At 36.5% G+C, this 1125109-nt stretch overlaps 5 protein-coding genes, 1 non-coding gene and 1 pseudogene across 25 annotated transcripts; 5 read left to right on the top strand and 2 right to left on the bottom strand.

The window, feature by feature from the left end:
• Positions 1–3522: 3522 nt before the first annotated feature.
• Positions 3523–20569, bottom strand: ACTR6 (actin related protein 6). Of its 2 annotated transcripts, none has more exons than XM_010989996.3 (11): positions 20424–20569; positions 18718–18835; positions 17697–17765; positions 16710–16833; positions 15125–15260; positions 14976–15032; positions 12253–12351; positions 12079–12157; positions 7467–7638; positions 5885–6023; positions 3523–4212 (listed from the first exon to the last, which is right to left on the bottom strand). In XM_010989996.3, the coding sequence occupies exons 1-11, from the start codon at positions 20489–20491 to the stop codon at positions 4083–4085; spliced, it is 1191 nt and encodes a 396-aa protein (XP_010988298.1). In that variant the 5' UTR covers positions 20492–20569; the 3' UTR covers positions 3523–4082. The 2 variants fall into 2 exon arrangements, with proteins under 2 accessions (XP_010988298.1, XP_010988299.1); XM_010989997.3 differs by having other exon boundaries at positions 18718–18811; positions 20424–20566.
• Positions 20570–25208: 4639 nt separating this feature from the next.
• Positions 25209–118641, top strand: BLTP3B (bridge-like lipid transfer protein family member 3B). 3 transcript variants are annotated; one of them, XM_031462967.2, is made up of 22 exons: positions 25209–25487; positions 33558–33704; positions 64546–64708; positions 65933–65971; positions 67082–67173; positions 70634–70823; positions 71368–71508; positions 72809–72979; positions 77378–77558; positions 80750–80833; positions 82276–82458; positions 82892–83010; positions 85611–85752; positions 89410–89603; positions 90972–92473; positions 92784–92959; positions 96662–96804; positions 97529–97679; positions 101003–101256; positions 101555–101663; positions 112959–113152; positions 114848–118641. In XM_031462967.2, the coding sequence occupies exons 3-22, from the start codon at positions 64646–64648 to the stop codon at positions 114965–114967; spliced, it is 4248 nt and encodes a 1415-aa protein (XP_031318827.1). In that variant the 5' UTR covers positions 25209–25487; positions 33558–33704; positions 64546–64645; the 3' UTR covers positions 114968–118641. The 3 variants fall into 3 exon arrangements, with proteins under 3 accessions (XP_031318827.1, XP_010988297.1, XP_064347694.1); XM_010989995.3 differs by lacking the exon at positions 33558–33704; XM_064491624.1 differs by lacking the exons at positions 33558–33704; positions 89410–89603; positions 92784–92959; ... (4 more) ...; positions 112959–113152; positions 114848–118641 and having other exon boundaries at positions 90972–91121.
• On the top strand, positions 87089–87191 carry LOC116156628 (U6 spliceosomal RNA). Its single transcript, XR_004140473.1, has one exon. It is a non-coding gene; the product is annotated as a U6 spliceosomal RNA (small nuclear RNA).
• Positions 118642–153928: 35287 nt separating the features above from the next.
• Positions 153929–1011894, top strand: ANKS1B (ankyrin repeat and sterile alpha motif domain containing 1B). Of its 9 annotated transcripts, none has more exons than XM_031462969.2 (27): positions 153929–154129; positions 267099–267179; positions 274501–274657; positions 278930–279226; positions 292431–292506; positions 294017–294118; positions 297200–297313; positions 298269–298435; positions 363494–363637; positions 430814–430979; positions 465008–465144; positions 491366–491546; positions 593313–593902; positions 595617–595689; positions 658383–658489; positions 717328–717426; positions 742109–742261; positions 928501–928608; positions 930626–930805; positions 949217–949288; positions 955563–955691; positions 957536–957607; positions 975857–975868; positions 976757–976843; positions 983875–984012; positions 1008544–1008711; positions 1011787–1011894. In XM_031462969.2, the coding sequence occupies exons 1-27, from the start codon at positions 153996–153998 to the stop codon at positions 1011892–1011894; spliced, it is 3852 nt and encodes a 1283-aa protein (XP_031318829.2). In that variant the 5' UTR covers positions 153929–153995. The 9 variants fall into 9 exon arrangements, with proteins under 9 accessions (XP_031318829.2, XP_031318828.2, XP_010988293.3 ...); XM_031462968.2 differs by having other exon boundaries at positions 949214–949288; positions 1011784–1011894; XM_010989991.3 differs by lacking the exon at positions 949217–949288.
• LOC135322495 (interferon regulatory factor 7-like) lies at positions 176602–231905 on the top strand (annotated as a pseudogene).
• APAF1 (apoptotic peptidase activating factor 1) lies at positions 1001387–1105887 on the bottom strand. 8 transcript variants are annotated; one of them, XR_010383180.1, is made up of 30 exons: positions 1105444–1105887; positions 1102971–1103149; positions 1102650–1102839; positions 1101798–1101995; positions 1093136–1093319; positions 1090060–1090172; positions 1089832–1089963; positions 1088247–1088485; positions 1087673–1087840; positions 1086817–1086948; positions 1084395–1084508; positions 1083758–1083942; positions 1080196–1080322; positions 1079153–1079278; positions 1076832–1076963; positions 1073343–1073468; positions 1058916–1059077; positions 1055528–1055656; positions 1052291–1052416; positions 1050539–1050658; positions 1048401–1048517; positions 1046411–1046536; positions 1040268–1040387; positions 1039847–1039972; positions 1038044–1038169; positions 1036062–1036208; positions 1014430–1014572; positions 1011902–1012040; positions 1004284–1004435; positions 1001387–1004186 (listed from the first exon to the last, which is right to left on the bottom strand). XR_010383180.1 is itself a non-coding variant. In XM_064491617.1 (29 exons), coding segments are annotated over exons 2-29 (3810 nt in total). In that variant the 5' UTR covers positions 1103109–1103149; positions 1105444–1105887; the 3' UTR covers positions 1011902–1012039. The 8 variants fall into 8 exon arrangements, 5 of the variants coding, with proteins under 5 accessions (XP_064347687.1, XP_031318835.2, XP_064347689.1 ...); XR_010383179.1 differs by having other exon boundaries at positions 1001387–1004435; XM_064491617.1 differs by lacking the exons at positions 1001387–1004186; positions 1004284–1004435 and adding an exon at positions 1012698–1012760.
• A 98-nt stretch (positions 1105888–1105985) lies between these two features.
• IKBIP (IKBKB interacting protein) lies at positions 1105986–1122296 on the top strand. Of its 2 annotated transcripts, none has more exons than XM_010989987.3 (3): positions 1105986–1106491; positions 1111818–1111935; positions 1115463–1118343. In XM_010989987.3, the coding sequence occupies exons 1-3, from the start codon at positions 1106316–1106318 to the stop codon at positions 1116297–1116299; spliced, it is 1131 nt and encodes a 376-aa protein (XP_010988289.1). In that variant the 5' UTR covers positions 1105986–1106315; the 3' UTR covers positions 1116300–1118343. The 2 variants fall into 2 exon arrangements, with proteins under 2 accessions (XP_010988289.1, XP_010988290.1); XM_010989988.3 differs by lacking the exon at positions 1115463–1118343 and adding an exon at positions 1121340–1122296 and having other exon boundaries at positions 1106032–1106491.
• Positions 1122297–1125109: the final 2813 nt, after the last annotated feature.

Below are 1125109 nucleotides of genomic sequence, written 5' to 3'. Positions count from 1 at the left end.
TTGTATAGACCACTTCCGCTTGACATGGCACGCCACTGGGCAAGACTAACCTGCACTGGGAAGGGAAATGATCCCAGAGAGCAGAACTGAGAGCAGCATTTCTAGTTGTTCAATTTGCATAAAGATATGATTGGAGATGACAGCTAATGGTTTGACTAGAGGATCAGAGACTTGAAAACCACAGGATAAGAAACCTGGGAACTAGAAGCTTTAGGAAAGAAGTATGTGGATGGACATCTCAGAATAGGCCCCAAGTGGGAGGATATTTGTGTGCCAGGTGGAGGCTTTTCAAAAGGCCTCTTCTGTAGGAAGGTTCTTGTATCACTAGCCAACATAGCTTATACACTGGATGTTGTTTAGCCTCCTTCGCTGCCATCCCAGTGCTTGCTCACTTACACTACATTCCAGGAAAATTCCCCTAGCTTAGTTTTTCAGTCTTTAGTAGTGTCTTTTCTGCAGTTCAACTCATCAAGTAAGCATAAGAAATCCTATTTTTAATTTCTAATATCTGTCTTTGTTATAGCAACCTGTTCTTGTTGCAATAGATGCAACTGCCTCACCAACCTCTTAAGAGAATATTACTTACAAGGTTTCTTTTATTTTCTTCCTTAAGGGTTCGTTCTTGATTGTTGTTTGGTGCCTCTTTTAGAGTGTTAAGTATCCTTCAGATGTTTAATGCTTGGTTATCTGTTCATTTTTTTCCCACTTATGAATTCCTGTTGACCTGTCTGTGAATCTAAGTTCAATTATAGTGACTTTCCTGGCAGGAGAAAGGTGTGCTAAGTTCCCTGGAGCCCTGCCCTGTCAGAATTCTAGTAAGTCCAAACTCTTGTCTTTAGCCAGAGATCAGAGCTACAATCAAGTGTTTCCTTAAAAAAATTATTTTTTTTTACTGATGCTCTTAGCAGATATGACATTATTTCAGGTTCTATTCTGTTTCTCTCCAACCCTTACACTTCAACTCTCTTACCGCTGAACATCAATTTTAAGAAAGGGAGTAGGGCTCAGCTGTTTCCAGTTCATTCTTTTAATGGCTTATCCATGATTTCCTACTCTATTTGTCCTGAATTAAAATGCCTCTGGAATCGTTCTTACGTCTTTACTAGTTTTCTCCTGCCCTGATCTGGGCATAGGTTTTCTTGTTTCTCTAACAATCTAATCCCATTTGTTTTCCATCTTTTAGAAATTCCTCCACATTTATCAGTGGCATCTTTCTTTGTTTCCCAGAGTCCACTTAAGGATTTACTCTTCTATCAAAATGTAATATGAAAATATGAACAATTTCATGAACACAATAGAGATCCTAATATAATGAATACCCATGTGCCCACCAACCCAGCTTGAGAAATAATGTATCACAAATGGCATTGAATTAAGTGTTCCCTGTGCATTCCTCCATGTTTAAAGGGATTTGGGACAGGTAGAGAAGTAGGTGAACATGGTTAGTTTACTATGTCCACTGACCACTGAATTAAAAAATGCAAAATGCAGATAGAAAAGTGTTTGAGAGGGTATCCTATCTTAATTAGTCCTTGATGTAGATCCTAATCCTCTATTGTCTTAAGGTGTATATTATGCATGGCCAATGCTGGAACATTGTTTCCATGCATGCAGTTTGCAATAAAAAAAAATCGTAAACTCTAATGTGCGTAAGTTCTCTACTTCTATGAATCTCAAATTAAGATCTTTAATATCTTTCCAAAATAATAGATACCTTTGTTATTATTTAGAGCTAATGTTAAATGTCCTCTTTGAAGTCAACTTACTGTATATTAAAATATTATCTCTAGCAACAAAGTTTCAAAATTAGGCAGGTGTTAAAACTGATGGGAGCTTCAATGCTAAAGGATTAGGATCTGTGTTCATTAATTTCACAAATGGATTTTTAGTGTCTCAAAAGTGAACACTATGAGACCTAACTGAATAAAGAAATTAGTTTACTGTAGTAAGTATGCAAAGACACATTATTTTCAGCAAAACATAACAGGAGACTTCCAGTTAGGGCATATTTTGGGAATGCAGCTTTGAGGAATGCCCCAGTTCTACATATGAAAAACACCGTGGTTGGCAATGATAATATTCTGCCTGTCCAGAATGAGGTCCTGGTAAGTCAAGGAAAGCCCTTTAAATGGGGACTTGCCTTTATACCTCTAACTGCATCACCTTGAAATTCTAGCACAGTTACACTGTTACACTGTATGGTTGCAAAAACTTCTTTTATGCCACCAGCATCTTTTTGCTACACTCTCCACGGAATATATGCTACTACTTGGGTATCACACAAATACAATCAATTTGCAACTCTGTAATAACCAGGAGTGCAACTAGCTCATCAAGTCTAGGACTGACAGGCCCTAACCCAATACAGATCTTCATAAACTGAAAATATCATTAAGTCAAAAATGCATTTACTTCACCTCACCTACCCCATCATAGCTTAGCCTTGCCTACCTTAAACATGCTCAGAACACTTACTTTAGCCTATAGATGGCCAAAATTGTCTGACATAAAGCCTATTTTATAATAAGGTCTTGAATATCTCATGTAATTTATTGAATATTGTGCTGAAAGTGAAAAAAAATGGAATGGTTGCATGGGTACTGGATGGCTGTAAGCGTACTGGCTGTTGACCCTCATGATCGCATGCCTGACTGCCGCTGCCTAGCATCACAAAAGAGTAACATATCACATACTGCTAGCCCGGGAAAAGATCAAAATTCAAAGTTGGAAGAATGGTTTCTACTGAATGCATTCTGCTTTTGCACCATTGTAGGTTGAAGAATCATTAAGTCTTCACTAAGAAATCATTGTAAGTCAGAGACTGTCCTTATAATCCAAACATAATTGTAGTAGACAGCTCTTTCACCCTGCCCAGCATCTGTCACTTCACCTTATCTTTCCCCTGGGAAACCACCTTCTTTGACTCTAGGCTATCTTAATAAGGCTGTCAAAGCCCCTGACGCCATGGGGTAGGCACATGATCCTAGCTAGGGTAGAGACTGGTGGAAATTTGATTCATGAGCACAATGACACACTGAAAATACTGAAGCAGAGATATTTTGATGGCTGAAAATACAGAAGCAGAGATATTTTGATGGCAGGGCCTTACAAGGATTGTCCCTCAGTTACTGTTACCTAGATCCCTAAGGTTATCCTGGTTTTTATTCTTCCTAAGGCTATTGGTCCAGCTTTTTCTTAGATTTTTATGAGCTGTCCTCTGTCTTGCTCATAAAATTTGTTTTGCTCAGTATAGCCCAAATGAGTTTCTACTGTTTGCAATCAGAGAAGCAATCCATTTATTACCTGACCCATTCATTAATGTTTCTGTTAGCTGTTTCCTTAAATTGGAAAGCTGTAGCCTTAATACCTTAATACGCTTACTTTGATTGTGTAAGAGTTTTAAAAACTAAACACTAACATTTGTATCAAGAGTTTTAATAATCCCAAGTTAACTTCAAATTTGTTTATCCTAAAAATGGTACAGTATTTTTATAAGTGAAATAATATTTTTCTCCAACACAGTAGTGACCAAAAATACTTTAATAAATTGGCTTTGGTCTCCATTCTTTCAAACTTACACTAAGTAAAAAATAAACATTAAAAAAAAACATTAAACACGGACAGATTAGTTTCTCCAACTTCAGTATATATAAATAAAAATGACAATTTAAAAATAAAATACTTAGTTCTAAAAGAAAGAAAGAAAACACTTTGGCCAATTCCTAGTCTCAAAACTACCTTCTAAGGAAAGCTAACCAGTGAGACAGCTAAATTTGTGCTTTCAACTCTGAAGAATTAAAACACATTCACTCTTTCATCTTCTAATGAAAGATAACCTACTCTCAGAAAAAGCATAAGCATTGTTATAGTAAGTCTAGCTCCTAAGTGAAAATTTGGGCTGAGTTACAGTCTACTTAACAACTTAGCTAAGAAACCTCTGAAAATTAGCCATGGATCAAAGAATTTACATAAGTGCAAGACTTTTATCTTAGGACGAAAGGTAACCCAGGTCCTTAACTTCCTTTAAAAAGAACACTGAAATTAAACCTTTGTTACAATCTCAAAACTTTCAGAAGTGTTTCTTAAATATCAAATTTCTCTTCACAGACACTATGTCCATTTTCTTCATAATCTTCTCTTGTTACCACCATATCTTCAAAATCATCATTCTCTGATATCAATTTTCCACCTTCCCAGGCATAAGTAATAGGGCTAAAAATAAAGGTCAAATAAATGAACCCAGATGATTTTACAGAACTGAAATGACAGAAACATTAATTAGTAACAAAAATGTGGCAGTCTCTACCCAATTTGATTTAACAGCAAATCATTTAATGTGTGAAAATAAGCATAAACTTAATAGGAGTAAAGCAAACTCAGAAAGAAACCGTGGTCACCACTACAAGTAAGTTTTAATTTTTTTCCCCTGTGCCCTGTATTTATGGGCCTTATACTTCTAACAAAAAACAAGAATACAAGCAAAAGATCAAAAATGCATAAAAGGAAAAACACTGTCATAACTGAGTCTAACTTCTGTATGTGGCAAAGATAAGTCATCTCATTAATTCACACAGAAACACATGAAATAGCTATTACAACTCCCATTTTATAAATCTGGAAAATGAGGTTCAGAGAAGTTAAGAGTTCAACGAGGATTTAATCTGAAACTGTTTTCACACAGTTTGTGCTTTTGCTGCTATATTCTGTTGCCTCTAATAAATGAGACATTTAGAAAACACAATGCCTGATAAATAGTTATAGGGTAGGATACAAGCAGTAAGTAAAATCAGAGCTCACCTATCTATTAAAACAGTAGATAGACAATAAAGATTTGATGAATAAAGAAATAAAAACTATTTCTGCAGATCCCTTGGCCTGTAACGTGTGCACGACTTGCACTTAAAATTTAGGATAAAAATCCAACTGCTTCATATTCTAAGGAGTATTTGACCATTAAGGCTGATAAAAAAATCATTCCAATATCTAAGTTTATTCTTTTATCTGACAGCTGTAACATTAAGTGATCAGATGAAGGCTTTCTTATTAATTGCTATTAACTTTGAAAAAATTCTACTTAAGCTTTAAAACAAAACTCTGGAAGTCATGTACGTGGGCTCATGTTTACAACTCTGCCACTTAAAACAGTGGAGGGGAGAGGGGCATTATTTAGATATGTATTTGGTAAGAACACCTGCCTCCAGGTAAAGAGAAATGGATTTTAGCCTGGTAACTACTATTAACTTATCATAAGGCCTTTGCCAACTCATGAGCCTTTGTTTATTTACAAAGTATGCGGAACAGGATGCTCTGTAAGCCTTTCTCACAGCTCTAAAATTCTATCTTAATTTTTTTTACCACCAATGTAGAAATGATATGGACTTTTTCTCACAAAACAGGGTAGAGGGTATATATAAAACAGTCTGAATTAGGGGGTAAAAGGCGAGTTAAATGTAAAAGTTTATTTTAAATTACTTTAAAACATCCCAAAACAACTTATGAATTGACATAACTTATCTCAATGGTTAAATTTTTTAACTTCTATTCTTGATAGGAACTCTCAAGAAATGACACATCTCAGATGAATCGAATACATTAATAACCTAACTGCTTTGCCTGTAAAAATCTCAGGAATGAAGACTGGTTTACTATAGGGAAATGATCTTATATTAACTGGGTACCCATTGTGTACCAACCATTATGGCTGGTAATTTGCATAACTGAAATGTTACGTTTATCATTTCATTTTTTAAGAAAAGCAAAATGAGAATCCCAAACGTGAAATAAACTTGCCGACGTGGTAGAACTAGCTTTAAACTCGAGTCTCCCTATAGACCATTTTATCTACAAACCAACTTCCATATTTTGTTTCTAAGCCAACACTTACTTTTCAGGCAGCACAACAGAAACATCATAATCTGTTGGAGTGAGACATCGAACTTCTGAGTAAACCCGATCCCTAAATCCCGGGAAAAGGGAATTTCCTCCTGTCAAAACAATGTTCTTAAAAAAATGTGGCTGCATTTCTTTAAAAAAAAAAAAAAAAAAAAAAAGGAGAAAGGAGAAAAGCATTAGAAAATCTATTTACTTATCTTTCTGGAAAAATAGGGATGAGGGCAAAGGTAAAGCAATTAGGGATTAAAATTACTAAGAAACCGTAATTTTTTATAACCATATAAATTATATAATTTCTAAGATTTTGTAATGAGGTTATAATTTCTACAAATAAACATATTAAACAGAAGTATGATCTTACAGATCTTTAAAAGGAAGGCTAAGGTGAAGGGGCTGAACTACTAGTGATTTACTATATATATATACATGTAAGCAATGCATAAATGAGTAAAATTCTAGAGGCAGGCATTTGAAAATTAAAACTGATCTTTCCTAAAATGGAGGAAGTCTCTATGTAGCCTGAGACTGTTAGCTAGTGTAAAGATGAAAAGGTTTTTCATGACATTTTAACTTGGGATTCCAAGTTTCCATGTTATCTCAGTGAGACACATATATTGATTATGCAATAATTAAAACTGATAGTGGAAGATACTCAATCTATGATAATATTTAAAGAATCTTATGTTCTACACTCAGTAAGGTACATGATAACAAACATATAACATGATATGATAAGCCAGTATTAAAAGGCTACTAAGCACCACTAGGAAATTTATCAGGAATTAATAGGTACTGGCCATCCTTCACCTGATGCTTCTGTTCACAAAACAAGAGTACCTTTATATTAACATCTGAGTCTCATTATATGACATTAAAACAGTGCAGTACAAAATGTTTTATATGTCTTGACTGCAACTTTATATAAAATATGACATCAATATGAAATACTGACATGAAAATATCTGTGAAATAACTATATTAAGGTGATGGCATTATTTAGTTTCTTTTTCATTCTTTTTTTTTAATGGGAGGAAAGGACATTGTATGTGCTAGATTTTCTCCAATGCCTAGACTGTTTCCTAAGAACTCGGAAGACACTTTCAAGATATAAAAGTACTCCTAAACTCTAAAACACTATTTAAAGAACAAACCAGTCTAAAAAACCCCAAACAAAAAACCAAAATAAATAAAATAAAGAATAAACCAGTCTCATCAACAGATAAAAACCATTAAATAGTTAAATTATAAATGTCTATTCTGTCCAAATTTCGCTTAAAACTCTTCTAAAATGGATATAGAAGTTTAATACTCATAGAAAGATGAATTTCTTCAACTTTAAATAGACTATAATTACTTTTCCTATATCAAATCTGTAATCTAGGACCAATAAAGTAAGAATTAATCAAGTACATTATTGTACCTGGAAATCTGCAAATAAAACAGACTCGCCATTTACTGAATTTATTTAGAAGAAACAGGTAACTTCTCTAGGGCTCATAGAGCCTATGTTTTGTTTTTTTTAGAGCCTATGATTTTTTAAAATATCATTATTCCCCAATACTTTATGTATGTACCTTCAGGTAAGTTCTGAATTGAATAGACAATAGCTTCTGGAATTCCCATTTCTTGAATGCCTATATCAGAAGGATTAAAGAGTATTTCTGGAACAGCAAATCTCTCATTGGTCAGACGAAGAATTTGTTCCCCAGATTTATATTTTCCACTTAACACCATCTCTTCCCTTGGCTTAAAGAAAAAAAAAAAATAAAATGTTTAAGCTACATTATCTAGCTCACATGACTAATAACATTTAATAATGTGTGATACTAATAGATTAACAATGTTCTTGGAAGTTTCAGGATTCTGAAAAGTTAAAAAATGTAGCCTTCTCTTCTGTTGCCTAAACCACCCAAGTAAACAATTATTGACACTAATATAGCTATTCCCCTAAAGATGATCTGGATTTATTCCACACATTTTAAAACAGAAAGAAAAGAACAGAGGAGAGGGAACTTCATAATCTACCTATAATAGCCTGATTTCAGTTTCTAAAGAACAAAGAACATACTTTAAATGAAAAACACTGTATCTTATGTCTCTACCACTATCTACTTTCACTCTAACCCTGTCTTAGGTGTTTACTGGACACTGGTTTTATTCTATTAGGATTTCCCCCTTCCTTTATACAAAAAGCCTATAAATTTATTATTTATTCAATTTCTACTCAAAATCAGTTTCCAAATGCTTTAAGCAAATACATGGACTGTATCACTGAAGTTCTTTTATTTATTTTCTAACCCACCCACTCTGTGAGCTGTGCTCCTGAAGGGGCTGGAAAAAATAATCTCCTCCTGTAACATTCTACATCATTAAAATAATGGTCCCTCTCAATTTTACTAAGAATCATCGGCTCTTCTGGATTCAGTTACAGACGTTCACTTCAACTGACTCCTGTAACAGTTTGTCCCAATCCTTTACTTAACTATAAAAATACTTCAAATACCTGAAAACAAATATTAATAACTTAAAATATATAAAGAATATTCTAGATTCCTTAATGTAATCAGTCATATACTCTGTTCAGATTTCAGCTTCCTTAGGCTTTTTCTGACTCCCAAATAAAAAGTCCCTCCAGTATTCTCTACTAGAACCTATATTATCCTTCATATTCTGCATTGTTCGCCATCACACCCGCACTACTCAGCACAGCATAGGACCCAGTACACAATAATTATTCAATAAATTATTGAATAATGGCATGCAAACCAACAATGTGGTGTTTGTATTAGGCATTTTACATAAATTAACCCACTGAACTCTCATACAACCTTGTAAGGTAGGCATATTTCCCTTTTATTAATGATGCAGTTGGTGTCAGTAAGGTTATGTGACTTGCTCAGGATCATCATCTAATAACCTAAGGACACACAATTTATTCATTCCACTATATTGCCTCTCTTAACCTGGATAGGAATGATTCTAATTTCTATCACTTGGAAATTCTATGCTTGAGACATTATTTTTTAGTAAAAACATCCTAAAAGTTACACAGTATTCACAACATTCTAGGAAAAATGAGGAAAACCGCAAATCCCAATTAAAATTATTACACTAGCAAAGAGAATATTATTATTCCTTCACAGATAAAGTATTCTTCCTTCTCAGGTAGAATGGAAAATATATCCTATAAAGCTACAAATTCATTTAAAAGTGGCATTGGCTTGAGTGTAAAGGGTATAACTCATTTTGTCAACATTCAAAATAACCTGAGACAGAGGTAGACTTGGAGAATTTCAGCTGACAAAACATGAGAGGTTATCTAGTACACAGCCCTGATTTAATAAAAGAAGATCATGTGACTGATCCAAGATCAAATATCCAACTAGGAGAAAGAGCCAGAACTAGCTATACTTGCTGAATATTAGCTCTAAAGCCATTAATTGTTAATATGTAATCTGGAACTACAAGAAGTTTCTGTTTTTAAGATTACAATTCCAAAAAGATTTTTTAGACATAGACAAATCAATTTATAAGGGCTGCTGGGAGGTGCTATTTTAGTCAATGCAGGCCATGATTACTGCACAATCCTCATAAATTTCACTTTGGCACCATGAAAGAAATCATCAGTTTAAATTACAATGGCTCTGCTGAAAGTGGACATTATTATTTATGAGGAAAATTTTATCAATTTAGATCAGCCAAGCATTCATTATTATTTCAGTAGACCTCTTTCTGATAAGAAATAAAACTTGGATTTCTAATCAGTTGTAATCAGTAATAATATTATAGACCTTATTATTATTGTTACTACCATCAATACTAGAAAATCAAGATTGTAAGTTTTTCCTGAGTATTTAAAAATATTCCTGAATAACGTATCAAGGTCCAAGTTTTAACATATCCTAACTATAAAGGCACCCATGTAATTCTTTTCATTTTATAGTATTGTTTTTCTAATTTCATAAATATTTATCAGCTCTCATCAAAGATTTTGATTATCACACAACAGTGAAAACAAGTTAATCAAGTACTAAATTTAAAATAATACATTTCAGGACTAATCCTAACATATACAAAATATAACTATTTCTAAATCTTAAAAATCATTAAGAGATACACAATTTAACATGCATTGTGAATAAGGTATAAATTCTAACATTGACAAAGTAAAGATTAAGGCATTATGGCTGAAATAAACATCAACTGGGGGAATGAATAACCACACCTCTATTAGCTCACTATGTAAGGTGCAGGATTGAGAAAATGAGGCTTATGATATGGCAAGGAGGAAACTAATAAACTGATAGGCTGTCATTTGCAGGGCAGGAGAGAACTACATTGTAAAAAAGATAAAGATTTCCAAACCTAGTTGATAGTTAAATCAACTGGAATAGAGTTTTTCTTTTCTTAAGATTAAGTTTTCAAACTTAGGCACTCAGCATTTCCAGGGACAGGAACTGAGAATATGGATACCAGTTGTTCTTCAAGTGGCCCAGGTGATTTTTAGTCAGGTTTGGAAAAGCTGGGAATTACTGAGACTTTACACAGGGTCCATCCCTGTAGAATTACGGATTACTTTAGCACCACCATTAACTCTATGAGTGCCGTAAACTCTCCATAAAGTTTTTTATCTCTGGAGTGTTTTAATCAGCTCTAATATGAGGATGATCAAATGTGCCTAATGAGAAAGAGGCTTGGTATCTGTATGTTTGGAGCAGTTTTCCCTGTTTTGTAAAGAAAAAAATACACCTTCCATATCCTAAGTGGGACATGGGCTTCCAGTTTCTCTCCCTGGTTCATGTCCAGACAACCTGATCCCATAATCTGTCCCAATTTCCTGACTTCTGAAAGTCAGGCTCAGTCCTCCACAAGGATTTGTTTTTAAGGATATGACACGATGATTTCATTTTTACAAGGCCCTGGGTAGCCTACTCTGAATTCTGATTTGTTTTTCACCTCAATAATCTAGCCCCCCGAAATTTCTTTTTTACTTTCAGGCATATAAAGAAGTATAAATAATTATATAAACCCCATGTATCCATCAACCACTTTAATGCAACTTTTCAAATAAGTTAACATTCCCCCTTTAAATTTGGTATTATCATTCACATACATTTTTATACTTTTACTTCATACTTACAAATCCCTAAACATAAATAATTACTCTGCATACCTTGGAATGGTACATATACTTCTAAAACTTGCTTTTAGATATCATTGTGTTTTAAATGTTTTAGAAACACATTTCTGAGATTTATCCGATGATCCTGTTGCTCTACTTCACTTTCACTGCTTATTTTATAATATGAATATATTAAAATTTATCTATTCTTCTTCCATTAATGGATATCTAAGCTCTTCCCAACTTTTCACTTTTTAAGTATACAGCAACAAATATTATTATAAATGTCTCCTAGTGCAAATATTTCCTTGTGCTTAAATTTCTGACCAAAGATTTTTAACGTCCTAACAGTCCTCATCAAGCCAGTAACTAGAAGGGCAAACTTCACATTTACCCAAACATAGAACTGACAGTTTACCTGAGCTGATCAAAGATAGGGAGAAATTACTTTGTTTTGACAACCAAGATAAACAGCCTCTCAACACTTTGAAAGTGTACTGGATTTTGCCCTTTTCAACTACAATCTGATATCAGACCAAACATGAGTATAATTCAGCCCTGCGTCACTTGTGTCAATAATATTCACACAGGCAAATAACCAACTTATAACTGGACTTAAACTAATTCTTAAGGAAACAGAAAAGGGTTAACCATAATATAGGTAATGATACTGTTAATCTCCAGGTTTGTCCCATGTCCCATTCAGCTGATATTTTTTTCTAAATAACTTTAGTAGAGATATTTACTAATCATTTATACACTGGTGCCTGAAGAAATGGCCACCAGGCAGGAAGGCAGTCATCAACATCTCTCTAAGACTCTGCCAATCCCAGCTAGATACTTTTCAAATCTGACTGAGGTGGTTGCTTGAAGAAATATCATTCAGCATTTATAAAATTACCTTACAAGGGGGAGGGTATAGCTCAGTGGTAGAGTGCATGCCTAGCACGCATGAGGTCCTGGGTTCAAGCCCCAGGGCCTCCATTAAATAAATAGATGAATAAACCTAATTACCTACCCTGCTTCAAAAAAAAAAAAGATAAATTAAAAAAAAATAATATTACCTTACAAAAACCCTTTTTAATTGTACTAAAGTCAGGCAAAACATAGTCTATCATTACTGTATTTTCCTCTCCTTTCAACCTGAAAAACAAAATAGAGACTTATGAAATATTTTAACTATGTGTAACACTACCCAAGAATCAACTTTCCAGTTTTTAGATTATCATTATACATACCTGGCAATATCCATGTCTCTGTAAAAATCCTGAGACACATAGCATACATCTTCCTTCACTTGATTAATAACATGTGTTTCATCCATAACATGTAACTGCCTAAACAGAAATAAAAATGGTAAGATGTCAAATGGAAAAAAATTAAATATAACTTATAATTATCATTTAAAATATTTTTTCTGGAATTAAAATTTCAGGTAACTGATCTTTTAAAAATACTAAATTCTTGAATATGTAAAATATTTTTAACCTTATGGAATACTCATTCCATTATTTTATTTAATCTCCAGAACACCATCCCTCTGAGAGAAAACATTATTACAATTTGCAGAAGGAAACTGAAAACAAAGGTCTTAGGTGGCAAGGAATATCAAATTAAAGCACAAACTTTTTCTTCCAATCATTCTGAACAGAATCTTGCCAAAATGCCTTAACTCTAAGCACTATCTTTTCTGATTATAGAAGTATTGTTAGTCAGCAGCACACACTACTTGGCACAAAATAGATGTATAATAAGTATGTGATGTGATGATGAGTGAATCGAAGAAAACAGGCTTAATGTAAAAAAAGTTTTTTTTTAAAGGAAGGGTTTTTTTTCAATAGTTTTTAAAATTAAATTAAAAAAAATTTTAATAGAGGTACTGGGGTTAGAACCCAGGACCTGTGCATGCTAACTAAGCATGCCTTCTATCACTGAGCTATACCCACCCCTCCAATAAAGCTGTTCTTAAAAACAAAAACATGAGGTTATTTCAATTTTTCCCTCTGCACATGGATTACATACTATATGTTCACTTTTTTTTGTTTTAGACTAAATATTATCTCATGAATGTTTTCTTATACAGTAGCATATTCTTTAAAAATATGACTTAATGCCTTATCATGTTCAACCACAGAGATCTATTAAAATGTTATTTATCTATGTTCCTAATGTTGAAAGTTTAGATCAGGAAGGAAAGATACTCATATGTTTATAAACAGGGGCTCCAGAGTCAGAGACTTAGGTTTAATCACAACTTAGTAGCCAAGTTATTTTATCTGCTTGGGACTCAATCTCTTCAACTCTGAAAAGGTAATAAGGTCACCAACTTAACACAGCTGTTAAAAGTAAATCTAATCATACATGTAAAGTATTTAGCATAGTCCTTGTACTCAATAAATAAAAAACATTTTTATTACTTGTATCTTTTTGCTTTTGTTATAACAAATATCTTCATATATACCATATTTCACCTTCACTAAGATACCAATGAGAAGAAAAAGTGCTAATTAAACTATAACAATTCTAAGGTACTAACAATTGGATGATTCATCCCAGTTTCAGAGGTTAAAATGTTAAAAAAGTAAAGATCAGAATCAATGAAAAAGAGGCATTTTAACCTATATCTGATTATCTCATTATTTATTCATACTGTAGGACACAGGATATGAAATACTTTTACTCTCTTGGTATACTGCAAAATTGTTTACCAGAAAAGTTATTTTAAATTATACTTTGACCAGCAGCAAATAAGTATCCATACCACAAATCTACAATATCTTTTGAAACAATTCTATTAATTTGGATTGTAAAAATGGTATTTTAATTTGCATTTTCTCTACTATAAGGTTCTACACAGAAAGTACACAAATGCATGTAAAAAATGGTGAAAACTGAATATAATCTGTAGTCTGGTTAACAGTAGTGTGCCAATGTCAATTTTATAATTTTTATATTGTACTAGTTAAATAAAATGTCACTTAAGGGTACACAGGGCTCTATGTACTCTATTCTTGCAACTTCCTGTGTCTATAATTATTTCAAAATAAAAAGCTTTTTTTCAATGTCCTAGAGCTGGGTAGGATGAAGACTGGACAGTGATGGCTAAGGGGAGTAGGCTTCTTTTGGGGTAACAAAATTGTGTGATGGGTATATACACTAAAAACCATTAAACTATATGCTTTAAATGGGTGAATTGTATGGTATGAGAATTATATCTCAATAAAGCTGTTAAAATAGTAATGGTACATCTGAGAGAAGAAAGAAAAAAGGTAGAAGTGAGATCCACTTATTTTCATAAATAACATGGTGGGGCTAAGAGACACTGTCAGTGTCATACTAGCCAAAGTTAATGTAATGAAAACTGAGATTTAAAAATTCTACTTATGTTTTTTAAATATAATAAGTTTAAAATAATAACATTAATAAAATTCAGGAGGCAAGAGAAGAGTTGGGAGATCGCTAAGTACACTAATTCTTCATCTTTTAATAGTGGACAGTAAACAAATATTGGCTAATCCAGAAACAGAAATATCAATATATTAAGGCTTATAGAGATTTTAAAAAATGCAGTTCAAATAGTTTACTTTGTATGGAGTAAAACTGACAAAGAGAAATGGAAAGGGGAGGCAGAGATTTATTTTCCTTTTATACCCTTATTTCCTTATATATATTTTCAAATTAATTTTACAATGTACATGTACGTTTATACTTTAAAAATATTATTAATATATCAACCCCCTAGAATTTGAAAATGTCTTTTTGGTGGATACTATCACTTCACATGCTAGAAAGCTTTTCAACTTGAACATCATTTGAATTTATATATGTGATACAGTTTTTTAAGCAATAATACAGAATTGCCTCCTGAACTTAGAATTAAAGATAAGGAATCATTTTAAATTACTTTAAAAAGTTCATCCCCAGCATCCCATCCTCCCAAAGAATCAAAGCGAAGTATTACCTGTAAGATATGATTTCCTTTAGATGATTGGTTAGAAGTTTTCCTCCCACATTTATCCTAAAAAGGAAGAATTCAAATTTGATTTAGTTTATTACACATTTCATTCAGTTTTATTTTAAGAAATAACATGAAAATTGAATGCAACTCACCGAATAATTGCTTCTTTTTTCTTTTTACTTCTACAATAAGGAACTATATGTGTAAAGGAATATCCACTATCTACAATGATACAGCATAATTCAGAAGGATTATCTCGGAAATACCTATGTGCACTGAGAGCCCCAGCTATTAAAAAAAGAAAAAATAAACACATTGAATAAAAGTATAATTAAAGCAATAAATAAAGGTAGCAAACTAAGGCAAGCACAAAGACAAAAATTTTATTTATAAAAAATGTTAATTTAAAATAATATTCTTAATTCTGTCAAGTTTTTTACAGTTTAAATTTTGAAACATCACATTTTTGTGGTAAAGATGATAAAAAAGAATCGAGATCAACTTTTAAAGATAAACATCCACTTCATAGGTTATAATAATTATTTTAGTGTCTGAGGTTTTTTTGGGGGGGGTAATTAGGCTTATTTATTTATATTTTTAGAGGAGGTACTAGGGATTGAACCCAGGACCTCGTGCATGCTAAGCATGCACTCTACTTTGAGCTATACCTTCCCCCTTGTAATAATTATTTTAATAGCAGATAATTTTACTGAGCATTTATTACACGCTGGACACTATTCCAAACTCCATAAGTATGTATGTTTTAATCCTCGCAACAACCCCATTTTACAGAGGAAGAAACGGATGCACAGAGAAGTTAAATAATGTGCCCAAAGTCCCATGATTAGAAAGTAAGAGTCAGGATTCAAACCTAGGCAGTGTGGCTCTAGAGCAAGGTTTCTCAATTTGGAAACTAGTGCCACTTTAGGCCCGATAACTCCTCGTTGTTGAGGGCTTTACTGTGGGTTGTAAGATATTTAGCCGTCTCTGTGTCCTCTACCTACTAGAGGCCAGAAGCACCCTCCCGGTTGTGATGAAGAAAAATGTTTCCAGACATGGCCAAATGTCCTGAGGAGCAAAATTGCCCTGACTAGAAATACTGTTCTCAAGATTATACTCCTATTATAGATAGTATACTGAAGCTTACATAGACTTAAATTCAGCAAGCTAAATATTTGAATACTTTCATTGTGCAGTCACATAGTGTAATTCTAGCCTTTAATAAACTTACTTCTAGATAATATTTAGATTGCTTTTCCTCATATTGGTAGACTGAGTTAATAACATTATTTCAAACAATAATAACAACAGCAAACACATCAGTGACAGGAAAAACAATTATCTTTCAGAGATTGGAAATATGTGGCTAGTAACTTCATTAGGGAGAAATATCATGTTAGTAAAAAGTTAAGGGGGTAGGGTATAGCTCAGTGGTAGAGTGCATGCCTAGCATGCATAAGGTCCTAGGTTCAATTCCCAGTACTGCCATTAAAAATAAATAAATATATAGACCTGATAACCTTCCCCCACCAAAAAATAAAACCAAACAAGTAAAAAGTTAAAATGAGAGGAGTCTGACTAGATAATCCCTAAGGGTCCATCTAGTTTTTAAATTCCATGTTTTATTTCCTTCAAATCTAAAAGAATGTCACGTAATATTCTTAGATTTTAAGTGTTTCTTTATTCAGTTCATATCCATATTCACATAACTTAATTTTAATCAAAACTGTAACTCACCATTTACTCTCAATACTGCTTGGAACTGGTATTCTTCAAATAAGATTTCATTCATTGATTCTTGAATTGAAGTGAAGTTAAAATATGGTTCTGTGATAATAATATTAGTATCTAAAAAATCAACCTATGAGAGGAAAAATATCCCAAAAGTTTTATAACTTTGTAGTTATAATTATAAACACCTGTTTTACATATATACACAAACTTATTTAATCCTTACAATAATCCTAAGAGACAGATATTATTATTATCCCCTTTTAATAGGTAAGCAAACAGAGGCATAGAAGAGTTGAATGAGTTACCAAGGTTTGTATAACTAGTTAGTGACATACCTAGGATCTGAACTGGAAAAGTCTGGTTATAGATTTCATGCTTTTAACTATTATTTAATTTTAACTCTCTTAATAGTAGCATGGATAAAATGATACTGTCAAATTGTTTATAAAGACAATCATGCAAAAGTAATGAATGATGTAACTACAAGTATTGGGACTGTTGTTATTTTGTGTTTAAAAGTTGAAAGGCAAGAAGCTTTAGAATATTAAATGTTTACATAATTCTCTCCCACACACTCTTAAGAAGCATTAAAATTTGAACATTCCGTATACCTAAAGTCATGCTAAAGATATTAAAAGCACAAAAATTTCACATTGTAATATTCACACATTCAGATATATGATCAAAAATATTTTATTGTGAAAATAAAAATGAGATAGTGAACTGGCCTAATAATAGCAGAAATCTGAAATAAAATTTTAATCTTAAGTTTCAAAGACTATTTCCTCTCAACCTCAAATTCTACTTCAAAATGGAAATTCTATTCACTTGCACTTATTTAGAGAATCAAAGCTAAGCACAGTAGATTAAGTGACTTAAATATATATAAGAAACATTAAAAAATTTTATAAATCTTAAAATTTAAATTCTAATATTTCATTTGAATAAGACACGGAAATAGAAATTTGAATACATACTCCAATTTGTTACCTGATACATTTCTTTTCCAAAAAGGTAATCCCAAACTTGCCTTTGAACATCCCAATTCACCAAGTAGCCCTAAAAAATTTGTTTTATAAATTAATTATCAAAAATATTTGAACAATCTTTAAAAATCAGACTAATATATTCTAAATCACTGCTTTCTATCTATTTATGGTTACCTTCATGAGGCTAGTGCTGTTTGAATTTCAAGCCCTCTATACTGTTATGTTTTTCTCCTTTTTTTGAGAGGGGGGAGGTATGATTTTCTCCTTTTAAAAATTCTAAATATTACAAATTTACAATAACCAAAATGTCAAGGGTTCAAAAGACACATCAATAAGAGGAGATGCCTCTCTATACTTTTCTTTTTTTTTAAACATTTTTTATTGAGTTATAGTCATTTTACAATGTTGTGTAAAATTCCAATGTAAAGCACAATTTTTCAGTTATACATGAACATACATATATTCATTGTCACATTCACATTTTTTTTTCCGCTGTGAGCTATGCTGTGCTATACCGTATAATCTTGTTTATCTATTCTACATATGCCTGTCAGTATCTACAAATTTTGACTCCCAGTCTGTCCCTTCCCACCCACCTCCCCCTTGGCAACCACAAGTTTGTATTCTATGTCTGTGAGTCTGTTTCTGTTTTGTATTTATGGGGGTTTTTTTTAGCTTATTTTCTTTAATATGTTCATTTCATTTCACTTTACCATAAACAAGTAAAATTCAGTAATCACAATCATTAACTAAATCATAGACATTTATTTTTACTCTTATTTTTAGTTTTTTATTGAAGTATGGTTGACTTTATTTCACTGAAATATAGTTGATCATGGTCATTTATGTTTAAGAAGACAATTTACAACAATTTTTGGTTGTAAAAAGATCCTACTGAAAATTTAAATAACTTCTCAGATATTTAAAAATATTTTCATACATAAAAAATCTTGTGTATATACACTTCAAATCATCTTTAAACTTAGGCCTTTGATGCTAGAAATGACATACAGTTGGATTACCTTCTGAAAAGGAAGGATGTAAAAGAGTCCAGAAGGGTCCTTTATTTCATCGATCTGGTTAGCAGTAAAAGTTTTAAGACGTGCTGTTTTTGACCTGAACTGACAGTTAGGAATAACTCTTTAAACAAACAAACAAAAATATATAATTACTTCTTAAATACCTAGTTCCTAAAAATACATTTACTTCACCACCACCCTTGATGTCAAAAAACATCCAAAACCAGTGTTTCTCATTTTGTCTTCAAATAATATTTTAAGTCTTTTTTAAAAAATGTTTTAGTATATAACAGGTTCTATACTGGACCCATTATCTTTCTCAAATAATCCTCAAGATATCCTCACAGGTGGGTATTGGTTCTGCCACTGCACACATACAAAGAGGGGTTTAGGTAAAGTTCCTGGTCCTTCTGGCTTTAATGGGAAATTTCCTAAGACCATCCTGGTAAAAAACCAAAAATTTTCAAGTTTAAAATTCTAGCCATAAAATTAAGTGTCCATGGAGTCAAAGATTTTCAATCAGCAAGGTGCTATAGCGTAGAGAAGTAGGAAGTAGTTTTAAATATGGTTGCTGCTCCCATAAAGCTTAAAATCTGGTCAAGAAGACAAATTAGAGCCATTATCAACTACACGTGTACCCGTATGGGGGGGTGGGTGTGTGGGGTGTGTGTACGTACATACGTACGTGTACGTACATATATACAGAGAGAGAAAATAAAGGGGAGCTGAATTTGTCACCCCAAAATATGCCACTTTGGCATGAGGATTATTTTGAGCTAAAGGCAATCAAAACCCTTGCGTTAATTGGGATAATCTGTAAAAATGTTTTGTACCTGATAATTTCACTTACTATACGGTCATTTTCTCTATACGTTTAAATAGTCTCTGAGGACAAGAGTCTTAAAAACTGCATTGTAGTCAATCTTACGGTTGTATTATAATTCGAGTCAATTTACTATTCTTGAGTATTTAGCTTGCTCCCCAGCCATTTTTGTTACCATACAGGAAGCCCAGATACAATATCCAGTATTCGGTACCTAATCTTATCAAGCACTTCTAAATTATTCCTTAGGTAACGGATAACAAAATTGTTGTCAAAGAATAAGAACATACACATTGCCAAAATGTTTTCCAGAAGACTAACAATTTATATTCCTATGCAATTTGTCCTTTTAAGAAAAAGGAGGGAAGCGAAAAAAAAACCCTTGTGAATATATTAAAAGAAAAGTGTGCCTCTAAATATGCTTAGTCTTTATTCAGATATGTAAATTTTATGAAAGCCACTGCAGTATTTGTTTAGTTGACTCAAATCAACTAGGTCAGCTAATGAGCACTTCTAAGGGCTTAAGTACAAAGCCTTCAAAGTCTCCAGCCACTGAGACAGTGGTTTTTTCACTTTTAGGAATCATAAAACTTTTTGAGGATCTGATTTAAGTTTTAATCGCGGTCCCAAGTAAATGCATATACACATAAAATGTTGCCCACAATTGCTGAAGGTTCAGGAACTTTGTGTACGGACCCCTCTGTCAGGAATCGCCTCCTTAGAAGCCTGTTTTCCTGAGCTATTTCCTGTTACGAAACGAAAAAAATCGTCCCACTTCCGGGGCCATAGAACCCCAAATTAATACCAAAGTCCCACTTCAAATCATCCCAACTACCCAGCTCCAACCAGAGCATCCCTCTGGCTGAGTTAGGAGGCGAACACTTACGATACATTTTCATGGCTGTAGCCGATTTTGGCGTTATAAGCTCCGTTATCCAGCACTAGGGTCGTCATTTTTTCATGAACAATGCGGTCGTTGCTGTCTCTTCCCGACCCTTCTGCTCACGCTTTTTCCGGCACTCTATGGTTTGCATGGACGGAACGTAAGGGCGCTTCCGGTCTCCCTTAGCAACTGAGGCCGCCGGCAGCCAGAGATTGCGCTGTCGCACCGCTTCCCAGCAAGAGTCGTACTGCGTTTTTAACCCTAACCTGTTTGCGTCGTGGCGAGAACCAATAAGACGCGAGGTGCTAAGTGCTATTTTGCCCAACGTGTATTTGTTCTTTACTTTGCAGGTTGGGTCGCTCCTGCGAGTTTCTTCTAACCCTTTAACGAATCAGCCCTTTGAGGGGGCGGAGGGTGGGGATGAAGGGGTTGTGGGTGTGTGTGTGTTCGAATAGTATTGTTAAGGCAGTGACATTTTTTTCAAGAATAAATTGCAAAACCATACGCAGTATGGAATTGGATATGAGGTCTCTTCAGCCTTATTCCCCACCATTGCCCACCCTACTGTTGGATCCAACCACTCTGAGTTACAAATACGCTGTTTAGTAAACCGCCTTGCCTTTTTATTCACGCTCACACTCAACCATGTCTGTTTGTTCTTCAGGACGGAGCTGTGTCTTTCTTATCTAAAAAAGCTTCTCTACATCTGACATACTCCCTCTCTGTTTCCCTTCCTAAAATTAGGTGCTCCTCCTATGTGTTCCCGTAGTGCCTTAGGTTAACTCCTATCATAATGTATAAGAGAATAAATTTATATTGGAAACCGGACTTTGCCACAAAATGTCTGTGTAACTTTGGGCGATGAAGATGATAATGGTTAATACTTACACAGCGCTTAATGCGTGCGATTACACTGTTCTAAGAGCTTTATGTATGTTAACTAATTTAATCTTTACAATTTATTAAGTGGATACTATAACTGAAATCAAAGATAGTTAAGAGTGCAGTCTCTGCATTCAAATTCCTGGTTCAAATCCTCACTCTGCCACTATATGTCTTGACATGTTAGTTAACCTCTCTATACCTTAGTTTCCTCGTGTGTAAAATGGAATAATATAATCCCCCCCCCGGATTATTTTATGAAGAGTAAATGATTAAAAGTATCTAGTAGTAACTAACATCATCATCATCATCATCGTTTTTATCATATGATCGTTCTGTTACCTTTGCCGTAGATGGCAAACTCCTTGATGTCAGGTATGCTATTGTCTATATTTCCTTTCTATCAAAAAGTCATTGAAAATCCAAACCTAGTTATGTCCAGTTTCAGTCATTCTATTTTCTCTAACTTAATATTAAATTGATAGGATCCCTTACTAAAAACAGGTAAAGAGTATTTTATCACTCGTATATCATTGAACAACCATCATTTTCATTCATCTCGTCTTTTAAAATACACTCTTTCAATCCTATCTCTCTCAGATATAAGGCCTCATTTAAGCTTCCCTTTTTGCTTTCCTTAATATTTATGTGTTCCTGGATCAAGATCATTTTTGTTCTTGGCTCCAGCTATCATTAAATACTAATAAATCCTAAAGCAGATTTTCTACCCCCAGCTGTACACTGAATGTTTCTTTCCAGACATCCTGAGATAAACTTAAAGGTAATAAATCCAAAACTGAATCTTATCTCCAAAACTGTTTTTCTTCCTATATTACTTGTCTCAGTTAGTGGTGTACCCAATATCCACCCAGTGCCCTAAACTAGAACACTCAGTTACCTTCAATCCAATCCTTGACTTAATCTCTGGAATTTGTCCTTAACCTTTTATCTCTACTAATATTGCCTTATCTCACCAGAAATAGTAATGTCACTGCCTTCTCAAGACTCCTGTCTCCATTTTCTTCTCATTAGATTTGTTTTCTGTAATGCTAGCCCATTTATCAGCAAATATTTTTCTAAATCAGAAATCTGACCATCTTCATTCACCACAGAAGTCTTCCATGGCTTGACATTGCCTATGAAATAATGTCCTTATGTTTGCAATCTCATCCCCCTTCAACTTGTCCTACAGTGTGCTGGTAAATGTTAAATAACAGGTATCGAGGAAAAAAAGTCCTGATTTGTAGTGTTTACCACTTTCTGTAGTAAAAATACTGTCACACTTTTCCTTAAGTCACCAAACAATGGAACACAGAAATGGGAAGATATGGGCACAATTAGTTTTCCTGAGCCAATATGAGCCAGCTCCAGCACGGACTGTACAGGAAAAGCTCTAACTCTATTCACCTTCACATCATACACTCTCTCCTCCCCAGTTTTAGCACCAATAATCTCAAGTATGTAAGCATTACTTTTTATATACATGAATATTTTGGCAATGTGTAATATTAAAAGAGTTAAAAATATTACTCTAATATATAATGAACTTCTGACAGATTTAAGTCACATTAATGAGTGAACTAGCATTATACTCTCTCTTGTTGGTTCTTGCATTAATAAGTTAACAAATTTTTGATGCACATTCATTATATATTTGTATGACAGTTATGTTTTTAATTTTTTTTAAATTATACTTTGAAATTTAAATAGCAATGAACAAAAATGTAAATTAATTTAAAACAGAATTAACGGTCGCCTTATGACATGTGTTCTCTCAATCAAGGAAGAGTAAAATTGAAATTATTGCCATGTATTTTCCTAATAAAAAGATACTACAACTACAGTTATTAATCTGACCTGTACTTTATTACTTTATAAAGTTATTACTTTAAAAAGTAATGGAGGCTATGAAAAGCCACTTGCCTGGGGCGGAGGTTTGGGAAGAAACTACTATCACCACCCACTCAGAGGATGGTGGATCATTTCCTTCAGCCAGAATGCTTGCTGCTGAAATTTCTTTATTGCTTTATTTCCTTAGTACTATGAGAGAGAACCACTGTCTCATAGCACTTTGCTTCTGTTTTCAATTATGCTAATGATAATAATAGCATTATTAGAGTTTCCCATATGCTAGGCACTTTGTTGAACATTACCTATGCATAATCTCATTTAATCTTCACAAAATTCTGAGTTAGGTACTATTATCCCCAATAGATGAGGTAACTGAGACAGAGAAAGATTAAATAACTAGCCCAAGTTTACACAGCTACAAAGTGGCTGAGCCAGCTCCATGTCTTAGCATTAGGAATTTATCTTCCATGTTAGGTTAACTTTTTGATAGCAGGAACAGTTTTTGTTTGTTTTTTGTTATTTGTTTAGGCTACCCTAGTTACTTGAATTGTGCATCCTTTATAGTACATGATAAATGTTAAGTGAGGAAATCATCACCTCCATGTATATCTCTTTTCCTTTGCTTGAAAACAGCCAGGTTATTGGACTATGTGTAAAATAGCCCCTCTCCACACACCCCCACACTTATACATCTTTTTGATACATTATTAAGAGCTAGTGTAATTTTTTCCCCCTGTTTTAGACATCACTAAGTGATCATTTTTGTTGTGGGACAGCAAGCAGGCCGTTGGAGGCATGATGATGCTCAGGTTGGTAAAAAGAATTTACCAGAGATAAAGTCTTGGAATAGAAAGGAGTTTATTAGGGGTATGCCGTCATAGACAACAATGGGCCACACGGAGGAGAGGTGCCTGTGTGAACACCAAGGCGAAAAAGGGAAAGTTTAAAAGATACGCTGCTATAGGCAATACTGGGGCACACAGACAAGGCGTGCCTGCGTGAGCACCAAGAGCTGGTTGTTGGGATCTTTCATATGATAGGGTCATAAGGTGCCTTTCAGCTTGTGCACAAGGCTCTGATTGGTTGCAGGTGAGGTAAGTTCAGGGTCTGTGAAGGGCAGTGGGGTTTATGACTGATAAGGTGGGCTGAAACAAGCCAGTCTGGGCTATTGTGAGATTAGGCATTACCTGGGGAAACACGCCCAAGGAAAGAATGTACTTCATCTTTTGAGGGATCACAGGCAGACATCTGAGAGCCCAGAAATGGGGGTTGTTGGATTTTGAAAGACATCAGTTGGCCCATCTCTGTAAAACGTTGGTTTGGGGCTGGATGCGGTGAATGTGTACAGCTGTAATAGTTCTCCCTGCTATTTCAACAATTTCCTTCCTTTATACAGAAATTTTTAAGTGAAATTTTACATCCTTATTCCTTTAGATACCACAACCTAGTGAGGTGGGTAAGGCTGATATTATTAACCTATTGTATAGATGATTAAACCAAGGCTAAAAGTAAGTAAATTATTTTCTTCAGGTTAACACAGGTAGAAAAATACTAGAGCCAGGACTTGAGGACTTGAATCTAGGCCATCTAGTTTCCAGGTCCTGGACTCTATTAAGACACATTGTCAACTTTTACTTCCCATGGGATCTCCAGGGGAAACATGAAATCACACCATTTAGCGGGGGGGAAAGCAAAATATCTAGGCTAAGAACAAACAGGCAAGAATATGAGGAAAGCTGAATAGGTAGGGAGAGCAAAGCAAGCAGGGCAGTTTGTAGAGCAAATTCTGAGGAAATGAAAAAGAAGCAGGAAGTGGACGATGCATTCAGTGATGGAGACGGGAACAAGACTGGAGGGTGGGTGTGAGGTCTAAAACCTAGCAAGGTTCTGGGATTGGGAGTCTAAACACCCGAAAGCTTGAGGGCAGTGGACTCTCGAGGCGAATGCGCGGGAGGCGGAGCAGCAACCCTCCGCTCCAGCCCCGAGCCTGCGTTGCCCCGCCCCGCCCGCCCCGCCCCGCCCCGAGCCCGCGCCGCCCCGGCCCTCCCCCAGGTCTCCTAGGTGATGTTGCAGCCAAGATGGCGCCGGCGAAGGCCCTGGCTGCCTGAGCGCGATGCTCCCGGTCCTTGGCAGCAGCGGTGGCCTCGGCCGGGGTCTCGGGTCTGTCCCGAGCGTGAGCGCTCAGGCGCCTCTCCTCCGGCCGGGTTAACCCGGACACAGAGGAGACGGCCGCGAAAAGAGGAAGCTGTGAGGAACGGAGAGGGAGCGCGCCGCCTCCCGCCTCGGCACCATGGCTGGGCTCATCAAGAAACAGATTTTGAAGCACCTCTCCAGGTCAGTCAGAGCCTTAGGCGTGGGGACCAGTCCGCCTCCGCCGTAGCCGGGACCCGAGGCAGCCTGTGGCTTTGGGGGCGGGGGATACTGGCAGCCCAACGGGAGGCGACCTTTGGGCTCCCCGCTCCAGTCGGGGCAGAGGTCGCTGCCCCGATTCTCCCGTCCCGGACCGGTTCGCCCCTGGACGGGTTCTCCTCTGTCTGGCTCGCGGAGGGGCGTGTTGGGCGCCTGGGGGAGCGGTGGACTGGGATCGTCCCCGACGCGGCGTCTGGGGGCACGGGGAGGACTCCTTGAGAGGTTCTGCGCGGAGGCTGGAGGTGGTCTGTCGTTACCAGGTGCCTGGTGTGTGGCAAGAGGAACCTAAACTCGGTGCTCGCCTCGGTTCGAAGCTGAGTGGTTCCGTTAACCGAGGGCGTCTGGCGCAGTGTGGGCTGTTAGGACTGAGACTTGTCTTAGTGAAATGTTAACCTTGTTATTGTTCTGAATTCACCCTACCTCGCGGTTCCCAGTATGATGCATTAAGGGTGTGCCTGTTTGCACTGTTAGGATTTGTTTTAGGTAATCAGAGTTACCAGCTTTGTCAAGTTCTTTCTGGAGTCGTTTTAGCCTCACATCATTCTTACAGAACAGTTTTTTTGCTTTTTAAAAAAATGAGACCCATAAATTCAGGGAGTCAACATCTGTGGTAATAAACCCTAAGATTTGTCATTCTTTCCGTTTCATAACGCAGGCAGTTTTAGTCAGAAACATGACTCAGTAAAGCTGGCAGTTTGTTACTGCCCCTGGCTTCTCCATGTTTGCCTCAAGACAGGCTAAATGTAGGATCTTATTTCTAAGTTGTTAACAGTGCCAAATTCAAAGTGCTTGGTTATAACCCTTTTCTCTGTAATTATTTTTCCCCTTTAATGGAAGTACTGGGAATTGAACCTAGGACCTCGTATGCTAAGCGTGCGCTCTACTGCTGAGCTGTACCCTCCCACCCCCTTTTCTGTTATTTTTAAGTTAATGATTACTTTTAACTGATTTTAGGAAAACATTAGGGTGTGACGATATACTTTCGTAGTAAAGACTTCTTGATTCTCCAAGTTGTTGTATACCACGGGTTATGTATTAGGGAACAAAATCAGTATTTTCTGTGATTCAGCAAATATTTTCCTCACTTATTACATTGAGTACGATATAGGTTTGTTTTTTTAAAAGCAACAAATTTTAGCAGCGTTTATGAATATACATTTCTAAATATTGTCACTAATTGAAAAGTTTAAAATTGTAATTATGGTCCGATAATTATTTTATTTTGGAAGATTTTATCTTTATTGCTGTTTTTTATAATTTAAGTAAGGTCTGACGTATCAGATGTCCTCCAGCCTTTCTCATACTCAGTTCCACAAGAAAATTCAGACCTGTAGAAAATGATTTGGATTTCTATTTTCTCACTCTCCCAAGCATGATAGTACATAGCTACTCTAGATACATGTACATAGTACATTCTAGATGCACGGGAGAAAAGTTTATTTAGTCAATGAGTGCCTTAGGGCATTAGAGTTTAGTTCTCTTGTTGAACTCCCTTAACGTGAGAAAGACTCTTAAAAATTAGTAGTAGAGGTAATGGCTCTACGTCACAAAACAGACACACTCAGAATTGAGTCTTTAGGATTACTTTTTAATCTATATGATTGCTAATAGCTGTGTTGTTAATAGTAATGATTTTTTTTTTGAGATGAGTTTATCAGACACTTGAGTTTTCAGTTATTTCATATATCAAAATTACCTTAAGTCAGGTGATTGAATAGTATCAAATTCGTATTCTTGGTTAATATATATGTTAGTGCTGTTGCTGTCATGTCATCTCCTAAGAAAAATACAGTTATTTATAAATCTAAAGTATGACAATAAATGTAACAAGGTGGGTGTTGTGATAAATTATAGTTATTCAAGTGGGAATAAACTTTTGAAATTACCTGAGTCAAGCTTAATTTTACGGATTATCTGGTAATGAAGAGGCCACCACATGGATCTAATCATCTGGGTACAATTTAATACAGTTAAAAAGGAAAGACTTAGAACATACTATCTTCCAATAATAAACATTTCATATGGCCAGTGAATGGAACCCATGGCACCTTCTTAACAGAGGACTTAACCTGACCCTACTTTTCTCTGTGGCATTCATCCATACTTACCTATTTGCTATTTGTCTGTCTTCTCCATTGAATGCAAACTCCATGAGGACAGGGTTTTTGTTTTTACAAATTTTTATGTTATTTTTCTTTTATTTATTTTGTTTTTTAGCAGGTTTTTTTTTTGAGTCCAGAATAATATAGGCACTCAACAACTATTTTTTTGAATGAATTCATGAATGACAATGAGCTCACTCTCCCTCATATTACTGTTTTTTAAAACTGAGAAGAGACTATAAGCCATCAATATCATCGCAGATATTTGGTCTGACCAGTTTAACTGTGGTTTGGGGAAGTCATGGATAGTTGAATCATTGAATTAATGTGGTGCCTTTGGTGTCCTGGAAAGGAAAATGGACCCTTTGTATAAGGGGTCTTCCAGTAAGGAAGACTGTCTAGGAACTAACAGGAGAAAGAGTGATTACACTGAGCCTTGAGATTGAAGTATAGTGAAAACTGTCAGATTAAAAGCAGTGTTGCTCAGATATAGGGGCTTCAGAAAGTGGTATATTTCACTAGTATATTTCAGGGATGGGTCGGGTGGGCGGCTGTTGGTAACTAGAGGGGTAGAGGACAGGAATGGTGCTAAACATCCTACAGTGCACAGCACAGTCCCCCATAACAAAATTATTTGGCCCATATGTCAATAGTTTTGAGGTTGAGAAACTGGTTTAAAGTATACATATGTCAGATGACTGAACTAGGGCACTGTGCCAGTTAATATTATATTGTCTGCAAACAACAGAAACCTGGTTTGTTTAACTTAGGTGAAAAAGGAAGTGTAACAGAAAGTTATTGGGGTGGGTCACAGAATCTGGAACTAGCCAACTCCTAGAGCCTCATTGGAAGAGTTGTTGAACATCAGCACTATTGACATTTGGACAAGATAATTCTTTGTTATGAGGGGCTGCTCTGTGCATTCTAGGATGCTTAGCAGCATCCATCTCTGGTTTCCATCTGCTAGATGCCACTAGCCATTTGTACAGTCTTGACAGTGAAAAAATGTCTCCAGACATTGTCAAATTTCTCCAGGGAGACAAAATCACTTCTGGTTGAGAACCACTGCTTTAGGGTGCTCTCCCATCATTCACAACTCCCAATCTGATCTTTTCTATTAAGTTTCAGATTCCTGGGACAGAGAAACTGTTTGACTCAGTTCTGTTTATCTGTGGATCAATTAGCAATGGCAAAGGGTTATGCAGCAAAGATACGGTCATGGGGAGAACTATTTCAAGTCAGGCTTGCTGCTCCACTTGATGTCTTTAATAAACATTGAACTAAATTAGATTTCACAGGGCCTCATTTGCTGTGTTAAGAAAATTGAAACTGAACTTCATCCCAGGAGGTGACTGCTAATAAAGGATTCCTGACAAAAGAGGGATGTGATCATTAAAGACACATGGTTATCAGTTTGGTTTGGGGTCCAGGGTTCAGGAGCAGTTGTCTGGAGTGGGAGTAGAGCATCTACAGAAGGGCTTTGATTAACTTCGGTGGAAAATTAATGTAGAAGGATATCAGTATCCCACAAAATTAATGGAAAGGTTAGAGAAACAGTCTTGGGAAGGGACTGGATCCAGACCAGCTATAAGGATCTAGGTAGGAGAAACTACTTGACCTTCTACTAGATGCTTTCCCTAAACAGAGGGGAAGGAACAAGTACTAGTGGAGGGTGGTCTGAGAAGCATGCTAAATATTTATAATATTTGTTAAGGAGATTAGGAGGGGTTGAGCACTTGTAGGATCTTGTGACTGAATGACAAAGTGATGGGAGGTTAGAGTGCCTCACAGTGTGTTGATGGGATGGCTTAGGCTGTGTAAGGGGGGTGGGGCAGCAGCTGATAGCCTGAGGAGAAAAGGAAAGAACCCTCAGAGGATTGGAAATTTTACCTATGTAGATGAGCAGTTGAGAAAAACAAATGAGAGAACTGGAAAGATTGGTTGTTTTGTCTGAAAGTGTCATATAAAAGTTTAAGATTTTAGATGTGGGGTGGAGGGTGGGAAGGGACAGAACTGGGATTTCAAAATGTAGAATAGGTAAACAAGATTATACTGTATAGCACAGGGAAATACATACAAGATCTTATGGTAGCTCACAGAGAAAAAATGTGACAATGAATATATATATGTTTATTTATAACTGAAAAATTGTGCTGTACGCTGGAATTTGACACAACATTGTAAAATGACCATAACTCAGTAAAATATGTTGGAAAAAAAAAAGATTTTAAATGTGGAGTAGGCCTAGCTTAGGGCAAGGTGTCAGAAGAAGCCATGGAAATGAATTGCTGAAGAGAAGTGAAGGTGCATGTAATTGGAGATGGATACTACTGAGTATATAATTGTTCCTGTACTGGACGTTCTTAAAAAGAAATACAACATAGATTATTTAGACTGTCAGAAATTATTTTCTAAAATGATTATTTCGTATAATTATTGATAGGCTGATTATTTACATAATTTACTTTTATGTTAAAGTTCAGTAAATAATTTTTGAGAATTTATGTGTACCAGGTTCTTGAACCCTGGGCATTAGAGATACAAAGATGGGCAACACATTATCTCAGCTCTTGGAAAACTAAAGTGATTCCTATTCTGTCATAAGAAACATGATTAGGATCACTATATGTAACATTTCTAGAACTATACTGCCGTGTGAAATTTGTGAGATTTGGTTTACTCGGATGAGGCAATTGGGGATTTTTTTGAAGTAATTTTGGATTACTTAAATTGGCTTATTCTTTTAAAAATAATATCCAATAATATTGATTTTTGACACTAGATAGCTAGTTTATTTAACAAATATTTACTGAGTGCTGCTCTGTAACAGGTACTGGTCCATAGTGCTGCGGCAAAAATCCCTGTCATCAGTGGAGTTTACATTTTAATCAGAGTTGAGAGTAAATAAATAAATAAGTGAAGTATGTTATATTAGTTTGTGATAAGTGCTATTGAAAAAAAAAAAGAAACATGGGGGAAGGGGATAGGAAATTCAAGGAGGTGGTGATGAAGTTTGCAGTTTTAAATCTGGTGATTGAGAAGGTCATACTTGAGAAGAGACCTGAAAGTGGGATGGGAGCAAATGCAAAAATCCAGAAGTGGAAGCTACTTGTCATTTTTTTTTTTTGGGGGGGGAAGTGTATTGAAGCCATCAAAATAGGTGAAGTGGGATACAGAGTGAGGTGTGTAGAGGAAGATGAGATCAAAGAGAAAACAAGGGCCAGATCTTGTGGGACCTCTTGTGACTTTGGCTTTTACCCTGAGTGAGATTGGAAACCACTGGAAGGCTTTGAGCCATTGATCATTCCGCAGCCATGTGGGGAAATAAATAATAGAGGGGCAGGGGCAGGGGCAGAAGCAGGAGCCCATTGGAAAATGTTAACTATTCAGATGAGAAAAATACTAACTTAGAGCTAGATGGATGCAGTGGAGTTGTTGAGATATATAGTAGTTCTAGATGTACTAAGTTGGAGAAGACTACAGGAGAAACAGGCTTACAGGAGAAGATCGGGAGTTTGGCTCTGGATACAGTAATTTGGATGCCTATTAAATATCTAAATAGAGATCCCTTTTATTTGTGAACTAATTTAGACTTCACATCTTATAGTCTGGCAACAACCATGTCTGTTTTTTTATCCTTTGGTTTATGCAATAGATAATTATAGAAGAGTGAATTGTGAGTTGAGTTTTAGGGGGCAGATTTTTTTTTCTATAAAGTACACTATGTAGAATCATCTGAAATTGAGCGTGGTGTTCATATCTTTCACACTGATTTCCAACTACAACCAGATATTGATTGTTGCAAATGTTACTTTCAGAAGATTGATTTGAAACATCAGCTAAAAATGAGATTGGATGCTTGGTCCATCGGATGTTGTATTATTATTATCTAGAATGAGAAAGTATTTAATCCTGTCTCCTAGAAGGAAATTATTAAAACATTGAACTTTTTGATTTTTCCAAGGCTTAACAGGTTGTGATGAGTGGTTAAGTGAGTGATCCAGCACCCTTTTAATTTGATTATTCCATATTGCCGGCTCAGGCTGTTGTTCCCACCTAACAGTTTGCTTTTCTTTTATTTAGTTCTCAGCATTTCCGTTATTACTCTTTTATGGTATTATCATCCTGATGTAGTATCCCTTAGGAGATTCTTTTATTACTTGGAAATCCTTTGACTTTGCAGTCCTTTGAAACTTGGGAAACATAGTCTTTTGACTCAGCAATTCTTTAAAGTTGGGGAAAGACAATTTCTCCATTCATTTCTTTTTACTTGCAAAATATTTTTTTTTGCGATATACTTTTTGCAATATTACACTTTGCCTTAATATATTTGCCTCTAAACATTTCCTTAGTAATTTGATCTCTTATCAGTTATATGTTTTAAATTCTGTATATTGCTTAGGATGAGTAATTTAATATTTCTATTAAATATTGGTATTTACAAGATGTTATTAGCTCAGATTGAATGTAAGTTATAAGTGAAAGACTGTATGACTATTTCTATGAGTGATATATGAGCAGTTATCAAGACCAAGTTATTAAAACAAAATTAAGATAAACAACAAAGTCCTACTGTATAGCACAGAGAACTATATTCAATACCTTATAATAGCCTATAATGAAAAAGAATATGAAAAGGAATATATATGCATAACTGAATCACTATGCTGTACACTAGAAATTAACACAGCATTGTAAACCAACTATACTTCAGTAAAAAAATAAAACAAAACAAAATTAAGAGCTGAGCAAATATAATTCAGGACATAGTAATTTATTGCTTGACTTTTTTCCAAGCATTAGCCTTATTATTGTTCTGTCTGATGGTTCATTGACTTGTCTTGAGACCTTTCCCAGCCAAAGTGAATATTGTGTATAAATTTTGAAACTCTATATTAGCCTATCCTTTAAGACTTAATTTTAACTATATATACAGTATACTCTTTCTACCCCAAAATACTTTAATAGAGGGCTTTCATTTGCCACTGCTGTCATAGCATTGTGTTGTTTTTCTCTACCATTGTCTATTTATTAAAATAAAAGCTTCATGGTTGTTAGTTCCGTAGACTGTCATCTCTTAAAGGGCAGAATAACCATAATAGGCTTTGAGGGCAGTGACTGTGCTTCTCTTGTTCACCACTGTATCGTTAGCATCTGCCACAGTACTGTGGTACATAGTAGTTGTTCAGAAACATTTTTAGCTGCCTGGAGAAATAAATTTATACTACTTTGGTCTTCATAGAATACATAGGGCATAAATACATGTATTCATAAACCTGAATACATTTTTGGCAGGTTTAAGAAGTTGACTATATCCAAAAAATTTAAATTAAAGCTTTTTTCCTGATAGATGCTATAGTTCTTCAGATTACGTTTGAGTATATAAATATAGCTTATTGCTGGATCTCTTTGGTTTGTGGGTCATTTTTCATAGGTAAATTTACTCTTTAGTGTTCTCTATGAAATGATATGAGGATTATAGTTTTAACTGGGCCTTTGGCAGTTAAAAATTTGATAATCTGTATTTGTAAGTTGCTTGTCTTTTAGAGTGCTTGTCCTATTTGGTTTCATTTAATGTTGAATTGTACAACTCAGTCTTTGTACAATATAGCTATCTCACTTTTGTTAAATAACATTTTTACTATAGAATTTTTAAAATATTGATTTAATAGAGTAGTAGTGACACCAGTGGTAGAGAGAATGAAGAAAATCTTAAATGATTAATTTAACTTAGAATTTAAGCAACATTTACCTTTAGTTAATCCAATGTGAAATACAACTGTATTTTCTTTAAAGTGCATCACAGCTAAATATTTTTATCATATCATTCCTTTCCTCTTCCTTCCCTTAAACTTGCTCCCTTCTGTGTCCCCTGTGTACCCATTCCCTGCAGCGATCCCTGCTGGCTGTGGTGGAGATTGGTGTGCTGTGAATTTCATAATCACCCAAATGAGTACCAGAGGAGTCTAAGAAACCCTGGCAACTGACTACTTGCTTTCACCAGGAATAGGGAGCTTTTGTCTGAATTTCCTGCCCTCAGGTAATTCTTCTATTCCCCATTTTTTTTTCTTTCTGTAAATGGAAACACTTACTATGCCCCACATAAGGATATTTCAAGAATATTTTCTAATTCTTGTTTTAGTGAGACACCTTTTTTTTTTTTAACTATGTAGCTACAGGCTCATGCAATTCTTCTCTCAGAATGTCTTCTAATATATAAAGCTTGACAATACACTTAAAGTTATAACCAGTTCTTTCTGATGTTGCATAAGAGAGTTTTATAACTTATAGCCAGCTATTTGGAAATAGTAATTAGCATTTGATCTATTCTAATGAGTAAGGTATGATTGTTTAATGTAATTAATGAGGTATAAAGGCTCTTTTGATAAAGAGGATGTTTTGATCAATTTTCTCAATGAAGGACTTAGAGTTCATTTTGTGTACTTACTGTTAATTATAACCTTTATCAAAGATCTCTTCGATATCATTTGCTATCTAGGAATAATTCTCATTAACAGCAGTGAAAAGGTTTCATTTTTGAAGAATGTAAGGGCTCTCATCCCATTCTTTTCTTCTTCTCTCCCCTGCCCCACTTTAGAAATCCTTATCAGGAAAAGCAATTATGCTATGTAAAACCAGATTCATGAAAATAGTACTAAATTTCTTTCAGCTTAGGACTCAGTGAAAAACCTGAAAACTTTTATCTTTAAACACTTTTGGGAAATTTATCTGCTTAAATACTTTGAACCTCTTCTAAAAGTCTACTGAGAAGCTAGTAATTACAAACTATGACCAGAATTGAGCAACTTATTACATACTTACTCAAGAAGTAGTGGGACAGTTGATAAACTTGTTGGCTGTATGTTAGCTAGCAATTGTATAGGTATGATGACCTAAATAGTGTTGTCTATTCTTGTTTGCCTTGATTCCATGCCATCATTTGGGTATCTGAATCTCAACCAGATTTGCCAAGGAAAGATGTCTAACTTTAACCTTAAACAGACCATTTGACATCCTCTCCAAGATACTGGTAGTTAAGGACTTTTATTCTTTATGATGGCATTCATGGGTGGTTCTGATTCTGTATATACCTCTAGCAAATCACCTGGGACCTTTGCTCTCCTGAAGTATAGTCATAGCTGTAATTCTTTGTTTTGTCTGGATTACACCTCCTTAGCATATCTTTTTTTGACCAGCTTTGTGCTTAGCTTATTGAAGATGAGGCATTTTGATTTTGTTCTAAGTTTAAATTACATCTGTCTGCATCCATTTAAGTCACCTACCAAGCTTAATTCTTTTTTCTTTTTAGCTTTCTCATTTTAATTAGTCATGATCCCTTTTCATTTAAATAACTCTTGAATTTATCTTCTTTATCCTGAACCTAGCACATAGCAGACTACTTGGCACAAAGTAGATATCAATAAGATTTGAATATCTCTGCTGTCACTGCCCACATTTAACTCATCATTTCTTGCATCAGTTGCTGCAGCTAAGTGTTCTCATTTCTTTCTGGTCTTGTATTTCTTTATTCCATCCTTGGTACTGTTACCAGAGAGATCTTTCCAAAATACTAATCTTATCATATAATTTCTTGGTAAAAAATTTTTAATGTCTCATGTTCAAGCTTTAAACAAATTTTTTTTTGTTTATAGCAGCAGAATTTTTAATCCAAAGATATGTTAAAATAGAACTTTACTGCATAAAATAGAAGTAGAGCTCTAGTTGAATCAGTGATTAGGGGTGGAGGTCAGCTGTTATATTCTTTCTGTTTTTATTTCTTCTCCCACCTGGGTCGAATCATGAGCAATCTCCTTAGGGACACTATGGGAAAAATACTGATGGGTAGGATGTAACCCACATTCCTCGGCATGAGATACAAGCGTTCTTTATGATCTCACTTTAGTTAATCTTTCAAAGCATATTATTTTTTTCAAACTACCTGAAGTCTTATACGTCATCCATGCTGGCTGTATGTGGTCCTATAACTGTGAACATGCTGCTGCTTGTCTGAAATGTCTTCCTCTGCCCTATTCACCTGGCAAAACTTAACTCTGAAAAACATAGCTCAGATGCTGCCTCTTCCATGAAGCCTTTCCAAAGCAGTATGCTTTTTCACAGAGTTGATCACCTCCTCAAAGCCTTGTGTCTCCATCTTATCTTACTCTCATTTTTACTGTAATATCTGTCACACAGTGCCTGGCAGATAGTAAGACTATAATATACTGCAATAATATATTTTTGTGATTACCTCTAATAATAAACCATGGAGTCTTTGAAAGCAGCAATTTGTCTAAGTTATGCAAGAACATAATCAGAGCTCAGTTTTTGTTATGAAGGATGTATGTCTAATTATGTCAGATTTTCCAATGTTTCAACAAAGTTCAGAAGCCCAGAGTTTAATGTAAGGTCTACCTATTTTAAATGTTAGCTGCGTATTCAAGTTTTTAAAAACACTGTCCAGGCCAGATAAAACATATCTGTGGGCAAAACATAGATCACAGACTGCCAATTTGCAACCTTTCCATTGTTTATGTGGAAAAACTGGTTGGACAAGATTGGTTGATTTTCTTTACATGCATATTATAAAAATAACCAAGCCAAATAAACTCTGTAAATTGAGAATGCTCCAAAGGAGGGGGGATTTATTATGACCATACCTTGATCCTAAACCCTTTAACCGTAGATTTCATTTAAAAAAAATTTATGCCTTAAATATTTAATAAGCCTCATAAATTGACATTGAAAGCTCCTTGAAAGTGAGAATTACCATATACTCCTATAATGCCTAGTAAGTGTTCAGTAAATATTGTTGAATTGAAAATTGATCAGTATGACAATGGAATTGTAATTGATCCTAAAATACTTTTTAAATTAGAGTTGTACAAATTTGATTATAGTCTTGGCTCTGCCTTGGTATGGCTTTGAACAGTTGACTTAATCTTTCTGGGCTTCACATTCTCTGCTATAAAATGAGGACTTTGGATTAGACGAACTTTTCAGGTGCTAAAATTCTGAAATTATTTGATGTTCTTTGCCTGTATGAACACTGCCTATGGCTCCACTCAGTTTTTTTTTTAAACTTTTCTTAAAATTGCTTCTAATGCCTTTAGATGCCAAATACAATGGTGTAGTTCAGATAAAAGCCATGGTTCAGATACCTTGAAAATTCTTATTCCCTTGTATTTTATTGAGTTAACTATTCATTCTTTTTTATCAAGAGATACACACATGCGTGTGTTTGTGTGTATCAAGGTATGCTCATAGTAAATTACCTCTTTTTGAGCATTCTCAATTTACAGAATTTGTTTGGCTGATTATTTTTGTAATATACAGATGAAGAAATTGAACAAATCATGTATAGCCAGTTATATATACATGTATATGTGTATCTGATTTAAACACTTATTGAAATATAATTGATTTATATGCAGTAAACTGCACATATTAACATATACAAATTGATGAAGTTTTGACATATGCTCTCAAATTTTTCTCATGTTCCTTTGTAATCCTCTCTCCTCCCTTCCTGCCTTATCTATTATTATTATTATGTGATCTACTTTATTTCACTTTGAAATTTTCATATGAACTGGGCATATACTTTTTTCTTGCCTTTTTCCCACAGCATAATTATTTAGCAATTAATCTATTTTGTTTTATACGTTCACTTTTATTGCTGGGTATATTCCATTGTGAATATGCCACAACTTGTTCATCCACTCACCTGTTGGTGGTCATTTGGGTTGTTTCCAGTTTGGGGCTATTACAAATAAAGCTGCTATGAACATTCATGTAAAAGTCTTTGTGAGGACATATGCTTTTCTTTTCTCTTGAGTAAATATAGAGGAATAGAATGGTTGGGTTATACATAAAACTTTGATTGGGCACATATATAATTTTTTAAGAAATTATGTTTTTTATATTCTCACCAGGAAGTACATGAGAGTTCCACTTGTTCTTTATCTTCACCAACATGCAGTATAAGTCAGTCTTTTTAATTTTACTCATTTTAGTGGGTAAGTAGTGGTATCTTATTGTGGTTTTTAATTTGCAGTTTCCTACTGACTGGAGATGTTGCACATCTTTCAGTGTGCTTTTCTGTCATCTGTATTCCTTCTTTGATTTGAGGGTCTGTTTAAATTTTTTGCCTATTGATGGGTTGTCTTATTTTTGAGTATTAAAAGTTTGTTATAGGTCACTCTCTCTCTGGCCTTCTGAGACAGCCCGCACTCTGTCTATGGAGTGTGCATCTCTTTGAATAAATCTCCTTCTACTCAAAAAAAAAAAAAAAAAGTTGTTATATATTGTTGATACAGATCCAGTTTTCAAACAGACCTTTTGTAAATATTTTCTGCCAGTCTGTGGCTTGTCCTTTAGAAACAGTGTCTTTTGATGGGCAGAGTTTTAAATTTTGATAATGTGTGATTAAATGCTTTTTTTCCCTTTATGATTTGTGAGTTTTTTGTTGTGTTACAGAAATCTTTGCAAAGATGGAAGTCAGCAAAATTTTCTCCTGTATTTTCTTACTGAAGTTTTAAAAGTTTCTGTTCTTAGATTTTGGTGTATGATCCATTTATTTATTTTTTATTTTTATTTTTTATATTTATGTATTTATTTTACAATATCATATTTTTTAGTTGAAGTCTAGTTGATGTACAGTATTATGTTACAGGTATACAATATAGTGATTCACAAATTTTTAAAGGTTATATTCCATTTATAGTTATAAAATATTGGCTCTATTCCCCATGTTGTACAGTACATCCTTGTAGCTTATTTTGTTTGTACCTCTTAATACTCCACCTCTATCTTACCCCTTCCCCTTTCCTCTCCCCACTAGTAACCACTAGTTTCTTGTCTACATCTGTGAGTCTGTTTTTTTCTGTTATATTCACTAGTTTGTTGTATTTTTTTAAGGCTCCACATGTAAGTGATATCTTACAGTATTTATCTTTCTCTGTCTGACTTATTTCCCTTTAGCATAATGCCCTCCAAGTCCATTCATGCTGTGCACCAGAAACTAATACAACATTTAAAATCCACTATACTTCAGTTAAAAAGCAAGCAAACAACCAACCCACCCATTTAAAATATTGGCAGAAGAACTGAACATTTTTCCAAAAGAGGAAATGCAGATGGCCAACAGGAACATGAAAAGTTGCTAAACATCACTAATACCACAGAAATACACAAATGAGACATCAAAATCAAAATCACAATGAGACATCATCTCATACCTGTCAGAATGGCAATCATCAAAAAGAACACAAATAACAAATGCTGGCAAGGATGTGGAGAAAAGGGGACTCTTGTACACTGTTGGTGGGAATGCAAATAGGTGCAGACACTATGGAAAACGATATGAAGATTCCTCAAAATCCAAAAACAGAACCACGACATGGCCCAGCAATTCCACTCCTGGGCAAATATCCTAGAAAAACAGTTAATTCAGTAAGATTAATACACCCTGCTATTAACACCAACACTATTTACAATTGCCAAGACATGGAAGCATCTCCCAAGTGCACATTAACACATCAATGGATAAAGAAGATGTAACATCTATATGCAATGAAATACAACTCACCCATAAAAAAGGATATTTTGCCATTTGTGGTCCTTCATTCACTTTTTTTTTGAAATTTCAAAACCCAGAATTTTATAACTGGCATAAACACTTCCATTGGATCAAAAATGACAAAATACTTAGAAGTAAACTTAACTAAGGAATTTTCTATACTCTGAAAACTGTAAAACACTGATGAAGGAAACTGAAGATGATACAAAGAAATGGAAAGATATCTTGTGCTCTTGTGTTGGAAGAACTAATATTATCAAAATGGCTGTAGCACCCAAAACAATCTACAGATCCAATGCAACCCCTGTCAAAATATGACATTTTTCACAGAACTAGAACGAACAATTCCAAAATTTATACGGAAACATAGAAGACCCCGAACTGCCAAAGCAACTTTTTGTAGGTCTTTATTTTCTCTTTCTTCTTTTTGTTCTCTTTTTTATGGTTTGATGACTAGAGATGTTCCTTTAACCTTTGTTGTAAAGCTGGTTTGGTGGTGCTGAATTCTTTAGCTTTTGTTTATCTGTGAAGCTTTTGATTTCTCCATCAAATCTGAATGAGAGCCTTGCTGGGTAGAGTATTCGTGGTTGCAAGTGTTTCCTTTTCATCACTTTTTTCATGCCAATGAAATTTTTCACGCCACTCCCTTCTGGCCTGTAGAGTTTCTGCTGAAAAATCAGCTGATAACTGTATGGGAGTTCCTTTGTATGCTATTTGTTGCTTTTCTCTTGCTAATTTTAATATCTTCTCCTTATCCTTAATTTTTGTCAATTTGATGACTATGTGCCTTGGTGTGTTCCTCTTTGGGTTGATCGTGTGTGGAACTCTCTATGCTTCCTGGACTTGGGTGACTGCCAGGTTGGGGAAGTTTTTGGTTATTCTCTCTTCAAAAATTTTGTCAGGCCCGTTCTCTCTCTCCTCTTTCTGGAACCCTTGTAATGCGAATATTAGTGTCCTTCATATTGCCCCAGAGTTCTTTTAAACTATCCTAATTTCTTTTCCTTCTTTTTTCTTTTTCTGTTCTGCAGTAGTGATTTCCACTAATCTGCCTTCTAGCTCATTGATCCGTTCTTCTGCCTCATTTAGTCTATTCTTGTTCCTTCTAGTCTGTTACTCATTTCAGTGATTTTATTCTTCAACTCTGGGTATTCTTTATATTTTCCAACTCTTTGCTAAAAACTTTGCTCTGTGTGTCTATACTCCTCTTGAGTTCACTGAACATCTTCACCATCACTACTATAAACTTTCTCAGATAAATTGCCTATCTCTTCAAAACTTATTTCTTCTTCTGGGATTTTATATTGTGCCTTGGCCTGGGAGATATTCCTCTGCTGCCTCATATTGTCTATCTGTCTGTTTGTATTTTTAGGTAGGTTAGTTACTTTCTCAACCTTGGAAAAGTGGCCCTCTGTGTGGGAGATGTCCTATGTGTCCCAGCAATAAACTCCTCTCGTCTCAAGAGCAAGGGTCCAGCTGGTCCCAGTGTAGAATCTGGCCTGTTTGTGGATTCCTTCCATAGGCTTTGGGATTATTGTTTTCTTTTTCTTTTCTTTTCTTTTCTTTTTTTTTTTTTAACATTTTTTTATTGATTTATAATCATTTTACAACGTTGTGTCAAATTCCAGTGTAGAGCACAATTTTTCAGTTATACATGAACATATATATATTCATTGTCACTTTTTTTTCTCTATGAGCTACCATAAGATATTGTATACACTTCCCTGTGCTATACAGTATAATCTTGTTTCTCTATTCTACAATTTTGAAATCCCAGTCTATCTCTTCCCACCCCCTGCCCCCTTGGCAACCACAAGTTTGTATTCTATGTCTGTGAGTCTATTTCTGTTTTGTATTTATGCTTTGTTTGTTTGTTTGTTTGTTTTTCAGATTCTGCATCTCATATGGTATTTTTCTTTCTCTTTCTGGCTTACTTCACTTAGAATGACATTCTCCAGGAGCATCTATGTTGCTGCAAATGGCGTTATGTTGTCGGTTTTTATGGCTGAGTAGTATTCCATTGTATAAATATACCACTTCTTCTTTATCCAGTCATCTGCTGATGGACATTTAGGCTGTTTCCATGTCTTGGCTATTGTAAATAGTGCTGCTATGAACATTGGGGTGCAGGTATCATCCTGAAGTAGATTTCCTTCTGGATACAAGCCCAGGAGTGGGATTCCTGGGTCATATGGTAAGTCTATTCCTAGTCTTTTGAGGAATCTCCACACTGTTTTCCACAGTGGCTGCACCAAACTGCATTCCCACCAGCAGTGTAGGAGGGTTCCCCTTTCTCCACAGCCTCTCCAGCATTTGTCATTTGTGGATTTTTGAATGACGGCCATTCTGACTGGTGTGAGGTGATACCTCATTGTAGTTTTGACTTGCATTTCTCTGATAGTGAGTGATATTGAGCATTTTTTCATGTGCCTATTGATCATTTGTATGTCTTCCTTGGAGAATTGCTTGTTTAGGTCTTCTGCCCATTTTTGGATTGGGTTTATTTTTTTCTTATTGAGTCGTATGAGCTGCTTATATATTCTGGAGATCAAGCCTTTGTCGGTTTCATTTGCAAAAATTTTTTCCCATTCTGTATGTTGTCTTTTTGTTTTGCTTATGGTTTCCTTTGCTGTGCAGAAGCTTGTAAGTTTCATTAGGTCCCATTTGTTTATTCTTGCTTTTATTACTTCTAGGAGAAAATTTTTGAGATGTATGTCAGATAATGTTTTGCCTATATTTTCCTGTAGGAGGTTTATTTTATCTTGTCTTATGTTTAAGTCTTTGATCCATTTTGAGTTGATTTTTGTATATGGTGTAAGGGGGTGTTCTAGCTTCATTGTTTTACATGCTGCTGTCCAGTTTTTCCAACACCATTTGCTGAAGAGACTGTCTTTATTCCATTGTATATTCTTGCCTCCTTTGTTGAAGATGAGTTGACCAAAAGTTTGTGAGTTCATTTCTGGGCTCTCTATTCTGTTCCATTGGTCTATATGTCTGTTTTGGTACCAATACCATGCTGTCTTGATGACTGTAGCTCTATAGTATTGTCTGAAGTCTGGGAGAGTTATTCCTCCAGCCTCTTTCTTTCTCTTCAGTAATGCTTTGGCAATTCTAGATCTTCTGTGGTTCCATATAAATTTTATTATGATTTGTTCTAGTTCTGTGAAATATGTCCTGGGTAGTTTGATAGGGATTGCATTAAATCTGTAGATTGCCTTGGGCAGTGTGACCATTTTAACAATATTAATTCTTCCAATCCAAGAGCATGAGATATCTTTCCATTTTTTAAAGTCTTCTTTAATTTCCTTCATCAATGGTTTATAGTTTTCTGTGTATAATTCTTTCACCTCCTTGGTTAAATTTATTCCTAGGTATTTTATTATTTTGGGTGCTATTTTAAAGGGGATTGTTTCTTTTTTCTTTTTCTGTTGATTCATCATTAGTGTAAAGAAATGCAACTGATTTTTGAACGTTAATCTTGTAACCTGCTACCTTGCTGAATTCTTCAATGAGCTCTAGTAGTTTTTGTGTGGACCTTTTGGGTTTTCTATATATAGTAACATGTCGTCAACATATAGTGACACTTTTACCTCTTCTTTTCCAATTTGGATCCCTTTTATTTCTCTCTCATGTCTGATTGCTGTGGCTAGGACTTCCAAGGCTGTGTTGAATAGGAGTGGTGATAGTGGGCATCCTTGTCTTGTCCCAGATTTTAGTGGGAAGCTTTTGAGTTTTTCACCGTTGAGTACTATGCTGGCTGTAGGTTTGTCATATATAGCTTTTATTATGTTGAGATATGTTCCCTCTATACCCACTTTGGTGAGAGTTTTTATCATAAATGGGTGTTGAATTTTATCAAATGCTTTTTCTGCATCGATTGAGATGATCATGTGGTTTTTGTCCTTTCTCTTGTTGATGTGATGTATTACATTGATTGATTTGCATATGTTGAACCATCCTTGTGTCCCTGGGATGAACCCCACTTGGTGATTATGTATAATTTTTTTATGTGTTGTTGGATTCTGTTTGCTAATATTTTTGGTGAGGATTTTGGCATCTGTGTTCATCAGTGATATTGGCCTATAATTCTCTTTTTTGGTAGTGTCTTTGCCTGGTTTTGGTATCAGGGTGATGGTGGCTTCATAGAATGAGTTTGGGAGTATTCCCTCCTTTTCAATCTTCTGGAAGAGTTTGAGAAGGACTGGTATGAGTTCTTTTTTGTATGTTTGGTAGAATTCCCCAGTGAAGCCGTCCGGTCCTAGACTTTTATTTGTAGGGAGGTTTTTTATTGCTAATTCAATTTCATTTCTAGTGATCAGTTTGTTCAAGTGGTCAGTTTCTTCTTGATTCAGTCTTGGTGGACAGTATATTTCCAGAAACTTGTCCATCTCCTCTAGGTTATCCAGTTTGGTTCCATATAGTTTTTCATAATATTCTTGTGTGATATTCTGTATTTCTATTTTATTTGTTGTAATTTCTCCATTATCCTTTCTTATTTTGCTTATTTGTGCTCTCTCTTTTTTCTCCTTTGTGAGTTTGGCCAGAGGTTTATCGATTTTATTTACTCTTTCAAAAAACCAGCTTTTGGTTTGATTGATTTTTCTATGGTCTTATTAATCTGTATTTTATTTATTTCCTCCCTAATCTTTATAATTTCCTTCTGCTGCCTTTTGGGGTTTTTTGTTCTTCTTTTTCTAGTTCATTCAGGTGGTGGGTTAAATTGTTTATTTGAGATTGTTCTTCTTTTTTGAGGAAGGCCTGTATTGCTATAAACTTCCCTCTTAGCACTGCCTTTGCTGTGTCCCATAAATTTTGTGTGGTTGTGCTTTCATTTTCATTTGTCTCAAGGTATTCTTTAATTTCAGCTTTGATTTCCTCATTGACCCATTGGTTTTTTTTAATAACATATTGTTTAATCTCCATGCTTTCCTTTTGTTCTCCTTTGTTTCTCTGTTGTTGATTTCTAGTTTCATGGCATTGTGGTCAGTAAAGATGCTTGAGATAATTTCTATCTTCTTAAAATTGCTGAGGTTTCTTTTGTCCCCAAGTACATGATCAATCCTGGAAAATGTTCCATGTGCACTTGAAAAGAAAGTACATCCTATTTTTGGGGGGTGTAATGCTCTGAAAATACCCACCATATCTAATTTTTCTATTGTATTATTTAACTTCTCTGTTGCCTTATTTATTTTCTGTCTGGAAGATCTGTCTAGTGATGTTAATGCAGTGTTAAAATCTCCAACTATGATTGTATTCCCATCAATATCCCCGTTTATCTCTGTTAGTAATTCTTGTATACTTAGGTGCTCCTATATTGGGTGCATATATATTAATGAGTGTAATATCCTCATCTTGTATCACTCCTTTAATCATTATAAAATGTCCTTCTTTATCTTTCTTTATGGCCTTTGTTTTAAAGTCTATTTTGTCTGAAATCAGTACTGCAACACCTGCTTTTTTGGCTTTTCCATTTGCATGGAATATCCTTTTCCATCCTTTCACTCTCAATCTATATGTGTCCTTCTCCATAAAGTGGGTCTCTTGTATGCAGCATATTGAAGGTTCTTGCTTTATTATCCAGTCTGCCACTCTATGTCTTTTGACTGGAGCATTTAGTCCATTAACATTTACAGTAATTAATGATAGATGTGTGTTTATTGCCATTTTGAACTTATCTTTGCAGTTGATTTGGTATTTCCTCTTTGTTCCTTTCTTCTTCCTTTTGTGGTTTGGTAATTTTCCTTTGTATTATCATGGATTTTATTTAGTTTTTGTGACTCTCTTGTAAGTTTTTGGCTTGTGGTTACCCTTTTTTGTAAGTCTATTAGCCCATTACTATAACTGTTTTTATTAAACTGATAGTAACATGATCTCAAACCCATCCTACCGAGAACAAAAAATTTTAAAAAGAAAGAAAAAAAATATTCTATATTTTCCTGCCTCTCTCTCCCACTCTCAATGATTTGTATGTCTTCTTTTATAATTTCGTGTTTATTTTATTTGTAATTCATGAGTTATCACCTTTCCAGTTGTGTGTTTCTCATTTCTGTAGCATCCTGTTGCTTTTCTATTTAGAGTAGACCTTTCAGTATTTCTTTTAGCATGGGTTTAGTGTTGCTAAACTCTTATAGCTTTTTCTTGTCTGTGAAATTCTTTATCTCTCCTTCTATCCTAAAGGATAGCCTTGCTGGATAAAGTATCCTAGGCTGCATCTTTTTTTCATTCAGGACTTTGAATATACCTTGCCACTCCCTTCTGGCCTGTAGTGTTTGTGTAGAGAAGTCAGCTGAGAGCCTTATGGGGGTTCCCTTGTAACTCACTCTTTGCTTTTCTCTTGCTGCCTGTAGGATCATTTCTTTATCCTTGACTCTGGCCATCTTGATTATGACATGTCTTGGTGTGGGTCTATTTGGGTTCTTCCTGTTTCGGACCCTCTGGGCTTCCTGTACTTGGATATCTGATTCCTTCTTTAAGTTTGGGAAGTTTTCAGTCATGATTTCTTCAAAAACCTTTTCAATCCCCTTTGATGTTTCTTCCCCTTCTGGGACCTCTATTATGCAAAGATCGGCATGCTTTATATTATCCCATAGGTCCCTTACGCTACTTTCATTTGTTTTTATTTGTTTATCTTGTGGCTGTTCTGATTGGGTGCTTTCTATTGTCCTGTCTTCTAGGTCACTAATTTGTTCCTATGCATTATCTAGTCTGCTTTGCACAGCCTTTAGATCATTCCTCATCTCAGCCAATGAGTTTACCAGTTCTACTTGGCTCTTCTTTATAGCTTCAATTTCATTTTTGACATATTTTATATCTCTAAACGCTATCTCTTTTAGTTCCTTCAGTACTTTGATCACTCCTTTTTTGAAATCTTGATCTAGTAGGCTATCGGTGTCTGTTTCATTGATCATTCTTTCAGGGGATTTCTCTTGTTCTTTTAATTGGGAATGGTTTCTCTGCTTCTTCATCTTGCTCCTACCTCTCTGGCACTGTGGTTTATGGAGTATCAGTTATCTATTGTGGTCCTTAAGGAGTTTATCTATCTAATGCCTATGTAGGAATAAAACTTAGAAAAGAAAAAAGAGAGAGAGAGAGAGAGAGACAGAAAGAATTTTAAAAGAAAGGAGAAAAAAAGGTTTGAAAACAGTGTATAATGAATAATAGAAGAGCAAATTGAAGCAGAATTTTTAAAAATATTAATAATAAAAATATTTTTAAAAATTTAAAAGGGATGAAAACTGGGGGTATATATTAATTGTTTAAGAAGTAAAAATTAAAAGGGTAATAGAAAATAGAACAGGTAAAAACAGAATTAAAAAAAAGGGGGGGTGGGTTGGTGTTCTCCTGGAGACTGTGTGCTTTTAATGTGAAGTCTTTCTGTCTACGTACTGTTTTGGAAGCACAGCTTGCTGTTTCCAGAGGCCCGCCGTTGGCGCCCTCATCTGTGCTGCTCCCAGTGCCTGTTGGCAAGCAGATTGCGCCTCCTCCCAACACTGGGTCAAGTGCAGCTCTCCTTTGCTGTGGGTGGGCGGGTCGCTGCCCCTCCCGATGCCGCAGTCAGATGTTGCAGACTGGCCAGGTAGGAGGGGGGGTCGCGTCCCCTCCCAGCACCACAGTCAGGGGCTGCATTCCTGCTCGAAATGCGGGGGGCCACCCGCCCTCCCCCGGCGCCGGTCGCTCCGCTGCTCTTTGCCGCTGTGCGCTCAGCCTCGGGTTGGCGCTCCGCAGGCGGCTTGGGGAAGACCAAGGAACTGCCTTGTCCCTGCTCCAGGCCAAAACCCAGCTCCTTGTTTGTCTTGGCCGAGCAAGTTCTCTGAGGGACCAGGATGGAAGGATCCTATCTGCCTTGGGCTGTAGACAAGTCTCAGTCTGGCCCTTGAGGCTGCTAAGTCCTTAGGTGAGGATGCAGGTTTCGCCCCCGCCCCCTCATGGGTGCTCAGCGCCTAAGGATATGGCGGCTGTGCCTGAGCCCTGCCTCTCTTCAACTGAAAACTTTCCCCCGGTTTTCAGAGATGGGGGTATGCACCCTTCCTCCCAGGGCACATCAGCCGTGTTGTTTTATGGAGGGCCCAGGTTGTTCTGCCCTGTGCACCCACAGCCATGGCGCGCAGCCCCCTGCAGTCCCCCAGGGCTGCCTCAGTGCAGCCGACCCGGTCCTCCACCCATCCTGGCCCTGCCCCCAGTTGCCGGGCAGTGTCTCGGGCTGGGTGTCATGGGGACCCTCTGTGCCCGTTTAACTCAGTTCTGTTGGTCAAGGGTTGTTCTGTACAGATTCGAGCCTCGGAGGCTCCCCCTCCGTCCCGCTGGCCTCTCGGTTGGAGAGGGGAGACGCAGCGAGCGACAGTCCTCCTTTGCCGCTCCCTCCCTGCGGAACCCGTCCCACTCTGTTTTGCCTTTTCTTCTTTCTTTTTTCCTTTTCTCCTACCAGATTTTTGGCGTCTCTATCTTTTGAAGAGGACTATGTTCTGTAGGAGTTCCGCAGGTGCTCTGGTTGGCTGAGTGGGTCTGTGGATGTGAGTCTTGGTGCATTTGTGGGAGAGGGTGAGCTACCAGCGTCCTTCTGCTCTGCCATCTTGGCCTCCCCCCCACCCACCGCCACCGCCACCGCCACCGCCACCGCCACCCCTACCCCGGGATTATTGTTTTCTTGTTTCTAGTACCTGCCCCTGGTGGATGAGGCTGGACTAGAGACTTATGCAGATTTCTTGGCAGGAGTAGCAGTGCCTGCCCACTGCTGGGTGAAGCTTGGTCCTGGCCCTCTGGTGGGTAGGGCCATATCTAGGGCCTTGTGTCTAGAGGCATTTGTGGCTCAGGAAGTCTGCTGATGGGTCAGGCTTTGTTCCCACCTAGTATGTTGTTTGGCCTGGGACTTCCCAGCCCTTAAGCCTATAGGCTGTTGGGCAGGGCTAGGTCTTGGGTGCTAATGATCCAGTCAAGATGTCAGCCTCCAGGAAAGCTCATGTAGATGAACACTCCCAGAATGTCTCCTACCAGCTTTTATGTCCCCTGGGTGAGCTGCAGCCTTCCGCTGCCTCCCCAGGAGACCCTCAAACCAGCAGGCAGGTCTGGCCAGGTTCCTATGAAATCATTGCCTCTGCCCTGGGACCTGGTGTACATGCAAGATTCTGTGTATGCTTCCCAAGAGAATGAAGTCTCTGTTTCTCTAAGTCCTGTGGAGCTCCTGGAGTTAACCCCACCTGGCCTTCAAACCCAGATGTCCTGAGGTTTCCTCTTCTTTCCAATGCTGGAACCCTGGGCTAGGGGCCTGACATGGGGCTCAGAACTCTCCTGTGGGAGGGCCTCTGTGACTTAATTATTCTTCAGCTTGTCACCCCAGAGGGTTTGGGGCCTGATTATATTGTGAGCATACCCTTCCTAATGTCCCTCTGTGGTTCCTTCTTTATATTTCCAGTTGAAGATTTTTTTTTTTTGCTAGGTTCCAGTATTTTATTTTTTCCAATGATTGTTTAGCAGTCAGTATTGAACCCAGGACCTCATGCATGCTAATAAGCATGTGCTCTACCACTTGACCTATACCCTCCCCGGATTTAGAGTTAATTTTTTATTTATGGTGTGAGATAAGTGTCCAGGGTTCTTTTTTTTTGGGGGGGGTAGGGGGATTGTTTTTGGGTTTTTTGGTTCTTTTTTTTTTTTTTTTCATATGGCTATACAGTTGTTCCAATACAATTTATTGAAAATATCTTTTTCTCATTGAATTGATTTCGCATCTCTGTTGAAAACCAGCTGACTATAAATTTGGGTCTATTTCAAGACTCTATTTTGTTCTGTGATCATTTGTCTGTCTTTACACCAGTATCAGACTGTCTTGATTACGGTAGCTTTTATTTTTATTTTTTTATTGAGGTATAGTCAGTTTACAATGTTGTGCCACTTTCTGGTGTACAACACAATTCTTCAGTTATACATGAATATACATATATTCACTTATTGTAGCTTTTAAATAAGTCTTGAAGTTGGTGGTACAAGGCCTCTAATTCTGTTTTTCTTTTTCGAAGTTATTTTGACATTCCAAGTCTTTTTGTATTTTCATGTGACTTTTCCAATCAGTCATTTCTGCTGGAAAGCTTACTGGATATTTGTTTGGGAACTATAAATCTGTTTGGAGAGAATTGACATCTTAACAATGCTAAGTCTTCTGATCTTTCTACAGGTTTTATTTCTCCATTTATTTATATCTGTTTAATTTCTCTCAGCAGTATTTTGTAATTTTCAGTATATAGGTCTTACATACCCTAAAAATTTGATACTTGTTTTACTAATGTAAATGGTACTTTAAAATGTTCAGTTTCTGATTGTTGGTAGCATTATGGAAATACAATTGATATTTTTATTGCAGTAACTTTTTATTGAGATTAATCTTTTACATTTAGTTCAATGATTTTTAAATAAGCTTTTTTAAATTTTACAATACTTTGAGATTTGCAGAAAAGTTGTAAAGTAGTCCAGAGAGCCTCACACAATACACAAAAATGAACTCAAAATGGCTTAAAAACTTAAATATGAGACAGAACACTATAAACCTAGAAGAAAACAGGGGCATAACATTTTCTGACATAAATCTTAATGATGTTCTCCTATAGCAATGGAAATAAAAGCAAAAATAAACAAATGGGGCCTAATTAAACTTATAAACTTTTGCACAGCAAAGGAAACCATAAGCAAAACAAAATGACAACGTACAGAATGGAAGAAAGCATTTGCAAAAGATGAGACTGACAAGGGCTTAATTTCTAGAGTATATAAACAGCTCACACAACTTAATAATAATAAAAACACCAAAAATGGCAGAAGACCTAAACAAGCAGTTCGCCAATGAAGACATACAAATGTCCAATGACACATGAAAAAATGCTCAATATCCCTCATTATCAGAGGAGTGCAAATCAGAACTGCAAAGAGGTATCACCTCACATCAGTCAGAATGGCCATCATTAAAAAGTCCACAAACAAAAAATGCTGGAGAGGGTGTAGAGAAAAGGGAACCCTCCTACACTGTTGATGAGAATGCAGTTTGGTGCAGCCATTAGGGGAAACAGTTTGGAGATTCCTCAAAAAACTAAAAATAGACTTACTGTATGATCCAGCAATCCCACTCCTGGGCATATATCTGGAGGGTACTCAAGTTTGGAAAGATACATGTACCCCAATGTTCATAACAGCACTGTATACAATAACCAAGACATGGAAACAACCTAAATGTCCATTGACAGATGACTGGATAAAGAAGTTGTGGTATATTTATGCAATAGAATACTACTCTGCCATAAAAAATAAAAATAATGCCATTTGCAGCAACATGAATGGATCTTGAGATCGTCATTCTAAGTGAAGTAAGCTAGAAAGAGAGAAAAATACCATATGATAATGTTCAAGTGGAATCTAAAAAAAAAGAAAAAAGAAGATGCTAATGAACTTATCTACAAAACAGAAACAGACTCACAGACAGAAAACAAACTTGTGGTTACCAGGGGGAAAAGGGGTGGAAAGGAATAAATCAGGAGTTTGAGATTTGCGAATACTAACTACTATACATAAAATAGATAAAAAACAAACTTGTTTTGTATAGCACAGGGAACTATATTCAATATCTTGTAGTAATCTATAATGAAAAAATATGAAAACAAGTATGTGTATGTATTTGTATAACTAAAACATTATGCTGTACATCATAAGTTGACACATTGTAACTGACTATACTTCAATTAAAAAAAAAAGATAGTACAGAGAGTTTTCATACACCCATATCCCATCTCCCCTATTATAACATCTTACATTAGTATGGTACATTTATCACAACTAATGGACTAATATTTATAAATTACTATTAACTATAGCCCATATTTTATTCACATTTCCTTCATTTTTAACCTAATGTCCTTTTTTCTGTTCCAGAAACCCATTCTTAATACATTATATTTAATCATTATGTTTTTGTAGACTCCTCCAGGCTGTGAGTTTCTCAGTCTTTCCTTGTATTTGATGATGAGCTTGATTTGATGATGAGCTTGACAGTTTTTTTTTTTTACATTTTTTATTGATTTATAATCATTTTACAATGTTGTGTCAAATTCCAGTGTTCAGCACAATTTTTCAGTTATTCATGGACATATACACACTCATTGTCACATTTTTTTCTCTGTGAGTTATCATAACATTTTGTGTATATTTCCCTGTGCTATACAGTGTAGTCTATTCTACAATTTTGAAATCCCAGTCTGTCCCTTCCCACCCTCTGCCCCCCTGGTAACCACAAGTCTGTATTCTCTGTGAGTCTATTTCTGTCCTTTATTTACACTTTGTTTTTGTTTGTTTGTTTGTTTTTGTTTTTGTTTTTTAGATTCCACATATGAGCGATCTCATATGGTATTTTTCTTTCTCTTTCTGGCTTACTTCACTTAGAATGACATTCTCCAGGAGCATCCATGTTGCTGCAAATGGCATTATGTTGTCGGTTTTTATGGCTGAGTAGTATTCCATTGTATAAATATACCACCTCTTCTTTATCCAGTCACCTGTTGATGGACATTTAGGCTGTTTCCATGTTTTGGCTATTGTAAATAGTGCTGCTATGAACATTGGGGTGCAGGTGTCATCCTGAAGTAGATTTCCTTCTGGATACAAGCCCAGGAGTGGGATTCCTGGGTTATACGGTAAGTCCATTCCTAGTCTTTTGAGGAATCTCCACACTGTTTTCCATAGTGGCTGCACCAAACTGCATTCCCACCAGCAGTGTAGGAGGGTTCCCCTTTCTCCACAGCCTCTCCAGCATTTGTCATTTGTGGATTTTTGAATGACGGCCATTCTGACTGGTGTGAGGTGATACCTCATTGTAGTTTTGATTTGCATTTCTCTGATAATGAGTGATATTGAGCATTTTTTCATGTGCTTTTTGATCATTTGTATGTCTTCCTTGGAGAATTGCTTGTTTAGGTCTTCTGCCCATTTTTGGATTGGGTTGTTTATTTTTTTCTTATTGAGTCGTATGAGCTGCTTATATATTCTGGAGATCAAGCCTTTGTCGGTTTCACTTGCAAAAATTTTCTCCCATTCTGTAGGTTGTCTTTTTGTTTTGCTTATGGTTTCCTTTGCTGTGCAGAAGCTTGTAAGTTTCATTAGGTCCCATTTGTTTATTCTTGCTTTTATTTCTTCTAGGAGAAAATTTTTCAAATGTATGTCAGATAACGTTTTGCCTATGTTTTCCTCTAGGAGGTTTATTGTATCTTGTCTTATGTTTAAGTCTTTAATCCATTTTGAGTTGATTTTTGTATATGGTGTAAGGGAGTGTTCTAGCTTCATTGTTTTACATGCTGCTGTCCAGTTTTCCCAACACCATTTGCTGAAGAGACTGTCTTTATTCCAATGTATATTCTTGCCTCCTTTGTCAAAGATGAGTTGACCAAAAGTTTGTGGGTTCATTTCTGGGCTCTCTATTCTGTTCCATTGGTCTATATGTCTGTTTTGGTACCAATACCATGCTGTCTTGATGACTGTAGCTCTATAGTATTGTCTGAAGTCTGGGAGAGTTATTCCTCCAGCCTCTTTCTTTCTCTTCAGTAATGCTTTGGCAATTCTAGGTCTTTGATGGTTCCATATGAATTTTATTATGATTTTTTCTAGTTCTGTGAAATATGTCCTGGGTAATTGGATAGGGATTGCATTAAATCTGTAGATTGCCTTGGGCAGTGTGACCATTTTAACAATATTGATTCTTCCAATCCAAGAGCATGGAACATCTTTCCATTTTTTAAAGTCTTCTTTAATTTCCTTCATCAATGGTTTATAGTTTTCTGTGTATAATTCTTTCACCTCCTTGGTTAGATTTATTCCCAGATATTTTATAACTTTGGGTGCTATTTTAAAGGGGATTGTTTCTTTACTTTCTTCTTCTGTTGATTTATCGTTAGTGTAAAGAAATGCAACTGATTTTTGAACGTTAATTTTGTAACCTGCTACCTTGCTGAATTCTTCAATCAGCTCTAGTAGCTTTTGTGTGGACCTTTTAGGGTTTTCTATATATAGTAGCATGTCATCAGCATATAATGACACTTTTACCTCTTTTTTTCCAATTTGGATCCCTTTTATTTCTTTCTCTTGCGTGACTGCTGTGGCTAGGACTTCCAGGACTATGTTGAATAGGAGTGGTGATAGTGGGCATCCTTGTCTTGTCCCAGATTTTAGTGGGAAGCTTTTGAGTTTTTCACTGTTGAGTACTATGCTGGCTGTAGGTTTGTTTGACAGTTTTTTAAAACAATTTTTTCTTGAAGGGCAGGGAGGTAATTAGATTTATTTATTTATTTACTTTTAAATGGAGTAACTGGGGGTTGAACTCAGGACCTCATTCATGCTAAGCATGCACACTGCCACTGAGCTACACCCTCCCCCCAATCCGACCTTGTCAGTTTTGAGTAGTGTTGGTCAGATATTTTGTTCAGTGTCTCTCTTTGTCTGAGATTTTCCCCACTATTGGATTGGGGTTTGAGTTTTTGGCAAAAAGACCACAAAGGTAAAGTGCCATTTTTATTATGTCATATTAAGGGTTCTTACTGTCAGCATGTCTTATCTTTTTTGTTTTGTTTTGTTTTGTTTTTTTCTTCCAGTTTTGAGATATAATTTACATACAGCATTGTATAAGTTTAAGATGTACAACATACTGATTTGACTTATATACATCATGAAATTATTACCACAAGTGTAGTGGACATCCATCATCTCATATACATACAAAATTAAAGAATAGGAAAAAATGTTTTTCCTTTTGATGAGAACACTTAGGATTTACTCTCTTGGGGGAAGGATATAGCTCAAGTGGTAGAGCACGTGCTCAGCACCCAAGAGGTCCCATGTTCAATCCCCAGTACCTCCTCCAAGCAGAAATCAGTGAAGAAACCTTATTACCCCCCCTCAGAAAACAAACAATACAAGGATTTACTCTCTTAAAAACTTTAATGTATAAGATACAGCAGTGTTAATTATATTTTTCATGTACATTGCATCCTTAGTACTTATTTGTCTTATAATGGAAGTTTTGTACCTTTTGACTGCCTTCATTCAATTCCTCCTCTCCCTACATCCTCCATCCTTTGGAAACCACAAATCTGATCATCTATTCTGTGAGTTTGTTTTTGAAGTATAACTGACCTATAACACTGTGTTAATTCCTGTTATACAACATAATGATTTGATATTTCTACACATTTCAAAATGATCACCATGGTAAGTCTAGTTAACCATCTGTCACCATGCAGTATTACATCATTACTGACTGTATTCACCACACTGTACATTTCATACACATAACTCACTTACTTTGTAACTTTTTGTAACTGAATCTATACCGGTTAATCTCACTCACCTATTTTTCTTCTTCTCCTACTCCTCTTCCCTCTGACAACCACCTGTTTATTCTCTGTATCTATGACTCTTTCTCTTTAGTTATGTTAGTTTAGTTTGTTCATTTGTTTTATTTTTTAGACTCCACATATAAGTGAAATCATACAGTATTTATCTTCCTCTGACTTACTTCACTTAGCATAATACTCTCCATCCATGTTGTTGCAAATAGCAATATTTTAGTCTTGTTTATGGCTGAGTAATATTCCACTGTGTTTGTGCATATATCTGTATACATATGCATACATACATATATACACATACACACACATCTTCTTTAACCATTCATTTTTTTGATAAGGTACTTTGTAGGTTGCTTCCATATCTTGACTATTGTAAATAATGCTTCAGTAAACATAAGGATGCATACATCTCTTCAATTAGTGTCTTAATTTTCTTTGGATAAATACTTAGGACTGGAATTGCCAGATCATGTGGTAGTTCTGTTTTTAATTTTTTGAGGAACCTCCATAGTATTTTCCAAGGTGGCTGCACCCGTTACAGTCCCACCAACAGTGCATGAGGATTCCCTTTTCTACACATCCTCACTGTTACTTATTATTTGTGGTTTTTCTGATAAAAGCCATTCTGACAGGTGTGAGGTGATACTTCATTCTGGTTTTGATTTGCATTTCCATGATGATTAGTTATATTGAGCATCTTGTCATGTCCCTGTTGGCCATCTGTGTCCCTTCTTTGGGAAAATGTCTATTCAAATCCTTTGCCTTTTTTGAAAAAGGATTGGGTTTTTTTTTGATGTTGAGTTATATGAGTTCTTTGTCTTCTCTTATTCATTAGGCTGCTTTTTCATTTTGTTGATAGTTTCCTTCACTGTGAAAAAGCTTTTTAGTTTGATGTAGTTCCATTGTTTATTTTTGCTTTAGTTTCCCTTGCCTGAGGAGACATACCACCCAAAAATATTACTAAGACTGGTGTCAAAGAGTATACTGCCTGGTTTTAGGCTATAAGTTTTATGATTTTTTGTCTTACATTTTTAAGTCTTTATTAATCCATTTTAAATTTATCTTTATGCATGGTGTGAGAAGTTAGTCCAGTTTGATTCTTTTGCATGTGGCTGTCCAGCTTTCCTGACACCATTTCTTGAAGAGGCTGACTTTTACCCATTGTTTATTCTTGCCTCCTTTGTTGTAGATTAATTGCCTGTATAAGCGTGGGTACGTTCTTGGAGTCTCTGTTCTGTTCCAAAGTGTCTTTTTTGGTGCCAATATCATACTGTTTGCATTACTATTATCTTTGTAGTGTAGTTTGAAATCAAGAAGCCTGATGCCTCCGGCTTTGTTCTTCTTAAAATTGTTTTGGCTATTCAGGGCCTTTTGTGTTTCCCTACAAATTTTATCATTATTTGCTCTCATTTTGTGAAAAATGCCGTTGGTATTTTGATAGGGATTGTATCGAATCTGTAGATTGCTTTGGGTAGTATGATCATTTTAACAATAGTAATTCTTCCAGTCCATGAATACAGTATATCTTTCCATCTCTTTGTGTTCTCTTCAGTTTATTTCATTGGTGTCTTATAGTTTTCCCAGAACAGGTCTTTTATCTCCTTAGTTAGATTTATTCCTAGGTATTGTATTCTTTTTGATGTGATTATAAATTGGATGGTTTTCTTAGTTTCTGTTTCTGGTAGTTTGTTGTTAGTGCATAGCAATTCAACAGATTTCTGTATATTACTTTGTATCCTGCCACGTTACTGAATTTATCGATGAATTCTATATTTTTTCCTTGTTGTCTTTAGGATTTTCTATGTATAGTATCATGTCATCTGCAAACAGTGACAGTTTTGTGCCTTCCTTACAATTTGGATTCCTTTTATTTCTTTTTCTTTTCTGATTGCTGTGGCTAGGATTTCCAATACTCTGTTGAGTGAAAGTTGTAAGAGTGGGCATCCTTGTCTCGTGCCTTATCTTAAAGGAAATGCTTTCAGCTTTTTACTGTTGAGTATGATGTTAGCTGTGGGTTTGTCATATATGGCCTTTATTATGTTGAGGTATGTTCCCTCTACACTCACTTTGTTTAAAATTTTTACCATGTTGAATTTTGTCAAAAGCTTTTCCTGCACCTTTTGAGATCATCATATGGTTTTATTCTTTGGTTTGTTAATATGGTGTATCACATTGATTGCTTTGTGGATTTTGAACCATCCTTGCATCCTTGGTTAAAATCCCACTCAGTGTCTGTGATCCTTTTAATGTTGAATTTGGTTTGCTAATATTTTGTTGAGGATTTTGTATCTATGTTCATCAGTGATATTTGCCTGTGAATTTCTTTTTTTGTGACTGTCTTTGTCTGGTTTTGGTATCAGGGTGATTTTGGCCTTGTAGAATGTGTTTGGAAGCATTCCTTTCTGTGCAGTTTTTTTTGGAATAATTTCACTGGGATAGGTTTTAACTCTTCTATGTTTGGTAGACTTCACTTTTGAAGCCTGGCTCTGGACTTTCGTTTGTTGGGGGTTTTTTTTTGTTACTGATTCAGTTGCATTACTGTCTAGTGGTCTGTTCATATTTTCTGTTTCTTCCTGATCCAGTTTTGGGAGATTGTACATTTCTAGGAATTTGTCCATTTCTTCTAGGTTGTTGGTTTTATTGGCATATAATTGTTTGTAGTAATCCCTTATGAGTCTTTGTATTTCCGTGGGGGTCAGTTGTCACTTCTTTTTCATTTCTGATATTATTGATTTGCTCCCCCCTTTTTTATGAATCTAGCTAAAGGTTTATCAGTTTTGTTTAAATTTTCATATAATCAATGCCTAGTTTCATTTAAGTCTTTATTTCATTTATTTCTGCTCTGATCTTTATGATTTCTTTCCTTCTACTAACTTGGGTTTTTTGTTCTTTTTCTAGTTCCTTTAGATGTATAGTTAGGTTGTTTATTTGAGATTTTGCTTGATTCCTGAGGTAAGCCTGTATCACTATAAACTTCCCTCTTATTATTGCTTTTGCTGTATCCCATGAACTTTTTATCATCGTGTTTCCATTTTGTTTGGAGGGTTCTTTTTGGCTGCGGATGAACCCTATGGTCTTTGAAAAGATGTAATTAGGTGCAGATTAATAACTGAATGTTCTTAGTCAAAGGACTTGTCAGACTGTCAGATTTTGGGAAGTCTCCCCAGAGATACACTGTCTTGTATGACTTTAACATGTGATCTTAAGATACTATTGTTTCCAATAAAATCAAGCAGAAGCTGTTGTTAGATTTGCTTACATAAAGATTTTGGTTCTTATAATGTCTCTTCATATGCAGTGAGAACTTAATCCTTGTAGGGCATACAGTCTTGATACTACTAGCTAGTGATTTCAATTTTTAGTTCATTTCAAGGTTTTAAGTTGGGCCCAGTTTGGGAGAATGGAACAGTGTTGGGGGAAGAAAATTTACGGTACCTTTAAGTTCTGAAATACTGGATTTGTGTTTCTTTCTCAGTTGTGCTCCTTTATTATTTGTCAGCTTGATCCTAAGGTAGTATGTTTTAGTTTCAAATTTCTGAAGGAGAAAATTTGATTAAATAGTCTAAATGCCTTGTTATCTAGCTTCTTGGTCAAATCAGCTGTAAGCAAGGGAGTATATTAACATGTCTTAGGTATGCAATTTTCCCCAATGTTTATATCTTTTCTCTCAGAAGAGGAAATCTGATAACCAGGCAGCCATCCTAAGAGGTGTTCATTATTAACAAGTTAATTAAATCAGATACCAATGATATTAATAATCAAATGACAGTATTGAAATAATTTATTTTCTGGGTGGTTAAAATTAACGCTATTACTTTAAGGCAGTGTTCTTAGCCTTTTTTGCTGTCCAAAAACCCCCTTTGAAAATTTAATGAAGTATCTTGGACCCCTGAAGCCTATCCATTAACTTCAGGTTAGTGTGCCTACTTTAAACTTTTTAATTAAACAATTTAACATGCATTGTTAAATTTCCTGTAAAATCTGGTTTTTCATGCTATAGCATGAAATATTAGAATAAGAATGATTATTTCTAATTATAACTGTTATTTGAGAAAAATGTTGTCTAGTAGCAGAGCCAGTTTTTAAGTTTAGAATAGTTGGAAACCTGTTTGTATGTATTTAGTTTCAAAATATTTACATTGTTAAAAATATAAAGTTAAGCAATTAAATATACACATTCTTGTTAGAATTTATTCCATATAACACTAATGTTAAAATACAAGACACATGTTTATTTTAAAATAAGTCTTTACATGCCATAATATACATAGTAATGGAAAACTTGTGTGTTCTGAATTGTAAAAATTAAAAAAAAAATCAGTAAGAATTGTACCAATTTTTTCTTTATTATGTGGTATGACTTTTTCTGAGCAGTTGTTGTACCTTTGACATATTCAGGTCAATCAGCTTTCTCTCTTTTTATCCTTATTTTGAGTCTTTAACATGTTTACTTTGGTTTTATACAGATTTCATGCTTCTAGTCTCTCACCCCACCCCCACCTCCACCAAATAACTAATTACTCAGAAGTTGAATTCATTGACTTAGATTTCTACCATAGTTTTGGAAGTTCAGCTTTAAAATATTTATATAACTTTTAGAGCTTTAAATGATTCTTTAGTGTACTGTGAAGAATGTTTATTTCAGATAACAATTTATTATGTTTAGAATCAGGCCCGGTATCATAACCTTTCTCAGTTACAGTATTTAGTAGAATAATACAATTATCTGGAGACTTAACATGGCAGTTTAGTCCAAAGAGTCTGCAGCAACACTTAAAGCATAGGTAGACACATAGCTCTTTTATGTCTTAATGTTGTTTTGTGGTTCTTCCCTTTGTTCGCCTCGTATACACTTCCCTTTGTTCGCCTCGTGTGCTTTTTCTCTATCAATTAACTTATAACAAATGTGGCTGAAGAACCATTCTCCTGTCTCTGTTTTTGGAGGGAACATAACTATATTATTAAATGATTGGTAAACATTTGTGTAGAGCTGAAATATATGTAAATTAAAGTCTTACATATGACTAATAAAAGATAAATAATTTGATATGTCCACTACCTACCCAGTATAAGAAACCAACTTTCTGATAGTTGTAGAGGTGACAGTTATCAATATATTTTCAGCTTTCTATTTAAAATAATAGATGAGCAACATTAATATAAGATGTTCTAAAGTTTAGCTCTAAAGCGCTGCCATTTTAAAGTCCTTTTTGGATAAGGCTGAACTTTTGATATTGCTCCAGTTAAAACTATAATCAATGCCTTCATAATTTAATCTCAATAAAAGGAGGACAGGAAAAAGAATTCTTAATTGGATATCTTTTGATTGATTCAACAAATCAATATTTTTAAAGTTTTAAAAATTGAAGTATAGTCAGTTTACAATGTTATGTCAGTTTCTGGTATACAGTGTAATAGTTCAGTCATACATACACATACATAGATTTGTTTTCATATTCTTTTTCATTATCGCTTACAACAAGATGCTGAATATAGTTCCCTGAGTTATACAGTATAAACTTGTTGTTTATCTAAAAAATTAATTTTTTTATTGAAGCATAGTTTATTTAGTGTTTTGTTAGTTTCAGGTGTACTATATATCTGTTTTATACCAGATACTTTACATATTATCTTTAATCCTCATAAAATCTTTTGAGGTTGGTATTATTTTCCGCATTTTACAGATGAACAAATTGAAGTAGAGAGCTATCACAGTAAGTGGCTTAAAGTAGAATTCAGACCTTTTTGTCTGACTTTGAGGTCCATGCTCATTGAAGATATTGTCCCTTTGGTGTGAACTAAATTGAAGATAGAACTTCTTGTGAATAACATGTTTTAATTTTTCCATCTTCCACTTTTACCAGGCCTGTCTTTTTAAGGTTCTGTAGAACTTTTGTCTTTATAAAGTTATATATATGCTCCTTATAGAATACTTAAACGTCCAGAAAAGTATAAAGACGAAGAAATAAATCTAAAATCTCACCAACCATAGGTACTATTGATATTTGAGATTTTTGTAATGCATTTTTTTAGATAATTTTATTTTTTATTTTTTTTATTTATTTTTTTTAGATAATTTTAGATAATTTTGTAATGCGTTTTTTTTAGATAATTTTAGATAATCACAGTGTGTAATTTTGAACGTTTAATTTTTACCAGGCATTATAGTATCATTTCTTTATATAATTGGCAACACATATTACTTGATATGTAAGTAACATAAAGTATCATAATTAAAAGGATTATTCTCCTTTGGAAGTTTAGGTACTTTGATTTTTTTCCTTTTGTAAATATCATTGAGATGAACATTCTTGTACATAGCCAGTCAAGATGTGGCCTGATTTCTCCACTAATCACCCACCTCCCTGCCCAACACTGAGGATGTATAGTCAAATGTTATGTTCATGAGTTACTCAGATTAGTTTTTGTCCATCTGTCCCTCAATCTGTCTTACCTTTCTTTCTGTCTTCCCGTTGAGTATGGTTACAATATTTTTGAATACACTTAAGTTCATTTGTTTCAGGTTGCTTTCAGTTTTAGGTGTTTCCCCTCATCTCATTGTTTCTTATTTTATTTTTTATGTATGTAGAGTATTAACATGCTTTCCAAAATCAAAACTATTAAAAGCCACCGCTCTTCCTGTGTACTCTATTTGCTGTCTTCTAATTGGGCATTTTGCTTCATCAGTTGTTTGTCCATCAGTAGTTTTTTTCTGTATCATTGCCGTCAACATGCAAGCCTGCTGAATTTTTTCTCACCTAAAAACCAACCTGATTTCTCTCTTAGGCCACTGGCCCTTTCTTCCTTAATCCTTAGTCACCTTTACTGATTTTTTTTTATATTTCCTTGGCCTCTTAGTGGTCCCTCAACACAGTCCTTGAGCCATTTTATTTTCTGTCTCCATCTCGCAATCATAAATACCATCTACAACATTGGTGATTACCAAATTTGTATTTGCAACTACTGAATGAGATTTGAATATCCAACTACCTAATTGGTATCTCCTCTTGGATATCTAATAGGCATCTCTTAATTAAACTATTCAAAGTCTAAATTCTGACCCTTAATCCCAAATTTCTTTCTTTCTGTGTCTCTTTGCCCCCATGAATGGTGGTTCTATCCTTCTATTTACTCAGACCAAAAACCTTGGAGCCGTCCTTGTCCTCAGTCTGTATTATCAAATCCTGTTGGCTTTACCTTCAGAATATGTCTAGAATTGTTCCCTTCTCACCACTTCCTAATCTTCCATCTTGATCCAAGGCAACATCTTTTCTTACCTGTATTATTGTAATAACCTCCTGACTGGCTCCTTTCTTCTGTCCATGTCCCCTTTTCATATATTCTCAATAGAATGATCCTTGAAAAATCCCTGTTCTAGTCCCCTAGTCACAATCATCCCCAGTCACTCTCACTGTTACTCAGAGAAAAGCCAGAGTCCTTAGAGTGGCTTAAATGGTCCCACATGATCTGGTCTCTGTTATTTCTCTAACTTTGTCTCCTTTCATTCCTGTCCTTGTTCATTTCCTCCAGCTCCATTGGCCTTCTTGCTATTCCTCAGACCTGCCAAGAATGTTCCTACCTCATGTTTTTGCGCTTAGCTTTCCCCCTGCCTAGAGCATTCTTTCTCCAGATATTTGCATAGCTAGCTCCTTCACTTTCTTCAGACCTTGCCCAAATGACATCTTTTTAATGAGGCTTTTCCTGTCCACTCTTAAAAATTAAAAGGTCCCCTGCTTGCATCTCCTGACTTACATTTTGCTTTGTTTTTTCTCCATAGTTATCAGAATCTGACTTACTATATATTTAACTTATTTTTTAATTCTGTGTACCTATCCCCCCCAATTAAGGTCCATGAAGGAAGAGGTTTTTTTTATCTATTTTGTTCATTGTCAAATCCTCAGTGCCTGTTAAATTATAGGTATTGGTTAAAATGTATTGAATGAATGGATAAAATGCTCAGGGCCTTATGTAATCAGTCCTTCTTTGTCCTTTCAGAGTTATCTACTACTCTCCTGGCTCTCATGCTACGTTCCAGATGCTGATCTTTTTTCAGTTCTATTTTATACTGTGCTCTCTCTTGCCTCAGAAGCTTTATGTTTTATTCTTTCTACTTGGAATACTCTTTCTTTCCTGCTCCCTTCTTCTACTGCTGTTCCTTTAGATATCAGCTCAGAAGTCTGTTTCAAAGAAGCTCTGGATTAAGAACCCCTACTGTATTCTCTCCTTGTCATGCTGTTTGAACTTTGTCTCACCCACTAACTGAACACTGCACAAAGGCAGGAGCCTTGACTATACTAGTCAGTGTATGTGTCTGAATAGTGAATCCTCAATAAGTACTTATTGAATGCCAACTTCTAGCTTTAATATTCTCCCCTGAGGCAGTGGCAGATTATTTCTATATGATTAGAAATAGCCTATCAGGAAGATTCATATCATTAAATCAAACATTGGTGGTAAGTATGAAACAACCCAGCATCATTGATCAAATATGGGTTAAATGTGAACTTTGTATTGACAAAGTCAGTGTGTTGACATTTTGTGAGAAGCCATGAATTCAGATAAAATCTGGTTCAACAAATTCTGGTTTAGAGTCAGTGGAGAAGCATGTGTATATTGATTCTTATTGATATGTAGGGCATGTAAATAACCCAGTGTATTTTGGTAACTTAATATTTAATGTCAGAAGACTGGCTGATGACTCTTTTGTTAGCCAATAGTTAACTTTGTCAATAGTTTCACTTGTGAAAAAGTATTTGCTGGGTAAAGTTAGCAATTTTTAATTTTTTAAGATTGTTTTAAGAATTAAAGGAATATATATGAAAGTACTTTAAAATGCATGTGTAATTTATCATTATTATTGTCATTATTCCTGTTATCATCATTATTTGTTGTGACACTGGGCAAATAAGTTAGTTTCTCATTGTATTTACTCATTTAAAAGTAGGGATAAAAATAGTGGTGACCCTAATGGGTTATCATGAAAATTTGTAAAGCATGCATGCAAAGAGAAGAGCCTGGTACACAGTAAACCTTTGGTAAATGTTCACTACTATTTTAACTTATTATTTCCAATCTTTTAAATTTAAGAACTTTCCTTTTTAAGTCATTTTAGTGAATCTGAGGACTTTAATTAGAATTCAGGGTCCAGTCCCCTGTTTGACTTTTGGCACTTTCATTAAGCACTTTATACTTCAATTTTCTTAACTCCTGTATAAAATAAAATTATATTTGTACAGCTAATTCAGGGTTGTGAATAATTGGTATTTTTAAGAGTTTCATGTAGAAAACTTCAAAATTGGCTACTAAATAGAACCGTATAATTTCCTTCCTCGGAGATCTTTTAGAACAAGATTTATGTACTACAATTTATTCCTGGAATGATCTGGGTCAGTTTCTAAAGCTGAGAATCGCTGGATGATCCTAAATGGAGTACTGATGTCCTTTAATCATCAATCTTGACATGATGAATGACTGGTGGCACCTTTTGCTGCTACCACTTCTGAAGGGTCCCCTCATTCTTTTACCTTCCTTGTAGATTGATTAATAAAATAAGAATATCGACTTCTGTGATATAGTCTGTGGTAAAGTGAACAAAATGTGGTAGGGGATGGCTCAAAGCATTGCATAGTACTTGAAAAATAGTAGATACTATTACAGTATTTATAAATTTGAAAGGCGCTAACAGCTAAAGCTTGGGTGTATATGGTAATATGGTATTTAAAAGCATGCCAAAAATACTGTAGACTTTCTGTAACAGAGCAAAGCAATAATAACAAAACCACATTGGAAAAACATGGATTAAAGTAGAGCTTATCATGTGGTTTTGTGTTTCTTAGTGATGCTTTTATACTTTTAGTGCTCTGTATATTTGTAAGAATAACTCAGGGGTACAGTAACTAACACTAAAATAAATGTCAATGTTTATTCTCTTTCAGATTTACCAAGAATTTGTCTCCTGACAAGATAAATCTAAGTACCCTTAAAGGAGAAGGTGAACTAAAGAATTTAGAGTTGGATGAAGAGGTGCTCCAGAATATGTTGGATTTGCCAACATGGCTTGCTATCAACAAGGTTTTTTGTAATAAAGCATCTATTAGGGTGAGACTTTGATATGGAAGACATTTCTGCTTTGTTTTATTTATTCAAACCTATCTTTTAAAATAAATATTTAATCTTAGATAATTCTGAAGAGAAGCATTATTAACATAATTTATAATAAAAATACCTTTGTCTAAATATTTGCATAAATGTATGCATTATAGAAGTCATATTCTAATATGTTAATTTATAAGACTTTAAGTTTTATTTAAAATTTAATGTTAACATTTAAATAAAATTATTGATAGTTTATTAATAAAATAATTGGTTATATTTGGCATATATTTAAAGATTTTTTAAGGGTTTGTTGTCAAACGGGACAATTTAAATTTCAAATGAAGAGATACGACTGATAAGTTATCTTATTCTGACCATTATACTTTATTTGAAATTTTGTTCTTTTCCTCATTTGTTTCTTATTTTGAGGATTTAAAATTTTTCTTTTATTATTATTTCTACTTATTAAAACTTAGGCTTTCTTATCTTTAACTCCAATCATATGTCATATCACTTCTTTCTCTTAAAGATTAGGCTTAGTTTGAGAGTACTCAGTAGAAATACTGCATGCTAATTTGTTTCATAAAATTAAAATTGAGCTCTAAAGAAAAGATTGTGGAAAGGTTCCCATATCTTTTGATGGTCACCTTAAATTTTATTCTATCCTTCATAAACCCGAATATCTACAGAAGCATGACATTTTTAGTGCAGGGTATGTTTGAACATTACTTACTGATATTGCTTGGCATTTAACATTAATGGTCTCACTTTTGTATTTGTTTTAAATATCTGTGAAGAGATTGGTTGAAATTCTAGAATTTAAAAAACTGTTCAGTGAACAAAACATTGATTATGCTTTGCTGGGAATTCTTAAATTATAAAAGTAAAGTGTGTTTTAAGAACTGGGGAAAAAAGATATTAAGAGAACCTGAAATTTTTATTTAAAAAGATGACCAAGAGATGCCCGGCTAGCTCAGTTGGTAGAGCATGAGACTCTTAAAAAGATGACCAAGAAAGTAAAGGTAGTAGTATTTTCTTGTGTAAAATAATTACATCTGATTTCAAGAGTATGAATAAATTGCTTAGTTTATTATTTTGCAATTTAAGAAAAAAGTCATCTGATATAATTTGGTATGTCTATCACTGTATTAAGAGAGCATCTGTGTTGATTACTGTTTTACATTTTTTTTGATTCATTTTAAAGAAAAAACATTTTTTCTTTTGTAGATTCCATGGACAAAACTGAAAACACATCCCATCTGTTTGGTAAGTTCTGCATTGCATCAGAAGTAAAGATTTATATATGTATATAATCTAACTACTTTGTTAATATTAATCTTTTGTTTCATATAAACATAATCTTCGGACTTCCCACTAGTTAGTTTCCACTTTCATTTTATTTTGATGGTACTTAGGTCTCTCAGTCCTTAAATGAAAAGTTTGAATTTTAAAATGGAAGGGTCTCTAAAGTTTTTCAGGTCTAGAATATTATGTTCTAAGTTGGTATATTTTGTTGCATTAATTTAACTCCTAATTGACATACTGTAAGATTCTTCTTTTAATAAAATTGATCCAGACTTTTTGTTTTCTGGTTTTATGGATCTAATAAATTAAATAATATGTTCTTTAATACAGTTTTGTTTTTAAGGAAAATTAAAGAAAGATTCATTCATTCCACAAATATTTATTGAACACCTCTCCTCTGCCCTGAGGGAATTTGTATTTTTATAAGAAGACTGACAATGAACAAGTACGCAAACACAAGAAGACAGTTTCCGATAATAAGTGCTGTATTAAAATGGAGAATGAAGAATAACTGGAGTTATGTTAGAGATGACTACTAAGGACATTTGATTTTTCTTCAAGAAAAAACTTAGCCTAAGAAAGTTTTTCATTATGAGAATATTTATTTTTTCACATTTCTTTTGTATTTCATATTTTTCATAGTTACGTGCTTTATATCTCAGGTTTTAGATTAGGATAATCTTTTAGAGGTGGTTGGTTTAGTCCTGTTTATTAATAAATAATCTAATTTATCAATTAATGTACATTCTGGGATTAGCGATTATACTTTTATCAAACCTGATGATCTTATCAGTATATATCTCTTATAGTTTTTCTCTCCCATATTCCTGTAATGAGCATCGTTTTTCCACCAGCTAATAAGTGCCTTGAGAAAGGACTAAGCACTTTCTTTTTGTTTTTGTTTTTGTTTTTTCTATTTCTCCTTTTAGACCTTTATGGATACATTTAAAATGACTCAATTTACTTACTGTTAACTTTGCTACTAAAGAAATGAAAGAGAAAGTAGTTTTAAATATCTTGATAATATACATAAAATTTCTATTTATTATATTTTTCATGTATTTTTATTAGTCCCTGGATAAAGTAATAATGGAAATGAGTACATGTGAAGAACCACGAAACCCTAATGGCCCATCACCAATTGCAACTGCTTCAGGACAAAGGTAAGCTATTTCTATTAATCTGTACAACTGGCCAAGGGAATTTGTTTCTTTTGTAAGCTCTGTTATCAAGTAGTAATGGGACATAAAATAAAATCCCTTCACTTGAGTCTCTGTTTCAGTTCTTCTCCCATCAAACATTTTGCAGTTTTAGTAAATACATTGCAAAGCCGCAGAATTGATATTTAGCCTTTTTATTCATCTTGCTTCCCTTGTGTTAAATAATGATGATTAATCGAAGACAGAGCAGTAGCAGAAACTGGAAGCAGAAGAGCTTCGGCATTCTATAAATCAGTCTCTTACTTGGTCTCTGAATACTTTCTCTTCATAACATTTATCCTGTGCATCAATGAAAGTATTATGACCCTTAAGAGTTAAGTTTGTGCCTTAAAAAATTATAGATCTTTGGATTACACATGCTGAATTTTGATAGATAAAAATCAGATGCTAGTAAAGTAGAAGCACGGGGGCCATTTCACAAAGCCGCTTTGGAAGTTAGAATAGTTATTAAAAAATAGATCTTTTAAAAATTGCCTATTTATTTTTGCATTCAGTAAATTTGGGCCTTGTGTTACATATCATTTCCTCAAAGCAGGTTTTCTGCCCTACTTTTGGATTGTACAGCTATTCACGTAAAAAGTTCACCTAGACTTTAATGTGATTAATTCCTCCTCAGATTGTACAACATGGCAGCCCTGAACATTTATAGTATTCTAGGTGCTGTATAAAACCCGTGATAAATTCTTCTTGAGGACGAACATACACATACAGAAACGCACATACACACTCTGTTTCCCTCTCTCACCCTTTCTCTTTCTCCCCCTCTTTTGTTTGTTTCTCTGTTAAGAGGAGAGCTTTTTCACCAGAGTTGAACCACCTTTACCTTAGTACATTCTGTGAGAATACCTTCAGCCTGATCAGTGACTTTTCACATGGGAATCTAATGGTGATCCATCTACTGCTCAGAGTTGACTGAAGGCCAGATTTATCAGCTATACAGTTTATCCAGCAATTTGAGATTTTGAAGTTCAAATTATGATTTCAGGCTAGAGTAGATTGGAGCAATTGGTCTTTAAATTGTCTAGAGTCTGAAACTTGGAGGAAAAACAGAAATGTTTTTAAGGGCAAAAGGTCAGGAAAATTGGTATAAATGAATGACATTTTAATTATGTGTGACAGAAATGAGGTATTTTGTCATTGTGTGCTAAGTGTAGTTGATAGTGTTCTTCCTAAGTCGTGTTTTTATAGTATCAACAACAAGCTTTATAATTTTGGCTTTGTAATCATATGATGATAATCCTTATATTTTGATGTATGGCAATATGGTTAATCTTTTTCTGTATTTTCCTGACTTGCCTGATTGTTGCATTCATTTTAAGATGCTTATCAAATCTATAGAGTTTTTTAGGCTCCTTTTGAAATTATAATTCTAGAGGTCTACAATGGTTATCAAAAATATGAATATATATTTTTAACAATTCTTTACACTTATGCAATTTAGGGAAACACTGATCTATTTGATTTTGTTTCTAGCCAAGGATTAAAATAGAAGCAGATTAACAATTAACAACCTGGCCCTTTCTTCTGTGTAGGACCTGTAGGCTAACATTGCTCCCACAGATTGATGGTCTTGTAAACTTTGTAAGTTCAGAAATTTGATTTTATCTCTTCACTTGGAGGAGATAAATACCTATGTGAAGACTGACCAAACTCAGAAGAGACTTATTTGTAAACTGAAATTTCAACTTTTTAATTTATAATGGATGACATATAATGGATGACAGAAATATATAGACTTTAGTTATTGATTCAAGCTTCACCCTTCTGATTGTAAATCCTCCAGTACAATTGTAACACTCTTTAATGTGCATAGATTAGAGTAGATGGGGTTGGATATTCCAAAGTATGTTCCCACATTATTATATAAATATTCTTCCAACTCTAGGAATTTTTCTGTTTAATTGACCCAACATTTGTCCCTAGAATCAAAGCAACTCCTCCCTAGGATGCTAATGAGTTCTTCCTCTTCGGTTCTCAATTTTCTAAACACAATGTAGACAACCACCTTTTTTTAATAGCAAAATTACGTCAGGCAAGCCAAAGATTATATAAATTACTATACCTGTATCATTGCATTTAAGGACCACAGCAACCTTTTGAAATAGGTATTGTTTTCATTTTACACATGAGGAAACTAAGCCTTAAACTTCCAATAGTATTAATAATAACATACTGTTATTTATAATATAATAAATAGTAGTTACTTTTTTTCAGTATCATGAGTCAAAAGTTGGGCTGTTTGAGTCATATGCATTATTTCGTGCAGTCCACATGTAACCTAGATAGTATTACCTGATTTAAAAGATAAGTCATCTAAATCTTAGAAAAGATAAATTATATTATTTATTCAATAAGATAGTGAATCAGGAAGTATAGCAGCAGGTATAGAGGAGAGATGTGCATGATCAATAAAGATGATGGGCTTACTTTTATACATGTTGGCTTTGAAATATGTGAGTCAGCCAGGTGGAGCTCTCTGGTGGACACTTGGATTTTACTGTCTGAAGTTCTAGCAAGAAATCTGGTTAAAGACAGATTTAGGAATAATGGTCACATTGATGATAATTGAAGTAAGGTACCAATTTAGCACAATTTTACTGCCCCCTGCCAAAATATATAGATAAGATAGTCTGTATTCCAGTCATACTGCACTACTTATTATTCTTGAAACATGTCCTCTACTTTCTTACTTCTCTGTATCTTTGCTCATGCTTTTCCCAATTTTAAGGTTTCCTTTACTTCTCATTTTTCCGTGTAGAAACTTCATCTTTCTTTCCTGGATATATTTCTCCCTAGTTATAAGCAATTTCTTCCTCTACCAAGTACACAGATGATTCCTTTTTTAGAGTACTTAATTACAGACTGCCTCATGTTTAAGTTACTAGGATATGTTTTTTTCCCTCCCTAAGTAACTTGCAAGCCCTGTAATGCCACAACTCTACTTGGATTTTCCTTATGTCCTAGCATCGTTCACATTCTAGATGCTCAATAGATATTTGTTGAATTGCATTAGGGAATGTGAACTTTTTCTGATCTCATTCCTAAATTGTGAGATTATATTCCAGTTGGACTCGTCAGCCTTCTTTGTGTCAAGAATTTAGCCCTAATTTAGCACTAGTGCTTTTTGAGAGTAGGCAGCTTTGGATGGTGATTATAATTATGTAATTGAGAGTAACTTCCAATTTCGAAAACCTTTTATCATTTTGAGAAGAGCATTTTTATAACTTACATCTAACCTGAGTAGATTATTGTTTTAAGAAAAACTTTTTAAACAAAAATGAATAATATTATGGCAGTTTGTGTACTTTGTATGAGAATTTTAGCAGAAAACTTTTTCATTCTTAATTTTTTTTTTTTTTTTTGGCTTTAGTGCATTATATTTTGTTTTGCTTTGTGTTCCCAGTGAATATGGCTTTGCTGAAAAAGTAGTTGAGGGAATTACTGTTTCTGTAAATTCCATTGTCATCCGCATTGGAGCAAAAGCCTTCAATGCATCCTTTGAACTTTCCCAGCTACGGATCTATAGCGTAAATGCAAACTGGGAACATGGAGATTTAAGATTTACTCGTATTCAAGACCCACAGAGAGGAGAGGTAAATTTTTTTTCTTTCTTTGTTTAGAAAAATGTTTTAGCTGCTGATTAACATAAAAGGATATTTAAAGTTACTTTTTATGGTTACTTATATTCACATAATACTAGATTTACATTTGCCCTTTATACTTTCTCTGTATTACTTTTAATCATTTAATTATAAAATATGCATATTTTAATGTTTTTACTGTAATAAATCTTTCAACTTACAGAGTTAATGAGTCCTATTTTAACTTCTCAGCTACTCAGAATTAAATTTCAAATTTACAAAACTAAAATATGTTTTTTAAAATTCTTCTTGGTTACATGATTCAGATGTTCTTTATACTTTGTATTAAAATTAAATTACTTAGAATAAAAGTGTTAACAGCTTTACAGATGATGAATGTAATCATGAAGATGTGTTACTGAATTTGGAAGTGTATAATTCAAAAAAAAGCATAGTGGATATATCTAGAATTTATTTAACTTTATTTTTACAAATCTACATTTTTCTCATTCTATTTTGCATGAGTAAGTGAAGCTAATCTCTGTGTTCTCTTTAGGTTTTGACATTTAAGGAAATAAATTGGCAGATGATTCGAATAGAGGCAGATGCTACCCAAAGCTCACATCTTGAAATTATGTGTGCTCCTGTTCGATTAATAACCAACCAGTCAAAAATCAGAGTTACACTTAAAAGAAGAGTAAGTCAACAGGGTTGCCTTTTTGATTCAGGTGATAACTATTGGAATTAATGGGAAATTTTAAATTTATTTTTTAGATGAAATATTGCCACATTAAAACAGCGCAAAGTAAAAGGAAATATGGTGGCCCAAGCGCTATTTGAAGAAATCTAGTGTAATGATAATACTTTTCAGGTTTCTCAATTTAATGTTTAGATTTTTATTTTTGATAAATTTGAATAGATTTCTCAGTTGCCAAATATTTTTGAACATTAACTGTTTTGTAATTTTATTTCTTCTATTGAATGTTGCTCAGGAGTGGGTAAACGGTAAAGCCTTTATTATTAGTAACCAAAACTACTAGCTTCAGAAGACTGTTCAGATATGACTGGTAATATAGATAAAACTAGGGGAGATAGTTACTTAAGGATGTCAGAATTTGAGAGTCCACTGTGAATTGTGATGAAATTTAATGAGGGAAAGTAATGACTTTTTAAAAACATGGCTGAATTAAAATCTCAACAGTGTGTTTTGTAGTGATAGACACAAGTCACTATACTAAATTGAATTGAAAAGAATTTTTCAGAGTATGATAATACAAATATTCTGAAATGTGAAATATGGTTAAAATAGCATTTTAGTTTTTAATTAATTTTAATGCCCCCCCCCCTTTCTACTGGGATTATAGTTGACCCTTGGACAGCATGAATTTGAACTGCATGGGTCTACTTACATGCAAATATTTTTCAGTAGTAAATACTATAGTACTACATGGTCCAAGGTTGGTTGAATCCACAGATGCAGTGGAACTTCTGATATGGAGGACCAACCATAAGTTATATGCATTAATCCCTGCATTGTTCAAGGGTCAACTGTGGTTGAGTTAACGTAGGTAATTATATGATTTATTAACTATAAATGAAAAATTAAATTATGTAAGTATGTGTTACCTGTATGACTTGTACCTAAGGTACAGGCATCTGTCAGTCTTTTTTTTTTTTTTACCACTGTATCTCCAATACTAAGAGATATTCCTTCCATATTATGGGAACTCAGTACATATTTGGTGAATGAAGGAAGAATCCATATTTAAGCCACTGAAATTTTAAACTTTTTTTTAGCCTAGGATGAGGAAATATATTTCATGTCTGTTGCAAATCAGTTCCAGTAATACAGAAAAATAACAGAAGTTGACATAACATTGTAAACTGACTATACTTCAATTAAAAAGAAAGCTAAAATAAATAAACTTTTAAAAAATACAAGTGTATTGTAAGTTTTATATCTTGGCTTAATTTTATGAATCATTTTGTCCTGACAGTTAAAGGACTGCAACGTCATTGCAACAAAGTTAGTTCTCATATTGGATGACTTACTATGGGTTTTAACGGATTCCCAGTTAAAGGCTATGGTACAATACGCAAAATCTCTTAGTGAAGCAATAGAAAAATCAACAGAACAAAGGAAGAGTATGGCTCCTGAACCTACACAGGTATGCTATTAAGTTACTAGCAAAAACACTTCATTTTTCATGTAAATGCTTTAAAATCAGAATGATTAATTGTTTTCTTTATGTGATATAGATTGTAGTACTTTTGAGTCCGAGAATCTTCTTATACTCTTGTATGTAAAATTATATGGTATCTATATGAAAACGTATGTGAAATATATTTGTATCTATATAGTACTTATTTTGTTTGGAGTTCTGTCCTTGGCACTAGATTAATGATAACATAAAAGTATTTTGATGTTATAAATACTTCTTTCAGAAAGTTAAAGAAGTACAATTTTAAAATTACTAAAGTAAATGGGAAAGGAAAAAAACGTGGGTAATTATAGTCAAGTGAGGGAATGTGAGGGTTAGTATTAAAATAAAAAACTGAAGCCCTAGGGTATTGCTGAAGTTGAATACAAAACTGTTAGGATTGTCTGATGGCTGGGACAGAAATGGGGAAAGCTATTTAATGATCTTTCTTAAAATCAGAAGCATTACTAGGTTTTTCTGAAAAGAAAAATATTTTCTAATATTTCCTAGTACTAAATTCTGAGAATTTAATATAAAGATTTTTGCAGAAGATTTTGTAGATTTGGGATTTTGAAAATTCCAGTGTATAGTGTCTTTTGGTAATTTTATAAGAAATACGATTGACCTTTTTATATCCACCTAATAAAAACTTAAAGGATATTGTGAAATCGTATTTCTATGAATTATTTCATTGAAAACAGAGTAATATATCTTAGATATATAGCTTGTTGGTGGTCTGCCTGGTACATGGGAATTTAGGCTTTCTTGTGACTATGTCAGTTGGCTGGCTGGCTGGCTGGCTGGCTGGCTGGCTTGCTTGCTTGCTTGCTTGCTTGCTTTGCCATAAGGTGCAGGGCTAGACACTGCAGATATAAAAATAAATATTGTCTGACCCTGCCCTCTAGGATCTCAATATTATGGGGAATCAAATATAAAACAAATTGCAGTTCAACATAAATGTTAGAGTGAAGAATTAAAGATGGCGTGAGGGGGTTGTATAGAAGCACAGAGAAGTCTTAATCAAGTGCTTGCAGAGTTTGGAAAGGTTTTACAAAGAGGATAATGAAGTTAAGTCTTAAAACTAAGAAGTTCACAGGTGAGGGAAAGGGTATTTCAGATGTGGAAATAGAATCTGCAAAAGTGATGGTGTTAAAGAGCATGATGTTTTCTGATAAAGATAAGGTTTTTTTCTTTTCTTTTCTCTCTCTTTTTTTTAAACTAGAGCACTGTTTTCTCGAGAATAGGTACTCATGCCTTGTAAATATGTGACAGTTTTCCAAGTTTTAAGGAAACTGAGTTTCACATTTTCCATTTTGATGGATACTCTTTTAAACTTGGTCTATCTGAGAATATTCTTGTGTTAAGATGTCAGACTGGTTCTCCTTTTCCATAATTACTTTTATCCTACTTTACAAATGAAAGGCATTCTTCTTACTCATCTTCACTCTTACTATGATGTATTTATCCTGGAGGGTGGCCAGGTGGTGGTGGGGGGCCCAAAACCTCTGGGAAATGAGACAGGCAATATGATATATTGCTATCCATGTTGGAAGTGAATGACTAATGACAAACTAACCAATTAAGTAGTTTCCATTTTGTTGCCTTTAACACATTTGAAGAAGGATTTAATAAATGTCAGCTGCAAGACTATTAAAAATAAAAAATTTTTTATAATAGATAAGTTTGTGAATCCTGGCATCTAACTGGAAGGAGTTCAAAGAATCATGTCACTTTGCTAAAATGAAATTCATTTCAATCCAGTTTACCTTTTATGTGAACAAAGTTTCCCAAAGCTTTTAGCAGTAAAAACAAACTGAATTGATTGTGAACCCTCTATCATTCTACCAATAATTAATATTTATCCAGTGAAATGTCTTCATAATTCTCTGAGAGAACCTAATTTTAAAAGTTTGATGAACAGAATACTGGACTGTAGCATAGAATAGAATTTTCCTGGGCAGGTAGCCTGTGTTTAGGCAGAAGTATGTGGTGACTAGACATGATGGGCATTATGTGTTAACTTTTTCCTATAGGCAGGAGGAGGTCAAATGGAAGTTTTTAAGTAGGAAAGGAAAGCCAGGCATCACATGGTGGTATTATAGAGGACGGACTGAAGAATAGGAAGGTTGCCAGTCTAGCGGAGGGGTGGACCTCTCTGGTAATGGTTTGAAAGAAGGAAAAATAAGCCAAATTGGGGAGAGATATCTAAGTCTTTTATCAGTTGAGGATAAAGGAGAGAAAAGTTGAGAACTTTTCAAATAATTGTTAATTCCGTTAGCCAATAAAGTAAATGCAGAAGGATTTTAAAGGATGATTAAAGGAGGTAAGGCTAAGAAAAGGTAATGATGAGTTCCATTTTGGAGTGGAAAAGAATTGAAGTAGTACAGGAGGTAATATTTTACAATATTACCACCATAGACGTAAACACTAGTCTGTTAAGGCTTGCAATGAGGATTTATGTAGCTTAGGATGTCATTAACAGAGATGGTAATTGAAATTAAAGACCAATACACAAAGTGTTAATGTTATTGTAGCTCTTATTTATATAATATGTGGATATCTTTATACAAAATAGAATATAGATCAGAAACTAGATAAAGATACAGATTAGGAAATTAGAAACAAGGACAGAATTCTATAATCCTACCACCAAAGCAAAACCAGCATTAGCACTTTGAGGTATTTCCTTACAGATTTTTTTACCTAAGCATCTGCATTTTTTCCTAGGTTTAGTAAGGATATAGTAAGTGCCTGTATATAGTTTTCTTCCGTGTCATTAGTATTTGTAATTAGTATTTTTTTGTCATTCCATAATATTTCATAGTAGTTATACTTAACTGTTCACATTACCATAGAGTTTCTTTCTTGGGTTGTAGTTGTCTTATCACTACATTAGGTATCATACAGAATGTCCTGATTATTTTGGGGTATAAAGAAGAGTGCATTAGAGAGACAAGTAGTTGATAGTGTTCTTTGCTCAGCTTTACAACTTAGCAGCTTTACAAACTTGAATATTAAGTTGTTAAGATTATTCATGAGGCAAAAGAGCTTATAGTATCCCACTTTTCCCCCTACAAATAGCATCCAAAAACCTGAATCTCCCTCAGTATGAAGAAAAGTGTTTGTAGGAAGGTTAATTCTTATGTTTTTATTTGTATCAGTACTTATCTTGATGAAAGAGAGAAAACATGCTTAAAGAAATGCAGAGTGTTTTCCTTCAAAAGAGTACCATCACAGACATAAGTAATAGTTTGTTAAGGCATTTGAAGTAGATGGGGGGAAAAACCCTAAGAAAGAAAAAGTGATTTTTCTGATAGAAATCCGTTTAATTATTACTTAGTAAAAAAAGCTTTACTTGAGCCTCTAGAATTTAAGGCTTCACAACCATATTTCATCTTTGCATTTCTTTAAATTCTATGGGCCCCATTAATTTTCACTGAGAGATTCTCATTTACTGAGTACTCTTTGAAATTCTTTTACATATGATCTTAGTTCTTAATAGATACTTGTAAATTGTATACAAGCTGTATATATGTGTGTGTATATATATATGTCTTTTAATTTTTCGTAAGTAATTATACTTTTATTAGTGAATTGTTCTTAATTAGAAAGTTTTAAAAATACTTTTAATGAAAAATCTAGTCTTCATTCTGTTAATTGTTACCAAAGTTTCATGTATAGTTCTATGGTTAACATATACAGATCATCTCACGGTATACTTACGTATGCAAAATTATTTTAGGCTACTGGAAGTTCACAAATGTCTTTATACTTCAGCAGTATTCTGTGTTTTTTTCTCTTTAGGGAGAAAAGAATATGAACTCATAATCTATAATAAATCTCTTCTGCTGTCTGGCTTCAAATATCCAAGTTCAGAGGACATACCACACCTCTTATGAAAAGCTCAAGAGCACTTGTACTAAATAATATCACAAGTGCTTTTACAAAGCAGGGATTTATTTCTACAGGATGTATTAATAGTCTATATAGCTGATGTATATGGGGCTCACATTTGTTTTCTTTTTTAATATATAGAACTAATAATATTTAAATAAGCTGCCTTTAAGAGTTATTAAACATATTTTCTAAAACAAGAAGGGCTATAAATATGAAAATATAGCTATGCAAATACTTTCTAAAACATATTGAGTTTTTATTCATGTTCTTTGTAGTTCTCCAGTTTTTAGATTTTAGTTTTATTCCTATATAATTCAGAAAATGTTTTAGGGAAACTGAGTTACTGATACAAAAGAAAATGTTTTAGCTTATTTTTCATGACTCTTTTACTAAAAATATTTAGATTTTCTTGAGTGGGGAATGTCAGATATTTAACTTGCAGTGATAAGGCGGTTTTGAATCTTTTAGAGCTCTACTGTAGCCCCATCTACCCAGCAAGTGAAGACACCACAGACTTCAAATGCTCCTGATCTAAACGATGCAATTGTGAAACTATTCAATGACTTTGATGTTAAAGAAACCTCCCATCATTTAGTGATTTCTCATCTAGATCTACACATATGTGATGATATTCATGCTAAAGAAAAAGGTAATAAAAGCTGCTATTTCAAACTATTTTTAGTTTTTCTAGAATTTACTACACATCTAAATTGTTTATCATATGTAATATGTAGTCTGTACTGTAACAGGTCATAGTTTTATCATTCACTGAGGTGCATTGATGAAAGGTATAATTTTAAGCATTATATATTGGTATAAAATTTTATTTTGCTTTAATAGTTAGTACCTCAATGTAATTTATAGTTAGCTAACAATGCCAATGCCAACAGTAATGTTAGGTTGGTTTTTTTTTTTTTAAAGACTGACATCCTTAGAGGATGATGAAGAATTAGACTTGCCTTTGAATTAACTTTTTCATAATTTTGAAATGGTTAATAAATTTTAGTCTATACTCAATTCATAAATACTTGCATATGTGTTTTCAGCATGGTGGTTTATCTATGTTTTTCTAACCCCATATGCATGTAAACACAACTATGTGACCATTCAGCATTCCTTGTGTCTCCTCTAAATCCTCCCTAAATTTGGTCAGGAAGCTAAATTCTAGTTAGGAAGTTTTTTCTGTCCTTTCAGCTTTTGCTTCTCTTTTTCCTTATTTAGTAGACACAGGTAATGGGATAAGCAGGGAGCTGCTCTTGGTCACTTTGAAAATCTGTAGTTCCATGGTCTAGGTGCTGGGCATTTATGTTTCTTATCCAGAGAGTGTCCCTGGCCCCGTAAGTGTTGGAAGGGTTCAGCAGGTAGTCTAACCTCTAAGACCGTGATTCTCAAACTTTGATAAGCATGAGAATCAAGCTGAGTATCTTTTTAAAATGGAGATATCCTCCCTGTGGTCCTTGGACCTGAATCCAGAATCTGTATCTGTGAAAACTGTTGCTATGGATTTTTAAAACTGTTAGAGTGAATATTGAGACCAACCCCTGAAACTTAGCAATAGAAGTTATCTTGTCTTCATCAGATAAGGCAGCCAGGTATCAACTACCAGCTAAAGGGTGGAGCAGAAAAAGTGAGGAAGTTTGGAGTTTGAAGAGTGATCTGTTGTCTTTTGTTTGTCTAGGTTTATGTCATTTGGCTTACAGTTGGCATCTTCTGCTTTAGTGAATTGAAAGGAAAATCCAAAAAAGTTAAAACAAACCAAAAAAATGAGGAGTCAGGTTTAGGTAATAAGCAAAAGCACAGAGGAAAGTGTTTTCTAAGCTCTTTTGCCTTCCTCATTCATTATATTGCTTCATAGAATAAGCTAAATGATGTTATTTAAGGAGAAAACCCCTCCACCAAAATATCTTCCTCATAGTACAGATCTGTAATCAACTCTCTGCTATTCTGAAATCCAGAAGGGTCTGAAATGCTTTTTGGTAAGTTTGTGAAGAATTCATTTGCTGGCAAAACTTGACCTAAATGAGCACGTAGCTATTTATCATCTTTATTTTACCCACTAAGTGTAAATATTTGAGTCCTCCCACAGAATTACTATCTTTTATTACTTAGTGCTGTGTCAGAATCTGTCGGCATAGTTGTATAATACGATATATGATATGATATGATATGATATGATATGATATATATATATATATATATGCCATATTAATAAAATCTAAAAAAAAAATTCTGAATTCTAAAACATTTGGCTCCAAGGGTTTTAAATAAGGGATTATAGATCTGTACTAGAAATTCTATCAGTTGAGATACCTTGAAGTTAACAAATTAATATAGAGAGTGTGTAAATAGCTGTATATTAATTTGTATTTGATTTGTACATGTTGTTTTAAAATTTGATTTTTATGTTGGATTTACACTGACTTTTGATCTACTTCTGATTTTTTTTTCACTTCTTAATTTTTTCTTACAGTTGTGTTAAGATATGATTGACATACAGCAGTACATAAGGTTAAGGCATACAGCATAATAATTTGATTTATATACATCATGAAATGATTAGTTTAGTGAACATTCATCATCTCATATAGATGCAAAATTAAATAAATTAAAAAAATTTTTCCTTATGAGAAGGCTTAGGATTTACTCTCTTAACCACTTTCATATGTAACATACAGCAGTGTTTATTATATTTGTCATGTTGCACATTGTATTCCTAGTACTTACTTATCTTATAACTGGAACTTTATACCTTTTGACTGTTTTCATCTAATTCACCCTCTGCCTCTGGTAACCACAAATCTTATCTCTTTTTCTATGAGTTTGTTTTTGAAGTTATCATTGACCCACAGCACTGTGTTAGTTCCTGTCACACAACATAGTGATTCAATATTTCTATACATTTCAAAATGATCACCATGATAAGTCTAGATCTGTCACCATGTAAAGATACCACATAATTATTGCCTGTATTTCCCACACTGCACATTTCATACCTATGATTGATTTATTTTGCAACTGGAAAAAAATTTTTTTATTTTAAGGAGAAATAAGAGCATTTTATCTTAGTATTCAGAATCACACGCAAGTTACCTTTCTGGTTCAATTTACTATATAGAAATCATTTGGGTTTTATATTTTCAGTTTAATTCTGAGTCTTGTACCTCACTTATATTTTACCTCCCTCCCAACCTTACCCCCCACATCAGCAACCACCTGTTGACAAATACTGTTATGATTTCATTTATATGTGGAATCTGAAAAACAAAACAAATGAACAATCATAAAAAAAAAACTGAAACATAGTTTTAGGTACTTCTGATCTTAATATAGCTATGCGACTTTAGACAACTTACCTAACCTAATAGATTCAGTTTCTTCTTCGGTAAGAGGCAAGATAATACAATGTAGTGGTTAAGATTTCCTGGGATCAAACCAGGAAATTATTGGCTGTATGACCTTGGCCTATTTACTTAATTTTCTTATCTAGGAAATAGGGACTATATTAATGGTTAATGATAATATTAATCTATCTCATAGGGTTGCTATGAAGAGCAAATGAGTAAGTATAACTAAAACATTTAAAACAATGTTTATCAGATGGTTAGGGCTGTAAATATAAAAGGTCTGCTATTTTTGTGTCCTCACCTTTTAGCCTAGTACCTTGCATATGATAGGAATTCAATAAATACTAGAGTGAATTGCATTTCCTAAAATTCTTATTGTATTAACCTTGACAATAATCGTTGCTTGGACTGCAGGTATGGTGAATGAAGTGTTTCTGATATTTGCTTAGTATTTCTTTCTCTTTCTCTCTCAATTTTCATCCTTTTATTTCCCCAGAGTCAAACAGACGTATTACTGGAGGGGCTATGCAACTGTCTTTTACACAGCTAACTATAGATTATTATCCTTATCACAAAGCAGGTTTGTATAACAATTTCTTTAAAAGATGTAAAGCTTGCTTTTAAATTATATAGCCAATTTATTTCATTTTGTTTATATTTTATTAGTTTTAATTTAATTTTTTAAGGAGAAAATAGATAAAGACATTTGTTGTCTTTCCTCCCGCTGGTATCTTAGCAAGAAGATATAATTGTCATAGGAAATATTCATGCATTTTATTTTACGCTTTATGTAGATTATTAAAAAGTATAATTTTTAGAAATTGAGAATATCTTAAATAAGTGATTTAAAAAATAGAATATAGAAGATATATGTTTGTACTACTTAATTGTGACAAAATCAAGTTATTAATAATTTTGAATTTTTAAATGATATATATTAGAAAACAAAAACAGCATATAGAGCAAAAGGAGAATAGTGATTTTAGCTAAGTTGTGGGATTCTTGGAAACTTTCAAAGAAACTTTTCTGTATTTTCAAAATTTCATCAATAAATTAGATTTAATAGGTTCTTTAATAATCAAAAATTGATAGGCACTTTCCCCACAAAGCATAAAAACAAAAAGTATGTATGTTATGGCCAAATTAAGTAATATTATACTTATACTCATATCTGCATTTTGGTAGTATATGGCTTTTTATCTTTTAATTCACACATAAAAAAAAACAAGTGACAGATTTTCTAGAACATTAAAAAATGTTAAAAATTTCCTGTTCACAGATTTCTGTCTCCCAATGTTTGTCATTAGTATATCAGTACCTGACAGAATTTAAAAGTTGTACTATTTGTTTAGAGTTTTGTTTGAAGGGCTTTGTCTCAGATATTCTATCTTCCTGATTTATAAATTACTTATACTGAAAATATTTTTTATTATAGAAATCATTCCTATTTGAGAGGTAAAACTTTTAGTCATAAAGTAGACTTTATTTTCTTAACCCTTTTATGTAAATATTATGTAATTACATATGCAATTATGTAATTGCTACAGAGAAACCTAATAATCCTGATTAAAAATTTTTCCTCCTTTATATGTTAAAAAATATACATATAGAAATAGATAGCTATAGTTACTCACTTTACAACAAATCTTTGATGAAGAGACTTTTTCCCATGATGGTATTTTTTGGGGATTCTGTCCAAAGGAGATATGCCAGGTGGTTGAGCATTCAAAGGCTGACCAGCAGTATGTCTTCTAAATGAAACTTTGAGTGATGTTCTGCCAAGTATGTTTTCTAGATAGAAACTCTCTTAGATTATTTGCTTTTGACACTCTTCCCCTCCATTCTAAATGTTTTACTTATATTTTCTAGGGGGATTAGTGTCTGTAGTAGGTGAAAGCTGCAAATTTATTGGAAGATAAAAGAATTTCTTGAGAAAATGAATAGATCTCATTAGAAGCATTGCTGTAATGGAATAAACGAAGTGTGCATTTTTTAGTGAAATACGTATTATTCATTTTACAGGAGATAGTTGTAATCATTGGATGTATTTTAGTGATGCAACCAAAACAAAAAATGGATGGGCCAACGAGTTATTACATGAATTTGAATGCAACGTTGAAATGCTTAAACAGGCTGTAAAGGATCATAATGTAGGTTCACCTCCTAAATCCCCAACACATGGCTCTCCCCAGCACACACAAACAGGTATTTTACCTATAACAACATTATGTTGTTCCCCTAATATTAATTGTGTGTGTGTGTGTGTGTGTGTATGTGTGAATGTGTGTGTGTTCATAATATGATGTTTTCTGTAAATAAGCATTATGTTTAATGTCTAAAAAGCCTGTACCTCATTAATATCTTAGGCTTATGGATCCAAGTACTTTTTAACAAGGATTCCAGTCAAAAGTTATTGTATGAGAGTATCTCAAATGTGATATGATTCCTGTTTAAAGAATAATCAGAGTAATCATCATAATAATTTACATTCTTATATCAGTTTCTGTATGATGTATTTCCACATATATTATCTTGTTTCAGAAACTAGGATTCATCTATATTTCTAGTAGCTGTCTTAGTAATAAGTGATTGTTAAAAATAATTTTGCAATAAATTGAAAAGTTTTTGTTTCACACAGAGAAAGACTCAACTCTGAAAGGGACTTCCAAAACACCTTCAGTATTATCTCAACAATCCAAAGCTAAATTAATGTCCAGTTCTGTCGTGGTTAGACTTGCAGATTTCATTATATACCAGGTATGTTTTATTTTTTAAATTAAATCTTCTGATAAGCACCCTTCGTATCTCTTGCAAGCAACTCTTGTAAAACAGTGCTACCATTTTATTTAAAATTACCTTGACCAGTTTTATGAAAAGGCTAAATTAGTACGTAGAAAATACCAGTTCTTTAATTTTTGTTTTCATGGTTACCCAGAATTAGGCAAACTATGAGGTTGAGGACACAGTCTGCCATACTGCAAAGTCTACACAAGACTTCAGACACCAGCTGTAGGTTCAGGGGTTTCCCTAAACTACCCACAGATTGAAAAATTCACTAGAAAAACTGACAGAACTCAGTGAAATCATTTATATTCAGAGTCACATTTGTTACAAGGGAAAGATACAAATTAGGACCAGCCATAGAAAGAGAGCATAGGGTAGAATTCAAGAGGGCCCTGAATTTGGAACTTCCTTGTCCCCAGGACATATTAGCCTCCCAGGATGAATGTAACAATTTACATGAAATATTGCCCATGTAGTTGAAGTCAGTCTCTGTGGATGGACTTGGTACCAGATGACCTAAAGCTTTCACCCTCTAAACCCTACTAAGACTATCTAGTGTGGTCAGTCCCACTCTGAGTCATGTTGTGAACATAAACTATCAGTTGTGGTCTCAGGGATCTACTAGGAATAGGAAATACCAAGAGTTTAGAATTATCTCCCAGGAGCAGGGACAAAGGTATCTCTCTTTGGAGGCCAGATTCCTTATTACACTATGGTTTTAGTGGAAGAAATTAAAAACGATTTTTGCTTTATTGAACTACTAAGTATTGGCTATACTGTGAACTTAATTTTATAGCTAAGAACTCTGTCCCATTTATACTAACAATCTTATTCAGACTATAATCATACAGTATGATCTAACATCACAGTCCTTGAGACCAGCACAATAGAAATATGATCTCTTTTTTAAATAAAGGATTTCAAATATGTATCATCATTTGTGAATTCTTCTGGTATATTTTGATAAGTCTGTGGCTTTGAGACTTAGTTTTATCTGAAAAGTTTTCATTTTACTCGGTGGTTTTCAACTGGGGCTGTTTTTGCTTCCCAAGGGACATTTGGCAATGTCTCAGGACAGTTTTGTTTGTCACAGCTGGAGGGGGTTGCTGCTGACTATCTAGTGAGTAGATACCAGTGATGTGGTTAAACATTCTACAGTGCACTGCATAGCCCTCACAACAAAGAATTACCTGGCCCCAAAAGTCAATAGTTCTAGTTTTGAGAAACCCTGATTTAAGAGTTCTTTTTCTTTTTGTGTAATTGTTTCTTTCTTAATATTCTATATATAATGCATCATATATTAGTCATATGGAAATGGGAAAGGAGAATTACCCATAATCCCATATACTTGAGGGTGAAATACAGTAAAGAAATCCCACATACAAACACACCAAAACAAAACAAACAAAGTAACTGGAAGAAAATAAGATAGAATGTTCATCCTAATTTGAGTAACTTTTTAACTGTTAAAGGAAAAAAGAAGTAAGCTGTTGTCTACTAAAATAACTTGAGACTCTTGAATTGAAAAGAATTTGTTTCCATATATGCAGAGAAAAGCTTCCTCTAATTGATAATATAAGGAATTGACTTAATTTTATGAAGACTGTGCAAAAAGTCAGAAAGTTTGATCAGCAATTTATGCAAGAGGAAACATTGAAAAAACTTTCCACTTCATATGAGAACTATACATGTTTGTTGGATGAGTTTTTTTTAAAAAAAAAAAAACCTTGAAATGCATTTTTGAGTCTACTGAGCAAGTATAAATAAGTAAAATTGATAAAATGATATTGGTTGAACTTTGGGAAATTAGTATACACATTTTTGATGTAATTATAAATTAGCTGTTTTGAGGGGAGAGTGAAAATGTTAACAAGAAACTTAAAACTAATAGTCTTTTTGGAAAAATAATATAAATAATCAAACTATTTGACAGGAGCATTTATAGTTTTACTATTTTTTAATTAGTTTTTATTGGTATAATTTATTTATAGGTCAAATATATATAATATATAAAATTTATCATTTTAACTTTTTTGGTGCACAATTCATTGACATTAAGTATATTCACACTGTTGTGCAACCATCATCACTATCCATCTCCATAATATTTTTTATTATTCCAAACTGAAACTGTATATACTTATATTATTTTTCATAATAATAAATTATGGAAAAGAATTATTATAAAGTACATACTTGGGAAGCAGGCTAGTCTTGAGGACTTGGATCTCTGTCCTGACTCTGCCATTTACTTATTTTTGTATTGTCTCACAAAATATTGTATCTGTTATTGTAATACTCAAAGTAGTAAGTTTGCAAGGAAAGTTGTACACAGTTGATTTTGTAATTGGTAGGATCCAAATAGGTTATCGTTTTCTGAATAAGTTAATTGGTATTATCTAAAAATAATTTAATGTGAAATTAAATATATAATAAAAATTGCATTGGAAATTAACCATTAATAAATTATTGGAAGTAGATTTAAGAGTTTGAAGTGATGTCCAAGTAGCATAAATTCTTTGGAAAGCAATTTATTCAGTGTTAACTTCAATAAACTTAATTGTTTTTTTCAGGTCTCTACAGCAGAACAGTGTCGTTCTTCCCCTAAAAGTATGATTTCTTGCAATAAAAAGTCACTGTATCTTCCACAAGAAATGTCAGCTGTCTATATAGAATTCACAGAATATTACTATCCAGATGGAAAGGATTTTCCAAGTAAGAGAGTTTTCTATTTTGTTATTATTTGTCCATTACTTGGGTTGTTATTTTTTCTTGCTAAGTTTTTGAGTTTTATAAATGTGAAAAAAGAAACAAAAGTTCGTTGTTCTTTACCCTTATAGTATAGCTCTAGTATAATATTTTTATGTATTCCTATTATTTTTTCGTATGTTCTTTACTCATACTAATTTGTAGCATCCATAATGTTAGGAACCATGTAGTTTTCATGCTTCATTTTATCCTTAAAGTTTGTTTCATTTTTGTACTTAGTAACTGTGGTTAAATGAAAGAATGAATGAATGTTAGGTTATTTGTAAAATAAGGTCATTTTTTTCTTTAGTACTCCATTTATATTTCAGCTATATAATACTCTATATTTCACTGAAAATTGAATTGTGAAGTTATCCTGTTAGCTGTAGAGAATTTGAAGGATGGGTTTTGATATGCAAATAAATACCTTAGACAACTTTTGGCACTTGTCTTTAGTTATAGAAACAATGACTTATATGAATTTTTATTTGTAAGCTACTTTGTGATTATGTATTTGTGTTCTTTGCTATTGTCTCAGTTCATCTAGCTCTTTGAACTAAAATTTGCCTTTGTTTATGTGGTACCTTTTTCATTATTTTGGTTGAAAAATTGTAGTTGAGAAAAAGTGTTTGAATGAAATAGATTATGTTATTGGAGGAAAAAATAATTACATCTTCTCTTTAAAAGTCAACTCCAAATTCTTTGGCCTACTTGCCCCTTTTGTTTAATATTCACTTAATATAGGTTTTTAGTTTCGAAGGGAATTTCTGATTCTCATGCTTTGGTTGTTAAATAAAAAAGAAGGTATCCTGGAAATTGCTTTGGAGAAAAGATGTCAAACTGTTCATCATTTTAATCCTCATATGTACCAAACTTTGAGGATTTCATCCTCACCATTTTCATGTTTTTCAATAGTCTTTTGTGTATTTCACATTTGTTTTCTTAGATGAAACAATGAAAAAATTAAGATGGGTTAATTAAGGCATTTGCTCAGCACTTTACAAAGAACAAAATGGCACAGCTGAAACTCAAGCATGGGTCTTCTAAATTGAAATTCTTCTCCGACCCTCCCTTACTATATTTCACTGCCTCCATAGGATATTTATCTGTAATAAAAACCTTTTATCTGTAATTGGGTAATCCCATTGTTTCCAACACACCCTGCCTCTCAAATTGTTTTCCTTAATATCTCATTCATTGAACTAGTAATTTTTCCTGGGAGTGAAAAGTATAGTTTCCAGGATTTCTGACTTCTAATCTAGATTTATTTCTATCAGTTTTGTTAACTTGTGCCAGAGGAATTGTTTGTTTCAGCAGTATATATACTAAAACTTGAAACGATACAGAGACGAGTGTGACCCCTGCGTAAGGATGATACACAAATCCATGAAGTGTTCCAATCTGCAATCTATACATTTTTCTTCTGATAAAATGTAAAATTCTTTCCCAGCAATTCAAACCCTAGCCTTCTAGATACCTAGGAGTGAAATTGGTAGGTTATGTTTAATTGTTTCTAATTTAATTTTTTATTATGGAAAATTTGAAACATACACAATAGTAAAGAGCATAGTATATTGAATTCTAAGTTATAGGGATCCATTTTCAGTTCTTATGTTTCACCTCTCTGTTAAGTGATCCAATCTGTAAAAATATATAACTTTTTACAAATAATTTAAACATAACATATGTTCATTATGTTAAAAAAGAAAGGAAATACTAAAAATTAAAAAATTGCCAACGGGCCTATAATTTTGAGACAACTTTTACTAACATAAGTGTATCCGTTTGCTAAGGCTGCTATAACAAAGTACCAAAAACTGGCTGATTCTAACAACAGAAATTTATTTCCTCACGGTTCTGGAAGCTGGAAGTTCTAGATGAAAGTATCGACAGGGTTGTTAGCTCAGAGACATTCCTCCTTGGCTTGTAGATGGCCGTCTTCTCACGTGGTTTTCCCTCTGTGTTTGTGTCTGTTTTCTAATCTCCTCTTCTTATGACGCCTGTCATACTGAACTGGGGCCCACCCATATGAACTCAGTTTTACCATAATTGCCTCTTTAAAAGCCCTATATCTAAATACAGTTAATTCTGAGGTATTGGGAGTTAGAACTTCAGCATATCAATTTTGAGGGGATGCAGTTCAGACCATAACAATAAGTATAATGTTGGTCCTGTTTTTAATGTATGTGTTTCTTTAATATATTTGATTTACATCCTGGCCTTTTTCCCTTAATGATTCTAGTTTTCTGCAAGTTCATTTTAAATATCTTTAATAGCTACTTACTAGTCTATTTCATAAGTAGACCCCATTAGTCTTTCTACCGCTTGGTGTACAGGCTTTCTTGCTCTTTCCCAGGTTTGCAGTCAGGGTTGTTCTATCCTTCTGAACTATGTTTGCTCTCTGGTTTTCTCTGTGGCTGCCATCATCACTCAGTCTATACTTGAAGTTCCCTCTCCTGATTCTTCTCTTGATGTGATCTCCTCAGCAACCCTACTTCCTTACTATTCTCAAAGGCAAACACATCAACGTCCCATTAAGATGTCTCTGTTGTATTTTAATAATAATTTTTCTGCTTTCATGTCTGTCTTGTATAATAATCTATGGACTTTCAAAGGAAAGGACTGTGCCCCTTTTTAAAATTCTTTGTGCTTCATTCAATACACAGAATGTAGCTGGCTTCATTGAATCTTTGCTGAAAGAAAGTCAATGAATGAAAACAAAACAAAATCTTAACTAAGAACATTGTTACAATGCTGTCTTCCTACTGGTATCCCATACCTTGGGTTTATTTTCCTTAAATTAATGTAGTCTAAAAGTTCTAGCTATTCATACTGTTTGCTTTGGTAGAAGTAAGTAGGTGTGAATTTTTGGAATAAAAAGATCTTTATCAAGATGCTCTGAAAACATTAATGGCTTTTATGAAACAATAGATACGGATTTCAGGAAGTGATGTATACTCTAATTATAAATATTAGCTTAATATAAATTATCATTAAAACATTTATTCAACCTCTAAGCATTCTAATATTTTCGAGGAGCTATGAAAAAGAATGTATTCATTTGATTATTCAAGAGATACTTGAGTTCTTACTTTGCACCCAACACTTCTAGGTTTAGGATTAAGTGGAAGATAAAACTGTGAATGGTCTTTCTGTTCTCAAGGAGAACTGCCTAGCTTACCACTTTCATAAGAAATTAGTCATTAGACTTGGTTCTGTCTTTTTAGAGAATTCAGATTAAGATTCGGGTACTAAGTCCTTACAGAAATATGTGATTAAGGACCATGGCTTTAATGTGATACTTCAAGAAGTCAACATTTTTTGAAGTTTGCTTCTTGGTGACTCTAACATTAGGAAAAGAAATCAAAACAGTACCTCTTATTTATACAATTAGTTTTAGATTGAACTGTATATTTTTCAGTTAGTGAAGCATAGAAAAATGTTTTTTGTCTGTCTAATAATGTGTTTGCTATCATCCACATGTGTCACTTTAATTTTGTAAATAACATCTCAAAGCCTTTTTATTTTAATTAAAATAGAATAAAACTTGTTAATGTATTTTCTGTTCTCAGGGAAGATTTAGCGCTGTTTATTAAGAATCTTTTTAAATTTTTTTCTCCACAGTTCCATCTCCCAACCTTTATAGCCAGCTGAATGCACTACAATTTACTGTGGATGAAAGAAGTATTCTATGGTTAAATCAGTTTCTGTTGGATTTAAAACAGAGTCTTAATCAATTTATGGCTGTATACAAGTTGAATGACAATTCAAAATCTGATGAGCATGTTGATATTCGAGTTGATGGCTTAATGCTAAAGGTACCATATAAACAAGTGGCTGTCAGAGCAAAATCATTTTTGCAGAATAAAAGTTATCAGCATTGTAATTTCCAGGATTTAAAATGGGTGCTCAGATATAAACTTTTATATATAAAATTGCAACTTCACTGCAATTTTAATTTTGATTTTGAAATTTCAGTTTTGCTTTCAGTTATAGAATCTTTAAGAGACTATTTCCCTCCCTCCTCTTCTTTCTTTACTTTTCTTCTATTTTTTTCCCCCACTACTCATCTATTTGGAGGTAAGCAGTAGGAGTAAATTTAAATATCATTTTCCCCTACCTCTTACCAGAACTGATTAAAAAAAAGTTATTTTTTAAGAATGGTAAATGCTTTTAAGTTACATCTGGGTTTTATTTGTTTACACTTATTCCATTATTAATACCCAAAGGTAATAGAAAGTTGCCTTTTTATTACAATCAGGTAGTTGATTATTTGAATCCCATGGGTATTTAAACTTTAAAGGAAGGAATTTAATGGGAAAAAAATCTACTATAGTGTAGTAAACAGAATAAAATTTAGGCATGGATGAATATTTCAGTTTTAAGATCTGTTACTGGTAGACTAAATTTATGTACCCTTAACTTCTCTATAAAATGAGGTTAACAGTACTAAACAGTTGCATTGCAGAAATGTTTTAAAGATCTTTTCAGAGATCTTAACATATTCAATATAAAGAGACATTTTGTGACATTTCTGATTGTAATTTAAAATATGATTATATGATAATCTTTACATTTTCTGCTTATGCACAGTTTGAGTTTTAACATGAGTCACTTTGAACTCTTTGTTATGAATGTTTTGAAGACTGGGCTTAATAATCTGTAGAAAATGACTTTAGTAGATAATTTGACCTGTACTCTTAAGTTTACTTTCTTAATAGTTTTCTCCCAGAAAAGTGATTCTATTGGCAATTATCCAGTCATTCCATTTATTTATCTAATCATCCTCCAAATTTCTTGGATTTAAAATATCATAACAAAATTCCCTTTTCCAAACTTAGCACTTTCTTATATATACTCAGGGCATAGCAAGCATTTAATAATATTGATTTAACTCAGTTTTGTTGTTTTATTTTGTGATATGTTGTATGCAAATATATATGTTATGTACATTATTCATTTTTTTTTCAGTTCTTTCTTAGTGGTTAATCATTTAAGTCTTTTTCACCTGGTATAATAAAAAGATCTGGGGGAAGGGAGTTAGTATTTTATGTCTGGATAGGAAAGTAGTGTTTTGGGGAGAAATGTCAAAAGGATTTCCTGAGCTAAGTAATAGTCTTGATTATTTTATCTTCAAGAGGTATGGATTTATAAATCAGACTAGATTAATGTTTTTGCTTTTCTAGTTTGTCATTCCTTCTGAAATGAAATCTGAATGTCATCGAGATCAACCACATGCAGTTTCTATTCAGAGTTCCGAAATGATTGCTACAAATACACGGCACTGTCCAAACTGTCGACATTCTGATCTAGAAGCTTTGTTTCAAGACTTTAAAGACTGTGATTTTTTCAGTAAAACATACACTAGCTTCCCCAAATCTGGTGACAATTTTAATCTTCTGCATCCAATCTTCCAGAGACATGCTTATGAACAAGATACCAAAATGCATGAAGTTTATAAAGGAAATATTATTCCCAAGTTGAATAAACACACTCTTAAAACTTCTGCTGCCACAGACGTTTGGGCTGTGTATTTTTCTCAATTTTGGATAGATTATGAAGGGATGAAAAGTGGAAAAGGACGGCCAATAAGTTTTGTAGATTCTTTCCCTCTTTCCATCTGGATTTGTCTACCAACAAGGTATGCAGTGTCACAAAAAGAGCTGCAGACTTGTAATCAGCTATCTCTAAATACGTCACAAAGTGAATCCAGTGATCTGACTGGCCGGTGGAAGCGGAAAAAGCTCTTAAAGGAGTATTATAGTGCAGAGTCTGATCCCTCGACAAATGATAGTCAGAAACCTCCTTCGGATACATTTTTAAGATTTTCCTCTTCGTCATCAGATGCAGATATTCATGTCTTGGTTCGTGTTCATAAACATGTCAGTATTCAGATCAATCACTACCAGTATTTGCTCCTGCTTTTCCTCCACGAGTCACTTATTTTACTTTCAGAGAATCTGAGGAAAGATGTAGAAGCTGTGACTGGCAGTCCTGCTAGTCAGACATCCATTTGCATTGGAATTTTACTTAAAAGTGCGGAAGTGGCTCTTTTGCTACATCCAGTGGATCAAGCAAATACCCTTAAGTCTCCTGTTTCTGAAAGTGTGAGTCCAGTGGTTCCTGATTATTTGCCTACAGAAAATGGAGAATTCTTGTCTTCAAAGAGAAAACAAGTTAGTAGTGGTATAAATCAAATTAGAAGTGTAGCTGTCAATCATATGTCAGACAACAGATCTATGAGTGTTGACCTTAGCCATGTCCCTTTGAAGGATTCTTTGCTTTTTAAATCAGCTAGTGATACAAATCTGCAAAAGGGTATTTCTTTTCTGGATTATTTATCAGATAAAAATTTAGGGAAAATAAGTGAAGATGAAAGTAGTGGAATTGTTTGCAAAAGTGACTCAGGAGAAATTGGATCAGAAACAAGTGACAGAAAGAATTCATCTTGTACAGATTCAAACAGTGTCTTAAACTACAGAGAAGATTCAAGTATGCTGTCATTTGATAATAGTGGTCATCAAAACATACTTTCAAATAATATAAATAGTAAAGGAAATGAAACCATAGGGTTGATCTTTAAAGGTGAAGGCTTGCTTCCAGAAACAGCTTCACTCTCTGAGAACCTGGAAATCAGTAAAGAAGAAGCACCCACAGTAAGGACACTTAAATCACAGTCATCTTTAAGGTAACATACTGTTGGAATTTGATGTGGGGGGAGGATTGCTTTGGTATCTGTGTATGTGTGTGCACGCTTGTACATGTGCTTATGAGTGTATTTTGGTTTTGGACAGAAAACCTCATGACAAAATGTGGCATTGTTAGAGTTAACACATGGAAGAGTAGGCTTTTCAAAATATGAAAAGACTTTGAGCTTATACTTATAAGCGTAATTTAAAAACTTCTGGATACATATTTTTGTTTTATTTGAAGTATTTTTTTTTAAGAATTCTTTTCCTTATATGTGATGGTTTTCTAATAATTTTGTTCATTAACAGTGGAAAGCCTAAGGAATATTGCCCACCCACCCTGGTTCCACTCTCTGTTTCTTATAAGAACATGAAAAGAAGCCCCTCTCAGACCTCATTGGATACCATTTCACTTGACAGCATGATATTGGAAGAACAGTTGTTAGAGAGTGATGGAAGTGATACTCATATATTTCTGGAAAAAGGTAAGGCAGTACAGTTTAAGAATTCATATTATATATACATAAATCTTAGAAGTGGTGTTTAAGTATTATTAGTTATATTCAATAATTAATCACAGCCCCATAAAGACTTATTTATACACACATACATACACACTATAAAGAACATTGTACCTAACTTTCTAATGATTGTTCCATTGCTTCTTTTGACCAGATACTCCTTTTTTATGGATGACACCCAGCAATTATTTATATACAGTTGTTTATATCATAAAGCAGATACCATTAATATTACTAGCCTCTATCACAAAGACTCCTGTATCTGGAATTTTGATTAGGTAGGCTTAATTTGCATGATGAGTTCTCAGTTCTATGGTCCTACAATTGGAATTTTTCCGGACTGGATCTACTGATTCCTGTAACAAAGATTCTCTCTCATACATGATAGTATATGATGGAATTACATGATTCTCCGATTTTATTCAGAAAAAATTAATCTCCCAGTAAAGACCGCTGGGGATGACTTAGTGTTACATATATCCCCATCACTAAGGCATTAGGGACTTTGTGAACAGGAATAAAACCAGGGATACAACTAGAGAGTAATTGCCACAAACCCTGAAGCATGAGACTAGAGGCAAATACGAATTACTTTGTATATGGAGGGTAACAATCCTGTTGATGCAGTTGAAAACAGCTCAGGTAAGGAAAGGCTCATAGCTTCAGAAACTAAAAACTTAAAGAAATGAGTATATAGTCAGGAAGAGATGCAGATTTGGAACCCAGCTAGTCTGACTCAGGAGCCTAAGCTTTTAACCAACCAGAATGCTATGCTAACCCCTCAGCCTTGGGAGAAGATTACTATATGTAAACGAAAAGTCCTAATCCAACCCTGTTATAGGCAATTCATAGCAGTCTCCTTTCCAGCATACTCTGTCAGTTAAATGTAGAAGAGGTACTGATAAGGGTCATAAAAATCTATTCTAGATTCACAGACAGTTCTATTGCCTAATTCCCTTTCCCCCTTTATGGTTTCAAATTCTGCTTTAATAGAGGGTTTCTATTCTGTGATCAAATTATGCTTCAAAAACAGTGTTTCTATGGAAAATATCTACTTTTTCTCAAAAATTATCAGTGATTTTCTTTTTATTACTTCTGAAAATTAAGTAACAAAAGTGACTACCACTCAATGTGGAAACTTGGAAAATACAAACAACTATAATTTGGGAAATAAAATAATAAAAAAAATCCCACAATCTAGTGATACCAACTTTTATTTATTTTATAAATTTATATATATACATTTATATTTGGTATCACACCACATATGGTTTTTTAACCTGCATTTTATGACCTGTTTATATTAAATTCTCATAAGAATGCACCCTGGTCTTTTAATCATTTCCCTGATATTGGATGTTTAGATTGTTTATAGTTTTTCACAGTTATACAATGCTATAATTAATATTGTTCATAAATTTTTGTCTGCATTTTTTATTACCATCTTAGAATAGATTCCAGCAGTGGACTGTTCTTAGGAACTTGAAAAAGACAAGGGCATTAATATTAAGTTGATATGTGACTCTATTAGTTCTCCTGAACTGTAATAATTTTCTTTATGTCAGAAGAATAGATTTTTATTAGGAAAAGATTCATTTTGTGGTGTGGGTTTTGTTTTAATTTTACTAGCAATATATGAATATTTTCTCATTGTCAAAAAAATATATTATGGAAATATCTAGAGTAAAAATTTAAGATATCACTTTAATACCACCCTTACTCTGCCCTTGATATCATTCCCAATTGCAGACATAACTACCATCAACTTTAGGTATATGTAATTCCAGACCTTTTTCTTTGTGTGTGTGTGTGTGTGTGTGTATATATGTATATATGTATGTTTATACAATGCACACTAAGACATATATGTATACAGACATACACATGTATGTGTATGTGTATGTACACGTATTTTTAAATACACATACATATTTATGAACAAAAGAACATAACTGGACTACTACCCCACCACAGGCTTCTATTCTTGTCAATTCCCTGTTCATGCTTCATTTTATAGGCTGAATACTCTTTTAAAAAGGTAATACTATCATGTCAATTTCCAGTTTTAGTCCTAATAACTTCTGTTGTAAGGCTGTTAAGTTTGATAAACAACATTACTGACCATGCTCTGTGTAATATGGCTTGAGGTTAACTTCTGCTGTTCCCCACATGCTTACTACACTTCAGGTGTACTATAGTATATTTCAGTCTTTCTCAATCTCTTCACTATTACTAACTTTCTCAGTCATTGTGCCTATGCCTAGAATGATGTTTTTTTCTGTTTACTTTAGCTTAAATGTTATTTTATCAGGGAAACTTTCTTAACCCCTGGCAATGTTAGGAACTCACTGTGAAATGGGAGTTTATTATTATCTCTTACCACAGTTGTATTTCTGTGTATTTTCCCTGGCTCTGAAAATTGTTTTATTTATTTATTCAGTAATTTATTGAACACCTATTATTTTATCAGTTGCTGGGTTAGAAGCTGATTATATAGCAGTAAATATAATGATTTAAAAATGATCAAATGATTAAAAAATTAAAAACAAGGTTATGGATACTGAGAACAGATTGGTGTTTACAGAGTAGGTGGGAGGATGAGGCAGACTGGGAGAAGGGAATCAATTGTATGGTTATAGAAGATAAACTAGACTTGGTGGTGATCACTTCTTAGTGAATAAAGATGTCAAATTATAATGTACATCTGAGAAAAAAATTTCTAACAAGCTACTTGGAGGCTGCATTGAGCAGAGTATTGTTTCAGTGAATGGAAGTGATACTCATTCTGTAATGCATGTAGTGAAGTGTTATGAGGACTTGTAATAATGTTTCTAACAACAGCAAAGAGAAGCTTGGTAAAATACTACCATTTAAGCAAAGACTGACTTTATTTCTTATATCATTTGGTGATTTAATCCTTGAAGTCATTTCCAGAATTATTAGCTTTTTGGTTTTTTGTTATAATTATTAGCTTTTTGTTTTTGTGTTGTGTTGTTTTATTTTGTGATTGTATAACATCAGAATCCTTGCAAGATGGAAGTGGAAAAAATGGTGGCTTTGTTTTGTGTCTAGGGCTCTTCTAATTTTTCTAGATTCATTTGTACTTCAATGTTTCTTTTTTCTGGTTTTTTTTTTAAGTATTGATCTGTTATGGACACAGAAATTTTAATTGTATTTTACCACAGAGAGTTTGAGAAATATTGAAATATAGCACATTAAGAAATTAAGGTAAGTTGATAAAGATGGAGAACAGTCACAATGACAGTAGTCGCATTAACCTCACGTAGATGAACTGTAGGATACTGAAAAGAGAAATGAAGTGGTCAGTCTGGTACTGTTGAATGTAGAATGGAATAGAGGAGGCAAAGCTGGCTGACCAGGAACCTGCTAGTAATGCCGGCGCCATACCTGCAATGGGGAGAGCACAGGCTGTGGTCAGCTGTCTAAGTGTAGGGTTTAGTATGTCTAACATTTCATTGTGTGAAGTTTTTTCATATTATTTGCTAACTAACCACAATTTAAGTTTTCTTTGCTTAATATCTTTTAGACAAGGCTATGCTTAAGAAAGAGTTGAAGGAATAGTCTATTTTGGTTAGATAAATGTAGCATTGTTGGATCACATGTAAACTGATTTTAATTTTTTAGCTAATGTTTGTATTATTTCAGGTATTAAAAAGAACTCAACTACAAATTACCAGAGCCCAGAAGAGAGCGCAAATGCCAGTGCAAACCTACAGAATTATGGTAAAACCTCTCCAGATGCCATCAGTACAAATTCAGAGGGTGCTCAAGAAAGTCATGATGACCTGGTAATCATTTCAGAGACACTCTATGAAGAGAAATGCTACCAACTTTATTTCATATTCAATATGTATACATTTTAAGACATTAATATATAAAATGAATTGACTTAGATTATGGATGATTCACTTCACTCTTTCTATCATTGAAAATTCTTCCTTCCCTCTTACTGGATTGTTTTTCTCTAAATTTCACCTTTCTAAATTTTTTTTTTCCTGTATTGATAAGGGAATGTTCTGCCTTTTTTCCATCCTTTATTTTTGACCTTTATTTTAGTTGAATTTAAGTACACTTTGAAAATGTTTGATGGTAAGGAAGGTAGTCAGTCCTTATGAGGGGCTGTCTACAAAAGAAGTATGTTACTGGTTTATTTTAAGCTCTCTTAACCCAGTGAAATACTTTTATGGATGACTTAGAAAATATGTTCAGCTTTTATTGAAAATAATTTCACATAGAAATGTCATATAATTAATCTTTGTGACCTAAAAACATTCTCTTGACCAAATAGGAAGAAAGCTATTTAGAAGCTTTCTTTCTATAGGTTTTCTTCCTATAAGCTTTCTTCTTATAAGTTGTCACTATAATGTAATAACCATTTTTTATTAATTACAACATTTTTCGTTTATTAGGCCACAGTTGTATTTTTAGAGGTTATAGTAGTTTCCTGTGTTGTTCCTAAATTTTGCTTTGAATGATTTGGTATACTAATATTATTTATGCAATCATTATTAGATGTCAGTTGTGGTGTTTAGAATTACTGGTGTTAATGGGGAGATTGACATCCGAGGGGAAGATATGGAAATCTGTCTTCAAGTGGACCAAGTGACACCAGATCAATTAGGCAATATCAGTCTTCGGCATTACCTTTGTAATCGTCCAGTAGGTAAGACTTTAATATGATTTAAACTTGTTTTGCGTTGTATATGAATGACTCATCAGCAGTTCTTTGATATGAATGAATTCAAGGAAAATGACATTTATTTATAATAATGCAAGAGGTTTATTCTCTTAGATTACCTAATATCTGTACTTTAAGATTTTAGAAATATAAGCTGTTGAAGGTGTATTCTTTAATTTCTTTTTGTTTCTGCTTTTAATAAGTTCCATCTTTTAACTTTTTCAGTCTTCCCATTCTTTGTGATAATAGGTCTGAGGAAACTAAGATCTTTTCTAAATGAAAAGAGTGAGAAAGGAACCCCAAAACGTCAAATTTAGTTCCATACTAGAATAAGTGTCAATTTCTGTATTCCATTATCTTGCTTATAAGCAAACATTTCCTGAGTCTGGCATGATACTTGGTATTTGGAAAAATCGTATATCCTATTCCTGTGTTCCTCATTCTAAGATCAACACATTTGCTTAGACATAGAAAGATATATGCAAGAAAACACACAGTGTATTAAGAGAAATACCACATTAAGCCATCCCTTTCTCAAACTTTATATGGGATTATCACTCATGGTTTTCAGTCATTTAAAGAAATGCTAAATTGTGCTGAACACTGGAATTTGACACATTGTAAAATGATTATAAATCAATAAAAAATGTTAAAAAAAGTGCTATACCAAGAATTTTAAATGATAATGTTCAGTTTTTTAAGTCTTTTGAAAAGTCACTGAGCTGTAACATTTTTCTTTGCTATATACACAGAATGCTAGATCTGATATGTAACATGTTGAAATACATACAGTCCTGCATGATATCAAATAAGTATGCTATCACCTCACATATGAGAATTGCAGGTAAATGTGCCATTTGACTATAAACCAGCATCATAGGAAAAAATTGGCTTACGGCTTTTTTCTTTGTGTAGGCCTTATAGTTTACAATATATTTGCTAAAAAAATTTCAAGAATTTTATATTAACAAGTGTAAATCCTAATAACATACAAAATGGAGGAAGCTAAGTATATAGTTAGAAAGCTTTCATAATAGACCAAAATAAGCAACATAAAAAGATTGAATGTAAAATTTCAAAAGCTAGACCATGTTCTATACCCATCCCAAACTCTTGGAATATTGTACACTCTTGGATTATTTCCAGCTGCACTGCACTTGTTTGCTTTTTTTTTTTAAGTTCTCTTTATAGCCCCTTTCTTAACTATGTCCTATTACTTTGTTTCATGTTGTTCCTAACTGAGGACATAAATAACTGTGGAAATAATTTTGAAATGACTTGTATGGATGGGTTATATAGTCAGTGCTATCTAATACCTTATTTTTTTTCCCAACTGTCTCAGTTGGTTGTTTAAAAATAAACAGATAGCAAGAAGAAAGAAAAGAAAGGAAAAGGGAATAAAGGGAAAGGAGAAAACAAAATTATTTAACTTGAATATTTAAAATATTAATAAGGCATACAAAGATTGTATTTGATCTATAGTTTATATACACTGCTGTCACTCTGATATGAACAATTAAAATTGCAAAGTTGTTTTTGCTTTTGTTTGTTTTTATTTTTCTATAATGTGTGAATATTGGACCTTACTAAAAGTTTCGTGGCATAAAGGTAGTAGGAAGGAGTGATTTTTGACTAATGCAGATTTTGTTTTGTTTTATCTCTCCTCTGTACTGTTCTTGTTTGAAATTACTTATGGGTCTTAGTTCCTTGGAGTGAGTAAAAGTGTGTTTGTGTGTGTGTGTGTGTGTAGATAGAGATGTAGATATATAGATAGATAAAAAGCCAAATAAAATTAAATTTACCAAGTTGTTTGTTTCAAATTGGTCTTACTGTGAATGAGGACAAGTTAATTAAGTCTTATTTTTATTGATACAGGAAAGACACTAACCATTATTAATTTGTGGACATTTATTTTACCTTCTATTTAAAAAAATAAAAATACCTGAGTTCTTAATTGTTTAAAGAATTCCTTGGGAATCTGTTTGTACTCTTCTGTATCTATTTTGAATGTTAATAAGTAGTGATAGCATTAATTAAATATCATTTTGTACCCTATTATAATAAAAGTTTTAAAATCAGCTCTACACTTTAAGTTGTACATGGAAGTCTATCTTTAGTGCCTAAATATATGTATCTTTAATTTATTCTACTCCTCTCCCCTTCATAAATATGTATACATTTGACTTCGGTAAAACTAAAATATTTACCCCCATACTGTGAGAAAATAAACACCTTTTCATCATGAATTTAGTTAGTGAGCTCTTCTTCTAAGGTCCCATGGGGCAGATAACTTTAAACCTCAATAACCCAAACAGCTTTACCTTTCTAGAATAGTTAGTTGTTTTTAACTCATGAGTTGTGAAACTGATCGTATTTTTCTCTTTGCTGCTAGGAAGCTATTTCTACCTTTGGTACAGAAATTTAAATAATGTATTTTGAGTTAATGATCTTACTGCCTATCTTTACCTTTTTATTCCCTACTTATTTTTTTTTTATCTGATTATGCGATGTGTATGTTGCCTCCTATTCTTTTTGGAGCTAGGTAGTGTAAAATAAAATAGTTACCATGAGGGCCAATTCACTTAAGTGGTTCCACTAGGAACATTTATTTTTAAAGATATTCTATGGCTGCTTTATTGAAATTTAAAAAAAGTTTTTTGAACTTGAGTATACCTAGCTCTGTAAGCCACCTCAAATTCTTTTTTGGAACAAGGCCAAGACATAAATAAATGTGAATATATATGTATATACATAAATGTTTCCTTTGCTATAATTTTAGTTTTAAGATTATCTTGTAATAGAAACATTTTAATGAGATCTTCTCTATTTATTGTTTGTTCCAGTTACTTACAGACCCAGTTTTAATGAAGAATGTACAGGCTTTTAGTCACTTCTTGAAGTGGCTTGAGTCATTTTAAGTGCCATGAGTTTTTTCATCAAGTTGTCTGTTATTAATGTGTACATAGGTACACACTCAGAGACACTCAAAATATCTGAGGTATACATTCTATCAGACTTATATTATGGCATGTTTTTCATGTTATCATGATTTTTAAATATATGAAAAATCAGGCAAGACAGCATTATTGCAGAAGATTGTGTGTAAAAATGGAAATTGAGAAATTAGGGTTGTATATGGTATGTTGTATATGTACTATAAATATAATTTAAGAGTAACTATTAAAACTTTAATCTGTTTTATTGCTTTAACATTGTACAAAGTGACAGCAACCTCCTAATGACAAATAATTGAGAATGGCATTTTTGAGTAGTGCTACAAAGTTGTAATTTTTGTTCTTTTTTCGTAGGGTCAGACCCTAAAGCAGTAATTCATTCTAAATCCTCTCCTGAGATTACTCTGAGATTTGAAAGTGGGCCCGGTGCTGTAATACACTCTTTGCTTGCAGAAAAAAATGGATTTTTGCAATGCCGTATAGAAAACTTTAGCACTGAGTTTCTTACATCTTCTCTTATGAATATTCAGCATTTTTTGGAAGATGAAACTGTTGCAACAGTAATGCCAATGAAGATACAAGTTTCTAACACAAAAATAAATTTAAAGGTATGTTAAATAGTTTTGTATTTTCATGTTATAAATGTTCATTTTGCCTACCTGGACTCTGATTCATATTAAGAACATGAATTCATTGGTCTTTGTTGTGAATGATGTAGTGATTCTTAGAAATTAGGAAATATGAAAAATATAATGGACAGTTTTCTTCCTATATCAACTAAAGCATGAAAAGATGTATTTCGAACTCATTAAAAGTATTATTGGCTGAAGTGATGTTTCAGGAAAATGATTAATTTTATCTTTTACTTTAATAACAACATGCCAATGCTAATTCTTTTTCCTGTAGGATGATAGTCCTCGTAGTAGTACAATATCCCTTGAACAAGCTCCTGTAACCGTTCATATTGATCATCTTGTGGTAGAGAGAAATGATGATGGCTCTTTTCATATCAGAGGTATGTATGAAAACAGTTTAAGTGAACATCTACCAAAATTTGAAATTATTTACATGCTGATTATTTCTATTCATCATACTTGTTGTTTTTTTTGTATATATGTACATATGTAGTAGTAGATGATTGATGGACGCTCAGTATATAGTGGTAAAATATCATTCATGTATGAACCTCAGACAACTCATCTACAGTTGATTTAGTTCCTATTCTACAAATGTGTTTTGATTGAAAATGAGAAGGACTTTCATGGTCTTAATGTCTCTTGATCTTACTTGGGTGTCTTACTTAGTCCCTTCCATAGCTTTATTTCCACTGTTTTTTCATATATACTCAACCAACCTTGTATATTCCCTGTAATGGACTTTGATCTCCATGTTCTTTATATATATTATATATATATACATACACACTTTATATACACACACACACATACACACATATATTCATATATTCTTTATATTATATATTATATATGTTCTTTATATATTATATATTTTTAATTGGAGTATAGTAAGTTTACAGTATTGTGTCAATTCAGTTTCTGGTGTACAGCATAATGCTTTTGTCATACATGAACATACATAAATATGTATTTGTTTTCATATTCTTTTTCAACATACTTATTACAAGATATTGATTATAGTTCCCTGTGCTATACAGTATAAACTTGTTTATCTATTTTATATGTATTAGTTAGTATCTGCAAACCTTGAACTCCCAATTTATCCCTTCACACCACCTTCCCTCCTTGGTAACCATAAGTTTGTTTTCTCTGTCTGTGAGTCTGTTTCTGTTTTATAAGTAAGTTTGTTTGTCTTTTTTTTAGATTTCACATATAAGTGATATCATACGGTATTTTTCTTTCTGTTTCTGGCTTACTTAACTTACAAATAACAATCTCCAGGTCCATCCATGTTGCTGCAAATATCTCCATGTTCCTATTTACCTTTTTATTTTTCATTAGAATTGTTCATTTCCTTCCAAGGTTATCTCAACCTTCTTTCCAGTGAACTCTTCCCTATAATTTAATGTGACTTATAATTCTTGTGTACTTATTCTCCATACATTAGTTACTTATAGTATATTGCTATGTGTTTGGTTGTGCTTTTAGTGTTTGTATCACCATTCTAACAAGATTTTTAATGTCTCTAATGTAAGGAGTATGTATTATAAGGTAGTGTGGAGTAGTGAAAAGAGCTTGAGTTGGTAGACTTAGGTGTTATAGTCCTCACTTTGCTAGTAGCTACTTGAGGGTGAAATGTGGGGGACTGATATATGCATCAACTTCATCTCCTATCAAAACCTCATGGAATGACATAAAATATGTTAAAAGAAGAATAAGATCATAACAGTACTACAAAGGAAAAATAAGTACCATCATCAGTAGGTCAGAAATTCTTAAAAGAACACAACCAGAGAGCAAACCAAAGAGACAAACCAGAACCTGTAGCCTTAAACTCAGGGAACAGTGGACTGTTGCTGAGTGAGGTAGGAGCAGTTTGTCTTCCTCTTTGGAATTGGGGACTAACTGAGCAAACATAGAAGTCAAGCCAACAAAAGTCAAAATGTCAGTTTCATAACTGATAAAAGCTTAAATGAAGATAGCCTAGGTGTGAAAATATAGGTTTGCTGTATGACTTTTACTCCCAAATGCTTTAGATCCCCAAACTGCAGGTCTGTCTTGTAGAGAAAGCAGAAAAGAATGTACCCTTTTTGTAGGCAAGACTTATACCATAGTGAGATGAAGCTGAATCTCACATACACATATAGTTTCTTTTTCTAAACTCATCAGTCAGATAAGTCATAGCTTCTTTCCTGTGAGAAAGTGAGACCAGGGGCCAAGAGCACCCAGGAGAACTACTCCTCAAAAACAGAATTCTTCCCAACAGGATGCTGAGATTAGAGTGGATCCCTGAGGCAGTAGGGTAAATAATCTAGGCACTTCTTTTTGAGACCCTCCCCTGTGCTCCTACAAGCACAACCTCTTCTCCTCCCACAGTCATTAGACATCAACTATGGTAAATAGAAACAACGTCTATAGTCAAGAAAATGGGATAAACACACATCCAAGAATTCTCAATCATTTGATAAAAGCACTACCAGGCAGCATTCTTGATTGTAAACAAGAAACACTCTCTAGTTAATTGAGTAGAAAAGGAGCTTTTAAAAAAGATTATTGGAATGGCATAGAATTGAGAATCTAGAAATATACTCTTGTATCTATAGTTAACTGTTTTCTTTTACCATGGTGCCAAGACAGTTCAATGTGGAAAAGAGTAGTAGCCTTTTTCATAAATCGTGCCAAAACTGCTGGATATCCGCATGAATGAAGCTGGACCTCTTCCTTATATCATCCACAAAAATTTACTCTGAATGTATCAGAGATCTAAATGTAAGAGGAAAAACTATAAAACTCCGAAAAGAAAATACAGAAGTGAATCTTCATGACCTTGAGTTAGGCATAGCCTTCTCAGATACCACAGCAAAAGCAAAAATGACAAAAGAAAAGGATAAGTTTATTTTTGAACTTCAACAAAACTTACAACTTTTGTGCATCAAAAGATACTATCAAAAAGTAGAAAGTAATAAGGTACTGGAATCCAGACTATATAAAGAACTCTTACAAGTCAGTGCTGGAAAAGATGAATAATCCAGTTGTAAAATGGGCAAGGGATTTGAACAGGTATTTCTCCAAAGAAGACATACAAATGGCCAATAAGCACATGAAAAGATGCTTGGCATCAGTAGCTACTAGAGAAATGTAAATCGAAACCACAATGAAATACCACTTCACACTCACTAGGATGACTAATCAAAAAGACAAGATAATAACAAGTGGAGTGGTGGGGGGATGTAGAGAATTGGAATCTTCCTACATAGCTGGAATTGTAAAATGGTGTAGGTGCTTTGAAAATAGTTGGGCAGTAACTCTGACAATTAAAGAGTTATTTATGACCCGGCAGTTCTACTCAATACAAATAAACATAGGTCCATGCAAAATCATATACAAATGTTGACAGCAACAATATTCGTAATAGCCAAAAAGTGGAAACAACATGAATGTCATCATGCTATGAATGAACAAAGGAAATGTGGTATATCCCATACAAGGGGATATTACTTAGCAATACAAAGAATGAAATATGGATACATGTTACAATGTGGACACTTCAAAAACATGCTACATGAAAGAAGCCAGTCATGAAAGACCACATGTTATATGATTCTATTATGTGAAATGTCCGGAATAATCCACAGAGACAGAAAGTAAATTAGTGGTTGCCTAGGGTTGGGGGTGAGGTTGGGGTGGGTTTTGAAAGGAATGGGAAAGACTGCTGATAGGAACAGTGGGTTTTGAGGGTGTTGAAAATGTTCTAAAAGTGATTGTGATAATGGTTGTACCATCCGTGAGCATACTGAAAACCTTTGGATTTTACACTTTAAATGGATGAATAGAGCTTGTGAATTATTTTCCAATAAAGCTGTTAAAAAAAATAAGATTGTAGTTTTTCAAAACAAATAAATACGAAACAAATATGTTGTACATCTGAAATTGATAGAGTATTGTTAAGTCAATTATATTTCCACTAAAAATTAATAAAAAACAAAAGTATAATTTTAGAATCATGGGAGATCTGGGGAACCATTCTCAAGGCTTGCCTTCCAGGTTCCACACCTCCAAACCACAGTACAGTGTAATCTGGTGTGATGGGTAAGACTGCTGCCTACCACTGGACAGTTGATTAAATTTTACTGTCATTATTGATCCATAAATTGAACTTTACTGCAACTGCTGCAGCCAACACTATTTCAGCCTTAATTATGTACTGCTGCTGCCTTCAGAAAGAGAAAAGGTTCACTTCTCTTTCTTTCCTTCTTTTGTCAGTAGTATCTGAAGGAAATCTAGGATATGTGTAGTTTGGCAATATCTAGGTCACATACGTGGAAAGGAATCTGGAAAAATTAGTATTGTTTTCCAATATTTCTTGAAGGAAGCAAATTTTACTCTCCACAAAGCTCATAAAAAGTATTGACAGTCTCCAGGTATAGAAAGGGATTCTGATAATGCATAGCCAAAATAAATAACAAAATGTCAATTTCAAAAAAAAATGAATACAGTGAGAGAGAAGAAATAAATGAATAATACAGTTAATACTAAAGAAAAGCTGAGACTTTTAAAGAAATATATTTAATATCCTCAGACAAATGATAGGATTTTGAACTCAAAACAATAACAAGCTTTTATGGGAAATAATCAGTTAGAAATCCTTGAAAATTAAAAGCCCAATCTTTGAAGTAAAAAAATAATGGCTCACCTAAAATCTGCCAGCTTTACCTTCAAGAGATATTCAGTTAGATCTGAACCATGCAGTATGTAGCCTTCTCAGATTGGCTTCTTTAACTTAATAACTTGCATTTGAAGTTTCTCCATGCCTTTTCAAGACTTAATAGCTGATTTCTTTTTATAGCTGAATAATATTACATTGTCTGAATGTACCACAGTTTATTTCACCTACTAGGACGTCTTGGTTGCTTCCATATTTTGGCAGTTTTGAATAAAACTGCTATAAACATTCATATGCAGGTTTTTGTGTGAACATAAAAGTTTTCAGCTCCTTTGGATAAATACCAAGGAGTGTGATTGCTGGTACTACTGATTAAAAGTATGTTTAGTTTTGTACGAAGTGGCTGATCATTTTGCATTCTCACCAGCAATGCATGAGAATTCTTGTTGCTCTACATACACACATTTGTTCTTGTCAGTGTTCTGGATTTTGGCCATTCCAAATAGGTGTGTAGTGGTATGCTGTTTTAGTTTGCATTTCCCTGAAGACGTGATATACAGCATCTTTTCATATGCGGATTTGCTATCTGTATATCTTCTTTATGTGAGGTACCTGTTAAAGTCTTTGGACCCGGAGAAAGAGATGTCATGTTGATAAAAGACCCCCCAAAATGTAGCTCAGTCATCAACCTTTATTTATTTAACAACATAACTGAAAAATATAAAATCTGTTTGAAATATAGAGAAATGAAATCATGTCATACTGATACTGCAATTGTATGGAGAAACTTTAACATGCCTCTCAGAGTACATAAAAATATTTTTAAATAAGTACATAAAAATTTGTGGAAAATGTGAACAACATGTTTAGCAACTTTCATTTTCTATGTATATATACATACATATACATACGTATTTTTTGAATTCAACAAACAGGAAATTTCAAATACCCAGGAAAATTTTATTTATTCAATTTCAAAGAAAATATCACCAGATTCCAAAACACAGAGTTATTGCCGGTCATTTCTTTAATTTCAGGCAATGACGTTTGTCATTAAGACAAAAGTGTAGCAGAAAATAAAATATTTATACTTGACACATTTTAAAACAATCCTTGAAATCATTCTTAGGGATTTATTGGCAACTGACTGAGGTTAATTACTGTTTGCTAAAGAAAGCAAAAACAAATACGGTTTTAAATGAGAGGTTTATAATATCTGAAGAAAAATATCCACATGCATACACATACTGGAGAAATACAGAATTGAACATCAATTTGATGAGTAAAAACTAATTTAAAATCAAGGTGCTTTGAAATTTATTTCCCCATATTTTCCCCTATGTTTCTCATCTATATTTTACAGTTAGTCAAGTACATATTTTACCAATTGTGAGCTGTATTTAAATCATAGCTAAAGGCAAAAGTAAATCACTGGTCAGGCAAGGGCATATATTTGCATGCAGATCATTTCAATATGAAAATTCCAATTGGATGTTGTATGGGTTAGAAAAAATCACCAGTCTACCCTAATAAAGTCAAGATAATATCTTTTTTTTTTCAACATGTGTTACATATTATATTTATTCACCTTATTTCTTACATTTTTGAAAACTAGAAGCTGCTCTTATTAAATGTTCTACATTTTAGGAATATATTTTTTCTTACTTCATGCTTTTATAGTGATGCTTCTTTGGATCTTTGTAGCAAAGCAGTTTAGGTAGTAATGAAACATTAGAGGAAAAAGCATATGCTAGAGTTTTTTAAATGGGCATCAAAACTCAGAATATTATTTGAATTTAATTAGAAGCTATCATATGTGTTAATTGTAGACGTACCTTTCAAAAGCTCACTGGGATGATGGAAAAGTTCATTGTGTTATTTAGGATATGGGCATTGTACAGAATCTGAGATAATTTATGTTGAAAGTATTTTTCCGTTGACTCTGGAAAGAACAACATATTTTAAGCATAAGCAAATATGCTTTGTTTTACATAGAGTGTCTCAAGCTTTATTTCATGAAGCAGATTGTGTTTTTTTTCTTACCATGTGGAAATTAATTGCATTAGGGTATTCAGTGTATGATGTATATAATGTAACAGTCTAATGTACACACATAGAGCTTGTTTGATAATGTATCATAAATATGACTGACTAATATATCAGCCATGATAAACAAGTATTTAATTAAGTTTTATTTGCTTCTTAGAATTGGAAGCTCTTGGGTGAATGATTTGAATGGTCCAACTTTCTCAAATAGCTCTTTAAGAAATTTTAACGTGTGCTGGTTTTTCTCCCTTGAAACAAATTTATTTAGCAAACAGGGGCATTCAAAATAATCTCACTAGCAGTTATTTCAGAAATTAGTTTTAGATGTTTGTTGCTGTGATAATGGCAGCTTACTTAATATTTTTCATTACTCCTTTCTGTTCTCTTAGTATATTCTGGGGTGTACTTGCAGCTGCTCTGGATGTGATTAAATAAAGTCCATTATGAAGGAATAGGCCCCTTTATACTTTTTTTTTGGCTGCTTATCATGGTACTTCACATTTCTTGGGAAAGTCTTAAAAACAATAACTGGTTTTTCAGTAAAAACTTTAAAGATAAACTTCAAATAATTTTTCAGAAAATTACAAAGTTACACTACAGTTTCTTCTTTCTCCAGTGAAATATGGCTAATTAGATAATAACACTACTAATAAGAGAAAAAGACAGAAAATGTTTGTTGTGTGTGTGTATATATATATGGAGAGGGGGTGTATGCTATGCTATCTATCGTTAATTACTTCTAATAGTAGTGTACTGGCTCTCAACATTTTTCCACCCAACACACCTGGGATCTGACGTACTCCAATCTGGAACAGTGGCCATTATGGCATTGATTCTCAACCAAAAGGGTTGTGAGGTACTGCCTCCCAACAGATTATATCAGATTGTTGTGGGCAGGGGAGGCACTGCATATGTAAAGATCTGTGATGAGAAACTCTTTGCCATATACATCTTGGAATCATTGCCATAATGCTTCCAATCTGGGAATGAGGGAAGATTTTCTTTCTTTTTCTTTTTTTCTTTTAAATTACTAAACCTACAGAGAAGCATAAAACCTTAAACTCAGAAGAGTACCTGTATGACACTCAGGGAAGACAAATGAGTAGACATCTTCTATTTGAATCAACAGAGAACTATTAAAATCTAGATTTAAAGTAAAATATTTATTGAACACCTACTATGGTACTAATAACAATTAATATTTGAATAATGGTTTCCAGTTTGTAAAATTCTTTTATGTTAAATATTAACTCACTTAATTCTTAACCATAACTTTGAGATAATTAAGGTAAATATTCTTATCACCTCCATTTTGCAAATGAAGAAATTGAAGTTTAGACAAGTTGAATGTCTTGTTCAAAATGAAAGATCTAGAAAGTAAGTAGCAGAGCCCGTGCTAGGGGAATAGTATATGTTGCTGTAGGATGCTGCACATTTCACCCATGAGGGACATGGATTTGTTCATCAAAATTTGTTATAATAACTAGAAGGAAACTCTTAAAGTAAATAAAAGAGAATAAGTCTTCCTATAGTAATAGACTCCAATCATCCCTGTCATTCACAGGTTATCTCCTTTCCCATTTATTTCCAGTCCCTCCCATCTTTTTACTTTCTTCTTCCTGCCTCTTCTGCCCCATTTCCTCCCTTATCTCTTTTTTTCCCTTTGTGCCTCCTCCTACCTACTTACCTCCCTCTTTTTTTTTTTTTTTAATTGAAGTATAGTTGAGTCACAATGTTACATTGATTTCAGGTATACAGCATAGTGATTTAGTATTTTTACAGATTATACTCCATTAAAAGTTATTACAAGATAATGGCCATAATTGCATGTGCTGTATAACATATTCTTGTTAGTTATCTATTTTATACATAGTAGTTTGTATCTCTTAATTCCATACCTCTAATTTGTCACTCTCTGCTTCCCTCTCCCTTTTGGTAACCACTAGTTTATTTTCTATACCTGTGACTCTGTTCTGTTTATAACAGCACTATTTACAATAGCCAAGTTATGGAAGTAATCTAGATGCCTATCAACAAACGAATGGATAAAGAAGACATACACATACATACAATGGAATATTACTCAGCTGTAAAAAAAGAATGGAATCCTGCCATTTGCAGCAACATGAAAGGACCTAGAGAATATTATGCTAAGTGAAATAAGTCAAACAGGGAAGGAGAAATACTATATGATTTCAGTTGTATGTGGAATTTAAAAAAATACTACAAATGAGTATATATGCAAAGCAGAAACAGACTCACAATCACATCTCCCTTTGTCTTCAGTTGCAAAACCAAAAACCACTCCTCTTCCTGTTTTCCCATCCTCCCTTCTCTTTCCTCCACTCTCCAACTCTCTCTCTTCCCTCCTTCTCTATCTCGTTCCTTCTTTTTCTCTCCCCGTATTTCTTCCTCCTTCTTTCTCTCTCCTCCCCTGTTCATTCCTAATTTCACCTCGCAGTGATTGCAATAAAATAGGTTTCAGAATTGTTTGGTCAGTGTTTTTTTCATGATTCTTAGGATCCCTTGAGCAGTGAGATACAGGCTAAATAGCATTAAACAGAATGGGCCTCAGGTCCTACAGCCTATATAACTCAGCTTTTTTTTTTTTTTTTAGTTCATATTTATATGTCAGGAAGAGTTTTTTTATATTTAAAGGAAGAGTTTTGCTCCTTTAAAAGTTTAATAACCAGAAGTATGTTATAAATTACCAATCAAGTAGTATTTTAGGAGTGTTTAGTTTTTTGAGGTTTGAAAGAGTAGAGAATTTGACTTTACCATGACATAGTACTTTAGGATTTCTCTTTGTCACTACCAGGCTGAATGGTGTGCTGGTCTGAAGCAATACAACAGTTTTGGTAGTTTTTTTCTAGTTAATACTACTAAAAACATAATTGGTTCAGGGCAATACTGTAAAAAGTAGTTTCTAAATTAAGACCGTTATAATAAAATGAAATCAAGAACAGACCAAAACTCAACTTGATGGCACTTACCCATATAGATAGAACTGTTCCACTTTTGTATATACAATGAGGGCAGAATTGATTGAAGCATTATGGAGGGCAATTCGGTGATATGAACAAAAGCTTTCACAAATGTTTTTATTATTTATTTGGCTAACCCCTGTGGGCATCTTTTTAAGGGGGAAAATTATGTTGAGCAGATTTTCCTCTTTTGTCTGCTCAGTATAATTTAATTTGGTGAACTGCTGTTCTATCATGACAGTTCCATGTGATTTTAGTGGACCTGGCAATCATATAACCCTATCACAAAAGTGGGAATGAGCCCAGCTGGGCCAATTAAAAGATTTCAGTCCTTGGGACACTGTGAGTGATAGATGAGTTGACTGTATCTCAAGCATCCTTTTTTGTGAATTGAGAAGGACACTGAGAGAAAAGGAGTCACAGGCTGTAAAACTTTCTTGTTTGGGGTCGCCAGAGGCGACCCTCATATGATTGAACCCAACACAAAGAAGAAACATGGACTTGAGAAGTAGAGATAGTTAGGTTCCTAAAATGACACTCCTGAGGATATCATGTGAATTCCAGTATCTGGCCATGCCTGAAGGACTTGGACTCCTCTGTTACAGAAACAAATACATTTCCTTTTTTAAAAACAAGTTTGACTTGGGCTTCTGTTCATGTGGTCTGCCTATATGCAATTCAAAAAGTAAAAAAAATGTTGATATGTAAAAATATTCCCTGCCTTGTTTTTTGTAAGTACTTCTTAACTAAAAACATTTTCGAGATATAATTCACATACCATACCATTCACCCAATTAAAGTATACAATTCATTGGCATTTGGTGTGCTCAGAAATGGAGCAGCCAGCATGACAATCAGTTTTAGGACATTTTCATAATCCTCAAAAATACCCATTCCTACTACCAGACTCTCCCCATTACTCCCAGCTTTAGGCAGCCACTAGTTTACTTTCTGTTTCTGTAAATTTGCCTACCCTGGACATTTCATAAAAATGGAATCATACAATGTATAGTCTTGTATTGCTTCTTTCACTTAACATAATATTTTTAAATTTATTCATGTCATTGCATGTATCAGTACTTCATACCTCTGTATGGCCAAATGATGTTTTATTCTATGGACATACTACATGTTGTTTATCCATTCATTGCTTGATGGTTTTGAGTTGTTTCCACTTTATGGCTGTTACGAATTTTACTGCTGTAAACATTCATGTATAAGTTTTTATTTCTCTTGGGTGTATATCTAAGAATGGAATTATTGGGAAATGTGGCAACTCTTTAACCACTGAGGAACTGCCAGACTGTTTTCAAAAGTGGCTGCACCATCCTACATATTCACCACTACAGTATGAGGGTTCTGACTTCTCCACATCTTTGCCAACAGTTGTAATCTGATTTTTTGATGATAGTTACTCTAGTGGGTATGAAGTTGTTTATCATGGTTTTGATCTACACCCCTACTGGCATCAAGCATCTTTTCATATCTTTATTGGCCATTTGTGTATCTTTGGAGAAATATCCATTTACATCTTTGATTATTTTTTAAATGGGTTATTTGTCTTTTTATTTGAATTTTAAGAGTTCTTTATATATTGCATAAATAAGTCTCTTATCAAAGATATGATTTGAAAATTTTTACTCTCATCCTATTGGCTTTTTAAATTAGGTATATAGTAATGTCCCCTCTTTCATTTCTGATCCTAGTAATTTTTGTCCCTTTTTATTTTTTGGTTTGCATAACTAAGGTTTTATCATTTTGTTTATCTTTTCAACAGACGAGCTTTTGGTTCTTATTTTGTTCATCTTTTCAGTGAATGAGCTTTTTTGTTTTATTGGCTTTCTCTGTTATTTTTCTATTTCATAATAATATCTTCATACTAAGAGATATATTCATTTTTAAATTCATTTTTCACAATAGAACTGAAAATTTATCAAGTATTTTGAACTGTTATCTGAGGATTGTATTTGTTTGATTAGATTCTCAGTTGCTTCACACTGGAAATGATTTGAGAGAAAATGTCAAAAGTGATTCAGTGCTGCTCACCAGTGGAAGGTGTGACCTGAGGAAACAATACAGTGTCACTCAAGCCACTCAGACGAGTCCGGAGGTTCCTTGGCCTTTCCAGTCATTTAACTTTCCTGAGTGCTCCATTGACTTCACTAGGGAACAGGTAATGGGAAAACTAATTCATTCTCTTTCCGTTTCAGCAATTAAAATAAATATTAGATATTAAATAGTTAAGACATTATTTACTTATTTAAGTTATGTTTATTGAGCACATTTTGTGCGTGGCACGGTGGTAGATGCTATGGATATAGTGTTGAGCAAGGTGTAGGGACTTCCCCAGCCTTCACAGAGGTTCTAGTCTAATGGGAAGATAAAGGAGTAAATACAAGATTTTCTGGAATCTAGGAAGGCTTCCTGGAGGATGTATTCACTTTGAGGTCTTATTTTTAAGTTGCAAAAGTATTGTAATATTTCAGAACTTTGGAAAAAATATTTTAAAACAACTCTAATAGAGTCTAACCTCTTGCAGTACTCAGTATTTAAAATTTTTCCTCTCAGGCTCTTTACATAATTTTTATAAACAATTATTATTCTAGTATATATACTGTGTTTTTTTACTTGTTTGACAGATTTTTCTATATTTCCATATATGCTTTGTATTTATTTTATTGTTGTTTTGAAGTATAATTGATGGTTCATATTTATTGTTAATGGCAGACTAATGTGGATGTGGATGTACTCTCATTTTCTGAAGGTTCCTCTTAACATTTGTTAATATTTGAGTTGCTTCTTATTTTTTACTGTTATAAGTAAAATGTCTGGCAAAATTTTACTTTTCTATGATAGAACCACAGAATGAATTCATTTTTTCACAGGATTTGTTGGATGTCAACTTTGAGGTAGGGATATAGAATTGGAACAGTATACCACCCTATCTACTGAGGAATTCAAAGTTTGGTGGAAAAGATAAGAGTGTGTAATCGGTAGTCACAGTGTACTGTGTCAAGTTCTGTATGTAGTAGAGTTTGGGGAATTATATAGTTAAATACCCATCGTAGTCTGTAAGGCAGTCACTCTTAAGTGGGACTAAAAGAAATCTGAGGACTCTTTGAAATTAAATGCATGTATTTTAATGTATCTGTGTAAATGCATTTTTCTTTGGAGAAAGTCCTTAGTTTTATCACATCTTCTTAGTTAGCGGTTGGGGGATGGTTCTAAGACGATAAAATGCTTGAACTAAGTCTTCAAATGAGGGAAGACCTGTTGACATCTAGATGAAAATGTCTAATGAGATATTCAGAATGTGGGTTTGGAGCTCAAGAGAGGCTTGTGCTGGATCAGGCTATCTATGATTGTTGGAGCCACAGGAACATATGAGATCATCTAAGAGTGACTCAAGTAATAAGAGAAAACCAAATATGGACTCTACTAGAATATAAAAAATGTAAGGGGAAAGATGGAAAAGTCCATAGGTGGAGAAGGATAAACACGAACGATCTGTGGTATAAAAAGCAAAAGAGGAGAGAAACTTAGGAAGTAGAGAGGAAGTCAGCAGTGTGTAAAGCCACAGAGAGGTCCAGGGAAGTTGAAATTAAACAAAATCATGATTAGATTTGGAAATTAGGAGTTAATCAGTGTTTTGAGTTGCTGGGTCAAAACTTATGAACATTTTAAAGTGCTTGATTTGTGTTTCCACATAGCTTCTCAAAGCAATTTTCAGCTTAAGTGCACCATCATCAGCATTGGGTAATTTTATTGTCTCACATGCCACACCTTTATATGTATATATCTATATAAGTAGTCTATGTTTTCGGAAAATGGTTAAATTTTCTTATTTTCTCCAAATATATCATTTCAGCTCATGGAAGAGAATGAATCTCTTAAACAGGAATTGGCTAAAGCTAAAATGGCTCTTGCAGAGGCTCATTCAGAAAACGATGCTCTTCTTCATCGTATAAAGAAGATGACAATTGAATAGCAGAAGTGGCAATCAAAAGCTCAAATTATAGCTCTGGAGTACAGAGGTTATATTTATAATGTGATGTTACCAATTAGTGGAAGACTTTCCTTTTCATCAAAAGACAATAAAATGAAATAGAATGTGATGAGGTGGTGACTATTCCAAAGCCAGTTTAAAAAATCCTAGGTACGGGCCTTACAATCTTTTGGGTTGTTTTGTGTTTTGGGGTTTAACCCTGTTTTAAACTGGTGTGACACAGGAAAATCAACACATACTGTAAAATAATTACATGCCTAATGAATATGAGGTGTCATTTCCTAATTTTGATATTACATTATAAGCATTTTTTTAAAAAGAAAAATGAAAACCTGTTGTGTTCCCACAGATTGCTGAATTTATTTATCACTATTTGTTAATAATTTACTATTATTTACAAAAATTCAAAGGCTTTCAGGGCTAATGTAAAATAGAGGGTTACATTTTAAATGTTATTAAAATTATGTATTTAAATCTGTAACTATTTAATTACTGTAAAAAAGTCAAATCAGATTAATAAATTACATAATTACTGGGTTTGAAAATTATGGAAAATCATCACCCTACTGAACTTATGAAGTAACTTGGAAATGTGGAAGGAAATCATTTTAAATGATGGGTAAGCTGTATAAGTTGAAGCTATAATATACAACAAAAAAGATGGTACAAATTTTAAAATAAAAAGCACAAGCTGTGAAAAAGCAAAGCATTAGAGTTATATGGTCAACTGATTTAAAAGCATTTCTTGTACGTTCCTTTAAACGTTTATTCTTAGAAGTAGGAGAGTAATTTAACTATCCTGCTAAATTTGGCAGCATTTGTAACTCTAAGAATTTTAATTAATACTATTTGTATTATTTCTTTACCTTCATCTTTCCTCTAAGGAGGGGAATGTTTTCAGAGAATTTTCTTTTCACATACATAGAACAATTTCATACCATTCGTGTAATATCATATTAGGTGGATATTTGTACATATCAAATTTATAATACTAGTTTTGATTAAAGTTCTATGTGACATATATTATTGTCTATAAGAAGAGTAACTGGTAAATATTGAACTCTATTTTCTAGGGATTGTTAAGGTTGAAACCAGCATGAGAGAGAATCTCAATCACATATTATGAAATAAAAGTTCATGAGTGTTTAAGAAACAGAAGCTTTTAACAGTTTAAAATATATTTCTGATTGAATTAAACTAAGTGGCGTGTATTTTAAATTCATGATAGAACATGAAATAGCTGGACTACGCTTTCTTTAAGATACTTGAAAATTTTCAGATTTTCAGCCACATTAAGACACTTATTGGTGCTTTGTTTGGCATGACTTATATACCCATCCCTCTGTCTAAGTACTTGGAGGGGAATACATATTTCATTTTACATTAAGTGTTGGAGTGATTTTAGATTTTATTGAAAGCAGTGCTGGCCTTTCTTTTTTCTATAATGTCCATTTTTGTGGATATTATTTTAAAATGCCCTGTTTTAGGAGCTAAGGATACAGCAAAGAACAAGTTAAATTGTTAGTATTTTACCTCAAAGTATTTTAAAAGTCATGTTCAGCCATTTTAATCTAAGGTTATTATATAGTCTTAGATTAAAAGCATCGGTCTAATTAAGGACTTCCATTCTTAGTAGAGTACTTTTGATCTGTAGGTATATATTCAACAAAAGCAGTCTCTGTTACAGAAAAGCAGGATTGATGCGACCTTCAGTTCTTCAGAGTTCACAGTGTTTCTCAGGCTTGACCTATGTGCTCTATATAAATTTTAAATTATAGTTTAATTAAAATAAATCATAAATTTTATGATATAATTATTTAATGTTATAGAAGCTGAATGTTTTTCTTATTCTTTTCAATTTATTTGGCCTTCTCAAGAAAATCATATAAATAGTAGAGATAATAATTAATATGGGTCTGAGCATTCTATATGCTTTGTTGGATTTTTAAAAATGTATAGTGATTACTATTTTTATAGAGATTTAAAATTCATTAAACACTTGCAAAAACATGATCTCATGTAATTCCCACAGCAAACCTGGGAGGTAGGTATTATTCATATTTTAAAAGTTGAATAAAACCCCTAAAGCTCAGAAAGAACAAGTGACTTGACTGAAATCATAATTAATAACCTGCTCTTTTGACTTCAATCCCAGTTATATGCTTTTATTTTACCTTACTCATTATTTCACAGATTTTGCCAGAGGTAAGGAAAGAAATCACTTCTGTTTTTCTTTTAAAGATAAGTAGAATACTTTTAAGGTATGTGTGTGTGTGTGTGTGTGTGTGTGTATTATTCAAATTACTTAAAAGATAAGGGAGAATTTTTGTTTGATGTAAAAAAAACATTTTCTTGGTATCTTGTATATATTTTTCTTTTCTCATTTTATGCTAAAATTCAAAAGATCACCATGTGAAATTAGTTGTGATGAAGCATTATTTTTGTTTAAGCCATGGAAGAATGACTGTGTATGATTGCAGGCAAATATATATGGAAAAATTAACCAGAAACTCCTTCCTGGGTTTTTATTGTAGTTACTGTTAACTCAATACTTGTCAATACAGGAGTTAAGACTTCCTCTTTAACAGGTTTTTATTAGCGTATCCAATCTAATCAAAGTACCACCATTACTCTGGTTCCCAAGCTAGTGACCTAGAACTCATCTTAGTCACCTTCATCTCCCTAACTGTCACCCCACCCCATCAGTTCATTACCAGGTCCTGTCATCTTACCTTGTAAATTTGTCTACTTCTCTTCACTCACTACCTTCCTCATCTAAGCTGTCATCAGCACTTTTTGCCTGCATTTCTGCAGTTGCTTCCTAACTGGTGTTCCTAAGCTACTCTGGCCCTCCTAATTCATTCTTTATGCTGCAGGCAGAATTCTCTTTTGTGAAATGCGGTTTTAACCAAGGCAATCCATCTACCCCCAGACTCATCTCTAGCTTTAAACATTTTAATGGTTTTTCATTGCTCTTATGATGAAAACAAAAATATTTTATGTGACCTATGAGATCACATATTAGGGCCACTATTTATAGGATAATTCTGAACATTAAAAGACTTAATGTCTCAAAACATTAAAACAGTGGCTGGACATCACCTTAAAAAGCACTCAATTCTCAATAAAAAAAAAGTTAAAAAAAAAAGCACTCAATAGAAGTTGGTTATTATTATTACTAGTTAGTCTCATTGTGCACCGTGTTTCACTTTCTGTTCTACCCTCATTGCCCTTTAAGTACTGGAGTAAGTGAGAAAAAAAGTGCTGCTTCCACCATAGGAATCTTTGTTCATGCTGTTTCTTTGGCTTGAAATACCTTTCCTGTTCATCGCCTAGTTAATTCCTCTTTGCCTTTCAGATCTCAGTTCATTTATCACTTCCTCAGGGAAGCATTCTCTGATTTCTGTCACAGACTGAGACCTGCTGTTAAACATTATCACATAAACACATACCCCTACTTAGCATTGAACATCTTTGTAATTTCATATATATTTGTTTGATTAATGAAGACCCTCTAGATTGTAAACTCCATGAGGAAAGGAATTGTGTTTTTGTTGTCATCATTCAACTTTGTATTCCTTATGTCTCATACAGTGTCTGGCACATAGTAGGTGCTCAGTAAATCTGCTGACAGAATAAAATGAATGGATGAGGTATCAAGGATATTTTTCAGGTATTGAGTTCTTCCTCTCAGCTGGATTGGGGAGATGAAACATAGGCATAAAAGTAGGCAGTGGTAGTTATTAAAAAGGACAGACCCCTTGAGTCCATAGAGAAAGAAAAAAGTAGGGAATGGAGAAATTTGCCATACAATGTATTGTTTTGAATTTTGAATATCTGAAATTCTAGTTGACTTATCACAAATATTCACAAACAGACAATTAGCACATCACTTCACACAACTGCTACAGTTCCAGAAAGTCAGCTGGCTTTCATTGTAACTCATGGTGTTGTGGCTGTTGAGAGCTGCCAGTCTTGTCAGCTAAAAAGAATGGAGATAAGGCCAAAAGAGTAATGACTGAAATAATTTTCAATTTTAAGAAATTGGTACACAAGATCAGTTGTGCCTAATTTCTTGAAGTGTAAACAGTCTCATTTTAGCTTGCACATAGAAATGCTAAGGAGAGTAAAATCTGAGCTATGTTTTAATTTCCTTTTAGAATAAAATACCAAAAGTTGGAATTATACAGGATATAGAGAAACACTAAGGCAGTACTGTTTTTAAAATACTAATTTCTTCATTAAGTTATCAGACTTGATATTTTAAAATATTTTTGCTGCTTTTTTGAGAAGTACTAAAATTAAGGTAACATGAAGCAAGTATGTAAGCATGATGGTTTTTATAAATCATTATTATCTAATAGATCATCATAAAGTGGAGGGAAATTCACGTTATTGTTACAATATGGAAATTTAACATGTGCTGCCAACACTACTGTGTAGTTTTGATAGTTTTGAGAATTTGAAACTCTTTTTATGAGAAAAATTTTAAGGGGTATGAAATCAACTGAATGTCTGTTTTTCTGTTTGTATAATATGATGATTTTTTGGTCTTAGAAGAAAATGTATCACTAAATCACCAAGAAGAGTAATCTGGGTTTTAAAAGATTCTGAAAACATTTAGACAAAAAGGCAATGCTAAATAACTTACACTACATTAACTTTTATTCTCACTTTGCTTGTGTCATCAATCAAAAGTCAATTTATTCTTTCCAAGAAGTTATACTAAACCGATTGAATGGTAAGTAAATTTCTCATTCTTGACTTTAATTCTTCACTGTTTGTGTGAAGACATATTTGATCATTTAGGTGAAGATACTTCGGTGTTTTGGAGGTTAGTAGAGTATAGTGAGGTAACTAACCATCTTGCAACCATTTAGCAGAATTGTTGAGAAATCAAATACTGAATCACAACTGTAATTAAGACTAAATGAGAATTAAAAAAATAAAAAGACACATGAATGAAGAGTTAAATAAATAGAGATCAGAATTATCCCTGAATGATATAGGTCAAATAAATTTATAAGGGTGTGGTCAAAGTCCATCTTTCACAATATTTAAAACCAATTAAAATAGATGTATAGTATAATCAGAGCTGGATCTTTAAAAGGTAACCATAGTGAACAAATCCAGGGCAAGGTAATAATGTTGAACAAAACTGCAATAATTAAGCACGTGGGAGAAATCGATGACAAGGAATTCACTTGGTGTATCATGAATTAAAATCTAAAGCACAAAATTGAAATGGACAGAATTTCAATTTAATGTATAAAAATTGGTACATGCAGAAATTCATTATTCAATAAATAATATGGCTACAAAAGAATATTGGACTCTTATTAAGGTTCTAATTTCGACTTGAAAACTGACACTTGCTGTTATTGGAGATATTTTATTGGCATAGCAATAATTTTGTAGCATCCTAGCATTTTGTCTGAAAAAATATACTTGCTTTATAATTCTTATTAGCATACTTAGCATAGATATGATCAGTTGGTGCTTCCTTCACTCTGGTTTATTCTCACTTTCTCCATTCCTTGCAGTTGAACAAGAGATTTTCCGTACAGAACTTTAGAGCTATGAAGGCAAAAGAGCTCTGAAGAGAGATACAGAATGAGCAAGCTAAGCAACTTTTTCATATCCTTTTTCTATAAATTTCTAGAACTTTAGGCATTCCCATATTATCAGTATAAAAAACATGTCAAGGCCAAGTGTATCTTTATTAAAAGTGGTAGGTTTTTTGCTGCATTAGCACAGATATTTGAGACTACCTGAACATGTATGTATGCCTTTCCTATAATTTAGTAGGGGTCCATTTAATACTTTGCAATTTTTACATCTTTAGTAAGTCCCCTCCTGCTTTTTTTTTACCTTCAGAATTCAGTTTCTTGTTGATATATTTTGCTGAGTAGGCTTCAGCTTTTATTTTATTTTGATCCACTTTTTGTGCAGTTCCATTAATATGCCCGGAGGCCATTATAATGTGACCCATTTTAGAAACTGAAGCACAAATAATATAAAAATACACACTGGTGATGTTATATTTTTCCTTTCTACTCATGCCATCATAATTGCAGTGCATATCACTAAGTCAAAGAATAAAATCATGGCATCTTAAGGGTTAAAACTTGTTCTGTAGCTAAACCTCCCACCCAGAACAATCCAGAATGCTTAACAACAACTTACAGCTAAAATTCTTTACTATGAGAAAACATACTACTTCATAAACCTTTCTGTTTTAAGTAGTTCTAATTGACCTTTTTTTTCCCCCTTTCTTGTTAGAGAATTGAAATATATCTCTAGGACAGATTGGTCCTACATTTTTCATTCATATTAGCAGAAGAACTATTGTATCTCCTACCAGATCTTCTCTTTTCTAGGCTTAACACCCCTGGTCCTTTGTTCCTCAAAAGACAATTTCCAGAGACTTCATCATTATTTGTCATTTGTATGGACCCCAGTTTGCCACGTCCATCTTAAAATGTGGTCACTTATGTGAGTTAGGAAGCTTTCTGTCTATAGGTAAAAGAAAACCCACCCAGGAGTAGTGATAATCTGAAAGTTTTAAATGGAAATAGTTTATTATTTCTCATAAAACAATACATCTGGTGGTTCCAGATACTCATCGATATTATCAAGAACTATATTGTTTCTGTCTTTCATCTCTGTCATCCTCAATGCAGGGGATTTTATCCTCATACTTGTGCTCTCATGGTTGCAAGGTACCACAGCAGCTCCAAGCAAGACCTTTACACAGCCACATCCAGAGGCAGGAAAAAAAGTATGTTTTTCCTTATACATTTCCTTTTTAGTGAAACTCTCTTCCAGAAATTCCTCAGCAGATGTGCCCTTGTGTCTCATACTGAAACACATCACATTCCTGCCTAAACCACCATAGTTAAAATTAATCACTCTCGCAGAGTTGAAACTAGGACTGCCTACCAAAAGGGAGGGAAGGGGATAGATTTAAGTAGGGAGTCAACAGTTCACTAATCACCAAAACCAAATACTTAACACCATGTGGTCTGACTGATGAGGAATATAATGGGATTTATTAATCCAAAACATGTTTAAAAATTATTACGTGGCAAGCAGTGGATCTGGTGTTAGAATTACAGCTACATGTCCTTGCATATATGGATTAAATCTCTCACACAGGGAGACAGAAAAGTAAACTTCAATTTTAATATGATGAGTTAAATGCCATGATAAGATGAGTACATGTAACCCAGTATTGGCTTCCCAGATAAGATGACGTCTAAGCTGAAGTCTGAAAGATGTGTCAATTAACCACGGTGAGGAGGTTTTAGGCAGAGAACAGGTTGGCAACAAGACTGTATACTGGAGCATAGTTAATCCCAGGAGAACTGCAACTAATGGTCCAGATATTGCTTCTTTTAAAGTAATCTAAGAGTATATTTACTTGGTTTTTAAGTACTTTCTTCTTCCGTGTATGATTTGTGCTGATTTGTACCCATCAGGACTTTTTCATTCATGTGTATACTGCTGAGTCAGATCTCCTGTATATTTGTAATTAATTTTTTAAACCTCAATGTATGCTTTTCCATTTACCTAATTTCATTTAAGCTCTATTAGTCCAGGAGTCAGCAAACTTTTTCTGCAAAGGGCTAGATAGTATTTTGTGGACCATGTGGTCCTTGTTGCAGCTACTTAACTCTGCCATGGTAGAGTGAAAGCAGCCACAGACAATGTGTAAAGGAATGACCACGTTCCAGTAAAGCTCTACAAAAATAGGGAGTTGGCCATTGTCTGCCGGCCTCAATCTAAACCTAGACTGCCTGTAGTATTCCAGTCCCAAGGTAACTTCCACGTAGCACCAGAAGACTAAGATTCCTTGTCTCTTCCCAGTTAGTCTTCTCTTTAGAGATGCTGACGAGAAAAAAGTGAGACAATGTCGATCTGTAATTAAAGGATTTTATTAACCATAATGACTTGATCAGAGTCAGCAAAGTTATCCTCCCAAATAACTAAGCCCACAGGTTGGTTCAACATTCATGTATAACAGCCCATTCCTTCATTACCTATCTGAATTCCACACAGATTCCCAAACAGTGCCTTCTTGAATGGTCATACAGTTTGATCCTTTCATTATCATATCATTCATAATTTTAGAGAGGTTTGGTGCCCTTGACAACCTGGTTTTGTCCCTTTCCAGCGCTTTCTTGGTGATAACCTATTAATATTTTTTAATTGAAGTATAGTTGGTTTACAATATTATATTTCAGGTGTACAGCATAGTGATTCAGTATTTTTACAGATGATAATTCCACTTTAAGTGATTATAAAATAATGGCTGTGCTGTGCAATATATCCTATCTTGCCCCTCCCTACTCCCATCTTCCCACTGGTAACCACTAGTTTGTTCTGTCTATCTGTGAGTCTGTTTCTGTTTTTTTTATATACATTCATTTGTTTTATTTTTTACATTTCACATTTTAGTGATGACACAGTATTTGTCTCTCTGACTTATTTCATAATACTTTTCTTATTAAGTAGAATACTCTCTAGGTTCATCCATGAATACTATTTCTTTCTTCTAGAGTATGCACATTGTGTCTGATCAAAAATATATGAAAATTGGATATGTGGTCCTTTCCTCTTATAGTGCACTAATGGCATTTATTATTAAACTGACCTCTTATGTTTCACCTCTATTAGTTTCCTACTGCTGCCATAACAAACTACCACAAAGTTATTATTTCACAGTTTAGTAGGTCAGAAGTCTGGGTACATACAGTGTGACTCAGCTGGGTCCACTGCTGAGAGTCAAAAAAGTCTGAAATCAAGGTGCCAGCAGGGTTGCATTCCTTTTTGGAGGCTCAGGGGTAATTCTGCTTCAAAGCTCATCCAGTTTGTTGGCCAAATTCAGTTCCTTGCAGTTTTAGGACTGAGGTCCCATTTCTTTGTTGGCTGTCATTCTCAGCTGGGAATTGTTCTCAGCTTCTAGAGTCCACCTGCATTCTTTAGCTCAGGATCCTGTTCCTCCCCATCAAAGTTAGCATCAGTAGGTTGAGTCCTTCTCACACTTCAAATCTCTCTGACCTCCCCATTCTGTCTCATCTCTTCTGCTTCTACCTGGAGAAAGTTCACTGCTTTTAAGGGTTCCTATGATTAGATTGGACCAGCCTGGATAAACCAGGGTATCTCTCTATTTGAAAGTCTAAACTTAATTACATCTACAAAGTTCCTTTTGCCAGGTAAAACAATTTGAAGTTCTGGAGAGGGAGGTGAACCTTTTGGGGGGGTCATTATTTCCACCTATCACAACTTCATTGTATTCTTGCTTCTATTTCATATTTTTTAACATAATTGCTTGGACTGTTCATTTAGTTCTAAAACACCTTCATAATATGAGCATGCTAAATATTTTTCATTAATACATCTCAGTATTTTATTTCCTAATTACATAAATGTAAATGCCAAGTAATTTGTGTAATCAAGGAATACACTTTTTCTTCAGCATATTATGAACCATTTCCTCATGTCACTGAGTTTTTTATAAAAATAATTTTAATCATTGTATAATCCTTGGTTGAGTGGACATACTACAATTTATTTAACATTGCTCACTTATAAATCATCTGGGGTTTCCCCAGTGTTCCACTAGCATAAGTAACTATAGTGAACATTTTTGTGCCATAAGATTGTCTAGATGTTGGATTATTTTCTTAGGATAGATTCCCAGAAATAACTGCATCAAAGGCCATGAATTTCCCATGATAGAAACTACTTTCCAAAAGATTTGAACAAAGTTTGTATCCTCAGAAGTACTCTCACCAGCAGTGAATGTCATCATTCAAAACAAAGCACACACAGTTGAAATGAAAGGACATTAGACAATAACTCAAAGTAATATGAAGAAGTTAAAGTCTCAGTAAAAGTAAGTACACAGGCAATTATAAAAGCTAGTATTATTGTAACAGTGGTATGTAACTCCACTTTACTTTAAAAAATTTATATATATATATATATATATATATATATATATATACACACACACACACACACACATATACAGATCCTTTTCCATTATAGTTTATTACAAGAAATTGAATATAGTTCCCAGTGCTATACAGTAGGTCTTTGTTTATCTGTTGTATATATAGTGTAGCTCCACTTTTTTAAAACAAGATTTAAGAGACTAATACATTTTAAAACTAATTATTAGTCCAAAACTAGTATTATTGTAACTTTGGTTTATAATGCCTTATTTTGTTTTCTATATAATTTTAAGAGACTTAAAATTACTAGTTTGAGCATAAGCCATGGACCTTCCATATTCGATTTGGGACAAAGTGAGGACAAGGCCTTAGCACTTTGCTGTAATTCCTGCTGCTTCCCTTTGGGCGGTGCTGCCGTGGTCTGAGATGCTGACTTGAATCCCCTATGGGAGGCTTAGAGGGAAACGGAGTCTGACTCCATGTCGAGTCAGTCATGGAGCCCAGGAGAGCTGCCCCTACGCATGGCCTTGGTAAGTGGATGAGTGGGCTGCACCCCTAGGGGGACCACCAACTAGGAATCTGAGTAGGGCTGACTTCGTTTGAGACATGTAGGTAGGGTGGGCCTAGGGAAGGGCCATAACCCACCATGAAATCGGGCTGCTATGCACAGAAGCCAGAGGAGCAGAGGTGAGGGTGACAAAATGTCTTGGGAGGGAGCCACTGAGTCTTGTTTAGTCAGGTATCATGTCTGTGTGGTTAGAGCAGGGGCCAAGACTGAGACAGCCATGTAGCTCTGGACAAGGTACATTTTCAGAGCTCTCAATTTCTTGTCTGAAAAATGAGGTCATTGTACCCCTCCTTCCACCACCACCATGGCTAGGACAGCCCAGTTCACAAAGTGGGAATGGCAAGCCCAAGGTGAGTGCCCCAGAACTTGGGGTCTTGCCACTACTGTGACAACTGAAATAAAGTCACACAACATGAAAAAAAATTATTTATATTTTTGGACAATGTAGAAAGATGTAATTCTGTGTGACATCACAGGTGTAGGAATGGAGCTGTTAAAGGAACAGAAGTGGTGAGAAGTTTTTGGAGCCTGGATATATTCTGAAGTTGCAGCTGTTGGGGATTTGCCTTTGGACAGGATGTGATGTGTGAAAGCTAAGAATCTATGGTTGATTCATGGTTTCTGACCTGAGAAATTTACTGAAATTACTAATGGAGGTTTCAGCCTCTCTGCACCTTAACCATTCTGTGATGTGTACCCACATTCAGCAAAACAAAATCCCTGCAGATAATTCTCTTCCTTAGACAAAGTTAGGAACCATCTATTGTTGCTTGAGCACATCTCTTTACTCTGTGTGTGTGTGTGTGTGTGTGTGTGTGTGTATTGTCAGGGAGGTATGATGGATTTTAGCTCCTTCCCTAAGTAGCTTGGAAGAATAGCAGAGGGGATGAATATATATAAAAAGCTGAAGAAGTTTATAAACAGCTCTTTTGCCAATCCAGTGTTCAGAGGTCAGGGAGGTGAGGAAAAACCAGGACAGGAGACCAAGAAGAAGTGACAGGAGGAAAATCAGGACAGTGGTGCCCTGAGAGACAAATGAAGAAATTGTTTAAGAAGGAGGGAATTGTTGGCTTTGTTAAATGCTGCTCAAAGGTCCAAAGTGAGAAGTGAAAACTGACAATTAGATTTAATATTAAGGACGTGGCTGGTGACCTTGAAAACAATTTCAATGGAGTAGAGAGGGAAAGACCAGTTTGCAGTGAGGCACAAGAGAGAATAAAAGGTGAAAATTTGATACCAAAAGTGAAAAGACTCAATAAAGAAAATATACATTCTCATTTCCCTGTGCCCTGCCCTGCCCTTTAAAAAAGAATCTCTCCTATTAATTCGTATACTAAAAACAAAGCAAAATGAAATCTTCACATCCTAATGTATAAGATGCCCTTGCAGGAATTTACTAGATGTTTATTAAGGCCATACCATACATGAAAGGGAGAAGGGAAGCATGAAGCCTGTTTCACATATTGTTATAAATCTATAATGTTAGAATAAAAGGGAAAGCTGATTCCTACCAATTTAAAAGGGTGAAAAAGTGGATACAATGAGCATAGATAGCTCTTTCAAGGAGTTTTACATCAAAGTGTAAGCTAACCATATACTTTACAATCCAAACTGGAACACATTTGAAAAGGGTACCATTAATAATTAAGCCAAAATTTAATTGTAAGTATAAACTGGAATGTACATGACAAACAAATATTATTTTATGGAAGAAAGGGGAGGGAGGGCCATGGCTGAAAAGGAAGCGGAAGAAAAATTGTTGGTTTGTTAGTTTTTTAAAGAGGGGGGAAGTAATAGCTGATAGAAATGATCTGTTAGGGAGGAGAAGTTTTATGATAGAGCAGGGAAAGGACATTTTTGGAGCAGTTTCTTTGAGTAGACAGGGGATAGTACATTGTGTACATGTGGAAGAAGTGATTTTAGCCAAGAGCACAGACAGAAGGCAGAGAACATGGAAACAAATGAGTGTAGATGAGATGATGTCATGGGAGCTTGTGGAACTTTTCTTATGAAGGTATTTTCTCACTGAAATAGGACATTTACTAGGAGTGAGGATTAGGAAGGGGTTGTTGGAGGTTTTAAGAGAGAGAGAGATGAAATAGTTTTATAGGAGAAAGGAAGAATGAGTGGAGAAGAGAAATACAATTAGACACTATTTAGGTCCAATTGCAGTTAGTAATGTGTTTTAAGTAAGACCAGTCAATATGGTTGTGTGTTTTTCTCAAGTCAGGTTTTACTGTGTAGGTGTAGTCATAGAGAAAGCTGAAAATTGGACTTAATCAGGGTTTATTGTTTAGCCAAGTGCAATAAAGTAAGAGAAATGCAAGGGAAATGAGAGTGTATCCAAAGGAATGATTTTATCATTTGACCATTTAATAATTTTACCATGATTTTATCATCTGACCACATATAGTGTGTTAGTTTCATAGGGCTGCTATAACAAAGTGCCACAAACTGAGTACTTTAAAATAACAGAAATGTATTGTCTCACAGTTCGGGAGGTTAGAACTCTACAATCAAGGTGTTGGCAGGGCCATACTCCCTCTGAAGCTTCTAGGGGAGGAGCCTTCCTTGCCTCTTCCAGTTTCTGGTAGCTCCAGGCATTCCTTGGCTTGTGGTAGCATAATTCAGATCTCTACCTCTGTCTAAACATGATTGTCTTCCTTTGTGTGTGTGTTCAAATTTTCCTCTTTTTCTAAGGACACCAGTCAAATTAGGGCCCACCCTATTGACCTCATCTTAACTTGATTATATCTGCAAAGCCCCTATATTCAAATAAGGTCACATGCACAGGTCCTGGGAATTACTAGGTGCAGGTACTAGGACTTTGACAACTTCAGTGAGGATACAATTCAACCCATAACACCTGAGTAGAGAAGTAAGGACATGAGGGAGTAAGAGTGAAATGGTGGTAGGATCAATGGATTGCAGATCCCAATGGTGCTGAAGAGTGTTTGGAGTTGGTATTCTCGAAATAAGGTAGAAATAAGGTAGAGATTGGAGGATGGGATGTTTGAAATTAGATTATGTAGAGGTTAATTAATGGTAATGAAAGATCTAGAATGACTTCAGGAGTGAGTAGCTAACAAAGAGTGAAGAGCAATATCACTGGAGGAGGGGAAACCAAAGAACTGAGTGGCCAGTGTGTCAAATGGATCATCAATGAGGATCTTAAAATCCCCAAGAATAGTGACAGGAGGGGAAATTAGAGAGAATGAAGTGCCCCAGGAGCCAAAATGTTCAAGGACTAAGGAGGAGTAGATGGTGGGGTTGGAAGATAACTTCAACAAGAATGGGTAATGGGTGCTGTAGTCTGACAGTACAGGATTCAAAGATGGATGTTTTTTGAGAGAAGAGGGAGGGAAAATGTTCGGGAAGCACTAATAAAGTACAAAACACCTACCCCACCTCCAGGCTCTGTGATATGAAGGCTGTGGGAGGAAAAACTGCCACTTCTTGAAGTAGGGCCCTTAGTGAAGAGACAGGTTTCAGTAAAATGAAGTCTGTAAAAGGAATATTTAAAGAAGACATTAAGGGAAGATTTTGCTGATAACTGAGTTCTAGAAGGACTCACAGTGGAAAGGTTTTGGATGCTGGAGAGGGATGGAAGATGGGATCAAGAAAGGTGATGTACAGATCAGTATAGAGATTAATGGCTGGAGAGTGAGGGATGTGTTAGGAGACCATGGCTTGTGATTTGGAAGCTCCCATTTGATTTTTGCTGGTGGATAATACATGGAGGCTTGCAGAGCATGGTCTCACTCTAGCTCATGGACTCTCTTCACTGCTTTATCAACATTCACAAAGATCTTGTATATTCATTATATGTCTACATGTTTTCTTTCTTCTACACTGGAAAGTGTAGTCTTTGAAGGCAGGTTTATCGGCCGTCATCTTCATTCTTACAGCACTGGTGCCTAGAACCGAGCTTGGCACACAGCCCTCAGTAACTGTATTTACTGATGAATACCTACATTGATTTCATTCTCTCAATCTACTAATAGGTTTAAAGCCTTCTGAAGATACTCCTTCAGTTAAACTGCATCTCCCTCATGTCTTCAATCTGTAACTATCAGGTCATTTATCAGCATTCCATCATATACTAGTATCTCCCATCCTTCAAACAAAACAAAACAAAAACAAAAACTTCCCTTGAGCCTTTGTCTCTCTCTAGTCTATCTCCACGATACTGCCCCAATCTTCTCCATGGCCAGACTTCTCAGGAGAGCTACCTAAAACAAGCTGTCTCAACTTCCTCACATTCTCTTTATTCTCAATTCCACTGCAACTTGAATTTCTACCCCTACAACACTACTCAAATGAAACTGCTTTTGTTACTATATCCAAGGAAAATGTTCATGTCCTCACCTTATTAACCTTTTTGCAGTTTTTGACATAACTAAATACTCCTTTCTTACTCTTGGCTTCCATGATTCCAGCATTCTTGGTTTTCCTCTTAATTCATTTCTTGTTTCTTTTCCTTCTTCTTTATTTTCTTCTTCTTTATCTAACCCTTATATGCTGGAATTTCAATTTTCTTTTCTTAGGTAATCTCATTCATTTACTGTAGTTTATATGCCAAGACTTCCAAAAATTTATCTCCACTTAGACCACTATTCTGAAATCCTTAACATTTTCACTTGGATGTTTCATAGGCATTTCATACTTAAAGTGTTCAAAATAGAGCTCTTGGTCCCCCTTTTCCCTTCACTTCTTCCCATGTTAACATGAAACATGATAATCTTTTGGTATTTTTCATTTTAGTAAATGACACTACCATCCACCCAAAGTTTGGATCTTTGTTTCTACAATTTCCCTCAACTTATCCTCATATACATATAATACATCAGCTTGTCCTATTGCGTCTCTCTACGTGTATTTCCAATTTATCAATTGCTCACCATTTTTTTGGACATTTTGTTTATTTTATTTTATTTTTAAACATTTTTTATTGAGTTATAGTCATTTTACAATGTTGTGTCAAATTCCAGTGTAGAGCCCAATTTTTCAGTTATACATGAACATACATATATTCATTGTCACATTTTTTTTTTGCTGTGAGCTACCACAAGAACTTGTATATATTTCCCTGTGCTATACAGTATAATCTTGTTTATCTTGCTCACCATTTTTAAACTCCTTCCCAATCCATGCTACTTAATTTCTTACCTTCAATAGCCTATCAGTTTCCATCATTGCCCTGCCTCCCATCTGCCTTTTTAAAGAGCAACCAGAACGATCTTCTTAAAATAAGATGCAAATATGTCACTCCTCTATTTAAAATACTTCATCGATTCTCAGTATACTTGAAATAAAACTCCAAATCCCTAACGTAGCCCACAAGGCTCAGCACGATCTGACTCCTGCCTAATCTAACTTGTGTTCATCTTCACTCCAGCCTTAAGGAAATGCTCTCATGTTGTTTTTTCTGTCTGTAATGCTCTTCTCTTGACTATTCACTGTCTAAACACTGTTTTCAGGTCCCAGTTTAAATGTTATTTAAGTGTTTAGTTTTAATATAATTTGCAGAGATACTTATTAAAAACAAGTAATTAGACTTAACTTTGTTTTACTTGATTCATTGATTACTACAAGTTTTTTCATAACATGATTTTCCCTTTTTGAGTTGTTTTGATACTCTTCTCAGTAATCTGTAATATTTTTGAGAAAAATTTTCAGGACAGTATCTTCTAAGTATTTTTATTTCTGGTGATATACCCTCATAAAAAAATGATAGTTTAGTGTTTTTAAAAGGTTACAGTATTTTCTTCCTCTCATATAAGAGGCACTGTTGGTTGCCTACAAACAGTCTTTTCCCCTGCTACTTTATTAAGAGAATTCTGGCTTTGTTTATGTAATCCATCATTCACCACCCAGCCACGCACTATACTAAGCCAACTGCATTGCCCTTGTAAGTGATTGGCTTAGGAGTGGACATGTGACACAACTCTAGCCAGTGAGATTCTTCTTCTGCTTGATATTGTCAGATCTATGTGTAATGCCTGGAACTGTAGGACCATCTTATGAAAAAGAGGATGAGTAACTCAGGATAAGACTTATCCCCTGAGCTTGTCAAAGCAGAATGATAGAAAGAACCTAGGTCCTTAAGCTACTAAATTAACCAATCTCAGCCGATTTTAGAAATTCTTATATGAGATAATAAATCTGTTTTACTGTTTGTATTAGTTGCATTCGCCTTTCTATTTCTTGGAACTAAAAAATTCCTTATACATAACTTTATATGTTGTTTTTTATTGCTTCTTCAGGGAAATATGAGGGCAGCATGATTGTTGTTCTTTGAAATATGACTTGTTTTTGTTGACTGATTGCTAGCAATATTTTTTTATTTAAAATTTAAAAATGTCTCTATAATGTATAGACATTTATCTCTATTTTTCTTGGCACTTAGCCTTTTAACTTGACAGATTCAATTCTAACACTAAAAGTTTTCTTCAGTTATATCAATAATTCTTGCTGCTTTTCCTGATCCTTCTGCTGATTTTGCTTTAAATTTATGATTTTGCTTTAAATTTACCAAACACTACTAAACCATCAGGGCTGCGTAGTTCACAGTTCTACCCATACTCTTCAATTCAGCTCTTTATTTCATGCTTTCCTCCTCTTTCTACAAACCTCCAACATTCCTTCTTCTCTCCTCCTAATGAAGCCCATGATTTTGCTTATTTCACTGTGAAGATGGAAGTAATCAAAAGAGAATTTCTGCATCTTCCTACCCTGTGTCAGACATGAAGATGTGCCCACTTAGATCCCCCTTCAGGAAAGGACTGGTTGCCAGTTGCTTGGTTGCTAGCTGCCAGCTGTTAATGCCTTCAGTGTCCACTTCAGCTTTCAGGCTAAGGCCATGGGCTTCTCCAGTGGCACCTAGGCAATGAGAGAGCAAGATGGTGTGCAAGAATCTATCCATTTCCATCCAAGGTGTGACTCCTCTAATGGGCAATCTTAACTCAAGCTGGGCTGGCAGAGATTGCCAGAACAGTATCACAGAAGTCTACATAGTAGTTTGATGGCTACCCCCTGACCCATGTCTTTTCCTTTCATAAGAGTCACTTTCCAATAATCATTTTAGGCTCCTCACCCTGTCTTAGTATCTGCTTCCTGAAACAACTCCTACATTGAAAGGTTGAACAATGTTCATACACTGTTTTGCATGACTGAAATGGACAGACAGCCAACTCAGATGAAATCCTCAATTTGTGCACCAAATAACTATTGTTTTGAAACCATTAAAGGCTTTTTCTCCTGAAATGTTTTCCCCTATCTCCTACATCATCAATTTTTCTTTTTCTGTAGGATTATTTTTGCCAGCTTACAAACACATTGTAAAGTCTCTCAACCTAAAAAACAAAAAATCTTCCCTTGACCATACATTGCCCTTCAGCTTCTGCTGATGCTTTCTGTTTCTCTGTATAGAAAAACTCTTAAAATTATTGTTGGTTTCTTTTTTTGTTCCTTCTCATTTTTTCCTTTTTGTTTGTTTAAATTTTTATTGAAGCATAGTTGATTGATAATGTTAGTTTCATGTGTACAGCAAAGTGATTCAGTTATACATATGCACACACATATATATTTTCTTTTCAGATTTTTTTCCATTATGTTCTTACAAGAGATTGAATATAGTTTCCTGTGCTATACAGTAGGCCCTTGTTGTTTATCTTATAGTAACATGTGTCTGTTAATCTGCAACCCCTAATTTATCCCTCCCTGCCCTTTCCCCTTTGGTAACCATAGTTTGTTTCCTATGTCCATGAGTCTGTTTTTAGTTTGTAAATAGAATCTATCTTTTTTTTTTTTTAGATTCCACATATAAGTGATATCATATGATATTTGTCTTTCTCTGTCTGACTTACTTCACTCAATATGATAATCTCTAGGTCCATCCATGTCACTGTAAATGGCATTACTTCATTCTTTTTTAAGGCTGAGTAATATTTTATTGTGTGTGTATGTGTGTATCTCACATCTTTATCCATTCATCTGTTGATGGACATTTAGGTTGTTTCCATGTCTTGGCTATTATAGATAGTGCCGCTATGAATGTTGGGGTGCATGTGTCTTTTCAAATTAAGGTTCCCTCTGGATATATGCCCAGGACTAGGATTGCTGGATCATATGGTAAGTCTATTTTTAGTTTTTTGAGGACTCTCCACACTGTTTTCCATAATGGCTGCACCAAATTACATTCTCACCAACAGTGCAGGTGGGTTCCCTTTTCTCCACAGCCTCTCCAGCATTTATCATTTTTGAACTTTTTAATGTTAGCATTCTGACTGGTATGAGATGATACCTCATAGTGGTTTTGATTTGCATTTCTTTGATATTAGCAATACTGAGCATCTTTTCATGTGCTTGTTTGCCATCTGGATGTCGTCTTTGGAGAAATGTCTGTTTGGGTCTTCTGCTCATTTTTTGATTGGGTTGTTTATTTTTGACATTAAACTATACAAGCTGTTTGTATATTTTGGAAATTAGCCCCTTGTTGATGTCATTTGCAAATATTTTCTCCCATTCTGTAGGTTATCTTTTCATCCTGTTTATGGTTTCCTTTGCTGTGCAAAGCCTTTAAGTTTAATTAGGTCCCATTTGTTTATTTTTAGCTTTATTTCCATTACTCTAGGAGCTGGTTCAAAAAAAAATATTGCTGAAATTTATGTCAAACAGTGTTCTGCCTATGTTTTCCTCTAGGAGTTTTATATTATACCATCTTACATGTAGGTCTTTAATCCATTCTGAGTTTATTTTTGTATATGGAGTTAGAGAATGTGTTAATTTCATTCTTTTACATGTAGCTATCCAATTTTCCCAGCGCTACTTATTGAAGAAACTGTCTTTTCTCCATTGTATATTCTTGCCTCCTTTGTTGTATATTAATTGACCATAAATGTGTGGGTTTATTTCTGGACTTTCTGTTCTGTTCCATTGATCTATGTGTCTGTTTTTGTGCCAGTACCATACTGTTTTGATTACTGTAGCTTAGTTGTATAGTCTGAAGTCAGGAAGCATGATTCCTCCAGTTCCATTCTTCTTTCTTTAGGTTGTTTTGGCTATTGGGGGTCTTTTGCGTTTCCACACAAATTTAAAAATTTTTTGTTCCAGTTCTGTGAAAAATGTCATTGGCAATTTGATAGGGATTGCATTGAATCTGTATATTTCCTTGGGTAGGATGGCCATTTTAACAATTTTGAGTCTTCCATTCCAAGAACACGGTATATCTTCTCATTTTATTTTGAACCAACTCTGATTAGGCTCTGTTCCTACTTTTACACTGAAACTGTTTTTGTCCTATCTCTACTTTGCTTCACAGCTCGGTCCTCATATCTTATCTGATCTTTCAGGAGCATTTGACACAGTTAATCATCTTCTTTGAAACAGTTGCTTCATTTAGCTTTCAGGGCCCAGACCTCCTGTGTTTTTTCCCTCCACCTCACTGGCTGCCCCTCTCCCCCTTAACCTTAATGAATCCTTCTTATTTTCCTAAGTGTCACAAGACTCCGTTGTTGATCTTCTCTGTCCATACTCACTTCCCAGGTGATCTTTTCCAGTATCATGGATTTAAGTACCACAAATGCATTGACTATTCCCAAATTCATATTTCTAGCCCTAACTCTTCCCTGGACTCCAGGCTCATGTATTCAACTTCTACCTGGGTATTTCTCAGCCTATACTTGGTGTCACTAGGCTTACTATGCACAGAGGAGGAGGCATCAATTTTGATAATTTGAGAGGAGTATATTTCATCAAGATTTTCTATTTTTTAAGTATAGAATTACAATATTTAAAAATAATTTTGTTTAGATTCCATTGTTTTTTACTTCATTTATTTTCTTTATTTCCATTATAGGATTTCTCAGAGAAAGGCCTGAGGTTGCTTTATTTTAAAAAAGATATTTACTAGTCACAGTAATTCAGTATCTGTGTTAGCCATTTTCAGGTGTGTAATTTAAGGGATTTAGTTTGGTGAACTATTTATCTTCTAGTGATCTTGAAAACACTTTGTAAAATATATGCTTTATCTGTTCTATAATTTTAGTGGCTTTCAATATCATGCTTATAAGCCTTTAGTTTCTGGAATCTTTTTTATGTTTTGAAAATGGGAACATCTGTGGATTTTCAGTCTTCTGGCAGGTCTTGTGTTCTCCACTTCTCAAAATTACTGACAATGATTCTGTCACCTAGTATTATGTTTCATACCCATGGATGTAATTCATCTGTGGCCAAAGACTTTAACCAGTTTAAAGGAACTATGTGTATTCTTACTATGCTTCAGTTGTTTCATAATCATATGTATTTAACCCTCTTATATTTGGAAATTATTCTTCTTAATGAATATAAGCAACACAATAGTTAATAATAGTTTACTACCTCAAACAATAGGCTTTCCCTTTAAAATTTTTCCACATCCAGTAAAAAAAATCCAAAATGATCTAAGTAACACTTTTGTTTTAAACTGTGTAGTAAAGAATACATTTTTAAGAAAGATTAATCATCCTTGTTTGCTTATTATTGTATTTAAATTTAGATAAATTGTATATTTCAGTGGAAGGTATTGAATATGATTATTTTTCCCTAAATATCCTGTTTGCAGGATTAAAAATGAAAGACTTCATAAGGATAGACATAAATCAACAGAACAAAATTGGGAATCTAGAAATGGACCCACATTTATGCCATTAACTGATTTTCAGTAAAGGTATCAAAGAAAGTCAATTGGAGAAGATTAGTCTTTTCAAGAAATGTTTTTGGAATAACTGTGTATCCACATGGAAGAGAAATTAACTTTGTTCTTTCTTCACATCATACATCAAAAGTAATTAAAAATGGATCATAGACCTAAATGTAAGGGCAAAAACACATATATTCTGTAGAACAAAGCATAGAAGAAAAATCTTTGTGACCTTGGAATAATACACAAAAAGCATAAACCAAAAATTTTAAAAATGATAAATACACTTCAAAAATTAAAATCTTTTGCATGTTGAAATCATTAAGAAAATGAAAATCCAAGCCACAGCTTGGGAAAAAATTATTTATAAAACATGTATCTGCAAAAAGGACTTATGTCCAGATCTAACTAAGAACTTTTACAACTCAATAATGATATAAATAGTTCAATTTTAAGGGAAGAGATCTGTACAGGTGCTTAACAAAAAGATGCTCAACTTGACTGGTCATTAAGGAAATGCATATTAAAACCACAGTGAGATACTACTACACATATATTAGAATATCTTGAAAAGACTGAAATGCCAAATGTTTGTGGAGATGTGGTACAATTGGAACTCTCCTATATTGCTGGTGGAAGAGCAGAGTGATGCAACTACTGGAAAACAGTTTGTTACTGTCTTAAAAATTGAAACGTACACCTACTACATGACCCAACAATTTTACTGCTTAGATGTTTACCTAAGAGAAATGAAAATATATGTCCACACAAAGGTTTGTACACAAATGTTCATAGCAGCATTTTTCATAATAACCAAACAATAGAAACAACTCAAATATCTATCAGCTGGTCAATATATAAACAAAATATGGCATATGCATTCCACAGAATACAATTTAGCAAATAAAGCAGAATAAACTACTGCTACACCGAACAATGTAAAAACATCTTAAAAGCATAATTATAAGCAAAATAAAAAGGTACAAAAGACATGAAATATGAACATGAAATTCTGTGAAAAGCAAAAATATAATAGCAGAATGCAGATCAATGCTTGCCTTGTGGCTGGGGGTGAGGGACAGCTTGACCACAAAGAGGCATAAGGGAACTTGGAGGTGGTGATTAAAGTGTTCTAAAACTTAATTCTAGTGGTGGTTGTACAGCTCTATACATTTATTAAAACTCATACAACTTTACACTTAAAATGAGTGAATTTTATGTTATGTAAGTATGCTTCAGTAATAATTTTAAAGGTGTATACATTAAACCTTAAGGAGATTTCTCTTAAAAAAGAGGATTGCTATTTAGCAAATAAGTTGTTGCTGATAAGCATAAATTTAAAATGCCTAACAATCCATTTTCTACAAAACATAATTATCTTTGTGTAGTACAGTTATAATATTTAAAAATATTTATCATATTGTAAATAATTTGATACCTATCATGATTTGAGTAACAGAGTATGAATTGTGGGATTATAAATTAATATAACATTAAAGTTTCCAGTAAAATTTATTTAAAGTTTAGTTGTCTCTTAATCTCCCATGTCTATAACAAATTCAGAAATGAGTAATAAAAATACATTTGTACAGCTGATTTTGAGATCACAATGTCTATACAGTAAAATTATAGACATTTTTATTGGAAATGTTGGTCAAGTCACTGTGAACAATATAGTACATTATTTGTCAAAATTAATAGAATAGTTTACACATAGAATAAAAATGTGTAAATAAATAAATATGTATTTAGTTATTTATCATTTTTCATCATCTTTGCCACACTATCATCATCTACTATTCAAAGAAGAATACATTTTTTAACATCTTATTCTGGACCAAATCTTCTAATCGTATGCCTTTAGGAGCAGTCCAAAAGAATGGCATTTCTGTTTACAAAAAATGAACATATTGCCAACTGTCAAAATGCATGTCACAAGTCATTTTCTGGAATGATAGTTTATCAATTGTATTAACAGTCATTTAAGAAGAAATGTAACAATCTTTTAAAATTTAAAAATTTCCAGGGCTGTATATAAAAAAATTTCTCCTTTTTAGCTAAATATAACATAGATGAATTTGAAGTTAAATCTTACCTTCAAAATGCCATTTATTCTATGAGTGTTGTAATAGTCATTTGCCTCTTAGATCAAAATATAAAGCAAGTTTAAAGAATGAGGAAGAGTATGGGAAAATAAGAAGATGAAATTCAACAGCTCTTTAGTCCTATAAGATGGCACCTTTGCCAGACCTTTACTCCAAAACATTAGTAGACATTCATTGGACAATTTATTTGCAGGTATATAGGCAAGAATTATTCTGCATTGCTGTCAGTCATCTACAGCTTATAGAGTTGTGAAATAGCTCATAGGCAATGAAAGGCACAGAACCTCCATGTATTCAAAGTGATAACCCAGAAAAGTTTGCTCTCAACAATATATAATTTTCCATTAAAGCACATTCCCCCCACATACAATCCTAAGAAGGGGCTATTTACCCAGATGAGGAAAGCATTTGTGCAGATAAATTCATTTTAAGGAAGTTCTTGAAGGAAACACTGAAGTTATTTATTGGTTCATAGAATTGTCTTCCTGGGAAAGAATTTCCTGGTGTAAATTTAAAAGTCATGTTTAAACAACAAGTTTCTTCTGTATAGCACAGGGAACTATATTCAATATCTTATAGTAACCTATAATGAAAAAGAATGTGAAAACGAATATATGTATGTATAAGTATGACTGAAGCATGCTTTACACCAGAAAATGACACATTTGTAAGCTGACTAAACTACAATAAAAAAGAAAAAAAAAGTCATGTTGACACAGGTGAGCTCAGTCCTCAGTACTAATAGCTAAGCTATATGGATGTGGGTAGTCTCAATTCTCATACATTTGCTTTTCTGAAATTTTTCTATCTAACCCAGGAATATTTTCTATCCCAGGGTGGCAGGTGAGGTAAGTAACCCTGTTATCCTCAGTTCCCCACCTCTGCATTTGAAATGTCTCATATTTCTCCTAAGAGCTTAGGATATTAGAAGCCAAAAGCTGAGAAGAAAACTTAAGGTTACCTACCAGGTACCTCCTTTAAGCAATGGGATACTCAGTTTTTTTTTGTTTGTTGTTGTTGTTGTTGTTGTTTTCTGGTGGAGGGATAAGGTTGCTAAAGGGAGGACAAAAGGGAAAAGAGAAGGGGAGTAGGAGGATTTTTTTAAAAAGTTTTATCTAGCCACATTCTTACAAACACAAGTGATGTGTATCTAAAGAAGAAAGTTATACAACAGAATGAGTTTTAAATGTTTTTATGTGTGTTTGGTGGGGGGGGGGTGTTTTTAATGTGCTGATCTCTTTCATAGAGTTTTAAGAGAAGTGGTTCATCAAGTCCCTACCTACCCTGATAGATTGAATGTCTCAGCATTTTCTTTCCCCATCCTTTCTTCATTCCCTGGACTCATTGGACTTTTCTCTCTGCTGCCTCTATAATTATAGATACTAGAATATAATTTCATTTTTTTTCTTTTTTCTAGACTCTAGATGTTTACAGTATCTTATCAAGTTGGGCTGCAACAGTCTGCTTGGCATATAGGTTTCTTCACCTAAAACAACACATTCCAAACAGGAAACATATAAGTGAAATACTTGTTTCGGGTTGCAGGTTCTGTAAATGAGTTAATTCTTTGTCCTCCTTCATTCAGAATCTTAGATCAGACTTATTTGAGTCAAGTGATACCTGTATTTTTCTACTAGTATATGCGATGCTGTTTATTAAACGGTCACTTCATGGCTGCTAAAAATCATAAAATTGGGCTGATAGTTTTTAAGAAAAGTTGTTGGAAGAAAACTTTCTAAGAAAGGTGATTGAGAGTATTGGGGAGGTCTTCATCTTTTCTCTTTCCTGCCTATACCAGGTCCCTGCAAAAGTACTGAAAGTTTCATCTATGATTATGTATGAGTTACAGCAATAAGGCATTTATTTGATGTACTATTTATTGATTTTAATGTATTTACTAATACTACCACAGTATTTTTTCTAATTTTGTAGATTTTATACATGTATGGGAAACACATACATACATGTTTATACAGCTTTTGGATTTTGGAGTCAAGCCGTCAAAACTTAAAAGTTTGACTCTAGTTTAGAAATAAAGCCTTGAATACAATTAATTCCAGTTACTAGGATGTTTAAGATACTCAGAATTCCCCCAAAGAGAAAATTTTTATAATCCTCATGAACAATGTAATCACATGGATATTGAAGGAAAGTCAGTTCTCCTTGATTACTGCTGAATCTCAAAGGCAGCAAAGGCATTAAGTCAAGCATTTTGAATTACTTTAATACAGGACTGCAGTTGTGCATCTCTACAGGAAGCACAGATTTCTTAATTAAAATTTACCTTCAACATCAAATGTTTCTGGATAACATTACATTAGATAAGAACACTATAAAATTATGGTAAATAATAACATAGACTGGATATTTTAAAAATTACCTGTTTAGATTTAATTGCCATTTATCATCTACTAAGAGTCAAATGCCTTCACTTTTTCAGTGTCATTTAATCTGATCTTCAAAACATCCATCAACCCTGCTATGGACTGTATTGTGTTTCCTCCAAATTCATATGTTGCTGTCCTAACCCCCAGTACCTCAGAATGTGATTGCATTTGTAGATAGGGTCTTTAAAGAAGTAGTTAAGTTAAAGTGAGGTTATTAGAATGGGCCCTAATCCAAGATGACTGGTGTACTTAGGAGAAGGGATTAGGACATAGGCACGTAGAGGGAAGACTATGTGAAGCACAAGGAGAAGACGGCCACTTATAAGCCAAGAAAAGAGCCTTCAAAAGAAAGCAACCCTGCCAACACCTTTATCTCAGATCCTAGCTGCAGAATTGTGAGGAAATAAATTTCTGCTGGATACTTTATTATGGCAGCTGTAGCAAACTGATATACTTGTAAAGGTATGTATTACATTTCTCTATGGATACTGATGGCTCTAGAAGTTTTCTAGGATAAGAAGAGGTCACATTAGGATTTGAAACCCAGGTTTTCTGACCACAATTCTAGTGGGTTTTTTTTTTTTATTATTATTATAAACTAATTTTTGTGGTATAATAGAAAGTGTGCTTTACATACATTTATCAGATAATATTAGCTACTGAGTCCAGGGAAATCTCACAATTACTCCCTTTCTGTTCTTGGCTGCAAATCCAGCCCAGCTTGGTCCCCCAGTTGGCAGGCATGGGCCTCAGCTGGATAATAGGAAGAAGCTGGTTGGTGAATATGGAAGGTGGGAGGACTGAATTGTGGCAAATAAATAGAGAATTAATTGCACATGTTTCTTTGTTTGTGTAAGAGAATTAAAAAGCATATGTGTACTCAACAATTATAGTTAGAATTAACTATTCATTTTTTCCATATTCAGCTTAGGTTTGTGTTCAAGTTGTTTCATGCAACTAATTCCCATTCCTATTCCTTGACCCATAAAGTATACATAGACATTAAAAATAGTACAAACCATGGTTTATTTATTTTGGGTTTTTTCATATGAAGAAAGAGAGAAGCTTCTTTGAAGTGGGCAAATATCAATTAAAAAAGGAACCAGAGACCATATACAAGTGAAAAAGCAACTTATTTTTAGAAAAAGCATTTGTATAATACTTTATAATTTTGAAATTAAGGCCATTCAGTAACAATAATAAATTCTATGAACAATACAAACATGATTGGGAGATGTGAGTGATTAAAACAGAAGCAAAGATAAAGAAAAAGATGGCAGAAGGTTACATGGGGATTTAGTTCTGAGGGTATATTTCCCAGCTGCCTTCTAAAGAGCAAAGTGTACTGCCTCCCAAACTGCTTTCTGCATGAAACATTCTTCTTCCACCTCCTCCTCCTCTTTGCCGCTCTCTCTCAAGTCTCAGTTTAAATATCTCCTTTGGAGACAAGTCTTCTGCTCACCTCCCAGACTTAGTAAGCTGTCCCTCTTATTTACACCTATAGTCCTTATGGCATCTTCTTTATAACATTTATCCTTGTTCCATGTCTCTTTTCCTAAAAAGAATGTGAGCTCCATGACAGCTGTGGCCACACTTGCCTTGTTCACTGCTGAATCTCCAGCAGGTACTCAATAAGTGTTGAATGAATGAAAAGATGAGAAATCCATACTTTCTTTGTATCCTTTAAGACCAAAGAAGTTTGTTTCTTAAAGTATTTTTTGAAGGAGAAACTGAGCTCCAAGATATTCCCTATGCCTGCTTTTATGTGATAATAAATAATTATGAAAAGAAATTTTGGCATTTTTATCATTTCCAGTTGAAGGCAGGGACTATGTTTTTACTCATTATTCTATTACCTAGAGCACTACCTGACATTTAGCAAATTCAGTTAATACAGATGCACATGTATCTCTTCCAACAAAAACATACTGAATAAAATATACAACTAAATATTAATATAAATCAAGGCAGCAATATATATCTTTAAAGAGTTGTGATCAGGATGCAAAAAGTTCACAAATATGTCACACCTTAAATTTGGCTTGGTTTCCTGGGAGCTAAAGTGGAAAATGAGAAAGTCAATTTCTTAGTTATTATTGTCAGAAAAATGGATTCCTTGGAGGTAGCAAACTTGCCTAATGCAGTTTAATTTCAGTGGCGTTCAATATAGAATTTGTTAAATCAAGTAGGGGACAAAAATTTCAAGAAAATTTCTACATCCCATGTAATAACAGATGTCATATGGCTGCTGATAAAAGCCAAGGACATGACATTACAGTTCAATTCAATGAAAGCTATTCTGCAAGGGTAGAATTGGTCATATGTATAGCCTACTGGTTGCTCAAGGTTAGAATACCTAATCCAGTGTTCCTAAAGTTTCCTCCTGGCAAATGCTATGTGTGTGTGTGTGTGTGGGGGGGAGCCTACATTTTTTTAGATGCATATACCTCAAGAACTTGTGAGGACTTAATGAGATAACCCATGTGAAATACCTGGCACATACAAAGCTTTCAAGAAGTTATTTCCCATGGCATTATCACCTAATGAGGGTTTCTCTTACCAAGAGCCTTAACATCATTGTACCTTAGTCCTTCTACTACATCTACTCAACAAAAACTTCATCCAGGAACAATTCCACAATCTACTTTTTCTGCTTCTATATCTGGGTCCTGGAAAAAGAATGGCTGATATCACAAGTTCACATCTTCCAAAAACTATCTGGAATCATACATCCTTTAATCATTTACTTGTTCATGATTTACCTTTGCAATGAAGATCAACAGCTTCATTACCTTCCCCAAACTTGCCATCTAAACCTCACCTTCCTGGGTCATATTCTATTTTTAGTTTTTTGAGAAATCTCCATACTGTTTTCCACGGTGGCTGCACCAATTTACATTCCCATCCCAAAGGTGTACAAGAGTTCCCTTTTCTCCACATCCTCGCCAACATTTGTGTTCTTTTTGATGATAGCCATTCTGACAGGTGTGAGGTGACATCTCACTGTGGCTTTGATTTGCATTTCCTTGATGATTAGCGATACAGAGTATTTTTCATGTGCCTGTTGGCCATTTGTATTTCCTCTTTGAAAACATGCCTATTCAGTTCTTCTGCCCATTTTTTAACTGTTTTTTTTTTTAATGTTGATTTGTATGAGCTGTTCGTATATGTTGGATAATAACCCCTTATTGGTCATATCGTTTGCAAATATCTTCTCCCAGTTAGGAGGTTGTTTTTTCATTTTGTTGATGGTTTCCTTTGCTGTGCAAAAGCTGTTAAATTTAATTACATCCCATTTGTTTATTTTTGCTTTTATTCCCTTTAGGAGACAGATCCCAAGTAATATTGTCAGGGTGTTCTGCCTATGTTTTCCTATAGGAGTTTTTATATTATCTGGTCTTACATTTAGATCTTTAATCCATTTTTATTTTATTTTTGTATATGGTGCTAGAGAATGTTCTAATTTCATTCTTTTACATGTGGCTGTCCAGCTTTCCCAGCACCATTTATTGAAGAGACTGTCTTTTCTCCACTGTATATTCTTGCCTCCTTTATTGTAGATTAATTGACCATAAGTATGTGGGTTTATTGCTGGGCTCTCTGTTTTGTTCCATTGATCTATGTGTCTCATTTTGTGCCAGTAGCACCTGTTTTGATTACTGTAGCTTTGTAGTATAGTCTGAAGTCAGGGAGCATGATTCCTCCAGCTCTGTTCTTCTTTCTCAAGATTGTTTTGGCTATTTGGGGTCTTTTGTGTTTCCATATAAATTTTAAAATTATTTGTTCCAGTTCTGTGAAAAATGCCATTGGTATTTTGATAGGGATTGTTTGAATCTGTAGATTACCTTGGGTAGTATTGTCATTTAAAAATATTGATTCTTCCAACTTAAGAACATGGTATATACTGTTCCATCTATTTGTGTAGTCTTCAATTTCTTTCATCAGTGTCTTACGGATTTTGGAATAAGGGTCTTTTGCATCCTTTGGTAGGTTTATTCCTAGGCATTTACTCCTGGGTATATATCCAAAAAACCCAAAAACACAAATTTGAAAAAATACATGCACCATGCACCCCAATGTTCATAGCAGCATTATTTACAACTGCCAAGCTATGGAAGCAACCTAAGTGTCCACCAATAGGTTAATGGATAAAGAAGATAAAAATGGATGTGTGTGTGTATGTGTATACACACAATGGAATACTACTTACCCATAAAAAAGAATGAAACATTGCCATTTGCAGCAACATGGAGGGCACTATGCTAAACGAAATAAGTCAGAGAGAGGAAGACAAATACTGAATGATATCACTCATATGTGGAATCTAAAAAATGCAACAAACTAGTGAATATAACAAAAAGAAACAGACTCAGATATAGAGAACAAAGTAGTGGTTACCAGTGGGGAAAGAGGGAGAAGGGGAAAATCATGGGTGGAGGAGCGGGAGGCACAAACTATTAGGTATAAGATAGGCTCAAGAATGAATTGTACAGGGGGAGGGTATAGCTCAAGTGGTAGAGCACATGCTGAACATGCACGAGGTCCTGGGTTCAATCCCCAGTACCTCCATTAAAAAAAATTGAACAGATAAACCTAATTACCTCCCCTCACTGAAAAAAAAAAGTAAATGAATGGATTGTACAACATGGGGAATATAGCCAATATTTTGTAATAACTGTAAATGGAAGGTAACCTTTAAAAATTGTATTAAAAATACAGAATTGAGAGGAAAAAAATTTTTTAATTAAAAGAACCCCCCCCCATCTCACCTTCTTCACTTTCAACAGACACTTTTACCTATATATGCCATGGAGAAATTTAAACCATGTTAAATGGGACTAGATACCAAGAGTGACCATCTGTGTTAATTAGTCTTTGCCACATAACAAAATACCCCAAAACTTAGTGGCTTAAAATAAGAATCATTCATTAATACATGAATTACATTTCATGTATTAATTAACTATGTTAATTAATTAATTATGTATTAATTTACATTAATACATAATACATTTGTGGGTTATCAATTTGAGCTGAGTTCATCTGGGAAGTTCTACTGATCTTACCTGTGTTTATTCATGCAGCTATAGTCAATTGATGCTTCAGCTGGGCCTGAATGGTCTGGGATAGATTCATATATCTGTTGGTTGACAGGCTGTTGACTGGGATGCCTTATTTTTTTCCACGTGGTCTCTTCAACAAGCTAACTCAAGTATCAGGGTTTTCAGTAGATGGAGACATTGAGCTCCTAGATTCAAACTGTGGGGAAATGGAAGAAGCAGCAAAGTCTTACAGAAGGTGTTGGCATACAGGGATGGGAAGCAGTGAGACGCACTGGTTACAGGTTCTGAGGGAAATGTTCAGGACTCTGCAAGGCACCTCTCTCAGGAAAGGCAGACTGTTCTTCTCAGGTAGGCGGAAATGCACTGCTGGCAAAGCAAGATCAGCAGAATTTAGGGGTTCACAATCTTCATCCTGATTGGAATCTTCCAATTTTCAGGGTCCCACTGGTTCCCAAACAATGCCTTAACGTTAATAAAAGGGCTCTACAAAGATAGGAATACAATCTGTATTCAGCCACTCACAGGATTCAACTTTTGGTTATTTTGTAGATTGACCAATGGTCTGTCCCGTTTGCCCAAGACTGAGGGATTTCCTAGGATATGAGACTTTCAGTACTAAAATGGAAAGTCCAGGCAAACTCAATGATTTTGTCATCTAGTTTTTAGAAACATTTTCCCTGTAACTACCAGAAATAACTGTTTCTTATTAGGGCAGAAGCAGAAATTTTCTGGTCCCTTATCTGGACCTCAAGACAGGAATTTAAAATTTTAAGCTCATTTTCTTTCCTCAAGTTCTCCAGCATAGTTAGAGGCAAACATACAACCTCTTTATACTCTTAGTTTCACTAAATGTTCTATGATTATCAATTTCTTGATCATCAAAGCCTAGCTTTCTAAATTCCCTTAATTACCAGTATCTACAAGAGATAATTTAATCTTTGCCATGGACTACCAATGTCCCCTTTACCACTGGCAGTAGGTCATTAATGCCTTCATATCTAATCAGATCAGACAATCAGTTCCAAATAAACCAATTCAGGGAGCCCATTCTTAAGGCTCTAGTCCCCTAGATATGTACAATATTAATTTCTGTATCAATTAGGGTTTCGTCAGAGAGTTATTAGTTATATGGAATATCACTAATGTAACATAAGATAACAGGATTTTTAAAATAGAAATTTACCTTATATAATCTTGGGAACTGGTAATGAAGTTTACATAAAGCTGTGCTTGAAGTTTTTGTAAGTCAGTAGGGCCAGCAGTTGGGAAAACTAAATGGGAATTGAGGGAGAGTAAGGATGCACTGGAACCCACAAGGACAAGTGGAACCTATAAAGACAAATAGGAACTTGTATTTGTTTCTTGTTGTCTTCAATGTCAGTGACGTGGGTGCCCTACAGAAGGATCTAGCAGCCTTCACCATGGAACTACACATGCACCTGGCTGAACACTGACGGAATTTGAAGTAAGAGATATTGAAGGAGCTGAAGGAGGTAAAGGCTTGACTGCTGCCCTGCACAAATGAAATGAGACAGCAGATCAATGACAGTGGGTGTGAGCTTCAAAGGTGCATTGCAACTTACACTGCAGTTCAGAGTATAATGGCATTACTCTACGTATGCCTTCCAAATATCATGCAGATTTCTTTTGTGGCCAACCCTAAAGTGGTACTATAAAGAGAAGTTTGGGAAGCTTAGTTCCAGTTTGGTAATGTGACAGTACAAAAACACCACACCTATAAGTGTACTTCAATTTATTAAAATGTTTTAAAATGCCTGATATAAAAATTTATTTTCTAATATACAGTGCTCTGTGATTGACTTTGTTTATTATTTCTATAAATATTTTGTCGTAGACCATTTAAGATAATTTTATGAAGCGCTTGGTTTAAGAATTATATTTTTCCTACAAAAAGGAGTATAAAACTTGTCTATGCTGAAACACACTTGCCATATGCAAACCCTTTCACCCAAATGGGCCAATTCCTTTGAATAGTTTTGCATTGTTCTTCAATTTCTGTTCTGCATCTGTTTTATTCCCAGCTAAATGGAAGGCATTATTTTTTATATATTAAGTCAATAAAATGATTTGAAGTGATGATAGCAATACCATCTTAATCATATTATATATAGTGTTCTTTCTGTTTTAAAAAAAATCCCAAAACAGTCTTCTTCTCCCTTGGTGTTAGAATTAGTTATTCAGAATTAATTGGTAAGAAATTTAATGTTTAACTTTTAAAATCTAATAAATTATTAGCATGTTACCAAATTATATTTAGTATCTCTTAATGAAGGTCAATATACGTTATTTAATTTGTCAACACAATTCCCTGACATTATTTAATTTCTTAACTTAATTACTTTATTTCTATGCTTTTCTATATCTCTGATTCTCTCTTTAGTGTAAGCAGCAGAATGACAACTTGAAGTAACCAGAATTTGATATTTTCAACAAGATCTGGTAAAAATAGATCATACATCTCTCAACTACAATCCCTTCCCTCCTTCCTCTCAACACACACACCACACACACACACACACTCTGAAGAAGAGTTGACAGAAATGGTACAGTAAACATTCAGTTATAAACCCTTAGCAATTAATGAACATTTAGTCTACCACTTCTATACTGCCCTCTCTCTTGTCATTTATCTTCTGGCTTCAATTATAATAGAGCTTACCTTTATATCAAATTTTGGAAAAGTGAGAGCAAATTTTACTCTGACTTTAAAAAATCATCTGAGGAAATAATGATTCCTTGTATTGTGTAAAATGCATACAAATAACACATTATCTAATGTAAACATTTCATTTTAACAGTAATCCTCCACATGTTTCATTATGCCAGCAACTGATGACTAATAAAAAATGGGATTCTGGAATGGTTTTCTACTTGGATCATTTGGACAAAATATCTAGAAAGGCTTTCTAATGTTTTATATAAATACAATAAAGATATGGCTCTAATATAATAAGATTAAAAATGCAATTTGGTTGGTAATCCTTGATTGTTGCTTCTTCTAACTTCCTAACAAAATGCTTATATGGACACTGTATCATTAATCTCCAGCTACTATCCATTTCCCTGTCACACTGTATTTTTAACAAATCTCTGAAGTTTCAAGGAGATGCCTGTAAGTTTCTTGTTGCAGATGTAATGAAATAATGAAAATATTATTCATCAAAATCTAGGGAGGATTGAAGAGATGATTAAAAGGCTTAGCAGGTGGTTGGTCAAATTCTGTGAGAAATAATGTGCCACTCTTCAGATTTTTAGAAAATGATTGGATTTTTCATGGAACTTAGTAATGGGTGGAGTTTCCCACCAGACTAGAGCAAGAAGCAGAATCCAAATGATCCATAAATTTTAGGAGTGGAGATAGAAGACCAGGAGTCCATGGGGTGGGTATAGGAAACAAGGAATTCTCAAAAGTTGTGGGTAGGACATTGGTTGTGAAATTATTGATGGTGGTAGGAAGAGTTAAGACTAGTTTAACCTAATTTTCAGGGACAGTTATGCTAGTTTTTGTTTCAACTTTCAACCCATTCTCAAGTACTCTTTTTGTGTGTGTGTGTGTGTGTATATATTTTTTTTTTTTAAATTGAAGTATAGTCAGTTTACAATGTGTCAGTTTCTGGTGTACAGCATAATGCTTCAGTCATATGTGACCATGGGTATGTTCTTTTCATATTCTTTTTCATCATGTTACTACAAGATATTGAACATAGTTCCCTGTGCTATACAGTATGAGCTTGTTGTTTATCTATTATCTATATATTAATTAGAATCTGCAAATCAAGTACTCTTTTGTGGTGTTCTGCACGCCTCATTACTGCTTTGCCACCTGGTTCAGTTAGGCTCTACCAACAGAGAGCACCTGAAAGACAGCACTTCCAGCCACACTTGAACCTGGCAGTGGCAGTTTGTTACAGAGCAGCAGTAGAATCCAGTTCTCAGTTTTTCTAATATGCAGACCCAGCCTTACTGTTCTCTCGCAGACACACCAGCACCAACCAGCTGGTGTCCCCTCCTAAGAGGTCTGGGTTGCAGCCCTGTGTGGCCCCTTGTCTGAGGTAAGAGATACCAGCATCAGCCCTTTCTTCATAGGTTGAGTTTCAGCTCAGTGGGGCCCCTCTAAGCAATTTGCTGTGATCATGGCAAAGAAGGACACACCCATAGAATATAAAATGCTTACTATAATGACCATGATAGAGATCCTAGAAAGGGTCTTTCTCTTGAGATATGAGAGAATTACAGAGGACTGGCTGATGGGAAGGGATCCTTTCTGTCCAGGCTGGGCATATTTGGCTGCCTGAGGGGATAATGTGATTCCAGGCTCCTGTCCTACTACCTGCTTCTAAACAATCAAGCCAAGCAAAGAAGTAGTTCCATTCAGATGTCTAATATCTTTATATTCTGTAACCTGGAGCTGCCAACCTTTGTCCCACAATCTATCATAGTCCCAGTTATGCAGAGTAATTGTAGAGATCAAGATGGAGAAAGTAGATATATTCCAAACCCACTCCCTAAATCACAGAGTTATTCTATCTTAGCTCCAGTTGATAACTTGATGCTATAAGACATCACCTTTTCTTCTTCCTCACTGCAAAGGGACCTTGGTATACAGTTCTAAAATTGATCTTGAATCATGTTCCTTCATTTTATATTTCCAAAGGCTTTTTGTGTGTGTGCAAACACTTCTATACTTGCTTTGTCTTTTGCTTTATCTCCCTTGTCTAGTCTCAACCCCTAGTTCCTTCTTTTGTTAATCAAGAGGAGTAATTGCAATTTATTCATTTTGGAGTGATAATTCTCAAGTTGACAAAAAGTATGCAGAATTACATCTGTGTATATCAGAATTCAGAATAAGAGATTCAGAGATTTTGCAGTAATTGTAATATCTACTATATATTATGCTGTTATGTATCAGGAACAATACTAGATTCTCTACTTTATCTCATTTAATCCTGATTGGGGTGTGTGTGTGTGTGCATAAAACATGTATACAATAATATATAACAATATATAATATATATGCAATGATATATGTACATATAGTATATATAACGTATATATATGCAATATGTTATATGTATAAATAAATAAAATGAGAAAAAGTAAAGAATCCAGTATTGTTCCTGGTACATAATATGCATATACTATTATTAATACTCCATTAAGAACAGCAAACATAGATTTTGATGAAAAACAGGTTTAATTAGAAAAACCTGAGAATAAATATATTTTTATTTTTGTTATTGAAAACAGAATAGAAACTGATCCAAATCTACCCCCATATTTGACTTCTAGCTTCATTTATGCATAGAACTTAATGTACTAAGACCATATTTTATCACAGGCACACAGTATAAGGCCAGTGGAGACCATCAGATATAACTTCATTTTACGTATGTGCCAACTGAGATCTAGCCTGTCTAATTTGTTCCCTAGATTTTCTGGCTCTTTGCACTATACACAGATGCAAAGTATCTTGATGAAATCTGGATGTTTTAAAAAAAATCTGAATTTTTTTTTTCACCTCTTCAGATTTTTGGAAGAATGTTTTCACTTTTAATTTGTATGTTAGTCCCATGCAGTCAAGCCTTTGTCTTCTTCAGCAAGAAACTATGATGTAACTACAAAGAGTTTGGAATTGAAAACTGGCTTTGAGTATCATATGCCACTAGAGTGCCTGAAACTGTGGAACTGATTCTTGGAGTAAATCATTACCTATGGTTTTCTCATTGCAGGTTGACACTCCCCATTACTAACTCAGCCATAATTAAATGTTGCTTGTCAAAACTGTGGGTGATTTTTAGCTCTGACCAACTAAATACTTAAAGTGTATTATGGGAAAGTTGTGTTTTGCTTAGGTGGCAACATAAGGAAAGTGGAAGAAGGATTTCTGTGTGCCATTTTCAAAATGAATTAAATGGCTCCTTACCTCTTGTTTCTTTAATTGGTCTGCTAATGTCGTTATGTCAGGGATCATATTATTATCACATATAATATCATCTTATTATTAAAACAGATTCAAAACAAAAAACCACTAGCTCAAAATCCTTCAGGAAACCTCCCATGAGTAACCATAATTAACCTAATACTTTGAACTATTCAAATAAAATCTCAGAATACTGTATTTCATAAAAATTAAAAAGACATATTTTTGATATTACTTATCTTTTGTATGTCTTTTAAGATTTCCCTAGTTATTTACTTTAAATTTCTGCCTATAGCAGGCAGTCTTCTTGGGTTTGAGTCTTGGCTCACTCTCTAGTTCCATGATTTTGGGCTAATCAGTTTACTCATCTGGGAAATAAGGATAAAAATAGTACCAATCTCATGAGATTGTTATGCAGGTTGAGATAACATATGGAAAGTACTTAGCACAGGACCTGGTACATAGTAACTGCTCATCAAATATCTGTGATAATTATTAGCTGTACATTTTTTTCAATGGGTGCAGTAAGGTATTTCGGGAGGAGCATGGGCTATGCAGTGAGTCAGTTCTGTGGTCCAGTTCTGTCAACTACTTACTGTGTGTGGCATCTTGAGGAATTTAACCCTCTGACCCACTATTTCCTCCTTACGAAAATGGATATATGTAGTATTATGCAGTTCACTGAATTGTTGTGAAGAAAGTACCTATTACGTCCCCTTCTTCCCAACTGATTATCAACAAGTTAACATTTATGAAGTCTATTCCAAGGGCAAGGGTAAGCACAGGGTGTCACAGGAAGTTTCAAAAGAAAATAAATGCGTGTTCTCCACCACAGGCAAGGAGAGCATCGAACAAAATCAAGCCAACCATGCACAATGAACTGGTGATGACATATGCAAATTAAAGTGGCTCTCTAATCCATGCTCATTTATATTTTTCCCATTGTGAATGTGGAGGAATTTTCATTGAGAGCCTTTTTCCTGGTATTTTCACAAGTCAGCAGATCCTCAACGCCGGACTGAAATATGGGGCTGATTTAAGACCCTAGAAAAAGACCTAGTGGCACAGAAACTAGGATAAAACAAACCTCGTCTTTCTAAGCAAGGGCAGGTCTCAGATGTCTCTGGGAGGTAAGCAGAAGGGCGAAAGGCCGGCCCAGTTGCCTGGACACGGATAGAAGCGGTGGCAGAAGGGCCTCTTCCCAGCATCACCAGCCTCCTCATCCCCGTCATGGAGGATTTTCCTCAAGCATCGTGACTGACCCGAGGCGTGGCGCCCGCCCCGGCCCGACTGAGGAGTCGCAGCGGCGGGGAGAACTCCAGTCCTCACACGGTTAAACCTCTCGCAAGGAGACTGGGGGAGGGAGGGTCCCCGCAGGGTCCCCGCCCCGCCCACGAAAACGAGAAGAGTCTTGTCCCGGCGCCCCACCCCCACCTCCCCACTCCCTTCCGCCCCCCGCCCAACTCTGGACAGACCCACGGGCCACACCTGCGGGCACTCACACGCCCCCCGCGTGCCGACCGCCCCGTGCGCCTGGCCTCCGAGTCGCCGCTGGCGGACCCAGGCCCTCGCCTGCCCTGCCCCAGCCCCGCGCCAGCGCCAGCGCCAGCGCCAGCGCCACAGCCACAGCCGCCGCCGCCGCCGCCGTCCTCGCACGCGCCCGCCGCGGGTCGTCCGCACCGCTCCGACAAGGGCCGCCGGAGTCGCAGCCGCCGCGCTCCTGTCAGCCGTGGGCCACGGACGCCGCCGCCTAAACCCCCGAGCCAGCCGGGCGCGGAAGCTGAGGAGAACCCCGGCTGAGGTGCGCGGGCGCGGCAGCTGAGGAGAACCCCGGCAGCTGAGGAGAACCCCGGCTGAGGCGCGCGGGCCGCCGCAGCCGCCGCGGTCGTTCGTGGCACTCGGGCTCTGACGAGGACGGTCTCCGCCGTCGCCTCCTCCTACCTTCAAGTCCTCACCGTCCTTCTCTCTCTCCTCAGAAGCAACCCGCGTCCCCACCTCCTCACGCCTAACCCGCGGGAACGAGGCCTCGGCAATTCAGGGGAGTGGCTGTGGGGGCGCGTCGCGGCTCCCAGCTCCGCCAGCCCCTCTTCCAAGACATGGTCTGACCCTCGTTGTAAAAGCTGCGCCCCGAAGAGGAGCAGAGTAGTTCTCCCGGCTGGGGGCTGCAGGGATCTCTTGGTGCTGAAGCTCTTGCATTATTTTAGGGTGGGGCGGGGAGGGCCCTGGATTTGGGGGAAGTAGGGGTGGGCGCGGAGGAGGACCCGAAGGGGCAAAGGACTCTGTGAGGGAGTCGGTGAGAGACCATGGGGAAGGACCAGGAGCTGTTGGAAGCTGCTCGAACTGGAAATGTGGCTTTGGTGGAGAAACTCCTGTCTGGCAGGAAAGGAGGGATCCTGGGCGGTGGATCCGGACCCTTGCCCCTGTCCAATCTGCTAAGGTAAGGACCGGAACCAGCTCCGGGTTTACACACCTCGTTGTGCATTGTGATGGGTACGTCCTCCTCATGGTTATTGCACCTGGTGGCTGCCAGCGATTCATTCTTAAATTAGGTAGGGAAACAGAATGTGTGTATGGTGAGGAGGCATGGACCTCCCAGTCAGATTAATGCGTTAGCTGCTTTGAGTATTTTTAAAATAGGCTTCCATCAATGCGTCAGTATCTACTTTTCTTTGAGCTGTGGTGCAGAACTTGTGCAGGTACTAGTGTTGCTGGAGGAATATTGGCGTTCCACACGCTTTCCGTCAATGTTACATATTTTCAGCTTGGAACCCAGCCTTTTTTGGGCTACTTAAATGGAATTTGCAGAGAAGATTTTGCGTGCGTGCAATTATTCTGCAGAAGCTGCAGCCTTTGGTTGCTGCTTCCCTTCTCTTGAAGAAGGCATTTGCTGTGCTGTGGGTTATGATCCCACAAAATGAAGAAAGTGAACCTGCTGGTGAGATGTCATCAGTACAGGGTGTGTGTAAAACTTGATGAGGCAGGTTAGGCAGCCCCAGCAGTACTTTAAGTTACCTGGGCATAACAGAGGGAAACTTGGTTATTATATCTCAGGATGAAGGATGCCTAGTGGAGACTGGGATAGTGTATGTGGAATATACTAGAGGCCTTTTCATGTGAAGGTGTTCCAGGTGAGACTAATATTGCTTGGAGAATTTAAGATGACATTTAAAAAAAAGTCAAGGTCTTTATTCAGCAGGCAACACCTCAGGAATAGCAGGGTTGGTTTGCATATTTTTAAAACAATTAACTTGAAAATTGAATTGATGGGCAAATGAAATCAATTTGTGAGGGAGAAAACCTGAAGAACATTCACTAATAAAATTCAAAGAAGCTCTTATAGTGTCTGAAATCATGGCTATTCAATTTACCCTGGATATTTTTGGAAGCATCGGTCATCATTCATACCTTCATCTTAAAACATCTTAGACAACCCAACTGTACTTGTAAAAATTTTTTTAAGGTCAAGTGTTTTTCTTGGTTTTTAAAAACTGTTCAATGCTACTCTTGACAAGTGCTTAACACAAACTTTTGAGTGATGAGATTGTGTTCTTTACACAATTCTCATGTGTTGTGGTGGTCAGATAATGCAATTATTTGAAGTCCTGGCTAGTGTAAATGAAAATATTTGTATTACAGTGAAATGAATATACTTGGAAAATAGTTGATGGGATTTAAAAAAGCTCCGTATGTGATCATCTAAACTTGTGGACAGTGACATTTCATTAGAATGACAGTTCACTAGTTCACTTCAGAACAGTGAATTTTTATGGGACATTTTTCTGTAAGTCTTTGAAGTGATGACTTGTGTGTACTCCCTTGTTAAATAATTTTTACTTTCAATCACAAATAGACAATGTATACATATTTAAGATTATAGCTGTAATAATTGCCCTTTGTCACAGGTACTTTATACAAAAGCAGTTTATTTAGGTGCAATGTTAAATTGCAGGTAAAATAAATGTTTACTAGCGGATCATATCAGTTATAAATATAATTATGGCTAAAAACCTATATCCTGAAGGAGATTTCTAAAAATAATCAGTTCCTTTGGAAAAACGCTAAAGAATTCTTTGAGAATAGTGAGAGCTTCAGTTAATTTCATTGAGATAAATGGTGTTTGAAAAAGCCTATTTTTGTGATAGAACTTAAAGGCATACATCTTTTGAATACCTTCTCAGTTGTGCCATTTTAAAAAAAGAATAGATGTCAAATTTTAGGAATAGAATAGCAGCTATTTAATGTTGGTAAACATTAAATAAAACTTTAGAATTGTGACCCACAACATACTTCATGAGTGAGAGATTTTCTCTTTTGCTGGTTTTGTCAAAAGTAGCAATAGTAGCTCTACAGGGAGAATGCATGTAGAAAACAAAACAAAACAAACCTAGAGAAGTGTGTCATTAGAGTAGTTTGAATCAATTGTAAAAAATTCAAAGTCAAAACCAATAACTTTTAAACTTGCATTTATCTGTCTCATACTGAATAAACAATTAAAACAGTATCTCTGAGGAAAATGAGAATTGAAATTGTATTCTTTGGGTGATCCTTTGCATAAAATGAAGTCACATTTTAATTAGTTGTCACTTTATTTCACAAATGATTGTCATCAAAGTTTTTTCTTACAGGATAGTAAAAAATGCCCCTTTTCCTTAAAACATAATGACACTTTGAAATTTTAAAATATTTTGGAATGAATTATGGATAGGTTTGGTACTCCCTTGCCCTACTTTATTACTTGTGTTGTGTAATAATAGGGTCATATCTTGTGCTAAATGTGTATATCATCTCATTCAATTCTTATATCAGCTTTAGGAGTTTGGTTCTCATTTTCTCAGATGAAGGACTAAGAGTAGGAAGATTAAGAACTTGCCCAAAGTCACATAATTAGTAATGGTAAAGATTTGAAGTTCTGTCATTCAGCTTTGCTTTACTGGGTCTTAAGTCTTATTTATTGAATCTGTTTTATTCGCAAAAGCTTAAGGCACATGGCCAATTTAGATAGTCTAATCTGAACACTTTTTTGTTATGAATAACAATTTAATTTAAAAATTCTTAAATTTTGTTCTTTTTTCTTTCTAATTAAAAAAAATCTCGTGACTGCCCTTTGAGGGATTACTAGATAAGAACTTTTTTAAAGATGCTTTTGATTACATATTACCTACTGAGTGAGTAATAGCTGTGTGATGGGGAATCAGGTGTGTTTGGGTGCACTGCAATTTTTAGCAAAAGTAAGAATGACCTTGAATAATTATGAGTATCTCTCTAACCTTCACTAAAGTGGTAATAGTAATAGTATCTATCATTTAGGGTTGTTGTAAGAATTAAATGAGGTAAACAGAAATGAATGCAGAGCATTTAGCACATTGGTGTTCATCATTGTGCTTTTATTTCTCACACAACCCTAAAAGACTTGACTGTGTTTCTTGAGGCCTTAATTACTAAGCCTTACTTGGCTTCATATTGTACTCGGAGTAAATTTCTATAGTAAGTTTTCCAATAGAATCACAGAATCTTCAGATAGAAAGGTACCTTTTAATCCACCTTCTTACCTAGAATAGTTACCTTTAACATCCTTTACCAGTTAGTTATCCCAGTCCTGTTAAACCCTCCAGTGACTAGTTCCATCCATTCCATTTTTTGACAGCTCTCATTATTTAAAAAAATTCATCTTCTATTGAGCTGAAATCTGCCTCCCTGCAATTTCCAGCAGTTGGTACTAGTTTGGCTTTTTGGGTCAATATAAGATAGTCTAGTTCATCAACCAAGGCAGTTCTTCAGGTGCATGCATTTAGCTATGTTGTTTTCTTATAAATCTTTTTTTTCCCTCAAAATTTCATCAACCTGTTGTCATGTAGCAAAAAAAGGTGTTAAGAACTTACATTTTCATACTTTTCACTACCCTCTTTGTCCTGTTTGCATATTCTCAAATTTTGCAATGACCCTCTTCAAAAGTGGTGACCAGAAACAAGATGCACTAGATGTCGTTTGACCAGTGTAGAATATACTGGGACTTGATATACTATTGAATTTTAAAAAGTTACAAAAACAGCATTTGTAGTGTGATCCTTTTCTTAAGAAAGACTAAGTGTGTGTGATCATTTACAACATACATTAAGAAGTCTGCAATGATAAACACCAGAATGTAAATAGTGTTCATTGTTGAGTGGTGGAATTGTGGATGATCTCTGTTTGTTTGCTTGTTTTTGTTTATCTACATTTTCCAATATTCTACAATGAACATGTATTGTGTAATGAAAATAAAATAGCAGATATTTGAAACATGACATAATGAAATTATTATCTCTTTATTATTGATCTAAAATCTACCTTAGGACAGGTCAAGATTTTTTGAGCTAAACAGTGCATTTGGTTCACATTGAGCACATAGTCAGTTAAAACTTCCAGATATTTTTTTTTTCCCAATGACCTGTCAAGCCATGGTTCCTCTATCTGGTATTTGTAAAAGTGTTGGTTAAACTTAAATTATTCCTATTATAATAATCTTACTTGTTTTAACTTATATTTATAATATATCTAGATCTTTTTCACTCCTGAGTCTGTCTTCTGGAATATTAAATTCTCTGCATCATCTGTAGATTTAATAAGCATGTTTGCTGTAACTGGAATTCAACACACCATATATATTGTAAAGAACCTCCGTTCAGCTTAGTATAAATTTAGAAGTGGCAATCTTTATGTATGGTCTTTCTTCCAACATTGAAGCCACTTAATAGAGCTATCAGCCAGTTATTTCTCTCCAGTATACCTGTTTGAACATTTTGAGGTATTTTATCCATTGTCTTTCTAAATTCAGGCTATCTTCTGTTTATAGCATTCCTTTGATCTGCCCCTTTAGTACTGTAAATTCTACCAAAATTAGGCTACTTTGTTATAACTTGTTTCTTGTAGTGGACCTTGACACAAATTCCTTCTGTTCCCTTGTATCTAATTCTTTTGGGTCTGGAGATATATATATATATATATATTTTGGTCATTTGATTCCCTTTATTAGAAACAGTAATGACATTTGAATGTTAACAGTTTAGGTAGAGAATGGAAGAGATACCTGAGTATGGGTTTCTGAAATCTTACTTGTGGATACTTACATTCATTTAAAGCAGCTCAGTGTATCTTATGATCTCTGTCAGTTTGGAGCTTCAGTAATCTAACGTTATTTGTTTATCCTTTCTGATTTGAAAATGATTCTCACTAGGGAAGATAGTAACAAAACAGAAATTGGGAAGAATCAGATTCTTGGTGTTGTTAGATGTCATAGGAAATTCTCTTGTGGTTTAAAACCATCTACAGTTTTACTTTTAGTCTGTCAGAGCTTAAGGTTACATTAGCTGTCACAGCAGTGAACTTTTATACCTCCCTTCTTTTTTTCAAACTTAACTGAAAAGGGCATTAGCTTTTTTCCAGGACAAGTATATACTTCTCTTCTGTGTTTATATTCAGTTATACTCCTCATCACCCTCTTTCATCCTTAAAAAATCTAAACTCATCAGAGCTCATCAGAGTACTCAAATTGAGTTGCCTTCCTCCTTTTCTTCCTTCATATTATATGTGAAAATTTCCTTTATTTAACATATCTTTCATGAGACAGCTGCAAAGCCTTTAAAATCTATTCCTTTGGCACAATTGCCTTTTAATCTAAACAAAAATATTTCCCGTTTAAACTACATTAAATTATTTCTTTTTTAGTGAGTTTAGGTTAAGAATTATTTGTATTTTAATGTAGTAAAAAGTTTGTTAATGCCTCAGATTTACTTGATTTTCTTAATGAGTCAAGGACTATGTGAAGTGTATTTAGTAAATTCTTGTTGAACATAAAGAATCCAGTTCTCAAGATCCCCATGTGAAAAAAATCAGTAAGAACTGAGGGAAAAATAATCTTCTGGTCACCAAAGACATATAAACCAGCGAGCTTATACATTTTTCAGATATAAGATTCAATGCATGAAGTTTTTGGTGATGGGTACAAGGAGATAAGAGGCAACCTGAAGTATTGTAATTTTCACAACTATTTGAGCAATTGTGGTTATTGGAACTCTGATATAAGATACTCACTGCCAGGGAAACTGCATTGGTTAAATGGAATAAATCACAAATAGAGCAGTTAAACTGCACGAAAATGTTCTATCTATAAAAATAGTCAAGTTGCAAGTGGGTTATCTATTTTAGATAGTAATGATGTTTGAAGCAGTGATTGCACCATTATGTTCAGGGAGCTGTGTCTGCCAGAGTGAACAGTGCCAGCTGCATGATGGGGAGTGAGGAGAGAGGAGAGGGAATTTTGGTATTGACCTCTTTCTCAACTAAAGGGTTTTCAGCTCCCTCTTCAAAACTGTGAGGCTGATGTGTAGCAGGGAATTAGGACAACCAGCTGGTGACTACTCAGCTTGTACATTTTTACATCGCCCAATTCCTTGTGCATCTCAGTGGCTTCTTACACTTGCAGAAGAGTGAAGTAGGTCTTCACTGACATTAATGCAGAAGCTTACGGTACTCAGTAGTGCACCTACTGGCCTTAGCAATTTAACCTCTTAGGTGACAGTACACACAATTTGATTAGTTCAGTGATATACTGAAATAATTTATTTAATTATACATTTGAGGTAATTTTGGAAAATTCTGTCAAAGAGCCTATTATAGAACCTTCTTTCTGAGTATTTAACTAGAAATGGAAGCTGACTGTAATTCAAGGGTTAGAAAAGATTAATTTCAACCTACATAACCTGAAGCTATTTAACATTTGATGCATTTTAATGTGTCTTTGGTTTCCATTTTGAACATTTTGCAGCATAGTTACAATTAATTAAAATATGGTAAGTTCTGGTTATTCATTATATATTGATATAAGAGATTATTTTGTATTTGGAAAAGCAGGAATTTGCACAGAAGACTCATCTGTCTTCCAGTTCTTTCTCTTGTATGTGATGACATGGTTGTGTAAACCATATGGCAGGCAGAGGCACAATGCCAGTTGACAACCCGATGCATTCTTTTTTTTTTTTTTTTTTTTTTTTTGGAGAGGGGAAGTAATTAGGTTTGTTTATTTATCTGGTTATAGTGGAGGTACTGGGGATTGAACCCAGGACCACATACATGCTAAGCATGCGCTCTACCACTTGAGCTATACTCTCCCCACCCATGCATTCTTAACACAGATCTAAGAACTCTTCTTAGAGTCTAGTTTTTTTCTTTGAGTCAATAGGACAGCAAGTGAATTCTGCATTTGTGTTAAACCTGAATGAGGCTTGAAATTGTGTTATTTTTGAAGGTGGATCAGAATATATGGTCAAAGGATAAATTTTGTTTTCCTCTTTCTTCTGTAGTCTCCAAAGAGTGTTTATCTCTGGGAATGTTTTTTATAGATAGTGCTTTATTATTTAACAGCTTTTCTTCATGAATCTGTCTATAAAATGAATTTTGATTTAGTTTTGCTATAGAGTTATTTGGATTCTATTATGTTGCGAGAGCAGCTTTGTTTAAAGTGTTTAATTACTTCTAGTTAAGTGAGCTGAAACAATTGGCCTAAACTTGTCAGCACTGTTTGATCAGATTGGATCAAATCTTGACTGATGGTTGTGGGCATAAACAGCCAACCTCATTTCTTGCTGCCTGCTTGATATTTCTGTTCCCCACACCACATTTCCTTTAACCCTTCCTGCCCAAATTTGTTTTTCCAGAAAGAAAGCCTCTTCTTCATTTTAATTAGTACAAGTTCACCCTGGCTCTAGTTTTTGTGCCTACTGTCCCTCTCCAAGGGTAGCAGATTTTTTGTGAGGAGTGGAGTTGGGATGGACTGTGTAAAGTGAGAAGCAGATTAAGAAGAACAAAAATTGGACCTTCAAAATCGAGGAGTTTACAAAGTTTGCTTTCATCATCTCTAGTTTCCTGCCTACCTCTAATTTCTCCTCTAACCTCATGGATTCAGTGCCCTTGGGTCTTTTTTAATCGTACTCACCTCTCCCCCTACCACAAACTACTTGTGGGTGCTGACAATTCATACTTAAGTGTGATTGATTTGTAAAGGTTTTTAGGAAGAGGAAGCTCTTTCAGTATTTTCATTTAAAGAGGAAACAAAACTTTAGGCCAAAATACTGGAGCTGTAGAACTCTAGTGGCAGAGTTGATGGAGTGGATTTTTCAGATTTGCAAGAGTGGGTTGGATAAAGGTGACCGTTTATCCTTTCTTCTTATAAGGCTGATGCTGTAGAAGGGTAAAGGGATTTGATTAGCGACAAGAGAAATAGGATAGAATAGGCTGGTGCTGGAAAGGCCTTTTCTTTTTGCTACTTATTTAGTCTCTAGAACTTTTTATTGGGTATCTGTCATATACCCATCCTAGATATCAGCATACGGTATATCATTTGTCTGTTTCCTGAAGTTATTCCTCAGGTATATATTTATTATGATGAAGATATAGAACAGAATTGTATAAGAGCTTTAATAACTAATGTGGTTTAAGATTCAAATTCTTTTACATGCATTTTCTTGTTATTAAAAAAATTATGTTGCAAGTTGACTCAGTATCTAGGTTATTTCATAAATCTATGTTTCATTACAGGGGAGGAATTTGAAGTTCTGACCCCTGGATTCCAATTAGTGTTCTTCCACATTAAACTTTTTTTTTCCCCCCAAACTACTAGTCACTTTGAATCTTTGTTTGGTACTTCTAGTTATTAATATGCATTTGAAATATTTTATGTATCATATAAATATGCTAAATATAGTATCCTGTGTTTTGAATACACTAAAAAACTACTGTAATTACTTACAAAATTAACCCTGTTTTGTATAGATATTTAACTGCTAGTATGGAGGCATGGGAGTGAGTGGGAGTGTGCTTAGGGGAAGCAGTAGGAATTATGCAGAGATGTTCCTTGGCATGGTAAACCCTAGTGGTGAGGTAGCCTAGAACATAGTTGCTTCCTGTTGGCTTGCTTTCACTAGTGACCAGAGTGGTCTGTTACTCTGAAGTTTCATAGAAACTTTGGAGACATAATGTGAATGTGAAGAATTACAAACAAGTAGTTGTAGAATAATAGGACAATATTTAACAAAGAATTAAAATGCAGTGTGATATGTGCTGTAATGGAAGTACCAGACAATGCTACAGGAATGGCAGAAGCAAGGAGATACCTTTAATTCTATCTGGAGGAGTCGTCAGGGAAAACTTCAGAGAGGAGGTGATTCTTGTTGGATGAGTAGGAGTTTGTCAGGCTGACAGTTTAGGGAAGAGCATTTCAGACAGAAGGAGCAGTAGATTTAATAACAGTGTGTGAAAATGTAGAATATATATAATTTGGGGTATTAGAAGTAGTTTGATACAGAGCATGGATAAGAGGTAAGTCTGGAGATCAAAGGACTTGTGTGCTGCCCTTAGGAGTTTGAATTTTAATCTGAAGGCCATGGAGATCCATTGACTTTTCTTTTTTTCCAAATTTTGATATGTTACTTATTCACTTAGGATAATAGCATGACTGTGTTTCGAAAAGTTGGGTAAAAGAAATAAAAATCATTCCAATCTTACTGCTAACACAATTTTTTCCTATGTATGTTTAATGTAGTTGTTATTAGATGAAGCATACAATTTGAATCCTGAATTTTTCACTTAATGGTATGTCAAACTTTTTCAATTTTATTACAAAATCTTTATAATCGTATTTTAAATCACATGGTAGTCTTCCATTTAATGCAGAATTTTCATATATCTTCTCCATCAGAATCTCTTCTGGTTATTTGTTAAACATATGCATTCCTTGTTCCCATTAGACCTACTAGGTTAGAAATTTTGAGTATAATGTCTTGGAATATGCATTTTATAAACTTTCCTAGGTGATTGTTATGTACTCTATATTGTGTGAGAACCTCTGATCTGGTGATATATATACATTACGTAAACATTCCCTTAATACTAGATAAATTGATGATTTTTAAACTTATTTATTATTATTATAAGTAATGTTATGATGAACATTGTTATACAAACCACTTTTTTCATAAAATTATATTCTTAATATACATTTCTAGAAGTGGAATTGCTATGCTAAAAGCATATTGCTATTGCTATTATTGATTCCATATTTATATATGGGGTAAAAGAGGAAAAATACTGAATAACTTGCCCAAAGTTACAAAGCTAGTAAGTGATAGATCCAGCGTTGAAATTCAGGTCTTTCTGACCCCAGATATCTTTCTATTGTGCCATATTGCTTCCTTGTTCCATAGGGACCAGTGTATATCCTGGGTTAAAATATGAAAATACCAATATGTTTCCAGTATGTAAATAGATACATTTTCTACAAAATTACGTAATACTGTATTTCAGTTCGTACATAGTTCAGTTATTTTTGCTTGTATTCATCACAGAATTCCACATTATAGGCAGTATTTTGTTTACATTTGTTTCTTGATGGCACATAAACAGTAAACTGAATTCAATGCTAAGTTAGTTAAAGATTTTTAAAAATATTTATCTGTCAGTCATTTTCACCTTAAAATAGGGTGGAATTGTTTTATCCCAAATTTCTTGGGCAGCTGATGTTTTATAACTTCTGTTGTCTTCGAAGGTGGTTTAATAACTTTCCCATCCCATGTTTTTGGATAGGTGCGATTTATAGTTCCTCATTTTTTCTCTCTCACAAGAAGGAAGAAAATAGAGTGTTTACCATAGTCCTCATTTAATAAGCTTTATAATTTGTCTCTTTTAAGCTGATAAATCTGAGCTCATAGTTTTTAACTGAGCTCATTGTTAACTCAGAGACTTCATCAAATCTTGTGTTAGGCTGTGTAAAAAACCCGAGGCACCAGGCAGTTTGTTTTTAGAACCTCCTCCTCCCCTCTTTCTGTGCATCTCTGTCCCTTTTCAAAGCCTTTCTTCCTTTCTTGGCTCTGAGGCATTCTTTGACTTCTTTTACCTGGAACTTAGAACTCTCATTTAGTTTTATCCTATACCAACAAAAAGTTTTCTATACTGCATTTTATTCTTTCATGCCTTAGATCTCCATTTTCAAAAATAGCAAATAGCATAGTAGAAAGAAGCAGCAGGATGTAATGGAAAAAGTCTGAATCTTGAGTTTGAATGAAAACTCTGTCATTGAATGGATTTTTGGCCCTGGGGAAGTTATTTAACTTCTTTGGGCTTCAGTCTCCTTATTTATAAAGTGGGGATAATAATATTTATCTTGTAGAGTTGTAATAATTAAAGATAATTTAGATAAAGAAGTATCTAGCACAGTACTTGTCATGTAGGAGGACTCAAATACATGTTTTTCTTATTACTAAGACATTAGTGGCCGTGCAAGGAATAACTGTATAGATTTTATGAGTATATTTATTTGAATGGAAACTTTGGGATATTTGCATTTTTTATAGGTAACTTCTTTAGGGGCATTGTCTTAACCTAAATCTTTAATGGTACAAGCACCAAGACAGGCTATTGGGAAAATGTATTTGTCCAGTGTTCCTCTGATTCCAGAGATAGGGATTACTTTTTCCTGCCTACTTTTAGGAGTGGTACTGGTCACCAAAGATTTAGCATTTGTTCTTACCTTCTGCATTCTTCAGAAAGATAATTTGAACAGAGAGAGATTGTATGCTGTTGGAGTTGTATATGCTGTGCTATAATCCATGAGGTGAATTGGTTTCTAATAAGCCTGTCATTAATATTTTCCTTATCTTTCTTTTAAATCAGTATTGACAGATATTTTGAGGATGTGTACTATGATTTCAGCATGGTGATGATTTTGGAGGATAGAACATAGACTACTCTTTAGGCCCTTATAAAAGTTACACACACAGATAAAGCTAACTATACAGTAGTATCTAATTTTACTAGGGTATGAAAGCTAATAAATTCAGCTTTTTCTTCAGATTAGTCCAGTGTCAACATTTGGCTCCCATCTTCCATTACATAACAGTGTATGATCTGAATCTGACCATGAATCAGGCTTAAGTAATTCTTTAAGGGCTGAAGATAGAACTACATACTCTCAAATACTTTCTTTTAAAATTTTTTAAAAAATAATCGCATACTTGTGGAAGCGCTGGAAGTACAATTCAAAGAACTGTATCTTTTTCTGAACCATTTGAGAGTAAGTTGTGAACCTAATGCCCTATCACCCCAGAATACTTTTGTATTTAGTTGTTTCCTAAAAACAAGGATATTTCCGTATATAACCATAGCACATCCACTAAAATCAGAAAATGACCACCAGACCCCATTCAAGTTTTGGCAGTTGTCCCAATGATATGCATCATTGGGATCCAGTTCAAAATCACCCATTACGTTACTCAGTACACCCTTAATTTTCTTTGTATGGGACAGTTTCTTAGTCTTTTCTTGACTTTTATGACCTTGACACTTTTCAAAGACTATAGGCTAGTTATTTTGTAAAATATCCCCCAATTTGGGCTTTCCTGATGTTTTCTCATGCATCTCTGGTTAAATCACAGAGGGGTGCTGTCTTCTTTTCATTGCATCCTATCAAGTGGCATGTGATTTTGATTTGTGCTATTGCTGATAATGTTCTCTTTAATCACTTGCTAAAAGCCCAGTGGTGTCTGTCAGGTTTCTATTTATACAATTACTCTTTTTCCCTTTGAAATAACTGTTTTGTGGGGAGGTACATTTAACCTATTTGAATATCCCATTCCTCATCAAACTTCCTTTTATTCATTTATTTATAAGGCATAAGGCATACTTCAGAGGTACTGAGGGTTCAGTTCCAGATCACGACAGTAAAGCGAGTCACATGAATATGTTGGTTTCCCAGTGCGTACCAAAGTTATGTTTACCCTATACTATAGTCTATTAAGTATGCAATAGCATTGTGAATATGTACATACCTTAATTAAAAATATTTTATTGCTAAAAATGCTAAACGTCATCTGAGACTTCAGCAAGTTGTAATCTTTTTGCTGGTGGAAGATCCTGCTTCAGTGTTGATGGCTGCTGACTGATCAGGGTGGTGTTTGCTGAAGGTTGGGGTGGCTATGGCAATTTCTTAAAATAAGACAACAATGAAGTTTGACACATCAATTGACTCTTCCTTTCACAAATGATTTCTCTGTAGATTTCTGTGCTTTCTATGTATTTTATAGCATTTTACCCACAATAGAACTTCTTTCAAAACTGGAGTCAGTCCTCTCAAAACCTGCTGCTGCTTTATCAACTAAGTTTATGTAATATTTTAAATTCTTTGTTGTACTTCCAACAGTTTTCATAGCATCTTCACCAGGAGTAGATTCTGTTTCAAGAAACCACTTTCTTTGCTCATTATAAGAAGCAATTTCTCAGTCTGTTCCAGGTCTAACATGAGATTGCAGCAATTCAGTCACATCTTTAGGCTCCACTTCTAATTCTTGCTATTTTCACATCTGTAGTTACTTCCTCCACTGAAGTCTTGAACCCCTCAGTAAGCCATAAGGGTTGGAATCAGCTTCTTCCAAATTATGGTTCATGTTGATATTTTGACCTCTTCCGATGAATCATGAATGTTTTTACTGGCATCCAGAAGGTTGAATCCTTTCTAGAAGGTTTTCAATTGACTTTGCCCAGATCTATAAGAGAAATTACTCTCTGTGGCAGCTATATCCTTACAGAATGTATTTCTTAAATAATAAGATTTGAAAGTTGAAATTACTCCTTGATCTGTGGGCTGCAGAATGGATGTTGTGTTAGCAGGCATGAAAACAAAATTAATCTCATTTTACACCTCCATCAGAGCTCTTGGATAGCAGTTGCATTGTCATTGAGCAGTAATATTTGGAAAGGAATCTTTTTTTCTGAGCAGTGGGTCTAAAGAGTGGGCTTAAAATATTCAGTAAACCATGTTGTAAAGAGGTGTGCTGTAATCCAGACTTTCTTGTTCCATTTATAGAGCATAGACAGAGCAGATTTGGCATAATTCTTAAGGGTCCTAGTATTTTTGGAATGGTAAATGAGCACTGACTTCAATTTAAAGTTACCAGCTGCATTAGCCCCTAACAGGAGAGTCAGCCTGTCCTTTGAAGCTTTGAAGCCAGACATTGAATTTATCCTTTCTAGCTATGAAAATCCTTTATTGTCTTCCAATAAAGGCTGCTTTGTCTACAATGAAAATCTTGTTTAGTGTAGCCACCTTCATTAGTTATTTTAGTTAGATCTTCTGGATACCTTGCTGCGGCTTCTACATCAGCACTTGCTGCTTCACCTTGCTTTTATGTTATGGAGATAGTTTATTTCCTTAAACCTCATAAACCAGCCTCTGCTGGCTTCACACTGTTCTTCTGCAGCTTTCTCAGCTCTCTCTCAGCTTTCATAGAATTGAAAAGAGTTAGGGTCTTGCTCTGGATTAAGCTTTGACTTAAGAGAATGTTGTGGCTCATTTGATCTTCTGTCCAGATCACTAAAACTTTCCTTTTATCAGCGATAAGGCTGTTTTGCTTTCTTATCATTTATGATTACTGGAGTGGAACTTTAAATTTTCTTCAAGAACTTTTTATTTTCATTTACAACTTGGTTGCTGCTTGATGCAAGAGGCCTAGCTTTTGACTTATCCCAGCTTTTGACATGTGTCCTCACTAAGCTTAATCATTTCCTAGCTTTTGATTTCAAGTGAGAGATGTGTGACTCATCCTTTCTCTTGAATACTTAGAGGCCATTGTAAGGTTATCAACTGGCCTAATTTCAGTATTGTTGTGTCTCAGAGAATATGGAGGCCCAAGGAGAAGGAGAGAGATACGAGAATGGCCAGTTTTATGAAGCAGTGAGACCATCCACATTTCTCTATTAAGTCTACTGTCTTATATGGGTGTGGTTCATGGCACCCCAAAACAATTACGATAGTAACATCAAAGATCACTGATTACAAATCACCATAACAAATATAATAATAATGAAAAAGTTTGAAATATTGAGAGAATTACCAAAATGTGACACAGAGACACAAAGTGAGCAAATGCTGTTGGAAGAAATGGCACTGATAGACTTGTTTGACACAGGATTGCCACAGACTTTCAATTTGTAAATAATGTAGTATCTGTGAAGTGCAATAAAATGAAGTACAAAAAAATGAGATATGCCTGTATATAAGTATAGGCTCATGGTTTATTATTTTATTGCATGGGTTATAATGCATTACTGACACTGTTAATTTTGATACTTTAATTGTCCCAGATTTATCCAGTACAAGTCCTTTAAGGCTGATTTCTTTGCATCATTTCTTTGCTTTTGGCATCATAAAATATTCCAGGACTCATCTTTCTTTGCATCACTCCTGGCCCAGCCATATCTCCAAGAAACCATAGTTCTTTTTATTGGAAAATGATCATTAGAAGCTAAGATTTGGGTGCCAAGTGTGCTCCTTGCTTTTGGAGTGTCACCTCTCTAAGATTTTCTCTGCTAGGGAGTAAAAAATTTATATATGTTTACATACAGAAATACACATATTTACATCTATATCTATATATGTATTGCAATCCGTGAGTTTACAGTGATATGTCTAATTCTAGTCCAACTTCACAGGCAGGATTCATTTTAGTTTTTCCCTTCCTATATTTATAACTTCCCTTTTCAGTAGTGAAAATCTTGGCTTCTCCTTAGTACATATACTTACTTGATAAATCCCTCTGTATGTAACCAGTTCCCCTCTCTATTGTCATACCTTCCCTGTGTCATTGCCCTCCTTATTCTACTCACGCTCTGCCACCCTTGCTAGGCTGTCTCCTACATAGGCACCCTCTTGTCCTTTTCAGGCTCTGATTCCTTATGCCAGTTGGCATCTACAGAGAGATATCTTTTTTATTTTGCTTGAGGTCTAATCCCCCTGCACTTGGTGTGACCCTTATGTGGGCATGGCCTCTTCACCATTTGGACTCTGACACCCCATGTTAGGATGTTCCCCTCTGCCACTACCATGCAGACACCCTTCTTGCCCTTTTGGGCTGTGATCCTCTCATATCATCCACCCTGCTATGGGGATGCCCTCCCCAGGTTGCCTAAGCTGTGACACCCCACAGTCAGCTGTCCCCAATATGGGCATCCTTCTCCCCTGGCTTGGGCTTTGTCACTTCACTGTAGGCAACTGCAGCTTCCCTCTTTCCTCTGGTGTGGATGCCTGCTTTTCTCTGCCCTGCTTAATGGCTTTAGGGACTGAATTATTCAGGAGGAGAAAGGAAATGAGTAGAAAGAAAAAGAGAAGAGTGAAAGAGGAAGTGGAAGAGGAGAGTAAATAATGCTCTTATTATCGATGATGATATTACTCCTACTACTCCTACTACTCCTACTACTCCCACCACCACCACCACCACCACTACTACCACTACTTCTACTACTACTAATCTCTCCAAGTCAGCAATGCCTGTACCCTTGTACTGGAAGAAAATCAGGCTTTGGGTATTTAAGAATTCTAAGTAACATGGAGATTATGACCAAAGCTTGAGTACTGTGTGGCAGTTCTCCTGAACACTGTCTCTCTTTGCATTTTGGAGGACAGATGATGAGAATTTGATAGGTTGGTCAGCACTTTGCATTTTTATGAGTTTTTCTTTTATGTATGTTGCTGTGGATTTGTAGTAGGCCTCCAGATTGACTGAGAGACAGAAAATCTTTATATATTTTTTGCTCTGTTTAGCTAAAGTCTTTATCATAATTGTCAGTGAAATGCATTCTCAAGAATTTCAGTAAGATGATGATATTGCAGAAAAAAGAGTTATAAAAGCACTGTCATTTGCTGAGGGAGTTGAGTTTGCAGAATTTGATAGAGATAAGGATTTCAGCAAGTAGGTTTTTCTTGTTATATGATATTCCCATTATGATTTTTAAGATGTTACAAATACATTATATTAGGAAATAGACCAAGTATATTTTAAAATAGGATAAATCTGCACTGGCCTTACAAAAATGATTTTTGCTCCAAATGAACCAAGATAGGAGGTAATTCATACTGGGTATCTCCCAGACTTTAAATTATTGCCAGGAATCCATAATTCCTTGAAACAAATCTGAGACAATGTCCAGGAAGCTCTTTAATAAGCATTTGATATAGCTGAGAAATACCCTCCTTATTTGCAAAAGGTGGGAAGAAAATAATTGGGAACATTTCAGAAATAACTCATTGCAGTTCTATTCTGTATTTTGAAAGACCATTCAGATTTTCATGCCAAGTCCAAGAAAAAATAAGCAGCAGGCAGTATTATCAATTGCTGCTCTCCTTTTCTAGGTCTGGGAAAACAAGTTCAATGGAAAGATGATTAGAATTTTGTTTTTACTACCTCATAAGGGAAGCAAAGAGGCCTGGATTTAAACAACATACTTACTGTGGAGGATAATATACGGGGATCTGAAGAGATCATGATTCCTACTCTTTTCTTACCTTCTTATCTTTTCTTATCATCAGCAGCACCTCTAATAATATATGACCTTTTCATAGTATCCCTTTTTGTATCTTGGCTTTCTATTTTTATGGATTTCTTGAGCTTTTATAGAAATCGTTCTTGAACTTTGCAGTTTGTGACATTTGGTAGCAGAACGTGGGAGTATACAGAGTATTCTACCCATTCCTGCCTATTCAGAATCCTTCCAAAACTCTTGAATCTGGGATTGACATATATTTTCTCAGCAGTGTATTCCATACATTGTTTCTGTGATGGAAAGCAGTTGAGGAAAAGAGTACAAGATCCATGTCTAATGTAACCTTCCTCAGAAGTCTTGCTTGCTTGCTCTTTACAGGGAAATAGGAGTTTAAAGGACTATACAAATCTTGTAGAATCAAGGAAAAGTTGAACTGCCAGGAGTTGGAAAGACCAGGAATCAAGGCAGCAAGGATCAGGCAGACAGGATTGTGTAGCATATATTAGGGGCTGCTGGATCTCTTTGGGATCCTCGTGGTTGGGGGGCGGAAAGTGACAAAATCTCAGAAAAAGGGCATGCGGAAAAAAATGTATTACCTTGACTATTTTGTGAACTTCTTGAGAGAATACACCCAGACCAGAAGTCTTTCTTCACCTTATTTTTCCTATTTCCTGAATATTCTTCCCTCACTCCTTTAAAGAGCCAGAATACTGTGTGATACAATTCGGCACCTTGTCCAGGATGACCGTGGTGTTAGTAGCAGTGTTATAACTGCCAGAGAGTTTCTAATAGCAAAGTTACTCAAAATAATTGCCTACCCTTCTCTTTTTCCCTGATTGTTGGCTGTGAACATTATCCCAACTCTTACTTTTACTACTACTACTTTAATATGTATTTATTTTAGATCGGTGAGAAGTCCATTTAGAAAACTCTTGGTGACTCTTAGTTGTCCATGGGCCCTGATCTGAATTGAGAATGTTAATCTAGAGTTGTAAATTTATATGGATTTGGACAAAGTCCAAGGTTTTACTGTTTCCTCTCAGTTGTTAGCGTTTCTAGGTTCCTTTTCTTTTTTCTCTCTGATTTCTTTCCTTAGTAATTAAGCTGTTTTTTCTTAGCAACTCAGCTGTATTAGGTTTTGCTGATAAACCCTGTAGCCAAGAAACTGGAAAATGCTCTATGATAGGAACAGAAAATTTAGGAAACATAAAGAAAGAAGGTGAAGAGAAAGAGACATGGTTTGACCATGGTTTTCTCAAGGTAATTCATGTGGTTAATTCAATTAAATACTTATGACACCAGATAACTGTCTTAGAAGTGTATAAAGGGACTTTAACCCTGCATAAATAGTCATAGTTTAGAAGAAAAGGGTAAAGCTTATCCAAGGGATTCAAGGGGCTTTACCTTTGGCTTTTAGAGCTTGTTACATGGATTGATTTAGGCTTTTAATCTATATCTTAGAAACATTTCCAAATATCCATAAACGGGAATCTTAAAAGAATTCTCTACATTCCACATTTTATACACCACACATTTTGATAATATTTTAACAGTCTTCTGTTCTTTTTGCAAATAAAGTGCTCATTTTGGCTGTTTTCCAGATACGACAGTTGGTGGACATGCTTCAGTTGATAAAAGGAAATTTTCTCTGCTTATCCACTCTCTCCCGTCTGCCCAAGATAGTGTGTCTGTCAATTGTGACCTGGTTTTGAAATAATTTATTAAATAGAGACGCATGATGTTACTTAAAATTTTGATATGACATTGAATTTTTAGTCCCTTATAATAAGCTCTTGACTAGATTCTCTGGGTAAGGGTTATTGCTCCTGGGATTTTAGAAATTTCCTAACTCCTTCAGTGAATTTGGACTCCGTTCAGTGTCAAGTATGAGAAATGTTTACTCAGGAAATTAAACACACTTGTTTATTCAGAAGATGAAGCATGCTGTATTTTTTTTTTTTTTTTTGCCATTAGAAAATTATTTTGGAGATATATTAATTTTATAGGTAAGGAGGATGTCCTTATTATTTAGTAGACTTCTTTAAAAAAGCAATAAATAAATGAATATAAAATGCTTATCTTTGATAAGAGTTTATTGTTTTCATTAAATATGTTGACATCTCTTCATTGTTTTTGTGTTAAAATTTAATATATGTGAAATAGACAGTAATTTAAGGTTTTTAATTTGTAATCTTTTTTTTGAAGTTGAGAGCGAAGTCTAAACAAATTACATTTATTTTAAAAAGTTTGTTCCTTAAAAATTATTCCCAGGTATCTATCTTAAATCAGTATCTCTGTTTTAGCTTTTTCTCTTGAACTTCAAACATATTATTCCCAATGGCCTTTTGAACATCTCCTCAACAGAGGTATGAAACTTGAAATTTTCACTATCTTTACCCACAGTTCTGCTCTGCCATTTGTATGGCTCCTTTGTGTTAGTGGAACCACAGTGCACCATTCATCTAAGCTAAAAACCCTAGAGCCGTCCTTGATCCTTTCTCTTCTTACTTGCATAAGAGGAATTGTTTTAAAACATGTTATTCTCTGACTTAGAAACCAGTCACTCTCCAGTGCTTAAAGAATGAAGTCCGAACTTTGAAATATCATTTGAGGCCTTTTGTGATTTGGCTCCTTCAAACTTGCCTTATTTTCCAACAGTCTTCTGCAATAGCATCCTCCAACCATACCTGATTCCTGTATTTGACATTGTTAGCAGGAATCATGGGCTTTCCATTGTTGTTCCCCCAGGGTTACCATCCTTCCCTTGTATACTGAGCAAAAGCCCTGTTCATCCTCCTAGACTCAATTCCAGCATAACCATGTCTTCTGGGAAGCTTTGCCTGATCTCTGTCTTCTGTGCATCCCTGTACCTTGTATACATCTATATTTTTGGCACTTAGAACACTGCATTGTAATTGTTGGTTTGCATGTTTGCCTTCCCACTAGACCCTGAGCTCCTTCAGGCCTGAAACCTTGGCTTAGTTATCTTTTAAAGTGCTGTGTAGATGTTATTACCTTATTCCTGGGACATATAAGGCCTTCAGACAATTATTTGTTGAATAACTAAATGAGTAAATAATTATGAAACAGGGCATACTAATGACACATAGTTTGGACTATATCTTTTTGGATTGTATCTTTGAGAGAAATTGTTGACTGAGAACATAGGTTTGGTTAGCACTCTCAGTGCTGAGAAAAATTAAACATTTTTTTAGAGTACCTATTATGTCCTAGGCACTGTGCTCATTGCCATACATGTGTTAGTTTACAGGACAATGAGACTCAGAGAAATTTAGTAACTGGATTAAGTAACTTGACTAAGTATGAAATAGTTGGATTTGGAATCCAGAATTGCCTGACTTAAAAGCTAATATTCTTTCCCCAGTGCTGAAAAATTATCAGTGATGGTGGAGGGGGCACTTTATTTTTATATCTTTAGAGGGAGAAAGAATATAATTTAGTTATGATCTCTTTTCTTGGGAACCCTGCTTGTTGCTCTAAAATTGAGAGACTGTACCAACCAAACCTGACATTAAAACTGTTTAACAACTGTTAAGGCACAAACACTGACCAATCAGATGTACACTGACTGTAAATATCTGGAGAGGCTATGTGGTGCACTCTAGCCCAGTATCAGTCTGGTCTGTGCACAAAATAGTTGGTTAGATCTGTTTAGAAGCTTCATATCTGTAAAGCTGAGAAGATAAGATTTTTCAGCATGGAATTGTGTTGCAGAATTCTTCTACCACCAGATTAATTTATTATATATGCTAAACTAATTAGCATTTATAGTAAGAATGACATTTAAGGAAAATGAAAGGAGATGTAGTAGAATAATGAAACTCTCATTTACGTGGTGTACCACCTTTCCTAAGACCCCCCAAAAAGCTTTACTAGTTTGGTACTTGGTTTCTCATTTATCCATCTGCTTGTTCATTTACTCATTCATTCATTCTGTTTACTTTCATTTTGAGATTGTTATTTTTGTCAATTCTGAGGACGTTCTATTTTTTTAAAGCTATAAAATAAGGATAATTGGATTGTAATCAGTCTATGAATTATTTATTTACATATCTGACTTATATATTAAGTTGTAAACCTATTATATTAGGTTGTGTCAACTCCAGTCTCTTTTCTCCAAACATTATTTCTCCGGTACAATCTAAAATAGTTCACATTTCCATGCCATTTGCAAATACAAAGCCTTCTTCTTCTTGGTATTTATTTCATCTATGCCAACATGATTAGGTTACCTTTGGACCTGATTTCTTTTGGAATTCATATGAAAAGATGTAACATTTAGAGTCACTCATAATCACTGTTCCTCTTCACCCTTTCTTTAGTCAATAGTGGCCATTTGATTCAAACACCTGTTAATCATTTGTTCTCAACCAGCGGCGATTTTACCTGCCAAGGGACACTCAGCAATGTCTGAAGAGATTTTTTGGCATCTAGTGGGCATAAGCCAAGGTGGCAGCAATCCTACAGTGCTAAGGGCAGCCATGCCTTACCCCCAACAAAGAATTATCTGGCCCAAAATGTCAATAATGCCAAGGTTGAAAAATCCGGATGAAAAGCACTTTACTCACGTTCTAAGACCTATAGTAAAAAGCTCAATAATCAAGTAAAACCTGCCTTAGGCTCAAGCTCATTCTCTCTTCTGCTGTCTGACCTACTGTGTTCCCAGGCCTTTTGTCTGCCTTGACCATTGAGACTTTGCCTTTTTCCCAACAATGCTATAATATACTGGTCCTCAAGTCCTTAGCTCCCTCCCTCCTAAGACACTGCTGTCCCCATTCGGTTCCCAAACTCCCTGGCTTGTTTCTCACTATGGAAAATGGGAAGACTCTAATCTTTTGTTTTCTGGACTTGGCTCTCTACACAGTCTGGTCTCCAACCCAGCCCGACCAATCTTAATCTCCTATTTCTCCCTATACCCGGGGTGACAGTATGGTTTGACACTGCATATCAGAGCAGCCTTTAAAAGATCTTCTCCTATCTAACTCTGGAGTCCTGGCATTTAATCTCTTCTTTCTGTAGTCACTTTGGGAGCTGTTGCCTACTTCTAGAACAGCCATTTAAGAGCCATTACATAGTCACTGGGAAAAAAAACAAAAACCAAGAAACATGAACCAGTAGCCTATAACTTGAGTTGCAGAGAACATACATTTAGATTGACTAAATTATGAACTCTTTCAGTTGCCGAAATATTTACTGAAGTACTGTGTTAGGCACCAGAGGGCAGGAGGATAAAAAAGAAAATTAGAGGATCAATTCAGCATGCTCAAGATCTGACTAATAGGGGTTCCACATGTGAATCCATGTATCCAAGCTCTTTATTGGTATTCTATGACACTTACTTTGGACTTGACTTTGGGACTTAATTTGGCCAATGAGCAGTAGAAAATTTGACACAAATGTAAAGTACTTTTTTGCTGCCTGTCTGAAACCTTTGTGATTATCATGAGGATATGCTTGAGCTATTCTGCTAAAGGATAAGATTCATGGAACAGGGTTTTGTCTTACTAATTTCATCTTAATTCAGTTAATGGCCAGCCTACCACAAATATGTGGGTGACGCCCAGCCAAGACCAGAAAGAACTGGGAGAAGATGACGGAGTAGAAGGACGCTCGCAGGTCACCCTCTCCCACAAATACACCAAGACCCACATCTACAGACCCACTCAGCCAACCAGAGCACCTGCGGAACTCCGACAGAACATCGCCCTCTTCAAAAGATAAAGACGCCAAAAATCTGGTAGGAGAAAAGGAAAAAAGAAAGAACAAAAGGCAAAGCAGCGCAGGACGGGTCCCGCGGGGAGGGAGCGGCAAAGGAGGACTGGCGCTCGCTCGCTGGGTCTCCCCTCTCCAACTGAGAGGCCAGCGGGACGGAGGGGGAGCCTCCGAGGCTCGGATCTGTACAGAGCAGCCCTTGACTAACAGAACTAAGTTAAACGGGCACAGAGCTTCCCCCCGACACCCAGCCTGAGACGCGGGCCGGCAGCGGCGGGCAGGGCCAGGATGCACAAGCCCGGCGGAGGACGGAAGTGGCTGCACGGAGGCAGCCCCGGGGAAACGCAAGGGGCTGCGCGCTGTGGCTGTGGGTGCACAGGGCAGAACAACCTGGGCCCTCCATAAAACAGCAAGGTTGAGGTGCTCTCGGGGGAAGGGTGCACACCCCCATCTCTGAAAACCCGCCGAAAGTTTTCGGGGGAAGAGAGGCGGGGCTCAGGCACAGCCGCCATATCCTCCGCGCTGAGCACTCAGGCGGGGGCGGGGGCGAAACCTGCATCCGCACTGGAGGGCTTAGCAGCCTCAAAGGCCAGACTGAGCCTGGCCTGCAGCCCGGGGCAGATAGGATCCTTCCATCCTGGTCGCTCAGAGAACTTGCTCCACAAAGACAAACAAGGAGCTGGGTTTTGGCTCGGAGCAGGGACAGGGCTGTCCCTCGGTCTTCCCCGAGCCCACCCTAGGAGCGCCGGCCAGGGCGGAGCGCCGGCCAGGGCGGAGCGCCGGCCGGCGGAGCGCGCAGCCGCACAGAGCAGCGGAGCTACCGGCGGCGGCGCAGGTAGAGCGAGAGCGGCCCCCCGTCTTTCGGGCAGGAACACAGCCCCTGACCGAGGTGCTGGGAGGGGGCACGACCCGCCCTCCTACCCGGCCAGTCTGCAACATCTGACTGCGGCATCCGGAGGGGCAGCGACCCGCCCGCCCACAGCAGAGAGCTGCACCTGACCCAGTGTTAGGAGGAGGCGCGATCCGCTTGCGGACAGGTGCTGGGAGCAGCACAGAAGACGGCGCCAACGGAGGGCCTCTGAAAACAGCAAGCTGAGCTTCCAAAACAGGACGAAGACAGAAAGACTTCACATTAAAAGCACACAGACTCCAGGAGAACACCGACAACCCCCCCCCCCTTTTTTTTAATCTGTTTTTACCTGTTCTATTTTCTATTACTCTCTTAATCTTTACTTCTTAATTCATTTCTATTTCTCTTGGGTTTTGATGTCCTGCTATTGATTAGACACAGGTTTCAAATACATCTATTCATCTCCCCCCCCCCTTTTTTTGTAAAGGTTTCAAAAGGACGTCTCAACCCGATTAATACTCTGCTTCAACTCACTCTTCTATTATTCATTACACACTGTTTTCAAACCCTCTTTCTCCCTTCTTTTAAAATTCTTTATTTTTTTTTCTTTTTTTCCTAAGTTCTATTCCTAAATAGGCATCAGATAGATAAAATCCTTAAGGACCAAAATAAACAACTGATACTCCATAAACCACAGTGCCAAAGAGGTATGAGCAAGATGAAGAAGCAGAAAAACCTTTCCCAATTAAAAGAACAAGAGAAATCCCCTGAAAGAAAGATCAACGAAATAGACATCGATAGCCTACTAGATCAAGATTTCAAAAAAGGAGTGATCGAATTGCTGAAGGAATTAAAAGAGATAGTGTTTAGAGATATAAAATATGTCAAAAGTGAAATTGAAGCTATAAAGAAGAGCCAAGTAGAATGGGTAAACTCATTGACAGAGATGAGGAATGATCTAATAGCTGTGCAAAGCCGACTAGATAATGCAGAGGAACGAATTAGTGATCTAGAAGACAGGGCAATAGAAAGCACCCATTCAGAAGAACTACAAGAGAAGCAAATAAAAAATAATGAAAATAGCATAAGGGACCTATGGGATAATATAAAGCGTCCCAATCTTCGCATAATAGGGGTCCCAGAAGGAGAAGAAAGATCAAAGGGGATTGAAAAGGTTTTTGAAGAAATCTTGACTGAAAACTTCCCAAACTTAAAGAAGGAATCAGATATCCAAGTACAGGAAGCTCAGAGGGTCCCAAACAGGAAGAACCCAAATAGACCCACACCAAGACATATCATAATCAAGATGGCCAGAGTCAAGGATAAAGAAATGATTCTAAAGGCAGCAAGAGAAAAGCAAAGAGTAAGTTACAAGGGAACCCCCATAAGGCTCTCAGCTGATTTCTCTACACAAACACTACAGGCCAGAAGGGAGTGGCAAGATATATTCAAAGCCCTGAATGAAAAAAAGATGCAGCCTAGGATCCTTTATCCAGCAAGGCTATCCTTGAGGATAGAAGGAGAAATAAAGAGTTTCACAGACAAAAAAAAAAGCTGCAGGAGTTTAGCAACACTAAACCCATGCTAAAAGAAATATTGGAAGGGCTATTCTAAATAGAAAAGCAGCAGGATGCTACAGAAATGAGAAACACACAACTGGAAAGGTGATAACTCATGAATTACAAATAAAGTAAACATGAAATTATAAAAGAAGACATACAAATCACTGAGAGTGGGAGAGGGAGGCAGGGAAATATAGAAAATTTTTTTCTTTCTTTTTTAAATTTTTTTAACAGTAGGATGGGTTTGAGATCATGTTACTATCAGTTTAATAAAAACAGTTATAGTAATGGGTTGATAGATTTACAAAAAAGGGTAACCACAAGCCAAAAATTTACAAAGGAGTCACAAAAATTAAATAAAATCCATGATAATACAAAGGAAAATTACCAAACCACAAAAGGAAGAAGAAAGGAACAAAGAGGATATACCAATTCAACTGCAAAGTTAAGTTCAAAATGGCAATAAGCACACATCTATCATTAATTACTGTAAATGTTAATGGACTAAATGCTCCAGTCAAAAGACACAGAGTGGCAGACTGGATAATAAAGCAAGAACCTTCAATATGCTGCATACAAGAGACCCACTTTAGGGAGAAGGACACATATAGATTGAGAGTGAAAGGATGGAAAAGGATATTCCATGCAAATGGAAAAGCTAAAAAAGCAGGTGTTGCAGTACTGATTTCAGACAAAATAGACTTTAAAACAAAGGCCATAAAGAAAGATAAAGAAGGACACTTTATAATGATTAAAGGAGTGATACAAGATGAGGATATTACACTCATTAATATATATGCACCCAATATAGGAGCACCTAAGTACATAGAAGAATTACTAACAGAGATAAAGGGGGATATTGATGGGAATACAATCATAGTTGGTGATTTTAACACTGCATTAACATCACTAGACAGATCTTCCAGGCAGAAAATAAACAAGGCAACAGAGAAATTAAATACTACAATAGAAAAACTAGACTTGGTGGGTATTTTCAGAGCATTACACCCCCCAAAAATAGGATATACATTCTTTTCAAGTGCACATGGAACATTTTCCAGGATCGATCATGTACTTGGGCACAAAAGAAACCTCAAGAATTTTAAGAAGATAGAAATTACCTCAAGCATCTTTACTGACCACAATGCCATGAAACTGGAAATCAACAACAGAGAAACAAAGGAGAACAAAAGGAAAACATGGAGATTAAACAATATGTTATTGAAAAAACAATGGATCAATGAGGAAATCAAAGCTGAAATTAAAAAATACCTTGAGACAAATGATAAGGAAAGCACAACCACTCAAAACCTATGGGACACAGCAAAGGCAGTGCTAAGAGGGAAGTTTATAGCGATACAGGCCTTCCTCAAAAAAGAAGAACAATCTCAAATAAGCAATTTAACCCACCACCTGAATGAATTAGAAAAAGAAGAACAAAAAGCCCCAAAAAGCAGCAGAAGGAAGGAAATAATAAAGATCAGAGAGGAATTAAATATGATAGAGATTAACAAGACCATAGAAAAAATCAACCAAACCAAAAGCTGTTTTTTTGAAAAAGTAAATAAAATCGACAAACCTCTGGCCAAACTCACAAAGAAGAAAAAAGAGAGAGCACAAATTAGCAAAATAAGAAAGGAAAATGGAGAAATTACAACAAACAAAATAGAAATACAGAATATCGTACGAGAATATTATGAAAAACTATATGGAACCAAACTGGATAACCTAGAGGAGATGGACAAGTTTCTGGAAACATACTGTCCACCAAAACTGAATCAAGAAGAATCTGAACACTTGAACAATCCGATCACTAGAAAGGAAATAGAAATAGCAATTAAAAACCTCCCTACAAATAAAAGTCCAGGACTGGCCGGCTTCACCGGGGAATTCTATCAAACATACAAAGAAGAACTCATACCAGTCCTTCTCAAACTCTTCCAGACGATTGAAAAGGAGGGAATACTCCCAAACTCATTCTATGAAACCACCATCACCCTGATACCAAAACCAGGTAAAGACACTACAAAAAAAGAGAATTATAGGCCAATATCACTGATGAACATAGACGCCAAAATCCTCACCAAAATTTTAGCAAATAGAATCCAACAACACATAAAAAAGATTATACGTCATGACCAAGTGGGGTTCATCCCAGGGACACAAGGCTGGTTCAACATACGCAAATCAATCAGTGTAATACATCACATCAACAAGAGAAAGGACAAAAACCACATGATCATCTCAATCGATGCAGAAAAAGCATTTGATAAAATTCAACACCCATTTATGATAAAAACTCTCGCCAAAGTGGGTATAGAGGGAACATATCTCAACATAATAAAAGCTATATATGACAAACCTACAGCCAGCATAGTACTCAACGGTGAAAAACTCAAAAGCTTCCCACTAAAATCTGGGACAAGACAAGGATGCCCACTATCACCACTCCTATTCAACATAGTCCTGGAAGTCCTAGCCACAACAGTCAGGCAAGAGAAAGAAATAAAAGGGATCCAAATTGGAAAAGAAGAGGTAAAAGTGTCATTATATGCTGATGACATGTTACTATATATAGAAAACCCTAAAAGGTCCACACAAAAGCTACTAGAGCTGATTGAAGAATTCAGCAAGGTAGCAGGTTACAAAATTAACGTTCAAAAATCAGTTGCATTTCTTTACACTAACGATAAATCAACAGAAGAAGAAAGTAAAGAAACAATCCCCTTTAAAATAGCACCCAAAGTTATAAAATATCTGGGAATAAATCTAACCAAGGAGGTGAAAGAATTATACACAGAAAACTATAAACCATTGATGAAGGAAATTAAAGAAGACTTTAAAAAATGGAAAGATGTTCCATGCTCTTGGATTGGAAGAATCAATATTGTTAAAATGGTCACACTGCCCAAGGCAATCTACAGATTTAATGCAATCCCTATCCAATTACCCAGGACATATTTCACAGAACTAGAAAAAATCATAATAAAATTCATATGGAACCATCAAAGACCTAGAATTGCCAAAGCATTACTGAAGAGAAAGAAAGAGGCTGGAGGAATAACTCTCCCAGACTTCAGACAATACTATAGAGCTACAGTCATCAAGACAGCATGGTATTGGTACCAAAACAGACATATAGACCAATGGAACAGAATAGAGAGCCCAGAAATGAACCCACAAACTTTTGGTCAACTCATCTTTGACAAAGGAGGCAAGAATATACATTGGAATAAAGACAGTCTCTTCAGCAAATGGTGTTGGGAAAACTGGACAGCAGCATGTAAAACAATGAAGCTAGAACACTCCCTTACACCATATACAAAAATCAACTCAAAATGGATTAAAGACTTAAACATAAGACAAGATACAATAAACCTCCTAGAGGAAAACATAGGCAAAACGTTATCTGACATACATTTGAAAAATTTTCTCCTAGAAGAAATAAAAGCAAGAATAAACAAATGGGACCTAATGAAACTTACAAGCTTCTGCACAGCAAAGGAAACCATAAGCAAAACAAAAAGACAACATACAGAATGGGAGAAAATTTTTGCAAGTGAAACCGACAAAGGCTTGATCTCCAGAATATATAAGCAGCTCATACGACTCAATAAGAAAAAAATAAACAACCCAATCCAAAAATGGTCAGAAGACCTAAACAAGCAATTCTCCAAGGAAGACATACAAATGATCAAAAAGCACATGAAAAAATGCTCAATATCACTAATTATCAGAGAAATGCAAATGAAAACTACAATGAGGTATCACCTCACCCCAGTCAGAATGGCCGTCATTCAAAAATCCACAAATGACAAATGCTGGAGAGGCTGTGGAGAAAGGGGAACCCTCCTACACTGCTGGTGGGAATGCAGTTTGGTGCAGCCACTGTGGAAAACAGTGTGGAGATTCCTCAAAAGACTAGGAATAGACTTACCATATGACCCAGGAATCCCACTCCTGGGCTTGTATCCAGAAGGAAATCTACTTCAGGATGACACCTGCACCCCAGTGTTTATAGCAGCACTATTTACAACAGCCAAAACATGGAAACAGCCTAAATGTCCATCAACAGGTGACTGGATAAAGAAGAGGTGGTATATTTATACAATGGAATACTACTCAGCCATAAAAACCGACAACATAATGCCATTTGCAGCAACATGGATGCTCCTGGAGAATGTCATTCTAAGTGAAGTAAGCCAGAAAGAGAAAGAAAAATACCATATGAGATCGCTCATATGTGGAATCTAAAAAACAAAAACAAAAACAAACAAACAAACAAAAACAAAGCGTAAATAAAGGACAGAAATAGACTCACAGATAGAGAATACAGACTTGTGGTTACCAGGGGGGCAGAGCATGGGAAGGGTAGACTGGGATTTCAAAATTGTAGAATAGACTACACTGTATAGCACAGGGAAATATACACAAAATGTTATGATAAGTCACAGAGAAAAAAATGTGACAATGAGTGTGTATATGTCCATGAATAACTGAAAAATTGTGCTGAACACTGGAATTTGACACAACATTGTAAAATGATTATAAATCAATAAAAAATGTTAAAAAAAAAAAAAAAAGACCAGAAGGAACTGCCTAACAAACTCAGCCAGAATCTGTTGACCAATCTTGCCTCGCTGACTGGTAGAATCCAGAGCAATAATAAATGGTTATTGTTTTAAGCCACTGAATTTTAGGATGGTTTATTAGGTATCTTTATTGTGGCTGTAGACAACTGATACAAATTGAGAACAAGAAAAAGTTCTGAAGGAAATTATCAAAGAAATATTATGAGCAAATTTCCTAGTACTGGAGGATAAAAATCTCTAGTCTGAAAAAGCTTCCCAAGTATGCAGCATAGTGAATGAGAAAAGACTATGACGCCACATCATGTTGAAATTTAAACATCATAGATTTAAATAAGATCCTAAAAGCTTTGTGCAGGCTCTAGACAACAAAAGAAGAAAAAACCCATAAAAACAAATCACACAGGAATGAACGGAAATCAGAATGAAATCAAACTTTTAGTAGTAATATTGGATTGTAGAAGACAGTGGTGCAAAGCTTTCAAAATTGAGGCGAAATCATTTTCAGCTTGATTTCTTTTTTTCTAATTTATTACATCAATATACATTGAAAACTCCTTCAGACAAGTTTATAATTTTTTCTTTGAATTGTCAAACATTTTCAGCTTGATTTCTTTATTCAGTCAAACTATTAATTAGATATGAAGACATAGAAGGATTAAAGCATTTATATCTTATATGTCCTTTCATAGAAGGCTTCTGGAGGATGAACTCGCAAAAAACAAAGGAGAAAATCAATAAAGAGAAAGATAGAGGATGCAGAAAACAGAGGATTCAGTATAAGAAGTCAGAGAAAAGAGGTTCCATGAAAATAGCTGTTCATTAGGCTTAGAGAGCAACTAGTCTAGATGGAGGAAAAGGATGGAGGACTAGGAAGGGTTTTGAGAGGAACAAATAGAAGCAATGAAGTAGTTGGTATATTTGAATATTTGAAAAAATCGACAGTTGACAAATGTGTTGTTGGACTTGGAAGAATAGTGATAGTTAAAGGAAAACTAAGCAAATGAAACAAATGATAATTATTACCTTAAGAAAGAAAGTTTTTCTAAGTATGGAAACAATATTCATTACATTATCTGGCTCAGTAATGAAGAATATGTAGTCATAGTCATGTTTTAAAGACTGACTACTGATTTAAATATATATTTATATTGGGAGAGAGAAGTGTGTGTGTGTTGTGGGGGAAGTGGAGAGGAAGGCTGATGGTGTAAGAGAGCCAAATTCTCAATTACTCTAATAGAAATTAAAATGATAATCTTGGAAGTTGATCAATCAAGAAATAGCCACATATGCTTCATATTTAGACCAGAACAAACTACTAAAAGAGTTGGAACAGGGATTTATGAGGTATGGGACTAAAGCAAATTTTGGCAGATTTTTTTCTGTTAAGGGCTAGAGAGTAAGTATTTTGGGCTTTATTGGCCAGTTTTTGCTGTTGTTAAGAAGAAAGCAGTCATTGACAGTTCATGAATGACTGGGCATGACTATGTTTCAGTAGAACTTCATTTACAAAAACAGAGGATGGGATGGATTTTGCCTGGGGGCTGTAATTTGCCAACGTCTCGACTTCTAGAGGGAGGAGGTGGGACAGGGATAATTTCCCTTTCCTAATTCAAACTCATTTATTGAAATTCCCTGCCTTTTCCCCCTTAAATGAGAGTAAAATAAAGAGTAATTTCCCATATTGCCCCTCACGTCAGTCCCCGTTCTCCTTTTTAACTGCTGAGATCCTAGTTTAGACTCTTGCCTGGACTAATGAACTGGTCTCTTAACCCCAATATTTGGGCTCTAAAATATGTGTCTAATTTAATGTTTATTTGTAAAGAGTTTGTGCTGTACATTATCTGAACTAAGTAAGTAACTAAGTCAGTATGTTCTCCAAATATTGACCCTGTGCTGTTTTCCCCAGAATTGTTCTCCCTCTTTAACATCTCAGCTTTTCAAAATTGTATATATATTTCCAAGTTCTACCTGAAATAACTGCTTCCCTAAGAAACTGTTCCTACTTTTCTCTCCACCAGTTTCCAAACCCCATCCAACTATCCAACCAGAGATGACTTTTCTGTCCTTTGGGAGAGATTGAGTTTTTGGGTCAGTTAGTCCTGAATTTGAATCTATACCCTGCTATATACTTGCTATGTGACCTTGAAAAAATGTTTTTATCCCTGTCTGAGCCTTTATTTTTCTTATCTATAAACATTTCATATGGTTCTTTTCAGGGTTAAAAGTGGCTTAATATTGTTTTCTTCCCTTCTCTTCACTTTTAACACGTAATATCACTCAACCTCACTTTATAGTCATTTGTATATTTCTGTTATCCCCCCTCCTTTAGCAATGTGAACTCAGATTGTATCTTCCTCAACTTAAACATCCTGAAGTATTGCTCAGTAAGCATTGATTGAATTGAATTGAATTAAAGAAGTATCTCAGTGTTGATCTTTAGCTGAAGAATTCTGATTTTATAATAAAATTAGAGAAATTTTGTATTCTATAGTTTGCCTGCTCCCTAATCCTTGTTACATGGTCTATTTTTATTAGTTCACGTCTGTTTTCTCCCACATTGCAAAGGAGGTGCAGTGTTGGAGAGGAGAATACAGTGACTTGATTTTTCCTTTGATGGGGACTAAGCCATATGTTTGTATTGAGTCAGCTACTCCAGACTGAATTCTCAATCAGATGGTCAGCAATGTTTAATTGAATTCCCAATATGTGTAAGGCTACATTGGATGCTGTCACTCTAGGGAAGTGTGACCATCTGGAAGAACTTTTTCAGAGAACCAGAATATGAGAATATGTCTCTTTTTATCTAAATTAAAATGGTACTAATTTTGGCAAAGTAAATAGCTGGCATAAATGCTACCTTTTGCCTCCTCCCTCTCCCTTTTTATCATTCTTTCAATCTACAAGAAAAAGGCATCCTTCTTTTTTAATGTGGCTTGGATGGTGTACTTTTCCCTTTTCTTTCCTTCCTAATTATTGGTAATTTGTGTAATACAAGAATCTGATGTTTAAAATCTTTTAGCTTTTGTATCCTTTTCTAACTGTCTGTGTGAGGCAAAATCCTAAAATGTGCCACTAAGATAATCCCTAGGACTGTGAATATGATGGCTGTTACTCCCTTGATTACATTAGGTTCTATAGCAAAAGAGATTTTGAGATAAAATTAAGGTTACTAGTCAGTTGACCTTAAGATAGGGAGATTATCTAGATAGGCCTAATATAGTCACATGAACCCTTTAGAAAGTAGTTTTCCCAAGTTGGTAGAAGGAGGGGTAGCTAAAGATTCAAAACACAAGAAGGATCCATTTTATTGTTGCTAGCTTGAAGATGGAAGGGAATACATGCAAAGAATGGAGAGCAGCTTCCAGCCAATAGTTAGCAAGGAAATGGGGCCTTAGTCTTGTAGTTGCATGGAACTGAATTCTGCAAACAACCTGAATTAGCAAGGAAGTAGGTCCTTCCCCAGAGCCTGTAGTTAAGAGCCCAGTCAAGTTGATACCTTGATTTTATCCTTGTGAAATACTAAATAGAGAACCCAGCTAAGCCCACGTGGACTTCTGACCTACAAAATGGAAATAATAAGTTTGTGATAATTTATTATGTAGCAATAGAAAACTAATACAACACAGATCTCCCATATTAAGAAATAAGTTCCATTTCCTGCCCCACTAGTTGTTGTCCTATTTCTTACTTCTAAACTAAACTTTTAAACTAGATTATATAAACTCACTGTCTCAATTTATACACAACTCACTGTTTTCTGAATGCTTCTACTTCTGTCTCTCATGCCCCAAAACAACTTTCTGATGAACTAGCAAACTCTTCCTTACTACACCTAAGGAACTCTTCTATACTCTCACTTTCTTTGGTGTTTTGTATTGTACATACTTGATTTTCTCTCTTGAAATTCTTTCTTTTTTTGTGTAATACTATATGATTCAGTTTTTCCCCCCTTCTTTCTTTGTTCTGGCTCTCTGTTTTCTTCACAAATCTAGCTACCAGTATTGGAATTGAACTCAGGAGCTATTGCAGGGAACCAGAAGAGGTAAAGAAAGAAACAGGGATATGAAGGAAACAGCTGGGGCAATCCAACTTAATTTTCCTAGACATCTTTCTTAGTATAAGGCTCTTCCTAAAGAGCCAGATGTGCTCCTTGGCCATTTACCTGTAGAAATCATATAGGTATTGCTTCCTAACAAACTGTCCCAAACTCAGTGGCTTAAAAACATTCACTATCATTCATACAAGTGCTGATTTAGGCTGGGCTCAGCAGGGTGGTTTAGGCTTGGTGGTTACGTGGCTCTGCTTCTCATGGTGGGTTGTTGCAATATGGGTTGGCTCTGCTGATAGTACTTCATGTATTTCTATCCCCTACCTCTTCTAAATACCCATAGTATCCAACAGAAATATTTATAGGTGTCATTCTCAAAGTATTTGAGTATACAGTATTTTTTAGATTCATTAATCTAAAACAATCCATGGTAAAGTCCTTCTTAATCCCAAAACAACCCAGTGGTAAAGTCCTCAGATGAAGCAGTTCAGAGAGGTCCTGCAGCTTGTGAGAAATCCCATCATGTCTGGAAGCCATGTGTCTTGCTTTGAGTCCAACTCCCATTCCTCTAAATCACAGGTGACATTTACTTTGCTTCTACATGTTATTTTTTTATGAATAAAATAAACTGTGGTCTCTATCCCATTAGGAACAACATCAAGACCTGGTTATATCACTGCACTCCTTAAAAACTTCAGTGACTCCTAATTGCCAACCAAATAAAGTAAAAGTTTCCTAGTTTGATTTTCAAATTCTTTCGTGATTTGACTCTAAATAATCTTTCCTCAGCTAACAGATTAAGCTGTATCTTCCTTTCTTCTTTATTTTGTAGGTAAGTTGTTACTTTCTTGCCTCTGTTTGTTACTCATTTATTTAACAAATATTCACTAAATATCTTCTATGTGCCAGATACTCTGCTAGGTACTAGAAATACAATGGAAAAAGTGATAGTCTCAGCCCTTTAAAACTTGAAGTCTAGTTGGGAGGAGAGATGTTAAATAAATAATTACACATATGTTATGATCTCATTGCAGTTATGAAGGCTTATGCTGTTGCCTCTTTTTTTTTTTTTCTTTACTGAAACCTACCATGATGCTACATGCTCTAATACTGTCTGTCTTTAAAAGCTCAGTTCAAATCATTCAAATCCTTGATAATGCGTTTCTTTATCTCAAGTGGAAGTCATTCTTCAAACTCTGGTTCCACTTTATCTGTATCTTCTGATGACTCACATCACTTTTTGCTTTGTATTATTATGTTTGAATATGCTTTCTCTTACATGATTTTTAAATTGGTAGTTTGAAATTTGAAGCACCTTCAAGTCAATCTTAAATATTTCAGTGTATTTCTCATAGCAAATTGGATGCATTAAGAAAGTTGTATTGTGGATTAGTCTTCTCAAGATTTTATTCTAAGTATCACTTTTTTTAAAGGAATTATTAAACTTGAGACATATCTAGTAGTTAGTATTAGAACACTTAGTTTCCAATTAAGTTTGCCAGTAATCATATGCTTTAGGGCAATCACTGAATTGTAAAATAATAATTTTTCTAAGTTTCTTTTATTTACTACATTGCCTCATTTAATCACCATAACAGGTCCATCAAGTAGATTTGGGAATCTCTATTAATGCAGTTGCAGTTTGGAGAAGACAAGAATACAATTTAAGTATATGATATAAAGAGAAAATACAAGTAATCTTAATTGAGACACGGTTCTTGGGTTTATCAGTTTCGCCAAATTTCTCTGCTAGTTTTTTCCTTGTACATTTTAATAACTCAAATATAATTTTAATTTTTATATGGTATCCTGATTTCATATAATAAAATCATTATATATTTCATTAATTTATTTAGGAGATTAAAAACAATTATAGCATCAATTCAGTATGCTTTAAATCATTATGCTTGTAGTGGTTATGCAGTCCTGACTACTTACACTGTCTCTTCTCTCCTCTCTTGATTTTTCTGATAAAACCTGTCAGACAGTGGGAAGCTTTGTTATGCCTAAGTCAAAGGACGTTAGTTTTCTTCATGGCACTTATTCCTGCAAGGCTGGAACTTACAACAGTGATCTAATTAGCAATATGTGATTTCCACTCATCTAATCTGACTATGTAGATGGGCCAAATACAGTTCACAGATCTTCTGACTTTGACGTAACTCCAGGGTATTTACTTTAAGTGTTGAGTCTCAAACAGATAATTATGAGATAATTATATTTTAATGTATGTGTTAATAAAATTCAAACCTATGAGATTGTTTCATGTAAATTTGGTTGAGCAACATAAATGACAGAAGTATTATTCTTAAAAGCCATTTACTTTCAGCCTAATGTAAGTGGTTTAGATAATTTGTGTGCCAACTTAGGTTGGCACTAAGGCAGTCATTAGTTTATTGCTAATCCCTGCACACCTGCATTTCAGCTGTCGTGGTTTGTAATATCACCAAAGGTCAAAAGAGGGTCTAACGGGAGTTTTTTTCTTGCTTTTTTTATGTAGGCTGTGATACATTTACTCTCTGTATTATTTCTGTGCCATTAGAATGGTCAACTGTTTTGCAGAATATTTAAGCAATTTTTACAAGGTATAGCATATAGTGAAGTACACAGATCCTGTGTACAATTCATTGAACCCAAGTCAAGATAGAGAACATTTCCAATACCCATAAACTGCCTTATGCCCTTTCCCAGTTAATGGGCAACGCTTGAGAGGTAACTACTGTTAAGACTTCTATCTTCATATTAGTTTTGACTTTGTTTTTGAAATTTTAATTAGTCTTTTTTGTTTAGCTTATTTTACTCATTTTTGAGATCTCTGCCTGGTGTTGCAAATAGTAGTAGTTCTTTTTTTTTAGTTAAAATATAGTCAGTGTACAATGTTGTGTCAATTTCTGGGGTACAGCACAGTGAGTAGTAGTTACTTTTAACTGTTGTGTAATTTTATTGTATAAATATACCACAGTTCATCCATTTCACTGTTGGTGAAGAACTGAGTTGTTTATGGATTTGGGCCATTATGAATAGTGCTTCTATGAAAATCCTATGTGTTTTGGTGTGTGTACACACACATATATATGCATTTCTGTTGGTTATAAACGTAGAAGTAGAATTTCTGGTCTACAGAGTAGGCATACTTTTAGTTTTACTAAATATTGCCAATTAGCTTTTCATAAAGTTTGTACAAATCTACATTCTCCAAAGCAATGTACAAAGTGTCAGTACTCCACAGCCTTGATGACACTTGATATTGTCAACTTTTTGAATTTTAGTTATACTGGTGGGTGTGTTATGGTATCTCATTGTATTTTAATTTGTATTACCCGGATAAGTGATGATGTTGAGCACCTTTACATTTACATTACACCTATACTTATTGGTCATTTGGATATCCTCTTTTATGAAATGCCTATCATGTTTGTTTCAGTTATTTGTTGCTGCTTAAACCAACAACAGTTTATTTTTTCACAGTTATATGGGTTGGCTGGGAATTTCCTCTCCTGATTTTGTCTGGATCATTCATGCAGCTACATACATCTGGGTGGCCTCTTGGGCTAGAAGGCCCAAGATGGCCTCACTCACTTGTCTATCAGTTGGTGTCGTCTATGGCTAGGACACCTTGGTTTTCTTTCCTATGACCTTTCATTCTCCAGTAAACTCATACAGCTTCTTTACATAGCAGTCTCAGGCTAGTGTTCCAAGAGGGAAAAGTGGAAGCTGCAAGATCTTTTAAGAATAAGCCTTGGAAGTTACATAACATACTTCCCTCACATTATTTTGATCAATGTAAATTTTGAGCAGCCCAGATTCGAGGTATGGAGGAGTAGACTCCACTTCTTGATTGAAGGAGCAGCTGTCACATTGCAAAGGGTTGTACTTAGCAGAATAGGAGGAATTTGTAGCTATATGTTACAAATTCCCACAGAGTCTTTTGCCTATTTTTTTTATTGGGTTGTTTTATTGATTTATAGGAAGGAACTTTTAATATATGTGTTGTGAATGTTTTCTGTCTATCTATAGTTGGTTTTCTGCTTTTTAATGGTGTGTTTTGATATATAGAAGTTTTAATTTTAATGAACTCTAATTCGCCAGGCTTTTCTTTCATAGTAATACTTTTGTATCTGATTTTGCTAGAGCTTTAGTAATTCATTTTAAATAATAGTGCTTGTAGGGCAAGGAAAAGAGTATCATTATCTATGATAAAGCCATTTACTCTCTTACTTCCATTCATTTATTCATTTAGCAAACTGTTGTTGGGTATTAATCAGGAAGTCAAGTATGTTGAAATATGTATTTAAAAAAGAGTTAAATTAAGACTTTGTTAGTTTCATGATCTTTGATGAAAATTAGTATGTCTGGAACAGTTTTTTTGAGTTGATTACCACATTCTGGGAGGTAGACCTAGTTTAAATAGTAGATCTCAAAACAGAATTTAATCTGAGATATTTTCAAACTGCTTTGAGCAAGTATAGAATAGACTTATAAACAAATTCTTGTGCCTGTGGGAGCTGAGCATTAGTTATTCTTTAAATTTTACATATCCTTTAAATTTTAAAGTTTAATTCTTTAAAAATAAACTTTCCTGTCTTGATTCTGTGCCAGTTCTTACTGATTCTCCTTTCAGAGAGGTCTTCCCATCCCCATTCTCTTACAGTATATTGTTTATATCTACATTACTATCTTATTCTAGTCTGTCTTGCTTTTGTTATTAGAGTTATTTCTGTTTTTTCTAGCCTATAATATTGTTATTCACAATTAACAAAACTATATGAATGATTATCAGATGCACTGAGTATTGGCCTCATGTTGGTCAATAAAGTGATTCCTACCTGGAGGATATGAAGTCTACTGAGAGATAATGTAAGTAAATATGTAGCATAGCAAGTGCTGTGATAGAAAAAGTAGAGAATACTATAGGAATGCTTAGAAAGGGTCCCTACCCCATTCTTGGATGTTAAGAGGAAGACTTTTTTGAAGAAGTGACATCCAAGCTAAGACCACTAGCTAAGCATCAAGGTAAGTGGACTAGATCATGTGGGACCATATAAATTATATCAAAGGAATTTGACTTTATTCTAAGAATAATGGGAAGCCACTGAAGGAGAGTGACATTATCATGATTGTTTTCCTTACTACTGTTGCATAACAAATTATGTACAATTTATAAGATCAAAGCAGCTATTATATATTGCTCATGTTTTCGTGGGCCAGTAATTTTTTGTTCGGCAGTGATCTGTCCACTGGGAAGTCCTCTTTTGGGGTCTCTCATTCGGTTGCAGTGGATGTCATCTGGGGCTAAAGCTGTATGAAGGTTCAGGTGGGCTTGGTATCTGATCTGGCTCACTCAAATGGCTGGTGTTGATGCTGGCTATTGGTGGGCACTCAGCTTTGATACTGGCCAGAGCAACTACATGTGGCCTCTCCAGCATGGTGTTTTTAGGGTAGTCAGACTTTTATACATGGAGACAGGCTTTGCTCAGAGCAAGTGTCTCAAGAGAATCAAACAGAAACTCCATGGCCTTCCCTGACTAAGCCTTGAAAGTTATAATAGTGTCACTTGTGCTGCATTTTATTGTTACAAGCTAGTCACTAAAACTGGCCTGAATTGAAAGGGAGGGGATATGGACTTTATCTCTTGATGAGAGAATTGTCAAAATTTTGCAGACATGTTTTAAAGCTATTACAGTCTTTCCTCTGGTCACAAATTATTTATAATTCTCTCAAATGCGAAATTCATTCTCTCCCAAGTACTCCTCCACTCCAAAGGCTTATCTATTCTGGCAGGATCTTAGGATCTGATCATCTAAATCAACTCCATGTGCACATGAGGTTCCTAATGTTCAGTTCCTCAGGTATGATTCCTGTGAACCAAAAAGGTAAGTTCTCTCTCTCCACATAGCCACTATACAGTAGTGATGCAGGAATAGGATAAATCATGATAGACATTCCTATTGTAAAAGGGGAGAAATGAATGCTACTTAGCAATTTTGAAATCCAGCTGTCCATGTGTTGCCATTTTCTTGATTAGGACTCAGTACTGCTTATTAGAATTGTTCTTGGTTGTTCTTGGTTCTGCTCTTTGGGTTCTTGATTCTTCCTTCTGAATCATTCATTTTTTTTTTTTCCTTAAGAAATGACCTCTTTTTACAGTTGGATAGATTTCTAAGCCTACCTCTTACCCATAGAAAGTTGGGTGTCCAAAATCCTCTTTTCATTTTGTACTTTTTCCCATCCATTTCAGTTTAAGCTGGGAATACATTTGTTAATACAGTTCCCTTAGAAGTTTTGTGGTCTTTCTGTGGATGTTGTTTACTCCGTTAGACAAAAGTCACTACCATAAACCTCATCAAGCCTGGTTCATCTTTATCTTGGGGTTATCTGTGAGGCTGCTGAAGGACGTGACTAATACCACAGTTTTAGATTTTTGTTAGAGCACTTCTTGTAGTAAAATCCTGTTTTGGTTACTACTATTGCCTTCCAAATTACTCAAAACTTAATTGTTTAAAATAACATTTTGCTCTGCTCACAATTTTGTGGATCATATGGTTGCAGTCAGATATTGGCTGTGGACATCTGCAGTCTCAAGTGGGTTGGTTGACCAAGGTGGTTTACTTACATGCTGGCAGCAGGTTTTGTCAGGTGGGTGCTAGACTGAGCTGTTGATTGAAATGCTTACATATAGTCTCTTCAACGTGGCAGTGTCAAAGTACTTGGATTTCTTATGTGGCCTCAGAGTGAGTGTTTCAAGAGACCTAAGTAAAGTTGTCTGGCCTTTTCTGACCTAGCCTCAGAAATCACACAGTGTCACCTCTGTTGTATTCGCATAGTTACAAGCAACTTACCAAGGCTGACCTAATTCAGGGGGAGGGCACATAGATCCTACCTCTCAATAGAAGGAGTGTCAAAGAATTTACAGATTGTTTTATTTTTTTATAAGATATTAAATATAGTTCCCTGTGCTATACAGTGTGACCTTGTTGTGTATCTATTTTATATTTTTATGCAGACTGTTTTAAACCCTCCACAGTTACTATAATCATAGCATATATTTATTGAATGTTTTTACTGTATCAGGTATTTTGATAAGTGCTTTACATGAATTACCTTATTTACTCCTTACCACAACTTTATGAATCTTTTTACTATTTTTTAACCATTCTGTAGATAAAGAAATGAAACTTGGAGAGGTTAAATAACTTGCCCACAGTCACACAGCCAGTAAATGATAAGAGTCTAGACTCATACTCAGTTCTCTCTGACCCAAGAGTCCATAGACTTAACCATCACTAAGCTAGCAATTTATTATAATTGGAATAGGACTGTGTTTTAGATAGATCATTCCTGGAAGCAGGGAGACTAGTTAGGAAGCTGTTACTACCATTAGCTGCTTGTTTTATCTGTATTCATACAAGGTAAGCAACAGAAAGAGTGGAAAAGTAGGAGAGGAAAGGATATGTATTATTAAATATTGCAGGAAAAATATAGCATTTTTAGTTCAGAAAGAATTTGTGTGGGTCTAATGATTTTCAATAACTATTTGTTGTTGGTTTAAATTATTGACCATCTTAATTTTTCTTCATTTGTTGTCTACCATAGTATCTCTGTTCATTCAGGGAGTCACATGAATCCTTAGGTTGAAGCTAGTACCTGCTCTTGGTAATTTAAAGACAGAATAAAAATTATTAGGCTTTCTTCCTTCTCTACCAAAGGCACATTTTCCAGCTGCTTATTAGACTTGAGAAAGATTTGAGGTGTGGGGGTCATCTGAGACTTTTCTGTCAGCAGTTGGCAAATTATGGGCTGTGGTTTAAATCCAGCCTATAGCTTGCTTTTTATAAATAACATTTTACTGGAACACAGCCATACCCATTCATTTATGTATTGTCTATGGCTGCTTTCACGCCATGATGTTGGATAGCTCTTGAAGAGGCTATGTGGCCTGCCAAACCTAAAATATTTACTATCTGGCACTTCACAGGAAAAATTTACATGAATTACCTTATTTACTCCTTACCACAACTTTATGAATTTTTTAAAACTATTTTTTAACCATTCTGTATATAAAGAGCCTATCATATGTAATTTGGAGCCTATTTAGGTCATTCTGTTGAATATGAGATGCTTAATACAGGTCATAGTGCAGTCTTGGGGCAGACTGGCCAGCCATATTATTGTATGTCTTAGTAGCAGAGATACATTATTAAGTCAATTATTGGTACATATTATAGGTGTAAAAAAGCAGAGATCCAGAGGCCTTTTGAAGGAATTACAGCAAATAGGATAGAATAACCATTTTAGGGTGAGACCTCTCTACTTGTTTTGTACTGTGGGCTGAATGTTCATGAGTTTGGTCCATGAGGTGTTTACTCATAACTGGAAGTAGAATGTGAGAGACTAGTGTGTGACTCTTGTCCCTGACTGAGGCAAGAATAGAGATCTGTAGGTTATCCTTAATTTACTCTGCTTTTTTCCCCCCGGAAGCCTTAAAATGTTTTTGTTTTATTTTCCACCTCTGTATGCTGGTTTTAAACATTGTCACATTAGTGCCTCTTTGTATCCAGGAGTTATGTTGGTTTACATTATTGTACATTTCGTTTATTCTCATGCCCTATTTAGAACATTGTTGTTTCAGCCATAGGTCTGACCCAGATGTTCACACACAGCATCCAGAGAGAGATACCTCCAGGCACCGTGGGAGCATAGCCGAGTTATGCTTTGCATACTCATCTCTGGGCATGTTCTCAAGCTTTATTTAGAGTAAATGTATATTCTTTCCAATGATTTTGCTTTTATTTCCTCAATTTTGAAAATGTGATTATGCATTTACTAATGTTACAGGAATGATTTTCTCAGACAGCCATGAATATTTTATCTGCCTAAATTGTCAATGAAAGTACTTCTTAACTGTTAATGATTTGCAAAAAGCCTTTTTTTTATTGTGTGTAATTAAAGGAAATGAAAATAACCCTCTTAAATATGCAGTAAAAGTTAATTTAATTAGCTGCCCATTTGGAAACACGTTTATTGATCCACTTCTCCTATACATAGAAAAATTAAATGAAATAACGTAGTGAATCTTCTTTTACAAAGGAGAAGACTGTATTACTCTAAGCATATATTTTGTCACACATTCTGTGTTTTACAAGTAACTAAATGAATTTACTCTTTAAAAAGTGAGCATTAAGTAAGAACAGTGACAGTTGAGTGCTTTTTCTTTCTCACTGTTGAATAATAAAAAAAAATAAATCTTGTTAATTGTTTTTAGTTACATTTATGATCCTGATAAAATTGTACTAATACATCACTTCTATTTCTTGTGGAAATATTTCCACTACAATGAGCCTGTGATGATGGGACTTCTGAAAGAATGATGCTAAGAACCTTCAGATGGTATGTAGGCTAGCCCTAGTTTACGTATAATGAATGTGTGTCCCCAAATGGGCTTATTGTCATTTTAAAAAAGATGGCTAAAAAAAAAGAGGTATATATGTGAGGTGACGGATGTGTTAATTAACTTGATTGTGGGAATCCTTTTACAGTGTCTATGTGTATGAAATCACCATGCTGTACAGTTTAAATTTTACAATTTTATTTATCAATTGTACCTTAATAAAGCTAAAATAAGGTGGCTTTTAATATGAAAGAAGATAGCTATATTTTAGTAGGAGATATTTATTTTTACTTTCTTTGACTAAGTGGGAGTGACAGTTTTCTGCTACACCTTAAACTTGTCCTCTACCAACCTCTGTGGTGCCCCTAGACCCTTCAGATTTTCCATTCACACCTAATAAGCCTGGTGGCTCATTCTGATCATTTAGTCAGGAAGGGAAGCTGCTTGTTCTCTGAGGATGTACAAGGTAAGACTATACAGCTAATCTTTAGTTTTTGATCTGTTGAATCAGGTAGCCAGCCATTCTGGCAATATTGGCAACAAATTAGAGCTTGAGTCGTACGAAAGAGTGTGACTAATTCTGTTGTGTCGGCTGGGAGTTTCATGTTGCCGGTGGTGATCTGATGTTTAGAATATTTGCATTTACCTTTTATGATATATGGACTATTTGAATAAGGTAAGATGGAAGGTGTATTGCTATCTATTGCTCTGTAAAAATATCACCATAACCTTAGTGGTTTAAAACAACATGCATTTGTGGTCACACAATTTCTGTGGACCAGGAGTCTGGGTATAGCTTGCCTGAGTCCTCTGCTAAAGGTCTCACAAAGCTTCTATTGAGTTGTTTGCCAGGACTTAGCTCTCAACTGAAGCTTGACTCTGAAAGGCACTGTTTCCAAGCTTACTCAGGTTGTTGGTTCCTTGTGGTTATAGGACTCAGGGTTTCAGTTTCATGCTGGCTCTCAGCTGGGGGCTAGCTTCAGGTCCTAGAAGCTTCCTGCAATTCCTGGTCACATGGCATTCTCCACCATGGCCATTTAGTTACTCAAAGCCAGCAAAGGAGAGAATCTCCCTTAAAATGGGTACTACAATCTTATGTAACATACTCATATAATCATTATACAGGTGATCACTGACATCCTGTCACCTTTGCCAAATTCTTTGGGTTAGAAACAAGTCCCTGCCCAAAATCAAGGGCAGGAGTTTTAAGAGGGGGATCATGGATCACCTTAAGATTGTCTGTTACAGAAGGGAAAAGAAAATTGGGTTGACCTTGCTCTCAGGATTTTCTTTTCACTTATTAAATAACTTGAAGGCAGGATTCATGTTTGAGTCATCCTGAATAGATTAGAACCACATGAACAAATATTTCTGAATTGGAAATTATTGTTATTAGGTTCACTCTTTCTGTCTTCTTCTGTGGTAATCCCTCTGCTACTCTCTTGGCAGAGTGGTTATAGTGTGAGGGGTCTTACGGGAGATGGGCTTGCAATAGTATGAGGGGTTTTCATTCAGTTTATTTAAGAATTTGTGAAAATGTAGTTCTTTGAACCAAATATTTATTACCTGTTCCCATGATGCTATTGGGCAAATGATGCTCATAACATTTCTTGATGTTCTGAAAAATTAAAACACTAGAAACTCTAATTTATCTAATCAGTGAACATGATTCTGGAGCCTTATATTTTGTTAACGTTTTTACTAACTTGTTTACCTCTTAGCACCTAGCTATTTCAACTGACTTATTAGAAGTATTGGCTGCTTCCAAGCTTCCTTGTCCTCTCTTATCCATTCTTGGAGTATCTGATCCTCTTTCGTAATTGGTGAGATTAGCATGAGTGCAGAAGAAAAGTTACCTGGAACTATGATCCTGATGGGATGAAAACCCCTCATGACTAAGTTCTTATCAAGTTTGTTTTTAAAGTGCGTATGTGTGTTTTCTTCTTCTTCCTCTTTCATGCTATCTTTAGTCACAGTTGTGCTGGCTAGCACATTATTTAGGAAAATATAGAGATTAGAGAAATTAGCTATAAAAACCATTGTTAGCAGCTTTATAAAATAGTAGATGGTTAGAGACTGAATTTGATTGAATTTGCGTGCTGAAGACTATAAGTTTATCTCTGAATTTTAGTTATGCAAGCCATCATCTTTCCTATTTTGTAAGATTAGGCTAGCACGGGATAACATTGATCTTGTTGAAGAGGAAATTGGGAGTAGTTTATTTTTCATATGACCTGTGTGTTAACAACTGCTTCATAATTAAATGCTTTCTCTGTAACAGGGATCCTATGATGTGTAAAAAAATAATAAATTTCAGCCTGCATCCAACTGAGTTTAAGGAAATACTAAATTTAAAACTTTAGATACTGAGAAGATACTTATTGATGACCTCATTTTGTAAATATGTATGATTTTCTTGAAAGATTCAGTGATTACAGTATTTTAATTATAGTATTATATCATTTTAATGTAGTATTTTTAATGGGACTGCATAGTGTTCATCAGAGAACGTGGAACTCATTATAGTTTGTAATTTTGCTTTCTAATTTAATAAGTCCTTTGTATACATAAACAAAGAGACATTATTCCTGGGTAACCTTTACATTTTAATGTAATGTTTAGGGCAAATATTGAACAATATCAATTTATGGAAATTTACCAATTTATCAAGTGATTATATAAACCACTTAAACTTTGTTAGTTCAGTTACATAAATTTCCATAATGATTTGCACACAGTAGGGCTTTACTGTATCTTCTTTGATTGCAGCTGACTGAAACCAGATTCAAACCAGCTTAGGCCAAAAGGGAATTTATTTACTGATGTGACTGAGAGAGAGAGAGGCAGGGTGAGGCTAAGCTTCAGGAATGAATGGGACAAGGCAGTTGGGTATTCTTAGCAGGGCTCTTTTTTCAGCTCTTGTCTCTGCTTCATTGTGTTTGCTTCATTCTCTTAGGCCTGATTACTGCAAATGGCTGCTGGCAGAAAGGGACTTCAATCAGCGCTCAGTTTTTAAATAAAAAAAAAAATCTCATATACATATATAGCCTGTTATTGGCCCAGATTGGATCAGATGTCCCTCCCTCCCCACTAACCAAACTGTGGCCTAGACAGTAGGAAGGATTTTCAAGAAGATGCCAGTTCATATTCTAACTACATAATTACAGAGATCAGGCAGGAATATTTTCTAGTAGATGATGGGATAGGGGAATGGGAGAGATGAAAGGGGACAATAACACAATATTTCTCGAAATAAGGAAGAAAGGAAAATGTCTGGAGCATGTATAGCTGTTTAGGAAAGATGCTTTATCAGGAATAAATAGGAGATCGCCAGGGTTCTCCAGAGAAACAGAATCAAAAGCATGATATGTATATCATATCATATATATATGTATATTTATTTAATATAAGAAATTGGCTCACATGATTATGGAGGCTGACAGGTCTCAAAATCTGCAATGATGGGTCAACAAGCTAGAGACCCAGGAGAACTGACAGTGTCATTCCAGTATGAAGTCCAGAAGGCTAGACCCAGGAAGAGCTAGTGTTTCCACTTGAGTCAAAAGTAGGAGAAAACCTGGTCCATGTGCTTAAAAAGAAAAAGTAGGAGAAAATTGATATTCCTGTTTGAAGTCAGTCAAGCTGGAGTAATTCTCTCTTACTTAGGGGAGGGTCAGCCTTTTTGTTTTATTCAGACCCTTAACTGATTGTATGAGGCCCACCCACATTAAAGAGAGTAGGCTACTTTACTCAGTCTACTGATTTATGTGTTAATCTCATTCAAAAGCATCCTCACAGAAATACCCAGAAAAATGTTTGATGGAATCTCTGGGCATGCTAAGGCCCGGTGAAGTTGACACATAAAATGAACCATCACAAGGTGGTGCCTGATAGAATATGGGGCGAGGTGTATTTTGTACTTCACTGTTCTAATACAGAGCAAGTTAAAATTACACTGATAAGCATTAGGTATATAAATTGGCAAGCCTGATTTTTCTGAATATTCTTCATTCTTATTGAGCCATAACCCTCTATCTTTCTGTAAAATGGGAAGATATCTGGATTGTGAAATAGGGTATTTAAACAACCAACCTTATGATCAATAAAACTGGCCTAAAAAGTACTTATAAGTCATCCATGTAGATATGAGGTTATAAATCTTCAAAAATACAACTCTCGAGTTAAAGATGTAGTTGAAAATTTATTTAAATGTTAGATATAACTAGAGAATATTTTAGTATCTGAAAAATTAAAGCCACCTTTACCACTGGAAGAAAAGAGTACCTGTTAGATGAGAATTTTTTACATTAACTTTGTATCAGGTTTTCAGAAATAAATCTTTTCTGTTTTATTTTATTTGATAAATAAAATCAGTTTGTTTAAAATCATTTACTGTTTTTTTAATGGGCCGATCAGCCTTGCTGCTTTAGGACACTCTTTTGACAGAGCTTAACATTCTGCCATCAAGCACAGGAGAAATGTTTATAAAGTTTAGCTCCAATATCACAAAGCAGAACAACAAAGGGTGGATTTGGAGCCAAGACACAATAAATTGATAGCTAGCACACCCCAGAAACAATATTTATTTCAAATTTTTGGCTTAGGATTCCTTGACTGTGTGGATAGTATAAATTTAAAGCTGAAAGATTTGAGGGTTGGTCATAGTTAAGAATTCTCAGGGAGATTTTTTCATTCTTCCCAGAGCCCAGGCTGAAGCAAGTTTCTTTTCATCTTCTTATATGCTAGTGATACCCAGGCAGGTAGCGCTTTGAATCTACCAACTTTCCACAGAGATTTGGATCTCATCTGGCCAAAGGCTGTAAAGACCCAAGCTCGCTAGTTACCTAATTGGAAAACCTCCCTAAGGTAACTATTTCCAAGCATATTGCTCTGGTTAGCAGTTTCATTTTGTTTTTGGCCCTTAGGGATTTCATTTACATTCTTTTGAGCTCCTACATCTAGTTTTCTATCCACACAGGGATTTATTTATTTTCTTTTCCTTCTGATCCGGTGTAAGCCTTCCTCCAGTCACCCTCCCACCCTTTGTCGTCACCTTCAATGGCATTTATTCTAGGTTCTGAGGATACAATGAAACAGACAAATCATGTGTTATCATGGAATTCATCTTTTTAAAGGAGAAAGAAAATATATATACTATATCAGGTGATGATAAATGCTATGAAGAACAGTGAGCTGGGATAAAGAATAAAGTAATGGAGGTGCTCTTTCACATGGATTAGGTTAGACCTTGCTGATAGAATATTGGTAGTGTAATGTCAAAGTCTGTCAATGTTAATTATACATTTGTATAATGAACAGTTCATCTTGGTGTCCTAAGCTATGTTAACTCAAAGACTGAACTAAGAAATTAGATATTCCTGCAATAGCTCAAATATTAATGTTAAGTTTTAAAAAGATAATGGGGAAATATTCTGAGAGCAATTCTTGAGTACTGTCAGTCTTTAATAGTTCCTATTAGAAATGCTGCCAGTGTTGAATAATAAATGAATCTATAAGATGATACACCAAGCAGTCCTTCTGACATGCATTATAAACTCATCTTTTCCCAGAGTCTGTTGCTTCTCCTGTACACACTATCTCTGTTAATGGTGCATCACCATTCATCTTGTTGCTTATGCCATTTGTTTGCTTTTCCTTCATTTAACATTCATTTAAGTACCTGCTTGTGTTAGGTACTGAGAATCAGGGCAGGAACTAGGGTGAGGTAACTGAGGTACTTGCTTTGTATATAAAATTGAAGAGGGTGCCAAAAAACCTCAGTAATTGTAATAAATAATATTTTAATGTAATACTTTAAAAATCAATATATGTAAAAAAAATTCCATGATGAATGAAATACCAAACTTAAATAAAGAAGGGATTCAGTCTTGCCCTGCTGTGAATACAAAAATGAGTGCCACACTTTTCCTCACCTTAGTTCTGGCCCTGCTGACCATGTAAGGGAGATAAACTGTAATGTGGCCGTTAATGAGTTTACCAGTAGGGGAGAGATACATGTGAAAAAGTAAATACAAAAATGAGGGATGCTGAGGGTGGGGGAGTATATATTTGTGGGTTGGGAGGGCTGTGTGAACTCTCTGTATTTTCTGCTCAATTCTGCTGTGAACCTGAAACTGCTCTAAAAAGATAAAGTCTATTAATAAAAAAGAAAAGTCCACTAAGGTAGAAATAATATAGGGGTTCAAAGCAGGTATTTCTGCACGAGGGGATATAGGAATTAGTAAAGAACCTGAGTCATCCTAGACATTTCTTTCTCTCGTAGTTTTATCAAGTTTTGGCCTCCTTTTAAAACCTCTCTTGAATATAGCCTTTTCTTTTCTCTAAACCCATCATTAATGCTATTTCCTTAGCTTTTCTCTCTCCTGGATTGCTCCTAACTGGCCTACTTCCAGAAAGGCTTTGTTAAAACACAGATCTTATCACAGTCCTCTCCTATTTAAAATCCTTTAATAATTATCAGTCACCTTCATTATAAAAGCCTGGCATCCAAAGCATTTAGTGGTCCCAGCTCTGCCTTTATCTTGGCATTCTCCTTGGATTTAGACTTATCAAACTCTGTATGGTTCTCCAAATGGCTTTGCATATGCCATTTCCTCTTCTTTGAGAGCTTGTGCTTCTCTTCTTCTCCCAGCTAAATTCATACAGACATTGCCATCCCAGGGGCTATGGTTTACATGTATGTATCTTTGGTACCTAACACATACAGGGAGTTAATATTTTTAAAATATCTAGATCAGCCTTGGTGAGAAAGAGTCCATACTTTTGTGCCCATGCACAGCTTCCATCCCTGCCACTATGTTCACTGTGTAAGCATTGAAGTGTCCCAGGATAGAAGCTGCCTGACATTCACTGGATGAGACATCTTTTCCACCTGGGTGTTCAGTTCTTCTTCTATTATAGATGCTCATTTGGGTATTTACACTTTGTGTCTATTCCTATAGAGTCATCTGCATGCCCCTTCTATAGACCTCTTTGTATTTGGTCACCCATCATTGTTACTTCCAGACTTCTGATCAGTTAGCAGAGCCATTAGCCACTGCCCAAGAGTTCATATATATCCTTACCTTAAACCACTTCTCTCTCATGCAAAGATGATGAAGCTCTGCCTGATGGTGGAATTTTCTCTCACCACTGTCCTTTAGAATAGTGCTGCTCAAACTGACCATGTGAAGGACTTTTGTTTTCAGTCATCATCATTGATCCTTGTGTAAAATATAAAACCACACACTTCTTTACTGCAATATTGTCACATTGTTATAATGTTTTCCAATGTGTACTCTCCCTATTTATACTTGTGTATATATCTTGCTGTGGAATGATAAAAAACAGTTTGTGAGCTAGCTTTAGTCTGTGACCACATTTTAAGTAACACTGCGGTAGTACTGCATGGGGCTATAGTATGATAGCAGTTTTTATCTTGTACCAGCATATCGAGCTGATCCATTCATGAGCTATTTTGCAGGAGGCACTCTTTGAGAGCTGCACAAATCTTTGTTATTTCACTCAGATACATTGTTCCTTCTGATTTATTATCTTGAAGAGGGCAAGTGGAAGTGATATCAGGGGCCTCCTTTGTCCCTTTCTATTGTAATGGCTCTTATTTCACAGGTAGAGAACCAGTGTTTGGTTCTAGCCACTGCTAAATATGTACATCCCATTTGTACTCAGGGACCAGGTACATAACCAGATATTGGGTCTGCCATTGGGCCAACTGTGAGATGGACTTGGGCTAGGACTCCATTTATTGTCTGGCTTCTGTATGTTCCCACTCTAACTGGATGGCCATAAAGGTATCCTGAGTACTCTGGTTTCAATGTTAGCTTAGGTCCTATATCCAACAGTACCTGGAAGGATTGGGTATTACTCTCTCACCAATGCTGAGCTACTCTGGACTAATCATGTCCCTTCAAAATTCATATGTTGAAGTACTAAACACTAGTACTTCAGAATATGACCTTATTAAAAATAAGGTAGATTTCCGGGCAAGAAATCCTTCCATTTCTTTGTGTCATTTCAGTTTTCAGAGTGTAGGTAGCCTCCTTGGTTAGGTTTATCTCTAGGTATTTTGTTGTTTTTGAGTAATGGAAATGTTTATGCTGGTTATAAAATTCTGGTTTTTGAAGTGAAAAAAAAAAAGTGAATGAAGGGCTGCAAATGGCAAAATACCCTTCTTTTTTATGGGTGAGTTGTATTCCGTTACGTATATATATGCTGCATGCATCTTCATTATCTATTCAACTATTGATGTGCACTTAGGATGCCTCCATACTTTGGCAATTATAAATAATGTTGCTGTTAATACTAGAGTGTATGTATCTTTTTTAACTAATTCTTATTTTGTGGTTGGCTTTATTCCTTTGATAACTATGTAAGTTTAAAAAACTAAAGCTCTAAACTTTCTTGGAAACAATGAACAGTACATATATGTAAATTAAAAAGTATATGTGCAGTAAAAAAAAAAAAAGAAATGAGCTATAAAGTCATGCAAGACATGGAAGAAACTTAAAAGACATTACTAAATGAAAGAAGCCAGTCTGATAAGGCTATAAACTGTACAGTTCCAACCAATTGACATTCTAGAAAAGGCTCAGCTTACAGAAACAATAAAGAGATAGTGATTTCCAGGGGTTTGGGGAGAGGGAGGGAGGGAAGGATGAACAGATGGAGCACAAGGGATTTTTAGGGCAATGAAATTATTCTGTATGATACTATAGTGGTAGCTACATGTCATTAGGCATTTGTTAAGCCCATAGAATGTACAACATCAAGAGTAAACCCTAATAAGAGTTAACTATGGACTTTGGCTGATAATAATGTGTCCATGTTGGTTCATCTATTGTACCAAATATGCCACACCGATGAGGGATGTTGAGGGTAGGGGAGTATATATGTGTGGAGGGGAGGGTTATGTGCGAACTCTCTTGTTATTTTCTGCTCAATCCTGCTGTGAACCTGAAACTGCTCTAAAAAAAAATAAAGTCTCTTAATTAAAAAAAAGAAAAAGAAAATAAGGTCATGGAAGACATAATTAGTTAAGGTGAGGCCATACTGGAGTAGGTTCAGCCCCTAATCCAACATGATTGGTTCTTACAAAAAGGAGAAATTTGGACATGAAAAACACAGGAAAATGCTGTGTGAAGATGAAGACATCAGATATCACAGTGATACTTCTGCAAACCAATGAATGCCAAAGATTGCCAGAAAACTGCCAGAAGATAGGAGAGAGACATGCAGCAGATCCTCACAGGCCTCAGAAGGAACAAGCCCTGCTGATACCTACAGCTTGGACTCTAGCCTCAGAACTGTGAGACGATACATTTCTGTTATTTAAGCCACTCAGTTTATGATGCTTTGTTACAACAGCCCTAGCAAATGAATGTACTAGCCATCTCTTTTGCCTCTACAAAGAAAAATGGCTAATGATTTATTACGTAGTCACAGATCTTTGTAGGTCAAGGTTCTCTGGTTCTTGCTCTGACCTTACTTTCTTTAACGCAAATACATTCACCTTGCTTTTAATGGATTAGTGCTACCTCTGGTGCCTGCTGTTTTGGAATTCTGTCACTCTTATTGATATCCCATCAGTGTTTTAGAATCTTCCTAAGGTTTTCTTGTTAAAAGTTATATTGAGTCATAGGAGAGGTCCTCCATATTAAAATACGTTCCTCTCTAATATTCTTCCTCCCCACCTCAGCTTAACACCCATTTCCATCTGCATGAACCAAATCTTGATGACACATGTCAGAGAGGCTTAGCATCTTTTTTGGTGAATAAGCTATTTCTTCCCATAGCAAAGACTGTACTTCACAACGAAGCAATTATGAGTAGGATCTGACCCTATATATTGGTCTAGAGGCCAATTAGTTACTAGTTATTGGTCTGGAGGGGAGGCAGGGCAGATCAGGAGGAGATCTCCCTCAAGTATGGCCTCTGCAAGTCTCCAAGCAATTAGAGGCTGCTTTCCTTCATGAAAGGGAAGGGAGTAGATCATTTCAGCCCAGAGGTTTCAGCAGAATATGAGCATTCAGTGTTCTCACTGAACCTGATATCACCATCCCATGTCTCACTGTCCTACTCTCTCCCTGTCAGATCCCTGACTATAACATGGGAGACCCACTGGAGCTCTACATTTAGGCTTCTTTGTAACTCAGTTACTCAGTCAAATCTTAGACCTAATTTTCAGTGCAGTCTGCTCTCTAGGTATAGGAGATAAGTTTTAATTTAAATGCTGAGTTTTACAGCATGCCCTGAATTGATAGATATTTTAATTAAGCCTGCCAGTCTGTTTCTTCAAAGCTGCAGAGCAGTTAACAAATACTAACTCCAAAATCTTTATAGTCTTGATTACTCCCATATCCTTCCAGTATTAGAGCTATTGTATAAGCTTGTACATTCTCCTTCTTCCTGTACCACATTCCAGTCCACCTCAGGTAAGAATTTTTTAGTCATTGTACTGCTGTAACATGTTAGGTTGTTACTACCATTCGTACATCATTAGAAATTGGATCCTTGTTGCCCTCTGACCAACAAGTGATACAATTTGAGAATCCCACTCTGAGGGTCTGTTTTCCAGCAACATTTCTATTAGCAGCAATCTTAATTAGGCTTTTCTCTTGAAGCAGACTCAGATAAGGATTTAGGTGCAGGAAGTGTATTTGCAAGGTAATCAAAGGAAGCCTAGGGAAGAAGTAGGTAAAAAGCTGTGGGTTCTTTAGGTGGGAAACTGTCAGCATCAGTATGACTGTCCACAGCAGTGGTAAGAAAACTCACAGATGAGTCAAGGGCATATAGTGTGAGCATTAACAGGGTCTACTGCATGACTTAATAGAGTTATTGTGAAGAGTACAGATGTAAAGCAAGAACGCAGAAAACAGCACACAGAAATAAGGACTTAATAAATTTAGCTATTATTTTTATTGGTGGTTAATCATAATACAAATAGTTTTTATTTGTTTTGTTTGGTTTTGCAGTTTGAAAGGATTAATTCCAGGATACCTTTTAATTAGTGAACTCCTGATGCACTTGGAATATGACTTGATTTGTGAAAATTTTCAAGCTTTTCCAACTTTCCAAAATATATTTACTTTGTTAAGTGAGGTACACCCACAAGCTCTGACCTATGATTGAACTACTATAACAACGAGATGATGACTGGCCTTTATTTAGTCTTAATGACCTACGTACAGCATTTAGGTCCTGCCATAAAGTTGTTTTGTAGTTAACCTCTTTGCCCCAGCTTTTGTAATCTGTTTTACTTTGTTAACATGATGAAAGAAAATGAAAATTACTATTTTCCTCTATTTCAAAACAAACTAAATTATTTATGGGTCTTTTAGGCCTCAGAAAAATCCTTACTTAAGGTTCAAATGGCAATTAAAATTCTTTCTCAGAAGAAATGTCTGTTGCACTAGTGAATCAATGATATAAATTTAGAACACAAAATTTGATGTTTCCTATTTTTAAATTATTCTGTTCCTACTTATGTTTGATTTCATTAACTTTATTGAGGAAATGAAATTAATTTTTATTTTTTAAAATTAATTTTTCAAATGAACATTTCAAGGCAAAGCATGTAAGGCAAAATTTCCATTAATAATTTTACAGTTGAAACTTTGGAAGGAGAGGCAAATTAGAGGAGGAATACAAAAGAGTGAGAGTGATGGAGCAAAATACTTAATAGAGTTGTGCAAAAAAATAAGGGTCATGGAATAAAAAATGTTTATATTAATATTTCAGTTGAATAATGTATGTAATTAGAGAATGATAATAGTGGGCAAATTGCTGGAACAATTAATAAAGTAGTCATTTCATGTCACCAAGAGGACAATGAATTGAACTGTGGAAGAGAGCAAAGGTTAATTACAAACAAATCATGCCAGATAATTTAACTTCTTTTAGATATTCAGGCAAGTTCAATAAGTAAACAAAATCTAATGTGTTTAGGGTATATAGAATGTTTAATAATCTTCTTTTTTATGGATACATTAGATATGGTGCCATATGACATTTTATGAGTGAAGTAGAGAATGGTTATTTATAGAAATAACAGATCACATGTGGAAATAATGAATTAAAATAGAAATAATACTGATAGAAAATTTGAATAGACACATAGCTTTAATTAACATTCAAAATTGGTGAATTAAAATACTCTTTTTTTTTTGTTCTGCAGTAGTGATTTCCATTAATCTGTCTTGTAGCTCACTGATCGTTCTTCTGCCTCATTCAGTCTATTCTTGGTTCCTTCTAGTGTGTTATTCATTTCAGTAATTTTATTCTTCAGCTCTGTTTGGGGGTATATTTACAACTGTTTGCTAAAAATTTTGCTCTGTGCATCTGTACTCCTCCTGAGTTCTCTGAACATCTTTGCCATCATTACTCTAAACTCTTTCTTGGATAGATTGTGTATCTTCTCATTACTTATTTCTTCTTCTGGGATTTTATCTTATGCCTTTGCCTGAAAGATATTCTTTTACCACCCCATATTGTCTGTCTTTGTATTTTTAGGTAGGTTAGTTACATTTTTCAACCTTGGGGAAGTGGTCCTCTGTGGGAGACATCCTATGTGTCCCAGCAGTAAACTCCTCTCTTGTCACCCAAGGGTCAGGGTCCAGATGGTCCCAGTGTAGAATCTGGCCTGTGTTTGTGGATTCTTTCCACAGGCTTTGGGATTGTTGTTTTCTTATTTCTGTTATCTATCCCCTGGTGGATGAGGCTGGACTAGAGTCTTATGCAGGCTTCCTGGCAGGAGGAGTCGGTGCCTGCCCCCTGCTGGGTGAAGCTTGGTCCTGGCCCTCTGGTAGTGTCTAGGGGCATGTCTAGAGGCATTTGTGGCTCAGAAATTCGGCTGATGCATGGGGCTGTGTTCCCACCCAGTATGTTTTTTGGCCTGAGGCTTCCCAGCCCTTAAGCCTATAGGCTGTTGGGTGGGGCTAGGCCTAATGATCCAGTCATGTCAGCTTCCAGGAAAGCTCATGTAGATAAACACTCCTGAGTGTCTGCCACCAGCTTTTAGGTCCCTTGGGGGAGCTGCAACCTCCCCCTCGCCCCTTGCCCCCAGGAGACCTTCCAAAACCAGCTGGCAGGTCTGGTCCAGGTTCCTATGAAATCATTGCCTTTGCCCTAGGACCTGGTGCACATGCGAGATTCTGTGTATGCTTCCCAAGAAAATGAAGTCTCTGTTTCTCCCAGTCCTTTGGGCCTCCTGGAGTTAAGCCCCACTGGCCTTCAAAACCAGATGCCCTGGGGTCTCCTCCTCCCAATGCTGGAACCCTGGGCTGGGGAGCCTGACTTGGGGTTCAGAACTCTCACTCCTGTGGAAGGGCCTCTGTGACTTAATTATTCTTCAGTGTGTGGGTTGCCCATCCCAGTGGGTATGGAGCCCATTTATATCGTGAGCACACCTCTTCTACCGTCCCGCTGTGGTTCCCTCTTTATGTTTCCAGTTGAAGAAGATCTTTTTTGCTAGGTTCCAGTCTTTTTTTCAATGGCTGTCTAGCAGTCAGTTGCGGTTTTGTTTTAGTCGCCAGGAGGGGTGAGCTTGTGGTCCTACTACTGCACAACTTGACTGGGAATCCAAAATATTACTATTATCATTTATATATTTAAATTCATTTCCCTGGTTTAAGTCATTACATTAAGAAATTATTGTTAATATTTTTAGGTATGATAATGGTATTATAGTTATGCTTTTAAAAAGGGAGTCCTTGTCTTTTAGACATATGTACTGACATATTTACAGAAATGTTACGACACCAAGGATTTCCTTCAAAATGGGAGAGGGTGTATAGATGAGACAAAATTGACTGTGAGTTGGTGATTTTTGAAGATGGTGATGGGTGCATGGGGGTTTGTTATTACTATTCTGTCTACTTTTGAATATGTTTAACATTTTCATAATAAAAAGTTAATAAATCCTCTGGCATATACGTATATTGCTAATGGGTATAATTGAATGTCATAAATAGATATTAATTATGCTTTCTTTTTCCAGTTATAGTTAATACTTTCACAACCTAGTAACAATTATAGTCACAAAGACATAGGGCAGAAAATAAACCTTTTTTTTTTTTTTTGGGCGAGGTTGTGGGCAGAGCACTCAGAATTTTAAGTAAGTGTTTGTTAACTAAATGTATTTTTAAGCCTATAAGATCTCGAAAAAGATGAGAGGATTAGAATTTGGCTGGCCTTGTTAGTTTATGTCATGACTCAACACTGGAGTTTGATTCTTAGCTTTTGGTTCTAGGATTTTTCCCACTCCATCAGATGCTTGTCTACAAAAGTAGTAATGTAAATAAGTAATGTAAGATTCTTTTAGTTAACTCATGTGGAGACTCAGTTGTCTGTAGAGACCGATGGTGGGGTGGAGTGGGATGGGATGGGTAGCTGAAGTGGCAGCAGAGCACAGTGATCAAAGTTCAGATCTTAGCTCTGCCACCAACTAGCTGTGAAACCTAGTAAGCTTTATTATTTCACCACTCTCAGTCTCAGTGAATTGGGGAAAATAGTAGTTCCTGTTGTGAGAATTAAAAGAAATAATGTATGGTAAAATGGATAGTAATATAATCTACTTTCTAGAGACTGTAAGATTTGCATGAGATTTTTAGGAAATAGTTGTATTTTTAGGAAATAGCTGGCACACAGTATTTACTCAGTGAATTCTTGATATTATTTTCATTGTTGTCTTATTATTATTACCATCTTCATACTATCAAGGCAGTGAGGAAGTTTTAATTTTAAAACTTCAGTGGATAAACTGAAGGATGATAATTGAGAACTCACTGTAAATCAGTATGTATGTAAGTATGTGCGTATATATTACGTGTGTGTGTGTGTAGGCTGCCACATTAGATACCTTTTTTTAAAAACAGCTTTTTTGAGATCTAATTGTCATGCCTAAAAGTTCACCCATTTAAAGTATACAATTCACTTTAAAAAAATACATTTGTAGTTATGAAACCACCATAACAATCTAATTTTAGAATATTTTTATCATCCTGGAAAGAAATCCCTGTCTATGTTAGCAGTCAACTTTCCATTCCTCTCATCACCCAGCCTTAGGCAACCACTAATCTACTTTCTGTCCCTAAGGATTTGCCTATTCTGGACATTTCACATAAATGGAATTATACAATACGTTGTCTTTTATGTCTATCCTCATTCACTTAGCATATTTTTTCAGAGCTCATCCATGTTGTTACATGTAGCAGTGCTTCGTTTCCTTTTATTGCCAAATAATACCCCATTGTATGAATCTTTTCATACGTTACAGAATACTAAACATTTTCCTATATCTCTGTGTTTGGGATGGAAGATGACTAAATCAGCTCTATTCTAAGCAGATGGGTGAATTCTACACTTTTCTCAAGGAGTGTAATTGTAGCTTGAATCACCAACCAGGAAAAACAGTTGCTGTATACATGTACCTAACATTACCCAGTTGTGATTTAAGATGAGAATTATAGAGAAAGGAGAGAAGAAGGAAAGATAGGGAAAAAAAGGGGGAATTAAGACATGAGAAGAAAGAAAAAGTAGAGGTGAAGGGAATATTTCAGCAGGACTGGATGATTGTGCTCTAGGAAATTTCTGCAGTGAGAAAGAGGTTGACATTGGCTCCTTAACAACTTGAAGAATTGGAAAATCTATTGAATCATAACTTAATTAATTCAATAATGTTTGCTGCATTTTTTAGTATTAGCATAAATTTTGTCCTTCACCTAGTAGTTACAGGATAAATAAAATTCTCAGAAATTTAATAATTCTATATTGAATTGCAAGTTTCACTTCTATTCCTCCACAAAATTTCTTTTTTAAATGAAAGTGATGTTATTCAGATTTCAACTTTCCATGTTATAATTCAACTGTCTTTGCTACATTCCTACCTGAGATATTAGGTGATCAGTACCAGCAGGTCACTGTTAGTCAGAACTTTAAAGGAACCATAACTTTTTAAACACACCACTATTTTCCCTCTTAAGTCCTTTCAGGCCTAAATTCTGTGATTTGCTACCATGTTGTTACTTGTTACTCTTTTGGGTGAGCTGTAAGGCTAATACCATATTAACTAAATAAGATTTTTAAAGTTTTTTTTAAAAAAAGAATTTATATTGATACCCTTAAAGAATTAATATTGCCAGGTAGCACAAAAAGCTGAAAGTTATCTTCTACCTACCCCTTTGTTATGAGTAAATTCTGATTTTAAAAGAAGAGAATTAAAACAGAGAATGGCAAAGAACCACTTTAAATGCTATCACTTTCTGTTCACCTTGTCTTGGGCAGAGAAAAGTGTCCTTCCCTGCTGGTAGTTACGACAATGTACCAAATGTTACTTACAAAGAAACAGTTACATTTCTCTATGAAGCAGCTGAAACAGGAAATGACAAAACTTCGAGAACACAAACGGTACAGTATTACTTAATTGTTGAAAATTCCACCATAGGGCTAGCCATCACTGGTTTTACCACACCTTTAGATCTCCCTCAATTCACGCTTTTCACATTAGCAGCTACTGAGAACAAGCATGACGTATTTAGAGAACAGTAAGAACATCTGATTGCTGTAGCACAGGCAGCACTGGTCTGGGAGGTGGGAACAGGGGCTTTGGGGAGGGAAATAGCAGCCTGGAGAGGTGAGAGCAGCAGCAAACCTGGGGAAAATGTTATGCCTAGGAGAAATTAAACACAGAACTGATGGTGTTTAAAAAACCATCAGTGACTTCTGACGGGTTCAAGGGCTCATTATTTAGTTTAACATAGAAGGCTCACCATAATTCCCACTCCTGTATTCCTTTTGTTATAGCCATCATCACATTTTTTTCTGTTCTCTAAACATGCCTTGCATTTTCTTGATTTTATGCTTGTTCTTATGCTATATCCTTACCTGGATACTTGACTGTACCCTTCAGTTTATATCTGTAAGCTCTGCCCTTGGGCAGTATTAACTTTCTTCTCTGTGGTCTGTAGCACCTTATGGACAACTTGTTATAGTATGGCATATTCCCTTACGGTTATTGTTTACACATCTTTCTCCCCCTAGACTTTACTTTCCTGAAGGGCAGGGACTATGTTTTATTCATGGTTATATTTTACACTCCTGGCACTGTTTGTGGCCTCCAATACATATTGGATGGAAGACAGAGATAGAATAGTGAAGTGCATGAAGAAGGAAATAGAAAAGTGAAAAGTATTATTTTAAAACAATTCTACCATATTGTTTTATTTTGAAACCAGTACTGTTTAACAATGTAAAGAAATGTAATTCTACAGATATTATTAATCAACTGTAAGACTAGAGAATTGTGAAAATATATGCCAGACTGCCCCAGAGTCAGCCTGAGGTAGAGGAAAAGAAAACGAGATGAATCTAGCCCAGTTCACTGGCAAAAAAAAAAAAAAAAAATCCATCCAGCAGATAATGAATTATATTAGGTATGAAGCAAATTGTTATCATTTGTGATTCTAGCCAGTCCTCCCCTGAACAATATCTTGAGCACAGATTTCTGCTCAATGTATATTACTTCTCTGGAAAGCCATGTTTGGACAAAGTCTCAAAGAGGGTAATGTGGTATTAGAGTGAATTTTTAGTAACAGAAAGGTTTTATGATGAAGAAGACATAGTGATACACATAACTCGATTATTCACTTGAGCTCCTTTCGCCTTCTCTACCAATCCTAGTTCTGCATCATTCCTAACTGCCTGGATTGAGAACCCAGGCAGATTGACATTGCTGTTCAGATTGAGAACCAGACTTGGTTCATCCCAGTCTGCAAACAACTTTTTGGAGCTGTTCCAGATTTCAGTCAGTGGTCCTCAAACTTGGATGTATTCTATGATCCTAAAATGCTTGATAAAAAATATGGATGCCTGGACCACTCCTAAGAATTTCTGAACATGGCCAGAACACCTAAAAATTTTAACATGCTCCATAGTTTGAAAACCTGGTATGACTCTTTCATGTTTAATGTATCCCTGAGATCAAATAACTCTGTATCACTTCTTTAAGATTCAGCTATGCCTGAATTCTTCTAACATCCTTCAGAAGGTGAATACCTAGATGATACTTGTTATGGGCTGAACTGTGTCCCCTCCCAGATTTGTATGTTGAAGTCCTAACCCCTAGTTACTCAGAATGTGACTGTATTTGGAGATAGGGTCTTTAAAGAGATAATTACATTAAAATTAAGTCATTAGGTTGGGCCCTAATCCAATATAACTGGACTAGTATCCTTATAAAAATAGATTAAGACATTATGTGCACAGAAGCAAGACCATGTGAAGAACCAGGAAGAAGACAGCCATCTGCAAGCCAAGGAGTGAGACCTCAGAAAAAAACTTGCTGTATTATTGCTATTTAAATGACAGTGGGCAAAAATTAAGTAGACCTGATATGGTTGATGGAAATACATAAGTAAACTTTATATAATATAAATATATAAATATATTTTAAAAATGATCTCAGACTTCTGGCCTCCAGAATTATGGAGAAATAGATTTCTATTGTTTAAACCACCCAGTCAATGACACTTTGTTATGGTAGCCCTAGTAAACTAGTACAGTACTAATGCTTGTTGTGTATCTTCCATGTATAAGGCACTGTACAAGCATTTTATTGAATCCCCTAGAGTGTTGCTAGCTCTTGTGTGTGTGGAGGGAAAGAAGGAAGGGAGAGGTAGGTAAGGAACGAAGAGCCATTCATGAATGCTAAGGTATGTCCTCTTTCCTGTTGCCCACAGACTTTAGAGTTCCTTTCTTATAACTCTCATTCAGCAGGAATCAGTTGGTGTTCTTAATGCTTACTTCTTAATTGGCCAAACTTCTACTTGCTTCTAGATGTAGACGCATCTACATCTAGAAGATGGGCCATGGATATTAGTGAAGTCAAACAAATTAAAACTGACTGTTGATTGACATTCAGTTACCACTTGGTATTAATGTAGTTACAGGGCATTTTCTTTTCATGTGACTGTAATCAGAGCAGTTCTAACAATTTTTTTTTTCCAGTTTAAACTAGTTAATTGGAATTAGCGAGAACAGAAAGACAGGGAAATAGGCCATTATCTAAACCTTAGTACTTTTTGATTGTCTCCCACTACCTCTATGAACTATTTTGGATGCTGTATTGGAAATAATATTGTCAGTCATATTAGAAGTCCACTTTAAGGTTTTATTCTAACTCAACAAATATTTGAATATATTTGAATATTCAACAGAGAAAATAAATACATCAACAAAGTAATAGATAAATAAGAGGCAAATGACTATTTTGATTTGATACAACTTAGTAGTTCTGAATCTGAATAATTATTAGAATTACTAGGAAAGCATTTTTCAAGCTAGAGTTCCAGATTATACCTCAGATCAACTGATTCAGTGTTTTCATGCATAAGGCCTTTGATTCTGTGTTACAAAAGCTCCCTTATGGTCTCTCATGCTCACCAAGTGTGGAATACAGAGGTCTGATGAATCTTAACCATAGTGTGTGTAAAGTGGAAGTTGACAGTCAAGTAGAAGGAAGTAGAAGGATAGGTGATGGTCCATGTGCTAAAGTTTGCTGAATCAATTTTCAGAGTACGTGTACTATATATGTATGATTTTTAAAAAATTAGTGTGTCAAGATGTAATTGGAGTAAATGAAATAACGTTTTTAATTGAACTAAGTACTTTTAATGATAAATGACCAAAATCCAACTCAAATGAGCATAATATGCATTAGCTCATGGCATGGAAAGGGCTGAGGTAGTACCTTTAACTATCCAGTGCTATCCAACACAGTAGACACTAGCCATACATGGCTATTGGTCACTTGAACTATAGCTAGATTTGCTCTAAGTGTAAAATACACACTGGACTTCGAGGGCTTAGTGTACAGAAAGAATATATTCTATCTTATTAACAATTTTTTATACTGAATGCATGTTGATGATAATATTTTGGATCTATTGGGTTAAATTAATTTTACCTTTTTACTTTTTAATATGGCTATATCTGACTCACATTATGTTTCTGTTGGGCAGCACTGCTCTGGAATCATTGGAAATTGGGGCTCTATGCCTCTAGGACTCTGTCTTTCAACTGGGCTTCTCTCTGGGTGTTGGCCTCATTCCCTCCAATTGCTGAGGACTTTTCTTCCAGATGTGGGAACCATGCTATTAGCAGCCCTGGGCCTTTACAGGATCTCTACTAAAGAGGAAGGGGAACTTTCCTTCCAGATCCTATTTTGAAAATCCTAGGGAAGAATTTCAATTGGTACAGCTGGAGTCCTGAACCAATCACTGTGGCTAAGATACTGATTGGTTGCATCTGGGCCAGGTGTCCAACCCTGCAGCTGGGTCAGGGGCTATTATAAAACTGTTAGCCATTAGCAGATCTAAATGGGTAACTTAAGGGAGGAATTTCCCTCTATTTCCCCAAACAATAATAATAGGTAACATTTATTGAGTGCTACTATGTAGTAGGCATTGTGTTAAGCATTTTTACATAGATTGCCTCATTTAATATGTGTAACAGCTATTTTGAGGTAGTCTGGTAGGCATCTCAGATGTAATAAATCTTGAACCCCAATCTTCTCCTGATTTTTCCAGTCTTAATAAATAGATGAACAGCTACACAATTACTCAAGCCAAATAACCCAGGAACCATCCCTGATTTGTTCTCTCCTTGCCCTTTCCTTCCATTCATTTATCTATCTTAAATGGTTAACTCTTCCTTTTTCCATATTTATTCTTACACAGCAGCCAGAATTATATTTAAAAAACGTAAAGCTTAAATAAATCACTTCAGTGAATGAAATGTAAACTCCTTCCCATAACTGGTGAGGCTCATCATGGTCTGGCTTCTGTTTAGTTTTACAACTTAATCTTGGGCTATACCCCTCCTCATTCACCATGATTCAGTTACATCAGTCTCCTTTAATGCCAAGCTCTTTTATATCTCTGGCCTTCCCTCTTCCTGAAGTGATTTTCTAGTTCTCTGGGTGGCTGGCTCGTTCTTATCCTTTATATCTCAGTTTAAATATCAGCTCCCCAAGAGAGGCTTTATCTTGAACATCATATAGAAGGAGGATCTACAGTTACTCTTTTATTATCTCATCACACTATTTCTTTTATAGCACTTATCATAATCTATACTTCTCTTGTTTTTTTTAATCATCTGACTTCTTTACTGTATTGTATAAACTTCATTATTATATCAACCTTTTCTATCTTATTCACTGTTCTAATCTCAGGACCTGTATAATGTCTGATAACATAGTAAGTGTTCAATAAATTGTTGTTGAATATGTGAGTGAATATTTTACAAATGAGAAAACTGAGGCTTAGAGAAGGTAAATAACAAGAAATTTAGTATGAAGGGATAGAAACAGGTTTTAAACATGAACAGCTTGATTTCAGAGCCCCCACCATTAATTGCCAAGCCAAAAGAAGGGAATGTTGTAGTGGGCAGACACAACAATAAATGTCTTTCTAATGGGACAGTGTGGTAGAAAGCACTGGTCTTAGTATCAGAAGTTTTGTCTTCATTTCTGGTTCTGTTGACAGGAGTGAGAAGACCCCATCCAGTCCACATGACTGGAGGTGGAGGAGGGATGTTATTCTAACAACTGGGAGCTGTACTAGAATTGGAATAATCCCAGGGAGGAGTGAGAGTAAATACCAGTTGTCCACCACAGGTTTCTAATATGTTCCCACAGTGCACTGAGAAGCTACATACACCTTTTCCACAGAAGCCATCTCTTTTGTCACTATTTTTTGCAAATAACTTAAAGTTTTGAAATTGTAATATTTTCTAAGGGGTATTAAATTTGGAATGAAATTGTGGGGACAGCTGGCATCAAGATAATTGCTAAATGTGAAGTCTGACAGCACAGACTGACAGTTGTGAGAATATGATAATATTTTCTACTTTAATAGATGCAAAATCATGGATGGACTGGATGTTGAGATTTTTTTCTCCCTTCTCAGTATAAATGATTCTCTCCATTTATTCTAAAAGTATATATAATAATTGTTCTCTAGCTATATTGTAAACTAGGGTTCAGGTTATAGCATTTGGTTTTCCTGGTACAAGTTATTTCTAAGAACATCTATTTTTTAACTCATGATTTTTTTCTAGAAAAAAATCAGTGATTTTGTCCATCAGCTGCTTATCAACTTGTCAGCTCAAAGATAATTTACTTTTCCAGAGGATAATTATACTTTAGAGGGGAAAGTTTCATTCTTCAGAAGTGAACAGTGTAGTTAGAGGAAAAGGGTTATAAGTAATAGTGAAATATGGGCCTGAAATTTAGAGATTCAACATTTCTTTCTGATTAGGTCTGATTTACTCATGCATTGGATACATTCTTTGTCAAACATTAACTGAACATTTCTATTTTATGAGAAATGAGGATCGAATAGAGTAGAAAGTATACAGGACCCAGCAATCAGAAGACCAAGGTTCTAATCCTGGCTATGCCTCTTGATAACTGATTTTGACAGAGACAAGTATCCTTTATGGAGTCATGGTTCTTCCTTGACTTTAAAATGGGGATAGTATAATCTTTCCTCTTGTCTTTCAGGATTATGATAAGAGTTGAAAGAGTACAGCTCTCCAAATAAATGTGAAATATTTTTATTATTATTATGTTCATGGATCTGCTTCATATAGGAGATTTTTTAAAAAAATCACTATTTGTTTTACTATTCTTTGGTTTACCAATCCATTTCCTGGAATCTTTTTTTTTTTTTTAAATAAGACTTTGGTTTTTTTAGGACAGTTTTTGATTTACAACAAAATTGAGAGAGAGGTATAGATATTTCCCATTTATCCCCTGCCTCTACATGTGCATAGCCTCCCTCGTTATTGACATCATTCACCAGAGTGGAAGAGTTTTTTAACCAAGAATGAACTTACATTGACACATCATAATCCCCCAAGTCCACAGTTTATCTAAGCGTTCTTGGTATAGTACATTTTAAGGATTTGGACAAATGTATGACATATATCCAAATGTATGCCATAATAATGACATATATGTATATATGTGTCATTATTATAACACAGAACATTTTCACTGCCCTAAAAATCCTCTGTCCTTTGCCTGTTCATCACTTCTGTTCTCCCCTCCACTCAGCCCCCAGCAACCACTGATCTTATTATTCCCACAGTTTTGCCTTTCCCAGAAAATCATATAATTAGAATCATAGAATATGTAGCCTTTTTAGATTGGTTTCTTTCACTTGGTAATATGCATTTAAGGTTTCTCCATGTCTTCATGGCTTGATAGCTCATTTCTTTATAGTGTTGAATAACATTCCACTGTCTGAATGTACTAGTTATCCATTCACCTACTGAAGGACATCTTGGTTACTTCTAATTTTTAGCAGTTATAAACAAAGCTGCTATAAACATCTGTGTACAAGTTTTTTGCGTGGACATAAGCTTTTGGTTTCTTTGGGTAAAAACCAAGAAGTATGGTTGCCGGATTTTATGTTAAGAGTATATTTAGTTTTGTAAGAAACTGCCAAGCTATCTTCCAAAGTAGCTGTGCCATTTTACATTCCCACCAGCAATGCATGAGAATTCCTGTTACTCCACATACTTGTCAGCATTTGGTATTGTCAGTATTCTGGATTTTAGCCATTCTAGTAGATGTGTAGTGGGATCTCATTGTTTTAATTTGCATTTTCCTGATAACATGTGATGTGGAGCATCTTTTCATGTGCTTATTTGCAATCTATATGAATTCTTTGGTGAAGTGTCTGTTGAAATCTTTGTCCTACTTTTTAATTGGGTTATTTGTCTTCTTACTAATTTTTAGTTTTAAGAATTCTTTGTGTATTTTGGTTAACAGTCCTTTATCAGATGTGTCTTTTGCAGATATTTTCTCCTAGTCTGGACTTGTCTTCTCATTCTCTTGACATTGGCTTTCACAGAGCAGAAGTTTTTCATTTTAATGAAGTCCATCTTAACAGTTATTTCTTTCCTAGATCATGTCATTGGTAGTGTATTTAAAAAGGCATTACCATACCAAAGATAAGTTAGGTTTTCTCCTGTGTTATCATCTAGGATTTCTATAGTTTCACATTTTACATTTTAGGTCTCTGCTCCATTTTGAATTAATTTATTTGAAGGTTGTAAGGTTTGTGTCTAGATTTATTGCATGTGTATGTCTGGTTGTTCTAACATCTGTTGAAGAGACTATTTTTGTTTCGTTGTATTGCCTTTGCCCTTTTGTCAGTTGACTGTATTTATGAGTGTCTGTTTCTGGTATTTTTATTCTTGTTCCATTGATCTATTTGTCTATTCTTTTGCCAACACCATACCACCTTGATTAGTGTAGGTCTTGATGTAAGGTAGCATCATTCCTCCAACTTTGTTCTTGTCCTTCAAAATCATTTTGGCTATTTTGGATCTTTTGTCTCTCCATTAAACTTTAGAATTAGTTTGTTGATATCTATAAAACAGCTTGCTGGGATTTTGATTGGGATTATGTTCAATCTATAGATCAAGTTGGGAAGGACTAACATCCTGGTGATATTGAGTCTTTCTATCCATGAACTTAGTCTTCTATTATTTAGTTATTCTTTTATTTTGTTCATCAGAGTTTTGTAGTTTTCTTTATAGATTTTGTACATATTTTGTTCAGTTTACACCTAAGGTTCCATTTCGGGGGGTGTTAATGTAAATGGTATTATATTTCTAACATCAAGTTCCATGTTTTCATTGCTCATGTATAGGAAAGAAATTTACTTTTGTATATTAACCTTGTGTATTCTGCAACTTTACTATAATTGTTTATTAGTTTCCAGAAGTTTTTTGGTTTATTCTTTTGGATTTTCTACATAGATGATTATGTTATCTGCAAAGACAGTTTTGTTTCTTTCTTCCCAATCTATATACCTTTAATTTCCTTTTCTTGCCTTATGGTGGCAGCAAGGACTTTTATCACAATGTCAAAAAGGAGTGGTGAGAGGAGACACCCTCACCTTGGAACCTGATCTTAGTAGGAAAGCTTTAAGTCCATTAAGTATGATGTTAACTGTAGGTTTTTTGTAGATATTCTTTATAAAGTTGAGAAAATTCCCCTCTATTCCTAGTTTACTGAGCATTTTTATCATGAATGGGTGTTAGATTTTGTCAAATGCTTTTTCTGCATCATCTTTATGAACATGTGATTTATCTTTTTGAGTATGTTGATATAATAGGTTACATTAATTGTAGGTTATCTGAATGAGCCTAAATCTATTAAATAAATTGAATCAATAACTAATAACTTTCTAAAACAGAAAGCACCAGGTCCGGATGGGTTCACTGGTGAGTTCTGCCAAACTTTTAAGGGAGAAATTGTACCAGTTTTCTACAGTCTATTTCAGAATAGTAGCAGAAGGAATACTTCCCAATTCATTCTATGAGGCCAGTATTAACCTAATACCAAAACCAGACAAAGGCATTACAAAGAGTATCTCTCATGAGCATAGATACAAAATTCTAAATATTAGCAAATCAAATCCAAAAAAGTATAAAAAGAATTACATACCATGACCAAATGGGACTTATTCCAAGTATGAAAGGCTGGTTAAACATTGGGACAGGACGGCTAGAGTGGGCTGGAGTTGGGTATTTCCCTTTTCCAGTATCATGTCACATATTGATTATTTATTTTCTGTGTGAGAACAATTAAGATTTAGTGTCTTAGGAACTTTGAAATTTATAATACAGTATTGTTGACCATAATAACTATGTTTTGCACTAGATCTCCCGAGCTTATTTATCTACTACTCATAAGTTTGTACCCTTAAATAACTTCTTTCCAGTTCCCCTACTCCCACCCCTGGTAACCACCATTCCACTTTCTGTTTTCACAAGTTCAGTTTTTTTTGGATTCCACATATAAGTGAAATACAATGTATATCTTTCTCTGAGTTAACTTGCTTAGTATAATGCCTTCAAGGTCCATCCATGTTGTTGTAAATAGCAAGGTTTCCTTCTTTCTCATGGCTGAATAATATTCCATTTTGTATATATACCACATCTTCTTTATCCATTCATCTGTTCAAAGATACTTAGGTTGTTTCCTTATCTTGGCTGTTGTGAATAATGCTGCAGTGAACATGGGTGTGCAGAAATCCCTTTGATTTCAATTAATTTGTATATTTACCCAGGAGTGGGACTGCTGGATCATGTAGTATTTCAATTTTTAATTTTTTGAGGAAATGCATACTGTTTTCCATAATGACTATACTAATTTACATTCCCACCAACAGTGTATAAGGGTTCCCTTTTCTCCACATCCTTGCTAATGTTTGTTATTTCTTGTCTTTTTGATGAAGTCCACCCTTGGAGTTTTTAACTCTAAGATTTATCTACCAAGCCTCCAGCAATTCCTCAGTTTATAGTTCTGGTTTTTCTACCTTGGCACTGGTTCCCATGGCAATTTCTGCTGGTGAATCTCTGCTCTGTTAAGCTGTGACGCCCTGTATTCTCCTCTCTCTCCAATGTTGGGGGCAGTGGTTTGTCCTGTGTCTTCCTCTCCCTTATGGATCTGAGAAGAGCTGTTGATTTTTAAGTCTGTTCAACTTTTTACTTGTTGTTAGGATGAAGCGGTTATTTACAAGCTCCTTACATGTGGAACTAGAAACCAGAAGTCTCCTGGGAATCATTTTAAGGCTTTGTTAAGATTTAAAGTGCTTTAAAATTCCCTGAAGATAGATTATAAATAGCAAGGGAATTATTATTGCTTACTTCTTGTCAATTGTTATTTATTTCCTAAAGTGGAAGTTTTAAGAGATGCTAGTTTGGCTTTTTAAATATTCTCTATAAATAATCCTGACTTTAAGACAGTGTAAAGTTCTTTGAGAATATAACAAAGTGAAATAACCTTTTTCCTCTAGAATTGAAATATGCATATAATTTACAGAAATATTAACAATTGATATGATGTTTATAAAATGAATATTATACTTAATAATATGATATATACTTCACAGTTAGAGATAGATCTGTAGTCTGTAACATTAGACTTTTAGGGGTACCAGGTAATTTAATATATCAAAATAAATGTAATATTTATTTAGATTTCTGGTTGAACACATACCTCAATAAATGTAGGAGATGGCTGTGAAGGAAAGAACATTAGACTAGGATAGGATTCAGAAGAATGGAATTCTAACAGTAAGAAGTATAGTTTAGTGATTAACTGGATAGTTTTTTGAGGCAGTCTGGTTTTTGAATCCTACTTCTGCCAACTTTTGCTAATCTTGACCTTTTTTTGACCTTGGGCAAGATTTTTCATTTTTTAAACCTTAGTTTATTCAACTTAAAAAAAGGTGAAAGAGGTGAAAGGCCTATGTGCAGAGAACTAGAAAACATTGATTAAGGAAATTAAAGATGATTTAAAGAAATGAAAAGATATCCTATACTCTTGGATTGGAAGAATTAATATTGTTAAAATGGCCATACTACCCAAAGCAATTTACAGATTTAATCTGATTTCTATCATATTACCCAGGACATTTTCCACAGAACTAGAACAAATAATCCTAAAATTTATATGGAATCACAAAAGACACAGAATTGCTAAAGCAGTATTGGAGAAAAAGAACAGAGCTGGAGGAATAACCTTCCCAGGCTTCAGACAATACTACAGAGCTACAGTAATCAAAACAGCATGGTATTGGCACAAAAACAGACATATGGATCAATAGAACAGAATAGAGAGCCCAGAAATGAACCCACATACCTATGGTCAATTAATCTTCAACAAAGGAAGCAAGAACATATGATGGAGAAAAGACAGTCTCTTCAGCTGGACAGCCACATGCAAATCAATGTAGTTAGAACACACCCTCACACCATACACAAAAATAAACTCAAAATGGCTTTAAGTCAAAAATAAAGTAAGACACTGTAGAACTCCTAGAAGAGAACATAGGCAAAACATTCTCTGACTTAAATGTGAGCAGTGTTCTAGGGCAGTCTACCCAGGGAATAGAAATAAAAGCAAAAATAAACAAATGAGACCTAATTAAATGTATAAGCTTTTGCACAGAACAAAACAAAAAGACAACCTATGGTATGGGAGAAAATATCTGCAAATGATGTGACTGACAGGGCTTAATTTCCAAAATATACAAACAGCTCATACAGCTCAATAACAGGAAAACAAACAACCTAATCCAAAAATGGTCAGAAGACCTAGACAAGTATTTCTCCAATGAAGACATACAAATGGCCAATAGGCACATGAAAAAATGCTCAATATTGCTGATTATCAGAGAAACACAAGTCAAAACTACAATAAGTTATCACCTCACATCAGTCAGAATGGCCATCATTAAAGTGTCCACAAACAATAAATGCTGGAGAGGATGTGGAGAAAAGGGAACCATTCTACCTTGTTGTGGGAATGTAGTTTGGTGCAGCCATTATGGATAACAGTATCGAGATTCCTTAAAAAACTGAAAATAGACTTACCCTGTGATCCAGCAGTCCCATTCCTGGGCTTTATTCAGAGGAAACCCTAATTTGAAAAGATATGTGCACCCCAATGTTCATAGCAGTACTATTTACAATAGCCAAGACATGGAAGCAACCTAAATGTCCATTGACAGATGACTGGCTAAAGCAATTGTGGTATATATATGTATATATTATATATATATATATTACTCAGCCCTAAAAAAAAATAAAATAATGCCATTTGCAGCAACATGGATGGACCTGGAAATCATCATTCTAAGTGATGTAAAGTCAGAAAGAGAAAGAAAAATATCATATGTTATAACTCATATGTGGACTCTAAAACAAAAAGAGACACAAATGAACTTATTTACAAAACAGAGACAGACTCACAAACATAGTTACCAGTGGGGGAAATGGGTGGGAAGGGATAAATTGGGAGTTCAAGATTTGCAGATACTAACCTATGTATAAAATGGATAAACAGTAATTTTATACTGTATAGCACAGGAAACTATATTCAATATCTTGTAGTAACCTATAATGAAAAAGAATATGAAAAGGAATATATGTATGTATATGTATGACTGAAACATTATACTGTACACCAGAAATGGACACTATATTGTAAACTGACTATACTTCAATTTTAAATGAAGAGGAATATACATATGTATATGTATGACTAAAACATTATACTGTACACCAGAAATTGACACAACATTGTAAACTGACTATACTTCAATAAAAAAGAAAATAAAAACAAAACAAAAAACCCCCAAAATACCTTCACTGTGCTCTTTTGTAGTCAACCCCTCTCCCCCACCCTAACCCCTTGCAGACATTGATCTTTTTTCTGTCCCTGTATTTTTGTTTTTTCCAGAGTGTCATATAAATGGAATCATATAGTATGTAGTGTTTTGTTTGGCATCTCTGACTTCACATAAAGCATTTGTGATTCATCCTTGTTGTAATCAATGGTTCATTCATTTTTATTGGTGAAAAATATTCCTTTGTATAAATATCACAATTTGTTTATCCATTCTCCAGTTAAAGGACATTTGCTTTTTTTCTTCTGTTTTTAGTGTTTATGAACAAAGCTACTATAAATATTCATATATAAGCTTGTGTGAAAATAAATATTTCTCTTGGGAAATACCTGAGAGTTATCAGTCTTCTCCTTTATGGTTAGTGCTATTTGTGTCCAATTTAAGACATTTTGCCTACATCAAAGTGATGAATTATTACTCTATGTTAAATTTTGGAAGTTTTATTATTCTTGTACAGTTAGATGTGTTATTTATTAGGAATTGATTGTTAGAAATGAGTTATGTGTCAATTTTCATTTCTCCATATTGGTATTCAACTGAACTAGCACCAGTTATAGAAAAGACTATTCTTTTTCTACTGTTCTGCAAAGCAACGTTTAAAATATATATAGGGGGTCTATTTTATACTCTCTTCTATTGGTCCATGTATTTATCCTTGTGCCAATTCAACACTGTCTTAATCACTGCAGTTATCTTGATGTCTGATGGCATGCCTCTTCCCATCTCTTCAAGATTGATTTTTTCCTATATTATGTCTATATTCAGGTTGTCAATTTCCAGAAAAAATCTGCTGGGTTCTTTTTTTTTTTTTTTTTTTGGAACCACATTGAATCTATGGAGAAATATTAGCAAACTGACATATTTTCAATATTTAGTTCATGAATATGGTATACCTCTCTAACTATGTAAAGATAAATTTCTTTTTAAATTTTTTCCAGCTTTATGAGGTATGATTGACAAAAAAAGTATATATTTAGGTTGTAAAGCATGATTTTTTTAAAGGTGTAGATGTGATGATTTAATATACATGTATATCTAAAATAATATTCTATAGTGTTCTCTGTTCAGATCTCAGATCTTTCATTAGTTTTATTCTTAAGTATTTTATATTTTTGATGTTATTATAAATAGTGTCATTTAAAATATTTTTTGGTTTTTTGCTGCTGGTGTCTAGAAATGATTGATTTTTCTAATCCCGAACTCAAACTCAGTGATCTTGCTATATTTCCTTATTAATTCTAATAAATTATCTGTATATTCCTTTGATTTTTCTACATGATGATAGCAATTTTATTTCTTCCTTTTCATTGCTTATATTTTTTATTTCTCTTTTTTGCCTATTGCACTGGCAAGGACTTCCTGTAAATTGTTGAGGACAAATGGTGTTAGTGACATTTTTAATTTAGTTTCCAGTCTCAAGAAAAAAGCTTCCATCACTTCACATACAATTAGGTGTAATGACTACTGTAGTTTTAATTTTTATTTATTATTGAAATATAATGTATGCATAGGAAAGTATGCATATAGTATTTTTACAGCTCAATGAATTCTTATAAACTGAACCCATTTGTGTTATCAGTAGTCAGATCAAGAAATCAGCCGTCCTGAAGCTCTTCCCTTACTCATTTCCGTTGACTGCTCCCAGAGATAACCACTCTCCTAACTTCTAAGTGCTTTAATTTTTTTTTTTTTAAATATAGAAACTCTTTTATCAGTCTAAGCCGGGTCCATTTTATTGCTAGTTTGCTAAAGAGTCTTTTTTTTTTTTTAAATCATGAATTGGTGTTGAATTTTAAAGTGCTTTTCCTGCACCTATTAAGATGATAATATAATTTTCTTCCTTATACTGTTCTGTAGTAAATTACATTGCATTACTAGAATAGACCCAACTTGATCATCCCTTTTATATTATAGGATTTGATTTCCTGATATTTTGTTCAGGAGTTTTGCACCCATGTTCATGCCTGGGATTCACCTTTGATTTTGCCTTTTTGCAGTATCTTTGTGAGGTTTTGGTATTATGTTATCCTGGCCTCAAAAAACACATTTGGAAGTATTTCCTGTTTTTCTGTTCTGTTATTTCTGGTGTTATTTCTCTTAAGAATTTGGAAGAATAGAAAGATCAGTACAAAAAAAATTGTCTATGAGATGGATTAGAATGGGGAGGAAATGGAGGTAGGGAGTTCCACTGGTTTGTGTTATAATTTTGATATAAGTTGATGGTGGCTTTGATGGCTAGGTTGGTGGCACAGAAAGGGAGAAGACAAATAATAACAATATTAACAGCATCTTGATTCATATAGCATTTTATAGCTTAAAAATTGCTTTCCTTTGATCTTTACAGTGGCCTTGGTGAGTAAAAGATTTGATAAAGGATGGGTTGAAGATAACTGTAAGATTTGACCTTTAAGTTACTGAGACACTACTGTGCCACTGACTTAAGGATGTCAAGTTATTTCTTTTTTTCTTCTTGTTTAGGAAGGATTACCAAACATATGTGTTCTCTTCTTCCTTGAACCACCTTTCAATGAAAAAAGAAGTATAAAAATAAAAGTAAATAAATGGTGATGCTAGAAATCAAGGAGAATGACCTAAGGAGACCATTATTCCCTTATCTGTAAAATGATAGGCTTAGATTAAGTGATCACTATGTTTTTCAGATTTCTAAACTTCTATTTATTATATGAGCTAAATCACAAATTTAGGTCTTCTTAGGCAGTTTATTTCATAGATGAGACCTGGGAGGAAAAGTATTAGTATCCTACCTTTAACAATTAACTTTTTGACAAATTACTGTTAACATAATACTACATTTTTGGGAAAAAGTATTGGAATAAGGGGTAGTGGTATTGAAAATGCTAAGAAAGTAGTCAACATTTAAGCCAGAATATGAGCCACTTAAATTACTTGACTGCTTGAGACAACAAATGCACAAACAAATCAATGCCACTAACATTAATATAAGAAAGTTGAGTGATGGGGAAATATGGCAGGGACCACTGGGAACAAAGGGAGTTCTCATAAAATGAGCAAAAAAAACCCCCAAAAAACAAAAAACAAAAACTCCTCTAAGTCCTGTATATTTGATAAAAGAATTATGGTATTTCTGTAATAGAGCCATGAAAATTATTCTAGTACAGCGTAATTTCATTTAAAGTATTTGTATTTTTCAATTAGGAAGACCAGGCACAAAGTTAGGCAAAATGACTTCAACTACATCTTAGGAGTTCCTAGGTTGCCAGCAATAGACACCAACTCTAGCTAAGGAAGCAGAAAAGGAGTTCATTGGGATGTTTTTGGGTGGTTCCCAGAAGGGGCTAGAGACCAGGCTTGGGGCAGCATTAGGTCTCTTAACAGCAGGATCTTGTCAATAGTCTTGTTAGATCTCCAGTTCTGGAATTTTATCTTTTTTTTTTTTTAACTGAGTGAAAGATTCTTTAGATTATACAGTGCTTTAAAATTTTCAAAAGTTTCACACACGTGATTTCATGTGGTCCCAAAATAACCCCCTCTTTTTCCCCTACCCTACATTGCCCCTCCTCTTTTCCTCTCCCCAGGGGTAACCACTAGTTTACTCTTTACATCTGTTAGTCTGCTTCTTTTTTGTTTTATTCTCTAGTTTGCTTTTTAGATTCCACATATAAGTGATACCATACAGTTACTTGTCTTTCTCTGTCTGACTTACTTCACTTAGCATAATGAGATTCTCTCATTGGCATATCTTGGGTTATTGCTCATCTCTGTTGAGGAGAAAGCTAACATGTTATTGTCTCAGCAAGAATGTATACAACAGGGAAGAGGGAGTTATCTGAAATCAAATGAGGTACTGTTACCAAAAGAAGGAAGAAGTAGATTCTAGGCAGCAAGACTCCCACTACAGAGGTCTAAGTAAAAGAATTTCTCATTTATATTTAAATGAAGGTTACATGTAAACAAATTTCCCAAAACTATAAATAGCTTTCACTTGGTTCTAAGCATTCACAGGGGCCAGGATTTCCCAACTACTCTTTTCCACTCTCTTCAGGATGTCTTAGCCTTGATTACTTCTGGAGTTAAGATGGAAACTGTCAGACTTCTTCAAATACCATAGAAATAACCCAGTTTTTTGAGATCATTTTCCATATACAGACTTGAATTAAGGGCTATTATGAGCCCATGAAGCCAATCTATACAGAATGTTAAAGTATTACTGGAATACATTAGAAACATGGCACTAGTTAGCTCAGTTTTCCATAATGTGGCAAAATCTAAATTTTCCCTTTCTCACTAAAGTAGATAGTATCTTGGAATAGAAAAAAATACTACAATTGGGCAGTACCCTTCCATCATGAAGTAAGTTTTGAAACTAATCAAAGACTATAGATTTGAAGGGAAAACCAAATTGTTTGTCTAAGATACCCATATATCTGGCTCTGTCAGTTTCTCAAGCTGTCTAACAGCTCATTAATACTGATACTCGTTGCCTGAAATTGTCTGGGAGCAGCTGCTCACAGCTCAGTCTGCATGCACAGTCCAGCCTGGGAGCTCTGGCCTTGACCATCGTGTACAAGGGCCAAATGGTGCTGCAGGAGGTGGTGGGACACCCGAGCTGCATGCTCTTGTATGGCTCTCCTAGCCTAGCCACTGAGGCTACAGAGCCCCAGCATGTAGCCTTCTCCAGCCCTGTTGAGGTGCTGGACTAGAAGCAATTCCACTACATGGAGAAGGTGCTGCAGTACATGACCCCTGGTCCTACAGCTGGAACTCCAGGGGCCTAGGCTGTGGGCCCAGAACCAGGAACAAGTGCAAGTCTACTGGGAGGTGAGTGGGCCCCTGGGCTCTGCCAGCCCCTCCACCCTGGCCTACTTGCTGTCCTGGAACTGCGATACCCCCATCTTTGACTTTGGCACCTTTTTCCAAGAGCTAGGGGAATTCTGGGCCCACCGGCGCCAGGGCTCCCCACACTGCAACATCTACCTGGGCTTTGGGCAAGAACTGTCAATGGGGAGGCCAAAGGAGAAGAACCTGATCCTGGTGCAGCTGGAGCCATGGCTATGCCAGGCCTTCCTGGAGGGTGTGCAACATGAAGATGTGTCCTCCCTGGACAGCGGCAGCCTTGGTCTCTGCCTGTCTGGGTCCAACAGCCTCTCTGCCGACCTAGAGCACTTCCTGGAGCACTTTCTGATGGAGATGGAGCAGCCTGCCTAGGTCAGACCCTGGACCCCTCTCAATCCATTAAAAACCCAAGAACCAAAAAAAAAAAAAAGAAAGAAAGAAAATGAAAAAGAAAAAGAAAAAGAGTCTTCAGTGCATTCTGCTTTGGGAAGCTAGTGATGGTATCTAAAGATGGAGACTTTCGTATATGCCAGACACAGTATTAGGATTTTAAAATATATAATTTAAATCTCCTGGCAACTCTCCAGGGTAGATGATGTTATTCTCATTTCATAGATCAGGAACCTGTCTCATAGGTTAAGAACTTGCCCAAAGTCACATGGCTAGTAATTGCAAAATCTAAGTTCAAACCCCTGTCCTGTGTAACTCCAAAGCTCATGCTTTTTCTTTCTCTAAGAGAAGCTTAGAATCTACATAAAATCTGTTATTCATCTTTGTATCCTACTATCTGATTCAGTATCTATCACAGTGTAAGCTAGGAAGAAGTGGAGGAAGCATTATGAACAAGACACAAAGTATGAAAGCTTAGGTATATTCCACTTAATAGTATGTGGTCCAGTGGTTTGAACATAGAGTATGTGAAGGAGATTGTATAATGTCATTTTGAAAATTAGATTGAGGTGGAATCATGAAACCTTTTGATGATTAGGTCAAAGGATTTTAAATATTTTTAATACTCGATAAGAAGCCCTTGAAGATTTTTGAGCATTGGTGTGGCAGGATCACAGCTGTGCTGTAGGCGTATTAATTTGGTAATAGTGGATTGAATGCATTGGGGATTAAGAGATTAAAGGTAATAAGGAGACCAGGTAGCTGTTTGTAACAAATTAAAAGATAGGTCTTGAGAATCCAAACTTTGGATTGGTTAGAATTGGAAAAGGGAATAATCTTTTTTTTAAATGAAGTATAATTGATTTACAGTGTTGTGTTAGTTTCTGATGTACAGCATAGTGATTCAGTCATATGTGTGTATATACACACACACACACATGCATACATATTCTTTTTAATTTTAGGTTATTACAAGATATTGAAATAGTTCCCTGTGCTATATAGTAGGACCTTATTGCTTATCTATTTTATATATGGTAGTTTGTATCTGCTAATCCTAGACTCCTAATTTTTCCCTCACCCTTTCCCCTTTGGTAACCATAAATTTATTTTCTATGTCTGTGAGTCTGTTTCTGTTTTGTAAATAAGTTCATTTGTCTCATTTTTTTAGATTCCACATATAAATAGTGTCATGTGATATTTGTCTTTCTCTGTCTGACTTACTTCACTTAGGATGATAATCTCTAGATTCATCCATATTGTTGCAAATGGCATTAATTCATTCCTTTTTTATGGCTACGTAGTATTCCATTGTATGTATGTATGAGTGTATATGTATGCACACAAACCACAACTTTTTTATCCAGTCATCTGTCAATAGATATTTAGGTTTTTTCCATGTCTTGGCTATTGTAAATAGTGCCGCTGTGAACATTAGGGTGCATGTATCTTTTTGAATTAGAGCTTTCTTCTGATATATGCCCAGGAGTGGGATTGCTGGATCATATGGTCTATTTTTAGTTTTTAAAAGAATCTCCACACTGTACTAAATTACATTCCCACTGGCATCGGGGAGGGTTCTAAAAGAGGAGATACTTTTGACAAATATTTTTTATTAGACTTCATTTAAGTTAGCAATACCTTAATATGATGGCAGGGAGAGAAGGAAATTTAGTGATCACTTTGAAATTGAAAGCTTAAAGGATTGGGAGAATGACAACATACTAGCTACAGGGGAAAAAGTCAGTGGGTAGAACTTTCCCTAGGTTAGGGGAAAAAGAGTTTGGTTTTCTCCTAGAGGTGGCAAGGAGATCATTGACAGGGCCTGAAAATGCATGATTGGACTTCAGAGAAAGGTCAGGGACTGATGTAGAAATTTGAGAGGCACATACATAGAAAACTAGCAAAAAGAAAAAAAAACTACTATCTGGAGGTCAGCCTATATATGAATGAATGGTACAGCCCACATGGAATATAGTGTAAAGTTTTAGTTCCTAACAAGGATTGCCTCTCCATTCCTCATGATAGCTGGGTCCAGGGATGGAGAATTCTGTCCATACTGTTCATTGCACCTGGTTGAGGAATACTGGGTGAGTTCTCTGGAGACATATTCAAGGGAGGTGAATCCTGTTTTTCTTTTTCCTTCTCAGCTTCTCCACCTTTACATTGTCTTTCTTCACCCCTTTTACTCTACTAGATTCTGTATTTTCACACTTACTGTTTCAGTACAAATTTTTGGTGGTATAGTGTAAGAGAAAAATAGAATGGATTGCAGCGTTTGGATATTGAGTGGGAAGATAAAAGCAGTGCATGAGAATAATTTGTTATGCTGTATTAAAATCCTAGCATTTCCCTACACTTGAATTTTACTTTATATTTTTGATAACTGGGTAGCATTCGTAGTATTTAGCTGCATTTAGGAAAACACATGAACAAGCTGAAGTATTCAGTGTCATAGAAAACATGAGACAATTTTTAGGACATGTTTGCCTTGGCAGAATAATAGCACCTTTGTTCAGATAACTATTAGAGAGACAAAAATAAAAATATTTAATAGTATAGGAGCTCAGTTCTTTAGCTGTCTTAAGTCTACCTTTGTGCTTTTTTTCAGTTGTTGATATTATGTAAATAACACCGATGTCCTGCTTTAAATGTTGCCTTAGAAAAAAGTTCCATGCTGATTCTGACTATTGAAGAGCCTGTCTTGTTTTTCCTCTCTGAAACTTGCTCTGTGATTTCTTTTTCTTTTTTAATAATCCTTTTACAAATGCTATTTTGAAATGCTTTGTTTCCTTTTTTACACATAGGAGCATGCTCATTGGAAGCATATTGTGTGTGAAGATTGTCACTTGTTCAATTTTGTGCACTGATGGTGAGCAGAAAATCTTTTTAGCCTCCTTCTTTGTAAAAATGATTTAAACAAAACCACTTCAGAATTCAGTGTTAACAGTAAAATTACTTCTCAAGCTATGATAATGAAGAATAACAGAAAACCCACTATGTTAAAAAATGAATAATGCATCTATTTTAATTTTTGGCTCCACTCCCCCATCAGCTTCTATTTTGGCTACTGAAAGGGATGCAGTAAAATTCCCCAAAAGTATTAATTTTTTTTCTGGAGCGGCTCCAGTAGAATGTCAAAGGAATTTCAAAAAGAACATTCTCTTATGTATAATGGCTTTGGAATATGTAATAGAATATATCAGTATGCTTTTAAAAGAAGTATGAGTAGATCATGAAGAACATAAAAGGAGTTATGAACTACTACATTGTTGTTCAGGATTAAACCAAAATTGTTTGCATGTTTAATTTCCTTCATCAATGGTTTATAGTTTTCTGTGTATAATTCTTTCACCTCCTTGGTTAGATTTTTTCCCGAATGTTTTATTACTTTGGGTGCTATTTTAAAGGGGATTGTTTCTTTACTTTCTTTTTCTGTTGATTCATCATTAGTGTAAAGAAATGCAACTGAGTTTTGAACGTTAATTTTGTAACCTGCTACCTTGCTGAATTCTTCAATCAGCTCTAGTAGTTTTTGTGTGGACCTTTTGGGTTTTCTATATATAGTAACATGTCATCGGCATATAGTGACACTTTTACCTCTTTTTTTCCAATTTGGATCCCTTTTATTTCTTTCTCTTGCCTGATTGCTGTGGCTAGGACTTCCAGGACTATGTTGAATAGGAGTGGTGATAGTGGGCATCCTTGTCTTGTCCCAGATTTTAGTGGGAAGCTTTTGAGTTTTTCACTGTTGAGTACTATGCTGGCTGTAGGTTTGTCATATATAGCTTTTATTATGTTGAGATATGTTCCCTCTATAACCACTTTGGTGAGAGTTTTTATCATCAACGGGTGTTGAATTTTATCAAATGCTTTTTCTGCATCGATTGAGATGATCATGTGGTTTTTGTCCTTTCTCTTGTTGATGTGATGTATTACACTGATTGATCTGCGTATGTTGAACCAGCCTTGTGTCCCTGGGATGAACCCCACTTGGTCATGATGTATAATCTTTTTTATGTGTTGTTGGATTCTATTTGCTAATATTTTGGTGAGGATTTTGGCATCTATGTTCATCAGTGATATTGGCCTATAATTCTCTTTTTTGGTAGTGTCTTTACCTGGTTTTGGTATCAGGGTGATGGTGGCTTCATAGAATGAGTTTGGGAGTATTCCCTCCTTTTCAGTCGTCTGGAAGAGTTTGAGAAGAACTGGTATGAGTTCTTCTTTGTATGTTTGGTAGAATTCCCCGGTGAAGCTGTAAAAAAAAAAAAATTTGTTTGCATGTGAACAGATTTAATTGTTTACAAAATCTGCATAACGCTATCAACAGAATGGGATGATGGAGGGAGACATAAAAGCTTTTAGCCTGACTGTGATTCATAGATGTTTCTCTAATAAATAGCTTTTCCAAAATATAATCTGAAAGAAAAATAGCAATGAAAACAATTAGTTACTTATAGACAACTAAAACAATTCTATCGATTCTATATTTTAATTGTAAATTAATTGGAATTATGAGGGTAACACAACTCTTGAGAAAATGAATAAGGTGTCTTTATATTCTTTAGGAGGGTCAGTGACAGGGTAACTAGATACCTTTTTTTTTAAGGAATTTCCCTTTTTAACAATTTGATTTACTATAGAAAGGCTTTTCTTCTTCTTTTAGGTGATTATTTGAAAAGAATAGGAAAGATACAGCTGTCTTTTTTTTTTTTTTGGAGGTACTTCAGCTACAGAGTTGTGTTTATTATATTTAAATTATTATATTTAATATATTTATTATCCTCAGTTCTTGGTACAATCAACATCATTGTTCTCTCTCTCTTTTAAAATTGTATTATATTACTGTTTATAACTGAATAATCCACTTCCATCTCCAATTCCTCTTACAAATTTTCACATTGCAATGGTCAGATATGTAAGGGTCTTTATCAATATATAGAACTGTATTGTTTACAGAATGTGCCTAACTGTTGAGGTAGTCTCATTGCTTTAATCTGTAGTCTCACACACTTTGAAACCATTTTCCAAGTGTCCTCCAGAGGGATCTTTGTAAAATATAAATTTGATCACGTCAATTGACTACTTAAGATTCTTGACAGACTTTCCCATTCATTAGGAGACTCTTTTTGTTAAATCCCTGTTTGCTCCTCCCAACGATCTCTTATCAAACTCTCCACCTTCCTCACTAAACTTACTAAATTTTTGTTGAATATCCCATAATGTTTCATGATGCTAGCCTTTGCACAAAGCCTTCCCTGTGTTTCGATTACTTGTCACCAACCTTACACCTCCCTGTACTCTGCCTAGAAAATAATTCTTTTGTCTTCAGAATACAATTCAAGTGCTCGCCTTTTTTATGAAGCTTCCTCCAGACTTCCACAGGCTGATTTGGTTTATATTGTTTTCCTTTGTGTCTTCACTGTATCTGAAATAGAATTTTATTGTAACATCTGTAACACTTTTTTTGGTTTCCAAGTTTGTGTCCCTTTTCTAAGCTCTGAACTCTAAAAGTGAGGGGAAACTCTTAGTCAACTATTTAACCCAAGTAGTGTTTCGAAATTCCCTCCAAATATTAATCTTAGGTATTTAGGAATGGGAAGTCATAATTCCTAGGAATTCTTAGGAATTCGTGAAATCATAAATTGTCCTTAAAAATTTCCAGTAGTCTTTGTATGCTATATTTATTATTATGAATATCTCAAAATTTTGTTTGATATATGAAAAGTGTAGTTTAGTAATATTTATAAAGAACTGTAGCCTACAGTGAACATTCAAACAGAAGAAAACACCACTGAATAGCTACTGGGTTTTTCAAATCACATAACATTACCTTCTAGGAATGCTGACAGTGTTGCCAAAGAATAGGTTCTTGCCTTGCGCAGGAAAGAATTCAAAGTGAAAAGTGAAAGTAAGTTTATTCAGGGAGATACACACTCCATAGATACAGTGTGGTTAATCTCACTCCGAAGGGAGAGCAGCTTAGGAGATGAACTCTTCATAAGCAGAATGTGGGCCATCTCAAAAGGCATGAGGGAGAGAGACTGAGAGGTGTGTGATGGTGGGGTTTAGTTTAAAGTAAAAGTAGACACATACACCATACATATCATAAAAGTAGATACATACACCATACACAGAGTGCAGGCTGTCTCAGAAGACAAGAGAGAGAGCAACCCTGAGGTACAGGGTTGTTAGTTTTTATGGGCTCAGTAATTTTATATGCTAAGGAGTAGGAGGATTATTCCAACTATTTTGGGGAAGGGGTGGGATTTCTAGGAATTGGGCCCACCCACTTTTGGACCTTTTATGATCAGCCTAGGAACTGTCATGGCACCTGTGGGTGTGCCATGAGGCTCAAGGTCCACTGGAAATTGAATCTTCTGCCATCTTGGTTATAACCAGTCTGCCCTGTCCTTAATTGCTCTGTCATTCCTTCAGTGATTGTGCCCTGCCCCATTAAGGCCCTCTTGTCTCAAGAGTACCACAAAAAACTCACATGTCAAATTGCCAAAATAAGGACTTATTTAGCTTCCAAATCCTGTTATTTCTTGAAACACCATTCATAGGATTTGTATAAAGTACATTACTCATATAAATGTATTCATATTTATTTTATTTGCAAGAGTGATTCACTGTTAGCAAGTGACAGGGCCAGAACCATACACTTAAACATTTTTTATTGAAGTTTAATTGATTTACACTAGTATGTTAGTTTCAAGTGTACAACATATTGATTAAATCTTTTTGTAGATTATACTCCATTTAAAGTTATTATGAAACAGTCACTATATTTCCGTGTGCTGTACAATATATCCTTGTTGCTCATTTATTTGATACATAATAGTTTGTATCTCTTAATCCCTTATCTGTGTCTTTCCCCTTTCCACTTCTCTCACTGGTAGCCACTAGTTTGTTCTCTATATCTGTGAGTCTGTTTCTGTTTTGTTATATACATTCATTTTATGTTTTTAGATTCCACATGTAAGTGATAACATAACATATTTGTCTTTCTCTGCCTGACTTATTTCACTATACATAATACCATCTAGGTCCATCCACAGTATTGCAAATGGCAAAATTTCATTTTTTATGGTTGAGTAGTATTCCACTGTGTGTATATGTGTGTGTGTGTGTATGTATATGTATATCTTCTTTATCCATTCATCTGGTGATGGACACTTGGGTTGCTTCTGTATTTTGGCTATTGTAAATAATACTGCTGTGAACATTGGAGCGCATGTATCTTTCCGAATTAGTGTTTTCATTTTCTTTGTGTGTATACTCAGCAGTGCAATTGCTGGTCATATGATAGTTCTATTTTTAGTTTTTTGAGGAACCTCCATACTGTTTTCCATAGTGGCTGCATCAGTTTACAGTCCACTAACAGTGTTCTAGGATTCCCTTGTTTCCACATTCTTGCCAACATTTTTTATTTATAGACATTTTGATGATAGCCATTTTGATAAGTATGAGTTAATACCTCATTGTGGTTTTGATTTACATTTCTTTCATTATTTGTAATCTTGAGAATTTTTTCCTGTGTCTGTTAACTTTCTGTATATCTTCTTTGGAAAAATATCTATTCAGGTCTTCTGCCCATTTTTTAAAGTGGGTTTTTCGATATTGAGTTATATATGAGCTGTTTGTAAATTTTGGATACAATCCTTTAACAGTCATATCATTTGCAAATATTTTCTCCCATTCCGTAAACTGTCTTTTTATTTTGTTGATGGTTTCCTTTGCTGTGAAAAACTTTCAAGTTTAATTAAGTCCCATTTGTTTATTTTTGCTCTTATTTCTTTTGCCTTAGTGGACAGATCCAAAAAATATTGCTAAGACTTATGTCAAAGAGTGTTCTGCCTTTCTCTTCTAGGAGTTTTATGGCTTCAAGTCTTACATTTAGGTCTTTAATTGATTTGGGGTTAATTTTTGTATACGGTGTGAGGGAATGTTCTAATTTCATTTTTTTTCACATATACCTGTTGTTTTTCCAGCTTCACTAATTGAAGAGACTGCCTTTTCTCCATTGTTATATTCTTGTCTCCTTTGTTGTAGATTAATTGACCATAAGTGTGTAGGTTTATTTCTGGACTCTGTTTTATTCCATTGATCTGTGTGTCTGTTTTTGTGGCAGTAACATGCTGTTTGATTACTATAGCTTAATAATATAGTCTGAAGTCAGGGAGTATGACACCTCCAGCTTTGTTCTTTTTTCTCAAGATTGCTGTGGCAATTTGGGAATTGAATTGTAGCATTTAAATTAAATTAAATTAAATTAATTTTGTAGTTTCATATAAATTTTTGGATTATTTGTTCTAGTTCTGTGAAAAAATATTATGGGTATTTTGATAGGGATTATATTAAATCTGTAGATTGCTTTGGGTAGTATTATTTTAATAATATTGATTCTTCCAATTCAAGAGCATGAGATATCTTTCCATTTATTTGAATAATCTTCTGTTTCTTTCATCAGTGTTTTATAGTTTTCAGAGTATGTTCTTTCACCTCCTTGGTTAAATTTATTCAAAGTATTTTATTCTTTTTGATGCGATTTTAAATGGGATTGTTCTCTTGCCTTCTCTTTCTAATAGTTTATTAGTATATAGAAAAGCAGCATGTTTCTGTATATTAACCTTGTATCCTGAAGATTTACTGATTCATTTGTTAGTTCTAATAGCTTTTTGGTGGAGAGTAGGGATTTCTATATGTAGCATCATGTCATCTGCAAAGAGTGACAGCTTTACTTCTTGTCTTCTAATTTGGGTGACTTATTTATTTTTCTTATCTGTTTACTGTAGCTAAGACTTTCAATACTATGTTAAATAATAGTGAGAATGGGCATCCTTTCCTTGCTCCTGAATTTAGAGGAAATGTTTTCTGCTTTTTACTAATGAGTAGGATGTTAGCTATGGGTTTGTCATAAATGGCCTTTATTGTGTTGAGATGTGTTTCCTCTATACCAACTTTGATGAGAGTTTTTATCATGAATAGACGTTAAATTTTGTCAAATGCTTTTTCTGCATCTATTGAGATGACCACGTGATCTTTATCCTTCCTTTTGTTACCATGGCGTACCACGTTGATTGACTGAATATTGGACCATCCTTGCATCCCTGGAATAAGTCCCACTTGATCATGGTGTATGATCTTTGTTATATATCATTGAATTCAGTTTGCTAATATTTGGTTGAGGATTTTTGCATCTATATTCTTCAGAGATATTGGTCTGTAATTTTCTTTTTTTGCTGTGTCTTTGTTTGGTTTTGGTGTCAAGGGTAATGGTAGCCTCATAGAATGAATTTGAGAGTGTTTCATCCTCTTCAGTTTTTTTTTTTAATAGTTTGATAAAGATAGCCCTGGTGGGTCTAACGGGGGTGCTGTGGGAAGCCTGCACTATGCTTGTGAGTAGTGTGCACATGCTTGCTTACTTCTGAAAGGACAGAGAGGGTGGGCTGAAACTGCATGGGTGGCTATTGGTTTCCCCCAAGCACGCCAGCTTGTGCCACAGTCTGAGCCAAGTGACCACGCTGGCCCCACTTACTTCACAACACAGCTCCATGCTGTGGCAAACAGCTGCTGTGGCCGAGGGGAGAGCTCAGCTGTGAGGGACAAAGGATGCTCAGCCTTGAAGCAGCATCTAAGCAGGGCAAAGGCAGCCATTTCTGGTGCTTACACAGGTAGAGCATAAGAAGCAGTCTGGCTCTCTCATTGTGGCTACACTGCCATAGCCTGTGCTCAGATCCATGCTGAACTCCTGCACCACCCACTCTTTCTTCAGCACTGCTTTTCTCTGGAGCAAGGGTGCTGGTGTTGGATGTGGGGAGGGCACATACTTAATGGGAATGGACCCAGCTCAGACCCCACCTTCAGGCCTTCTGCTCCAGTAATAGGGGACCCACTCCTGCCACCAATAGGGCTGTTGATGGCCACTGAGCAGAGGAGATTCCCCATGACATACCTGGCTCTGGCCCTAGCCTCTCCATCAACAGACTCTTCTTCTCCAAGGTAATAGCTGCCAGCACATCCTGGGAAAGATGTGACTTGTGTTCATGTCAGATCTAGCTCTCCCACCAAAGCTGCTGGACGTATGCAGACTACATAGGAATGCTTCCACACAAGGACACACCTTCAGAACTGGCATAGGTAACAGTGTCATCTAATTTCATAGAGACAGAGAAAGCAAAGTAAAAAGACAGAGGAATATATTTCTATGAAAGAGCAAGAGATAACCTCTGGAAAAACAACTAATGAAGCAGAAATAAACAATTTACCAGATAAAGAATTTAGAGCACTAGTAATAAGAATGCTAACTGATTTAGGGACAATAATAGATGAACACTTTGAGAATTTTAACAAGGAATTAGAAAATATTAAAAAAACAGTCAGAACTGAAGAATATAATAACTAAAATGAAAAACACACTAGAAGGAATAAATAACAGACTGAGTGACACAGAAGTACATGTAAGTGATCTGGAAGACAGAATAATGGAACTCACCCAATCAGAACAGCAAAAAGAAAAAACAAAGTTTAAAAAAATGAGAAAACTTTAAGAGGTCTCTGAGATAACATTAAATGTACCAAAATTTGCATTATAGGCATCCCAGAGAAGAAAGAGAGAGAAGGGGGTCAAAAATATATTTGATAAAATTATGGCTAAAAACTTCCCAAATCTGAAGAAGGAAGCTGATATCCATGTACAGGAAGCACAGAAGGTTCTAAACAAGATGAACCCAAACAGACCCACACCAAGACATATTATGATAAAAATGGCAAAAGTTAAAAATAAGTAGGGAATTCTAAATATAGCAGGATAAAAACAAAGACTTATATACAGGGAACCCTCATAAGGCTATCAGCTGGTTTTTCTACAGGAACTTTGCAGGCCGGAAAGAAGTGGCATGATGTGTTCAAAGTGCTGAAAAGGAAAAACCTGTATCCTACTCTACTCAGCAAGATTATCATTTAGAATTGAAGAAGAGATAAAGAACTTCTCAGACAAGCAAAAACTAAAAGAGTTCATTGATATTAAACCTACGTAAAAGAAATAGTAAAGAGTCTTCTCTAAGTGGGAAAGGTTATAACAAGAAGTAAGAATCTGTAGAAAAGAAGTAAGTCCACTAGTAAAGGCAAATCTATAGTAAAGGCTGAGGATTAACCACTTGAGTAAGCTGGCATGAGGATTAAAAGACAAAAAAATCTCCTATAACTACAATAATCAGTAAAGGGATAGATATGGAGATGTAAACTCTGACATAGAAAACATAAAATGTGAGGGTGGGGGTAAAAATTGTAGCTCTTTTAGAATGTGTTTGAACTTAAATGAGTGCTTGTTTAAAACAATTAGAATTCTTGGTCAACAAATATGAACCCCCTGGTAAAACCACAAATTAAAAACCTACAATATAGATACACAAAAAATAGAAAGAAATGTGCACAAGCATATGAGTAAAGAAAAATGATCAAACCACAAAGGAAGAAACTAAAAGAAGAAAAGAACAGTGAACCCCCCCAAACCGAAAACAAGTAACAAAATGGAAATAAGTACATACACTTTCTTAAAATCTTATTTTTTATTGAAGTATGGTTGATTTACAACATTAGTTTCAAGTGTATAGCAAAGCGATTCAGTTATACATATACATACACTAATCACAGTTCTAGGCAGTAAGTACATACACTTTTAACTTGACAACAGCTACAGACAAAACTGACCAATTGAATTGTGATTGTGTCTTTCCTGTATTTACTTGCCCTCATTCCTAGATGTGTTGACCATAGCCTTCCACTCCATATGTCCGAAGCACTTCCTGCCTTGCTTCTAATTTGATGTCAGTATGTTCCTTTGATACAGTACTATCTTGAAGTTGTTAAGCTTTTATTCTCACAGAGGAATTAAAATACTTTTCCTGGTATTGTTTTTCTCTATTTCTTGGCTAATTTTTCTTGGGATTTGGAATTTGGAAAACATACATTTTCTGAGAAATACTGGAAACAAATTGTTGTATGGAAATAATCCCCAGTGTCTAGCATGTCAGATATCAGTAAAATATTTTGAAACATCTCTTAAGTGAATGTTCCTTTGTAGGCCCAAAGTCTAACACAGTATCCAGCACATAGACTACTTAAATTATTTTTATTATTGAATCCATAGTTCTTTTGAATCAGAGTGTCATGATAAATCATTAGAGTTTAGATTTGGTAATTGACACCAGAAGTGCCAGATTAGTTTACATCATTTTGGTAGCTTGGAAGCAGGTACCCTTTATTTAGCTAAAATCTATGAGAAAACCTATCGGATGATAAACTCATCAAAGACTTTCTGCTTCATGCATTTGTAAAATTCTGTATCTTTTATAGTGTTTGTACTTATGGCAATTGATTAATTACTTGTATGATTATTTGCTTAATGTTTGTATTGTTGACTAGAATTAGCTCCGTGTGGGCAGGGATTCTTTCTGTCATATTCACAGGTGTGATCCCAGAAGGTGCTAGTTACATGCATATAATAGGCAGCTTAATAAGTATTTTTTGTGTGCATAAGTGAATAAAGGAGATAGCAATCTAAATGAAGCAGAGTACCCCAGAATGTGAGCCTGTTTTACCTGAGGTCTCTGAGATGTTCTGAAAAACAGTCTGAAAGCCACTACTTACTCCTTGACAAAGACTGCATAATTAATTATGTTACATGGTCTTGCAAAAGGTTTTCTTTTTTCTTTTTCTTTTTTTTTTTAACATTTTTTATTGATTTATAATCATTTTACAATGTTGTGTCAAATTCCAGTGTTCAGCACAATTTTTCAGTTATTCATGGACATATACACACTCATTGTCACATTTTTTTCTCTGTGAGTTATCATAACATTTTGTGTATATTTCCCTGTGCTATACAGTGTAGTCTATTCTACAATTTTGAAATCCCAGTCTATCCCTTCCCACCCTCCACCCCCCTGGTAACCACAAGTCTGTATTCTCTGTCTGTGAGTCTATTTCTGTCCTTTATTTACGCTTTGTTCTTGTTTTTGTTTTTTAGATTCCACATATGAGCGATCTCATATGGTATTTTTTTTTCTCTTTCTGGCTTACTTCACTTAGAATGACATTCTCCAGGAGCATCCATGTTGCTGCAAATGGCATTATGTTGTCGGTTTTTATGGCTGAGTAGTATTCCATTGTATAAGATGTGTGTTTATTGCCATTTTGAACTTATCTTTGCAGTTGAATTGGTATATCCTCTTTGTTCCTTTCTTCTTCCTTTTGTGGTTTGGTAATTTTCCTTTGTATTATCATGGATTTTATTTAATTTTTGTGACTCCTTTGTAAATTTTTGGCTTGTGGTTACCCTTTTTTGTAAATCTATCAACCCATTACTATAACTGTTTTTATTAAACTGATAGTAACATGATCTCAAACCCATCCTACTGTTAAAAAAATTTAAAAAAGAAAGAAAAAAATTTTCTATATTTCCCTGCCTCCCTCTCCCACTCTCAGTGATTTGTATGTCTTCTTTTATAATTTCATGTTTACTTTATTTGTAATTCATGAGTTATCACCTTTCCAGTTGTGTGTTTCTCATTTCTGTAGCATCCTGCTGCTTTTCTATTTAGAATAGCCCTTTCAATATTTCTTTTAGCATGGGGTTAGTGTTGCTAAACTCCTGCAGCTTTTTTTTGTCTGTGAAACTCTTTATTTCTCCTTCTATCCTCAAGGATAGCCTTGCTGGATAAAGGATCCTAGGCTGCATCTTTTTTTCATTCAGGGCTTTGAATATATCTTGCCACTCCCTTCTGGCCTGTAGTGTTTGTGTAGAGAAATCAGCTGAGAGCCTTATGGGGGTTCCCTTGTAACTTACTCTTTGCTTTTCTCTTGCTGCCTTTAGAATCATTTCTTTATCCTTGACTCTGGCCATCTTGATTATGATATGTCTTGGTGTGGGTCTATTTGGGTTCTTCCTGTTTGGGACCCTCTGAGCTTCCTGTACTTGGATATCTGATTCCTTCTTTAAGTTTGGGAAGTTTTCAGTCATGATTTCTTCAAAAACCTTTTCAATCCCCTTTGATCTTTCTTCTCCTTCTGGGACCCCTATTATGCGAAGATTGGGACGCTTTATATTATCCCATAGGTCCCTTATGCTATTTTCATTATTTTTTATTTGCTTCTCTTGTAGTTCTTCTGAATGGGTGCTTTCTATTGCCCTGTCTTCTAGATCACTAATTCGTTCCTCTGCATTATCTAGTCGGCTTTGCACAGCTATTAGATCATTCCTCATCTCTGTCAATGAGTTTACCCATTCTACTTGGCTCTTCTTTATAGCTTCAATTTCACTTTTGACATATTTTATATCTCTAAACACTATCTCTTTTAATTCCTTCAGCAATTCGATCACTCCTTTTTTGAAATCTTGATCTAGTAGGCTATCGATGTCTATTTCGTTGATCTTTCTTTCAGGGGATTTCTCTTGTTCTTTTAATTGGGAAAGGTTTTTCTGCTTCTTCATCTTGCTCATACCTCTTTGGCACTGTGGTTTATGGAGTATCAGTTGTTTATTTTGGTCCTTAAGGATTTTATCTATCTGATGCCTATTTAGGAATAGAACTTAGGAAAAAAAGAAAAAAAAATAAAGAATTTTAAAAGAAGGGAGAAAGAGGGTTTGAAAACAGTGTGTAATGAATAATAGAAGAGTGAGTTGAAGCAGAGTATTAATCGGGTTGAGACGTCCTTTTGAAACCTTTACAAAAAAAGGGGGGGGGGGATGAATAGATGTATTTGAAACCTGTGTCTAATCAATAGCAGGACATCAAAACCCAAGAGAAATAGAAATGAATTAAGAAGTAAAGATTAAGAGAGTAATAGAAAATAGAACAGGTAAAAACAGATTAAAAAAAAGGGGGGGGGGTTGTCGGTGTTCTCCTGGAGTCTGTGTGCTTTTAATGTGAAGTCTTTCTGTCTTCGTCCTGTTTTGGAAGCTCAGCTTGCTGTTTTCAGAGGCCCTCCGTTGGCGCCGTCTTCTGTGCTGCTCCCAGCACCTGTCCGCAAGCGGATCGCGCCTCCTCCTAACACTGGGTCAGGTGCAGCTCTCTGCTGTGGGCGGGCGGGTCGCTGCCCCTCCGGATGCCGCAGTCAGATGTTGCAGACTGGCCGGGTAGGAGGGCGGGTCGTGCCCCCTCCCAGCACCTCGGTCAGGGGCTGTGTTCCTGCCCGAAAGACGGGGGGCCGCTCTCGCTCTACCTGCGCCGCCGCCGGTAGCTCCGCTGCTCTGTGCGGCTGCGCGCTCCGCCGGCCGGCGCTCCGCCCTGGCCGGCGCTCCTAGGGTGGGCTCGGGGAAGACCGAGGGACAGCCCTGTCCCTGCTCCGAGCCAAAACCCAGCTCCTTGTTTGTCTTTGTGGAGCAAGTTCTCTGAGCGACCAGGATGGAAGGATCCTATCTGCCCCGGGCTGCAGGCCAGGCTCAGTCTGGCCTTTGAGGCTGCTAAGCCCTCCAGTGCGGATGCAGGTTTCGCCCCCGCCCCCGCCTGAGTGCTCAGCGCGGAGGATATGGCGGCTGTGCCTGAGCCCCGCCTCTCTTCCCCCGAAAACTTTCGGCGGGTTTTCAGAGATGGGGGTGTGCACCCTTCCCCCGAGAGCACCTCAACCTTGCTGTTTTATGGAGGGCCCAGGTTGTTCTGCCCTGTGCACCCACAGCCACAGCGCGCAGCCCCTTGCGTTTCCCCGGGGCTGCCTCCGTGCAGCCACTTCCGTCCTCCGCCGGGCTTGTGCATCCTGGCCCTGCCCGCCGCTGCCGGCCCGCGTCTCAGGCTGGGTGTCGGGGGGAAGCTCTGTGCCCGTTTAACTTAGTTCTGTTAGTCAAGGGCTGCTCTGTACAGATCCGAGCCTCGGAGGCTCCCCCTCCGTCCCGCTGGCCTCTCAGTTGGAGAGGGGAGACCCAGCGAGCGAGCGCCAGTCCTCCTTTGCCGCTCCCTCCCCGCGGGACCCGTCCTGCGCTGCTTTGCCTTTTGTTCTTTCTTTTTTCCTTTTCTCCTACCAGATTTTTGGCGTCTTTATCTTTTGAAGAGGGCGATGTTCTGTCGGAGTTCCGCAGGTGCTCTGGTTGGCTGAGTGGGTCTGTAGATGTGGGTCTTGGTGTATTTGTGGGAGAGGGTGACCTGCGAGCGTCCTTCTACTCCGCCATCTTCTCCGTCCTCTCCCGCAAAAGGTTTTCTTGTCGTTGCACTGGTAGTGAAATTTTTATTACCCAAGTGGTATGCCCATTAGCTTGTCTGAGCTAGCAACATCATCTTTCATATTAATAGATAGTAGATTATTATTATTGCTCCTACTATTTACTTCCTTGTGACTTCTTTAGGAAGAGCATTTCACCCCTTTCAACTTACTAAATATTTTTGCTAGAATAACTTGAAGGATATCATAATATAATGGTCTAAATTGTAAAGATTTTAAAAAAATTCTTATTTAGAGTTTTAATATCCCCTCCTTAACTAATATGACTAGATTTGTGAAATGGATTTGTAGATATATTAATACTTTGGATATTTTACCTATGTCCTAGTTTCATCATAGTGATCTAGTAGGGGTGAGGGCCGGAGTTGAACTGGAGGGGGTGGAGTATAGGACAGAAGAGGGCATCAAATCTTCTGAAAAAATATTTTAGATTATTATTCCCTGAATATATTATGGCTAGGACTTTTCTCAAATTATTTTCAATATTTCTGCCACATTAGACAAAGCTAACTTTGTATTTTTCTGTATTTTAATGACTTCCAGGGTTTCAGATGGTCAGGGTGAAAAAACTGCAGTTCATTTCCACACAGGAGTAGTTTCTGGAGCTGGAAAATGTGGAGGTGGAGAATGACTACTCAGTTGGAGTATTTGGTCATTGTCATGTCATGGAGTAAAAATACAGATACCTCCTATTGGTGCAGATTTTTCTGGAAGGTCAAACAAAAGGGAACAAGAAAGGAGGAGCATATTATTGAATTTCTCTCATACTCTTTCATTTTCAAATATACTAATTCTTGGATTTTTATCAAGTGTTTTTGATTTCTTTTAGTTGTGGGGAACTTGGACTAGTGTTTATATCTGTGGTTGATTTAGAGTATATTTAACTAGCTGAGAAGAATTTTCCCACATGTCTTTGTCAAAAACAAATAAAGCTATTAATTGTAAGCTTGGCATTAACATAGTCTTTACTGAAAAAGAGAAATCAAGCAAATTTAATCTATTCATACAAAATTATCTCTGTCCCTTGAGTCACTTAACATATTTGGGTATTTCTTCTTGGGACTGTAAAATGCTTCTAGCTAGTTTGGATAAAAAAAGGAAGACAAAATTAGGTATCTTATATTTCTTAAAACCTAGAGTTATTGATATTTTTTATGTATTGAAAATTTGAGTTAGATGACAGAGAATTTGGTTTTCTTTAAAGTTATACATGTAAAATAAAGGCTACAACAAGAGGATAGAACTTTCGAGTTACTAGATTTAAGGTAAGTGATAGAGACAAGAGTTTATACAAATAACTCAGAGACAGTGAATGGACATTTTTGAAAAATAAATCAATGTTTTAAAATACAATTAAAATAATTATTTCAGGAGGCAAGGAAAAATACAGAGAGAAATGAGAGAAAACAGATGTGTATTATATATCTAGGGATCTAACATTCTAGTCATAGATATTCTAGAAAGAGAAAAGAAGTAGAGGAAACTAATAAAAAACTAAATAAAATAACATTTCCCTGAGATGAAGACAAATTTGAATCTTTCATTGAGTGTTCAGAGAAAGTGCTGTTGACCTGAAACAAATAGACTGCCAGTTATGTCTCCAGAAAAATGGGTTTGGAATCAACAAAGAATTGTAATTTGAGATCTGCAACCATGGTGCAAGTCCCATACAGCAAGGAGAGGAAAACTCTTTTAAAAAGGGGAAAAGGACGCTGGGAGGGCTATAGTAAACAAAGTGTCCATTGGAGAAATAAGAGCTGGAAATAGAGTGACTCTTATTGGCTGCATTGTGCAGTCTCTCATTGGCTGATCTCTTTCCAATAAAGAAGAGGGAGTTTTTCCATTTCCTGATGGGTTCTGCTATCATCATAGAGCCTGAGAGCTCCCCCTTCTGGTCTGAATTTTAATTGAGTTTTCTTTTTATTAATTTTTACAGTGCTAACCAAAACTATTGAGGGAAAGAACTCTGTCTATCTCTATCTATCTACCTGTCTATCTATCTATATCTATCTATCTATCTATCTATCTCTATCGATCGATCAATCGACCTATCTATCTAACTCCCAGTGGAATTTCTGAATTCTGTGGACAAAGACACCATTTACAAGATTTTATATTGAAAAAGCAGGTACAGTCCAAAAAGAAGAGAGAATCAAATTGACATTGGTCTTCTTGACTGTAACAGTATATGCTAAGAGATAGTGGAGTAGTGTACTCAGAATTCCACAGGGAAAAAAATTTCTGATTGTATCATATGACTTCAGTTTATAGATGTGTAGCTATTTTTTATGGTAATGTGATATTGTGCCTTAGAATAAGAAGTATATATAGAAGGAAAGAAATAGTAAAGATCAGGGAGGAATTAAATAAAATAGAGATTTAAAAAACAGTAGAAAAATCAATCAAGCCAACAGATGTTTTTTGAAAGGGTAAACAAAATTGACAAACCTGGCCAGGCTCACCAAGAAGTAAAGAGAGAGGACACAAATAACAAAATAAGAAATGAAAGTGGAGAAATTATAACAAACACCACAGAAATACAAAAGAAGGTAAATAAATAAGAGAATGCTATGAACAATTATATGGCAACAAATTGGAAACCCAGAAGAAATGGACAAGTTTCTAGAAACATATAGTCCACCAAAACTGAATCAAGAAGAAATAGATCATTTGAACAGACCAATCACTAGAAGTGAAATAGAATCAGCAATAAGAAACCTTCCTGCAGACAAAAGTCCAGGACCATATGACTTCACTGGGGAATTCTACCAAACATACAAAGAAGAACTTATACCAATCCTTCTCAAACTCTTCCAAAAGACTGAAGAGGAGGGAACACTCCCAAACTCATACTATGAAGCCACCATCAGCCTGATACCAAAACCAGACAAAGGCACTACCAAAAAAGGAAATTACAGATCAATATCTTTGATGAATATAAATATAAAAATTCTCAACAAAATATCAGCAGACCAAGTCCAGCAACACATAAAAAGATCATAAAGTATGATCAAGTTAGATTCATCCCAGGGACACAAGGATGGTTCAATATATGCAAATCAATCAGTGTGATACACTACATCAACAAAAGAAAGGTCAAGAATCACATGGTTATTTCAATAGATGCAGAAAAAGCATTTGATAAAATTCAACATCCATGTATGATAAAAACTCTCACCAGAGTGGGTATAGAGGGGACATATATCAACATAATAAAAACTATTTATGACAAACCTACAGCTAATCTAACATAGTACTCAACAGTGAAAAATTAAAAGCCTTCCCACTAAACTCTGGAACAAAACAAGGATGCCCACTCTCACCAGTTCTGTTCAACATAATATTAGAAGTCCTAGCCATAGCAATCAGACAAGAAAAAGAAATAAATGGGATCAAAATTGGAAGAGAAGATGTAAAATTGTCACTATGTACAGGTAGTATAATACTGTATGTAGAAAACCCTAAAGACTCCATACAAAAACTAGTAGAACTGATAAACGAATTCAACAATGTAACATGATAAAAAAAATTACCATATAGAAATCTGTTGCATTTCTTTACACTAATAATGAAATATTAGAAAAGGAAAGTAAAAAATCAATCCCTTTTAAAATTGCATAAAAAAATACTTAGAAATCTAACCACGGAGGTGAAAAATTTATATGTGGAGAACTATAAAACATTAACTAAGGAAATTAAAGATGATTTAAAGAAATTGAAAGATATCCTATGCTCTTGGATTGGGAGAATTAATATTGTTAAAATGGCCATACTACCCAAAGCAATCTACAGATTTAATGTGACTTCTATCACATTACCCAGGACATTTTCCACAGAACTAGAACAAATAATCCTAAAATTTATATGGAATCACAAAAGACACAGAATTGCTAAAGCAATACTGAAGAAAAAAAATTAGCTAGAGGAATAACCCTCCCAGGCTTCAGACAATACTACAGAGCTTCAGTAATCAAAACAGCGTGGTATTTGGCACAAAAACAGACATATGGATCAATAGAACAGAATAGAGGGCCCAGAAGTGAACCCACATACCTATGGTCAATTAATCTTCAACAAAGGAAGTAAGAACATATGATGGAGAAAAGACAGTCTCTTCAGCTGGACAGCCACATGCAAATCAATGTAGTTAGAACACACCCTCACACCATACACAAAAATAAACTCAAAATGGCTTTAAGTCATAAAAATAAGGTAAGATACTGTAGAACTCCTAGAAGAGAACATAGGCAAAACATTCTCTGACGTAAATGTTAGCAGTGTTCTCCTAGGCAGTCTACCCAGGGAATAGAAATAAAAGCAAAAATAAACAAATGAGACCTAATTAAATGTATAAGCTTTTGCACAGAACAAAACAAAAAGACAACCTATGGTATGGGAGAAAATATCTGCAAATGATGTGACTGACAGGGCTTAATTTCCAAAATATACAAACAGCTCATACAGCTCAATAACAGGAAAACAAACAACCTAATCCAAAAATGGTCAGAAGACCTAAACAAGTATTTCTCCAATGAAGACATAATAATGTCCAATAGGCACATGAAAAAATGCTCAATATTGCTGATTATCAGAGAAACGCAAGTCAAAACTACAATAAGTTATCACCTCACATCAGTCAGAATGGCCATCATTAAAGTGTCCACAAACAATAAATGCTGGAGAGGATGTGGAGGAAAGAGAACCCTCCTACACTGTTGGTGGGAATGTAGTTTGGTACAGCCATTATGGAGAACAGTATGGAGATGCCTGAAAAAACTAAAAATAGAGTTACCATATGATCCAGCAACCCCACTCCTGAGCATATATCCAGAAGGAACCTTAATTCAAAAAGATACATGCACCCCAATGTTCACAGGAGCACTATATACAATAGCCAAGACATGGAAACAACCTAAATTGTCCATCGACAGATGACTAGATAAAGAAGCTGTGGGATACACACACACACACACACACACACACACACACACACACACACACAATGGAATACTACTCAGCCCTAAAAAAGAATAAAATAATGCCATTTGCAGCAACATGGATGGATCTGGAGATCATCATACTAAGTGAAGTAAGCCAGAAAGAGAATGAAAAATACCTTATGATATCACTCATAGTTGGACTCCAAAAAAAAGACACAAATGAACTTATTTACAAAATAGAAACAGACTCTCAGACATAGAGAACAAACTTATGGTTACCAGGGCTGAGAGGGTGTAGGGAGGGATACATTGGGAGTTTGGGATCTGCAGATACTAACTACTGTGTATGAAATAGATAAACAACAGAATCCTACTGTGTAACACAATGCACTATATTCAATACCTTGTAATGAACTATAATTAAAAAGAATATCATAAGAAATACATATATGTATAAATAAATCACTATGCTGTACCCCAGAAATTAACATAACATTTGTAAATCGACTATACTTCAATTAAAAAAAAAGGAAATATGCATGTTTGGTCTTTGTCATTTTTCTGTCACAGAGCTCCTAAAATCCTAGGAATTTCTCAAGAGATAAGAACAATAAAGGTGTTTTTGGTTATTTTAATGATGTGACTTTTGTACTGTACCTAAGTATAGGTCCTGGTTGCCAGGAGAACTAGCCAAATGATTGGAGGGTTGGAACTTTCAGGAGAGGAGAGGAGCTGGAGGAATCAGTCACCAAAGGCCAATAATTTAATCAATTGTGCTTGTGTAATGAAGCCTTCATAAAAAACCTAAAGGACTTGGTTTGGAGAGCTCCCAAGTTGTTGAATACATGGAGATTGGAGAGAGTGGTGCACCTGGAGAGGGCATGAAAGTTCTGTACCTTTTCCCCACACCTTACCCTATACATCTCATATCTGGCTTTTTCCTGAGCTATATCATTTTATAATAAACCATTGTTCTAGTAAGTAAAATGAGTTCTGAGCTATTCTAGCAGATTAATCGAAGCAAAGGAGAGGGTTGTAAGAACCTCTGATTTATAACCAGTTAGTCAGAAGTATGGGTAATAATCTGGAGTTGCAGTTGGCCTCCTGAGTTGGAGGAGGTTGTTGGAATCTCCAATTTGTAGCTGATTGGTCAAGAGCACAGGTAACAAAATGGGCTTGGGATTAATGTCTGCCGTGAAGGGCAGTCTTGTGGGACTTCCCCTTTACCTGTGAAATATGATGCTATCTCTGGGTAGATACTGTCAGAATTGAGTTGAATTGAGCTTAATTATCAGATACTCTGCTGTCAAGAAATGTTTGATGTTGTGTGGGAAGCCCTCCTCCCCCCTGCCCCACACACAATGGAATTGGGTCCAGGTACCCAAAAGAGGTATCAAGACAGATATTTCAGGCAAAATTCCTAAAGGAAGTTCTCTGGCCAGATGAAGTTGAATTAGAATCAATATTCCAAGTAAAGGAAAGATAAATTAATATAACTGAAATGATTGAAAATTCTTATGACATATAAGCCTTACAAAACAATTGTATTTTTCCAATTTCTGTTACCATTGTGTTCTATAGAAATTATCTTTCCTGCTGAATGAATGGCATACTCTTTAATGACATCTAAATCTAATTCTATAAATTTTAACTTTCTGTTACTAAAATAGTTACATTCCAGCTATTAAGACTTACTTTTGCTCATTTCATTTAAGTAAACACAAAGAAAAATACATACATAATTTTAAAATACAATGAATTTTCAATCATTACATCTCTGTGGCCAGAATGCAAATTAAGAAATAAAATATTACTAACATTATCCAGAAGCTCCACTTGTGCTGTGTTCTAGTTTCTATCCCCTATAAGGGTAATTATTGTCTTGACTTCTAACACAATAGAGTAGCTTCCCTCATTTTGAACTCAGATGTAATACACCATATGATTCTTTTATATATGACTTCTTTTGCTTAGCTTTGTTTGTAAAACTCAGTCATTTTTGAAAAATAAAAATAGTTTGTTCCTTTTTATTGCTGGATAGTATTCTACTTTGTGAATATACTGCATTTTATCCTTTCTACAATTGATGGATAGTTTTTGGTTTTTACGAATAGTGCAGTTCATGCTTGTACATATCTTTTGGTAAACATAGGTAAGAATTCTTGAACTGCTAGTCATAGGGTATGCATATGTCAATTTTTAATAAATACTATTAAATAACTTTTTAGTGTTTGTACCAATTTACATTTCCACCAGCAGTGTATGAGAATTCCAGTGGCTTCACATCCTTGTTAACACTTAGTATTGTCTTTTTTTAAATTTTAGTTATTGTGGTGGATATGTAGTGATATCTCATCATGGTGTTAATTTGCATTTTCCTTGATACATTAATGATATTGAACAATTCTGTGTATGTATTTGCTATTTGAGTATTTTCTGAAATACTTGTTCAATATTTGCCCATTTTGTATTGGGTTGTATGCTGTTAAAATTTTTAAAAATTGATATTTAGGAGTTCTTTATGTGTTTTGATTACAAGTCCCTTGTTAAAAAGACACACACATACACACACACACATACACACAATTATCTTATCTAATTCTATGGTTTGTCTTTTTACTCTCTTAATGGTGTCTGTTGATGTAAAACAGTTCTTTTAATGTAGTCCAATTAGTCAGATATTTTTCTTCATGGTGCTTTTTGTATGTTAAGAAACTTTATTCTACTTGAAGATCATGGATATATTCTATTATGTTTTCTTTTAGAAATTTCATTGGTTTACTTTTCATATTTATTTAGATCTGTAATTCATCTAGAATTTATTTTTATGTATGGCTCAAGGTAGAGCTTAAGATTCAGTTTATTTATATAGACATCAAATTGACCCAGCATCATTTAACAAAAAGACTATGCTTTCCCCATTGCACTTTTGTATCTCCTTTGTTGTAAATAAAGGGGTCGTATAGATTGGACTCTATTTCTGGGCTCTGTTCTGTTTCATTGATCTAATTATGTGCCCATGTCGATACCTCACTGTCTGAACTATGTTCTTTTACAGTAAGTCTTGATATATAGTAGTTTAGGTCTTCAATTTTGTTGGTCCTGTCCCTTTGAAAACTTCATTCTCATGTTTCATTCAAAGCTTTCTCCCTTTATGTAAGTAGCTTAGTGTGGAGGGGAATATATAGACAGGTAACTCAGACCTATTTCCCCTTACCTTCCTGTTCCCTCTGTCCCTGAACCCTCCCTTTGCTTTGCTGGAGGAGGGCAAACGCCCTAAAGATGTCTTCTTATACAGCGTGACAGCCTGTGGCAAGGTTTCTTACCCTTTTGCCCTTGTCATTACTCTTCAACTGGTTTGTCAATAGCTTCCTACAGATAGACGTTGTTATACCCAGCAGGTAGTCCCAGGCTGTATTCCTCTAATGTCTGTTTACCTCCTGCTGCATTGATTGATTTTTTGCCTGTGGCTCCCATTCTCATCTACTATTTGCTACCCCAATTTAGGCTCCCCTGGATCTGGACAGAATCCATATTCCATATATTTAGAAAATAAGCTGTCTGACATTTTGCCATTTCATCACCTCCCACCTTGCCTCAACTCCTGAAGCTCTGGGCTAGGTCAACAAAGAGAATGTTAAACCATGGATAGAACTTGTCAGTTATTCCTTCATACACACGCTTCCCAACTTTTTTTTTCTTTTTTTAATCTCCTCTTTTCCTGTGCTTTGGGGAGGGAAGTCAATTCAGTGTTTTTCCCCTACACCTAAAGGAGGTAAGGAAAGCAGATTGCCTCTCTGCACAAAAGCTACATTCCTCTGGATGTGACTACATCATGCTCCTGTTGACTTAAAAGAAAAATGCACAACACAAGAATTGTGAGTGTAAGTTTTATTCAGGGTCTTTACTGAGGACTAATAGCCCAAGAGACAGGCTCTCTGTAGCTATGAGAAAACTGCTCTTAAGAGATAGAGGAGAAGCCAGTATATATATATGATTTGGCTAGGGACTACATGAAGTCAAGCATACACCTTGGTAAAAGATTACTGCTAGTGACAAAGAATAGATATCTCAAATTAATGATTTTAGTGCATTTCTATGTATGGAAGACACAGGAGTCTGAGTTTATTGAACTTCTTCCTGATATACACATTTAACTAAGGGGACCGTTTTTCCAAAGCACAGAGGGTCTCATCCTGTTTTTCATCCTGAATTCTTCTTAGGGTACACTGTTGGTCAGCAATTACACTGCCTAATAATTTAATCCTTATAGAACTGGTTGATGAACAACATTTTTTGTTTTACACTCCCAATTCTTCTTTCTTAACTCTGAACTTTAAAAACATCTTGCAGCTCTGAGGTGGGAGAATCTCATGCCAATACCTGTGCCTTTCACCAACAAGGCTATCCTTGTAATCCTTGTGACTTTTGTTTACCTCAAGGCAGCAAAAGATATCAACCATATCACATATAAACTTGTTAAATATACAAGAAACCATGGGAAGCGTGAAACTACTAAAACCTAAATCACTGTTGATAATATGGTTGTAAAATAGCACAATTATTAGGAAATGTTTCTGAAATAAAAGTCATAAAGAGGAAATAATAGTAATACTGCATTGAAATTCCACATTATTTGACCAAGACTTTGGGGTGAAAGTGAGAAAAGAATGATGTAAATTGTACTTTGTTAAGGATGGGCATAGTTACAATTTAATTCTTGATGCCAATAAGAAATACCTGTTTAATGTAGTTACACAAAAATAAGGGAATGATATAGTAGAAATAAAGTGTTAAGGAAAAATAACTAGTGAAGAATAAAGATATAAAGAAAACTTGATCATGAAAACAGAAAAAAGAGAAGAGGCAAAAAGAACAGGATAATAAAGACATTACATAACATATAGCCACAGGAATAATGCCAAATGTGAACAAATTAAAAGACAAAGTTTCTGAGATTATAAAATGAAAAAAGCCAACTGCATCTATGATGTTTTCAAGAGATACAGCCGAGATAAAATGACAAATAGAAGGAAAATAAATGTGTAGTCAAAACTATACTGGTTAAATGTAAACAAAGAGGAAGATGAACTAGCAATATTAATGACAGACAAAATATAATTCAAGATGGTGACCATTATATGAAATTAAATTGATTTTTTGTAATAACAAAATATATAATGTATAAATATGATGTATCATTCTTTTGGTTAACCAAGAAACATAACAAAACATGTAAAGCAAATTTATAAATATAAAGTTTGATAATAGTTCAATCACAGTGACATACTGTGCATGGTAACATTTCTCAGAGTTTGATGAAATAGACAAACTAGGGTTATAGATGGTATGAATTATGCAATTAATAAACTTGAAAAATGTACATCTTACTTTTAGAAACAGTATTTTTCACTGCTCATGTAACATAAGAAAACTGCATACTAGTTTTCAAAGAAAAGCTAAAGAAATTATTTGAAGTTGAGTAATTATTTTGTGATTATAATGTGACAAAACTAGAAATGTATCATTAAAAGAAAACAAATCTAAGTACTTAAAAATTTTAAAATGTGTACTAATTTTCAAGGTAAAAGGGAAATCAAAACTGAATTACAGGAGGAGGGTATGGCTCAGTGGTAAAGTGCGTGCCTATCATGTGTGAGGTCCTGAGATTCCCTGGACCTCCATTAAATAAATAAATAAACCTAATTACCTCCCCTCACAAAAAACAAAACAAAATGAAATGGTATTACAAACTGTATATGTAACAATTGAAATGAAAATATGACTTGTCAAAACCTAAGTGATGTGGACAAAACTATACTCAGTAGAAATATCATAGCCTGTAATGCTTTTACTTTTAAATAAGAATAAATTTAAATGAAGTAAGATTTCAACTCAAAAAGCTAGAAAAAAAAGACATAATAAATACTTAGATATCGAATTCTTACAGTTAACAGAAAGTATTAAATTAGAAAGTAAACAAATACATGAATAAATAAACACATCCTGTAGATGTTTGATTAAAATAAAGCTAATTGAATCTTTGAATATGACAATAAAATAGACCCACCTAGGCAAAGCAAGGAAAGGAAAATAATACAGACCATTAGGAATGAAAATGGTGATAGAACTGCAGATACAGATGATAACAATAAATTAAAAAAATGTGTAATTTATGTTCAATAAAATTAGAAAACCTAAATGGAAATAGTTGTCTTCCTAGAAAGATGTAAATGACAGAATTGGTGCAAGACAAAGTTGACTGTATTGATAGGTCAGTAACAACAGAAGACACTGGTAATTTTAAGGATTTAGTCCACTGAAGTGCTAGTCCTTGATGATTTTACATGTTTATTCTTTCAAATATTCAGGTAACAGACACTTTCTCTGTTAGTAGATTTATTCTGGAAATTAAAAAACAAAAAAAAGGGTAGAAAACTCTTCCATTTACATAACCATGATAGCAAAACTGAAATAAAAGAGACCAGAAGACTGGAGACCAATTTTGCATATAAATATGGGTACAAAATCCTAAATTACAAATAGCAATCTAGGATTATGTTAAAATATGTATACCATAGGTAGACATGTTTACTTTCAGGAGTATGAAGATGTTTCTCATCAAGAATTAAATATATTAGTGTATTAAAAGAGAAAACTCATTATCATCCTGAAAAATCTAAATAAATTTAATGAGCCATAAGAGCATTCCTTCTTTACTCTTCCTACAGAAATAATGATGATTACTTTGTTTCAGGCAATGTGCTAGCACTTTACATGGGCTAGCTAATGTAATCTTTACAACATCCCTATGAAGTAGCTGTTATTGTTACGTACATTTTATAGATGAAGAAACTGAGGCACAGAGTGGTTACATAATCTTTCCTGCAGTTAGAAATAGAAGCAGAATTTGAACTTAAGCAGTTTGAATTCTGAGTGTGCTTTTATTCACTATGTTATTCTGCCTCTTTTTGTTCATTACCGAAGGAATAAAAGCTTCCTGAATATGGTGAAAAGGTGTCCATGAGAATCCAACAGCAAACATTATACTAAATGGTGAGACCCAACAACCATGCCATTAATTCATCGACAAGAGTCATACTCTCGTTATTTTAGTAGTTTTAGCCATTGGGGTTGTAAGGGAAAAAAAATCCAGGAAAAGTCAACTGATTAGCAGTTTAACACCATCTATAACCTTAAATCCCCCTTGCCATGCAACATAACATATTCTCAGATTCTAGCAATTAGAACATGGACATCTTTGGGATACCATAATTCTGACTACCACAGCACCCTTGGAAATACTGTTACCTAAGCAGAGAGTATGAGAATAATAACAGTTGCCACCCAAATCAGTGTTTTGCTTGGCAACTAGAGATTTGTAGAGGGTATAATGATGATCAATTTTTGGATTAGCTGTGTTTAAATCTTATTTGCTATACATATGAATATAGGCCCAAGAAAATCAGACTTTTAGTTTATTTAGGAGTAACCTTTAATATGTGAATGCTTAGCAAATAAAATAGTCTCACTAATCAATCTCCAGGTTACTTGAAATTTCCGTGGAAAACCTATTTTGCTTATATTTGTTCTAAAACATACTAATCCAATTTGTTACATTAGTACAAGTAGTATAACAAAAGAAATTAAATCTTTGATAATTGGGGATCTCATATTGTCTCGGAGCATTCATTCTAGGCAAAAATTGTCACGTATAAAATTTAAAAAATATACACAGGTACATATAGGAGATGGAATTTAGTGTAAATTAGACCAAGTATCTATAAACTGCCTTTTTGGGAATAAATATGTAATAAGCATTTAAAACTTTTTCAAGACATCTCTTAAAGATACTCAGAAATTCTTGCATTTTATAAAACAGCCTTAAGTTAATCAATGTTTTAATATAGGCCCTCTTTTTAAATTTGAGGATTATCTTTGAGAAACAAGAGGAGTGCAGTGCAAAAAGTTGAAATGAAGTAGAGCATTAGTTCAAAGCTTGAGCTTTTGAACATCAAATTTTTTTTTAAAATTAAGTTTTCAGTTGGAAGATATGGGTCTGGCTTATTTATAATTTTTCAAATGTGTGTGGATGTTCTATGGATATGTGTATATGTGCCTAAAGCATTGAATATATTTATATGCATTCTGAATTTCTATTCTAAACCTCCTTGTTTAAAAAAAGATATATCCACATCCATTCTGTTTAGGAAAGGAGATATACATTGGAGATTTTTTCCCCTATGCTCCTATTGTGATTAATTCATTTTTTTTTCTGATAATGGGAAATGGAGGTGGTATAGGTAAATGAAATCTATAGACCTTGAATCTTATTTTAATTATAACTATCAGTATCTTCCCCTACTAAATACTTATAAGGTCTAATAACATGCAGGAAATTTAAAAATAATTTGAGCTAATTTATAGTATTTCCTCATTTATTTTCCATTCTTTGCTGGAGGTATTCCTGAGCAACCTAGTGTTCTAGTCAGTTTTAACCGAAACTTGACTTTCCCCCAAAGACACCACTGCCCTTGCAGTTCTCTCTAATAGAGATATCTCATCATCCATGCATTTCACACATGGTACAAACCTCAGTTATTCTTTCACTCATATCCTATCCATATGGATACCATCTCCCGTGGGTTTTATAAAATAAACATATCTGCTTGAATTTCCTTCCTCTTCTTTACCTCTGTATCTCCACTAGTTCAGATTTCTTTGTTTCCTCCCTAGATTGTTGAAACAGACTACAAACCTGACTCCCTGCAATCAGTTTGTTCACTCTGTTCACCGTCCAGCTGTCATTAGAGCTCTCATTTTAAAACACTGACCAGATCCAGAAACGTGCTTAGTATCTTTCTGATAACCTCCTAGGTCCAAATTGCTTACAGAATAAAGACTAAGCTTCTTAGCATGTTATAAGGTTCTTCATAATCTAGAGCAAACCTATCTTTTCTCCTCTCATGTTTGATTGTTTTTTTGAAAATTTTTTCTTGAAAAATACATGACAATTTTGACTATTCAAATAATTCAGAAGTAACTATTTTGCATACATTTTTTATATTAATGCAAATATTTCTCATCATTACAATGAGAATTATAATAGTATCTGTCTCATAGTTGATGTATGGATATAAATGAGTTAATGTAAAGCATTTAGGATATTGACATACACAATATTATGCAGCTTGTTTATTTCCTTTAATATGTTTTCAAGGCCAGTACATATAGATCAAACTTACTTGTTTTAATAGTTGCAATATTCTGTAGTGTAATTAAATCCTAATAAAGTTTTCCCTTTTGATGGGCATTCATGAGCTTTCTCTTTTTTACTATTAAAATTATACAATAAATATTTTCATGCCAGTAGTCTTCATTTCATAGGCATCTAGAGGGATTTGCCGGAAAAAAGCTGTGAAATGTAATCTATGTACCGCCGACTATGAACAATAGTAAAAAAAATCTCATTCTAGTGCCACAATAGAGAAATTGGTGAATATAAGAGAACCCCTAGGAACAGACCAGCAGTGCATACAGGCATACCTTCTAGATATTGTGGATTCGGTTTCAGACCACTGCAATGAAGCAAATATCACAATAAAGTGAGTTGTATGAATTTTTTTGTTTCCCAGTGCATGTAGAAGTTATATTTACACTATACTGTAGTCTGTTAAGTGTGCAGTACCATTGTGTTCAAAAAGCAATGTACATACCTTGGTTAAAAAATACTTTATTGCTAAAAAATGATAATCATCATCTGAGCCTTTAACAAGTTGTAACCTTTTTGCTGGTGGAAGGTCTTGTCTTAATGTTGATGGCTGCCAACTCTTCAAGGTGTTGGTTGCTTAAGGTTGAGGTGGCTGTGGCAATTTCTTAAAATAGCACAACACTGAAGTTTTCCCCATTCATTAGCTCTTTCTTCCATGAACAATTTCTTCATAGCATGCAGTGTTGTTTCATATCATTTTACCCACAGTAGAACTTTCAAAATTGGAGTTAGTCCTCTCAAACCCTGACACTGCTTTATCAACTAAGTTTATGTAATATTCTAAATTCTTTGTTGTCATTTTAACAGTCTTCGCAACACCTTCTCTAGGAATAATTCCACCTCAAGAAACCATTTTCTTTGCTCATCCCATAAGAAGTAACTCTTCACCCACTCAAGTTTTATCATGAAATTGTAGCAATTCAGTCACAGCTTCAGGCTCTGCTTCTGGTTCTAGTTCTCTTGCTATTTTCACCACATCTTCCTGCACTCAAGTTTTGAGCCCCTCAAAGTCATCCATGAGGGTTGGAATCGGCTTCTTCCAAACTCCTGTTAATGCTGATATTTTGACCTCTCCCCATGAATCATGAATGTTCTTAATGGCATCCAGAAGGGTGAATCCTTTCCAGAAGGCTTTCAATTGACTTTGCTCAGATCCATTAGAGGTATCATAGTCTTATGAAATGTATTTCTTAAATAATAAGACTTAAAAGTTGAAATTACTTCTTGATCTGTGGGCTGCAGAATGGATGTTGTGTTAGCAGGCATGAAAACAACAATCTCATTGTATACCTCCATCAGAGCTCTTGGGTGACCAGGTACATTGTGACTGAACAGTAACAATTGGATAGGAATCTTTTTTTCTGAGTAGTAGGTCTCAACAGAGGGTTTAAAATATTCAGTAAATCATGTTGTACACAGTTGTGCTGTCATCCAAGCTTTCTTGTTCTATTTACGAGCACAGACAGAGTAGATTTAGCATAATTCTTAAGGGCTCTAGGATTTTGGGAATAGTAAATGAGCACTGACTTCAATTGAAAGTTATCTAATATTTACGGATATTAAACATACCTTTCTGTGAATGATTTTTAATTTAATTTCATTGGCGTCAGAGAACATATTTTCTGTCATTTGAATCTTTTATATTTACTGAGATTTGTTTTATGATCCACAGTATGATATATTTTGATAAATGTCCTTTGTTCACTTGAAAATGTAGTCTGCTGCTATTGGGTAAGTGTTCTGTAAATGTCAGTTAGGTCAGGTTGATTGGTAGTGTTAGTCAAGACTTACTTTTACTGAATTTCTGTTTACTTGTCCTATTAATTGTTGAGAGAGGGGTGTTGAAATCTCCAAGTATAAGTGGGTAGGTCTATTTCTCTTTGCAGTGGTATCAGTTTTTGCTTCATGTATTTTGAAGTTCTGTTATTAGATGCAAAAAACCACTTAGGATTATTATGTTCTTCTGATAAATTAGCTTCTTTATCATTATGAAGTGACTTAATCCCTTGTAATATTCTTTGCTCTGAAATCTGGTTTGTCCAATGTTAGTATAGTTATTCAGCTTTCTTTTGTTAAGTGTTAATATGATTTTTATGCCCTTTACTTTTAACATACTTGTATCTATATTTAAAATGAATTTCTTGTAGTGGACTTATAGTTGGGTCTTACTTTCTTTAATCCATTCTGATGATTTTACTGTTAACTGAGGTGGTTAGAAAATTGATAGATAATGTAATTATTGATATGTTATGTTTAAATCTGCTTGTAACAGTTTGCTTTGTATTTGTCTCAACTATGCTTTCTCTTTTCTGCTTTTTTCTTTAGACTCTTTCGGATTATTTTTCATTATTTTATAGATTATTTAAAATAAGTACAGTGCGTTTGTTTTAACACTTGTTTTACCTATGGCTTATTTATTCATTAAAAATAATCCTTTATTTAATTTTTAAATTTATGTAATTTAGCATGCATTTATTAAGTAGCTGTTGTGTTGAGTGTTTAGAGAAAGAATTATTGCAGTAGGTGAATCTTCATCTGGGTTTTGGAGGAAAGGTAAGGTATGAATTGGTGAGAGAATCTATTATAGGTTAGTAGAAGGGCATGATTAAAAGCACAGAGGTGGGAAGTTAATAGGGAAAGACCAGATGAACTTAGCAGGAGGAACAAAAGTACAACAATTTTAAGAATATAATAGGGGATTGAAAATGCTTCAATGATTGATTTAAAAAAAAAAAAGAATGTTAAAAGCTTAACAATCTTAATGAAATTGTAAAACATATGCACATTTTATAACTTTCCTGGTTTAACTATTACTTTTTTTTAATACTTAGGAGGTAAGCTCCCATTAAATGAAAGAAACCACTGGATTGAAATAAAGTTAAAACATTGCAATTGACTAATTATGTTTGGATATTAGTTGCTTCAAGACCTTCTTTATTTCCAAATAAATTGTTTAATTCTCATCTAACTTGACCTCTCTTCTTTTTGGAACAATTTCCTGTTTTAAAATGTAAAATGACTCTCTTGGTTTTATTTATTCCAGAACAACTCTCAGTGTCCTTCATACAACTTTTTCCCTCTGCTGGACCCTTACGTACTGTTAATTAAACATGGTTCTGTTGTCTATCCCACATTTCTCTCATTTTTCTTTTTCTCATTGTATACTTTCATATAAGTTCTCTGACAGTTTCAGTGAGGTCTGGGAGGTTTTCAGGCTTTGAGTTGCCTTGTACTTCGAACTATCTACCCAACTCAGGTTTCAATTTTTTTAACCAGGGATTGATACTTTTAAACTAATATCAACCATTGAGAGAAGGTTTCACATATACACATTTTCCCTATATACACATTTTCCACTGAGGTATTTAAGTCTAATGCCCTCCCTCATACAGAGTCTGATTTCAGGCACTCCCATGGTTTTACCTTCTATTTAATAATAATTAGTTCTAACAAACATAATAGATGCCAGTAGTATGTTCTACTACCGCCCTAAGTGCTTTATGGGTATTGATTCATTGACCCTGACAACACCATAAAGTAGTACTATTATTATCATCTCTATTTTGTAGATGAGGAATTGAAATTCAGTTAGGTTAAATACCTCATCAAGGGCTACCCCTAGCAGTAATGGAGCCAGAGTTTTGAACTCAGGTAGTCTAACTTCTAACTAGATATTTTTGTAGTCTTCTGGGGATTCTTACTTTTATGTAAGTATATCAGTTACTTAAAATTGGGTCTCCAGACCTGAAGTCATAGTTTGCTCTTCGTCTTCAATGTCTTCCCCCAAGCAGATTTGCTTCTTTTTTCACATCTTTGTTAATGTTGTCATTTTCCTTCCAGTCGTCTAGGCCTGAAGTTTGAGTCAGTCTGTGCTACTACTTTTTTGTTCCTTCAGTTGATGCCTGATTCTTATTGATTTGTCCCTTTAATAACTATCAAATAAATGCATTCTACTCATTTTCATCATCTCACCTTAAAGTTGGTTGTGATCTCTTGTTTGGAATAGCTATTCTTTTCTCAGAGATGCCTGTATGCTCTCTGATACCCAATTATCTTACTACTCTGGAATTGTTAGTTATTTGTCTGTTTTCCCCATTAGAGTCTTTTCTTGTAAAGAAGAACCTTGAATTATGATTTTGTATTCTCAATGCCTTGCTTAATATGTGACATACAATTAGTATATAGTAAATATTTTGTGAATACCTAAATTAGTTTGTCATTAGATGTTAGTTTTAATGGCTCTGATAACATCAGATAAAGTCATTTTTTTGGTGTACTTTTGGAAAATTGTTTTCCAGTGCCTTATTTTTTCAAAAGCTATACATAGTTTTTGTGTAATTGTAGTGATCAAGGATAGAGTGTACTCACTCTTTCATATAGTTATGTGTTATCTTCAGAACATATATAGTAAAATAATAACTTCAGAACTGTTAGAATCTTATTATGGTTTGTGACAATCCAACTAATTATATTTTCATGAATGAAATACTTATTATATTCTCTTGGTAGCAATGGAACAGCAAAAAGTGTTTCTATTCTTCCCATATGCAAAAATATCTTATAACTTATAACTATAATCACTGTCATCTCAGAATGTGTTAAAAGGGAGGAGGCAGGTGTCATAAATCTTTATTCTTTGGTAAAGAATATAGTAGCTGAATGTTAGTTGCGTCCAATATTTAAGTAATGATAGAAAGTGATAGGGAATTTTGGGGTACAAATTTAATGCATGGCAGTGGGCCTACATTTGCTAATAATTTCTGAAGGTAGTTATATTCCCTAATAATTTTCCTGCATCAAATAAATGAAGTTACTGTTCTGAGGGGAATGCATAAAAGGTGGCAATTTCCTACATGACTAAAATTTTCGTGTGCATCATGCTTCTGACTGTGGGACTCTCAGGCTTTTTGTTTTTCAAAGCACGATTCTGCTTAACCGTTAACTCTGCGCTTATGCTTTATTTGCAGCATCTGGCGAGGCCCCAATGTGAACTGCACAGACAGTTCGGGTTACACTGCTTTACACCATGCGGCCTTAAATGGACATAAGTAAGTGCCATTTATTTGGACTGGGATCTTTGTGTATTTAGTTACCTGTGATGAAGTTAATTGTGTCTGATGATACCTGTCTCATGTTGCCATGAGTCCCCTGGGCTTAGGTGAATTTGGAGAGGCACGAGGTGTCAACAGTGACAAGTTGAAAGTGGTAGAAATGTTGCTGAGGATGATTATGTGCAGAGTGTAAATCATGTCAAATATCACACAGGGAAAATGGAAGAACAGACAGGACCATGAGGGAGTGGGATAAACTACTTAATGAAACTTCCCTGATTTTTGGGTGTCTTCACCAAGTATGGGATTATTCACTGGGAATGAAATCTTAATAAAGTCTTGCTGTTACAAGCTGTGGGCGTTTACATGAACCACTTCAAAATTCTTCAGATTAAGCCAAAATGCTTTCTGTTTGTCATTGACGGATGGCCTTTCTGGTTTTGAATTTCTTTAATCTATGGAATTATATTTCAAATAATGTGATCCTGTACAGTCTGGAGAGTGAAAGAATGTACAGCCTTAACCACCACTTTATTAACAGTGTTTTAGCCAGGTAACCTAATGGTTTAGTGACAGAGTCAAAATGTGAGGAGTCCTCTGAATGATTCAAATGTTCCGCTCTCTGTCATCAAAGGAAAAGTGACCCCTTTCAGATGTCTCCCCCTCCTATCTTTTTTTCCTTTGCTTTAAATGATTCAAGTTAGTCTTTTCAGATCTGGATCTTGTAATTTCGCTTCAGTTTTTTAGATGTGGTAGTTACTGCCTTAAAAATGCTAGTTCCCTTTCACTTTCCCACCTCACATTTCTTTTATTCTGTGAATTGAGACACAAGGGACTTAGTTATACTCAATCAAATCTTATGGGCTTAAAGCTCTTATGCAAGAAACATCATTTTTGTCATTATTTATCATTATTACATTTTTATCTTAAAACTTACTGCATAAATCTAATATTATCATTCTGTTTGAAGAATCATCTGGATTATGTAAAATATCATAATGTTTTATCACTTAGATTATTAGTATCAGTATTTCCAAATTACACTTCTTTTCATCCAGCCATTGTTCTATATTGTATCAACTTATATACCATCTAATTTAGAACTTTTTATTTTGCTGACTCTTTTTCAGCTATATTGCTGTCCTCTGTATAGTGGAAAATGTGCCCAGATCCCTACCATCTGAATCTTTTAAAGGAATTGCTATTTATTCTTTTTTGTACCTGGGTCATCAGGAGCGAAGTCAATTAAATTAGCCCAGGGTATACAATACTGATATCTTCTCTGCCATCCTAGTTGTGGATTCAGGGTGGTACCATATTTCTTAGTTCCAGTTGGAAAGACAGACTATCAAATCTAATGGATAGAAGATCTTGAACCTGACAATTTGAGCTATACTACTTTTCTTGTCTATCTCAGCTTGACATCATAAAGACTTCTGCAAATAATATTGTCCCCCAACAAACATATCCCTCCTTGATTTTCAGTGAAGTTCTAACCACTGAGGTTTATTTCCCTGAGGCCTATTACATAATTTTTAGTTTTTATTGGCAGTGTGCAAAGTGAGGGAAATTTAGGTGAATTGAATAGCAGTCATTACAATTATCACAAAGAGATGGGGGATTTGACTATATACCTTTTAAGATCTCTTTAATTGCAGATGTTCTCTGAGAATTGTATGTCTCTGCTTTGCTTTTATCTAAAGGACTCATTTGTCTTTTCTTTTTAACACTTTCTAGAAAGATTTTACTTAGTGTCATTCTGTAGGCATTGGAAAAAAAAGGAAAATTCTAATCCCATCCCTCCCTCTCTGCTGGTTACGTGACCTTGAGCCATTTAATTCAGCTCTTTGGGTCTCAGTTCAATGTACTGAAAACACTGGCTGAATTTTTTTCATTATTCCTTCCAATTATAACATTTTATGATAATACTATCGTTATTATTTGTGGCTCAGTTATGTACTATGATGCTATAATTCTAAAATTTGGATTTTCATCTAGAGTATAAGATGTCTTGATTTTAAATTATTTAAATTATCAAAGACCTTTAAAATTAGAGATTACTACTCTACTTTCCTCACTGTTCTCATTTAACAGTTGGAGAAAAAAGACCGCTCTGGATAAGTGACTTAGTGGCTACTTAGATATTAAGCTGGGGCTATATCTACAGTCTAAGTATTCTAGTTCCACATGTATACTTTTTACCAGTACTTTACATTATCTCCCCTTGTGGCTGTATGCGCATAAGTTTTCTGAATTCTTATTGGTTTTTCTCTGTCATGTTATGTATTTCTAGGCTGCCTCCCATTGTCATCAAGTAGTATGTTTTCATGTAATGTTAATTTAAATATTGGCTTAAGAAGAGATATTTGAAGGAGATAAAAGTGTCACAGAATATGCCTCAGAGCCAGAAGATAATGGTTTTACCTTTCTTTGTCTTTGCTATTCTCACTTAGCATAGGTAATGGTCAGTTGATTGTGTTTATTCTTCCCAAGCAAGCCTTAGCAGGCAGCATAGAAACACATCTTTTCTGTGTTTGTTACTGCTGCTCTTATATCCATCAGCTCTAGATTGTTTCCATAAACATTATGATTTCTAGGCTGAAGTTCATGAAATTATAGAACTGGAATTAATGTTACAGGGTCCTGTAGTTTATTCTTTTATTTTAGCACATGCTTTTTGCCTCCCCCAGTATATAACCTATGGCCTTTACACTGCAAATTAAGGCTGTATCCTCTTTATTTTGTACATTTTATCAGGAGCTCTTGTTTATCACTGCTTGTTAATCCGCGAATGGAGCAGCATTTTGTTGAAGTACATTATTTGATAATTAACAGTTCATCTCTGCTTAGCCAAATCAGGGCACAATAGAAAATGTACTCTATTGGTGACTTCCTGAGTCATTTGCAATTACAAATTAGAAAATTATTACTTTCAAACAATAGAGAAAAACATGGTCAGTAGAACGAAATTCACTAGTAATGATTATAAATAAATTATTTCAATAGATAGGCTAGAGATCTATCCATTTCTCTTTCTCTTTTATCCTCTTTTAAAATATAAAGGATTCATTGTCTCTCTCACATATTTCTAATGCAGATTAGATTCCTTTAATTCTCTTCTGAATAGCAATCAGCGGGTCTTTTCTCCCTCTTTCCCGCCTACCCTCCCTCCAATTCTCCTTCCTTCCCTCCCTCTCTCCTATTCCTCCCTCTTTCCCTCACTCCTTTCCTCACTCCCTCCTTTCTTTCCTTCCATTTTTCTGCCTTTCCTTCCATCCCTCTTTTCTTTTCTTTTTCTTCTTCTGTCCTTTCCTCCTGTCTTTTAAAATAATAATCTTATCATTCCCTGTAAGGTTTTACTAAACCTGTGTATTCATATTTCATTTCAGTTTTCCTTCTCTTAGCATATTTCTTTTTCTTTTCTTTCTTTTTTTTTTTTTTTGGTTAAGTTTCATCTCATTAAACTATATTGAGTACATGGTGATTCTTGGATACTGTTTTGAAAAATGTCAGTACTAAATTATTATTGTATCCTTCAAATATGTATGTACTTTGATATGTGTGGGGTTAAAATTTTTTTATTCTTGCTTCTCATTCTTTAGACATTTAATGCTTGAATCCTAGACTCTGTTATCTATAATCCAAATTGTTTCTCAAAGTGGATCTAGAATCCAGATAGTAAGCTATCTGATTTGCTCAGAGTAGGTTTTCTAATGAAAGAAAGGTATTTCCTCTAAAGACTTGTATAATCTAGTCCATGAAGTTGCTCTTTGAATAACCTATAAATATCTTTTAGTTGATTGCTTCATTCTTGGATAGGGATATTAACTAGTTAAAATTTGCCTTTATTCACTATATTATTCACTATAGAAATCTATGAGAGTGAATTCAGTACATAAAGGAGCTTCAGCTAGAAAATGGAATGTATTGTCCTAAAGTCAAACATATTTGCAACTTCGTTCCCATTAAGAAGAGATAAAATCTTCAAGAAAGTCTGAAATTAAAATGGCCATAATGAATTTGAGAATTTTATTACTTTTTTAATACTAAATCCATATGAAGATGATTTGCATTTATTTCAAAATTCTTTGGATTACTATTAAGCACAGGAGAATAGAACAAAATGAGTATCTTTGGTTAATTATAGGGAAACTTGATGTTGAGGTAAACAAATTTGTTATATTGAACCTTCCCAATTAATTTAATTTTGATCAGATCATACACAGAACTTCTTAAAAGACATTTCATATTAATGAGAAGTATTATTTATGTCTATCAGAAAATGAAACAAATTAAACATAATAGCAAAAATCAATACTTTTAGAATTCCTATTTTTACCTGAACTTACATATGTTAGCCTCAAGCTACAAAATGTTGCAATGATTTAAATTGGATTATTATTAAATTTAATTTTTTTGTTTTTTTCTTTTTCAGTTTTATTAGGTAGAATTATTACAGTTCGACTGCACATACACATTATATTGCATGTAAATACATATATATTGATATTTTGTTGTGCTCCTGGGAAACTGAATTATTTTTCCTGTGATCTCATCAACCACATTTACTTTAGTGTTTTAGCATTTCTTATTTATCAAATTCTGTTAAGAAAGAATACCACTTTAGGTTTCAGATATGAGAATTACTTCCCTGCTTGCTATTCTATAGCCAGTGTTCATCAATATAACTTAATATTTCAAGCCAGGTAACCAAGCACAGTCAACATGTTCATTTCTTGATACCTCTGGAAGATAAAAGATGGAACTTAAGTAAAAAAGAAAAATGGATGTTAAATAAGTTTATTATGTTTGCAATATATACATATATCAGATCATCATGTTGTATACTTCAAACTAAAATCATGTTATATGTCAATTATATTTAAAAAAAATTGATTTGGTGGAATTCTTGTGTTAACTAGCCTTCTTGTTTAGATACCTGGGAATAATTTGTTCTTAATGATCCTGGATGAAAAAGGCCTGTGTAATATATATTACTTGTGATATACATGGATGCATCATAAGAAAGATTAATGACAATTTGTTGATTAATATTTTACTTAAGATTCAGTAAGACCAACAGGCACTAAAAGATACAACTTTGTATTTCACAAGTATGTTTTCACATTAGAAATCTGAGCTCAGCCAGTTCATTAGCCAGTATCTCTGAATAAGAGGAAAGACTCAACTTAAATAAAATTTAAAAAACAAATTTCAATTTAAAAATAAACAAATTTAATAAGATACTTATTTAATAAAATGAATAAGTTTTTAAAAAACTTAAGTAAAAACAATAGTATTTAGTTAAGATCTTAGTATTCACCAAAAATAATTTTATAAACATACAGATTATTCTTTTCTGATTTAGATACTAGATGGTAGTAATACTTCACAATACAAATGATCAAGAAGTTAACTCATTTTTTTCACCACATCATAAATTTTCCTGATAAAGAAAAATTCAATGCATATCACTTACATTGTTAGAAAGTGTCAAAAAAAAATTGAGCCAAAGCACATATTAAACTGTGAATGGTCTGAGTGAGAGTGGAAGAAAATAGTACTGATGATCCCATCACACTTTCTTCTTTCCTCTTAGAAAGGAAATGCTTTTAGAAGTTTCAGAATGTTTTTTTATTTGCTTAGGCATTGAGAAATGAAATTAAAGCCTTTCATGTAACTATCTTCCTCTGATATATGAATTTGGTTTGGAGAAGGCTTTTTTTTTTAAATAGGATAAATTCTACGTGTTACATCCAGGTGTAACTGTACTCCCTTTGGTATTATTTTACCTTTTATTTAAGTGCTGATAAATTTCAGTTAAAAAAAGATCACTAGGATTGTTCAAAATTGCAACAGAAAGCTTTGAGAATAGTTTTTGATTGTATACAGTTTTATAGTCATATTTATTTCTCATTTGATTCACATTTTGAGACCCGCAGCATTATGTAATCTCTAAATTCTATTTTAACAATATCTGAAGGAGAGACAGAGGTTATTTGAATTGTCCGAGGCAATCAAGTTAGTAAGTATTATTAGAGAGTTGGGACTTTACACCAGAACTTCTGATTCTTAGCTGCTTTTGTTGAATTCATAAATATTGAATCATTTTCACCTCTTTGTAAGTTATTTCTCTCAGAGTAGAAGACCCTATATAACAACTCTTACCTGGCAGAGAGGTGAGAAGAAGCATAGGAACTGGACAAATTTCAGGTTTCCTTCTGCTTTTCAGACTTTTTTTTTCAAGGTGATTTGACAAGCATTTTTACTTAAAGGATTTTATTTTTACTTGGGGCGAGAGCTAATATTTGTATAGTGTTTTACTGTTTAATGAGTGGCTTCTATTTTATGTTCTCATTTAATGTTCATATCAGTCTTGAGCAATAGGCACTATTATTATTATTATAGTATTTTCTACAGGAAAGAAAAAGAAATATGAGACTACATAATACTCTAGGATCGTATCATTAGGAGGTTTGCATAGCTGGGACTTAAATCCAAGTCTTCTAATTTCAGATCTTATAAAATAATACTGTTTTAGAAAAGAATGTTAAAAAGAGATTCATTTTTATTTTCTCTGAAATCTTATTGTTAGAAATTGTGTCAGTGGTAGAACTTGTCTCATAAATGAATTTTCCTCTTGAAATAATTTCTTAGGCTTGGAGGAGGAAGGCAAAGGAGTGCACAAGTATAAACAACACACATTCAAAGTATTTGGTGTGCCATGGCTGAAAAGTTATTAAATTTTGTGGGGGGGGGACTTGGACTTAAATTACAGGGTCCCTTTCCTACTGTGCTGTCTGCTTTCTCTTTTATATGAATCTTCAATCTCTTAATCTATTTCTCTATAGGAATGATGTATAAACTCCCTAAATATCTCTTAGTGGTATGATAACTTTTTTTTTGTAAACAGGGAGTTTGCTTGTACCTCAACTCTTCCTTTAGACTAAATCTCAGACATGAGTTATCTGGAAAGATCTCCCTCCCTTTTTAAAAAGATGGGAGGAATTATCCTTTTAATTATTTTATTTAACTTATTCAGTTAATCAAATTAGATAAATGTTTGCCCAAATGAATTTTATTAAGTAGTGTTATGGGTTAGTCAGTGCCCTGTGTATGTGGTGTGGTTGTTTCCAGGTGAGTTAAACAGCCAAATGTTGAATAGGCAAACTCTTAAACTGATTTTATGTCTCAGTACTATGAATTACTCTAAATTGGCAGCTGGTATCTAGTACACTTTTATACTTATCTGTTTAATAAAATCTGTATAGTTCAGCATATTTTCTTTTTTGTTATATTCTTTTTTTTTTCTTTGTAGGGACATAGTTCTCAAACTGCTTCAATATGAGGCATCAACAAATGTAGCAGACAATAAAGGTTATTTTCCTATTCACCTGGCTGCCTGGAAGGGAGATGTGGAAATTGTGAAGATTCTTATTCATCATGGACCATCACATTCCAGAGTCAATGAACAGGTATATTTGTCAAATATTTGCTTATGCTATGATTTTTCTAGAGTTTTGCGAAGGCAAAGTCACATTGAAAAATTGATGATTTCTATGTTTACCCTGTCCAAGACCTTTCCACTGCTGAATTTCCTAAAGGAGAAATTTGAAAAATTCTTTGGCATTTGTATATGGTACATTGACACTAAGTTGGGCATTTGTAAAGATATTTGTTAACAAAAAAATCCCATGGGGAGGTAGTTGTAACATTTCTGCCTGCCTTACATAAGCATCTATTTTATAATTATTGACTGTTTAAAGATAGAACAGAATTCATATTTGTAATGTTAATTAGTTTTTCTTAATACAATTTAAAATGCTAAGACAATGATGAGAGCTGTCATTTGCATAATTCCTTCCATTTACATAGCACTTTCACATTAAGTACAATTTTGTGAACTAAAATACAGAATACAGTGTATATATTTGCTAGTCACATATTAAATTAAAAATTTGCTGTGTGTATATATATGCACATTTGCCTAGAGTAAGTTGAGTAAAACACAGAAGCAGGATAATACTGATAAAGTCAAAATATTTACAAGTACATAGTATCTATCTTACATATAATGGATGTATTTAAGAAGTAATGCCATTCTCAGTATTCTGAATAAATAAGACCACAGATTCTAGCAAGTAAAATACAGTCTCCTAGTACACTATGATAACAAACATCTTGAGCTCTGCATGCCCCCTACTGTTCCCATTTTGTAAAACTATATTTGAAAACCAGCATGCAGTCAACAACTGAATTACAAACATGGCATTAAGCTCCAGGTTGGCTGTTGTCCAATATCAATGCAAGTAGGTTACTCTGGGGCAAGCATATCTAATAAAGTACAATTAGCATATTGTTCAAATGGATACAGACTTTGCAGACCTTTGAATGAAATTCAGATTAAAGAATAAAAAGTAACACTTGCTAGCTGTAAACCCCCTTGGGAAGAAAAATATTTTTTTTCCTCACGTCAAAACACAGTTGTATAAAAAACTAAACAGGGAAAATGTTTTATTAATTGGGAAAATATCTTATTAATATTTATCACAATAAAATTTCTATATTTACAGATTATAAAATGTGGAGTGTTTTTTGTGAGAGTACAGTTATGAATTAATCTTTAAAAAATGACAGATATGGCTATCTTTATCAACGGATCATACTAAAAGGATATTTATGAGAATACTGTCTGTTCCTCAGAAAACCAAGTTAAAAGATTGTGGGATGAGCCATCTGGTGGTTATTCTTAAAACTGTCTGAATGCCCCAAAACACGCCTGAAATAATAAGATGGAAAAACAATCCAAGGTTAAATAAGGGAATGCTAATTTCTACAAACAAAATATTTTTAAAATGAGTGAAAATAAAAAAAACATTTTGAATTCACTTATATTTTTATAAGTTGAAGATTTAAATGGCATGTAACTGTAATGGTTGGTGTGTTTTAAAGACAAATACTTGTTTTCTGTGGTATTGAATGGATCAATTAAAATATTAAAAAAAATTTTTTTTGAGCAGATTGGACTTCAAAATTCTTTTTTCACTTCTGTTGCTTTATTTTGTGTTTTTTATTGGAAACAAGTTGAAATCTATTGAGATTTTTAACACCGTGCTTTCAGTATTTTTTGTTTACTATTATGTATATACTCCTTTAGTGCTGATGTAGTTCTCTTATTCAGTGTCGTTTTTCCTAAAAGTTTCTGATGTGGGAATTTTATTTTCATAGGTAAAATTTGACCTTAGCTTTGTTTCTTTTTTTCCCCCCTGAATGGGACAGAAATATGCTAATTGATTATAAACCTTTATGTATAAGCAATAGAGGGAAGGAATAAAAATGGTAATTAACATTTATTGAGATTTATAACAAGACACTGCACTAAGCACCTTTACCTGTAATATGTTATTTAATTAATTCCCACAATTCTCTGAAGTGATTTTATCACTCCCATTTTATAGATTAGGAAATCACGCTCAATAAAGCTAAAGAACTCATCAAAGTCCATGTTACTGAGTGACTAAAACTGAGACTTGGACTCCAGTCTCTATAATTCCAGAGCCCTCCATAATAGCACATTGCTATTGTCATCATAAATCCTCTCAGCTATGGAGTGTTTACTATATGCCAGGCATTGTGCAGACTACTTCATCTACATTATCTTTCTAAGCTCTACCACAGCCTGATGAGATAGGTATTAATTACTGTTCCTACTTTATGTACAGGAAACCACCTTAGAGAGATTAAGTAACTTGCCCACAATATCACAACTACTAAGGAATGCAACCAGTATTTGAACTCAGGTGTTTCTGATCCAAAGCCCAAGCTTTTAACCAGTAATACAGCATGTTATGATGTTAAAATACATATAATTATCAGGGTTTTATTCTGATTTCTGAACGTTATCTTTGGTTTCTAATATAGCTTTCTTTAAAAATAATTCTGTCTTAACATTTTAATATTTAAAGTTTGTAAGGCATTTTCCTGTATGTTATCTCTTGATTTATAAACTATGCTGTGAGGTTTATAAGGAAGGTAATATTTAATTTTACAGTAAGATAGGTTCAGAGAAATAGAGTGATTTACTCTTGCTAATAAGTGCATGTTAGTGCTTCAACCTAGATCACCATTTTATAGTGCTCTAGAATTAGTGGTCAATTTAGGGTGACATAATTTTGAAAACAAAGTGGACTCTGTCTTGATTATAGTTTTTATAGTTGCCACATCCTTCCTATCTTTTGTCAACTGATTTATTATTTCCTTTTTTCTGATATGTATGTTTTCAATTTATATTTCTCTGTATATTCATTCCTCCCACCCCTTCCACCTTCTCTTCCTCTTTTTCTTTTTGCTTTAACATTAGGGCAAAAACCAGAGAAGCCTAATCTCATAAGTGTATTCTTGTGCCATTCACCAAAACTGAAACCCGACTAGTGTTAGATAGTTTCCATTACTTTTACTTTGAAGTAAGACTTTTGGTAAATAGCTTTTGTTAACCAGTTTCATACTGCCACCCATTGTCTGAAAGTGTCCTAATTTTTCAGAGAATGCCCATCTGTTAAAAAAGAAAGAATTCAAAACCGTTTAAGAATGCTTAGTGTAGACATACTAGCCGTTACTAGATAGTGCTTTATCACAGCCTATTTATTTCAAATTGAATTTCCTTAGACCACTAGCGAGTATGGACACGAGTATATAACTACATGTCTTTTATAAGGTACAACAGTTGTGGTCTTCATTGATGTGACAATTCAAGTATGTGTTGGATATTATGGATGAACTCTATGAATATTTTCTTCTGAGTAGGTCTTGAGTGTTTCACATAATTTTTTTCTTGAGATGTGAACAGTGATAATTGGAGTTAATAGAAAAGTTTCATCTTTGCACTTATAATTTCCTCGGCTAAAGCCTTTGCAAAGGTAGAGAGGTCTTTGAGGAATTATTTCATAATTTGCTTTTAGTTTTCTTAAAGAGGTTGCCTTGCAACTGGGTTCAGTTTTCTCCATTTTAACATTTTTTATTCTGCTAAAGTTCTAGGAAAATCTCATTGATTTTCAAATGAAACACTTAGAAGCTACACATGTACTACTGTGATACTCCTGATAAACTTGTCTGAATATAGGTGTAGGTCTGCCTCTCAATCCATAATTATATTTGAAAAAGATATGGTTTAATCTTAGGGCCAGTGTATCTTCATTCTCTTTGCAAAAGAAGCAATGATTTGTACTTAAATGGAAAATAAAGTGAAAGTTAATTTGAGAAGCCTTTCTGTAAATCTTTCATTATCAAAGAATTTACTGTCTCAACTGTCTTCTGGAAAGCCAGTCTGTTAAAAGTATGTTGTAATTTTATAAATCTCTCTCATTAACAAATATCACAGAGACATGATGCACAGTGGAGATAACATTGACCATCTGGGCCCAGCAGGGCCACTGACTAACATGGTTAAATCATTTATCACTCTTGGAAATTGGAATATATAATGTATGGAAAATTTTGATTTTTCCATTTGAAGTGATAAAGATAAAATGGGATTTTTGGGTGGTAATGATATGATATAATGAATTGATACGTACTTTTCATATACATATAGATACTTTTATCAAATATAAAATTCTGTAAGATACTTAGTAAAACAGATAAATCTTAAACTTAGATTCTCAAAGCATCTCTGATTTTAAATTACCATGTTTGGATTTTGATAAAGAATTGAATTTCTGAAAACTTGCAATTTGTTCTTGTCTCTATAGAACAATGAAAATGAAACTGCCCTACACTGTGCAGCTCAGTATGGGCACTCAGAAGTTGTTGCTGTTCTCCTAGAAGAGCTCACTGACCCTACCATCAGGAACAGCAAGCTGGAAACTCCTTTGGACCTGGCAGCTCTCTATGGACGGCTTAGAGTGGTCAAAATGATCATCAGTGCGCATCCTAACTTAATGAGCTGCAACACTCGAAAGCATACACCACTACACCTCGCTGCACGCAACGGTCATAAAGCAGTTGTTCAAGTGCTGCTGGAAGCAGGGATGGATGTGAGCTGTCAAGTGAGTCTTCTTTGAGCTATGCTTCAAAAGCAGTAATGCTCTTGCTTTGCTTTAAGATGCAGATGCTAAAACTTACATGAGGAAATCTTACCATTTTTTAATAAAATTATCCACAACTATTTTTGTAGCTGTTAAACTCAAGGTGTTATGGAAATGACAGGCCAGCCAAGAAACAAGCACCACTTGGAGGGTTGGAGTACTCAGATTTATTATGCCGTCGGGCTCAGAGGGGCTTCTGCTCTGAAGCTCTGAGCACCTCCAAGATGTGTGCATGAGGTTTTACAGGGTTAAGTACAAGCTTGGGGGTATTCGGCCAATAGACACAGAACAGCTTTAGCAGCAGCATTATCACGAAAGTGGAGGGAGGCAGCAAACCAACATGTCAAGGCCAGATATGTTTCTCTGAAAATCCAACTGGCTAGCAAAACAACATGAGCAGGGAATCAGCAAACCGACACTTAACTTAGATTTATGGGTTAGCCCAGCAGAACTCAGATCAGTAGTCCGACACTTGTTACACTTAGATTTGCGAGTAGGCCCAGCCAGGCTTTTCCTTCACAAAGGTACTGTGCCACACACTATTGGGAAACATGAAGAGACATAAGGCATAAGCTCTAAACTTATTCTAATTTGAGGGATGTACACATGAAAAGTTATTACTAGATGACAGCTGTGTGTGGTATTGTTAGTAATTATTTCCTTTCTCCCAGTATCTAGCATACAGCCTGACATACATTAAGAATTCAAAGTTGAATGAAAGGAAGAAAGAAAGAAAAGAGACAAAATTCACTTAAACACTTTTGAGTATGTACTTTGTGTTTATATGTTGACACATTTAGAATCCAATTCTCATGGCTGTCCTGTGGGGTTGAGAGCTATTAAGCTCCAGTTCACAAATAAGGAATCAGTTTCAAAGACTTAGGAAACTTGCCTAAGGACACAAAGCTGATAAACCCAGAATGTAAATTTAGACTTACTGATTAAACTCCAGGCCTCTTTCCACAATAATACACTGTCTATGCATGACTAATGAAGGAAAGATCATTATGCCTAAGGGCAATAAGAAAAAATTTACTGGAGAGGTGTAATTTGAGTTGAGCTTTGAAGGACAGAGAACATTTGGATGGATTTTGTCTTTCTACAAGGAAAAGCAGCCAGCTTTTATTATCTGTCTCAAGTTAGCCCTAGCTCCATGGTTAGCTTTATTTTTTTTTTTTTTTAACCATTTTTTCCTTTTTTGACTGTTTATTGGCTCCCAAGTCACTGGCAAGAATACTCACCTTCCAGAGACCCTTTTGGTCCGGGGTTAATTGTAAATCAGTTAAGTGACTCTGCCTTTGGGATTGAATGGTTGTTGCCTGGGGTAATGGGTGAGACTGCTATGTGTCTTTCATGATCCGGCAGGCCATCTTGGGCTTGTTCACATGGCAGTAGTATGGTTTTGTGTGTGTGTGTGTGTGTGTGTGTGTGGTAGAGAGAGACAGAGAGAGAGAGAGAGAGATTGCTTTTTTAAAAATCTTAGACCTTCCAATTCTAGGTTTCAGGCTGACACCCTGAATCAGAATTTTCCTTAGACCTTTGCCTGTGTTATTTAGTTGTTTAGATATTTTTAATATATTTTCTTAATTTCATATTTATTCTACTTTGGCAGCCTTGAAAATAAGCACAAGAATTTTTTTCTAGCCCTCATATTTAAAAAAAAACACTTTGTTCTCAAAGGGGTATTGAAATTAGATAGATACATGTTTACTATTTACTGTAGTGACTAACAAATTTCTTTTCTTAAAGTATTGTCGACTAAAATAAACGTGCAGCCTAAAAGTTGAGAGTTCTGTTTTATTTGGCGAGAGGACTCGAGCCTGGATGACAGCCTCTCATATCGCCCTGAGGGACTGCTCCAAAGAGGTAGGGGAGGTGGAGCTAGGATACATAGGAGCTTTACAACAAAGACCAGGTAGTTGGAACAATAAAAGGTTACTTGTTATCTAAAGAAAACCAGGCATCTCAAGTTAAAGAATTTAGTGCTTTTCTGTGTATGGGAGGAAGCAAACATTTGGGCTCATTGAATTCATTCCTTTGACAAGCACCTAGCTATCTAGGGCCAGTATCTTGTCCTTTATTATTCTGAGTCCCCTCAGGGTGCACCATTGTGAGTGGCTGCAGAGGTTGGGTTGCAGGCTTGTCTTCACTGTGGGGGGTGGCAGCAGCAGTTGATGACTTGATGGCTTCAGCATTCTTTGTTTACTGATTAGGGTTTGCAGTATTTTTCGTTCACAGTATGTTTAATGATAAGCTAGACATTTATTGTCTAAATGTTGAATTTCTCTAATCTAGGTTTATTGCTTTCATAATATTTCTGAAATTTTTCTAAACTTTATTGCACAGACTGCATTATAACCAAGGGCTTTCACTGGGACTGAGATCAGAACTCACTTCATGATCATGGCCAAGATCTTTTCATGTTTTGTACTAGATGACATGACTAGAAAAGAAAGAGTTGGGATTCAACTTTATAAATGTATATGGTATATCTTTTTTAATGCAAAACACTATATTTTGTGCTTTTGGAGAATTAAAGATAAAAAAAGATCTCTGCCCAAAATTTAGTGGAGGACACAAAAACTTGAAAGAATAACTTCTATACATGACATATTAAAAAAAATGCTAGGACAAAGTGCTATTAAGATGCAAGTGAGGAAAATACAGGCTTTGTTGGGGGACACCACAGGCTGGTGTCACAGGTGGTAAAAGAATTTACCAAAGACGAAGAATGAAAATAGAAAAGGAGTTTTTTAGGTTACACTGCCATAGACAACTGTGGGCCACACAGACGAAAGGGGTCTGTGTGAGCACGAGGGTTGGTTATTGAGGTCTTTTACGGGTAAAGGGTTGATGAATACAATGGGTTGGGGGCTGTGTTGTGCACAGTTCTCTGATTGGTTGTAGGTGAGGTAACAAATTTAGGGTCCATGAATGGGGTTGTGGGGTTAATGACTCTGATAAGGTGGAGGCGTGGGCTGAAACAAACCAGCCTGAGGTATCGTGAGATTAGGCATTACCTGGGGCTATTAGCTTGTTAGGGCAAACACACCCAATAAAGAGTGTACTTTATCTTTTGAGAGATCTCAGGCAGACTTGTGAGAACCTAGGAATAGGGGTCCTTGGACTTTGAAGGAAGTCAGTTGACCCTACAAGCTTTAAGAGGGAGAACTTGGGAGGACGTTGATAGATAACGTTTGTAGATGACTTTGAAAGTCTAAAAGGACTTTGAATTTTTGGTGTAATTTAGCTTGCAGATGTGGATTATTTGACTAAACGAGTGTTTCAAAATATGGAATTTTGAATACTTTTAAATGGGGTATATACCTTCTAAGGTCCCAGTCTCTCTCTACCCTCATATCATTGCCAGACTCATTCCTTTAGTTTTCTCCTTGGCAACTCAAAGCATTTGGGTGTGTTACTCATATGTCAGATGAAAGGGACACAGTTTAGTTTAGTCTACTATGAACACTTAATCAGAGGCATCAGGGCAGGTACCTGAGCAGGATTGGCTACGTTTTGGTTGCTCTACCTCTTTCATTAATGTTCATTCCGTGATTTCATCTTGAAGGTTTACTGAAAGTACAGCTGACAACGTATTTCCAAAAAATATCTTAGTGACTTGAATCTTCCATTAGATATAGTTAGCCTTAGTTGAGTTTTTGATTTTATTATTACTGCTTTCTTCATAGAAAACACTTTTGGGCGGTCTCATTGCCCGTTTTTGGTGAATATTCAACTTTATTATGTTATTCAAGTTAATTGTCACCTAGTTTTCCCATCAGATTCACCACAAAATTTTTTAATAATTAAATTTGAAGTAGATATTTGTTGATATTCTCATTGGCTGAGAGTGAACAATACCAGACAGTAACCTTAAACTGTTTCAGTGGCTTTAAGATTCATTAATTTGCTCTAATTAATCAGTTGAGAGTTAACAGTATTAAAGATAATCCCATTTGGCAAATTACAGTAATACACATTTCGACTTCATTACATTCAAGTTATTATGAATAATTCTTTAAAATTTACAGATGGCTTTGAAGGATTTTGTCTTTTCCTTTAATTGCAAATATTTTAAAAGGCAGCACTTTTGTTAGTATTTTTTGTAGAAGTTTTATTTTCTGCTTCATTTCTCTCTGAGACATTTTGAGTTATAACACACATTTGAACTAGTGAACAAAATAATTTAATTCCTGTTTGGGTGAATTTCAAAGTAGATTTACTTATAAATCCTTTAGTATTAAAAAATTTCTTCATAAAGAAAATCAGTCATATTAAGATATTAAGAAAGTAGGGTTTAATTGGCAAGATTCTCTTGAAATTAGCAATTATTTTTATGGATTTCAAACCTGATTTTGGGTAACTAGGTAGTGTTAGTGTCATATGCTAGTGCTTTAACTGTGTGCATTTCTTATGTTTCTCTTGTTAAAACTTGAAGTTACATAATTAGCATAATAGTAAGCCAATTGGATTTTGTATAAATGTTAAAGGAAATGAAAGTAAAATTATAGAAAATTAATATTGAAGAGTATAAGTTACCATGCTAGGAGCTGTTAAGGTGCAAATCTGAGTAAGGTACAGTTTTTGTTCTCAAAGTACGTATAGTGGCAGGAGACATATGTGCTTAAATGGATAGATTACATTTTATTTTCATTCCTTCCCTATAAACTTTTACATTGAAACTTTATAACTCTGTTACTCCCTGGTAGCTTTTGCCACAGTACTGCTGTACAACAGACACAGAAATCTCAGATATTAGTAGGCAGTAGCATTTTTTTCTCATTCATAAGTTTACAGGCCAGCTGGGGAAGCTTTATTTCATGGTGTAAGTTAGTCTGTGCAGCTCTGCACAGTGTGTTTATTATCTTCCTCCTGGAACTAGCCAGGGCTTGGCCTAAGCCCAAGCAAGCAAGCACATTTTGGGCCTCTGCTTGCATCATATCAGCTCTTATCCATTGGCTAAAGCAAGCCCCAAATCAATGGATAGGGTTATGGGCTCCACCCAAATAAGTGCAGAGAGCTGCAGTGTCATATGGCAGAGGGCATACAAAAGGAGTGGCCAGTAGTGTAATCTGTCATGTCCCTATTCAGTGATAAACTGCTCTCATCTTCCTGATCTCTAAGCATCAGAGTGTCCCAGGGCTTAATACTCAGACCTCTTTTCTTCCCTGTCTGTACTTACTTCCTAGTTGACTTCATCCAGTCTCTTGGCTTCAAATGACATCTTTATCTAACAATAAAAAGTTTATTCATTCATTCTGGACCTCACCCTGTACTCTAAATTAGGTGTATAATTGTCTGCTGAACTTATCTATTGGATACTAATGGGCATACAAACTCAACATTTCCAAAACCAAGTATTTAGCCTCCATAACCCTTTTTCCCCAGATTTGCCCATCTTCCAGTCTTTCCCATTTCAGCAAATGGCAGCATTGTTTGGCTGTTTGGCTCCAAAACTTTAGAGTTTCTTTCACATTTTACATTTGGTTCCTCATAAAATCCTATTGACTTTGTGCTCAAACTGTATCTAGAATTTCAGTACTTTTTATTCCCTTCACTACTACCACCAGAGCCTAAGTCTTGATTATCTTTTGCCTCCTAACTGGTTTCCCTGCTTCTTCCTTTGCCTTTGTATTAGTCTGTTTGGGCTACCATGACAAAATACCATAGACTGGGTGGCTTAAACAACACAAATATTTTTTTATCACAGTTTTGGAGACTAGGAAGTCCAAGATCAAGGTTCTGGCTGATTTGATTCATGGTGAGAGCTTATAGATGGCTGCCTTCTCACTGGGTACTCACATGGCCTTTCTTCTGCACACAAATGGAGAGACAAAGAGAGCTCTCTGATGTTTCCTCCTCCTCTTATACGGACACCAGTCTCATCGACTTAAGACCTCATTTAACCTTAATTACTTCTTTAAAGACCCTATCATCAACTGTAGTCATATTGAGGTTTAGGGCCTCAATTTTGAATTTGGGGGGGACATAAACATTTGGTCCATGTTATAGATGCCTTCAGTCTATTTTCAACAAAGCAGCCAGAGTGATCCCATTATATGAAATCAAGTTATATTACTTTTTTATTTTTCTCAAAAACCTTCAGTGGTATTCCATCTCACTCAGATAAAAAGCCCAAACTCCTTACAGTGACTGACAGGGTCTAATCTGACCTGGTCTGACTCTCTCTCTGAAGCTACCTCCTGCTGCTCTTTGCCATTTTTCACTTAGCTTAAGCCACAGTGGCCTCCTTGCTTTTGCTAGAACACATTGTGTGTGCTCCTGCCTCAAGGCCTTTGCCTTACCAACCTACATGACTTCCTCCTCTATTTTCTTCAGGTATCTGCTCAAATGTCACCTTAATAGGAGGCCATCCCTGACCTATCTCACTCACCACCCCAGTAACTCCTTTTCCTTCCCCTTTGCTGAATCACAGCTTCCCTATCAGAACACCATATCCCTTCCAGCCTTCTCAGGATGGGCTACCTGGCACATGCTACACCAACAAAAATTTTGTTCCCTACCCTCATGGAATTGAAAGCCTGGTCAGGAAGACAGAAAATAAACACTTAAACTAACAAAAATTACAAATTGTAGTAAGTGCTATCAAGGAAACAAACTGGTTCTTGTGATTGAGAATGAAGGATGGGGGAAGCCTCTCTTAGGAGATGGCATTTAAAAGGTGCTAGTTCAGAGAAGTGAGAGATTAAGCCATGGAAACAGATGGGTTTACGAGAAGGAAACTCTAGGGAGAAACTGAATAAAGAATATTCAGGGAGTTTCTGAAAAAGAAGTCTGTAAAAAATCAGTTATAAGAGGAATGCCAAGACAGTACAATTACATATAATCAATTCATCCATTCACCATGTATTTATGGAGTGCCTGCTCTGTACCAGGCATTGTCTACTGTGTGCCAGGATATGGCAGTAGTAAAATAGACAAAGATTTTGCCTGCAAAAGGGAAGAGGCTGTTTCATAAAGCGTGGAGTAAGGAAAAGTGAGATATGGGATAAGAACTTGAAGTCATAGCAGGTTCACAGAAAATTTCTTTGGTGGTTTGTTTTGGTAGATAGTGAAAAAGTGTGTATTTCTATGGAGAGTGGAAGGACCAATGAAGAGACTGAAATTGAAAGCGTAAGAGAAGTGGTGAGATACTTCATGAGCAAAACTCAGGAAGCAGAAAGTGATAGAATAAAGAGCACAACTGGAAGATTAGCTTTAAGGAGGGGAATGGGTATTTCTTCTGAAACAGAGTGAAGGAAGACAGGAAAGGTAAAGAGAGTGGCTAGAAGTCCCTAGTTAAATAGGAGGAGAGGTCTTTCAAATAGGAAAAATGGTATTTCTGAATTTTTTGAAGGCATATATTCCTCTTATGCCATTTATCCCCAGTCTAAACCTTCACATAATGTTTTTCTAGGTTCTTGTTTTGGGACAGCCTTCTCTGGACACATTCCAATCTGTCAATATTCCTGTGAAAGTTTAGTATCCACACTTGAACACAGTACTCTAGATACAGTCTGAGCTAAAGTAGGATACAAAAGAACTGTTGCCTCTCAAGTTTTTTAGACATCATTTATTGGTTTACAAAGGCTAGAATGTTCTTATCTTTTCAGTTCTTACCTTTTATCCAAGAGATGCCTGCATGGTTAATTGGTACCAGCCAGGGCATCAGGGGTTGTTACCTCTGAGTTAAATGCCATTATCATTGGCTTTTCTTTTTCCTCCATCAAGGTTATTTTTACTCACTGATCGTTACTTCTTGCAGTGGTAGTGGGTCTTGTTTCCCTTGTGTACTCTGCTACTTGTGCTATTTTCTTCTGACTATCACCAAAGTCCTGTTTTATATCTTGTCATCATTGTTCTATTTATTTTCTCCTTTAATAAAGAATTGGTGTTCCTTTATCTGGTTATTCTCTTTTGCAAGCTTCAGAAGGGCTATGGTCAGAGTGTTAAATTTGGAAGGGGGAACCAGCAGGCAAGCTCTGACATCTTCACATCCCCTTTCTCTCTGCTATTTTAACACTCTGGTGGAATACATATCCCCAGAGTCATTTTAAAACATCTAGAAATTCTGGCTATCATGGAAATACATACAGCCAAAAACAAAAAGAAAGCTAAAACCCAGGGATTAAAACAGGAAAGTCCTCTTCTCTCCTTTCCCCCTTCCCTACCGCTTGTTTTGTTTTTCTCAGCTTTGGTGCTGCTGAGTCTTAACTTTAATAGACATTGCCAGTCAATGAGAGAGTTTTTTTTTGCTTTCATCAGCAATTCATCATTAAGATATATATCATTTCAGTTATTCTCACTCAGCCATTTTCATCACTAATTGTGTTTGGAGTTTTTTTTTTTTTTCTTTCCTGAAAGGTGCTGAGATGTTGTGAGTGCTTCATATCTATTTACTGGATAAATTTTGAAGGGTTATTATATTATCAGCTGCATAATTGTCTATTTGGAAATTATGTTTATTTTAAATGATTAATTTTTTTTTAAATGGAGAAATTTGATCTGTTGAAAAAGCTGGCCCCAAATTTAGTTTCACTCATTTTAGTGTTATTTATCTGTATACATTCTCCTTGCTTGTAGAATGTTTTGGACTAAGTATTATTTTATGTAAACACAGCTTTTCAAAGTTTGGCCAGTTATGGATTGTGGATTTGGGGTGGAGTTCTGGGATGAATAGAATGATACTAATTTGAATGAGAGTAGTAGACACTGACTCAAGGTAGGGAGTGATAAATTGTAGAATATTATGAAATTAACCTATTTATTTGAAAAGGAAAAGTCCATAGATTTGATACATTTAAATTTTATACTATTTGTGATAATACTGTCATAGCAATAAATAGTTGCTAGTTCCACTGTTTACCTTAAGTTTATGAGAACAATCTATTCCATTTTGACGATTCTGATGTTCTCTTACCAAAGAAGTTAATTACATCAATCTTGGATTTAGAAAAATTGACTGATTTTTCCAGGCCAAAAATATGTTTATCATCTAACCTTTTCTAATTTGATTCAAGGAGTCAGTGTCTCCTTAGCCATTGTATGGAAACACTAGTTCTATTTAACATAGTATTTTTATCTTGAAATAATGGAGACATATGTATGTAATTTGAAAATATTTACACATATATAATATATATGTTAAATGAATGTTATGCAATATTATATGTTACATAAATATTACATATATGTAATTAAAATATAGTTTTAAAAATAGGTTTTCTAATACCTTTTTTAGTAACAATAATAAAGATAATTTTTGCATTACTTTATAGGTTAATGAAACACTTCAAAAATCTTATTTGTTGTATATATATCTTATTTAACCATCCCAATAACCATATTCAGTTTTTAAAATTTTCCTCATTTCCAGAGTATGAATGAAATATTAAGTGCTTTTCTTAAAATTATTTAGCTACCCAAAGCCAGTCTGCCACTGAAACCCTCCAGGTCCTCTCCATCAACTTCCTCCAGAAGGAGAATTGTTTATTTATGGTGGAGGTTTTATGTTTTGACTGCCTGCAGTAATCCATTTCAGTGTGTACAGTGCTCATTCTTCTGTGTCAGAGTATCTGGGAATCCAAATTAGATTTATGTTAATTATTCTCTTTAGTCACCTCACCAATAGTTCTTGCTTCTGAGATCCTTCTTTCTGAATTGAATCCTACTGAAGTTCTTTCAGTAAGGATCTACAATAACTACTCATTTTTTAGTCTGTCTGAAAATGTCTTTGTTTTGCCCTCAATCTAAGAAGATAGTTTGGCTGGATATAGCATGCTATGTTGGCATTTATTTTCTTTTGACACATGAAGATGTTATACTTTTTTTCTGGTTTTATTGTTTATGCTGAGAAGTCAGCTGTGACCTAATTATTAATTATTTTTAGATTTTTTTTCTCAGGATATTTTAAAGATACTCTCTTTATTTTAGGTGTTCTATGGTTTCACTGTGATATGTGCAGGAAGTTTTTGTTTTGTTTTGTTTTGTTTTTTTCATTTATCTTGCTTGGTATTTCTAGAATTGAGATTTAGTATCTCACTAATTCTGAAAAGTTCTTAGTGATTGACTATTACTTACCTCTCTCATCTCCTTCTAGAGCTCTTATTAGATATGTCTCAAATCTTCTTACTTATTCTATCCTGTCTTTCACATTTTCAATATCTTGTTTCTTTGAATTGTATTATGTACTTTAAAAAAATCTACCATCCTGTTCAATACTTTTTTTCCAGCTGTATCTTACCTGTTATTAAACCTATCTATTTAAAATATGTTTTCCAGAAGTGCTGTCTAATTCATTTTCACATCTGGTCAGTTTTGATAGGACTCTTGCTCTTTAGTTATATTTGATATCTTCTTTTAGATCTTTCATCTTATTGATCATATATATATATTTTATATTCTATAGCTGATCATTCTAGTATGTGAAGTTTTTATAGATCTTATTACTTTTTTGTTTCTACTATTTCTTACTCATAGTGACTAATTTTCTTTCTTGTTCAGTTTTTTCTAATTTTGAATTTGTGTTTCTTAGAGCTTTAACTGTTAGAATTCTTGGAACCCTGAGTTTAAAGTGTATTTTTTTAGAGAGGATTTATATAGAGGACTTATATATGCTTCTGCTAAGCATTTATATTTGTCTCTGGTACAACAAACCTAGAATCACTTTATTCTACATTTTTTAGCTTTGTGGGGCACAGAGATTGTGTTAATTTTTGCCCCAAACCCATGTGAGGGCAGAATTGTGGCTAGGAATTCTAAGGGAGGCAGGATTTATTTCTGTCATTCTAATCTACCAAGAGCTAAGACCTAGACAGACATCCTTACTTTCTCTCTCTATGCAGCAAATTTTTACATCATGTTTTTAATTTTTTTTTTAATGAAGACTGTTGTTCTTTAGGGAGTTTAGATTTTTGCAGAAGTCCTCAATATATTCTCTTAGTTTGCTTGACCTTCAGACCTTGCCTCCTGCCCTGTTCCCACTCCCACCTTCAGTGGCTGGTTAAAGCCCAGGTACTAATCTATCAGGAATTGGCAGATTCCCTGAAACAAGTTCTTGTTTCAGTGTTCAACCCCTGGATTTATACTTTCTGTCCCTCTTTCCCTTCCCCAGGCTCTGAGGAATTCTGTTACTTTTCCTTTTCATCCCTACATTTAAAATATCATTTAGTTTTTCAGAATTTTAAGATGTTTTTGTAGGAAGGGTTTTTGTAACAAAAGTCCAAACATTTATGAAAATTTTAAGGAAGTCAAATTAGTAACAAGAAAGTTGGTTGAAAAACGCAGAATGAGAGTGAGAAGAATTGGATTATTTCAAGGAATATTTTTCAGGGAGTGAAAATAATAAAGTACATCTGCCCCACACTGAAATATTATTTTAAGGAACTGAATAAGTTTCTACAACTTCATTTTCCTTCTACACAGTGCTATATATATATATATAAATTATTTTCATTTCCATTTTTAATAATATCTATACATATTATACCAGGCAAATTATAAATCCAAGTGCATTTCAGTTATGCCTTTTTGAAGATAAATTCAGGTCACATTGATAGATCGTCAGTGTTTCTTAAGTCTCCTCAACTGTTTATTTATAGACCACTTTAAACTGGGTTAATTATACAATAGGATTTTATTAATAAAAAAGTTTTTACATTATATATTATATAGTGATATTTCTTTTCTGTATTGAGATTAAAATCCCACATTAGAGATCACAGTACAAGGGGATGAAGGTGCCATAATGACACTGTTCATGTTAGCACATACACACACATGCACATGTACACACTGAGGACCTGATAGATGTTTTGAAATTTTTGAGAGAAAAAGAAGTAAAATTTTAAAAACCCTATCATTTGTATAGCTTGAAAAGTTTCTGCTTTGAAATCTTCCTTGATCTTCCTCAAGGCAGAAACCAATCTCTCTCTGCACTAGTCACAGATTCTTCCCTTCCATGCTATGTTCCTTCTTCCCTCTACCTTTTGCCATCAAAATAATTCTTAAATGTCTAAATTTTCAAGGCTCATTTTGCCAGGCATTGGGGCTACCATGACAAAAAAGTAGATGTGGTCAACATTTTCACTAAACTTAAAATTTATTAAGGGTGATAGACAACCACATGATTTTATTATGTGGTACTATAAGTGCTATGATGAGGGAAGCTATAGATTGATGTGGAACACACAGAAAAAGCACTAGACTTCAGGGGCCAGTGATATCGTTCTGAATGAAATTATATTTAAGTTAAGATTTGACATATAGTATAGGTCAGTAGTTCTCAATTGTATTACCTATAACCTCAGTACTACCTGGAAACTTGTTAGAAATAGAAATTCTTGGGCTACTGAATCAGAACCACTCAGGGTGGGGCCTAGAAATCTGGTCAGCAAGCTCTCTGGGTGACTCTGATTCATGCTGAAGATTGAGAGCTAATGGTATAAGTGATCGTGAGATAAAGAGGGCTGGCTAGGAGTTCTATCCTGCCAGGCAGAGGGACCAGCTTTTGAGATCCTTAGGGAATAAAACAGAGAATGATACTAATATTAAAAAGTTCAGTATGCCCGGAGCATAAGGCAGAAAGTCTGGGGAGAGTTGGGATGGGCAACAGAGGATATGGGAAGGAAAGCAAGGAAAAGATTGTCCAGGTTTTGTAAGCTACACTGAATTGTTTAGATTTCATTTACTGTAAACATTCATTTTACATCTGTCTCCTTAAATAGAATGTAAATGTACAAGGGCCAGGATCCTATTACCATACTTCAGGACACCCCTCGGCTATTCCTGGTGTATAGTTGGTATTTAAGAAATGCATACTGAGTTGAATGAACTCACTGGATACTCTCACAAGCCTCATGAGCTAGGCATTACTACTCTTACTTTATACTTGAGCATAACCAAGGCTAAGAGAAGGTGAGTGGCTTACCAACATAACAAGGTCAAATGGCTAAATAGAAGAAGCAGAGTTGTTTCACAAACTTAAGCTTTTGGATTTTATGTCTAGAATCTCTATTTTGTTTTATACTACCTTTCTGTCAGAGAGTGCTAAGATTACAGAGAATACATATGAATACATAAAAAGACAGAATTTTTTTTAACCTGTAAGCATTCCTAATGCAATTGTGCTTCTTTTTCTTTCTTTCTTTCTTTTTTTTTCCAGACAGAAAAGGGGAGCGCACTTCATGAAGCAGCTTTGTTTGGAAAGGTGGATGTTGTTCGAGTTCTGTTGGAAACAGGTAACTAACATGTATTTCCATGGAGCTTATCTTTCCAGTTACCATTTATGTTTCAGGTAGACAAAGGAAAATGAGACAATTCCCCACCTCCCCCAGTCATCCTTACTTCTTGCCTTCTAAAGAAGGCAAATTGCAGGTATGTATTCATACTATGTAGAGTTAAGCCTCAGTGTTTAGGGGAAAAAAAACTGACATAAATGTGCACCTTCCTTTACACAATAGATACTTTAATAAAAAGCTCTTGGAAATTGCAATTTTATATATTTAAATTTTATGAAAATATATTAGAGAAACTACCAAAAGAAAAAGGAATCTCTGTCTTATATAAGAGGGAGGAATTGATTCCTGTGAAATTATGACAATTGCTTGGTTTATTAAAGAATGTACTACTTTCCCTAGGTTTTTATACTGTGAACTATAGTAAAAAAAAATTAGGGTTTCCTGTTCTTAAGGTAAATTCTACTTCTAGTTACTTCATCAATTGAATAGCTATTGTTTGTTAGCTGCAGTGATTTAAAGGGAACCTTTTAGAGGAAAAGCTTTGAAGGAACAATAAAATAGGCTTATTTGTCTTCATATATGTATTATGATTGAAATGAAAGAAAATTGGAATGGAGGTCAGATTTTTTCTTAAGATCAAAAGGCACGGATACAAATTGATGCTTAAATAATTAATGTGAGTCTTTTGTGTTATAGGCTATATTTAATGTTTATTTTCGTCAGTAAAAATATTAAATGAAAAATATTGGCAGACTATTGCATTGTGATTATGCTATACAAAGTTAAAATTTCATGTATATTTAACTTTGTTATGTAACACAGTGATATAATAATTAAGGCAACCAATTAAATATGTGCTGGTAACACATTTCCGTATAAATTTAAGCAAATACTTAATTTTGCTGTAATAAACTAACTTTTGAGGCCAGATCCTGAAAACTGGCATTGTTTGTAGTTAGATATTTAGGAAGTTTATAAACTTTTTATTATTTGTAACATTAAAATAAACTCCTTAGTACAATAAATATTTTCAGAATTAAATAATTCCAAAGGTATTTCAGTTACATACTTAAAGAAGTTCACTCACCAGATGTTTGATGAGTATTGCTGACATTGAGTATAACCTTGCATAAATAAGTATGAAATATGTGACTTTGTATTTGGACAAGCAGTACTTGGACAATAGTTCAAAATAATCCTTTTTCAACTTTTGTGAATACTCAAATATTCTAAGACTGTTCTTAGAAAAAGCAATCTTAATGATTGGGTCAGTGCCCTTTAAGTGTTAATTCATCATCAAGAATGTTCCTAATCATTTGTGGCAGTAGACTCCTACTTTCTTTCTTACTAAGATCGTGTGTACGTGTGTGTGTGTAGGGCTTAATTCAAAAAAGAATCACCTTCAGTGCTTGGTCTGTATACTTTTGAATTTAGAGCAGTTGTGTATTGCCACTGTCTTCTGATGACACTCCACTTGTGCACATCTAGTGGGTTTTTCCTTTTCTTTCAGGAATTGATGCCAACATAAAGGATAGCTTAGGTAGAACTGTCTTAGACATTCTGAAAGAACATCCATCTCAGAAATCTCTCCAGATTGCAACTCTCTTACAAGGTAAACAATATGGAATGATGGATGAGTTTCTCTTACAGTTAGATTAAGTTAAAACTACCTAGTTTTCTCTTGGGTTTTGAGTTAATGTTTACTTTTGAATGAATTTATGATTTGCATTTTTTTCTGGTAGAGTTTTAAATTCAGTAGTAATTAATACCTTTTAAAGTTTTATTTCTGTTTTTCAGCTATGTAGTATTTTTTTAAAAGCTGAAGTATTTTTTCTCTCACTTGACATTAAAACGTCTTTTTAAACCCATGTGATAAATGTGTAGTTAAGAACTTGAAGGAAATAGGGCTGCAAAGTGATGATGATGAAGTATTATCTGACATTTGAATAATGCTTTAAGAGTTTTCAGGGATTTTCTATTATTTTGTCTGATTTCTATAACTGTGTGGTAGGTAAGTCAGATACCATTATTCTCCCTTTTTACCTGTGAGGGAAACTGAAGCCCCAAGAACCTAAGTGACTTGCTCAAACTCATATACCCTATTCTGAGTGTTAGAGCTGGTGCATAAATGCTGGGTTGACAACAATAAAATTGTACTTAGCTGAAAGAATACAGATTATTTCCTCCCAAATCCAGTAGTACAAGATAATTCAGTCTTGCCAGCCTTTGGTTTATTGATAAAGGTCATTTAAGTCCATTTGTAGTTAGTTGCAGTTATTAGGTTTATTGAAGTTTGGACAGCCATCTAGGTATTACTTTTTCATTTCAGAATTACATACTTCCCTATTTGATCTAAAACTTAAAAAAAAATTTAGACTTACATGCTTTATCTTTCTGCTTGATGATTAGGCCTGTTATGTAGCATATTGCCTTAAACCCCAGGTGCTTGTTTTTTCCTGTGTAGTTAGCCCTTACACTGTTCAGTGGGGATTATCTCCTGCAGTTGTTACGGATTGGCCATGACTGTAACAGAGGGATCAATTTCATTGGATATCAGTTGAGAAGCTGAAGAATAGCTTTGTCCTGCAGGGAGATAGATGAATTAAAACCAAGTTGGGCAGGAGACATTTAGATACAAGAGTCAACAGAGGCCTAAGAGGGGAAAAGAATAGATGCTCTACAGGAGGTCATTATGTTCTTTTCTCCATTTCCAAAGCCTCTCAGGGAGGTTCAAGCCCCTACAATTTTCTTGTCAATAAAGAAGTTAATTGCAAGTGCATATAGAGATAAATCAGAGAAGAATACAAGTATGGCTGTTCATATTAATTCAAATTAAAATCAAATTGAATGAAAGTTGAAAAATAAAAAAGTGGTAGACAATATTTTAAAAAATCTTTTTCCTCTAGGTACTTTGTATTTCATATTGCATTTTGCCTTTAACAGAGCTTTAAAAAAAACTGAGACTTGTGCATAACATGTCTTTTGGGAGAAGCAAAATAAATATCATCTATTTAAAAGGGGGCATGACATAATTACAAACATTTTAAACATACTGTATTGGCCCAACGTAAATGGAAATGTTATCACGTAGGAGTAACTCTCTGTGTTCTCTTAAATGGTCAAGGTTCCTTAGATATGCTGATTTATGATGGAGTATTTGAGACTTCTTTGAATTTTTAAAATTATTGTCAAATCATCTACGTTCTTTGCCTTCCTGGTTTTCAAGTCATAGGTACATTTAAAATCTTATGAAAAGTTTATTATTGCAATACAGTCAATTTGTTGTAGATAAAATTACTATTTGTATCATGGAGGAGGATTCAATTTACATAATTACTGCATGGGTCAAAATTTTAATGATAGAGCGCCATAAGTTGCTTTCTTTTCCTAGTAGAATTTGTCTAGTAGAATTGCCCTTAGGTAGAAACTATGTGGATGGTATGAGGACACAAGTAGCATGACAGCACAGTTTCCTAACTTGTTTTCAAGGAAAAAGTTCTTTCTGAATAATGACATGCAAGTAAAAGATACCTATAGGCAGAAATCTTGATTTAAGACAGAGGCTACAAACTAGCCACTGTGGGCTGAATAACAGATATGTTTTGTTTAGATCACATATTTTTGGTTCACACTGTGTTTTTGAAAAAACTGAATTAGCTTTTGGCTTTTAAAAATCTAGGATTTCAGCTAGCACTCCAGAGTTTTGGTTTCTCAAAAAATGCAAGCTTTCGTTTTACTTCATTACCAAACTTTAGATGGGGCACCAGCTCTCTGATTAACCAGGCTCTGCAGGTTTTCTGTTCTTTCTGTAACACTGAGGCTGAATGTTCGTTGACATTTATCCCTGCATTCACATGCTGTTTACTTTATGATTAAGAGAAAAGTGAGATGCTTCCTATATCTATCTGACTTTGCCACTTATTAGCTGTGTGAACATGGCCACGTTAATAATCCTTATGCTTTAGTTGTCATCTTTAAAACTGAGACAGTAATAGTGCCTGTGTCATAGTTTTGTGAAGATTAAATTAGTTAATTTTTATTAAATACTGAGAATACTGCTGGGTGCATAGTAAGCAATATATAAGTTTTAGTTGCTATTAACTATTATTATTATGTCCTCATCAAAATTGGAAAAATGAAAGATAGGCTGAGTGTGGGACATTGCTTCAAGAATAATGGAAAAGAACATTTCTTTGTTGAAATCAAGTTCAATCTGCAATTATGCTTACAAGATTGCAACACCATTATAAAATAAACTTATCCCACTTCATTCATTTATGTTACCTTACTAGTTGCTGTCTTCATCTGAATTTGACGTCCCTGTTTAGGGATCAGTTGTATTCAAAGCATCATTCAGAGAGTTTTAAACCTTCAGGTAGAATATATTTAAGGAAACCAAGGATGTTGTTGTATCTTCAACAGGTAACTTTATTTTTAAGGAAAGAATGTGACAAAAGTTTAGTTTTCAGAAAAAGCGTTCATGAGTCTCTTCTAAAATATCTTTTTTGTTTTAATTAAAAAGCTTTAAATCAATAGCTCATCATGAAGTTCTTTCAGTTTGTTTGATTTTTTGAAGTTCTTTGAAAAATTTAGGATATGAAGAAATAAATGAAAAAGTGACCATCAAAAATAAAAACAAAGTTTTTAAAATAAATTAATTCAAGTATGTAATTTCAAAAACTTATACACACAGAATATTTAGAAGGTGTGGGAAGATCAACAATCCTTGAAGAGCAAGTACAGGAAGATACCACACAGGAAACACATATTTCATCTCCTGTTGAGTCTCCTTCCCAAAAGACCAAAAGTGAGTAGCTAATTATAAAGCCCTTGAAATGATACTAGACTTTTATGTACAAATTTGTCCTATATGTACAAAAAAGCTCATACTTTGAAATTTCAAGTCTAATAAGTTATATCTTATATTTTATATTTTATCTATTTATTCTGTTAACACTTACTGAGTTCTTGCTATTTGTCAGGCACTACCCTTGGTCCTGCAATACAGTGGTGGGTAAAGGAGATAGCCGTGCCTGTCATGGTGAAGTTTACGTGGAGTGGATATTTCACAGTTGACTTTTTTTCTAAAATATGTTTTAATATAGAATAAAAAACACTTAGATCTGGATTGTAACTGCTGGAACTTTTTTTAGAATAAATCATAGGTATAAAGTTCCTTTTTGAGAATGATTAGAAAAAAATGAATATTTGAATGCAATGTATAAAATATTCATGTTGACAGATTATGCATATTATGTATCTGTTCCTTCTGTTATCCCTTTATAGCATAATTTATTAATTATATAATTATTTGTTTAATTAGGTTCTACTGTTTCTTTTTATTGAACCTAGGAAGTGGGCTCCCAGCATCCTTTCAAATTTGTTAATGAATTGTGAATGAATTCTGTTAGTGAAGTATAATGCTCCTAAAAGACTATTGAAAATTAAAGGCTATAATAAATGAATCTTTAGGAATTGTAATTCCCAATGCTTTTATGTACAACATACATGTAAACCTTCAATACTCATTTCCATTTTGAGAAAGAATAAAAACAGGCAAAATAGGAATTTCTCTTTGTCTTTTAACATTATGGTACTAATTATGATTTAATACCTTACTTTCAGCACAATAAATTTTCTGACAACTTAATCCTATTTGCCATATTTTGAGTTTTAGTACTATACTAGGTATATTTTATTATTTAACATGAAGTTTAACCATGTTCTTTCTTAAAATTTCTGAAAAAATTTACTCTGTACAGGTGAAACCGTGACTGGAGAATTATCAAAACTCTTGGATGAAATAAAGCTCTGTCAAGAAAAGGATTATTCTTTTGAAGATTTGTGCCACACAATATCAGATCACTACTTAGATAATTTGAGCAAGATTTCAGAGGAAGAACTTGGGAAAAATGGAAGCCAGAGTGTAGTAAGTAAGGGGGGAAAGAAGACAGTGTGTCTGTCTTTGCCAGTTCATTGTGTACCTGAGAGGCATGGGATTTGTGCGTTATTCTACCTTCAGATTCAGCCAGTGTCAGTCAAATGGCAAGCTCTCTGTTGCCCTTTCCCTGGTATTCATTGGTGTTTCATTCTCACTGCATGTGTAGGGAAAAAAATGCTTTGATAAGTCACTTATAGTTCGTGACGATCTCACTAGTGTTAGACCCTCGTAACACATGAATTCATAGTTTCTTTGATTATGTTCTTTGAGTTTTACTGGGAGTAATGATATTGGTTTCCAGAGAAATTAGAAAACCTTCCTTTTATCTCTTTTCCCTATTTCCTCTGTAATCTGAGTCTAACCCCATCTTGAAGAAGAAAGACAAAGCTGAGCCATGACTGTATACTTCCTCAGTCACTCCGTAAGTCGTAGTAAGAGAGAGACATTGTAGAAAGTTTGACCTGCATATTTTTATAATCTCATGCAAATCCCAGTGGATTTGCGTGCAACCTACAAGCTCAGAATCTAAATCATGAATTAGAGATTCTTGCTCATTTGGGTTTTTATACTAACACTGTAGCAAGAAAAACTGTAGAGAATCAATCAGTTTAAAATCGAGATTTGTATTCCTGTCTTCTGTCTTATAGAGAAAGAATTTATAGGATGCACCAGTATTTAAGGAAATACATTATTATGATATGAAACCTTTTCTCACTTTTAGAATTTATTTTATTATAGAAAACATTATGATTTTTTCAAAAGCCAATAATAGAATGGATTGTGTTAAGTATGTCATTTTATTTATGAAAGCTAAAAAAGTAACTGCTAAGTATATCAACTGTTATGAGAACATTTACTTCATTTAGTTATTTAATGTGAGCTGTGACACTGTTTCCCAGGATAGTACTTGCTAGTCTAGTTCCATGGCTAGTCTTACCCTCTAGGCCTGTTTTTTTGTTTTGTTTTGTTTTGTTTTTTCTTTTTTTACTGCACTGTTTTTTGTAAAACATCACATTTTTGACTATAATAAAATCTCTTTATGAATAATTATGATTAATTATATATATACTGAAAAAGTACTTACAGGTTTTACCAAATGAAATTTTTATATTGATGAAATATTTACTGTAGTAACTTTAATGTCAGGACAAAACTCCCTGTTAAAAAAATTAAAAACAGGTATATGCTAACTCCAGATTACAAACTAGTTATATTTCAACACTTCCTTGAAAGTTGGTTAGAATTTAAAATATATTTATCCTATATAAACAATACATGGTATTTAGGTTCATTTCTAAAGATTTCTCTGAAGTGGTTGCTTCTAGCCCTCTACTTCTTAACTCACAGATTTTCTGAAAGCCTTAAGTTTCTAAACTAGTGATTTCTAAAATTTTTTTTTGTGGTATGTACTAGTACTAAACAAATTTTGAGCAAACATCTCAAATGTAGTTATGTATTATATATATATATAATATATATATATAAATAATAACTATATATATATAAAACTATTCTAAGAATATATGCTATGAATTATGAGACATATACTCTAAAAGAATTCAAGTAAGGAGGATAAAAAATAGGTATAAAGTAGAAAGTCTAAGTTTTTTCTTTTACTCAGTCAGTATCTTCTACACCCTGTACACTCTGCTTGAGGACCATAATTCAAGTTTATAGCTTTTGGGTAGTGATGACAGGGACTTTTGGCATTGATAGGGTGACATAATTTGGGAAAACAATGGCCAAACATTTTTTGTAAGTCAAAGACTATATTGTGATAGAAGCAAGGGAGAAATTAATGCTCAAAAGTTGACCTTAAGTTCAAAATTCAAGCTCATATTTTCATACAAACAATCATTCTTTGTTTCTGTGACAAACCTTTACATTGTGTTCTTTGAAAATATTATCATATAAAATATTAAAGGTTACATGAGGCAGAAAAGCAGAGGATACATGTGAGTAAGAGCAAGCAGTTCTATTTATCTGGAAGAATGAAGTTTATAGAGGAGGAAGATAAGAGATAAGATTAGAAGATAGGTTGAGGTCAGGCCATGGATGATTTTGAATGTCAGGCTGACAATTTTGGTATTTATTTTTTAGGAAATGAGAAAAATCTAAAGGATTTTGGACAGATAAAAGACATTATTGGACATAGCCTTTCAGAAGATTAATCTGATAGAAACTTGTTATTGAATATTTTAAAAGTAATGCAATTTCTTTGACCCTTCTCTGTAGCCCATGTTTTATTTGAGTTCATTCTTGTTTTGTTAAATATCTCTATCTATTCATCCAAAATGTTTTTCTAGAGTTTTTAAAAATGAATTATCCTCTCAAAGTATGCAAAAATTTTGATCAAATTCTTATAGGGCACGAAATGTAGATGGTCATTACCATGTTGTAAGCTATAGGATTTATAATACCAATAATGAGATGCAGTTCCTGACTTCAAGGAGTTCAAAATTTCTAAGCCAGGAAATCTTCAATCACAGTGTGCAGACAAGTCTAACATAGGAACAACAAATACATATTATAAAAGCTGACATTTATTAGGTGCTTGCTATTTGCTGTTCTAATGCTTTATATAATTTAAGCCACCTAATCCACACAGGAATACTAACAATGGAGTCCTAGATTTGGGAAATGGTTCAGCTGGTGAATGGCAGATTCAGGATTCAAATTCAGAGCCAATGTCATTAATTTCCAACTACTTTTCTCATAATAAACTACCCTGTGACCAAAGGAATTTTTTTTTTAAAGGACAGATAAGTGATTTATAGGTATTCCTTGAAATCTTCATGTAGTAGAGAGAGATTAAGCTGCAACCTGGAGAAAGGGGAGATGTTCTTTGCACTAGTATTGGAATGAATGAATGAATGGTAGAGGATTCCAGCCTTCATAAACAATGTGCAAAAGTTTAGAGATGAGACATAGCATTTATTATGAGGAGAATGGTTTACCATGAGAGTTGGTTTTGAAAAGTAGTGGGATATTAAGTTGGATATGTAATGATAATATTTAACACTGATGGAGCACTTTTATTTATATTAACTGATTTAATCCTCACAAAACCCTATGAGGTAGGTCGTATTATTCCTCCCATTTTACAGATAAGAAAACGGAGGCACAGAGAACTTTTATGACTTTCCCAAGTTTACATGGTAAGTACCAGTGCCAGGATCTGAGCACAGGCAGTCTGGGGTTAGAGCTATATCCCTTCCTACTCAACTATTTTGTTAGAGAACAGGGACAGATAGTTAGATTTGGGAAGCTAGCCAGAAGTTTAATATTGATGCTGAAGAGGCTAAATTCTTTTGAGTATGGGAGTTTTTTTCATGAAGGTGACTATTTTAGAAGTTAAATGTGGTAACTGTATGTCGGGAGGAGGGGCGGGGGAGACTCAAACAATGACTCTCAGCAATGATTATACATTAAACTTATCTGGAAAGACTTCAAAAAATAATGACACCCTCAGGTACCATGGCAGACCAACTAAATCAGACTTGTTTTGGGTGACTCTGAGCATTGTTCTTTTAAAAAGCTTATTGTAACATGCACATTATTGGTCTGGAGGACCAAAAATGTGCTAGGATGTTACTGAGGTAATTCAGGCCTGAGATTATGAGTCTGAACTGAAGTCTTGATAACAGCGTAAAAATACAGTGTTTTAGATCTAAATAAATCTCATAAGTCTTCTAGTACCCAGCCTAACTCCCCCACTCTGCAGTGTAAGAGCTCTCTTGAATTAAGGAAGTTTTCAGTTTATCATTAAGGAAAATTCCAACTATAGTCCTAAATTACAGTTATTTCTGTATTATAGTGGAATGTTAAATGTGGAAAACATTTTTGTTTGTTTATTATTTATGTTACTAACTGTAGGACGGGCATTTGGATTCAGTTAAAATTTAATTTTAGATGATGGAAAACATCCAACTTGTTCATTGTAATATGACAAATAATTCCAAAAGTAATTTAGAAGAAATCAAAATGTAAGGAAAATATGTTTTATAGCATTCATGTTATTAATAAATATATTTTACATATTAATGATTTGGCTTGAATTTGGGGAATTACTTTAATTATTCTTAGTCAGTTTAGCTTTTTTCTTCCAATAGAGGGCACTCTAATTCAGTAATTTAAAATATGAGATCAGCCATCTTATGTAAGAACTTTTGTTTTTGAATTGGAGGTTTTAGTTTTATTAAAATATTTGCCTTAAGGTGGTAGTTTAAACAATTTTACTAAAATAAGTTAATTAAAATTAAATTCTTGTTATGATTGAATGTATTTGATAAAGTTTTACATTTAATGTGAAGGCGAGCTCAAGTTAAAATTACATTTTCTCTTTCTTAAATTTTAATTCAAAAGTCAAGTCTGTTTTAAATGCTTTTATTATATGCATATAGACTCATTTTCTAAGTTGAATTAAGGTATTACATAATCTAGAATGTAAATTTTGAAGAAATAGAAATATCTTTACATTCTTTACCAACCCCTCAAATTTAGGTTTTTGTAGGATATAAAATAATCTGAAAAAAATTTTTCTATTCTCTTCATTTGTTTTTCCAAGTCTTATATTCAGCTTTTCCTTCATGTGTGTAAACAATGTATACAACTCTTAATTAAATGTGAACACACTATGCCTTAGAGAAATTTGATGATAATGTGAAGATCATCAGAACAGATTTCAGAATTTAGGTTTCAGGAAAGCATTTTTTAAAGATATAAAATACAAAAGGCATTATTGCCTCATTAGCCTATGTCCCTAATAAATAAATAAGAGAAACAACAGGGATGAAATGCATTATATATTTTTTTCTCCTGAGGGAAAACCTAGATACAAACAGCATCTAAGGATTATTGTTTGAAAGGGATTGTTTTGGCAGGTTTTGTGCAATTCTACCCATCTAGTACATCTCTCTTTTTTTATTTATGTGTGGAGACTTGCAGGTTGAATTTTTATAATTTTTTTTTTATTGAAGTGTAGTCGATTTACAGTGTTGTATTGGTTTCTGGTGTACATCATAGTGATTCAGTTATACATACACATATATATTCCTTTTCATATTCTTTTTCATTATAGGCCATTACAATGTATTGAATATAGTTCCATGTGCTATAAGTAGAACCTTGTTGTTTATCTATTTTATATATAGTATTAAGTATTTGCAAATCCCAAACTCCCCATGTATCCCTCCCCTCCCTCTTTCCCCTCTGATAACCATAAGTTTGTTTTCTATGTCTGTGAGTCTTTCTGTTTTGTAAATAAGTTCATTTGTGTCTTTTTTTAGGTTCTACATATAAGTGATATTGTATGGTATTAGTACATCTCTTTTATGTTATTTTACTTTCTGTCCAGTGTAAAATCCTTAACTACATGTAAGCCTTATGAAGTATGAGCTATTTTATTCAGTATTTCAAGATTTCAAGGTTTACTTCTCAGTTTTTAATACCAAGCTTCTATAAATTGCATGAAAGCACTCTTGGGACAGGGGTGGAGTTTTCTATAGGAAATTTTAGTGCCAAAATTTTTTAAGTCCTAACGGTCAGTAGAATCCAAGTAGGTTGCCTAAAATCCAAATGACATTTCTGATACAAAGTTTATGTTCAAACATATTCTAACACAATTCTAGCTAGAGCTTAATGTCAGGAGTGTATCAATTTCAGAATTGTGAGAGACTTAGTGGCTATCTCATCCAGTTTCCGTCAGACTCAGAGTACTTTGGGAAATGAATTTTCTGAAACATAAATACAGAGTTCTTCTTACAGGATTGTAATTGATTCTGATTCTTTAGCATATATGAATTTTTTAAATGGTGGCGCTAAATCTTAAGTAGTGGTAACTATTATTTTTTATTGGGAATATAGTATTCAAAGGGATATTTCTAACTTTAATAATTCATATCTTATGTAGTTAAACAAATATTTTGGAAGTGATGACTCAAGTCTGCTGTGTATTAAGTCCAGGTTTAGATTGTCCTAACAGATATCCCAGGATTTAGGGGATGCATAAACTCTGTTGATCTATATTATTTTGAAACTGATATCATTAACCATATATATACTATATGTATATGCAAGGAAAAATTCAGAATCAGAATGGTAAGATTTTTATTTATTCTCACCCTAGGAAGAAACTTTGTACCTATAGTGAATCTAAGAAGATTCTAGAGATAAATGGCTACCTAAATAAAAGAATCATTCTTCTGAATTTCAGACAGAATTGCTTTTACCTTTCATGTTGCATCTCTTTGCTCTGTTTTGTCTTGTAGGTTTATACATTTTTTATACTACTTTTATAGACTCCTTGATTGTAGTATCTGTATTTCATTGACCTCTTTAATCACATCCTGCCTAGCACAATGCCTTGCATTTAGTGGTCTCTCAATGAAAGTTCATTGAGTGAATAAATGCATAAAAAGGCAGATACTGCATGTGAGGCCACAAGTTCTTATAAATAAACCATCATCATTGAGAAACATGTTTAATTATTTGGAGGTGGGTTACAGAGTCCAATGACAGGTTTTTTCCATCAAGCATGGAGTCTCAACCATCCTTCTGAGAGAGTCAACTTAGTCTAGCAGTTAAGAGGAGCTTGAGAGTAATTCAGGCTTGGGTTTGCATCCTTATTCTGCCATTTATTAATAGGGTGACTTTTGGAAGATACTTGATCTTGTCAAGCATTAGTTTAGTCATTAGTTAAAAAAAATTTAATATGGCTTTCTGTTGGTCACAGAAAAAGCTATTCTCTTTTGTGTTGCTGAAAACATGCCATCTTGATTTTTATGTTTCATAGACTATCCAGCTTCGTCTAGACTTCCCAGTAATAATTCAGTGTCAACATGGATAGGATTTTGCTATTGAAATGCTAAATAAATGTTCCGTTCTTGGACTGGTCATTGTTAATATTTCACTTAGAAAAAAACAATTACCTATTATAATCAGGTCTGCACGTGTTAGAGAGGAATAGCAAATGGCAAGTAATTGAACTTACATGAAAAATTACCTCAATAAACTGAAATTCTTGGCTCAAAATAAAAACAATTCAATAGGAGTTAATATAAAATCCCAAATTAGATTCCTAAAAATTCAGTGATATAAGATGGGAGAGGTTTCATTTGGGGGAGTAGTTCATGCAAAAAGTTCTGGGGTGTTTCAATAACCACAACTGCAGTGCGAATCAACAGTGAAATGTGGCTGCTGAAAATCAATAATTGTGAAGCTGTGATCTCTGATCCATTTATTAAGTACCAAGTTTTAACTAAGTTCTAACTAAATTTTAACTAAGTTCTGGGTAATTTTGGGGAGGGCTAATTAGGTTGGTTTATTTATTTTAATGGATGTACTGGGGATTGAACCCAGGACCTTGTGCATGCTAAGCACGTGCTCTACCACTGAGCTGTATACCCTCCCCAGGTTTTGTTTTCCTCAGTGTGGAAATCAAGAGTAAAATAACTTGGCCAGGGTTATAGAACTACCAAAAGATAAAGCTGCTATTTGAACTTAGGTCCGATATTTTACAAGGTCATGATTCTAACCGTTAGGTCAGTCTGTCTGTCATTAGTGTATTACACATTGACCTACCCTTACCTTTTCATCATTCCTAGCATTTTGTAGGTTCACACTCTTACTACTTTTCACTTGAATTATTACAAGAGCCTCTTACCTCGTCTGTCTGCTTCTAGTCTTCTCTCTTCGTTTGCTCCAATTTATTCTTCATATTGTTGCCAAATCAACATGCCTTAAGTGCAGTTCTGATTATTTCACTCTCCTCAAAGCTAGAACTGGTCCTCACTACACAAATTGAATACAGAATTTTAACCCTGGCCTTCAAGGCCCTCCATGTTCTAGCTTCATCATATATTTCCAGCTTCCTTCCGTTAATGTCCTAAATTAAATGTTCTGGTAAGATGAATTGAGTCTGTCTTTCCTTGTTTCTGCTTGTGTTCACAGTATTTTATCCATATATAATTCTTTTCCCTATTGTCTTTACTTATTGAAAACCATCCTTCTCAAAACCTTTTTTGATCCTCCTATTTAGAGACAGCTATTTGGATCAGATATCATTATATTTTATTTACAAATCTATTTTGTAAATTTCATAGTATGCTGTGTAGTATTTGTGCATGAATCTTATTTTTTGGCTTTGCTTGTAAGCCCTTTGATGACAGGGGAAATACTGATCTTTTTGTGTGAGTGTTTAGATCTGTAGCATAGTTCTTACTCACATGCTTAATAAAATTTGTTGGATTGATATGATAGGCAATGGACTCCAAAAAGTCTGCTTAATAGCCAAATTTAGGTGTGGACAATGGGAAGTGCTCTAAGATGGAGTCTTTTTTAATCTCAGAAGAACTTCCTCTGTTGGTTGATGGTTCAAATAATGAATGCCTCACCACTTGTTTTGAAGATGAAATGAAATATCCAGTTAAACTATATTATAAACTTCCTCAGAGCATAGAATTGCTAACATCTTAGGTCAAGTCATATCTTTCTTACGTAGTAATGTATGTCTTTCACTAATAACAAGGAGATCTTACATTGTAAATACTATGTTTGATTCCTGATAACATATAAAAAGAAATCTACTATAAGACTATGGGAACATGTATCTCATTTATATTTTTTCAAATTCTTCAATTCTGTGGTAAACCTTCTTTTGAGTTCATTGCTTTTATTCTTTCTGTGTAAGTTGAGAGGGCCTATTTTTGAAGCAGTTTTTTCACTTATCATAAAGGAAACAGGGTTAAGCCAACATCCTGGGGTTTTTCTCCTAATCGTTAATGATTCTTGCTGATTGTGGTGTGCTCAACTGATGCATAGTATTATTGTGTGCACATTTTAAAATGTGTTTGACACTAAAATATCTCTTAGTATTATTAGCATTCTGTTAAGGTATCCAAAGACAGTAAACTCCCTTCCTAGTTAAACTTTTATATATTTGAATTTTATGAAGTTTGTGAAGTGATCGCTTTATCTACTCTGCAGGTATAACATCAGCTAGTCTTTGCTCTGATACTTTCATTCTCTCTGATCTCTCTCTGTAAAATCTAACTTGAATCTAATCTTCTTAACAGAAGAACTGAGCTATTATGATTTCCCTGAGAATCTATACTTTACATTTAGGAGTTAGTTGTAATGTTTTGTTGAAAATTTGATAACAATTCAGCTTTCTTCTAACCTTGTTTTCCAGATAATGATAAAGTTAATTTTTGACAACTCTCAGTTGCATGTCACATTTACCGTATTCATTTGCCATAATGCACCTAATTTGAAATTCCATTTCATTATGGACATTTGAGAATTATTGATTCTGTTTTGGAGTAAAGGCCTTGGATGGTCTGCCATTATAAAAGAATCCCATTTTGCTTCCTAATGCGAAAGGAAATCAGTCTAGAGCTTGAGCTTAAAGAGACATGTCAGTGGCAATAATCACTTATCTCTGTGTTCAGGGAAATGTTTTTCACCTTGTAGAGCAAATTAATTCTAATAGAGTACTGGACTAGTAACCAAGAAAAAATTACTGAAATTGCTCACACTTCCAACACATTTTATCATAACACCATTTGGAATATGACTACTGAATATTGGAATCAATTCAGCTTCTAACAGCTGAAGAATTAGATTTCTCTATGATACAATCAAAGTCAATAACAGTAGATGGAAAAGATACTTTGTGACCTGCTTCAATCTCATGCTTAGAATTTTTAAATTGGCTGGTATTATTTTCACTTGCTTTTGCTAGAATTTTTATTTCTTCCATCTATGCTTTTAAAGCTCACATGTTTTGGTTGCTTACAGCTTTATAGCAGTTCCATTTAGTTGATAGTGGCCAGCCTATGCTATCAAACAGTTAATAGTGAGAAATAAAGTCTTAATTTGGAGAAAGAATGAGGTAGTCAAGAAGATGAATTTGATGGGGAATGAAAGGTTCTAAAATGAACAAAAATAATTAACCAGTGAGAAGTGTATATTACATTAGTAAAATGGAAATTGTTTGTCCCCCAAATAAATGAGATAAACATTGGCATGTTATATCTTTTCCTGTAATCATCCATTCTGTGTTGCTGAAATAAGTTTGTTTTAGCTTTGAAGAAGATTTTCTTTTTGCTCTATGATCCTGCATTTACTTAGCCTAGTGCCATTTCCCTAAACATTTAAAGTATCTATATTGTCATAGTTATTATCATCAGCTTCACTAACTTAGTGAGTCCCCACATTAAAGAATTTTACTAATTTCTTAAATTACATGTATTTGTAACTTAGAGTAACATTACAGTGTACAGGAGTCTTGAACTCAGACTTGTTTGTAAAAAGTCTTTTTCACCTCAACCTACTGAATCAGATTGTCTGGAGGTAGATTATTTAAAATAAGCTCCTTAGGTGATTCTTATGCTCCATAGTTTGTGGATACTATGCTGAAATAGTTTTTAAATGTTGGTTTCTTAGGTAGTCAACTACTCAGACCCATTTTCTTCTTACCCACATGGATCTCAGATGAAAAATGATCTGAACTTAATTTGCCTTTGCCTTCTTTCTTTTTGCTCCTATGAATGCAAATTTAATTGGTTATCAAGGCAAAATGATTAACCTTTTAAGGATTGCTTTTTCTATTTTTGTGAAAAATGCCATTGGAATTTTGATAGGGATTGCATTGAGTCTATAAATGGCTTTGGATAGTATGGAACTTTTGACAATATTAATTCTCCTGACCCATGAACGCAGAATATCTTTCCATTTGATTTGTGTCTTCTTCAACATTTTCCATCTAAGGCTTGTAGTTTTCAGTTTATAGATGTTTCACCTCCTTGGTTACTAAGAACTGAATTGTTTTTGATACTATTGTGAACAGGATAGTTTTCTTTATTTCTTTCTCAGATGTTTTGTGTTAGTGTATAGAAAGGCAACTGATTTCTCTATGTTGGTTTTGTATCCTGCAACCTGTAGCAACCTGGTGATCTCTCTTCTTATTGTTAGTATTTTCCTTACCTGGCTCCCCTTTTTTCTCACAGGTTTTCTGCTCCTTAGTGAGCATTCTCTTCCATAGAGAGGAAACTGGTCTTTTAGCTCAGATAGCAACTCAGTGTTATATATATTCAAATCTACAACTCTATCTTCAACTTCTCATTGCTCTCCAGTTCTGTGATATAACTGCCAGCAAGACTTCTTTCTACAGACATCCCACTGTCATTTCAAACTCAACCTGTCAAAATGTAAACTAATCATCTTCTTCCTCGAATCTCTACCTATTTCCATTTCTCATCTTTCTTTCAGTAGTAGAACAGTTGTTTCATTCTTCCCGGACAAAAGCTTTGATATTATGTTTGGTTCTTCCAATTTCTTTCATTCTCCTGGACTATTAGAGAGTTTCCCTTTGTTTAGTCACATCATCTTTGTTTGACCCCACTTAACTTTCCAGGAACAGCCTCATTTCTTTATTCACTTGAAGTTTTACAATAAAACTCTGGAAGAATTGTCTCTTGTTGCTCTTCCCAATATCTCTCCTCTATTTTCTCTTAAAACCAGTCCTATCAGGCTTTCCCCCTTCACCAGGTGCCAGAACTGCATTGTTGAGGTGTCCAGTGACTTCCACATTGCTAATTCCAATAGACATTTCTTAATCCTTGTCTTATGTGATCTTTGAGGATCATTTGACAATGTCGATTCTGCTTTCCTCTTTCACATGCACACTTTCTTCACTTGACTTCCTAGATGCACATTCTCCTGGTTTTCTTCCTATTTAACTGACTACTCCTTTTCCGTCTTTACTAATTCTTCCTCATTTCCCTAACTAAGTGTTCAGAGCTCAGTCCCTGGAGATGTTTCTTTTTTGTCTGTACTGAATTTCTTGGCCAGGCATGCTGATCAGTCTGACAGCTTTAAAAACCTAGTACAATAAAATCCTATATTTATATCTACAGCTTGAATGTGCTTTTGGACTCCAAATTCTTTCATTTAATTGTCTATTTGACATCTTCACTCATGTCTAATATCGTTTTCAAATTTAGCAGGAATAAAACTGAAGTTCTGCATTTCTACCTCAAACCTGCTGTGCCCTCAGTTTTCCCATTTTAATAAATAGTAACTCTGTTCTCTCTCCCCCCACCAATATACCCTATTCTTTTGTCATTTACCTACACTTTTTGCAGGTATTTCTTCCACAGTGTTTTTACTCATTCTCTTTCATTCTTCTGTTGTTCCTGTTGGTTTAGATCCTTTTCATCTTCAAGGTGTAGTTCAAGTTTTTCTTTCTCTTCATAGTAACCTCCTTACTCCAGTTCAGACCAGTTTTTTTTCTTTGAACCGATGGAGAATCTCAGAAGAGAATTAGGAACTATTAAAAAATGAAATGGAAATTCTAGAATTGAAAGGTGTATCATATACTAAAGAAAAAGCAGACGTTCAAATGAATTTATAATCTTTATACTATTCAATAACACAATTTAACAACAAATTAGTCTTAATTTTAAAGAATATTACATATGAAACAGGAAGTTGCATGAAACTGTTCTGCCACAATGTCTGACTGGGGCTTAAAATGAAGGGCAAAGACATATTTTAATTATTATAAAATCTTTATTATAGTTCATGACAACGAAGTATAAATGGTAAGCATTCACATAGTGTTTGACCTTGCAAATGGTGAGTGCTCAATAAATATTTCTTATAGGATAAAAATGATTTTTACTCATATTATTAATAACATTAATAAGGTTCCAATATAAAAAATTCTAAGTTATATATAAAGGTATATTGTGAAAGGATATTACAGTAAGAAAATATTATTTACTAATAAATTAGTGTAATATAATATGAAATATAAATATATATTACAGTATTTTATGTTCTCAAGAAGCTTGACTGTACATCCAAAAAAACTAAAATGATAGCATTTTGGAACTCTCTGTACCTTCTGCTTGGTTTTACTGTGAACCTAAAACTGCTCTAAAAAATGAAGTGTACTTTTAAAAAATGATAGCCTTTTGTTTTAAAGCTGATCCATTTTTCTGTATTGCTTCCATTCATTCAGTTAGTAAATATTTATTTTACCTCTACTATGAACCAGCTACTGTTTTAGGGCAGATAAAAAGTGAACAATGAATTTTTCTTATTCTCAGAAGCTTAGAATTTGGCAGAGAAAGCAGACATATTAACCAAATAACAGAAATACAGGGTGATAAAATATTTTACCAAACAATCCAGTAAATGATAGTATGAAGTGTTGTGGAAAGTGGGGAAGAGGAACTATTCATATTTATAGCCACAGAATCTAATATGTTGCCTGATACATTGTAGTTATTCAATAAAAAAGTGTGTTGAAAAAATAGCTGTGAAAATCAAAAGATAATTCTGTCCTGTTTGAATACACTGTGGGAGAGATGATATGAAAATGTGGGATGACAGTTACCATTTGATTAAGGAAATGAAGGCATGTCATGAACTTACTCCTATATAGTCCTGTGTTCTCATGTCTCATTACTTTCTCCACTAACCAGTATCTCAATGGATTTTACATACTCTCTTTCACCTGTCTTAACATGCCTGAAGTTCTTACACTCTCCCCTACCCTATACCAATTTTACCATTTTTAATTCTTCTCATCCATCAAAACTTGAGTCTGTAGTGACCTCCTTCCAATCTTAGCCCATCCTTGAACCATCTCCTCTCTCTGGATTAGGTGCTCCTCCAGGGCTTCCTATAGTCCAGAGTCCCAGTACTCTTTAATAGTACTTATTGTGATCATAATTGTAGTAAGTAATAATAATTTTTTTAGTTTCTTGTTCTTGAAAATACAAGACTATGAATTTCTTGAGGGCATATTCTCAGGTTATAATACAATTCCTGCCACATAAAAGGAGACAATATATATTTATTGAACCAGTGAATAAAAGAATGAATGACTAGGTAATGGATGGATGGGTGGATGAGTGGGTGGATGGAATAAGTGTTAGAGAAATGATCACAAATGCTTGATTGGAAATTGAGAAAAAATTGTATTTCAAAATCTCGTCTATGGGTGGTTTCTTTTGTTTTTGTCTGTTCTGAATGACTGTACATTCATTCTTACCAAATGAGGGCTATGCTGGTGGGACCATCTTTACTTCTTTTAAATTTATTTTAAAGTTTTTTTCTAAAATTATTTTCTTAAAACATTTTGCTACTTTTGAGTTACTTTATAGGAATATGATAAAACTGATAAGACTGCTTATTTTTATTTTTTGTTTTTAATAGGAGAAGTAACATTATCCTGATTTTTTTTTTAAAAAAAGACAAATCTTTTGGCTAATTATATCTAGCTAAAGATTTAATTGATCACTAAAGCCATTAATAAGGTTAATGTTGTTACTTCAATTTTAAAAGAAAGTTTAGACTTTGCTGGGATTAAACAAAATAAACATTGAAAAAGAATTTTATTTAAAATGTAGAGTATTTATGAACATTAAAATATTTCTCAATTTGAAGTTAATATATTTATATTGAGCTTTTGGGTTATTATAATTTTTAAATTAGTAGAGTAACAAAATAAATCATGATTTTTAGTGGTCATATTAATAATATACTAAGCTATATTATAAGTTAAGGTAATGCTAGCTGTTAAAAAATTAAGACAAATCATGTGATAACTTAAATACAATGGACATTTATTTCTCACTCATTTAAAGTTAATAATAATAGTTCCTGATCAGCAGGTGGCCCTCCTTTAAGTGGGAATTCAGGAACTGAGACCCCTTTCATCTAGTTACTCTGCTGTCTTGAGCACAGGCTTCCAAGGCCATCTACCTTATCTGTAAAAGATGGCAAAGGGTAAACTTGATGGACGATATAGGTAGGAGATTGTAGGGGTGGGCCTGGAAACAGCAAGCGTCACTTCTACTCATATTCCGTTGACCAGTATTCGTTCATATAGTCACATTGCCATTCCAATCTGCAAGGGAAGCTAATAAATACAGCTGAGCTACATATTCAAAAAGCAGAGAAGACAGCCACCTAACCAGAATTGGCTGCATAATGTTTTTTATAATTTAAATACTTTTTCTTCATATACATACTGATTTTTATAGTTCTCATTCATAGAAGCTTTTCCTATACTTATAGGTAGTCCCATATTTAAGCATGTATTTATTAATTAAAATCTTCCCAAATTATGGAGTATCTTTTATATAACAAAAATTAGGCCTTTGTAAAATATAATTTCAAGTTTTTTAAAGGATAATGGACATAAAACTATGTTAGTTGCAGGTGCACAACATGGTGATTCAATATTTCTATATATTACCAAATGATCACCACAAGTCTAGTTGCCATCTGTCACTATACAAAGTTATTGCAAAACTATTGGCTGTATTCCCTGTGCTGTACATTTCATCTTTGTGACTCATTTATTTTATAACTGGAAGTTTGTACCTCTTAATCTCCCTCATCTATTTCACTCATCCCCTAGCCCCCTCCTCTCTGGCAACCACCTGTTCTCTGTATCTGTGAGTCTGTTTCTGTTTTGTTATGTTTATTTGTTTTGTTTTTTAGATTCCACATATAAGTGAAATCATGTAGTATCTGTCTGTTTCACTTCACTTAGCATAATACCCTCTAGGTCCATCCATGTTGTTGCCAATGGCAAGATTTCATTCTTTTTTATGACTGAGTAATGTTTCTGTGTGTGTGTGTGTGTGTGTGTGTGTGTGTGTGTGTGTGTATCACATATTCTTTATTCATTCATCTGTGGATGGACACTTAGGTTGCTTCCATATATTGACTATTGTAAATGGTGCTGCAACAGACATAGGTGTTCATATATCTTTTTGAATTTCTGTTTTTGTTTTCTTTGGAAAAATACCAGGGGTAGAATTGCTGGATCATATGCTAGTTCAACTCTTAATTTTTTTGATGAACCTCCATACTGTTATCCATAGTGTCTGTACCAGTTTGCATTTCCACCAACAGTACATGACAATTCCCTTTTCTCCATATTCTTGTCAACACTTCCTATTTCCTGTCTTTTAGATGATAGCCATTTTGACAGATATGAAGTGATATCTCATTAGTTTTGATTTGCATTTCCCCAATAATTAGTGATGTTCAACATCTTTTCATGTCCTTATTGGCTATCTGTATGTCTTCTTTGGAAAAATGTTTTTTCAGGTCCTCTGCCCATTTTTTAAATAGAGTTTCTTTGATATTGAGTTATATGAGTTCTTTATATGTTTTGGCTATTAACTCTTTATCAGAAATATAATTTGCAAAAATCTTCTCCCATTCAGTAAGGAGGTAGTCTTTTTATTTTGTTGATAGCTTCTTTGCTGTGCAAAAACTTTTTAATTTGATGTAGTTGATTTAAGCAAAAAAAGAATATACTAGTTCATATAAATGAAAAATCCAGGTTTTTATGTTTTGCTGGATGAAAGTACTCCAGTAATGTAATCTGGTATATATTTCCTCTCTACCCCTCAGCTTGGTTTTTCTCCATTCCATATGTACTGTACACATTCTCAAGCAAGTTTTCCCCAGAGGGTGGCAAAGAATGTAAGTAGCCAAATATTTAAAAATTTTTTTAGCTCAACAACCCCAGTCAAAAAAATGTCTTCTTTCCCCACATTCCAGCAAAATTTCTAACTTTGGACACATTTTGATGCCTAGCCCAATCCCAGTGCCCAAAGAGATGAATATACTGATTAGTCTGGCCTGAGTTATGTGCCCAGATCAGAGTTTAGGTGGTGGAGTCATCCCTACATGAACAGCAGTATTCATTTACATTTCAGTGAGCAATTCTTTTTGAGCTGTACCAGCATCCTTGAAAATGTGCTTGTGTTCTGCATGGTCAATACAAACCAGCTTTGAGTTCAAACCTGTTGCTGGTGGAGAGAGCCTGGAAAGGTATAACTCCTATATCAAATTATTGAGGATGGCTGCAACCTTCTTTTTCCTAGGCTTTTATGTTTGTTTTAGAAAATATTAAATTAACTAACTAGGAATCATTAGATTATTATGTCAGTCCCACCTGAATTTTGACTATGTATTGTTAGAGAATCTGAGGATGAAGATCAGAGATTTTTAAAAACATTTGATTGTAATATGTATAGTACTCTTGCAATCATGTTATGTATTATACAACTTGAAGATTCAAGAAATAGATGTACCTTCAGTCATCAGTCTGTGATCTCAGACAGCAGGCTGGATTGCTTCTTTGTATAAGGCTAAGTGTGGATGGGACAACACTGCTTCCTCTAGCTCTGATCTGATGTGACTCTCCATAGTAGAGTCATCCACAACTGTGCATGCCTTAGTGAGAATTTTGGAACCTAGAAGTTTACACCTTTGTCTGTCCTGGATAATGTTGCTGATTCTCTCACATTTTTGCTGCATTGATATTCTTCTGTAATATTTATATTTAATTTACTCAAGCAGTTCCTATATCTGGAGTTTGTCTGAACCTAATTCTTGACATTTTTACTATGGTGTTTGTATAGAGCCAAAGGAGTAAATAGGTAGGAAAAAATTCAGGATAGTATATTATGGCAAGACACAAATGAGAACATGTGAGTGAAAATGCTGAGGCACCAAAATCAATAAAAATTGATAAATGGCCTTTGGAGTTATTAGGAAGTCATTGGTGGCATTGGGAAAAGAAATTTAGTTTGGATTTGTTGATGGTCAGGTTGCTAATATAATTGATATTTTATTTCATAGTAAATATATGGATAGGAATTAAAGACAATTGTTTGTTATACTGAATTATTCATTTAATAATATCAGTATCATTATTTGATGTTGGCTCAAGAAAGCATCTACTGGATATGGAAATGACTTTTTGTTCAGAAACCTTGGGATAATAGAATTCATCTATTCCTTCACCGATAACATGATTTCATAGAATAAGCTTAGAGTTTCACAGCCCTGGTTTAAATCCTAGTGTTGTCACTCACCAGCTATGTAAATTTGCTCACAAATTACTTATATTTATGAGTCATTTTTGTCATTACTGGTAGAACAGAAATAATCACGCATATCTAAGAATATACTTTTCCAACCTTGCGTGGCTTGTGAGCTCCTATTATGGTTCTCTGTGGTTTCTTGAACACCTCTAACTATTGTCATTTTTTAATCAAATGTATTTCAAAAATAAGAAATGATGTATTTCAGATCAGTAGTTAAATATTATATCATAAAGTTAAGTACAGTTATTAATATTAAAAATAAATCTGTTTTTAATATGACAAATGATACAATGCATTTACTTTAAATTAGATTTTTAAAGACTAAAATGAAAGATTATTTTATGTTTTTATATTAAAATGTCAATTATAATTTTATTATGTTTATAGCATCAAAATAATTTCACAATATGGTGCTTACACCTTGTGCATATGAAATGAACAGTTTAAAAATTATTAGAGTATTTTTTCCCAAGTGATGATAGAAAATTAAGGCTGCTGTTTGTACTTATCTGCAAATTACAAGCATGGAGAGACTTTCTTCTCATTAAATGAAAAGCCACATGGATAGGATCTCCATTAATTTTACTTTTTTAATATTGTCTTTTGAAATGTCTTAGTTTTTTTTATATACTGTCAATGACTTTCAAGCAGAATAATGGAAACTAAAAGCTGGCAGAAGTGAGCTTAAGACAAATTTTTACATTTATTGTTTTTATGCTCCTCATTAGTTTGCTGTAGTTCAACATCAGTATTTCTTAAGCTTTTGTTTTTAATCATTGGTTCTTCAAGTTATGAGTTTTTTCTTGGGGTCGTAGTTGTAAGTGAAACTGTTAATGATAGTCTTCTGGCTGTACTTTAAGTTAGAAGCTTCTGCTATTGAGTCCAGGGAATCTGTAACTTTTGCAAAATATTTATTTAGCTGTTCTCTAAACTTATATGTTATATCTTGGTGATCTGTCTTCTTAAGGCTTGGACTATCACTTATATATCAAAGATCACATGTACATATCAGTTCTACTTCATCTGCCACAGCCGTCTCTTGATTCCTTGTTTATACTTCCAAGTTTACCCTGGACATGCCTACCTGGATAATTTTTCAGGAATCCAAACTTTAATATTTCTAAAACCTAACTCAACCTGTCCTGCTTTTCCTCACTTAATTCTTATTCAGGTATGGTTATCACCATGTACACAACTGTGCAATCTAGAAATCTTATAGTAATTCTGTATTTTCTCTTTTCCTACATGTAATCATTTTGCTAAGTTCTACTGATTGTAAAAGCTATTCTACTTCACTTATTTGGTTTTCTTTGGCAAAAGCCTGCTTTTCATTCTTTCTCTGTGATTTCTCTGTGATAATCATATCTTTTTTTACAAACTGGTCTTTCTTTGTTCTCATTCATTATTGCTTGTCTTTGTCTCACTAAAACAGTTTTCTCTTTAATCTGGCTTAGGGCACATATACGTATTCAAATGTTTTCTCTTATTTCTTAAATTAACTTGATTTTATGGGGTGATATTTTTTTTACCCTCATATTGGTCCTCTTCTTGTGAATTACAGTATGCTTTCATATTAGCCAGTGATCTTCCTGTCTGACATGACTTTTGTCTGGCATGCTATGTGTAAGCCAGAAACAGTGCTGCTGCTGGACCTGATTACTGTAATATTTCACAGAGGAGCTACATGATATTATTTATTATAAGAGAACCCAATATTTATGTGTTCTTTATGGAACTTATATTTAAATGGGAGAAGAGAGAAAATAAACAAAATAAAAATGTGATTATAGTATAGAAGATAAGTGCTGTGGAGAAAAATAGAGTAGGGGTTGAGGCAGAATGAAGGGTTTAAACTTAAACTGGATGCTCACAGAAGGTCTCACTAAGAAGATAATATTTGAGTGAAGACTTGAAGGCAGTAAGCAGTCAGCCAACAAATACCTGAGGGATGAGTATTCTAGGCAGAGGAGAAAGCAACAGCAAAAATCTTGAGGTAAAACAGTGCCTGGCTTGAGTGAAGGAGAGAGTACTGCCCAGAGTACTAAAGTATATAAGATATTAAGATGGAAGTTTCTTTTAAAGATTCAAAATATGTGCCATAGTCCAAAGCAAGATTGAAGGCCACAGTGATTTTAAATTTATAAAGTAGTTATTGTGGAATGAGTTAGACAGCATTTATACCCTAAAACACATAGAAGATACAAAATTACAGGGCACTGGGAGAGAAATTTTGGAGAGACATACTGGAGAATATGAATACCCTCCCTCAGTTGGGTGAGAGAGTAGTTCCTAACTTTTGCCTGAAGTCTAGGGAAAGGTAGCCTCCTTAGACCATCCAGAGAACTTAGTATCTGCCCTTATAGTTTAGAGGCCATAGAGAGTTGGTATCTGTTTGATGTCCACCTGGGCTCTCAGTCACAATGTTATATGAAATCACATACTCTGCTTTCACCTTCAGCCTCACATCTCTAAATTTGAGCTTATTTGTGGGATTCTGTTGGTTCTCTTTACTTGTCTTCCAAATAAGTTACTTCTTAGCAACTAATGAGTCTTGGTTTGGGCCAGTCCTTCCTTCCATTAAGTCCTGTTGGCACTAAAGCTTGCAAAAGTTCTTCAATTTTGTGATGTGATATGTCATTCTTTGTGGTTTCCAGTACTTGTTTTTATAGTTTCACTCATCATTTTAATTGAAATCTTAGGAAGTGGAGAAGGGAATTGTCCATATTTGCTCAAATAGCCATCTTATCCAGAGGTCAGATACATTTAGGAAAAAAATTCTCAAGGAAATGGAAGTTGGAGGGGGCAGAACTCTGGACAACAGTGAGATCGCTATTGGAATACTGCAGTAAAGAGGCAGTTGTGATTCAAGAGACTTTTCAGACATAGAATATGGTTTAGTGACCAAACAGATATGGAAAATTTAGATGGAGGAGTTAAATATGATTTGGAAGTTTTCTATATATTACTGGTAGTAGTAATGCCTTGAGTGGAGGCAGGAATCGTAGAAGTAGGAATGATTTGGTTTTGGAAATAATAAAATAATTGTTGAGCATGTTGATTTAGAGGTGATAAGTAATAGTAAATATTGTGGGGAAATGGGGTTCACTGATTTGGGCTTAAATCCCAGCCTCAGTATCTTCTAACTATTTGACATTGGGCAAATTATATAAATTCCATGTCTCTGCTCATCCTAAAAAGGAATAATTGTACCTACTATATTATAGGATTGTTATGATGATTAAATGAAAACACGTGTATTAATGGATATGTGTTCTAGTACACATATAGTATGATTGCTATTATATAGCAGACTTTCAATAAATGAGTTAAAATTATTGAGAGTACTAGAATGTCTGTGGGACTGTCACTTAGGATAGAACTTCAGGGTTGTAGATTCTAGAAGTCATTGATCAATAGCTGATAATTGGAGGCAATGAGGTAGATCAGAAGGGCAGGATTGTGCAGGATAGTTGAGTTGGTAGAAATAAGGGAGAAGAAAAAACAAAGACCTGAGAAGCTGAGGAAAAAATTTGGGAAATAAATGAAAGGGATTATATGGGTAGGGGGAAAAATAGGAAAGAGTGATATTGAAGGAATTAAGGAGAAGAGAATTTCAAGAAATGTATATTAAGGACATACTATGTGTTGGACATAATGCACTAGGCATGCATAATAACTAAGATATGGTTCCCAAGGAGTCTAATCTATTGAAAGTCTAGTAGGAGGAGACAGACATGTAAAGCAAATGCTACCATAAAAATATGTTCAGACATAATGGGGGACATTGGAGAGAATGAACAAAAAAAAAAAAATGCTTCATAGGGAGCTGTTGCTTAGTTTGAGCATTGAAAGAGTTATGTTTTCATCAGATAAACAGGGTTGAAGAGGAGTATGGATAGCATTTCACATACAGAGGGCAGTGCAACCAAAGTCACTAAGGTATTAAACAACGTAACTTGTACTGGAAAATTGTAAGAAGTTTTGTTCAATGGAATGTAGGATGCAAAGGATATGGTATAGGTAGGTGATCAGGAAATAATACTGTAGAGGTAGCCATAAAATGCCTTGTTTTCCCTAATAATGTGTTTTGTCCTTATCTTTTAGGCAGTGGATACTCATTGAATGCCCACTGAAGGTTTTTAAGCTTAAAGGGAAGGATGTGGAATGGAGAGAAGAGGGGGTATACTTGATTAACTTTGCATTTCTGAAAGAATATTTTTAAGAGTTTGGAAGGTGAATTTAATGTGTGTGACTTGATCCCAGAAAGCAAGTCAGAAGACTTTTTGAATAATCCAACTGAGAAATTAAGAGAGCTGAACTAAGATAGTAATAATAGGGGTTGGAATATTGGAGGTGTTAAGAATCTATGATGTGGTGAGGGAGAAGGAAAAGACCGGGTTGACCTTCAAATTCTATGTTGGGTGACTGAATAGATAGTAGTACCAATAACCATAATAGGAAACACAGAATGAAGAACAGTTCGGTGTGGGGGCAGATCTGGAGGGATGGAGTTGATGTATGGAGTTGACAGTGTCATTTAAAACTATAGAAGACCTTGATTAGGATGATAACTAAGAGAAAACTATTTTCTTGGGTAATTTGGAAGCTATCAGTGTCTTTTGAGAGAATAATTTTGGTAAAGTTCATAGAAGGGGAAGCCAAATTATAGTTCATTAAGGAACAAATTGGAGGTGAAAAAGTGAAGATAGCTGATATAGACTGCTTTATCAAGAAGTTTACTGGTGAAAGGAAAGAGAGATAGGAGTTTGTGGTTTGTAAGGAGAATCAGGTTGGTAGGAAAATGGTTTAAGATGTGGGAGAAATGAGTACGTAGGTTCCCCATAGAAAGAACAAACAAAGATGTTAAGTGGATACAACAGGTAGGAGGTAGAAGAAAGAGAATCAAGAGGATAGGAGTGGGATTAGTTACCTGAGATATGAGAGTAAGGGGTAGTGAGAGGTAAAGATGGGTTTAAGACTGAGAGGAGGAAAGTTGATACATTTAATTCCTCATAAAATATTCTTTCTCTATGAAATTGGAGGCAAGTCCTCTGAGAATAGGGGGTGATACTGGAGTTTGGGCTTATGTTATGATTAAAGTTAGGACTGGTTATTGTGGGGAATGAAAAAGAGGATGGATATGGATAAGCACAGTGTTGCAAAGCCATATGGAGTGTCCTATCGGCATTGTGAATAGTATTACTGTTATGGAATCAAGGCAGTCCAGTTTTCCCAGCCATTGACAACCCAGAATCTGGGGTAGATTGACTAGATGGTCATTTAGATACAGGTTTGAAGATTGGTAGGTTAGGTGGAGGAGATGGAGAGAGTATATGGGAATTGGATGAGTGCCACTAACCATTATTTAGGCTGTTATTAACCATTAACTAGAAGGATAGAATTTTTAAACCCAATTGGGTCTTGGTAATCAGTATATTCACTGCAGTCTAATAATAAACTATTTTCTGACATATGGAAAAATATCATCTTGATCAGAATTTTCTTTTAAAATTACTGATAACAGTCACTCTGCCATTACATTTTTGGAGTTTTCCATCTAACTAGTGGAGCACAGTGAAAAAGAGAGTGCTAGAGTTATAACATCCTGGGTTTAAATCCTGCTTGGTTATTTACTAGCTTTGAGACTTTGGATAGTGCAATTATCCTCTTTGTGCTTCAGTTTCATCATGTGTTAAAAAAAAAAAGAAAATTAAAATATTCTCTCTTACAGAGTCATTGTGATGATTAAATAGGTAGTTACATGTGAAGTTTTTAGCTCAGTGCTTAGAACACTGTGAATTCTCCACAAACGTTAGCTCTTGTGTTAGTCGGCTATTGACTAACGCAATAATGTGTGACAAACCTCCACCAAACTCATTGTCATACAAGGCAGGCATTTAATTTTCTCTCTCATAAGTGGCTCTGCTTTAGGATGTGGTTCATTTCCTGGCTTTTAGGTCAGTTGTTTCAAAGTTCAGATTTGTTCCTCATGCCTCATTCTGAGGTCCAGTTTAAAGGGGCATTGGCTACCTTGGTTGTACTCATATATTGATGTCTGAATTCAAAAGCAAGCCAAATTATGCAAGCACATTAAAACTCTGCAAACATCCTACATGCTTATATTGTATTGGCCAAAGCAAATCACATGGCCAAGCATAATGGCAGTGAGGATGGGCAGTATACTCTATCCTAGTGAGAAGAGTAAGTTAATTTATGCTGAATAAAACCCCAGTTTTGTTAGCCATGATATCTCAACATTTCTTTTTTAATTAGCAAGGAAAAATAACACCGACTGAAATAGTATGATTAGTTTTAAACCAAATTTTCACAAATCTGGTTTAAAAGGAATGTTGGTTTTATAACTGAAAATGACGACAGAAGAAAATTTTCAGTTGATATCTGCTAACATAATTTCAGAATTTCTTGATATCTAGTATGTTAGCTCATTCAATATATGAGGACTAAGTGTCTTAATCTTTCTTAAGCTTTCCCACTACTCTTTAATTTTCCTTCTATTGCTCTTTTTAAAAAATTTTATTGAGATATAAATTATGTATTATATATACCACTCACCTTTTAGAGGTACAGTTAGATGAGCTTGACAAATAATTTTACAAGAACTACAGTAATGATATAGAATATTTATATAATCTCCTAAGAGATCCCTCATTTCTTTCTGCAGTCAATTCTCACCCAACAGTCACACTTCTAGGAGGCTACCAATCTGCTTCCTATCATTAAATTTGTCTTTTCTAGAATTTCATATAAATAGAATTGTACAGTCTTTTGTGCCTGACTTCTTTCAATTGCATATTCATTCCTTTTTATTGCTGAGTAGTATTCCTTTGTATAGATACACCACAATATGTTTATCCATTCACCTGTTGATGATGATTTAGGTTGTTTCCAGGTTTTGGCTATAATGAATAAAGCTATGAACATTTGCATGTAAGTCTTTGTGTTTTTATTTCTCTTGTAGGAGTGGTAAACATTTAAGAGTGGGATTTTTGTATCTTGTGTTACATGTATGTTTAACTTTTAAAGAAATTACCAAACTACTTTCCAAAATGGCTGTACCATACTACCTTCTTACCAGTAATATATATTTCAGTTGCCCCACACCCAGTCATTTAAATATTAGCCGTTCTAATAAGTGTATAGTAGTATATCATTGTGGTTTGATTTTGCATTTCTCTGAAGACTAATAATATTGAGCATCATTTCATTTGCTCATTTGCTTATCTTCCTTGGTAAAGTATCTATTCAAATTTTGACTTATTTAAAAATTATGTTCTTAATATCAAGTTGAAATAGTCTCCTATATTTTTTAGAAACAAGTTCCTTATCAGATTTATGGTTTGCAAAGTTATCCTCACAGTTTGTGGCTTGCCTTTTTATTTTTCTAACAATGTCTTTTGAAGGATAAGCTTTAATAAGTTTTGATGAAGTCCAATTTAAGATTTTTTTTGTGTGTACAATATATGCTGCTTGTGTCCTAGTTAAGAAATCTTTGCCTACTCCAAAGTCACAGTCACAAACAGTTTCTCCTATGTTTTATTCTAGAAGTTTTATAGTTTTACATTTTGGGATATGATTCATTTCAAATTATTTTGTACATGGTTTGAGAAAGGGTTGAGTTTAATTTTTTTATATATCCATTATCAAGCACCATTTTTTGACAAAGACTCTGGTTACCCCATTGAATTACTTTGCCACTCTTGTTAATCAGTTGACCAGCAGAACTTCCAGCATGACTACATAAGAAGCTCAGCAGATCCACTCCTCAGCAAAACTGGTGAAAATCATAAAAAATAAACATTTAATGTCTCTGGAAGTGGTCCTAGGAATAAAAAGTAAATGGAGAATAATTTATTCAAGAAAATCTTTATTTTGGTAAGAACAGCAAGTATGTGAACTAAGACTCATTCCCTCCCTCCCCATTCCAACTCAGCAAGATAGAAACTCCACTCCAGGCTTATGTAACCAAAAACACAGGACTCCTTCTCTTCCCAGTTCCCAGTCAGAGGACTGTTCTCTGGCAGGGACAGGATGTTAGAATTTTTCATCCTTCCCCAGCTACCTGCTGTTGAAGCTAGATTTTGAGAAACTGTGACCAAGAAGTGGGGCTCCCTTTTTCTGCCCAGCCTTCACTTATGGGATGAAGTCTCTATCTTGGGTGTGGCATTGCTGAGAATACTGGGGCCCTGATTGCCCTTGCCATGGCCTGTAAGGTGATAGCTGCACTCTGAGTGAGGCAGCTTGAGAAGATTGGTAGCTACTGTCCATCCTCTCTTCTCCCTCCCTCCTACTGAGTACTCAGCTCTTAAAGTGGAGGTGTCACTCAGAGAGAAGTGTGCTGCTATTTCCACCCTAGCTCCAAAGCGTAGGTTCAGAGATTTTGCCTGGGAGAAAAAGCAGAGAACTAGGGAAAGAGATAGCTTGAAGCAGCCTGTGAGGACTCATAACAAATCTCAAACACTGACCGTGGCATTTACTCCTTTAAAGGAACCTGAACTTGATTGGTAGAGCAATTGTAGAGCAATTTAGGCACCAGGAAAGGCATTGTTGAAAATAATGAGTGTGGTCAGAGAAGGAGATAGAAAGTTGCACCACCTTTAAGAGCAACATCAAAAGTGTAACACTGCAGGGGAAAACAGATTTCACTAAAATAACCCACCCAGTCACTAAACAAGAAAATAGTTACAAGCCCCATGATGGAGAGTGGGGAAGTATTTAGAGTTTCTACAATATATTACCCCAAATGTCCAAATTCCAACAAAAAATTGCAACACATACAAAGAAGAAGGAAAGCATGGCCCATACACTATAAATAAAAAACTGCCTATAAGGCAGATTAGATGTCTTTTAAACAGAAAGACTTCAAAATAGCCATTTTAATTATGTTCAAATAACTAAAGGAAACTATCATTAAAGCAGTAAAAGAAAGTATGATGACAATTTCACATCAAATAGAGAATATCAATAAAGAGATAGAAATTATAAACAACCAAATGGAAATTCTGGAGTTGAAAAGTACAAAAACTGAAATGAAAAATTTACTAGAAAAATTCACTAGAGGTGCTAGATAGTAGATATGAACTATCAGAAGAAAGAACTGGTGAACTTGAAGATAGATTGACAGATTATGCAATGTAAAGAGCAGAGAGAAAACAGGAATGAAGAAAAGTGAATGGATCCTCAGCAAAATGTGGGACATCATAAATTACACCAACAGCTTCTTTAATGGGAATATCAGAAGGAAAGGAGAAAATAGAGCCAAAAAATATTCAAAGACTTGATTGAAAATTCCCAAATGCATTGAAAAAAAATACATTCAGAAAACTCAACCAACTCCAAGATAAACATAAAGAAATCCACAAAGAGGCACATCAGAGTGAAAAATGCTGAGAGCCAGAGGCAAGGAGAAAATCTTGAAAGCAACATGAGAAAAATGATTTGTCATTTATAAGGGAACCCCAATGAGATTAACAGCTGATTCTCATCAAAGATATTGGAGGCCAGAAGTCAATGGGATAACCGTATTGAAAGTGTACCAGGGGAAAAAAAACCACAAAAAACCCTCAAAACAAAAACAAAGCCTCAATCAATAATCCTACACCCAGAAAAGCTATCTTTAAAAAATAAAGGCAAAATAAAAATAATCCATGATAAACAAAAAGTGAAAGAATTCATCACCAGCAGACCTGGCTTACATGTCTAAAAGAAATTCTTAAGGCTGGAAGGAAGTGATCCCCTGATTGTAAATTAAATACATACACACACAAAAGCAAAGAGAGCCAATAAGGATACTTCTATAATTTTAAAAGAGAGTGCATATGTTTTTCTCATTTCTTCTTATGAAATGATTTAAAAAGGAATTCTATAAAACAATATGTACTTAATGTATTATTGCACATATGACATAGAAATGTAGTTTATTTGCCAATAATGCCAAAAGTGGTGGGTGATAGCAAAGCTGTATTGGCCTATAGTAATTACTCCATATATTAATTGAAATTCACCAGAACAAATGAAGAGAACCAGAAATAAGAAGGTTAATATAACAAAATAATAGATACATACTTGTTCTTCTTTCTTCTCTTAGTTTCTTTAAAAAACACAAAATTATGTAAAGTAGTAATGATCACAATTTGTTGATGGATTTGTAATATTTATAGATTATATATATATATATATATATATATATATATACACACACACGTATATATATCACAACAGTACCACAAAGATGAGGGAAAAGAATAGGAGTAACACTTTTATAGGACAGTAACATTTTTATATCTCACTGGAATTAAGTTAGTATACATTTGAAGCTGATTTTGATAAGTTGATATATATGATAAGCCCTAGCAACCACTAAGGAAATACTTTTAAAATGTAGTTATGAAATTATTTCATTAATGGTAGTTTAACAAGAATAAAATGCTTAGGATTAAATTTTGAGAAGATTTTTAGTCTACAAATTCAATGACTTTTATAGGCACAGGATTATACATTTTATGTATTTTCTACTTGAATGAGCTTTGGAAGATGCTGTTTTTCAAGGAGTTTTTACTTTTCATCAGATTTGTTGGATTTATTGGTATAAAGTTGCTTCTATTTTGTAGAGATCCTATTCATAGCTGTAAGATGTATATTGATGACCTCTCCTTTAGTCTTGATATTGCTAATTGGTGTCTTCTCTCTTTTCTTTATCAGCCTGACTTGACATTATCAAGTTTTTTTGTCTTTTGCAAGAAATGGATTTTTGTTTCATTGAGTTTCTCTGTGCTTTTTCTGTTCTCCATTTCATTGTTTCATGTTCTTTATTTTTTTTAATTGCTTTAGTTTTTATTTGCTCTTTTTCTAGTTTCTTCATTTGAAGCTTAGAATATTGACCTAGGATACATGTTCTAATATAAGCATGTAATGATACAGATTTCTCTGTAAGCACTGCCTTAGCTGTAACTCACAGATTTTCATACATTGTGTTTTTATTTTTGTTCAGTACATAATCATTTCTAATTTCATTTGCAATTTCTTCTCTAACCCATGGGTCATTTAAAACCATGTTGTTTAATTTCCCTGTGTTTTGTGATCTCTCAGATATTTTTATTTTGATTTGTTGTGGTCAGAGAGCATACTCTGTAGGATACCAATCCTTTTGAGTTTGAGATCTGTTTTTATTAAATTTACTATATGTCTATATTGATGAATACTGTGGGTGCACTTGACAGAATGTACATTCTTCATTTGTTAGATAGAGATTTGTATAATGCTATAACATACCTGTAATTGGTGTTGTAGTGGGATGGGGAGTAAGAAATAATGTCCCCAATTTTCTGAAATTTGATGAAAATTATAACCCCATAAATTCAAGACAGTCAATAAACCCCAAGAAGAAGCAGCATAAGGAAAAACACTCCAAGGTACATCATATTCAGTTTACTGAAAGATAGTGCTATAGTAGAAATTTAACATGCAAAAAGAGAAAAAAATTGATTACTTACAGAAAAATGAAGATAAAAATGTCAGTGGACTTCTCATCACAATGTAAGCCAGAAGACAATGGACAGTATTTAAAGTGCTAAAAAATATAGTTATTGATCTAGAATTTTATATTCAGAAAATAATTTTCAACTATAAAGACAAAATAAAACTTTTTTATAATAAAAAAAAGTATGAGGGATTTCTTCATATCCCACCCCCACCCCAAAGATATCCACATACTAACGACCAGTGAATATGTTACCTTGTACAGCAAAATGGACTTCACAAATGTAATTAAGTTAAGGTTCTTGAGATGGGGAGATTATCCTGGATTATCTGGGTGGACCCAATGTAATCACAAGGGTCCTTATGAAGAGGCAAGATGGGTAGTGTCAGAAAAGACAAAGTGATGGCAGAAGCAGAGGGCAAGAAAGAGATGAAATAGCAGAAGCAGAGATCTGAGTGATGAAACCAAGAACCATGAAGTTTAACCATTTGGAAGCTGGAAAAAGCAAGGGTTAGATTTTCTCCTATAGCATCCAGAGGGAATAAATATCTTCTGACACCTTGATTTTAGCCTCGCAAGTCTTATTAATGTCATTATTATTTCAAAATTCATTTTGGATATCTAACCCCAGAACAATAAGATAATTTTACATTGTTTTAAGCCAATTTTGTGGTAATTTATTATAGCAGAAGTAGGAAACTGATACAGATTTTGGTGTCTGGAAGTGAAGTACTTCTCTAGTAAATACCTAAATGTGGGATTGGTTTTGGAGTTGGGAAGTGAGTAGAGGCTGGAAGAATTTTGGAGAGCATGATAGAAAAGTGTAGCTTTCCTTGAACAGACTGTTAGTGGAAATAAGGATATTGAAGACTCTGCCAGTGAGGGCTTAGAAGGAAGTGAGGAGCCTGGTAGAGAAAACGTATTGTCTTAGATGTTACTTAAATGATTATAAACAAACTATTGGTAGAAATATAAGTGTTAAAGGAATTGCTTATGAAGGCTCAGAAGGAAGTGGAGGGCTCCTTGTTATTTGGTGGCAGAAAGCTTAGTGGGATTTTATCGTATGATTAATGTAGAAAACAGAACTTGTAAGCCATGAATTTGGATATTTAGAATAGATTTCCAAGCGAGTGGCCTGGTTTCTTTTTTTTGCTTATAGTAAAATGTGAGAGAAAAGAAATAGATTGAGGGAAGAACTGTTGAGCCAAAAGGAACCAGCAGATGCTAACTGCTATATATAAAATAGATAAACAACAAAGTCCTACTGTATAGCACAGACTGTAAAGCAGTATTTTACTAGTGCCTTGGAAGGCCTTTAGATAAGGGTCAGAGTTTTAAACACAGAGGGCTGTTTGAGGAGATTAAGCATGTGGCTAATGGATCCCTTGACATTTTTCAGAAGAAACACAGGAATAAAGAAGGGATTATCCAGTACATAATTGTGTAAGGGCCTCTTATTTAATGGAGTGAGTCCTGTGATATATCCTGGAGAACCACAAAGTTCTTGAGAATGTTATATCAGCAGAAACACTGCCAATGTGAACTGAAATGGACAGAAAGAACAGGGAAAATGCTGTTGGACTTCCAAAATTCTACAGGCAGTAAACAGGCTAGTAGAACTACTCAGTTGCAAACACATGATACCCTTCATGAAAAAAGAAGGATGACCTCTGAGTCATAGAAAAAAGTCATGGGCCCAAAAGGTGGAGTCACCAGCACAAAGGATTATTCTTAGACCTTGAAACCTAATGGAGTTCGCCTGGTTGGATTTCAGAATAACTTAGGACTAGTGACCCCCTTTATTTGTTCTATTTTTCTCCCTTTCTGAATGGAAATGTATATATTGGTTATCCTATGCCTGTGCTACTATTATACTTTGGAAGAAGATAACTTGTTTTCTACTTTCACAGATCCACAGAGGAGAGGTATTTTACCCCAGATGGCTTATATCCAGAGACACACACATAGATGATTTCAGTGATGAGGTTGGGAACTTTTGAGCTGATGAAACTTAGATAAGATTTTGAACTTGAGTTGATACTATAATGGGCTGAGACAAGTGGAGTCTTATTCCTGTCACCTTCTCTGACTCTGACTCCTTTACCTTCCTGCCTCTCTCTTATAAAGACCTTTGTGATTGCATTTCATTGAGCCTACCTAAATAATTTAGAATAACCCCCCAATCTCAAGATCCTTAAATTAATCATATCTGAAGAGGCCATTGCCATCTAAGATAAAATATCCGCAAGTTCTGGTGAGTAGGATGTGGATGTTTTCAGAGGGCTTTTATTCGGCCTATCATAAACATCTGGAAACAACCCAAATGTCCATCAACAGATGAATGGGTAAAAAATTGTGATAGTCTTCTCAGCAATTAAAAGGAATGAGCTATTGATACATATAACAACATGGATGAACCTCAAAATAGTTTTTTATTTTCAAAATAAGTCAGGAAATGTAGAATACATGCTATATAATGCAATTTATATAAAAAATCCGGAAAATGAAAACTGACCTATAGTGGCAGCAAATCAGTAATTCTCTGTGGACTGGGAAGTGGGAGAGGAGTTGGGAGAGAGAGAGGGAGAGATTACAAAAGGGTAAGAAACTTTGGGGATGATGTATTTATGTTGACCATAGTGATGGTTTATATGTCTATGTTACATATTATCAGAACTTATCAAATTGACACTTTGCACATGTGCAGTTTTAGGCTTCAGTAAAACTATTAATAATAGAGAAATAAACACAATCTGTAAATACATTGACAAGCTTTAGTGTAGAGCATTTGGCATTCTCTTATGTCTACTTAGATAATATACATAAACATACTTGTTATGGCTAAATTTCACATTCCTTACAAAGATCATATGGCAGATGCCACTTAATCATCCAGTTCTGTAACTCAGTCTTTTAAACAAGAGCTTTAAAAAAAAAGTCTTTAGTAAATAGAGATACAAGTAAATTACCCTTTTAATCTGTATCCCTGATGCCTTGTAGTTATATTGAGGAAATCAATAAATACTTTTCAAAATAGCAAAATAGCAAAATTAGCACAGTACATTCCAGTTTATAAGGTTATTTCATTATAAGGATGTTATCTCTTTTGTTATTTGACCGTCTTTGACTTTGTTATAGACACAAACCCAACCAGACCTGAGAAAGTAGAGTGAGGAAGTTGAATATAGATTCTGTTGGACTAGCCACTGGTTGTGAGACTTGAAAGAGAGGGTCTTTAATTGTTGATTCCCATATTTTTCAGCCAGGGTGGTTTGGGCAGTGATGATTTCGTTCTGAGAGAAATAGTTGGGAGATTATTAAAATAGTAATTAACATAAAGCAAACTGAGTTATAATTGAAGTAGGTAGGAGAAAGATGGGGATTAATCAGTTAAGTTCAAATATATGGGCTTTTATTGATCATGGTGCACCCCTGAGTGATACAGATATGAATGACATTTATCTTAGGTTGCTTTTTAGTCTGTATGGAGCTACAGGTACACATTACAAATAAACTGAAATAAAATAGGAGCTTTGGGAAGCAATTCTTACTTGCATTGTATTTTTAGCTCTTATTAGATGTTAACTGAAAGGACCAGAGATCTATTTTTCTTTATGGATGTGCAGAGTATGAAAGGACCCACTTTATGAGGGTGATGACTTTTGCTATCGAGACATAATAAAGAAAGAAAAATTGGCTCTTAGTTTTTCTTTTCATGACATGCCTTACCTAACCCATTCCCTAACAAAATACACATACACACATATACAGTAGACTTGAGCTCTCAGTCAAGGCTTGGTCTGGATTTGTCACCTAGTCTGTCTCTTTTGTCTGGCAAAGTTTAGTCAAGCAGAATAAAAATTCAAACAGTCAGGCTTTTTTTGCACCAAGGAGTGATCTATATCTTGATGGTTTTATCATCAGTTTTCTCCCAATTAATAAGTTGCAAATATCCCATCATTGACAAAGAATGCTGGTCTGAAGTCAAAAGCAGTCTGATAAAATGACAATCTCTGTGGTACAAGATCAACATCATGAGTAAAATGCTTTCCCACTGTGGTAATGACTCAAATTCCTGTTGGATCTAGTTGATAGTAACCATCTCTACAGTAGCCTGAGCTGGAATATTAGACCTCAGTTGAATCAGCTTTAGAAAGTAGATAGCGTAATAGGGAAAAATGCATGAGTCCCACTACAGAAAATCTCAGTTCAGTTAAAGGCTACATCTGAGTTGGAGTGAGAAAGTGACCTTGGTTATAGAGCCCATTTTGTGAGGAGAGATGATACCATGAATTTTCTGTACCTAGGTAAGAGGGAGGGTCAGAACTGTGAGACAGGAATGGAAAAGTGGGAAATACTGTTAATTACTTAGAGTTGTATGTTGTGATGGCATCAGTACATGGGGTCCAATACGTGGTCATGTAACCATTATGAATTACTGCTATTGTCAGCTCGTGGAGTATGGGATAATATTTCTTAAATTCCTCTTATCTCATCCTGTTTTTGGAGGGGTGGGGTGGGGAGAGAAGCCCTTCTGAGAGAACCATTGTTATCTGATTGACACTTGACCTCTTTGGTATCTGCTACTATATGGTGAAAAGCCCATTATGGATTTTTAGATTTCAACAAATGTAGGTTTGAATTGCAGCTATACCACTTGCTGACTGGCAGACTTGGGTAAGTTACCTAATTTTGTCCAGGTATTATTTTCCTCTTCTTTTAATACCTACATCACCTGTTGTTGTGAACCTTAATTGAATTAGCATTAAAATTTGTAAAGCCTGTAACTTTGTGCCTGAGACATAGTAGCCATTTAATGAAAGATAGTTATTTCTTCTCTCCACATCCCACACACCTTTAAACATAGTTACACCCTCAGGTGTCAGAGCAGCTGCTTCAAAATTTGCTCAAAGTATTTTGGATTAAAATTGCCTGACACTTACTGATGTACTTTCCAGCACTGGCAGTTGTTATAGCATGAATCATTCCATGCATAGAGCTTATAGATGTCATTGGAATCCTTCAAGTATTCATCTCTAATCTGCTTTTATCCAATCTCCTGACCCTCACCTCTCTCTCTCTCTCTCTCTCTCTCTCTCTCTCTCACTCTCACTCTCTCACTCTCTCACTCTCTCACTTTCTCTCTCTCTCACACACACACACAAACACACAGACACATGCTGCAGTACTCATGAGATCTCCAGGATAGTATTGGCCTATTAAATTTGTTCCTGTTTAGTTTTAGTTTTTTTCCACATTGTGCTTACCAGGAGGAATGAATCAGAAAATTCCCAGAACAATTATTAAAGAGTTTAGAAGCCAAAATAATATTGATCCAGTTTAAATTTATTGTATTTTGGATGGTTTTGTGAGTAATGACCTACTTCCCCACAGATAAACAGCTTCATATTCAGACATTTATGAGACAGGACCTGTGGTAGATTATATGATGGCTTCTAAAGGTATCCAGGCCCTAATTCCTGGAAACTGTGAATGTTACCTTAAATGGCAAAAGTGGTTTGCAGATGTGATTTAAATTAAGAGAATTAAGATGGAGAGGTTATGCCAGATTGTCTGAATGGGCCCTAATGTAGTGACACCATCCTTATATGAAGGCGGCAGATGGAGAGTAGTCTACAGAAGGAAGAAGGCAATATGATGATGGAAGAAGATGCTACACTGCTGGCTCTGAAGATGAAGGAAGGAACCATGAGCCACAGACCAGCAAGGGATTCTTAAAGCTTCTTGAAGCTGTAAGAGGCAAAGAACAGATTCTCCCTCATAGCTTCCAGAGGTAGCTGCCAACACCTGACTTTAGCCCCAGTGAAACTGACTTTGGATTTCTGATCTCCAGAACTGTAAGGGAATAAATTATGCATTGCTTTAAGCCACCAAGTGTGTGGTAATTTTTGACAGCAGCAAAGTAAAGTAATACAGGATCTAAATGGTGCCTGTTGATAGTAAGCCTGTATTAGCCCTCAATACAATGCTAAATAAGAATTCTGTGTTTAGTTATTTGCTCTTTGTGCTTTATTCATGACATAAGGTCATCAAAGAGAGACTTCTACACGGTACTGTCATTTCCAACCCCCTGTCACCATCTTTATTGCAAAACCATCTAGATAGGAGAACTCCTGCTGTCGAACTTCAGATTTTTCTTATGAGTCCCACTCAGTTGAATCTGGCTTGCAAGCATTATTTCCTGATGGAGCCAGTTTATCCAATTGTGACAGCTGCAAGACACTGGGTGCTGACAGCTTCAGACCCCCACATTAACCTTCGCATTGCTTGCGGAAATTTTGATAAGTGACAGTCTGTCTCAGTGATTGCCTATTCAGCTCATTGTTCTTCAGGTGAATGGTTCACAGCTGTATCTGGATTCTCTTTTGAAAGTTTTCCCACACATTCACACAATTTCTGAGTCGGTGTGATAAAGACATCTAAACAACAAATAACTATAGTTTTTCTTTAACAATATAGTTATGATAACTCTAAAACAAGAAAGTCTCTGAGAGCTGGGAGGTGGAGAGTCAAATGGCTACTGCTGCCTACCAAGTTGTCACACCATTTTTTCTTCATCTATAATTCTAGCTCCCTGCTGTCCTTCCTTTCTGTGCAACAATGTATGCTCTGTAAGCGTCATCATTTTGCCACCCACACATCACCTTTTATTCTAGACTGAAAGCAAAGGAAATTTCCTTTTCATTTACCCAGAAACCAGACTTTATTAAATATTTTATGTGTTAGAATTAGACTATATGCTTTTTGGAGGGTCAAAAGCTTGGTTATTTTTTTACAGTTACATTTTTTTTTAAATGGAAGATTTCTATTAGTGTATTACCTCTTACGGCTTTTCCCTCAAAAAAACTGAAGTGAATGTTACTTTATCTTTGGGGTGACATTTGATTGACACTGCTAAAATAGTAATTTTTTAAGTTCTTTAGTATTGGGAAGATAATTTTGTGACTTCCTGATAATTGGATGATGTAGCTCAGAATGAAGTTAACTGAGGTTGCAGTGCTTGTCCTTGGGTGTAGCAGTATCAACTTATGAGGCTGAATGATGCACACAGGCCAGAGGCTGGGCCTTCACAATCAGGTTTTACACCTCTGTGACAAGCAGAAGTCAGCAATCTTTGCTTTATGACACTTGAGAATTGATTAGGTGCTAGCCATGGTCTCTTCTGGTTATGCTGGTATCAATCTATTGTTGACAATATTACCACAAATTTAGTGGATTAAAGCAGAATATTTATTATCTTACAGTTTTTGTGTCTTAGGAATCTAGGCCTGGCTTGGGTCCTCTGCTTTAGGGTCTCTCACAAGGCTATAATCACAGTGTTAGCCAGGGCTGGGGTCTCACCTGTGGCCCGATTCAGGAAGGATCCACTTCCAGAGTGCACATACTTATGGGCAGGATTCAGCTCCTTGTGGTTTGTCAGTTGAGAGTCTGAGTTCCTTGCTGGCTGCCCTCAGTTTCTTGACTAAAGGGCTCAGTTTGGAGGCTTCACTCAGTTTCTTGCCACACGGACCCACTCAAACGACAATTTACTTTGTCAAAGCTGGAAAGGGAGAGCGTCAACAGAGAGAATCTGCTAGCAAAGTAGAAGTTAGAATCTTACGTAACATAACCATGGAGGTGACATCCCACCACCTTTGCCAGATTCTGTTGGTCAGAAGCAAATCACAGGTTATGCTTATTCTTGAGGGGATGGGATTACACAAGAGTATGAATACCATGAGGCAGGGGTAATTGGGGGTCATATTAGAATCTGTCTGCCACAAGTCCCCAGCACAGAAGAAAGTTATAAGGGATTACCAAATATTCTGTTTTGTAGCTTACCCAAGAGTTTTCATGAGTGAGAATTGATGCTATATTTAGGCAAATTATATAACAACATAGGAAAAGGAATAATAATGTTAACCATACGTGATATGTGGTAGGGAGGACTCAGTAGTGTTTGATGAATAAAACTTATGCTATATTTGCAAATCCATTTATACATAAAGAGCTTTCACTGACGTTATTTCACTTCTTCCTCACAGCAGCTCTGTGAGGGAGGTAAGGCAGGCGTTCATATGTTAGAGAAGTAGAAGCTTTAGTAACAAAACTAAAGCTGGGATCCAAATTTAGTGCCCTTTCTATCAAAATATCCCCCCTGGGTTATTTGGAAACGTGAAGAGGGTGCCATGACGTTCCAGTGGACCCCAGCCAGGCTGGATTTCTCAAGCCCTTTCTGCCATAGCAGTTATAGAATACTTTAGTCATTTAGTTTTAATTAAAATGATAAGTTTTAAAGGACATGATTAAAAGTGTTAAATATTTCTATAAAATTTACATTAAAAACAGAAGTCTCCCAGCCATCTTCTCTCCCCCACAACTTTCATCTCTCTTATTTGATTGTCTCAGTATTTATCCTTTTGTTCTAACCTGTTTGTTTTGCTGCTTAGTTTTCAGTTTTAGGTATTATCTATTGACTTAACACTGTGGAATACGTGGATTCATCTCCCTCCCCACACACCACACAAGCACGTGTATGTGTATACATATGTGTATCTTTGCTACCTCTCCAATATATTAATTGCATAATTTGAGTTAGTTGAGTCTTCTCCATTTACTTTATTATGCTTGTTGACAAACATTATAATGTTTACTGATACATATATTAAACTCTGATTCCTTTTCTTTTCCAATTTTTTGTTTTCCTTGGAGTAAATAATTGTCTTTTTTTCATTGTGGTTAGTATTCTGTGTATATATAGTTAATACAATTCCAAGTCCCTATATTCTCAAGTTATTCAGATCCAACAGGTATTTTATACATCTTATATCTCTGAAGAATGTCACCCAAGCCTTTCTCTTTATTCAAATCTGGACCAGTCACCTTCTACCTCTGCACAGATATCAACCTCAGAGCTCTCTTCACTATTGTCTGGGGATTCCTATCACCGCTCTCCTATGTTGGATTCCTGCTTTCTATTATCTCATGCCTTTTCTTCTTTCGATGGAGCACATCTCCCAGTAATTTCCTGAAAATGTCTTTAATCTGTCATCACCCTGATTGATAGTTAGACTGAGTATACAATTCTAGAGTTGTAACTAAATTTCCTTGAGAAATTTAAAGCAATTACCACATTGTCTTCTATATACATACCATTGTGAGCCTTGCTATAGGTTGATCCAAGTGAGCTGTTTTGTTGGAGAAACTTTGATGGTAGTATCTTTAGATCTTTCCTCTTGAGCTGGGGCATATATCCTAGAAAATCACTCTTTCACACTCCTAATGAGAAGTTCCCAGGGCCAATTTTGGCTCAGGGATGTCAGCACTCAGTATACCTGTGTTTTCTCACCCACCCTATTTTCAGTTTGTTGCCCTACCCTAAACTGTGACTGGTTTAGACAGTTATTTCTGTCTTCCTGGAGAATAAACTTTCAGTCCTTTGCAGGATGGAGGAAGGGGGAGTCATCAGGCTATAAAGAGTGGGGAAGACACATGGGAATCTGACTGCTGTTTAAATATCCTTTCAAATGGTTTTTCAGTTTTTGCCTCTTTCTTCGCCTCTGCTTCTAGACATACCTGGTATGAAATTCATGAGACTTTTGTGGCATCATAATGTTGATTTTTAGGTTTCCTATGGCCTGCTTTGAATTGTTTTCTCAACTCTGCTTAATCATTTGTCATGTTTTACAGCTTCCAGAATTTTGTTACTCTAGTTTCCTCTCTTGTTCTTATTCTTTGTGTGTTTTTGCTTTTATAAATACATTTCTGTCATTTGAGTGGCATTTTGGGTGGAAGAAGAGTAGGGGTAGGGTGTGTGTGTGTGTGTGTGTGTGTGTGTGTGTGTGTGTTCAATCTGCCAGTTTCCCTAGCAAGTCCTGGAAACGTCCTCTAATTTGAAGGAATATCAGAGGTGTATTACGCTTCTAGTGATTTAACTGGAGAACCACCAGACAGATTCTTATCTCCCAGTTTCTTGGCCTGGCTTAGGAATGCCAGTACTAAGCTGGAGAAGCTCATTTCCTAATGATAGGAGGCAGTACGGGAGTCTAATTTTGCTTTATTTAGAAAGGGACAGAGTTTCCATTAGAAAGTATATATATTTTAATGTATTTATTTATATTTATATATATATTTGTACCTGTTATATCCCTAGTAACAAGGGAATGAGTCTAGAAATGTTGAATTGCCTTGTCTTGGGTAAGTTAGTTCTCTCTGGGGAAACTCATCTCATTCTGTTTTTAATCTAAGCCAAATACTATGCTTGCTCCACATGAGCAGCGCAGTCATCCCTCCTCATTGCCTTCTCAGAAACCATGTAAGGGAAAAATGCCTCCATCTGCCTGCGGAGAGAGGAAGCCAAATTATCCCTCCCACATTAGCCCATAGAGGACTTTCCTTGCTGTTTTATGCATCCCAGCCTCCAACCCACCTGTCAGAGAACTGGGCTGATTATGTTCATACTTTCTGTTCTTATTTATGCATCTATTTTCATATTATTTAACATCTATTTAGGAACAAGTTATAAACTTTGGGCCTATAGCAAAGTCAAGCTTGAAAGGAACTTCTAAAGGCCCAAATTGTGTTACTGATTATGGTGATCACATTTTTTTGAACCACTATCCATTGTAATGTAAATGTTAATATAAATATGCCAAATATAATGGCTGTTGTTCAGAGACTGATCACAGAAATAATAGTACATAAAACCTTATGCCCCAAACCAGATTTAAGATATTTCTGTTTTAGATTTCGTATTGAATTTATCAGACTTTTATGGTGTACTTAACACTGTGCCAGGCTTGGTTAGTTACTGAGAATGCAAAGATGTGTCTTCACGGACTGTGAGAATAGTGAGAAGACACATTTGTAAAGGAATCGTTATAAGACAGGATTATGAGACAAATACAGAAATATATCCTGGAGATTGAGTACCAAACAGGGAATCTCCCAGGAGAGGAGAGCAGGGTTCAGAATGCCTTCACAAAGATGACTGAGCTGAGTTTAAATGAAAAGGGGGATTATGACATGTGAACAAGGAGGGAGAGGTGGCAGAACACATGTAAAGACATGAGGCATGAAACAGGATAATATGTTTGGGGAATACGGAAGGATAACCTTCCCTTAAGAGATACCCTTAACACATGATGGACACTAGTCAAAAAACAGGAACATTTTAAGAAGAGCAATGGCAGCCAGTTAGTTAATTCAGTATTTTTTTTTAAAGATTCCAAGTACTCTGAGCACATTAGACTTGATGTTATATTTACTATTACAAATAATCAACTGTAATCTTTTAGGCCAAAATGTCTGTTAGTTTTTGTTGTGTCGCATACTGCCACAAACTTCATAGTCTAAAACAGCAACCGTTTTTAAGCTTACCATCTGTAGTTTGTCCCTTTAGGCTGGGATCAGCTGGGTAGTTCTTGTTGTGTAGGCTGGCTTGCCTGATCTTGGCTGACTTCATTTAGGTGACTGTAGGCGTCTGGTGCATCAGCCAGGGCTGCCAAATTAATGATGGCCTCAGCTAAGTAGGGATGCCTAGAGTTACTCTCACATGGTCTTGTGCCTTCCAGCCGGCTAGCCAGGGGTGGCTCATATTGCAGTCTCAGGTCTTGAGAGTGAGGATGAGTTAAAGCCTTCAAGAGGCCTGAGACTAACTCAAGATTGCTTTCAGCACAGTTTTTGGCCAAACATATCCTAAGGCTAACCCATACTCAAGGGGTAGAGAAATAGACTCCACCTGTTGATGACAGTAGCTCCAAAGGACAGTGGCCACTTTGGTAATCTACCACAGCCCATCAGTAAATTTATTAAATTAGTGGACATTAGTGGACATGACCTTGTCTGTAGAATCATAGGAACTTCTCACTACCCTACCTCCCACTCCCTTAGAAATGTCAAGCCCTGTACCTGACTTAGGATGACCAACCAACCTGGTTTGCCCTGGACTGTTCAGGTTTTACTACTGAAAGTTCTGTATTCCAGGAAACACCTTAGCTCTCAGTAAATAAGGACTGTTGGTTACCTTATACCTCATCAACAATGGTATATTTCAGATTAGCCTAATTCAAGTTAGGCCAATCAGAATTATTTTCAGAACTTTTAAAACTGGAATTGAGAGAAAGTGAGAGAGTCTGCATTTCCTTCTGATGCCTGAAGAAACTGAGATGTAAAACTTAAAAGTTGTTGATTATGTTTCTTACCTTGAGGAGAAAGACAACAAACAATAAGAGAATGAATCTAAACTACAAAAAAGAAGCAGCAGCATACCTGTTGTCAATTCATGTTTACCGAGGCTCATCTGCATCCTACCATTTAGTCCTTCTCTGGATTCTGAGAGATAATAAGTTCTGATTTATGATTAAGCTAGTTTGAGTTAGATTTCTGTCACTTGCAATCCCAAAGTATCTGTTGGTGTCTGGAAGTAGGGGATATAACTGACAGGTCCTAAAATATGGAATAGGCAAAGTAGGTCAGGAGCTGGGAAAGGATGACTGTGTCCCAGGTTGAGAAACTAATAGTTCTTGAAATGTGGTAACAGAATTCAGCTGTAACATGTTGTTTCTTGGGACTGAGATCACAAGCTCACCAAAACTGAACTTAGTAGGAAATACTCAGAATAGCAGAGTTTTTAAGTTTCTTGTATTCCTCATAGATATTGCAAGTAAGAGGAAAATACCAGTTCAGGAGACAGAGAATAGAAGACTGCTATTCTGTAGTCTGCTTCAGTCATTAAGCAAAGCTCTTAACTGCTTCAAGTGAATGATCTGAGACTGTAAAGGGCAAGTTTCACTGAACTGCAGAAGATATATTCTCTAGCATACTCTGAAGTTAGTTTCTGATTAGGAACTGTGGATCCTGGCAATTAGAATGGTAATATCTTGGAAATACCAGGACTATCAGGGTTTTGGGGTCCTCTAACTTCATTTTAAGTAGTTTGTTGAAGACATCCTGCCTGATGAAAGGGTCTCTCTTGTGAAATGTCTCTCCTGGAGGAGAGACAACACATTAGAAAAATTACAGCATTAAAAGAAATCAAGCATGTAACAATATTTTAACATTTAAAAATATCTTCTGTACAAACTTTGGTAAACTTAAAATACATTAAAAAATTAAGCACGAATTATTTAGTCAGAAGGTTTAACCCTCTAAGGTCAAAATAATTCTGCTATATTGATTTATTTACTAAAGATTGGGGGAAAAAACTTCTTTGAGTTTTACTTCAAGGCACCTGAATTTATAATCTATATTTAAAAGGTACTTTCAGGGTTAGAATAATCATATGCAGGAAAATGCAAACAGCTTATGTTAAATATGCTTGAAGGAGAAGATTTCACCGAATTAAATCTTCAGGTTACATTTATCACTGCCTGCACCTGTTTGTTGAAATTAAAATGGAATAATTTTATCAAAATTTTCATTTTACTCTTCTGTGTTTCAGTTACTTGCATTGATGAATATACATTTTTCTCCCCCGAAGCATAAAATCTTGAGCAAGTCTTACCAATTATTTAAATTTTGCATCTTTAAGCAAGTAGAAGGATTTGACCAGAAGTTATAGGATATTTTAAACTGCAATACAAGAAGGACCCATCCTTCAGTGTTTATCAAGGGTGTTATTTCCATTCTGTCAGTCAGCATTTGTTGTGCAACCACTGTGCATAGTTCTGAAATATCATTATTGTCAGGTATTGCTTAAAGTCTTCTTGATTGCTGGGCTAAGGACTAAGGGGATGCAAAGGCATATTTTTCACTGTCTAGGATTTCATAGTTTAAGAAAGCCATCACTGAAGAGACAGAGATGAACATAACTGGATGAATACAAGAATTAAAAAAGTAATTAAAATATTTATCAAAAGAATCAATTGTTTAAAAGGTAGATTCATGGGTGCTGCACTTTTAGAAAGGAAAAAAAAAACGTGGGAAAGATCGTTACCTCTTTTCTATTAGTGAGAGAAGATTTTATGGAAGGGGCAGTGTGTGTATGTGTCTGTGTCAGTGTGTGTGCATGCATGTGTGTGTCCATGGTGAAGGGGGGGCGTTGATGTATTTCCAAATATAGGATGAAACTTGAGAGAATCACCAGTACGTTGCCTCTACTGTTGAATGAGTTTGAATGAATGAACAAATGAGTGAATGAGTAAACTTTGAAGGATCAGTAAGTGTGTTGCAGACAGTTAAAAGAACAAACAAAAGTAGTAGAGAAAAAAACAAGCTATATAACATAGCCTAGTGTGGTCTAATAAAATGCCTCTGGGCAGAGTATGTATATCTGTGGATTTAATGAATAGTGGGATCCTTCATAAGGCCTTAAAGCAAGAAATAGATGATCATTTATTATACAGGCATACCTTGTATTATTGCATTTCACTTTATTGTGCTTCGTAGATACTCTTTTTGTGTGTGTGTGCAAATTGAAGGTATGTGAGTCAGTCTGGCACCATTTTTCTAGTAGCATTTGCTCACTTTGTGTCTCTGCGTCACATTTTGGTAATTTTTGCAATATTTCAAACCCTCCACCAACAAGAAGACTACAACTCATTGAAGTCTTAGATGATAGCACTTTTTAGCAATAAAGTATTTTTAAATTAAGGTATGTACATTTTTTTAGACAAAGGCTTTTGCACATTTAAAAGTCTAGCGTAAACATAATTTTATATGCACTGGGGAACTAAAAAAAGTTTGTATGACTTGCTGTAATGCAATATTTGCTTTATTGCTGTGGTCTGGAATTGAACTCACAATATCTCTAATGTATGCCTGTATTCCAGAAGTAGTCAGATTTAGCTGAGACATGAAGAATGAATAAGCAACAAACAGGTGAAAAAGGGGAAGAAATTTCCAAGTAGGGAACAGCATGTCTCACCTATAGGTGAGAGAATGTTAGGTTCATGAAACTGAGGCTTAAATTATATAATGAAGGAATTTAGGATAGGGGTCGAGGAAGCAGCGAGAAACTGGAAAGAGAAATAGTGGCTATGGAAGGACTTGGGAAATGGTGATAAAGAATTGAGGCTTAGTTTGAAGGCATTGTGAAGGCACTTTCAGTTATAAAACATGATCATATTTGAATTTTAGAAAAAGAACTCTGGCTGCTATATAGAAACTGGATTGGAGTTGAGGAGACTAAAGACTGAAGACTAGGAAAGTAATTGGGAAGACATTGCAATTATCCAGATACAAGATGCTAATAGTATGGACTAGGGAATTGCAGTGCTGAGGAAAAGAAGTGAACATCAAGTAATATGTTGGAGGTTAGACATACTTTTGACAAGATTTCTTCATGGGTTAATATGCTTTCAGAGAATCACCTCAGAGGGCCAGTCTCATGATGATGATATTGAGGCTGATCACTTGCTTAACTAACTCAGTATCTGCCACATTTCTTCACTGCAAACTACATATTATTAATTATTATTCATAAGTAATCTGTGGTGTGATTCTTTGAGAAACCATGTGAATATCCTACCCCTCAATAGGGTATCCACAATGGTTTTAGCATTCATTGATGATTGTTACCATCAATTGTTTTATTGATAATTGATGATAATTATACCAATCATATAATGGTAAAATTTTATAAATGTCAGTATAAACTTGCCATTTTATATTTCTATTTCTATTTATTTTTCTTTGGCTGTCTCTTCTCCTTTATTTGGACCCATGGATTCTCTTCTATATCAGTGTATTATAATCAATTCCTATCATTATCCATTTTGATATTCAAATTGTTCCTGATTTTTTCCTTTGACACGCCTCCATCAGTTTTGAGCTCCTTCTTTCCAGAACAATAAAATGTTTCAGAGTCTCCTTGAACTTTTGCTGTCTCAGCCCTGAAATCACCCATTTTTCTGGGGATGTCATTATCCTTTTTGCAGAAAGTAATGTTTGGAAATACTTAGAAACCAAAACTGGGGCCCTAAGTATGCTTATTATTTGCCATAGGGTATTATTGCTTTTAGGCCTTTTCAGTGATGGAGCTAGGAAGCATATTTTTAAAGCATAGTGATGAAATTTTTTCAAAATTTGATGAGAACTATAAACTCACAAATCTAAGAAGCTCGATAAATCATCAGCAGAGGAAACGTAAAGAAAACCACACCAACTCATATTAAAATAAAATTACTGAAAGCCAGTGATGAAAAGAAAAATCTGAAAACAACCAAAGAAGAAAAGTCACATTACTCAGAGGGGCACAAAATAAGAACAAAAGTAGAATTCTTGTCACAAATTACGTGAGCCAGAAATGATGAAATGATACTTTAAAGCATTTAAAGGAAAAGCTCTCAACCTAGAATTCTGTTTTCAGTGAAAATATCATTCAGAAATAAAAGTGAAATAAAAGCTTTCAGACAAACAAATGCAGAGGGAATTCACTGTCAGTACACCTCTACCATTAGAAAGAATAAAGAAGTTCTTTTAGGTAGAAGGCAAAATGGTATCAGATGGAAATTTTGAACCACCAAAAAAAGGAAAGCTCCAAATGATCAATATGTGGATAAATGTAAAATACAATTGTCTCATTGCTTTTTTAATCTCCTTAAACTATAACTGACTGTTTAAAGCAAAGATAGTAACAGTTTATTATGTGGTTTATAACATGTAGAATTAAAATATATGCTAATCTGGTTCTTTTTTCTTTGTATATAATCTGCTTTGTTTTTTCTTTAGAAAGTGGTAAAACTTTGATCTTAGAGTAAAAATTTCATCAGATTATCTTTAAATATGTGTAATATTTTTATTAATCCTTCTTGGGAACTAGTAAGTTCTTTTTATCTGAACATAACTTCAGGTCAGGGAAATTTTCCTTTATTATTTCTCTGACTATTATATCATCATTAGTTTTTATCTCATTATTTACAAATTTATAATTGCTAAATTTGTACTTGATGCTTATTAGGGTTTCTGTTTCTTTTAAAAACTGTTTTAAGTGGCCTCTTCCAGTGGAGTCAGACAGGAGGCACTTCCTTTTCCTAGCAATGAGTTGTGACAACACTGAAATGTTGCCAACCAGGGAAACTCATTAAAGATTCATATCCCAGATTTTTGTTGGGGGCTAGTCATGTAGACACCCTCTGCCTGGCATGTACCAAAATTGCAGACTCCCAGAAGGAAATCAGATGGTCAGCATAAATCATTGTTATCACAAAGAGTTTAGGCACAGTGAGTCACTCCTGTCAGAGTGGTGGGACTTCCTTAGAAATCCAAGTAAGTTCCCAGGCACCAGCCAAAGGCTGTACTTGTAAGTACCTTAAATAATATATCTCTTGGTGTGAAAGTTCCAGTTCTTTAGTCTGCTTTTCTGGAGACTAAACTTTCCAGGATTCCACACTATTCATTGCTTTCTGCTTTCAGCCCTAGTGCATATTGGAGCTATGCTTACTAAGTGGTATTGTTTCAGTTTGAGTCACGTTAGGTGACAGATGCCACGTAATAATTAAAACAGGCGAAGCTTAACATAAAATATTATTCAGTTATGATAAGCGAGTAATTATAAGGATATAAAACAAAACACAAGGGTATTCTATGACTAAGGAAGAGTACCCAAGGGAGGACAGGCTTGGAAGAGTGATCCTCTCTGCAAGGTTTTGATTCAGACCTCATTGGAGGTGTAGTTGCAACCCACTGGATGGTTCTTCTCTGCTTGGCCAACATCACAGGGAGCTCTGAAGCTGAGGTGGCCCTTCACAGTTATCTGAGGTGTGGAGCAAGTGGGGACTTCATAGACTGATTATTATATGCAGGCTTCCCTAGGAAGAAGCTGTTACCCCCAGGAAAGGATACTGTTTTAGATACTGTTGTTTAATTTGACTTTAAGTTAACCAGATCAAAGTTAGGCCTTGTGGAGAGGGATTAACCCAAAATGTTTGCTTCTGAAGCTTTTATCCAGACCCTTTCATTGACAGGATGGCACTCTGTGGTTCTATAAGTGACAGAGTTAATGGTATGAGGTAAAATCTCTTAGGAATAGTTCTGCTTGGTAAGAGTTGTGTATACTTGAAAGGGATTTTCAGATGACGAAAATCAATAGCTGAGGAGCAGAATTTTTTTTTTTTTCTAGATGCAATTAGTTCACCATTAGGATGATCAAGGTAGAATTTGGGGGAATGAATCAACAGTTGCATCTGGTGAATCAGAAATAAATGAGGCCCTGGATTGTCCTGGGTTTCTCCTACTTCAGTATCTTTGGACAGATGACCTATCTAATAAGGGTTTAATACTATGGCTAGACAGGATGTGGCTCAGGCATTTCAATTCAGGTATTTGATCTTGGATCTGGAAGATTTTACTAAATTCTGACAGATGGCAAGAAAGTTGCTCAGGCTGAAGGTTATTGCCATGTTTTTGAACTTGTCTTGGCATCTAGGAGGTTCTTTTTTTCATTAAAAATGTTTTATCTCAAGAAAGAGAGAGATTTAAAAAAAAACACTCAGCATTATTAAGCTGGTTTTTAATTAAAGGTAGGGGGGTTTTTGTTTGTTTTTGAGAAAGCATGATCAGTTTTTATTAACTTTGCTAGATTAAATTAGTGAAATACATCAGTAAAAAGCATTTATTGGTGCTTTTGAGTGTGTAAAAGAAGCATATTAAATTCAGCATTCAAATACCACTCTGCTACATACTACTCTAGATAGTAGGAATATAAACCCAAGTTAGATACAGATCTTCCCTTTTACCAGCTGTTACCTCCGGGAAAGGATACTATTTTAGATACTATTGTTTACTTTACTTTGACTTTAAGTCAACCGGATCAAAATTGGGCCTTGAGGAGAGGGATTAACCCAAAATGTTTGCTTCTGAAGCTTTTACTAGATCCTTTCCTTCTCTCTAGTATGCACACAATTAAGCTCACTGTGACAGGCAAGATTGATGAAGATGCTTTTGGGCTTAGAAAATTACCTAAGTCTAAACTTTTCATGAGCTTATAAACCAAGACCACAGACCTGGAAAGTTTCTATCAGGACACACAGCCTTTAAAAACCCAATAAATAATTTAAGTCGTCTGCCTTGGAAAACATATTTAACACACAGACACACACACAGAAACATACAGATACACACCAGTATCAAGAATACCTTTTGTGGAGATGTAATTTCTTACACTTATATGTTGTATGTATTCTAAAAGAGACTTCAAATCTTTTTTTCTTTTTTCCTTTTTTTAGGTTTTTTTCTTTGGGGGTGGGAAGGTAATTAGGTTTATTTATTTATTAACCTTTAGAGGAGATACTGGAAACCTTTTTTTCTTAACGAGCCAGAGTAGTTTTAAATATTTAAAAAAAAAATTTTTTTTTTTACTATTAATTTTTATCTCCTGAGTTTTGGTTTGACCAAATTGTGATCTGGATCCTGGTTTTGTTTACATCTATCACCTTCACATATGCTTCACCTTCACTCCGTGTATTAGTGTGATTTGTCTTTGCATATAAAGTGGTAGAAATAGAAATCATATCTATCCTTGAGGATGCCTTGATATTTATTTTGTTAATGTTTGTAAAACTCATTAAGGTTCTGTAAATTGTGTACTCCGATTGGTAAGGGATTATTTAGACTTATGGTTGTTGCAACTCTGCTGTTTAAAGAGAAAAAGTTGACTTGTTCTTTTGTAACTTAAATTTCAATTGTCCTTTATGCAAATTGACACATTAGTTCTGAAGTTGTATAAGTGAAAGTAATGTAAGTGGAAGTGTTTTATTAAAATCTGAAATGCCATAGAGGAGTAACGTATCAATTCATAGCAGTTAGTAGTGCACACATCTCATTAGGAGTACTATGGTTTTATTTCATTGTGTTAAGAAATATTTAGTAACTTAATGAAGACACTTGTGAATAACAGACATTTTAGAAACTTCATAATTCGGTACATTTAAAAGATTGTATATCGGTTATTCTTTTGACCATGTATAGTCTTCCTTTGTTATAGTCTCCATGCATTTTTTTTAACTTACTAGATTTTTTTCACACCTGGACTTTGTCTCTTGTTAAGAGAATGTTTTGATCCTGCAATCAAATTTGCAAACACTAAGATGTCTAACATCTATTGTAGTTTTAAAACACAATTTAATATTTAAGTCTTACTTTCTGTGGCTATATGTTTTTCATGGGCCCATACTGATTATATTAGTCTTGTATTTACATTCTCCCTTAATATGATAAATTTAAGATTATATTCTCCTGCAGATTTGTGGTAAAATATACTTCCTCATATTTAAAGTAATTGAGAACCATCCATTGTTTATTGTGCAGTTTCCTCCAACCAATTTATGAATTATGAAAGTCACCCAAAAGTATCAAATCATTAGTCTAAACCATCTGTGCCATTTCTCTTAGCAGTGCTATGTCCTTAACCTACCCTTGATTGTATTAACAGACTGCAAAATCCCCAATTTCTATTCCTATTTTATTCTACTTTGATTTAGTATCATGACCTAGAGTTAATCAGTTTTCTGCTTATCTAACAAACTTAATGTCTAATTTGTATTCATTTAATTTTCAACATGAAATACTTCACTTGTAAGTTTTCTTATTTAATGATGGTTTGGTTAATATACATTTCAATCACCTTTTTTGCTTTTCTAAAGTTTTATTTCCATATAACTGAACAACTGCTTCCTCTGAAGATGGAAATATATGTATGTTCAAGCATTATGCTGTACACCAGAAACTGACACAACATTGTAAACTGAAACACTTCAATAAATACATATATAAAGAATTATAATTTTTATTTAATCTTCTTTCCTTTTCTCTTTTTTTAAATTGAAATGTAATCAGTTTACAATGTTCTCTCAATTTCTAGTGTACATCATAATGTTTCATTCATACATATACATACAGATATTTTTTTTCATATTCTTTTTCACTATAGGTTATTACAAGATATTGAATATAGTTCCCTGTGCTATACAGAAGAAACTTGTTGTATATCTATTTTATATATGGTAGTTAGTATCTGCGAATCTCGTACTCCCAATTTATTCCTTCCCACTCCTTTTCCCCCTAGTAACTGTACGTTTGTTTCCTATGTCTTTGAATCTGTTTCTGTTTTATAAATAAGTTCATTTGTGTCTTTTTTTTTTATTCTATATATGAGTGATATCATATGGTATTTTTCTTTCTCTTTCTGGTTTACCTCACTTAGAATGATGATCTTCAGATCCATCCATGTTGGTGCAAATGGCATTATTTTATTCTTTTTTATGGCTGAGTAGTATTTCGTTATATAAATATACCACAGCTTCTTTATCCATTAAGGAAATTAAAGATGACTTAAAAGAAATGGAAAGATATCCTATGCTCTTAGATTGAAAGAATGAATATTGTTAAAATGGCCATACTACCCAGAGCAATCTACAGATTTAATGTGACCCCTATCAAATTACCCAGGACATGTTCATAATCCTAAGACTTATATGGAATCACGAAAGATCCAGAATTGCCAAAGCAATACTGGAGAGAAAGAATGAAGCTGGAGGAATAACACTCCCAGACTTCAGACAATACTACAGAGCTGCCATAATGAAAATAGCATGGTGTTGTCACAAAAACAGACATATGGATCAATGGAACAGAATAGAGAGCTCAGAAATAAACCCAAAGACCTATGGTTCATTAATCTTAGGCAAAGGAGGCAAGAATATACAATGGAGAAAAGACAGTCTCTTCAGCAAGTGGTGTTGGGAAAACTGGACTGCCACATGTAAATCAGTGTTGTTAGAACACTCACTCACACCATACACAAAAATAAAATGGCCTGTAAGACTTAAACATAAGACAAGACACTATAAACCTCCTAGAAGAAAACATGGGCAAAACATTTTCTGACATAAATCTTAGCAATGTTCTCCTACAACAGTCTACCCAGGCAATGGAAATAAAAGCAAAAATAAACAAATGGGATCTAATTAAACTTATAAGCTTTTGCACAGCAAAGGGAACCATAAGCAAAACAAAAAGACAACCTACAGAATGGGAGAAAATATTTGCAAACGATGCTACTGACAAGGTCTTAATTTCCAGAATATACAAACAACTCATACACTGAATAACAGAAAAACAACCCAATCCAAACATGAGCAGAGGACCTAAACAAGCAGTTCCCAATGAAGGCATACAAATGGCCAATAGGCACATGAAAAAATGCTCAATATTGTTAATTATCAGAGAAATACAAATCAAAAGTACAATGAGGTATCACCTCACACCAGTTAGAATGGCCATCATTCAAAAGTCCACAAATGGTAAATGCTGGAGAAGGTGTGGAGAAAAAGGAACCTTTCTACACTGTTGGTAGAAATGTAGTTTAGTGCAGGTATTATGGCAAATAGTATGGAGATTTCTTTAAAATCTAAAAGTAGACTTACCATATGATCCAGCAAGCCAACTCCTGGAGGCATATTTGGAGGGAACTCTAATTCAAAAAGACACTTGCACCCCAATGTTTATAGCAGCACTATCTACAATAGTCAAGACAAGGAAACAACCTAAATGTCTATCTTATCTTTTGATTGTGAAGTTATATTGATGGTGTTTTTTCACATGTTTTCCTGATCAAACATACCTTTAATTTCCAGTTTTTTAGTCCAGTACACACCTGCACACATACATGAGCACATACATAGTTACATACTCACTAGCACTAAGAGCATTTCTATTTTATTGTTGTTAGAAGAGGAAGTAGATAAAGGGGAAGACCCAGAGTTGTCAAGTCAAAAGTATATGCATATCATGTGCCTAGAACAGTGCTAGTTATTTTACAGGTTACACAAACAATAGAATATCTAGTCACTACAGTGATAAAGGTAAGATACACTTCATGTGACATCCAGCATATAGTTCAAAATAATAGATTGAGTTGTCAAGACCATTTGTACTATGAGAATTCAGAGAAGACAAATAGTCTCTGAATCCCCTTCTTGTTCATGATCACATAGAATTAGTAGTAGAAAACTGTACCTTGGCAAGTGTTGAACTTGTTTTAAATTATCTGTTTTCCACAGTAGAGCACCAATTTATTTCTTCTGTCATCTCACTATGCTTTTCCTCATACCCGAGTTGCTATACTTGGTTTAAGTGCACTCATGCTGCCAGTCCGTTGGCCTCATTCTCATTTCTCAGTTCCCCATTCATCAGAATCTTTATCTCATGAGGTGTTCTTGCTGAAATACAGGCACTTCTCTGAATTCTCTCCTCCTCACTCCCCAGTTGGAAATGATTGTTCCTCCTTTGTGTTCTCCTGAGATCTTGTTTCTGTATCTCTGTAATGCTCATGATTTTTGCCTAGTTGTATTGTTTGATTGCTAATCTACATATGTCTTTAGACCTTAAATTAAGTTCCGAGTTCTTGACGTATTTCTCTCTTCCCTTATCCTCCAGTTTAGTCTTTTAAACAGTAGTTGTTGGTTAATAGATACATTAAAATTTTAATGAATTTTTCTGAAATAGTAGGTATACATAATAAAATATTAATTAATTTAAGAAGTAATTAATAAAATTACTTTTATAGTTTATACAATTATTTTTATATAATTAAATTTTTATATTAATTAAAATCTTCACCATAAAAAACTTCAGGCCCAGATGTTTCACTGGTGAGAACACTTTTAGAAAATAAAGGATGAGAGTTGTTCCCAAGTTATTATATGAGGTCAACATTACTGTGATACTAAAAATATTTCACAAAAATAAAACTATACATCAATGTCACTCATGACCATGGTGTCAAAAATCCTTGACCAGACAGTAACAACCTAAGCACAGTAATATATTAAAAATATTATACATCATGACCAAATGGGGTATATGCCAGAAAGGCAAAGTTATTTTAACACTGTAAAATCAATTTGCTTCATCATATTAATAGAGTAAAGGAGAAAAAATACATGATCACATAAATAATTGTAGTGAAAGCATCTGTTCATGATACAAACTCTCAGTAACCTGAGAATAGAAGAAATTTTCTCAACCTTATAAAGGATCTCTACAAAAATTCTATAGCTAATATTATACTTCATAATGCTGAAGGACTGAATGCTTTTGACTTAAGATTGGAAACGAGACAAAGATGTTTGCTCTTGCCATTTCTATTCAGTGTTGTATTGAACATACTGGACAGTACAGTAAGGCAAGGGCAAGAAATAAAAGCATACAGATTTTAAAGGAAGAAGTAAAGCTCTGTTTATTCACAGATGACATGATTTTTGACAGAGAATATTCTACAAAATTCACAAAAAACAGAACTGAATGTGTATTTAGCTGGGTGCAAGGTCAGTAAGCAATATCAGTTGTATTTTTTTTACATGAAGAACAATTGAAATTGAAATTTAATAACACCATTAAAAATATTTTTTAAAAACTTGAAATACATGTTTATCCCTACAAACTTAATAAGATTTGTGAAAGGCTAGTGTACTGAAGACTGTAAAAACATTGTTGATGAAAATTTTTAAAAACCTAATATAGGGAGATATATACCACGTTCATAAGTTAGAAGACTAAATATTGTTAAGATATCTGTTCTCCACAAATTTTACTATGAATTCAATGCAATTCAAAACAAAATCCAAGAAGATTGTTTTTTTCAAATATTGATAAGTGCATTCTAAAATTTGTATGCAAAGTCAGAGGGTTGAGAATAGCCAAAACAGTTTTGAAAAAGAGCAAATATGGAGGACTTTCTGATTCCAGACTTACTATAAAGCTACAATAGTCAAGTCAACATGGCATTAGCATAAGGAAAGAATCACAGATCAATAGAACAGAACAGAGAGAGCTCAGAAATAGATCATCACGTATATGGTCAATTGATTGTTTAAAAAGTTGCAGGGCACTTCAATGGGGAGACGATGAACTTTTCAACTAGTGGGACTGAAACGATTTCTATCCATATGAAAAATTTAATGAACCTAAATCTTACACCATATGTGAAAATTAATTCATTGTCACTCAAAGACCAAAATGTAAAAATAGTAATATTCAACAGAAAATATAGGAGACTACCTTTGTGACTTTGGGGTATGCAAATATTTTTTAGATATTATATAACAGCACAAAGGAATTATGCCCAGGATATAGAGTATTTTTAAAGAAAAACTCTTACAACTCTGGACATCCAAATGCAGAAAAATGAATCTGGATACAGACCTTACACTCTTCACAAAAATTAACTCAAAATGGATCATAGTTCTAAATGTAAAAGGCAAAACTATACACCTCTTCGATGATAACATAGGAAAAACATCTACTTGACCTTGGCTTTTTAGATTCAATACTAAGAGCAAGAACCATGTGAGAAATAATTGATAAGTGGACTTCATTAAAATGAAAACTCCTCTGTGAAAGACATGGTCAAGAGAATGAAAAGATAAGCAGATAATACATTGGGAGAAAATATTTGTAAAACTTATATCTGATAAAGAACTGTTATCCATAATATAAAAAGAACTCTTAAAACTTAACAGTTTGAAAACAAACAACCTGACTGAAAAATGGGCCAAGACTGTAATAGACACCTCACCTAAGAAGATATACAGATGGCAAATAAGCATATGCAAAGATGCTCCACATCATATGTCAGCTGGGAAATGCACATTAGAACTACAGTGAGTTACCATTACACAACTGTTAGAATGGTCAAAATCCAGAATTTGACAACATCAAAATGCTAGCACAAGATGTGGAGCTCAAATGTGAAGCAAGATGAACTCATTTATTGCTAGTGGGAATGCAAAAATGGTACTGCCACTTTGGAAGACAGTTTGGCAGTTTCTTACAAAACTAAACATACATTTACCATATGATCCAGAGAAATCTTGCTTCTTGGTATTTTCCCAAAGTAATTGAAAAACTATGTCCACTCAAAAACCTACACAAGGATGTTTATATTAACTTTATTCATAATTACAAAACTTGGAAGAAATCAAGATGTCTTTCAGTAGGTAAATGGATAAACTGTGGTACATCCAGACAATAGAATATTATTCAGAACTAAAAAGAAATAAACTATCAAGCCATGAAGAGATGTGGAGGAACCTTAAATGCATGTTACTACAGAAAAGAAGCCAGTCTGAAAAACTACATTCTGTGATTCCAACTTTATGACATTCTGGAAAGGGCAAATTAGGGAGACAGTAAAAAAGAACAGTGATTGGGTTAGGAGGGTGAATAGGAGAAACACAGAGTATCTTTAGGGCTGTGAAAATAATTCTGTATATTACCATAATGATGGATATATGTCATTATAAATTTGTCTAGACCCTTAGAATGTACCAGTCTAGTGGGCGATGTTGATAATGGGGGAAGCTTTGCATGTATAGGGGCATAAAGCTTATGAGAAATCTTTGTACCTTCCTTTCAGTCTTCCTGTGAACCTTAAACTGCTTTAAAAAGAAAAGTCTTCATAAAAAGACCTCTTACAATTCAACAAGAAATCAAATTAACCCAATTAAAAACAGAGAAAGGACTTGAAAGGTTGTTTCACACAAGAAAGACGTGTATGGCCTCCTAGCACAGAAGATACTTAACACACTGGCAATCACAAAAATGGAAATTAAAAGCACTGTGTGGTAACAATAAACTTCCATTAGCATGGCTAAATTAAGTGTTGCCAAGAATGTGGAGATAGTAGAACTCTCATACACAGCTAATGGGAATGTAAAATGTTACAAACACTTTGGAAAACATTTTGATAATTTCTTTAAAAGTTGAAAATACACTTAACCCTGTAACCACGCATTTTAGGTGTTTACCCAAGAGACACAAAAGCTTATGTCCACACACAGAATTCTACATGAATGTTCATAGCAACTTTATTGATAATGACCTCAAACTGGAAGCAACCTAAATGTCTATCAACAGAAAAATTTATAAACAGATTTTGGTGTATACATACAGTGGAATACTACTTTGCATTAAAATGTAATAAACTACTAATACATGAAAAATAGAGAGGTATCTCAAACACATTTTGCTGAGCGAAAAAAGCTAGACCTAAATCATGTACTTCATGATTCCATTTTTGTGAAGTTCTAGAAAAGACATGTCTAATACAGTGGCAGAAAAAAAGATTTCTGGGGCCAGGAGTAGATGAGTACTGACAAGGAATGAGCACAAGGCAACCACTGTGGTGATGGAAATATTCTGTATTTTAATTGTGGTGGTGATTAAACAGATGTATGCTTTTATCAAAAGTTGTTAAACTGAACATTTAAAATAGGTGCATATTATGTATGTAAATAATACCTTAATATATTTTATTTTTTTAAAAGGAAACTATTTGAAAAATACTCCTTGATTATATGAAGTCGTCTATTATGAAGGATAATTTATTTTCCTAAAGTTGCACATTTTGCCTTTTATAATAAATTTTGCTGAAAAAAATAAGATTGGGTAAACTTTCTAAAGTAACCTTAACTTTTTATTTATTTATTTATTTTTTAACTTTTTAGAAATTAGTGTCTACCTCTTGCGCATAGACCTGACACCAGCTTAGACTTCTTTCCAATTTTGCAATAATAAACCGTATTATTAAGCCAGAGTCAGATAAATAAACAAAAGTTTTAAGAGATAATAAGAACATACGAATTGATTGTATTTAAAGTAGAATAGCAAACCAAATGCGTTCTTCTTTGCAGTTTCCCAGACGGCTATGCAAAGGATGTCAGCTACGTAAAGAGGTAGCAGGTGAGGACATAATGTGTTGGAACTGAGTGTTTTAGAGGAATTACAATGAATGTCTTATGTATCACTAAAAAGAGAACAGCTTTCCTTAATCTATTCTTCAATATTCCTTGCAATTAAAATTTTTGCTTCATTAGTAATTCTATCCTTCAATAAATGTGAAATACTTTTGATACTGGCAAATCCCCAAATTTAAAGAATCACCGTACACAGTAACATCATTTTGGTGTGTGGATGCTAGGAAGTAAACTCAGTATACTTACTGGGATTAAAGACTTGTTTTCTTCTTGCTTCCTTTTCCTTGTGGATATAGATGCATTTTAGGATTCGTAGGTAACTACAAATAAATCTGAGAGAAGTTTCATTTTTCAAAAGACTTAAATGTTGCAACTTTTGTGAATTTCACTAACTTGGAGCAAATGACTGTGGTGAAAAATAGTATACAGTAGCACTGCAGTTATCTTCAGAAAATTTTAAGCAAATATTTAGTGTTTAAAAAGCTGATGAAAATATTATATTTGACACTAAGCTTTCTGACCATCCCAAATGTATGAAACTGTAGTGTGTAATCTTTCTCAGGACTGAATTTGAGATAAACAAGCCTGGTGCTTTTTGAGTAATCTGATCACTGACATTTATCACTTTGATCATTAGCACTGTTATAGTTTTGATATAAATGAACCAGCTTAACATTTTACAATCTCCCTCTCTCAGTGCCCCAATAAGCCTTTAGATCCCCAATTTTATAAGCATTGTAAGAAAATATCATTGATATAGCTTTTTTTGTTGTTGTCTTTCAAATGGACAAAAAAATAATAATCCCTGAATAATTTCATCTCTGTAATGAGATTGGCTATGCAAGTTTGGAGATAAGGTGTATACTAGAGTTACATTATTTTACGTAATAAAAGGTAGAGGAATTTGAAGAGCAGATGAAAAAAAAAGTCTGTGGGAGGAAATAGACACCACGGAAGATGAAAGCATCTTTCCACCCAACTGTCATCACAAGGAGACACATATTTGTTGGGAAAGAGGAGGGATTAAGTTGTGCAATTTAAAGCCCATTCTCCTTTTTTCACTATGGAGTTTTTTATAAAATCCAAATTGCTCACTAATGGTTGGTATAAATGCATTCCTTAATGAACTCAAGTAGATTCTGAGTTCTATATTAGTTTGGATATGGGATGAACACTGTTAGGGCAAGTGAATACAATGGAGTCAGAAGATAAAGGGCACTAAGTTCAAGGTTACAATAAATTGGTGCCTCCTAGAATTGACGAGAATGTTCATGTTATTAAAATTTTTTGAAGGCAAGTTGATATTCATTCATTCACTCAACACATATGCAATGGAAAGTTCTTTAGTGTGCTAAGCTTGTGGTACACTATCACTGGGCTTGTGGTAGCTAAACCAACAGACGTCTCTGCAGTGGTACAGTTTGTTATCTAGTAGGGAAAGGAGTTACTGAACCAAAGTCATATAAGTAGCTGTAAAAATTTTATTTGTGATAATTACTATAAAAATAGCAGGGTGCTGTGAAAGCATTTTGACTGGGGCATCAAGAAGGTCTATCAAATAAAGTGAATTAAGTTCACACCTAAAGCACAAATAAGATTAATCCTGATGAAGACAAGAGAAGACAATTCTCCAGGAATTTATTAGGATTTGGTACAATACCAAGTAACAGAAAATCCAAAATAACAATGGCTTAAAAAGGAGAAGTTTATTTCTTCCCATTTGCAAAACTTAGAGCTGGGCAGTCCAAGGCTGAGGAACCCAGGATTCTTCTATTTTGTTGTTCTGTTGTATATGTCCTCTAATTCCAGGTCTCCCTGTTGGTCCAGGATGACTGCTCCAGCTTCAGCCATTTCATTAACATCCCAATCACCAGAAAGAGGAACGGGAGGAAGAAGGACATGCCCCTTCACTTTTAGAAACGTTCTAACTTAATCACGTGGCCCAATGTAGCTGTGACAGTTTGGGAAATGTGATCAAAGCAGACGTGTGCCGAACTACAAGTTAGGGTTCTACTACCACAGAAAAAGAGGGCCAGGTGTTCTGTAACATTGGGAGACAACTAACAGTCTGCAAGAGAAAGCCATATGTGCTTAGATAAAGCTCTTGATAAGGGGAAGTTTGGTATATTCAAGGGAAAGAACACAATGTACTTAAATGTTACGAGCAAAGGGGAGGAAGAATGGTCATGATAGGACAAAACTAGAAAGGCAAATAAGGACAAACACACAGCCTTTTGAATCATATTAAGAATTTTGAATTTTATCCAAAAAACAATGAAAAACTATTAAAAGTTTTTAAGGAAGAGGGTAACAATTTCACCTCATATAAGAATATTTTTCCTCTTGTCGCAGCATGAAGAGTGTTTTTGAGATGACATTGACAATATACACAGAGTTTAAATTGGAAACACTCTTTGGCATACAATTGCATTTTTACCAATTTATTCTGACAAAATCATTGGACAAGAATACAAATCTGGAAGAATATGCCCTGAATGTTTGCATTGGGAATAAAGTTAGGAAAGCTTAACTTTCTCCTTTATAACTTTTTGTTTTGAATCATTTGTTTTGCAATAAGCGTGTATTATTTTAAGTTTTGTTAAAAGTTAATGGATCAACTTCATTTTTGAAAAACAAAGACAAGAAGACTTGTGGCTATTACTACAAGGCAGTCTAGATTACTGATGCCTCTTCCAGAAGATCTTCCTTTGTTTTGCTCTCCATTTCTGAGAGTTGCCTCCTCCTAGAGTCTGCCTTTTTGCCTGGTCCCTTTGCATTGTCAATTCTATTAGACTGTTTTCCTACTTTTCAGTTTGTTTTTTGTATTTCTAATAGGATGAGGGACAAGCTTTGTCCCTTTCCATCATCCCATTTCCCCATGAACACAGTGCCCTCCTATATCCTGGCTGAGTCGAGCATTCTAGGTTTCTGCTTTTCCTCCACGGACTTTTGGACAGGACATAAACACTCTCAGACTTTTCCCTTCCCCTACTACCACCATGTTTCTAAAGATGTGCATTGACCAATGGGGATTAAAGGGGCTCTGTGGGATCATAGCTGGTCCTTGATCCTTTTCCTAAACTATATACGCTTTAACTGCTTAGATTACAGAATTTTAGAGTTAAAAAAAAAAAAGACTTTAAGGGCCATTAATTATAAACTATCACATAACACAGAAATTCTTTTGTGGATATTCTGAATATCTTGAACATCTATTGTCCCTTCAAAAAGCTCTAGTAATTAGAAGCTTCCTTCTTATTAGTAGTGTGGTAGAAAGATTATAGAACCTGAGTCATAGGACTTGGATTATAATCTCCCTCATATGTAGAATGATCTTTCAAATTGAGTAACATCACATGCATTCATTTTTTCACTTGTAAAATAGAGATAACTCGTATCCTACTTTATTGGGCTCTTCCATATCTGAAAACATTTTCTAAACTATAAAGCACTATTATATATAGTTATTATATAATAATGCTTATATAGTTATTATATAAACATAATATGTATGTTAATGTATATATAGTTATTATATAAATATAATTATGTTTAATATAAAATATATAAAACATATTATATATAATATAATTATACTGTCATATATAGTATATTATTATAATATATTAAAATATTTACATAAAACATTTTCATATAACATAATTTTAATATATTTAATATCATATATGTTTTATAAATATATATATATCTCACCTCACAAGGAAATTCTAATTCTTTGATGTTAAACTGATGTAATTATTTTAGAAGTATTTTTCTTTTAGTGAGTTCAAATTTGTCTCCCCATGGTATTTATGTATTATGACTTTTATTATCTGAAACAATGTAGAACTTGCCCAGTATTGCTCCTGTATAATTACTGTGTATTAACCAAGAAAGCGAATAGTCTCAAACCGTGTAAATTAGGTCTATACTCTATGGAAGAATTTCCTGACATCTGAAACTTTAGGAACATAGTTGAATCTCCAGTAAAAAGTTTGGAAAACATTTGAAATAAACTCTGAACTTAAGCATTTGTTCGTGTAGCTTCTTGCTATATGTAATTGAAGATTATATTTAGTTTGATAAAATCTTTCTCAGGCATCTTTAACTGTAAATCAGTGAAGTAGAAAACTACGGTTGTACACAGTTAACTTCTGTACAGTCTTTAGGGGGCAGTACTAAATCACTGATAAATTTTATTTCTGCTAATGGTATTGGCAATGGTTAATATAAAATAAAACAAAAATAACAATAAAGATATTTGTGATGCAATTATATACACCCTTTGATATCAGTAAAATTTCTAGGTAGTCAATTGTAAATGGTAGTTTGAAATTTATTCATTTAATGATTTATTTAATAAATAATTATTAAATTGCATTTTGCACAACACATTGTAAGAGATAAAATGTGAGTAAGAATGTTTACTTTCAGATAACTCACAGTTAACTAGGATGAGTATGTGTGTTCTCTGTGTGTTAGCAACTCTCTCAGGATAAATATTATAATAAAGATAGCAACATTTATTGATTATTTTTTACCAGTGACTGTCAGGCAACTAATTTTCTCATCATACAGCCCTATCAAGTAGGAATTATTATTATGCCTACTTTGCAGATAAGGAAACTGAGGATTAGTAAGATTATGTGATTTGCTCAAAGTCACACAGCTTACAAGTGGCAGAGCCAGGACTTAAATGTGTATGTATTTGACTTCAAAGCTTTTGCTCTTTGCCACTATGCCATGTATCATTACAAAGTGTATGTGAAACTAAACACCAAGGACCTACTGTATAGCACAGGTCAATATATTCAATATCTTACAATATTGAACTATATTCAGTATCAACTATATTCAATATCTTGTAATAAACTATAATGGAAAAGAATCTGAAAAAGAATATATATATATCTGAATCACTTTTGCTATACACCTGAAACTAACACAACATTGTAAATTAACTATAATTTTAAAAATTTTAAAAAGTATATGTGAAATAATGTAATACACAAATTCACAGAAAGACATTCAGAAGAAAGGAACATCATTTCTTTTTGTGGGAAATCTGGAAAAAATATATAAGAGGTGAAAGCTGAACTTTATTTTGAGGACTCAATGGGGTTATAAGAGAATAATACCTAAAAATAGTAGTTAATATTTATTGAAACCTTACTATGTGTCAGGCACTTTATATTTATTACCTCATTTAGTTATCAGGAAGAAATTCTGAGGGAATTACTACTGTATTATCTTCCCATTGCATAGTTGATGTAAGTGAGGCTGACAGTGGTCCTCTCTGATGAGAATCATACTAATAAGTTGGCTAATAAGTAAAAGAGTTAGAACTTGAGTCCAGGACTAATTTTAGAGCCTAAATTTATAACCACTACTTAGCTATGTAAGATGGAGGTAGGTGGGGCATGAACAAAAGTATGGAGCATGATTAGGAAAGGGTGAACAATTCTACTTGGTTATAGTCCGGAATGAGTAAGATAGAATAAGAAGAAGCGTTGAGAAATAGTTTGACCATAAAGCCTTGAAGTCATATTAAGAGATTTGTATATTATTTGCTGTACAATGGGCAGTAACAGAGTTTTTCTTTGGGGAGCAGAATGAGACAGAGTGAGAAAAGAACTGATTAACCTATAAAATGTTGATAATTCTTCACCAAGTATATAATGATTTATGGTACGATACATGTCAACCTTGATGGTCACACCAGTAACTGATCATGAGTTGGGGAAGGAGGTGCCCTTTTGATCATTCTATTCATTTCTGGAGACAGCACTAATCAAATACATAGTTGCTCTAGAGTCAGGCACTCTGGGTTAGAATCTTTTTTCTGCCACTTACCAGTTCTGCGACCTTGGGTTTTATTTGACTTCTCTGTGCCTTAGTTTAGTATTTGCCTCAAGGTACTGTGTGAATTAAAATAATGAATAATAGAGTGCTCAATAGATTGTAGCTATTGTTATTATTGTATCTTAGAGACAGTAACTGATTGAAGGATAATTAAAGTTCATAATTTCTCTGTTATTGAAAGCTGATAAAGGGAAATTTTAGATGTGAATGCAAAAAGTAGTCATAAAGTCATTCTATTTTTAAAAGCAACAGCTTTTGCAGGGAGATGGGTGCTCTTTACAATTGGGTATGTAAACTATCTTTACTAACTTGAGTAATCAGAATCTATCAGTGCTGTGCTGAACACAACACTGGATATTTTTAGACAAACTTATTGTTTTTCCTATTTTTTTTTTTAAATTCAGCCTGCTAAGTATTCAGGAAGCTCTTCGAATACGAGATTTTTCTTCAGTTCTGGCAAAACTTCTTGCATTATTACTTTGACAATTTCTTTTCACCTCTACATGGAAATCTTAGTTTGATTCTCTAGTTTTCTTAACTTGTAACTTCTTTTGATCTTTTTTTCGGTCTTCTGGGAAATTTGCTCAGACTCATTTTTCAACACTTCTGTTGGATTTTACATACTTATCTGTTTGGTAGCATTCTGTTCTTATTTTAAGGATGCAAATAGTTTCTATCTCTCTGAGGATACCACTTATAACTTTTTTCTGTATATTTGTTTTTGTCTGTTAAAGGTCCTTCAAATATGTGGTAATTGTTGTATTCTTGGTTGTATTTAACTAAAAAATTAGGAATTGTTTATGTGGGTAGAATTTGTTGAGAGCTGCGCTTTATAGTAGGCATTAAGGCATAGACCCCCCCCCACCTTTTTCCTGAATACTTATAGATCATTTTTCTTGAGATCTCAGTTTCTGCGGAGAAGAATAGATTCTCATCTCCTACCTAAGGGATATGAAATTAGCTGCTCTGTTCTCTAAGACAAATGTGAGAAGGCACTGGGATAGGTTGAGAATCTTCATTTACTACATAGACATTCACTGAATTCCATTGTTTTTAGAGAGGCACCCCTCGGCTCATTGTGCATGAGTTCTTAGAATTCACAATCCCTTTCCTTCAACCTCACCAGAAATTAAACCTCCAATTTCTTGTCAGGTGGTACAGGTTTAGTTTCTTGGCTGGGTGAGATGAAGATGGGTCTGGGGTCTAACCCTTTCTAATATAAAATTTCCATCCTCTTTCAGCCCCACCTGCACCTACACCTTCACAGAGAGTCAATCTCTCTGCTTCTAAAGCCCTTTTGAAGATGTGAATCATGAATAGACCTGCTTCCTATTCTTCCTTCATGCAGGCACTTTGCTTTCAGTTTCCTCAAGTTTGCTAAGTCAGTTTGATAAATCATCTGTTTGTCATTATTTAAAAGTTTCTTTGATATTGCTCATCTGCTAACATCCCTCCAGTTGTTCTTGTCCTTATGGTTTAGACCATTTTTTACAAACCTTTTGCTGTCATTTAAGTGAGATTTGGGAAGTAGCAAAATTAAATATGTATGTTGAGCATGGAAGTCCTATTATTAATTTTGAAAGTATTAACCCTATTATATGTATGACATTTTATGAGGTTTATTGTTTCAAAAAGAGACTACGTTTTTAGTGACATTGTAAAAGAATGAGCTTTTTAGCAATCTTATGGCAATAAAGTCTTTTCATGCTATTCCTCTCATTGCATTTAGAAATCATAAATTTTTTCTCATTTGTTACTATTCATATATTTTCTTGGGTCACTTTCATATCCTAGTCTTTATTATGAACTTACCAGTCTTTTTCACCTAGTCTTTTCACTTTCAATTTTCTTTTACTTACAACTTAGAATTGAACTATACATGTTTTCTGGCTGTTTTACATGGCACAGCCACATAACTATGGCTAGAATTAAGCTAACTCCTGCTTGCTGACATACACCATGAGAAATTTATGTAATTTATTTGATGTTAAGATACCTAAATAACATTGATATCATATATACATTGATATAATATATTGGTATAATATAAATTTATTTTCAGAGAACTTCATCTACAATAAACTTGTCATCAGGAGAAGTGGAAGAAGAAGATGATGATGAAAACACTTGTGGGCCCTCAGGACTCTGGGAAGCATTAACTCCTTGTAATGGATGTAGGAACCTTGGCTTCCCCATTCTTGCACAGGTAATGGTTTGCTTTCTTAAGGTACAATAAAACATAAAAATAGTTGCCTAAGTTTTAAGTAAATCTTTTTTTTCCTTCTGAAAATCCAAATAGTGTATTGTTCACTTTGTAATTGTTTTTCAGTTAAAGGTTAGTAAAATGTTTATATAACTTGCTGTACATCTATACATATGCAAGCATATCCTTTACATAATTTTATGTGGTTGTTTTATTTTGGTCATGATGCTAGTTCAAGAAAAATTGAGTTGTTTATGAGGTTTGAATATCTTATTTAGAAATACTTCATTTTAAAGAATGCTATTTTGAAATTAAATAGCAATTTATATAAAATAATAGTAAAAATTATTTAAAAGGAAGCATATGAGGGCTCTTTAAAAGTATAGTCAGTGATTTTTTTTTTCTTGACACAACGGAACATTGTAGAATAATGTGTGCCACTGAAGATTATGCAGTACTATCCAAAACTAAGACCAGAACACTAAAATATCAATTACAATTTTGAATACATTTACTATTCATTAAGTCAATTTCAATTCTATTGTATCACCTTCAAATTTTTGTTGTGTACTATGGATCACAAGCCCTTAAAAGAGTTTCAGAAATAAGTAAAATAAATCAGTGTTAGGAAATTTGCAACTGTAATGAAAATATGTCTACATGAAGACTAAAAAGCTCTTAATACAAAAAACAGTGTAATGACAAAGGTATGTATGTGTAACTACATACAGTATGAGTGAAAAAATAATCTAGGACAGAAAATAATTCATTATATCGCAAAAATATTATTTTCTGTTTTTTAACAAATATGAAGCAATTCTGCCCAATAAACCATTACATTTTTTTATGTCTTTGTCACAATTTGATTACAACCACTCAAATTCCAATATTAATACCAATAACAATTCTTACTGGCCTGTCCAAAGTCTTTATATTAAAATTTCCACTTCATGTCTGTATTATTTATAATTAGCAAAAAGAATAAGCCTAACATACATTTAGTAATCAAACTAACTTTTCAAACATATCCAGGTGGTTCTGGTGTTTGCTGAAAGGAATAGGTAGCACTGGATACAGTATAATTTAATTTAGGTGCTTAAAAAATAAAAGTTAGGATACACCAATTTTTTGAAAAACAATTTTATGTCATGAACATATATTACAAGATATTTATCTCAGGCTTCCATTAGACCACTGAGTTAATTACCTTGTCTCCAGAGAAACTAGAAAATATATTTCTCGTAGGGCCTAAAGACTTTTAAAAGTGATTAGACCAACAAGAGTATTTTGCCTGATAACCATCATGTGTAGCATTCTGGAAAACATGTCTATTTTCATGAGTCTGATGAATCTTACCTGAAATTCCTCTAGGTATTTAGAAAACTATCTTTTTTTTAATTGAGTTATAGTCACTTTACAATGTGTCAAGCACATTGTAGAGTGTCAAGCACAAGTGTAGAGCACAATTTTTCAGTTATACATGAACATACATATATTCATTGTCACATTTTTTTTTCACTGTGAGCTACCACAAGATCTTGTATATATTTCCCTGTGCTATACAATATAATCCTGTTTATCTGTTCTACATTTTGAAATCCCAGTCTGTCCCTTCCCACCCTTCTGCCCCATTGGCAACCACAAGTTTGTATTCTATGTCTATGAGTCTGTTTCTGTTTTGTATTTATGTTCTTTTTTTTCTTTTTTTTTTTTAGAGTCCACATATGAGCAATCTCATATGGTACTTTTCTTTCTCTTTCTGGCTTACTTCACTTAGAATGACATTCTCCAGGAACATCCATGTTACTGCAAATGGCGTTATGTTGTCGGTTTTTATGGCTGAATAGTATTCCATTGTATAAATATACCACCTCTTCTTTATCCAGTCATCTGTTGATGGACATATAGGCTGTTTCCATGTCTTGGCTATTGGAAATAGTGCTGCTATGAACATTGGGGTGCAGGTGTCTTTTTGAAGTAGGGTTCCTTCTGGATATATGCCCAAGAGTGGGATTCCTGGGTTATATGGTAAGTGTATTCCTAGCCTTTTGAGGAATCTCCATACTGTTATCCACAGTGGCTGCACCAACCTGCATTCCCACCAGCAGTGTAGGAGGGTTCCCTTTTCTCCATAGTCTCTCCAGCATTTGTCATTTGTGGACTTTTGAATGATGGCCATTCTGATTGGTGTGAGGTGATACCTCATTGTAGTTTTGATTTGCATTTCTCTGATAATTAGTGATATTGAGCATTTTTTCATGTGCCTATTGATCGTTTGTATGTCTTCCTTGGGGAATTGCTTGTTTAGTTCTTCTGCCCATTTTTGGATTGGGTTGTTTGTTTTTTTCTTATTAAGTTGTATGAGCTGCTTATATATTCTGGAGATCAAGCCTTTGTCAGTTTCACTTGCAAAAATTTTCTCCCATTCCGTAGGTTTTCTTCTTGTTTTATTTCTGGTTTCCTTTGCTGTGCAGAAGCTTGTAAGTTTCACTAGGTCCCATTTGTTTATTCTTGCTTTTATTTCTTCTAGGAGAAAATTTTTGAAATGTATGTCAGATAATGTTTTGCCTATGTTTTCCTCTAGGAGGTTTATTGTATCTTGTCTTATGTTTAAGTCTTTAATCCATTTTGAGTTGATTTTTGTATATGGTGTAAGGGAGTGTTCTAGCTTCATTGTTTTACATGCTGCTGTCCAGTTTTCCCAACACCATTTGCTGAAGAGACTGTCTTTATTCCAATGTATATTCTTGCCTCCTTTGTCGAAGATGAGTTGACCAAAAGTTTGTGGGTTCATTTCTGGGCTCTCTATTCTGTTCCATTGGTCTATATGTCTGTTTTGGTACCAATACCATGCTGTCTTGATGACTGTAGCTCTATAGTATTGTCTGAAGTCTGGGAGAGTTATTCCTCCAGCCTCTTCCTTTTCGTTCAGTAATGCTTTGGCAATTCTGGGTCTTTGATGGTTCCATATGAATTTTATTATGATTTGTTCTAGTTCTGTGAAATATGTCCTAGGTAATTTGATAGGGACTGCATTAAATCTGTAGATTGCCTTAGGCAGTATGACCATTTTAACAATATTGATAATTCTGGTCCAGGAGCATGGTATATCTTTCCATTTTCTTAAGTCTTCTTTAATTTCCTTAATCAGTGTTTTATAGTTTTCCATGTATAAATCTTTCACCTCCTTGGTTAAATTTATTCCTAGGTATTTTATTACTTTGGTTGCTATTTTAAAGGGGATTGTTTCTTTACTTTCTTTTTCTGTTAATTCATCGTTAGTGTAAAGAAATGCAACTGATTTTTGAATGTTAATCTTGTAACCTGCTACCTTGCTGAATTCTTCGATTATTTCTAGTAGTTTTTGTTTGGACCTTTTAGAGTTTTCTATATATAGTATCATGTCATCTGCATATAGTGACACTTTTACCTTTTCTTTTCCGATTTGGATCCCTTTTATTTCTCTCTCTTGCCTGATTGCTGTGGCTAGGACTTCCAAGGCTATGTTGAATAGGAGTGGTGATAATGGCAGCCTTATCTTGTCCCAGATTTTATTGGGAAGCTTTTGAGTTTTTCACCATTGAGAACTATGCTGGCTGTAGGTTTGTCATATATAACTTTTGTTATGTTGAGGTATTGTTCCCTCTATACCCACTTTGGTGAGAGTTTGTATCATAAATGGGTGTTGAATTTTATCAAATGATTTTTCTGCATCTATTGAGATGATCATGTGGTTTTTGTCTTTCTCTTGTTGATGTGATGTATTACATTGATTGATTTGCATATGTTGAACCACTCTTGTGTCCCTGGGATGAAACCCACTTGATCATGATGTATAATCTTTTATATGTACTGTTGGATTCTATTTGCTAATATTTTGTAAGGATTTTTGCATCTATTTTCATCAGTGATATTGATCTGTAATTCTCTTTTTTGGTGGTGTCTTTGACTGGCTTTCGTATCAGGGTGATGGTGGCTTCACAGAATGAGTTTGGGAGTATGCCCTCTTTTTCAATCTTCTGGAAGAGTCTGAGAAGGACTGGTATGAGTTCTTCTTTGTATATTTGATAGAATTCCCCGGTGAAGCCGTCCAGTCCTGGACTTTTATTTGTAGGGAGGTTTTTTATTGCTAATTCAATTTCATTTCTAGAGATCAGTTTGTTCAAATGGTCAGTCGTGATTCAGTCTTGGTGGACTGTATGTTAGAAAATTATCTTAATAGCATTTGCTTCAGTACTTAAGAAGCTCAAATGGCTAAATAAAAAATCTACCTGGACCTAAAAGTAAGAAATTCTTTTTATGTAAATACAGAAGCTCCTAGAAGAGATTTCTGTAACAGTTAGTCATTAGATACTCTTAAAATAAATTGATGCTCCTCTTCTCTACATAAGAGTTTGTGTTGTTGGGTAAATTATTCAACCTCCCTGGGCCTTATATTTCTCATCCTTGAAATTTAGATCATCCTCTAAGTATCTCTCAACTGCAGAATAGTTATAGTTTTGTGATAGGGATTTAATTTTTTCCCCCTGTAATGAAACTACTACATACTTTGGAAATATTCCAAACAATAATAATGAGTTAAGGAATTATTCAGATATTAACAGCTTTGGGAATTTGTGATACAATACATAATCTTTTTCTGTTGCTGAATTTCTTCTTGCCAAAACTTTTGAAAGAGCCATCATTTGAAATGTGGAAATGACAAAAGTGTTAGTTCAGTAAGATGGGCAGTCAGCAGGGGCAGTGCTTACAACTATGTAATTGAAAATATGGGTTAAACATTTTAAATAGAATTCAGTTAATAATGAACATGGCTGTGGTAGGCAGATTAATTCCCCCCAAAGATGCCCACATTCTAATCTTTATAGTTTGTAGATATGTGATCTTATATAGCAAAGGGACTTTGCAGATGTGATTAAGGATCCTGAGATGGGGAGATATCCTGGATTATCCAGGTGGACCCAATGTAAGCACAGTGATCCTTATAAGAAGAAGGCAAGGACGTCAAAGCCAGAGAAGGATATGTGATGATGGAAGTAGAGGTTGAAGTGATGTGGCCATGAATCAAAGAATATAGTTGGCTGAAAAGTAGGAAATGGATTCTCCCCTAAAGCCTCCTGCAGGAACCAGCCTCACCAACACCTTGATTTTAGCCCAGTGAAAATCATTTTGGACTTTTGACATTTAGAACTGTCAGAGAGGTGTTGTTTTAAGCTACTGAATTTGTGATAATTTGTTACAGCAGCCCTGGGAAGCCTACAAAGATTTGGGTATCTGGAAGAGGGGTTGCTGCTTTAACAAATACATTAAAATGTGGAAGTAGCTTTGGAATTGGATAGCAGTGGATAGAAGCTGGAAGAATTTTGAGTAGCTTGACAGAAAAAGCCTAGATTGGCTTGAACAGAAATATAAATGTTAAGGATTCTAACAGTATGGCTCAGAAGGAAGTGATATGGTAGAGAAAAATCTATTTTATCTTAGAGAATACCTAAATTGTCATAAACAGGATGTCTGCAGAAACATGGGTGTTAAAGTAACTGCTGGTGAGATTTCAAGAGAAAGTGAGGAGAATGTAGAGGAAATTTATATTAACTTAGAGAATACCTAAATCATCACAGATGATTTAGAATGCTAAAGGTGCTTCTGATAAGAACTGAGAAGTAAGGAAGATCATGTTTTTGAAAACAAGAGGAAAAGAGATACTTGTTATATAGTAGCAAAAAGCGTGGAAGAATTGTGTTCTACAGTTACATGGAAATCAGAACTAGTAAGTGATGAACTTGGATATGTAGTTTAGGAGACTTCCAAGCAAAGTTTTGAAGGTGTGGCTTGATTCTTCTTGTAGCCTATAGCAAAAGGTGAGAGGAAAGAGCATAACTAAATGAAGACTTTTAAGCAAAAAGGAACCAGACCTTGACGACTGAGGATGTTGTCAGCCTATCTAGATTAAAAAAAGATGCTAAAATTTGTAGATGCACTATTAAGGAAGTATGTTCTGGAGAGAAAGCCAAAAGTGTGGCTGGATCAGGTTTTTTTCTAGTACCTCAGTAGGATAAAAAAAAATCAGACTATTAATCATTCAGAGGGCTCTTTGAAGTTATTAGATGTGTAACTCACAGATTTCATTCATTTTAGCACAATCCAGAGATGGGATTATCCAAGGAAGATCTGTTTAATTTATTTAATAGAATGAATTCCTGTGACATGCATGAGATACCAAAAGGTTTTTGAGTTTGTTGTATCAGCAGAGACATTGCCATCTTGAACTGAAAGGAGCAGGGAGAAGAAAAAGTAAAGGAAAGCTGTTGGATTCCTAAAGGAATGGATTCTTACAGGCAAGAAACAGGCTGATACTACTAACTGCTCAGTTGCAAATATACATTAACTTTTATGAAATAGAAAGTAATACTAAGAGAATGGGTTGACGTCCCAGAGGATGGAACTGAGAACCACAAAGGGTTATTCCTAGGCCTTGAAATCTAATGGGATTTGCCCTGTTGGTTTTCTAATTTGTTTGTGACTGTTGACTCACTTTTTTTTCCTTTTATTTCTTCCTCTTTGAATGGAATACCTATCATTGTTATCCTATGCCTGTCCTACCATTGTGTTTTGGGAGCAAATAACTTGTTTTCTAGTTTCAGACATTCACGGTTGAAAAGGAATTCTGCCTTAGGATGGATTGTATCAAGAGATTCACCCATATGTGATTTAGATGGTGAGATATGGGACCTTTGAGCTTATGAAATTTAGATGAGAATTTGAGTTTTGGTTGATGTTGTAATGGGTTAGGACTTGAGGGGGATGTTGAGATGGGGCAAATGGATTTACATGTGGATGTATGTGAATCTTTGAGGGCAAAGGATGAACAATGATAAACAAAATAATGCCTTTTTCTTTCCATAAATGTCTATGTTCTAATCTCTAGGACCTGTAAATATATTATCTTATATGGCAAAAGGAACTTAAAGATGTGATTAAGTTAAGGATTTTGAGATGGGGAGATTTTCCTAGGTTGCCTAGATGGACCCAATGTGATCATAAGATCCTTTTAATAAAGAAAGGTGATATGATGAGGAAAACAAAGAGAAATTTAAAAGTATTATATTGCTAGCTTGAAGATGAAGGAAGGAACTATGAGTCAAGGAATATAGTTGACCTCTTGAAAGTGGAAAAGTCAGGAAGTAGATTGTCTCCTAGGACTTCCAGAAGTAACCAGTCCTGCTTACACCTTGATGTTAGCCCTGTAAGACTTCTTTCAGACTTCTGATTTCAATAACTGTTAGAGAATAAATTAATGTTGTTTTAAGCTACTGATTTTGTGGTGATTTGTTGCAGAGACTAAAGTAAATTTATATATAAAATTGGCTATAGAAATTAGGTCAGTAGATATTTCATTTACAGAGAAATGCATTTTAACATTACTATTAAATGTTCTTTTGATCTAGGTTTTTAACATTCTATGCAGTTATTTTTGTACTTTTAAAATAATTGAACTAAAACTGTACCATTGGAAATGCTCAATTTTGCATTTTTAGGAAACTATTATGATGGTGATAATAGTAATATTAAGAATAATTATATATAGCATTTGTTGAGTGCCTAGCACCTGCCAGGTAGGTGGTATTTTCACTTGACCTGGAAAAACTGAGTTTCAAGAGATTAACTTGTTAACAGGTTTGCATATCTATTATTTTTTATCCAAAACCCACTTGAATACTTTTCTATGAAATTAACAACAAAATTTTAAAGAGGACCCAGTTTCTCACAGTAATATAAGCCTTCATACTTACTGTTCAGTATTTTTCACTGTAGCATTTCTCTGTTAATGAAGGTATCAGTAATTATTGATGTCACTCTAGTCTAATGTGTACTCAATTGATTTATTATTTTACATTGCATTTTCAGGGTGGTTGAGCTGCTAAATATATTTATTATTTATCCTACAGATTAAACAAATTGCTGGTTGATAAAAATCTCAGTTCACTTAGAATCCCTCCACATTTCCCTGTTCTCTTATGCATTCATCCATCCATTTGATCCAAAAATGTTTATTGACCCATTTGTTATATGCAGGGTATAGAGCAGCAAATAATATAAACATGCGTTTTACCCTCATGTTGTTTTTAATTTTGTGCCAGGTACTGTGAATTATATAAAATAAGAATTATATATGTTTTCTTCCCTGATGAGCCTTTCAATTTAGTTCAAGTAATTGTCCTGACTGCTATTTATTGGCTGTATAATCTTGGACAAGTAACTTACCCTCTGCTTCCTACTCTTTAAAGTAAATAGGCTAATTCCTGTTTATAGGATTGTTACGAAGATCTTACAAGATAAATGCAAGTTTCTGTGTAAATTTCTTGTTACATAAATGCAAATTCATCTTTTTCTGTTCAGTTTTTGGCCTCTGCAAACAGCACTGGTGACTCTGGTATGATTTTCTGGTTATAGAACAGTGTGTATAGTACAAACCAACCTCATGTAATTGCTTAAAATATATGTAATACTTATGGTTATATCTAAGGCTTAATATTCTAGAGGGACTTTAATGTTCTACTTTATGTACTTACACATTGTTTGAATTATTTACAACAAGTAGATCTGATTTTCTGACAAAGATTTTATATTTTGTTAAAAAAACAAATGCCATGATCTGTAAAAAGTCATGATGACTCACTATGTCATAAATTTCCATAGAATAGTTTGAAAATTATTGCTTGCAACTATTCATCCATTCATTCACTCATTGATCTCATTCATCCATCCATCTATCCATTCATTCATTCACTATTCACTCACCATTCACTATTCACTATTCATTTTTTTCCTTTTAAAAACTAAAAAAAAAAATTTCTCATTTTAGTTTGTGTCTTTCTAGGCATTTTTTGTTGAATTATCTTTAATCATTTAAATTGCTCTTTTAAGAAGATTAGGTGGAGACCACTGGAAGGTACTGTGGAATGAATTGTGTGATTGTTGTTCTATGATCTTTGTTTTTATAAAAGGATATCAATTATTATTTTTTCATTGTTGTTTTTAAGTCTCATTTCCCTGATTATTGAGAAAGAATTTTTTTCCAGATATTTATCGGGCATTTATATTTCTTCTTGTGTGAATTGTGCACTCACTTCTTTTACCATTTATTTTTAAAATAATTGATTTATAAGTGTATTTTAATAGTCAGTTCTTATTTTTTATGGATTATGTATTTGCAAGATTTGCCTGTTTGCTGAAATTTATCTGTAACCCCAAAATCAACGGCTGTGGTGCTTTCATGGTTGTTCATGGACATGCACAGAGTAGTGAAAAATTTGGGTCACCTGATATACACATTCCTAGTAGAGGCTGAATAAGGTGAAGCTCTACCTGTTTCAGCTCTCATGCTGTAAATAATTACCCTTTTCATAGTTTACTTAATGCCACTTTTTAAAAAATCGTGCTTCTGTTTGGGATTTCATTTTTTAAAGTGATCCCCAGTGTACTGTAGAAGTTCTGTGTGTATCTAGAAGCTCAAGAAGATTGTGATGTTCCTTATGGAGAAGTTTTGTTCCGATATGAACAAAAATAAGTTTTGTTCAGATAATGAGTTTTAGTGCTTTTGGCTGTGAGTTTGATGTAATTAATAAAAGTATATTTTAAATAAGTTATATTTAATCAAAAACATATAAAACAAGATTATATATTGATCAGTTGATGGAAATGTCATGACCAAAGACTTGTAGGAACCTAACCCTGTCTGTATTTCCCCTAGAAACAATGATTCAGTATTTGCTAGTTCAGTGTTCATGGTGATTTTATAAAACAAAACTACCATGAAAGTGAGACTTGACTGTATGTTCTGCATACCAAAATTTTTGTTAAGAATATTTCAAAACTTTCCCCTCATTCTGTTTCTTGCCCTTTAGTTTATGTTTTCTTTTTTGATGTGCAAAAGTTTTCATTTTTATGAAGCCAAATCTGTCTATATATTTATTTAAAGCTTCTGTTTTTTATATCTTGCTTAGGCTGACCTTGACCAACCACCAAATTATAAAAATATTCTACCATGTTTTCTTCATATATTTGTATGTATATATACACACACATATATATATGTTTCATATATGTGTGTATGTGTATATATATATGTATAATTAATTTAGGGGTGAAGAGAAACCCAAGATAAATTACGGAATTAAAATACATATATATGTATAAATAAAGTAAGTAAGTATATATAAATAAGTGTATAATAAATAAATAGCATATAATATACAGGCATACCTCAGAGACATTGTGGGTTTGGTTCCAGAACATCCTAACAAAGCAAATATTACAATACAGTGAGTCACATGAGTTTTTTGGTTTCCCAGTTCATATAAAAGTTGTGTTCACATTATCTGTAGTCTATTAAGTGAGCAATAGCATTATGTCTAAAAAGACAATGTATATACCTTAATTACAAAGTACTTTATTGCTGGCATGTGTTCAAGATAGCAGAGTAGGAAGACCTTGTAAATTTAACTATTTACTGAGCCAGTATCTATGAGAATCACCTGAGGACTAGCAGAAAGGATCTTGTACAACTAAAGAGATAAAGAAAGAATCACAATAAGATGGGTAGGTGGAGTGGAGACATGGTATAGTCAAGATCCACACATCAGGGTAGGCAACCCTCAAATGGGAGGATAATCACAATTGCAGGAGTTTTTACCAAAAAGCAAAGGGTCCAAGCCCCATATCAGACTCCCCAGCCCAAGGGCACTGCACTGGGCTGATGAGCCCCCAGAAAGTCTGGCTTTAAAGGCCAGTGAAGCTTGCATATAGGAAAGCCTGAGGGCTGTGAGAAACTGAGACTCCACTCTTAATGGGCATGTGCAAAATCTCACATACTCCAAGTCCCATCTCAGAGGCAGTAATTTGAAAGGAGCCTGGTTCAAACCTACTTGCTGATCTTAGCCTCCCAGAGAGGCATGAGGCAACCGGCATTCACCTGGGGACATAGATGATGGCAGCAAACCACTTCTGGGAGCTCATTGTACCATCGGCACCATTTTGGAGTCTTCCCTTCAGCTTATTAGTGCTGGGGATTTGCCTGCCCACCAACAGGTCAGGACTAGTCCTTGAACCCCCAGGATTGAGCAGCCAGCCACCCTAGGACCTGGCCTTTTCCACCAGAAGGACAGCACCTGCCTTGGGAACCCTGTATGCTGAGCAGCCAGCTGCATGAGGACCTGGCTCTGCCTACCAGCAGGCTGACAGCTACCACATAAGGCAGAGCCAAGCAGCCAACTGGGCTGGGGCCAGCTCTGCCTACCAGCATGCCCACAGTAGTTAGCCTCACCATAACGGAAGGGTCCATGCTGCCCATATAGGGTACACCCCTAGAACACATAGCTCTGGTGACCAGAGGGGAGTATGCTGTTGAGCTCCATAGAATGTCTCCTACATAAGGTTACTTCACTAAGATTAAGAAATGTAACTGACCTACCTAATACATAGAAATAAACACAGAGAACTAGGCAAAATGAGGATACAGAGGAATATGTTCCAAATGAAGGAACAGAACAAAACCCCAGAAGAAGAACTAAGCAAAGTGGAGGTAAACTATCTACCTAACAAAGAGTTCAGGATAATGATCATAAAGGTAATGGACTTGGGAGAAGAATGGATGAACACAGTGAGAAGTTTAGTACAAGAGTTAGAAAATACAAAGAAGAACCAAACAGAGCTGAAGAATATAATATTTGAAATGAATAATACACTAGAAGGAATCAACAGTAGATTAGATGATGCAGTGAATTTGAAAACAGAGTAGTAGAAATCACTCAGAAAAAAGAAAAAAGAAAAAAAAATGGGACTACATCAAGCTAAACAGCTTTTGCATAGTGAGATCAACTATCAACAAAAGGAAAAAGTAACCAACTGAATGGGAGAAGATATTTGCAAATGATATATCCTATGAGATTAATATCCAAAAGATACAAATAACTGGTACAACTCAATATCAAAACAAACAAATAACCTGATTAAAAATGGACAAAAGACCTGAATAAACATTTTTTCCAAAGGAGACATACAGATGGCCAACAAGCACATGAAAAGATGCTCAACATAACTACATCACTAATGGTCAGGAATATGCAAATCAAAAACCACAATGAGATATCACTTCACACCTGTCAGAATGGCTATCATTGAAAAGACAACAAACAACCTGTGTTGGCCAGGATGTGGAGACAAAGAAACCCTCGTGCACTATTGATGGGAATGTAAATTGTTGCAGCCTATATGGAAAACAGTATGGCGGTACCACCAAAAATTAAAAATAAAACTAGCATACAATTCAGCAAATCTACTTCTGGATATTTATCTGAAGAAAATGAAAACAGTAGTTTGAAAAGACATACGCACCCCCATGTTCATTGCAGCATTATTTACAATAGCCAAGATACGGAAGCAACCTAAGTGATTATAAATGGATAAGAAAGTGTAGATTGTAATCTTTTTGCTAGTGGAGGATTTTACCTTGATGTTGATGGCTGCTGACTGATCAGGGTGGTATTTGCTGCCGGTTGGGGTGGCTGATGCAATTTCTTAAGACAATAATGACATTTGCCGCGTCAATTGATTCTTCCTTTCATGAATGATTTCTTGGTAGCATGCAGTGCTGTTTGATAGCATTTTACCCATATTAAAACTTTCAAAATTGGAGTCAACCCTCTTAAACCCTGCTGCTGCTTTACCAACTAAGTTTATGTAATATTTGAAATCCCTTGTTGTCATTTCACTAGTCTTTACATCGTCTTACGAGGAGTAGATTCCATCTTAAGAAGCCACTTTCTTTGATCATTCATAAGAACTCCTTATCCATTAGTTTTGTTATGAGATTGCAGCAATTCTGTCATATCTTTAGGCTCCACTCTTAATTCTAGTTCTGATGCAGTTTCCACCACATCTGCAGTTACTTCCTCCACTAAAGTCTCGATCCCCTCAAAGTCATCCATGAGTATTGAAATCAACTTCTTACGAACTCTTGTTAAAGTCGATATTTTGACCTCTTCCCATGAATCACAAATGTTCTTAATGGCATCTAGAATGATGACTCATTTCCCTCACTTTTTTACAAATGCATCAGGGGAATCACTATCTGAAAGCTTAGCCTTATGAAATGTATTTCTTACATCATAATACTTGAAAGTTGAAATGGCTCTTTGATCCATGGCCTGCAGAATGAATGTTGTGTTAGCAGGCATGAGTTGTACACCTCCTTCAAAGCTCATGGATGATCAGGTGCTTTGTCAATGAGCAGTAATATTTTGAAAATAATTTTTTTTCTGAATAGCATCAACAGTGGACTTAAAATATTCAGTAAACCATGTTGTAAGCAGATGCGCTGTCATCCAGGCTTTGTTTTTCCATTTTTAGAGGACAGGCAGAGTAGATTTAGCATGATTGTTAAGGGCTGCAGGATTTTGGAAATGGTAAATGAGCTTTGGCTTCAATTTAAAGTCACCAGTTGCATAAGCTCCTAACAAGAGAGTCAGCCTGTCCTTTGATGCTTTGATGCTAGGCATTGACTTCACCTGTCTACTTATGGAAGTCCTAGGTGGCATCTTCTTCCAACATAATGCTGTTTCTCTGCATGAAAAATCTTGTTGTTTAGTGTAGGCACTTCATTACTTATCTTAACTAGGTCTTCTGAATAATTTGCTGCAGCTTCTACATCAACACTTGCTGCTTCGCTTTGCATTTTAATGTTTTGGAGAGAGCTTCTTCTCTTTATTTCCCTTAAACCTCATGAACCAATCTCTGCTAGTCTCAAACTTTTCAACTTTTCTTCTTCAGTTTCCTCACCTCTTGTGGCCATCATAGAATTGAAGAGAGTTAGGTCCTTGCTCTGAATTAGGCTTTGGTTTAAGGGAATGATGTGGCTGGTTTGATCTTCTATCCAGACCACTAAAACTTTCTCTATATCAATAGTAAGGCTGTTTCACTTCTTATCATTTGTGTGTTCACTGGAGTAGCACTTTAAATTATCTTCAAGAGCTTTTCCTTTGCATTTACAACTTGGCTAATTGCTTGGTGCAAAAGCCCTAGTTTTCTGCCTGTCTCAGCTTTTAATATGTCTTCCTCACTAAGCTTAATCATTTGTAGGTTTTGATTTAAAGTGAAATACAAGCGACTCTTTCTTTCACTTGGACACTTATAGGCCACTGTATTAACTGGCATAATTTCAATATTGTTTTGTCTCAGGGAACAGGGAGGCCTACAGAGAGGCAGAGAAAGGCTGGTTGGTGGAGCAGTCAGAATACACACATTTATTGATTAATTTTTCCTTCTTACATGGGCGCAGTTCATGAAGTTCCCCAAAACAATTACAATAGTAGCATCAAAGATCACTGATCACCACAACAAGCATAATAATAATGAAAAAGTTTGAAATATTGTGAATTACCAAAGTGTGACACAGAGACACAAAGTGAGCAAATGCTGTTGTAAAAAAATGGCACTGATAGATTTGCTTGATGCGGAGTTTCCGCAAACTTTCGATTTGTACAAAATCTGTGAAGCACTTTTATGTGAAGCATGGTAAAACAAGGTATGCCTGTAAATGTACAATAAATAAATGTGTATAAATAAATATATGTATGTATATATGTGATGTGTATGTGTGTATATTTTTAATTCTATAATTTATCCTGGGTTCCTCCCCACCCCAAATTAATGGTCAGTTGTTCCAGCACCACTCATTGAATAGTCCAGCCTTTCTATATTGATTTTAAATGTTACATTTGCATACATTTCCCTATTGAACTTCAAAAATATTGTGGCAAAATACACATAACAATATAATATATTAACCATTTAAATATATAGTAGTGTTATGTATATTCACCTTATTGTACAAGCAATATCCAGAACTTTTTAATCTTGGAAAACTGAAACTTTGTACCCATTAAATAACAACTCCCCATTTCTTCCTGCCCCCAGCTTTGGCAACAACCACCATTCTACTTTGTATCTCTATGATTTTTGACTACTCTAAGTACCACATTCAAATGGAATCATACAGTCTTTATGTCTTTGTGTCTGGCCATTTCATTTAGCATAATGTCCGCAAGGTTTATCCATGTGATAGCATGTGTTAGACTTTTCTTCCTTTTTTTAAAGCTGAGTAATATTCCATTGTATCTATATACCACATTTCGTTATACATTTATCCACTGATGGATTCTTGGATGGTTTCCACCTTTTAGCTTATGTGAATAATGCTTCTGTGAATATGGATGTGCAAATACTTCTTTGAGAGGTATTCTCTTTTAATATATACACTATTTTTAATATATACACTATGGTATTCTTCCAATTCTTTTTAATATATACACTATGGTGGAATTGCTGGATCATATGATAATTCTATTTTTAATTTTTTGAGGAACGACCCTACTGTTTCCCATAGTCCTCCCTCGTTCATTTTCACCAGCAATGCATAAAGGTCCTAGTTTCTTCACATCTTCATCAACACTTGTTATTTTCTGAGTTGTTTTAATATTAGCTATTTTAATGGGCTTCAGGTGACATTTCATTGTAATGTTGATTTGCATTTCTCTAATGATTAAGTCATGTTGACCATATTTTTATATGCTTGTTGGTCATTTGTGTATCTTCCTTGGATAAATGTCTATTCAAGTCCCTTGTTCATTTTAAAAATGAATTATTTTATTATTCTTGAGTTGTAAGAATTCTTTATACATTCTAAAAATTAATCCTTTATCAGATATATTATTTTCAGATATTTCATCCCATTCCATAGTTTGCCTTTTCACTCTGTTGATTGTGTCCTTTGATGCACAGAAGTGTTAAATTTTGATTTAGTCCCATTAATCTATTTTTATTGTTGTTGTTGGTGTCATATCCAAGAAATCATTTTCAAATCAAATGTCATGAAGGTTTCCCCCTATATTTTCTTATAATAGTAATAGGTAGTTTTTTCTAAGATTAATAGTTAGTTTTAGATCCACCAATAATCTTTTGATTGGAACAATGTCAATTTTAGAGATTAATTAGGAGAAAGTTGGCATTTTTACAATACTGACTCATCCCAGTCAGGATCATGATATAAATATATATGTTTTTCAAGTCTCTTTTTATGTTGTTAAGTAGTTGTTTAGTTTTTTAATACACAATTATATACACTTGTTTTTTCCTGTTTATTTTACAATATTTGTTTCTTTTGTGAATAGATATTTTCCCTATTGTGTTTTCTAACTGCTTATTGCTGGTAGATAGGACAACTTAACTTTCACATGCTTACCCTATACCTTGTTATCTTATGAATTACACTATGGTTTATAGAAATGTTTAAGTTGATTTTCTAGTTAGGCAATTGTATCATCTACAAATAATAGCAATATGTCTCTGACTTGTCAATGTTTATAATCCTTTGATTTTTTTTCTTTTATTAAATTGGTTGAATCCACTATTACATTTTTGGGTGGTGGTGGTGTAGATTTAGTAATCTTGAAACTGGAGACCTCCATATGTGTTTACATAGTATCTCTAATATTACTCTTAAGTTCTCATCTATCTGTGTTCTTTTACCTGGGTTTTTGGTTTTGGAAAATAGGTTTCAGAATCCCAATTTTTATTCTGTGTGCACTACGTTTAGTTTCTATGATAAAAAAAAAAGCCCCTTAACATTATTACTAAAATATTACTTAACAAATGATGTTAATTTTCTGGTTATATGACTATTTCTACATTAAAGTAATGTTTCACAGTTATATATACATTTTTGATACCTATCACAGTACCTGCTTCCTAGCAAGCATTCAATAAATATTGAATGTGTCACACCGCAGTGTGAATCTCAAACTTACCACATTTCTAAATACGTATATCTCTATTCTTGGTTCATTCATTTTAAATGATGTATCTTATTTCTCTGAGAGTAAAGATTGAGATCCCTTGCATTATCTTTATTTCCCTCCTCTCTTCCTCCAAATGTTGGTTCTTTTTTATAATAAAATTTATGATAATCTTTTGACTGGTTAGCTTGGTGGCTTTAAATAATATTGTACTAAAATAACATTATATAATAATTTTATATTTCTCTGCTATGTTTCATCAATTTTAGGCAGTACCTCTTGACTTTCTATTTTGGAAAATGAGGCTATTACTTCCTGTGGTCTTTCTTTCATTTTTCCTCTCCCTCTTCACCTGCTCTCTTCTTTTAGCTACACATCTACTTATATATTGTCAGGCTTGGGCACATTTAGATTCCATCCTGTGACATTGGCCAAGTTTTGTCCATGGGCTGACACTGCAAAAATTTAACCAGTGAGTCTCAGGTACATATTTATATTTACAGATGGAATGCTAATACTAATTATAATTTTTTTATCAAGGCTCTTGGCCAATGGAAAGAAAATGCATTTAAAAATAAAATCAGATGGCTTCTCTTTTATTTCACTCCATCAATTGCCTAGTATCTTACCGTCATGTACTTTTCTTTCTATTTAGGTTGTGATATTGGTTAGCTTCACCTCACAGACTCTGTAAGCTGTCCTTTTGGTCATTTTTGCTTTGTACTTTTCTCTGAAGCCTCATGGTTTGAATTTCCCATGCCTTGAAGGCTGAGTCATATAGCTTGTGTTTTAGAGAGGCTCTAGAATCCAAAAGCTTCTTAGATCCTAGTTTTTTATTTCATCAGCTCTGCAAGATGAGATCTCTATGTCATCACCTGTATGCAATGTGAGCTGAGTCCAGAATGGGTGATGACCTGGTGGTTGCCCTTAATGGGAGGGCATAAATTGGGACCAGAAAATGTTGATATTCAAATTTTAAGACTTAATAATATCATTTTATGCAATTTGTGAAATCTTTGAAAATTATTCATTTGCTACTCAGATCCTGAGTTACTCCTCCCTTTTTCCTCTGGATTATACATTAATTGTATTTTATTATCATACCATTATGTGACTATACCATATTTATATGGAGTGATATGTTTCCATAATGATGTTGAAGCATTGCGATGTGGGAACACACCACCATAATCTAACCTAGTTAAATAACTGGGAAATTGTGGGTTAGCATAAGAGAGACTGTAACCCTGGTTGTAAATACTATCATCTCTCTTCCTAGTTCTGTTTTATCGTTAAAGAATGTTAGCAATAATGGAGATATACACTTAAAAGTATGTGAGTTGGTTAATATCCTTGTGATTGTGTTGTTTCTTTCATTCTAATCAACCTGATTATTTAACATTTAAAATGTATCATGGTGCACGTAAGTTGTCCCTTTTGATATCAAGATTATATCCTTATTCAGCTTGGGGAAATACTTTTTCTATTTTTCTCTTTGATTTATTTCTTCCTCCATTTTTATACTTCTCTTTTTCCAGAGTATTTATTTGTTGGATATTGGAGTTCCTACATTCATCTTCTTTGTCTTTCATTTTTTCCATCTCTTTGGTTTTTCATTCTCTGTTTTCAAATTCTTTATTAATTTTTATATTTTATCAGTTTTACTTCCTAAGAATTTTTTTCTTACTCTCTGATTGTTTCTTTCTCAAAACATCCTGTTCTGCACTTTCTGACTATGTGAATAGCTACTTGTAAAAAATATTGTAAGAGTTTTATTTCAAATCTTATAATATGAGTCATCATTCAGAAAGAATGCTTTATGCCTAGCAGAGAAGGCAAAGCCATATATGAAACTGGTAGGATTTTAGTCAGTTAGCTTGTAAAAAGAGTAAGTATTTGGCTATGGTAGAGATGACAAGTGCATGACCACAGAATATCTTTTGACAGAGTAGAACACATTTCAAATTATGAGATTTTAGTGATATGCAAGATGTGCTGATTTTATCAGGATCTTAATTCATTAACATGGTGTTTGATAATCTCTACAGTCTGGTTCCTGTTACTCTTCTCTCTGTCATAATTAAAACTAGTATAATTGCCGGGAACTGGAATACACATCAGCTTTCCAGATTCTGTGAGTTTCCATAAGTCTTTTCCAGTATATGAAATGCTCTTCCATTTTTCAGCATCTATTAACTTACCCATCCATGAGGGTATACAACAAATATTTCTTCTCATGCATTTCAAACCAAAGAGACATATGGAGTCTATATACAGATTTGGAAAGGGAATAAATGAGAAAGTATTTTCTCTTGAAAACCTTCCCTGAGGAAAAAAATGGAAGAATAATAATTCCCTGGTTGGGATGTGTTTTGAGAAGGCTTGCTTGATAACATTCTGTAGCATCTCTCACAAGTGGCCTTCTAGATTACGAAACTGAGGTGCAGAGAAGCCAATTAACTTGTTTATGATGATACAGTTATGAAGTAGTAGAAGTGAATATTCCACCGCAGGTCTATTTGGACCTAAAGTCCAGAGGCCATCCTTTTTTTTTTTTTTTTTTTAACACTTTATCATTTAATCATGCCTTCTAAGAGTATTATTCACATTTATGTCTTCAGATGTTTTTTCAACAAAAGTGTGGAAATGGGTTGGCCAGGCCCTTCCTCCCTTGGAAAAGGGGATGCCTGCTTATATCAGAGATGTTTGCTACATGTTAATTGATCATCATTTCTATTAGAAAAAGAATTAATGAAGACTTCCAATTATTTGAGTGCCTCCAGCATATTCTGAGTTTGCTCTTAGCTGAGATTAGGAATGGATCCTGTATTTACACTTAGAATTATATTTCATATTTCTCTGTTTTTCTCTTTTCTATTTTAATTGCATGGGTTATTCTTTCATTACTTGCCCTGCCTGATATTTTATTTTTCAGCTGTTGAATATCTGCAACTTAAATTTTTAAATGTGGTTCCTTTTTGCTTTTTGCTCCCTTTTGAAAGTATAAACCATTATACCTTTTAAGAAGTCGTCCAGTCTTTGCTTCAGTATCTCAGGGATGAAACCATGTTCTATAAAGTCCCAGTTCTAACAGATACAAGCTGTGGGACCTCAGGAATAAATTACTTTGAGTCTTAATTTCATCATTTGTAAAATGAGGGTAATAATAGCACCTATATCCTAGTCACGTAGTGAGGAATAAATGACATATACTGCTTAGATTAAGTGCTTTTAATAATGTATAGCACTCAGTAAATGCTCAATAAATGTTAACTGGTAGTAGAAATAGTAAGAGTAGAGCACTTCCTAATCATACTACATCCTGAGTCACTGCTGTATTTTTTCCCATAGCTAAAGTTGTTCAAATCCTTCCTTATATGTGATAATTAATTATAATGAATAATACAATGCAATGTGAATTAATTTTTAACTTGATTTAATGATGCTACAGTCTTTCAGCCAGCAACCCACACTAGCTATCTCCTAGCTACCTACCCTTGTAAGTCCTTAATAAATATTTGCTGAATGGAATTGTCTATGCAAACTCTCTCTTATAAAGCTCAGATAGTAAATATTTTAGGTTTTGATGCAATATGATCTCTGTTGCAATTACTCAATTTTGCCATTATAATATGAATGCAGCCATAATCGATATGAAAACAAATGGGAATGGCTGTGTTTTAACAGAACTTTATTTATGAAAATGAGCAGTAGGCTGGAATTTTGCTGAAGTTTACTGACCTCTGGTCTATGGAATAAAGAAATTAGAACCCTAATACTGACAGTGAAATCCATTCTTTGGGTCTAATTGGAAATATTTTCAGGTGAGAAAATGTTTTATCCTGTACAGAAAAGTGGAAGCTTAGAGAAAAGGCAAAAAATGCTTTCTCCATAGGTAACAAGACTCCAAAGTGCCAGTTTCTAAACTTCTAAGCTCAAAGCACAATTTCACAGAGATCATTTTAGACATTCAACTTAAACACGTTTCTCAGCAACTGAAACCACATGAGAATTGGTATAGTACCACTCTGGATTTTTAGAAACTAAATTCTAAATGAGATGTGTATCCTCTGTGGTATATGAGACAGGTACTTCTTCCAAGTGTTAGTGAGTAACTAGTTGGTGCAAAACTATTAATTCTATAGGATTTAAGGCCCAACTCAAATGCTTTTTCCTTCCTAAAGTCTTATTCAGTCCTCACCTGACAGAAAGTCTCCTTTCTCTTACTATTCAGATAACTTATTTTTGACATCTATGGATTTCTCCCTTTTATTATATTTATATAGTTATCTAATATCTATTCTTTTAGGTTATAAGCTGTCTGAGGACAGTGTCTGTGTTTGACAAATGTTTATCTTCCAGCACACTCGGCTTTATTCCTTGCATACGTGGCACTCAGGCTATGCTTGTTCAATTCTGAATTTTCCTTTGTGTCCTTATAGGGAGATAAGCTAAAATGGTGTAAAAGCATTCTTTGGCAACCTGAGTTCGAATTCTCTCTTGATCTTGATCACTTGTTAACCATCTATCCAGCGTCTCTGAATCAGTCTTGGTTTCCTTATCTGTAAAATGAGGATAATTCCAATACTACATTGTTTTGTGAGGATTAAATGAATTGACAAATGTCAAGTGTCTGCAGAAAACATAGCATGTAAAACATTAGCCTTTATTGTATTTAAAGGATATATTCAATTTCTTTTTGTTTTACCCACTATTCTATGCAAATGTTCTAAAAATGACTAATTAATAACCTGTTAATAAGTAAATGTCAACAATGCAAAAAAGGCAAATGACATCGCCATTTATTGTGAACTGTTCTCATATTGTTTTCTGCTTCTATCAACAAATATTTTATCTGTTGTACTTCTTACAGTTACCATAGTAGCAAAAATAAAGCTATATTTAATTTGAATGAACTCCTAGAAAGAGTTCTATTTCTTGCTTTAATTCTGTGGCAAAGCTGAGATTTGGTTCTACTTATTAGAATCCTACAATCTGAAAACAGGTAAAAATAACAGGAGTTGTAAGGGAATTTGTTAGAGAAAAGAGAAAGTGGTTTCCATTATCTTTTTATATCCTATTACTGATCAGTGCATATTTTATACTGGAAGAAATAACCATAAAGGGATGAAAGATATCACCAGCCTTGTTATTTTCTGTATTTCTGGCATGTTTATATGTCTAGGTGTGATAATGCACTGCGACTCTTCTGTCAGATTCTGCAATCCAGCGCTACTCAAGCTGGGTCAATGATCTTCCCTTCTCCATGTGCCTCTTCCCCTGTTATTCTGCTCCTTACCAAACCCAGCTTTCTAGGATGGTTTTGTATTCAGCCTAATCCCTGTCAGTCAGCCCCTGCAGCTTCTTGCTTGTAGCTTAACCTATTAGAAAAATGAGTAAAAAATTGCTTCTTGTTGGGTACAAAGATGAGGAATTGGGGTTGGTCATGAAGGGGATATATAAAGGTTTAGGGAGAGAACAAGTGAGATGGGAGAGGAAAGAAAGTGTAGGTAATAATGAAGGGAAATGGTAGGGTAGATGGAGAAGGGAAAAAGAAATGAAAAGGAAGAATGTAGGTTGCAATTGTAATATTTGGCTGCAAGTGGTATATTGATTTTTCAAACATATAGGGATGATGGGAATACAAGGTGGAAGCTTGAACAATTTGTCACTGTCACCCAAATGTGGAGAAGAAATTACAGAATGTTATACACCTTTGATGAGCCATTTTTCATTACAACAAGTTGACAACTGGCTACCTAAAATACATTGAAAAAGTATTATTTCAGGGGCTGATTATTTTATGATAATTAAGTTTATAGTTTACTCTTGAATTGCTTTGTGCTTTAGCAATCTGTATTAAGCTTAGGAACATATATGTATTCAGTTCTTAGTGCAGTCTGATTTTCTCAGGTCAGAATATTTCAAAGACAACTATTTGCACAGCTTCTCAAATACAGTTAATAAGGCTGATTCATTTTTAATACCTCAGTTTCTTCATCTATATACAATGAGAATTTTACATATTCAGGCAGTTCTTATATGTTTAAATTAGCCTCAAAAAGGGCTTGGCATATCAGAAGTGTTTCTGTTGAAGATCATTTTGTTTTGTACCTCGAGAACACAGACAAGATAATCAAATGGCTTGCCAGTTTTGCCTATCTTTTGATTTCAGAATTTTGTTTCATATTACTGTTTCAACATGAGTGTTATAATTTCTTAATGCTAACTTGTTTCATAGTTCTTTTTTCCATACATACAGTCACTTTGAAATGTATTCTTATATATTTTGTCTTTACTGGATTTAAAAAAAATGATTTTGTTTTTACTAGTTTTAAATCCTCTGTGATATCTTAATATTGGGGCACATGAAGAGATAAATTCTGGGGACTTTGATCATTGCCTAGCATTTGGAAGAACCTGAATGCTGTGGAGTATAAGAAATAAGTGACATGATTCCTTTTTCATGTTGTTCTGTTTAATGACATGTTGATATAGAAGAAAATGTACCATAATACAGTCAATATAAAAGTTTAATAGACTTAAGGAAGAATCCTTTAATTGAGGATTATAAATGCCCTAATTTCAGTCATTCCTTTGGGGGCTATCTGGTGAGAAGCTGCCTGGCATATTTCAGACGAGAAGCATGGAACCAATTATTCACCCTCTGCAAGACTTCCTGGGCTAATCTCACCATGCTTAAGCCACCACTACATGCCTGTTCTCTCAGGTCATCTATCACCACCCAAACCCTCATCTTACTGAACTCATTGAACTCAATTCCCATTCTTTCCCTTACTTCTTACTGCCTGTAATCAACAAAGCCCTTACATTCTCATCTTCTCCTGTGAATCTTTATTCACTTCTTAGCTTTATTTAGAAGCATTTGTATTTATTTGCATATGTATTAATTTATATCAGTTGCATTGTTACCATGAAATTCCTAAGACTGCAAACTATCTGTGTATGTTTGTAAAGAGACTTCTAAGCCAGCTACTATTCTTATCACTCCTTTCTTTTACATATTTTATTGACCTTTGTAAATCTGGGAAGACTTTTGACTTTATTCTAATTCAAATGAGAAATCATCAAAGGATTTTAAGCAAGAGTTTACTTGGTGTAATTTACATAAAATTACCCAGTATACTCTTACCTGATTATATTAAGTATGTATCTGTGTTCATACGTACTTGTAATGACAAACTGCTGAAGCAGAACACTAAATTGTCAGGAAGATTTGGTTGGCTGTAGGGCTAGATTCAAAGAGATCTCAGAACTTTGGGAGAAACTTATGTTTTGTTCCCTGGCTTGTAAGTTAGTATTCTACAAACTATATGCTCACTTTTTATTATTGAAAGTATTATATGTTCTTTCAGAAAAGTGAGGAAATGAAGAAAAAATTATTGACAGTTCTGCTGTCCAAAAGAAACAATTTTGATGAATTATTTTCTGTTCAAGTGTGTGAATGTGTACACACACACATATACACATACACACATGTATATACACATACACACATATATATAGTAGTCATCATGTTGTATATAGACTTTGGAATTCTGCTTTTTTATTTAACAGACATTTCCTATAGTTTTTATAAACATTTTTTTCAGTGAGACAGTATATCACTAAGATATGGAAACATTGCTGAGGAAGTACTTTTCTGGATGGAATGCAAGAATGGGTAAGAGCTCTCCCCATTCACTGAAGATCCTTTAGATTCTTTGAGATTAATTTCATAGTAGACTGGGAAGAAGAAGCCTTAAAGCAGAGCAACATTTTTTTTCTGAGGAGGAATTAATTGAGAAAATCAAAAGGAGTGTTTTCAGTCTCTTTGAATTATGAAAAGCATGGGAATATTACTACTGATTTGAGATGAGGAAATAAATCATGAGACATGGATGAAACACAGCTGAAAACTATAAACATGATTATGGCAGTTACAGGACATGTTTCCTTGTAAACATACTCAGTAGAGATCTAATAGGAGAGGTCCCACAAATATGCTATATATATAAGAACATTCAATTTTCAAAACTTTTTGGAGCACCTGTGTTACTTGTGAGTATAAAGAATATGGAACTCCTCTACTGAGAATGGCTTCCTTACTCAGAAATAGAGAATTAATTTGATTAGCCTCATGCAGAGGAAATGACTGACTCTTCTCAGGAAAGGTAGGTGGTAATGCTACAGAGTGGTTTCTCAATTTGAAGGATGTCATGCTATATCATTGACACTCAGTTAATCACAGGACATGGGCTTCAGGCTATCACTTGACAGAGCTTGCTAATCCATTCCTTGAAGGGCCTCTCTGCTTTCCCTTCCATTGCAGTCTCCTTTATTGGGTGAGCTGCATCGTGAAGTGTATCTTTTTCTTATCGGCTCTACTGCCTATGCTGCTTGATCAAGACAGGCCAGAGAAGTGGAAAGTAGATAGCTTGTACACACTTAAATACTTATGCAATGCAAGGAATAATGCCTTGACTCTTCTGATGGAACAGACTATATTCTAAGTTTATTGGAAATTTATTGATAAATTCAGAGGTGTACCTACAATCCATAATGGCTTGAAATAAATGAAAGGAAAATAAGTTTACAGCTGATTTTTATCCTAAAAATAGTTTTATCAGCATATTGAAATGGGGTAACGTAAGCAAAGAGCTTAGCATAGTGCCTGACGTATAGTAATTGCTCAAACGATACAGAATCTGGGGCTGGAATTCCAGGATTCAGGTTCCATCCATGTTTGTTTCTTACTGGCTGTGTGGCTTTGGGCAAGTTACTTAAACTCTCTGCACCTCAGTTTCAGTAACTATAAAGTGAGAATAATAATAATACTCCTTGTAGTTTTGTTCTGACAATTAAATGAGTGACTATAGAGAAAGTGTTCAGAACTGTATCTGGCACACAATGAGATTTAGATGTGTTAGCTTTTATTTTGTGGTAATAGTTGTTACCGACATTGTATCAGAAAACAAAATAAAATGAAACCTGTGTCAAATAAGAATATATCAAAAATCTTTTACTTTTTTTAGATAAAGATTATTCCAATTTAGAATAAGAATTTTTCTCTATCAACTCTGTATCTCTGTTTTTTGAACCCATACATTCTATGACTTTACATTATTTTAGGTTTAAGAAAAGGAGCTGTTGGACTTCAGATCTTATTACCCCAGATCCACTGGCATTTTTTTCACACTGACAAATTTGTTCTAATTATCTTGTTTAAATGAATATCATGAATACTAAATATATAGTACATTCTTCATGCTAAAATATATAGTATATTCTTCGTGCTACTGAAATGCAATTGATTTAGACCTTCAGAACATTTAAATGAGAACTCATGTGTGAAAAATTGTTACTGATAATAGGAAGAACAGTTAAGCTATGAAATGAATTTCTTGTAGAATTTCACAGATTGATACTTTACTAATCTTGCTTTAAATAATAAATTCCAGGAACATACATTAAGAATGATATGTGAGATGCATGATTTCTTCAATCATAGAAACCTTACTTCTGAATTGATTTTCTCATGTATTACCTCATTAAGGATTCTGCTTCTAATGCCTCCATTAAAGCGCTATCATTATTTCTTAAAACCTCAAACTGGGAATTAAAAATAATTTCATAGGAGCTTTGTTATAGCATAATCTGAGATTTTTGTCTGTAATGGGTATGTCTCAGATCTAGTCTCAGGGGCTGCTGGCCCTGTCTCACCTATCCCAAAGACCTGAGGTTATTGGCTTTCAAATTCTACCTTTTTAATTAAAAATATTTAAAAATTGAAGTATAATTGACCACTGTGTTAGTTCCAGCTGCACAACGTAGTGATTTGATATTTCTATACATTACAAAATATTACCACAAATAAGTCTCTTTACCATCTGTCAGCATGCAAAGTTATTACAATATTATTGACTAATTCTGCACGCTGCACATTTCATCCCTGTGACTCAGTAATTTTTGTGACTGGAAGTTTGTACTCTTAATCTGCCTTATCTATTTCACTAAGCCCTCCACCCTCCACCCCTCTGGCAATCACCTGTTTGTTCTCTTTATCTATGAGTCTACAACATTTTAAATTTTATAAACAAAGAGACACTGAAATTTAGGCAGGGTGATAGGTAAGCTCTGAGTATGCTCAAAATACATATTAGTGGGTGCTTTTTAAGAAAGAGTATTTTAGCCTTGATGGAGAAACTTTGAATTGTAAAGTGATGGTTATGTTAAATGCATTATATATAATGCACGGAGAAAAGGTAGGATTTGGAGATCTGGGTTTGGGTCAGTTCTGCCAGCTGTCTAGAGTGTCTCACCTGGATAGCGTTTAATGGCTATGACTTTCATTTTTAAAAATCTGTAAAATAAAGTCATTATACTAGATCAGGATTTCCTGAATGGTGTTGTGATTACTAGCTCTGATTTCTAGTCTGTTATTAGGCATTACGTTTGCTAATATACTTTTAGTTAAGTTGTCAAATATAAAGCATAATTATTAATATTCTTGACTTACTTGAAAAGAGTTCTATAATAATTTCTGTTTTCTGTTTCTGTTATTGTCACAAGCCTCTACTCACCTGGCATCTCTGACATAAAAAGGCTGAATCTTGTAAATCAACTTTTCAAATTAGGATGCATTATTTGTTTGTGTGCAAAGCAAGTTGTGTTATTCTAAAAGGTAAAGACCCCGGTTCTTGTCATACGTGAAAGATAAGTTTGCAGTCAGGAGACTGTGCATTGTGTAGTGAAAGATTTTAAAAGCTTTATTTAAAAGGAAAGGAAAAGTACATCCCCAAGAATGGGAGGTGAGCTAATCCAAGGGAGGAAAAGCAGTGGCTTTTGTCTCCCCTTTCTCTTATACCCTCACTTAGAGGTTTTGATTGATTGACTGCTCTTGTCCCTGGAATGCTTAGTCATGTTTGGCCCCTTTACACATGTCCTTACCCATGGTATACACAGAAAAAACCCATGGAGGGTGGCCTAAACTGCAATGTTAATTATAATACAATGAGCATTGGTCATGTCCAGTTAAGTCCTTTTTGCTACCACCTGGTGGTGGCTGTCAGGTTCTAACTGGTTTCTTGCTGACACTCATTTAGAAGAAGTAAAGTCCCTTTATGCTGGAGGTGGGCACAATGCCATCTTCCAGACCATCCTCCCTCTCCTCCACCTATCTGCCCAGTGCCCCTCCTTATCTAACGACCTAACAGTTGTATTTGTAAAATACCACGAAAGTCAATTTCTTAGTTACTTTTTCTGCTTTTACTAAGTGCATTAATAGAAAGAGATACTGTGAAAATTAAGCTAAAGTTACAATTTTATTATAGAAAATCTTTTTTCTTCAGGCAGTGTTAAAATTTGAGAGATGGAGTAGAGTTATTAAAGGAAATATAGCAAGGGAACCTCATTTATGAAAATAAAACTATATTGATAAGAAATAGGTAGAAATTTTAATTGGAAAGGTTTACACAAAATTTAAAATTTGGTAAAAATTAAAGATCACCTTCATAGGCTAGAAGAAAAAATTGAAATGTATTTTGGAACCTGCTTTTAGATGATCTTCATCATCCCCATCTGTTGAGACCTATTGGACACTGATATCACAATAAGATATTTTTTGTTAACTCCATCCAAAGGGGCTTTTAATCTGGCTAGGGATGTAGAACAGATACATGGAAATACAGGACAGTATTTGCTGAGTTCCAAGTTTTACAATTATGGCAGAAATAGTGAAGAGGCATTATGATTGATAGCTTGCATGGTCCTAGCAAATTTACATGAATTAAGTAGAACCCAAGCTGATGACTGAACTTTGAAAGCAGAGAGAAGGGAATATGCTGCAGGATAAAAGCTATGTGAGAACTAGTCAGGAATTCTTAGGTCTTATAGGAAGCAATTCACAACTTATTTACATTGAGACAAAGGATTTTGTACTTGAAAAAAGGAAGTGATATAAATAGGGCTGGAGATGTAGAATTTGGAGGGCCTTAGAATTCCTTCAATTTTCTCAAGCTTTAGTTTAGGTTAAATTAAGAAAACCTGCTTAGAAGCAATTTTTGACCCAGTTAAGTTTTGAAACCCCTCACCGAGCTAACTGTGTGTCCCAGCATGAGTGAATGATGTCTCCTGAGGCTAATGGCTGCGGCATTGTTTCTCAGAGCAGGCGTCTGGCCCAGAACAACACATCTATGAATAGTGATTTGATGACCGAAGAAGCGCCTGCTTGTTAAATCCTCAGAATCTGCAGCTTTCCTGTAGCTTTTTTGTTCTCTGTCTCTGCCTGGTGCTCCCTCTTTAACATTTATTGAGTGTACCCTCTGCTCTCATAAAGATGATAATCTCTTTCTTCCCTTTCCAGCACTACAAAACACTACAGTTATGTGATTTGGTTTTTGTAGGAGAAATGATGTAGGGCTTAGGCAGTAATGGGATGGAAAGTTTTAAGAACCACTGGGCTAGAGTAAGTTTTCATCATCAGTTCTCTAGAGGATTTATATAAGTAATAATTTTTCTTTTCCAAAGCTTTTTAGGATTGGCAGGGCTATTCAGCATTGATGAGGTTCCTAGCACTAGGACCCTAATTATTTATTACGAGACATAAATAGAACACTAAATAATCTGTTTTCTCCAAAGCAGACTTTAATACTTTTCCAGAACGGTGCAGGCACTGTCTAAAGGAAGTTATCTAATTAGATACAATCTAGGTGGCTAAAACTCAACAAAGACCAAGTTGAAGCGTTCATGATAGCGTAAAAATTATGGAGGAATTGCTTTGAAACACATTGATACCAGCAAAAAAGTAGTTTCTACTAACATAGAGTTGTGGACCATTTGTTAGTTTCAACCATACTTATGCCCAATGATTTCTATATCTAAATTTCCAAATTTCTAAATTTAGTTGTACACATCTAAATTTCTAAATCTTTCTCTTGTGCTCCAGACTTACATATCCAGTTATCTACCAGCATCTTAATTTGGATGTTACACAGACACTTCTAAATCAGCGGATTGAAAGCCAAACTCATCCTGCACCTCTGTACTTCCTCCAGCATTCCTTGTCCTCACTTGTCCGCACTCTCTACCCACTTTCCCAAACTGGAAATTTAGGATTTATCCTAAGTTCTCCCCTGTCTTTTTCTTTACATTCTGTCAATAATAGCCATATTCGTATTTTATCCATCCCTTCCTTTCTCTCTGAATAATTAATTGTTAAGGGTCTTAAAAATCTCCTGTCTTCTACTAATTTCTTTTCAATATTAACTCTGTAAGGATCTTTCTCTAACAGGCAAATATCACAGTGTCATGCTGCAAATCAAAACACTTCAGTTGTACCCATCACCTGTAAGATAAAAATTAAACTCTATAGCCAGTCCGTTATCATCTGGTCCCTGCTTAACCCACCTAGCATCTTTTCCTACTTCTGCTATCTTACTTCTCCCACCTGCCGTGCCTCTCACACCCTGCATGCCTCCCATGCCCCCTCCACTTCCACTAGCCTGAGTGACTCTGTCTCTGTTCTGGTAGGCAGAAAAGCAACCTGGAAAGACATTAGGTTCCAATTCTTGGAATGTAAATGTTACCTTATTTGGAAAGACGGGTTTTGTAGATGTAATTAAATTAAGGATCTTGAGATAGGAAGGTTATCCTGGATTATCTGGGTAGGCTGTAAATTTTACAGACACAGAGAAATTTCAAGATACTGGCCTTGAATATTGGAGTTATATGGCTACAAGCCAAGGAATGCTTGCAGTTACCAGAACCTGGAAGAGGCAAGGGATGAATTCTCCCAGAGCATGACCCTGCCCACATCTTGATTTTTGCCCAGTGATACTGATGTTAGATTACTGGGCCTCCAAAACTGTAAGAAAATACATTTCTATTCTTTTAAGCCACAAAGTGTGTGGTGGTTTGTTACAACAGTCATAGGAAATTAGTACAACTGTTATGGGGTCCAAGCTCATACTGCTTACCTCATGGCAAACAAATAAATCAAGAAACAAGTTGTTGGAACAAGGAATAATGACTTTATTTGGAAAGACAGCAGACCAAGAAGATGGTGAACTGGTATCTCAAAGAACCATTTTACCCAAGCTAGTAAGAAAAAAAGCATGAATTCTAAAAGAGGAGAAGGTGTGGCTGGTTGTTGCAAACTTCTTGGTGCTGAAATCCTTTGTTCTTGTAGCTGTCTACATAGGTCTAGGTCACAATGTTCCTATATACCTCCCACAAGACAGATGTTATTCTCTGTTCGGCAACTTTTTATCTCTATATGAATGGAAAACTGTTATACCTTTAAAAGTCAGAGCCTTGAGAATGGGCTATCCTGTTGATTTCAGGCTAAAGGCAATATTCTTTTACAGAAGTGCAGAACCAGTATGACTAAGCACAGGCAGCAGAGCACAAGGGTTAGACTTAAAGGAATAGATTCAATTTGTAGTCAGGTTAATTCTCTGTTATTTCCCTGAACATTTACTACTCTAATACGTTATTGATCCTCAACATGAAATGCCTCTTCTCTATGTCTCGGAAAAATTTCCATTTGTTTTTAGATTATACTCTGTGAAATCTTTTCCAACTCTCTCTGGCAAGTCTGTACTTGGTCCTATTGTTCCTGATGTTTGTTTTGTTGCTTTTTAATATCCCTACATTTATTACAGTGGTATAAAAGGCATTATAGCTACCTCAATAATTAGGGATAAAGGCGCTTAATTCAGTTAGAGATGAGTAACCTTGTACAAATTGTGGCTCTAAGCTTGTTTCTTTTTTTATAAAATGGGAATAGTAATAGTATCAACTTTGTAGGTTTGTTATGAGGATTGAATGAGATGATCTATATAAATATATCTGTCAAATAGTATCGTCGCCAAAAAATCAGCCTTTGTGCCCCAAAAGGCAAATTCAAACTTGGAGGCAGAGTTTTGGGAGCAAAAAAGGGAGCCACTTTATTGATTTGCCCGGCAAAGGAGAGTCACAGCAGACTAATGCCTTGGAAACTGTGAACCCATCTTGGGGTTGGGGCTTGGTGATTATATAGGCAAATGGGACAGAGCATATCAGTGATAATGAACAATAGAGTCTTTTACAAAAGTTTATCTTGTGTCATGGGAACTTCTGGTGGTCCATTAAGTAGGTTGTTGCCTGCGGCCTTGGCATTATCAAGTTCTGATCCCTCGTTTCTTTGTTTTTTTTTTTGTTTTGTTTTGTTTTTGTTTTTGTTTGTTTTTGTTTTTTGTTTTTTTTTGAGGATCTGGCCGTTCCTTCAATGTTACCATTCCATGACCTTCTTTCTGGAAAATAGCTTCTGGGTTTGAATACAAGTTATTTAGGGTAGGGCATAAAATATAGGGTTGGGGTTGCTGAGCACATAATCATTCAAGCAAATTAAACAACAGCAGTAACAAGAAGTAAAACAGATTAGTCAGTTAGAACTCTGAGAAAACAAATTAATCAATCACAGTAAACTCTGAAAGCTGTCTTGGCATCAGTGAAGCCATTTTGTGACTCCTTCAGTATGTGCTCAATAAATGTTAGCTGCACTTAGAGAACTATATCTTATTGTATTTTTTAAAAATTTTATATACATATATTTGTATTGAAGTATAGTCAGTTTACAATGTTGTCAATTTCTGTTGTACAGCATAATGCATCAGTCATGCATGGAGAACTGTATCTTAATTATTTTCATGACTGTCTCTTAACTGGAGTATGAGCACTTTGAAAGAGGGAGAATTATTTTTATATCAAGTGCCTAATAGTTTGATTAGTACTTACTGAATAAATAAATAAAGTGTGTCTTTCTATAGGTCTTGCTCTTAAATCATTATTCTCTTAACTTGGAGCTCTCAAAATGCCTAATCAGGTTTTCCTTCATCTTCCAAAAATGTGATAGTATATATTTTTTTATCTATAGAATTTGATGGCATATTAGTTCTCATCTCCATGATGGAGTTATTATGGATGCAAGACTCAGATGGTAATTCCCTTCCTCTTGGTAGGGTCTTTAAGAATATTTCCCAACTTTGTAAATAATTAAAGAGATCCACATTTCCTTGCCCCTATTTTACTTTATGTTAAGTTCAGAGGTAGGCTGTCTGAGGGGCTTAAAAAAAAAAGTAATTTAACATTTAGTTAAAGAAAACTTATTCATGTGTGTAGCTCATTTGTATGGCTTTGTAGTCATAGAGGCCAGGAAGTGTAGAACTATGCAGTTTTATTTAAAAGAAGTGTTCAGGATTGCTGGTTGCTGGAGATTCTATCATCTGCCTCAGCTTCCGTTTTATAGGACTTATTTGACATTTTTAAAAGTCTATCAAAAATGATTGATACCATTCACTGGAAAAATCTATTATTGTTGAAATCATCTTTGTAGAAATTCTCTTAAAATAATAATGGTCATTTTTCCCTGAGGAAACTTAAATGCAGAGTTACTTTGTACTCCATACTATTGCAAATGCCTTTCAAAGAAAATGAAGTAGTTGAGAGAATGTCTTACATGATTGCTTTAAAGATCAGAAGTATATAAAAGAAATACTTGACAGGCTGATGACTTGAATATAATCTTGGGCTTTGTTTACTTGAGTCTCTGCAAAACTATCTGTTCCTAAAGGAGTATGTTCAGATTTCCTAAAACTGTTTAGTTAAAGATATGATGTAATGGTGTGTGTTCATGTAATATACTATGGTGTAATTATCTTTTTATCTCCCTCTTTCTCCCTAAAATTAAATGCTTTGCAATAACTGTGTGTTATTCACATAACCTACCACCCAGCTACCACCTAACATATACTAACTACCTAGCAAACTGCCTGGAACATCGTTAGTCATTAGGGGAATGCAATAAAAAGGATGTGGAGGAACAAGCCCTCATGCATTGTTAAAATTACATACTTACTTTGATGAAGCAGTTTGGTAGTTTCTTAAAAAGTTAAGCATAAATTTACCATATGACCCAGTAATTCTACTCCTGGGAATCTATCCCACAGGAATGATTCTATTCTTTGCTCATCAGTGCCCTCTCTTGGTCTCCTTCTTTCATCCCAACAACATAGATGCTTCCTTACTTTTTTTTTGCCCTGTCCTAGGATCAAAGTAATCTAGCTAAAACAAAGATCTACATGTGTAAAGTCCAAAAGCACGAGGAGTTAGAGGTGTTTTTATATACAGTAATAACTGATTTGGTAATAAATATCTATGAGGAAACTGATAAGTTTGAGAAAAAAATTTAATGTACCTTTTTGTTCTAGACATAGGTTTTGGTCTCAGAATTATGGAATCACAGAATTTTACAGACAAAACATACTTTAGAAATTAAAATTACATGAAATAAGTATCATAGCTGCTGTACTGGGTTGAATAGTTCCCCAAAACCTTGTGTCCACTGAACCTCCAGAATGTGACTTGCTGGAAATGGGGCCTTTGCAGAGGTAATTAGTGAATATGAAGTCATACTGGCGTAGGATGGGTCTTAAATCCAAAATGACTTGTGTCTTTATAACAAGAGGAGAAGACACCGAGAGATACACACACGAAAAAGGGCCATGTGATGATGGAGGTAGAGATTGGGGTAATGCAGGTGTAAGCCAAGGAACACCAGGGATTGCTGGTATCATGAGAAGTTAGGAAGAAGCAAGGAAGAATCTTTCCCTAAAACTTTTAGAGGAAACATGGTTCTGCTGACCCCTTGACTTTAGACTTCGTCTAATCTCCAGAACTGTGAGAGAATAAATTTCTGTTGTTTTTTCAATTTTCTGTTGTTTCTACTAACTTGTGGTACTTTGTTATGGTAGTGCTACACATCTACATATATTGAAAATAACAACATACATGTTTATATTAAGGAGTTTATTAAATGATTTGTTTTGGCAGGGAAATCTCTGGCTTTAAAATTATTTCATAGCTAAACTTGGAGCTCAGCAACACATATTAAAGAGATGCCATGCATCTGTTTAAGCTGATGTCAATCATTTGACAAAGAATCAAACTGTTGTTGATTGTTGACACGTACAAAATTTAAGTAATTTAGAAAGTTGTTGAGAAAGTTCTCTACAATTAATTTTGTGGTAGAATTGAAGAATTCTGACTTTCAACACTAAAAAAGATGTATGCCATGTATTATGCACAAAGCATGTGTGCTGTGTCTTAAATTGTTTTAATTTTAAGGTGTTAAAATTTATCATATAGGGACATTTTTTAATCTAGGTAGATTTGCTCGAAACCTTTTCCTTTAATATGAGTTAATCTGTGGGATCATATAGTTAAAGGAATGATCTTGAAGGCTTAGCTAGACTGTGCCAGTGTTAACTTATTAAATTGAACATTCTTGGTTTTATATTTTCTAAAATCACTTGATACATCATGCTCTTGATAGGCTTTCTCATTTTCAGAAAAATGCGTTTTGCGTATTTCAGCATTTAAAATGAGATATTCATTTCATTAATTTTTACTTTTTGATAGGAAAAGAATTAATAAAATACACCAGTAATTATATTATTTATCACACAATTTTCTAATGCTACTGGAGCAGATGCTTATTAGAGTTTGTCAAAATAGTCATACCTATTGCAATAGGGAACACACTTGGTAAGATCCTTCTAACTCTATGTCCTTTGTTGTGCTGGCATCACAGGCTTTGGGACTTCTTAATCTAAAATATTTCCAACAAAGCCAAATATTGCCAAGAATCAATTTTCAGTTTATGAAGTCCTTCGATTTGTATCTCATGGAGTTGTTGTTTCATTTAATTCTCATATCACCATATGAGTTATGTATTAATGTCTCTATTTCACATATGGGTAAATCTGAGGCTAATTGTTGTTATGTGACTTGTCCAAGTGGTGGAGCTATTATATGAGGTCAAGTGAGCACCAAAATCTATGCTTGTTCAGGAATAGCATATTGCTTTACCGTATTTGGATTGAGTTTGAAGCCTTGTTTAAAATTGCTGGACTTTATGTAAAAGATTAGAATTTGAATTCTAACTCTTCTATTTATTAACCATGTAGCTTTAAGCCAGTTCTTTTAACTTCAACCTTATCTGTGTTAATCAAAGTCAACTTCATCATTTATTATGTACCACTTGTTCCAAGCACTTTACAGTTACCAACTTATTTAACCTTTCTAACAACCCTAGGAGGCAGATAAATGCCCCCCATTTTACACATGAGGAAAATTGAGATTCAGGGAGTTAAATAACTTGCCCAAAGTCACAAACTACTCAGTGACAGAGCATGCACTTTAGCATCACCACCTGTGCGCTGTGCCGCCTCTCTGTGGAGATAGGTGAATAACACTCCTCACGCAGGCTGGTTGTTAGCATAAATGATGATGTTTATAGGCACTTTGTAAACCGGAAATACTAAAGAAAGATTAGTCATTGTGAATAAGAATGCTTTTCTTTAACTGTGGGGAAATGTCAGGGTAGGCAGTTTCTTTATAATAAATTTCTATGGAATTTAAATGCTATTGTCACATCCTAATCCTAACTGATAAATTTCTTGAAATCATCTTTGAAACAAGATGTGCATTTTGCCACATTGAACAAATGAAACTAAGTGTGAATGTTGTCTTCTACTAGTTTAGCAATTCATGTTTTATAATTACTTCTTGATCATTTGAATTGCTTTAACTAAGGATCATATGTTGAAGTCAGTGTTTTCTTTCATTAATATGCTAGTATCTGCATCAGAAGAATCCTTAAGTATTTTAAATTATTTGCTATAGTGTGGTATTCATTACAGAGAACATCTGTTTCTTACTGATGCCTAATCATTTCATTAATGAAGATGATTTTGGGTATTCTTCATAAATTATCTTATTGGGCTTTTGAATTTCAAACATTTTTCAATAAGACACTAAAATTCTGAATTGCAAAATTCTGGCTGCAGTTATCTATATTTGGTCTCTGACAACCAAAGTTAATAGTTTTTTGATTACTATAATGCCCCTTCACTTAAGGAGAACGTACATAGTCTACTTCCTTTTTATCCTTCATCATCATCATCTTTTTCTCTTCTCTTTTTCCCATCTCCCTCCTCCTCTATGTCTTCTGTGGTTTAACTTTTTGATACCCTATATTACAAAATCTCCTCTCTAATTTCTGGCCAAGGATAAAAAGAAAAATAAATTTCTTTTTACTTTTTTTTCATTTCCAATCTCTCTTCAGACATTAGGTCAGATACCTTCTTTGAGTTGTAGGGTAAATAGCAGAATGAAATTCCCTCACCACCCAGGAATGAGTTAATAATCTCCTTCCATTAGGTGCTTTGTCATAACAGGAACATTCACTTCCAACTATAATACTTTAGAAATCATATTCACATAATTCTAGTTGTCATAATACAGAGCATTTCCTTGCTTTAAAGCATTCACCAAGATGGTTCTAATCATATAGTTTTGTTAAAATGAACAGAGCTGAAACCTCTTTAATGGGAAACATCATGCTCATAGTAATAAAGCCACCATGATATTAGTACGAACAGAGGGAGAGTCTTAAAGCATAATATAGTGCTCTACTTATTCATAGAGGTTCTTTGGAAATGTAAACCCATTTTCAGTCCATTTGAGTGTTAGTTTAAATAATTGTACACATTATTTTCTCTATTTATAAATGTCATCATAGATGCGAGAGTTTATATTCCATTTGTGTGGGGGAGCAAGACCGATTGGCTTTGACTAGGACTGCACTGTGCCTCCTTCTCCCTGACAGCCACCATCACATTTGTGCCACCCTTCAACTCTGGGCCTTGAATGGTAAAGCTGAGAATTATTCCCCATCCTTGGGAATGGAAAGAACAATGTTAAAAGGGACCAAAGTAGCTATTCTAAATGTTTGGGGGATAAGGCACCTCTACTCCCTTAAGAATTTTCCATACTGTGGGAAAAATAATTACTCCTAGAAGCTATTTGTTTTTGGACTGATGAATAATTTTGAGCATGGTGTTGCTGTATGAAAGGAAGGTTCACCAAAACAGATTTTATTTATAAGAATGGATTATTTTAACCAACACAAAGTGTATGAAAATAACACTTGTTATGTGTCTGAAAACTGTAGTCATGGTTACTTTGACCATAAGAATATTTTTTTCCTTCCTCTTTATCCTGAAAAGAAATCAAAACATCTGTTCCTGAGATTTTAGGACAATAAATAGCATTAATTTTTGTTCCAATTCAAGTATAAAGTATTTATATCAAATGAGATAATTTCTTCAGCAAAGATGTATCTAAAAGGAATTGTAATAATTCTGTTTGATTTCTCTGGGATTAGTTCTGCAAAGTCATTGGAACAATAACTAGCCTTCAGATAATAAGATCAGAATTATAGATTTCGTGGGTCAATTATTGTTTATATCCATGTATAAATTATTTAACCAGCTTTTAAATACGTATTGGATACACAGCACAGTACCAGTGCTACAGAAGATAAAAAATAAAAGAAAAATTATAATTGACCTAAAAGGCCTTAAATTCTAAGGGGAAATACAAGATATTTCTAGAGTGGAGCACTGAATTTGCAATAATTTGTTCCGTATTGTATGTTATGCGCAAAGACAATTCAAAGTAAGAAAATAAACATGTACAGTCAGGGTGCTCTCCAAGAAGTCAGAGATTTTAAATCTTTTTTTGTTCAGACTATTGTTTCCCTGATTACCATGAAAATACATGTTCATTGAAGAAAATTTGAAAAAGAAATTGCCTATAAACACTTACCTTGAAATAAACATTGTTTGCTTCAGCAAATTCAGCTAACACTCTTTCCTTAACCTGTAGCTATTTTCTACCTGGAACAGTCTTCCCAGCCCTCTTCATCTGGCTCATTCTTACTCATCCTTTAGGGCCTTATTTTAAATGCTACTTGCCCTCAAGACAGTTTTCAAACCTCCTAAATTATTTTAGGTCCTTTGCTAATATGCTCCTGTTTAATCTCTGGGATTCCTCTACATTCATGAAATATTTATGCACCTGGACTCTGCTGGATGCTGGGAATATAGTGACAACCATGATAAACAGGATCTCTACCATTATGGAGTTGGCAGTTATAATAGAGACAGATAAACAAAAAAAAAGAATGTATACATACAATTTTGTAGTAATAACATGTAAATGTATTCCTCATTAGACCACCAAATACGTAGGATAAGGACCATGGCTGTTTTGTTTAGAGAAGTTAGATAGTAAATAAATGTGTATGTGTGTTTTAAATGAATGGACTCTGAAGGAATGAACAAGTAAGGTAACATTTTTGTGCATTTTTTTTCAGTTAATTCACATACATAAACATACAATTTTCATATATACTCAAAATTAGAATCTTCTTCTCAATACATACTATACACTTTTCCCACTTAACATTATGTCTTGAACATATTCCTGTGTGATTAAATGTTTTAATTATAAGCATGTACTAGAAAGATTTTTAACTATCCCCCTACTGAAATTCTTATTTTCACTCTTTTCCTGACTCAGAACTATACATTCATTTAGATTGTTGTTAGTAGTTTACTGTTATGAATTAGATTCTGATAAACATCTTTATTCGTAAATCTTGTATCTTTGATTATATTTACTCAGAAAAATTGAATCATTGGACAGAGGTTATTATTTTTTAAGACTTTTATATAGATTCCCAAACTGTATTCCAGAAAGGCAAGTTATATTTCTTAAGGGACAATTTAGGTAATTTCATAGATTTTGAAACTAGCCATGGATATGACCTGATCAAAAGAAGGCCGGCAGGTGCAAGTCACTGAGCGAGAAGTATCAACAATTAAGGATTCAAGACCTGCATGTGTTACATTGTGGAGTGATGAGGAATATTGTTGGAAATCTTGGGACAGGTGAATGTTAGATGACAGAATTTCAAATTTTTTAAATAGGTATTTGGAAGCCATTGTAGGATTTTGAGAAGGAGAGGGATAAAAACTGTCTCTAGAAGTAAACATATCCTGATGCAAATTAGTAACTTGGTGATTTTAAGCACTTGAGTTTACTCACTTAAATTTCAGCTGTGTTTTGCTCACTTTCGAAGGGCTTAGGGAATCCAGATACCTTTCTGGTATGGTATTTCCCATACCACTACAACTGTGGGAGATTTGTGGGAGGCAATTCCAAGTCTTCTCTACTCAGATCCCTCTCTGAACCATTTTTAACCCACTGCCTGGGTGCATCATTTTGGACATAGCATTCCTTTCTTCCTTCCATAACATATTTATTAACATATATGCATGCATGATTCTGTGAAAAGCAGACTTGAATCCTGGTCATTCTGATTCTCAAGAGCAGTGTGTTTTAAGGACACACTGCAGTTCTGTCTCTTGAACTCCACCTTGATGATGTTGTGGTACCGGCTTCTGGGGGCATGTGATCTGGCCTTTCCCTTTCAAAGGAGGACAGACTGGGGTCGCATTTGATGGCATCTGCATGTAACTCCCTTGGATGCAAGATGCAGCTCCTGCAGAGCTTCCTGCTGGGCCTCAAGCATGGACCTGAGAGCACCACTCTTCATCTCATACTCTCACTGCTTATACAGGGACCACTTCTTCAGAAGCTGAACTCTCATCTCACCTCCTCAAAGGGGAGTTCCACCTGAGGCTGCTATCTCACTTTATCCAAGAACTCACAGGGATAATAACATCTGCAAAGGGAATTAGCTCCTGGCTAGGCTTTCCTCTTTCTCAGGTAATCTTTCCCTACTTGTTCTTTTTTAAGATTTACCTTCTTCTTCTTTCACAGAGGTTCTGCTCTCATGGGAACAAGTTCCCAGAAGGTCAACAATGAAGCTTTCTGGTGGGTGTCTCTAATCTAAGTCTGCCAAATTCCCGGAGTGACCATGGCCTGTAGGCTGCTTCTGGGCACACACCCCTCTGCAGTCAGGGCCCAGGTGCCCCGTGCAGAGGTCCCCTCATAGCTTTTCTTTAAGGAGAGTTTGAAATGTTTCTAGTTCGTGCCAGGGAAAATGAGGAATAAGTCTCACTGACTAGATATTCCCCTAATCCTATCTGAGAGACTGTGATAACATAGGTAGGGAAATGGAAATATTCATTGTTTTAATATTTACAAAATATTGTCTCCGTTACGTTATTATTAGATGTGGCTTTTAAGACATTTATCATGGCATCAAACTCAGGGTGAGCTAAGTGTGAAGAGAGCCTGGAAGCAGGTCATGTGTTCCATGCTTACTTCCAGGTCACCATTTAATTAGAGTATAATATGCTTCCCTGCAGGAAAGGTCTAGAAAATCCAATACAACTTTTAATTTCTCTGGAAAAAATCCTCAAAATACAATTTTTACTGAGAGTTGGCCTGATGTTTAATTTTTATGTGTAGTGATTAAATTTTTCTCTAAACACATATTTCTAGTAGCCCTCTGTTAATTATCATAAACTTTCTCCCAGAGTTAAAAAATCCTTTTAGAAAGAATGGATGAAATGAATATTTTTCCTCTATAGAACATAGAGGAATCTTTGGTATAAATCACATGAATTTATATTGGATAACCAGGCAGTTTATTAATCCTAAGAGTGTTTAGCTCAAAGCATTTTGTGTGCACTGTAATTTGTCTTGCAGACTCAGTAGTAGCATTTTACTATTCTTTTTTCTGTTTCCAGGGCTGACACTTCAGATATTTGTTCTTTTGTATTAACTTTGCATTGTTTCATTGTATTTGAGATTAATAGTTCGAGATTTTCTCCACAATAAAGGCAAGGCAATACATTATAACATCTGGACCCGTGAGCCTTGTACACTTAGGCTGAAGATCTGTTTAGTTCTAATCACTCCCTGACCTCCTTTGGTGCCTATATCACTTTAACCTTTTGGTTCTTTCCTTTACTGCTTGACTGGATGACTTCCCTTTAACCTTTCAGACTCTAAATGTTGATATTCACCACAAGTCTATCCCATAGATTCAACTATTTTCTACCTAGATATTTTTCCTGAGCTACAGATCCTATTTAAAACTACTCATGATCAGCATCTTGTTTGGATGCAGCAAAAGTGCCTCATTTTGCAACATATCCAAACATGAAACTTCTTCTGTTTCCCCCTAAATTGCCTTGAAGCATCACCATCCACCATTATGAAGCTAGAACACTTAGCATTTTCTGTGATGTGCTATTTCAATTGCTATTGCTACTAATCTAATTTAGGACTCATTTTCTCTTTACTGAGGTCACAAATAAGTTTAGGAAAGACATTATTAAATGCACAAGCCTGATTCACTAAAATAATACAATAAAGACTGAATACTATATAAAAGGTTAGAGGTGACATGTTATACATCTTAATAAACAATAATGAGCATTGTAAAATGATTCCATTTGTGTTCACTTGATCATTAGAAACTTCTTAGACTATTTCCCTCAGTTTCAGTGTCATAGTTGTACATTTATTTGCTTTTTTGGAGGTAATATTCAAACTAAGAAGTCTTTTTCAGTATATGATCCTGTGTCAAATTCTGATGTTACGACATTTGGTTATTGACTTCCACCACCTCAGTGTCAGTGTCATCCTAGTGAAATGATCATAAAGTATCTGGGAGACATTCTTTATATATGTGCCAGCAACCTCTCTTCTCATAAAACAAAGATAGTTAGATATGACGCAAAAGCTTCTTTACCTGCTCAGCCATTTGTTTTATTCCCTTTTTGTATTTCTATACCTTGCTCTCACTTTTTCTAATTATTCTCATTGGTAACAACTTAGACTAAATTCAAAATCCTTTTAGTTGCAAAAGTGATATATAGTAATTCATTTTAATATAGAGAATTTTCACATAAAAAGAAGAATTTGAATTTGGGAATGCATTACTGTATTTCACAGGACTTTGTGTTGTTAACTCAATTTTGATATGCTAATGATCATGACATAAAATTAAGGTGCTGGAGCCCTTTTCTGGATAAATTGTTAAATACCTAATTCATCCTTCTTTTCTTTCTATGTTTCCTTCTTTTTATGCCTGCCTTTTTACAATGTTATTTCTGGCAGGTGTGTATTTTCCAAAATGAACACTATTGTGAAAAAGAAAAAAGAGGCTCTAGATTCTTTATGAGCAAAAAGATACACGTCATTTTAGCTTTTTCAGGGAAGGGGATCTCAGCTGGTCAATCCAAACATTGACAGGTAGATTCTGAATAGGTATATATATATATATATATATATATATATATATGCAGTTGTGTACCAGTGTTGCCCTGAAGAAATGATATTAGTAATGTACACCTGGGTCTATGTCTGTGCTTTGTTTCCTCAATTAAAGTAAAAATCCTTGGGATCCCACAATATTTTTGTTTTCTATTCTACCACATGGAATATAGTGTTGTAGAATATAGGAGTTTCACTAATATTTGTTGATCTAACCTGCCTGGGAATTTCATAAAATGCTGTATATCCTGAAGAAATAATTTAGCATTAATTAGGGAAAAAAAGGTTGTGAATTTATTTGTTGCTTACCTGTGATTTATGTAATTTTACAATTTACTTCACAGTCATTTACTCTAAAAAGTCATTCATCAATGGAGTAATTCTGATGGGGAAAAATAGTACTGATCATAAAATAGTGTTAACCATTTACTGGAAATGTAAAGAAGCTAGATTTAATGTTTCAAATCAGTACCATTCATTAACTTACGGCCACTGAATTATGCACAGCGCCAAGCCCACTGAGAATCTTAAATGTTTATAATTTATTGTAGTAATTTCTTTTCCCCATTCTATCCTCAAGATCTACTTTGAGGAAAAGAAATGGCAGTTTATACACTTCCATTTATATTTGTCATGTTTCTTTAGGTTTTTCATTACTTAGCTCAGATACCAAGAATAATCAGTTATATTGTTTCTTTTTAAAATGAAAAAAACTTCTCACATTTTGATTGCAGTGATTAATTTTGGTGTTCCCAGAGTAATGCTGTGTATACGTAACAAAAAACTACTGATATAATCTGGGGGTATACCTACATATGCTGTGTCTCTTCATCTTTAAGTCTTAGAGCACTTGATTCCTGACAAAGCACTATTTTTGGTAGTGGTACAATAAGCATTTCTCATTTCTGGAACTAGATGTTTCCTGCAAAGCTTTATGTAAATAAGGTATATGTTAAATATAATAAAGTAGGCTAAATATTTCAGGAAAATACAAAGTGAATATTTTATGAAATATAACCATTGCCACTTTTTGAAAATGAATATTAAACATTAATTTTTAATTAATGACACTTTATTACTTGGTCTTGTATTGATATATGATTTATTTACGGTGAAATTCATCAATTGCAGTTATGCAATTTGATGAATTTTGACGAGTGTATACTATATTGAAACTACCACCACAATCAAGATACGGATTTCTAGTATCTGAAAATGTTTCCTTATGTACATTGCAACCAGTCACCTCCATACTCAGGCCTCAAACATTCTTTGATCTGTTTGCTTACACTGTAGTTTTGCATTTTCTTGCAGGTGTCTAGAGTGGTCTTTTTTTTGTCCTTAAAAGAAGAAAGGATCAAATAATTAAAATGTCTTGTGCAATTAACAGTATTTTAGGAGTACATCAATAGTTCTCAGAATTATAGCAGCCTTCTCTCTCACTTCCAGTAAGTTCACCCGATGACAAATGGAGCCACATAACCAAAGAGAGTCTGTAATTTAGCTAAGGCTCAAAGGGGAACTACAAGAATAAATAACTAGAAAGTGTTTTGCAGAGGAAGGGTTAAAATAGCAGTTTTTTTTTAACCCTGAGGAAGGACTTTTGAAAGAGGATTTTTGAAAACTACAAAGGGCTATGCAGTAGAAGGATTACCAGCATGGGCCTATGCTGCATCAAGATCAGATGTGGAGCTTTCCAGAAGTACAGATGCTCAGGTTCTACCTCACCCCAGAGCTGCTGAATTAAAATTGCAGCGGAGGTAGGGCATGGGTGAGGTCAGACCTCTATGCTTTTTTTTTTAATTGAAGTGTAGTTGATTAACAATATTGTGTTAGTATCAGGTGTACAGAAAAGTGATTCAGATTCTTTTCCATTATAGGTTATTACAAGATATTGAATATAGTTCCCTGTGCTATATAGTAAATTCTTACTGTTTATCTATTTTCTGTATAGTAGTTTGTATCTATTAATCCCATAATCCTAATTTATCCCTCCTTACCCTTTCTCTTTGGTAACCATAAGTTTGTTTTCTATGTCTGTGAGTCTGTTTAGGTTTGTATATAGATTCATTTGTATTATTTTTTAGATTCCACATATAAGTAATATCATATAATATTTTTCTTTCTCTGGTTTACTTTACTAAATATAATATTCTCTAGGTCCTTCCATGTTGTTGCAAATGGCAATATTTCATTCTTTTTTATGGCTGAGTAATAGTTGATTATATCTATGTCTATATCTGTATCTATATCTATATCAATATCTATATCTATATCATCTATCTATCTATATATCTCACATCTTCTTAAGTCAATTGTCTGTTGTAGGACACATGGGTTGTTTCCATGTCTTGGCTATTGTAAATAGTGCTGCTATGAACATTGGTGTGCATGTATCTTTTTGAATTCGAGTTTTCATCTTTTCCAGATATATGCCCAGGAATGGGATTGCTGGATCATATGGTGGCTCTATATTTAGTTTTTTTAAGGAACTTCTGTACTATTTTCCATAGTGGCTGCACTAATTTCTATCAACAGTGTAGGAGGTTTCCCTTTTCTTCACATCCTCTCCAGAATTTATAATTTGTTAGACTTTTTGATGATATCCATTCTGACTACGTGTGAGGTAACACCTCATTGTGGTTTTTATTTGCATTTCTCTAATAATTAGCAATGTTGAGCATCTTTTCATGTTCCTGTTGACCACCTGTATGTCTTCTTTGGAAAAATTTCTATTTAGGTCAGACCTCTGTGCTTTTTAAAAGCTTCAGTGATGTTCCAGACACCCAGCTAGGGTTGGGAATAATTGCTCTTGTCTCTTAATTTCCCATCACGACTGACTAAATATGTGGATAACTCCTCATATTCCAGGATCTTTTGTCATGAAATGCTTAGTGCAGCTCATAGGCAGTGGTAATGAAGCTTTCCTAAAAGGAAGTTCATATTGTGTTTCGTTAATGGTGCTAGATCTTTTACACAGAATATTTTATTTCATTGTCAAAACAACCCTTCTGACAAAGATAGTATCATTCCCTATTTAATAAATAAAGAAAAATAAGCTAACAGGGCTTTAGTGACTTGTTACTCAAAATGAAGTACAGTAACCAGGATTTGGATCCAGGACCATTGGACTTTAAAATCTGCTCCAGAAAATGGATCTGAAAATCTAAGACAAATTGGAATTAAAAAAAAACCTACCAGATTGATTGTTAATGATATCAGAACTGAGGAGGGAGAACTGAAATAATTGATGACTGACACAATTTACTGATTTCAGTATTTGTCCATGTCAACAAACACTACACTCATTCACATATGACCCACACTTATTCAGATATAACCATGCAGTAGGTGGCACAATCCAAACATAAAGTAGTTTTGGGAAAGAATTTGCTTTTTTTCCCCCTTTTCTCATAACACTGAATATCATAGTCATTCTTTTTCTTTTTTTCCTTAAACATAGTAGCAGCATCTTCAAATCCAACTATCAAATCTTGATCCCCAGTGGAATTCAGATTTTGCTTTTCTTTTTATGTCATCTGATCTTGGTCTTGCTAATACTACAGGCTCCTCATGTGTTTACTGGACTGATAATTTAATTTTAGTATGAGTGTTCCATATTGGTCTTCCTTTTTTTTTCTACCAGAAGGTTGGTATATGCCTTTAGAATCATGCCTAGACATTTTTTTTTTTTGACCTGAATGCTATCCAGTTGAGTTACCGTTAGCCATTTTTTGATTACTCACACACACACGCATCTACATATATGCACAGAAAAATAATTATATAATAGTTTTGGTTAATTAACTTTATCTTTTGCAATTATCTTGGGCCTAAGCATTATAACTGCTCTTGGATATACAGTTTAGTGATGAATTTATCCTATCAGTGCCATGTTTTTTCTTAAAAGGTATGTTGGCATTATTGCTTCTTAAATTCTTATCTATCAGAAAATTATTGAAGACTGTGCTGTTTAGGTAGGGGAATTTGGCCATGTTTGGTTCTGTGTTACCAGTGATAGTATTTAAATTCGTGACTATTGAAGTGTAGGTTGATATCCTACTCCTGTGTTCTTTTAGTTTTTGATAGTTTTACTCTTTTAATATTAAATATTTAGCTTTCAGGCACATAGATTTTGAAGGATCTATCTATGGTTTCCCAGCTCTAAAAAGCTATTTCATACAGGTTCATAATTGAATTTTTAAGTACCATCTTTTTTTTCTTAAAACCAAAGCTGAGGTTAGTAATCATTTATATAGCTCAAGTGTCCATGAGTAGCTTTGAAAATAAATGTCTCTCTGTCCATAAATCCTAGATAAAAGACTTGTAAGTTGTTGGAAAAAATGTTTGTTATAGACTCTTAAACAGAAGTACCTAATGTTTTTTATTTTTCTACCAAATTCTACCTCCAGAAAGAAAAATGTGCATTTTGTGATAATGTGACTCTGGTGAGTCTGTCCCATATATGAATGAGATTTAGATCACTGATCCAGAGACAATCAGAACAATATGGGATTCTAAGTACTATGAAATAAAAGTAAATTCTTTCACAAAACTATCTGAGAGTTCTTTAATAACTTATGGGGAGATACTATTTTCTGGTTTGAATAAAATTATAATTCTTAGGGTCTAAACTTCACTCTAATAGGCTTTCTTTCATGGGTGGCAGGGAGAAAAGCACATTTTGCTCATATGAAATTTATGTAATATATTATATTCCTTTAATAACCCAATTACGCCAATCTACTACTGTCTGTGTCTGTGAGTTCAGTTTTTTGAGATTCCATGTATAAATGGAGATCAAATAGTACTTGTCTTTCTGTATGTAACTTATTTCACTTAGAATAATGCCCTCAAAGTACATTCAGGCTGTTGCAAATGGCAGAATTTCTTTCTTTTTTATGGCTGAATAATATTCATATATATATATATTTAAATTAATTAACAAATGGGCCATTAGACCAAGGTGACTCTAATGCTGTGGCAGCTTAACTAAGCAAACCAAATCTAAGCTTTTAAATGCCTCAAAGTTAGAATTGAAACCTAAGAACAATCAAACACAACCAACCAACTAGGCTTTGAGACATAGCCAATGAGTAATTTCCTTACTTGTTTCTGCCTTTTCTTTAGAAAAGTCTCTCCTCAAGTTCTTATCAGTAGGGTGGAGCCCTCCTAACCACTTCCAGTTTGGTGTTGCCCAGTTAGAATTGATTTTTTGCTCAAATAAACTCTTAAATTTTTAATATGCTTCCATTTATCTTTTAACCGTGTGTGTGTGTGTGAGTGTGTGTGTGTATGACAATTTATTTATCCATGCATCCCTTCACAAATACTTAGGTTGTTCATATGTCTTGGCTAGTATAAATAATGCTACAATGATCATTGGAGTGTAGGTATCTTTTCAAGATAGTGATTTTGTTAACTTTGGATAAATACCCAGAAATGGGATTGTGGGATCATATGGTAGTTTTATTTTTAATTTTTTGAGGAACCTGCATACATTTTTCCAGTGACTATGCCAGTTTACATTCCTGTCAACAGTACACAGGGTTCCCTTTTCTCCATGTCCTCACCAGTGCTTGTTGTCCTCGTCTTTTTGGAAATAGCCATTCTAACAGGTATGAGATGATATCTTATTGTGGTTTGCACATGCATTTCCCTGATGATTAGTGATGCTGAGTACTTTTTCATGTATCTTGTTAGTCATTTTGTATATATTCTTTGGAAAAATGTTTATTTGGATCCTTTACCCATTTTTAAAATCAGGTTGTTGTTTTTTTTTCCTACTGAGTTATATGAGTTTCTTATATATTTTGAATATTAACCTCTTAACAGGTTTGCAAATATTTTCTTGTATTTTATAGGTTGCCTTCTAATTTTGTTGATTGCTCCTTTTATATATTTTAAAAGAGTTTGTGAAGGATCAATTTTAGGTCTCCTATAACATTTGGTTGAATTCACCCTTAAAGTCAACTGGATCTGGCCTTATATTTATGGGAAGTTTGAAAACTACTAATTCTATCTCTTTACATGTTATAGATTTACTCAGAATTTCTATTTCTTCTTTAGTCACATTTGGTATTTAGTATCTTTCTAGGAATTCATGCACATCATCTAGCTTATCTACTTTGTTGGCATAGAATTATTCATAGTATTCTCTTATAATACTTTTTATTTCGGTAAGGTTGATAGTGATAGTCCCTCTTGTACTACTTATTTTAGTAATTTGAGTCTTCTCTTTTTGTCTTGGTCAGTCAATTTTTGTCAATTTTGTTGATATTTTCAAAGATCCAATGTTTGGTTTTATTGATTTTTCTCTGTTGTTTTTATATTCTCTATTTTCATTTCATCTAGTCTTTATTATCTCATTACTTCTGACTACTTTGGATTTTCTTTTTTCCCCTTGTTCCTGAATTTTGAAGACTGTCATTGATTTGAGATCTTTCTTTTTTTATTATAGGTTTATAGGTATGCATTTCCCTCTAAGCACTTTTTTAATCTGCATCCCATAAGTTTTGGAATGTTGTATTGTTCTTTTCAGCCCTCTGAAAGTATTTTCTAATTCCTTTGTGATTTATTCTTTGACTCATTGGTTATTTAGGAAAATGCTATTTAATTTCCTTATGTTTGTGAACTTCCTATTTCCTCCTTTTATTGATTTCTAATTTCATTATTTTGTGGTCTTGGAATATACTTTGTATAATTTTAGTTCTTTCAAATGTATTGGTACTTCTTTTGTGGTCCAACATATAGTCTATTCTGGATAATGTTTCATGTGGACTTGAGAAGTATGTGCATTTGGTAGAATGCTCTATAGATGTCTATTAGATCTAGTTGGCTTATGGTGCTGTTCAAGTCTTTAATTTGTTTCTTGATATTATGTCTAATTATTCTATCTGTTATTGAAAGTAGGGTATTGAATTCTCCAACTATTATTGTTGAATTGTCTGTTTCTCCCTTCAATTCTGTCAGTTTTTACTTCATTTGTTTGGGACTGTGTTTATATATGTTGTATCCTCCTGATGGAGTGACCATTTAATTTATATAAATTTATTAAATGTTCCATTTTTAATCTCTGTCAACAATTTCTGTTTCTTGTTTCTTAAAGTTTCAATATTAGTATAGCCACTCTAGCTGTCTTTGGGTTACTGTTTGCATGGTGCGTCTTTTTCCGTCTTTTTACTTTAAACATATTAGGGACCTTGAATTTAAAGTATGTCTCTTGTAGATGCTATGTAGTTACATTATTAAAAAAAAAAACCTATCCTGCCAATCTCCGCCCTTTGTTTGGAGCGTTGAATGCACTTACACTTAATGCAATTAGATAAAGTAGGATTTATGCCTGCCATTTTATTATTTGTTTCCTATGTATTATATGTATATCTGTTTCTTTTTTCCTCATTTACTGCCTTCCTTTGTGTTAAATAGATATTTTCTAGTTTACCATTTTAATTCCTGTGGTGTTTCTTGTATTATTTTTTTGTTGTTATTTTCTTAGTGAGTGTACTATGATTACAATTAATATTTTAACTTAAAATAATTTATTTTGAATGAATACCAGTATAATCTCAACAGTATTTAAAAATTTTGCTCCAATATAGGTTCATTTCCTACCCCTATTTGAGTTATTTTCATACTACTCTAGATTTCATTTACATCTTCATACATTATAAACACATCAACCCAAATTTACAATTACTGTTTTTTGTAGCTATTTTTAATCAGATATGAAGTGAAAGGAATTACTGTTCATTTATACTGTTCTTCATATTTACCTATGTAGCTGCTTTTACCCATGCTCTTTACTTCTTCATGAGGATTTGAGTTACTCTCTAGTGTCCTATTTCAGGCTATAATTCTTCCTTCAGTATTTTAGTATTTCTTTTAGGGCATGTCTACTAGCAACAGATTTTCTTAATTGTTGTTTATCTGGGAATGTCTTAATTTGTCTTGAATTTCTAAAGGATAGTTTTCCTGAATATAGAATTCTGGGTTGACATTTTTTTTCTTTCAGCATTTCAAGTGTTTTAACGCACTGCCTTCTAAACTTCATGATTCCTGGAAAGTTAGCTATTAATTTTATTGCGGATTCTTTCTACAAGATGATCATTTTTTTCTTGTTACTGTCATGATTCTCTCTGTCTTTGTTATTGAATAGTTTTATTATATGTCTACATGTGGATCTCTTTAATTCTTTAGATGTGGTTCCTTTGGTTATTTGAGTATATTTATAACATATGACAAAGTCTTCATCTAGTAAGTTCAGTATCTGTTAACTGGTTTTTCTTCTTAAATATGGGCCCAATCTTTCTATTTCTTTATATGTCTTATAATTTTTGTTGGAAATTAGACATTTAAAATAATATAAAATGGCAACTCTGGAAATCAGATTTATCCCTTCCCAAAGTTTTTTGTAGTTACTCTCTGTTTAATGACTCTCTTAGATTAATTCTGTCAAGTCTAAGTTGTTTTTCATTTGTGGCCACTTAAGTGTCTGCTTGGTTAGCTTAGTGGTTACCTTATGATTTGACAGATATTTCCTTAAATACCTTGAACCAATAAGCCTCCCTATGCCAAGGACTCTGTGTGTTGAGGCATGTCTTCCAGTTCTGGCAGTTTATATATTGGCCTTAGCATTTACTTGCTCCTTGTACAGAGCTTCAAGTTCAACCAGAAGTGAGAGATTAGAGTCTTCTTAGATTTTTTCTTGGCATGCACACAGTCTTGCACACATGCATAGACTTTTTGATCCATAGAAATATGCTGGAGCTTTTCAGAGACCCCTATAGACATCTCATTCCCTAGATTTTCCTTTTAAGTTTTTTGGAGAGTCTTTTATTAGCCACTACTGATTTCACTGGCTCCAGCAACTGTGATGTTAAACAGCTACAATTTTAAACAATTGCTGCTAGTTCATTTTAACAAACACATAGAGGATAGGGCCTCAGATAGATCTCACTGAGTGAGATCTGCAGCAGGTCAGATAAAAACAAGCCCTGTAAATAGGCCTTTTCCAGAGGACTGCTCAACATGTTAAATCTGGAGAATTATTTGTGGATGTGAGGATGTTTGCAGCACTCCAAACCCATTAATCCCACCACTACCACCCCCATCTCACACACACGCACATGCACACTCACACGCACACGCGCGCACGCACACACACACACACAGCCTAGTGGCTTCTAGGCTGCTGATTTAAAGATTTACTATTGTGAGTCTGCTAGTTTTTTCCCTGTGGAACTTGGGAGAGGGAAATGGGAATGGGGCAAGTTAAAATGCCACAATTCTCACCGTTTGTACAAAGGTTCTGCTGATTTTCTGGAATAGATTCTATGTAGATTGTTGTAAGCTTTTGGCTAATTTCCAGTTCTGAAAGAATTGATTTTTGGCATTTTTTATGAATGTTCTTGTTGTTTTATGGAGGAGTGGATTTTTGGAGATCCTTACTTCTTCCAGAAGTGCTTCTTCCCTGGCTTTTAAAAGAGATGAAGAGTAAATCATGTTTAAATTTAGTGTTAAGCTGAACCAATAAGCAGATGAACTCAGATGAGGCAGAGTACTGGCATGGAGTTAACTGGAAAGTGGTATAGAGTAGAAGAGATTGGTGAGTTAAAGGCTAAGCTAGAATGTTTTGTTTTGAATAAAAGGTATTTGGAAGGTACATGAGTTCGTAGACCATGAATAATGTGAGGATAATGATGCTTAAAGATTATCTTAATGATTTGGTTTTGCATAGGGCAAAATGAAGCTGGAGGTGAGTTTAGAGGCAGTGCCAATAATCTACATGTGTGATGCTGAGGCCTATCTTAACATGGCAGTTATGGACTCAGAAACGCAAGGGTGAATTGGTCATGGAATTTGGTGATGGACTGGATCTGCGGAGTAAGGGAATAGAGGAGTTTCAAAAGATATAAATGTTGCTGCTCTGCTCTGCAGAGATGATGGTAGAGTAATAATAATTAGGACAATAGAAAGGCAGATATGTGGCAATTTTTTATTGTGACATCTTAAAATTTCCTTTATTTAACTAACAGTCTCTCCTTAAGCTCTTTGCAGACATGTGATCATAAAGATTAAATGAATAAGTGATATATTTTAAAGCCAGGGTTTTATACTATCAAAGGCTAAATATTATCAAAGGCTTCCTAAATCACATTAATTTAGAAAAAGGAGAAGAAAAGGAAAGGTGTTTATTTTTAAGTCTAAAGATATTCCAGAATGTTTTATTATGTTAACTTACTTTTCTAACCAGTGATTCTCTGGTAAAGCAGATGTAAGAATTCTACAGTTTTGTGTTATTGGGGTTTAATTACTGTGTGTAGAAATGATAGGTTCACAGCTTTGAATATGTATTAATAGAATGTGTTTTAATAGTGTATCTTTTGTAAGTGAAAGAATCCTGTGTTCAAGCACTCCTTGTTTCTTACAACACAATGCTTTTTTGTCAGCATGTTGATTCATCGTTAGTTTTCAAATGATTTTTCTCCTTTATTTTTCCAAAGTCTTTGAGGAGAGAAAGCAATAAATGAAAAAGGAGATGATTATCAATGAGACGATTGTTTTAATTCCTATAATTGAGAAATGTCAATTCCTGTGTGGTATCAAAATTAGATTTCTGGACTCTCCTCTAACTTATGACCATTTCTCATTCAGTTGTTCACTTCTGTATGTACTTCTAACAAGGCTAAAACTGGAGATAGCAGTACAAATTTCCATGTTGCCTTTGCACCATAGTCTTCTTTAATATTTTAAATAATTAGATTATTCATCAATGTTTGTGTTCTTCCAGATTCTTCAAAACATTGAATTATAGATTTGTATTATTTACCTTACTTGGAAGCTAAAATAACAAAAATCAATTATGGTATTATCTTACTTGTCTCCATGAGCAGAGAAGTTAGTGATTGCACAGGGGTTTTCTTATAATTAATGTTTCTGTTAAAATAGCACAAGGATGGGAGGAAGGCTTTGGGAGGCCATTTAGCTTGTATTCCTTATTCTCAAGATTTATTTTTTCTTAATGTTTGTCATTTATATTATTTATTCATTCATCTTCTTGTTAATTGGTTAATCCAATCATTTAATATAAGTTTTAAAAATTTGAGAATCTACTCTGTGCCAGAATTGGGCTGTATTGAGTTCTAACAAAGCACTATTTAGAGCACTTGCTCTGTGGGAAGACAGAATTTAGAAGTAGCTAGCAGTAAAAATATCAAGTATGAATATAGTATCTTAAAATCTAGTATGTCATGAGATACTGAATTGTCTGTACAGAATATTACTGTTGTTTTTAGATTCAGAGAAGAAAAATGCCATGTAGGCAGTAGTAATCATGAAATGCTTCAGGAACTAAGTAAAATTGATGATCGATTGTGAAGAAAAGGAGAATTTCTGCAGGCCTAGAGGAGCCCCTGATCCTCAGAAGAGGTGATGACAGCATAAGCAAGACAGAGACGGGTGTGTGACATTCAGAATGAGGATTACTGAGTACATCATCCTAACAGACATTTCGTTTGGAAGATATCCTTGAGGAGGCATTGGAAACCTTGAAAAGTAGAACAATTATTTTAAAATTTATATTTTCATTCAACAAATATTCATTTGATGATTACTATTGTCCTTTAATAATAATACCTACTTTTTAGCAATGATATGAAGCTGTAGATCTCAAACTGGACCGCTCAATAGAGGTACTGTAAAGGGCTTGCAATTTTATACAGGCACCAAGTTCGACTATAGATTACATAAATAATAGGTCTTACATATCCATTTTTATTGTTTTCAAGTGTGGATAAGTTTTGCTCTGATTAATAAAATAGAAACTTTTTGTTTTTTGCTCATGTATTAACTCCCTCAAAGGAGTTAAATGATTTATAAATTTGGGAGCAGAAACTGATCATGTGTCACTAATTCTCTTTGTGATCTTCTCACCGGCACAGAGTATGTGCAGTCAAGCTTAGCAGTGAAGAACCTGCTCAGACTTGGGAAACCTGAGGCTAGTCTGTCTAATTCTGGGTATAGTAGTGCCTAAGCCACATACGTTAGTGTCTGCTCTGTCACTAACCCAAGCTGACATTTTAATCCATTTGCCAGAAACTTCTGTTTTATTCATGGGATGGCTAATTGCCAAACAAACCTGACTTATTATGCAGACCAAAGCTCGTCTGTTTACATATTGTGTGTGTCTCTTTATTGCTACAACAGCAGCCTTGAGTAGTTGCAAAAAAGATCATATGGCCTGAAAAGCCTAATGTATTTACTCTCTGACACTTTGCAGAAAAGATTTCTCAACCCCTGGACTCCTACCTATAATTTGTGCAGGGAATGAGTAAGTCATTTATTGTACTCCTTAAATTTATAAATTAATTCCAACATTATCATATAGGGATTTGTAAAAAAATTTTTACATTGAAAAACATGTGTTATTATTCAAAATGCTAGAAACTCTTTGTGTAAAAATGGAATAGACTCAGAGATGGGCGATTGGAGACTATTAAAGTAACGTAGGTATGAACCGATGAAGTTTGAACTAATTTGGTGATTATAGAAATAGAAAAGTAATACTGGGTTTAGGAGTTATTATAAAGTGCAAATTTTACAGAACTTGCTGAGTGTTTCTTTATAGTAACAGTAAGCATGATGGAACTGGAGAAAGTAAAATGCTTCCAAGAGTTTGTGCCCAGGTGACTGGGTGAATGTCCTGGGAGCAATATGTAGTGTATTTTACTCTGTCTGCCTTGTCTTTTGCCCTTTAAGTCACACATTCACTAACATCAGGAATAAAGACCCCAAGCCGAGTTTCAGCAGTCACCCAGGGCTCCTCGCTATTACCAGACCTACCAACACTAAACAAATGTCTGTTTAACTTCAACAGCAATCCAGCAGTTTCCTCTTATAAACTTGGTGATGTCCTTTGTCTTCTCAATACTTAAGTTAAATCTCAGTTATTTTTCTAACAGCTTTAACAGGTTTATCTCCTGGCTCCCTATACCTAGTTGTGAATCCTATTTCTTTATTTATGTTTGAATATTCAATTTTTCAGTTTATTTATTAGTTCAGTGTTTGTTTATTTTTCTAATAATTTGTTTTCTGCCTCTTTCCAAAAAAGAATATGAGGCTTGGACTCCTCATATTGCAAAGAAATCCTTTCATATAAATAATCTTGGTTTCTTTCTTTGTGTTTTTTTTTTTTTTTTGCTTTTCTTCTCTTTTTTTGGCTATAATTAATACTTCCTAGACTATGCATTCCTTAGTCTCTTAGCCTCATAATGTTTCATAAGATGTAGTTTTTCTCTTTGTCACCTTGTTATTGGTGAACTATGTTCTATTTCTTTTCACTCCTTATGTAGATTATCTAGATCTTTTTATGAAGATTTGTACTGAGCTGATCCCTACTTAGTTTGCTTGGCATTTGACATATTTTTAGTTGCATTTGTGTAATTTATTAAGAAGATTATTCTTGGGATTCCAACCATGTTCAATTTCACCTGGGATATGCAAATTTCTACACAATACTACCAGAAATAAATATCAAAGTTCTTATATATTTGAAATGGTATCATCATCTTCCTTAGGTGGTATTTAGACTTATGGACTTTTTTTTTCTCTGAAAATAACAAGTATATATAGTTTTTAAAAAGATCAAGCAAAACAAAAGAGAATATGGTCACATTCTCCAATGTTAACCACCAAGAGTTTCTAATCATTCCTTCTAGAAATATTCCATGCGTATAAAATATGTGTGCATACTTTCTTTTTATACAGACATGAATGTACATTATATATTATTTTTCCCTTTTTATTTGTTTTAGCTCAATGTATCAGTACCTACACATTCATTTCATTTTTTGAATGACTAAATAGTAATGATGGCTACATTTTTTCAGCATTTAGGCACTTTGGCATGACACTAAGTACTTTACAAAATTCATTTCATTTCAAAAGTATTTCATTAATTTTATTATTTATTCACAACCAACAACAACCCTTTGAGGTAGATCCTGTTAATACTCTAAAACTGCAGATGAGGACACTGAGAATTTGCTAAGGCAACTTTGCTAAAAATGGCAGAGCTAGGATGATGACTCCATACTCTTTCATTACTGTTCCAGTGTTTTTCAAGTCTATTTTATCAACCATTTGCATTAATATTACCTGGGAAACTTGTAAAACATAAATCTCCAGGCTCACTGTCAGAGATTCTGATTTAGTAAAAATTTGGGGGAAAATAAGTCTGAGTTATTAAAAATGATCCAAAGTAGACTTTATGTAGTCTAAAAGTCTGTGGACCTCTGCATTATATATACTACAGTGTCTCCTTATATGAATATTTATTAAACAGTATTTTAATAATGAACCAAAAAATTATTTCCAGTCCTCTTAATCTATAAACAATGCTTTAGTACACATCTTTACATATACATTTTTATTTGTATTTGTGAGTTTAATTGTAGAAAAGATTTCTAGAAGTAGATTCCTGAGTAAAAGAGTATGTGCACTTAAGATTTTTGAAACACTTTTGGGAATTTTATTAAAACAGAGATAATCCTCTTTACCTTGCTAGTCACTAGTAATTATTATTTTCCAAGAGTAAAGATTTTAGAACACTAAAAGAGATTAGTCAATAGTTTTCTGAAATCAGTTCTTTTTTTAAAAAAATCCTGTATTAGTTTACTGGGGCTGCTGTAACAAAGTACCACAGACTGCATGGCTTAAACAACAGCAATTTGTTTTCTCACAGTTCTGGAGGGTAGAAATCGAAAATCAAGGTGTCAGTAGGGCTGGCTGCTTCTAAGAATAATCGGTTCTATGCCTTTCCCCTAGCTTCTGGTGGTTTTGTTGGCAACCTTTGGCATTCCCTGGCTTGTGACAGCATAACTGAAGTTTTCACATAGTGTTCTCCCTGAGTATGTGTCTGTCTCCAAATTTCCTTTCTATGGGGCTTACCCTAAATGACTTCTTCTTGATTTTACCAATTACATCTGCAATGCCCATATTTCCACATAAAATCACATTCTAGGGGTCAGGACTTCGATATAAATTTTGGGGAGACACAAATCAACTATAACATACCTAAAGTAACATTCTTGGTACCAACACTGGTTTCTCAGCACTTTGCTGCTGAGATTTACACTGTGGTTTCAAATATATAATTGGCACCTAAACTTTGAAGTGGCTGATCAAGAGAGACTTAATTAAGAATCAAGCTTTGTGGACATTGATTGGTAACACTTACCAGAAGGGACAATATCTTGATAACACTTACAACTCAGATGATTGTTATTGGTAAAATGTGATTATAAATGTTCTCATCCATGATATGAGTCATGCTTTTGTTACATACTCCCCACCTTCATTTCATTATTTAACAGAAGCATTAAATGTGGCATGTATAAAATAATTGTTTAGACAGCAAGATTGATAATTATGCAATACATATAAATGATGCCTTTGCAGTACCATGCTCTATGAATAATAATGGCAGTTTATCAATCTCATCTGTTCCCAAGTGAAAGAAAAATTTTAACATGGCAGAAGTCCAAGAGTTGATGCTTTCTAAAGGTCTACTCTAACAATGGACAAATTAGCCTGAAAGAGATTTACATCAATTCACACTTCAACTAGTGGTATACAGAATACCCGTCTTTCCAAATCCTTCCTAACACTATGTATATTCTACAGCAATTTGATCAGGAATGGTATAGCATGTATTACTTTAATTACATATATGTAATTATAAATGAGATCAAGTATTTTTTCATATTAGAAATTTCTAGCTATTTATCATGAACTACTCCTATTCTTTGCTCACTTTTTCCCTTCAGTTGATGATCTCTGTTATTGCAATTTGTAACTCTCTTTATGTAATAAAGATGTTAGCCCTTTGTCTCATGTGTCAAAGAATTTCCCCAAATCTGTCATGTTTCTTTATTTTTTGATGTTTTAGTGGCTTTACAGAAGTTTCATGTTTGTATGTACACAAATTCATCAATCTCTTTATCTACAGCTCTGGTTATGTGTCTGGTTATAGCTCTTGGTCAAAGTTCATTCGTATTTCAAGATTATTTTAAAATTATTTTAAATATTTATCTGAAATTTATTTTGGTTTAAGGAATGAAGTAGTAATACAGTTTTATTATGTCTTTCCAAGTGACTAGTCAGTTCTCTCATTGGCAATTATTATATAATCAACTGTTTTTCTGCTGATTTGAAATATCACCTTCATTATATAATAAATTTCCACAAGCATTGGAGCTTTTTCAAAAATTCTCTCTTCTAATTTATTGTCTTCCAATTATTATACCAGAGCCATTTATGATTTATTTAAACATCTGATAGATGCTGATCTCTACCCGCTCCATTACTTTTCTCTTTTCAAATTGATACCTAGCTATTGTCAGACATTTATTTTTTCAAGTGCACTTTAGGATTACTTGTCAAGATCCAAGATGGAGTGGGAGGGAAACTACTGCAATACGACTGCATTAAATTTAAAACTAAGTGAAAGTGAAAGAATCACTATCTTTAAAATATTGAGTCATATCAAAATATAACAAGGTGTAGTTTTCCTTTGGAGTCCAATTTTAATGTTCTTCTCTCAGCTCTTAATAATTTGTGTTGCCTTCTTCTCGTGTTATTATATTAGTTTCCTATTGCTGCATTAACCAATTACCACAAACTCGGTGGCTTAAAAAGACCATAACTTTATTAATTATTGATTCTGGAAGTCCAAAATGTGTCCCACTGGGCTAAATTCAAGGTGCTGGTAGGGCTGCATTCTTTTCTGGAGACTCTAAGGAAGAATCTATTTTCTTGCCTTTTCTAGCTTCTATGATCTGCATTCATTCTTTGACTCATGCCTATATTATACCTTTGAAGCCAACAATGGCCTGTCAAGTCTCTCACATTACATCAGTCCAATACTGAATCTCCTTCTCTCTTTCACTTTTAATGACCGTTGTGATTACAGTGGACCATCTGGATAATCCAGGATGATCTCCCCATCTCAAGATCCTTAATCCCATCTAAAAGCCCCTTTTACCATGTGGTATAATATATTCACAGGTTTTGGAGATTAGGACATGAATATCTTTAAGAGAATATTATTCCGCCTACCACTGTCATCAATGGTCCTTTCCCTGTCTTATTGTCGCTCATTCTTCCCTTCATTCAAAGTCTCTCATTTCCTTATTTTTCTTATTATTCCATATTCATGTTGCAGTCTTCCTATTTGGATGTCACTGTAAGTCTTTAGGACATACTTTTCTTGATATTGCAGAACACGTCAGAACAGTAAGACAACTTACAAAAGCTTTCATGTACTTTGAGTCATTTGGAATTGTGAGTCATCTCTATCTTCGAAAGAGCCATAAACACATACTCCCTTGCATTTGTTTTACTTTCCCCATTATCAGAAAGAGTTGAGGAAGCAGTGGAAGTATGCAGGTAGCTTGTATCGTAGTACTAACACAATACTATTCCTGTTGTTTATTATTCCTGTTCCTGTTATTTACCTGACATCTTCAAACTCATCTAAATCAAGCCACCGTATTCTGTTCTCAGGAGATGCCTTGTAGGCTTGAAGATTTCCAGTGGCAGAGAACCTGCTGCTTGCTAAACAGCCTATTTCTTACTGGGAAGCTCTAATAGTTAGAAAGCTTGTCTTGGGCTGAAATCTGTCTCCTTGTTACAATCTCCCTGTCTGCTCTATTTCTAACAATTCTAGTCACTCTTCTGTTTTTCAAATATTTGTGATACGTGTTTTCCTGCAACTTTTCTTCTTCAGTCCCTCCCCACATGACATGAGTTTGATACGCAGTGCTTTCCTTACCCATGTCCAGAGAAAACAGTCCATTTGGTCTTTACACCTCCTCAAATGTAGACCCCAGTACCAAGGTGAGTGTACCAAGTGTGGTCTTGCTGCAGTGCTGGTTGAGCTGCTTCAATTTCCCCTGTGTGGTTAAGAATAGAGCTGTGTTAAGAGGCAAGTCACAGATGTCAAAGTAAACTAGAAAACCTCTAAGTCACCTTACTTCTGATTTTAAAAACCACATCATTGGTGCTTTTGAGAAATGACAATGCCCAGGTCCCTGATTGTTGCTAAAGTTTTTCATGAATCAGAAGGCCAAGTATCCTTCAGCCTTTCTGATGAATAAAATCTTGCACCAACTTACAAAGGATGGTCAACATCATAAAGTTAGCCTATCTCTTATGAAACTCTTAAACCAGATCATTCCCAATTTTAATTAGCACAGAGGGAGGGAGGGCTGTCACATTCTCTGATCTAAATATCATTCTTGTATTAAATCAGCCAGTGCCACATTATGTCTTTCTTTAACTGGTGTATTACACTCTGACTCATACTGTCAGCTGTAACTTCTGATTCTTTTTTCTTGGTATTGCTAATCTACATACTCCCAGGCTGAATCTTTATCACTAATTTCTGTACTGAACCATAGGACCTCATATTTAGTCGCTAATAAACTTTGACTTGTTAGACTGAGCCCCCCACCAATGATTTTAAACTTTTATAGGAACACAGTGCAAACAGCAAGTGAAAGCATATTATGTATACTTTTATTGTTTATTTTTTTCTTGGGGAGGGTACACAATATTAGTTTATACAGTGCTCTTAGTATGTATCTTTTTGAAGCACTATTTGGTCTACACATTGTACAAGTAACTGTAACAGGTAGAATAAATCTGACTAAGTAAGCCTAAGCATCAAAGCTGGACATTCTCTCAGGAGCAGTGAAGTTAGGCAGTACAGAGCCTTAGCGATCTGTTCAGGATTTCAGAACAAGCCATTAATCAGAAGAGAGCTTGCAAAGATCAAGGCAGAGAGCACAGTCTTAGGCGTGCTACCATTATAAAACTTCAAGCACAGAAATAAGTCTGGGATTCAGGAACTAGGCATTAGAATAAATATAGAGGCCAAATATCAAGAAAAAAGCAAAAACTGCTAACCAAATTGGAGCCAAATTTTGCTAGACTAGTACAATGGAGTCTTGAAAAGTGAGCCACAAATTGTTGGCTCTCAATTATTTTAGTCCCTCTGGTCCATTACCACAATTTACCATCGAGAGTATTTTGGCAATTAACCTGTATATCAAAATCCAGATTTCCTACTGTAAGGAAGAGGGCTTACAAAGACTAAGAAGTTGGCAGGGCTGGAGACTACCTAATAATGTGCAGAGTTTCCTGTTTCTCTTAGTTGTGACAATAAAGATCTGTCATAGTCCTTTTTGTCTGTGATACAATAATATGAACATTAAATTTGCTGAAATAAGATCTAGGTGGGATCAGTGAAACTTCCTTTAATCAGATGTTTAATATTGGACACCTAATAATTCCAAGCCTTAGGGTCTGGATAGAAATAATAGTAACATTGGTAGAATTGTTACGAGAACTAAATAAGAATCATGTGGCTAAATGAAATACTATTTACTTTGCAGACTATAAAACACTTCGTAAGTGTAAGTTGCTGTTCATACAGTGATTTGAATATGTGATAGTTTTTGAATAACGTTTTTTGAGATCTCATTCATTCAACAAATGTTCATTAAGTGCATATTATGTGAAGAAGATGGTTGTGGTCCTTGCCTCTATGATTCTTTAATTCTAGTCAAGGAAGCAGACCTTAAAACACTAACTGAAATGTTAACTATTTTACATATTTTTTTAGCATATACTCTTAGAGTCCTGCTATGAACATGGCACTTTGCTAGGTGCTAGACAAGCATGTCTTTAGTTATTAACCCCATTTATCTTATAGATTAATGGGATTATTTTCAACCTTTAGTTTATTCTTCCAGATCTTGTTATTTTAATGAATTTACTATCTGGATTATTAATGCATTTAATGACATCATTCAGCGTGGAATTTCGGGAATATTATGAAAGACCAAGTTAAATGCTTAAAAAGAATCAGCATGTACTATGACTAGAACATTTTCTGATTCTCTTATCAAATAAAGTTATGATGAAAGAAAATGAATTTATTTTAACTGACTTAGTAACTTTATGTTAGTGTTTGAAAGTGAGTTAATTGGGAGAGAAGCAGGGCTAGAGGCAAGGAGGCTGGTTTGCAAGTTGTTCTAGCAGTTCAGATGACAGGTGTTGGTGACCTGGACTAGGGCAGTAGCAGGGGTGGAGAGAAATGAGTGTGTTTTAGATAGATAATTCAGTGTCGAACATGGGACTTGGGGAATGACTGAGCATGATGTTGAGGAAGAGTGGGAATGAAAATAGTCCCCAGGCTGTTTGAGTGGCTGGCGTATGGAAGTTTGTTCACAGTCAGGAAACAAAGAAAAGGGGAAATTGACAAAATGTTTAAAGATTTTTTTTTTTGAAAAATAAACATGAGGATAATCATGAATGCTTTGATAAGGATGAATATGAGGAGAGACATATGCTACAGATAGAAAAATTAATTTTAAGGCTTCGAAAATCAAAACAGAACGATTCTGGTACTAGAATAGACTGACATATGGAACCAATTAGAAAGTCTAGAAACAAATTCAGTTATATGTAAGCATATGGCATATACCTATTGTCACAGGAATTCTATTTCAAAAGAACTGGTTGAACGTGTAAGCAAAGATATATGCACAAGAGTGTTCCCTTAAAAGAAAAACATTAAAATTTCAATACGATAAGATTGGCTAAATAAATTATGACCAAGTGTATATCAGAACTTAAATTTATCATATAGACATATATCTGTCCTTGAAACTTGTTCAGAATACATTATTAAAGGTAAATATCAAATCAGGAAACATTATATATAATACCTTTATATATTTATATATAATATCTTCACATAAGATTTACAGAAAATCCCTTGAACCTTTACCCTACTTTGGGTGGGAAAACACAATGCCCTCCTCAAGATGTCTATAGAATCTACAAGGCATCCAATCTCAGTTCTCATGATTACCTTTTGTTGCAAATTCCTTATGTAGAACTCTTGCTTTCATTCATTTTTCCCATCTTATGTCTATTCTTGATTCTCTGCCCCATGACTACTGGAATAGGTAATGTACCCTGATTACATGTACCAAGGTACGTTGTACAGGAATATTCATAGCAACATTGTCCTTAATAAAAAAAAATCTGGGAAATGTCTTAAAGTCCATTGTCAGGAGAATGTGTAAATGAATTTGTATACCTGTATGGTGGACTCCTGTGTCACACTGAAAATAAATGAAACTCAGAAATACAATATTGATTGAAAAAAGTCACACAAGGACAAGAGCATTGTATATTATATATATTAAGTTCAAAAGCATACAGTATGAGACAGTTTATTTTTTTTATTGATACTTACATATGTAGTTAAATTTTAACAACAATCCAGGGGATTATAAACACAAAGTTCAGAAAAAGATTTAGCCATGGCTGGGGAGGGAGAGGCTGGGAATGCAAAGGGGAACGTGGGATGGGAGGGGTGAATTTCAGTGGTAATGTTTTATCTCTTAAACATGAACATTCGTGTATTTATTTTACTATTTTGTAATTTCATATGTACTCTTTTGAGGGATACTTGTCAGGTACTTTGTTGAATGTCCCACTTTTTTGGCAATATGAAATATTTGGGTACAAAAGTATAGTTTTACAATCTTTGTTGTACTATCCCCTTCTCTTGGGCCTTTCACTTTCCATAGGAAGCCATGTGTGTACTACCGACTTCTGCACCAGTGAGAAATGATGGCACTCCCTTAGGAAGCAGAAGAGGGTATACTTCATTATTGTTTAAAATAGTTTGTCTTTCCTTTGCACACACCCACATGTCCACATACACGTTTACAGAGGGAAGCCATCTGGGAGAATATACACCAAAATGTTACTATTAGTTATCTGAGCATGCTGGGTTTTCATGTGACGTTTTCTCTGTATATTTTCTAATATTTCTCTAATAATTGTATACAATTAATCTACTAACTCATCCTGTGTGGTTAAATTTCAAAGCCTTTAAAATCCTCATAATTCTTTATAAACACAGTAAAAGTCCAACTTAACGAAATCCGTGAAGAATAGGTTGTTCTGATTAATTTAATTTTAGGATGCACCAGGGTTTAAGCTGGAGACTCTTTTTTCATAGACTCATTACAATCTTACTGTAATCTCATTTTTTCATTTTTGATATGCAAGACAGTAAACGATAATGGAAAACAGAAAAGTAGGGTACTTTACAAATTAAAAAGGCATTATCCTTTTCCTAACTGGTGTTTAGATTTGTTTGAAAGGATATTAGAAACTGACTATTTAGTTGATCAGTAAATATTTATTGAGCACCCATTATGTGGCAGGAGTTGTATTAGATTCTGAGGATGGAGGGGTGAACAAGACAAATCCCAGCCTTCATGGAGTTTACAGTCATCTGGTGTATTCATTGAACAGTGTGTTTTATACATAATTTTATTAATAGATCGTTCTGTGTAAACATTTCCAGTTATGAGAAATTCCTTCTGTTGCTTTCTAGTGCTATTTTTTTTAGCTAATTGTTACATTAGAGCATTTTTATTTTAGAAGATAAGCAATATTGTTAATTCACAGAAAATTATTTTTTGTGTTGACCCAAATTTACCCTCCTTGACTTATAAACATTGGTCTTTGTTCTGCCTTTATGAACTTTAGAATAAATCTACCACAGCAACCTCTCCCCTTCCCTGCTTTGTGGGATAGCTCTTGAGGGATAGCCTTTCAAATATGTCGAGAAAACTATTATGCTGCTGTTAGAATTTTCCGGGTTAGAACACTGCAGTTCCTTTCATCATTTCTTCTGTGACATGGTTTTTAAATCATATACCATCCTGATTGCTTTCCTCTGGATGCTTTCAACTTTCTCACCGTTTGTTGTTAAAAATAAATTACTCCCAATTTCCTGCTTTCAATAGAGTAGAGTGAATATAATTGACTCTTTGATGTGTGAGGGTCTGGTGTGGTCTGAAAGCAATTACACTGACCTTGAATACTTATTCTACTGTACTGTAAATATCATTATAGAGAAAAATAGGAGCTTTACCAATTTAGCTTTACTAAATCTTCACCAACCCTTGGATATATCTTGGAAAATTTTTTGGAAGTGATTTCTTTTTCTTTTGATAGTGAAGTATACTTTATAAAGGTAAAAAATATCAAAAGCCAAACATGATTCATTGTGAAATTCATCATGCAGATAATCTGTTTTTCTTTTTGAGTATACTGTGAACTCTCTGAGGGCAAGGCTTATATCTTATTAGTTTTTTTTTTTTTTTAATCTCTAGCAGTTAGCACAGTCCTAAATGTCTATGATAGAAGCCTAATAAATATTTGTTGACTGTTACACCTTGTACAAGAAATTAAGACCTTATAAAATGAAGTAAATTCCAATTTTTAGAATATATTGAAGAATCTATAATACAGAATTAGACCTTAATTTTATCCTAACCTGAAAAGAGTAACCTTAGTATATTGGTTAACAGTATTCACAAAGATAGTGTTGGGTGGGAACATATTTACCTCTAAATGATTGGAAACCCAATTAGCAATTACTCAAACAATAAGAACTTTAATATTTGCTTATGAAGCCTGCAAAAACTGGTCCTGGGGCTATTTGAGCAGCTCAATGACATAAAGGTCCTAGGTTCTTTATCCTTCTGTTGCCATTCTTGGCCTGTTACCTTTTTGATTCTAGGCTTACTGCCTAGCCACAAACATCAAAACTGCATCCAGAGAGAGGAAACTGAGGATGGCCAAGGCTCTGAAAAAGCCTCTTTGCATTTATTTTCTCTGAGGAGAAAAAATTTTCCTGAAGACTTCCAGCAAACTTCCTCTTATATCTAACTGGCCAAATACTGAGTTATATGGCTATCTCTAGGAAGCAGGCAAAGGAGTAGAGTCTTAGAAATAGTAGTTGATTAGTTAAACAACAGCCTATGCCACATATAGTAGAAAGTACACATATGTTACATAAAGAGATCAAGAATTTTACTAGTTCAGTGATAAATTCAAGAGAACCAAATTATAAGTACCCTTCTAAAAAGATCACTGATATTATTGGGGTTACATGATTGCATAACTTTTTCAAACAAATAAATCACCACCTCTTGATCACTTTTGAAAGAACTGATGAACCTTATTACCTTTTAAACAGGCTGTATCTTTATCACAAAGCTATTTTTATTTTTCTCCTTCCTTTCAGGAGTCCTATCCAAAGAAGAGGAATTACACTATGGAAATTGTACCATCTGCTTCACTGGATACATTTCCTTCAGAAAATGAGAACTTTCTATGTGATCTCATGGACACAGCAGTTACAAAGAAACCTTGCTCCTTAGAAATTGCAAGGGCCCCTTCTCCAAGAACTGGTAATGTTTCTTACTAACATTTAGACCAATTCAATTTGCATGCTTGTATATGTGAAGATGTATCATTAATATTTTGGTTTCCCACAATATTTTAAAAATGGAAGTGCCCCAATGTAGTCACAATGGTTTCATCTCATCTCTTCTCTTCTCTTCTCTTCTCTTCTCTTCTCTTCTCTTCTCTTCTCTTCACTTCCTTTCTTTTATTTTTTCTTTTCTTTTCTTTTTTTTGCATTTTGGAGTTCAGGTAAGTCAGAGGGTTTTTTAAATATATATATAAACATTTTTTTAATTGAGTTATAGTAATTTTACAATGTTGTGTCAAATTCCAGTGTAGAGCACAATTTTTCAGTTATACATGAAAATACATACATTCATTGTCACATTCTCTTTCGCTGTGAGCCACCACAAGATCCTGTATATATTTCTCTGTGATGTGAAATCTCTTAACTTCTTGGCAAGAGCCTTCATGGAAGTTGCACTTGCTGTGGTGAAGACACTCTGAAAAGGTGTGTGTGTGTCTGAAATCTCTTAATAGTAAAACACCTTCTAGGTCAGATACAAAGCTTTGGGTCTTTTAGAGCTTCATAGTAGATTTGGTAGCAAGGGTCCTTTAATATACTTCTCTGTATCGTTTCTGTTTTCAGGTTATCAAAGCATACTCAGCTACTTCGTGTATTTTATCTCTTTTATGATATTTTTCAGAACCGTTATTTTATTTACTTGCATTATAAGCTAATGAACAAGGCAAACAAATCTTATGCCTATTTTACTGATCAGGAAATTGGAGCTAAGTGTCTCATTTAATACATTGGGTGGGGGTCCTTTACTTGAACATGAGTTTTTGGCTACCATCATATTTGCTTTCTGTTACTTCGCTGCTGCCTCTAAGAAACAATGCAGAGTAGTCACAGGAAAGCTAATGAGGGAGGATATCTTCAGGTGGGTCAGCATATTCAAAGCTGCAAAGAAATTGTAGGAGAAGTTCTAGGGAGATGCTTTTTTGTTGTTGTTAATCCAGTTGCTGCTTATCTTTGAAAAATAAGTTTAAGGAGTGATATGATAAAACCAGATTTCTAGAAATTAACGATAAAACTGGAAAATGCAAAATAAAGAAATGAAAGTGGAGAATACAGATTATTCTTACTAGAGGATTAGAAGAAGAGATGTGATGGTAACATAAGAAAGTAGTACAAGGGAGAAATTGCTAGTTTATTTTAAGATAAGTAAGACTTGGTCAAGTTTAGAAGTTAGAGGAATTTGGTGGTGGAGAGCAAGGGATTGAAGACAAAGAGTAAAAAAATTGAATGGGTAGAAATTAAGACTGAGCCAATCTAAGAAAACACAGATATTGCTTCTATCAGAGAGAAGAGGAAAATAGAGCATTGTGAATACTAAGAAAATCTGAAATACATATTTTCAGGTGGGTTCATTTTCTGAGTAATACAAAAAATTATTGGCTGAAAAGAAGAGCTAGATGTTGAGAAGGGTTAAAGTAAAATTCAGAAATGCCATTTTAAATAATAGGCTGTGGAATTTTATAGAAGTTAACAAGTATTGAGAAGCATTGAGGCTGTGGTGTTTTATGAACCATAAGCACGCAGAAGGAAGATTTTAGGATGAGGTGAGAGCATAATCATGGGAATAGTTTATTGAGCATTTACTATATACTAGATACTGTTCTAAGTGCTTTATGTACATTATTTCATATAATGCTGTAAGGTAATAATATCATTATTCTCATTTTACAGATGAGAAAAGTGAGGCATTGAAATATTTGGTAACCTCCCAAGGTCACATATTAACAAGGGATGGTTGTGGGATGTGAACTTGGGTTGTCCAACTTGTATTCTTAAACACTATGTTATACTTCTGCATTAGATTAGGAGAGGAAGTGGAGTAGAAAGTGCGAGGCAAGTACTGAAATTCTCAAGAAATGTGGAGGTATGTCTGAAAGTCCACATGATAACAATAAAATCAAAAAAAGAATGTTATATAATAGGATAGCATAATTTTCAGATAAGCAGCACATTTTGGATGAAGGTAGAAGAATAGTGAGTGATCCAGAAGCAAGTGAAGAAATGCTGAGAGTTGATAAGAATGAGAGTTGAAAAGAATGAAAAAATCCTCCATAGGAGAGGTCATGGGGAAATAGTGGGGAAATCAGGGGCAAAGCTCACTTAACACAGGAAAATAGAGGGCATATATGTATGAAAATTTAAAAAGCTTTAATGATGAGGTGGAGTTAGCAGTGTGTTGAGGTAGTGGAAGCAGGAATGGAAACACTAAAGAAGAAAACGGGGATTTATTCATTAAACAATCAAAAACTAATTGAGTTCCTTCATGTGCCAGGCACTGTTCTGCATGCTAAGGATACAGATATGAAAAAGACATAGACTCAGGTAACAAGGCTGATTAGGCTCAGAACAACTCTGCTGCTGAATCCTATGCAAATTACACTCATTTCTTCCTTCAGGATTCCCAAACATCAGTCCATTACAGCATGAACTCTTGAGTCTGAGTTCAGGTGTACATGAGTCTCCCAGGTGCAGTTCTTATGGTACAGGTCCTTGACTACCTTTTCTCTTGGCAATGATGACCTTTGAAGTAAAGAAACAAGCTACCAGTCTCCTCTCCCACATACTCAACGTGTTATAGTGGGAAAGGCATGGGAAAGGCATAGGAAAACCACAATGGACACTGCCATTCAAATACAGGGAAAACAGGTTACACAGCAATCACTTGTCTGTGGCAATTCTGAATCTAATTCCTTGATTAAGTCTTAATACTATGGTGTAGGAATTGTTGTCTATGGCTGTTAGTTCTGCCCTCAGATTCATTCTTCCTTTTCCAATAAAAGAAACCTATGTTTACAGCTGAATTTCTTTCTTACCTGCTTACTGTCTGCAAAAGATTAGGGTCAAACGACCTCTTTTCATTTTATATTATCTCTGTTCCTTCAAGTTCAATTAGATATGTTTTCTTTTAAAACTCTGTGGACTGTTTGTGTTTCAATTTATACTTCACTCCATTAGATGAAAGCTTATATTCCAGATAATCTCTTCTCTACCTTGTGCTCCTTATGAGACTTCTACAAGACAATGTCCTTGAGATTCTTACAAACCCTATTGTTGAACAGGGAGCATCTATGAGGCATGCCCTTATATCCTCAGAGGGATTTCTATGCAACACCACCTGCGATTTGTCTTAGGTTTTAACAAATGGTCCTGCCTCCCACCTACATTTGGTCATTAGCCCTCTTATTGGAGGACTGCTTGCCATTTGGAGCAGCTTGAGGGTGTTGTTTGTAACTGGCAGTGTCATTCATGGATATAGAATATGTATTTTCTCAGAAAATCTCAGTTAAGTATGGATGATAGTTCCTTTTCTGTGTTTTATTATTATTATTATTAACTAGATGAGTTAGTGCAAAATAGGTCTCATCCTGACCAAAAGAAAAAAATTTTATTATATCCTCTGATTTAATTTAAGTATGAAGGCAACTTATTAGTAAATCTATATTCAACAGGATTTTACAACTCAGCCAGAAAAGAAGGATTCTCTTTCCAAGGAGCATTTTACTAATGTCTCCATGACTACAGATTTATATGGAATAAAGAATAATATTGCTGTAGTACTAGGCTCATTAAATAAAGATTAACAAAAGTCCAGTTTTTGCTTGGTAAATTTGCTACGACTCATGTTTCCATGGTCAATATTGACTCATATTTGTTTCCCTTATTGCATCAAGCAAAGGACCTTACATAATCATAGTTGTGACTCAGTTACAAAATGAATGAATCATTAAATGAGTGAATGAATGAATATTATCTTTAAAAGAAAATATCTATAATGGCAGAAAAATCCCTTATGAAATAGTTAGATGCCATCAAAGATAGTGTTTTCTTATCTGCCTTTCATTTAATTTTAACCTTCACAGGGGAATTTTTCCATTTTATGGTTACTAGGCAACCTGTTAATTTGAATCACTTAGTGCAGGCTTTGCTCACTATGGATGCTCAATAAAATCCATTTTGATTAATGAGCAATTTACAACAACATCAGTGAATACTGTTTCCAGTCCTGTTGGGTGAGAATAGATGATCTCTGATACACAATCAATATTTCCGTGCCAGGATAGTGTGGGTCTTTGTTACCTTTATTTAATTTGCTAATAACCACTGGACTGTGGTCAGCCTGAAACGAAAATGTCATCTAAGGAATAATCCTCCATTCCACTACACCTCCCCCAGTATCCTGAAATGGTGAGTAGTGTGAGGGTGATTCTGTAACTTATTTATACCAAAATATTTTTTGCAGCAATGAAGCTTTCTTAATTCTAATGCCAAATTTTTGAAATTAAAAGAATTCAGCTTGGACTAATGTTTATCTCTGCTAAGCAAGTGGGTAGTGTCAACATGATTTCTGTGGGTATGTTTAACTCATTTAAGAGAGCAAACTATTTTTAAGCCCCCTGGAAGCATTCTTTAACATACAAATACTGACCATGCTGATAAGAACCATTTTTATCAAATAGCAATTATTTATTTGGCATTTGCTCTGTGCTCAGTGCTGTCTTAGCTATTTATTAAGGCAGAGCTCTATGCGGTAAATTTGTAACCCAGTGTTAGTTTATAGAGGGGCAAAGAGAGAAAACTAGGTCAGCAGTGTCTACAGTTAAATCCTGGTAAGTTAAATATTCCTTCATCCATATGGACAATTCACCAATTTGAAAATGTAGTCATCGCAGTCTACTCAAATTGGTGGAAATTTGTCATATTTGGAAAACAACATCCTAAACAAAAAAATTATCCTCTTTTTTCTCAAATCAATTTTGGTTGTATTGTATATGAATAACATGAATTGTAGAATCATAAGATTTCTTAAAATACAATGAACTCTTATTAAAGTGATTGTGTGGAGGATATAAGCTTTTTATGATGTCATGTTCCTGTAGAACAGAGTTTCTCTACAATGTTAGAATATGTATAATAATGAGGTAAAACTCCTTAATTTATAGATTCATGCTCATGGAATTCGAGCAGGCCCTCCACTCTGCATCATATTCCACTCTTTCTCGACTTTACAAACTTCTGATATTTTTTCCTGCCTTGTCTCTCACTCTCAGCAGTTGGCCTCACATTTTAATTAGTAGAGAAAATCAGAGTCATCAGGAGGAACTTTAACATCCTCCACCACATCTACAATACAACTCCCCAGCACCCTTCTCTTGCCTGTTCCTCCTGTTAAAATAGAGGATGTTTTTCTCCTATGGAATGTCGATTCTATGCCTCAAGCCTCTACCTTCTCAGGAATTTGACCCTTTCATTCATTCCTTCTCTCACCTGTGTTTTTAATTGTCTTTCTTCACTGCTTATTAACATTTAAATCTCCTTTAAGTCTTTTTCATCTGAAAAACAATAACAGACAATGAGAACAACAATGAAAGCAATGAGTAAACAACTAAAAATTCCCCATCCCACTTGGCTCCTCAGCTACTATTCTTCTCTGTATCCCCTTCATGTCCTTAGTATGCTCATTTTCTTGCTTCTCTTTCTCTTCTCAGCCCACCTTGTCAGGTTTCTAATCCTTACTTCTCTGTTGTACAAGGTCTGTACCAATGACCTTGATGCCACAAAATCCTAAGGACATGTCTCAATCCTCATTTTTTCTTAATCTCTCAGCAGCATCCCACAGGTTAGCATTCCACAGCATTCTACACCTCCATCTTGACACTTTTTCTTCCCTTTGCTGTCCAGGAAAGATTTTCATCTTATTATGCTATTCCCTCTCGAAGTTGACAGCAGACATTCTCTTGCATGGTTCTAAATGTTGGGAATTCCTCAGGGCTCAAAGTCCTCCCTATTCTTTTTACTTTTCTCTCTTCCTAAGTGGTTTCATTCATAGTATGGCTTCTGTTATAATCAACATGCTGTAGACTCCCAAATGTTTCTCTTGAGTCTAGACCACTTTTCTCAACACCAGGCACATCATGCATCCATCCATCCATCTATTTGTCCATCCAATCCATCCATCTACCTACTGAATATCTCTACTTACATGTCTTAAAAACACCTTGACCCTAATAAATCCAAAATCACACATATTTTCCCCCAACTTGTTCTTCATGCAGGGGGGTTCTTTCTCTTAGTAAATGATTTAATTATTCATCTGATTGTAGAAGCCTGTGTATCATTCTTTCCATCTCCATCTTTGTTAGCTTCCATAGGACCAAGTCTTGTGGTTTTTAACTGGAATAGGTGGTAAGGTGAGGGTAATTCTGTAACTTACTATTGATCCCTAACTACTACTCAGATCTATCTGCTTCTCGTAATCTCTACCATCACCAACTACTCTTAAGGATTATTTTAATAATAAAATATTATTTACCTATATGTCTTACTTAAATTTATTACTGATGTTGGAGCCAAATCTGAGCATATCAATCCTCTTTTATTGACACATCATGGCTCTTAGAAAGGTGACCCAAATCCCTAGTAAGGTTCAAAAGGCTCTGAATGATATGGGGTTTTTTCTTTCTTTTCTTTTTTCATTTCATCTTTAGCCTCATGTCTCACCAGTCTCCACCTTTCCATCTGGCCCTCTTTAGTTCCTTTTAATTCTTTAGCAGGGTCAAGCTCCATTCTACCTGTAGGCCTTCACAAGCCTGAAGCAGTGTTGGCTTCTACTGTCCCTTTTTCTTCTCCTTCTCCCAAGTAAATAACTTGGAAACCCCCTTTGTGGGCACCCACACACACCTGTGCCCCAGACTAAGTATATATATATGGATGCCTCTGTTTTTTACTCTTTTTAGCATCTTCTAATTTTCTTTTCTTTTAGATCCCTTACTTTTGATTGAGATTATATAATTACTTGGGGTTATTTATTTTAATATCTGGGTTTTTTTTTTTTTTGAGGTTAATGTTTGCTTTTATTTGCCAGTGTAACTTAACTACAGGGGCTTGCAAACGTTTTTGACCTAAAAATACATTTTACATCACAATCCAACATACACACATATATATGTATATAACTGAAACCAAAGTTTTGCCAAAAATGTCTGCCCTGAGTTTTCTTGTTAAGACTTTTTTTTAAAAGCAATTTTAGGTTTACAACAAAATTGACAGGAAATCACAGAAATTTCCCACATACCCCATCTCCACATATATGCATAGTCGTTATTTTATTTACCAGAGAGGTGTTTTTTTTTTTAAACTAAGGATGAACGTACTTTGACACATCATAATCACCAAAGTCCGTGGTTCACCTTAGTTTGGACAAAAGTATAAGGACATAGATATCTATCATTATAATGTCATATAAAGTATTTTCACTGCTCTAAAAAACTTTGCTACTCCAGAATGGCATATGGAATCTCTCTCTTTTTTCCCTTGAAAAAAGGTTCAAAGCCTTCATGTCTATAAGACCACTTAGGGCCCACCCATGCATGGACTGGACAGGCTCTAGGTGGCAAATTCCTCCCCTAAATACTGCAGTTTTTCTTTCAATATTGAGCCCTGTCCCACTGGTCCTGCCCAGGAGCCACGTGGAGGTGCAGAGGGAGTATCTGTTTTAATTGTCTTGTAGAGTTCACAATCTTACCCATATGTTTTCCATTGCAACCATAGCTTCTAGCAAAATCAATGTGACATAAAAGATACTCAGTAAACATTAATAAAAAATAATAACAGTTAATGTTATTGAATACTTTATGCATTTTAACTTATTTAATCTTAAGCTATTTATGAAGTAGGTAGTTTTATCATTACTATTTTGCAGAAAGAGAAACAAGTCACAGAAAGGTTTAAAGCTTGCTAGGAGATGGCAGTGCTGGAGTTGACATATAGGATATTCAGCTCTAGAGACCATATTCTTAACCATATTCACAGTTCATGAATTTATTATTTAATTAATTAGGTATGCAATTTTGAGGTTCTTTTGATTTGACAGGATAAATCTTGAATTCCTTTCAAACAAAATAGAGTTGGAAACTTGTTTAGTGGTTTGTGATAAATCTATATCATGGCCATCTGTAGAGTGGTATGGGGGAATGTTCTAATCAATCTAAAATAAGTGGATGAATTGGTGATAACGCCAAAGTCAAAACAAGTGAATGCTTAAGTAGTAATGATAAAAAGGTAAAATCATCTATAATCATTAAAAATAATGTTTTCAAATAATATCTAATTATTCAAATTTATATAATGGCACACAGTTGCTCCTCAATGAGTATCTGTTGAATGAATGAATATGCACTTACCATTTGGTACAAATTTGATTGAAAACTAATATTTTGTGTGTGTGCATGGAAAAGAAGACCAGAAACATATGATTTTAATAGTGCTGTCTCTAGATTCTAGGATTACATGTAATTTTTTTTCGTACTTTTTTGTATTGTCCAAGTTTTCTACAGTTAACACACATTGTTTTTATAATTAGAAAATTAAAAATATCTCATTCTTCCAGAAACTTGAAATACCTTATGTCAAAACAATTCATATCTATCTAATTAATGTTAAATATATAGGTGATTTCCCTCTTTGAAGTAAGAAAGTTGAATAGACTAAGGATAGATACTGTCTATAAAATACTGAAACTTCTCCTGCAATAACCCCTTTTCTACTAAAGATACAAGTTTTTAACTTCCATTTTTACTCCTACTGCAGAATATTTTAATTTAGATTATTTTGTTTAGTGGACTGGTTGAACACTTGACAAGTTATTCTCAATACTCCTAAAAGAGAATATTATTATAGCTCATGGGAATTTACATCTGTGCAATTTCAATCCATTCTAATGATTTAGCTGTTATTTAATGGACTCCCTTATTAATTTTGTTCTGTTTAGCAGCTGCTACATACAGTATTAAATTGGAAATAACATTATACTGAAATTGTAATCTTAAGGAAATCTTGCATTGCTTACAGTCTTATATTTAACACCTTTTCTTTTCTCCATACACTGTCTAGACATGTCAGATTCATCTACTGGCAAGCTCACTAATTTATTTTATATTCTTTTTCACAGAGGCTGTATTATTAATGTAATATTACACCAAAACTACTAGTTCTCTCTTTAGGTACTCCTACACTAATTAAGTAACATTAGCAAAATTAACTGACACCCATCTACAGTACACTATACATTTAAAAAGTAACAATTTTACATTATTATATTTTATTCTAAATTTTATCCAGTATATTACACTTTACAGTTATATTAGAATACATAAATCCAAAAAACTGATAATAGATTGCTTTTCTGTTGATATCCCAGAAGCAATTTATGAAAAAAAGGAAAAAGCAGAAATAGCTTATTCTTATATATTACTTTTGCACATTGACAGACTAGGTTTGAATAGTTAAGAAAAATAGAGAATTAAAAGAAATTTTATTTAGTCTCAGCCAAGAATTAATCTCTAAAAATTTCCAGGTCTATCATTTTATCACATTTATCATCATATCTTCCACTGCAGTTGAGGAAACTACATCAAAATTGATGAATAGTTTGTTCAAAAAGATGAGAATTCACTGTAGCTATGAGTGTATTATTCATAGCTCTTACCTAGTGTTCCAAAGCACTATTTAGAACCATCTTTTTTCATAATATCATTCATTCATTCATTTATTCATTCACTTATTCCACAACTTTATATTGAGGACTTACTGTTTTCCAGTTCCTTAAGTGTATAAGATACGAAGAAAAAGACAACATGCTAGACACGAAATTGTAGGAGAGATTTTATCTACAACACATTGCTAAATAAAAGCTTAAAGCATTATAGATACCAGGAGTCAAAAAGGCTCTAATAGACCATTATTGCATCCAGAGTTATATGTTTTACTGCCACATTCATTCTCTGTGGGAGATGCTATTCTGCTTTTTATGGACAGAACCCAAAGAAGAAACTGCAGGTGCCATTTATGTTTTTTATGCTTTTAATTTCTATAGAACCATTCAATTCATTACCAAATAGTCATCTAGTGTCTTCTGTGTCTCTCACCTGTGAATAGAGGAAACGAAAAAAGAATAATAGAATGCTAAAAAATGTGCCATAAACAAGTCAAGAGCAGTGAACAAGCTAGCATTCCTTTCCTTAGAAAATTTAAAAGTACTAAGCAGATATCAAGTTACAGGCAAGAATGAGGATCCCGGGTCATCATTTTGACTTTGATGCACACTTTGATTACTCTGACCAAGTGTGGAAAAGAGTGATTTGTCTAAATTCTGAGACATAGCAACACAGAATTTTTCTGAACAGATAAGCTCATTTTAAATATCTTTTAACTAATTGTTTCCCTTAGGAAATCCTATTGGATTGGTGTTATTTTTTAGTATAATATGATAATTTTCAACAAAGCTACTAATGTAATGCTTATTTTTTCTACCAGTAGCTTTTTAAAAATAAGTTTATGTTCTAATCATAAAATTAAATAAATTATTTTAATAATTTTGTGCACTATATGAAGAATAAAAAATAAAATATTTTCCCTTAATCCTACCTATCAGAGCAATGAATGTTAATATGCCAGTTTATTTCTTTCCCATTTTTTGTTGTGCGTAGCTTTCTCATAATTGAGAATAAACATTAGGTGTATATACATTTGTATTGTATTGAGTTTTAAATCAATTATGTATTTTTCTGATTATAAAAGTATAACATGTCCTGTCAACTTGGCAAGGTCTATCAGGTTTATTTTAAAGTGACCCTTCCTGTATTTTCCAGTGAATCAAAGCAATGATGAGAGGTAAAATATAAACTAAGAAAATTATAAATTTTACCTGGGCTGAAAAACAATGAAAATGTCTCCATGCTCAGCTGGATCAGAAACACAGAATAGTCAGTAGAATCTAAATGGCAGACCAGCTGGTTACCGGGCCCAGACACGGGCAGGTTCCGTAGGGAGATTGCATCCTACAGGGTAATGGCGTCTAAAATAGCTTCACTTGAATTGGGAGCCAGAAGTCAGGCCTACTGCTGGAAATGTGCAGCTGGGGGTGTTAAATTTCCAGACAGTACAAACAAGGAAGATTGAGCTTTCTATTCAGAGAGTAAGTGAAGTGGGGTAAAGAGCTAGAGAAACAAAAATACTTAATGACTTTTGATTTTTTCTTGTTAAAAATGTTTCTAGGAAAATTTTTAAGAGACACCACTAAAAATTAGAAACATACTTTATATCTGCCAAACCAATAATGGAAAATAAAAGAATAAAAGAATCTGTATTAATTTAAAAGTCCCTAAATCTGGAATAAAAAAGTGAAGCAAAGAGTAAGCATGGCAAACCAAAAATACAAAATAGAAGATAATTAATGAAAGACATTGGATGTAATTTTTAAAAATCTTGCCATATGCTTTTTATGAGAGTCAAACTTATGTCAAAATGACACAACTAGTGTTAAAAAACAAAAGATCAAGCAAAACCAACCTAAAGAAAGGCACTGAAGCAATTATCATCAGTCAAAATATAATTGAAAGTTAAAAACATTAAAAGGGATAAAGAGGGATACTGTATAACAACAAAAGGATAAAACACAATACCAAGAAGATACAAAAGTCATAAATTTTTCACACATTTTTCACGCACAGCATTGCCTTGAAGTATTTAAAAGCCAAAACTGATAGGACTTTGAAGAAAAACTGAAATCCACAATTTGTGCAAGATTTTAATATACCATATTTCATTCAGAATATTGGTAAATGAAGAAACATAAGAATATAGAATGTTGAATAATACAACTGACAAGCTTTAACAGACATATCTAGAATGCTATACCTATCAATACATAATATGTATGTTCTTCTCACGCAAAGATAAAGCACTTAGAAAAACTAACCACTTAACTGGGTCACAGAGGCAGCTTTAACACATCAGGGAATGAGGCCTCGATCTCGGATTATAATGTGATGAAATTAGGAATCAATAATAAAAAATATAATTCACATTATATTTGAAAAAATTATCCCCCCCATGTTGGATGGCTTACAAATTATAAAAGAAATGTTTTCTTATAGTACTGAATTAAAGCCTGTAATACAATACATAATTTTATAAAGCAATGCTAATCATTTCCCCCATTTTGCTTGACCTGATTGTTCTCACTCCCTAACCCACCTTTGTTTAAACTGTTGCTAACAGCTCAGGGTAATATATCCTTTAAGTGTCTCCTTATACATACTAACAAAGAAAAGCATATATATGGATATACATATGAGTTTTGTTCCTGTTTACCGAAAGAGAAGCATACCATACCTATTGCTTTGCAGCTTTATTTATTTTTCTTTCATTGTAACTATTCATAAAGATTGCAGTTGTCTGCAAGCAAAGACTGTCTTCTCACTGTTAATCAGCTGTAGAAACCTGTACGTCCTCTCTGTGCAGTCATACAGTTTAAGAGGGCTGGCATGCATAAGTTCTAGTGGACCAAAGCCTGGGGCTTTCCTAAAATGACCATGGCTTCCCCATTCCCCTTACTTCATTTTCTTTTCCACTCTTGCACCTTGGTGTCTGGAGCAGTAAAGAAAAAGAGTGACTAGGGTGGGGAAGGTATAGCTTAGTGGTAGAAAAAGAGTGACTGGAATACAGTATGTCACAAATTTCATCATTATGGCAATTGTAATTTGCCTTGGCACAGCAAACTGAAAAAGCTGTTTGTTGTCTAAAAAATTTTTTTTAAAGATAAGCAGATGGGAAATAAGGAGGTACATTCAACAAATACATAGTAAATTTGGTAAGAAGTTTGCTCTCAACAGCCAAAGAATCAGTGAAAATTAGTTGCTTAAAAGTCAGAATTAAATGTCTAACAAAACATGTTAAAACAATTTTTAGCAGGATCCAAGCTTGCAAGTTAAATTTATGTAATATGATGTTTATATTAATAATGCTGAGTTAGGTAACTTATTTAACTTGGGCAGACATAGTTTTGGATCTGGAAAAATTTTATGTCAGGTCAAATCAGTTCTTCTAAAACTGATGAAAATCTTGTCAATGTGGATATAACTATTAAAGGAAAATGATTTTTTTATACTCAATTCAGTTATTTGAAAGCTTTTAAAGATGTTTCGAATAACTTGGTCATATGGATCTATTTTTTTCAACTGTAATTTTACAAAATCTAAATACAGATCGTATATATCCAATGAAAATTTAGTCTGAACTGACATATGCTAAAGTGGAAGTTACGCCTAGGGTTTGAAGACTCGGTACATAAAAAGGAATATAGAATATTTTATTAGTAACTGAAATGATATTTTGGATAAATTGGGTTAAATAAATATATTAATAAAATGATATTTATCTATTTTTGAAATTTTAAATAAATGTGGCTCCTAGCAAATTTAAAATTACATATGAGGCTCACATTATATTTCTGTTGGACAGTGCTGCTATAGAAAAAATAAAATAATTCCATCTTTCCTCTAGCATGGTTGATCAAATAATTTTTTTATTGGCTTGTAGAAAATTTTCTTTCAGCTTCACAATCTGTTATTGGTGGTGTCACACTAATTTTTAGGATTATTTTCAAATTTGATAAAACCCTCATTTCATATTTAAACTAAAAGATTTAGAAGAACTTTCCATGCACTAACTTCTGCACATTTCAAATATTTCTCACCCACTAAACAAATATTTCTGATAGGTGAATATTTCTAGGCCATATTCATTTACCAGTATGACTCACTGAAATAGTGCTTTAAACCTCACAGTCACATACCAGGTAGGCTCGCACAGGAGATGGTAGGAGTGTTCTTAGAAGCCATTCTTATATCTGGGTTGTACATGGAAGTGACTTCAAACCTTATAAATATATTCCACTAAGCCCAAACTAAATGTATCCAAAACTCATCTCCTTAATGAGATCCCCAAAATGTCTGCAGCCATTCTAATACTCCCTGAAACAGAGAGAAGTGTGCTAGCAGGGGGATTAGAGTTGAAAAAAACAAGTCTTAACTTACTGCGATTAAAATATTTTACTTTTACAAATTTACAAAAACATTTCTAGGGCCTCTAGCAGTACCTTGGAAGGGACCCATGAAAACGCTAGACCCTGAAGCTTAAGCTTCAATATTTGCCTCTGAGTGTAAACCTTTTATTTCACAAAAATGGAAACATATATATTTTCCTTCTTATTATTTTTCTCACTCAACTATTTTAAAAGACTCCCTTCAAATCAGCTGGTAATACTGTAATTTATTCTTTTAAAGATTGCATAATATTTGATGGTATTATGTATTGTGATTTATTCCACCTCTGTTGATGATCATTTACTTCATTTTGCATTATTTTTCTACTGTGAACAAAACAGCAACAAACATCGTGCACTTGTCTTATATGGAGGTGCTTTCATTTCTACGAGACGAATTTTTAATGTGGATCAAATATCCCAGTTTCCCTGGAATATCCCCTTTCATACTTGTTGACCTGTCATAATTGTTACTAGTACTGCCTTACAATTTCAAAAGTGTCCCAGTCTGGATGATAATTGTGTGCATACCCTAGTGAAAGGTTATGTGTATTTTTAATATCAATGATAATAATAGCTAATATCACTGAGCACTTTTTTATGTGCCAGACATTACTTAAAGCACCTTGCATGTATTGTCTACTTTGGTTTCCACAAATATGGTGTTATTATTCTTATTTTGCAGATAAGGAAAATGAGGCACAGAGAAATTAAGTAACTTATCTAAGGTCACATTGCTAGAAGTGTGGAGTGTGGGGTTTAAACCCCACAGCAGAGCTCCAGAGTAGGGTGGCTAGTCAAGTCCCAGGACTAAAAGGGTTCCAAGATGTAGAACTTAGAAAAAACCTTGCAAACCAAGGTAAACTGGTCACACTATCCAGAGGCACTGAGCTTAATACTGTTGTTTTTCAGTGACTATATTCATTTCTGTTACCAACAGTAGTTTGAGAGTAGCTTTTTCCTGCATGATATTAAGACTCTAAGATAACTTCCAATTACCCCACCTCCTGGTAGTTATGCCCTGGCTTAATCTCTTCCACTTGTGTGTGGGCTGGACCTAGTGACTTGCTTCTAAGGAATAAACTTTGGCAAAAATAATGAGTGTCACTTCTGAAATCAGGTTACAAAAAAGCTCTGACTTCCATCTTGCTAGCTCTCTTGCTTTCTGGCCTACTCACTCTGATGGAAGCCACTCTCCACGTTGTGGGCTACTCTGTGCAGAGACCCACATGGTGAGGAACTGAGGGAAGCCTCTAGTCAACAGCCAGTGAGAAAGCAAGGCCCTCAGTCCAACAGTTCTGTGAGAACCCAGTGCTGCCAACAGTCATGTGAGTGAAGCCACTTGCTCCCAGCAGATCCTCAGATGAGACCACAGACCCAGCTGGCACCTTAATTCCAGCCTTCTCTGTTTTTATTAAGGGATAATTCCTTTTAGATATATATGAAACAAATGATACACTGCATTTTATTACTTTCATTTTATGTTTCTTATTTATTTGAGTTTATTTTTTCCTCTTTTATTCTTTTTTAAAAATTATTTTTTTTCTGGTTTCATTGAGTTGCTAGTGATTTTTCTCCTTTGTTCATTTAGGATTTTTACTGTTCCTTTCACAATCTCACAAACAAATATATATTTCTCTAGCATCAGATGAAAAAGAGATACCAAATGTTTACTAAGACAATCTACTTCTTCCACTGATAGCTCTTTTGCCCCATATATAAGTTAGGATAGAAATTTGATTGCTATAACAGATATCCAGAATAAATGTGGCTTAAACAAGATAGAATGTTATTTCTCTTTCTGTAGCATTCCAGGCATAAGCAGTCCAGGGTTGGTATGGTCGATCCATAATCTCAAGGACCCAGGCTTCTACATTGTTCCTCTGCCAGCCTTAGGTTGTTCTTATTCACACCTCACCCTCACTGCTTCCTATTCCAACTAGAAGGAAGAGTAATTAAGGGAAGAGAAAGACACACTCAGATCCTTTAAGGGCATAATCTGGAATTTGCACACATATCTCACATCCTTTCTGCTTAGCCAGAACTTAGTCATGTAGCCATTGCTTCTTGCAGAGGAAGCTAGGGATTCTAGGTAGACTTGGGTCTACCTAAAAGCTGAGGATTCAATTATTGTAGTGTAAGGGAAGCATAAGATATTGGAGATCCCTAGCAGCCTCTGACATTCCCCTGTAATATGGGACTTTTACAATAATTTTAATTCTCTACTTTCAACTCTTCTCAGAAGTGGGTGTAGAATCCTTCTACCTCTTCCTTCTCTCTTCTAAACACCCAACTTCTAAAATTTTAATAGAATATTCATTATAGCATTTCTTGTCTCTTTCAAGATTCTTTATTTAGAATTCTTATTTTAATTATTTAACCATTATCAGAGAGTCTATAAGATAGATAGAGAGATAGATAGATACATACATACATACATACATAGGAATAGTTTTACTTTCATCACTGTTTTTTCCTTTCATACATCACCTATCTTAAGTGTCTGTTCTGTCCACAGTTCTTATTTTTCTCAGGTGATAGTCCATTGCAATATAAATTACCAGTCATAACTTAGTACAGATAAACATTAACAGAAGAGAATTGATGCCAGAAACAAATGGTCAAGATGATTTGACAGTATAATTTTACCAAACCTAATGAACAGATAAAATCAAGGCTGTACAAACTGTTTAAGAGAATTCACAAAGAAATAAATAGCCAACTCTGTGTTTGCATGAGTTGGATACAAAACTAGACAAGGCGCATACAACAAAGATATATGTTAAGTATATTTTTATTATGAAAAAATATAGTATGAAAATGGATGCACAAGTTCTAAATAAAAGATTACCACACTGAATCCAGCAATTTATGAAAAGGTACATTATGAGTAAGTAGGATTTACCTTTCTATCTCAAGGATCTTTTAGGCATCAGAAAATCTTTCAATACGTTTCCTCAATTTAACAAATTAAGGGAGCTAATTCATATAATCATTTTAAGATATGCAAGGATTTCTTAAACAAGACAGAAAGTACACATTATTAAGAAAAAGACTGATAAAAATTAACTACATTAAAATTAAAAATAAAATTTATGCTTAGTATTAAGTGCCACAATATTCATTTAAAAAGGAACTCTTGTACAAAACTAACAGGATTATAAATTGGTTCTTCATATGCAAGAACAATTTAACAATATTTTTTAAAGTTTGAAATGCACATATTCTCCTATCCAGCAATTCTACTTAGTTACAGTTCTTTAAAACAAAACTCTAAGAATCTGAAGGATATTCATTACAACATTGTTTGTAAGCATAAGAAAATAGGAAAAAATAAAATGTCCGTAAGGAAGAGAATCAAAGAACAAATTTTAGTAAAATGGAACACTATTCATCAATTAAAATGAAAATCCTAGGTTTATAAATATTTATTTGGATGTATCTTGAAAACAATGTTAAGTGAAAAAAAGCAAGATTCAGTTCTGTACACATAATATTATATTTATGTAATTGTAAAACAATATGTCCATTATATAACAAAAATGTAAATAATGAGTATATACATAAGTAATAAAAATATAAATGCACAAATGGAGAATGCATACCAACTTTAGGATGGTAATTAACTCTTGAGAGAGAGGCAAGGGAATAGGTTTATGACAGGGTAAAAGTGAGACTTTAAATGCTTTTTTAATGTGTTCGATAATGCTTTTTTAAAATGTTCAATGTCTAAAACAAATATAAATAGGTAAAAATTATATATGCTCACTGAAGAATATTTGAGTATAAAAATATTTTAAAATTAAAAATAAAACATAATCTTTCCAGTCAGAGATGAGTATTATTAACATTTGCTGTGCTGCCTTCTAGGATTTTCTTTTCATGTATAATTTTACATTATTAAAATCAAATGTATATCTTATGTTAATCATAGTTGATGCAGAAACTTTCATAAATGTTATAGGAAAGTTGGCTCTTGAGCTTGATGATGATAGTATTGTTACTACCTCAGTGATTTATTAGCACCTGGAAACCTTTTTTAAAAAAAAAATCCTAAAATGCTTTTTTGAAATATTCTTCTTTCAAAATATGGGATGAAGATTATTTTATTCCTTTACTATTTTGAAGTATCTAACCAGTTGATATAGTATACCCAGTGCTTAGGTTTGGAGGTATAAAGACAGAAAATGTTCTTGCCTTTAAGGAGCTCACACTCTTTATGGTGAGCCTTGTACATGAATAATCATAATGTCATGAGCTTAATCTTAGACGTATGAGGAAATGATACAGGAACCATCAGAGAGTTAGTTACTGACTGACAGCCAGAGAAGATTTCACTGGGAAGGCAGCATTTGAGCTGGGCCTGGCGGGTGATTTAGTGAATTGTCACACAAAGGTAAAAAGGACCTGCCTGTCAGAGGAAAGTTAGGTGCATTCTGAGAACTAATGTTTTTGTCTGGAGTAGAAAATGAACAAGGGGCAATGGGAAAAGATGAGGGAGGAGATAAGTAGTTGAGTATGAATTTGATGAGCCTTGCCTACTATACTGAAGCATTGAGGAGCCAGCAGAGTAAAAGACCAGGAGTGCCATCTTCTGACCTCTATTTAGAAAAATAACAGAAAATATTGATTTATGCATTCTTGAATAGATTCATGAAGAAAGAAGGGAGAAATTTCTTTAAAAATAAGCTCCTGATTTTTTTAGGGGTAAAGATAAATTTGTCTTATGACATATTTTCTCTAAAGTCAGATTATAATTTACTGTGATGGTTAGGTTTGTGCAATTTGTTAAATTAAAGAGATTAAAATTTGTCATATTCTCATTCCATGCAAAAATGTTTGCACTATCAATTCTAAGAACTTTAACTGTAGGGACCACTATATAGCTTAACAATGGATTGTGGCAACAGTGAAAGCAGGAGGACTTCATGCTAGTCTATTCTTCTAATAAGTTTGTCTCTACTTTTACTAGAATGGTGGGGGGTTTTTTGAGGGAAAGCAGGGATTTTACAGATTATAGTAAAGCCTATATTACACCTTGGAGTTTTAAGTATATTTGGAAGAGTAACATCAATATATTTCTTTCCCATCAGTAGTGCACCAAAGAGTAAACACTTTAAAGGTTCTGTTGGCATGTGTGGTGTGTATGTGCCTATGTGTGTGTATGTGGTATGTTGTATGTTTACCAGTTACTAACCTGTGTGTACTGACATTTTGCTTGGTCAGTTCAGAGAGGCCAAGCAGTGTGTGAACTGGGAGTATTCTTCATCTTAACCTTGCAAGTCAGAGACAGGTGTTGAGCATAGGTAATTACAAAAGAACTTCTAGTTGCCTGTGAAACAGGTCCCTTAGACGTACATACAATTTAAAACACATTCATCAGAATCTCTGAGATCTTTCTTGACACCTAATTTTTTTTCCTTTAAAAAAGCAAGACCCTCTGGGCTTTTAAAGTTCCAATCATCAGATACTTTGCACCCATAAGTAGATAAGACTTTGTAGCTAGTATTTAAGCAATATTTTGTTAACAAAAAATGTCCTTAAGTTTCAAACAAAAATTTTGGATAACTTGTGGTAAAAGCATCATTGATTTTATAGGGACATATGAACAATTTACTGAATCTGGAAAGTTTAGATAAAAGAATATGTATAGAAAAGCAGCCTTAAAGGACCATAGTAGTGTTGGGAGTAATAGTATTTGAAAGTATCTCTAGGAAATGGGACTGAAGAAAATTCATCTCTGTTTACTGATACTATCATTTGGATAGAGTGACTCTTCAATAAGGAAGAAATGACAACAGTGTGAACACAGAATAGGAAAAGATGGGAATCTTTGCTTCGTTAAGTTTTACTGCTGCTATGAGTATAAAAGAGAGAGAGATGAGTTAGGATTAATTAGTACTTTGGTTCCCATTTTCCTTTCTGGGAATCTGAGACATTTCAGTTTGACTTATGAAAACATATGAAATGCAATGTAACTTTTCCCAAACTATATCTACGCAAACTGTAATTCTATACAATGTATTTCTCTTACAATATATGAAATCTGTCACCATGGATGTCCACATAACTTGAAAAGCATAATAGCACATCAAAGGAAATATATATTCAAATGATAACAATAGAAGAGACTAATTTGTGGCCGTATTTTATACCAAAATACCAGATAACCAAAGTAAATATGGGTTTCTGGCTAATATAGATGACAGACAAAACTCTCTTCATATAGTTGATGATCTACATCCAGTTTTCCTAGAATTTACTGACATTTTGAGTAAAAATCATTAATTCCATGAAGTACTTGGCACATATTTAATTTACATGACAATTATCTTCTCAGAACTATAATATTTGTGTGCCTGTGTGCACACACTTCTTAGTATGTAACACACATCCTGGGGTGGGCATGTAAAAGAAGTAATCTAGTTATTAACTACTATATATAAAGTAGATAAGGAACAAGTTTCTTCATTATAGCACAGGGAACTATATTCAATATCTTGTAGTAACCTACAATGAAAAACAATATGAAAGCTAATATATGTATGTATATGTATGACTGAAGCATTATGATGTACACCAGAAATTGACACAACATTGTAAACTGACTATACTTCAATTTTAAAAAGTATAAAAAAAGAAGTAATCTAGTAAACTACAACCACATGTATGGAAAAATAGGGGAATTGGGGAATTATTAACCTTCTCAGGTAGGAATTTTGCTTACTAACAAAGGAAACAAGACTTTCCAAAAGGTCACAGTTTGACACAAAATCTAAATTAATTTAGATTGCAGTGTTATAGTAATTAAGAGGAAAGCCGAACTCCATAACAAAATAATCATGATGTGATTGTCTACTGTCCCCATTTCCTCTACCATATTAAGATATAAATGATAAAAATTCACTTCTACCTTTGAAGTCCTCTTTATAATGATTATACTTTTCTGAGATCAGTGATTGTGAAATAATCAAGAATTTGTAGGTTATTTGATGCCTAATGCTTAATAATCCCCATGAATGATTTTGCATATCATAATGAAAATAAGACCAATGGTCCCTATCTTTCAATTATGAGTGCTATTTCCAATTTAGGAAATTTCATCAGGATTTCTCTACTTTTCCATGCAAACTTTTTTACAAATAATTTTTTTTTGGTGTGGGGGAAGTAATATATTTCTTGTTTTAAGTTGAAGTATAGTCAGTTTACAATGTTGTATCAATTTCTGGTGAACAGCATGTTTCAGTCATACTTATTATACATATATTCCTTTTCATATTTTTTCCATTTTCATTATGGGTTACTGCAAGATATTGAATATAGTTCCCTGTGCTATATAGTATGAACTTGTTGTTTGTCTATTTTATATATAGTAGCTAGTATCTACAAATCTCAAACTCCCAACTTATCCCTTCCCACCCCCTTGTCCCTTGGTAACCATGTTTGTTTTCTATATCTGCAAGTCTATTTCTGTTTTGTAAATAAGTTCCTTTGTGTCTTAAAAAAAAAGATTCCACATATAAGTGATGTCGTATGGTATTTTTCTTTCTCTTACTGGCTTACTTCACTTAATATGACAGTCTCCAAGTCCATCCAAGCTGCTGCGAATGGCATTATTTTATTCTTTTTTATGGCTAATTTCTTTATCCAGTCATCTGTTGATAGACATTCAGATTGTTTTCATGTCTTGGCTATCGTAAATAGTGCTGCTATGAACATTGGGGTGCATGTATATTTTCGAATTCGAGTTCCCTCTGGATATATGCCCAGGAGTGGGATTGCTTGACCATATGGTAAGTCTATTTTAGTTTTTTGAGGAAACTCCATACCGTTTTCCATAATGGCTGTACCAAACTTCATTCCCACCAACAGTATAGGAGGGGTCCCTTTTCTCTGCACCCTCTCCAGCATTTATCGTTTGTGGACTTTTGAATTATGGCCATTCCGACTGGTGTGAGGTGATACTTCATTGTAGTTTTGATTTGTATTTCTCCAATAATTAGCAATATTGAGCACTTTTTTCATCTGCCTATTGGCAATTTGTATATCTTCATTGGAGAACTGCTTTAGTTCTTCTGCCCATTTTTGGATTGGGTTGTTTGGGGTTTTTTTGTTATTAAGTTGTATGAGTTGTTTGTATATTCTGGAAATTAAGCCGTTGTCAGTTGCATCATTTGCAAATATTTTCTCCCATTCTGTAGGATTTTCGTTTTGTTTATGGTTTCCTTTGCTGTGCAAAATCTTGTAAGTTTAATTAGGTCCCATTTGTTTAGCAAATAATATTTAATAGAATGTTAAATACAATAGGCATTAATTAAATCACTTAAATTTAAACGTTTTAGTTGGCTATTTAACCTCTTTGCTAAATTCTGAATATTTGAAAATTTATTCTTGCCAGTAGTTTGCAAGTATATCATAGGTAATAAGTAAATGTTTGGGACACGTTTTTAAAATACTATTTTGTCTATAATACACTGAGTATTCAAAATTTGAGTCCTGACTCCTATTAAAATGAATCCATCTGTAATAGGTAATGGTGATATAAAGACAAATTAGACACACTGTCTGCCTTGAAAGAACTCACAGTCTAGTAAGAGGAACACACAAACAGATGACAGTCCATGTAACAGGTGCACAGGGTGCTGTGGGCCATATAGGAGGGCACTTAACTCACACTTGCACTTTCATATTTATTCTTCATTACACTCTTCTCTCCTCCCAGCTTCATACTAGGTGTTCCAAGGGAGTCCTCCTTGAGAGGATGAGCCTTTACCTAAGGCAAATGAAGGCCAGAAGGATATTCAAGGCCAAAAAAAAAGTTATGTGGAAAAGTCTGGAACCTGGAGAAGTAAGAGGGAGGAGATCATGAAGAGCTTTGTAAAAATAGACAGAGAAAAAGAGAGAAGAGAGAAGGGACTAGAAGTAAAGGAAAAAGTAATGAAGAATGGATTTGAACGTGCCAGTATATATTTATTTACAGTCCTGCCTAATTGTAGAAGGGATAGAAAACGCATGAGGTCTAGCATCTGCTTGTGATTACCCATCTACTTAACATTTTTTTCCTTGACATCCCCATCCCTGTATCTTTTTCCTATTCTTTAGCAGATTCCTGATTTTTTAGGTAGATACCCTCATCTCCATGGCCATGCATTTCCAGAGGAGTCCTCTCAGCCCCTACGTCTCAAGGAACAGATGCTCATTACTTTAAGCCAACTCTTGTTAGTGATTGGGTTAGATATCAATGTTTGATACAAATCCAACTAATAAGCCTCTTTCAAAAACACACAAGGAAGAAGTGGCCCGCTTCTTCATTTTGAAATTATCATATCTGATATGATACTGGGAGCTGCTGTGGTCTTCTTGGTGCCAGCGTGGGAGGAAGCATCATATGGAGGAGGGTAGAGCTGAGAGAGCCACAGAAAGAGGAGCCAGAGCTCTGATGTTTGGCACCTGGTGTCACCCTGATTCTAGACTCCCTGTTTTGTAGAAAAATCAGTGTCCTTATTGTTTAATCTAGTTAAAGGGACACTTTATGCTAATTGCAGCTGAATTACCTGATTAAGTAATGAGAAAACAGAAAATCCAGCTGCCTAACAAAAATTAGACAGCAAGATAGAAAAAAGGGAAAGTACAGTAGGGACATAAAATGAAGCATAGATGAGACCAAGGAAAACTGGTATCATAGGTACCTATGTTTCCATTTGTGTAAGAAAATGATATATGTACGATACATGTACATGAGACATGCATATACTTTTTCAGTCTTTTTATATGAATTCCTACAAGAACTCACAATAAAATGGGAGTAGGGTGTGGTACCTCAGGATGGACTCAGGCTCACTTGTCATTGTATACCATATTGTGCTGCTCGAATGTTTAACCATGTGAATAGTTTGTTTTCACATTTATTAAATCAAAGCAAAAACCTTATTATATGCAATCCATATACTAGTATACACGTTTTGAGCAAAGTTTGAGAAAAATGTTTATACATTTATTTGTACTTTTCTTTGTTAAGTACCTGTTGGTAGTTTTTGGTCCATTTTTTCTATTAGTTTTATCCTTACCACATGAAAAGATTTGTAAGAACATATCAAAACATTTGATAACACTAGTTTATAGTAGTTGAATAGTTTTTCTCTCTCAGTGATTAGTACCCAATTGTTGAAAAAAATTGCAAAATGGACCACTGAGAACAATTGGGCTGAGTTCAATCTAGGATGAATTCACCAGGAAGTAGACTTTGAGGTGGAGATTGGCATACAGGAGATAAATTAAGAGTGCTCTTGGAAACAATGAATGTGGAAGCAATAAAAGATAGGGCAGAAGGAAAGGTTAGCCTGTGATGAATTTTCTACATAGGCCTCCACAGGCCCCCAGGGAACTCTGAAACTAGGTTAGTCCTTCAAATCATCCCAAGTTGGTGACTAGGCACAGCCTTTATACTTCTCTGTTACCCAGACATCAGAAGCAGGCTGCTCCTGGAAGGTGGCATGGTCTTGGGTCAGGCAGGTCTCTTCAACTGACATAGTTCCCAAAGAGGGCTGACAGGTGAAGACTGTCTGCCAGCAATGCTTCAAACAGCTAGGAATAAATCTTTCGTATATGAAGGGCATATTAAAGTGTCAGCTATGAATAGGATTAGAGTTTTGCTCAGGGTGCATGGTAAAATCACAAGAGGAATGGATGTAGATATTGGCAAGAGTGTTATTAAATGATGAATCATTATGTCTAAGCTGTATACCTGAACAAATAAAGATAGAAGGGATTGATAGATTTGAATGAAACTAGATGGATAAAAAGGTTGGGGGGTCTCAGTGGGATTGAACAGTAGGTGTAGTGTGAGTGAGGAAAATAAGAGAATGAAAATGACTGGATATTGTGTGTATGGAATGGGTTCTTCAAGACTAAGATGCCCATATGAAGCAGTTACTATTCATAATGAGGTATGTGGGTTAGCCTCAGATTTGGGAACCTGAAAAGAGTTAAAACAAAGATCACATGAGTAGAAGTCATAACACTCTTAGGCTTAGGTGATTGCTTGAACATCTACAAGGAATCTGAAGGTTCCACAGTAATGACCTGACTTGGGATGGAAAGCAAGACTAGAAAACAAGTGTTAAGGCCTTGAAGAATATGAAACAGTAAATAGAAAGTTCAATAAATGATAGATATGAGTCAGTGCAGACTATTGCAGAGTCATTTTTATATGGAAATGAAAGAAACCTGAAATTTAGGCCTGTGGTATGGCAAAATAAATTTTATTTTCACCTCCAACTACTGTAATGATTTCATCTGGGGTTTTAGCAAATTCATTTTATAACTTCCCTTAATGGGGAGTCAGTGCATGCTTAGGGGAGGTTCTGGCCTGGCAGGACAGTGCTAGTGGCTTGGTCAGCTTGGTGTGAACACCATTTTGGAATGAGCAGAGGGTTACAGATGAATACTAGCGACCGCTGATTGTGAAATCAGAAAAAAAGAATTTGTTGTCAAGACCAAAAGGAAAGCCTAAGGCCCAAAAGATCCTAGAAAACAAAAATCTGTGAGAATTGAAAAACAAATATATTTGCAAAACATAAGAACCCATGAATTGCCCAGTGTGAGACAAAATATTTTCTTTCTTTAATTTTTTACTTTCTTCATTTGCTTACAATTTAATCCATAAAAATCAGCCTTGGGAGGGGACCCGTCTTCTCCTGCCTCCCTCTACCTTTCATTTTCTTTATTGTGTATTGCCCCAGGGATCTATTTCATCTTGCTAGTCAAGGCCAAGGATGTTCTTGGCACCATATGGGAGGAAGATGGTGAAATTGTACTGTTAATGATTGCCTGCATTCCTCCTAAATCCTTGAGCTCTAGAGTAGAGAGTCTATAATACAAACAAGCCTTTCTTATACTAATGCCCTCACAAATTACAGCATAATTCTGATTACATAATTACCATAATTATGCTAAAAGACCCTCTCCCTGCCATGGTTGAAGAATGAGAAGGAACAAGAATGAAGTGATAACGAGATAGAGAATACTATCCCACCAGTCTGTTCATGGGGCTACTTCTCATGGATGAATTGAGACTGTGGTTTCTTTGATGTCTTCTCAGCCTTGGAGTTGTTGGTTCCTTAGAAGAACTTCTAAAAGGTGTAGATAAGACCAAAGGTCTCTACAGATTGGAGTTGTTACATGCCAAATGTCAGCTTGAAGTTGCTGGCCATTCAACCATTTAGCACACAAATATGATGTCTTCCCTGTAGAGAATTTTACGGTGACTGTAGCCTTGTAGCCTTTTCTTTTTATAGATGAAAGCAGTATTTGACCATAGCCTCAAGGAAAACAATTTCAGAAAGGCAGTGTTGCTGATTATTTTTAAAATAGAAAAATTAAGGTTTTTTTTTTTTACAAACTCAGCTTTGTTTTCTCATCTTTTTATACGCCGTTCCATATTTATCTTAATAATTTATCTTGCCAACATCATCTCCATTCGGTTTTCCACGTGTATCCTGTGTTCCAGCCAGGCTGAGCTAGTTATAGTTCCCCAAATACATAATGCTCTCTCATGCTTCTTCCCTGTTGCATATTCCGTTTTCTTTGTTTAGAATGCTTCTCCCTCATTGAGTGCTTGATGGCAGTCATTCGTCAAGGCGGTAATTAAATATTTCTTCCCTACTTCCTCTTCTTACCCATAAACTAACTCCTAACCTGGCCCCCTTATTTAGTTAGTGGCTCACTATTCTGTGCTCCCATAGTGCCTGATATGTAGCATGAATAACACATTTTTGTAATTCTATATTTGCCCTTCTATATTTTCTACTAAATAGGCAGCCACTTCAAAACACGGCTGAGAGTCTATTTACCACTGTAGCCCAAACATCTAACATGTTGGCCACATTGTAAATGTTAGCCAAACATCTAACATGTTAGTTATCTATTGCTGCAAAGCAAATTCCCCAAAACTTGTGGCTGAAAACAACAAATCTTTATTATCTCACAGTTTTTGTGGGCCAGGAATCCAGGAGAGGCTTAGCAGGTGGTTCTGAGGCAGGGTCTCTCTGAGGTAACAGTTAAGCTGGTAGCCAGAACTGCAGTCATTTCAAGGCTTCACTGGGCCTGAAGGATCCCCTTTTATGCGGACTCAGGCAGTTAAGGACAAGTTTCAGTTCCCAGCAGGCTGCTGAGCTGAGGGCTTCAGTCCCTGGCCATGCCACATGGGCCTCTCCCAAAGGCAGTTCACAGTACGGTTACTTGCTTTCCTCAGTGCGAAAGAGCTGGGCGAGCGAGAGCATGAGAGGACACACGCAAGGCAGAAAGAAGCCACAGTCTCTTTCTAGCCTAATCCCAGAAGTGACATGACATTTCATTACAGTTGACTCTTGAACAACACAGGTTGGGACAACTCATACTTGGATTTTTTTCAGTGAATAAGTAGTACAGTACTGCACAATCTAGCTGTTTGAATCTGCAGATGCGGAACCTTAGATACAATTGAACTGCTGATACACACCAGCCGTAAAGCTGTACTGGGATTTTCGACAGCCTGAGCGCCGGCACCTCTAACCCCTACTTCAAGGGTCAGCTATATTTCTGTATTTATCGGTTAGAAGCTAGTCAACAAATTCAGTTCGCACTCTAGGGGTGAGAATTTAACAAAAGCAGAAATACTATGAGGGAGAGATCAATCGGGACCGTCTTAGAAGCTGCCTGCCACGCATTTTGTCTGGTAAAGTATCTGCATGATCAATACCATTGAATATGTAAAGTGGTTGGTGATAGTAATGAAGGTTCAGGTGTTTCAGTTTTCAATATTTGCTAATTCTTAAGAAATTATTGCTAGGAGAAAGTAAAATGTATTAAGTATTTGGAATAAATTTTTCTTTAAAATACTTGTTAAATATTAACTTCCTCAAACGGTACATAGTGAGTACTTTCTCATTGGAAATAGCGTACAGATTTTTTTGGCTATTTTACTTATGATTTTCATACTCTCCCTCCCAGAAATGATGGTCATGTACCATTACTAAAACAAAGTTACTGTAGAATCACAAGATTCAATTGGTCTTACTCATTTATTTATTTCATCCATCCAATAAGCATCTGTTGAGCACTCATGATGCACAAAGCTTTGCCTTGGCATTAGACGTAACATTATTTTTTGTATAAATGTTAAATGCATTTCTGCTTTCATAATGAAATACTAGTTTTAAATTACATAGTGAGAAGAACATTCATACGAATGTGGAAAAGTAAATGTGTAATATAACATTCTTCTGAGTTTTTCCGTAAGAAGGAAAACATTTGCAGGGAAAGTATTGATGATAGGGGCCCATGAACTGCGGCCTGCAAATGAAATCTGTCCCATTCTTGTTTTTGTAAAGAACATTTTCTTGGAATACAGCCACGCTCATTTGCTTACGTATTGTCTGTGACTGCTTTTGTGCTATAGCAGCCAAGCTGAATAGTTACGAAAGAGACCACATAGCCTTCAGAGCTTCTAATATACACAGCCTGGACCTTTGCAGAAAAAGTTTGCCAGTTTGTGACTTAAAGCCAACAGTCAAGAACTGGACTTCATAAATTGCTAGGCTAATAATTATTAAATACTTGATAATTACTTAGTGTTGCATTCAAGGCTTTCCACAGTAATACCTCAAGCCACCTATCTAGTTATATTTTTATTATTATACATATACGTGATAATAATAGCAGTAGCTACTTTTATTGAGCGTTTACTACTTTCTAGGCAATATGTTAACACACATACATACACACTTCTTATTTTTTCCTTACTAAAACACCATGAGAAAAACACTGTTTCACAGATAAGGAAACAGGTTAAATATGGCAGGATTTCAGGTTAGTTTTATTTGATTCCTGAGCTCAAATTTGTTGTATATGTCCCCTCTGTGTCTTAGTATTACCTTTTTTTTTTTAATTCTTCAAATGTACCTAACTCTTTCCCATCTCTCTACCTTTTGCTTATCCTATTTCCAACTCTTGGAATGTCCTCCCCACTCATTTCTTTATGTCTAAATGTTACTAAGATGTCAGAGAACTTCTTAATCATCACCTCTTCCATGACACCTTTCCTGAATCCCTAGCCTGAAGTGATCTCAGTCCTAGTTGTCAGCTCCGTAGCAACTGGCATGGTATCTGGTGCACTTTTCTATTTAGTACATGCTGGTGAATGATGTTAAAATTCTACACTGTAACATTGCATGTGAATTATTTTGTATTCATAGAACACATTTCTTCTAAACGCTCTAGGAAACTAAAGGATTTTTTTCCTTAGGCTTGTTATTATAGAGGAAACTGACAGTCATAATGCATAATCTAATGCATAGAAAGGGAATCTGACTAGAAGATAAGTCTCATTTCAATCTGAAATTGCAAGTATATTCAGTAATTTTCTCTGAGCAGTTTTTATACACCCCATTTCCTTTTTATCAGAAATGTTTTGTAGCTGCAGGTGTGAAATACAGGTTGACGATGTCAAACCATCATGGACACAGGCTGTCATTTTACACAGTCCACTGAATAATTGGTGTTTTTAAATAAATAATATAATAAAGGATATTTTAGGAATAGATCGGTTTCCTTAAATGCTTACATATGTTCTAGATTATGCTTCTCATTTGGATTTTCTCGAAAAGGACCGTGAAATTTTAAAAGCCCGATCACCTTTCTCCATGTAATTCAGGGCATTTGTGATGGTTGCCATTGACAAGCAGGTTTTATTTTATTCATTTTATTTCACTTAGTGTTTTTAAAAGATTGCATTGCGCTAAGAGCTATGGAGAGAATAAGGGAAATATAAGTCACTGTGAAGATATAACCCAGTCTGGAAGAGATAATGAACAATGCAAAGTAGTATAAAATCAAATTACCAGTGTAATGGTACAGATCATGGATTCAGAAGATGGAGACACTTAGAGTCTTTTCTAAATAATTTCGTACTTGATTACCCACTGTCTTGTACTATGTATTAAATTACTTACAAGAAATATTCAAGAAACTTGCTTTACAGTCTGCATGGACTACCCAGCAGTTTTTCTGGCTTTGATGCAAAAGCAGTTAACAGGGCCAGCCCTTGCAGTGACTGAATCATTCCTCAAGGGATCATCTCATTCCTGGAATTAAATTCTGTCCCTACTAATTTGTGTTAATAGCTAAAAGATACTGGCCTCAAATCCTACCCAAGTACCCACAGTCATTACTCTAGATGTATTATGTACAATTGCTACCATTTATTTTCCTGCTTTTCCCTTTGGGTTTTCTTTCTTCTTCCATATTTTAGTTTAATAACGATGATACTTAGTTTGATAGGGAAAAAGAAAACTCAAATTTATTAACTGTATACTGTGCACCTGATTACATGCTATTTTTCATTTGTGTTCTCTCATTTTTTTCTACACATGTAAACCCTAGAATACAGTTACTATTCATCTTCATTTTTAAAGTTAAGAAAAACTGAAATTGAGAGCAGTTAAATAAATTGTCTATCAATGAACAGGCAAGTTTTCCACAGACTCCAACATCTGGTATTAGAATGTAAGTTTGGATGCTTTTTTCAATTAATATTTACTAAAAGACAGATATTTATATTTAATATTATATATTTTATTCTAACGAAAATTTGAGTAAAAAGTAGCACAGAATTGAAGATGAGAGAGACAGGGGAACAGGATACCATGAGTGAGTGAGAACCAGAGACACACAGTTTCATGAAGATTTCAAGTATTGGAATTACCAGACAAAGATTAAAAACAAACAAACAAAAAAACTTTACTTCCCATTTCTAATAAATAAAAATAAGCTTGAAAATGTTGTTAGGGAATGGAAAACACTAGTGACATAGTATATTTGAAAAAGAAGCAAATAGAAGTTTTAGAACTGAAAAGCATAATTGAAAGTATGAAAATGTTTTGATAGCAGACTAGATACAACTGAATAAAGAACCAGTAAGCTGGAAAATGAGTATAAGAAACTATTCAGAATGTGATGCAGAGAGAAAACAATGAAAAATACAAAAGAGAGAATAAATGATGGGTGGGATAAAGTCTAACATTATTTCATTGGAGTCCAAAAATAAAGAAGAGAAAATGAGGTACAGGAAATATATGAAGTGATATGGTACAGAATGTATGCTCCTCCTAGAGTCTTTTCTGTTTCTGATGATCAGAACTCCATCCTTTTAGTTCCCTAGGCCAAAACCCTTTGAGTCGTGCTTGACTTCTTTTCTTTCTCTCCTACTCTCTCTCCAACATATCAAGACATTCTGTTGGTCTACGTTCAAAATATGTCCAGAATCCAACCACTTGACACCAACCCAAATGCTCACACTCTGACCTCTAGCCTGGTTCATGGGTTTTAACTGATCTCCCTGCTTCCAAGTATTATACCGTGTAGTACATACAAGCATACCCTAAAGATGTACTTATGTTTGACATTTTGACATTTTCTGTTTTTATTATTTCTTTTCTGTTGTCTCCATGTTCTACTTTGTTTTTGTGGAGTCAACTCCTTTTGGAAGTAGAGACTGCTCATACCTCAACTATGGCAATAATCTTCAGGCTCTGCCTCGTCCAGTTGCTTTTGCATACCTATGGCATGCTAACCAGCAGAAGGGCAATGTGCCATCAGTTTAGAATTTGAATTTCCTCTCTGCAACTTACTGGAAATATAACTTTGTGATTACCTTCTCTGTAAGATGGGGATGATGATAATGAAAGCTATTTCAAAGAATTATCTTGAGGATTAAATGAGATTCAGTAAGTAAAAGAATTCAGTAAGTAAAGAACATGCTCCATGCACATAATAAATGCTCAGTAACCACTAGCTATTATTATCATACCATGTCCATCTCTGCTTAAATATCTCCAGTATTTCTCATTGCCTACAGAATTAAGCATAAACTTAATATAATATTGAATTTTTTTTATTCATCTAAATTTAGCTCCAACTTCCTGACATAAAATAACAGCTTCGTCTATGCCCTTTCTACTTCCATGCCCTTAGGTTTCGTCTTCTATCCCAACTTTCTTGCCTGAAAACTGCAGCCTTTCACAACCGTCTTCCTTCCCAGCCACAGGCTGATTTCTTCTCCCCCTACTTTTTCGTCATGCTTCATTTATCTGTTACGAACTCTCAAGTTATATTGCCTTATAATCTGTTTGCATGTCTGATGCCACATTTGATTGTATACTTTTCAAGGGCAGAGATTTTTAGAAATTTTAATAGACTTTATTTTTTAGAGCAGTTTTAGGTTTACAGAAAAGTCAAACAGAAGGTATAGAGATTTCTCATATACTCCCTGCTGCCACACAGGTGCGGCCTCCCCTACTGTCAACATCCCCCTCCAGAATGGTACATTTGTTCCAATCAATGAACCTGTGTTCACACACCACTATTAGGTGTTCATTTTTAGTATTGTACATTCTGTGGGTTTGGACAAATGTATAATGACATATAGCCACAACTAGAATATCATAGAGAATAGTTTCACGGCCCTAAAAATCCTCTGTGCTCCACCTATTCATCCCTCCTTACCTGGTTAGAGATTCTTTTCAATTTATCCATAGAACATAATATAATACCTGATACACAGTTACCCCCAAATAAATGTTTTTAGATATATGATTGCATGAATGAAAGAAGGGAAGGACAAATTGGAGAGAATGAGTACATCTTATCATTGTCTTGCTGACTGATGTTTTGTCTCTGTTTCATTGTTTACTCAGACTATTTTAGCCTACTCTGAAGACCACCCCCACAAACTACTCTTTTAGAAGCTGGCTTGTACTTGAGATGTTCATTCAAATCCCACCTTATGTATTAAACCTGAGTCAAGAGTGAGCTCTGAACACTTTTAAGACTTATTTTATGAATTATCTGTTTAATTCAATGTATCACATTTGTATTTTTTTGTTTCATGAGCCTATATCTGGATTCCCCAGTGAGACTGAATTATATTTTTCTGTGGTAGGTATAGTTTCATTTCCTTACTTTTTATAAGCAAGAAGTGCCTTCATAAATTATCGCTTTCCACTTGGGATTGTAGATAATGGCCATGGAACAGAGAAATTTGCTGGTCTAAAAAGAATTCACAATCTTAGTCACTTTTGCATCAATTCAGCTAACTGTCTAGGACGGAAAATTATTGAGAACTAATTAAAAACATAACAAGGAAGTAAATGTTTCACAGATTTGAGCTTGCAACAGTTTCTATAAAAAGCTATAGAGGATTGCCAAATTGTTGTTAAAATAATATAACTTTGCTCTGTGCTGGCAGGAGATACTTACGGAACGTTTTCCATCCTTTCCCCAGTAATTTAAACATTCCAAAACTGCATCTTTGATATCATTTTGTTTTAATATAAATTTAAGAAGAAAATATTATACATATTGCTGATTTTCAAGTTATCAATTTTTAGATTTTTCTCCCCCAATACTGATTGTAAAGAAAGATTACTTTTTTTGAAATTTCATTCACTTAGTTTTGATCATGTAGGAGGATATATTTATCTGGGGTGATAATTTTGTTTTTGTCAACATTACAGACTATTTTGTACAAATATCAGTTTTTTTATCAAGATTAATTCACTGGGACGCTTGTTTTCAGTTTGAGGGATCTCTGAGAAGACTTGAATTTGGGTTTTATGAATCAGAGAGATATGAAACATCTCCTTTTAATAAAGATCAATGACCATGTGAAAGATTATGGAGAAAACTTAGTCCAGTCATATAAAAACTCATATTTTTTTTAGTTAAGGTAAGGTTTTAGTCATTAGTTTAAAAGCAGTCTTAACAGCTATCCTGAGTGATCTATCATGAATTGGGTAATACTCTTCTTTCTTGTAACAATACTACAGGGGGAGATATTTACCATTCTAAAAGAAAACAAAGAATTCAATAAGCATTATTTTAAAAATATACTACTGAGCATATTCCTCACTATAATCTTGTAATTAATACCAGTTTTAAGTTGGAATCTCAATTCATGTTCATTAAACTAAATTTCAAGTCTTAAAAGGTAAACTGAGTGATTAGGTTCATGGCAGTTCTATTTTTATTCACAGATAATGCCTCTGAGGTAGCAATTACTGCTCCAGGAACTAGTAACCATAGAAACAGCTCCACAGGCCCAACACCCGACTGCTCACCTCCATCCCCTGATACCGCCCTCAAAAATATTGTAAAAGTTATTCGACCACAGGTAAGTGCCCAGCATGACATCACCTGCACTATAATGTATTTCAATTTTGATCAGTGCATATACACCATGTATATTGCAATGCATGGACTATTTTGTAATAAAGGACTTTCAGGTTAAAAGAATGGACTTAGAAGAGGATATTTCCTTCCCTTGGAATTGATGATAGACATTGAAATCTATATTAGCTTTTGGAAAAATGCATTTGTATATTACATGAAAAAACAAGTTAAGCTTAGAAAAATGGCTATTTCATATCATTTTTCTCTTACAATATTTTAATAATTATACCCAGTTATTGAGCTGTTACATGTTTTTTGGTGTTTCCTGCTCCTTTTGTCTTCATTTCTCTGGATATGTCACATTATTTGTGATCTTTTCTTTATCCTCCAACCTGGTTGTTTATATATATATATTTTTTTCAGTTGTTTATGGCTTCAAACTAATTTTGTGTGTGTTTGATTTTGCACCTCTCATTGCTCCTTATTTTCCTCCAGTGCTCACTTTCCTCTAGCTTGTCTCTTTACCCTTTGTTCTTGTCCATTCTTGTCACTTGTCTGTATGGGTTTCTGTCTCTTCCCCTTTCTCTTTCAGTTGGATTTCCCAGTAGGCGGTTTGCAGGCAAGCTTTAGAAATATCATTGGAACAAGCTGTTCTGTGATATTTCATTGAAAATAGCACTTATAAAGCTGTTTGTATTATATTTTTGCTAACAGATGGACTCAGAACATGGAATTGGTGGTGTTCTCCACCTGGCTCATTCTGAATGGGCCTCATAAAACCCAAAAGAGGGGAACTTTGGATCCAATCAATGCCATTCACTATCTATTTAGATAGATGGTATGAACAAATACTTTGAGCCAATTTGCAGAACAAATATGTCTTTTAAGACTGTTTTGGTCTAAATGAGCGATGATTTGTTTAATGTCGTAACCTTCTTTAATATAACTTATTTTGGATTATTTTATTGTAATCATCATCCTCATCAATAAAATGGCATTTAAGCTTTATATATCCACCACAGCTTATAGAACACTTTCATATAAACTGTTTCATTTAACCTTTATCAATTCCAAGGGAGTGTATATTTTAGTGTTACGGATAAGGATATTGGCACTCCAAAGGGGCTAAGTTGTGCAGCTGATTTGAAATTTCTTTCCTTTCCTTTACTATAATAGTTGTCTCCTGCAATCCTTTTCAGAGGGTAGAAAACTTCTCATGAGGTTGTACATCTTTATGAGGATGAAACTTACAGGTTCATTTGAGCATAGGTAACATTTCACACAGTGTCCCAATACGTATAGGAAGTAAATGTCTTCAATAATCCCTCTTCCTTTTCAGGGAAATTGAATCTAGTCCATTTGCTTCAAAAAATAAACCTCACAAAACTTGGATTTAGATGCTAAAGGTCACGTTTATTGTCACTGGTTTTTGCATTAGATGAAAGTATTCCTAGTGTTATTGTACAGCTATTACATTCCTACCATTTAAGCTATTTAGGTAGGAGATTGTCCTACATACATTAATAAAATCCATTGTTAAACATATTTATTTTTATACCAATGTAAATTCTGTAATGTAACTGCATTTGGTCATTCAATGAATGAAAAACAGATTCCTTTCTATATAATCTAACGAACTTTAAGGAATCTTACTCTGTAAATTCTTCTTTGAGTATTCTATTTTATTGTATTTTAGTAAACTTTGAAGAAAGTGAAAACTAGAGATAATATTAAATCCAGAAATTCCACTAGACTCCATTCCTTGCTTCAGTCCATTATTAAATGTGTATGATGGTAATTGACTCCACTTCCCTTTCTTACATGTTATAATGATGATTTAGGGAGAGAAAAGGAAGGGAGAAAGTCAGGAAACTATGGATGATGGTATTTAAATTAGAACCAATGCAGCCTGTAAGTGTGCATGTTATAGAACAGTAACAGCTAAGGTATATAATTGAGAAAGAATATAACCTCAATTGGGCTACCCTTTCTTTCATCTCAGAGATATTGGTGCATTTATTACTTATCTCTCCTTATGAGTCCTGATCTCCTGGGGCTCCTCATTCATTCTAGAGAGCAGGAAATAGAAAATTCAAGTGAAAGTAATTATGAGGGAGTGTTGGAATAGGACATGTGATTTCAGGAAAGGGTTTGGAGACTAGGGGGTGTGGATGAGGGACAGCTAGATGGATAGAATAGAGGACTCCCTGGTGTGTTCTGACAAGTCACAGGTACGTCAGGGATGGAATATTGTCAAGAGCTACGATTCCAAAGAAAAGATAATTATTGGTTAGCTTATATAAGAGCCTATATTTTGATCACAGATTTAACCCTCTAAAGTGTTTGCTAATTATGGTTTTCTGTCTGGAAATGCAAGAATGTGGCTAGAATGATTTGTGGGTATTCAATTTTTTTTCATTTACTAATTAGAAATTAATAACATGGTTGAAATGATCATTGCACTCTTAAAAACTTATGAATTACATTTCTTTGCTTGGGCATTAGCAGATGCATTTAGTCATATTATGAGAAGATTGACATAGCGTAGATGAGAGAAAAACAGGACTTTCATCATATTCACTGCAAATAGATACTGATTAGATAGATAGAGCAAGTTAGGTTACTTCCCCTTTGCCTAATGCATACCTTTATCTAGTCTACTTTGTATAACTCTATCTATAAATGGAGACTCCATTGTACCAAGGAGTCCTTGCTTTCAATATGAGGTAGGGCTGATTATATATTACATGTGTTTCTGATTGGTGTGTTAATTACTTGGAAGCTACAGACTTTGCAGTGCTTTGTAGCGTTTGATTCCATTTGGTATTTTTATTAACTTACTAAGTCACAGCTGTTAGTTCTGCATCCTGTATTTGATCTTTTCACCTGTGCTTCTTTATGCTCTTCTATGTCTTAAAATTCACCAGATTGTGAAATATTCTATCTTCAATTTATAGAGCCCAAATTATTTATGTGCTACAGGCATCACTTTGTTCTTCTTCAGTGTATTAACCCACAAGCCTGAGTTTCTCTATTTAGATGAATTCACAAGGCTGGGTTCACTTACATATACTCGAAAATAAAATTATTTTTAATCTTAAAAAAATACTTGAAAAATACTACCTTTGAAAAAATTTTAGGTAGGTCTATTGACGTATCAGTTTTCTTGTCTCTGCTAAATAATTATATGTTACTTGTAACAGCTTTTTTAAAAAAAAAAATGCTTTCCTGGTGAAGCATCATTTTTCCCCTCATTGAAGAATAAAATAAAATTTGATGAATTTTGACAACTGTCTGTGTAGGTGTAACCACCACTCAAAGCAGGATATAGAGCATTGGTGTCACCACCAGAAAGTTGCCTCATGCCCCTTTCTAATCAATGACCCCCTTTCCTACCTCAGACACAATTTCTTTCTGATATTTAAAATTAGAATTGCCTATTCTTGGACTTTATATAAATGGAATCCTACTGTGTGTGTGTGTGTGTGTGTGTGTGTGTGTGTGTGTGTGTGTGTTTTGTATATGTCAGTGCCCAGCTTCTTTCATTCAACGTACTGTTTTTGGGAGTCACTTATGTTATTCCTTTTTTCTGCTAAGTAATGTTCCATTGGAGTAATATAATACAATTTGTTTATTCATTCTCTGTTGATTGATATGTTGTTCCCTGTTATTTGCTTATGAATAAATATGCTATAAAGTCGTGTGCAATTCTTTGTATAGACATATATTTTTGTATAGATACCAGAGAGTGGAACTGTTGGGTTGTAGGGCAGATGAGTAGCTAACTTTATAAGAAACTTGCGAAGAGTTTTCCAAAGTAGTAGTTCTACTTTATAATCCCAAACAGAAATATCTGAGACTTTCAGTTTCTCCACATTCTCACCACCATTTACACTTTCAATTTTTTCATTTTAACCATACTTATAAGTGTAAAAGGATTTCTCATTATGGCTTTAATTTGCATTTTCCTGGTGACTAGTAGTGTTGGGCACCTTTTCCTATAGCTATTGCCCATTCCTTTATCTTTTGAGAAGTGCCTGTTCAAGTCTTTCTTTATGAGGTTGTTCAACTTTTTAATTGTTGATTTGTAGTAATTCTTTATAAATTCTTCTGTAATTTCAAAAGATATGGGTCATTTGTCAGGTTTATACATTGCAAATATTTTTTCTAGTCTGTTATTTGCCTTAATAGTTTTTAATGGCACCTTTTGATGAACAGAATATTTTAATTTTTGTGAGTTCCAATTTAGCAATTTTTCCTTCATGGATAGTGCTTTTTGTGTCTTGTCCAGGCTATGAATATATGCTCTCATATATTTTTTTTCTAGAACCTTTCTGATTCTGGCTTTTGCATTTAGTTCTACTATCCATCTGAAATTGTTTTTTTATGGTTTGAGGTAGGAATCAAGATTCATTATTTTCTTAAGTGGAAAAGACTTTCCTTTCCTCACTGAGTTGACATAATGCTTTAGTACTGTTTACTACTTTCACTTTCCAGTTTTTGGTTGTCAGTTTATAGAAATGCAATTGAGTTTTTTATTATCTCTGTATACTGCCACCTGTGTAATTTCATTTAAAAGTTATAGCAGTGCTTTTAATTTTAAATTAAATAATTAAATTAAATAATTTCCTTAGGGTTCAGTCCTGTCGTCTGAAAATAATGAAGGTCTTACTTCTTCCTTTATGATTTTTATGCCTTTTATTTCCTTTTCCTACCGCTATGACTGCATTGCAATCATGCATAGAAGTGGTAAAGCCCAAAATCCTTGCCTTATTCTCTATCTTTGAAGGAAAGCATTTATTATTTCAACATAAAGTATAATATAAGCCGTAAGTTTCTTTCATATACCCTTCTACTTCTAGTCTGCTGAGAGTTTTTAGCATAAAAAGGTGTTTTTTTCCCATTTTTTCTGTGTATATTTAGATGATCATATGATTTTTTTCTCCTTTTGTTCTGTTGAGGTGATAAATACATTGATTTATTTTTAAATATTTATACAACTTTGAACTTTTTGGTTAGATACCACTTGGTTATGATATTTTATCCTTTTTGTATAGAACTGGATGCAAAAGACACTTTAGATAAAGCATTAGTATATGGAGAGATGGATTAGATATAAAGAAGTCAAAGATGACTAATGACTTGAGCCTGGTTGGCTGGGATTTTGGAATGATAGTAATAGATATAGGAACAACTTGAGCAGAAGTTTGTTTTTGATGAGTGAGAGGGTGGCATGATAAATCTGGCTTTGTAAACTTACTGAGTGTGAGGCATGATATGCAAATTGGAATATTGGTGTGGAATTCTGGAGAGAGAGGTAGGAGCTTAAGGTAAAGATTTCACAGTCATTTATAAAATTTGATGGTGAAGAGAGAGAGTACCAAAAACAGAATTCAGGGAAATGTTTACACTTAAGGAAAGCAATTAATATTTGTTGAGACCTATTATAATTTATTTTTCATGATTTTTGGGGGACTGGATTTTATGTTCACTTTATATATGAGGAAATTGGGACCGGGAAGTTTAAGTAACCTCTTCACGTATACTTGAGAAAGAGGACCTTAGCAAAAGAGAGAAAGAGCATTGAGAGAGAAAAAAAGAAGAAAGACAAAATATTGCCATGAATATAAAGGGAGAAAAGAAAATTGAAGAAGAGATTAGTTAGTCCTGTCAAAACCTGTTGGGAGGTGAAGGAGAAGGGAGATCAAAATGTCACTTTATTTGGTGATTATTTGTTCACTTTATTTTGGTGAGGGCAGAGACCTACAATAATGCAGCTTCCCTCAAGTGGAGAAAGTAGAAACCTAAGATGCAAAGGGTTGAATAAGTGGAGAAAAGCTTATAATACACTGATTATAGATTAACCTTTTGAATAGGTTGATGGTAAAGGGAAAGAAAGTATTATAGTAGCATTTTGAAAGATGGGCAGAGTTAAGGAAATAGTTTTTCTTTCACTTCAGGGTGCAGGAACTTAAACCTGGTTGTAGAGAATAGGAAAGAGGAGACCAAAAGTTGATTGGAGAGACATGAATGATGAAGACTGAAATGTTATATTTTATAATAGGAGGAGTGACTAAATCTAATTAGCTCCAATTTCCAAACATTCTGACATTACTGGATGCAAGAGACGCTGTAGATAAAGCATTAGCTGTTAAAGTGCTGGATACTTGGGCTATGCCTTTGGTGGTGGTTTTAGCTAGATGTATTTTTCCACTCCTTTCTCCTGTTTCATGACACGAATCAAATCTAAAATAATAGAAGAGGATGTTTGAGAAGTGACCTAAGGTGGAGGCAGAAAAAGAGACTATTTTATTAGCACAATATCACAGATAAATCATTCAAACAGGTGCTTAATATTCAACATTATAATAATATTTTAGTGAACATAAATGGCTGCTAACAGGAAGCCAATTTGGAAAATTTGGAAGTTCTGATATCTTGAGATATTCCTGGTACCTTCCAGATCCCACCACATACTTTGAATCTCATCCTGAGTAGAATTCAGCAGAATGAAATGATTTCAGGTAGCACTCTTTTGCCACTAAAGAGGGACCCTGTCAAGAAGAAGCAAAGAGGCTGTAAGGGTAAAGAAAAGAAAGAGAAAAGACAGGGGCCCAGTTCTCTCAAGTGACTGAGGGAGATGATTTGAAGAAAGATGAGCTGCTTCTGAACTCCTACTCATGATGGACTCTGTTTAGATCAGGTGACAACTTAACCTGAAGGAAATAAATATTTTGGGTATTCTTTTGGACTTTTTGTTTGCTTAATGAACTAATAATAAAGCAACTTAGTAATAAACCATACTAGCTCCCCTTTCCATCATTAATGGTTTAGAACTGGGGTTGTATAAAATTCTTGCCAAATCTAGAATAACATTTTACTGGGCACTGTGGGGTTATAGCTTACATATGCTAAAATTTAAAATTAGAAATGCGAGTGGGTATGTAAAAGCAGAGGCATATAACTCAGAAAGGGTTCAGAATATTGTATTGGGTTGCAGCAAAAATAAGGAATAAAAAGACCTTCAAAGAGGTAATCTTTTAAAAATATCTTTATTATTAAGTATGAAACCATTTATTTCTATTATTAAGCATAGGTTTCATTTATTTCTTATAAAAACCCTACAAGGTAGGTGTTTTTTCCTGTATTTTACTGATTAGGCCTGAGATTTCAGTTGAATAATTTTCCCAGGGTTACACAGCCACTGAGTAGAAGAACTCTAGTCTCCTAACTCCAATAATCTATTAATGTTAATTAGGGAGAAAATAATCAAGATGGAATATTTCAGAGGGATGAAGTTTGAGAGGAGAACAATGTATTAGAAAAAGGAAGAAGAGCAGAAACATAGATGACAACAGTTAGTAGTCTAAAGAAGAGAACCAAGGAAGACTGTTTTCTATCATTCAGAGTCTTGCAACCAAAATTAAGTAACAGGAGAAGGCTAAAAACAGAGAGATAATGAAATAATGGAATATAGTCCTAGGTGAAACAAAGAACAATTTGGAAAGGAAAAGATCGAGGAAGAAGTCAATGACCTCAACAACTGACCAGTAGTCCTCAACAAACTGAAATTTCCTGGGAAGCTTTTTTTGAAGTATTATTGACTTGTAGTATTATATTATTGTCAGGTATACAACATAATGAGTCAACAGTTTTATAGAGTGCACCCCATTTACATTCTTACAAAACGATGGCTATAGTTCCTTGTACTGTACAGTATATCCTTGTTGGCTACTTATTTTGTACATGGTAGTTAGTACTTCTTAATTGTCTATCCCTATCTTGCCCCTCCCTTTCCCTCTCCCTACTGGTAAGGAGGTGAGATCACCTCATACTTAGCCAGCATCATCCTTGGTAGATTCAAATGATTTAGCGAACTTAAGAAGGCGCCCTTATACATTACCTCAAAGCCAAAGTTCTGCCATCAGAACCAATTGTGGATGAGACAGCGAGAGTGAGAGGATGGTCTCTCAAATGTCATATTTCAAATGTGGCCAAACGTGATTTAATTATCACTCTAATAACAAGTTGGGTTGCGATAGAGCTTGGTCGGTATACTTGTGAGTCTGTTTCTGTTTTGTTATATACATTCTTTTTTATGGCAGCAAAGTTAGGATGATATTTGCCTTGCTTGCTTCTTAGGGACATAGTAAAGATCAAATCAGAGAAAATGTGTCATGGTACTGTGTAAATTGTAAAGCTCTATAATGACCCAACTAGGTGTTAGTGTTAAATCATGCTTGCCCACTTTTGAAATATGACCTTTGAGAGACAGTTGTCTCACTCTAACTGTCTCATCCACAGTTGACTCTGATGATAGCATCTTTGGCTTTTTGGTAATCTATTTGGGAGCCATTCCCTAAATCATTTGAATCTACTTAGGATGATACTTGCTAAATCTGAGGTGATCCCACCTTCAGCAGTTCATTCCTTAGAGAGATCTTCATCAGAGAGCCTCAAGAAATATAAACTCCTGGCATTTGGGATGTGAGAGAAGCCAATGAAGATAAATGGCACAGTGTTGGGGGTCAGGCTGACCCAATGCAGGGGAAGGAAAGCCGGCACCCAGAAAGCATCCACGGTGAACTGCATCTTCCATTAATGACTAAAATCACCATCATTCTGTGTAGAGGTCATGCCAGTTACATGCCAGTAGAATATTAGTTATCCTCATTTCTCTTGTTCTGATGAAATTCCAGCTGAATTTGTCCACCAGGAAAATGGGAAATTATTTGTTACTGACACTTTCAACATGTGAAAGAATTGTTTCATCTCTGTTTCTTAGCATGAAATATAATTCTCTGAATTTTGTGCCCATGCTACCATTGACAGCAGCATACTTTATTGAAATGGTGTTTTTCTTTTGTGTTATTCGTATTTTCTTTCTTCCACATACATCTGATAAAAATCTCAGTGGAGACATTCTTTGTGATATCTTTCTCTCTAGTGCATCTCTAGGCAGTCTGAATAAGAATGCATAGATGAAAAGTTTCTGGGAAAAATTTCCTTAAAAGGTAGTATGTCCAGAAGGTAGAGTTGGCATTAATACTTTAAATGTCTTAAGTGGTAGATTCAAATTTGAAATCTAATCTTATCCTTCTTATTAGGTCATTTGTTATTGACTTGCGCTGGGTAAAGTTAAAGGCCCCCAATTATCTCTGCCTCTAGTTCACCTGTTTGACCACAAGATGGATAGCATACCTAATGTATGAAGCTGAAGCTAATCACTTCAACTTCCTAATCTTCGCTGTTCTAAAATTGTGGAATTTAGCTCTGAAAGTACCACAGAACATATTGTAACTCTATTTATTTGTTCATCTAATAAACATAGTTGAGTTCCTGCCATATACTGGGCCTCATAAGGGGAGATTTGAATATCAAAATGACCTAAAAGAATCTAATCAATTGACAGAGACTTGCTTTAAACAGTTTATGTTTGGAATTTCACTGATAGAACTTATTGATGGGATTCCCCAGGGATCATCCTCAGATCCCTTCTCTTCTCTGTCAACGCTCACTCCCTATGTACTCATTCCAATTTCAGAGCGTTAAATGCTATGTATTTGCTGATTACTCTGAAATTCATATTTCCAGCCCCGACCACCTTCCTGAACTCTAGGCTCGTCATACCAGCTGGCTAATCAAAATCTCAGTTGAATATCCAAGAAGCATCTTAGACTGAACATTTGTAGCACTAAACTTTGTATTTCAGTTAATGGCAGCTCAGGCTAACAGACTTGACCCCATCCTTGATTCTTTCTCTCACACCCTCATATCCAGTTCACCAGAAACCCGGGAGGCCAGCAATTCTCAAAGTGTGATTTGGGACCCCTTGGCAGTCTCCAGGACCCTTTCAGAAGATCTGTGAAGGTCAAAACTGTTTTCATAATAGTACAAAGACATTTTACCTTTCACATTCTTATTTTTACATGAATGCTCACTGGAGTCTTTTTTATCATTGCATTTTTGCAATGACATCATAGATCTGGTGGCTAATGAAATGTGTGCTTGTGTATTCTTATGTCTTAAAAGTATCTCTGTTTTAATTTTTAATATATTAAATATTTACAGATGTGACCCTCATGAACAAAAACTCTTCAGTGTTCTCAGTAATTTTTAAGGATGTAAAAGGGTCCTGAGGTTAAAAAAAAATTTAACTGTTGTTAGTCCACCTTTCTTTTCAAAATATATCTTGAATCAGGACCCTGATACCATCTCTCCTCTGTCACTCTGAAATAAGCCATTAACATCTCTTACCTGGATTTTTAAAAAGGTCTCTTACCCTTATATTTCGGCACTAAGGGGTATACCTTTCAATAAAGTGACTGAAATGCAACAATAAGTGCCCTTATTGTCCATTTGCAAATAGGCAGGTAGATTTATATAAATCACATCACGTTATTCGTCTGTTCAACACTGTATCACATTATTACGATTATTATTACTAAGTATTCAATCACAGCACCTAAAACAGCATTAATTAATTAACTGAGTGTGATTGGGTAAAGGGTAAATTGAGCTCTATATTTGAATAGGAATTAGCTATATGAAGTGGTAGATGTATAGTCCAGGGAGTAGGATAGGATGAGAAGGCATTTATAGATTTTTACTTTATTCTGTGCCAAATCCACCGTAGGATATCCTAATGAATCAAGAAGTCCCAATCAGATCTTCTTCCCTCTTCCCCTCAATCAGGATGTCCTAATCTGTATGGAATACTCATTTTGAGTGTTGTTCTTGGGGTAAAAAAAGGTTTTTATGGTCAGATATATTGGGGGAAATATTTACTGAAGAATATTTCATAGCCTTCTCTCTCTACTACCCCTGGAACCCGTTAATATTTTTCACAACTAGTGATCCACAAAACACAATTTGGAAAACATGATCCAGGTCATTTGATATGCTTCTTTGTAGCTGACCCTAGCAATGCCATTCTGGTTGGATTTTTTTTTTTTCCTCTCATTCTGTATGAATGCACACTGTTGAGAAAAGGGAGAGTGCTGATTCAGCAATAAATATGTGTGATTCATTTAGTATGTTAATGGAGTGGTATCTATATACACTGTCTACCTAATCCTCTGAGCAACCACGTGAGATAATAGGGCCATTATAATTCCTATTTAATGTATGAGGAAAGTAAAATAAGTAGACCGTATATTATGCGATGTTGAAAAACAAGTTTTAAATCAGTAATGTTAAATGCCTAAAACTTAAAAATAAAAATTAGAAGGATCTATATATATATATTTTTTTTACTATATTATGGTGTTATTTTAGCATCATTTTATTTTATACTGATTGAATTCAACTCAATAAATTTGCTTCAAACATTATATTAGGCACTATGAGAAATCAAAAAGTTTACATAATTGTTTGGGCTTAGGAGACAAATTAACTACATTGCTTTCTTTTTCTCCCAGACTCAGAGCCAATTGAGATGGGATGCAGGAATTAAACAAATGAAAATCAAATGTCATATTGTCAAATGATTGATAGACTGATCAGATAATACGATTCTAGAAATATGGCCAAATGTAATTGCCCCTAATAAAGACACACATCCCAACCCATCACTGGCGTAGCTGACAATCTACAAGGTGATTTTGTCACAGAAGACCAGGGAATGTACACATTATACTGACATGTTGGTTCTGAAGAGTTAAAACCCAAAAGGAACAGAGATGTGCATGCTTAGTTCTTTCCCCAAAGTCATTTTACAGCTGAGTAACTCTGACTCCTTAGGGGAGAAATGAGTGAAGAGGAAGACAATAGGCCAAGGATGTTACTCTAATGAAATTCCTCATCTTGTGGAAATGTGAGTTCAGAGAGTACAAGTTCAATTTAACAAAAAGATAATGAGATGTACTTCATTTGGTCCAGTAGCCTAGAGTGTTTGGATAATAAGTTTTATCAGACATCACCTCACTCCAAAACTCTGCTCTTCCTCCCTTGTATCAATTAATGGCAATACCATCTGCTACTCAGTTTCCCAAACCAGAAATTTGGGCTCCCCTAGATGTCTCCCTTTCCTTCTCTCCCTAAATCTAACTAGCAACCAAACCATGTCAGTTCTTTTTCCTAAATACCTCCCAAAGCTTTTCTCTTTTCTTTGCTTCCACTGCAACTGTCTTAATTCATTTTCTCTTGACTTGATTTTTGGAATAGCTCCCATAATGGCTCCTTTGCTGTCTTTCTCATCTGCTTCTAATTTATCTTACACATTTCTACCAGAGTGATCTTCATGTTATTATTATCATTATTTTATATTTTAGAACAATACAAAATTTGAAAAAAAGTTAGAAATACAGTATGAATATCTTTTCTGGAACTATTTATAAGATGCTGACATGATGACCCATCAGCCCTAACAACAGCTTTAGTATGTTACTTCTTGCAAAATAAATCCATAACCAGAAAACAACCATCAAGATGAGATAATTAGCTTTGATATATTACTACCACTTAATCCTAAAACTCCATTCAAACTTCACCAATTATTCTAATATCTTTGTGGTAAAAATATACAGTACAGAATCATATACTGTGTCTAGTTGTCATTTATCTTTAATCTTCTTTGATCTGGAATGATTCCTCAGTCATCATGTCTGGACTTTTAAAACCATGACATATTTGAAGGTAATAAGTTAGTTATTTAATCACATGTCCTTCAATTTGAGTCTGTGTGATATTTCCTTGAATTAGATTCAGGCTATTTATCTTTGTTAGAAAGATCCAAAGGTGATTCTTCATTATTTGTTGTTGTTGTTGGTGGTGGTTTTTATTGCATCCTGTCAGGTGGTACATGATTTTAATGTCTAATTTCTGGTAATGTTTATGTTGATCACTTGATGAAGGCTGTATCTCTCAGGGTTCTCCACTGTAAAGTTACTCTTTTTTTTTTTCCTGTTAACTTATAAGCATTTGTGGGGAAGTTCTTTGAAACTATATTAATATCCTGTTTCTTTTAAAACCTTCAGTTTTAAAATTTATATATATTTGTTTAGACCCATGTTTTCCTATTTCAGTGAATTTTACATCACTGTCATTATCTGTTTTGATACTTAAATGATTCCTGATTTTGCCAAAGGGAGCCCTTCTGTGTCCTTTTCACATATCCTCATAATTCTTGGAGCACTTCCTTGCTTTTGGGAACAACAAGATATTTTAAGCTTATCTCATATATACTTTTCCAGTCCCAGATATGTAATCAGCCATTTCTCCAAGAAGTTCTACTTCCTTTTAGTGGAAAATGGTAGTTAGATGCCAAGACTTAGGCACTAGGTAATGTTTATTGCTATTAAGATGTCACTACGCCAAGGTCCTCTCAGTGGGCAAGGCTAGGGACTATTCACATGTATGTGCAATATGTATATGTATGTGTGTATATGGGTATGGGTGTGTATATACAAGTATATTTATATATACACATCTATATTTCTATATCCATCTTTATAAATATTGAAGAACATGTGTTCATAGTGATAATGTGATTTCAACGTAAGCACCACATAATTCATTTCCATAATTGTAATTTATTTTCTGGTAGTCAGAAATCTGGCTTCCTTTATCTTTAATGTATTTAGTTATTTGATCTGGCCCTAACACCCACTAGGGTCATCCCACTATGTGGACACTGGCCTCACCCCATTCGGGCTCTGCCTCCCCATGCCAGCCCACCTCACATAGTTGCCATCTTCACCCTGCTCAGAGTATGACACACATCAAGCAGTCTGCCCTCCTCCTTACCTTCTGTGTTCCTTGACTCTCCTTATCAGATGACCATTGGTGAATCCCCTCCTTACCCTGACTTTGACTTTCCACCCCAGCTGCCTCCACATGTGGATGCATGCCCTCCAAACACTGTGAGATGTGTGACAACCATGCCAGGCCTCTCCTCTGTGGGGATATTCTCCTCACCTTGTGTGGACTTTGTGCCTCAATGCCAGGTTCTCCCCTGGGTGCAAAGTGATCTTTTTACACTGTCAACCCAATTATGTTAGTCACCTTCATAAAACACTCTAAAGCTCCTTATTACCTTCATTATAATATCCAGACTCCTCAGTAAGACATTAATCCATTTAGACTCCTCTTTATGGCCACCATCCTCAACATGCAGTCATACTAAACTTCTGCAAATCTCCAAAGAAAACGTGTTCTCTCACACTTTGATACAGTCTAGAATGCATTTCCCTCTTTCTATTCCTAGTTAACATCTATTCTTTCTTCAGAATGGGATCCAAGCATTACCAAGTATAACCTTTTCTTACTCTATCTCCTGTGAGATGTTTGTTTCCATTCATCCATTTCACTCACATTTGCTGAATGCATTCTATATACCAGGCTTCATGCTAAATACAAGAAATATAATAGTGAGTAAGACAAAAAGAAAGTGCCTGCCCTCAGGAGCTTATATTCCAGAGGAGGTTGATATACAATGATCAAGTAAACAATAAATAAAGAATATAATTTCAGTTTGTGATGAAATTAAGTAAACAGCATAAAACAGAAGTTGGAGTAGTAGCCAGTACTTTAGATCAGAGAAGGCCTCTCTGAAGGTGACATTTGAGTTGGAACATGAATGAATAGAAACAGCTAGCCATGCAGAGTCAGAGGGAGACTGTTGCAGGGAAAGGACATATCAATACAAAGGCCCTGATGATGAGATGAACTTGTAACAGAGGAACAGACAAAAGGCATATGTATTAGAGAAAAGTGCTCTGAGATGAGTCTGCCGAAGTTGGGGAACTAAGTAGATCTCTGTAATAATTTTAGACTTTATTCCAAGTGCAATTAGAGGCCCTTGGAAGGCCTTAAGCAAAGATGTGACAAGATTTCATTTACATTTTCAGAGGATCACCTTATGGAGAGTAAGCAGAAGTGGGGGAAATAATTCAGAAGTGTAGTCGTCCAGGAAAGAGAGTACAGTTCTTGGGTCAGAGTGATGCAGTGGAGGTATACAATAGTGGATGGTCTTGAGACACATTTTCAAAGTAGAATCCAAATATTTGTTTTTTATTGAATTCAGTGGATATAGAATGTGAATCAAGCATTCCTAGGTTTATGACTTGAACCACTGTAAAATCTTGGCGCTATTTACTGCAACTGTGAGGTCTAGGTGAAATCCAGGGACTTTGGTGTGTTTGTTTTGTTTTGGTGTTGCTTGGGTTCGAGAGCAAGAGTCAAAGGCTTATTTTGGCTACATAAAATTTGAAATACCTTCTAGATACCAAGTAGATAGTTAGATGTAAGGGTTTCTAGACCTTCTACCATGCTCCTTAAGCTTTATGTGTGTACTTCCATATTATTTTATATGGGTATTGTAGGAGTCTATTTATGCATCAGAAAAGATGGCAAAATTTTATGGAAAACATATTAATTGCATTACTATTTATAAAAGCAGAAATTGCAAATGATCCCCCACTAGTCTGTGAAATTTTTCTTCTTTGATTCGTGGTGTTTAGCAAAGAACTTGACAATAATTATTTACTGAGTGGATATAATTTAACATGACTTCTTAGGAAAGTTGTATGAAACATGTACCAAGCCATATTGCTATTTTAATTAAGACTATTTTTCTCTTAAATGTTTCTTGAATATCAGAAAGACGCTTTAAAACAGTCTTGTAACTTCCATTGGATTCCATAAAAAAATGCAACAAAGATATCAACACAAATGGATATCTACATAATAATTGCTGTTATACATGAAATAATAAATTAAGAGGATCATTAAGTTTATGAAAACATATGAGAGAAAAAGCTATTTTAAATAGGTTCAATTATGTAAACAAACATAAGGCAATACACTCTAAAAAAGTAGTGACAGTGATTAATGGCAACTCTAAAAGAGATATTTTCTTATTTTCTCATCTTTATACTTCCCTTTTTTCCTTTCTGTCATAACAGTTACAAATGATTAGCTCAGCAGTCATTTCTCTATTAACTAACAAAATGTTTGAAATGATAGAGACACCAGCTGTCAATATTTCAAACTTAATCTGAGACACTAGCATTTACTTAACATGAAAGCTGTAAAAGTAATCCCAAAGGAAAAGGTAACTAGCCTTGACTGCATAAAAATTAAAAGCCACACTGCATCAAAAAATTGCAATTAAAATAGAAAGCAAGTAACAAATGAGCTGGAGATTATTATAATAAATAAACAAACTTTTAATACTCTAATAGGCAAAGCGCTCTTATAAGACTATAAGGAAGACTAATATGTCTATGGAAAAAGCAAAGAATATGACTAGATGATTCAAGAAAGAAAAAGATGAATATCTAATAAACAAAAAGAGAAATGCTTAACAGCCCTGCATATCAAAGAAATTCAAAATGAAATTACAGCATTTTAGCTTAAAAATGGTTAAAACTAAAAAGTTTTTAATCAAAAATCCTTTTGATAAGTATATGATAAAGGCATGTGTTATGGGCATTCTTGTAGATTAATGGTGGAAATGTTTCCATAAGTCTTCTTGGCAATGTGAATCAAGAGCCAAAAAAGATATTTATACTATTTTTAGTCTAGTAGTTTCTCATTCATACCAATGAAATGCTCAGAAAGAGGGAAATATATAAAATATATCCATTGCAGCACTATTTTAATAGCAAAAATTGGAATGAAAATTTTTCTTTTTGAATGGAAGCTAGAATATTAAAAAGATACTATTGGAAGACTAATTTAATCATATGAGAGACTAACTATATGGCAATTTTAAATATGTGAATTTGTTATAAAATAGTGTATGCATGTATTGATTACTTGCAAATTTGTAATATATGTGTGTGCATATGTGTGCGTATGTAAAATGAGTGATTTAATTTTGTCTTTATTCTGTGTGTTTATGTGTGTGTATGTTGTACCAATCTGCTTCTGCTATCAACACAAGAGAAAAAAAAATATTCAAATTAAATAGAAAATGTAAAATGCAGATTGTTTCTCCATGTGCTATGTATACCATTTTTCCTAAGAGCCTGTTCATTCATTCCTTAGCTTTAAAACCCTTTAAAGCAGGTTTGATCACTATTGCTTGATTAAACATAAAGCCATCACACTTACTAGGCCTTTATGACCAGGTTCCTGTCTGTTTCTAGAGTGACATCTTGAGCCTCTCTTCTCTTCTGTATATACCCACACCCCCATCTCCACTCTAGGCTCATTTTATTTCCTCCAAAGCACCTTGTTCTTTCCAAACATATGCCAACGTTTCTCCTCCAAACTTGTCCATTCTCCATTTCTTACTCCTTGGTCTGGCTTTTTACCTTTTTACCTTCTACTCATCCTTCAGGACTCCACTTAGACATCACTTTCTCAAGGATGCCCTTTCTGACATTGCCCACCATCATCTCTCCCTACTCCTACATGTGAAAGGTACTCTACAATTTTTTGAAAGAATGACTAGAGAAGTTCTCAGAAATAAATTTTGTGAGCTTAAGAATATTTAATCTTCAAGAAAAAGTTTAAAGAAGTGAATAAATGCAAAGGCTCTACATGTGGCAATAACCTCTTAAAGTTTTCTTTAAACAGTTTAAAATTTGACTCATGTGCCTGTACTCTCTCCAGTCACTATGATTCTTTTTCCTGAATTAACCTCTCCTGTGTACTGGAACATTTCTCATGATACTTTATGAATTGTTGAGAATGAGCAACTTACTCCACTTCCACACTAAAAAATGAAAGCAGTTTATTGTTGTCCCTCTTTTTACTTGATACCAAATTTGAAGGTTTGGTTTCTTCAAAAATTGTGACTTTTTAAACCCATTTAATCTATTTTGTCTTGCCTTCAGCTTTAATTTATTTTGGAATATATATGTATTGAGTGCCAGGTTATCTCATGACTCTAATTTCCTTACTCACTCTGCTGTCCACATTTTAAAATTCCTTTGACTTGAGAGCTCCACCAAAATCAAGCAATAGTCATCAGGTTATAGAAAAAAAAATTTTGTGAAAATCTAATCTTAGCTAGAGAAAACTAGTATTCTCTGATGAAGAGCTTGTGACTAAAATATGCAGTGTGATATTATGGGAAAGAGTACTTGTACTAAGAAATTTATAAAGAAAAAAATCAACCCTCAGTTATAAGTACTATTAGTAATTAGACTTTCCACATACATGTATTAATTTAAAAAATTACATCATAGTGTGCATATTGTTCTGTAACTTGTTTTTCCACCTAAAGAATATATTCTCAGATTTCCTCATGATATGAAATATTCTCATATGATATCATTTTTAACCTGCTTATCTGCCCATGATTGATTAATTCACCAAAATTTTCTCCTCTTATGTTAGGAAAGAAATATTCTTTCATTTGCTTTTCTTGCTAGATAGACTCTATAGGGCATGGTACTGATGATAGTCTCTAAATTCCTTTCCTTGTCTGAGGAACCTTGGATGGAAACTGTATCAAGGATGGGAAATTTTCAATGAGTTGAGAAATACAAATGAGAAGGGACTTCACTGCAGATGAGGGTCTGTTTTCGTTGAGTGTTTTTGCTGAAGTTGGTGGTCCAGAAGCCACATGGTTTCTGAAGTCAAGTTTATTGTCATTCCAGGAAATAGCTTAAAAAGTGGTCTTTGAGGACAATGTCGGCTACAGAATCTGAGGCGAAAGAGAAGATATCATGTTTAAAGTAACAGGAGACAACTCAGTCCTTAGTGTAGCCTGGGATGCCCTCCCTTTTAAGGGGTCCGGCTGACATCTGCTTCCCCACCTTCTTGATGTAATCATATTTGGCAGCTTTCTCCAGATCAGATCCATGATAAACACATTGCGTGTGGAGACTTGTTAGGCCATGCCACTGGACTTTTAGCTCAAGAATCAGCTTCTCTGTGGCCTAGGCAATGTCAGCAACCAGTGGATGCAGTGATATTATTTTGAGCAGTGGGTCAATCATACCAGCTTGCCAGCTGTGGTCTTCTGTGGGTAGTGATGGCATAGACTGTGGTCATTGGTCGCTCCACAATGCTAAAGTGATCATGAATGACCTTGGCAAGGGAGGCAAGCAGAGCAGTTGTTGATACAGAAAGCCTTGCTAACAATCTTGAGGGAATTATGACAGTTCTCATGGTTTATTATAATCACATACAGCAACATCGATAAAGTGGCAGAGATGATGACCCTCTTGGCTCTACTCTTTAGATAAGCCTCGGTCTTTTCTAGGGTATGATGATACGAGTGAAAACCACCATATATTTAGCACAAGCATTATCCTTTTCGCTGTTGTTGGGATCTTCCTTCTGGAAAATGAAGATGGGCTTCCCATTTATCACACAATTTTGGTTCTCAGCCTTGACCATGCCCTTCCACTTGCATGGGAGAATCCTGCTGGAAAATGAAGACCATGTAGATGAAACCAGTGAAGGATCATAAGTGGTGACAATATCCATAGCATATTATAGAGGTATAGATTCTAATATACTTTTCAAATAATCCTTTAGATAGGAAAATTTTTAATGACATGGGGGAATTTAAAACTACTACTACTACTAGCACAACAATTAGGATATTCAAATCATTTAAGAAAGAAAGAAGAAAATGAGAAAGGGAAGGAAAGAAGGGAAAGAGAAGGAGAAGGAATAAAATAAAAATAAGTAGAAAAAAGCAAAACCAAAAATGAACATTGTAAAATAAGATGACAGAAATAAGATTAAATAGGATACTTATAACTGTAAATGGAAATGAGTTAAACAGTTCCATTGTGAGGAAAGATTTTTACATCAAAATGTAAACTAACTGTATGATGCAATTGACACATTTTAAAGTGAAAAAAAAATGCTACAAACTTAATGTGGAAAAATTCTTTTTATCTAGAATTCTAGATAAAAAGCATTAGGAACAAGCAGGATATTTTATATTGATAAAGTATATAATCCATAATAAACATATAGTAATCACAAATCTTATTTCCCTGCTTATATTACACTGAAATAAATAAAAAGCAATGGTTCATTTATATATACATATATGTATATATACACAGTAAGTGAATAAAATGCAAAGGTAAATAGACACTAACAGGCCATTTTCAGTTATATACCTGTACTGAGAAATTAAATAAATCAATTAATAATCTTAATTTAACATCATAAATTCATGGTTCTCAGTCTCAGTTGGGCCTTTAACACTACTCAGCAGACCTAAATTTCTCCAGTCGGCTTGAGTGCCATCTTTTCCAGTGACTTTTGAATTCTACTGTCTCAGACACCCAATTTTCCCCCTAGCCCATTACAGATGACTTCACTCTCACTTCCCAGAGAAATTGGAAGTGATCAATGAAGTATTGCCTCAACATTTTGCCAAAAATGTGTAAAACCTTCCTGAGTCCATCATTTCTTCCTATATCCTATTAAGATGAAGGTATCCCATTTACCTTCCCTAAAACCAAACTTCCCACATGCTTTCTAATTTCCACCCCTTGTCTCCTCAGGAAACTCAATGTGCTCTATTCCTTTTAGTTTACGCCTCTTAACATCTTTTTATCTCCTCTTTTCCACCAGCATTTCAGTCTGCTCAAGTCAATGCCATCATAAAAATGTCTCCCTTAGCCCTAGAGTTATACTGATTTTCTTCCACTTCACAAACTTTGGAAAGAGGTGCCCACACTTACTCTGCTACCCACTCTTTGTCTTCCAAATGCACCAACCACCTTATTGTTCCTTACATGTGTTGTCTCTGTTTTTTTCCTGCCTCAGAATCATCGCACACGATGTTCCCTCTGACTTGGACACTTCATTTCAACCCCACTCACTTAGCTAATTTCTATACCTCCTTCAGGTACTAGCTAAAATGTCACTTCCTTAAAGAATTTGTTCCTTTCACCCCAAGTTAGATTAGATCCCTCATTCTAGGTCTCCCTAGAACCCTCTGCTTCTTCATAGCACTTTTCACTTCTCCATTCCATGTTTGTCTTTTTCCCTAGAATATGAGGTCCATGAGGGAAGGCATTGTGTCTGTCTTTTTGTTAATATTGCTTGATACTCTTTAATTTGGAAGTGGAGAAGATGATAGAGCCAAGCATAAGCAGTCCCAGCAGCAAAATTATCTTCTGCTGAATATTCTCCTTGTTGAGTGAGCCACTGTACCAGGGAACATTGATATTCAACTTAACGTTTTCTGTGGGTTCAAAATGTACCTAATGACCAGCTTATTTCTCCAAAGCTACTATCAAGTGCATGCTGTTCCAACTCTTAACAACCTCTTCAATTTCTGCTTGATAAAGTCACCACCACTCCTGGATCTCCTAATACCATGTTTTCTAAAATTGCTTATCTACAGCGGAGTAATAGGTTATTTGGGATTAATTTCTCCCCAGCTCCATGATCCATCATGGCCTTGAGCCCTTATTTCTCCAGATTAGGGTGGGTGGCTCTTCTGAGAGGTTCTACCTCAGTCTCTGCCTCTTACTTCCCATCAGAGACCCTTCCCCCTGACAGCTTTCCGCTTTAGGCAGTTATTACAATTTCCAGGGCAGCTGTTTTAAATGCTGGTAAAATAAGTCTGTGTGCCATGTTTTCTTCCAATCTGACAGATTCCATCTTTCCTTTCAACTCTCACTCTGCAGATGTCAGTGTATCATTGGGGTCCTGCCACTGTCTTCTCCATTTGATTTAGTTATTCTGCCAGGTATCAGGAGATCTGTGTTATGTTTTAACTTAATCAATATCTTCTTTTAATCAAGTTCCATCTATGGAAGACAACAAATATTTATCAATCCTTTACTCTGAAGTAGGCATTAACCTAGTGCTTCATTACATTATCTCATTATTCTGACAGTAATTTTACAGGAAGTTTATATTATCCCCATTTACAGGTGCAAATACTGAACTGTAAGTACCAACACTAAGATTTGAATCCAGTTCTATCTTGCTCCAAATCCCATTGTCTTGCTAATAGGTGTTGATAAGTTTTACCCCTAGGAACTAATAGGAAACAGACAGGTGCTTTTGCATTTAGGACACTAATAAATTGAGTGCTCAATACGCTCATTGATATGGAGATGAGGGAAGAGATTTTACAGTTAGAGGCTGTTTCAGAATTTAATGATTTTGTTTCTTTAAAGGAACTGTAAGCAAAGTTTATATATAAATCCTGCCAATTCTAGATTATTTATAAATTGGTTACACAGTTTATGTTTTTTTTTTTTCATTTGCTTTATATCCATATACTCCCTCCTATCAGCCTTTTGAATATTCCCTTGCTAGAGGTGGGACAGGGAGAAAAGAAAAAACTTTTATTAAGGTGCATTTTGATAAATGTTTTTAAAAGTACTTAGTGGAAAAAGGAGTTGAAATTGTTAGCTAAAATTAGTTTAAATGCTTCTTAAAAAAAATCTCTGTCATCCTATGATATAAATTACTTTGACATTGATTATGTTTTTTTCTGAGGGATATTCTATATACTTATTCTTAAAACTTCAGGTTGTCTTAAATTCATCCATGTAAAAACTTGTTTTACCACATATTTCTGGTTGAAATCTTAACTTCTTTCATCTGTCATTTACTTCTTGGTAATAACCCTCATGGCAATTGCTTTTACAAATATCCTGGGAGAAACGTTCTTTTAAGCTATCATTTTCTTACCAAACAAACAAAAGCACTGTTATTCTTATTGTATAGAAAGACATTTTGGGTAATTATAGAGAAAACACAGCATGGTGCAAATATGAAGCATATGCATTGCATTCAAATGCTGAGAGAGCCAGATTCTAAAACTGTCTTTGAAAGTTACTGAGTATCCTCTGAGAAGTTTCAATTTCCCCATCTGTAAAATGTGGTAAATAATATTCACTTTGGCAGAACTGTTGTGGTGTTTACAGGAGAAAATATATGTAAGATACCTGTCACAACATGTATTTAATGAGAGCTATTATTCGTAAAGTGTTGATGTAAATTAAGGACTAGAAAGCAGAATGACTTTTGATAGGTTCACTACATCTTTATTTGTAAAAGATTTTCTTCTCTTATACACATAGTGATATATACTTCCTATTTTGACTACTGAGAACATAACTTCTGTAAATTATTATATAATTACCTCCTGTTATTCTTACACTGAAATTGAAAAAAGAGAGGAAGATACAAATTTACCTTTATCAGGGATGAAATGGAATATCATGACAGACTGTAGACATCAAAATGTTAATAAAGGAATATTATAAAACACTCTACCTAAATAAATTTGACAACTTAGCTTCAATGAACCAATTTTTCTTAAAACATAAACTATAATAATTCATCCAGTATTGAGAAGATAATGTGAATGGTCCTATAACTGCTGAGGAAATTGAATTCATAAGTTTAAAATAAAAAATAATCTCCAAGTTTACATGGTTTTGCTGGAGAACTATAACAAACATTTAAAGAAGGATTGAGTCTAGTTGTAAACAATCTTCTCCTGAAACAGAAGAGGGGGAAATATTTCCCAACTCATTTTATGAAGCCATCTAGTATTCCTTTGATACCAAAGCCAGACAGTACATAAAAATAAACAAAAACAAGAAAACAAACAAAAAAAACCCAACAACAGAAAAAGCAAAAACTATAGTGCAATATCCCTCATGAATACAGACACAGAATTTCTTAACAAAATATTACTAAATAGAACTCAACAATATATACCAAGAATTATTAATACATTATGACCAAGCACAGTTTATTCTAGGGATATGAGATTGGATCAATGTTTGAAAATTAATTTAAAAAGAAAAACCACATGACCATATTAATTTAAGCAGAAAAAGCATTCAAGAAATTCAAGATCCTTTTCATGATTAAAAAAAACTCTCAGAAGATTAGAAATAGAAGAGAACTTCCTCAACTTGGTAAAGAGCATCCACCAGAACTCTACAGCTGGCATTATACTTAAAGGTGAAATTTTGACTGTTTTCCTCCTAAGATTGGAAAGAAGGTAAGGATGTCTGCTCTCCTCACCACTGTTACTCTAACCTGCGCGATGAAGAAAAAAGTGGGGGTGGGGGGAGTAAAAGCCATACAGATTGGAAAGGAAGAAATACAAATGTTCTTGCTTGCAGATGACTTAATTGTCTATGTAGGAAATCCCAAGAAATCTACAAAAAAAAAAAAACCTTCTACAACTAATAAGTGAATTCAGCAAGTTCACAGGATGCAAAATAAAGTATTAAAAAATCAAAACCACATTAAGATATCACCTCACTCCTGTCAGAATGGCCATTATCAAGAAGACAACTAATAACAAGTGTCAGCAAGGATATGAAGAAAGGGAACCTTTGTGAAGTGTTGGTGGAAATGTAAATTGGTGCATAGAAGATGTATGGAGGTTCCACCAAAAATTAAAAATAGAACTACTATATGACCCAGCTGTACCACACCTGGGTATTTAGCCAAAGAAAATGAAAACACTAAAAAAGACATATACACCCTATGTTCAATTTAGTATACACTCAGCAAATATTTGTTGAATGACTTAATGCAGAAAAAACAGCTTATTTGCTTTCATGATTTCATAATGAATTGTGCTTTTAATGTATTTAAATGCTAGGTGGTCAGGGTTCAGGAACATATATTTAAGAAATATTTAGAAGTAAAGGAGTCACATATGTCAATTGGCTTGATCCTTATAAAGTTTGTAAGAAGAAACATTATTTAAATTTAGTCCATTGCCTATATACAAAGTAAAACAAAAGCAAAACATAGTACGATAAAATAAAACCAGGATGATGGACATACCTTTTTCCATTGGAGCCAGTGTCATATTTCATGCCTTTTAATTGCTGTTATATAGTCTAGTGGAAAGAACATTGAATGTGAAATTGAGATTCAGTAGCTCCAAGGACAGACATTTCATGATAAATCAAGCCTGGCTTTGAACCCCAGTCTTTCATACCTCAAAAACAACTGTGTCCTATGTGGGAACCAACTGGAATTTTATTATGAGTTTATGTGTCATAGTAATAAATGACTAACGGTCTTTTATATAACAATATTTATGCCTCTCAACTTCTTCCATATAAATATTGCAGTGCTAATAATATAAAGCATATTGTGATTTTTTTTTACCTCTTATGTAAAAAACTCTGTAATATACAGACATTTTCAATATCATTTTCTATTTTAGATTATAGACTGAGTGATATCTTCTTTTTAAAAAAAAACATGATGAGCTGGAAGAGACAGGGTAACTTGAATATTTTGCTGGAAAATAATTGTGGAGTTCAGTGATTAAATTAGCAAGTATTTGAGGGTGATGAAAGTGTTAGTAAACCAAAAGTTTATTGTACTTTGGGGAAAGTAAAGTACTATACACTGTATTATACAAAGATGGTAGTTAATCTCTTGTTAATTGTTACAAGAGATTGTTGATTTTTCATTAATATGAGTAAGGAGAATAAAAAGTAAAAAAACTTAGATTAATTCTTGGGAAATGTACACAATCTGGAGAGCCAAAAAGACTGTAATTTTTCTGAAAAATTATGTTAGAAGTTCTGCTAGGCAGGAAAAAAAGTGAATAGAATTAAAACTACGGAAAAACCCAGAAAACTGCTACAGGGAACATTACTGACAAAGGGTATAGATTTTTTCTGGTGTTACTCCATGGTTTTACCTTTTGTGTTTAAATTGACTTCTCTTGCTATTTGGGGATTAATTAAAATCCTTAAAAAAGAAAATCAAAGTTCACTACAAATATCAAGTAGACTCTTAGTTCCTGGAAGATGTTCTATATAACTTTACTTAATTCTAATGATAAAATTTCAGCATATGGTACTTGGAGACAGTATTGAATGCCACCAATTCCTCAGACTATATAGAGAATCAAACAATGGAACTGCCTTAATTAAGCTTCAGTGTTGTAGGGGCCCTTTTATTATTAGTTTCTATACCCTCAGGGTCTGGCAAATGCCAAATGTTTAATAAATGTTAGTTGAATGAAAGGTGACTTAAAATTGCAACTTTCTGAATTGATCATTAAGAGAAATTCTGTGCACTATTTTTGCAGTGTTGTGGGAGAATCTAACAAAAAAATTAAATTATTTTATCAACTATGCCATAATATTTTTTCTTTAAACAATTTTTTCATTAATTAATCAAGGGATTATTTAGTGTCTCTCTGTAAAGCACAGTATTTTATGTCTAAAAACCCAGATAATGTTGAAAAAATAATCACTTAGATTAAATTGATGGGGAGATTGGCCTAAAGATGAACATGATCATATTAATACTCTCATCACGCTCATTTATTTTAGCCTAAACAACGAACATCTATTGTGTCTTCTCTGGATTTTCATCGAATGAATCACAACCAAGAATATTTCGAAATCAACACATCTACAGGGTGTACAAGCTTTACTTCCAGCCCTCCTGTTAGTCCACCCACCTCTTCTGTGGCAACCACAGAAGTCAAGAACGAGGGAACTGGCCATACAGGTAAAGCAGTTCACTTTATGCAGCTGTATTTTTGACTTTTTAAAACTACAGCCTTTATGAGTTAGAGGAATCTTCATATAAATTGCATTGTGTTTTTTGTTCACCTACATGTGTGGCAATGTGGAGCCTTACCATTTTTATCAGTGCGGGTATGGTATTCTTTTTGAATACATTAATGGCCTTTCAGTGGTTAGCTATTAAAGATGGTGATTTCATGCTATTATGGTAGTAAAATAACCAGAGACCTAGGAATGCTTTTATTCCATCGCTATTTACCCCTTTCCACACAGTGGTATAAACTCACTCATATACACGATTTTATTAATAGCTGCTTTGAGGCTAGAGAATCTGTATCAAGTTTGTCTGGTAAGACTGAGTTGGACAGTGGCCTAAGTGAGCTTTCAATCTACTCAAACAAAAGTGAACTTGGAGAGGAGGAGTGTGAGGAAAAATGCTATGTTCTGGCCCTGGGCTTTTATAATACTTTGCTGCCTGGACTCTGTCGTCAAATTTTCATGTGGCTAAATGTCATTTGGGTTTTGGTTCAAATGAACTTTCTCATAAAGGTCTTCCAAGAACACCATAGTTAAGTAGAGCCCTCCATATGGTGATAAGTATAATAACAAAGATGCAAAAAGGAGAATAATAATAATAAATAATTAATACTAAGCAAATGCTTAAATATTTTTAATATTTAATGTTTTAAATATTAAATTTGCTTTATAAAATTTTAGATACTTAATATTTAATACTTTAATATTTTAATATGATAAGTAATAAACATTTAAGCAAATATTTAAATAACACTATATGTCATACACTGTTTTAGGTATTTTATGTATATTAACTCATTTATACCTCATTACCATTATATGAATTAAGTATTATTATTTGTAGACAAGAAAAAACAGAAGAAGGATAAATAACTAAATAAAAGCCCTTAATGACAAAGCTAGGATTAAAACTTTGTGGTAAAATCCATGTTCTTAACTATTTTTCTACATTGCTCTGGTCACTTTTATCAAATCATCCTTTTTTTTCCCATAGCCTTATTTACTATGTAAAATTATATTGCTCCCTTATTTACGAATTTATTGTGTTCTCTCCTCTTTCTATAATTGTAAGCAAAAATGAATGGGTCCCTGACATATTGTAGGCACCTAAAGTCAGGCTGCATAAGTTTGATTACCAGCTAAGAGGCAGTACCTCTTACCTAGCTATGAGACTTAATCTCATTATGCCTCAGCTTTCTTATCTACAGAATTAAATTAACAATTAATTAATTAGGTTAAGTTACCCTCTGCATGTGGAATGAATAGCAGAGTCTGGCACGTAGGGTTCAATAAATGTTAGTAACTTATGAGTAGTTGTCATTATGATATTCACATAATTCTCTGAAGTCTGCATGAAGCCTAGCATTCATTCAGTGAGCATGAGCATTTATTATATATCTGCTATGCAACAGATGCAAGTTTGTGGAAGAGGAGACATGGGATATGATTTGTAAATTAAAGTCATATGTGGATACCACAAAGAATTCTAAGAATGTAATTATTAGTCAGTAAATACTTGTAAATGACTAGTTCTAGATTTAAAATCCTAAAAAGAAAAGAATGACAAGTACTCTGATTATCGCCTTTAGGAAAATCTCAGCTTTATTTTGGTTAGTGCACTTGTGTTTTTCGGATGATTAACTTCTAAAAAATTTTTGATAATCCTTTGGTATAGATAGAAATATTATTTATTAATTAATTTTTAAATTAAAACCAAGAGAAGTTATGGGTCTACTCCCAGACCCCTGGTGTCCTCTACTGTGACCACCGGAGGGAGAGGATAAGAGCACACGTTTTATTGCCGCCAGGACTTTAGCGGTGCCATCCAAAATGTGTGGAGAAATGGTAATCATCAGGATATTTTCAGTTCTGACCTTTAAACAGAACCAGAATTTAACCTTTTAACAATTGAAGTGGTTTCAAATAGCATGTTACTATGCTTTCCAAATGTAGCATGTCACCTCCATGTTATTTCAAAATTTTTAGAATAGACCGATATTTAATAATAATGTAGAAGGACAATGCTGATTTGTTTTACATGAAAAAGTAAAACTTTAAATTTCACAAGTAAAATTTTTAAGTAAGGAATTTGTCTACCTAGAAAAGTAGCATTTCATTGTCTTACACCTAGATGGTTTGTTATATATACTTTGTATTTAAGAACCTGCACATAAAGGCTTTACCACATGGTAGATATTGAAAGACAACAAGTTCCTGAGTCAGTTCTGTCACTGATTTGCTAGGTATTTTCCATCAAATCACTTAACTTCTCTGATCTTTTAATTTGCTTCTCTGAAAGGGGGAAGTAGTATCTACTCTGCGGGTATTTGTAGTAATCAATGAGCTTATTTAAAATGTGAAGCATTTTGTAAACTATGAAAATTAATATTCTTCTTCAATATTGTCATCATTGTTTAATATTACTTTTCTTCTTTAATATTATTATTGTTTAAAATCTATAGTAATTTTAAGATAAGAAGAGCCTAACTTAGGTCTGTACTCATGCCGAGATAGCTGACCTTTTCTTGACTTAAAAGTGTAATCTAAATTAATGGATAAATCTACTGTTTATTTTATAAATGATTGCATGCACAAAAAATTAATCTTGAGCAAAGTGTCAAGTGTGAATACAAAAAAGACCAATAGAACCTTATGCTGCAAAACACTTTGAATAAGTGACCCAATGAATTTATTATAACAGAGAACCATTTCAAAAGTAGCCCAAATTATAATTAAAGCTTCCTACTTGTTAGGCAGTATATTATGTAATCCAAGTATCAACTTAAGAATCACCAAAAAAGGTGGTTAAAGGGGGAGACCTTTGAAAGTGGGCAGACTTGGGAATGATATGAAAAGTTTGCATTTAACTAGAAAGATCACCCTAGTATTAATATGTAGTGGATGGATTCGAGATGAGGTAAGATTGGAGGTGGGGAGCAGCCATGTCATCAGCAATGGAAAATATAAATAGATTTGAGAGAGACAACGAAAGAGTACTCAGTAGGTCATGGCAACTGATCAGATATACGATGGTGAGGGAGAAGAATTCAAGGAAGGCTGTAAAGTTTCTTAAACAGATGAGTCAAATCTGACTGCCATCCTTTAAAATACAGAGTATTCTTAGATGAGGAGGAAGAGAGGGATGGGTCATGTAGGACCTAATATACGTCATTTTAAGGACTTTGGCTTTACTTAGAGTGAAATGGGGAGCCAATTCACATCTTTCAGAAGAGTGGCATGATGTCACTTCTATTTTATGAGAATTACTTCAACTATTGTGTTGAGACTGGACTGGAGAAGGAAGATAAGAGGGCATGCAGGGAGGCCAGTTAGAAGGCTATCGTAGCATTGCAGTAGGATAAGAGAGGAAGGCACCTCAGTTCAAAGGTGAAGCAGTGGAGGTGAAGAGAAATTAATGGATGTTGGACACATTTTTTTAAGTTAGAGCCTACAGGATTTCATGGTGGAATAGATGCAGTGTATGAGAAAAAGAGAATTAAAGAAAACTGCAGGGTTTTTATCTAAACAATTGTAAGAATGGTTTTAATTATCATCTGACCTGGGAGAGGTCCTGAGAACAGATTTGGTGAACAGAGAGAAATATCAGGAGTTCATTTTAAGTTTGAGATGCCTGGTAGATATCTGAATAGATGTGTCAAGCAGACAGCTGAATGTTCAGTCTGAAGATAAAAATGTGAACATCACTGTAATATAGGTGATGTATTACAAGCACTCAAGGCCTGGCAGGTTCACAGATTTGGGCACACTGAAGAACACTCTCGGAACTGTAGGTATTTCTGACACGCCTTTATTGTGGAGGAGTACACAGGCTTCACTGGCAGCCATGGTGGAAAGTCCCATCTGCCTTATATGTCAAGGCAAACAAAACTGGCATCTAGCCAACTATGATAGGAGCTAACCAGTACACTTGTGTGGTGCAAGTCATGTTTATATAACACTACATGGGTACTGTGCATGTGGGATAGTACAGCTGAGTCACTAGGAACCGGATGTCCGGTGAGGGAGCCTGAGTGAATTCATTTTCCCTACAGGTGATATGGAGGGACTGTAGATAGAGGACCAAAACCTGAACTTGATGAAAGAGGTAATAAAAGGAAATAGCAACAAAGGAGTCCGAGAAGAAGCAAAGTAGGAGGAAATGTTTTGGTAAGCGTTGTGTTCTGAATTTGGGTGAAGAAAGTTATTAAGAAGGAGGAGGAAGTGATCAACTCTGTCAAATGGAGCTGATAAGTTGAGTAGGATGAGCACTAAGTTAGAATTGACTAGTGGATTTAACAATGTGGAGGTCACTGCTGACCATGACAAGAGTGATTTGGTTAGAATTGATGGGGCAAAAGCCCAACATAGTAGGTTTAAGAAAGAATGAGAAGAGAGGACTTAGAGCAAATGTAAACTACCTTTTGAAGGAATTTCTTTAAAGGAGAAATAAGATGAAACAGGAGAAAGAGAAGATGGGTTCTATTAACCAAGAGGAGAGATTGACTTTAGATAGGAGCATGGGGAAAGGTATGTCCAAAAACACAGGATGTTTCCCATATGGATGCATATGCTGAGAAGGGATTCATGTGGTGAGAATCTGTGGAAGATCTTTTCTGATAGTTTACATTTTCTCTATGAAGTGGAAATCAGTAGCATTAGTTGAGAATGAATATGGAAAAGGACATGTGGAGGTTGAGGAAAGAGCAGAGGGAATGAAAGAGTTGTCCAAGGAGAAAGAGAGTAAATGGACAAAGAAGGTCATGCATGGTCTGATTGCCTGACAGTGTTAAGGGCCCATTTGAGGTAAAGGTTCATGAGCTTAAAGTTAGATAAGCCATTGTGGTTCTGTTTTTCTCCAGCACTGTTCAGGTTGAGGGCTGCAGGTGCAGAGTATTTGGGAGAGTTGAATTTTACATACATTGTGGTTTTGCCAAATGGGTATTTTGAAGTGAGGGATAAGGAAATATGAATGCAGTGAGAATAGTATTTGACCATAGAATTTAAGTTGGAGAGATAGGAGAAAGGGGACAACAAGGGAACAAGTAACAGTATAAAACAAAAATCCATAGGACCATTGGATTGGAGATTCCAGTGAGGCCAAAGCATTGCTGGAGTCAAGGTACCAAAGAACTGGGTGGAATAATAGGAGATGGATTCAGAGAGTGAGATCCACATGAAACCAGAAACAGCTATAATTATTGGCAATCACAGTGTCTTAAAATCATGGGAATAAGCAGCTGAGTTAGCCTCTCCTCACACGAAATAGCCTTAAATTTTGTAGTTAAACCAGTACAACAGGTTTTAGAAGAAGTATTTGCTATAAAGAACTGTATTTCTGTGTTGATCTCCATTCGTATTTCATCTTTCCATTTACTTAACAAATTATGAAATAGATGAACTTTATCTGAGTTCACCTCTTCTATACTTTATCCCACTTCTCTTTGAAGTGCCAGTACCTCTTGTATTGTTCCCTGGCTGCCAAGAGTCCTGTGAGAGTGGTGTTCCATCCAGAATCTCTCCTCCAGGGGTCTCTGGGCTCTTGATCACTATGCATCTCCTTCTCATATGAAACTTCTGAATGCCCTGAGAGCCCATCTAATAAGGTACTTCAGTCTCTTGGGTACCCCTAATGGTTGTCAAAGTGGTTTTTTTTTTTTCCTTAAGTAGCAGGATTTGAGGAGGGGGAGCTTAATTTTTAAAAAATTAATTGAAATAGTAACATTTTTTTAAAAAATTAAGTGGTGAGAAGTGGTAGAAATTTGGTTCCATTTTAAAAGTAGAGTCAATGTATTTTTTGGGTGGATTAGATGTAGGATATGAGAAAATGAAAGGGACCAAAGGTGTGACTCAAGGATTTTTGGTCCTCTTGACCTTTAGAAGGATGGGGTTGGTGTTAATTGAAATGAGAAAGCTGAGTTTTGGACATTTTAATATGAAATGCTGTTGGATATCCAAGTAGGTAGGCTGAGTAGATAGTTGAGACAGTGATTTTTCAGTGGCTTAGGGCATGGAGGGAAGAAGCTATATGATAATTTTATGTTTACCAAAAGTAAAGGGTATCAGTTATAAAAGATTGAGAAACTGCCTTAGCCCACAGTGAGTGACCTGTGAGTCCTGAGTTCCACAATGAGGTTGTCCTGGAAATGTGTGTTGTGAATTACTGGGAGAAAAGAAGCTGAGACTTACCAGTAATAAAACATGCTTTCTCATCATTGAAAGTGTTTCCAAAACAACTTTCCTCTGCGTATATGAAGAATTTGGTGGGATGGCACTTTTGGGCTCCTGCTAAGGAAGTTAACTACCCTGGTTAACTAATTATCTCCAGTTTTATTAGTAGTTTCAAACCATCACCTCCTGCTGGAGAAAACTGATGGGAGCAAGGAAATCTAAAAAGAGTAAAGTAGAAAAGTACTTCTTTCCAAATGGGAGAAATAACAAAAATAAAAGCTTTTAAATGCACAACAGCATAGGATGCTTTCCTGTGAGGGAGAAGAAGCATTTGAGGAGAACTAAAATTAGAACAGAGAAGGTGGCGTAGACCTTTCATGCTGCTCAGGGATTGCAAGAGAGGCAAACGAAGAACTTCCTTTTAATTAGCTTACGTGGACTGGAAATAGGCTTCCTGAAGCTGACATAATGTTATTCCAGCAGCCACTGGACATAGGCAACTGAGGAAATTTTTGGCCTAGAGCTGTCATGAAAGCCAAAGCCAGGCTGCTCAGATAATCTTTGACTCCAAACTGAGATTCAGGGTGAGCTGATGTGAAGGGTTAAGGGTTAGTGAGAATGATGTGTAATTACACTTCTGAGGTTTATTTCCTTAAGAATGTGCATTAAACAAATTATCTGAACTATTGATTGTTAAATTCAGTGCTTTAAGTAGACTAGAATTTTCAGTAGCCAAAATAAAAAACATTTTTTTTCAAATGAAGTATGATCACTTTACAATGTTGTGTCAATTTCTGATGTACAACATAATGTTTCAGTCATACATATACATATATATTCATTCCATATTCTTTTTCATTATGTTACTGCAAGATATTGAATATAGTTAGTTCCCTGTGCTATACAGTATGAACTTGTTTATCTGTTTTATGTATATTAGTTAGTAGTATCTGCAAATCTCAAATTCCCAATTTAACTTTTCCCATCCCTTCCCCCTCCCCCTCCCAGTAACCATAAGTTTGTTTTCTATGTCTGTGAGTCTGTTTCTGTTTTGTAAATAAATTCATTTATGTCTTTTTTTTTCTTTAAGATTCCACATATGAGTGATACCATATGGTATTTTTCTTTCTCTTTCTGCCTTACTTCACTTAGAATGACGATCTCCAGGTCCATCCATGTTGCAGCAAATGGCATTATTTTATACTATTTTATGGCTGAGTAGTATTCCATTGTATAAATATATCACCACTTCTTTATACAGTCATCTGTTGATGTACATTTAGGTTGTTTCTATGTCTTGGCTTTTGTATATAGTGCTGCTATGAACACTGAGGTGCATGTATCTTTCTGAATTAGAGTTCCCCTCCCCCAGATATATAAACAACAGTGGGATTGCTGGATCATATGGTAAACCTATTTTTAGTTGTTTGAGGAATCTCCATGCTGTTTCCTATAATGGCTGCACCAAACTACATTCCCACCAGCAGTGTAGGAGGGTTCCCTTTTTTCCATACCCTCTCTAGCATTTATCATTTGTGGACTTTTGAATGATGGACATTCTGACTAGTGTGAGGTAATACCTCATTGTAGTTTTGATTTGCATTTCTCTGATAATTAGTGATATTGAGCATTTTTTTCATGTGCCTATTGGCCATTTGTATATCTTCATTGGAGAATTGCTTGTTTAGGTCTTCTGCCCATTTTTGGATTGGGTTTTTTTTTATTATTATTAAGTTGTATGAGCTGTAAAAACCATTTTTATATCAAATGCCATTTATGTATAATAGCAAAATTTGTTCTTAGTTCTTGACAGGTGACAAAATGCCTCTCCTGTGCTTTCCTTTTTCCCATCTAATATCACGTGACTTTTCTCCAGTGCCTTTCTGTGCACACTGCACATCACACAGAAGGCAGATACAGGTTAGTAGGTCCTTGACAAAGAAGAAAATATTGACTTTTCCAATACTTAAAAATACGAAAATATATAGTTAGCAATTGGAGTAATGTGGTTTAGTTAGTGCATACAATTGGGTGGGAACTTGTTATTCTGAGTGAAATTTGTTGAAATAAGACTACTGGTTTATTTGGGCAGCATACGATAGTTATATTCACTCAGTGTGCCACATTATGAGAAAGTTCAGGGTGCTGGGAGAATATCTAAGAGGGTGATTGATCTCATCCTGGTGTCTGCAAAGCTTTACCATGGAGAGTTGGGCTCCAAGAGACAAAGAGGAATTAACTAGGCCAAGGTGGAGAGGGAAGATTACTCTTCAAAGAAGGAATAGCAGATTTTTAAAAATATCCCTGTGGCAAAAATAAACATGAAACTACAGGTCCTAGAGAAAGAGGAGAAATGGCAGGAATTGAGGCTTCAGAAGGAGCAGGAGGCCAATTATGCAGGTCCTTGTAAGCTATGTTCAGGATTTTGGTCTTTAACCTAAGAGCATAAGAGACCTAAGAGCAATGAGAAAAATGTTGGTGGAGAGAAATGATACAATTTGCATTTTGCTGGCTAGATGGCTCCTATGTTCTCTGTGAACCAGAAGTAAGGTCATCCTTGGAGAGTGACCAGCAAAGGCAAAGATCAGACAATTGACAGGAGTGGAGAACATTTGAATTAGCTTTTGCTCAAATTCCTAACAGATGGCTGGCATAAGTAGCCTGAGGGCAGCATAGAAGGGACAGTAGGCTGCGGGTATCCCTCCTGCTATACCTGTGGCCTGTGAGTGATGTGTTTAAGACAACATCATTCTGTCCAGAGCCAGCTCTTATTGGCTGGCTCATCTCAGCTCATCTCATGGCTAAAATGGACCCTCTAAATCTGTGTGTCTGCCATCAGTCCACCCTGGTCTCTGCTCCTTTTGCCAAGCTGACTCTGTGGCAGACTACTTGACTCTCAGCCCACCTGCATTTGAGACCCCCTTCTGGAAGCCCCAGGAACCTCTGGCTCTCATTTATACTTGAGGAAAATAAGTAGGGCTCAGAAAAATTTATTCTCAGGAATTCACTGGTCTATACTATGCAGAATTACCAAGTTTTCTCAGATGTGGCCATGCCTAGAATCCAGATGGGATTGGAGCCTGGATCCCTCTTTTCTTATGTTCTCCAATACCTGTTTATTATATTTCATCCTTTCCAGGCCAAAGTCCAGAAAGGAAAGTTTGGGACACACATGGAGAACTATTTCCTTATCCTCCCTCTCTCATTCAGCCTTTTCCTTTTTAAAATTTCTTAGAGACTGTTACATCCTTACTCTTCCGGAATAGGCTTCCTATTTGTTTGTACAATAGTTCTTCAGACCTAACTGATTGACCTGTCTCTGATTGTTCTAAAGTTGGAGTCTGACTTTTAAGTCTATTGACTGAGTAAACAACCTTCCACTACTGGAGGGCATTAAGTCTCCAGCCTTAGACCTGGGAGAAGAGAGGTTTCCAACAGAACACAGTGTAAGAATGGAAATATGTCAGTATCTTCTTTGAAAAATACTATCCCTATTATGTTAGCCAGCACCACTAAATGAAAAATACATGAACTTAACACATAATTAATGTAGCTTCAGAAATGCTTAATAAATGTGGCTATTATTATTATTTGTATCACTGTTACTACTATAGGTGTAGGCAGTAAGTAGAGCTAGACTCTAAGAATACAGAGCAGCCAGGCAACCAGAATCTTAAATCCACAAAGTTGCTTGTAACAAGCAGGTCAACCTGCTTATGGGCAGAGTTGGAATTTTTGTTTATTCTGTGCCCCAGTTTTTTATGTCCTGGGGTAGGAGGGCAGGGAAAGCTGGAGGTTGTGTCATTGCTGGGGAGAGCCAGCCTTCTACAAGTGCTAATTCATCCAAAATGACAGGAAGAAAGCAACTGTTTCAGAGAATTTTTGTGTTGAAAATCCTTTTTTTTTTTTAACAATTTAATCTTTTATTAACTCAATCTTCTCTTGCTTTACCTTCTGTTAATTTATGTGAAAGTATAACTGCTTTGTTAGCTGGAATTTTCTTTGTGATTCAAATTCAGTGCTGCATATAATCTTCTCTCTAATTATCTTGTCTACATTTGTTTGCTTGATAGTTTTTCTCTCTTGATTTTCTTTAATAGACTCATATATCTCTTGAAAAATCTCCTTGCTATCAGTTATATTTGTGTGATATACGTATGGTCATTGTAGCTAAAAGTGAAACAGTAGGAGAAAAGCTGGCAGTAATTTTTTATTTTAATGGAGGGAAAAAGTCTTGGTATTTCCAGATCTGTGCTATGGAGAAATCCCCTCTCTACCCTCTGTTAAAAACAGTTTCCAAACTGTTATTTTCCTCTATTCCTATCTTCTATCTCTACAGTCTACTTTTGGGAGAACATTTTCCTCTTTTTCCTTTGCACCTGTCTGCTAGCTGATGCCCTGTGCGTCTTTGGGGCCTCCAGCCCTTTAAACACAGGCTTCTCTCATGCGTCATGCCAGAGTAAGCCAGCCTATAGCAGAACCTCCTCCAGATGTCCTCTCAGGTAACTTACTACCTACTTGTTTTCCATTTGTTTCCTGCTTACCTGGCTCTAGTAGGCTCTAGTGATTTCAGCTCTTCTACTTGACTCTTGGTGTCTGTGATAGGCAGAATTCTAAGATGGCCCTATGGTTCTCACCCCCTGTATCCATACCTTTGTGTGATGCCTCCTACCTTTGAGTGTGTGTGGGACCTGTAACTTGCTATTAGCCAATGGCAAGGGTGATGAGGTATCACTGTCATAGTTACAACATGTTTTATGGCAAAGGTAAAGGGATTTTATAGATGAAATTAAGGTCTCTAATTACTTTAAGTTACTCAAAAGAGAGATTATCTTCGGTGGGCTTGAACTAATCAGGCGATCCCTTTAAAAGGGAGTCTGGAGGTTAGCAATTTGAAGCAGTGGACTCTTTCTCTCTCTCCCTGTTGCTAACTTTGGAACGCTAAATCACCATTAGTGCTGCAGCTGCCTCAGATGAGACTATAACCCTGGCCAACACCTGGGTTGCAGCCTGGTGAGGCCTTGTGCAGAGGACCCAGCTAAACCATGCCCAGACTCCTGATTTCTGTAAACTGTGCAATAATAGGTGTGTGTTGTTGTAAGCCACTGTTTGTTGTGATTTGTTATGCAGAGATAGAAAATGAATACATTGTCCAATGTTCCTTTGACTGGGGAACAAGGAAGACTCTCTCTCCATCTGCCTTGATCTCAGGGACCTTCCCCAATCAGCACTAGCTCCTTGCTCTCAGTGTGATGAGAGATATGACTGAAAGTGAAGAATTTGAAAATTGTCTCCTTTATCCTACATTTCCAAGCTCAGCTCCAGTTAATGCACTTAGGCACTATCTTTCATACCATTTCTTAAAAAATAATAGTTTTTATTTTAATCAGCACTAAGTTGTAAAGCTAAAGTTCTAATAGTGAAATTTTAAGACAAAAGCTAGAGGGTGGGAGACCATTTTAGGGATCATGCAGACCTGAAGTCCCTAAATTATTAATGTTTCCCAGCCAGGCCTCCCTTCTCCCGGACTTGGCCTTTCCCCAAAGCTGGCAGAGTTAATTTTTTCAAGCCTGAATGTGATTATGCCACTTTACTGTTTAAGAACCTTTTATGTCTTGTCACCATGTCAGACTGTTCAAATGCCTTATTATGCCCAGCAAGGTCCTTGATAATCTAGCTCTAACTTCCTATTTACCTCTACCCAAATAAACCATGTACTCCCAAGTACATTGTTCTTAAAGTTCATGGTTCTTGAGACATAGAATATCCTTCTGTCAGCTTGGAATGCCTTCCCATCTACTCGACCTGGTAAACTCGTGTAGAATTTGGCTAAGGGTAACCTCCTTTGTAAAGAAGCCTTCTCTAATACCAATAATTCTTTCATCCATGTGCCCACTCTTCACACACCTCTACTATTAGATACTTTATACAAAAGTATTTGTTTATGTATCCATGATCTCCTTAAATGCAGAGACCATATCTCAGGTAAGGTGTATCTCCAGTGCTTATTGTAGTGACTGACTTACAATAGATGCTCAATAAATGGTAAATAATTGAATAACAGAATGAATATTTGCTTTGTTGGAATTCTACCACCTATTTCTATTGATACCGTAAAGCCAGACAGGCTTTTCTCTTAACTGCACTGCTTTCTTCTGAGCCATTGGAGCCCACCTTTCATTGGTTATTTCATAAAAATGCCCCAGAGATACATGTCATTTTTAATGTAAAGTTTTGTTACATAATTGATTTGATTTCACAGATGAAAAGATAGTAGTTATTTAAACTAGGAGACTATTCATTTTTCTTAGATAATTATAAAGTAGTTGACCCAGCATTGCCAAAATCATTAATGTCACTTTAGAAAGCAATATATCTGTCAATGTTCACTGATTTCTAATTTCCTTCTCCTTTTTATTTTAGTGGACCAATATCTAAAGCTTAATTTTTAAAACAATAAAAACTTCAGTGGTCCCTGTTTTTTCACAAAGTCAAAGCAATGCATACTATGGCTTTTTTTGCTTTCTCCAAACTGACTTTTTCTTTATCCTTGCTTTCACTATTTTCTGCACTAGCCATGTGTGAGGCTGAGAATATTGTATTAGGACCTGGAGCCTTAAAGAGAATGAGAACTTTCAATGTATTAGTGATGGTCAGAATCCAATATACAGAATGACTACCATTGACAGAATTCTAACCTCTGGCAAGTGGTTCATAGGATCTAGAGTGAGCTCTCACTTATAATTCTGTGTGAGTTTTTCTTTTTACTTCAAAAAACTAATAGAATAAGTAGGAAGACAAATATGTTGCAAAGAAGCAACATTCATTCCAGAGTCAAAGATGTAGTTTTTATATTATCCACTGTTTTCGATCTGAAATGGGTCTATGGTATGTCTGTGTTTTTTCTGTTAGCACAGATGTCAGTGTTCTCTTTATTAATTCAGATAGTCAGGAGTGACTATGTAAAGCTAATAATAGGCTTCAGATTTCCTTCTGGAAAGCACATAGCACACATGAAAGGAAGCATTATTAACTAAACAAATCTCTTGATTCTTAATGATTAGCATTTTGACAAGCTGTTGTCTTAGAGGAAGGATTTAGATCATATATTACATAACTTCAAAGTATTTTTTATATTTTTTCTTGATTTAAGTACTAAGTAGACAGTACTCATTTTCATCTAAATATTTTTCTAAAAAGCCCTTCAGCTCTATTTTAGTCTTCTTAGCACGTTTAGGCCATTGATGTGCTGTAAGCCATTAATTTGCAACTGAGTTTTGTTTTTACTATTAATTATAATCCTCTGTAACAGGATAACATTACAACAAATAATATGTCAAGTTCTGTAAACTAAGTAGTTTGCTATTTAGTATAGTTTACTAACTACACATTTGCTCCCTGAAGTTGCCATTTAGAAAACTTAAAAACTTAAATTCAAAATGAACTTGAACCATTTCCCCATACCTCATATTTGATATTTTCCCTTTCAGGCAATTATTAGTTATTCTTAAAATCTTATCTTTAATATATTTATCTAAAACCAGATCTTTATTACTGGATAAGAGCTGGTGTCATGTGTTCATTATACTATCTTAGGAACCTCAAGCATATGAGCTATTGTAATTGAGGCCTTAATTATTGGTTGGTTATAAACATAAAACTACATAAAAACACTAAAAAAAGTCAGTTATATTTTCACATTTATTAATAATACTAGATAGGAGAATTTCTTCATTCATTCAACAAGTACTCATTTAGTACTTATACTAACAATACCCAGGCAAAACAGTGGGTATACAGTAACAGAACAACATGGTCCCTTCTTAAAACTTTTGTGCTAAGCAAATAATTAAAAAGTCTAATGTTATTATATTAGTATAATATGAACCTAGAGATGGGTGCCTATAAATCTGCCTTGGAGAGTCAGATATGTTTCACAGAACAAGTAATGCTTGTCCTATGAGTTAAAGAATTTATTAAACGGGTATTGAAGGAATATGGTGAGGAAGGAAAGGAATAGAGGAAGAGGCAGAGAAAACAGAACCTTTGGAACCAGAGAAATTCGGACTTAAGTCCTTATTTTGCCACTTTCTGTGATCTTCAGGTAAACAATAACCTTTCAGAGACTCTTTTCATGTCTTTTGAGATGATGTAGATGGTCATACCTAGCATAAGACTTTGTACATGGTAGGCACTCAATAAATATTGTCCCTTCTCACTAACTTTGAGCCTCATGACAACCTTGTGGGTCGCTAGGACAGGTGGTATTTTCAACATTTTAAAGATGAGGAAAATAGGTTCACAGTAGATAAGGAAAACTTGCTTAAGGTCACACAACTAGTTAGTGGCAGAGCCAGGTCTAGAACCATTATCTTCTGACAAAACTTTTCCACTATACCGCAACGCAGATTTCAGCTTGTCAAAATGTTAATCATTAGGATCTGAGAGATTTGTTTAGTTAATAATGCTTCCTTTCATGTGTGCTATGTGTTGTCCATGAATTTGATTATTCATTCATTCAATAAACATTTCATGATCATCAAACTGTCAGACATGTTACTGTACATAGATGATACAGTGGGGAACAAATGACTTGGTCTGCCTTCATTGAGCTGAGTCCAGCAGAGAAGGCAGATTTCACACCAGCAAGTTCAATAAATCCTGATGAGTGTTGCATAAGGGCATATTAAGGTGCTCTGGAGTGTGTGGCAAGAAGGCTTATTCTGCATGAGGGGGTCTGAGAAGTCCCATGAAGGGAAGAAATATTTTTGTCAAGGCCTGAAGAGTGAACAGGAGTTATCTGGACAGACAAGAGAGAACATTTTTCCAAAAGTGGGAGGTTTGGCAAAGATGTAAATGACATGATATGTTCAAGGGACTGAAACTTCTCCAGGAGAGCAGGACCAGAGACCCTGAGTAAAAGAAAGGCAGAGGTGATTCTATAGAGATTGGCAGTAGAGGGTTATACAAGCCACCTTGAAGAGTCTGGATTTTATTCTAGGGGCAAAAGGTGTTGCAGTTTCCACACCACATAAAAAGTCTGGCTGAGGGGAAATCAGGTATGAAATCTGACTCATTCTCTGTTTAAACCAAAGAAAGGAGAGCTACCCTTTTTATTTTTTTCAAATTTCTTATAAAGGCTCATACAGGCTTGCTGTGGCCCTCATGGAAAAATCCCCTAAGGTTTTAAGCAGCAGAGTGACAACTGATTTGCATCTTCCTATGTTCACTCTAGCTGTGCTGCAGCTACTCTTAGATGGGGCAAGACACGATAGGTGAGACTGGGCGCAGGTAAGTCAATAGAAGCTTCGAATAGGACTTATCTCTGAGGAGTGAAAGAAGTGAGATGCTTAAGATCTAGACATTACAGGCCTTGTGACTGACTGTGGAAACTGGAGGAGAAGGGTAAGGGAGAAGACAAGGATGTGCCTCCTCACTCTCCTGGCCTAAGGAGAAAACCACAGGTATCTCAGATACAATGTCTAAGACTTTAGTGTTGAGAAGAAGCTACTGGAGTTAGTACCTGGTGGGAAAGATATCAAAATCATCTAGAACAGAAGATACAATAAAAGCATTTAGAAGTCCTTTGGGGCCAGCAGGCACGATGTTACACTTAAGGTAATGGTTCTCTTTCATTCTTTTTTTTTTTTTCCTTTCTGGAAAAGCTGCATCCCTTTGATATTTTCATTTTACTTCCATAGGCCATTGTACATTTCCATTTGGCTAAATTTGTTCTACAGGAGCATTAGTTGTTACCTTACTTTAGTTTTCACTTAAAAAGGGAAAAAACACTGTAATTATGAAGAAGATTGGGCATGTGGGCACCTGATTCATTTCCCTGGGTGGCACCATGACTCACCCTCATTAAAGTAGCTTTGCTTTGAGATGCCTCATGCCTTATTGGTTTTGAATTTTCTCTGCCCTGTATATGAACAATAAGATAAGTTTCTCTCATGGGTCATTCACTGCTCTTCATCTCTACCATGAGTCAGATGTTTTGCATTTCAAAACATTATCCTGCCTACAATTCCCCTCTTTATAAATTATGCAGAAAACTTCTACCAACAGCAGATTCTCATTTACTGACTTTTTAGATTTGTATCTGTAAAATATGTTCTAGTTGTTCTGCTATAATTTAATGAGCAATTTTATGGTCAACAATAAGGTACTGTTTTATTTGTTTTATCATCATTGTCTAAACATCAAGGTGCCTCATTAGATAAAAAACACAATCATCTGTAAGTAAATTCAAACACTGATAATTAAGTCACTTGAAAAGCCCTCCCTTGATTCTTTACCTCCAGTTAGAGTAGGCTTCCTCCCTTTCACATTCAACCCTCTAGAGAGAGTTGTCTATACTCTCTGGGCTCATTTTCTTATCTCTTAGTCACTCCTCCCCAAACTACTCCAATATTTACACCGAAATTTCCTCATTTAGAGCCCCAGGACTGTTTCTTCCTACATTAAATGGACAAAGTCTTTATCTTACTTGACCAGTCTGCTGCACTTAACCCATGAAACACTCTGCATGTGACTCTGTGACACCACACTCTCTTAGTCTTCCTTCTCTCTCTCTAGTCTCCATCTTGGTCTCCCTTTGGGAGCATCTCTGTCTGCCCACTCCTACAAGGTTACTGTTCTTCAAGGTTCTGAACTAGGTTCTCTTATCCTCTCGCTCTCCAGACTGCCCCTGGATGACCTCAGCCACTTCATATAGCTTTATTGCTTAACCATAAGCTGATGTTCCTCGGAGTTTTAGCTCCATGCCAAACTGGAGCTCCAAGCCTCTAAATTCATCTTTGTCCTTGACCTCTCCACTTAGATGTCCCAAGGTACTTCAAAGTCAACATGTTTGTGTTTGTTTCCCAGGGCTGCTGCAAGAAAATACTACAAACTAGGGGGCTTAGAACAGTGGAAATGTATTCTCTCACAGTTCTGGATGCTAGAAGTTTGAAATCAAGGTGTCAGTGGACCATGCTACCTCTGAAGTTTCTTGGGAAAAGTCCTTCTTAGCCTCATGAGCTTCCAGGAGTTCCTTGGCTTATGGCAGCTTAACTCCAGTTTGTCCCCAACTTGTCATGTCCTTATGCTCTATGTCTCTAAGTCCTTTCCTCTTCTTATAATACCTGTCATTGGATCTGGGGCCCACCCTAATTGGCTTTGCTTATTTTTATTGTATCATAAGCTTCATGATTACAGAGATTATGCCTTTCTGCTGGAATCCCTGGCATCTAGTACAGTGTGAGTCAATGAATTATGCCTAATAAATATTTATTAAGGAGAAGGATGAGAAAGAGAAGTAAAGCAGTTAATCAACAAGAACTAATCTGAAAAATGATAAGCAAGCCAAAGTAATTTTAGTTGTATACTTTAAAAGTTGACCAAGTGTAATTTTTTCTAGTTAGTATACTAACAAAATACATTAAGAATCAGTCAAACCTTATTTTAAGCTCATTCAAAACCTTCGTCTACAGTCCAGCAAAAATCTATGGTTCTCATAGTTGCTGGAAAATACGTTATGTTCCCCACTGCCTATTTTACAACTGGCTCTTTCCACCCTTTCTTTATTCATGAAAATATTCCTGTTTTTGTTACTACTACAGGATGTGATGTTGTTTCCTAAATATTTCTTGAATGTATCTCCAAAAAAGACAAGGTTAAGCAATTACAAAACATTCTGATTACCAAAAAAAGAAAAGAAAATGAAAAAGGAAAAAAAAAAGTGTATCCTAATAAAATATCTCCAGATGGTCAGCCTGCAAGAATGAAAGAAAGCACCATTTGTGATTTATATCTACTTATTTCTGTAAGACATTTAGGCCTCTCTACATATATAAGCTGATGAAAGCTCTTATTGAATATTTAGGCAACCAAGAACTTAAAAGGGATCAGACACGCATGATTGTATCTACTTTGCCTATATTAATCAATTTTTTACTATGGGAGGATCTGTGGTAGACCTCTGTGCTTGTAATTACTGAAAATGCCCTAGATTCAGCTAAATCAGAGTAGGTCATATAGGTGTTGATGGGAAGAGCATGAAAGTGCCTGACTTTCTCACAGCCTTCATTATGTAGGTAAATAAGGATGACTCTAGGTAGTTAATTTTGTTCTTTATAAGAAGACAAGTCCTCAAATGAAATTCTAACTCTTGGTAATTTGCTCTGCTTTGTGTTAGTGCTATTTTGTTAGTGGTATTAAAGTCACACAACTTTCAGAACACATAATTATAATAGTCACTAATTAAACAGAAAAGTCAACCAAATTAGGTACAGTTAGGAAAATGTCTTAGTATAAGTGAGTCTGCTAAGATTTATTGTCATTAAATTATCCTAAGTAGACACTAGCATTCGCAGCTTAGTATTTATTATTCTTCATCTATTTTTGGTTAATTTTGACAAATTCAAGGCAGAAGATTCTAGCTTTACCATTTTGTGTGGGGGTCTCTGGGTCCTTATGTAATAACTTCTAAAGCCTTATGTAACAATTTTATTCACTCAACAGATTCATTTTTGAATTCTGAGTAATTGAGTATTTAAAATGGTTTCCTTCATTTCAGCAATGAAAGTTGTCATTTTAAATTAGATTTTTAGATAGATTATCTCTCCTATTATTAAGAAATGCTTTACATGTTTTGCATATATTAATTCGTTTAAACGTCACGACAGTAGTAGGTACTATTGTCACCTGTGATTTATAGATGGAGAACTAAAGCACAGAACCTTTAGCTGACTTGCCCGCATTCATATGGCTAGAATAAAGTGGAGCTGGGATTTGCTTCCATACATTCTGAGTTGAAGTCTATGCTCTTGGCCACCACATTATGCTGCCTCTCAAAAATCTTATTATATCATATTTGTAATATACTTTAGAAAGTACATAACACTTCTGTTTATTATAATTAGTATTAATTCACATACACTTGATCCCTTATTTCAGAATTCTAAAGAGTGTAAGTGGATGTAGAGAAGCAAACCTTTTCTTCCTCTGAGTCCCCCAAATGCTGGCAGTATCTGAGTATATTTAGGAAGTGACTACTATGTTACAGAACTATTTTTTCTTTTATTCAGATGGTTTTTAGGGAGCACTTCTTATGCTTCAGTCACTGTTAGGCACTGGGATACAGACATAAAATTCTCAGTCCTTACCTAAAAGAAATTCAAAGTCTAAGAAGTTTTCCTTAAAGGAGAGATAAAATAATGTCTTTAGCTTGTTGCTGACAAAGTGACAGGGAGAAATGCCTGGTAGTTTAAAGAAAGAGATAAGATAATATTCTAGGTCTCTGATGAAATGCCACTGCTACTACTCATATCCCTCCATTGCATACACCATCCTGATGACACGTGCTGTTTGCTTAAAGATATCCCTGTAGATTGTCACTAGGTAGATTCTGGAACTAAGTCAGGCAGTTATGTGTCATACATAATGCAAGAGTCTTTCCCGTGTATTAACTCATTGAATTTAATCCATATACTAATTCTCTCTTATAGGTATTATCACCAATTAACATAAGGGAAAACAAAAGGATTAAGTAGCTTTCCATGGTCTGTGGAATAAAATAATAATTAAAAAAAATTCAACCCTATTTTGACCCTGAATTTAAAGCTCACAGTGGCAGCTAGCTAATTACTTTTTGTATTTTATATTGAGGCCCAAATAAAACTGAGTAATGAAGGTCCAGAATCTATAAGTATATTATCTGATTTTTAAAAAATGGAATTAAACTTAAAATGTCTTTTGCATTTAGAAGAAATGTTTCAGTTACTATTGCTGTATAACAAGTTACTCTAAAATTTAATAGATTGAAACCACAGGAATTAGCACATTATCTTATCATTTCCATGGTTCAGAAATTCAGGACAGGCTTAGCAGGTTGGTATTGCCTCAGGGTCTCTTATGCAGTTGCAGTGAAATAGTGGCTAGAGCTAGAACAGTGTGGGGCTGGAGAATCTGGGGGCTTTCAGGTAGCCCCTGGGCTTCTTCGTTAGATCTTCCGGCATGGGCTATCTTGGGTTTTCTTAAACCACACTGGTCTCAGGGCAGTTGGACTACTTGTGTTGGTGATTCAGGGCTCCATGGCCAGTGTTCCAGATGTAAGGTGGAAGTAGCATTGCCTTTCTGACTTCACCTCAGAAGTCACAGAGCATCATCTCCACCACATTGTGTTGGTTACAAGTGAGTAACACAAACCTAGATTAATGGAAGGAGAATTGGACTCTGCTTCACACTGAGGGAATGGCAAGATTCTAGATGAACATGTGGGATAAGAGATACTGTTATGACTTTCTTTATAAAAAGACAGTCTTCTACAGTTCACCCTCTAGCCCAATAACTCACATCCCTCCCACAGGCAGAATATGTTCAAACATACTCATCTCTTCCCAAGATCCTCAAAACTTTCGTACTATTCAGCATTAGTCTCAGGCTTGAGGGTCATCATCTAAATTAAGTCCAGGTGCAGTTTAGTCTCCTTGGTAAGGTGCCTTAAGCAAAGCATTAAGTACCACTCCTCTTGGTCTGAAGTCTTGTGAACTAAAGAGATGGGTTATTTTCCACCCACGTATCCATAATAAAATGATTGGACAAGTGTCAATTAACCACAATAAACACTTGCAGTTTTTAGAAAAAAGATGGGAAAATATAGGCACATGGCAATCATCAGTCCATAGAAATTCTTAATTCCTACCAGGTACATTTTGCCAGTTCTGTGAGTAGGGCTCAGTTCTACTCTCTGAGAGTTGTTCTCCATGGCTCTTGGCTCTGCCCTCCGGGTTCTTGTCCCCTGTGAGTCATCCTTCCTTTTTATAGTAAGTGACTTAGGTATAAAACTAAATAATCTCTGTTTGATTTCTACCCACAGTAGTTCTAGGTTACTGTACTGTCTCTTTCTGTTTTAGTTTTAAACTGGCAGTGTTTCCACCAATACAATTCTTAAAAACTTCATGGGTTTTTTTTAATGAATCTTATCGTCCTTAAGATACTCAGAAGCCCGACACTGTCTAACAGACGGAAACTATGAGGCATACCTTTAAGATCCTTAGGGAGCCTTTTGTATGTCTTAAATATTCTATAAGGTACAGCCCTGGATCCTTCTGAAGTTTTACCAAATGATCTAATAGTCCCATAATGGATTTGATCTTTGGCTTGAGGATCTTTCTTAGGGAATTGTTTGCCATCTGGAGAGACTGGGAATGGCCTGAGTGTTCCAGTGTATGAATGAAAGTTGCACTGCCTATTCTGATCTAGCTAGGTAAGTCTTGTACTGTCATTGTAAGCCAGTCAAAAACTGGTCTAAATTTAAGGAGACAGGGAATAGACTGTACTTCTTAATGGGAAATTGCAAGATTCCAGAAGAACATATGAGTTGGGAGATACTGTTTTAACCATCTTTGGAAAATACAATCTACCTCAAAAAAAAAGTCACTATAAGATGATGAAACATTTTAAAACAAACTTACTTAAACATGCAAATGCTTCAAAAGTAGTTACCCTGGGAAGATACATACTTTTTCTTAAAGGTTTGCCTTTTGGTAAATCATTTCTTTGGAATTTAGCCATTGCAATTGCTTTAGAAAACCTTGAAAAGATTCATTATGGCTAAATGCTATACACTACTATAACAATTTGTTCACAAAGAACATGTTTATGATGGTTTAATTTTCTTTGTCCTAGTTTAAGTTTCCAGACTCTGAAAATTTTACCGATGCTCTCTTTGGATCCCATGAAATAGAAGAGTCTACAGTTTTTTCCCCAAGTGTTTCTTCAGAAACTACCAGCCATGCAAAAGCCAGAGTATAATGGAAAGTTTATTTTGTTCAAGAATAGTATCCTAAAGAACAATGACCAAATGCCTTAACCATTCAACACTTCAGTTAATTCAAAAGTTAAATATAGATGTATGTGTAGGTGGTGTGTGTAAGGTGAAAGATGTCTTAGATTAAATGAACATGTAAACTTCTTTCATCAGAACAATACATGTGTCTGTGATTTAATCATCAACCCAGAGCTGGACTGGGATTCAGGAGTAGGTTTCCTGGACAAACTGCAGTTACCTAGTTGTGTGACTTCTTTAAAGCCTTTGCTATTTTATTTTAATTTTCTGAAATGAGTGGAGATAGGACTGTTATCAAGAAATATTTGTTGAATGTCTTCTGTTTACAAAGCATCCTTGTGCAGTTCAGTGTCAAAGCAGTTTTAATCATGGCATGGCTCATAATAGGAGAGTAGCATGTTACTTGGGACATGCAATTTACTTTCATAGAGAATATTTCTAAGATTATTCACTGTGATCTGAACTCTCAGGTGACTTCCTCCTGGGAGGTCCTGTTACTGATACACTTGCAAGTACTAAGCAATAATCAGGGTTCCTCTTCTCAGCAGATTCTCCTAACAAAATACTTTGAGCTTTTCATCTCTTACCCTTTCCACAACCCCCAAAATAAAAGCACTGTCAAAACATCCCCAGACAAAGTGAACTTAGAATTAAAAAGACTATACAACTGCCCATCCAAAACAACCATTTGTTTATGGTTAAAAGCTATACTCACCTGACTGTGCACCAGAATCAAAGAGAAAAACACGTAATATTCCCAGATGGTTAAATTTTATGCTAAGGATTCAAATCAGCATTTTAAATGTCATTCTACTCATGCAATTTTTTTGCAGAGCCTCAAAGTTTGGCATAAAATTATTTTTTTCATATGCATTAAGATCTGGTGAAAGTCTGAGGTCATAACTGAGTGAAGAAAGAAAGGATTTTCTATTAAGCAAAACACTAAAGTTCTGAAGTTTATTTTTATACAGCAAGTGGTTTAATAATCCATGTATTCATCTGTCATTTCTCTAATTTTGTGGTTGAGAGCATTTAAAATGCACATGTACGTAATTTCTTTATTTAAAATTTGTCTTTAGTTATACTTCTTATATTACTTTCATGTTCCACATTTGAGTTCTTCATTTTCTTGGCATCTTTTACTGCTAATACCTAAGGATTTAGAGGAAGAAGGAGGAAGTCAAGTTTCTCTTCTAAAGTCCTAGAGCTTATTCAGTTTTCTCTCCTCTCTCTATCCTTCTCCTCAGCAGTCTGTATGGAAAGCAACATTACTCCAGTCATTTTACTAAAAATAATTTCAGGTTCAAACAGTTAACTACAAAGTTCATCTTGGTCGCATTTCGAAACTATCATATTTAGAGCTTCTTTTAATGTTTTAGTTCATTACACTTTTGTAAAAGACACGACTGGAAATACAATTACTCATAATTTGGGGAAATTTGCATTTAGGATTTAGGAATTTCAACACAGTTACTTTGATAACAATGATTACTTTTATTGAGTTTTTATTATGGGTGAATCACCAAGCTAAGTACATTGTCTTATCTCATCTTTCCAAGAATCCTAGGAGGTAGACCATAACAAAATCAATATTTTACAAATAAGGAAAATGAGTAACTTTCCCAGGTCAATATTTGAGGTCAGATTTGTCAGGTTCTGAAACCAATGCCCTTAACCACAGTGAGATGCACCAGCAGTTCTCAACTGGGAGCGATTTTGCCTCTCGCCGTTGGCAATGGAAGGGGTTGCTACTGGCATCTAGTGGGTACAGACCAGGGATGCCAAAAAACATCTTGCAATGCATAGAACAGCCACCCACAGGAAAGAATTATCCAGTTCCAAATGTCGGTAGTGCAAGGGTTGAGGAAGCCTGATATACCCAAACATTTTCTAAATCGACTAATGGATTATTCTGAATCTGACTTTGTTTACCTTGTAGACTTCAAGATAAAGCCTATCCAAATTTACAGCCTCCAGGTAAACTTAAATTCGTTGATTCTGGAAAACATTGTGAAGTAGCCATTTTTATTGTTTGACAACAGAAAATATATACTTTAAAAAATTTGCAAATATGAGCTTCAGTTTAATCAAGGACATGAGGCCAAGTCAAAGTTGTATTAATTTACATTCAACACCCATGAAGAATAAAACTTAGCGTATCAGAAACAATGTGTGTGAATTTAGATCTTTTTATATGGAGTTAAGAAAGCTTCCATTGCTGTAATTTGTTCAACTAAAAAAATCACTTTTCCATTGTTTACATACCTTTCAGAACCCTCTATACTTATGTAAATCATATGATAGTTCTAGATATTCCAACAAAAAGTCTCAATCAGCATATTCTTTTAATTAAAACAACCTAGTCCAAATCAGAATTATTCAAACAGAAAGAATGTAAGGAACTGGCAGCAAAATGTGAATCTGAATTCCTCACTAAGCACAATGGTTTGTACAGGTGGCATTTTTTATTGTATGATCTTCTCAGTGAAGGAAGCAGTACATTGATTAACATTCTGGTTTAGTCCTCATATCTGAAGAGGGACCAGAGGTCTAGGCCATTTCTAGACAAATTCCTTCTCCATTGGTTTGCAGAAAATCTCCATTCTTTAATCCAGTCTATCCACCCTTGATCAGAGTTAGAGTTTTCTTTCTAACTTCTCTGAATCACTAGAGATTTATCTCCTTAGTGGGGATGTATGGGTTAGCGTTGCAACATTACAAGCAACAGACATCAGTGGGTCAAAAAACAGTGTTTCAAAAAGAATAGTAACTGGAGCAACTAGGGATATCTAGGGAGTAGAGAAAGAGTACTGTTAAATAAGGTGGCTAATGAAAAGATCTCTTCAAAATACAATTGTTGAGGTAAATCAACTTGAAAATTTTTTAATCTTTGTATAACTCAATCAAAGATTTGTGAATCTTTCCATGGAATATCTGATTTGCCTGGTTTGGGCCAAATCAGCACTCTTGGCCAGGGGAGGGCAGAGCACTGTGGCTGAGACTCTCACTCATCTAATAGGAAAGGTGTAGTTTCTCAGAGAAAAATCATTACGTTGTTACTAGATGAAGGTGAATTCTGGTTAAGCAAAAATAGTAGATGTCTGCTACATTCACATTCCTTTTTTTCCTCTCCCAATTATCTTGAAACTCTAAGAAATATATTTATGCGTCTTTCAATTTTCATACTCTACTCTCTGATGCCTCTACTGATTCTTTACTATCACATGCACATAATGGCCTATTTCTGCCCTCCCCTTAAATTGCCCTATAGTCCCTCCTTTTTCCCACTAGTGGGAAAGCCCACTACCACCTCCTCTGTGGAAATCCACGGATAGGAATTGGATATACATAAAACTTGTAAAATGAGGGTGAAGCTATGTCTGAAATTTACTAGTTGTCTTCCTAGATATTTGAGCAGGTGATTTTCACACTGTTTCATGGTATTTCAAAATTCCATGCTATATGTATAGGGATTGTATTTGCCCTTAATACAGACCCTCACAATTATGTCCATGACTGATTTCAATATCACCCAGAAATTATGGAATTAAAGCAGGAAAGAGTACAGCCCAGCATAACATAGAAGGCACCAATCATGAAGAAATGCAGATATTCAAATTTTCTGGTGGAACATGATTCTTAATTTCAAAATAATTACTAAAATAGAAAAAAATAATAATAACATCTGAACCCCAGGCCGCTGTAGTACCAGAGTAGAAATATAAAAAAGCTGAGATGAGCTGACACAATGTACTTTTGCAATAACATCATGTGAGCGACAAATTATCACATAGAAATAATATGTATGAGTGTGCATATGCGTGTATAGAACTAGAAGATGAAGTGGGGGAGGAAACTAATATGTAGCAATTTTTCCTTGTATGCTGAAACCCTACTTAACAACCTTGTTTAGGTTTTGAAATGATGGGGAAACACATCATAAAATACCATTTACAAAGAAAGGAATTTTTAAAAGCAGAAATAATGAAACATTTTCTCTATATAAACATCTTATTCTTCTCTGAAATCACAAACAGCTGCAGTATATTCTGACTAATTACAAGTGAATCATAAGAAACACAGCATGATAAGAATCCTAAGTGGTATCAGTATGATGCAAGTTGATTTTAAATCCTGAAGTTCTATGTAATTCACATTTTATTCACATTTGGGTCATCAATTTTAAAGACCCACATTTGGGTCACGTTAATTTGAGTTATTTGCTAAATGTAACTAAATGTCTTCAGCACTGTGGAAAATTTTAACAAATGGTAAAGCATTATTAGTTGAGATGCTGCTTGTTAAGAATTTATGGTTATTATACACTGGTGGTGTTCATCTTTGAATTACCAGTGGAAATGGAAAATACTTTTCAGAGAAATGTTTGTTTCCTTAATAATAAGGGCTATTTTCTGGCACCAATTTAGCAGCAAAGATCTGTTCTTTACATATAAGATTATAAAAATAAAGAATTTGGAGAGTCCTTGAAGATAAGGAAGTATACCAAGAGTGCAAATTTACTTATCAAATAAATGGACTAATTCGTCTGGTCCTTAATCCTTACCTTTGCAAATACCCCTTCTCATGATCTCAGGTCTTTAAGTGTGTATTTACAAGCATCTCTAAGGCTCAGGGACTGAGGAATATTTAGTCCTACTCTCCCTTCTTTATCAAACTATTAACAGGTGTTCAGGACTTCCTATGAGCCCTATTCTTGTGATACGTATGTAGAGACAATAGACAGTACAAAATGTTACCGTGAGCACATATGCTGCCTAGAGACGGACAACTAGAATTAAAAGCTGGAAAACAATCCAAAACCCCGTATAACTAAGCGGTAGATTAGGAAATAGGGGCTCTAAATGCCATACAGAGTGAACTAACTCTGAAAAAGAGCTAGAGTAATTTCACAAAGAACAACTTCATCCACCTTCTGATTTTCCCTGGAATCCAAAACTAGTACCTGGATTGCAAAATGTGAAGACAATAGAAAACTTTGAAACCCAGTTTATCTTTGCCACTTAAACAGAATGTTCCCTTTCACCTAAACTTCAATAGTATGCATTTAAGTACTTTTAAGTCTCTTTTTTTACCTTAGAATTAGGTATATTCAAATACTTATGTTATTTCAATACATGATATCCCCCCCTCCCAGATTCTGATAAAGTATAGTCATTTTTAAAAGGCATTAAAATGTTATCAGATATCTTACCTACAGTTCTAAGAGGTAGTTAAATTCCAGACCTGTGAAATTTTCAACTAGTCAATTAAAATAATATTTCCTTTCACTCTGAAACTAGTGTGTGATGAGGCCAGGTACTTATTAACAAACCATTGCCTTCTACCCAGAGTGCAAAAACTTTCTGGGACTGGGAATGTGAGCTGTAACTATTTAAGTTTAAATGAATTCATTGAGTATTTGTTAACTGACTTTTAAAGGGATTCTCAGAACTCACCTGCATGTGTTGGCCTTCCTAGTTTTTTATCTAGTTCCCTTATACCCTTTGCTTGAATCTTGGCCTAAATCCCGCCTGTGGACAGGTCTCCCTGGTGATGGTGATTTCCCCTCTGGATTTCCTGGTGTCCCCATCACCATGTACCATAAACCATAACAATAATATCTAAGCTAGACTCTCCCCAGCCAACATCACCACTTACTGCTACCTATTTTTGTAATAGGTACCAAATTCTCCAGATCCATAGATCTTTGTCTAACTGCTGCATTGTCAGCACCAACAGCTGGGACAGCTCCCCAGGACACTTTTGGCTCTAGAAGGTGAATCCAGTGCCTCAGATCTCTGTGCATCAGCTGTCTCAGACTAAATAATTTTTGTGCCTCTTTGAATAGTATAAGAATAGAATAATCATGCCGCACTAGCCCCCTACACACTCAAGTGTTCTTTATGTTTAGCCATATCTCATCCTTTTTTCTACAGTGTCTTAACTACACTTTTATTACAGAAAGTTTTAAACAGGAAGGTTGAAAAAATATGCAGTTGAACAGATGCCCACCACCCAACAACCTATATTCAACAGTTGACATTTGCCATGTTTGCTCTATCATCTATCTATTTATCTATCCATCTATTATTTATCTATCATCTATCCATCTTTCTACCTATCTTGCTGAATCGTTTGAAAATAAATTTTTGACATAATGTTACTCAAATATTTCAGTATGCATACAGAAAAGGGGCATTTTCCTACATGACCACAATATTATTTCACACCTAGGATAATTAATGATTTCTTAATCAGTTGATGTCTGTCTCAGTCCATTTATCTAAGCTACCAATCTATCTTATTTACCCATTTTCCCCAAAATGCCCATGCAGCTGCTTTTTTCAAACCAAGATTCAATTAAAATTCACATATTTTATATGATTGTTACATCATTTTAATTTCTTTTAATCTAGAGCAGTTTCCCAACATTACTTTTTTCCCATGATATTGAATTTTTTATGAGATTAGGCTAATTGCCTTATAAAGTACCCCACATTCTACATTTGTATTATTGTTTTCTTGTTGAGTTTTTAACTTGTTCCATTACACGCTATATTTCCTATAACTTGAACATTAGATCTAAAGTCTTGGTTATATTCAAGTTGAGCATTTTTGCAAGAATATTTTATGGGTGATTCTGAGTGCCTTATATTGCACCACATCAGGAGGCATACAATGTCAGGTTTACCTTCTATTAATCATGTAAATTTGATCTCTTTTGAGTGGTTATCACTAGATCTTTCCATTGTTAAGGTTTGTTTTTCCCTTTGCAATTAGCAAGTAAATTGGTGTGAGTGAACTTTGGGAATAAGACAACGCATTTCCCAATGACCTTTCACGTAAGAGTTTGTCATTCTTTGATGATCCTTTAAGGGAACAATCATTTCGTTGGGATTGCAAAATTGTGATTCTCTTGTTATTTCTTGTATATTTATTGGCAGTTAATCTTCTATAAAGAACTTCCCATAATAAAGAGGGTGTGGGCAACAGCTTCTCTCCAAAAGAAAAGGCAAAGAAATTCTTATTTTCCTTTAATTATCAAATTTTAAAGTAAGAAGTTGGTATATTAGTTACCTCCAATAGTGGCAAATAGGTACTTCCCCTCATTTTTCTTTCTCAGAGAACCACTGTGGACTTTTGGATTTTTATGTTTAGTGTTTTAAATAGTGGATAGTGTCAGAAAAAAAGCATATATATGTAATATTTCATATGGGTGTTTCTAGTTAAAATTTAATATTATAATTTTTAAATATTATTTTATTTTTGTAACTTTTCTTTTATAATGAAAATTTTGGTTTCTAAAACATTTTTTATTTACTTAGTCCTATCATATAATATAGGTTCTAAGTTATAATATCAATTATTACTAATAACAGTAAAACTATTGAGAGAAATTTAAGATTTATTTGAAGTATTTTTGTGCTTGGGATATATTCTAAGATTATAGCCTTAAAAATATAATCAGAATGCTGTGTCAACATTCACTTGAAATTATTTTCTCTCTGAATTGTATTACTAATTTAAAGTAGAGTTAGGTTTATTTATTTTGGTTTCTTTTCAATTTTAAGGGTTAACTTTTCCTATTTTTCAAATCTTTTAATATGTGAGAGATTTACATAGTTCAAAAGTCAAAATTACATAAAAAGAAAGATGTACTCAGAAAATTCTTGCTTCCTTCCATCTACTTCCTACTTCATTCTTCCTATTTATAAGTTACCATTTTTAAGAGTTTTCTTTTTGCAAACACACACACACACACACAGTTCTGCACTTTGCTTTTTCTGCTTAATACACCCTGAACATTATTCTAAATCAGCACATAGAGATCATCTTCATTTCCTTTAAGGTCTGCAGAATACTTCATTGGGTATATGTGTCATAGTTTATTCCACCATCCATATTGATGGACATCTGAATTACTTTTAACCTTCTGCTGTTACATAAAAGCATCAGTGAATAACTATGTGTATATGTTATCTTGTATTTGTGGAGCTATGTGTCTTTGGGAAGATTCCTGGAAGTGGGTTTCTTAGGTCAAAGGAAAACGTGAAGATATCTTTTTAAAAGAGTATTAAATTCCCCTTCAGAGAGATTGTGCCGTTTTGCACTCCATTAGTAACATATGCCTCACTGAGTCGTTTCAAATGTTTGGATATGCACCAATCTAATAGGTGAAAACTATCTCCCTGTAGTTTTAATTTGCATTATTTTTTGTTATGAGTGAGGTTAAGTATCTTTCCATGTGCTCAAGAGCCATCTCTCTTTTAATCAACTGTCCATGTCTTCTGCCCAGTTTTCTTTTGGGGTTTTGAACTTTTCCTTCACTGTTTTAAGATCTTTTTTTTTTTTTTTATTAGAACAGAGTAGTGGTTCTCAGCTGGGAATGATTTTAGCTCCCTTCCCTGGGACATTTGGCAGTGTCTGGAAGCATTTTTGGTTGTCACACCTGGGGAGGGGGTGCTACTGGCATCCAGTGGGAGAGGACAGAGATGCTGCTAAACATCCTACAATGCACAGGGCAGCCCCCACCACAAAGAATTATCCAGCCCCAAATATCAAAGGTGCTGATGTTGAGAAACACTGGATTAACTTTGTGATGTAAATATTTTCTCCTGATTTTCTCTAATTTTGTTTACAATATAATGTTTTCTTTATTAAGTAGTTCTGTTTCTCATTATTTTCTCTTATTCTTCTGATTTTAAGTCATAGTTAGAAAGGCTCTCCCAACTCTCAGGTTATAATAGAATTCACTGTGTTTCCTTCTAGAACTTGAGTGGTTTTATAATTTACATCTATGTAAAATTGATCTTGGAGTTAATCTTGAGGTAAAGTAGGATTCATTTTGTTTCTCCTAAATGGCTGTCAAGCTGCACCAAAACAATTTACTCTAAAGGTCATTTTTTTCACCCGGTGGTTTGAGATGCCAACTTTATCATATACTCAATTTCCATATATATCTGAGTCTACTTCTGGACTTTCTATTGGTTTCATTGTCCATCCGTCTATTCATGGACCAATACCACACTGTTTTAATTATAGAGGCTTTATAATAGAGGGAATACGAAGTAGAGGATTAGTTATACAGATGATGGGAAAGTAGAGAGGCCAAAAGGGAGCAGTGAGGTGACCTAGAGACTAGCAAAAGCAGGAAGCCATTAGCATCCCTAGGATAAGAGACAAAGGGAGATGGTGGTGTTATCAGAGCCCAGGGACCAGCAAAACCAAAGATATCATGGAACCATGGAGAAGAAACAGTCACTAATGAGATGCTTTCCAAGGCAGAAAGAGGGAGAAAAATATCCTTGTCTTCTCCCTTCCTAGCACTTTCCAGTTTCTCACAAGAGCTTCCTACTGTCTGTTCAAGCCCACCCAGAAATCAGCTGAATTGGAAGCATGGGTAAACACAGCCTGCAGGGGTCAGCCCCATGTCATACCGAGAATAACGGGAGAAGAGCAAGGGAGGGATCTTAGGGCAGATAAGTCCAGGTCCAGCAGGTCTGTCTCGGTTCTGGGGCTACTTATGTTGGTATGTGAAGGATTTTTAAAAATTGTTCTTTTGTTGATTTTTGTTGTTGTCTGTCTAAAGTTGATTTTAAAACATTTTTAGCTTTGATATGACCCTTATTTTAAGCAACTTATTTTTGCCCACTAAGTTCCTTTCTTCCAACTCTCCAGTATTCAGCATGCTGACACACCAGATCTCAGTCCTGTCCTGAATATTTTCTCACTTAGAATTGGACCAAGCGCCACCCTTAGACCCAGGCAAGTGTGGCCCTTGCCTCAGGCCCTGTGCTTTAAGGGCCCCCAAGATTTGGAGTGCCTTTAAAAATTTTCAGAGGCCCTCCTCTGTCCTTGGACTGACCAAGGCTGACGGTACCTGACAATGCTGTCTTGACATGGCTCCCTGAGCCCAGACCAGGTTTCACCTGGGCCCTGGTCCCCATTGCTTACCTTTGAAGCACTCTGTAAATCTCTACTGTCCACTTGGAATCATGGATTCCTTCCCATGAGCTCTGGGACTGATACACTTTTGGGTTGACCAATCCCAGTTCTAGCAGGTAGCCTGGTGAGTGGATCACTCTGGCTGGCCAGCACAGTATTTCTTTTGTGGGATCATATAAAACTGTCCTCCAGAATAGTGCTAACTTGCTGATTTGGATGACTCTCACTCATGTCAGACACAGGGCGAGTTTCAAAGCTGTGAGCTATGAGCCATCTGTCCCTGAGCCTTGACCTTGAGCTGTGGGCCTGAGCATCAGTTCTCATTGGCTCATTTCTGACCATCATGATGACACCAGTCTACAGTACTTGGGGACAGCAGGCACTGCAGGAGGCATCCTTGACCCTATGCACTCCTGTCCTCTGGCACTCAGGATACTCACCCCACCCCCTCACCAGGCTCTATGCCACATGTCAGGCAGTCCTCTGGGGGTGGCCATGCTGCTTTCTTGAGATCTTCTGAGACTCTTGCTCACCATTATCAGTGGACCCTTCTGATTAATGTTCGTCAGTTGATGCAGTGATACTGTGCTCCCTGGGGTTAAGTCTAAGTTGTGCTGAATGAAGGCTGGACATTCCTTTTGCAGAAATGGCACTTCTTTTCCTACTTTGCCCATTGGCCCCTTGCCTATCTTCTCTACTCGTGGCAGTTCGTGGAAGGCAAAAGTATAGCCAATGTTGAAAATGATAACATTTTTAAGAATGTAGTGATTTTAGACTAAATAGTTTAAAAGATACATAGTTGGAAGATACACTGAGTTTGTACTATAAAATGGCAATCAGTAGATTTAACATGACCAGAAAACAATCATTCTCATTTTCTGGAATACTCTGGGAATGACTTGCATTCATGGTCATTATCAACAAAGCATGGGAACAGTTTTGAGACACTGAAGTCAGAATTCACAGGTGTCGTTAGTAATGATGTAACCAGCACTAAGTAAATAATATAAAGACAATAGATTCAAAAGGATCTGTGTTGTTTAAATATACACAGGTTCCAAAGATTTTACTACATAGGTTACATTGAATAAGTAATTACATCCTTCCTCTCATACCCAGTTTCTGTTTTCCCTTTAAAGTTGACCTTCTTACCCTACTATAGTCATCTTTTTATTAAAAGTGAAAATTGAAAAGTCTACTAAAGATTTATTTATAAGCTAGGTTGAGGAATATGTCCTTTATCTGCATTGACCATAATGAGGTGAGGAAAGATCTGCTTAATTTTTGTAAAATATTTGACTATTTCAGAGCAGATTTGTAACAATCTTCCAGGTTCTAAATATTCTCAGACATCATTGATATGTATAATTTGATGCTAGTGGAATCCATAATTATTTAGTCTAAGATCAACTTACTTTGGGTATGTGTATTACAATTCCCTTAACTTAGTTATCAAATATGAATAAAATAACAAAGACACGTTAGGAGTTAATTATTTTCATACTCCTAGACCCATGCTGGGCTAAAATATATTTTTAGAGATTATTGAATTTTTCAGGGGAGAAAATGTAGAAATTAGCAGATAAATTGATTCTATAAAGGTATGTGACTATAAAAATTATACTGAATTTGACAGATAAAACATACATTTGGAAATAAACTTTCAAAAATATTATAGAAGATAGTTTCATAAATACGTGGTATACTGTGAAGATCATGGGGGAAAACAAAAAATCAAGGTATTGTTTGATTTCTGCTTCTAACTATGTAACTTTGGATATGATATTTAATATCTCTAAATTTTAGGCTTATGACTCTAAGGGACTTTTTCATTTTTCTATTCATTAGGTTTAACATGAAGAGTGAATTCTAAAATCATATATATATATGAATCATATATATGAAGTTTTTATATATATATATATATATATATATATATATATATATATATATATATATAAAATTACTTCAGCCACCTATCTTGGGCAAAGTATTTTATAACTCTAAGCTTCTGTTGCCTTACTGTAAAAGAAATTCCTACCTAATAGGTTTTGGTATGTGTGTGCAGATTAGATGAGATAATATATGTAAAACGTTTAGCAGAAAGATTGGCAGGTATTTAGAGCTCACCCAATGTTGACAGTTACAATAAGGTTTTATTGTGTCAGGTTATTTTCTAGGCATAGATAAAATTACGAAGGCTACAGTTGCCATAAAATGCCCTCCACTTTTGAACATGCCAATAGATTCCGACAGTATGCCATTTCACTTCACTGAACTGTACAGTCAGTGTCCCTGTGATGCTTTAGAATATTGTCTTTAGTGTTGTTGATTCTTAGGATTTTCTTCCTAATTATTCCAGATTTATAATATTATTAGAAAATATCTAATTATTAACTTCCCTACATTAGATACATGTTTTGCTTCATCTTTTTTCCTGGCACTTGGAATTACACGGCAGCTCTTATGTATTGATATAAGTACTTAGTTATCTTCTTGACTACATATGCAAGTATAAGAGAAAGGTGAAGATAAAATATAGAACTCATAATTTAAATGTAATGTTTCTTTTGAAATTAAATGTTAAATGCCTGGCATCTCTCCCACTCCCAATGCTGTTACAAAGTATAAGCAAAGCAAATCACCAATTATTCCAAAGTATATTTAACTTTAGAGATTTTTTAAAATATGAAATTTCAGTCAATTAATTAGAAAACACAATATAGGTATTCAAATTTGACCATTCAGACAGACAAAATTCACCAGATCACATTAAAGCTAGTTTATCAATCAAATGAACATATATTGACAATAGTGCTAGATGATTGACCCCAAACTTTCCATCTGTTTGTACCATTAACACTTAAATTCTTGAACACTTAATTCTGAGATATACTTCAGATACATCTGTTAACTTTCCTACAAACGTACCTTTCCTTCTTTTCTTTCCTGTGTCTATTTTAGCTGATACAGTACAATACCACGCATCAAGGAAGGAACAAAAGCCTTGATAATAAGGAGCTGCTTAATGAAGTGTTTGGAACTAGATTTTCAAAAATAGTCTCATTTATGAGTTTAATACAAAGTACATCTAGTACATCTAGTCAACTTCTGCTGTGACAACAAACCAAAAAATCTTAATGGCTTACAACAATGAAAATTTATTTCTTGCTCACAGGTCTGCAAGTTGGCTGGACTCTGTTGGGCCCAGGCTGGGTTCAGCTGAATTTGAGTCAGTTGTTCTATTCAATGTGTCTTTTCACTCAAGGACCCAGACTCAAGGAGAAACCACTATTTGGGCCTTGCTGTGCTTATAGAGGCAGAGAGCATAATCTGAAGAGAATGAGGAGAGGCAATGTAGTGACTCTTGAAGCTTCTCCGTGGGTCACCACCGTGGTCCTTCCACCACATTCCATACGTCAAAGCATGTCAAGTGGCGAAGCCCAAATTTGGTGTGGCAGAGAATTATACTTTGTCCAGGGAAACTATGCTGAAGGAGGAGATGAGCAATTGTGAACAAATAATGCAATCTTCCATAGTACTTATATTATTTATTATATGAGATTTGGCTTGCAGATACCGCTGAATTTACACCGAGACTCAAAGTGAGCAGATACTATTGGAAAATGGCACTGATAGACATGCAGGGCTATTGGTAGTTGCAGGGTTGCCACAAACCTTCAACTTGTGAAAACAGTAGTATCTGCAGAGTGCAATAAAATGAGGCAGGCAGTGCAATAATTGCCCCGATCCCTTCTGCATGGTTTTACTTTCCACAATTTCAGTTACCTGTGGTCAACCTTGGTCCAAAAATATTAAATGGAAAATCACAGAAATAAATAATTATTTTGGTAATTCTCCTAATATTTCAAACTTTTTCAATTATTATTATATTTGTTATGGTGACCCATGATCAATGATCTTTGATGTTAATACAATTCACTGAAGACTCAGATAATGATTAGCAGTTTTTTAGCAATAAAGTGTATTTTAATTAAGGTATGTACATTGTTTTTTAGACACAATGCTATTACACCCTTTCTAGACTAAGGATAGTGTAAACATTACTTTTACATGCACTGGCAAACCAAAAAAGTTGTGTAACTTGCTTTATTGTGATATTCGCTTTATTGCAGTGGTCTGGAACCAAATCTGCAATCTCTGAGGTATGCCTGTACGTAAAAAGCAAGTCATCTATTAAATGTTGACTGACACTTGAAGAATTAATTTTTGGGGGGAATTTTTGATCAAAGTGGTTAAGGATGCTATGTTGTTCATTCCCCATTATGTAAAGTGAGTGGTACTTTGGTGAGTGCAAACAATTTTCAAGGATAGTATAAAATTGATTACATATAAGGAAAACACTTATTTAAAAGCCTTTTTTATATCTTTTTTAATAGTAAGAAACCATTTTCATAAACCTCAGAATTCCTATAGAAATAATAACTATGATTTTGATAAGCTTAACTTTCATGCTCTTGGCGCTCTTGACTACAAATATTTTTTCAATTTTTTAAAAAGTAATTGTGATTTTATGCAAGTCACTTAGGAAACAAACAATAAACTCTGGAGAATATGGAAGAGTGGTAGATTATCTACCTGAATAGCACTCCAAGTTAAATCTAACAAAAAGAGAAGGATATGAAAAGGGGAGTGACCGTGTATATTAAGGGTAGATACCAGACATAGAAGTAGATTTGTTCATTTCAAATACCTGAATTGTAGAGGAAATGTGTAACGCTGGATAACAGAGAGAAATTTTATCCTTAGCCTCCAAATCAAAATGAGAAACTGATCATCAAAACACCTTGCATGAATGAAAAATGAAAAATAGTTAAGAAAACTTTAACAAAGAGCAGGGGACTAGGGAGATCAACTTTGTTTCACCAGTGTCCTGACATTTTCACCTGGCTAATTCCTCTTCACACCTCACACCCTTTAGGTTTTTTCAGTTTTCACTTCATTTTCTTTGGCAAGCTTTTCTTTCTTCCCCAAGTCTGGACCAGTTCGTGCTCCTAGTACCCTGTATTTGCCCTCGAAAGCCTGTCGGTAACATAATTGCCCTCTTCCTTGTCTAGTCCCACCCTCTACATTCTTTAAACTCCATAGAGGAAGGACCATGTCATTTTTAACAGCCATTCTATTCATGGTATGGCACAATTCCTCACTACATATATTGTATCCAAAGTGTTTGAATTAAGTGTGATGTGTGCATATGGCCACATGCATTGTGGGAGTCAGGGACTTTCTCTCCAAGATATTAGAATGAATCACACTTACCACATTAAAAAATGTGATACTAGTAGAGTTTAGAAATCCATGGAACTTAATAAAACTCAAAGACTTTACTAAATATGAAGACATAATGAATTATTCTTACCATTGAAAAAATTGTAATACTTGTAGAACATACAAATCCATGGAACTTAATAAACAGAATTCGAAGACCTTAGTAAAAATAAAATCATAACCGTTTATAAAGTATCAATATACCCTGAGAAGGATGAATTATTATACAAATAATATTAAGAATAGTCACTCTTTGTGGGGGGTAAAATAAATTCCATTGGATCAAAGACTTATGTTCAAAGCAACACTGAATAAAGTATGTATGATATTTTTGACTTTTACAGAGAATTTCTAGTAATAAAAGAAATGCAGTTAATCACAAATAAAATGATCAATATGTTAGATTATGTAAAAGTCAAGTAGCATACTAAAAGAGGTAACTGTTACAACATTAAAAAATTAATAAATGTTTACTATCTTAACAATAAAGAGATTTCTTAAAAATCAGTAAGAAAATCACCTATATGTCGGTAGAAAATAGGGTAAAAAATAGACAGTTTGAAGAATGTATTCAATTAGACAAACATGTTCTACCTCACTAGTAATTAAGTAAACACAAATTAAAGAAGCAATGTAATATAATACAGTCAGTCTTCTGTATCTGTGGGTCCTGCATCCACAGATTCAACCTACTGCAGGTGGAAAATATTTGAAAAAACTTCCAGAAAGTTGCAAAAAGCGAAACTTGAATTTGCCGCATGCAAGCAGCTATTTACATAGCATTTACCTTGTATGAGGGAGGTATTTTTAAAGTATACAGAAGGATGTGCATAGGTTATCTGCAAATACTACACCATTTTATATAGGAGACCTGAGCATCCATGGATTTTGGTCTCTGTAGGGAGTCCTGGAACTAAATCCATGCATACCGAGGGATGATTGAATATTAAAAATTAGAAAAATTTTTGTGAACTATAATAGTTAATGCTGACAGAAGAAAGCTAAGAAATGCATTCTTACCATGTACTCTGGTTAGAATATGAATTGAAAATTTTCTGGAATGTAATTTAGCAAATGTCAAGATCTTTAAAATGTTCATACTCTAAAACTAGCAATTACACCTTTAGACACCTACCTTGTCATAACCAACAATTTGGTTTATAAATGAGGATTTTTTCATGTAATTAATTAAATAAATATTCATTAAATTCCACTAAGACACTGTTAGATGTTAGGGATATAATGGTAAACAAAGCAAGGCACTTGCATCTCAGAGAGACATACAAACAAAGGAGCAGATGATAAATATAATAGCTGGTATTTAAATAGCTTAAGTTTTCAGGCAGTGTTCTAGGTGCTTTCCATATATTAACTAATATGTGTACTCCCAACAACCTGATAAGATAGGTGCTATTACAATCTTATTGAAGACAGAGAGGTTAAGTGATTTTTCCAGGGTCACTCAGCCCATGCTGGAGATCGGATTTAAACCTGGGAGCATGGTTACATCTACATTGTCACCCACTGTGTAAGGATGGATATAATTCAGAGTACATTATTTATAATGCTAAAAAGTTGTCCAAAAGTAGAAGAAAGTTGAAGAAATTAAGCTATATTTAAATGACAAAATTTTATCCAGCCATAATAAAAATGACATTTTTTAAAAACTTTTTAATGACATGGGAAATATTTGTAGTGTAATATTAGATAAATTGGCATAGATAAAATGAATCCAGTTTTGCTACTAAAAAGTGTTATCCACAAAATGTGTACTATACATATTTATGTATTCACAAATACATTTCTATATACATATTCATTTAAAATTTGTTTCCCTCACTAGATTCTGAGTTCATGACATGATGCTTCCTTGGTTTACCTCTGTAAACCTATCAGTTACCACTGTGCTTGGACATAACAAATACTAAATTTTAATTGAATAAATAAATGAACAGAAATAAAAAATCTAGGAGAATATCCACCTTAAAATGCTGGCAGTAGTTTTCTCTAAATTCTGTATTTATAGGTTATTTTAATTTTCTTTGTTATACTTTTTAGATATTTCCAAAATTCTCTTTAGTGAAGATATATAGATTTCACTGACTAATGTTTCTAGAGTGAAGCAAGTTCTAAATGGAACAGGTGTTTCAACAGAATTACCAGCCATCTGTCTTGGGTGGCTTAGGCATCAACCTGCTGGAAGATAGGAAGGTAAACCAGATGACCCCTTGAGATTCTTGATAGACAGGTTACCTGGTAGAGCTGGTGTCAATTTATTGTCTCTCAGCTGCAAATGTATACCTCATTACCTGCTCTGCAAAAATGGAGATGAGCCCTTTAAATATTTTTCTTTTGCCAGCCTGCACAGTGTTAATCTTTGTCAGCTGAGGGCACTGGAGACACATAATAGGAGAAAGGGGGTTCTCCTCCTGGTTGGCATGTGCTGGCTCCGCAGGCTCTTGCAGTGTGAGCTGCTTTTCCAGCATCAGGTTCCTGCAGTGCATGATCATCAGCAGCACCCAGTAGCCTGCAATTTATCCCGGTGCCCACGTTGGGCAGTTTCATAGCACAGTGATTCCAGCAAGCACCTCCCTATGAAGAGTTTTCCCAGGCATTCTAGAGAACAGATTTCCAGCAAGTTCTGGAGGGAAAACCTTCAGCAACTTACTCTGGCATAGCATCCTATTCAGCATCTGCCATTCAGTGAGACATGGCTGGGTCCTCTCTGATGGGTCTAGACCAGTCTCAGGGGTACGGGACATTCTCCCCAGGTACTCTGTCTCAGCCCTAAAGTAGTGACTGCTCCATATATCTGCTATTCCTATATTCTGTAGAGTTCCCTTTACTTCTTACTAGCCAGTCCTTCTATATGCCAGTTTGTTATAGTGAACAGTTCTTTATACAGTAAATTTTCCCTGTTCAGATTGCTGTAGTTTCTGTCTCCAGTTGGACTCTGATACACCTGGATTTTGTGAATCTTGATAATTTTATTATAATTCCCACCCTTTTCTCTTCACTAAAAGAAAAGTAAGGATATAACTAAAATACTGCAAGGGGTATGTTTATTATAGAAGTCAAGAATAATAATTATTCAAGTATGGAAAAGGAGATATAAAAAAAGTCTCCTCAAAGCATATAAAATGTCAAAGGAGCAGGTGCATAGTGTAAGTTGGGTAAATATCTCTTAAGCAGTGAAAGAGGGAATGTAAGTTATTAAAGGAAAATATTCCCTTCTGCGATGATAAACAGCATGAAAACAGAGCTATTGGCAAACGAGGTATTACAGGAAGGAAAACTATCACAAGACAAAATGATATATGCAAATAAGAAATAAAATCTAAATCTCCATACAGAGCCCACCAAATTAGAAAGCCAAGCAAACAGAAGTGAGCTTTTTTGCAGGGCAGTGATGCTTATCTAACTCTGAATAATATGATTCTCTTAAATTAGTATTACTCATGCTTGACTCAAAGGACAACTTAGAAACAACAAAATGAACCCGAACTTTCATTAAGGAATAAACTTTCCACAGGAAACATAAGTAAATAAAACTGTGAATGCAGATCTGAAGTAATTATTAAAAGGAATTACATGGAGAAATTTGCATGAAAACTAAGGAAATAATTCTAGCACTATCCTAATCTGAGGTTACCAATTATGAAACCTGAAGCGTATTTATCTTATTTCATGGGAGTTACTGTGATAATGTAGAAATTGCACAGCCTTAGGCCTGGGATGAAATGGGTTTAAAATTGGAGATTCAAAGAAACGGTTGTCTACAAAGATTTTGAGATAAATTTTTCAATCAAAGGAAATAATACTTGTACAAAAGTAACATTCTATTGCATATAAGCACCCAATAATACTGGTTATTAATAAATAATAGAGCCAAAGATTATATTGATATTTTATTGGCTTCACACATTATCATTTGTTCAAAATGCATTTGAGTTTTTTTCTATAAAGAAACTGCTATACTAGATGTGGTAGAAGAATTAAAGATTGTTGGATATGCTAGTACCCTCCCCAGCTTCATAATTGCCTATTCCCAGATTATTTGAATCATAACATTTAACTTGACACTTAACACTTAATCTTTTACTCAACTTGACGTCAACGAAAACTCACTTTTTTTTTTCTGTCAACAATTGTTATCTCACAGATCCTCTATCCTTTACTTGTGCCATCGATTTTATAACCTAAATCCACCATTTACTCTCATCCATGTTAATATTATAGATGTTTGGCCCAATGGTCAAGGACTCAAGGTTATTTTGGCACTTCTTGTATTTGCTTTCTTTCTCAATATTGTGATAACTATGGATTTGATTAGCATTTCTTTTGGGTATTCACCTAAATTAGAAAGCAGGTCATGGTGTAGTTTCATCACAGTCACTAAAGACAAAGCAGAATTTTTAGGTGGCTGCAAGAAAATATTTATGACTGGACTCAATTCTGTGTGGTTTTTCTAAAGTCTTTTCAGTGTTTGCCTGAGGAAGCTGGTCTCAGCACAGATTCTTTTCCAGATAGTCACCAGAATGTTTGATGTTTATATCATTCTTAATTTATGCTTTTGTTTTAAGCATTCCTTCTCAATAACATTATAAGAACCTACATATTCATTAAAATTGAATTCTGTAGCATGAAATATCCAAGTCAGTGGCAGAAAAATGTTCTCCAAGTCAAGTGAGGCAGAATGATCCCAAAAATAATGCCAGTAGCTCAATTTTACAGACCCTATGTAACTCTTAGGCTATCGTCAGCCAGATATGAATTAATTTAAAAACAAGCATGAACTAATTTTATGAAGGTTATTTATACACAAAGAAAAATTTTACAAAGCACATTTTTCTGACATAGCCTGGGTACCAGCCACAGCATTTGGTTCAGCTCTGCAGGTAATGCCAGATGTTTTTTTTAAAAGGTCTGTATACCCTTTTAAAAAATTTGCGTTTCTGGATCAGAATGAAAAGAGACCCACTTCCTTTCTTCCCTTATTTGTTCTTCCCCATCCCCACCATAGGAACTCACAGACACTATTTCCACTAACTCTCTGTGCAACCTGGGTCAAATGATTTAACCTTTTAAAGGTCAGCTTCCTCCTCTTTAAAATGAAAGGGTTGAGCTAAAATGATGTCTCTCTAAAGTCCTTTATACTCTTCAAGTCCCATGATTCCTTCTGACACAGTTTAGAATCTTTATATTCTTCTGTTCTCTGTAGGTATATTTAGCAACCTGAACCTCTATGTCATGAACCACAATAACACTACTTTCCATTGTTTCTGTAAACTATCTCCTGCGTTACAACCCACTTCATAAACTGTGTTTTCCTTCCAATGAATATGCTCTTGCCTAAAAGAAGTATCCTACATTTCCTCATGTTTTCAAGTGCCGAACTTAGAGAAGGCTAGAGAGAAAAAGAATATTTATTCCTAGGTCCCTAGATCTTGCCCATCTGACTCCTCAGACTGCTTTAATGAGCCACTGGCATGGTAACAATTTGACCAGTACCACAACCAACATTGCTGGCTAGTACCTTTGAGATAAGATGAATTAGGATCATCCTATTTGACATCTAGAAGTGGTTCCATTTTTAATCACTCGTAAAGTTATTAAAAGTATTTGTTTCAAACACAGAAGTTTCCAGGTTATCTTTTTCAGAATTAGAAAGGACATGGTCCACAGCCAATAAATGTCTAAATAAATAGTTTCATCTGTCATAAGAATTAGCCTAAATGGTTTTCTTCTTTTTAAGCCATTTGAAAACAGCAGTGATTACCATGAGAAAAGTACTGCCTATTTAAGAGGCAATTATAAGAATATGAAATTGACAACAAAATTAGTGCTTTTAGTTGTTTTTCAAAATCATATTAGCACTTCCACAGCAGACTGGATAAATCTCTTTCTTATTGCTGGTAAAATATTAATACATTTAGAATACAAAAAATGTGACTGATCATATGCAGATATTATTTGCAAAAGATAAAGTAACTGTGTATAGAAAATCACCTGTAAGAAAATTAGACACAAAGGATATATTTAGTTCATGTAGTTGTTGCCTAAACTAATCTTTAAAACCAGTAGTAGGTAAGAGTTTATTTTTTAGAAAATTATAAATCTTTAATAGCAAGGGTTTAACTGAAAGAAAGCAAAATATAAAACCATGAATGTGTTCTTCTTTGCCAAAATCTAACATTCTTACAAAGATTTCATGTAAGGGTCCAGTATTTTTCATTTGAACCTTGTTTAACAAAGTGTACCTGCAATTCTTATAATTCATGTATTCAGTATACCTAAGAGCCTCTTATTAAGTGGCAGGATAATGCTAGGCAGTGGAAACACCACTGCAAATACAAGGTCTCTGCCCTCAAAACATTCTTTGGGGACAGAAAACAGTTATAATACAATATAGTGAGTGTTACAATAATGGAGTGTCTTAGTCAGCTCAGGTTGATATAAAAACATACCATAAACTGGGGAACTTGTAAGCAAATTTATCTTTCATAGTTCTGGAGACTGGGAATTCCAAGATCAAGGTGCCAGCAGATTTGATGTCTGTTGTGGACCTACTTCTAGTTCATCAACTACCCTCTTTTTGCTGTGTTCTCACATAGTAGAAGGCGTGAGGGAGCTCTTTGTGCTCTCTGTTGTAAGGGCACTAATTCCACTCATGAGGACTCCAGCCTCGTGGCCTAATCACCTTCCAAAGACCCTACCTCCAAATACTATCATAATGGAGGAATAGGCTTCAATATATGAATTTTGGGGAGACACAAACATGCAGTCTACAGCAAGGAGTATATGAGGGACAACAGGAGTAACTATGCTTGTCAGAAATGGGAACTTTCAAAGAGGCTGTAAAATGATGCTAAAAAATTAAGCATGTCAACAGATAATAGGGAGAAAGGGATTAATAGCATGGGCAATAGAGCACACACATGCATGTAAAGTATTTGGTGTAGCCAGGGCATAGAGTTCATAGAATGATGATAGTTGAGGCTAATCAAGGAAACCAGGTCAGGAATGACCTCATAAGATTCATGTGTTTGTCAGAGTAAATAATGCTAGGTGCTAGAACAATTCATAAATCCCAGTGGGTTAACACAACATAAGTTTATTTCTTACACGCATAATAGGTCAGTTGAGTATGAGGTGGACACTCTTCCATGTGGTGATTCTGAGAACTTGGCTTATTACTCTTCGTGGTGCTACCAGCTTCAAGAAGTATCTGGTTAATAATATCAAATATTGCCTAGAGGTCAACCCAAAAAGACTTGAAAAGTGCCCACAGAGTATGGCAACTAAGAGGCCACCGGTGATGCTTTCAGTGGCTGTTTCTTTGGAGCATAGGGGCAGAGGCCACAAGGCAGCTGAGGAGTGAAAGAGAGGTGAGAAAGAGAACCCAGTAAACACTGACTACTCTAAAAATCTTGGATGTGAAGAAGATTAAACAAATATTATAGATCAAAGGAGACATATTTGAGGGATTATTTTATTATTTGTTTTTGTCTATTTTTTACCAAGAGAGAACTAAACATGATTATATGTTGAGCGGAAAGAATTAATTTGTTTAGAGGAAAAGTTTGCAGATGCTGAGGGGAAAGTGATAATTGATTAAGTGAAGTCCCAGAGTAGGCAAAAGTCAGTGAGAGTCAGAGGACAGATAAAGGGCTTGGCCTTACACTGGAGGCCTTTTGTTTTGTCCATTGACCTGGGAGAGAAGCAGATGAGAAAAGGAAAAGGAACCTTAAGGCTGTTTCATGGATGTCAAGGACAGTGTTTGAGGATCAAGTGAGTGTATGTCTATGATAACACTTCAAATAATTAAGAAATAAACCATCTATTTTAAAACAATTGTAAGATACTCAATCTCATGAAGAGTCTGAAAGGTTACTTAATTTTCTTCATTGAATATGGCTCCTGTTCACTGAATGTGTTTGAACAGCCGCTGTTTCATTTGCAGACTTGAGATACACATATAAATTAATACATGATTTTAACCATTTCTTTGGAATGTTTAATAATGTAAATCTTTGAAAAGTCTGAAAACATGTATTAGATAGTGGTAGAGTGATTTCAGATTTTTCCTATGTAAAGAAATGTGATATTTTTATATTGATAGAAATATGCAATTTGATTTTTTTGTATTTGATTAAAAATATATTAAGGAACAAATCATAGTATTGTTAATGTAAGCATTTTGTACATTTTCCATTGTTTGAAAGGAGCTTTAGGCAAACTTCTAAACGTTTTTGTTGAGACAAAATGTCATCTCAAAGGCTACATAAAAATGAGATGATAGGAACTATCTGCTTCATTTTAATTATACTAAATAATTCTGTTAGTTAATTGGGTCCATACTGCTTTTCTCCTTGTAGAATCCACAGCAGCCACATAAGAGATTAATTCTAAAGCGTTAGGTCGACTATCAATGTATTCTAATGAGCTTAGGGCAATTTACCACCCTGGCCTCACTTTTCCTTTTCTAAAAATGCAGAGATTTACTGTCTCTCTTGGAATCACAGAATCTCAGTGTGAAAAGGAAGCTTAGAAGGCTTCACAGCTACTACACACTGGTGCATTCTTTCAGGGAACAGTTGAAAAGTTCCTGTCTCTTTAGCATTATCCCAAGTCTACCTCTTCTTCACGGTCTGTGTTCTGGACAATTCCAATTCCCTTCTCTCAATTCCCTCAGCTCCTTTCAACCTCAAGACCTTCTCACGCTCTATTTATTCCATGTGCCTACAATACTCTCTGCCTCGACCTGTCCCTTAGTTTGGCTCATGCCTACTCTTACAAGTCTCTATAATTCAAGCCACTTCCCTAGAGAAAACTTTCCTTGACTGCCCTCCAAAGTTAGCTTAAATTCTCCATTTAAATGCTCTTTTATTTTCATGTGTCTTTTTGTCATATTGTGTTTAATTCATGTGTAGTTTTTAAATCTAATTACTCTGTGCCTCTAAATGCTAATCTCCATAAGATCAGGAATTATACCTGTTCTGCTCACTCCCATGTTCTTAGAGCCTAGAAGAGTGCCTGGAACATAGCAGATACTCAATAAAAAGTTGTTGAGTGAATGAAAGAATAATGGTACCCAGCATTTGATACTGAAAAATACTTACTGAATCATAAAGAATCCTTGTTTCTAAGAAACTCATACTCTATTAGGGCAGAAGTCACATAAACACGTAATTATTAAATACCATAGTGGCTTAGAAGGCAAATGTTGGAATGCCTGGGTTGAAATCCTAGCTTCTTCTCATACTGACTTTATCATTGAGCAGAGAACATGATCCACCCAAGGCTGTGTTTCCTTATCTGTAAAATGGGGGAAAGTATAGTACCAACCTGTGGCAGATAATGCAGATTGCCTTACTCATTATCCATTCCAGTTCCTTATATCTCACCTTCCAACCATAGAGCCTGAAAAAACAAAACAAAACAAAACAATCATACTTCACTTGTAAATTCCCTTGAAGATAAGTTTCCACTCAACAAACTTAGAAGCAGAAAGGAGCATGTGACAAGCTTGGTGGTAGAGATGTTGAATTCCTTTCAGACAGTGGAATGTCTTAAATCTAGGCTTAGGTACTAATTCTCATGGGTGAGTAGTTCTTCTAGAATGGTCAGGTAGTATGAGTGGTGTTTATTACTTGTATTGGCATTAACCCTGGATGCCTTCTTTCTGATTGTGAAACTTGAAGCTTGGTTCTTTAGCCCTCCCAAAGATTCTGTGAGCTACATAATACCTATAAAATACATAATAAACTCATTTCTGCTCCAAACAGCTAAAGAGGATTCCATAGCCTGTAACAATGAAATCTGGAAGATCTGCTCACTAATAGTTTGTTGAAAGGGTTAAATCTAAATGGAAGCTTTGTCCTTGAGATTTGAATGCAAAACTGTAGCAAATCAAACTAAGACAATCAATCCTCTGTTTGTTAAATAACCTAGTACTACTTTCTCTGATATTCTATCAATGCCCTTCCCCCAAATATATTCCCTTCTCTCTCTATAGCTAGCTAGATACATATAGAGATAAATCTGGCTAAAAGACGATACTACTTAATTATAAGTTATTTTTCTTCATATTTATCTGTGTTTTACTGTTTCTCAAAAATAAATATATATTACTTATGTATCATTAGAAAGACAAGTTGTTTAGCTATTAATCTCTTCACATTTGCATTTTTCTTTCTTTTTTTTTTTTTTTAAAGAATTGTCACATACACTAATCTTACAACAACCCTATAAGGGATTTAGTGATACTGTCATCATACAACATGCAAACTGAAACCAAGGGAGACCAGTAATTGGCAGAGTCAGAACTTGAATAAAGTCTTCTGATTCTAAGTCATGTGCTTTCTTGCTTTACCACAGCTGATCAACAGTTCATTGAGAGCAGTTCTCTGTAAATAAAATAGATTTTGATTACCAGGGCCAAAGGAAAGACTTGAATTGGAGCCTAGATTGTATCATTAATTAGGTCCACAATTTGGGGCAAGCTAACAAATCTTTTTCAGTTCATTTCCAATTATAACATGGGGATACCACAAACTTCTGATCAAGATGGCCCCATAAGTTCACAATACATAGCAGTGAGAAATAAAGTGTAAGACTAGAAATCTGAAAGATGAACTGTTAGACTCTGATCCAGTAACTCAGTTTCTGTCAGCAAAGGGACTAAAAGTGTTTTGTGCAAAAATGAAAATGAGATCTGAGATTATTATTAAAAGCCAGGGTCAGGGGCAAAGCAGGGATTAGAAGGATGGCTGTCTGAAATCCAAAATTCAAAAATACATAAAGAAATCTTAAGTTCAGCCAATAGAATCAACAATCCAAACCTGATTCATTTCAGATAAATTAATTCCATGGACCATTCTAACAGGTATTTTTAAAAGCTTGAACAGAAATAAATTTCATTTAGAAAAAGTAAGAAATTATTCATCAAAAACAGGAAGAAATAAAACTGTAAGAAATAAATAGTAAAAAGGAATTAGAACTCTTAGACGTGAAAAATAATGATCACTGAAAGGGGAAAACAATATCTGCTCTATTATCTGACAAAATTATAAGACCATTGTGAGTTCTAAACTGGATTGTGCAAGTCTTTTTTGTGAATGGAAACATTTCATAAGGAACTGGGCAACTTTAAGAAAGGGAAGGAGAATCATAAAAGAGAGGATATATTGACAAATTTCTAGAATTTATTCTAGAATTTGCCTGCAGAACCAGTCTTCTGGGACACCCTGACTAAGATCTATACGTTAAGGAAGAATTTGTGCCTTTTTTTTTATAAAGTTGCCCATGAAACAGCCCACTCCTACTTCTTGTAGCAAAAGGAGAATGGGAAAAGGTACTACATAAATGAAGTCTATCATTATCTTTCCCTTTTAGGGAAAAAAAAATCACCACCTGGAGAAGAAAACATCTGGACATGGCAGATGTTTTTTCTAATGTGCATTTCTAGGGTGGTATGCCTGTGAAATTGGGCATGCAAACCTGAATTTATGGATGGTATGTTTTCATGCAATTGTGTACATGCATATCTTAATGCTTGTTCTGTTCCGCTCAAAAGTAGGTGGAGATATGACTATTATTGAGCAAGGATAATTTTCATACAAGAATTGTGTGGGCAGCTTCCATTCTGACTAAGCATCTTAACAAAAATGAAAAACTCGGATAAGAACAGTGGGAATTTTGTCAGTGTTAATATTATAGCAATAAATGTTTCTAATTACGCTCTAACCTATTACGTCTTGAATTAGAAAGAATAGAGCCATCCAGGCCAGAAGGCAAATTGTCACATAGGGAATATTGACAGAAGGAATGCGTTTTCCTATGTTTTAAAAGATACATATATATATATTTTTAAGAGGGTAAAATTGTCATTTGGAATTCTATATTTTAGAAGTGAACCCAAGCATGAGGCTTGACTTAGATTATAAATATTCTATGTTGTGAAACTGAAACACTTGGAAATACTTTCTGATGAAATTCGGAATAATCTAACATCAGCAATAAAGCTCCACAGCCTCAGATCATATGAAAATTAAGTCTGGCAGTGGTTGAAGTAAATGAAGTGTGATCAAGTTGTACCTACCCTACAGCTCACTCATACTCTGTTTTGAAGAAACTGAGAACTGGAAATGTGACTTGACCTCCCTACCACCTAAAAGAATCAGTGATTCTGATATGTGAATAAAACTCATGAAAGTGGAAAAGGGGCTGGAAATGTGAAAAGGGAACACCATTTTCTTGAAAGTGAATAAGGATTAACCAGGAAGCCTCTCTAAAAACATATCCAGGGCTGGGAACCATCAAACAAGAGGCAAATAGAGAACAATTGTGTGACAAGATTCCATTTCTGTGTTTGGGTAAGTTTGCTGCACACAGTTTCCATTTAGAACCAAGCCATGGATGAGCTAAATCAGCAAGAGCTTTTTTGCTTGGTGACCCAAAGAACTTTAAGAGCATCTCATCCAGTGATCGGTGCATAAGTAAAGGCTATATTAGGTTGTAAAAATGGAGACATTTATAAAGATCTGATTTATGTATAAAATTGTGCCATCCTACAATGAGTAATGAAACTGTGCTTATAATTATGCACCTGCTTCTTGAATCTATGCCTTAATTTTTCTATTCTCAGAGTCATCAGCGTTCTTATTTCCTCTTGCCTAAAACATTGCAGTGACTTTCTAACTGGCCTTCTGCCTCTAGTCTCTCCCCTGTCCAAAGCATTCTCCTGCTTGGAAATTTTCAGTGGCTCCCCACTGCCTTCTAAGCACAAAATATGGCAGTCGTACTTTCTATGACCTGGAGCCAAAGTTACATTTCCAGCCTTATTTGCCATTACTTTTCTCCATGTGCTTTGTGCTACAGCCAAGTTGACTAATCACCATTCCCCAAACATCCTCCAGAATGATGCTTCTAAAACACAAATATTATCCTCCTATTGCCTAACTTAAACCCTTCAGTGACTTCTTACTCTGTTGCTCTGTAAGATCATTCCCTAAGTTGTTAGTCTATAAGACCCTCTAAATCTGGCACCTGTCAAGCTCTCCAGCCTTATCTCTGATCATCAGACCCCAGTCCACCCTCCTCAAAACCTATGAAATTTGGAGCTACTTAAAATTACCTAAATAGACCAACCTATTTCTTGTCCTTAAGCCTTTGCTAAAATTTTTCTCGCTGCCATGTACATCCTTCCTGCAGCTTCCTGCCTTCAATGCCTCAGGGTTCACCAGAAAAAAAGAAGAAAAAAACCTTATTATTTTTTCCAATATTCAGCTCAAGCTCATCTCCTTTATAAAAGCCTTTCCATTCCTATAAAACTTGTCATCTTCCTCACATACACCCACTATTCCTCCTATAACCCCAGTACCAGGTGTCTATTTTTATCATGAAAACTGTAACACTTCTTTTACATTAACCATTTCCTAATATGTCTGCAACCTCATTAAGGGCAGGGACAATATGTTACTTATCTTTGCAATCCTAGCGCTGCACACAGTGCAGAGCACAGAATGCTGTTCAATAAATGGTAGTAGCAAAATGCTAACTCCTTGAGAGTAAGGCCTGTGGAATACTCGTTGTGTTTAATGACCATCTACTGAGAGAATGAATAAATGATGACTACTTATAATCTTCATGCTGTCTTTATATGCAATAGTCAAGTCTCTCTTTCAGACAGCACATTGTATATGTTGTAGAGTGGTTCTTCTAAAACTTTAACATATATATAAATCAACTGCAGACCTTAGAAAAAATGGTATTCTGTTTCAGTAGATCTCAGTTAGTAGGTGCCAATGCTGCTGCACCTCAGACCACAGGTTGAGTGACAATCGACAGAGGATGTTGGGTAAAGGGATTTCACATGAAAGGTTCAGGGGAGGCACAAGTAGCCAAAGGAACTCAACAGAAAAGGGGGACTGCTTAGTAGTACCACAGGAGTTACCCAGCTGTGAACATATCCAGGCAGGCTTTTTGTGAGGCTATGCTAGTGGCTGAGGTTTTATCTTTACTGCCTTTATTTCTCTATCAAGATGGCTTTCCAAGTCAGGCTTTTCTCCTGTTCACTCCCCTACCATAATACAGCCTGGATGGTTTTCTCTGTATAAGAGCTCCCCAAATTCCACTTTCAAACTAACCAGAAGCTGTTCTCCTTTCTGCCTTTCATAAACTGAAGGTCTCTCTGCTTTATTGCTTAACCCTGGAAATCCAGTCTTTCCAGTTTTCAGAAGCCTCTCCAGATGCCTGAATTATTTTGCCTCCATTTTAATCAGAAACAGCGTTTCCTTTCCCAGCGAACGCACCAGCTTCACCGCTGTAAAGGCCAATTTCCCAGCTGCTGCTGCTGATTGATAAGTACAGATCTCATTCTGAAAGACGTGCTGCTCTCCCCGCCCTCCTTTCAGGCGAACATGAAGTAGTCAGGATTTTAAACTGGAGGGTGGCTTAGGAGAACACCAGCATTCTTACTGTTGACTGATCAAATGTCATAAAGGAAAAGCAAATGTAGGAGAGAAACCAGAGATTTGGCTGGCAGCTGCAGGAGCTTGTGAATTCATGTAATATCATGGAAACTGCCAATGCTTTGCTAGTGTCAATTTATAATTAGAGATGCCATTTTAAGGTGAATTTTGACATTTACTGCTACTAGTTGACTTTTTCAGTAATATCTAGCTTCACTATAGCACTGTCTCTTTCTTCAGGAAGTTAAACAAATCCAAAAGTTTCGGCGTCAATTCAGGAAGCCATGAACACATTATAAAACCATTTTACATCTTAAAATGTAAACTACTATTGTCACAAACACACACAAACACAAGTAAAAATATGATTATAATTTAGTGATAATTATGCAATTTATAAAAGTGAAATTATAAAATTTTGTTATTCGGAAGAAAGTTAAGTGATTAGAGAGGTTTTTCCCCCCACCGTATCGAATGGATTCATCAATACATTGTTTAAATAACCGCAATCAAATGCATAAAAGTAACATATTTGAAATCTGTTCAGTCATACACTTTAACATTCCCCCAAACTATGCACGTAATCTGGACCCTAAGCATTAAATGGTTTACCTGCTGTTTAGAAATAGGCTTGTTTGATTAACTTTTCACTGAGGGGATAAAAATTGACCTGATTTTTCTATTAATAACAAACTGGCACATGCTTTAACTGAGTTTAGAGCTTCCGCTGACTTCAAAGGAGGGATCAGTTTCTATTAGCTTCTCGAAGCATGAAAGACCAAACGGATTCACTATGTGAATGCTGGAAGCTTCTAAATGTGCATTTATTTGCTCAAGATTTCAAACCCAGCTATCAGAATGGACAAAGTATCTTTAACATCTGTGAAACATCTGCAGCCATTAAAAATTAACCCTTCCCCACCCTCATTCTTTCTAAAACAGATACAAGCAATCTCAGAAAATGAGTCTTTGGAGGAAAATGCTATCTTTGTTTTAGAAAACAATTCCAAGTTGTAGAATTTCAGAGCTGCAATGAATCGTAAAGATCATCCAGTTTGATTCTCATTTTATAACTAGGAAAGAAACAGAGTTCTGGAGAGGTGGCCAAGTTATATCTAGTGTTTCCTGGCACTCAGGCCAGGAATTGTTCCACAACCCTTATTTACTGGATGTATCTATTGAGTAAACCTGATAACATTTAATTAGATCTCTAATAGACATATTTTGTAAATAAAGCATTAACTCTTCCTAGAATAGGTTCAAGTATAACTGATGGTGAAGCACTCCTAGGGAAGTAAAATTTCCTTCCATTAAGTCATATCACAGGTTTTCCCTAGTCATTAGTCATTAGATTGAATCTTAACTACTTTTAATTCTCTTATGGAGTGAAAAAGAGATTTCTTAGGTAAAGTAAGTTGAGAGATTCAGTAGAAGGGGATTCTGTTGTAAATGAAAGAACTAAGCACCTTGATTCTTAGGTTTGTATTTTATAACCAAAATACCAGTACCAGTTTTCAGGGAGAATAAGTATAAGTTTAGGGTTTATGAAGAACAATAAATGTGAATGCATTTTAAAGAGGGTAATAGCTCTTGAAATTATATCATATGAAGTATAAATGGAGTCATTGACTAATTTTTGAAAAATATTCATCACAAATATGATAAATGGTGTATCCTTAACATATAAAATGTTCATACAAATTGATCTAAGAAAAACACTTATAACTAGTAGAAAGTTGGCCTCAGGACATGAAATAGTATTTACAATGAACATGAGAAATATTTAATATTTTTATTGAAGTATAGTTGATTTACAGTGTTGTGTTAGTTTCAGGTGTATAGCAAAGTGATTCAGATGTATATGTTTATACATATATATTATTTTCCATCATAAATTATTATAAGATATTAAATATAGTTCCCTGTGCTATGCAGTAGGTCCTTGTGATTCATCTATTTTATGTATAGTGATGTGTATCTGTTAATCTCAAATTCCTAATTTATCCGTCCCCTGTTCTTTCCCCTTTGGTAACCATAAGTTTGTTTTCTATGTCTGTGAGTCTATTTCTGTTTTTTAGAGAAGTTCATTTGTATCATTGCTTTAGATTCCAAAAATGGGATTGCTGGATCCATTTGTTTATTTCTGCTTTTATTTCCATTACCCTAGGGGACAGATCCAAAAAATATTGCTGTGATTTATTTATATCAAAGTGTATTCTGAATATGTTTTCCTCTAGGAGTTTTATCAGATCTGGTCTTATATTTAGGTCTTTAATCCATTTTGAGTTTATTTTTGTATATGGTGTTAGAGAATGTTCTAATTTCATTTTTTACATGTAGCCATCCAGTTTTCCCAGCACCACTTATTGAAGAGACTGTCTTTTCTCCATTGTATATTCTTGCCTCTTTTGTCATAGATTAATTGACTGTAAGTGGGTGGGTGTATTTCTGGGCTTTCTATCCTGTTCTGTTGATCTATGTGTTTGTTTTTGTGCCAGTACCAAACTGTTTTGATTACTGTAGTTGTGTAGTATATAGTCTGAAGTTAGGGAGCATGATACCTCCAGCTCCGTTCTTCTTCCTCAAGATTGTTTTGGCTATTCATGGCCTTTTGTGTTCCCATACAAATTTTAAAATTATTCATTCTGTAACAAATGCCATTGGTAATTTGATAAGGATTGCATTGAATCTTTAGATTGTCTTTAAAAGTTTGGTAATTTTAACAATATTGATTCTTCCAATTCAAGAACATGGTATATCATTCCATCTGTTTGTGTCATCTTCAGTTTCTTTCATCAGTGTTCTATAGTTTTTGGAGTACAGATCTTTTGCCTCGTTAGGTTGATTTATTTCTAGGTGTTTTATTCTTTTTGATACAATAGTAAATGGGATTGTTTCCTTAATATCTCTTTCTGACATTTTGTTGTTAGTGTATAGAAAGGCAACTGATTTCTGTATATTAATTTTGTATCCAGCAACTTTACCAAATCCATTGAAGAGCTCTAGTGGTCTTCTGGTGACATCTTTAGGATTTTCTTTGTATGGTATCAGAACATGAGAAATATTTAAGCTGTTAATACAAGAAATGCAGATTTTAAAGGACTCATGTTTTCACCTATAAAAGTAACTAAATTTTTCTCCTTTTTTTCAATGCTACTTTTTTCTTTTATAATGTCATCTATTGAATAGAATGTAGTAAAATATACTATATACACTACATGTCCATATTATACATATACTAAATGATCTTTCTGAAAAATAGTTTAAGAGTGTATATTAAGAACCTAAAATGTATGCAGATCCTTTACCCAGTAAATCCACCTCAGAGAATATATCTCTAGGATCAGATGCAAATCAATATTTGTGTAGGAAAAGATTAATTACAGCATTATTTGTAACAGTGAAAAATTGCAATAAAAATAAATAAAAGTTGCAAGCGTAATTAAAGGACTAAATAAGTCATAAAATACCCAGGATATTTTAATATTTTTAATAATTCAGGAGGGAATATTTTATAGCCTTTGGAACTATATTTTCACATGATATATAGGGACCAAGAAAAATTCTGGCAGCATAATATTAAATGAGAAAATGAGAATAGTTTTCACCAAATTTAGAAAATTTTTAAAATATTTTTTCTGTTTTTTTCTTTTTGTGTTTTATTTTGGGTAGTTTCAGTTGTTATGTCTTCAAGTTTACTAATGTTTTCTTCTACAATGTTTAATTCCCTTTATATTATCCAATTTATTTTTCATATCAAACTTTGACTTTTATCTCTAGAAATTTGAGTCATGTCTTTTTTACATCTTCTTGGTCTCTACTTCACTTTTAAACGTATGGAATATAGTTTTAATGTTTTTACCTCCTCATATACTAATTCTAAGATTTATCAGTTCTGGATCAGTTAGATTCATTATCCCCTTATTGAGTCATATTTCCTGCCTTTTTCACATATGATAATTTTTGATCACATGCCAGACATTGTGAATTTTACTTTGTTTGATGCTGGATATTTTTCTATTCCTATAAATAATCTTAAGCTTTTTCTGGAGCTAATTAAATTACTTCAAAACTGTTTTATCTTTTGAGCCTCACTTTTCAATTATATTAGGCCAGAACAGAGGAGTACTAAATACAAGGTTAATTATTCCCTATACGACTAAGCAAGATCCTTCTGTGTACTCTACTAATTTTAATCTGACTGATGGGAACAGACAGGTAATATGCATACCTGATTTAATAAAAGGGATGGGGTGCATATGAATGAAACACCCAGTGGTGGAGGTAGTGGGTTCTCCTTACACGAGACCTTTCTCCAAAGCTGAAAATCCATTGTACAAGGAGGCAGGGAAGGAAGATGTTACTGCTTGGTATTGAGATCAGATAATATCTAAGCTCCTTACAACTCTGAATGTCTGTGCATGCTGTTTCTTCTGAGAATACCTAAATGGTGGTTAGTAAGTTATTAAATGTCACGAGCAGACTGATTCCCTGAAAAGAGGTAACTTTATACAGCCTCTTCATAGTCAGAAATGAGTGTTTCTTGTGGAAATGTCAGATAAAACAATTTCTAAGAATGCAGTGAAATCAGACTTTTGCATTTGTGCATAACTGGCTAAGTGAGCAATTTCATGTATTGTGAGGAGATAAAAGTGAAAAGGCTAAAAATCAAATATAATCTCACATGGATTCTATTTGAAAGGAGCTTATTAAACTAAGTAGACTTATAAGTACACTCAGGAACTCAGAAGAATGTGCTCCAGGGAAAGCGAAATCAGAGCAGCATCATGCTAGAAAAGACTATAGATATCTTCCAACCCTTTGTTTCCCAAATGTAGCTACAGACTGCCTGGGTTTGAATCCTGACTCCATCCTTACAAACTGCATGACTTTGGCAAGTTATTAACTTAATATAATAATGTTAATAAAATGTGATCTATGGGTTATTTTGGAATAGCACCTCATGAAGAATCAGGCAAGTTGATTTACTTGGAACAGACTGATCTAAAAAGTGACAGTTTGAAACAGCAAAAATTTATTTCATCACTTTCTATGGAGATACCAGATAGGGTTTCTTGTTACCAACTCACCATTCAAGAACATCAGGTTAAAAAAAAAAAAAAAACAGCAGGCAATGAGTGAGCACTTTTATATTATAAAAGGAAGGAACAATGTTGTCCGCTGCCTATAAAAGTCCCTAGGTGTTACCAATGTATTTTATTGATTAGCCTACATTTCTAACATCATTCGTTTTAAGATCAAGACCTCTGGTTGCTGGCCCTAACAGATAGCCTTTGGTATTAAAAGGTATATCCATTACAGAAAGGCAGTCCTAATGGTTCAAGAAATGACTCATTTAACCCAGATAGCCTTCAGCCTAGAAAACTGTGGAAATCATTCCTAAGATTTATTTCAACACCATTATCAAAATCCATTCCTAAAATCCCACCAAATGCTTCAAGTATACTCTCTAATAAAACTCATTATTATATCTTTTTCAATTTTTTTCTTGCGATGTTGAGTGGAATAGTGTAGCTTGCTGTAAGGGAAAAATAATGCTCTAAAATTTGCACCCGTCAAGAGGAAATCGTTCATTTCTGTCATTCTATTTGCGTATAAGCCTCTACAAAACTATAAAAAGATGAAATATGTTTAACAATAAAAAGTAGCGTGTTCTTTCCCTCTCATCCTGCACTTATTTTTGGTATGGTTCTGACTTGTACATTGCATGTATTTTAAAAATACTTTATGATTATAAAATTTAATGAAAAGCTTCTGAACATTTTGACCATTCAAAAATGACTGTGCTTTTGAAAAAATTTTGGCAGATTATTAATCCAACACCCTGAGCACTTTCCGGTTTGAGTAATTATATTCCACCTACCTTGATTCCCCCTGGTGGTTTCAATTTGCATACAGATTTCTTCACTTTCAGTTCTAAATTCTGGTGATGTTCGCTTCTGTAGTGATATATGACTATGATATTAAACTCTGTCTGTACCTATCAGTTTTTTTTAACATTTTTTATTGATTTATAATCATTTTACAATGTTGTGTCAAATTCCAGTGTTCAGCACAATTTTTCAGTCATTCATGGACATATACACACTCATTGGCACATTTTTTTCTCTGTGAGTTATCATAACATTTTGTGTATATTTCCCTGTGCTATACAGTGTAATCTTGTTTATCTATTCTACAATTTTGAAATCCCAGTCTATCCCTTCCCACCCTCCACCCCCCTGGTAACCACAAGTCTGTGTTCTCTGTCTGTGAGTCTATTTCTGTCCTGTATTTACGCTTTGTTTTTGTTTGTTTGTTTGTTTGTTTTTGTTTTTGTTTTTTAGATTCCACATATGAGCGATCTCATATGGTATTTTTCTTTCTCTTTCTGGCTTACTTCACTTAGAATGACATTCTCCAGGAGCATCCATGTTGCTGCAAATGGCATTATGTTGTTGGTTTTTATGGCTGAGTAGTATTCCATTGTATAAATATACCACATCTACTTTATCCAGTCACCTGTTGATGGACATTTAGGCTGTTTCCATGTTTTGGCTATTGTAAATAGTGCTGCTGTGAACACTGGGGTGCAGGTGTCATCCTGAAGTAGATTTCCTTCTGGATACAAGCCCAGGAGTGGGATTCCTGGGTCATATGGTAAGTCTATTCCTAGTCTTTTGAGGAATCTCCACACTGTTTTCCATAGTGGCTGCACCAAACTGCATTCCCACCAGCAGTGTAGGAGGGTTCCCCTTTCCCCACAGCCTCTCCAGCATTTGTCATTTGTGGATTTTTGAATGACGGCCATTCTGACTGGTGTGAGGTGATACCTCATTGTAGTTTTGACTTGCATTTCTCTGATAATTAGTGATATTGAGCATTTTTTCATGTGCTTTTTGATCATTTGTATGTCTTTCATGGAGAATTGCTTGTTTAGGTCTTCTGCCCATTTTTGAATTGGGTTGTTTATTTTTTCTTATTGAGTCGTATGAGCTGCTTATATATTCTGGAAATCAAGCCTTTGTCGGTTTCACTTGCAAAAATTTTCTCCCATTCCATAGGTTTTCTTCTTGTTTTACTTCTGGTTTCCTTTGCTGTGCAGAAGCTTGTAAGTTTCATTAGGTCCCATTTGTTTATTCTTGCTTTTATTTCTTCTAGGAGAAAATTTTTGAAATGTATGTCAGATAATGTTTTGCCTATGTTTTCCTCTAGGAGTGTACCTATCAGTTTTTATGGAAGCTGAGGAAAATAAACTTTATACCTTCATATGTATGCCCCCCTTTTTAAATAAAACACATTTAACAGGTACATCCAGTGGCCCCATTTATAATGGCTTCCCTTTCTCTGACTCCATGGAGGCTCCCACTTACCCGCAGAGTCTACATTTGCTTCTTTCATTTAGTATATGTATTTTTCAATTTGCTAGTGTTCCTGGAAATGTTCTAGAAAGCCCTTTTATTAGGGGGTTGAAAATTCCACTCGGGGCTATCTATCTCTAGATTAACATTGGCAAGAGTAAGTTATGTTTGCTTAAGAAGTAGTAAGAGCACAATGAAGGATGGAATTTATAATAATGCTCTCTGAAAATAGATTCTCTAATTTTAAAAATGGCCACAACCATCCTAACCACAACATTATTGTGGTTTGTTTATGAATGTTTATTGAACACTTACTATAGGTCAGGCATTTTAAATGTATTAAATGTAGTAGCTCATTTAATTCTCACAAACCCTATTTGTGTAGGTGCTATTATTTTTCCTTTTTTAAATATGAGGGAAACCGAGGCATAAAGACTTTAATAACTTGCTGAGAATCACATAGGCAGTAAGCGACAGAGCTGTTATGTAAGCCTAGGTAATCCGCCTACAATTTATGCATGTATTAGTCAGTTTCCCCAGAAAAGCAGAACTACGATGTATATATGTGTGTGTGTGTGTGTACAGAGAGAGAGAGAGAGGTTTATTATAAGTAATTGGCCCATGCAGTTGTGTGCGATTGTGGAGGTGGGCAAGTCCTAAGACTTGCCAGGTGAATTGGCAAGCTGGAGACCCAGGAGAACGGATGGTTTAGTTCTAGTCTGAGTCTGAAGGCCTAAGAATTAGGAGAGCTGATAATGTAGTTTCTGTCTGGAGGCAGGCTCCAGAACTAGGAACAACTGATGTTTCACTTCGAATCTGTAGGCAAGAAAAGAGCTGATGTTCCAGTCTGAAGGCATTCAGGCAGGAAGAATTCTCCCTACCTGAGGGAGCGTCAGCCTTTTGGTTCTATTCAGATCTTGAATTGATTGGATGGGGCCCACCCACATTAGAGAGGGCAATCTACTTTACTCAGTCTACCAATTTAAATGTTGATCTCATCCAAGAGCATCCTCACAGAAATATCCAGAATGATGTTTGACCAAATACATGGGCAACCCCATGCTGACACAGAAAATTAACCACCACAATACTCTTAACCACTCTTCTGATATTTCAGTTATGTGGTATCCCAATAATGAAAGATAATAGATGATTTTTCTCCTATTTCAGAGCATGAGTTGAACACATGTAATTATTTCTTTAGGGAAGATTGATCATAAAACATAAATATCCAAATATTTTGAAGCCAACTCATCTCCAGACTATCTTGAATCAGATTCCTGATATAGAAATCATGGCCAAAAGAAGTACGAGGCTTGGTTTTCTAGGTTTTCAAATGCTAAAATTCCATGTTCCCTAGCAACACTATGTGAATCCATATAAAGGATTTTCAAATACCATTTATAGTAGGTTTTTTCCCCCTACATTGCTGCTTCACTCCAAACTCATGATTACTAAGAGAAAATGAGCTTTAAAGATTTTAAGTAATGTTTCTAAGAGGACAGTACAGTGTTTAGCCAAATGAATATTGTTCATAATATTGCTTATTTAAAATGCTGTAGAGCCTCAGTGTATTTTTCTCTCTTGGCTACATTGATTATAGTACAGGTTATTATAAATGGTTATTAGAATTCAGCATTACTAGCAATGAAATCTTGAGTGATTGTCCTGAAATGAAATGGACAAAGTATAAGTACCTTTATGTATATTCTGTTCTATATGTGTCTTGTGAATATCTATGTACATATTTGTTTATGTGTGAGTAAATACATGTTTTATGTAAATTTGTGTGTACACATATGCACACATGTACATTAAGATGCACCACTTAATCCCTAATGGCAGGCCTCAGACTTTGTGTTTTCTACTTTGAAAAGCATGTCCCAAGCAAGACATTTAGGTGATAATATCAGAATTCATAGTACCATAAAAATTAACCAGCTGTTATCATAGGAAGACAAGAATGTTTCAACATGTGGAAAACTATTAATATCAATAGGTAAGGGAGAAAAACATATAATTATCCCACTAGGTGCTTAAGACTCATTTGATAAAATACCACATTCATAAGATTAAGAAATAAACCATTAACAAGCAGTGAGTGGAAGATAATCTTTTTAAACTGATAAAAATTATCTATATAAGACATACAGCAAATATATAAATCACTGCTTATATTCAAATATACTGGGGTTCTGGCCAATGCAATACAATTTGGAGAAGAAATGGGGCATAATGGTTGTAAGGGAAGACAACTTAAATTGCATCTGGTCTGTAAGTTTATATCCATAGAACATACGAAAGAAACTACAAACAATTAGAGAGTTTATCAAAGTTGCTAGATATAAGATTGATATACAAAAACAAATAGCATTCCTATATACCTGTGGTAGTCATATATATATGACTATATTTAATACATATACATATGTAATATTATACATATTCCCTTTCTTCACAATAACAAGAAATCTATAAATTACCTAGCCATAAATCTAGCAAAAGGTGTGCAAGACTTTTGTGAAAAAGCTGCAAAACATTTTGAAGGATACTAAAAATGTGAATAAAGGAAGCAATAGACTATATCTAAAACAGACTGGCTCAATATCATAGAGATGGCATTTATCTCCTAATTTAAATCTTAAGCCACTGTAATATTTCAGCAGTTTTTTTTTTGTTTTTGTTTTTGCTTTTTTTTGGTGAGGCTTGACAAACATATACTAAAATTAATGAGGAAGAACAAGGAGTCAAAATAAGCCAAAATGATTTTTTTTAAATATGGGAGGATTGCCTTGCCAGGTACCAAAACTATAGTGATTACAATGATGTGGAATTAATACAAGCAGACAAAGTAAGGTTGACATGGAACAGAAAACTTAAGAATCAGAACCTGTGCATAAATGGAAATTTTAAGGATGAACTGTGTAGCACCTACTCAGTAATATAAGATATCATTTTACAGTATTTACCTCATTAAAAAATAAAGCCCTTTGTGAATTTCTTCACCAATATAGTCCATGGAAAATGATAAACAGCAAATTTAGGGATAGAAGTGGGGAAATAGATTGAAGAGTGATATATAAGGAGCTTCAAGTGTATCTGTAATATCAGATATTCAGAATGTCTTAATAATCTGAAATAAATTCATAAAACTGTGTGGTATTTTGATTCTCATTATCTATACTCTTCCATAGAATTAAAATATTTAAATCTATTTTTAAAAAGCTAATGTAAAAACAAATTAGTCACCTCCATGTGATATATGGTTAAATAAGCCATAATCATTCATTTGTTCATTCAGTCATTTGTCTGATAAACTACCAGCAGAAGATAGATGAGGTTGATAAAGAGCAAGGTTTAGTTGATGCTGAGCTGTTAATTACTAGTCTTAGGATTAGTCCACGAGAAAGAGTACTGAACCAGTGATTGAAAGACATGGATTCTCTAGTCTCAACTTTGCAATAAATTGGCTATGCGACCTTGGGCAAGAATTAGCCTCTTGAGAACTTGCTTTCCACTAGAGTTAAATAAAAAGGTTGGGCTAGATCATCTTTGAGGTAGCAACCCCCATTTGTACATGAGGTTGTTGAGGGAGCAGTGCACAAGAAACAGTAGCAGAATGAAAATCAAAGAACCACTTTATCAACAGTTCCACATAAATACCCAATAACTGTTGGTGAGGAACTTAAGGAAATTCTGTATTTAAACACAAGACTAAGGCCTCTTTCTCTTCCTGCCTTATCCCCACCATACCCTCTGAAAATCTAAATTACGGGTCTAAAATCTAAATTACAGCTCCAGCAAATGCTTGTGCATAGTCAAAATGTTACATGAAACTGAAAGAAGTCCCCAGAAGTGTGGTTCAACTACTGTTAACAAAAATAGAAGTTAAAGGGAAATAGATTTCCACTCAACAAAGGAGGGCATTTACCAGTTACATAGACTTCAATTAAAGGAATTCACTGCTCTGGGAAGAAATGAGTTCTCCATCACTGAATATTGTGTGGCACGGAAGTTGCTCTTTGATTCAAGTCTTAAATAGAGAGATGGACTGGTGATTTTTAAGATCCCATCCTACTCCATGCTTCTTTGATTCCAGGAAACTTTCCTTGATTTTGCAAGCTTTCTTGAGTACTGATGTATTTAGAGAGAATTCCCTAAGACAGAGATTTGACTTCTGATTTTAGCTGTAGAATATTACTTAGCTTCCAGAAAAGAGTTTTGATGAAGCAAGAATTCCTTGTTGCGTTTGTATTTCCAAGGATTATGAGAATCTGAACATCTATATTCCTTCTCTTTCTCTCTGGAAATATTAAGAGTTTGTCTCTACCCTTGTAACTGCAAGGAACTACTTCTTTTACACCTTAGATTCCCACAAGCCTTTATCCAATTGCTAGAAAGCCTACGTACCATCCTAGGTAAACAGTACTTTGAGACTGTTACATCATCCAAAGTTTTTGCTATCAATGTAATGATAGTCTTTGTTATCTGAGTCAAAGAATTAGGAAACAATTTAATTTTATTTAAATTAACATCAGCAGAAAATATACAACATATAATATAGAAAATTCATCTTTTTATTAATTCAGGGGAGTGTCAAAGTACAAATTCATTGCCTAAGATTCAAGATGACTTTTTAGAAAATTTAGAGATGAACAAATTAAAACAGAAAACTAAACTATAATATTTCATGTATTGTAAATGACTAGTACCAAATATATCCCCAGACCCTATAATAGATTGAAATCACTCAGACAACCAGGCAGCTCTCAATTATCTATTGATATATGAACCCAGGGTGGCAAAAAAAAGTATCTTATTAGAATCCAAGAATATCTCATCTTACCCATTTTTGTCAGCCTCTTTTGAACCAAACCTCTTTGTAGAGCTGTCAGCAGTAACAAAATTATCATATACAAGTTTCACCTATCTCACTCTGAGAGGCAAAAACTAGTAAAAGTTAATAGTAGGAGGGAGATTGGAGTCAAGAATCAGCACTGCGCAGGAAGTGCTCATTTAACAGAAAGATGACAGATTAGGGAGAGCAAAAAAGAGCCTACTGCTCCAATGAAACCTATCCACCTAAGAAGGACTTCCCTATCCCCTCTATTTAAAATAGTCTCTGTCTCCTCCTACTTTGCTTTATTTTTCTTCATATGACTTATCAATACTGTAATTATTTGTTTGATTACTTTTTTATTATCTAGAATGAGTACAGGTACCTTGTATAGTTCAATACTGGCACCTCAGGGTTTAGAACAATGCTGGCATGTAGGATACCCTCATTAAATATTTGTTTTAGTTAAATAGATATAGTACATAGATGGTTGACTAATTGATTTAATAGGTAACTAGAGTCCCAAGTAGGAAGCTGACTAAGAAAATATTTGGATTGTTTTTCTTCTTAACAATAGAAAACCTGGGATAAATGGCAAAGGACTGACAGAACCCACATTTCGTCTATAATGGGTTTTCTAAATTCAGATTTTTAAGACAAGTCCACTTCTTCCCATAATGTGCACCTCTTCCCCGTGTAACAAATACCATGTTGTAGATTAGCAGTAACCTAAGGGTATGTTTCCAATGCATGGCTCTCTTGGAGGTTGCTCCCTTGCCACATGTAAGTATTTCGTGACTTTGATTCAGACATGACCATTCTGACCAGCATGTGCATTTGCTAAGATTGCTTAATAACCGGGTGGCCCTTCTGCATATTTCTCAAAAGCAAAAATTTGAGCCCAGTTAGCCCAAAGAACATGATAACTAATCTTCTGGGCCTTTCATGGCACTAGATTTAAAGTCCTTATGAAATTTAGTATTGTAGTCAACTTTTAATATCATCTCCACTTTCAGCATGTTTTAGGTTATATAAAATGTGTTTTATTGATCAGATAACTGACAACAAGCAAGTCTAAACTAAAATCAGTTTGTATTCAAACTGATAAGTGACACTGGGAAAGCCATTGAATGGCAGGGAATTGGAAAGATCTTAGATGAAATTGTTTTCTTTCAAACCACCTTAATAATTCATATGCCTGGCACATCATTGAACAGAAACGTCATATTTACTCTTCATTCAATACCTGCCTAAAAATCTGTATGCCACAGCCCCCGTTGACCTCTGAAGACTATTTTCAAGGGGAATCAGAAAAGATTACTTTAATCAAGCCTTCTTGACATTAATAGCTAAATAAAATGAAATGTTAAGGCTGCTGTTGCTTTATTGAAAGGCAAATGGATACATTTCTTTTGTATAATACACCTGTTCCTAGAAAGAGAGTGTATAAAGCACATTTTAGAAAGTAGCTTTATGTTTTCAACACATAAAAGGAGTTACTATTTAAATAACAACACTGTGGCAAAAATCTCTTATAAATAAAAAAATTCTTGTGTCATGCAAATAACCAGCATCTCATTTATTCTAAAGAACCTGATTTTCACATATGAAATCTCTTCACAGTGGAGTAAATCTGCATTGTTGTCCCATTGGAAGGACAATCTCTGCATTGATAAATACTACATGACTGTCTCTTTGTATAGAGACTGATACAGAGTTAAAAAACTAATGATGCTCCCTACCCCCATTCTCAGCTAGGAAAAGCTTTCACTGCACATGTTTCACCTACCCAAAACTGTTCAGCCTGTCTGATATGACCTTCCTACTCCTCTTGAACAAATTCTGCACTTTTCCCCTTTAATGACAATCTCCTTAAGCTAACTTCATTTGACCCTAGTCTCTCCAGTCTTACTATTGGTTTATATCTTTTTTTTTTTTTAATGTAACACTGAACACTTCTTTATATAAGTGCTGTTGAACAGTTGTCATTGTTTTTATGAATTTGGTGTTTCCTATTAACTGTGATGGGTATGTTTTCTTGTTGTGCTTATTTTCTCCCAAGAGTTTATCTTTTTCTCTACCTGATTGTAAATCCCATCAGCAAAGTCTATTTGATTCTTTCATTGCCCAGCTTATAGTATATGCTCAATATTTTTGAATGAATCAATGAATGAGTAAATATATTATATATTTAATACATAACTTTATTTAAAAAATGGTGAAATCCCTTTTGTTACAGGATTTCTCATGACTCCATTTCCATAGTGCTACAATGGTACAGCAAATGCATTGCAATTGATAATTCCTATTCAATATCCCTTTATTTCCTTATTGTGTGAGTGATAATTTTTTGGATACACTAAGAAGAGAACTCAGTTTTTCACAAATGCTTTAGTCTAGTCATCCGGTAGCACTTTTTCATTTTTTCCAGTCTTTACATCTACATGAAACTTGCAACTGAACTACACAACCAAGCTATACATCTAAACTTTCACATTTGTTCACCAAACCAGACTAAGACTCACCTATAGAGAGAATAAGCAAATGTGAAGCTATGTTGTACATTTATCTCCCTCTTACACTTACTGAGTTTTGAGCATGATGTCTAACTTGCTAAAATTCTTCAGAACATGTGACCATGAACCCTTTTGTCTCTAGCTTCCTTTAAATGGGAAAGTGATTTCTAAATATGAAAACAAAACAAAACTGTACTGCAAACAAAATGTGGATGCTCCGGGGAGTTTATTTTAATAGACTTTGAGCTATGTTTTTTGGTTTTGGGTTTTTTCATTTGCAAGTCTGAACTTCTGTGATGTTCTAATTCTAACATCAGTAGATGTTCAATAATTGGGAGAAAACAAAAGGCCCAATGTAATGTGTCATCCATATTCCATTTAGTGTTGGAATGATAGTTTACCTGTAATTATCTATAATTCACGTCTTTATAAAATGATAATGAACTGCATTTATCATATTTAGCAACCACTCATTAAATGAATCTGTAGGTCTATATGAAATCATTTGGGCATCTTATAGGAATTCTTTCCTCAGCTTAATTCTTTTGGGATTTTAATACTCTTGATTAGATTTTCAATTTTAATCCTTTTAGTATAGATTTTTCCCCTCCTTGTAAATTAATTAAGACATTTTTAATTTCCTAAAGCAGAGTAATTGCCTGTTGCATAGTTTCCTTCATCTGTTAGGTTGGGCCATTCATATGAGATTTTTAGCATTCAATGTGGCTTGTCACACAATTGATGTGATTACAGACATCAGTATTGACTACAAAGACAAGCTCGAGAAACAGATTGGAGGATCTGTGATTTGCCCACCAAGGGTAGGAACAGCAACAGGTTCAGATCATTCATTGTCCCTCTCTCGAGGAGCAAGAAATCAATAAAGCAAGTGCTCATCACAGGAATTGTGTCAGGGAGATGTTAACAATTAATATGAAAAAGAAAATACAATGTGCTTAACAAAAAAGGGGGAAAAAAGAGAGTTTAAATGGTATTTATTAGGAAGACTTGTTTTATTTGTTGATTAATCTTTTTTTCCTGAATATGGGCATACATATAGAGGATGGTCTTTGGATCTTTGGAAAATTGGGTGACTGAATGCTCTGAAAGACAACTTTAAGTTAATTTTATATAGTTAATAACAGCAACCACAAAGAAATAGACAAATACATTATTCAAAAGTAATGGGATAGAAGCTTCAGACTAAGAGAAATTGAAAAGTAGTCATAGTTTTCCTTTTGTTACAGTTTGAAAGGAAAAGAGTAAGATAATTTGTAGAAAGTTTTGCTATGAAAATTATGCCTTTATTTCAAATAACATTGACTTTTTTTGTTTTATACTAACTCAGAAGCTTTCTTTCCCACTCTTCAGAGACACAAACATTAAATAGAATAAATGGCCTATAGTCAAAATTGCAAAGATACCTGAAAGGTCAGCTGTAGCCTTGTGTTCCAGATCCACAAAGGCAAAATTTTTCTACTAGCAGCTTGTTTTAAAAAACAAAAATGCCTATGAAGACAGAAAGTGAGCAATTTTAGTCTCATTGCCCTGGTTACTAAAAGCCTGGAAAATGGAGTTGCAAAGGATATAGAAACCATTCTTAATTTTTAATATTAGTATTTTCTAACCTTAAAGTAGAAAGCTAATAAAGCTAAAATAAAGTATATAATCTTTGTGATACTATAGTGATTAAGTATATGGCTGGACAGACAAGGTTAAGTTACTGTTCTCTTTACTTAGTAGTGTAAACTAGGTGAAATTAGTCATCCTGTCTGAGTCTGTTTGATAAAATGAAGAAATAAGAGTCCCGACCTCTTTAGATTAATGCAAAGATAAAATGAGAACGGCCATGCTGCCCAGCACCTGGTACATACGAAACATGCAATAAATGTTAGCTGCTCTAATTATACAAACCATAAATTATGAGTTGTTATACAAACATCCTATTAGCTCTCATCCTGACAATTTTAACTCTAGAACATCTGAAAGGTGCAAGCAAAAGTATAGGGTAAGAGGAAGACTGAGAAGAGCCAAAGGTCTTTATTCAAAGAGTCCTTGTCTAGTACTTTAGTGACACAGTCTCTCTCTCACTCTCTCACACACACACAACACACACACACACACACACACACACACACACACACACACAAACCCCTTATATGTTAAAGTAACCTAGGATCCTTAAAATGTGGATTTTTAATAATAATTTTTAAAAAGGAGAGTCTCTAAGCCACAGGGAAAGTTGGTTAAAAATCTAGAGACTCAGATTGATCGTGGAGAGTTATATTTAAACAATGATTACCATGTTGCCAGTGGGAAGTGCTTCTTAGAATAATCAGATTTGAGAAGGCTAATAATAGAACACTAGATCTGTAGTTGCCTCTGAGTCACTTGGCTGAGGAAGGGGAAAGCTAAGCCTACCACGAGGCATAAATATTGAATGAAGGCCACTTAAGAACCACAATGAGAAGAAACCAGGGAAGAGAAGCTCACCATGTTCATGATTGCCAGTCTTTTCAATTGTGGCTTTTTCCTTCAAGCAACTAAAATCTGTGGTTTCTTGAAGGATGAAGGCTCTCTTATTTCTTTCTTATCCCCATTTCTGAGCATAGTTCCTAGCATGTAACTGGTGTTCAGTATGAGTTTAGTGGGCTAAATGTATGAAGGTTCTGAGTGAGAGAAAGAGCACAAAGAGGGAAATTCCATGTTAATGCTACTACAGGAGATCATGAGATGGCTTTAGGTTTTGTGTTTGTGCTGTATGAGCTTCTTAAGAATAGAGTCCTATTCATACATCTGAAACATGGATATGGCTCCAGACATTGATTTTGCTGTTGTTTGTTACTTTAAACAATCAAGCACAGTAAGAAAATACTTTCAATTGTTGCCTCTGTTGTGTCAAAACTATGGCTGTTTTCTTTTGTTTTTAAATCAGATATTATTCTGGAAATACCGATAATTTCTCGTGGACCTAAAACTTTCTACTTTGTCTATGTATAATGTTTGGGGAAAGATTTTATTTGTTTCAGCTTATTCATTTTCCTAAAGTTATTGCATTTTTATTGCTCTCTTATGTGAGATCTTTTTTTTAACAGTCATATATATATATTTTATTGATGTATAGTCAGTTTACAATGTTGTGTCAGTTTCTGGTGTACAGCACAATACTTCAGTCATATCAGAACACACATGTATCCATTTTCATATTCTTGTGAGATCTCTTTTAAGCTCTGCTTACAAAGCTATTGAGACAAACTATAAATGTGTGGGGTTTTTTTTTAAATGTATTTCTGAAATATAATCTAGCCCAATACACACAGTTGGCAACCTTAAAGAGAACTGCAGCCTTAAGTAACATTCAAGTCCCACAATCTTCCCAGAGGAATATTTCAGAAGTTAATATGTGCTAGTTAATATTATGTTTCCATACTAGTTGAAAATTTATTTAGAGGCACATTTGTCAGATAGTCAGTCATTCATTTGACAGATATTTAGTGTCTGCTTGTCAAAGACACTTTTTGGTTTAAGGGTATAAACTGAATAAGACAAGCAGGGTCTTTACTCTTACAACTTACATTCTAAAGTTGGGTAGTCAGATAATAAGCAACTAAATAAACAAATGAACAAGATCAATTTCAGATGGTAATTAATGCTGTTGAGTCAATAAAATACCATGTTTTGATATAAAGAGATGAGGTATGTGAATTTAAATTATATAGTCAGGGAAAATTATCTCTGAGAATATTACTTTTGGGCTGAAACTTGAATGGCACAAAGGGCCTAATCATGGGGAAATCTGTGTAAAGAGAAAACAAAAATACAAAGGCTTCAAAGTGATAATAAACTTCTAATTTTCAAAGACCACAAAGATGCCACCCTAAATCAAAACAGGCATTTTTGTAGAATTTGACAGGTAGATCCTCAAATTCATATGAATATGTAAAAGATGCAGAATAGTCCAGAACAACTTTGAAAAAAGTTTAATTTCCAAGACTTATACTAAATAACTTTGAGACTTATTATGGAGTCATAATCTCTAATATTGGTATCAGTATAAAAATAAATAAATATATCAGTGAAACAGAATATAGAGTCCAGAAATAGATCCACATTTACATGACGAAAATGGACTTTTATCAAAGGTGCAGTTGAGTTAAGAAAGGAAAGTCTTTTCAGCAAATTTTCCTGGTAAAATTGGATATCGTTTTTTTTGAAGAGGATAAAAATTAGCTCAAGTGGATTATAAACATAAATGTAAAGCCTAAAACTTTAAATATTTCTAGAAGAAAACATAGGAGAAAATCTTTGTGACCTTGGATTAGGCAAAGATATGTTTGAAAATTACACCAAAAGTATAATCCAGGAAAGAAAAATTTGATAAATCTGGACTTGATCGAAATTAAGAATTTCTGCCTTCAGAAAGACATTGATAAGAGAATAAGGCAAACCATAGACTGGGAGAATATATTTCCAAATGTCATATATGATAAAGAACTTGACCTTGAATATATAAAGAACTTTTAAGTCCTATAGTGAGGAAACAAACAGTTCAATTTAAAACAAAGTGAGCAAAAGATTTCAACAGACCCCTCTCCAGAGAAGATAAACACATGAAAAATAAGCATATGAAAAATACTCAACATCATTAATCATTAATCTAATGCACACCTATTATAAAGTTTTAAATTAAAAAGACTGATCATACCAAAGGTTGGTGAGAATGTGGAACAACTGGAACTCTCATTGCTGGTGGAAATGTAAAATGGTATAACCACTTTGGAAAACAGTTCACTAGTTCTTTTAAAAGTTAAACATATACCTATCATGTGGCCCAGCCGTTTACCCCTAGGTATTACCCAAGAGAAATGAAAGCATATGTCTATAACAAAAACTTGCATACAAATGTTCATAGCAGCTTTCTTTTTTTTAATTTTTATTTTTTGTTGAATGAAAGATTCTTTAAATTCTATAGTGCTTTGCAATTTTTCAAAATTTTCACACATATGATTTTGTATAATCCCATAATAACTCTTTATTTAACCCTGTATTGCCCCTCTCCACTTCCCTCTCCCCACTGGTAACCACTAGTTTGTTCTCCACATTTGTGAGTCTGTTTCTTTTTTATTATATTCACTAGTTTGTTGCATTTTTAGATTCCACATGTATATGATATCATACAGTATTTGTCTTTGTCTGATGTATTTTACTTAGCATAATGCCCTTCAAATCCATCCATGTTACTGCAAGTGACAAAATTTCATTCTTTTTTTGTGACTGAATAGTATTCCATTGCATATATATACCACATCTTCTTTATGCATTCTTCTATTGATGGACACTTAGGTTGCTTTTATACCTTGGCAATTGTAAATAATGCTGCTATGAACATTGGGGTGCATGTATCTTTTCAAATTAGTAGGGTTGGGTTTTTTTTTTTTTTTTTTTTTTATACCCAGGAGTGGAATTGCTAGTTCATATGGTAGTTCTATTTTTGGTATTTTAAGAAACCTCCTTACTATTATCCAAAGTGGCTACACCAATTTGCATTCCCACCAACAGTGTAGGATAGTGTTCTTTTCACCATATCTTCACCAACACTTGTTATTTTTGTTCTTTTTGATGATAGCCATTCTGACAGGTGTGAGGTGATATCTCATTATAGTTTCAATTTGCATTTCCCTGAGAATTCCTGATGTTGAACATCTTTTCATATGTCTGTTGGCTATCTCCATTTCCTCTTTAGAAAAATGTCTAGTCAGTTCTTGTGATCATTTTTTAATCAGGTTGTTTGTTTTTTTGATGTTGAGTTATGTGAGCTGTTCACATATTTTGGATATTAACCCCTTATCAGTCATTTCATTTACAGATATCTTCTCCTGTTCAGTAGGTTGACTTTTCATTTTGTTGATAGTTTCCTTTGCATAGCAGTTTTATTTCTGAGAGCCAAATCGTGAAAGCACCCCAAAGGTTTACCAAAGGTGAATGGATAAACAAATCGTGCTGTATCTATTCAACAGAATGCCATTTAGCAATAAAAAGGAATGAACTATTGATATATGCAACAACATGGATGAACCTCAGAATGATTATGCTGAGTGAAAGAAACTAGATTAAAAAAGAACACATACTGTATTATTCCATTTACATAAAATTCTAGAAAAAGTAAACATCCATAGTGACAGAAAGCAGATCATCTGTTGCTCAGGGGATGAGAAGAAAAGGAAGGGCATGAGTGAGAAATTACAAAAGGTCAAAAGAAAATCACGAGTGATAAATATGTCTATTATCTTGATTGTGATTATGGTTTCATGCATGTATACAAATCTTAAAATTTATCAAGTGATACACTTTAAATGTGTTCAGTTTGTTGCATGCCAATTATATCATTATATATATCTATATAGATATATAGATATATGTATCAGTATAACTGGAGAGTAGTGAAGGGGAGAATGATCCAAGACAAAGTCAGAGAGGTGGCAGGGGCTGGATCACATAGGACCGTAAAGATTACAGGGAGCAGTTTGGACTTTATTCCAAGTACCATGGGGAGCCATTGGAAGATTTTAAGTAGGGAGGTGATTTGATTTTATTTACACATTGGAAAGATTTTTCCAACTAATACATGAAGAATGAATTATAGAAGGGCAACAAAGAGACTGGTAGGGGAAAAAAAAAGCTTTGTAGTAGTCCTGGCAGGAGAAGACAATGGTTTGAACTAAGGTGGAAGAAGTGGAGATGGAATAAAAGATATAGAGAGAACTATAAAATCTCACTAAGATGAATGACTTCTGGGATTTTTTTAGATTTTAAGGACATATAGTTTAAAGTATTCTTTGCAAAACACTGTTGTAGTCTAGGCCTCAGCTTACCCAGTGCATTGGTGCCATTGTCCCACAATCCATCTTGCTGTTTTCCAGATCATATTTTCTAGTTGCTCTACTTTGGCCACTCAACTAGTAGTGCTGAGTTAAACACTCAAGACTTCCTTCTCTCTTTATTGCTGCCCAATTCCTCCCTCCCAAAGAGGCTACATAAAATTTGAATCCAATTCTGGGGAGTAGAGTGAGGGAGGAGGTTATAGGAACTTGAGAAAAAATCCACTTGAGCCTGATGCTAGGATCAGAGGATCCCCTGAGATGCCTTACAGACTGCTTACTACCTTACTAGGTAAGTTCTGGTGTTACTCTGGTATTTGTCTGTTCTTTATGAAAAGTACCTCACTTGGTAATTCTTGCTATAAAGGATAGACCGTCCCCTGAGGTAATTCAGAACTTATCTAGAATTATTTAGGAAGATTCTGACTAGAGGGAAAAAGAAAATTCATTCATATATTAGTTAATTTATTCATTTAGTTTTTCCAATCATTCTTTCAATAAGTGTTTGGTGGTATATGTTGAAAGTAGAGAAATGAAATAAAAAAGCAGGAGATTGTGGCTGAGTATTATTTCAGCTACCCGTGATTTATTCAGTAAACACTTTCTTTACTCGTCTCAGGTAAATCTTCTTCTTCTTCTTCTTTTTTTTTTAGAACTTAAAGAACCCACATTTGCATCAAAGAAAGCACAAACTTTCTTCAGAGACAGATGATCTTGAATCACTACAAGGTGTCTAGCTACAACAATTGGTTTTAACAGCTGCAGTGAAAGGTCTACTTAACCCAGCTATTTATATACAGATAGTTCTTCCATAGCACTGAACAAATCCTCTGAAGTTAAATTATTTGGTGAACAGTTAAATGTTAAACTAATGGTACACTAATGCCAGCTGATAAAGAACCCATTACCACCCTCCATCCCTCATACCCACCCACCCCCATTCTAGTGATCACTCCTTCCTTTAACCCTGAGTCCACCAACAAAACAGAGGAAGAAAGGGAGGAGCAAAGACAAGTACCTAATAATAGTGAGCTCTGTGATTAAAATATGTATAACTAATAGTTGAAGAATAATGAGGGCCTTGCTTCCATAGTCAACACTGTTGAACTACAGGATTCATATGAGAGGATCTTACTGAGATCACATGGAGGGAAATGTGAGGTATCTGGCATTTATCCAGAATTTCACTATAGGTCGAGAATGAACATTTATTGAGGACGTTCTGGATCTTGTGTATGCTTTCCCATTGCTACCTCTTTTCAGCCTTTGGCAACCCTAGGACCTAGAAATTATTATCTACATTTTTCATGTGTAGAAACTGAAACTTGGGGAGATCACACAGTAATCAAAACTTGCATTAAAAACACTATGGTTCTCCTCCTATATTACCAGTGGCTCCTCTTCATTCCTTCTTGCTGGTTCTTTGACCCCTAAACACCAGAGTTGCTCTGGGCTTAGTTCTTGAGTGTCTTCTCTCTTTCTAGATCTCAGTCAGCCTCGATAGTTCATTGTCTTATATGTGGTGAGGACTTTAAGCATTGTATCTCTAATCTGGCTCTCTCTCTGCTTTTTGTATTCAGCTACCTGTCTGACATCTCCACTTTAATGTCTAATAGATATCTCAACTTCTACATTTCCAAAACTAGACTTCTAATTCTCAGAGTCCCTAAACCTGTTCTTCCTGCTGTTTTCCCCATCTTTAATGACAACTCCATCCTTTTCACTTGCTCATGACATCCTTGGAACCTCTTTTCCTTTCACTTTCTACATCTAATACATCAGCAAATCTGTTATTTCCACTTTCCTAATATAACAGAATCTCACCACTTCTCACAAGCTGTACAACTATTATCCTCCTCCAAGCCACAGTCCTAGTCTTCTCCCACCTAGATTGTTGTAATAGCCTTTTACTAGCCTGATTCCACCTTGTCTTCCTGGCATTCTGTTCTCAGCAGAGCAGCCAGAATGATTCTTTGAAGACATATGTCACTTCTCTCTCCAGAACTCTGAAAGACTTTTCATCTCATATATCAATGAAAAGACAAAGTTTTCATGATCTGGTCCTACTACTTTGCTGACCTCATCTCTTACTACTCTCTCCTTTGCCCACCTTGCTCCAGTCACACTGGCCTTGCTGTTTCTTGAGCATACCAAGGATATGCCTCATGGGCTTTGCACCTGCTATTTTCTCTGCCTAGAATGCTCTTCCCTCAGGTAGCTATGTGGTTTACTCCCTCACTTCCTATAGTTCACTACTCAAAGATTACTTTATCAAAGGTGCTTTCCCTGACCACCATAAAATAGCAACTTTCTCCCTTCACAATGCCTCCATCACCTTTACCATCTTTGTCTTTCTCTATTCCATGTATCATTACTAAACATACTATACATTTGACTTGTTTTCTCTCTGTCTCTCACCAGTAAAGCATAAGCTCCATGGGAACAGGGACTTTGTTTTGTTCTTATTGAATCCCTAGCACCTACAGCAGTGTCTGGCATGTATTATTTTTGAATGAAACCATTCTTTTTCATAGTTCAAGTAGAGTTGAATATCAGCATTCTCATGGTTCACTTTAATTAGTAGGTTCTCAATAAATACTTATTTAATTGAAAAAAAAGAATTAAACCTGTTACAGCCTAATTCCAAAGTCCATGTTCTGCCTGGTATACAGTTCTGCTTCTCTACTAATGAAGTTGCTTTCTGACAAAATATTTCCTACTTTTCAGAAATTTTTTTCTTCATTCAGGATCATGAAGTTTGATACATTAGTTACAGATATTTGTATAGCTAGAAAAAAATAATGAAAGTATTCTTGTGCTTGTTAATTGTTATGAAATTACCTCCCAACAGATAGGATTTGTTCTTTGTCTCTTAAGAAAACCAAGACTGCATGAGTCAAATCTGAACTGTAAGCAGTGCCCCTGGATTTGGCTCCATGGGATAGATGCATGTCCTTCATGTCCTTCATGTGAGCTAGTAGCTGGCCACAGAGCTCTATTTTGAGTTTATGACTTAGATTTCCTCTTGTGTAATATTTTAAATTCACAAGCAAAAAGGTATTAATTTGACTGAATTAGTTAACTTTTAGTTACACTTTGACTTGGAATGGATTTGCCTTCAGTTCGATAAAAAGTCAGCATGCAATATGTGTAAATAATGCTCATTGCTATAACAGATAAACTCTCAAATCTCAGGGGATCAACACTGTACATGTTTATTTCCCATTCAAGTTGTAGTGCAGTGCAGGCTACCTGGCTGGCTCTCTCATTTTTTTATTCAGAGATCCAGATACCTTCCATTTTGTGGCCCTACCTTTCCCTGAGTACTTAGAATCCTCTTCATTCATTCAATAAATGAGAGAAGAGAGCAAGGTGCTCTGTGGGAGGGTTTATGTTCTGGGCCCATGTATTTGTCAGAGTTTCCAGAGAAGTAGAACCAGTAGGGTGTGTGTGTGTGTGTGTGTGTGTGTGTGTGTGTGTAGAGAGAGAGAGAAGGAGAGAGAGAGAGATTTATTATAAGAAATTGGCTCTTGAGATTATGGAGACTGACAAGTCCCAAGATCTGTAGTCAGCAAGCTGGAAGCCCAGGAAAGTCAATGGTGTGTTTCTAGTCTGAAAGCCAATAGGCTCAAGACCCAAGAAGAGCCAATGTTTCAATTTCAGTCTGAAGGCAGGAAAAACAGCATGCCAGCTCAGGCAGCAGGAGTTCCCTTTTACTCAGCTTTTTTTGTTCTGTTCAGTCCTTCAACTGATTGCATGAGGCCCCCCCACATTAGGGCAGTCAACCTGCTTTATTCAGTCTAATGATTCAAATGTTCATCTCATCCAGAAACATCATCTTACAGACACACTCAGAATAGTGGAATATTCAGCATGTGTCTGCCAAAGTCACCCAGAGTGTTGATATCCATGTGGCAAAAAGGAAAGAGAGATTACCTGGGAGATTTTCCTTAGCTGGGCCTGGACTTGATATGTATCACTTCTGCTTGCCTTTTCTTAGCCAGATCTCAGCTACATGGTCCCATGTAAATGGTGGAGGGGGCTGCTGAGTAAAAGTAATTCCTGGATGGGCAGCTACTTCCTAGCAGCACAACCACTTTATTTCATGGAAGAAAACATAAATCTTTGGTGGACAGCTTGATTTCTGATATTCTCACCTGAAGGCTTATCTTTTACATCACGAAGTGTAGAATTACATCTATGGACTAGTTCACTTTCATTAGTATGCTTGTGATTTAAGAGAATCTTCTGAGAATGATCACAAAGAGACTATTACACCCCAGTTTTTTTTAACACATCAAAACTACAAGTTCTGTTTTATAAATTAATACATCCAAGACCCCTTCCAAGAATTTCCCTGTGGTCGTCAAGGGAGATAGGCTTTCATGGCAGGTAGAAGAAAAGGGACCTAGTAATATTCATCAGGGAAGGGGAACAAAGACAAGCTAGCCAACTTAAAAAGTGGTTACAGTGTTTATCCAATAAAATATTAAGGAACTATAAAAGATCACATAATTTATCTAGAGAAGTAAAACACTAAAGAATTATAAAAGGATCTCAGTATTTGCTGAGACTTCAATTTTATTTCTCTAATTACAGATATATAGCCCAGTCTACTACAAAGAGGGTAATTTCTTCATCTGGTACCTATAAGAATGCCAGGCATGATTTGATGTTTTACACATGTCAGATTCAATCACCAGAGCAATCCTATGAAGTAGGTGTTATTATCCTCATTTTAAAGATGATGTATTAGTTTGCTAGGGCTGCCATAGCAAAATACCACATATTGGGTGTCTTAAACTACAGAAATAAATTTTCTCACCGTTCTGAAAGCTTGAAGTCCAAGATCAAGGTGCAGACAGAGTTGCTGTCTTCTATAACCTCTCTCTTTGGCTTGCAGATGGCTGCCTCTTGCTACCTCTTCACATGGTTGTCCCTTTGGGCATGTGCACCCCATGTTACTTAGTGTGTTTAATTTCCTTTTCTTGTGAGAACAGCAGTCCAATTGGATTAGGGCCCACCCTCACAGACTCTTTAACATAATCACCTATCTAAAGGCCCTGTCTCCAAGTATAGTCACAGGGCTCCTAGTTAGGGCTTCAATATATGAATTGAGGGGGGAACACAATTCAGCCATAACTGATGCAGAAACTAGAATTCAGAGAAATTAATTTTCATTCCTATGGATAGTAACTTATTAATGACAGAACTGAGATTCCAACTCAAGCATGTCTGTTCTCCATGCCTCTTTCCACTGTACTGCATCCCAGTCTAGCACATTATATCTAATGTGTCAGTAGGTGATTTAATGCCCCAAATTGAATGCCCCAAACCTCCTGGTGAAATTAAATATTCACTCTGAGCTTCTCTAACTCTACTCCCATTCATCAAGAGCTAATAAACCTCATCCTATGTCTGTCTACCAAGCAAGGGCTCACTGTGATCTAATATGGCAAGCATGTCAAGTGATTCTGGCACAGAGAACAGCCGTTATTTGTATTCTTATTATTTTAGATTCAGGATAGATTTGTCCCTTTAAAAGTTTACTTCTTAATCAACGAATTCTAGCAGTCTCATGAAAGCATCAAGTTCATTTCAATTTTTAAAATGTGTTACTGACATAGAAAGCCACTATTACCCAAAATAATTTCCTTTTTTGTTATGAAAAAGTGAAATTAAAAATGTGTTTATCAGGTTAGCTATATCAGTCTGTGACAGATTGTATTTTGAATGACCACAGTAGGATTGTTCCATCTACATACTCTTTTCTCAATGAGATGTTGACATTTCTTCCATCAAGAAGTGGGATTTATAGTTTATATATATACAGTACGGCTAGTGACTATAGCAGAAGTGACAGTAAATAACCTCCAAGGCTAGGTCAGAAGATACAATGTAGATTCTTCCTGGTTCCCTGGGGAGGATTGCAAGGGGACACAGAAGTCCAGTCTTAATGAAGTTGATGATCCATAAGCCGAGTCATAAGGTTGAAAAGAGTTACCCAGGCGATAGTAGGGAAGAAGGGAGGAAACCAAGGGCGTTCTAGACTAAACTAAAGTTAGAGAGGTGATAAATGGTGTGATGCATGGGGAGAGATGCAAATCATTTGATATTGTCAGGACATAAATCACGGCAAGGGGTAGTAGAAATAACGCCAGACAGGTAGACAAGTTTGAGATGACAGAAGGCCTTTGTAGGTCAGTTTATTCAAAACTCATTTGAGGACACATTCATTGTTTTGTCCTGTGTCTGTAAATGGATTTATAGTTTTTCTGTTTTTCTCATCTTCAGTAATATCTGTGAAATCATGAGCTTTATGTGCTATTTAATTGATAGTTTGTTGGAACTTACATTAAAATAATTTAAAAAATAACTATTAAATGAAAACATTGTTCCATGAATTACTTAAAATGATACCACTTAACGGCACTGTATGCTTTGGGACTCTGGATGATGAGGAATCACTGAAAAGCTTTGAGTAGTGGAGTAACATGATTAAATTTGCATTATAGAGAAAATCCAGCAATAGTGCAGAAAATGGATTTGAGGAAGACGAGGTTGGTGTCAAGGAGACCAGTTAGGGAGCTCTTATAATTACCCAGGCAAAATATTAATAAGGGTCTGAATTAGGACACCAAAGGTAGGTATTATTTCAGGTACTTGCCAGATACCAGGTAAGAGTCTATAGGTACTAAGAATTCAACAGTTGACATGGCTGTCAAAGTTGCTGTCCCCATAAAGTTTATATTCTAGTTAAGGAGGTGAGAGGAGTAAATAATAAGCAAGAACATGAAGGTAAGTAATTTCAAGTAAATAAAATAGGAAAATGGTGTATTAGAGAGGGACCGGAGGATGTAGGGATCAGTGAAGGGTAGATGGAGTGAGGGCTGGAGAGACTGATTATTTTAAATTAGGGGTCAGAATGGACCTTTCTGAGGAGATGACTTTTGAGCCAAGACTCAATAATGAGAAGGAGCCAACCATGAGTAGGAGAGAAGGAGACCATTGGATTTTAGAAATATATAGGAGATAAAGTCAGATGGACTGAAATACCAACCAGATAAGAGAGAAGGAAGAGTCAAGGTATACCTCATTTCAGGGTTATATTATTTATCGGAACTTCAATGATCAACATAACGAGCTTTTCCCAAGTTCTATGTAGCTTTATTTTCACTCTAATGCTCTGTTAATTAACTTACCTGTTGTGTGTTTGAATATTGGAGCTGTCTTTTTTGGAAAAATTTACTATTCATCACCTTTTGGTTTAATGCTAAAAATTCTGATCTGAAATGTCTCCATATTTTTATCACAAATGAAACAATGGTCCATTTGGCTAAGTCCACCCTCCTATTGACCATGGAAAATATGTTTTTAAAAACCAAGAGCAAAGCTTTTGAATTGGCAAGTTTAAATGAAAACTTTTGACCAAAAAAAAAAAAAAAATCTGCTGATTTCATCCCGAATAAATTAATAAAATTCCCAAGGGTTTGTTTAATACAATTTTATGCTAAATATATTCAATAGTATGTTGGAGTGATGGCTTCCTTTAGCAGTGTTGGAGACTGCATACAAAAAAAATTTAATTATGAATGCCATAATTTGCTCAATTGATGCCTCTCTTTTATCTGCGAACCATAGATAATTTCCCTAAATAAATGCAACCATGAAAATAATATTTAAAACAGGAAAATAAAAATGTATTTGCTTGATATGAACCAAACACTGCATAGTCAATATTAACTGCCCTCATGGCAAATAAGCATCTTGTAAATTCAGATTGCAAAAGTGTCATCTGTTCATTTAGGAGCTATTTCCCAGATAAGATTTAGAGGGTGTATTTTTATAAATAACTTGGGGATTTTATTTTCAATGTGAAGCTGATTTAAAAGTAATTTTAAAATTGTACTCATTTGTGTATTTTTAATACGTTTCAGAAAGCCATTACATAACAACCAACGGCATCTGATTTTATGCACTATGAATTCATAATGAGTATAAATTTCATTCTCCTCCCCCAGCCAGATTTTATTCCAAAAGTATAGATTATTATCTCAAAAGGAATTCCTCAATGGAAAAGATAATAAAAGTTCAGAGTAGTTGGAAATTTCAACCCTTCTTTCTTTTTGCATTGAATGCATCCATGCCCTTGACTCTCATAATTGTTGAAATTTGCACTTCTAAATTTTTCTACTGCTTACGTCAGCTATAGAATAAAACTAGAGTGAATTTTTGAATATAGAATTAAAAAAGAAATTGTGCTTTTCCATTACATTTCTCACTTTATACCATTACCAGTATGGGTGTCATTTTATGATCAGTGTTTTTTTCTCCAGCTTTTCAAGGGTTTAAGTCAGGTAGTGACTACCAACCAGGGCCACAAACTACAAAGGGGTAAACTCTGTAACGGCCATCATAGAAGAGGCCAAGATACCACAGGCATAGCAGCTAAACCAGTGCGAGACTTAAACATGGGTGGAATTGAGAATGAATCTGGTTTGATTTTTAATCATCTAAGATTCCCACTTCTACTTACAATAAAATGAACAAGATCTACCCAGGGATAAGAGCTGCTTAACAGTTCAGGGCTTCCTGTCCCTCTTGTCAAAGTTCAAAGCATTTATCTCATGGTTCTGCTTTGAATTCTAGTAGCATCCAGAAAAACTAAGTTACTTTTGATACAATTACGACTGCGATTGCTGTTGATAGAGATTCTCCATCACCTTAAAATATACACCTTCCATGAATCTTAAAATAAAGATTTATTTAAACAGTTTTCAAAAACAAGCCAAGAGTTCTTTTCATATTCCTTATACCTGTTTTTCAAATTTATTGAGCTATACGTGCTAATAAATTTAGAATATAATGTCAGAGTAGCTGGCCTACAGTAGAAAGAGCTCCAACCACAGGATAAGAGAACCTGGTTTTGAGTCCCACTTCTGCTGATTACTTTGGTTAAATTACTTACATTCCCCGCCCCCAAATTTTATAACTTACCATTGCACCTTATTTTCTGCCATTCCCCTCCATGTCTCTCCCAGCAATCAAATGGTAGCTACTCAGTTTTTGTGTGCCATCTGGACTTTCCTTTCTCTATATCTTTACTTATGCATGTTTCCTCTGCTTGCATTGCCTACACTCATTTCTACTTATCTAAGTCCTACTCATCCTCCAAGACTCAAATATTTTCTCAGAGTTTATTTCTTCTTTCTCTGAAGCCCACAAAACTTTTTTAATGATACATTTGTTACAATGTATCTGATCACATGTTTCTTGTCTGTAATCTCTTTAGGATGGACCTTATTTGATCAAGTTTTATTACTCCAATGCCTCAGTGTGATATGTGTATTTATTGAAAGATTGGGTGAATGAATGAGTGAATGGAGTAATTAATTAATAGCTACAGGAATTCTTATTTTCTTATTGGTAAAATGAGGGAAATAGTACCTACCTAACAGATTATCCTGAATATTATTTAATTAGACATTGTCAATGAATATCATCTGTAAACAATTATGTACTACAGAAATATAAGATATTTTATGATATGTTATGGGAGGAACTAAAGTGTCCTAACTGACCTATAAAGCTGGCTTGAGAGGGAGACAAAGCTGTGTGCTGTGGCACTGGCCACATGGGCTCCTCCTGGCATCCCAGCCACTGCCAGGCCACTGTCAGCGAAAAACACAATCAGTTGCCACTCAGGGTGAGATGACAACCACGGCCTCCAGCTTTCCTAATTTCCCGAAAACGTCCCACTACCATTAGGCCTCAGTTCCTCAGCCCCCACTTACAGGCTTTACCCTGAATACCAAAGGGAACAAGTTTGTGTGAGTGTGTGTGTTTGCACGTGCATATGTGTGTGTGTGAAGGACTTTCAAACAAACAGCTCAGAAATGTTGACTCAGATGTAGCTGGACTATGACTTATCCTGACATAGAATCAAGGGATAAAATAAATATTAGGAGTAAAATTACTCCTCTGTGTAATGAGTCAGGCTTCAGTATGTATCCCTTTGATCATGACTGTGAAAAGGTGTATTGTATGGGAAATTTATTGCTTGATCACTGGAATGCAGTTGTTGTGTCTCTGAATCATTCATACCAAACTGGTCTGGATAGTAGAGACTCAATACATGTATATGTCTGAATGTCCCCAGTTTGGGGGTGGATTTCTCTGTTTTAAATTTGCAGCTGCAGAGCCACAGAGCTTAAACTGCATATTTGTTTCAGATACTCTTTGATGATGCTTAAAGTGCTAGTGGAATTTTGAGTGAATTCATCAGTGGTAGTTGTAACAAAGGGAGGTTGGCAGAAGAGTTTGGTGGCAGCCAGGCAAATCCTCAAGTCTTTTGTCAGAGGCCATTGCTCTGCAACCTAGCAAATATCAGGAACTCAGCTCCTGACATAGTAGCTGGCATGCAACAGATTATACAATAGAATTTTAGAATGAATGGAGGTAGAAGTCAGGGCTTGTATTGTTTTAGGGATTCCAGTCAGAATACTAGAAAATAATTAAAATTACAGCAGATTAATGTGTTTCTATTAACTACTTAGTCATGTGACTTTGAACTTGGTAGCTGTATAGAAGATAAATAAAATAACCTACTGTGTGATAAATGATGAGAGCTGAGGAAGCCCTCTGGAAATGTAATGCTCTTTATGTCACCTATGTCATTTGATTACTCTCCAAGCTAAGAAACCAGTATAGCAAAGCCAGTAAGAGCACAGACTCTAAAGGCACTATAAAGTCAGACAGTCCAGGGCCTAAAAATTGGCAATTTTACTGACTAGTTGTATAAACTGAACAAGTGAATTAACTTCTCTAGGTTTGCTCATCATCTGTAAAGCAGAAATAATAATAGCACATATCTCATACTTAATACAATGCTTGGTCCATTACTGAAGATCCAGTAAGTGTTAGTCATAATTTTCCACATGTCAGGGACCCTTGCAAAGCAGGTGCTCTACCCATTTCTCTTTTTAAAAAAATTATTTTGCAGAGGGGAGGGAGGTAATTAGGTTTATTTATTTATTTATTTTTAAAGGAGGTACTGGATTTGAACCCAGGACCTCGTGAATGCTAAGCATGCACTCTACCACTTGAGCTTTACCCTCCCCCCTTCTACCCATTTCTCTTGCATAGATCTTTTAAGCTACATAAGCCTCAATTTCCTTATCTGTAAAATGGGGATAATAAAACCTACATCAGAGAAATGTTTGGGCAATTCAATGAGATGATACACTTGAAAAAGCATTAGAGAATTAAATTAAAAAGTGAAGTATTAAGAGGGATGCAGTGGATTTCTTGTAAAGCAGGCATTTGCATATATTTCTCTGATTCACCTTCTTCCCTGTCCCCTCAAAAATGACTAACAGATTTAAAAATAAGGAGGAATAAACCTATACTAGCGTGGGAAATTAGTAATGAGTGACTTTTACATGCCAGTAATTCAAGTTTCTGCAGGAGAGCTGGCAAAGTGAGTAAGATTGAAGACATACAGGATGTGTGATTCCCTGTATGTGAAGAAACAACTCTCCTAGGTAATAAATAGAGAAGATTTTAAAAGTTAAGGGCAAGAATCAAAAATATACATGGGGGCAACAAAGAGATTATCACTGGATTCCACCAAGTGCCACTGGGAAGCACATCAATTGCCAAAATTCAGCAAGCAAGGATCAGGTAACAGGCTCACTCCTGACTTAGACTTAAGGGAGACATTGTCACAGTTGGTTTCTAATGAGGACAACTGTGACAGATAAAGAATGAAGACACTGCCCCAGTTAACTCCTAGATGCTAACCTCAAATACAGAAAAGAAACATTGGAACAGAGAGAAAAGTACCCCTTGTGACTACTGTAAGTTCTGATCCTCTCCTAACTTGTGATCAGTAGACCAGTGGTTCCCATTTCCCACTGTGCCTCATAATCACAGGGAAGGTTTGTTAAAGCAAATTGCTAGACCTCACCCCCAGACATTCTAGAGTAGAACCCGACAATTCACATTTCTAATAAGTTACTGGGAATGCTGATGCTACTGGTCTGTGGACCACATTTTGAGAACGACTACTCTAGATCTCTACAGTAGCCACTAACCATGTGTGAATGATTAAGATACAATTTAAATTAATAAGATAAATGACATTGAAATTTTAATTCTTGATTTGCACCAGCTACATTTCAAATGTGTAAGAGCCATATTGGATAGCACAGGTATGGAACATTTCTGTCATCACATGAAATTCTGTTGCAAAGCCTGCTTTAGACTATAAAGTAAAAGGACAGTGAATGGGGCTAGTGCCAGGCACTACTGCAGGAGGCATATTTGTGCTCTGGGAATGCAGGCCTCTGGAGTTGTGCAGTATGGCAGACCTGGCTGTTAATCTAAGTTCTTTCCCTTCTCCCTTCCTGTGGATCCTAAAGATGGAAAGAAGGACACCCTCAATTTCTTACAGAACTCATCTTAGTTCTCCAAAGTAGACAAGCCAAGACCTTCCTCTGCAAGAGTGAGCACATGGAACAATAAGTAGGCATATTAAATGAAACCTCCAATAATACCTCAAAAATGAGCTTGTTCTAAGGACTCAAAACAGTGCCATCCTATGAGATAAAACTGCTCTTGAGAAAAAAGAATTTTCCAAAATACTAGTATTACAGTGGATCTCAGCAGTATCCAGCAGACTAATGCTGTGTGAAATTGGAATAAGCAGTCATGAAGACTCCAAGTTATACAATCAAAAAAGCTTCATGTAGTTGAATGATATTTATGTCAAGTTCAAAACTATAGTGGAGGTAAAAACTATATTGTATACTGGATCATGAGAAACCCAAATCAATGAAGTAGAAGAATAACTCAAGATATTCAGTAGATGTCTGCAGATATGTATAGAGAAAGAAAAATGATAAAAGACAAAGCACAGAGGAAAAATGCAAGAGATCTGGTATGTATTTGAGATAGGAACTTCAGAAGTAAGAGCGTTAACAATAATTTTTTTTAAGTGTCAATACAAGAGAAAATAGAAGGAAACTTTGCTGAGCTAAAGAAAATCTTAAATGATAAATCACAGAAGATTTACTGACTATAAGTAAAATTTCTAAAAGAAGCAGATTTCTACTGGGAAATTTTGAAATTTTATCATTTCAAGGATAAGGAAAAAGTCCTATAAGAATCTAGGGAGACATTACCAAAACAAAAGGGTTACCTACAAAGGAATAAAACTTATTCTGATATCAGACAATCTAAGCACCCAGAATACAATGGAGAAGTACCTATAGAATTTTTAGAGAAATGACTTAGGACTCCAGATTCAAGAATTATGTGCCCAGCCAAGGTGTGCAAGATAACAGGAAATAAATCATTTTTTCAGATACGTATTTTAGAAAACAACCTATCCTTTTGAAATAATTGATCAGGGAATGAATACTAATAAAGATCTCAAAATGGGCAAGGGATCAATGTAAAAGGTTCTGGAATGTAAAATAAATGTAATGTAAAATAAAACTTGTAAGATAGAATATATTTTCAAATAATTATTCTTAAGCTTTTTAAACTTAATATAAATGTTAAAATTTTTTGAAAAAAATATAAATTAAAATTAATAATGTAGTATAAAAACTTCATCTAAAACTCCAGATTATTTTAATATAAGTTGGGAAGGGGATGAGTTCAAGGAAGTGAGCTAAGTATGCTGATTTTCTCATTTTAGGAATAAAACATAGTTTAGCAGTCAAGAGCATAATTACCTAGTTCATACGCTGCTCTATCAGTTAGTGTCTGTGTAACTTTGAGGAGTTACTTAATATTCCTAAGCATTAGGCTTCTCACCTATAAAATGGGAATGCCATAATACCCCACAGTTGTGTGGGACTGAAATCAGATAATGCATGTGAAGTACGTAGCACCTATAAGCACTTGGTATAGCTATTAATTTATAAAGAGAGAAATCAAAGGATACTCTTGATAAATGGAGGAAGTAGATCTGAAGATGAAGAATCTAACATGAAAGCAGTGAAAGAACTCTCCTCTTTCTCTTTTTCTCTCTCCAAATCATTATAAAAGACCAAATATGTACTCTATAAACAGAAACATGATCAAATATATTACCTTCTTGAATATTTCAAGGATTCAAACTGTAGAGCCATTAAAATAAACCTTTTCTCAGTATTTAGGTGATTTTTTTTTAATTACAAAAAACATACAGAGTGATGACAGTTTTGTTGAGGGAAATATATGTGCATAGAAAAAAAGGCTGAAAAATATATTCAGGTACATAAGTATTAACAATACTCATTGCTGGGTATTGGAATTTTCCGTGTCTTTTTCTTCTCTCTTTTCTCTATTTTCACTAATATCTGTAATGAACATATATCACTTTTATAAATAGGAAAAAAAGATTATTTTTTAAAAATAAGTTTATTATTAACCATTGTAATTATTGTATTTATTACTATATTATTATTCATTATTAACCACTGCAATATTTAGGTAAATATTACTCCAGAATTTTTCTTCACATGCAAATATTTATATATTTAATTAATTCCTTTATTCATTCATTCAAAAAATATTTATTGATTACTATGTTCTCGGTTTTGTTCTAATATCTAGGTATAGAAGTAAAAAACAAAAACAAAACAAAACAAAATCTCAACCTGGAGCTTAGTTGTGCGAGAACAGTGTAAGTAAAACATTATTTTATTATTGGTAGATGGCATGGAGACAATATGTAGCAAGGAAGGGAATAAGGATTAGTGGCTGCCTTTTTAAATAGGATGATCTGTGGGGGCCTCATTGAGAAAATTATGAAGTAAGTCCTTACTAATAATAGACATTGAAGCAGGTATTGGAGGGGACTATGTGGCTTCCTAAGGAAAGACTGTCCAGAGCAGAGGGAAGTACAAATACAAAGGTAGTGATGCAAAAGAATGCCTAAAGTGCTTGAGGAAAAACAGAGGCAAGACGGCTAGCCGTAGGTAAGAGAGAGGGAGAGTGAGTACCAGGCGCTTAGGTATAGAATTAGAGTGGAGTGTGCATGGGGCTGAGATCGCTATGGCTTCACAGACTATTCTAAGGGTTTTGGCTGTTATTCAGAGTGACCTGAGGTTCCACTAGAGAGTTTTGAGCAGAGGAGGATGACATAATCTGACATGATTTTGCTAGGATTGCTCTGGCTTCTTTGCTGAGAGTTGCCTCAAGGAGGTGCAAGGGTGGAAGCTGAGAAGCCAGTTAGGAGGCTAGTGCAACATTCCAGAGGAAAGATAGTGGATAAGAAATAGGCAAGTGATAAATATATTTTAAAGGTAGAGCCACCAGGATTCACTGCTTGGTTGGGTACGGGATGTGAGAGAAAATGAGAATGACCCTAAGGTATTTGGACATACAAATCTGGAGTTCAGGTTGAAAAAAAAGTCAGGTTGAAAATGGAAATGTGAAGATTGTCATTGTTTAGGTGATATTTTAAGCCCTGAGACTGAATGAGACTAACCAGGGGATAAAGGTAAACAGAAAAGGGAAGAGGTCCACATATGCCAAGCTGGGGCACTTCAGTGCTTAGCCATCGGGGAAACGGGAGGAATGAGCACAGGAGGATAAGAAGAAGCAGTCTGTGAGGTAGGATAAAAACCAGGAGTGTGGTACCTTGGGAGCTAAATTAAAGTGTTTCATATAGAAAGGGCAATAGTCTGTATTAACTGTATAGCTAGTAGATCAAGCAGGATGAGGATTAAGGAGAATATTCATTGTAGCAGTGTGGAAATTTTCCTGACATTGACAAAGGATGTTTCAGTGGAAGAATAGGAATAAAAGCCTATTTGGAGGGGATTTAAGAGGCTAGGAGGAGAGAAATTAGAATTGGCTCCTCTTCTACAGAGCTTGGACACCACTTTCCATATTTTCTTACTTTAAGTTAATATTTCTCTTTCTGTGTTAAAGTGGTAGAAATTTCAATTTGATTGCATTTCATTTTTTCCTGTCAGTGGAAAATTACACATGATGGCGCCAACCTGAAAAATACTGTGAGATACTTTGCTAGATGAATATGCCATTTACAATCACTTCAGCTAAAGCAGATCTCTCCAGCATCCAAGACCATGAGAAACCCAAACAAACATACAGACCCTTTGCTTAGGCTAACTGACTGCTATTTTTGCATTGTCTTCTTTAATCAGTTGAGGGGTCATGTGAAAGACAACAATAAATGATTGATATTCTAGGGCATTTTACATATATTTAAAGCACATCTAGTTCTTCTGTCTGGATCACATGGAAACTAAATTAGTTTCCTGAACTCAATTCCAACACATGTGTAAGCTTCCCACACCAAGAAACAGTGCTCCAACACCAGCAGGATATTTGAAAATTCAATTCAATTTCATACTATCCACCTAGAAATAGAATCAGATTCTGGAGATAAAAGGCTTAGCCCCACAAGACTGTCCTCCACTTAAGATACCAATTGCAGGCCCAGGTTGTTACCTGTGGTTCTGGACAAATAGCAACAAATTGGAGATTCCAATGATCCCTTCTGTTTCAAGATGCCAGTGACAAATCTAGTTGTTATCTGTGCTTCTGACAGACTGGCTATAAATCAGAGGTTCTCATGACTTCCTCCTCGGGTCCAATTTTTAATCTGCTAGAACAACAGACTCACAGAACCCGGGAAACCTGTTTACTCACTACATTACTTGTTTATTACGAAGGATGTTAAAGGATCTGAATCAACAGCCAAGTGAAGAGACACATTGGGCAAGGTATGGGGAAAGGGCATGGAGCTTCCATACCCTCTCAGAGTGTACTTTCCACATTTCTACATGTTCACCAACCCAGAGGCTCTCCAAACCGTTATTTTGGGGTATTATGGAGGCTTCATTACATAGTCATGATTGATTAAGTAATTGGCCATTGAACTCAATCTCTAGCCCCTCTCCCTTCTTCTCTAATCCCAAGGTTGATTCTCCCAGTAAAGAGCCCGTCCATCCTCAGGCTACCTAAAGGCTTTTCAAAAGTCACCTCATCAACATAACAAAAGACACCTTTATGGCTCTTATTACAGGAAATTCCAAGGATTTTAGGAACCTTGGACAAAGACCAAATATATGTTAATTTTAAATCACAATATCACAGAAACATTAGCAGAGTTGAGCAGAACTGCACTTATCATCCCATTGTTGCCATGGCTATAGCACCAACTCCTTATAGAGGATTTTTATTTTACATGAAATATTTCTTACCATGGCAACAGCAGTGTTGATTTAAATCATAACTCATGGGATATAATTTATCTTTAACATTTCTGTATATTTTCTATGGTGTGTCTTGTTAATAGGATTACACTTTTCATGACTCTCCCACCCTTTGAAACAAGACATCTATTGGGATGTGTGTGAGAAAAATCTATGCTGCTCATTGCTTGCAGGAATAGAAAACTCAGGATACCTTTGAATGTATAACATTTGCAGAGCTTTTATTGAGGCTATGTGGGTGCCTTGGAGTTCAAATTCAGGATAGATCTTTTTAAAAATTGAATCAAAGTGATTATTCATTTTAGAGTCATTAAAAATAATTTCCATCTTTTTTATATTGCAAAATTACTTTTTTCTAATTTAAAGATTATAGATCTCCTTTTTTGTTTGTTTGTTTGTTTGTTTATTTGTTTGTTTCTCCAGCACGGTTCTTTATTTCACTTTCATAACCAGGTCAAAGAGTATAAAAATAGAAACCGTTTTAAAAAAAAATAAAAACCAAAGGACCAACACACTTGAAAACAATAGATTTGAGTTAAAGGGTTCTTCTTTCCTCTCTTCCCCCACAACAGACTCTTCTGCTTGGGAAAATACATGGTTACAGTGACTGCAGTAGTACAAAGAAATACATTTTGGTAGGAGAGAAACAAAACCTCTTGGTTCCAAAAGTAGTTATTCACTGTAGGCCGTTTATTCGTCTGGCTCTAGGCTATGGGAATTACTCCTAGCACAGAACTCCCTTTGAAATCACTAACTCCCTAGGGAGTCAGCAATAGCTGAGAGACTGCCCCTATGAACTTGACTTATACAGGGGAAACAAAGAAGTTAGTGGTTGAGGGTAACAGAGGAAAGGCGTGTGGGAAGAGTGAATGTAGCTAGCTTCCTTTGCTTGCAACAGGAGCTCCTTTCAATGCAAAACCAATGCCAAGACAGATCAGGCACTCTACCAAAAAGATAACAATAATTAAGTAATACAGTCTGCCCAGGCAGCTTAGCAGCTGGAAATGAGGGAGCCTTGGGATTTGCTATAAATGGTGGGGAGATTGGCTGATAGCCTCTTTCCTATATTGAGCAAAGGGAGCAAGAGAAAAGATTATAAATATTTGAAATCAGAGCCAAATAGCATGGTCTGTTCTGGTCCAGAGGCTGCCAGAACTCAAGCATTCTCTGGCTTCTGCATTAAATGCTGAGTTTTGCAGAGTGCGGGACTAAGAGGTCAGTAAACAATAGTTTACCTGGATGTACTTTCTGAAAGTTATCTGCTGATCTTAAGTTATTTAGGGAAGATAATTTTATTATATACTGTATTTGATGCCATACAGTACCTAAGCATAGCAAAAATCTTTGTACTAATTGTGCAATCAGAATAAATACTCAACGGTCACTGCTGATACCTGAAAAGGGACTCATTGTGTGGTTTTCAACTCTAGTAATACATACTCACACATCCCAGGGGACAACATATTGTGCTGATACATAGGGAACTCTGAGATAAGCCATAAATACAAAGCTTTGGAATGGAGTGGGTAAAGGCAGGCTTTGAACTAGTTAGATTTGTCTCCCATACTGGTGAAACCAAGCAAGGGGTCCTGTGCCCACAAAACAGAAAACCAAGCTCTGACAGCAGGTGTTTGCAACAAGTAAAGGTTTATTGCAGTGCACTGAGCAAGGGAGTAGGAGACAATCCTCAGGTCCAACTTGATCTTTGAGTTAGGGTTTTTTTAAGGGGAAGAACAAAGAACCTGGAGTTAATCATGTAAATATGTAAATCATCAAAATAAATATAAATTAGCCAAACTCATCAGTTAAGAGAAAGGGATTGTTAAGACTATAGGGAAACAAAGTCCAGTTTTATGCTCTTTAAAATAGACACATCTATATCTAAGAGCACCCCCACACACAAAGAAAGTAAAGATGAAGGAAGTTATACCTGAGAAATATTAGCCCAATAAAAGCTGAGATAGCTCTATCAGTATAGACTTTAACACTGAAGGTATTGCCAGGATATGGAGAATCACTATGAAATGATATAAGGTTCAGTTCACCAGGAAAATATTAAAAATTCTAATGAAAAAAAGAAGTCCCCTAAAACTGAGAGATTTCAACATACCTCACTCAATTAATGGAATATTTTAACAGCTCAGTTAATAAATGTGATCTTATAAAATACAGAACTTTATACCCAGAAATTAGAGAATACATATTATTCTCATGAAACATTGATAAAAGTTGATCTTGACTTGAAGTTTCAACACATGTCAAAAGACAGATTCACATACACTACATTTTCTGACAACAATTAAGTTAAAGATTCCTGTATATATCCCCCCAAATTTATGAATTTAAATAAAGACTTCTAGGGGTGAGGATATAGCTCAGTGGTAGAGTGCATGCTTAGCATGTACAAGATCCTAGATTCAATTCCCAGTACCTCCATTAAAAAAAGAAAACTATATATATATACACTTCTAAATAACTTGTGATAAATGAGTTAGGAGACACCATAATTCTAACTTAAAAATGTTTAGAGTTAAACAATAATGTAAATACTAGATATCAAACATGATGAAAGTAACATAAGTGGAACTTAGAAATTTTAAGTTCTTGTACTAGAAAAGAAGAAATGCTAAAGATTAATAAGCTAAATGCAAGTTTAAGAAATTTTATAAGCAGTGATAGAATTAGCCCAGAAAAGTAGAAGAAAAGAAGTGGTAAAGAACAGAAATGAATGAAATCAAAAACTAATATACAAAGTCGAAGATTTGAGAACACTTAAAAAAATTGGTGTACTTTCTAGTAAAAATAGTGAAGAAAAAATGGAGAATATAAATATAAATACAAATAAACTACATTAGGAATGAGAAGGGAATGTAACTACAGATACTATATAAAAAGATTCAAAAGAAAATTAAAAATTATGAACAAATTTGTGCCAACAAATTTTAATACTGAGAGAAATGGGCAAATTCTAGACAATTGTAACTTACCAAAACTTCAAAAAGCAACAGAAACCCTGAATAGTCATACAACTATTAGAGCAATTTAGTGAATAATTTAAAATCTTCCCACAAAGAGTATCTTAAGTATAGATGATTTTGAAGTTAAATTAAACATAGCTTTTAGGAAACAGATCATTTCAATCTCATACAACTCCTCTAGAGAATTGAAGAAGTGGGAATTTTCCCCAACTAGTTCTGAGAGTAGTAATCTTCATATCAAAACTAGACAGTATAAGAAAGGGAAAATTAAAGGCCTGTTTCATTCATGCACATAGCTGCAAAAATCCTAAACAAAGTACTAGCAAACCAAATCTTGCAGGATAGCAAAAGGAAGATTCCTTATGACCAGTTCAACCCATTAATATCCAGTTTGTTTAACATGAGAAAATATGTCATTCTCACTAACAGATTATAAGAGAGAAACTATATAATCAACTCAACAGGTGAAGACAAACATCTGATGTAAACTCAACATTCAGTCATAATTTTCAACTGTAAAATTCTCAGCAAAGTTGGGATAGAGGAGAACGTACTTAACCTAATAAATGGTTATCTATCCAAGAATTAAAGTGAACATCATTTTTAAATGGGAGACAGAGGCATTAAATGGTAGATGTGATTACTGTTCTCAACTCTTCACTCTCTCTTCTGCTATGTTGCATTGTAGTGCTGTAGAAACGTTGGTATTTACATCTTCACTCCATTTACTCTAGGATTAGACGGGTGACTTCATTCTGTCAACAAATGTGAGAAATAACAGTGTGCCAGAAGACCTAAAGAGACATGATGTGTTTCCACTATGAAAAGATACATGATGTCGCCTCTGAACAACCACTGTACACTCATGAGCTAATATGAATGGAAAAGAAAAATAATATCTTAGTCTTAGTCTGAAAATTGTTTTGACTTCAAGGTCACCAAGCATACACTTTGAGAATTACTATTACAATGTACATTTCGTAAAAGCAAGTACATTCTTACACAGCCACAGCAACCAAATCAGGAAATTGACATTAATATATTACCATCTATTCACATTTCAGACCCCATTCAAAATTTGCTAGTTTCCCCAACAAAATTTTTATGGTGAAAGAATCTAGCTCAGGATAACACGTTGCATTTACTTGTAATGCCTTTTTAGTCTCCCTCCCTCTGGAACAGTTCCTCTTACTTTCCTTGATAGTCATTACCTTCACACTTTTGAAGATTACAGGGCAGTAGCTTTATAGAATGTCCCACAAATTATTTGTTTCATGCTTCTGCATGAGTAAATTTAGGTTACGCATCTTTAGATGGAAAACCCAGAAGTGATTCTCTGTTTTTCTCATTCCTTCTTATCAAGTGGGACATGATTTTGATTTGCTCTATTCCTGATGCTGTTCACCTTGATCATTTGATTAAAATAGTGCCTCCCAGATTTCTTTAATGTAGAGTTACTCTTCTTCTCATTGTAATTAGTAAGTATTTTGTGGGGAAGTGATCTGAAATTATTTAAATTTCCCATGCCTAATCAAACTTTTAAATCACTCATTTATTTATATACGTTTATGGGCTCACATTTTCTTATTTTATTCAGTGGGTTATAATCCATTACTGTCATTATTTTGTTCCTAAAATTGTACTCAGTTTAACAAGTTGGAGCCCATTCAGACTAGCACCTCTGTCCTCTTTACATGCCTCTGCATTCTTTAAGCACTTCCTTGCTCTCTGGTGCAAGATGTTCCAGGCTCATCTGTACTTTCTCTGCCCTGGCCTTCATATCAGTCATTTCTCAATGGATACCTGTTTCTTTTAGTGGGAAGTATATTTAGAAGTCAATATTTACTTATGGCTATAGGGACCTCAATTTCCCAGGCCCTTTCAGTGGACAGAGTTAGGTAATATATGTATGTAAATACATACATACATAAATTATTTACATCTATATCCATCTCTCTTTGTCTCTATCTTGAAAATATTGATGTCTCCAATCCCAGTCCAGCATAACAAGGTTCACTCTAGTTTTCTCCCTGTTCGTATTTCTAAATCCCTTGTTGAACAGTGAGCAATCTGGCTCACATTATCCTTGTTGTAGTTGTTTATTTGATTAACCCCTCTGTAAGTGTACGATTTCCCATATCTACTGCCACCTCCTCCCCACTCAGACATCTTTCTCATCCTACCTGAGATCTGACTCCCCACGACAGTTTATCTATGTAAACACCCTGCTCACCCCTCCTGGGACTCTGACACCTTATAGCAGGCCATCCTCATATTGCTGATTGGGCTTTGACATCCCATGTCAGGCCACTACATCATGAGCACTTTCCTCGTTTGGACATGGATGCCTTCCTCACTCTCTTTGGGTTTGGGCACTCCTTGGTAGGCTGCTGATCTTCAGGGTTATCCTACTCCCTTTGCTAGTTTACTGACTCCTTCTGCCAGCCTATACTCCCTGCATGGAAATCCTCCGCACTCCATCTGGACCCTAACTCTCCATACTGGGCCACTCCCCCCATGTGTACAACCTCCTCACCCTGCTTGGACTTCAACATACCATGCTGAGTTGCCCCCAAACATGGACACCACCATTACCCTGCTTGGGCTCTGATACCCAGCTCCAGGCCCCCTCTCCACTCAAGGTATGGATGCCATCTCTTTTTTTCCATCTAAGGACTTGAGGAGTGAATTGCTCATGGAGTGAAAATGTAAGGGGAGAGAGAATAACCAGCTATCTCGTGTCTGAGCTCCTCTGCTTACAGTGAGGTTGTTCTTTCAGAACTTTGATTATTTTCTTAAGATCTTTTAAATAACCTTGAATTTTAAGTTACAGCTTATAAATTATTTCATGACACCTTTACTTTTTTATTGAAGTGTGGTCGATTTACAATGTTGTGTTAATTTCTGGTATACAGCATAGTGATTCATTTATATATATATACACATATATATATAAATACACACATATATATACACATATACATATTTATATATTCCTTTTTATATTTTTTTCATTATAGGTCATTACAAGGTATTGAATATAGTTCCCTGTGCTATACAGTAGGACCTTGTTGTTTATCTATTTTATATATAATAGTATGTACTTTTTGGTTTCTTTTCATTAGCTGTTAAACATTCATTTTCATCTCCTTTTCTTGCAATGTCTTTAAATGGAGTTCCATCTAAATCCTTTTTTTTATTTTTGATCTTTAATGAGAAGAGATGTGCTGAACTATTCAGAAGAGGTACCTGTGTGAGAACAGGCATGAGCCACAGTAGCTTTCCCTGCTTCCCAGCTCAAGAATTTTCTCCTTTGTTGTTATCATGAAGTATTAAGAAATATGAATATTTCTCTTCCTGATTCAGAAGGCTTCCTGCTGTTACTTTGCTCTTCTCCAGAGTTGCATGCAGCTTGCCTTACAAAGTAGTACTCTCATATTTGAACATTGTATTTTGCTATTATTACATTCAAGGTCTCCCTTCTTTGCACCTCTGCCTTCCATACCATTCCCACCTTCTCATGACATGAAATTCTTTTCTCCCTGAGATATCTGGTGTTTTCACTCTGTTCAATTTGGACTCTGCTCTTGAGAATTTTTCTTCAGAGTCTCTAGTTTACTAAAAGCATGTATTTACTGGATACTTCTGAGATTCTCAAGGGTTTAAGCTACTTCCAGTTGTCTTTTCACAGGATTCTTTCAAGTTCTGCTGGTTGTTCCTGAGACATTTTTGATTGTCTAAAGAGGAATGCAATGCCCCAGTAGAAAAATTTGTGATGTATAATAAAAGAAAAAATCATTTGTTTTCCATAATTTATTTTCATCTTAACATGAAATTTGGGGTTTTATCGTTGTTCAGATATATAGGTGATAAAAATCAGAGACAGAAATGAGTAAAAAAAAAAATTGAGCTGCTTACTGTTGGATTCTTACTTTGACATTTCTTTGAAATGCTAATGATGCTTTGAATAACTATCAGATTGGAATTCACACATATTTAGTTCTGTACCTTGGCATGAAATACCCACTTGTCAAATGAGAAGTGTGAAATTAAATGGGACAAGTTATGAAAAATAATTTAATCTATAGACTTTGCCTCAGTTTCATCTAAAGAAATAGTAAGAAAATATAAAGATTTTTTCCAAAATATACTTTAAAAAATATACAAGTATGTCAAAATAACAATCTTTATTGCGTGTCTAATTACTACTACATTTCTTTGTAAAAATGAAACCCTCTAGATTAAAAATTATTGTTGTAATAATAGAAACACACAATGTGTTCTATGCCACAGGCATTGTTCTAACTGCTTTACTTCTATTATTTCATTCATCTTCAGAATTCTTTTAGGTATATGCTATTACTATCGTCATTTCCAGATGTGAAAATATAAACATTGCCGAAATTTATTTTGAAGACTGTATTAATTTTTCTTTAAAATTTGAGATACAGGCTAAATCAATTCTCTATTTCCACATATTAAACCACCTCAAAACTGAATGGCTTTAGACAACAACCATTTATTTAGCTCATGATTTTAGTTTTCTTCTGGTCTGGGCCAGACTCAGATAATCTTGCCTGGGCTTGTTCATGCTCATGTGATCATTTGGCAGATTGGCCTGGAGTTGGTTGGTCCTGGTCGGCCTCATTCACATGTCTGGAAGTTGGCTGGCCTTTGGCTAAAGTGACGGGGTGGCCGACGTATTACCCATGCCATCTTTTTTTGATGCCATGACATCTTGTGATTTTGCTGACCCTGGAGGCATTGCCCCTCCCTGGGCTAGTTAGTTCTTAGAGATAATAAACAACTCACCTGTAGACACACCTTTCATATGCAAACCAACCAATCCAGAACCATACTCCAACCACTTTATTTATCAGGTTCTCACACTGAGCTTCTACCCACCTGCCTTAATCACACCAGGGCCAGATATCAGATGACTAGGGCAGTCCCTATGGCTCAGAGCCTGCTGAAAAGATTTGAGCTAACCAATCCTAAACCATCTTACCCTGTTTTGCCCATTACTTCCCATAGAAACCACAATAAAGGCTCTTGCCCACCTTTCCCCCAGCTCATTCTGCCTCCTAACACTGGTGCTTCCCCATGTGTTTCCCTCCTCCCCCCTTGGCAGAGCATGCTCCCTCCTCTTGAGATTTATGACTATCACAGTCTGTCTTTTCAGTGGCAAGTGTCTCCTGATCTGTTAGCTCATCACAATTTCAAACATCTGAGTGATGTGTCACTTCATCAACCAGCAGACTAGCCTGAGCTTGTAGACATACAGGCAAAGTTCCAAGAGCAGCAAGACAACAAGCCCCAGTGCACGAGTGCTTTTAGAGTCTCTGTTTGTACCATGCTTGCCACCGTCCCATTGACCAAAGCAAGGCACATGGCCGTACCTAGGGTCATGTTGGGGGGATGGATACAGGCTGGGGTGTGACTCCAGGGAGCCATTGCAGATTGGGGTTCAACTGCAATCAATCCATACAACAGGCATTTCAGGAGGTTTCATATCAACTTCTCATTGTCTTTGATTTGAATAATCCTTAGACTCTGGGCACTGAAATAAGTAATATTTGCCTTTTCACAACTCTTGGCAAAAATGTTACCAACTATCATGATGCTAAGAGCTGTTATTCAAAAGCCTTGACTTACAAGCTAATAACTAAATTCTCTTTTACTTAGATGAGGACCCAGACAAAATAAAGAATTTGAAGTTGTGATTATACTCATTCTGGTCAAACCACAGAAGAGATGGTAACCTAATAATAGGATTCATAGAAAAATTTAAATAAGATGCCCCTAAAAGTTTTGTTATCATGAACGTGGTCAGAAGCCGCTTGGCTGAGATTTATAGAATCGTTTTCCCATAACAGACTGACTTTTTTCAATTTTCCATTCAAACTCAAACCCTTTAGCCTTCTTCAGCAACTTTCAAAATGGAATTCTAAATTTCCTTATATTAGAACTCCTCCTTTTTACTTTATTTATCTATACTGTCATTCTGTACCAACCTGCTTATGTTGTAAAGCATTACGGGGGACCCAAATAGCCCAGGAAGAAAAAAGAGAAAATAAATTGGAACAGAATGGTAGGTTTCATCTTCTCTTAGTATAACTTTACCTCCATGAAACAGAAAAAAATCTTTCAGTCCACTTTTCACAGATTCTAGAAAGAGTCATAAACAAAGGAAACATGTCCCTCCCTATAAAGAGCCTACTTGATTGTCCTTGAACCCTAGATTGTTCTTTTATCTTAATAGTAATATATTTTCCAGCCCAATGGATATGGGGAATCAGTTAGATCTTAGTTTGAATCTCAGCTTAACCACTTGCTAGCTGGGGAACCTTCAGCAACTTAAGTTGTGTATGTGTTAATTTTGACTTCTAAAAAAAAATGGATATAATAAGTCATAAACTCTAGCCTTTAGGGAGAGTTGAAAGCTGCCTTGCCTTATGCTCCACCTACTCTTCTACCCCATGAAGGATCTCTGTTGTGAGGAGAGGGGGAAATGGAGTTAGCTCAGACAGCGTTGCTACACTAGAAAGGGGACAGAGCTTTTATGGGAAGATTAAGTGATTAGAATAGTACTAGGTGGTGCCAGTTGTTTCTCTTTTAGACTGTTGTCTCTTGGACCTCTTATTCCAGTCACTCTTGTTTCTTCCATCTCAGGATACCTTTGTGTTAGGTCTAGGTAGGGGGACATCTGTTTGGAAAAGCCAAACAGAAACCAGGGTGAGTTCTGGGGCTATGCAAAGCCAGGAGCAAACCTTCTTCTGTCAGCACCAAGGGAGGGAACAGTATAGGGACCAGGGACGAAACTTCAATAAAGAGAGCTGATTTGTCAGTAGCATCAAATATCCATTAAGATTTACTGGGGTTGCCAATTTGTTTATGAAAGAGATTATGCCAAATCTCTTTCCAGCAGAAAATTATGATTATTATTAATCATTTCACAGGATCCTTATGAGGATCAAATGAGATGATATAAATGTAACTTAATTCAGTGCATAGTAAATAGCACATATCTATTGAATGTTACTTGTTAATTTATAAAAACTTTGATGTTTGGGATTTATAATAATAACTAACTTCTTTAAAATGTGAATCAGCTAGTCAACCTTGAATTTGTTGTTTTAATCTACTACATTGACCACGTTTGACTTTTTCCTAAGATTAGGTTATGGGCTTATAGGGGTAATTTAACTTTTGATTGTGGCACATATTTAGACGAGTATGAATTAAAATGACCAATCAAAAAAGTAAACCGTCTTTCTTTGCTAATTTCTTTGGCCAGGTTTTTACACAGTATGTCTTTAAAAGACAAATTAGGTCACAATAATCATGGAGTATTTTAAATCTCAGAGAACATATGTTTTTAAAAAAATAATAAAGCAATAAAAATTATCATTTTTCTTTGGTTTTTTACTGCATTACATTTTCAAAGATCTGAAGAAGTTGGGGGAAAAAGTTTTGCTATTTCAGAGAAAAAAGAAAAAAGTAGTTTTGTGTTAATAGCTCAGCATCAGTTTCTTTTAAAAGAGTCTCACTTTTTAGTAATATTAATAGGATTACATTGTTTGTCTATGTTAAGCGTGAACAAAACCTTTTTGTCTGAATCATATCTGTTTAGAATTAATCTTAATTTTATATTTAAAGTAACACTATCAAGATTGTTGACCTTAAATTGCTTCTAATTATACTTCTTTTCAAGATTTTGTTTCTGAATTTATTTGCTGGGAGAAGGGCAAAGGGATGTCATTATATATGATGTTGATTTACCTACTGATTTCATTTACTGTCAGAGTCTGAACATGGGTGTTCCATTTTAAGAAAACCTGATTTTGTCATCCAATATAAAACGTACTCCCTGGGGACAAAGGAAGAAGGTGGATAGTTACTTAATTAATACCCAATTCATACCTTTAAAATGCACCCTAAGGTATATCAGGAAGATCGGTTCGCACACACACACAAACAAACACAAACACAAACACACACACACACACACACACACAAATTCATCTTATACACGTCACTGGGGTCATGGGTATTTCGTAAAGTGAGGATATCACTGTGTAGCAATAAATCAAATGTCTGAACATTGCACAAGTTCAAAAGGGCACTGCTGTTGTCTCAGGGCTTTTAGAGTCCTTTATAAACAAGTACCCTGACCTTCTTTCTCCCTTTCGCAGATGATCTCGCTCAACAGGAGGACAGTGATCCCCCAAAAGAATATGATCCGGGGCAATTTGCAGGCCTTCTCCATGGATCCTCTCCAGCCTGTGAGTCCCCTGAAAATCCATTCCATCTTTACGGGAAAAGAACTGAACGTGAAGAAGGACAAGATGAAGTCAGTTTGGCAAATAGTCCTTTGCCTTTGAAGCAGACTCCAGTAGAAAATAACTCGGAACCTTTGGTAAAGAAAATTAAGCCCAAAGTGGTCAGTAGAACAATTTTTCACAAAAAAAACAACCAACTCGAGAACCACACCATTGTTGGCACAAGAACAAGTAGGAGTGGCTCCCGGAATGGGGACCAGTGGATTGTGAACACGGGGGGATTCGTGGAGAGAGCCTGTACCCTGGGGAGAATCAGATCATTGCCGAAAGCCCTGATCGACATGCATTTATCCAAAAATGTCTCTAAATCAGATTCTGATCTCATTGCCTACCCTTCAAGTGAGAAAACTTCAAGAGTTAACTGGAGTGAATCTTCAAATGCTGAACACAGTTCTAAAGGGAATTCTGAAAGAACTCCATCCTTCACTTCCGAGTGGGAAGAAGTAAGCTTTGTTCTTGTTGTTCTTTATAGAAGGCTTTAGAGTCAAGGGAGTTTGAGGGGAAGGATTTTCAGCTTTTTAAATCTTTCAGAGGAAAAAAATTAACAAATGCATACAGCTTCCAGTGGAAGGGAAAGGTTCTAGAGGTAATACCTGATAATTTCACAGCGAGTAGAAAAACCAACACAATTCCACACATGAGGGGAAATCTATTGTTTCCATTGAAATTGATATCAAGCAGAAGTAATAACTAGCTATGAGGTACAAGAGGAATGTTCGCATTATGTCCTACCAAGCATTGCAGCTGACAAATTGAGAAAAATATTTGTATTTTTGTTTTGCTCTGTATCATACTGCTACTTGCTAAACTCTTTGTTAGCCCATCTCCCTTTTTTAAAGTATCTTATATTTTCAGAAGAGCTTCTTATAGTTTTAAACTTAATGGTAAACAGAATGATCCTGGCCCTTCTCCAAGAACCATACCACAAAAACAAACAAACAAAAAAACCCCCGACAAATTACTTAATATTTCCCTCTAAAACTATTGGAGAAACAATTAAGGAAAATGTGTTGGGGTTAAGTATCACCTATTTAAGATCTACCTAAAGACAGCCTTTAATTTCATATAATTACTCAGAAAGTAAATGCCTTTGTAAGGTTACAAAATATCATTTTTTGTTCCTAAGGAGGACTACATCATAAAGTAATAAAGTTTCTGACTTTTTCTTTAATTTCTTCAGAGAATGGACCGTACTCTTCCTTGGCATTTCAGTCTAACTTGTCACATTGTGTCTCTCAAAAGACTGTGCCAGTTGGAATAGGTTTTGAAGCACAATAGGTCACTACAGCATTCTGAGAACTAGAAGTGGAAATGGTTCTAGTATTGACATTCTGAATTGAGCTGTTTGAGAAAATCACTTAATCTCTCTGCATCTGTTTCAGGGTGAACAAAATGGAACATTTAAGTAATGCTCATTGTCCCTTATGAAGCCTGCTGTCTTACTAAGTTTGCTAGGATGACGAGGAGAGGGATTAAACTCTAAATGGCTAAAGCTCAGACAGTCATGTCTTCCTATAAACTCCATACTTGTAGATTGATAGTTTATTCGAGTCTATCCATTTCTTATATTTATTAACTCTGTGAATAATATCTGAAATCGTTTTTGGAACAAGGCAGGAATAATTAACATCTAACTTATCTCTTAGAATCAAGTTGTTTCCATGCCTAGATTCTGGTGATGACATGCCACAAATCAACTTGTAGCTGGTCAAACCATTTAGCAAGAACTTGATTGAAATGGCCATGCTTCACCCGTCAGATGGGATGCATGCTCTCAGATAGAAGAGGAAGGATGCCCAAGAGGATAGACATTATCACATGAACTTATCCTCAGCTCCTTCCCCTTCTGAGTTTAAAGAATACTCGATTCCTAACTTACTGACCCATGTAGGTCCAAACAAGTTTCATTTTAGAAAATACAAAGAAAAAGCAAGCTGATTTTGAAAGTTTAATAGAGGGAAACATAATTTGTATTTTTAAAAGCAATTCAAAAGCTGTCTGCCTCACTTTAAACCTTTCTCTATCGGTCTCTTAATTGTGGTATTGCAGGGGTAATAATATCAAGAATATATGCTTCTGGTGTTTGAAAGTTATTTTACAATGGAGTGCTAAACGTGAATGTAATAATCCATTTATGTGTTTTTTTGTTTCTCACAGATTGACAAAATAATGAATTCCATAGATGTTGGAATTAACAGTGGACTTGAAGGAATTAATGGTGAGACCACAAGTAAGGAAACCTTTCCTCTACATTGTAATGAATAAATGTGCTCAAGAACTAGCTATAATATGAATTGTAATCTATAGATAATTTCATATTTTACTTTAATAACAGTAGCTGCAAATTATTTCCTTCCACTCATATTAAACAATCGTGACCTCCAAACAACATCATCAGTGTAGTGATATAGCAGATTGAGAGGTTTTTTTTCCTATGTGCTGTTTTACTATGCTAATTAACATGAATGAAGTTTCAACTTTATGTGGAGCTAAGTATGAAATGCTTCAAAGTGTTATAGAATATGATGACAATACACTACTGTTTCTCATTTGATGAAATGTCCCATTCATCCTGGCCAAAGTGATTAGCAACTTCTCCTATATTGTAAGCTCCAATGGCAAGAACTATGTGTTGCTCATCTTCTTATATCCCAGAATACCTAGCAGGGAGTCCCACAAGTAGTTAGCTCTGTGATCACTACTTAATATATTACCCTTACAAAGTATTGCTTTCTTCCCTACAATTAAAGCTCAGAGTGGAAGCCCATTTGAAACTTTCTTTGAAGACTTTTTACTTAATACTGATGGGTGATATCAAATGCTGGATAGCTAAGCCTGAAAGTAATACTCATACTAAAGAAGCTACTCTTCTGGAAGGCATCAAAAGACCTGGCTTTGTTTCTGTTCTGCCACTAAGTAGTAGTGTCATATAAATTAGGTCTGTAAATTTGGAGTTGAAACACGTGCTTTCTAAGCTCTCAGGAGAACTCATGTTTAAGTTAGTAGTGGTAGTTGACGTTTCTGTCGAGATGATAAGATTAAGGTCTGAAAGAGAGAGAGAGATGTCTAAATGTGTCACTGGATAAAGAGTTATGGGACTTTGTGGCCCTTTGATAGTCACCAAGACTTTTTAAACAGCATTCCAAGTGACTGTTAAGGTCCGGAAAGTTGGAGAATGGCTCTCTCTTGGCGGACTGGGCCTGGGTAGATAAGAAATGACATTAAAATCTGGAATTACAATCACTAAAGGGAATATTCAGGTCGAAATGAGACCCTTGTAGGAGCACCTCACTCATTACTCCTATGCTGGGACAGGTGAGAACTTAAATTATTCTAATGTGGCTGGGCTCCATGATGTTAGTTAAGTGATCATTTTTTTTAAAGAGTAAACTTTTTCCTGAAATGCATATTTGTTTTAAATTTTAAAAACTGTAAAATTATTTACAGACATTGTGTGCATGTGTTTAGTGACACAAGCATGGTATCACTCTGTGATAGCATGTGTAGCCAGCTCTCTCACACAGAGACGCTAGTAAACACTGAGGACTTTTCTAGTATCCAAAGAACTAGCCTAAGTATGTGTGTTGCTACATAGTTTTCACACATTCTTGTGGACTAATTTCAAGAAAGCTGTAGGAATACAGATTTTTGACTGATGTGAAGGTAAGGATTTGTTTTCTTAACAACAGTGAATTCCCTGATCCTAAGACTGCTCAAGCAGAGACTGAGTGCTTCTCTGTTGAAAGATTTAGGTGACTTTGAACATTAATGTTCTAAAATTCTTCAGATAGTACTGTAGAATTGTGACAATATTATAAGCATGACTGTAATGAAAATAAGGATAAATGTTAAAAATGCCACTCAGGCAATGCTGCCTTTGAAGGGCATTTTAGCAGTAAACAAATCCACAGATTATTTTCCCTTAATTCTCCTCTTTTCACCTCTCAGACAGCCATCCTACCTGTTTTATTTAACTATTTTCTACAGTGATAATGAAAATGAAAATAGAGACTCAGTCCCCAAAGCATCATTACTATTAACAAAGACTGGTTCTGCATGCGCCTTAATTTTCACTTCTTAATTACACACTAATTATGCACTAAGTGATTGACCATAACATGTGGCATTCCAATTGGCCATTAGGCCATTTGTGAATTACAGCTTTACTGGGCTTCAGGCTTTTCCCTCTGGAGGCTAGAAAGAACTAGAGAGGTGATAAACAACCCCAAGAACATGACATTCCACAAATAATATATCAGATACTGAGTGTGGTCAGGAAATTACATGGTGAAATAAAAAGTCAGACAGACATGAATTCAAATATCAGCTCTGCTATTTACTAGCTGCATGATCTTAGGCAACTCACTTAGTTTCCCCATCAACAGAAATGGACATATTAATATAGGATCATTGTAGAGACACGTGCAATGGCATGTGTGTAGAGTCTGACACACGTAGACATTTTAGCTCTCCCTTGCCTTACCATGAGGGAGATGTTGTTTTAGACACTGTAGATGTATCAAAATAAACACACATCAGCCCTTCTTTTCAGAACTTAATGTCAGCTAGACTCACATTCTTCATATTAAATTTGCTGTTTTCTGTGTAATTGTGGTATATCAATTAGAATGCAGGTCATAACAAGCCTGACAGTTAGTTGGTACCAGAGAAGAGTAATTACTAAAAGGGAGCATAAAACTTCAGGGTATCCTGGCAAAGAAAAGAGAAAACTCTAGAAGGTTATCAATTTAAATGGACTAAATTATTTTTATGAAATCTGAATATCCTCTTTTTGCCTGACACTGGGGAAGAGATGTGTAATGAAATCAACAGGGGAGGGGGCAAATTTAGAGTGAATGAGAGGCAGTACTTTACCTAGCGTGTGTTGTCGGTGTCTAGAATTTTGCTTTGGAAGGCCACTGAGCCAAGCTCTATGCCTGGCTTCATCGGAGCTGAAGAGTTTTATGAGTAATTTATGATGTTTGTTGCTAAAAACCTCAGAAGGTGATTGGGAGAATAAAATCATAGGCAGTGGAATTACATGATGGATCAAGAATCAGCATTAAATTTTCCATGCTCTTGCCCATTTGGTTTCAAAGTTTTTGTTTGCTTCCCCATCCCCACTTGCATTTGCAATTTCAGATATTTTGTAAACAAAATATTTATTGGACTGGGAGGGGATCTGGAACTCTCCCATCTTCATTCCTAAAAATATGAACCAGATCAAAGTTTAAGCAGTCTCTATCAATCATGTAACTAGTTCTACTCATAGAAATCAGTTTCCTCTTTTTAAAAATTTACTCAACAATTATGTAGTAATTTGAAACTTATCCAGCAGCTCCAACTGCTCCAGAACTAAGATAGAAATAAATAAAATTTGCTGAATTTATTTTAGGTCAGTCTCTTAGGTTTTCACTCAGACTATTATTAACAGATGATTTTCACAAACATGACTTCCAGTTTCCCACTTGAAATCAGATTTAAATGCCAAACAAATTGGCATTGGCAGTAGGAATCAATTATAACAAATACCTCATGTTATATAGAACTTCCTTTTCTTTGGTGATGCTGTATATGTGATGTTACAGGGCATTCTACATCATCATGTGCACCCATGCATAGAATTTTTTCAGAGAACAGGTTTTGAGGTTAGATAGACTTGGCTTCAGATCCCAGTGTTGCACTTCGGTGGCTTTGTAACCTCTTTGATCTCCATTTCCTCCACCATAAATTCAGATTTTTGACAACCATCTAATAAGACTGCTGCAAGGTTAAATTATACAGTTGTACTACTATAGCCTAGAACATAGCAGGTGATCAGTAAGTACACTCTTGTCTTCTTATCCAAATATGCATGACTTATCTTTCTAATTAGAGTGTATACCACACAGGAAGACACTTGGGAAATCTTGCTTTTCTTTTTGATCAATGAAGATTATAGTTAAGATGTAATTATTCATATTCTAAGTTGCTTTCATGTGGAGTCTTTCTTGAAGTTTTATTTCTTAACCGTTGCCTTTGTATCACAAGGAAGTACTTTCAAGTTAGGAAATTTACCATGTTCATTGGAACTACTTCAGTTGTCACACTTTCCAAGGATCAGGTTGATGATCTTCTTGATGAGACTGAGGATCACTTAAGTAAAGTGTAGGCAATAATTGACTCCACAGGACCTACTTAACGTTACACAACAGCAAATACGCAGAGTAATCAAGTGCCCAGACCTTGTAATACAGGGGTGGCACATAATCTTATAAACACCCTCCTGGTTCTAAACTGGTTTTAATCATCTACTATACTCAACAGACTTCAAGTATATAGACTGTGTTAGATTGGCCTCAACTACATGAATATAAAAAATAGTATTTAGTTAGAAGAAATTTTTAAGACTGGGATTTTTTTCTTTATACTTAAATTGTATTCAGAGAGAAATAGTCTGGAGTCTTATCTTTTAAAAATTTACTTTTGCCAATATGTGAATTCCATCTAAATTTTAATTAGAAATAAAAGCCATTAAAATGAATTTGTAAAGAATTTTATCATAGAGTATACTGTCTATGTTGGATAGATATAGATAAGCATAATTTTTAAGTTATTTGCTGGAGAATACATAGCTCTGAAAGCAATAGCATTAATAACATTAATCCACAACTTTATTTTCTAAGCTTTTGCTCCTTTTCTTCCAAGAGTCTGAGAGCCAGGTTACAGTGTAGAGTCCCTCATAGCCACAGAGACCCGCCATGGAGAGTATCTAGGAATTTAGGAAATCACCAAGGCAGAATAAGTATCCCTGCTCCTGATCTGAGCTCCACCTTCTCCCTGGTCTACAGGAACAGAGAGAGCTTACATGGCCCTTTCCCCAGAGAAAGTCTCTTTCTGAGTGTCTAAGGCAGACATCTCCACAGCCCCAGACACTGCTTCTTCCTGATATTTTGGTTGCTTCCCGGCCCCTGATATTTGCTCACATAGCTTATTAGATCTCCATCAGGAGATGCTTTGCCGCCAATGCAGCTGATAACTGTCCTCCTGCTGAGGTTGCTGATGGGAATATCATTCCTCAAACTCTAGGAGAATACTTTTATACAAATGTACTTAGAATTTGCTACAGCTGCACTATTAGAGAAATGATAAGGAGGAAAGAAGCTAAGTTGTATCCCACTCTTACTGTGTGCCAGATGCTGTGCAGCTTACTCCTGTTAACATTTTTGCATTCAATTCTCCAAATAACTCAGGGAGGTGTTGTTATACCCATTTTATAGATGAAGAAAGGCTTAGAAAGGGTAAGTAACTTATTAAAGTCAGCTGCTTCAAACATGGGTTTGTTTCTTCCTGAAGTTCATACTCCTTTCAATAAAATTTGCTGCTATACTGAACAACAGAAGCCAGCCCTTCGCTTCTTTGTCTTTAGCTCAATTCACACTCATATGCTCTGTGGGAGCCAACTGAGGTGTTTAAGTGTAGAACCAACCACCTCCTCTTAGCAAAGCCTAACTATTTATATGGAAGACTTTAGTTCAAACCCCAAAGCCCTCCTAAGGCACAGTCCACATGGTCATATATTTAAATGAATCACAGACCTGAATATCTCCTACCTCCCAAAGGAGAATGCATATGCTAATAATGACTTGGATTTTACTTATTTTCAGAGGAAGAATTTTCCTTGCCTCCAGTAATATTCTTTTTTCCATGAACTGTTAAATTGCACATAAAAGCCTCTCTGTGAAATGCTTTGGAACAGGCATAATTTATTTTTGATTTTTATTTCTTTTTACAGCACTATTTTTAATAGAGCCAACTGGGGAAGGTGGGTAGTAGAATACGTTAGCACACAAGCACACTATTTTGTCTAAATCAAGAGAGGACTTATTTTATTATTATTTTATATAACACTTCACTGAGTAACTTAGGTTTTTTTTTTCTCAGATAGATTAAATCTAAGAAATCCCTTAATAATAGAATAGCCATATGAAAATATGAATTACAGTAATCATTAGGCTATCATGAGTTAACTAATCTTTATCAAGAGATAGTGCTTAATCAACCAAACAACTGTGTCCTTAACACAGTAGACACTAAAATTTGTTTAATACCATTTATTCCAAATAGTCATTAAAGCTAAAATAACCTACATACTATTGATTTTGATAATTAGCATATGGCAGAGGTTCTTGAAATGACATTTTGAAATGAAAAGTAATATTCATATGTGAAATTTGGTTTCTCTTAAGTGTGAAATAGTTGAGCATTTTTCTGTGGCCTAATATTTGCCTATAGTTAGAACTGGTACATTGTTTTCAATTCAGCAAAATGTTTAACCTTCTAGAAGAGGCCAAGAGAAGTAACTGCAGTCTTCTACTTGTACTAAAATAGTTTCCATAGCATCTTTTGTATTTATCAATCAGTATCTGCTCCCATATTTCCCATGATGATAATAAACTCACTACTTCCAGAGACAGTATATTCTATCACTGGGAAGCTCAAATTGTTAAAAACTCATTTTTTTGAGTCCCTTTTATCTTAAAAAAATTTTCAACAAAACAAAGAATGGATAATAGCCCATTATTTCTAATATATATATTTATGTATCTTCAGGATATGACTGATATTTTTGATAGACTGTGCCCCTTGCACATTCAGCATAAAGCTGAAAAGCAATCACAAAGAATCTTCTTTGTAAACACTTTAATAATACCAATTGGATGACCTGTGTATAAATGTCAGCGCATTTTACGAAGTCCACCAACCTCATACAGGTAATAGAATTTAGAAATGAAATGTTTTATAAATTTAAGATCAATGGTACCCAGCAATATTACTTGTAGGAATATATCCTAAGGAAGCAATAGGACAAGAGAAAAATATGTGTATGTAAAGATGTTCATTTCAGCATCATTTATGATCATTTAAGAAAGAGAATCAAACTAAATGACCGTTAATAGAAAATTCATAAAATGAGTTACTGTAATTCCTTATGATGAAATGTTGAATAACTAATTTAAAATGATATTGTATCTATATTTACTACCATGAAAATATAACCATAATACACTACTAACTGAAAAAATAGATAACCAAGTAAATTATAGTCCCATTTTTTATTACACATGCATGAAAAAGATCTAAAAGGACATACACAAAAAAGTTAACTGATATCTCTGGGTAAGATTATGAGTGTTTTTTATTTTCTGCTCTCCTAAATTTTCCAAAATTTTTATAATGACTGTACAGTATTTTTATTTTCTTTGTCTACATCATTCAATAGAAAAAAGTATAAGCCAATTTAGTAAATAAGTAAGATGGTTTAAAAAAATTACAATTTATGCACAGACACAAATATGCAAACACACACACACATATATAAACATTTATGTGTGAAACAAAATGTTATAACTTTCAGTGGTGATAACTGTTTATCAAGTGAATACTATTGAATATATGATTAAGTCTTTTTATCAGTTTTGAGTTAAAGTAAGTGTGTTTCAGTGGTTTCAGAAAAGGGAGTCATTTGACTTTATTTTTATTTCTTTATGTTACTGTAAAAAATATTTTTAATGAACTACACAAATTTTTAAAATATCTGTAACCCAACCCCCGATCAAAATCATTTTTTCTTTTGTCCATGTCCTGGTCTGTGTACAAATTATAATGACCTTCTAGCCTTTGTCTATGTGTACAATATTTGTATATCAATAATTTTATAGATAGAATTTTGCAGTCTTCATTGTCACATACCATTTCACAAAATTCTATTTTCTTACTTTTTTTCCTTATCCCCTTGCTTTATAAGCCTCCTGTGAATATCCAATGTTAGCATGCTGTATATACTTCCACTCTTTTCTTCAATTTCATGCAATTACAGATAGACAGATAGATGTTTGCTATGTTTTGAAAACATGAAATCATACTATATATATATCTATTTCTCTGCAACTTACTCTTCTCATTTAATAATAAATTATAGCTTTACTTTCTTTTTATAATCAGTAAAGTAAATAACCTATGAAACAAAATTGTACTGGTGAAGTTTACATTCAGAGAGGAAAAGAGCTGTGATCTGATAAATACGCCCACCTCTGCACTAACTTGCTGTTTAACTGGGAAAACAACACCTCTCAATGAGCCTCAGTTTCCTAATTTGAAAATAAAAAGGTAGAACTCCATTTTTTCCAACTCTATAATTCTGTGACTCATACTTTTATTTTTCATTTTATGGGTTATACTCTGCCAGAATGTCCCTCTTTAAAGCTTTCCACTTCTTAATTTCTTAAGGACAAATGACCAATAAATCTCCAATATGTGTATTTCAGCTGGGTTCTTCTGGAAATGTTGCCAGATTCTCATTTTACAATGCTTTAAAAACATATTAATATAATAAATGAATATTTTAATTGATATTGGTGTATAAGATATTTAAGTTCTTGTTTCTATATGCAAAAGTGACTTTTTCCGAAGCATCTCAGCTCTTTTAATAAATCTTACGCTGATTTATAGGAGATTTAAATGACTAGCTGAAATCATGTACACTTCAGTAGTGTGAATGGGAATAATTCCCATTATTATAGCAGACTTTCTGATACTCTACTTTGCCTGCTGCTTGAATCCACTAAGCTTCTTATAAGAATTTTTAATGGCAAAAAAAAGAAGTTAGCATTTCATTAGCATATACTTTTCATTAGGTTGTAGGTACCAACCAAATGTTCACAATCACCCATTTCTTACCCACTGCTTTGGTTTGACCAAACTGTGATCAGGCAATCCCGCACACACAGTTTCCTGAACTTTGGCCTGTCCCCAAATCTGAGCAAGCACTACAGTGCAGACCTTTTCCCCTTAACAGTTCATTCCAAATCAGCTGAGCACAGAAACATTTCCACTTACACCACCTTGCTCATGCTGTCTGCTCACCACCCCCCCAGCTTACTCTATTTCTCCTCAGAGTTCCTGCTAGTCTTGCTTACCCTTTCCTATAAAAGAAAAGCCCTTTTTCCATTTGCTTTGAGATGCCTGAAATCCTGAAGGAGGAGCATACTCCCTATTATAAGTCTTTTTAAGTCTCTCCTTGCCTAATTCTGGATTTGTATTTTTTGACAGTACTAAAATTTTTTTTGGCCTTTTTTGTTTCATCTTTTAACTTCTCAGCCAGTTTTCTTTTCCTCTCTTAGTGTTAATTAGACCATAAAAGGCCTTTCTTCAGTGCTGTTCCTCAGACTATATACTAAAGGATTTTCTCTGTGTAGCCATTGTTTTGAAAAATGTGTGTATACTTGTATGTTTATATGTGTATGTGACTCGTGGATTGTATTTGTAATAATCATAATTGTATATGTGACATAATTACATATGTGACACATAATATAGATTTCTATGTTAATATCTGATACAATTCTGTATCAACCAAGAATTTCCTTAGAAAATTCCACCATTATCTCTTAATATCACATCAAATGTGAAAACGTAAGTGAAATACTGAGGTTTATTTTTTTTAACACAAGTGTAACATACAATACCAAATACATAATACCTACTGTTGCTGACATAGGAAATGCTTGTTATAGTGATGCTGAGCCTTAATGATAGAAGTAGAGGAAGGTTTCCTTTTTTAAGGGCTGAAAAATATTCCATTTTATTTATATACCACATTTTTTCATTCCATTGATCCATTGATGGACATTTAGGTTGTTTCTATATCTTGACTGTTGTGAAAAATGCTGTAGTGAACATAGGAGTGTAGATGTGTCTTCGAGATTCTGATTTCAATTCTTTTGGATAAGTACCTAGAGGTGGGATTGCTGGATTGTAGGGAAGTTCTACTTTTAATTTTTTAGGAATCTCTCTCTATACTCTTTTCTATAGCAGTTTCATCATTTTACATTCTCACCAACACTGTATAAGGATACAGTTTCTTCACATCTTCACCAACACTTGTTATCTTAAAAAAAAAAAGATTTATGATAGCCATCCTAACAGGTGTGAGGTAGTATTGTAGTTTTGATTTGCATTTCACTGGCAAATGATGTTGAGCATCTTTGCATATACCTGTTGGCCTGGAGGGCATTCTGCTAAGTGAAATAAGCCAATCACAGAAGGACAAGTACTGCATGATTCCACTTGTATGATGTCCTAGTCCATTCAGGCTGCTTGCTCTAACAGAATGCTGTAGACTGGGTGTCTTGTAAACAACAGCAGCTTATTTCTCACAGTGCTGGAGGCAGAAAGTCCAAGATCAAGGTGCCAGCAGGTGGGGTGTCCAGGGAAAGCTTGCTTCTCAGTTCATGCAGCTGTCTTTTTGCTGCGCTTTCAAATAGCAGAAGGGGGAAGGCAGCTCTGTGGAGTCTCTTTAATAAGAGCACTAATTCCATTCATGAGGGCTCTGCTCTCAGGACCTAAATCGCCTCCCAAAGGCTCCACCTCCAAATACTATCACACTGGGAATTAGATTTCAACATTCGAATTTTGCTAGGACATGAACATTCAGTCTATAGTATATGAGTTATCTAAAATAGTCAAACTCATGGAAATAGAGGGTAGAATGGTGGTTGCCAGCTTGAGAAGGGAGTCAGGGCGGGGGATGGGCAGTGGCTATTCAATGGGTAGTGGCTATTCAATGGGTATAAGATTTCAGGTATCCAAACTGGAAGAGATTTGCTTTACCACATTGTGCCTGCAGTTAACAATACTGGGTTGTACACTTAAAAATTCATTAAGAGGGGTTAGATCTCATGTTAAGGTTATTACCACAATAAAAAACAGAAACAAAGAATAAGAAAAAGAAAACAGGACTCTATTACCCTGTGAATTCACAACAAAAATTTCTTCTATGTGAGCTTCTCAAACATTTAAATAAGACTTTTGCACCTGGAATACCCTTATTATTTTTTTCAATGGAGTGAGCACTCATATTCTTCCTAATGTTAGAATGGGATTCTGTATATTTATACTGGCCTATCTTCAGAAAAGACTTGAGAAGTCTTACAATAAAAGATATAATTATAGTAAAATAAAACCCCATTAAAACAATAACAAAAGATAGGAGCGAGATAGTTTAAAAGAGAAAAAAAATTTAAGGGAAAAAAGAAAGAGAAAATATTCCAGAAAACCTGAACTAAAGAAAATGACTGCAACTAAGCATACAACTTGCCTCTGAGCTTCTTGGCAAGCAAGATAAAAGTGGGCCACAAAACTGTGCTTATAAGGGAAATATTATCAAGGCATGCAGAGAAAGGGACTCTTTCCTAGCTTGAAACTGTAGAAGTAATTTCCCCCATGAGTCATTTTATAAAAGATATGTAACTCGATTAGGAACAATGCTTTCATTAAAATGTAAAGGGGGAAGTATTCTACCTATGACTCATACATGGCCAAGTGTACAGTGATAAGATAGTCCCTCTCCAAAGACCTTTCTGCTAGGGACTGCCAGCTTTCTCCATGATGTAAACAAGCGCATGTTCTAAAATATCAATGTTGTTTTTTTCTTACCCTTTCAAAAAAGACCCTCTTTATTTAACCTGTTCTGTGTGATAATGGCTTCAGTATCAAGGTTTCAAGGGTACTTAATAAAATTACAAGCGGTATCTAAATTTTTATGTGACAGTGAGTTTGGGGAGGCTACTCATCATATGTGAAAGAGTATGAAAAATGGGGTCAAAAAGTGTCAGAGTCCCAGTTCCATCCCCGCTGGTTGTGTGACCTTGTACAAGTTATTTCATCATTCTGAGCCTTCATTTTGTTATTCTTTCAAATGAAGATAATAATAAACTTTTTACTTCTTATTATAATTAAATGAGATAATTTATATGAAAGAACATGTAAATGTAAATGTCTGTTAGTTATTATGATGTTACCTTTCCAGGAAGCTCTTTAACTTTTAAATTAGAGGTCACTGTGTTCATTTTTCAATCTAGGCAATTGAAAGCAGTTTGTAAGCATTCAGGAAAATAGTTGCTCTATATCCACACATAGGCCATTCACCCTCTGGAAGGTTTCTTAAAATATATATATAAATTTTTAAATTAGGCTTCTCTTCCTGAAGAAGAGATCAGAAAAATAGATTTTCTAGTTCATTTTTATATATTAAAGAAAATTTGTCTACTCTAGGAACAAAACAAGGCCATTTCTCCCACTAATAAAAACAAGAACAGAAAGAAATTTCGGGACAATGAATTAAGATCACATGTGTGTGCACATGCCTGGTTGCAGCATAATTGATTGTTGTTCAACCTACAGTCAAACTCTCCTCAACAAATTTGATAATGTAGGCAGTAAATTACTTCTTAAATGATTATGCTAGCAACTGGCTATAGTATGGAGCTTAGAGAACCTGAAGGCAGACAGACCAGATATGCTGCTGTCACAGTCAACTAGACCCACGGGAAAGTGACAAAGTGACAACATAGACACAGTCATCTAGACCCATGAGAAAGTGACAACCTGGTAGCTGTAGGAAAAGGGAAAGAAGTGTCTGAGAGAATGTCCATTGTTTACTGATAGTTAACTCTTTTTGAGTCACCACCTGCTTTGAGAGTCTGATGGAAACTATGAGGCCTCTTACAGAAAAAATGCGAATATACTTTAAAAGCAAATATTTTGTTTTCAATCCCTCCCACACTTATATGTGTATGTATGTGTATAGATGTCTGTGTGCAAACACACATTCATCTGGGGGGAGGGAAAATGCTGGTAGGCAAAGGAAATGTAAGCATTAATGGAGAATTACCAATTTAAAAAAGGTTTTCCAAACTGCTGAGAGTACGCCAGACATTGAATTTCCAGAGTTGAAAGTTTTCATACCCATGACTACTGCTATAAATATCACCAAAGTCTCTCAGAGAGAGATATGGAGCCTCCGTTCCATTTGAGAAGATCTGAGTTCATATCTTAAATAAACATCAGCCATAGTCTAGATTTGGAAAAGGATTAAATGGAACATTTCAAATTATGAGATGTCAAGCAAGGGAATTTTAGTGTGCTTAGGTTTGGGATCTCTAATACAAATTTAAGTTAAGATATTTTTTAATCTGCTCATACATTCCTGAATCAAGTGTAGTTTTGTGGACATTTTTGGTACAGTGCTACTACATAGGACATGGGGGCATGTCAGGTACCTCCAAATTCCTGTGTACTAGCAATGGTTTTCCTAAGCCTGTGTGACCTTTATATCCTGAATTTCTTTACTGGTCACATGTATTCTCAGCTTTAAAATTTCAGACTGAACAAAACTATAGATAGATAGATAAATAAATAAATAAATCTGTATATCTTTTTTTAAACTTTTTTTTAATGCTGAGATTTTCTTCATAAAGATTTAATTTGAAATATACATGAATAATATATATGTATCCTTTCTCCCACTTTATTCTTCCTTTTTAGGCTATTTTACAAAGAGTAGCATATTCTGCATACTGTTCTTCATCTTGCTTTTTTAACCCATTAATTAAATTAAAGGAGATCATTCCATAACAGAACAGAGAGCACTTCCTGATATTTAATTGTATGACTATAGCACAATTTATTTAACTATCTCCCTACTGATAGGGATTGTTTCCAGTATGCTGTTATTATAAATAATACTGCAGTGAATAACCTTGTTTTTTCACATGGGCAGACACATATCTGATAGTAAATTCCCAGAAGTTAAATTGCTGGTTCAAGGTGCATGTGTATGTGTGCTTTTGGTAAATATTGCCAAATTGCCCTACTTAGGGGTTATAATGATTTACTCCATTACCAGAAATAAAAGGAAGTCTGCTATGTCTTGACCAACAGAGCATGTTATCAAACTTTTGGACATTTACCTTTTTGGCTGGTGAAAAATGGTACCTCTGTGCCATTTCTTGTATTATGAGTAAAGTTGAGCTTATTTTCATACACTAGAGTTTCATTTATATTTACTTTTTTTCTTTAAACTGTCTATTCATATCCTTTTCCCATTTTGAGGGGTGTCATTGCTCTATTTCTGTTAATGAAAGGAGTTCTTGTTTATTAGTTGTACAGCTCTGTGTATGTGATTTAAGTTGCAGTACTTTCCACAGTTTTTTATTTATCTTGTGACCTAACTTTCCATGGAAAAATTTTAAATTATCTTGTGATTGATTTAATCAAACTTTTAAAAAAATTAATGGCTTCTAAGTTTTGTGTTTTATCAGTAAGTCTTCCCTCATTTCCAGAATATATAAGAATCTTTGCGTAGTTTCTTCTAGTACTTTTATCATTTTGGTGTTTCTATATTTGATCTGTATGTAGTTTTCTCTTATATGAAGAATGAGAGATGGCTCAAACTTTATTTTAGTAGGTGACTACTCAATCCCCCTTACATCATTTAATGAATTACTAGTTCATGTGGTCCTCACTGATTTTAGATGCACATTTATTATATGCTTGATATCTAATGATATTTTACTTTTCATTCACTTTCCGTTGTGTTCCCCTTATGTATCTGTATCTATTCACATGTTAGCACCACACTGTTTTAATCATTTACACTTTATACTATGTTGTAACATCCATTTTCAGAGTTCATGTTTTTCTATCCAGCAAACCATGTTGGCACTCAAATACATTTAAAATGTTTGAACACCACCCACCATCACTCTGTTTCTTCAAGGCTTAGAGATGCCTAATTTATCCTTGGAGGGCATGTGAATGACCCTGGTTCTGCCAACTCAGACATCAGCCAGAATTTTCTTTCTGACCACTATGCTTAAAGACTGACTTATTAGAGAGAGGCTTTCTAGGCAGGTCTTTAGAGACTGAGATGGCTGGTCTTTACCTGGAGCTTTCTGAAACTAGTCATCCCCTGACAAGTTGAGCTGACTGTCATTGTAAGAAGAATCTTTTTTGAATTTTCTCACAAAAGTCTGTAACTTTAAGCCTTGTCCAGTCTTCTCAAAGTCCAACTAACCCCTAAGATACTGTAACTTCTCTGTAACAACTATAATTGATCTGCTTTAATCTGAGCCACATTTATCACTCCTTGCAATCCACTTCTTTCCTGTTCCCTTACTCTAAAGCAAAATCTTACTTGTTGGTTTCCAGGCTTGCAGCTGGGAGAGGGCAGACAAGGGCCTTCATTTTTTTTCCCCATTTCCACTTTATATCATCACCATTGCTTATGATTAGAAACACTTGTTTCACAGTTGGATTCTACCTACTGATTGTCATGTCAAAGAAAAATTGTACTGGCTGGAGTTAAACAGGAAGAAGGAAGCCTTATTCAAGACTATTGCAATAGAGGAGAAAGACAACTCAACTCCTCTGAAACAAAGGTGGGAGAGTTTTTAAGAGCTGGGGTGACCTAGTGGAAAAGTATTGAAGGATAGTTTTGGGAAAAGGTTGGTCAATGTAATTAGGTCACCTATTTGCTTATTGATGCTTATTGAAATAAGGTTCCTATCCTCCCACTGAGCATGGAAGATAGGGGCAGTTTGGGGGATTTTTGTTTGTTTGTTTTTTGTTTTTGATGACTAGTCTTTAAAGGGATGGCTTCTAAGTCCTTGAGAAAGACATTCGTGGGTTGTAAACCAGCAAGGAGTTGGGAGAAGATCTACATCTCAGAGAGGCAGAGAAACAATTTATAGTTTTGAGTTTTCTAAAGCAAGTGCTCCAAGAAAAGGGAGATCAGGGGCTTATCATGAAGAAGAACCCTGTCTAAAGTTTAATCAAGCTTAGGGGAACATTAACCCACAGTGAGTCTATTCAGTGAGTTAAAGGAATTACACAACTAAGTATAATGGTTTCATGTGATTTCATGTTTGTGAGTGTTTACATACATGGGCCAGAAAATGCCTAGGAGGTGCAAGTACTCACAGACCTTTCACATGCTATAGTATTTAGCTCCAGTTTTCACAGGACTCTAACTCTTAATTATAACAAATAATTAAATAACTTTTTAGAAAGCACTTAATATGAGCCAGGCACTGTTCTAAGTACCTTACCTGTATTAAGTCACATAATCCTCTATGAGGTAGTTATTACCTTCACTTTACAGACTATAAAACAGGAACAGAGAGATTAAGTGGCTAGCCCAAAGTCATTTAAACAGAAGCAATGAGATTTAAAACCAGTCTGATTCCAAAACTCAAAATTTTAACTTCTGTGTTAAAAGGCCTTGCTGTCTAATCTTTCAAGAGTTTTGTCAGGGGGCAGAGGGCAGTATTTTAGGAGTTGTTCAGGAGGTGATGTAACTGAGCAAACTGCAAGATTCTGGAGTTTAGCTGGACTGCTTACTTCTGAACCTGCAGTCAAGGTGTCTAAACCAGCAACTGCAGAGACTCCTGGGCCTGATTAACAGTGTGGCAGCCACTTAGCAGAGAATCTCATAATGGTCTGTTCTATGAATTAGTAATCAGATATTTTTCATAAAACACTGTGAAAGAATTCAATAAAGACACCTAGGGAAATTAAAATAAGTCCTTTTACTGCATCATAATTCAGAGGACTTCAGGGGAAACGTCTGTCAAGGTCAGGGAAATAGAAGAATCCTGGGAGAAGAAAGTTAAGTAAAATGATTTTTAAAAAAATCAGAAAGTGAATGTTAGAAGGAGATCATTCTTTTCTTCTGAACACCTTTGAAATGTTAATCTTAGCATCCTGGTATTAATATGACTTTTAGGGCAGGATGCTAGGTAGTCCCTTCACCTCTCTGGAGTCTGTGTACCTGTTCCAGAATATGATCACTAAACATTCTTTTTTCTTCTTTCCAACTGGTCCCTTATCTTTGGACCTTTGTCTTATTGCTTGGGCAATAGTATATAGAGAGGAAAAATATAGATTGGGTTTTAATGGAAGATCCATTATCTATTACATGAGGCATCTTGGACAAGACACTTATGCATTATGAGCCTCAGTCTTCTCATCTGTATAATGGGGGAAACTTTTTAGAGCTCTTATCAGGATTGGAGATAATGTCTTTAAAAATGCCACTTACACAGTAGTCACTCAACATTATGGATATTGATGTGCTTTGGCAAGCTTTTTCCAGTCATCTTTAGCTGAAGAGCTCAGAGCACAGCAGGAAGAGATTGGAACCAGGGACTAGGTCTATTTTCTGGAGTTGTAGAAACAACTGTCTGTGCACTTTATAGTAGTAGGTGATGAACAAAAAGGATTATGTAGTGGAGGAAGGGAAAAGGCTATCTAAGATTATAGTCAGTAATTGTGTGCAACTTAAGAAAGTTGAAGATCTTAAAAGGAGATAGAACATAACAGAGAATTCAGGTAGTCAGAAAGAGCATGAACCAGATTCTTGAGAAATAATTCCCTTAAGTATTAGAGCCCAGCTTTAGGTCAGGACTCCATTCAGCAGGGAGGAGGACTAGTAACTGTAAGGTAAGAAAATTTAGCAGTTTCTCAGAATAGAGCTGAAAGAAGCCTCTTTATAAGATTGGGACACTGGGTAGATTGAGTTACATTGTTTAGAGAGAGAAGAAGATGAGAGAGACAGGACCGTGAAAGTGAAGAGGCTAACATAACTTTTTTGGGTGCTGTAACAAAAAACCCAAAACAATAGTGGTTTAAACAAGATAAAAATTTACTTCTCTCTTACGTCAAAGGCTGTGTCAGTTGTCTAAGGTGATATGGCAAGCTCTAGAATCATCAGAGCCCATGTTCTTTCTACCTTGTTGTTTTGCTACCTTTGACATACAGCTTTCATCTCTGACCCAAGAGAACGTCCTCAGCTTTCACCATCCCACCCGCATTTCAACAATGGGCAGGGAAAGGATTCCATCTTCATTTTAAGGGCGCAGCCCAAAGGTGAACACCTCATTTCTCCTCACATGACATTGGCCAGAACTTAGTCACATGACCACACCAAGCTACAAGGGAAGCTAGCCATAAGCAGCCATGAGCCCATTGGAGAGGAACATTTTTCCCTTCCTCCCTAAGATTCTTCGGCTAGTCCAATAATTAAATTGACATGAGACATATTAACAGTAGAAAAACAAACAAAGCTTTAATAACATGTATACATGAGAGAGACCCAGAAAAACTGAATAACTCTGAAATGGCAGAAACCCTCAACCCTGTAATACCATCTTCAGCTGAAGACAAAAGAAGATGTTGAGGATGGAGAGTCAGTTATGGGAGCTTGCTGGGAAAATCACAGGAAACAAGGGTCACATTGTTATATAGATTTGAGTCATTGCCTTCTCCATTGATTAAAGTTTCTAGAGATTGAATCATTTCTCTCTTCCTAGTACAGTAAGGGAAACACCTTAAAAATGGAGATTTTCCTTATACAAGTAAATGTCTCTTACAAAAGGGTAACTTCTACTCAGATCTCAGAACTTCTCTTGTGTCTGCAGTTTCTTTAAAAATAATCAGCCTAAAATAATTTTTAGGCCAAAGAGACATACTTTGAGGTGGCAAATTCTGCTCCCCTCTAGTCCTGCCTTTGAAACCTTCCAAGAAGTTTCACTGTCCGGAAGCTAAATTGATAGATTGTTTCATGTCTCGTAAAACTAGTCTTTCTTGAGTATAGGTCATTTCAGCTAAGTGGTTGTGTCTCATTTCAGGAGACGAATGATGCAGCTAGCTTCTCAAATTTAGGCCTATCTTGTTTAAGAAATTAGGCATTTAATAAGAGGCATTTCTATGGAAACAAAACTAAAAATGGTTAATGCTTGAAGCAAATTATTAACCCAATGTCTGAGTCCTGAGAGTGTTGCCGAAAGATCTGCTCCTGTCCCTGACGAGCCAAACTGAAGAGCTCAGAGCAAAGCAGGAAGAGATTGGAACCAGGGACTAGGTCTATTTTCTGGAGTGGTAGAAACAATAGAGTCTTGTAGCTTAGAAGAAAAGAGACAGCTTTATTACTTTGCCAGGCAAAGGAGACTCACAGCAGGCTAGTGCCTTCAAAACTGTGAACTCACCTTGGGGATGGGGTAGGGTGATTATATAGCCATAGCTTAAACAATAAACAATCAACAGAATCATTTTCTCATCATAAGACTTAGAGTGGCGTCATGATGCCTCCAGGCAACCAATTCTATAGAGGCTAGCACTGTCACTTTTTCCATCTCCTTATCTCATAAGCACCCAAGGTGTGGTCTTCTTGGTATTTAGCCTATTTTGTAAGGTTACAATTCCGTGACCTTCTCCCTGGAGAACAACTCAGAAACCAAGTATGATTACTACTTTCGATTATTGGAATGAAGAAGAAGCAGTAAAATTAACAGTTTTATTTTAACAATTAGCCTGGAGCTGTGAGTAGCAATTGGTTAGTTAGGTCAGTTGACCGTTTTAAGGGCAAGCATAAGAATAAGCAATCTGTTAGCCTAAATGTGGCCATTTTATTAATTCTCCTTCAAGAGCTGCCAGTTGAGATATCTAGATGTTAGGCTCAAAGCATCTTCAAATGGAGTAAGGACAGGCAGTGGCAAACTGACAGATTTTCCTGGTTTACGTTTTGAATGTCTCTGATGATGTTATCAGATGTACCAGTAAACTTTCTGAGTGACCAACACAGCAGTAGTCAGGAAGATTGTCTAAACATGAGCTATTATAGTAACTTATTTGAAGTCTACATCAAGTTGTCTGGCTTCAATTTGCAGGGCTTTAGGAAAAACACAATATTAGTTCTCAGTGATTCCAAATCAAAAGGATGGGAGAAAATTGGAAAGGTTACTTTGGAGAATCATAGCCAGATATTGGGGGAAACTAGAAGAATTCAGAATCCAGACCAGTTCCCAGATAGAAAACAAAACCTTAAGGAAATTTAACAGCACTAGAATCTGATATCCATATAGGTATGTTATGGTTTCTACTGAAGCAAAAATTTTCTCTCTAAAATCACCCTCATTTCTACGAAAGAGAGCCAAATTAAAACTAATTTGTTTGAATATTAAATCTAATTTCAGTAAACTTGGACTGGTTATTTACACAAGTCCAGCAAGAATATCAGTTGGTCATATAGGCTGTTTTAAATCTGCCTTGCTGAAACTTTTCATAAGGAATCTCCAGATTGGACTTTTAACAGCCTCTCAAGGTTAAGAGCTGAGTCAAATACCACTGGACTTCACCTGCAATTCCTGTAGATTTGGTTGAAATCCTCTCTTCTCAAGGTCTCTAAAATGTCCTGAGATTCCTGCACCTGCTAGGAAGTGACCTTCTTACTCATCTGGTTAGGCTGCTGGGAGCCCTGTAAGCAAGGCACCAGACTATTTTTCCAAGGGGCTTTATTGGTTTCATAAAGTCAATTTTGCAAGCAAATACAGAAAGTTTAATAGTTGTGAATAAAACTTAGCTCTTGTAATAGAGAAGATTCAACTTTCTTAAGTAATCAAAAGACCTGATGAAAACAACACAGATTTTGATAAAACACAAAATCTCTGATTTCTAGGTAGACTACTCAAAGGTAAAGAAAAATCTTTTATAATCACTTTATCAAGAGCAGATTAAAAGTTTAAGAAATTTTATCATTTTAGCAGATGAAATAAAATTGTTTTAGTTTTCTATAAGTACACAGTTGGTATTAAAGCTTATTTCAAAAACTCTTATAAGTACTTCAGTTTTAGCCAACTTGACTAGACAAGATCTCTCTTTTTCTTCCTGTCTCTCTTTTTCTCTTTTCAACTTTTTATGTTTGTAGTTTGTCCTTTTCAACACAGAGAAAACCCAGATTTTAATTTTGTGCCAGCTTACTTTAGATTTTTAAATTTATTAATTAAATTTATTTCAACCTCAGTCAACTTACCTATGTATTAAACTCTTTTCTCAAGGTTTATTTTCCACAAATCTTCCTTTTTACATTCAGATTTTGTCCTATGCTCATCCTCCTTTTTCACCTCCCTTCAAGGACAAAATTACTGTCTTTTCCCTTAACAAAATACATTTCCATTCCTTACTCCTTCTTTTACTGAGAACATATATTCTATTTTCCTTGCATATGAAGATGATTCCTTTATTACTTTTAGTAATTTTAATTACATATATTAATTAGAATTCGTAACCCTTAGAAACCTTAATTTTTAGTGAAAACTTAGAAGTAAACAATTATGTACTGTTTTTACATTAGTATTCTTTAGATTGGCAGGCTTATAAATATAAATACACATTTTATATAATTTTTAGAAAATTATGTTTCTCATAGGAGAATTTCTGAATAAAGCATAAGATGTGTTTACTAACAAATCCAAATTTATTGTTTAGTTCTTCTGTAATAAGAAGTCAAAAGTAGATAAACCTATGTTCAGTAATTAATGTTCAGTATTTTACCTTATTTGGAAATAATCTAGATATTCAGTAAATTTCCCTCATTTAATTTAATTTAGCAAAATGATAAAGTTTCAAGTTATCAAACATTTTTGGAAGTTATTTTTCCATAAAACATAATTATTGCCCTAAAAAACTGTTAACTTACATCTATTTAATTCTTTATTTTCAACAGTTATGACATGAAAATCTTACCATACCAAGTTATTTTTCTTGCTGACAAATTTTGTAACAGAGATCACATGAGATAACAGGTAGAATAAAAGTTTTATATTTAATTCTGATAACTCTTAAGAAATGCCTATTTAATTAAACCAACAAATTTAATTAGCTTTAATACTGAGTATTTTCTCAGATCATGTTAACTTGAGAAGTATTTGAGTTAGTTATTATATTTCTGAGAACTTTAGGAATATTTAATTTATAAGTGCTTAATTCTTAACCAATTAAATAGAGCTTTTTATAAATTAATTTTGGTAGTACCATCTGAAGGTAGAAAAATATCACGCATCTACAACATACATATACAGACATACATACAGACAGACACAAATAGAGATCTTATAGCTTTTGTTTAAAAAAAATCAGTCATGAGATGGGTACAATAGTATAAAGCTTACTAGTTTATAAAAGAAGAATTGGATCCAATTTTTGTTCTGGCAGTTGGAAAAGGTTAGGTTTATCTGTTCTAATGGCCGATTTTTTAAAACCAATATTTGTAGATAAGATTTTTAAGATTTCTTATTTGCCCAATTTTGAAATACCTTCCTTTTCTTTTTTCCCATTCTGATGAGAAGATTCTCCCAAAGTTTGCATTTCAAATAATGACTCTTAGTTCCTAGAGTTCCTAGAGGAGATGGAGGTAGAAAATCTACATTACAAATTCACAGAGAAAATATGCAAGTTTTCTCCAAGATGGGGTTTGGGGGGCATATTTGCATATTAGCAGAGGTCTAGAATCATTTAAATTTTCAAGTTCGGGGCAGTTCTGTTTCTAATATCTCAATATCTACAAGAATAGGGGAGGCTTGGGGATGGCCAAAAAGACAGGTGCGCTTTGAACCACTTTCTAGAGCCACACTTCGGGCCCTGCAGAGCTTTGCAAGGCAAAAACATTTATTTCTAATTCCCCAAAGAACTGGATTACAGCCTGAATGATAAAGAGACTGACCTGCTCTTCCAACTACATTTTCTCCAATTTGCTTCTTTCCTTCTGAGTATATAGTTTTATTTTAGCTTAGGGTAGAGGTTTAAAAAAAATTCCTGTCAGGCTCTGAATGTCAGTTACGGTTTACAAGTTCAGTCAGACTGGTGGCCTCCCATCTTTATTCTTTAATTATGGTCCTTAGTTCAGACTTTGATCAAGAAGTGAAAGATGTCTAAGGAGGACCACCTGTAACCTTGGGTGGTCTTATTTGAAAAGGTAACTGTTTAATGGTCTTTTCAGAGTGGAAAGGCAGTTTAGACCAAGGATTACTAGAATGAGTGTTTAAATAAAAAGAGAAAGGGGGTCAGTAGGAATATGTAACAATAACAACTTAAACCAATAAGCCTTTTAATGGCTTAACCTGAAGCATCCCAAAGGAGACTGCAAAAGATGCAGCACTCATAAGATCCAAAAAGTTAACTCCCAGAGATAGTCTAAGAAAGTAAAAGCCTTTATTGCAACAGGCGGTAAGACTGGTGTAGTACAAATGGCATCTCTGATCTCTTACAAAAATGTGAGGTACTTCTGTTACCAGAGAGTAAATTCTTGTCTTATCACAGAAAGAATTCAGAGATGAGACATGGAAGTCAAGAACGAAAGTGAGGATTTATTAAATGATAGTATGCTCTCAAGGCGAGAGCGAGCAGTTAGCAGTGCTATTCTTTGACAAGCTGGTTATACAGGGTGTAAAAATGAATGAGTGGAATATTCACTGGGGAGGGAGGGATTTGGGGTTGTATCTCCTGATTTTTATCCCAGCTCCACCTTTCCAAGGGGAGGAGGGATTTTTGTTCTTATTTAGTCTTGATCAGAGTGTCATGGCATTGGTGCATGATGGGTACTTCTTATCTGCAAGGCTAATTTTATTGTAATTGAGAAGGAAAAGGTTGGGCTGGGCCAAGACTGGGCTGGGCTAACTCATGAATTTTAAGTTAACTCATGAATTTTAAGTTTCACTTTGCTAGACCAGGTTTCCGGTTACTGCAAGCAACCCTTTGCTTCCGTTTTTATGATACTACTGCCTAGCTGTACTCACCCTATTGGTTGATGGACCCCAAGCTTGCAAGTGACCCTTTGTTTCTGCCTAGCTGTACTCACCCTATTGGCTGATGGACCCCAAGCTTGTAAGTGACCCTATAAAACCTCACTCACACTTCCCGGAGGCTCTCAGAGCTTCAGAGCGTAAGCCCCTCTGAGTCCGCTGGTGTAATAAACCTGAGTACTCCAACCTTCCGAGTGGTGCTTGTTTCTTGGCTGGCCTGCCGTTTCTGTAACATAATGAGGGCATAATGAGTAAAATATTACATTCATATGCTGGAGATTCCTGCGTTATCCCACCTTTCTTTGCCTCCAGGACACTTATCAATCCAAAGTGTGTGGTTTCTCATCAGTCCAGAGGTTCCTGCAAATTTTGATTCTGGTGCATTTGATGATTACACAGGCGAAGGCAATGACAACTATGATGACTGCTGTTTGGCCAAAAATGATTGCACAACTATCATTTGTAAGCTGCATTCCAGTTGCAGGGATGTTCAAATTGGTGGGGGGGAGTACATCTGAAAATTAATAAAATAGTATTTTGATTTGTTTCATTAACAGTATTCAAGGAGAGGCTTTGGTGCTTGGAAATAGTTCTGCTCTTTTAATTTAGTGTTTCTTTCTTACTTTCTCTCCACACACATATCCCTATCATGGATTTCCTCAAGGCTCAGGAAACAATTTCTTCATAGGTAGTTCAAAAGTAATCTTCATTAGATGAGTCTCAGTGGAATGTTCTCCACATCCCAATTAGTAAGTCTGACAGTAAGTTTTCTACTCTTCCTTGACACTGCTTTGAGAGTTGCCATGATTGTGACTTAACAGGTCTCTGAGATAGACAGAAGGGAAGGTGAAAGGGGAATTCAGGGCAGGTGAGTGATATATCACAGGAAGATTTGAAATAAGCAGTTTGGACTGAGAGGCAGCAGAAACAAGCAGCTGAAATGACCTGCTGCCAGGCTGCCAGTGCCCCCTGGGAGCTCTGCACTGGGTAGAGAGCAGCAGACCATGCAGACACTGAAATGGCGCCACAGCCATTAGAAATCCTGTTAGAGGAAGCAGGTCACTGGCGGGCATAATTGGCCTTTTGTGAAGCTGCGGGAGTGGGAAATGAACCTCAGAGAAGAGACAGAGAAATAACAGAAACTTCCATAGAACCTGCTGTGCAATTCAAAGACGGAGCATGGGGTGGTGGGGAAAAAGCTAGATTTGCAGCCAGACAGACCTGGATGTGAATCTGGGCTCTGGCACTCACTTTCAGTGCAACTCTGGACAAGGATGTTGATCTCTGAGCATTGTTCATTTGTCTTCTCTAAAAACGAGATAGCTATCAGCAGTATGTCTCCGGGAGGACTAGGTGTGTGAATGTGAAGTGATTTAGCACAGAGCAGGCACTCAGGAGATTAAGTCCATTCGTGTTACTCAGTGTTACCTGCCTATGACAGGGAAGTCTAAAAGTACCCAAGTGTAGAACTGGGCCCTGAAACTATTGGGAAGACTCCAGAGCCTCATTCCTTGAAAAGTGGGAATTGTCTTTGACCCTTGAAAATGATGATTTTGTATGAATTTTATATTTTGTTTCCAAACGTACATCAAGTAAAAGCCAATATTTGTTCAGTGAACATTAATTGAAGGCCTGATATGAGCTAGGCATTAGATTAGGCTCTGCAGTTTGAACAAACATGAGCGAGACAAGAAAGCATATAAGTGCCCTGAGAAAACCAGTGTTAGCAGAGGAAGGAGATATTTCTGCCAACAGGCATAGTCAGGGTAGGTTTTTATGGTGAGGCAAGTGAGCTGCTGGAATTTGAAGCAGAGCTAGGCTTTTGACTTGCTGAAAGAAACCCTGTGCATATAAAGGCATAGAAAAGTATAGAATAAAAATAGGACATTGTTGGTTGGAATTTGAAGTAATAGGAACAAGAGATGTAAATATAGTCTGGAGCCAAACTATGGCAAACCTTGCACTTCCAGGCTGCCTTTTTTCAGGAGGCTGAACTAGCGTAGGTTTCATCATCAGAGCTGCGTTTGGAAAGGATTAATCTTGCAGCAGCGTGGAGGAACTGTGGCCACCCATGTGTGCAAATGCCACATTAGACAAAATCAGTGTGCAGAATGGACTTTTTTCTTTTCTGTTTGCTTGTTTTTCCCTGTAGCATGTTGCTCTGAATTGTACTTTATGGCAGATTGGGTTGCCTGAGAATTATAGAGAAAGCCAGTCCTCTGCCTTAGGCCTTCTTAGGAAGATGTGCACTGGGATGAATATTGCTTGTCACTTCACCAAGAGGTTTGGGGTTTGCCTGGCAGAAAGAAACTGTCTGCCTCGGTTGCTTATCCCCCAGGAGAAGATGAATAACAAGGCATAAGAGTTCCAGGTCTGTTCAGGCCCAGGGTGGTAATTCTGCCTCATTACCACTTCAATGGGCCAGTCAACGAAAATTAGCATGGCTGCCCCTCTGCTGGTTGTCATCTCTTCCACCTTGTTCTTGTGACTCATACAGCTGAAGAATCCGAAGATAAGCAGGGTCAATGAGCAGGCAGAACTGAGGGGTCTTTCCTGCGTAAAATAAGATAGTATCTTTCCTTTGAGGTGAACTTAATCCAGAAGGGGATTTGTTTCAATCACAAATATTCCTAAGTACTCACTGTATATAAAGTATCCTGAAAGGGCAGAAGGAATCTAAGAGAACTTTTCTGTTCTCAGAAAGATTAAGGCTTAATTTAGGAAAATGACGTGTCCCTGAATAACAATGATACAAGACAGCTTTGTTTGACACATTCCCGTGGGTTACACTTAATGGGGCTTTAGGAGTTCAGAGAAGCAAGATTTCACTTATTGATGGTTCTCAATACAGAAGGAGGAAAAATATGGAGGAGATAAGAATTTTTAACTTGGACTGCTCATAGGAGGCAGTGAAATAGATTTCACAGTCAGAATGACCTGGATATGGCCTTGCCGCTCACACTGCTACTAGCAATGTGAACCTGGCAAGTTATTTAATTTCTCTGACCTAAATCTGTATTTGGGGATAGCTGTCACCCACTTCATGGGATTCACATGAGGATCCAAAGAAATAAAGCATGTAATGTACTTACTTAATGAAGTGCTTGACCTATAGTAAATATTGAATTAACATGAGCAGTTACGATTTTAATTTTGTTATTGTTGTTAGGTGAAGTTCCACAAATAAGAACAATTTATTCTAGAAACAGAATCACGGACATATCAGCTACTTAAATGATCCTTGAAAGTCCTGAGGGACCCAGATGCTAGTGGATCCCGTAAGACTAACAGGACCTAACACTTTGAGATTGCCCTCTGCCTGCTATAAGTTTCCACCATTAAACAGCTGTGGAGCCTCAGGTAAATCACGCATATACACGGTCTCAAGCCTTTAATTACTCATCTATTAAAATGAAGGGACGTAGGCCCTAAGATTCATACTGGAGACTGATAATAGCTGGAAGGACTTTAGAGCATCAACCCAACCCTTCATTTGATAGATGAGGAAACTGAAAACCAGATAATTTAAGCAATTAGTCTGTGACCTCCTGACTCCTGATACAGTTTTTTTGTACCTTATTTCTTCGGCGGCCAAAGTTGGAAGTCTGGGCTTCACCTACCCAGAGGTACCAGCCAGAAACTCATAATAACGCAGGTTGTAAGCATGATTTAAAATAAGAAGGATCTAAAGTAAATCCTCAGTTATAAAGGGTCCTAGGACCATGGATTGTGGGTAATCAGGTATTCTTAGAGGAAAAAACAGCAGATGTCTAGAATTTTACTTTTCTTTCCAATGATATTTTATCAGTGAGGAATCTTATAAACCCATTGAGGCCTGATAAGTTGTCCAGAGTCACATGGCTAAGGAATTGCAGAGCCATACCTAGAGCCCATCGCTTCTGCCTCCTCATCAAGGGTTTTGCCTCTATATCCCTCCCTTTTAAACAACAGATTGTGAAAACAAGAAAAAGATGGCAGCTGGAAAATATATTTATGACGTTTCATTGCCTTAGCAACAACATATCAAATTCAAGCACTGTGAGTCACCTGGTAATCCAAACCCCTGTAGCATTTGCTTTTAGGTTTTGAGGGGGGAACTTGTCAAATACAGGCACACAGTTCACCACAAAGTACTCAAAGGAAGAGAGGACAGTAATGCAGGCATGTACTTGAATGGTACTCTATTACTCCACATTTATTTAGGACTTTCAGGTAGCTCAAATCATTGTGCATAAATCATTTTCCATATAGCATAAAATTAAAAAATTGATCTATGGGAATGCAGTGTGGTTTTAGGATGAAGACTGGATTTCACTCACCTCAAAATAACTCTTGGTGTTTGTCCTGAGACCCATTGATTTATGTTATTTCTTGCTCTGTGGCAGTTTGGATTTGTCACATTTAGCAAAGTAATTTCATTTCCTACAGGTTTTATTCTGTTTTGTAGAAGCAAGAGAATAGTTGTGTGTTTGGTAGCATGAATACATGCCCTCAGAATTTTAGCCAGCATCCTCAGAATGATGTGGATTTATTTTTAGCCATGTGCCCCCACCTAAAAGGTTTATGCTGTTAAACATTGATATTTCTTGAAAAGTTATGCCCAAGGCATATTGCTGCTTCTTTCCAAGCTAGGAATTGAGATGTTTATGAAGCTTACTGAAAATTTACCAGGTCACTGAAATCAGAGTTTATAACCTCTTACCCAGTAACTAAGAAATAGACTTATTCAGTTAACCATCCAATATTTATTAAACCACTAATATGTGCATTGCATTATTCTGGATAATTTGGTGACATTGGACTGCACAAGATGCACTGCTGTGATTCCAATTGTGTTTTAACATATTGTTACTGGGTACTTACGGGGTGACAGGAATCACATCAATAAGGCTCAGTCCCTGCCTTCAGGTTGCTCACAATCTGTCTGGGGAAATAAACTCATGAAACAAACTCCTAGACATTTTAATACAATATGGTAAGGTCTTTAAAAGAGATTAACACAGGATATGTTCTAGAAGCTTGGGAGTGATGGCCTAACAGAACGTGAGAGCATAAGGCAAGGCTTCCTGAAGGAGGTAAAACCTGAGCTGGAACTTGTGGATGGACTCTGCCAGATGTGAAAAATGAGGGAAAGCTGTCTCAGACAAAGGGACCAGGGTGATTAAAGGCAAGGTGACTTCTAAAAATTAAGTATTATTGGAACGACAAGGTACCAGATGAGTAGGACCCTGATCATCGAGGACTAGTGCCTCTTCCCCTTACTAAAGAGCTCCCCCCACCATGCTTAAAGCTCTCTTTCAACCTGAGTGTCTAGTAAGGTTTACAGATCATTCAACTCAAGGTAGTTTTAGTTATTATAGTTATTAGAGGCCTCCACTGACCCACGCCTCTGAATGTTCACATCCCTGTGTAGTTTCCTCACCTTGAATCTGGGTTGGCCCTGTGACTCTCTTTCCCTAACAGAATTTGTTAGAAGTGATGCATTTTAGTTGAGGGCTAAGCCTTCATAAGTCCTGAAATTCTTGACAACTTTGAGGTGCTACAGGAGAAAGCCTTCCAGCCTGCAGAGAGACAATGTGGAGAGGACCCAGGACACATAGAGAGGGAGAAGCCTGAGACCACAAGAAGACAAAGGAAGTCACAACTGTCCCAGTGTTGCCTAGTTAGTACATCCACACCAGTGACCTTCAGCAAGCTAATCATAAGATCTTCTTGGCTGAACCCAGCCCATATTGCAATATCAGAACAAAACAAAATCTTTGTTGTTTTAATCCTCTGAGACTTGAGGACAATTTGTTTGTCACAGCAATTGACAACTGAAATAGAAATGTATTTACAAATTCATATGAATACTATAGACATTTAGTGGTCTGAGAAAGTCTTTGGCCATGGAGAGATTATTATCCTCCCATCATGATTTTAATCTACTAGTGTGTTAGTAAGATAAGAACTTTGTCCAGCTGAGGATTCAGTACAGAATGGAATCCTTCCAAATTGCAAGAGCAAACGTGAATTAACTGCCTGATGTCCAAGTACTGAAATGAGAGTTAAACATCATTTCAGTCACATAAACTTTCTCTATTAATAGAGAGATAGGGCTTTCCATGAAGTAGCCAGTGTGTGCACACATGCAAAGAACCACAAAGGGATTATAGAGGGAAAATATTGAAGTGATCTTTGCAACACTTTCAAAGGATGAGCAGAAGGGAACTGAAAGCAGTCATGTGAACTGACCATGAGAACTGGGCATTTGTCCAGTTGGAATGTCATCTGATAGATCCATTTATGCTGACAGTTCTGTTGATTAAAAAGCAAAGTCAAAGCAGAAAGGGAGAAGAGTAACTCTAAAGAGTAGTTGGAGATTAACAGTCTATTGCCAGTTATCATAACTGTGAAGAAATATGCTGACTCTATTTTTAATTAGAATTAGAGGAAGCCACTATTACTCTGATGAGTTCTTTTTTTTTTTAATTGTAGTATAATAGGTTTACAATGTTGTGTTAATTTCTGGTATACAGCATAGTGATTTAGTTATACATATATATACATATTCCTTTTCATATTATTTTTCATTATAAGCTATTATAAAGTATTGAATATAGTTCCCTGTGCTATAGAGTAGGACTTTGTTGTTTACCTATTTTATATGTAGTAGTTAGGATCTGCAAATCTCCAACTCCCAGTTTGTCCCTCCATCCGCCCCTTTCCCCCGGTAACCACAATTTTGTTTTCTATGTCTGTGAGTCTGTTTCTGTTTTATAAATAAGTTCATTTGTCTCATTTTTTTTTAGATTCCACATATAAGTGATATCATAAGGTATTTTTCTTTCTCTTTCTGCCTTACTTCACTTAGTATGACAATCTTCAGGTCTGTCCATGTAGCTGCAAATGGCATTAGTTTATTCTTTTTTATGGCTGAGTAATACTCTGTTGAGTTTTTACTAGACTATCAATTATTTGTAGTTGAAATTAAAACTTTTTCTTCTATTTTTGGCTCCTATCACAGTACCTGGGGCATGTAGGTATGTGCAAGATAGATGTTAGTTGATTCGAATGAAAGAATAATCAATAAATGAATAAATGAAGTCCAAGTTTTACAATCTTCCTATGCCACTTAGCAGTTTTCATTTTACATAATAAGCTATTTATTGAGTAATTAGAAATAGCCACTCCAGTTATTTCCTCCAGATAAAAAATTTTGGTATAAACTGTAGATTAAACCTTCATATCATCTTCTCCTTAACACAGATCACTATTGTAAATATTTGTTTTCTTTTGTTGAACCCTTTACTGAAGAAGAATACTTATTACCTGGCTTCCTTTGCAGCAAAGGAGAGAGGAAATATATACATGCAGAATCTGTTATGCAAATTGCCTATAAACCTAAAAGATTACCTAAGTGAAAATACCTAAATATTGGCACAATACCAAAATAACTCCCTTTCTAAGGACTAGGTCTCTGGAATATAATTATAAATTCATTCAACTCTATGTAAATAAGAAGCTTTCTTTAAAACTAAATCAATACCCATAACAATAACTAAAATGATAACAACATGTTCCTTATTAATCATTTTCAAACACATCTAGTGAGTTAAGAGTATTTATTTGGTGCTCGTGGGACACTTGACAGTATGTTCAGAATTCCTAGGTTTTTTTCTATCCAGGAATCATGTTTCAAAGACAGCCTGTCACTCTCATAGATTGTGAGCACTTATTCTGGCTTCCCTGACACATTCTTTAATAATATCTTCTTATCATATTCAGAAAATGATAAAATTCTTACAGTGACTCTATATGATCTGGTTCTCAGCTACCTCTCCTACTCATTTTCTGCCACTCTCCCTTCCCTAACTCTTCTCCATGACCAAGGCCTTCTTCTTGCTCTTCAAACTTGCCAACCTCACCACCACGTCAGACGTTCAGTGTGTTCCCAGTGCCTACAGCACTCTTCCTCCAGGCAGCCCCATAGTTCAGCTTCCTTCCAGATGTCTTCTCAATAGCTCTTCCAGAGGGGATATCCTCTTCTAAATTTCTCTGTTGAGCAGTAGCTCTTAACTTTTTATGGGTCACAGATTGTTTTGAGAATCTGATGAAAAAATAAGAAATCTCATAAAAATGTGTGATTGCATACAAATTTTTGCATACAATTTGGGGGACTTAATGATTACCCGGGGCTTTCCATGTACCCCTTGGGCATTTACAGATCCAGGGTGAAAGCCCTAATCTAAAGGTGATTCCAACTAAGTGTTGTTGCTGTAGAATTCAAAACCTAGCCCAGAACAGGGGCCAAGTAGCAATTCCCTGAGGTGTAGATTCTTGACTTCCATAGATGCCATTTTTTCACTTAACCCTGGTTTCTTTTGAGCATTTCCAGCTCCTTCGTACATTCAGGAAATACTCCTTGAGTGCATAGGTGCTTGGGTTGGATCAGGAAAGAGAAAGAACAAAGTTTCCTCCCTCATAGAGCTTACGTTTATTGCCTTATCCTAAGAACTGCTTAGAATCCACTTGATAATGTAGTAAAATCTTAACCTTTCTTATTGTCCAGTGACTTCTCTGAATTTAGACAAGGGGACGAGATAACACTAGGTCTTGGTTAAATCTCATTGACTCCTGCTACTGTTTGTGCAGAGGTCACTCACTAGCTTCCCTACCTATACATAGAGCAAGGAAAATATTTTTACTTCTGCAGCCTGATAAATAGATACTTATAAAATTAAAGTACTAATGACATACTAGCAGTCATATGGTGATAAAAAAAAATAATAATTTAAAGCCACTTTGCCATTCCTTCTTAGGAGGACTGAACTCTGCTACACAGGTCCACTGTTAAATTTCAGGACACTGAAGACAACCATCTAGCCATTTTACCTAAATTGAAGCAGTTTCATAGCAAGTCTGCAAAAGACAGTGTAATTGACTTGTGAACAATGGTGTCAATAATACTTTAGGCTAAGTATTTATAGATTCATATGAAAAAGTTCACCAGAGTCATGACTATTTTATCTGTTTCAAAATTTACCTTATAAACAGAAAGCATGTCAACTGTAATGTTACTTTCTCAGAACTGAACAAGTTAAACTACAATGAAGGATTTTTCTTTTTTTGTGTGCCCTATCTTACCCTTTCGCAGAAACCACTTTCTTTGAAACTAAAGTATTACACTTAATTCCTCTTCTTTAGGGTATTAACTTTATGTTAACAGCCAAGGGGCAATTCTGGTCTGTGCCTGAACCAGTTCATTGCTTTCTGTCTCCACAGTTAAGTGTCTGCTGTTCTTCTTTTGCCCTTCTTCCTCATTCTCTTCCTTCTGCTCTTCCCCTCTCCCTGACAAAAACTTCCTCCCTGATGCTTTAGATGAGATGACATCAAGGCTATTGTTCTGTTATGGTCACACTTAAAGCAGTAATTATAGAGATACACTGAATATGTGTCCATCCACAGACTCTGATAGGAAAAATATGATGAGCCCTAGGAAGAACAGGCCTGAAAGAAGACAGGTAGCTTTTATGCCTTCTCTCACTCTCTCTTTCTCTCTTTTTTCAGAAAAATAGAAAATCCCCAGAGTTCTATTTCTCTCTTGATCCTTATCAAGAAGAAGGCTTATAGTGTGTCATTTCTCTTTTTCTAAACTTTCATTATGAATCTCACTATCTGTGTGAGTTAGAGTTGTCTAGAGAAACAAAACCAATAGGATATGAACATATATATACATTTCCTATATATATCATATTTATATTTATATTTATTATTCTATATTGTAATATGTAATGTATATAACATAAATATAGTAAAGTAGATAGATAGGTAGGTAGATAGATGATAGATAGGTAGATAGATAGATAGATAGATAGATAGATTTATTATAAGTAATTGGCTCACACAATTATGGAGTCTGATACGTCCCAAGAACTGTAGTTAGCAAGCTGATATGTAGTTCCAGTCTGAGTTCAAAAGCCAGTAGGTTCAAGGACTCTCCCCCAAAAAAGTTAGTGTTTCAGTCTGACTCTGAATGTCAGAAAAGACCAGTGTCCCAGATCAACAGTCAGGCAAGAGGAGTTCTCTCTTCTTTAGCCCTTTTATTCTATTCAGATCTTCAACTGATTAGATGAGGCCCACCCACATTAGAAGGAAAATGTGCTTTACTCAGTCTACCCATTCAAATATTAATCTCACCCAGAAACACCCTCACAGACACACCTAGAATAATGTTGTCTGAATAATGCCTGGGCACTTAGTGGCCAAGTCAAGTTGACATGTAAAACTAACCATCACACCATCCAACTTTCATGTTCCAATTGCAGAAAAGAAACTGCAAGAGTGTTCCATTCTCACCACTGATCACTGATCACTAAGAACCGGCAGTGGAATATCAAGACTGGCACTTCATTTTTTTTGCTGTTAACCTTAAAGCACTCTGGGATTTTTGGTTTGGTTTTATGTTTTTTGTTTTTTTAAATCTTCCTTCTGCTCTGAAACTCTCCAGTTTAATGGTTTGGAAGGCTAAGGCTGATGGTGAAAGGATAGTAACCTTTTTTTTTTAATCCATAGCTAACAACATGAGGAAGTACTTTATGTTGAATTTTGTGTATATGTTCTATTCTGCAGGTGGTATAGTAGTTACCTATTGCTGCATAATAAACTACCCCAAAACTTAATAACTTAAAACTACAATAGACTGCAGATACTAATATATGTAAAATAAATAAACAACAAGTTCATATTGTATAACACAGTATCAATATCTTGTAGTTAACTTATGGTGAGAAAGAATATGAAAACAAATATATGTATGTTTATATATGACTGAAGCATTATGCTGTACACCATAAATTGACACATTGTAAGCTGACTATACTTCACTAAAAAAAAATATATATATATATATATATATGTGTGTGTGTGTTTATATATATATATATGTGTGTATATATATATATAAAACTACAATTGACTTATTATGTCCCACAGTTTTTGTGGGTCGGGAGTTTGAGAGCAACTTAGCTGAGTAATTACTGTTCAGGATCTCCCATGAAGTTGCAGTCAAGAAATGGGCCAGGGAGGCAGTCATCTGCAAGTTTGACTGGGGTCCTGGTTCCAAAGTGGCTCACTTAAACAGCTGGCATTTTGGTGCTTGTTGTTGCTGAGACACCCAAGGGAGTGAATGTCAGGAGGCAAAAATCATGTGGAGGTCATCTTGCAGTCTGGCTTTACATAAATGTGTTGGTCAGATTCTAGGTGACAACATTAGATATTAATTAATGCCATTAGAGAAACAAGCATATTTTTCTAAGTTCATTCATGTATTCAATCCAAAAGCTTGCTACATCAGGAAAGATTGATTATAACCAATTTCTCCCCCCAAATTTATTAGTTCAGTTACTGACATAGGAGATTATATTAAGTAATTAAGACAAGATTTTCCTGTAATAAGAATGTCTGCTATCTTCAATGTATTTGAAAATTTTTCTACTGTTGATTCATCTCCAGCATTTTATGATGATAGAAGTTAAATCTATAATGTTATATTCATTTTCTCTTTTTGCAATATGCTGAACATTATCCAGTTTCCAACTCTCTCTCCCTCCTATTTAAATTTCAAAATGAGTAATCAGTGCAATGATTTTTCATGCATTCACCAGCAGTTATTAAAGTTTACTCTGTGCCCAACACTGTTTGACCTGTCTGTGGTTTACATTGGTGAATAGAACATAGTATATTCAACACTACAGCAGAAGAATGCATAGTGTCTTGTGGCCATAGGAAAGAAGTACTCACGTCTTCCTGGCCCTGATACTAAGGAAGACTTCAGAGACGGCTAACATCCGAGTTTTTGAACAACAGTGGGAGTTCACCAAATGGACTGGATGAGTAGGGTGGATCAGTAGGGAAGATATTTTACATGAAATGACCAGAATGTGAAAAAGCAAGAAAGAGATAAGGTTTAGGACACGCTTCTTCAAAATCTGGCACCTTAGCATATTGAATATTTTAAGCTGAAGGAATTTGTGAAAATAACAGAAGCAGGAAGGTCACTTTTAGTCCCACCCCTCTTCTTCCCTGAAATAGGTTATAAAATCCTCATGTGAGAGGTGCCCTCCCTATACCTAGAGAAGAGGAGCATTTGCATCTCCAAAGACAAAGGGACACTGAAAAGAACCCTAATAAATAGCCCTTGCTAAATAAGTTACCCCAGGTTACTACAATTACCTCATGTTCCTTAACCTCGCATATTCCTCCATGACTGATCATAAAATGCACAGATCTCACTGTTTCATTCGGTCTTCATTTCCTTCTGAAAGCTCCTGTGTCACATAAAACTTAGGTTAAGTAAATGTGTATGCCTTTCTCCCATCAATCTGTCTTTGTCAGTTTAGTTTTCAGACCCAGCCAGGGACCCTAAGAAGGTCAAGGCAAACTTTCCTCCTCTACAAAAACATGAAATAGCATGACTTACGTATTAGTTTCCTATACTGCTATAACAAGTTACAACAGACGTGGTGGCTTAAACTATATAAATATATTATCTTTCAGTTCTGTAATAGGCCCAAAGTCTGACACAAGTCTCACTGGGCTAAAATAAAAATGTCAGTAGGACTGCATTACTTTCTGGAGGCTCTAGGGAAGAATCCATTATCTTGCTTTTTTCTTCTAGAGGCTTCTAGAGGCCACCTGCATTCTGTGGTTTGTGACCCTCTTCCTCTGTCTTCAGAGCCAGCAATGGTGGGTGGAGTTCTTCTCACACTACTGTCTCTCTGGTCCTCTGAATATTGGAAAGGTTCTTGTGTTTTAAAACTCATGTGATTAGATTGAGCCAACCTGGATAATCCAGAATAATCTCCCCAACTCAAAGTCTTTAACCTTAACCATATCCACAGCATACCTTTTGTCTGTAAGATGACATATTCACAGGCTCTGAGAATTAGGGCGTGGACATCTTTGGGGGCCACTATTTTACCTAGCACAGCCTATTCAAAAAAAGAGCAGAAAGTTCAGCATAGATAGTTGACTTCTTGGGAGTAAGATTGGGAGTAAGTTCTTGGGAGTAAGTCTGGAAGAGTTGGCAGAGACCAGTCCAAAAAAGTCCAAGAGTACTAGGCTAAGAAGACTAGATATTACTGTGAATAGGGGATATTTGTTTTTTTCAGTCTGCCCAATATTCCTCACTCTTTTTCTTATTAACAGTGTTCTTATTTTCCTTTGAAGAATTTCCCCTTGGGCATTCCTAATTGTGTGATTTGATCAGGCAACCAATCATAGTATGTTACCCCTCTGTCCACAGGATTGGACCTGTTTCTCACAGCCTGCACTCTTGGCCTTTGTAATTAATCCAAGCTGTAGACATATTAGTCTCTACTGTATTATTCAGAGACTTTGCCTTGGACTTCATAGATAATGGGAGAGAAGGTATCTCTCTTGGCTTTGAAGTTGCTAGCCAGGATGATATAAAAGCCTGAAATTATTCATGGCACTGCCCTCTCATCCCAGTGCTGAGAGAAGTTCATCTGCTTATACGAGATGCAACTACCTAAGAGAAAACAGAAATAAAATAGCGATATCTGAGCACCGATTTAAATTCCTGGACCTGAAACTGTCCTTTTCTTTTCAGTGGGTCACTTGAAATTGAGAAAGTCCTGAGTAACTCACCTTATTTTCTATGAGAAGTCTTTGAAAGGCTGAAGGCACTGGAGTGATGTGATCAGGTTTGCCCTGGTGGCAACATACAGAGTGGCTTGTAGGAAAGACAAATAGCCATTGCAGTCTTCCAGGTGAGGGCTGGTGTCTGGTTAAATTAAACAGCCAAGCCAAAGAAGCACAGATTTTTGATATGGGGTGGTCAACAATGTCAAATGTTGCAGAGAACCAGAGAATAAAAGCAAAAAGTATTCATATGATTTGGCAAGGTGATGATTATTGACAGCCTTAACAAGTTATTTAAATCGGCTAGTAGGAGTTGAACCATAGGAGATTGAGGATTTGATACTTTAAACAATATTTTTATTGTTATATTTGACTATAAAAGTAAATAACTTTCCTTTTGGAATATCCAATAAATGTACAAATAATAAAGAAAATAAAAATCACCAATAACCCCTTCAGCAATAGCTACTTTTTTTAATTAAAGTATAGTTGATTTACAGTCGTGTGTTAATTTCTGGTGTACAACATAGTCATATATATATTTCATATTCTTTTTCATTATAAGCCATTACAAGGTATTGAATATAGTTCCCTGTGCTATACAGTAGGACCTTGTTGTTTATCTATTTTACATATAGTAGTTGATATCTGCAAATCCCAAACTCCCAATTTATCCTTCCCTATCCCCTTTCCCCTTTGGTAACCGTAAGTTTGTTTTCTATGTCTGTGAGTCTGTCTCTGTTTTGTAAATGAGTTCATTTGTGTCCTTTTTTTTTTTTTTTAAGATTCCACATGTAAGTGATATTATACGGTACTTTTCTTTCTCTTTCTGGTTTACTTCACTTAGTATGACAATCTCTAGGTCCATCCAAGTTGCTGCAAATGGCATTCCTTTATTCTTTTTTTATGGCTGAGAAATATTCCATTGTGTATATATACTACAACTTCTTTATCCAGTCATCTGTCAATGGACATATAAGTTGCTTCCATGTCTTGGCTATTGTAAATAGTGTTGCTATGAACACTGGGGTACATGTATCTTTTCAAATTAGAGTTTCCTCTGGATATATGCTCAGGAGGGGGGTTGCTGGATCATAAGGCAAGTCTATTTTCAGTCTTTTAAGGAATCTCTATACTGTTTTCCATAATGTTGTACCAGACTGCATTCCCACCAACAGTGTAGGAGGGCTCCCTTTTCTTCACACCCTCTCCAGCATTTAGTATTTGTAGACTTTCTGATGATAGCCATTCTGACTGGTGTGAAGTGATCCCTCATTTTAGTTTTGATAGCAGTAGCTACTGTTCACAATTTAACTATTCCCTTCCAGACAATGTATGATTCTGTAATTATTGCTTAATATTATATTGTTAACAGTTCCTCTTGTCATTAAATATCCCTGAAAACATGGCTTTTATTAGGTACATATATTGCATCATACATGATGGTCAGTTCTTTAGCTATGTTTGAATATAAATTATAAGATTATAATAGTAAATTATATGTTGGAATAACTTTAAAAATACTTCCCCTTTTGCACCTTAAATTTGTACCTCCCAATCAATACACTAGTAATTCTACTTCAAGTTCATCTTTATGTTAAGGAGGATTTTATAAAATTACCTGGTGCATGTGCGTTTTTACTATCATGAGCCTTTGGCTTTCCCTCTCCCACTGCTGAAGGAGCAAAGTGTGTCATTTGGCTTTCTTTTGTTCCTGAAATAGTGAAAGAATTCTTTTTTCTGCTTTCTTTTATGTCCCTTAGACACAGCATCCTGTTTCCTACTGAGCTTTTTTGACCCAACTTCTATAAGCCTTTGCTATTTCTCTGTGATCTCTGCAGGAATTTGCCCTACATTCCACTTTCTGTGGCATTTCCATTTGCGCTTCATCTCCTTGTGAAGTTCTTTCTTAAGTAACTTTTATAGTCCTTGCCAGTATTTTCTTATTGCAAATATAACGAGGAAGTGTTTTTCTTGATCCAGTCAAAAAAAGCATTTTTGACAAAATCAACATTTAACACTATGATATTCAATTATTAGACATTCATGTTCAAAATCACCAAAAAGGTAGATATTTAGAAGAGACTTATGTTTACAAGGAAACTGACATTTTTATTATGTTATTGGAGCTTTGTGACTTGACTGACTAAATACTGTATCTAAAAGAAGTATACAGATTAAAATCAATAAAGTTTAAATTCTTGGCAAAATAACAAATCATAATCCCACCATTTAATTTGTTGTCTTAGCCGACTGGGAATTCAGTAACGTACTAAAAATATTTAAATAAAATGCATCAGTTAAAACATTTAGGGAACAAAGTACACCAGAATTTTATTCCATGCCACTTTTATTCTTGAAAGGTCAAAAATTACATGTTTTCAAACTTTCTCCTATAGTTTTACGAACATGACTTTAAAAAAACTGTTTATTAAAGAAAACTTCAAACACATACAAAAATAAAGAAAATAGTAATATGAACACTCAGGTCCCCATCACCTAGCTTCAGGACCAATCTTGTTTTCCTCTAATACCAACCATTCACTCCTATACACACCTGGTATCATTTGAAGAGCATCTCAGACATTACATCATCTCATCTGTTAATATTTTGTGTGTAACCCTGATAAATAAGGACTTAAAAATGTAATGAAAATAATCATTACCACACCTAAATAAAAATCAAGCAATAATTCCTTAATAACATCCAAGGGCTACTTGATGTTTAAATGTCCCCAGTTGTCTCAGTTTATTTTTAACCTTTGTTTGTTTCAGTCAAGTTGCTACCAATGTAAATTGTATTATAATTGGTTGATAGGTTTCTTAAGACTCTTTTAATATATAAGTTCACACTCCACTTCTTTTTATTTTGTTCCTTAAAATTTATTTTTTGATCAAGTCATGCCAAAATGTTTTAAAAGCTTCTTTTATGAGTTCAATAATCTGTTATTTAAAACTGGATTCTCTCAATATGAAACTATTTTTAACATAATTAAGTCTCTGTTTAAACTAAAGGCAGTGTCATAATAGTAAGCTGCATGAAAGAAGGAGTGGGGTCTGTCTTCACTGCTGAGATCCTAGCAGTTAGCACGCTGATTAGCCACTTGAGTCCATCAGGAAAACATCTAAACTCATTTTTGTTGTGTATAAAATCCACTCATTCATTCATTCATTCATTCAATAAATATTTATTGAGGATTTTCTTTATGTTAGCCAAATGTATGTATTTATATGTTTATGCAATGTAGATATCAATTTCAAATGTAGCTTAGTCTTCAAATAGGTATAAATAAGAAATATTCCCATGAATAGACATGTTCCAGTTAAATGTATCTTTGAAATGATTATATCACATACAGAGCCTGAAATAATAAAAATCTGTCTTCTTACACCAGTTCCCCAGAAATTCAGTGGCTGAATAGAGAGACCAAGAAGAAAACCAGATGAGTAATTCTTTCATCTACTACATATTGAGTATCTACAACTATTATGTACATAGATTAAATGTATTAGAGATATTTATAGTTTATTCCAGGTGTAAGGTAAGCAATGAGAATAAAAGGAAAAGTCAGATCTGAAGAACTTGGAAGACACATCAGAATTTGATGACAGATTATCTGAGGCATGAAAGATAGGAAAGAGTAAGGGTTAGTTTCAAAATTTCTAGCTTTCAATACTAGAGTGGAGTAGTACATTGTAATTATTACGTAAAATAGCATATAAAAACTTTTCAAAATATTGCATCCAAATTCTGTTTATTATATTGAATACTAAAAACAGAAAACTTTTGAATTATTTTAAGAATAGAATAGTTAGAATAACTTGGTAATTTTTTTGCATAATAGTCACTATAATCTTTAGCCGTAGAATTTAAGCAGATGCAACTTTATATTATACACAGATGGTTTATGTCACACTTTAGTTTGGGTAAAATATATTTAAATACATTTTCCAATTATTTAAAATGTGATATTATGAGCACTCCTTTCTAGCATGCTTTGTGCAGTGGTTAATCTTTTGTTATTGGAAATGAGCCCATTTATATTTGTAAAATGCTAAAGAAAGAAATAATTATGCACTCAACTCTAGTTTTTCAGAGCAGATAATATAACTTTAATAATGTATTGAATAGACTGAACTTATCTTCTAGATAATACAGATTTGTTAATGAAAACAAGTCTTAAATAAATAAATCAATGTGCTACCAACAGCTTAATGGCCTGGAGAAACAAATATATTCTCACTAGATAATCTATATATCTTATTGATTTATTGAACCCTTCCCCCCACAGAAAATACTTCAAAGATAGTAGGGAAATCATAGAAGGAAAATTTCAAATCATTTTGGCATTTTTAACCGTAAAATTCCTACCAATATTATGATCTTATGTTATCATAACATTCTTTGGCTCCCAATAGAACACAAATCAATTTTAAAATGTATAAAACAACATTATCTCTTACCAGATATTGTCACCACTGAGCATTCCATCTTTGTGATAAAATGTTAGTTTCACTTCATTTATATTCATGTCTTTGAGACGTAAAATACACCTGAGAGTCTTCTATATATTATTTTTGAGATCTGTTTTTATTGTATGTATTTTTAAATGGTATAATAACCTAGTGCTTTTATGAAGAATCAAAGTCCATGACTTCATTTTTTCTAAACCTACAGTCTTACAGTCTTAGTGATGCTATGGATGTCTTGTGTGTCACTCATCTCGTTCTGATGTAGTTGTTGGACTAAGAGTATCAACTCACTGCTACATATTGGATGCTCTTTTGCTCCTTCTCTTATATTTGATGGTTTTATTAAACACAATAACTGTATTTTATATCTGCTGAGCACTCCTCAGTGGTCCAATTTATAAAACGTATGTGTATTGAAAAGAATGGGTCAACTTCTATGCTGAACAATTTAAATGAATTATTTCCACTTAACCACAGAACAATTCTGTGACATGGGCATAATTTTTAACCCTTATCTTTGAGAAAATGAACCTAAGTCTTAGGATGGCTAAATAGTATGACTAAGATTGCACAGCTAGTAAGTGGCAGTAGAGATTCAGTCTGTCTAACTTTATTCTTCCAGTCATTCTTTCGTGAAACAAATGTTTATTGAGGACACATTGTATGCAATACTTTGCACTAGGTCTTGATGGAGTTAAAGAGATGAATAGCTTGAGACTCTGAATCTTGAATAGCTTGGCACAATATTGCTGTGCTGTCTATAGGTGTTCTAATAATACTTTACAGTAAATGGAACAAGCACAATTCTCCATAGCCTATAAACAAGAAAGCATAATGTCACATAGCAACTGACTTTTAGAACTGGGATTGGAATCTAGATCTCTAACTCCAGGTCCAGGAAACTTTTCTACTATGAACTTGGGGCTCTGAATCTCTTTATTCTAGACATATTCTATACTTGAGCCCAAATGGAGCTAAACTGTAAATCCTAACTAGTCCCTAAAGCCAAATTCAAGCCTCATATCCTCCATAAAACCTTCTCTTTCCCATTTCTTTAATCCTTGATGGTTTGATGAGGTATTGAAATAGATTCCTGACATATCTCTTAACTGCTTTGCCAATGAATTACCTTTAGAGCCCCCATGTAATCACTATCTAAATGGGAAAATATACTGTCTTACTCATACCATTTACTTATTATGGTATTGAACAGTGATTACCATAAAGAAGGTGGAAATGGAGTACTCCTTTAATGAATGGTCAGACTAAACAGGTGAATTTATATCCAAATGATCTGGAACTGTTCCCTGTTCTTGAGAAAACACTCATTTGGGATGGTAAGGCCATTTTATTTTTAGACTATGCCCTTTAGAATTGATATTATAAATATATTGCATGTTTACAAGCCCTGCATTCTGATATATTTGATATTACATTGAATGTTGCCATTAACTTCCTTTGGATAATATTAGGAGTGAATTTCCCAAAATGTGCTTCATAGATCATTAGTCTCTCAAGGTACTCTGATAAAAAAAAAATTAAGAGTAACCCTGGGCTGTATTAGGCAAAGAAACATCAATGCTGTATGCCCCTTCTTGGAGATTCATGATGCAAATCAGTATTTCAAAGTCGCCTAAAAAATCTATATTAAAGAAACTTCTTTAACTTCTTTTATTCTTATTTTTCCCAAACTTACTTGGCCACTGGATCTTTATTTTATGTTATTTATTTTATTATCTCTGAGAACTTTAAAAACTTTGGCAAACCTATGTTAGCCCCTATCCAATTGTCAAATATTACCTGTAATAAATTTCCTCTATGTGCCCACATCTGGATCATCTGTAACAGCAGTAGTGAATGAAGTTAATCATGCCCTCATTGTCTCTAAATCCTTCAGTTTTGGATGCAACCATTTCCAAATATTTCAAGTAACTAATAGCTAAAACTTTCTCTTGAGAAAGTCTTTTCTTTCCCTCACTAGAAAAACTCAATTTGTTTGAATCTGCAAATTTCAAATTAGTCAGTATTATTCTGAAAAGGAATATTTTCTTGTGAGGGCCACCGTGATTTTTTAATACATTGAAGGTAAAATCAAAGGAAAATACTTCTGTTCATTAACCTACTGTTTGCAGTCTTTCAGTTTGAGGCTGTGAAAGCTAATTCTCTTTGATCATTGTCCAAATGAAAGCTGAAATCTTCTAGAACAATAAGACTACAAAAACAAAACATAAGTTTCAAGTTCAGTGGGCAGTTGTAGCTATGGAGAGATAGCACATCAGTCTGAAAAATGATCAAATTTTGTTTCAAGAGGAGAGCATTGGGAATCAAAAGAGTCAAGGTTCCTTTCAACTCAGAAACATTTGTTCTACATTGCTAACAACTCTTCAAATCAAGAAACACTCACTGTACCTAAGTGGTAGAAAGATAGGAAAACATTCCCTTGCCCTCAAGGAACTTCCTCAGTTTCAGACATTAGCTCCAATCTTGGAAAAATCAAAGGAATCCAGTAACCAGCTTTAGTATCTAAGAAATAAGCCTCCAACAGTGAGTCTCCATAGTCAGCTATGTGAAAAAGTAAGCACAGCTTAGCCCTGTTGTTTAGAAAGTTCTTCTAATGAAGTTAGTATAAGTGATTTGTATAAATACGCATTCATTCCATTCACTCATCCACTCAAAAATATTTTTTGAATGAAACAATAAAAATGATATATAGCCCACTCTGTCCAAGGCCCTCTACTAGGTACTATTGTGACAAAGAGATGATTAAGACACGGCTTCCATTATTTAGCTGTTTAAAGTCTGATGAAATATGACATATACATAAATATTACACATCAAAAGTGAAAACGGCCACTTAGGAGGCACAAATAACGTGGTGTGGGAGTTTATGGGAAGAAGAAACTATTCCTACTGGGAGTATCCCAGAAGGTCTTATGGAGGACATGGAAGAAACTTGAAGGACTAATACAATAAAACTATGAGGAAGTTGAAATTAAGTATGAGGGTATCCACAGGATAAAACATGCGGAAAAGATAACATGAGCAAAAACAGGAGGGTAAGAAGACATAAGGCAAGTAATGAGTACAAGATGGCATTCCCTTAACATGGAGGGAAGGGAGTATGAATGAAGTTGAGGAAGAGTAAGCCCAATAATGGAGAGCCTTTAAAACCGTATAATGATGATGATGATAACAATATTAATAATATAATAGCAATAATGGCAATTAACAAATTGAGAATTTATCATAGGCTAAGCACTATTCTAAGTATTATCTCATTTATATGCTCAAAAACCCTATAAGGTAAATACTTCTTATATAGATTCTCTTAATTTTATAGTTGAGGAAGGGGACCCATAGAGAGGTTTTGCCCATGGTCATGTAGAAGTTCGCTACTTACTTCTTAAGCTTAGAAAATTTGCTAGACCTCATATGCCAGGTAAGCTGTTTCACAGCCCTCAATCACCCTCTATCTACAAAATGCTGTTAAAGTCATGGAAACGAAGACAGAGAATCACAGTTCTATTCTAGAGTATGTATCAAGTTAAAATAGACAACTCTACTGAGACTAAGCATATATTCTTACTAAGCCCATTTTTTATCATCACATGTAATTAATTCATAACATGTATTTGACTTAGAGGATCACTGTGCTTCATATAAATGAATGCTACAATCTACGATTTATTGTATTATTGCTAACATATCTGCTCCTACATTGTTTTTATGTTTGGTATTCTTTGTCATGTTAAAGCATTATTTTTGTTATCCTGATATGAGGTCAGTCATTGATAGTTCAGAGAGTTGGGAACGAGTTGAAGAGATACCTAGTTGGGAATGTACAATTTAATAGCACTTGGCCTTGACAGGATGTCATAAATTTTGTCCATACTGTTTTACTCAAAATGTATCTAAAACTACAAAAAGTGTTATTGTTGTTATTGTTATATTATTACATGGATGGTCCTAATATACTTATCCATGATCTATTAGGTAAACTGTGAATACATAGTTATTTTCAATTAAACCATGTTTGATATAATCCACGGCAGGAGGCCACCTTTGTCAAAAAGGATAGAACAAAAAATAGAAGCTCAAGATAAAATACTACAGTCTATCCATGAAAGAAACAAAAATTCATTAAACAAATGTTTACTGAGATTGAGAACATGGATATAGTCCTGTAAAATTTCAGGCTGTGATCATAAAAACAAGAAGGATATTTTCACATATTAATACAGCTATAGTAGAATGTGGGCAGACTTTGCTAAATATCCATGGACCTTAAAGATGTTATTTGACTGCTAGAATAGTGCAACATAGAACAAAGTGTTCTGTGAACACAGTAAAAAGTCACATGTTGCAAAACTTACCTGTATATTACATTTTAGACCAAAATACATGGAGACTAGCAAATCAGTGACGCAAAGCAGTGTCAATGTTGTTCTTTCTATCAGCTAGCTATATAAATGCTACTGAGTTCATATTAGTATTTTATTTTTTAAAATGTATTTTCAAATCTAGAGGTGCTAGGGAAATTGGTCACTAATTTTCTTAGATTTATCAATAATTAATCACTGTTTTATACAGGGAGTAAAATATTATTTACAAGAACAAAAATCAAAAAAGAAGTGAAATTTGTATTTATAATATATCTTAGATCTTATAGTTCAGACTGGCTTCAGCAAAAAAGTGTATTTCCAAAGTATAATACAGATTTTTATATTTGAAAAATATATAAGGGATATAACCAAAAAATCCAAGGGAAATTTAAGTTTCAGTTGATCCTGAGGGCTCAAAAGAGTTTATTAGGGCCCAGCTTCTTTCCATTTCTCAGCTCTATTCTCCACCATGGTGGCTTCTTTCTCAGGTTCCAAACTGGTGTGAATAAGACTGCCAACACCACCAACCCTGTGTCTTCACAAGTTTATGCCCTGTGTGTATAGCAAGGGGGAGGTGGAATAACAAAATCCTCTTGTTTTGAGTTTAACTTTTATTGCCCTGAATTAGGTCATGTGCTCAAATGTGAGTGAAATACCCTAGCTAGGGGAGCATAAGTGGCCAGAGGTATTAGCTATCTATTGCTGCATAACAAATTACCACAAAATTTAGCAGCTTAAAACAACACACATTTTTTAAAAATCTCATAGTTTCTGTGGTCAGGAATCTGGGCATGGCTTAACTGAGTTCTTCTTCAGGCTTTTTCACAAAGCTTTAGTCTATATGTTGGCCAGGACTAGGGCTCAGGTGACAGCTCAGTTGAGTTAGGATCCTAAGCTCATGTACATGATTATTTGCAGGATTCAGTTCCTTTTGGGCTGTTTGGCTGAGGATCTCATTCCCTAGTTAACTGTTGGCCAGGAGTTTTCCTAAATTCCTTGCTATGGGACTCAGTATAGCAACTTGCTTCATCAAAGCCAGCAAGGAAGAGGGTGTCCTAGAAAGTGGAAGTTAGAATTTTTGTAATATAATCATGGAAGTGAAATCCACACAATGTTGAGGCATTCTCTGTTTGTTGTTGTTGTTGAAGTATAGTTGATTTACAATGTTGTGTTAGTTTCTGGTATACAGCATAGTGACTCAGTCATACATATGTATCTATACATATTCTTTTTCACTATAGATTATTACAAGGTATTGAATATAGCTCCATATGCTGTACAGTAGCACCTTATTATTTATCTATTTTATACATAGTAGTTTGTGTCTATTGATCCCAAACTCCTAATTTATCTACCCCCACCTTTCCCCTTTGGTAACTATAAGTTTGTTTTCTATGTCTGTGAGTGTTTCTGTTTTGTAAATAAATTAATTTGTCTCATTTTTTAAAATTCCACATATAAGTGATATTATATGTTATTTTTCTTTCTCTTTCTGACTTACTTGACTTAGTATGATAATCTCTTTGTTCATCCATGTTGCTGCAAATGTCATTATTTCATTCTTTTTATGGCTAAGTAGTATTCCATTACACACGCGAGCACACACACACACACACACACACACACACACACACACACACCCCATCTTTATCCAGTCATCTGTTGATGGACATTTAGGTTTCTTCCATGTCTTGGCTATGAGGCATTCTCTTGATTAGAAGCAAGTTACTCAAGGGCAGGGACAACTGCTTAAAGCCATTAACAGCAGGAAACAAGAATCAATGGGGCAAGCTTACAAACCACCTGTCACAACAGATTTGAGTTAGACGTTCATTCATCCTTGAAGATGATGGGCAAGAAACTCTTTCCAAAGCACAGGAACTGAGATTGAGTGAGGGGGTAAGGGACCTAAGGAAAATTGGGGTCATTATCAGAAGAAAGGTGTGGATGCTGCATGGTGAATACAATTGTCCATGACAGATTGTCAGGTTTGGCTCTGAGTTGTGTAGAAAACAGAAAAGGAAGCTCTTTTTCTACCCACATGGCTTTGAGTCATTATGAATCTCAACTTATTTTAAATTACCTAACTACATGTTTATATTATGGGATAAAGAGGTTTTGATCTGTTAACTCAACATTTTTAAGACTGTTCTATTTCTTTTTTATTTGGGTTTACATTATAATGTTCAGTAAATGCCTCTGTATGGAGTAGATTAAAATTTTTGCATGCAAAGTTGCTGAGACTGTCTTAAGTGTGAAGGATTACACACAAGCTTGAGGTTCAAATCCTGTCAAAACTCATCCCACTTTACCTAAAGAAATATGTTATTGTGCTGGGAAAATGAAGCAAAACTAAGTCTTTAGCCCCGAATCTTCAAGATTTTAGTAGAAAATGGAAATAAGCATTAACCTTGAGGTTAAAAAATATTTGGGGACAAGGGGTTTCTGTTTCATAGAAATCAGATTTATGAGTTGACTTTATCAAGAAAGTGCATAAGTTTCTGTCACAGAAGGTGTTTACCCTGCCCAAGAGATTTCAGAACAATTAAGCTTGTCAGGCTAAGATGATGAGATGAATTCAGTGTCTCATCTTTGTTCATACTTAATCATAATGCATCTGTTCAATGATGACTGTTAAGTCTGACCCAGAGTTTCTCAGTGAGTTCTTTCAAAAACATGAATTTCATGGATTTTAGACAGTACTTGACTGACTCACCAGGTTGATTTTTAAATTTGTTAATGGCTCACGAGTCATAATAACATTATTATATGTACTATGTTTATTATAGATAAATATTTATCATTACAGCTAACAATATATAGCTAATATTTATTATTATAGCAAATGTTTCTGTTATTTTCACTAATACATGTTCAGTGCATACTATATACCAAGTGTTATCCAAAATATTTTCCGTGTATATTAATCCTTTTAATCTTCACAGCACTCATCTCTTTTTAAAAAATCATATATTAATTTCCTTTTCATCTCTTTGTAATGCATACACAGAACACTTGGAATTTTGTTATTGTCTTTCTGGCGATCAAATAATGTTCGTCTGCCATGACTGCCAAGCTAAGTTTGAACCAATTAAACAAAATCTTCTCTGTGGGAGGAATCAACCTCATGTCTAACTTCTTCAGTTGAGGAATGGCAGGCTAAGTTCCTTTCACAAGAAATTCAATCAGCCCTTGAACCAGAGCTTACTTTGGGAGGTTCCAAGAGACTGAGGGTACTTGGAATCCCCTCTGCTTAGAGACTGTCTCCTAAAATATTTACTTGGGTTATTTTGTCTATTTGTTCTGTAAGAGGAGGGGCCTTACAGGTTTGCTAGGTCTCCCTACTTCCAGTTTCTTCCCTGTATCCTCACAGATAATGCTTGTATAACAAAAATTTGATCATATCTCTCTGTTCCTTTTTAAAAATTATTCTTTTTTATTGAAGTATAGTTAATGTACAATATTATATAAGTTACAGGTATATAGGTATATGGTGATTCACAATTTTTAAAGATTGTGCTTCACTTACAGTTATTATCAAATATTAACTATATTCCCTACATTGTACAATATATCCTTGTAGCTTATTTTATACGTAATAGTTTGTACCTCTTAATCCCCTACTCCTATATTACCCTTCCCACTTTCCCTCTCCCCACTGGTAACCACTAATTTGTTCTCTATATCTGTGAGTCTGCTTCTTGTTTTTTGTTATATTCACTAGTTTCTTGTATTTTTAAGATTCTACATATAAGTAACATCATGCAGTATTTGTCTTTCTCTGTGTGACTTATTTCACGTTGCTTAACACCCTCCAAGTCTATCCATGTTGTTGCAAACAGCAAATATCTCTGTATTTGAGAAAGAAAATGTTTACTCTTTCTTGGCACACAAGTTCCTTGATTATCTGTCTTCTACCCAAGTATTGTGCCCTATTTCCTGTAGCATTACCCTCCTTAGACATGCACATATAACCTTTGAATTTCAGTAATAATGAATCATTTTAATCCTTTTTTACTTAAACATATCTTTCCCTCACATTATTCCCTCTGCCTGGAGTACCACTGTATTAGTCAGGGTTCTCCAGAGAAACAGACCCAACCGGATATATAGACAAGATAGGTATCAGAGAAGATTTATTATAGGAATAGGCTCACATGATTACGGAGACTGAGTTCCCCAGTCTGCTATCTGCAAACTGGAGACCAGGAAAGCCTATGATGTAATTCAGTCTGAGTCCAAAAGCCCAAGATTATAGGGGGCTGTCCTGATCTGAGTCCAAAGGCCCAAGAATCAGGAACACCAATGTCGGAGTGCAGGAGATAAATGTCCCAGCTCAAGCGGAGAATAATTCCACCCTTCCTCTGATTTTTTTGTTCTAATACACCCTCAATGGATTGGATGATGCCCACACATATTGGTGAGAGTGATCTTTATTCAGTCTACACATTCAAATGCTAATCTTCTCCGGAAACACCCTCACAGACATACTCAGAAATAGTCATTTTACCAATTCTTTGAGTATCTCTTAGTTCAGTCAAGTTGACACGTAAAATTAACCATCACAATCATCTTCCTTTTATTTGCCTCTCAAACTTCTATAAATCTTCAAGTCACAAATCAGATAGACTCTGCCGTAAACTCTCTACCCAAGCCAATTTCAATATCCTTCCCTTTCTTCTACATTTTTATATATCTTGTACACATCTCCATTATAGCATTCGTCATCCTGCATGGTAGTTTTCTCTCCAGCACTCTAAGATTCTTGAGGGCAGAACAAGTTCCCTTTCCTCCCTGGTCCTAAAACAATGACTGGCACACAGGAGGCCTCAGTGACGTGAATGCTGTATTCAGCTTCTCAAAGGAGATTCGAACATTTGCCAGAAGCCTTAAAAGAAGGGAAAATGAGAATGAAATCAAGGGAATTATGATTTTTTCCCAATCAGGTATGGAATATATATATATATATTTGTCTGCCAGAAGATTTTAGCATTTTAGGCTTAAATTTCATTTCCTATTTTAGACCATACCCCAGCGCAGAAGTTGTCAGATCTGTTTTGTAAAGGCTGGTATTTCTTAAGTGCTCCATGAAGTTTTCGTTCAAAATAAATTTAGGGTTTTAGGGAAAATTGAATCTGGGCTCCTGATTTCCCTTAGCATTTAAACACCAAAGCATGATCTTGGAGTATTTTCCTTTTTGAATCTCGGCTCTATGATCCAGAACTCTGTTGACCCGCAACATTCTACAACTCCTGAAATAACTAATCAGTTTCCTTCTTCTGTTGTCTGCTACCTCTGCTTTGCATTTCTATTTTTGCATTTCAGAATGGCTGTCTTTTTATCAGTGGAGGAAGCATTTTTCTTATTGCATCATCTGTCTTCCTGATAATTTTCATTGTCAACTTTTTTCCGTTAGGAAAATAGGTATGTAAATTTATAATTCTCATCTCAGAGGATATTTAGGATTGGAAAAATGAGATATTGATATTTTTTAGTTAAAAATAGAATTGTTAGGCTCTTTCTTAACACTATCCCACAAGAGTAAGCACTGTTCATTCCTGGCTTATCCACCTGTATTACAAGATATAACAGAGAGAAAAGCAGGCTCATGTAGAAACTGCCATAGTTATTAGTTGCATGTGCAAATTTCTCTCCCATATGTGGGCCTTCCCTTCTCAAGAAGTTTAGTGGGCTCTTTTGTCAATCTCTTCAAAAATGACTGGTTTTTATCTGAAATATGTTGGAATAAATAACATAATAGACCCTTTTGTTGATTAAGAAGCTAGGAATAATTATCCCTTCTTGCCATTCCTTACCCCACGTATTAATTCTCTTTTCACTTTAAATTGATGTGAGGCCCAGCCTGCATGGTGCGGAAGACCTGGCTATTGGTGCATGTTAGACAAGACAAGGCCCCGTAATGACATCATGGGTTCGGGGATTCTGATTACTTCACAGTACAGTAACCTCTGTTATTTGGCCAGACTGCTCACCCCATGCATTTCTGTCTGTTTGAAACAAAGGAAACTGGGCAAGGGAAAGCACTGATGGCTCGGGACCAGTCTTTTTGATTGAGGGACTGAATGAACAGCACAAGTATGTCTTCTACTGACAGTAAGGATAATAATACATCCCCAGCATGTGACTAGCTCTTTATAGTTTACACTGATTTTTCACATGTGTTGTTTGATTTTAGCTTCAAATAAAACCATAAGATAGTTGGGGTAAGATGTCACCCTGACTTTACCAAAGAAGAACAAAGCCCAGAAACTAGCCCACTAGAATGGCACTCTCTATTGCTCCATGCTCCATCTCAAGAGTGAAAAAAGCAAATATTTACACAATAGAGAAGAGCCAAGATTCAAACCCAGGCAAACCGGCTCCAGAATCTGGTCCCTTAACCACCATGCTGTACTGCCTCTCACTGATGCCACTTCCTCCTAGACACACAGCACAGGCATCCACGCACTGCAGTCCAGAGAGGCTGAGTGCCCAGGTGGAAACAACACCGAAACTGCAGTCGCTCAGAATCACAGAAAAGCCTTTTGTTAGAGTGAAATGAAAATATCCAAGTGATAGGAGTTACCCTTCTCCCAGCTCTCATTATTCCTTCCTGCTTTTTCTCTTTGCTTTACACTTTAGAAGCCAAGAATCACAAATGTAAGATGAAGGGTAGGAAGAAGAATAGACAGAAAAACTGGGAAACCCTTTTAAGAGAAACTTACTGAAATGTGTCTGGGTGAACATTCTCCCTCCTGCAAAAGGACAAGGTTTGCACCCAGTGCATCTGGAACAGAGAAGCAGAATAGAGTAGTGGCTAAAAGCTTAGGCTCTGGAACCAGGCTACCTGGCTTCCAGTCTTAACTGTGCAACTTTAAACAACATACAATCTTTCTGTATTTTATTTTTCTCTCCTGTAAAAAGAGATGATAACAATAGTACTTCACAGGGTTTTCATGAAAATAGTATGAGCTAATACATGTAGACCAAAATTTAGGACCTGACCACAGTAAACACATGTTTGCTATTATTTTACATAATGAGATCATTTAAAAGCCTGACACATAGTAGGTGCTTAATAAATATTAGATCCCTTTCTTTATATATGGTTTAGACCACTGGAAATACTCACATTTTTTGAAAAGTATTTGCTTGATATCAGTTCCCTTGTTGCTGGGATAAACAGCTATTTATTACATTTTTGAGGGATTAGCTAGTTTCTTTTTTTAACTCTTGTCCAGGGGCTTTCCTCTAGTCCTTCCTAAATGTCATTTTTCCTATTTAACAAATTCAACAACTGCCACCTCTGCCAAATCTGTTTACCCACCTTAACTGTTTCATCAGCTTCACCCTAGTAGCACCTATTGAAACAGATAGTGTTTCTCTTTCACTTGTGGAACCTGGAGTCACTTAAGCAGTTTTTCTGTAATTCATTGCTCCTCTCATTGCAGTCACAATAAGAAGTCACGTTTCTAAGTTCTAATTCCTCTAGTCTCAATTGACATTTTCCAAGTGGTAAACCAGTTTTCTTCACTAGCCTATAAATTACATATGTGCGGGGATGTTCAAAGCTGTATTCCCACTGCCTGGCAAAATGCTGGAAACAAGAGGTACTTTATAAATATTTGTTGAAGAAATAAATCAATGCTGAAGGAATGAACAAAGTATAAAAAGACTTATTCTCCCCTACAATTAACTAGAACCTAATTAAGAAATTATCTGAAATTGATCTGAATATGAATTGCCTTCTACTTTTAAAAGAAAAAATTAATTTTAGAGACCTAAACTGATTATCATGGATTTAATTTAATACAGTTATAACAGTTTTCAGACCACATCTCGGGGTGAACACAGTCATCTCAATGTCTTAGACCTTCTATATCTACACAGTATACAATGAGAATAGTTATGAACATGTCAAAAGGGAGCTGGTACTATGCCCTCCCAGAACCATCAAGCCCTTACAACACAGGGCAGGATATTGGCCTCTGAACTTACTGTTCTTACGGTATCTTTTTTCCTAAATACTGGAATGGCTCGTTCCCTCACTGCATTCCAGTCTCTGTTCAAATTGCCTTTTCAGAGAGGCATTTCCTGATTATTCTATCTAAAATCAGCCACTTTAAAAAAAAAAACTTGTAAAACTAGCTTTATTGAAGTATAATGGACTTACAATAAACTGCACACATTTCAAGTGTACAGTTAGATGTTTGGCAATCAGATATACCTGTGAAACCATCACCACAATCAAGAAAATAAACATCTATCAATCACCTCCAAAAGTGTCCTCATGTCCTTTTATAATCCCTCTCACTCCCCTTCTTCCCATCCCCAAGTAGTCTATTTTCTGTTGCTATACATAAGTTTGCACTCTCCAGAATTTTAGATAAATGGATTCATACAAAATGTACTCTTTTTTGGAGAGTCTAGTTTCTTTTACTCTGCAAAATTATTTGGACATTCATTTCATGTAGTGAATGCACCAACTGTCCATTCCTTTTTATTGTTGAGTAATATTATATTGTGTGAAGATGCTGCAATCAGTTTATTTACCTATGGATGGACTTTCAGGCTGTTTCCAGTTGTTGGTTATTACAAGTAAGGCTTCTACAAACATTCATGTATACATCTCTATATAGCATATGCTTTCATTTCTCTTGGGTAAATACCCAGCAGTAGAATTGCTAGGCCATGTGGTAGATGTATATTTGACTTTTAAATAAACTATCAAAGTATTTCCCAAAGTGGTTGTACCATTTTATATTCCAACCAACATTTGAGTTCCAACTGATTCACATCATTGTCAGCACTTGGTGGGGTCAGCCTTTTAAATTTTAGACATTCTAATAAGTGGCATCACATTATGGTTTTCATTTGCATTTTCCTAATGTTTAATGATGTTGAAAATCTTTTCACATGCTTATTTGCTGTCTATATGTCTCTCTGGTCAAATCTCTGTTCAAATATTTTCCCATATGAAAAATTTGGTTGGTTTTCTTATTACTGAGTTTTGAGAGTTCTCTGTATATTCTAAATACAAGTCTGTTACCACATGTGATTTGCAAATGTTTTCTTCTAGTGAGCAATTTGCCTTTTCATACTTGTAACATTGTCTTTCAAAGAGTGGAATTTTAAAATTCTGATAAATTCTAACAATTATTTTTTAATTTTAGAATTGTACATTTGTTGCCCACCCCAAGTTTAAGAGTTTTCCTAAATTATTTTCCTAAATTTTCTTCTAGAAGTTTTATAGTTTTAGGTTTTGTATTTAAGCCTATGACTTTGAGCTCATTTTTATATATGGTGTGAGATATGGATTGAAATCTATTTTTTTACATATGAATCTCTAATTGGTCCAGCATTATTCTTTGAAAAGTCTCTCCTTTCCTTTCACCACAGAATTGCCTTTTCACCTTTATTAAAAATAAACTGATTTCTATGGTCATCAGTCTAACACCTTTATTCTGTTCCATTGACCTTTATGTCTATGTTAACACCAATACCTCACCATCTTGATGACCGTAGTTTTAGAGTAAGTCTTAAAGTCGAGAAGTATAACTTCCCCAACTTTATTCTTCTTTTTCAAAGTTATTTTGGTCATTCTTGGTCCTTTGCATTTCCATATGAATTTTAGGAGAAGCTTGACAATTTCCATACACACAAAAGAAACCTCCAGGAATTTTTATTGGGACTACATTGAATCTACAGATAAATTTAGGAAGAAGTGACATGTTAACAGTGTTGAGTTTTCCAATCCATGAATGCAGTATACCTTTCCATTTATTTAGGTTCTATGTGATTTCTTCCAGCAATGCCTTATAATTTTAAGTGCACTAGTCTGGCGCTTCTTTTGACAGATTTACTTCTTAAAATTTCATGTTTTTGATGGAATTGTAAATTATACTCATTTTTATTTGAAGTTCTTTTTATTGTTAGTATATAGAAATACAAATGATTCGGGGATATTGATCTTATATCCTGCAACCTTGCTAAGCTCACTTATTCTGGTAGCTTTTATATGAGTCTCGTGGGACTGTATATACAGGTAATCATGTCACGTGTGAACATAAAGAGTTTGACTTCTTCCTTTCCAATCTGGATACATTTTATTTCTTTTTTATGATTTATTGTGCTGACTAGAACCTCCAATGCAATGTTATATAGAAGTGCTGAGGGTGGACATCCTTTTCTAGTTTCCTGAACTTAGCTGGAAAGCATTCGGTCTTTCACAGTTAAGTGTGGTACTAGCTGTAGATTGCTTATCCCAGAGAAATAGAAACTTATGTTCACACAAAAAACCTCTACAAAAATGTTTATAACTGCTTTATTCATACTAGTCAAAAATGGGAAACAACCCAAATGTCCTTCAGTGGCTGAATCATTAAGCAAACTATGCTATAGCCATACTGTGGAATACTCCTCAGCAATAGAAGAGAATGACCTATCAACACACAGAATAATTTGTATGAATTTCAAGGGACTCATGCCAAATGAAAACAGTTGATCCCAAAGGCTACATATTATATGATTCTACATATAATATTCTTGAAATGACAAAATGATCAAGATGGAGAACAGATTAGTAGTTGCCAGAGCTTAAAGAGAGGGATAGGGAGAGAAATAGCCATGGCTATGAAGAGGTAGCAGGAGGGATGCTTGAAATGGTACTGTCTTCATCTTGACTGTGATGATGGTTACACAATCTGCACATGTGATAAAATTGCATAAAACTAAACACACACACACACGAGCGCACACACACACACACACACACACACGAGTGTATGTAAAACTGGAGAAATCTGAATATCAGTGGATTTCATCAATGCCAACTATCTGGTTGTGATATCACACTACAGTTCAACAGGATGTTACCACTGGGGAAAACTGGGTGAGTCTGTACAGAATCTCTCTTTCTTATTATGTCTTGTAACTGCATGTGAATTATCTCAAAATACAAAGTTTTAAAAAAGAAAATGAAGGGTTGAGACTGGAGATATCCAAGAACTGAATAAAGCATCATGTATCCATACTGTGGACTATTATGCAGCTATTTAATAGAACAAATTAGAGCTTACCATTTACTTGGTAGATTTTTCATAAGGCTTTGTTGAATGAAAAAAGTAAGGTTCAGAAATATGAGTGTGATACGATTCTACTTTTAAGAAACGATGTCCAAAAATACCCCTACATATACTTATCATTTATGTGTGTGTGTATATATATATATATGTATATGTATTTGTACATAGCTCTGTGTGTGTGTGTGTGTGTGTGTGTGTGTGATTTAACAATGGATAAATATATGTGAATATACATGCTAGTTTGTCAACATGAATTACCTTGAGGGAAGGATGAATGGTATGGATGGTATGGAGGGACTGAGGGAAGGAGTAACTAGAAAAATGGACAAAGAAAAAAAATAGAGACAGCACTAAAAGTACTAACATGTAAAACAATAGCAAATTTTCTTATATGCAGTTGTTATGTGTGTGTTTTGTGTTCTTATAAATTTACAGAAAATTTAAGATTTATTTTTGTTGCTTTTTATTTTATTATTCTTCTTCAATGGTTGCAAATTTATTGAGTTATACTTTACATACCATTCAGTTCACCCAAAGTGTACAGTTCAGTGGTTTTTAATATATTCACAAAGCTGTGCAACTGTCACCACAGTAAATTTTAAAACATTTTTATCATCCTAAAAAGAAATGCCATAGCCACTAAAAGTCACTCCCCTTTTACTCTCAATTCCCTCTCTCTATCCCTAGGCAACCACTAATCTACTTTGTTTCTATAGATTTGTCTATTATGGATATTTCATGTAAGTGGAATCATAAAATATATGATATTTTGTGTCTGGCTTCTTTCACTTAACATAATGTTTTCAAGTTCATCCATGTTGTTGCATCTATCAACTTTTTCTTTTTATTGCCAAATAATATTCCATTTTATAGCTATATCACATAGAATTTATCCATTCAAGGGCACACCCTTGCCCATGTGCAGAGTCATCCAGGATCCAGGGATGACAGTGATTATAGCAAAGTCCCTCTTGTCTCTTTCCCTAATCTTTCTGTAAAAGCTGTCTCCCTCAGTTGGTATCACACTCAGATATTAGCTTTCCCTAATTGCCAGCTGGTTGTTCTCTTGTTTTTCACCACAATTCCCTGATATGCGAATCGCTCCAGAGTCTGGTTCAATTACATTTGAGCAGGAGTAGTTTTTGAGGCCAGTCTTTGAAGTTTGTTCTGACCCCAGGAGGGCATTTCTAAGCTGTCTCTTTTCCTGGTTCTCTGAAACTATCTGGCTACTATTTAGCTTGTTGTCCTAATGCCTCCTTTTAATTGCTTACCCCAAAATCTCCGTTCTTTTTAATAGTCACCTTAGACTTGAACTTCCTCATACTCTAAATCAGATAAAATCAATTCCTTGGGATAGAGCTTTAGAGGTATCTGTATTCTTAGGGACCCTTTGTCAAAATTTACGAGCCAGTGTTCTGAGCATTGGGCTGGGATGGTAGCCTCTGGTCTTCTCATCTCAGCCTGCACTTCTGGGCATGGGACCTCAGCCCTGCAAGCAAGCAGGGATGAGGGCAATCAGAACCTCACTGTTCTAGACCTCCCACAAGTAGGATAGAGCTTCCACTTTACAAATGGGGGCTGCTCGGACAGAGGGAGTGCATGAGCTCTCAGCTACACTCACCGGGAATCTAACCTCTGCAACTTGGAGTTAGAGAGTATTAGACGCTGCTGGCCCGCCCTTTTAATAAGATACCATATCCCTTGGATGGGAGCTGAGGAGACAGAAGTCATCCATCCTCTTGGGCACACCCACCCAGAGTGGAGCTTCTTTCAAGCTGACCTGGGGAAGGAAGTGTGGGAGGGAGCAAGTCATGGCTCAGGTGCCATAGAGTCTCTATTCTTATCAAGTTTTAGTAGATTTTCTTGAATAAATATTTCTTCATCCTTTTTATGTTCTTAGGACAATTTCCAGAGACTTTTAATTGGTTGTTTAATTTCGTTTGGTTTTTTAATACAATTTTTTCCAGTTAAGTTTGCTTGGTTGGGGATAGGGCCTCACATTGCCATTGTTGAAGTGTTCCCCCCAGAATTATTTTTTTAAAGGCTGTGCCAAAGAAAACTCCTAGTTTCATCACATAGGCTGAGCTTCAATTTTCTTATCTGTAAATGAGGCTAATATTCCACACCACACTGCCTGGGACTAGTAACCCTGAGTAACTGTTAGTTTCTTCTTTCCCTCCTCTTATCTCACTTTTGGGGCTTAGAGAAGTTCTAGTTGAATAAAGATGCCTGCCCAATAATGCATTGTCATGTTTAAACATTTTAAGTCTCCAAGAAAGTATCTCAAGCAAAGTGAGAAGTATATGTAAACACTTTTAAAAACTGATCTTCAGACCTGAACCAGGGTCCTTTTAGAGTTTCCGCTCATGAGAATATACTTTAACAAAACCAGAAACCTCATGACTCAAGGTCTCTTTCTTCTTCCTCCCCTTCTCTCACCACCTACCCCTACCCCAGTCTCTTCCAACTCACTTCCCTCCTGCATTAAAACCTTCCACCAACATATGAGAATTACTGAATAGAAACTAAATGATTGAATAGTTAAAAGAATAAAATTTAGTCAGCCTTTATGAAGATTTGTAAAGTGACTAGTAATCAGTATTCTCTCTGAGCTGTTTTTGTGCAGCAATCTGGACCTTGAAATAACCTTCATCTCTCTCTCTCTCTCTCTCTCTCTCTCTCTCTCTCTCTCTCTTCCTCCCCCTATCTTTCTTTCTATTAAGAAGTGACAATTCTGTGAAAGTCATTTCCAGTCCTGCGTGTTTATTCATTTAACAAAGATGATTTAATGCCTAGACTGTGTGTAGCACTCTTCTAGGTACTTGGTCCCTGGAATGCATCTTAAGAGATGAGATGGGATTTGAGGAGCTGCCCAATCAGCATATGCCTCACCAAACCAAAACATGATTGTCATGTTTGCTTAATCTTTATGCAGCTCATAGATTAAAATGATCAGAAGGAATATCTTTTTTTTGTGAGGGGGGTTCAAGATATATATTTTTAATTGAATTGGGGGTGTGACCCAAGGAGAGGCTCTAATTGATGCTTAACCTTTATCTCCACCTTGTACTAGCTTTAGACCTGGCCAAGGACAAATAGCATCTTGCTTTCAAAATCTCATGCAGGTAATATTGAACAACAAGAATCCCTTAAAATTGATTCCTAAACTGCTACAAATGTTTTGAGCTTCTTAAAAGATCTAGAACCTGGTTGGTTCTACTTAAAAACCTAGCAATCTTCTTTTAAATAAAGAATTTAGAGAACAGATAGACTTATAAAAATTTTAATCTGAAACTAGGGGGATTTTATGTACTTTGGATTGTGAACTGAAAATTACATTATTTTGTTTAGCGGGTGCATAATGAACCCTTACTACTTTCAGTATTAGCAAGAAATACTCCTACATTCAAGAAATGTCTTGTATATAAATAACTATAATGTTAGACAGAAAATATTTGTTATAATAGAGGAGCTAAAAATTCCACTTAAAACAGATAAGGAACAGATTTATTCCTCTTAGACAGGATTAGAAATTGTTTCATAAAGGAAATGTCATCTGGTCCAAAGCCAATGAGAGGGCAGAAATGTAGGGACATCATAAAAGCAACCCAAGTACATTACAGGCTGCCTTTAGAGACCAGACAGTAATCCATGTGACTGGAGCACTGGGAAAAGGGAAATGAAATTCAAGGATTTGTAGTAATCATGAAGACCCTGAAATGTCATCAAAGGAGTTGGTTTATTTTGAAGCCAACTGAAAACCACGGAAGGGTTTCGAAACAGGGAGTTATAATCAAAACGTCCTTAAAGAGATTATTCTGACACCCATGTATAAAATAGATTAAAAAAAATCAGAGGTCGGAAGACCAGTACAGAGGCCATAGTTGTATTAGGCCAGGTGGACCTGAACTAAGAGAGCAAAATCACAGTAGATGTCAGTTCTATAAACATGAAACAGGAATCAGAATCAAGGGAATGGATGCAAGAGCTACTATAATGAGGATGACCAGAACTTGGGAACCAATGCCAGCAGTGAAAGAGGGAGCACAAGATGTTTTGCAGTTGGATATCTGTGTTCTGGGGAGGTTGACAATGTTCTTAAAAAGAATAAGGAAAAAGAAAGATAAGGTTTGGGGAAAGAAGGAAAGTGATGTTTCACTTATTCAATAAATATTTATTGAGCACTTACTTTGTACCAGGCACTGTTCCAGGTGACAGAGTCCTATCTTTAATTTTTAAAACACTTTATGTGGTCAAGTCAGTGTTCCCAGTCTGTGTGACTCCAAAGGCAGAACAGGAGACAGGGAGTAGGAATCAGGTAGGAAGTAAAATATCTTTTTTTGGGGGGGGGGGGGTTTCTCTTTATATATTTCTAATTGAAGTATAGTCAGTTATAATGTGTCAATTTCCAGTAGTAAAATATCTTTCTAATAAATGGAGGCTTTTTGATAAGTAGTAAGAGCTCTGTTACAGGCAGTATTCTAGCATAAATTGGATGATATTCCTCCAGGAACGCTGTGACAAGGGATTCCTGCATGAAGAGGGACTAACCTTTCTGCAAGTTCTCTCCCAACCTTAAGGAAGAGTCTGTTCTTTCATGATCTGTTCCTATGGGTTCTACTATTAATCTCTGGTTTCTCTCAATTATTAAATAAATTGCTCAGTCTGTCTGCCATTCAATAAAACTCACACATTTACATCTGTTATTCTTAAATTTTATTTTTGGTTAGGGCTCTTCTTTATTAAAAATTCTACCCAGTAATGTTACCTTTAGAGCTAATTTAGAATGCCAACCCTGGTAGATTGGGTTATTAATATCAGAGGGGAAAAGGACTTCTTGTGCCTAATAGTATTTTTGTTTGGAAGAAGCCTTGCAGATGAGAAATGAATTATCTTGACTTCAAGATTGCGATGCAGTTTCTATATTTTGCAGTAATTCAAGAAGGAAAAAACATACCTCAGAGAGGTTCATTTTGATACAGCATGGTAAAGAAAGAGAATTGTTCTCCAAGCACTGCAGAGCTTCAGATCGGAAACATATATCTGTGCTGCATGTAAAAAAAGAAGAAAGGGAAAGAAAGAGGAAAAAAGGAACAAGGGAACCTGTAGGGAGCTTGCCTATAAGCTATAGTTAAAGCTTTGCATTTCCTGGTGTCTTTTGAAACGTCAGATTCCACAACAAATAGCTCTGTAACGTATAACCAGTATGAAGATTCAATTCAGATTTAAGCACTTTGGTTTGCGTTTGAATCTTGCTATTTTCTGCATTTGTTTTGACTGCTCTCATCATTCAAGATTGACGCTTGGATGGGTGTGTAGGAGGAAGCAGCAGCAGCAGGCTTACAGCTTGCAGACAAAAAAAATCTGCCTTATCTGATGGCTATTATTGAAAATGCGAGGTGTAGCCTGGGCTGGGTAATGAAGGGGAGCGAGCGAGGGGGAGCACGGAGCATGGAGCTGCATACTGATGAGTGTAGGAGTACTTGATAAAAAGAATTCTGGCTGCCGGCCGTGCATTGCTCATTGTGGAGTACTCCAACAATCACATAGAACGCAGACCAGCCTAAGCTGACAGCTTGATATGCCTTCTTCTGCTGCCTGGTTTGGGGGCTGTATGACGTACTGGTCGGTAGTAAAGATTAATATGTAAGAAATGTGGAGCTAGGATCAAGTCATACTCCACAGCCTGCCTGGCAAACTATGTTTTACTTCTGACTTTGCTCTCTCGCTGAGAACATTAATCTGTCAAGCTGGCGGGCTCCTTTGATAGCAACTTTCCCAGGAGCATGATGTGGCAATGCCACCTCTCAGCCCAGGACTACCGCTATTACCCCGTGGACGGCTACTCCCTGCTTAAACGCTTCCCTCTTCATCCTCTTACAGGACCCCGATGCCCTGTCCAAACAGTGGGACAATGGTTGGAAAGCATTGGGCTACCTCAGTACGAGAACCACCTGATGGCTAATGGATTTGACAATGTGCAGTTTATGGTAAGACGCTCTCTGTGTCCACAGAGCTGCCTTTTGTCTGTCTTTGCTTCTTATGTGTCTTACACGGCTCAGAGGCAGCCTGATTTGCACCAAAACCGGTCAGTTTTATATGTGTAACTGCATCAGAAAATCGGATGCCCTTAGGACTGAACTTACTGTGTACATATAGACACTTGCTGAAAAATGAGATCTATGTGCATCCATATACATGTGTATTATATGAATGAACCGGTGCGAGTACTATTTATAGGCAGTGAAAGATTAACATTTATATTCTCCCTGTCATTCTTTGTGTGATTTTTATAAATTTGTAATCTTGGAATACCCAGTTATATTATAGCACTCTTCAGTTAATTCTAGGTTCCTAAAACATATTATTTCATTTGAACATCAGCATTTTAGTGGTTAATTAGACAATTTGTCGTGTTTACCATGTGAAGATCATTTTTTCCCTGATAATTGTCTGATAAGCAGTTTAAATTGTGTGGATGACCTTTAGTTCATTAGCAAACTGCTTCAGATGGTCAATTATAGAGAGCTTTCACTTACTTCACGTGCTGATTAAAGAGCAATGAGGTATTGTTTATTTCTGTAGGTAAAAAACTAACACTTCAGTCAGTTAACTGTCAATATCTAGAAAGAGAGGCTGATGGACTAGGAACATTAGTGTACTTCTGAATACTGGTCTGCCTGCAAACTAAATCTGGTGTGTGCCAACTTCCCACTGTGATGAATATAGGTGAGGAAGGAGGATGGGGAGATGTGCAGACCCATAATACAGCTTTCTAATCATTTACATACCACCCCCAGTGCTCATCAGTTTCCCTTGTTAAGCTACGTCACAGTCCTCAATACCTTTCCTTGCTTTTAAGGTCCCATCACACAATATTACTGATCCCTAAATTTAGAGAGAGCTATATAATATAGGCATGTAGCACATAAATGGCTTGCAGAAACAATAGCCATTTCCAAATAAAATGCTGGGGCTAACACCTGAAGCTTATTAATGACAGAATTGATAACACGATACTGAGAGCTGGTCATGTCTTTTTATTTCCATTTGAGATTATTTTCTCCAAGCTTGTCTTGACTATTGTAGATTTGAAAATTATTCTAATTGTTAAACTTCTGCTTCTTCTCCAAAAATATGTGTGCCCTGTGAGCTTTTTCTAAAAAGCTACATAAAGTAGTAAGACTTATGAGCTATAAGTAATTCTATCCATAGAATCCTTTATGAACCTATTTTTTATAATGAGATATAAAGCCACTGTTATTTTTCTCATGTCTAAGAATACTGTCACTGACTAGACTGATATTGTGGGTATTGAAATAGAGAAAAAGTGAAATTGCTTCAATTGCTGTGAGTCTTAGGACACTGAGCAGAATTAGGACAGACTTAGGGCACTAAACATGACGCTAAGAATTAGAGGAACTGTCAAACAGAATGAAAGTCTTTTCATCGTTATTTATATTTACTGCACATGTTGATAAGTCTTTATTCTCTCTCCTTACCTTTGCTTGAAATAAGACTTTCTCATTTCCACTCCTCAAACCCTTGTCCAAATTTATTCTGGTCCCATGAGAAGTTAGGTAGGTATTTGGATTCTCTGGATTATTTGTCTGCTTTGAAAGATTTGAATTCAGCATAATTTTCTTCTGAATGTTTAATACTTTTGAACAAATATAATCTCTTTTTGAAAGCCCAATTCAAAGGTTAATCAAACAGGTTTCAAATAAGCATTTGGAGATCGTAGAAAAGTATTCATGAATGAGATATGTATAAGCATCCCAAAATTGATCTGGGAGGCAAAAATCCTGGACATGTGTGACAAAACCAAGGTCTGATCTTTTCCATAGATAATTGTCTTAATTTTTTTAATTTCAAGTATTGTATATAATTTTCCAGAAATTAAGAAAACATGGTTATTTCAGATGAATCAATCAAATATTTTCTACATGAGGTAGAATTAACTTTAAAATTTTGAATTGTAATTCAGAGGAGTTAATTATGAAAATGAAGCAAATCATAAAATGGTGTTACCAATTATTACTTTACATGTAGCTATACACCATTTATTTACTACTCGTATCATAAAATCAATTTCTGCCTCTATAAAAATTATTTATTGATCTCCATAATCTAATTTATTTAATTATGAACTTAGTTAAAGTACCCTAATATGATCAGCCAACTTTAAGAAATATTTCATTAATGTGGTGAAAAATCTGTTAGACCCGCTTGGTCTTCACTCAGTATCATATTCTAGCTTTTGTTTTTCTTGAAGCACATTCTGACCTGCGTTTATTCATCCTGTTGCCTAAGCAACAAGCACCACACTCCTATTAACTATGATGTAGTGCAGGTCTTATTAGCTTTTTAGAACAAGACAGTAGAGACTGCAAAAGGATATAATTAATGTTGGTTGAAAATCATAGTACATCCATGCATAGACATACTTTATTTAGGAAACATTCTCGAGTCAATTTTTCATTTAATCAGTATTCCATTAACAAATGTGAGTTTCAAAGGGTCCATATAAGTAACTTGCAAAGTATTTATTGAAAGCTTTAAGAAAAAAATTTTGTTAACTCTGTTCTACGTGCTCTTACACATAAGCACAACATATGGATGATTTATGCACCAGGCTATGATTAACTTTAATAAAGATTTATTACATCAATTCCTCAACATGGTTAGAAAAGAAGGACCCCCATTTATTTTTAAATATTTATCAATCATTGCTTCTTTGGGCTCTTAAAACTTATCCTTGATTTTATTGATGTGTCAAATTTTATTTTTCAATAGCTGAAAGTCAAAATTCCAAACTTTTCCTTTGTGTATTTGGTTCTGGTTTGCAGAATAGTTGTGCGCACAGTATTGACCCTTATGTATTCTTAAAAAATAAAAAATAAATGGAAATTGGTACAAAGAATAGCTGCAAAAGTACATGGGGTCACCTAAGACTTTGGAAAAGTCAGATCCATGTTGCAACCAGAAGTTCCTTCAACACAGAACCCTTTGTCTGAAGACTTATCCGAGCCCCACTCTACCTGCTCTCTCTGAAGTCATACATCATCAGCTCCCTTCCAATTAGGCACGTCTGCCTGTACTCACTGGCCTTGGGGAATACTGCCATAGTCCTCTGACATCCCACCCATTTTCCCCAACTTTGTAACACACAAAATGTGTCTAAGTTTCGACATTACATTTCTTTTCATCAAGGAGTTTAGGTGTGAAGTGATTACTCTACAAAATGCACATGCTGTTTACTTCCTTATTATATATGTTTCTACCATCATCTCTTTTCCTAGCCTGATGACTGCTTCCCAAAATTTAAGTCTCAAACTACCTATCCTTGTCGTGATGACGGCTCATATGTACTCTGCCTCAGCCTCCGCAGCTATTTCCTTTCCTTTCTCTCTGTCTTTTATCCTCAAAAGTCTAACTCAGTTCCTGCCTTGTTTTTGTAGCTTTGCTTGAGGATTCCAGTCCTTAGCAGCCTCTCTTTTCTCTGAACTCATGTATTGGTTGTATTCAGCATGAAAAATTACATTTGGCATGCCATTATTCACTCTCTAGAATTAGGAGTTAAGTTTTCACTTGTATATATATCATCTCCCCAAAACTGGAAGCTATTCAGATCCAAGTTCTGCGGATTCAATTTCCTTTCCTTTCTCACACTCCTAGCATAATGTTGTGTACCCAGAAATCTCCCCATAAAAACTGGATGCACAGCAGAATGGTGTAGATGGACCTCCAGCCTCATTTTTAAACTGGAAGCCTTGTTTTACCAGTGGAAACATAGAGCATTAGTACCCTTCATTCATTCACGCAATAAATACTCCATAAATATTTTTTGTGGGCTAGGGACAGTCTTAATTCCTAGCGATGTAGCAGTAAATGATACATGATCTTTGACCTCAGGCAGGTTACAGTATTGCTCTCAGAACTATCATATTATTTGCATGGACATTGTGCATACATTGCTTCATATGCTCACACACGTGTATACACACCCTATGTCACGAGGGTCTTGCCCCTCATCTTTCCATATAATCACCATTCTTCAACATATTACTTACTAGCAATTGTTTTTTTAGCAACAAATTGCAGTAGGTAATGGAAGAGGTAAAAATCTAACATCGCATGGAATAAAAGAAGATAAAAGTACTGATAACATCAAAACACTGGCTGTGTTATGATTTATAGTCCAAAGACTGTATTAAGAAGTTTATATTACTTGGAAGACTGACCCATATCTTCACCATGATAACTAGCTAACAATCATGTTTGTCACCTCTAATTAAAAAGGGGGAAGAATAAAATTATACCAACTCATTTTTTAAACATCTCCTATGTTTCAAGTAATTGCTATTGAGGTTGGCCTGGGATGCTTTAACCACTATTAAAATATTCAAAATACAGCCTTTACAGAGTAAGATATAAAAATAATATCAGGAGCCCTATGTGAACTGGCATTCTGTACACTTCGGTAGATAGCCTTCATAAAGAACTGAAGGTCAAAGCGAGTACTGCCTGTTAGATACTGAAGTGGAGTCACAGAGTCCTTGGAAGTCATCCACTGAGCTAAAGATCTGATCAAGATTGATCTTATAAGTATTTAATTAAAACTTTTTTTCATTTTTGTGGTATATTTTACATGCTAATAGACTTCTCTTTTCTGCTCTTATATAACTTTTCTGTAATACGAGCACCATTTGCGGTTGACCTGATAAAATGACCTTTTAAGTATCTTAGCAGCATATCATGATCCAAGTAAGAAGTTAAATTTGTGAAGCAGAAAAATAAATTGTCTCTAAAGGGTAAGACTAATAACCTCCGTGATGATTTCCTGTTTCAAACATTGCTTAAGAAAATGTTATAAAGGTACTGAGATTTAAAGGTATAAAAGAAATATACCTGCCACACTCCCTACGGCTTCCTGTTTCTGAAACAGGCTAGGCTCTGAATTGAGTGGGTGGCTTCATATCAGAAGTGCAGCTTTAATTTTCCAAACTCATTTAAGCCAGTAGTTATACACCCACTTTTGCAAAGAATAAAAAAGTTTTTTTTCAACTATAAGCATTTAAGATCTGTTGGTAACCAAAAGTCAAAGCCAGGAGGGAGTTATTCTTTATTTGGACAACAGCTTAATTACAAATATAATAGGCAGTAGCCTCACAGTGATACGAGAGAGAGAGAGAACTAAAGTAAGATTTCTCATTTCCACTGTCTCATTTCTGTATGATTCGGTTTACTCACCTGTAAAATCAATCTAATGAAAGATCCGGGAGAAATGTTCTTTGGGCTTGTTATTTAATATTTTGAGCTCTTTAAAGATGCAGGGTACAATAGTGGTGCTGGCACAGCTATTAATTGTTCTTGTAGATCTCATTAGCCTCGGAAGGACTCTGCTTGCTTGTGCAGCAGAAAGTCAGAAACGAGGGCATGTGCAGGGATGGTCATTTGAGAAGGATGGCCTTCAGAAAAAACAGTAGCCGCCATTCTAATTCGGTGACACTAACAAGAAAAGAGCCTTTTCTCCCACCCAGAAGGTACTCTGATTGCATACTTAAGCATTAAAATATGCTGCCTCATTTTCTAATAATTCAGTACTACAACTCCCATTCCTAACTAATGCTCACATGAAATGGCCTTTAATTTAGTCATGCAGCATATTTGCATAATTTGGTCTCCAGTATTGCTTCAAATGACCCGGACTTTGGGATGAGGAATTTACTTCGTGAATCCAAAAACTTACTAAAACTGCTGAATGACAGACTAATTTTAAGAAATCCGGCCACAATTACATTTCTTTACTTCTTTAAATAGACAGATCTCTCAAACTAATGTTCAGTGGTGATGGCCTCTGTTTTCTCATCTCCAGTCACCTCCTTGACCCCTATAATCCAGCCTGCTTCCCAACTCTTCAGCTAAAATTGTCCTCTTTTAAGTCAGCTGTGAGCTGCTTCTTGCCAAATCCCACCACCCCCTCTTTTTTTCATTTTATTTCTCTTTGGCCTCTTTACAACATCTGATTTTTACTATCTACTCCTTATTGGTATTTATTCCCTTACTGAAATTTATTTGGGGTCTGTGACATTACATGCCCTTTCCAATCACTCCTATTTTCCTAATCCTCCTCCTTTTGAAGGCGGGCAGTGCTCAACTTGTCCATCCACTAGAGAAACCATTACTTCTCAGATCCACATCTGTCCCTACTCTTCGTCTCTTTCTTCCTGGTGCCCAGTGCTATCCAGCTACTCAATAAACATTTCCAAACACATATATGTATACCAGACATTTAGCACAGACCTAGTATCGAATAAATATCCAACAAATATTAAGTATTACTGTAGAATAATTGCTCCAAAGTGATCTTTCTAAAGCACACATTTGCTTTAGCATGCCTCTGCTTAAAACCTTTCAATGATTCTCAGTTACCTATGGGAGATTATATTTACAAAATCCTTCATATGGCTTTCATATTCAGGATCTTTTATGACCTGCCAAATCCAACTTATTTTCCAGCTTCATCTGTTACCATTCCTCTCTTTACCATTCTCTAGAACTGTGTATTTTTCTGTCATTGCCTGGCCTTTGCACATGCTGCTGTCTCTGCTGAAAATTACCTTCCTTCCCCTCTTAACTCCTTTTTATCCTTTAGTTCTTAGCCTGGTTGTCCCTTCTTTCAGCTGTCACTTCTTCCCTGTCTCTACAGGTATGGCCAGGAACCCTTCTTCTGTAGTTCCCTTTCTTACCCCTTGTCTTCTTGGGCTGTATTGCCTATTTACTTGCCCACCTAAACTCACCAGCTCTGCCACACACAAACACTAGAACAGGGGTCAGCAAACTTGTCTTGTAAAGGGCCAGATAGTAAATGTTTTAGATTTTGAAAGCTGTATGATCTCTGTCACAACTATTCTATTCTGCTGTTTATCATGAAAGTGGTCATAGATAAGACATAAATAAATGGGCCTGGCTGTATTCAAATAAAACTTTATTTACAAAAAACAGGCAGATCTTGTCAATGGGCCATCATTTGCCGTCCTTGCACTTGAGTTTGAACTCCCTGAGAGTTAGCAGTATGCTTTGATCCTCTGTGTCTCCAGGGATAGCCCTTGGCTTAAATGTGTAGACACAATAAATGTTTGATGAAACGAGGAAGGAGGAAGGAAAGGAAGAAAGGAGAAAAGGAAAGAAAAGGGGAGTCAGGAATCAGGCAGATGGCTCCAGCAAGATTCCTGAAGGTCTGTTTTGGTTTCAGAAGAACCCGGCCAATAGCTGAGGATATTCAGAGCGAGATCCAGCCTTCAGGAGTCTGACAAGAGCCAAGAGGGTGTTTTTGCTCTAACCAATCAGACTGGAGTATATTTTCAGCAAGGGAACTGCACAGGCATAGGAGCTAGAAAAACACATCTGCAGAGGAAGCCTGTTATTCCCTCTGTTTGGAATTCCTTTCTCTTTCTTCTTCACCTCATTGTGCAGCATTGTTCATGATTGAGCCTAAGCATCACTTCCTCCAGAAAGTATTCCCCAATGCCTTTCTGTCATAACCGCCCCTTCTCTGTGCACCTCTGGCATCCTTTTCTTAGTCCTATGCTAGGCCTCATTAGATTGCATTGCAATTATGTTATCTGTTCAGATATCTGCCTCCCACCCCAGAAAGTGAGATCCCTAGAGGCAGAGAGTGAGTCTTATTTATCTTTGTATTCCTAAAGCCTAGCACAATGCCTGGTATACAGTAGCTTCTCAATAAATATTGATTGGATGGCACTTTTAAGTTTTACTTAGTTATTTAGTTTCATATAAATTATCCCATGTATATCTCACCATATCACTATCAGTAATTATTAGTATCCCCATACTATTAATGAAGATAAAGTTTTAAAAATTGTCCAGCCAGCATCTAGGTTTCAAAACCAAACTGCTTGGACCTAAAAGTCCCTGCTCAATTCACTTCAAACCACACTATTTCATCATTCCTCCCTTCATTCATTCAACAAATGTATCTAAAGCCCCTGTTAGATTGCATACACTGAACAGGACACTGACCTGCCCTTCAAGCCCTCCCAGCTTGTTGGACTTCTGCTCCTTTGAGGGACCTCTTTATCTAACTTCTTCTTATCTCTCCACCTCCTCCCCACTACTTCTCAAGAGGACTTCTGCTTTACCAAGACCGAAACGTCACTGCCAAACAAATACATACCTCCATTTTTTTTTCATGATTTTCCTCCTACCTAACATAGCCTATCTCCTCCCAATTGCCTATTCAAGGAAGACTCATTCCCTAAAGCCCTGGTCCCTCCATCTGCTCTGTGGAGACTTCCTCTGCCCTGCTCACCTCTTCAGCTTCATCTTTCCCCGTCTCAGGCTCTGGCCATGTTGAATTAGTATAGTCTTACACTTGTGCCACACTAGCTTACGAGTCCTTGCCTTTGCACACTCTGCATCTTATGCACACTGTTCTCTGCCCGGAACAATACCTTCTTGCACTCCTTCTGAGCCTGGCTCACTCTTTCTTTAAAAACTGTCTTACAGTTTCCTTCTGGGGACCCTTTCAAACAAATTCTTTGGTATTGCTCAGCTATTCTTCAGTGGCCTCTCATGGCACCCTGCTCAGACCTCTGGTAGAGCAGGCTTATCATCCAGGGCTGAATTAGCTGCTTCTTTACTTCTTTCTTCCCTGAGAGTAAAGATGCTGTCTGTTTCAGTGTTACTTTCCTGGTCACTAGCACATAATTGGTCCTCATATGAATGTACTGGGGCTGCCCTAACAAAGCGTCGCAAACTGTGACACAAGTTGTCTCACAGTTCTGGATGCTGGAGGTCCAAGATGTCAGCAGGTATCAGCAGAGTCAGTTCCTCCGAGAGCTTTCAGGAGAATCTGTTATAGGCCTCTCTCCTTGACTTAGAGGTTTTTTCCCCCCATGTTTTCACATTGTCTTCCATCTGTGCATATCTGTGTCCAAATTTCCTCTTCTTAGAAAGGACACCAGTCATATTGGATTAGTCTACCCTAACGACCTAATTTTGATTTAACTATCTCTAGACGCCTTGTCTTCAGGTAAAGTCACATTCTGAGGTACTGGGAGATTATAACTTCAACATATGAATTTGAGGGAGGGACACTGTCCAGTAATAGCAGTCCTCAATAAGAATGCATGCATATGCATCCTTTGTTTATTATCCTGCACATTGCCAATCACAATCCATAACAGTCCCTCAATAAATACTTGCTTAATTGAATCAAAACCTATCTACTAGAGGTTTATATGAAATTTAAAATGTCTAAAGGATCTGATGTTACTCTATTCATTGATGATAAATGCAATCTTCCTGACAATTTATAGTTTTGCATGATGGATAATCATATACAAGGACACACTGCTACTTAAGGTGAGAACCAGCAAGGCCAGAACTGAGAACTTCCTACCTCTCTAGTCCTACATTATTTCCATTTTACTTTGCAGAGTTTGCTGGCCCCTAAATAAATCACATTTACAAGAAATGTTCATTTGTTTGCCATCCTTATAGTTGATAACTATCTGATAGAGACATCCCAAAGGAATCAGTGACTTAAATAAGTAGTGTTTTTTAGGAAGGAAATAAAATATAACCAATTTAATAATATAACTACTATTTATCAAGAGCTTATTATATACTTTTTTTTACAGACTCTCCCTCTCCCACAAATGTTACAAAGTATGTAGTATTATTCCAGTTTTACAAATGACAAAATTTAGTTATTAAGAGATAATTATCTGTCCCAAAGCACTCAAGATTCAAACCCAGGTCAGTCTGAGTCCAAAGGGAAAAGATTTTCAATAAGAGTGGCTGTGCAACATCTGTGGGCAAGTGAGAAAGTTATGGTTCTGGACGAATAAAAGTAGCATAAGCATTTCTTGTTCTTGGAGGGGATAATGATTCAGAGGAGAACCAAGAAGAGAGGAAAGAGAGAAGAAAAAACTTGCCTCATGCAGAGAATAGGTAGTCCAGACTAAGGAAACTTCCCACCACACACAGGGTTACAAAAATACAGGTGCACCTCCAGGTCAGGTCTGTCCTCAGACCATGAGATCTTCTGGATGGGGGTCATTCCACGCATGCAGGAAACACTGCATTAAACAGGAACAATGTTCATGGAAGACATGATTTGCCCTTGAATCTAAGTCTTTCTAAGATGTAATGAGTTACCATTATGAGCAGCTACAAATTTTTACCCACAAGAAAACTCAAGCTAGAGAGACATAGAAACAGTGTCTTACAGGTCATTGCTCACAGGCCCCTGACTGCATCTCAGACTTCCTAATCTGGTCTGTGTGTACCATGCACATCATAGACAGTGGGAACTATCCATTCATTTAAGAGCATATGATCTAAAAGAGTACTGAGAAACAAGAGCCCTTATGACTCTACTTATAAATTATAGAAGCATATTAGAAGGAGAGAAAAATGCAATGAATTATTAATATAGGCTTCTGAATAGCAGGTCATTGATTTCTTCCCCTTGAGTCCACAGAATTAAATTTCAGATGGTTAAACTTTTACCTTCTGTCAAACTGAGCAAAGATGATTAGGATTCCTATCTAAAGTATTGTGGGACATCTTGGGTTTATAAGCCAATGTCTGTTTAGATGGCTGGCAGGAAGAATAAGATTTGCCCTTCCAGAGTTTTGAAGGAGTTCTTGGAATTAGGAGACCTAGAATCTAAAGTAGCTCAAGGTTTTATTCAACAGGAGTTAATTACTCATTGTTCTGTCAGAAAGAAGTAACCCTTTGAAGAAGGAGTGGAGCATCTGGTGTTCGTCAGGCCTGTGTAGCTATATAACCCACCCAGTTGCCTGTTAGCTCAGAACAGGCGAACAAAAACGTGCAGGCTGGTCAGAATCTACCCAGAAATCCCTCACTCTTCCAAAAAGAAACACACAAAAGGCCATTTACACCAATTCCATCATTTTAAAACTGCTGAATGAGTAACAGTGAGATTCTTTTGGCAGGAAATGGGATGAAGGGTATGTCATATAGGGAAAAAAAATGTACTCCACTTAATTCCTGGCAAGTAATTATGACACGGCAGAAATGAAAATACCATATTAAATGCTCATTGCTCTTCATTGTCTTCAAAACTCTTACCTATATATTATCTCATCTAATGCGGGAGACAAATTCTACTTTCAGTTCTAGCATAGATGGTGTGACATTAGGTAAGCCTTCTTCTTTGCAGTCTCTGAACAAGCTCAGATATAACCTCATTTTTTTTCCAAAACTTTCCCTGCTCACTCTTCTTCCCCTCACAGCCACTCTTCTCGTAAGAAATGTCTGCACTTCCTGGCTTGCTCTTCTACTCAGTATAATCAGGCCTCAATACAATTAGCCTCTGTCAGCATCCTGAAATGATTTTTTAATGGTGACTAATGAACCAAACTGCTAATTGCCAAATACAATACACTCTTTCCAGGCCTTATTTACTCCATCTTTCTGTGGCCTTTGTTTCTGCTAACCACTCTTTCCCTCCTTGGTGTTTATATCCTTGACATCTCCCACCCCGGCAGCCACCCCTCCTCCAGCTCCTTTATAGACCTCCTGCCTCTGCCTGTTCCCTAGGGTTCAACCCTTTCCCTCTTCTCTTCTCCCTCCACACATTCACCCTAGGTGACTTCATTTATACTAACAAATGCAAAAGTTTTCTACTTTCTTATATTGTATTAACCCCTCAAAGTGAAATCTAAAAGTGGAATGATCTTTCCCCCCAAACTTGTCCCACAAGAAAGCTGGATAGAATAATGATGAGCAATCAAGTGAAATGAGTCTAGAGAGGTAACGCAGAGGCCACTGAGAACTTGACAAGAGCATGTTCCATGGAGTAAGAGGAACAGAGACCATACTCCATTGGATTAAAGTAGTAGAGTAGACAACTCTTGAAAGAAGTTTTGCTGAGAATGAAAACACAGAAATAAGCAAGTGGCTAAAGAGTGATTTGAGTGTCAAAGGGAGGATTTTCTAAACAGGAGAGACTGGAGTCATGTTTAGCTACTAAAAGGAATGGTCAGGTAGAAAGGGAGCTCTTGGTATTGGAGAAGAAAGGGATTGACTGAATGAATGAAAGTGAGAGCAGGGTGGGAAGCAGAGACAAGTGGAAGAATTGTCTTTGATGGGGTCATACCTATCGTAACAGGAGGGAAGACAGAGAGAATGGGTGCTGTAATGATTTGTATATAGGATGATGAGACTATATTAAGGTATGTTTCCTTCAGGGGTTTCTGTTTTCTAGGAAATTATGAGACAGTGATGTGGAAGATTTGAAGATAGTGAAGAACTTAAAGAGTAATTTCAGAAAGTGGGAAAGAAAATTTACAAGGAAAACAGAGTAAAAATTCCAGGACTTACTTGAGATTTGTAATCATTACACTCAATAGGAATTAGAAAAACAGTTGTACTCTAAGGCACAGGATTGCTTTCATAGTTTGATTCCTTCTCCTACTTGCTGTTGAGACCATGGGCTGGTCACTTAACTGCCATGAGCATCAGTTTCCCAAGTGCAAATAAGAGATAGCACTGCTGTTTCACAAGGTTGTGGTGACAAGTAGATTAAGGCTAGCAGTGTGCTTTCAGTAGGCAAAGAATCATGATGGTGACAAGAGTGCCTGTTCCACTTAGCTGGCAAGCCACTTTGGAATTACTGGCAGCGCAGTGATACACAGAAATTGCCACAAGGCTTCATTGCTCTTGCCCTCCTAATACACTAGATAGAAAGGAAATGCTTCTATGAATTATGCTAGGAACACCAAAATACCCATAACCCACCTATCTCAGTGACCTCATGTCAAATAACTCATAAGGATTTTGGAAAGTTATATCACTGTAATTCACACTTACTCATCACAGACCTTGATCAATCGACCGCACATACCGTCAAAGAACTAAACCTTTCAGGCTTAAAGTGCATGCAGTAGTGTGCACTGATGGCAGAGTGATGTGGGACTTCCAAGAAACTAGGTTGAATTTAGTGCTATCCCTAAGAAACATACTCAAGGACACCCACCTGCTCACAACAATAAAGTTTCCTTAATTATGGTTGATCAAATTGTGATATTTTTTATGAGAACATTTGAATACTCTAGAGTTTAGTAGCTTTGTTCTCAAGGATAACTACCCTAAACTTGCACTCAGACTATAAAGTATATTAGCAAATACTGTGAAGTATATTAACCAACTCAGACTATGAAGACTTTGGCATTTACAGTATAAATTTATGGATTTCAGATCTGCATCTTTTACCCTCTAACATGTGTTGACGGTCTAGAATGGGAAGTAGATGAACATTTGTGAAGGGGATCCTAGGAAAACCTCTTTGAATGGACTCCTGGGAGATTTATCCATTCATTCCAGAGGAAGCACCTATTGAGTACCTACTGTATTCATCAAACTGTGCTAATTGTAACAGAGACTACAGAGAGGCATACTAGGCTTCTGTTAAAGATACTGCTTCTCTGCTCAGGGAGCTACAACTAGCATACTTAACAGCTAAATAGCAATTCAAATAGCGATAAAGGACAACTGTAAATTTTTTCACAGCATAGAATGTAACTGTGGGAGAAATGAGTGTTAGAATTCTATGAATTTCTCCCAGTCCTGAGAAGGAAGAGATTTCGATGAGCTGGAGTGATTAGGGAAGACTCTCTGGAGAAAGTGGGCTTAGGTCGGATTCATGTAAACAGTGAAAATGGGACCAATGATATAAGATTGAATGGAATCATGAACAAAGATGGTGAGGTAGCAAAATGTGTATAGTGTGTATAGAACAAAAGAGATGCTGATCTGGCAACAATCCTGGGGATCGTGTAATGCCTCTGAATGAAAGCATTACCTACCTTGTGAAATCGTGGTTCAGATGCTACACATGCCCCATATGGTAAGACAGCTTAATGATCCATCGCTGTACCCAGATAGGCTCGCCCAGATGGCAACTCACATGTGCACATCACACGTACAGATAGCAAGGGAGCATGAGCATGGCAACATCTGTCTGACTGATTTGCCTTCTATTTCCAGATAATGCTGGAGGAAACAAAGTCACTTGAGTTACAGTAGGTGTGTCTCCAAATGAGCCCATTTTTCTGAGGGCAAGTATACTGTCTCAAAGCCAATAGCAAATGTTTTTCAGTAGTTTCATATCATCCAGAATAGCCCCATACCCTCTAAAACCAGATTTTTCACCTGTTAGATCCTTTGCTCCTTCAAATATCTAAAGAAATCATCCTCACTTTCACTTTGGAATCATGACCACTGCCAAAAACACCTGTCAACCTCCTCATTTCTAAAACTTAGCTTATTTGAAATGTTCCAAGAATTCAAAGGAGGATACATTTGCTTAGCTGCCACTTCCATGTGCCAGATGTAATGCTAGGGCTCTTAAATACAAAGGTTTATGATGATGATGATGATGATGATGATAAAATTTTAAATACTTATTTAATGCTCATATTCCAGGAACTATTCTAAGTGTTTTACATATATCAACTATTTTAATTTTTTGATATGAATAATATACTTAGTCACTCCTCTCATGAAGCTTACAACCTACTGGAGACAAACATGAAAACAGACAAATTCCTTTAGCACTATAACTGATTGGAAGTTTAATTCAGAGTAGAGTGGAGGCCCTCAAAATGAGTGACTCAGTAAAGGCACCATAGAAGAGATCAAGCTTATACTACCTCATAATGGATTAGGAAAATTCACAGCCTGGCAAAGGCTGAGTAATAGAGCAGCCTTTCAGGCAAATGAAACAGCATGTAATTAGCATGGAGGCACATAGGGAGATATCTAGTAGTTTGGGTCCAGTTGGGGTGCTAGGAGCAAAAACAGAAAGACATAAAACATAAAACCAGAGAGGTCAGCATGGACCAGACGGGGAAGAGACTATTTTTATTCCACTCCAACTTGGATGTACAGGGCCCTCTCTGTGTAACTGAGAATGATATGTTTATTTACTTGTGTCTTTGGGTACGTGTGAATATCTGCTGTCCTTCCCCCGCTGCACCCTCAGTCCCTTTTTGTTTGGAGTGCCTTGAGGAAAGATCACTGCAGGGTCTTCTCCTCCCTTGTCACCCCTACAGAAGTGAGCATTCAGCTCCAGTTGACTGACTGGCTAATCATCAGCCCGTAGTTGTGGGCGATTATCTGTGCTGCCTGGCAAGGCCAAGCCCAGGGATGGTAATTACATTGGCATCAGTGGCCGCTTCTGGTGTCAGTGATCCCATTGAAAAGCATTGTATGGATACTAATTCAGAAGACTGTTCTCTTGCTCAGGGAAAACAGTGCACTTTCAGAAGCTATAATCAGAGTTTACCATTTCAATAGCAGTCTTGCGCCGAAGTCTAGATGCTAAAAATTAAGGCTCCTCTGCTTCCTGTTACCCAACAACCAAGAGAAAGACAGCTCTAAATAGGGTCTTCCTCCCTTGTGTCCTAGACAGCACTCTTGGAAATGAGAAAGTGGAAGAGGTTTAACAGATGGATGAGTAGATGCCCATGACTGGTTAATGATTTATTACCTCACCCTATTCCAGAAGATGGTTTACAATAGACACAAGGACAATTTAGACAACTACGTGGCAGCAAGGGAATTCAGACAGTAGGACTGTCAGAAGGGAATACACATTTTTTAAAAAATTTTGAAGTAATACATATATATATATTTTTTTTTTAATCAAAACAAATGTCCACCTAAAATGTAAATGCAAACAATGTCTGTCACTCTTAGTCCCACCCCTGACCCCACTCTCCAGCTGCACATACCTTAAACGTTTTCTGTACTTAGTCCACCGGGAGGTTATCTCCATATGATATGCATACGTTCTTAGGTCTATCAACTTTAAATATCATTAACTGACAGCTTGATATGAAAGATGAGGATTTAGCTCATTTATACCATCATGGCTTCTCTCTCCTACATGCCTCTACCCCCAGTAGGTTTGCAGACTGCATCTTAGCCCACAAACTTAGGTGCTCTGAAATAGCACGTTTTTATGTTTTAAATCAACTTAGTTTTGACTCCACGCCAGAGCCAGCATGAAATCCCGCTGCCATCAGTATTGGCTTCTATTGTCACTAGAGGCCCAAGTGTGGCCAGGAAAACAGATGACGCCATGCTCTCTGGTGGTCCTTGCTGAAGTCCTCATTGTCCAAGCTTGCAGTGGACTTGCAGTACTTGAAGTCCAGTATTTCTCTGCCTCCATGCCACTCAAGGGAGTGGGGATGCTTATCAGGATGAAAACCCCGTGTCTGGATCCCTACTCCCAACCTGATTAGATTTAGGCATAGTGATGACAGCCAGACAGCACACCATCCATGCCATCACCGCAGCTAGAAACATAAGAAATATCCTAGAACTCATCTTTCATTTATTTCTAATAATTGTTTCCTTTTCCCTATCACTTCTGATTGCTTTTCCTTTCTCTTACATTTCTGCCTTTATTTTGTCCCTGGGTTTTCCACGGTCTCCATCATACTGTCTATTTTTCAGTTTTTTTTTTTCCCCAGGAACCCCTCTCCCAAGTCTTCCTGTCCCAGGATGCACTCATTCTCTGGGACTGTCTCACATTCACCATTCTGGGATCTTCTTCATTGCACCCCTGAATTGAATCCACTGTTTCTTGGATGTTCTCCTCTCTCTTAATTTGATTTCTCGTATTGCTGGAGCACATACTGAAATAACTTTTTAAAAAAGAAATAACTGAGAAATACAGGAGAGGTGAATTTCTAAGCCCTTGTGAATCAAAAAATGCCTATATTCTGCCCAGGGCTGATTAATATGTGGGTTAAATACGTAATTCCAGGCTGAATATGGTCTTTCTCAGATCTTGGCAGTAATGTCTGCTTTGTTGTGTAGCATTCAATGTGGTTCTGGAGAGGTCTGATTTGGTTCCTTTGCAGATGACCTTTTTTCCTCTCTGGAAGTTTTCAGGATCTTCTTTTAAACCTTGGTGTCCTGATGTGTCACTAACACATGACTAAGTGGGTGTCTTTTTCATCTGTTCCACACTTTTTAGGCACTTCAAATATAAAAATACATTCTGGGACATCCTCTTCCATTATCTCTTTGATCGTTCCTATCCCTTCATCTTCTCTGTTGCCTTTCTGTAAACTCCTCTTAGCCAGATACTGGATTTCCTCAAGCGTTTCTCAACGTCTCATCCTTTCTCTCACATTTACCACCTCTTTCTATTTTTATCTTATACTCTAAGTGATTGAGTTCAATCTTTACATTGATTTTTTTTTTAACTTTTAGAAATGATGTGTTCAACTTTCCAAAGCCCTTTCTTCTTCTCTATTCCTTTTTCATGGCACCTTTTTCTTTTTCCTTACATGTGACATTGTTTTGGGCCTGTCAAGGGATGATACAAGTTAGAGGTTAGTTGTTTTTACTTTGAGATTTTCTTCTTGGAACTATCTCTAGAGTTAGTTTTTCTATCATGCTTGTTTTTAACTTGATATTTCTCAGTCATGCTGTCTGTCAGTGACTAGTAGTCTGGGGTTTTCCATTCACATTTCAGGAAGAGGCAATGGAAAGGCTCACTGGAAGCTCTCTGTACACAGGCACATTCTTTTGACTTTCAGGCCTCACTTTGTAGTGAGGAGGGTGTCCCTATAATAAGCAGGATATCCCAGTGCCACCACACTAACTTCTCTAGTTCTCCCCAGAAGGATTTTTTAGATGCCTTAAGAAAATAGGTGACTATTTTCTTTCTGGCCTCAACAGAGAGATAAATGCCTGATGTGTGTGTGTGTGCATGTGTGCACGTGTGTAGGTAAGACAGAAAGAGAAAATGTGCATTGGGGTAGGAGAAGACAGCTGTTCCATACGTAGACCTTCAGTTCATCCCCACTTTCTGTCCAGTTCTCAGTCTCTTCCTCCCTGCACCTTCTGGTACTTTTCCATGCTCCTTCTGACTTCCAGAGCCTTTTGAGATCTCTCATATTCATAGATCATTTCTCCAGTTATCTTCATTGTTGGAAGATCATGACATTTTTATTCCTTTTCCAGATTTTCACTGGGATCTAAGAGGAAAAACTATAAACCAGTGGCCTCAGTACACCTCTTAAAATGGAAGCCAGGGTCATAGCCACGCATTCCTACTTTATTCATTAAATGATACCAAGTAAGGAAAGAACAGTTGTCTCTAAAAAGCAGTAGGAATAGCATCAAGCCACAGTTCCTACAGGAGCCCAGATATTTCTTCCATAAAGATATTTCCTCCATAAAATTTACTTCCATGCCACAATGTAGTGATTAAAAGGATAGACTTTTCCTTGATTCAAATCCCAGCCCTGAGACTTACGAGCTTTCTTACTTTGAGTAAATTTTTTATTATCTCTGTGCTTCAGTTTCCACATGTGGAAACACACACAATGATAACTGCCCACTGATCCCACGGGGCTGAGATGAGGGTTATCAGTCCATCTACATAAAGCACTTGGAACAGCAAGCCCCAGTGTCACTCATCATCTTTGCTATTATTGTCCCAACATCAGGAGGGAGGCATGGCAAAGCTGAGTCTCTGCAGCAACTTGCAATCCTTCTTCTAAGATAGCACAGACAGCCTGGAGTAAATCGACTTTTAGGCATCTCTCATCAAGCCACAGCTTTTCTAGTTGTTCTTGCCTTGGAGTCTTGAAGGGAGTAATGACAGACATTCACTCAAAAAGTATTGACAGATTAATAAACATTTTGTGGACATGGAATATTATTTTTGCAGCAACCTCTTGAACTAAGGGGAAACAAGAGAAATGAGAGGTTATGAGGCCAATGGTACTGTGACTGTGTAGGAGAGGAAATGAATAAATAGCATAGAAGGCTTTGTTAAAAGCAGACGGGGGGGTGGGTATAGCTCAAGTGGTAGAGCACATGCTTAGCATGCACAGGGTCCTAGGTTCAATCCCCAGTACCACCTCCAAAAAATAAAATAAATAAACCTAACTACCCACCCAAAAAAAAGACAGACAGAGAAGATATTTGAAGGAATGGGGTAGTTCCCACTTTTGTGATGGAAGAGCTATGACTAAATAGTGCTCTGACCCCGTGTACTCAGGTGCATATTATCATCATAGCATCTACTTAAAAGATATGGAAAATTGAAATACATATACAGAGAAAACATAACAATGTGCAGTTTTCAAGGAATTTTAGCTTGAATTTCCAGCCCCAAGTCCTCTGAATTGCCGTTCCTCAACCTCAATGGTTTAAAAAATAAGACCCCCACACCAACTTTTTGAGGTAGATAATCATAATTCTATTTTGGTCGAAGACCAAATACAGGAGCAGACTCAAGCTCAGAGAAGATAAGTAACAGGTGACTAATATGTCGAGGCGCCAGTTTTCCAGCCCAGGAACATTATCATTACTTTTATTTTTCACATGTTATTATTTTTAAGCTTTAACGTCCCCCTTTTCTGCCACTACGTTATTTCTTTTTCCCACTCACCTTTAAAATAAAATCACCTATTCCTGGTTTTATACCTAACTTCACCGCTCAAACAGTCACTGTATGTTTTATACATTTATATGTATATAATTTTGCATTACTTTTCCTAAATCTCTCTTCCTATTTTTTCTCCTAGTTAAATTTTTTAACGAAAGTGATTATTTCTGGTTGCCAGTGTCCCTTCCCCTTGAGCCTCCCTATTCTTCTGTCTTCTAGGGCTCCTCACCCCACTGCCTTCTCCCCAGTTTTCACTGGGGTGCCCCCCCACCCAGTTGCCTCATTCCACAGCCTCCAGAGAGGCCCACATTTCACCTCCTCCTCGAAGCCCCAACACTAGTTGTAGTTCAGCATTTTTGCTTCCCACCAACATGTTCTGTTGCTATGGAAACCGAGAGGCAGTTCTGGAAGGAGGGGGTGTCCTGGAGCGCAGTCACTGCTGGCCTGGGTGTGGGAGGGAAGAGGGAGGGAGATGGTAGGTGGCTGGGGTGGGGGAGGAAGAGGAGAGGAGAGTCTAGAGAACTCAGGATCCAAACCCAACCAGTTCCTGCTGGAGAAAGGGACTTCCCCACTCCCTCCATGAGAGGAAGAGAAGGCAGGGGGAGAGCAGCTCAGTGCCAGGCTGGCTTCGCAGCTGCATCTTTCGGATGGTTGAACAGAAGGAGGCTGAGTGGGCGGCCCCCCGTGGTGACAGAGCCTGGTTCCCAGGCTGCTTGGAATCTGTCCTTAATTTGCCACTGAGGAAGTTAACTTTCTGTAGGTAGCTAAGAAAAAGGAAGGCTCAGGGGGGATCCATCATCAGAGAAAATAAATATGCTCCCATTATAAATGAAGAAACAGGATAATTTACAGTCTCAGAAGGTGATGAGAGGGAGAAATGGTCTGTATCTAATGAAAAGTTTAAGCTAGAAATTAGGAAAAAGAGCTCTACGGGAATGGTGGCTCTGCAAAAACAACGGAGACAAAGTACAGAGCATTTTCACTGGCAGGTGATTTAGTCCAAAGCATCAAGAAATATACTATTTGAGCTTGGCAAAAGGCCGAGACCCTCAAATTTAGGTGTAATTTGAAGAGTAAGACTTCAGTATATACTGTGCAATTTTATACCAAAGGGGAGAAATGACTGAGAAATGAAATCAAAAAGTCAGTAAGGTAGATCTGGGAGTGAATTTACCTTACTAAGCATTAAGTAAGTTAAGAAGGCCAAACTAAAGGGACTCACGATATCTCGTACAATATAGTCACTCATTCTTTAAACCAACAGTGTTTGTTGAGCATTTCTTGTGTGTCAGGGACTATACTAGACCCTGGAGATTGGATGAGTAGGTAGGGAAGCAGGAGGAAGCATAAAGATGAATGAGCAGTGGCCACTGGTTTTCCGGAGCTCCCAGCTAAGTGGGGGAGACAGACTCAAACAAATTACCTACAGTGCAGCATAGCTGGTTTTCGGCACAGCTGCCCTCCACATGCTGTGGCACATCATGAAGGTCTCACTTCACTCTGACTGTGGGAATCAGGGACAATTTCACAGAAGTGGTCTCTGAACCAGGCCTTAAAGTTTGGGTTGAAAGGGTCAGCAGAAACCCAGGAAGAACTTCTGGGCAGAGGAAACAGTGTGGACCAAGAGGCACGAAGAACTAACAGTACCAAGCACATTCAGAGATAGAGAGCTCAGTGTGTGTGTGTCTGGAATGGGAGAGGTAGGAAATGAAGTTAACAGGATGAATTAGGACCAAATCATGAGCCCCTCGAATGCCTCTGTATGGGGTTTAAACTTAATTCTGTAAAAAAAAATGCTGGGAGTAGCACAGTGTCATGATGAGATTTGTGGATTAATACCCTGACTTTGGTGGCCATATGGAGGAGGGATGGAGGGAAAAGAAGTACTAAAAGCAGGAGGGCCTCTTAGGTGACCTGAGAAAGTCACTGGCTACAGTGATGGACAGAAGGTGGCAGAAAAATAGATGTGACATGGTAAGGTGTGACTTTGGGAGTGAGAAAAGGAGAGGAACCAAGGATGACTTGGCTTATAAATATGGATTCAGCCTAAGCAAGTAAAAGTGCCTTTTGTCTAAAAGGATGTCTGCTGCCACCTGAACTGGGTTCACGTCCTATCTTTTCAGGAGCTTCAGGGGGATAAAAAAAACAATTAAATTTTACTCTACCAGCTTCCCTACCAAATGGTTCCTAAATATAAGATTAATCTTTTGTGTTTCCCAAAGCAAAATCACTTGTTAAGACACAAAAGTGGAACAAATTACTGAAGATGATTTTTTAAAGTTAGTAAACAAGTGGCAACCCTCAGTCTACCTGGATGGGCCATTTAAACACATTGTGCTGTGGCATGCAGCAGAGGTCATACAGTAGCTTGGGTAAAACGAGACAATGAATTGACAGAATTGGTATAACTGGCCAGAAGTTTGAAAAAAAAAGGATTATCATGTCTCTCTAAAATTAGCCATGACTTAAATTTCAAATTAGATAAGGAGCTATTACTTGTGATTTTACTCAAATAATAAACACAAGTATAAATCCTAGATGAGCAGTCATCCTGTTCATGTGCATGTGTAAGTTTAAAAGTTTTTGTATTTCTCATCTTTGATGCAGTCATCACTTCAAATCCAAATGTCATACTGAACATGTTTTAAAATGTTGCGATGAATGTGGATGGATAGTCTTAAGTGGGAGGATCAATACCATTTTGACAGATTCTTCCCCTTTTTAAGGAGGAAGCATTATCTTGTTTTCTCCATATCCAAGTTAAGCAGATTTACTTAAAGGTTTTAAACTAGTTTATGAGTCTCTGTCCAGAATGATAGTGAGAGGGAGCTGGAGAAGGAGAGAGAACTGCCTTCCAGCTTCTCTGTTCCCCATTTGGGTTGTGAATTTGAGCCTACCTCCTCTTCACCGCAGTTGGAATCACTAACTCGTCACCTCAAAACTGAGCCTTGACCACTGACTCTCAAGTTCAGTCCATTCCTAAAGCAGCAGATATTTAAACTCTAACCCACTTTCTATGCCTGAACATCAGACAATTCTTATTGCTAAGCTGGCCCTGTTGCACTGTCTCTGTTCTGGTGACTATAGCAGACCGTGTCTCATTTCTGAGCCTCAGTCTTGGGGCCCCTCTTTGAGTCTTGTTCCATCCTCCACATCACATGGACCATTTCTTTTTATCAAACACTTTAGCCAGTGGTTTTCTTTGGATAAAATGACTGAAGCCTTGCTACCAATTGACAGGTTTATGTCCTTCTGCCTGGAACTGTGAGTTGAGTCACCTAACCCAGCATCCCCTGTGGCATTGGGAAAGGAATGCCACCCACACACATGCACTTGAATGTTTCTTTATCTTGGGCTGCCACTGGGAACTTTCTGCTCGAACTGGGGTGTGCTGCTGTTATACCCTGCTTGGGCACCAAGCTCTACCCTCAGACTGGACCTCCTCCAGCCTCAGCTGCAACCAAACCACTTCCTCAGCTCTTGTTCTCTTCTGTAGGAGGAAGGCCCCCTTTCCTGGCCCTGAAACAGCCCAACCTGCCTCATCCTGCTTCAGGACCTGACCATACCCAGAAGAACCCACACAAAGAACATTTCTACTCTTTAACCATCCTCCAAGCTCCCAGCCAAAGAGTGGCTCTGTTCTCTGGGACATTCTGTCCTTTGGCTTTCTCCATCACATCCAACTCCATCCCCTGGATTGCTGCTACACAAGGTCACCCTGCTAGGCCTCCGAACTTTTCATGTTTTCCTGGGTCCTGTCCCTGTGCACTCTCTCCCTTCTACCATAAACTATGGCAGGATTGAATTACTTCCACCCAAGAGACTGGAAAATTTCTCATAATGCCAGACCACAAGCTGGCACTGAGTGGCTGAGAACCAGGTCAGAAGATCAAGTGTTGAGGATTTATTTCAACCAATTTGAGAGGAACGTACAGATGAACAGGCCAGTTCCTGTTTATTGACTAGAATCTCTGGAGCCAAAGAGGTTCAAATTAGCCATCAGTGTGGATGCACAACAGCATTCCAGTAGGAAATATTGAGATCTTAGGTAAAGGCCTTCCCTATTTCCTGGTCACCTAAATCAGAGACCTAGACAACCCATTCATTGTCTGTGTCCTAATTTCACCAACCATGCAGCTGAGACAGGGCACTAAAGATACAGTCTCCATGTGGCAAGCCGCAACACTGTTTATAGAATATTAGCTTTTGAACTCCATTACAGTATGTCGCTACTGTGTTTTTTAACTAATTAGTCCCACGAGACGAGAAAGTATTATGCACATTCGATAGACGAAGAAATAGATTCAGAGAGGTTAAGCGCCTAGCCCAAGGACAATCAACCAAGTGGTGGAATAACTTGGAATTTCTACATAGGTGATATTAGTTTTCATTTTTGATGTGTGATTCACAGGTAGCATCTTTTGTAATGCATTTTATAAGTGTCTTTTCAAATAAATTGTGTTCATTCTTGTCTCAGCAAAAGAAAATGCAGTTTTATAAAAGGAAGTATGATCTGTGGAGGGAAATGGCAAATGTGACCAAAAAAGAAAGCTTTCTCAAACCTCGGCTAATAGAAGTATGGAATAAACTAGGAGACCCAGAAGGCAGCTGAACATCCATGTAAGGGATCACCGGGTCTTCAAAGTTTCTAGAGAGAATGGAAGCCTGGCCAAGTATTTCCAAGACCGCATGGCCTTGGTACAGCCAGGATTATTGCTTGGGTATTGCCAATGAATTCCCTCCAGAGAGGAAAAGGATTCCTTACAGGCAACATTTTCAGGTTGTTGTTATGTTTAAAGGGAATACAGTACATTTATAAATCTTCGCTGGATAGATCATCATGTCCCCTTTGCTTTTCTGATGCTACAGCTTTTCCCCCTAAAAACTTATAGCTAACTGTTTTCTCCTTTGTGAATGAATGAATGATGGTAAATGATGATAGTCTATTCGGATCATTATTACTATCCCAGAATCTGAAAGCATCAGTATTATTGGTGTCAGACATCGAAGAAAAATTAGGTGAGTAAGAGAAGTACTTGAGAATGGGATGATGCTAAACAGTGGCTTACTAAAATGTCAGATTGCCTTTGTCATCTCCGTGAGCATCTCCAGTACAGGCCCTCTCCTATGTGAACCTTTCTCCATCATATTCAGTATCCTAATCTCACCGTGATATTTTACAGGCAAATTATTCAGTCTACTGAGGTGGGAGTGTGCCTTTGGGCTTGCTAGGGATGCCTTGGAGAATTGATAGCTTTCAGGAGGAAGCTGCAATTCCACTTCTCAGTAAATATCCTCTTCTTATAGCACATATCAAATATATGGATTCTATGCTATAGCCATCTCCCAAGGTTAGGTTTGTTGTTTTTTTTTAATTTAGAGTTTCCATTATGACTCAAGCCTTAGCTGAATATTCTTTTTTTTTTTTCCTCCCAGAATGTTCATTGCATCTACTAGATACATTTGATGCCATCATACACTGATCCTGTTTACATTTTGTTTGGAATAAAAGGGGCTAGTTTCTTAGTCTGTTAGAAGGGAATTTGGAGGTCATATAGAATACCCCTTTGTTTTTATAAATATGAGAACCAAGGCACAGAGTGTGATTTTCCAAAAGTCATACAAGCTATTTCAAACTCCTCTTAGAAATAAGTAGGATATAAATTTTAAAAAATGTTTAATGTAGAACTGATATAGAAGAGCCCAGGCCTCTGGAAAACTTGTCCTGTGTTCTTTCCCCTTCCCCTGGGCTTTTCAACATTCCCAGGCAGGGGTAGCCGGATGTACAGGCGTAATCAAGGTCGTTAGACAAAACAGGACATATCTTTCCAATGTGTCGGTTTTACTCAGTGATTTGAGGCAGGACCAAGTGGAAGAAGGAGTAGAATCTATTCTATTTGTATGAAGGAAAGTGGATATTGAGTATCAAATGTATTTAAATGTTAAGATTAAAATGCCAGACTTCAAAAAATTTCATTTTTGCAACCAGTTGCTTCAGGTCATGCCTGCAGACACCCCCTTTCCTCATCTGCCACCCAGGATGACCATTGTCATCTCTCTGGCAGTGGGAGGGCTGGAATGGGAATATTTTGAAAAGCGCTGCGTGGCACCATGAAGCTTCCTTCTTAGAGGAATTAACCTGAAAGTAGGTGCCTTGATCAGCCATGTTCTCTTCTCCCAGAACTCCAAGACTATTTACAATGTTTTCACAGAGCCCGTAATGTCTGGGACCACTGTGAACCACAACCATATGTTCCAATTAATTTTCTTTGAATTTCCTGAGCTATTTTGTGGGAAAATAAAGACATCAATACCAGAGCTCTATTTTTTTTTAAGTCTCCTATGTAGTTTCACAAAGTATTGAATGAATGAACAAGTTGCCTTAGAAGATGGCCCATGGGTAGAATTTTGTTGCTAATATATACTTTTAAATTCCCTACCTTATCTTTACTAATATCATGCTTTCAAAGACTGAGCTAATGGGACCAGACAAGGTAATAATATTTCTAAGTAAAAAAAAAAAAAATCTCAGAAAGCAGAGTGCCAAGGCTGCTGAGAGGACTGCTGGTTGTTATAGCAACTCTTAACTCTTAAACTCCAGGCAAGTTGGCAGGCAGCATGCATTGATGAAGATATGTTTATGGAGCCTCCTAAACATTTTCTAAATTGATTAGACGTGCATTTGTTTGTTGTTTCATTTTAGGAGTTATTTACCTCACATATACAATAAGTGAAGGCATCTTCCAATATACCCAAGAAAGGGATTTTATTTGTAATGTAAATATCTATTTCTCTCCATTATCCAACTAAATATTTGAATGGAAGTTAGAAGAACACCTGCTGACTAGAAATATTTGAAGATTCATGTAAAAATAAGAAAATACCTCCAGACAGAGTTGTAACAAACTAAGCAAATCAAATAACCCCAACAAAAGTTCATATTTTGTTACTTAAGGGATTTCCTCCTTTTTCCTGGATTGATTTCCTTCTCTAGAGTCTTCTGTTTAACATATTTTCAATAAGTATTTTGATGTGACCTCAATATGGAAGGGAACTAATATTTATTGTATATCAGTTACTTCTCAGGCACTGAATTTGCCATAAATTATTTTATTAAATTTTCACAAAATCTTTTTAGCCCCATTTTTTCTAAGGCCTAAGGAGACTAAATAATTTTCTCAGGATCACAGGGGCAGAGTGACGTGATGTACTTGTCTACCCTGTCCTGCACATGGGGACTGCCCAAATTCTTATTAAAATCTAGAATGTTAAAAAAAAAAATGGCATTCAAACCCGGATCTGACTGACTCCAAAGAGTATATTTCCAACTGTCACACACAGCCTTACAATTTTTTGAATACTTAAGAATTATCATCCTGGTTACCTACAGAACCTGGAGCCTTTGTTAGGATGTTCCTAAGACCTCACTAACTCTTGGTCAAGTCTGAAAATGATATTGAAAACTCCAAGATCAAAGGAACCATGCCCACCACCCATATCAGCTTAGCAGTGATCTCAGGAAGCAAATTACCAAGTAAAACTGTTAGCCTTGGACTTTGTGGTTCATTGAGTTAAATGTGCTTCATCTGTCAGCATCTCCATAAAAGGAAAGAAGGGATAATTCTTTTCATTCACTTCTTGCCGGCCCTTAACAACATGCTCAGTGAGCTGCCACTGTCCATCCTGCAGAGATGGTTATTATTAACTTTCCTCTCAACTGCCAGGACTCAGCACTGCACGCCTCACTGATCCCCTTCCACAAAGGTCTCAGCACATAAACTGGGTCATGCCATACACTGAATTGTTCCTCATGACATGTCACTTTCCTCTTTTCACCTTTTCATACAAAATGCAAGACTTTAATGCAGAAATAAACACTCAAAGAGGTGCTTTTGATACCAGTTTTATTTAGTACATTTGAGACTTCTTCCAGGACCTCCATACCTCTTATCCTAGTAGATCATCACAGTAACCTTCCAACTAAACTCCTGCCCTCTGCTTTTCTCTCCAGTGTCCATCCTCACACCACCCAGGGCTCACCTTATGAAGCATAGCTATAATTACATATCAATTCCCAATCAAAACATCTAACATTACTCATTACTTATGAAAAAACAAAGCCTAAACTTTAAGTCTGACATTTTAAAAGTCATCCTCATTGGACAGACTTTTTCAGTTGATCTCCTTGATCAGACCTTTTTAAATCTCAAACTGGTTTAGTCATCATTCTCTTGATATGCCTTATGCTTTATGAGCCCTGTGCTTTCCCAGGCGTCTCCTCTCCCTGCACACAATTTCCAGGAACAATCAGTTCCATCCCTAGGACTTTAACTACAACCAATGTTCAGATAGTTCCCAAACCCATGACTTCATTCTAGATCTGTCTTCTTAGTGCCGGGCCCATCTGTATGTTCCATAGGTACCTCAAACCCATCACTCTTCTCCAGTCTGCTTCTTCTCCCATAGATCCTGTGTCAGTGAATGACACTGCTGGGTTTTGTTTTTGTATTTTTTTTTTAATCATCCAAACAGAAACCCGAATATCGACCTTTTTTCTGTTCTCTCTTTATGGCATTTCCATGACCTGCTTTTTACTCTTTGTGACTTGATGATATTTCTTTTTATCTCAATAAGAATATAAGTGAGGTCAGGAAAGGTGTCATGTGTATCGTTAAATCTCTGATGTCTAAATCAATACCTTAGACATATAGGCTCTTAAAATTTTGCTAACAAAAAAAAAGATAAATTCTTTTTTTAATGTATTCATTATATTCACAGAAACTGCTATTTTTAAGTCATTAGTAGATTCAAAATGTATAAGTGAAATAAATTAAACAAGAAACATCGAAATAACAGCATTTGTAGTGCTATATTTAAGAAAATCCACTTAGGGAAAACCAAGGCATTTACGTCAGACTTTGACTCACTGTATCTAAGTATCAATTCCAACTTTTAAAGTAGGTAGGGCTGACAATGGAAGAGATTTTGCAAAAATGTCAGCAAGTGATGCTTAGCATTGGAAGGATTCTTTAATAGCTCTATTCTCACCAGCAGCAGCCCCCACAGAACAAAGAAATCAAGGATTTTGAGAGTCTGGTAAAGGAATCTCAGCAGTATGCTGCTGTTAGTTCTATGGTTGGATGCTTAAAATCTCTATTAGTGTCTTGTTGCTGCTGTAACAAATTACCACAAACTGGGTGGCTTAAAACAAAGCAAAATTTATTCACTCAAAGTTCTGGAGGCCAGAAACCAGTATCACTGGGCCAAAACCAAGATGTGGAAAGGGGCTCTCTCCCTCTGGAGGCTCTGTGGGAGGATCTGTTTCTGACCTCTAGCTTCTGGTGCTGTTGGCATTTCTTGACTTGACAGGATTCCTTGACATTACTCCAGTGTCTGCTTCCGTGGTCCCATTGCCTGCTACTTTCCTGTCTCATATATCCCACTGCCTCTAGTTCATAAGGATCCACGTGCTTATATCTAGGGCTAGTCCAAATCATCCAGGATAATCTCCTCTTCTCAAGATCCTTAACTTAATCACATCTGCAAAAATCTTTTTTCCAAATGAGGTCGAATTTACGGGTTCCAGGGACTAGGACCTGACCCCTGTGAGGGCCGTTATGCAGCCTGCGGCAGAAGTTGACATCTTCTGTTAGTGCCACGTTAAAGTCAATGCTCAGTAAATGTGGTTGCTGTTATTGTTTTGCTGCTGCTACTGTTGTCACCCTGAGACCAAAAACTTTGATGTAGAACTACTGGACAAACATAAGAGAACCCCACAAAATTCTTGACTTCTGTCAGTGCTTGAGTCCTCATAGTAAAAGATTAGTAAATTCTAAATTGAATATTTGTCCAAAATGTCTGATCTTGTATTGTTAAAGCCTGTAATCATTTTTAACTACTCATTCGTTTTCTTCTATCCTTCTTCGTGTGTATGTGCGTTACTTTTGAGAGTGAACCAGAAATATGCCTACTGCTTAATTTGAGCAGTGAATAGTAGCTCATCTGTAGTCTGATGGGTAGGTCGGCACACAACTTTGCAGTACATAATATTATATTTTAATTTGCTAAATAAAATATTAACTCCATTCCTTAAACCTTATATGAAAGTGGAAAGATTTGAGTTAGCTCCTGAATTTAACACTAAGACATTGCATAGTCACTTTCTCAGGGAACGGTGCTGTACAAAGCTGCATTAAAAAAAAAAAAGTCAACTGCATTAAAATGTCTCCATATGCAACATAACCAACTCCATTTCTTAGTGTCTTATGCCAACTTTACAGAGGAAAGTTTTCAAACTTCTTAGTGTTATAAGGTCATCTATATACTCTTGCTTCCTTTTTGGACAAGATGATAGAATTTTTATAGTCTAAACTTAATGTATTCTATGATACATTCATATTTTCCAGACAACCACTAAATCTATATTCTGTAATAATTAGAATAGATATTTTAAAAGATAGCTTTTTCTAAAATTTAATACTTTGTCTTTGAATTCTAGTATATATCAACTTAGAATTTAGGGTTTTCTCTACAAAGATTAAGTTACATCTTTCTACTTAAATCATGTTTATTTAAAAATCCTTTGTACCTAAATGCTTATTTTTTTAAAATCTGTGTAGGAAGGCTAAAGATAGGAGTAAAGTTGAAAAAGACAGGCTTTAACCACAAGAAACTCAAAATATCATGGGTGAAACATTTATATGAGCAATAGTAATAGTAACTAAATTTTACTGAGCACATACTCTATGCCAAGCACTAAGGGCCTGAGGTGTACCAGTTAACAATATAGTCACCACAACCCTATAACATATTATTATTACTGTCCTGCTGTTTCCAGGTAGTAAACTGAGCCTTAGAGAAATTGAGTGACTGGTCCTAATAAGGAGTAGCTGTGAGCTGTAAACTTTCTGAGTCCATCCTGAGCCAACATCCTAAAGCAGTTATAAGTGTCCACTGTGCAGAACATGCAAACAAGGTGCTACTGGACACCAAAACAGAAGCAATTAATTTTGCTTCTTGAGATCAGGGAATACTCCAAAGAAGAAAGTCTTATGATGTATCTTGAGGCTACCAACAACAACATTTAGGAGTATCCACTATTTGTCAGATATTATTCTAAGACTCTATACATATGAAACTCATTCAACCCTAAGGGCAAGCCTGTGTAGTAGAGACTACTGGTACCTTCATTATAATAATAAGGAAGCTGAAGGACAGAGAGATCCAATAACTTATCCAAGCCCACACAGGTAGGAAATAGTAGAGCCAGGATTCCCACCAAAGCAGTTTGGCTTCAGAGCCATCATTATAGCCTCTGTGCTGATGAGCTGAATGAATATTGAGCATCAACATTTTGAAATCACAGTTGTTATTTTAAATATTTTGATTTAATGATTCTATTTTTCAATGACTGTCACAGGTAGAAATATTTTTCAGTGTAATTCTCATAAAGGTTATGATGATTGGAATCATTTAACCACTCTGACTTTCAGTCTCCAGATCAGTGAAATGAAAATGATATCTTAGCTACCTTCCACAGGGTTATTGTGTAGTTTCAGCATATGCATATATGAATTCTTTACAAACTTCAAAGAAAGTGCAAAGAATCAACAGAGCTATTATCATTCCACTAACTGGGCATAAAGGTGAAAAGTCTAGAAGTCTGGAAGCATGTTTGGAGAGATGGAAAGCTAAAACTTAGATTGTGTGGAGGGGATGATCACACATGGAATTGAAAGTCACCTTTTGAAGGCTCTCAGCTGCCATTTGCTAAAAAATTTCATAATTAGAATATGAGAATAAATACAAAATTTCTGACCAGAAGAGATATACCATCTTATTTAGGCTTTGAAAATAACAGTTTGGGCAATGATTTGGAAAGGGAGAGCATAGAAAGAGAAAGAAGTTCAGTCAAGAACCTCCTACAAAAGTCTAGGTTAGAAAGAACGAGGGCTGAACGGAAGCATGACATTGAGTGAAAAGAAAGGAACAAGTCCAAGACATTGCAGCGGTCCAGTGAACCTGACCCCATGATATGGAGATTGAAGAAAGAGAAGCAAAATATTCAGAAGTTTTGTCCTGGCAATTGAGTATGTTTCAGAAAAGGGATCTAATCAGATTTGTTTAGCCTGTTCATTCATTTAACAAATATTTATTGAGTGCCTCCTAATGCTAGATATCACCGTCAAGTGCTATTACTTGTCATCTTCATTGACAACTTTTTCATTAAGCCGTTCATTCAGGAAGTGTTTTGAGCCCTGTGCTTTGTGCTGGGTACAAATGAAGAAATACCCTGAAAGTATAAGTAACTGACACAAGGTTATATATCACATAGAGTCGGGAGAGTCAGGAATCTAAACTACCTCTTCCTACTTCACTCCATTTGTGTCGGGCAGATAGATACTAGGTTTCATTTCAGATGTGTTAAGTTTAGGGATTCTGTGGGAAATTAGAAATGCTGAGTTCACACTCAATTTTTTTTTTTTAATCAAGACACAGAATTAGTACTCAGTTCTATATTGGTGATGGCTCAAGGCTTGTCTGGTTCTAAAACCTAGTGTTAAAAGGAGAGATTGAAATAAATTCTGCAAATATTTTTTTGAAGAGCCAACTAAGTTCGGAAATAATCTAATGCATACTTGGGGTTCCATATAAGGTTTTATTTTACCTACTTACCCAGGCGGAAAATCATTTGCAGTGTCTGTGAGTCCTGTAATGGTGAGGACTGTGTCTTACTTATCTTTGTACCCAAGCATCTATTATAATGCTTGGTATATAAGGTGCAACCAACAAATGTTTGATAAATGAATGAAAGAATAAAAAAAGGGACAAATGAGGGAATAAAGCAAACAGGATGATGGAAAGAGCACACGGCTAGAGGTAGGAGAATTGAATTTCCCATGATTATATATGTGACCCCTATTTACTCATTCTTAAAGTGGTGGATCATAATGCCTGCTGGACCTGCCTCCTGGGGTTGTGTGAGGGTCAGATGAATTAATTTTAACAAACAGTAAGCATCTGTGGTCTGTGTACCAGGTGCTATGCCAGGAACAGTGACCTACCAAGAATGAATAACGTGATTCCTGCCTTCAGGAGTTCACAATGGAAAAGTAAGTGCAACTAATAATAATAATAAATACAAGGCTATGATCGATGGGCAAAGGGAAGGAGAAGGACCTGTTTATATATATGATATCAGGGAAGCCTTAGGAGAAGAGGTTGACATAGGAGATGTAAAACATATGAAACATCACCCAAATGTAAAATAGCTGTATTTTCAAACTAGCAGTAGTTGTTATCATACACACATTTGAATTATTTTAATTCAGACATTCCAGGGTCTAACCTGTGCACCTAAGGGCATTTTCGTAATACCCACTTCTCAACTTGGAAATAAGGAAAAGGTTGTGATTTTGATACCAGGAGCCCAGAGTTGAAGTTACAGCTCCACTGCAGAGTTGCTTTACTACCTCACACAAGCATATTGTGTGAGCCTTTATTTCCTCTTCTATAAAATGGAGTTAATGTCTGTCCTACTTAATGAAAATTAAAGTACGTGCATTGGATGAAAGCACTTTACAAATTTTAGAATGACATATAATATAAGATATCATATAGGGGGAAATACTAACCTTTGTGAACATGCTTTTATCAGCAGTTTATGGCTATAATTGCTCAAAATTTCCAGTAAGTCAATCAAATGCTAATAAATCTTGAATCTATAACTTAAACTTATTCTCAAAATTATCCTCAAGCACTATGATCTGATACTATTGATACAAGACACATGAGATCATATTACTGCCACCATCATCTTGTTGCCATGGCAACCATAGCAGGCTGGCAAGAAAGCTCCCTGACAGTTGAATTGGAAAGAACAAGAAAACTCAGCCCACTTCCTGCATTAAATGAATTACAAGTACATGGAAAGAAAGAAAAGAAAATTGCTAACCCTTAATCAACTGCTTTTATTTTTTTGTACTTATAGGCAATACAGACCAAGTAGGGGACCTCACTTTCCCACACACTGGGTTTCAGCGCTTTCATAAGGTTGGAAGGTGGCATTTAGGTACTGGCTATAAAAAAAAAAAAAACCTTAAAATACACATTAGCTTATATAATAGTCTTCTCTCAGGCTTGTGCAGTATTAGGCGGCAGCTGAGTCAAGCCTTTTTCATGTCTCTGGATTCAGAGCCAAAATAGAAAGCTATGAGGACATTGGCAAAAGTGTCCTTCCAGCCTGGAAAATAGAAAAGATACTTTAAAGAAATACCTTTTAATATATAGAGGGCTAATAGTGAACACCTGGGGGAAAAGCTTACTTTTTCTTTCATTTGTATAAGTCTTTGATACCATTAGAAAATGTTATTTTTAATATACTTGATACACTTGAAATGGTAAATTTTATATGAACAGAGGGAGCGTTTCTATAGTCAGGTTGTCGTTTTAAAATTCAGTGCTGCTCAGTAAACATTCCCCAAGCTCTGGCTATGAGCCAGGTGCTGAGGACACCAGGTGAATGTAAGACATGGTCCTCGTCCTGATCATCTTCCGAGAGTGCAGACATGTGGGCAGACAGCGTCCACGCTGTGTGCTGAGGGCTGTGATGAATGGTGGATTGTGCAGAGTGCTCCCGCAGCACAGAGAAGGGACATCTTCATTCAAATGGAGGGTCAAAAAAGGCCACCTGGAGAAGGAGGCACCTGAGTTGAGTCTAGGAAGAAGCATAATGGGGTAACCAATTCAGTGAAGCAATGGCAATTTTTGTTGTTTTGATCATTATTTCCCTCTTGAAATATTTAAGTTGACATAAGTTGCCCCCCAAAAGTAAAAATTTGTAACCTACTTAAATAAATTCAGCATCCTTATTAGTGACAGAAGTCATATTTCTGAAAGAACATTGTAGCGTTCTAGTATTTATCAGAAGTGCTATTATTTTTCAAGCCAAGGAACAGAGAAGCTTCCTGCTTTATTCTAATGTATAAAAACAAAATGAATTTTTATTCTTTGCTTTTAAGCTCGACCCTGTGGCACAAAAGAAATGAGCATTAAGAGGGTAAATGAATAAATGACCTAGAATGATGATAAATATTTTAGAACTCTTCATAATATAATTCTCCAGTCAGTGCTTCCACTTCTGTCTCTACAGCAGAAAATGTCAGTTTTCGTCCAAGAAACTCTTGGCACAGTTTCTTGGCTGCCTTTGATATCAGGCAGGATGTATTTCTGTGATAGAATTTATTCCCAACTGCACTGGGCTTATCTGATTTTATAGCAGTAATTTTGCACCTTCTTAAAAATCTAATTTGTTTTATCCTGGGCTGATAGCACCACTCAGTAAGAGATAATTGACCAGTACTCCTGCAGTAAGGAGTTCAAATCCATTCATGAATTCATGCCTTCACTTTCAGTTTCCCATTTATCTGACACTGTCTAGCCAAGTTTCAGCTTCACTATGAGAGAGACTTTAAAAGAAATGCAAAAAGACCACCTAGGTAAATGGTACAGATGTGGACACCTATCTGGGACCCAGGGCTGGCTCTCTTTCTTATGTTTATATTTATTCATAAACCCTGCATGTGATTTCAAGTTCTGCCGCTAATTAGTTGAGTTTGGCCAATGAGTTACCTCCTCTGGGCTTTACTTTCCTCACCTTAAAGTAGGGATAATAGTACCACACAGGATTGCTGGGAGGATTGAATGATACTAGTGAGAATCGAAGTGTTTCCCCACTGTGAGGGACTATGCAGATATTCATGGTCATAGTTATTGTAGATGGAAACATCTGTCCACTGATTTAGTGTGGTGGTTACAAATATGAAGACAACGGCATGGACATAATGTTAGCTCTGAAACTTCCCAACTGAGTGACCTTAGTCATGCTACCTTACATCTCTGTGCTTCAGTTTTCCCTTTTTAAAAGGGGGATAAATGGATAAATAAGTGAATAAATGGTAATAGCATTATTATCATTTACACATATTTTGAATCCTAATAACAACCATGCAGAGTCAGCAACATTATCTCTGTTTCCATAGAGGAGGAAACTAAAGATCCAGAGAAGACAACTTCCCCAGGCACGTAGGTAGGAAACTGTGGACTGGACCTCTGTCTTTGATGTGTCTGTCTCCAAAGCTTATGAGCTATTCCACCATCCTCTGCTGCATCTAGCTCATGGCCTGGCACACAAGGAATTCCATCCATTCATTTACTTTGTGTTAATGGCACTGCCATTGTATATGATGGGCAAGGCAACCAGTAGCTAGCCAAGCCTGTGATAGGAATGACTTGACTTGAACCAACTAGCTTTCTTGTCTTTTCATAGAAATGGGTATTCTGAGAGACTAAGATAGAGACTGAGCAAGTTCTTATGGATGAAAAACAGTAGAAAAAGGTCCAGAGCTTGGGCAAATTCTACAGCCCAGTGAGAATTCCCTTGCCTGCCAGGAAGCAGCCCTAAGAGCAAAGTGAGGAAGCAGTGGAGGACACACCACCAGTTCACAATTTGGCCTTGATTGCTACCTGCATGACAGGAGAAGTTTCCTGCCTCATGACAGGAATGACTCTTTGAGGCTGTTTTCTTCCCTTCTTCTTTCCCTATGAGTGGTTAATGCCATGTATCTGACTCTCCTTTCTCATTCCATGACTTCAGTTTCTCCCTTTTGCTCTCTTAGCTTCTGAAATTCCCTGGAGAACCATATTATGCCCATAGAATGTCCTACTGAAAGATTATTCTTTTCTCTTTTCTCCTTTCCCTGTTAAATATTGTTACAGTTTCCCTCTTTATCCTCTTCTGTGTTCTAAACTCTGCTTCCTGTTTTTTCTCTTCAACCATTTCTCCAAGCCACCTGTCTTCTTATCTGCTCTCTTTTTAGCTCAGATCCTACTGCAATGTTCATAAATAAAATTGTCAACTTAAAAGCAAAAGCAAACAAAATAAACACTCCATCTTTTTCTAGTTATGTCTTACTGTCTCTAATCTATTTTATTTACCCTAGTATTAGTACACAACTCAATGACCATGATCGCTCAACATTTTTCTGTATTCTTTTGCCTGCATCCCACTCTTTTTCTCAGACCCACAATTCCTGAAGGCAGTTTTTCCAGATTAGATTATGCTTTCAGTCACTCATTTGTTCATTCTTCAAATGTTTACTGGCCATCTGCCATATCTTAGTTGCTGTGTTAACCACTGGGGATATTAGATAGACTAAGACAGTTTCTATCCTCAAGGCAACATAGTCTAGTTTGAGAGATAGAGACCTGGACCACTGGCTAAAATGCACTGTTATCAGTGCATGCAAGTTTGTACAAGTGCAATTTTCTGTCATAGTGGGTTATCTTCACGAGCTTAATCTACTGTAGCTATTTCAAATCATCATCTATCATGATGGGGCAATGGAAAAAAACATTGGAGTAGAAGTCATAGGGGTTCTAGTGCTGATTTTGCAGTTACTGGCTGTGTTATCAGAATAAGGCCATTTGACCTTGCTGAACCTCATGTCTCATCTACAAGAGAAGGAACCAATTCATTATTCTTCGTATTCTTCCTGGGAGGCCTGGGGAAAGTTCAATGAGAAACATATAAAGATAGAGATATCCTGGTTCTTAAAGGATGAGTTAAGTTTAATGTCTCTATGGTTAAAAATATAGTGAATCAATGTGTGTTTTCAATTCTTTCTTCCCCTGGCATCTATTCTCTAGATATCTATGTTATTTATCTATTCAGACCTCTCTGTGCCTTTCTGGAAGTACTTTCTTGCAGAAGTTCATCTTACTGCAGCCTCAGAGAGGAAGAAACCGAGTCCCGAGAAGACTGTGGCTAACCTATAAGTGAACCTTTGCTAAAACTCACTCTAGTGTTCCAGCCTGCAACCCAGGCCTAGCAATTTCTCTCAGGCTCAGTCTTGATGCAGAGTTCATCTTATTTAGTTATTAGCTTCAACTGAATTCTCTGAGTATAATGATTATTAACATTGCATAAGGTATTTCTGTTTTCATTATCCCATATTTTGGTCTAATATTACAAAAAGGAATGCCAGGTGTTTTTTCCATAGAAATAGGTATCCCCAAAGACAGTCCTTGTGAAGTTATGGGATGTCAAGTACATCTCGCTAACATTTTAATTTGTGCTTCATTTGTAAGTCTGAAGCAACATGGTCAAGGTTCCTTATTTATCATCTGGCAACCCAGTTGGCTTCTCTGTGCAGGAATATGCCCAGTTTCCCTTTCTCATCACTTTTACATTGCATCGTTACTAAAAGAGTTAGGGTGTAGCTGCTACTCCTCAAAAATAAGAAATAGCTCCTGAGAAACAAGTGCAAAAGTGGAACAATGGGGTTATCATCCATTATATTTTCTAATATGTTAATTTATATGTGTAGCCCTGATTTATTATAATTATTTCAGCAACAGTATCCACCATTATGATATAGTGGAGGCAGCAGGAACACTATAGCCAGAGCAGATACCTGGATCACTGTTCTTGCTCCAGTAGTTAGTCTCAAAATAGCCTATCAGGCTTTGCTATCCAATGAAATAATATGACCAAAAGCAGAATTTTAAAGTGTTCTGCAGTGTATAAGTTATAGTTCTGACTACAGTTATCAATGAGTCACTAAATTTGAACATTAAAGGATACCTTTGGAAACTGACAATAACTTTAAAGGCACTCTTTGCCCAGATCTACCACACATATTACTTCTGTTGTTTAATTAGATGGGCTTGGCACCTTTAAATATTGTCCGTTAAGACGTAATCCAAAATGTGATTTAGAAGGATGCATTGCTTTACGCCACTCAAGTGTAAGAGGATGAGAATCCTCAGATCCTGATTTTAACAAAGATCTAGTAGCCTCTCACTTTCTAAGTTAGCCTTTGGAGCACATAGTGGCGTCTCAACTTTGAGTACTTCTAATCTAAGCCTTTTTAGTTATTCCAGTATGTTTTTTCCATTACACCATGATTGTGGCTGATGATGATAAAAAAAAAATGTAGTAGACATTGACTGTGGGGATATCGGAATAATATTTTCTTTGTCAGGAAAATAAGGCTGCCAATAGTAACTGATCCCCTTGTAGTACATTTTGGGAAAATCACCCCCTGCTGATAACAAGGAGCATCTGTACTGAAGTAAAGATCTAAGCCCTTAACAGAGACTCCTGGTAAAGGATCTGCTAGGGAGAATTCCTCACTTCAAGTCAATTTGACTCAGAGACATGAATTTGTTTGTGCAGAACTATGTTCCCAGAAACCACTCATTTCTTGGGGGACTGATTCCAAAACTGGGTCTTGATCTGAACCAACCTCCTCAAAATCAGGTCACCACCAACTGTTTCGTTTCTAGACACTAAGCTCCACAGGGGCAAGGGCTGAACCTGCTTTTCATAACACCTCTGTCTCTAGGGCCTCAGATGGTACCAGGTAGTGGCAATAAGTAAAATTTTGTTATGACTAAAATAAATGCCCAGAGCAACAGATTGCATTGCCCGTGACCTTGTATCGTTTGCAGAACACTGAAGCTACACCTTTTAAGTCTTTCTGAAATGGAATCTGACTTTCTGATTTCTTTGTATTTTTGTTGTCACACTTGTTTTCTAATTCTGAGACATTTACTGTTCCTGCCCCACAGAAACTTACAAACTAAAAATGATAGTGTGTACACATGAGAAAATGGACAACTTGGGGTGGGGATATAGCTCAGTGGTATAGCACATGCTGGGTGTGCACGAGGGCTGGGGTTCAATCCACAGTGCCTCTGTTAAGAGGGGAGAAATAGAAAAATGGGCAACCAAGCAGGTGTTTTGAATGCTGGGGAGGGCGGCAGTATAGAGAGGGGACTCTTGAGCTGTCTTAGTGTTTCTTCTCCTGACTTTTAACTGCATAAAAGACCTCAGAAGTATAATAATAGCTACTTCAATTTCTACCGCCTTCCTTTAAAAGCATAAAGAATAAAAAGACTTTTCTAGATGGTATCCCATTACTTTTTTGCCCTGGGTGAACCTAGGGCTTTGCATCCAGCTATTTGAAGATTCAGATTTTGAAATGCTCAGATTTACAAATAAAACCACAGAAAGGCATGTTCATTTAACAAATATTTACTGAGCAACCAATGCTTGCCAGGCTCTGGGCTCAAGCTGGGGATAAAACAGTGAGCAAAGTACCAAAAGGCACTCTGCCTTTATGGAGCTAACAGAGAAACAAATCAGTTAGTAGACAGTGCTACTTAGCAAAAGTATTCAATCCAGTTTAGGCAAATCAATCAAGAAATCCTGGAAGAAGTTATGAAAAGGAACTAGCTAGACAAAGATAGTGGAGGGAGGGTGAAGAGAGAGAGAGAGAACAGCATTGCAGAGCCAAGGAGTGCGAGGAAATAAAACTCTCAGGAAACCCCAGCTACTACCATTCAATTCAATATAACAAGTATTTATTTGGTATCTACTATTGGCCTCTTTGCCAAGTACCTTGAAGAGTATAAAAGGTGCATACTAACATGTATCTTTCCCTAGAGGATATATGGGCTCGTAGGGTGCTCAAAACTTAAGACCTGAATGAATAAAAGAATACTTGGTCACAGAGGATAAACTGCCAAAATCAGGCCTACAGGATTGTAAATGGTAAAGAAGAGAGATCAGTATTGCCTGGGGCTGAGTCTGGAAAAATGTGTTACAGAAAGTGTAATAAATCACAGTCATTATTGCTATGCCATTTAATGTCTTTTTTAAAGTAGGATCAACAAATACTGTCTGGGCATTTACTTAACTTTGCTTACCACTACCCCCCTCAACACACACACACATACACACACACACTCATATCTAATCTGTAACCAGATTGCCCTGGTTTGACCCTTATCATCTCTCACCTGAACTGCTACAAACTTCCAGTTACAAAATAAATAAGTCGTGGGGATGTCATGTACAGCAAGGTGACTATAGTTAATAATACAGTATGCATATTTGAAAGTTGCTAAGAGAATAGTTCTTAAGAGTTCTCATCAAAAGAAAAAAAGATTTTGAAACTGTGTATGGTGACTGATGTTAACTAGACTTACTATGGTGATTATTTTGCATCATTTACAAATACTGAATCATTATGTTGCACACCAGAAACGAATATGATGTTATATGTCAGTTATACCTCAGGGGGAGAAAAGCCCTCTCATTGACCTACCTACCTTAAATCTCATCCTTTTCAAATTCTCCCTCCATTCTGCTGTCAGTTATCTTTTTAAAACACGTACTTAGTAATATTCTCTGCCTCAAAACCTTTGAGGGCTCCTGGGTTTCCTTCATAGTAAAGTACAGTTTCATCAGCATGTCTTTCAAGCACTCTCATTCTCTGGTTCTGGACTACATTTCTGGCCTCATCCCCTTACCATTCCACCCTGCTTTCTGGCCACGGTCTTTCATAGATGTGTGCTTTTTACACTGTGCCTTCCACCCATTGACATCCTGTTCACACTAAAAGCCCACTCCTGATGTTTAGTAGTGGTCATGTACTGGTGTTACACACACACATATTGGAATGCCCTACTGGATTTTGCATCCTTGAAAGACAGAGACTGTTTTGTTTTGCTTTGTTTTATGTTTGTATACCCCTAATTGCTAGTAAGTATCTAATAAGTATTGAACTAAATTGATGTACTTTAGAATATGAATATGCATCTGTCCATGCATATGCATGGATCTTTATCTATCTATATATCCATCCAGGGACTTATAATCCATTCACTGTAGCAGGTCACTGTTATTTACATTGCATTGTCACTGCTAGAACAGATGCAAAATAACATTTACCTGCCTCTAAGGGATTTAATAGCTCAGCAGAATGACATAAGTATGAGTCAAAGAGACAGAAAAAAAAGATGAAAAGAAGACAAGATTGAAAAAAGAAAGGCATCAGGGCAGTTGGTTGGTTGATTAAATCCCTTTCTTGTTCTAAAAACTAGTTAAATAGCTTATAAAATAACATAAGAGACATAAAATAACTTAAAAATGTGTATGTGAGATGAAAGCCAAAGAGAGATAAGGGGTATCACTTGAGTTGGACCTTGAAAGATCAATAGAGTTTTGACTATTGCAAGAAACAACTTGAGATGAAGGTGAGGACATAAGAAATTGAGATGGAAAAGAGAGATGTTGAAGGAGTTCATAATTGATAACCTCAAACCACTCAAAATAGGGGAGGAATCTCATAAGATTGAGGGATGTATATGTAAGATTAGAGACCAGATAATTGTTATCAGGCAAGCATTTTTTTTCTCGAGAAAGAGTTGCCATGCAAGTTCATTCTATTCGTAGTTAGATAATGTGAATCTGTAGAAAATTCACTGAGCACAGTTGCCTGAATTTTCCGGACAGTTATCACAGCTCTATTCAAGAATAGAGACAGCCCAAGAAATTGGCATGTGCCAAGGATAGCAGAAGTGCCAGCAGTGAAGGACTCTGGGAGCACAGGATACTACATCCTCACCCAGCCTCCCATCCTTTCCTCCGGGCTCAGAGGATGTGCTACCTTACTCAGGCCTGCCCCTCTGACTTCCAGCAGTTTTCCTTCTCTCCTGCTTCTCAAACTTTTCCTCTCCACTGGTATTTTCCTTTCTTCTGCCTATAAACTTGCATAAGTGTCTCCTATTCTTAAGGGAAACAAGAAAGGCAAAAAGAAAGCAACCATCCCTTGATTCTGCTCCCTCTCCAGCTGTGCTCCAAATTTTCTCCTCCCTTACTCATTCAAGTTTCTCAAAAGAATAGTCTATATTCACTGCCTCCACACCTTTCACTTCACAGTTCTCTTAGATCTGGCTTTTGTTCCCGCAGTTATCCTGAAGAGACTCCTCCAGTGATCCCTCCTGAGCTGCTCTATGTTAGCAAATCAAAGGACCTCTTCCACCTCTTTTAGGATCTTTCTGCCATATTTAACAGCTGGTTCATGTCCTCATTTGTGAAGCTCTTTACCCTCTTGGCTTCTGTGACAACATACTCTTTTTCCTCATGACCTTCCCTTCATGGTGTCCCCATAGGTGCTTTCATCCATCTCACAGTTACAGTCATCACCTAGATCTTGATCATCCCCTAGTCTACAGCTCCAACCCAAACCTCTTCCCCAACTTCAGCTTCCTCTAACTGCCTGCTGACATCTCCACTTGCCAGTTCCATAGGCACCTAACCACATACATAACAGAACACACCTTTCTTCCACACTGCACCTCCAAAATCTCTACCTCCTCCTGAAGTCTATTTCTCACCTGACCTCTTAACCATCAGTCACCCAAAGAAGAGACCAGATAACCATCCTTGCTCCTCCCTTCCACTCATCCCTACATTTAATCAATAATCAAGCTGAGCCAGTTTTAACTCTTTAGTATTTCTTTAATACAGGACCATCGTTGCTACTACTGTCCTCCTTCAGACCTTCATTATCTCTTGTATTATTGCTGCCCTAGCTTTGAGCTTCCAGTTTTATCCCTTCAAATTCACACTTCAAGTAGCCACTGGTGTGTGCTCTGTAAATTGTAAATCCAACCAGCTTCCTTCCAGGTGTAAAACCATTCCCTCACCCAGATTCACAGGAGGAAGCCCACTTGGTGTCATAGTTTAAAAGGCTTGCTACTTGGTCTTTCCCTCCCTGTTTTTCCAGCCTGATTAAGAGCAAACTGCTTGCTGGTTTTCACTATCACTACACTGTTTCTTGTCTCAGTGCCCTTGTTCATGCTATAACCAATCTATGCAATGCCCTCTCTTCCCTGCCCCTACCATTTTCTGTATCCTGGCTTACTTTTACTCATCATTTAGTAAGTAACAGAGATGTCACCCTCCCAAAAATGTCTGTTCTGATCCATGCCTGTGTATTTCAGGGATCTTTTCTCTGTATAGCCATAATTATTGCACTTGCTGTCACAAGAAATAATTATCAATTTATGCATGTGTCTCCCTCCCCACCCCCACCTTTCATTAACTTTGAGGTCCTTTAGGAAAGACAATGTCTTAATCACTTTTGAATTCTCAAAGCTTAAAGTGTGTGGAGCATAGTAAACACTCACTGCATGTTGTGAAATGATAGTATAAGTGAATGAGAAAATGAGTGAATGAATGAACGAATAAATAAAGGAGCCCCAGAAGAGCAGGCAATAGTCTCATTATCCTCATAATTTTTAAGCCAGTCCTTACTACAAATGGAAATGATACCTAGTTAACATCTGGTGAAACATCACCTTTGTTAGGGTTAAATGACCCCCATAGTTTTTAAGGAAATGGCATCAATTTCTCCTTTTCTACCCTCTTGGAAAGATTAAGATAAAACCACAGATAACTAGATAGAGAGTGAGCTGTCCATGGGTCAGTCCACCCATGCTCCCTGACTAGACCTGCTGCTGGTCTGTCTGTGTAGTGAGGCAAGGACCACATGACGATGCAAAACTTACACCCTGGGAGCATACCCAGCTACATAATTTGTGCAAATGAAAATGTAGGGTTCCTTACTCAAAAAGCAGGGGTAAAAGTGCCATTAAAATTACATACAAAGCTTTTTACTTTCTTCCTTGGTCTTTGTCTGGACTTGCCATGGTGTTTTTTTGTTTGTTTGTTTGCTATTTAATGTTCTGAGTAAAGAAAAAATTCAAATTGTATGTTGTTAGCATGAATTTTGCCATTTGTTTTTATATTGTGCAACACCAATTTTAAACACAAATATCAGAGCATTTAACTCATAAGCAAATCACCAAAATTACACAATTCCTGTTTATGACTTTAATCCAAAGAGTACATTGAGCTGGTTAAAAGCCTAACACAAGCCAAACTCAGGTAATATTGGAAGGAGGGAGGAAGAAGGCCCCCAGGTGTAGAACCAGCCCAAGGGAGACTTCCAGGCAAAGGATACTTGCAGGGAGAGTGCAGACCTCCACAGGCACCTGGGACCCTGCCTCCTAGTGCAGGCACAGGGGCCTCACTGCAGAGCCTGAGCCATGCCTCCCATCAGCCCCCTGACCAATGCACAGCACCTTGGACCCAGCAGCATCAAGCCAGGCATCTCCTTTTCCCACAGCCCATCAGCTCAGTTTATGGGAGATAGGGGACCTCCAAGGATTTTTAAATCTCTCTCTCAGGACACACTTGGTACCTGGGTTAAAGGGAAACTCCGGCCTGCTGCCCACCCGATGTGTTATGGTGCTGTCAGCCAGGGAGGGAAGAAGGGATACCATGTCCCACCCCAAGGTACATAGAGTATGAGCACCCAACCCTCACCTTCCCTGTGCTCGTGCCCAGACCCTGCTTAGGGTGGAGAGCCGAGAGGCAGCAACTTCCGAGGTAGGTTGGGACGGGGTAGTGGGTAGGGGGATGTAGTGCAGGTAGAGCCCAGGGAGCAGTGAAGAAGTTTTCAGTGGAATCTATTCCCTAGAAATGGTAGAAACCCCAGCACATACTCCATTGTCCATCAGTTTTCACTTACAAAATATAAGTCCAAAGAAAAAAATTATGACGAATTTCAAAACACCAGCCACAGAGCATTAAACTCCAAGCACAGGGCTCTTCTGAGCCTGGGGCCCTGCAGGACGCCCAATTAAGTGACTTGCCCATGGCCACAAAGCTAAGTAAATGGCAGAGCTAGGAATAAAACCTACAGTTTTTCCACCACACATGCTGCCTCTTTCAGAATAGACTATTTCTGGCAAAAACAACATGAAACTAGAAGATTTACAGCTCTATGTTCTTAACAAAAAAGATGGAGGGGGAAAAAAGTAGTTCCTAGCAGGCATATTTTATTTTTAGCAATTTTACTTTATAGTTTATAAAGCAATTTCATAAACATTATGTACCACATCCCTGAAAGGAAGGCATCATTGTTATCTCCACTTTACAGATAAAGAAAGGAAGCTTATTTGCCCGGAGTCGCTCTGCTATTAAAGAGCAAAATTGTGATGTGAACCCGGGAGCTCCCAAGTCCATATTCTTTTTGTTAATGTCCAATTCATTAGTAGAGCTTGTGGGAAAGAAGGTTAATGCAGACCCCTGGGCTAGTAGGGGTATTTCATCCATCTGATCTCTGTGAGGCAATTCCATGTGGCAGACACCTGTCTGGACACTATGGGATGCTGGGCATCTGGTTATCTGCTTCCATCGTTCATTTTATTGCCACCTTGGTTACCACAGCAGCTCTGCCACTTACTATGTGATCTCAGTCAAATTCCCAGTTATCTCTAAGCTTCAGTTTTCTCATCTGTCAAATGAGGATATTAATAGAAATACCAATTTCATAGATTTTTTTCTGAGGATTAAACCAGTGTCTGGCCCATAGTCAATACAATAAATATTAATAGACATTGTTTTATTATTATTATTAATTCAGTTGGTGCAGTCGGCTGAGCCCAAGTCCCTGTCCTCTCTCATAATTATATAAATGTATCCCTTAACACTAAACACTCATTTAAAGAAAATGACTTCCCCCTAAACAAAGAGAATTACTTTTCAAACAATGTAAGTACATGAATAGATTTACTTCCTGCTAGAACCTTCAGAACAGATGCTGTGTTGGAAGGGAACTTCTGGTCCAACTTTATCGTTGTTCAGTTGAGAAAATTAAGTCCCAAGGAGGTTAAATGACTTCCAGGTTTACAAAATTAATTCACGATAAGCAAGGACTCCTAATTCAGTGCTCATCTCCAATGAATGCTGCTTCTGTAGGATAAAACGTCACTCCATTGCTATCTTGGCTTTGAAATATACCTCTGCTTTCTCATAATACAGCATGATTATGACAACTGTATATTCTTATTTTGTTCATTGTAATTGACATTGATAATCTTTATATGATCATTATACCATGGATAATTACTTAAATTCATTTGTGCCCCTTGTACACATAGACTGAAGGGTATACCAGTATTATTTTCACAGTATGTTCTCTTTTTCCCTGCCGGATAGGAAATATTTTTGAGCCATATGGGATCCTAATTCTCTGAATGCTTTTAGATTATCAGATGTCTCAACTGACAGTCCTGGATGAAAGTCAAATCATGGGAATTTGCAAAACTAAAAAAAAATTAAGAACATTTTGGTGTTATCATGTACCAAAAACTCCATCTTTATCTTTCCTTCAATTAGGAAAAAGAAAATCAAATATCCTGAATATTAGAATTTGCAGCTCAAACTTTTCAATCCTTTCCTACAAACTTAGTTAGTGATTTTTAGATGAGGTGTTTTAATAATCTGTACTTGACTTTTTACTTTTTACTTCATTCTTTCAGGTTTTGTTTTATTCAAAATTTAGCAAACAGATGATAAGGAGAGGTGCAAAGGTGCTCAAAGCATGTTTATTTCTCCTAAGAAGTTTGCTGTTCAAGAAAAAAACAGGACATATAACATAAAGTAGAAAGAAACAAGAGATTCTATGGCCTATTTAGAATCTGCTTTAACCTGGGAAGGATATGTCTGTTTTTAAGAACTCTCAGGTTGATATGAAGGACTTTATGATGGTTTGGGTACCAGTTGAATATTTTAGAAGTATAACCCAACACCTTCTCTCTTTAATTAGAAGAATGAAACAAGGAGACATTCAATAATTTTTACTATAAGAAAAAGTGCCTTTTTTTCTTTCTCCTATCTCTCATTCTGATTGAGTCGTATTATTTCGTTAAGAAAACAGTGGGAGAAAATGAGACAGAGTATTCTTCATGATATACTTGCTATTAAAAAGAAAAAGGACTATTTGTGTGCCTTGTACAGATTTTCCCTTTGTATTCAACACAAGGCCAAATAGTGGAGTAAGATAACTCTACAACAGCTCAAAGGATTCTTCTTAATTGTGGTTTTGCTCAGGTTTTGGTTTAACCTCTTGGTTGGATTAGCCTGCCTGTCTAACCCACAATGACCATCTCCTCACCCTTAATTCCAGTGTTGTGTCAGTCCATCCAAGGTGCTATAACAAAATACCATAGACTGTTGGCATATAAACAACAGAAACTTATTTCTCACAGTTCTGCAGGTTGGGAAGTCCAAGATCAAGTTACCGACAGATTCAGTGACTGGTGAGGGCCCACGTCCTGGTACATAGGTAGCCATCTTTTCTCTGTGTCCTCACTTGGTGGAGCAGGCAATGGAGCCCTCTAGTGCTTCTGTTATAAGGGCTCTAATCCCTTTTAAGATTAAGACCTTAGCATCTCTCAAAAGCCCCATCACTTTGGGGATAAGTTTTCAACATAGGAATTTGGGGGAGGGACGGGGGCATTCAGTCTAAAACATCGTGCAAGTGAGTTGCTCTACCATCAGATTTTTAAATGAAGCAAGTTGAAATAAAGTCTTCACTGGTGAAAAAATGTTTTTCTACTGAAGACATTTTTCTTAAAATGTCTTCAAAACTAAAACCATAATTATATGTGGAGAAAGAATATTCTGGTCAACTGTTTCAATAGGATAATAATTATCCACCGTCCATCAAAGGCATTCCAAGTTACAAACAATCTGACCACAAACCTTGACATCTCAAGAGTTCAGGGAAGAGCCACACACTGAGGCCAACCTAACGTACCCCCAAGTGTTCTCATTGTTTCTGCTCTGTTAAGATTATAATGTGTTTAAGTTTCAAGTGTAAAATTCTTTCCTATAAAAAGATTAAATTTGTGTAAAAATGTGCTTCCTTTAGAATCATGATGACTCTGTACAATCTCTGGATGCCTGTCATCTTCAATTAGAAGCTGCAAGCCACTCCTAAATCTAAAATCTGTCAACCTTATGAACACTTTGTTAATTTCACATCCAAACAGAATGGTGAGCAGAAATGAAAATCTACAGAAAATAAATTCCTTCAAGTAATCATTTTATGAAATTCCACAATTTTAAGTCAAAATGAAAAGAGGTAATTTAAAATATTGACACCCCCTCCCAGTCTGGTGCTGATAACATTCATTCTTTGTAATATCCCTTCTCTGTTTTTCTTTGTGGTTATCACAGCCAGGTCTGTTCAAAGTAGATTGTAAATACCCTGCTTGCCTCTATTATGACCTCTATTACATACCATAGTCCATATGTTCATCATTATTTTCACTGAGAGATCTACACTGGTCAGAGCCACTTAGATACAAAAGATGGAGAGAGTTTAAGTAATCTTTCTTATTCAGGGACTAACCCTCCCATAGCCCATGCTTGCCTGCTTACAGATACCTAATGGGGATATTTGTTTTGGAGGGTCAGTTGGACTGTGGACCCCTCCTCTGTCACTTTGGGATTTGGGGTGAGGGGGTGGTGTTGGCAGAGAGGTAAGTAGGCTTATTCATTTATTTTTACTGGAAGTACTGGGCATTGAACCCAGGACCTCGTGAATGCTAGTCATGCACTCTACCACTGAACTGTACCCTCCCCTCTCTTTCTGTCACTTTGTTGGCCCCACTCATCCTGGGGGAAGTCACAGCCACTTTCTTATGGACACAGGAAGGTATGAGGTGACTCTCTCCCTTTTCATCAGAGAAGTAAAAAATTTTTTAAAGCTCCCCAGGGGGCAAATTCTGTCATATGTCCAACCATAGCTTCAAGGGAGGCTGAGAACATTTAGCTTGTCCAGCCTTCATAGTAGAAGATAGCAAGGGAGAGTGGGATCAGCCTCCCAACAGTGTCTGCCACAGCCTAGAAACAGAATCGACACATCCGTGGAGTATGGACGCTTGCACTGTGATAAGTATTACTCACTATCAAAGGTGTATCAATTTAGGCCCTATATCAAAGACTGTTCTGACTTTTATCTTTACCATCTGGCTTTTCTTTTTGATTCACGTGAAGGTGATATTTGGTTTGGAAACTTGACTCCCCTTTGAGACCATTTCCCATGGTTCTCCAACAGGTCATATTTTTTTCCCTAAATTTTTATTGTGGTAGAATATACATATGTTAAAATTTATAATCTTAATCATTTTTAGTTATTAAAAATATTGGCTATGTTCCCTGTGTTGTACAATATATCCTTGTAGCTTGTTTTATAAAATATAACAGTTTGTACTTCTTACTCCCCTACCCTATATTGCCCCCCGCCCTTCTCTCTCAATAGGTCATTTTTTTTTTTATTTAAGTATGGTCAGTTTACAGTGCTGTGTCAATTTCTGGTGTACAGCATAATGTTTCAGTCATACATACACATACATGTATTTGTTTTCATTTCTTTTTCACTATAGGTTAATACAGAATGTTGAATATAGTTCCCTGTGCTGTACAGAAGAAACTTCTTGTTTATCTTTTTTATATATAGTGGTTAGTATCTGCAAATCTTGAACTCCCAATTTATACCTTCCCACCCCCTTCTCCACCCCCTAGCCGTAAGATTGTTTTACTATGTCTTAGTCTGTTTCTATTTTGTAGATAAGTTCACTAGTGTCTTCTTTTTTCTATTTTTAGATTTCACTTATGAGTGATATCATATGGTATTTTTCTCTTTCTCAACAGGTCATATTTTATCACTTTTTCCTCAGATTTTGATGTTTCTGGGCTGTTGTTTCAATATTGGTTGTGGAACTCAACTTCTGTATCACCCAGTTTCTCCATCCATACTTCACACCATAGCCAGAGCACATTAAAAAATGTAAGACAGTTTATGTCGTATAATGTTTTCCACTGCATTTAGAATAAAGTCAAGTCCTTATCAGGGTCTGCAAGGCCTGGCATTATCTATGCCCTGTTTCCCCCTCCAAAATCCTCTTACTAGCCTTCAGTCACTAAATTCCAATCTTACTAGCCTTCTATCTGTTCCTGTTCGTAGAACATCCCTGGCTCTTTTCTTACTTCCATGCCTTTGCAACTTCTGTTCCTTCTGACTGGAATTCCCTTCTAATGGCTCTTGTCATGGTTGGGTTGCTCCTTCTCATCCTTCACATCTCAGTTTACATGCCACTTTCTGAAAGAGGCCTTCCTGACCAGTCTTTTTAACAAAGTTGTTCCTTGTAATTTTTTTTAACACAGCACTGTATTCATTTCCTTTATAGCAGTTTTTACTAGCTGTATGACCTTGGGCAAATTATTAGGTTCTCCCTGTCTTCAATTCTTCATTTGCAAACCTCTGGGGTTGTTTTGAACAATCAACAAGGCAAAGCACTTAATAGTGCTTGGCATATATAAAACTCAGCTAAATAATAATTACTTGTCTTATTTTTTATTTGATTACTCTCTATTTTCCCCACTGGACTGTAAACTCTAAAAGTAGAGGGATCTTGTTTATCCTTTTCTCAGTGTATCCCAGGACCTGGCTCAGTGCCTGGAGCATTGTAAGTGCTCACAAAATATCAGTTGAACAAATATATGCTGAATAAATGAATGAGTGGCAGGTCCTACCTCAGTGGTAGCTTTGATTCTGGACTGGACTCTGCCAGGTTGTTTCCAGCGTTTGGTGGCCTCCTTTCTAAGGCTGCCAGATTCAGCAAATAAAAATACACGATCCCAGTTAAATTGGAATTTCTATATTTTATCTGGCAACCCTACTTCCCACACTACCACCTTCACCCTTAATAAGCATCACTTTCTCTCTCTCCTTCCCTCCCTCCGTGCCTTTCTCTTCCTCTTTGCTCCTCTCCTTTTAAGTTTGTTTGGCTATTTCTGAGTATAGCTCTCAGTGTCAGGAGACCCCATCATCCTTAAATCTGTTGAGGTCTGATCCTTGAAGACACCACCTCTTTGATGGACTAATGAGTGCCCTTTATGACTAGCCTACGGTTCCCAGAGGGCTAAATTATCCACCTTCACCATTAGTCTCCTCAGGGGACTACAACTCACTCTCTTCTCTTTGAATTTAGAACATGTTAAGTTAGGGACATTAATGTCTTTAATTCATTCTCAGACATCTTCTACCTTATGATGTCCTTTTTAGACATCCTCCCTCCTGAATCATGGTTTTGAAAAAGACCTGTAGGAAGATTATGCAAACATGGCCCTGACCCTGAGAACTTCACTTTCCCAGTTGAGCAGCCAGATGATTTGCCAAGGCTCTGCAGCAGAGCAAACAAGTACCAACTCAAAGCCATGCTATTATTCCCCACCTCCCAGCACCTCCCTGGCTCATAACATGGCAGGTTACTTGGTATTTAGCTAGGAACACCCTGGGTTGCTTACATTAACATGCTTGGTTCTAGGTTACACTAAGATAGTTGGAAGGAGAACTAACCACTTGACCTTTCAGAAGATAAATAACATATCTGAAATGTATTGGCGGAACTATGGCGGCGGTCACTTTCAATGGTATGTAAGGCTGTGTGTGAAAATAGAGTCATGGGAGTTACTTCTTGGCAGTGGTATACGTCTGTTGAATGGAATCTCCATCCAGAGAAGGTCCCCTACTAAACATTTGGTTCTCTTTCCATAGTGAAGGAAGCATGAGCATCAGAGTCTGACTAAATAAAACACTGATCCCAGATCTGCCATATGCTAACTGTGTGAACCTGGCTAAATTGTTTCACAGCTCTGACACTCAGTTTCCTTGTGTATGAAATGAAGGTCCTGCCCCTTACTGTAGAAGATTGTTGTAAGATTTATAAATAAGAAGGGCAGAGTACCTGGTACATGGTGAATGCTTAATGGCTGGTAGCTATTATTAGTCATCTTAGGCACTTTTTCCTGCTTCCTTGTGTGTGGCTGTGCTGGTCATACCCAGGAGCAAATTTTGCTTCTCTCAAGAGAAGCCTGTCCTTTTGGAGTTCTCTATCACCAGTGAGAGATCATTTGCAAGAGGAGCCTGTTCTAAATACAAAGGTGCCATTTTCCTCTTCTGTTAAGAGCAGGGGGTCCAACCTAACCTAATCGCTGCTCACTTTTCTCTGGTAAGGCACTGGGAAATGTTTAGCATATTAGATAGAAGAACAAAACTCAGATACCTGCCAAGAGTATGTACAGCCTACCCAAGGAAAAAAAATTTTTTTTTAACTTCACAGCTTGAGATTGGAAAAGGACACAGGACAGCTGCTAACTGTTTTTCTTTCATCTCCGCTTTTGGCATGTTCTTCTAATAGCTCTCCTGTCACACTCAGTCTGCAGTGCAGTGGGAGCTAAAAGAGTAGGACTGAGGTGTCCCCACAACCCTATCCCACCCCCTGTTCAGATTCAGCTTCTGCGAAAGACCATTTAAAGAATTTAATATCTGCCCTACCCCTTTGGGAATGGTGTAACCCAGCTAGACACCACGCTTCAAAAGAGAGAGGCAAGTCAAAGCCTTGCAGATAGTTAGGGAACGTTTAGAATGGAAAAGCCCCCAGGTCCCTCCCAACCCTGATTCCATGATTCAGTGAGCAGAAAAGACTGGAGCAGAGAAGGGAAGAATAGATCAGATGGCTTTCCAAATTCCCTTCTATAGAGTGGGATTCATCATTGCTTAAACTCTATAAAGTCAAACATAAAATCCGTTGCACACTTGCTTTCAAATGTGAATTTCAAATGGCTCCAAAGTAAAATACAAATGGTTTAGGTCTAACCACATTTTTTGTTTACTAAACCTTTTCTCTCCCACACTAACCCCACCGGAAGCAATATCAGATGATAGTTATGAGAAAGGCTCCTATCACTTATGGAAGCAAGTTATATAAGTCCCTACCTAACAGGGTTGTGAGAATTAAATAAAGTAATATTCCTAAGGCATTTAGAGCAGTGCCTGGCACAGAATAAGGACTCAATGCGTGTGCAACTTACTTTGCGCTAACTTCCACCAGCTGCTATTAGTGTGAAAATAGAAGGAAGGCAATAGGTGTTTATATGCTTTATGTTTTCATATGTATGTATCAGAAAAAAGTAAGAACATACAAATAAGTTTCTTTTTTTTTGGTCACATCAGCTTTTCTTCTTTCTTGTGGAAACTGGGGATGAGCTAAAAATGAATAGTCTACCTCTCTTATAGCTATGAAATTTTTGACCAAAGACAGTCTTTTATAAATATACATAGTTCTAAAATCTACATGAACACATGTTGCAAATGAATTATAATTATAATTTATGATATCACCAAACCTTGCTCAATACTTTAAGAAATAAATAATTGATTGCTTAAATATCCTTCCCTTCTCTCTGTAGCTTGAAAACAGATGTTTCAAAGGGGGAAAAGGCTTGAAAAATAAAAAGGAAAAAATTGGTAGCATAAAACTTTCAGTCATGTTAACTGTTAGGTGCTAATCTTAAAAAATGAGTCTATTCAAATATATAACTTGCATATATCAGATGCTGTCTAAGTTACTGCTCAGCGATATGACATTTATTTGAATCATAATCCATGTGGTCTGAAGAATCTAAAAAACTTTCCTCATAAGCTAAAAACATGAAAATTTAGTTAAGCTGTGAACAAGAAATTCTATTGCAGTAGACAGAATATGTTCAAATGGAGGGCTAAGATAGATGTAAAAAATATACTACAAAAGTTTCTTCTACTACCATTTTATTAATGTGAGAGAGGGAATTAAAATTGGAAGAAGCACATCATCCATTATCTGATCACTTGTGTTTCTGTCTGATAAACTAAATAAAGCTTCGTTCCAACACTGATAGGGGATTATAAATTTCGTCTTTATTGCAACAGTTTTTATCATTTTCATGCAGCAAAGACATACATTGAGTTTACCTGTAAATTGATATTAAATTGACTTAAAGTCTTTATAGAAGCTAAGACATAGCATTGTTATTCCAAGAAAATCATATGTAGTTTTATGCCACTATGTCATTTGTGCTGTTAAAGATTATATTAAAAATACACTATTTTTTCCATGTGTGAGTTTGCAAGATCATGGTGTCATTCTATTACCCAAACATTCTGTTTTAAATATTTGAGGCCACACAAACTGTAAAGAAGGATCTAATTTAGTTAATTGTAGAGCAAAAGAAATTTTCTCCAATCAACAGTATCTTCTTGTTTTTTTTCAGTCTTGAACTGAAGAGAGAGAATAAATAACATCCAACTCAAGTTTGTATTAAAAAGAAACCAGTTCTCTATGGTCCTTAAATATGTTTCCTTAGCATTTTACATAATTTGCAATGTGAAGGAAAGGCTTTGAAACAAATATGACATTAAGGTTATGAAAATGAGAACTTTTTAAGTTGGAATTCTCAGAGGCAGAAGCGATCAGTAGAGATATTTTTGAGAAATGATTTCAATAAATAGCTTTTCTACTTTTAATGGATCATTAAAGTACAAAGCACTTCTTTTTATTCTATTTGGTCGTCTTATAAGTTTATCACAGCTGAGAAAATCCAATACGTAAGAATACATAAGCTATTCTCCCCATGGTCAGAGAACTTCAGCTTTCAGCTCTCATTGCATAGAATATTAGATTATTTTTCTTCATTCTATGATTAAAGAAAACAACAAAGACTCCCAGGATTAAACATTTCCTGTCAGTAAAAGAACAGCTGTTTCAAAAACACTGCCTTGGGCCTTTGATCTTTCTAGAAAGTCGTTGACTAAACAACTTAATCTACTGATGAGTATTCCTCAAATGTCTGCACCTCATGCCTGGTAGTGGGCTAAGAAAACAGTAAATAACTTCTCAATTGGACTTGTCATTTTGGTCACATAGATTTCTCACCCCATAATAAAGAAACACCAATGAAAGTAGAACCAGCTACTAATTTGTTTTAATGACTGAAAAATTAGAAAAGAATTTGCTAAAAATTCTAAATTTAATGTTCATGAACTTTGACTCAGAGGCACATCAATGATGTCCTGATGATGGTGCATGAGTGTGTTTGACTCCCTGTTCTGATTCCCTGTTGCATCCTCATTTTGGCCCCCTTCATGTGATTCTACTACAGTTTCAATGTCCTTAACTGTCTAGTAGAACATTCTCTGATGAGGTGAATGTTCTCTTTATGCATTGTCTAATATTTAACCACCAACCACATGTGGCCAATGAGTCCTTGAAATCAGGATTGAAAAGAATCAACTAGGAATGACAACTGAGAGGTCATTCTTAACATTTCATAGAGAAATTATGTGGCATTGATGGAGGTAAAAGCCTATTGGGGTGGGTTGAGGAGTAAGTGGGGGATGAAGAGGTGGAGACAGCATGTGTACTGGGCGGATGAGGAGGTAGAGAGTGCCATGCAGTAGGTGGTTAAGTAGAAGATGGCGATGTTGGAGCTTTTCTCCAAACACCATTGATCTGGCAGTCATGTGAAAAATTGATGGAGGAAGGAGGACTGTAGAGTTTATGTTCAGCTTTTATTGAGGAAAAAGGAATCTGAGATTTTCTGACATTTAGTGAAGGCAAGTGATAATATGAGAATAAACTTTAGCTCCCTAGGAAGAATAACAATGTTTATTGTCCTTGATGGCACAACTGTTACACAAATACATGTGAAATAGCTAGTTGCAAGATTTGAAACATCTGATTTTTCTCTGAAAAGCTGTAAGAACCCATGATACTACAAAAATGAAGTACTCTATAATTTCTCTTAATAAGAAATTTCATAAGTTCCTAATACTGAGATTGATTTGTCAATAGGAAAAAAACCCATGCATTCTTGCACTTCTCTATAATTACTTCTTGAAGCTATTTAGGTTACAAGTTCTGAAACACTAAAATGTAATTTCAAACTATACGGTCTATATTTATACAGAGTGAAACTAATCAAAAATTTGGACATGACTGAAATCACAGCATTTTAGAATTGAATGAGTGTTTGTTGAATGACTTCATTTAGTGGGTGAGGACCATGAAGCCCAGAAATAATATATGACTTAACCACATTTACCTAGACAAGACTCAGACCCAGGTCTTTAAGACTCCAAGCCTGGTGCTATCTTGAAAAAAGACTGGCTAGATGATGCACCAGGATATTTTTGGTATCCCTATACATTACAATAAGAGAGAAAATAGAAAATTTCTAACAGCATGCCTCACTGGGGACAGAGTATCCTTTTCTTTACATTTCCACAATTAGGATCATTTCCTCTTGGGCACATTCTCACCATTTGCATTGTGCTTCCTATAGTTTTCACTCATCTTTCAAACATGTTTGGTAGTTATCCTGTATGCTAGAAAATCTGACCCAAAGAGAGGTGTCTAACTTTCCTACAATTCTTCAAAATGTTTCCTCCCTTACGGAAGATAGAGAAGGCAGTATATTGGTGGTTTAGAGGAAGAACAATGGTCTTTAAGGATTTAATTCTTCAAATTATTTCAGTATTCTGACATTGAAGTCAAAAGTTTTCAGTATTTTACCTATAAATAGTAGCTAATTCAGACTGTAGCATTCTGGTGTGTTTTGTGTTTGTACAAAGAAACTAGGTTCTATATTTTGCATAAGCTGAAGTTGTGGGCTGGTAATTTAGCCCATGGAAAACCCTGGTAATGGTTTAATACATAGGTGGCCAAAGGTTCTTTGTTTTTCTGTTTTTGTTTTTAAGGGCCTTTTAACTCCTTTGGAAAACTCTTTAAAGAGTGAAAGTCAAACACAGAATGGTATCATATATCCAGCTCATGACACAATAGTCCATTTCTGAAAATAATAACACTTTCTCAAAATGAAGTCATTTATATTCTTAGCCATGCTCTATTGTGTGCCCTGAGTAATTTCTTGAGAGCAATGTTTCCTATGGCATATTGCCAAGACTGGCTTTATTTGTTTTTCATTAGGCTTTTTATTATCATGCTGCTATATACCTGGATCATTCTGCCTCCTCCGAGACAGCCAGGGTAGCTTAAGCACAGGAATGATGCTATGAGTAGGTGGAATGTTTTTGTCCAGTGAATGCCCATTTTAAATGCATAGCTGTGGTACCATTTTAGTGACTTTAATCTTTCTAAGAACGGTCAATTATCCACTTATAACATAGTCTGATATTAAATTGTTTACATTCATCTATTCTGTGCCTGTCCAGGGAAAGCCATTAGTCTTTGCACCACACTAGACTGGCCCTTCCTCCTTCACCATCTCAGAAAAGGCATTATGATCCACATCTATTGCCCAAGCCTGGAACTGATGTGTATTCTGCATTTCTCCATCATTCTGCACATTCAATCACCAAGTAAAACTTCTTGATAGTTTTTAAATCCACCCACTTCTTTCTGTCTCCCATGACCACTGCCTTAGTCTAAGCCCACGTCATCTCTAGAACAACTATTATAGCCCCCTAATGGTGTCCATGCTCCCATGATTGCCCTTTCCTGTTCATTCTCTTTTGCTTCAAATGTCCTTAGGTAGCCGTTGCTCTCCATAAATAGGTAGTCTGTAATTTCTATTCATGAGTGTTTTTGTTTTATACATTGATAAGGCAGAATTTGATTTGCCCATAAAAGCAGTGATCTGAGTTCTTGAATTTCTCTATAGACTCCTTAATTTAAAAGGAAGCTTTAGCTTGCAATATCCAAATGATGAAAATTTAGGGATGAAATAAGCAATTTATAAATTTCTGTGTTAGAATATGAATCCAAGTTAAAAAAAAATCATTGAAATCAGAGAATTTCAGGACTAGACTGATCCTTGGAGGAGATTATGTGGCTCAACTTCACCATATTATAGGTAAGAAAATGGAGACTCAGCCTCAGAAACCAAATTAATCTTTCTGAATTTGGGGTCTCATCATGTAATTCCTTTTCTTAAAATCCATCCATGGCTTCTCATTATGGTCAAGACAATGTTTAAATTCCTCAGTGTGGCACATCTGTATAGACTGGTCTCTCCTTTTGCTCCTCTCTCCAACTCATCCCAGAACTCGATGTTTCTAATCCTACCATCCTTCAGATATCTGATTAGACATCATCTCCTCCAAAAACATCTCCTCTACATTCCCAAGCATGTGTCACCGTCCTAGCACATTCACCGCATTCTAACTTCCTTTGAACAATCTGTTTCCATCACTGAACTGGAAGGAATAGACAGTTGAGGGCAGGGACCTGAATCTTATTCATTGTTCTATCCCCACATCTTGATCAGCGGTCTGGCATTCAATATTTAAAATTAATTATTAATTCTCTTTCAACTTGTCTAGTATACTGTAATTTTTCTGTCAGCTCTCCTTACAAAATCTATTTTCAGAGGAGAAAAACTAATTCATTCACATCAACGTAAAGGTCACTGATAGTTTTAAATGGCAACTCTTCCTAGAAACATATACATTTTTAGAAGAACAGACTTTTGAGTCACAGGAATGAATTCCCAATGCAGATAATCCAACCATAAATAGTAAACCATGAGAGTATTTGTGAGGGAAAGGAAGCTTTCCCAGAACCTTCAACTCAGTCACCTAGGTGACCTACCCTCACCTCATCCTCTCAGAAGAATTACTCCGTTTTTGTTAACAAAAATCAGATCACTTGTTGGTTATTTTTCTCTGTATCAAGCAAATAATTATTCACCCACAGTAAAAATGCCTGAGTTAATTTATAGCATATCTGGTTTTGTTTCAGGGAAGCAATGTTATGGAAGATCAGGATTTGTTAGAAATTGGAATCCTTAATTCTGGGCACAGACAAAGAATTCTACAGGCAATCCAGCTCCTTCCAAAGGTAAGCTATGCTTTATTACCCCAGCCCTATCCGTCCTGTTGGTTTTAAGTCCAGGTGTACAAGGGGTATTAGCATTTAGGACAACATGTCTATATATTGATGCAACTGCCCAAAGCAGGTCTTCCTAGTCCAGTTAAACATTCAGACTCATAAGCCTACTATGAGCCATAGAAGATTTATCAAGAAAGATGTAATACAAGAAATGCCACTGGCCAGCAGGGCAGCTTCAGAATTTCTCTTCGGTGGGATTCTTTATATCAGTACAAACATTAGTCCAGGCTCCCCCAGGTGAAAGATCAGGTACAAGAAGACAGGATCAATATTGAGTGGGTATAAGAATGTTCCTGGATTAGAAACCTCATGCCCTGTAAGAGGCAATATCTCTTGTAACAACTCCATAGCCCTAGCCTTCAGGGACAAGGGATCTGCCTAATCACGAGTCATCACTCAGGGAAGTCCAAAGTATCACATCCCTGTCAGGTATTTATAGTTCATGTGTAAATCTTCCTAGTCCAGATGCAATTTACCAACCAGGCATCATTTTAGCTGTAAGTAGTATGTTACCTAGCAACAGAGTTGACCTTCTAGTTCCAGATAAGGTTTCATAGGAGCCTAAAGCAGGAGGTAGGATCTGAGCACTGGTCTTCAAGAAATGTAGGATTTTAATTGGTGAGAAAAAGGAAAGGCATTTCAGGGATCAGCAGGAATCCTATAAATACAGATATGGTCCAGGCAACAAATTGCCAGAAGCATTAAGGGATCAGTGATGCTGTGTGATTTAAAATCCAATGGGATTTGCACGACAATGTGAATGTCCTTAATGCCACTTCAAGATAGTTTAAGGTGGTAAATTTTATGTTTTGTTATTTCACCACAATTTTAAAAAAAGAAAAAAAAACCAATGTGATTAAAACAATTGGAGTGTGGAGTCAGAGATAAAACAGAAGAAGTAGGTTGGGTCAGGTTGGTGTCAGGCTAAGGAATTTGAAATGTATTCTGTAAGCACTGGGGAATGGACATGACTAGACTGCTTTCAGGCAGTTAATTCTGGAGGCAGTGTAAGAGAGGAATTAGAAGGAGGGAATACTGAAGTTGGGACATCCAGCTGGGAAAAGATTCAGGGGGCAGGGTTGGAGGCAGGTTAGCAGATGGACAGTCATGGAGGCGTCTAGATACATGAATTTATCATACTTTTGTATTCTCCTGTGCTCCTTTCCTCTCTGAGGAGGTTATAATTTCCCCTTCTTGAAATGCGAAAGATAAATATTAACCACTGTTTCTAAGGAAGTGACATGATGAAGTTTGCCTGCTGACAATGAACTGAGTTTCTACTGATAGAAACTTAGCACTTTTGCAAATTCAAGGAAAGTTGAGCATACAGAGGAGTTTAATCATACAATTTTCTATACTAAAAGGAAAAGAATAAAGCATCCTTAGAACTATATATGGAAGTAATTCTTATTGACATATTGTTCACCTCACTACTTTTGTATTCTTACTTAAAATATTACTTCCTCAGCAAGTTTCCTCCTCACTCTCAGCAAGGATTTCTGCACTGCCATCTCCCCAGCACCTACCACACTGTCCAGCCCCTGGTAGGCACTCAGTGAATCAATGAATGCCTCCCCACTTGTCACAAATCTGCCCATCATTAAAGTTCAACTCAAATGGTTCTATATCACTTTCTTTGTGAAACTTCCCCTGAAGTGGATCCACTTCTCACCACCTTAGTAATTATTACCCTAGTCCAGACCAACCACCTCTAATCAGACTAGCATAACAGATCCTAACCTGTCGTCTTTAGGTTAGACCACTTGAGTCAATTTCTCATTAGTATTCTTGCCTGGATGATGCATGGATGCCTAATCTCTGTCCTAGTTACCTTTCTTACCACTTTACAATTGGATTTCCACACAGCATTGAGCAAGAAACGTAAATCAGGTCATGCCACACCCTGCTTAAAGTCTCCAGTTGGTTCCCTTTATTTCTTAGAATAGAATCTTTACCATGGCATCTGAAAGTCCATGGAATCTGACCCCTTCCCACCAATATGACCTCATCTCTCACTTTCCCTTTCTCCCACACTCTAGTCATGTGGCTTTCTTCTTTGTTCTAGAACATGCCAAACTCTTTTTTGCCTCAAAGCCTTTCCATATTGGTCTATCTGCCAGGAAAGCCTTTTCCTTCAGATCTTCAAATGCTTGTTCCTTACACCAAGTCTCTACTCAGCAGTTACCTCCTCACGGAGGGACTCTGTGCCCTCAGAGTCACACCTCTCGCCACTATCACTGTCCTTCATATTGTCCTGCTTTAGTTTTCTTCATAGCGCTTGTGGCTCCCTGAAGTTATATTATTTGTCTGTTTGTTCTTTTCCTTATTTTTCATCTCACATCCAGGTCAATGAAATAAGGGACCTTGGCTATATTTTTCCCTTCTATATATCCAGTCCCTGGAATAGTGCCTAGCACATCATAGGTGGTCAAAAAATAATTTGTGGAATGAAAGAATACTGTGCTCTGTCTTTCCTCTGAGATTTGATGGCCCTATGCTTGTTCTGTCTGAAGGTACCAATGATATTCTACTACTTCTATGTTATAAGCATCCTGAGGGCAGAGACAATTTCACATCCATCCTTGAACTTCCCACCATGTGTAGCTCAATACATGCACATTAAAAGGATGAAAGAATGAGTGACTGAATGAATGAACATTTTTTTACATGTTGTTCAAATATAAATTTTTTAAATCAATGAGTATCTCAATTTTTTAGCTATATCTATAATCCTATACATGCCATTTTGAGAAACAAAAGAATCTGAACCCAGAATTATTTGGAAAATAAATGAAGTGTTTATTTTTAAGGCAGAATCTCATTCCCTTTTGAGAAAACAATATAATAGAAATAATACAAAATGAAGCTGCTATCAAGAGGCTGATGCTGAACTGCTTACTATGCACCCAAATGAGTAGAGAATATATAAAAACATCCAAGCACGTGTTCAGCAGCACAAACAACGTGTTATAATGCTACAAATTGATGCTTTGCCTTCTTAGGTAATGAGCCCAATCTTTAGATGGTTAATAGTGTAATTTCACTGCCAACACATTCATTTGCATTCACTCTAACTTAGCACTGCCAGAAAATGGACAAAATGTCTCTTCATTTTGTTTGTACAGTTTTGGTACTCAGAATATTTCGTCTTCAAATGTTCATCTGTCATGAAAAATATTCCATGATTGCTACCTGAGATCCTTTAATTAACATATTGTGTTTTGGAATTGGTGAGATTGTTCCTAAACAAGGAAAAGATGGTTTACTAAGTGCAATCTTGATCTGTTAGCACAGTTCAAAGCATGTTTTTCATGCTTTATTTGTATTTGTTGTTTCAAATTTGAAAGACAAAAGTTTATTCCTTTGGTAAGAATGTTTTTCTTGTAATATGCCCCTGTTAATATTGAAGTATTTACCAGTGCCAAGGTCTACCTGTTCTCCAGTACATTTGATGCATTGAACACATAGAATATGTTCCATGTGTTCTAAACATGGACATCCTTAGAACAGTAATCACATCATTCCCCTTCTCCATCCATTCTTTCCCTCTGTCTTTGACAGTGCTTTACCTTTAGTAGCAAAGCTTCATTATTCATTTTCACCCAGCATCCACTTCTGTCACCAACCCTAACACAGTCTTTTCTTAGGTCTAAAAGTTTCCCGGGACTTCTGAAGATCAAATTTTACCCTTTTCTCTTTTTGAGACAGGAAACACACCAAAAGTTCCATGAGAAGATGGCTTATTTTGCATTCTCCTAGAAACTTTAAGGATATTGGGCTTTTTCAGTCCCCTAAACACAGGGAAATTTTCTGACTACTTATTTGCAACATATCATTTACCTTTTTCCAGATAAGAATTCTGTATTGCCAAGTCTTTGGATAATGCTCTAAAATCCTTTTATAAAGACATAATCTCTTTTGTCCTTTGATAATAGAACACCTGGAGGTCAGGAATTCAAAGGATTTTCATTTTAAAGGTTTGCAGAATTTTGTGTCAAGGCCCATAGTGTATCTGCTCTCTTAATCTCTCATCCTGAATTGAAAATGTATTTCAGTACACTGGCAACTTTTGTATCACATGCTCACTTCATTTTTCAATTTGTTTCCTATTTTCCTGTTTCATAATATCTTTAGGAATTATCTGCTTTCCTTCGTTCCCACTCATCCTTCAACCTACTTGGGTCTAACTAGTTCCTCTGTTGCCACCCCATACAACCAGTGCCAAGGTCACCAGTGACCAGCAGACCAGAAATTCCATAAGCTGCTTTCACTTCACTTTGGCTTCAGTAAGTTCCAGTGCTCTTGTCAGCTGTCAACATGGTCCTCTTTTGGCCTCCACAGCACCCAGTTATCTTCCTGCCTCTCTGCTGCCCTCTCTCCTTGCCTGCCCATGCTCCTCAGTTAAACATTGGAGTTCCTCAAAACTCAAACTCAAAATACTTGATGACCTGTAAGTGTTGTTATCACAGGGCTCTTAATCATAGCACAGTTTCTGGTATTCATTGCTTTGTTCATTGCAACCCGACTTCTACTTTACTGCACAACGAACACATACATTTCAGCTGTCCAGTTCAGTTCAATTTTACCAATAATTGTTGAGTTACGTAGTTTCAATTGTTTCTTCACTGAATGGCACTGAATACCTCTGACCAGATAAATTACCCCATTCCCTATCCTCAGTTTGAGGTTTTGGTTGAAACAAAAATAGTTATCTCTTATTGCAGTAGAAAAATAAGATCTCTGTTAGTATCTATTGCTATATAATAAGTTACCCCAAATCTTAGTGGCATATAACAACATTTATTATCCCACTATTTCTGTGGAGTAGGAATCTGGGAGATGCTTAGTTTCTTAGGGTCCTCTGGTTCTGGGGTCTCTCACAAGACTACTGTCCTCTCACGATTCATCTGGGAAGAATCCACTTCCTAGCTCACTCATGTGGTTGTGGGCAAGATTCTGATCTTCAGGGGTTTTGGACTGAGGCCTTAGTGCCTCACAAGCTATCGGCTGAAGGCCTCCCTCAGTTCCTTGTCACATGGGCCCCTCCGTGAAGAATCTCACAACATGAATCTGGCTTCAGCAGCACAAGTGAGAGGACAAGAAAGTGCTAGCAAAAGACAAGAAATCTCAGTCTTCCGTAACATCCCATCCTTTTGCCTGTTCTATTCATTACAGTCAAGCCATTAATCCAGCCCAAACACAAGGGGAGGTGGGCTCACTGGGGCCCATCTCAGAAGTCTGCCTTCTGCAGATACACTGTATGATGATCTTTTCAGTCTCGTTCAGAAATCCAGGCTTCTCCATCATGGGATTCTCCCATCTTGGAGTTCTTTGAGAGCCTCCGTAAGGGTAGCGGGGAGGGATGATCCCAGATGTTCTATTGCCAGGATTGGAAGTGCGTCACTTACTTTAGACCACATTTGATGCACCAGCATTCAGTTTCATGACCCTCACTCAACTCCAAGGTAAGCCAAGAAATATAATCTCCTTTCCCAGGAAAAGGTAACAGAATTCCTAAGAATCTAGCCATTCTGTGCCAGAAACACCTTTTTCTGCCCCTCAGCTGCTGCCCTTCTTCATAGTAGAATTAATTCCTTAACATTTACTCCTTGAAGAAGCCTTTTATGACATCCTCTATCTGGGCTAGATTTCTAATTGAACCCTTCTGTGTTCCCTCTACACCCTATAAAACTACCTATTGACTAGTTTGTTTCTCTCTTATTCAGGATTAGGATCTTTGTCATATTCATCGTCATTTCCTAGGCATGGAGCATCTGGACATAGTAATGCTCAGTTAATGTTTATTAAACTAGACCAAGCCAAACAAGAATGCAGATTAAAAATCAGTCCCGAACAGGTCAGGCCAGGACTCCCAAAGACTGTTTCCAGCTGAGCACCTTTATATTTAAATGTTTTACAAAGAAGTTAGGCAGGTCCTTCATGAATATAACACTTACAACGTGGTGGCCTGCACTTTCCTCCAGTGACCTGCTCCCTTATGCCTCGTGCTTTCTGTTTATGAGTGGAAACCAGTAACCAGGCTGCTCTTCAGGAGTACATTGGGGGAAGGAATGGCTGGTATTTTTAAAGCTCCTTGAGCCCTTTGAAATGACAAAACCCAGTACATACAAAGTACAAAATAGCTACAGCTGTTTGGGCTGGAAAGCTATCCAGAGAACTGCTAGACATGAGAGTGGTGCAGTCCCAACTTACTCACAGATGCTCTATTCCACGGTTTTTATGCCATTTCAGAAAGCAAGAGGGCTGCTGCATTCTTCCTAAGCTAAAGATGGAGGATTTTTAATGTTAAAGTGAATTTATCTTAAAATAGTTTATTATGTAGACCAGAGAACTGAACTATCATTTTACTCATTATCCCCCATGACATTTACAGAGAAATATGGGAGGAATTCTGTGGGTAAATAGGTTCTAATCTATCACCATTCCCAGCAGCTGTCATCCTTCAACTTTGAGAAGTTCACCCCTGTTTAATAAAGAGCAATGGCTCCCTTGGAGGTATACTGCAATCAGTAGTAAGAGTAAAGGTATTTAGATATCTGAGCACTTCCTCTTCCTAATGTTAAGTCTTCCAAGAAAATCACAATTTAGAGTAGCAAAGGACCTTAAAATATCCAACTCAACCTCTCACCTGAGTCATTTCACAGGTGAGGATAAGCGTGGGTCGTATTAAATGACTTGCCTTGACACAGATTGTTCCTTAGCGACAGAGCTGGAACTAAATCCCAGGTGTCCATCTTCATGACATATTGCCTCCTGGGTCGGATACTCTGCTGTCTGTGAGATCCGACCCTCTGAAGATGCTTGTGTATTTTTGAGGAAAACTGTAAAAAGACAAGAAAGAACCAAATGGCTAAACATAAGAAAAGGAATTGTTTCTAAATTGGGTCTCCTTTTAAGTTTTCAGGCTAAAAAAGCAATTTTTGCAACTTCTGCAGACCACTAAACTCCCTTCTCAAGGCTGGAAAGGAGGGGATCTAAAAGCCCTAGAAAGTCAGGAAAGAGACAGACACGGACAAGGAGAGAGGCAGACACAGACCATGTCAGTTGTCCAGCAGCCACTGGGGTTAAACAGCTTGTTTATTCTTGTAGGTGGCCTTAGAGAAGCTTCACTAATGGTAAGAATTGCTGTTTCAAAGAAGGAAAGGCGTAGTAAAATAACTAAAATAATCTTATTTATTTTCTTTAATCTGGATAGAGAGGAAGGGAAGATGGGCAAGGAGAGAGCGAAAACACATCTTTAGAGCATTCACCTACACAGAGGTGACATTTTTATAGGATTAAGCCAGGAAGCAGCATGGTGTAATAGTTGGGAACATGGCTGGAGCTCCCTGAGTTTGATTTTACCTACCCCACTGGGGTGTTGGGAAATTTAAATGAGTCAATATTTGTAAAGCACTTAAAATGGAGCTTGGCACATGATATGGGCTATATTCATGTTTATTAAATAAATTTTTAAAAGAAGATTGAAGGTAAACTAAGAAAAACGTTAGGTTCCTTCAATCCATTAATTAATTATCTATTCATTTATTAGATATTTTTATGAAATACCTACCACATGCCAGGCCATGTTCTAGATGTTGAAGATATGGTGTTAGGAAACCAAACCTACAGGATCACTCTCCCCATGCAACTTATTTTAGTGGAGTATGCAGACAAAAAGTAGTAAAAAATATGTCATAGGTAAAGATTGTTGCTATGGAGAAATATGAAGCAAAAGAATAGACAGAGTGACAAGGGTGTATGAATGCTGTTCTAGATGGATAGATGAGGATTCACACCCAGGAAGTTTCACTGCGGCTCTTAACCACCTCACTGTGTTGCCTAACCCTATACTTCAAAATACAACGAGGACACTCAGGGATAATTCACTTACGGAGCCTTTAAGGAACTCAGGATTTTGCAAAAATGAACTCTCTTGAGCTTTTAGTTTAACCTAATTTAATTCTACGTTAGCCACCTACTACTTGTGCCACCTTGGATGAGTTACTTAAGTTCCCCCTCAGTTTCATCATCTGTAAAATGGAGATAATAATAGTAGAAAATACCACATTAAATTATTGTGAGCTATAAATTTAAAAATGAGTATGAAGTGCCTGTCTCTTAGAAGGACTAAGTTAGTATTCATCATAACCACTTGCACTTGTTCAATAAGTGCTCACCAAATTAACAAAACTCAAATTTTTGAAGTTGCTCTTGCCTAGGGCCAAAAAGTAACATAAAGGAACTCGATTACTGATATAAGAGTCTGTGGCTAAAACTGTCTGTGACTACATTGCAATAGCAAGCTTTCCATTTTTTCCATTCCCATTTCTCACAAGGCAGATTTTTCATTTTTTACATAAGAAAAGAGCAAACTTTCAATTCTGATCATCATCCACTAAATTAATTTTTGAGTACATTTAAGACTATTGTTTAGCCCATCAGGAGCTAGAAGGGAAGGTTTTCAAAATCCTAACTAGGCCTTCCTATCTAAGGGAAAAAAGGAATAAGCATAATAGCAAGAGGGCTTCCTGACTGCATCTCTTAGAGGTAATGTAATTAGTTCCCAGTGCTAAGTGGAAAGTGGGAAAAGAGTGGAGATGGTGAGTACTTTAAACAGCAAACAGTTCAGTAAATGTAGGTGGCGTAGAATGGGATGGAAGTGAACTGAGAAGTGAATGTTCAGACCTTGACAGTGCAGTTCCATTAAATTGCTAAAGACATATTTATTTCATAGAAAAACTGAACTATGCAAATTTACACAAGAGCTCTAAAACAACATACTCATCTTTTTAAAATGAGCCATTCTCCCCTACCTTTCCTGTACAATTGAATTAAGTTCTAACTGAATAGCTGAATATAATTTGGCTATATTTCTTATTTTTGATCAGTGGCACTCAAGTGAAAAGTCTCTGTTCAGTTTATATCTGCAAATGCCTTTACTTACATCTCAGACACAATGCAAGGAGGAAAAAAGATGAAATTACACAGTATCTACCTTCAGGGAGATTACTGTTTAGCAAAGGATGTCAGTCCAATATCTCAAGTGATTCTCATACAAAGCAGAGCATGAACGAACTATAACAGAAGTAAAAATACAAGCTTTGGATGTTGAATGGAAGGGAAGGTCTCTTCTGTTCAGGAAATCAGAAGGTTCCTGGAAGAGGAGACAGATAAATCAGAAAGCCCTTCCTACGCACCTTAAAAACTTCTTCATTGTGTGGAGTTCTGAGATAACTCATGACAATGCAAAGCAAAAAGTGACCCAGAGTGTTTGCTTAGCTTGTCTAGGCAGATAGATATGCTGCTTTTTTCTCATTGTTAATAACCATCCTCTGAAATACAACTAGTGCCATCAATTCAGCTACGAATTTCATCCATCACTTTGCCTTCAAGCTATAATGAATAAGTCAAATACTTCAAGCCTAAGGAGATGCCTGTTGTCAGCTTCAGTGGAGCAGGATAATCTAGGGACTGAGTTACTATTCTCCCACCCCTAAGCTAAGCACTTTTTCATTACGTGGTATTTTTTTCGCGGTTATTTTCTTTGTTGGTGGTCAATGGGATTTTAGATGTCCATCTTTTAGGTTCTAACTTGATGCTTGATCTTCCGTGGGACCTACAGTGAACACTCTGCCTAAGAGCCCACCTTTTGCCTTTGGAAAAATGACTAGCCATTTTCACTGTCTTCACAGATCTAGCATCTTCTATTTTAGTAAAAAGATGTTCAGCTTTTTTTTTTTTTTTTAGTTAACAGATAACTACTGCTCTTATCAGAGGAAATGCATACTCAAGAAACTGCCGGATTCCTTCTTTCATGTCTTCAAGAGAAAATACATTTTAGCTTTACTTGTTCTGTGAATTCATGGTGGTTTAAGTGCTAAATAGACACACTTTAAATGATTTTAAGATTGTAATTTATGAATCACAGAGTCCTAGCAGATTAATAGCTTCTTCTTCATCATCAGTTTTAACCCTCAACTCCTTCTCTATTAGAGGCCACTGCTTGATGGAAAAGGACTGTATTTACAGTTTTATAGTACTACGAGGTATGCTTATTCTAGGAATTTTTGAATGTGAAATTTTCTCCACAAATGTACAAGACCTTATTGCAGTAAGTATAGAGAAGATTGATTTCCCTAGCTTTCTCCTCTGGGACTCAATTACATCATCATCTATCAACATTTCTGGTGTCCACTTTCAACAGAACACTTTTCTAAGTGCTACTGATGTAGGCACGAAGTAACAATTGACCTTATATCCCAAAGTCCTTAACATTTCCAGTGAGGTTGGAGCCAAATGAAAGAGAGCCCTGGAGAACACCAGATGCATACCGTTTGCAAACACCCACATGCCCAGATGATCGTCAGTGAATTTCTGATTCATCCATCCATTCAATCAGATAGTTTGTTTTGGCCCTATGCTAAGTTCAAAGATGGGGATGAAAAAATAGATCAGGCTTTGTACCTGCCTCAAGGAGTTCTACTGACATTTTAGACCAAGATATGTCAAAAACTAAACTACTGTGTGAAAAAATGCTACAAGAGGAGAGAAGAGCTAGGTACATGGAGATCAGGGAAAGCTTTCTGGAGAGGTAGATGATACTTGAGCCAAATCTCAAAGAATTAGTAAGTATGTTCAACCAAATAGGTCATTGAGAGAGTCACTCCAGAGGATGCTGCCTATGTTCCTGCGAGGTCAAAAGATAGTCAGGAGAGATGGAGGCCCAGACTCACCCATCCTCTCATCTCTCTTTTGTGCACACAAGCTCACTTTCATGCACACACGCACATGTGCTTACACATACATAGTCAGGCATTCACTTACTTCCCCCTGTGTCAGCCCCAAGAGAAACTATAGAAGAAACTCTCCTCAAATCTCTCCAACCCACTCAAGTTTTGTTTCTTTTCTGAAACTTATAAAAACTTTGGCACTTAATTTTCTTGTTATTTGTGTATATTTCAAATGTATACACACAAAAATTACATATCCCTGGAAGGGAGGAATCTTAGACCCTTTTACATTTTTACAGTACCTAGAATGATGTTACATATAAATTTTGTGCTTAAAAATTCTTGTTGAATTAAATAAATAATAACCACTAAAACTATTGTTAGGATCTCTCTGCTAGGGATTTATATAAGTCTAGCTAAAAATTCTTAGTTACTTCGATGTCTGAGTTAATTAAAAATTCTGAGCTGACCATAACCAGACAAAAACAAAACCAGACTATGAGGCTGGCAACACTTTCCTAAGAGCCAAGCTATTTGTTGTGACTGCTGTTCTCATCCCAACGACAGTAGAATAGGTCTTAGATTATTCCTTCACTATAGATGTAAAAGGAGTTCTCAAGAATTCCAGGCAAGGCTTCAAAATGTGGTTACACTCCTCCACATATTCTAGACCTTACTGAAAATTTTCCTAATGAGTCATTCTGGGTCTCTCATGTCACATATGTGCCATTAACAAGACCACTTGCTGACTGTGTGACATTGGCCCTTTTCTGCCTCTCTCGCTCTAGCTTATTGTGGTTCATGGCTCCTGTCACCAAAGCTTGAAATAGTGCTGCCAGAACTTACCAAAAGTGCTTTCAGTGCTGTTAATACCCACTGAGTGTACCAAACCTGCTACCTAATGGCTGCCAAAGGCTGCTTTAGAGCTGCAGGTGCCCAATGTATCTAAGGTACTGATGTCTGTGCTACTGGCTACGATGCCCAGTATCTTCCCATTAAGAGCCCTTAAGCCTATGCCAACTGAATGTTCTGCCAATGTCACTGAAGCTTGCCAGGGTGGGCACCATTACCAACTATTGGTGCCCAATGTTGAGGGCACCAATATCTGCAACATGGCACCATCCCTGCTTGCTGATGAAGTTGCTGGTGCCAATTCCGCAGATTCCTTTTCCCTAGTCCCGAAAGTGTTTCATGATACAGCTTTTTAACTGAAGCTGCTTCTTCTTAAGGCATGGTCCATGGGAGATAAGCCAGGGGCCAGCAAGAGTGCCAGTTTCTGAAATCCATGCAGAATCACCCATCCCCTCTGACACGTGTCTCTTGTTCCAACAATCAAATACATATGCCTTGGCTGGCTTCTTTGAACAGAAGAGTCTTTTGAGGAGCCTGGATTGCTCATTGAAAACAGACCCATGCAAGACCAACCCTGCCAGTCATCCATACATTCCCATGCGTGACAGATGATCACAGCTCTGTTCAAGCTGAGATGCATGCCACACAGATGCTACCATCAAGCTGACAGATTCCCATTCCATGTTAGAGAACAAGGAGAACTTTATTTTGTGTTTCAGGAAATCATCTGGAATCTGACCACTTCTCACCACCTCTGCTCTAGCACCCTGTCCAAGCCACTAGCCCTGTGTCCCCTGCACTCCTTCTATGGCCTCTGAACAGGCCTCTTTGATCCAACACTTCCGTGCCTCCCTATGAACTATTCTCAACACAGCAGCCAAAATGATTCCTCTGAAATATAAGCTAGATCATGTCACTCCTCTTTGCAAATTCTTGCACTGGCTCCCTGTTTCCCTCAGATTGAAAGCCAAAGTCATTTCAAGGCCTTCAAAGCTGAACCTTATCTGGCCGTCGGTTCCCTCTCTGTCCTGTTCCTCACTCCTTTCTGCCTGCATAGGCTGCCTCATCCCCACTGGTTTCCTTGTTATTCCTTGAACAGACAGCAGGCTCACGCCTTCCTGAGGGCCTTGGTCTATCTGTTCCCTCTCCTTGAATCTTCTCCCTCTAATTGCCAATAAAGCCAATTCACTGTCTTTAAATCTTTGTTCCAATTTTGCCTTCTGGATAAAATGTCCCCTAACCACCCTCTTTAATACACAATCCCTCCCACATACACACACACCCTCCACTCTCCTGTACTTTCTCTTCTATTCACAGCACTTACCACTTTCTGACATAATTTCCTTATTTATTATGCTTGTTAATTATTGTCTGTCCCCCAACTAGAATGTAAGCTCCACAAAGGACTGACACCTTTGTATGTTTTATTCACTGATACATCCAGAACAGCACCTATAATAGAGTAGACATGCTCTAAGTGTTTGTTGAGTGAATAGTGAATGAATGAATGAGTAGAAGAGTGGGTGGATGAATGGATGGGTGGTTGGACAGGTGGATGGATGGATGGGTTGCAGGTCCTCAATTTTGTATTTGTATTTTAATGTTTTGCCACCATACATATGATATCCTTTGTACTTCCCTACCCAAGCAGAATGTAAGTTACTCATTTGCATACTGCTGACTTTGGTTTTATGATACATTTATCTGTTTGCAGTACTTCAGTGGGTAGATGTTATTATGCACATGCCCAGAAGCTCTGAGAAAGGACATGGTTTTTAAATATCACATAAATAGAATTAGCATTCAGAACATTCATTATCTTTTGAAGACTCAAGTTTGGGGAAATTTTTTTATGTTGCGACAACAACATGCAAACAATTTTCCTGAATGATAGTAGCAGTTAAAGTTCCTGTTTTAAGAGCAAAGCAGTGTGCTACATAACCAGTCTACCACAGAAGCACTGTATTGCCATCAATGTCAGAAAACATGTAATGACAGAGGAGAAAAAAGGAACCCTGTGTCTTTTTCTAAATATAGTTCATATCAGCGGCCAAGCTTGAAAATGTGAATGATGGTGGGCATTGTTCAGCACCTTATTCTGGTTGCAATAAATCTTCAACTTTAATCTGAGCCGTTGTTTCGTAAAAAGGCTTTGCAACAAGGAAATATATCAAAACAAATAGTGATGTTTAACATAAAGCTCTAGGGTCAACATGATCTGAACAAGGATTCTAGAAATTAAAAGAAGGGGAAAGCATGTGCTTTTATTGAATTTTTTTTAAACATCCATTTTACCAAAAGCTTCAGAGAGAAGAAGTACAAGAGAATCATTGAATAAAATCATTCAACTCCAATGACCATGTTTGCATGTGTACTGCATAGTGGCTCTGTTGGTCCTTTCACCCATGTCTCCCCAGGTCTTACCTGGTGGATAACTACCAGATTGTCGGGTGATGCTACAAAGATCAGTTCCTCTGAATGTGCACAGAAGCAGCCTGATTGGCAGTCTGCTCACACTGCTCACAAAACGATGAAGAGATTGTTTCACGGTTGTTGCTGTTGTTGTTGTCGTCATTTTTTTCTACCAAGATTTATAGAACTTGGTTGTTTCAGCAACTTCACTGTTAGCTCCAGTGCCTTTGATCAACGGGTTGTCCCCTAACCCTGATGGCTAGCGGGTAGACTAGTCTGGCTAGTGCTTCTATTTTGTTCACCAGTCAACTCTACTGTGCTGTCGGAAGTTGATCACCATGTGTCTTAAAACCACCTTTTATCTATGCATGCTTTGTTGTCATTGTTTCACTTCCAGTTTACTCTGCAGCCTAAGACATGTCAAAATAAGGGATACCTCACGCCTTCTCACAGCTAGACCTTAGTTTGCTTCTTTTATTATAAACTAGAAATCACAGGGCATTAAAAGACTGTGCCCACTCCAAAGCACTTCACTCTCCCTTTGTTCCCTAAAAATGTAGTGCCAAATAATATCCAGATAACACCCCTTCATGCTCCTGCCCTATTCATAAAGCTGGGACTCTTCAGTTGTCTGAACACTCAGGGGACCCTCAGTCAGCAAGGTTCAGTTGGTGGCAGGACAAATTAGAGAAGGTACTATTATCTGTAATTTTAAGTCCATAGTGACATCCAGACACAATTCACTTACTTATGATAATTTAAGCTTCTCCCAATTCTTTTAGAGAAATTGTATCCATAATGGAGTCTAATTCCAAACAAAGGGGCTTAAAGCGACAGATTTGTACATGTTACATGTCTCCGTCCCTTATGTACAACACAGAAACGTTGTCACACCCTGCTTCCTAACAATAGTCCTGACAACAGAAGGAATGTCGTTACATGAAGGACCCAGAGTCTCAGACTCCGTAAAGGATATTCCCCCAAAGATCACTGAAACCCCTCACAAATGAGATAATGTACGTGAACTCACTTTGGGCTCTTTAAAGTTTCATGTGATTGGTAGGTAATGTTCTTATCAGTAATTGTCTTACCCATTTTGTAGATGTCTCTCCCAGCAAAGTTATACTGCCATAGCACTTAGATGGTGATGGATAGACTTTTTTCTGGGGCCCTGTGGTCAGTGGATCTGCCTTTCTCTTTCATGTTCAATCAGTCTTTTAAGAGCCACTGATGAAACAGCACAGTGATGTCTAAGTCCAGGTCTCAAAGCCTGAGGAGTTCTGATCCTCACACTGCTTGATAGACCCACATTTGGACTTGACAGGACACTGCTAGCACTGCTTGTCCTGGTTTATTTTCAGGGCTACTGTTAGTCCAAGTCTTGGGAAGCAGCAGGACAGAGCAGAAGAGGCTAGAACAAGGAGCAGGAAGAGAGGGAGGTACCCAACAATGTCAGCTGCCTGTATTATAAAAGCCTTATCAGGGAGTCTGAGAGTACAAAGCACATCCAGGTGGGAAAAGAGAAGCCATAGTCTGTTGCAGCTTCACAGGCAAGTTTAAGTAGCTGAGCCTGGTACATCAGGGATGTTGCCCCAGTAGGCTTCCAGAAATGGTTGTCAGGTGTGTGTATCCAGAGAACAGCAGGCCACACAGAAGGCTGCCCGTATCCACGTGAGGAACTTTCCCAGCATTTCACATACTAGGATCCAGGTCTCACCAAGTCCAAGCCAGGGAGCTCCTGGACCCTTACCACTGTCTTAACACAGATTATAATCCCCCAGATTATCTCCAACTATGCCTCTCATGCTATAATTTCCAAGAAAGGTGAGCAAAATCCCCAAAGCCAAAGGCAACCCCTCTACCCCACCCCAGTCTCCACTGTACTCTCAGACTCATTCCTTTATGTCTCTGACCTTCCTCAGCCCTGAACCCTCATTTGTTGCTCCTTTCCATGCCTTTTCCTTGTGCTTTTTAAAAACTTCATCTACCTCATCTTCTTCCCATACATACTCCTCAAAAGAATAATTTAGACTGTACTTTCTACGTCCTCATCTCTAACTCATACCTCAAACCAGCGCAGCACACCTTACTGTTCTCAGTAAGGTGACCCACTTACCAGATTCCTATGAACCCTTCTCCTTCCTTGCCTCCGTAGACCTCTCTGCAGCATTCTACCACTGCTGCCCAGAGCCTCCTTGAAACCTCATTTCCCTTACTTTTCTTCTTGTCTGGAGTATTCCTTTTTTGGTCTCCTGAGGCCAATATCTTTCACTTTGAAAATGTTGATTAGTCTTCAGGCCACTTCTCTTCTCACATTACATACCCTCTTCAGTCCCATTCATTCATGAATACTCACTCCCGCTTATGATCAAAATAATATTTACTGAGTGCTTCTGTGTGCTGAGCACTGAGCTAAACTCTACTTGCATTGTTTCATTGAATACCTATTCACAGCCCCGAGAGGTGGGTATTCTTCTTATTTCTCATATTACTGATGAGAAAATGGGTGCTTAGGAAGGTTGAGGAGTTTACTCAAGGTCATACAGCTAGAAAGTAGAAGAGACGAGACTCCCACCTCTGCTGCTGCTGATGCCCAAAGTTGTGTGTCTTCTCATACCTCTCCCCCAAATTTAACATATATTCCCCAACATCTTTAATTTCTCATGTGTCAAAGTTATTCGTGTCATTTCAGTCTATTTTCTTTTCTTTCTCAGCTGGTGATACCACCATGTACCCTGGTACGAAAGCTAGGAACCTGAGGTTCTACATTTTCCCCCCCTTTATCCCTTGGATAGTTGTCACAAAGGGATGGTGGTATGATTGACAGAAAGATGCCAACAAAGGCAGTTAAAAGAAATGAAGTTAAAAGAAATGGCAACAGATATGAAAACTTACGTTTTTACGAAACAAAAGACAATGCGATGTACTGTCAAATGGAAGTACAGGCTTCCTTTAAATGTTCTACCTGAAGTTACCTTATTTAATTTTCAATCCTGTTTTTATTAGAGGAAAGGCTAAGCCGCTAAAACAGAGACCTCCTACTGGTTTAAAGAAAAGAACACTTATTTCTCCCTTGCAATAGTCTTACAGTGAGCAGTCCAGGTTGACAAGTTGGCTCTGTTCTACGCAACTCTGAAAGGGCCCAGGACCTTCCAGCTGTTGCTCTATCACCCTCTAAAGCCCTGCTGTTCAGAGTATGGTCCATGGACTGACAGTATTAACATCACCAGGAAGCTTGTTAAAAATACAAAGTCTCAGATTCTCCCTTCAACCAACTGAATTAGAATCTTCCAGGTTAAGGTTTTCCAGATGATTCTCATGTACACTAAGATTTGAGAAGCATTTCCCAAACTCTAGAATACTGTTTTGTCCATGTGGCTGAAGCTGGGCTGCAGGCACTGATGTTGCCACTCATGGGAAGATTTAAAAAAAAAAGCAACTCTATGGCAAAGAACCTATCTTTCAGGTTAAAGGTGACCTGGAAGTTACACACAACACTTTCATTGGCATCCCGTAGGCATCTTATAGAAGCAACCAGCAGAGAAGCTAATCTATCTTGTCTTTAGTTGGACAGACACATGCTCAATTGAAGTCCCATTACTGTGGAAGAAGAGAGAATAGTTTCTGGTGGACAGCAATGAGTCTCTGTCTCAGTTTTGTAACACTTTTGGACATAAAAATATCTCAGATTTGTTACTGACTTTTTGGGGTTCCTTATTCTCATGATCTAATTACTATGCCAATACTGTAATGCTGGCTTAATAACTTGTTGCACTGAGAACTATTTTTAAAATTGAATCCCAAATCTATTATAATATCATTTTTTCTTCTTTTTATCTCCTTTTCCTATTTTTGTTGTCTTCCTCTTGTAAAACTTTCCATCTTGTGGCTCTATCACTTTATAAGGTATTATCCTTGTCTGAGCAGCCAAAGCTGCTTTCAGGCAGAGAGAATGACATATAATACACATATGTCCATACATCTATGACTAGCCCAGAATATTTCAAATAAAACTAAGAAGGTAAGAGAAATAAAACTAATGATCATGTAATCTTACAAAACTCTTCTGAATCACTGGTTTTCACATATTTCTTTTTAAGGCAGAGAAAGCTTTCCTTCCTCTTCGTATGTGTGTAAAACACTTAAAATATAGGTTACTCAGTTGAAGTCAACTGGGCAGTCTCAGAGCCTGGGGCCACTCAGCTGTCCTGTAAGTGACCGCCTTGAAGCCCCAAGATTCCACAGAGCTCTGCCCTTGGGTCAGTGATCTCTGCCTGCTGCATCACCTGTCATGTTAACAGTGTGCCCTCTCTGAGGCCAAGTTGGCTTTAAGAGGCTTCTGGAGGAAAGTCAATGCACACTTGGGCAGAATAACAAGACATCAAGACCAACAAGGAAGATGTTTGGTAAAATGTACCAATCTGACCTCATTTTCCCAAGACTATAGCTTTCTTCACTGCTATCTCCAATTTCTGTCCCAGCTTAGGTTTTCCCCAGACTTTGGGATTCAGCTAGTTGAATCCAGTTGCCTTGTTGTGAACCTCTGTTACGATTGCCTGCTGCCTGCCCACCACTCTGCCTCTCAGATTACAGCCTGTGCCTGACTCCCATTCACACTCAGCAGTACAGCAGGCCTGGAGCTGTACTGGAGCTGCCTCTGTCTAGCCTTGTCCTGCCAGATGTTCCTGCTGGGAAAAGAGTTTCATCACTGCTAATTTGAGAAAGCAGGCACAGTGCTCTTTGTGGGCGCTGCTGCCACTCATGAAAAAAGTGTGGATGTCATCTGACCTTTAGCCTGATGTCTTATCCTGTACTATTTTTGTTGATTTGTTTTGCCTTTGGGCTTCCTTTTTCTTTGCTGAGTAAATAAATCTGACATGAATTTGATATTAATCTATAAAATATAGAATTGTAAGATTTAGGAATTAAAAAAGAACTTTGAGACCATGGATCTAATACCTTCATTTCATAGATAAGAACACTGACACTTAGAGAGATGAAGGAACTTGCCCATAGTTACACAACTAGTTAATAGGATAGTCATGACTGCCGGGCTACAGAAACAAAGCCCAGTACATTTTGTAACACAGCATACTACCTGGAATTGGTTCTTGATATTTAGTAGCTTTAAATAGCTGTAAACATGAATGTTAAGCCCTAAAAACAGCCCTCAGTTTCATAACATGTAATACAAATACAAATTTCCCCCACAAATGGATGCCACTCCACTAAAATTAATTTGTCATTTTATCTTCATGTGTTCATTAAATCACTTAATTTTATAAACATTTAGGAAATGCCGGCCATATGTGAAATGGCTACTGAAGTGGCTAAGACCTTGTTTCTTCACCAAGAGGTTGACAGTCTAAAGAAGATATTCGCATCTCTAACTAGAATAGAAAGCAGACTTTAATAGAGCTATAATATAATTTTATACAGTTTATTACAGAAATCTAGTGGAAGCTGTGATTAGTTTTGACTTGGGAGTAAGGGTAGCTTTGGAGAAAGCATCACAGAAGAGGCAGCATTGAAACAAGACCTTTTAGGAATGGATAGAATTTCAACAGAGAAAAGGGGAGAAATAGCATTCCTGACAGAGGCAATGGCGTGAGCAAAAGTATAGCAGTGTACTAGAAATCCAATGGATTCTGCCTCAACAATCATATTCATAAAATAAGGGGTTACTTAATTTAGGATTAGTGACAATGCAGTACCCGGATGTTTCCTAGATGACATTCACATAGCTTGGGTAGGATGTTAATGTTACCTTAGCATCTCTAGTCTTTCTCAGTCTCATGAAGATGCATTTGCCAGTGGATTTATAAGTTAAAGAGCTTGGAATATTTTATGGGTCAGTTTGGTTAGGCCACAGTACCCAGATATTTGGTCAAACACTGTCTAATGTCACTGTGAAGGTATTTTTTAGATGAAATTAACATTTAAATCAGTAGATGTTGAGCAAAGCAGATTACCCTTCATAATGTGGATAGATCTTGTCCAATCAGAGAAAAAGACTGAGGTCCTCCAGAGAAGATGAGGAAATTCTGCTCCTGAACTGCCTTCAGGTTTGAGCTCTTCCCTGGGTCTCCAGCTTGCCCTGCAGATTTCACATTTGCCAGATTTCAGACATGTGTGTGTATGTACACAGCCTATTGGTTCTGTTTATCTGGAGAACCCTGACTAATACAAGTACCAAGGGTTTTGAAATAAAGAGTGACCATGTTAATTTTCCCCTATACATCAAAATTTCAGTGGTTTATAGCAACTATAAGTCCGTGAGTCAGCTGTGGTTCAACTAACTTCAGCTTAACTCACCTGAGCTCCATTGAGCTAGGGAAGACTCCAAGCTTTGGGTTAGACTTTGGTTTACTCCACAAGTTTTCATCTTTCTCCTGGGGCCAGCAGTTATTCAACTACTTAGCACTTATTTTTCTTGTGATAGAGCCTCAGAACGCAAATATATGAGTAGATCACAGGAGCACAGAGGCCTCATCTATATACTGATGCTTCTGCCTGTTCCACATTAACTTAGATGAGAAACAGAAGGAGTACCCGTTTGTGAGCTGAAGGAAAGAAATTTTTGACTTGTGTTGGTGATAGCTATAGGACATCTATGTGAGATATTTCACAAATGGCTGGAAATTTATTTGTATCCTACATCTCAAGAAACCAGTCCTGGAGAAACACTCCAGAAATAAAGGCGAAAAGCATTCCAAGCATAGAAAATGATACTGGCAAAGATACGAATGTGTCTTGCACACACAGTTCATGTTCTTGGAATGGCTAGCAACTTAATTTACTGTTGAGACATGCTCATGTGTCATTAGGTTACACAGCGTAGTGTGAGGTTAGGTTGAAAAGATAAGTTTGTTCTGGATCTCAGCTGTCCTAGAATGCTGGAATAGGACATCTGGGCTTTTATTAAGAAGGAGCCACTATAGGTTTTTGTGCAAGGGTTGACTTGGGAGCCTGGTTTTTCAGAAGACTGTTGTAGCAGCATGGTATAAGCTGGACCAGAGGTGAGGGACCAAATGGAAGGCTGTTGCATCGGTTTTCATAAGCACCAACAAGAACCTAAACAGGGTAGTGGCAGTAAGAACAGAAATGAAGAAACAGATGGAAGATTTGCTTTGAAAGAAATTATTGTGCAGCACAGTAACCATTCTGCATATCATTAAAGTTAAGTTTGTAACTTCCTTTGGCACTAATGGTTTCCTTTCTTCAGGTATGCAGAGCCTTCATAATTTATTGGTCATATGTTCACATTTTTTAATTAAGAGTTATAATTTCTGTGAGGGAGAGACTATGACTTTTATTCTCTACTCTTCCACAACATTCATCAGAATAGGTACTGGCTAAATGTTTCATGAGCTTTCATGAAAGCTGCCCCTACACACATTCAGGTTCTCTTCACTCTTGCCCTCTACTCTGCCCTCGCATCTCATCCTCCTACCAAATATATCCCTCCCTCTCACCTCCTTAAAGTTGATCTGGGAGAACTTGCCTCACAGGAGTAACCAGATTTTAAGTAGTTTGCATTCAGTGACTTTTTTTCCAATCCTGCCTTCAACCAAGCTCAATTGATTCTTTCTTTACTATTTTTTAATGTTATCTCAGACATATCCAATAACTTTCCAGTTAGGTAAAATATTGAAAACTCAGTTCCAATCCATTTAAGCCTCCAGTTTTATTTTCTCCCCAACCAGTTTAAGCTTCCCCCAAGGGTCTGGTACCTCTCTTCTGATTCTAAATTCCCTAGTGCTGGAGCAAGAAGGAAAGATTTGGGGGAGGGGGGAGGCAACCCACTTTTAAGTGGGTTTGCTTTGCAGAGCTCTGGTGGGTTTCTCATCATTGCTCTTTGGCTAACACTGACCATCAACATCCTCTGCATGGCAAGTGGCCACTAGGTGCTCTCTCACAGGAATGGTGTGTGAGTGCTTGGGGTGTCCTATGGGGACCCCACTGCACAGTTCTCTGGTATGGGACATCTGACTCTATTCTAGCTTGACTTGTCAAGTCTCCCTAAGCATGTCCCCAGTATCCACTGCTGGGGTGGTCAGTTTCTTGGATAGTAACAACAAACCTTCCCTGCTAGGCTGTTAATTTCAACTCTTATTGAGTCTCTCTTCCTTCTTTCTTTTCCTTTCTCCAGTTATTTCCTTGTGTCAGCCAAGGAGTTTCCTGAAACTGGGGTAATTGTTCAGGGTAGCAGGGTTGGTTCAGCCACTTCTTAATAAGTCCTGGAGAATGCCCCTAGCCCCAATATTTTGGTAATTCTCTGTAGAATATGAAGGTATTTAATACCTTTGAGCCTCTTCTTTGGGTCCTAGCCTCCAATTTTACACATATATAACATCGGTTATTTGCAACTGCTGCTAAACTTCATTTTGCAAATCCTGAGTTGTCATTCACCTTTGCAACTACTTTGTAATAAACACTGAATTAAGTAAACACTGAATTAAGTGTTATGTGAATAAAAACTGAGTTAAGTAGCTAAAAATGGGTTGGTCGATGTAAAAATAAAACATGAAAGTCTGATGCAGTTCAGATTCTAATGCAAATAATGAACTACACTGTAATGTTAAAACAGAGGACATTTAAACCTCAAATTGGAAAATCCAATGGGGAGTAGATGAATAGGAAAGAGGAAGGAAAAAAGGGAACTTTAAAATGAAGGAGTAAATATAATCCCAGAAGAAAAGAGAGATAAAAGGGCTGAAATATTTGAAAATATAATTGCCTTGACCTTTGATTGATCCCGACTAGGAAAAAAAAAACAGCTACAGATGATGTTTTGGGTACATTTGGAGAATGTTAATATGGATTATATATTAGGTAATATGATTTTATCAATGTTAGATTTCTTGAGGGTAATGATACTGTGACTTTGCAGGACAATGTCCTTGTTTTTGGAGATGCATGCTGAAGTATCAAGGGGTGCAGTTTCATGATGTCTGCAAATGGTTCCGGAGAAAAAATAAATGTCTTTCCAATGATCCACCTAAAATTAAAAAAAAAAAAAGTGTTGTGAATGAGTGAGTGGGAATAGAGAGAAAGACAAAAACCAAATGTATTAGCTTTTAGTGCATTGAGGTCTGGGGTATTCTGGAAGATATGGACATGGACCACTGAGCTCTCCCTTCAAGGGAGAACCTGCCCAGCAGCAGGGAGAGTGATCAGCAGACAGCCTCCAGCTGTCAGCATCTCTGGGGCCTGCCTCCACTGCAGAGAGCTCTCACTGGAGCATGCTCCTCCCAGGGCAGCCACAGCCAGTGTCAGAGGTGGCATACACAGCCTACTCATATCTGCCTGGCCCCGGATACTCTGGTAGCATAAACTGTGCCGGAGTTCCCCAGCAGGTTCATAGAGGCTTCGTCAAGCCCCACCACAGTTTGACCCCTCTTCTGCCCAGCCCTGCTTCCTCATCCCTCCTTTCACAGTATTGATCCCTAACAAACACTATGCAACAATCACTCCCCAAAAAAGGAGCAAGGAGAATCTCAAAAATGAGAACACTGCATAGTGACAGAAAACTAACATGTTTGAGATTAAAATCTGAATCCCTGATGCGCAGACTAATCTTTTCGCTGCTCACAAATCAGAGTCATATAGATTTCCATTAATATTTATCTCCTTGAATCTGAAGGAAGAGGAAAACCCATGTTGTATTTTGCCCAGTTTTGCTATTTCCATCATGAATTTCACTGAAGGATCACATCAAGTTGGTGAGGTGCCAGCTGTCCTTAATAAGGGACGTGTTCCATGTATGGTATGCATGCAGAGCAGCCCAAGTCTTAGAAGTGAGTTACTTCAAAAACCAAGAACTGCAAATTTATCTAAGATTTCAACTAAAAGCCAAAGGACTGGAATAATCCATACAAAATTTTAAACCCAGAAGTTTCTCTTGCTTAAATTACTTTCACACTCCAGTTTAAACTCAGAAACATTATGCTGCTGTCACACTTCTTTGTTCTCCTAAAGTAAAAAAATAAGTCTGTATATAGCTGACAAAAAATAGGAACCTGTCTGCCAGCGCATTCTCTATTCATGTCTAACATAATGTAGAGTCTATGCAGAACACATGGTCTTTAAACACCCAAAAGCCTCCTCTTGACTGGCTTACCACAGCAGTATGTTTCTCCAGCATGTTTGCGCTACCTACAATACATGTCTTGAATAAGCATGAATTCCTTTGGATGTTTAAGTCATGCAGTATTTTCACATGCTTTGATGTTGTGCATATGAGAATTATCATCTACATTTTGGGAGTACAGTTCCTTGTGCCTTCAGCACTGAATTTAAAATGGCTCGACTGACATCATTTTAAATTCCACCCAACAGAATGCCAATAATGTCTACAACAGAAGTTTGACAGATTTAGCTCTCTCAAATATGGAGTTGATTTAGCAGCTAAATTGAAAATTTCTGGGTGCATTTTTGAAAACTAATTCAGCGTGAAATTATTAATGATTTAGAATTATGCATAAGGTATTTTGGGTTTCCTTATTTTCTTATCCAGAAAGATTTGTTACTTTGTATCAGATAAATTTCCAAGCGGCAAGATAACGTTCTGTTGTTGGAACACAAAGTAAACAGCTTAAATTAATCCTAGTGTGATTTTTTTTAAATTACAGATGAGACCCATTGGCCATGATGGCTACCATCCGACCTCCGTTGCCGAGTGGCTGGATTCCATTGAACTAGGTGACTACACCAAAGCCTTTCTAATTAATGGCTACACATCGATGGACCTGTTGAAAAAAATCTGGGAGGTTGAACTTATAAATGTAAGTTGGTCTCTTAAAGACACCTTAGCCATTCAACTCTTGGCAATTCCTATTGTAGGTAGGTAATTTTTCTTTCTTTGTGACTGTTCGGCCATCCAACAGGATTTACAGATACACCTTCTCTTTTGAATAGAAGCCTCTCTTGGTTCTAGTCAAGCTCCACTATCACTGTCTTTCGGAGTTTTAGTGTGGGAACTCAGAAGACTCTCAGGATGTTTTATATTAGCTCAAAAACCTTCCCAGCACTTTTAGGCTTTCCATTTTTGGAAATTTTTATCACTTTAGGGTATGGGCATGATAACAAACATGCTCCCATTCTATTCTTTGTTCTTATTCATTGCCAAAGATTAAAGTTACCATTTTTAGTTTTCTATCTCTGTTATGTTTCCTTGTCTCTATTCCTTAACTGTGTATATAAACCCCCTACTTGAAGAAACCGCTTTTGTTCTTATTATATAAGCTGCTGTAATAGCAAGATTTTATTTTCCAGAGCTCATATTTAATCTTAAGTTGTTTGTTTTATTCATACACTTGGCATAGACTTTCTAGAAAAACTGGCCAATGTACGTTGCCATGTATTCAAGCCTAAAGAGATCAACTAAAACTGATTTTGATACTGATAATTTTCTCATTTTATTTTAATGCTATTTTATTTCTGTGGCATAAAGGAGTGAGAAGGATGAAAAAATAACATAATTATCTTGCCTTTATATTTTATTTGGCATCATCAACATTTCTTTTCAAAAGTGAGTAAGAAATTATTTAACCTTTTAGAGAATTTCTTAGATTTAAGTTTTATATTCTAATAACTGGAAAAAAATTCATAAACTGAAAGACAAAGCAAGTAAATTTCTGCTGGTACAAAAGCACTCTGTTCCACTCTTTATGCCATTTTCTCTCCAAAAGTCTGGTCTCCATGCACTGTATGTCATTAATTATTTTAAATGATGGTTATTAGTAGTAGCTAATTATTCTTTGCTTTTAAAAGTCTGTCTTTAAGATAATATCTCTTCTAGAACATCTATAAAAACTGTTCTTTAATCTAAAAATCACTTTAAATGGACAAATTCTTGGCCACTTCTTCTAATTTGCCATCAGCTACTCTTAGCTTTCTGTTCTTATCCTTTCACAGAAGCTTTCATTATAGCAGAAGGAACTCATTGTCTGACTACAAGCCTCTGATTAATTTTGTTGTTAGTCTGTGTGGCCGTGGAACCAATTGCTTTTTAGTTGCATCAGGGAGATTGCAGTTCTTCACTGAGAACTCGACACTCATGGCTACTCTTAGCCATTTATTAAAGGGGGCTCATCCATAGATCAAACATGCTTCCAATTAAGTTGCTTTCTAGACAGTGATAAATATCTCTATGTAACATCTTTTGCCTAATACTGCTCCCCACCTAAGAACAAATACTTTGGGTAGATAGCACATGAGTCATGCACCTAACTAGCATTATCAGGAATTCCTCATTGAAAAGAACAGATTCCACTAGTATTTCACTATAAAATGTTTTCATTGAAACAAGGATCACTTAAGCAAGACTATGTGTCTCTCAAAATTCAAAAACTGGGGCTAACATTTAAAGTGCAGTCTTGGACCCACACTTTCCCCAGTGCTATGTGTGCCAGCAGAACTGGAGATCCCCATTCAGTGACTGCAGCCAGGCCTTGAGGTTGAGGTGACTGCAGGGCAGTGACAAGGTAAAGCCCCAGGTCTAATGCCAGGGCTCAGGGCGTTAAACCACCATCCGCAGGGCTTTGTCACAGGTGCTGTATCAGAACTAGAAAACATAGTCTCTGTGTTTTAGACCTTGAGGCCAAATTCCTCAGGCCTGGAGAACAATACCTGCATCTAACACCAACCCAGTATTATTTTCCTTAAAGTAAACTGATAGAATTTAAAGTTTGTGACGTCTTTATGGGCAAGTTCCCACTCTTGATGAGGAGGCTTTGCAAGTTGTTTAACTCCATAAATATCCTTATTATGGGCAACAACAATCTGTACCTTTAGACTTGGAAATCAGAGAACAAAATTTGAATGCTCTTTAGAGCTGCCCCAAGAGTAGTCCATTTGATGGTTTGGGGTTATTGGGTTTTAAAATGAGAGGCAGGCACAACGTGTGCCTTCTGGCTTACAAAGCTTTCGACTGGTCTCAAATTCAAGACTTTTATTTTTCCCAGCTAATGAGGGAAGGTATCCAAATGTAAGGTAATCTCATATGTAATATATGGGTCTTGACTGTATTAAGTACCCCAAATTTATTTTTTATAGCTTTAAGGGAGCATACAGCCACTTTGATTTAGAGCAAAGGTTTTTGGGAACATCCCATCCTGAATCTTTTTAATGAATGGCTAGTTTTAAGGAAACCAAATGGCTCCAATAACTCTTACTGTATGTAGAGTGAGGACAGAAGTAGAAGTGTAGGCTGTCTTTGACACAGAGGATGAGGATGCCGACTGCTGGTGTGACTACTAATGACTTCAGTCTCATTAAACAGTACTGATGAAGCCTCCAATCTCACATGGTGCTATGCTTGATATTAGACAACTAGTAATACATTTTCAGTGAGTATAAATTTATTCAAAGTATTTTCATGGGGAAATAAAAACCAGACACAGTTCTGACTTGAAAAGTAGAAGTACATTTGAAATTGTAACCTTTCAAAAAGTCCCCAGAGATCTTTTTCTTGGTGGAGCACATGAACGCCTTTGAAAAACAAGGTTATTTGAATGGCCTAATAAAGGTTTGGGTCACAAAGCTACCCAAAGTATAGGGATAGGAGAGAGTAATGGAGATCTCATATCTTAATAGCAACGTTGTCAGCAGTGGACATCACGCCTAAACTTTTAAGACACCAGGTAGTGCCAGTTTTACAGGCCCGTGTGTGTCTAGACTTAGAAAATGAAATCTTTGCCAGTAATTGCTCCCTGTATCCCTAATCTATGCTTCATGTTCAGAAGCTGATGTTTTATCAATAGCTCTGTTTTGCCTCTGTGCCTGCAGCCACCATTAATAGCATCATTAATACTGCTCTTACTTCTGTATTGATATTTCAGTGTTCTGTGAATATGTTTAGAGGGACTGTCAGTCAGGTTGTTTCCTCTGCAGATGCTGAGGGAACCTGAATCTCTAGCCTGAATTATAGATCTTTCCAAAGGTTTGTTAAGAGAATTAAAAACTAGTTAGCAGTGTGTAAGTACATGAGTTTTTTTGGTTTTGGGTTTTTTTTGTTTTTTGCTTTACTCACAGAGTTATTCAGGCCTTGCATATGGTATTACCTAGTTTACACAGCAGTTCCTACTGCTGTTGAAAAATCTCAACAGCTCTGCATGGGGGAAGTTTTAAATAAAAGGAGATTTTAACTGAATTCGTATATTCTGCATGAAGTACGTATGGATAATTATGAAATCTCCATGAAATTATCCATTTCCTAAACAACAACAAAAAAGTATTGCAATTATGAAAAACAGTGTCCATTTATTTTATCACTGTGTACCTACTAAGGGGATTTTTGATTAGATGAAATAAATTTGAACACTGTCCAATTTATTAATTTGTGAATCTCAATGTAGAATATATTATTAATTTCTTCCCATTTGTTTTACCATTCATTTTTTACCAAGGAAATAATTCTAGTTCAGGTAGGCTTGCGATCGCCTACAATACTGATAATGATAAAAGTACCCACTGAGAGAGCAAAATAGAATTCAGGCTTCAATGCATTCTTAAATCTCTGCTCATAAGTACAAGAATAGCTTTAAAAATCTAACTATGGCAGTTGGTTGTGTTTTAAATACCTTTGGGTAGAAAAATAAAATAATTAAGGTATAATTAAAGTAGCAATACCCATATGTGTCCCATGAAAATCATTTGGACTTACTTTTTGCAACAGTAAATTGATTAGCAGATCATTTGCTTCTTGCTTAATAGCTGCTGAAACTGTACTTATATCACTCTTTTGCTTAGGGCTGTCAGATTTCTTTTTTGTTTTTGTTTTGTTTAGTTTTGCAATGTTGTGGATTCAATTTCTACCTTTCCAGGGAAATTTTGTGATGATCTCACTTGGAGATGTACTAAGAAATTTTCAAAGTTAACATTCTAATTTTGTGTTAAATCTTTAATAGTGTGACTACATTTGCTTTAAATGCTATGGAAATATAGTCCTATCAGTATCAAATTTAGACTTATTACTTGCTTTGATGTTTTTATTTCATTATCAGCATTATAAAGTCACACTCCTCTCTACCCTACCCTGATTGCCATAACTGCAATCAAATTTACTCCCTAAAAGTTTTTTTTTTTTTGCATTGTGTATGTGAATGTGAGTGTGTATGTGTGTGTATTGGATAAATGCAAATAGTAACTTATACTCCCAACCAAGAAGAATAGTCACCAAATCCACAAATTGCAGGGGAGAAATGGGGAGGAGAATATTATAATTCCATTTCCAAATCAATTATTTTAAGTAAAAGGTTATGCTTTCACTATAGGACATTAATAAATGAGAAGAATATTCATATTTCCACACCAGGGAGGCTACATCAGTCAACACTTCAAATGTTAACAACTTTAATCAAAGCCAAAGGTTTTAACTAAATAACTGGATATGAGTATTCAAGTGTAGAGCAAACTTTATAAATTATCTGTGGATGTAAGCATTTAATTTATACTTGTAGACAAAACAGCTGGCTCTTCATAAACCTTCAGGACAGCTAGACACAACCTCTGAGCTTCAGACCTTTTCAGACATGCATGTGTCAGGTAAAGCCCCTGGACTCCACCTCTCCCACTCATTGCATCTAAATTGCAAGCTCTTCAGGGGATTCTCTGGAAGCTTCCCTCACTTGGCCCAAGTTTTGGAAAAAACACCCTTCTCCCTTTCTCATATGAGATGAACAATCCTCTTCCAAATGAATACTCACTTTCAAGTGATTTTCAGCCCTTTCACATATGGCGTTAAGGTTGATGACAGGTTAAGACTGGTATTAATGATTCCACTGTCTTTCAGTGTGCTTTGCATCTCTGCACCTATCATGCAGCTCTCAGCTTTGGAGCCTTGACCTAAACTGAGATAGAGTTCTGTCACAAGAAAATGCACTTAAACACTAACTTCATTGGAAGTAATTTTGCATTCTTTTGCATTCAAAGTGAATTTGCATTCTTACAGTGCCTCAGGTTCAGTATTATGGAATAAGCATTACTAAGTTGATACCAGAATTAGTAAGACACACAAACACACACACATAGTAAACAAGGCATTTGGGCCTGAAGAGACAGTCTGGACACTTGGCAACAAATTAATTTCATGAAGAACTGAAACCCTCTGATTATAGCCATCAATGATCCTTCTCTGTGCAAAAAGGAAAATCATGTTTTGAGTACCTAGAAATTTCTGCCTTAAAAAAGGTTATTCTAGTGGACATCTGTTGTTTCTTCCCCACCCCAATTTCACTCACTCTTCTCCTGATTAAAATAAAAGCATTTTCAAAGTTCCTCTGAAGAAGCCATCACCCTCCCACATTCCATGCCTGAATATACAACCCAGATCTAAGCCAAACTCAGCATTACAGCCTTTTTCCCCATCCCTATGGGCTACAAACTATTCTTCATCAGGGCCCTTATTAGTGCTTCATAATTTGAGGCTCCAGCACAAAATGATAATATGGGGCTCTGTGTTCAAAATATTTTAAAAATCTAAGACAATGACAGAAGAATATTTAACCAAACACAAATTCCTTTGAAGCACAGGTCCTTGTGCAACTACACAGGTCACACACCCACGGAGACACCCTGCTCGTTGTTCCCTTGTATATAACCCTATTTCCATCTGTCATTGTTATTCTACCTGAAGATCTTCCTTAACATTTTTTATATCATGGGGCTACTGGTAAAAAGACTTTATTTTGCCTTCATTTTTGAAAGATAATTTTGCTGGATTAGAATTTAGTTAAAAATACTTTAGAGGTGTTAATCCAGCATCCTCTATTCTGCATAATTTCTGATAAGAAATCTGCTGTTATCCTTTTTGGTTTTGTTATTGTTACTCCTCTGGATATAGTGTGTCTTTTTTCCCTCTGGCTGCACTTAATAGTTTTCTTTATCACTGGTTTTAAACAACTTGATTATGATGTACCTTGGTGTGGTTTTCTTCATATTTCTTGTGTGTAAAGTTTTTTGAGCTTCTTAGCTATGAGGTCTATAGTTTTCCTCTACTTTGGAAAATTTCTGGTCATTATTTCTTTTTCTGTTTGTTTTCTGTGAAATTGTTTGATTTCTTTTTTTCCCTTCAACTTTTCAAAACTTTTTTATAGAAGTAAATAAAACATACACACAAAAATCCACATCTATCATAAGTGTACAGCTTAATGAATTTTCACAAAAAGAGCACACACATGTCACTAGCACAGAACAAGAAATGGAAAATTACCAGCACCCAAAAGGCCCCTTTTGGCCCCTTCTAGGTCTTCCCATCCCCTCCAAGCAACTACCATCCTTACTTCTAACAACAGAGCTCAGTTTGCTTGTTTTGTACAGTGTGTTCTTACATAGAGCTTCTTTCATTTACATTACATTGCACGTAGTTGTAGTACTGCTCATTCTCTATCATTCTTGTATGATAACCCAATGTGTTTTTACAGCTTTATCTTGATATAATTCACATATCATACAATCCACCCACTTATAGTGTACAATTCAATCCTTTGTAGTATATTTTCAGAGTTATGCAACTATCACTGCAATCATTTTTTATTATGGTCAAAAACATAAAATTGGGCATAGTAATCACTTTTAACAGTACGGTATCGCCATGTTAAGTATATGCACACTGTTTTGCAACAGATCTCTAGCACATTTTCATCTTGCAAAACTGAAACGCTACAGCCATTGAACAACACCCCTATCCCCGCTCCCTCTAGCCCCTGGCAATCACCGTTCTACTTTCTGTTTCTAAGAATTGGGCTACTTTAGATATGTCACATATGTGGAATCACTTTTGTGACTGGCTTATTTCACTTATCATAACGTCCTCAAAGTTTATTCATGTTATAGCATATGACATAATGTCCTTCTTATTAAGACTGAATAATAATCTACTGTATGTACATACTACATTTTCTTTTATGCATTCATCTGATAGACATTTAGGTTGCTTCCACCCCTTGGCTATTGTGGATAATGCTGCAATGAACACTGGTGTACAGGTATCTCCTTGAGATCCTATTTTCAGTTCTTTTGAATATACCTAAAAGTGGGGTTGCTGGAGGATATGGTAATTTTATTTTTAAATTTGTGAGGTAACTGAATTGTTTTTCACAGTGGCTGCACCATGATCATTATCTCTTAAAATGTTGTTTTCTGTCTGACCTTCCCTCTCCTCTCCTTTGGAAACTTCAATCCTGTGTACATTCAGCCATTTAAAGTTGGGCCCCAATTCACCCATACTCTATTCACTTTTTTCAACATTTTTTCTCTCTGTGATTCATTTGGATACTTTCTATGTCTATGTCTTCACTTATCTTTTCTTATTGTAATATCTAATCTGCCATTATTAACATCCAGTGTATTTTTAATCTCAGAAATTATAGTTTTCATCTCCAGACATTAGATTTTAATCTTTTTTTATACATTTTTCAGGCCTCTATTTAACATGCTCAATCTTTCCTCTAACTTGTTGAACCTATGGAATGTGGTTATAATAATTGTTCAATGCCCTTGTCTTCTAATTCTAACATCTGTGTCAGTGTGGGGTCAGTTTCGGCTGACTGATTTTTCTCCTCAATGTTCTTGGCATGCCAGTAGCTTTTTTGCATGCCAGACATTATGAATTTTACCTTGTTAGGTGCTGGATATTTTTGTATTCCTATAAATATTCTTGAGCTCTGTTCTCAGACACAGAGAAGCTCCTTGGATATTCTTTGATCCTTTCAGTTCTTGCTTTTAAGATTTGTTCAGCAAGACCAGTGGATCATTTAGTTTATGGCCAGAACTTTCACATTCCTGAGGCAAGATGCTTCTGAATATTCTAACAATGCCTTATGAATTTCCAGGTTTCCCAGTCTGAATAATGCAAACTATTACCAACTCTGAACTCTAGGTACTATCCCCACTAATATTTTCAGGCATTTTTCTTAAATCTGGTCTCAGATAGTTTCCTCACATGCATGTGCTAACCCAGAGTCTGTTCTCTCTAGTTCTCCACACAGAAAGAAAACTCTAGCCACTTTTGTCTCCCTAGACTCTAACCTCCATCTTCTCAATTCAAAGAGTCTTCCAGGCTCCCTGAGTTCCTTATCCCTGTGCAATGGCCTGGGGATTCTCTCAAGATGGTAAACTAGGGCAGTTTTAGGGTTCATCTGGTTTCTCATCTCTCTGAAGTAAATTTCTTTCATGGCCCCATTCCAGTGTCTTGAAAACTAGTGTTTCATGTTTTGTCTGGATTTTCAGTTGTTTCAGTGGGATCAGGAGCGTTTGGGAAAGGAGGATAAATCCAATCCCTATTACTCTTCCTTGGTCAGAAACCCAAGTCCATGCTGCTTATGTTAGTCTCTGTAGGCTAGGGCCCTGTCCCTAAACAAGTGAGTCAAAATCCCTGGTGGTGGCATCTGGGCATCAGGAGTTTTGTAAAAGCTCCCCAGGTGATTTTAATCGGAAGCCTGGGTTGAAAACCACTGCTGGAATCAGAAGGGAGCCATTAAAAGGATTTTAATCTGGGGAATGATGTGATCAGAAGCAGTAGGCAGAAGCCGGCACACTTAAGAAGGAAGAGCTGACTGAGGGAAGTAGGTGCTGCGTCAGCCGATTCTGCTCGGCAGCTATTTCTAGCCATGAATGTATCTGGCGTGACAGCAATAAAACCTGTGTGCCTCCTTAGAACCTGAGGGTGTCCCTACATTGAAAGTCCATAAATATAGTCAGTTTTCATCACTATAACCCCCATGTATCAAGAAGAGGGCAAATTACAGTCAGTCTTCAAAGGAGGCAAGGACAAATGTGGTATCTTTCAGAAATGCTTCCCAATAGTGTCTAAAATTGTTTCCATTTGACCCTTAAAGGGCTAAGCCTTGATCATTTGAAAAATTTATTTCCTGTCTGTAAAGTAAAGGGTAGGACAGACGGTGTATGTCAGGGTTTTAAATGCACCCTCTCTTCTTTCATCTTTATCTTAGAATCAGGTCACTTGACTTTGAATCCTGTATCTGCCACTCAGTATGTGACCTTAAAACAGTCACTAACCAACCCTTGGCCTCAGTTGCTTCTTTTTAAATAGAATATAATGATATCTGCTCTGCTGGCTTTGGAGGTTTCCTGTGAGACTCAGAATCACATGAGAGCTTTTCATTATCTGTTCCTTTCTCTTCTCTCCCTAGTCTGTTTTTCTTTTGCCTCTATTTTTTTCTTTCGCTCTTCCCCAGATTCCGCTCCCAGCATTGGGCTGGGAGCTGGCCAGCTCTGTTGGAACATGCTTTCCCAGCTTAGTTGCCATTTGCTTCTCGCTCTCAGTTCTCACCAATTAGAACATGGAGGGCCACCCTGTTTCTTGTGCAGACTCTGGCCTCTAGAAATCACTGCTCAGCGTCTCTCTCAGCCACCACTCCCCCACCATCCTCCTGCCTTGGCCTCTCACCCTCCCAGCTTGCCCAGCTGGTATCATCTTTCCCTACCAGTCCTGTCCAGCCCCTCACTGTTAGTGCTGCTCAGAATATTCCCACTCCTGGAGAGGGTGAATGTGAGAGGAAGGGCTCTCAGCTCTGTGTATCAGCCTTCCGGATGGAGCTGCAGAGAGCCTTCCTCCCCCATCCTCCTCTTTTTCTTTCTGACTGTGCTTATGTATGGAATTGTGTCTTTTTTTCTCCCAACTACATAGCATTGGTCCTTGAATCTCAGCCACCCAATGCTCTTTATTCTTGAAACAGAAGACCTTGGGGCAGAGCAGGGTAGTGGCTCAGAGATTAGGGATGTAACTCATTCTCAGTTTATCATCCCTAATCTTAAACCCTCCTGGGATTTGTTCCACAATTTCAGCTTGATGATCCATGAGTGGGCCCTTCCGACTGTGCTTTGAAGTAGCTCTGTATTTTCTTTTCATTGAAACTGCTCCTTGTCCATATATAGTCACGTTAATTATAATAAAGTCAGTTAATTTTTTATTCTGTATTTTGCTCAGATTTCCAATGTGGCATAAGGACTTTTGTCTCTTTAACTCTTTTCTGAAGATATTTAGAGCAGAGCCTGTTACTAAGGTGATTGATTTGTGTTGCAGTTGAGTAGGTGAATCCTGTAAACTGGCTCTGTGTTTCTAGAGGCTTTGAGAGGAGGAATATTCTAATGAATTACTCTACAGTATAGAAAATAAAAAAAGGAAAAAATCCTCTATAAAATGCAAATACAACACTTTTCATGCTGTCCTGATGGAAAAATGCTTTGAGTCTTCCTTGGGAGAAGATCTGAGATCATACTGAAAAGATAAGCCTCTACTTTCTTAGATGAAAGGAAAGCCAAAGAGGTCTCTTTGTTGGAAGAGAACTATTAGGAGTTAGGAAGCCTGACATACAAGCTGCCGTGGAAAAGACTGATAATGAATAAAGACTCAGAGTAAATCATAAAGGTTCATTTATCACCAAAATAAGTATACAAGATTAGTGTTAGAATCTGCCCATTATAAAAATAATTCAAAGCTAGGGAGAGGAGAGATGAGGTAGGCGATTTTGTAGTTTAGGATTTATATCTGCTTTAAAGATGTTTAAGGTTGATTTAGAGTTTAAGTTTAGCTGTCTTACTAAACAGATGCATTCTGTTAAATTGGTTACCTGCAGTCTCAAATTATTTTTTAACTCAAGCAAAGAGCTGTAAACTTGAACTTGAAAGCATGTAAATTTCTTTCTGTACGGACCGTATGTCTGGCATCCTGCCGCCACCTGGTGGCAGCATACCTAAACTACAGGGCAAGTACTAAATCGTAAAAATTTCTTAAATGCAGAAAGTAACAGCAAAACAGAAATTATACAGTGCCAGTTTTATAGCAATTCCTTTTTCTATATTGGTATAATAAAACATAAGAGGATTTTTACTTCTGTTGACATCAAATACTAAATGCAAGTACCATATACCTAAAATTGTTCAACAAAATGGGAAAAGCTCTCTACTGTGCATTTCACCAATTAGATTCGTTCAGGATAACAGTATGTGTGTATTTAACATAAACATATATGCATGTATGTTCTCTAGTATAGTCTTTCTTACTTTTGTATAAATTGTTTGGGGGGATAATTAGATTTCCTAAAACTGGAATAGGAATTTTACATTTTTAAAAATTCTATTTCATGGGAGCTGTAGAGAAAAAAATACAATGATTGCTTTACAGTCCTTACCCTCAAAAGAACTTTCAGACTAATGGAGGAGATGGCCATTTTCACTGGCTGTAAGAAGAGTAGTATTAAGTGGAACTAGTATAAAAGTGGTCTTCACAGCCTTAATTGGAACACGGGGTCTTTTCCTGATTAGGGGGTGAAGGTGGGCAGAAAATGTGGGATGGAGGAGCCAGTAAAGAACAAGCATCAATGGTAAAAGTAAAAACGCAGAAGTCTAAAATCAGTCTTGCAGGGTTTGACTCCCAACTCTATTTTTTACCGTTTTACACCTTGAGCAAGTCACTTAACCTTCTCTAAGCTTCAACATCTTTGCCTCTAAAATTTGTGTAATACCGTTATCTATCTTCTGGATAATATTGTTGTTGGGATTAAATAAAATAATGGGGTAAAGCATTTTGCACAATGCTTTCCAAATAGAAAGCACTCCATTTTTGTTTAATGGAGGCCAAATGGAGAGGCAGCTTCCCAGTTCCTAAGATTTATGGGAAGTATCATCAATTTTTCATGTCACACAAAAGCTGGGCAATGAACTGTCTGCAAATGCACTGGCTTAAAGCAGTAAACGTTTGTTTCACTCACAAGTGTGTGCATCATTAATTGAGGCTGGGCTTGGCTGGAAATTTCTTCTGATCTCAGCTGTCTCCCTCAAATCAGACAGGTAGCTCTGGTCTGCTGGAGTATGAGAGTCCATTCACCTGAGATGGTCTCAGCTGAGACAACTAGGGAAGCTTGGTTTTTCTCCGTGGGCCCTATCCATGAACACACTCTCCCAGCCCCATCCGTGGTGAAGACAGAGAGTGAGAAACGAAAATGTGCAAGCACAATTTCAGGCCTCCGTTTGCCTCATATTGCTAACAATTGGCTTGGCCAAAGGAAGCTGTGTGACCAACTCCAAATTAAGTAGAAAGGGGAGGATGTATTTCACCTCTTGCTAGGATGAGCTGACATGCACATAGCAAATGTCTTAGGTGCTGGTCAGGATGAAAAACTAACACCATTAATGCAGTCAATCCACCACAAAAGAGAAGTTTCTATTAGGGAAAAGAAGAGAGAATTTCAGAATTATGAATGGTCTCATCATTGTTTCTAAGCCTCCAATCAGAATATGTGAAATCAAAACCATCTCAGAAAATCTAAAATGATTGGTGGTGTTAAAGTGTCAGGGACTACAGGGAAAAAAAAGACTTGGATAGGGTACTATAGTAGAGGGCTTAAATATATGGAAAATGTGTGGACAACCAACATTCAACAATTAGAAGATAATAATTTAGATGATAAACACACTGTATGATAATGGATCTGCTAGAGCTATGAGACACTGAAAAGTTGTGAAATTAATTGATGACCATCAGACTAAATTATTTTAGAAAATGTAATGCTGAACTATTTGTCTAGTGGAGAATCATTTTCATGCCTTGTTCAAATATTTGTTGCACACTGACTCTTTGATCAGAGATGAAATGAAACAAATACTTTTTAATTGACTGTGTGGTTCCTTAGGTAATCGACTCCTCTAGGCAGGTACAGGGAATAAAAGCAGCAATAGCAATAGTAGTTTTTATAACTCCTCCCCTGTCTTCCCCTTTATTAAGTGTCAGTCTTGCTCAACATTTTATCCTTAGATCTGCTTTCCCCAGTGCTATGTTCTTGGACAGTATCACCTATGGAAAGGCTTCAAATGGCACGTTCAAATAGTCCTTGGCTGTGAAGGACACGCCTATGGCCTTATTCCTGCAGGTCCATGCTTGCAGTTCACACATGTCTCAAGTTTATTGTCTTCTCACTCTCAGTGTCACTGAGAGTCTCACTCAGGAGTCATGGAGGAGACTGTGGGTTCTGGAGCTAAACTGCCCAGAGTTGCATCCCAGCTCCGCCTTTGTTACCATGATTGTTAACCACATGATTGTTAACTCCACCTGCGTGTAGTTGTATTTTGTTCAGCTCCTTAAACAGTGTCTCGAACACTGTAAGTGGCAAAGGAATATTTGCTGATTGAGCTAAGGATGTTTATAAAGCAGTGTTCTGTGCTTAAAATATATTGAGATATTTCATCTCACCTTAACTCTGTGAGATGCTCACTGCTGCCAATCTCATTTAACAGATTGCAATGGACTGTTTGTGTCCCCCTAAAATTCAGGATTCAACCCCTAACCCCAATGTGATGGTATTTGGAGGTGGGTCTTTCAGGAGGTAATTAAATCCTGAAGGGGGTTAGGATCCTTTTAAGAAAAAAAAGCTGGAGAACTAGCTTGCTCTCTCCATTATGTGAGGACACAGCAAGGAGCTGGCCATCTGCAGCTCAGAGGACCCAGAACCCGACCATTTTACACCCTGACCTAGGCCTGCCAGACTCCAGAACCGTAAGAAGTACATTTCTGTTGTTTATGCCACTTGGTTTATGGTCACTGGTTATAATAGCCTGAGCTGACTAGCACACGGGTGAAGTGGTGTCTTGAAAAGTACTGGTTGAGTTTTGTTGAGAAAAGCCACCGGTCCTTCCTATTGTACATTCACGAGTGTCTTGTACCCTGAAAGAAGTTGGACAAGGCTGGTCTTGAAACAGGGATACATCTAACCACAGAAATGAGTACCCACAATCTGTTCTCTTGTGTTCTCAGACTTACAGAGAAATTTCCCAACAGCGTTAACCACAGCGGCTGCCTCAGGAAGCTCCATTTCTTGACCGTGGCGGCCGCTGGCTAACACACGTGTTGCCCAGGGTGAACACGGGGGCGGTTTCTGAGGTTCGCTGCTGTCTGTGATCTGCATCACCATGGCATACACATGCGCACACACATGCAGAGAGAGAGAGAGGGCAGAGAAGGGGCATCTGGTACCAGCTTCCAAAGGGCCAAAACTGAAATACGGACCTCCTTTCAGAAATTGTACAGAGAAGGGGGAACTCCTTGGCCTTGACCTACTTCCTGCGTTGGTCCTTGGCAGCCAAGAGAGGCAGGATGAGGTGGAAAGACCCAAAGCAAGCAAGCAGATCCCGGGTGGTATCCTTTCCCCTCCATCTTCCCCCAAAAGATAAACAGCTCATCCCTCACACGTGTGTCTCCTGGAGGCTGGTTGCAGCAGAGAAGAGCATGGGCCAAAGTCGATGCCACCTGAAAGCACTAAACTGATTAGTCATTCTCACCTACTGCGATCAGAAAATCAGCTGATGCACAACTTTACCCAGAAGGGCTGGATTTGGAGCTTTGACTATAGAGAAGGACAGGAGCGGGATTTAGGACAAACTTAGAAATACAGAGAAGCACCAGAGGGATGCAGACTTGAGTGGCAAAGTGGAAAAGGGGCTGGACCAGAGCTAGATGAGCCAAATTCAAGTTCTGCTTTCTTAATTCCTCTGGGGTGAGACACCTAACCTTTCCAGCAGCCCTCATGCTTATTTTGGTTCAGCCTCATCACCCCCACTCCTGCCAGACACCAAACTGGGACGGCTCAGCTGTATATCCACTCCCAGTACCCTGCACAAAGTGGGTGTGTAACAATGTTCACTGATTGAATTTCTGCCAGGGGAGAGTTGGGGAGGGAAGATACAGGAGGCAGGGTTGGCCGAAATCAACCTCACCTCCCGGAGAGTGGAGGGCCTAGGAGAGGCAGCCATTTCTGTGACCTGTGCCCCATCTCAGTGCCACCTGGGTGCTGCCATCAGATGGGGACGCCTGGCATGTTGGGTGAAGATGCTTAAGGTGAAAGGCAAACTACACCATATGTGTATCTTTAGGGCCTCCATGTGTCTAGAAAGTGTGTAATTGGGGATCTGACATATAAGGAAGTACATGCAGTATTTATGCTGAACGAGAATATTTATTGAACACCTACTATATGCCAAGCGCTGTTCTAGGCTCTAGAAATATGGTAGGGAACAAAACAAAAGCGACAAAATCCCTGCTATCATGGAGCTTACATTCTAGAGAGGGAGACAGATAATAAGGAGGTGACAAATAAGTCCATAATGTGACATCAGGTAGTGACAATACTCTGAAGACACGTAAAGCAGGATAAGAGGACATAACGTGACTAGATCTTAAGGATGGTGGTCAGACATGACTTTTTTTGAAGAGTTGTCATTTGGGAAGAAATCTGAATGAAACGTGGGAATAAGCTTGGCAAAGATCCTCATTCCGGTTGAAGGAACAGCCAATGCAGATACCCTGGCAGGATCAGGCTTGGCCTGTTTGAGGGACACTGGGGAAGCCAGTGTGGCTGTAGGAGCAGGAGCAAGGGGCAGGGCAGGTAGAAGACATCAGAGAGACAGCCGAGGACCAGGTAATGTGTGTGGGTCATGGATGTGTATTCTAAGTGTAGTAGAATCCTTCGGAGGGGTTTGGAGAGAGTGTGACATGGTTTAATTTTGGTTAAATGCTCCCTTTCAGTGCTGCAGGAAGAACAGATCCTGGGGAAGCTGGGGGCTTTGACAGGGGCGGGGAGAGTGAAAATCCAGCTGAGAGACTCTCCCAGTCACTGAGGCAAGAGATGATGGTACCTTGTACTAAAATGGTTGTGGAGAAGAAGGTGAATCAGAGTATTCAGTGAAGACGGAGCTGATGACTTAGGCATTGATTACAGGAGAAATGGGAGGAGTTGAGGGTAAGTCAAAGGCTTTGGCCTGAGCTATTTCTTGAGATTGGTAATATTTGGGGGTAGAAATCAAGAGCTCTTTTGGACATGGTAAATTTGAACTACCTATCACACATTCGAAGTAGGAATGTCTAGAAGCCATTAGACTAATGGAGTATGTTGCATATCAGCTCCTCTTTGCATTTTAAATAGTTTTGATCTATACCTGTAAAGAACCAAAGCATGGCCCCAAAAAACATTTCTGCACTCTGCACCCTACTTAAGGCTCCACTTTCATGCAGAAGCTTTTTCTCTTTAGAACCTGTAATTACAGCAAACACTCAGTCTGGGGTTTGGGCAGAGAGGCGTGCCCTTTCTCCACCATTGCTCACCAGGCAGCCTGTCCTCCACTATTGACCTATTTGTCAAGGAACTTGACTAAATTTTCAAGACAGTATCCTTGAGTAGAAATAGGAGAATGATTGTGGACTCTAAAAAAATCAGTAGAGGCTTCACACATAGTGATTGACAACCTGCCCACAGCAGGGCTGTGAATTATTTCATAGCTTTCCAGCTGACTCTCTTCCCAATCTGCCTGCTCACACGGATCTGAGAGTACCTTAAAGGAAAAAAAAAACCCCAGGGCCGTTAGTTCTGACTTTTCAAAACCAGACATTAAGACATAGTGACCTTCTTAAATAGAATTTTAAGTAATTGCCTTAGCAGAGTTATCTGATTTTTCATTAAGACCATCACAATTATCTCTCTATGTTTCATATTTATCTAAGTTCTTAGATGCTTTTGACTAAATTCAGCTCAGTCACTTAGGGTATCAGGTTGCTCTAAGAATACCAAGTAACTGTTCATATCAATGCCAAAATATGGTGTAGCCTTTGTAAACACAGTTAAAATGCTAATTATACTGACCGCATAGTGTCAGCAATGCCCATGGACTTAACTGACAACATGTACAGCTATGACCGAGTGTGTGTGCACAGGTGATGACAGTCGTGTCACAGCAGTTGTGAGGCACCATTGACTATAGATGCATCACCAGTTCAGAGATGGTAAAATGAGGGGAAATGAAATCAGTGAAATACCATATGGCACTGTGGGAAGAGTGCACAAAACAATGAAAGAGTTTAGGTCTTGAGTTAATATTTTTCTTTTGCTTAGAAAAAGAAAACTCACATTCCTTTTTCATTTCCTTAGATATAAGATGATACCGTGTTCTTGTACTGGGAGACACCTCAGATCTGTCAGGATGTGGCAGTATAAATGTAGTCACTTCAGGAATCTGACTTTTTCGGTCATGGTGGTTGGCAGGGGTTGACATCTCTAACTTATGCTGCTGCAGTCCCTCATGTATTTAATCTCCTGCTTTAAAATCATTGTGCACGTGGTGAAACTATCAAAACCACCCCCAGGGAGGGGAGGTGCAGGCCCTGCGTGACTGGAATACTCAGACTAAGGCAACTGCAAAGCCAACATCGTTAGAGCTGGGAGGATAGGATTGCTGCTGTCAGAGTTGACAGGCTGTCTGCATCAGGACAGCCCTGCCCAGCTTACCCAGAGGGACTGCAGTCCCTTTCCAACCAGAACAGAAGGGCCTGCAACCTGATCTCTTCAGAAAGCTGGCCACTTGCTCATCATCAAACCCAGTTGCCTTTTCCACCTTTCCTTGATATGCCCTTGCTCTGATTCCAGACTGGATATCATCTGATCTTTGCAAATTCCAAATGTGTTCCTACTGCAGGGACAATGCAGTATCTGTTCCCAGTACTTTCTGAACATCTTTTTTCTCCTTCCACAGCATCTCAGCTCACTGTCACCTCCTGGGTATCCTTCTTTGACCACTCAAACTAAAGTAGTATCTCCCCATCCCCCATCAGTTTCCATCACATTACCCAGAATGTGTGTGTGTGTGTGTGTGTGTGTGTGTGTGTGTGTGTGTGTGTGTGTGTGTGTTTCTAGCCCTGAAATCTCCTCATTTATCTGTCTACTTGCTAATCCTTGAGCTAGAACATATTTCACTTCTGCATCCTCAGCACCTGAAACACAAAGATGGTCAATAAATATTTGGTCAGTGTACAAGTGAGTAAACTCAACTTGATCCCTACCTCAGCAGTAGTTTTTAAGTATTTGACTTATTATCTTATTCCCCTCCAGCTCCCCTCCTTCTTCCTGTCTGTCTTTCATCAACAAGATCTCAGATTTAAGTGACTCTATGACTCCTTAGATGACGTTTCCAGTACTCTTTTTTTTGAAAGCCAGCCCACAGCTGGAGACTCCAGATCTACTCTGGCGTCTGCCCTGAGCCTCTCGTGTGCAGGACCTTCGTGATAAACCTCTTCTCTTCCTGTTGCTGCTTCACAGGGCTCTGGGTGGCCTGAACTGACGTGTCTGTAAATGTCAGAGCTAGCAGCAACAGCAGAAGTGGTTTAGGTCTGCTCTGACACAGCAGCTGCTAATGGGCTGCCAGATCCAGTCCTCACCCATCCCTCTCGGCCGTTCCCTTTCACACTCACCACCACTGAATCAGCACCCCAGGGTTCTTCCCAAGTCACTGGGAACAGGAGGAATTTCCAGTCTTCAGCATTTCCTGAGGGATACACAACTTTACTGCTGAAGCTTTTTCCTACTAATAGAAATCACTACTGGTAGTGACTTTTTTAAAGCGTCTATTGATTTCTAATTTGTGGAAGGGGGATCGAAGATACACGAAAAGCTACTTTGTAGAGGTTATATCTGATAAAAGTCAAGCATAGGAGTCTTTTTTGGCTCTGATTATTACTAGCAGTATGTGTATGTGCAGTGGTGTTAAAGCAATAGTGATACAATTTTTTTTAATTGATGTTTTACTTTCTTTTTTTTTGAAGTACAATCAGTTACAATGTGTCAGTTTCTGGTATACAGCACAATGTCCCAGTCATGCATATACACACATATATTCATTTTCATTAAAGGTTATTACAAGATATTGAATATATTTCCCTATGTTATACAGAAGAAATTTGTTTTTTTTAATCTATTTTTATATGTAGTGGCTAACATTAGCAAATCTCAAACTCCCAAATTTGTCCCTTCCTACCCCCTTTCCCCCGGTAACCATAAGATTGTTTACTATGTCTGCAAGTTTGTTTCTGTTTTGTAGATGAGTTCGTTATTGTCCCCTTTTTTCGTTTTTAGATTCTACGTATGAGTGATATACATGGTATTTTTCTATTTCTGGTTTACTTTACTTAGAATGACGATCTCTAGGTCCATCCATGTTACTACAAATGGCATTATTTTATTCTTTTTTATGGCCGAGTAGTATTCCATTGTATAAATATACCACAACTTCTCTATCCAGTCATCTTTTGATGGACATTTAGGTTGCTTCATCTTGGCTATTGTATATATAGTACTGCTATGAACATTGGGATACATGTATCTTTTCGAATTAGAGTTCCCTCTGGATATACGCCCAGGAGTGGAATTGCTGGATCATATGATGTCTAATTTTAGTCTTTTGGGAAATCTCCATACTGCACCAAACTACATTCCCACCAGCAGTGTAGGATGGTTCCGTTTTCTCCGCGGCCTCTCTGGCATTTATTGTTTGTGGACTTTTCAATGATGGCCATTCTGACTGGTGTGAGGTGATACCTCATTGTAGTTTGAGTTTTGCAGAGTGACCAGGAGAGAAACTTACTGCAGACATTTGGCCCCACCACTCTAGAGTATAAGTAGCACACTACACTTAAAATATTATACACCAAGGCCACTGAACTATAAGCCTGCAGATAAGAAGCACGCCTTATATATCCTTATGTTTCCCACAAAGACTTCCTCATGAGAAATTGCATAATCATTACTTGGTTGAATAAATGAATGGTGTTGAAGAAGGCAACCATTAATAAGAATCCAGGTCAGTTTTTAATCTTCTCTATGCATAAGAATCACTTTAGGGCCTTTAAAAAACTGTGGATACCCAGGCCTGACCCCAGATATGTGTCCAACTGGTTGAAGTGGGGCCTACACATATTTTTTAAAGGTCTTCAAGTGATAATAATAATGTATAAGCAGGGTTAAAAACCATTGATCTAGACAGAAAGTAATTTATGCCCTAAAAATAATAGTAACTCAGTCTATGTTAAAGATTATAGTTAATAAATCAAGAAATGTTTTGCCTCAGTGATATTAAATCTGGTAAATATTTTACTGCCATGATATACTTACCTATCTTAAGTCATCTATTTTTTACTTTAATATGAGAAACAGACTAGAACATAAGAAAAATAATTCTTTAGAATATGAAATCCAACATATATTTCAAGAAACAACCTTAAATTATGATCTGATATAAGATTTAAATCATAAACATTTCTTCACATGGGTTAAAAAACATGCAAAGTTAATGAACTCCAACCAAGAAAACAGAATGGAATCATATTTCTAGAACAGGAGGGAAGGTCATTGTACTAGGTTGAATGGTGGCCCCCTAAAGATATGTCCACCTGGTTCCTATGAATGTGACCTTCTTTGGAAAAAGAGTCTTTGTGGATGTATTAAGGTAAGGACTCAAGATGAGCTCACCGTGGATTATGTGAGTGGGTCCTACATCGAATAAGCATTCTTATAAGAAGCAGCAGAGACACAGACAAAGGTACAGAGGAGAAGAACCTGCGTGTGAGGATGAGATGGAGATTAGATATCTGCTGCCACAAGACAAGGGACACCTGGAGCCACCAGAAGCTGGACGAGAGGAGGATTCTCTGCGAGAGGCTTCTAAGGGAGACGGCTCCGCTGACTCCTTGCTTTCAGACTTCTGGCCTCCAGAACTGTGAAATAATAAATAAAGCCTCCCAGTTTGTGGTAATTTGTTCAGCAGCTTTAGGAAATGAATACAATGATGTTCTTGGAATAGTAGCTACAGTATCCGTTTTAAGTGTCATGACCCAGAATTTGTGAAAGGCACCATGAGTGGCAGTAGAACATATGCTACACAGAGGCCGTCCCGGTCAGCTGTAAACCCTGATCCCCCTGAAAGATGGTGTGGGGCCTCTTCCCACCGCCCCCCCACCACCACATTGCTGTTGAAGTAGAAATGCGGGCTTTAAAGGAGTTGGAGCCAGATGCAGGAGAAAGGCATGCCTGACTGTGGGCATAAAGAGAAATATTTAGGATTCAGTTTGGTAAGGATTAACCATGTTTCAGTTTTTGAATGATACCACAGGTAATCAAGCCCAGCTTCAATATTATGGCAATGAGTGAGTCCTCAAGCCCAGGTCTGTCTGAATCCATGTCTCTTTCCTTAGAGATTCCAGCATCTCTATGGTTAATTCTTTTTTCAACTTAGCCACATAGTCTTTAAAGCTACCTTCTCCCAGAACTTCTGTTAGACATAAGTACACCTCACGCTTCTGGGTTTCTTGCCAAAGATGCAAAGAATATCCCTCTTATGCGTTGCTTCGTTTATGTTGAAAAGCCTTCCTCTGCTCCATGTTTTCTAAATCTACCTACTGTGGACAATAATTGCCTTCCTCATCACTTATCCTGACATGTGCTTCACTGTAGATTGTGTTGTTGAAGGAGTGCCTGGGGAGAAAGGAAACTGGGTTCCAAAGCACAAGTAATTGACCTTCCCACGTAGGCAATCTCGTGACGCTGCCACCCAGCACCAGTCCTCGCAACTTCCTCTGCATGGTCACCGTCCCCCTCTTCTCCTTGGGGATCAAGTGGGCAGTAATGCCCTTTTCCAATGGAAATGAAATTGAGTAGTTTATGTAATATACAGCCTTGGCTCAAATGGGAGCAAATGGAAAGAAAAGGTGGTTTAATTGGCCATTTCCATGTCAGCTGCGGCTCACTGTCTTGTACAATCTGTACGTTGCTGGGGAATGGGGCTTTTCTCTTCCCTTTCTGATAATCCCACCTCAGAAGAGAAGCAGCATGAATCAGTACACAGCAGCCTATGTTCATGTCATTTTTAATATAATTATCTACCATTTGTTAAGCCAGCAAAATGCTTAATCTCTTTTTTATTAAAAAATAATTATGCCTATTATTGCAAGTAGACTTGATTTATTGAGCACAGACAATAACTGTAACTCCTAGCCTGGATTTTCTGTGACTACTTTATATTGTTTTCTGTCTGCTGCATGAAAATTTTTATGTGCATGAACTTGGTTGCAATCATGGATACCCACAGTCCCTTTTGAAGATAAAATATCATTTAGTATATGTTTAAGGAGTTATCAAAATCCTAAGGATGCATCTCTTCTAATTGTTTTTTCTTCAAAAACAACTGAAATTCATGTTGAAACAAGTGTATAATACACCAGGGTCCTAACCACAAAAAGGGAGCCTTTTACCTATTTCTGAGCTGCCTTGCATAATAAGCAATTTGGAGAATATAGGTAAGTTTTTGTGTATTATTTCAATTCTGTTTTCCTTTTGTGCAGAAATGGCTATTGTCTTCCTCTTCCAATGATTCTTTTTATTGAAGTAAAGTAACTTTCATGGGTGACCGTATTCCAAAATTCAAGAAGAAAATAATTCAGTAGGAGAAGGCTTATAATTTCCAATTTAGTGACAGAATTTTCTCTCTAACCTTTGATCTCATCATCTCCCTGACATCTGGTTACATAAACGGAATAAGACCTAGAGGATGTCTCAGAACTTTTATAGCAGAAGCTTAACGGGTATCAATGCATAATACATACATACATTTTTTAAATACACTGTCTTTTGAAGCTTTTAGCAGTTGCTGTAAGTATTGCTTCCCAAATACTTTTACTCCCTAAAGGAACACCTTGTTCTTCCCAGTAAGGGAAAACAATGCTTTAATTGTTAGTCACCCATGACCTTTGTCATTTCAAACAATAGAGAATGAGATTCAGAATGTGGAGTTATATTCAGCTTTCACAATGGAGGAAGGAATAGAAAGTATGAGGTTAAAAATAATAACAATAGCATGTTTATCAAACATCTATTATGTGCAAATCACTCTTCTAATTGCTTTACATTATATGTAACAATATATATTATTGTATTGTCTATAAATACACTAATGTCTATTATATATTAATGAATATTATTAAAATATATTTATATTAATATATAAATATAAATTAATATATTAATCATTTAAAATTTTTAAGTAATCTGCATAGATAAGGATAAATATTGCAAATGGCATTGGACACAGTTCTGAATCATAAAAATTCATAAATGTTAAATCTAGATTTTTCTTCATTGCTTCTGAAAGGAAGATTAACATCCTATACCTCACTTGGCAAAATATTTGTAAGTCCATAAATTTTTTGATGTACACGTATTCTAGAGTAGCTATAGCAATAAGTTTAACAATTGACTTTTTTTCATGTTTGAACATGTCACTTTTTTTTTTGAAGTATAGTTAGTTTACGGTGTTGTGTTAGTTTCTGGTGAACAGCATAAGGGTTAAAGTTATACATAATTATATATTCCTTTTTGTATTATTTTTTATTATAAGCTACTACAAGGTATTGAATATAGTTCCCTGTGCTATACAGTAGGACCTTGTTGTTTATCTATTTTATATATAGTAGTTAGTATTGCAAGTCCCGAACTCCCAATTTATCCCTTCCTACTACCTTTCTCCTCTGGTAACTATAAGCTTGTTCTCTGTGAGTCTATTTCTATTTTATAAATAAGTTCATTTGTGTCTTTTTTTTAGATTCCACATATAAGTGATATCATGTGATACTTTTCTTTCTCTTTCTGGCTTACTTCACTTAGTATGACAATCTTCACGTCCATCCATGTTGCTGCAAATGGCATTATTTCATTCTTTTTATGGCTGACTAGTATTCCATTTATATATATACACACAACACTTTTTTATCCAGTCATCTTTCGATGGACATTGAGGTTGCTTCCATGAGTTGGCTATTGTAAACAGTACTTCTGTGAACATTGGAGTATGTGTATCTTTTCAAATTAGAGTCTCCTCTGGATATATGCTCAGGAGTGGGATTGCTGGATCACATGGTTGATCTATTTTTAGTTTTTTAAGGAATCTCCATACTGTTTTCCCTAATGGCTATACCAAACTACATTCCCACCAACAGCGTAGGAGGGTTTCCTTTTCTCCACAGCCTCTCTGGCATTTATCATTTGTGGACTTTTGAATGATGGCCATTCTGACTGATGTGAGATCATACCTCATTGTAGTTTTGATTTGCGTTTCTCTGATAATTACTGATATTGAGCATTTTTTCATGTGCCTATTGACCATTTGTATGTATTCATTGGGGAGATGTTTAGGTCTTCTGCCCATTTTTTTATTAGGTTGTTTTTTTTTTGTTATTGAGTTGTATGAGCTGTTTGTATATTCTGGAATAAGCCCTTGTCAGTTGTATTGTTTGCAAGTATTTTCTCCCATTCCATAGGTTGTGTTTTTGTTTTGTTTATAGTTTCCTTTGCTGTGAAAAAAACTTATACATTTAATTAGTCCCATTTACAGCTGACACTTTAAAAGCACCTTGGAGATTTTACAGTAAAGTATATCTTCTATATAATCATATTTATGTCTAACAACACACTCTCAGAAAGGCAAGATGAGTATTAATTTTCCACTTTGCCTATGGGGAAACTATAGCTTAGAGAAGTTAAATAAATTGCCCAAGGCCACTGCAAGAAGTGCAGACACAAGCTTATCTGACTCCAAATCTGCTCTTTACACCTGGCTGCAACTAGCCGGGCCTCCTGTAGGGGCGCGGCATGGTTTTTTGATACAGATTTTTCATCCATGGAGTTGACAACCTCTTTAATTTAGTGGAATATTCCATTTTATTGAAGAAAATAGTACAACACGATGGAAAGAGCCTGGGACCTGCAGTTACCTAGGCAACCATGAAACCCATTCAGCAAGTCCTTTGATCTCACTAGTTTGCTCATTGGAAATAGAAGGGTTTGGATACTTGATCTCTAAGGACCACTGGTGATCAGCACATAGATGCCCTTACATAACTCTTTAACAGATTCCATTGTATTATTTCTAACTTCCTCCTTATGACCAACTTGGCTACAAATAATAAAGCTGAATAAGGAGGAAGTTCAAGCTAGAGGACTGTCCATCTAGTTTTGAAGGTCAAAAAGGAGTATCCAAGTCTCCCAGGCGAATGAGGGGGAAGGAACAGTAGTCCAGATGGAGGGAACAGCTAGCAGTGCAGCTGCGTGAAATGGTGCGGGGTGTTGAGGGAGCATTAAGCTTTCAATATTGCTGAACTGTAAAGTGTAAGGAAGCTTGTGCTAAGGGCTGAGGGTGAAGGAACAAGAAAAGATCCCACCACACTCACCTCCCCTGACTGGAGGCTCCCACTCAGTAGGGGCCTAGGTAGAAAGGGGAGAGTCCTCAACTTTAAATCAAGACTGGAATTTCTCATTATTACCTGGGGTGAACATTTTGACTACTAAATAAACATTGTGTTTTCCTTTCTAATGCAGTCACAGTCTTTTTTTCTTAACCTAAGAGTGACTAAGACTGCCCATGTCTTTATTCAGCAGCAGCGAAAAACTAACCCCCCTGAAAAAAATTTAAATAGTTGAGGAGAAAAGTTGCCTTGTGATTACAACCACTAATCATACCTGTTCGGTGTGCTAGGGCTATATCCATATATATGAGACAACCACCTAATAATAAGTAAAGTAAAATAGAATTAATTTTTTTTTTATTTATAGTCGGTGGAATAGTAGTACCTCAAGGTCACTGTTGGGTGACATTATCTTTGTCCAGTATTGTAAGTGCATGAGTTTAGGATATATGGAACCTCACTTCAGATCATACTCAAAAATAGATTTTAGAATAAGTGCTTGATATAACCTTTTGAAACTTTTTCAATGACTTTTTTTTTTCCTCTTTTATGGCAGAATTTCATTCTGCAACCTAGTTCATTGTTCTCCTTCTCCAGTGCCAGTTGCTTGAGTGCTCTGATTAAGTGGGTTTGAGTAATTGAGGTTTGACTATATTGGTGGTTCTTAACACTGGCTACACATTAGATCCCAATGCCTGGCTGTACCCCAGAACAATTAAATCAAAACCTCCATAATAAGAGCCAGGCATCAATATTTTTGAAAGCTTCCCAGTGATTACAAAGTACAGCCAAGCCTGAGAACCAGAGCTAATTTTTTAAAAACCAAACAAGCATTAGTATAAAATTGGCTGCCTGTTTTCCTTAGAATGTATATATTATATATGCTACCCTATTAAAATATTTAATTTCATATCAAAATAAATTCCAAAAACATCATGAAGACAATGAGATAAGCTTTGTAGTCATTATATTCAATTTAGATGAAAGTGAAAAATAGGTCCATTCTATTCAGTGTTTATCATCGTAATCTTAACAATAAATAGTAAAGGAAATCCATGTACATGCAATGTTATTAGCAGTTTAGCACTTATGATTATTAATACATAAGGCTGAACATAGTGAATTAGCAATTATGTTCTGGTAAAGATGTTTTTATTGTGTGCTTAAGTAAAAGTATCAAATCAATCATTACATGGCAAATATATCTTCAACTTATTTCTAATAACAAGACCCATGGGAAATTTTATAGAAATGCATATACTAACCATTTGAAGGACCTTATCATTCTCGTTTTAAATATGCAGACTGTCTTGATTAATTGATGTTAATATAGAAAAAACATGCTCAGGAGAGTTAAACTTGAACTCCTTATATAAATGACATTTTCTAGATCTCTATTATTAAAGTCAAATGAAAAAATCCAGATACACAAAAGCCCAGTCTTACAAATTTGTAAATTAGAGAGTGATCATTCACATTACAAAAAGGACTTTCTGCTTACAAAAACATTCATCCCAGCATTTCTTTAGCTACAGACCAGATAGCTTTTTACAGTACACATTCTCCTAGATACTCTAAGCACACTATGAGATCCTAGCTATTTTAAGTAGTCCTCTGGTGAATCCTTTTGTTATGCAAATTTATCCTTCTAATTGATCTATTTTGTAGATTTGTAAATTTTTTCCCTGTAAATCTGAATTTGCTTAAAGCACCCTTGACTTGCAAAATAGGTCTTCTGCATTTAAGTTTTTGGTTGAAAATCAGTGGGCTTCCTGTTCAGGCAACATGGCAGAATAGTTAAACTGAAAATGTCCACTAAAAACATGAAAATCTAGATAAAATAAAACACATTTTTTTTAATGAACTGGTAAATTAGACAGAAAATAAATAGATTCTGCAGAGGATAGAAACTAAGAACTGAAACTGGGAGCAATAAAGCTCCGATGTGACTGTCTGCTCTGGGTGTTTCCCTCTAGCTAAATCTGGAGGCTTGTGTTTTAACAACCACTGGGGGTCAAACGACAAGGCCTTCTGTCCCTTTGTGGTAGGGAGTTGGAACTGAGACCACCCACATAGTCTGAACCCCAGAAGAGCTCCACTCTTAATATAAATGTAAATAGGGACTAAAAATACAATGTCCATTGGTATAGGGAGATAAATAAAGTAGCTTGTCTTCTCAGCCTGGTTTCAGGGAAAGGGGATGGAGACTCTTCCTTGAGAACCCAGAACCATGGGCAAATACCTCACTTTAAGTTTGAGTTAATGGTCTAGAAAGCTCTACGCTGAAAAAAGTTTACATAAAAATTGGTCTCAGGCCAGGTCTCAAGGTGCTAAAAGAAATAAACAAAACATCTCCAAAGGGACATACATTTAACATAGTATGATGCTTTTTTTTTTTTAATAATGGCTTTATACTATGTCAATGTAGCTAAGTTAGAACTACATTTCTCAGAATTCTTTTCCTTGTGTGCTTCTGGGTTGGAGTCAACCACAGAGGAAATTGTCTTGAGAACTGAAAAGCACAAATGAAGGAGCAACCATTTTTATACTCTGAAAATCAGTATAGGACAGCAGGCATTGGCAATTTGCACATGTTATTGCTAATCTGTTAACTCACCTTATTGGTGTTGAGGACCACCTGGGTCTGCAGTTCTCCAATTCCCACTGGATTTCTTCCTTTGGCTTCCCTGACTCCTGGGAAGAAGTTCTGTCTTACTTTTTTCAAAGAGTCTTGGTCTTGTCACTTGATTTTATTTCCTCAATCATTTTCTTAATCTATTTTCTTTAATCAAATAGGATTTCTAATCATTTAAGTTTTTAAAATACCATATTGGATGCAGTTAAAAAGAAAATATATGAACTGGAAAATGTATTTAATGAAATTACCCCAAATGCAGCAAACAATGTAAAATATAAGAGGTTAGGGCTCAAAAATACGTATATCCAGTGGCCAGTCAATCTCACTACTAGGTATATATCCCAGAGAAATTCTCAAGTAGGTCTATAGAAACTATGGAAAAGAATACTTAAATCTGAGTATTGTTTATAAAGTGGGAAGATGGAGTTTCCAACACTAAAGAATGGATAAGTGAAATGTGCTAGTGCATATTATGAATTAAGATGCAGCAATTTGAAGCAGTGAACCAGATGAACACATAGCAATATATAGAGAGCTTAAAAAATAGAATGCTAAATATAAAAAGTGAGAAACAGAATAAGCTACAGCATAATAACAGTTATATAAATTAAAATACATACACACAAAACTACACTACATTTTTTTAAAGTACCCAACAAATGTATTAGAGTAGATCCCTATGGAAGAAGAGAAATGTGAGTGGGAACTGAGAATAAAGGTGAATAATTAAACAGAATTCATTCAGTTTTTTTAAGGGAGAAGCTGTACACCGACTGATAGTGTTCCATGAACTAAGGAAGATGGTTATCTCAACTCTCAACCCTTCAAGTAATAGCAAAACAAAGCAAATATACATAGAGATATACATGCACATATATACATGAATAAACACATTTGTATGGTATATACATATATAGTATATATATAATAGGTATACATATATAGTATATGTTCAAGTATAGTTATGTAGAGATACATATGTCAAAAAAAAGACTAGAAGATAGAGGTAGGACAGAGTTAAGACTTAAACTTTATCTAATAAGAGTTCCATAAAAAGAATATTAAAATAATGGGGAAAAGCATATTTTAATAGGTAATGGCTGAAAACTTTCTAGACTCAATTAAAAGTAGGACTCTTAAGCAGGGTAAATCAAAAGAAGCCCACAGCTAGACACATCACACAGAGTCTTTGGTGAAACACAGTGCACCAAAGACAAAAAGAAATCTGAAGAGGAACCAAAGGTATTACTTAGAAGGAGAAGAAGAAAAAGAAAACAAGTGTTTCAATAGCAGCAATACAAGCGAGAGTAGAATACAGTATCTTCAAAGAATTTTATACCCAGCTGTCTAAAATTCAAGAATAAGAAAGAAAGATATTTGCAGGAAGAGACTAAAAGACTTTACTATTAGCTGACACTTTTTGAAAAGATTGTTGAAGAATGCAATTCATAAATAAGAAAATTGAAGTCAAAAGAAAAAGTAAGAGGCAAGAAATAATGGTGAATAAAGAAATTGGTTAACATGTATATAACATTAAATAAGCATTGATTATATAAATCAACAAAAAAAACCAAGCAATTATGGTGGTATAAAAACCATTCATCAAATATTAATATATTGGCCAACTATTATGTAAAATAGTAGACAATAATCATAGTAAAACAGAGGGGAGATCTATCAAAGAAATGTATGATAATTTAACACTAGAAAAATCTATTATGTAATTCATTACATTAACAGATTAGAGGTCAAAAAATATATTTTATCAAGAGCAGCAAATAAACATTTGACAAAATTCAATACAGATCTATAGTAAAATACTCTTAGTAAATTAGGAATTGAAGGAAAATTTCTTAGCCTAATTAAGTATATCTATGAAAAACCTACTTAATGGAGAAGCTTCAACACAGCCTTGAAATTCAGTAGTAAGACAAAGATGGCTACTATCAAAGTTTTATTCAGCCTTGAACCAGTATTCTTAGGTGGCACAATAAGAAAATTAAAAGGAATGAACAGTATAAGTATTGTAAAGGAAGAAACGAAATAGTCATTATTCAAAAATGATATATTAGTGTATGTTAGCTAGTGGTAACATTAACTGCTTTGGCAGATAAATTGAAAAGTTTCAGTGGCTTGACCAGTAAGTTTCTCACTCAAATTATAGTCCAACGTGGGAGTTACTTGTTGGACAGCCATTGTCACATGATTACTCAGGAACCCTGGGTCCTTTCATCATGTTATCTGTGACCTCCTTTAGGGCCTCATTGGGTCCTCCACACAGCTAGCAAATGGTAAAAGAAGGTGGAGATTCCTATGTGGGAAGTTTTATGGACTAAGTATAGCACCATTTCTGTCCACATTACATTTTCTAGAATTCAGTCACATGGCAAAACAATTGCAAGAGAAACTGGGAAATGTGGTACAGCTGCATGCTTAGGAAGAAAAGAAAATGAATTTCATGAGAATCTTTGTCTCTGCCATGTTTTCTGTGTAGAAAGCTCAAGAGAATCTTTACATACACTTTTAAATCTATTAGAAGACTGCTGCAAGATTGGATATTGGAAATTGGGTGCTTGCATAATGTATGAACTGGCAAGTCACAGAGGAGAAAACACAAATGGCAAATACGAGAAGGTGCTTAACATCACTAGCATGAGAAAACTATGAGTCAAAACAACACTGTGAGGTGATTTCATACCCTTCAGATTATGAAAGATTTTAAAGGTTGATGATATCAGGTCTGAATGTGCCTAGACAAGAATTATCATATGTTATCTTGGATTGGCAGCTTATTTATTTTGATATGTGCGATCAGGCCAGAGCTATTTCATCTCTTTAAAGAAACCTTTGTACTTCACTTTACTCTATTTTGGCTAAGTATAAAACATCACCTTTCTTGGGCAATTTGATTTTCCTCATGTTCAAGTTTTTTGGAGGAGTGAAAGAAGGGATATTTTATTTTGGCCCCTCTGATTTGACTGTTCCTCTACAGTACCTCCAATTTGTCTGTCTTGTGAAAGAAGACCCTTACTTAACCAAAAACTACATATGCTTCTAAGAAGTCTTTAAATGAGAAACAATCCTTAGGTTTTCGCCATCGCTAGGAAACCATACTCTGCAGTGTGAAAATTGCTCCAAGATCCCTATTCTTCTGGAACTTATATTTCTTTTTTTTAAAATAAAGATTTGAACTCTATTCTCAAAACAAATGCTTTATCAATTTCTAGTGGCCATAGGATTGGCATATAAAATTTTATCAATATTGTATTTTTAAATTTTTTAAGAAAAATTGTATATATTTAAGGTGTACAATGTGATTTGAAACACATATACATTGTGAAATGATGACTACAATTAAGCTAATTAACACATCTTCTCACACTTTTGTGTGTGTGATAAGAGCATCTAAAATCTACTTTCTAGGGGAGGGTATAGCTTGGTGGTAAAATGCCTTTTTAGCATGCATAAGGTCCTGGGTTCAATTCCCAGTACTTCCATTAAAAAATAAGTAAGTAAACCTAATTACTTCTCCTGCGGGAAAAAAAAAATTTTTTTTCTTTAAGATAAAAATAAAATCTACTCTCTTAGCAAATTTCCAGTATTCATTTAACTATAGTCCTTAAGTTGTAAATTAGACCTTTAGACTTATTCATCCTACGTAATTGTAATTTTGTACCCTTTGACCAACATCTACCCCAATTCCCCCCAAAATTATATTTTTAAGACAAAAAAAAAAAAACCTCCAGAGAGAGTAAGTTAAAGTCATGTTACAATTTGATGTTGTGGGAAAAACAAGGTATTTGGAACCATATAGAAACAAGTTAGAAGGGAGGGGGTTATAGCTTGAGTGGTAGGATGATGCTTAGCATGCATGAGGTCCTGGGTTCGATCCCCAGTACCTCCTCTAAAAGTAAGTAAGTGAATAAACATAATTACTTCCCCCTCCCCCAAAAGAAGTAGTAAAAACAAAAAAAGAAAGAAAGAAATTAGTTGGAATTCTATGACACTCACTAGTTTTGCAACGTGGGCAAATTTCTTTACATCTCAGATCTTCAGTTTTGATACTGCAAAGATGGAGATCTTACATACCTCAGAGAGTTGTCATAAGGATTAATAGAGCAAATACAGTTACTGGCATCATGGCTAATATCATTAGATGTTAGTTTACATCTCCTGCTTATGTTCACTGAATGTGCCACTATTATTACAGTATGTTAAATCCTGTGTTTTGGTAGATCTGACACTTAGCGTTTGGTGGCAATTTTTTGCCTTCCACTCTCCCTCTCTCCACTTCCCTGCATTCTTATATTTTGCCGTTTTTTTCCCACTGTCCAAAATTCAGATGAAACCGTGTTCTAATAACCTGCTAATTCACCCTAACAAACTTTCTACATGATATGCCTTTATTACGTCACTCATTTTTTAACACACCAAGGACTGTGTATGTATATATTTAAGGTGTGCTCTAAATGGAAAATTAACAAATTTCATATATATTAATTTTAAAGCACTAATGAATGCACATTTTAATCATTGAATACAGGAAAAAGATTACAGAAACTGAAGTTCAGATTGATGTTACAGTTTTAGCAGGCTTTTACTTTTAAGCATCTTGTCTCATATTTTAGTAAATCCCTTATATAGTTGAGCAGTATTTTGTCAATTGCAATATAATTCAATGTCAAAAATTCTGTCAGTGTTTCAAGTCTCTGATGAGATAAAATTAATAACTGATAAATTTTTGTCTTAATAAAATTATAGAAAAATAAGCCAATCACAAAAAGACAAATATTGTATGATTTCACCCATATGTGGTAGCTAGAGTAGTCAGGTTATAGAGGCAGAAAGCAGAATGGTGATTGCCAGGAACTCAGAGGAGGGGAAAATGAGGAGTTGCTTTTTAATGGGTACAGAGTTTCAGTTGGAGATGATGTAAATGTTAGGGAGATGAATGATGGTGACGGTTGCATTAACTATGTGAATGTATTTAATGCCAAAAAATGTACTCCATTTTTATGTTATGTATATTTTACCACACACACACATAAAGATGGAGAAATGTTCAAAGAGAAAAGAGTCTTTTAATCCACAACAAATATCAGCTATGTTTGCTTACAGCATCAGCAAAATATTTTCAATTTGATGATTCTTTCTCAATTCTTTTTCTAGTTTTTTTCTTTTCACAATGGCAGCAGATCTTACTTTTTGGACATTAGGATTCCAAATGTTCTATTTTAGACCTTCTAAATTTTAACCCTTTAAAGTAGTTTTAGGCAAATTCTTTCAGGTACAGCTGAGTAGTCACTTGAATGTTTTAGGTTTTTTCTGAGTTCTCAGAATATTTGTAAAAACTGCTTTTATATTAGGGGTAAAAATGGTCATTCCTATAAAGTTATTCATAGAAAATCCTTGAAGAAAGAGCTCAATATGAGAAATTGTTTCAAGTTTCTATTTTGCAAATATGTAGTTTTAAGTGCCTTGATGTTGTAAACAAACATCAAATCTATTGTTTTGCTCTATTGTATTTTCATTACACTTAAGTGCAGGATAGTGATATCAGTTTAAAGCTTTCCTTTTTTTCAATTCTTCAAAGTGCTGGCTTTGATAGTTTGTATATCATTGGATTGTTCCAAATATTCAATGCCTGTCTTGACTTGGCCACCAGTTATCACTGCCCATTAATGCCTTGTTTCTCCTAGTCCAGTTATTATACAGTTTTAATTGACTTATTTGGAGTCATCTGTGACTAAACTACTATTTTTAACTGTATCATACACATTAAAACTAGAAGCATCCTTTAAATATATGATATATAAATTTTGAATATGGTTTACAGGTATTTTAAAAGATGATCAGATCTTTAGAGAAGCCTGTATTGAACAGAAAAACCATAGCAATCTGAAGCTCAAGAAAATTAGATTACAGCATTCAGCCTTAAAGCAAAGGTGGTTTATAAACAGCACTTGCAACAAAACATCACAATCGCACAGTTGTCAGATGACACATAATGTTTGCTTCACTATGATTACACTGAGGCAAGTTTTGTCAACACTTTATTTCACAACCCAGCACAATGTTGCCATATATAAAAATATTCTCAGATTAATCACCAGTGAACATGTTTCATGAGTATAAGTGACAGAGCATCTATACTGACTTCATTCGATCTGATCCATAACCCAAGACCTAATAATTCCAAAGGCAGTAGAGTATTCACAACTACACTTTGAATGGACCAAAGATGTCTCAACTGTAATTTGCTCTTTGTGTAAAATATTTGACTAAAAGAATTTGGACCTACTTACCAAACAAACAAACCTAACAAAATATTGCAGACTGTTCTTCTCTTGGCCAGACCATATTTGATTGTTCTCATTATAATGTAAAACAGAAATTGGTCAGCCTGTTCCAAAGGCCCTTTACACCCTCATCAAACTCAATGCCCAAACAGTATTTAGATATTACACAGACCTCTTTCAACCAGGTAGCTGAAAGCAAGATTCTTCAGTAGTAATTGATTCCTGAGTGTGGAGCTGGAATTGCTCCCTTGGTGATTAGGATCAAGGGATGGGGAAATTACCTGCAACTCTACAGCCAAGTCTCTGGGCACAGCTTACTTAACTGGATCATCTGCTCGGGGTCTCCTAGACTACAGTCAAGTGGCTGAAATCTCATCTGAGGCTCAGTGTTTTTTTCCAGCTTCTAATAGTTGTTGGCAGAATTCAGTTCCCTGTGGTTGTAGAACTGAGGCCCTCAACATCTGGAGGCTGCTCCCCTTCACAGACAGTTCACAACACAGATGTTTGTTTCTTCTTTGAGGCCATCAGAATAATCTCTCTAATGTCTCATTTTCTTTTAAATGGCTTATCTGTTTGGGTCAGGCCCACCCAGAGTAGGCTCCCTTTTGATTAACTCTAAGTCAACTAATTAAAGACCTTAGTTTTACCTACAGAGTCTCCTCATCTTTGTTGTGTAATCTAATTGAAAGAATGTTGACCTCATCATATTCACAGCTCCTGCCCACACTCGAGAGGGGAGAGTACAGGGTGTGTACACCAGGGGGCAGGAATCTTGGAGGCCATCTTAGAATCCTGCTTACTGTAGTAAGTGAATTATCCAGGGTCTTTGCTTCTCCAAATGTTTGCACAGATATTTATTCTTGTTAGCATCCATGGCAATAAAGGTACAGCAAGGAAATATATACATCAGTCATCTCAAACTATGGTTCTGGTAGAAGTTTAGACAGGAAAAATTCCTAGTAATGTTGAATTAGGAAAGTTTGGAGAGTTGCCTCTGGGTTTCAGTTATACATGCATTTTTTTGTAAGTATTACTATAAAAATGTAACACCTGAACTTTTACCTGTCTGTACCATTTGCATATATTTTTATATGTTGCATATATTTCTCCAAAGTTAAACAGATAATGCCATAGTATACCACAGCCTCTTTTCTGAAATAAATTTGTTCTTTGAGACTTTTCATGAATTCTTGTTTTAGGTCAAATTAATTAATTCATAATCCCTACTTCCTGGTTAACATAACAAGACCTTGAAACCTAATCATATAGGTTTTAAAAATCCTAACTCTTTCAAGCATTTAAATCCTCTTGTAAACTTAATTTATTTGCAGTATAAGGTGATTTAATAAAGCAGTCTCACCTGTCTGCTACTAATTGAATTTTTTCTAATCATTTAATGAAGGAACATTGCCTTCTTGTGTACACCCAGCCCAAAAATGCAGCTTCTGGTCCACACCTGTCTTTCATTACATGGTTTATATCTTTACATTGATGCAATGGACCAGACTACTTTCTTCCCTTTGTGCATGTTTCATTCAGCGTTCAGTATGTATGTGTGCGTGCGTGTGTGTGTATTTGTATATGTATGTGTATCTGCTTTCTGGACTAAAAATCTACTGTCTGCAGAGACATTATGCTACAGTCGGGGCATAGGGTAAATATGTTCATTGAGTCAGGAAGATGAGGGTTATGAGTATAACTACTGTAAAAATGTAATGCCAATGTTTACTATTTGTGTACATTTTTATTTCCAAAGAGAACTATGTAAGTAATGTCATGGGCTCCCAGAGCTAACTGTATTTTTCCCTGTATGATCTTGGGCCAGGTTCTCACTCTCTCTGAGACTCAGTTTTCTCACCTGCAAAATAGGGGTAATAATATTTATTTCATAAGCAATGCAAGACTTATATGAGATATTTTATATACAGTGTCTAAAGTATAACTATTCAGTACACAGTGGTCCTCCCATCTCCCCTAGTGGCTCCTAGGAGTAGTGGTCCTAACATTTTAAGTCTCTTTGGGAAGTAGAAAACATACTAAAAAAAAACTCACATTTACTTGGTGCCATGTGCTGTTCTAAATACTTTATATGTGCTAACTCATTTAATCATCACAACAGCCCTGTGATGCAGGGACTAATATTATCCCTGTTTTATATACTGGGCACAGAGGAGTTACTATTATTTACTCAAGGTTCTGGGTGTAAGATAGTGAGGAGCCAAGTTGTTAATCTTTGTGAGCCTAGCCACCTAGCTGTAGAGTTCATGCTGTCAATCATTCTGCTGCTCTGCCTCACAGGAATGACCAAGAACACCAAATGATGGGCCAGGGCCCCCGTCAGTTTGTAATAGCCAAAGATGGCTTTTAGTGTCCTCCTGCCTGTCTGTAGTCCCATCCCTGTTCCTGGCCTTTGTTGCTGTCTCCTTCGCTAGAGGTGTATTACTTCCAGCACCATCTTTATCCTACACACATCCCCAGTGGGCTTGGTTCCAATTGAAACTGAACGCTATTAGTACACTATTATTGCTCCTCAGGCAGTAGCTAATAAAGATTTGGTTTTAATTCACCCCGTATTTCCTTTGCTTAGATGACTCAACTCTTAAACAAAAATGTGATCTCATCCTCTAGGAGTCAAGGGGCTCATTGTCTAATGGTGGAACATCATGGAGGAGGAAATTTCAGTGGGAGATTTTTCCAGCCCCTTTCAGTTGTGTTCACTTATTTCAAGTTCTGCCTAGCTTCCCTGACTTTCTGAATGTCAAGCCCACCCTGCCCCATGGAGAGAGAGAGTTCTGCAGAACTAGGATCCAGGGAAAAGAATCCTTAATCCCTGAGTACAGGAGACACTGGGCTGGAGAACTACGTAAAGTAGAAAATATGCCTCCTTTATCCAGAACAGGGGATTTAATGGATAGTGGAGAGTCATGTATGAAGGCTGAATCTGGGTGGGACCATAGCTGAAGAAGGAAATTTGGGGGACATAGAACCAGGAGTTCAGAACCAGTTCCCCACACTGACCCTCTTCTTTTGGGCTGCAGACTTTTTCCCCCAATAATTTCTTTATTCCATCATAACAGCCCACCCTATCCTTTCTGTCAGCCTACAGTATCCACCTGCACGCTGGGTCATCTCTCCTGGGCAACGTCAATTCTGAAGAGGCAGGCTGCCTGCCACGTGTGAATACATCTAGTCACTTCTCTCTACTTGCTTGTCCTTACAGAGAGTCCAGTATATTTGCAATTGTGAGGCATTGTGTTCAAACCTTTTAGGTCTAAATAAAAGAAGAACATTTAGACCTTACTTTTAAGTTTTCTTTTACTTCTGAACAATCTAGATGCCTATGCCAGGTGAGGGAGTAGCCACCGTCTGAGGCAGATAACCAGTTACAACACATCCAGCAGACTCTTTTCTTTGCTTTTTGTGCTAGCTTAAAGTAAGCGTGATAACTCCTCTGTTAAACATGACCATGAACATCAATCCTGGCCATGCCCTTCCCCTTTCCCTTGCACCATCCATACCAAACGTAAACTGTGACTGAGCTAGCAATATTCCCCCAGTCTGTGAGGGCACCAGAACTCTGTGTAATACCTGGAGTCTAGAGTGAAATGAGTGTTTTTGGCCACCATCTTCCCTGAATCTAGCTCTCACCTTCAACCTTGTCACCCTGAGCTTAAGAGCATTGGTGGGTCTCTGCTGGGGATCCCTTTACACCCGGTCTTTTCCTTCTTGGGTGATGGACAAAGAGCAAGCTTGCCCTGTCTTCATTCCATCTTCTCTTACATGAAATCTTGCAGAAATTCTCTCATGTTTCTAGCATGTGAGCAGTGCTATTCCCTAGTTTCTATAAAATTTTTTTCTTTCATATTTTGGAGCATTTCAAAAGCAATTTGTAAGGAGGATGATGTGAATTCAGCATGTCTACTCGAATTACACTCTTAGACAAGTAATCAAGTGTAAGAACTGAAAAGCTCAGATCCAAATAAAAGCAAGTTGAGCTCAGAATGTGAGAAAGTCCTGGTGACTGATTGCAGTGTCAGCTGAGCTGTAGGTGGCTTCCTGGGAATGGAAAAGTGCAGTCCGAGATGGGAGCAGGTAGAAATACCAACAAAATTCTCAGGAAACTAAACTGTTTCTTGTCTTCTAGTACTCCAAAGTCCTCTGCTCTGTTAAAGTTCTCTCATTGACATTAAGATAAAACTGATTTTCTAGGCTTTTTCTATCCCTTATATTTAAGTTTATATAGTTGTCATTTGGAAGAAGCGAAAGAAGGAAGAAAGGAAGGGAGGAAGAGGGAAGAAAGGAAGGGAGGAAGAGAGAAGAAAGGAACATCCTGGTGCTTTCTCATCCTAAGGCTTTGATCAAATTTTATTATTATAATACAATGTAAAAGAGAATCTTCTTTTGGTCTAAGAACTGGCACCTGGGACCCAAAGCTGGTGAAAAGAGATGTTAAGTATCTGGTGTTACAAACAGAGCATCTACCATCTTCTTCAGGTTTCACCTAGAAGTAGCAAAACTCTTCCTCCTACATCAACACTCCTTCTTCCACTGCTCAACCCACGTGTCAGTAAGGCGCCCACCAAGCAGGGAAGTGCAGTTACAGCAGATGGGTGGCTGAGGGGGGCTGAACACATTTGAGCCCTCTCCTGTGAGGGTCCCCAAAGAACCCGCATGTGCACTGAGAGAGCTAGCACCTGGACAGATAGATGCCCCACAGAGACTCTCACCAGTCACTGGTGTGAGCCAGAGAAGCAGCAAAAGCAACAGCGGAAGCAAAGAGCTGTTGGCCCATCCCATCCTCTCTCCCAAACTCCAAAACGAGAAGAATTGGGTCTTGCAGGAGAAGGAAGGAGATACCCTAGAGCCAGAGCAGCCCCACATCACACTCCAAGGTGAAAGAGTCACCCCTTGAGCACCTCCACACCAGGCCCTTGAGATACAAGTCTAGCCATCAATGGAGCAGTGGAGAATCTTGAACTGAGTGTGAGGTTGTAGTATTAAACTGGACCAGATTAAACTTTCAGTGACTGTAGGTGCCTTCCCAGCAGGTCACTGAGAGATAGTCATCTAGAAGAGGGGGGAGATTCAACATAGAAGAGTTAGGGACAGTGACTAAAGAGGAAAATGTTTTTCTAGCTTCTTCCTCACCGTGGTCAGTCTCAATAAACAGGTTATAGGTGTGTTTAAAAAAAAAAATCTGCAGCTGTGTTCGTGAAAAGTCCAATGGACCTAATATTCACTTGAATCTTCACATCTGTTTCTATAGAGACATCACGTCTGCCTACACATTTTCTGACTCACCAGGTCTGGTTTCTCAAGAGCTGTGATGCCAGATTAAACAGCATGATTCCTTCATAACTAGATCCTGATCATCTTCCTATAAAAACAGCTGGCAGAAATATAGATGGCGCCAACTTCCACATCACATTCTTAGGGTAACTGTGGATTAAAGAATGGAACCTATCTGCAGCAATAGTGGAGCAAAAGCAAGAGGAAATCTCTAACCTGTCTTTAATCTATTTTTTTATTCTTTATTGTGTCATCTCAGTGTTCTGGATTTTTAACTATAGAACCTGTCAGTTTTGAATATTTTTTGCAGAGTGATTGATAAGTGGCACAACTTAATAATTAGGAGTTTATGTGGCCCTTGGAGTGAGCTTGCCTGATAGATGAACAGTTAAAAGTGAGTGGTTTTAACTCAGTGCCCGTTACCTCATATGAATAATGAGGCTAATAGAGGTGTTTATGTGAAATGATAGAGGAGTAAATGAATTAAGATATTCAAAGTGCTTAGAACAGTGCCTGGCACATAATAAAATCACAAAATTAGTGCTATTAGTATCATTATGTTTATCAAAATCTACAGGCTGATCTCAAAGCGTATTTGAAATACTTTGCCTCCATCTCCAGTCATTTCTGGGATTTCAGGAGAAGTTTGGGGCTGAGCCCCCATGTGGCAGCAGTTGCAACAAAAGGGAGGAGGCCTGATCATGAGTCCGTGGTCTATTGAATAGGACTGTCATCCTTTAACTTGCTTTGCCCTTTGGTATTGCACCCAGCCCTGCCCACATGCAGGCATGCAGAGGAAGAGGGAGTAAACCTGAGGTACCTGCCCACCTGTGAGGCTCTACTCTTATCCTAATACGGAATTAAATTTGAATTCATTTACCCAGGGCAGTGTTGTGGTTACTGTGACTCCTTTACAGGCGGGGAGTGTATCTCCTTTGCTAGTGTCAGGCACTCTAAATATTTGTGGAATGAATTAATCCATTAATTTCTCAAAGTGCTGGTGCTATAAGATGGAGTATGTTATAGCCAGAAGAAAAGAGGATTCCGCTGGCATAGTCTCAAGACAAGGAGAGATACCTTTGATTAGGTCTCCATGATTTTGAAGTTTGTGCTCTCTCTTTCCCCACAGCCCCACGAAGACTGTCTTAAAGTATTTCTGAGTTGTAATATGACCCAAATTACAGGGTCTGACTTAGAAGTCTACATGACCCTCTAATTTAGAAGACCCTAGTTTTATAAGCCTCATCCATGGGGCTTTGTAGAGGGGCTTTGCTCATTTCTTTCCATTTCTTCAGTTATTAGAAAAAGACTTTTAACATCATTGTTTACCCCAGCTGCCTATTTATTCCCATGAAGAGTTACTATGCCAAACCCTTCAGCTGGACTGACTGGGCTCAGAATGCCATCAGCAAATCGAGTTTATCAGCATATGTTTTTGACTCACATCTGCTTTGAGTATTGTGTCGTGTGTGTCCCATCTGTATCAAAGTTTTATTTTCTGTCTCATCCTTATAGAGCCCAAGGACAAATACACATCCCTAAACAGAAATGCAAGTCCATTCTCTATTCAAATGGCATTTTGCTTTCTGTTTGCTTACCACATTTTAAAATGCACACAGAATTCAAGCCCAAGTAATCCAGAGGGAGATGGAGATGCAGAAAGAGGATAGGGGAGAAAAAGAGCTAGATTTGAGGGATTCGTGTCAAGTTGTGACGCAAATAATGTTCAGAAACATGGCCATCGAAGTTAATCCTTCGTGTGGAGACATCCACTTTATAATTCCGTGACTAAACCTTTTAGACGTTTCAAATTTTCATTGCTTTCTGTACATGTTTTTAGGAAGGATTAGAAATGCACTGAGCCTCCTCAGATCAGGCTTGGGTAAAAGCAGATGCAAAAGACCTATTTGTGCAGGGTGATCCTGGCGTGACAACCCGGCTGTCACCCCAGGCCAGGGCAGTGGAAGCGATGCTCTTACCACGTGTTCCAGCCCCAGCACTGGGGCATGGATGGAGCCAGGCATGACCTCACGCTGGCATTTGTTCCTTGTTTGACGAGCTGCTGGCTCCTGGTGGGAAACTTTGGAGATACATTCCTATTAGGAGATACGTGCTTCTCTCCTGTAGGTTCTCCTTTTCACTTTCTCGTTTGTTACAGCAAGGGACTTTTTATGACAACAGAATATTTTACTCAGTGGGAAATCTGTTCCTTCTGCTTCTGCTGCTGCCCCCACCGGATGTTCTTATCTGCTCCTTGCGAGGGCACAGCAATTATAGAGCAATACATCTTCACCCACATCATTTCAGGCAAATATTGTAAAAGGCGTGCAGATGGCACTGGAGAAAAACCTTCTGTCACTTCTATCTCTCTAGTTTAAAGGAAGAGATAGCAATTTCTTTTTCAGTAAACACCCTAACAGTTCATTCATTTATTCAGTGAGCCAACAAATGTTTATTCAGTGTCTCTTTGATGCTTGTATGCGTGGGCCACACATCTGATGCTTAGTATCAACATGCCAACCATCCGCTGTGGGAGATTTTTAATGGGCCACCTCACCCCCACCTGGCGCTCGTTAGTCCTCCCTCAGCTGCCCCCTCCTTCTCATCTCTCCCCCTTTTCTCATTTTTCTCAAGTAGAAAAACTGAGTCATCTTACTGCTAGTCAGGGTCAAGCCATACCCTTTGGGTCTGATGTGCTACTTCTCTCATTGACTCATTCAGCCAAGATTTATTGAGAGCCCGTCATCAAAATAGTCATCAAAATAACCATGTACTCTTATGTCATACTTACTTTGTACTCTTTATGTATGTTATCTCATTAAATCTTTGCAACAATCCTGTGAGGAAGATATTGCTATAATCCCCATTTTCAAATAGGGATATTGAAGCAGAATAAAGTAACTTGCTCAGTCACACAACTGTTATAACAGCCAAGCTTTTGTCTAAAAGTAACAGAAAGCCCAATACAATATCTGAAACAAATAGACCTATATTCCTCTCACATAACAATGAGCTGGGAGGTCATTTGTTCCCAGTGTTGGTTCCGTGGCTGAGTAACGTCAGGGCCAGCATCTCCAAGAACTGCTTGACCTTTTCCCTCAGGGCACACAATGGCTGTCCTGTATCCAAGCATCCTGCCCACATTTATGTTAAGAGGAAGAGAGAACGGGTGGTATCCTCTGCTTCAGTCAAAGCCTTTCCAGAATCTCTCGCCGATTTCTACTCACCTCTCATTGTCCAAGTCTATATGGCCACCCCTAGCAACAAAAGAGACTAGGAAAGTAAAATTCAACTTCTTTTCTTTTTCAAGCCTATATAAAGGAAGGCAGCAGGGCAGAAGGGATCTTGGAATGTTTAGGCCGGCCAGTTGGCAGCACACATGCCACGGGTAGTCAGTGGTTAAAGCAGCATGGGAACCAGGAGGCCTTTGCTCCTGAGCACTCAGCTCTGACCATCAGTCTCTACTGCCCAACAATGGTGCTGGTTACTCCACGGTGAGTAAAAGAGATATGGTCTTTCCTTCATGGAGCCATGTAACAAAGAATCACACCAACAAATTTATAACTGCAAATTCCTCTAAGTACTAAGAGATAAAATAATGGGCTTTTCAAAATAACAAAAACAGCTAACACTCTCATTATCATCTTTGTGGGCCTGAGAAGTTTAGCAGCCTCTCTTGGGAAATGAAGCTCTTTATATAGAAGCCCTTCACCTTAACTTCTCTGAAGTCCTATCCTTCCCTGGTTCTGCATTCTACTCTATTATTGTTGTCTCATTGTTATTATTCATGTTCATCATCTTTTTCTGCCTTCTAATTGTTTTCTTCATCTTTTATCCTACTCTCTGTTCCTCTTCTTCCTTTTCTAGCTTTCTACCCACACACATTTCTTAACATTTTACTGGATACTCCAACAAGAAGAGGAATTGGGCTTTATTCTTGTGAACTGAAATTGTTCCTATCTTAGATTCTAAAGAGTTAGGATGAGATCATCACTCTTGCAAAAAGCACCGTTTGCAGTGCAGTCCTTAGAGAGTGCCCACCTAGCCTCCTTCACACTGTAGGGAACAGAGTTTCATTCTGACGGGAACTGTTAGTAGACTAGGGGAGCAGCAGTTTCAGGCACTGCAGATTTCTTCTGATGGCGACCAGCCCCAGCCATGCAGCCTTGGGAGAGGCAGCCCATCCACATGTCCTGCACACGTGGTACCCAGCTGAAAAGCACCAACCTCATAGCCTGAAGCCTACCATCTGCTGAACAATTAACCCCACTCACAGGTTCAAATAGCATCAACCTTCCCATTCTCCTTATATCCTGGTGTTCTTTTTCTTTTGATGCATGATAAACTGTGATATTCAATTAACCTTTAACTCAACATTAGAATTTACTAAAATTGGCATTATAAAACCTTTTGTATCTCACCGAAGTATCTTTTCCCAGAATGTTTGTTATTTCTCTGACCCATCATCCCAAATTCCAATTTAATATATGAAACATCTGTCACCACCACCAAGCTGCAGAAGCCCAGCTGGCTCAGTCATGGGATACAGAATGGCCAGGACATTCTGTAACCACATGAGCTACTTTGCTCCAAAAACAAAATTGATTACAAACCCCAGTTTGTGTACCCACAGATTTATGTAAAGGTCAAGCTGCCAGTGTAACCCCTTGACTTGTGCTCCGCAGAGTTCTCTACTCTTTTTCAGTGAAATGATGACTCTGCCATGAATGCAGATGCGATTCTGCAGTTTAGCTTGCTTGCTGACTTTCCCGGAAAATTTAAAGCTCCAGGTGCGCTGTATATCTCAGCGGCCAAATGTTTAACTCTGTGCTTCTAAATGCAGCACTGTGCTCGTTGGTGAGTGGTGGGCAGGGATTTCTTTTCAAGTATTCAGGGACAGTTTTGTCTGATGAAGATTAACAATTACTATTTCTGTTATAAGCCACAAAGAGATCATAATCACTGATTTTGCTTTAGGGCTTATCTCAGCTATTACTATTGAGCAGCACTAAAGCATAAAGATACTGCAGTAAATGGAAAATCCACTAGGTGGTTCTGCTGTTCTTCTAACCAGAAGCAAGCAGCACTAAATGCTCTATCACTTTGTATTCCAAAGGTAAAGCAATATATGATAGTGAAAATGTTTTGTTGTTGTCATTTAGTATTCATTCTAGATTATATGTAAATAGATCATTATTTGTAGTGGTTGATCAGATACTAAGCTTCTCTAGAGTGTTGAGGATTTTTTTCTGTTTCTTTTTTACACAGACACATGGATTTTAATCTGTACATTTAATACTTCTTTTAATACATTTTAATCTTTTAACCTTACTTTTATAGTTACTTACTCATTTATGTACCTCGCTCTCGTGGCATATATACTACCAATTTCTCACCACTCATGTGGCAATCTTTCCCATATGCAGACTCAAGCTTCTAAAGATGTAATGTATTGTCTTATGTGCAGCTTTCCTTCAAACACAAAGCAGTACAATTCTTATTTTTAACATTCTCAGTGGTTGTTTTCACTTTTATTTTCAGTAACCTTATTTAAACATAATCCAGGTTTACAAGTTCCTCTTAGAATTCTTATTAGAAAATCTTCCCTTGTGTTTTACAATATAATAATAAATAAAGCTAACTTAAAAAATAGATTCATCAGCCTGGTTCCAAAAATCATTTCAAATTCTTTTTTTTTTTTTGAAGTAGAGTTGACTTACATCAAATTTGCAATCCTCTGTGAGATTTTCCTTTAACTCCTTCAGTTTCAGCATATTTCCAGTTTACAGTTATGATTATCATGAAATCTCAGATGTCTTCCCCCAAAGCAGTCTGGGTAAATTCCCACGGTGCCAGACTCTAGGCTGAATTCCCAGAAGGACAGATGACAGCTGTTCCTTCCCCATCACACTGGAAAAGTGGCACAAGGGCAGGTTGAATATAGAACACCAGACAAATACCCACTCACCCTTGAGAAGGTTCCAAATCAAAAGACAGATTAAGGCAATATGTGTGAACATTATCAGAGGTAGTTAAAAAAAAAAACTGTTATTTTCATTTTAAGAGAAAAGAAGCATGGCCTGATCTAAAACGAATGCAAACTTGAAGAACTTCGATATGACCTTTTTAATAAAATTAATTTGGGAAATTTCAATAATAATTTTATGAATACATTGAAAAGCAATTAAATATCAAAAGATTGAACAAGAATATAGTTCCCTGAGATGGTAGAAATAATAAACACCAGGCATTTCCTAAGGGTTTGTTGGTTGTTTAGTATGCCACTTCAATGTGTAAAAAACTGTGACCAATAGAAAAATTGTAATTTTTAATATTTGGTTTTATTTCTATAAGTTATAATTATTATTTCAGTTAATTCAAATAATACAGAAATGTATAGAATACAAAGCAAAAGAGTCTCCTTGGCATTTTCCTACTCCCTTCTACCTGCCCAATCCCAGTCCCTAGAGAAAGAGGTAACTTCTGTTAAAAAATAGTTTGATACATATCCTTACAATAATTTTAAATAACCACTAGCATATAAGGATATGTGGAATGTTTTTGATATATTGATGGTTATAATTTGGGGTGAAATCTTAGCATGTTTTTGGTATGATTCTTTTAAAAAATAATGTTAATATACTATATATAGTTCTAGTCTTTGTATTTACACACTTAGTATTTTTTGCCAAGGAATATGCCCTTATTGTATTAATTTTCTCCAATACACATTCCTTTTTTAAAAATATCTTTAAAAGGCTGTACAAAATTAATGTATACAACTTGATGAGTTTGGAGACAAGTCTACATCCATGAAACCATCACCACAATCTGCGCTATAAAGCTGTTAATGACCTTCACAAGTGATGTATTTATCATCATTTATTACTATATTATATTAATATTAAACTTATTATATTATTAATTATATTTTATTATTACTTTGTGATAAGAACATGTCACATAAGATATACCCTCTTAGCAAGTTTTCAAGTGTATGACACAGTAGTAACTATAGGCAATATGCTGTATAGATCTCTAGGATTTATTCATCTTGTGTAACTGAAACTTTGTACCCTTTTACCAATACCTAGCTGCTTCCCCCTCCCCCAAGCCCTTAGCAACCACTTTGCTTCTGTGAGTTTAACTATTTTAGATTCATCATGTGAGTAATATCATGTAGTATTTGTTCTTCTGTGTCTGGCTTTTTTTTTTCACTTAGCATAATATTCTCAAGTTTCATCATGTTTTTGTAAATGGCGGGATTTCCTTCTTTTTTTTTTTTTTTTTGACCATTCTATTGTATACATATATACCATATTTTCTTTTACCATTCATCTGCTAATGGACATTTAGGTTCTAATTGTGTGTGTGTGTGTGTGTGTGTGTGTGTAGTCTTTAGGATTTTCTACATATAAGATAGTGACATCTTCAAGCTAAGACTTTCAACACAATGTTGAATAGAAGTGGCAAGGGTGAGCATCCTTGCCTTGTTCCACATCTTACAGAAAAAGCTTTCAGGTTTTCACCATTGAGTATAATGTTAGCTGTGGGCCTTTCATAGCCTTTATTGTGTTGTGGTAAGTCCCTTCTATACCTAATTTGTTGAGGGTTTTTATCATGAAGTGGTCTTGAATCTTGTCAAATGATTTTTCTGCAGCTATTGAGATGATCATTTGATTTTTATCCTTCATTCTGTTAATGTGATGTATCACATTGTTTGATCTGCATGTGTTGGGCCATCCCTGCATCCTGGGGATAAATCCCACTGGGTCAAGGTATGTGGTCTTTTTCATGTGTTGTTGAATTTGCTTTGATTTTATTTTGTTAAAGATTTTTGCAGCTATGTTTGTCAGGGATATTGGCCTGTAGTTGCCTGTAGTTTTCTTTTCTTGTGGTGTTTTGTCTGGTTTTGGTATAAGAGTAATACTGGCCTCATAAAAAGAATTTCCCTTTTTTATTTTTTGGAAATATTGAAGATGGATTGGTATTAATTCTTCTTTAAATGTTTCATAAAATTACACCATTAATGTTTAATAAACATCTATCCAAACAGTAAATCCATAACCTTATTAAAGTTATGACCAAAGTTACCCAGTCTTTAAGTGGTATGATAGGCAAACTAATACTGCCCAGCAACAAAACAGTACTTCCAAAAAAATCTCAAGGTTTTTTCTTCAATTATGAAACATTTTGAAGAGTGCTCATCACTCACACAGTATTTCTTAACATCCCTTTTCTGAACAGTCTGAGAGAAACATCCTTGAAGAGCTGAGGAGGGGAGGGAATTAAGTTGGCAGACTCTTTAGTGGGTCTAATGAAGAGAAGGACTGGGAACACTCAGACGCTAATATTTGTTTGTCCTGCCACATATATTACGTTGGAAATTTTAATTTTGTACCTTAAAAACAACTCTATTTCTCTTACCATGGTCAGAGACACTGAAAGTTTTTGCATAGCCTCTGATTGAGATCCAGAGTTCCTTCATGATAATGGCAATAAATTGTAAATATTTCTTCCCTTTCATCTTCAGTTTCATAAAGCTTTCTACATCATTCCCATTCTGTAGAATTGAAAAATATAGGTTCTGTTGCCTAATTTTTACCTTCAAAAAGCTGCTCCACGTGCTAATTTTGAAATAATTGTCATAATACTGAATCTTTCTGGGTGAAAATATTATTTTATCTTTATAGAAGATGAAGTCTTAAAACTTGCTGTGCAGCAGAATTCTGACCACAAATTCTTTGTGGTAAAGTTTTACACTTCTTTATATTTAAGTTTCCTTTCAGAGATGAATCTTAGTCTCCTGCAGTGGCCTTTGAACTTTAGCAAACATCAGCATCATGTGACGGGCTTGTTAAAACAGGTTCCTGGACTCCACTCCCAAAGTTATTGATTCAGTGAATCTGGAATGGATCCCAAGAATCTTAATTTCTAGTAAGTTCCTGGATAATGTTCATGTTATTGGTCTGAAGACTACCGTACTTTGAGCTTCTTGGATCTTGGTAGAATTATAGTTTTCATCAATTTGGAAATTTTCAACCATTATTTCACCAATTTTTTTTTTCCTATTCCCACCTCTCTGTTCTCTTCTTCGAAGATCCCAGTTGCACATATATCAAGCCATATGAAGTCTTCCCACAGATCATTGGTGCTTTGTTCATTTTTTTCAGGCTTTGTTCTCTCTGTTTCATTTTAATTTCCACTGTTATGTTTTCAAGGTCACTAACCTTTTCTTTTGCAATACCTAATCTTCTATTAGTCCCATTCAGTGTAGTTTTTATTTGTACTTTTCATTTTTAAATGTCCAGTGTTAGCCTTTTGTAAAATTTACATGTCTCTGCTTAACATATTCAATCTTACTCTAGTTTCTTGTACATATGGAATGCATAGTAACTGTGTTTATATCCTGGTCTACTGATTCCATTATCTGTGTCATTTCTGGATCAATTTCAATTTATTGTGTTTATTCCTAATTGTGGGTCATATTTTTCTGCTTGCCAGATAATTTTTGATTGGATACTATACATTGTGATTTTACCATTTTGCATACTGGATAGTTTTGCATTCCTATAGATATTCTTGAATCTTATTCTTAAATGCAACTTTAAGTAACTGGGAAACAGTTTGACCCTTTTGGTTCTTACTTTTAAACATTGTAAAGTGAAACTAGAGCAGCATTTAGTCTAGGGCTACTTTTACCACACTACTGAGTCAACACTCTTTTGAATATTCTACCCAGTGCCCCATGAGTTATGCTTTGCAGAACAGTGACTATTCCCAGACCAAGGGGAGCTCCAGCAATTGTTCCTTTTAGTCCTTTGATGGTTCTTTCCCCAGTCATAGGCAGTTTCCTCAGTGTATACACTAATCAATTTTCATGTGATGATTCAAGAGGTCCCCCTGCATCTCTATGAAGCACTGTCTCTCTTTTCCTCTCTTCCCCTCTCTCTCTCTCCCCCCTCCCTCCCCCCCTCCCTGTCTCTCTCTCCCTCCCTCTGTCTCAGCATCTTTCTCCAGTCCTGTACCCTTCCTTGCAAACTCTAATTGCATTGGTCTTTCTGGATTCCCAGTTGTGTCTTTTGAACTTCAGGAGACTGCAGTTTCCACCTAGAGACCCCTTTCCTGAACTTCAGTCTGGGGGATTTTTCCAGATAATAAGATGGGGGCAATCATACAGTCCCTGTCTCTCAGGGATCACTATTCTTCATTGAGTGAAGTCCAATGTCTTACATCTTATGTTTTACATCTTACATATATGTTAGGTATTATTGTTATCAAAATAGTAAAGGTTATCAAATTATTTTAAATGTTAGATAAATTAGAAATTTTATTCAAGACATAAACCATATATAGTGAGAAATAATTTTCTTGGCTAAAATAGCACTTACTATTCCATATAGCCTCTTTAATTTATTCACTCAGAAAATTTAAAACAAGTTACATATTAATTACTATTTTCTTCATAATTTACACAAGTATAATGGGCAGAATTATGTCTCCACAAAAATTCCTGTGTTGAAGTCCTAACCCCTATTACCTCAGAATGTGGCTGTATTTGGAGATAAAGTCTTCAGGGGGTCATTAAGTTAAAATGAGGTAATTAGGGTGAGCCCTAATCAAATATGACCAATATCCCCATAAGAAGAGGAAATTAGCACCCAGACATGCACAGAGAGAAGACCATGTGGAGACACAGGGAGAAGCTAGCCATCTACAAGCCATGGAAAGAAACCTCAGAAGAAACTAACCCTGCTGACACCTTGAGCTCCAATTTCCAACTCCAGAAATGTGAGAAAATATATTTATGCTTTTAAGCTGCCACATAATCTGTAGTACTTTGGCGGTGCTAGCAAACTAATATAATAGGTATTTAGAATCTGACATTAATAAGGCCACAAATTATGATCTTTATGATCTACTGCTACCCTTGTGTTATAGAGCAAGGTTTGAAACTTCACTTAGCTTCTATACTGATTAATAAACAGAATAATAAGAAGTAGCTTTGCCTATATCATAAGATTTTGTGGGAATTCACTGATACACATTTCAGGGAGTATATAATTTATATATGCACACACTTTAAAAACAGAAGAATTCTTTAAAAGTAAGATTTTAGAATATTTCAATTAATTGATATGATATTTAATAAATTAGCTTCACATAAAAATTATTTTATAATTGAAAACCAATATTATCTCAATATAATTGTAACTTAGTTTTCCATTTCAAGTAACATTCCTATGAATAGGGCTAAAATGAATATGCTAGGCCTCCATTAGGAAGATTAAGTATCATTTTTCAATGTAATTAGTAATATATTTATTTCACTGGGCAAATTAATGAAGTAAAATTAATGTTAATCAGATTTTTAAACAGAGTCAAAATGTATTCTATAATTCACAGCTTTCTCCTGCACAGTATTCATCACTGTGCTTTCAGCACTTAGCCAAAGAAATGACTTCTTAATTACCAAAACACATTGTAAATGAAATGAAGGCTAAAACCTTCCTTATAGCTCACTGTTTCCTTGGAGTATTTTAGAAAACAATGTGTGTTCATCTGTTCTTAAGGCATGAAGAACTCATTCAATTAAGTTCTAAGCAGCAAGAAAAGGCTGTGAACGCTGATAAATATATGGATAGGTGAGTGCAAAGGAAATGCCCTCAGCAGGACCTATAAAGTAGAGGGACATTTCCAAAGAAACCAACTACAAAGTACCATCCTTTTCTATTACTCATCGATAACTCTCAAGGGTAATGACAAACAAATCCATAGACCTCAGGAACCATGTTCTGAAGATATGAGGGAAATTAACACATGAAAATATCTCTTGTATACAAATAAATTAGTCCAAAGTCCTCGAAACAAGTCAAAGAGAGGCATTCCCTCATAGCTTTAAACTCAGATTCTCTAAATGACATAGAAACTATTTGAGGGAAGAAGAAAAAAAAAGACAAGAATAAGACAGACAAGGTTCTTGAGCATGGAGTTTTTATTCTAGTGAAGAGAAACAGACCATAAGCAGGTAAACAAATAGATAATTTCAGGTAGAGATTAGCATCATGAATAAAATTAAACAGGCTAATGGACTGAGGTAGAAGTGGAACACTATTTCAGGTTGTCATCAAGGAAATTATCTTGAAGGAGGGTGCATTTGATCTGAGTTCTGAATAATAGCAAAGGAGGCAGCCTTGCCAAGATTCAGGAAAAAAGAACATTCCAGACAGAACACAGCAAATATAAAGGCTATGAGTCAGGAACAAGCATGACATTTTGAGGAACAGAAAGAGGGTTGATGTGGTTAGAGTTCGGTGAATGTTGGGGAGGTAAGTCCAGAGTGGTGGGCAGGGGCCAAGTCATGCAGGTAGGTCTTGTCCATCAACTTAAGACTATCAGTTCTATAACCTGCCTCTGCCCGTGCTCTATGACCTCTGTAACCTGTTTTGTCAGTGCATCCTTACAGTGCTTTGTATATAAGTGTGTGTGAGAGTGTGTGTGTGTGTTAGCTATGAATCTTTGTCAAGTTAATTTAGCAGTGACTTGGTTTTCTCATCAGTAAATGGGAGGACTAATTGTACCTGCCTGCCTCATTGGGTGGTTGTAAGGATTAAATAGGTTGCCAGATTGTATAGCATTTAAGGCAGAACATTTAAGGATGAAACGTACAGTGTCTGAGGTAAAAACTTCACCAGCAATGAACTATGCACCAGCAGTTCAACACCTATATATATATGTAACCTGACTGAGTCTTACATATATGCATCAGGAACTTGTATAAGAATTTTCATGACAGTATACTGAAATTTCAAAGTCTATCAATAGTAAAATAGGTAAGCTATGTATATTCATACAAAAGAATTCCGTGCAGCATTGAAAATGAACAAACTAAAGTTATGTATAATATAAATGAACCTTGGGAATATAATGTGGTACAAAAAATTACAAAAGAATATACACAAATGATTCCATTTGTATTAGTTTCTTACATTCAAAAATATGCAAAATCTAACAATATATATTTAGAGAGAAAAGTATATATGGCAAAATTATCAAGAACAGTGAAAGAATAATAAAAACTCAGGAGAGTAGATACCTGTAAGAGAGACGGAAGGGTAGGGGACCTGGGAAGGGCACATAGGATATCGGAGATCATGATAATGTCCTTTCTTACACTGGTGGTGGGTACACTAGTGATCATTATGTTATCAGTACTTTTACTTTTGCTCAAAGGATAGTCTGCAGAGCAGATTATTGGCATCATCTAGGATTTGGTTAGAAATGCAGAAACAGGCCCCACCCCAGGCTAACTGAATCAGAATCTGCATTTTAATAAGATCCCAGCTGATTAAGGGGAGACCCCAAAGAAATTATACCTTACTAGTAGGGCTGACCCATCCTAGAGAGAAGACTATTCTAGACCACTCTAGCAGAGCTTTAAAATGTATGAAGTAATTTAACTGATTAATAAATAATTCAGCTGCTTGCCAAGAAAAGAATTAATACTTTTTAAGGAAGTCAAAATCCAGATTACCAACTATGTAGCATTTTAGATCTTCAGGATCCTATCAAAAACTACTAGACAAGCCAAGAGGCAAGAAAATGTGATAAATTACTACCAGAAGAAAAATCATTCAATAGAAACAGACTTAGGAAAATGATACAGATGATAGAACTAGCAGACAAAGATGTTACAATCTCTATTATCACTATATGCAGATATTTAGAGGAAAACATTAGCATGAGGAGAGAGACTGAAGATATTTTTAAAAGCCCAAATTGAATTTCTAGACATGAAAAAATACAATATCTGACATGAACATTTTTCTGTATAGAATTAGGAGCAGATCAGACACTGCAAAAGAAAAAAGTCCATGAACTTAAAGACATGACAATGGAATTATTCAAAATGAAGTATATAGAAGAAAGAATGGTGAAAAAACTAACAGAGTTTCAGTGTCCTGTGGAATATCAAATAATCAATGTTAAAAAATGGCAGGAAGATATTTGAAGACATAATGTCACCAATTTTTTAAAATTTGATATAAGAACTATAAATCCACAGATCCAACAAGTCCCAAACAGAATAGACACACACACACACACACACACACACACACACACACACACGCACACACACAAATCCCACACCAAGGAACAGCATAATCAAATCACTAAATATCTCCTAAAAGCATCAAGAAGAAAGAAACATGTTATGTATGGAGGAGCAGATATAAGAAATTCTTCAGGCTTCCTGTCAAACTGTGAAAACAAAAGAACAATGGAACAAACATCTAAAATTCTGAATGAAAAAACTGTCCATCTAGGTGCTATGTCCAGTAAATATATACTTCCAAAATAAAAGTGAAATAAAATATTTAAGGCAAACAAAATCAGATAATTTATTGCCACCAGACCTACACTGATAGAAATGTTTAAGGAAGTTCTTCTGTTAGGAAGAAAATGATACCAGATAAACACTCAGATCTACACACACAAAAAAAGAAGTGTTGAAAATGGTGAATATAAAATAATTTTTATCATTTAAAAAATTGCTGAAGAGATAGAAATAAGAATAATGAAAATGTATCATATAGTTTAACATACAGAGAAGTAAAATGCATGATAAAAATAGCATAAAAGGTGGGAGAATAGAATTGTAACTGTTGTAGGAATCATATGTTATACATTAAATGGTATGCTATTTTAAGATAGACTATAATAAGTTAATAATGCACCTTGTAAACCTTAGGGCAACAACTAATAAATAAATAAAGAGGTATAGCTAATAAGCTGAAATTGGAGATAAAATGGAATATTACAACAAATACTCCATTAATCCAAAATTAGGCAGACACTGAGGGGACAAGGAATAAGAATAGATGAAATAAACAGAAAACAAATGGCAAGATACAGATTTAAACTATATCAATAACTACATTATATATAAATTAAAAGACAAAGATTGGATTAAAAAATTTTAAAACATTACCCAAACTACATGCAGTCTATGAGTAAAACTACTTTAAATATAAAGACATAGATTAAAACAAATTGGACTATATTTTTCCCAGTATGAAGATTAAGCTCTTTTTAGATATTTGATATCTCTCCCATATACCATAATGTAGCCTAGTTTGATGAGCTCATTAATTACACCTGTATCTTGTATATTATTCAATCTATATCAGCCTCTTGATCATCACTCATCAAGTTCTTTCTTCAGCCACCAATAATATCTATTAACTATAGGTACATGAATTATGATCTGTTATTTCCAAAATTTGGATTTTAGAGTGTCATAAACACTTTTTCCTATACTTAGATTTTCCAATCTCTACTGGCCTAAAAATGTCCGTCAAGAATGGTATCTTACTTTCCTCAAAACATAAGACTTTTTTGTTCTTCTGTGATGACCATTTTCTGGTGTCAGATCTATTTCACTAATTGTAGGCCAGCCTCTGTTTTTCTAAATGTGAGGAGTTTGATCATATCTCATACAGTTTTCATTATAATATGTGGCATTTAAACACACTGAAAGTGAAGCTTGCATTTTCATGCTTATATATGAATGGGATAATGCCTTCAGTTTTTCACAACCAAATTTAAACTTTCTGAAATCTTTGCCTTTAGAATGTGCTAATCATATACCACAAAATGGAGCTGACTTCTACAGAAAATAACTCAGCCAAGGATGCTGTGTTCCATCTTAGCAATGAAATGCAAATTTCTTGAAAGATTCATAAGTTTTTCTTAATAAAATAATTTTAAGTTTTACATTTAGGAAACAGAAAGCACACTAAAAATATCCTTTGAGCTGCTGGAGTTTTCAAGTATTAGAACTGATAATATTCATTCACTTTAAAGCTTTGTTTCTCAGAATTTTATTGTACACAGTGAATACATACTGTGAATAGCCAATGATGCTGTCTCTTTTCCTTACATTATTTATTTTCATTGTATTATTGCCAACTAAAATGTTCACACATGCCGACACATTTTCATTGATTAAGGAATGTTGATATTTTTCTTCAACTGCTTTTTTCACTTTTTTACCATCCAATGTTGTCTTGACTTTGAAGGCATTGTATAGGTGACATAAAAGAAAATACTTTAGTAGGTCTAATTATAGCTAATTATTACAAAGCAAAATAAACAAACAAATAAATAAACAAATGAAAAGCCTTTAAATCCCAAACTATAAATGAGCAACTTTTCCTATTGAAAACCTGTATTAATTCAGATTCTACTATTATTTATCAAAATGAGTATGAGGAGGATGGTATAGCTCAAGTGGTAGAGCACATGCTTAGCATATACGAGGTCCTAGGTTCAATCCGCAGGACTGCCTCTAAAAATAAATAGACCTAATTACCACCACCCCCAAAAAAAACAAAATCAAAATGAGTATAATTTAGTATATGCATTCCCATGTTTTTATTTTGATAATGTTTTCCTAAGTGGTGTGCCTTTTTTACTTGTGAAATTTTATGGCACTTACATAAACTACATTCTCCAGTCTTTATTTATCAGAAACCTGTCTGCTAGATTCCGAGTTTTCTGTATTTAAGACTTTGTCACAGTTGTCCTCCTATCCCGACACCTCTAGTCTGGTGGGTATACCCAATCAGTATTCTCATATTTGTAAAAGAAAAAGAGCACTGAGCCAGGATCAGTTTTAGCCTATTTCATACATGCTCTTTTTTGACTCAGAACTCCTTGCCTAGATAAGATCCTTAAGGGAAATATCTTTAACTAAAAGGCTTAGCCTAGGTACCATCTCTTCGATGTGTCTTCTGAAACCAAACGGAAAAAAATCAGCAAGACTCAAGTAACTACTTTCCCAGGGACCTCCAGAAGTGTCTAAACTGAAGTAAGCAAGACAGGTCCCAGTAACTATGCTTCCAGGCAGTACTGATCTGAATTTATTTCTGCCCTGCCACAACCCCAACTCCCTACCAATATCCCCCAGGCTACTGCTTTAGGAATAAGTTCCTCACCTTGAATTAAACTCCAGCCAATAGTGTGATATGTTTAACATATTATTAACGTGATATGGGTATCAGGCACATGGAGCATGTCAAATATATTTCCTTCCTTTTTTCTTATAACTTCAATTATTTTTCACTTTAGGCACACAGAAGTTGGCTAATCTATATTCTTTTTTAAAGTATCTACCCTTCATTTATTTGTACAAAGAAGCAATTGTCAATGATATGCTTTTGATGTAGGTAGATGACTCAGCATAACATGATCTGGATTCAAATTTTGGCTTTACCACCCATGTCTCAACTGTGCAACTTTGGGGAACTTACTTGACCCTTGTGAATCTGGTTTGTTGTTTTGTTTTTTTTAAATTTGTTTGCTATTTGTTTTGTCTAAAATGAATCTAATACTACTTAATTTATAGAATTTTCCAAAGGATTTAAAGATATAAAGTATGTAAACTTGGCTGGTAAATATTAGGTTACTCATTACCCAGTAAAAGTTAGTTTCCCTTTCACTCTTTTGCTTTATATAAATCTTGGGTGTTTTACAGAGATGTCCATGTCATCAAACAAAAAAAGTGGGTGCCAAGAAACTTTGAGGACTGTTTTAAACTTTTATTCATGACCAGGTATATGCTATATAAAATAAAACAATAAAATCCAGGTTCCCCCATAATTTTGAAGCAGTATTTAACACACAACATTTTCCCCTTTTCTCTGTAGATGCTAAAAATGGCGTAAGGCTTCACTAGGATCAACAGAGTAGGTCCCAAAAACTATCTAGGCTGTATTTCAGGAGCAGATGGTATTTAGAGACACCTGTATCAAACTGAATACCAGTCTTCCTATTATATAGCATTAGATATTTCTAGACTTCCACTTCTAATAATATTGTCTTTAGTACTTGTTTTGATCTCCAGAATGCCATTTTTAAAAATCCCATCCTGTTACACAAATGCAGAGAATAGTAAAGTGGACTTAGAAACCCTGGGTTTGCTTCTCAACTTCACCACTCACTGGTTGTGTGCAGTTGAAATTCTCAACTTGGTAACTTCTCTAAGCCTCTGTTTCCTTACCTGATAAATTAAGAGCATGATCCAGTCAGCCTTACCAAGTTGTTATGAGACTTAAATGAGATAATGTATGGGTCTGACACAGAGTAGCCACTGGATGAAAACTGCTCAACTCTGATTCAGGAACATAGATGGGATCATTCATTCTCTAGCTCAATAAACCATAAAAGGTTTTAAGGAAAAGTCAAAAGCAATGAATAAGATTATTTTTTTCAATGTAAGCAAACCTAATTCCTGTCATTTGTCACTTGTCAGGGTAATACAATGAAATAGATAATACCTGAGCCATATGTTTGCTCTTAACTACCATGAAATTACCCAAGAAGCCAGGCAAGCCTTCTCTCTGTTGAGCTACTAAATCGTCCCTCTTCTAGAAATGGACAACATCTAGATCATCTATGTTCCATGGTGATTTGTTCTTCAGCCTTTTGTTCAGGCAGAGGGAAACCATTATTAACATAAAATCCCATCTCCTGCTGGATTCTAGTGAAATGGGAGTCCCATATGTCTAGGAGTAGATGATTCAGGAGTAAATTCTTTCTACAAAGTCTAAAGACTTATACAACCCTTCATCTGACCATGGGGTGAGCCTACTTATCCATTCCCTGTCAAAATCACTTCATGAATCATTGGAATCCCCTTACTCCATATTTATCCAAAGTTAGAACAGTTTAAATCCGTTCTTTCGGCAAGTTTTGGGATTGGTTTTATATTAACAATGACAAATGACAAAAATATTTTGAATTTGAGCATGTCTTAATCAGACAGAGAGGAATTTCTAGAGTGGCTTTTTCTTGGTTGTTTGTCTCTTTTTGTTGTAGCTTTAAAAAATACTTACTCTATACCAGGCAGTTTACACTGATTACCTCACTTAATTATAGTAGAACAGTAGTTGTTAAGAACATGGGCTTTAGAGCTTTAGAGACAGAAAATTTGGGTTACAGTTCAGGTTCTAATGTTATGCCTAGAGATTTGTCATTTATCATGGCCATTTCATGATAAAGAAATTGAAGCCAAGGGAGATTGTGTGTGTGTGTGTGTGTGTGTGTGTGTGTCTGTGTGCCTTTTTAAAATTGATTGAGGTATAGTTGATTTACAATGTTGTGTTAGTTTCAGGTGTATAGCAAAGTGATATACATTATATATATATTCTTTTTCAGATTCTTTTTTCTATTATAGATTATTACAAGATACTGAATATGGTTCCCTGTGTATACAGTAGGCCCTTGTTGTTTATCTGTTTTATATATAGCAGTGTGTATCTGTTAATCCCAAACTCCTAAATTATCTGTTTCCCCCTTTTCCATTTTGATAACCACAAGTTTGTTTTCTATGTCTGTGAATCTGCTTTGTAAGTAAGTTCCTTTGTATCATTTTTTAAAAATTCCACGTATAAGTGATATCATATGGTATTTTTCTTTCTCTATGTGACTTCACTTCGTATAATCTCTAGGCCCACCATCTTGCTGCAAATGGCATTATTTCGTCCTTTTTTATGGCTGAGTAGTATTCCATTGTGTGTGTGTAGGTGTATGTATATATATATACCACATCTTTATCCAGTCATCTGTCAATAGACATTTAGGTTGTTTCCATGTCTTGGCTATTGTAAATAGTGCTGCTTTGAACACTGGGGTGCATGTATCTTTTCGAATTAGAGTTTTCTCCAGATATATGCCCAGGAGTGAGATTGCTGGAACATACAGTAACTCTATTCTTAATTTTTTAAGGAACCTCCATACTCTTCTATATAGTGGCTGCACCAGTTTGCATTCCCACCAATAATGTAGGAGGGTTCCCTTTTCTCCACACCCTGTCTAGCATTTATTATTTGTAGACTTTTTGGCAATGGCCGTTTTGACCAGTATGAGGTGATACCTCATTGTAATTTTGCTTTGCATTTCTCTAATAATTAGCAATGTTAAGCACCTTTTCATGTGCCTGTTACTCATCTGTCTGTCTTCTTTGGAGAAATGTCTGTTTAGGTCTTCTGCCCATTTTTTATTGGGTTGTTTGTTTTTATGTCATTGAGCTATATGAGCTATCTGTATATTTTGGAAATTAATCCCTTTTCAGTCACATTGTTTGCAAATATTTTCTGAAGCTAATGGAGATTTTAAAATTTAATCAAAGTCACCCAGCCAGCAAAGGGCAGAGTTGGAGTTTCAACCTAGGTCAGCCTGACAAAAGTTTCTGTTACTCATGACTTCCTAATTGCTCTTACAGCATGAAGACTTGTCACACACTGTGGTTCTAAAGTGTTGGGTCACACTCTCCTTTGAGAATATTAAGAAATCTGTAGACTTTCTCCCCAGAAACAAATGCTTATTGTATAATAACACATAATTTCAGGAGGTTAACAGACACTTTGAGACCCAGCCTCTGGAGGTCAGTGGACTTTAGATTAAGAATCCTTTCTACTAAGCTATGGCAGCTGTTACAGTGTCCAGAAGTGGTCTCCTCTCAATAATAGTTAACCTTTCAGGAAATAGTGATAGGTCATGAGTCACACATAGAAGGTAATTCATTCCTTGTCATTCCATATATATTTATTGGGCATCTCCTCAGTGGCAGGCACTATTAGAGTTGCTGAGCATATATCAGAGAATAAAACATGAAAATACCCACTCTCCAAAGAGTTTACATCCTAGATGGTGATTGTTCAATGTGCCTACTCCCATCCACAAGTGGAGTTCTCAAGTTTCTTACTCCTCATCTTAAAATCTGGGTACACTTTTGCCCTACTGTAGTATATAGATTCTATTTTCATCTACATGAACCAGACTTTTTTCAATCAGTAAAATTAACGTAAAGGAGTTTACCTCAACATAATAAAGGTCATAGATGAAGAGCACACAGGTAACATTGTGCTCAGTGATGCAAAACTGAAAGCTTTTCCTCCAAGATCTGTAGCAAGGTAGAGATGCCCACTCTTGCAACTTCTATTCAATGTAGTACTGGAAGTTCAGGCCAGAACAGTTAGGCAAGAGGGTAGATCTTATGTTGTGTTTTTGTTACAAAAATTAATACTAAGGAAGGAAGAAATTTGTGGAGGTAATAGATACGTTTATGGCATAGATTGTGGTGATTTCACAGGTGCATACTTACCTCCAAACTCAACAAGTTGTAGATACTAAATATATACAGTTTTTCATGTCAGTCATACCTCAATGAAGTGGCTTAACCAAAAAAAAAGTTGACATAAATTTGGAGGGGTGGAAGTTATTAGTTTATATTTGCTTAAGATTGTAGCAAAAAAAATAGACATCATTTCTATTTTCATTTATCCAGGCAGTCATTAAACAGATATTGACTGAGTGCTTACTACGTACTAAGTTCTGTGCTAGCCCAAACCAGCCTGAGATTGGCAAGTCTGTATGGCTCTTTCCATGCTGCAATTATTTGTATAAATAAAAGAAAGGTAGGAAATCTGACAGCGTGATAGAGAATGACATTAAGGATGAGAAGAGGTATCGTGGAGGAAAATAAGGATCAGAGTAAAAATAGGAAAATATAGCAAACAAAAAAGTGAAGCAATTAAAGAAAAGTACAGTGGAAAAGAAATAAATAAATGATGGAACTTGTATGAGGAAATGAAAAATGTAAATATGTATTGGAAAGCGCTCTTACTAATCTCAAAAGCAAAAATCCATTAGAGAAACAGGGCAGTAATTGAACAGAGCAGTAACTGGATTGAATAGAGTCATGAATTGTTCCTGGGAAATTTTCAGAGGCTGGAATGAAACTGAACAAAGGAAGAGATATAAAGATCAGATGGTCTGAATACCAATTTCAAATTGCTAGTTATGTGTCTGTGTGAATGACTCATTGTTAGTCATTTTCTTTCCCAAAATCTCATCTTTCATAAATCCAGGAAAGTCAGATGTGTATTTAAGATAACATGAGCTGGGTCATCCAGTAGCCTCAGTTTAAGAACAAGTATGCTGGGTAGGATTGCATTTCTCTTTCCAAGCTCAGTAAAGCCCATCTTATAAAGTATTGGAAGCATGTCTCTGCATAATAATTCCCAGAAATGCATTTCACAGCCTTTAGTCAAATGAAATTAGTAGCTAATTTACAGCCCCAGAAGGTTTACCAGACACTTCCTCTTAAATGCAATTTGTGTTTAAAATAATGATCCCATGTGGTATTTGTTTTCTCATAAAATGAACTTAAAAGTAAGTTTAAAAAAAGAGAGAGAGAGAGAGATTTCTGCTCCAGAGAATCAATCATCTGGGATTTGGTTAAGGTTCTTTACTTATTTATATAGTATGATTCATATATATAGTGGTACATTTGGTTTACTTTGATTACTGCTTGGTAAAGGCAGTATATTTGCAGAGCGTATGACTATGGGGAAGAAAAGACAATTACAATAAACGACAAGAAAATTCGCACGAAGTGTTAGGCCCACGTGTAGTAATTAAACTTGTCAGTGTTTCAGCTGAAATTTCATGATGCCCCTTTACCAGGAGGTGATACCATGAGCCTGTACAATTTTTTTCTATGCTGCCTGGCCGTGGCATCTGGCCTTCTTCCCAGTCCTGTGCAGATGACTTTGACATTTCAGTTCATCTGGGTGGCTTCTGTCATTTTCTACCTGAGAAAACTGAAGGCCAGAAAAACTAAGTGACTTTCCTACACTCCTGGCTAAGTCGACAACAGAGCCCAGCTGCAGTTCACAAGCATGTCTTTCACCATCCAGGCAGCAACTCAGCTTTGTTCCAGGTTTATTCACTAGGACAGGAGAGTGTGGGTGCTGTTGGAGAATGTTCTGGGGGCTGGATGTTACTGTGAGAAAACCAACGCATCGTTAGAACGTGTTCTTATGCAGTTCTCATCTCGTACTGAAAACTTAGTACAAGGCACATTACTCAGTTTTATTAGCATATCAGTGCTGTGTCCCCCCAAAAAGATTGCTTTCATGAAATGAGAAAATAAAGCAAAGATCGGTTTTAATGATTTTCTTTTCTTTTTATTTTTAGGTTATTCTTTCCTAGTCCAGAAAGCTGTTACCCTCCCCACTCACTTCCCTCCTAGATACAAGGGCCAACTGTCCTTTCTGGTGGTCAGACAGCTTTCCATTGTTAGTCTGCATTTTATTTAAAATCATATGACCCAGTTGGAATCCAGAGGTCTATGATTCCTTCCTAGGAGGTCTGGGAGAGATAAAGCTGCAAAATTATATCCCTTCCCCTCTCAGAGGCTGTCTGGGCATGAGGAATGTATATTTTTAACTTTTTTCTGTAGGCACAAAAGGGAACCACAGTGGACTTCCAACCTGAGCCATTTCCGCCTAATTGCCTTCCAGATTATTTTTGTCTGACATGGCTCCTGTAGAACAGTAGTTTTCCAATTTGAGCAGACATCAGAATCACCTGGAGGGCTTGTTAAAACAGATTACTGAGTCCCATCCCCAGGGTTTCTGATTCAATAAAGGGTGGGGCCTGTAATTTGCATTTCTACAAATGCCCGGGTCTAGGGACTACACTTTGAGAACTACAGGCCTTGAACAATGGTTTTCACCTTCGGTAGCATTAGAATTGTCTAGGGGAGCTTTTTTTTTTTTTTTAAAAGATCAGTGCTAGATCTCAGCCCCAGAGATATTCATACAGTTGGTTTGAGAGTAGAGGATGGACGATGGCATTTTAAAGACTTTTCTGAATGATTCTTTCAACTGTGCTCCAAACCCTATGAGACACAAAGTGTCAGTTTCCCATTTTTAATCAACTTCTCTCCTTGAATGTCTTAGGAGGGCAGCTTGAACTGTCAGTTCTTATGCCTTCCATCATAAGCTCTCTGCTGCCACCTCCTGTTTTCCCAAAAATATCCTTCTGAATAGCCTCTAGTTTGCACTCTACCCCTAGTCCACAGGGGGTCAGAGTGTGGTGATGCCCTTCTGTCTTTCAGATGAGGCCCAGCTACTAACATAGGAAAACAAATCAGTGCTCCCTGGGATAGCTTGCTATATTCTATTAACCAGTCTCTAGCCTGGACAAGTTTCCAGGCATTTTGATAAAGGAGTTCATAATTTAGGTGATCAATTTAGAGCCCCGTGTCAAACATTGAAAGTGCCTCGTGGTTTTGATGCAACTAATTCAGTTATTAGAGAACATCACATAGCTCGATAGTTAATTCGATTTTTACAACCAGATTTTCATGTCCTTCTCTCAGGTTCTTTCAATGACAAGATGAAATGAAATTTTAGCACAAGTAAGATTCTATCCTTTAAATTTTCCTGGCCTACAGCCTTTAATGCTACTGCTTTAACAGTTAAACAAAATATTGTCTTGAGTTTTTTTTTTCTTTCCATGTTTGTTTCTCATACAGTGTGTACACAGTTCTCAGAAAAATCATCTATTCTTATTTTCAGTGCCCTGAAGGGAAAAGAACTTGGATATTCATTTTATGTGTGTTACCTGAAAGGCAAAACACTACTAGGAAGGCAGTAGTATTTCCCATTGTTGTAAGGCCATTACTGTATTGTAAATGATGCCCAGACTAAACTAAAAAGCATAGCAAGTCAGAGTAATTTCAACCAATAGATCCCATTCCCAACCAAATAAATTTGTAGTAGAAGTATGGCCCACATCTGACTTTTGGAATTTGCTGGGCACATGCAGAGCTGGGTGCTTTATATACACTGCCTCAGTTAATTCTCCCAATAGAACTGAGTCTAATACAAATTAGGAGAGTGAAGTTCAGAGAGTAAAACAGTTTGCCAAGGTTAAGAGGTAGAGCCAGGATTTGAACCTAAGCAATCATTAAAGTGAAAGTCAGTGAAGGCAGGATCACTATGGTATTTCCAACACCTGGAACAGCACCTAGCACATGGGCATTCACTAAATACCTTTAGAATGACAGACTGAAAAAATGAATTCAATTCCAGAGCCCAAACAAATGGCCTTGTAGCAGATGTCTAAATCTTAGCTAAGGGGCTGTGAGAAGAGGCACTTGCCACCCAGCCTCTACCAGATAACAGGCAGGACCCCCTTCCTATAACTCAGCACATTTCTGAGGCACATACTGAGGTCTGTAGCTCAATTTCCTGAACAGAGATGGGGCAGAGGCAGGGAGGACTCTTGCAATCCTCAGTAGTAAATTTAAGCCAACAGCCTTGAGCTCTGACCATACCCTGGCATTTAACCTATCTATTGTACACACCAGTAAAATCACTAACATGCAATAATAGAGACTGACAACCATGAAAACATTTATAGCAAGAAAATTCCATCCATCATATCAGTAGGAATCTAATTTAAAGCTTCAGAATCAACACTCTTTTCTTGTCTGTTCTCTATATACCATCCCTTCCCACATTAAATCTGTAATTTTTGTTATAAAGTATAACCACAAGTCATCAAGTCTATATAATTATTAAACAAGGCACCCACAATCATCACCTAATCATAAGCCTTATTAATCAAAGTAGTCCCCTAACTTAATATGATTTTAATTTATAAAAATGCCTCCTACAAAATGCCTTCATTGATGTATCTAAATGTTGTGACAAATTAATAAATAATCAACCCCATGTAGATATAGCTATATTTTAAGCAGTAACAGAACAGGCAACTCTTTAAATAAATTAAACATATTAGCAGTGGCTATGCTATCCTCTTCTGTGCAGCAAATTGTGTCCTTTATAAATTATTTAAAGTGTTTATAGCTTATAAATATATTCATATGATTATAACTCTGATTGACAGTGATGAACTATCACTTTAAGATGTTCAGTACAATACGAAAGGAAAAGGCTAATCTGGGTAAAATGTTTAGGTTGTATATTTGTGTGTGCACATATGGACACAAATGTGTAATCAGATGTGTTAGCAGTCATCATGGAAGGTTCACCCTACTATATCAATTCTGGGGCTGTGATTTTTGTCGTAGCCAGAGTGACTTTATACTATTCTTTAATATGCTTCAACAGTGATAACTTGGTCATTGACTACCTAATCACGCTAGAAGTGAGGCAAGAGAGTATCTGGTATTTTTATAGCTCTATTATAAGATACAGTTATTCTGTCATCTTTCTGTATAGTGATAGCACTGAGGGACAGCTTAAAAGAGCCTTTAACCTCCCATCTTTGTCAATCCCCTACCCAGGGACTACAAATATATGTATAGAATCTAACTGAAAATTGTGAGCCTGCTATGCAATATCATCTTTAAGACAAGGTCCCCAGCACCTTGCCAATCAGATCACCACCCCAAAGCCGTACTATGTCAAAATCCTAGAGCAGCCACTGTCTGTATAATCCAAGTGCATTTGGATTCACTCACTCTGCAGCAGGTTAACAATTACTTATCCATTTGTGGAGCCCAAAGACAGGGGAACAAACCTAGGGGGGGAAAAAAAGAGGCTTTTCTACATCCTGGAATCAAGGGGGAAAATAATTCTATTCCATGAGCTATAATCTCCTAGTACAGTATTCTGAATTCAACCTGGAATGTATTTAGAGATATCCTCACTTCTGGAGCTGTTAAGTTATTCAGTACCTTTTGAGGGAGGAAACATTTTTAGAAGAGAGAAGGAGATTAAGAAAAGTGCTAATACAAGTAAATGACATGAGCTGAAACTTAAAAGGTAAGTCGGTGTTCTCTAAATGACAGTGGGGCGGAGGGAGAGAAAGGTAGTGGGAAGTTCAAGGCAGAGAGATCAAAGAGCACAGGTATGGAAATTGAAAAAGTGTAGTTCCAGGAGAGCAGTAACTAAGTCTGCCATGGCCAGCACTGTATCCTCAGAGCTTGCATAGTGCTGGTAACATAGGAAGCACTCTATCTCTCTATTTGAATATTGAATCAACAAATCAATTAATTACAGGTAGTTCAGTATACCTAATGGATAGGAGTGATGTGTATGCAGAGAGCAACAGATCTGAGAGATAAGCAGGGCCGGTTCATGATAATCCTTATGGGCCAAGCTCTGGATTTGGGGCTTTGTAGACCAAGGAAGCCTTCGAGAAATTTTTAAGCAGACGAGTAATATGGTCACATTTGCATTTTGGAAAATCGCCCTGGGAGCTATGTGAAGGGTGGATTAGAGACTGGGAGACCTAGGGAGAAATGATGAGGACCTAAGCTAAAAAAGCAACAGTGAAGATAGAGGGGACAGGCAGATTCTAGGGACAGCATGCAAGTGGAATTGGTAAGATTTGGTGACCAGTAGACATGGGGATAAGGAAATGGAAGGAATGAAGTGTGACTCTGAGTTTGCATCCCTGGTGGTACCGTCCACTACATTCACAAAGAGGGAGACTAGGTTTTAGAGAATGAGAATGAGTTCCATTTGAGACATGTTGAGGGTCTAGGGAACATTCAAGGGGAGTTGATCAGCAGGTGGTCAGATCATTAGATATGGAATTCAGGCAGATCTGGTCTTGGTCAGAAGGCTCTGACTTCCAATGTCACTTCCCAAAATGCTTCACATTACAAGGAAGTAGTTAGAAAAAAGTGTTGATTTATGTTTGAGGGAGTTAAACACTTGAACAAGATACTGCTTATTCATTCATTCCACAAATATCCCTCTGCCTCCTCAACATCTTCACTTGTCTAAGAGATATGTCAAACTCAACATGGCTAAGACTAAGTTCCTAATATTCCCTGAAAAACTTCTCTACCACAGCCTCTGCCTCCACCCCTACCCCCACCCCATCTCATTTGATGAAAGCTGCAGCTTTTTAGTTGCTCAGGTCAAAAATCACAAATGCCTGAATCCTAGATGCCTCTCTGTCTCTTGTACTCCAAATCCAACTACCAGAAAACCCTGTTGGCTCTACCCTCAGAATCTGACCACTTCTCAGCTCTTTCACTGCTGCCTCTCTGATCCAAACCACTGTCATCTCTTGTCTATATTATGTCAGTGGCCTCCTAATTGATCTCATGCCTCCACCCTTATCTCTAGTCAGGCTTTTCTCAATATAGCAGCCAAAGAGAGCCTATCAAGATCTAAGATCTGACCTCATCATTCCTATCCTTCTCCCCCAAGCTCTTTATAGTCCACACCCAAGAAACCTCACTGCTCCCTTTTCATTCCAGCACACACCCACCTCATGGCCCTTGCACTCGCTGACCATGATCTGGATGCTCCGTCTGCAGGCAGCTACATAATTCACCTCCTTCACGTCCTTCCATAAACCTCACTTTCTTAAAGGGGTCTTCTCTAACTCCTTATCTAAAAGTATAGCTCCCCAATATCCTTCTTTAATTTTTTTCTACAGTATGTATTGTGATCTAACTATACTTTTCACTTATTTTATTTATTGTTTTTTTTTGTTCCTCTTCATGAAGAGAAGGATTTTTGTGTTGATGAGTGATTTTTCTCCAGCATATATGATAGCCTTAGAATAGAATATTCTGTTCTATAGATGAGTATCTCAATATTCTGTCTCAGTCACTCCATAAATATTTGCTGAAGGGAAGGAAGAAATGGAGGGAGGGAGGGAGGAAAGAAGGGTAGTCTGAAGCTCAGTGTGCTGAGCTCTATGAATTATGTATAGGATTATAAAATACAACTGACCTTTGAATAACATGGATCTGAACTGCCTGGTTCCACTTATGTGGATTTATTTCAGTAGTAAATATAGCAGTATGACACAATCAAGTTTGGTTGAATCTGGGGATGGAGAACAACTGATACGGAGGAACCACAGATAAGGGGGGCCGACTGTAAGTTACACATGTGTTTTCAATTGTTCCGAGGGTCAGCACCCCTACCCCTCCTCATTGTTCAAGGGTCAACTGTACATGTTTCTGCCCTCTTTGCAATCTGTTCGCATAAATAACACACGTTCCCAAGCAAAAAGTTAAGGAACAGTACAAGTTTATGCTGGGGTCATCTGTAACACTGTCACATTCTTTGGGCTTATATGAAGCTATGCTAGTGTAAGAATATAGTGACACTATCTGTTCTCAGCTGTTTCTTTGCTTCATTGATGAACAGCATTTGCCACAAAGCAGACATTTCTCTGTTGAGCTCAGCAAAACCTCATATGTCTTTCAGACACAAAATGAAATTCTGAAAGAGCAGCTACTATCAAGCTACATAAACACCGCTTTGTTCTATATAATCATTTACCTTATTGCTCCTTTTTGTTTGATGAACTGGCTAGAGGAAAATACTTTGTAATGGGAATATTGAGATATTTAGAGTTGAAAAAGTTCTTTTCATTTAAGGATCTGTTTAAGTCGTTGCCAGTTGAGTTCTTCCCTGTTTCTACTTTCAGCTTTCATATTTCTCATGTTCAGCCCTCAAAAATTGAAATATGGTGTCAAAGGAGTGAAAACAAAGAAGCAGATCTCTGGTTTGGAGAGTCATGTCAGCCTATCTATTGTATAGCATGGTGATAAGGGTACATGTGTTGACCACAGTAAGAAACATCCAGCAGAGGCCTCGTTTTAATCTCTATAATTTATTCATGTAACAAGTTATTTACTCATTTATTTATTAATTCAAATCAATAAACATCTGATGGGCAAGGCGCTGTTGATGGAAGGGTGACTAAAACATGGTCTCTGCACTCAAGGAGCTCCCTGTCTGGGTGGTGAGAAGGGCATGCACACAGCGGTAACACAAAGAGGTGTTGTCATGGGCGAGAATCAGTTGGCCTTCTCTTCACTGAAACAATAACCAATGTTTATATTCACTTTCTAGGAATCTTAAAGGTTTTATTCCCTCTTAATAAGAAAATTAAGGGAAGGACACTAAAACTTATTTACTAAGTGCAGACTTTGTCATGAAATTATGTCTGAGAGAGATGCAAAAGCAATACAACAAGTTCCTAGACTTCAGGGGACCTCAGGTGTACAGAAAAGTATATAAATTAGTGTATAATTATATTTACATGTCTAAATGGAATAAACCAGGATTTCTTAACCTACGTGAATCACTTCAGGCATCTTGATAAAATGCAGATTCGGATTCAGCAGGGCTGAGGTGGGGCCCTGAGATTCTATAGTTCTAACCAGCTCCCAGGTGGTTCCTTGAGGGGCAAAGATAAAGAAAATAACGGCCACAGAACTTCAGGAAAAGCCGTATCAAAAAGATGGGACATGAGTTGGGCCCTGAAGAATGAGGAGGATCTGAAGAAGTAGACTGGAGAAAAGAAGAAGTAAACTGAGTACCAAAGCAAGGCAGTGGAAGCAGGACAATGAACACAGGGTTTTCCTGAACAAATAATTACTATGGGGGAGTATTAGCTAATACAGATTGAACCATCAGTTGGGTCAGATTGTGGGAGGTTTTGGTATGCTAGGCTGAAGAAAGATTTCATCCTATAATTAAATGGACACCAGTGGAATGTGAAGGTGAGGGTAGAGGAGAAGAAGAAACATCTTCCAACTTGTATTTTAGGAACATAAACCAGGCAAAGATTATTGCAGTTTTTCTTTTTACTGAAGTATAGTCAGTTACATTGTGTCAATGTGTCAATTTCTGGTGTACAGCACAATGTCCCAGTCATGCATAAACATGCATATATTCATTTTCATATTCTTTTTCATTAAAGGTTATTACAAGATATTGAATATAGTTCCCTGGTGGTTTTTTTTTAATCTATTTTTATATATAGTGGCTAACATTTGCAAATCTCAAACTCCCAAATTTATCCCTTCCCACTCCCTTTCCCCCGGTAACCATAAGATTGTTTACTATGTCTGCGAGTCTGTTTCTGTTTTGTAGATGAGTTCATTAGTGTCTTCTTTTTTCCTTTTTTAAAAAATGCCATGTATGAGTGATATCATATGGTATTTTTCTTTCTCTTTCTGGCTTACTTCACTTAGAATGGATCTCTAGGTCCATCCATGTTGGCTGCAAATGGCATTATTTTATTATTTTTTATGGCTGAGTAGTATTCCATTGTATAAATATAACACAACTGCTTTATCCAGTCACCTGTCAATGGACATTTAGGTTGTTTCCATGTCTTGGCTATTGTATATAGTGCTGCTATGAACATTGGGGTGCATGTATCTTTTCCAATTATAGTTTTCTCTGGATATACGCCCAGGAATGGGGTTGCTGGACCACATGGTAAGTCTATTTTTAGATTTTTGAGGAACTTCCAGGCTGTTTTCCATAATGGCTGTGCCAAACTACATTCCCACCACAGCATAGGAGGGTTCCCTTTTCTCCACATGCTTTTCAGCATTTATCATCTGTGGACTTTTGAAAGATGGCCAGTCTGACTGGTATGAAGTGATACTTCATTATAGTTTTGATTTGCATTTCTTTGATAATTAGTGATATTGAGCATTTTTTCATGTGCCTATTGGCCATTTGTATGTCTTCATTGGAGAATTGCTTGTTTAGGTCTTCTGCCCATTTTTGGATTAGGTTGTTTGTTTATTTTTTTAATTAAGCTGTATAAGCTATTTATATATTCTGGAAATTAAACTTTTGTCAGTCACATCCTTTGCAAGTATTTTCTCCCATTCCATAGGTTGTCATTTTGTTTTACCTATGGTTTCCTTTGCTGTGCAAAAGCTTGTAAGTTTAATGAGGTCCCATTTGTTGATTTTTGCTTTTATTTCTCTTGCCTGGGTAGACTGCCGTAGGATAACATTGCTAAGATTTATGTCAGAGAATGTTTTGCCTATGTTCTCTTCTCGGAGGTTTATCATGTCTTGTCTTATATTTAAGTCTTTAAGCCATTTTGAGTTTACTTTTGTGTATAGTGTGAGGGAGTGTTGTAACTTCATTGATTTACATTGCTGCTGTCCAGTTTTCCTAACACCACTTGCTGAAGAGACTGTCTTTACCCCATTGACTCCTTTGGCGAAGATTAATTGACTATAGGTCTATGAATTTATTTCTGGGCTCTATGTTCTGTTCCATTGATCCATATTGTCTGTTTTCATGCCAGTACCTTGCTGTTTTGATGACTGTAGGTTTGTAGTATTGTCTGAAGTCTGGAAGGGTTATTCCTCCAGCTTAGTTCTTTCTCTTCAGTATTGCTTTGGAAATTCTTGGTATTTTGAGATTCCATATAAATTTTAAGATTATTTGTTCTAGTTCTGTGAAAAATGTCATAGGTAATTTTATAGGGATCACATTAAGTCTGTAGATTCCCTTGGGCAGTATGGCCATTTTAACAATATTGATTCTTCCAATCCAAGAGCATGGAATATCTTTCCATTTCTTCAAGTCATCTTTAATTTCTTTAATCAGTGTTTTGCAGTTCTCCATGTGTAAGTCTTTCACCTCTTTGGTCAAATTTATTCCTAAGTATTTTATTGTTTTGGATGCAATTTTAAAAGGGATTATTACAGTGGTTTGAGGATGATGCAGCAGAAGTCCTGGATTAGAATGTGGTGATGGAAATGGAAAAAAAAAAAAAAAAAAGAAGAAAAAAAAAATATGTGTGAGGTTAAGTGCTCTAACGAAAGATGCGATATTTGCCAAAAAACCCTTTAGATTCTCAGATGGACACGATAGACATTATGAAGGAAAAATTTAGACATAATGAATAAACTATGCAGAATGAAGAAATTAAAGACATCAATGACTTTGAACTTGGATAATTAGAATGGTGATGGAAAAAATGTAGACTGAGAAGGGGCTAAGTTGGGCAGAGAGCAGATGGTGGGCTTTGATTTAGGTATCAGGAGTTTGAAGTACAGCAGAACTCCAAGTGGAAACTTCTGGTAAACCGTAAGAGATGAGAGGTGGGAGATCAAGAGAGGGGTCATCACTGCAGGCAAAGACAGAGAAGTCAGTAGAGTGATGATGATTAAAACCATGAGACAGAGGTAGGTCCCTAAGGGAGATACTGGAGAAGGCCAAAGGCAGAGGGCCAAGGACTAGGCTTATAGGCATGTCCTTATGTAGGTAACTGAGAGACAAAATGAGCAAGCAGTGCCAAAATAGACTGGTGAAAAGAGAAAGTTCAGATAGTCCATTATCTGTACTCTCTGCACTGAACCAAACTCTTTGACCCATAGCATTGTCTTAATTGACTTTGGCAGTGTGTGAACAGTCAATGCTACGCTTTGCTGGCATGTTCTTAGGAGGCCTGGATTCCAGCCCCACTTTTGTCTCCTGCCTGCTCTGTGGCCTTGGATGACTCCCTGAACCTCTCACCTTAGTACAATCACCAGTTAAAAGGAGATAAAAATACTACATTACTGTAAGCCCCACAGGTATTATGAAAAATAAAATCACATAAATAATTTTAAAAGTGTAAATTTCATTGAAGGTTTTTCTAATTCATCAAGAATAAATGTAGTTCATAAGCAAATCTCAACCTACTAAGCCCAATTTAGAGTACCAGGAAAAAAGACAAACAGAATTATTTTTCTGAATTAAAATAGCCAGATCTAGGTTTTCAAATGTATTTGCCACATTTTATTAAGGGTTTATGGTATGTTCAGTATCGTGACAGGCAGCACACCAGATACAGCAACATAAGCCCTGCTGTGAAAAGACCTAAAATCTAGTAAGGAAGAAGAGAAACACAAGTCATGAATAATAAAGCAGAAATCAATATGTAACAAATGCTATAAGACTCATACGAATCAAGTACAATTGATGTTCAGAGAAGAGGAAATTTCTGGCTGAGGAGTAGAGTTGAGGAAGGCCTTAAACAAAGCTAAAATTGTGACAGATGGAGAGGAAGGGAGAGCATCCCATGTAGGCCCAGAGGGAAGAGGGCACAGACAAGGCTTGGGCAACGGCGAGGAGCGCAGTTAGCTTGGAACATGGAACAATTACGGAAGCAGCAGGGGGCAGTCAGATTGTAAAGGGCACAGATGCCAGGCCAAAGAGTCAGGACTTTGTTCTGTGGACAGTGGAGCATGATGAGGGTAACCAAAGACCCAGAGAAGCAAAGTAATGTGATTGGAGCCCTGCTTAAGGCAGTTTGGCAAAGGGTAGGCTTCAGGAACAAAAAAAAAAATGGAGACAGAATTTTGGTGACATGGATGAATGTTTTTTAAGTTGCTCATTAAAATAGGGAACTGTCACAGGCATATCCTTCCAAAGAAATTAATTTCAATAGAAACCTATAAGTTCACCACCCTCGTTTCAGAATCATCCTGTTTCACAGTTGAGTGTACAGTTGTAAAATAAAAATATACTATCCCCTGAAGCCAGGAAGACTGGCCAGAGCAGAAAGCAATGTGCCAGCTCCAGCAGGTCAGGGCAGGAAGGAAGTGGATAGAACAGCTTAAGCGGTGGTTCTAAACTCTGGGGACCATAGATTCCTTTGAGACTTCACACATAGCTCATATACATGTGAAATTCTGCATACAATTTCAGGAGGTTTGTAACCCCCCTGAGCCCTATCCACTGAGCCCTAGAAACTCAGATTAAGAATCTCTAAGCTGGGAGAAGACAAAACCAAGGATGCTCCAGAGCATCACAAGAAGTAGCACAGAGAAACCCACAATTACAGAAGCTGGGATTACCTACCCCAGATGTTTCCAGTAAGGCTCCTTGCCAGAATTACCTGGGGGTTGTTCCCATGAATTAGTCAGACTTTTTGGAGGTAGAACTCGAAAGTCTGGACTTTTAATTAACCGAAGTCATTGTGATAAGAGAGCAGGTTTTGAAACATCTACTCTAGTTTCTTTGGGACTGCAGCTATATAACCCTTCCTAGGCAGATGGGACGTTCTGCTGCTTCTAAAGATCTTAATAGAGATTCCTTCAATATGTCATTAGAGAGTTACTACTTAAATGTGACTTTAAGGTCTCAGTGCATCTTCATTCTCTCCTTTCACTTCATTTCTCACTCAACATGGTCACCATGCCCTCTTGGAAGACAGCCATTCCATGCCTCACCCTTTCACAATTCCATACTTCCCATTCTATCATCATCACTATGGCTCTTGGCTTTGGGGGCTAATCCCAGTGTTCTAGACGCTATCTCTTGAGAATATGCATACTTGGGTTCCTACTGTATGTCTTCTCACAATTCAAAGGAGACTCATTCAGAAAGCCCCATGGATCAGAAAATCAGTAGATACCCTTAACGCACCCTTGAGCTCCATACAATTTTCTGATCTGGATTCTCTGGCTATCTCTCTGACTCTACAGCAGCAATGGAAATAGCCAAAAACTAAAAGACTAAAGAATAAGAAGGCAGTCATTTAACTCATGCCTCTGATGTCCAGCATTCTTGGATATTTCAGGAAGAGAACCTATTGTAGAGTCAAGGTCTCTTATTCATCTACAGGCAACCTAAGGCAGTGTTCTTTCCCATGAAGATGTAAACAGCATCTTTCCTTTTTCAACTCCTGCCTCCTCCAGTCCTCCCCCAACCCCACTAGCCAATATGAGCCACTTTGGACCACAATGGACCAATGAAGTTCAACAGAACCTCAAAGAGTCAAAATTGAAAATTCAAGTATTGAGCAGATTCTCTCGCTTCCTACATCCTAGTTTTGAGTTTCCTTTTTTAACAGCTGGGTGACATTGTTCAGCCAGGTCTGGTTGCTCAGAAAGAAGGAGTAGCTGCCCAGATCTGAGGAAATAGCAAATGTTGTGAGGCACAGTCTTCTTCACGTTTCCCCAAACACTTTAGATTTCCAAACTACTTGAAAAGTAGCTCATGCTCACAACTCAACTTTTCAGAACATTCTCCCTCATTCTGTTCCTGACATAATAGAAAGAGAAAAGGTGGGAAGTCAAGTAGATCAATTCCTTACTGTCTGTGTACACTTGGGCCTCTTACTTAATCTCTCAAGATCCTCAATTTTTTTTTTTTTTTTTTTTGGTGAATGGGCATATCAGGTTGTTGTGAATACTAGTGTGGTCCCATGATACAAAGCATGTTGCACAGTATCTGGCTCAGCAGAGGCATTCAGTGTCACTTCTCTTCCCATCCCCAGCTCTGTTATTCAGATAACTGGTTAATCAGTTTAAACTGCAAGGGGCAAGGACTTAAAAGGATGGATCCCTGAATAATCATACCTGCTACTCCAGAACATGACCCAACAGTAAGAAGCTAGGCAATCGTGAGCAAATTTACTTAACCATTCAGAACCCCAGTTTCTTCATCCTTAAAAAGATGGGTTTGTGTGAGTAATCTCCAATGCTCCCTCCATCTCTCTCCCTCACTGGTTCAACTCTAGAGATAAGCCAACTCTCTCAAGTTATTATAATGCAACAAGTGTTGCAACAGCTGTTTCCTAGATTGTAACCACAGAAAACAGCCCAGCAAGATTCAGAAAGGAGGGGAAAGTATTTAAGGATAAACAGCAGGAAACCTAATCATTACAACCAGGTAGCAGGATAGAGGAGAGATAATGTTAAATTACAACTGAAGTGCAGGTAGAAATTACAGCAACAAAAGCAATTCCAGCCTGAGAGGCTAACAGCAGTTTCTGCAATGTGAGACAAAATGTCATTTCCAAAGGTTTTTAATAATTGTGCTTCTGCTAGAAGATTTGTAATTACAAACATGAATAATCCTCAGCATATATCATTTCTAAAGATAGAGGCTGTAATTCTGATCCAGATGAACAGCCAAAGAATCTCTCACACTGATTGGTAAGTGACAGGCAGTAACAACTAGACGATTAGGATGATGCATCAGCAAAACTGGAGTCAAAATATCCCATATACAGATGCGAGCCCATCACTGAGCAAAAGTCCAGCAGAGGAAGGCTCCCAATAAAGGGAAACCACATTACCCAAAGTTAAAGGACAAGGACATTACTGCACAGGATAGAGCAGTCATCATTTCGGTCCTACCAGAGTAAAGTCTTGAAGACAATGGAGCATGATTTTATTTTTAAAAAGAAGCCAAAAAAAGTGTTTTTTAAGTGGGGGAGATGGTTGAGGGAAGATGTAAAGCGCTCAATATCAAATTACTGGTTTGCGTGTGAACCCTATGTTTGGTTGGTGTTTTCCGTGGTTTGTCACATTCATTGCGTATGGACAGATGACGAGCAAGCCAGTAAATGTAAGAGTTAATGAGTTAGATTGCTTTCAGGTGGAGTCATCCTTGACTCCTCTCTTTCTCTCACATCCCACATATACTCTGTCAGGAAATGCTGTTGGCTCTGCCTTCAAGTCATATCCGGAATGGAAACCACTTCTCACCACCTTCATCACCATCACCCTGGATTAGGAATGTGGCCTTTCTCTTACTCCTTCAAAGTCTTGTCCCAGTCATTTAGCCTCTTTGTGCTCCTTTGTCATGATGCAATTATAAAAGTACACAGAATGTCAATGACACTGATGACTGATTTGTAAACAGCCTCTTTTGTAAAGCTTTTCTTTAAAAAAAATAATACACAAAATCTTGAAGTCATTTTTATTGCAATAAGCCTTAATTAAAACATTTCACCATGGGAAAAAAAAAAAGCCAGAGTGATGGTTTTCACTCCTCAGCTCAGAACTCTTCCATGGCTCCCCTTTTCACTCAGAGTAAATATCAAAATCCTTCTTCATTGACCTAGAAGGTCCACAGGGCCTCCTGTTAACCTCTGCCCTCCTTTACTTCACTCCCATGGCACCAGTCTTCTCTCTCCTCTCACACTCCCAATGAGGGAATCTACATTGGCTATTATCTCTGCCTGGAAGTTTTTCCCCCAAATATCTACATGTGCTCACCTCTCTCTAGAGTTTACTTACATAGCACCTTTTCAATGAGGTCAAAACTGACCACCCTGCTTAAAATTACAGTCAGCAATTCCCATCTTTCTTCCTTCTGCTCCGTTTACTCCCACTTCCTTCATCTTGCTCTCCTGATCACCTTCTAACATACTTCTGAGCTTCCTGGTTGATTATATTATCATTTACTGTTTTATCTCTTCCTTCAAGAGGGCAGGGACCTTTGTTTTGCTCCAGGGACCTTTGTTTTGCTCTCTGACATAACCCAAATGCCTTGAACAGTGTGTGGTACACAGCGAACATATGTCACTATTTGTGGAATAAATGAGTAAATATAACAGAAAATCCAACTCAGACTGGCTTAAACAAAAAGACAACACAGTCCTGTATAACTGGAAGTTTAGAGGAATGTGTGGGGATCGGGAGGGAGCTCTGCTCCCCTGGGTTCTTCTAGGTCAGTTACTTCATCAGGCTGATTTCAAGATGTTGCAAAAGTTCTAGGACCAATTTAGGGTGGGAGAGGAAGGCTCTTTGAGACTCTCTCTTAAGAGTAAAACTGTTTTAACTAGAAATCTCAGATAATGTCTGCTAGCAACTCATTGGCCCAAACTGAACCAGTTTGTTGCCAGGGGAATGATGTGCAGTGCTTTGCCTCACTGGGGAGAGGGATGGAAAAAGCATGATGGATTTAGCTAACATTAATCAAGGTTCATCCCAACCACACAGTCCCTTCACAGTGGGGAAGGGGTGAGGTGACTGGTGAGGAGGCAAACCCAGTGTCCACTCCTCAAAGTTAGCCTGATAGACAGGCAGTCAGAAGGCAGAGGGGAAAGGCTTGTTCAAGAAAGAGAAGCTGGAAAACTGAGCATTCTGAAAGCAGCTCAGTTGATTTTGCTGGGGCTGATGCTCTGAATTCAGTAGCACATGAATTTTATGATTTATCAGCCTTACTCTAGTATTAAAAGTGTTGCTATGGACAGCACAGAAGCCCTGCTCAAGTGTGACAGTCTCACACCATCCCTGCTGATCCATATTCACACAGTAAATATATTTAGGAATGAATGCAAAACAAATTTGTTATTGATTCTGGTTTCACTCAAAACCAAATATAACAAATGTTTCATACTGTCACAGATTGTAGCTGAGGAAAAGGTGGCTGGAATACAGAATGCTGCTTGTTCTGTTATTTTTTACTTATTAAATATGTGATGTGGGCTAGAATGGAGACATATGGGACATGGAATCTGATGTTTCTGCGGTGTTTTGCCTTCTGCATAAACCACACAGTAAAGCTTATCATTCCTACTGAATTCCAGTCAGTGATCATTCTCCCTAGATTTCTGTGTAATCTTTTGAAAAAGGCAGTGGGAAAGGGGTAGGGGGAGCCTTGTCTAGTAAAATTAGAAAAATAAAATTCCTGAGAGGGATGATTAAGAAGAAAATATATTAGACACAATTTGTATGCACAATTTCAGGCAAAATGTGGGCAGATTAAAACAGGATCATATCTATTCATTCTGTGGAAATAACTTATGAGCAGTTAGATTTCTACACATAAATTTCCCTGCAGGTGATACTGTGGAGATCTCGACCTCTTAAATCCACATAGCAGAAGAAGAACTTGCCTTTTCTAACTCCAGAATTATTTTATTCTGTAGTTTGACTCTTCGGATTTTTATTTTTTGTTTCTTTTTTTGGGGGGGTAGTGTTCAGGAGAGCAGAGTTGGGATAAGGACGCAGTTTCTAAAATGATTCATATACTTCCTAGGTTGTATGTATATATAATTGGATAGATGGATGGATGGATGGATAGATAGATAGATAGTTGTGGCAGGCAGAATAATGGCCCCCCAAAATACATACGTTTTAATCCCTGTAACCTATGAACATACGTTAGGTAACATGGCAAAGATGAGTTAAAGTTGGAGATGGAAATAAGTTTGCTAAACAGATGCCTTTAAAATGAGGAGGGTTTTTTTTCTGGATTATCACGTTGGGCCCAACATAATGATAAGGGTCCTTGAAAGCAGAAGAGAGTATCAGAAGAGGGAACTAGAGAGATGGCCCCATGTGAACTCAGCCTGACATTGGTGGCTTTGAAGATAAAGGAAGATAGGGATGAGCCGAGGAATTCAGGTGGCCCTTTTAGATGGAACATGGAAGGAAATGGATTCTCTTCTGGAGCCTCTAGAATAGAATGTGCCTTGCTGGCACCTAAATCTTTGCCCAGTGAGGTCCGTGTCAGACTTCTGCTCTACAGAACTAGAAGATAGTAAATTTGTGTTGTTTTAAACCATTAATTTGCGGTAACGTGTTATAGCAGCCATAGAAAACTAATACAGTTATCATTTTATGGAATCACACATTGCAAATAGAAAGGTACTGAAATAGCCTTGAGTTTGGAACATTCTCAGACGCCTAAGGAAACAGACTAAAGGCTGAACAAGATCCAGTCCAATCCGCCTTATCAAACCAGAGCATATGTAAGGAATTGAGCTCCACTGTCTGTGTTTATGGACACTTCAAGACATAGCCGTGCATTCCACTGTAATCACAAACCAGAAGACGTCTAAGCTGAATGTACAGTAAAAGGAAACAAGAATTTTATTTGCTCTTCATACAGAGGCAGATTCTTATTTCTATGATCTTTATTTCTCTGAATGTAAGAAATGTTGTCCTTTTCTTAAGACCATGAAATCTTCTCATTTGAACTCTTTACCAGTTTTGGTGTTGGTGTTGTTTCTGACATTGTCGTATTGAAAGGTGATAACTTACAGGAGTCATCACCTGTTGGAGTGCTTGACGCATAATCATTTTGAACAAATACTCTTCCCTCACTGTGTACAAAGCACCACACGAGGCAGGGCAGTGCAATAGTGAACAAGCTGTGTTCAGTCCCTGCCTTCCCAGAGCTTGAAGTCTCGATGGGACGCAGACACACATGAAGGTCATGACCACACAGTGTGGGAAGTGCTGTAACGGAGGACACTTTGCTAAGGGGCACCGACCCTGTTACTGGCAGAGAGTTGGGGGATGAATAGCTGAAGGCAAAGATTTCTGGAGAAGGTAGTCCCTTTGGCCCTGCCTTGTTAGATTTACGTTTGCAGAGGCAGGTCTTACTCTCTGGCTCTTTCTCCTGGTCAGCCTGAAGCCCTTGCCTGGGGAGTCACCCTGTTCCTGGCTGTAGAATGGCACCCTGGCCATTCAAAAACATCTTGTTAGGAGGAATTCAAAACATATTTTAAAATCATGGCTTAATATGTTTTTATAAACTACCATCCAGGTATAGTTTAGGCTTTTTTATTTTTAAACTTGCTGTACCACAGCCAGCCAAACAGACCCTTTTGCTAAGCTTTCTCTCTGTGTATCTTACCTATCACAGTTTGCTTATTCCTAACATAAGAAAAATAGTAACTTATTTTTGTAGCTATAAAGTAATACAAGTTTATTTCAGAAATTTGGGAAATTGCAGAAAAGCATAAAGAAAAAAGCATTGGTCACCACAGTCCTACTAACTGGAGGGCATCTTTGGCATGTTTTTTTAATTACATACAGTCAATCCTCATTATTTGCAGATTCCATATTTGTGAATTCACTACTCACTAAAACTTAACTGTACCCCCAAATCACTACTTTCACTGCCTTCCCAGTCCTTCATGGACCTGTGCATGTGCAGAGCAGCAAAAATTTTGAGTCCCCTGTTGCACACGTTCCCAGCTAATGTTGAACAAGGCCACATCCTGCCTTCTTGTTTCAGTTCTCATGCTAGAAACAAGTGTCATTTTTGTAACCTACTTGGTGCCACTTTTTTTGCATTTTTGTGCTTCTTGCTGGTGATCTCATTGTTTAAAGTGACCCCCAAGGCATAGTGCTGAAGTGGTGTGTTCCTAAGCATAAGTCTGTGAGTCGCTAACGGAGAAAATACATGTGTTAGATAAGCTTCATTCAGATGTGACTTGTTGTGCTGTTGGCCGTGGGTCCAGTGGTAATGAATCAATAGTATATATTAAATAAGGCATCTTTAAACAGAAATACACATGTATAAAACAAGGCTACGTATTGATCAGTTGACAAAATTGTTTTGACCAGAGGTTGTATTTCGCCTAGAAGCAAAGATACAGTATTCGATAGTCCAGTGTTCATAGTGACTTTATAGAATAGAACTACTGCAAATAGTAAGACTCTACCATGTTTTCTTTATGCCAAAAAAGAAGAAAGAAATCATATCATGTTAATTTTTGTATCATACCTTTTTTCACCTAACTTTACATTCTAAACATTTTTCAATGCTATTAAATATTTTAATACATTTTAATGATGTATTCAACCAAATGGATCGCAATGATTTATTCATTTCCCTCTTGCTAGATGTTGGTTTCCAAAGATAACTCTTGCATACACATTTTTGTGTTTTTCATTTATTCATTCATTCATTCAACAAATATTTATTGAGGACCAACTATATTTCAGGCCTCATGCATGAGGAAATTATAATAAACAGGAAAGACTCCAGTCTCTGCCCTCCTGAAGTTTATAACCACCTGAGACAGACAAATAATAAACAAGTATTTACACAAATAATTCATTAGGAAATAATAAGTGCCAGTAGGGACAAGTACAGGAAGATACAAAAGCACATGAGAGTGTGACCTTGATGAGGAAGGAGTTTCCTGATGAAGTGACATTTTCTACTGAGCCCTGAAAGAACTCAGAACTAGAACATGCTAGACTCCTAGATCAGAGATAGAGGAAGGGGGTTTCCCTCTCTCTTCCTTTCTCCCTCCAACCCCTCCCAACAGCACAAGGGAAAAGATGCATCAGTGGACTGCGCCCCCTATGTGCATATGACCATAGGGTCGCTCCTATCTGGCTGCCTGTCCACACCCAGTGCCACCGTCTGTGCCGCCACCACCCACGGAGTAGGGAGGCCATCAGGCTAAGTGAAAGGATGCCTGCTTGGACAGGACCTAGTACCTAGCATCCAGCAGCCTCCCCAGACCCTGCTGGCAAGAGAGAAGAGTCAGATGTAACTGCATGCATGCCCAGAGTGAGGCTTGGACTCAGCTGTGGAGTGAAACTAACAGAGGTGCTGCAGTTTAGCCCTGGCTGGGACCACCAGAAATACAGTCAAAACCCCCTCCGCCATGCCCTTTCCCCTAACACGGCAGCTGCTCAAAACCACCCTTCCCTGTTGCTCAAAAGATCAAATTCAGAGTACACGTGGCCATGTGGGGATGTCGCTGTACAGTGTGTGAACGAGTTGGTAGTGTTCAAATCGAGAACCAGTGAAAAACATTAGTTGACCTCATTTCATGTCTTAAGGGCAGCATTATTTTAAGAGGCCCAAGTGTTTACTTTGCCAGGGAATCTTTGAAACTATTTTCTTTGAGAGTATTTCTCCAAGAAATGTGTACACACAACTTGAGACAACGTGAACAAGGAATTGAGATGTGCAAAGCTTCATTATTTGGAGATTATTGGGAGAGTATCAGTCAGAATCATGTCAAGCAGAATTTAAAAGAAATGCAATTTGTACTTTCTGTAAAGTTAACACAAAGTCTAACTACTAACCAGCCATTGCCTCTAGAAGTCCTCCCTGCCAGACTTCAATGAAGAGATAAGTCTCCTTTGTAACTACAATCAGTCCCCCACATCAGTGGGCTGGCAACCGTGGATTCAACCAGCCACGGTGAATTCAGTGAATCTGCGGTTGAGGAACCCATGGATATGGAAGACTGACCGTATTTCGCCATTTTATATGAGGAACTTGAGCATCCAAGGACTTGGGTATCTCCAGGGGTTCGGAACCAATTTCCTGTGGATACCGAGGGATGATTGTAGTCCCTGAGTGGTGTGATTTGTAACACGTACCACTTAAGTGCTTGGAAATACTTATTCTCTTAAAAAGATTAACTGCAGTGATCTTTGGCACACCAGGAATTTGCTTAGAAAATTCTTTCATAACACAAAAGAAACTTCAGCCTGTTATAGGCTAAATTGTTATCAATTCCAAAGCAGCAATGCCCAAATTAGTATGCAGTGCTAAAAGTGAATCTCTATCCAGGAGGCTTTGATGTCCGGGATGCAAATTATTAATGGCTTATTTACCAGCTACACACTGTGATTCTCTAAAAAACACAATGTTGACAAGATATGCACTAATCCTAATAAGGTTTCTCAAAAACATCCTTATAGGAACTTCAAATTCCAGACGCACTGGGGTAGTATTAACTGATGCTTACCTGAAGTTTTCACCCAGAGATACAGTTTGAAGCTAATTTGGCTGATCACTCCGGCTTTCTAGCAGTCCTCTGGTGAAAAAGAGGAGAAAAAAACGTGTTCATTGCAAAGTCAGGATCAGACTTCATAAATGTTTGCCTTTTTGTTTTCTATGTAGACTTACCAAGATACACTGTTTCACAGAGAGAATTTTAGAGCCCACCCCAACCTAATTTTATTATTAATAAAAATAATAACCCCTCACAGATGTGTCATTCTTTACAGTTCTCAAAATGCTTTCCTGTAAATTATCTTATTAAAATTCAACACAATTTATTACCATCAACCCCCATCACCCTCTCACCAAGGCCTTCTCCATTTCACCTCGCCCAAGGCACATGCTCCATGAGGAGTTCCATGCTCTGTGACATCCCAAAAAGTTCATCTTCTGCTGTCTTTGTCAGTATCTTCATCCATTCCTTCCAAGAAATTGTTCAGGTTTCTGTGACCTAATCTATTCTTAGTGAACCATACTGAGGAGTCTTAATCTCTCACATTTTCATCCATGGGACTTAACAGTTTGGTCTCAATAAATAACTGCATTGTGTGTGTGTATTTTTCCCACCAAGGATATAGTTTAACCTTACCACAACAAGGTACTGAGACTCTTTCACAACTGCAGCTGCATTTTTAGGAAAAGCACTCACTCTGTCTCAGGTTTTCCTTAGTACCTTTCTTTTTCTATACAGGACACTTGGAAATTTTTTTCCCAAGAAAATTACAAAATGGTAAAGCTCACTGGTAAAGGCAAACATACAGTAAAGGTAGGAAGTCACTGGGGACTAGTAGAAAGGGTAAAAGACATTAGTAGTAAAATCATCAGTTTCTACCATAGGCAGTTAAGAGACACACAAAACAAATGGAAAATGTGACCCCAAAAACAGAAATAGTGAGAGGAGGAGAGTACAAATGCAGGGTACTTAAAATGCGTTTGAAAATAAGAGAGCAGCAACTTAAAGCAATCCCATATATACAGAATGTTATACCAAAACCTTATGGTAACCACAAACCAAAAATCTATAACATATATACACACAAAAAAGAAAAAGGAATCCAAACGTAACACCAAGGAAAGTTGCCAAATCACAAGAGAAGAGAACAAAAGAAGAAAAGGAAGAGAAAGATGTACTAAAATCCAAAACAATTAACAAAATAGCAGTAAGAATATATATATTGATAATTACTTTTAATGTAAAAGGACTAAAGGGTCCAACCAAAAGACACAGACTGGCTGAATGGCTACAAAAACAAGACCCATATATTTGCTGCCTACAAGAGACTCACTTCAGATCTAGAGAAACATAAAAACTGAAAGTGAGGGGATGGAAAAATTTATTCCATGCAAATGGAAATTAAAAAAAAAAAAGCCAGAGTCGCAATACTTGTATCGGACAAAATAGACTTTAAAATAAATATTATCACAAGAGATAAAGGACACAAAGGGATCAATCCAAGAAGAAGATGTAACAATTGTAAATATATATGCACAGCTATAAAAAAAAGAATGAAATAATGTCATTTGTGCAACATAGATGAACCTAGAGATTATCATATTGAGTGAAGTAAGTCAGACAAAGACAAATATCATATGATATCACTTATCTGATGTATCTTAAAAAAAAAGATACCAATTCTATTTACAAACCAAAAATAGACTCACAGACATAGAAAACAAACCATGATTACCAAAGGGGAAAGGGTGGAGAAGGATAAATTAGGGGTTAGGGATTAACAGACACATATGGCTATATATAAAATAAACAACAAGGACCCGCTGTATAGCACAGAGAACTATATTCAATTTCTTGTAATAACATATAATGGAAAAGAATCTGAAAAGAAAATATATATGTGTATGTATATGTATAACTGTATATAACTTGAATAACTTTGCTATATACCTTGAACTAACACTTCAATAACAATTTAAAGATTAAGCATACTCTTTCTTTAAGATTAATGACATGACTCTTGCCTTTCAGAGACATACAGAAGTCCACAGGTAACATGTGTATGAATATCAATGGAAGTCCAAGGAGAGTCATCTGGTATACCTGAGAGGTTCAGGAAAGCATTCATCTAGGAGGTAACTCCTTTTCTGAGTCTTGAAAGATGAGGAAAGGTCTCCACATGGAAGGTAGGGGACTGAGGGAGGTTTCAGAAATCTCAGGCAGAGGGAGTAGAATAATCAAAGATAACAAAGCTATGAAACATATGAGCATGTTTGGTTAATTAGGTAGAAGGAGAGATGGGAGAAGAAATGAGGCTAGAGAGTTCACAGGGGATTTAAGTTCCATACCAACGAATTTGGACCTTATCCTGCAGGCCACTGTGATAAAAATCATATAACCCTATCAATAGAGAATTTTAGCACAACTTTCAATATATGTTTGTTTATAATTTACCTTAACATAATGCTTATAAAACATATGCCAAAGATAGAAATTTTTAATAGACAGGATTAAAATAACTATAAATGGAAGTTCTGATATTTCTTCCTTCATTCCAGTGAATCACCTTGCACACCCCTGGAGTATGTATACCCCACTTTGAGACCACTACAACAGACATAGAGTCAGCAAAGTGACTTAATCTATATTTCACAGAACCTGTGAGGTAGGTAGGGCAAAAGTAAAAAAAAAAAAATCTAAGCCCTAGAGATGTCTGGTGACTTGTGGAGGTCATGCAGCTAGTTATAGCATACGGAGGCCTGGGACTCACAACTAAGCCCCAGGCCAGTGTTCCTCCTACTGCTTCACATCACCTGCCTTGAGTTGTACTCCTCACCGCAAAGTCAAGAGACTTTGGACAAGATACAGCTGTGTGTTCAGTTATGTTACCAGAATATGAGAAAAATTCTGAGAAAGAGACCATAAAACATTGGGATGAAATTGAATTAGGGTCACTATATTGAGATCTAGGCGATCTCTATGGGATCTCCTAGAAGAGGAGTCATTTATCTGAAATGAGCAAAGAATAGGATAATCTTAGTTAACAGAGAACTACCATATATATGTAAAGATGAATTACTAATTTTTAAAGAAGGCAGGGTGGCATGGTAGATGGAGAGAATATTGGCTTTGGAGTCTGAGGAACTGAGCTTAAATCCTAACTCTGCCACTTTATATGCTTTGTACGTGCTTGGGCAGCTTGCTTAGGCTGACTCAGAGTGAAGTGGGGCTGGATAATTTTTTCCCATAAGACTGATGTGAATACTAAATAAACTCAATAAATTGTTCCTTTTCCTCCCATTTTTCAACAAATAGAATGCCACAAATTATGCTCACCACTAAAATTGGACTGAACATTGAATGTAATTCCATCCTACTTGGAACATGCAGAAGGCATTTTAGGAACCTCTATTAAATTATTATTGTAAATTAAAGAAAGGCTTGCTTCTTCTTGGAAAAAGTATTGACTAGCTTTTTCTATATACATAATAATAGCTGCCATTAATGAAGACCTACTAGATGCCTAGGATTTTATTAGCTAGTATACATACAATATTTCACTTAATTTTTACAACATCTTTCATGGTAAGTATTATTGCCCTTATTTTATAAACGAGATTAATTGGTAAAAGGCCAACAACAGAATCTACTCTTATTTGTCCAAAACCTTCTCCCTTAACTATGACATTAGGTTAAAGGATATGAATCTAAAACTTCATTTCACAGACTTTCACAGAACACTAGCTTCTTGAAATAAGTGTTTATTCCAGAGTCGAGACTTTACCATAGCTACATCTGAGCAGTTCAAAAAACACACTAGCATTATTAAAGATTCTGTGACACTCCTGCAGGAAGGAAATCAATTTATTTTTATTTAACCCAAATTTTAAAAATGTATTTGACCGTGAAAGCCTTTCTGGTTTCCAGAAATACGTATTAACATCAGCTAGGAAAAAAAGATTCAATAACTTAATTTGGGAAATGCTTATCTACAGAAACTGTAAGATTACTTCCATTTGATATGCTGTTTGATATCATCAGAAAGCCAAAGACTGATGAAATATTGTTTTCCTAACCTTTTGGAAGATTTTGTAGATGCAAATTATGTGGCTTTTTCTATAGCTATAATAACAGTTCCACACAGATAAGCCTGTAGTCTCCAATGCTTGCTGCTCATCCACCTTGGTCCCTTTCACAAACATAAGATTTGTTTTGGAAAGACAAAATTAAAGATATTACGGTTCTGAGCATCCTGGAATTATACCATCTTATTCAGGGTGAGCATCTTAGAACAGAGAGAATGACTGTACTGCATATCAAGCAACTTATGGGAGAAAACATCTCTCCTTATACAAGTGGCTATGACTAAAGAAATCTTGCTCTTTGTAAAGAATTCTCAGTGGTGGAGCTGCAGGGCTGATTGATGAGTGCTGCCTACCAGAGAAGGGAAAATGCAAAGAGAAGCTACACACCAAACAGGAAGAGTGCACTGTGCTAATCTACAATTCCCCGTGGTCCCCTGCTGGGGTCTGGAGGCTGTAGGAAAAGGACATGACAATGTGGAGAATGCAGAGGGAGAGGGGAGGAGGTTGTAGCCAGTGAAAGCCAAGAAGGATGAGGTCGGTGCCTTTGTTCCGCTATTGGACTGAGCTCCATCAGGCAGTCGCTGAACAACACAGTATAGATTTAGAGCTTGTTAAGATCAGATGCACCAGTATGTCCCTTCCCAGTAATCAACAGAAGGCTTTATGAAAGTATAATCTGGGGCACCAATTTCTTTCCTTAAAGAAACAGTATTTTGGTTTAGAAAGTTGAGGGACCAGAGAACAGGTTAAGCTTGAGGGGGCACATGCATTGCTGAAAGGCAGTACTGAGAAAGCCTCTATTCCTTCCTATTACATACAGAAGTGTCTAGGAAATATTTGACATCGTAAACTGAGCTTGGGTCCTCACTTTTCCCCAGAGGCAAAAAAAAAAAAAAAAAAAAGGTTGTAATAGGATATCAATATAATTTTAAAACAGTAATACAGGGTACTCTATCAGATTTTAAAGAATTAACCTATCTTTGAAGTATACAGTCACTATTTAATGAAGATAAATTTTCCCCAAATGTAATCCTAATAGAAAACAGGAGAAAGGAGTCTCTGTTAAGTTGCTACTTTGTATTTATTCTCAAATGTGGTTATTTTGTCTTTCCACTATTCTCACCTAAAGAAATTATTTTCTTTTAATACTAAATAAATTTATAGGTCATAAAAAGTGATTTATTGCCTTTGGCCAGTGACCAGAGGCCCACAAATTTCTCTAATTTTGAAGTTGTACTTAGCTACATTCAAAATAGCCTGAGTTTGAAAGATATTGTTGATTGGGCTCTGTGAAGTATATAACAGGAAATGTTAAACTTTACAGAGCGTTCATCAACAAGTCAAGTTCACCAGTGTCCATGATGGACAGAATCAGGTTGATTTCACTTCCCAGGGTAGGAGAGTAGCCTAACAACTCTTTTTTCCCTCAGGCTATGGCTCCTGGTGCCTTAAAAGCCATTCCTCAAACATCATTTGCTGTCATTATCATTTTCTGCCAGAAGTGCCAGTATGGTAACTCCTGAATTTTCCCACTAATTAAAAAAAAATGATGGTGAAAACCATGAGTGCCCAAATTTATACCACTTCATTTTTTTATAATAGCTTTATTGAGATATACATACCATTTAATTCACTCTTTTAAGGGGTATGATTTAGTGAGTTTTAGTGTATACACAGAATTGTGCAGCCACCACCACTATCTAATTTTAGAACATTTTCACAATTCCCCAAAGGAATTTCATACCCATTGACAGTCACTCCCTCTTACCTTTCTTTCCATCCCATATACTGGAAGTTTCTTATAAATAGAATAATATGTGGTCTTTTGATTGGTTTCTTTCACTTAGCAAAATGTTTTCAAGGTTCATCCAAGTTGCAGCATATAGAAGTGCTTCATTCCCTTTTATTGACAAATAGTTATTTCCATTGTAAGCATTTACCACGTTTGATTTATCCATGTGGTTGATGAACATTTGGATTGTTTCCACTTTTTGGCTATTATGAATAACACTACTAGAAATCTTTATGTTCAAATTTTTGTATAGACCTATATTTTCAGTTCTTTTGGGTATATATGTAGGGCTGGAATAACCAGCTCATACGGTAAATCTAAGTTTAATTTTTTGAGGAACTGCCAGACTATTTCCAAAGAGGCTACACTGTTAGGTACATCTTTGCCAACACTTGCTATTGTCTGTCTATTTTAGTCAACTTAGTAGGTGTGAAGTGGTATTTCGTTGTGTTTTAGATTTGGAAGTCAAATCCTTAATGACTCGTTGAGCATCTTTTCATGTGTTTGTTAGTCACTTAAATATCTTCTTTTGAGAAATGGCTATTCAAATAATCTGCTCACTTTTTAATTGGGTTGTCTTTTTGTTATTGCATTGTAACAGTTATTCATATGTCCCAGACAGAAGTCTCTTATTAGATATATAGGTTGAAGATATTTTCTCCATCTCTATGGATTGCTTTTCCACTTTCTTGATGATGTGCTTTGATGTACATAAGTTTTTAATTTTAATGAAGTCCAATTTATTTTCTGTCTTTTGTCATTTGTGCTTTTGATGTTGTATCCAAAGACCTATTGCCTAATTCAAAGTCATGAGGATTTATTCCTGTGTTTTCTTTAAGAATTTTATAGTGCTAGTATTTTCATTTAGGTTATTGGAAATTTAGATTAAATTTCATTTCCAATGTTAGCTCATTCATTTGGAATTAATTTTTGTATATCACGTGAAGTTGGAATCCAGTTTCATTCTTTTGAATGTAGACATCCAGTTGTCTCAGAACTGTTTGTTGAGAAACCTCCTTTCCTCTCCATTGGATTGTCTTGACACCCTTTTAAAACATCAGCTGACCATGTAAGAGTTTATTTTTGGACTCTCTTCTATTCCATTGATCTATATTTCTAGCCTTATGCCAGCACCACACTATCGTAATTACTATAGCTTTTTGCAGTAAGTTTTCAAATCAGGAAGTGGGAATTTTCCTGCTTTGTTCTACATGTTAAAGGGTTTTGTTTTGTTTTGTTTTGTTTTTACTTTCCCAAGTCCTTTGCATTTCCATGTGAATTTTAGGATCAGCTGGTCAATTTCTACAAATAAAGTCAGCTGAGATTTTGATAGGGATTGCACTGAATATACTGGTTGATTTGGGGAGTAGTGCCATCTTAATATTGATTAATAATATTAAGTACTTTGATAAATGAACATGAGTTGTCTTTCCATTTATTTAGGTCTTCTTTAATTTCTTTCAGTGATGTTTGTAGTTTTCAGTATACAAGTCTTTCTTTCAAAAAAATTATACCTAAGTATTTTGTTCTTCTTGACACTATTGTATAAAGAATTGCCTCTTAATTTCATTTCTGAATTGATCATTGATAATGTATAGAAATACAACTAATATTTGTATATTCATCTTATATCAGGCAACCTTGCTGGACTTGCTGATTAGTTCTAGTAGTGTTTGTGTGTGTGTGTGTATTCCTTAGGATTTTCTATATGCAAGATCATATAGTTTGCAAAGAGAGATCATTTTACTTCTTTGTTTTCAATCTGCATGCATTTTATTTCTTTTTCTGCCTAATTACCCTGACTAGAACCTGCAGAATAATGTTGAATAAAAGTGACAAGAGCAGACTTCCTTGTCTTTTTCTTGATCTTAGGGGGAAAGTATGCAGTATTTAACCATCAAGTATGATTTTAGCTGTGCGATGTTAGTACATGGCTGACCTTTATCTAGTTCTTATAGTTTGTCAAATGATTTCATCAAGAAATAGTGTCATACTGTGTCAAATCCTTTTTCTGCATCTATTAAGATAACCCTGTCATTTTTGCCCACTAATCTATTAATATTACATATTATATAATTAGTATAATATAATAATATTACATTGATTGAAATTTGTGTACTGAGCAGCCATGTCATTTTATGTCCTTTAATCTATTAGTATAATATAATCTAGTATAATTATTACATTGACTGAAGCTTGAATGTTAAACAATCTTGTATTCCTGGGCTATATTCCACTTGCTCGTGGTGTATAACTCTTAATATCTTGTAAGATTCAGTTTGCTAGCGTTTTCTTGAGAATCTTTTCATCTATATTCTTAAGAGATACTGGTCTGCAGTTTTCTTTTCTTAGGATATCTTTGTCTCACTTTGGTGTCAAGGTAATACTGGCCTAATAGTAATAGAGTAGAAGTATTCCCTCCTGTCTTCTATTTTTTGGAAGAGCATATGAAGTTTGGTGTTAATTCTTTTATAAACATATGATAGAATTTACCAGTGAAGCCATTTTTACCTGGACTTCTCCTTGTGTAATGCTGTTTTTAATTACTAATCTAAACTCTATTTATATTCAAATTTTTAATTTTTTCTTGAGTCCATTTCAATATTTTGTGCCTCTCTCAGAATTTGTCTATTTCATCTAGATTATCTTATCTGTTGGCATACAATCACTCAGAGAAATTTGCTTATGATAGTTTTTATTTCTGTTAATGTCCCTTCTTACATTCCTAATTTGATAATTTCAGTCTTCTCCCCCTTTTCTTGATCAGTCTACATAAATATTTGTCAATTTTCTTGATCTTTTCAAAGAATGAACTTTTGATTTTATAAATTTTCTCAATTGTTTTACTGTTCTCTATATTACTTATTTCTACTCTAATACTTATCATTTCCATTCTTCTTCTTCTTGCTTTGGGTTTAGTTTGCTCATCTTTTCTAGTATCTTTAGTTGGACAAGTAGATCATTAGTATGATATCTTTCCTTTTTGATATAGACATTTATAGCTATGAATTTCCCTCTAATAATTGTTTTAGCTATATCCCATAAGGTTTGGTATGATATATCTTCATTTTTGCAAGTGCCTCAAATATTTTCTAATTTATCTTTTGATTTTCTTTGACCCATTGGTTATTTAGGAGTGTACTATTTAAAGTACCAGTATTTTCACATTTTCCAAAAATTCTTGTTATTGATTTCTAATTTTATTCCATATGGTCAGGGAATATACTTTTCATAATTTAAATTATTTTAAATATATTAAGGTGTGTTTTATGGCCTAACATATTGTCTATCCTGGATAAATGTCCCACATGCACTTGGAAAAAATATATATTCTGCTGTTGTTGAGTGAAGCATTCTATAGATGTTGCCATGTTTAGTTGATTTGTAGAGTTGTTTAAGTCTTCTGTTTCCTTTTTGATTTTGCCCACTTGTTCTTTTCATTATTAAAAGTTGGATATTGAAGTTTCCAACTATTACTATTCTTTGATTCTGTCATTTCTTGCTTCATGAATTTTAGGGCTCTGTTGTTAAGCCCCTACATATTTATAATTATTATGTCTTTCTCATAGATTGACACTTTTATCAATATAAAATCCCTTCTTTTGTCTTTAGTAACAATTTTTGTCCAAAGTCTATTTTGTCTGATGAAAGTATAGCCATCCAGATCTCTTTTGGTTACTGTTTGCATGGTATATCTTTTTGCATTCTTTCAGTCTCAACTTATTTGTGTCTTTGACTCTAAGGTGTGTCTCCTGTGGGCAGTTAGATCATGTTTTATAAATCTATTGTCACTTTCTGCCTTTTGTTTGTAGTGTTAAGTCCATTCTCATTTGCTGTAATTACTGGTAAGATTGAATTTATAGCTGCCATTTTGCTATTTGTTTTCTATATGTCTTTTGTTATTTTGTTCCTCTATTCTTTGATTACTGCCTTCTTTTGTGTTAGGTAGATGTTTTCTAATATACCACTTTAATTCCCTTGTTTTTATTTTATTCTATTTTTAATTTATGTTTTTAGTATTTTCCCTAGGGATTACAAATTAACATCTTAATTTAAAACAATCTACTTCAGATTAATACCAATTTATATTCATTTACATATAAAACTTTGCACCAATATAGCTCCATTCTTCCTCTCCTCCTTTGTGTTGTTACTGTCGTACAAGTTAAACTTCATAATTATAAATCCATCAACACAGTGAATAATTATCGATTTATGTAGCTGTCTTTTAAATAGACTGAAGAAGAAAATAGTTATAGGCAAAAAATACATTTAAACTGTCATTTATTTTTCTAAATGTAGTTATCTTTCCTGATGCTCTTTATTTCTTCATGTGGATTTGGCAGCTGCAATGTTAAACAATTGCTGATGATCATTTCCAAAAATTCCCTGGGATGTTGTATTTATTATAATAAATATAATATATTTTGTTGGGAGGAATTAATTCAGTGCAATAAGTCTGAGAAGGAGATGATATAAGAGCAAGCATGACTTACGAGCTGTAACTTGCTACACAGAGAAGGAGAGCAGGCATTGTGGCAAAGAAGGCATCCCTAAAGCCCATAAAGTGTTGAGACTCGGTAGTGCGTAGTGACGAATGCCTGGGAAGAAGTTATGCCTGGAAAGGGAGCTTGAAGTAAGACATGTGAGGGGCTTTGGCTAAGGAAGGCCTGGGCTATGGAAGACTTAAGAAGTTCAAACTTGATTTCTGTAGGAAAGTCATAGAAAGTTTCTAAGAAGAGATATTATTCAATCATTAATTTATTCAATAAATATTTACTGAATGTCTGTTGTATTGTTAGATACTGTTCTATGCATTGGGGATACAGCAGTGAACAAGACAATAGTCCTGACCTCACAGAGCTTACATTCTTGTGGGGAAGAAATACAATGAGAAAAAAAAGTTAAATATGTAACATAGATTTAGGTTGGGATGAGTACTATGAATTAAAGCAAGAGAAGGCAGTAGAGGGTTAGAGAGAACTTTGGAGCCAGGAGGGTAGGAGGTGGCTGTGTTGGGGTTGTCAAGGGAAGCCATCTCTGAGGAGGGGACAGTCAGTGAAATAAGTCACTGAAATAAGATGCATACCACCCAAAGATTTGAGGAACAGCAAATCCAGGGAGGGCAATGACAAGTTTGAGTATCCTGAGGCAAGAATGGAATTAGGTTTTTCAAAGAAACACAAGAAAACTTGGGAATAAAATAAGGGGAGGGGGGGAGTGATAAGAGACAAGGTCTAACAAAGAAGCATGGATCAGTTAACGGCCTTGTAGATTAGGGAAAGGAGTTTTAGTTTTACTGTAAGTAAGGGGAAGGGAAGCCATTGGAGGAATTTAAGCAAGGAAGTGACCTGATCTGATTTACATTTTCAAAAGATCACTGGTTGCCTATATGAAAACAGACACTAGAGGGACAGGAGTAGAAGAAGGGGGATGGATTTATTTGCAAGATTATGGCGGCCTGAATGAGGTGGTGTCAGTGGAGCTGAAGAGATGTGCTTAGATTTAAGTAGTATTTTAAAGGGATTATTAAGAGAAAGAAAAAAATCAAGGCTGATTTCTAGGTTGTGAGCTTAAGCAGCTGAGTGAATTGTGGTGCCAATAATGAAGACGGGGAAGAGAGGCAGAGGGAACAATCAGGGGTTTGGTCTGGAGTATATTAAATTTGAGAGGTCTGTTAGCTCTCCTAGTGCAGATATCAAGTGGGCAGTTGGATATTTGAATCTGGTCATTAGGAGAAAAGTCAGAACTGAGTATAAAAATCTGAGAGTCACCAGATGTGAGATAGGATTTGAAGAGTCACCTAGGGAATGTGTACTACAGTGAACAATTTGTCATTTGTCATAAATGTGTCATTTATGAATAAAAATGTCAGGATTAAGTTATAGTTTAAGTTTTTATGTAGTCTGAATATAGATTTTTATTTCTCTCTTTTTACACCCCAGTCTCATCATCGGTATTTTCTGCTGCTTCATTATAAACCAATTAGCTTCATACTGTTACTATTAACAGTAATAGCCATTAAGGCCTCCTCAAGGCAAGCAGTGGACACACTGTTTAAGAAAAGTCCTCTTCCTGTTCTTATACAGAAAGTTCACGTGTAAAGTTCTACATTATGCCATTCTGCTGTAGTTCATTATTCTCAACAAAGAACATGTCAGTTGCACATAATGGAACTGTATTTTGAGTGTTATAGGTCACTTTGGTTTGGAAAATGGTTAAGCAATCATTTTTTTGTCTCCTTATCCCATCTGGGCTTTGAATATTAAATTTTTGGAACAGGCTCAGCATTTGCATTAGCAAATAATGTACTTTGCCTTCCTACTCGTTGAACTATGGAAATTAGGCTGCCCTATTATTTGATAATCTATTTCAAAATGCTGTTTCAGTTGGCAGGGGGGAGGGGGATAATTTCCCTATTTGATGGAGGCTATTTAGTGAATTGATTAAGAAACAAAAGAAACCAGCCTTGATTCTGAATTCCTTTCCTAAAGTCCTGAAAGTCTTACTACAGAAGGAGATTTTCTTCTGATACCATAAGATAATCTAGGATTTCACAGAGAGATTGTATGACTTCAGAATAAAACTAACTATACCAGTTCCACATTTGTGTCCCTAAGGCAGTTGTGTCTTTGGGTTGGTGGTACACAAGAACAAGGTAAAAATATCCTTAATAGGGAATAAAATGTAAAGGTGGGACAGAGGGTGGCTTGGGAGAAGCCACTTGGGCTTCCTGAAGTCAAATACACAAAAAACACCTGGAGTTAGTATGTACATTCAAAAGTAAATACAGCCTTTTTGTACAGAAGATAATAGAGGGAAGGAGAAATAGAACCCCATGAGGGAAAAAAAAAGTTATATCCTTAATACCTGTATTATCTATCTTATTGAAAAATAAATGACAATGGGATAAAAGGACATTTCTTTTAGATACTGGAAGGATACTCTGGTAACGTGTGAAAAATAGCAACATGGAGGGAATACTGTTGTCTTTAATCTTGAAATTATGTTGCGGGCCTTTCTGTGAAGCTGGGGGCTGCATGCAGTCTTGGGACTGCAGTGGCGGCTCCCTGCTTTCGTTAGAGACTGCTGCCTCCTTTTCTGCTGTCCTGAGGGAAGAATCGGAGAAATAGGGAGAATCTAGGCATAAGTGGCTGCATCTTAAGTCATGTCCAACTCTCCACTTGCTTTTGTGTGTGTTGCTTACTTGCAGCCCAAGTGAAAATCAAACAAGAAGGTAAAGCATAAATCTATTTTTAAATAATGCAGAAATAAGTGAATCCTTTTGTGTCCCCCAAACTTATTAAGAAGAACAACAACAAAAAAACAAGGAGAAGGAAGGAATTAGAAGAAAATAACTGGCTTCCCTGGTAAAAGTAGGGAAGATGAAAAATGAGAAATGGCTATTATTTAGGAAGGCAAATGATAACTGTTTCAGGCTCTATTTCCTATTGATACAAAAACAAAGTCCTACTTTCCCCCAGTGGTCAAAAGTAGGCGGGAGGTTGATTTTTTTTTTTTTCCTTCAAATATTGATTGGTGTCTGGGAGCAATGAGGAAGTGATGAGCAATCATTTCACCAGTTACCCAAAAAGTGGTTTCTATAAATTCACTCTGCATTTATAGCGTTCCTACTCTATTCAGGTTGGAAATGTGGTTTTTTGCACTTATGTGTGAACTGCAAAACCAAAGTCATTGGAAACTAAACCTTTAAAAACTAGTTGTGTTTATCAACCACAATTTTTTATAGCAGGCGAACTAAAGCCTCCCTTCATACATCAGTAGATCATCTTTTGATATCGAAGTGCCTCTTAGACTTTGAAGAACTCTTGGGGAATCTACTATTATGCATAATAGAACTGCTATGCTTTTCCAGGAATTTCTAAGAAAATTTTATTTTTATTAAAAAAACCCCACAAATAAATCAGAACTTAAGTGTGTATGCAACAACATTCAGGTGGAGATCTCAAGAGAGAGTTATATCAATTTAATTCCTTTTCTTACTGATTTCTGATAAAGTAAAGAGAACCAATGTTCAGGGAGCAGGGAACTATTTTGCCCAAGGAAAGCCCACAGCGAGTGACAGCTATGAACCAGGGCTCAAAAAATCCTCAGTAAAAAGCATATAGATTCCATTATGTTCAGAATACAAGAGGAATAAAAGGTTAAAATTATTAAAAAGGACAATATGTGTATGTTTTAAAGTTGCACAAAGATACCCCTTGGGGTATGATGTTATTAAATATTAACATCACAAAATAAAATTACAGAAAACTCTAAATAATGAAAAACACAGTTCTCAAGCAGAGATGCCACTTGAGGGTAGATACACCAGCACCAAGCAATCTCAGAGTAATTCTCAACGTGCAAAAGGAAAGGACAAACTGAATCACTGTTTCCTTCTTGAGATCTTAAAATAATAAAAGTTGCAAGAGCAGACAGCCCTCACATTTGCTTGAGGTTACAGGAGGAAAATATTTTTGCTCTGCAGTTTTTTTTTTTCCTCTAATATCCATTCTGAAAGATACAGAAAATTGGTTCAGACTGTGGAATTTATTAAAATGTAGGACTTTAAGCTCACTGAAAGAAGATCCTATCCTAAATGTCAAAAAGATTCTTTCAAATTAATCCTGATAGTACCATCTTTATAGATGGAAATCCTCTTCATTTACAACCACTTTCCTCAAATTAATTTCCTCGGTGAACATATTCTTTAAATAGATTCAACCAAAGCATACTAAAGCAGGCAAAGTAGGATCACAGCAGTGGGCATCTAATAACCTTTTAATTTACTCACCTTCTCTATATTTTGAATCGGCGGGTAGGATGTAGGCATGGGACAATAGGAGTCAGGTAATGTTCCTTATGTACCTAAAAGGCTCCTAAATGTCGAGTATTTGCCTTAAAACCTCATTAGAATACAGCAATAATTGACAGAGTCTCTAGAAAACAGACTGAACCACTTGAAGGAGTAGCATGGCATTATAATGTGACTCTTAAGATGAATCCCAGGTGGAAAAACAATGAGTGGCAAAAGCAAAGAGGAAAATCTTTGAATAAATTCAAGAGATCTGAGATGATTCCTTCAACCTGCAGTCATAGAAAGAGCATTACAGGCCTCCCCCATCAGGTAACTTTGCAATTCTGTTTAGACTTTGAGTTTGTTGAGGTCAGGAACTATATTAGCTCAGTATTTGGGTTCGTGATGGCATATGGTATGGGCTCTGACCTGTGGCAAGTGCTCCCTAAATATCTGTTGAAAAATGGAAAGAAGGAAAGAGGGTAAGGGAAAAGGAATGTTAAAAGGAGAGAAGAATGGATGGCAGGGAAAGGAAGATGGACTTTTAACAAGTTCTAGTAATTACTACTTGTCTCTCTGGAATAGCTAAGTACATTATATATTTATACTGGATCTTGTTTGAAAACTGAAGTTTGTATTAACTTGCTGCCATCAACAGCTTCTACTAGTGGATGAAATTTCTCTCTAACTCTTGTGGAATGTAATTTACTTAGCACTTAGTAAACCAGCAGACTTTCAGATATAAGTTATGCATTGAGATCGATGGTGTGAAGTTACACCTCTAAGGAGAGTTCATTTCAAGTCAGCCAACTGTTTCTGGCTGCAAGCACTTGATGAGGTAAGCAGACCAGGACTTAAGTGTTCTGTGTGCTTAGTAGTACTTGTGGCTTTTTGGAGTAACTGTATCTCCACGCTAACCCTCAAACAACAGCCCCGATAGCCAGCGGAGTTTTATCCAGATCTAGAAATCCAGCCTTTGAAACATACCTGAAAGTGCCTTCTTCAAACAATCTGACCTAACAGTGTGGTTTTATTCCTCTGTTCTTCAAGATGTGAAACTTGAAGAGAAGCTAAAACAGAGTAGGTAGATACAGGCATGTTGTAACTCACTATGTTTCCCAGTATGCATCATACTACAACTTTCATTCATCCTTCTAACACTTGGGCCAGGCTAGTATACGCATTATAAGTTGTAAAAAAAAAAAAAAAAGTCACAGACCCAAGAGCATCAAATAGGAAGAAACAGACTTAGTATAAGCAAAAGTTGGGTTAGAGGCAAAGCAGATGCTATGATTTCTATCCCTATTACTGAGGATCTTTTGAAAATAAAACCCACCCAGTAAGTGTGTATTGCTTTGGATAGTTTAGATAGATTGACTTGAAGGCAAGTGATCAGCAGTTACAGAATTGAGTTTGAATTAGGCTCTACTATGGATTAGCTGTGTTACCTTAAAACAGTTCCTTTGTTCCCCAAGATTTAGTCACCTCATCTGTGAAATGGTAGTAGTAATAGAAATATAGTCTTTAATTCACTCATTTAATAAATATTTGCTGCACATATATTTAGAGAGCATCTCACCATGTACACTCCACAAAACCAAGGAGTTGGCTTTAATCACTGAAAAAGACTCCATAGCTAGAACAGTGTCTGGCATACAGAGAGTCCTCAAAAAATGTTGTTGAATGGTATTATATAATAAACAAGAAAGAAGAGGCTTCCAGGGTTTGAAATCCAGATTCTCCACTGAGCTGCATGACCTCAGGGAAAGTTACTTCACTTCTCTGTGCCACTGTTTTCTCATCTATGAAATGAGATGCTAGTAATACAATCTACTTCACTGGGTTGTGTGAGGATTAAATAAGATACCTTATATGGACTATGTAGAACTGTCTGGCACTGTGCTCAAAAATGCCAGTTGCTTTTAAAATTATCAAACTATTGTTAATTACTAATAAGTAATTCATCATTATTAATTAATAATTATTATTGTTGTTATTACTATCCAGCTATTGGAATAGGCACTGGGGATATAAAAATGAAAAAGACATGGCCCCAGTCCTCAATGAGTTTGCTTACTGGAAGATCCAACTAGTAAGCAGAATTGTCAATCACAATACAGATACCAGTGCAACAACAGGTGACTATGGAAGTAAAAGCAGGTGCTTCACTCTGAGTACTCCCCAGAGAAGCTGGCGTGTGTGTTCTAAACTCATTTTCTAAAATTAAATCCTCTCTGCCTAATGAAAAAGATATCTGCATGTGGTCATCAGAAATCATTGTCTGCCAGGATTTCCAGGTGAATCACAGGACATGTGTACAAATAGTGTTCCCTTTCGCTTCCTTGATTTCACCTCCTGTGATTCTTACTTTATGGTATCAGGTAGGGAGTAGAAGACCTGCTTGGTAAGATACCTTCATTCCTCTGTAGATCAAACTCTAACATAGTAGCTTTCAAACTGTGTTCCAATGATTCCCTGGGGAATCCACAGACATCCCTGGGGCATAACCCCCTCTAAGTCACAGGAAAACCAGACTAAGAAAGATCTCTAGAACCCCCCACTCTGCCTAACCATAAATACGGAAATTTGTATATGATTTATTTGGAAAAGGGCACTCCACTGTGAAAGTTAATGACAATTTTTAAAAGTTTAAAATCCACTGCCTTACAGGTTCTTCTAAGAACCTTATCAGGGAGTACAGGATTCTCTGCTCCAAGGAAAGGCAAATGCTTAGGGAAAAGGAGACTTTGAGAGGCTTCTCAACAAGGAGTTTTCTCCTTGGCATATTTCCCAGCTTAAAAAGATATTTCTTTTTAATGAAATGTTGTAGTAAGCATGGTCCAGCTAATAAAAATCAAATTTAGTGAGTGGTCAAATATTGCAAATTCTCCTGAGGTATTGATTCATGATTTTTTACTTGGTTTCAAAGTGGATCACATATTCCAAATAGTAAACATGAGTTTATATAAACAAATTATAGTTACTGTTTCATCTATATTAAGAAAAAAACATGGATTGATCCATTGAGTCTACTCCACTTATAACTGTATAGGCTATTCTTTGTATCTTTGAAAGTTTGGAGAGTCATTAAGTGATGAAGACTATCAGGAGTTTCCATCATCTCTCTACACAAGCAAAATGTGGTACCAAATCTGAAATACTCCATAAGCCTGTCAAATATTAAACAGCTATATCATAAACATACAAATACGTCCTATTAATAAAACCCATTTAACAAAAATACTTCCATTTTCATTTTATTTACTAACACTTAGGTTAGCACTATTATCTCTCAGATTATTTTAATAATTTAAACACATAAAAGGAAAGATAAATAACACACATTGAATGAGTACTATATAATTGGCGTTTTATATAATGCTGATCCCTTAGTGTGCAGTCATTTGTTGAATTGATGAATAAATCCTTGCCATAACCCAGCTTCTTTCTACAGTCAAGGAAACAGGTTCAGGGAAATTTCACAATGTTTCAGGTCTAATAAGAGCTAGGATTGAAATTCAGTCTGTTTGCCAAGATGCCTGTATTTCTATCCAATACATCAGAGTAATTGGTGCAATAATTATTGTATTACCCACCTATTATGGATTAAGTTGTGCCTCCCAAAAGTCTTAGGTTGAAGTCTTAACCTCCAGTACCTCAGAATGTGACCTTATTTGAAGATAGAGTGTTTACAGATGTAATCAAGTTACAATGCAGTAATTAGAGTGGGCCCTAATCCAATGTGACTGGTGTCCTTTTCTTAAAAGGGAAAGTTTAGAGGCAGACAAGCACAGAGAGAGAATATCAGGTGAAGATTAAGGCAGAAATAGAGTTCATGCTTCTACAAACTGAGGAATGCCAGAGTTGCCAGCTAACCAGCAGAACTAAGCTAGAGGCACGAAACAGATTTCTTCTCACAGCTCACAGAAGGAACCAACCCTGCCAATATATCTTCATCTTGGACTTCTAGACTCCAGAACTCTGAGACCATAAACATCTGCTGCTTAAACCACCCAGCTTGTAGTTCTTTGTTATGGCCGCCCTGGCAAATTAATACACTGTTACTTTCCAAGGATTAGGAGTTGAGTTAGTGGACTCTCCCCAGTTCCTGAAGTTTCCCATTGTTGACATGGAAAGTCTAGGGTGTGGTCACTCAGCGTGTACTCTATCTGTGACTCTCCTCTAGAACTTGGTGCTGTGTTATATAGCCTCACAACTGCATCTAGAAGTATAGCCACCTACTTCACAAACCAGCTTCCATCCAGTCAGCACACTTGGAAAAAGATCTGCTGGGAATATGAGTTGAAGTACCCTGGATGCTAAATAAGTACAAAGTGAAAAAGAGAAGAAAATTTCTCCCAAATTACAAAGTGTACCCTTTTTTTAAGAAATCTACTTAGATAATTTTGAAAGACAAGCAATTGGAAAGTGGGTGTTGTGGTTCAAGAGGTACAGCGTGTTTTAAGTGTCCCATTGTAAATCAGCACAGATCCAGCTTAAGAATTGAGGGTTCTGACCCTGTGTAAGAGTTAAAGTAAGTTGAATTATTCTTACTCAGTAGCCATGATTTCCATTTAGTCAGAGTAGTTTCTGTACAGAGCACACAAGTGGCGACATCCCTGCCCTGGATCACGTGCTCTCCCTCGTTATGTAATTAGCAGGTCTGGTGTGTGCTCAATTCATTGCACTGATTATTAGAAGTCACTGATGGTTGATTCTGTTGGAGAACAAGCACTAACACAGCTGAGGGCTTTCTGAAGAAAGATCACACGACTCTATTTTCTTATTTTGTTCAAGATTTTCCTCCATAAAGATTCATATACAGCAAAATAAATTCTAAGGGAACAAAACAGTTAAATGTAAAACAAAAACATTTTTTGAAGCGAGGAGAAAAAAAACAGAGCCAAGTATTTCCTGATCTAGAAAGGAGAAAAATATTTTCTCAGGGAAAAAAAAGGAAACAATCAATAAATTTGACTGCTTGAAAAATAGAAAACTTCTGTGCCTCAAAAAAATTAGAAGACAACGAAGTATGAGGAAGTATTTGCAAAATATGTCAGTGGGCCTTGATCTTGTTATAGGAAGAGTTCTTATAAATGCCCTAATAGACATGAACAAGCTCAGTTCACAAAAGTGAAAAAGCCCCACAACATCTAAAAAATAGTGCGAATAATTGAGAGATAAAAATTAGAATGATTAATTGACCAAGTCTCAGTGTTGGTACAGTGTGCTGAAAGAGACCTTTTCATATACTGCCAAAGGGAATGGTAAATCAGTACACGTACTATCTTTCTACAAAAAAAGATTTATACTTATCCCAAGAGCTTTCAAATATGTGTACCCTTTGATCCAAGAACATATTAAAGGAAGTAGTCAAAAATTATATTGGTGTAAAAGATATTCATCATAGGATTCCTTGTGATACAGAAAAAGTGAAAGTGATCTAACACTGGGGGGATGGTTAATAAATCATGGTACATAGATCACAGTATACTCTGCATCGATGCATTCTCTTCCTGCTACCAGCTATCTTCCTCACACACTACTCAGCATTTCCTGAGCCTCACAGCTTCTGTTTACTTGTAACTTCTGGTTACTTAGGACTTCTGCTTGCATCTGGTCCCACCTGGCCTCCTTCTACTCTACTGGGGACTCTTGTTTATCATTTCCTCAGTTTCTGTCTTTACAACCAAGTATCTGATTCTCTCTACCTCCAAACATACACTCCTGCAGGGGAGAATCTCACTTGTCTAGCCCGCTTAACCACCTTCCCTGTGAAGAGGTCAGGAGGGCAGCATTGGGGAGCAATAGTGGTATCACGTAGCCCAGAACACAGCTGCCCTGTCAGAGTCCTGTAACGGGGGACTGTGGACACGGTCGGTACCGTCATGGCCTGGAGAGCATAGTTCCACTGCCTGTGTGTACACACGTCAAAATAATGCCAACGCAACTTGAATAGCAGCTCTGCTTGCTTGCTTTCTTCATTTCACTTAGAAGGACAGGGACCAGGATTTGTTTAATTTGGTAACCCCAGCACCTTTGATGGTGCCTGGCACTCAGTAAGTGTTTGTTAAATGATTGAGTTGTTATAAGAGTTAATGGAAATAATGAGGACCAAGAACCTAGTGTGATGCCTGGCATGAGGTAGCTGCTCAACAAATGCTCACTCTCACCCTCCTCTCCTCATTCTCCCAAATCCCATTCCTCCTTTGTTCACGCAGGATTTGTTTCACTAAGTGGTCCCCAGACAGGAGCTACTCACTAAGCTCAGAGCTGTAAGACATTTATATTATCAAGAGATTCATTAACTGGGATAAATAACTTCACCATGAATGCTTAGAGGAGTTCAGCTGATACTAAACAAAAGACAAAACAAAAGCCTTCCAAACTTATAGTCTTAGATTTTGTATTAATTCGACTGTTTTTTTTTTTAATCCTTTTCATGCATATGGAGGCTGAGCAGACATAGAAAGAACGGCTAAATCACTGGGCACCAGCCAGTGATATACTGCCCATTTTCCTTTGAGACACTGAGTCAATGAAACTTTGGCAGCACTGGCTCTCAGGAGCACAAAGTGGGCGGGGAGGGCCCTGACATTTATGAGGGTAGGGTAGGATGGAGACTGAGGGATTCAGACTCCCTGGATCCAAAGCCCAGTCTTAACACTTGTGAGCTGAGTACATTGAGAAAGTTGTTAGAAAGTTAACTTCTCTATACATCAGTTTTTCCATTTCTAAAATGGTTATAATTATAGCTGAACTTTAGGATTGTTGCAGGGGTTAAGTAAATTAGCATTTGCCAATATATGATATTTAATGACATACAAATATTTGCTATTGTTATTAAGGACTTGATATGCACCAAGCATTTTCACGAACATGCTCTCTTAGTCTTTGCAACAGCAGTGAGAAACTAGTGGTGGTATCCTACCCTGTAATTAAGAAACTAAACCAAGGGTCAGAGAGGTTAGCAGTATTTCTACTATTCTGGCTGAGTGATTTTCACCAAGGACCAGGTTCAAGTACGATGTACTACTAAGGCTTTGCTGGCCATTTATGGCCTATGATGTCTTTATTTTGTTAAATATTTTGAATATCATCCATGATGGCCCTCAATTTTTCATACCCAACATCACACCGTAATTCCATTCTGAAAAGAAAACACTGTTCCTGACCTGTTTGGTAAGTGTCCAAACATGTCTGACCTCATTCAGAATGTTTCTATATGACTGATGTTCATCTACTCTGTAGCAATTTGAAATCATTTCTTCCTTCACGGAATATGTGGGATAGATTGCCACCTCCTACCACCTCCTTGTATTGCCTCTCCGTAAATGTGGCTGTCAGAATTGCAGAACAACTTTTCACAGATGTAGTGAAGGGTGCTTAGCAGTAAGCTGATATAATTGCGATGTTCTTTTGGAACAGCCCACTGAGGTATTTGTATTTTCCGCTGTGACATCATCGTGACTTATCTTCACTGATTGTGTACTCTACTCCTTGAATTGCTCCCTGTAGCCTAGTGGCTCAGCAGTGAATCATTCTTTTTACCTAAATAATATGACTATAATTTTTGTTATTTCTTGAATAATGGAAGAATCGTGCACAGGGCTTTCTTCTGAGGGGAGAGTGGAACAATTAGCAAACACATCAGTAATTGTCCAGCCACAACATAGCCAGGATATGTGATGATAGAGGGGGTGTTAAGTAGGAAAGCAGAAATGATGAGACCTAAGACATAGTGAGAGAGCTCCAGATATCTCCTTCACCCTCCACACAGGATGGTTCAGTTTGTGCCAGACAGACTAAAGTTATCAAGATGCTGTGGCTGAGAGCTAGATGGGGAGGTAGGAAAGCTGGATTTTGGTTCTGCCAGTTCACCACCATGTTTCTGGCAAGTTAGTTAACCTCACTGGGCTTCAGTTCTTTCACTGGAAAAATTAATTCAATTATTTATTCATCCAGATATTTTTCTTGAGTATATTTTTGAGTATTAGTTTGCTAGGGCTACCAAAACAAAGTACCACCAACTGAGTGCCTTAAAAAAAACAACTCTGTCGTGTCTCAGATCTGGGGGCTGGAAGTCCAAAATCAAAGTGTCAGCAAGGTAAGTATGTTCTGAGGGCTGTGAGGGAAGGGTCTGCCCAGACCTCTCTACTTGACTTGTGGATGGCCATCTTCTCCTCATCTTCATTCTATGCTTGTGTCTTTCTCTTCACGTGGCATTCTTTTCATAAGAACATCAGTCATGTTGGATTAGGGGTTCACTCTCCTCCAGCTCATCTTAACTAATTACATCTGAATGATCCTATTTCCAAATAAGGTCACATTCTGTGGTACTGAGGGTTGGGGCTTCAAACTAGGAATTGGAAGGGGGACAAAATTCAACCCATAACAAGTCCCTACTATGATGTGAGCTCTATTTTGATGCTGAGGACATAGCAGTGAACAAGGAAGACAAAAATGCCTGCTCTCTTTGAGCTTACATTCTAGTACAGAAAGACACACAAAATAAGTAAATAAAATGTATAGTATGTTTAAGGGTAATAGAGTGCTTTAGAGAAAGGTAAAGTAGAAAGGGATGGAGGAACGGGGTAAGAATCCTGGTGTGGGGAAATCATTTTTAAATGGGGGGAGAGTCTAGAAAAGCCTCAGTGAGAAGGTTCATTTGAATAGTCTTGAAAAGACCTGGGAACGGGAAAAGTTGGGGGTGGGCATGTTCCAGTCAGAGGAAACAGCAAATGCAAAGACCTTGAGGCAGGGGCTTGCCTGGAGTGTTCAATGAACAGCAGGGAGGCCAGTGTGGTTGAAGCAGGTCAATAGGGAGATAGTGGTAGGAAAAGGGGTCAGAGAAATAAAAGTAGGGGTGGGATGTAACCTGTAGATCACAATGAGACTTTCTTTGGCTTTTACTCTGAAGAACTGGGGAGACGCTGGAGGATTTGAGTAGAGAAGTAATTGATGAGAATTTACATATGGCAAATAATAGAAAGAGAGCAATAAAGGATGACTTCACGGACTTTAGCCAGAGCAACTGGTAGGATGGATATACCCTCACAGACATGAGGAAGACTGTAGGAAGAACAGATTGGCTGTGGAGATCAGGAGTTTATTTTTCAACATAATAAGCTTGGCGGGCCCACTAGACAACCAGGTGGGCTGGTGATGTGTGTTGAGGAAGTGTCAGTATGTTGACATTCTATACAGATCACTAAGGGAATGAACAAAGGGAGTGAGAAAAGAAGCAGACCAAGGTCTGCACCTTGGGCCATCTGCTATTTAGAGATTGAGAGTATGAAAAGGAATCAAAAAAGAAGACAGAGAAAGAGAGGCCAGAGAAGTAGAAGGAAAATGAGGAGTATGGTCCCAAAAATCAAGGAGGAGGGTTTCAGGTCAGAGGTAGAAACTGAACTTAGCAAGTTGGAGGTCCTGGGTCATCTTGACACATCAGTCGAGGGACGAATGAACACCTCATTGGAATGAGTTAATGAGAGAATTGGGGACCCCAAGTACCGACGTGAGGAGTTTCACTGTGTAGGGGGACAAAAAATAGGTTGGACGAAAATCAGGTATTTCATGCTTTAATGCCTTGAAGGTTCAGGCAGATGATATAAATGAGTGAAGTGGTATGTTATGCTAGGACATGGTGCAGGAAGTGGAGAAATAAAGAGTAAATGTCCTGCCTAAAGATGTTCTAATAAAAATAGAAACAAATGATAATGTGTCAAAGGCCATCTCAAGGCCACCAGTTTGCAACACTTGGACTAAATGATCTCCAAGGACCCTTCCAGTCTCCAGTTCTACAAATCTAAGCCATAAGGAAAAATAAAGTCCAGGTCATGTAATGTTGAGCCCCTAAGCTATTAATAGTCCTGCTGTCTTCTGACCTGGAGATAAGCCTTTGTCGTGACTCTCCCAGGATTTGTGATAGAGTCCCTTTTGCTCTTAACCTGCTGGTAAAAGCTGGAAACCAGAGTTGTAAGATGAAGACTTCTCAGCACCAGTGTCCATCCAACTGAACAGACAAATACTGATTAAGCAACAGCTCTATATGCCAGGCACTGTGTTAATGACTATAACATTTGAGACCATCCCTGCCTTCAAAGAGTTTATGGATTAATGGGCAGTCAGACAGGTGAACAGACACGTGGTGTTGTGCTCTAGCACAGAGAAGCATGGCGTGGGTCATGGAGGGTGCAGCTGACCCAGGTTGGGGGAGCAGGATCAGGAAGGCTTAAGGAAAAAAAAGAAAATTATGCCTAGGCTGAGTGTTGCAGGACTTACTGGAGTTAGCCCAGAAAAGGGAGGGGAAGTATAGTTCAAGGGGTAGAGCGCATACCTGGGTTCAATCCCCTGTACTGCCATTAAATAAACAAACAAAGAAAGAAACAAACCTAATTACTTCCCGCCCCCTCCAAATAGTAATTAAATAAATAAAATTTATTTTAAAAAAAAGGAAAGCCCAGAAAGAGGAGACAGTTATAAACATGACCACGTGCAGGCAGTCTAATGGTGTGTGCTGAGGCTGCCAGCGCAAGCTCTAGGTATTGCTGGACTCAGAGGGGTGGTGAACACATGCTCTTAAGCCTGTCTTGGTTCCTAATCTCAGCTGTGCCACCTACTGATGACCTTGAATAAATTTCTTAACCTCTCTGCCTTAAAGTTTCTCTGTCTCTAAAATGGAGATTATACTGGTACCTACTTAGTAGGGCTCTGATGAAAATTCAATGTGTTTAATAAAGCATCTAGAAGTGTACCTGGTACCAAGGAAGTGCTATATGTTTGCTGTTATTATCAGGGAAAGCTTTTGAGCGGAACAGTTTTTCAGGCAGAGAACTGGTGGAAGGAAGTTAAAGGCAGAGAGAGTCGCACAGGCAAAAACACCAGGTCACGGCATCCCTGGAAATGGGTTCCAGTGAGGACAAACCAGAGCTGAGGCTATAGATGTAGACAAGGTCAGGATCATATGCTTCTCTCTTCCTTTGCTAGTAAGAGTGACTTGGGCAGGAAGAACTGGAGGTTAGCTCTGACCAAACCATAGGGAAACAGTTGGTGGCAGGGGCTGGAGTTAGGAGAGTTGCTCTTATAGGGCAATAAACAGGACAATCATAGAACAAACTTGTAACCTGTCTGCTTCACACACAAACAACTATACGAAGCATTATGGAGAATTCTCATTTGGCATGGATCCAATGGCTCACTGACCCTGGTTAAATTATCTTCTGTTTAAAAGACCACAATTCCCAAATTGATTATAGTCCAGGTAGTGCATTAATTTCTTATAGCAAAAGTAATTCAACTCATGCCCCTTCTCCTCCTAGGGAACCACTCACTACGTTTTTATTCAGCAAATATTTGGGGAAGGATTTATGCTCAATCTCAATGTGTAGATCAGTTTCTTGGGGTAGTACCATTTACATTATTGCCAGGACCAAGTACATCCAAATCCCCTCAGGCTGTGTAATGCTTTCTATAGGTCCCTGAAGACTCTGGAATCATCTGTTTCATCATCTTGACTCTTTGGTTCTACAAATACAATGACAGCTGTTCCTCACACAGACATACATCCATTTTTTAACCCCAGAATCAAGCAGTAAACAGTTTTATAGTTAGTAGTCCAAGAGAACTTTGGCTAGGATCTTATCATTAATGTAAAGTTCATCAGTAATATAGCACAGTTAAGAGAAAATCTACTGCAGGGTTTTCATCTCCAGATGGTAGTGATGGGGGTGTCATTGAAATCCCGTAGCCCTTCCTCAATTCTCCATATGTTGACAGAGAGCTCGTGCAGACATCTCCATAAATGTTACTGCTGTGTTTTAAGACTTCTGCCAGCATTTTGCCTTACCGTTTTCTGTGATTTTCAGATTTGGCTACTTCAAGGGCTAGAATGCTTCTTTGTTACTTCATGTCTTTGGATCACATGTTGGCATTGCTCCACTGGAGATTATTGGATCTATGATAAACAAAACCATACGAAAGTCAGAAATATTGAACAAATTGGCTGCAGAATGCTTCTCTTGTGTCAATGAAGACATTTGGAATACTTTTGGCTTCATTGATGATTCTATTACTGTTTTATCATCACAGTCAAACTAATTTTAAGTGCACTATTTACTATAAGTTTCTACAAATTTATTAAAATCCACTGGATTCTTTCCTCTGCTGACTTACACATTGCTTTATAAATCTGGCAATTTGCAGTGACACTGTTTCTGGGGTATCCCATCTCTTCCTCTCCCAATTAGATTAAGTTTTCCATTTACTCTGAACTGTCAACATATTCTCAGTATTTTCCATTAAAGCTAATTCTTCTTCTGCTTGTTTGGGATCCTGATGATTAAATGCATTTCTGGTGCCGACAAGCTACATCCCTTGCTCCTTTGTAATGCTGTCCCACTTCCTCCTTTTGTTTACTATTAATGTTTAAAATACCATTATCAACAAGAGGAAACATTTATTGACTGTCCGTTCTGTGGTAATGATGTTATGCTAAGTAAAATGAGGATATATAGAAAAGGAAGAAAGATCACTGTTTTTACACTATGTGTGTGTGTGTGTATGAGTGAGAAAGTTCACTTCCTTTAACAGTCTCCCTTATTTAAAGCAACTGTATCTCCTTTTAGCCTCCTTCCTTTTGAATTCTAAATGCCTTTTTTGTTATTGTTTTGCTGATAGAACTTTGTTCAAAAAGCACAGATAGGTACAGGATCTGTCAGGAAAAGAGTTAAAAATCCTCTACTTTCCCAGCTAACTGTGGCCCACAGGCTGCTAATTAGCTTGATGGATCAGCACCTGGTCTGGTTATGAATGCTCAGAAGCCCATTGGCTGCTGGCAGCTGATTCCTGACTCCCTGAGGTTTGGAGATGTATCAGCCTGAGCAAAGAGAGCTGGCACTTGCTTAAAGGGTAGCTGTAGCCAATTATTCATGCGCTCCTTTGGACCTGACTGAGCTGAAGGAAGAACCATGCTTTCAGACACACTTGAGGCAGGCTGTTCTTGCACAATAGGTTGCACCTACCTGGCGCATTTTTCCTTTTTGGTGTCATTACAGTACAATGACTAATATCAGTACAATCCTACAATTATCTAAGGGATAACTGAGTTATGCTATATTCTTTTTCATATATTCTTATTCTTCCTCCCCTTTTCTATTTTGTATTCCCTAGCAAGTTCTTTTAAGTCAGTTTTCTTATTCCTTTGATTTCAATGGGGACTTTAAAATATACATACATGCACTTTTTTCATATTGGTTTAAATGATACTGAAACTCTAGATATTCTGCTCAAGTTTCATTGACCAGGGAAACATCAACCAATAGGGCATGGATCTGTATCTCTGCTTTGCCGCTTAGTAGCTATGTGACCTCAGGCAAGGTTCTTGGCCTCTCTGAGTCTCAGATACCTTATCTGTAAACTGGAGAGCCTAATTTCCTACATCAAAGGGTCACTGAAATAATTATACAACATCATCTTAGCTTCCTTCCCTTAATAGTTACTACTCACATTGATTAACCCTCAACATTTGAGTGTCCACTAAGTGCAGAGACTGATAGTGGGGCTTATAGAAAGATATAAACTAGAATACGAAGTGAGTACTCACAGGAAACAATAATGTTATAATCCATCATCAGCTCTACACTCATCTTCCTGCACACACGGCCACTTGTCTATTTTCTGTCTATTTCATTTGTGCGAACATGGATGGGAATCTCAATACCTCTTTGAGATCCACCCTCCACCCCATTAATCTAATCACACACAAAAGCATGTCAATCACTTAATCTTAACTGAAGATTTCATGAGGATGGGAAGGTGGAGGTGTTTACAGCACACACCCAACACAAACAAATGTGTTTAAATCCCCATTCAACACTTCCATTCTCTAAAGCCCTTATTGTCACTACTGTTCTCTTCCTCTACTTTGCCCTCCATGACTCCTCTTTATTACCTTCCTCCCAGGAACCAAGTAAACTGCTCTGCCTGTTACAAGTGCAGAAGTTAAGCAACTCTCTTGAGTTACCTGAGTATGCCCACAGGGGCCTCTGCCTTCTCCTCAAGCACTTATCAGAATATTTCTTCCAAACAAATACAGTGATAAAGTAACACAGGTGAATGAAGTTTTCTCTGTCTCTCTACATACACACCATCTTATTTAACTCTCACAATATCCTTGTGAAATCGATTTTATTGTACCAATTTTATAGGTGAGAAAACCAAACCTCAGAGAAGTTAGGGAACTACCCCGATATGTAAGCTCTACTTTGTATATGTGTTGTAAGGATTAAGCAGAATGACATATTATTCAGTACCTGTCTCAGTGCAAATCACAGAGATGCCAACGATGGTATCCACTAGCAGGAGTGCAAACAGCAGAAGATGTAATAGTAGCGACATCCTTGTCCTATCTGGCTTGCACGGCTAGCACAATGAATGTTGATGACAGGCCAGTTACAAAGTTTGCAGGATCCAGTCTCCCCTTCCGACAGGTCCATCACCTCCATCTACAGCAGATGAGTGACTCCCTGCCCCTGCCAAGGACTAACTATCTCTAGGCCAGGATGTACTTGGTATTTGGGCTGGTCGTGAGTGAGAGGCCTCTGTCAAGTCATCCGCCACATTGCCCACCAAACACATCATGAGTTGCAGCTTGGAGATGGCTGTAGGCTTGCTTACCCCAAGAAGCCACAGGGTGGGTGACCATCCACACCAAGACCGCCCATTACCTCTAGGTGTGGAAGGAGAGTGAGGGCTGAATGAAGGCCAGCCCCTGCCCCATCCTTGTCAATGCCACTGATTGCTACCCCAGGCAAAGGACAGCAGCGGTTGTGGAGTGAGCCGGGGAGGGGCCGGAGGCAACTGGGGAGGCCCTCGGCAGCAGGAGGTGGAGAACAGCCAGCCAAAATCTCCTCCTGGGAAGGCAGGACCACATGTAAGCTGAGGTTCTACCAGCACTTGCTTCAGAGTCCCATCACACTTCATTTACAAACACAGATCTGATGTTAAAATTGTTTAGAATTACAAGACTGCAACTGCAGAGCATTAAGCCAAACTTGGGGCCCTTTGGAGAACGAAGCCCTATGGGACAATACATACTCATGAAGCCAGCACTGATCAACAATGAATATCAAGTGCTTCAAAGACATTTAATGCTGTATAAATGTAAAGCATTATTGCTGTAATCACCGCCAGGCGATAATATTCGGCCCTAGCAACTCTGTTGGCATTAAATTAGAAGCCCCAGATTTGTAAGAGCAAAGGAAATCTCTGATATATTTGTTTTCCCCCCAGGGAGGAAAAAGGTTCCCAGCTCTTTCAGCTAACAGTGGTTATGCATTCTGAGTGATAGGAAGAAACCAGGGTTTTCAGGGAGCACCCCTGTCCTTCCCACAAATCTCGCTTATAATAAATATGCCAAGGCGGAGATCTTGACTCCTCCTCAGATCAGAATTGTGAATCCTCCCTTCTAAGCAGGAAAAGACTCCCACCCAGAACTTCCACATCTGCTCCCCTCCACCCTCCTCCCCAGGCCTCCAGGCACGTGGGATTCTGTCACATACCACCCATTAACTCAGAACTTGAAAATCTGGGATGTCCCAGTGCCTTGGGTACTTTCTAGTCCTGCAGGTCAGATTGGCCTACAGCACCCCACTACACCCACGTTATACATAGATTTGACTTCACACATTTCAATGTGGCAGATCTGCAAGAGCATTTTTTATATTTATAAGAGCATCCAGTGATTTGGAATAAACCACTTATTAAACAACTTCCTTGTCTACATCATAATTAGAAAAAAAGCAGCTTAAAGAAAGGGGAGAAAATGCAAATTAGAACATTCTCACCCTCCATACCCACTAGGGACCCATTTAGAGCAAAGCAGTAATTTACTAAATGATAGCCTAATGGCCTGAAAGAGTTAATGTGGCTTCATACGTTATTTCCACCCAGAGAGTCATTTCTGCCCTCCAGGGATGGTGGCTCATCCTATCCTTGGTCCTGACAGCACACAGACCTAGCAAATGAAGGGGATTCTCACAGCACTGCACTACAGACCCCACCTTAGTGTTCAAAGATGGAGAGGGGGATGAAAGTTTCTTGAGGAACCTCCTGTCCCACTTCACCCCCACCCCCACCTAGAAACTCCAGGGAGCCTGTGTTCCTTTCTTCCGGGGGTCTTTCCTCATGAGCCAATGAGGGTGAAAACAGCATTATCACCAGTGCAAGAGAGGGGATGTTTTAAGAGCAAAGCTGTTATCAGTCACTGTTCTGACACAGGTTACTTCATAGCGTCTTGCCCAGTGCAGTTGCTGCAGTATCCTGGGAAGATACACAAGGCTTGGAGTTAGGAGTTTTGAATTTCAGCCATGGTTCTATTATTTCCTAGCTGTGTGTCCTTGAGCAAGTCAGCGAACTTCTCGGGGACCCAGTTTCATCATCTATGAAATAGAAACAGTACCAGTCAACCAACCTCTGGGTTGTTGTTTAGAGGGTTAATTGAGATACCATGTGAATGTATTTTGTCAACTAGAAAATATCTTACAACTGCTCGTTATCTAGGGAGACTGCATGGTATAAGGAAGAAATCATGGATCTCAGAGCCAGACATCTTGAATTTAATTCTAGTGCTGTTTGGTCTTGGAAAAATTACTTAACCTCTCAGAGCCTCTACAATGTCTTCATCTGCAAAAAAGATGGGTCTAAAGTAATAATAACAACCCTCCAGGGTTGTTGAGGTAATGCACATAGAGGCCTGGTATGTAACAGGTATGCAAGAAATATGTTTCTTCTCTTCCTGCCTCTTTCCCTTCAAGAAACATCTTCCACAGGTGTGCACTCTCTTTGGCTCTAGGACCTCAAAGTCGACTCTTGTCTCCTGTGGCTCTTTTCAGGCAAACTGCTACATCCTCACGCTGAGTTCTCTGGCTGCTCTCCTCTACCTCCCAGGGTGTTGACAGGAAGAGAAAAGGGAGAACCCAGTCTTGAGGGCTAAGCATAAACATGTTATTCTTACCCATACCCATGTGACAAAAGTCTAGGCAAATACTATTCTTGGTGATTTCTCAATTAACACTGAATCAGATTCCATTAAATTTTTTAAAAATGTATAGAGCTATCACATGCCCTTGGAAACATTGACCCCATTGGTTTATTACCTCTTCAGATAGTGATCTCCTCAGACAACTAGCAGAACCTTCATTTTTTCCCCACGCAGAGTTGTTCCTCCCATTTTTCATCATGTGTCTAATTACCAGAGGTCCTCCTAGACTCCACCTTTTCTCTTGCCCTCACCCTCCATTCAGTCGCAAAGTCTTTGAGGTGTTACACCTTTATTTCTCCAGATCCATCCTTATCTGCCTTATCCCCACTCCCACAGCCCTTACTGATCATTTCTTACCTGGATTTCTGCAGTGACTTCTAAAATAATTTTTATCAGAAGGTTGTTTTGAGAGTTGAATGAGCATAACATAGCACATGGCCTCTGGCCCCTACTAGGTACAAAATAAATGGTAACTCTACGAAAGTTTCAGGGAAAAGGTTTCAATTAGTTCAAAAAGACTTTTATATCAGTAAAAGCCCCGACAGTGAGATAGGCTTCTTCAGTTGGTAATGAGCTCCCTGTCACTGGAAGAGTTCAGTCTTGATTGAATTAATCTTTCTTTTTTTTTTTAATTGAAGTATAGTCAGTTTACAATGTTGTGTCAATTTCTGGTGTACAACACAATGTCATACATGGATATACATATATTCATTTTCATGTTCTTTTTCATCATAAGCTACTATAAGATATTGAATATATTTCCTGAATAAATCTTTCATTAGAAGTTACAGAGGAGATTCAAACATCAGATGGGAGGTTGGGGTAGACTATATTTAAGTTCCCTTCTGAGTAGGTCAGGACACTTTCAATTACAAGTGCCAGAAACCCAACTCAAAATGACTAAAGCAAAACAAGGAATTCACTGGCCCCCCAAAGAGAGAAAGTCCAGAGGTTTCATGCAGGACTGGATCCAGAATCTTGAAAGCTATTACTGGAATCCCTCAGTCTCTCACTCCATACCTCTGCCCTGCTTCCTTTGCACTGGCTTCACTCTGGGACAGACCCTTCTCACAGGATGGCCATTGGCAGCTCCAGACATTAAGCTCAGCACCCTGGCAATGACAGTGTCATCAACTCTGAAACCTTAGTGAAGACAGTGCTCCTCTTTCCGAATATTTCCAAAAGAGTCCTGGTCCTGACCCTCCCTGAATGAACCACTGTGGCTGTGTGATGGAATCCTTTGTTAGGCCAGTGGATCATGGGTCCTCTTCATGGTCAGATCTTTTAGGACTGTCTAGAATTTCATGGCTGAGGGCTGAGAGGTTGGTCCCCAGTGAAAATTCAAACTATAGGTAACAAAAGTAGAAGGAATGGGTTTTAAGCAAGAAAAAACAGTGAACATCAACCATACCTTCCTATCCTAAGAATCAATGATTCCAACCCCAAATTAGTATTTTAATATAATTAATATTAGTATAATTACTGTATTAATATAAATATAATTAATATTGTTATAATTAATAGTTTAAATTAGTATCAAGTACTTATTTTTAGTATTTATTTTGTAATTTTTTCTCCCTTTGTCCCTCTAGTATATTTCAGTACCCTGAATGTGCATTGCTAGAGAATTAGCATAATGATATATATAATCACCATCAAATGAGAGGCTATTTTGTCCTCCACAAAATCCTGTGGAGAAAAAAAAAAACTTTATTATGTGTCTACCACCCAGAAAGTTACCATCCACGCTCAGGTACATGGACTCTTCCTCACACAGCTGATACACACACTAGAAGGTCCTATGGGAATAAACCTTGTTATTTAGTTCAGTTGGTAAGTTGGAGTAGACTCTTGATTCTAAAGGCTTATGAATTAATATTAAGGTGTCCTTAATTCTTTGGTTAAAAAATTTTTGTGCTCTGGGTATTGTGCTAGATTTTTACATGGGTGCACACATTTAATCCTTAAACAACATCCTTACAGAACAATTATCCCTATTTGACAGATGAAGGAACTGAGGTACAGCAAGCTTAAAAACTGGCTCAGGGTCTAAAACCAGTAAATGATAGAGCCAGACTTGAACCCAGGTCAGACCCCACAGCCTTTCTCTGTGCATTATACTACCTCCTTAAGGTCTCCAAGTATGAGTCTCCACTATGCTCCAAATTGTATTTTTCTGAAGCAAAAATCAGATCTCATGGCCTGACTCATTTAAAGGGAGCTATCCTGGGAAATCTGGAATGTATAGCCACTTAGTGAAACAGACATCCAGATCAGATTATTGGAGCGTTCTCTTCTCATGGCTAACCTTGAAAGTTGCTGCGAGTGTTGAACACAGCTGCTCAGTTGGTTAAAGGTGTTAGAAGGATGAGGTACTTAACACCTGTGCCGTGCAGCTGAAACTGATTCTCAGGGGCTGCTTGTAAGCAAAGGGTGCAAGCGAACGTCTTAGTAATGGCTCAGTGGAGCTGTACGTGGCTCAGGCCTTGGATGTAGTTAGCAACCAAAAAAAGTCCCTAGGTCTTAATTTGGAAGGCTGGGGCAGAGCATTCCTGGCAGATGGGCCTCAGTGTTTACATTCATTCCCCCTGGATTCCAAGCCTACTTGACTTCAGGAAAAAGCATAAGTCCCTTCTGCTCTGCATTGTGTTAGCTTGGTAGTTAGATCTGCAAATATGCCAGTGGTTAATAGGTAGTGTATAAGTTGTTTTAAATTTTTATCCAAATAAAGAAAATTTTCCACAGCAAAATGATGATCATGCAATAAGAATAATTAAATCTATGAGCATTGGAAAGTGGCCCATGCCTTACTTGTCTCCTTAACGACAAGCAAGCGCTGAGTATAAGGGAGAGCCCTACTGCTCCTGCAGTGAACATACACCACCAACAGCCAAACATGCCCGAACGCCACTCAGAGCCTTCCCCGATGCCTACCTCTTGTGCAGCTCCTTGACTTTGTTGCTTTGCCATTATACAGACTCTTTCTTTCTGACTCATGTGCCTTGTCCTCTATTTACACATACCAATTTTTTTGTGTGTGCAAAATTTAAAGCCCTGCTTTCTACATATTGGAAGGTAAAATTCCACAATATCATGATTATAAAACCATATTCATAGTACTCCCATCTCTATATTAGCTTAGTTCTGAAATACCTTTCTATTAGAATCTTGTTCGTGTAGTTAAAAAGATTTATTTGGGAGTGAGGTTACCCAGAACTTTTCCATCCTAGCCAGTAGGCCATGTATCATCCCACATTGTAAAATGGAAAATGTGGGTGCTGTCCGGAGTTCTGACCTCAGACTTTCTCTTTCATAATTTTACATGTGGTTCAAGTTGATGCCAGTCTACTCCCAGACCCTCCAAATACCAGGAATTAGTTGAGAGAAAATCGTATTTCTTGCCCTCACCTCTCTTCTCAGCTCCAGATTTATACTCTATCTGCTTTCTGCATGTGTCTATTTGTAGAGCAGCTAAAATTCAACATGTCTCAAGCTTTCTTTCAAGTGTTCAGTAAGTATTCACCTAATGCCTATCTGGGGTTGGGAGCTGAACGTAAATAGTCACTTAAGCAAGGTCCTTGACTACATGCAGTCATATGAGGAGATCCATAACTAAACAAGTAATTACCCCCAAAGTGATCAATGCTATAGTAGGGGAAGCAATATATTAGGAGAAGCAAAGTTACTGTGAGAGCAAAAGAATTTTGTCTAGGCTAGTACAGAAACAAGGGGTGTATTCAAATTTTCCTGGAGAAAGATACATGTCAGTTGAAATCCATAAGGATTTCCATAAGGAATTACCCAGAGAAAGAGTTCCATAAAGTTACAGTCCACCTCTACTCTACCTTCCTATCCCTGAGCACCCAACTCAATATTTGAAATCATAAGCATTCAATAAATCTTGGTATAATAAGAAGTATTTTTATATCACTACCTTTTTAACAAATCACTAATATGGTGACTATGCAAGAAATCGACACATTATAACTGACTATACTTCAATTTTAAAAATCACTAATATAGTATAAAGGATCATGGGACAGTTTTCCCTAGCAAATACACACACAAATACACAATTCAAAACATGTTCAAAGGTAAGATTGACTTCAAATCAACCAGAGTTTTAATATAAAGTCAAGTCAGAAGGTTTTCATTTTCAATCTCTCTCACTTCCTCATCAACTTTTAGTCCTATTTACATCTGAGACTGCCTCCCTGGACTTTGCTTACTGATCTAAGATATTTCCAGCTTTAAGTTTTGTAAGCTCGGCATTATAATTCTGAAGGACAGAGGCAGCTTCTACTTAAGTAGGTTTGTGCCATGCCTGCTGATTAATGGTACCTTTGAAGTATTTTTTCTTTGCTTAAAAATGTTCCCCAAAATATAGGGGTAGGGGATTAAGAGGTATAAACTATTAGGTATAAAATAAGCTACAGGGATATATTGTACAACACAGGGAATATAGCCAATATTTTATAACAACTATAAATGGAGTATAACCTTTAAAATTGTGAATCACTGTATTGTACACCTGTAACTTACATAATATTGTACATAAACTATACTTCAATAAAAAAATGCTTAAAACAAAATCCATAAAATATAACAACACAGAATACTAAGATAAGCTAACACTGAGACAAGAAATATCTTTTACTTTAACATTCTTAAATATAGAGTATTTCTTCCTCCAAGAATCTCAAGACAGTTTTCTTTTGTATATAATTCTAGTTGGCTTAAGACCCGCAGTCAGAGATGAATCTGTTTTACACCATAGAATTCTATGGTTGATCCATGAAAAACTGATCTTCCTAGTTTCAGATGCTAAATCTATATAGGTCTATCAAAAAGGAGTGCCTGCCTTTTTGTTCACTGTCTTCCTATCTCAGGAAACTGTCCTCATACTAGATTTGCATGATTCCCCTACATAGCCCCAAATGGAACAATCAACACCCTTGGCACGTTTCCTTGTTGAAATTTTACTCAACATTTAATCCCTTCTTGCTTGGGGTTACTAGCACTGAAGGTAGCAGGTGTCTATCCCTACTCTACCTCAGAACTCTAACACATTTTTATCAGAATGCATACCTCAGTGCCATGAATATGAGAGATGTTGAATAAAGGTTTTTAAAAAAACATTTTAGTTCACATTTTTGGAGTGCTTTTTATGTGCCAGATACTACAGTTAATTCTTTACAACATATGTAAGTTAGGGTTCAATGAGAGAATCAGAACCAGTAGGAGATATAAACTAAGAGATTTATTGCAAGGACTTGACCCATGTGATTGTGAGGACCAGCTGGGCAAGTCTGAAATCTGTAGGGCAGGCCATCAGGAAGGGTAGGCTTAAACTCTTTGGCAGGGGCTGAAACTGCCATTCACAGATGGAGTTTCCTCTTCCTTGGGGAAATCTCAGTTCTGCTCTTAAGCCCTTTCAACTGATTGAATTGGATTATCTAGGATAATCTCCCTTAGATAAAGTCAACTGATTATGGACTTTACTTACATCTACAAAATACCTTCACAGCAATACCGAGATTAGTGTTTGATTAAGTAACTGGAGACTATAACCTAGTCAAATTGGCACATCAGAAAGACATGGGTAATCTCATTTCCTCCTCACCTGAACTCTGTGGAGTAGTTTCCTTTATTATCATATTCATTTTACAAAGTGGAAGGGTGAAGCTAGAAAACGTTAAGTAACCTACTCAAGATAACAAAACTGCTAAGTGCAATAGCCATTACTTGAAACCAACAGGTCTATTTCCAAAGTTGGGAGCTTAAGTATTTGCATAGTACTACCACCGAACTTGTAACTCTGTTCCTCTAGTCTGTACAAAGGACTCATATCAGTGTTTTAGATATCTCTTTGAAATGTTACCACCATCTTTAGACTTCTGGAGACTAGAATATTCAACATGGTCTTCTGGATAATTTTTAATGCAAATTGGAGAATCTCAAATGTTAGTCCTTTCTAAATACAAAACTGCTGTTCTTAAATAAGCAATTTATATCAGGAGGGTGGCATGCTTGATGACCGTAATGGAATGAATGCTTTAAATTTACTGGAGATACAAGGAGTTTGGACATTGGTACTATAAGAGTTTTTTCTAAATTGTCTTATGTTTCTAGAAACAATGTATTACTTAATATAACCAGAGTATTAAAAATAAGATATAGATACCCTCTCAGTAAAAGAACATGAGACTACATATCATTTATATTTTAAATAGTATGAATTGGAACTTGACTGATTTTTAGCAAAAATGTAACTGAAGGAAAAACTAATTCTGACATTGAATATCCTGGGTCACCACAGTATCATGGTAAATGTCTGAACAAATGGCAAGAATTCATGGTTTTGCTCTGATTCTAATTAGGTTAGGTCCTTGGGCACGTGGCTTAACCATTTGAGGTATCAAATTCCTTTTCTACAATATGAGAGAGTTTCAGAAGGTGACTTCTTACATTCTTTATGCTATTCTAAAACATAAAAATGTCTAAAATTTCAACTACAGATAGGGCTATTCAGTGCCAAAGAGTAAAAAGCCATCATTCTGTGAATTATTTAATGTTTTTACCCCAACCAGTAGGAGATTATACTGATAAGACCTTTACGTTTTAGTACGCATACCTGGAGGTCATCACCAAATTTCATTACTGCCATGCTGAAATTAATTTCCAAGACCATCATATTTAATTTAATCAGTGAGTTGATTGTGCTGAATGGAACATCAAAGACAGCCACCGTGGACAGCAACTTTCCCTCCCATCTCCCTCAAAAAGATTTTTTCATTAGTCAAGTACAAATGCTGACAGAGAATTAGATTCCATCACTTTCTAGAGATATTGCAGACACACAAATAGCCTATAGCCCCCAAATGCCTCTAGAGTGCAGAGAATTCAACACAATACAAAAAATGATAGTACAACTCCTTTCTAAAGAGCCTGCAGTTCATTGCTAACAAACGATATTGTTGCCAGAGAACAATACCAAAAAGAGAATGATGCCCTGAGAAATGTTATTCTTCCATTATTTGCAAGATTGGGAAGCCAAGAAAACACCTATTCTACCTCAAGCCACATGTGTTTGGATTGCAGAGTGAGAAATAGAACTAGATGGCCTGACTTCCAAACCCACCAGAAGTTTGCTGATCTCAAAAAAGATACATCCAAACATGCTGCAGGGAAGGAGGCAAGTCATGTTCAGTAAAGAGTACACCAGTCAAGAAGGCAAGTTGTGTCCAATCTGTTTCACTTTCTATATGTGTAAGCCTCATGAACTAATGTAAATAAGAAATAGTTTCTATATGACTAAGGGCTCATACTCTGGAGACTGACAGGCCTGAGTTTATATCCTATCCCCATCCTTTGCTAGCAGGGTGGCTTCAGAGTATACTGTTCTCCTGAATGTTGCCAAAGTAGACAATGACATGACAGTAGACAAAATGGTGGACATTTAGTGTTTCTTGTTTAAGAAAGTGAATGTTGTCCCGTAACTACTGGTTGCAGATCTAAGGCTTTTTCCCCTTATCTGTGAAGTGAGGATGATAATAAAACCTACCGCATAAAGTTGTGAGAATTAAATGAGATAATTCACAGATGCCTGGCAAATCCTAAGTGCTCAGTAAACATTACTTATTATTTTAAACATTGATTAACATTTCTATTTCAGTGTCTGATGTTTTACAGTTGATCAAAATCGTTGTTTTCTTTGGTTTTAAGACAACAGATGCACATTCTAAAAGTTTAGAAAGTGTATGTGCCTGAACAACCGGTTGATTCTGAGAACTGTTTGGAATTCATCATAATGTTATACATTTCCTTAAATACTTTTATTTAGAGTTCCTTCATTCCAACCTATTTTCACAGACTGTTTGGGTGCTGTTACCTTGTTTTCAGTCATTGATTATCCCCTGTGGGAATCTGTGGTTCGTATCCCAGACTAAGTGGGCAACTCAGGCTTTTGGATGGAACACTGAAACACCAAGGAACTGAAGTGCGTGGGTTGCTAGATATGTTCATTCAAATGTTATGGTACTAGGCGGTCTGTAAGCAACACGTTATTTTTATTTATTTATGGCAAGGAAACACCATTGGGATTTAAAAATATGTACGAAAGAAAAGCCTCTTCGTTTAAGGTCAGATGTACTTCATTTAATTGGCATAATTTTGAAAAGAAACCTTTGCAAAAGTAAGTTTCTACAACTGTTGACTGTACAACGGTAACTTTTGTGGGAACTGAGGGTGGGAATGAGGGGTGTTTGAATCAGATAAAATCTTACTCAAATTCTTAACCATGACCCTCCAAGTCTACCGGGGGCCGATCACTGCCCTCTGAGAGCAGCTGGAACAGTCGCTCAGGGTAGTGCCACCACCAGTCACTCAAGCTGAGGACTGCTGTGGCTTCTCGTAAGTGGTGAACTCGAAGCAGCTTGGTTAGTGGGAGGAAACTCGAAGTGGCCTCGGGGGATAGAGCAGGACCTGCCTTTTCCCCCCTTCCTCCTCTTCTCCCTAGCGGCGGCGACCGCGGTGACGGCGGCGGTGGCGGCTACTGCCACTGCTGCTGCCGAGCTGGTCACCTGGGCGCCTAAGGAGCTGCTTGGCTGCTGCCTCTGCGGCGGCCTCTCGGAGTGCGAGGAGGGGGTGGCGAAGAGCGAGATATCCATAGTAACACAGGATGCGCCGGGCGCCGAGCTGGAGCGAGTGCGGGAGGAGGAAGCCCCCGCGCACCGGCAGCCCGTGGTGCTAGGTGCCCTGCAGCCCCCGCGCGCCGTACCCGAGCCCGCGTCGCTCTCGCACTTAGGGTCCGACTGAGTGGTAAGCCCTCCTGGCAACTAAGCCAACACCTCCCACCCGCCCCGGCCGCCCACTCTCGGGAAGCAGCCGCAGAACAATAGAGAGCGCAGCCAGCCGCCTTGGAGACCGCGCTCGGGGGAGGACGCGCCGCAGATGCCGCCGCCGCCCGGGTTGGCGCGCGCCGCGTGGGGCCGGGGCGCGTGCGAGGGCGCGCGGCGGGTGGGGGGCGCAGCGGGGGGCGCGCGCGCGGGCCCGGGGAGCTCGCGGGGAGAACCCTGCGCTCGGTGCGGAGCGGCCAGGCTCGGCGCCTCTCCTGCCCCTCCTCGGCGCTCTCGCCCTCGCCTCGCCGCTCTCATTTGCTGGGAGCGCCCAGAAAGATGCTCAGAAGCAACGGCTAGGGGAGCGGAGGTTCCAGCCACATGTCCGCGTCCTCGGGGGCCGGAGCCCGCCAGCCCTCGCGGATCCCGGCTCGCAGCCAGCCCGCGGCCGCTGCCGTCGCTAGTTCCGAGCGGCTCGGGTGAGTAACAGCGTGGCTGCGGGCGGCGCAGGGCACCGCTCCCCAGCCGTCCACGGCCCCCGCTCGCCAAGATGCGGTTTCGAGAAGTGCTGCAGCTAGGGCAGGAGGAAAAAAGGAAGCCGGGTCGGAAAATCCAGAAAGGCTGCGGAAGGGGTTTGCTGGGGCATTTGTTGCAGCCAGGCTGGAGGTCTCCACTGTGTGGGTTTTTCTGTTTGTTTGTTTGTTTTTTTTGTTTTTTTTTCTTTAAACGTGGTTTGGTTACTGGATTTCCCCCTCGGGTTGGGCGCATTTTCCCATTCCTTTCCTCTTCTTCGGGGTTGCAAAGGAGTTTGAAGCGGTAAATTGCCGGATGTCTTTCCAAATGATTTGACTTTCACGAGTAGATATTTTCCAAAGGTCATTTGTCTTCAGTATTAAAAAGCCATACCAACCCATGTAATTTCCAGGTGCGCTTTGAATCACCTTTCAGGACTAGCAGGAAGAATAGACGAAGGATTGGTGTTGAACGTGCCCTCTGTCCTCGTATTCTTTATACACTGATTAATCGAAGGGGAAAGTGGGCTTGGACTTTTCAATGCTACGCCTTGGAGAGCAGTAATATAGCAGCAGAGACTGCAATTTGCTGTTTTCGTAAAGGTCGGGTCAGCATTTACATTGAAATCCCAATTTCCGTGTTGTAACTTGGATGCAATTTTACTCCCGGCTAAAACTTGCCGAAGGCAAACAAGATGTTGTTTTTATAAGGATGCTGTCACCGCTGCGGTTGTTTGTTTGTTTGTTTGTTATTTGGTTTTTTTTCCTCCAAGAAAACCAGCCGTCTAAAAACAGGAGCCCCTAAAACAAATGGGCAGCTCAGGGAAGCTTTGCATTTTCAGAAACTGGCCAGGAATGCTAGTCCTGGCTGCAGTTATTTCTCTTCCCTGAGTGTCTGAAATGTTAGTTTTAGAAGACTAAAAATTTTAATCCCGGTGCTGCAGATGTGCACCCAACATGTCGTATTGGTAGATAGAAGGCATGTGAACTTTGGGGTCCTCAATGATTCTAAAACCCTTATTAGATTAGGATACATGCAATGTGAACTCTTGCATCTGGAAAAATAGAACTAGAAGGAATAGTGTTGTAAGGGTAATGTGAGGAATTTAGATACAACTTAAAGACTTCTCAACGTTGACGCAAGTTACCAAGGAGTCTATAATTCTCTCTGGGAGTCTTTACATTAGGGTAGATTCACGTTGAAGTTCTGACCCAATTCCAAGCTGGTTTGGAGTTGGAAGTACGAGAGGAAAGGAGATTAGAAAACCTCCCAGAGGTTCTTTCCAACCTGTGTTCTTTGTACTTAGCAGATGAGCTGGGGCAAGGAGATGCCAGTGGTGTCTGGGTTATTTGAGTCCATAGTGTTGATGGCTCTGTGACAAAATAGGCTATAATGACTGTGTGCTGGCATTAATCCACTGTAAAGGCTTCTTCAAAAGTGTTCCGTTCTGTCATTGTGTTCTGTTAGTCCTGAATAGTGCTTGGTGTGATGGCAATGATCCTCTTGTACTCAGATGGAGGAGAAAGGAGTAACTGGTACAAGCGAAATTAAAACAGATGCATGCTACCTAGGAGACTTAGTGACATATCATTTAAAAAAAATGTTACAAAGACTTTTTTTAACTTCAGAATACAGGGGGAAATACGATGTTGGAAAAAGCAGTGAAGAGTCAATACTGCTTTTTCAATGATAGGAATTTTATCCTGTAGTAGCTAATCTCCAAAAGTTAATTTTGCTGCATTGGAGTTACTTTGCTTGATGCACTTTGGCGCTTTTAGTAGAAGTAATATTTTTTCTTCATCAGTGACAGTAGAGGAATAATATGTCCACGTATTAGGAATGAGAGACCCTATATTGTTACAGTTCCCCTGAGGGAGACCAGAGAGAGAGAGAACAAAGATTTTGCCTCTCCTTGGAGATCAAATCTCCATTAAAATACTTTTGAGATATAGGTACAGCATAATATAATGTTTAGTAAGATATTTGGGGGTAGCTAGTTTTTTTTTTTAATTTGTAAGTGCATTTATTTGTCAGCAGTTTAAAATGACAATCACTGGATAGTTATTAACAATCTAAAAGTTTGTAGTTTTAACCAAATTTGTATACATGTATTGCATTCTGATACATTTCTTGTCTGTTAATCTACTGCATATGGTATAGTTGGTCTGAAATGTTAGGGAATGGCTTTCTTTAAAACAGTAATATTTGTTCAAAATTACTGTACATATTTTAAATAGGGTAAAAATTAGCAGGCATTGTACAGGAAAGGCATTCACAATATTCATTTGTGATGTTATCATCCTCTTTTAAATGTAGGCAAATATTTTCCAGTTTATTAAGTCATCTCATTGCATCATTCATTGAATAAGCATTTTTGAGTACTATGTGTTTTGAAGCAGGTTTACTCTTTCTCTAAATGGAAGGCAAACATGTTCTCTAAATATTACCTTGAAATAAATGTTTTGGCATTGTCAGTGTTTATAGCATTGGCAGAGTCTGTAGAAACACCAGGTAGATTTTATTGATGTTCTTATTTCTGACCAGATGCTAATGTCAACATATGTCACATTAATATCCATCAAGCCAGTTAAAGTCCCAGGAGAAATGAACAATTAGCAAAATTAATTAGAAGATCTGCTTGATAAAAGTCATTAATGACCATGAGTAAAACATTTATATTCCCATAGATATGTTTGATTTTTACACATTTTGGATTTATAGCAGTAACGCAGATTTAGCATTTACAAGTGTCACTACCAGTAATCAAAGTACAAGGTCTTCCATAGGCCACCAGTAATTAACAGAAGTGTGAACAGATTCCAAATTTATTCATTGGTTACCCGTTTGTTTCCTTTCATGGACAGTAGCCAGTAACAAAGCATAAATGTTTGCTGTGGAATTTAATAGCATTGTATATCAGTAAGCCTTGGAAATAGTGTTGCATGCATATTTCTTTGGTGAAAGATTACATTAGCTATGATGTCTTTACTTTTTTATTAATATTTGATTTCTTTAAAAGTGATTGTTTTCAAAGTGCAATACTGTCAATATATTTAATAATCTGGTTGAGAAAGAACATTTACATGAGTGCATTTATCTTCCCACGTATCTGTCAATAATGCATTGTTCCAGAAATCTATTTTTATGTAGATGGAATTTTCATGTAAAAATTAACCTTTCTTGTAATTCTAGTGTGAGATGAAAATTGTTCTTGTTCATCTGATTTTTGCTTTCTCTTCGTGAAATCATGAGATGGTTTTTTTAGAAGTCAAAATATGATTAAGCTGAGTCATTTTTTTTCTTTAAAAAAATTGTGAGAATAGCTTGTTTAGATAAAATCCAAGATTAATTCCCTTAAAAATTTTATCTTTAGCCAGTATCTCTCGATTCTGGTATTTACAGAGCAGACTTACTGGTAGTTTTCTTATATGGGAATAGGGAGAAGTGCAGAGAAGATCAATACAAGATTTGAACTGGAAGAAGCAAAAATGCATGTTCTGATCCTTTCTGTTAGTAAATACTTTATAGTGTATTTCTAGGTAAATTCTCAAAACAGAATTGTTCTATAAATGGCTTTTATGGCTATATCTCTTTGGGGTTTAAAATTAATGTAACTAAACTGAAATTACTAACTTCACGGGACTAACCACAAGAACAGGCTCTGGAGAATCAAAGGCTGCATTGAGCTTGTCCTAGATTCCCATGAGTACCGTGTTCCAGTACCTCTGTCACTATGGGCAGCCACCTTTGAAGCACAGGGGAATCAGAGGGCAACCCCAGCACGATCTCAGCGCTGCTTGGCCATATGTTTAATGGTACTCAGTTTGGTAGCTCTTGTAGCATTGGTCAGGGGTTGGTTTTATGGCCATTTTAAAACTAAGACACATAGCAAGAGAAAATTATATTTTAAGACTATTTGAGCATCCTGTCATTGTAGCACATTTCGGTTAGAATAATTTTTGGTAACTGTAGGTTTTATGGTTTATATTTTGGTTTCAGTTAAGGCTTGGGAGTGACTTGCACATAGCTGTAATTGCAACAGGTGGTGATTTGTGTTGTGTAATGTTCATAAAAATCTCATTTGCCGATGTTGAGAAATCATGACCATGCTGTAGTTATTTTTCTAGAAATATAAAATGGAACTGCAAAAATAAGCCGTTTCTCTTTGTCTGCATGATTCATGTCTTCAGAAAAGACTTGTAAACTGTATGCAGCATCTAACTTGGCTCTTAATAACATTTTTTGTCTGTCTTAACTGTCAATTTAAGGTAAAAATAATTGGTTCAAATTGTTTGCTAGTAGTATAGCTAGTAGTATAGCTTTCTCTCTGGAATGAAAGGTCTGGCATTGCCTCCTAAATACCTCCCAAGGGTTGGTTGGTACTCCTGATATGAGTGATGCTATTTATTTCACTCTACTGGTAGATTAGTCAGACACACTCATGCCAAACCAAATTCAGGACAAAGCTTCAAATTAGAAATAAAGAGTCCCTCCCAAGTTTCAGCATTATTTACACGCCGGCACTCCCTCCTTTCATCCACCCAGAACTATTCCTGACAGGAACCAAGCTGTCTCAGAAGTTGAAAATTCCCAGGAGCTAATAGGAGAAGCCTTTCTTCCCCATCTTCTCCTGACCACTCAGTGCTAACTTTTCTTGTCCCCTCATTCACTACTCTTAGCTCAGGTCACTTTCAAACTACACAGCCTCTTTAATGCCTTTTCTTAGTCTCCTCTTTCCTAATACCTCCGGAAAAATCTCTCTGTTATTTATTATTTCCTCTTTTACATTTTTTATACGAACAGTGACCCAAGTCGCGGCTGGTATTTATTCAGGGTGATAATAATGATATGCCTGCGATCAAAGAAACTGAAAACTATACATTTTAAAGTGAGGTTATATGCAATAAAAAACCAGGACCAGAAAGCTCTACAACCCTTGAAAATGACCCGAAGCCCTCTTCAGAGTATCCTTAAATGTCTCCACCAGTATGAAGGATAAATAAAACTGTAATTTATTCATATTTAAATAAATTAAAATATTTCTTTGTAATCGCATATTATGCCAATGATAATTTATCATGTTGATTTTCTAGTATTTTTGTGGCAGTATACAGAATTTCAGCCCTTTATGAGTCCAGCAGGTATTTGTGGGCTAAACTTGATAATTTATTATTATTTGTACTGTGGCTTAGTTGAAGGAAGTTGAATTCTGAATTCTTAACAACTGACTTAAAAGACAGCTTTGCAAACACAACCCTTCTTTTTAAGCTGAGAAACAATATCTGTGTGTATTCATTCACTTGAGAAAAGTTTATGGAATGTCAGCTGTCCTCTAGGCATGTTCTTAGGACAGGAGATATAAAATAGACCAGGACTTTGTTTTCTAGAGCAGATATTTAGTAGGGGAGGATGATACAAAGCAAGTAAATAAATAAATGGAGAAGATAACCTCAGATAGTGGTAAGTGCTATGAAGGCCATATAACAAGGTGAAATGCTTTAGAGTGTCCTGAAGGGGAAGGATGCTACTTTTCAAAAGTTGTTAGAGAAGGTCTCCCTAAGAAGGTGTCCTTCAAACACAGAGTGGCGAGCAGAGACCAGCCACGCAGAGAAACCCAGGGAAGGAGCACTCAGGCAAAGGGACCCATGTGCGTAAATGCCCGTGGGGAACAAGCACAGTTTGTTTGGGTAACAGAGAGCAGTCCATTGTGGTTGGGTCCTGGCCAACTCAGGTCAGCCTTGCCAGTCATGGCGAAGGGTCTGGGCCTAAAAACAACATGAAGCCAGTGGAGAATTTAAAGCAGCAGTACGACAACTGTACCTTTGAAAAGAAAACACTGACTGCTCTGTGAAGAGTAGACAATACTAGGGCCAGAGTGGACACAGAGAAACCACGTAGAAGGCTATTATGGTAGTCCAGGCGAGAAATGATAGCAATTTGGACTAGGGTGGTGATAGTAAACAAAGAAGAGATGTGGAAAGATTCAGAATATCAAATTGTAAAAAGCTTTTTTGAAGTTCTGAAAATATAAGAAAATACCAAAAACAAAAACAAAAAACAATTCTCCATAGTTCTCACCATCCAAAGTAATATCTCAGCATTTTTTAAGGAAAAAAAGAATCACTGTATTATTTTTGATATTTTGATATTTGATATGTGATCATAATACATAATTCATGTCATGCACTTCATAAAAATATTAAAATTTTTAAAGTACCCTAAATCTCATCACCCAGAATGAGCCATCTTTAACATTAGACTAATATCATTTAAGGCATCTTTCTAGGCATATATACAAAGGGGTTGATAAATGGATTCATGAGTAGAGAGAAATACTTTTATAATAATGGCAACAGTGGAATCATACTGGAGATGCTATTTTTAAATAAAAAGTATTATAATTTGTATTCTTGTATCTAACAGCATAAAAAATTATTGAACTTCAAAGGTCTCCCTACTACAAGTTATTTCCTAAAAGATCTCCCCTATGTTTAAGAGAAATGGTTATGATTAATGGTTATTAATAGTTTTTAAATGGTTACAGTTAAGCAAAATGAAAAACGATAAGAGGTTTGAGCAGAAGTGGATTAAGACTGTGTAGGAAGGTGATACAGGTTGGCACTCCTCTTTAAGAAAACAATGTATTTTACAAAAACATGGTCTTGTGGATGCTTTGCTGTGACCCCTCCCAGGGCCTAGGAAGAAGCAAATCATTCATGGAGGTGAAGGGCCTTGAAACTTAAGTAGTCTTACAGAAAATTTGCCTCAGGGTTGGAATCATTATGCTTTTTATACTACATATTCCAATTTAAAATACATTATCTCCCCATCTCCTCTCCTCAGCTAATAATTTTAACTTATATTGATCATGTTATAACACTTTATATTCTGTAATTATAAAATCATAATCACCAAGCTTATTTAATATAAAGTCTTCTATTAAAATAGACCCAATGTTTCCCAGTCCTTTAGTATAGCTTCTCCATTTCTAAATGAGTTCTTGGATTCATCTCTTACTGGTCTAGATTTCATTGTCAATTGCTTTTTGTTCTTATTTCAAGAAGGACTTGTAGCCACTGCATTTCTGAGGGTTTTGTGTTGTTTTTTTTTTTAATATTTGAGGGTATCTTTCTACTACTTCTGTAACTGAACAATATCAAGGCTGAGAATAATATTCTTGTGTTATGTTTTCTCTCCCTTATAGTTTCACAGCCATTACTCCATTTTTTAATAACATTCACTATTACTTGTGCCATCTGAAGCCATCTTTTGTAGATGATTTGCTTTTTCTTTTTTTTTTTTTTTTTTTTTTTGCTTTGCCTGGATAGCAAAGAATTCTTTCTTTATCCTTATAGCTCAGTAGCATAGCTAGGGTATGTCAGGTGTTGAATGTTCTGTCAGAATTTTCTGCAACACAATGTGCTCTTTTAAATCTGCTGATATTATATCATATCTTTTATTTTTTTATTTTTTTAAACATTTTAATTGATTTATAATCATTTCACAATGCTGTATCAAATTCCAGTGTAGAGCACAATTTTTCAGTTATACATGAACATACATATATTCATTGTCACCCTTTCTTCTCCGTGAGCTACCATAAGATCTTGTATATATTTCCCTGTGCTATAGAGTATAATCTTGTTTATCTGTTCTACAATTTTGAAATCTCAGTCTATCCCTTCCCACCCTCCGCCCCCTTGGCAACCACAAGTTTGTATTCTGTGTCTATGAGTCTGTTTCTTTTTTGTATTTATGCTTTTTTGTGTGTTTTTTTTTAATTCCACATATGAGTGATCTCATATGGTATTTTTCTTTCTCTTTCTGGCTTATTTCACTTAGAATGACATTCTCCAGGAGCATCCATGTTGCTGCAAATGGCGTTATGTTGTCAGTTTTTATGGCTGAGTGGTATTCCATTGTATAAATATATATCTTATCTTTTATACTTTGATTCCATTTGTATTATTACCTACTTCAGGGACATCAGTTAGCCTTATTTTGGATCATCTTTATCTCTCTTCCCTACCTATTAATTTCTTTATAGTTTAATTTTTTGTCATTTTCATCTGCATTCACAGTATGTCAATCCTTTTCTCTGTTACTAATTCAATTTTCAGAAGTGTCTACTCTGTTTCTTAATGTTTCTAATTTATTGATGGATTCTAAAATGATGCTCTTTGATCCCTAATTTGTTACATTAGGTCTGCAATCTGTCTTTTCATCTCATTCAGGTGTTTCATTATTCTGTCTTTAGCTTCAATTTTTACTGAAATCATTCTTCTGTAGTAGAAAGTTTGTCTGAGGATTTCCTTCTTTTTCTTTGAACAAATTTCTTCTATTTCTTCTTAGTTCCTTATGCTGTGAACGTTGCGTTGTATGTTCTCTTCCTTCCTACCCTCCCTTCCTTCCTCTCTTCCTCCTTTCTTTCATCCTCTTTTTCTCCTTTCCTTCTTCCTCCTTTCCTTGCATATTTGCCATGCTCTTTCTCTCTCTCTCTCTCTGTTTTTTTTTTTTTTAAATCATCTTACTGGTGCTTGGAAGCTTTACCCAGACATGGTGTAAGTAACTTCTTAAATCACTTCGCACCTTTTTGGGGTCCACTTTGATTTTTTCTTTGAGCTACGTTTTACTGCCTGGATCTATCTGCTTTTCTGAAGCATGAGGAAATTGCAAAGGAAGGTAGAAATGGTAGAGAGGTAGCTCATGCTGTATGCAGCCCTAGTTAGACTTCCAGGGCTGTGCCTTCTCAGGTTTTGCTGAATGTCCCTATCATCAGCATTCATTTCACCAAACTGGGAGGAGGTGGGTGGGAGATACCAAAGAAAGCCTTTTTATAATTTACTAAAGGGTTCCATATGAGCTGACAGCCACCCTGGAGGTAACCAATGTCTTCACTGGTTTCTTCATCATGGTGGGCAGCCCTGGAGTCTTCAGTTCCATGGACTCAGCACTTTGCTTCCTTTCTCTCTTTTTGTATGTTTCCATTACTCCTTAGTAGAGAGAGGAAACAGATAAGGATATTCACCAAGTGTGTGCTTTCTCTAAATTTAGTATTATTAGTGAGAATTGTCAGAATTTTGTTGACTCACCTCTCTAGGGAGTGAGAACAGGGTTGGGAACCAAGCAACACCATGTCTCTTTATCCTGCTCCAGAATCTTCTGTTTCTCTCCTTGGCTGTCAGTATTGACCTTTATTTATATTTGTTTAAGTTCCTTTCCTTGATTGGTTACTGTTGATTTTTCTTTTTTTCACTGCATACTATTTTTTTCACATTTTGTTAGGTATTTACAGAGGGAGGTTCTGTGAGGCAGTTTAAATTTGCCATCTTAAATCAGACTCTGGGATACATTTTGGAAATAGAATTTAGATGTCTTGAGATGAATTAATTTAAAAGATGAAGGGAAGGGAGGAGTTATGGATGACACCTAAATTTTTGGCCATAGCAGCTGGATGGGTGATGAACAGATTGGGCTAGTGGTGGGAGAAGGAATCAAGAGTTCTGATTGAAGCATTTTAAGAATAAGAAACTTGATATCCATATGGAAATGTCAAGCAGGTGGTTGGATCTACTAGTCTGAAACTCAGGGGAAAGATGCTCAGCATATAGGTGGTACTTAAAAGCATGCACCTGGGTGAGATCACTTAAGGAGAGAGAATGTAAATGTTGGGAAATGTATAATGAATGTGTACTAATGAAGATGTGTATGTGTATGGATAAACTGTTCTTAATCTAACTGATGTCTGAAATCTTTCAGTATAAATGTATCAGGTTAATGTTTGGTATGAATTAGTGAGAAATGTAGATCAAGGGACATTAGAAAGGTGGGAAATTTTATACTTCTGGACCTACACAGTAACACTGTACAGTGTGGCCTTTCAAAGATCATTTAGACTTGCTTTTTAGCTCTTAGCACATCAGTTATATGTATTTGAAGATAATCAAGATTTGATTTTAAATAAAGTGCTATGAATTATTAGTTAGAAAGACTCAATTTTTTGTTTTCAAAGTGAATCGATATGTACATTTTTATTTACTACATACTTTTACAATTGAAATACAACTCTTGCTCAAAGAAGTTATAAACTGTACATTTTAAAGCACTGTTATATTTTGAGATAATGTGCTTAATGAAAAGAACACTGAAAGTTAGGAAAAGGACTCTAGATCCAACTCTGCCAGTAATAATGACAATAATAAAAAAAAAGTATCAACCACGTGTAATCCTTTCATTGTGACAGGCACTGTTGTAAACACTTTACATATATTTACTTTTTTGAGAAGTTATTTAGTCACACAACTTTCAGCTACTAATCTCCCAGGATTTTAGGCTCATTTGTAAAGCCAGTCTTTCCTCTTGCTGTAAAATTCAGCATGATTTATCTTAAAATTGTACAATTTTATCAAGAAATGTAAAATTTTTTTGATGATCTTATTAACCAAAGCAAGTGGAAGTAGACTCTTTTATAGTCTTCTATATAACAAAGGTTAACCAGTGTAAGGAGTAAATTATGGAGATTTTGGTCAACTAGGATTGCATCCCAAACACACCTCCCCTCATGCTTTTGCTCACGCTGGTTCAAATGCTGTCCTCTCTTCCAGGGCATGTCTGTCACTTGCTCCGTGCAGTCCTTCCATTAGGAATAATCCAGCTCTTCTCTGAACTCCCAGCTTTTTGTGCCTTGGGCTTGGGTATTTGTGCAGATGTGTTGTGTTCTCCGTGAGACTTTAAGCTCTTTGTGGACAGGGACAATAACCTTATGACATTGTTCATCACTTTAAAAATTCAGTTGTTATTTATGCGTACAGAGTGCATATAGCAAATGAAATTCAGGCTTTTCTATACTAAGTGAAATAATTTTATTCAAACTAAAAGCCTAATATTTTATGAAAGACGTTGACCTGGGAATCCAGACATGAGTCCCAGCTCTGTTCCTCACCAGCTTGAGTGGCCTTCAGTGGGCCACTGCCTTAGCTCCAGTTCACTGTCACATGGTGATATATATCCACGTATATCACATGGTGATATATATCCACGTGTGTGAGTGTTGAATAAAGCAATATATGTGAAGTGCTTGTGTAAAAGAAAAACACTGTAAATGTATAAAACATTCCCACTCCTCTCAAGCGAGATGTGAGACGTATGGCCAATTATCTTCAACCAGTTCTCAGAAACATTGGGGTTTGTGAACCGCTGCCTTCTCCTAAAACCCACACCCCAAACTCAAACACTGTTTTCTATCCTCCTATTGATTTGAAGTAAAAATGATTTATTTAGCACATTTAATGCAGATTACATCTCAAGTCAAAAAAGAAGGGCTTGGTAATAGTGTGAGAATGAGTAACAACCGATGAAAACAATGTGGATTCTACTACCAAGTATTTAATTTATAGCTTTATTCTTCCTTAATTATGCTTCTTTATATTAATTCCATGTAATAATTCAAAGCGCTTTTGTGTCTTTGCACAAGTGTAAGTGAAAGCATCATACGTTATAGACGCACAGCTGTAAGCAGTGGGTCTGAGGGACTGTGAGGACCTTAGCAGTCACAGCTGCCTCTGCCCATGGAACAATCTCTTCTCATTTCCAAATGCCATGTGGTTTCCTCACTCACACAACCATGGTCACGTGGGCTGTGGCCAGTCTGCCTGCATTGCACACCAGAAGGAACTCCTTTCACCCTGAGACCTGAAGACTGGCCACGTGCTGAATTTTGTAAACCAAAGAAGTCAAATGATATAATTGTCCTAATCACCTACCTGGATCTCTCCCAGTGAAATTTCATGCACCGACAATCCTGAATTCAGATCTTTAGCAAAATTGAAACAAGAGCTTGTATTGGCTGGCAAGCCAGACTCCCCCAAATGATATAAATTTAATGCATTAAACTGTTTTATAAAATGTAAGAAGTAATTGGGATCCCTGACAGTGAACTAATTACTTAGAACAGTTTTATTGAATTTTAAACAAGCAAGCATCACCCTTTCAATAAATAGAAATCAGTACATAAAAATTTTGTCTGAATTCCTTTATCTATGAAACCATATAAATGAAAAATTAGTAATATATGGTGATTCTTTAAAAAAAAATACTATACAGAACATTTTTGTTCATGACCAGCTCAAATAATAGATCTAAATATTGACCATTTTCTTTACTACATGGTATTTCAAAATGTAGCCTTTGGATACATCTGAATAGTTAGCAGTTGTGTCTTAATATATACTTTGGCTTTATTAACATCTTGATGTGGCGTCTTATGAACATTCTCTCTACCTAAAAAAATAAGGATTTTTTTTTTTTTTTGCAGTATGGCAGTTACTTGCCCAGTTGCTAGGTAACAAGGCAGATCTCTATAGCTTTATCTGAACACCACAGCAGATGATTTTTCAGTGACAATTATTTATATCCAATATATTAAAATATGCTGTGTTGATAATGGTCAGACAGACTGTTGATTTACCTACTGTGCATTTGCAGGAAAGTGTGCAATAATTCACAAAGCTAGTTTTCTTCTCATCTTTTTCAAAAGTGATGATTAATATTCACTGCTAAGAATGATCAGTTTTCTAGCAAGGCAGCAATAGCTAGATTGTTTATTTGATAATCCTTCCAGCTGGCTGATCACAATCAAAAGTGTTGCCACACCTTTATGATTAATTGTACTGTACATCATCTGGGAAGGGATGTTTTGTTCTTCTGTGGGGCCCATTCGTATGCTACAAAGTTTGGATTTTGTGAAAATTGGTATTACTCTTTATATCACTTGTCATCTCTTATACTGCAATCATTCAGGAGACCTAGCTCTGTACTAAGATGTCACAGTTGATTTAGAAGTATTTAGAGGTATTCTTAATTTAAAACATTAACAACATTTTTAGGTTTTTTTTTTTCCTTTTGGTACAGAGCAGAGAAATCATAGCCACATATCCTGATGTTACATAATTCAGCAGTGGGGTCTTGTTAGAGATCTTTTAACAAAAGTTACCGTTGAAGAAGAGATCTGCAATTTAAGCATTATAACTAGTAAATTTCTATAGTAAGGAAGGGAAAAAATAATCTCTTTCTACTTTTTTTGGATTTTGTTCATAATATTTACCTTTAATCAAATACATTTATTTGCTTGAATGTGTCTTCATACATGCCAGGATCATGTGAAGTATATGCTTATTTCAAATTCATTTTCCATTCATCATTCATAATGGTCAATTTAGATCATTATTAGATAGAATTTATGCATTGAATTAATGGTCATTTATCACAATCTTTTTAAACTAAAAGTCAAAAGGCTGTTTTATACTGTAATAGAGAAAAGGTATTTGTTAAACATTGCACTTTTGTTGTAGAATAGCTGTAACTAGTCCATCAATTATGGAATAATTTGAAATTATGCTACAGTTTCCTTTATGGTATAAGAAATATCACAGTAGGTAATGTTAGGATTCAGGTAGTCTAAAAATATTTAATTTATGCTACAGTAATATAAGAAAAATCTTGGAAAATATTTGTTCAGAAGTTATTTTTTTATAACAGCAGAAAGAATGCATTCTGTAGAATCAGAAAATACAGAGACAAAAATTACCTATTAACTGTCTGTTGGGTGAACTCAGGGTAACCCTGTCTTTACAAGTCAGCACACCAGGAAGCTAGTTTATATAGGAAATAGTTTAATATGGAAAATTGTGATTTAATAACATCTACTAATTAATTGCCTGCTTTCAAAAAAATACAGTTCTTGCTGCCTGAAAGCTATGAAAGCCACCTGGAATGATTGATTACTCTGAATTTCTATAGTCTTGAGTAAACCACAGGCAAGGTGTGTATTTTATTGACTGTAGACTGAAGGCCTGAGCAATTTACAAGACAACTTAACAATAATTTGTTCGATTCTTTACAGTGTTCAGTTATCACTGTGGCATTTAAATACCAAAAGTGAAATGGAAATCAGCCCTCTGGTTTTTTTCCCTCCACTTTCCATATTCTCTGTGACATACAGGTTTACCTCATTTTTAGAAAACATGCTGTTATACAAATCATCATTTATTATAAAATTTTTAAATCATTTCAGACATTTGAGATGTTTGTTTGCCATGTAACAGTATTTGTCTCCTTGTAGGGAAATTTTCTACAAGATAGTATTTGGTTTTTTCTCTTAGTAATTATGAAAAAAAATCCTGTGTTTATACAGAACTTTTTAGGAACTTATCCATCTTGTTAAGACAGGTATACTTGTGAATTCCCATTAAGGTTGGTTCATTTCATATTCTTATTTTTTATTGACATATTGTTACCAAAACCCTGCCGTGTGACTGCTACCTTCCTTTCTTTGTGTCTTGCTCTAGACATGTTATTTAAATGGACTTTCTTCATCATCGTGTGTGTGTGTTTTGTGGTTAATGTTGCTAAATCATTTTAAATGATTTTAATGGATATCTTTTTACTCTCTCTCGATACATAAGCCTGTCGCCTATAGAGAAACTAGGTAATGCTAAATATGAGCTATTACTGTCTCACTTTTAGGCTCTACTTAAAAAAAGGGTTCTTTGGCTATAGAAAATGATATGAAGGCTATATTCTGCAAAGCATTGGAGATGGTTCTGTTTTGTATTGTTAACATGCATTTTATACTTTTAATCACTATTTATCACACTGTGCAAAAAAAAAAGAAAAAAGAAAAAAGCTGAATAATCCAGCATTCGACTCCCTTTTTGTTTATCCAGGCATTATGAAAACCTTGGCTGAGGGTGAGAGTAATATTGAATAATCATTTCAAAAGCAAATGTCATTTCTGATTGAAAAAAATGATTCTATTGTGTGTGTGTATGTATGTGTGAATATGAAGATTCCAAGAGAATTTATTTGTCCAATATTCAGGGTACCAGAAAGCCTAAATATATTTATCCAAACTATGTGGATTAATAATCATTTTTAAGGATTTAAAATTTATTTGATGTCATGTTTTTTCAGAAGACCCCCAGTCACTATTTAAAGAATTTTCAACTAAGATTTATCAAATGCCACAAAAAAAAAAAAAAATAGAAAGAATAGGAGTAGGAAAAAGAGGGACAGGGAAGGAACAAAAAGGAAAAGCAGGAGAAGCACATAAAGTAAAATGAGGAAGAGCAAAAACGTTAAATTTTGATAGGATGTCAACAGAGTGCCTGATACAAGTTGAGTCATTTCTTCAGAAGAATGGTGATGACAAGCAGGCTTGGGGTTGGGGTGCCTCTCGTTCCTCAAATTGCTTCTTACCTCCACCACTAGTCAGCTGTGTGTGCTTGGGGCAATCACCAAACTGAACCTTTCTGAGCCTTGTTTTCCTCATCTGTAAACTGGTGATGACATGTACCTTGCATGGTTATTCTGAGGAATGAGAGATTAGACCGACAGGAAGATGAATGGCCGTCTGATGCATAATAGGTGCTGAATCAATGCTCGCTGCTATTTTTGAAAGTTCCTATATTTGTTACAGACATTTTCTTTCATCCTTAGCCCCCAGATGTCAATACAGCACTGAAGTTAGGACCATGAATGATGCTTTCAAACCAACAGATCTGAAAAATTATAGCCAGGACAAGAATTTAAAGCCCAAAGCAAATCTGGAGTGGCTGACTATAGCCTCTGGTTGTCCTCTGCATGGCACCAGGGGCTGCCACTCTCATAGACAATCTGTGTGGTGTAATGCTGATTCAGTAGATCTCTTGTTAGCCTCTGCTTTTAAAGAAGCATAAAAATCAAAGCATGAAAATTGCTTTTGTTCAAAACTATTTAGATGTTGAAAGTCCCTTTGTATAAAGGAGGGGAAAACAACTTGTGCCCAGATTTATTGGCTCAGGTAGCCTCCTATGAACCATCATCTCTCAAGGGGGCACTCTGGCCAACAGGAGAGTTGTTTGATTAAACAACAAAAAAGCATTGGGCCAAAGCAGTCTTGATAAAGAAGATGAGAGCTGACAGTATCATGCTTCCTGACTTCAGACTATACTACAAAGCTCTAATAATCAAAACAGTATGATACTGGCATAAAAACAGACACATAGATCAGTGGAACAGAATAGAAAGTTCAGAAATAAACATACATATATGGTCAATTAACCTATGACAAAGGAGGCAAGAATATACAATGGAGAAAAGACAATCTCTTCATTAAGTGGTGCCAGGAAAACTGGACAGCTACATATAAAAAAATGAAATTTTCTCACACTGTATACAAAAACAAACTCAAAATGGATGAAAGACCCCAGAAAACTGAAAACCATAAAGCTCCTAGAAGAAAACATAGGCAGAACACTCTTTGGTATAAACCACAGCAGCAGTTTTTTTTTGGGGGGGGGGGGGGATCTGTCTTTTAAAGCAAAGGAAACAAAAGCAAAAATTTAAAAATGGGACCTAGTTAAATGTAAAATCTTTTGCACAGCAAAAGAAACCATTGACAAAATGAAAAGACAACCTGCTGAATGGGAGAAAATATTTGCTAATGATATGACTGATAAGGAGTTAATATCCAAAATATATAAATAGCTCATACAATTCAATATCAAAAAAAACCACCAAATAACACAATTAAAAAATGAGCAGAAGACCTGAATAGACATTTTTCCAAAGAAGACATACAGATGGCAACAGGAATATGGAAAGATGCTCAACATTGCTAATCATCAGAGAAATGCAAATCAAAATCTTAATGAGATATCGCCATACACCTGTCAGAATGGCTATCATCAAAAAGAACACAAATAACAAATGTTAGCAAGGATGTGGAGAAAAGGGAATCCTTGTACACTGTCGGTGAGAATGTAAATTGGTTCAGCCATTGTAGAAAACAGTATGGAAGTTTCTCAAAAAACTAAAAATAGAACTACCATGTGACCCAGCAATTCCACTCCTGAGTATATAGTCAGAGAAAATAAAAACACTGATTTGAAAAGATACCTGCGCCCCAGTGCTCATGGCAGCATTATCGACAATAGTCAAGATATGGAACCAATCTAAGTGTCCATTAACAGATGAATGGATAAAGAAGATGTGGTGTATATATGCAGTGGATAAAAAGGAATGAAATTTTGCCATGTGCAGCAACATGGATGGACTTGGAGGGCATTGTGCTTCATGAAGTAAGTCAAAGAAAGACAAATACTGTTTGCTATCATTTATTTGTGGAATCTAAAAAATAAAACAAGGTAGTAAATATAACAAAAATGAAACAGACTCAGATATAGAGAACAAATTAGTGGTTACCAGTTGGGAGAGGGAAGATAGGGATAGGGGATTAAGAGATACAAACTACTATGTATAAACTAGATATGCTACAAGGATGTATATTACACAGCACAGGGAATATGGCCAGTATTTTATCATAACTTCAAATGGAATATAATCTATAAAATTTGAATATACAACTGAAGCTAATATAACATTGTGAATAAACTCTACATTAATTTAAAAAATTGGTCATCCTCTCAATTATGTTATCTTCATACCTCTATGTTTGTTTCACCAAAATGATTACATTAACTATTTGTTTTAATAAAGTCCTCAGAAGCTGTTTTTCCTCTCTTCCTGCTCTCCCTGGTCCCAGCTTCTTCCCCACATATTTACCATGTGTCAGTAGTGTGTCTCAGTCCATCTTAGCATTTGCTCTGACACTGAACGGGACAGCCTCCCAGCGCTCCAGGGGATTCCTCGCTGTAGGGGGAGAAGCAGACAAGTAGACCAGCAGTTAGAATCAGCTTTGTTGTCAGCAAAACCCATTTGCTGGCCTTTCCAGAGTTTAGGCAGTGGGGCTTTGTAAATGTTCAAAAGTAGGACAAGATACAGATGTAGGGATTTTTCTCCAATTAAAAAAAAAAAACTCCCCCCCTTTTTACACAAGTAATACATCCTCATTATAGAAGAAAAATTAGACAAAATAGAGAAGCATGAAGAATAAAATCAAACAATTTGCTGTCCCTCTACCAGATGAAATTTTAGTATGTATCCTTCCAGATTTTTATACATACAACTTTAATGAAAACTTTAGAGTATATCGTATATACTCAAGACAATTTGAAGTAGAAAATAAAGATTGGGTGACAAATTTCGCTCTTCTAGTAGTACACTGTAAGCTGTTTAAAGGCAGGTACTGAATCTCCACTGAGGTTCCCATGGAGGCGTAGTATATTTACATTCAGTGAATATGTGTAGAATAAATCATATTGGGGATGGAGGAACAGATATGTGCATAAATAAATAGCTAGATTGTTTTATTTCTCCCTTAAAAATCTAAGATAACATTTGTGGCCACATTAGCCAGTATGACATTTGCTAGTTCTTCTTGATGAAGAGAAGGGTAACTGGACAGTTCTTCAAGGATGCCTCTTTTGCCTAGCTGGAATCCTGTCAAAACTGGAATGCCGTCATATACTAAACAAGCAAACAAAAGCAAAACCAACCCCCAAACAAAACACAACCACCACCAAAGAAAAGTACTTGATCGTTACAAAAGAAATAACATTTCTTGTTTGTGACTTCATTAATTCACTCATGCTTGCCATGTGTAAATCATTGAAAAAGTAAGGAGAAAGCTAATTTGGACTTCCTCTGCCGCTAGTTTCCACTTACTGAATGTTCAGCCTGTTGTACTGCCCCAGTGATGGGCCAGGAAGTATTCCTTCAAGTTATTTTAAAATCAGCTTTGACTGATGTTGTTTTCCTGTTGTTTCTAGTAATGGAAGGGTCAGCCTGATACTGTTGATAGTGATTTGGAGAGATTTCCAGTCTTATTAGCAGTTTTAGATAATAAGAATCAAAATAGCACCTGAGCTCCTTCTTGGGCAGAATTTCAGTGATACTGCCCCATCTCTTTAGTCTCAGGAGGGATTCATTAGGCTGTAGATAGACTGCAGCCCTCAGTGAGAAGCCTCCCCTCTTTCACCTAAGCACCTTCCCCAGATGCCTCAGCCTATTGCTTAACCATATAATGTTTTTATGAGCCACTCAGACCCAAACTGGCCCCATTAGATTGGCTGTGTTGCTATTGTGGTTAATTACATGTCATCTAATTGCATAAGTTAGCTATATATGTGCAGTGACCTGAAGGCAAAATGCTTTTCTTTATTGTATAATTACTCTGAATAAACTCACGGTGAAAGTAGAATTTAAATACCTGTTGTAAAATACCACTTCCAAAAGGCTGATTGGGGCCTTTTACAGTGCTCGATGCATTTTTCAAGACAATCAACAATCTAAAAATACCATGTGATTTCTACATGTACCCTAGAGCCAGTAACTATTATTTTCTGTGATTGCTTTTGTATTCAGTTTATTTAACTAAGAAGTTTGATATTCCCACAGTTTCTAATTGTGATGGTCTTTCTGCACATTCTTGATCACTTTAGTTCATTCTAATCATGTTCCTTATTATCAAAAGAAACACAAAAGTATAACCACTTTAGCTTTTCAGGCTTTAGATAAGTGTTCTCTTCCATGTGAATTCAACAAACTCAATTCAACACATAATTGACTGAGTTCTTAATCTTGGCTGAGCATTAGGCTAGAACCTAAGGTATGTAAGATCTGCCATGTAGGGAGGGAACAGCATGTAAACAGTCTCTTCAGTTACATGGTAGATTATAAGGTGCATTGAAGGCATGTTCAGCTCTGCCTAGATAGTTCATGGAAGACTTCTCAGAGGAGCTGACAGTTGAACGAAACTTTAAGGATGATCAGGCGTTCACCAGGAAAACCTAAGAAGATGAGAGGGAAAGGGCACTTTAGGTAGAGAAAACAGCATGTGCAAAGGCATAGAGGAAATACACCATGTGGTGTGCCTGGTGGGCACCGTGGGTGGGTATGAGGATGAGGAGGAAAGAAAGGAGGCTGTTAGACTTCAGCCCTTCTGTGATGGGAAGCCATTGAAGGGGCCTTAAGGAGAGGTATAGAATGACTGTATTTGTAGTTGGGAACGGTCACTTTGGTGCAATCTGCGTTCCTCATCCTCTTATTTGTATTAAACAGTTTTGGGGGGTGGTTTCAAGCTTACAAAAATTTCTGTTTATTTTGAGTAATATATCGTTAGTATCTGTTGTTGCCTTTTAAAACTTTGACTTATCAAAGTGTCTTCAGAATATCCACATGACTGACATCCTCTTTCAGTTTTTATTATAGTTCCTGCAAGGCCTGATCTAAACTATAGCGCTTTCTAGGCCGCATGGGCTGAGGAAGGCTCAATTTCAGGACCACAGGCCAACAGGTTGCCCACGAGTTATCCCCTGGCTTGTTATAGTGACGTTTAGGTTGTGTCATCAGTATGGTTCTTTTGTGGGCCATTTCAACCTCCTGTATGCTGCTCACAAAACTAATGAGCTTTTGATCACGAGGCCCACACTTGCCTTGACCTTGGTGGCTGTCCCTGCGTATGTTGATGGTCTGGGTCCACTCACTTAGCATATACATGAGGCCTGCCCTGTGTCCCAGGCTGGAAACAGAGAGGTATGAGACAGCTTCTGCCTCCTGCTGTTCATTTGCAGACACGTAAACAATTCCAGTAGAGTACAATAAATGCCATTGTCGAGAGGCTAAAGAAACAGAAAGGAGGGGAGAAAGACCAGGCAATCTTCCTGCAGGAGAAGGTATCTGCATCTCCTAAAGGAGGAGGCAGAGAAGGGTGGACGGGAATGTCCAGGGGTGAGGCAAGCAGACAGAAGAGCTCTTGAGAACAGAAGCATGTCAGGCTGGAGTGTGGAGAAGGCGAAGGGAGTTGGTGAGAGGAGTAAAGAGGTCAGAGGGGACTGGAGCCTCCAGAGCCTCCAGGGCTGTACCCAACGCCGCCCCCGGAGGCTTTAAGGAGGGAGGATTAACACATTCAGCTTTCCAGAAAGATTTTTCTCAGAGCAGGGAGAGCATATTTGAGAGAGACACGATGGAGACACGGAAACGGCCTATTTCCCTCTGTTCCTGAGCTCTGAGAGCCATACTACTAAGAAGTGACGAGAGCTTCAGTCAAGTTCGTGTCTGCAGAACTTAGAGGTAAAGATGAGTCTGAAAGAGAGGCAAAGAGGCACGGTTGCCGGAGGTTGGAGAGTCAGTGGATGCAGAGAGGAATAAGAGGGCCAAGGTGAGGGTGAAGAAAGGTGGTCTCTGGTCCACAGATTTTCAGTGGATGCCACTGTTGGGTATAGTTACACTTCTGGCTGGATTTGCATGTCACCTTGGAGTCCTTAATATGCCTTCTCCTCCTTGATTCATTTTTAGATGCTTGTTTAATAAAAGAAAGCCCTCCTTTTATAAGCTCTGCACACTGTTTCCATCTCTTTTATATCATTTTTCCTTCAAAATCTGTGAGGAAGTTTAGACAAGTGGCAGGATCCTTGTTTCATAGATACACATCAATTGTGCACAGAAACAAATAGCCTAGCGTGGCAGGGTAGGATTAGAATCCTTGCCGTGTTTCTTGCTTCCAGACTGCATTGTCTGCTTTGAAGACCCATCATTAGATTACATAATCCTAGCAAAATGGAATTCTTTTTTTTTTTCCTGATTTTCAGCAAATAGTCATCGATGAGCATCCAGAGCCAAATGTTGCATTTTTCTCTGAAATTTCTCTCTTATTGTGTTGTCTGCTCTCAGTGAGTCTAGTTTGGTATGGCCAACATTTAGAGGAGGCTCACTGCATGCTTTACACAGCATTAATTCATTTAATCATTTAATCCTGAGAGGAGGATACTTGTGTTAGCCCCTTTTCAGATGAGGAAACTAAGACACTGAAATGTGAAGTAACTTGCCTAAGGTCCCGGGCTGGAAGCTGTTGAACCAAGGTCTACACCAGGCATAGTTATTTCTGAGCCTCTCACTTAGCTTCTAACAAATACATGAATGTAAGACACATCCAGGAGGTAATCATTATTTTTTAGAACCTGCTGTTTGTTTAAAAGATTTTTTTTTAACTTTGAAAAGATTTCTGAAGGCAACAGCAGCAAACCTTCACAGGGTGCCCAGGATCCTTTTAGAATCGGTCACGACTGCCCTGGAGAACATTCATTTATCCAGGAATAGTTGCAGGTGAGCCTGGCCTCATCGAGGACCAGACATAAAGCTAGAGAGCATCTCAGAGAGAGACTGGATGAGTTCCCCCCCACCCCAGAATAGTTCATTTCACCTGTTTTAGTGGTTTTGTTGCTGAACTTGTAAGGGTCAAAATTCATAACAGTAAAATCCAAAGATGAGTAAAAATCAGTTCTTTGGCACCTAAAAAATTATTTTGGGGCAAGTACATAATGTGGCTTCATTATGGCACGGTATAAGGCATTAAAATCTCTAGTTTCTATCTGTGTTACATCCACGTTTTTAGCAAAGAGCTTCTCGGTAATTTTCAGTGTTATTAATTTCTGGTTTCTTGCTCCTTTGATGTGTGCATTTTTGCAAATATGTATCCAACAATATTTACTTTTCTAAATATATGAATGTATTTGTTAGCTTTCATTTTCCTCTGTGTGTAGATAATTTTGACCAAGTTTCTCATCCCTTTGTCCGTTCAGTCTCCTTGTTTCCTGTCTGCCACTCTCATTCTTCCTTTTTTCACAGATCATTAAAAAGAATATTCTGTCCACCATAAACACCAGGAGCCCGTGTGCCATCTCTTAAACACCTTCCTCCCAACAAGATTGATTGCACTGTATTGTTGCCCTTCATTTATTATCTCCTCAGTCCACGCTCAAGGCAGAGTCACTTAGTTTTATGAAGGAAGTTGTATGAGCTGTTCTTCCAAATGCTCTAATAAAATTCAAATATATCACATCTGTTCCGTTCCCTTAAACTAGTAATCTTGTAATTCCATCAGAAAAGCAATCAAATTGCTTTTTTGGTGTGCCTTTTGCTTTTTTTCCTTCACAAAGCTCAGCTTCTTATTACTTTTGGGTTTATTCCCTCTAGATGTTAACAGATTTTTTATTACTCTCACAATATTGCAAACTTGCCAAATTACGATTTCCAGGGTCACTTTCGTCATTTGAAAATCGGGCTGTCTTTTCTTTTTGCCTCATTTTGCAGTGCTTAAATATGTGGATTCCTGTTGATTTTATGTATCTTATATTAACCAGATTCCTTATTTATAGAGGATGGTGGTAAAAGTGAGGAAAGGCAGGTGGAGGCTTAAGTCCCTGCCGCTATGATCAGAAGCCACCTTCTCACACAGTTCCCAAGTCATCCTGACTAACTTTATCATCTCCTTCTTACTAGCTGGTGGGTCTCTGCCCCGTTCCTGGGTTCTGTGATTTACAGCCTCCTTCCCCCCTTACATGATCCATTGACATTTACTCCTCTGCTTCTGCTGCCCTTTGGAAGAGAGCTCACACACAGTTCATTTTTCTCTCCTTGTTCCCCATTCCCTCATGGTTCTGTTTATTGATGAGTAAAGCGATTTGTACCTCCAGGACTATGACTGTCTTTTTTCACCCGCACACGGGGTCTTCTTTGAATCTGTGCTTCCTGGACTTCATAATGAGGGCCTTGTTTTGAGGCTGGATGCTCGAGGGCCTGGTTCAAAACAGCTGGCCCTGTGATTCCTTCCCTCAGTGAGCATTTGTCTAAATAAGTCTATACCCGGGTGCAGCCCTTCCGGATGGTGGTGTTTTGTCTCAAGGTCTCTGCTTCCACTCTTTTCAATTTCTCATCCTCGGTTAGTTTCTTCTCTGTTAATAAACTCATCAACAGCACTTTCTATCTGTAGATTTTACTGCATTTTTTTTTTTTTTTTTTTTTTTTTAGTTTTGTGTCACTTAATACTTTTCTTCCATCAACAGTCACACACAACTGTTCTTCCAACTGTATTGGGGATTTAATTATTTCTGGGCATATTCCAGGAGGCGTGAAGACCATTTTATTTTTTAGTCATTCATTTTTTCATTCATTCAACCAACATTTAATGAGCACCTTCTAGGTGTCAAATACTGGGCTACATGGAGGGGAAGGGTTTAGCTCAGTGGTAGAGTGCATGCTTAGCATGCACAAGGTCCTGGATTCAATCCCCAGTACCTCCATTAAATAAATGAATGAATAAACCTACCCTCCCCCCCAAATAAAGGCACCAAATCCTGGGCTACAGAGATGAGTCACTCCTCTGAAAAGCCCTCACAGGATCGCAAAGGAGGCAGCAAGGAAGACGAGTCTAGCATAGTGTAATATGTGCTGTTATAGAGGTGGATATACAGGGTGTGGCAGGGGCACCACCCTGAGGAGATGAAAGTTCTGAAGAAGAAGAATCTAAGCATAAATCAGGGGGAATCAGGATGAGTTTTCTAGGCAGACAAGGGGGAAATGATGTTTCCTGGGAAGATGTAATCTTACAAGACTGTACCCTCAGCTTATCCTGAGTCCTCCTTCCAGCTCTGCCCGTCTTTGTGTTGGCAGATCAAGGAGAAACTGAAACTCTGTGGGAAACACAGGCACAGAGGCAGGAGGGAGAAAATAAGTATTAGATGTGTGTATTAGTTTGCTAAGTTGCCGTAACAAAATACCACAGACTGCGTAGCTTAAACCACACATTTATTTTCTCATAATTTGGGAGACTCAAGATCAAGATCAAGGTGTCAGCAAGTTTGGTTTCTTCTGAGGGCTGGCTCTCGCCTTGGCTTGCAGATAGCAGCCTTCTCACTGTGTCCTCACACGGTCATCTCTCTCTGATGTCTGTGCCCTCTTCTTGTAAGGACATCAGTTGTATTGGATTAGAACCCAACCTAGCAACCTCATTTTAACTCAGTTACCTCTTAAAGGCCCTGTCTCCAAGTACAGTCACATTCAGAGGTACTGGGGCTTCAATGTAGGAATAGGGGGGACACAGTTCAGCCCATAATAGTTTGTATTTAGTCTTCGGTAGTGTTGACCTGGTGACATAACTGGACTTCAGAGTAACTTGACTCAACTGAAAGGATAGACAATGAGCTGTTTTTTTCCTGAGCAAACCTATTTAAATGTTTTAAATTTATACTAAATGTTACTATAAATGTCCTAGATTTCCCATGTAACTCTGTTCAGAATGAAAATATCACAGAAGTCATACCTCATTAAATACTAAACTTTGTCCCTGGAGGCCCAGGACATGGGACAGTGTGTGAGCCCTTTCAGGACTGCAGTGGAAGCCACATCACATTCATTAGCACTGATATAATGATTTGGCTTCCAGTTGCTTAATTTCCAGTCATTTGTTCCCACTGCAGAGATAAATTCATTTATCTTGATTTAGATGGATTCTTGTATAGAATTTCAATGTAGATAAGAATATAGTTTTATATTAAAAAAAAAACCAGCTTCTCAAAGAATGTAACTGCTTCTTAGATCTCCTTTATGGAAAAAAATAGATACTTTGTTAAACATGAAAGAATTTGAAAGGTCTTTGCATTATTAGACATTCATAATTTTCCTAGTGTTGCCTTTGGTGGTCTGACAGGAAAAGTTGCATAATGATCAGATGATGTCAAGTATAATTTCAACTGGTCCACTCACTCCTTCATGATTTGTGCAAGGCATTTGATTTTCCTGGGCTTTTGTTTCTTTATTGGGCAAATGCAGATGATTATATTTATATCCATCAGTCTTATTTCATATTTTATATTTGTGTGCATTTTTCCAGTATAGGAATTGTTATTGAATTAATATGCAAGACAATATTTAGATTTTAAATACCAGAACTTATTTTTAAATAAGTGTGAATATAGGTCATGCTTTATGATGGAAGAGAGAAAATTGTGGATGCTAGTATTTATAATGGGGGCAGAAAGTAGTAATGCCTTGGCAAGGGGGAATTGATTTAGAAAAAAATTGGAAATTCAACAGATGTACGAAAGCTCACAGGTCACTTACATTATACGAGGAAGCAGTTAAAAATTAGACCATTAAAGTCATTCTTCAAGTAAAATGAAAAGGATGTCTTTGAGGCAGATTTTTATAAGGAAAAAAGACCTGGGCCTGGTTCAGAGTGGTGGAAGGAAATTTTGATTCATTGAGAAAGGGAGAAATGAAATAGTGACACCTTCCCTGCCCCTACCCCAAGTCTGAATAATCAAAGAAATGACACAGGCGAGCACACAGAAATTCTCCTCTTATAAAATCCCCTATAAGGGACCAGTCTTGTTATTGTCATGCAGAGGCATTTTCTAAGCACCATCGGAGCCAGAGCCAGCACAGCGATGAGCACAGCACACAGGCGTTGTGGTCCTGATCCCCCGACCTGGTGCTGACACAGACGCAGAGCTGGTGATGGATATCCGGGCTGTTGGATGCTGACGGCCAAGTGTTTGCATTTGTTGTATAAGCTTTGTCAGGAGCAGAAAGTGGAACTTGGTGAGGAGATCACCACCTCACTTCCAGTTAATTGGGGAAGATTGAGTCGGTAGTATGGAATAGCAGGGGCTTAGCCTGTTTCTTCCTCATCTCACAGCTGGACTCCCAGCTGCCCTAACGTCTCCTCCTAGGCAGTCCTGAATTCTGTGGCTTATTTAAACAGGGAAGAAAAAATAAAAAGAAGGATGGGAGGGAGGGAGGAAAAGGAAATAAAGAGCACATACCCTCCAAAGTTCTATTTGGTTTCCCTCTGCCTGGCAGAACGACCACCTTTATTGGGCTGTGGGTGGGCCTGGATCTGCCCACCCCTCAGCCCAGCCCATTACTGAGAACAGCCAAGAACAGTTCCTCCCAGTTCTCAGGAAGCATGTAACTGGCCAGAATCGACATTTGTATGCTGATCCTGAAAGCAAAGTAATAGTTATAGCTGGCATCTTTTTAACATTTCTCACTTGTTGGGCTGCTTTCAAGTGTTTTAGATGTGTTATCTTGAATCTCTCCAGCAATTCTAGGAGCTGGGTACATTATTACTATCCTGTTACAGATGAAGAACCCGAGGAATGGGCTCTCCTAAATTTGTTTGAAAACACAGCCAGCAGGTGGCCAAGCCAGAGCAGGGGCCCAGAGCCACCCTCTTAGCTCCCACAGCCAAAGTGAGACAGGTGGACAAAGCCCTGCCATTGACGAGGCTACTTTCTGGTTTTCAGGGCATTTTGGCATATTCCGTCATGTGCTCTTCATATGAAGCAGAAGGTTTTATTATTCCATTTTACTGAAAGAACTGAGGAGTTAGCTCAAAGGAGTTAAATGATAGTGAGTGTTGAATAACCAAATTATTAGAAAGGTAGTAATGGGCATGATTTCTTTTTGCTTTAAAAGTCAATTTCCCACATAAGACAAGGGTTGGCATATACTACACGTATGTGTATTTGGGGGTGGGGGTGGGTGTGTTAACATGCACACATGTGCACCATTTTATGCTGTTTGTAGATCAAAATCAGAATATTACAAAACTTCGACTGATGGTTGTTAAACCAATTAAAGGTGGATGTCACAATTCTGAGAACCTTTAGACCTCTGGGACTTAAGTTATTTTCATTTTTATCAGGACTAGGAATTAAATACTAGAAGACAGGCCCCCAGACACATCTTCCGGATGTAACTTGTCCCAGTCCCACAGTTCCTTTGTCACCTGGGTTGACACAAGTCTCCTTCTGACTCAGGAGTCTTTAAACTCCCCTGTCAAAACCTTCCTCCTCCCCAGGAATGTTTGGGCGCAGGCCCAGCCCTCCTAAGGGAAAAGCTCACTCTCTTGTGGATGGAAAGTGATGCTGGAGACAGAAGGCTCCTCCCCAGGCCCCAAGTCCATTCATTTCTCAGTAAGTATATATTGAGCACTAAGCATGTACTCACCGTCGATGGCACTGAGAATATAATTCACAATGAAGGAAACATAAAAATTCCTGTCCCAGTGGAGTTGCCGTCTGAGTGACTTTGGAGACATCCTTAAGAGGCAGGTGTGAGGTTTGCTCTGCAAGAGAACAAGCCACCCTGGGACACGGCAGGGGGTTCCTGATGGAATTTGGAGCCCGGCATCTGTGTCCATATCTTCACTTTCCACCAGTCATCTTTGTGCTCTTGGACACGCTTAACATCTCTACAGCCTTCGTATTGTTCTTCTCCAACAACGGGTATACAGCGTGTCCCCAAAGGACAGTTTAGTAGATAAAATGAGAACAGCACACAAAGTAGCACACAGAGTGCCTGAAACATACAAGGGACTGAGTAAAGGTTAGTTCTCTGCCATGAAGCCCCCATCCCCACTTTTGTTCAGGCACAGGGGCTTTTCCCGTCCCAGTGCTCAGCTGGTAGGCTTTGGACAACTAGTAATAAATCGTGATAATAATCGCCCTCATTTGTCAAGCGTTTCTCACATGGAGCCGGGTCTCATGCTAAGCATGTTAGCTGTGTCACTCCATTTTGTAGGTCTACTTTTGGGGATTTCAAGGCTGCTTGGGGGCTTCTCTTCCTTCCTAGAGATAACCAGCACATTCAGGGAAGTCTGGATTTCTTGTATTTGGTATGTTTTTTTCAGGGATCAGTCAGTCATGTCATTAGTATTTGAGATAATTTGGGAAACACCTTGTCTACATGGCCCAAGATTAACATCTGAATGCTCTGTACTCATTTAAAGCCAGTAGAGGGTTTTGTTGTTGTTTTCTTGAGGACTTCTTTCCTAACATGTGCATCCTGCAAAAGATTTTGAAACCGTGTCCCTGTAATATCCACCATCCATGGATTCTTCCACCTCCAGACAGCTGGATTCCTCGTCTGTAACATGAGGCGAGCCACTCCTGGGACGTTCCAAGCAGCCCACTCCTACCACCCGTGTTCCCGCTCCGTGTGCAGCCCACACTTGGCACCTCTCCTCCAGCCTCTGCCATGAGTTAGAGTTTTATTCATCTGAGCCTCGACCTTTTTCCCTGTAGACTTGGAGCACCCAGAGCTGCTAAAACATGTTTAATAATCAATCAATGCAGAATGCCTTTTAATCAGAGGTTTGAAGGGAGACAAAAGGCAAAGACTGTCAGGCTGAGGCATCTGGGGAAGGTGCTTAGGTGAAAGAGGGGAGGCTCTAGTGAAAAAAACACCTCAGTGGGATCCAGAGGCAGCTTCTCGCTGAGGGCTGCAGAGCCTGCGTTACCTTCCGTAAGTGGCAGAAGCCCCCGGAAGTAACATCCAGAAAGAACACTGACTTACGTTCCAGAAGATATAATTTGCTTTCAGAAGTTTATGAAAGGAATGAAGATGACAGCTGCCTTTTTCCTACCGTTAGCTGCTGATTGCCTTTGGTCGTGTTTCATTTTTTGATTCAGCTCTTTCCTGTCTCTGTGATATTACCATTACATTTTGATGGCACTTTAGAGTTTCTTTTGTTGTCACGTGTAGGAAGTGGATTACATTCTTCTTGTCTGTGAAGCCAAAGAGGTTGTTTTATTGGGAGATGGTCTCACAATGTGTGGACTAAAGAGTATAAAAGAGATCCAGTGCTGGAATAGTCTAGGCTCGAGATGCAGTTTATTGTAATGGGTCTAAAGAGGGATCAGGGTAATCCAGTTGACCTGAAAACTCGTCCTAACCCAGTGACAGAAGCAACACACATTGTTCTTCAGCTCCTCTAGATGGCTGCCTCATGGTGGCAGATTCTGCTTCTGTAAGAAGTTCCTTTGTAGAGTAGGCTATATGCATTGTCTACATTTATTTGTTTCCCCTATTGTATCCACCTATGTAATCCTCAACTGTCTATGTGGGGACTATTCATGTATTCATTCATTCAACAGACATTTATGTAGCACCTCCGACGTGTCAAGCCAGGTGCTAGATCCTGGGATATAAAAAAAGCATGCGCCCCAACCTTGCTTAAAACCTAGAAGGGAGACCAAGAAATCAAGAGACTGCAGAGATGCAGTGTGAGAGCGCTGCAATGGATGCGCCACAGCTCTCGGGGAAGCAGAGAGGAGGGGTGCCTAAACCAGAGAGCGGAAGGTGGGCAGAAACTTTCTGCAGACGGCAGTGCTGTAAGGAGGGAGGGGGGATGAGCCTGGGCGGAGCAGGCCACGCTTCCTAGCATGAGAAAGGCTGCAGTAAGTGACGAAGTAAGGGCCGGGAGGTGTTTCAGGCAGAGGAAGCAGCACTCACAGAGACACAGGGGCCAGAGAGAATGCATTGTGTTCAGAGAATCTCATGGAGTGCCATGGAGCTGAGTATTGAGGATGGATGAGATGTGGCCAAAGATGACATTGGAGTTGGGGGCAGGGCTGGAGCCAGGTAGAAGAGGGTCCCCTAGAGCAGGAGTGGTTTGGTTTTGTTTTATTTTGTTCTGTTTGTTCAGTCTTATATCCCAAGCTCTAGAACAATGCTAGGTGCATAGTAGCCACTCAACTAAGTAACCTTTGTTGAATGCATAACTGGATGGATGTTGGGATTGAAGATGAAAAAAGAGGCATGAACAATGCCCAGTTCTCTTCTGGCTTGGGCAGATGAATGGAGAGAGTGGTAGAGAACACCTCAAAATGGGGAAGAGAAGGAAAACAGGAAATGGGGAAGAAGATGAGTTCTACTTGAAACATTTGCCAAGATCAAGTGTCTCAAGATAATGGAGGGAGACCCGAGGAAGAGCATGGAAGGTTTGGGGACAGGACTAGGGGCTGACTAAGGACCATGAAAGATGTTCTGAGTGGTCAGAAGGCGGAGCCATAGTTCGCCATCATGTACACGCAGTGGCCAGTGGTGGGACTCTTCTCCAGCAGAAGGCAGCAGCACTGTGGGAGCCGAGAAGCTGCTTGATTTGATTAGAGGGTAAGGACTTGGAAGGCCTGAGCAGAGGAAAGACAGAGGAAGGAAAAGCAGCATCCTGGAGTTTATCCTGGATAAGGAAGGAAGGAGAATCATGAATGGGATAAATGGCATGGAAATAAAGGAGGAAATGAAGGGATGGAGGCCTGGAGGTCTAACAGCACATTTACTGAGAGTCCGGGTGAGCGCTGGGAGGATGGAAGGAAACAGCCAGTCATTTCCCAGTCATCAGTCAAGAGATTTGTATCAGGCACTGTATTAGTCAGGATTCTCCAGAGAAGCTAAACCAATAGAATGTAAATACAGAAGGATGTATCCTAAGGAATTGGCTCACATGATTATGGAGGCTGACAAGCCCAAAAGCTACAGTTTAGGTCTAAAGCCCTCAGGCTGGAGATCCAGGGGAGAGCCCGTGCTGCAGCTCAGTCTCAGAAGCCATCTGCTGGCAGGTTTCCTCTTCCTGAGGGAGGGCAGTGTTCTGTTCGGTTCAGGCCTTGGGTTGACTGGCTGAGGCCCACCTGTTTTAGGGAGGGAGATCTGCTTTACTCAGAGTCCCCCGATGTGGATCTCATCCAAACACTCCCTCACAGGAACATTCTGAATGATGCCTGATGGCATATCTGGGTCCTGACTGGGAATCCAGCTGTCTGGAGGTGGAAGGTTCGTGGATGGTGCATATTGCAGAGACGTGGATTCAAAATCTCATACAGGATGCACATGTTAGAAAAGAAGCCCTCAAAAACAGAACAAAACATGAAAAAGTTTTTGCTATATAGCACAGGGAACAATGTTCAATATCTTGTAATAACCTTTATTGAAAAAATATGAAAAGGAATATATGTACATATATGCATGACTGGGTCATTGTGCTATACACTAGAAATTGACACATTGCAACTGACTGTACTTCAATTGGGAAAAAAAAAACAGAACAAAACGAAAAACACTCGAGTGGCTTTAAATGAGCACAGAGAATTTAGATATTAATCTTCAGCTATGTGGGCACTGTTTTCCAAAATATCTCAAATACTGATAGTATGACTTTGTCCCTTGGGAAAAAAACAGCAAATACACCAAAGCAGACTTCCTTGAATGTGCTGGTTATCTTTCAGAAGAAAGAGAAAAACTCTAACAGGGTTGCCACTTAAAATTAACCAGGCACCTGCTACGGGCCAGATCTTATCACGGAAACAGTAAGAACAGGACAGTTCCTTCCTTTGAGCAGCATAGAGTCTAGGGGAAGACCCTAGCTCTTAAGGCTGCTACAGTGAGTAACACTGATGGCAAGATGCTCAGCGTGCTTCCAGGCGTCCAAGAGTGTAAGCACATTTTATGTTTAAAATAAATCTGGTGCAGAGCATGTGTGTGTAGGTAGTGCAAAATAGTAAAATCTATTTACCCAGCCCTTTTGTATTATCCACATTACAGTTAATTTCCTGTCGAGATGACCATGGAAAAAGAGTTCACTAATATTTGTAGACTATCCCTCTACTCCACAGAATTTCTCCAGTCACATCTTTAGTATTTTGTTCCTCAGTAGCTAATGTACCACTTTATTTCTATTCTGGGTAGTTGTCAGTGGTCCATGGTTGATATGGGAAAACTACATATTTTTTTATCTGTTAACCAAGTTGATGTGAAGAGTAACAAATTTTATTTATATATAAGAATGCCCTCTTCCTCAACATCCCATAACATTGAACCTATACAACCAAAATACAGTCAGTCCCTCTTTTAGAAAAAGGAGATTAACAAGTAATTTTCATGTGCCCCATAAGGGAATTTAAAGTTTACTGCCATTATCAGACTAATCAGGGTCTCCACCTAACCAGGCACAGGACGTAGAAATGCCTCGTTGGCTCATATTTAGGGCCATTTGGGTTTTGCAGCCAGTGATGAACATCAGGACTATAAATTGCATAGCTGGTGTCTCCTGTCCATTGCCTGCGGAGAGCCTGTTAGCCGCAGAGATCACAGAGGCTGGGATCCCGCAGAGCTGCAGGAAAACCCTGCTGTTTTGTTCTTCTTAGGTGAGAGAGGGCAGAACCTCTTTATTATTAGTCATTATGGTTAATAAACATTTACTAATCCGACGAGGGGGGTGACCTCCACTTACTGAACCTAGAAACCTTATGATGCAGGGCAAGACTGGATTTGCTTGAGTCCCTATGAGTATCTGAAGAAGCATGTATCTTTGTGATGAGGGTCTCCCAGTCACAGATAAGTCTAGGACCTAACAGGTGGTGAAAACCCCGCAAGACACGCATGGGTTTTAGACTGTCTGGTACATTGCAAATATCTTAGAGGTTGTGTTGAATGTTCTATTGATTTTCATGTAGGGACTATATTGGACCATTAAATTGCAGCTCTCTGTGATAGAGATTTATTATTTTATACTAGGATCAAAAGAAATTCTTTCAGAACACATTCCTATCAAAATGCTTACTTTGCAACATCACATTTCAGAACTCTAAATGAGTCTTAAATGTGTATTAATACATATAACATGTAAAGCAAGGTTGTTCTGAACAGTTTTTTGGGGGGGGAGAAAGAGAGACGGGGTGAGAATCAGTGATTTGTGCTTGAGAGCGCCAGCCTATCCCCTTTCAGTAAACTGCTGAGCTTGTTAATATGAATACATTTCCCCAATATCTAAAAGTCAGTCATTGCTAAGTTACATTATTTAAGCAAAGGATTTTGTGTAGAAAATGTCTTAATTCAGATTTCATGATGAAATTTCATAGTCTCATAGTATGTTGTGAAGCTGAGTTCCCACCAATATAAATAGTAATTATATAAAATTATTTTTAAATTTTTTTTCTCATAATAATAATAGCTGCTGTGTTGAGTGCTTACTATGTGCTAGACCCTGTTTACATGCCCGGCATAGATTTGCTCATTTGATTCTCACCCAAGCAAACTTATTATTACCGTTTCACAGATGAGAAAAGTGAAATGTGGAGGAGGTTAAGTAAGTCTCCCCTGGATATGCTGTGGGAAAGTGGGAGCACAGGATATCAGTCCAGCTGACCCCAAGTCTGTGCCCCGGTACCATCCCAAGGTCAAGTCAGTGGTTTTCTTCAAGAAAAGCAAACTTCAGTGTCAGCATAACCACACTGAAATTTTATTACACTTTTAAAACCATAAAGAATGAAAGAGAACTGACACAAACTCTTAACCTTTAGAAACTGACCCAGCAAATTTCTCAAAAATCATTACTGAATTTTATAAAGAAAGAAAGAAAATGAAATTTACAATCTTAATAGTCTTTTAAACATGTGGAACAGGAAGGCAAGATGTTTTTTTTTTTAATCATCTGTCACAAGAGAAAGCTAACCCCAAAACGACAGGGTTACTTTCTGTCATTCATTTTCAAAGTATGAATCTCAAAAACTGTGATTTTCAGTAGAAAAGCAGTGTATCAGAACTCAGAAGCCCCAAGGCTCATTCCCAGCTTTTCTGTTCACTCTGGGTGACCTTGAACACGTCACCCTCTGAGTCTCAATTTCCACAACCTTAAAATCTTTTTCTTGTAGTAATCACCAGAGTTCATCTGAATATCTTCAGATTAGAAATTAGGGTAGAACTTTTACTCATCTTAGAATCAAAATGAATTTAGCTCTTTTCTAAGATGACTACTCTGTTGTTTCCCTGGTGAGATCAACAGCTGGGCAGGTATTTTTTTCAAGGCATTGGTAATTGATCACATTAACTCCACCATCAGTTGCCCTTAGGTCACTTGCTGAGGCTGGTAAGGTCTTCTGTTTCTCCTCAAGAAGGCAGTCAAGTCTCATCCACACAGCAAGGAACCCCACGGAACCATTAGAACAGCAAGCAACAAGGCTCATCTAGTAAATAAGCAATGCCCTCTCTTTCTTAAAAAATAAAAAAAATAAAAAAATAGAAGCTTTTTTCCCCCAAAGACACTAAATCAGTTTTCTCTTTATATCAGAAATTAGCCTCCAAGAAAGTCTTCCCAGGAAGTCGATAGGAGAAATGCTAAAATCAGGATATAGAGCCTGGTCCATCTCTGTGAATGACACCCCCACTGAGAGGTGGAAGTCGTGAAGCAGTAGCATAAACTCCTAAGGGGAATCTGTCATAATTTTACCATAAGAGAATCTAGTGTGAAAATTTGGGGTCCTTCCCACCTAACCTATCCCGGAGAGGAGAGGGAGTTGGGGAAAGATGAACCGTAAAGTCTTTCAGATCTGTCAGTAATCCTTTTATGGATTCAGAACCACTCTGTCCCCATCGCCCCTTCACCTCTCAAACAACTCATGTCCATGAAAGGAAAATGAAAGCACTTTTCGTTTTCAGAGCCTTTAGCAGAAGAGCAGTCTGAGGAAGTCTTCCTCAGTGCACCAGTGACAGTGTGGCTGTCTTCTTCCTTTAACGGGCCTACAATGTCCTGCTTTTTTCCCCCCTTTCTAATTTTGTGCATATTTTAAGTGAGGGCTGTAGTGTGCTTCTCTATCAAGGTTTAATTAAGACATTAGTATTCATTCAGTAAACGCAAGTCATGCTCATATCTCCAAGGAGCAGAGATAGACAACAAAGGGTCAAACTTACTGAAATAAAAGTGTGGCATCTTTTCTTGAAATTCAGAGGCCCTGAGTTTGGCATTTATGTGAAAAGCTGTCATAGGACAGCTTCTGCACACAATGCAAAATTTGTGGTCCCTTTCAAATTCCTTTGTTCATAGAATATATTTCAGTGTCTGTGTTCAGCGTCCAGGTGTGAAAACTGTGTGTATTAGGATATTCAGGAGTGTGAAAACTCATAGGTTTTTAAATCTTTAAGGTCGCAGGAATTGCATACATACATTAGCAGAACAGGTTTTTAAAATCATCTTGGAATGAGGGAAAACGTGAGTAGCCTACGTGAAACATATGGTAAGAACTGTTAATTCCATTTGCATTTGTTTCCGAGAGCTGTGCTTATTGCAGCTTATAAAATCAATTCAATTTGGCTTCTGTTTCTCTGTGCAATAAATTCTTTTCTGTGTAATAAAGAAAACATGAACCCAAAATACGGACATGAAAATGTTTTCATCACAAATAAAGATGTCAGCATTTTGACCCAAATATAAGCAAGACTGAAGAGTCTCCTGAAAAGCCAAAATATTAGGGAGCTTTTTCCATTTTGCTTACATTGATCTTAAGAAAAATAGAATATATGAATGTCAGTTGTCTAGAAGACCACACAAGCCCATGCTTTTACATCTCCTGGGCTGAATTGATCTAAATGTTGTCTCGTACATTATCTGTTTTCATCTGATCAAGTAGAATGCATTGCATAAAAGATCATTTGTTTTCTCTATTGTTACCAGTGAAAACATTGAACCAACATCAAATTATACTTTTCTGATGAAATTCTTACTCTGAAGAGTCTTTTCTGTCTGTTGTCATTCAAAGCTTTACTTCTGATTCATTATTAATCACAGCTCATGTGTCCAATTGCTATAAACAGTTCATAACGGCTTATTTGCAGCTCATAGGTTTCCTTTAATCTCACCACAGTGAATTACAGTAGAACTCAATTCATTGGCTGGCATTATTAAATAGTTGATTAATGCCCAGGTTTTAAATTATTAGTCTTTTCTTTTTTTAATAAAGAACTGAAAAATCAGGATTTGCTGCTCTTGCCAGAAACCAATGAGAATTTTCAAAATATTTCTCCCTGAAGAATTGGTCTCTGATACCCTCACATATGTGACTGTCCTGTTGAAGTCATTTATGGGTAGCTTGAGCTCCTGTAACTGACTGTTCTTCCTTGTCAGGTCAGAAGTCCTGGCATTAGACCCAAAGGCTCTTCTAGAACTTAGCCTTCACTTTGCTCAGGAACTAAATGAATTCACTGGGATGAAAAATCTCTTTGGCAAAATGTATCACAGCAGACTAGACACAACAATCTTTAGCAAATAGAAAGCCCATGAAAAATAAGCATTTATTCACTTACCTGAAATCCCAAAAAGAAACAATAACCCTAAGAGAAGCAGGAAGTCATTTTAATATAATTAGATAATATATGCTCCTCTCTCATCCCACGGGAAACAGATGGCTCACAAGACTTGCTTCCTCTAGGAAAACTGGGAGAAGCTAAGATTTTGTTTGCCGGAGAGCCTAGGCTCGGACATCAGTTCCCAGCAGTCCAAGAGCAGCATCTCATCCCTGTTCTGTGGCTCCTTCTCCCCTGTGGAGTGAGGGTCAGTCACTAGCGAAGCATTAAGACACAGAGTCTAGCCCCAGCCTGTGCTTCCAGGCTGACCTCTCAAAACACAGCTAAAAACCCCATCCCTTCCATTCAGCTGGCCAGCTTTTCCTCTGAACACACTGTGCACATCCCAGCCTCTCTCTTCTACTCTGAGCTATGCTTTTTCATTGAGTCAAAGAGTTTTCTTTTTCAAGGCTACTATCTAGTGCTGTTTTCTTAGTGCAATCCTCTCTAATCACCCCCATTTGCTTATGGAGAGTGATATAGTGCAGTAGGTCCCCAACTGTGACCTGAAGACCCTGGTGGTGGGGGGAGGGTGCAGGGAAAATGTGGAGAGTACACTGACTAGAACTGCCCAAATCCGTCTGCACCAGACGTTAGGAACATGAATACAAGTAAAAGTGTAACTAGTGTCACATGGACAGGCTATGATATTTTTTAAAATTAAGGAGAGGAAAACATACTAAGAAAAATCAGGATACATCATAGTATAATGTAAAAATGTAGCTACAAACTTTCCTTCCTACTTTTTCCTTTGAACACTCATTTTTATGAACCACTCATTCAACTTTCTCTGCCTTGAAAATAAGTATAATGTCCATACGATATGTTTTCTTCAACTCATTTGCAGATACTTTGAGATCAGAAGCCATGCCTTCAATTCATTTCATGTTTACTGAGCCCCATAAATAGCTCTTCAGTCCTTTATTTTATGCTTCTCACGCCTCTGTCCCAGCCAACTGCTTTCATACATTCAACGACATCGCCTGTTACCAAGACCATGAAGATAATTAGGCATGTTCTCTTAGAACTTACTGCTAGAGGGCGGAAGGAAACTTTGGGAGGTGAGGGATTTATTTATGGCATAGTAGTGGTGGTGGTGGTTTCATGATCATATACTTATCTTCAAACTTATCGAGTTGTATGCATTAAATATATGCAGATTTTTGTATGTCAATCATACCTCAATTAAATGGGTTTTAAAAAAAAAAGGCCTTACTGTTTCTCCGTCTGTAGCCTTACCCAAGTAACACCCAGCCTCATCTGCTCATGGAAATGTACGTCCCTCCTTTCCAAAACTATTCTTCCTGGGCTCTGGGTCCATCCCCATTCTCCCTCTCCAAGATCCATCAGTTCTTCTCTCCTTCTTTTAGCCTCAAGGCTCCCTGCAGTGACACCCAGCTCCCCCCTGCTGAAATCATTGCCTCAGTGGTATCAGACTACCTGTGATTCTCCAAGCATCACTCACACCATCTACCATTCCTGACTCCTCCTTCCCTGTGAACGTCTTGTATCTCCTCCAAGACCTAGCTTAAAATAATCCTCAGCTCTTTGAAAAATCTCTTTTTAAATGTCTTTTAATATAGGACTAATCACAGCCTGGCAGGTACTTTCTTGTGTACACACTTCCCCATTAGATTGAGAACTCATCATGCGCAGGGGTTACATCTTATGAATCGTCGTTTTTCCATTGTGCGGCTTTCTCACATAGTTGGTATTTTAACAAATGCTTGTGGAATAATTCTGCTTTCTTTCCTCTCACCAGGTAGGACTTAATAAAAGTAAACACTCGTGTCATATCATGTCATTTGTGTTTTCAAATAGAAACTCACTTTTGATGATGTGCCTTCCTAAAGATTCTTCTAGACATAGAAGAAAATATGCCTTAAGAACTGTTTCATTTTATTTTTCTTTTATTCCTGGCTAGTTACAATCATCTGTCCTCCTCTGCTCGCGAAGGATCTGCCCGGGACCACCCTCCCCTCCCCCTCATCTTACACAACCCATCTAACCGCTCCAAGGAAAAGGCAGATAATAACACTGACCACTGTCCTCACAGTCATTTTAAATCACAAAGCACCAGGGAAAGGCAGTGTCTATTTCTCCTGCACCAGATACATGCACACATGTACGTGTGCACACACAATAGATCTGTGAAGGACGTATTAGTATCATCTCCATCTCACAGGTGCAGAAGCTGAAGCTGGGAAAGGGGAATGCCTTCCCTGAGATCCAGCCTCTAAACATCAGAGCTAAAACTCAAAGTTGGGTCAGCCTCTCATGAAAGCCAGTGTGCTTTCTGTTCCTCACACTGCTGCAAAAACAGGGAGAAGTGATTAATGTTCATGATTGTATGGCTCGTATGTATGACTATGGTAGATTATTCATAGCTATGCTGAGTATACATCATAAAAATATGAATTAGTCACTCAACCATGATGTATCAGGCCTCACATATGTTCCCAACTGCTGATATAAGCACCTCAAAGAACATCCAGAACACTGAGGAATTATGTAAGTTATGTTTGCAACCTTTATCTGAGACAGAGACACTTCATTATCAGATAAGAAAATCAAGGACTAGAGAAGAGCAGATGCTTCCCCAAAATCAGAACGATAGTCTCAGAGCATAACTCCATCCCAGACTTTAGTGTACAGATCTGCCGGGCTGTGCTTTGTGGAAACACAGTGCATCAACCAGTTTGTCTTAAGGGACAAAACTGATGCTCCCCATAATTAAGGATCCCAGGCAACAGGCTAATTTGGAAGGGATGCCAGGTGCACATGACAGTACCAGTTTTAAAGAGGGGATGGGAGTTCGAGATGTGCAAATAGTAACTACTATATATAAAATTGATAAACAAGGTCCTACTGTATAGCACAGGGAACTATATTCAATATCTTGTAGTAACCTATAATGAAAAGAATATGAAAATGAATATATGTATATTCATGTATGACTGAAACATTATGCTATACAACAGAAATTGACACAACATTGTAAACTGACTATACTTCAATTAAAAAAAAGAATGCAAGTTAAATAAATAAATAAATAGGGAATGGGAAGGACAGCAAAGGCATTTTGCAGTTCAAAAGTATTTGAAGACCTTGTTTTTAAAAAAAAAAAATCACCGGCCTAGAGCCAATTTTGAATTCTGCATTCCCCATTCCCACACTTTTACATTGGTTGTATATGTATATAAGCAAGCCCAGTTTTAATGCCAATGCAATGGTAGATATCATATATGGGTGGAATTATGAAAAACCAGATTATTTAAGCCGCTATTGATTTTCTTTAGTAATACCGTACTTACTGAGCACCTACTGTGTGCAAGGTACTCCATACTGTTTGAGTGGAGAACCAGAAGTGACCATTTTCAACATCAGAAAATTAAGTATGTTGCAGAATTTGCTTCTGTTTTCAAAAATTGATGAATAAGCACATTAAGCAGCAACAGATGATGTGTAGGGATTTTTAAGGCTCTGAAGCCCTTTGGGATGAGCAAATTAGCAAAATGCAGCACCGGCAGAACAGGTTTCAGGGCTATATATATGGCTACTGCATATTTCAACTCTCTTGACAACTCTACCTAGGATGTAGAATTCATGTTCCTTTCTTTAAAATTGTCAGAGAAGGTATTTACTGAAAAACAAGTATTTTGCAAGGAGAGAGGTTTGTAAGGAGGTAGTTTCTAAAAAGGATAAGAATTGTTTAGTAGGGTTAAAATCATTCAATGAGAAATAAGGGAAATTCTCAAGGACTACCCTTGTCATTAACACTGAGAAAGTAAAACCATCGCTCACCTAATCTGTTTCCAAATGGAAAATATCCCCCATGTCTTGTAAGCCACCATGAAGCCACCATTTGTGCAATGCCATCATGCCATCAAAATATGTTCCTGGTATCTAAAAGCGTATAAGAAATATGCAAGAAATGGCATTGCAATAAGGAACTTAGAATTCTATTCTAAACAGTTATCTGGCTTTGGCTCTGTGGTTAAAGAATGTGCAAATGTTGAAATCTAACAGACTCAGTTGCTTGTATAACCTCCCTGAACCTGTTTCCTCATTCGTAAAATAGGGGATAATGTTACTTTCAATACAGGTTGTAAGGATCTGATGTGATAAGTTATGCGTAGTCTGGCTGTAAACTAGTCTTATGTGGCTTTCTAGCCACATCACTACATGTCTATATCATGCACTCATTTCAACTCAAAACATTATTTCACTGGTGGAAATGCAGGGGAACAAATGCAGTTCCAGAACCTCCCAGGCCCTGAGATATGTAAATGGTTTCCTTCAGTACCATTTCCTGGAGTAGTTTCTATTCCCACCCCGGCACATTCCCAATTCTCCTAACAGTCACACCACCCACTGAATGGTTCAAACACCTTCCTGGTCTACTTTGAGCAACTGTGAGTCCTTCTGTCTGCACAATTATTTTTATATGCCATGCATATTTAACTAGGAGAGCAAGGAAGCTACTCCAAGGTTGAGGAATGGAGATGTTTATGTGCTCCTCCTTTGGGGCTTGTGTTAGACCACTCAGTTCGTTCGGTAGACATGTCTTGCTGATGAGACCAGAGAGGTGGCCTTAGTCCACATGAGAGCCAATCCTCTGCTCCTTTCTTGGTCCAGATCATAACGAAGCTTAACTTTGGAACAAGATCCCCCAGGTGCCGTGTGGCCCTCTGTTTTCCTGTCACTTGTCTCTCTGTCTCAGGCTTAGCATCATTTGTTCGTTAAAACAACAAATAGATTCTGACAGCCTTCACCATGCCAGGCCCATGCTAGCCTGAGCTGAATCAAACGGAGACACATCACCATCCTCTCCATGAGCCCTCTATGGTGTTCAGAGGCTGTGCCCAGCACAAGGAGACAGCACATCCCACTCACTGGCCACCTGCTCCCTGTCCAGTGACCACCCGACCCAGACCCTAAGGAATTTTGCAGACACAACTGGTATCAACAGATGTTTATTCAGAACTAAGGCTCTTTGAGAAAGGATTGAAGGCAAAAGAGTTGGAAACTCTCTGACTTTGGAAAGCAAAATTCATTCTCTTCCCATATCTCAAATCCAGATTTTCACGTGTTAGGAAAATTGATTGGTAAAGATGGAAAAACAACTCAACAGGTTCTTGGAACCATGGTTGAATAGATGCCTTTGCTGGTCAAATGGTCCTAGTCCAGCAGCTGGCTCATTGGCACTTTTCTAGAATTCCTTAACAGGAATCTGAACATATTTTCTTCTTGTTTTTTTTTTTTTAATACCACCTTGTTTTTATAGAATACTTTAAATTTTTCAAAAGATTTTCACATCTTTTTCAGTTCCTCATAATAATTCTGTGAACGAGGAAGACAGGTTTGAAGTATTAATGAAGCAAAAAGTTAACATAAGTTATGCTCTAGTTTCTTTGCAAAGCATCTCTCCTCCCCTGCGACGAGCTTTCTGAATATGGAATATACCGTATTCCAAGTGTTCACTTTAAGAAGGGAGACAATACGGTGGAATGATAAAAGCACAGGCTTTGTGGCAGAAAGATGTGTGTGTTTTTAATCTGGACTCTGCTGCCTACTTACCAAAGTCAGAGAGTTTGTGGAGAATAAACAAAGTAACCAGGGCAGCACCAACTCAGTGCCTGTGTGTGTCTCCTTTTCTCTCCCTGGACCACTTTTTCTCTACCCACAGGAAAGTCTGAACCCAGCAGCTGCAGGGAGAGTAATCCTCACTCACAAGAGCCTTGTCTTCCCCATGGAACCTGTTCCTCCTTTCTGCAACCCTTTTCTCCCAAGCCCAGTTTTCTGGAGTCGTCCCTAAAAATTTCCCTCTCCTTTACCAGCTACACCCAATAGTCACCATCCCTTCCCTTTCTGCCACCAGTTGTTTCTCAGATCTGTTCCCTCCTCTCGTCGCCCTTCATTTATTCATTCAGTGACTGTTTATTGGGTACCTCCTACATGCAGCCACTTCGCTGGACTCTAGGAATACCCAATGAACAGGGACTCACTTCTGGCCCACATCCTCACTCACCTGAATTATTTCAGTGTACTGGCCTGTGGACAGGATCTCCTTGCTCCTTTCCATTCTCAGTATTGACATCAAAATTACTGTTGTTAATTTAGCAATATCTGATCTCATCCACTCTAAGCTCACCCTTTCCCTTCTTTAAAACTCTGGTTGGCTTCTCAAGGATTTCAACATAATAAAAAACAGGCCATATTTACTGAGCATGCACTACGTGCCAGGGATTGTTCCAAGCACTTTACATGAGTTGTCAAATTTAATTAAGTTGGAAGAACTTAATTAAATTCCTTTAGAATGCTTTTAAATCTTGCCACAGCCTACCTTCAAGACTCCTGTCCTGCCATTCACACATACAGTTCTTTCTTGCCAGAAATGAATGGAGACATAAATAAAATTGTAAAACCATAAACAGACATGTCACGTTCTGATGTTTTTGCACACCTCTGCACTTTTGCACATACCTCTTTTGCCTGAATTTCCTTCCCTTACTTCTCTGCTGGGAAAACTCCTACTCAGCCCTGAAAGCCTGTCTCCTACGCCATGAAGACCTCCCACAGGCAGAGATCATCACTCCCTACCCTGCGCTTTCCTAACACTGAGGGTACCTGCTTGGAGCATCTGTCAATTTGTCTTCCTCACTGGACTGGGAGCACCTCAAGGCAATAATTACATCCTATGTTCCCTTCATTCCTTTTTTTTTCCCCCTCTTTTTTATTGGAGTTTAGTCAGTTTACAATGTTGTGTCAATTTCTGGTGTACAGCATAATGTTTCAGTCATATATATGCATACATATATTCGTTTTCATATTCTTTTTCATTATGGGTTACTACAAGATACTGAATTTAGTTCCCTGTGGTATACAGAAAAAACTTGTTTATCTATCCCATGTATAATCGTAAGCCTCTGCAGATTTCAAACTCCCAGTTTATCCCTGCTCCCCCTTCCCCTCCTGGTAACCACAAGTTTGTTTACTATGTCTGTGAGTCTGTTTCTGTTTTGTCAATAAGCTCATCTGTATCTTTTTCTGTATGCCCCTAAGCAGCCTAGCAGCCAGCCCTGCATGCGTATTTGCAGATAAGTAACTGTGCACTACAGGCTGCATTGTTGGCGTCCCCGACCAAGGTGTGACTCTCAGAACAGAAGCTGCCAGTAGGGACCTAGAACTGTGGGACTGTAACAGTTCTGTCAAGGGCACAGTGACCAACTTCTGTACAACATGCTGTGGTTCCTTAATAAGCTTTCTTGCTTTCATGTTTTGCACTTTAAGTAGCAAAAGTAATAGAACTCCACGGTTAATTAAAGTGTTGCTCCCTTGTTCAGTGTAAGGTTAGGTCTTGGCTGGCCTTGGTCCTGTGAAGACGGCAAGGTTGGCAGGGTGGGCAGAGAGAACTGAAGAGGATCTTTTTTTCCCCCTTAAATGTTGCCTCTGTTGTCTCCATCACCTCCGTTATGTGAAAAATAATTTATAAGCCTCCAAAGGAAGCCTTCTGCCTGAATTTTAATAAAAGATTTAACTGAACATTTTGAAAAGGAGTATTTGCTAAAGGAAGACCAGGCACTTATAATTTCTGATGTTTAATACCTAATTATTCATCCTCCCAAAAGTCGAGATTTGTGGAGAACATGACAGTAGATAAGGAAGTATGGCAACGCCAAGTACTTCACTTCCTGAGGTACTTCACCAGAGACATAAACAACAAAAGATGCTTAATGCTGAGCATTTGAAAACCAACTTTTTCATTTAATTAAGATAAGGTTCTAAATAATAAGTATGTCGTGGCGGTGTCTGTCTGTCTTGTTTGGAAGTCAAGTAAATTTTCTACAGACATAATGATTTAATCATCGAGTAAACTGAGCTAATCAGACAAAGCCCATTTGTTCTGTTGTCTTAATGATCAATTCAGACCATTCAGCTTCCTAATAAATTGCTTGGCAGTCAATCCAAATTAACCAGAGACATACATCACTTTGACCTTGTATATAGATGAGATACTAGCCATGAGGCTATTCCAAGGAGTAAGTTCAAATTCTGAGTTTAAACACTCTTGAATTTAAGTCCTTTTATATTGAGAGGAGTAGTTTATAAAACCTTTTCTCTCTGCAAAAATCCTCATAAATGAATGCACTGTTACTATTTTAAAGTTAAAACTGTCTTTTTCAGCTTCTACGTGATGAGAGATTTTGCAAATAACTATGTAAATAATTATAAAATGGGGGGAAATGTTTGAAGAGTCACATTTCATTAAATTCCTAGCTAAATGAAAATTTTTTCTCTCAAATTCACAATTTAAATTATTCAGTTTTCGGTTTGCCCGAATGCAGTCTTTTTTTAGGAAACAAAACTAAGCCATACTTATGTAAGATTCAAGTGCTTCATAAAACCACTATATTAATAATACTTGTTTTTTGAATGTTGTATTTGGAAAGGTAGCATCTCTATTCTCCCAGCCTCCTTAATTAGCATTTCTCATAAGCGACATTTCTCTAAAAGATACTGCAGTTAAGGAGCTAAGGAGTCTGCAGTGATTCTTACCTCTGCCTCTGGTTTTCCTTCAGGGAGGCTTCCACACATTCTGTCTGTGTTCAAGAGATATAAATATCATTTTTATGAACCTTGATGAGAGAAGAGATTAAACATAAATAAAAACAAGAAATTCTGAGGAAAAGAAGCCATTTCCATCTCAAGGAATTAAAATATGAGATTTCAACAACTGAGGCATTGGGCCTGAAATAATATTAGGAAATATTAAATAGAGATAGAATATGTCTTTGGCAAACAATCATTTTTCATATATTAGAAATAAACTTTGGCATTTAAATTCTTCATCAAAAATCACAAATTACTTGGATCCCATAAAGACTGAGGCAGAAAGATTTAATTTAAGCATGGGTGGGAGGTTTTGATTTAATCAGTAGGTTTGCTATTAAAGCTGTGGCATTTTCATCATTAATTATGCATTTCATGGCTATAAAGTGCCCACAATGTGAATAACATTATATTAATTAATTATTGACGTGCCCTGTACTGTCAGCATTCCAGGGCAGCATAAGAATAAATTACCAACTTTTAATCATTTGTTGTTTTCTGTCCAGCTTAATATTAGTATTACCCTGAAGTGAAAAGGAACAATCCCTCACTGTGTGAATGACATTGTGGGAAGATAATGAATTTGGTGACAATTGCATATTAAACCCTGTTTTCAACCACATACTCAGTCATTGTTTATTACCTGGTTTTCATTGGAGACTTGTAAATTATAAAGAATTATATTGACAAGGGGGGATATTACTTTTTCACCTGATAGTTCAGCATCTACTTTTTAGAAAGCATTCCTCTTCTTTCTGCTTTTTTGTCTTGAGCTCATAAATTTGATCAACAAGCTTACAAACTTGATATAAGATAAATATACTTCATTTTTTCATACAGTGTGCTAAGTCAATGTTTTTTCCTTGGCGCACGACTAATTTGATACTGTCACTCAAAGGTCTACTGCTGTAATTTGTTTTGAGATTTCTTTGTTTTGGTCTGCTTTGGTTTTGCTTTGAGCCACTTCCTAACAGCTGCATGTGAGGCATTTAAAGTGAGTAAGACTTATTTTTGCCTTCAAGAAGATTTTGGTCTAGAGAAGGAAACAGGCAAAACGCCTAGATTAGCACAGTATGACAGGTGGCAGGGGATGAGTGACAAGGCTGTTGGTAACAGTTTCATATTTCACAAAGTAATGTTTGAACTTGGTCTTGACATATAAAAAGATGAATAGGGGTTCACCAGATAAAGAAGATGTGAAGGACATTCCAAAAAACAAGGCACAGCTCATAAGCCTTAAAAACCTAAAGGACGTGTCCCATTTTACTACAGATTAAGTGCTCTGGCCCCCAAAGAATTCGCCAGCCCCAGAAACATTACCTCTTCGTGTATCTTTATAAGAGAGTTTTCATCAGAGGTTCTCAGCTCATCCACTACACAGGTCAACCTGGTCACTTGCCTCGGCTGCGCTTCTCCACGCTGGGATGGGAGGATAGGACCAGCTGTCGGCAGTTAGAGACTCCATCTTTTTAGTGAGTGTCCATGCTCCAGCTTTGTGAATCATGGCTGGCCTAGGCAAAGAGAAAGGAGAAAACATTAAAAGGAACTCACTCCCCTTCCTCAAAGGATAATTTTTTTTACAATAAATCCTACATTAACTAGAACTTTTATATCACTAATGTTGTCAGCCCGTGCTTTTAGTGCAAGAGACAATGACAAACACTGCTCCTAAGTGTTTATTAAAAAGAGCAAAACCTGGCATGCTGCTGGGGCCAGTGTGCATCCCTCAGCCACCTTCTGCAACAGCACTGTGGCCCAGTGACAAATGGTCTTCGCAGAGCATGACTCAGATGCCATGTGGTATTCCAAATACCTAGGGAAGAATTAAGGACCACCAATTAACTGCACTTAGGCAGGGAGGAACAAAATTTGTTTATGTATATATATTAGATATAGAGATTATTATATATTATGTATAATATATATCCTATATAATATCTAAAATTCTTCCTAAATATTTATATTATTATATATAGGCTATATATATAAATATATTTATAGGGAATATGTATTATATATTATGTAACACTTGGAATTCTTATATATTTTATATATTATATTTATATGTTATTATACTACTAAATATATATACATATCTAGGAAGAATTCCAAATATTATATAATATACATTATATGTATGATATATAAGATATATGCTTAGGAAAAATTTTGATAAAGACTCTAACAATAATTGGAAAAAGTATCATTTAACCATACGGCACTAATTAAAGAACTGAATTGAAAATTTTGTACATTTCATATGCATATCATTATACTAAGATTACTTAACACACTACCTCTATCTCATTATCGGAATTAAGGTATTTGAGATTTTATCATGTAAATATGCAACACTGAACCACTAATGCAGCCCTTGAAAATTAATTTTTAAAAATGTTGTCATTATCTAAGAATCATTACTGACTACAAGAGATTTCAGATCGCCCTTAAATTTCCCTCTATCTTGTCCTGGCCAGGGCTTCCTGTTCTGGCATGAAGCATTCTAGAACAATGGTGAGAGAGTGAAAGAAATCTAAGAAAAATTAACAGAATCATTTCTATAGTAGTAATATTAATGGATAAACTTGAAAAGACTTAGAATCAACTGCAGAGCTCATATTATAATAAATAAAGTAGCAATCTTTTCAATAAGCACATAGCCTTACAGCTAGATGTTATCTCTGGGAAAAGATCAACAAGTTTTGAACAGAAGATATGGGCCAGGCACTGTGCTAGGGACTCCTTTTAAAATTGTGTCACTTTAGCCTCACAGCAACTCTGAGTGAGAAATGGCAGCAGGATATATTGAACAGAAAGAGCATGAATTTTTGAAGTCAAATCCTGGTTTTGTTCTCTACTTTGGCAAGTTCCTAAAATTCCTGAGCCTCAGTCTGTTCGTTCCTAAAATGGAGATAATCACCAGACTTTAAGACTGAAGTGGTAAGGTAAATGAGCTGATCTGTATTATATGTGTATGTATATTTCCTTCCTCTTCTAACTCTCTGCCTTGTGTTCTTTCCACTAAAGCCTCTTTTTCTGTTCAACTAAAACCTCAGATGTCTCTCTGAATTGTGGCAAAGCCATATCTCCCCCCATCATGAACGTGTACAATTGATTTCTTTTGGAAGCTTAATGTAGGGTGTTAACACTTTTTTATGTAAAATTGCATCTTTTTGGTGTGAGTGTGGCCTGTCAGCCCATTGAGGGAATTTTGAATTTTGCATTGGCCTATTACTGTATTAAATATCCTTCACAGCTTTATGTCATTGAAAAATCTGATAAACGTTCCTCTTCAGTCTACTTTGATGCCATTAATAAAAATATTGGATAGAGCAGAATCCAGGGGCAGAGGCCTGTGGCATTCAATCAGTGGTCCCCCCACAGGCTGTGACAGGGTCATTCATCAAGACTCTTGGGTATTAATGTACAACCAGCTGTGAATCTGTGTAATTTTTTTCTCACAGAGCCCACCACCTTATAGATAATGAAAGACTTCATCAAGTGCTTTATTGAAATCAAAGACACTATATCTATGGCATTCTCCTGGTCTGTCACCCTCATACTAATAACCCTGTCAAGAGAAGGAAATTAATATAGTGCAGCAAAAACTTATTTTTAATGAGACCACTGAAGTTGGAGGAGAGGCCGATGGCACAGGGATTGTAGCCGGAGAAAAGGTGCCTGGCTAGTTGCAGAGAGCTTCCAGTCATGACATTACATTGATGAGCTGACCAAGTTCCAGGGGTGGGTTCAGCCCTTCTGGTTCAGAACCTGGACTAAATCATACACTGAATGAAGTTACCATTTATTCTCAATAAGTGGTAAGCTCATTCTATGCCAGGCACTGGGCTAGGTGCTTTCCATATATCTCACTTAATGCTGACACTAAGAGGTAAGTCCTGTTTTTTTCACCCCATTATTTTGGAAGAGTTAGGTGAAGCTGAGTGAGGTTAAATAATTGACCCAAAGCCAGACAGAGTAAGCCAGAATCAAGGCTCACACCCAGGTTACCCTGACACCAAGCCCTGCTCTTAACCACTATGTTCTCCTGAGAGACTCTTGTGCCTCAATGGTGTTGATTTAATTGACTCGAGAATAGCATATCAACAACATTTCCAGTTTGTTAATGTACTGTGAGGAGCTTCCCTAACTATGATCGAAGACTCCCTGCCCCTCTTCTTCCACATTTCCTTTCCTGGTATTTGGGTACCGAGAAAGCCGATCTATGATTACTTCCTGGTGCACGTGGTACTGAAGGAAAGGGAATTTTGAGGGCTATCTCATTTGGATCAATATGACACCTGATGGAATAGCCTCCACCCAATATGAGCAGAGAATACCTGTTAGGTGATCAAGGAGGTTCCTTTCTCCAGATTCCAGCTCTCTGTCCCAACAATATTGCCAAGGTTAGGCTTTCTAATTGCATTTTATCCATTGTTTTGTTGCTTGCATCTGCCCTCTACCTTTGCTTCCATGCCCACCCCACCCTGACACATATCTTCTTTGTTCAGCTGGGTTTCAGTATCACTGATTAAACAAAATAGTCAAGTAGCCAGTCTATTCCTTTGACTCTTTCTGGGCCAGAAAGTCTCTTGTCTCCATTCGTTCTGTTAGTGAGATTAATTTAGTGCTTAGAATGCGACCTTATTCCCTCGTGCTGGAGGGAATCTCATTATCACCACCTGCTCCCCCTGCAGAACCCATTTTGGCTCCTAGTGAGCGGGACACTCTTTCCAACATTCAGAAACTATTTGCTGTAAGCGAGTAAAAAGCATCAACATCTTTTCCCTGAGTGTCATGACTAGGAGGATTAAGACTTTTAAAATGTTGGCAGTCATAGGTGCTGATTACCTGTACACACATGACAGAGGCTGTCCTACTCGCTCATCAGCCTGTAGCTAAACAGCACTCAGCACCTAGAGCACAGCTACCCTCGGGGTCACATTTGCCTTGAAACATCTGGACACCCTGCAGTTCGCACGTCACTTATCCTTTAGTCTAGCTGGAAAATGGTACATTCCAGGAGGACAGTGGTTTGTCTCTGGAGCAAACTGAATTACATCCTTCAGGAATGGCCTATTTATACGACACTTGCTGAATCCTGAATACGGAGGGCTCTCTCCCAACATTATTCATTTTAAAACAGCTTTATTGCAGTATTATTACAGATCATAAAAATTACCCATTTTAAGTATACGGTTCAGTGAGTTTTAGTAAATTTATACAGTTGCTCCCCCATTGATGCAGTTTGGTTTTTGAACATTTCCATCACCTTAAAAAATTTCATCAAGGCTGTTGCAGTCAGTCCTCACTCCCATTCCTACTCTAGGCAATTACTGATCTGCTTTCTCTAGATATAATTTTACATTTTCTAGAAACATCAAAAAAGTGAATCATATGACATGTAATCTATGTGTCTGGCTACTTTTACTTAGTGTAATATTTCTGAGGTTCATCCATGATGTAGCATGTATCTACATCCTGTTCCTTTTTATTACTGACTGGTATTCCAGTGCATGAACATACTCGATTTTACTCATCCATTTACCAGTCGATGGGACACTTGGATTGTTTCCGGTTGTTGGCTGTTATTCATAATACTGTTTAGACATTCACTTACAAATCTTTGTGTGGACGCACATTTCCATTTCTCTTGAGTTGCTACCTAGGAGTGGACTATACCTATACCTAGGGTGGTATAGTAAGAAACTGAGTCATACTGTGAGATATTGGTAGTTCTCCAAAGCATAGATGTACCATTTTGCATTCCCACTAGCGATATGAAGGCTCCAGTTTCTCCGTATCCTCACCACCACTTGGTTTTGTTAGTCTTTTCTATTTTTGCCATTCTAGCAAGTATATAGTGATTCCAGTTTTATTCTGTTATGTGATTCTTCAGGAGATGAGGATGATAAGGAGAACCCAATGGGGTAGGGGGAAGCAATGGAAGAAAAGGACTATAAAAAATCTCTCCTCACTGCCATCCTGCTTTTGCATCCTGAACCTGTCCTTAGGACTAACAACATCTGCTTTCCTTAGAAATTTTTTTTTAACCCTTAACATCCTTTTTCCCTCCATCCATTGGCCGAAATACAGTGAACACCCAATTCTAAAGTGCAGTAGTAGCTAGTTAGGCTAAGTACAATCCATGCAAGCATTTTTTAAACCTTAATTTTAGCTACTTTTAGATAGATATTGTCTCCTCCCACACCAAATTCTTTTATCAGAGCTGCTGACAAGAAACAGAATTGACTGGTTTGAATTTATCACCTCTTTCAATATTCTGTCCTCTGATGGAGGGTATTACGTGACATTTAAAAGTAGCTAAACAGCAAGAAGGTGGCAGTAAAAGAGCAGAAAAAGAAACCATTTATAATCCAAAAATTGAATAACCAGGACCTCACTTGCCTAGGATTCTCTTGAGATTCAGTTTGTCTTAAAACTCCTCTATAACTATGTGTATGTTCACAATTTTGCATATTTCAGTTTAATTTATAATATGTGGACATGTGTTAGTAATGTGTTAGTAATGAATTTTGTTAAACATAACTTCCTTTACAATAATGAGTGCATTGGGCATGCAATATAATAAATCATAAGTTTTATGATCTCAAAAACTGAAAGAAAATAAGTTGAGAAATACCCTCAGTGACCATAAATATCTCACATGGTTAGCAAGATGTAAGCAAAACTGTGGCTTTTCTACTTCTTAAGATGCAGAGCATTTTTATGTATTAATAATGCTACAGAGAAGTTTGCAGTTTTCAGATGCTATTAGCCCATCATCACGTCTCTAAGAATAACTTCAGATGTAGGATATAGCACATAGTTCCCATTTTCTTTCTTAACAAATTTTTCTTTCAGTAATCCCAACGATTGGGTTATTGAGCAATGGCAACCAGATTTCTCCTATGAAAACCTAATTCCCAATAAGCTGTGCATACAAGTAACTTACAGGGAAATTAGTTAAGAATTGATTGGTTGGTTGGTTTGTATTTTTAAAAAATCTTTTGGAGCAATGTTTATGTGAAAATATAATCATAGAATTAGTACTTTCATCAAGAGGTAATTCAGAGAGCTTTACAAATAAACCTAAGATTCTCATTGATTACAAAAGAAGGCTTTCTACCTTCAGAACCCTTAAATGCTCAGAGGCAATTATACCATTAAGGTCTCTCTATGCAAAGATTGTCTCATTTCCTCATAATCAGTATTTCCTGTTTATTAAGGCAGACGGTATACAGAAGACCCACGTATCCCACCCCCCACCCCACCCCACCTCCCTCTCACACCCTCACTCTTTCTCATCGTCCTTTGCTCTCTGGAGCTGTTTTAACCGCTTTTCCTTGCCGTAGGTTAACACAGTTGTGGCTTTGTTTTTGCTTTTGTTTTTTTTTAATTAAAGTATAGTTGACTTACAAATGTTATATTAGCTTCAGGTGTATAACAGTGATTAGATATTTTTATGGATTTTTATGGACTCTATATAAAGTCATTATAAAATGTTGGCTCTGTTCCCTGTGTTGTACGTTATATCCTTGTAACTCTTTTATTTTGTAGCTAGTACTTTGTACCTCTTATTCCCCTTCACCTATTTTGCCCCATCTCTACCCCTCTCCCCTCTGGTAACCGCTAGTTTGTTCTCTATATCTGTGAGTCTATTTCTGTTTTGTTATATTCATTTGTTTATTTTTCAGATTCCACATATAAGTGAAAACATACAGTATTTGTATTTCTCTGCCTACTTTTTTCACTAAGCATAATATACTCCAGGTCCATCCATGTTGTTGCAAATGGCAAATTTTCATTCTTTTTATGGCTGAGTAATATTCCATTGTATATATGTACAGCATCTTCTCTTTGTCCATCTATCTGTTGATACACACTTAAGTTGCTTCCATATCATGGCTATTGTAAATAATGCTGCTGCAAACATTGGGGTGCATATATCTTTTTGAATTAGTGTTTTCATTTTCTTCAGATATACACCCAGGAGTAGAATTTTTGGGTCATATGGTAGTTATATGTTTAATTTTTTGAGGAACCTCCATACTGTTTTCCATAGTGGCTGTACCAATCTACATTCCCAGCAACAGTGTGCAAGGGTTCCCTTCTCTCCACATTCTCACCAACAATTGTTATTTCTTGTCTTTTTTACTGTAGCCATTTTGACAGGTGTGAAGTGATACCACATTGTGGTTTTGATTTGCATTTCCCTGTGATATCTTTTCATGTGCCTGTTGACCAACTGTGTGTCTTCTTTGGGAAAATGCCTATTCAGGTCATTAGCCCACTTTTTTAATCAGGCTGTGGGTTGTTTTTTTTTTAATATTGAGTTGTATGAGTTCTTTATATATTTTAGATATTATTCCCTTATCACACATATAATTTGCAAATATCTTCTCCCATTCAGTAGATTACCATTTCATTTTGTTGATGGTTTCCTTTGCTGTGTGAAAGCTTTTAAGTTTGATTAAGTCCTATTTGTTTATTTTTGCTTCTACTTCCCTTGCTTAAGAAGATAGATCCAAAAAAATATTGCTAAGACCTGTGTCAAGTACTAGACTTCTTCTAGGAGTTTTATGGTTTCAGGTCTTACATTTAGATCTTTTTATAAAATAGATCTATTTGGAGTTTATTTCTGTATATGGTGTGAAATGTTCTAATTTCATTCTTCTACATGTAGCTGTCTAGTTTTCCCAATACCACTTATTAAAGAGACTGTCTTTTCCTTATTGTATATTCTTGCATCTTTTGTAGTAAATTAGTTGACTATATGTGCATAGGTTTACTTCTGGGCTTTCTGTTCTGTTCCATTGATCTGTGTGCCTTTGTGTGTGTGTGTGTGCCAGTACCAAACTGTTTCGATTACTGTAGCTTTATAGTATAGTCTGAAGTCAGGAAGTGTGATACTTCCAGCTTTGTTCTTTTTTCTCAAGATTTCTTTTGCTATTTGGGGTCTTTTGTGGTTCTACACAAATGTTAGGATTATTTGTTCTAGTTCTGTGGAAAACGTCATGGGTATTTTGATAGGGGTTGCATTAAGTCTGTAGATTGCTTTGGGTTGTATGGACATTTTAACAATATTCATTCCTCTAACCCATGAACATGGGATATCTTTCCATTTATTTGTATAGTCTTTATTTTCCAACAGAGTTGTATTTTGATGACATCTGTCATACAAACTGTTATTTACTGATTATTTAGTATCAGTTGCTCTGAAAAGTAATAGCAGAAGGAAAAGAAAATTTGGAAAATCTAATCATAGGTTTTTGGGTTTTTAGATGAAGTGTTAGAGGGACAGGGAGGAGTTACAGATGGTGGGAGGTAAAGAAGTTTTACATCACCTTTGGCAAAACTGTATAAAAGAATTAGGTGCTAAAACTCAGAAGGAATAGAAAACTATTGAGAGTAGAAAGGAAAAGAAATAGGATCTAGCTCTTCCTTCATTCTCCTCTTCATCTTTCAGAGATATCTCCCCTACTTCATTTGTTGTCCGTTGCAAAAGGGATCAGATTGGGGATTTTAAGGATACCTCTTTAAGGTGGCTTGTGTGCTAGATGCCAGGAGGGACCCTGGGACGCAGGAACACTGTATCTGACCTTCTAGAGCTTATAGTCTGGTTGAACAGGTAAGGTACACACACAAGAGAACTAGCAGTACAAGCCCCTGTGTATCAAGGTTCAACAGCACAGGGCAACCACAAATTCTAGAGAAGTTCAAAGAGAGAGATGAGCAAAGAAGGCTGTAGGTAGATCTTAATTTCATCTTTGCAATATTCTAATGATAAGGAAGACAGGGACATTCTAGAGTATGCAGAGGTGTTGTACGTTTGTGCTGCAGAGATGTGCATGACACAGTTGGAGACACAGAGGAGATTTGGCTGGAGTCTGGCTGGAGTTAAAGACATTTTAGATCAACAGGTGAGGGGGCTGGAAAAGTGAAAGACATGGTTCTTGATCTAAAATCTACCCAGTGGTATCCAGAATAGCACATTTAAATAGCAAAGTTAATATTCAAAATTTTGCTGATAGGGTTATTCAAGGATAGGGTAAGAAAGTTTTAAGTTTCTGTTATACTTAAAAGAGAAATAATGCCCTAATTCAGTGCTTTATAATTTCCAGAGCAGCTTCTTAACCATTCCCATTCAATCCACAGATATCCCTTTGGGTCTTAGAAGGCTGTATAGACATATATATTTAGATAGATAAATGAATGGATGATAGGTAGGTAGGTAGGTAGTATAGTATAGTATACATAGGTAATATACAGGTATATATACACATCCATTTTTTTAAAATATTTTTCCGCCTACTTGGATTGAGAGCTCTAGAGGAATGAACATTTTTTTCTTCTTTGTTGCTCACAAATTGCTTAACATGGTGATTATATATGAAAGACATCCAGTGTTTGTTATTATTATTGTTAATTTATAATATTATTATTATTGTCCCTTTAATACTGCAACTCAAAGATGTTAAGGACCACTCAGCTAGAGGAAGAGTCAGGAAAAGAACAAAATGTCATGCCTGTCTGCTTCAGACATCATGCTATCCACCATACCATTCCAGACATGGATTATTACAGCCCAAGAAATGAGAGAGAAAAATATCACAGTCAAAAATCGAATGCAAGTTCAGACGAGGACTTCTGGAATTGTGGGAGTTGAATTTGAATGACACACAGGCACTTTTGCCTTGATGCTCTCAGGTGGAAAGTGTTTAGAAATCGTTACCAGGGAGGGGGAAAATCTTTCACTATTAATTGCAATTTTAGTTCTGCCAAGGAGAACAAAGCTGATAAACTTCCATCTCAACTTTCATTATGGGCATTCAGAACACTGGCAGTTTTGTTAGAAGAGGCCCTGCTGAAGCCAGATGAGTTCTCTAGACTTGCATGGGAGCTGCTCTCCTTAGTTGGCAAGTACCTAGAAAAGGAAAGGGGGAAATAATCTACCCTGTTTAACAGAAGGAGGGTTCCGCAAGCAGGATGGAGGTATTTCATCCCAAATACCATTTAAATAAAAATCCCTTTCTAAATATAACCCCAGAATTAAAGGATGCAGTCCCACAGTGATAACCAGAACCACCCATGTGCTCAGCACTGCTGCACGTGTAATCTCTGGAGGATTCCAGCTACATGTGTTATTTCACGTCTGTCAGCTAAATCTGAACTCCAAAATATAACAAATGCAAAATGTGACGCTGAGAAACATTATGTGGGTTTGTGATTTTTCCCTGGAGGACTTGGTCCAGCCGGCAATAAATGGATTGAGATTTCATGTAGAATGTGGAGACAGACTGTGGCTGCATGACTCTTCTTCGTGACTCTCGTGCAGCCTTGCAGTTTTCCTTGGTGTCTTTCATACTGTGTCTATGCAAACGAGGCAACGGAAATGGAAATTGTAGGAAGATAGCAGTTTTTTTAAAGCACGTAGAATGTTTGCTATCCAGAAAAGAAGCATAAACTAAACTTCCAACAATAAGAGGATGGTTAATGAATTATGACAAACTTCTCTAAAGCAATAATTTGGTAATACGGAGGTACTTTAGATGTCTACCGAGAGTCAGATGTATAGGAACGTTCTATAGCTGTAATACTGAGTGAAAAAAATGAAGGTGAAAATTGTACTTACATTATGGCCACCACAAAACATAATCATGGGGACACAATGAAAGGAAATATGCCTAAATGCTAATAGCCTAGGATGACTTCTTGTCTTAACTTGTTTTTCTGTATTTCCTGGTCTTTACGACGGGCAGACAGTATTGTTATGATAATCAAGACGTTGTTTAATTTTTAAAAAGCAGATAAAGGGAAAAAATGTTTAATTTATATCACATTAAATTTCAAAAGGAGAAAAAAGGAAGTCTGAATACCCTGACTTCCAGCTGGTGTGACACGTATTCTGTTGTAAGCTCTTGAGTGTGAGGGTCATGTCGTGATATTGTCGGGCAGAATTCCCACAGCTAAACCCAGAAACATAAGTGACAGTGACATAATCTTACAACATTGTCACTCAGCACAGTTTTTCTCCCATTGCCAGGCTGTGTGAAGGGGTCCTCTTTAACTGAGACTGGAGAAGATTATCGATAGGCAGCAGCCTGTGTTGTTTCAACAACATTCTTTCCCTTTGACCTACATTTCTCATCATGGTTGTAATAAAAAACATTAAGAAAATATGCAGTAACTTTAATTTTTTACCTATTGGAACTCAGGAGTTGTAACCACATTCTTATCCTCGTATGTATAATAGTTTTTCTCTTAGTTAATGGTTTGGCTGAGTAGCTATTTATGCTTGGTTTCTCTGAGTTTCCCCTTTGACTCCGCCAAATAATTTGTGGCAGAAACTTGGTATTATTTTTTGAGTTGAGAAGAATTGTCTCAGTGTCTTGGAATAACTAAATGCCCAGGATTTTACCATTACTTTACCTTTTACTCCAATGGGATACCTTCCTTTTACATGCAGTTAACTTTACACCCAAGCAGTGATGAAAACCATACAGAATTCTTCTCTACTGCAGTAACCATTGCTCTGGCTTTTAGAAAACTGAAGGTTTACAAAGTGACTAGTCATGAGTTTTGGTGCCTGGGGTGGTAGGATTTCACTACTTATCTGTCTGCTTACAACGATAATCAGATGATAAGCTATTCTCACTCAAGGCAAACCCAGCTGCCTTTGGACTTGGCTCTTCCATAATGACTGCCTTCCTTTGGAATAGTTTCTCTGTTACTATCTTGTCAGTTGGATTTCTTATTGTCAGCATCAGAGTTGTGAAGCTTAACGTCACCCTCCCTACCACTCAGACATTAGCCAACTTGGATGGAATCAGGTTGATGAGGACTTCCTGTCCTTTGTGTAAATATACATCATGCAAGGAATTCTGTAATGTACCAGTCTGGGCTCTTTGGGCCTGAAGCTTTAACCTTGTCCAAAACTGAAGCTGTATTATTTTAATGTTTTCAGATGCTCAAGATCCAATACAAATGTTTTGAATGTTATAACTCAAAATAAAAATAAGCATCCTAATGTGTAACCAGTAGTGTAGCTAAGGCCAAACGGTGCAGAGGTTAATAGCAAGAAGGGGATGGTGAGTGGTAAAGAGGAGGTTAAACGTCAGGTGCGGATCCCAGCCAGGATACCGGGTAGCACTGTGACCTTCCACAAGTTACTCAGTATTTCTAAGTCTCTATTTGCCTCTCTCAAATGGGACTGATACTGTTATTGTAAGAATTAAATGAGATATTTACAGGTAATGCACTTGGCTCAGCTTCTGGCACAGCTAGAAGATGGCAAACGGTAATCATCAGGATCTTCTGTAATATGGGATCATTTCGAGTAAACAAGGAGAGACACCCAAGTGCTCTTGACGTGAATGACTGCTATGTTTATTTGTTCATGCCGTCTGCCTCTGTCTACCTGTCTTCCTCTTTGGGGTAGTTTTGTGGAGGAGGCAGGAATGGAGCTCCAGTTTGGAGGAGTGTCTCAGCTCACCTCCTATGGATAGCAGATGGTGAGCGTGGGAGAACAGGACACATTCCTTTAGATTAGGTCTGGTATTAAATTAATAGCTAAGAAACCAGACCCATTCCTCCCAGTACATGTCACTTCACTGAGGGCCCTTCCAAGGTTAACCACATCTCTTCATGCAAAGCACCAGCATTTTTGTTTGACATGATTATCTTTATGAAAATGACCAAGTCCCTGCTTTCCTGGGTCAAATTTCCGTGCCTCCGCAGAGACCGGTAGCTGGAGTAGGCACACCGTGAAGGTTGCATCTTCTGTGCGCTGGGCACTGTGCTGATTATTCTCACAGCTTCACTGTTTATCTTCCCAACAACATCTGAGGTTGGCATTAACTTCCTCACTCTATAGGTGGGAAAACTAGGATCGGAGGAGTCAGGTAACTTGCCCAAAACTGACTTGTCAGAGAGTGAACCAAAAGCAGCACTGGAGGTTACACCAGCTCAACTTCCCCATAGTTATTTGTTATTTACTGCCAGTTATTTGTCAGAATAATTTTAAATGTCTTTATTACTATAAAACCATTTCTTAACAGGATTCAGAGGTCCAAGATAGCACTGTCACCATCAGGTCCAATTACCTAATGAGAGAAGGCAGTGGGGATTTTATGGGAGGAACGTTTATCTAGTAGAAGCTTTGGCAAAGTAATTGAGAAGAAGAATAAAAGGGAATAAGAAGATGTAGTATTTTTTAGACTTGCAAATACACTTGAAAAGGTTAATGTTGTATTTTTCTGAAATGGAGGAATCCTTTGATCTTGATACTTTAAAAAAAGAAACATAGTAAGGATATAAGGGCATTTCTGTGGATCGTATGAACAGTGTTGCCTGCGAGTAATCAGAACTAGGACCACACTTATTTAGCATATTTTTAGATCGTCTGAAAAAAGGAGTATATGGTGAACTTTCAGGTTTTTCAAAAACTGCCAAGCAACTCCAGGTAGTGAAACGCCAAGCTGGCTAATACGAATGCAGAAAGCGACACAGGGTTACAGGAGTGGGCAGAAGGGTGGCAGATGGGCTTCTGCACGGACAACTATAAGATAAGGAATTTAGGGAGCAATAATTCAAAACATTCTTCCAAGATTAAAGGGCTCTGCACTATCACCTATAACAAAATTAAGAGGTTTTACAGTCAGTGTATATTTTTGTGCCTAGTTACTCCTACTGCAGCTAAAAGGCTAGCCAGAAATCAGGAGTGCCCAGAAAGGGCATTTTCAAAGGGGCTCTAAAAGCAGGAAATAGTATCTCACTCAAATGTAAGGCCATGGTTCACTTATACCTGGAATACTGTGAGTAATTGTTCAACAGACCTGAAGCCGTCGGAAGAGGGGAGGAGAAAGCACAGAGAGAGTCGATCAAAATGACCTGTCAGAAAGAGAAGCTGCTTTATGAAGACAACCTGCAAAGATTAGGATTCATCAGCCTAGGAGTATGAAGGTTTATAAAATCAAGGTGTTGTGGTCCATGTAGACACACCTTGAGAGTGAATAGAAAAGGAATAGAGCATCATGCTAGTTTAAAATTTTAAAATCTAAATCCATTTAGGCAGAAAGGCCAATAGGCTAACTGAAGAATAGGCAAATAAAAATTCAATGAGTGCCAAAGAAATGCACTCCCCAACCTCTTAAAACTTGAAAAGAGAGAATTTTGTTTTAAAAAAGTCATTTTCACAACAGGTCATATACTTTTGGAACTAGTTACCCAACAAGAGTTGTTCTATTCTGGTACTACACGTGTGCAGGAAAGAGGTAAACATACAATTTATGAGTGGGTTTATAATTTGCTGTTTTAAAAAGTCAGTAAAATTTGGAGATATACCCAAACTTTGCAGTTTGCCTTGGAGTAAAACAAGTTTTAGGATCAGGCAAACCAGATTCAAATCCCAGAGCCACCACATTCTGGCTCTTAGGTAGGCTACTTAACCACTCTGAACCTCAGTCTCCTCTTCTGTAAAACAAGAACACCTTCCAGTTAGCAATGTTGGGATGATTGAAAGGGGGTAGCATTGGTAAAGCTCTGGGAAGGGCTGAGGACAGAGGCACCCTGCAAGGCTTGGTTTCCTTTGTCATCTCTTCTACATCGTGCCCTTTGCGGCACTGTCAATCGCAAAAATCCCATCCTGAGGAGATTCTGAGTCTCTCCCAAGCAGGCAGTGCTTGATTCTAATCCTACTTTATTACTTCGATCTATGTAACATTCATTCTTTCTGTTTCATCGAGCCCCCATTATTTTAAACCTGGCTTTAGGCATTTGAGAAATAACAAGGATAAAGATACTCCAGGGTCCTGCTGTCAGGAAGCTTAGCTGGGGGACAGGGCTGCACAGACTCTAAGCCTGCAAATAATTTCAGAGTGATACAAACAGGATCACAAGGTAGAGCGTTTTGGGGGCTGAGAGCTCTGTTCTTTTCCAGAGGAGGTGGGAAGGGCCTTTGTGAGGGGTCAAAGCTTAAGCAACGTCCAGAGGGATGAGAAGGCATCATTTGAAAATCTTGAGGGGAACATTCCAGGCAGATGGACAAACCGGGTGAGAGGCCCCAGAGTCAGAAATGGATATGGAATAGAGAAGGTGGAAGGGGAGAGAGACTGGGACAAGAGAAAGACAGAGGGCAGCCAGCCCTTTTGGGCCATGAGGCCAGATCAGGACTCAGATTTTATTCTAAGAGCAATAGGAAGCTGTGGGAGAGATGAGACGTGACTTACACTTTTGAGAGGTCTCGTGGCTGCACAGAGGGGATTGGCCCCTAGGGCGGCGTGAGTATAAGAAGCGCTGTCCCTGCCTCTCTTCCTCCCCCCGCAGCCCTGCCGCTCCAGACTCTCTCCAGGCTAGTCCTGCCTCTCTGGGCCGTGGGTGGAGGGGCACACACTGATTTCACACCACATCTCACACAGTGCAGAGGTTAACTGTGCACACATCTCTTTCCACTCCTTCATCTTTTAGGACATATAAAAATTACTTTTCTCAAATGAAATATTTAACCCCAATATATGTCATTTCAGGTTTTAAAAATCAGTTTGATTGGCCACAGGAAACGTATTTTGGCATCTCTGGGAGACAGGCTGCACGACGATCCACCGCAGAAGCCCCCCCGGTCCATCACCCTCAGGGTAAGTGGCCACACGCTGGTCTTGTCCTCCACACTTAGCCTGAGAGATTATTTTGTGAAGTAACATTAAAATGACTGAAGCTGTGGGTCGGGAGGTATAGGCTGTTTTCCGTGTAGCTCACCTTATCTGTGTCAAACACCATCCTGCCTTTGATAGGGTTTTCTCAGACAAGATTTGTTTTTCTCGACTGGTTAAATATATTTTTTCGAGATTTAGAAACACATCTGAAAACCCACCACTTTTAAAGACCCGCTCCCGCGACTCCCCCCCACCTCAACATTCCCATCTACACCAGGAGAGAGGAAATGAGTTTTCTGTCAAACTCCTCAAACCCACAGGAAAAAAAAATCGATCAAGGACCAGAGTTAAGTAAAGATCAATTTAAAATTAACCTTAGGGTCTTCTGTTTTTTAAGAAGGGAAAATTGTCCAGCCTTACCCATTTCAGAAATTAAGAGTAGCAAATCTAGAACTTTATTTAATAAACTATTTCAGCCATATTTTAGAATGATGGGAAAAACTAGAGAGAAACTGGAGAAGGAAGAGAGACCTAGAGTGGAAGGGGAAGGAAGGCGAGAAGGAACAGAGGGAACGAGACAGAGAGAGATGATCTCCAGGCAAAACAGTCATGTTCACAGGGCCTGTCAGAACTTTTCAAAAATTCACCAGTAAGCCGGATCTCCACGACCAGTTGAAGAGTTCCAACTCTGTCCTCTTTATTTAGTCCAGCACTTGCTTGCTTCTGATTCCTTTCCTGAAGTGTCAGAAAGGCTAGTGGTAATAAACGAACCCAAGGCGGCATGTGGCCGTCACTGCCAGGGATGAAGTGCGGTCTAGTGCCCCTTATCAGTGAGCTTCAGCAAACGGTGAAACTACTGTCAGCATAGCAGAGTCAGGCAAGAGAGAAGCTGTTAAGATTCTGTGGCTGATTCGGTTTTAAAGGAGAAGAAAATACACAAAAATTTCAGGAAATGCAAGGGAATTGGCTCCAGGAGGGAGCTTGAGGAAAACTGATCAGTTGGGAGGACTGGGATATTTGGAGGCTAGCTGAGGGCTATGGGAATAGTGAACATAGAAATAGGACCCATTTTTCTCCCTCAGTGAAAGGAGCCTCAAATAAATTGGGGGGAAAATGAGGCCAGAGAGGGATTATTGTTTTGCTACACAAAAGAGGTGAAAGAAATAGGCACCATCAGTGTAGCCATCCTAAAATGACTCTTTAGAGGAGTAATTCCCTGCTACTCACACTGCTCTTTTCCCTTCTTCTAAACCTCTCCCTCTGGTTCCCTGGAAGAGATTTAGGGAAACAACTAACAGATCAAAGACACAAATTCCCAAGAAAAAGTACAGTACCTTAATCCATCAAAGGAGGTCCAGGACATCTTGGGGAGAAGTAGCCCTGAGAATCCACACGATCCAACCATCCTCTCACTTGCAAACCCTAGAGCCCAGCTGTCTGCCACCGTTTATCTTATTTCTGGACCAGTTTCCCTGAGTTGTCTTCGCCATTGAAACCCATCCTCTGTAATTACATGCATGGCTCTGCAGTCTGTGCATGTGACATGCCCTGTCCATACTGTGTCCTCTTCCTGACCCGATTGGCAGTCCACTCTTTGATGGAGGATAAGACCCACTAGGTCCCATTTTAGCTTTCTCGTATAGCATCTACCATGGTAAGGCCACTCAGGTCCACATGAAGACCCAGTTCCTTTCCCTGTAAACACATGGGATAGTGCCGGGGGTGCCCGACATAAGTGTGCCTCTTTCCTGAGGTCATCCATGATGCTGGCTTAAGAAAACAGAGCCTGATTCTTTATCCTGTAAGTCTTCGACCTGAAATGCCTAGAGGGAAAGTATTGACTAGATCATGCCATTCATAAAATGGTATCAGTTCCTTGATAGTTTATTCAAAAATGACTCCCCAGCCCTGCAGTGTGTCTTGTCAGTATTTCTCAATTTTGAAACCAAAGGTCGGCCACAAGAACATGGTATTTATTTCATGATGTATTTCCATTCAGGAACCCAGTGGTAATCACACTCCTCCTCAGTTGTCTCCATCACTTAGCCAAAGCACTTACACCACTGGTGGCTCCCTAGACGTTCCTCACATTATCATGCAGGGCGATGCAAGGAGGAGAAGAAATGAAAACTACTTTGATGATATTCCCCGATCAAAACTGGAGAGGCAGATGGCCCAGGTAAGGTGTTCAAGGTCTTTGTGATGTTTTTGTCTTTCAGTCACATCAAGTAATGCTTTCCCATTTGAACAGTCACTTACAATGGATGTCTACTGTGTACAGCCTAACTGGAATTTTACCATTAGATGCCATGACTTTCATTCCCTGCTCAGTGGAACTAGACTGAAACAGTCCTCTCTGGGAATGGAATGTATGCCCAGTTCCTTGTTATCCATTTCTTTACTGGAGAAATCAGTTCTGATCTCATTGTACCCAGAAAGTCTCTGCCCTAAAGGGAATAACACTGTGTAAGAATCAAATCATAATGAAAATAAACCATGCAAGTCTAGATTATAGAATGTAAATTGGTTGGATGACAGGGCGAAAGTCAGAAGTATTAACTCCGAGTATCGTTGTTAATTTCTTCCCAAGTTGACATATTTGTAGAAAATTGTACTATGGGGACTAGTTGCATCCATCTCATGTTGTCACCTTGAGTAGCTGAAAATGAGGCTGCTGCCTGACACAAATAACTCAAGAGGGAGCTCTGTCCCCTTCAGACCTTCCCATGTTTTTGGTATCGATGTCCGTGTCTTGCCTGTCCCCAGATTGCCGCTCAGAAACTTGAGTCAGCTGTAACCGTCCTCAGAGCACATTCAGGTGGGCAGCCAGCCCTGCAACGTCGCCCCAAGGTTCGGAGATACGGATTTGTTGACAACTCCTGGCAGAATACACTCTTTTCATCCTCATTCTAGCTTCAGAGTGATGTGTTAAGAGGCTCCTCTCTGCCTCCCACACCCAAGATGAGAATCTTGAGGTGAAAATTTGACTATAATTGCTTTGCCTTGGTTGTTAAATATTTTCCTCAACTGCTTGGTGAGATTCTGTTTTTAAAAGCCATTAGTAAACATTCTATGCTGCCGCTCACGAAAGAAAAAAATCTGAAGAGAATGTTCTGGAAGCCATGGCTATTCTGCCTACAAATGCCCTGGAGAGAGAGGGTCTGAGATACTGCGTCTCTTTTCAGCTCACTCAGTATCGAATTGTTCTCAGGGCTCTTTGTGCAGAGAACAGCAGTGTTGGGATTATGGAGAATCTTTTATTGAAGGGCGATGGAAAATGTAGGAGAGACAAGAAAAGAGTAATTTTCTCTCTCTCTCTCCCTTATTAAGCATTATCTTTTAATCCTTATTACTGCTTTCACTGATGTTCTTTTTTTTTTTTTTGAGCATTTCATTTTTATTTTTTCCAAGAAGTAATGGGAATTTTAATTACATTTTTTTCCAGTTTATTGACATATAATTGACACCCAGCTCTGTATAAGTTTAAGGTGTATAACATATGATTTGGCATGCATATCTTGCAAAATGATTATTACAATAAATTTAGTTAATATTGATGCTCTTTTAAATAAAGAATCTAAAAGCTTCCCCACCCCGAGATGTTCATATATTTCCTGCTATTTATCAGTATCTGTGGATCATATATGCAGTTAAATTTCTCTAATGACAGCATTTCGGAGAAGTGGTTTATTTTAACCTTGAACCATGTGGTCCTTATTTATTAATGCAAACTGGGATTTTCCTGAACCGTTTTCTTTCCTGGGTAGAAAGGATCATTCATTAAACAAGCGTCAGCTGTTACTGCCCCTGCCAGCTTCAGGAACAGAATCGCCTGTCTGAGCTGCTCATGTAATTTATGAAATTTCTCCATATAGTGCAGTTTTTTTCAAAGAGGAAATTAATTAGTCTTCTGCCTGTGTGTGAACATTCAGGTAATCCAGCGATTGCTCCCTTACGTTCCTTGTGAGAATCACAATCTAGGGGCACTGTTACCTTTTGAAGAGCCTGGATCTTTTTCATGTCACTCCAATCAGAATGCATCCCTTTCAGGAATTGTCTTGCCCTTGAGAAAACTGAATGAACTTTTTATCCGGCCAGGTGAGAAAGGCCCAGACACAGAGAGAGGAGGGAGGTGAGCAGTGGGTGAGATGAGAGCTATGGAGCGGCTGTGTGTGAATGTGCTTATTTACCTCCCATGTGCTGCTCACAATGATCGAGTGACTGATGTAGACCTAGGCCTCCATCAGCAACCAGGAGCTTATTAGAAGCTTTCTAAAATCCCACTGCTCTATATGGCACTTTGGCTGCAGAGTAAATAGGAGATGGCACTGCAGGAATCTGATCAATAAGAAAAAGAGATTCTGGGATTGCAGCTCCTTAGGTTGTGTTAATTGCAGTTTTTTATTTGTCCTGAGACTGTTTCCTAGTCTAGAAATGCCAAAAATCATGAGAAATGAAGGGATACCTTTTTAAAAATAGCACCATTTCAAAGCTTTAACCTGTCAAAATATGAAATACTGGTATTTTTCTTGCTGAACAGTTTTATTTTTGTGACTTTTCCACCACTCAGCCACTTAATTGATGTTTTTTTTTTCTTATTCTTCTGTGTTTGGTCGGCTTCTGTAATAATTTTTGAAACACATTTGCTTTTTTTTTTTTTAACAACCCATCCTACTCTCTCTAGACCACATCTTTCCCAAAGTTATACCCTAAGCCAGTAAAGTTGAATTCAAGTCTTGTTCCTCAAGACTTGAATTAGCAATTAAAAATTCCTGTAAGCAAGAAGCTAGTTACACCTCCTTCCTACCGGGAGCCCAGTCCCTGAGGTGCCTTCCCAAGGGCTTTCTCCCGAGGAGGTTTGGTTAATACAAGGCTAACCGGTTTGTTTCCCAGTGACAGGCAGAAGTCCACCTTCAGGCTTTCTTACTTACTTAATAAAAGAAAGGAAAATGCAGTTAAGAGAAAATCACCAGGACAAATCCATGTTCTCAGAAACTCCTCTCCTGCTTCAAGCTTAGCTGAGCCCCCACCAGAGTGATTTGGAATTCTAGCCACAGGCCAGGAACCTTAAATTCTTGGTGGCTGCAATAATTCATAGGGGCGTTGCTTTGTCAAGGTTTGCCCAGCAGATGTGTGGAACTGCTTTAACTTGGAAAACCAATGTTCAAAGTTAAACTGAGATAAATTTAATAATGCCCATTCCACCGATTAAATTTGTTGGTTGTCAAATTGTCTTTTTTTAAAGATGACACTGGAGTGGTGTGTAATTACTTGTTTTCAATTTGAACCAATGTTTAAAATACCTGTCTTTGAATCCAGAGGATTTAAAATAGTGCGGCTGTTGTTTACTTTTATTCTGATGCAAGCAATATTGTGGCATTGAATTGTCTTAAATACACATGTGAGACAAAGTCAAGTTCAGTACTGATAGGATTTTTTAAAACCACAGAATGTAATGTTGTAAACATCTAAACAATGGATTTTCTATCATGCTGAAAACATCTTTTCTAGCCTGTAATTCTAAATTGGAGCCATTAGCTCAGAAGTTCTGAAAGGCTCCCCTAATTTCATACCCCTAATAGATAATGTACTCACACGTGTATAATACCTCAATGCATATAGAGCTTACTTTAAAATTTTCAAAGTACTTTCTCATCTGTTATCTCATTTTAGCACAAACAAGGTATCCTACACAACTGTTTATGTGTGTGTAGGACGTAGCAGATCAGCTTTTTAAGTCCAAGTTCTGTGCAGATGAGATAGTGAAAATATGAAAAATAGTAACAGAAGGAAAAAAAATATTTCCAGTATTTTGGGCCTAATCGCAATATTTAGAAATTTTCTTGAGTGATATTTAGGAGAAATCAAAATGCTCTTAAAATGAATAATAAAGGAGAATAATGGCATTAATAAAGTCTAGGGATCGCATTCTCCAAATTCGTGGAAAAAAAGAAGTTCTCCCATGTGAAACTTATAACCATTTATTTATAATGAAATACTTATGAAACAATGAAATACTACTTCTATTTTCACAAAATAAAAGACTCCTAAACAGTAAGAGAAATACGTGTCTTTACACAAACTTTAGATAAGTACTAATGAAGAAAATCCATAATTTAGAGGTCCTTGTGTTTTAAATGCTCTCATCTAAATAAAAATATCAGTATTGCCTGGAGCAATTACCTTACCTGATTTAGAAGCAGGCATTATCCACATTTCAAAGGCAAGGAAACTGAGAAATTATGTGACTTGGCCTGGGTGTAGCACAGCCAGAAAGAAACCATATCAGAACTTGTCTGAGGCAATGTGTTAGGCATGATAAAGGCTCTGTTTAAATTGTTTCCTAAGGGGAGGATATAGCTCAGTGGTAGAGTGCATAGTTAGCATGCACAATGTCCTGGGTTCAATTCCCATTACCTCCTTAAAATAAATAAATAAACTTAACTATCTCTCCCCCATTTAAAAAAAAAATTATAAAAATAAATAAATAGTTTCCAAATCACTAGAAGACTGATTCCATTGAAAGTCTAATAGATGTTGATCCAAACAGTATTACTCACTAAGTATGAGTAGATCAATTAACTTCTTTATTTGAAATCTCTTTACATATTATATTAGTTCTACAAATGTTCGTTCTTCCGATACTGTTAAAGGAAGAGAAATGGGAACTGGGCCACACAGAAGCCCTGCCATGGCCCAATCCGTGCCCGAGGTCCCACCCGCAGGATCTCACTTAAACCTCACAACAGCCCATTCTGTACTCCAGGCGCCCAGGTGGGTACGTGCTTTGCCTAACAGCTGGAACTTGGCGGAGCCAGGACTCAAGCTGTCTGCCTGACCATATCCTGGTTCTGATATGGCCCCTGATGCCCTGTGGGCTACTTCTATTTTAAAACAATATAAGATATCTTAATAACAGTCCAGCAGATGCTAAGTACCCATATACTATAACAGATTATATTTACATACATGCAGTGAGCAGGACGAGGATAAAATTGCCGGTAGTTTAGTGGAAATGTACTGAATCAGCTCGTGTTTATCACCATAAAACCCTTCAAATGCAAAACTACAGTGTTTATTTGTTGATCCTCTTAGTGGAGACTCTCCCTGCACCTCTTGTAGAACTCTGCCCTCCTCCTGTGTTTGTGAAAAGCTTTGTATGTCAGTGTGGGGTTTACTGCATACACAGAGAAGTTCCCGCCTGTGGCGTCTCTGCGGATAGTGGATGCTGTTTCCTGAGCAGCTTCTTCAGCAGGAGTTTTGATTTGGTTCCGTTCTTTCTGTGACTTGTACCAAGTCATGTGATTTCTCTGAACTTCAGTTTCCTTGTCTTTGAAACATAGAAAAAGCCTGCCTCTCAGGTTTGTGTGTATCAGATAATTTTTGTGAAAGTATATTCCAAACTGTGAATCACTCTGCATAGATGATCTGACTATCCATTCAGATATACCATCTATCCATCCCTAATTCAAAGGTCCCTGACTCATCATAGGACCAGTTAGAGCCAAAGACACTAGAAAGGTAAGTGCTCAGATCGTTGTAGCATTCTATAAAGACCATCCTTTTGTTCCAGTATTATCCATGCTTTGAATGCATATTGAGAATAGAACTGGAATTTTCCTCATTGTTTTAATTGTGTAAGTATGAAGGCTGCCAAGGAGCATCTCTCACAAAGGAGAAGAGATCTGTGTGATGATCACAAAGCCAAGGAAAGCAGAGGAGAGACGGAATAGTTCTCTGCAAATTCAGGTGCGAAAGTATGTAGCAAAGGATATCTTATAGTAATAACATGTAATTATTGTAACATGGTAAGATCAAACATTCAGTGAGAAAGAAAGGATTTTTTTTTCCTTAAATGAAATTTAAAACTTCAAAATACAAAGGATACAAAATTGTTAACTAGAGAAGCATGAATATCCCCCAAAGCCATGAAGCAAACGCTTAGCCAGGCTCTGGGAAAGAAGGAAGATAGTAATTTATTCTTTTGTACTTTCCTGGGAGAGAAAGCCCAGTGTTCCTAGAAATTCTACCCACTGCTCTCGGGTTATGGGAATTTACAGAATCTGCCTTCAGAAAATGGCACAATTATGTTGAAAAGAACAGCATTTTACAAAGTGATTTTTCTCCCACTGAACAAGTGTTCTTATTACTGTGTTACATTAGATATTTTTCAAATGCCCAAAAATTAGTGGCTAGTGTTTAATGTAGATTTTCATCACCTAACCGCCACTCACAAAAGCTCAGTGTGCCCGTGACTTCAAATTTTTTACCGTGAAGGTCTAAAGGGCAGCTCCTAATACTTAAGCACAGATAGATGATACAGAACCTAGAAAAGAAGGTTCTGTAAATTCAGTGAGCTTTTCCATCAGGGGCTCCTGATATGACAGCTTGAAGAGTTGACAGGCTGACACATCAGCTTCAGAGATAACTTGGGATGTTGGTAGCGTCTGTGCCCTGTTTCAAGCCAGGACTCTGGACCCATCAGCCATCTATTCCCAGAGCATCATGCCAAAAAAAAGTGGAAAATGGTGCTTTCATACTTGGAATTTAATCCTGTTGTGTTGTATACCTCATTTATTAATGTGGATGGTTAATTGCCTCTTTTCAAAATATATGCTGCTCTGCCAATGACAGCTTTGGGCTTGGAAATTCCAATATGATTAATATCTTTCAGGCAACATTGAAGTGTTACCATCTATTCTGTCCCACAGTCTTAAAAAAAATAATGGGACAAAGTGGAAGAATCTCACAGATGGAATCGTTCTTAGGTTTTGATACTCATCTTACAAGCCCCGGTTCCTTCCTTCATTCTCTGTCAGGTCCATCAGTGAAGCACATTAGATGACCAGGAGTTCATTCTGACAGGTACCAATCAGACCCAAACACCTCCAGTCACTGTGCTGGAGACGCTGGAATGGTTCCTCCTCCCCTCTTATGTGCTGGTGCTTGCCAAGGTGATGCTTCCAATTAAAACCAGAGCATGGATTTTTTTTTTTTAACATGAATAGGAAAGATCCAATTTTCACCTGAATAAATAAGAAATCTCACAAAATATAAAAACCCTATTTTAGTGGAATTGACCTTGTGATATGCAGTAGTGCCTTAGGCTGACTGACACTGAGCAGTGTGTTCACAAAGAGGCACACCAGGCTATTTTTTTCCACTTGTTAAATTTTGGAAATGTTTCTCACTATATTCAGTCCAGCTCTTGGGTCCACAGGTCAGTTTTGGCTGTTACAATCTGACCTTGATCCATTTTCAAGGGTAGGAGAATTCTCTTATTCTCCTTCTCCCTTTTCTTTTACCAGTATAAAAAAATAATAATAAAGAGAAGGTTTTTTAATGTCTACAGGAAATAGGGCTGATTATGCAGTCCTGTCTTGGTTAATTCTGTGTCTGTATGACTAAAGTAACATATCAGTAGGGACTCTTCTATGTGCAAGTAACGAAAATCCAACTCAAGATGTCTTAAGCAGAAAAGGGCACATATTTGAGTCATTTCACTACAAAGCCCAGGCAGCCTGGATCCGGGTGCTCGTATGACGTCTTGATTTCGGGCTCTTCAAGTCTCTGCTCTGCTGTCCTCTGAGTTGGCTCTTTTCCCAAGCAGGCTTTCTCGACATGAGGGGAGTTTTAAGTCCAATTCCTGTTAAACTTGAACCTACAAGAAAGAGGGCTTCCCCAGAGTTCCCAAAAAGCCCCAGGATTGGATCTCATTGGTTCATATCAGCCAGGTTTGGACCATTTATCTGTCCTGAGCTAATCACACAGGAGGGGAGAGAGAGAGAGTGTGAGTGTGTGTGTGGTCGGAAGGGACCTCCTCCTGTGGACAGAGTGTTAGGACCAGACGTGGGAATGCTTTCTGGGCAGAAACAGCAATGGTGGGTACCCGAATAAACTTACACTGACTTTCAAATTTCGAGAATGTTGGATGGGAAATTATTATATCATATGTGTATTGATTTCATTTTGAATACTTAATTTGATGAGCTTTTTTAAAATACCAGATTGGAAGTGATGAGATCAGGGTTAAAAATCCCGTCTCTGATAGCTGTTACGTCTGTAACCTTGAACAAGCCTCTTAGCTACTCAGAGCCTTAGTTTTCTCTTCCTAAAGTGAGGTTAATGCCCCCTCACATGATTGTTGTGAGATACCAGGAAAGTAGTAGTTGTCAAATTGTTTTATAAGCCATACAGCTCTCTGTTTGGGTGATTTGGAAAATTATTATTATTTTGAGATAACTTCTAGTTTTCTTCTACACTGTGCTTTTTCAACTACAACTGAGAATAAATGCATTTTAAAGTAAAGCTCATAATATTTAGCTGCATTTTACAAAACTTTATATTTTCCCAGCTGGCAAGCTCTAAACTAATACCTCTCCACTGATACGGAAACAATAGTTCTTAGGATTGCAAACACTGTATTAGGATTTCATATCTGTGTTATAACCTAGTTAGCATTGGAGCTCTTAGGAGAGGATTTATGGATGACATCCATACTTAAATACTTTGTAATACTTTGTTAATTAACATATGTGTTAAAATAGATCATTGTATTGTATACTAAAATATTAAAGTATACATGGGCTACATAGGGGCAAGGCCTGACTCTTCCTTCCTATTTTTTAATTCCCTATCATAAGCAGTCCATAAACACTTGTTGACCAGATTACTTTACACAAGGTTTCAGGTACCACAAAACCACAGGTTTCCAGGACTCCAGATTAGACACAAACTGGGGTGGTCTCAAATCTTTTAGAGAAATAAACTACCTGGAACAGTAGCATATCACCTGCCCAGCTTAGATCTGGTAGGTAGTTCACCATCAGCAGCAGCACTGATCAGTACAACTTTGTAACAAGGAGATCGTGGCACGGAGAATTTATGTCACTCACCCAAGGCTTACAGAGATGGTAAGAAGCAGAGTCAGGATTTGAGCCCAGGCTGTCTAGCTTTTCAGGCTGTGCCTTAACCACTGTGTTGATGAACACACCAGGTTTTCTCTACAAACTGGGTACCAGCAGACATGACACGTTCTAAAACTCCTAAAACCCCAGAAGGCTCCAGTGCAATTGTTTTGAGTCCTTTGACAAATTCTGTTACTAATATCTAATATCTCCTGTAAATAATTGCAAGGTTAGTAGAGGACTGAACAGCTCAGGTAACATGTATAAACATGGTCTTTAAAGAAAAATCCCTTGCTTTTGATATCCAGTTTTTCGTTCATTACAAATTAGGGCTAGCAAACAATGGTTTGATGTGAACAATTGTGAAATGATGCGACCCCCCGACCTGCCATCCCCACCCCACCCCCCGCATCGGTCTCTACTTTGAGGCTTGAATGCGGCATCACAAATATTTACGGTAACTTGCATTCTCAATGCACATTAATGGCTGGAAGATTCTTCTGTGCTTTTGTTAAAGAAAAACAGAGAATTTTAGGGTGGGAAAAGGCCAGAAAACGTATCTAGTCCTGTGTCTTGATGCAGCACCCCTTCTAATACATCCTTAATAAACAGCCCCCAGTTTCTACCTCAACTTGTCACTGTGAGGCGGTCCCCACTCTTTGAGGCAGCCCCATCATCATTGGAAAAGTTCTAATTAATAGAACTTTTGCCTTCTGTTGAACTGAAATAAGCCTCCTTAAAACGCCCACATAGTTAGTTAATGCTCTCTTCTGAAAACACGAAGAATAAATCTGCTCCCTCTCACTGAGAACAGTTCTTTAAGACTAAAGACAGTTTGATGTCATCCCCTCACTATGTTAACTGTATCCAGCTTCTTGCCAGTATCATTCTGATAAGTGGGATGAGGGCTACACAGGATCCAGACTCCCCAGCTCTGGGCATGTCTGCTGTGTTGATGTTCATGCTTAACAACATTGACATATTGTTCATTCTTACTGAGCTTTTCTTTATGAAAACTTCCCAACCTTTATCAAAGGCCGTGAGCCATGCCTCCTTTCTCAGCCCTCCACAGTGCCCTGTGTGTGTGTGTTTAACCTTAATGCAGGATTTTACACTTGTATTATTCCCTTCCGGATCAAACAGTTGTATCAAGTTGTTTATCCACTAATCCTGGTTTCTCAGTGCCTTTTTAGAACTTGGTCAATGCTCAGTGTATCAGTGATCCTTCACAACTATGTAATGTGCTAATTTAAAAAGCTCATGGTGGGGAAGGGGTGCAGGGAGGGTGTAGCTCAATGGTAGAGCACATGCTTAGCATGTATGAGGTCCTGGGTTCAATCCCCAGCATCTCCATTAAATAAATAAATAAGCAAGCGTAGTTACCCTTCCCCGCCAATACTACATACATACATACATGCATGCATACATACACACCACTTTAAAAAAAAAAATAAGTGATAGTTTAAAAAAAAACTCACCTCAGAAAAAGTGCCTTTCAAGTAATTTCTCCAGTGTATTGATCTCAGTGTTGAACCAGGCAGAACTGAGGAAAACCTGTGTAGCCTTCTACCAGAGACCTCTTAAGTTGGCCTCAAACAAGATGATCATTCAGCCCGACCTTGTTCCATATATCCCACCCTTGTGAGATAAAAGAGGAAGTGGTGGGGTCTCAGTAAATATCATTGAATGAATGGCCTTGCCCAATACCTCTTTTTAACCAGAGACAGGAAGCAGTGTTGACCATGTTGTTAATAAATGGGTTTAAATTTTACAAATGACATCCTCAATTTACAAGAAAGGATCACAATGTCTATTTTAAAGAGATGTTACAGGCAAAGAACAATTATTACTTTGCAAAATCGAATTTCTTTGCAGCAGTTCAGTTATGCTAAAAAAGCTGATTGCTGCTTTTCTGAATGAGTGATTAATATTTCTGCTAATGGCCTTGAAAAATGTTTGTATCAGGAGTGGTGGCATCCAAACTCTGATTAAGAACAAGTGAAACAGCCCATATTGCAAGAAACAGTACGATCCCAATTGACATAAATTCCCTGCAACACCCAGGGAACCCAGGGAGCTGTACAATGAGATCTGGATTCTCCAGACAGTGATCCACTTTTTCTCTCTGCTCTGTTTTTTCTCCCTGTGAAGAGAGTTCATCAGTAATTATGTAATGTTATTTAGGGCTACAACTGTCATGTTAGGGAATGCAAGTTATGTATTATCTCTACAAATGAGTAACAGGTCATACAGCTATAGTTCTCTTCTTTTGGCAGCTGAGGGCTTACTTTCTGTGCTGTCAATACCAGCATAAGAGAGGAAGGATGGAAGGATGGAAGGAAGGGAGGGAGGGAGGGAGGAAGGAAGGAAGAAGTGGGGGGCGGGGAGAGGAAGTGAGAGAGAGAAGAGTATAACTTTGGGCCTGCAGCAAGTACTGCCCTCATTTATATCATGTCAGTGTTGTTATGATGAGCCCAAACGTGGTGTTTACTTCCTCCCACTATTGCTAGATTGATGAATTCTGATGCCAGCAATAATGGGTCACACATGGAAGAACAACTGTTGGCCTGGCTTTTCACTTCCAGCAGGTGATTCCCAATCTGTCCAAGAATTTCCCTGACATAGGGGGAAGGTCACTCATGAAGGTTGAGAAGACTGCTCTTCAGACAAATGAAGAAATGATGGGAAGTAGCATTTTTTCTAGCCCAGTGTTCCCTGCAAACAAAACAGTTGATCTGAAACCTTTTACAACAAGGGTCTGTGATAGGAAAGCCTGAACCTGAGACGTTCACAGTGGAGTTGAAGAGAGGAATCACGTGTAGTTGTTCGAGGGCCTGTGCACATCTCGAAACTCACCTGAGAGGAGAAGGAGGATGGTTCCTGCGTCTACAGCGGTGGGACAGAAGAAGTAAGCTGGCCTGGCCTGCTGCCTCTGGGTAACTCAGGAGAGAAGTTTCTGGTTTTCTAGTTTCCAGGTAGGGTTTAGTTGATGCCCATGGAAGAGGAAGCTGAAGAAAAATGGACACGAGGTTTCTGGTGCAATATTCTTTGACCGAACTGAATTTGTGTGACTCCACCCTTTGACAGATCTCATCTCGTTTTAGTCTCTGCTCCAGGAGCCGCTGAGTTGGCCGGCTGCTGACCGAGGCTTCCTTTGTTAGGGTGCCCTTTTTTCTTTTGCCTTTGAAGCTGTTTTGTTCTCTCTTCAAGTTTGTTTTTGTTTTATTTTAGAAGCGCTGTCATCCAAGAGAAGGAACAGACTTCTTTACTCCTTTAACTTTCACTCTGAACCTTTCCTGTCTTGTTGGAATCTTTCTGGTCAACTTCTGAACACCCTGAAGTGTGGACAGGCATAAGGGAGAAACAGAGGAAAAGCTTTTTTTTTTTTCCAGGGCTAGAACAAGGCAGAAAATTTCATCTGAGATAGAAGCTGACCTGAGGGCTCTATTCATACAAGTTTCTTTATTAAACTAGCTACACGGCATCGGCAGACTCCCGGAAGGTTTTCAGAGCCTAATTGGTGTTACTGAGTAGGTGGAGCTGTCATCGGCTTGCTCCATTCCTCGGCCCTCCATCAGCCTCTGAATCCCAGTTTGCTGCTGGTCCTGACAATTGACAATGGATTGTGTCCATAGCAATCCCTGTTACATAAACATTGACTCAAAGCAGGGCTTACCACTACTCACTTTGTGACCCATGCCTTGTACCTAATAGATGAGCAATAATTATCTCTGAATGAATGTCAGGGTGCCAGAAAGACAGGTTCTTACGCTCTAAACTTTTTTCCCATGTTCAGTTCATGCTTCAAAGAATAATCCCTTTGCAGCGTGAAAAGCACAGACTTAATTTGGATATAATATGCTGGGTGCTTGGGGCGGGCTTCTGAGTCTTGGCACTGGTGTAGAATTTAAAGGAAGTGAGGAGCTGGTCCTGCAGCATCTGGAGGAAGAGTCTTTCAGCAGAAGGGGAGACAAATACAGAGGCTTTGAAGCTGGAGTGTGCTTTGCTGTCCAGAACCGACTGAGCAAGAGGGCAGAGAGAGGGCAGAGAGGGACGGGTGTCAGAAAATGGAGATCCTTGCAGGCCATTATTAGGACTCTGACTTTTCTTCTGAGTTAAATGGAGCAAAGTGGCATGAACTGGCTTTCATTTTAAATGGATCATTTTGGCTGTTGTATTGAGAATAAGCACTCAGAGGGCAAGGATGAGAGTAATGAGACCAGTTCGGAAGCTAATGGAAGAATCCAAGTGAGAAAAGGTAGTGACTTGGGCCAGGTAGTGATTAAAGGGTGAGAGGATTTTAGAAGTAGACTCAGTAAAATTTGCTGCTGGGCTGAATGTGAAATGTGAGCAAGAGGACAACTCTAACTGGAAGAAGAGGGTTGCCATTTTGTGAGATAAGAAAGCTTATAGGGGAGGTGAGGTAATCAGGATCTTAGTTTGGGGCATTTAATTTAAGATTAAGATGCCTATTAGTCATCAAAGGTGAGGAGTCAAGAAGGCAGCTGGATAGCTGAGTCTGGGATTCAGAGGAGAGGTCCGGGGTGGAGACATAAACTTGGGAGTCAGGACTGGATGAGACCACCTAGTATAGCCAGAGAAAGGGAAAAGATTGGGGACTGACGCTCCAGGGATCAGAGAATGGTCAGATCATAGGAACCAGCAAAGGAGACCAAGAAATGGAAGGAGTGAGCAAGTGTCAGATGGGTCAAGGAAAATGAACAGCTGGATTTGACAAAGTGAGAAAAGCAGTTTCATAGAGTGGGCTCAGGTGAGGACAGGAAAAGGGAAAGCAGAGACCATACAGACGCCTCTTGGGAAATTTTGCTTCTTACAGAGCAGAAATTAAGGACAAACTCAGGGAGGATGGTGGGTCCATGGAAGGGGTTTGTTTGCTTTTCATAGAAAATGTTATTCAAGCAGTTTTGAAGAAGGCTCCAGTAAAGAAGGAAAAACACACAATGAAGGAGGGAGAGTTTAGTGTAAGTTACTGGGTTGCTACCAATTGAGCAAAAAAGAAGTCTACCTTTAGGAGGAAGGCTTTGGAGGTAGGTAATATTCTTTTTAGTATATTATTAGATTTGAACACAAATGCCTTGTATTTTCTGAACTGTATTCTTGGTAATCTGAGATATGTGATGGTAACAACAGCAGGGTGTGTGTTGTATTTTAAGAAAACATTTCCAGAGTGAAGAGAGAGGGAGGTCTGATCTAAAGTTAAATTATGCATCTCCAAAAGTGCACTGACTTCATCATCAAAGAAATAAACATGAAATTATTAATTATATCTCAGTTCTGGGACTACTGTACCTTTCCGTAACCCCCGTTTGTTCGGATTTCATGATCATTCAGGTTCACAGCAACTAAATTAGCCTCCGCAATGTATGTGGAAAAGGGATTGAGAGAAAACTAATAAGCAAATGAAATTTCCCACGATGTTTACCATCCTTTTACAGAACTGTTTCCAAGCTCCGTACAAGCAGTTCTTTAGCACGTAGGTGTGCAAATTACAGATGCTCCTCTCCCTTTAACAAAGTTGGCAGCCACTTTTCAGCCTTTATCAGGAAAAATGAGAACTTCTCTAATAAGAAATCTGCAAGGTTAATCTCTGGTGCATTTTACCAGAAATGTGTTGGCAGTGATGTAGTTTACTGAAGGCACAAGTGCCTACAACAAAGTTGACCAACCGCAAATGATAACAAATAGCAGTAATTAACGTTCCTATAGTGCTTTACCATTTGCCAAGAAAGACTGAACACCTTCTGTGATTCCATTCACTTAGTAAACATGTCTGGCGGCCTTCTGTATTCTGGGTCCTAGACACGTAGCTGTCAGAACGTGCCCGCACGTGTGAAGCTTAGCATGAGCTGCACAAGAACCGGGTGAAATAAGTAAGCCGAGTGCTATTATCGTTCCTCTTCACAGATGAGGACATTATAAGGTTTAATTAAAACTTGGATTTAAATCCCTTCTGTTCTAGGAATTTGAGCCCCCAATGAAATTTTATCACTGATACTTTTCTTTCTCAAAGCTTTTGAACACTCAGTACTTCAATGCATATTGTACCCTGAGATACTATCTTCATAAATATAATGAAATTCTGCAGTGGAAACTTTTTTGCATTTAAAAAGTTCGTTCTAGCACTCAGCCTAGTAATCATGTGTCTAGAAGAGGAGCCATTTATAGTTGGTCCACCTTAAATTACTGCTCTATAAGCCTGATAAAGTATTTACTGCCAGTGGAATTACTGTGATATCTGACATGTACCAGCTTTAAAAAAAAAAGCCTCCATAAGTACAATACAATTAACGGCCTTTATCTTAAACTCTATTTTAAAATCTGACTTTTTACCATTTGTGTTGAGTCGTATAGTTGTTGGAAATGAGAGCGGTTTTACTTTTTCTAAATTTGAACATAGCTTATAAATGAAAAGTTATTGTAACTTCTTTAAAAATTATATGAGTCACATAGGAACTCTCTTCAGTAGAGGTGGGTTTTATTTCTTCATTGGGAAAACTTTACATGGACTTTTAAATAAAAGAATTATAGCACTAGACCTTCTCTCCATCCTTAACTCTCTGGTAACTTCTGTGACTGTGGAAGACTGACTCGTGTAGCAGGGTACTCAAGGGGCGTTTCCTGTAGGTACTAAGTACCACACACTCTAGAGAGAGAGCTGCTGATAATGGACCCTGATACCCTGCTTGGGGTCTGCCACGAGGTGGCGGTTTCCACCCTGCACAGTCAGTTCCCTGTCCCCAGAGGCAGAAGATTGGGGCTGGGGGCTGGGGGGGCAGAGGATTATCTGAGCCACTGTGGAAATTGCTGGGGCTTTTTCTCCCTTCCCAGGGGAGAGGAGGGAGTGCATCCCCATGTAATACAAGCCTGGGGGAAGGGCTTCAAGAGGAATGCTCACCTAGGGTGGGAGAACATGCCAGAAGGGGGAAATAGCATCTCTCTCCCTCATTGGACTTCTGGGAGCAGATGCATGTAAACCAATCTGAGCTGAAGAAGAGAGAATTGGAGGGAGACATCCTGGCAGAGAGGGGGAGTGGTAGCCGAGCAGCCCCTCTGCATGGCAAGGATGTATGTATGTGATGCGGTGGGCGTGCAGGAGGCTGGGCGTGTGCCCTCTCCCCTGTGTCCCACCCCAGGGGCATGCATGTGTGCCAGGAGGGCTGCGTGGGGGTGGACAGAAGTCTAACTAGGGATGGATTTCTCACATCAGAAACTGTGCAATAAGGACCCCACCCCCTACCCCAGCAGAGCCCTCCAGAGAACCCACCAGGGTACAGTAGAACCCAGGGTGGGGCAGCTCCTACGAGAGGGATCAGAGGCCAAGTTAGTGTCACCCTGAGAAGCAGTGACAACTAGCAGGGAGAATTCAGCCAGTGCCAAGTAAGAGAGAGGCCCTTGTCCTTCTCGTATACCCTCTTCCCCACCTAAGCGCATGGAGGAGGTAGGCATGGGGTAGGGAGCACCCATGGTGGACCATGCCACCCCACCTCAGGTTTTTTTAAGCCCCAAGACCGGCCTGTGGAGAGAGAGGGCAAAGTTTGAATCATATACGAAATTGGACTTTTATTAAAAAAAAAAAAAGGCTACTTCCTGACTGCAAGTGACCAGGAGGTCTTGCAGGCTGCTCCAAATGTCGACTGGCCTGTTGCCCATGAGGGAGGAGAGCCTGAGCATGGCCCATTTGGGAGTAATGATTAGCAGACAATATTTTAAGGTATTTGAACTCCTGTGGAATTGAGACTTCCATGAACTGCTTCCATTTATATATATTTGTTTCAGAATGAGTAAACAGGTTCCATGTAACTGGATATTCCTTCCGCCTTCTGGTGAAGTCAGTACTGGGCTGGTACCCCTTCCTAGCCACCCTGACAAGCTGACATGTTGTGACCCTTCCCTGTGTGACCTGAGCAAGCCGGTTAACCTCTGAATGTCATTATCATCATCTGTCGGATGACAGGTGGTCCCTGGGTTACTTCTAGCACTGAAAGTCTGTGAAAGTTGTAGAAGATGTAATTTATGCAAAAGAATTAGTTCAGAACTGTGGGTGAGTACATCAAGGGTATCCTAGAAGTATCTTTTGTGCCAGTTAAGATGGTAATCCCACGAAAGCAGAGTTAATATAACATATTTAAATCAGATGATAGCTATTGGAGATGAGGCTAGGGGTTTTATGGCCCCTAGACTTAACTTTAGCTAGAGATTTAATTTTTGAAAAGTAAGAAGGGGGAGATCCCCCTGCGGAGAAAATAGCTTGAAGTTTAGAGCAAAAACTAAGAATAACAGGACTGGTTTATGTGAGAGGTGGCTGGAGGTACCTTTTGGTCAGACCCCAGGGATCTTACTTTCTTAACAGAATGCCAATTACCTGACAATCTGTCCCTAGCAAGCCATCCAGATGACAGAAGGGATGGAAAGCAAAGATGTAGGTGTGTGTGGAGCTGCCTTTGGAACTGGAGAGAGAGAGAGAGAGAAAGAGAGAGAGAAAGAGATGTTAAATTTCTGGTGAGTGTTTCTGGGAGGGTGGAGGTGGAGGAAACATTTAGCCAGGGATAAGCCTTCTTTTCTGTAGTTCGTTTGCTGACAATACTGTTCTTTGCTGGGTTTCTAAACCCTACTGTGGTTATGTTCTTATCTCCTTCCTGCACTGATCCTTGAATGCTCTGCTTGTGAATTCTGGGGATGTTCACAGGGCTTGGCTGAATAAGTTTAGGCATTCTGCCATTTTCTGTGATTCAATTTCATGGTGTCTTTTAGATGATGGAATTCGGGAAAAGAATTCTGTAAAGGTCAAGCCAGAAGCCTCGTTGGTTTATCTGGTAGTTTCTGCTGTAAGTCCTGGGAGGGTGTTGGTTCATTTGGCATTTGGTTCTAAGCAAACGTGATTGCCTTTTAATAATTGGTTATTAGATTGTCAGTGGTGTGGTGGAGAGTCCAAATCATGGAGCTGGTTGACTAGGCTCACAAAGGCTGTTCCCCAGCATTTCTGCTTGAGTGACAGGCTGAGCTTCCCCGACCCCAGCCCCTCCCTGCCCTGCCTCCTTCAAGCCCCCTCCTCAACCACCTCCTCCCACTGCTGGGCAGCAAACTGCCACATCTCCCTGGGTTAACCACGGAGTTTTGCCCTTGAGAACGCTGGAGGGAAAAATGTCTTCTAGGTTTATCAGATGGAGCAACGGCCAAATTAGGAAAGTCATTTTATTGCATTGTTTGCTCTTGGTCATTTGAAGATAAGAAAATAAAAATGTTTGAGTTGTGTAAAAGATCTTTTTCTCATCTTTCCTGAACTTCATGAAAATATTTATCCTCTGAAATGAATGACATGAAAAGGGAAGGTATTTCCGTTTTCTTTGGCAAATGGAAAATACAGTTTGCTTTTTCCAAGATGTGAATGTATTGGGAATTTCTCTTGACATAAAACTAATGCATAAATGGCCTTTTTTTTTTCCAGCCAACCCAAAATGTTTTTAAGCAAAAGAATGACTTGGAAGTCAGTTATTAAACCTTGGGCAGCCTAAAAATTTTTTTTGAGTTTTTGAGTTGTTTTTTTAAGAAATGTGATTCTTTGCTTTGTATTATTTTCCTCCTTCCCTTCCTTGCTGCTACCTTGGTAGCTGCCGTGTTTTAAATATTGACAAGATGAGATAGTTTTCTGTTTATATCAGCAGTCGTCTGTCTGTGAGATATGGACGAATCAGAACGCTGGATTTCCTTTCTCAGCCATCCATCAGGTTCATAATGTAAGGTTACAAATGGTTATTTTCTCTTCCTGAACTTGCGCTATGTCATGTGTTGCCCAGTGTTGTCAGTAGCTATAGGGACCATGTCCTGGCAATGCAGAAAATCTGTGACGTCTAATGACTCCTGAGATTTTTTTTTTTCGTGTATTTTACCTCATTTACTGTGCCTTGTGACTACTTACCGTTCAAACATTGTCCTGAAATGAGAAACACACTTGGTTTTGAAGTCTACGGTTAAAATCTGTCCCATGTGAGTTTGGCTTTCATCCCAGGTGTCTGCGTTAACTTGCTTTTACAGGAGAAACGAAAAGGGTAAATTGATATATATATATACCCATGTATATATCAGTGTTTTTCTTCCCCATTTTGTACTTCCCATGTCCATGGGCTATTCAGTCCTTTGTGTCTAACAGTTCTCAAAGGTTCATGCGCTTAACTATGAGAAATATTTGAGTATGATTTGCATGATATTTTGTGTAAGTTTGATGCAAGCGTGGGAGGGGTATAGCCAGGAGAGGCACCATTACAGCTACAAAGTGGTTCTCAGCCTTTTCCTTTTTTTCCATTTGACAGTACTGAGTTGATCTTTGGAATGTGTGTGAAATCTTGACCCCTGTTTTACTCTGAGCTGCTTAATATTCAAATATTCACATTTCACCTTTGCATACTTTTTAAAAATTCATTTTTGTTTGAAAAGTAAGCATTTTAATGTTTGGGGTTTTTTTCCACTTTGTACTTTAAAATACAATCTTATTTTCAAATTCTGCTAAATTTTTCTCATGGGGTAACCTGCTGAAGTTGAGACATTTGGTTGAGAATCACTAAGCAGAGGTCTTGGGGTGGCATGTGAAGGGCCTCTTTTGGGGGTGCCACATCAGGTACACCCCTCCTCCTGTGCATGGGATTTCTGGCTCTTGGGGACCGCGGTGTCTATACGTTGCCTGATACTGGTGCTCCAGTGACCCAGCAGTTCCTCCTGAACACGTAAACACTAAATGGTGCTTTTTCGTGTTCAGAAGTGGCCATCTCTGCTCTTTATCATCAAAAAGAACAAATTCAGGATAATGAACTGCATTTGACCAAACCAGCACTCTTTATTTTTGAAGATAAAAATCTTAAAAAAAAAAACAAAACAAGACTCCAGCAGCATCCTGCTTTCATGTGTGTGTGTGAATATTCATGGGAGACCTTTCCTTACATTCACATCCAAATACATGTGTACATATTTATAAGGGTAGAATTGTATATCGCATTCTTCAAAGCCTTAGGATAATGGAAACTAAATGTAATCACATATATCTTATGTATGTTTGGGTAGGCCATCTCCGATATTTGTCAGAATTAGGGAAAGGGAAACATTAAAATAACAATTGTCATTTAAACTCATTTTAGTTTTTCGTTAAGTGTTCTGAAGAAATAGAGAATTATGTTTTTAATATTCGGATCTAAATTTACAAGCAGGTAGGTGGAAGCAGTTCCTAGTAGAAAAGATTTAAAAGCGTCTATTTAAAAAAATCAATTAAATCCTAATTGGAAAAAAAAATTTTAAAGACTAGTATAAAGCTTGGAAAATACCATGCCTTCCTGTCATGTTGAAAGCTAAGTCAAAATCATGGCTTTTAATTATTTACTGACATCCTTGTGAAACTTTTTTCTCAAGAAGAAAATAAGAATATAGACAGTATCTCCCCTTTGTACTCTCAGAGCACATAGAATATGTGATATCTTCAGTTTCCATTTTTGGCAATAGAGAGCTGTAGGATATGATGTTTTAGAATTTGCCTTCCATACCTGGTGCTCATGAGCTAAAACCAGTACCACTTCTTGAAATAATGCAAAGTTTTAAAGCTCCATTTTGGAATCTGCTTTCCAATAAAAATCTATCTGTGGACTCTTGAACATTTTTTTCTGTGTTATAACTAAATTCAGTTAGTGGTTTTACACTTTCGTATGAGACATTTAACTTAATTACATTATATTAAATATGACCCAATTATAATCCTTCAAACTCAATCAGGCTATCAATTTCTAGTTGGCAGTTGGTAAATACCTATTAAGCAGAATCAATTCTCTGTGTAAAACTCTAATCTCAAATTATGTTTTCCTTTATATTAGAATGTTAATGTTTATTTGAGTTTGAAGGGATAGTTAATAATGTATATTTTCCTCTGTCTAATTGATATATACTAAAGGAAATACATACATACATACCAACCAAGTCGACAAGGTTTTAAGCCATGACCAAATTCTTGAACTTTTAAGATCATGCAGTACATGAAACTAAAGGAATGCTTTTTCTCTAAGTATTTTAAGCCCTTAAAAAATAGCCTGAAAATATTTGGTAAGAGTGCCTTGGATCATTTTAATTTCTCTTCTGCAATTACTTAAGCCTTTTAAAGGGTACTGCCAGTCAATAATAGCCTACAATATGACAGAACTTTACTCCAAACTTTTCTGATTTTATTTTGTTATTGTGATTAAATATTATTACCATATTATTGCCTCATCATTACCCATGTTTAGGTCTACTTTTCAGTAAAGATAAGGTTTGATTATAAACTATTTCAGGCAAAGGCTTTTTAGATCTATTTGGTTTTTATTTAATATTGAATAAGCATTTTTTAAGTGGGAAATTATTAATTTCTTAAACTTACCCAAAGAAATACTATTGATATATGAATGTATATTTAACAAGACCTAGTACCAGGCTTCATCACTTGAAATTATTTTATATGTGAGGCAAAACCCCTTATTTGCTCTTTGGTCTCTGCTGCTACTCCATATAGCCACCACTCTATCTACTTCCTCCATCGCTCATTCCTGCTGTAATTCAGCCTCCGAAGAACTGTGACCTAAGGCACCCTTGTTCTCTGAACTCTTATTTTTACTGTTGGTCGACCAGGTGATGCTGAATCCCACCCAAAGGCCAGGGCCACATCTGCCCTTTACAATAGTGTGATGTCAAATCCATCCATTCCTACTAAATTAATTCCAAAGAGAAAAATCAACACCTTCAAGGTGAGTCTTCTAAATACTGTTAGATCTAAGGTTAAAAAAATAATAGTAAGTTGATGAATTTACAGTAAGAAATAAAATTATTTTCTTATAAATTCAATTTTAAGAACACTTTTCCCTCTGTTGGAAAATGGATTTCTGGAAATAGCACTAAGTATGACAAAATTCAGTTTCTATTTCCAGAAAGGTAGATTCAGTCCCTGTAGGGAAGTTATAAAATATTTGGATTAGAGCAGTGTTTCAGGGCCACAAAGAAAATAAAGTGAGGATTCTGTTTCTCTCCCCTATAATTATCTCCCCCCATTGCACATAGGGGAGGCCTGTTGGATCACTCGGGACTCAGAGCAGGTGGTTTGTGATTTCTGGACAAAGTGGAGTCATAGGAGAGCAGATGATGGCGCTGCCCAAACAGATTAAATGGATGCACCACCCATTTCTTCAAGTGGTTATCAAATAAGAGAGTGGGGTGGTTTCCAGACTGGGGTGGTATGTGCTGGGGCTTGTTTCTCCCAAAATGACTGCTACATCTTATGTGGATGATGTAAATATTTGGATCAGCATTCTGCTTTAAGTGTATGTGGAACTCATATTGAAATTTAATTATAAAAGTGCCTGAGTTAAGTCAGCAGTTAGAGAATGAGTTTGCATATGATTTGCATGCTTAATGTATGAACACCTGAAATGTCCTGGTAACCTCAGCTTTACCTCACCTATCCCCACCCCCATTCCTATTCCCAACCCTTGCCCCACAACCCGTGGTACTCCCAGCTCCTGCCATGTCTGTCAGGCTTTTTGGAAAAGTGCCTGTTGAGCTTGGCCATCGTGTACCTCAGCTGAACAATCACAGGGCTAACAGGAAGACTGGATGCTTGGTTTGAGTTGTCATATCAGCAGACACTGGATTGAAGGACCTTTTGAGGTCAACCAGTTCCTTTTGTATCATTCCACGAAGTTGCATGCAAACTCCTGTTGTTGTGTTAACAGTGTTACCTGTGATTTAAGTGTACAACACCTGTTTGCTATGTGGTTGTTGTTGCTTTATCCAGGGAGGGGGGAGCAGGTTAATGGGAGAGATTAGAGGATGATTTGCTAGATGTGGGGAGAGCTTTTAATTAAGAACTCACAGCTGCATGTTTCCAGGGTTTTAACTGCTATCATTTAAAGGTTATTACACTCAGCTTCAAAATAATATTGAAATCCACATATTCTGCGTTTTTTATTTTATGCTAGTTTTTGTGGGGAGCAAATCACAGCCAGCTGAAATAAAGACCGAGAAATAATAAAGAGCCACACATTTGAGAGAGAAGGAAAAGAACAAACCAAATTAGGAAGTCAGGGGAAACATAATCCTGATTAATTCATTGCAATCAGTTATTGCTTCTACAAAATAAAAGTTCAGATAAATATAAAGAGAAAACTCAACAATGAGTCAGGGATGGATCAGAAAACGTAGGATTTTTGTCTAAAAATGCTAAAGTAAATATTCCAGATAAAGTCTTGGCAGTATCAGCAGATGGGAGAGAGGAGAACCAAGCGGCATGCAGGTAAATCAGCAACTAGAACAAAACTAACAGGCAGAGTAGCTCAGAATAGAGTGTGAGACAGGAGCCAGAGGGGTTCTGACTGGTCACACACTCTGATGAGACACCAAGGAGACACGAGGAGGCTGACTTTGCTCTTCCTGTGGTTGGGAGCGACCCATCTTAAGGAGAAAAGTGTCAGGCTCTCCCACCTCTAGGGAAAGTGCTGTACGTTGCTGACAGGCTTTAGAACTTTTTTGTTTATTCAGGCCAGTTAGAAATTTCCAGGAGGCAAAGCTTTTGCCTAACCCTTTCCAGTATTGGCAGTCACTTCATATTCTTCCTAATGTTAAGTCCCGCCGCCACAGAGAAGAATGGGAATGCTAGTCCTCTGCCCCAGACACGCCTCCCAGCTAAGCTGTTCCTGAAGACTCATGGCTTTTAACCTTTTGAGGTTTCTAGAGCCTTTCAAAGAACTTAATGAAAGCTGTAGACTTCTTTTGTCCCCCTAAACATACACCTACATCCAAAATTTTGCATTGTTATCACAGACTTCTTGAAAATCCTCCTTTAAAAACCCTAGTGTCACCCCACTTGCCAGCACTTCTATGGAACTTGGTCTCTAGCCAGGGTTTTGTTTGATGTGGGAGCTCATGAGACCTCTTTATACTCCTGAGAAAGGTAATTTCTCGTAATTCTAGAAGACCAACGAAATACAGGTTAGAAGAGAATGGCTTTGGAAATCTTCCTGTTGTCTAGTCTTAGTTAACATTTGAGGACAAAGAACTGAATTTTGAAAAATCAGAATCTCCACCAGAGAAAAGAGTGAAAAATCTCCCATATGTAATATCTAAATCAGACTAGAGCCTGGAAAAGACCTGCCAACACAGGCCTTTACTTTAAATTTAGACTTTCATACTAAACTGTTATAACCTGTCAGGGTTAACTTCATGGAAAATGATAACTAGAATGACGGATGTCCTTCTATCTTAGGTCTGTCTCCACGGGTGTACGTGCTATATGATATACCATTGTGTGTGCATGGGCTTGTGTTTGTGATCAAGGACTTCGAGCACATGCACAGGCACATACAGAATCTGGTATTTAAATATTTAGGCTTTGTTCATCCTTTAGGTTTTCTGAGGAAGGTAGCTGATTACATCCAGTACAATCACAGTGGCATTATATTGATACAAATGGATTCAGATGAGAGAAACTAGATGTCATCCATTGCATTTTTCTTCTAAAATTTTGTTTTGTATCACACCTACCGTACATACTTTTTCTCCAGAGATATAAAATTACTCAGACTACATGGTACATGTCATATCCAGGAACTGAAATTTATGGCACCATGTATCTGAATGCAAAAGCAATTTAGAGTAAAAATTTCAGTCAAGTTTAAAAACAGAAGAGTCTTTCAAAGACTGTATATTCTTTTCTGTTGTAACAGAGAATTATGACTTAGTAAATCATTTATGAGTATCTTCATGTTTTATTTTTAAATTACTTAGAGTAGCATTCTAAAAATAAAATAGTTCAGCTTCTTTCGTACCTCAGAAATTAATTCAACTTTGGGAAATATGATACTAAGACATGTAAAACCATAATAGACATATAATATACCCAGATGCATTTGCATGTTTATAGCACGCGGGGATAAGATGAACTCAGGCCAGCTATAGGGAATGAACTTGGCCTACTGCTCATGTTACCTCTAGAATAAATGTGATTTTCAGACAGGAGACTGGGGAGAACCTTCCATTACTTTGCGACCTCCAAATGAAGCCACAGCCTCGACTCCAGTTCAGTACTGGCAGCACCACCCGGAAAAGCTCATCTTCCAGTCGTGTGATTACAAAGCTTTTGTAAGTTACCCAGAATTCAGTACTTGGGTACCAGTGGGGACAGAGGGTACACTTCTGGCCTGTGTTACATTGAAGGTATCCCCAAGTGTCCATTACTAAAATTCCTAACATGTTCTCTCTTCTCTTTTTCTTAAAGTAGCCACAGAGAAAGTCCAAATAAATAGAGCTTTATAACCCTTTCAATCTTGTAAGCTTAAGGTCTGTTTTGCTTTCTTGTTATATAGTTGTAACAACTATATAACTGCTATCTTAAGTGGAAATGAGTATAAAATAGCACATACAGACATTTCCACTCACTTGCCAATGATCTCAAAACATTGGGTCTACCACTCTATGTAAATACCAGATTCTTTTCATTGTCATCATTTGGATTATATTACTGGGCTTTTTTTTTTTTCCATAGGAGAGGGAATCAGACTTATCTGAGAATTATGTAATATGAACAGATAAATGTTTGAAAGATACCATAGGTTTGGGGGCAGATGGTTGTCATGACTACAGTGGAAAAAGTGAACCTTCAGCAAAGCATCGAAACTGTCTCTCAAAAATAAATGTTTCAATTAGGACAAAATTTCCTCATACATTAAAAGATAAGGATTTCACCATGATCATTTTCTGTAATTTGATGAAGATGTGGATGTTCTGGTTATCTCACAGCAATTTGGGCTTTTTTTCCATTTTGTGCTGTCTATGCCTCTTTTACTGCTGACTTATTGAAGCATTGGAGTTATTTCAATCCCAAAACTGCAGGATTGAAATGCCTTCTTCCTCTGAGGCTCAAATGCCAAATCCCTGAGCCTTTCTGGGCAGCCTTTCTTGGAAGCCTTTGACCAAACCTCTGCTATTCTGCCCTTGCACGTCCTCTTCAAGTCATCCCAACCCAGTTTTTGCAGAGTGCCAAGGTCTCCTCAGTCATGTCAGGGAAAAAATTATTTTAATGCACTCTTTAAAAAAAAAAACACATATACAGCTCTTTTTATTTTTCTCTTTTTGAAGGAAATCAGGGAAAAGTGACAGACAACCTATTGAAGCTTCAAAATGTTGACGGGGAGTCAATTGGTAGAAAGGCAAAATAGATATCTTGCTATAAACTATTTGCCCCAGCCAGTACTGGGAGCGTGCGTGGCAGCCTGCACCATGGCAATATTGGAGTTGATCACCTAACGGCAAAGTGGTTGGTCATTCCTGGGAAGAGACATTCTCATCCTTCTCCTGCCCCGTTCAGCCCCTCTAGTATCAGTTTGCACCAGAGCCTCAGCTCTCTCTGCTGTGGAACAACTGAGAATGACGTTCCCTTGCCACACATGCTCCCAGCCTGATCTCAGGTGGATCAACCACAGGGCACACAGCTGTGAATGAAAAAGGTCCAAAACTGCATCTCCGCCTAAGAACAGCCTCATGGTAATTACCTATGCAGCCAACTGAGTCCAAATAGGGTGCATGTTGCTTAGCTTCTCAGCTGTCTCGTACAACCCTGTAATTACATAGATAGTGGTGTGATTTATTTTTGCAGACATTGCTGCCTCAAAAAAAAAAAAGGGAAAACATTTTTAGATGCCCCCATTTTGCAGTTAAATATGATTTGAAAGATGGCATCTTTAGAAACTGCTGCAGTTTTATTATAAAGAGCAATTTACAGCTTTCAGAACTGCAGTTAGTTCTGCTGCATTCTCTCTATATACATGCGTTTATATGTTAGGATTAGTTATTGTTAGTGTTTGAAAGTTATGCAGCAACCTACAGCCAGAAAACCTGGCCAGTAGTGCTTCTACAATTTGTTTTTAAATTGCTGCTCAGATTTATGTTCTGTTTTTCATAAATCATTGAAATTTTTTGTATTTCAGTATTTAGGTTCTATGCTGATAAAAGAGCTCAGGGGGACAGAATCCACCCAAGATGCTTGTGCAAAAATGCGGGTAAGTTTGCCAAACGATTTTATTTCTAGTTACTGAAATACTAAATACTGGGTATGGATACAAATTGCCACTTTTCAAATTACTATTTTCTTCCTCTGTTGGTCGGCTGAATCACATTGGTGTTATATAAAAAGGTGTTTGGGTTCTGTTCATGTTTATACTTGAGCTTATGTCACTGTAGTTTGAGCTGATGTCTATTTGATATATTTATACCATATTACACTTTTCTTTTTAAAGATTTAAAGTTAATTTTATATACACCGATCATTCTCCAGATTAGGCAAAAAGTGATCTTTAGTGTTAGAAGAAAATGTTCTAAGCACCCACTTGACAGTCTGAGAATATTTATTAAAAAGATGGCCCATTAACTAAAAATTAACAGATGTGGAAATATTGAGAGCATGTTATGTAAAGCTAATATTCCTTATGAGGCTTCTTAATTATTCATTTTTTAATATAAGAAAAACAGTCAACTCTGAGTTGAATCATATAAGGACCGTAAATGTTGGCAGAAATGGCAGTTCCAAATGTTGTGATTGGTGACTGCTGGATTCGGAGGAGTTTGTATTAGCCAAACCAAACTGAATCTCACTCAGACCGCAGACCCATCACATGAGCTTTTCGTTTTGATGTGGCCCTTACTCTTGCTTCCTCCAGAGCAGATGCGTAGAGGATATGGTAATATCTGGCTGATGATACAAGTTAAAAATATTGGACTCATTCCATATAGCCACTAACCAGAGTCAAATTTAAGATCATTAGCGAGTGAACCCTAACTTTATCTGCCATTTATTTCATATGGGCAGCTTTTAGTGGGAAACACTTAAAGGCATATAATTGAACAGTTATGAAGGTAAACATGTAATGTCCTATTGCTCATGGAAAGCTAAATATATGTGAGTCTTCTCACATATTGACTTCAATATGTGAGCGCTGATTTAATCTTTTCATTAGTTCAACGGCAGAAAGATTGAAACAGTTACCTTTCTGTGTGATGTAGTTATACTTCGTACCATTGCATCTTTATCTCAGGTACTGTGTTTAGTTGAAAAAAAACTCTGATATGTGCCAGGAACTCTGATATGTGTTCTAGTTCTGTTGCTGCTTACTTACTTAGGAGTCACTTTTTAGTCTTAACAGTAATTGCTAACATTTATTGAGTAGTTACAACATACCAATCTTCTGTGCTGAATTCTTTGAGTGCTTAGCTCATTTAATCTTTGCCATAAAGCTATGAGATTAGTACAATTATTGTCCCCATTTTGCAGATGGAGAAACTAAGGCTTAGGGAGTTTAAATAACTTTCTCAAGGTGAATAATTTGCCAATCTGGGACTGAGTTTGCCTGACTCTGGAGCCCAAGCTTTTAACTGCTACATTCTCCTGCTTCTCCTGAGCCTCATTTTCTCACAAAATAAAAACATTAGACTAGATACCAGGTAGGGTTCTTCCTGGTTTTATAATTCTGGGAATCTTGTATTCCAAATGTCTCTCTGACCTAAATTATATCACCATTGAACAATAAGAAAATGGTAAAGGTTTCCAATCATCAAGCCTCATAATAATTTTAGAGCTATTCATGAACATGTCTAAGAAATTAATTTGGCATCTCTGACTTAAATACTATAACTCAATTATCTGAGTCTGGCTACTTCAATGTGGTAATGAGCATAAATAGTGCATAGAGCACATAGATCCATTTAAAATACACCAGATCTATGATTTGAATTGCAATCAATTTCTTGAAATTAAGTGGATCTGAAATTCCATTTGGATAGCAAGAGCAAAATCACTTTAATAGTCTCAGTGGAGAATAATTTAGTTAAATACTTGTCTGCTGCTTAAAATGAAAAGGCCAGGCCATCTATTTAGAGACCATTCTTCTGTTCTTTGGGACATTTTTCTGATTTGCTGCCCTAGGTGGGTTTTTTTGAGGTAGTTTACATGAAAATAAACTTTATTGCTTCTTCAAATGTCACATTTATTTCTCATCTTGATTAAATAAATATCAGTCTTTGATACAGTAACTAAAGTTGCACTCACTGGGTTCCCCAGAGCCTTTCAAAAGCAGAAGTGCCAATTTGATCCATTATCTGGGGTTATTGAATTGTGAATTAGAACTCTTCACCAGCTAAAAATGATGTGAATCTCAACTTGCAGTTAATTTTCAGTTTGACCCTCAAGTTGCTGTCTTCTCTGTTTTCAACATGGTGGCATTTCAGGCAAAAGTCCCAGTATCATCATGTCTCCATGGGGGAAATAGTGTAGGGCACAGATGACCTTAAAATTGATGTACAGTAATATACTAGGCCAGAGTATTGTAGATAAAAACCTTACCTGGTTTACTTTTTCAATTGAAAAAACAAAAGTTTTTAATTCAACAGAATGAATTTTAGCTGAAATTAAAATTTCTCTCCCAGTAAGAAGTAAATCAGTATAGTTCTTCATTCTGATAAATATTTCCTTAAATGTATTTTATTAACGAAGATGACTATGATTTGGCTTCTTTCACTGAATTCACGATCCAGTGGAGGAGACCAACATGTTAACATTTAATTACCCCAGAGTAACAGAAGTATCATCATAAAGATATCTTCATGTTGCCATCAGTCATGGTCTCCTAAAATCAGTTTCTGAGGACAAGTAATAGTTAACATTTGAGAGCCATATGCCACACCCTGCACAAGTGATATGCGCGTTAATGCATTTAACCATGAGAGAAGTATTGCTGTTGTCCCCCCTTTACATGTGGGGAAACAAAGGCCAAGGAAGGTTAAGTAACTTGCTCAAGGTTACCCAGCCGGCAGAACCCAGATTTGAACCTAGGCAGTCTAACTCCACTACCCACACTCGAATCTCCAGGCTGTATCAGCTCTCCCATGTGCCAGTGAAACATCTACTGTCCTGAGTTTTAAAATAGCTGAAAAGATGGATCATTTATGTTGGTAAAGAAATAGCTTTAGGAACCCTCAAAGAGTCTGTAAGATTAGTACTGGCTAAATTAAACCGTTTAGATACAGACATACGTAGTCATTTGGGGTACATTTCAGTGTGTTAACATAAATTAAAATCTTGGAGGTTTTTTTTTTTTTTTTACTGAAGTATAGTCAGTTTACAATGCTGTATCAATTTCTGGTGTACAACATAATGTTTCAGTCATGCATATACATAAATATATTCATTTTCATATTCTTTTTCATTATAGGTTACTCCGAGATACTGAATATAGTTTCCTGTGCTGTACAATATAAACTTGTTGTTTATTTTATATATAGTAGTTAGTATCTGCAAATCTTGAACTCCCAGTTTATCCCTTCTCTCCCCCTTTTTCCCCTGGTAACCATCAGTTTGTTTTTTATGTTTGTAAGTCTGTTTCTGTTTTGTAAATAAGGTCATTTGTGTCTTTTTTTTTTTTTTTTTAGATTCCACATATAAATTACATCATATGATTCAGGAGATTTTTATATTGCATCCTTAGCAGCTGTAAATATTTTTTTCTCTTACTTTAACATATTCACTTTGCCCCAGCAGAAACCAAACACAGTTGTCCCTTCTCAGAAATGTTTGGGGGTATTTAATAGTCACATTTCATTAATTTTTAAGTTTACCTAAACCTGTTTATTTATCTCTAAGTTCCCCTCCAGTTCTGAAATTGAGATAATCCCACACTAATCTCCTGGTGTTTTATATACACCTATTATTTCAATTAAAAATACACCATAATAAACAATAAGTTTATACTGTATAGCACAGGGAACTATATTCAATATCTTGTAGTAACTTATGGTTAAAAAGAATATGAAAATGAATATATGTATGTTCCTATACGACTGAAGTATTGTGCTGTACACCAGAAATTGACACAACATTATAAACTGACAGTACTTCAATAAAAATATATTTAAAAAATTAAAAACTAAGAAAGCACAAAAAAATGCACCCTAATAAACTAACGTGCGTGAGATGATAGTCATTCCTACCATTCTACAATATGGAATCATTTCTCTCTTTGTTCAGATTAACCAGTCTCTTTCCTCTTCAAACTGTCTTAAGATTTTTTTAATTAATAGAGTTTGTTTTAAAGGAAGTTTTAGGTTCACAGGAATATTGAGCATAAAACACGGAGAGGTCCCTCCATCACCACTACCCTCCCAATTTCCTGTTACTAACCTCTTGCATTAGTGCCGTACCTTTGTCACAATTGAACCAATATTGATAGATTGTTACTAACTAAGGTCCATTCTTTGTGTTATACAATGCTTTGGGTTTTGACAAATGCATAATGTCCAGTATCCACCATTACAATACCACACAGAAGAGTTTCATGCCCTAGAAAAATCCCCCATGCTCCACCTGTTCATCTCTCCTCTCCCCTGCCCCCCTAACTCCCAGCAACCACTGACCTTTTTACTGTTACATAGTTTTATCTTTTCCAGAATGTCATATAGTTGGAATCATACCATATGAAGCCTTTTCAGACTAGCTTCTTTCACTTTAGCAATATGCATTTAAGTTTCCCTTCCATGCCTTTTGTGGCTTTATAGCTCATTTCTTTTTATCACTAAGTAATATTCCATTGTATGGATGTACCACAGTCTGTTTATCCAGTAACCTATAGAAAACCACCTTGGTTGCTTCCAAGTTTAGACAGTTATGAGTAGAGCTGCTATAAACCTTTGTGTGCAGGTTTTCATTGTAAGATTTTTTCCTGCTGAATCTAAACCCTAAATAATGCCCCTCTAAAATTACCTTCTGAATGGTGGTTAGTGGCAAAGAATCAATTGAAACTTGTAAGGAACCCTGATCATTTTTTAAGTAAAATTCCAATTTTTGCCTTATCTTTTAGAGTTTGCTTTAAAAAAAAAAAAGCCCAGGAGATTAGCTACGCCTTGATAGTGAGGCATACTTTTAGGGAGAATGATTTCTACAAATTATTTTGCACCTACTAAGTACAACTTGGCTGCTTATTTCCTTTCCCATGAAAGCTTTACAGACATGTTTATTTAAAATTAAAATTTCAAAACATAGATTAGTAAAACGTGAGGAATTGTGAAAGATACCTATTTAGTATGAATACATTGATTTAGTGCTGCCTTTATGTTCCTGCTTGGGTTTTCCAGCTAAATTTGTGCTCAGGGACAGAATCTTCATTTCTGAAAAGATTCCTGAGGGGAAGCACCAGCTCTGGGATCCTGCACACGGTGCTCCCCTCGCATTTTCCCCGCAGAGCATGGCCCCTTGGCTCCATCACACCTCACAGCACGCTGTGTAAATGTCTGGTTACTTGAGCTTCGCGCCCCTTAGAAGGCAGGAACCATGCACTGTATTCCCAGAGCCTGCTGTAAAATAGCTACCTTAGAATGTACTTGTGATGGTTCCATGGAAAGGAGTGCCTGTGAAGTTCAGTAAAAATCTTAAAACATGTTGACCTCTTATTCCAAATGTTTGAAAACAAGTAAACTGATGAATAGATTTGTTTTGGATTATTTAATTTGTTTTTCCCTACCTGCAATTCCAGTGCCCCAGTCCTTACCTTGGTTTTCAATGTATAATAAGAGTGTATTCAAGGGGGAGAGTATAGCTCAGTGGTAGAGCACGTGCTTAGCATGCATGAGGTTTGGGGTTCAATCTCCAGTACCTCCGTTAAAAATTAAATACATAAATAAACCTATTTCCCTCCTCCCCTAATTTTTTTTTAAAAGAATATTCAAAGACTCAGGAACCCTGCATTCTTCTTTCCAACTTTTAAAGGCCGTTGCCAAAAGGGAGAGAAAGTGAAGGGACACTGTAGATAAGATGGCGTATGTAGTTTTGCAGTTTTATATTTAGGGGAGGTAATTTGTTCTTAAATCGATTGGGAGTTGCCTTTTTTAAATAATGTGTCCACAGAACTGAACTTTACAAAGCAATAAATTGATTGCTTTGGCCCTTCAGTTCTCTTTGATATGAGTAGCTCTCACTTCAAAGATTTGAAGACGTAAAGTGAGTGTTTGGTGAAATGAGGGATTTTTTCTGGCCAAGCGAGGTTCTACTGTTCCATTCTGCCTCCCTAGACTTCCACATACCCCAAACCCCAGCCCTGAATTTTGCCCCAGGGTATATTTATCACTAATACACAGCACTCTCTCACTTCCCTAATTAAATATACCATCAGGAAACTTCTGCTACTGTAAGAGATAGGCCATTATATTCAACTTAATACTCTGAAAGCTGACTTTCCCTAATTCTATCCTTGACGAGTAGAATTTTTCATAGGTGTTTGTGCTCGAGGAAATAACCCTGAACAAAAAAGAAAAAGAAATAATCTGTTTTCAACTATAATAAGGTAGAAATCTACCTTCTTGTTGCAAGAAAGGAAATATTTAAAAATTATTTTTAAGTCAGGAATAAGCAAATCTTCTAGTATATTTAGGTTTTGGAATCTCTTTTTCCCAAAGGGCTTAGACAATTTCACCATCGATCAGACTTCTTGTTGAGTCTGCTCTCTTTAACTGATATGATTTTTAAACCTTCCATCTGGAAGCAATTCTAAATTTGAATTTTCAAAATTATATATTTCCAAATAATTGTCTGTGCCTTGGTTGAAGTATGAAGACAATCTTTTTCCTATGCTTGTAGGGAAAGAAATTAATGACGGAGAATGAATTGGAAAGCTTGAAAAAAAATTTTAGGATCAGATGGAAATGTTAAATTAGGAGGCCTCTCTCCCCTTAGGAGAGACTCAAACTGAAGTCACATTTAGTCTTTCAGTCCTCATACAAATCCCTTCTGTGAGGAAGTGTCATTTTCAGAAATAATTTCAGGGACTATTTCTTAGGAACCAGGGTAGGGGAAAACTTATAAACAACTGTTTTTTTTTAACAGTTCCTGATGCCCAAGTTTCAGGAAACAATCAAATTATTTATCTTTCACTCTCTGAAAGTACTGCACAAGCTAAATACAGGTCTAAGGCCACAAATGTGGTGTGTGTGTTTGTGTGTATGTCTTAAAATAGCAATACACACCAAGAAACCACTGCACTGCTAACCCCTATGGCTGAGCTTTGCTCGTGTGTACTTCTAGCTTTGTGAGGATTTTCCTAGGGGTCTACCCAATGAAAGACTAAAGTATCCCAACCACCTTATCCCATATCATCTTCCTACTCCAGTTCTTTTTATTTTTCATTTTTGTTTTTATTGCTCTTGTTACTGGCTTTTATCCCATGTGACACCCTCACTGTTCCACATCACTGCAAGAATTCATGTGCCTCTTCTGTCTTTAATTTCCACTTGTCTTAAGCTCTGTTTCTAAATGCGGTGAGTCAGTTGTCACTGGTCCAGATATATTGCTCTGCTGAATGTTCATTGTTGCAACCACTATTTCATGCCATCCTAGCATACAGCCCGGAGATTATTCGGTTATGCTCACACATTTTGATTTTATTTCTGCCCTCCTTTGCCTGTGGGGTGCTGTGCTTTGGAAAGCTGATTGAAAGCATTCATTCTCAGAATAACAGTAATAGCTAAAACCTGTTGATGCTGGGCTCTGAATTATGTAATCTTCCAACAGCTCCACAAAGTAGATGCTATATTAACATACCCATTTTACAGCTAAAGTAACTAAGACATAGAGAGGTTAAAATACCTAGCCACATAGTTTGGAAGGTTCAGAGATAAGACAGGAATCCAAACAAGAGACAGGGATCCTGTGCTCTTATTCACCGTGGTGAGCAAAGGAGGCACTGGAGGAAGGGGCTTATCATTGGGTCCCTTTATAGATTCAAGATGACACTAACGCACACATGCACACATACTCGGAAGCTGTACTTACAAGTGATGGATTGAAAAACCCCATGTGTTTTTTTTCACATATCTACAATTGGCTTTTTTAACTAAAAAAAAAATTTTTTTTTAACTTTACGTTTTCTTCTTACAAAAGCAATACATATTCATTGTTATTCAACTTTAGAGCAGAGATACAGAAAAGAGAAATGACAACAACTGTCATTTTACCACCCAGAGATAGTAAACATCCCTCTGTTAACACCTTGTTTGTATGTAATCCTCCAGACTGATGATTTCTGCATTCACAAGCATCACTTTTCTACCAAAAAAAGAGGAAATATTCTGAGCCTACTGTTTAATAATCTGTTTTTAAATACAATGACACATTTTTATTCCAGTAAATATTCATCCCTAATATTATTTGTGGTAGTTGAGTATTTCAATCCATAACTGAACCAAACCAAACTTACTTCACCAGTTCCCTTTGTTGGTCATTAAGTCATTTCCAATTTTTTCTACTTACAACCAATACTATCCCTATACCTAAATCTTCTGCAGCTGGTCTAATTAAGCCTTTAGAATGATCCACTAAGTGTGGAATGTCTGGGTCAAAGAGTATACACATCTTAAAATGCTAGGTAAGTATTACCTTACAAAAATTGTCCCAATTTACACTTCCAGAAGCAGTACACAAAAACGTATTGATGTTTACCTGTCACGTCTCTCTGGGGCGTTGCTGCATATCGTGGATGTGCTCCTAGTTGAGGGTGACCTGGGGAACTTTTATGAGAAAACATACATCTTCAGCATGACGTCTGGGCTTATCAGCTCAATCTGGTTAACATCTATTCTAGATGTAACTCTAGAATCTGTCTTTAGGACCTGGACTCATTATTATATGTGCAGAATGTTTTATACTTTCACAGTTCTTGAAGCACCATGGATGAATTAAATAATACTTGTTAATTGCTCTGAAGACCAAGAGCTGCAGCTAAGTGCTAACTAAGGATTTTTGGAAATCACTTGTCAAGTGGAGAAGAGTGTTTTGATAAATTAACGTCACTCTCAATCAATGTAAGATGCAGTACAATTGAGTCACTGTCAAGAAAGATTCTGACAGTGACTTCAATCAAACTGATCAACTGCATTTTTAGAGCAGAAATTCTCAAAATGGAGTCCCTGGACTGGCAGCAGCAGCATCTGGAAATTTGTTAGAAATGCAGAATCTTAGGCCCTACCTCAGACTCCCTGTCTCAGCCTGTTTAGGCTGCTATAACAAACATACCATATATTAGTAGAAATTTATTTCTCAGCGTTCTGAAGGCACTGGATTCAACATGAATTTTGGGGGACTAAACTATATAGCACTTACTGAATCACAAACTCCACAGGTGGCACCCAACAGTCTGTTATTTACCAAGCACTCCGTGTGATTCAAATGCTCTCAGAAGTCTTAAGAACCACTGCCTTGGTCCACTGGGCATTCCAGGAAGGCTGCTGGTAGACAGGCTGTCCTGGTAGACATTCTGCCACAGTGCCTGGAAACCAGCCAGGGCCAGAGGAATGGAGGTAGAGGGCATTGCTTTGTGCAGTGCAGACTGGGCCAGGGCATGTGAGTTATTCCTGCAGAACAATAGCCTAGTCTTATGCCGGAAGAGTGGTTTGAATGGCTGCTTGCCCACTGTTCTGTCACGTGGTCTTATGCTCTGTATTCACGCATGCTTTGTGTCAGAGTCCTTGTGACCAGAAAAGCCCTTGAAAGGTCATTACCCTCATTTCCCGGCCAGGTGAGACTTACCCCTAAGTCATCAGAAACAGATGGGAATCAAACTACTGTTAAAGAGGGAGAAACTTCCCAGCTGCCCCTAATAATCATTCTGCCCTCCTCATCTCAACCCTTGCAGTTTCTGTTGCAGAAATAAAGACCTAATAACCCTTCCCTCTTTGAGACTGAAATATCACAAGATCTAAGAAGCTTTTGCACCCTCTCCGTAGGAATCTCTTGGTATATCTCGAATCACATCTGTGGTTCTCCTCCAAGTTCTCCCACGGTCTCCGTGCCTGGCTCTGGGCACCAGGGCTTTCTGAAAAGTCTCTTGAACTCTCCGTGTGTCAAGAGGCTGAGACTGTGGTTCTTCTTTAGAAAGCTGGCTTCCTGTTCGTTACTATACATTAATTACATTTGTTCATTTATTTAACACCATGGATTTGAGCAGCTTTTAGATCGAACCCTATAAAATTGCTGGTATTTAGCCATTTTTGACCCTTAAAGAAAGGCAATTTCATAGGGTTCAACCCGAGACCACGTGGTAGTCATTAAGGAGCGAACGCTAGAAAGGCGTGGCCGGCAGCTCAGGTGGAGCGAGGGGCGCAGGCGCCGAGGGCAGCGGAGGCTCACGGGAGCAGGCCGGGGAGCCGGGAGCCGGAGGAAAGCCGTCCTGGCCCGTCAGCTGGGGGGCCAGAAAGTGATCAAAAAGTCACCCTGGGCCTGAGCTTTCTCCAGAAAGTGACTTTGAAGCTGAGTTCCAAAGGTAAGAGTTCCTTTCAAGTGGCTGGTTTGCGGTCTGCGGTCCACTTTTTCTCTTATAATCCCCGTGTCGTAGCTGGCTTCCCCGTGTACAAAATCACCACGTTAATGCTTGTTTGGTGTGTTTTTTTTAATCATTCGAAAGTCACTGAGGGCTACCAAACATAATTGTTTGATCCTATTTTAATTTTCTTGCTGAAACTGAATATAATAATTAAGCGCTGAAACAAAGGAAAATATTACATGGCAAAATTAATAGTTATGACTCAGCACGGAATATCTAAGTAGAAAACGTTCTCAGGGTAGCCGTGTGTAGGTTAAAATGTGCTGTAAGTTGGACGGCAGTTGACCGTCGGAAAATCTGTGCCAGTCTGCGCTTACAATACACGGGCGGTGGTCGGGGTGTTCTGTAAGAATGGCGGCTCAGTGACGGCCTCCCCACGGACTGCCTCACTCTCTTCCCTCTCCGTACTGATTATGGGGCACAAGTGATTCCTATTAGGAGCGTAAACGTCACTCTAGACTCAGCTCCCAGCTGAAGTGCTTCCAGTCCCGGTCATAAACCTCTTTGCTCTCATTCACACTTGTGAAAGCCCTGCTTTGAGATCAGAGGGTCCTGAAATCGTGAAAGGACATTCTCTTACTGTCGATTCTGCGTTAGAAAATGAGAAACTATTTTTGGGTTGTGCTGTACAGCTAAAATAAAGACTTGGTGGCAATTTCTGATTTGATACAAATGTTTCAAGCAGTTCATAATTTGTAATTTAAAAGAAAAGAAAAAAGATGGTATTACTTTCCTCAGTGAAGCCAAAAATCCCTTTTTCTAAATAAAAGCCCTAAAACCGTTCAATTATTTTTCCTATTAAGAATAATATTTCAAGTGTCCACCTCCAGACAGGAAATTATGATCTCTGTTCTGTACAATGCTTAAAAACAATATAAATCCAACGGTAAATTACAGGACTGGCTTTACATTGAAGATTCAAAAGTTGCATTTTATTTTAGGTTTCAGAAATGTAACATCTCTGTATAACTAAATATTGTTCCTCTTAGAATAATAAAAGGATGATAATCTTAATTTGGGAAACTGTGAACAAAATACAATGTAATAGCCTATATTCTTTTAGCTTTCAGCGGATCAAGGTGCTGCAACGGTCAAGGTAGTTTGAGGGCATTACCCATGACTATTTAGCTGTTTAGGTATGTAGAGGTCCTCATTACAAATGAGTCTGTCTTGTGACGCTAGGACTGAACTGGTGGGGATTGGAGGACTCTGGGAAGCCTCAGATTCCACAAAGAGCGAGGTTTAGTAAAAAGCAACTAGAAACAAAAGGGAAACACAAAATAAAGTTTTTTCCCTAAGCATTTTACCAGGGAAATGGGTCTGAAAAAGAGAATTCTGTTTATATAAATAAATATTACAAATTTTTAACATACAAATGTGGGAGTAATCACCACCCAGAAACCCAACAAAGCATGCAGTTAGGTCATAGAAACCAAATTGCCTGAGAGCCAGTGCTTTTTAACTTGAGCAGTGATGTCTGGACTGGGTGCCTTGGCCCCCAGGCAGGAGAAGATGGTGATTACAACACTGAAGAGAATGTGGGGAGGGTGGAACTGTGGCTGCCTGGGATCAGACTGAAGCCCTGCGCTCACATTTGATACCTGAAAAGCCTTCACAAAATGAAGTGGGTGCTTACTGGATTTCTTGCCTTCCTGATTAGTCAGTGAAGACTTGGTATATTTACCTTCTTTCTGTGCATTTTCATCTTTCATTAAAATTCCATGTGAATAGACCTCTTTGAAAGCTCTGTAAAGTACACCACCAGAAAATCCTCTAAAAGGAGGTTGGATCAGTATCTCTTGTAGAAAATACAAATGTTTGAAATGAGGTGCATTACCTTGGTGACCTCCCACAGTCCCTTTGAACTCTGTGGCTGACCTGCCATCTTCTTGTCTTGATTCAGTGGAAAGAGAAGTACAGTTTGGGCTTTCCTAGAGGCCTGTGCACAGCCTGCATCGCTGGTACCTGGTGCTGCTGCCTCCAGTTAGGAAAACAGGGATTCTTGGCACCCACGAAAGAAGAAATGACCAGCCTTTATCTTTTTTTTAGTTGAAGTATAGTTGACTTACAGTGTAGTGTTTCTGATGTACAGCAAAGTGATTCAGTTATATATATATTCTTTTGCATATTCTTTTCCCTTATGGTTTATTACAAGATGTTGAATATAGTTCCCTGTGCTATGCAGTAGGTCCTGGTTGTTTATGTATAGTAGTTTGTACTTGCTAGTCACAAACTCCTAATTTATCCCTCTCTCTGCCTTTCCCTTTTGGTAACTACAAGTTTGTTTTCTATGAGTATGTTTTTGTTTTATAAATAAGTTCATTTGTATCATTTTAGGTTCCATGTATAAGTGATTCCATATATTTGTCTTTGTCTGACTTCCTTAGTATGATAATCTCTAGTTCCATCCATGTTGCTGCAAATGGCATTATTTCATTTTTGTGGCTGAGTAATATTCCAATGTGTGTGTGTGTATAAATAAAATATTCCAATATGTATATAATGGATATAATATCCCAATGTACACACATACACACACATCTTCTTTATCCATTCATCTGTCAATGGACATTTAGGTTGTTTCCATGTCTTGACAATTATAAATAGTGCTGCTGTGAACACTGGAGTGTGTGTATCTTTTCGAATTAGAGTTTTTGTATCTTTTGCATATATGCCCAGGAGTGGGATTGCTGGATCATATGGTAACTCTATTTTTAATTTTTTAAGGAACCTCCATAGTATTTTCCATAATGGCTGCACCAAACTACGTTCCCACCAACAGTGTAGGATGGTTCCCTTTACTCCATAGCCTCTCCAGAATTTATTGTTTGTGGACTTTTTAATCATGGCCATTCTGACTGGTGTGAGATGATAACTCATTGCAGTTTTGATTTGCATTTCTCTGATAATTAATGATGTTGAGCATCTTTCCATGTGCCTATTGGCCATCTGTACACCTTTGGAGGAGTGTCTGTTCTTCTGCTCATTTTTTGATTGAGTTTTTTTTTTTATTTGAGTTGTATAAGCTGTATATTTTGGAAATTAAGCCCTTGTCAGTTGCATTGTTTGCAAATATTTTCTACCGTTCTGTAGGTTGTATGTTCATTTTGTTTATGGTTTCCTTTCCTGTGCAAAAGCTTATAAGTTTGATTAGACCCCATTTGTTTTTGGTTTTATTTCTATTGCCTTGGGAGACCAACCTAAGAAAACATCACTGATTTTTTATTTGCCTGTGTTCTCTTCTAGGAAATTTATGGTGCCCTGTCTTATGTTTAAGTATTCAAGCCATTTTGAGTTTATTTTTGTGTACGGTGTAAGAGAGTGTGCTAACTTCCTTGATTTACATTCTGCTATCTAGTTTTTCCAACACTACTTGCTGAAGAGATTGTCTTTTCTCCATTGTATATTCTTGCCTCCTTTGTCAAAGATTAATTGACCCTAAGTCTGTGGGTTTATTTCTGGGTTCTCTGTTCTATTTCATTGATCCATATGTTTGTTTTTGTGCCGATACCATGCTGTTTTGATTACTGTAGCTTTATAGTAGAGTCTGAAGTCTAGGAGGGGTATGCCCCCAGCTTTGTTCTTTTTCTTCAGAATTGCTTTGACAATTCCGGGTCTTTAATGATTCCATATAAATTGCAGGATTTTTTGTTCTAGTTCTGTGAAAAATGTCCTGGATAATTTGATAGGGATCACATTAAATATGTAGATTGCTTTGGGTAGTATGGTCATTTTAACAATAGTAATTCTTCCAGTCCAAGAGCATGGGATAGCTTTCATTTCTTTAAATCATCTTTAATTTCCTTAATCAAAGTTCTATAGTTCTCAGCACATAAGTCTTTCACTTCCTTGGACAGGTTTATTCCGAAGTTTTTTTTTTTTAATGCAGTTCTAAAAGGGATTCCCCCCCCCCCCCGCTTTCTGATGTTTCATTGTTAGTGTAAAGAAATGCAGCAGATTTCTGTATGTTAATATTGTATCCTGTAACCTTGCTGAATTCATTTATCAGCTCTAGTAGTTTTTGTGTGGAGTCTTTAGGGTTTAGAGCCATATATGGTATCTTGTCATCTGCATATAATGACAGTTTTACCTCTTCCTTTCCAGTTTAGATACCTTTTATTTGTTTTCCTTGCCTGATTGATGTGGCTGGGACTTCCAATACTATATTGAATAGAAATGGTAAGAGTGGGCATCCTTGTTTTGTTGCAGATTTTAGCAGGAAGACTTTTCAGCTTTTCACTCGAGTAATATGTTGGCTGTAGGTTTGTCATAAATAGTTTTTATTATATTGAGATACATTCCCTCTATACCCACTTTGGCGGGATTTTTTTTTTATCATGAATGGATGTTGAATTTTACCAAAAGCTTTTTCTGCATCTTTTGAAATGAGCATGTGATTTTTGTGTTTTTTTCTGTTGTAGTGATGTATTACATTGACTGATCTGCATGTATTGAGCCATCCTTGTAATGAATCCTAGGATGAATCCAACTTGATTGTGGTGTATAATCTTTTAATGTGTTGTTGGATTGAGTTTGCTAATATTTTGTTGAGAATTTTTGCATCTATATTCATTGAAGATATTGACCTGTAATCTTTTTCTGGTAGTGTTTTTCTGATTTTGGTATCAGGGTGATGGTGGCTTCATGGAAATGACTTTGGGAGTGTTCCCTCCTCTTCAGTCTCTTGAAGGAGTTTGAGAAGGATTGATATAAATTCTTTGTATGCTTTGTAGAATTCCCCAGTGAAGCCATCCAGTCCTAGACTTTTGTTTGCAGGGACTCTTTTTTAAAATTACAGATTGTATTTCACTTCTAGTGATAGGTCTGTTCAAATTATCTATTTATTCTTGATTCAGTTTTGGTGGGCTATATGTTTCTAGAAACTTGTCCATTTCTTCTAGGTTGTTCAACTTGTTGGCTTATAATTGTTCCTAGTATTCTCTTACGGTTTTTTGTATTTCTCTGGTATCAGTTGTGCTCTCTCCTCTTTCATTTCTCACTTTTTTAATTTGGGTCCTCTCTTTTCTTTGTGGTGAGCCTGGCCAGAGGTCAGTTTTGTTTACTCTTTCAAAGAATCAGTTCTCGCTTTTATTGACTTTTTTCTATCGTTCTTTATCTCTATTTTATTTATTTCATCTCTGATCTTTATTATTTCCTTCCTCCTGCTGACTTTAGGTTTTGTTTATTCTTTTTTCTAATTCTTTGAGGTAGTGGGTTAGGTTGTTTGAGATTTTTCTTGTTTTTTGAGGAAGGAAAAATGACTATCCTTTATCTTTGTTCAGCTTGGCTGAGCGTGCGATGTGAAATCTTTCTGTCTGTACAGAAATCACTGCTTGCGCCTTCATTTCAACCTAAGAGCCTATGTCCTGACCTGCCTATCTTCCCAGCTCTGCAATCCCCTCGCTGGCATTAATTGCACAATTCATTGTGTTCTTTTCTATGTCTGCTGCCACCATTCTCCTGCAGCTGCTCTTGATAAAATCAGCAACAGTTGCCCAAGCCAGTGGTTTCACCCAGGAAACCCATTAAAAGTGGCAGCTCCTATGTGTGCCAGCCACTGTGCTAGGCACAGATTTTTAGGTCTTTTTAGTCCTTGTGGCATTGGGCACTGCTCCCACCATCTAAGGAATCTTCTCCTTGACTTTATGATACTGCTCTTAGGCTTCTTCTAGCTCTGTTTGTAGTACCTTCACCAACTCTTCTTTCTACCTCATTTCTTAAGTATTACATGTATTATTCTGTTCACTCTTAAGCCACCTTATCTGCTCCCATCTCCTCAGCCACCTGCTCAGTGTGGTTGGGTTTCCAGGTCTGATTCTTCTTGTCTTCTACTGGACATCTCCACCTGATTATCAAACTAATCATCACATTCAAAAGGGTTTCTTGCAAAAGCATCTTCTCCTCTAGTGTTCCTTATTTCAGTTAATGGCCTCTTCCTCTGCGGCATCCTCCTGCTCACCCATCTTCCACGGCAGATCAGCTAGCAGGTCTTTTCCATTCTTTCTCATCAGAATTGTGCTTCCCCTTCCATTCTCCAGAGTGTCTACTTCAACTCGGATTCTTAAGGTCTCCCATTTGAATTTATACTACACTTTCCTGCCTCCCTGCATTCAGCCTCTAGCTATTCCAGTCCATCTAGTCACCAGAACTATTTTTCTGCAACACAGATCTGATCATGTCACTCTCTACTTAAAAGGTTCCAATGGATCCTAGTTTGAGAGAGTAAGTCACAATCTTCCAAATCTACTGTACCAGCCTCATCTCCCACCAGTGACCCAAACCCGCCATATTACTTCTCATTTCCAGCTATGCATATTTGTACATTGATTCTGCTGGTAAAATAGCCTCTTTTGTCATCTTCTGCCACCTGGAAAATTCCTATCCATCCTTTAAGATCCAGATCAATCACCCCTAGCCAGCAACACTGGCTTGTTGAATGAATGGATGAAGTGTTTGTTGAATGAATGGATGAGTGAAGACTCACTCCACTCCCTCATGCAAAGTGAGGCTCTTCCTGCTTAGCACTCTGGAGGCACTCTGCTCATGGCTCTGTCACATTCGTCAACATTTGTGCTGCATCAGACCAAGCCAGGAGTGGTGACGTGTACTTCATTTGCTGCCTCTGCCTCTCCTAGCCTTTCCCAGCCCTCTTTACCAGAACCCGACACAGGCTCAGCATCCTCAGCACAGACGGCCACTGAAGCAGACTAGAGCTGGCACACAATTTGAGGTCTGCCGGACATCCCCTGAAGGAGACTGCATTTTTCCAGCACATCTGCCACCTATATAACCACTCAATTGCTGAATGAATGATAAATGGGTTTTTTTTCCTTTGGGGATTTTTCTTCTCATCCTCAATAAAATGTTGATATTTGAGTTGTACATTAGGCATATATTATTTGATGTTACAGATAGACCTGTCCACAAGAGTGTATTCACAGCAAGAGGTGGGCACAGTGATTTGTTGAAATCCACCGTTAACTCTTTGCAAGGAGCTCTTCACACATTCACACACGTCAGCCCAAACCACTCCATGTTGCCGCTATAGCCCTCTCTTCAGGGTTCAGCCCACCGCCTTGCTTTGCCATCAGCACCCGGCGTGTTACTTCTTCTAGCCTTGCTTTTGACTTATCTTGCACATTTTAGAGTTGGTTGAATAAAGCATTGAAAAAGATAAAAGTATCTAGCCTTATGCTCCAGTTTCATAATATCTCTTGTTGGCAATGACAGAAGAAACCTGGTGAGTCTGGGTAATTTTAAAACTGGTTAAAAAGCACTTTGAGGGAGCTGCTTTTTTTCTATACTGTCTGAAACACAATATTAAATAGTGGTACTCTTAGTAATCCATTTTCTTTGTCTTTGACATGGGTATAGTAGCTATCAAAAAGATGTGTCAAAACAACCAGGAAAATGTGAGACACCTTTTCCGTGGTTCAAATGAAGGATGAAATATACTTATGGCTGAGTTCCATGAGCTTCATTCACACTATCCAGCTTTCTTTCATTCTGGTCACATTCCAGAATTTAAAAATGGAAAATGGGTAATGTAAATGAAGAAATCAAGAAAGTTCATATTTTCTCTCGATTCCCTTCATATACAGAAGACAGCTGGTTGGGGAACATTCAAAGCAGAAGGCTCTCACATGTCAGTCATAATCAGACTGTGCAGTGCAGTAAACAGAGTGAGAAAACAGAAACAGAGAATCAGGGTCTGTGAAAGCCAGCAGCAGTCTCTAAAATAAGTGTCACTACATCTACATATATCTGTAGACCTCTTCTCTTTACTTTTTAATGAGTTTGTGCTGTTGGTGAATCACTGAAATGGTTTCCTCTCACCTTTTTATGTATTTTCTCTCCGATTATGTTCTCACCTGTCTCCTGCGGAAAATCTATCAGGCTAACTGTCAGGTAGGTTCTTCTTGATGTTTAATGTGCTTATGAGGAATAGCCATCACAAGAAATGAAGTAAACAGACCGTGGGTGACCTCTGATGTATGAGGAAACTAAACAGGAAAGGCAAATGCTAAATTATGGAGAAACTTTGCAGTTTCATAAAACCTGTTGAGGCTGCAAAATCTAAGCACATTCAGTCAGTGTGAACATCTATCAGAAGAACTTAGCCTCTGGGAATATAGCAGCTCTAAATGATACAGTAGGTTACCTGCGTGGTCTGGTTTTGCTGTGACTCAAAATACAGACTCCCTCAGGAGGGCTTTGATAGAGTGGTATTATATTCTATGTGGCCACGAGCAGTTCTGCTGTAAATATACTGTCATCTTTTGTAGATGTGGCCAGGTTCAAGAAAAATTCACAGTGATGTATTTTAAATCCCTGTTTTAAGGGCATACTCAGACATGCCCCATGCCTTGAAGAAAGAAACTAGGAAGAAAGGAGGGGTGGTAGTATATATTTTGTTCATGCTAAACTTACCCTTGGAGTGCACCCTGACATGGCTTCACTCTATTCAAAAGAGCAGTCGCTTGAAATTGCAGTAGGAGACAGAGTTGTTCGTTTCTCCCCTTGGTGTCAGGGACAAGGAGTGTCCCTTCACCCACATGAAGCAGCAGAACAAGCTTTTTAGAGCCTCAAGTGCAAGACAGACTTCATAAACCCAAACCATGGATAAGCCCAAGAGAAGAGACATACATTCAAATTAGAGTATGTTTGGTGTGTGTGTGATGTGTGTGTATGTTGTTTTGAACTTGAGCACATTTTTCTCTTTCAAGAGGAAAAATTATGTGCTACAGTTGCCATGCAACACAGGCTGCTCTAACAGCTTTCTAATTTTAATTTCAGAAGTCTACAGAGCAAATGAAGAAGGTCCCTACCATTATTCTTTCAGTCTCTTATAAAGGAGTCAAATTTATTGATGCAACAAATAAGGTGAGTACTGCACCTCTCTTCGGTTTAGACACCAGATACAGTCCTGAGTAAATGATCTAGAGTCCTTTGCTTCCCGTTGTACCTGACATTCCTCCATTTTAATCACTCCCCACCCCCTGCCATCATGCTCCCTGAATGCAACTGTAGATATACACACACACTCATGGGCACGTTGCATTTGGGGGACTTGATCTAGGAGTCCTACACATATTTCACTTTCTCTTTTCTGTGGTAGCTTCTGTAATAGACTGTAGCCACTCATTATCTAGCATGTCCTTTTGGATCAAGAGAACATTAAAGCAGAAAAAAATAATCATGTCTAGAATGAAAATGCACCACTGTTATCATTCCTCCATCAGAGGAAGTGTCACTGGGTGAAAGGCTAGAACGTTTGTCTTTCCGTTTCTCTAGAGTCAGGCATGTCCTTTCTTCGATGTAGGTAGTGAATCCCTGACACCAGGAACATGTCCTCTGGCTTTTACATCATATAATTGCATTTCACTCTCAACCGTTGAGACAGAAGAGAGGGTTTCAACTGTATTGTTTTAAGAGACAGAAAAACTCAGGCCGTGCTGTGACTCTGCTGACTTGTGCTCACAGTGAACAGTTTGTGGACTCTGAGGTTGAGTATAGACAACTGGGTTGCATTTTACTTAGAAAGTGTCCTTTCTTAGTGAGGGTGACAGAGTACTGGTGCTAGACGAGAAAGTTTGGGTGTGACCACTCTCACCCTCCATAGGCTCAAACCTGACTGGCTCCTCCTCACAAACCCCCAGATGTCCCTGTGTTTCATTCTTGGCCATTCCAATCGATAAAGTATAGAAAGAAGGGAAGTGAGGTACTCCCACTGGGAAACACCATTTGTTTTCTGGGCTGCTTACCCAGTGCTCCCAGCTGTACCCACTTCCATTTTGGAGAAAGGAAATAAGTCATGAAACAGGTGAACTTGAACAATGGTAATTTAGGATCAGGGCAACCGGATTTAGAGACAGTCTTTTCTGTCTGTGATAAACCTGAGCATCTGAATCAGCCCATTCAGAGTTTTCCCCATTTGTTTTCTGTAACGAAGAAGATTGCTGCGTCAGCAGTCAGATAAGCCCAGGCTCTCCAGTCTGCTTAGGAAAACAGCCTCGCCGTTTCACAAGCAGTTCTGAAACCAAAGCAGAAAGCTGATAGCCCAGCCTGATCGTGCTAGCTGCTGACGTCCAAAGCACACTCGGAGTCAGGTGCCTTACGGGGAATGACAGCTTCAGCCCAGCAGTGTGTCATTGACAGTTACTGTTGTCAGATTAGAGTTGTGGAGACCCTAATCAGAAAAATCCCAATCGATTTGCTTTCTTATTTCTTGGAAGCAACCGTAGTTGCTGGTGCACAAACTCCCTCTATCCTTAGATTATAGTCAGTTGGTTTAAAAAGTTTCAAAACTTTATGGAACTCTTCACTGAAGATGCCACTGCTGTCATTGTATCTAAATGTTAAGAAAGGCTTTGGTATTTGGATGTTTCTTTTCCTAACCTGGAGCAGTCATCTCTACCCCATTTGCATTTGAAAACCATGGATGACAACATATTTTCACCGTATGAGCTGAATACTCTCTTAGATTAACAACCTGAGCAGGCTTGGATTCTGACAGTTTCTAAATGAATGGTGTTTGCCCTGAGAAGTTTCCAGAGTCTTAAGGCCGTCATCCCATGAAGCTGGTGTTACAAGTGGATGTACCTGTGTTAATGCCATCATCTCTAACCCACTGTCCACAATCAGAGGAAGGAGAGAGCTCCGTTGGTTCTGTGGCATTTTGCTTGCAGACACATCGAGGGCCATAGAGCTTGATCGCCTAGACTTTGAGGAGAAGCTTCTGCTTCAGTCACCAGGACTGAGATGAGTTACCCATATATCTCTGCTCACTGATGACTGCTCTTTGGAAATATGAGCACCAAACGATATGCAAAGGTAATCTTGTGAATAAAGACACAAAATAAAGACAGCACGCATGTCTTTCCAGCCCTTGCAGTGTGAGCCTCAGCCTATTTTCAAAATCTAGAGCAAAGGCAAAGTGCATTTGTTGATGGCAGGTGGAGCCAGTGTCTCTAGGACTAGATGACAGCCTGTGCCTGGCTTTTTCGGGAATTTGAAGACATTGACTTCCATGCAGGTGGCTGTACAGGGTGCCCATCCCAGTGTCCTGGGAGATAGCTTATCTGCCCCAGTCTGATGGAGCTGGAGGGAGAGCAGTGCCCCGGAGCCCTAGTCCAGGAGTTGGTGTGTAAGAAACCAGAACAGAGAGCTTGTATTAGAAGGTAGAAGAAACAGTGTAAAGCTATGTTGCTGGAGTTTAACTGAGAAAGGCTGAGAAATGCCACACCAGCCGGGGCTGATGGCCTGGAGGATCCCCTGTTGAAAGACCATCCTCAAGTCGTGCTGTGAGAGGAACTGGGCTCACCTACCTCGATCCCAGTGGTGTCTGCAGTGATGTCGTGTGTGCCGCTCTGTCCAGTACGAAGACCAGCCTCTAATTAAGGCCTGCATCAGGAAAGGAGCAGATTGTTAAACTCCCTGTCCTGCTTTTGGTTTGTACCAGAGATGCCTCCCCTGGGCAGTGCTGTGAAGGGGGGCCACTTCTGTTTGAAGTGGAGGACTTGGGACGCATAGACATCTTTGGAGACCTCACTGTGTGAGGTGCTTGTGGCCACGAAGCCTGTAATAAGACACAACCACAAGTCACAGCTCACTGTTCACATTTGATGTTTTCATTGTACTTTGTTCTTAAACAGCCCTCCCCTAACCATCACGTCTCTCTAACCCTGCCCTGTCGAGAGAGAGAGGTGTTCAGCCTGCACTGGACAGTGGAATAACTGCAGGCCTCAGACCCCTCACTCAGCGGCTGTCCTGCAGTCACACAACCAGTTGGTTACAGAGAAAGACTAAAACTTGACTTTCTGGCTCCGTCACTGGGTGCTTTTTCTGTTACTCCACAGCTACCTTCCATGCGTTCTTTGGAGTGCAAGGATACTTCATTGTGTTTTAATGACTCTCCCATTCCTGTCGGCTCCCACTGGAAAGATGACCCCCGAGCAAAGCGCTTATTTCCTTTTACTCAAATAAAGAAGTGGCTTTGGCTGAGTTCATGGGGAAGAGTTAGGTGCCTAGTTACAAACTCGGAAATTTACTACCTAGCAACTCAGGAAACAAATTGAATCACAAAACCTGATTTAAGAAGGAAGAAACGAAGAATGGTCTTGGAACTTGGAATCGATTTCATACTAAAATGTTATAGATAAGTCACGCCAGCTTTCTGCAGGTCCATAGCCTGGAGGTCTCTCGAGCATGGCATTCTGCCAAGAGGACTGCAACTGTCTAGTTACAGATCCATCTTCAGATCAGTAGGGTCTTCTGAGCGGTTCCTACATCCAGCGTTTGGTGGAGGGTGGGTTGCACTTTGCCTTCTGCTCTGACCCCCTCCTCAGTCTCCCCATCCAGCTAAATAAGGAATGATGCGGTGCCTGGGTGTGTTGGTTGGTTTGTTTTGAATGCAAATTTCAACCAGGGCAGATGCTGGTTTTTTTAGGCACAGAATAACTTGGAACGTTTGCCCAAACAAGTGCCTGTTGTTTTTCAATCGCACATACTTCTAAGAAGCTCTGAGTCAAGTTAAGAGCCCGTTAAGCACGTGCACCGCTGTTACCTGCATTGCTCACTCTGCAGGTTGCTTCCAGGTGGCCCTTGGCCAGGGCCGCTGCCTCCGTGTCGGGGGGCACTCTCTGGAGGGGGGCTGCGTGGTCTCATTCAGAAAAGGCCTGGCCCGAGAAGGAGGAGACTCAGAGAAATGCCCTACCTGTCGGGGTCTGGAGGGGAGCCGGCAGAAGCCACTTTCTAGGATCCATCACTTCATTATCACACACACTTCTTAGAACCTGTCAGTTGGCTGGACCAAACAATTCTCTTGTACACCCACCAGCCAGACACGTCTTTAGGTGTTTCTCAACATGATGAAAGGCAACAGACAGGAAAAACAATCTCTCCCTGTTGAAAGAGACTGAGCTGCCAAGGCTTCTATCCCAAAGAACAGGCAGCCTGACCCCCTCCCCAGTCCTGTTCTCAAGCCTTTTAAAAGCCCTAGTCTCCCCAGAACACGCTTAGACTGGAAGGCTCAGTCGCATAAAAAGAGTCCACTTTCAACTGCGGTACATGACTTGTACCTCACGATGATGCCAGCTTTTAATTTGCGGAGGAGCCATTAATGGATGAACAGCAGAGGATGGAAAGAACGTATCCCTCCTTGAGTTCTTTTCTAAGGAGGAGACAGCCATGCAGTCTCCATTCCACCTACAGCTGTAGTATCCTAAGTCTCAGAAATCATCCTATGCTTGGAGACCTGGCCTCGCCATCCTGTAGGGTGGACGGTGCAGAGCGATGGCAGTGTTTCAGTAGCGAGATCCTGCATCCTCACCACATTGTAGCACCACAGATATATCAAGAACTTCTGTCCCAACACAGACCATCAGTGTGAATTCACTTAAAATCATTTTTTTAAGTGCCAGTTAGGATGAGTGCCAGTAAAATGAGTTATTCTTAACTAATGATAGAATGTTTTTATTAGCCTTCCTTTCCTCTAGTTTAGACCCTGGGAACAGAGGAGTAAAAGTTTCAGTGGTGGGAGAGGAGGCTGATTTGGGGATCAAGCAACACACCTTGGAGCTGAGATAGCCTGAGCTATTGGGGATTAGGGAAGTGGGGATTCCAGAAAATTGAGGGGAAAGGTCAAGAAAGACAGAGGGGAAATGTCTTAGTGCATTTAGGTTGCTGTAATAGATGACCATAGGTTGGGTTGCTTAAACAGTGAACATTTATTTCTCAGTTCTGGAGGCTGGAAAGTCCAAGATGAAGTCAGCAGATACTGAATCTTCAGTATCTGATGAGAGCCCTTTCCCTGCTTCATAACCGGCCGTCTTCCTGCTGTGTCCTCACGTGGCAGAGAGAGCCATCTAGCTCTCTTGCCTCTTCTTACAAAGACACTAATCCCATTCATGAGGGCCCTGCCGTCATGACCTAATCACCCAAAGGCCCACCTCCAATCACCATCACACTGGGGGTTAGGATTTCAAGATATGAACTTGGGGAGGACACAGACATGCAGTTCATAATTAAAAAGAGACCCCCAAAGACACACTTTGCCTACTTTACAATTTTTCCCTGGGCCACAATGCTGTCACATACCATTGAAAATCATTGAGTGACATCTTGTGAATTGGCAAGGTTCAGGGAATTCAATGCAACAAAAATCACAGGGCACTTTTCACTGTAACCCTTTCCCGAGAAGTTGATCCACCTTATGCTATTAAAAAATCTCAAGAACACAAAATGCTAGTTTAGTTAAAAGTTGGAGCCAACGCTCTATTTCCAGTAATAGTGGATCCTGAACAGCTGAGATCAAATCCACACAGGCTCCGCAAAGTAATAGCAGCCCCAATTAAAATGATGGTGGAGGCTCTCAGCACCTGCTAACATTGTACCTGGAAAGACTGTGTAGATCTTACTAATTTTAAATTTAGGACTCACAAATTCCTATTTCGTTTTCTACTTGAAGAGATGCTATCTGAGTGGCAGAAGAAGACCATGACCTTCTATTTTGAAACTCTGTCTTGCAGCAGGATGGTACTTGTTTATGGGATTCTGATTTCAATCTGAGTTATTTTTGACAGCGCTGCATGTGGTGTCAACATACAGAGCCACTGTGGAGAATGCCTTAATTTAATTTTCTTTTATGTGTTAATTCTGTAATTGGTTCCCAAGCACACAGGGTAGAGTGAGGGGCGTGAAGTACTTGCCGGGGGTGCTGGCAGGGAAGGACATTTTGCAAGCATTGTCAGGCTTGATGGGCATACTCAGAGCATTCTATTCGCTTGGGTTATTTAAGACTGTGCAATTACAAAGTAATTAGGGTAAAAGCATTGAGGCTTTTAGATCTATGACGACTGCAGATAAACATAAATGGGATATTATGAGATTAAGAAGTGATTGCATAATTATGTGAAATTTTTTGCTTCTTAAGTACATCGATGTATCAAAAGAAGTTTCTAACAGGGTTTGCAGCCCAGAGGATGCTCCTTGGTTATTCTGTGCTTTGGGATAATGGTACTTAAACCTTTCCTCACTTACTTCCCACTGGTTATTCTTAGAGGCAGGTTGGGATGAGGGGGCTGTTAGGGAGATGGCATGAAAAAAATGCTAGCGAGGAAAAAAATGAAATGATGTGAAAGCAGTGAAAGGTGGGCACAAGGGGCATTGCAGCCTGAACTCTGCAGTCAGACAGCCCCCTAATTTCGGACCCAGCTCCACCACCTGCCCTGCATAAGGCATTTACACTCTCCGAGTACCGATTCCCCCCCCCCACCCCCCCGTGAGATGACGACCATGACCCTAGCACCCACTCAGCATCATACCCGGCAGATATGGTTAGCAAAGCACTGTTGTCCCCAGGGCCCTGCCTCAAGCATGCAGCACGGTGCCTCCCTCATCCCCCCTACACCTTAGTCTCCACGGAGTCTTCAAGAGAGACAGCGCCTTGACACTGTCCTCTACCTGCCCTGGCTCTGGGCACGTGGGGCAGCACAAGACGCTGGGCAGAAGGGGAACCAGCCTCCCGGCAGGCAGAGTGTAACAGGCAATCTGAGTTAGCAGGAGGCGGCAGGGACTCTCACAGGTGTACGTGGGAAATGGAAACAGCAAGCTGCTTAGTAATTACTGTTTTTTTTTAAAGCATCTGCCCCCTCATACTGCTGCTTCACACAGCACCGATGAGAACCACTGCTCCAGGATGGGACTATTTCAGGTTGTATTTAATTGAATGAAAACATTCCTTCCAGACCTGGTGTACCTTTGTCCACAGATAGTGCATTGGGTCACTCCAAATGTTGTTGGTCTGGAACGTTCTAGGAAGGGGGAAAGCAGCTGCTTTCCAGGTCATTTGCCTTGGTTCTAAAATATGCTGGTTTGCAGAGGAAAACAATGGTCATTTATGTCATTTCTTCCAGAACATAATTGCTGAGCATGAAATTCGTAATATCTCCTGTGCTGCCCAGGACCCGGAAGACCTCTCAACGTTTGCTTATATCACAAAAGATTTGAAGTCCAATCACCACTACTGCCACGTGTTTACTGCCTTCGATGTGGTGAGTAATGACCCTATTTGGACAGACTAAATATTTCCCTGAATGTACTTGGACTTGATTGAAAGTTAAACTTGCAATTGAGATGCTTGGCTTGTTTATCAAGGATTGAGGTTTACCTGGTCTAAGGTCTTTTGCAGACTCAGCTTTTCTGAGCTTTTCTTATATTTTCACTCGTCCATTGAATTTAGAACTCCACTTGTATCTAGTATCTGAACTGCCATTGCTCAATCACTAACTTCACTTTTCAAATTTGACGAATTCCTTTCCTGGTACCAAAATACGGTAAATTTGTTCCAGCCTTTTGGTTCCTTCACTCAGTATTTTGGTTTCTCTGGTGACCATTTCTAAGTAGTAGTGCATGATAGTCTAGGTTTTTTTGGAAGAAAAATAAATTTCAATACCTCATGTAATATTTGTGCTTTTCTAGATTGAATAGTAGTTAAAGTAGACATCTATAAATAATAATTGGGAACACCAAGGTTTGGACCATTTAAATACGGCCCATATTCAGAAGTTAGTCTTGTAATGGCATCCTTGTGCTTTTACACCGCTCATAGTCTTGTTTGTTAAGTCTAAAGACTAGCCCGTATATTACAGACTTGGAAAATGAAAGCAGTTCTATAATAACAGTGTTACTTCAAGATATATGTACCTTCAAGACGGTACAAATTACTTGAGGACAACTCTACTACGTAGTGCCTTGGGCATTCTACATTTGAAGCAGACAGAACAGAGACAGCTACAACCAGGAAATAATTTGTAATCAGAAGAATTCTAAAATGTCACTTAAATTTGTCAGTTCTGCTCTGCTCAAGTTTTACAACACACATGTTTAAAGAGTTACACAGAAACTGCAGTGTAATATATTCTTGGGAGGCTGACCCACAGTTCAGTGTCGTGGGTTAGACCGCTAGAAGCAATCTTGTTCCGTTCTGGTGAACTCCCATGGACCAAGGGCCACCGTAACCCAGAATTGACCCCTTTCTAAGGTATGTTAGGCTCATGCCCAGAGCTTTTTATCATGCTACTTGTGGCCCATCCTTTTCAATTTTAGAAGGTTGAAAAACAGGAAAAAATGCTCATAGTGCCTTTAAATGTTTTCTCTATTTTGGGAGGCATGAGGTGAATAATGTACAGGTGCTACACGTTAATAGTGAGGGCTGCAGAGCAAAGCCCTCAAAGGCCGCTCTTAATACCGTGGGATGCATTTCTTTGCATGGGATCAACGGTGTTGATTAAAGCCATTTCAGCATTAGGTTTCTGGTGCTTAGACACAACTTGCCGTTCTTTCTACAATGCAGTTGTTTCTTTAAACAGCAAAATTCCATTCTGTCTACATATATTTTGGTTTGCATGATACACCTTTGTGGGAGTTGCCAGGTGTCACAGAAAGAACCAGCTGCTCAGAGTGCACTTCTTGACTCGCTGCCTGTTCCCTGATCTTAGGTGAGTTACAGGACCTTTCTGAGTCCTGATTTCCTTTGTCTGTAAAACAGGCACAAGGATCTGTCCCTCACAGGCTTTCACCAGGACTGAAATGATGAACGTAGGTAGAGCGCTCAGAAACAGTGCGTGTTGGATGTTAATTTCCTCTCCTTGCCTACCGACCTCACAGCTCACAGCCTGACCTTTTTCTGCTAAAAGACATAAGATAGAGTTGCCAGAAGTGTATTTATGGTCTGAAGTTTTCCCACTGCCCTTGTAAAGGAACAAAAAAAATAGAAGAATAAATAAAATGGAAGCAATAGAGAGAAAGCATAGACTCTGCAGGCCTTATATTGGTCTGTTGCTTCTATACGTGTTTTCATCAAATGTCAGTATTAATACTCCAGCACTTGTCAGGATGAATTCTGGTCTTTCTTTGACTCTTGCAGTGTTTCTTTCTAAATTGGTTTTAGAGTAATATGTAATTTGCCTTCATAAGAGTATCCAAAACATTGTTCTCTCTTTTTTTCTTAATTGAAGTATAGTCAGTTTATAATGTCTCGATTTTTGGTGTACAACATAATACTTCAGTCATATAGGAACATACATATATTTGTTTTCATATTCTTTTTCACCATAAGTTACTACAAGATATTGAATATAGTTCCCTGTGCTATACAGTAGAAACTTGTTTTAGTATCTGTAGATCTCGAACTCCCAATTTATCCTTTCTCACCCCCTCCCCCCCGGTAACCGTAAGTTTGTTTTCTATGTCTGTGGGTCTGTTTCTGTTTTGTAGATAAGTGCATTTGTCTTTTTTTTTTTTTTTTAGATTCCACATATGAGTGATATCATATGGTATTTTTCTTTCTCCTGGCTTACTTCACTTAGAATGACATTCCCCAGGGCCATCCATGTTGCTGCAAATGGCATTATTTTATTACTTTTATGGCTTAGTAGTATTCCATTGTATAAATATACCACATTGTATAATATACAGCTTTATCCAGTCATCTGTGAATGGACATTTAGGTTGTTTCCATGTCTTAGCTATTGTAAATAGTGCTGCTATGAACATTGGGGTGCAGGTGCCCTTTTGAATTAAGATTCCCTCTGGATATATGCCCAGGAGTGGGATTGCTGGATCATATGGTAAGTCTATTTTTAGTCTTTTGAGGAATCTCCATACTGTTTTCCACAGTGGCTGCACCAGACTGCATTCCCACCAACAGTGTAGGAGGGCTCCCTTTTCTCCACACTCTCTCCAGCATTTATCATTTGTGGACTTTTGAATGATGGCCATTCTGACTGGTGTGAGGTGATACCACATTGTAGTTTTGATTTGCATTTCTGTGATAATTAGTGATATTGAGCATTTTTTCATATGCCTGTTGGCTATTTGTATGTCTTCACTGGAGAATTGCTTGTTTAGGTCTTCTGCCCATTGTTGGATTGGGTTGTTTTTTTTCTTAAGTTGTATGAACTGTTTATATATTCTGTAAGTTAAGCCCTTGTCAGTCTCATCTTTTGCAGATATTTTCTCCCATTCCGTAGGTTGTCATTTTGTTTTGCTTATACCATGGTGTTTTGATTACTGTAGCTCTGTAGTATTGTCTGAAGCCTGGGAAGATTACTCCTCCCGCATCATTCTTTTTCTTCAGTAATGCTTTGGCAATTCTAGGTCTTTTGTGATTCCATATAAATTTTAGGATTATTTGTTCTAGTTCTGTGAAAAACGTCCTGGGTAATTTGATAGGGATCACATTAAATCTATAGATTGCTTTGGGTAGTATGGCCATTTTAACAATATTGATTCTTCAAATCCAAGAGCATGGGATATCTTTCCATTTCTTTAAATAATCTTTAATTTCCTTAGTCAATGCAAAACGTTGTTCTCTTTTCAAACTAAAAATGATACCCATGGGTCATTTGGCCCCTTGAGTTTTTTAGCTTATGTATATTTGACGCAAGGTCACTGAGATGAAATGTGGAGGAAAAATGGTCAACTGTTTAGTTTTAAGATCAACATGATGTCCCTTATACATTTGGAAAACATGTGGAGAGTTGCCTCATCTTTTATCTTTTCATCCAGATGTTTGATTTATTGTAGACATTCACTTGCTTAGGAGTCTGGTATCAGCTCCAAAGGATTTTTTATCTTACACCACAAATCCACCATTTTTATCCTCTCTAGGTGAACAGTTTGTCTAACTTAAAAAATAGTAACAAAGGCCAGGAGCCTTGACCTGGGCCTTTGAGCAGTTTTGAGATGCACCAAGTTTTGCTTGCACTAAAAAAAAAAATCCTCTGAGCATGGATTTTGTATCTTTATGTAGGGCAGTTCAATATTCAGTCCAGTCTTGAAGCCTTAAAATTCTTTTGATCTGAATCAGTCCCCCATGCTGCCTAAGTGGCAAAAGAAAAGAAAAGAATACCTTGAGTATACATTTAATGTTTTAGCTGATCTGTATGAGTCAAATGCAGTTGTTGCTGCTTTGGCCTTGTATATCTTTTCTGGGCCACAAGATGTTTTTATGAATATCTGCTATTAAGAAATTTCAGTCATGTCTAGGAGACTTCCAATTTATGGAGAGCTGGATTTGAAATTCATTCATTTTCCCGTAGAAATCCTGTGGTCTGGGAAGGGAGGCCCAAGCCCTGCTACGAAAGTGAGCATGTGAATTTCACATAGTTCCTTTATTCCAGGATCGCAGAGCCTTCGGTGGGCTCAGACTCCAGGAGTGGGTGGAGTGCGCCATGTTTCAGAGTTCATTTGGCATGGTAGTCTTTTTGAGGGGAGAGCTCCTCACAGGGGTGGCGTTCTGCAGAACACACTTCAGGAGAAATTACACCTAATGATCTCTAAGCCTGTTTCCATTACTTAGAATCTGAGCTAAATTCAGCTTGTATAATTTTCAGTTTTAAATGACAGGTAGATGACAATTTAAAGGACAAGAGCAAAAACAGATTTAGGGTTCCCAAAACCCGGAGTACCTACCGCTGAGCCCCAGCCCTGCTCTATGTTCTGGACTCACTGTCGTACGCACTCTCTTGGCAGCGCATTTCTGGTCACCTCTTTAACAGGACACATCCCCTGCAGAACAAGAGGCTGCCCAAACTCCACCTTCCCGGTAGTGAAAACTTGAGGGAAGAACGTAGGAGTGGGTGGGAAAAAGGAATGTATTATGAGACCAGAAGTTATGAGGCTTCAAACAATGGGTTCAACTTTTCCCTCCTCCTCTCTTAATCTCAAATGAGTGAGGGGGATTCCACGCTGCTGGAATTTCAGGAGGGAGATTGGGTGCTTCAGTGGCCACCAGATCCCAAGGCTGCAGGGATCAACCATAAAGGGCACCATAGAAAAGAGACAGGTGTAACCAAGGTCGATCCTGGACACTATCATCTTCTATATATTCACTGAGTTAATTCTCTGACCTAGGAATTGAGACTGAGATAGGTGGATGAGAAGGATTTTGATGCATTCTCTGTGGGACTGTCAGATTTATTTTAAAAATCTGGGAGGGACCACATTCAATAGCTTTAAAATATGAAAGTTTTGTTTTTTTAAATAGCATTAAAAGCCATGACTGCTGCTAGACCCTGGCTAATTCTCACTGCTCTATAAAGAACACGTCTGCAGTCTTTGATATTTTTAAGCATGCTCATTTTTCTCTTACTTAAAACACCCAAATTCTGTAATCTTCAGTGCATGTGGCTTAGACTGGCTCAGGAATGTGTAGGAAATGTAGAAGTCTTGATGCTGGTGGGTGGTGAGTGTGGGAGACGAGGCTCCCTCTTTCCTGTTGTTGCTTGGCGGAATGTGGGCCATGAAAGAATCTAAATGGAGAGAAACAGATATGACAAAAATGCAGAAAATCAGTCATCACGGGGGACAGAATTTTATAGGGCTCTTCCATCGGTATGTACTAGCAAGATTAAACTTAGCTGAAGAAGGTCACCAGAGTCAACCACACTGTCGTGATCAGTTTAATGAAATTCCTGAGCCCTCTTTTTCTCCAGTTTTATTGATTGACAGTTGACATATAACACTGTATTTGTTTTAGGTGTACAACATAAGGATTTGATATATGTATATACTGCAAAATGATCAGCACAATAATTTAATATCCATCACCTCACATAGTTGTTACACATTGTTTTTTCTTGTGATAAGAACTTTAAGATTACTGTCTCAGCAGCTTTCAAATGTACAGTACAGCCATACCTCAAAGATACTGCAGGTTCGGTTCCAGACCACCACAATAAATCGCATATCATGATAAAGTCCCATGAATTTTTTGGTTTCCCAGTGCATACAGAAATTATGTTTACACTGTACTGTAGCCTGTTCAGTGTGCAATAATAGCGTTATGTCTCAAACTATGTATATGCCTTAATTTAAAAATACTTTATCGCTAAAAAATGTTAACCATCAGTCTGAGCCTGCAGCAAGTCATAATCTTTTTGCAATGGGAACATTAAAGATCTGATCACAGTTCACGGTAACAAATATAGTAGTAACGAAAAAGTGAAATATGGTGAGAATTAAGTGAGCAAATGCTGTTGGAAAAATGGTGCCAACAAACTTGCTTAATGCAGGATTGCCACAAACCTTAAATTAAAAAAAAAAAAAAACTATCTGCAAAACACAGTGAAGCAAAGCACAGTAAACTGAGGTGTGCCTGTGCGGAGCTGATAACTGTCGTCACCATGCTGCACGTAGCGTCCCCGGGACTTACTTATAACTGGAAGTTCGTGCCTTTTGATCATTCCTCCCTTTATTAAACTCTGAGATTATTTCCATGGAGTAGTGTGGGGTTCCTGATGGAAAGTATTTATGATTTACGTTGCAGAGATTGGCCCCCGAAGTGGGAACTTACAGGTGCAGAAGAACTTCAATTATTGTCGACGTTAGTTGACTTCTGACAATGAAATTAATACTGTGTGTGGAGCAAGGTGGTCTCTCATTCTGTTTCTCATTTTCTCCCCCTGAGAATGGCCCTCAACCTATTTGACTATGATACTATGAAAATAAATTGCAATGTAAGAAAATGTTGAAGTGCAGAAGAGCCCTTAAGATGGGACTGTTAACACTTTCCCTGGCTAGTCTCCCACTTACAAAGTAGCCACTGTTCTTTTTTTTATTCTCATTTATTATTTTTTAAATTAATATTTTTGGCTGAAGGTAATTATGTTTATTCATCTGTTTATTTAACGGAGGTACTATTACCAAGTCCATACTCATTCTGTTGCCACACAACAGACCAGTAAATTGGGAGACGAGGTGTTGGGGCAAGGAATAGTGACTTTATTCGGAAAGCCAGCAGACTGATGTCTTGGAGGACCATCCTCCTCCAGTCAGAATACAGGCTCCTTTTATTTAAAAACAACAACAACAACACAGGGCAGGGGGTGTGGTTGATTGTTGCAAACTTCTTGGTGTAGGAATTCTCTGTTCCTGCAGCTGCCCACGTGGGCCAAGTCATGGTGCTCCTGCAAAACCTCCAACAAAACAAATGTTATTCTCTGTTCTGCAACTTGTTACCTTTATGTGAGTGCAGAGCTAGCAAGACTAAGTCTAGGAAACAGGACTCAGTGGTCAAAGCCAAAGGAACAGATCCAGTATCGGGTCAGATTTGTTCTCCTCTATTACAGTACTAGGGCTTAAACCTGGGACCTTGTGCATGCTATGCATGCTCTCTACCACTGAGCTATACCCTCCCCACAACCTACTCTTAAGTAGAAGCCATTCCCTGCCCCTGAGCAGCCCCTGAAACTCAGCAAGTCGGGACCCTGCTCCCGAGAGCAGCCCCAGGGACCGAATCACAGAGGTAGCACTCCCACTCACCCTTACATACCACCACCCACCCCCACCAAAAGGGAAAATAGATTAACACTGCTGGGTTGCATTTATCCATACCCTCTCTCTATTGGCGTAACTCGTTGAGAATTAATCAAGTCACAAAGCCAAAGGTGGGTGAATATTCAGAGAAAAATAGTAAATTTTTTTCTCTCATACCTGTTTTTTGGAGAGAAGGGGGAATGGATGTTATCACAGCCTTACGTCAACCCCATTTTTTGTGAAGTTAGAAAGTAGGCATTCTGATTTCTTTTCACAGATTGTTTGGGAGCATTCATACATGTATTCATTATAGCCCCTCCCAAATGACTGAAATTCAAATGTCATGTCTAGGGGTGAGGCCTTTAGAATCAACCTAGTTTTGAATCCCAGGTCAGCACTTCGTTTCATAGTTTGGGCAAGAATGCCTCCAATCCTGTTTCCCCATCTGTAAAACAGAGGTAACAGTGGCACCCCTGCCTATGGTCATTGTAAGGATTAAGCGAGATCACGCACGTCTGTGTCCAGCACGTGGTGTTCAGTTGCTAGCTGCTGGTGACAGAGCAGCAGCAGCAGCAGCGGTTATGGGGGTAGTTGTGTTTTTTCTTGTCAGACCCCAGGTGACGATTTATGTCCCAGTTTTTGGTTTCCAACATGCGTTTGCTGTGGCAGAATCCCACCCCGAGGGGAAGAGTCCAGGTCTATGTGAAATAGATTTCTCCATTTATTGAGTGCCCACCGTGAGTCAGCCACACGGCCCTGCTCTCCTTCAGCAGCAGAAGGGGCAGAACAAGGAGTTGCAGTGAAAGCCTGTCCCGGCTGCCCTGCATTTGTGCGGCACCCAGCAGGCAGGGGCTCCCAGGGGAGGTGCGGGGGCTGGAGGCTGAGCAGTTGAGTTTGTGTGAACACGTGGCAACCTTGGAGGCGTGACGATTCGTTAATTCACTTTGGTAAGATGAGCTGAGGCATCTGCAGTTAGCAAAGAAAAAGTCATTTTTATCAACTGTGCCTGTTACGCCAAGGAAGTAGAATTGCCCATTTGAGAAAGATTTTTAACAAGGGTTAAAATTTGGTGAGCAAAAAGGGTCTTAAATTTGATAAGGTGTCCCTTCTTGAAGGCATCACAAGTTGGTGAAGGGTGTACTGTAGCTTCCACTAGGAGCTTTTACTTCTGAAGAGTAGGGAGGAGTTGAAATGGAGCAAATCTCTCTTCTGCACGCCCTTTCCCCATATCCCTGCCAAGTAGTAGGACAGACAGCCGTCCTGTTTCCCTTCTGCCCTGCAAACCAGCCCCTCAGCATGGGTGTGAGAGGCCTGTGGTCCGGCCCCCGTAGGCAGTGGTTGCATGTGGACAAGTGTGGGATCTCCATGGAGAACCGGAAATGTTGTAAGAAAGCAAGTCATGATTTAGCTAGCAGGGCCCAACCTCCTTTTACTCCTTCGCTGAGCTGATGACACTCATGTACTCAGAGTGAGGCTGAAGTTAAACTTTAGCAGGTGTGATGGAATGCTCAGCCACTTTCACATACCTGGTTTTTGAAGACCATTTAATGGCATGCAAAAACCATTCATGATTTAATATTGCATGAAAAAGCAACTTGTGAATCTACACATGAAGTAGAAGTCTGATTTTGTTTTTTAAATCACATATATAAATACTCATAGTTTATAAAAGTACTTGTGTATATATACAAATGTAAAAAAAAATTAAACCAAAATGTAACAGTGGCTATATCCCAGCAGTAGAATTTTACAGGTGATTTTTACTTTTCTTCTTCATGTATTTTCAAAAATTGCTAAGTGTACCTGTTATAATTAAGGAGAAATTTTTTTTTAATTGAAGTAAGCTGGTTTACAATGTTGTGTTAGTTTCAGGTGTACAGCAAAGTGATTCAGATATACATATACATATATATATTCTTTTTCAGATTTTTTTCCATTCTAGGTTATTACAAGATAATGAATATAGTTCCCTGTGCCTTGTTGCTTATCTGTTTTACAGTAATGTGCATGTTAATCCCCAACTCCTTGTTATCCCTCCCACCCCTTTCCCCTTTGGTAACCATAAGTTTATTTTCTATGTCTGTGAATCTATTTGTTCTATTAATAAGTTCATTTGTAAATTTTTTCAGATTCTATATAGAAGTGATATCATATATTTTGTCTTTCTCTGACTTACTTCACTTAATATGATAATCTCTAGGTCCATCCATGTTGCTGCAAATGGCATTATTTCTTTCTTTTTTATGGCTAAGTAACAGTCCATTGTGTGTGTGTGTGTGTGTACACACACACACACACAAACACCACATCTTCTTTACCCATACATCCGTCATTGAAAATTTAGGTTTGTTTCCATGTTTTGGCTATTTTAAGTAGTGCTGCTATGAACACTGAGGTGCACGTGCCTTTTCAAATTAGTTTTTTCCAGATACATGCCCAGGACTGGGATTGCTGGATCATATGGTAACCCTATTTTTAGTTTTTTAAGGAAACTCCATACTGTCCTCCATAGTGGCTGCCCAATTTACATTCCCACCAACAGTGTAGGAGGGTTCCTTTTTCTCCATATCCTCTCCAGCATTTATCGTTTGTGGACTTTTTAATGATGGCCGTTCTGACTGGTGTGAAGTGACACTTCACTGTGGTTTTGATTTGCATTTCTCTGATAATTAGCAATACTGAGCATCTTTTCATGTGCCCGTTGGCCATCTATATGTCTTCTTTGGATATACGTCTATGTAGGTCTTCTGCCTATTTTTTGATTGGGTTGTTTGTTTTTTTGATATTAAGCTTTATTAGCTCTTTGTATATTTTGAAAATTAATCCCATGTTGGTCTTGTCATTTGCAAATATTTTCTCTCATTCTGTAGGTTGTGTTTTCATTTTGTCTATAAATTTCTTTGCTGTACAAAGGCTTTTAAGTTTAATTAGGTCCCATTTTCTTATTTTTGCTTTTATTTCCATTACTTCAGAAGGCGGATCAAAAAAATATTGCTGTGATTTATGTCATAGTGCTCTGTCTGTGTTTTCCTTTAGGAGTTTTAGAGTATCCAGTCTTACATTTAGGTGTTTAATCCACTTTGAGTTTATTTTGGTATATGGTATTAGAGAATGTTCTTTTATATGTAGCTGTCCAGTTCCCAGCACTGCTTATTGAAGAGACTATCTTTTTTCCATTGTATATTCTTGCCTCCTTTGTTACAGATTTAGTTGATTATGAGTGCTTGGTTTTATTTCTGGGCTTTTCTATTCCGTTCCATTGATCTATGCGTCTGTTTTTGTGCCAGTACCATACTGTTTTGATTCCTGTTGCTTTGTAGTATAGCCTGAGGTCAGGGAGCCTGATTCCTCCAGCTCTGTGCTTTCTTAAGATTGTTTTGGCTATTTGGGGTCTTTTGTGTTTCCATACAAATTTTAAATTATTTGTTCTAGTTCTGTGAAAAATGCCATTGGTAATTTGATAGGAATCACACTGAATCTGTGTATTGCCTCAGGTAGTATGATCATTTTAACAACATTGATTCTTCTAATCTAAGAACATGGTATATCTTTCCATCTGTTTGTGTCGTCTTTAATTTCTTTCATCAGTGTGTTACAGTTTTCTGAGTACAGGTCTTTTGACTCCTTACGTAGGTTTATGCCTAAGTATTTTATTCTTTTTGATGCAACGGCAAATGGGATTGTTTCCTTTGTTTCTCTTTCTGACAATTTGTTATTAGTGTATAGAAACGCAGCTAACTTCTGTATGTTAATCTTGTATCCTGCAACTTTACTGACTTCATTGATGCGCCCCAGTAGTTTTCTGGTAGCATCTTTTGGACTTTCTGTGTATAGTATCATGTCACCTGCAGACAGTGACAGTTTTACTCCTTCCTTTACAATTTGGATTACTTTTATTTCTTTTTCTTCTCTGATTACTGTGGGGAGGAATTCCAAAACTACATAAAAGTGATGAGAGTGGGCATACTTACCTATTCTTGATCTTAGAGGGAATGCTTTCAGCTTTTCACCGTTGACTATGATGTTAATTGTGGACTTCTCATATATGGTCTTTATTATTGAGGTATGTTCCCTCTATGCCCACTTTCTGGAGTGTTTTTATCATAAATGGATGTTGAATTTTAGCAAAAGTTTTTTCTGCATCTGTTGAGATCATCATGATTTTCAGTCTTCAGTTTGTTAATGTGGTGTGTGTCACACTGTTTGACTTGCAGATACTGAAAAATCCCTGCATCCCTGGGATAAATTCCTTGTCATGGCGTATGATCCTTTTCATACTGTTGGAGTCAGTTTGCTAGTATTTTGTTCAGGATTTTTGCGTTTATGTTCATCAGTGATACTGGCTTGTAATTTTCTTTTTTTTGTGATTATCTTTGCCTGATTTTGGTATCAGGGTGATGGTGGCCTCACAGAATGAGTTTGGAAGTGTTCCTTCCTCTGCAGTGTTTTTTAAATTGAAGTATAGCTGATTTACAATGCTGTGTTAATTTCTGGTATATAGCATAGTGATTCATTTGTACATATATACATACTCCTTTTCATATTCTTTTTCATTATAGACTATTACACGGTATTAAATATAGTTCCGTGTGCTATACAGTAGGACCTTGATGTTTATCTATTTTGTATATAGTAGTTCATATCTGCAAATCCCAAAATCCCTCTCCACTCCTTTCCCACACCAGTAACCTTAAGTTTTCTATGTCTGTGAGTCTGTTTTATAAATAAGTTCATTTGTGTCTGTTTTTTTAATTGAACTAGTCAGTTACAATGTGTCAATCTCTGATGTTCAGCACAATGTCCCAGTCATACATATACATACATATATTTATTTTCACACTTTTTCCATTAAATGTTATTACAAGATATTGAACATATCTTGTAATATGTTCCCTGTGCTGTACAAAAGAAACTTTTAAAAATCTATTTTTATATATAGTGGCTAACATTTGTAAATCTTAAACTCCCAAATTTATCCCTTGCCACCATCTTTCCCAGGTAACTGTAAGATTGTTTACTAAGTCTGCAAGTCTGTTTCTGTTTTGTAGATGAGTTCGTGGTGTCTTTTTTTTTTTTTTTAAGATTCCACATATAAATGATATCATATGGTATTTTTCTTTCTCTTTCTGGCTTGCTTCACTTAGTATGACGATCTCCAGTTCCATTCATCTTGTTGCAAATGGCATTATTTCATTCCTTTTTATGACTGAGTAGTCAGAAGAGTAGGCATTAACTCTTCTCTAAATGTTTGGTAGAATTCACCTGTGAAGCCTATCTACTCCTGGACTTTTGTTTGTTGGGAGTTTTGTAATTACTGATTCAGTTTCAGTACTGGTCTGTTCATGTTGTGTATTTCTTCCTGGTTCAGTCTCAGGCGATTGTGCCTTTCTAAGAATTTGTTGATTTTATTGGCTTATAGTTGCTCATAGGGAAGAATATCAATTTCATGATTCTTCTAATTAGTTGAAATTAGCCCTAAAGAACCTATCTGCATTTTGCCCAGTTGCTGTGTCAGCCCTGCACTAGACAGGCGTCTTAGCAGAATGCTTAACATTTATTTCTTAACGCTAAAGACCTGTGATTGGGCAGTATTTGTTACTGTAAATACAATCTATCAAGATTAGTCTCAGACTTGTACTTGAGGGAACTAACTTGGTAGAGCTAAAGAGATGTCAGTGAATTCTGTGACTACGCCCAGAATATTCTCAGTTATTTTTGCCTCAAGACGTGGGTGAAGCAAGTTGTAGACAAAACTTACCCTGGCTCTTAAAAAACAAGAAGTATAAGCAAAATACAGCCAAGAGAAATGTGGCTTCTTTCTGGAAGATCCCACCATAGTCCCATATTGAAAAACACCTTCGTCTTCAGGCCTTAATGACATCCCTTGCATTGGTTTAGCGTTTGTTGACCCAGGTCTGCCTGTGGGAGAGAAGACAGGAGGAAAGAACTGGCTCTGGCCATCCTTAGGCACACATCTTTCCCTTAAGGTGCAAGTCCTCTTATTTTAGGGAGCCTCCTTTTTTCATTTCCTCCAACAAACATTTGTTGAGCACCTGATGTGTCTGTCCTAAGCCCTAGAGACACTCAGCCTGCTGGGGGAGTTGAACCTATAAAGAGAAAATCCTAATAAACGCCACGCAGTCGGTGGAGCTGCGCCTGAGGCACAGTGGAGCCACCAGAGTAGGGGCACCTTGCTGTTTTAACAGTAGGACCCACTGCCTAACAGTTACTGTTAAGCATTAAGTGAGGTAACACATCCGTGTGAGAGGAAGTCGGTGTGGTTGCAGTTCACCGATGGTCTGACTTGGTGCAGGGATCAAACCTGGCACAGCTACAAGAGTGGACTGATTGCATGTCCATAAGTTGATGTCCAGCATTTTCCAGCTGGGTTTGGTAGAAATTGGACAGTAGAAGATTTGACTCTTTGCTCTGTACTTGAAGTACAACTATTGGGGTTCCAGGTTAAAGGAAGAGTTGAGTATTCTAAAATTCAACTGATCAGATGCTAGAATTGACACCCAGTGTGAAAACTGAAAAGCGTAAATAACATTCTTGGCCAGCTCCGCTGGTACATGGGGGTGAGCAATGGGAACGCCAGCAAACAGGACCCGGATTTTGCCCGGATAACAGTTCCCAGCCCTCTCTGCCAAGGAGTAAAGAGGCAGGAGATGTATAAAGAATGAGTAAGATTATTTTGAGCTAGATTATTTTCTCTTGTTTTTAGTTATCAAAATGGAAAAGCTTATTTTTTTTTATTTAAAATTATCCATCTGTATTTGACTAACCTTCAAAACATACAAATAAGTATAAAGAAGAGAAAAACCATCCACAACGTCAACACTCAGTGATAACCACCAGTAATGTTTTGCTATATATTCCTGTTTCCTCCACATGTAGACAGATACCATCTATGTTTGTATGTGTACATAAGTTTTAGTCTTTTTTTTATTGAAGTATAGTTGATTTACAATATTGTGTTAGTTTCAGGTATACAGCAAAGTGATTCAGTTACATATTTTATATATATATATATATATATAAAAAATATATATTTTTCCCCAGTTCTTTTCCATTATAGGTTATTATAAGATACTGAGTATAGTTATCTGTGCTATATAGTAAATCTTTGTTGTTTACCTATTTTTTATATATGGTAGTATGTATTTGGAGTATGTGATTACTGTTTACTTAGTCTTTTAGCCAGGTTTTTAAACGCCTCAGTTTTTATTTTCAGTGGCTGCCTTTGTGTCCCACCGCATGGATCTGTGTAGTGTACTTAGTCAGGACCCTATTAAGGAACATTTTAAATACTATGATGAATATTCCTGCAAATACGCCACTGAACTCTTGAGCCCAAAAGATTTTCAAATCCGAAGTTTCCAACACAGAAAAATCCTTGTGATGCTCCTGTTAATGTAAGTTAATTTCCTCGGTGGCCAGGGTTTTTCTAAGGGACAGACTGCCTACAGTCTATCCTGCAGTTATTTTTTTGTTTTTCAGAATTACTCCATCATTTATTCACCTTACCCTATACTGATTAACAGTTGGATCATACACAGAATTTTCACATAACAGTGCGTTTCAGGGCACAGTCATGCCTTGTGCACCTGTATGAGTATTTCTGTAGCCAAATTTCCTAAAAGTGGAATTTGAGATAATGGCTAAGAACATTGAAAATTTAGACATTGTCAACTGCTTGTGAGAAATGTACACTCCCACCAACAGCAGCACTTCATCCTCACTAATGCTGGGTACTGTCACTCTTTAAATTTTGCCTAATCGACCAGTGAAATATATGTATAAACCTCTTGTAATGGAAGTGTTAACTAACCTTATTGTGGCCATCGTTTCATACAGGTATCAAATCATCACAGTCGTACACCGTAGAGTTACACATGTTATTTGTCAGTAACATCTCAATAAACCTAAAAAATGAAAGTAAAAGAAAAAAATCCCCTCTAAATGTGTTTTTCTAGACTAGTTCCACTTATAGGCAGTGACTGGATGATTTTTCAACAGTGAGTAGAAATAAGCTGTGGGGTTAGCATCAAACTTGTGCAACTCTGCCTGACCTGATCACATGCACAGGGGTGAATTGGCCTTACTCCTGATGTAGCGTTTGGTTTTTTTTTTTTCTTTAACATTTTTCTATTGAGTTATAGTCATTTTACAATGTTGTGTCAAATAGAGTTTGGTTCTTATTTGTATTTTTCTGTGGTCCCAATATCTTCAGTTGTTTAATTTAACCTGTAGCACCTCAGAAATATCCTTTGCATATTGAAGTACAGGTGATTTGCAATGTGTTAGTTTCTGGTGTACAGCACAGTGATTCATTTATATATGTGTATGTATGTATATATATTCCTTTTCGTTACAGGCCATTACAGGGTATTGCATATAGTTCCCTGTGCTATATATAGTAGGACCTTGTTTGTTCTGTGTATAGTAGTTTATATGTGCTAATCTCAGACTCCTAATTTATCCCTCCCCTGCTTCCACTTTGGTAACCTTAAGTGTGTCTTCATTGGTGAATCTGTTTCTGTTTTGTAAATAAGTTCATTTGTGTCATTCTTTTAGATTCAACATACAAGGGATATTCTATATTTGACTTTCTCTGTCTGACCTACCTCACTTATATGATAATCTTTAGGTCCATTCATGTTGCTGCAAATGGTACTCTTTTTTACGGCTGAGTGGTAGTCCATTATGTATATAAGCCACAACTTCTTTATCCAGTCATCTCTTGATAGACATTTAGGTTGCGTCCATGTCCTGGCTATTGTAAATAGTGCTGCTGTGAACATTGGTGCATGTGCCTTTTCTAGTTAGTTTTCTCTGGATGTATACCCAGGAGTGGGATCATATGGTAACCCTATTTTTAGTTTTTTAAGGAAACTCCATACTGTTCTCCATAGTAGCGGCACCAATTTACATTCCCACCAACAGTGTAGGAGGGTTCCCTTTTCTCCACAGCCTCTCCAGCATTTATTGTTTATGGACTTCTGAATGATGGCCATTCTGACTGATGTGAGGTGGCACCTCAGTGTAGTTTTGATTTGTATCCTGCAGTTATTTCTAACACCAAATTGATGAGTACGCTGGGTACAGCCTCAGTGACCAGGATACAGGACAACAGGGGACACCTCCATGAGCCTCCTCTCTCCCACATCCTTCAGTGAGCACTTCCTGGACACCCGCTAATGGCCAGGCACTAGAGACTCAGCCCCTGACTCACGGAAGTAGCTCAGTAAATATATGTGGTGGTTGATGGTCAACTGCAGTCCTGACTGCCTTAAGGAGCTGCCAGGAAATAACAACCTTGCGTTCAAGTCTCTCCAGTTTGCATAAGAAAAACAAGTTTGCGCCCTTGGATTACATTTAGGATCTATCCTTAAAATGCGATGGCTCCACAGATTTCTCTAATGTAGTGATTCTTAATCACAGATCAACATTCCTGAGGGAGAAAGGAAGGCCTCTGGAGATTGTAATGCACCCCTGGGGGCGATGTCTCAATTGCATTGGGATTCCCTGCCTCCATCCTAAAGAGGCTCCCCTGGAAAGGGAGTGGGGCCTTGCATCCTCACGTCAGTCTTGACACCAAGGAAGGGACCGGTCTGACGGCTGAGAAGACCTGTGTTGATGGTTCAGGTCAAATCATAAGGAACACCTCTGCCTGGAGACTGCCTCTCCATAGGGCCTGGCATGAGACCCTCACCCCAGCCAAGATGCACCCACCACCCAGAAACTTTTGTATTTAATGTCTTTAAGCTTTTTGTTTTTCAGAAGTTTGCAGAAGTCTTTTATTTCACCTTAAGTGTGGTTCTAAGGTATGGTGGTTAAGAGCACAGCCTCTCAGATCAGCTCGGCCAGATGCTGGTTTGTTGAGCAAAGTATTTAACCTTCCTGAGCTTAATTCTCTCATGTGCAAAACAGGGATGATCATGACCCCACAGCTGTTTAAGGTGATAACCCCCACAGGGTTGCTGTGAGGATTAAATGAGACAGTCCAGGTGCAACATGGCACACAGTAAGTAATAATGTTGGCTAGAATTGTCATTAGGCTAAATATTATCATGAGTGATTGTCAAAATAATCCAGTAAGGTGGGTACTTTGTTGTTACTATCATTTTTTTTAATAGACTTTATTCTCTTAGAGCAGTTTCAGGTTCACAACAGAATTGAGCAGAAAATACAGAGTTTGCACATAGCCCGCTCCACCCACACATATATAGTCCCCTACCCTCAGCATCCCTCATCAGTGTGGCATATTTGGTACAATCGATGAACCAACATGGGCACATTATTATCAACCAAAGTCCACAATTTACATTAGGGCTCACTCTTGATGTACATTCTATGGGTTTTGACAAATGGATAATGACATGTAGCCACCCCTGTAGTATCATACAGAGTAATTTCATTGCCCTAAAAATCCCTTGTGCTCCATCTATTCATCCCTCCCTCCCCCCAAACCCCTGGAAACCATGATCTTTTTATTGTTTCTGTAGCTTTGCCTTTTCAAATGTCATTTGGTTGGAATTGTACAGTTTGTAGCCTTTTCAGACTGGTTTCTTTCATTTAGTAATATGTCTTTTAAGTTTCTTCTATGTCTTTCATGGCTTGATCTTTTTTTTTAACTGCACATGTATTTTTTAACTTACATATACATACTATTTATTGTTTCTAAGAATGTTCAGAGCTTTAGCTTTTTAAACTAACATAGTTATCAAAGGAATAAAGCCAACCACAAAATAAGAATTAATTCAAAAAGATACATACACCCTGCTATTAACAGCAACATTATTTATAATTGCCAAGATATGGAAGCACCCTAAGTGCACATCAGTAGTTGAATAGATAATGGAGATGCAGCTGTGTGTGTGTGTGTGTGTGTGTGTGTGTGTGTGTGTGTGTGTGTATGGAATGGAATTCAGATCAGCCATTAAAAAGGAGGATATTTTGCCATTTGTGGCCCTTCATTCATTTCAAAAACCAGAATTTTGTAACTGGCAGAGACATTTCCATTACATCAAAAACAACAAAATACCTAGAGATAAACCTAACCAAGGAGGTTACCTATACTCTGAAAACCGAAAAAACACAAAGAAATGGAAAGATTTCTTGTGCTCTTGGATTGGAAGAATCAACACTATCAAAATGGCCCCACTACCCAAAGCAATCCACAGATCCAACGCAACCCCCGTCAAAAGGCTCATGACATTTCTCACAGAACTAGAACAAACAATTCCAAAATTTGTAAGGAACCACAAAAGACCCTGAACAGCCAAAGCAATCTTTTGTAGGTCTCTTTTTTTTCCTCTTTCTTTTTGTGCTTTTTTTTTAATGGTTTGATGACTACAGAAGATCCTTTAACATTTGTTATAAAGCTGGTTTGGTGGTGCTGAAATCTTTCAGCTTTTGTTTATCGATGAAGCTTCTGATTTCTCTGTCAAGTCAGAACGAGAGCCTTGCTGAGGAGAGTATTCTTGGTTGTAAGTTCCCCCCTTGCATGACTTTAAGTATATTGTGCCACTCCCTTCTGGCCTGTAGAGTTTCTGCTGAAAAATCAGCTGATAACCTTATGGGAGTTCCCTTGTATGTTATTTGTTGCTTTTCTCTTGCTAATTTTAATATTTTCTCCTTATACATAATTGTTGTCAATTGGATGACTACGTGCGTTGGTGTGTTCCTCTTGGGGTTAATTCTGTGTGGTACTCTCTGTACTTCCTGGACTTGGTGCCTGTTTCCTTTCCCAAGTTGGGGAAGTTTTCAGTGATTATTTCTCCAAAAATATTCTCAGGTCCTCTGTCTCTTTTCTTTCTAGGACCACTATAATTCGAATATTAGTGCACTTCATGTTGTCCCAGAGTTCTTTTAAACTATTCTCATTTCTTATTCTTTTTTCTTTTATCTGTTTTGAAGTAGTGATTTCCACTAATCTGTCTTCTAGCTCAGTGATCCGTTCTTCTGCCTCATTTAGTCTGTTCTTGGCTCCTTCTAGTGTATTGTTCATTTCAGTGATTTTATTCTTCACTCTGTTTGGGTATTCTTTATGTTTTCCAACTTTTTGCAAAAACTTCACTCTGTGCATCTATACTCCTTTTGAGTTCTCTGAACATCTTGGCCATCATTACTTTAAACTCTTTCTCAGATAAATTACCTATCTCCTCATCACTTATTTCTTCTTCTGAGATTTTATCTTGTGCCTTGGCCTGGGAGATATTCCTTTGCCACCTCATATCGTCTATCTTTCTGCGTGTTTCTGGATTCCTTCCATAGGCTTTGGGATTATTGTTTTCTTATTTCTAGTATCTGCCCCTGGTGGATGAGGCTGGACTAGAGGCTTATGCAGGTTTCCTGGCTGAAGGAACCAGTGCCTGCCCACTGCTGGGTGAAGCTTGGTCCTGGACCTCTGGATGTGTCTAGAGGCCTTTGTGGCTTAGGAAGTCTGCTGATGGGTGTGGCTGTGTTCCCACCCTGTATGTTGTTTGGCCTGAGGCTTCCCTACAGGCTGTTGGGTGGGTCTAGTTCTTGATTCTAATGATCCAATCAAGATGTCAGCCTCCAGGAAAGCTCATGTAGATTAATACTCCCAGAACATCTACCACCAGCTTTTATGTCCCCTAAGTGAGCTATAGCCGTCCCCCAGATCCCCAGAGGAACCTACAAATCCAGCAGGCAGGTCTGGCCCAGGTTCCTATGAAATCACTGCCTCTGCCCTTGGACCTGGTGCACGTGAGTTTCCATGTACGCTTCCCAAGCCAATGGAGTCTCCGTTTCCCCCTGTCCTGTGAGGCTCCTGGAGCCAAGCCCTGCTGGCCTTCAAAACCAGATGTCCTGGGATCTCCTCTTCCCGGTGCCAGGACCCGGGCTGGGGAGCCTGACGTGGGACTCAGAGCTTTCACTCCTGTGGGAGGGCTTCTGTGAGTTAACAAATCTTCAGCTGTGGGTCACCCACCCGAGGCGTATAGGACCCAATTGTATCGCGACCACGGCCCTCCTACCATCCTGTCGTGGTTCCCTCTTTATGTTTCCAGTTGCAGATCTTTTGTGCTAGGTTCCAGTCTTTTTCCGATGGTTGTTTAGCATTCAGTTGTGGTTTCGTTGTAGACGTGAGGAGAGGCAAGTTCATGGTCCTACCACTCTGCCATCTTGACTGGAAAAAAAAATTATCCTCATTTTTTAATAAGAAACGAGAGACTTACAGCATAGTCTTCCCAGTAGTCACCCCCATTACCCACCCCAATCATGTGCACAGGCTACCTTCTTAAATTGGTGGTCTGTGTAAAGTAGAGTACACTCAAGGCCAGTTGCCCCAGTAACTGTGACCCTAGAAGGAGGCTCGTGCTGGAAAGGCCAAGGCAAGTACATTCTTATAAGTATGAGAGGCAGAAGAAGCCAAAGTCAGAGACAGCCAGGTTAAAGCATTTGCAGGATGGGAGGTAGTGAACATAAAACTAGATGTGTTTGGATTTATGCCTGAGCAAGGTAGTAGCCAGAGATGAGTGTGTGGCTGTGCAAATATTTGAAAGGACATGCCAGCTCTGTGGTTTGGGCAAGCTTGTGAAGGGACACCTCAGTGCTTACTCTGAAATGTGACGAGTGACCTGGATGGGTCACAGGCATCAGCCAAGGCTGGGGGTGGAGGCTCCAGGATTTGACCCCCTGTGACTACGTACTGTTCATCCCAGCTCGCAGGCTGGGTTCCTCTTCCTGCTGCCTGAATGAGGGTCCAGCCAGACTTCCTTAGCATTGCATGGTGTTCCAGTGTCTATTGCTGCTTATTTCGTAAACCATCCCAAAATTTAGTGGCATAAGACAACATCCAGTTTATCAAGTTTGCAATTCTGGAGTCAGGAATCTGGGGCCTTCACTGGGTGGCTCAGTGGACTGCAAGTGTTGGGACAGTTTGACTGGGGCCATCTGTCTGGGGCCTTGGGTCCTCTATGTGGCGTCTCGGGGAGCTTGAATGTCCAGTATCACTTTCACTTCGTGTCTGGAGCCTGGGCTGGGCTCAACTGCTGTTCTCTCCAGGCAGCCTCTTCCCCAGGCCAGCCTGGACATCCTCACAGCATTGTGAACTCAGGGAGGTGAGACTTCTGACACAGGGCTGGTTTCCCTCAGGGTGTTCCACAAGGCCCAGTGGAAGCCACCAGACCCCTCGAGATCTAATCTCAGAAGTCCCAGCATGTCACTTCTGCACATGCTGCTAGCTGGGAAGGTCGGTATAGCCAGTCCAGATTCAAGGAGATGGAGGAACAGACTCGCCCTCCCAACAGAGGAATGTTACAGCATGAGGGAAGGGGAAGAGTGAGTGATGGCTGCCGTCTTGGAGACAAGCTACCACACACGGGAGGGTAAGAACATAGGCTCTTGAGTCACAGACATTGTTTCATATCACTGCTCTGTAATTTTCCAGCTGTGTGATGTCAGGCAAGTTACTTAACCTCTCTGAGCCTCAATTTCCTCATCTATAAAATGAGAACAGTGGTATTCTACTGCAGATGATTGTGGTAAGACTTAAACGAGATAGATCTAGTGCTTGTTACAATGCCTAATACTTGTGAAGTCCTCACTTTACAGTAGCCATACTACCTGCAGTAATGTCTAGGAGTGTTGTTACTCCAGCTTGTCTTTAGGTACTCATTCAGCAAACAAGCGTCTACTGCGTGCCTGCAGGGTGCCAGGCACAGCCTCTGGCCCTGGCCTCCTCACGGTTGCGAGGAGGATGGTATGTTGTTGTAAGTGGAGATACCTGGGCTTCATGATTGTGAGCAGTGTCCCTAGTGCTCTTCAGTGCCAGGGGGCATCGCTGGAGCCAGCAAGCCTGGTTCAAAAGATCAAGCCAGGGCTTGTCACCCAAGCCTCTCTGATCAGACTGCAGTATCATTTTTAGCCCTGTCCTACAGAGTCTCCTGCTTTCTTCCCACCAGTAACTCTTCTCCCGTTTTAAATAGTGGGGATGTTACTAAGGAGAGGCAGGAGAAATGAATCTTCCTCCCCTTCAAATGTGTGTCCTCGGGTCCCATTTGATGAGCATCTATTCCCCGCAGGAGCCCCGGTACTTCAGTAACACAGGACTCTGAGTGCAGAGCCCCATCAACAACCAGCTGCTCCTCGTGGGCCCTCACTGGCATCCAGAATCGAAACCTCAAACACCAAGGTGACAAAGTATAGGAAAGGTAATAATGTCCAACTCTTTACAGATCATAAAACGAAAAGCAAGACGTCATGGATAATGCAGGCCAAACCAGGAGAGGCCGCTTGGCAGGAAACCTCACAGTCTGGTCTGATCTGTCTTATCTCAGCAGTTTCCTAACACCAGGAACTTCTTAAAAATGAAAGGGCAGAGCTTCTAACCCAGAACATTTCAAAAACCTTTATGCTTCCCACAATAGTCATGTGAAAATCTCACCTGCTCAAATGAGCATCTTTGGCTTTCTTCGAAGACATGGAGCTTTAAGTAAATCTCACTTTCAGGAACTTGTTTTTAGGTTAATGATAAAGGAATTCACACTCATTAAGCACCCCTATTCCAGCATCAGAAAGCCGCACGTTACAGAATCACTGCAGCTGCCACCTTTCCCTTAGTCCAGTAGCCCACCCAGAGCACGAATATCTGCTACGTGTCCCTGACAGATGGACATCCACCATCTGCATAGCAACCGTGAAGAAGACAAGAGCCAGGACTTTGTGGGGACAGCCGAAGCCCAGAGCCCCAGGCCACCTTTCCAGGGGACCCATCCACACTAGGGGGCAACCCTGGCCGTGATGGGAGTGCCAAGTGTAGGCAGTGAGGACTCCGCCCTCATGGTGCAGCGACGGCGGGGCTGTCTGCCAGCCCACCTCCACTGTCACCTGTTGGTGCACGACTAATTTCCTGGTCTGACTCATCCCTGGAGGCAAACACAGCCCCAGGTTCATTGCGGGAAGTGCTTGGCTGGCTGTGCGAGCTTCAGTGTCTTCCAAGTAGCACACATCTGCCTTGTGGGCCATCGCTTCTTATCAAGTTACTCAAAGGAGAAGACAGCTTCTGTCAAACCAGCTCTCACACTCAGAGTTTTCCTTTCTCAGGTCTAAGACCGTGATAATTGCTCTGAAATTAGTCCAGAAACCCCTGGGCCTCTTCCACACCCCTCTGAAGACCATCCTGCATCTTCATCAAGCAAAAACAGTCCCCCAGAATCGTGGGACTCAAGCTATTTCATATGCCTGATTGGGGAGGAGGGGGCAGGGACATAGAAGGTACAGATGCAAAACCAGCATAAGCAGAATGCTACCTCTGTGGTTTTGAAACACCACGCACAGGCCTTCTAGGGACTTTCATCAGAATGAAAACCTGGGACAGACCATGTTAGCCCTCAGCTGGTGCAGTGATTTTAAGAAAGCTGTGACCCACAGGCATCCACTTCTTTGCACTGTGACCTTGGGGGTCTTATTGAGACCCTGCTTCTCTGGGGTCAGTGTCCTGTTTTCTCAGTGAGAGAAGACAAGATGGGGCTGTGCTCAGAAGAGAAGACCGAAATGAAGTGCGAATCTGGAGAAGAGAGAAGAAAGCTAGTCGTCTTGAGGGGAGTGGTTGAGTGAGGAAAATAACCTTTCTCCCAGGCACTGCTTGGCATGGCCTTCCGGCCTGACAGAACCTCCTGTCTCTCGCTGATTTGATGATAAAATATGGAGTGGACCCACAGGGAGAGCAAATGCCTCAAGAAATAGAGGGATAATTGGCTCTGTTTGCATGCTCGCTGCTGTGACTATGAGACGCCACACCAGCATGACTAATGCCTCTCCCCTCTGCCTAAATTAGATTTTGATTGTTTCAGAGATGGTCACCGAATCACAGATGTTTGAGGTAAAAAGACCCAACTTCTCAGGAACACCTCCCCTAGAGTGTGTGGGATCATCCTCACAGGCACAGCTGACGCACTCCCAGAACTCGGCTGAGGGACCAGAGTAACCCCTTCCCTTCCAAGGCCCAGGAGCAAACTGGCCGCCCATGATGGGGCCCGGGATGGAGTGGGCTTCAGGGTCCCCTGTGGGCTCCTTGGCGTGGGGTAAGCTAGTGCATCACATCAGTGAATGATGCCTGGGACACACCTTAAACTGGACCTGAAGTGTCCCGTTCATCAGGTTTCTCCTGACACTCTGCCACATCAGGTGGAGCAGTTCAAGGTCCCCGCTGGTTCACCCCCTGCAGTGTTCCTCAGCCACTCTGTTCCAGTCTGCAGGATGCCATCGTAAACTGTTTCTCATTTCTCTTGCAGAATTTAGCCTATGAGATCATCCTAACGCTGGGACAGGCATTTGAAGTCGCTTACCAGCTTGCGCTGCAAGCCAGGAAAGGGGGGCATTCCTCCACCCTTCCAGAAAGCTTTGAAAACAAGCCCTCCAAGCCCATCCCCAAGCCCCGAGTCAGCATTCGCAAGTCCGTGGTAAGTAGAAAAGATGCAGGTGTTCTGAAAACTTTTGAGCTGGAGGGAAGGGACCCTGGGCCTGAGTCCTCATGAGAATCCAGGGCCTGTCCATCTTGTCTCTGCCCCGCCTCGTCCTGGCATGGGTCCTTCATCCTTTCAGCCCAGTTCCTGCAAAGTCTTGGGGGCCATCTGCCTGGAACCTAGAGGCTCCTGAGAAAACTCCCCTTCCTCTGTCCCCTGCAGCAACCTCTGAGGGGACTGGGTGCTGCTGCTGTCCTGGGTGAACCTTTCCTGAAAGTCCAGGCAAGCTTGGGAGCGATGTTCCCTGAGGCTTTGGCTGCCATCCCTCCAGGGGGCACGCCTCTCACAAGCTGCTGGTCAGTAGAGCCTGGCAGAGGCTCTCAGCAAGGGTGTCCCCGGTACCCAGCAAGAGGAAACTAGAGGTGCAGGCTGTGCGCGCATCCAAAGGGGAGGCCTAGGCACCAGGCCCCATGCTTTCTCTGGCAGCTGAGGTTTCCTGCAGGCGAGGACTATTCAGAAGGTACGGCCCCTCCTCCGCGGCATCTGTCTTCCTCCAGGAATTTCCTCCCTCTCCCTCCCACACGCTCTGCACACATCCTGTCCTAACAGACTTTCATGACTTCAAAGCGGCCTCCTCTGGTAGTAGCAATACCCAGAAGCTGGACCGTTCCCAACCAGCCTCCTATCTGGTTTCTGCTGCCGTATGGCATCCTAGAAGCTCTGGGCCTCGGGATAGCAGACACCCCCAGAGGCATCGCTCTCCCCTCCACATGTCCTTCTGTCTGTGATTCTCTCCTCTTCCCCACTGGCCCCTGTCCCCAGGGTCATGGGGCAGGTGTAAGGGTCTTCATCTCTGCAGGGGTACCGCCCTTTGTGACCATGTGGCTTCTTATTCACAATCTTCTCTTTGGCCTCTGTTTTTGCCCTGTACTTGGCAACTTCAGCATCCCTGGGAATGGTCCTTCCAGAGTCTGGCCCCTTTGCTCCTTGACAGCTCACCTCCTTGATCTTTTTCTCCACCTCTCTGTTCACTCTTGTGCTCATCCCTCATCGCTGATCATCACCAGTAACAGCATGTCCTCTGAAAGTTGTTCCTTTTGACCCCTCGTCCTCCCAGCCCCACAGGCTCCCAATCCTGACACACTCTCAGAACTCCAGACTAACAGCTTCAATTTCTTCTTCAGTACTTAATAGACATCTGAAACTTAGTTTTGATCTCCCTTCCAAAACTGTTTCTGTCCATCCCTTGCAGCTCAGTAAGCCACATAACCACTCACCATGTTGCTCAAGCCATAAATCTAGAAGCATTCCTGATTCCTGTCCTCCCCTCACCCTTGTATCCAACCCACAAGCAGATTCCATCCATTCAGTCCCTAAAAGCTCTCTCAGATCCATGCACTCCTCTCCATTTCCTCTGTCACTCTGCTCATACAAGCTGCCACCACCACTAATCTCCAAAACTACCTCAGTATACCTGACAGACTCGCTCCCTCCACATGGCAACCAGGGCGACCATCTTAAAACACAGATCAGATCATGACACCACTGCCCCGATTCCCCACCACACTCTGACTTTTCTCTGATCCCCACAGACTTCTCCCAGACGAGCACAGAGGGCTGGGTGCCATTGGGGCTTCTAGAATACTTGCCTAGAAGCTGTCACTGAGAAATATCAGTGAGTAACCGCTTAAGATCCTGTCCCCGTCAGTGGGTATTCCAGATGTTTACTGTTGAGAAATATGCTGTGATTCCTAAGACTATGTTAAGTCCTCCCCCAAGTCTTGTGGAAACGTTAACAAATCACGCTGGGACGGACCCTACAGCATTCCTGCAGCTCTCTTGCTACAGGTTTCTTGAGCAGAGCAGGCGGCTAGGGTCAGGCATGTGTGGAGACACCAAAGGAAAAAAGGCAGCAATTCGGTGAGGAACTTCCCCACCCCCCCCCCCTCCATAAGAGCTCAGAACTCAAGCCTCACCCAGAAAGGGCCTGTGTGACCTTGTGTGCACAGGGGCTGAGCCAGTGTTAACATTGCATGGCTCAGCTCGGTTTGGGTAAGGCTCAGCCTGACCTGGCCCTGCTCACCTCTTCATCCTCAGTTGTCTCCCCTCCCAGCTGCCCCTCTGCAAACTGGCTGTAAGTCCTCAAACGGCCACTTTCCCTTACCTCAGGGACTTTGCACATGCTGTTCAATCAACCCCTGCCCACAGGCTTCACCAGGAAACTCTTGCTTGTCCTCCAGCTCTCCATTTAGACATTACCTCATTTTTAATAATGTCTATTCAACAAGTATTTATTGTGTGGCTGCTGTTTACTGGGTTGCCAGGAGCTTTTCTAAGTTTAGGGTTAACAGTGAACAGAACAGGCAGAATCCTACCTTCTCGAGCATCCATTGTAGTGGAGGATGAACAAGTAAATGATGCATGTGGCATAAGGATTACAAAAGTTAAGATGCTATTTGATAGGATAAACTGGTGAGGAGGTGATGTTTGATCTGCACCCTGATTGATATTAGGGCATAAAGCATGAGGGTGTCTGGAAAAGAGCATTCGGGCAGAAAGGTGATGGGCACAGAGGCCCTGGGCGTGGGCCTGGCGTTCAGGGCCACTGCAGGTCACGGCCACTGCAGGTCACCTTGAGGACTGACTACTGTGGACTTATTCTGACTGTGATAGAAACCAGTGGAGGCTGGAGAGCCAGGCAGGGCATAGCCTGGTTCACCTCCTCCAGGAAGCCCCCCCGGCTCCTGACGTGGGGTCAGTGGCCTTCTTGGGTGCCCTCAAAGCATCCCCTCTTCCCTTTGAAATCTCAGTTCTCAGTACTTTAGTGTTTCTATGTCTGCTCCCCATCTGTGTGCTTTCAAGAGCAAGGGCCATGTCTCATTCACCGTCTGCACCACCCAGTGCCTTGCACACATACACAGTAAATGTGTCAGATGAACAAATGCTTCTCACACATCAGCATCCCGAAGTCCTGCCAGGGTGAGTGCGGGTTTCCAACCAGTGTTAGGATGCACGCGGGCAGCCCCGAGCAGGTACCGTATAACAGGCATCAGCCTTTCTGTTTTAAAGCAGATCGACCCATCTGAGCAAAAGACTCTGGCCAACCTGCCGTGGATTGTGGAGCCGGGACAAGAGGCCAAAAGGGGAATAAATACCAAGTATGAAACCACAATTTTCTGATACTCACCGTCCTCCTGTCCTTGCGGTGCCTTGCACGCCGAGCAGTCCCAGAGCAGGCTTCCTATCCAGCCCAGGAGGAAGACTGCTCTGTTTGTGTGGCCTTGTCACGGGCAAAAGGCTGCTGTCCATTCCTGGGGACATTCTTTCTGCACCAGTGACAGAAAGTGCAACTAAGACTTTTCAGTCATAACCCCCGAGAAGCACGAGCAGAGATTCTTGGCTGACTCTCCGGACTTCCCCCTGCCACCACCCAAGGTATTTCTAATGACTCTGCCCCAACACTTGCTTTGCTGTATTTGGGGATAATACCTTTAAAAAAGTACAGGGGAATCTCTAATACTGCCTAAAAGTATAAAAATCTTGGGTTTATTTTTCACTGTCGTCAGTTTTCAAGGTAGAATCAGAACTAACCCCAGAAAACATCTGTAAAATCATTATCTCACTGAGTATTGTTTCCTGCAAAAGGACAAAAACTACCCACCCTGATTGCCAGGAAATCCTGTTTCTCAATTTCTATATTTGTGCATTTTATATGTAATCAGCTATGTCAGATAAAGAAAACCTTTACATCTATGGATTGATTCAAAAACTTAAGAATGATTTAAAACAGAGGAATTTATTATGAAAAGAAGAAATGTGTCTTGTATTAAATATTTTTCTTAGAAGAATGTTTCACTAATGCATTGATAAGAAACTAGGTTAGTTGTGAGGGATGTTTCTGGTTTTGTTTTGAATAACAACTAAATTTCTAATGCTACTACCAAGAGGACTGGCTCAGGCGTGGCAAGTACGGTGACACTCACCAGAGCAGGAGATTCAGGCACGCAGGCTGGCGTCTTCCCCAAAGTGCTGACGCAGTCATCAGCCTGCAAAGATTTTTTTTCAATCTTCACAGTTTTAAAGGACATGTTAAAAAAAAAAAATCTAGGGCTCCTGCTGTCATGGAAACCTTGTTTGAGAAAGGTGTTAATAAAATTCTATTGCAAAAAATTTTTTTTCTAGAAAAAAAAAATTAAAAAAAAAAAGATTCCAAAGTAATAAAGCTCTTTTCTTGAAACAAAAAATATACATGTTTGCTTACTCTTTGATTAAATAAAATTTACTTACATTTCTTTAAGGTATTTTAATTTTTTAATGTCTCTGTGGAGTATTTGTATGATACCATAATGTATATTTATGTAGAATCAAATTATATAAACAGTACCAATATCATTATAGAGAAAAATAACATTTTAATGTATATTGTTCTAACCATATTGTGAATCATTTTGAAGTTCATTATAGCGCTATTGAGAAATTGTGGGATTGTCTTAATGTTTTTTTTATTAACACCAATATTATTTTAAGCCTGACTGAGATTATCATTTACATTCATCAGTTGGTGAGTTTTGAAGGACTAAATTTTATTTCAAATTGACAAATGTATATGGTTTTAGTTTAGTGTTAAAGAATTTTAATACAATGTTAAATTACTTGAACTGAACAGTTCCTTGTATATATTTTGCCTATTCACTGTTGATATGTATGTAGTAAACTGAGAGTAAAATAACACTAAAATATGGTACCAAAAGGAAATTGTATAGGAGCAAAGTAAATAGTATCTTTGCTGAGACAGAAACATATGTGTAAATATGCTTGGGCTTCCAGTTATAAATTTTGTAATTTTTGTCATTATTTATATCCTATAAAAAGCACACAAAATAAAACGGAAACTGTACAGCCACGGGTGCTTGGCATCATTCTGTGAGCACTTTCCCACTTCCATGTAGGATCAGAACCAAAGACCAGCTTTCACAGCATCCAGAGCTGAAAGGGATTTTTTAATTAGCAAAAAAGTTGAGAAAATTAGCTCATTTACAAATTCAATCTGCCTGGAAAAGATACACTGGCCTTTCGAAGCTTTAATACCTTTAAAGCTTAAATTTCATCCATAGAGCCCCCATTGTTTGTGCTTAAATATTACAGCGGGCTGTAATGAAGAACTGCCCAAATTTCTAAAAGAGGAAGGGCCACCAAACTGGATTACTTTTATAGGACAACATCTACACCTTTGTCTTAGGCTGCCTAACAAACAGTACCATAGACTGGGTGGCTTAAACAAATTTATTATTTCTTGTGGTTCTGGAGGTCTGGGAAACTCAAGATCAAGGTGCTAGCAAGGTAGGTCTCATTCTAAGGCCTTTGTCTCTTGGCTTGGCTTGTAGGTGGCTGTCATCCTGCTCTGTGCTCACAGGACCTCTGTATGTGTGTGCAGAGAGGGTGGGGGAACTCTGGTGTCCCTTAGAAAAGCACTAATCCCATCATGAGGGCCCCACCCCCCATGACCCTGTCTAACTCTAATTATCTCCCAAAGGCCCATCTCCATACCATCACCTTAGGACATCAACATGGATTTTGGGGGGATATAAATTTTCCATAACAGCATTCATTAATCCTTTCATTTTTCCTAAAATGCATGTGCCAGCTGTGAGCTGAGTGATAACAGGGCCATATTAAAGACACACTGGAAAAACATCAGAGATGCACATTCCATACCCTGTGACTTTCAGAAGATCACCCCTCTGCTGGATCCAGGTATATTTGCTACTCTCCAAAACACATGCTGAAGTAATCTCGGGGCACTCCCAGCCTGACACGCAGAGGCCTAGGGCTTTGAACTCCAAAGGGCTGAAACCATCCTGAAATGCACAAGAGCAAGTTCCCTGAAGGAAGGGTTGGGCTGGCATTTTAGACAGTAATGCTTCACCTGGGCTGATTTGGCCCCTTTTAATCTTGGCTAACCACCAAGAGGTCAGCAATCCTCTTATTATCTCTGTGGATCAAATGCTTTTATCAGTTACAGTCCCAGCGTGAGGCAAATGGCATACTCCAATTGAGGTAGTTTAAGAGTTTAATAAATGAAATACTCACATAGGTCTTGGCATCACGTAGGGAAACAGAGGACTGAAATACTATGCCTGGGCTAGTATGGACTTAGGGGGAGTGAGAAAGGAGGAGGCTTATGGAGGGGACTGCCAGACCTCAGATGCCAAGGGCCTCAGAAAGGGAGCCGAGTATTAAAACCCCCTAATCTCCGGGGGAAGCGGCCAAGATGGTGGAGCACAAAAACCGCAAGCTCACTTCCTCACGAGCACATCAAAATCACAACTGTCTATCTACAGAACCACCATCAATGAAAAAGATTGGAACCTACCAGAAAAGATCTTCTACAATTAAAGACATAAAGAAGGAACCACAAGACAGGCAGGAGGCAGACTCATGATAAAATCAAATCCCATACCCTCCAAATAGACAACCCACCAGCTGGAGAATAATTATATCACAGAGCTGCTCCCACAGGAGTGAGAGTTCTGAGCCCCATGTCAGGCTTCCTGGGCTGGGGCTCTGGCACTAGTAAGATGAACCCCCAGAGCATCTGGCTTCAAAGGCCAGTGGGGCTTAACTGCAGGAGTCCCACAGGACTGGAGGAAAGAGACTTCACTCTTTAAAGGGTGCACACAAAACCTCATGCATACCAGGACCCAGGGCAAGAGCAGCGCTTTGATAGACGCCTGGCCCAGACCTACCTGCTAGTCTCGGAGAGTCTCCTGGAGGGGGTGGGGGTGGCTGCAGCTCACCCTGGGGACATAGACAGTGGTGGCAAACATATTACGGAACATTCAAACACAGGAAACTGAGCTGAGAGCTAACATCTTGGCTAGTTAGCACGAAGACCTGACCCCACCCAACAGCCTGTAGGTGTCAGCGTTGGGATGCCTCAGGCCAAACTACCAGCTGGGAGAGAACACAGCCCACCCATCAGCTGACAGGCCGTGAGAAGCCTTCCTGAGCCCATGAGGCCTCTAGACATGCCTCTAGCTGTGGCCCTGCCCACTAGATAGCCGTGGCCCTGCCCACTAGATAACCAAGACCCTGCTCCACCCAGCGGTGGACAGGCACAGCCCCTCCAGTCAGGAAGCCTGCACAAGCCTCTAGACCAACCTCCCTTACTAGGTGAGACACCAAAAGCAAGAAAACGATGTTCCCACAGCCTGCAGAAGGATTTGGCCCCTGGACTCCAGACCCTACCCTGAGACCAACTGAGCCCTGACCCTGCACACTAGTTGGCTAATGCAACCTTCAGGACACCCCAGGCCCCACACCCAACTGTCTCAGAAACTAGTTTCTGCCCCCGCCCCAGCCCCGCCAACAATTTGAAATGATCTCTGGGATCTCTGGGCCCTTCAGCCAGACTCCAGGAACCAACTCTGCCTCCCAACAGCCTAGGGCTAACCTCACAACCTGGCTTCCCCTGCCAACGGGCAGGCAAGAGCCCCAGAACTTCAGGACCCTGACTCCGCCCACCAGTGAGCCAGCACTAAGGTTCCATGACCAGGCCCCACTAAACAGCAGCAAGCAGCACTCATACATGGCTGGGGCTGGCAACTAACTGGATGACGGGCCAACCAAGCCTACCAGACCACCCACAAGTCAGTAATTTAAAAAGCTCCCAACAAACAAAAGTGTAGGACCACATGGCTTCACAGGAGAATTCTACAAGAGTTAATGCCTACCCTTTTGAAACTTCCCATAAACTGCAAAGGAAGGAACACTTCCGAACTCATTCTATGAAGCCACCATCACCCTGATAACAAAACCAGACAAAGACACCACACACACAAAAAATTATGTCAGTATCACTGATGAACACAGATGCAAAAATCCTAAACAAAACACTACCAAACTGACTCCAGCAATACTAAAAGGATCATACACCACCATCAAGTGGGATTTATCCTGGGGATGGAAAGACTTTTCAGTGTCGCAAATCAGTGTGATACACCACATTATCAAACTGAAGAATAAAGTCCACACAATCATCTCAATAATATGCAGAAAAAACTTGGTAAAATTCAACATTCATTTATGATAAAAAAAATTCTCCAGAAAGTAGACATAGGGGGAACATACCTCAACATAATAAAGGCCACATATGACAAACCCACAGCTAACATCATACTCAACAGTGAAAAGCTGAAAGCATTCCCTCTAAGATCAGGAACAAGACAAGGATGCCCTCTCACTACTTTTAGTCAGAATAGTTTTGGAATTCCTCCCCACAACAACCAGAGAAGAAAAAGAAATAAAAGGAATCCAAATTGGAAAGGAAGGAGTAAAACTCACTGTTTGCAGATGACATGATACTATAGATAGAAAATCCAAAAGATGTCACAAGAAAACTACTAGAGCTCATCAATGAAGTTGGTAAAGTTGCAGGATACAAAATTAATATACAGAAGTCTGCTGCATTTCTATTACGCTAACAACAAATGTCAGAAAGAGAAATTAAGGAAATGATCTTGTTTACCAGAGCATCAGAAAGAATGAAACACCAAGGAATAAACCTACCTAATGAGGAAAAAGACCTGTACTTCAAAAACTGTAAGATGCTGATGAAAGAAACTAAAAACAACACAGATGGAAAGATATACTGTGTTCTTGGATTGGAAGAATCAATGTTATTTAAAAGACCATACTACCCAAGGCAATATACAGATTCTATGTAATCCTTATCAAATTACCAGTGGCACTTTTCACAGAACTAGAGCAAGTAATTTTAAAATTTGTATGGAAACACAAAAGGCCCTGAATGCCAAACAATCTTAGGAAAGAACAGAGCTAGAGGAATCATGCTCCCTGACTTCAGATTATAATATAAAGCTACAGGAATCAAAACTGTATGGTACTGGCACAAAAAAAGACACATAGATTAATGGAACAGGACAGAAAACCCAGAAATAAAACCAAGCACTTATGGTCAATTAATTGTCAACAAAGGAGGCAAGAATATACAATGGAAGAAAAGACAGTTCTGTAAGTGGTGCTGGGAAAGCTGGGCAGCTACATGTAAAAAAGTGAACTTAGAACATTCTCTAACACCATAAACAAAAATAAACTAAAAATAGATCAAAGACCTAAGTGTAAGACTGGATACTCAAACTCCTACAGGAAAACATAAGCAGAACACTCTTTAACATAAATCACAGCAATATTTTTTTATATCCATCTCCTAGAGTAATGGAAATAAAAGCAAAAATATGCAAATAGGCCCTATCGAAAGTTAAAAGCTTTTGCACAGCAAAGGAAAGCATAAACGTAAACAAAAAGACAACCTATGGAATGGGAGAAAATACTTACAATGTGACCAACAAGGGATTAATTTCCAAAATATACAAAAACAGCTTATACAGAGCAATTAAAAAAAAAACAAAAAACCCAATCAAGAAATGGGCAGAAGACTTAAATAGACATTTGTCCAAATAGACAGATGGCCAACAAGCACATGAAAAGATGCTCGATATTGCTAATTATTAGAGAACTGCAAATCAAAACTACAATGAGGTATTATCCCATACCAGTCAAAATGGCCATCATCAAAAAGTTACAAATAATAAACACTGGAGAAGATGTGGAGAAAAGGGAACCCTCCTGCATTGTTGGTGGGTATGTAAATTGGTGCAGCCACTATGGGGAACAGTACGGAGGTTCCTTAAAAAACTAAAAATAGGGTTACCATATAATCCAGCAATCTCACTCATGGTCATATATCCAAACAAGATGAAAACTCTAACTGAAAAGATACATGCAGCTCAATAACCTAATGTTCACAGCAGCACTATTTACAATAGCCAAGACATGAAAGCTGTCTTGGCCATCTTCAGATGAATGGATAAATACACACACACACACACACACACGTATTTACACACACTGGAATATTACTCAGCCATAAAAAAGAATGAAATAATGTCATTTGCAGCAACATGGATGGACCTAGAGATTATCATACTCAGTGAGGTAAGTCAGAAAAAGACAAATATACGATATCACTTATATGTGGAATCTCAATGAACTTATTTACAAAACAAACAGACTCACAGACATTGAAAACAAACTTATGGTTACCAAAGGGGAAGGGGAGAAGGGATAAATTAGGAGTTTGGGATTAACAGATACATATTACTATATATAAAATAAATAACAACGACCTACTGCATAGCACAGGGAACTATATTCAATAGTTTTAATAACCCATAATGGAAAATAATCTGTGAAATACATATATGTGTGTATATAACTGAATCATTTTATTGTATATCTGAAACCGATACAACACTGTAAATTAATTACACTTCTCTATTTTTTTTAATGGAAAAAAAAAAATACCCTGATGTCACTCTCCACCCTCTACCCTGCATTACCTGAACCCAGTGGAAGCTGTAAGGCAAGGAGCCCACTGATTTAGTCTACACGAGGCACCTCCAGTCACCACAGCAGGGCAGAGAAGGAAGAAGGAGTCTGAGGGACAAACAAAAGAGAGCCAGCCCATGTATCGAAGGGATTTGCACATAATTTTCTTGAAGAGGAAATGTGACACATACATAAATGAAATATCCATTGGGTAGAGACCCTTGAATATCAGTATTATTCCAAAAAAGGACTTCAATTCAATTACTCCATTTTTTGTCTTCTTAAAGGATATTCTATGATTAATTTGGGTAAGTGAACCCAGTAAAAATTATGCCTAGTTAGTACATTTATAACTCATGAAAGTGATTTTTCTCAAGACATACCAGATTTTCTGCTGGAACACTTGGGAATAGTGCTAGTACATACAGTGCCTGGATATAACGGGGCAGAAAACAGGCTTAGCTAAAGAACACATGGCCAAAGTCTCAAAAATCCGTGAAAATTCACACTTGGACCCTAAGTAGCATTGCTCCTAAGCTATTTCTGAAAAGAAATGAAAATTTGATAAGTGGGCTAGCCTCCAGAGTTCTTCTTCCACAGAACTGGAATATTATGACTGCATATACAAGTCTATGGATTAAAGCCTTTTCTAAAAGACATTAAGTTCTTCAGTTCTCTTTATATATATGCTATTCACTGAGTATGTTTCCTAGGAAAAGCAAGCAATCTGACAGTTATAAACTCATTTTCTTAAAATAAAACTGGGTAACCCAGCCAACACAGGCCAGCAATCTACCTGTGCCAAGGCTCAATCAGCCTCCCGTATCTCCATCCTAGCCAGCCCCAAGCCCAGTCTGCCCCAGCAACAGGGTCCTGCTTCCCACAGAAACCAGTCCCAAAGCAGACAGCGCATTTCATTAGTCTTGTTGCCTGGTCACCATCATGCACACTGTGAGATTCCATTATTACCCAAGAGCCAGAACTTACTTCTGTAGTAGAATTAACCCTAAGACTTCGGTGCTGACCTGGGAAATGCCAGTACCACTTAACTGTTTCCTGTCTTTTTCTCAAGCCAGTCTACTCACCAAGAACTCTGTGCTCACCGCAGCTCCATTTTACTTAGAGTTGCTAATGCATGGATGGTCATTCCCAACCCAACATATTGCACTCTGTGTGGAGCTCACAAATAATCATAGCTACAAATTATCATCAAAATAGTTTTTTTCTCTCCAAAACCCCAAAGACCTATGTTTGTAAAAGCTGCGTGGGCATTTAACTTCCAAGCATAGTTAATGACTGGTGATGTGAACACTTATGCCTCAGGCTGAAACAGAGATTCTTCATTTAAGGGCCCCAGTGGAGCCACCCCAGCTGAAGGGGACAGTGCATCCGCTGAGGTTTTCAAACAGCCAAGGAGCACAAGTGTCACTTCACGAGCCCAGAGGAGCTAACGTGCTCCTTGCGAGTCTTGCCATTTTGGAAACCTCAGAGTGATGTCTCAACAGCACAGTAAGAGCAAGCTGAGATGGAGCCGCTCTTAACCACCAAAATCAGTTCACAACATGGTAATCAAAGCCGTTCAAAGCTATCCATATTCAATACTCAATTTAATTGTCCTCTGGATGTCCTGGTGCCTCAATCAAGTCTCCCAACAGCTGCTTCCCCAGGAGCCTGCCATTCTCCCTCTCATTGCCTCTCGTCAATAAGACATGACGAGGGAAGTCAAGACACCTCCAAGTAAGAAGTAATGTTGCACCAGCTGTTTTCTGACATTTGAGAGGCTGATTTCTTTCCATTTCTCAAAAATGCATGCTAAGTTTTCTGAGAGAAAAAGAAAAACAAAAACCCAAATGTGCAAAGTGTTGAGTCAGGGGAGACAAGGAAAGAGGAAAGGCACAGGAAATTCAGGAATCTCATTTTAACAGACCATTTCTGAGGTGTGCATTTGGTGGGGAGAGGGAAGGCTGCCAACTCAGATGCTTTCAGGGCCACACAGGTGACATGAGTAAAAGGTGGGTTGAGATGATCCACAGACCACCTGCCTCATCTCAGGGCAGCTGATACTCAGTTCCAGTTGACTGTTGTCAGGCAGAAAAAAGACCCTGGCTCAACAGATTTTCTAAGAAATCAGAATTTTTATGTGAAATCACCAGATTTTCAAATGATGGCAACAAGCTCAGGATTTAAAAAAAAAAGTGTGGGACAAACAAAACTCATCTGTGGGCTAGGCATGGTCCATGCATCACTTGTTTGTGACTTTGTGAGATTTCACCAAACTTCAACAAACTCACAACTATATTTCCAGTTATTTATTAGAGGAAGAACAGTGTGTGCGTGGTCTGAGGATGGAGGAGGCAAGGATATAAGTGTCACTGACATTTGCTGAACTGCTCTTAAAGACTTGGTTTCTTTATGGGAGTATCAGGAACTGAATACAGGGACTAGCAGCAAAGACCAGAAATAAGTCTCTCAAACAAGAGAAGAGTTGAATGTTTTCTTATGTAACATGAACTTCAGAGACAGTACAGGACTGGAATGGTAGCTCCACAACTGTCATCAAAATCCCAAGCTCCTTCTATATTTCTGCTCTGCAAGGTCCTTAGCATGTGGCATCCATCTGCAAGGTCGCCTCATGAGAACAAAATGGCTGCTGAAGCACTATCCAACACACTCACATTCAAAGGCAGAAAAAAAGATGGTAAGGGCCAAAGGGCTCCTGCCTCCCAACTGAGTAAGGCAAACTTTTAGGAGCTTTCCTGGACGCTTCGCCCAACAAGTTCTGCTTACCATCTCTGCTTACATTTACCACCCCCTAGATGTGCAGTTGGAAAATGTAGCTGTTGACCTAAGCTAAGCACACCGCAGCTCCCAACAATACAGGAGTTGTTAGTGAAGCAAAGGGAGAGACCGGATATTAGGATGGCCACTGACAGTGTATGCCACAATGGGAATGTCATAGCACTAGGTAAAAGGTAAAAGCACACACACACAGGTGAGACACCAGGAGAGAGAAAGCAGTGACTGGAGGAGGTACTGACAGTAATCCAACCCTGGCAGAGCTGCTCCATAAGCTAGCTATCAAATCCAAGCAGGAAACATCCCCACAGCTGTGTTAATATGTACACCAAACATCTGTGCTGCCCAGAACACTCCTGTCACGACAGAGCAGGTGTACAGAGCACAAGGCATAAGCACCCATCACAGGCACAGCTGGCTGTGGCGCGGGAGCGGGGCTGGCAATGGCTTGGTCAGCCATCAAGGCTGAGGGCAGAGGGTGTGGGTTCTCAACCTCTGCTGTACTCTGGAATCACCTGTGGAGCTTTCAAAAATATGGATGTCTGGGTCCCATCTCTGGGGATTCTGAGTTCACTGTCTGGGGTGAGACCTGGGTTTGGGGAGGTTTTACACAGCAAAGTGTTGAGAAGCTTCCCTCCTGCATGGACCAGGGCCTCTAAATCCCCTGAGAAGCTGGGCAGCCCACATAGATCTCCACATTCGAGTCGCCCTCAGAAGTAGATCCTTGGGAAGATTAACCCATTTGCTGAAGGCCACACAGCTGGGACATTAGTGCAGCCAGAATTTGAACTTGGGTCCCCTTGACAGCTGAAGCCAAGCCACTGCCCCAAGGTCTTTTCTCCACTCACATTCCCAATCTTCTATCACTCAATGGATACATGCTTATCTCAAAGACAATAACATTTGGGATAGCTTTCCTGTTGACCAACGACTGTCTCCTGGGAGCTAACAGCCATAAGAACAGATCCATCATGAGGTAGAGAAAGATGCCTGGAGAGAGGTGTGTTCTATGGAGTGAAACCCACAAGGCCCCAATCTGTAAACGATGGAAATGTGGGCAGCAAAGGAACTGGGGTTTGTAACTGGAACAAAAGATAATTACGTGATTGAGACCAGTGTCAGATGTTTGACATTTTTCAAGCCTCACAAAAACCTTGCATTTAGGTGTTGTGGTCCCTATTTGACAGAAGAGGAAACAGAGGCTCTGAGAGTTTGCACCTTTTCAAATGGAAGGAAAAGGAGAAAAGGAAATCGAGATGGCAAAAGAAAGGATATGGATCCACTAACCCCAGGGCTACTGCTAATTTGAAATGAACACCCTCAAAGTTTCAAAGTACTAACAGGCTTCTCCAAGGAGCAGGCCACAGTAGGGCTGCCACCTCCCTTACTCAATGCTGGAATCATGTAGGAACTGAAACCAGGTTGGGCCTTGGCCAAATGCTGGCAAATCCCAAGCATCCTCCAACCCCTACTGTCCATTTGGCTCCCATGAGAATGGTCCCTGCTGCTTTTTTCAAAGAACAATCCCTACAGGCATAGAGATGAGTTAACCAGGACACCAGAAGTAGGCCTTCAGGAGCAGGAACCCCCTCTGACATGCTCTCTGGAGCTCAGGACCCAGGATCAGTCATGCATCACTCATGACATGAATGAGTGAAATGAAAAACGAAACTGCTCCTGAATCCTCGAGCCCAGGGGCTGTGGTGGAGGCCAAATGCCATCGCCAACCACAGCTCCACCACTTAGCTGTGGGGCCCTGGCGACTTAACCTCTCTGCACCTGTTTCCACATCTAGCAAACAGAGAAAACACCCTGCCACCCTGTTGTGAGGATTCAATTAAACAGCGTGTGGAAAGTGCCCAGCATGGGGCCTAGCATGTAAAAGGCCTGTAAAAAAAAAACAGTATCTCCTGCTTCCTTTTTAGGATTCGTTATGTCTCAGAAAGTTTTTTGATAGAGTAGGGCAACTAACCCAAGGCATAGGGTTTAGAATCACTGCTGACTAAAGAGGAATCAGAAATGAGAAACACAGATCTCCAAAATCTTCCTCAGCTGCAGAAACCCAAGCCTTGTATTCTTCTGCCACAACCCCAGGAGGATCTCACTTCGAACTCAGACACTCAATGTGTAGCCCAGTGGATCTGGGTGTTTCCATAAACAAAAGAAAATCAGATTTGGATTCTAGCCCTGGCTTTATCAGATTAACTGCCTGGGATGTAGTTCTTCCTCTATAAACTAGGACTGTGCAGTTTGCAAACTCAAGATAAAATATGAAGATAAAATAAGGGCTGGGGAGGGGAGGAAGATTTGAATGGATAAATGTGAATGTTTGCTCCAATTCCTCAGAACGGCCACTGTGGTACCAAGCAGGAGTCTTCACTCACCTGCTGGGCATTTCTAAGTCAATATGAACCATCAAACCCAAACTCAGGCCTGGAATGTTCACTCTGGATACTTATCTCTAGTCCTGGTGACAGGAAATTACAGAGACAGATATTCCTTTCCCTTCCATGTAACAGCAGTATTTCCACTTCTGAGGGCCTGACCTCATAAATGAATTTAGAATGAACACCAAGAGACTCATCTTCCTGAATCATAACTCAAATGAAAATTTCTGAAGTTTTGGTCTTCTCACAATGTCATCTTACTCAGCAGTGTCACTACTGACGCCAAATGGCTTCAAAAGCCTGCTCTCTGATGAGTCCCACATTTGATGGAAATTCTTCTGCCCCTTCCATGTAGATATACACAACTACACAATTTTTCTATGGTTAAACTCACAGCCCCATAGCAGCTGAATTTCTACTTTAGGCATTTTAATAACTGTATAGTATATCCATAGTCTTAAGTCAGGGGTTATGAGCAAGGAAATCCATTCAAGTGACTATCTTCAGAGACTAAGAGTTATTAGATAATCTTTTTCTCCTTCTCTAAAGGCAGGTTAAGTAACTTACAGTAACACAAAACATACACTGAATAACAGATCGCCATACTTGCCAGCTTAAGCACTCCAGGGATAGGTTTACTCATTCTATGTAATTTGGAAGCAAATCTTTTTTTATCCAAGTACAGTTTTACTTTCCCCTAATGATGCTTCACAATAAAATGCCAAACTAAAACAAGAAGATAAGGAAAATACTGGTGACATACTACATCTTAATTTGACAGCCTCATGACATCCCAGTGCAGAGCGAGAACAGAGTGCACCATGGGCAAGCAGGTGTGCAGGAATTTCATTCAAGAAAGATTTTTTGAGTCTCCAAGTGGAGCTAGGTTTATGTTAGATTCTGGTATAAAAGACTTAATGGTGGGGAGGGTATAGCTCAAATAGTAGAGTCCATGCTGAGCATGCATGAGGTCCTGGGTTCAATCCCCAGTCCCCTCATTAAAAGAGGGAATATATCTCAACACAATAAAAGCTATTTATGACAAACCCACAGCCAGCATAATAAATCAATGGTGAAAAACTGAAAGCCTTCCCACTAAAACCTGGAACAAGACAAGGATGCCCACTCTCACCACTTCTATTCAACATAGTCCTGGAAGTCCTAACCACAGAAATCAGGCAAGAAAAAGAAATGAAAGGGATCCAAATTAGAAGAGAAGAGGTAAAATTGTCACTATATGTGGATGACATGATTCTATACAGAGAAAACGCTAAAACCTCAAACACAAAAACTACTAGAGCTGATAAAAGAATCGGGCAAGGTAGCAGGATATAAGATTAACATACAAAAATCAGTTGCATTTCTTTACACTAACAATGAATTAGGAAAAGAAAGAAACAATTCCTTTTAAAAATCACATCCAAAACAATAAAACACTTGGGAATAAATCTGAGCAAGGAGGTGAAAGACTTACACACGGAGAGCTACAAAATACTGATTAAGGAAATTAAAGATGACTTAAAGAAATGGAAAGATATCCCTTGCTCTTGGATTGGAAGAATCAATATTGTTAAAATGGGCATACTGCAATCTACAGATTTAATGTGATCCCTATCAAATTACCCAGGACATTTTTCACAGAATTAGAACAAACAATTCTGAAATTTATATGGAATCACAAAAGACCAAGAATTGTCAAAACAATACTGAAGAAAAAGAACATTAACTGGAGAAACAACTCTCCCAGACTTCAGACAATACAGAGCTACAATACTACAGCCATTAAAACAGCATGGTATTGGCATAAAAACAGACATATGGACCAATGGAACAGAATACAGAACCCAGGAACAACCCACAGACCTATGGTCAATTAATCTTCAACAAAGGAGGCAAGAATAGAGTAAAGATAGTCTCTTCAGAAAGCGGTGTTGGGAAAACTGTATGTAAATTAATGAAGTTAGAACACTCCCTCATACCATACACAAAAATAAACTCAAAATGGCTTAAAGACTTAAATATAAAATATATGTTTTCTCCTAGAAGAAAACATAGGGAAAACATTCTTTGACATAAATCTTAGCAATGTCCTCCTAGGGCAGTCTACCCAGGCACTAGAAATAAAAGGAAAAATCAACAAGTGGGATCTAATTAAACTGATAAGCTTTTGCACAGCAAAGGAAACCATACGCAAAACAAAACGACAACCTATGAAGTGGGAGAACTATTTGCAAATGATGTGACTGACAAAGGTTTAACTTCCAGAATATATAAACAGCTTATACAATTTAATACTAAAAAAAAACCCAATCCAAAAATGGGCAGAAGCAATTCTCCAATGAAGACATACAAATGGCCAATAAACACATGAAAGAAATGCTCAAGATCGCTAATTATCAGAGAAATGCAAATCAAAACTACAATGAGATATCACCTCACACCAGTCAGAATGGCCATCATTCAAAAGTCCCCAAATGATAAATGCTGGAGAGGCTGTGGAGAAAAGGGAAACCTACACTGCTGGTGGAAATGTATTTGGTGCAGCCGTTATGGAAAACAGTATGGAGATTCCTCAAAAAAAAAAAACTAAAAATAGACTTAACATATGATCCAGCAATCCACTTCTGGATATATATCTGGAGGGAATTCTAATCAAAAAAATATATGCACCCCAGTGTTCATGGCAGCACTATATACAATAGCCAAGACATGGAAACAACCAAAATGTCCATCAACAGATGACTGGATAAAGAAGTTGTGGTATATTTATACAATAGAATACTACTCAGCCATAAAAAAGAATAAAATAATACCATTTGCAGCAACATGGATGTACCTAGAGATTGTCATTCTAAATGAAGCCAGAAAGAGAAAGAAAAATACCATATATCACTCATATGTAGACTCTAAAAAAAAAAAAGAAAAGGAAAAAAGAAAAAAGAGTACACTATGAACTCATACAAAACAGAAACAGACTCAGACACAGTAAACAATCTCACAGGTATCGGGGAAAGAGGTGGGAATGGATAAATTTGGGAGTTTGAGGTTTGCAAATGTTAGCCACTATATATAAAAATAGATTTAAAAAAAACCCAAATTTCTTATGTACAGCACAGGGAACTATATTCAATATCATGTAATGAAAATGAATATATGTATGTATATGCATGACAGGGACACTGTGCTGTATACCAGAAGTTGATACATGGTAACTGACCGTGCTTCAATAAGCAAATAAACAAACAAACCTAATGACCCACCCCACCTCGAAAGACCTAGTAGACTTGGCTTTCATGGAGTTTACACTCTAAAGGGGACTCCATTAAGTCAACAATACAGGGCAATAAAAGCCATGACAGAGAAAAGAGGGGGTTATGAGAGGGCAGGGCAGCCTTCAGCAGAAGGATCATCTCAAAAAACAGATGGAAAGTAACAAGGAATTAGGGGAAAAAATTAGATGGGGGAGGGGCAGTACAGAAGCAAGGGAGCACACGCAGGTCCAGGGTTTTAAAGTGACACAGATGAGCATTTTGGAGAGATCACCCAGAGGCATGACTGGTGGGAGAGCAGGTGGCCATGCCAAAGATGACAGGCACCAAGTAACACCTAGGAATGTGCACTGAGCATTTTCTTAGCCCAAGCACTGAGATAAGTAAGTACTTCATGAGCATTATCTCATTTAATCCTTAAAACAATCCTGAGAAGGAAGAACATATACTCATTTTACAGATAAGAAAACAGGGAAATATCAGCAATTGTCTTATCTATTGTCCCCAATTTCCTCCAACAACTAAAATGTGTTTATTGCCCTGGCTGCTGTTTAAAACAGTGCTAGACACACAGAAAATATTCAAGGCATAAAGAATAGACAGGTGATTGAATCAACAAACCAATAAAGGAATTTTGCCCAAGATCAGTTAAGGACCCCAGGCCCACCGCACTTACCACACTGTTTTAATTGTCAGTCTTTCTGGTCCTTCTCAGTGTCTTGGGCTGGTCCCTCATCTCACTAACCTCCAGACTGCTCTGGGCTCGGTCTGAGGCCTCTTGTCTTGTCTATCTACACCCATTTCGATGCTGATTTCATCTGGTCCTGTGGTTTTAAACACGATCGATTAACTGATGACGCTCAGATTTTTATCTCCATCATAGATTTTTCCCATGAACTCCAGATCCTTTTATACAACCACCTACTCACACTCCCATTTGGCTGCCTAACAGTTACCTCAAACTTACTGTGTCTGAAAGCCTGCTTCTTTCACAGTCATCTCATCTCAGTTAACAGCAATTCTGTTCTTCCAGTTGCTCAAGCCAGAAGCCAAAACCTTGATATAATTCTTGAACTGTCCCTCCCACAACCTTTATCTGATATATTAGCAAATCCTAGGAACTTTTATCTTCAAAATATGCCCAGAATCCGACCTGTCACAACTTCTACTGTTGCCACCCAAGTCTGCCTTCATTTTGCCCAAATTATTGTAAAATATTCTCATTGGTCTCCCTGCTTACCTCCTTGCTTGTCCCTCTTTTCAACTGATTCTCAGTTGGTTCCCACTGCCAAAGTGATCAATTAAAGCTTACATTGGACTTCTCCACTGCTAACCCTCCTGCACCAGCTGCTGTCTCAGGGTAAACATCCTCACAGTGACCTGGGAGATGCTCTGCAGAGCTGGCTTCACCTCCTACTACGCTACCCTTGCTCAGTCTTCCCCAGCCACACCGGCTTCCTTGCTACTTCTGGAACAACCAACCCATCCCACGTTCAAGTCTTTGCACTTGTTTGTACCCTTGCCTGGGGACACTCTCCAGGTACCTGCATGACTTACTCTCATCCTTCAGGTCTGTACTCAAGTGCCACCTTCTCAGGGAGCAACTCCCTCTAAAACTGTAACCCTTCTCCCAATTTTTTGTTTTTGTTTAATACTCCCAAGTATAGTCAGTTACAATGTGTCAGTCTCTGGTGTACAGCACAATGTCTCAGACATGCATATACATACATATATTCGTTTTCATATTCTTTTTCATTAAAAGTTATTACAAGATATTGAATATAGTTCCCTGTGCTATACATAAGAAATTTGGGGTTTTTTAAAATCTATTTTTATATATAGTGGCTAACATTTGCAAATCTCAAACTCCCATATCTATCCCTTCCCACCTCCCCCCAATTTACGTACCAACTAATCACTATAGATTTGACTGACTGACTTTTTGTCTGCCTCTCCCCGGTGCCCAGCTGCAGAAGGGCAAGGACTTTGTTCTGCTCACTGCTAAATCCCCAATACCTACAAAAATGCCAGGCACATGGTAGGTCTCAACAAATTTGTCCTGGAATAAAAGAATGAATAAATGAATTGTCTTCTTTACAGGATCTTCTCCATGCCAGCCACACCAGGCAGCAATCATCAGAGACAAACTGAAGAGACAAAGAAAATTTTGATATAGTTGAACTCCACATAGCTGAAAAACATGGCTAAAAAAGGTTGATGGCTTTAGTTTGAAGAATCTTTTACATTTGTTTTCTGATCAGCAAAGGACAGGCAAGGAATCTGAAACAATCTGAAAATGTTTTTCAAAAATATTTTAGGAAATTTATTTTTATAAAACTTTAAAATTCATGTATTAAAATGTGTATCAAGGCAAAAAAAATAATGTAAGCTGTATCATAAATACAAAACTAACAGTTTTCAAAACATACAAGACACACCCAATGTAAAAAACTTTATATATACAAAATGCAGTATTTGTAATACAAAAAACAATAAAGCAGAGGAAAATGATTGAAAAATGTGCATCTGGAAGTACAAAACAAAACCCTCCCCTTAACTGGCCACTTGAGCTGCCTTAAAAGGCTTCTCTTCTTTCCTCATGTTACCCTGTCTTTCTTCTCATTTTTTCTTATTTTTAAAACAAGGACCAATCAAGGCTTTTTAAAAGCCGATGTTCATTGTGTTGTTATAGTTTTACAGTCAAGTGACTTTTAATTCTAAAAACTAATTCTTTATACTCTGAGCTATAAATGAGTTCCTAAGCATTGTATGCAAATCAAATTGTGACTTGGATACTCCAAGCAGAACATACCATATACAAAAATTTCTTGTTATAAAATTCAGATCTTCACATCATATTTGCTTAAATCACAGTAAGCCTGTAAATCAGTCCCTCAACCCACCATAAAACAAAAACAAACACCAAACCTCCTTAACAATATAAACATTTTATTCACTCCATTCCTTCAAATGCTAAACAGGAACAGCTAATCTAAAATACATCTGGAGTGGTCTATTCCCCCCACCCACCCCACATCTACTAATACGCACCAACATTATGCACCAACTGGCTCATTGCTTACCTACCGGTAATGCTAGTATTCATTTGACTTAGTTCTTATTGCAGCAACAAAAATTTTTGAATTTTGGTTGTTTTTTTATATAGAAACCAGATCTATTATTAATTTATCACCACATCCCTTAAGAATATATTTCAGGAAAAATGTTTAGGTTTAAGCTGCAATTAAAGTTCCTAATCAAGAAGTCAAAAAAGCTCATTACTGATGTTGGTATGTTTTTTTCCTCATCAAAATCTAACTTTTCTAATAAACTTAGAGGGAAGGAGGAAAGGAAGGAAAGGAGGGAGAGAAGAGGAAAGAAGAGAGACTGGCTAGAAGGTTAACGGTGACATCTTCCAGAGTCACAGACTCCTCCAGTACTGCATAGAAAAACCACAGAAAATTCTCTTGAAATTCACTAAGAGAATGGCACTGGCAATGCTGTTCATCTAGAAGTAAATGAAATTAGAAGAAAATTTTTACTATTTTCTCTATTTTAGAAAAATTTCGTTGTTAAAATTTATAATTAAAATTGGCTCCTCCCCAATTAGTCTTATTTACTAACATTTAACTGTGGCGCAATTACTTAAAAAAAAAAAGAGAGAGAGAAAAGTGAGGATTAAGAAGGGTCAAGTTCAGTCAAGTAAGAAGTGTGATATATAAAAAAACCAGAGAGAGCAGGAGAGCGCCCAACTTAAGGACTGACAGCCAGAGTTCAGGTCCAGCCCAGGGCTGCCATATGCTAATGAGAAAAGGTAGACCAACAAAATCTACTTCCCCAAACACACATCACTTTTGCTTCACAGAAAGAATTTTTGAAACCTAAGACTCACTTATCAAATGAATTAAAGGAAGTTTTGCAAACTGTGCACACAGACACAATTTTTTAAAGCAAATTTAAGGGGTGCAAATAAGTTCTGAGATTATATTTGGGAGAACTATACCCACTGAAGGTAAGTGTGGTTCAGAGAGCAGGCCATGACCATCCTGAGGCACAGCCTGCAAAGCAATGGTATTAAAATATATATTTCCTTTGAATTATTCTCATTAATTATGTCACCCAATTTGAACACATCAAGGGAGAATTTTACCAACAATATAACAAGGTACATTTTCATTTGCATCTTCAGGACAAACTGTTAAAAATAATGATGATGATTATGAAAACAAGATTAAAGGTGTTCATTTGGGAAAAGCTACATTAATATTATACATCCAACCACATTTCTGTAATGAATGCAATACTGCAAAACAATTCACAGTTTTATAAAAAGTTGAAATACAGAGTTTCACTAGGACTTTTTTTCCAATTCAAAATTAAAAGAATGGAACTTACATCACTGCTTACTCTAAAATCTTTAAAATATATAAAATACCAAGATTATCAACAGTCACATATGTTTTGAAGTCAGGGGACACATGTATTTTCTTAAGATTGGTTCCATTTGTGTAGAAGGTCTGTGAGGATTCCCCAGTGACAACATTCCACCACTGTTCAGAGAAAAATAAAATTCTCATTAGGTTGGTAATTACATTTTGAGGAAATCTGCAGTGCCAACCAGATCCTTCGCCCCATCACCTCCCCACCCCCACTTAAGCAAACAACAAGAAAGGCGTCTAAGGTTTAATGCTGAATGCAGTATTATCAACCTGGTCAGCCTTTCCTGACTAACCCCGGTAACTGCCTCACAGCTACCCTACACCTAACCCCACTGTAAGGTGTGCTGAAGAAGCATGCAGCCTACTCAGAGCTGCAGGTACAAGGCTACACAGAGTCCATTATGGTCACAGCTGGACTGAACTCTCCTGTCTGCAAGTCCTCAGCAGAATAGAGAGAATGACCCTCTCTTCTCTAAAAATGCCCCTTTGCAGACAGACAGGAATTCTGGCAGACTCCAAGACTACTCATAATATGGGCTGCAGGACAGAATGTTCTCTCTCTGCTGAATCTTCCCTTTCACCAGGAGTGATTCAAGAACCCATGACCAAGTTTCTTTATTTAAAAGTCTATACACTTATTTGCTAAATAAATATTGAACAACTTAAATGTAGCAGGTGCTCTGGCCAAGTTCTTCCTTTCTCCTACCAATCGCTGAATTTGCTAAGATTATAACAATATATACATTCATTTACCAAGCAGAGATCAATAAGCTTACCCATTTATCACACACCTAAGATGAAGGCAAAAGAGACAATGTACATGAACACCTTTTGAAATGGCCTCAGGTACAACAGGATTCTGAGCATTACGAATGCTACGATCACTTCTGTATCTGTGGCAATGCCTGGCATTCTGCCTTGACGTGTGACCGGGACAGCTATTCATGTTCACTGTGAGCACTAGTAGCTGGTAAAAGTATGCCCTGTGGACTTAAGTAAACCTCAATGAAGCAACATGTACTGACTTGAAATTTTCCAGAACCAACAATTTTGCTTTATAAAATAGCAGTGTAATCAAGTCTGCAGAGGACACATCCCACCTACTTGAGAGAAGACTCATTAGTTTTTAGTCACTGGAGGCAAATCGTAGAGGTAGTAAGGCCCTTACCCTGAGAACACCTCATCCAATTACCTCATTTTACAAGTAAGGAAACCAGGGTTGAGAGAGAAGAAAGGCCTTGTCACCAAAGATGACACTGCTGGTAGGTGGTAGAGGTGCAAGAGTTTCTGGCTTCTCTATCTAGTGCACCCACTACCTTCCCCTCTATTAAAACAGACCACACTATACGGAACACTACCCAAGCCTGTCATTTGAATATGGACTAAAAAAACAATATTAAAATAGGACTTGTGCAGGGGACTTTAGGGCAGTGAAACTCCTCTGTATAATACAACAATGGTGGACATATGTCGTCACACATTTGTCAAAATTCATAGAATGAACAATGCCAAGAGTAAACCCTAGTGTAAACTATGGACATTGAGTAATGACTCGTCAACGAACATTCACCAGTTGTAACAAATGTACCCTCTGGTGGGGGATGCTGATAGTGGTGGAGGGGGCAGGGAGTTATGTAGGAATTCTGTACTGTCTGCTCAATTTTGCTATGAAACTAAATCTGCTCTAAGAAATAAACTTTTTTTTTAAAAAGAGGAGCTAACATTTACTCAGGGTACACTATGTGCCACTATGTATAAGTGCTTTATAGGTATTAACTCCTTTAACCCTCTCAACACTATGAGGTAGGTATTACTATTATACCTATTTTACAGATGAGAAAATTGAGGCTAAATAATCTTGTGCAAGACCACAAAGCTAGCTAATGAGTGGCAGAACCAGGCTTTGAATTCAGGTAGTCTGCTCCAAGGCGTTCTCTCCTGACCTTTATACTGTTACCTATAAGTAATGGCAAATTTGCATTTATCATCATGTATTCCACATATCAAATCAGCTTTCTCCTCATGAGTATTAATTAATTGAGGATTTCTTGTCATTATAACAGTATGTATTCTATGGCATAACACAAGTAAATTACTTTTTTTTTAACTTTTGAATGGGAATAATTTCAAAAGTTAGCTACTTTTTAGCTAGTGGGTATCTATCTAACTTATCTTACTGATATTCAATTTATACAGCTAGTATTATAAAGTGAACAGACTCAGAAGGCCTATTTTCTTGCACCCTACAGCAGCTATTTCTTTTTACTTTCTATTTGCTCTGTGCTTTGGACAGTCTCATTAATTAACATGCTGGGCAGATGAGGCTGGGCTATGTCATAATCAGTTTAACCATGCTAGTACTCAAACCAGAAGAGCCTGACTGTCACTTAAATATACAGACTACATGTATAGGTTTATAGGTTCTTTCACCCTGAAAACACACCCCCTACAACACAGACATGGATTCTGCTGTTTATTCCAAGATTCTCCAGGAACTCTGGAAGTCTGCTCACTGATCTTTATCATATCTTGTAAGCCAGATTCATGATCATGTGACAGCTTTCTATGGGGCCCAGAGCATCAAAAGGCATGGTCTCTAGAAGCTCAACGTCAATGCTGAGCCATTAAGTTTTCACAGCTGAAGACGCCCAGCTTCCAATACAAAGACAGCAATGCTGCTCCTCTAAGCATCATCCTCAGAGAAGACTGAGTGCACTTTATCTCCACACTACAGGGGAACAAGCAGTGACAGTCTCACAATCCCCTACTAACTAAATAAAAGTGGTCCAAAAAGGTACAGGTTAATGCAACATCTTGTAAACAGCACTGTATTTTCAATGCAAACGATTCCTTTACAAGTTTGATCCCTATACATCCTCTCATAGAGCTAAAAACTGCCCTCGATTTATCTTTTTTATAAGCTAGATTTCTATGTTAAATAAAACTGCATTCACATGGGTCCCATATAATCTTCAAATTCAACCGAAACTTTTCAAATATTTTTGGACATCTGTAGTGTGTTAGATAATTAGTCAGGATCATCTCCTATACTTGAACGTTTTCAGTAAGAAAAAACAGTATCATAAGATCTAACTTATTAGGGATCTATTTTAAGTGGTCAGTATTATCTTCAACCCCTTTTACCAGTAAACCACTATTCAAAAGACTCAGCTCAAGCATTCCCCTCCACATGAAGCTTCTGCTAACTCCCAGAGGGAGAACTGTCCACTCCTCTCCTCTGTGCCTCCACTATCCTTATGCAAATGTGCCCCAAACCCTTCCTACACTTAGACTATTTGGTCTGCTTCTCCCACAGACTGTCAGCCACCTGGGCAAGAAACAGGTCTTAAACATTGTGGCATGCAGCAGTGTCAGCACACAGTGGGACTTAATATATTCTTAGTGAGTGAATAGATAAAAAGATGCAAGCACCAAAGAAAAACTCTGAGGCACTGTAATACACTCAACCTTGGCTTCAGTATTTACTGAAATAGTAAGTTTGTATAAGCCAACTTACTAAGTAATTTTAGGAAATTCACAACCTCTATGAACATCAGTTTCCTTATCTACAAGCCAAGGATGATAAAACGTAAGTTTCACAAAGCTGTAATAAGATGATGTATGTAAAGCACTTCATAAACTACACAGCAACATGCTGCTGCCATTTTTATTATTACCACCACCACCACTATCACAACTAATACTTAAGAAAGGAAATTTCACAAATGTTTTTAAAGACTTTCAAACAACGTAATTAACGATTCGTGGAGAAAAATCAGATTAAGTTAAACACCCCACTTTCTAGTCATTCTGATCATGTAAGACTTTGTATGGGGCAGTCTGAGAGCTCGGGACTGAGCCATCTGTCATCAGAACCTCTGAGAGATCTGAGGAAAGCAGCCACGCAGGTCTCAGTCTCATCACTCAAACTGCCTTCCTCTCTGATGGGCTCTATGAGGCCCAACTGAGAAACAGGAAGTGGAAAGAACTTGGAAAGTAAGATACAGGCTGTTCTTTTTTTTTTTCAGTCTTTGAGAAACCCTTACCTTAAGATACCCTCCAGCAGAAACGAGCATTTTGCTATTTGGAGAAAAGCAAAGGTCGGTTACCCAGCCTCCATGAGTAGCAGCTCCTTCTTCTACTGAAATCGGAGCACACAAATGAAGCAGCTCACCGTTTGAGACATTCCAGATCTGCATAAACATGACACATGGTTCATTAACAGGGTTACTCAGAAGTTCTGTATATATCTCATCTAGAACAGATTTGGAAATCTTTCTTAAAAAATATAATTACAATTCAGTGATAACTTAGGAATTTTTTTTTAAGATTACATACTCCCCTATCCAAATTTTTTTAAAAATACTAAATGTAATTAAAATTTTTTACTTACAATATTTATCATTATACTCTCAAAAATAAAACAAAAAGACTTAGAGTGATTAATTAGAATACTGGGACTCTTTCATTTAATAAAGAGAATGATGGTGAGAAGCAACGAATAAACAAAAAAGGCCTGACAAATAAACTACCTCAAAAAACAAAGAATTCTAGTTCAGGATCTACTACTGAGAATACTGACAGATGCTAGTCAAACACCTGAAGTATTTTAAACAATATTTTAAGCAGTAAGTCCCTGTAAGGCTTTATATTCATTTTTATATATGTGTGCGTGTGTGTGTGTGTGTACAAAAATATATGTATGTATTATGTATATGTTTTATATATTATATATATAAAATAAATAAGCTAGCAAGCATATACACATACATAAACTAAGGTTATTTTACTAGACTCTTATAAACAACCCAATTACTTAGATACTATTTTCATTTATTTCCAATGATAACAAATGAGCAATATATTGATTTTTCAAAGAAATGTACATCAGAATAAGGAAAACAGAGGCATAAATAGCAAGAGAAAATAATCAAAATCATCATTTTTAAATGTCTTGCTAGGAAATCCAAAAGAATCAAATGGAAAAACTGATTAGAAAGAATTCAGGAAGATAGCCAGATATAAGACAGATATATAAAAAGTGAACAGCTTTCCTATGTTTTGAAAAATCAGGCAGAAAAACAAAATTTTTAACGTACTAAAGAAAATTTTTTAAATAACACTTATTTAAAGAGAGAATTTTTTCCTTTAGGGGTTTCTGGAAAATGAGGCACTGTCTCATAACCAGTCCAGCAGTAAGAATTCAGAGGAAAATGAAAGTTCCCAGAGCAGCCCTGCTCCTTCAGCTGGCATGGTATTTATGAGAATGGTCCAGAGAAGGCTGGTTACTTACTCCTCAAACAAGAGAATCTTAATTTCCTAGAAAGCGTATTTGATAATGCCTCTATTCCTAAAACTACATATATACTTTTTCATTCTTCTGCAGTATATACCTATTCTTTGAGCTTTAATTCCTCCTTTGTAAAAAAAAAACAACAATAAAAAAAACAAGACTCTCCTCAACTATACTGGTTACCAAAGCAGCCATTCCCAATGTCCAAACTTTTTCCATCAACTGCCCGATACTTCTAATACAACCAGGCAGACAGTCCCACAAGGACTGCAATAGGCCACACTGTAAATGTTGACTATCTAATGGACACAGTGCTAAAGAGACCTTTTCTTTCAGTGCAGAAAATAGCAGAATTTTCCATTCATTTATAATCTAGATAACAACTTACAAAAATTATTTTCCTCAAATCCTGCCACTAAAAACCACCTTTGGTTCAGGAACAAGAATTAAGATGAATCATTCTTAAGCTAACAGCAGAGAGCAAACTGAAAATAACTAGGGCACCTGCCTCCTCATATACACAGGAAATGCTTCACTCTAACTCTAAAATGAATTCTTTTCTGCAGTGAAGTGCAGCTGTGAACATGCACAAGAAACAAAACAAAGACTGCTTCATCCCACCAGAACGCCAGGGCCCGTGCTTCCCTGTCACATTCCCAAAGGCCCCCAGTGTGGTGCAGAGGGCTAGCCAAAGCTGCGTGAAGAGCAGGGCTTTCATGGCAGCAAACACCCTACCCTGATTTCTCCGTTGTCATCTCCAGTTGCCAGCAGGGTACTGTCCACAGAGAAAGCAGAGCAGCGCACACAGCCTTTGTGGCCTCTCAATTCATGAAGAGGGGAAATGAGTTCAAAACTCCAAATCTGGAAGGCAATTCAGATTGCTTAGAATTAGTAAATATACTCGAAATAAATATCTACAAACCCTGCCTCGTGTGCCAGTTAGCCATAAATCCAATCACATGAACTTTTAACATTCAACAGTTCATAAACTTTCATGAGAGGCCCAAATTCCAACTAGCAACCTTTTTCATTTTTCTGAGTTTCCTTTTAATTACTCAAGTTAACTTCAGCTTAAGGATCAAAGTCACAGCTTCCTTAACTTTTTTTTTTTTTTTTACTTTTCCTTAACTTTAGACTCAGAAGGAAGAACAGCAAAGCAGTCTGTGGGGTAAGGCAGACTTGAGTGTGGGTCCTGGCTCCACTATTTACTAGTTCCTTGTTTCCTAGGACAACCCACATAAGCTTCTCTGGCTTCAGTTTCTGCACCTGTATGATGGGGACAATAGCACCTACAGTGTGAAAATTAAATGAGATAATAGTGTAATTCCTAGTCCAGGCCCTTACATGTGGCAAGAGTTCTTTAAAGGTAGTCACTATACCATCCTACTCTATTAGCAGTCAAATGCTGGTTTTTTCCCTTCCAATATTATCCCCCATGGTTCTGTCATCACCATTTAACAAGCATATACTAAAAATGTGTCCCAGGCACTGTGAGCAAAGAACTGGTGATACAAAGATAACTGCACACAGTCCTTGTCTTGAAAAGTTTCTAGTTTAATCAGGAATACAGGGCTCATGCATGGTTAAGTGAACAGTGGTATGAAGTTAATGCTCTAATAAACATGAGTAATATGTAATGGGAACACTGAGGGTAGAGCAGCCAATCCTGCCTGAGGGCCAGAAAGGGTTCACTGAAGGACTGACGTCAAATCTAGGTCTAGAAGAATGAGTCATAATGCTTGGAGGTAGAAAAGGATAGAAGGTTGTGTCAAGCCAAAGTTAACAGTATGCACAAAAAGATGGAAGTAGAAGTAGTCTGGCACAGAGAGAACAATGTAGCAGAAAGAGATGGTGATGGGTAAGGAGTTTAGCTTATAAACTGGCTACAGTGGAGTTCCAACTGGGGACTCAGGCAGCAGCAGGGAAGATAAATTAGAGGAGGTACAGACCAGTGGCAGGTCCATCAATGAGGAGAGCACGGTCTTACGAGTGGGGAGAAGGAGGAGAACAAGGATCCAACAGACACTGCAGAGTGATCGACAGAGCATCAAAGACAGGATCGAGTCCCAGGAGATTCCAAAGTTTATAGTTTGGAAAGATGTATAGAGATAATGATGCGATTAACAAAGATGGAGAAAAAAGAAGAGAAAGTAGTACTCAATGTCCCCAACCAGGCAGCATCATTTCACTGGAATGTTACTTTCCAAGTATCCATTTACATCAATTACATAAAAATTTACTGTGGTGTACAATTAAGTGTAAATCTCTTTCCATTTTTTTATTGCCTAAAATATGCAGTAGAGACTGCCTTTGATTACTAATAGACAAAAAGGTATCAGTAAGGGAGAAATCAAAAATCCTCAATGTCATTCATTTTATCTATTTGACACAAACTAAATGCCAATGGCATCCTCCAAAAACTCACAAAATACGAGACAGACATGTAGACACTTACTGTTCTGTTTTACACATTATTGGGACTATAATACATAATGAACCCCAAAGTTTTATGCATGTATCTTTAACTGATCAACTTACTTTTGCAGTCTTGTCAGCAGAGGTAGAAGAAAACTTGGTAGCATCAGGAGAAATATCACAAGAAAGCACTGTATCCTGGTGACAGACAAAGTCCTTTTCTATTCTTCCAGTAATAAAATTCCACACCTTCAAAGAAAAACTCAGAAGTTGACACTTTTAAGAACATTTTGTATTACTGAACATAATCATCGATTAAACAAGAGCTTTAGCACATTGGTTCTTCTGACCTCTTTAAGTGCCTTCTAGTACAAATGATCATAAACACACAGTAGGTGATTACAGTAAACAGAAAACAGGCACGAGAAAATAGAAATTCAAAATTTTAAGTCGTTATTTATCAGCCGTCTGCTTTTGGCTATCACAATATAATCAATACAATATTAGAATACTTTTTTAAAAAGAAACTTGCGCTTCAAATTACCTTCACTGTTCCATCAAATGACCAGGAAAGCAGTCTTGAATTTTTCAAGAGTTTAAAGTCTTTCACTGCTTCCTGATGGGCTTGCAGAAAGACATATTCCTCTGATTGCCAATTCCATATCTAAATATCAAAGAAATAAGTCTGTTATAACCCTTTTCCCATAATATCCCATTAGACAGGTGGGACAGTATCACTCACTTGTTTAAATTCTTTTATCCTCATGGCATTTCAGCAAAACAAAGAAGAAAACCAAATTAAGAATACAGTGTCCCCCTTTTACAAACACACAAGAGGAAAGCTGGGGTTAGTTAACTTGACTAGGGGGTAAAATAAAATGTTCTTCCTCCTAAATAAAATTTGTTTTCTTCAGTTGCTCGGAGAACAGTTAATTATACCAAAAGATAGAGAAAAGCCACAATAAGCCAGTGAGCTCACCATCTGATTAAATTTTCCAGAGAAAATTATCCCAATTAGATATTCACAGATTTCTATACTTCACAAGCTAGGCCAAGCGTGCAGATTCTAGCTGTACTGAGGCTACCGAATCCTCCTAGCCCTGTTGCCGGGGAGCGTCAGGTGACCAGAGCAGTTTCAAAACAGATCATGGAATTTCCAAGCTCCAGAGCTAGCCCCTAATACAATCCTCAAAATGACAGAAGTGATATAGTATGTTATTTTTTACATGGCGCTCCAGGAAGAACTCCTCAGACATAAGGGGAAGAGAAGAAATTGCAATGTTGGAGACGGTGCATTCAAAGTAGGCTTGAAAAATGAACTTGGACTATAAATCAAACTGAGAAGGGAATTTCAAACAAAGAGAATGAATGCATGAGTTAAAGCACAGAAGTAGGAAAACGTGGAAAGATCACAGGGACCTGCTCATAGTTCAATCTGGCTGAAGTACAGGATATGCAGAAGGAACGGTAGGGAATAAAGGTTGAGAAGATATTCAAAGAAACAGCCCAGAGCGCCTGAAACTAGACTTCTGTGCTGTAAGCAATCAGGCAGTCTCCCATAGAATTTTCGTTTTTTTAACATTAGGAATAAAAAGATAAAAAGCAGCCACCATCTCAGGTATGTATATTAGTAATATTCTGGGTCTAGTTTTTGACTGATGAAGGTTAAACAGTAAAAACATCTTTAAGGCTTTTCCTATCACACTTAGGCAAAATCGTAAAAGAAATGACATCTCTCTTACCCACCGCCCTTTATTTCTGATGGAGGTACTGGGAAGTGAACCCAGGACCTTGTGCATGCTAAGCACATGCCCTACCACTAAGCTATTACCCTCCCTCTCCTACCTTCTTTCTTTACTCCTCTATTCTCCACATTCAGCAGGCCCCCTCCCACCAAGCCCTGGACCTCAGATATCTCCATCTTTTCTGTCTCTGAGTGCTCATTCACAGAAGCGGGGTATCTTGTACGAGAGCAAGGGATCTTAGAGGAGAAGCTGGAAGTGAGAATGATGCTAAAGAGAATGAATTGTGAATTTCAGAATTTTAAAAGCCCAGTTAGACATGCTGAGGTAGGGGGAAGAAACAGAAGCTTTCTGGCTCCCCAAATCATATCAGGAAAAAAGGCACCCAGTGGGACTAAATATAAAACACAATGGACCATTAATTACCACTAGGAACTTTCTGGCTCCCTCATCCTTTCGATGCTTTACTGGACTAGAGGATCAGTGGCTACTATTAACAGCTCTTTCTGGTTGACTGGCACTGTCATTTCTAGCTGTGTCTGATTCAGTGTTCATTCCTGACTGAGGTTCTTATTGCTACCCTCCACATCAAGAAGTCAAAGTCTCCTTAAGCAGATAAAACAAAGAATCTGAAAGTCACTGAAGGGAAATGAAGACTAGCTTTAGCAGTTTTTGTTGCAGATGCTTTCTGATAAGGCAATAATGACAAGGATACTTTTTGTTGGACTCAAATGTACTGTGCTAATTGAACCACCTTATATAATAGCTGAACTTCCACCAGCATTAGTCAAAGGTATAAAGGTTGACTTTGGGTATGTTTCTACCATTAGCTATGATTTTTACGTTATGTACGCTAGAATTTTTTCAGCCATATAAATTTACATCTAAAAAATGCTAAAGACTCTTCTTATACCTGGAAGAATCAATATATTCTCATACACTGGCTCAGGTGAGTATAGCTACTACTCGGGCTTTATTTATGTTAAGGTAAAAGATCAAAAACTACTAAAACAGACCTCAGTTTTCACAACTGCATGTGCTATAATCAAGAGAGCTAATTCTTCAAATTTTGGCAATAACTTTTGTTCAGCTTGACACAGATTTCCTGAACCCTATACTCCAGGCACTGGGGATACACAGATGATTAAAATAAACCTTCAAAATGGCAACTATGTAAGGTGTTTGCAGATTTGCTAATTAACTTGATTGTGGTAATTATTTCACAGTGTGTACATGTATCAAATCATCACATTATACAAGTTAAATATAATACAATTTTGTCAATTATACTTCAGTAAAGCTGAGGGGAAAAAATAACAAACCTCCAACTAATTATTTACCAAAACATTAAGCAAACCAAAACAAAACACAATCAGTCAATTCTTAGAACACATACCAAGAGTTTTGTTACATGAGTGTATACTCATTAAAACATTTTAAATGTAAGAAGTATTCTGGACAGAGCAGAAGAAGAGGATGAAACACAACTTATTTCTAAAAATAATCTAACTTGGATCCTAAAAATACTCCTAGAAATTATTTCTCCCTCTGACTGAGAATATCTGATCTTCACACAGGTCATAAAACCTATGAATTTAACTTTTGACAGAAAGGCTATACAGTATACAATGTCTCAGCAGAATTTCATCAGATGTAGCTTAGTTTTACCCTATTCAAAGCCATCTGGAGAGGAAGAAAGGTGAATATGACACTGAGCTTCATAGCCAACACACCAGCATCATGGGAGCCTATAAGTAAGTTTCTGTAGTGAAGCCAAATTTCATTCCAATCACATAGGACTCACAAAAATATAACATGAAAATATTTTTTTCCAAAATAGTTTTTCATAGTGTAGTTAAATATTGCCACTGTAAGAAATATACATATAAAATAAAAGAATATGTACTAACTTCTGTTAAACAGAACATACACATTTATCTCCTCCTTCACTTCTAAAACCCTACTAAAATGACAAAGTCAAGAGAATGAGAAAGAACAACAAAACGTTGGAGGCTGTAACGTAGAAGAATGGTAACTGACTTTGCAGAACCAAGAAAACAGAATCCTAAAATCATCAGAAAAAGACAAAAGCAACAAAACTGACAATACAGAACTCCCAAAATGCTCAGAGACTAACGTCACTTAAGTACATCTGGAGGTAGGAATGAGGGTGGGACTAAGAACAGAAGTATGACTTGTGGGAAGATCGCAGTGGTGTGGGCATCTCATTGATGCCTCCATTAAGAGCAGACAAAGCAACTAAAATAGCAAATACAAAAATGCACAGACAACATTGACAAGACCATGTTAAGTGAAAAAGTATCCCCACAAATCACAAGATACAAGTGAGTGGGGACAAACTGAGAGCTTAAGACTTTCATGGTAATAGCAACTCTATGGGAAGAAGCACAGGGAAGCAAGGGGAGTCTTTCAAACCTAAAAACAGGTGAATTCCCCCAAAATTAAGTGACATTCACTGGAAAGTACAGGGGACACATGGGGAAGAGCAGCAAAAACTGAGTGTAAGGGACTTTGGTATAGTCTGGAAGGGCTAAAGCAGTCTGGGCCCTATGAACTCTCAGGATTAGCCAGAACAATGCTACAATGAGGAGAAACTGTTGGGAATAGAATGCAGAGTGAGTAGACCAAGGATGAAGGCAGCAAACGAAAGAGAAGGTCTAAATAAAAATGAGGGAAGGGGACAGAACAAAGGGATATCACCAGAAAAATGCCATATTTTTAATGCTTCATGAAAACAACAGAAGAAGGAGCTACAGGGCTGTGAAGCTAGAAATGTCCTTCCCCACCCCTTCAAAGAATTCAAGAAAACTAACTTCATGTAAAAGGAAAAGAACCATTGGAGAATCCGAAACAAAGTTATTATGAGAATAAAAGAGAACAGAGTGCAGAATAATGCTCCTAAAACAAAACAAAAGAATCTCTGGATTAAACGGCACCAGCACAATTGAGGATAGGATTGCAATTCTGAGAATGGGGGAATCAGTGAAGGTCTATATACTAAATGCAGAGACCCTACACCTACCCGCCCCTCCATCTCATTCTCTTCCCCAACTCAGCTCTAAGAAACTGTCTGCAGGTTTATAACCTCCAAGCAGAAAAACAGAAGATTCCTCTCTAGGAATCTGACAAGATCAAGACAGAAGACTCAAAGACATTGACAACAAAGTCTCCCCATCCAGATCACCTTTCAGTAAAAGTCTCAGTCAACACACAGAGCTCCAATCAGCCTTTTAGTGTCCATTTCTGGGTAGTGAATGATCAATCACCACACAGCTGAGGAAGGATCTTAAAATAAGATGTCAAAACAACCAAACAGCAAAAACAACTTGGAGGGAATAGCAACTATACAGAAAAAATCAATTTCGAGGGAAAATATTATATATATATTTTTTTAAAATATTATATATGTATGTTATGTATATTATTTATATATCCACTGTCCTCAGAGAAGTAAAAGATATTTCATCAATGACACAAGAACACAATGCTCTCCAAAAAAAATAAACAATGAGAATGGACTCTCCAGCATTAAAAATACAATGATAGAAGTGAAAACTCAAAGAAAGGGTTGGAAGATAAAGTTGAAGAAAACCCCCAGAAAACAGAGCAATGTAGAAAAAGACAAAATGCAGAGAAAGAAAACTAGATGATCAGTCCAGGAGATCCAATATCTGAATAAGGAATGTTAACAGAAAAAAGTATATATATTGAGGGGGGAAAGAATCAAAGAAATAATTCAAGTAAACTTCCTTGAATTGTAAACAATATAAGTTTCCAAACAAAGGGATAGTGAATATTCAAAACAATGGATAAAACACACACCAAGGAATATCACCATGAAATTTCAAAATTCTGGGGACACAGAGAAAATTCTAAAATTTTCCAGAGGGAAAGAGTAGGAATCAGAATGGCTTCAAGACTTCTCAACATGAGCTTTGAAACTTGGGAAAAATAGAACAATGTCTTCAAGGATTTAGGGTAAAATAATTTCCAACTATATCAATCAAAGGCAGAATTTTCCTAAATTGCATTAAGCCAGGAAATGCATTCATAGTACACTTACTCTACTTAGTCATAACAATGACACTAATGACCTAAACAAAATTTTGCTGTAATTGTATTGGGATGATGGGGATTGGTAAGAGTATGTGCACATGTTAAAGGAAGGACAGGTGGGAGCAGGAAAAGAGCTAAATTTTCATCTTAATATAGAGAAGTCAGTAGATAAATCCTCTAAATTAAAAATCAAGAATTAGCAGTATAATCATGCAATACGGAGGCAGGAAGGTAAATATCTTCTAAAAGCTAACAATGGTGCTTCTGGAGAAAGAGAAATGGGGAAGTTTATTTTTCATAATGAGCCTTGCAATACTATTTGAGCTTTAAAAGTATGTGCATTGGAACTTTGATAGAAATAAAGTAAATTTAAAAAGAGCATACAGTAAGCTTAAGGCCTCTATATCCACAGTACTTTGCTATGATAAACTATTCTTTTTCCACAGGACTTTATCTCTGTCATAAACATCTTATTCTTAAAAGGAAAGAATGAAATTACTTCAATCAGATTTTTACTACTGTAAAGAAAAATAAAGAAAAATTACATAAATGTGACAAAAAGTGTATGTATTGATACAAATCCAAATACCAAGGTGGGTGGGAGAATTCAAATGAACTCCTGATTTTCAAAATAAACAACCTCCCAGTAGAGCGTTCTAAGTCAAATTGCCTGCTTCACCCACAGAAGAATATGAAACATGAATGGGCTTCATGTAAGACCATGTGCAGAATCTAAATGGAAGCCCAAGGTAATCTGATCTTACAGAAAGGTTTAAGATTTAAGATCATATTAGATTTGAGCCATAATCAAAGTGTTCCTTTGCTGGAGTCAGCAATATATATGTTAGGTGTTCAACCTCCCTCTCACCTGAATTGTACAATCATCAGAGCTTGAAATAAGATTCCTTCCATCAGCTGTGAACTGAATGTGCCGTACAGTGTTCTTGTGCCCAATCTTTGATTGGAAGACTCTGTTGTTTAGAAGTTCTAAAATCTTCAAAGCAGAAAACCACAGAAAATTAATACAATGAAATTCAGCAACACCCAGGCATTACACCCCCAAAATATTAAATTAAAACTACTCTAAAATTATTGAGTAAAAAAGAATTCATTGTTTATCTGAAATTCAAATTTAATTGGGTTGCCTGTAACTTATCTGGAGAACTTACCCATTTTCACGTGTGCTCTAAATTTTATAACTGAAATTCTTTCCTCTTGTGATATTCAGAGCTTACCCTACCACAATATTGAATAAGAGCAAAACACCTCTCTCAAAAAAAAAAAAAAAAAAACTACTCTACAGAAGGGTACAGAATTTCTATCTTATAGTCCTTTCAGTTTAACTAAAGACACACAAATGAATGGTGCAAATACAGAGATGCACATCTGTACACATACACACCCTAAAATAAAACACTCACTGGAATGACCAGATGGCAGTAGGAACCAGTGGTCCTTCTGAGTACTCAACTACCGAATTTATCAAACAAGTGGCAGTCTGAACTCAGCCTCCAAAAAGAAAATGACATTTAAGATGGATGAGAAGGAAGAAAGAAAACAATCCTGGATGAAAGACAATGCAAGCTCTTTATAAAACAACACAGAGACAAGAAAAGATAAAGGATGGTGAAGGAGACAGGTAAAGGAAAAGAGGGTATGAGCAGGCTGCAAGGCAGTGCACTGAGGGGACTTAAAAGGCCTAAAGATTAATATGCCAAATGCAGAGATAATAAAGTAAAAAAGAACTCAAAGGGCTATATCAAAAAGACTTTCAAATTAACTCATACCAAAAAAGTACATAGTACCAAATATAGTAGGGATGTAATGTACAACACACTGTATATTATATACGAAATTTGTTCAGAATAAATCCTAAAAGTTCCCATCAAAAGAAAAAATATGTTCTATTTCTTTAATTATGTATCTATATGAGATGATGTTCACTAAACTTATTGTGATAGTCATTTCAGGATGTTAAGTCAAATAATTATGTTGTAAATTTATATAGAGCTATATGTCAATTATATCTCAGTAAAACTGAATGGAAAAAACCCCCCAAAATATATATATATAGTCTCCTCTTTGTGGGATAATATGAACTGGAGAATATTTGTTTAATTCCTTATGACAATGAATCGAAAGTAAAAAAAAAAAAAAAAAAAAGTGGTTAGTGCCATAATAAACAAATTAAATAATTCCAAAAAGCTTGAGTGAGAAGTGGTGAGAAAAGGAACCAATGTTCTTTGAAAAACTACTATGTGGCTGGAGAAAATGTGCTTTTGTGATGAAGTTCACTTGTGATTAAATCATTTTTATCCAAAATGATTTTTATTATACTTTTTTCCTTACAACCTGATTTTATTTTTATTTATTTGTTCTTATTTGATAAACTAGGGATTTCAGGTGGTTAACAGGTATACTTCTAATACCAAAAGTAGAACAGCAAGGATCAGTACAACAGGCAAAGCAAAGGTAACCCTGCGCTGATATTCCCAATGAACCGGGTAAGTACCAACAAGGAAACAACTTACACTCCTAAATGGCTCAGTTTCTAAGAAAGGGAAAAAGTGCTCTTTGCATAGTTAAATCTCTGATAGTGTTTGATATACTTGGAGAACAGCAAGAAACTGGGTAGAGAATAAGGAACATAGAAAGACAAAAAGTATGAGAAAGAATAGTAAACGCAATATGAAAAAAACACAACCAACAGGACTAAGATTATTTTCAATCCAACAAAAGAATGACTAATACATCATAGAAAGACTTTTTGACTGTATAAGTCTATAATGTCAGGTGTATAATTAATTTTAAATAAAAACTATACTGCACAGATGCCTCTAAAGACGAAAACTGAGTACCTGAATGGCTCCATCTTCGCCTCCGAATGCAACGTACTGAAGATGTGGACTTAAGCAACAGCAACTAACATGAGCTTCAGTCAGATAATCAATCTGACCTGTTTTTCCATTAATGAGCTAATGACAAATAAGGCACAATCAGGTATTAGACTGTAAGAGCAGTTTTTGTTCTTTAGAACAGAAACTTCGACGGAAAAAAAACAGAAAATAACCAGCAAGAGCTCCCAGGGGAACAACAAAGCCCTATTCTATTCTCAGCAGCCGCATTTAGTATTTCACACTTTCATTTCATTTCACTTTCGTGGTTCATATACATTTTCATAAAATAAAACAAGCTTTAGAAGGTTTAAAAAGCAGCTGCTGTGCACACCGCCTGAGACATATCTGATTTGTAGTCCAACAGCTAGCTCCACGTCCAGTTTCCCAATTCTTCACAAAGCCCATCTGAATAGGGCTATCGTTGGATAATACACTTTTCTGATATTTTTCAAGGGAGTTGGTGAAATAGGACTAAGACAAACATTATATAAAAAGACAAATTAAAATTAAAATGGATTTTCTATCCTCCAAATTACTCACGAAACAGTGTAAATTAATACTTGCTTCCTTTTTTCTTTTGGGAAGAGGAGGCACTGGAGAAGACCCATTAGCACAATTTGTGTGACCGGACTTGCAAGGCATAAACTAAGAGTACCAATTTTCATAATCTGTACCAAAGCTAATGATTATTTTTTTTAAATCCCACAAAAAAGAAATGCCTTATCACTCAACTAAAACACATGACCTGGGAAAATATTTCTCAAGCTTAAATCAATTGTCAGCTACCTCTAACCAAGCATTACAATCTCTAAGTCTTGAATTATTTTTCAGTATGAAATAAGCAGTCATCTTCATTTCAGGTACAAAGATTATAGGGTCTATCAATCCAAGCATCTTTTTCTTTACAAAATTTTACCCAGCATGTTCTGATCTATGAGACATTCAAAATGAAGACTGAACTACTAAAAAGTGAGTATCTTCTTTCCCTCAAAAATCAGTTTCTGTATTTTTAAAGTAATAACTAAAAAATGTATGTTCACTTAAATGGAACTATTATTTGTCAGTTTAACTATCCTCTAAACTCTCCCACAATCAATGACATAGAATAAAAAGAAATCAGATGAGTTCTTTTTTAAGTCTCACAGTTATGACAATTGTTAAAGAAAGGTTGCACAAATTTAACAAAGGTAATACAAGCACTGAACTTGACAAGCAAGAAAACTCTAGTCAAAATACCCAAAGTGGAAGAATCAGTCTGCTAAAAATCAGTAATGAGGAAATCACATTCAATTCATCCTATAGAAATACAGGGCATTAGGAGCTCCTCATCAACATATTATGGACAATAGTAAAGCTTGTAAAATACTGAACAAGCCACGTTTAGAGGTGTCTACAGCTTGACTCTGACCCACACAGCAGACAAGGAGAAATTACCACACTCCATAGATAGACAATTTACTCCCTAATATCTGTCTCCTGAATTTGGATTCCACCTTGACCCTATAAACCAACTTACAGATTTCTGAAAATAAAAAGGACCTTTTTGGGGGAAGAAAGTGAGGCTCAGGGAGTGATACAATTTACTCAACATCACAGAACTAGCTGACAATAAATCTTGAGATAAATTATTGAATGTGTACCTGGGTCTCCTGTGTGAACAGTGACTGTTCTACCACGTCAAGCTGAGCTTTGCAGCTGTAGAACTTGTTAAGCTCTGTCCTACTCTGTGTGTCTCGAGCTCTTGCTACTGCTCATACCTTACATGTGCATGTCCCCTCTATTTCTCTCTCCTTTGTTCCACTTCCCTCTTCACTCCAGTTCCACTTCACTATCTCACCTCATTCTCTCACATGCTTTTGTTCTGTCTTTCAAATACCAACAGGAGAGGAACGAGATGAGGCAAGGTACCACAGTATTTAATTCTATATACTAGCATATCTGAGGCTCAGCTCAAGACCCACATATTTACTCAATGATACATACTGAGCATCTGTTAGATACTTTACAATTATGCCTGATCAAGTCTAAAAACAAGAAAAATTGTGAATTGAGAATTCAAGCAAAACAATTTTTCCACCTGTTTTCTAAAAAATACTCACTTGCAGACGTCTTATATTGTCAACTGCAAGAACCATCACTTCATTTTCTTGAAACACAACATCTATTTCTTGCTTTAACACTATAGCAGAGTTCTTACATACTTTCTTTGTCTCCCAGAGCTGATCAAGAGATTTAAAAAACTAAAATAAGATAACTGCATCCTCTGAAGTAATTTAAAGTATTAGTCTTAAAACAAGATACAACCATATTTCACACTCCAAATGCCTATAATGCTAGAAATTTTTCAATTAGATTATAATTCAATATTAAACATTTATTAATTACATGCTATAGTAAGAAGCAATTATTATTAAGAGCAATGGGTGCTAGAACCAAAATGCCTTAGTATGAATTCTAGTTCTACTGAAAAGTTGTGACTTTGGGCAGCACACTCAAAGATAAGGGCCTCTGGCTGTTTCTCAAACTATTTGATACCAAGAAAAGAAGCCTGTACCAGAAAATAAATCAAGTGTTATCACCAAACATGCTGTTAACAGTATGCTTATGATACAGTTGTTTTTTTTTGAAAAGACTGTTGATGAAGGAAGCAGTACACTGATTTACATTCTGGCTCAAGCTTACTGAGATGGGCACTTTAAATAGCACTGACTTAACCTTCCTATGCCTGTTTCCTCAGTTGCAAAAAGGACTGTTATGAGAATTAGCAAATAAATACATGCACAGTACTTTGCCCAATGTCTGGTCTACAGCAAATATTAAATAAAATTTAGCTACAATTTCTACAAAACACCATTATGAAATGCTACAGGGAAAAACCAGGGTCCCCAACCCCAAAGAACTTATAATTTAAGATGTGTGAACAAGAAGGAGTAGTGGAGCATTAGAGGTGAGGAGTAAATTAACTCTGTACTTAAATTCAAGGCAGAATCTGATAAGCACCATAAGAAAATGACAGTTATAAGCCTTTAAAGGAAAGAGACATGCCCCTAAATGAAATACTAGGAAAGGCTTCACCTAAAGTTTAAGGGGATTTGCAGGATTGTTAGGATTTTGACAAGGAGAAATACAGAGAAGTAGAATATTCCAAACATAAGAAACCACATAAGGAAAACTACAGAAGCTGGGAACTACAGGGTATTTGGGGAAATGTGAGCAGTGCAGTGTAGGGATAAAACAGAAGACAGATTTGTGCAGAATAGGCTGTACTGTGGAGAAGTTTAATGGTAGACCTAGGAGTACATATTTACTTTGGTTGGCAAGGGAGCGACTATCTGTTTCTGGGCAAAAATGACACGACTGTATTGTACATGAGGAAAATATCCTGAGAGCAGCATGTAGAAAACCAAGAAAGAAGACTCGTGACAGAGACTTATACAAAAAAGGCAACAGGCAATGAGCACCTAAACTTGAAATGGAAAAGCAGAAATAAATGATAGAAAATGGAAAGGTAGAATCCATCAGAACTGGCAAGTAACTGGATATGGGAATTCACAGTAGAGGCAAGGGTCAAAAGTTACTCTCAGGAATCAAATGTAATATATTTAAATTAACCAAAATACAGTTTAATCATTGGACTTCTACAGCACCTGGCCCATGGTAACACTCAACGACCATGTACTAAATGAGGGAGACTGTTATAGTCCACCTAATAGCACTTTTCAAAGATAAGTATGAATCCAGCAGTTTGCTATTTTACTTCCCCCTAACACTGCCCATCAATTTCTTAGTTTGTAGGAGGTTTAGCTTGCCATCATTAAACGTTTAAAATGAAAAATCTCAGTATTTCTCACCCTGATTGTCTGGTCATCAGAAGACGTCAAAAACGATGATCCATCAGGAGAAAACATCACACAATGAACCCAACTTAAATGTCCTCTGCAGTCAGCTACTTTCAAACATGAGTCCACATTCCACAACTACAGAATAAACACAGCACACAGGAAATCACATTCATATGCATTCTGAATAAATCAGGAATATTTAAAATAGCAAGAATGATCCAGAAATTCCACTTCTATGAATATAGCCCAAAAATACACTAGCAAAAATACAAAATAACTTGTTTGGATTATTCATGGCATCATCATTTTTAACAGCAAAAAACTAAAAACAACACAAATGACTATCAATAGGGAACTGACTGAATAAACTGCATTAATCACATAATGAGGTAACATGCAGCTGTAAAAGGTAATGAGACTCGCAGACACAGTAAACAATCCTACGGTTACCAGGGAAAGGGGTTGGAAAGGATAAATTTGGGAGTTTGAGATTTGCAAATGTTAGCCACTACATATAAAAATAGATTTTTAAAAAAATTTCTTCTGTATAGCACAGGGAACTATATTCAATATCCTATAATAATCTTTAATGAAAAAGAATATGAAAATGAATATATGTATGTATATGCATGACTGGGACACTGTGCTGTACACCAGAAATTGACACATTGTAACTGACTGTACTTTGATTAAAGAAAAAGAGGGAAGGGGGTGGAAGGGATACACTGGGAGTTCAAGATTTGCAGATATTAATACACATAAAATAGATAAACAACAAGTTTATACTGTATAGCACAGGGAACTATATTCAGTATCTTGTGGTAACTTACAGTGAAAAAGAATATGAAAACGAATATAGGTATGTTCCTGTATGACTGAAGCATTATGCTGTACACCAGAAATTGACACAACACTGTAAACTGACTATACTTCAATTAAAAAATACATATACAAAAAAAAAAGTAATGAGAAAAAACACCCCGATAATGACTAGTCCCTGGGATGTGCTTATACACAAAAGAACTAAGAGTAGTATATATATATTTCTGCAGAAGAGTATATCATAGCATTTACACACAAATTATATTAAATGAGATGAAAAATAAGTATGTGAATACAGAAATGGATACAGCTATGATATATATAGATGGATATATATGTATATATGTTATAAATATAGATATCTGCTTATATATGCAAAAAGAAACATTGGAATGTTAAAACAAAAATGGTTACCTACAGGAGATAGGGTAGGACAGTGGAGGGGACAGGGAATGGATGGAAGTAAGACTTCCCCGAATATAATTCACTATAATGCTTTGATTTGGAATCATGCAAACATTTCAGCTATTTTTAAAAAATCAATCTAAAAAAAATAATAGGATGAACATAAGCAGCTTCCATATTCAGACTCTTTTCCATTGTCATCTAATTCTTACTTCAACTGATTGTAAAACACTATGATAAATGAATATATTAATTGTACATGTACACACTTCTCCTGTTATTCATGCTTAATTGTCAATGTCTGCCACCAGCCTGGCAGTATTTTGTCCTGAGCTCTGCTGTAAATTACTCAAATATATTCCAGTCTAATGAAGTACCATATGTGCCTGAGTTCCTCTCATGACACTCTGAATTACAGGCCTACTTTATGATTTCAAAACTAGCATGGACAAAACAAGTACTTCATCACATGCCCAGTGGTTTTCAATCACTGACTTCTACAGTTACAAATTAATTATGTGAAATTTTCTCTGCCTTATCTCTAGAGTCCAATCTGGCACATAGAGAGCTAAAGGCTAGAAATGAAGTGGTTCCACAACTGAAAAATCTCCCTTGAAAAATCCTTCCTCCTCTCCCCTTCTTGTTCTCTCTCATCATTTGTCACTCAGAGCCTCCAAAACCAAGTCCCAGTATTTCCAGAAGAAAGGTAATGTTTCCAGAGATTTTTTAAGAATAGCAGACAGTAAGTATTTTAGAAGTGACAGGAAAGGCTAGAAGGGTTGCTCCTTCACTCCTCCTAAAATCTAGGCAAAACCAAAGAAGGGGAAATTTCCAACCACACCTGCCTTGAGCATCTACTGGTAAGGCGCAAGATCTCCTAGTAGCTCTGTGCCTTTCAAGGCCTCTGCTGAAGAGAACACTGCCCACAGCACCTATTCCTCCCCAGTGTTTCAAACAGGACTGGAGCTTGTTCACACTCACTGCCTCTGCTTCCAATGGGAAGACTCTCAGCAGGGACGTTCTTCAGTGTTAGTTGCACTGCTGTACTTAGAATCAGGAGGAGCTTACAGAGCTCATTAACTCAATCTCATCTGTACCTCCATGCTAAAGGGCTATATAGCTCAGTCACTCTCCCCCAACATCTTCACAGTAAGGGGCAAGGTTAGCAAACTCACTAAAAATCACTGAAATAGGCACAGAACACTGAAGAAGTGTTTGCAGTAGTCAAGCTTCCTTTGAAGGGAGCCTGAGAACTAAGTGAATTCCCCTATTTTCAAAATAAAGGCCCACATTCATCTTTTTGGACTGCGATCACAAGGGGCTTCAAATCACTTGGTGGTAAGACCCACTCAAGGAATGAGTAGTAACAAAGTTTGGAAAAACTAATGCATCTTCAGAGAAAAAAATATCAGGAAATATATTGCTTTTTGAAAAAAAAAAATAGAGCAATTCACTGGATGGAATTCTTCCAGAACCAGTTAGGTATAGACATTAAATATAAAATCTATCAGGTTAAGGGCAAAGTTAAATATAAATGAGAAATCATTTTACTCATCAGTGCTTAGCAATGAAAATCTCAGGTTAATCAATTATAAATTTAATTTCCATCTTATCCTTCTCAATGATCTAAGAAATCTGAACTGGACTCATTTCTCATCATTTCTTGTACAGAAGAGTCTAGCCTTACATTTAAGAGATGCATGTTCCTACCTAGGAAACCAAGAGTCATTCCACTGTTTCCCCAGACCTTGGCCCATTCTGGCCATTCAATAAATGCTTGGTGAATGATACTGTTATCCTCTGCCATACTGTCTAACCAAGTGTTCAGTCACTGTTAAAGCAATAAATCTGGCTATCTGGCTTAATATCCTAAAGGTAAAGGTCATCATGCTATGAAAAAAACACTATACTTTCTTAAGCAAACACCCTCAGCAGTTAATGATTTAAGTAGTCCATTTTCTGTCATCCTTGTACCATCTGGAGACCCAGACTTCACATAGAGTAAATTCAACTACTCACCTCCACACAGTACTGGGACAAAGCCACCAATGCCAAATGGTTATGGGGAGAGAAGTCACAGTACTGGACAGTGCTATGATGGCCTGTGTGGATTTCTGCCAAAAGGCCACTGGTATGAATGTCGAAAAGCTGTCAACATAAAACAGTTGTCTATAAAATTAAAATATTTTGAAAGGTAAGCTATACCCAAAGTAAATCAAAATTTCTCTCTAAAAGAATACCCTCCCATTTCAAATATAAAGTGTAAGTCTTAAAAAAAAATACTACGATTACTGATAATTGACATAATTACTGTCAATTATGAAAGATATAAATTAATACACAAATGCTTTTTAAATACTGCTTATCTTGAAACATGTTTCTTGTAAAGCAAAATTTAACACAGATAGTCTATCAAGCTGACCTAGAGAGAAATAAAACCTTTGTGAATAAATGAATGGACTAGTCAAATTAATATACAAACTAGTTCTCCCTAGTGCTTGTTTATTCAAAAGAGAAAATGCATTCTCATCAATGAAGATGATCAAAACCATATGGAGCAGAAGCTTGCTAAAATGAAATTAGTTTGATCATTTCTACTTCTCTTCAGAGCTACCAAAGTACTCCATTATCAATCATTTTCCCATTTTTGAACCCATAAAATAACTTTTTTTAATAAGTCAAACTTCATTTCAATTTTTGAAAGATTTTTAAATGCTGAATATACTCTTCAAAGTTTTTGCCAAATGATAAAAACATTTATACCAATATACAGTATAGTGATTTAAGACTGAAACACAGTCTTTAGGAAGAGAGGAAAAGAAAAAAAGCAGCTTCCAGTGGGAACCATGAAAATGTTTTGCGAATGCACAGCTCTACGAGCAGATGCAGATGGTAAGCAGCACAGCATCAGGGGGCAATAAGAAAGAACAGGAAATCATACTTAAACACTTCCCAGGACGAGTCGTTCTTAAAAATTAGTGGCTGAGAATGATAGATGAAGCTTGGCAAGTATGGAATAGGCAGCTGTCCCAATTATTGGGTAGCAAAAAGAAAAGACCTAACAATAGGAGTGGGCTAATAACACAAAACAGTTGGAAAGAAATAATAAGAAAAGAATAGAGAGACCAAAGAGTAAGAAACTGGAATCTATACGTAGCTAAGGGTGATCTTAGTAGCTTTAAAGAGCTGGTTTACAGATTTTTAAAACAGGAAAGCATTTCATGCAATATAAAATTATTTTCCTCTCTCACTAGAAAAGATATTTTTAAATGTTCAAATTTTGCTCAACATCGTTAGTCATTAGGGAAATGCAAACCAAACCACAGTGAGGTACTTCTTCACACCTAATATGATGCTTATAACCAAGAAAATAGAAAAAACAAGTTCTGGCAAGGATGTGAAGAAATTGGAATCTTTGTACACTGCTCATGGGACTAGTACATGGTGCAGCCACCATAAAAAAGTTTGGTGGTTCCTCAAAAAGCCCAATATAAAGTGATCATACAACCCAGAAATGCCACTCCAACTATATACACACAAAAACCTGAAAGCAGGGACTCAAACAGATATCTGTATATCAATGCTCTTGTGATATTATTCACAAGAGCCAAAGGGTGAAAACAACTCAACAATAGATGAATGATTAAACAAAAGATGGTATATCCATGTAACAGATTATTATCCAGTCATAAAAAGAAATGGAGTTCTAACACATGGTACAACATGAATGAACCTTGAAAATATTATGCTAAATGAAATAAGCCAGGTACAAAAGGACCAATGTTGTATGATTCTACTTATATGAAATATCTACAAAAGACAAATTCATAGTTCAGATTAGTGGTTACTAGGGGCTGAGGAGAGGGGAATGGTAGTTACTACATACTGCTTACTGTGTTTCTGTTTGGGATGACGAGAAAGTCTTGGAAAAGTGGTGATAGTTGCACACTATGAATGTAATCAATGTGACTGAATTGTGTATTTTTAAAAGGTTAAAATTGCAAATTTTACATGTATATATTTTACGAAAAAAAATTTTTTTTTAATCTTTAAATCTTGTAAATGCAATGGTTCCTTTCTGTTCTTATAGACTTTAACAAACTTAAGACAAAAGGAGGTATTTTTCCTTAGTTTCCTGCTACAGGGGTAAAAGCCTATAAGCAACCAAGATCCAAGGGTCATAACTACTAGATCAATAATAATAATAATATAAATGGCCCCTCAGTTTTTACACAACTATAGGTATATTTCCATTGTGTTCTTTAAAAGTGTAATATCTTGGGTGGGGGAAACAGGGAGCAGTCGGTAAAAGGACATAGACACACTATTATAAGACGAATAAGGTCTGAGGATCTACTGTATAACATAGCAACTATAGTTAGTAACACTACACTGTACACTTGAAATTTGCTGAGAGTAGAACTTAAACGTTTTCACCAAAAAAAAAAAAAAAGGAAAGGAAAAAAAGTAAACATGTGAGGTGACAAGTGTAAATTACCTCAATGGAGGGAGTCCCTTCACAATATATGCATAATATCAAATCATCTCAATATACACTTTAAATATCTTATAATTTTGTCAGTTATACCTAAACAAAGCTGAAAATAAAATAAAACTGTAACATCTCTTATTCCAGTCTTTCAAATTACTGTTAGAATGGAATGGCACTGAGCCATAAAACAGAAGACCTGGCTCTCCAATCACAGTGCAACTTTGGACACATTATTTGGCAGCTCTGAACCTCGGCTGCCTCATTATTATCAGAGGGCTACTGCAATCTGCTGCGTCACTTGGATATTTATATCAAAATAAATTAGATGTGACAGCACTCTGAACACTACAAATGAAAACTATTAGTAGAATTGAAAAAAGAGGAAGTCATTTACTTTCTTTTGCATTATCTTCCTAATTTATTTCATAGAAATTTCAGGATCTTCTTCAGCTGTTGATGGGTATTTCTATCAGTCAACAAATCATAAAATTTAAGGGATAAAAAAGGACTTTGAAAATCACTAAAACTAATGTATTCCAAATCATGGGGGAGGGAAATGTGATGCAGAAAGTATTCCATCCATGTTTTAGATAAATCTGAGAAACACTGGTTAAACAACAAATTGTTCCTTTCTTGTGGAACTTCTGAAGGTCTTAAATATAGTACACACTGAAGTGCCTCTACCGGGGGAAAGTAATATATAACATTTCCCAAATCTGTGTGACCATGGAGACCTTTTCCCACAAGGTCTATCAACATTCGCTGAAGCACAGTTCTATGGGAGGTTAGGGAGACTACCCAAAATCATACAGCTATATGTTATATCAATAAATAATGTAAAATGCAAAAGTCAATAGATGTATTAATTTTCCTTAAATTACATTAAATTTGGCTTTTTAAAATACCAGTACTTACAAAGACTTTATTTTTTGCTGCCACCATTATCCTAGCACCATCAGCAGACCACGAACAGCATTTCACTATCACTTCCATATCCTCTTGAGGTTCCTCTGAATTTAGGAAGAAGTGCTTCACATTAATGCTTTTCCTCTCGTTTGCTGATTTCACATCCCAAAGCTTCAAATGACAAAAATAAAAAAATGTTTTAGTTTGTTTTAATCTCAAATCACACTTCTGGAATTCCACTTGGACTAAATATCACACAAATTATTCACTTCATCTAATGAATTATTTTTAATTATGCATAACTTTTTACAAGGTTTTAAAATTTAGTGTTCCAGTTTCATTCAGCACCTTCCTAGAAAAAAAAAAATTAAAAGCCCTGCCCAAAATGCTGAATGCAGAATGTACAACGACATAAAATGTTAAAATAGCCTTGCATGGTGTGGAGGAGGCTAAAGATTAGGCGTTGACAGTAAGTATGAGCGTGGAAGAAGGAAGGTGTGACAAAGAGACTCACGACTTGCTACTGCTGCCCTCTGCTGTGCCAGGCATGAGGTTTGCTTCACATCTACTGTATGCACAGCACGGACTCTACACAGGACCCAGTTCAGTTATAACCTAGCAGAGTATCCAGAGACATAAGGAAGTTCCTGAAAATAGAAAATAAATATGCTAAAAGGAAGCAAGACACTGTGTGCTTGGTGAGGCCAGAAAGGACTCTAAAACAACTGGATCCTGAGGAATGGGGTACAAAAGACTAAATAAACTTCACAAATAGAGCCGTCTCAGAAGCCCAAAAGACAAAGGCCTTCAATAAGATCCATCTTCACTCTCCTGGGCCTTGAGCAGTGTCCCAGCATCACAGAATGATAATGGCTGTCATATACAGACCAAAGATTGGACAAGGATTGAAAAAAAGCTGTTAATCAGGCTTTCACTCAGCTTCCAAAGCACAGCTCCAAGGGTAAAATCCAATTTGACTGGCCAGACACATTTTTAAATCTCTCAAGTTTAGAAAAGTATTATATACAATAGAAATACAGCCAAAACTAAAACTTTTCCCCTTACAACAAGTGTGGATAAATTGGAAGAAGTAAAAGAGATATCTAAAACAGTTAGCCTTTCTTGAGACTAAAGAGAAAAAACAACAAAAACCTAAACATTAGCACCAGAAACTTCAGTCACATCAGCCAGAATATATGAAAAATCACACTCTTGTTTCCCTCTTATCACGAAAAACAAAGTAACTCCATTGCCTGAATTTAAGAAAGAAAACTAACACAACCTAATTTCACCACATCCCTAAAACCGTATCTTCTGCATGTGGACCTGACTTCAGGCTCCTATTCAAGGAGTGATGAAATTCCACATATCAAGAGACCAAGTAAACACCAGCGTTTCATTTTCAGCAAGTCACTGCACTGTATCCAGAGCCCATGTGCACCCTGGCCCTTGTGTGGTTTAAATGGCAATTTTTAAATAAAAGTCACATTTTGAAACAGTTTATCATCAGGGCCTATAAAAACCACATGCTTATCAACATGATATGGTATCAAACCCTTAGAAAATTACAGAGCCATTTGGGGCAGGAAATAATTTTACAGTTCTTCATCTTCTCAGAAGATAAAAGTTTCAGAAGACTTTGACCTTGAAATGCTGTTATCCAGCATCATTTTGCAGGACCTCTCCTTACTACATGCCACTCTATCACTGCGAACCAGCCAACAATACTGGCTTAATAGCACTGTGGGAAAGCTGCCACAAACACAGCAGTTCCCACCAAGAGTGCAGTAATGTTTGTCCCCTGCTGCTAGCACTCTGTGCTCTACAATCACATTCTGATACACATGAAATCAAAATCCTATCCCTGAAGACTTTTAAAATTTTTTCCTTTTCAGTTTGGAGAAGTCTAAATTTGATTTGAAAGGACACAGCAATGGTTTATCATCCTGAACACATTTTATTAACCACTATACTAGTCACTTTGAGATTATATAAATGAATCAGATATAGACACTACTCTCAAGGAGTTTACAGGTCAGTAAAGGAGGTAAGACAAGCACATAAATGACTCAAACACAAGATATGTCAGATGGGGCATTTGAGAGAAGAAGACACAGCACAGTGAGAATGCTTCACCAATGCTGTGGGATGGAGGGGACATTTTTAGCAGAGGCAGCCACTGCACTCTCCTCCCTGAAGATTAGCCTACTTTACACCAACTTAAGATGGACACAATTTCAATACCAAAAAGACAGGAGAAACACTCTAGGGCCTAGAGTCCAGGCTAAGGGATCAGCATAAGCTAAAGTACAAAATGGGAAAGTAAAGACGAGAAGAGAGAACAAATGCAGCCTGGGCCAGCAGCAGGGGCCTGCACACCATCCCTGGCATAGCCCTCACCTACTCTGAGCCACCTCCGCACACTTTTACCATTTTTATGGTTTGTCTTTATTTACCTTTCTCCCCAGCTGGATTCTGAACAACTTCAGGACAGGAACAGTACCTTTTTCTTTTTTTTTTTAGTGTTTAAAAACCAAATGCCTAGTACAGAATCAGGCAGATAGTAAGTATTCAATAAATGATCAATAAATACATTTTAAGTGAAAAGACAGATTATTCCCATGCTTTAAGCACAGTTAAGTAAAAAGGATTTTTCTCTCTAGGCACAATCCACAAGGTGAAGGAGAACAGGGGAATAGATAACAGCAACAAAACTGTAAAGGCTAGAAGGAAGAAAGACAAATGATAAGAAGACTCCTAAAACTTGAATCCTGAGCCAGCAGTGAAAAAAGCCAAGCAGTGGCCCAATTCACACCACAGAACTCCTAAAAAGCTCAGAAAATGTTGTACCTGGTACCATCCAATAAAGACAAAGCTAAATCAGGAGGAATCATTGAAAAGTCCCTTGTAATCTCCTCCCCTACTATGCAATCAATCCAGGTTGCTGTGCCATACTCTGGCTGATGAAAAGGGGGTTACTCTACACCCAACACAGTTGACAGCAGGGTGAAAACAAGGAACTTCTGAAAATAGGGAACTTAAAGAGAAAGTCTATATTCCAATTGTTGACATATCAAGATATCTTCACAGAACTTGCCAGCCAGAATTGCACCCTGCAGGAAGAGACTGAAGATTTTTCTCTGAATACCCTACCAGATCAAAACAAAAGATCTATAGAGTCTGACATTAGGAGTTCACCATCAAAAAATGACAGCCAGATAATGCTACAGGGAAACCCACAATAAATAAGTTAACAATTTCCTATCAGTTTTTAATGCTGCATTCTGAGGTATGAGCAGATATCCAAAATCAAGCAACTAAGATATAGCTCCAAAATTCAGGCATAAACCAAAACAAACCAACAGAAAAAATAGCAACTATACAGGAATATGAAAACTTAAAAAAAAAAACTATTACTAGTACTCACAAAAAAATAAAAGATATTGCATCCATGAAACAAGAATAGAATGTTAAGATCCAGCAGTCAAGATGGTGGTGTAGTAGGACCACAAGGTCATCTCTCCACATGACTACAACAAAACCACAACTGACTACTGAACAATCATCAGGAAAAAAGCCTGGAACCTAGCAAAAAAGGTCCTCTTCAACTGGAAACATAAAGAGGGAACCTCGGCAGGACAGTAGGAGGGGCATGTTTGCTATGTAATCGGGCCCCATACCCCCCGGAGGGGGCAATCCACAAGCTAAAGAATAATTAAGTTGCAGAGGCCCTTCCACAGGAGTGAGAGTTCTGAGCTCCATGACAGGCTCCCCAGCCCAGCATTCCAGCATTGGGAGGAGGAGTCTCCAGAACATCTGGTTTTGGAGGCCAGCAGGGCTTAACTTCAGGGGCCCCACGGGACTGGGGGAAACAAAGACTACACTCTCTTGGGAAGCATATACAGAATCTCAAGTGCACTAGGTTCCAGGGCAGAGGCAGTGACTTCATAGGAACCTGAACCAGACCTGCCTGCTGGTTTTGGAAGGTCTCCTGAGGAGGTAAAGGGCAGCTGTGGCCCACCCTGGGGACATAAAAGCTGGTGGTGGACATTTGAGCACTGTTCATCTACATGAGCTTTCTTGGAGCCTGACATCTTGCTTAGATCATTAGCACCAAGACCAAGCCCCACCCAACAGCCTGCAGGCTTAAGTGCTGGGAAGCCTCAGGCCAAACAACATATTGGGTAGAAACGCAGCCCCACCCACCAGCAGACTTCCTGATCCCACAATAGGTCCTAGGCCCGCTCTAGGTCCACCAGAGGGCCAGAAACAAGCTCCACCCAGCAGTGGGCAGGCACTTCCTGCTAGGAAATCAGCATAAGCCTCTAGTCCTACCTCATCCACGGGGGCAGATACCAAAAATGAGACAATAATAATCCCAAAGCTCATGGGAAGAATCCACAAATAGGCCAGATTCTACCCTGGGACCAGCTGGACGCTGGCCCTTGGGTGACAAGAAAAGTGTATTGCTGGGACACACAGGACATCTCCCACAGAGGGCTACTTCTCCAAGGTCAAGAAACATAACTAACCTACCTAAAAATACAAATAGAAAGTTAAACAATATGACGCAGTAGAGGAATATCTTTCAGGCCAAGGCACGAGATAAAATCCAAGAAGAAAAAATTAGTGATGAGGAGATAGGCAATTTATCCAAGAAAGAGTTTAAAGTAATGATAGCAAAGATGTCTAGAGAACTCAAGAAGAGTATAGACGCACAGAGAGAAATTTTTAGCGAAGTATTAAAAAATATAAAGAATGTCCAGAGTTGAAGAACACAATTACTGAAATGAGTAAGAGACTAGAAGAACAAAGAACAGACTAAACGAAGCAGAAGAACAGATCAGTGAGCCAGAAGACAGATTAATGGAAATCACTACTGCAGAATAGATAAAAGAAAAAAGAATGAAAAGAAATGAGGATAGTTTAAGAGAACTCTGGGACAACATGAAGTGCACTAATGTTCGCATTACCGGGGTCCCAGAAAGAGAAGAGAGAAAGGATATGAGAAAATATTCAAAGAGATAATAACCCAAAACTTCCCTAATTTGGGAAAGGAAACAGTACCCAAGTCCAGGAAGCACAGAGAGTTCCAAACAGGATTAACCCAGAGGAATACATGGAGGGATATAGTAATCAAACTGACAAAAATTAAGGATAAGGAGAAAATATTAAAATCAGCAATAGAAAAATAACAAATAACATAAAAGGGAATTCCCATAAGGCTATAAGCTGATTTTTCAGCAGAAACTTTACAAGCCAGAAGGGAGTGGCACAATATACTTAAAATAATGAAAGGGAAAAGCTTACAACCAAGAATACTCTATCCAGCAAGGCTCTCATTCTGATTTGATGGAGAAATCAAAAGCGTCACAGATAAACAAAAGCTAAAAGAATTCAGCACCACCAAGCCTGCTTTACAACAAATGTTAAAGGAACCTCTCTAGTCATCAAACCACAAGAAAAGAAAAGAAAAAGAAGAGAGGGAAAAAAGACCTACAAAAAAAACCCCAAAACAATAAAATGGCAGTAAAAACACACATATCGATAATTACCTTAAATGTAAATGGATTAAACACTCCAACCAAAAGACACAGACTGGCTAAGTAGATACAAAAACAAGAACCATATATATGCTGTCTACAAGAATCCACTTCAGACCTAGAGACACATTCAAGCTGCAAGTGAAGGATGGAAAAAAATATTCCATGCACATGGAAACCAAAAGAAAGCTGGAGTAGCAATACTTATATCAGACAAAATAGATTTTAAAATAAAGACGTGTTACAAGAGACAAAGGAGGACACTACATAATGCTCAAGGGATCAATCCAAGACGAAGATAGAACAACTGTGAAATATATATGTAACCAACATAGGAGCACCTCAATATATAAAGCAATTGTTAGTAGACATAAAAGGAGAAATCAACAATAACACAATAATAGTGGGGGACCTAAACGCCTCATTTACATCAATGGACAGATCATCCAGACAGAAAATCAGTTAAGGAAATATAGGTCCTAAATGACACATTAGACCCTATGGACTTAACTGATATCCATAGAACATTCCATCCGAAACCAACAGAATACAGATTCTTTTCAAGCGCACATGGAAGATTCTCCAGAATCGACCACATGTTGGCCCACAAAGCAAGCCTCAGTAAATTTAAGAAAACTGAAATCATACCAAGCATCTTTGTTGACCACAATGCTAAGAGGTTAGAAATCAACTACAAGAAAAAAACTGTAAAAACTGCAAACACGTGGGAGCTAAACAATATGCTACCAAACAACCAATGAAGAAGAAATCAAAGAGGAAATCAAAAAATACTTCGAGAGAAATGAAAATGAACCACAACAATCCAAAACCTCTTGGACAAAAGCAGTTTTCAGGGGCAAGTGTATAGCTATACAAGCTATACAACCTCAAGTGAACAACCTAAACTTACACCTAAAGCAGATAGAGAATGAAGAACAAACAAAATCCAAAGTTAGTAGGTGAAATCATAAAGATCAGAGCAGAAATTAATGAAATAGACACTAAAGAAGCAATAGAAAAGATCAATGAAACTAAAAGCTGATTTTTTGAAAAGATAAACAAAATTGATAAATCTGTAGTCAGACTCATCAAGAAAAAAAGGGAGAGGGCCCAAATTAATAAAATCAGAAATGAAAAAGGTGAAGTCACTACCGACACCACAAAAATACAAGGGATCATAAGAGGTTACTATGAGCAACTACATGCCAATAAAAAGGACAACCTAGAAGAAATGGACAATTTCTTAGGTACAATTTGCCAAGACTGATTCAGGAAGAAATAGAATATATGAATAGACCAATTACCAGTACTGAAATTGAATCAGTAATTTAAAAAACTCCCAAAAAACAAAAGTCCAGGATCAGATGGCTTCACAGGCAAATTCTACCAAACATATAGAGAAGAGTTAATATCTATCCTTCTGAAACTATTCCAAAAAATTGCAGAGGAAGGAACACTCCCAAACTCATTCTATGAGGCCACCATCACCCTGATACCAAAACCAAAGATATCAAACAAAAAAGAAAATTACAGGCCAGTATCACTTATGCATATAGATGCAAAAATCCTCAAAAAAAATACTAGCAAACTGTCTCCAACAATGCATTAAAAGGATCATATACTATGATCAAGTAGAATTAATCCCAGGGATGCAAGGATTTTTTCAATATCTGCAAATCAATCAATGCAATACACCACATTAACAAATAAAAACCATACAATCATCTCAACAGATGCAGAAGTTTTTGATAAAAATTCAACATCAATTTATGATAAAAACTCTCCAGATAGTGGGCACAGACAGAACATACCTCAACATAAAAAAGGCCATATATGACAAACCCACAGCTAACATATTTGATGATGAAAACCTAAGCATTTCCTCTAAGATCAGGAGTAAGACAAGGAATGCCCACTCTTGCCATTTTTATGCAACACAGCTTTGGAAGTCTTAGCCACAGTAATCACAGAAGAAAAAGAAATAAAGGGAATCCAAATTGGAAAAGAAGTAAAACTGTCACTGTTCACAGATGACATACTATACATAGAAAACACTAAAGAACCAATCAGAAAACTACTAGAGCTCATCAATGAATTTGGTAAAGTTGCAGGATACAAAATTAATATATCGAAATCAGTTGCATTTCTATATATTAACAACAAAATAGCAGAAAAAGAAATTAAGGAAACAATCTCATTATCATCACACCAAAAAGAATAAAATACCTAGGAATAAATCTACCCAAGGAGGCAAAGGACCTGTACTCCAAAAACTATAAGGCACTGATGAAAGAAATTGAAAGTGACATAAACAGATGGAAAGGGGAGTTCCAGTCAAGATGGCTGACTGGTAGGACCATGAGCTCGCCTCTCCATGCGAATACAACAAAACCACAACTGAAGGCCAAACAACCATCGGAAAAAGACTGGGACTTAGCACAAAAGATCTTCTGCAACTGGAAACATAAAGAGGGAACCACAACAGGACGGTAGGAGAGGCGTGCTCGCGATATAATTGGGCCTCATACTCCCTGGGAGGGTGACCCACAAGCTGAAGATCTGTTAAGTAGCAGAGGCCCTCCCACAGGAGTGACAGCTCTAAGCCCACGTCAGGCTCCCCAGCTAGGGTCCCGGCACTGGGGAGAGAAGAAGACCCTAGGACATCTGATTTTGAAGGCCAGTGGGGCTTCGCTCCAGGAGCCTCACAGGACAGGGGGAAACGGAGACTCCATTCACTTGAGAAGCGTACACGGAAACTCATGTGCACCAGGTCCAAGGGCAGAGGCAGTGATTTCATAGGAACCTGAGCCAGACCTGCCTGCTGGATTTGGAAGGTCTTCTAGGGATCTGGGGGATGGCTGTGGCTCACTCAGGGGACATAAAAACTGACAACAGACATTCCAGGAGTGTTAATCTACATGAGCTTTCCTAGAGGCTTGACAACTTGATTGGATCATTAGAATCAAGACCTAGACCCACCCAACAGCCTGTAGGGAAGCCTCAGGCCAAACAACATACAGGGTGGGAACGCAGCCACACCCATCAGCAGACTTCCTAAGCCACAAAGGCCTCTAAACACATCCAGAGGTCCAGGACCAAGCTTCACCCAGCAGTGGGCAGGCACTGGCTCCTCCAGCCAGGAAACCTACATAAGCCTCTAGTCCAGCCTCATCCACCAGGGGCAGATACTAGAAATAAGAAAATAATAATCCCAAAGCCTATGTAAGGAATCCAGAAACACATAGAAAGATAGACGATATGAGGCGGCAAAGGAATATCTCCCAGGCCAAGGCACAAGATAAAATCTCAGAGGAAGAAATAAGTGATGAGGAGATATGATAAATATCTGAGAAAGAGTTTAAAGTAATGATGGCCAAAATGTTCAGAGAACTCAAGGAGTATAGATGCAAAGAGTGAAGTTTTTGCAAAAAGTTGGAAAATATAAAGAATACCCAAACAGAGTTGAAGAATAAAATCACTGAAATAAGCAATACACTAGAAGGAGCCAAGAATAGACTGAATGAGGCAGAAAAATGGATCAGTGAGGTAGAAGATGGGTTAGTGGAAATCACTACTTCAGAACAGAAAAAAAGAAAAAATAAATAAAAAGGAATGAAAATAGTTTAAGAGGACTCTGGGACAACATCAAGTGCACTAATACTCACATTATAGGGGTCCCAGAAAGAGAAAAGAGAGAGAGAAAGGACCTGAGAAAATTTTTGGAGAGAAAATAACCAAAAACTTCCCCAACTTGGGAAAAGAAACAGTCACTCAAGTCCTGGAAGTGCAAAGAGTACCACACAGAATCAACTCAAAGAGGAACACACCAAGGCACATAGTCTTCAAATGGACAACAATTATGGATAGGGAGAAAATATTAAAATTAGCAAGAGAAAAGCAACAAATAACATACAAGGGAGCTCCCATAAGGTTATCAGCTGATTTTTCAGCAGAAACTCTACAGACCAGAAGGGAGTGGCACAATATACTTAAAGTCATGCAAGGGGGGAACTTACAACCAAGAATACTCTCCTCAGCAAGGCTCTCGTTCTGACTTGATGGAGAAATCAGAAGCTTCACAGATAAACAAAAGCTAAAACATTTCAGCACCACCAAACCAGCTTTACAACAAATATTAAAGGATCTTCTCTAGTCATCAAACCGTAAGAAAAGAGAACAAAAAAGAAAGAGAAAAAAAAGAGACCTATGAAAGATTGCTTTGGCTGTTCAGGGTCTTTTATGGTTCCTTATAAATTTTGGAATTGTTTGTTCTAGTTCTGTGAGGAATGTCATGAGTATTTTGATGGGGGTTGCGTTGGATCTGTGGATTGCTTTGGGTAGTGTGGCCATTTTGATAGTGTTGATTCTTCCAATCCAAGAGCACAAGAAATCTTTCCATTTCTTTGTGTCATTTCAGTTTTCAGAGTATAGGTAACCTCCTTGGTTAAGTTTATTTCTAGGTATTTTGCTATTTTTGATGTAATGGAAATGTCTCTGCCAGTTACAAAATTCTGGTTTTTGAAGTGAAAAAAAAGTGAATGAGGGGCCGCAAATGGCAAAATATCCCTTTTTTATGGGTGAGTTGTACTCCATTACATAAATCTATATGCTGTATCTTCATTATCTATTCAACTATTGATGTGCACTTGGGATGCTTCCATATCTTGGCAATTACAAGTAATGTTGCTGTTAATAGCAGGGCATATGTATCTTTCTGAATTAATTCTTATTTTGTGCGTGGCTTTATTCCTTTGATAACTATGTAAGTTTAAAAAATTAAAGCTCTAAACGTTCTTAGAAAAAATGAACAGTACATATACGTTAATTTAAAAATATATGTGCAGTAAAAAATAAATAAATAAAAGGTTCTATCAAGCCATGGAAGACACAGAAGAAACTTAAAGACATATTACTAAATGAAATAAGCCAGTCTAAAAGGCTACAAACAGTATGATTCCAACCAAATGACATTCTGGAAAAGATGAAGCTATAGAAACAATAAAAAGATCATGGTTCCCAGGGGTTTGGGGAGAGGGTGGGAGGGAGGAATGAAGAGATGGAGCATAAGGGATTTTTAGGGCAATGAAATTATTCTGTATGATATTATAGTGGTGGCTACATGTCATTATGCATTTGTCAAAACCCACAGAATGTACAACATCAAGAGTGAACCCTAATGTAACTATGGACTTTGGTTGATAATAATGTGTCCATATTGATTCATCAGTTATACCAAATATTCCACACTGATGAGGGATGTTGAGGGTAGTATATGTGTGGGAGGGAGGGTTATGTGGGAACTTCGTATTTCCTGCTCAGTTCTGTTGTGAACCTGAAACTACTCTAAAAGAATAAAGTCTATTAAAAAAAAAAATGGAAAATTATACCATGTTCTTGGATTGGAAGAATCAGTATTGTTAAAATGGCCATACTCCCCAGGGCAACATACAGATTTAATGCAATCCCTATCAAATTACCAACAATATTTTTCACAGAGCTGGAACAAAAAAAAAAGGTCAAAATTTATAGAAACACAAAAGACCCCAAACAGACAAAACAGTCTTGAAAAAGGAGAACGAAGCTGGGGGAATCACGCTCCCGAACTTCAGACTATGCTACAAAGCTACAGTAATCAAAACAGTATGGCACTGGCACAAAAAACAGACACATAGATCAATGGAACAGGGAAGAAAGTCCAGAAACAAACCCACACACAAATGTCAATTCATCTATGGCAAAGGACTCAAGAATGGAGAAAAGACCATCTCTTCAACAATTGGTGCTGGGAAAACTGGACAGCTACCTGTAAAAGACTGAAATTAGAAGTCTCTAACACCATATACAAAAATAAACTCAAAAGGGATTAAAGACCTAAATTAAGACCAGATACTCAAACTCCTAGAGGAAAACATAAGCAGGACACTCTGACATAAATCACAGCAATATTTTTTCAAACCAACTCCTAGAGTAATGAAAATAAAAGCAAAAATAAACAAATGGGATATAACTAAACTTAAAAGCTTTTCCACAGCTAAGGATACCATCAACAAAATGAAAAGACAACCTACAGAATGGGAGAAAATATTTACAGATGATACGACCAACAAGTGACTAATTTCCAAAATATACAAAGACAAATAACAAAAACCACCCAATCAAAAAATAGGCAGAAGACCTAAACAGACATTTCTCCAAAGAAGGCATACAGATGGCCAACAACCACATGAAAAGATGCTTAACATCACTAATTGTTAGAGAAATGCAAATCAAAACAACAATGAGGTATCATGGAAGGTGATCTTCCACCAGTCAGAATGGCCATCATTAAAAAGTCCACAAATGATAAACGCTGGAGAGGGTGTGGAGAAAAAGGAGCCCTCCTACACTTCAGTGGGAATGTAAACTGGTGCACCCACTATGGAGGACAGTATGGAAATTCCTCAAAAAACTAAAAATAGACTTACCGTATGATCCAGCAATCTCACTCCTGAGCATGTATCCAAAGGAAAACAATAATTTGAAAAGACACATGTACCCCAATGTTCACAGCAGCAACACTGACAATAGCCAAGACATGGAAACAACCCAAATCTCCACCGACAGATAACTGGATAAAGAAGATGTGTGGGAGGTGTGTGTGTGTGTGTGTGTGCATGCGTGAACATGGACGCGCGAGTGTGCACGTGCGCGCACACACACACACACACACACACACACACAGAGGAATACTACTCAGTCATAAAAAAGAATAATATAATGCCAATGGATGGACATGGAGATTGTCATTTAAGTGAAGTAAGCCAGAAGGAGAAAGAAAAATATCATATGATATTGCTTATATGTGGAATCTTAAAAAAAGGACACCAATGAACTTATCTACGAAAAACAGACTCAGAGACAGAGAACAAACTTGGTTACCAGTGGGTACAGAGGGTGGGAAGAAATAAATTGGGTATTTGAAATTTGCACCTCTTGGGGAGTGATGAAAATGTTAGCTATCTTGATTGCGGTGGTGATTTCACTGGTGTATACATCTATCAAAGCTCATCAAATTATTTTGAAATATGTATAGTTTACTGTATAGGAATCATGCCATAGTTAAAAAAATTAATAATTAAAAAAGCTTATAGGACTAAAAGAGTATTTCAGAAGAGGGCTGCCTTAAGCTGCCCTCTGAAAAATCTTCTCTTACATGGATCACCCTAAAGAAAAGGCAGATACTTGGTATTTGTGAAGAACACATCAGAGAGGCCAAATCCATATCTGATTTATCTGAATAGTATAAGAATGCTCCCAGTATCTACTAAACGCTAGGAAATTCTATAAAGTAAAATTCTGCCCAGAAAGAATTCCTAGATGCCCTGAAGTAATTTATATAAAAAAGAGTTATCCTCAGTCAGCAAGGAGAGATCAAAGATTCAACCAGAGGACCAGCATCAAGAGTTTACCCCGCTGTAACTTAGGAGTCACCTAGTAACATTATCAAATCTCCTTCTCTAGAGATTGTAACAAACAAAATGAGCCCGGAGGGTTCAAGTATTTCCCTGAAAGAGGTACATGCCAAGAAAATTTATTGAGCACATGTTTTAAGTACAATTGTGTATAATGAACTTCAGAAAGATACAATAAGATGACAAGGTCTCTGCAGATCACAAACCTATATTCAAACATCAAAGAAACAGAAGACACATGAAAATGACTGAACAGTACAACACAATTACAAATGGAAATCAGAAAACCAAGCAGTTTCTGTCTATTCATATATACAGATACAGGTATATAGACAGATATGTATATATGTTCTCAGAACCAGATGGATGGATGTTATAAGAGAACATTTTCTGAAGAAGGCTTTGCATTTACTTTTTAAATTTACAGAATTTTGAGGGTCATCAAAAACTACAGACAAGTGAATTGGAGGCAAAAAAAATTCCATGAAGGACTAATGAAACATATATAGGGACAGTAGCTTAAATAAGCCCCCAAAATTAACTTGCCCAGAAGTGACAATGCATTGGATAAAAGCAGAGGTAGCAGAATGATGGAAACAAATTGGTAAAGAATAGAGGAGCAGAATGATGGAAAGTGAACAGCCTTAGAGGTGTGCCTGATGAGCCAGGGTTTATCACAATTTAGAACATGGTACTTTTGTGTTCCAGCTAAAAATGGCAAGATGAAAGCAGAGGTAGAGAATTACTCTAGCAGCTGTGTACTGGGATAAGAAGGGATGGAGAGTACATCTTAGAAGGCTGCTAACAGACATGAGGGAATGAACCAGAGCAAACACTACAGAATGGGAGGGGAAAAGGTAAACCAGAGATGAGGAAGTCAAAGATGGATTGGACTTAACACCAAAGGAAAAAAGGAGAATCAATAAACTGGAGACGAGAGTAACAGTAGAGACAGGCGTAAGAGAGAAAGTGGCATTACAATCTTATTGAGAAGGTGGAGATTTAAGAAAGAACTTGGTTTTTATTTTAAAGACAATAAATTTCAGGAGACAAAATAAGCTTCTTTCTCTACCTCTGAGCTTCCCCCATACGATTTCTCAAAAACAAGAATGTAACAACATAAAAGGCAGAATTAACGAATGAAAAATAAAAGCAGAATCTTTACAAATTTGATCCCATAAATGTCAAAAGATTTTATGAAATCATAAATGACATATATGCTTAAAAATTAGGAATTCAAATTATATGAACTTTAAAGTATAAGGTAGTAAAACATTAATAAACAATCATTATGACAAGCAGTTAGTTTTATTAAATATGCTCCTGCAAACTGAAGGAAGCTCTTTCTGTAGCAATGTGAAAAACAGAAACCTGTTTCCATAACTCAATCATAAGATGATAAAATTATGTACAACCCATTTTAACAATGAACAAAAGCATACCTTTAATGTTCCATCAGCTGAACAACTAGCCAAAAGCTTATCATCTGGTGAAAATCTGCAGTGATTGACTGAATTTGTATGGCCAAACATGGTATTTCGACATTCTTTTTGATTCAGATCCCAGAGCTATTTGAGAAAGATAAAAAGATAACTGGAAAACTAGCACTGAATGGGAAAAGTTAGAAATCATGTAAAGTTCTTCCTTCCCTCTCAAGCTTTTTCAATTACAGAAAGATGTTCAGTTCACAGTTTGACAGAGGTGTCAAACACAACGGTGAACTTGTGATTAACAAGTAATGAGCAGCCCTTAGATCAGCACCTAAATCTACTAAGGGACTTGAAGGCTTACCTAGGCTTCAGTCTGAGCACTAAATAACTAGCTAGGCAAGTACTGCTTATTTTAACAAAGTAGTTTCAAATCACTATTATTTTATTCAGCTCTATAATAAGTAATGTGTAAAATAAACCGCCCCCTAATTTTTTTATCCAACTCTAAAAATGGTCATTTTTAAGATTTCCTGATGTAAACTTTGAGTCTACTAACTAGGGTAAAATCTATTAATACTCTAAAAAAGTGACTCAAAAAATACAGAGACTGCAGAGATAGATATAAATACATTCGACAAGAAATATAAGGGGTTAGAAGAGCAAGTTAAACAACACTTCCTGTAAGTAATCAACCAAATCCAGAATGTGAGACATTCCCCAGGATAAATGACTCAATTTCTCTAACAAATCAAAGGCATTAAAAAAAAAGAGGCAGATGAGAAGGGAAACTTTTCTAAAATGAAAGAGACTTGGAGACATATCAACCAGATGCCACCTGAAGTTTGGATTCTTTTTTTTTCCTTTAAATGGAGGTACTGGGGATTGAACCCAGGCCATCCTGCCACTGACCTAAAACCTTCACCCTGAAGTTTGAATTCTGACTCCAATAAATCTATGATAGAAAGATACGTTTTGAAACTAATAACAAGGACCAGATATATTACAAAATAACTAATACTACAAAATTACTAATTATGTTAGGTATGATGATGGCATGGTATTTATGTTTTAGACCTCAGAGATACATGCTGAAGTAACTGGGTGAAGTGACATGGTATCTGGGATTTGCTATAAAATGCTCTCTAGTCCAAAAAAATGGGAGGTGATGGGGAATAAAATGAGATTGGTAAAATATTGATAATTGCTGGAGCTAGACAAAGGATACCACAGGGATTCTTTATCATTCTCTCTCTCTTGGGCTATGTTTGAAAAGTATAAAAACATGTAAATAAAAGAGGCAGTAGTCATCTCTGATGATTTATGCAACAGATTAAACACAGAAGAAGAAATTATTTATCTCCCAAAATTAATTTTGGTAAAATCCCTTTGGAAGTGATCAGTGAGGTAAGTCCTGTTCTTTTTGTCCATCTCCCTCCTTGGCTCCTTTATCCCAGTACGAGACAAACCCAATTCTGCAGATAAAGTAAATCATATGGGGGCATCTTCATATTTTCATCTTTTCATTGGCTTCTCTCAGTTCAAAAAGCACAAGAATTAAGTTCTAACAGCCCTCATGGTAATGCAGGTATGGTATGACAGGTCTTAAAACTTGGCCTTAATTAAGATTACTGACCAACCAATAACCTCTTTTCACATCTTAGAGAATTTTGTCTATATTTAAAAGGAGGAAATAACATTTCTACAAAACGTTAAAAAGAAGTATCAAAAATTATTCATAAATACTTGCAGTATAATTATCCCAATTTTCCATCTTGAGAAGCAATGACAAATTTTAGTAAGTCAGATAGAGAAAGACAAATACTGTACAGTATCACTTATATGTGGTACCTAAAAAATACAACAAGCTAGTGAATATAACAAAAAAGAAACAGACTCACAGATGTAGAAAACAAACTTGTAGTTACCAGCAGGAAGAGGGAAGTAGAAAGGGGCAATATAGTGGTAGGGGATTAAGAAGTACGAACAATTACATGTAAATAAGCTACAAGGATATATTGTACAACACAGGGAAAATAGCTAATATTTTATAACTATAAATGGAGTATAACCTTTAAAAATTGTGAATCACTATACTATACTTCAATAAAAATATTACTCACAAATAGTACAAAAATTTTATTTTTTAAGATAGGTTATTCAATAGGGTAAAGCTTTTCCAAGTAAAAATGAGCTATAATTGTAAGATATTATGTTACTACATTATTATGTTATTTTGATCCAATCTGGTATTTTTAAATTGTTTCCTGCAGGGCCTTAGGGATTCCAAAAACATGCCTGAAAGGCACTATGGGGGTTGGGAGGGAGTAAAAGAGGAAATATGAGAGAGGAGAAATGCAGGCCCACACCCCCACTTCAACCGGAGCAAGGGGCTTTATCTGTTTTATACACTGAGCTTCCACGTAAGTTTTCTTCTGGAGGAAAAAAAAAAAAAAGATACAGCTTCTACTTCCTGAAAGGGGGAGGAGGGACAATTTTCAACAACTGTTTCAATATTTTCTTAAATTTAAAAAAAAATAGCTTATTTAAATTTCAAAACAGTCTATCAGGTTTTTCAAACTGAAATGTTCTACATGCCCTTCCCAAAAATAAAATGGCCCATTGCAAAAATGTGACACTAAGAAACAACGGGCAGAACCCAAACCAAAAAAAGAATCCAAAATAAGTTAGTAGATATTTCCAGGATTCCAAAAAATTAAAAATTAAATTGAGCTATCTTCAGTATGCTACTTAAGGGGGGAAAAAAGATATAATCTTTTATAATTTTAATTATAAAACAGCATCAAACATACGGAACGAATATATAATTTTGGTTTTAGTCTGGTTTAAAAAGTTTTTTTTGCTATCTGTACCTTTTCCCCCTCCTCTTTCTGATAACAGACCCTCTCTTTTGAATCAAGCCCCACTTATAATTCAACTGGAGCTGACCTCACCTCATTTGTCCCATTTCTACATGGCTAAATTTGTGACCTCTTGGCCAATTGAAGGATTCCATCCTACTGACCACTAGAGTTATTCAGCAATGCATATGTAACCCAAACCAGGTCAACTAGTTTTCTCTATCGGAAAACTATAGGATCTGGGAAAAAGCAGGTTTCTCTTCCTCTGTGAATGAGCTGTAACATCTATGTATTCTTGGAGCTAAGGATAGCCATATTTCCTGCCACACAGAGAGAACAAGCCTGAACCAACAACAAAGAAAAAGGAAACAAAGTCTAGAGATGGAGAGGGAGTTGGAGCCTGAGTACTGTTTAGGCATCTGAATCAGCTATGCCTGAAGCCATGCTTCTTCCAGATTTTTCAGTTACAAGAGCCAATAATATCTTTGCTAATGTTGCTGTTGTTTAGGCTAATAGGAAGGTTTCTATCCCTGCAACCAAAAGATCTCTGATGAATAAATGAAAAAAAAACAAAAAACAAAGGAGAAGTTCTGATGTATCTATCAAATTTACCTATACAATTCTTATTATCCATAACACTTACTTTGAGGAAGCAGTCACTTGAACCAGTGGCTAAGAGAAGGTGATTACTGTTGTTGGTGAAGTGGCAGCAATTGACTTGCTCTGAGTGCTCATCATAGGTGTGCACTAGTTCCCCAGTCATAGAATTCCAAATCTAAAGAGAACAGAGAAAATGAAATTCACAACTACCCCTTACTTTCAAAGGGAAAACAGAAGCAAAGCAAAAATGAGCTGCTCTGCAAATGTTATCCATCCTGTTGACCAGATTTTCCCAGTCAGACATAATGCTAATGAATACCTCCTCCTTCCCTAAAATATGTCAGCATTTTGCCAGGATGTTTTTTTTAAAAAAATTACCTGCAAGTCTATACATATTGCTTTCTAGAGCATAATTAGAATCTCATGAAAACATAACATTCTTCAAGGGCAAGATTTCACATGTTCATACAAATGACAGCAAGCAAAGGAGTACTATAAAGGGGATAGAATAATAGACTTTGGATGGGAAAAATTAAGTCTAGGACCTGGCTCTATCACTTACAAGTTGTGTGTCCCTAGACAAGTCCTTAATTTACCTGCAGTTTCCCCCTAGACAAGTCCTTAATTTACCTCTCAGTTTCCCCCTCTGTAAAATGGGAATACTTGTACCTCTGCTACACAAGGCTTGGTGTCAAATGGCAAAGAACTTGATTAGTGATCTGCTGACGTCAAGGTACTAATAACAATACTAAGTACAATACTAAGTACTAATAATAAGTAAAGGTAGATATCTCAGTGAAAAAAGTAAAGGCTTTAGATTCTGAGCAAAACCTAGCTTTCAACCCTGGCTCCATTAGTTATCAGTTAATATGAGCCCAGGAAAATTCATCTCTGGACCTGTTTCCTTATCTAAAAAATGGACCAATATTCACTTTGCAAGTTGTAGTGAGAAACTGATAATGTAATATGAGAAAGTGTGTCACATAAAGCCTCATGCAGTGTTAAGCTCTCAGTAAAAAGTGATCATCTTCCTAGTTACTATGTAAGACAAATAAGTCTGTTCCACTGAACAACAAACAAAAGAAACAGATTACCTAATGAATCTTCACTGGACTTTGGACTTTTAGAGGTACTAATGTCCCTCCTATAGCATTTTCTTTTTATCTTATCAAAACACTCCCCAGAGGTCCAAAGAGTTTATTTTATTTTAAAGTTCTTTAATAGGTATTTCTGCTTCTTGATTTAAATGTTGAGTTCTTACAAAACAGAAACTTGAAGTCAATACTTTATGGTAACTATTAATAGACTATAACCTTTAAAATTAAAAGTATAACCTTTAATACTGTGAACCACAATACTGCACACTTGTAATTTATATACTGTCCACTAACTATACGTCAATAAAAATTAATTAAAAAAAAAAAAAACCAGACACATGAGCCACACAGCTCTGACTCTGGAATGGCACAGAGCGGCCAACTCTAAGTCTGACTGAGGGTAGAGGCTACAGTGAATTAACAGACTGGCTGTAAAGCCACCTACAGAGTACCACCTATCAAAAGGTAGATTTTTCCAAAAATCTCAGTTTAGTCTGGACACTCCAGAGCCCTCTTCAAGTAAGTGCAAAGTCCAGGAAAACTCCCAAGCCAACTTTCTTGCCCCCAGGTCCACTAAGGCCACCCCATCTAGCCAGATTCAGCATTCCACAACCCTTCTGGAAAAAAGCATGAAGTGAGGTTTCCCCTCCATTTATCAAACAAAGCATTCCCTGAGACTTCAGTTTCTCTAAAATTCCACATGAATACTCTAGCTAAGAGCCAAATTTAGAGACAAAAAAGAAAAATTAACAAAGAGAGAAAAAAACCCACAGGGTAATTTTTATATTTATGTTTTAGACTAGTAACCTGATTGTTAGTTTGTTCATCCATCTGGTGTTGCACTGAATATAAGCTAGTTCATAAAGGTAAAAAAAAGTCTGGGTTGTATTTCACAAATTATGTATTTTACAACAGGAATCTGATCTCAGACGATAATTTTGTGCAGCAACACTTCTAATCACAGTACACTCAAAGATTTCAACTGATATTTATCCCACAGACTTGCCAATAAATGTCAGGCAAATTCATTAATTTTTAATTGTTTTTCCCAGCTGCCTGGTAAATATCACAGGCTGATCAGCCTAGGCACTTTTGCAGGTGCTTAAAAATAAAAAAATTAATTTACAATGGATAAAAATTGGTTGGCCTTAAGTTAGCAGGTCAACAGGCAAGAGTCCTTTAACCCTACTTACTCTAGTCCCTCTATTATAGAAAAAGAAAATAAATTCTGTGGTGATTACAACTCAAGAAGAAAATATTTCCCTACCTTCACTTTTTTATCCACTGAACAGGTTGCTATAAATTTGTCATCTGCAGAGAATGCACAGCAAAGCACTTCATCCTCATGAGCCTTGATCTCTAGAAGTTTCTCTCCTGTTTCAGCTTTAAATACCTGCACAAGCAACAACAAAATCTTTTTACTATAACCACTTAACCAGGGGCCATCATTCAATAAAAATCTTAGAAGATTTTAATCACTGTTATTTTGCAACAGAAACGAACTTTGGCAGTATCACTCAAAAAATCAGAATTTCTGTCAGAATTCAGATGCCTTAACATAGAGAACGACCCACTGTTAAATGTTTGTAATATCAGTAAAAAGAACTGGCAATACAGCTTCAGTTCTTGCAAATAGTTTGGCAAATCCTTAACAATCAAATAGGAAACACCTCTTTCAACGTGCTTTATTTCTGCAGTCTAAAAGCCAAAGTTAATAAAATCAGTAATAAAGTACACATATAGAAATAAGGCTTACAGTCATAGTCTTGCCATCTTAAACGTTTCAATTAATTTGATTTTATTTCCTTCAAAATTAAAAGACAGAGTACTAGTTTAACGAAAAGCACTCATTCGTGTTTTCTGAAAACAAATGAGAAATTAAAGAAAATTCCTTCAAGCACCTTACAAAATTATCCAATTCCTATTTACAGTCAGAAATCTATGCCTGAGCCTATGATAAAATAGGTATTTTACTTAATCACTGTTTTTTAATCACAGCCCTCTTCACTGTGCTATGAGGTCCTTGTGTCTTTTATCATTTCCTCACTACCCTTAGCTGGCACGTGGATGACAGCAACTGACTGCTAGGGTAAAAGGCACTTGAGTGTCACCTGGCAAGTTTAGAATTATAAAACACACAACCACATCTGTTAAATCTGTAGAGAATGCGTTCGTTAAATGACCAAGAGATCTAAATATTTCTCTATTCTTAATGTGTAATTTTCCTGAATTTTAGGATTTAAATATATCCCAATATGCACAGTATCAGGTACATGACTCTTTCAATTTTTCTCAAAAGACAGGCTTTACCTGTAAGGTTTTATCAGCTCCACAAGAAGCTATTCTTTGACCATCCTCAGAAAAACAAGCATGGTAAACAGCATCTGTATGGGGGCAGACAACTAAGCGGGAGAGATTCTTGATGTTTTTTTTGTTTCTATACACAAGGGAAAAATGAATAGAAACCCAATAAATAAAGTAAAAGTAATTATTTTCTTTCAGTAATACATCATCTTTTACATAGTTGTTTCCCAAAATGAAAAACTCTTAAAATTAAATTACCAACGTGTAAATGACAGCATAGATCACCTGAAGAAAAAAGCATGATATAACAAAGCAGCATTTTAAAACAAATGTTACCCTACATCAAGCAATCTGTCATGTGTCACAAGTATCAGAGTTGGGAATCCAGTTAATCAAATACGTATCACTTTCTATTTTCCTCTGATACATTAATAACATGTGCAGAGAAAACATTATATAAGGGTATCTTCAGAAAAAATCCTTTTTTAGAAGGAAAGAGCTATAGCAAAATGAACCTCATTTCCTAACTAAAGTATGACATTACACCCACCATGATGATGATGCACTTTAAAACTGCTTTTCTCTAACTACAGTTATTCAGATACAGAGAAAAAAAGTAACGTTATTTTTTTGGTACCTTAATCTGCTAATTACTCTCTATTTCACTAATATAGATATTACATTATTTCACTTAGGCTAAAGGGTAAAGGAATGTAATGTATACTAAAAATGGAGAAAATATTAAAAATGTCAAAATTCCACATATATATACCCCAGTCATTATGGGGTAAATATGTTAAATGGCATATTTTAAGAGCCAAAGGTTCTCTGAAAAAAATACGTATTTTATATATACATATATATGTACAACTGAATCACTTTGCTGTACACCTGAAACCTTGTAAATCAACTATACTTCAGTAAAAAAAATTTTTTTAATTTTTAAAAAGAGTTAAAAGTTAGGAATCAGATAAACCTAAAGGGTAACCCTGCTGCTGCTACTTATTAGGTATGTAAACTTAGGCAAATTACTTAACCTAGTAAGTTTCATTTTCCTCATATGTAAAAAGTGAGTAATGATACCTGCTCTAAATAAACAGTGCCTGGCACAAGATGCCACTTGTTATTCTTTAAAAAAATTAACCACACATAAAACAGACCAAATGAAAAAAGGGAACACAAAGGTAAATCAGACTTAAATCTTGCCTACAATTATTAAACTTTACTAGAAGTGATAAAATAAACTATAAGAATTAGAGTGATGAGAATCTAGAAGAAAAACAGGTAAGTTACTAGCAAAGTTTAGAGAACCAGATTAAGAAAATACTTCCCATTGATCTATCTACTCAATTCCTCAAAACTCAAAAAGTGACCTGTCAAATTGATGGGCATATGGTCAAAAAGTATTAGATAAATAACAAACAAATACACGAATAAATGATTTCTTTGAAAACTGAAACTCAGTTAAATTAAGCTTATACTATCCTAAATGTTCTACAGGGAAAAACAAAAAGCTTCCCAGTACTGAAAAATAACACATTCTTTGAATATGACCTGGTCAGACCCAACTTAAAAAATACAGCTATAAATGATTAACCACCCTATGAGAGAATACTACAGACTGAAATGCAGTTGATGAAACAAAAAAAAAAAAAACTCAACAATTCAAAAGAGAACAAAGAACTAAACTTACGCCCATGTTTGATTATTAAAATTCTATTTCAGCCACTAACTAAAAACTAAAACATGAATTCAGTCAGTCTTCCACAAACTTCAACTGAATACCAATTACATGGAAGGCAAAATGCTAAATGGTATTCGTAATAACAACTAATATTTATTGAGCACTTTCTATCTTTCTATGATCTAGGTATGTCTGTACACACACACACACACTCTCTTAATCCTCACAATGCTATGAAATAGTACCACTAGAAGAGAAGCTGAATAACATTCCCCCAATGATACACAGCTGAAAAATAATAGAGCTAGGATTCAAGCCCAGGCAGTCTAGGGCCAGAACCTGTTATTTTAACTTCCAAACGTCTTTTACCACAGAACAGATGGACAACTATGGGAGAAAAACAAGTAAACAATCACCATAAAATGAGACAATGCTACAATATTGGGTAAACAAGTATTCTAGAATACAGACAGATTTAATGAGTTAGGTGGCCGCTTCCAGGGAGTGAAACCTCTTCCCAAGAAAGTGTTAAAGAATGGTTAACTGGGAAGTGAGAAGGTAGGGGAACATGAGAAGTCTGACTTTTCATTTTATATCCCTCTAATACTGATTTTTTTAAATCAGGAACGTGGATTGCATTAAAATAAAAATAAAGTCAATGAAAAATTAAAATTTTAAATTACAAAATTTTAAACTCTCTCCTTTATGGAACCTTCCTAGAATTCCTCACCCATCCAAGTCAATTACCCACGTTTCAGTTACACTATTTTACATACTTCTGTTGCATTCATCACATTATATTATGATTATTTGCTTAAACTTCTTTCTTCACTACTAGACTGTAAGCAACTTGGGGAGAGCTTCAGCATCCAGTAACAGTATTTAGTACATTAGAGAAACTCAAATGTTTGTTGAACTAAACTGAATTAGAGGAATCACCCACGGCAGCCTGAATTATTTGGAAAGAGGGTCTAGGGCTTTATAGATCACAGACAACAACCTAGAGGTCAATTTAGATACAAATTACACATATGAAAAGATGACCATTTATACTTATTATTTTTAGCTATAAGAGAAGTATGGCATATAGAACGAGCATGAAAAATAAAGCTAGACTCAGTTTAAATTCCATTCAGCAAGCCACATGAACTTAGTCAAGTCTTAACCTGTCCTTGCCTCAATTTTCTCATTTATAAAATAGGGCAAATAATATTTACCTTATAAGGTTGTTTTGAAGATAAAAGAATAACGTATGTGAGCATACAGTATGAAATAGGCATTAAAAAGATATTAATTTACCCTTTCCTTTTACTAATTGGTAAGATTAAGGGAAAAGCACAATTGAATGGCCTCTTTTAGGAGCTGGAAGAATCAGGATTCAGCAGAAGTTTAATGAGGGCTACATGCAAGGCAAAGTGCTCATCACTTTATATCCAACTTCTCATTTAAATCTTCACAAAAATAGTAGTTACCTCAAAGGACTGTTATCTCTATTTTACGTATGAGAAAGGAGAACCTGTACCTTGTTCAAAATCACAAAACTTTAAGGTTTAAGAACAGCATCTCAAACCTAGGTTTGTGGTTTCAAAAACAATGCTCTTTGCTACTACACCGTATTACAATTAGTAAAGCATTTGATACTAATATTCAGGATGACTTGTCAAAACTCATCTTTATAGGCAAGCTTCTATCTCTACAGACTCTTTGAAAATATATATTTCTCCTATGGTTGTTTCTCTACAACTTTTCAATAAGAATGCCTATTAAAAGTTTGAGCCCTTTCCAAAGTAGTTAAATCTTCCTGGAGTGAACTTATTTGCTACCTGAAAAATAATGACATAGTTAGCAGTCTGCTCCCTTTGGTTTCTCTCCTAACCTACTTACATCCACTCCAGGTAAAGCATTCCATTATCGACCTCCTGCTTGGCCTGCAGCTTAGCTTGCTGATAAACTTCTGAAGTTTCCAGTTCACAGAGACCCAGTTGTACAATATTAGGAAATGGCTGTCGTCCAAGAAGATGTCCATTTAAAGATAAAAACTCCTGGAAATTCTCACAGACAGTACCATCCTATGAACACAATGAAACCTCTCAGAAACATAACCAGAGCCAAGATCTGACCTTTTTCTGATTCTGTGATCTTGTTACTTTAAAGGCTTAAATGAGATATTTTCTCTATGAGCTAAAATTAAATAGCCAACCATTAGGTAACAAATACAAAGTGATCCTCTTCAGAATTCTAAACACAGTGTAAAAAAATCTCATTATCAAAGTACTACTTTCTTAACACATTCTTTTTTTTTTTTAAAACACTGAACACTTTACTTCCACGGCTTTCAAACCTCAATCCTATTCATATTCCCAGTAGGAGAGGAAGCAAAATAATTAGGATAATCAAAGATTAAAGTAAGAAAACTATTGCTCTTCACTTCTTCTATTTTGCTTATCTCCACTCATAAATCTGGAATTAAGTGTCAAAATGAGATGTCCTGTAAGGACTTATTCCCCATATTAATATATACCTTTTCATCCAACATATGCCTGTATTCCACAAATTCATGAATCAGATGAGCAGGGCCTACAAGTTCTGTTTTTGCTTTAATCCAATCCAGGGAAAACATTAAAGCACATAGTTCCTTTAAAAACAAATAAATAAGATCAGGATCACTGTTAAAGAGATCAAAGTATTTTAAGTCTACCATCATTATCCTAACACTACTGAGAGAAACTAGATGTCTAGAGTTTAAGGATGAAAAGAACACATCATTAAGCGCTCCAAAGAAACATAAAATGGACCTTACACCTTGACTCAAAATAAATTTCAGTTGGATTTAAGATTTAAATGTAAAATAGAAACTTCAAAAAATACTAGAAGATACAGATATTTACTATTCTTGTAACCCTGGGGTGAAGGAAACTTTTATAAACATGATACCAAAAGCAAAATACCAAAAAGAAAAACAGTGGTGTATTTAACAACATAAAAATTCAAATCTTTAATATAGTAGAAAACAATACAAATAAAATTTAAGACAAAAAATTAACCAGGAAAAAGATTTATTTATAACATGTATGAATGATGAGGGCTAGTCTTTTTTATAGAAAATTCTAATAAAACAGTAAGACAAACATTCCAATAGAAAAATAGGTAAAGACAATGGATGAGAGCAAATTCACAAAATAAAAAGTACAAATGGCCAAAAACATCAGTAGTAATCAAAAAGAAACAAAAATTTACTAATTTTTAATATCAGATTTCTAAAGACTAAAATGAATGCTACTGGCATCAGAAGAAATTAAAATTTCTCATACACTGCTAGCAGTGATGGAAATCAGGACACCCTTCTAGAAGACAGTTTGACAAACTGTATACACCACTTACCCAGAATTACACTTATAAATGTGTCCTAAGCAAGTAAGTCAGATAAGTATGCTTAAGCAATGTAACTGTCCATCAACCAACTGAACAACCATAATGTAGCTATATAAGTATGTAGCTTTACAAATTACATCATTCTATATAAACTGACATAAAAAGATAACCATGAAAAAAAAAAGATATAAGACTACTTCTATTATGATCCCATTCTGGTTTTAAAGAACAAGTGTGTGTATCTGAGCAGCAAAATGATCCAGCAAAATACACACAGAAGCATTATGTACATCTGCAATGGTTGTGATCTTCGTTTTCTTCTTTCAGTTCTTCCCTAAACTTTTCCAATGAAAATTAGCCATTACCTTTAAAAATTAGAAATAAAGGCTAAAAAAGTAAGAAGAAATTGAATTCTGTCACACTACCATACTATCAAGTTTTTAAAAAGATGCATTGACCCAGTAATTTCAGTTCAAAGAATTTCCAAAGGAAATAATACAGGTGCAAAGACAAACAAGAATGTCCATTACAGCATCATCAGGGGAAAATAACTGAAAACAACCTAAATGTTCAATAATTACAGTTTGGTTAAGTAAGCAGGGCACAGATATTTACTGGAATACTATCATTCCAATGTAGACTATTAGATGTAAACTGTATTTTGCTAGGTGAAGGAAAAAAAACAGGCTACGACAGTACACCTTATTTCTAACCAAGAGATGATATACCTAAGCATAGAAAAGTTACTCAAAGTACATATAGTTTTCCAAAATGTTAACATTTTGAATAGTCGATAGTCATCACTTCAAATATTATCTACGTGTTGATGATTCCCAATTTTTATCTTTAATCAGTAATTTTCCCCAGAAATCCAGATTCACATTTCCAAGTATATACTCAGTATTTCCAGCCAGGTGTCTTAATATATTCCAAATGAGTCCCTAACCTTCCCTTCATCCCCCCAAAAATACCTGTTTGATCCACGGATATCCCCATCTCAACTCACAGCAACACTGATATTTCCACCGCACAAACCTGAAGTCATTTTGGACTCTTACAACGCACATCAAATACATCAGCAAATCATGATGATTCTACCCACGTATCATCACTTTCTCTCTCCTTCTATGCTTTGTTCTTCTGAGCACTTACTACCCCTTGACATAGTATATATTTGTCCCATGTCAGTCTCCCACCAGAATGTAAATTCAATGAGAGCAGGGACTTAGTGCCTGTGGTATATCCTTCATAATGAAGGACAACACCAGTACATAACAGGCACTCAATAAATTTGTTGAATGAATGAATATACTTTCCCACCTCCCATTTCCTTTTAAAACTTAAAAGCAAATCTATACCACCCATAAAGGATAGCTACAGGTATGAAGAATGAATCTTTAAGTTCATTTATTGCAATTACTAAGGTACCTTTTGTCTACTGCAGGTAAAAACAATAACAAAAACAAAAATACTTACATACGTTACAATCCTACTTTTAGCAATAAAATTGTAAACATAGGACAAAATAAAAGTGAGATAAAAGAAAATAAATTTTAAATGGGTCATCTTACTTTGTGCATATTAGCACTGGCCATGTGATAGGCCAGAAAATTGTACCAATACATGCAGTCCTCTTGATCTGGTGAAAGAGTATGTAGCCGGCGATGTCTCTGGAACTGAGTGATTATCTTCTTGTGTAGATCCTGAAACCCAAATGAAACATTTCAGAGGACAGAAATAATTACATAACATAAGCATCACAGAAACTCCAGTTTCCAAAGCTATTTAAGAATGTATAGAGAGTCTCCCCACAAGATGCTTATTAATCACAAAAGGAAAAAATAATTAAATAATTTTTAAGTAACTTTACAGTGGAGAGCCAAACTTTACCAAGTAATCAATGTTAATATCACTGATAAGACATATCAATACCCTGATATGATGCACTGAAAAGGACACAATAGCATTTCTGTGGTGTTATTGCCAAAAATATATGAACTCGATCTAGTCAGGAGAAAATATCAAACAAATCCAAACTAAGGGACATTGTACAAAATAACTAGCTAGCACTCTTCAAAAGTGACCATAAAATAAAGCTGAGGAACTTTCATAAATTTGAAGAAACTAAGGAAACATGACATTATGATGCAACATGGAATCCAGAATTGGATCTGAAATCTCAAAAAGGACATTAGTGAGAAAGCTGGCGAAATTCAAATAAAGTCTGTGGATTAGTTAACAGTATTGTATCAAGGTTAATTTTCTGGCTTTGATAGCTGTATTATAGTTATGTAAAGATGTTAAAACATTGAGGGGAAGCTAGGTGAAAGGTATATGCATAGAAACTCTACTATTTTGCAACTTTTCTGAAAGTCAAAAATCATTTCAAACTTAGAAGTTAAAAAAAAATGTACAGAGTGCAAGTACCTGAAGCTGGCTGCGATTCTTCTCTGTAAGGAAATCTACTTGAAGATCATGTAGATAATAAAGAAATGATTTTCCATTCCGATCACAGAATAAGAGAGACTTATTAACAAACTCCTGCAGTATATCTTCAACTTCTTCAGTTTCCATGTCCCAGAGAATACATAACACCTAGAATCATTTTAAATGTATCACATTTAATGTATCACATTTAATGTATCACAATGCACAATGACCACAATCACAGACAAGATGTTAACACACAGAAAAAAATATTTTAAAGCCCTGAATAATACGTGCATTTCATAAGCTCAAATAGAAAACAGAAAGAGTTCTAAAGAAGTCAGATGGTTCTCCAGCTTCACTAGAACCACTGAGAAATAGGTAACTCATTTGAGTTCAACACTGAGACCTTGATGGAAACTGAGAGCAGTGGGATTTCTACACCCTCCACCCCACCACCTCAGTCACACAGGTCTTATAATTCCAATATTCTCTGTAACAACATCCTCAGTACTATACCAAAGGTTATATGCCATAAATACCCAATAACAAGGATTGTTGGTCCTTCTATTACCTTTGTAGGTACCTTAACATCCTTCTGAAGGATGGAAAGATCTGTATAATAATCTTTGATGTCTTCTCTTAGCATTTCAACGCTTATAGACATGGCTTCATCCAGAGCCTCATAATCGTAAGATGAAGATTTCCTTATCCTCTTAAATTGCTTATTTTGAAGCTGCTTGAGGTAGTACTCCCAGCGGTTGGGAAAATCACGTAAAAGTGCACCAATTAAAGACACTACAAGAGGAGAACCTAAAAAAAAAAAAAAAAAAGTCATTGTCTTAATACTGCCTCTTTCCAAATTACCACTAAGTTAAGAATCAGTTTATTCTTAAACAATTTCTGCTGCATGCTATCCAGAGCCTTAAAATATTTATACCTCTTTAGGTATTCACTTTAGGTATTTCTTCTAAGGAAATCATTAGAAATGAAAAGTACTTCATTTAAGGATATTCATCGTAGCACTATTCACTATTTTAATAGTGAAAAATCTTAAATAACAGGGAAATGACTGAAAAAAATCATATTTTAAAGTCCTGAATAATATCTGGTATATAATGTATCATAACATTATGCCACTGGTAAATTATTTTCAAAAGACATTTAATGACATGGGAAAATGCTCAAGATTTATTATATAAAAAGGACAAGATTCAAGATTATGCATTGTATTATAATCTCAATTTTTTTTTCAAGATTTTATATGTCCTAAAAGACTAGGAGAAATACTCTCAGGATACTAATAATTATCAGATTATGGATAATTTCTATTTTTTCTTTATCATACACACTTCTTTAAAATGTTTCAAAATGCACATGCATCACCTTTATAATGAATACAAATCAAGTCATAAAATATCATAAACTTAGGGAAAAAAGTCAATTAACTCAAAACCAAGTATCTATTTCCTGGCAGAAAGAAAAACAAGAACTATTTACAAGCAGTAACAACGAGGAAAAAATAACCTTAAGAGTTGATAGATTTGACTTTATACAATTTTAAATTTCTGTGTGTCAAAAAAAATACCACAAAGGAAATTAAAAGGCAGACAAAAACTAGGGGAAAATATTTGGAAAAATATGACAAAGAGCTAATAGTTTCCATAGTTATATTTAAAAATCAATTTAAAATATTTACATCACAAAAGAAAAGTGAGTCAAAGGTAATTTCTTAAAATGCAAATATTCAATAAACAAGTAAACTTTAACTTCACTAATAAAAACTGCAAATTAAGCAGACAACACTTGTTTTTATTTATCAAATTAGAACACTATTTTTATAAAATCCCAACCAAAAAAATTTAAAGCTCTGACTCTCACATATTATATTTCTTATTCTTTGACAACAGAGGTCACATCTTCATCTCACCCTTTTCATAACATATAGTGGGTATTTGTTAAATATTATTTTAAATAATGAATGAGTAACAAAGTACTATTACCCATTTATGGTATCAGAGAAGAACCTAAAACACTAAATATTCTAGTAAAGTTTTTGGATGTTCATGAGTTAAACTGTCATGTTCATTAGCTTACTTTTTCAAAAGGGTAAATTAATATCTCTATAACCCCTTCAAACACAAAATAAGTAATTATACCTTTACACTCTTTTATAATACTGTGAGCTTGTTCTGGCAAATCTGCTTTCTTCATATTAACAAAAAGGGATAAAATTTCAAGTCCTTTTTCTTTTCCTAAGCCACTCTCCACAGGGACTACATATTTAGGACCTGTGAAATCACAAGACATAGTAAGTAATTTGGTATGCCACATACTTAAATGTAACTGAGAACATAAAAGAACTATTAATAATTAATAACTCTTACCCATTACTGAGTCTGTAACACTCTTGTCTCTGGTTGTAAGAAGAATCTGACACTGATTGTCAAAAGCTTTTAACACCCAAGGATCCCAAATATCATCCAAGATCAATAGAGACCTAATGAGAAAAAACTGATTTGAGTCACTAATGACATTTAAGTTTCATTAAAAAAAAAAAAGAATGCCACTAGGGTTTTTTTAAATTTACAAAATTTTTAAAAAGTTAAGAATAAATGTCTATCTCATTATTTTTCCTTTTTGATATCCCTTTCACAATATACTGATAAGGAAAAAAAATTAGAGACTTTCCCCCTCCCCTTCCATCCCAAATCACTATGTACTAAAGCTAAGTGGCTTATAAAGAGAGAACTGTGTAAACCATGTAAGTATTAGAAACCAGCTACCTAGTGTCTAAAAAGAACTATTCAAATAATGGGATTTTTCCAATTCAGTCTTTAAGCACCAAAACCAAACAAGAATTGGGCTCAGGTTAGCATTAAAATGAATTATAAGACAATGACAATATTTGACCATTTTTTACCTACGAAACTAGAAATTTTGTATGTTCTGACCTAACAGGAAGCACCATCAAGAATATCTGATACACTAGTGGATTTTTTTTCCATCTAAGAAATCAGTTTGTTTATTCATAATGACAAAGAACTTCTGTACCGATTCTTGATTGGTCCCTCCGAAAACTTTTTTAAACTCACCAGAACAAATGGAGGAAAAAAAATAAAACTAAAACCTGACAGCATAATTATCCACTAGCATTGTTACCTGAATGGTACATTACTTCTGTATACTACAATAAAAAAAAAAAAAAAAGACTCCAGAAACATAAACAGGTTGGAAAATTACAAAAGTATAAACCAAAATGCTGCTGAAAAACAATATGACTGGCTTTATATGCCATGGTCTGATACATCTGAGAGTGGTTACACTATTTTCCTAAACAGAAATCACTGTTACTTTGCAAAGTAAGAAAGATGAACAAGAAAAGAGGGAATGGCTAATGGTCTCAATCCTATTTCTCCAGGAAAATGGATACTAGTGACTATCAAGGGGAGGGGGAAATAACAGAGAGATCTGGAGGAAAAAGAAGCCAGAGAGACGGGAACTTGCCCTCTGTAGTGAGTGTCCATTGTAATCACTAGGAGGCTTTTTCCAAAAATTATTCCTCTGACTCAATACTCTGATATTAATCCCCTTACCAATTTGAGAATCACTGCTGTACTCAGCCACTGTTACATATGAAAGTATACTGCATCATCAGGTACACTGGGACATTAAAAAAAAATTCAGAGCCAATACCTAATGCTTGCCCAATTTACTGTTACACACACATGGAATACTTCATTCATCTCTGTACTGGTAGCACTGACCTGGAACCCAGCACAACACTCACTGTTGGTTAAAGGAACAAATGAAAGAATGGCTGCTAGATCACAGAAATCAAACTGTTGACTAAATCCCTTAACTCTTAAACACAAACAGCAACTAAGCTGTTGTCTCCCTTCTGGCTAATGAAAATTGTTGAATTTTCATTATGTGTCTAGCACATTCAATATTGAATAAATAAACTATTGAAATAAACTCTTCAAGTACATGGAAGTTGAAGAGTTACATGTGTACCTAAAACTAAAACAACACAACAAAAGGGTCCCATTAAATAAATAATCCTTCCTGTCTCAGTCTTTTATCAGTTGCCTACATTTATTCTCTCTCTTGTTCTGTGTTTATCTGTTAGAAATAATGGATTTAACCTTTTTTATGAGTGAGTTGTATTCCATCGCATATATATGCTACATCTTCTTTATCCATTCATCTATTGATATGCACTTAGGATGCTTCCATATCTTGGCAATTATAAATAATGTTGCTGTTAATAAGAGGGTGTATGTATTTTTTTGAATTAATGTTTTTATTCTTCTCAGTTATATGCCCAGGAGTGGAATTGCTGGGCCATATGGTGGTTCTATTTTTAGGTTTTTGAGAAACCTCCGTAGTGGAGGTTTTCCATAGTGGCTGCATCAATTTACATTCCCACCAACAATGTACAAGAGTTCCCTTTTCTCCACATCCTTGCCAGCATTTGTTATTCGTATTCTTTTTGATGATGGCCATGCTGACCGGTGTGAGATGATGTCTCATCATGATTTTGATTTGCATTTCCCTGGTATTAGTGATGCTGAGCAACTTTTTATGTTCCTGTTGGCCATCAGCATTTCCTCTTTTGGAAAAATGTCTGTTGAGTTCTTCTGCCCATATCTTAAATGGGTTCGTTGGTTGGTTGCTTTTTAACTGAAGTACAGTCGATTTAAAATGTTGTATTAGTTTCTAGTGTACAGCATGGATGGACTTGGAGGGAATTATGCTAAGTGAAATAAATCAGATAGAGAAAGACAAATACTGTAAGATATCACATGTGGAATCTAAAAAAATACAAGTGAATATAACAGAAAAGAAACAGACTCACAGATATAGAAAAGGAACTAGTGGTTACTAGTGGGGAAAGGGAAGAGGGAGGGTGGAGGATGGAGACAGAGGTGGGAGGATTAAGAGGTACAAACTATCTGGTATAAAATAAGATACAAAGATTTACTGTACAATAAGGGGAATATAGCCAATATTTTATAATAGCTATAGAGTATAATCTTTAAAAATTTGTGAATCACTATATTGTATACCTGTAACATAATACTGTACATCAATTATACTTCAATTTTAAAAATATGATATTGTAAACTAAATAAATTTCTAAAATGGTTTAAAAAAAAAAGAATGAATAGATTTAAGGTAAGAAGGCTGCATCTTCTAGCAAAGACTACTGACTAACTCACCTAGCTAATAAATATTTTTTGAGCACCTACAATGGTACATAAGAGACAACATGGCAAGTAGGATGCAAAGAAGGCCAGTGGCAGACACTTTTTTTTTTATGAGAGAGAACAGCAGGAAAGCAACAGTTCTTTGTTAGACCCTCTATCCAACAACAAGAAAAGGCTACAATGTTCTCAAGATGTTAGTAGTGAAGTCTCATTGGGACTTCACATACCAACTAAATGCAATCATCTGTACCTTGGATGCTTGCGCAGCATCAGAATGCGGAGACGGTCTTTAGCCTCTTCAATATTAAGTGGAAGCCTCTGGGAGAAACTCTCATCCTGATCCAACCGTGTGCAAAGATTCTGCAGTTTCATCAGAAGCCCAGATTTGTCTTGCTTCCCAACTGAAACCCAATGCACACCCCCTGGGAAACAAACTGGTGAGGAAAAGAATAATAAATTTAAGGCTTCTGAACAGGAGTCCTCCTTTGAAAGACTTTATAGATAAGTTCTGATTTGTTCCAATCTTTAATCTCATCACATCTTCAGCTTCTCTCAATTCAGGGTATGTATTTTTTTTTGTAGGGTATTATTGAGCTTTACAGCCTGAATCTAAGAAAAGTTGAAAATATGGAGAAACTGAAGTTTGGAGTAAATCTGCTGCCTATCAGTAAAATCTTATCAAACAACATTTCAGTCTTTGTCCTATGTCCTCAGTGATCACTGTACAGCATTGTTTCTCAACCTAAGCACCCTGGACATTGTGGACCAGATTATTCTTTGTTGTGAAGGACTGTCCTGTGTATTGTAGGATATTTATCAGTCTCCCTGGCCTCTGTCCATCAGATGCTCCCTCCTCAGTTACAACAACCAAAAAAGTCTCCAAACTTTGTCACATGTTCCCTGGGAGGCAAAGTCACCTCTGACTGAGAACCACTGATGTCCAGGAACACCTAAGTCACTCATTATGGTTCTCATATAGAGACTTAAAGAAGACGCTAGGTTCAAGCCTGGCTCTACTGCTTACTAGCTGTGCAGTCTTTAGCAAATCACTTAATCTAGGTCTCATTGATTGCACTAGAATAGGACTGTTCACCCCCACCTATTTCAGAGTTTACTGTGAGAAATTAATGATATAAAATGTGAATTTGCTATGTTAAATGTGAAAGGTTATAACAGATAGGATTATTAGTGATATGAATCTGAGAGTACTTTACAAATATTAAGCTTTGAACACATAAGCATGATATAAGGATAGCCATTATTATTACTGTTACTGTCAACTGTAATCATCATTTTTGTTAATTAAGTCATAACATCTTAAAACACATATCTTTACTTACACATTATCGGGAGCTAAATATCTTTAGCTTTTATATACTATACTTTGTATAAATCAGCTCTATATAGATAGAAAAAAATGCAAGAATGTGAAATATGAGGAATAGTAGCGTTAGATCAGACCAGTGGCATTAACCATATTTAAATTATGTGGTTATACAAGTATAAGAAAAAGCAAAAAATAGATACAAAGATAAATGAATTACATTATACCAAAGGGCAATTTATTTACTGGTATTCACAAATAAGTACAAAGAGAAATCACTACTTAAAAAATTCAAACAACCAAAGAAATATTTGCATATGTGCAAAGATCTACTTATGAAAGATATTTACTGAGCACCATTCTAAGAACTCTATATGTTAATCTACATTTAATCAGAGTGGACTATCAAGCAGACACTATTACCCTCATTTTACGGATGAGGAAACTGAGACATAGAAAGGTGGAGTAAATTGTCCAAGGTTACACAGCTAATAAAGCAGAGGTGGGATTCAAACCTCTAGTGTCAGTGCTCAAATTCTAAACTAGCCTGCCCTCGCAAGGATATTCACCACAGCATTATTTGCAAAAGGGAAAAACTGGAAACACCCTGCAATGTTCATCTTAACCTCCTCTTCTACTGCAGGCTTCCAAAGCCTGAAGCAGGTCGAATGGAGGAAGGGGAGAACACTATAAATGAAGTTTGGAGTATTAAATAGGACTTACATTTCAATTGATGAAATAAGACTTTTTAAAGACTTCAGGTTACCTGTACACTCTGAACCTGTACAAGGCTAAGGAAAGAATCAATCCCAGAGAAGAGTTTTGAACAGGCAATGAAAGAGTAAAACTGTTTTCTGATTACACCCTACAAACTCCAATGCAATGGTTACACATCCACTAAATAAACTTGGTAAAATTGCCAAGGTTTATGATCATGAATTTCAATTGCAACTCAGTTGAGTGATTTTCTTCAGCAAAGAGAAAGAAAGAAAGTCTGGATGAAGCAATACGGAACAAGAGGAAAACCTACTCCATCTCCTAGCACAGAGAAGGAATCAGCTTTTACCCAAGATAAGGAGAGAACTAAAGAACCAAGAGAGTATGTGCTAAGGAGCAACTTAATGATGGGCAATAAAACTGTAGGCCCAAGCCTAGGAGGGGGCTGATGGGACAAACGTTGAGGATATTACGGAATTAATGGGTAAGGCTTGATAGGTCAGAAAACTGTAGCGAACTTGAAGAACAGAAGAGACGGAGGTAGGCAAAGAGTGGAACAGAAGTTTTAACATCAAGATATCAAAAGTGGTAATGTTTCTGGTAATGCCAAGGACCAGGATCTAGCCTGTGATCAGTGAAGCATACGGTTGCAGAGGAGTGAAGAAAATGGTCACTACAGATAAAGAGGTCAAGAAACTGACAGGGCAAGTTTTTAGATGACTCATCCACATGGATATCAAAATCACTACGAGTGTCAACAAGAAAAGAGCTTAAATTTGTAACTAATAAAAACAATCATCAATGAATGAAATGGTAATAACATAATTGGGAAAGGTTAGAAAAATGAACCTCAAAGGACAAAGAATTTAGCTGGAGAACGGAATATTAATAGTCTGGATGAGGCAACAGAGAGCAAGGACAGTATCCATCCATTTCCTGGTGCTCAAGCATATAGAATATAAAGGGAAAAAAAGTTGCCACACCACTGAAGAAAGCTAAGGAAAAAGTGGTATCCTCAGGGAACTGGCCAGTTTCACGTAAGGAAAGGAAGTAAACACTCTAAGAAGGGTTGATGATATAGAGGAGTTTCCTGATCACAGAGGAAGAAAGTCTAGAAGGTATGGCAAAGGCTTGGGAATGAAAGAAGGGGACCTAGATCAGAACTTGGCAATGAACTGAGTTATGTAACATAATGAACTACATGAAAATCTAAAAAGATAACAAATGACCAGAAGAGAGAACACTGCAGTAACTGAAGTAAAGGCAGGGCTGTGAAGCATGGTTTAATCACCAGTGCCAATGTCTTAGAAGAAGGTAAATAACAAGTCCCACGCTTTACCCCTGAAAGCTTCCTGAAGTCCTCTAGGCTTCCTTTAGCGTAAGGCAACAGTTATGAAATAGTAAGTATCTGAGGCTTCCTTTAGTGTTATAGCTATATTCTGTGTGTGTACATGTTTGTACATGCAAAGGAAAAAAAAGTTTGGAAAAACTCACTCTAAACTACTAACCATGATTATTTCTGATGAAGAATTTAGGAGAAGGGAGAGAAGGCCAAGTGAAAAGAATTTTTACTTCTTTTTAAATGAAAATACTACTACTGTAATATTTAAAACAAAGTTTTAAGCTACCTATTCCTCCTAAGGTATATTTTTAATTTGTGCTTCCTATTTAAAATTTTATAAACCAGGATTAAAGATAAGACAAAGACAGTATCCTGATTAGCTATTAAACTCTTCAGATTTAAATTTAAGTACCTATTATCTACATCAAAGGTCTTTCTTTCCTAAATTTAAAACTAAACTAGGGTATTATTAACATATGCAAGAAAAATAAAACACTATTAGCTTAAAAAAAAAAAAAGAAACAGAAACAGTGGGGAGAGTATAGTTCAGTGGTAGAGTGCATGCATAGAATGCATGAGGTCCTGGGTTCGATCCCCAGTCCATTAAGAAAATAAGTAAATAAATAAACCTAATTACCTTCCTCACAAAAAAATTAAAAGTAAAAAAGACAAACAGACCAAAGGACCAACTGATCTGCAAATCTCCTACCATCACAATAAGACATTTAAATACAGAAGCCTTAATTCCACATTACAGAAAGAATCTAAACATCTTGACTATGAGCACAAGAGGGAGCAATTTAGCCTTGAATGAGGTGTGTACCTATAATTCATTCAGAGAAACTTAATCAGGGGAAAACTGCCTTTATTTAGAGAAAATTAACCCATCCTATTTTCACATGAGGTTTATCCACACAGCAGTTACTAATACAACAGCATCAAGGAAATCTTGGGAAGGAAGTAAGCAAATAGGCAGACAACCTCTGGAGAAAACTTCTATGCTTTAAAAACTCAGCACTCAAATACAATTGTGTGAATGGCTTAAAAATATGTCAACTCTTTACAATTTCCCTATCAAAATAAATAAATAAAGGATTGAACTTTCAAGAGGAAATTGAGTTTTTTAAAAATATATAGGCGTAAGTAGTTAAGAACTTAATAATAGTCTTTAATTTACACCAAACACCACTCTAAGAAAATTTCTATAGGAACCAGTTTTAATGAAGTTTGTATACTTTCAAAAGAAAAAAAAAGTTTTATACTACAATTAAATGACAAAAAACTAATAATCCTGTATTTTAGAATGGAAGTGAACTACAGAGATTAATATTTATCTTTGGAAAAGTATCTACTCTTAAACTAGTAGATATACAAAAGCAGACTCCAAATGGATTGAAAGGCTAAATATGAATGGTAAGACTATGAATAGGACTACTTAAGAAAAAGCACAGATTAGAAAGAAAAAAATGGAATAATTGGACTACATCAGAATTAAAGATTTCTATCAAGGACATTCAGGACAAAGTTAATATCGATGCTAAACAAGGAGACAGTATTTACAAAGTCAAAAACCAACAAGACCTATTATCTAGAATATACAAGAAACTCCTAAAAAGCAACAAAATGGAAATCCCAATGGAAAAACAAATGATATCAACAAAATTTATAAACAAGGAAACCCAAATGGCTAAAAACCTTTCGAAAAAATGGTCAAACTCAAGTTACCAGAGAAACGCAAATTAAAAGACATCACTTTACACCTGCTGGCCTGGTAAAAATTGCAAAGCTGGATGATACCTAGTGTCACTAAGAAAGTGAGGATGTAAGCGCCCTCATATGCTATTGATGGGAATGCACAGATGGGAAGACAATCAGATCTGATATTTGTATATCCTGTAACTTAGTGACTGTGTTCCTAGCTACATATACTCAAGAAATTCTCACTCCTATAAAAGTTCAGCCCAGTTTTGCTGGTGCAGCAGAGCTGGAGACAATTTATATATCTGTTCACTAGAGAATTAACAATACAATGTATTGGATGTACTCCATGGAAGGTAGCAATTAAATATAACGAACAATACACACAACAAGGATAAATCTTAAAAATATAGCATCAAGAGATAAGATACAGAATAATACTAACATTTAAGCAAACTTTAAATATTTGCGTATCAACAACATAAACATCTTACAAGAAAACAAACATTAGACATACACCTACAAAGAACATTCATTAAATACATTAGAAAGATCACCTATGGGGAGGTGATTCTGTGATTTGGTCTTCTGACTTGTCCTGGCACACAGCTCTAAAACCCTTGTAATTTCCCAAATAAGAGCCAGAAATATCTTTTGCTATAATATTTAGTTTTGTTTCCAGTTCCTGAAATTGCTCCAGAGTACAAAAGTGAAATGGGTGACTGATGTTATTCATGTAACAAGCCCCTTTCAACTCCAGCTGTTTAAGTTAATAAAGTGGAAAGCCCCTAAATAACCTAAGATGGGGGCTGGTTGCCGGGGAACCCATCACTTGATTGGAGTTGGAACTTTCAGTGCCACCTCCCAGACCTCCAGGGGGAGGAGAGTGACTGGAGAATGCATTCAATCACCAATGGCCAATGATTTAATCAATCCTACCTATGTAATGAAGCCTCCATAAAAACACAAAAGGGATCACCTGGGTTAGTGAATACATGAACATGAAGTACAGGGAGATGCATCCAGATAGTGCACAGAATCTCTGCACCCCTTCCCACATATGTGCCCTGTGCATCTCTTCCACTTGGCTGTTTCAGAGTTTCACTCTTGTGTAATAAACCAGTAATCTAGTAAGTACAGTCATCAGAAGCACAGGTAACAACCTGAACTGGCAATTGGCACCTGCAGGGGTTGAGGGGCCGAATGGTGGGACTGAACCCTTAACCTATGGGATCTGATGCTATCTCCAGGTAGACACTATCAGAAGAGAGTATGACACCCAGGTGGTGGTTAAAAATTGCTGGATATGTGGAAAACTCACACATCTGGTGTTAGAAATGAAGTAGTGTTGCAGTTGTGTAGAGAAGACACAAAGGAGGAGTGTGTTTTCCTTTAGAGGAGGGAAAGGGAAATGAGAATAGGAAATTTTTAAAAGGAAATAAAGCAAGAAGCTAAGTCTTATGTGATAATGCACTGTGAACTGAAGAATATGATTAATGGAATCCTCTGTACTTGAGATCTCACTAAAGCATATGAGGGATATGAATTAAGCTCACTATGCACTGGACAATTGCTAGCATCTCTGATATTTCCTCAAATTAGTTAAAATCTATTCTGAGACCACAATTTATAAAATTGTTATGATTCCGGGGTAATTAACTCCATAAGTTGTTGGTCAATTTTAACCCTGAAGATTGAAAACTCACTCCAATAATAGTGGTTTAAATTGCATTAAAGGGCATACTTTAAAACCTATAAATTGGCATATTATAAAAATATATTTTAAAGGAAATTCATCATTATGTTGAAAGGAAAACCCATTTCTTCACACAAAAGGAACTTAAACCAATTTTATCCTGAAATATCCTTGGTAATTAACTTTGCAGTAGAGCTAAAAACGTGAATAAATAAAAACAAATCCTTGGCCCTGAGATTTGCATGGAACTGAGTCCTGGGAAATTTCTATATGACAAAGGAGAAAAACCAGGGTTTAGGAATTGGGCATACTTCTGACAAAAGTATGATCAATACTGCTGACAGAGGCTGTGAAAGTAGAAACAAAGCCAGGGGTGTACAAAAGACATGCCCTAGCCTCTGTATTTCTAAATCTCTCAGATGCTTACTATTCTTTCCATTCAGTCATCTCATCATAATCTGCCTTAACTGGTGACTATGTATTACAAACAAAAAAAGTTATAAACAATTAGAAGTCAGGAACTATCTTTTTAAACCACCCAGAATTCACTAATAGATGGAGGCAAAGACTGAGGGAGCTGTACAATTACTCCCGACAGGGAACACTGAGAGCCTATCAGACTCATTAGCATCAGCAGTACACCTGCCTAATGTCCTAAACCCTCTTTTGCACAGTATGACCTTGCCTACTCCAGTAACTACCCAATACCCTTTCCACCTTCCCTACTCTTCCATCCTTGCCTAGTCCATCTGGCGAACTTCTATTCTTTCTTCAAACTCCACCTAAAATGTCATCTCATTCAGGAACCCTGTCCTGTCCATTTTCTTCCTCGAGAGACATAATGCTTCCTTCCTTTGTTCTAACTTTGTACCTTAATACTTGTTTCTACTGTTCAATTTATCACATAAAACATAATTTGTTTATATGTCTGCCTCCCATACCAGACTGTAAGTAAATTCCTTAGATACCTTCTTTTTAGATGTCTATTGCCCACAACAGTGCCAAGCTCCATAATAGGTTCTCAAACATTTACTGAATACACGAATAGATACAAGCAAGAAAAGTCAGTCATTGAATATCAAATGAATCTATAAAGCCTACCTGCAAACACCCATTGGTTACTACAGTCAACTCTCAATTTTTCTTTTTCTTGGGATTACACATAAAACAGACAAGTTACTAAAGACTTACTTTTAAATATAAGTGACTGATAGAATTAATTACAGAAATGGAATTAATAGTTTAATACACAACACTAAATACATGGGAGAATTACCACTGGGACCATTAATGGCATGAGTTTCCATCAGTCTCCCTCCCTACAGCACTCTATGCCAAAACAGACACTCAACTGACAGGAAGGTGTTAAGTCTAGAACTGCTTTAAAGGCAGGGATATAAGCTGGACAACCTTTCAAGATACTTTCTGAATCCCACAATTCTTTCAATTATTAACATACAAGGGAACTAGCTTCATTCCAGTAGTAAATGCCATCTGATAATACGTGAATTTATTGGTCTAGCTAGTCAAATCTCATTGTAACAGGCTAGGCAGAAAATAAAATCCAAATTTAATCACCTTGGTACGCAGAAAAATGGCCCTCCAATGATGTCCACATCCTGTTCCACAGGACTTGTAAATATGTCACCTTACACAGCAAAAGGGACTGGATGCAATTATATTAGGAATTTTGAGATGAGATTATCCTGGATTATCCAGCAGACCCAATGTAACCACAAGGGCCCTTACAGGGAGGCAAGGTGGTCAGAGTCAGAAAAGGAGATGTGATGGAAGAAGCAGAGATCAGAGAAGAAAGATCTGAAGATGTTACACACTGCCAGCTTTGAAAATGGGGGAGGGAACCATGAGTCAAGGAATGCAGGTCACCTCTAAAAGCTGGAAAATGCAAGGAAAAGGATTCTCCCTGGAGCCTCCAAAAAGGAATTCAGCTCTGCTGACACTTTGATTTTAGCTCAGTAAGAACTACTTTGTTCTTCTGAACTCCAAAACTAAAAGATAATACATCTCTGTAGTTTTAAGCCATCAAATTTTGGTAATCTGTTAAAGCAGCAAAAGGAAACTAATGCAATGCCTAAAGAATATCTTGTTAGTCAACGATGGAAATCAAAACTTACCTTCTAAGAGAGAATGATCTCGAACAGCTTCTGCAGCTAATACAGACTTCCCACAACCGGCCATTCCATATATGGTGACCCATCCTGGTTCACCACTCAGTTTGAAGAGCTTCTGCTGAATTGCATGCACCAGCTTCTTCCTAGTAACAAAAACAACGGGCCTCTGTGGTACTCCACCTTCACACAGGACTGTCCTTACTGAAATCCAAAACAAAAGAAGCATAAATGAAGAAAACTTTGAAATGGTTACTCAAATAATAAAAAAATAAAAACCAAAAAGAGCAAGGCTGAGACCTTAGCCTCAGAATTTCCAAGAGAAGAAAATGTAGCTAGCACAGTAACTCCAACTTTCTGATTTCTTACAACACCCAGAACAAAAGCAAACATACACCTTTTAAGATGACTACAATGAAAATCTCCACCTATATCTGCTCTTACTCATCCTATTCCTCCCTGACTCTCCAATCTTTCTCATATTGCAGATTGAGAAGGAGAGTATAAAGGGAAGAATACGGAATTGCTTTCAAGAGCATAGATTTCCAAAGATTATTCTTCTTCCCTATGCTTGAACTCAATAAACACAAAACTAGAGAACTTAAAGTCTTATAAATTGTCCTATTACCTCTAAAAATTAGAGGATGTACATTATTACTTCAGCAGTAAGTAGTTCACTGGACAAGAAAATGTGAGAGGTAACAGATGCAAATAAAAATATTTAAATTCGAAAACAACTATAAGTTTTTCATATGTATTTTTCAGTGAACTGATCAGTCTCTTTAGCAGGCTCCATCTGCAATAAGACAAAACTGCAGCAATGTAGCTATTGTGATAGAAGGTATCATGGATACAAACCGTATGAAGTTATTCCACCAACTGAATCTTTGCCATTGGAAGAAGAGATAACAGGAATGCCAGCATGGAGAAGGGCAGCAAGATCTTTATACCCTTCATGTAGTAGAGCATTGTAGAATGATACGTAGGAATAGTTATCTTTTTTAAGTATCATTTTAATTAGCATAGCTGCTCGTTGCTGTTGGGTGGGCTAAAAAAAAAAAAAAAAGTTTAGTATACTACAAAGAATATATCTGCAACATAAATTAGTGGAGACCAGTACAAATTTTGAAACAAATCCTAAAAATTTTTTAAGAAACAGACTGCCTCAGAGGCCTTTACCTCATTTTTTACTTTTTCCTCCTCTGATACTGTTAAAACTCCATTACTAATCATGTGATCCATGATGTACGATGTTTTGATGTCCCTTTCCAGGGCTTCTCTGTGTTGAAGTAAACAATTTCGAGCTTTTGCATCCATCGTCCCTCAAATTTTTCTCTCTTTGAGCTGTCAACCATGAGCTATAGGCAAAACATCAAAACATTTGTCAAGCCAATAAAGATATGGAAAGATGTATAACTCCACTGGTAATGTAAAAATGTAAAGAAAAGTTTTTTTTCGAAGATTTTTAAAAATAAAATCCAATGCATTCAAAAGTGTGAGAAAAATGAGTATTCTTATAAACTGCTTAAGGAAAGTCCAAAGTGGATACAACTTTTCCGGAAGGCAAGACATAGAAATGTTTAAGCATTCTCTTCAACCCAGAAATCCCACTTCTAGGAATTTGTCTCAAAGAGATATTCATATATCTATCTGTTAAAGAGTTAACAGAGTATTTAGGTAAGATATCCACAAAAAGAGTTAACAGAGTATTTAGGTAAGATAAAAAATATTAAAACAACCTAAATGCCCATCATTCTAAGTATGGATTAAAAAATTAGAGTATGCATACAGAGATGGAATATTATACAGCCATTTAAAATGATGACATATATCCATGTACTGTCATCAAAAGATGCTCATGACACCTTGCTGATTGAAAATATTTTAAATATGATCCCACCTATAGCACAAAGTATGTGTTGGTCTCATATAAATGCATAGCGAGATGTTTAGAAGTTTGTTCAGCAAAATGTTTGGGTTACTTCCAAGTAGCAAGCTATAGGGGATTTCCCTTTTTTGTTATTTTTCTGTACTGTCTTAATTTTTTTCAATACATGTTATCATTTGCACAATTTAAAAACTTCCTTTAAAATTTTATAAACAGTGATCATACTTAAGTCCTAATATTTATAAATGTATTGATTGCTTTATCCATCCTAAGACTAAATAGAGCATTCTTGGTATTGAGCATTAGTTCTCATTTAAGATGGGTGTCAGCTCTTGGTCTTCATTGGTAAACACATTTCTCATATACTTACTCCACTAATGTTTCAGCTGAGCTGCTAAGGATGACAAAGCAACAGAAAATACTCTCTGATGTCATTTCTTAGATTAGGAGGACATAAGACAGAATAATATTCTTTTTACTGTTTTAGTCTAAGTTCCTACCAACTTTATTTCAAATATAATGCAACTTTTTCCATCACAATGTTTGCAAGTTTTTAAAACATTAACAGAACTCAAGCTAATGTATTACAGTATCTAAATGTGTTTATTAATTTGTTCCTTCAATAAACAACTGAGCCCATCCTACGTGTCAGGCTCCGAGGCTACAGAGAAAATTAAATCATACCCCTGAAGGAATTCACAATGTGGTAGGAGAGAAAGAGATACTTAGGGGGAGGGTATAGCTCAGTGGCAGAGTGTGCCTTTAGCATGCATGAGGTCCTGGGTTCAATCCCCAGAACCTCTATTAAAATAAATAAATAAACCTAATTACCTCCTCCCATAAATACATAAATAAAAGATACAGTAAAATTCTAAAAAGAGATCATTAGAATGTTATGTCCGAAGTGCAAAAAGAGAGCTGAACACAAGTAATTTCGAGCATACAGGAGTAATTATTAAGCTTCAATAATGACCATAAAAAGTGCCACCAAATGTGTCACTTGCAAACACAGGTAAGCAGAGCATTTGCCTATGCTTGTTAAGATTCACAAAATGCTCAGTACTGGCATGAAACTGATAAAGGAAAAGTTATGATCAGAATCAAGGCCATGCTAATTTTTAAATGTTAATAATGTTTTATGACCTCAAAGTAAACATAACATTTCCCTTAATTTTTCAGTAGTAAAATTCGATTTCACAAAACAACAATGAACTTCTTAGGTTATTTGCAATAGCTAAACCAAGAGATACTTTCTGACCATCTGAAACTTATTTCCAATTTTACCTAGCCCTGTTTAAAGACCTAAGTCTTATGTTTTTTAACTCTGCCCACAATGAAATATCCTGAACAAGTTCTAGTGTCCTATCTTTTGTAACCACATCAACATGTAAAGTCAGGATTCTTCATAACTGTGAAATATAAAGGACAGTTTGATCTAGGAAAAACGCAGTATTCGACCACTTCCTCTTTAGATAATTTCTCTTCCTGGTACAGTATCAGAATGCTAAACAATTATTCATTAATCCATAATTCTGAGTCCGTAAAATCGGCTACTGAACCTCCAAAAAACCTAGTTCGGGGAGAAAAGGGAGGCTCAAAGTTACCCAAATCCTCGCACCAAGGCCTTCCCTGGGAAGAGCAACCCTGCGGCGACAGATTGGGAAATCAAGTTAGGGGCGAGGGGAGGCAAACGGGGCTTTGGAAAGGAAATTCAGGGTTCGGGGGTCAGCCGCGGGACAAGCCCGGGCCTCACAGGTGCCTCACCTGGGCCTCCGCATCCGGAGTTACCAGAAGACCCCCGGGGACCTCCGACCCGCGGAGAAGTAGGCGTCACCCCGCAGGTGGCCTGCGCAGTTCCAGGGCACCGAGGTGAGAACTCCAACCCAGACACAAAGGAAGGAGGGCGACTCGGGCGGTCACTCCTCCTCTCAGGATGCAACTGCACGTCCGCGGGACCCCGGCGCCACTCCGGACGCCGCCGCGGCTACTTCAAGTCCTCGCGGGTCTCTGACGCCCAGACTCCTCACCTCCGCCTCCCTCACCCCTTCTGCCCAGGAATAAATTAACCGCGCCCGCCAAATACTTTCTCCTCTGCGCCTCAGGACGCGGAACAGTCAAAACCCGCCAGACCGCCCAGCTCGGACGGCGCGGGCCCGTGCAAGCAAGTACACACAGCCCGAACCCCGTGAGGCGGCCGCCGCCGCGCGCGCTCCCACCCCGGCTTGTGCCCGCGCGCGCACAAAAAAAGCGCCGTCGGACCCACCCCGCGGAGGGGGCGGGGCGGGGCGCGCTCCAATGAGGTGACGAGTGAGGCGGCGGCACGCTTCACGTGGCACGCGCTGCCCCGCCCCGCCCCCTGGTGTCCCGGCGTCCCGGGAGCCAAGTTCTCTCCAGGTTTGCATCATTAAGGCAGAGAACCCGCCTTCCTCAGCTGGAAGACCTAGAAGGAGGGTGGCTGGCAGCTTCTGTGGAGCAGCTAAGTCCGGCAGAGGAGGGGGCTGATTTCTGGGCGGTGCCAAGTCTGAAAAGGGGCGCGGTCACCGCCGAGGCTTCCTGCAGAGGCGGAGGCAGCCACGTCCCGCTATCCCAGGGTGAAGAGGCCTCCTCAGGGTTTGTCGTCCTGAGAATCTCCAGACATGTCCGAGGTGAAGAGTCGAAAGAAGTCGGGGCTCAAGGGAGCCCCCGCGGAGCCTGGGAAGCGGAGTGAGGGCGGGAAGAACCCCGAGGCTCGGTGCAGTGGAGGCGGGGGCTGGGTGGACCCCCGGACCGGCGTGAGCCTGCTGTCGCTGGGGACGTGCCTGGGCCTGGCCTGGTAAGTGGGCTGAGGCCGCCCAGGCCGTGTCTGGCCTCCCGTGGTCGCTCTCTCTTCTCGGGGTCCCGCCTCTGCCCCGGCCCAACCCGGCTCGGCATCCTGCTAACCTCCAACGCCCAAACTTGCGGCTTCTGTTCCTCTGCCTCAGCCCCAAGGAAGGGATCACCCAACTTTTACGTTCCCTTTCGCGCGTTTCTTATGGTTAATTTTCCTTTGTACTAGTACCGTGCCCCAATCGCACAACTAGAGTTGAAGCTAAGATTTGGGAATGAGTCAACCACTAAGACATGCCAAACTTTATAAAGCGCCTCCTACACGACGGAAGCTTTCCCGTTTTTATAACCCGTTATTTCCTGCACCATGTGCATCTGGGACAAATTTGCCCCACCCATAAATGTATAGTGGCAACGTTTGCAACCTCAAAAGAAGTCATTATAATCTCAAAGCAACAGAACTTAATGATAATATCAAAATTCGGAGTATCGCTCATATTTTGATCAATGTGCATGCGTTAAAATTCTCTTCCTAACTTACAGGTTGAATTTTTGTATTGGAAAGCAACAAAAGTATAGCACTTGTGTTCACCTAAAGCTAAATATTTATAGTCTTTAAACCAGGCAAATACGATATATTGATGTCATAGTAAAAGTGAATACTAAGAGGTAATCGTAAAGCCGACTTACTAATTTTATTTTCCTCACTGTCTTCAGGACTAGCCAATTGTATTTTAATAACAAGACTGACGCTTTAAATTAGAGTTTCTTTACACTTTTCACTGATTTTTAAAGTATTTAAAGTATAGTGTTCATCTTCAAGAGTAGTTGGATTCTAGAAGGGACCCCGTATGGCCTCTCATCTAGCATATTTTTGATGATAGTATATTTTGAATTATGCTTTACTGATGACTGATTCTGATTCAAACTCAAAAGATTTGTTACAATAAAGTGAAATGCTAATTGTTAGTCTCTTCAAAAAAAGATAAATTGTTATTTTTGTTTATGGAATATTTTGACCTTGAATAAATGTCCACAACTTACTATTTTAAATAAACTGCTCTTATGATTTAAAATTAATGACTTTTTTTGAGTAAATCAAAAAACTTTGTACTGGGAAAGTTATTTAGTAACAACTTAGTAGGTTAAGATATATATATGTTGCTTCTCTATGGAACCTAATACAACAGATTTTAGTTACTGAATTTAATAATCCTTATTAATTATCCAAAGATTAATATTCATGAGATAAATTACATCAGAAAATGTTCAGCTTTTCAATACTTTAGTTACTGTCCTGGGAAGACACAATAATAGGAATCTATAAAGGAAAAAAAAATTTGAAAAGCAGACACTTCAGCTCAGGAATTTACAGTTAGTACCTGCAATAGAGACAGTCCGCTGTCCAAGGACGATTTTAAGGCATCACTATTTCAGGGTCTTCAGACCTTTAGTCTTTGGATCCTTGTTTGGAAAATAAACAGAGATAATGCATAACAAAAGTTTGGTACTTTAACATCTCTCTGTTAGATGAAGTTCTAATAATCATCCTATATCAACAGTAAGATGTTGGAGATAACAGTTGCCAAAAACTAATATGATTTGAGTGTTGGTTTGCGTACCTCATTTGTAAACTCTTAAGGACATTTTCCAAATAAGAGTATTGAAGAAATTCTGCTCTCAAAAAGTTTTTAAAAGTATGCAATTACTAAACAGGACACAAATAAAACCTTACAAGCTTTTTTAATTACATAGAAATTTAGTCAACCAGAAGTTCCATTGTAAAAATTTTAAGTTTCTTCTGGAAATTTCAATGAAATTTTTCATTGCCTTTATAAAACTTTCATAGCATTTGTGATAATTATGTCTAAGAAGTCAGAAGCTCTTTAACAATCAGATAACTCAGGATTTTTTTCCTCTATTATCTAATACAGTTTTCTCTATAAAACATACTAGCAAAATCTTGGCTAACGCCATTTTTTCAGCTTTTTGTTGTTAGTGCAGTTTTTCCTAAAAGACAGGGTTATCCTTTAAATGCTAGTAAGTCCTAATAAATCCTTTAAAAATGGAATATGGTCAGTGTTTTCCTGAACTTTCAGTCATGTGCTGAAAATGAAGCTATAATATGAAACATGCCTAATGCGTACCGACCCTAAGAAGTGGCTCTGGAACTCCCTTTCTTGTGAGAGGTCCATAATAATAGCTTCCTTTGGTTATATACCTCTTTCTCATCATTAAGTTGAAACAAAGCCAGAGAAAATGCTATTTATTTTCCTCAACGAGCTGTCTGCCATCCAAGATTCCTAAAGGAGCTATGCAGAGGCAACACTCCAAGGAAATACACAATTTATTTCTGCAGGGCCTTAAATCTCCATGAGGTCTCTAAACTGCAATGGATTATGAAGGAATCGGGAAGATTCCTTTTGTAAGGCCTACACCCAGGTAGCCAATTAACCTGGATCCCTTACATCCATCCCTTCAAAGTCTTTACTTATGATAGTAAAAAGAGGCCAAAAAACAGTATAATAGTGCTTCTCTTCCTATTAGTGATCTTATCCACCCATTCCATCCTTTGTTTGCACTAAACCCAACTCTGATTTCAAAGTGGGGCAGGCCTATGGCTTCTATCAAGTGTAAATAGAAGGGAGTCCCAATCCATCTTACCACTATAGTCTTGTCAGAGGGATGGGAAAGCAGCTGCACAAAGCAGTCCAAAGGAAAGAGTCAAGGTACTTAAAGAGAATAGCTGATGTGTTATGCTCTAGGCACTGTAAGAGTTTTATAAACATGAACCTATTTAATCTCTCTAACACCCTGTAAACTAAGTAGTAGTAATCTCCTCTTTGCAGATGAGGAAGCTGGTAAAGATAACTTAAATAAAATAGCTGAGGCAGTTGTACAGCTAATAAATGGCATAGCCAAAGTTACCCAGCTCCACACTCAGCCAGTATGATATGCTGCCTCTCTTTGATATTAATCCAAAAGAGGCCAAGAGCCTGGAAAAAGAAATCCCTAGTTCAGAGCTGTTTATAGTCCTTTTCTTCTACTAGAAGCTGTAGTCCGTAGCACACCTTAATTGTTGTCTCATCTAAACTAGGGAAGATGGGGAGTTAAGGATGCCTTAAAATGCTCCTGTTAGAATACACCTCTGACTCATTGAAAGAATCTTAAATGAAGCACCTTGGGCACTAATCTGGATACCAGTTTCAAAACTTAGTGTTTCAGAATTGAAAACACCTCTCAGCATACATTTTTGGCTTCTAGAAAATCCTCTTCCTTAATGTTAAATGAGTTAATGTTTATAAGCACTTAGAATAGTGTCTGGCACTTCTAAGTGAAAATGAAACAAATGTATTTTACTCAGCACCATACAGACACTTATTTTCATTACTAGCACTAAGTCAACTTTATACTTGTTTTTTTCTTGTATGCACTATTCATATGTAGAAATGGTGAATCTTTTTTTTTAAAATTTTTGTGAGATGCTAACCATGGAAAAAAAAAACCCTACAAATTATCATCAGAGATGGTATTTTTACTAACATGATACGGTTTTCCTCAAGCTTTTGCTTAATATTTGAATTTTGGAGAGAAATGCAGAGGTGAACATTAAAAATATTTAATAAAATGGAAAGTCTTGTAATATATCATCGTAGTGGATCAACCTTCACAAAAAGTCTCTTTTATAATTATGATTTTATTCTGAATGAACACACTGATTAACAGGATAAATCCATGAGATAACACTGCGGAGTAATGGATGATAAAGCTAGTTCCTGAAATTAGACTTACTTTTTTAAGTCGTTTCTCTCCTTTGTCTTTGTCTGCTGGTCTCTTAAAAGCCAAGAATGAAATAGCCAGTCAGAAAAGAATAAGTCTACACATCCTTCTTTGAAATTAGGATAATAGTGTTTTCTAATAACCAGAAGTCTTGTTCAAAAGTTCATATTAACACTCAGAAGAAAAGTCAATCTGTATTAATTATGTAACCTGGGCTTACATAATTCACTGTTAACTCATAGGATAGACATTAGCCGTCGTCAAAAGAAATTTATTTCATCCAACACTGTAAGTAAGCATTTGTTTAAAAAGCAAAAATACCCATTTTATTTTTGGACAATTTTATAACAATGGTTAGCCTAATGATAACATTTATGAGTTTGAAACCTCACCACCTTTCCAATGATTCACAAAGCTGAGAAGTCTTTCACACCTCCGTTGAGTTGTGGGATCTTTAAATGTTTGTCTTTCAATGGAAGTCATTTTTACAATACAGGTATCAATTAGTGGTTCTCACCTTGGCTGGGAGATTTTAAAATTTATAATATCTAAGACACATCCAAAAAGTCAGAATTTCTGTGTGTGGGATCAAGGCATCATACTTTTTTAAAGCTGCCAGGTGACTCTAATATGCAATGAAGCCGTTGAACCACTGGTCTGTGTACTCTGATTTAGGCATTCACTTCACGTGGTTTTGCTCCACTGCTTTTTGATGACTCAATAAATACGCAAAGAATTTCAGCTGCTGCTTTTTCTTGGCCAGAAGAATTGAGTCAAAATTGATTAACCAAAATGATACTAGATCCAAAGCATTATCTTTTGTGCTTGCTTATTTCAAGTCTTCTAAAACAAAAGTCCATTTATTGTTTTCAAGATTGGGATAACTTTTTCATGCTTATACCTTTTACCAGATGACAAATACACTCCAATTTTAGAATGGCATCTAAAGTACACGTACTCAACTTGTATTTTTGAGTACGATCAATTGTATATATCATACACCTTGAAGAACATGTGTTCTATTGTCACTTGGACAATGACTCCTGTTTTCAGTTGACTCTTTGTTACTTTGTAACATCTGATTAAATGTTACAAAGTAATCACCTCTCTTCTACTCCCACTGTTTTTTTCTCTTCTACATTTTTATTAAAAAATACTTTTTAATATAGATTAACTCTTGCTTCTACATCTCAGTGTAAAAACAGTTATTTTCTAGATATTGCCCAGATATGGCCTTGAGAAAAGTAGTAGAGATCATGTATCTTTTTCTAAATAATTCATTTCTTTCTTCAAAATATTTCTTGTGCATATTTCTATTACCCCATCTTACTCACTAGGCTGTGAACTTGAACAGGGGCAATGTTTCACTCATCTATGCATGAGTAGTACCGTTAAGCAGTACCTAATCACACAGCAGGCTCTCTCAATGTTTGTTGAAATAAACTAATAAAAATTTATGTTGTCCTTACCAAAAGTGGGTATAAAATATCCTTTTAAAATTCAGATTTTAAGTGGGTATGAGTTAAGAAGTAGTGATTTTTTTCCTTTTTCAGGTTTGTATTTCAGCAGTCAGAAAAGTTTGCGAAAGTGGAAAACCAATACCAGTTACTAAAGATGGAAACCAACGAATTCCAAGGTCTTCAAAGTAAAATCAGCTTAATTTCAGAAAAGGTAATTATTAATTGGCTTATTTGGGGAGATTTTACCATTTTTCTTCCCCACTGCCACCCTTCTACCCCAGTTTATAATTCTTTTTTCTTGCCTTTTAGACCATTACTTTAATTCTCTGGTCTTCCTACCATTTCACATTCTTCCTTGAATCCAATTTAGCCTTAGATAACATTTTGAAAAGACAAGATTTTATGTGTGTATGTATGTGTGTGTGTGTGTGTGTGTGTATATATATATACACACACACACACATATATATATATATAAAACAAATGTTATATATTGATGTGACCTCAATTTTCTATTTAAATATCAAGTGTCTAGAGCACTGAAAATATGATTGATTCTTAGGTATAAAATTAGAATAGGAATTGCACTTGTTGAGCAAAGATCCATCAGTTTTTTTCCTTTACTTTGCACTTAGTAAACATACATATATTCATATGCACGTAAGATTGACTAACCTAAAATAAATACTGATTTTGTAGCCAAATTAAAATTAAAATCCTTCCTATATTGTGTTTCTTCAAGCTGCAAATGCAAATACATTATTACTGTGATTCCTAGAAAAAGTGAGAAAGATTAAAAATTTTTACCTCGTCTCAGGAGAGGGTGAGCTTGTAACCGATAAGGCATCAGATGGGCCTTGTCTGGCTACGAGGGACCAAGCTATCATTGGGAAACATGACTTGTTTGTTCATTTATTCATTCACTAAGCCTCTACTCATGTTATAAGGTACACAAGGACTTGTGCTTGGCACCAGGGTAAGCAAAGGTGTTACTGAAATAGAAATAAAATAGAAGGTCTAATTTCCTGCAGACTGATGCATAGAATGAGCATATAATCCCCCTAGAAGAGAAAAGCCATAAATAAAAATTATGCATCCGTTACACGTGCTAGTGGGTACCACGGAGGGTGAGTTTAGGGACCTTTGGGAAGGTGCTACAAGAGTTGGTATTTTAACCTAGGGCTCAAGCTGGAATCTGATTGTAGTCATCAAGGGCCCTCTAATCAGAGCAAACATAATGGTAGAAAAGATTCCAGGAGATGGAAACTTCGTGTACTTAAATGCTATTGAAAACAAATTCTGAAGAAAGATTTTCCTTTTTAAATGAAAAACTTGGCAGCAATTAAAATTCTTTTGTAAGCAACCAGGATGTACTGTACAGCACTGGGAAATATAGCCATTAATTTGTAATAACTTTAAATGGAGTATAATCTACAAAAATACCAAATCACTACATTGTACACCTGAAACTAATATAATATAGTAAATCACCTGTGTACTTCAGTTAAAAGTAAATAAATTAAATTAAATGCCTTTGAAGCAGATATTTAAAACATCATCCTAGGATCCAAGAAATACTCAGTCTTCACATAGCTCTTTCTCCCCCAATCTGCCCTAGGAGTAGTTGAACAATAGCTGCCACTTCATACAGCTCACTCAACAGTATAGTACAATAGGAAGGGAAAACAACTAGGCACGGGCTCTTGTCACAACTGTGTGACCTTGGAAAACATCAGTTTAGCTTCTCTTGATCTCTACTTCATCATTTATCAAATGAGAATAACAAAGATTTTTATAAAGATCAGATGAGATACAGTACATATGCAAACACTTTGGGAACTTTCAAGCAGTAATAAATTTAAGATATTAACTGTTTTTCAGAAGTGAAAAACTATTTAGATAGATTGGCAGCCCATAAATGCTAACTGTTCGTGTATACTAGTCATTTATTATTATTTGCAGACTAAATCTTGAGGCCTTTATTATCCTGAAAAGTTGATCTTGTACTTCAGGTCTACTGGCTTATCCTGCCTCCAGGTTATAGTGATGTCCTGGTGAACAGGCTAAACAGGAAAGTACCTTAGATCAAGATAAACTTGGCTCTTCAAAATCCTGCTAATAAGACAACTTAACTTAACAATATTACCAATTTACAAGTATTTCTCAGAATTGGTTTTTAAAGGAACTTCCATTATGGCTACATGTGTACATTAAAAATAATTTTTAAACAAGGATTCAGAGTGATGCTATTGTGCATTGTCCCAGCTATCACCTAGAACTGCTTCAGGTCCTGATGGGGGTGGACCCAGAAGGTTTCTGGCCATTCTTCGTCCTAAACATCAAGAAACATGTTCTTTATAACCCTGAGATACGGGGACTACAAAAAGACATAAGACATGGCCTCTTCCCTTAAGGAATTTAGAAGTTCTCTTATCTTCACCTGGTTAATTTATCAGTCTGTTAGAGTCAGATTTCAGAGTCACTTCTAAGCCTCCTCGTTGCGCTCCAGAATTCTGATCTCTCCTCTAAGCATGCATTCTTGTACAAATCCTGCCATCACCCAAATCATAATCTATTCTGATTTTTTTGTTGTTGTTAATTCATCCGTCTTTTTTACTGCTCTCTAGAGCAAATGCTGTCTGTGTCTTTTATCTCTGTATCCCTAGTGCCTAATAATGGAACACAGGACACTCAATAAATCTTATTGGGACTCTAGAATATTTGATGTAAAAGATCCAAAACACTATCTCCCCAATCAGATTGTGAGGTCAGGGACTATACTGTATATTTTTACATCCAGTATCTAGCACAGAGTGAACACTCAAGAACTTGAATGATAGGTGCCAAGTGCCAAGTAAGTGGCAAATATGTAATACAATAGGTGCTGTAGGACTTCAGGCTGTCAGGGCGAGGGCTATGGAAGAATGTTGCATGAGGAATGAGACCTGGTCTGAGCCTTGAAGAGAGGACAGAACTCAGCTAGACAAAAAGGAGGGAAGAATAGCATATCATGGAATTTAGGAAATTAAATTTTATAACTAAATTAGTTTCTTAAAAAGCTGAATAATCATAAAAATGACAACTAAATTGCTTTCTGTTAGAGTAAAAAAAGAAGGAAATGTGATATACTTTGGGCTTCTTTAAGATCATTTTCTCTTTTATATATCCCTTCATGAAAATGCACAAATATTTAGGATTATAAATTCAGGTGTATACAGTCAGCTCTCTGTGTCTCCAGGTTCCACATCCAAGTATTCAGTCAACCACAGATCAAAAATATTTGAAAAGAAAAAAATCCAGAAAGTTTAAAAAAGCAAAACCTGTGTTTGCCATGTACCAGCAACTATTTACATAGCATTTACATTTATTAGGTATTATAAGTAATATAGAGATGCTTTAAAGTTTATGATATGCAAATACTACACCATTCTACACCATTTTATATGAGGGACTTATCCATGGATTTTGGTATCCATGAGGATACCAATCCCCAGCAGGTGGATGCCGAGGGATGAGGGACAATTGTATTTTTCTATCATAGCAGGAATCTATTAAATGTGCTTAATATATGTTAAAACAATATTAAAGTAATAATTGTTTTTGTCAGTATGATTCTGATATCCTTGGATATTTTAGACATCTTCAGAATTTGAATTTGGCACGTGATTGTTAAAGTGTGTTTCCCTAATATAAAAGTTATTAAGTAGCCTTGGGAATTGTTTTGTGTTATAAATACAGCTTGAGTCTACCGAAAGTATCCTGCAGGAAGCTACATCATCCATGTCTTTGGTGACCCAGTTTGAGCAGGAAGTATCCAACCTCCAAAGTATCATGCATGACATTCAAAATAGTGAAGAGATGCTCACTCAAAAGATGCAAAGCCTTAATGAGAAATTCCAGAATATTACAGATTTCTGGAAGAGAAGCCTTGAAGAAATGAATGTTAATACAGACATTTTTAAATCAGAATCAAAATATATACATTCTCAAGTTACTGCCCAAATTAACTCAGCTGAACAAGAAATAAAATTGCTCACTGAAAGGCTAAAAGATTTGGAAGATAGCACCCTAAGAAATATTAGAACAGTAAAAAGGCAAGAGGAGGAGGATCTTCTGCGAGTAGAGGAACAGCTTGGCTCTGACACAAAAGCAGTTGAAAAGTTAGAAGAGGAACAGCATGCTCTCTTTGCCAAAGATGAAGACCTGACTAGTAAACTTTCCAGCTACGAACCCAAAGTTGAAGAATGCAAGACACATTTGCCAGCAATTGAAAGTGCTATTCGCTCAGTTCTCAGAGTCTCTCAGGATCTGATAGGGACAGAAAAGAAAATGGAAGACTTGACTCTTCAGATGTTTAATATGGAAGATGATATGCTGAAAGCAGTATCTGAAATAATGGAGATGCAGAAAACCCTTGAAGGAATTCAGTATGATAACAGTATATTAAAGATGCAGAATGAACTGGATGTTCTTAAAGGAAAAGTTCATGATTTTATAGTATATTCAAGTACAAAAGAAAAGGAAACTCTAGAAGACTATAATCTAGAAAATAAAGGAATTGATACTGATTTTTAAATGCACTACATTTATTCTGATGAACCACATTATTATACTTAAATAGATTAGTTCCATGCTTTTGTGTTATTTTGATATGCCTCACTTTATCCTACGTTATTGGAAAATAAGTGAGATGTCCATACAAATGGATTATCCAGACGGTCAAAGCTTTTTAAGCAATAAAACATTTCATTTTAACCCTTTTAAATGTAAATATTTCTAAAATAGTTATTTCTCTACTTTTTTTAAAGCAGTATACTTAATATTGTCAATGTTTTTCTAATAATCAATGGGTATCATTATGAATTTCATCTGTTATATTGGACCCAAATATAGTATCTCTAGGAGCTATGGAGTATCTACCTCCTCACTCAATGACCCTAGTTTGCTACTTTTCAAATCTTGTGTCTATTTCTTATACCTTTCTGTCACCTGTAGAGGTGACCCACTCACCTGATCTTATTGTCAAGTTGGTTGGTAATGTGCCTGTGGAGGCCAGTTCTTCATTTCTTTGCAATTTACTGCAGGCTAAGAATCCAGACAACCAAGTTCATAGGAATTTTGTCTAAAATAAAAGATAATATGCCTCAGGGAGAGCCTGGGGTGCTTTGCTATGAATTAATATGCACTTTTTGAAAACTATTGAGCCTGGGAAACTTTTACTTTTTAAGGTTCTAAACTGTGTTATAAATACTTGTAAGAAATTTTTAAAAAGAGTAAATATGTTCTTTTTGGAGGTTTTTCCCTATGAATTAAATGTGTATGCTTTGAAGTGTGAACCTTAGGAATATCTTTGTATACTTGGCCTTTTTTTTTTTTTTTTTTAAGTTCTGTGTTACAGACTCCACAGAGTTTGCAGGTACATGATCTCTAGATAAATTATTCTACATACAATAAAAATACACCAGTAAGCCTGTGCCCTATTTTAAATAGGAAAAAGCAGCATAATTAGAAATGATGTGATGATTATGAGAATTAAAAGTATGTCATTATTTTAAAGAGTCCCTAAATTACCCAAATTTGTTTTACATAGTGATTTTATTTTATACAAAATTATGTAATGGAGTCATGAGAAGTAAGACATAGACATACTGAGATGTGATTAAAGGGAGCTCTGCCAGATTTTTACAATAATGGTAATTGGAAATGTGCAGGTTTAGGGGCGCACATAAGGCTTTTATTGGTACACTGATGTATGAAGAGTGCCCAGGGTTAGTGTTGGAAACTGAGTTAACTGCAAATGGAAGCGCTGTTCTTATGTTTCTTCTTGCCAACGACCAACTATAGTCTCAGTTTTATAATGCAGTTTCAGTGGAATTAAACACAAAAAACTTGAATTTAGCAGTCAGCTACAAAAGGTAGTTGTGGTCAGGTGGTGGTATGTAAATTTGCACGTTTTTTGAAAAATCCCAAACAAGTTCTACTTTGGGGTTAGGAACGTCTATGGTAGACACCCGTGGGCCATAAAAATAGACCTGAAAGAGTGCCGCTACTGGGGGCACAGCATTCATTTCTGGAATCTTAACATTAGATCTTTTGACTTCTGAAGAGCTAAGTTCTTGTCTGTGCACTGACAAAATTGTATTTGTTTACCTTTATTTTCATGCCAATAAAATAAATTATAAAGTTAGGTGGGACTTTGTTGCTTCAGCCTCCATCCTGTAAGGGCAGACGTGGTCTCTTGCACTCTTCACTTTTATTTATTTATTTATTTTGGCCTGTCACCAGATTTGATGCATTATTATTATTAACTTGGGTGTGTACCACAGTAAAGGTTATAGAAAATAAGTGGAAACAAGGTGGCCACTGTGCTCTATAGTGACAGTTACAAAGGAATCAAACATTACCGCTCTGTAAGTATCCCATAAGATAATCTTGTGTGTATATTTGTACAGATGTATATATTCCTTTATTCAGAGGTTTTCCGATAAAAAATTGTCATTAGAGAGATTTAGATGTACCTCATTTGTCTTCCTGTTTTTTTTTTTTTGTTCACCATTTTAATCTTTTAAGTGTACAGTTTTGTGGCGTTAAATACATTCACATTGTTGTGCAACTATCACCACTGTCTTCCTCTGTTTCTTAAATTCATTTAACACAGAAATTTGAAATTTTAAAAACTTCCCTATGTATCAAATATTAAATTACATTGTTAGTTTTTCCTTTAAGAAAGATACACATTTTTGTATCTTTGTAATTAATAATAAATTTTACATCAATTAATGTCTGTTAGAGAGTACTGGCTCCATTTTTTAAATTAGCACATATAAATCACTTACAAAACATTTTTTTTAACTTTTTGATGTAAAGTTTAAAAGTGTATTTGTAGTAACGCTTCCTTAAATTTTGCCTAATGAAATAGAAGCTGTTGACCAAGTGTATTTTTTATTTTATAATGAAAAATCTTGATTTATTAGCCTGTATGATTTCATAGAAAACTAAATTTATAAGATTCAAAATTAATGGCATTGTTTTTAATTTCAACGTAATTGGAGACCTTTGTATGAATCTATAATCTTGATCAGAGCTTAATATGATGTCATTATAAAATAATGATGCTGGAAATTCACCAAACACATGAAACAATTTATTTCTCTTTAGACTTACCTAAATTTGCCATTGGCAAAAGCTCTTTGCAGAGCTTTACCCAGCATCTATTTCAGTTCAGCTACGAACTATTAATACAAATCAAAATCCTCCATCCCGGGATTACACAGCAGGGGAGGAGAGACCTGACATTTTGGAGCCTATTATGCATCACACTGCTAGCAGAGCTACGTTCATCATCATCCTAACAATATCATCCTAACACATACTGAGTGCCTACCCTGTCCCAGTCATTGTGCTGGGCACTTTGCATGTGTTATCACTAATTCTCTGCACAGTTTAGCTAGCTACAAGACCCCTTTACAAATGAGGAAATTGAGGCTCAGCAGGATTAGGAATCTAAACAGTCACACTGCTGAAACTGTCCAATTCCAGAGGCCACTGACCTCCCATGTACAGTGCAACTTGCTGCTGTTCAGCCAGGGAGGAGGGAAAAAAAAATCACAAGAAATCTGCTATCAATAGAACTATCTTGAGAATTCAAAAAGCTATAATTCAGCTAAATGTGTCCACTACGATGTTGCTATTAAACTAGATTATACGTCCCTCAAAACTTTTATCTGTGACCTTGGGCATAAGAAGAAATCAATAAACGTTTAGGGAAGAGTGGAGGAGGAAAAAACCCTACACTAGAATCTTCTAATCTAGGCTTTGCCACTAACTGTGTATTCTTAGGCACTTTATTTTTGGGCTCAGTTTTTTACTTTGTAAAATGAGGGAATTGTACCAGATAGTTTCTAAGATCTCTTCTGGTTTTGAGTGGTTTTAAATTTTAGAGATCAGTAAAATTTCCAAGTCCTTTAGTTCAAAGATCCTTTTAGCAAAGTTTTTGGAAGGCCAGTTGGACCCAGAAATCATTCCCTTGACTCATGTTGCTATGCTTGTAGATTAGACAGTATTTAACGTTACAGGACAGCATCTAGCTTAGTGCCTTGCATATGTGATAGGAACTTGGTAAATATTCAAATTACGGGGTGAATCTTTTAAGCTACTAATAGACTCCAACTCTTCTGTTCATCTTAGGCAAATAGGTTAAACAAGCTGTTAAATAATCTTTAAAAATAATTCAGTGAAACAATTTTTAGGCTATTCCTATACTGCCTTGAATTTATATTTTAATAAATACCAGTAGAAGTTCATAATAAATTGCTTTTATAAGCTACCAAGTGAAACAAAGACTTACTAGCAATTTTCTAATCATTTGATACTTCTAAGAATAAACTTAACCCTTTCTGAGATGTCTTAATTGCATAAGGCAATTAAGCTACATTTGCTCTACCAGAGTAGATACATTAATAAATGATAACCTGGTAATGAAATAGATGAAAATAAATCCTCTCCTTTCACCCTTGAGTCTCTGTTTAAGCAAATACACTTTATTGCAAAACTTTCCCCTAAAAAACAAAATGTAAGGTTTTGCAATTACTACTAGATTTCCTTCCTATTTGTGGCTATTCCTTACTGTCATACCCACAATAACATTTTCACAATCTAACTTCTCTACCAAAAAAAAAAAATTGGGGCCACCTCCCCAACTACTAATTAATGTAGCATAAACCTTTTGAGAAAAATCCTCAAATATACTTTGGAACCAAATATATATGATGAGGCAAAAGGGGGTGTTGCTGCTTTGCATTAGCTGTTCTGCTGCCCCATTTCAGCTTGTCATTTCTTTGCACTATGTAGCTGCTCCTTTTTTAAGCTACTATAAAAGTAATATTCCAAGCATATTAAATATTTATTTGCATTAAATAAAACTAAGTTAATATTACCAAAATAATCCCAACAGGTTACCTGAATGAACCAGGCAAATGAAATTTAAGAAAGGTGATTCACAGGAAACATATTGAAGAAATACAATTATTTTCGAAAGAAACTTGATAAGGCCTATGGTAGTATTACTGATAAGTAATAGGACAATAAAGTACATACACAGAGTCCCTTCATTCGAGCACTTGTTATACCTACAAACTTGTGTTTCAGAAGTCATATCATCTTGTTTGACACCCCACACCAAATTTACCAAAACCTATCTAGAGGAGGCTTCCTCCTCCCTTCTCCAGCAACTGAAAAAGCATCACTATCTCTCAATTAGCTCATTTTGTCCTACACAGAGGACTGATGGTGTAAAAATAAGTGGAAAATGCCATTTCCAATAACATTTTATGAAATATCCTTAATGTTTTATTTTTTATTCATTAGCAATACACTTATTTTTTTCTTTTTTTAGTAGAGGTACTGGGGATTGAACCCATGACCTTGCACATGCTAAGGACGGGCTCTACCACTGAGCTATACCCTCCCCCCAGCAATACACTTAATGTATCTTTTACCAAATGCTTTCCACAAGAGCAGTAACTTTACAATTAAAAACAACACAAAATTTAAGTTGAATTTTAAATGTTAAGCTTTTAATCAATTTAATTATTCTGGTACTATATTTTCTTACAGTGTCAGAAGTCTGAAGCTATCATAGAACAATTGAAGTCTTTTCAAATAATTACTCACCTAAAGCATCTACAGGAGGAAATTTATGAAGTGAAAACTTGGTCCAACAGGATAACTGAAAAACGGGATATACTGAACAACAATTTGACAACTCTTTCTCAAGATGTTACAAAAGTAAACCAAAGTACAACTTCCATGGCAAAAGATGTCGGTCTCAAGATTACAACCGTAAAAACAGATCTACGGCGTATTTCAGGTTTAGTAGCTGATGTAGCATCACTGAAAGATTCTGTGCAAGAACTGGAAAATAAGATAGAAAAAGTAGAGGAAAATACAGTAAAAAAGATAGGTGATCTTCTTTCAAGTAGCATTGACCGAACAGCAATGCTCCGAAAGACAGCATCTGAAAATTCACAAAGAATTAACTCCGTTAAGAAGATACTTTCTGAGCTACAGAGTGATTTCAACAAGCACACAGATAGATTCTTAAGTTTAGAAAGTGACAGAGCCAAAGTTCTGAAGACAGTGGCATTTGCAAATGATCTAAAACCAAAGGTGTATAATCTAAAGAAGGACTTTTCCCGCTTGGAACCACTGATAAATGATTTAACACTACGCATTGGAAGATTGGTTACTGACTTACTACAAAGAGAGAAAGAAATTGCTTTCTTAAATGAAAAAATATCTAATTTAACAATAGTCCGAGCTGAGATTAAGGATATGAAAGATGAAATAAGACACATTTCAGATATGGGTTAGCTTGAAATTATTTAGATTAGACTAAAGTAACTTTTTTTTTAAAACGGGACCTCTGTCATATTATAAAAAGACTGACAAATCAGAAATAATGAAATTTTGGAGTAAATACCATTTTGTATTTGATTCTATTTTGTACAGTAAAAATAAAAATTTTTTAAAGGGCTGAGCACTTAATTTTACTAAATAAATATGCTAAAACATATTTAAAACTTTATATAAAAATGTGTGTACAACTTAAAGGGCAAGAATCTTGTATGCACCCCCCCCCCACAACATACACACAGTCTAGCACTGGGAAATCTAGATGGGGAAGGCTCTGAATCCCCACTTGCCTTCACTGACTACCAAGGAGCATATAGTATGTGTGTTTGGGGCCCTAACTGGCGAACTGCCCATCAGGATCAGGGCTGTAACATTTATTATCCACTTAAGAGGAAGGGAGACTAGCAAGGTCACAGCAGGGAGCTGCAGGAAAAGAATTATGTAAGCCTTCCTGGGTCCTTCATGGCTCTAGGAAACAGAAAAAGGTCACCTAAAATGGAGTAGAGAAGTGGCATCTACAGCAGGGATTGGACAGGGCAACACAGATTGCAGGGGGCTTGCCAAGCCTCGGAAGGAGACTGCCCCAGAGCAGCACAACTCGTGTGTGGTGATGGTATGACCAGAAGCAGCCAAAGCAAAGAAGGAAAGTCTCACATTTAGAAAAGCATTAGCAATTTTACTTACATAAAATTCTAGAAAATACAATCTCATCTATAGGGGTGGAAAATAGATCAGTGGTTGCCTGGGGACCGGGATGGAGGGAAGCATAGCTTATAAAGAAGCACAAGGAAATCTTGAGGGGTGAAGGATATGTATTATCTTGATTGTGATAATGGTTTCATAGGTATGTATTTGTGCCAAGTTCATCAAATAGTTCTCTTTAAGTATGTGAAGCTTATTTTTCATTGATTATTCCTCAATAAAGTTGTAAAAAAAAAAGGACAATAACCTAAAAAAAAACCAAACCACCCACCCAGCATTAACCCATTTCAAATGCCTCACATGAAGTGTATCCAGATGCATAGAGCTAGTTACCTCAAGAAGAGTTTATGAATTTTTTCTTTCAATTTTACTGAAATATAATTGACATACAGCACTGATAAATTTAAGCTATACAGCATAATGTTTTGACTTACATACATCATGAAATGATTACAAGTTCAGTGAATATCCATCATCTCGTGTAGATACAAAATTAAAGAAACAAATATATTTTTTCCTTGTGATGAGAACTCTTAGGATTTATTCTTAACTTTCATATGTAACATACAACAGTGTTAATTATATTTATCATGTTGTACATTATATCCTTAGTACTTATTTACCTTTTTTTTACTTATTTTATAAGTTTGTACCTTTTGAATACCTTAATCCAATCCCTTCCAGCTACCTCCACCTCTGATAACCACAAATCTGATCTTTTTTTCTATGTTTGTTTTTGAAGTATAATTGACCTGCAATGCTATGTTACTTCCATGTACACAAAATAGTGATTTGATTTTTCTATACATTTCAAAATGATCACTATGATAAGTCTAGTTGCTTCTGTCACCATACAGAGATATTACATAATTATTGGCTATAAGCTATATTCCCCACACTACATTTAATAATGACTCACTTATTTTGTAGCTGGAAGTTTGTACCTCTTAATCTCCCTCACTATTTCTCTCCTCCCCCACTCCTTTCCCCTCTGGCAACCACCCGTTTGTTCTCTGGATCTGTGAGTCTGTTTCTGTTTAACTATGTTTATGTTTGTTCACTTGTTTTGTTTTTTAGACTCCACATATAAGTGAAATTATACAGTATTTGTCTTTCTCTGTCTGACTTATTTCACTTGGCATTATACCCTCCAGGTTCATCCATGTTGTCACAAGTGGCAAGATTTCACTTTTTTATGGCTGAGTAATATTCCATTGTGAGATATGTACATATATATACACACACACACATACATATATATCACATCTTCTTTATCCATTCAACTATTAATAGGCATTTAAGTTGCTTCCATATCTTAGCTATTGTAAATAATGCTATAATGAACATAGGGGAATATATATCTTTTTGAATTAGTGTTTTTATTTTTTTTTTGAATAAATACCCAGGGGTAGAATTGGTAGTGGGCAGAGCAGTGCCCTGGGTGTGTCAGTTGGTGTTGGCCCACAAACTGGGCAGAGCCAGGACCCAGGAGGTCTGGAGGCTGGTGCCTGCCTCCTGGTGGGCCAGGTTCTGACTCTAACGACAGCCCACTGGTGGATGGGGGGTGGAAGCAGGCCTGGGCTCTTTAGTGGGTGGAGCTGGATACCAGGGCAGCTGAATCTTATAATATAGCTGGCCTGTTGGTGGGTGAGTCTGTGTCTCCACCCAGTTAGTTGTGTGGCCTGGAGTGCCCCAGTACTGGTACCTACCAGCTGGCAGCTAGGGCTGGGTCGTAGCGCTACTAAGCGCTTAAGAGGGAGGATTACAAAATGTTGGCAACACCAGTACCCTTAGGGTGGAATGAATCCCAAAAATGGCTGTTGCCTGTGTCTATGTCCCCAGGCTAAGTCCCAGTTGCCTCCTGCCTCTCTGGGAGGTTCTCCAAGATCAGCAAGTGGGTCTGACCCAGGCTCTTTTAAAATTACAGCTTCTGCCCTGGGTCTTGGAGCATGTGGGATTTTGTGGGCACCCTTTAAGAGTGCAGTTTCTATTTCTCCCAGACCTCTGGCTTTACCATAAGTGAGCCCTATTGGCCTTCAAAGCCAAACATTCTGGGGGCTTGTCTCCTCCGGGCAGGACCTTTGGGGCTGAGAAGCAGGACATGGGACTCAGACCCCTCACTCCTTGGGGGAAAACTCTGCAATTGTAATTACCCTCCCGTTTGTGGGTCACCTACCTTAGTGTGCGGCTCTTAACTGTACTTAGTCTCTGCCTCTCCTAATTGTCTTGTTGTAGTTCCTTCTTTATATTTCTAGTTGTGGAATATCACT

Source organism: Camelus dromedarius, chromosome 11 (genome assembly GCF_036321535.1).
Source record: "Camelus dromedarius isolate mCamDro1 chromosome 11, mCamDro1.pat, whole genome shotgun sequence".
Taxonomy (NCBI): Eukaryota; Metazoa; Chordata; class Mammalia; order Artiodactyla; family Camelidae; genus Camelus; species Camelus dromedarius.
Note: the sequence above shows the minus strand (reverse complement) of the source record. Positions and strands in the feature narration are given on the sequence as shown.

Coding starts and splice junctions, on each gene's coding strand:
- ACTR6 (XM_010989996.3), bottom strand. CDS start 20,491: ATGACGACCCTAGTGCTGGATAACGGAGCTTATAACGCCAAAATCGGC. Junction 16,834..17,696: donor TTGGAAAAGAAATGTATCAG/GTAACAAATTGG, acceptor TTCCTCTCATAG/GTTGATTTTTTAGATACTAA. Junction 6,024..7,466: donor AATTCAGAACTTACCTGAAG/GTACATACATAA, acceptor TTTTTTTTAAAG/AAATGCAGCCACATTTTTTT.
- BLTP3B (XM_010989995.3), top strand. CDS start 25,444: ATGGCTGGGCTCATCAAGAAACAGATTTTGAAGCACCTCTCCAG. Junction 77,559..80,749: donor TATTCATGCTAAAGAAAAAG/GTAATAAAAGCT, acceptor TTATTTCCCCAG/AGTCAAACAGACGTATTACT. Junction 101,257..101,554: donor ACACAAAAATAAATTTAAAG/GTATGTTAAATA, acceptor TTTTTCCTGTAG/GATGATAGTCCTCGTAGTAG.
- ANKS1B (XM_031462968.2), top strand. CDS start 153,996: ATGGGGAAGGACCAGGAGCTGTTGGAAGCTGCTCGAACTGGAAATGTG. Junction 292,507..294,016: donor TCGAGTTCTGTTGGAAACAG/GTAACTAACATG, acceptor CTTTTCTTTCAG/GAATTGATGCCAACATAAAG. Junction 593,903..595,616: donor TCACTTCCGAGTGGGAAGAA/GTAAGCTTTGTT, acceptor TGTTTCTCACAG/ATTGACAAAATAATGAATTC.
- APAF1 (XM_031462975.2), bottom strand. CDS start 1,103,108: ATGGATGCAAAAGCTCGAAATTGTTTACTTCAACACAGAGAAGCCCTG. Junction 1,083,943..1,084,394: donor GGCATATGTTGGATGAAAAG/GTATATATTAAT, acceptor TTGTGTTCATAG/GATGGTACTGTCTGTGAGAA. Junction 1,076,964..1,079,152: donor CAGTGGATAAAAAAGTGAAG/GTAGGGAAATAT, acceptor TGTTCTCTTTAG/ATTTGGAATTCTATGACTGG.
- IKBIP (XM_010989987.3), top strand. CDS start 1,106,316: ATGTCCGAGGTGAAGAGTCGAAAGAAGTCGGGGCTCAAGGGAGCCCCC. Junction 1,106,492..1,111,817: donor ACGTGCCTGGGCCTGGCCTG/GTAAGTGGGCTG, acceptor TTCCTTTTTCAG/GTTTGTATTTCAGCAGTCAG. Junction 1,111,936..1,115,462: donor TCAGCTTAATTTCAGAAAAG/GTAATTATTAAT, acceptor TTATAAATACAG/CTTGAGTCTACCGAAAGTAT.